General features: G+C 36.7%; 9 protein-coding genes and 2 long non-coding RNA genes across 20 annotated transcripts in view; 5 read left to right on the top strand and 6 right to left on the bottom strand.

Annotated features, from left to right (window-relative positions):
* Positions 1 to 18,741: 18,741 nt before the first annotated feature.
* On the top strand, positions 18,742 to 22,580 carry GPR85 (G protein-coupled receptor 85). Its single transcript, XM_088055809.1, has 2 exons — positions 18,742 to 18,811; positions 19,951 to 22,580. Exon 2 carries the CDS (start codon positions 20,126 to 20,128, stop codon positions 21,236 to 21,238), a length of 1,113 nt encoding a protein of 370 aa, XP_087911935.1. The 5' UTR covers positions 18,742 to 18,811; positions 19,951 to 20,125; the 3' UTR covers positions 21,239 to 22,580.
* A 91,301-nt stretch (positions 22,581 to 113,881) lies between these two features.
* Positions 113,882 to 146,976, top strand: SAMTOR (S-adenosylmethionine sensor upstream of mTORC1). Of its 2 annotated transcripts, none has more exons than XM_005519267.3 (5): positions 113,882 to 114,062; positions 125,352 to 125,493; positions 135,415 to 135,588; positions 138,978 to 139,092; positions 143,685 to 146,976. In XM_005519267.3, exons 1-5 carry the CDS (start codon positions 113,918 to 113,920, stop codon positions 144,312 to 144,314), a joined length of 1,206 nt encoding a protein of 401 aa, XP_005519324.2. In that variant the 5' UTR covers positions 113,882 to 113,917; the 3' UTR covers positions 144,315 to 146,976. The 2 variants fall into 2 exon arrangements, with proteins under 2 accessions (XP_005519324.2, XP_087911921.1); XM_088055795.1 differs by lacking the exon at positions 113,882 to 114,062 and adding an exon at positions 124,692 to 124,751.
* A 1,725-nt stretch (positions 146,977 to 148,701) lies between these two features.
* On the top strand, positions 148,702 to 172,013 carry TMEM168 (transmembrane protein 168). The gene is made up of 5 exons (XM_005519268.3): positions 148,702 to 148,763; positions 151,937 to 153,202; positions 161,531 to 161,673; positions 164,041 to 164,315; positions 167,975 to 172,013. Exons 2-5 carry the CDS (start codon positions 152,009 to 152,011, stop codon positions 168,520 to 168,522), a joined length of 2,160 nt encoding a protein of 719 aa, XP_005519325.3. The 5' UTR covers positions 148,702 to 148,763; positions 151,937 to 152,008; the 3' UTR covers positions 168,523 to 172,013.
* Positions 172,014 to 229,073: 57,060 nt separating this feature from the next.
* On the bottom strand, positions 229,074 to 237,166 carry LSMEM1 (leucine rich single-pass membrane protein 1). Of its 3 annotated transcripts, none has more exons than XM_088055469.1 (5): positions 236,919 to 237,166; positions 236,161 to 236,342; positions 234,662 to 234,910; positions 231,447 to 231,584; positions 229,074 to 229,716 (listed from the first exon to the last, which is right to left on the bottom strand). In XM_088055469.1, exons 3-5 carry the CDS (start codon positions 234,786 to 234,788, stop codon positions 229,529 to 229,531), a joined length of 453 nt encoding a protein of 150 aa, XP_087911595.1. In that variant the 5' UTR covers positions 234,789 to 234,910; positions 236,161 to 236,342; positions 236,919 to 237,166; the 3' UTR covers positions 229,074 to 229,528. The 3 variants fall into 3 exon arrangements, with proteins under 3 accessions (XP_087911595.1, XP_087911596.1, XP_087911597.1); XM_088055470.1 differs by having other exon boundaries at positions 234,662 to 234,907; XM_088055471.1 differs by lacking the exon at positions 236,161 to 236,342.
* Positions 237,167 to 239,166: 2,000 nt separating this feature from the next.
* IFRD1 (interferon related developmental regulator 1) lies at positions 239,167 to 249,787 on the bottom strand. The gene is made up of 12 exons (XM_005519270.3): positions 249,456 to 249,787; positions 247,699 to 247,803; positions 246,672 to 246,753; positions 246,119 to 246,243; positions 245,667 to 245,824; positions 244,654 to 244,704; positions 244,381 to 244,559; positions 244,171 to 244,279; positions 242,550 to 242,684; positions 241,721 to 241,849; positions 240,625 to 240,720; positions 239,167 to 239,869 (listed from the first exon to the last, which is right to left on the bottom strand). The coding sequence occupies exons 1-12, from the start codon at positions 249,499 to 249,501 to the stop codon at positions 239,780 to 239,782; spliced, it is 1,305 nt and encodes a 434-aa protein (XP_005519327.1). The 5' UTR covers positions 249,502 to 249,787; the 3' UTR covers positions 239,167 to 239,779.
* A 39,808-nt stretch (positions 249,788 to 289,595) lies between these two features.
* On the bottom strand, positions 289,596 to 334,353 carry ZNF277 (zinc finger protein 277). The gene is made up of 12 exons (XM_005519271.3): positions 334,283 to 334,353; positions 315,565 to 315,763; positions 312,332 to 312,420; positions 310,472 to 310,554; positions 303,696 to 303,787; positions 302,240 to 302,350; positions 300,284 to 300,416; positions 294,583 to 294,650; positions 293,299 to 293,395; positions 292,739 to 292,781; positions 290,788 to 290,962; positions 289,596 to 289,955 (listed from the first exon to the last, which is right to left on the bottom strand). Exons 1-12 carry the CDS (start codon positions 334,323 to 334,325, stop codon positions 289,763 to 289,765), a joined length of 1,326 nt encoding a protein of 441 aa, XP_005519328.2. The 5' UTR covers positions 334,326 to 334,353; the 3' UTR covers positions 289,596 to 289,762.
* Positions 334,354 to 334,548: 195 nt separating this feature from the next.
* On the top strand, positions 334,549 to 559,055 carry DOCK4 (dedicator of cytokinesis 4). Of its 4 annotated transcripts, XM_088054844.1 has the most exons (54): positions 334,549 to 334,709; positions 415,164 to 415,247; positions 416,271 to 416,311; positions 418,637 to 418,692; positions 420,352 to 420,448; positions 422,106 to 422,254; positions 423,614 to 423,698; positions 425,370 to 425,521; positions 442,515 to 442,596; positions 443,189 to 443,249; positions 445,149 to 445,281; positions 446,788 to 446,876; positions 459,324 to 459,449; positions 472,616 to 472,740; positions 474,247 to 474,409; positions 474,927 to 475,033; positions 475,597 to 475,753; positions 481,327 to 481,424; positions 481,524 to 481,607; positions 481,706 to 481,806; positions 482,146 to 482,227; positions 483,048 to 483,218; positions 484,551 to 484,743; positions 491,944 to 492,071; positions 494,236 to 494,370; positions 498,370 to 498,468; positions 505,264 to 505,358; positions 512,664 to 512,739; positions 514,263 to 514,363; positions 514,976 to 515,034; positions 517,155 to 517,303; positions 518,833 to 518,918; positions 524,137 to 524,163; positions 524,330 to 524,425; positions 525,632 to 525,692; positions 527,432 to 527,525; positions 531,182 to 531,330; positions 532,342 to 532,428; positions 534,135 to 534,239; positions 536,042 to 536,183; positions 536,798 to 536,964; positions 538,246 to 538,332; positions 539,890 to 540,066; positions 542,022 to 542,105; positions 543,953 to 544,072; positions 544,444 to 544,565; positions 544,838 to 544,958; positions 545,473 to 545,554; positions 545,773 to 545,882; positions 547,023 to 547,190; positions 549,329 to 549,401; positions 551,844 to 551,957; positions 552,865 to 552,926; positions 556,009 to 559,055. In XM_088054844.1, the coding sequence occupies exons 1-54, from the start codon at positions 334,673 to 334,675 to the stop codon at positions 556,432 to 556,434; spliced, it is 6,075 nt and encodes a 2,024-aa protein (XP_087910970.1). In that variant the 5' UTR covers positions 334,549 to 334,672; the 3' UTR covers positions 556,435 to 559,055. The 4 variants fall into 4 exon arrangements, with proteins under 4 accessions (XP_087910970.1, XP_087910971.1, XP_087910973.1 ...); XM_088054845.1 differs by lacking the exon at positions 524,137 to 524,163; XM_088054847.1 differs by lacking the exon at positions 547,023 to 547,190.
* Positions 556,083 to 565,326, bottom strand: LOC148184343 (uncharacterized). The gene is made up of 4 exons (XR_015772467.1): positions 565,196 to 565,326; positions 560,282 to 560,353; positions 559,252 to 559,411; positions 556,083 to 556,207 (listed from the first exon to the last, which is right to left on the bottom strand). It is a non-coding gene; the product is annotated as an uncharacterized LOC148184343 (long non-coding RNA).
* A 12,797-nt stretch (positions 565,327 to 578,123) lies between these two features.
* Positions 578,124 to 982,025, top strand: IMMP2L (inner mitochondrial membrane peptidase subunit 2). Its single transcript, XM_005519273.3, has 6 exons — positions 578,124 to 578,158; positions 588,596 to 588,733; positions 595,325 to 595,428; positions 843,908 to 843,973; positions 891,033 to 891,135; positions 981,547 to 982,025. The coding sequence occupies exons 2-6, from the start codon at positions 588,599 to 588,601 to the stop codon at positions 981,664 to 981,666; spliced, it is 528 nt and encodes a 175-aa protein (XP_005519330.1). The 5' UTR covers positions 578,124 to 578,158; positions 588,596 to 588,598; the 3' UTR covers positions 981,667 to 982,025.
* On the bottom strand, positions 741,988 to 773,630 carry LRRN3 (leucine rich repeat neuronal 3). Its single transcript, XM_005519272.3, has 2 exons — positions 773,382 to 773,630; positions 741,988 to 744,835 (listed from the first exon to the last, which is right to left on the bottom strand). Exon 2 carries the CDS (start codon positions 744,482 to 744,484, stop codon positions 742,358 to 742,360), a length of 2,127 nt encoding a protein of 708 aa, XP_005519329.2. The 5' UTR covers positions 744,485 to 744,835; positions 773,382 to 773,630; the 3' UTR covers positions 741,988 to 742,357.
* Positions 982,026 to 1,151,004: 168,979 nt separating the features above from the next.
* LOC148184342 (uncharacterized) overlaps positions 1,151,005 to 1,153,433 on the bottom strand; it is a 4,492-nt gene continuing 2,063 nt past the window's right edge. The window contains exons 3-6 of one of the 4 annotated variants that reach the window (XR_015772570.1): positions 1,152,903 to 1,152,952; positions 1,152,711 to 1,152,777; positions 1,152,346 to 1,152,604; positions 1,151,005 to 1,151,093 (exon numbers count right to left, since the gene is read on the bottom strand). This is a non-coding gene — a long non-coding RNA (uncharacterized LOC148184342). Of the gene's footprint in view, positions 1,151,094 to 1,151,500; positions 1,152,605 to 1,152,710; positions 1,152,838 to 1,152,867; positions 1,152,953 to 1,153,433 lie in introns of those variants that run through there. The other 3 variants (XR_015772569.1, XR_015772571.1, XR_015772572.1) reach the window with 3 other exon arrangements.

Below are 1,153,433 nucleotides of genomic sequence, written 5' to 3'. Positions count from 1 at the left end.
GGGGGGAATTTAATGAAATATTATGTTCTATTGCTTCAGTCATTTGAATTATACTCTCTTTTTTTTTAACTTTAAAAGTTATCCCAGCATTTTGTGAAAAGAGGGTTCTAGGCCTTTCAGGATTTCAGCTACTGCACAAATCTATTCACTTTGTAGTCTAAGATAATACTTTTAGTAGCTGTTTTCAGAGCAGAAAGTAGAAACAGCCACCTCTTAGCAAACACAACCTACCCTCTGATAAAAAATCCTGCAGGACAAGAAAGAGTAGCTTTTGACTGCTGTGATTTCCATATGCTTTAACAATAGTGTAGCTAAATAACAGCCATCATAAAACATTTAACAGTCTATGCACAGTCTCTTTGTGAATGTGCAGAAGGCCTTCACTTCTCCTGACATACTTTCAAGTGCTGCACAGCAGCTAGGCCTTACCATTCTGCTGTGTACAGCTGTAGCTGGGGCTGGAATACAGAGGCTTCACACAGTTCCAAATGCACTTGCTTCTCTGGGTGTATGAATGCAGGTAAACCTCTTTCTCCTACTTAGATAAATCCTGCTGCTGCTGGTGATGCTGCTTTAATACTATTGTGAGACCTGGCAATTCTATGACATCTTGTTTTGAGGACCTTTGCAGGTTTACAGGTATTAATGCTCACATCCCAGTTGTATCCTTGGGGCAAAGTGGAAGGAGAATCACTGGCTTATGATGGAGTCACAGGAAGCAGTTGGTATCTCCAGGATACTCATGGAGTTTCCTGGAGTGTGTTGTGTCACTATGCCTTTCCATGGGAGCTGTCCCTGTACTAGCCCAGACTCTTGTGTACTGACTAGACACAGTTAAACATAGTCTGAAGCCCTGATTCCTCTTTGCACAATGCTCTTTACATAAACTTTGTGAGAAGGGGAGTTCACTGTTTATAACAAGATAAACATGGCTAAATTAACTGTAATAGGTCTGTTAACATGGTAAATCCACTAATTATTATGCTACAGAAGCAACCTTTCCATTCATTTCTACATCTGATGAGAGGTTTGGCAGATCTTAACTAGTGTCCTGATGAGATTGTTAGGAGTGGTGGGAAGGAGAGCTTGAGTCTGGTTTTCTTCCCAGTTTACACTTGAACAAATAGTACATGATCTGAAGTCATCAGGAAGCATGTTCACCAGATGAAAAAAGTGAGACTACTAATTCAGAACCAAATGCAGCAAAACATAGTGGGCAATATTTGATGTGACTATTGATGCACAGAACCCAAGCTACTTAATTTCTGCTGAAATCAATCTTCAGAATTTTCAAGTGACAAGTCTTTAATACATTAGACACCGACTACACTGCTCAGTATTCAATTCTTGAAGAATGTAATCAGTTGCTAAATTACAAAGATTTTCATTTCACGTGAATATACAGTAACACTAAATATTACATTTGGAAAACAAGTTTTCCAGCAAGCTATCTGGAATTTACATACCAGTTATGATATGGTAAATAACATAAAAATACATCTTTCTTTGAACTAATTAAAATTAAAAGAACAATAAAAATATATAGGCATTCAAAACATTTCCAGACCTTGTACTATCTCCTCAGCTCAGTGTCTCTGTAATGGAATTTGAAAATGTGTGGGAAGCTCTGTCACATTAAGGTACAGGCATACTAGAGAGTCAGCAGAGCCTTTTGTTTCTGGATCATCCATCTGATGAGATCAAAACAGAGATTTTCATGAGAAAAATAAAACAAAATGTCCCTTTAGTGTGCTAAGCAGAGGCCCATATAATCATAGTATCATAGACTGTTAAGGGGTGGAATGCCTCTTAAAGACCATCTAGTCCCAACCCCCTGTGCTGTGGGCTGGGACACCTCCCACCAAACCAGGTTGTTCAAGGCCTTATCTAACCTGCCCTTGAACACTGCCAGGGTTGGAACACCCACACCCTACCCGGGCAACCTGTTCCTGTGCCTCACCACCATCAGAGTTCTTCCTAATATCTAACCTAAATTTCCTCTCTTTCAGTTTGTACCCATTACTCACTGTCCTGTCACTACAGTTTCTGATGAAATGTCCATCTCTGGCCTCCCTGTAGGCCCCATTAGATACCAGAAGGTTGCTATGAGGTATCTATGCAACCCTCTCTTCTCCAGGCTGAACAGCCTCAACAGCCTGTCTTTTAGGGGAAGTGCTCCAGTCATCAGCTTCATGGCCCTCCTCTGGACTTGGTCCAAGAGTTCCATGTCCTTCTTTTGTTGGGAGCACCAGGACTGTACCCAGTAGTCCAGCTGGGGTCTCACAAGAGCAGAGTAGAACAGGAGAATCACCTCCTTCAACCTTCTGGCCACACTCCTTTTGATACAGCCCAGGACACAGTTGGTTTTATGGGCTGCAAGTGCACACTGCTGGCTCATGTTAAGTATTTTAGCAACCATTACCCTCAAGTCTTTCTCTGCAGAACTGCTCTCAATCACCTCTCCACTCAGCCTGTAGGAGTGTCTGGGATTGCCCTAACCCAGGTATAGGACCTTGCACTTGGCCTTGTTGAACTTCATGAGATTCACATGGGACCACCACTTGAGCCTGTCACAGTCCTTCTGGAAGTCATCCCTTTCCTCTGGTGGGTTATCTGCACGACACAGCTTGGTGTCATCAGCAAATTTGTTAAAGGTGCACACACAGCATAAGTGAAGGCCTGAAAGCAGAGTGCCCTCCATCAGACCTAGGAGCTGCAAACATTAGAGGCAGGGAAGAGGGAATTGTGTCTGCAAGCACACTGATGCAGAAAACTAGATGTTGCTGCTGGGTTGGGTTAAAATTTGTGTTCTGCTTCAGTCTTCCTGTATTGGCTGTGTCCTCCTCACTAGTCATTGTCTTGGAAATTTCAACTGGAACCAAAAGTACTGGCAGCTTTCTCAGCTGCCATTCATTCAAGGCACTAAAATTTTTACATACATCTTCATACTGCTACTCTCCACTTGGCAAGTATAAAAGCATGAAAATTACCTTCTCTTCCTGAACAGAGCTAAACACTGCAAAGCCACACAGTTGTGTAAAACTTTAGAAGAGAAGGGTCTGTCTTTTTCTTCTGTTTTTCCATTCTTCTGTTTGTGCAGCTGATTGCACACACTGTGATAGTGCTTATAATTAATAATATAACTCCATGTCATTCCCTACCCTCTCACAGAAAAGCGACCATCTTAAAACATGACCAATTTTAATCTCAGCACAATTAAAGTGAAGAAAATGGTCACTTTATCAAAATCTGTTCACTTTCCATTTCATGAGTTACCTGTGAAATAAGAATGTCTTTAATTCTAGAATTTTTCAAGGGCATTTTCTGCCAATGTATTTCTGAACTGATATAGAAATTACATGCTCAATATCTGTACCTATTTTTCAGTCTTCAACCTAACATGATTGTTCATAAGTCCCATGGTAGCAGTTTTAAATTTTATTCTTTATCTATTAAAATGACCTGAAATATCAGCAGAACCCATATTGACTCATTTTTCCTCAACAGCTTATATTTATTTCAGCATCTGTGTGAAAAGTAAGGAACAATTCAGCTCTTTAAAACTTTGATCTTTTTAGAAACGCCATTTGTGATCAAATTCCAAAAGTCTATCTGATATTTGTAGATAGTATATAATATATAAAGTGGTCTATATCTACTGAAAAAAGAAAAAAGTAATTTTCCATAAAAAGTAATAATTAAAAAAAATAAAATTAAGGATGCTGATTGTATGCATGGAGCAGTTGCCAATAAGAAACCACTATTCAGCACTAAATATCACACAGCCATGTTTTTCATCCTACTGTATTTGCAGGAAAAAAAACCCATAAATCACAAAAATCTATTTTATATTAAAAATAGTCAACGCATGTTTTTCAGAGAACAAGTGCATATGTGAATCTCAGTGAAGTCAGCTCAAAAAATTGTATTGTCTTAAATTGAAATCAAGCTCTTCTAAAGGGGTAACCATACTGCCTTCTGAATCCCATATAACTTTGCCACAAACACTCCCCATGGCAGAGCTATGGCAGCAGGCTGTCCTGATGCACAGGATGCTGGCTAACCTCAAATCCTGCCTAGGAAGCGACAGGCAGCTGTGTCTCCCTGGGTGCCAAATGCATGCCCAGGCCACTGCTACCCTCCCACTCCATAGATTCATCTCTTCCTGTGAAAAAAATAGGTGATGAGCTATTTGTTTAAACGCTCGGGAATAGCTGTGTGGCTGTTACATCTTTAACCTTCCATGCCAGATTTCCCATTTCAAAATTTAGTCTTTTTGGTACACTTATTTTTTATAATTAAATAATAATATTAGTATATAATATTAAACTACTATATTAATTAATATTAATTAATAATATTAATTATTATTAACACAACCCAGTATATAATCTTTTAAAATACAGCATCCATGTGGGCTGGGGTGAATACATCTAGGGGAAGTAGAAAAGCAAAGGACACTGTCAGATGAAAGGATATTCTGAATTATCCATCCAAAAAAAGGGAAAACATAAATCATCTTTGGGAAGAGTCTGAGCCAAGAAATGTACAAGGTGACCTCCAGAGGTCCTTTCCAACCTAATTTACTGTATGATTCTATGAAATCCTAGTTGTAAATGGGATGCATAAACAGAAGCTCAATTCATTTGTATCTTCATTGCAAACAAGGATATATTTGTGGTGAATAAATCTAATCACAGTGTGCGCCTATAGGGAACCTGACTGCAAAAGCTGTGAGGCTGTTCAGTCATCATGTAAGACCACAGGGAAACCAGATGTACCAGGATTCTCCCACTGTGTCTAGTGAAACTCAATCCCTGAGGTATTAAAAGGTTATGGAAAAAAGGGAGCAAATGCAACACATGTACACTAATCCTCTTTTCGGAGTGGAATTTTTAGAGATGGGTTTATGGGGCTAGTACTGTACTCCAAATGGAATTCAACTGCTTCAGTGTAAAGCCCCAAATGTGAATTATGTCAACTCCTGCCCAAGTCAACACTGAAAACATTAAGATTTAACAGGCAGAATGAAAGACCTTGTTGCACACGGAGCTCCCATTGGCATCAGTGGGAGTTTAGGACAAGGTCAAATACAAAATACAGCTTTGGATGCAAGAAGATACATTGATAGGATGGAGGGGTCTCTGCATTGGACCAGCAGTGCACCTTGCACCAGATGGTGTTCATTGGGAACTGCAGCCATGTTAGTCTCCATCTACATCTCCTTCCTTAGAAAAATATTAGCTGAATTATTTATTATGATAACTGAATGCCAAATTTTCATCTGGTTTAAAAACAGCCTGAAGTTGCTGAAATCAGTGCAGTCATCCTGATTTAAATTCATTTTGAACAGAAAACACAAGAGGCTTCATTCTGACCTTGCACCAGCCCTTATACTTCTGTGTAACTCAGTAGAATTATTCTTGATTTCCATTTATATGAAAATCTAAATTGGTTCTTAAAATAGATCCTTTTTTTTTTCTCTCAGTCTTCTACCAGTAAATTATTTGACCTACATCTTAATAAATATTAGGAAAAAATTATTCTCCCCACTCTTATTCCACAAATACACTTCAGAACTTGTGTATTCAACTTAGCCTCTACTATTTTGCCCCCCCAAGATTTATCAACAAAGGCAAAGGAAAACCCACAAGTCACCCCACTCTCAAGGACACCATACTAATATAAAGTGCCTCTTTGCACACTTTCAATGTGTGTGTGCCATACATGACTGATGTACATCTGCTTACCTTTCTGCCTTGTTGTTCTTACTATTTTAGTAATAAAAGCAATCTGTGTTTGTGTCAAACTGTTCCTTAGGAACTCCTTTCACCTAGTCTACATGAGGTTCTATGTATTAAATAAGAACTTCACAGATTTTCTTTTCCTGTCCAAAAGTAACACTGAAATCCCAGTAAAAAGGATTACATACTCTCTATTTCAGACGGGTTAGCAAGGAAATTATTATAGATATAGATAGAAATGTAAAGGACTAGAAATCTGAAATTTTGAGTTTTTCCAGAGGTTTCTCTGCTTAACTCCCAATAGATTTAATAGGAATTGAGAATTAAAATCCATTCTACTTCCAAAGGGATACTGACCTTCCTGTAATGAATGTAAAGTATGTGATCACTTTATGTACAGTACCAAAACAATTTGAAATTGACTGTACATAATAATTGCCAGTCTGCTGCCTTAATATATCATAATGTCAATTGTCGTAACTCAGGACAATGAAAGTTGCCTAATTCAGTGTAAAATACAGGTTTTGGGAAATAAATGCCATAGAATCAGGGCAGAGGCACTGACAGACATACCTTAAATATATTCTTTCATGCAGTAGTAGCTAAGCAATTTGGTCAGTAAGAATTCTATATCCTCTTAGAGCACTGGGTTTTTAATTTTTCGTTATGTGGTGCTGCAACCCCACTTTCCTTTTGTCCTGTGCTTCAGAAGCTGAACCCTGGTATCACAAGAATAAATTCTTGTGGTATCACAAGAAATAAATAAAAAGTAAATAAACTTCATGAGTGAAAAAAGTGTGTTTTTCATTTTTGAAATAGTTAATTCCTGTCACCTGCTTACAGTAACTGTTTCTGGTCTTACTACAAAGGCAGAGAAAGATGTAGTTTTTATGAAACTGGGACATTTGTAAAGAGTATTTTAAGTAGATACATTTCTTTAAACTTACCACCAAAGTAACAGAAACACATAAACTACACTGGTTCTAAAAGTTCCTTCTAGGATGCTCACATTGAACAGACCAGAACAAATCTTCCACCATCCCCTGGTAGAGAGTCTTAAAAAATCCTTTCTCAAAACTTCGATCTAATGCACTTTTTTTCACATCACAGCATACCTAAGCCTTAAACCATAATGCTGAGTCAAAGTCTACTAGACTTGTATCTCTTTATTCATTCTAGCACTTGGAAGTTCAATGTTAAAGTCTCAACATATTATTAGTACAAGCAATTATTCATCCTCTTACTCTTGTATTTTTCAATTTCAGAAGCCCCCAGGCATTAACATGTAGGCCTTTTATATTAAAAAGCATTATTTTGCTTTCTGTTTTGAAAGTGTATCTGTTCAGTAGAAGCCATATTTAAATATCCATACCTCAAATTAACAGATTTTTAAGTAAAGGTTAAAGAGCTTAAGGGTTGCAAACCTATCTCACCTTAAAAGAGTTTTAGTTTAAGTATGTTCATAATTGCATTTCAAGACTGCCAAGTATACCAGAAGTCTGAAAGTTTAATAATTAAGGCCTTTACTTTCACTCTCTCCAACTTCTCACTGTATCCATCAAAGGTTATCCCAGCTCCATTTATTGCCTAACTGGGTTTGCCTAAATTGGTCAAAAATTAATTTGAATCTAACCCTGTAATTCCACTAATTTTATGTTTTCAACGGTCTCTGTCTGGCTGTGAAGGTAGAAAATAACTTCTTACATTCCGGCAACAAGTTTTTCTTCTTATTTCTTGTGTCTTACTCCAGAATGGCCATTAAGATACCTTCCCTTTTTAAATTTTTGTTTCTCTTCCCTTTTTCTACTTCTCTTCCAGCATCACCAGGCTTTCCCAAGATGTGATCCATGTTTTGGTAACTAATCTACATGGGAATATAAATCATCCTTGAGCAATTGCCACCTCTTTATGTCTGAAGGTCTTCCATCTTATTTCAGCTTGCCAGCATTTCATTGTGTTCCATGGTTGGCCTTGTGGCAGTGTCCTTTGAAAATTCAGTACACTAAAAAGGTTAGGAGAAAAGAAAGAACTTCTTTCTTTTCATCAACATAGAGCATGCAGGTTGAAACAGATATATCTTGAAAACCTGTAATTTGAAAGAGAATTCATAAGTTTTACATAAATTCTTCAAATTGCCAGTTTTGTTATGCATGCATATTTATGAAGAAATATTATACATAATAGACAGATACAGTATATCAACTAAATGTTCTGTTAGCTTTTGAAGCATTACATTAATACCAAATTTACAATGCAGCACAGAATTACACAACAGGTATGTTTTACTTGGTTACTGCTGGTACTGTACTGTGAGGAGCTGGTATGTTGACTCATTAAAAGAGCATATTTTTGTCCACGTACATATCTCAGATTAGGAAAACGGGATTAATAGTATTTGGATCTCTTATTTCTACTTTTTGTTTTAATAATGGAGAACAAATAAGTACAATGAGACTTAATGAAATTATGCAATGAGGAACTGTAAGAGCTTAAGAGGTAGTTTAATTATCTAAAATATTACTTGAGCAGAACTCAAAAAAGGACACAGATATCTCTCACTGCAGCAACAGAGACTTATCAGTGCTAACTTTTCAATTGACATTTGACATTTGCCCTTCAGACGTGAGATCACAGGCTTCCCTTTCACATAGAACTGACCAAGAGTGTGCAGTGCAGAATCCCAGTGGTCCAGATGTGAAACAGAGCAGAACCTAAATGTCTTGCTTCCAGCAATGTCCCTACAAGAGTCTGAGCTGAGTGGTGTGTTCAGGTAACTGCACTCAGCAGCAGTGCCGAGTCCAGTCAATGCCCAAATGCTGCAGGAAACCCAGCTTTTTTTCCACTTAGTACTTACTGACATTGTACAAAATAAAGATCCGGAATTCAAGCCCAGTCTCCCACCTCCAAAAAAAGTTCTCTAAAGCACTAGACAGTACAGTCCTGGAAAACATGGTCTCCTGTTTATCCTGGACTCTTCAGAGTCCATAAAAATGCAAGAGCAATGAGAGAGGGAGAGTGGGATGTGGGCAAATAAGACTGACTTCCATTATTCAGATACCTGCCTCTTAGGGCAAGGCTTAGGTCCAGGTCTCAGCTCCATAGCCTGACATTATGTAATAAATCAGAAAACAAAATACAACCAGCATTAAACAATCTGTGTAGCTGGAATCAGATCCCATGGATTTCTCCTGCCAGAAGACTGTCTTATCTAGCACAGTGAAACATCCTGATTCTGCTCAATGTTTCACTCTTTACTTTAAATACCACACTCAAACATTGCCTGACCACATGCAAATACTAGTCCAATTTAGCAAAAGATGCTGCCATTTGCTACTATTAGGCTTGACTAGTTTTGTAGGTGACATTTCAAAAAAAATGTTTATTCTTTCATACCTCCATGAAAGAGGCAATGCAGTGGTAAATTAATATTTACAGTTTTAGAGTTACATCAGAGCTGGATTCATGCAGTTCCTCCTACTGTGCCCTCACAGTGCTGTTCTGATAATATCTGCAGAATTCAAACTGTTGTGTTTCTTAACAAGATGACCTGCCTTTATTGAGAGAGATTGTTCTCCTCATCTCACAAGTACAAAGCTTATTTCTCTTTATTCTACATATAAATAAGATTATTTCATGTTTAATATCCAACAAACTGACAAAATGGGACCATGGCATAAGGTTCTAGGTATCAAATTATTTGCAGTGAACAGTTAACAGCTGATCTGACATGAATATCCAAAACTATTTTCACTTTCTAGATCATAAGAGCTGAAGCTTGGCAGTAGAACATATAATTGTGGTAACTGTTGAAAACAATGTTCACCCTCCACCTGAGACATTACAGATTTGACTCTCCATTGTCTCAATTTTGTGCATTCAAAGCAATTATCATTCAGCAGTATGTAAAACAATTTATATCTTCTTTGCAGAGCTTTAAATCAATACAGAGTCATTAAACACTATATAATACACGTATATATACATGTATATAATATCCACCCATCCATATATATATATACACACATATATATATGTATGTATATATATGTGTGTGTGTGTATGTGTGTATATATATATATATGTATGCATGTTTATATATCTATATATATATAAAAAATGTGTATACTGTATGTATTAACTTAAAACTTGAACAATAGGTTTTTAGGATGACTAATGCCTAGATGTGAACTGGTCATATCAGCAAAAAATAAATATCTCTTACATTGACACTGTTAATTTTTGTCCCTAAGCACAGCCTAAAAGATGGCTTTGAAAGATGTCAGTGACAGTTATCCTATTTTATCCTATTATTTTTAAATCCCCCCTCAGTATATTGCTAGAAATAGAAAATTCTATTGTCAAATAGTCTCTCTAATCATACAACATACTGTCCATTCCATGGTTCACCTCTAACATACCTTAAAGATAGCAGAAAATGGAAGTATTTATATATCCCAGCTCTAGAAAAATGATTGATTTGACATATATCCCTATGCACTGATAACAGTCATGCAAATAATTCCATGAGCACAGGGAGAAATGGTGCAGTAACTGCAGAAGAGGCAAGAGGAGCTCAGCAGTGTCGCCGTGGATCAGTTTGATACTGAACAGTCAATAGGATGTGCAGCCTGACACAAAACTAGCATGGCCTTTGCTACCTGCCATTCTGCCCCGGATGCAGAAACCACGCAGTGACATTTCCAGGGTCCTGTCTGGCTGCACAGCTGAGCATAGCCAAGCCTGGTCACCAAGACACCTGAATGAGAAAGGGATTAAAACTCCAGGTCGTGACCAATTTTGACCAGCAGATGAATCACTGTATGCTGAAGCCTCAGTTACAGACCAGGGTCCCTAGGGAGTGGTGGCCAGTCTGAAACTGGAGGCCAGCCAAGAGGAAAAGGTAAACTCTAGGACAAGCAGCCAACACCTACATTCACAAAATTTATAGGAACCTCACCTGCCTCTGAGACCTCTCTGCTCATGTATCAGACTTCACTAAAATCAGCCTTCAGATTTAAAGAGAAGGAAGGGAAGAAATATGCATAAATTCACTTAGGCATTATATAGCTTCATGACAGAAGGTACATGAAAAATAATGAACCATTATCACTCCTTTCATTAGGCCCCAACTACTCCTAATAATCTCTAGTGAACCAACAGCACTAAAAGAGATGGGAGAACAACCTGCTAACCCAGCCAAAGAATATTCTGCATATATCTATACATGCTGGAAAACTATGAAAAAGCTTGGGATAGACTAGGTTTACATAAGAGGTAAAGTTATGTGCATCTCACATAAGTCTGTCTTTGCTTTATACTGGATGCATAAAAATGTTGGACACAACTCAGCTGGAAGAAGTCATCTCTCCCCTGTCTCTCAAGCATTTTCAAGTTTGTCTCTCAAGGCAAGCATTCTCTTCTGTAATGTCACTAACCCCATTCATTTTGCTCCACAGTGTTCCACTGGCGCCTGTAATGGTGATAGGAAAAATGTGTTCCTGAATGCTGTGATTGGCACTGTTAATGACCATGACACTGCAGAGCTGCTCTATGCTTCAGCAGAGTTAGCTGAATTTCCATTTAGCAAGGTAAACCAGGAATATTGTATTGCTGTGGGAAAGCATTTTACTGAAAATCAAATGCTAAAATCGCACAGACAAAAGGACTATGAGACATAGGGGTTCTATGAAACATAGAAGGGGTGAGGTGCACAAAAACCACAAACCACTTTGTTTAAGAAAGAAAATCTACAGGCTTTCTAAAGCTACCAGACAACACTTCCAAAATCACTGTAACAGATTCCCCTACTGCAGAAAATTAACAGAGCTTTCCATGTCAGTGGTGCTGACTTGCAGGAAATCTTGTCTTGTATGGGAATGCTCCCCTTCTTCCTAAAAGACAATGATACAGTGTCATATGGTAAGATAGGAGAACAGTCACTGAAGAGGCCAAGGTTGCTTGGCTGTGCACCAGAAATAAAATATCATTAGCATGACCCTGGGTCAGTGCTCCCAACTCAACTTCTAAATCCCAGAATACCTTCTACCTGTTTCTCACCAGATTGTTTTCATATTATTTGTTAGATAAGCCTCACACAAAAAATCATGCTTTTCACCCATTGGTGATTTAGTCATGAATTCCTAATGTGTTCAACTGTTTTCAAATATTTTGGTTGTTGAATTGTACCACTGTGATGTATTTGCATTACCGTATGTCATGCAGAGAAAAACAAATAGTGAATGGAATGTACTTACAGTAGTTGAAAGACATATTGTATTGTAGATTATACTAAAAGATCTACAATTAATTGCATTAATTAAACAGCAGATGAAAATACATTAAATAAATGAATCACTATTTCTGTAAGACTATTCCTTGTGTCTATGCATATGCTTCAACAAATCCCATCTACAAGATTTTTAAGGAATGGTATTTTATTTTTTGTATAGAGAAAGAATAAAGTATTCTCCCTCCTGTTCCACATTCAATTACCAAAACACCAACAGGCTTTCTGGCATAGAAAGAGAGTGAAGAGACTGGATATAGAAGGAACTCCACTAAGCTTGGTTCACATTCTCTTGATGTTCCAGCAAGAGGTTCTTTCTCCTCCCTAGGTGTGCAGGTAAAAATAGTCTTCCTGAGGTCAGTAGATCAGGGTCCTGCTGTAGGCACTGCTACTGAGGCATCTTTACAGTGCTGCCCATATTAACTAAAACTGTTAATGTAATAAGAATTTCAATGCTTCCCACAAGCAAAACTGCAAGTTCAGAATAATTCACACTAAAAGACTTGTTATACATACATACAAAATAATGACCATCCTCCACTATGAAAAAAATCTACCCAAACAACCCAAAACTTGAACTAAACAAGTTGCATAAAGATTACATATTGAATATTACATTATTTACATATTTGCATGGAGAGATCCAAGATGAAAATATTAGAGAAATACTCTCAAGTGTTCTCAACCATTCAAAAATACTATCTCAACAAATGTATCTTCTTGAAACCACTTCTTCAGATACTATGAAGTTCCTTTTTCTTTCCTTCCATGGAGCTCAGTCATTGATCTGCATTACTATGGATGTGACTGGCTTTATCTTTTTTAAGTTATCACTCATTCTTGGCTGTGAAAACAAGCATTTTGGTAATTCTTCAGCACAGGACAATACATATATGGTGCACAAACAACAGAGACAGCATATGAACCTTTCTTTGACTCACTAATACTCTTTTTTCTCTTTTTTCCTTCTACTCATATATGTAAAGCCACCATTCCTGAAGTCCAGCAATTTAAAAATGCACCTTATCTTTCTGCAGGCACAAGTAATTAGCAATGAAATTTAACATTGTTAATTACTCATGGCCACCATCAAGTTAATTTTCAGTTTTAAGTACCTGATATGCAAGTGAAGTCAAGTAATTCCATGTCCACACTACCTAAATTGCACAATAACTAAACTTAACACTGCAACAATGATGTAGCAGTTTATCTACAAAACCTAGACGCAAAAGATGTGTCCAGTCTTTCAAATGCAGTCCTAGTGAACAAACTGGTAAAAGATATTTAGAAGCCTAAGGATACAGGTAAGGATCTAAAGGGATTTTTAGAAGCATATAGATGCCTCACTCCCATTAGTCACACAGAGCAGTTTTCCTCTGCAAGACAAAACATTATTCATATGTTTGTCAAATAAGTGTATTTGCATTTAAATCTTCATTTATTCCTTTGTAAAAGTGCAATATAGATCTACTTTTAAGAACCAAAATTAATTTTCAAAGGCAACTATGAATTCTTTCATACTGAATTAAATGTTTTTGAGAAATATTTATAAAACATCACAGGGTGTGGCTAAATGTTAACATTAAAAAATGTAATTATTATCCTTAAGAATTGTTATAGTCACATGAATATAATTTTGTTGTAGGTGAAAACGTGCATCACTTATGCAGAGACCACTAAAGAAATTTTCAGTGTGGGGTGAAATTTACGTTTGTGTCGAGAGCCAACCCAGGAGCCAGACACTGCCAACAAATGTCTTTCCTCTGAAAACACTTTACTAAGGATAAGAACTAAATATATTGCAGGTGACATTCTCTATTGTGCAGGGGTCCCACACAGGTCTCTGTATTATATAAGTCCTACTTAAATACTACTCCAAAGCTGCACAGATCTACTGCACAGGCAAGAAAGTTCCCTTGAAAAAATTCCTTGAGCCCTTTGAAAAGGATGAACTTTAGTAGCATCTATCACAGTTTCTCAAGCAATACATAAATCTTGTGCTGGCCTCTGCACAGGGGTGGGCACATCTTGTAGATTAGCTCTCCTGTGTTGTAGAAATATTGGAAAATCCTACAGCACTTAAATTTACATTATGTAGAATGGGTTGACACCGCATATATACAAATTTTAAGACATTAGTTACTGAAATGTTCAAGACAAAAGGGACTTGAGTATTTTAGATTTTAGCTATTGACAACTTCTGGCCCCATGCTGAAATCCTCATTCCACTGAAATAATTGAGAGACATTACTGACCTTAGTGAGGACAATATTTCACCCCATCTTTCCAACTGTCATCACTAGCCTTTCTTCTTACACAGTATCAAACTCAGACTCCATTAGTGAGATTTCTCAGTGTCAGACTTCTCAAAAACCTCTTCCATTCTGAGGAAAAGGTTCAAAACACTGGGAATCATCCAGCATCCTCACCTGGTTCACAACGGTAGTACAAAATTTCAGGGCACATATCCTCAAAAGAAATAGATGGCAAGTACCCCAAATGCTGCTTACACACCAAAAAATTCCTCTGCAATAGTTTTAACTGTGCCCCGTTTCTGCACTCAGGTTCCTGGCTCCTTGGCCCTGTGCACCCAACCATCACCTCGTGGGAGTGAACTTCCCAGACCTGCAGATGATATCAAAGACTGAGAATATCAAAGTAGGGTTCTCCAAAAATACTGTCTTGATCTGGAAATGGACGTAGTGGATCTAATTAACTAAAAAGTGTTCCTTGGTCATTCTTGAATATAACCTAATTTTGAAAAAAACCCAAAGACTTGCAATACAGAATCCTCAGTCACCACCAACAACGCTGAGTATTTCACCAGTTATTTTCTTGGCCATGATAATTAAATAACTCAAACAGGAGAAAATGAAAGAGCTCTGTACCATAGCTCTCAAGAACTTTATAGCAGAGCTGTCCAAACCTGGAGATGGTTCTCATCTTTGATCTAAATCAGAAAATCAGCAAAATTGTCTTTCTTCTCTCATTTTCTAGTGAAAGTTCTAATCAATCTGCTGGTAACTCTAATGAGGAACATGAACCCTCTTGTGCTTGTACTCCACTTACATGCTTTCCTTCTACCCTTCCTTTATGGGGCAGAGCAGTACATAAGTAGGAAAAGAAAAAAAACAAAAAGTCAAGGAAAGATATTTATTTCCCTAAGAGTAATCACTTCTGATATGTTTGTTTGGGATCACAGGTCCTCTGTGTTTTGGAGTCTCCTTTGTGTTGCCCTTAGAGTTACCCCCCTTATACTGTGTGGTGGGCAATTTATTAAAGATTTAGGATCTTTTCTTGTGTCAAAACCCCAAGAAATTCTTCTTAGCTACCCCTAATCCACTCACTTTGCAACATGGGCTGCCTCACACTTTTTTTCCTGAAACTTTCATATCTCTAGGCCAGCTATTTTGAAGAACTAGCTAGCACAGATGTCATCACCTGTCCTTACATAGCTCTTCTCCCTGCCTTCCAATTGTTCTTACTTCCTGGAGCCATCTTTGTCTGACATCTGCCTTCACCTTCCAGATTCTCAGCCTCATGACTCTTGGATTTTTTTTCCCTACATGGAGGACGTGACCTGCTACCTGTGAAACAGGTAATGAGACATTATGTCACTCCACTCTCTTACTTTGTGACAAAAGTTTCTGTTGACTGACTCTACCCTTACAACAAACAGAATGGAGTTCAAGCCATATCATGGATTTGTGTCTCAGAATGAGATAACCTGTTCCCTAATGCATCTATTTCTCAGCAATGATAGGAAACTAACTTTGTTATGTGTCACTTCAATCTTGATATCTGTATTTTGTTGAACAAAATTAGAACACTTGTTCTCAGGTTACGCCTATGAAGACAAATGGATTTATGCTGAACTGGTGGTTGAACACTGAATGAATTCTGAAGTTCACAGATTACTTCTAAGTAGTTTGCTACATGTCTAAAAGGAGAGCAAGTTTTAAAATGTTATATAGCAACAAATTTTGTAACATCTCTAAAAGAAAGCCCAGACAGAAAAAAGTTAAATCCTACGGCACTGGATCTATTTTTTTACAATGATGATTGTGTTGCATTGTTTACTCCTAAAAACATCATCATTCTTACACATATCAGAGTGTATTTGGTCCTGACCATGACCATACTACAGTCATTCAGTACCACATATTATAAATCTTCCTAATCCTACTTTGCAAATGTTTCATTTTCATGCATGGCATTTAGAGAACTCTTTGCTACATTAGACAGATCATTAAAGCTACTTCCTTGCCCTTCACATTTTAAGAATTACTTCAAAGGTCATTGTTTGTGTCACTGTGGCTACATATATTTAACAACAAAGAAAGGATGCCTGGAGGGTATCTGCATAGCTTAGGTGATTGTGACATGAGAAGTGCAACTTGTACTAACTTTAACAACCACCCAAAATGCCAGTTTTTCAAAAGGGACCTAACACCTGCCACCCCATAGATGGGCACCATCATGTCCTCATAATTACATTTGCAGAAAAGAATTTAAAATCGTGTGGTACCTAAGCTTTGTGTCAGTTTTCTGCCCAAGAATAAATTTTATCTGAAACAAGTCACATGGTTAAAATACTGCAATGTTGGTTTTAAATAAGTGTATTTTCCAGTGGTTGCAGACCTCTAGGCTTGGTCAGGCTACTACTGAAGCTAATTTTGGCAACCAATTCCAACGCCTTTTAGTGAATGTCAAAAAAAAAAGAACCCAAAACTGATGACAGCCTTAAAAAATGCCTGTAGTCTACTAACGGGCTCAAAGATGTGACACACATTATGAATCAACCCTATAAATCTGTCCCACAGAAGGATTTATTCTGGCTTGAATGGAAGCTCCCAGAGAAGTTCCTCAGGATCCAAATCTCTCGACCCAAAACAAGCTGTTCCTCAGCTGCCTTCCAGCCAAAGCCAATTACTCTTGGGGCACGGCTTTCGTGTTCCCACTTCTCCCGGATAAACTTCCATACAAACCGAAGAGGCGGGAGGGCGGAGGGATCCCAACCCTTCCCGCTTCCTCCCGCTTTTGCCGCGGTGGCACCAGCGAGGGTCAGTGCCAGCGGGTGCGGGGGCCGGCGGGAGGCCCCTGCGGCGGCCCAGGCCACAGCCCGCCGCCTCCCGGCGCCGCCGCCCCGGCCCACCGGCCCGCATGACATCATCGGGACGGCTCGGGATCGATCCCCGCCGGCCGCCGGCTCGGGCGGGCGCTCCTCCGCGGCGGGCGCCGCCGCCGCCCTGCGCGCCGAGGGGGAACGCCGGCCCTGCCGCGGACGGAACAGGCTGACACCAGATCCGTCCCCGCCGCCATGCAGCGAGCGCGCTGACAGCTCTGCGCCGGCTTCGGGCTGCGCGTCGGAAAGCTGCTCCACGGGCTGCCGGGGGGAAAGGTGCGGTGTCCTCACGGCCCCGCGGCGAATGCGCCCTCCGCGAACAACGGCACTTGTAAAAGGAGCCCTCCCTGGCTCGGGGGTCAGGAAGAAGGAATTCACCGGGTGGGAATCGGGAGGAAGGAAAACGAGCCACCAGCGGGAGGATCAAGCAGCGGCAGCTGAAGAAACCGCCCGGTCCCTCTCCTGACAGGCTGCGACGCGCAGCGCGGCGGGCGCTTCCAGACCCCCGTTGTAAGCGAGTGGGGCGGGAGGGGGAGCCCAGAGGCATAAACAAGGAGCGCAGGACCTAATTCCTTCCCCTCCCTCTCCTCACTGGCTTGCCCAGGCTCGCCAATAAATCCAGCTCGGCTATACATCGCGATGGGAACGTGCTGCCAAGGAGGCTGCCTTCCCGTCACTGAGGATGCTGCCTTCCCCTCACTGAGAAGGCTGCTGCCGCCGGGGCTGCCTGCACACCACTGAGGACGCTGCTGCTACCGCGGAGGTTGCCGTGCCCTCTCTGAGACAGCAGCAGCTGCCGCCGCCGAGCTCGCCGTGCCCTCATTGAGGCGGCCGCCGCCGCTGCGTTACAGGGAGAGATTGTGGCGCTGCGACAGGGGAGGACGGGGCTCGGCGCGCAGGGGGGAGGCGCGGTGAGCATGCGCCGCCCGAGCCACTGACTGGATCCTCAGCCAAGGTACCGAGGCAAAAAAAAAAAAAAAAAAAAAAAAAAAAAAAGAAATTTAAAAAAAAAAAAAAAAGGAAAAGGATTGAGAGAAAGAAGAATGAGTGACGGTAGAGGAGAATAGGAAAGATCGCCAGGGTAAAGCAGCCCCCGGTCGGCGGGAAGGAGCAGCTCTGGCATGTGGGGATCTCCGGCACCAACAGGTAGGAGGAGAGGGGCTGGGGGCTCCGAGGGCTGCCGCGGCTGCAGGTGCGTGCTGGGAGGGCTCTCCCGCTCAGGGGTGCGGGGCTTATTTCCAAAGAAGTGGCATGATGGAAGCCCTCACAGACAATGCCTCTTCCGCTCTCCCCAGCTCCCCGCCGCGGGGGGCTCTCGCACGGCTCCGGCAGATGCGGCTGATGCCAGGCAGCGGCACCCGGGCTGCCTTGCAGCGCGGCGCAGTCCAGCCCTGCATGGCCGGGCGTGGGGGAGCGGCTGTGGCCGTGAGTGCGTGTGTCAGCGGCGGTGTGAGTGTGGCAGCAGTGGCGGTGCACAGCGTGCGGGCTGTGTGTGCGGAGGCAGGGCCGGCCGCCGCGGGGACAGCTCCACGGAGGAGGGGGAGCGGCGGGGCTGGCGGGAGGGGGGAGGGGGAGCCTGATTTCATGGTTTTAAAACGATGCCATGATCTGATCAGCCTCTGTTTACACAGCAGCAATCAGGCTCTTTTGTGGACGGTAAGAATGCAAGGATTTTGCTGGGATTCAGTGGGAATATCCTTTGTACACCCGAGGTGGCATAGGAAACACTTCGTGTGAATAACGAAGGAGCCTGATCATGCCTGCTGTGGCTCCTGTCCCTGGCTCTGGAGGGAGAAAAAAAGAAAAACAAAACAAAACCAAACCAGGAGGGAAAAAAAAAAAAACCAAACAAAGGCAGCAACAGACTGTTCTTTATTTTATTTTATTGCATGAAACGTGTTCTGGTACGATTCACTGGGAGGATTAATGGGAATCGCGGAGCCCTAATTAGCTTGAAAAAAATAAAAAAAAATCCCAAAACCCAAAAACAATTTATGTGTTTATTTAAGCATAACCAAAACTAGCCCTCCCGAAAGGATGGGCATTATATCTTGGCTGTGCTGCCTATTTTTGCTCAGTATTTACACTGACCGTTGCTTATTATGAATTATGCCGAGGCTTTAACAATTTGCATTAAAGCACGGGGGAAGGAGGGGGGAGGCCGGGGGGACGACACCCTAAAGCATACTGCTATCGACTGTCTAGATACCTGTTTCTCTTAAATGATAAAATTATGGTTTATAGCAGGGAGGGAGGGGGATAGTGAATACTGTTTCTCACAAAATGCATAAACTAACACTGTGTGATTAATGTGCTTTGGTGACTTGGGTTAAAAAACATAAATTCTGCAGGGTTTCTTTGGGTGTGATCCATATCAACACAGCAGTTACCTCTTAAAACATTGACAAATACTGTAGCCATAAAATAAATGTAGGTAATGTCAAAGCATCAGCAGTCTTTGGGGATTTTTTAAAAAATATGTCAATGATTAACTCTTAGGCTTGCAAACTGGGAATCTTTTGATTCATAAAATCTCTGAGGCTTTAACTGTGGAATTTAATGTGCTACCAAATATAAGGGGCATTGGTCAGTCGTGAAACTGTAACATGCCAAATCTGCCAATAGTCAACCATACTAAATAGTCAGAAAAAAAAAAAGCCTCATGTTTTTTAAAAATAAACAATAGTACTCAAATTTACAACTTCATTTGGTTCTCCATAAATTAACATCTTTGTTAGCACTTTCTGACATCATTTTGTGTTAACTTAAGAACTGATAGCTCGATTTTTTTTCAGATATTTTGATGGCATGACAAATCAGAAAGAAGAGGATGTACTGTATGACTAGACACAAGATCAGTTCTGTTTGTGGATTACATTTTCAGTAAGATGTATGGATCTATTTTTTCCTTGTTCTTAAATATAGATCATGAGACTTGACTGAGGCAATATACATATCATCCATCCATCTATGGCGAACTACAGCCATGCAGCTGACAACATTTTACAAAATCTCTCTCCTTTAACAGCTTTTCTGAAACTGACTTCACTGGGTTTCATAATAGGAGTCAGTGTGGTGGGTAACCTTCTGATCTCCATTTTGCTAGTCAAAGATAAAACCTTGCATAGAGCTCCTTACTACTTCCTGTTGGATCTTTGCTGCTCAGATATCCTCAGATCTGCAATTTGTTTCCCTTTTGTTTTCACCTCAGTAAAAAATGGCTCTACGTGGACGTATGGGACTCTTACTTGCAAAGTGATTGCCTTTTTGGGGGTTTTGTCCTGCTTTCACACTGCTTTCATGTTATTCTGCATAAGCGTCACGAGATACTTAGCTATTGCCCACCACCGTTTTTATACGAAAAGACTGACCTTCTGGACTTGTTTGGCTGTTATCTGTATGGTGTGGACTCTCTCTGTAGCCATGGCTTTCCCCCCAGTTTTAGATGTGGGCACCTACTCATTCATTAGGGAGGAAGACCAATGCACTTTCCAGCATCGTTCCTTCAGGGCTAATGATTCCTTGGGATTTATGCTTCTTCTTGCCCTTATCCTCCTAGCCACACAGCTTGTCTACCTCAAGCTGATATTTTTTGTTCACGATCGCAGGAAAATGAAGCCAGTCCAGTTTGTTGCAGCAGTGAGCCAGAACTGGACTTTTCATGGTCCTGGAGCGAGTGGTCAAGCAGCTGCTAATTGGCTGGCTGGATTTGGAAGGGGTCCCACACCTCCAACCTTGTTGGGAATCAGGCAAAATGCGAACACCACAGGCAGGAGGAGGCTACTGGTTTTAGATGAATTCAAAATGGAGAAGAGAATCAGCAGAATGTTCTACATCATGACATTCCTCTTTCTGACCTTGTGGGGTCCCTATTTGGTAGCCTGTTACTGGAGAGTTTTTGCAAGAGGGCCTGTAGTACCTGGGGGATTTCTAACAGCCGCTGTCTGGATGAGTTTTGCCCAAGCTGGAATCAATCCTTTTGTCTGCATTTTCTCCAACAGGGAGCTGAGGCGCTGTTTCAGCACAACCCTTCTTTACTGCAGAAAATCCAGGTTACCAAGGGAACCTTACTGTGTTATATGAGGGAGCATCTGTAAATCTTTAGCCTTGTGAAACACTACCATTCTCTGCTAAGCAATTGTGGCCTGTAGCCATGTCTTGAGGAGAAAATCAAGAACGGGATGTCAGCAGCTGTAAGGATTTGGGCAACATTCTGCAGTCTTTGCAATAGCTCACCTCTAATCCTGTTTTAAACCTAAACATGTTCCTGCTGACCACTGCTGAAGGTTTGTAATTAAGAACAAAGGACTGAACTACTGCCCTGAATTCCTTTATGTGGTTGAAATCTAGATTATGAAAGTAGCAGGTGCTAAGTATCAGTGCTAAATGCTGTGTATATCACTACATAAAATAAGAACATCAAAAAGATTAGCATTGGACATCTTAATAAATTAAGTTGATATGAGGTTAATGTGTTGATAAAACTAATTTTAGACATCTGAAGACCTTTAAAACATTTCATACAATTATTATTTTGCAAAGACTGAAAACTGGGGACTCAAGTACTGTAACTGATTAAAGATGTGCCATGCATTATTGGATTATCACACTTACAAATCTGTTTGCCTTGTGAGTAAGTTTTGGGGAGCATTCCAAAGCAGTATATTTGTTCAGATTTTGACTTTAAGTTTTTTTTCTCCAAATATATTACTCTTTCTAATTACCATTTTCCTTAACAGTGAAATTACTAACATTTAACTGTATTCTGTGTTTTTTGCTGATTTGGTATAAAGTTTAATAGACTCTTATTTATATTTTTTAAAAAGCTAGATATCAGTCTGTTAGGCAACGTTAATGATAATATCCAGTCATAATTGAACAGTTATAATTATACAGAATAAACACATGTTGCCTTAAAGGGTTATCTAGTATCTTCCATTTTGTTTAGCATTGAAGCAAATAAGCAAGGAAAATTGAATCGATAACTCTGGTCAGTCATTTGGGAGTGCATGAAAGATCACTTAGTCCTCTTTTTTCCTTTTTACTCCAATGGTTCCCAAAATCAATATGCACATCACTGGGATTATGTGATTTTTTTCCTAGGTGTGCCGCCCTTTCTAGTTTGTTCTGGGAGACACAGGCAGTTGATGTATGTTTATATTTTAAGACAGCTGTCATGGGGAGACCGCAGCCTTAGTATGATATCTTGCACAATTTGTGAAGCATTTATTCTACTGAAGGCACAGTCTTGTTTATATTTTCTGCACATTTTGGTGTATTGGTTGTTTTAAATTATTTAAGTTTTAACTTGTGAAAGCATATAATATGATTTCTTAGTATTTTAGAAATACATTAGAGTCTGTGAGTCTTTCCTTCTTTAAGATACAGATGTGTGGATTTCAATATAAAGTTGCATTTGCCAAAATTTACCTGTGTAGCTTGTTAATTTTCTTGGAATAAAATTTTACATTTTTCCAGTTATACAATTAACCTTTTTTATTTTGTCTAGTGAGCTAGCATGAAGTACTGAGAATGTAGCCATTATGAATTATTATCCTTTGCAGTCACTGTATTCCCAAACTGTAAATGCATGAATGATGGGGACCACAGGATTGATAAATTATATTATCTGCAGTAGCACTATTGTGTAGTTTATCATAATTACCCATCTATCTGTTCTAATATGTCAGTTATATTTAAAGTTACAACACAGTATTTGACATTAACTTCACAGTTTAATTTTGGAAATGTGTATAACTGAAGCACAAAATCATGAGTTGATCAGTCATAAAGAATGCAGATTTTTCTTAATTTTGGGATAGACAAGACTAGAGGTCTTAATTTAGTATTTGTATATCTTGTCCTTTGTTGTAGTTTTATGACCAGCAAGTTAATGTCTACGTACACAAGCAGCAGTCAATAATGGAAATGTTTAAATTTGTATGATAGCATTATACAACATATGCAACAATTCAGACAGTTGTGTCTATATGTGATCAGACAACTTGATCAAAGATTTGGTGAGCAATCTGTTTGACCTCACTTACACTTTCATACTGAGGTTGATCAGTTGAGAGGCATGGCTTTATATACTGTGTTGAAACAGAAAAATTGCTAAAATAATGAGTCCTCATCAGTATAGGAATGTTTCAGAACGTGATTTTAAATGGGACCAATAAACTTCTACCAAAAGGACATTTTTATTACACTGAAAAAGGCTTTGAAATTAAGGTAGTTAAGCAATTGTCAAAGATAGCAGGAGTGAATAAAAACTGAATCGTATGTTGAGAAAAGTTCTGAAAGTCATCCCACTTAAGTTTATTAAAAGGTTGATTGGCAATAACTTCAGTCTAATTTCTTTAAAATAGTAACCTTTACAAGGAACATTGATATTACATATTGTAATAAAGAACTACATGTAAATAAAGTTGTAAATATTATATAGTTGTAGAAGTAGTCAGTTCTGAGGATTAGCCAGAAAATTTTCGACTGAAATTTCAAAAGCTGCAAATCTGGGGCCTGACCTAACTCTTAATAAAGTCAGTTGGTGTTTTCCCATTAACTTCATTTGGAGCAGAAGCAGGCCCTAGCATTTCTATAGTACTATACTTCTGAAATACTAAGAAGGCTGTGTTTACTATGCAGTGGGAAAAGAAAAAAAAATTTAAATTATTTCCCTGGAAGTTTTGCAAGCAGCAACTGATGTAAATTAAAATAATAAACAGTAAACAAGTCTGAAAGCAAATATTTTGATAAATGTTTTTCTTTTGATATGAATATAATTCCTTTGGCTATATGACAATACTGTATTGCTATCTGAGAAAGGGCAAGTACTTTTTATTAAGTGGATTTTTAGGATTGTGCCAGTAAGAAATCTTGTGACAGAAGTATTTAGTTTTATTTTTCTCCAGCATTAAAAGGACAAGGGGATGTTCAGTGAAATTAAAAGCCAACATATAAAGTAACATTTTATGCAAAGTTATTACTCAGTGGAACACACTGGTACACAATGTCAAGTAGTTTTAGAGAGATTCCTACAAGAACTGTATGTATACATGAATTAAAGCAGTGCTTGCACTTTTTGCCATCAGTGTCATTTTGATCCTAGTCAGCATATCAAAAGTAATGTATTAAGGTATAAATTCAAAGGAGCAAAAAGGTTCATTCCAATTCAGTACACTGTTGGGTCACAGTATGAAAAGCCTTTTGCTTTCATTTTAGTACAGGAGTTAAGCTATTGCCAAAGCTAGAATACAGGGCTGGTAGATTAGTCCTTTTCAGAATAGCAAAGAGTATCACACTATTTTATATCTGCATTGATCTTTAATGCTCATGGGTAATGTGAAGTCAATAGTTTTAATTTTCTGATGAGAGAGAAAAAAAAAGAGTAGGTTCCCTAAAGAAAAGGCTGGCTACCCCTGTTCCTTTCCTGCCCTCTGTTGCCCTGCCGGTCCTTCAGCAGATTCTCCCTCAATGCTTCTACAAGAGTGAATGTTTCATACACTGAGTACTGTATTTCTCCTGCTCCTTGAGAAGTGTCTCTGCCATTCCTCCTCCCCAGCAGATAAGCTCCTGCAGCAGTTTCCCAGGGTCTGTCAGTGTCTGGGTTCCCTTCCTGAGGATGGAGATGGATTGCCAGTATCTTCCAGCTCAGCTTCCTTTGTAGTTCATGGATCTTAGGACGTTTGGCTAGCCCACTGAGTATCTTTGTCTTTTGGCTTTGCTCATGAAGTACATGCTGTTTATATTGTGCAGAGAAAAATGAGAATGGGGAGGGGGTAGCAGGAAACAACTTTCCCTTACACAAATTTTTCACAAGGAAACCACTGTTTTTGTTGCACTGCCCAAGAGCACATAGTATTTTAAAAGTGTTAATTACCCTCTAAATAAATAAAATGTACAATTAGCCAATTAAGTCAAGGCTTTTGGTACAGCTACAGTCTTACTATAAAATGGCTTTTTGTCAGTCTCTAGGCCTTGGGGCCAGAGGAGTCCACTCTGTCTATCTGCTTTTAAGTTCATTGTGTTTGTTCACTTGTTTTGCTTTTGCTTTGACTTTCAAGCATCTCAACATATTATTTATATTATAAGAATCCAGTATTGCAGCAGGTTGTTATTACTCATGAGTTTAAAACGATAATATTAAAGGGAACTCTGATGATTTATGGGGTGAGTTAGGTAGTTTGGCAAGTAATTGGTTTTTAGCAAATGTTAAATAAACCTGTGGGCTGCTGGGCTCTTCCATAGTTACACAGTCAGTTCTTAATTATTGAAACTAACAATGGAGTAGACTAACCCACATAAAGCTAACACACAGGTAATACAAAGCATGTCCACATTAGATAAGAGCTTCCTATGTGTATTACATTTATCAAGGAATAGAGTTAAACTCAAGTAAAAAGTGAGATCAGAAGTTCAAAGAAGAATGGTGGGTGTTTTTCCTTTTTTTCTGCTTTGTTTTAGCATAGCACTGCTAATCTGCAACCTGGGTTACACACCCACATACAACTGAGAGTTGCCTGTACAATTCTGCATAGCACATAGGCAACTTCCTTCTAGTTTATATTCATTGAGAGCTCTGTGAGTGCACACTACTAATCTGATTGACTTTTTAGAGAAAAGAGAAGGCTCAGTCTGAAATACTGTTCTGCAAAATTAAAATTCAATAGAACTCTGCTTTTGTATACTGAAGTGATACTGAGTGTGAAGAAATCAGTGATTTAAATCAGCAATGATCATAAGTATACTCTGGCCATAGCCATTAAAAATAGGACAAGATGACATTTTGCAATGCATATGCAACAAATCAAAGAGTTTGATATTATACATCAAGACTTTATGTGAGTGGGCTGAAAATAGTTCATATTTTACATTTAGAAAAAAGTATGGTGAAGCTATCCATTTAAATGGATAAACTCTTTAACTAGTCAGTGTGGAAAAAGAAGGGTGAACTTTAAAAATTGCTCATTATAAATAGTAAACAGTTTTGGTGGTGTTTTTGTTCAGCTGAACTGTGTAATTATATAACTATATGATGATCAAAGGAGTGTCACAGTGAATAAGTTAGATTTTTCTTTACTAGTCTAGAAAGGAAATAACTATCTTCAGACATTTGAAATTAAGTAATTATGGTCATCTACATGTCTTACAGCATTTAGATAACAAAATAATTATTTACATTTTCTGTACTTATTGATTCATTTACTTAAAGAATAATGTCTTTAGACAGTGAGTTGGCTGATGCAACCAAATAATGGACTTCTTTGTATCACAGGTTTTGTACTATAATTTGTATGTAATAAGCACAAGACATAGAAAACCAGAATCTATCTGATATCAACTTCAAGCTCTGCATTAGGTACAAAACTTCTCCTAGTGTTAGGCAAATTACTGTCTCCAGATATTATTCAAAACTGTTCTGTGCTACTTCACAAGAATATTACTTCACCTTTGTTAAAGAGCAGTCTGGTTAAAGATGTGTATTTTTTTTCATTTTATGACCATCAAGTCCAGACATGCTCACGTCCTTATGCAAATTGAAGAAATTGTTAAAAATACAAAGTTTCTTTGTATTTTTTTTGTATTTTTCTTTGTATTTTTTTATCAGATTCTTGAGATAGTATAAAAGGGTGGCACAGACACTCAATGACTATTCTAGGCAGAAGGTGGAAGGATGCAAAAAAGTATTCATCCCTTTGTAGGAGCTGTTTAAAATCCTGCTGTTGTCCCACAGTGAAGCCACCTTTGTGGAACTGGCCCACCACAGGCCTGCAACCTACCACATATTGATTTAAGCAGGACTTTGCTTGCACATATTCTGAGTACTCATGGGAGAAATTCAGCATTAGCAGAGGTCAGATATTCAATATTCAATAGACAATATTCATAGGCTACAGACAATAGTTGCTTGTCTCCTCAAAACAGAAGTCAAAGAATAGACAGGGGCCAAGAGATAAATGCTTATTGTAAGATGCTTGGGATTTCATGCCCTCTTGGTGCCGTTAGAGGTGACTGAGAAGACTTGTTTCATTCTTGACTTTGCTTGGGGGTTTTTTTGTTTGTTTGTTTTTTGTTTATTTATTTTGAAAATGCATGCCATCTCAGTTGCTCTATCCTATCCCACCGACTGCAAGTTGAACATTTGATATCATACTTAATCAAGTCTATATATTCTTTAAAATACACATCTAATAGTAAAATGTATTTGTAGCTTTGGACTGATTATGCAGATATGTATCACTGTTTGTTCTTGCTCATTTCCATAAGTATTTCCTGTGTTTCAAACACACAAATCCTATTTTTGAAATTAAGGCACTCTACAGTCATGTGTTTCCTGATTTTTCTCTGAAAGCCTTTTAAGTTTTGGATGTTTCTCCTGTTTGGTCCAAAACACTAAATGCAGATTCTTAGGACACTTCACAGGGAACATTTGGTTGCTTTGACTGAAGGACTATTTGGACATCATGAAACTGGAAATTTAGGTCCTGAATAATAATTTATGGTAATGACTGGGCTATAGAATTGATAGTGGTGGGACTGCTGGTATAGGATATTTTGGTAACCGTGGCTTTAAAGAGCATCGTAAGACATCTAGCACAAAGGAGAAATGCTGCTTTTGTAAGATAATTATGTAAATGAAAAGTAAACACACACAAATGAATACAGTTCTATAGGATTTTGATTAACATAGTCATAGCTGTAGCAAGATGGGCATAAACAAAAAAAACAAAAAGAGAAAGTATCTTACCATTGGAAACCTAATCCTTGTAAGTTTGGCTTGATTCCTACAATCACTACTCTAGGAAAAATTTTCCTGTCTTTTGTGGAAACTCAAGACTACAAGATCTTGGTAATTTATATCAATGTTTATGTTTTTTACTTGACTAGTTCTCAGTGAGAGCATGACACAGCAGGACTGGAAATGTAATCTCTGTCATAGTGTATGTGAAAAAACAATCTTTCAGTGGGTTTTGAGAGGGAGTCTATACACACATAGATATATTTCTCAGTCTCTCCAAAATAATGTAGTATAGTTGATACCAAGTAGGGACAGCTCAAGCCCTGGAAGGGCACAATGTATCACACTTGAGTATGATAACTGGGTTTAAAATCAGATGCAAGGAGGGTGAGGGAGATTTAGTAATAGCTTCCTATGTTAATAGTTTTAAATAATGCTCTTGGACTAATTTGTAAACTTCCTTCTAAGTTCCTAAGTAGTGGTAAGGGCATCTGCAGTAAGATAGGGTGTGATGCTGCAGTTGAGTCCTTATGTCCCCCTGTTTTAGGTAGGGGTGGACTGGAAGCAGTACAGATTATAGATTGGTTCTTCCACCAACCACCTAGCATAGTAGTAGCATTCACTAAGCTCATCAGCCTAGAGATCTGCTCCAGATGGATTATTTGGTCACAGTCAAATTTTTGAAATTTTTCTGTCAGTGTTTGCTGTGAGTAGTTCCTGTTCATAAAAGGTGGAACCAAAAGCATATAAAGGGAATGCATATGCTGAGCAAATCCTTTTCAGCCCAGTCTTGGAGTGAGGACTTTTTGTAAGACTGCAGATAGGTGGGGAAGCCTCTTATAGTTTTACCACATCTGTCAGACACTCCTGTTCTTCAGCGTGGTTAGCATACATGCACACAAGGGTCCCACATGGTGTTCTGTCAACATTCAGTCTCCCTTTTCCCTGTACACCAGCAGAAGGACAGACACCATTGTTGTGGAGGCTCTTCACAAACAAGAGGCACTTCGTCCAAGAGACACATTGTCACAAAAGCTGGGATTTGCTGTATCTTTTTGTATCAGAAAAAGCAAATCAAATTTGTATGTTTTGTATTAAAACTTCTTGTTGAAATTTCTTCATGGCATAGTAACTGAAAGGCAGTATCACAAAAAAGGCAATTGCTCCCTCCCAACCAGGAAGACCACCAGACTAACTGGTAAACACACTCTCAGTGGGAATATTATGATCCTTTTTTATCAGTTAAATATTTGATATGATAATAATTATTACAATATTTGATTATACAAAAGCTCTGAAAGGGTTAATTTTCTGCTTTGGCATTTTCCTTATGTAAATACCCTCATTCTATTTCATGCAAGACAGGTTTGGCAAATGTGGATGTTTTGGGTGGTTTTGACATCTAAGTTATGCCATCTAAGGACAAGTGCTGGCTGATGAATAATTTATTCACTTAAATTTCAGAAGAGACTGTGTAAAACTAGCTACCACCAGGGGAAAAAAAAAAAAAAAAGCAGCTGTTTTAAGTCATGCCATGTGATCCTTTAAATATTGGCTTTGGAACCTGGGTATTGTCAAACTCAGCATTCAAACCTAATACAGAATTAGAAATCAAGCTGCAAAGATCATTTCTAGTCACTGACTATAACTACAAAATGTTATTGTTATATATATTCTGTCTTCTTCACAAATATTGAAAAAAATGTGTATGATAAGATCCAGATGGAATATCCTTGACCATACTGAAATTAGTAATAAAATGTCTATAGCTTATAGCGAAGACAGCATTCTATGTATAAACCTTTATTTCTAAAGACAATGTATGTATGCCATACAATTGATGTACATATTATGTACACTTACGCATGGCCAGCATGTCTGAGAAATGAGTTTTTAAGGTCCATTCTTAAGCTTTGCAGTTCTGTTTTCTTTATATCAAGGTCTTCATACTATGCTCGTACAGCACTGAAATCTAAAGTCCTAATTTGTAATTATAATTGTAATTATAATTATAATTGTAATTTGTATTTATATAACCATGGTGCTTGATAGCCTCTTTATAGAAAATTACCACTTTATGTTAGGTTCTGTGAAAAAGCAGCCTCTGTCTAAAAGAAAATAATTAAAAGATAAGAAGGATACAGAAAAGTGGGATTTGAAGAAATTATGAGGCAGTGCTGTTAAGTTTGTTTTGAGGCAGTGTTGGTAAATATGATGAACAAGGCGATCCCAGTATATTCTAGCTTTTTTTTTTTTTTTTTTTTTTTGAGCAAGTGAGATGATTGAAAAGTTTCAAAAGAATTGAAAAATAACAAGGGGGTGGATTCTCAGAAGAGAAGAGCAGCTTGGGAGAAAGTACAAAGGCTGTTCCCTGAAAATGTAATTGTCAGTGATAATTGTCAGTGGTAGTCTGTCAACATGAGCAGATTGGAATCTCTTGATAAAGAGGAAAAGATGATAGGCCAAGAAGAGCAGAATGAAGTCACATTGAAGCTGAGGGAGGAACTACAAATGACTACTGATTCACAGCATTAGTTAGAAAGAGGCAATTAGAGGTCATGTTGAAAGTAACGTTCAGTGGAAACAGTTGGTGAAAGCCAAGAACATTGACTCCAGGTAGTGATTGCAGTGTGAGAGCTTAAAAAGGAGAGGTAGAATAAAATAACAGAATGGTTACCAAAATAAGGGGGGTACAGACCACCGTCCCCTTTCTTTTTCTTTACAAATTAAGGAGGAGACTGCATGATGTCAGAATGGATAGGAGAGCAGAGAGAGGACAGAAGAAGGTGATTAACCACAAAGGAGGTGCTGAGAGTCAGAACTAGTTATTGGAAAGGGTGATGGGAGGTGAGAATAGCTGACAGGAGGCTGGCAGAAAGAACAAATTTGGATAAATGTCCTTGGAGTAACATGGGAAGATGTGGATTGACATTCCAGAAGGTGGAGGACTCTAGGGACAATGGAGAGGATGACAAGAAATGGGAATGGTATCAGTCAGGGATGGAGAAGCACAAAGAAGCACTGAGCAGCTGTCTTGCCAGGAGGATAAGAGCCAGCAGTGAGGGTTGTCCAGACAGGAACAGCTTGTTTATTAGAGGTTCTGCTTATCAGTGACGCTGTGCTAACCCATGGCAAAAGCAAGGGAAGGAATACCAAGGGATTTCAGCCCTTTTGAGGTCTGGACAACTGCCCCCCACCCCCCCACCCCCCCCCATGGATGAAGGGTTGGACTAGATGACCTTTAAAGGGTCACTTCCATTTCCCAACTATTTGATGATTCTATGAAGTGTCTTCTCAGTGTTCTCAAAGTCTTGTAGCTAGTATTATATCTGAGTTCAGTAGAAGCTTGAAGAATGACTGAATAGTTTCCATTATTTACTATTCTTTCCTTTTTAACATTTTAACAGGACTTTCTGCTCTCTTTCCATATTTCTCTTGCTCTTTTTGCAATATGACTACTATGAAAAAATACATTCTTTATGACACTATATATTTAGAGCATGTTGGCCCAGCAATTTTGGTAACTTTCAGACTGAATGATAGCTTTTCAGAACAGTGAAAGTGCAGTTTTAGTGCAATTTGAGAGCACTGCCGTGTTTTATTATCACTGTTTCCCATAATGGTGATATCTTGGTTTGGTGAAGTTACCATTATGATGAAAGCCAGTAGCTTCCAGGTTCTCACTGCAGTTTTGCCACTAAAATCAGTGCATAGCTGACCTTGGCTTTGTATGAACCAACTTTTCAGCTGTTCACTAATCTTAAGCAACTCAAAGACAAGCTCCCAGTTTAAGACACTAGTGAATCACTAGTGAATGCAACACCCTTAAATATAGGTTCTATTACTGTTGTTTGTGTATAGGTGGTAAAATTGATCAGAAACGTTTGACTTGTTTTTCCAAGTTTTGGTCTTCTGCAGGAAATTTCAACTTACATGTCTCAGACTTTTCCTTCCAGAGAAACTGAAAATATTCTTCAAAGTTCTGTTTCCTGACCACTCTTTAAGATTAGACCCAGCAGTACTTGCAGGTAATCTTTCAAAAATGAGGTAACCAGATTAGTGGTCAGCTTGAAAATGTGTGCTAAAAACTTTTTTTTTCTGGATAGTTTTCCAATTAAATTAAATGGCTAACAAAATAACTTATTTAAAAGGTGAGAGATTTAGTTACATAAAGTTTCTAGATTTCTGAAACTCCTTATAAATCAGCATTTATCCCTTTTACTTGACAAGGCTGTGGTAAGATGCTGCACTAGGAAGCAAATAATTGTTTTTTTCAGTTAAAGGTCAATAAGACAGTGTAGGGGTCAGTTTTCACCGTAGACTGTAGACTGCAGCCCAAAAGTTTGGAGACAAATGTGACAGATGATTTGGGATGTTCAGATAACCTCATCTTGCCAAGAGATACGTTCATTAAGTTGTCAAAGAACTGAAATGTATGCATTGCCCATTCATCTGGCATATAATTTAAATGCAGCTGAATTCCTGACCTCAGATATGATATAAGCATTTCTGAGTAGACATGACTGATAAATGTACGTAAACAGAGGCTCTTATAATAAAATTGTGTTTTAAAAGCAGAGTAAAAAAGCTCTGCCGAGATCTAGGGACTCGTGACAACATTGATAGATGGTAACATGCTCATATAAAAAAAATTAACTGAGTACTAAATAATATTTTAAAAATATTTGCACAGGATTTTTAGTACAATTAATAAAGCTCTCTGTAGCCTAAAGAAAGGTGTCAGAAGTTGAAGTGCCTGAAACTGAGATACTGAATTAATCACAATGAGTTTTCTGAGGGCTGAATAGATAATCTGCATGATTTTAAATATTAAAAACCTTTGTCAGGGTAGATGTGCCTGCAAAAATGCAAGCTGGCAGTTGCACATGATTAAGTCACAGTTGTCTAGGCAATTCTATATCTGGGTTACCACAAACTATTATAAATAAAAACAAGTATTGATACCTGAGGGTTTTTTTAATTTACTTCTCTCAGGCAGCAATGTTGTCATCATTCAGGTGAATTTTATCAATGTAATTTTAAAACATTTAGATTTGAAATTGTATCATACCAATGCAATGTTAGAACCCAAACATGCAAAACTTGTGTGACCTGTAATGACCCTGTGGAAAGAGTAGCACTGTGGAGATCAGGTGTGTCCCTTGGGGGCTCACATGGGCAACCCAGCTTCCCTTGAGCATCAGCGGAGCTTCAGCGAACAGGATGATGGTTGGATTGATATTTTTGGAGAGAGGTTCTCTGACTTCTGGAGGCTTTTGATGTAGGCATCTGAATCAGAGGCTGAGGCTTGATGGTGAACACCCTTTCAGTCTATTTTCAGGTCTTGCTATATGAACACTGCCTCAACTCTCAAGACTGAGAAAAAGAGAAGACTCATCTTTCATAGTGCAGGAGATCTGGTGCATGAGTTTAAACTTCTGCACAAAAAGCTGGCAACATTTTCTTTTCCAGTCCCTTTTCTCAGCATTGAGCATCACTCTCTTCAAGTTACAAATCCCGAGATATGTTTATTGACAGAGCTAATAGCAAAGCCTGCTAGTGCTGTATGAGCGGTTTTAAAGAGTGATGTATTTCTCAGTCTCATGAGGATGTTGAAAACCTACTTCACTTGTGAGCAGTTCCAAGCATCTTGTCAATAGCTGTTCATGTCAATGAGGGTATTGTAGATACCCATGGGGCACCCATGTCACCTGTGTGGGTGCAAGTGACACCTCCTCAAAATCCACATAGAATTTAGTAGTATCATAGGGCAGAGACTTCTGCCAGCATCTAACACAAAGAATACAAAAGCAGACTTGTAACATTTTGCTGGAGATAGAGGGTTTAAGTATTTCTATGGCAACTGTCCTATTAGCACTTGATCTGCCCAAGTACTGTCCCACTCTTTATTTTATCCTTCCTCCATTTCCTTTTGATACAGCCATAAGACAGTGTGTTCTGGAGGACAGCAACTGAAGAACTGAATCATATTTCTCCCTATTCAACAAAATTTCAGCAAAAACCTAATCCACGTCCTGAGCTCTCTCTGCATGATGTCCTCATGCTTGCTGCCATGTCTCACTGTAGGAAGACAGAGTTCATGCCCCAGTGAAAACTTACCCTGCCAGGACCACTTAAATCTGTAAAGATTTGCAGCACCCACTCTTTAGCCTGTCCTTATTGTTTAGTGGTATGGAGGCTCAAGAGCAACCTAAAGTGCAAAATGTTCCATGACCTTTGTCACAGGTTCTCATTTCAGCTCCCAATGACATTCCCATAGTACCTTCCTGTGCATATCATCTGCAAAGAATCCAAACAGAATGGTATTCTGGGACATGTCTGGTGGGTTCAAGCTGTGCTATGGGCTTGAACCTGTCCAATTTCTAATGCTTGAAGGGCATGCTTAAAAAAAGAGGTGGCATGCCAGCTCTTGAAAGTGTCGTCCTGAATGCAGGCTTGCATCCAAACAGTTCAAGCTATGGCTGTAAGCTACACACAGCTCACAAGGTGTTTTCTACAGTCTGAGGGGGTAAAGAAGTGCTTCTATACTTGTGAGTTGTGGTGACATAGGATGTCCTTAGGCAGCTAGTTGATGAGTTAAGAATACTCCTAGCTTGGTTGTCATTGCTCGTGCCTCTAACCCAAGTGGCACCATGAGCAGCAAGAGTTGTCTCAGGACCGAGGAAAGTAAACCATGGTCACTGCAAGGAGGACAAAGGGAAGAACTGCAGCAGGAGAAAAGTGGTGGACATTGGACTTTAATCTGAAAGAGTAGAGAACATAGAGATGAAAGGAACTAGAGTGTCAGAACGCAGGGTACCTGGGAGCAGTGTGGGTGGTCAGAAAAGAGAGGTAATGTGGACAGATGACAAGAGACATTGGGGTTTAGGGGCAAGGAATAGAAGAAAGACCTGCTTTTTCCAGGTCTGTAGCAATTCTGGTGTACACCTCACTGAGGCAGAAGAAGTAGGAGGGAAGGTGTGAGAGACCATACTTGAAGGAGGTGTGTAGTTTGATGCTTTCCCTGCAGGCTTTCTCACAGTGTGCTCCTGAGAGGCCTTAACTGGAACTGAAAACTGCTCTTTTGCAGAACTCCTGAGGAAGAAGGGGAACAGCATTGCCTTGCACCCTCGTGGGGATGACTTCTTTCCTTCTTTCCTTGCAGTGTGATACAAGGAGGGAAATTAATATTGAACCTCCTTGGTGTATCTGGCATAGCATTATTTAGGATGACTGATATTTTTACATCTATTTTTTCAATTGATTTAATCTAACAGCATTTGAAAAACTTTGAAGATCATAGCGTGTGCACAAACTCAGCTAATTTCTTTGTTGCAAGGACCACAGCCATAAAGTGTGTATATCTAAGGCAATTGTGAATTCAGACTGAAGCCATTTAAGCAAGTCTGTAAATAACATTCAGTAAATAACATTCATCCTCCTGGTTCCCAAAAAATATCCAGGCAGAGCCAAGAGAACCGATGCTTTCAGCACAACACTGTCCTCTGGAGCTCTCAGAGAGAGAGTTTACTCATTGCAAACCAAACAAAGGAAAAATAGAGGGGAAAAATAGGAAAAGGCCTTGGTCTCCAATGCAAAAATGCATAGCACAGTGTACACAGTGAAGTGAGTAATGAAAGCAGCTATACTGCAAAAAAAAAAGGAAAAATAAAGACCTTCAACCCCATCTCAAACGCCAGGAAATATCTTCCAGAGTTGAATGGAAGGCAGAAAGAAACTGAGAATTTTAAACAGACCTGGAAAGAGTGACCTACTGTAACAAAAATTCTTCCTAATATTGATTACAGGTGTTGGCAACATTCTAAAAAAAAAAAAAAAACAAAACAACTAACTATTGGGAAGGAAAAAAATACTTTGCTCTCTCAAAAATCTATTTTAGTTGCAGTTCTTTTTCTGCTGTGCATCCTTTCATATTTTGATAGTGTTTGTGTCAACACAAAGATGATATGTTACCCTGTGCTGTCAAAAGCTTACCAAAATAAACCTCATCAACATGGCATTAAATAATAATATCACCTTTCCCCTGAAGTTTTTATATTCTCTGTGATGTACTTATGCATATTTTTAAAAGAACTTAAATTATTGATTTCCACCTTCCATCAAACCTGTCTAAGCAGTGAAGTGTATATAGAATGTTGTGTTGTACTAAGCTCTGTGAAAGAACAACCCACAACCCTAAATTGAAAGCATGGACCTTTTAGAAGTGAATTTCTTGAGTTTATGAAAGGCTGAGTCTTGCAAATACAGACTACAACCAGTAACCCATCATTGCTATTTCTGATGGCAGATATTCTCAGTAATATGCATGCATGGAATTGGATTTGATGATTTAAGAACCATTCCAATACCTTCTCCACAAAGTTTTTTTCTATTAAAGTAAATGCTGGAAAATACGAGGTTAGAAGGACCCTCTGGAGATTATCTAGTGCAAGCATCTGCTCCAAGAAGGGTCTCCTGTAGAAGGCTGCTCAGGGCCACATTCAGTCAGGTTTTGAGTGCTTCCAAGGATGGAAGATCCACAAGCTGTTTGAGCAAATTGTTCCTTGCTTTGACAACCCTTACAATAAGAAGGTTTCTTCTTATTTTTAAGTTGTATTTCCTGATTCTCAGTTTATGACTATTGATCTTCATCCTGACACAGTGGAGAGTCTGACTCTGACTTCTTTACTCCCCCAGGCAGGCATTTATACACAGTGATAGGATCCCCCCTTAAGCAGTTCCATCTCCCTTAGCCTCTCCCTGTGTGTCAAGTGTTCCAAACCCTTAATTGTCCTTGTGGCTCTTTGTTGAACAGTCTCCAGTATGTCCCTGTCTCTTGTAATGAGGAGTCCAGTGCTGGACCCAGCATGCCAGATATCTCTCCAGTGCTGGGTAGACAGGAAGGATCACTTCCTTCATCCCGCTGACAAGGGTTCTCCTAGAGCAGCTCTGGGTGCTGTTGGCTGCCTTTGCTGCAGGAGCTCTTTGCTGGCCCGTGTTCAATTTGGGGTCCACAAGGATCCCAAGGGCCTTCTCTGCAAAGCAGCTCTCCAGCCAGTCAGCCCCCAGGCTGTGCTGGTGCCTGGGGCTCTTCCTCCTGAGAACAATTCATAGTGCAATTCAATGTTATCAGGATGTAGTTGCCAATTTTGAAAAGAACTGAAATGATGACTTGGGAATAAATAACTTGTATTACTGTAGTTGAAAGAAAGGTTATTTGAATACCAGTAGACTAAGGGGAATGGATTGAAACAAACAAAATGGCAGCAAAAGGGAAACAGTGATCCTCATGTGAGTGAATGTCAGATCAAAGAAACGGAACTCCTGTATTAATCCCTCAGGACTTGAGCCAGTATATATTTAAGCCTGTGAGAGCTGTGGTTTTGGGGACACTGAACAAAGCCAAAATGTACAATGAAGAAAGGGAAAAAGTTTGCATAACATTTTTTTTCTGTCTTGCTAATAATAAGCGGCAGCTAAGCAAGGATCTAGAAATAGTGGGAAATTCTGAGAATATTTCATAAATTGAATTTAGTTTATGGAAAACAGAAATATTAAGTAAGAACCTTAGAAGTCAGCCTCAGTGAGGTTATTGTTTACCTGCAAGGAATTAATTATGTGCATAAGTGTTAGCAAGACTGATACATGTATGGGAAAGGAGATCCAAAGTAAATAAAACAGAAGATCTACTATCCTCTCTCCATTGATCAGGATAAAAAATTAGCTTGGCACTACAAGATTCGAATTCCCTTAAGTGTCTTAGGCAGCTGACTGCTGTGCAAGTAGGAGGAAAAAGAAATGACCATACGTTTTACTCGGTGAGGCTAGTTATGAAATACTGATGCCAACACTGCAGTATGTGATAGAGCTAATAATAATTAGCAGCTTTCCTTAGCACCCTTAGTGCAGATGGCCAAGTTTAATAGCATGTTTTAATTTCACTTCAGATTCAAATGGATAGCATGGGTCAGCATGGCTGATCTGCAAATATGTGTATCATGATCATTCTTAGAAGCTGCTTTTCCCTTAACAAATTGAATTTCCCCAATACTTTATTTTGTAAAATTTATAAGACAGCAGCTGTAATTCAAATACATTTTCTTCACACAATACAAGCTGGAATAATATTGGAAGACAATGTTTCCAGCACATGTAAGTGATAGGATCTGATTTTAGGACCATGGATTACAGCTGCTTTTGAAAGATAATTTATGAAGAAGATAATGACACTTCCTCTGTGTCCTAAACTAAAAATAGATCAGAGACCTGAGTTGCTTTTTTTTTTATTTCAGTGTTTTGTTAGATAATCTACATTTTCTATATAGCATTCCAAAGCTTACTTATTTTACTCTTTCCTTAAAAATTGTTCTAAAAATTCTAAATAGAGGCTCTTCTCTTTCCAAGGTAAAGATGTCTTCACTTCCATGCTCACTGTGCATTGTATATCCACTGTACAAATACACTGAAGAAAGTTTAAACTAATTTTTGAGAGTCCTTCCAAATAGGATTGCCAAAGAAGAAACCATTGATGAAAAATCACTGCAGGAGTTACATTTTTTCTTCCCAATGTTTATACATCTCTATCATCCAGCTACATTTTGGTGGATGCTAGCGTTATGACTTGAGATCTTTGGGACTTTTTTCTAGCTGAATACCTGCAGACACAAAATCTTTGCAATGTTCCTTTCCAGGTTGGGATAGTCAAATTTGTCTTAAATAATTTATCACTGATAGCACTGTTATCATTGTTTAATCACTAAAGGAGTGGAAGGTCTTGTCCCCAAAAACATCAGTTTAAGTCCAGCTCAATGTGTGTATTTAGCTAACTCAGAGGACACGATGTAGCTCATAGTGATTAATAACTATGTTCTCCAGAAGCTGGCATCTTCACTGAGGTCTGCAGTATATCTAATTGAATTGGCCTCACTGAATTTAATCTTGAGATCCTCAACCCACCAAAATTAAGAACAATTTTAAGTATAGTTATTAAATTAAACTTTAATTTTGCTAGAAAATTTGGGCATCTAACACTTTAGGGACAAATGAGATGAAAGATTAATAATAGCTCAACTAAATTTGCAACTATTTACAACTTTTTTTTAGAAATAGAATGACATTACTTTTTTAAAAAAAAAGAAAGAAAAAAACCCAATTATTTGGATATTTACCCATTATAGGTTAAGTCATTATTTGCCATAGGTCCTCTGATATTGGCAGTTATACTGAATGATCCTGATGGGTACCTTTCAACTCAGCATGTTCTGTGATTCTATGATAGTAGAGAAATCAATATACAGTTGAGGATATGGAGTATTATCTGGGCACACTGCCAACAAAGTCAATGACTCTTTAGCCTTGACTTAACCAAAATGGCAATCAAAATGACCTTAATTTAGACATTGGAATGGCTAAAGATGAGACAACTATTTCCTACTTGTTGATTCAGAGAAGTGTCGACATATCATTAGGGGGTGCATCAAATGAATGGGCCTACACAGAGGGCAACCAGGAAAGCCTACAAACTGAGCTTGCTGATAAGTGACAGTGGGCCCAGAAACACTCTGCCCTGTTCTATCAAGATCCAGAGCACAAAATCCTCTCCTGAGGAAGGCTGAGAACCAAAGGGAGACCAAGCATGAAAGAATTTGGGATAGTTTCTTAGAGATTATAACTCCTTGCATAGAGATGTCTGCACTGGATTGTAGCCTACCTGATAGTCTGTAAAATAATTGCTAATAATCTTGGCCCACAATCTACAAAAAGAGTTTATGCTGGTTAAATAATTCTAAGTGTTTTGTTAAGTTGCAAACTCATTAGCCTGGTGTCAATATCACAGTAGATAAGGAACAGATAGAAAAACCTAAACAATAATTAGTCCTAATGATGGTATTCATGATAGGATTCATGAATTATTAATTCCAATGAAAAAAAAAAATTCATTGACCTATACTCCAATACTTCTTACTCAACTAAAAATGTAATTGTTAAAAGAAATATTGCCGATTATGATGATTTTGCTTTTTGTCAGTGACATGGAAGAAAAACAAATCATGACGGAGAAAGTGTGCAGGAATAGAGGGAGCAGTAAACCATGAGGGAGCAGTAAACAACGAGGCTGACAGATCACTGATAAATTTGGATTGTGTTTTTGAGCAGGCACGAGCAAACAATATGCATTTCTGCTCAGTTTATTGACTCATACTTAAAGATCAGGAGCTGTGTACTAGTGAGTAATCACTCTGATGATGCCCAGGTAATCAGCCAGACACCAGTTCTCAGAGCACAATTGTGGCTGAAGGGACTAAATGAAATCCTTTAAACAAAGCCACGTGGAAGAGGAGTAAAGAGACCATCTCACTTTCACATTTGGTATGGATGTGACTACTTCCAGAATACTGTGACCAATTTCTGTCTGGGGAAGAACAAAAAACTGATCAAGATTTAGAAAAGCAGAGAGAAGCACTTAAAAGAAACTTGTGCAAAGACTATTAAGATTGAAAGACTAGAGGAACTTTTTTATTTTAGGCTATTGTTTAGTCCCATCTAAGAAAAAAAAATTTGTTTAGCTGGAAGATCAGTGTGGTATAGGTCAGCAGAAGGGCTAATCAAGCAGCAACTGCACCAAAGTCCCTTACTGGGTTCATGTGTGCACAGGGAGAGTTAGAAATGTAGTGTTTTAATACTGGAGTCCTGTTGGGACTGAGTGATTTCACAGCAACAAAAGACTGTAAAAACAGTCTAAGTTAAAGAAAGGATCGTATGACTTGCCCCCTCATTGCTATCACTGCTGAGCAATGCCAGGTAAACAAAAGAAACAGAGAAGGTCAGATTAGATAATCACCTTAGATCTTGGTACTTACCTGAACCATATGTTTATCATACCCTACTTTAATGATTTGAATCAGCAGAATTATTTTCTAGTCTTATTAGGACAAAATGTCCTAAAACAATTAATATTTCACATGTCTAGTCAAGCTCTCCTTTTTTGGGAAAGTGTATTTTTCCATAATATCTCAGCACTAAGTCAGAAGTGCACCAGAAGTGCTTTGCAAAAATGAGGAATGGAGGGCAATCTTAATTAAATTTCTCCATTAAAATAACTTTATCCCCAGCAAGGACATTGTTGGGGTTTTTCAGCACATTATTATAACTAAAAGGGCAAAGCCATCAGCGTTTGTTAGTTTGGAAATGGCAAAAATATGAAAGATAACATTTGCAATGCAGTAACCCACTGCAAGCATCCCTGCATTTCTGAGGGCATTTCACATGCAGGCTGCCTTCCAATTAGTGCAAGCCAGATGAAGTTTTGAGCACTAAATATAAGCTGGTGAAATGATTTTGCACAGTAATTGACCTCCCACCACATGTCACTGATAGAGTGTCCTTTCCCCTAGCTGTGGCCTATAATAGAATTTTTTGGAAGAATATTAACCTGGCTGTATATTATTTTCTGGTTCATTAAATATAATAGCAATTCTGACAAAGCTTTTAGTTGATGAAAGAAGTTTGCTCTCCACAAGAAAGCGTCACTATACTGAATGCTGGATCCTTATCTAATTTGCTTACAGTCAATACATTTTTGAATAGAGACATTAGATGGAAAACCCACAAAGGACCATTTATAATTCACAGCCTACAAAACTGTCCTAGTTCTCAACTTTATCTTTACTGGCAAACACTTCCCTAGTCCTATGAGATCTTTAATGGATTTTGATGCTCTTTGACCATGAGGCTTCTGAGGGAGGAACAAGCATATCACCCTTTTGATGGTATCACTCCTGTACATAAGACCCTATAAAAAAAAAGGACTCAAGGGTTTGTTTTCAATAGTTTATGCAACCTTAGAGCATCTTCTCTTGCCCTTAGAGTGTCTCCCTCTTTCAGGTCATTTGTCACTGTCCCAGCTTGACTGGCAGTGAAGTTAACCTTTGCTTAGCACCCTGGAGGTATTTACTTTGTACTTAAATACATTTTCTCTCTTGCATACTGATAAAATACCCACATTTACAGAGGACTTTTTATCCCAAAGGATTTCAACAAGCTGTGCAAGCTATAAATTTACAGAAGTACTGTACAGGTAGTGTAGCTTTTTGTTCAGTACAAAAGACAGTAGACAAAGTCTGGCAATCCCAATGCTTTAACAAGCAACTGCTGAACACGGAATTTAAGCAGAGGGATCTGAATTTTTCTAAATATTAGTCTAGGATGTAGAGCTAGGTTCAAGTTACTGATGAACCTGTGACCACAAAACTTGCCCAGGTGTCCTATGGGACTCATGGAGGAGCTGGTACAGACCCACAAAGCATATGGACACCTGACATTGATGTCAGTGGAACTGAAGTACTTCATCCTAATAGTACAGCCCTCAAAGCTAAGTCTGGATCCTTAGGCAACAGAAAATCTATCAACATCTTAATTTTCATGTTTCTGATGGTGATTAAAAAAAACCAAAACAGCCATGCTAATATTTTGCAAACACATTATTCAAACTTCAGTGATGATGCCCAGACTAAAAAAACAGTTATGTCTCATACTCTTTCCCAGTTAAGACTCACAGAGAATCTGTCAATGTCCTTCCCAGGCCTTCTCCATTAGGCCAAGCTTAATACAGAGTGGCAACAGTACTAAACACAGTACTACAACTGCAGCAGGAGAAATCCTAATTCAGATTCCTGGCCTTGGCAGGATCTGTCACAGATGGCTGAGGGATTTCCATCCAGTCCTGGTTGAATATGAAATCAATAAAGGGCAAGAAGAACAGGGAATTTTCTCCAGCTTTGCCTTTGGTCAGTGTGGGGACTAGTATCACTGAGGCTGAGGAAAGCTTAAAACTTGAGGGTCCTTCTCCCTGAGCAGGCATGGTAACTGTTAGACTGGTTTTACAGAAGATGGTGCTTGGTTGAAAGGAAACCATGAGGCTTGCTCCACTGTTAGAAGGATATTGGTGGTTGTTAAGCCTCAGGAAAGTTCTATCTTGTCCTCCCTCTGTCTCAGCTCCTCTATGCCAAAGGCATAGATCTGGATTCTGAGGCTATAAGGAAACTGCTGAGCAGCCTTTCATATCCCTCCAGGCAAAAGATTAAGGAAGAAAGGCCTTGAGTTCCAGTGCAAAGGATATCCACATTCAGCCCAGACACAGTTTTCGTGTCTCACCCACCAAACAAACCCCCAAAAAACAACCCACAACAAAATCAGCTTTCCCTCTTCACACTAGGAGGCTGCACTGATATACAGTAACATTTGAAGTCAGGATTACTTCCAAATTTAAAAATCTGACATATTCAGAATCTTACCTAAACCAAGCAGTCATTTTTAAATTTTTGGCCTCGATATGAAGAGTTGGCTTTGAATCATGCCAAGTTAGAAAAGATCAATGTTTATATTGTATTTCTATCATAAACCAAATGCAAATTTTTACCTTTCCTCATTTTCAGTTAGCTCTGGCTATTTAATACATCCTCCACTAATTCTGTCCTGCACTATTGGTCTGGAATTTAGTCTGCATCATGAGAATCCTTTAGTTGATAGCACTTTAAACTCATCTATAAACAGCTTTTGATGACTAATATACATTTTTCTGTTCCTGCATTAAATTTGTTTCAAGCAAAAGGAGACTGTTTGGAAACAACACGTTAAGTTCTCTCATAAATCAGCTACTTAATATTTAGTTTCAAATCATACTGGGAAAACAAATTAATTTTTTCTCAGGATAATATCTGAAGGGAATGATGTAAGATAGCTGCAAAAATATAGAATTAGCATCATTCTGATTGGATTATTTATTCTTAAGCCATAAGGAGAGTAACTTTATATAACTGCTTTATATTATTCTATATTAAAAGACAGTCACTTTAGATTAATTTAATTTTAATTCCTACATGGCAGCTCCAAATAAAGAGGATGAATAACCAAATGGAAAAATCCTTTGCTTATACCCTGCTCTGAAAAGGATTCATTATTTAAAATACTACCATTAAAAATGAACCATTTTCACAGATACAATGAAACAGATAATTTTTTTACAGGCATCCTTACAACTCTGAAAAATGTGAATATCTGTTTACTGGCAAGCTTTTGAAAGGTATCCTTAGTAGTATAGGCAAAAAGAGACATCGCAGATGTCTTCTGTCCTACATTTTTTATGCCACCGTCAGACTAAATGGCACTAGGCTTTATCATACCTTTCTTGTGGAGTCTTCTTTTTGTGCTATGTGCAGTCCCTGCTTGTATCTGCAGCTAAAACCAATCTTGCTCCCATGTTTCATGATTGCTTCTCCTGTTCTGTGTTATAAGACATCGCTACTTAATGATACTTGATTTACAGAGCTGCCTCATCCTGGCCAAAGACAGAATGTGTAAATGCCCTGTCCAGCCTTAAAAGAAGCAATCCAGCCCACAGATGATGCACTGAGCATGTTTCGTGTTACTGTCAGTGGCTCTGGTACAGTCTTAGGTGGCTGGCTGCAGTTTAACCAAGGAAACAATTTCATGGAGTAACACATGTGATCTGGACCGGAATCTCAAGGATTGAGAAGTCCTGTCAAACCAAAATATAGTTTCCTCTCCTGTCCACAAAACTGAAATATGTGATTTGAGAGGATTCCTGATGCAGGTGTGATGTACTGTGGGCACATGTGTAGCAGCGGTAATGGGGAGATCATGCAAGTATAATTGGCATCCAAGAGGAGCAGCAGACCCAAACCCCACCATTTAGGTAATTTGGCTGATCATTTCCTTCTCTGAGTTCTTTCATCATTCTTGGGATATCTGTTTTAGCTAAAGCAAACAGCAGAGAACTGCATTACCTAAAATAGTTCTCGAAGGAAACAGGAAACAAGCAAACTGAAGACTGAGAGTTTGACATTAATATTTTCAAGAGGTAACAACTAGCTCAGTCTTGTCACAATTCTGTTGCAAACTCAGATTTCCACTGTTGTTTCTGCTGACTCCACGCAAAAGATTTTGCTACTAATATGCAATTGTATTTTGTGATGCAGGTCCTTACTTGATGCCAGTTAAGCTTCTATGCCAGTGGAATTACAGGATTGTCTGTGCTCTTCTGAGTACATTAGGAAAGGTGCAAGAAATTTATTCCTCAAAAAGTCACCGGATCAGCGCAAAATGACCTCTAGCTAAAGGTTGAGATACAGGTTAATAAGGCTAATATTTTAATAAACAAATATTAATAATTAATCAGTAATATAAGCTAATATTAAGGCTAATATTTTTAGCTTTCAGGCCAACTCATAGAGTCTTATTCATTCTAAGAGGAGGTTCATGCTCTTCAACATGAAGTATGCGTGATTTGTGGGTTTAGTGCACTCAGGCTCCTTTACTATATCTACTGTACAGAAGCATCATTTCTTGGTGTCATGAATTTCACTCTCTCCAGCAGTCTAATTTGTCTGACGTGGCTGCTGGGCTTTCCTTTTAGCCAAATAGAAGTACAGAACATACTTCTTAGTAATTCAGAGCATTTTTAACTCCAACATGGATTCTTGAGAAGCACTAAAACAAGTTTTTATTGAGGTGAATAGTACATGGGGGGAAAAAAGTAATGTCTTTAGCTTAAAAGCTGGAACTGATGGGAAGGTGGAGTTTTTCAGCTTATTTGAAAACCTGCACTCATTAATTGTCAGAATTCAATCAGGCAAGTCATCCACATTCCTACAACTATGTTCCTATTCTCATTCATAATTTTGCCCTGTCTGCTCGATAAGCTAAGACAGTCCTAATGGGCTCTTTTATCAACAGAACTTCTGTTTTAACCAAAAAAGGGGAATTTTTTACTAGTCCAAGCAATAATTTTCCCTCTTGCAGTCTACAAGTTGTATTTTTCCTTATCATTCAACAATAAAAGGAATGTCAATGTTATTTCTTTCTGCAATTTTGAAAAATTTGTTTCTTTGTGCAGAATAGCTGGTGCCATCATAGTCTGTGATATTCTGGGCCATATCCAAAACACCTGGCAGGTTAGTTCTATTCAGTAGCCTACCTTCTCATAGTATTTTCTCTTAGCTTTTTTTGAAAGTAACTCAAGACAGTGAATAAAAGTGTATGATGGTCAGGGAGTACAGAATATTTATATAAAATTTTTGAATATTTAATCATCCTGTAGTTCTTCAGTAGGTCTCTATTAAGGCATGAAGTAATTTGACACTTTGCCTGGTTATCAAACAACAGGCAAATTTTCATTATGATGACATTTATTATGAATGATATTTTCATTATCTATGAAAATATCATTCTTGATTATTGCTACACTTCAGTGATACAGTTGTTAAGATTGCTTCAGAAGGAAAACTTCCTCTGGGGATTTCAGAGTCAGCCAGCTGCCAGTCATGTTTTACAGTAATTTAAGCCATAGAGTTAGTTTTAAAGGCTTGTATTTCATACTGATGTTTCTTTCAATGAAATGTATCAATGATACATTTGATACAAATGATACAAATTATTCAAAACAAATACTTGTCAGTTATTAAAAAGCTGAAAAGTAAGTGAAATGCAGATCATATTTCTGTTCAAATTAACATGGCTCAATATTTGCAATACTTTGTGATCAGATTATGGGGACAGCTGGAAGAGTTTATACCAGAATGCCTTCAGCTTAATTCTCTAGTATAGTTTCTTCAATGACATAATTTCAATTTATTTGAGCTAGTAATAACATTGCACCATATGATACTGTGTTAAATGTTGGGCTCGATCTTTATCTTTAAAAATGCATTAAACATAAAACATATAAAACATAAGAAAAGTGTAAAAGAGCATGATAATTCGCAAATTAGCAAGGTTTTGTCGTTAAGGCTATCTGGTTAGCTGTTTTACTATGCAGCCTACTCATCCCCAGCACAAAGCCCCTAAGTAGCATCTGCTTTTTGACACAACTTAAAGACATTGGTCTAAGTTATGCAAAGACTTAGCCTATGTGTGGGAATGCAGCAAGCATGAAATGACATCTGAAACACTGTTATCATTAAGCTGCATATTTTCTGTATTGCGCTTTTTATGTTAATAGTGGGGAATTTTTGCATCACCACCTCACCTTTACTGCGTGGGTTAACAGAGCAGCTTCTGGGCAGCCAGGCAGCTGTGCATCAGTCTTGAGCCAAGATTTCTCCTGCTCATGTGCATTTCCAATCGACCCTCCTAACCAGAAAGCTCTAAAAAATTGCAGCCTTATATGGTATGCAGAGAACAAGTCTAAGGTATCTTTAATTCGGTCAGTTAGAGTAAAATTTTCACATCTTAACATGTGTTCCCCAACCCTATTTTCTGTTTATGCGGAGAAGGCAGCAGCAGCAAAAGGAGGCTGTCAGCCAGACTGCTGTTGGGGCAGAACCGGCCCTCTCTATATCCTATAGGTGCTGAAATCTGCTCCTCACAAAAGAGCATATTTTGTAGCCTTTGTTTCTCCTTGCCTTGTCTAAAGCAGGATTTCTTTTCACAAACAAAATGTTTGTTTATGTTCAAAAGGACTGAAACAATTCCTCCATGATTCTTCTAGCTTCTGCCATTGAATTCAGCCTTGTTTCACAGCAATGCCTATATAATGCCAGTATTACATATAACCCCATGAACTCATTCAGGGAACATCTTGTTGAACAAGCCAGGATGTTTCTTTCATTCTCTGCTACAAGCCACCCAGAATAAATCCTATTAAAATAATGCAAATTGTGGTCATTAAGAAGATAATCCTGTTTGGCCTATATAGAGTTCACTTTTTTCTCCAGCAAAACGTTAGAAATTATTGGTTCGTTCATCAAACAGCATATAGACTATGCCACTGGAGCTGAAAAATAACACAATATCCACTTTTCATTTTGTACCCACCCTCAAGTTATCACTGTTTTATGCAAAACAACTGTAAACCCTGGATTTAACCTAGCAGAGCTTATAGGTGAGAGTTACCTGAAGCAGGGATCACTAGTGTCCTGTGCATGTGGTCTGACACTGACCTGGATAAACTTGTGCATATTCATTATATCTCAGTATATACAGTATATCTCAGTATATACAGCACTTAACATAATATGTTAATTCTGGTAATATATTATACTACATATCATACAGTCATTCAAAATGAGATTTTGTTTCTGAGGAAATGACAGCAGATCTTTTGACAAAAGAATTTTAGCTTCTAGGACTTTGGTTTTATGGAAGATAGCACAGTCTGTCCAAATGAAATCCAAAAGACTGGCACCCCATAAGCTTAATTCACAGTCCTAAAAATATCATGCTGTCCTTTCTGAAACTAATGTAAACCATCACATTAACTCACTTTGAAAATTCCACTGAAGGGTTTGGCTTGGAGATGGAATAGATTAAACAGGCAAATTGACTGCAAGTACTTCAAACATCAGTTTTATTTAGAAACAGGGGTTTTCAGCTGATACTCAATGCACCTTATTAAATGAAAAGTTGAAAGAATACTTTAAATTACCTGCTTGTGGCTCAAGATAGCTTTGTACATATTCTTCATTTAGAGTACCAAGAGTACCTTCTCACAGTTCCTGGAAATTTGACTTATATAGAATTAGCAAAAAAAATTATGTAAAAGGAGCTTATTGAATTAAACATGATACGTTATATTTATATATATGGGATGGATGGTAGTATAATGCCTTTCTAATTGTTTATTAATACCTTAAAATCTGTCTAATACAGCCATGTTAATAGTAACTATAAAACTTGTTTACTAATTCTTTCATTTTCTTCAGGCTACAACTCTCTTCTTAGGAAAATGCCAGAGCTACTGGGCATAGGCATTTTTAGAATAAAGGTATTATTAAAATTCCCTGTCATAACAGTGCATGAAGAACTGCAAAAGAGAGCACATAGGCAAAGCCAAACATGGATTCACAAACAGGAGGTAAAGCTTGAATAACAGGATGTCCTTTTATCATAGGACTAGAAATAAGCTGGCTTGGTAGATAAGGGGAGAGAGGTGGTATTTTTTCTACCTGGACTTCAATAAAGCTGTCTCCCATGGGCTGAAGAAAAATGTGAACTCTGTATAGGCCAAACAGTCAGATGGATTTAAAACTGCCTGTAGAGGTAGGCAGGGGGTGGAGATCTGTACTACAAAGTCCTCTTGGAAGCCTAGAGCTAGCCTTGGTTATTATTACCCCAAGGGGTTAATACTGTGTACAATTGTGTTCAGTGTGATCAGGATGGTGGGGCAGAGTGTGCCCTCAGCAAGTTTGCTGATTAGACAAAACTGATGGGAGTGGCTGATACTCCTGAGAGATCTTGACTGGAGAAATGGGCTAACAGGGACATCCTGAAGTGCAACAGGGGGAAGTGCAGTCTAGTACCAAGCGTAGAGCAAGCTCAGCACCAGTACTTGCTGGGGACTGACAGGGTGGAAAGTAGAAAAGGATCTGGGTGTCCTGGTGGAGACACATCAACCATGAATCAACAACAGTCATTGTGGCAAAGACTAATCATACATCCTGTGCTGCATTAGGAGGAGTGCTGCTAGCAGGTTGAGGGAGGTAATCCTCCCCCTCCACTCAGCACTGGAAGGGCCACCACTGAAGTATCAAGTTCTGGTCTCTTCAGTATAAGACAGACATGGACATAGTGGAAAGAGTCCAATAAGGGCTATGAGCATGGTTAAGGAACTGCAGTATCTCTCCCATGAGAAAAGGCTGGGAGTGCTGGAACTGTTAAGCCTAGAAGAGATGAGAAGAGATGGCTCCAGGGGATCTCATCAATATAAATAGGTATATAAATAGGTGAAAAGAGGATACGAAAACAGAGCCAGGCTCTTTTTAGTAGTATCCAGTGACAGAATCAGAGTCAATGGGCACAAATTGAAGCACAGGAGCTGCAGGCTGACCATCACATTATGTGAAAGTGACTGAGGCTCAGCAGAGGTTGTGCAGGGACGCAGAGGAATTTTCATATTCAAAGACCATCTGGGCACAGTACTGTGCAACATGCTCTACATGGCCCTGCTTGAGAAGGAAGGTTGGACAAGGTGAACTTCAGGGGTTCCTTTGAACATCAGCCCTTCTGTGATTCTCTGAACCAGAACCCTATTGTTATTGTCAAAGATTGTCAAGGGAAGAGTTGTCATGTCTTCTGCAAAGACTAATTATTTTACCCAGTGATGGTGATGCTGACAAAGTTGCAATTCTTGTTGGCTATACTCAGGCAGTCCCAAAAGCAGTGGGAAGCTCAGACGTCAGTGTTCAGCCTCCTAATAAAGCCTACCCTGTCCAGCACTCAGTACAGACTTCAGACAAAAGGCCAAGTAGAAATTTTTACTTGAAAGTTATTTGTTTATAGAACTGTGATAAACATCTGAGGATAATAGACATGGATTCATTAGCTTTTCATGCCATAATGTGTGTTACTCAAATTATGTCAATTTTTACAAATGTTTTTCTTGTTTTGCTCATATTTATTTAACAGATAATCACATCTTAAACAGCTGACCCTAAATGTTCCCTCCTTAAAGTTCCATCATCACAGTCTTTCAATCTGTTTTCAGACTCGAGATCTCTTCTTATCAGGTATTGCGTATTTTTTATTATGTTTTAGGAAGAAAGAAAAACATATGGTTTTTTCCACAGTTGGTAAAAATTAGTAAGTCAGATTTCAATGCAGCTTGCAAGTTTTCTACGGATTTCAAGCATTAAGGGGATAACTCCCCATTAAAAGATCTTTGAAATTATTCCATAGCCACAGCATTAATGTATTATTTATTTCCATCAAGGAATATTTCTACTTCCATTTTCTTTTTCAGTTACTACAGTGACATGAAAAAACATGAAGTCCCATCTTCATTCAAAATGACAGTAATATCAATCCCTATAGCAAGGTTCTTTTGTCACTTTATGACTTAAAAATCCACTTAAATAAACAGTAAGGAAAAAGTCTGCATAGAAGTTAATAACTCACAATAATTTAGTCTGGGATATACTATATCAGAATATTAATTTACATATTTTCTGTGATCTGCCATTTGCAAATTCCTAGGATGGTTTTCATTCAACTGTGATCCTAACAAACCTTTCCATCTGTGTATTTTTCTATGAGAAATATTAATCAGAATTGTTCCCCAAAGGCCTTATGAACTCAAAAATCTCAGTCTGGTTCCATCATTTTCACAGGAAAAGTGATAAGGAGTTTAGGAAAAAGTTAGGATTTTCTTAGGCTTTCTCAGACATTCCAATGAGTAAATCAACTACATTTTGTCTTTGTAAACACCAATGTTATCAATACTATGTCTAGATGTCCTTCTAAGTTCTAAAATATGCTTTCTTGCACACAACTTGTGTGGAATATTTGTCACTTCAAATCTTCTAAATTCGACACAACTTTATAAACAAGGATGATTATTCTGAAAAATAATAATTTTACATTTTTATTTGATTTCTGTTATATTTCCTGGAGGCTCCAAAAGTTCTCCCCAGAGAGTTGCAAATTAAACACATCAGTATTCTAGAAATACTGGAATATTGATGTAGGTAAAATGAGGCCATAAGAAAAAAGCCTGCTATTTCCTAAAGTATTTCTTGTTCATGTCAAATAGTTGCCTGTGGTGCTGGATACGAACATATTTGACAAGTGATTTATAGCAAAGTCCCAGAGAAAAAAAACCTGTTAGAAGAAAAATATCTAGATATACTGAATCTCAATTCTGTTTTAATCTTAAAATGATCATTTGACTTTTACTGATGGAATTGGAACAGCTATAGTATATTACAACAAAATTTTGTGTATAAAGGAAAGACGTTACAGTTTCCTGAAACCAAGTTCTCAGTGAAATATAATTTGGGAAAACACTTCAGTGCACATCTGAACCCATTCTTGTTTACAGAACTGTTTTACAAAAATGAGGTTTTGGTGTTTCCTGGTTCAGAACACAACTCCCCTCTTTTCCAGAAACTTGTAAGTGAAGAGGTAAATGGAACTAAGGGAATGAGAATCTTTCCAAGAAACAGGAAGACTGAGGAAGGGAATAAGCACTACCTAAAAAACGCATCACAGCTTCTTTTAAAATAAAACATCTTTTAAAGTAGGCCATCCAATAAAAATATGCATTTTCCTGCTTTATATTGAAATAAACACATTGAAAGAAAAATATTTAGGTAAGTTTTCAACTGTAAGAGTGTGCCTAAGTGAGGCACTGAGTAAACAGACCAGCAGAATCAAAGCATGATACAGGTAGGGAATTGCTTTTGCAGGAAGTAGGGCTTAGTTGGAAGAACACAAAGGCAAGCAATGTGCTCTGAACTGGACAGAAATATTAATCTTAATGAGATATGTGACTTAATACTTTTATTTATTTTTCTCTTTCAAGTCAGCCAAACAAACATTTTCATATTAGATGTACCTTGCAAATCCAGTAAGACACATTTGTCATGTGAGGCACTTTGCCAACAGTGGAGCACAAAATAGTGTGTCCTATATCTAAGAGGTAAACGAGACATTCTACCAGCTGACATCAAAAGGAACCAATATCAAAGAAGGATATTAAAGAATCAATCAGTGTAGAAAAAAAAAATTTCAGACACCATAGCACACAAGCAGCATTTAAACATATTGGCCAGTGCATTCCTAGGACCAGAAACAGACCTAATTTAATGGGAGATGCTGTCATTTTTGCCACATGATAGAAGCACATCTATCCAGTCATGTGTTGATGAAGAGACTGTGGAGGGAAGGAATAAAGTAAGCAGGGAAGACACCACAGGCTGGTGAAACCATGATTTCAATCACCATCCCACTCCTTGCTCATGCCTGTGGGTACTTGGGAAAGAGGCAGCAGGAACAGGTTGTGGGCTATGAAAACTGTTAGGCAGACTGTATCCATCTGATGGGTCATACTTTGGGCTAAATTATCAAAGAATTTTAAAGAAACAAATTGAGAAGCCTACAGATGCTGCTGAAAGTTAAACATCTTTACATTGCTGCTTGTCAGAGAGAACAGAGAGGCGCCTTCTTGTTCTAATAGAGTAGACTATATTGAAGTCATGTGTTCAAGGCAGCACTAAAACAGATGGATAAAATAAATAAACTAATCCCATAGTACAGAATGAATTTGCAGTGAAACTCAAAAAGAAGTTGAGATAGAGAGATAGTCTTCCCCATGCACTGGGACATGGAAATCAGAGTGATTAGCCCTCACACTGGTCTCCTGGCTGATTTTGAGATCGTCACTGCACCATCTCATGCTTCTGTTTCTACAGCTCCAAAATTCTCATACAAATTAAGTGATTTTGAGATCTGATTTTATTAATAAAGATTGAGATTTAAAAGGAGATGCAAGCAGAGGTATATGATCTGTTGCTAAAATCTTTATTGGAGGATTAGATAGAAATAGTGTTTTACTGCTGTTTTCAGAAAACATTTGAAGGGTGAACTCGAAATTACTAACCAGTAAGACTTAATCCAAGTCAAGGTCATTCTAAATGCAAGAAATAATTAAAACCAAAACAAAATAATACAACTATGGTTGTGACAACAGAGCTTTGTACTTTAAAATAAAAACTAACAAAACAAATAAACAAGATCATGTGTTTTAAATCTATTGGAATTATTTTGTTTACAGACAAAAGACAAAATACAGGAGAATTTGTTTATATTTATATATTTACTAGTTTTATTGTGGTTTTGGGCTACTGAACCTGTGAGAAAGACCTAGTTTTTGAAAGGTCAAGGCACTTTCAGCTGGAAAGGCACAGTGGTGGATTATAGATAACCTGGAACCATGCAAAGGAAATATCTGGCATTTGGAAAGCTGGAAAAAATAATAATACTAATGATAAAAATAAAATAAAATTTTAAAAAAGGTAGATTTAATTTTAAAAGTCTCAGAAAATAACCAGTAGTACTTCTAATCCACATCCTTGACTAACCTTCACAAAATACTAAGTGGAGATTAGGAGGATCAGAAACATGATGACTGTTGGAGAGAGGAGATGACAGCAGCCCTGTCCAGAGTGTCCTACAGAGAGAAAGAGTCTGGGACAGACTTCACCTTTGCATTCAATGCCTTGCATGCTGCTAAATTATAGTCCTCACTTTAGATAGCCTGCAGGTGCTCCTAATGAACTACAGCACGGAGTGCTATAATGTCATCACATTATATGATCACATTAATGCCACAATTTCCCCTTCAACACTGTCATAGAGCTCATGAGTAAAGCAGTTTAATTTCCAATAATTTTTGTGATCAGTCTGTAGTAAGAGGTACCTTTTAACACTCAAAATTTCATATTGTCACAATAAATAGGCTACAATTTTCTTTCAAGAGCTAATTTAATTATTTAGACTTGTAGAATTGCAAGCAGTGCTATGCCTATGAAATTTGGTAAGATACAGTTTTCATTTCTGGAAGACATATTTTAGGAGACTTTGCAAATACATTTCTGGGAGCTGTGATTTGATTTTAAAGATATTTTACAGAGAGTGGGATGGGCGAGTGTGTTGGACAAGATGAATAATATGGAAAAAAATTATATCACTGCACCAAAATGCAGTGGTTTCCAAAGACGAAGGTGATCCTCTGTAATGTAGTCTATAGGAATCCAGCTCAACTGGAACTCAACTAAAACTTTTTCTGATGTTTAGGGTGGTGCAGCAAGTAAACAAAAATGCAAATTTGATGTTTACTCAGCATTTATACAAGGGGTTGTGCACTGTGATACAAAGCAAGGAAAGATTGGATTTCTGATTTCATCTTGGCAGATCATAAATTTATAGAGCAAGGAACCTAAATCTTAAATCTTTTGAGCAAGGAACCATGCTGATTACCAGTTCCTAATGAATTCCTGAACTTTCTTTGCTGCACAAATTTTTGTTTCCTCAATTAGAATGTTGTCAGACTAGGTCTCATTAACCACGTTTGCTTATTTGATACCTTTGCTCATTAAAAGCGTGAGTTACTTAAATGAGTCCCAAATAGTGAAAAAATATTCTGTCTGAAACAACAAAAAATGTCTGGCTGGAGGGCTCCTAATGAAACATGAGATATTGACAATGGAAAAAAACCCTTGTCCCTGTGCAAGATTTTGAAAAGCATTTTTAAGGATAGCTTAATATTGCATTAAATAAAAGAGAGCAGCCTGAAAGCTCTTTGCTGTGGTATATTTTTAATAGCAGAATTTGCCATAATTTTAAGACAATCAGGTTTTTCAAATTCCAAAAAGGACATAAGTGTTTTCAGCCTTACCTTTTTGAGGTTTAAGACTCTGCCACAAAGCACAGGTTGGTGTGTCATTAAGATAGCAGTTCTCAGCAAGTGACAGAAATATTTCTATAAATACATCAGCAACAAAAAGAGGGCAAAGGAGAATCTCTAGCCTGGATTTGGGGGGAAACATAGTGACAAAGGATGAGCTACTTAATGCTCTCTTGGCTTCAGTCTTCAAAGGTAGGACAATTAAAATATCCACTCCTCTGAGCTGGAAGACATGGGCAGAGAGCATCAAGCCCCCATGATCCAAGGGGAAATGGTCAGTGATCTGCTGCATCACTTAGAAACAAACAAATCTATGGAGCTGGATGGGATCCACCTAAGGGTGCAGAGGGAACTGGCAGAATAGCTCACCAAACCACTTTAGCAGCAGCCCTAGGTAACTGGGGAAGTCCAAGCTGGGCAGGAGCGTTGATCTGCTGGAGGGTAGGAAGGCTCTGCAGAGGGATCTGGATAGGCTGGATCAATGGGCCAAGGCCAATTGTATGAGGTTTAACAAGGAGAAATGCTGGGTGCTGTATTTGGGTCACAACAACCCCAGGCAGCGCTTCAGGCTGGTGGCAGAGTGGCTGGAATTTGCTCAGTGGAAAAGGACCTGTGGCTGCTGGCTGACAGCAGCTGAGCATGAGCCAGAGTGTGGCCAGTGCTGGCCTGGAACAGCAGTAGAGTAGCCAGCAGGAGCAGGGCAGTGACTGTCACCTGTACTCGGCACTGGTGAGGTTGTGCCTCAAGTGCTGTGTCATGTTCCGCGCCCCTCACTGCAAGAAAGGGCAATGGAGCTGGTGAAGGGTCTGGAGCACAAGTCCTGTGAGGAGCGACTGAGGGAGATGGGGTTGTTTATCCTGGAGAATAGGAGGCTCAGAGGGGACGTTATTGCTCCCTACAGCTACCTGAAAGGAGGTTGTAGCAAGGTGGGGTCTGGCCTCTTCCAAGTAACAAGCAACAGGACAAGGGGAAAAGGCCTCAAGGTGTGCCAGGAGAGGTTTAGATTGCATATTAAGAACAATTTCTTCTCTGAAAGCATGGTCAAGCATTTGAATAAAGTGCCCAGGGAAGTGGTTGAGTCACTATCCCTAGAGGTATTTAAAAGACATGTAAATGTGGCTTTCAGGAACAGGGTTTCGTGGTGGACTTGGCAGTGCTGGGTTAGCAGTTAAACTCTATGATCTTAAAGGTCTTTTCCAACCTAAACAATTCTTCAGTTCTAGGATTCTGTGAAATAACACCTGACTTTCTCACAACAGAAGTTGCTGAAGGACAACCAGCATTTTCTCAACTCTTTTAAAATGCCTTTAAAATAAATATATATTCTTATTTTTTCCAACTATAAAAAATGATGGCCGTCTTCCCTTAGATTTTTAGCATGCCATGGCTGAAGTACACTGATGCTGTCAGAAATTATTAGATCAGTGAACTGAAGATGCCAAAAAGTATCTCTTAACTGAAGGGAAAGAAATTTTAAAAAAAAGAAATTTAGTGTGAGACATTTTCAAAACAGGAAATTACCACCTTTTCCTTAAATGAAAAAATGCTGTTAACATAGGAATCCTCAATTAAATTAGAAGCTTATAGCAAAACAGCAAAGAGATGGGCTACAGAGAGATACCTTTGTTAAACAGGTATTAATCATTCACAATGTGTATTTATTCATGTACATTGTGCCATATTGGAGAATGACACAAGGGAGATTTTTGTTAAGGGTTATTTTACATAACAGCAATTTACCCATGGCATCACTGCTTATATGAAAATCACATCCTTGTGCCAGCCAGTCTCCTTGGTGGGGGATTAATTCTCCCAGCAAAGTCAGGCAGTGTCTCTGTCACTACCCTCTGTGGACTTCCACTGTGGGGCAAAAGCTGTATTTTATCCAGGCTGTGTAGGAGCCTTGCCAATAACACAGAACATCTCAGCTTCTGCTCCTCCTTGAATGGACAGCTCCCAGTAGAGGTAGGAAACAATGCTCTCAGGGGCTGAGATTTCTAACTCATCAGTGCTTTTGTTCACAGTTGACTTTTCTGTCTTTCTCTAGACAATTTAGTTTTATATTATTCTTTATTCTGTCATCCTTATCTGAGAAAAATAATAGAAGCTAGTATTTTCCAAAAATCCACCTTAGTCTCACACACAAGTGATAGCTTACATTTCTTTTTTTAAAACTGACGCCTCTATTAAAAGGATGTTGATATTAAATTATAACCATGCTTCTAAGGAGGTTCATACATTTATTTGAGTACCCAAAGACATGATTAATGTGATTTCAACCAATGACAAGGTAATGTAAAATGAATATCACCCTCACATATGCTATTTTTAGAGTATCTATACCAGTTGCAAAAACACCATGGGGAACTGGGCACAACTTTCACAAACACAGTATAAGATGTGAAACCTAAGAAGAATATATTAAGTTACTGGCATCTGTTTGTCTAGAAATAGAATCATCTTACAGTATGCCCTGTCTAGAGAAGGAAAACACACACTTTTCAAAATGAATCAACATTTTCTAAAAAAGAAACTAATTCTGAGTGTGTCGTGTTCTGGTTGCTCAGTGTGGACACGTGGATGCTGCTTTGTTCCTTGGATGTCTCTCCACATTTTCAGCCCTCCATCCATGTGTTTTCTGTCACATATAAAAGGGAAAGCATGACCTCCTACACTAGGAGCCACCAGACACCAGATCCCATCTATTTCTCTCCCTGCTTGGTATCTGCCCAGTGCTGAAAGAAAATAACCATTTCAAAATATGTTGATTTTAACCATTCATTTCTCTTAAATGTTGAAACTTTTATTTCACTCAATAAAACTCCTATGAAATGATAGCTGAGACCTACAAAATTGCCCAGGCTGTTGAAAGGCAAGGTGCCTTACAGACCATAGAAAAAAATTATTAGCATGATCTCCAGAAATTGCAACTACAGTCACAATATGAAAAAGCATATAAAGTACTCACTTTATTGGTTTTCTTATTGTTCACTAAAATTTTCAAATGCAAAACTTTTATTATAGGTAGGATACAGCTGGTAAAATCTCAGGAAAATCCTGTTCTCAATGTTTTCATTTTCAAGGTAAGTTTCTACAGAGAAGTATTTTGTCAGGATGTTAATGCCAACCACTTACCCAGCTCCACAAGACGTAACAGTATGAAGTTATATTTTCAAAAAAAGGTAAAGGCCATGTTTCATTATATTTCCAAAAAGCATAATTCTTTAATTCATGTTCCTGAAACTCTTTTGAAAAGTTCTGCATACACACATTACTGCTGCTATTAACAATATTAAATTATTTGCATTTAAACAGAAAAAGAAGAAATCATTCATAATATCAGTTATGAAGGGTAGGTAATAGATATTACAGGTGTCTACTTATTTTATTTGCTTGGTAATATTTTATCATGAAAATTCAACTGAAATCCCCATAGCAGCATATTCCCATATCTTGGCTTACATCTTCCCTCAGACATTTTTTGACAGCTCCAGCCCAGGAAAGCATCAATGTGATAAATCCTATTGAATTCAAAATGATGACAACACAAGTTCAAATTAAAATATATGGTATGAGTGTTTACCTAAAAAGAGATGGATTTCTGCACCTTTTTATATAAATTTAAAGGAAAAATTACATCTATTACATTATTTTGTCTTATACCTTGCTACCTGCTGTAGGAATAACTGTGTAGGGTCATAATACCTGTGCTTGATAGGAGTCTGCAAAAGCCTGGACATAAGCTGGTAAACTCAAGTTCAATTGTAAGTATATTGTGATGAAAGTTGTATGCAAAATTACAATTTTGTCAAATAAGATGAATTTTACTGTTTGTCTTTGCACCATATTATGTTTCATCCTTTCACTCTAAATGAAATTCAGTCATGATTAAGGACAGCATGTGGATACTGTTATGGAGCAATGAAAACATGTTTTTTCATAAAGACTGTCCCATTATCACAGTGGAGCTGGGTTTTGTCACTGAGAAGGGCTGTCAAGTCTTGTAGGACTGTATAATTAAAGACCAAGAGGATCATTGATAATCAATACCACCAACTGAAGTGATTCTAAAAACTTTTGGAATGTAATGGACTATGATAAATTATTCAAAATTCCATACACTTGGTTAGAAAAAAATCTGTGAGAATGCTCCAAATTAAATTCTGTAGAACTGTATCATTATGTGTGGATCATGTTGTATCTGTGGAATGTTTTAACTGTTGTCTCTTAACTTCAACAGAATATTGCAAAAAGCAAGGTAACCCTGTTATTTTGAGTCAGAGATTTGTGTATTTTCTCCTCATGTTTTTATATAACTATTAATCTATTTTCTGGACAGAGGTACACCTATGGATCTTTTCCTAGCAATTTTCTTCAGCTTCAAGTAAGTATCTCATGTTTGAGTCAAATTTGTGTAACCAAACGGTGTTGCATGCTCTGTTTGGTTTGGTTTTCCTAATAATTTCAGATCATTGTTGATTGGTTCCTAGGCCACAACCAGAAATACTGGAACATAAGTTCAAAATACTCATTTCTGCTCCTCAGCGGGAAATTAACTTGTGAGAGACGGCTCAGAAGGGTATCTGTGCAGATGAATATGGAGTGCAACATCTTCTCAGAAATAATCAAGGTCCCAAAAAGAAAATGGAATAGGTATTAATTCCATCCTCTGTAAGGTGAAAGAGATGCTAATGAAGAATTTTCATTTAATTTTCCTCTGTAATAGTTCCTGGGAGATGTCATGTTGTTGATGATGTAAGGTAAGACAGCAAACTTCAGTCATGTTCAAATTATCAAAAAAGTCAAAAGTAGGCCCAGAATTTGGTTTCTTTTATCATTTATTATTATGGATGTTCTTCCATTACAGTGTAATTGGACAAGTCAAAACTGCACATTAATTGACAAATTAATTAATTCCCAAACACTAAACAGTTAAAACTTGTGACGGAACTTCCGTTTGTATTAAACTCTCATGCAAATTCATAGATTCATGTCAAGTCATTAAAATGTTGTGAACAACCAAAGACTATGTCTCACAATGCCTTTAGGCCTCCATTTCACTATGCAAAGATGTCCTATTTAAGATTCATTTGTGGTCCACAAATTTTCTGCATGAAATCTCAGCCTTACTGTTAAAGAAGGAGATGGATGGATGGATGGATGGATGGATGGATGGATGGATGGATGGATGGATGGATGGATGGATGGATGGATGGATTTTTTTCATCCCAAAGAATATCTGACATCAGCTGTAAAGCTGGGGCTCATCCTTGAATAGGTCTAATTCTTTCTGGCACTCTGTCAAGTCAGTCTTTTTCACTTACATGGAGAGAGAGGTGCCACCCATTTTGCATGATAAAAACTCTTCAAATAGCGGTTTGAACAACTGTGGCCAAGAGAAGAAGAGAGGGAAGCAAGCTGACTTGTGCACCTTCATCTGCTCCACTACTGCCAACGTGGCAGGGGCAGTTCTTACAGGTTGCTGTTGGGAAACACAATATATTTTCCTTCATCTCAAAACTAAAGAATACTTTTTTTTTCAACTGATGACAGACAAGCATCTTCATGTTAAGCATTCTTCCACAAACAGTGGAACTAAGCAGTCTTCTAACACGAACAGTGTTAGACTGGGATCTCCAATCACCCATTCTCCACTCTATTTCAAAAGAATCCATTTGTTTTGAATTGCATCATAATAAACTCAGTTTTGCTGTCCTTTCTCAGGCTTTTGTAAATAAGTATAAATAAGAAAATTACACCCTTTTCTGAGTAATCATATTTTAGACATAACTTTTAATATTTTTTTTTAAATTCTGGCATCACTTAGCTCAGGTAAGAAAAAAAATAAAGTGTGAAATGGATTGTCAGATTCATCTGACCCAGTAACCCTGGGAATGTTTGTGTTAAAAGCTTTGAAATGTTTTATACCCCTCCAAAAAAAATGCCCTCACAAACCGTAACCTTTGACTCTTAAGTCCATTTTTTATGGTGACTGATACAAGTAAATGAAAACCCAATACTTTTTTCTTGTCTGCTACAATTCCATTCACTTTGTGAATGAAATTCAGGCCCCACTGAGACAATAGATGATTTATCATTGATTCACTGAGATAAAAAACTTTGGATTTTTTGCAGCTTCAATGGCCTTTTTCTTATCTGGTTATGGTGGGAAATTCATATTAAGTCCACGTGTATTAAAAATATGAGTTTTCTTACAATTAAATTTGGACCAACCTTCTTATTTAATTATTCACTATTTGTTTATGGGTTTATGTAATCAAGTAATCAAATTGCCATTGATAACAATATTTCCAAAAACTGGAAAAATTGAAACTTGCCACCTTCCCTAGAAAATACTAGAGATTTTAATTTTAAAAACTTTGTCTCAGATTTTTAACCGAACAATTTATTTTTAGATATCGTACTTTATGGGCCAAGTTACTGATATCTCAGCAGACCTTACAGCTCTAAGTAAGGGAGTAGTGTCATCCCTATTTCCCAGGGATATAAACCCTTTCACTTTAACCTCCCATATTTTCAGGCCATTCTGTTCCAATTAGTGACTCCCAGACTGAGCAGAACAACTCATGGTATGAAAAGAAAACTAGAAAGTTATTCAGCTTTGTTCAAAAATGATAAAAATGATGAACTGGAGCAGAAACAATGAGCTGTCATAGGGAAGATGACAGTGGAGCTGAATATTGAGCTTGGTTCTCCTGAGTCTGTGCTAACCATGCTATCATCTTGCCCTCCAATCCACTCTACCCAAGGCAGCTTCCAAGAAAAAAAAGGCAAAACTTCTCAAGATTTTAAACAATGTCAGAGCTCATGAAATACTGACTAAATGCCACCTTGTCAGGCTTAGAACTTTGCAAAAGAATTATTCGCTCTGAAGTCCTGTTAAAATTCACGTAAATAAGTGGTTTAACTGAAACACTGGTCAAGGACTTTTCCCATTACAAAATGATAAACTAGAGGAAATCAGAGGTGTAGGTTCCTAATGATTATGAAAAATACGTTATTTGTAGAATTTCTACGCAGGGGTTCTCTTTTTTGACGTCTGACTTTGCAAATACAGCCTTGTGTTCCTTTTCCTTCGCAAAACGTGTATGAAGAGCGGGCTTCCAACTAGGCTTATGCCAAGAGAAAATTCTGTCAAGCACCAAGTTACTCCATTCCTGGAAAAATTCTTCTGCAGTGGGAAGGTAAACCCATCTACTCTCCAAGCAATAACAATGCAGGGGCATCATGCACAGGAGTTGGAATCTACATCAGATTGCCAAAACTTCTGTGTCACTGCTTGGTGATCCTTGAAGAGCACAGAATTTGGTGGATATCTGAGAGGACATGAGAAGCTTGTTCATGGCTTGCCTCTGTCTTTGTAGATCAAAGAGCAAACTTTTTTCGCTTGCTCTGAAACACATACAATCTGAAAAGTAACATTTTCTTAGGAAATCAAAAGGCCTAAGTATTTATATTAGAAAACTGTATTAGTCTTAACCTTTATCTTCTATCAGCAGAATGTCTCCATCAGGCTAAAATATTCTCTGCATCCAGCTGAGGAATGTGGCTGGGCAATGAGGAACTCTGCAGGAGGAAAAGAGAATGAGTTTTTCCTTTTTTCCTTCTTATTATCTGTTTCCGTGCTCCCTTTCTCCAGAGCAGCAGGATACTCAGCTGCTCACAATTATGTGTAGGGTTCCCCCATCCTGTTTTCTGCCCTCTGTGAAGTTTGATCAGTGTTTGTTCACAGTAAATGGTACAGTATAGTGTGTGCTTTATTTAAAATAATCCAGCAGCTTTGTGGCAGAGGGAAAAATATGGCAGCTGGTGACGTGGAACAAGAGAAAGGGAGGTAAAGATGGAAAGAAACTGCCCTTTCCTAAAATACAGCTGTGTTTGCATACTTGGAGGAAGAATTGGGTTTGCAGGGAGATGCTTGAGAGGAGCAGGGTACAGAAGCAAAGTTAACTTCAAGAGTGTTAAAAAGCAGGAAGCTTCTTAGGGAACCCTGGAAGTTGCTGGACTGGAAATTGAGACTGGGAGAAAAGACTTGTCCTGCAGATTCACTGGGCGTTCTGTTTTCAAACATTTAATGCCTCCTTGAGTGTTTAATGCCTCCTTGAGTTGGCCTGTTGGACAGTGAACTGGCTGTAGTGTATTATCCTGTGTATGCCAAGGCTGGGAACCTTCTAAGGTGTTGACAGATACTGACAAATTCTACTCACATATGCTGTTAGTTAGTTTGGGGTTCCCAAATATTCTTTTTTCCTAAGATGGACAAAAAACTCTTTCTGTATATCCGGCTCTTGCTATATGACAGTAGCTATTGAAAGAGTTTTGTTGTTTGCACTTAGAAGTACATCAAATTCAGGGACTATCTTATTGTTTTGTTTGTTTGCTTGCTTGTTTTGTGTTTTGAAATTAATAAAGCCTTGCAAGGCCATATTGTAGACCACATTGGAACTCCAGATACTTGGTACTAGCTCTTATTTTTCCATTTATTTTTTTATCCTTTTTGTGGCTGGACACCAGGTGCCCACCAAAGCTGCTCTACCACTCCATTCATCAGCTGGACAAGGGAGAAAAAATTAAAAAAAGACTCATGAGTTGGAATAAGGACAAGGGGAGATCACTCAGTAGTTACCATCATGGGTGAAACAGACTCAGCATGAGGATATTAGTTTAATTTATTGCCAGTCAAAGCAGTGTGGAACAATGAGAAATAAGGTCAAATCTTGAAAACGTCTTCCCCCCATACTTCCCTTCTTCCTGGGCTTAACTTCACTCCCACCCTACCCACAGTGGCACAGGAGCAAATGGAATGGGGGCTAAGGTCAATTCATCACATGTCTCTGTTTCTCCTTCCTCCTCAGAGGGAGGACTCCTCACACTCTTGCTCTACTCTACAGCATGGGGTCACTCCCACAGGAGACAGTCCTCCACAAACTTCTCCAGTGTGAGTTCTTCCCACAGGCTGCAGTTGTTCACTAACTGCTCCAGCATGTGTGTAGTCCTTCAGGAACAGACTGCTCCAGGGTGGGCCCCCTGCAGGGTCACAAGTCCAGAAAACCTGCTCCAGTGTGGGCTCCTCTCTCCACAGCTTCATGGGTTGTGCCAGGAGTCTGGTCCAGCATGAGCTTCCCACAGGCTCACAAACAGAAGGCATCCACCTGCTCCAGTGTGGGGTCCTCCACAGGCTGCAGGTGGATCTCTGCTCCACCATGGACCTCCATGGGCTGCAGGTGGATCTCTGCTCCACCATGGACCTCCATGGGCTGCAGGTGGATCTCTGCTCCACCATGGACCTCCACAGGCTGCAGAGGGACAGTCTGACTCTCCAGGGTCTGCACCAGGAGCTTCAGGGGAATCTCAGCTCTGGTGCCTGGAGCACCTCTGCCCTTTCCTTCTTCACCGATCTGGGTGGCTGCAGAGCTGTTCTTCTCACATTTTCTCACTCCTGTCTCTGGCTGAAATTCTGCAGGGGCTTTTGCCCCTTTCTTAAACAGCATATCCCACAAGCTCTACTGCTGTCACTGATGGTCTGAGCCTTTGGCCAGTGGCAGTTCTTTCTTGGAGCCAGCTGGCATTGGCTCTGTCAGACATAGAGGAAGCTCCTGGAAGCTTCTCACAGAGGCCACCTCTGTAGCCCCCTACTGATAATACCTGGCCACCCAGTAAAGCCTTTTAACTCTCAGGACAAAATTTCTTTTATAGGTAAAGGCAAATTTCTGAATTTCTGCTGCATTGTGACTAAATCACTTGAATTTCTTTCTGTGAACAAATGCAGTTTCACAGCTCATTGCTCAGGCAATGCATAGCAGAAAAACAAACAAAACAAAGAGAAGAAATGTAGCCCTTAGTTAATCTAGTGGTACCTAACCAGAGAAAGGTTTTAATTCCAAGGACTGTAATTCCTCTCATATAAAGCCCTGACGTGGTACACAGATGTTGCCACTTCAGTTTGGCAAATAGACATATGGTCTTTTTTCTTCCTTAAGCCATCAAGAATAGATATAGGTTTGTAAAACTCTGTCTTGTAACCTTTGCAAGTAGACACATGCAAAACAAATTGAAAAAGCTGAGACTACTTAGACTCACTTCAGCAGACTGCAACTTTCCACAAAGGCCTTATACATCAGCTGAATAAGATAATCCAAAAACAGAATCAGGTGATCTGCATTTTTCTACATTCAGGAAATAACTGCACAAAATGAACTTAATTGCTCTCACATTTGCCCAGTTTTCAGACAAATTCCTGTATGATTTCTCTTTAGAGCATCCCAAATGAGAATAAAACGCATGGTTTCACACAGCAGCAGTGAATCCAAATAAACTGATCTGCCTTTCCACAGTGGTGAAAATGGGAATACTATTTTGGAACATCTCTGCAGCTGCTATATATGTATAGTAAGTCCATGTGTCTTCAGTCAGAATAAGAGAAGGTATTTCAGCTGGCAGTGCTTGTGAGATATCAATTGTACCAGGTATAGAAGCCCTTCTCCCACTCCCCCACCAGGCCAGGGATTACATGGAATGCCCATGAAGCTCCATCCTGTCCTTCTCTTAGCTCCTTCTCATAGGAGGTGGGATCCAAAGGAGCTTCTCTCAGGGGTGATAGCAGCACTCCAATGCAGCAGCTTAGGGTCCTGAGGAAGCCATCATCTCTCCATGGATGTCTGCCAGAATTGAGAGTGGTTCCTGCGGATGTTTGCCACTGCACGAAATCCAGCTTCCATTGGAAACACTGAAAGCAAATGCCTTAAAAGCATCTTTATCAAGACTTTTTTTCAGGCAGTCCTTTGGGTAGAAGTATTTCTGAAAGACTGCAGAGGCTTTTCTTGCAAAAAGTGTTCAACATATTCACCTCACTACCTGCAGGAACTGCTCTTTAGAATCCAAGAGCTGTTCATGAGTGGGTCTGTGACTCCGTGCCTGTCTTCTCCTATGAGCATTTGTATTTTTTCTCAGCTGTTAACACTTTGGTTAATTTCCCAAAGAGATTAGAAGCAAGGCCTTAAGAATTGCAAATGACAAATGGTACTGAAAATAAAAGGGGAGAATTAAGAAGACAGGCCCTGAAAACAATATCTATTTTGCAAGGGTATGGCTCTGCTGAGGAACACTTTCTAGTGGGTAAGTCATCACTTTTTCCAGATGCTAGGAACTCATAGCTGCACTCTTCTGAGTCTCTTCCGAGTATCTCCTCTTTACTTTTTTCCAAATGAGTTCCTTTTAAAAATGTCACATTGTAGCACTGCTCAAAGGCTACTTAATATTCTTCTTTTCTTAAAAGCGCTGTGTATTTCCTGACATCAGAGGTTTCTCTAATCAGCTCTGAAAATGGCCCTGCTTCTACATTGTTTTTCTTACTAAATTAGAAGGAAACACACAAAAAAACCCCTCTAATCTGTATATTATCCATTTGACTTGGGAAAATAATGAGCTTTGGAAGCAACGTTTTAATTTTTGAGATTTTTCTGTTGACTAAAGTATTACTAAAGATAAAGGATTTGCTCTAGTCGTGTTTTTTAAAAGTGCTTACAAACCTAAGCATTTTACAGAATCGGACTCACTGTCTTCAAGCTTAGAAGGCACCAAGCATGTCATTATAAACTTCCTGCTCATGATATGGAACAATATCAGGTTTGAACTGGTTTTAGTGGCATTTTTCAAACAGTGAAATAGAGCCTCTAAGGAAACAGAATGTGTAGATCAGTGGAAAATACTGCATTTCACAGTGTTTTACTCAAAACAGGGATAAAAATGTAAAATCAGAATTATATTTACACAGAAGTAATATGATTTCTTAATATTGGAACACCTACTGTTTTATATAAGAACATTAGAAAATATTGATATGAAAACTATTACATTAAATGTACACTTTAGCATTCAAATCTACAGTGATTCAAAATGACAGTTGAACTGAGAATTTTGTCTCATAAAGATGAGACATTTTTCTTCACTTTAATTAAATTTAAATAAATTGTCTGTTTAAAATGGTGAAACATGTTGAACTAACACTTAATAAAACTATAGTCAGAAGATGTTTAATCAAAAATAATTATGATCAATTTAAAAGTAAAATAATCCTTGAAATACCTGCACGGGTGGAAGTTCTGATGTATATTTTGAACCTGTGAAACTGAAATAGGGTGAAATTTTGCATGTGCACAGCTTAAAATGTTGTGAACATACCCCTTTTCAGAGCTGCAGTAAGAAGACAATAACTGTATTTAACATTCCTTATGGTGTAACATAAGCACTGTTGAACATGCTGAACTAATTTTAACTGATTTTTTTTAAAAAAATCATTTTCCTTCCCTCCACATGTATATCTAGAGCTCTGGAAGGCACAACACTCCAGCTTCATTACATATCTCCTACAAAAGCCTTCAAAAACCCCAAGCCCAGGAGCTGTGATGTATAGATACATCCTGTGACAGTTTGTTGGAGCGAAGCACCAAAAGCAGGATAGTGAAGAATATACAGGAGGATCATGGATCTTTGCAGATTCTGCTATTCTCCAGTACAAAGTGCAAGAAGAGCAACACCTATAAAGTTTGCTTGAGTTATAAAATAAACAGTAAAATAGGTTCCCTACTACTCCTGCAAACTGTGATGAAATTCCCTCCATGGATCCTAACAAACAAATTCCATGTTCCATCCCCAGAAAAATGAATACATGTATGTATCAATAGTCTCAAATATTAATAATAATGTCATTGAGACAAATTATAAATTCCAATTTAATATTTTAATAATTTTAACCAATATGTCTTTAATTATTTGTTAATTTTCTTGCAAGCGTAAAAGTTGTAAAAATAAAACTTTTACAATTTTTTTCCTTACTTGTTATATTTGTGTTTATGTACAGGTGGAATTCTATATGTGCCATAATTTCAAGAGTTACTTGGTTCCTACCAGGACAGCTCCATTCAGATAGGTATGAAAATCAAGATAGGAGGCAAGATCTTTGTGGTTTATTTCTGTCTTTACAAGTTCTAGACATTGAATTTCTTGTAAGTTGAAGGGAAAAGGATGATGAAAATTGCAAAGATCATAAGGATGTTTGGTCTGTCTGAATGAAAATGTCACAATTCCCAAAAGACAGTAAATCTTAAGCTTACAAAGAATTCACCCACAGTGAAAGAGATGAATCCTTTAAAGACTCATCAGCACCTCTTCTGTGACATGCTCTAGCCTTAAAATGAACTTTGGTTTGGCAGAGCTGCAGAAAAATTGTGTGAGTGCTAGAGGAGCAGTAGTGAGTGGGTTAGAAAAAGGGAGAATAGGCAGCAAGCAGGGAAAAGCAGAGGCATTTATACATATTATTTATTACATATGTCTAAGACAACCTAATTCCACCCAGTACCTGCCACAAAGCACTGTGGGGGATGTGTGGGCACCCTCAGGGCTTGAAACTGCTGCTTTTCTTCTATTTGAGTTCTTTTCCAGTCTGCTGTTTCTTCAAGTTCTGATACACAGCACTTAACGGTGTGCAGCAATGGGAACTTGAGTTTAAATGAGCGATGAATGGGTTCCTAAAATTTCACTAGGTTTGTCACTTCAGGGAGGGGTGTACATACATTTCCATACTAAAGCACATATCAGTAGCACCAGGAGCTGAAGCATAGCACGTAAGACCAAAGAAGGAACTAAATGGATAAACTTCTCTTAAGACTTCTTTTTCTTTTGCTAAGCATCAGATCATATCAGCTTCTCTTCTTGCCTGTTGTAAGCACTTTCAAACCATATTGGCAGTATAAAGCACTCCAGTATTATTTTTAATAAATTCTGTACCTCTTTAAACTTTGGATCTAGTCAAAAGAATAACAATGCTGCGTATCTTCCACCCTCTACTCATATTCAGAGTCAGCCTATTTGTTTCTTGATGCTCTGTAGCTCAGTCTGAGCTATCAGCAATCTAGAACCATTATAGCAATCAGATGTAATCTGCTTTATCACCAGCAAAGATGTCGCTGGAAAAATTTCAGATTACCACAATTTTTATACTAACTCTGTAAAACTGTACATGGTATTTAAAGCATGTCTTGATTTTCAGTTCTGGAGTTGTATTTTCAAGCATGAAATTTGTGTGGTTTAGGCAGCAATTTTGTTTTATTGAGCAAGTGCAAACTTCACATAAATTAGGAAGGTTGAATATAAAACACCAAGGTTACATTTTTAGCAAGAAAATTTTGCTAAAAGCCAAAATTTTAAGCTGAATTTTACTGCATAATGAATTCGTAAAAAAATTAGCTGTGGCCAAAGATAAAATTTTCATTCAGCCGTATGGCTGAAATGTCTACTGACCTCTCTCCTGTGTGTGCCGAAGCAACCCCTTTTACTGTGTTCCCACGACTCCCTCTGGTGGCAAACCTCTCATCCAAGCTGCAGGACAGCGTCTTCCCTTGGTTTTCTCTCTGATGTTTCACATGGATTGAGGCGTGCTGGTGGATTCTCAGCTCATTCAGGCAATGGAAATCCCATTAAAGTTTTTTGTTTGAGTTCTAAGAACTAAATATTTTTCTTAATTCCTGTAAGAACTACCTCTTCAACCTAATAAAGAAACTACCATTAAATATGCCTAATATTGAAAAGACTGTATAATAATGCTAATTTGAATAAATAATTTGTAAATACAAATAATATTTCTGCTTTACATACTTCCCTTTCACATAGCCCACCACTACATACACATCTCAGAAATGATCCTGGTTTTTCTCAGGCCAGGCTGCTAAGGGCAAGAGCCTCATCACAAATGCAAAGATAAGGGCTGTTATTTGGCATGACTGTTACTCTCATGCTAGGAAAACTAAACCTGGATTTGCTTCTTAAGTAATTTAAGGGAAATTTACAGCTCTCAGTTATATACAAGAACCTTAATGCCTATTAACTCTCTTCCACTTTAAAGGTTTTTCCTTCCCTGCCACTGTCCACCTGCTGCAGCCCTCACAGACCTCCCTACCTGCTGCATAGGCACGTGGCAGTGGAGCCTGGCAGCCTCTGTGTACAAGAAATCCTAGAGACATGGTAGGAATCTGATGACAGAAGACCTGCCATAGCCTGGCTGGCCAACCAAACTGATTTGGTACCAAAATCATCTTACATAATTAAGTCACTTTAATGATGGCTAAAATAATCTGTTCACATTGAATTGCAACTTCTTTTCACTTGTGACTTGCTATTTCTTGTGCCCATCTGACTCACCGAGCAATGCCAATGGCTAAAATATTAAGAGAAATCACAGGTTTTAAAGAAAAAGTGATCAGCCTCAAACTCACATCTGAAAAGAAGATGAAAATACTTCTGTTTCTCCTGCTGTCAAATCAAATGTGTTTATTGGTTACATTACAGAGATCATTAACAGGGGTTTTTGCAAGGGCACTGTGTTGGTAAGTCACATTCCATACCCACACCAAACATGCAATTCCTCCTCTCATCATGAATAAATCATCTTAGCTGAGTACAAAAGGATGATGTGCAAAAGCAGCATGACTGACCCAAAAGGCAGAATGGTAAGTGGAATGTCTGAGAAATGAAGGGAGAATGAGATACGAAGCCCTGTAATGCAGGATGATGATGTACTGGTGCTCAAAATAGAGCAGGCTGCTATTAAACCACAGTGTGCATTACTGGGAGGCTAAGGAGCTCTCCTTATGTTACCTCTGCTAAACAGGCACCTACTATTTTTAACATTTTAATTCAGGTTATAATTCAGGTCTCTCTTTCAGACACACATGCGTCCCTGCCGAAATATACATTCACAATATATGTGACATGATTTTCCATTGCCTAAAGTGGAAATTTTTATTCAGTGATTTCTTATTCCAAGGCTGTTGTTATTCTGAAAAAAGGTGGTTCCAGTTACATGATCTTAGTGAATTCATTATGACTAAGAATCCAGTCTTTATTCTGTAAGTATCTATGCATGGGCTTTTTATGCTTGAATTTTATTTATTATAAATGAATCATACCTATTGCAGCTCCCATGAAGCAGAAGCATGCTTCCTCCAGTGATGTGGAATGAGAATAATGGTGCAAATGGAACCTGAACACATCAGTTCTGTCCCTGTCTGACAAAACTGAGTAAACCCTTGCAACATATTTTCTCCTCTTCAGTTTGCCCTGTATTAGACCTTCTAGAGTAAATTGAGGACTGACAACTATAAAAATAAAGATCAGCACCAGAGATTATTGTCAGACCCCAGTCCCATACCAATGTCATCATCATTTGGTTGCATTTTTCCATCCTGGAACTTTTTTCTTTGTCCAAATGGATCTTTACTAACTGCAGAGTGATTCAACTACAGCTGAAGGCAGAGATAGCTAAATCAGCTGAAAAAAAGAGCTTTCCTTGTAGAGGGACAGTGTGGATCCAAACAGCTACAAACTTAGGAATGGGTAGAAATCAGAATTTCCTGTTCCTGGGTAAGTGCTTCCAAATGTCAACTATAAGTATGACCATATCAATAAACAACAATGGATTTTAAACAACAATGAATTAAAAAGCTCTGGATTTTGTCTCAAGCATTCAGTGCTGGGGAGCCCAAAACTGAACTTCTCTGTTCAGTGTGGAGTTGTTGGCATTGCAGTCTGTGAGACGAACCAAACAGAGAAAACACTGTAACAATGAGAATGATGCAAAGGCTAAAATCCAGAATTTAGAAGGAAGGCTGTAGAAGAGTTGGGATTGTTGGTGGAGGTCATGATCAGAAATATGGGTATCTCAAAACTGACTGCTGCTAAGTGGGTAGGATCTGTTATCAATATCTGTGGTGATAAGACAAGAATCAGTAGCCTTTAATCAAACAAATAGTTCGATTTGATTATGCACTAGAACAGCTCACCAGGGGAAACAGTAAATTCTCTATCACCAGAATTCTTGAACTACAGGTTGGATACAGATACAGACTCGCCCAGCCTGGTGTAGCAGAGGATTTGATGACCCTCAGCTCCCACTTCTATTGCTATTTTTTTAGGCATTAGGATTTCCAGAGCACATCTGAGGGGTGAACTGAGGTGAAAAGTCACCTTAACTCTGGATTGCAATAGATGTTCTTCAGGGAATATATTTTGCATATGTCCAAGTGAAGTAGATGCCTGTATTTAGATGCCTGAGGAACTTTCAGAGTAACCTTGGGAACATCTCCAGGATAAGACAAGGGCAAAGATGCTCTTTGCAAAGATGTTTTAGACACAACATTTACAGCTGAGCACAGTAATACCCACTCACTGTGTATTGGCATGTGACAAGCAGAGAATTTTAGACCTCAGTGAAGCACAACTAGCTAATAATAACAATTTCATAGTTTACTTATGGATGTAAATTTACATGGGTTCCTCAGGGCCAGTAAAGCCAAGAACCAAAAAATTTTCTTCTCCCAAGTCTGCAACAAAATCATGCAATTATATACACAAAAACATACAGTTAATTCTAGATGGATAATTTCTTACCCAAGTGGTAAATGTGTACAACTCAGGTTTAAATATGGTATAATTCAGGCACAAACTCCTTTCCATACCTATGTAAGACTAAGTATCCACACTCTATCTGTTCCACTTTTTCTTCCTGCTCTGCTTCTTCATTAACCAGTCTAGCACTTACCCCAAGTGCCTTGGAGGAGGCTCCTCTTTTAGATTCTTCATGAGTTCAACTGTCTGAATGAACAGAAATCGTAATTGCCTACTGTCCATACCAGGATCTCCTTGAATATCCCTGTTTTTATGTACAACATTGATGGTGCATCCTGAGATAAAACTACAGTGTTCAGGATTACATACACTTAACAATTTATTAAAGGATAGTGAAAGTACAGATTCATGGTCCAATACAGCCAGGTATTTTTTGGTGCAACTCCCTGAGCCATTACCTGTCAACACACTCTTGGGTAAAAGCGGATCTTGTTAGTGGATGTAATTTTTTGTACAAAAATACATTTATCAGTGGCACCATATGTAATGAAGACACACAGAACATCACTTGAATTATATCCTTGTTCTTCTGTGACTTTATTCATCAAAAATTCTTGTGGAATAGATATGATTAGTATTGCTCAAGTATTTTATTTCTTCCAGGGATTGAAGCACTAATTGTCACATTACACCCCAGCCATTACCTCTAGCCCCAATCCCATCTCTCTTTACCCCCACATTCCTTCTCTTTCCCCAGCCTTGTTTTTTCCCCAGCCACAAGCTCCATCTCATTGGGATTTGTGGTCATTCCTACTAATGCAGCAATGTTACTGAGACACTTGGAGAAGGGTGATTTGTTGACATATTGCAAAAGTGTGTACTTTTGCTAACAGGTAGTTAAGCTATTAAAGGCAATGTTCTCATTCCTGTAAATGAGCTCATTGGCTTAGTCTAGGAGAAATGATGCATATAGACAGGAAATGGATTCAACAATTTTTTAATTTTTTTATAAGGTCCTATTAGTTTGCCAAGGTTGAAGGATTGTATTTATATACAGGCTCATTCTGGAAATAGATTTTGTTTGAGTTTGTGGTCAGATAGGACCAAAAACTGTTTCCCATAGGTATGTTCACCCATCTACCAGGGTAACTTCTTTACTTAAGTTACTTCTGAATAATCATTTTTTTCATCACCTTCTTTTTGATATTTTTCTCCAGTCACTGGATACTTTATTTTTCACTTACTGCAATATTTTTCACGTACATTTCAAATCTACTTCTTAAACTCCTTGGTGATTTAATGAAATTCATATGACTTTGATTTCTTTCCAGAATTGCAGCCTAAAACATATTTCCTATCCTCTCTTTGATGTTTTGCTTTAGGGGAATGTTCTTTAGATGGACTATTCTTAAATGACACCCTCTGTGGAGACTCTATTTCTTTCTGTAAGTACATTTTAAGTTCCTTCCTCTAGCATTCACCTTTAATGTCACCCTGCTTACCACATCAAAGTAACATTTGTCCGTAGCACTCCACTGAGGTGCCATGAACAGTATGTCTGGCAAACATCCAAAGACGTGCATGTGAGTATATTTCAGTGGGGTATCTCCTGAAATCACACCATGCTTGAAAGAGAACTAACTACACTCCTTTGCAAAAGAGCAGATTTGTCTCCAAGCTGAAATAACAGGATCTCTTACCAAATTCCTGTCTAGAGGAATAAAACTCTTCAGAATGCCCTGTGGTGAGATACAAGAAGCCTGGAGAGAACTGAGCACCTCTGAAGCCTTGTAGACTGTCTCCTGGGTGTCTCCTGCAGGGTGGAGCAGCTCTGTTAGTCAGCACTGCTTCTCCAAGCACGGGTCATACAGGACACCGTGCTGCAGTAACGTGTGGTTACTGCCCTTTGTGCTGGAGTCTCACTATCTTTAATTATAGAAAGGTCAGATATTTCAGATCACTGTCTCACTAGAGATGACTAAGTGTTTTCATAACATATGCATTCCTCAGTAGCCTGCTACCACTGTAATTCATGCTGTTCAACCCCTAAAGACTGATTCTGAAATAGTCTCTTCCCCAGGCAAGCACCTCCCCAGCTGAAGAGTTCAGAGCACCCGGGCAAGGGCAGACTGATGAGTGTTGCTTCAAAGGCACCTTCAGGGCTGATGTGTTTGACATTGTTTTGCTTACACTTTCTGCTGCAAATCAAGATGACACTTAGGAAATTAATATCTAAAGCCCCTTTGTTGACCCACTACCTCCCGTTAGCAGCTCAGAGACCAGCTGGGATCACTTGCTTGCCAAAACTTCCTATTGACATCATGAAAGCATGAAGCTTTTAATCAGAACACACAGAGATAATTTTTTAACCTTTTCTCCCCACACTTCCTCACTTTTCCCGCACCAGTGTTGCTGGCCTTGGCGTTTTGTAACCCAGCAGAGATGCATTCTTAGAAAAAATTGTCAAATCCATCAAATTCTAATGCCTTATTAGAAACCATTCAAAAAATAGCATACATGAAATAAGGGTTTTCATTGTGATTTTCAGTGATTAAATATATATCAGAAGGATGTCACAGGGACACTGCACCAAAAATTTAATGTTTGGAGGGGGAAGTATATACATATGTTCTTTAATAGAACATTTTCTCTGCACTTTGACCACTCTACACTTCCTGGTAAAGATAATTTTTCAAAAATAATTGCTATTGGAGCTGTTCATATTATTAGTTTTCATAAATTCATGCAGTTATAATTAATATGTGCCTTTCAAGGACCTAAAAGGGAAGGCATTCAATATTTCTTGTCTCTAATTTTAGTATGATCTGATTTTCCTCTGGTTGCCTTTCCAAACACCTGGGGCCAGCCATATGAGTAAATTAGATTGTGCTAAAATGCATATTAATGAAGCTCAAGCAATGACTCCCTAAAGGGACAGTAAAACTATATATAGCTCCTTTTTCTCCCCTCTCTTGGTTAATGTGCCTTTCAACACATTTAGATCCAAGTAAAATCACTCCATTTTGGAATAGCCAAACAAAACAAAGCAAAAACAAACAAACAAAAACTGCAAAGAAACCATTAAAACAAAAACTGAGAAGCACGTTTATTTGAAGTGTCTAAATGATCACTCCTTTTAATACTTGCATTTTAAAATTGTTTCCTATTAAAAATGAATTTTCTATTAACTGATTTAATCATATGAGAAAAATAAAATATCAAGACATTTGGGGTAGTAAGAAGTGGCATACTTTTAAATTGCCTGTGGCAATCTCTACATTCTCTTCTCCATTACAAAAACCCAATTGCTGATTATAATGGATAGCTGTGGAGGGCAAAAAACAATTATCACATGTGAGTCAGTAGACAGACTAAAGAGTTTTGGAGAAGGACACAGTACTAAATCCCAGTTCCTCACAAAAGTCCACTGGAGCTATCAGGGATTGTCTACAACAGCATTTCAGTCTGGACAAGGTGGGTGTTTTTTAAATTAATCATTGCTGACTATGCCTTGGTTCACACCACAGAGGGGTCAAAGAGCACACGGACCTGATTCGTGGAGAAGCTAAACTGGAATATAGACTCAGAAGGCACATTGAAAATGCCCTGACTGCTAACAGGCATCCAGCTTACAGAAAGAGACTAAGTGAAGTCCAAAATGGAACTCCTAAATGTGTGGGCACTGGGTCCTCAGTACCACCACTTTTAAGCCAGGTGGATGCAGAGGAAACTGCTTGAATGGCTAGGGAAGCCCAGGTCACCATACCAGAAAAAAAAATTGGTTTGGTTATTAAAACAAAGGATTAGAAAGGATGTGACTCAGTGATTAACTGAAGTCAGGGAACAGAACCACCAAGTCACAAAACAAACTGACACGAAAACGAGTATTAATTACTTACATCCTAGAAATTGGAAGGAAGATTTAAATACAGATCTAAGGATTAGAAAGAATATCTAAACAAAACTGAACTTTTGCAACAACCTTTCAACTGGAATATCATGGTTTATGAGAGCTCCAAATATTTCTAAAACATAGTTTGTGGAAGGAATTGTTTTTTTGTTGTTGTTGTTTAAGTGTAGGAGGAAGAATATGAGAGTTTAATCTGTTTGAAAGCGATGATTCATTTCTAAGCATTTTCAAAGCACTTATCTAAGTTCTCCTTCTTGCTATAATCTAACCACTTTTTAAACAGGTTCAAGTAATTTTAAGTGCCTTTCAGTGTAAAAAGAGTGGGGAAATACAAGATAACATACTACTAAAAATAAAATTGGGCAGATCTTTAGGATGAAGAAAAATATCTCTGTGAAACTGCATATTTGTTAATTGCTTACAGCAATCTCTGCATTTCTCTCTTTTAACGTACTGTAGCACCTGTATATAATGGATAACAATTTCAAACAGTGTCTTTACACACAGTGTAATGGTCATGCAATTGCAGCCTGTGGATCTGCATGCCAGTAATTGCTAGTCATCAGTCCTGCCCAGTTATGTACTTATTTTTATTGCACATTGTAAAGCATATCAGAAGAGGCAATCAAGAGCAGTGACACTCAGACTCAGTGGCTACTTTTCCAAGAGTTGCCTGTCAGCCAGAGGCTTTGCCATGCATGATTTTCAGTTAGAAAGAGGAGATGTGTATTCAAGAAGCTTTCATATAATTATTCAGGTTGTCCTTTTCTTCTGAGCACAGAGTCAACAATTGAAAATACAGGATAAAAGCTCTCTGTATTTAATGAAATTTACTTCTTTCACTCCACTCTTCTCTCCCAGTGAAATGAAAAATTTAACTGTGCCAAAGCCTTACTTCTTACTTCAGGAACAGCATTCCGTTTTACAACTATTGACATTTCATTTTGAGGGTTTTATTATTACAATTATTTGCTTTCTTGCCCTACTGCTTGTGCTGTTTCCTTCTCTCTCCTCAAATACCCACCCTCTTGCTTTTCTCTTTGAAGACAATCCCAGCCTCCCCTTGTCACCATGGGTAATGTTTGGAGTCTATCAGTTTCCATCACCAAGAACTGCAGGAACAAGTATCTGCTGTCTGTCTCCCCTCTCCCTCCTCACCACTACTTATCTCTAGGAGCAGGCAAAACATGTCTGTCTTCTCCTGAGGATGAGCAACAGCTCTTGAGGTAGGTATCCTGGTAGGAAGTGATCATTTGTTTCCACTGGTTCCTCTGGAACCGCAGGACACTGGCAGAATTTGACTCACTTGTGTGCTATCCATCCTTGATGTACATAAAACTGGAATTAACACTGTTCCCTCCAAGAAGTAATGATTTTGGAAAGGTTTTGGGATCACTCATGATGACTGGAATGGTAGAACAAAGGCCACCCACACATAGGTGCACAGGCAAAGAATTCTCTCACCCAGAAGGAGTCCATGGGCACTATGAAGGAAAATCTGTGATTTCAGTATGTTCTCCCAGGAATGAAACATTAAATCAGAGCTCTCAGAGAGTTTTCTGAGTTTTCTCTGCTTTTATTCTATAACCATATCATGGTTTAATTAGGCTTTGAAATATTAAAATGCCAAAAAGAAATTTGTGCATATATTAATAAATGTAAAATTTCAAACTGAAAATAATGACAAAGCAAGATTTAGCTGAGATTTTTTTTATTTCATCTGACAGTATCTTTCTATAAAAGTAATTCCAGGTCAATTAAATTGCTCTTGGAAAAATTTAAACTTATGCATAAATATGCAAGACCTTTAACTTCTCATCTTTTATGTTTTAATTGTACAGCAAAACATTTTGCTAAAGTAATTTTGTGCATTTAACTTTGAAGCAGTTTTAAAAAGTCAATGACATGGTTTTAAAATATAGCACATGAAACGATATTTCCATCAACATGCAGCAGTTGCCATAAACAGCCTTAATTTCCAGTCTAAATTAGTGCTCTAAATATATTCAGACAAATTAATGCAATGGAAAATTATAGAACCCAAATTGTATATTTATTTATTGCAACATGTTTTACTTGCATCTCATCTGCCATTCATACAAGGTTACTTCAAGTTTAGCAATTTTTCCCCTTTTCATGCTCAAATTGAGAGGAAAACATGTCTCCAAATGTTCATAACTGAGTTGAAAAATATATTTTGAACTAATCTGTTCACTAATCAGCAATATTATTTCCTATATATCATACATTATAATTTCATTTAAATTATTACTGTTGTGTTCAGCTGTTTAAGACTAGGTAAGTGAGCAATAAGTAAAATTGGTTTTTCAGTTTGTGTGTGGGCTGGGTTTGAATCAGCCGGCCCTACAAAGTGAGCTGAGGTGCAGAGAATCACCAGTACATGTGCAGGCTTTTTTTTCACTGCCTGTCTCCTGGTAATAACTTTGTAATTGGTTTTGGAGTGGCACACAGTGCAGGCAGTCTGAAGTGGGGCACTGCTGAGATTGGCTTCACTGAGAGACAGTTATATTCTTTGAGAACAAGATTTCTAATAGCAAAGAAACCCTCTTAGATAATGATATACCATTGATCATCTCAGGTTGGGACAACAGAAAGTAGATCACTCTCCCCAACAATAGCAAATGCTGAAAATCAAAAGTTGTCAGTGGTAACATTTATTTCATGGTCCTAAAAAAGAGAAGGCTTCTACTTTATTAAAAAGTAAGGCCTGGCTTCTATGAGACAGCAGACTGTCTGATTTTCCAGATGATTTTAAAATTAAGTATTTTTCTCTTCTTTTAGGCACTGTAACTTATTATAAACAGAAACCTTAATTGTTCAGTATGCCACCTGTTTGACAGAAGGAAATGAGCAACAATTACTGTCTGTGGATTTCACATGTAGCTGGAAAAGACAATGGAAAATGAAACAAGTTATGTTTTATACAGGAAAAAGAAAATAAACCATTTATGAGCACCAGAAATAATAGCTCTCTTTGAGATGTAAATAACTAAAACTATAATTTTTTAAAAATTATGTCTCACAATTTAATTACGGTAGCCTCATCTTCTTTCTGGTACTTTTCAAACCTCTCACTTGTCACACTTTGATATGGTGTGGGGAGCTGGGGGTGGAAATGAGACTGAGGATCTTCTGCCCCTGCATGTCCATGTAAGCCAAAGAGAACTGCTCCGCTCATCCCAGGGAGGAGAAGGCTTTGTGAGCAAAACATGTTGTGTGCTGGTCCCTTATAGGAACTCCTTAAACATCATTAAACTGATTGCATTCCCAGTTGTGGCTAATCTCAGTTGAACAGGTCAAAGGCTGGTTGTGAGGAGCTGAAGTAACCACAAGTATGAAACTGGAATAAAAATGCAGAAATAAAGAGAATAAAATTACACATAAATAAATTTATATTCATTACAAATATGGTTGAGTCACTGCAAAATCTGCTGGCTATATCACGTCACCTCTGTCCCTTCTTCCATTCACTTCAATGGTCCCTCTGCCTGATGAAAATACTCACTTTGTGTAATGTCTGACATCAAGTAAGAGGAATCTGGAAAATCCCACCCAGGACTTGTCAAGACCAGGTGCCTCCAAAAGATCCAGATTTGCCCTGGACACAAATTGGATTTTGAGACTCTCAAAACCACAAAAAGTTTGTGGTGAATGACTTCAAGCTGGGAAACCAATGGCCTTTCTCAAATCTCTTGGAGCAGTGAATTTACAGCAAATAAATAGCTGCTGTCTTGAACACAGATATTAATATTCCATCTGGGGAAGTCCCTATTGAGATTTATCATAAAAAGCTGAAAGAGCCATTACTGCCAGCACACAGGTCAATCATGGGAACAAAAAAAAATATTTGTATGGGCAGCATAGGGCTACCCAGCTCCAGATGTATAAAAATTCCTTTTTCAGATGCCTTAGGTACAAGAGGAAAGCCATGTCCCATATGCTTTTCATGCAGTGCATGGGATTAAAACATGTAGAAGAGGAAATCTTACCTTTTCTCTGATATATGGCAATCCTAACAGCAGCTGTGCTGCCTCGCAGGTCTTTCCAAACCAGTGCCCAGAGCCTAGACTTTGCAGCCATGGATTTGCTCAAGGTCTGAGTGAGACACACTGAATCACACCACACACCTCTCCTCAGGGTTACCCTTGGCTTGGCCAGCAGCAGCAGCAGCAGCAGCAGGACAGGGTTTGTGCCAGGAGAGAAGTCCAGTGCTCACCAAGCCCAGGGTTGCAAGACCCCTGGCAAGGGCTAGAGCAGCAAACTTCCCTATGCTTCACATGTGCTTTTGGAGGTGCCATGCTTTGGGAAATGAGCAGCAGTGGACATTTTAACCATCAACCATGGCAGTGAAAATGAAAATTAATATGTTTCAATTGAATTTCCTTAGAAAGAAAAGTTGGCCATGGAGGAAAATAGAGTTGGGTTTAAGCCTGAAGAAATTATTTAAAGAACATTTTTTTCAGGGTTTACAAAAAGTCATAAAAGCAGGTACATAAGCAGCAGAAGCTGCCATAACATTTCAGTCTCTCACACATGCCATCCTAAAGTGCTTCAGAATGTTTTTTCCTCTTAGAAAGGTAAAACAAATGTACCAAAACCTCTCAAATACGAAACATATTTATTTCCCCAAAATTCTGTAAGAAAACATACTTGAAAATATTTTTCAGATGGAGATCTACTCAAGTACAGCACTGTGGTAGTGGGTTGACCCTGGCTGGACACGAGGTATCCAGCAAAGCTTCTCCATCTCCCTCCCCCTCAGCTGGACAGGGGAGAGAGAATGAAAGTCTCATAGACTGAGATAAGGAGGAGAGATCAGTTATCCATGGCTCCATGGGCAAAATCATTTGACTCGGGTAAATTAGCTAAATTTATTGACAATCAAAGCAGAGGAGGATAATGAGAAATAAAACCAAATATCTAACACCTCCCCCACATCCCTTCTTTCTTCCTAGGTTTAATTTCACTCACAACTTTTTCTCCATCCTCCTCCACCCAGCGCAGGGTGACAGGGCATGGGTGTTGTGGTCAGTTCATCACATGATGTCTCTGCTGCTTCTTCCTCCTCAGAGGGAGGACTCCTCACACTCTTCCCCTGCTCCAGGGTGGGATCCCATGGGAGACAGTTCTCCACATGCTTCTCCACTGTGAGTCCTTCCCACAGGCTGCAGTTCCTCACAAACTTCTCCAGCGTGGGTCCTTCACTGGGGTGCAGTCTTTCAGGAACAGCTTGGGTCACCCAAAAATCACAAATCCTGCCAGAAGCCTGCTCCAGCATGGGCTTCCCATGGGCTCACTGCCTCCTTCAGGCATCCCTCTCCTCCGATGTGGGTGCTCTACAGGCTGCAGGTGGTTCTCTGTGCCATCATGGATCTCCATGGGCTGCAGGGGCACAGTCTGGGTCTTCCCCACAGGCTGCAGGGAATCACTGCCCTGGTGCAATTGCTATTTGGGCAGGCTTTTTGCCCCATAAAATACCTTATTCCAGAGGCACTACCACCGTTGCTGATGGGCCCAGCCTTGGCTAATGACGGGTCTTTCTTGGAGCCAGCTGGCACTGGCTCTATCTGACATAAGGGAATCTTCTGGCAGCTTCTCATAGAAGCCACCCCTGTGGACCCCTGCTACTGAAACCTGGTCCTGCAATCCCAATACAAGCATCTTTCCTGCCTCTCACCTCCCTGCCCCCCTAGTTTGCCCAAAAACTATATCCTGAGAAAATGAGTCGTTCTTGTAGATGGTCCTGATGATTGTTGTATTCAGATTTTGGTGAAGTATGGCAGAAGACATGAGAACTACCGAGTATTAGAATTAATCTCAGCAGGTCAATTACTACGAAGATTTTCTGCTCTAGTTGCTTGCAGAAAGATATGCACTTCTTAAAACCCCAGCTATTTCCTTAATTTATTTGCAAAGCAAGATATAATGGTAAAAAAATCAGTTGAACACAACAGTTTTATTGGAGTTCACCTGCTACAACAATGTGTATGAACACAAAGCTTCTAGCAAGACAAGCAAGCAATCCTGGAGCTGCTTTCAAAAATATCTGCTGTTTGCAGCAATGTAGGATGAGCACACAGTCAGTTTAATAGGCTTCCTCCTTGATCAATTATTTAACATTCCTTTTCATTTTCCTGAAAGTTTGGGTTGGTTTGTTGGTTTTTTTGTTTTATTTAGTACAATCAGTGCCTTTAATAAAGGGTGTTTCTCTGTACTTCTGCATGTTTGAATTTGGAAAACCATAAATCCCTGCTTTTGTATCTCTGTTTCAGTGGTTCCTGTCTATCCCCAGAAGTTTGTCAGGCAGGAGAAGGATAAGAAGTCAATACAAATTCCAGCAGATCAAAGAATAGGCTATGTCAGGTCTCCACTGCCTCCACATCCAATATTGTGTTGCAGTCCCCAGGGGCCAAAGCAGAACCTTTTATATGAGAAGCTGAACCAAAGAAGTTCCAGAATGCCAAAAAATGGATTAAAGCCAAATAAAGTCTGTAGGCCTGGGATTCACAGGAATAAGGGGAGAATTAAGACCATTGCACACAACCAGAGTTGCTGTATTAAAAAAAAGATATAGAAGATATCAGAATAAAATTAATTAAAACTGCACTGTAGTCTTCAAGAGAAAAATAGATCCTTTTAAAAAATTTCTCTCCAGAAATCTCATATCTTGTATTTATTTCCATACATTTTTTGTTGTGGTTTTTATTCAAATACTGTATATACACTTAAGATGCAATTGATATTTAAATTTTTTTCAATCCCTATGAGGTTCAGTACACAGTAGCAATTCAATCAGAAACAGTGAATGATGTGAAAAGCGGTGAGGGAGTGCTTATTCATTCAGTGCACAGAAAAATTAACATCCACAAGACAGTTGTTAAACAAGGAAGATTTTTTTCATTGCTTCAGTACTAAAAACTACACTGATTTTTTACAAAGCAAGCATAATATGCTCAAGAAAAATGGGTGTCAGAGATGAAATTTGCTAAAAGGTGGCAGGGAAGAAAATGGTCTACTTATTTGCAATGAAAAATACCACAGCAAACTATTAACAGCTGTTACTCACATTAATGACTTTTGGTTTTTTTAATACAAAAAAAACCAACTGATTTTGTCAATAGAACAATACACAAATCTCCTAGCTGCACACTTGAACAGCAGACAGTGTTGAGTAAGATGTAATAATTAGTCAAACTTACAAGTTTATATCCCCAGTTAGAAGAAGGAAATTATCTTACCATTAACAATCAGCAATTAAGTAAATAGAAATGGCCTTCCTTAAAGACCACAGGACCAACAGTAGTGGAGGGAAACTAGACAAGCAAAGCAGCAAAAGAGACACAAGCACTCTGCAAAAGCTGCAAACCCACAGGAGCCCTCAAAACCCAAGCCAGGTGCAGGTAGGTGCTCGGTGCTGGACTGCAGGGGCAGAGCACGCCAGGCATCAGCCTCGAGTCACTCCTGGATCTGGACGGCTCCTCTAAGCTCAGCAGGGTCAAAGCTGGGACTAAAATATCAGATAGTTTCACTCCATCCTGTTTCTTGTCAGAGGAATGAAACAAGGTGCTGTAACAGCTAAAGCTGGACAGTAGGAACAGGAGAAGCCCCAGGCTGGAGAGGCCTTTCCCAACACATTGAGCAGAAATAGAGTTCTGGTCAAAGCAACTGGCTTCGTTGGAAACTCTGAATGGTGAGAAATAGCTGAAACTTTAACTATTCAAATAGCTTCATCTTCTAATGCATCGCCATGATACACCTTACTCTCAACAAGAAGATTCTGCATAATGACACCAGCTTTAGCTCCTCAGTACAACTGTTTGAAAAGAGAATTTACAAGTACAGGCTAGGAAAAATCCTCTCCACAGCTCCAGCACAAACTGGGGTGAAACCAAATTTTTTCCATGGGTCCCAAAACTTCTTGCAACATCGAGGTCGTGTATCAACCAATGCAACACACCAGATCTAAACTCTCCTCCCTCAAAGGGAGGACCACATTTTCAGCACAGTGTAACAAGTTTTATAACTAGTTTGAATAGGGAGGAGAAAATGGGCCTATTGTTCCTCATCATCTAATCAATGCTTCTGTCAGTTGAGGGCATTAAAAATATAATGTACTGCCTCATACTTGCATCAAAATATAAAGAAGACATCAGCAGAAAAAAACTTATATTCTTCTCCATGCAACACTAGAGCAAATTTCCTATATTTTGGAAAAAAACCCAATATTTGCACAGAAACCACAATAATGAAAAAAAAAATTTGAAAAATTAGATTTTCCTCCTAAGACTAAAATTAAATATGGAAAAACAGTTGAGGGTAAGTCGAAGGGAACATTTACATGAAGTACTTTTTCTCAGAAAAGTGCCAGAAATTTAAAATAACGTTTCAAATTCCACTCTTACAGCTACATTTCAGTTTCTCACCCATTTTGACATACTAATTATAGAAAGACAAGTTATTTTAATTTAAGCTTGCATATGAAAATTCCTATAAAATGTAAAGATGTAACACCCTGATGTGTTACAATGGTTTATAGGAGTGTTGGCTTTGTGTACGGTGATGACATCATATATGACATTTATATTCTATTAAAGTGGTTGGTAATATTAACAAAGCCTATACAGCCCCAGCTTTAGGGCTGTTTTAAACACAACACAGTGTTGTTTTAAAAACTTTATAACGAATCTACATAGAGGCAGTGTGCTGCTGAAGAAAAATGGATATGCATTTGTTCTGTAGCAACGTTATAAAATTGGGGTATTTTTAAAATCCTACTTCTGGGCCACACAAGCATTCTACTTTCTAGCTTTTCATTTTGTTACTGTAGGAATATATAAACAGGAAAAAGCCTTTTCTTAAGTACATTGTTTTCTTCAATTTAAAGATGCATTAATTATGAATATACAGTGGTAATACCGATAAATAAGTTACATGTATATTTCTTACTCTTTCACTAGAGAGTGGTTTCCATGAACAAGTAACTACTGGAAAATTTTCATTTTTTCATGTTTCCTAACCAGATTGTGGAAGAATGCAGCCGTGCTGCCACCTATTCATTTTTATAATGTGATGGAAATAGGAAAAAATGTTACAATTTTTAACAGGTAAGGGAAAAAAGCCACAATAAAAACCAGACCTATAAAACCTAAAACCCTGAATGCAGCTTCAACACTATGAAACCACTAGCCTTTTCTGACAGTTTAACATCTGAAACACAAGTGAGAAAAGAGAGCACATCACCTATAAGTAAGCAAGGGAAGATAACATAAGGAAAGCTTGCTGATGATTACCATGTAATCATGGCTGGCAAAAAAGAGACAGATTTCACATCCAGATTTCTGCTGACTGGAAGGCTCAGTGAAGGCTCATTTCAGTCCCAGCTAATGTGATCTGTAAGGAGGAAGAAGCCACACGCAACACTGACTCTGCATGTCCCTGTTAGAGCAGAATGGCTGCTGAGCAGGAAAGGACAGAGAATTTTGGTGTGGCCCCCAAACCCCTTTTGCGCTGAGTGCTCAGCCAGTTGCCACAGCACAGCTGGACGTGGAGGACAGAAGGACACTGTGCAGGGTGCTCCTCACAGAACACAGAACAGGAGTGGCTCTGGGAAGCAGGTGTTTGTCCTTGGCACGGAGGTGCCAGCATGGCTTAATGTGCTCCGTGGTTCAGCTGGCTGGTACCAGAGGGCTCTGAAGCCTAACACCCATCTAAACCAGGCCCTGACACACAGAGCCCATATGGAGATAGCCCAGCCCAGCTGGAAAGAGCCAAACAGAACAGCTAAGCCACCTCTCCAGAGCCACCAAGTTATAACACACCTCACAATCCCTCTGTTCCCATAAATACATCACTTTTAACTTTCATTTGTAATGTAAACATATAGATTTACTTTATTTGCAAAAAAAAACCCAAAATCAAAAAAAATCGTCAAACTCCAAACTCTTTCCCAATATTTCTGGGGTGTTATCTGAAAACAAACTGTAATTTTACTGTTCTATTACCTTCTCTCTTATGTGTCACACACAAATGATCTCTGGATAATTTTTATATAAGTTAAATAGAACCGGTTATATTCATATACCAAAATGTATCCCTTTGATGTACCCCTTTTGAGTTTCACTGTACTTTTTCTTATGAGCCTGGAGAAGTTAGAAACAAGGATATGCTCTTTTTAGAACAAGAATCAGCAGATTTAATATAACTGCATTGGAGTATTCGAAGTGCCTATTACCCACGATATAATAAAATATATGAGGTTACTTAAGTCATTAAAAGCCAACAACACAGATCCAAGAGTGGGAGAGGTCTGAGCTGAAGAGGTATGGCAACAGTTGTTTATTAATTAGTGAGAAAACAGAGCCATTAAACGCCAGCAGCCTCAGATTTCTATGCCAACAAAACCAACCCAGACAGTAAACCAGGAAAGTTCAGTTTATGCTTGAGAAAAGTATTAAAAGTTCCAAAAACTGATTTCAGAAAAGTTTACTGTTAGATGGGTGATGGCAAAAAAAAGATTTAAATGTTTGAAGAGAGAGCCTGGCTGAACAGTCTTTTCCCAGTTACTTTTAACTAGCAAGACATTCTGGCAAACTGGTGTCATCTAGAATCAGATGTAAAATATTTTAATTCTTGAATTAATTTTCTACACAAGCTGAGGGGAATCTGAGGTACAAAACAAATGTTATACTACCCTTTATGAGCCAGTCATCCTTATTAGGGCACAAAGCAATTTAGGTGATAGGCTGAAAATTGGCCAGAGCAGAATGCAGATAAGACCCAATTAAAACAAAAAGCAATTTGAGTTTACTGAATAAACTATAAGAGCAAATGACAAATTAAAAAAGTTAGAGAAAATTATATGTAGGTTTTGCTAGTAGTGCACAACTGGAAGTGCTGAAAGAAAACAAACAAACAAAATAATACCAAATAATCAGAGTGGGGTAACTTCACATTGATTCTTCAATAGTGAGGGATATAAAAGGTATCGGTAATTTAAATAGGTTTCAGCATTAAACCAGCTGGTTTTTTTGTTAAATAGAGGAAAGCTAGGACAAATCAAAATATATGAAATGGCCCAAACCCAAGACATCAGCCAAATGATCTTACAGAGTTTATGCCAGCAGCCCTCCTGACCAAACAGGTGCCCACATGTCTGGCCACGCTTCCCCATGTCCTAACCCCACTCGAGGGTTGAGGATGTTGGTTTTCCTCATCTTCTCTTAATCCTTATCTCTGGCCATCTCCTTTCACCTTCTCTCAGACAGAGACCACACTGGAGCCTTCCAACAGGAGTGTAGGCACAAGACCAGCTCCTGCAGCCCCAGCAGTCCCGTGGGCACAGCCGCGGGATGGGTGAGCGGCCGCATGCAGCCCCCGGCACGGCCCCGGCAGGCAGCACAGGGGGCACCTACAGCTTGAGCAAGGGCAAATGAAGACAAACAAAAACTCAAAGCTGGGATTGAGGTATGCTCATGCCTCGAGCTTCCTTTTCCCTTTTCCTTTTTGGAGACACGGGAACTCTAGCCATGAGAGAAATAACTGAGTTCCCCCAAATCAAAGATTAACCAAAAAAAATTTGCAATTTATTTTTTTTTTAACTGGAAGATTTAGGCATGCCCATAACTCTGTGTCCTGGCTCTTGTGTATCTTTTCCAAGGCAACTCCTGCATGTTCAAGAAACACAGACACTAAAATGAAGGTGATTTCTACAAAGACACTGAATTCAAATCTTACCTGCCACCATGAGAGAACATAAGTGTTCCATCAATGTATGACTTTGCTCCATCACTGTTAACATTAGCAGTGCCAGTCTGAAATACCATACCCCAATTCATCAGCTATGTACAAAGCTATGAAAGCTTATTAGCGCTATTTACTTTTCGGCATCTACATTTCACAGCATTCAAAGTAAACTCTGAGTGCTCAGCAGGCACTTCCTGGAATTCCCAGAGGCACTTTGGTGCCTTGGCTGTTAACCAAAAGGATAACTTCACAAGTTTGGTTGCAAGTCAAGCCAGGAGTTATTCTTCAGACCCTTATAAAGATTGCTCCACCATAACACAAGCACATGTTTTCTCGTCCAGCATTAAGTCTGCAGGTATAAGTACAACCCAGAGGGTTTCTTTGAACTTGCAAGGCTGAAGCATGACTAGAGAGAAAACAGAATAGGCTTTTTTCCTTCACAGTTCTGAAAACAAGTTCTAATAATTTAACTACTAGGTAATAAATTGATATAAGTGAGTAAGGATCAAACTGAAAAGACACAGAAAATGATGATTTGTAACAGGATTGTGATTGGCTGATTTATCTTTGAGTATACATTAGAGTAAAGTTACACCAAAGAACAGAAGTCCTTAATGTTAACATTTGGTACCTATTTCTCATGGGAAAGAAGACGTATTATTATTGCAGTACTTAGTAGAATATTCTACTGCAGTTTCTTATTAAATTTCTATTTTAGGTAGGTCTTCCTTTACCAGGAAGAAAAAATAAAAGACCAGTAGGATATGCTTATTAGGGCCAGGAGCTTTCTGGAAAGAAATGTAACATGTGAAATTAATTTAATCTCTTTTTGTTTTGAAATATGTTGCAAACACGTTGTGATTTTCTTCAACACATTATACAAAACTATTCAAGGATTCATTTCAACAATTGACATCCTGAACCTCATTAATAAGCAGTTTGCTGCCAGTAGTCAGTATTAAAAATGAACTATTTCAATAGATTAGTCATGTTGTTTTGTTGGGCTTTTTTTTTAAACCTTGATTGCACTGATGTAAATCAGACAATGAATTATCCCATGTGAAGACAGGAATTCAGTACTACGCTTCACCAATATTTTTCAATATTCAGTTATTCTCCATTTTGGCAATTACTCCTACTAGCTAGATTAGTTGCTATTCCTGCAGAATTAAACCACCAAAACAGTATGAAAATAGGCTATACGAGTCTCTTAACAAATGGGGTAACTAAAGCATCAGCCAATCGCTAGTCACAGTAAGTTAAATTAATTTTTTGCTGTTTTTTTTTTCACACTGTGTATTCATTTACATGATCATGGAGGTATTGCTTTCTGTTTGCACAAGTGACTGCAGTGGTAGAGAAGGCAACACCAGGCTTCTCCACCTGCAGACCAGAGCAATGTTATCAAAAGCAGAGCAGGGCTTTACAGTTAAAGTTTCAGTGACAAATAAGGCAACTCAACAGAAACAGCAGCTCTCCAAGAGCAGTGTATTCCATAAAATCATATTTAGTTTTTTACTTTTATACATGTAACTTCTAGAGAGTCGTGCTGTGGTGGCTTTTCTTCAGAAGGAGGGAGGGAGCTGCAGTACTTCACCTTCTCTGCTTCTGTGGCTTCAAAGAGCCCATTAAGGACACAGAGCTCTGCTTTGATACCAGTGCCTCGTTCTTGAGGACAGGTAGACAATGGTCTGCCCTTCAGGTCATACAAGCGGAGTCCCTCTGGATCACAAAGACAGACCTGCCCTGTGTCAAACTCTGGGAAATTGAACTCTGCAGCTTCTATTATAAATTGCAATTTTGCTTCTTGTAAAGTCACTGCTACCTTACTAAAACAAGCCTCAGCAACCTAAAAGTCATTTCAGTAGCATAAGACTTGCTAGGCTCAGTGAATGCACTGCTTATACAGGAGCTGTTTATAGGGCTGACAAACATAAATCCAAAATGTACCACAGGATTATGTTTTGGCTGCAGTTTAAACAGTTTCACAAGTAACAGTTTCCATCCTCTCTATTATTTAAAAAAATTAGGAGAAAAAAAAATGTAATAGGAATTTTCTTAATATGTAATTGTGCTGTTGGTTTGTTGGCTATTTTTTTGCATTATCACAAACATCTGGAGCAAACATTCAGTCATGAAGACTTAGTAATCTGCAAAGGGAAGGTTGCCACATTTTAGTAGTCCTCCTTGTGACTCTGTAGTACTCAGTACTTCAGGTCAGTTGTGAGCTGAAGTTCACAAAAATTAACTAGATGGGGTCACACAGCAAAAATTTTATATAACATTTCCCTTATGATTTCCAGAAGGGAGTTCATCTCTTCTTGAAAAAACACTGTGAAGCTAAAAGCAATCTATCAGTCCTTACTGTTCCTTTCTGCTAAGATGTTTTCTTCTTCTGTTACTCTCTGTACTGGAAGACAGCAGTTAGATTTTGAGACATCTAAACACTGATGTCACACCTAACTGTTACATGAATTACAGCTGTTCTGCTGAAGAGGGTGTCTCCCCCTTCATCACCCAGCCCCTCTTTGTGGAAAGTCAGAGCTGCAGACTGGATTTCAGCTTCTCACAGTATGACTCTGCCAGCCCTCCCTCAGGCGGCAAAGACCTGACCTTTCAAAAGTAAAAATAGAAAACTGAATTCCCTGGAGAGAGAATACAGCTAGAATTTGAGCCAGGAGGATATTTACTTTGTTTTCCTATCAATTAAATAGATTCCTTAGACTACATATGCCCTTCAAACTCTCTTAATAACATTCAAATCTTAATTGCTAACCAGCCCCTTCTACTTCCCCCAGGCAATTACAACAGAATTAGACTCAGGTAACTCAATTAGACATCAGACTAACCCAGCACTCTCCAAGAGGTCTCTAACCAAAACTCTCCATGAGCTTGATGAAAACAGCATTGGGATTGCTTTGTTGAGGTCAAACTGCATATGCTTTCAATAATCACTGAAGGCAAAATGATGCCTCGTTGTTTAGTCTGTAAACCTCTCCACCTGGCACTTGAATCTCTCATCCATTCCCACACAGAAATTGTGCTGATCTGCTAGGTCCAGTATGAGGTTGACCTTGTGCTTTTTTCCCTTCAGTCCTGTTTCTTCCCCGGACAGCACTGCTTCAGACACATACATGACACACAAGGGGGCAGGTAGCAGCAATCCTGAGCCTTATTTCAATAATCTGCCTTGCCTTTCCTCTTCTGCACATCCCCCCTTTGCCACCTGAATGCAGCAGCAGGGCTTTACCTTACAAATGAAAACACAACATGAACAAGAAGGAGGTGTAAAAAAAGGGCAGCTCCAAATATCTGCATAGGCAAGGCCTCAGACCTCAGTCTAAGTAAATTTGTGGCCATTCTAAAATGAATTCTTAGTCCTTTGCCTCTAAAGGGAGATCAGGATAAGGCACAGAATCATCAGTGCAGTACATTGGGAGAGGCAGGTGCCCCCAACTCCTGTTCCCTGAAAACTTGATGTGTTGTGTGTTGGTTCACATTCACTGCCTAAAACCCTGTGACTTTCTTGTTCTGGGGAGGCTCCCCACCTCTGTGTTACCACCCCAGACTCACACCTATCTGCTCTCCAAACACCTCATGGCTGTGCTCCTTGCTCTCTGGCATCCCAGAGCTGCAGAAGGGGCGGGAGGTGCCTCCCTGGTGAAACAGGCAGTAACCAGTGCAGTTTGACAGGCTGAGAAAGCTGATACCTTGGGCTTGCTCCCCTTCTCTGGGCAACTGCTCCGTCTGCTCAGCTGTTATGCAGAAAGTGGGAAGCACAACCAGACAGAAGGCAAGGCTTCTAAAATTATGTGTGTTTGCAGACATCCAAAAATGGGTTGGAGTTCTTGATACAAGCTCACAACCTCTTTTTTGAGGCTAGACATTAAAATTCCAAAAAGGAGCAAAAGTTCAGACATAACTCTGTACTCGACGTTCCCCCATCACTAAATGAGAGGAGATTCCTGCTGCACAAGGACTGGTTCAAACCTCATCTCAGGCACTTAATTCTTCCTGCTGCCTGAACAAGGAGCTTGGATGCTTTAATACATGATTGCAATTTATTCCAAGCACTTAGAATTTGGGCACTGGAGCACCTAATTCATGGGTATTAAGCCCTTTATAATACCTGCACATCATCAGTAACTTACCGACACAAGCAAAATTGATATACACAAGGGTTAAAAGGATTGATAGAAACCTACATTACAGATCTGCACCAGATGAACCAGATTGATTTTTAAATTCACTTGATTAAATGGGTGTACTTTTCCAAGACTGATTCATTTAGCAATTTCTCCCTTTAAGGATTCACTGGTATTTCACATACAGTGACTAATTACTTTTCAGAACACTGTGTACTTGTTCTCTGCTTCTGTGGACTTTAGTGACTTCTGCACAGTCACTATGTCTGGGTAAAGTGGGTATAATGAACACTTCTGCTTGACAGTGTTCAATAGCACTCTGCAGGGGTGTCTGAGGGATCACAAAAGGGGCAAGAGAATGTCTGACAACTGCTATTGGAGGTGGAGCTGCAAACAGTGGGAAAATACATTGCCAAAGCCATTCCAGGTGGTGGGGCTGTCATACTGGCTCTGTAGGGTGAAAAATGCAGTCGTGGTGGGAGCAGAGCCTAGAGGTGGTTGAGCCCCTGCTATGGAGAGCACAGAGGAGGAGGAGGAGGAGGAGGAGCAGGAGGAGGAGGAGGAGGAGAAAAGGGAAGAAATGGAGCCCTTCACCACCTGCCCACTCCACCACCGCTGTGCCATAGGGCACAAAATCCTGTCTCCAGGATACCTGTACGATTTGTGACGGGCACAAATGACAAGTGGTGATTAAATACCTGCTCTTCTCCTTTTCAGCATTCTTTTTATGCTAAACTCTTGAACTCTCTGCTCTACCACTGTGCCTGGGGTTTACTTCCCCCCTTTCTTAACTTCAAAAGCAGTTTCTGTGCAGCTACTTCTAAGGTTTTCATAGCTTGCTTTCCCCCCGCCCCATGCTTCCTTCATGTACAAATGGATTTCAGTATAAAAGTCAGCCAAATTTTCAAAAATCTGCTGAACATTTACTCATCAGTCAAGTGCACATCAGTAAAAAAGTCTGCAAAGTCTTCTAAAACCTAAAACTTCTCCTCCACAGAAATTCCCATAGAACCTGGGCAGGTTTGGCTGGCAGTTATACCATTGTCCATTATTCTCACTGCCAGCTTGTGCTCCCTGATACTTTTTTATTTTATTTCTGTGCTGTGCTTTAGCTTACACAAGAACTGTTTACTTCATGGGGCAGGGGCTGAATTTATGTTCAGAGAATCGTATAGTCTTAAGCTATCTCCAGCTATGAAATACCTGGGTTTTACCATCCACTGTTTCCTTATATAAAAGGAGTGTGCTCAGATATTCAGGTGCTCCCCTTCAGAGGAAAACAGGGCTTGTGGACCAGTGTCAAAGCATGTTTGTAATGGACAATTAGTCCAGCTGAGAACTCACTGAGGCTGTGCCTGCTTTGACCAGCAGGGAGATTTGCATTCACTTCCCTCACTCTCACCCCAGTGGCAGAAGCACAGAGGATACAGTTCTGGAAGAGCTGACATAGCTGGACATGAGCCAGCACAGCTCTGGCTTTAGCCTATACTTGCTTGTCTACCATGGGCACAGTAACTGCCCCAGACAGGACTCCAACAAAGACATTCAGATCTCTGCATTCATCCAAGTTATGGTAGTCATATGCTGCCCTAAACTAGTCAGCTCATTAAAATTAATGCACCATACTAATGTACTTATCTAATACCAGCAGTCTTACGCTGCCAATGCTGTCATGAGCAGGAGGAAGAAAGCCCATGGCCAAAAGAAGTCCTACAAAAGTGTTTACAGAAGAGATCTTATTTCTTAAACTTCATTATTTTGCTTATTGTAGTGGTTAATTTCACATGCCCCGTAATGACAAGAGAAGCAAAACTGGGACAAAACCTCCCCAGAGATTTATCTCCAAAGCACTGAGATATATTCTTTTGCACTCTGATGCAATGTAGGAAACCTGGCTGCTCTGCCTGACATTAGCACTAGCTCATCCAAGCTCACACAAGAGGAGTCTGGTGTTCCTAAGCCTTCCCAAGCCAGACTCATTTCAGAGCTGACCTTTGAGTTACTCTCCTGCTTTAGAGTTGCTAGAAATATTAAAATTCACTTCAGGTGTGTTCACAGATCTCATAATGTTCTGTACTCAACAGACAAAGGGTTCTCTGAAAAATTCATTTTAGTTTTCTTCCATGTAGCCAGGCAGGGCTGAAAGGGCAGTTTATAGCTAAAACTCCTCTGTTCCTTGAAGACAGCTTGAAACCAATTTTGAAATTTCCAGGGCTGTTAGTGCCACCACCTGCTCCTTGCTAAAGCTGCAGGAGCCACTTGTAAGTATACATAACATCTATTCTGACCAGTAGACAGCTCAGTCTAAAGGAATAAACACTAATAGTTCAGTGAAGGAGACTTGTGCCAAGACCAGCTCCAACTGGATTCTGCTGCTGACGGAAGGAATGAAGTTCCTGTTCCAGAGCCCTCAGCTACAGAACAAGGTATCTGCCCACACTGGGATGATGTAATACTTACAGAACAATGTACCAGTGTAAACCCTTGTCATACTCTAATAACTGACTTTAACATTGATGGATAAGATATGAATCATAGTGGAAATAAGCTTTTCTAAATTGTTACAAACACTGAGCAATACAAAGAAAGGTAACAAAGGTCATGCCTGACCTCAAAGAGACAAAGCTACAGAGACAAGGACTTTTCAAAGTAATGGAGCTAGAGAGGATGGGAAAGAGAGGAAGTGGATAAGGAAAAAAATAGTTTGAAAATTTAAGCAAGAAAGGAAAAAAGCCAAAAATAGGAAAACCTTTTCACAGGAGAAAATAACAGATTAAAAAAGAAAAAAACCCAAAATGTTGAGGAAAGCCAACACAAACAATTCAAAAAAGGAAAACCAGACCAAACAAAAAACCAAAACAAACAAACAAACAAAAAAACCCCACACACAACAAAACAAAAACCCAGCACAAATAAAAAGAACAGAAATAAAAAGCTCCCCAAACATTTGCAAGTGGTTTTCCCACAATACTCTTTATTCCTCCTGTTAACACTTTGCATTCATTCCTAATGTGCTTTTAAAATCAAACAATCTGGTTAATTTAATATGGAATATATAGATAGCCTCCTTGCTAAACAACCCAGGAACTATCTAGAATATGACTGGTATCTGCTTTTCCCATTAGTCTCACAAATTTGAAGAGTAAATTAGTATGATTTTAATACATAATGATTTTATTCTCTTATCTCAAACCAATCATCCATCAGAATTCCTGATTCATTTTGTCAGACACCACTCGTATGAGTTGAAAAGACTTGATAAAAGAAGACACTCAAAACATTTAAATAATCACTGGGTGATTAATCCCAGTTTTGAGATTGTTTTCCTTTATGATTGACAAGGTTAGCACTTCCAAGGTCCCTCCTCTTTGTTCATATTCTGATTGGACTAATGACTTTGACACGACATAGATTTTGTTGTCCTACTTTCTACTTTAGAGAGTAATTCACCTCTTCCTCTGACAAGTAAGATTTATCTTGGAAAATTACTAAACTATACACTGAACATAAGTCAAAACAATTTTCCATTCAGTTTGCTGGCTGCAGAGGAAACTGCTAGCATGTGCATATTGCACCCTCCATAAATGAATGCATGAATTATACATCAACGTTATACATCTCAATTCTTTTTAGATTATGAGTTGTTTATAGAGTACATTAAGATTATACAGAATTTAGCATGCAAAGTCACACAAAGCCAGTCTTGCTTACAGCAAGAATAAAGGTACCAGATCATATCTTCAGAGAAAATCACTATACCATTTACAAAACTAGAAACAATGGAAAGCTTCAAAAAGCAAAACAGAAGGAGTTCACCTGCATATCAGAAAAACTCCAAGGCCCCACTGACAGACCATCAACAGAAAACAGCAAACATAACGGTATCATCATAGGCCTTAGGTGTATGAGTGAGTATCTCGTCTAGTCTACTAAAACCTCTTTCCCTGGAAACCTGTGAAAGTTAACAATAGATGTGGAATCTCCAACTGCATATTTTTTTCTGATCATGAGTTGAAGCTAGCATAAATCTTCAAGGTTACACAGGCTACAATTTTATGATCCTAGAATCAAAGATTTCAAGCAAGGGAGAAGCCACCTTTCTGAAGAACTAATCCAAATTATCACCGTTTTCTTGGCATAACATGAAAAGATCTATTTTCAGAATAAAACAGCTATATTCCAAGAAGCAAATTTCAAGGACTTCAGAAAGAGCAAGAACATCAAAAATAGGAATCCATGTTAGTAATGCTGGGAGAATGGGTAAGAGGATTATGAAGAGCTTTACCATGTACATATGTGAAAGAGTAATAGGTTGAGGATTGGGGCAGAAATTAACAATGATTGAGAAATTATTACAGTTATTTCATATTGAACTGAGTCTGGAATCCAAGCATCATGTAAGAGAAAATGAGCCATTAATATAAGTAGACAAATTCAAATAAGGGAAAACATGAAGACCTTCACATTTAAATGATGCACTGGGAAAAAAGAATTTGACTGCTTTTTGTGCATTTAGGGAGAGCAATCATTGAAAGAAGGAATCAGAAAATAAATCCCCCTCAAAAAAAATGTATTTGAAAATTAATGTCAGGTAGAAAAAGACACTTTCAAACTATCCCCAAAAGTCTAATTTTAGCATTCATAAGAAGGACTGCACCTAATTTATCAGTACATTTAAATATAGAAAACATTTTTAGAGATCGGAAATTACAAGCAGAAAGGCAAATCTTGAAAGAATTACAACTGGTTTGAATTAAGTTTTAACGTTTTTTTAATTAAAACAATTGTCATTCCAAAATTAGTTTCATTTCCAGTCAGAATGATACATTTAATGTGGAGTAAATCCAAACAATTTTAAATCTGATTTTTATGCTTGCCCCACAACAATATCCTTACTCACACAAGTCTGGTAAGTGCCTTTCATTCAGATGAAGGAAGGAGCAATTAAATATTCCCATGTATGATGACACCTGAAACAGAAGCTCCTGCCTAAGGTTAAAGTCAATACTGTAAGCAGTTAAGCCAGCTCAGTCAAAAGGCTTCTCTGATTTCTCAGTTGATTGCCAGGCAATTGGTAGAGGCATAGATGTTTTTATCTCTGCATTATTAAAGGGTAAAAGCAACCCAGCAGACAGCACAAATTTTGTTCATTGGGAGCAAATGCAGGGCTTAGTGTTGTACAGAACCAGTTGAAAAGTCATACTTGGCTACCACAAGTTAAAAAGTTGCTTGTGGAAGTCTATTCGTATACTGTGTTAGGGAAATTAAGCTAACAGAGTTGCAAAATATAATGACCAAGGATTATCAAAATCTGATAATTATTGAAGGAAGCCAGGAGAGCTTCCAAATATTGGCAAACGATTTACGCCAAAGGACAATGAATGAGTATGAAGCTACTGTTCAGAAAAAATATCCATATGAAAAGGCATAAAACCCAAGAAGCAGAACCTCATCTGAACTGGCCTCCTAGGTCACAAGGCCTCCATGCAAATGCAGTGTGAAGGGGGAGAAAGATGCATCCACATACCTAGCAGATATTTATACGTTTATAGCACAGAACCCTTGCTTCTGCCTTATACCACACCATTGAAAAAAGACAGCTGCCACTAACAGTAGGCCTGGCTATGCAGCACCATTCAGGTTTTTCTGTCATTCTTTGTGCCATGCTTTCAAATCATAACACACAAGAAAAACAAACAAAAATGAAAAACCACAAACCACAGCATCTGTCATGTACACAGTCCATCCTAATTTTTGCAATAAAAGTTGCATATGTGTTCATTCATCATCAGGTCCATGAGCTTTTACACATGAAGGCAGGCCTTGAGCTCCACATCTGTCTAGCACAGAGAGTAATGAGATCACAAGTCATCCTGGACCAGTGTCCAGGAAAGAGCTGCCTCGTCCCCTGACTTTTCTGTTGTCATAGTCAGATTCTTTATACCTGGGTTGAGAGCTGTTGTCCTAACCCATAAAATGTCTTTAAGGGCCTTATAGGAGAGGAAGGTGACCTTGAACCTAATGTATTTATTTTGTGGCAAGAAGTAAAACTGTGAAGGTAAGATAGGTCACATGCTCATGGAAATTTCTGTACTTGATGAGATGTATTTTTGACAGCACTGAAGAAGTCAGGAGAACAGCCCCCCTGTCTGGGATTCAGCCATCAGCAGGGATGCATGTGCACCTCAAGGACACAAAATACCAAACAGCAACAAGATTCTTACTTTCTGAAAGCTCCCACTTGGTATCACCAGTAACAGATCTTTCATGATATTATCCCTGCCTTTGTTGTAGCTTGTGTGTAATAGAGGAAATGCTGGGAAAAGGATGGCAGTAGAGTTTGAATGCATCTAACATAAATGTTACTTCTCCTTATAAATAAGGTAAAAGAAAGCTTATGATTGATTATGTTCACAAATATTTGTTAACTAAGGAAAAATATCCTCCTCAAAAGGAGAAGTTGGTAATTGAAACTTTGTTCAGCTTTTCAACGTTTTACTTTTCTTACGTAGAAACTTCTCACAAAAAGAGAGTTTTTAATTCTCCCATTGGCTATTTAGTAAGAGATTATTATTTACTAACTACTTAGGCCTAGAAGCAAAGATTTTTACTTCCAAATATCAATTTTTTTTCAGCTCCTTCTTTTGGAGTTTGGAGCAAAACTCTGTTACATTAGCATGCAATTTAAAGACTGTATATTTTTTTTGGCGTTAGCCACATAACCTTTACTTGTACACTAAAGCAGCATCAAAATATGTCTGGCATCATGTTGATGTTTGGCATCCATGATGTTTTTATCTCCAGAAGATATATTAGAGATGTATAATCAGACTAGGTAAGGGTCTGCTTTTACCAAATTATTTGTAAAGCAATTGGACAAATATAGAGCTTAGGTTTTTGGTTTGGTTTTTTTTTTTTTGTCTCATGTTATAGATAGATCCAGTATTTTTATGCATTACATGTTAAAACCACTGTAAACAGTGATAACTGATGAAAACCTGTGAAAACCTTGAAGCTGTTTGGAGTTAGTAGATGCATTCAATCTGGCGGCTCCTAATTACATCATCAGCTGTTTTGCCTGTTTTTAATCCACAATGTTAACATCTTATTACCCTAAGCAAATGGCTAATACCACAAGCTAGCAAACATATTGGTCTTTAGTATTCTACCCATCTACTAATACTTAGTTCTAGACCTGTGTTTTTAGGTAAAGCACTTTTCATGACTGATATACTGCTGTCTCCATGCATGGCTATAAATGGAAAGAAATATGCAGTCTGCATTTAAGTTTGCTCAGGAGTAGTAACTCACATGTAAAATTATGGGAAAAGAATAACTTGTATTTTTAAGATCTGCTGGCAGACAAGCTGATATGGGGGTGTTTAGTGCCTCCTACCATCCTGGTTTTGATGCATCTGTGACAATTTTCTGTGATACAGGAAATACTTTGCAGGCTTAAAATAGTACAAAAAACACTCCTGAAAGAGGGCAAAATCACCAAAGCTCATTTAGAATTTAATGGTGGGACAGTTATTTTCATTTCAGGACATTCTCTTTGTTTTACATCAGCAACAGTTTCACATGACTGAAATATCACAGGTTATTCCAGGATAAGGAACCAGAGTAAAACCTCAGCTTTTTCTTTTTATACTTAAATTCCTTTTTAATTCCACAGGAATGATTCCTCAAGACCTTAGGATTACTGTCAACTGTCCAGGATTCCATCAAATTTCCAAAATATTTTTAAGCCTGGACACAGTATTCCTAAGTGTAAGCAAAGTTGCATGAAGAAGAATTATTTTTCTGTCCTTATAAGTCACATTCTATTTATATATCTGGTACAATACTAATTTTTTGCAACTTCATCACATTGTGAACTCCTGTCTCATTTGCTCTCCATCACCCTCAGGTCTTCCTCTGCATTTCTGCAACTTATGATTAGGGAACTGGCCTTAAGTAAAAATAACCAACTCAATCAACTCTTACCCAGAATTTTGAGAATTCAGATAATCCAACAGAATATTCCCCTACTCCCCCAACTCCGTCTTCTCTAGTCACACTGCAAATAAGCACATTTACTCCCACCACACAGTAATCCTATTATAATTATTTCTCAGAAACCCTTTGCTGTGGGTTGAGAGGAAATAGAGAAGAACATAAAAAAAAAATCCAAAACAGAGCCAGAGGCTCCAGTGCTATCAGAGAAAGGTTAAGTGTTCCTTCAAGCACCTGCTACAATCCTGCCATTCTTTACACCTCAGAGTAGAAATAAGAACTACTGCTTTATTATCTTTTGCTCCAGAACCTTTTCATTAACAACTCCTATCTGAAGCATTTCATTACTATCTCCGGTTTCCCTCCAAGCCCCACACAGCTGGAAAATTCCTGCTTGGCACCAAGGGGACCATTTTCTTCTGCTTGGCAAGGGCACTATACTATTAAATCTGGAGTACACTGAAGTTACATTTTGTATTGTATTTCTGCAATCAATAACATCAAAAACTTACACATAAAGCAGAGTAAGATGACATTCTTAGTTGATATGATTCTTAAAGTTGATGCTTCATGAAAATCAAGAAAATAAAACAAAACCCACTTGACAACATAATGCACAAAGTTTTTATGCACAAAGTTAATTGCTGCAAATTTAGCTTCCTGATTTGAAAGGCAGTCTCTCTTCTGCTGATTGCATTTCTACCAAGCAGCAAACTCGTGAAAAAGAAAACACTATGGTCAGCTTGTTTTTACTCATGTTATACTGCACATGCTGATAAAGGCAAAGGGATCCTCATCCCTGGAAGTTTTCCAGACTTGGCTAGACAAAGCCACGGATGATCTGATTTAGGATAAGTTCTGCTTCAAGCAGGAGATGGGGTAGATGACATCCACAGGTTCTTTCCAAACACTCCCGAGAATCTGGTCTGTCTGTGAAAGTGGTAGGAAAGGCAGTTGTATCCCAGTGCTTTATAGATGTCAAATACTGAATAAGGCAAGAGGAGCAAATATATCTAAAAATAAAAACAGAGTCAAAGGATTTGTTTTTCCTGTCTCACAACAGCAACAAGAGCCAGGAGCGGGCAGAAAATACAAAAAGATATTTTTCTCTCTGGCAGCTTGGGTGGGTGACTCACAGCAAGTAACAAACTCTTTGCATACTGCTCCTGTCAGCATTGAGCGAATTTGCCTTTGAGCCCTGACCTGAGCCATGTAACTGCAGACGGAAAGAGGGAGCTTGGCTTCTTCCTACAAGTTTCGTCAATAAGACATAATGCCAAGGACAGCTGAGGACAGCACTCACTGAAACTTAGACTTTGCAAAGCAGCTAAAAACCAAGTGATGAGAAAGCGGGTTGAGAAAATCCCAGCATTCTTGTATCCCACAGCTGCTCTGAATTGCAGCATGCTTAGTCTCTCCCAAGACTTTTCTCCCCAGAACTCAGAGTGCCTTTGGATCTTTTTACACCTACCTACTTCAAGCCAGAAAAATGTATGATGTGTGTTCTTGTACTTCTCTAGCAGCTAAGCTCCCCCCCAAAATTTTCAACTTTCCTTGTGACTTCTACCTCACAAACCAAACCTAAAGATTGAACATAGGCAGCATTTGCTTGTGGGGAGCAGGAAACAGGATTTGAGTATGATTTTGTAATTAACTCATTTTTGTCCAGATATTATATAATGTAAATTGCACACAATCAATGAGGCACTGATGGCACATTTCTCTGAGAGTGTCATATATTTTCACTGTGCTTATAAACCTCGAGAAAGCTGCTCACACTCACACTCTTCCACAGTAATAGGAAGACAAGGTCTCACTGTAAAGATTTGGTTTTAAATTTCCACTTGTGTTTTCAAGAACTGATGCACTTGTGTATCAGCTAAACTTGCTATTACATTTATTAGACACACACAGTGTAATGGTATTTCATTAGACCTTCATCCATGGGTGCTGGCTTTCAATCTCCATAGCTCAGACACCACCATACCAGTGTCTTGCTTCTCCATGTAAATAGGATTTTTCATATATATGTAAAAACAATGAGCAGTATGGCTGTGACATCTGCTCCAGTGCAGCTGTGGCTCCAGCTGATTTTCTTCCCCAGGGTAAATGAACAGCATGACGCTTAGATTCTGGGCAGGAGGTGGTGGGAGGGTGAGTTTACTGTAGACAATATCTTCATAAACACCAATAATATCAGTTATTTGTTTTCAAACAAGTTGTTTCACAAGAAGCATAATTTAAGTATAATTTAAGAAGCATTTCCAAAATTTCTCAAGCTTAAGAATGACAAACCTGGGTTTCAAGCCTTTAGCACACAGTGTGTTGCTGCTTGCATACCAGGCAGAACAAGAACATATTTTGCCTGCTTTGCACAACTCATAGCTAACCACAACCGTGACTGTTAATAGTCAATGCAGGGCTGGTGGAAGTCTTTAGGTTCATACCCTGAAATGGATCCTTCTTTCCCACATTCTGGAAATGGCTCAGGAAGTGGCAGCGCACTTTCCTCTTTCCTGAGGATTTCCTCCTTTATATCAGAGAATAAAATATTTTGTAAAGAGACATGCTTTTATTCTGTGCTGAAACAGTCCCTCCTAAGAAGTCCCTTCCTCACTTACGCTTTCTAACCCCCTACTTCAAATCTACTTCAGTCCCATTTAAAGAGCAGCAAACTAAAGAGTTGCACATGACTTAGGATGACCTATGGACGCTGAGAACACACGTATCACAGGCTCTCCTGTGACTGTGGTGCATTTGTCCTGCTGAACACAGTGCCTCTCTTCACCACTCCTAAAACAGCCTGCAGATACCATCAGTGACCCAGCTGCCACACAGGCATTTATCCAGTTGAAATTGTCCCTGACAGATATGAAGCTAATGAAAATCTCTAAGAAGAAATTATTTTTAATTCCAATTAGGGTAGACCTGAATCTGTGACTTTAGTATGAAAGAGAATGAGTTCTGTGAACTTCCTACAGGAAATTCAAAGGAAAGCTGCATGATATCAGCAGTTGCCTTCTTTCTGGCAGCCAGTCTCTGTTCAAGGTCAGGTAAGGGCAAAATAAGTGAATACAAAAGTAATTGTTTGAGGAAAAAAAGAGGCAACACCGACAAGACTTGGAATTTTAACTGACATGAAAGGAGTTTATGGTTGTCCTAAAGATGCAAATGTTGGTACATAAACACACATTTTCAATTGAAGATAGAACCATTGATCTGTTTACCCTTGCTATGTTGTCTAATTGATCATATCTGGATGATTGGATTTAAGTGTTCCTGGCATGTGATCTTTCCTCCTCTTGGTTTCTACTTCTCCAGTTTTTAGAGCACATTAGAAATCAGTTTGCAACTCTTTTTTTCTGATTGTAGACCGCTCTTATATTATCTCATTATTTTAAACACATTATGAGCTTTAGAAAAATGTTCTATTCCTTCATTTTCTGTCTTTAAGTACTGTATTTATTTGGTCACTTTCCATATACTGGTAAGAAATCTACAGTTTTTACTTACAGGAGATCTGCAAGTACTAAAATTCAGTATCAGCAGTATAAATCAAAAATATCTTTGTGAAAATACAGTCTCTGAATATAAGTATTATATTCACTTAATATGTAAATTTAAAATCAATCCAATGAAATCTAGAAAGACAGATATTTCATATAAGTTTTAATTTTTTGCTTTTCTTCTGTGGTTCATTAGGTCACTTTCAATTGTGTACAAGGCACATTGTAAATTTTGGTTTTTTAAAATAATACTTTGCTAAAGTTGCCATTTCAAAGTATGTACTCCTCAAAAATGAAGTACATTGCAATTAAAATACGAAATTGGGTGTCAGAAATAATAGGGTATCAAGACTAAAAGCCTGATTTATGGCAAATTGCTCCTGCAGCACTCATGACCACATTAAACACAATTACAGGAAAGGTAAAAACAGTGTAAAGTGCCAATAATTCATATATAAGATTGAAAAATTGGTTTGGTATTTTTTTGTTTTATTCGGTTTACAATTCTCTTCTGGTTGCAATGTCTTCTGGTCTTCTTATTTAAGGACTCAACTCTACAAGTATGTTTATAAATAAATTTACACTTACTTCTACCTATGTGAAATTATAAAACCACACAAGAAACAGTGAAGGACTTAAGTGAGAACATACTGACTCATACTGTTCATGAGTTTAAACACACTGACAACTATTCCTCCAGTCCAAATTGCAGCCTCTTACAAAATTGTGAAGCTATTTTGCCTATTTATCAATCAAGATTTACACATTTACACACCAGATGCCAGCAAGTGATTTAATGACCATTACCAGTTTTGTGTTAGAAAAAAGATTGATAGCATTAGGCTGGAGCCAACTGTTTGTAAAAGCATTGTAAAAAGAGTGTATGCAGAGGAATAGTGATCACAAGTGACTTACTAAGCATATTGACCGAGTCTTGCCACTGAATTTGAGAGATTCAAATTTAGACCTGAAAAGCACCTGCTGTCAGAAGTGGTAGCTGTTTATGTCAGTCATCTCCAAGACCCAGCAAGCACATGTGAATTCAACAATCTCCAGTAGCAAAAGAAGGCCTCAGACTATAGTCATTTGCTTGTCACCTTCATTTAGGTGCCAGGTTCTGCAGGAAGAGGAGTCTCAGAAACATTCACAGATGATCTGCTAACTTGATATATCAGAACAGCAAGTATTATAGTCACTGAGCATATATCCTAGAGTGGAGAAAATGTAGAAGATAATTCGTTTAAAATAAAATTCCATTAGAAATGTGACTCATTGAAGATTAGCTAAGTCTTTCTGAAGTCTCTTACCCCAGACCAGTAACAGGCATTTTGGAAAGTCTCTCTCTCTTCATAGACTGAAAAAGGAAATCCTAGCAATTAAGTCTCAGCAATGGAGAGCTTTAAAAGCTCACCATTGTGTTGGTATTTCTCTTATTCAGCATAAAAGAGGAAATTATATTGGAGTACAATTCAAAATAATAATAGGATCAACCTACATATTCCTTCTCACCATCCCAAAGATTACATGTTCCCATTACCTTCAGGGTGTGTTAGAAAAATCCCTAGTGTGTAATTGCCAGCTAATCTTCTTCAGAAAGAAGTCTAGTTCCTGTCCTCCAAAGGCCTTAAGTAATGTAGCTTAAAGAACATCAAGTGTAGGAGATTCACAGGCAGGGGCAATTCACATCATAGAAACATTTATGCAGTGCTCTTAACTGCTAATGTAGGCAGACCCATTCAATCTCCAGAAGCAAGCATTTCTTCCAGTAAAAGGAAATTGGCTATGGTCCCATTCATGACCATCTGCATGAAACAGCTATTGCAAAACTTGCAAGACAGGTATGAATTTGAAGTACAATAGCCATTTGTCTTGCTTCTCTCACCACTCTGTCTCCTGCAGGTTACACTGGGGTGGCTACAGAAGCTGCTGTTCACAGTTGGACACATCGTCTCTCATTGAGAGGTTTCCCCTCCATTATTCATGGATGGGAATGGTAATGGCTGGGCCACCACAAATTACATACTAAAATTAAGGAAAAACTTCAGGCACAAATCATAACTAAGAATGCATATTTGTCCTAGGTAATCCTAGGCATCCTAAGCAACATCGAGATCATAGAATAAAAGAGATTTGTAGATAGCCTGAAAAGGAGACTGTCAACAAGGATTCATAGGATGCCTCGTGCTGGCTCTGAGAACAAGGTGAAAATACAAGTGACCCCAGGAGTACTTGCCAAACATGATTTAAATATAACTGGGGTCCATACCAAGTAGAAAGTCTTTCACATTCCATCTCATTTGAGATGCCTCTTTCATAAATGACCCTTTACAGGCCAACAGAATTATATTTTCCCCATACAGCAACTTCTTTTGAAATAGCTAATTGTGTAAAAATAATTACTAACATGGACAGCCCTCCAACAACAGTAAGATCAGACAGATCTTCTGATATATCTGCTAGTCTTTAGACTTCAGTCTGAACGGTAAAAAAATGGATGCAGCCTTTTACCAAAGGAATGTACCATCTGCAATATTTTTAAACCAAAAATTTCTTCCCACCTGTTCACACAGAAAGAAAAAGAAAAAGAAAAAGAAAAAGAAAAAGAAAAAGAAAAAGAAAAAGAAAAAGAAAAAGAAAAAGAAAAAGAAAAAGAAAAAGAAAAAGAAAAAGAAAAAGAAAAAGAAAAAGAAAAAGAAAAAGAAAAAGAAAAAGAAAAAGAAATTAAGAAAATTACTGGTTTCTATATTATTCTTAAAATAGATTTTTGGTTGTGCTTCTACTTCTGGTTCAGGGACCTTTCAGGTAATTATGGATAAAATTCACCTTCATGAGTACAAACAGAGCTTGAAAGGTCACAAGTTACTTCAGAAAACTGGCCACATTTTTTTGATGTTTCAGATTTCCATGTCTCCTAAGAAAATGCTGTTTCTATTTATGTAGAAAAGCCTCCAGGAGACCATTCTACCTTCTAAAAAGGCAAGGACAGCAATACTTCAAGTACCTGTCAGGCTGTGTGATAGGCCACAGGCTGCATTTTTCTGACCATGTTAAGCTCCAAAAGAGGTAAATACTTTAACTTTATAATATGAAATTATGTTCCTGCTGAGAATATGTCCTGGTAGCTGACAGCCATTTCTCCTGGATTTAAAGCAGTCATTCAGCAAAAATCCACTGGTCACGTTTCAGCAAACAGGAGTGCAGTCTCTGGTTATTGCATTACCTCCCATGATATAATTTTATCTGTTTTGTAGCATGTTGTCATTATGACTTCCAAAATGAAGTCTTCTCCTTGGTGGGCAGTGCAGAGAAGTGAATAGCCAAAATAGACTTTTTTATTATTCAAGCATTCTTTATACCATCTCCCTGTCATGAAGTTATCAACATTTATAAAGAGCATTTGCATTGGTTCCGAAACTTTTCTGACAAAGAACATCACATGTCATTAGTTTCAAGAAACATGCAAAATAGCAAATGTGAGGACTTCAGTACTGGATCCCTAGAAAAATTTAGCCTCTTTTGAAAAACAGAACATATTTTCTGTAAAGACAAGGGATTCACTAGATAACCACAACTCTGAAGAAATTAAGAGGTACTTGGAAGAGCTGAAAAAATATGCAAATGCGGCACTTAGAGACATCATTAGGTGGTGAACTTGGAAGTGCTGGGTTAATAGTTGGATTTTATTAAATATGAGGTATTTTCCAGTCTAAAGTTTTTCTAGGCATTAATAAGATGGGTAACATCCAGGAACACCTTTACACATAGAGAGGGAATGTAGATAATTTTATTAGCCAGAAATCTGAAAGACTTAAAGTGTTAACTAAAATCTGAACATCAGTATGAAATGGATGTCTCCATTAAGTGCTACATACCTTTCTGTTCTATTTCCTATCTTTTTAAATATAACAGTCTATCAGTGTATCCTCAATAAATTGAAATGGTTATTTAATTTTATCACAACTCTACCTAGCTTTAAATAAGCACTTCAGAACTGCCTTCTTCTGCAGTCTGTAGTATAACTCATACCTCAGGGCAGCTGCTATCAGATCATTCCTAAGCCATAGTAACGGGGATAAAATATTGACAAAACCTAGTGAGGAGGATGCTCACTTCATAGTATTTGTGTCACAGTTGTTTTATGAGATATTCTGGAGAAGTCAAAAGAAACCATTCTTTGAACAGATAAAATTTATCTGTGGAGCTCATATGGGAAAATTACTGCAAACCTATGTGTACTTGCAGTCAAAATTTCTGAAGCAGCATTAATACTGACTTCATTTTTCCAACCACCATTCTTCACACTCCTTCAAAACGATGAAGAGAACAGGAGCCCTTTTAATTTTATTGATAACATCTTAGATACTACTGTCACTGAGGCCAGACTTAACCAAACCTAACACATGATCTGTGCACAAGCCAAATACCATTTGTGCAGGACAAGCTAGAGCTTTGGCATTCCTCGCTCTTCCTGAAGTATATCATACCGCCTGCAATATGTTGTCCTGAAGATAAAGCTCCGTTTGATGCTGTATGAATAGACTTTGTTGTTGTTCTCTCATCTGCTTAGCTGAAAATTGACTTGAACTTCAGTAGAATTCCAAATAAGCCACATGACAGCATTCAAGAGGCAGGAGAGATTAAAAGGAGTTGGGCAATCATTGGAACAGACAAGAACACTTTATTCATTCTAGAGATGTATTTCTTTTATAGGTCATATCTCAAGATACCTAAAATATCTTCTCTCACTCCTTCCCAGGACTTAGAAGGGGAAAGGAGAAAAGTGAAATGACACAGCATACCCTGGTCTGAACATGGCATCACAGAAATAGATTATTCCTCACAAATTTCTTTCCTTTCCTGACTCAAAAATTCACATGCACTTAGCCTTTCTCTGGGTAATTTTTAACATCCAATCCAATCAGAGGTCATCTTAGTTTATGAGACAGGCTATCATACCTGCAGTACAAGGTTACAGGAAACTGCAGTGTTTCCCAAGGTGAAAATGACCTACTGTACACCTATATTGCTGTTGAGAGGTACTAGAATTATACACACCTGACCTGTACAAGAAGGCTGGAATTTTAAACCCAAAAATTGAGAACATCTTTAAGACTAACAGGTTTCTCAGATGCACAAATAATCAAACAAAAATTTTTCTACTAGTACCAAACTTTCTTAAAGTTACTGTGTCTGAATCAGTTACACAGCAAGTTTTTACATAGCAGCTGACAGAAACATGAACCAGTGCTAAAACCACATACTATTTTAACTGACATTGGAAGAAAACCAGTTAGACCTGCTGGATGTTTTGACATCTCTTGCTAAATCAAAGCCATTTTATGAGTTAATCTTTCATGGCAGCAAGAAATCAGCTAAGAAGAAATTTGATGTAGAAAGAGTGGCTAGTAGTTTTTGTTAAAGCAATCATGGTATTGACTCTGGTCATTGAATAATTCATACATTCCAAATAACAGGGGAATGTGCTCAGACTAAAATCTATTTTAAAAAACCAATAGATTTTTAAGGGAATTTAGGATTGATTTTTTAAAAATTATGTTTATATTTAATGATCTTTGTTACTAGAGAATTAAGTGTGTTTGTGATGCTCATGTTGCAAAGAAGTCTCAATGAATACAGCAATTATTAGAAAGTGCATTGTCCTCAGCATTAAAGGCTTGTTTTACTTTCTACTCATGCACATAATGTCCAGGATAATTTAGGTATATAGTGCTTTGCTGCTTTTCAGTACATATTTCAGTAGTTCCATGAAATTTAACTCCCACTTTACTATTACACAAGTGATAGTCTGAAGGGATTTATAAACTCTTAACTTTTCCCTCCTGTGTAAAAAGAAACAGCTTCTTTCCATGGACAGACACAGATGGTACCTGCTGGCCAGAATGGAGGTAGAGAATGTACTGTTTATCAGAAATGCTCGCTGCTGTTAAAACTACTCCTGCCATTTTGCAACACAAGCGAGCATTGACACAATTTCAATGAACAGAATCTTTTATTGGTATCTAATTTTCATGATCTTAAAGATACTTAATTAGATTCCACAATAAGCCCCTGTGTGGGAAGTATTTTAACCCTTCTACAAGCTGGGTGTCTCTACCTACTTGAGGAGCAACTTTAATTTGTCCTGCAGCAGAAAAATCCTCTGCTTTCCAAAAGCAAAATGTTTATTTATATAAATATTGGGACTTCAGATGCAAACCAAAGTCAATATCAAGCCTATTTTTTTCCACTAAAATACACAGGGTACTAAGTAAAGGGACTGCTGGTACTTTTAAAGGTGTCAGTCTCCAGAAATGGAATCCAAGATCTGTAGTTATAAAATTATTGTTATGGGGTAGCAGTTTTAATTACTATGTAACTTTAATTACTAAATTACTGCAATGTGTAGTCTGGAGAATGTAATAATGGACCGACTCTAAATAACCGTATCAGTGCAAATTCAGGGATGTGACTCCCACTTTTAAAACCAAATTATCTTATTTTCATGGCTTATAAGACTCCATGGTTAATGAAGAAGAAAATCTTAATTTCAACCCAAATATTTCACTGCTGCCTGTTTGTCTGCCATTCAGATCCATATAGCAAAATCATTTCCACATCTAACAAAGAACATTTTATTCCTTTTAAATTACCACCATGTTTCAGTGTTCCATTAAAACAATTACATGCTTTCGGTAATATTTTTGCAGATTACATTGCATTAGAGAATCTTCTGATGATGTCATCACCCTGGCCAAAGTCTTCTCTTTGATGTCCTCTTTTGGGTTCTTTTTCAAACAACTAACATCTTTAAGATAGAAGAGATGAAGAGGCTGAGAAGACTTGATTGTTAAAACTGCCACTGAAAAAGATGGAAGCAAAGCATTGCTGATTCACAGCTCACAAAGTTTTTGTTACTTTTCCTCCACAATTCCACTGGGAGAAAGACTGAAAATATAGGCTGCTGTCACCCTTCCCTCAGGAAGGAAAAGCACTTCCACTTCATATAATCTCATAGTGAAGATGTGGGTTCAGATTCCTGCAGGCAGAGTAGAGATGTGAACTGGTTTTCCCACAGCCTCAGTGAATGTTCCAGCCACACAGGTACTGGAAAGTGCTGTCATTATTTGTCTTCCCAGTCTCTGAACCAATACTTATGATTCCAATGCTATTCATGAAAAGTGATGAGCATTAAAATATTTCAGAAATGTCAAAAGAAACTATTTTAGTCTTCCCTAAATTGGCTTTTTTAATTAATTTATTTATTTAGAAAGCCATTATAATTTATTTAGAAAGCCATTGTAATACATAGAGGATCATTCATCCATTTTCTACATTTAAGGTAGTAAGTCCTGCTGCTCAAAACTGTTTTTTCCCATCACCCCTATCAGGACACAAGTAGTTTATTGCTTTATCCCCTTGGAGTAAGTGCATGCATCCTTATTGCTCATTCTATTCTTATGCCTCAGGGACAAATACATTTATGTTCATCTTAATTTGTTCCTTGAGTCTTCCTGTAATGTGTTCAAGAAATGTATAGATCACACATGTTTTTTCTCCACCTTGACAGAGCACGAGGACAGCAGTTCCACCAGGCCTTAGAGAACCAATCCTGCTTTAATTGCCCACTCCATTTCTCACCAACGCCTCCGTGCAGCGCTCTGGGGAAGCACCTCCTTCAATCATTTTGCATTTGAAGCCTGTCACTGGGACCCAACTCCAATCACATATTCCAGGGAAAATATCTGTGTGTCCTGTGAGTATAATGCCTCTTCATCAAATATTCTTTAATTTTCGTGGCCGGAAAGACTTGACATCTGATAAATGCTCTCTACTTGCTTATTGAAACTAAACTTCTGTGTTACTTCATTGTGATAAATTAAAACTACTTTGTATTTAAAACCACTTTGCTAGTTTTAGAAAGCTAGTTTTAGAAAGAAATCCTGTGAACTGAAAAACAACAGTGATAACATAATTCAAATAGCAACTTATTCTGAGAGAGTATATTTCACATAAGTGTAATTTCACCCCAGTTTTCCAATTCTACAATTAGATTTCTGATTTTCGAAACCACAAGCACATTCATATTTTGACTGTGTAACCTACACTTTCAAGCCTGGAGGCTCATGACTGGGAGTGTTGATGCCACAGCAGTATTTGTCAGGCATCCTCCAAATGCCTCCATCTCTCTTCTGTCACTCTGATACTCCTACTCTTCTGAGATGCCTCCCTCAGTACTCTCCTAGTATGATGCCACACACACAACACTGGCTCATGCTTTTCCTCCTCAGCCTGTGCTTCCCCAAATCCTACACAATGTAAAAATGTAAAGAACATTAATCACCATGTAGGCTCCCTGTTAACTGAAACGTTCCTACTAATTATCACTCCAATCTCTTTTTACACTATCTTAATCCTTCTTGCATATAAAATTAGAAATAAAAATATTTCAGAAAGATATAATTAACCCCAGCATAAAGTTTTATTTCTGATTCAGATGTAACTTCCTGAACTAGTTTGATGAGTATGGAATACAATAAACCACACTAGAAGATGACTCTTGGAGGTTCTCCAAGTCAAAGTAAAATTAATATACACTGGTATATTTTTTTCATTAACACATGATCAGTTATTTCAGTTTCAGAACTTAAAGGAAAACATAACTAAAGGAAAAACTCCGTCACTACATTGATTTTTTTCTTTCTTAATGCTGATGTTAGCAGCAAAAATTTAAATTCTCCTTCCATTATTCTCCTGTATTTTGAGGGGAAAAAACCCAACAAAACAAAATGGATATACTCCGACAATAAAATACACAATACCACATAAACATAGTGATGAAAGATCCAAAATACAATGAAGCTGTTTAAACACTAAAAAATGTCAGCACAGAAAAAGTTGGACCTTTGAGCATTATGTGGGCACTTCAAGGTGATGGGCGAGATCAGTGTTTGCCTATCTCAGTGACTGTAAAAGGGATGACTTTGCAGTCAGTAACAATGAAAACCTTTTCTTTGGACATTAGAATTTTGCCTTGATAATTGCACCTTCAAAAGAATTTTATCAGAACAGCATTAAACGACCGTGTTCTGTGATTAGCTGTAATATTTTTTCTGGCAGGACCATCATGGTGCTGATAAGAACCTGTTACACGTCCCACACAAATTTGCCTATCACGGACTTCTCATCAGGATGAAATCTCAACCCTACCTACTGCCAGACTTGTCACAGATTTACTTGTAGTCGCAACTACACCCTTAATGTTTTTTAATATGTTCAAAGAAGACAATTAGCAGCTTCTGGCCACGTCAAACAAGCAGCTTCATGGCATACTTCCCCGCTATGATCTCGTAAGGAATGGCTTTGTCTATAGCATTTCCGACAATTAGTAACAGAGAGAACTTAAGTCCTTTGGATTTGGGGAAAGGCTGGGGCCGGGCACAGAGAGCTGCAGACAAAAGCGCCCGCTGTAAGGGGCAGTTTTGCTGGCTGCAGTGTTGCTCCTGCATCGCCACCCAAATCAATGCCAGAAACTGGCCCAGCAGCTCCATGAAAACATTAAAAAGCTGAACAAGACTTGTGCTCTTCAAGCGCCCACACCACGGACACCCAGCCGCCCAGGTGTGTTCTGAATTCAGTTTTTTTCCGCAAGGTCGTTTGTAGGTGGGGAACGGGATTTGCCACGCTGCATCCGACGGACTCCCAGCCGGCTCTCTCACGGGGGTCTCCAGGGAAGGCCGTGAACTGGGGTAATGCACACAAGCTACAAGGGGAAGTCGCACTGCCCCGGACGCTCGGTGTGTTTTCCGCGTCACAGTTTTGCTAAGCATTGCGGAGCGCCCAGCTCCAGCCGCGCTGCGTGGGAAGCTCAGCCGGCAATACCCGGTCCCGCAGGCCGGGCCGCTGACAGTGCGGCCCCGTGCGGAGCCCGGAGCGCGCGGAGCGCCGACACGCGGGGCGCGGCCGCGGACTCCATGTCCCGGCAGCCCGCGCGGCGGGGCGCTGCGCGCATGCCCGCCCGGCGCAGCCCCGGCCCGGCGCGCGCCTCCCCCTGGGCCGGGCGGTGCGCGGCGAGCAGCGGGAACACCATGGAGGCCGCTCCGCAACCCCGGCCCGGCGGGGCCGCCGCCGCCCCGCCGCCCCCCCCGGAGCAGGAACGGAAGCTGGAGCAGGAGAAGCTGTCGGGGGTAGTGAAAAGCGCCCACCGGCGGCTGCGCAAGAAATACCGGGAAGGAACCGGGGGGGAGGGGCCCGCCCCGGCCGGGCCGCCCCGCTGCCCTCGCCGGCAGCGGATCGGGGTGTCCCCCGCGGGCGGGGGGCGGCGGGGCGGCCCGGTGCCCGCGGCCGCTGCCGAGGGGGTGTGTCGGGGGAGGCTGGCCGGGAGCAGCTCCGCGCTCGCTTCCTGCTCCTCCCCGGGAGACCGTGGTCGCCGCTGCCGCCGGCTTCCCGCAGCCCCGCCGAAAGCACCCGGTCGGGTCTGCCGGGGTTATGCCGCTTTCTTGGAGCTGCTGGCAGTAGAGCCCTCTTCCTGGCTAAGGAGGGAGCTTCCCGGCCGTATAGCAGTGTTTTCCAAACTGAGGATCTGCAAGCGTGAAGACAGTAGATGGTGAATGCCAAAAGAGATTGAATGGTGATCGGGAAAGGCACACGTCTTTGTGAATTATTTGTGCCTCCTGCCTTTCAGTCGTAGTGCAGTAGTTCAGGCAGAAGCACTAACTGAAGGGGTTGGGGTAAAGCTGTTGTAATTACTCGTCGTCTTTGCAAAATCTACTTTGTCATCAGTATTAATGCCCTTATGCAAGGTTTTTATGGGTGGTATTGGAATGCTTTAAAACCTCCCTGAAATGGTAGCACTGGTTACGGAAAATTCATCCATCCATTCTTTTAGGAAGCCCACAGCTCACCTCCAGAAGAGCACACATGAAATGGGAGCTCTTCCTCTTCTAGGCACAAGTTCTTGCCTCTCCTCTGTGTTTGCATATTACACTTCTGTTAAAGAAACAAGGTCATGCTGCCTTCTGGACTCCCAAAATCTCCCCTGGAGCAAGTTCATGGGATTTGTGCACAAATACTGACCTATCTAGATACTGATCAAAAGTCACTGTTTATTTTGGCCTTGGTGAGGCAAAACTTAAGGGAGGCTCTCCCTTCTTCGCTCAAATGTTGGGAGAATGAACACGGTATATTTGAACATTCAAATCCTGGCAAAGCAGTCCAGCTTTTAGTAGTACACATTTCTGTGTTATTTCAGAGTGCCTGCCTATTAAGACAGACAAGGATTGGTTTAGTTTAACTTTTTTTTTTAAAGTGAGCAATCTCTGTAGCAACTGATTTTTTTTTAGATGAGAGCCTAAATAAGGAGGAAGTTTTTGTAAGCCTACTTCTTACCAAAAAGCAAGTTTGTGCTCAAGGATAACTTGTGTGTAGCTGGTTAAGTGAAAGAGCCAACAGTGTTTTTATTTACTTCCTATGACTAAATCATGCATTAGTGAAAACTTTACCGTGATTTTTCTAGTCACTCCAAAGTAGCAACGTGATATGTCATTTAATTAAGAAAGTTAAAACCAAACAATTCATCACATCCATGCAACAAGAAGTTGCATGCTACCCATTACCCACTCATTACCTACCCATTACCTACTCATCCAGTAGTAGGTGGTCCTTACAAGGACCACCTTACTAGTGCTTAGTAGCCAGTAGTACTTCCTATATTCGGTTCTTTCAGTTTAAGAATTTTACTTTTGGACTATTTTCTACCTACATCTGCCTTTGCTTCTAAAAGAGGACTTGAGAATCTCCTTCTTAAATGCCTTTAATGTCTTTCTGAAATTGTAATACCAGGGATATTGATCTCTGAAAGATCTTTCCTTGGAATTTTTTTTTTCTAATACTTGGTGATGCTGACTGGCAAGTATGTTACCCTGACAAAATTAAAGTTGACAATTTGTTAAATAGAAATAAAAAAAATCAATAAATCATCTGTAATTTTGCTGTACAATTTGAATTATGACTTGAGTATGGAGAAGCAAAGAGCAAAATCCCTTCATCCTTACAGCTTTTTACACTAGGAAAGCCTCTTGACTCCGCAATTGAGTGCTCTCACCTCCATATGAAGCAGAAACATTATTCTATAGTCTTGTATTGTCTTTTTTTCTCATTTCTTTTTCTACTTTGACTCCTCTTATGTTTTACTAGAGTTCTATTAAGCTAGTTTCCATTTTGTTTGAATAAGCAAACACTACTAGAATTGCTGTTGCAAGGACTTCAATGCTTTGTCTGCAGAAGCCAGAGTAGAATCCCATATTAATTTTGTTGGTAGATGAAAAATCATGTTCATTATCCTGAAAGCTATATGATTATTTTGCACAGAGTTGGTATTGTAATATGATCCTAAGTTACTGTCTTCTGTTAGAAGTGTTGAAGGCAAATAGATGCATCCTTGAGACACTGAGATATGTGTTGATAGATTTTATTTGGACTTGATTTTAATAAGCTGATTTCTTAGCTATTTCATTTGCCTTGCTGACAATATCAAGGTTTGTGTTTTAAAGGGTAATTGTAACAGGCAAGCCAGTATATTATGTGAGTTGCTTGTAAGTGCACCATTGTTATAATTTCATTTCATTTTCTGCAATGGTTCCCCTCTTTTTTGAAGATGAGCCAGTAAAAAAGTGACAATATGCTCCAAAACTGCAAGCCAACATGTTTTTGGAAAAGTTGCATACTTGTCAGAAGTGCAAGAGCAATATTTCTTAATTAGGGAAGCACTGCAGCAAATTTTTTGCAGTTACTAGGGAATTACTAAAATAAAGTTTAGTCATCATGTCGTGTAAAGGATTTGATGTTGATTTTTTTTTTCCTGGTGAAAAACTGTAATTCTGGAGATTAATCAAAGCTGAACCTTGATTTATTTTTTAATTTCTGCACTTGCTGAATCGCTTATACTTGTAAATATGGTGGATGGATTTTATATGTAGTTCTGTACTGTGCCTCATGTCATATCATAGCCCCATACCATTCATGACAAGCGTTTACCATCTTGATGCAGCTGAAATGCTTTTAAGTTTGCATTGAAGTGCATTTTTTTGTTTTCTTCAACAATTTTAGTTTTTTTGCTGTGTGACTGGTATTTATCTTTTCTATTGTTTGGATATTACCAGTATGACTTATACTGGGAATATTTGAAAGTTTTTTCTCCTTTTTTATCTCCCTTTTATCCTTCTTTATTTCCTTCTCTTGCCCTCTCCGTTGTTCAGAAGAAAATAAAGGGAAATAAAGGGAAGCATGTTGTTTTAAATGCCATGGCAAATTTGGTATTTTGAAATTGTAGGCTGCTTTTTTTTTTTTTTTTTCCTACTGTGGGTCATGAAGTAGTATTCTATGTGATATTTTGAAATTATTTAATGAAGTTTAGCAAATGGGTGTAGGTTTTAAATTAAAGTGATTGGTTCTTGTCTACACTGAGTGAATGTGTCAACTAAATCAGCCAAGCTTAAGAAGTTGTTTCAGGCTAATTTTAGGTAGTGATAGAGAAAGAGTACCTATATAGTGATTCCTAAAAATAAACATTCATGAGGTTAGCCTATAAACTTTATCATCATAAAGAAAACTTTAAGTGAGAATAACTCTGATCTGTAATACGTTCACTTAGGAGTCTCTCTCATTAATATAAGGCTCATGGGGTTTTTTAGTTTTATTCCTGCACCCTGTTCAGATAGAGTAATTTAATATTAATTATTTTACACACCACAGTAAAATCCAAAAGCTGAAGCTTCTCTCAAGTAGTGAATTACTCACTTATCAGAAATTTCAGGGTGGTTCTGGATGCTTGACACCAGCACTTAGGAAGTACAGAAATTAGGGTTTTTCATGATGTTTGAATTTCTTTTACTATGTGGAGATGGGGAAAAAGCAATGTTTGATTTAGTTGCTTCCTGTTGGTTCTGTTGCTTGGTACCACAGGTGACCCCAAGTTTTACAGAGCTTTCCTCTATGCATCTTTCAGGCACCTGCAGCCATGGGCTGGAGCATGTTTTATGGGTTGCATATATGCATGAATGTTTCATATACATGAATGTTTCATGTAGACTGTGTGTGTCAAGCCTTACAGACAGACCTGTAAAAGCAGATTTAGTGGTTCCTAAGGAACTGCGCAAGACCTACTGAACATCTGCTATGTGATCTATGTTTGTTTGCTTCCTGTTGCTTGTAGTAACCAAATAGGTTTAATTTTTACTGGGATAAAAATCCCTTCCCCTGATACAGAGGCATTCTGTTTTTCTCTCAGTTGTTTATTACCTTTGTAGTCATGCAGAGCTGTATTTATCAAGTAAACATTTTTTCTGTAGCATGACCTGCAGTTATAGATGGTTTTCTGTATAGCCTGAAAGATGATTTACGAGACTACTTTTCCCTTAAAATCTTGTAATAAGTGCAAGTGGAAAAAATTGCTGAGGTATCTGTAAAGGTATTTTATGAAATGTTTTCCTGTGTGTTCACCAAAATAGTTCATTTCTGCTAACATATGCCTACTAAGGCTGTTGAGAGTTGGAGAATCAAACAGAATTGTTGTTTGTCCAGTTACTAGTTACCACATCACAGAAGCTGACAAAAACATTTCAAGGTGGCAGTTTGACTCCTTAAAAGAAATATTTCTTGAAACTTCAAAGAAAAGGAACTTCTTTAAAGTTTTTTTTTTCAGAAAATTAGGGAAAATTTACAGGAACCTGCCTGATGATAATAAGTAACCCAAGTAGGTAAGTGGTTTAGGCATTTAGACAGAAGGGTTGTTCTGAACTCAGTTGTTTCATGGTCCCTTCATCTCATGTTTTTCATGAAAAACCATGAGAGAGCTTAAGTTCTTCCTGATGTGAAACAGGAAACATTTTGAAATGGTGTCATTTTTCACAGGACAGGAAAAACTTTGTCATTGAACTCTGCACAATAGGTTAATAGTTGTTACTCCTTTTTGGTTAAATATAACTAGTTTGCAGTAGAAATAAACCTAAGTTTTCAAGATATTAATTTGTATTTTACCACTTGCATTAATTACCTGGAAGAGGAAGTAATTTTGTAATAATACTGTTGAATTTTCCAGCAGTAGAAGCTAAATTTTATTTAATTAGAATGAAAATTTATTCTAGTTTATGACATGAGCTTTAAGGTATGATTACCCTTACAGTTTGCACACCACAGTTTTGCAGCAAGGCTTTCATCAGAAATCACATAAGATTTATATTTTGGGTGATTTAATTATTGCTATCATTTAGTTAGCCTGTGAATCTGAAAATGTACTGCCTTCAGCATGGGCCTGCACTCCCTGAACAAACAGGTCTGTGTCACCTTCCCTGCTCCTTTGTTGCCCTGGCAGGGAAGATGGTGTTCCTGTTACAGGGTCAATATAACAAAATCTGTACTTATGCATCAGCTAGTTGTAAATTTTGCTCCTGCATTTGCAAAAATTACCAAAATCAGTAGTTTCTGTTGAAATACTCATCTCTGTGTTGGTTGTGTTAAGGTACAGCACGTAGTCCATCCCAGAAAGTCAGGTTTGGGAAAGAGGAGAGGAATGAAGTTTCCAGTAGAGTTGATCCAACACCTGGGGGCAGTAATTGCTTAAACTGTCACATACGTGCTGTTTGTGTGACAGCCATCAGAGATTTACAGCAGATCATAGACAAAAATTATTCTTCAGAGAGATCTAAGCTGATCTAAGCTACTAACCCCAGGAGGTGCTGAAATATCAATCAGTTGGGCCCTCAGAGCCTGTTTCGTGTAAACAGATGGATAGGAAGCTTACCTGAGAGGTCAGATATAGAAATCCACGTTTTGTCAAGTGAATCCTTTCCATGTAAGTTGAAGGGAGGAGCATTGATACTGAGATAGAGAAAATAAGATTCTTGCACTTGAATTTTTAAAAAAATATTTTATTCTGGAATAGTTGCAGTAATTCATAAGAAATGTGAAGCAAATACTAGTCAGACATGAGAAGGAAAATACTAACTCTGATTGCTTGAACTTTGTCCAAGTTGAAGTTCATGTTGTGTATATAGACATGTAAAATTGGAAAACAGACAAGCCAAAAATACCTAGTGTTGTTTGCAAGGAATGCTGAATATGCTTTTAATAAGACAGATGTTCAGTAAGCTTATCTTGTATACAGTGAAAATTATGAATGTCATAATATTTGATGCACAATATCAGTTAGCTTTTGGTTTGCAAGGTCTTGTTTGGTGATGGATGAAGTATTCTGTAGTTAGGTTTGAGATTGTACTGAAAATGACTGTGCTGTTTTTCCAAAGAACACCTGTGGACCTATGGAAAATAGTAATTACAAATCTCTTCTTGTGGGTGCAGATAGTACTTTTATAGCTGTATGTGACAACTGTTGTGTTGCTTGATAAAACTAAATTGTTCAAATCAGTTGTTTTGGGTTTCGTCCCATTCCAAAATGATAAATACTGCCTTTAGCAGAACTGAGCTATATTTCTTCTCTATTACAGAAGATTATGTTTTCTTAAAATACCACTAGACGTAATTTGTTCTGTCAGAAGTTGAAGAAAAACTGCCTAATTATTTTTTTTGTTTATTTTATAAGCATACCTTAAATGAAAGTTCCATTTAATGCTCTAGAAATAAATGACTTTTTAAAATATTTTTTTTTTTTTTAAATGGGATGGAAGAAAGCTGGAGTTTTTTTATTTATTTTTTTTTAATTTTTCTTAATGGCAGACTACTTGGAGAGAAGAATTATGGTGTAGGTTTCTCTCACCAGGAATGGCAAACCTGATCTTCTCATGCTGTTCTGGGAACCTCTGATAAGGACTTGTAAATAAATGCGGGACAAGGAGAGTTCTTACAAATTTTGTATGATTCTTCTCCATTAAAAATGTTCTTGGTTGTTGAAAGTTACAGCTAGCATTTGGTCTCTATTGCTGTTACTCACTATTAAAATTATCTTGTAATTAGGATCATTTAAAAATAACTTCTACGTGCCTGACCTGTTCTCTCTGTGACAGTATTCAGCAACTGCTGATTAGTCTGTGGTTGAGTTCAGGGTTATGACTTGGCTATTCTGTGGACAATATTAATGTGGGTGGAAATTACTTAGAAGGATTCATCTGTTCTAGGTAAGTAGTATTGGCTTTTTGTTACTGTAAAGTCTGTGTTACAAAGAGCATGTTGATCAGTCATTTGTTCAGCGATAGAATTCTAGGAAGCAGTGGGCTTTGACCTTTTTTGTTTTTAAAGGAATAATTAATCTTCAGGGTGAAGATTAGGTTATTTATTTTCTGGGTAATTCTGAATGAAATAGAACAAGCATTAATTAATTTTAGAATAGCATGAGTATAGTGGTTTGAGAGGTGTGTGAAACTCCTGTTATGAGCTAGTTTTGCCTGTCACATTTTTCAGCTGGATGGTGGCACATCTGGCTCCTTGATGGAAATCTCAGGCCTATGAAGATCTCTGAAGGATTGGCACTCAAAAGAGGTTTTAAATTGCATAAAAGGTAATCTGTAAGTGTAGAGTAGAAGTGTTTAGTGCCTTAAACTTTATGTATGGTATGGTCACAAGTACGAAAAGTTTAATACACAAAGTATTAACTTTTAGATGTGTTCAAAGACTCAAGACTTTTTCTATTAGATTAGCCTACTACAAACTGTTGTTTATTTAAAGTGTTGCTGACTGCTCAATAGAAGACTTTATCTATCTTATTTCTCTAGTAACTACTAGTTTTGTCATGAAACCTTCCTGCATATTTTGCTGCCTATTTGTTTACATAGGCAAAAATTTATTGATTCATAAATAAGTGTTTAGAGTATCAAGTTGCCATATTTGCACCTGGATTATAATGTATTGCTTGAAAAATTAGTACACAGTGGATTATAATATACTGATTGAAAAAAACATAAAATTAAAAAATGAATACCTGTGTTCTGGATGTCAGTTTGAAATTGAATGTTACAAGACTTACTGTATCTCAAGGTCTCAACAGATGGGAAGGCCTGTTTACATTTTCAGCTCAGTATTGGAGCATGATTCTGGATTTAAGGTTTCCCATATCTAGTGTGCCTGTTAGTGTCTTCTCAAAGCTTGTTGTGGAGAAAAACCACAGCAAAACAGTGCTCTGCTATGCTACTTGCTCAAAGGAAATTAGATGCCAGACCCTTTGAAAGGCCGTGCACAATGGTGCCAGTACCTTAAGATGACCTATTGTCTGCAGTGGGTTGGAGCTTGTATTCATGAAAGGGCAGAGAAATGGGCATATCAAAATATCATATCAGTAATATCAAAATCAGTACTGACAGTGGGCCAACAGCAGATGCTTAGACAAGAATAAGTGAAAAATGCTGCTGGAGTATCACTGTGTGCTTGCTTACCATTCTGTCTTTTAGTGATACTGTGCCTTAGGAGCTTCTGAGTTAGAAATCTCATCATTCAATATGGAGTTTGTAATGGATTTTCTTCCCATAGTTTGTCGAGCTGCATGAACTTTGTGAACTTCAAGCATACATTTTATGCGGAAATAACTTCTTTTTTTGTCTTCTAAGCTGCTCTTTCTGAATGTCTGATATTGTTGGAGCAGCCAGAAGTTGTTCCCTATTTGCCTTCCCTCTGTCAGTTGTGATCATGTGGAAATTGTCCTCTCCTTGTTTCGTCTACCTTTTTCCTTCCTCCATTTCAGTGTTCCTCATATAAAAGCAAGGCTGCATCTCTCTAGTGCAGACAATTTCTGTATCTTTGTATTGGTAAATGAAAATAAATCAGAAGTGCTCGCAGAGTTTATTTAATATAGGATGTGTGACTGAATTACTCAGTGATGATTTTTTTCACTTTTGTTCTTCATCTCTCTCCTCATTCAATCTGTATCATTCAGTTTTATTTTCTTGTCCTCTCAGAGCCAAGGAGCTGTTACTGCTGTAGGCATCTCCATTGTAACCCAAAGTTCATGTCCCAGTGTGCTGGTAGTCAGGTCTGGGTCTGTTGCTATATATCTCAGTTTAAGATCCCTTATCTGTGGATGCTTTTAACCCTCATCTGACTTCCAGGGAGAGGTGCAAATCTATGCCTTGTTCAGAAGGAAATCAGAGCAGTTGCTGTGAAAGCAGGATTCATTTTTAGAAGGCATCGCTACTTTGCTGTTACTAAGGGTAGGCTAGTTAAGAACATCTGGTCTTTGCATATTTCTTCTTTCCCATCTGTCTTACTTCTTAAGTTTTAAGGAAAGGGGGCATTTGGAAGTACAATAATTGCTTCAGGATAGACCAAATAAAGTGAATAAATAAAAGAACATTAATAAACTTCAGATTTTGTATTTGTGATATTTTCCTTCAGTAAGTGTTCATTCATTTACTTTTCATCTTTCTAATCGACCACGTATTCAAACAAACCTTTAGCAACTGCAATTCATTGAAGCATTTCACAGATGTCTGGAGCATGCAGTAGGATTCAGAGTATTGTGTCAGAGAAACTATGACACTTTATCTAAATTGCACCAGGATTAATTTGCTATTGAGAATCACTTTGAACTTTGCTAGTGCTTTCTGGCTTGGTGCTATATAGGTTCTGCACTTTGACACAAAAAATATGGATTGCTAGGAGTTGTGTTTATTTTGTCCCCTGTGCTGGTAGGCAACTGTTGATGCCATTTTCTGCTCTCTTTTGTCAGTAGGGTATGTTCTGTTCTGTGTGTTTGTTACTGCAGAAGGCTTTCCTGAAAGCTCTGGAAAAATGCCCCACAGGTTTTAGCAGAAGCCCCTGTGGGGACTTGCCTGCAACTTGGGTGTTTGCTTTGGTGGTCAACCTCTGACCTTGCTGATACCATTTCTTATAAAGCATACCTCTCTGAACTTGATTCATTTGGGAAATAATGAGGGATGCCATTCAGTATTATACCCTTTTCTTTTTGTCCAGTGTAATAGCTTTCTTATATATGCTTGTTGAATAGCAAGTAGAACACATAATTTATTGCACAGCTTTCCCATTTTGATAACATTAAATTTTGGCCACTCCCTTCCCTTCCATCTCAACTGCCATCTCAGACAAGGGAGTATAAACACCTAATTTTAAATATGACTCACTTTGATGATTGTACAAGTGTGCTAGATGCTTATTTCTGAAAATTGCTGTGACATCCCTAAACCAAACCTAAGTAGGGAGTAACCTGGATGGTTGATTTAAATCTTTTAAGTATACATCTATACTTGTCCATCAGGGCCAGTCTTTCTGCAAGTGGACGACAAATGAGGTGAGGATTGTTGCTGCTTTGCACAGGAGGGAAAAAATAAAAAGGTTGTCACTGTAAAAAATCCTTGATTTGCTGCTAATTAAGACAAACTATATCAAAGAAATTGCCATAAGAAATCTCGTACTGGTGTGAGAACAGGTTATACTGTAAGCTATTTTCAGGCTTTAACAGACATTAATTGTTAGCTTATGGCTGATATACTTTTAAAATATTTCCTTCTCATATAAAGATGCTACAAGATGGAACCATGTGAAAAGTGTGTTTGTCAGAGTTAAAGCTTAAAATATAGCTGTGTTCTTGAAAAGTTATTTTTAGCTGTATTAGCTTGTAAGTTCAAAATCAGTACATATTTTTTATTCTGCAGATTGACATATATTCTACATATGTGCACACATTTGTGATTGAGAAACACAAAATAAATTCGTGAACACCATACCAGGAAAGTGTTTTTCTTAGGGCAGAAATACCCTTTGAGTAAGGTACACCAAGGGTTTGCATGCTGTATAGGAATTGGGCCTAGCCATGACTAGCATTTATCTTGTTTTTGTTTAGCATAATGTTTTACATTATGTAAAAGCAGGCTAGGAGAAGTGGATACTTAGGAGCAAAGAAGGAAAATCATTGTGTTTAATTACTTTGCAGTGCCAGAACTTAACCTGCAAGACTTCAGCAAGGTGAGCAGCATGGAAATACATCTGTCCCTAGAGATCAGCAGAGGAGTTTGTCTGATATTTCCCTATCATAGCTGGTTTGATTCTTCAGTACTATCCTTAGAAGCTAATTTACTGGGCCTGGCCAGATTAGACAAGCAGTCAATGAGAGTTTGAATTCCTTTTTCAGTATACTCAAAGAAATCTATATTGTGGATTTAACTTTCATGGCTTTTCATGTGACGTCATCTACAGTATTTGCCATGGATGTGAATGCTAGTAGAAACCTTTAAATCTTTCACTTCTAAAATGTTTGTCATGTTAATGCTCATTCACAGAAATCTGAAAGCTAAACTTCCCAGGGACTTTAATTTCACAGAACAAACTGAACAAAATCCATGTACTGATATTTCTAGTTTCTCAAGTGCCTGACAGCCCCTTCCTGTCCCAAAACTTGGAATTTTGTGTTTATGACTAGAGAAAGGAGGGTTTGTTTTTTGTTATGTGCAGGTAAAGTAGTCTCTTGGTGCATTATGCAACTTTTTAACTGGATGGGGATTTTGCTGTGTAGATAATGAGAGACTTTGTATCTGACGCGCAATTTTTTTGTTTTGTTTTGTTTAGTGGGAGACTTTGATAAGATCTGGCGTGAGCACTGTGAGGATGAGGAAACCCTGTGTGAATATGCTGTGGCAATGAAAAACCTTGCAGATAATCACTGGGCAAAAACTTGTGAAGGGGAAGGCCGAATTGAATGGTGTTGCAGGTAAATAATGTATTTGAAACATGCAATTGCATGCTTTTACTTGCAGTTATTTATAATACAAAGCGTAATTAGTTTGTTTTTTTTCTTTTTGCCAATGTTTAACATTTGTCCTATAGCATACTAATTATTTATTGCTTTCTTAAAGAAATACCTTCTTAGTGTTCCAGCTTACTAAGGAAATAGCTTAAGAAGTGGTTTGGTGATTCTATTTTGAAGTATTTTCAACAAACAATTTTTTTCTCAAATACTGAAGCTGTTTGCAAATAAACCTATGAAGTAATTTTCCATGCTTTTGAACCTAAGCTGAATAAATGCAGTGAGTGTAACTTGAGTTTAATTTTCAATGGTTTGGTTTGATTTGTACATATAATAGTGTTTGATCTCTAAATGCAGATCTCTCTCTGGTGCTTAATTTTCAATTCTTAATCTCCTGTGACAGACTTTAGCATTGTGAAACTTGTTTTAAATGTATTTAAAACTCTAAAAATCCTATTAGTCATAAACATCTAGTTTTTGTTGGGCTATCTGAACTGTAAAGTCATGAAATGAGGAGCTAAACTATTTCAGTCCCTGAGGAAAATAAATAGGAAAAAGAGGAGAACTGCTGGTCATTCAGAATTCCTGCATACAGTTGGCATCCAAGACATGCTATGGAATCTGTACAGCAGAATAAAAAAAAAGTGCTCTTGAGATTTAAATGGGAATAGAGTGTATCAATGGTCTTGTGTATCAATGAGTATATCAATGGTGCCATTGGGAAGGGAATGACTTCAGAAAGCCAAAAAGTAATCCTGTGTGCAAGTTCGTAGGTCCTGCAGGTGAGTGTTGCAAAGTGCTGAGCAAAGAATAGAGGTGGTTTTGTTAAATTTAAATTCTCTTGAGCCCATAAAACAAAAAAGACAAGAGGGAATTGACTGTGAAATGGTTGATCTTGGTGGCAGCTTCAGCTCTTCTGTGCCTTCTGGAAATGGAGCAAGTAATAATAACCTGAGGTTTTTTTCCCTAACATAAACCTTAAATATTTTAAAACCATTCCTTTACTTACCAATGTTTTATCCTTTAGCTTAGAAAAAAGCTGTCATAGTGAAGTGTTTCTTTATAGACACTCTTCTTTGTGCTTTGTGTATCTATATCCCAATTAAATGAGAGGTGTCTCGGTTATAAAGACCTAAACCCAAAAATGGACAGTGTTTCAATGCCTTTGTCAGGGATAAATAAAATAGATTTTATTGAGGTTGTAGTAGACTCTCATTTATGCTATTGACCTTGGTGGTGGTGGTGGTTTGATATTGTTGGTTTTGAGTCTTATTTGGCTTTTTTTATTGGTTTTTTTCTTTCGTTTGGGTGTTTGTTTTGTTTTTTGGTGATTGGCATGGCACTGACTTTCACTCCTTTGTGATCCCCAGCAGCTTATTTCTGTGTTACAGGCTTCCTGAGTTGTTAGTTGTTTATTTGTATTTGTGCTACTCATTACTTCTTTGGAAATGCTGATACTTACATTTCTCTTTATTACATTGCACTCCTTTGAATCGTACTGAATTCTAATACAGTGATTTCTTGCAGCATCTTCCTCCCACCCTGCCTTGATTTGGCATCATTCTCAGATCACTTGTAAAGGAACTGAAACTGACTGTTCCACAGTTCGGGTTATCTGTGAAAAAAATAGTTGTACTGGACCTAGGGGAGATGTCATGGAACATTGCTTGATATTTTCTTGCAGTTTGATTGTCAGCTAATATATGAAACGTTTTCAATAGAGCTGTGTGTTCTTTAATTTCAGCTAAGGAGTAATCCCTTAGTTTGTGGCAAGTTTCTGTTACCATATAGGACAGGATAATGTTTCTTCGGACAGTGATGACTTGTTTTATAGGAGGTTTGGGGCTCTCACTTGGTTTCTGTTGTAGATCATGTACAAAGTAAACATTGAAGTAAATGCCCAGTTTGGGCTTTGCAGCCTGAGCTCATATTAGGAAGAGAATCCACCCACTAAGAGACACTAGAATGCTCTGTCTTAGTATAAAGCTTTAGATAAAGCACATAGCTTTCATTTTGCAAAGTCAAGGGATCAGGACTTTTTACAGAAAAGGAGAGTGTACTTGTCAGTTCTCAGATTTTTCTGAGGCCTGGATTGCTATATACCAGAGCATATCAGATTGTTTTTGTGTTCTGCAATTTTTTGTTCTTTCCCAAGGGGCCAAGAGGTGTGCCAGACTGGTGGCAGGTCCCATTGTTGTTACTCCTCCTTTTGCCAGGGTGCAGAACTGCATGCAAGAGAACTGTGAGACTGAAGTGAAAGCTTTTGCTCAGTGCTTATTACTATGTTACCATGACAGCAGGAAGGTAGCTGTTTTGTATTAAGATGAATTTTAGTTTGTGAGTGCAGTGCTGAAAATCGTTTGGAGCCACCAGTGTTTACCTCCTGAAGAAAGGAGAGACTGTTTTGTTTTAATTTGAAGGAAGGTATTTTCAGTGATTGGAAACTGAGAAGTGTTTTTTCCATTAGTTAAAAGGGAAAAAAAAGTACAAAAGACTTTCGTTTTTTGTTCTTTCCTTCATTTTCCTTGTATTCTTCTAGAATCTGATAAAATAAATCTGATAGTATAGAATAACCACTAGAGAAGCGGTGTATACTTCTCAGGATCAAGAATAACAATCTTGTTTTTCTTTCAAAACTCTTTCTAGCTATTTAGTTGAAGACAGTGGAAAAAATCTGACATTAATTCTTAAACCAGATGACATAAAACTTACTGTCTTACTTCTTCATTAGTGTTGATTGAAAGAACATGTATCCAGACTCTAGAAGCTGTAAAAGATGGAAAGCAGTACATGATAGACTGTGCTGGTGGCCATATGCTGAGTTGTATAGGGCCAATTTTGTTTATTGTTTCAGGGAAACATTACAGAACTGTTAAGTGGGGAGAGGTATGGGGGAAGAGGGATTAAAACTTTATCCGCTTTCAGATCCAGGTTTAGGATCCCGAGTGGTGGTGTAAATAGCCTGGGCAACACTCAACTGTTTCTTCCTTGTTTCCTTTATATATATTTAGAAAATGGAATGTGAGTAGAAAGTAGTATTTGCAAATTAACACTTTTGTTTCTCATTTATTTATATTACAACACAAAACTTAAAACAGGTTAAGATGGTGTTTATCCTGAATAATTGTAACTCTTTAATTTTCGCTGGCATAGATAGGCTGGTGTACCTTTGTACGGACAACGAATGCCAGCCTGTTCTGGTTCTAGTTAAAACAGAATAAGCTAGACCAGCAGGTTTGTTTCTTTCTGTTGCTTTTGCCTCAGTGTTCAGACTTGTGTTGACTTGACTGTTTTTTTAAAGAACAAGAAATAAAGTCTGCTTTTCTAATTATCATGACAAAACACTACCTAGACCTGTATTTAAAAAAAAAAAACAAAAAAACAGCAAACTCTTCTGACTGTTTAATGAGCAAAAAAATACAGTTCTGATTAAATAAATGACAGGCGAGTACAGAACTGTTTGGAAACATTTCCAGAGAATAGATGTGAAAAGATTATTTTAAAAATATTTTTAAATATATTTTTAAATTTTTAAATTCTATTTTTAATTTTTTACTGAGAAGGATTTTGGCAAGGTTTATCCCTGTATCCATAACTAATCAATACTTTTATTAGCAGTCTGTTGAAGTGTATTAAATTTGGAAATGAGACCAAAGAGAGAGAACTGTCACTCTGAGAGCAGAATTAAAATTAATACAGTTATAAACTATACTAAACATTATCTACTGTGTTAAATATCAGCTGTACAAATAAAGGCCAGGCAATAATTGATTGTGACAGTCTTTCAAAAAACTATTTGGATTCTGAAGCAGACCATAAACTGAATATGAAGTGGTCATGGGATGCTTTTGCAGAAGAAGCAAGTATCATACTTGAGTGTGTCAAAGAGATTGTCCACGAGATATGTAAAGTACTACTCTGACTTTATTTAGCATTGCTCTTAACCAAAATATCACCTTGGCCACTGCATTTAAAAAATAACAAACAGCTGATCTACTATAAGAAAGATAAAGAAATTATCAAAAACCTTCTGTTTTTTCCACAAAAGCTTTGATGTTCTTTTCTAGAAACCGGAGCTATCTAGTCAAAAGAAGAGAAGGCTAAGTAATCTATTGGAGGATCTTTGAGAGTAACAGATCTCTGCTAGAACTGGAAAGCTGATCCTGTTTAATTGGAAGATTGAATGAATGTTTTCAAGTCTCTTTAATACCGTTTTGCAGGTTTTTTTGTTGAATGCAATTAGTTGAGCAATTCACTGCAAGGAGAATGGAACTGAGGAAGGTGGCAGAAACAGCAGGAGGGGAACCATTTAAAATGGGAAAAGACAGTGTTCAATGTTTACATTTATATGACAGTCTTAATTTTTTGCTATTAAACACATTGTTTGCTGATGATACTAAATTGTGAGGAACTATTAACTCCCTTGAAGGCAGACAGGCTCTCCAGAGAAACCTCAACAAGTTAGAGGGCTGGGCAATCACCAGCTATATGAATTTAGCAAAGACAAGTGCCAGATTCTGTATCTGGGATGGTGTAACCCTGGATGTATGGATGGACTGGGGAATGAAACACTGGAAAGCAGCACGTGGGAAAGGGACCTGTGGGTCCTGGTTGATGGCCAGTTGAATGTGAGCCAGCAGTGCCCTGGCAGCCAGGAGGGCCAGCCCTGTCGTGGGGGGCATCAGGCACAGCATGGCCAGCTGGGCAAGGGAGGGGATTGTCCCGCTCTGCTCTGAGCTGGGGCAGCCTCACCTCCAGTGCTGGGGGCAGTTCTGGGTGCCACAATAAAAGAAAGATACAAAGCTGTGAGAGAGTGTCCAAAGGAGGGCAGCACAGATGGTGAAGGGCTTTGAGGAGAAGCCTTTTGAAGAGTGACTGAGGTCACTTGGTCTGTTCAGCCTGGAGAAGGGAGGGTCTCTGAGGGGAGACCTCATTGCAGGTACAACTTCCTTGTGGAGGGGAAGGGGAAGGGCAGACACTGATCTGTGGTAACCAGTGACAGAACTCAAGGGAATGGCCTGAAGTTGTGTCAGGGGAGGTTTAGGTTGGATATTAGATAAAGGTTCTCCATCCAGAGGGTGGTTGGGCACTGAACAGGCTCCTCAGGGAGATGGGCACAGCACTTGGTTCAAACAAGAGGTGTTTGAACAATACTTTCGTGCATATGGTGTGACTCTTGGGGCTGTTCTCTGCAGGTCCAGGAGTTGGACTTCAGTGACCCTAATGGATCCTTTCCAACTCAGGATACTCTATGACTACTTCGTTCTGACGAGAGCATAATTTGTTTGTTGAACACTAGAGCTAATTAAAGCAATGATCATATGATAACTGCTGACTATTTTCAAGTTCTTGGAATCCTCTGGCAATAAAAGATGTTTCCTTCAGAAACTGGCTTGGGGTGGCCACACCCCAAGAGAAACATATGATTACAGATCTAGTTGCGTTTCTCAAAAGGAAAATGTCTCAAACTCCTAGAATTGAGACCAAATATCAAAAAAAAAGTGGAAAAATGTATTATATACAAGTTTGTCAACTTGAAGTTGAAAAAATACATAATTATGCTGATAAAAAATTCCAGTACTTTACACTGAGAAACCTGGTGTTCTTACCTATGCTGAACACTATTTCCTTAACTTGAAGCTGGATTGTTGCACATGACAACCACAAAATATTTTTAGTCCAAGGGAAACTTGACTGCTCTTCTAGGTATGATTAATGTATACAAGCACAATTGAGACTCCTCCCCTCCCTTCACTTTGGAGGTTGGGAGGTAGATGGCTTTAACGTGCAGAAGCATTTGCAATTTTATTTTTTTTCAAGCTAGCAGCTCTGAGAGTAGCCATTTATGAACTTGTTCCTCAGTGCGTGGAAGAGGAGATATGTTTTGCAGCAGAAACCATGATGAGAAGTCCAGACATTCCTTCAGCTCTGAAGGGAAGTTTGCTATTTCTCTGTACCTTCACTGAAAGCCATCTTCAGTATTAGCTTTTGGTTAGTAAATGTTCTAAGGAACATAAATCAAGCTCACCTTTTCCTCATGATAATGCAGAAAGAAAGAGTCAGTCAATAAAATTGGGTGCTTAAAATCCTCAAGTATTGATTACAGCTATCAGAAACTGCTTTTCGCTATGATAAAAGCTGACCACACCAGCTTTAATTTAGTTATTTGTTATTACTTGAGCAGAAGAATTAATTAAGGATTCTGTTATGTTTTTTAAATTTCATATGGTGTTTCTTGGCAATGTCCCCCTCTTTTTTTTTCATTTTATATTCTACTGAAAGTCATGGATTCAGTATTTCTTTTTGAAAACAAAGCTTCTCTTTTATTGCTGGTGAGTATTAACAAAATCATATGTATTCATATTGTCTTTTCCTGAGACTTCTTTTATGTGTTCAGCCCAAGTGGCAGACAGAGCAGGGGAGTCAACTGGAACAGGTTATTTACTGTTTGAGATTTGAAATACGGAAGATGAGTTTCACTGAGGAAACACAAAGATTTGATTTTTTGATTTTTTTGTTAAAGCAAAGACATGAACTGCACACTTCACCCAGAAACCTAACCTGTCTCCTCATCTAGGAACTGAAACAGTTTAGACCTGAAATATTTATTTCACAGTTTGTGTGAACTGTAGCAAGTGTTAGCTCAGGTAGTATTTACATTGCACAATTCTTCACAAGCAAGTATGTTAATTGTAGAGCTAATATTGTGTCATCAAACTGAATGTTTGTCAGTTAAAAATGGAGCTGTGTCAGTTTTTAGAATTATAAAACAGATTGCTTAATTTTCACTTTGTAGGTAATTGAGATGCTCTGTTCCTTACTTGCGACCATTGTTTTGTAGAGTCTTATATAACTGCATACTCAAAACCAGAGTGATCTATGATGGATTTTAATGGCTGTGAAGTTAAACCTCTGGCTACATCACCAAGTTACCACGAGGTAAACTACAGAGTGCATTATCTCTGCTAACTGCCAGTGCAGTGAGTGTCCATGTGCTCACTGTTAACCCACAGGAGGTGTGGGGGTCACTTCTACAGGGGAAGTACATAGACAACTCCTCTGAGAGCTCAGGAGCCAAAAGGGCAACATGTAGTAATCATGCCAGAATGACTGTGATGTCAGAAAAGTGTAAAGCGAAGATGACCCTCAGTGACTATGAAGTGCAGTATGATCTGAGGTTTTTTTGTTTGGATTGGATGGATTTGGCTGGGGTTTTTTGGTATCCCGTGGTACTGAACCAGTAGGCAGAGCCTGGGATCTGAATGTGAAGAATTTTATCCATTCTTGGGCTTTTCTGTGGCGCTGGCCAGGTGTCCACCAGGAAAAATGCAGAAGTAGATGGTTCTCTTTGTGGTTGACTTTGATAGTGTCTTATATGCAAATGAGGAAGGTCTGTTATGAAGAATATAGAATTAGGAGAACTTACTTGACATGATAGGGGTAGAAAGATAGAAAAAACACTCGCATCAATACCAAGAATGAGGAAGAAATGGCTTCTCAGTGACAAGAAGAATTTGTACTTTACAAGTAGGTGGTTCTCCTGTGCTCATTAAGTGTTAAGCTGGGTAGCATACCAGCTTCTAGGGAATTAAAAGGTTGATAACATGAATAGTTGAGAAGAACAAGAGCACATTCTTCCAAGACTGAGAATTCTCTAGCATCTTACATGTCAATGCAACACTACTTAAGCTGCCGTTGATTTTGGATGTTTTAAGACATGTAATGAGAAAAAAAGACTTAGAATAAAAATAAAGAGACTGCAGGGTGATAACAAAGTGGTGCAGTAGCTGATAAATGGACAAAAACAGTTTTTCTTTCCAAGTTTCATTTCTTTGACTAATTGATACACAGAACTAAATAGTTCTAAATTGATCACCTGTTTATAAATAAATAATAAAATGTGTAAAATACACTTTAATTAGCATACTAGCAGTAATGCAAGTGTTTTTTTCTGGTGTTCTCATTTGTTTATTGATCTTTTTAAAATCTCTTTCCTGCTAGTGACTGGCTTCTTATACTTAGTTAATTTTAGAATTGTTGTCTTTCCATACATGCAGTCTCTAATGGATGCAGCTGCATAATTTTGCAGTCTGTATGTCTGGTAGTATTGCAGGCTAGACTGGAGCATCTGTTTTATGAGGAAAGGTTGAGGGAGTTGCACCTGTTCAATCTCAAGAGAAACTGAGAGGGGACCTCATCACTGTCTCATCACTATCTGAAGAGAGGGTGTCAAGGGGATTGGATCCAGGCTCATGTCAGCCAATGGGACAGAAGGCAGTGGGCAGAAAGTGATGCACAGGAAGTTCCACCTGAAAATGAGGAAAAACTTCTTTACTGTGCAGGTGACTGAGCACTGGAACAGGTTGCACAGATAAGTGGAAATTCTCTTTGAAAATATTCCAGAACCCTCTGGACACAATCCTAGTCCATGTGCTCTGGGATGACCCTGTTTGAGCAGGGAGGTAGGACCAGGTGACCTGCTGGGGTCCCTTCTAACCTGACCCATTCTGTGACTGCACATTTCTGACTCAAGGTGCTTCTTTCCTACCTGTCTTGGGGTAAGTTAACTTCTATCTGTACCTGTTAGTGTATGTTTCCATCTAAGAAACTCAGTGCCACTCCAATGACATATTTTTCATTGTCCTTCACATCTTATATGATGGAAGAGACTGGGTATATTTGATGCCTAAAATATCACCAAGCCTTAGATAAGCCCGGTGTATTCCAAGTCCTTGTCACTGTTTCTGATTTAAATGCACCATTATAGCAGCGTGTTCATCCTTAAGTCTATGATATGAAGTGTCATTATCTTGTTCCTGCTTTGTATAAGATATTTTGTATATCTTTGTATAAGATATTATTAAACTACACTTGAATTTGTTTTGTGGAATGTTTCCTTCAAACTTCTGCAGTTTTGCTAGAGGAAAATGAAGTGAATTTCAAGAAAGCATCATAAAAATGAGTTGTTCAGAAAACACTATTCAAATAAGTATTATTTCTGTTAAAATTTCCGTGCAAATACTTGGATGGCATATTTAATTTAAAAAATGGAATTGTTCAGGGCGAGTCCAGCTTTTTAATTTCACAGCAACAATTTTTTCCAGTTCTAGTTATATTTTGTGGATGAAATTCAGTTATTCTCAAACATAGTGCTTGCTTCTCATACACTAATGCTGACTACTGATTGAAGAACACAAGTGCTCTTTAACTTCTTTTGTTACACTAATTTCTTTAAACTGGATAATATTTCTGTTCTAGTATGATTAGATTATTTTGTTCTGGTTCCTATGAGAAAAATAAGTAAATATGGGGAAAAACTGATAGCTAAAATAAGTCTTCCTCAATAATACAGCTACTAGCTGTTACTTAAAACCAAAATTACCCAGGCAGAGTCAATTAAAAGTAAAAACTGTTGAATATAAGTTTACACATAAATCTGGATTAGGTTTCTTTTTCCCCAGCTTATGTGCCAGCAAGACACACGTTTCAAAACCTTTTATTGGTGGGGATCTAGCTGATAACTCCTTGCACTATAGTGGAGAACTGAGCTGAAGTTTACTGTCTGGTGATGTTCTGACAAGACTTCTGCTGTCTTACTTTAAAAGTCTATCCAGATAAAAATATTTTGAATCTGTTTACTCAGCTGTGACTTACAGGGTCATTTTGGAGGGGGGAAAAGCCCAAACAACTCACCACTTGATTTTGCGTTGTTGGGTGTACTGCATCTTTTTTAAAGCTGGTTTACCAAAGTTGAAATAAAACCCAGATTTGTTTAAAAGCTGACAGCACTTGTATCTCTTAACGCTCTGGTATGTATCTTAGCTATAGTAGTGACTAAAAAGAGCATTCTGTTTTCCTGGGGAAATTTTTTTTTTGTCTTTTCAGTGTATGCAGAGAGTATTTTCAGAATGGTGGAAAAAGAAAAGCACTTGAGAAAGATGAAAAAAAAGCACTTCTTGCTTCTAAGACCACTCCAGCTTTAAATGTTCCTGAGACTCCCAAGATTGAAGATCCTTTGCCAAACTTCGGCTTGACAAATCATGAAGCTATGACAGAAGAGTAAGTTTTACTTGTTTTGACTTTTTTCCCCTCTTTTTTTTGAGTGTTAAAACTTACCATGACATTTTTTTTGCTGTAACATGTTAGATCAGTATGATGTATTTTCAATAGTTAAGAAGGGGAATTTTCATGTGAATATATGCATTTCAAGAGCTGTTTATGTTGTAGTATATTTTGGTGAATGCGATAAAAAAATTGCTAGAGAATGACAACTTAGTCATCTTCATTTTAGTGCTAGAGCAATTTCACTTCAGTATGTCATTGGTGTGCAATGCAATTTATATTAAACCTTGAGGTGAAATAAGGGAGATGTTAATTAAGTTAGAATCTAATGGCTGTTCAGCACTGTTGAAAAGTCAATTGCTTATGTAAGTACTAAGTGCCAAATGTAAATATCAGAGTACTTAAAACTTTCTCTTCATAAATAATTGCAGAGAAACTCTTGATTCCAATTACACACTTCAAAAGCAATTTGGAATTACAACCCTTAACTTTTAATGTGCTTTCTGATGACTGGCTCTGCAGAACTTGTAGTATCCTTGAGGTATTTTCCAAACAACAGTTTTAATTTTGTTTTTGACCTTCACTCAAGTAAGAATTGTATTTTTGGCATCCAAGACTAACTTTATTATTTCTGGAATGCCACCCTCCATTTTATTTTTCCTAAATAACATGTCATGTTTGTGACTGTTCCATATGTGATGGAAAAAAATTCATATTTTGCAAGCACAATGAAATAATGAATGCATAAGCATAGAATCTATAAAAGTTATAACTTGTTTCATATTCTTTATGGGATAGTTGTTATGACTTCCTGCAATAGTGTTTTTTTGTTGCATAGAGATTTTTTTCCTTTACTTTAGCATGTCTGCTGTGATCAGCTATTACTTGAAGCTAGGTGTAGTGTCAGTTAGGGAAAGAATGACATGTTATTAATGTCTGTCCTTAGGACCTGGTGCCTTTTGCGTCTCTCATGTTTGTTTAAATCAATAGGTTTGATGATCATATATGCTTTAAAGCTGTCTACCAGTGGGAGACATTGTGAGGATAAAGCATTGGTTCTCTCTTTGCATTTCTTTGCTCTCTTTTTGATCTGTCTTCATACTTTCTGCAGTTAAGAGTGGCTGTTGCATAGCTAGCTTCACCTGCCTTCTTGCTACCAGTTGTTTGTAGCCTTCCTTTTTGTTCTAATGTGTACAGAAAGGAGTTAATAGAGAATTTTTATGAATTATTTTAAAAGTATTTGTTATATAATGAGTGCTGATTATTTTTATTTTCATTCTCAAAACTTTAAAAATATACTCACCCCTTAAGACATACCAGGAAAAGGCAAGTTTTATAATATTTACCTGAATAAGCTGCAAATAATAAGTTCTTAGTAGCCACACAGACCTTGAAAAACAAGGCATAACTGGTCTAAGTTACTGTCCAGAGAAATAAAAATTCTGGGTGTTTTTTTTTTTTTATACCTTACAGAAGAAATTACAGAGTTTATCAGAAAGAAAATGGACTGTATATTACACATAGCAGAGATCTCTCCTGAAATGCTTTGTCATGTCTACACTGATCTAGTAGTGAAGTCTCAAACTTGTATCCCTTGGTACAAGGGATATGGGGGAACCTACGCACAGTGTTTAAATACTGTCACTCCGTTTTGGTCATGTAACACTACAAGTAAGAGTTGTGGGTTTGTCTGTTGGTATGACTAAGCCTGTGACTCTTTGTTTTACTTTGCTACGTGTAAAGACAATAATTCTGTTCATCCCATATATAATCCTCTCTCAAGTAATATATAAATATATATAATTAAGGTAGCTTTTGTAAATAGGAAGAAAGTACACATCATAGTGATTTTTTCAGTGTACCATAGGTGAAGTGGCTGTCCTGGAAATTAGAGGCTTCTGGGACTTGCTGCTTAATTTTAATCTGACAGGTATTTCATTGAACACTTAAAAGAGAACATGTTTAGATCTCTAGAGGCTCTCTTTTTTTTTATGGGAAGTTTTCTCTGCACTGTAGCATCCTGTTTCCTCTTGTTATGCTTCCTGTGGTCCCATGTGTCCATTGATTTGTTGTTACCATATTGGACTCTAATATAGAATGCAAGCATACATACAGGCATACATTTTTGTGTTTGAATGAGAAAGGATCTGCCATTAATGTCTCCATTTGCTAGACAAGGAGATATACTGGTCTGAGAAACCTCAGGCTACCCTTATGTGGAAAAAGACACTACTTGACTTCAGTCCATGTTTGAGATTTATGGGTACTAGGATCTGTATCCAAATCAGTATCCAAATTCCTGTTCCAAGTCTGGAAAAATTGTTGCTTTCATCTTCGTTTTGAAGTCTCACTGGGTACTGATTGACTTACAGGGTAGCTTGGTAATATTTGCAGCTTTAACTTAATTGTTACACTGTTTGCCTTGGTCATGGTGGTATTTTGAGAGAAGTATGCCCTGGGTATCTTCTGTTCCATGTAGAAGCAAAATGCTTAAACTTGCCATTATTATTTTGCTGAATGCAACAAGACATTTTCTATTGCTTTTCCAGCATCCTCTCTCAGGTAGGTTACTGGAAGTCTAGAAGGAGCCCAGAGAGCCTGGATCTCTTACTGCTGCTTAGAGGTTTTTCGTTTTCTGCTTTGCTGTTGCTATGAGCACAGCCATGGCTTGGTTTTATTCCATTGGCCCTGCACCTCTGTTTCTGAAAGTCTTTGCAGTTATCTGTCTCCAGGGCTGAGGCTTTCCCAGAAACAAAACAAGTTATAATTTGGAGATGTCAGTTGGTTTTGGCTACAGAAACTTGAAGCAAAAGAACATTTTCTTTCTGGAAGGTTATTAGCATTCTCAGCTATGTGAAGTCCCTGTGAAAGCTGTGACTTTATCTTCCCCTAATGGAAGGGATTAATGGATTTTGGATATTCGAAGATGTTACAAATCATCATGGGATTTTTTTAGATTGCAGCCCTGTAAATGATGCAATTTATGTATTTGTTCTCTGTTTCCCTTTTCAACTCATGAAATTTTAACTCTGGTATCTAGTGTGACTTCAAAATCAGTAAGTACTACAAAAAGTTAAGTGAGAAACACAATATGAGAAAGCCTGTCAGTGGACACACAATTTGCCATTTTATTTACTTACTACAAGTGCACAAGTTAATAGTACTACAGCTGCTCTGAACAAAATTCTTCTGCTTGAGGACCATCTGCTTTTATTGGATGGAGCTTGGTTCTTTAGTATCTCAGTAATTGAAGTAAGGCATTCACTTCTATTAGTCACTACTGTGGTGTTCTGTGAGAATCTTTTTTATTAGTTACCTGAAGTTGTAACTCAGAATACAGCTTTAAAAGTTACATTTGATAAAATTTAATTCTTGCTGCTTCTTAGGTTCCTTCACTCCTTGGGAAAGATCAGATTACTTGATGTTGGTAGCTGCTTTAATCCATTTCTGAAGTTTGAAGAATTTCTGACAGTTGGCATAGACATTGTTCCAGCTGTTGAGGTATGTAATGTTTCCTGTATTTAATATAAACTTGATCCTCAGATTTGTGGAATGCCTCAAAATGACTGTAAAAAAACTGCATTTAATAGTTAAATGCTTTCTAAATATCTGTTTTAGTAGGAACTAAGCATTGCAACCTTTCCTATAAACAGGCTCTAAAGTTCTAGTGTTTTCTTTCAAAAATAAGATTTTTTCCCAGAGACATCTTTATAATGGTGTTATTAATCTTGTAATTGGAAAATTTTAGTATCCGTCTTTTAATGGTATTTCAGATGAGTCCTTGCGTCTTAAAAGGTACAAATAATGATTAAGTAGGCATATGCTTAGGCAAGAACCTCTCAGAAGCTGCATTCACTGACAGAAGAAAATGATCAGTGACTGTATTTGGTGAGTTTTTCTGGGGAGATTTAGTAATCAGAAGTACACTATAAGGGAGCATTTCTATTTATTGCTACAAGTATTCTTGAGCTTCCAAAATCCAGAAGACAAATTTATCAGCATATTTGGGGTAAATTGCTTCATTTTCTCTAGGCAGTGAGGTTCTCAAATGCCCTAATTCTGCTGTAGTCATATTTCTTTGTGTCTTTTACTCTTGACCCAACTTCTGTCATTACTAATTGCATTTATCAACCACACAAAAGGATAAAATGGAATATTTTTTTTTTTAAAAGACACAGAAGTACATTTCTGACAGAAAACAGAAAAGCCTTTAACTACACACACCTTGACTACTTACAGTTAAAATTCAGGCACTATTAAAATCTGTAGCCTAAGATAACCCTCCTTAGAAGTGGAGAAGTGAAAAGAAATATACAGGTGAAATAATGCAGTTAACTGGAAAGTAATGTTCTCTTATTTGCTGCAGTGTGATTTACCTGCTAAATACCTGGTAGTTTGTTGTTGTTACAATGTTTAATCTATTAACACCTCAATTGTATATTTGCATATATGCTGAGAGATACTGAAAGATATTCTTTAAAAATTTGAGTCTGATTAAATTGCTTTCAAAAGCAATTCAATGTTAGTGCCGTCTAAAACACAAACTTCGAGTAGATTTTGTCTTGCCTAATTTGAAACACAGGCATCACAATGGCTTTCCAGCACTTCGGAGGCTGTAGGACTGTGTAGGGCTGTTGGGCATGACACAGGAGGTAAAAAAGACACATGCCACTGAAATGGCAGCCTGTGGCATTTAAAATAGTAATACATGGGAAGTGAATTTCTACCTATGAAATTTCTAGCCTCAGTGTCTACATCTCAGGTTCTAAGTTCTAATTACAGTCAGTGAAGATCTATTAAAAATAATTAAACCTAAATATCTGCTGTTCGATGGTGAGATGAATTGGGTTCTGTATTGACTAATTCTCCAGTGACTATAATGGCAGCCTAGGTACCTAACATTACATGAGTTGAACCTCAACATTAATTTTTGAGTACGCCTAGTTAATTTTTTTCTATCTTCTAATCTCATATAGAAATAATGCTTTCATAAGAAAGCTACATTTGTTCTCATGAAAATCAGTTTAACTGTACAGTGACCAAAACCTTTATTGGGAAAAGTCCTGAAAAAGTAACTTCTGTGGATTTGATGAAAGAACATATGCAATTTCTGTGTACTAATCAGTTCCTTAGATTCTCTCCCAGCAGAAGGGAACAATAAGATAATTGATTTCTGGTCGTCTGACATGGTTAGTACCATAGCTTCATGGTAGGAGCTTCCCAGAGTGCTAATTTCATGCTTACTCTGAGGCCTGTCTCAGGCTTACCAACATCTTTCATTCTCTTGGATGCTTTGGCTTGTTCAGGGCACCTTGAAGCCTGGCTAGCGAGTGTTCTTGGAGGGACAGGGAGTACAGTTTGAGCAGTCAAACGCATCGACTAGAATAAGCTTAGTCCTACCTCCAAAACAGAATTAATGAGCCCTGATGTACTGAAGATGACTCTGCTTTGAGCTATATCAGCACCATAACCTTCTGAATAAATTTATCTTTAGGCCAGCAGTTGCCTGGGCTGATTTAAGATTTTCAAAATAACAGCCAGAGGTTTATTGTGATAGGTAATGTCATCTCCTGACTTGAAAAACGTATCTTGGTAAGTTGTGGTAAAAGCTGAAAATAAAATAAACTGGTAAAATTCTCAGATTTAGCAGATTTCTTAGGTAAGATACTAAAGTACCTTTTAAAACAAATTGAAGCACAGAGGCTTCTTAGAAAGCCAGTTTCTTAAATAATGTTGATTGGAGGGTTAAATAGTTCCTTCTTTAATAAAAAAAAAGGATTATCCACTTTCATATAGAAATGCTTTGGATATAGACTAAGAAGTTGAGTAATACTTCCATTTATTTGGAGGAATAAGAGGGATGTAATTGTGGAAATACAAGAAAAGGAACTGAAATGTTAGTTATGTAACGAAAGGATAAGTGTCTTCAAAGTTTTTAGAATCTCTGTTTTACATACAGAGAATGCAAACTGTAGAATATGGAAATACATTTCCTTTGAAGGTGTGTATCACACTGGAGTGTGAAGTCACTCCAGGACAGAAGGGTTTTGGATTTTGAGAGAGAGGGAAACTGCTTACCAAGAAAAGATTAATATTTTCATTAGTTAGGCACCATGCACTCATTTCCAGTGTCCTGGTGTAAGGTATGCTGAGGGAAACGTGCATTATTAGAAGCTGGGAGGATGGAAACAGACTGTAGCGTGCAGCAGATGTTGTATTGGAGTGTAAATATAGTCTGAGACAAAAAAAAAAAAAAAAAAAAGGAGGCTGGAAGGGTACTGGAGTTAAAATATGTATCTCAACTTGAGGGTCCCTTCCAACTTAGTATATTTTGTGAAATACCTGTGCAAATTATTCACACAAGTAGGATTGTGTTCTTAAATGTCAGTGGATGCACTGAGATATTAACTGCTGCTTCCATGGCTCTGACTTAAACATTAGTTCAAGACTTGTATATCAAAAGTTTAGTAGCAAATTCCACTTTAGCAGCATTTTTGTCCTAAAGCTGATTACAGATTCCACTTGAAACCTGTCTTAATCTTGAAATTGTCTATAACATTATTTCTGCGTTACTGATTTGTGTTTCTCCACTACTCAGAAATACTTGCAGTCTAAACTGTTTTTTTCAGCGGGATATGTGTGACTGCTAACTTTTTAACTCTTGAAATTTTGAAGTTCTAAGTAAAGTTAACATGCCACTCTGAGCAATCAATTTTCAAAATGCTTCTTTCTTTTAAAACTTACTAGAGAATATAATGAAATTGCTACTGTAATTTCCTGCTCTCAGTATTACAGGGAAACAGAATACAGCCTTACAGGTATAATGGTTGCAATTAAAATTTCTTGGTTATAGCCACACAATGCAAATCTTTTTCTGGATCTTTGCATATCAAAGGGCAAGATTAAAGCTAACAAAAAGCAAATCAAATTTTTTTTAATATTGATTACATTTTGTAATTTTCTGCTTACGCTTGGAGGAGAATGTGATTTTATATGAACAGAAATAACGTTCTGTTCTACTTGAAAAGAATTGTGCATATTAGTTCCTTTATGAATACCCTTGCAATACTGTTCTAGTAATCTTTGAATACTGCTTCATAAAACACATTTTTTCTATTTTCATGGTATTCAAATGCAACATACTTAATTTCACCTTTCAGGTGTGTTCCACAGAATGTTTTGTGCCTGCTTTCATATTTGCTAACCTATTTAGTGTCTGTCATTCGCTGCACATTCTCTAGGCATTAAGAACAATTTTTGCTGCTATCAGATTGCAGCATTATATCTTAATACCGTTTTTATGAAAATTCAGTCCTGGGTTATGATGAAGTGTCAAAACTTAGATTCACTAAAGCGCATGCATTTACTTTTTGAATGCTTTGTGATTAAGGATGTTAAGAATTCATTCTTCTGTATGTTGCATTGTGGTGTGATTTCTAGTCTTCGACAGTTTGAGTGCACAAATGATTAACAGATGATTTGTAGTCTTTAGCTTACTTTGATAACTGCCTAAATGTGTACCACTACACTTTACATCTACAGCAAAGCTAAAACACAGATCTACATCATTGCTGCAAATCAGTATTGTAACTTCAGAATCTATATTGCCTTGTTATTCCTTGAGTCTATACCAGTAAAAAATGACACTTTTTTCCAAGTGACCAAACTAGTGAGTTTTTTGGATTCTTTTTAAAGAACTGGTAGAAATTCTGAGGTATTAAATTTAGTTTCTAATTACTTATTTCAGGTTTATAAAAACCTATAAAAGGCTTTCAGCACATGTAAAAACACAAGCAATGTTCTGAGTTCTTAAATAATTTCTGAGATAGTTGATTCAATGCTTTTTTTGGGGGGGGATAAGTATTTTTTTTTAATTAACTGTTCTCAGCTATCAAATCTCTAGTAAAACACTGCACATCTAAAATTTTGCATATGTATTAAATTTTTCTTTTAGATTGATTTAATAGCAAGAGGAATGATCATCAGGCTTGACATTTCTTTAAGGGAATCATTGATTTTTCTGTGGATTTTGGTTGTATTAGCTCTTTAAGCTAACCTCGATGTTTGGTTTTCTGTTTTTGTTACTCCACCAGAGCGTATACAAATGTGACTTCCTAAATCTTCAAATTCAGCAACCTCTTCAACTGGCACAAGATGCTATAGATGCCTTTCTTAAGCAACTGAAAAATCCCATTGATTGTCTACCTGGAGAACTGTTCCATGTTGTCGTTTTCTCGCTCCTCCTTTCTTACTTTCCATCACCCTATCAACGATGGATATGCTGCAAGAAGGCACATGAACTCCTCGTATTAAATGGCTTACTGCTTGTAATAACTCCTGATTCATCTCATCAGAATCGCCGGGCTATGATGATGAAAAGCTGGAAAATTGCCATAGAATCCTTGGGTTTTAAACGCTTCAAGTATTCCAAATTTTCTCACATGCACCTGATGGCATTTAGGAAAACTTCCCTGCAAACAACAAGTGACTTAGTTAGCAGGAACTACCCAGGAATGCTGTATATCCCACAGGATTTCAACAGTATAGAGGATGAGGAGTATTCCAACACTGCCTGCTATGTTCGGTCAGACACAGAAGATGAACAGCTAGCTTACGGTTTTATGGAGCTACCTGATGCTCCCTATGATTCAGACTCTGGAGAAAGCCAGTCTAGTTCCATTCCTTTCTATGAGCTAGAAGATCCTATATTGCTTCTAAGTTAATGTAGTCATTGAAATGCCCTTTCAGTCAAACCTCTTGCTTAACTAATTTTGCTATACTAACATGGGCTCAACACAGAAAAATGGTTTGCATAAAGAAAATGCAAAGGTTTACAGAGTTTGCTATTTTTTTCTACTTTTGAATTTTAAAATTTATTCTTGTATGAAAGTGAAAAAATACAAGTTTTATGCAAATGACTCATGTCATAGCATAAATTGCTGTTACTTTCTTTAGATTTGTATCGCTATTTTTTTTCCAGAAAGGTACCATTCTTTTCTTTAGTGCTGTGAAGTGTGAGTTCTATTTAATTTGTTAAATGTTGTTTCAGTATTTTAAGTCAATGTGGTTGAGCTTAAGGCACTGGAGTTGGTGGGCTTCTGAGAAGTAAATGTAGGAAGAAATAATTTGCACTTTAATTAAACGTGCAGATAGGTTAAGACACTTGGTTACAAATGTCCCTTCTTAATTATGGAACAAAACTTTTTTCTTCCAAAATTTGTTTTGCTCTGGTTAAGCCTGGGCTGGAGAAACAGTAATGCTTGCACATTTGATTTTATCGTTATTGCAGCCCTCTTGACGTAACACCAAAACACTGGAATATATTCATCCACAGTTATACATACTGTGTAATTTCATTGTATAAATAGCAATTTCTGATGAGGCTTTTCCCCCAGAGGAGTATGGTACGTCTAGACAATTATGTTTCACTTCAAAGCTGGAATATGTTTTGCAGTTTTATGAGTATACAAGCACTAATATATATCAGTATTTCCGCAACTACAGTGTTCTGTATTCTCTTCCAGCTGTGTTTTTTGGGGGACAGGATGAGTTTTGTCATGTTTTATAGTAAATTATTTATGCATTTTTAAAAGAAACAACTTTTTTTTGAATTGTCCTTATTTGTAGACCTTCTAAGTTAGCCAGTGACTACAAACTGATTTTGTAAGAAGGAACATAACTGTACAAGTTTTTCAAGGATACACATATTTGCATAAAGCCATGTAATTCAGACCACACAAGTGAAGTTAACACATGCTTTTTGTTTGCTTATTAGCAAACAAAAATCTCCTGTTCAGTTAAATAAAAACTGACTGAAAACTGGTGTGCGCTGTAAGGAGATGAAACATCTGTTTTTACATCTATAAATTTTTAATTTGTGTAATGAATCTGTGAGTTTTTGCAGGAAAAATCAATTCTGTTCAGTGGTTAGAAAAAGAGGATTCATTATTGGTTTAGCTTAGATTTTCCTCCATTTAAAAATAATGGCCAGAATTTTCCGATTTGGATATTAGGCTCTTAAATCTATATGTAGGTGCCTAGTAGTAAATGATTTGAACTAGGTGCCAGATCATGATTTATTTCTGACTGCTGAAAATTGGTAAAACAATACTAATACATTTTCACAGGTGATTGTGATGAAGTATCTTACACCATAATAAACTGCCACATTGTATTTATATGAAAGTTGCTAGATAAATTGAAGTGTAGTGTGGATTTTACAGTGGTTGCTACAAAAATGAAACTTACTCCTTCCATTGAAGTTTTGCACTGAATGTGTCACAGTTTGACCTACCTGTTTTTCTTTTATAGTATTTCTTACATAGAGTAATCACATTGGTCCAGCTTATGCTCAAATGTGATCTGGACTGTGGTGCTGTATTCTTTAACATAAGCTTTTTGTATCTCTTTTTGAATTTAAAGCATTCCCAAATACCTAATTCAAATTTGTTATTCAGTCTGAATGATAGAGTTATACAAACCAAACAATTATATTCTGATGTGTACAAAAGAAAATAATTAAGGTTAGACATACAAGAGTCATGGTTCACTTGGTAATTTTTGTTACAGAGAATACTTCTCTAATGAAATACACAATGTTTTCAAAATTGGCTTTAAGACACTATTTTCATTAAAATGTTTGTCATTGAAAGCCTTTATTCCCAATTAACCACTAATTCCAGCAGTGCTCATGTTAAAATATGGCTGCTGTAAATTCAGCTGTTTATGGGAGGTTAATATGTGCATTCTTCAAAGTATACCTAGTAACTGATTAACCGATACTCGATTTAAAAACTAGTACAGCATCAGGCATATGTGTTTGCATTGATTACTGTAAATTGGTTTGCAATTCATACACAAAGAAGTGCAATTCAGATGAAGATTTATCCCCCAAAATAGCTTACATATTAAGATTCAAAGTTTAATTCTTTTTGGGAGGTTGGTGACAACACTGTGGTTTAGGGACCTGAGATTCACAACAGCTTGGTTTTCTTGCTAATCATTCTAAATGCCCAAAGTGGGTTTATTGGTTATTTGGTTTTGTGGGTTTGTTTTTGTTGTTTTTTTTTCTTTTCTTTGGTTTGGTTTGTATTGTTTTTTTTCACAAGGGACAGGAGATTGTGGTGGAGGAGGAAAGTGATTTACATAAATACTTGCATCTCCCTTAATAATAAAGTGGTGATATCAGGAGTTGTATATTTGACTTTGGTGCAAGAATATTATTTCTAGGTTATGAAATATTCAAAAATTATGACTGTGCAAGACATCTTTCACTCTTAAGGTGCTGGAGAAGAAAAGGAAGAAAACATGTATTGGCATCTCTGTTGTCTTTTATGTCACTACTTTTGTGAACAAAGCACATTTATTAAAAAAAATCTGAAAAACCAAAAACATTCTAAAAAATTCTTTGGGGTCGAGCTATTGTCTTTTTTCTTTCTGTGCCATCTGTTAATGCTGAAATCCAGTGAAATCAAGGCAAAGCTATTCTTTATTTTCAAGAAGATAGTTGTCTTGAGTTTATTTTATAACCCATAACAATGTTAAATTTGGTACTTCAGTTTCAGCTTCTTCATCTCAGTTGTGGTCTCTGCTTTCTGGAAGGGTTTTTTAAGTTATTCCATCTGATTCTATTACGATGTTGCTTTGCCTGCCCACTTAGATGTGACCACTTTCTAATCCACTTCCTCTCATCTATCTCTATATGTTCTTAATTTCCTCTCTATCTCACTGAAATACTTTTAGAGCATCCATTGTATGCTTGTCCTTTGATATCATTATTGTATTTTTCTACATTATGATTCTGGAGGTGTTGGGGAAAGGATGGCACTGGGAAAAGAAATCCCAAGAACTGATAACTGAAGGCTCCTGCTCAGATCCAAGTTCTAGGAAGACTGGATTTCAGCAGAATTGAAGTGTGTCCCTAACGCTGCACAGCCTACCTGGTATATTCTGGTCTCTTAAATGAGAGTGAAGATGACTAAATAGCATTTCACAGCTGTGCTTAGTGTTGATATCCTTTTTGCCTCATTCTGCTTCAGGAAGACTGCCTGACTTGCTTTATAAGCATCATCATTCTAAGGCTTTTTAATCACATCTCCATGAATCAGCAGCAGGTTTTCTGCTCATTTTTTCCTCTTCTTTCCCTCAATTGTTTTTGACCTAGAACAGTAAGGTGGCTTTCCAGCAAGGTTTCATTTCACAAAGTTGCACAGAAACTTAGTAGGGTCATTTTACTCTCTAAGTAAAACACTGACAAAGAAGTTTCCATAGTTGCTTCCAATTGCGATCATGGTTGGATCAATACAGTACCAATTAAGTGTTGTCCATGATGCTGGGAGAGCATCTGAAGCATGTGTCCCTCACTAGGCAACTGGGATTGTACTATAGTGCTCGTTAAAGAAAAACCTTTTAGCTTGTGGATTATTTTATTTTGTTGGGTTTTTGTTTGTTTATTTGGGGGGGTTCATTGGGATTGTTTGCTGTTGGTTTTAACCCCGTAACTTTTAGGCCTTTGGGTCAGTTTTAGCTAATATTTAAAGAAGTGTAATAATTTGGGGGATGACTGAGGTTCTTGTGAGTCGGTTGTCTGAATAATTTAGTCAGGAAAAGAGAGAGGAGCAAGCTTCGATGTTTAGGCTGCCCTAGTGCGTCTTGCTAAGGGGCAGAAGATGCTGGTTGTGGTGAAGGATTTACAGGAATAAAGGATTCGTCTCTGCAACAGTCCAGCCCACCTACCGTTCAAAGAGCCCCTGAGCAGCGCTGTCATTCAGATTCCTCTTGTTTTGCCTCTCTCCTCGGCCAGGGCACGGAGTTACTGTGATCCAGAACCTTCCCGCTATTTGCTCACCTGTCTGCGAGTTTCCAACACCGAGTGAGGAGAAACGCACTGCGAGGCCGCGGAGGCGCACGAGTCACGCCGGACCACAGGATGGGATGGGCTCAGTCTGCCTTGCAGTCCTGATTTAAACACAGTTTTCTCGCTCCCATGCCTAAGCACCAGTTGACGCTGTTTGTGGGTTTGGTTGGGGCTATTGGTTTTCTCAGAACCCTATCCGGCCGCGCCCTGGCGCTGTTTGAGCCTCGGCGCGGCCCGTAGCGGGAAGGGCCGCGCTCGGCCTCGACATGGCGGCGGCCGGCGCGGGGGGCGGGAAGGTTCCGGGCTGCCTGTTGAGGTGAGAGCGGGCCGGGCGGGGTGGAGGTGCCGCGGGATCGTCACCGAGGGCGGCCGGGTGGACACCGCCGTGGGAAGTGAGGTCCGCCAGCATCGATCGGCGGCGCGGGGAGGTTGCCGAGGCACCCCGCGCCGCCGAGGCCGATGCCGTCACTGACCTTCCCTGGCCGGGCCGGCCCCGCAGGGCAGCTCCAGCCGGGAGCGCGCCCTTCCCCTCAGAGCGGCGACCCCGCTGTGGGCGCGGTGTGAACATCTGGAAAGTAACGCACTCCTTCAGCCGGGGTTAAGTCTGCTGTGTTAATGTATTAGCTAAATGGGACATTTTGGGTTTTGAAAAAAAAACTTACAGAATTGCTTTAAAAAGAAGAAAACTGCTGAACTGGAAGAATTAAGGTGAAGGAAAGTTGATTCATAATTTTAGATAGGTGTCACCTGGGCTTAACTACTGAACCAGCTCTGGGGTTTGGTTGTTTTCCCAACTTTCTTAGGGTAAAAACTACATTGAGAGCAGTGCCTCTTTACATACAGGAAAGCTATTAGATAGTTTGGTCTCTGAATTTTAATGAGGCTCCATTTTCCCTGAAATTATATTTGCAAAAGTTGACAGATACTTAAAAGTGGGTGTCCACATTCTGTTTTGAATCTAAATGTGATTTGTTGAGATCTGTAAGTCGTGTTCAGCCTGAAACTTTAAAGCCATTAATTTAAAACAAACACAACAGCACTACCTCCCCCACCCAGGACTTTGAACAGTCCTTGTGTAAACAAAGTATTGACAGAAATTACTAGCAAATAGCTGTGTTTTAGAGAACAAATAAGTTATTGAAATTTCTCTTTAAAATTTAATTGCTGTTGTCTTTTTGTTTGGTAATAGCTGTGTCTTGGGATACATTAATCATGAAGATGCACCTTTTCCACTTCACGAAAAGTCGACCATGTATTTTGGTTAAAAAATGCTAAGTGTGGTTTAGGGGTACACATTTTTGCTAATTGGCTAGAAGGTGGGGTCAGGAAGAAGAGATTGCATTCACAGTGTCAGCTGTCATTTTGCACATCCTTTGTGCCCAAGTAGATTTTGTGTGTTTGCAGTAGGAACAGACATGTTGCCCCATTTGTTCCCCCACCCTACAGCCAAAGCAGCTGGTGGGGCCGGAGCAGAGGAGTTTCTCTTTCACGTTTCACTTGGTGTGCGCAGCAAAACTCCAGTTCTCACGAGCTGACCCAGTGAGAGTTGTGCTCTGTCAGAGTGGCTCCTTGCTTGCCTAGAAGGGAGTTTGCTACTGTTAATGATCCCACAAAAAACAATTCAGTGATCGCAGCAAAATTTTAAGCCAGGTGTGAGGCTTGAGCTTTGACATTTGCTTATATGCAAAGGGCTCATTCCTGCTGGCTTCTGGGGCTCTTAAACTGAACGTTTATAGGGTTAGCCCCTTGACTTGGAGGGGCTCCAGATAGGCTCAGGAATCCAGATAAACAGGATGGCATATGTTCTTCAGAATAGCAGTAATCGCATGTCAGTGCTGTGGGTTGAAAAGAGATGGGAAATAATTTCTCTGTATTCATGGTTTGAGCTAGAGAAAGCTGGAGGCAGGGGGAGGGCATGTGCAGCAGCTGAAATAAATGGTTCAAGTTGTCCATAAAAAAATGGATGTTGATTATAGTACAAGAAACAGTGAGGTGCAGTCAGTGCTATGAATCCTAAAGTATCATGACCTGGAATATGAAAGCTAACTTGCATTTGTGTTTAGCTGTATAGTGGAGAAACAAAAGGGTGAGAGGAATTGGAAGTACCTTACTAAGTGAGGGGAGAGATATTGTGAAATATTAAGCATCCACGTAACTCAGAATTAAGTCAATATCTGTAAAACACTAGTAATAATAAATACTATGAAAATGCACATTTTAAATCTGAACAACTTTTAATTTACAATAATTTCATGTAATAGCAATTTGCTTTAAATATATGGTATGTATTCTGCTTCAGGTAAATAGTTTTTTAATGCATAGTTCTTCCAAGTAATATCTGCATTGTTGTTGGGTATATAACATAATTTGGAACTACATGTTACCAAATAAGTAATTTAAACAATAGTGTTTCTTAGGCCTAGTTTTTCTCTTCTGCAATTATTGAAGCTGGTTTTACACTGCATGTCAGACTTTGAATCTGCCAAAACTTACAGGCAGATCAGTCAATCTCTTTATCATTTGTTGTTTACTGGTTCAAAAAATGAGAATTTAAAAATCAAGAGAGAATAAAGTCTAAATTGTGCATTTGAGTCAAGGTGTCTTGTAACATTTCCTTCACCATTATGAATAAAAGCAGTAAGCTATAACCTAGCACTGAGTGCTCTTGGCATGCTGATTTCTCTCATACCAATAACTCTTCAGATGTCTCTGTAAGATGAGTAATTAGTTAATTACTTAAAAAATTACAGAGGCTGCATATAAGTCTTTTTATATGTTATGTGTGAGACTCTGCCCAAAACATTACAAAATGCCCCTTAAAAATACTGCCTTCCTAACTATATTAAAAAGAAAATCACATTGGTTTTTCCTCCTCAGAGGGAGGAAACTGGCTTGAAGGGGTGCAAATGAAGGCTTTGATTTTACATTAGGAGAAATCTCTACAAACCATGCCAAATCAGTTGTTACATCTGTGTGTCCACTCTCCTTTTGTGAAATGGAAATAATGATATATTTTTCACTGTGGGTTATGCTCATTAACTGAGTGGAAGTTCTTTTTGTAAATCATATACTTATTTGACTCCTAAAAAGGAAGTCTTGCAAAGCATGCTGAAAAGATTTAATATAAAGTGAGAACTTACCAAATGTAATGGTGAAATAAAACAGTCTTTTAAAATAATTCTAAAATGTTCTAGAAGAAAGTGACTATTGCAGAAGGGTTTTGAATATCCATAGATATCTAATACAGATACCTAATCAATGAGTTGTGGAAAACTGCCCAGGCCAGGATTGTTTTCCTCCCATTTAGTTTATGAAATAGGGTTTATACAGAACCCATTTTATATTGGTTTTCACACTTAATTGGTCTTTTTTATGTGTTTTTTTACTCTAGATATTAAACTTCTTTGTGAGATGGGATGGGTCATGTTTATGCTCTGTATGTTTAAAAGGAATTATGTGCCACTAAAACTTTTCTTAATTCTCTTCCAGGACATCAAGGATTTTGGACCACTGTTACTGAAATGATACTACAGAAGGCAGCAATTGCATTGTGTTGGTTGGATGAAACCTGAATATTTACTGTCAGTCAAGTGGGTGAAACCCCTAACTGCAGTTTACATGTGTAGATCACTGCGTTACTGTGTTAGTCACTGTCTCTATGCAGCAATGACAAGGCTAGAAGAAGCAAACAGAGAAGTGAACATGCACTCATCAGTCAGATACCTTGGCTATCTTGCCCGAATCAACCTACTGGTTGCCATTTGCATGGGCCTTTATGTCAGGTGGGAAAAAACTGCAGATGCACTCATTTTGGTAATATTTATTCTGGGGCTCTTTGTTCTTGGAATTGCCAGCATACTGTACTACTATTTTTCAATGGAAACAGCAAGTTTGAGTCTCTCCAATCTTTGGTTTGGTTTTTTGCTTGGCCTTCTCTGTTTTCTCAATAATTCTGCCTTCAAAACGGATGTGAAAGAAGAAGCTACAAAATATTTGCTTCTCTCTTCCATTGTTTTAAGGATATTATGTGCTTTGGTTGAGAGGATTTGTGGTTGTGTCCATCATCGACCAACTCTGCTGACAACAGTTGAATTTTTGGAGCTAGTTGGGTTTGCAATTGCCAGCACAACTATGCTGGTAGAAAAATCTCTAAGTATTATTCTGTTGGTCTTGGCTTTGGCCATGTTGATTATTGACTTACGTATGAAGTCTTTTTTGGCAATTCCAAATTTGGCAATTTTTGGGGCCATTGCATCCCTACTCTTTTTTCCATCACTGAAAATCCCCACAAACCCTTTTGCCTTGGCATGTTTCTTCAGCTGCCTCATTTCAGATCCTCTTCTAGACGTTTACTTCAGTGGACTTTCCGTTACTGAGCGATGGAAGCCCTACCTGTACCGTGGTAAAATTTGCAGGCGGCTTTCTGTCATCTCAGTTGGAGTCACTGAACTCATTTTTTTCATTCTTGCAGCCTTTAAACTACGTTATTTGGATCTCTGGTATTTTGTGATACCTGGTTTTTCTATTTTTGGAATTTTCTGGATGATCTGTCATGTTATTTTTTTTATAACCCTTTGGGGATTTCACACAAAACTAAATGACTGCCACAAGGTGTACTATACTCACCGTGCAGAAAACAACAGCCTGGACAGAGTCATGGCATCTAAAGGAATGCGTCACTTCTGTTTGATCTCAGAACAGCTGGTGTTTTTCAGCCTTGTTGCGACTGCTGTTTTGGGAGCTGTCTCTTGGCAGGTAAATAATAATCTCTTTATCTTGATCTCCTCTTGACAATAATCTTGAGAATTGCTGTCTCCATAAAATTCCTAAAATTTGATGGTGTGCTGTGGGTTAGCAGTTCAAAGTTGGAATGCATGGTTTCACTGTCGTGTGCTTTGAAACATAACACTTTGAGCTGCCTTGACTGTTACAGCAAGTGGAGCTTACCAGCTTCCCTATGTTGGTAGCATGGGAAAAGGTAATGCTTCCAGGGCAAAAGAGGTGAACAAAGTATTTTGCATTTATCTACTCAGGAAATTGTTTTGCTTTTGAATTCATTATGTCATAAAATTTGTTTTCAAAATAAATCACTGTGTTTAACCCTAGTAATGCTCAGTAAATCTAGGGCTTTTGTTGTGAACTATTTTAATTAGATTGAAATGTATTAAATAATGTATTTTTCAGTAATTTTGCCTGGCTTTTAATCAATTAAATGGACTCAGAGATCAGCTGATAAACTGCTGGTATAACATGAGCTTTAAGTGTCTCACTTTCAAATCTGGTTATGCACCCCAGGATATGATATCTGAAAGATCAGTCATTAAAATCACAGTCCTTTAACTTTTCTTTCCATTTATGGGTTAAGGATGTTGTCTTTTCTTTAGCAAAAAGCATACATTTCTTTCAAAATGTTTGTTCAGTTCCCAAGACACATGGTGTGTTGTCATAGTTGCAGCAGGACATTCAGAGTCTGTTTTCTTTTTCAAACTGATGTAAACCACAATAACAACTTTGTGTCCATTCACCTATTATATGAATTACAAATATACTACATATATATATAATATATGTAAAATATCACTTACAGTAGATCAGATTTACAGACATTTCTTTATAGGATTTCCAGAACAATTTCCTGCCCACTCCTGTAGAATTTCTAATCCTGCAGATTTTCTTAGATTAAATAATCTTGTGGATGAATGGTATTAAAGATGTTAGTGGAAGATGAAATTAACAGTTAATTTGTAAGGTTCTTTGTTGGGGTTGGTAGTTTTGCTTTTTCTTTGGAAGATTATCAGCAGTCATAGCTATAGCATTTGAATTTGCCGAAGGGACAGAAGGAAATGGAGGCAAAAATGTAGAGATAATAAACAATTCTGAAAATAAACAGTAAACAACCATTTCAGTGCAAAAGTTGAGGGGAATCAAGTTGTCAAGAAGCAAGTTGGAGCCAGGTAGGTAGGAATAGCTCCCCATAAGGTCTTGAGCTCTGGGGCTGTGTATCATAGCATGCCATGTGTGCCCCATGGTTACTAAAGATCAGGAGGAAGCTGGACAAAATTCACTGGGGTGTGAGGACTATCTGGAAACCATATCTGGCTCAGGAAGTTCTTGAGCCACTAGTGGTTAAAGTACTCGGGAAACATGTTTGGTCTGTCCTTGTAGTCTTTCCTAGGCATCCATTTGGGCTCTTTGGAGACCAGACATTCTTCTGGATGGACATTTGGTGCAGATTAATACAGCCATTCATACGTTCTTATATTAAGGAATTTTTTTTTACATTTTACATTTACATTTTGAACGTATTTTTCCTTAGAGTTTCTTAGGAATGCCAAGTATTCCTTGGTCATCAGTTCCTGGAAATGTGTTTGCTCTTCTAAATTATTTAAAACCTTTTTTGCATGTGTAAGATGAACAATTTTCAATCTTTGTAACATTAGTTTGGGATTTCTGTAGTTTCAGTATGTGTGAATTATGTTTGAATTATATATTATATCTACATGTAATATATATATATAATATTATATATATTATGTTATTATATATCTGAATTATATTTTAAATCTGTTAAATGCTTCACTGGAAGGTGAAGCATTTTTTGTTTTTTCCTTTCCTCACTACTGAAAATTTGTTTAATGATAGTGCATTTGGTAAGAGAGGTGGCTTGAAATCACTTTGTGGTCTGCCATTTGACCTCCTATGAATAGAATTGCTAAAAATCTGAGCCTTGGAAAGGTGCTTCCTAACAGGCAACCATAAATAATTAGTAATAGTTTATAAAAAAATCTCACAGCAAGAAATGGAGTGGTGGGAAGTGGGGTGGGGGGGGGTGTTCCCTTTAATGGAAAATGTTTTGCAAGCATTATATATGCCCTCTTAACATTTCTAATAACTGCAATATTTGTGCTTCAGGTGTATGAAAAGTCAAGACCTAAAGCACCAGTTGTCTGTTAATTAGTGTCTAGAAGTATCTTATTAAAATTGCCAGAAAAATATCAAATCTACTTTTGTGGAAAGGTTTTTAAAGTGAAGTGAATTAACTGGCTGTAGCAGAGACAGTGGTTTTCTTACTGATGCAGAGCTGTTGAGGCTAAAAGTGCTGTTAGACAAGGCCCTTTCTTTAAGCAGAACACAGCCTTTCGTAAGACAAGGGTTTAAAGTCTCTGTTCATGGTGTTTGGGGAGAACTGTAAAAGTAATGTGTTGAAGTTGGGTTCATTAAAAAATGGAGTAACAGCTTTTCTTTCAGTGGGGCATGTTTCAGCTGGGACGTGGTCTGCTTCTGAGAGTATTCCTTGTTATAGCTGCAGAGGAAAGATATCTTGTCCTGTTGGTAAAACTATACGGTGATTTTCTTTGAAAAATATGCAGGAGATGGTCAGCACCTGCCCTTGCATTTGTGTGATTAATTTCAGTCAGATCAATAGACTCTTTAGCACCAACTTATTTCAGCAGTTAATCATGTGCCTGTTCATAATTAGGCCCTTGGATTGGACAAGATCCAGAAGAAGCCATGCAGATGACTCAGATATTACTTCTTCAAGAATCCAATAAAATGATGAAAAATTTGCAGATGAGGAGCTTGTAATTTTCAGACAAAGATCTTGGAAAGGTTTGGGGCACTCTTTTTCTCAGAAACTTAAAACCAAATTTTGTTAAGTGCTCTATGCCAAGGTCTTCTGTATAACTGGCCAAAGATAATTATTATCTCTGGAAGGCTTGTATTTAACATTACCAAGAGAAAAATTAACTATGTTAGAGCAGGCAAAGTAATGGAATGAAGTACTTTCAGTACATTATTCTTGGTTTTAGCGAATTTTATGGGCTAGTAAAATAATAGTATTTGTTACATGCATGAGTACTCATACCTAAACAGAAAGTACCATTTAACTTGAATTATTTATAGGAGGCAAAATGAGCTTGCTGTATATGTGAGTACTTTACTGTTTGGGGAAGAGCTAATGATTTTGTAGTTTTTATTCTGGTGCGGTTGCCTGTATATATAGTAACATCTATATTTACTTAGACATACTTTTAGTAACATCACAGGTTAAATTACTTGAATGCAAATCATGTCCATTCTTTCTCTCTTTACCCTTGTTTTCTTCCTGGCTTCTATTTTTAATCCAGTCCTCCTCAGGCTTTGCTTATTCGGGGATATTTTTTGTTGGTTTTTTTTTTCCCCAGAGGCCCTGCTGCATCCTCTGGCCTCTTTCCATATTTTCTCAAATATCCATGCCACTCCTGCTTTTTTTCATCTGTCTGGTCATGTTTTTGTCACTGACAGTTTTTCCCTTTCTTACCAATTTGCCTTCAATACCAGTGCTTTGCTGTTATTTGAGAGTTTTCTGTTGAGTTTCCTTTCTAATAACTTTATTCCCTCTTTTCCTACTGTTCCATCAGCTCTTAAGCTGAATCCTAAGTCCCCATTGCTCACTGCTCACCATTTCTTCTCAAACTCACCCTCTGTTGTGTGTACTTTTGCTGCCTGTCTGCCTGTCTTTGGTGTGTGCTCAGCTGTCCTTGGCTCTCTACCTCTCCAGTCCTGTCCCAAGGGCTACCATAGGCTGCCTGCTGAAATCATACTGGCAGCACACCTTGCTGCTGTCACCACCACTTCCAGAGCTCCTCAGTCCTGAGGAGGATCTCTGGTGACAAGAGAAAGTATTCATTGTTAGTCTAAAGAGTCTATTATGTGTTTAGCTTGCTGTCAAAATTTCATTAATTTCAGGATTCACGTTTTTTTATTTAAAAACATCAGGGTGTTTAGTATGCTTTTAAACTGATAACTGCTTGTGGTTTTGCTGGAACAAATGCACATAGATTAAAGCACAGGCCATGGGTAGAACAGAAGTCAGGGATGGGGAACACAGCACATTAAATCCATCTGCCAGTGATTGTGACAATAGTTTTCTGCTGAGTCTTTTCTAGATTTTACCACTGCTGTTCTAACAGTCAGAAGTAAAGGATTATTTCTTGATCTCCCTAGACTGTCCATTCAGTAACTTGTTATAAGACTGTTTCCTCTGGTAGCTGATGTACTGTGTAGCTTTACCAATTTTTTCTTTAAGCTTTTTTCTACCTGTAATATACATATCTTGTCCTCATTTGAAATAAGCTATTCATCAAATGTTTGTGGATTAGTCAACATGTTACCCTTTTTCTCCTGAGGCTTCTCTCTCATATAGGGTTTTCTTTTATACTTACTTTGTTTGGGGGGTTTTGTGAATGTCTGTGTGCCTGTGTATAAAAACATAAATATTCAGTTTGGATAATGTAAAGCAGGCCAGTATTTTTGCTTGGAAATGCACAAAGACATCTTTGTAAGCTGTCTCAGTTATTGGTCTGTTAGATGCAATCCCAGGTACCCTGCTGTGTGAGCAGTGGTTTGTACTAGACAATTTCTAGAGGCTCCTTCCAACCCCAACCATTTGGTGATCCTGTGATCACCTCAGTTGACATATGTTTAGTGTTTCGTTTCTGTTTTAAACAGAAGGGCTCTGTTGCCGCCTGTTTGTTTGGTGTTGTCAAGTTTAAGTTGGTCTGTTCCAGTTGTCCCCTTGCTATTCCCAGAATGGTTTGTCCCCAGTTATCAATCATTGTAAACCCCTCCCCTTTTTCCAGAGAGTTCCCCATCCATCACCCTTATCCTGCCCCGTATCCCTGTCTGTGTAAACCCAACCCTTTGTTCTAGATCCTTCCCTGCCCATCACCCCTTCCTCGACACCCCCTTGATTGTATAGCTGCCGTCCCTCCCCTGCGTCATTACCATTGGCCCTTAATATTGTAATCCACTCCCCCGACTCCTCCTTCGCGGTATTCCCATCGGTTCATGGTCTGACCGCCCCTTGTCCTTAAAACCCGAGGCACAGAGGTGCTCGAGGAGTCTTGGCTCAGCTTTCTTCTTGTGTTCCTGACCCTATTCCTCGTCCAGTTCCCCGTTCCTACAAACAAACTTGTTCCTGGGAAGTTGAAGAAGTTGAGTCCTCTCAGATCCTTTTGCCACGACCGCTGACACCCTGAGACGTACAGAGCCCTGAGTGCATAGAGCTCTGGAGGTTCCACGCTGGGAGGTATAGTCCCCATGTGGTTCCCCGCTCTTGGCACTGCCACCGGCCAAGAACCTGAGAACTAGCCGGAATGCCAGTGGGCCGAAGGACAGGCAGTGTCAGGGCTCTTCTATAGGTCTTCATAACTGGCTTCCAATTTAAACTAATATTTTATGCATTTTGGGTTTTTTTCTTCAGTCACATGTCCATAATTAAATACAGTTACAGAGTTATTCTGCTTCAAGTAGTTGTTATTTTTTGGGATGTAAGTTGTCCTGTCCATGAGTATAAAAAGACATCTTGACTGTAAAATACCTCTAAATTCTTCTAGTGTTATAACTGTTACACTTAACAATAAACAGTGCTCAGAAAAAGAGAAAGGGGAAAGATACTAACTGCTAGTAAAATCTAAGCAATCTTTTATTTTATTTTATTTTATTTTATTCAATTTTATTTCAGTCATCAGAGGCAAAAAGTAGATTTTTTTCTTTTACCTTTTCTATGTTATTTGAAATGAGACTTCATTGTTAATTCCTTTAGAACAATACAGACAAAGGGAAAAAAAAACCCAAAAAAATAACAACAGAACAGAAAACCCCAAAGATTAGGAGCTAAATGATTTCTCATGTTTTTGGGTTTTTTTAAGTAGTAGGATTGCCTAGATGGTCCCTGTCTTCTGTTTGCTTTTTGAGCAATCTGTCTGGAATCTATGGGCACTTGGAGTTCAGGGATGTACTGCAGGCTGACGTTGCTAGTGCAATCGATAACAATGAAAATGGGCTGAACAGATGAAAGAACAAAATCCCTTTCTGGCTCTGCCTGTGCATCCATGGCCATCTGCTGCATTAAGGACCAGTCATCAAATCTTTGGGATTTAGTAAAGCACTGACAGTTTCCACCTGGAATTTTAGCTGTTTATCTTAAGGGAGGAACCTGTCTTCAGTTTTAGTGAAATTACTAAGTCAGATATTTTTTGCTATTTGAAGTTCTTATTGTTTAGATCTTTTAAAACGCTACCAGTCAATTTTTTGCAATGCTGGATTAAGATATTTTATTATCCTACTATAGATTTCTTCTAATCGTCATAAGTAATTTTTACATTTGTGACATATTTCTTCTAAATCGAAACTGTTGAAAAAGTGCTAACAGCAAGTGCCAGCATCTTTACATTAGATGGTTATCTACAAATGTAAAACACAATATTTTCCTATTCCACAGCATAAAATGACCACTAAAAAATGACAGAGTTGAAATCTCAGATGGAGCTGAGTTGATTCATAACACTGTAGAGCTTATTTCCCATTTCTGTTATAGTATTTGGTACAAACTCAAAGCAAGATAAAGAGCAAGATGGATCACCGAGATGATCCTTAGTATTTCTGTGCGAGATCCTTATCTCACAAGTACTTGGGAATTTTCTTTGCCAGTTTGGTACCGTAATACCAATTACAGTGTTTTAAGCTTTCCTGTCTTCTGGTGATTTCAGGTAATTAATGCTATCAGTTAATAATGCTGTCAGTTAGTTATTATTTAATACCAGATTCAGGTGTTTATTTGTGATTGGAGGTATTGCTGTCACCATTTCAAGGACACATAGGTGAGATCCTTCCATCAGAAGTGTGATTTCTAAAACCAGGACAGGTAGCAAACTATCACTTCTTAGCATATTAATCGGTAAAGCTGTTCTCTCAGGCTAATTGTGTTTAAAAGCTGAATGTAGTTGAGGTAGTGCCATGTGCCAACAAGATCTGGGTTGGTTTAAGTGTCATTTTTTTTTCAGTATAATATACTTTCCAAATTATTAATACTGTTGACTTTGTGTTAAGTTGAACTACCAGTACCCATCAAGTCACTAAGTCTTACACAATAAGGCAATATCCATATTAAAAAAACCCAAACCATTAATATTGTAGATTTGTACAAAGAGGGTGAATAAAACATAGAGGGGGTCAGAGACCACAGGATTCTTCTCAAGACAGAAATCTTTAGCTATGAATTCTTTGCTACATAGCAAACATCAATATTTAACAAATGCACCATGGATATTAAAGTTCTTGTTTAATTGTATACTATAATACTGTTTCTGTCTTTCCTAAAGCATTTAATACCTCATTAAACCCATTCACATCATGCTAAAATAATTAAAATTAATCTTTATCTGCTCTGCCTCTCAGAGACATCTGGCATTTCAGAAGTCCATTTTTATTTTACTAGGACTAGTGGTTGAGATGTAATTGTTGAAACTTCTTGTTTGTTTGTTTTTTACAGAAATCAGCTAGTAAGCGTAATATTTTCTAAAACTGCTTTTCAGTTCAATATAGGGTATTAGCTCTGTAAATGCTGTGAAGTCCTGTAGAGGATGGTCCTTTTCATGTCTGGTAGTTATGTAACAGACAAAAAATTGTCTTTTTAATTGAAATAATGCTCACAAATTATCTTAGAATTCATCTCTTGTGTGAGATGTAGTATTCCACAAGTTAAATGTATATTTTTAATGATCATAGAATGCTTTAAGTTGGAATAGACCTCTACAATCATTAAATCCAGCCATTAACCCAGCACTACCAAGTCCGCCATTCCCAAAGTGTCACATGTACAGGTCTTTTAAGTACCTCCAGGGATGGATGCAATACAGAGCGTTGTCATCTGATGCTAGATATGTAATATCTGTGCTGTGCCTTACTGATTAAGGCCTGACCCTGCAGATGCTTACAGATCTTACTTTATGCACAGAATTAGTTTTGTGGCATTTAATTTTCTTGCCTCTCTTGGTAAAACTATGCTATGATCAGTTTTTACAGCTGAATTCTGCGCTGTCAAGTGTTTTCAAATGCGTTCTTTCAGAAAAGTGATCATTGCTTACCAGCCACCTTTTCCCCAAGCTTTTAATTTGTCTTTGCAGTAATTCACGATGTAATACATGGAAAAAGAAATAAACATTGCCAGTAATACTTTGCATGTTTCAGGATCCAGTTATGTAAGATCAAACAAAAGGATTTTCATACAATGCCTAAATCTCTTAATTTTCTTTTTAGCCAACCAATGGGATCTTCATGAGTGCATTTCTCATTGTTCTACCTTTGGAGTCCATGGCTCATGGGCTTTTCCATGAACTGGGAAACTGCTTGGGAGGAACGTGTGTTGGGTATGCTATTGTGATTCCCACCAACTTTTGCAGGTATGGTTTCAGCTTCACAGTGTGTAAATGTACTGTTTGCTCATGGAGGCAATGCAATGCTGTTGCTTGGATTTTTCAATAATCAAATACAAATTCAAATAATAGGCAGATTTTCTATTTCTCCTTTTTCTCACCCTGGAATGAGTAACTCCAGCTTTCTATCTAGGTAATTTGCTTTTAGAAAGCCGATGAACACAGACCAGCTGTGCATAGGCAGATTTCACAGTCAGTATCTCATACAGAAGAGGACTGGGGCATTTGGATGAGACCAGGTATCTTACATGAGGAGATTTAATAAACCAAACAGATCGGTTCAAAATAACTTTGAAATCAGTTAAATGAGGTAGTGTCTACATTTAAAGCTCATTAAAATTTGATTTGCAAGTGGACTGCATGTCGTGTATTGGTGTTGACAATTCGAAGCTGATTTTTGTTCCAACATAAATGTTACCATTTGAGAAATGCGTGATTGTAAACTATTATTATTTGCCCATTTGTGTGTTTTTCTTATAAGCTTTAAACTTGCAAATGCTGGTTTTGCCATAAAATTAGAAGCAGTGTATGCACATTTTTTTTATAAATGATAAATAAGAGCTATATAAATTATCTTGTCATGTTACAAGAGGAAATAGAGTAGTAAGTTGAAATGAGAGGCTTCAAAATAGAACTGCTCAATTTATGAAAACTTCACAGCTTTAGTATGTGTAATGGATTTTGTGGATAAGGAAGAACTTAACATCAAAGAAACCAAAGATGATGTGCTAATCTTAGATAACTGTATCTTAAATATTGTAAAAAACAATTTTTCTGAGCTTCTGATATACAGTCCTTCAGCTGTGCACCCTTAAAAAAATTCATGTCAATTATTATTACAGATTTGAAAAACAGATTTTCAAAATTTACATTACAATAAAAATAAATTAATTTTGTTTCCATGGTAACAATTCATTCATTGTATTATATTATTCTGGCACAGGCAGTTCTCTCTAATTTTGAGCAAATGAGATACTCTTGAGCAACTCTCTAGGACCTGACAGAACTAAACTTCCTTATTAACAAAGCCTGACTGTTTCAGGGATGGACCCACTCTTCAGTTGCTGAGACAAACAGTAATGATGAGCTATTCTATGTAGCTATACCAGTGGAATATTAATTTTCATAAAAGCCATAGACAGGTGAGATGGTGCAATATTTAATTAGCTAGGTCAGTAAGGAGGCAGAGCTTTACATATTGACTTGCAAACAAAATACATGAAGAATACACACATAGATGCATATATAGGAAAAAAAAACATAATGTCATATTTTGTATTAGCAGAGTAAGATTTATCTCCATATTTTCACCCACAAAACCTCTCCATGTCTGTAACTGAGTATAAATGAGGCCAATTTGGCCCAGCTGTCAGTTATGTTCCGTATCATTACCCTTATTACATCAGCTGAAGAGTGATGAATGCTTTTCTCTTTCTGAAAATACATTCTGAAGGGCGCTCCCCTAACTGGGTGTCTTGCAAGACCAAATTTCCTATTATTATGATTAATGAATAGCTGTGTAGACCTACAAAAAAAGTGTGTTTTATATTTGATATTTTATATACTGTATATATTTGGATTTATTAGATATTTATCTATATTTTATATAAAATATACATATAACAATATAAATAAAATTAATTTTGGAACCCAGGGACTCTTTTTTATTTTTCTTATATATGCATATTCATGTCTATGTAGACATAAATATAAATACGTGGTTTGTTCCAGGTTTAGTTTGTAACTTTCTTAAAACTTTGATTTAAAACTGATTTTTTAAGCTGTGAATACTGTTATCTAAAATACATTTCTTCTGCTGAAAGAACAGCACAAACAAGAAAGAATTACTTTATCATTTGTATGAATTCCATATTTCAGAGTATCTGACCGAAATGTGTATGTGGATTTCTCTTCTGTCCATTATTGGAAACTAGTTTGCATTATGGTTTGTGCAGATTAGCGCTCATTTTCCCTGCGCTTCTTTCCAGCCGTCCATGACAAAGTGCCTGTGTGAAGGCAGTGCTCCTCAGTGGGACTTGATGAAATTGTTGGAGCTTTCCTTCTCCCCCTCTGTCTCTCAGCTGCAGGAATAGTGTAGGGCTGAGTAAGGACTATGCTTTGAATTGAAGTGTGACAGAAGGGAGATAGGTAGTGATCCCTCACTCAAATACAGTAATTTTTATATCTGTAAATTTAAAGTAAATATGAACTTAGAACAGTGCTACCTCATAGCAGAGAAAATTTGTGCAGGGGAAAAAATCACCAGTTACTAAAAGTCCACTGAGCATGAAAAAATTATCAACCATAATCATTAGCTGTTCTCCTTCTCTTTAGTCCTGATGGCCAACCAACTCTTCTTCCACCTGAGCATGTCCAAGAGTTAAATCTGAGGTCTACTGGCATGCTCAATGCCATCCAAAGATTTTTTGCATATCACATGATTGAGACATACGGTTGTGACTACTCTACAAGCGGACTGACCTTTGATACCCTTCACTCCAAGATCAAGTCTTTTCTTGAACTTCGGACTGCAGATGGACCCAGACATGATACCTATATTCTGTATTACAGTGGTCACTCACATGGCACTGGTGAATGGGCACTGGCAGGTAAGTGGTTTGGGGTTGGGGTTTTTTTTTTTTTTAATTGTTTTGGTTATTGATAAACTTTCCAAATCAATTCATTAATTCTGTAGAAAATCATACTGTATTGCAAAACTTTTGAGTGTACCTACTATCAGATTGTTCAGAATGGCAAAGAACCATCAGTCTTTGGAGAACAGATTGTTGGCAGGGAGGGAAGAAAGGAAAAGGTAGTATTACAGAGCATGACTGTTAAGAGATTCAGAGACTACAAGAAATTGAGAAAACAAGCCAGGTTGAAGGCTGATTTCCTCTGCTGGTGGAGAGAATGAAGAAATGCAGAAGCCCCTTTGGTATGCAGGCAAGTTATTGTTAAGAGTGGCCCTTTACTTCCCTTGCATTGTATGACAGGTAAATTACTTCATGAACTTTGTCTTTTTAGTATTTACTGACTTTGATAATAATCCTTTTACAGCCAGCTAATCTTACACTTATTCTCAAAATTGTCTAATATTGTTGACCTCAAATGTATTCTTTCAAGTTTAAACAGTTTCATATTCCCCTGATTTCCCTCCCACATTATTTTTGTATTCAGTAAGTTAACTTTAAAGATTGCTTTTTTTGCCTGCATAGAATTAAAGTGGAAATTATACACTCCTGCTCTAAAGACAGGTTTTTCTGTGTATTTTGAGGAATATTTGTTCACTGTAATCCTCTTTGTCAGCAGTGGTCCTCCAGGTGCTTGTGCCCTTCAGTAGGGCATGCCCTTCAATGTGTGCTCATGCTGAGGTGGGTGTTCAGGCACAGGTCGGTTTCCATCTGGAGGCTCTGTACCTGTTTTGGTGCAGCTCCATGCCTGAACCTTTAGGCCTGCTGAAGAGCAGTGTGTATTTTTAACTCAAGGGCTTTATCTGTATCAGAGATTTTAAAAAACCACAGCTGTCCTGTGAGCTTAGTGCGAGTGGTGAGCTACAGTGTATACAGGGTGGCCAGATGACTGCTCTGAGAAGGGGGTGGTTTGTCCGTAAGAGCAGCTGCCACCCCGTGCAATTGCCGAGTGTGTCCACACCTTGTGTGGAGCAGACTGTCAGCAGAAGTCCACCTCCCACCTGTGCTCCAGCCAGCAGCATAGACAAAGTCAGCTTTCTTGCATGTGTAGAGCCAAATGTTGCTGCAAAAATAGGACAGCTTCCACCCTAATCCTAGGTTACTATATCTAGCCACCCTGGAGTGTGACTGGAGAGCTCAGGTCTCTCTGTACTGTGTAGGTAGCAATAACCTAAATTAATATCTAGCTTTTAGGAGAAAGGCCAAGGTAACTGTTAAAACTTTCGGTGGTGAAAGATACATTGTGTAAATGCAGTGGTATTCAACTTTCTCGCAAAGCTCCTTTTCAAATCTCTGTCCAACCACATCTTCAGCTTCTACTTGGATACATGTATAGTCACATAAAGGAGAAGAACAGGCAGCTGTCACAGGTCTTGCATGCTTTTTTTGTGATCAATTTTAGTTAAATTATGGAGTGTAATGTGATCCTCCTTCCAGATATCACTGCTTCTGCATGTAACTTGAAAGTATAAACTGAAAAGATAAAGGCTGTTTGACTGTAATTGTGCCCCATGTATTAGACACTGGCGTTTTGTGACAGATGAAACCTTGGTCATCAGTTCCAGTAATGTGTACTAGCCTCTGACCTGTAAAGAGGATGAAAAGAGATGGCAACAATGAAACAAAACATTCATCTGAATGAAAGAGTAATTTCTTACTGCTGGCTGGTACAGCGCAGCAGTAGCAGTGTAGTCTTTGCTTTGTAATGACATCTTTCAAAGGAGGCTTACTGAATATAATTCAGTAATTGTTTCTCTGTTGCAAGTTGAGATACAACACAGTGGTTTATAAAAGAAACTGTTAACTACTCATGCATAAAGTATGAACAGTCAAATGAGCTGGGAGGTCATGCTGTCTGAATGAAGGCAAGGGCATGAGCTGGACTAATAAAGCTTTGTCTCTGTTCCTGAAACTGTTGGCTTACCTGTTGTCCTACTAAGCCTGCCAGAGAGCCAGAGGTAGCCAGACACCTGTATTTCTTACACAGCTTGGTGCCTAAATCTTGTGCTGGGTGATAAGCCCACGTGTTTGAGGTTCCTAGCGTCGGAAGCCAAGCGTATTTGCTTGTGTCTGTAAAGGATGAGATGATTTTCTTTGCGTGATACTGTCTAAAGGTGTTTTGAAATCACCTGCCCTCCTACATAGATACACTTAAATAGTTTATTTATAAGCCTTTAAAATGTGAATAAATAAATAACTTTTTTATAGAGAATTTGCATGGAAGGTGTACCTAGAAAAGGGAAACTACTTCTATAAAAAATTCTGCTGTAAACAACTACAGCAATTTGAGGATCATGTACCAAGACAATTTACTACTTTAGGTTTGTATCCTAGAGACTTTCTTTGGTACTAAATTTTCCAGTTTTTTATTTTCTTGGAGAAAGGAGCAGCTCTGTAATTTTGCTTTTACTTTAACCGCAATAGCATGTACAACCCTTTAATTCTGAGATATTAATTTGAAGCACTTTCTTGTCACCCCTTACAGGTAGAACTGTAAGTGCTGAAATACGCAGCTAACAACTTTTTAAACACTGCTTAATTATATTCCATAGTGAAAAATCATTCAGGAATTAAAATGCAGTAACTTTAAATACCTTCCTTCTTCTTAATTTTTTAAAGTTGATATTTTCAAACTGTTTTTGTTGTAAACCTGTATCACTAGCCAAAACTGAGATATACTGGATTTACTGGTTCTTTACTTTAATATCACTGGGGAGACAATGGAGGGTTATTCACTTGTTTGCAAGATGTTTTCATTAGGTACCTGAGTAAGTAGTCTGCTTTTCAAAACTACACAGATCCTGCAGCATGCAGTACACTTAAGCAGAAGGATTTCCCACTGTAGGTAACATTTCAGGTTTAATTACATTCTCCTCTTTCAAAGTGCTGTTGGAGCAGGAGCTGAGACAGAACGTGAGAAGTTGGACACTAGTTGCAACCTGACAGGAAAAAAAAAATATTGTGGAAAAATTCCAATGAGATTTTTGTTTCATTGAGCTGTAAATTAATACCAGTTTCCTTGAAGCGCTGAAAACAGCTGTCTTTATAGAGAGAATCTCTTCATTCCTGGTCATGTGAATTTTTGTGCTTACGTGTGGCTTTCTCTTTATGCTTTGAAACTGTTCTGGTTTCTGGCATTTGAAATTTGAAATTCATCTCTTAGAGGAGCCTTTTTTTAATATTCATAAAAACATATTAAAAAAGAGTCCTATTCCTGTTCCTAAAATTATTAAGATTTAATACAAAATAAACTATTTCGAATTTTTTTCCTTGTTTGTCTGTATTTTTGAGATTTCTTCAATTGTTTATAACTTCTTTCACTCTGTAAAGGAATTCCTTTTTTGTTATTGGTAGTGGGTTTTCCTTCTAACCAAGGGTAAGTTAATGGCAAGTCAGCAAGTCAGTTAGTACCTCTATGGAGATATGCAACATTTACAGACAGGATGAACTGAAAACATCTGTTTTATCTGTCCAAATTGTTAAAGTAAGGGATTCTTAGAACCAGTCAAAACAGTTAAAGTTCTGCAGAAGTTTGTGTTTCTTCATCCTGATGTTAAATCTTTTTGTCCTTGTGGCAGGGGGTGATGCTTTACGACTTGACACGCTGTTGGAGTGGTGGAGAGAAAAGAACGGCACTTTTTGTTCTCGACTGATCGTTGTTTTAGACTGTGAGAACTCTCAGCCTTGGGTTAAAGAAGTAAGAAAAGTAAATGACCAGTACATTGCTGTGCAAGGAGCAGAAATGGCCAGAGTTGTAGACATCGAGGAAGCAGACCCTCCACAGCTTGGTGACTTCACCAGGCAGTGGGTTGAGTACAACTGTAACCCTGACAGCAACATCATCTGGTCTGAAAAGGGCCGCACGGTGAAAGCGGTGTATGGGGTATCAAAGCACTGGAGTGACTACACTTTGCATTTGCCAACGGGAAGTGATGTTGCCAAACACTGGATGATATACTTCCCACGCATCACCTATCCATTAGTACATTTGGCAAACTGGTTTTGTGGTCTCAATCTGTTCTGGGTCTGTAAAGCATGCTTTAGGTGCTTAAAAAGATTGAAAATGAGTTGGTTTCTTCCCACAGTGCTGGATACAGGACAGGGCTTCAAACTCGTCAAATCCTAATCAGCAACCAAAGAGATAATGAAGTGAGAGCTCTGTGAACTTTCTCACTGTACCATACGTAAAACTTTTCTACGACTATTTTTCTCTGAAAAAGTCTTCTCTACTCACTTTATTCAGCTTTTTGAGCAGCTACAGTATATGCAACAGTTAGAAAATGCAATCTTAAACAGAAGAGGGTAGAACTATGATATTTTTGAATTTTGTTACATGTACATATGTAAGAGATTTATTTAATATGTATTTTGGAGACAGGTCACGTGTTCATATGTCTTACTTAAGGCAGCCTTTGTTTAGAGACAACAGTTTGATGGACAGGAGCTCTTGTGAATGCTAAACCATGCTGATCTGTCATTTATGTTCACTATACGGTTTAAATACAGGAAAGGAACCAAGCTAGGACTCCAGCCAATTTACATGTCATATGTGGTGGGGTCACTGAGCATATACAGCTACTGTATGTAAGTAGCTACCAAGAAGCATTAGTTTTATTTGCTTTTACATCTTGTGCCCTGCCTCAGTTCTCTACTGCCATCAGTGGAAATTTGCCACAGAAAACAAGGAAATCAGACAACCCTCTTATGCTCTGATACTTCTCAGATGGTGTGTTCTGAAGTGAGTTTTAAAAACATTCAGTGATACTTCCAACATTAAATACCTTGCTGGTGATCTTTGAGCATAGATTCCCAGTAGTTAATTCATATATGGAATAAAAACTGCACTGAGCATTTTTCCCTCACCTGTTAGGTGATTCTGAATTTTCCAGGTTCTTGTTAGTTTGTATTTTGAAAAGTTACTCTGAAGAAAACAAAGCAAAGCAAAATCCAAAGAATTTAACAAGGAAAATAATCCATAGATAAAAAATGGGAATACAAGTGTTGCCTTGTTTGCATATTTATCTGAAGTCTTTGGCAGGCCTAAGATCTTGATTCTGTGAAATTTTGAGTAGAGAGTTGGACCAGTGAGTTCATTATCTATTAAAACCACTAGCAAAGTTTGTTTGGACAGATTATTCTCTTAGGAGAAGAGAGAATCCTCAGTATTCCTTAAGGTTTTCTCCAACCCACAGAATCCTGATTTTAATCCTTCCAGAGCTGGGTGGGACTTTAGAAATCCTTTCCTTCAGTCATAAAAGCTGTATAGCTTTTTTTATGTCATTTTTTCAAGTACTGAAAACAAGGGGTGAAACAAGTTAAGTGGCTAAGACAGTACAGTTTGTGGTGGTTTATTTGCATATGTGTGTGCAATTGACCTACAGTTTACTGTTTTCTGTTTCCATCAGTATTTTAATAAAAGTGTTAGGGAGTAGCTGATACTTGTCTAAAATATAACTTCTTTTTTTTAATTTAAATACATGCAAATAGTATGTAGCTCTTAAAGTCTTTGCCACCATAGCTTTTTCTAATGCCATTTGAGCTTTTTAGCCAGCCAGGTTAGAGAATCTGCTAACACTGAGACCCATCAGTATCTCCCGAAATAAATAACGAGAGCTACAACAGCCAAAGCAGTTTGTACCCACCAACTTCAAAATGGTGATTTTCTCAGCTCTACAAGTGGCAGCCACTAAGTTTCTTCATTAGTATTTATTACACTGTGTTGTTCAGGAAGACACCATGTCCCACACGGATTTCCCTTTCTCCGTCCCCTTCCGTAATGTGAAAAGGGGATAAAGAAGTAAGAGATAAATTATATCCTATGAAGACTCAATGCCTTTGGGTCTTCTCTGAGTAAATGCTGTGGTTGCAGCTCTGTCAGGGATTTAAGAGGTGGCTGTTGTCAGTAAGGACAGGGTTCTCACACCATCTGACTTCAGGTATCCAACTTAAGTTCCTAATGTGGGAGCCAGAGGTAAGAGTAATCTCAGTTAAAATCAGATGTCCAAAAGCCAGATATCTGAATCCATGCTAGTGACCTGAAGTGCTCCATTGCTTATTAGCAAGGAGAATTAAATATTTCCAGAGGAAGACTGATTTGGTCTCTGTTCCAGGATGGATTTTCCTGTGATTGAGGGCATTACTTTTTTGTTTGTTTGTTTTGCTTTCCTGTGCCAAATGTCAAGCAGACAAATCCCTTGTGTCTCTTGAATAACCTTAGAGCACCTCTAAGCTATCCTCTGGAGCCTGAGCTGGGTACCTAAACTCTGTTCAAGCACATAAACTGGATACTTGAGGTTGGGTTGAACAAGCATCCATCAGTTTGCAGAAAAGCAGCACTGCCCTCTGCAGAAGTCACTATCTTCCACTCCTGGTCATCAACTCTTATGTATAGATTCAGAAAGACTGCCTTTACATTTGGTTTGTAAAATCACCATTGTTTTGGCTTCTCTTTCAGTAAAAGTTCAACTGATTTCATCATAAACTGGTACAGCTTGAGCCTTAGAAAATTTTAATTAAGTCCCCATAAACACCTGATAGTAACCCTCTGAATATTTTAAGTCAAGAAGTTAGTCCTTTCTGTTCTGGAAAAGCTTTAAATATCAACCATAACACTTGCCATTAATTATAATGGACAGATCTTAATGGGTAAATCTTTACCTGCTACTGTTACAATTTTATGGACATCATCTGTATCTTTCTTTTTGTACCTGAAGGGAAACAAGAAAAGTGTGGGATTCCTAACCTCTTCTGAGTCTCTGAGCATGAATCTGCTATGCAGTGCAGTGATGGACTTAGCTCTCGGCAGAATAAATGCAACAGTTTGTCCTGCTGTTTTGCTTCTGGATATTCAATGGTTTCCAGCTTACTTATCAAAGTTAGATTTTTTCCTAGGGTAGACTGGGTGATATTCAACTGTTTGCTGAAAGGCAGATAGAGCTGAAAAATAGAGCAAAAATACTATTTGCAAAACCAATCATGTGTTTGCAGATTTGTTTCTGTTTTCTTAATTATAGAACCCTGATTTCTGAATTTGAAGTAGTTCTAACATGAGCTAAGGTGCTCCTACTTCTGATTTTGTTACTGTTTTAAACATCAAAGGCATGGTGAAAATGCTAACTTCAAAAGAAATGTTTACAGCTGTTCAAATTATGAGGCCTTTCTGGACAAAGAGACTGTCATGTGTTTCAAAACACTATCAAACCAGGGCTGTGGATGATGAGGAATTCAACTGCATCAGTTCTTCACTTCTGCACTGACTTATATCAAGGCATCCTACAGTGACCCCCATTCCCAGGTGGAACTTTTCTCCAGCTCCTGATGCTTACACCTCTCCGCAGGTCTCTGCCCAGCCTCGGGCATGTACCTGAGGGACAAACACTGGGAGCATCCAAGTGAGGAGTTATCCTCCGGCTATTCCTGTGTAAAAGACAGGGCCTGAAAGAAATTTAAATCTGTTTCCAAAGAGTGTTACATGTGCTATCAGTTGCATATACATTGTTTAGTGGTATTGTGTACAAATTTCTGGAGAGAGAAAAACTTTTCTGCAAGGGTTGTCGCTGTACTGTATATTCAGACATTTTGCCATAAAGTTTTTTATAAACTTGTGTCACAGCATGATTTTATGTTGACTTTGTTTCATTTATGTCCTGTATAGCATCAGCCTTGCTGAAACATACAAATGCACTGAGTTCTACAAATGTAATTCTTTTAAAGGGGTTCAAATTGCTTATTCACAGTAGTATTTTTCTCTGAACAAGTATTGGAGAGGGAAAAAAGCCATTATTCTTCATTTCAGCACTACTAGAGTTATGTATTTGCAGTTCCTTATGCTTTGTATGCCTTGTAGTTGTTGTCCAGTCTTCACTTCAAGATTTTCCTAGAATAATTTTATTTTGTAAAAGCATAGTTAATGCTATGCTAGCAGTAAAGCGCCTCTGTTGCCAGCAGTAGGCAATGAAATTAGATTAATTTTCTTGTTTATAAATACCTTTTGTGGGAGGATTTTTACTGAAAATACGGTTTTTAGATATGTAAATAGATTTTTTTGAGTGTATTTATACTACTTAAATATATTTTGCTGGTTTGGATGCTTATTTCCATTTCATTTTTTTTGTTTATGTCTTGATCACTTTCCAGATTTCTGTGCTCCCTCTTGAATTACATGGGGGTTTGCTATATAGCTTGCTTCACAGGTTTTTTATAACTAGAAATTGCAACAGAGTTTATGGAAAATAGAGTATTTTGAAAATACTCTAAGGAATATTTTTAGTTTAATAATTTAATAGAAATGAGAAATACTAGCTTAAATTATTGATGCTTTTCACCTTGTCTTATTTTATCACTTATTCAATAAGCTAGTAAAAATGCTGCTTATACTTCAAGACATAATTTTATGGAGATGTAATTGAAGGCTTCCTTTACATGAGTACTTGTAGTTAGTCAAACTTCTTATCTCCGGTAAGATCAAGTTAATGAAGGGTTCCTGTGTGAGATCAAGCCTGGGAGAAGAAGCAGAAGGAAACTGTTGCTGCAGAATGGTGAAGAGGACAAATGCGCACATCTGCTTCTCAGAGAAGCTGCTGAGGAGGTTCCTACACTTGGTCCTTGTGGGACAGTCACAGCATTCCTCTTAACAAGCCTGGTCTTGTTCAGTGAAACTTTGGTGGGCAATGGAGACGCAGAGTGGTTACTGTGATAAGGGTTGATGGGCATCTCAGTGATAATCCAGTGTCCAGAGCTGCCAAGAAGTGCACTGACCACAGGCAGTTCTGGCACGTTGACTTGCTGAGTACAGGGACAATTCTGGCACCTTTCGGTTGGTTGTGGCTTTTTTAACAAGAGTTTAATTCTGGCTCTTGTATTTTGTGATTGAATTCATTAACTTTGCAATTTACTAATCAGTGTTCTGTTCTTACTAAACTTGTGTAGATCCTTGCCTTTCAGTCACAAATCCAGAGGCAGCCTTAGAGAACAGCATAGCTCACCCTCAGCCCTGCCCTGCTTATAATTCTATGTCTCTTTGAATGGAGTCAGACAACCCAAGATATGTCTCCATTCATGGCACTGGGTTTGGGCATTTTGGTAACTGGTTTTGGTTACCTTGGAAATAATAGTCAGTGCAAATAGCTCTGTCAATATTGAAAGAATGTTTCTTCTTAGGTGTTGTTATACAGATACTTTATTATTGGAAAACAAGTATTTGGAGTAGGAAAGGCACCGAGGTGCTGATCAGTGTTACCTGCTGCACCAGCACCACCCTCAGCTGGTCTCGTTGGCTCTGTGAAGTCAAAATCAAGCTGTTACTGCTGGATTATACTGGACACCAGAAAACTGGCACTGTAAAAGCCCTCAGTGTTATAGAACTCACCTTTGCAGACTCAGGCCTTGAAGGAGTTTAACTTCCTCACAGAATCATGTGCACACACCGTAGGTGTTTGTGAGGTGTTGGTCACCCTGCAAGTAGTGGTGGAAATCTTTAGGATACTGAGGAGGAAGATGTTCCCTAGAGGTGCCTGCAACATCCAGCTACTTACTGCTAGTGACGTGGAAATTTAAAATTTCACTCCTTGCCAACACTGAATTATTTTCTCTACATAGTAGTTATATAGTCAATTCAAGGTGTAATGTAACATTCTGGGCTCTTACCTCAGATACCGCTCTGATGCTGGTGGACAAACGCAGCCAGTTCTGCTTATTACAAACAGTTCAGTAGCTAATAACTGCTAAAACAAATCCCAGTGAACCTGTTTTTACTATCCCAAATGCAGTACCAGGATACTGTAAGACAGCCTGTGTCAAGAGTATAAAACAGGCAACTTAGCTTCCTATGCAAATCAAAGAGAACAGCTCCAGAGATTGGCAATAACCAGAAGAGGAGTAGAAACTTTTTGCAAAAAAAATGTTTGCTCCATAAATTCTTTATAAAGGTCCCTAGATACTGTGGTACTGTCTACATTATAAATGCATAAGAGATCCATTAAGAGAGATGGGGGGAGGGGGGGGGGAACTGACAAATTAGGTTTTATAGCTGAAAGCCCTAAAGATTTCTTCTGCCTTGAAAAAGAATAGAAAGATTTTTATCCTTAGACAAAGCTTATTTCCTTTCTTAGGAAGAAAGGATACTTCCTTTCTTAGGAAGAAAGGGAGGGACTGAAGAACAGGAAGAGTGAAGAAAACAAAAAGCCAAGAGAAAAAGCAGTATTATCAGATAGGTCATGTGCAGCGCTGTGGCCAGAAGAATGGGAATCATGGATGTAGAACTAGAGAAAGGCTTCAGAGCTGAGTTCAGAACTCAGAACTGAGTTTGCTATGGAGGCAACCTGTGTAACCTCACATCAGAAGTATGCTGTGGCCCATCCTATGAAACTGGCAGGATGGACAGGCAAGTTTCTATTCTGGGCTTGTGTCCTGGCACCATTTAACATTCTGAAGATGGGTTCTAAAAATTATGATGATTATATGTGGAGTGTCGTGCCTGAAAACAGGTAAGGCTGCACCACTACTGCTGGCTGAGCAGTGGGGCTTTTATAGTACAAGGCAGTACAGTGGATGTCACCTACCCTTGGGCTCATTCCCACAGTAGTATTTGTGGATAAAACATCTGCTGCAGCACTGAAGAAGGTTCCATCTTCTGCCGTGGCTTGTGAGGAAGGTAGCTCAGACCACTGAAGCTGGGTCTCTGTTTCATTTTTATTCTCAGGTGAGTCTCCAGATGATTCTCTGGATGAGGAAACATGGTACCTTCCAGCCTGAATTAGAACCAGGTTTCTAATACGAAAAACTGCTCACTAAACTAAATTGTTAAAAGATTGTGATAAGATTTGATGAATGGAGACAGAATACAGTGCTGGCATACATGGACAAGGTATGTGGAGGACAGAAAGCAGGGCTGGGAAGAGAGCCCTATAAAGGATCCTGCTTGTCTTGCATCCAGACATACCTCAAGACTGCTTGAATTAGTTAGGTATTTTGTAATTCCTGCTTGTTTGGCATAGGTGTGTAAAAAGATATAAAGGTGTATAAAACAAAGATAAGTACCAGGAAAGATTCAGGTGATGGACCTGCAGCCTACCTCAGCTACAAAAGCAAAAGGGCACAATGGGCCAGGGCCACTCAGGAGCTTGCCCTTATCTGAACAAGCCAGAACGGACTGGTACCAACCACAGACAGAAAGAAGAAAGTTTTTGGACCAGTCTGCTCTTGATGCACAAAAAGGTGTGTATACATCAGGATTAGCTGTTGGAGACTTGTAATAGATGTAGAGAGTTTTTCAGGCATCTTACCTTCAGGGGAAGCAATTTGGGGATTCTAGACTTCAGTTTGGTAAGTGTGGGGCTCCTGAACATCTGCTCTAAAATGTCTATTGGATATTACAAAATCGTTTTATTTAGAGACAATTTCTGTAAAGGGGGTAAAGAATACCAGAAGCCAACCATCTGAAACACTGGTACTTTTCTGCAATTCATTGCTGTGCGTCAGGTGCCCTGTGGCTCTTTTGGGAAACAAAAGAAATTGATGGCAGCTGGGATGTTGCTGCTCACAATTGCACAATGAACTGTTGCCAGAGAAAAGTAAACAGCTCTCACTTGTGCACACCCTGGAGAGAAGTTTTGTTGGTCATTGCATGATGCTGGATATCAAGTTGCAGCTGGAGTATTGTTACTGTTGTTCATTTTCCAATTTTTTTACCCAGCTGTTCACTAAATTAACCTTAATAGAGTTAAACTGTGAGTCCTGCCAGAAGATGGTGCAGATGCTTGTATTGATTTGAGAGATCTGGAACAGATTCATAGGAGAAATTTGTACCCTGGGCTCTGAGATACAAAGCTAGTAACTTAAGATCAGGACTGTTTGAACCATTCTTAAAGCTTGTCCCATTTGGTCACTCTGAGAAACATGCTGGGCTGTATGGGGCTCTGACCAGTTCCAATGCAGCTGCTCTTATTTTACATCCTCCTTTCCCCTAAAAAGCTGCTGCCTTCCTGTCTCACAGTGAGCAAAGTGTGAAACAGCCCCCAAGACCAGCACGCTGCTTGGTGGTTGCCAAATGGTGTCTGCAATGTGTTACCTCACAGCTGAGGTGCACCAGCAGGTATCTGTTTGGGGATCCCAGGATCTTTAAGATCCATCAGTAAAATATCTCTAGGCCCATATTAGATTGTAGGACAGCCACTGTGTGACCCTAGATACCCAAAATTTATCTGCGTGTCGGTTTGATCTGTAATGTCAAAACTGAAGTAAATACCCAAAACCAGCACTTTGAAGAGAGAACTCATTCCCTTCTCACTGTCTCTTGTCTTCTATTTAGTTAATGCTCTTTGTATTTCCAGTGAACCTGGGATGGTTTTAGTTGGGTTGGTTAGAATTTTGATGTCTTCAGAATTTATGAGGCACTCAGCTTTAGACCACAAAAAGAAAATAAGTCAAAACCAGTCACAAGCTGTCAGTTCACAGCTCATTCCAGCTCATCCATATTTCACTTCTCATTTATTTTTGTGGTAGTATTTCCCACAGCAGAAATCCCCAGTCTGAGTGCATGGCTTAGGTACCGCTCCTATTCAAACTATCACAGATTTATTTATCCCAAACCCCACTCAGACAAAACCATCATGAGAATGGCACCAGCAGAGTAACCACTGAGCTTGCAGGCAGCTGTGTGAAGCATCCCAGTGCTCTCATGGGAGCATCCTGTATCTGTAAAGCTCTGGACACCCACGTCAGTGCTTCTGCCTACAGGTTGTACAGGCTAAGAAACACTGGTGTATTTATTGACAAATGTAAAGGGGACATGACTCAAAATCCCCTGATTTTGTGGGATATGTAGTAGGACCTAGCTAGCACTTTTCGAGTAAATGTTATTCTGACACATAAAACAAATTTGACTCCTCTTTCAGCCCTCCATATTGCTTTCCTTAGTGTACAGCAACATCCTCTTCCTTCATCTGAGCTGTGTACAGCCTCACATGCATTGCACAGCAAGGCTGCACCTTCAGGTCTAGAGAAGAGCTGCCCTCTGGAGAAACGCTGCTGGCCATCTCCCCTGCTCCAGAAGAAGGGGGGACCTGCCCCAGAGCCTCCACCTACTATCAGCACATGGTTTGAAGGTGCAGTGCTGCCCACACCAAGAAGAAGGCAAGGTGTGCAAGGGTCTCTGAGGCCGCCAGCAAGGCAGGACAAGGTTGATGAACTCTGAAAAGATAGAGTGGCTTTTGGTGGGCACTTGGCCTTCAGCCAGAGTCAGCTGGACACAATCTCCTTATAAAGCTCAAGCTTGTGGGTGTGATTAGATGAGACCTCCGAACATGAGCTCTATACAAGGGCTGGTGAGAGGGGAAAGAGACTTTCCTATTCAACTCAATGACAGGTTCCAGTACTCTCTGAGGACATTGGAAACTGGTTTTGATTGCCAACACTGCAGCTAAATTAAACAGTGTTTTACAATACTTAGGATTAGGCTTCCTCACCCAGGAGAGTGTGATGCTCCTGAGTACAGCACATCACCTTCCTGGGTGAGCCAGCCCACCACACCATGTGAAATGAAACACTTCTGCGATGAGGATTGGAAAAGATGCTCCACCAGAAACTACTGTAAAAGCAGGTGGGAGGTACTGTTCTCACTGAGCAGCCTCAGGAAGTGAACTGTGACCACCCACACCATTGGGGATGAGCTGTAAATACCAAGTTTTGGCTAAAAAAGAAAATTCCTATCTCCTTGCTGAACAGCTGTTTTAGCTGATTTAGTAGGGTAAGGGCAAGTGTAAGATTCCAGAAGCAGCTTGTCCTTGTGTACAGCAAAATCCCATCCTATACAGCCTCACAGTGTTCACAGGAAAACTAGCAGTGTTTACTTACCACCCTTCATCTCAGGAAACTATGCATGAATGCAAGCACGGGAAGCTGCATTTTAAATGTTAAAATATGCTTTAAAAGCTCCGTATCAGCTATACTTTTCCAAACTAGAAGAAAACCAACAAGAATAATACAATGCAAGAAAAAATTAAATTACATTTTTCTCTTTTCCCTTCATAAATCACACTCTTCTGAAGTCCAGCACTAATATATTAAAATGTTTTTCATCAGTGGCATTTTGCACATCAGGAAGAGATCATAATTTTATTCTGAATTGGCATTTGCATATTCAGTTAGTGAAATCTATATCCTCTCATGATTAAGCATGCTGTATAATTGATATTCTTCTTCCCTGTAGTGTGACACAGCATGTGACTCAAAACTTGCCTTCATAAAGATTCTCATGAATGCTAAAGAACAGCACACGCAGAAAAATATGTTGCATTCCCATATGCTCAGGCTGGAGGAAAATAGCTGTAGTGCTCCGTAACTTAGTTTTTTTCAGAGGACTGGGTGGTATCTTTGATCAGAGACAGAAATATTTGCCATGAAATACCAAGAAAGTTGTCTCCACTTGTAACTTTGTGAGTTTGAAGAATGTTGAGAAAAGTGAGCTGATCAGGCTGAGTATGTGTCAGTTTCTTGTAAGAAGGACAGCAGCTCCAAAGACTGTTTTAGGCTTCCTTTTCATGGTTTTTGTTGGGAGTGGTTTTTAAATACTGAATTTGCTTTAGGAAATGAGCCAAACTTATACTTAGAGAGTTGCTCCAAAAGTGCACAGCCATCCCCGTGAGGTTCTTGCCCTGTACAGAATATGGAAAACAAAAGCAGAGCCCTTTATTTCATCAAGCATTTAGAGAGGTATCACATGCCCAGCCACCTTCTCACTGGATCTTCCACCCTAACCCAGACTCTTCAAACTTTTGCTAATTGAAAAGTAAGCCCCTGGCAAGTATAAAATTTTAATATTAACCCACCTGAGACGTCTAGTGAAGAAGAAAAGTTTTTAAAGAAATTGAATCTGAGGAAAGGATAATTGCTGAAGCAACCCCTGGAGTAGGTGAAAACTTGCAAACCAGGACCCGGGTGCTGACCCAGGCTTGGAAGCAACTCTGCAGTGCTGGGTGAGCATGCAATGCATTCTTCACAGGCCTATGCCTACCAGCCCTCAATGTCAGCTGTACGTGTTTCTCCACTTCTTAGCAGGCCTTAATTTCTTATTCAGATCAATTTCTCTAATTCTAAAATGATTCATAATACCAGGCAATGTCATTATATTACAAGACAGCTTAATTTACAAGTTCATTCCATGCCAAGAGCAAGGCAGCAGAATCCCTAATTCTAAATAAGATCTATTTTATGCCAAATATCCTTGCCAAAGCACTCTAATGAGCTGGCACCAAATGGTTTCACAGGAACATCCTACTGTCAGCAGTGTTTTGTGTTTTCCAGGCATTACTGGTGCTGTATGCCAACTCTTCTTCTTCCTGCATGTGATTGTCAGTTTGTGCTACCCTTCTCCAATTAGTAAGCATGTGAATTTCCTCTCTCAGCCACTACACACACTTAAAAAGCAGGTCACATCAGTATATTGTACTTCAGCTTTGTTATGTCTGGAAATATTTAACACTACTGTTAAATATTTATATATTGAAGCTGTTCTGTGACCAGTAGACAAAGTGGTCAGTGTTGGAGTCTGAATCACAAATACCAAAATAACACCTCTCATTCCTACACAGACAGGAGAAAATGTGGGATTCAATTGCTTCAGGTGCTTACATTAATTATCCTGAAGACTGCTTAGCCCAAATGCTCTTTGTCTGTGAAAAAGCCGCTTACTGGCCTAGTAGGAGCTGAGAATAGAATATTTTAAGGCCTCTCTTGATAAGTGTTTTCCTCTAAGGAGGGACCAAAAAATTAAACCAAAACACTGTTTTATCTCTTTTATTAGTCATAGTCAGACAAATTCTAAACTAGTTTCTTACAAAACTGCCATCAGAAGAAATTTTCCCTAAGAAGTAACAGAATAAACTCCAGAAGAATCCCAGTGTCTCTCCCCATTGCCAGCAAATACAACACATCCCTGTGGTAGCAAAACGCACATCCCAGTGTTCTAATGTTACAGGTGTTGTTACTCATGAGTAGTTGCACACAGTAATTGTATGTTTTGTACTGTATTGCCATCCACAGACATTGGCAGCTGAGTATTACAAAGCATTTTAAAAGGAGAAACAAGGAGGGAGAAATCATTTATTTGGATGAAGGGAGGTTGTGTTTCCTCACACCTGCCCCAACTGAAGAACCTCCTACTGGGACAAATCATGTCTCTAGAGTCACAATAAAAAGCCAGCAAAGCTGGGGAAGCAGCACACCAGTACTTGGCTCCTAAGCTCTGTGAAAGCCAGGCACTCACACCACCCAGAAACCTGCTACTTCTGCTCATCAGCCAGCACTTGGGCCTGAGCAAGTTACTTGCTGGCTGGGGGTGGAACTGGCTTCTGCTGCTGTAAAGAAAATTCAGTTAATGCAGGCAGAACATGATATGATTTCAAAAGGGTGGAAGCAATTAAAGAACCTTATTTTCTCCTCCTTGTGGTTCCGTTGTGTCTGTGTTTTAGTAGAGTCCCTTACTCCAGATCATTGCTTTGTGCAGTGATACGTTTTTCATCACTAATGCCCTTTGCTGTAAAGCACCTACTTCTTCCCTCAGCTTCATTCATTGCTATAATGGACAACTTTCCCTCTGAAGACCCACCTTGTCTTCCACTTCCCTGCTCAACAAAGCCTTGTATTGAATGGCTGATGAACTCACATCTAATTAGCTGCAGGGCAAGGATGAAGTATGAATTTAGAAAACCAAAAGGCAAGTTGTAAGGTTGGAGACTTGTATTTAACAGACTTTAGTGTCAAGATTTTATCCTTGAAGGCACAGAGGTAGAAATTGTGAGTAACCAGAAGGCTGCTCTCTCCAGAAGAACTTTATGCAGTCTCTGATCAAGGCTCTCATATCTCTGCTATGATGGAAAGGGGTTATTTTTAATAATTAATAATTTAAAATAAATTTCAATGAAGCTGCAGCAGTGCTGTCTTCATGCTTTCTGTAATTCTGAATGGCCAGCCTAAGAACAGCTGGTGAGAATTTTTTGTGAATCTACTACGAAACACTGCTAGTCTTGCTTTAACAAAATATAAGAAAAATTAAGAAAGAGGTCTGTTTTTTTGCAGATTGGAAGACAATTTATATTCCTGTGATTTATTAAGCTTGTGGCTTTGATGGAGGTTTTTTATGCTTTAATATTTTATGCACATTGCTATTAAATGTCATGAATATTGCTATGAAACATAATGAATATTATAAAATATGGGGTCTGAACAATTCATGAAATGCAGCATACAATTTCATGAAAACTGGGCATGTGTTGTCTTGGAGTATGCCCAACTTAGAACATATTTCACTGAGATCTTAATTATTTTCATTATACACTGGCATCTATATTTTATGAAAACCTCAGGGAGTCTTTTTAAAATACTTTAGATATTTCATGAAAATTGCTGAATATGAGAGGAGAACTTCTTTGGCTGAAAGTTATGTTTTTACAGAACTTTTTTAATTATATAGATGAAAAATACTTTTTCATTTTAAAAAATGAAGCAATGATACTCACTCATCTTGTTTTTCCACGTCTTTTTGTTTCTGGTGAGATTTTCTTTGGTTGTAACAGGGATAACCCCTCATCTTTCTCTTTCCTACCTTGCAAGGTCCTGAAAACAACCTTGAAAACACTCTGCTATGGACAGGGATGCCTCTCACTAGACCAGCTTGCTCAATGATCCATCCAGAGTGGCCTTGAATACTGCCAGGGATGGGGCATCCACAACTACTCTGGGAAACATTTTCCAGTGTCTCAGCACCCTCACAGTAAAGAATTTCGTTCACATATTTCTAACCTTAATTTCCCCTCTTTCAGTGGGGACCCATTATTCCTTGTCCTATTACTTCAGTGCCTGATGAAGAGTCCTTCTCTGGCTTCCCTGTAGGTCTCCTTCAAGTATTGGAAGGTTGCTACGAGGTGTCCATGCAAACAAAATTTGTTTCCCCACTTTGTTTTACACTAGTATGCCACCATGTGGTCAGGAGTCCTATCTGTGTGCTCCCATGGCATATGGCCAGCGGGGGGCAGGTGGATGATTTTTTGTGGTGGGCCATTGATCAAGGAGAGCTGACCATCAGCAGAAACAGTTCCCATCACTTCAGCAGGAAAGGGAAGGAGAGCTTGCAGAGGATGTTGGCAGGGGAATGCTTGGGAAGGCCATGGAAGAAATGTCATGCTTTGAATGCCTGCAGGAAGTAAGCTAACAATTGCTTGGTGGTTTCCACTTGCAGACTGTATCCAGTGTTAAAAAGCACAGATGTACTTGTTCAAGAAGGCAAATGGAAACTCAGTGAGACACAGGCAGATTGATTCCCTCACAGAATGCTGCTGGCATGAAAGGGTACATCTTGATGTAGCAAAGCAGATGAGAAGGGAATGCTGCCTGGCAGTGTTACAAGTGTACCTTCAGTGTATCCTGCTGATAGGTACAAAGTTCATTTACCAGTTATAATAACCCCTGTAGGATTCCCTTGTGGAATTACTTTGCTAGGCAATTAAATGCTCTATCACTGTGGCACAACTCTGACTCATCTGTCATATGTGGCATCTCAACAACCTAATGAAAAAAAGTGAATCAAACTGCTTTAAATGATGCTTTGCTTCTAGACTGGTCCATAAAATTGCTTCACTGTAAGGTTCTATAACCCTAAATCTAGCAAGTGGCACACTAATAATGCTCTCAGGGTAGATAGGTTGGCTGCCAATGCAGTCTGATCTTGGACCTCTCTCTCATCAGCCCTGTGCACAAGAAGAACTGGTGTCCTCAGTTCTGAGGGCCTGGCTTTGTCAGCAGCTAAGAGAAGCTCACTGTGGGCTGCTCTCTGATGAAATGCCACCCAGTTTGTCACAACAACAATGAAAGTGCTGCTGGACATCTGGGCTCTGCCCAGCTTCCTATGGCAATGACACTTAGTAATGCTGTGTATGCACAAGTATGTTCTCAGTAATCAATATAAAAATTGTTTCGTGTCAAGTTAGAGATGGTAGGTTCCTACAGGTTTCACAAAAGTATGCAGAGGAGATGGAGGGCCACCTTTCATAAGCACCCCTAGTGAATGAAAGGCCAAACACACATCAGGTGCTGGTTTTCACATAGAGGAGAAAATACATCCTGAATATCCTATTGCCATAGCGTAAAACATGGCTAGTGTTATCAAATCATCAGTGGGTTCAGCTAGGAGATTCAAATCTGCAGGTAACTAATTTCTTTTTGGTTTTGCTACTCATGAAACCTGCTGTATTTTCTTTAGATATTCTACAACTTTCTTTTACCTTGCTGGTTAATAAAATGGGCTAACCCCCTTGGTTCATGTACCCCTTCATGGGATACTTCACAAGTCCAATTGGAACCTTCCCAACTTCTCCAAAGTCACAGAAGTCTGACCTTTGCTGGCTGACACAGTGCTGGAATACCACTGTTGCTGCTGAAGCCAGTGATATGCAGGTAAAAATGCCCACAGTTTTTCCACAGCTGGATAAGGCCTGAAGGCAAAAGGACTACTTGGTCCTGTTGTGAAACACAACAGAACGGCTGCCATGCATTAAAGCTTCTCTTTGCTGTACTGCATCAATAAACAGTGAACTGAAAGTACCTTCAAAACAAACCAAAGAACAAACACTGTCTTGGCAGTCAGTACACCCTGACTGGTTTGCATTTTTAGTTCGCTGCAGCTTCTTTTGAGTAGTAGCTGAGCTTAATGCAAAATAAATACCCTTGTGAGGACACATCTTTAGTTTTGGAATTGTCATCTCATCCAAAATGTTGCAGTGTCATGGGAAAATAGCTTATTTTAAACATTCATTCTCTATACCACTTTCTTAAACTGTTTTGTAAAGTGATCTTCAAGATACATTTGTGTGGTTGTTAATGGTATCCAGTGGAATGACTTAGCCAACGCAAAACAGACACCCTCAGATGGGTATTTGTACAGATGCAGTATCACAGGCCCAGCTCAGGAGAGCCCAGAACAGCCCCCATAACTCAGCAGCAGCCCCCTACCCTCCACCCTTCCCAGCTGGCTGCTTCTGTGCTGAGCAGCTGCAAAGGAAGCAGGAAGCTGGAGCCTGCCAGCATTATTCTTTACTGACGAAACAAAAAGTGGCTGGCAAAAGTTGAAAATGCAACTTTTTCTAGTCTAGTCTAGTCTAGTGCCCTCCTCAGCTTGCTCAAGGTGGAGTCTGGGACATGGAGACTGAGCTGATCAGAGGGTTAGTGGTTCTAAGAGGCCCAGTGTCAGGTCTCACAGAAGGACACCAGGTTCACAGGCTCACGATCCTGGTACGCAGTAAGAAGCAACCGGCCTCTATCCCCTACAAATCCAGTTCCTCCTGTTTCCCCAGTTTTACATACCTGATCGTTCTCCCAGAGTTGTCCCAACACTTCACCTTTTCCCATAATTTGTCTTTCTCTTTGTTGCAACCCCACGTTTTCTCTTCCCCAGCTTTTGATCCTGTAGTGTCTGCCCATGGCAAACATTCACAGGCAGTTTCTTTTTGAATTATCTCACTTGTAACTCATATAAAGCAGATCATTTCATGGAGTATTTCCTTTAAGTAAAAAGAAGAGATAGACAGTTTCCTCCAACTGTCCTTTCTAAATTCAGCCCTTTGAATTATTTCTGTCAATGAGAAGCATAAACGTTACATAAACCGGATGGTGTTGCAGTTCAGTGGCCACCCTGTGTCGCCACCAGAGTCACTGACAAATGGAAACTTCACAAGGCCACAGTTTATTGACCCAGGAGACCTCCCTTATCTCAAAATAGAATTAAGTCTCCACACAGGTTCCCCAGAAGCACACATGGTGCTTTGCTCTGGATAGAATAAGTGTTAAGCAAGTAAGAATATTTGGGATATAAAGAAATTAATGACTTTCAGTTCACATCTTCACAAAAGATGGGACCTTAACTCACTAGCACTTAAGAAGTCCTGTTTTATGAAATGGAAAATGAATCTGTTGAGTGCTGCCTGTATTTTAGTCACAAGTGCTATTCCACCTAAGTACAGGACATGCTAGATTTCAAGATACATGTGTGTATTTCAGACTTCCAAAAAAAACTCTTTACATTTGAAGGGCATATCAGCTTCATTCTACCAGTCAGCACTGTAATGTGACTGCAGATGAAGCTGAAGACTGTAATTCATAGATGCACAGATAACTTATTATGGTGACTTAACCTCTTGGAAGGTTAAGATGCCCTGCTTCAGGTGTGCCTCTGCAACAGCTGCTAAAATGTCAAAGATTTACAGAGATTACCCATGAAATGCAATCTTTCAGTTGCTGGAACAGACACATCTGGGACCACAATAAAAATGGAAGAAGCAGGGCAGAAGCAGGAGCATGACAAGTCCCTGCATTACAGCAACAAACTGGATTATACTGACCAAAAAGATACATGCATTTCAAAGAGGTTTTCTTGTGCCTACAGAATCTCTGGAAACTAGGTCATATGTTTTAGTGACTAAATCTGAGAATTCAAATACCATCAGTTTAATTAAATCAGACATGAAATTTTACCTTCTTTTTCTAAACAAACCCAGCACAAACCTACTGTCTTAAGATCACCTTCTCTGGCTGCATTTCCTGAGTGCAGGCTGACTTGGCATTCTACCCAAAATCGCTGCAATGTAGTTCAGAATTTCCCATCTGTATTTCTGAGATCCCATCTGGGACAGGTGAGGATGAGTATAAGGTTGTGTGTGCACCTTCATGACATATCCTGGTAGAATGCTTAAGCATGAACCAATACATGCAGAAAGGCAGCTAGACTTAACTTCATACTGTGATAGCCAAGATTATTATGATGTTCAAGTTAGATTAAAGCCTGAAACTTAACAATACTAAGATAAGACTAATAATACTAATATAAAATCCTTTTACTATAAATTTTACTGCTGATTTAAAAGAAGCTAAATAACTGAAATGATTTGAGGTCTGTTAATTTTTTGTAAGTATTTACAAAAGCATGAAAAATATAACTATGCCAAAATTCAATTTAACTTTGGTTTCTTTCTCTTTTCATTTACTGCAGGTTTGCCATGTAAACAAAACTGGTTTCTAGTCTGTGAAAAAAGGACAGTAGGAGCTTTATAATGTCAGGGTGAGAGCCATGCAACATAGCTTCAGAAACTATTCCACCTGGACCAGGCAGAAATCTCCAGAGCAAGAGCAGGGAGCGTACAGAAGGTGGCCACTGAGTAGCCACAATAATTACCTGAGTAATTTACACTGAGAAAATTAAAATAAAATAAAATACTCTGGTGCCACAATAATGTTTCTTTTTAGCGAAGTTAAATAGCCACTAAGCATATGATAGATAGACAAGAAAAATATTATATACCCTTTGTAAATCTGTTTTCTTAATATTATTTGTTCTCTGAAAGAACAAAGGATCACAATTTTGCTGCAGTATGGTCATAACTTTACATGTTAAAAATGAAGTATGTGCATCTAAGGCTTGGACAAAAAATGACTGAGATGATTTTCGTGATTAGTATCATCATAGATGGACATCTATGTCACAGGAACTGTTAAATGCAGTTAAAGATTCTGGAGTTCTTTTGTAAAAAGTCTTCCATTTTCTACCAAAAGTGCAAACATATATATATTTTTTTATATTAACAGCAATTCTTAATACTGTAACGGTGCTACAAATAGAAGTGAAATAAAAGGAGAAAATTGTAATGTTTTAAATGCTTTGAATATAACGAGTACAATGCTTTTATATAATGAGTATGATGCTTTGTAATGCTTTTGGGACCGGTTTTTCAGGACTGCTCAGCTTCCCCAAGTTGTATATGAATAAACAGCATTCAGTGCCTCCTTAGGAGGATAGGTCCCACAACATACAGGGAATACTGTAAAGCACTAGCACCTCCCAGAGGATGCTGGATGCTACCAGCTCTGCAGCACCCCAAATAGTCTGTTCTCCCAGGCAGTAATCTCATTTTAGGGGTGCAAATGTTGATACAGGTGTGAATTAGGGTGTGACATATCTTGCAAATGCAACACAGGAAGACCTCGGGTGAAGCCCTCACACAAGATAAGGTCATGCTGCCTTCAGTCACAGCCAGGGAATAATTTTCTGGTGCAACGGAGATGTCCCCACTCCAAGAACAAGGTGTAAGAGCCTCAGAAATCCAGAGCATTCAGCTCATGTTGAATCAGGAATATAAAGCAGACACTTCAATTTCTAAATGGAAAATATTTTAAAACAATTCAGTACTCAGAAACTTCAGAGGAACTTTTGATATTGCATCTTACTTGAGTTATAAGTCATACATTACTTTTGCAAGAGTGTAAATATGTCAGAAGCTAAATCCTCAAATTTTTAAGGAATTAGGTTAATTAAATTGCATTTAAAACTGGTGTGTGAGTAAGCATGAAATAATCACAGTCCAGAACTAAAACTGACACATATTTCTGCAGGAAACTTGTTTTATTTTCCTGGTAATGACTAGACTCGAAATAGTTAAAGTGCAATTAGTTAGAGTGCTACAATTCTACAGTATCAAAAAATCTTAAAATCTTCACCAGATTATCCATGCCAATAATCCAGAAATTGTTCTTTTTAAAATGGTCTATGATCATCTTTAGCTGATGACTGCTGGCACTGTACCACACATGTCAACATATTCCCCCCTTTCCTTTTTGACCAGATGGATCTAAATTAAAACATAAGCTTGATGAGATTAATGGAGTATTTATTACCTAACCCTGAACTGCAGGAAGCATATTCCATGGTGAGATAACAAATACTTCCTGTTAGTGGATGGTACTTCTAAGAGTAAATCTACTAACTTTTAAGCAAGTGCTCTAAGAGCTTTGAAAGCCAGCAAACCCTAAATGATCCAAAGGAGTTCAAAGGAATTTGTTTCTTCTTTAACGTCAGAAAAACAAATTTCTCATAATTCAAACAAAACATGGGAACATTCCTATAGCCACTGATTTAAATAGAAATAAGACAGGAAACCTGAAATACAGGGTGTTATATGCTGAAAGAATATGAGCTCACAAGAGCTGTCTCAAAGTTAGGTAGAAGAATCAAAATATCTAATGCTAATTTATCAAATCACATGCTTGAGCTAAACTGAAAAACAGTATAAGATTATAAATAGCCCCAGAGACCATACATATGTGCAATTGCAAAATTTTGGTACCTCCACTGTTTTCAGTGCCAAGGCCCAAAATTTAAATTCCTAAACACTCATTCAGCTGTTGTCTATGTCAGGAAGTATTGAACTCCTGTTTCATAGAAGAATGTAGGTGTCTAAAGTGGAATTTAAAATCAAACACGTGTACTTAAATCCAGCAGTGCCAGTAAAAACAACAGAGCCCCACATCTCTACCAGTACAGGAGATACACAGAGTTCTTCTTGACAGAAAACAGTGAAACAATCCAATCATAGGGCATAAGCCTTGCCATATAAAACACATTCTCTCCTTATGGCCCAAAAATATTTAAGTATTCCATTTTAAAGTGGAACAATTTCAAGTAGAGATTTTGAGCACTCCTTCAATGTGGAAAAATTCCCTTCTTCAGGAGTTATGTCCTGTGAGTTCAAATCCTCTTCAGGGAAAGGGAGGTACTGAAACACTTCTCCAAGATCTGAAATGAGTGGCCTGAATCATGAATTCAAACATTTGACATTTTCAAAATGTACGATTTTTTCCTATGCATTTCTAATATTCCAAAGTACATAAATGTCTTACTTTCAGGGAAAAAGACTTTGTTAAGTAAATATAAAGTTATGAGCATTTATCAGTGGCCAAAATATGTATATTGTCTTGGAAAAACCACTTGATTTTTTGGAACAGGGTAAATGAAAGATAAGCATACTTCCTATAGAAACATTAAACATGCTTTAAAGTAAGAGCCCCAGCCTTCATTTCCTCTAAACTGAGAAATGCAGGATGAAATCTCATGTTAGTGCAGGTCAAGGGGAGGAGGTCCAGAGGACCTCAGAGAGTCAAAGTCTTTATGTCAAACAGATTACATTAAGCACTGGCAAATGCAAGGTAATGTGTAAAGAAAGGAACAGTGTGTTGAGTTCTAAACTAACTTTACATCTCACCAAAAAGAAATCTTGAGATTTAAACTGCAGTTCAGTGTGCTGTGATAGTTAACAATGCAAAGTCTTAGAAACAACAAAGACACTGAGAGAAAAGAGGAGTGTATTTCAACATTTTTTATCTATCACTGAGCTAGTCTCCTACAAGACTAATCTTGACTCACTAAGTGAAAGAACACATAAAGAATATACACTCCCAAAGACAGTCAGGAGAACTGGAAAACAAAGTTGGGAAGGACATCTGTATGAGAAAGACAACCGAAGGATTGTAATAATTGGAATCAGAGAAGAATAATAATACTATAGAGGGACAAGAAATAATGATAGAAAGGAGGAAAGTTGAATGTTTCTGCCCACTTGTTCTTAGAAATACAAGAAATAATGTATAATATTTTTTATAAATATCATCCATAAGGTTTTCCATTTCAATGTAATAAACCCTAAGTGCTTGTCATTGGATTTTCTTTGGTTTGCAGCAGTCATGAGGAACCCCAGCTGAATTCTATATGTCTTTATGCCTCATATTGGAGCAGTCCTGTTCCTCTTTCATTATATAATATTATACAGAATTACAATGGAAAGCTGTTTTAGCCATGGAATCCATAGTGTATCTTCATTTATGTAAAGCAAATACCTATTCTTTCTTTTTCAAATATGTTTCTTTATGAATAATGAGATCAGCTGACAGCAGCTACAAAACTGCTGTTCAGGTTAGAGATTTGTCAGGGGAAAAAATTTTTGCTTCTATTAGTGAATATAACAGAAGCAGTTCAAATTATAATGGAATGGGGTTGTCTCATAAAAGTATCTATCATACATATGTAAGATATGCATTTAAATAGTATTAAACATAAAAATCTTAACCTCTAATCCATTTGTAACAGGCCACAAAGCCATAGTGAGTTCCAAAGGATTCTGTCCTGTCCAGATTGTCTTAAAGACCCCATATCATGTCACAGTTTGGGATATCAGCATTTTCCTAGGTCAAATTGAGCTTGATCAATGAGAAAGTTAATTAACAGTAAAAGCAAAGATTAAAGATTATCTTTGGTAGGATATAAAAATACTAAATTGTTTAGGAAGAATTAGTTTTGCAACTAACAATGCCATTTTTCCATAAATTTATGTTAATTATAGTTATACTTTTCTCCTTTAACTATGTATTAATCAGCACTTTAATCCCTGGCTTTGCTCAGACCACTGTCAGGAAAGTCTTCTATGTTCTACAGAATGTTCCACCTAATGAAATAATTAACAGATATTACCTATACCTATAAATGTTCATTTCCTTACAATCTCAGACTACCACTACCAGTTTCAGAGTCACTATTACTAGATAACAGTCTGCAAAGTGCACCACTATCTTTAAAGAATATAAAGGTGTAGGGTCAGAAATGAAAAAGATCTTGGTTGAGCTGAGACATGTAAGACTTGGATATAAAAAGCCTGAATAGAGTAAGAGATGTCCTAACATCTCACTGGGGCAGCTGTGAGAGGGAATTGATTTAGCATTGATGCAACACAATCTCATCTGCATTTCAGAGATGCAAGCTGCAGCTTTAGAGATGTTACTCTGAACAACAGAGTTGCTTCTTTGGAATTTTTCACTGGAAAGAGAGAAAAAACCCACAGAGATCCAAACATTTTGAACAAACTAAATTTCAGGCATTATTTTTTGTCATGTAGTTTGTTTGGGTAAGCAGGTGTGGACTAGTCTTGTTTGTCTCCTCCACTGATCATTACATCTTGTCACTATTCCTTGCTGAGAAATAGTGCAAACTGTAAACTAAAACAGTTCTTGTCTGCAAAACCAAGATGGACCAAGAGAAAAACATGACTCTTCTTCTGAATTACTTTTACCTTTTGAAACTTACATATTTCTGATAAGCAGCCTCAGACAACATCCATGCTCATAGTACAGAGGCCTCTGGAGAAGCCACATGCACTACAATAAACCTGAATTGTCATGACTGATGTTTACGTCTAATCAGCCTCACAGATGTGACAGGATAATTCAGCCTGAATTGTTTACTTTCAGCAGTCTGAGTCATATAAGGTGTCAATTATACTGAAGTTAATAAAAAGATATTTCATTTTCTAACTGCAAATTCATATAATGAATCAGACTGAAGAAACAGGATTAGTTAAAAAACAACAAACAATAATTGCTTGTATTTAAAAAAAAATCACTCTAACAATTTAAAATCTAGTTCAGTCTTATTTTCCACATGCCATTCAGATTAAATTCATGAATAATGGATATATCTCTTCTGTGATGTCTTGTTGCTTTCTATAGTATGAAAAGACAAGCATTATGCAAATGTGGTATCTTAAAAAAGTCTCTTGTCAAATAGCCATCATTTTAATTTTATGTTGCTAATATAATTGACAAAATACTTGATACTACTGATTATGCCTTTTCTTGTAAACCACTTACTTGATGGGCTTAAACAGCTGTGGGTTTGCCTCTATAAGTTTGTGAAGTTGTAACCAGGCTAGAAAAGAGCAATAGGCAAAGTCTTGGGCATACCATCCTACCAGCTGGTAAACAGCATTTCATAGCAAATTGTAAAGGTGCAATTCAATCAACATTGTTATATTTCCAAAAAAAGAAGAGAAGGTTACTAATATTCTCCACTCCTCCTTCCCAAGTAGTCAAGCCCACATGAAATAAACAGAGAATTAATTTGCAAATCTGAATATAGATATGCTTGATTTATATAGAATAACTTCAGAGATCTGCAAACATCTTTCACTGTAATCAATCTGCATCTCACCCTGGGACCCCTTCAGTCAATTCAGCTCTTTTCAAAATTTCTTACAGTATCCATTAAATCTGATATAAAATTAGGCCGAAGGCTAATTCAAACATAGTGGCTTCAAGTTTAGAGAAAAGAAGGTTAGAGTTAGGCCATGTCTTGTTTGTCAGTACATTACACCATTTCTGCAAGTGGAACCTTCCCAAATTCTACTGCAATAAAACAGTTACAACCAAGAGGAAAATTCTGGCCTGAGATTTTGTTTGGAAATGCTTACTACAAAGTTATTTGCCACTAGAGTACTTCAAACTTTACAAGTACCACTCCATATTAATTCTACATTATTACAGACACTGAGTGAAAAATTTTCTTCTCAAAAATATCACTTTTAGTTGGATGAGACACTGGGAATCACGCCAAAAGAAACATCCATTCAGCACCCAAGACAGAGAGCTCAGAGACATCATGACAAACTGGAATCCAACAGACTGAAGAGCAACTCTGCTTTAAAGCTTCTGGAGTCATCGTGGTGGGTCTCAGGCTGTACCCAAGCCAGTAGAGTGCACTCATAGAAAGCAAACAATGCATGCATTGGGAGGAGTATGGACACCAAACTGCAGGAAGTGGCAGCATCTCCCTGTGCTTGGCACTGGTGAGGCAATGTGGAATAGTGGATCTAGCTTTGTACCACCTGGCTTGTGCAGAAAATTACGGTAACTGGAGAAAGTACAGGAGAGGGCTCATGAGGCAGAGGATGCATGGGCACAAAGAGAGGTTGAGGGAAAAAGTCTTGTTTAGTTTGACAGGGAGGAGGGGAAGGCTGAGAGGAACTAACTGCAGCCTATAGGAGGTATCTGAAAGAGGTTGCCAAAATGATGGTGTCAAAATTTTTTAAAAATGGCCTCAATTGTACATTAATACTGGACACTAAAAAAATGCCAACACAGGTATATTGAAGCTATTTTGAATTTTGTCTGTGTTTCCCAGACAAAATGATCCCTAATATCTACAGAGCTGCCTGTTGGTCTGAAAATACTGGCATGGATTATTACGGCCCAAAGCCTCACTTCCTTTCATATTTCATGATGGTAAAATATGGAGGAAACATCAGGAAAGGAATTGTATAAAACTGCTTATGACAATTCTGGTATTTTCTCCTTCTGAACAGCAAATTTTGATGAGGTTATTTTAGGTTCATGAAAACAGAAATCTCATCTTACCTACACATTATTGCTTAGATAAACTAACAATGCAAAACATTCTGTAGAGAAACAACAACCAGAAATGAGTTTACATTTGCACTTCAATTAGTTTACATTTTTTTCCTCTGTTATTTCACCCTTTTACATATGCATGCAAATATATTCTGTACTTGGAGAAAAAAAAATCTGCTTTGAACCTTCCCTGTGCTTATCATACTTCTTCCTCATGCCTCTAACTAAAAGATATTACTATTCTTTAACTGTTTTCATTCAGTTTAATCAATTTGACACATTCAAGGAAAAAAAAAAATCTTTCTTTGCAATTGAGCTTAAGAAAAAACTCTACCTCTTCTAATCAGCAACTCAGTATTTCTGGTAAGTATCACTAAAAAGCATTAATTTAGGTGCCAGAATCTATGCCAGATTTTGAAAGTCCTAACTTGGTCATTTGCATGCAGTAATTTTATTTTTAAAGTTTTACACATATTATATTTTACAGATTGATCAGGAAATGTAATCTACGTGTCTTGAAAATCCACAGCTATAAGTCTTTAATTTCCCTCCTGTCCATTCTTTCCATATTGTCAATTTAAAAAAAACCAAAAAACCAACAACAAAACGAACTCCAATAATAACAATAATAAAAATTATGGTAATTTTAAAAACACCAATCAAAAAATTCTCAGCTCATACTTTGTGTAGGGGCTAAGTAGAGCTCTGCTTTATTTTCCACAAAATCACTGTGTACTACTATATTTACCTAGAAATGCTTCTCAATAAAAATAACAGAACAGAAATTTCTAGGGGAAAAGAAATAGGCCTTCTGATGCTGCACCCTGTTCCTTCATTGTCTGCACATCTGATAGCCTCCTTAAAACAGCAGTGTTGTCCCGATATCTATTTGAACTACTGCGCTTAAAAGGCTGCACTTTTTAATGCAGAAGTGATTCAATTGCATGCCTTCTCCTTAATGCTACACTGAAAGAAAATAGGCTTTCTCAAAAAATAGAAGAATTTAAATATTTTAGTAGAACATGTTTTATGATTCAGAAACACGTTCTTTGAAAAAGCATGTAGTAAAATCTTGAAGGCATTCAGAACTATGGTGTGTAGGGAGTAGAGAATATTACATGTATATATTACAGGGAATAGAGAATACGCTGATATGTATGGAAAACATTAATGACTAGAAATGCACTAGTATTTTATACTGACACAATTCTACCTCTCTCTGAGCACTCCTGAGGCTGCCCCACAGCCAGAGCTGCCTGTGACTACATCTCCATGGCCCAGCTCCAATACAGCCAGGTGTGTAACCTTAGCTCTAAGCACTGAGCAAACTGCAATATGAGAAAGAGCAGTGAGAGGATCTGCAGAGTGAAGCCAGGCAAGATAAGAAAGATAAGAAAGGTAAAACTACAAATAGAGGATTACTGAGATAAGGATCCTTAGGAGTTTAAGGGGCAAAGAAGAACATATATAAATATATAAAAAGTTTCAGGGAAAAAACAGGGAATCAGAAGATGAAATTCAGCATCATGAAGGATCTGTTCCAAGGAGGAACAGAAGTCAGCCTTCCCCCTCTTGAATTATGTCAGTCTGACCAGCATTTATATCATGTTTGCAGTAATAAATACATGTTTCCTTGTGAGATTGAATCATCTGATAAATACCAAGTGAATGATCTGTCTTAATGCAGTGTTCAGTTTGGGGTACTTTTCTGTTATTCATATTTTATGGCTGATATTCAGATCACTTAAATTTTGACTGAGCTCTAATGCGGGAGAACTTTGAGTGACCAACAAGTAAAATCATAGTAGATCAAAGCTTTTTCTGACCGGTCATTTCAGATAGGCTCTTTATTCTCTATACTATCAAATGAGTTCTCACTTGTCATAGAAACATGCCTTTTTAAGACTAGAGGAGTTCTCCTTATCAAAAAACTGGTAACTTCTCTTGGACAGTTGAAAGGTCTGTTAAGGGAATAGAACTGAAATTTTACCTAGACTATCAACAGATAGGATTAGAGGTATAACAACAAAGTGATGACTCCTTGAGTAAGCTTGAGCACGTGGAGAAGCTATAGATACCAGATTCCAAAACCCATCACTCCTTATTCCTTGAGGGATTGATAATAAGAACAAGGTGTCCACCCAGACAGCTTTAATACACATGATGTCAGTGTTGATCAAGAATCACTTAATCTATGAAGACCACCCAGTTGCCTGAGCAAGTATTACGGAGTCTCAGCAATTCCACTAAAAAACTTCTTATGGCTCGACCTTACATTTCTACATGTTCTGTCTCCAGAGCAAGGACAAAGCTTATTGGAAAGGCATTTTTTTGGAAGGCAGAATATATGCTCATTATACTATATTCAGAATAAGGAGCAGCTCAGAAATTTATGAAAGTGCCTAAACTAAAATCAAATTTCACCTTATGTTTTCCTTTTTTTTTAAATAGAGCATGAGAAGCAAAACTAAAATTCCTGTACATTTTCATGGTCCTCATAGACATTGTTTGTACCACGATTACTTACAGGGTTTGCAGGGTTCAACTATACAGTGTCATTAGCATCATGTATTGCTTCTTTCCAAATTTTTATTACCAATGCAGAATAAGCAACAGAGAGCAACAAATAAACTGCGTACATTTTTCTTATGAATAGAAGTTTTTCATAATGACATCAGGGCATTTAATACATACAGTATGAGTATGCAATATTATAATTTTTTAAATATATCCTTGATCATTTCTAAAAGTCTTCTTCTAAAAGCCTGAAATTTGTTTTATTCCAAGTTCAAGATGCACTGAAGTCCCCAATGTGAAAAGCATTTCCCCCAGAAACTTTTACACCTCATCCTGATAGCACTTCTATCACTGAAAAGTACTGCCATTTTATATTTGCAGCACATAAATCTGTGTAACAGACTGCACAAGTCTAATCTTGCTCCAAAATTGGTTCAGAAATTAATAAATAGTAAATACCATTACATTTTAAAACAATGTGTTCTAAAGGCTGTGTTATGCAACAAACATTTTACATTCATTTTTGCATAAGCAGAGGATGCTTTCAATTATACAAGTTGCTTTACATACAAGTTCCCTAGCACCTACAAAAAAAAAATCTTGTAGAAGATCAATTTCTGCTCAAAAATATATTGGTTTAATTTTTTTTTACTATAATTTTATTCATATGATATTGCTGAATTTATTCTAAGGGAATATATTTTCTATGAAAAAGTAATATTTTTGAAATATTTTCTACTATGTAATTTGTACATGTTAAAAACAAAGATTGAAAAAAAATCCCTAGAGTAGTTCATTTTCAGATCAACGGTTTTCATTTTGTATTTTAAACTCATACTTTACTTTCCCTGCATGTCAAGGAAGGGAGAATAGCTTGGAGTATCGATAGGAATGAAGTACTGGTGAAGAAGCTACTGCAAGAGAAGGAGACCGTCTCGCTTCCCAGCTGCCAAATTCACACTGGGCTCAAGCACAAAGCAGTGTAAGACCCCTCTTGGACCCAAACACCGCTGCTACTGAATATGGATGACCAGCAAAGGAAACTATTTTCAATACCCAAATTCCATACTTTTTCTAACACTCTGATAATGGCAAGAAACAGAAAAATAAAAAATATAACAATTATCCCCATTGGCAAATTTTTGTACCTGAACTACTTCAATATATGTTGAGTAAATTTAACCAGAATTCTAGAGAATCTCAACACATTTCACATGTACGTGTGCTTTCCGGCCAAGTGCTGGAGTTTGGAGGACAGATGTGGAAACACAGCCAACCTGACACACCCTCTGGAGAAAAGAGACAGGATCATGAACTATAAAGTTATGATTTAAGCAGCAACATTACACTACATGAGTCTCATTACACCAAGTAAACAATTCCATTGCAAACTTAATGATATTCTTGAGACACCCGCATTAGCACCACTGGTCTTTTATTTATTTCAAATTACTCTTCTTATTTACCTCAGCAGGGCTCTATGCGATTAACTCCCCAGACTGCTCAAACTCCTATGGTGATGATTTATATTGTCATTCCAATATAATGTTTCCCATAATTGTACTGTGTTTAAAAAACATTAGAACCCAAGGGGCTAGGCAAGGAGTTATAATATTAACAGCATGTTCATATAAATCAATTTACTCCCTTGGAGGGAAAAAAATTGAGAAAAAGTTAATAAGATTATAGAAGAAGTACAAAGCCAATGCAACTGCTTTAAGTGTGTTTAATCAATAACTGTAAAAGCATCACAGATAAAACCTGAAAATGAAAACAAAAGCAGGAATCCATTTCCACATGTAGTACTACTGATGTTAGTAGACAGATCACAAAAATTAGAAGAAACATCATTTCACTGAAAAGACTCAATCCCAGAAAAGAGTGAGTGCCCCCAGTACCTGCACAGTATTTTCAAGCAGTCTAAGGCTCTTGTAAGATCAGCTTGACATTAGTGGAAGACATAGATTTATAAATGCTTCATGTTAAATATTCCAAGTACATTGCAGGGATCAAGAGGTAACCCATGACTTCAGACACTGACCACTTAGGATAAAACCTAATGATAAGGGTTATGTAGGTAGAAAACCAGGGAACTTCAGGCTCTCTTTTCCATTACTCATTAAAATATTTCATTTTCTTTTAAAAAAATCTCACAATTCAATTTGTAATATGCTTAATGCTATGTGTAAGCATAAGATAACTTAATACATTCAGAAGATGGATTATTTATAGCTCAGTCAGACCTGAGCCTCTAGATGTGGTATTGTTTGTTATATTCACTGATCTAACTTTGCTATACTGTAGCTATATTCTAAGACACAGCTGCCAATCACTTTAGAATAAATTGAGTGTAATAAAAAACTACAAGACTGAAACAAGACAACAAATATTAAAAAAAACCCACTTTTCTGATAGTCTCGCTTATTGAAAATGTAGCAGCTCTCTAAATCCAGGATGTTCTTCTCCCCACAAAAAACAGGTCATTATGCAATGAATATACCATAAATCCTACTGCAGGTGTACCTTTAGGATAGACAAAACTTCTACTGCTTCAGTGAGTTCATCCAAAGCCTCTTTATGTATGTAAGGCTACAGCTAAGTGATCAGAATCACAACTGCTTTTTGCAGTTTTAATCTTGTTTAAGTTTTCTTTACCCGAATAAAAACTTCTTTTGATCTTTTTCTTGTGCAGTTATTAAATCCAAGCACCTGTCTACTTCAAATGCCTCCTCTAAGATACTTCCAGGTAGAGTCAGTCTTAGGACAGACACTTGCTTTCTGTAAAGCCCTTTGCTTTACAAGATTAAATAGAAATATGCTGCTTCACAGCAGCTGAAAACATAATCTCTCACTCATTAACTAGAACAATGAAACTTGCTGCTGATGTAAGAACTAAATTATTATCCCACATTACAAAATCTTCAGAAATAAAGGAGATGGTTTATAAATCTGACAAGTTAATTTAAATGTTGCAAAGTTATCATAGCTACATAAAAAATACTATTTACTTTAGGCTTGTAAAAAAAAAATGTATTATGAACAGCAAAAGAAAGGACCACTGCAGGGGTAATCCTGGACCTAATGTAAGAGATAAATGGAGTGGCACTAGAGCAGCTCAGACAGAAGAGGGTAACAAATTAATTGAGTGTTGGTTGGTATCAGCCAGTAATGAAGGAAATCGGGAGTTCCTCCTGCACAACTGTCTTTTGAAATTGGGTTAAAAATTTGGCTAGAAAAAGAGTGCCCTTCTGAACAGCACAAAGACATGTGCCTGTTTCAGCTTGCCACTGCTCCATCTTGAGAAAAATGAAAACACAGCACAAGACTAATAATAAAATACAAAGAACATCATGCATATGTTGGTCAGGTGAACATGTTACCTTCCTTCTGGAAGAGACCAGATAAATCAGATTAATTAAACAGATGTAACATTTATCCCAGTCTTTTTGTAGTGGGATTTTAATTTTTCCCAAATCAGTTTTAAAAGACAAATCCATTTATAAGCATGGCACCATTCCTTAGAAAATACAATTGTTCGGTGTTATCCACAGGTTTCGTGATTCCTGGCTTCTGGCTACCATTAAAACAAGAAATAAAGACCACATCTTAGCATGAAGACCCATAACAGATAATTTACATCTCTGAATAATTTAAAGGACATAGAGTATATTTAAAAATTTTAGATTGCTGCAGTGGATTACAACTGCTTAATCATAAGCTCCTCAAAATTATTATCTTTATTTTATTTTTAAAATGCTTCTCTAAAACTATTTCTCTACAGTGAGGATGGAAAGAGGTTAGAAGGATATAGAAAAATACCATTTTTCTGTGGTTTTTTCTAACTTATTTTCTCCTGTATCATGTACATGTTGTATGGTTAAGCATCAGGCAGCCATGGGTTTCCCAAGTGCAGCTGCACACTCCTACAACAAAGGGCTGCCACATTAAAAAAACAACAAAACAAGTCTTAGCAGGGAAATTATTCCTGTTTGTTCATTTTTTTGCATATTCATTAGCTCTGACAAGTCATGAATGCATTTGGTCTCTTGCCCTTGTCCATATTTAGTCTCTGTCAATGTATCCTGGGCACATCAGAGCTACTGCAGAGGCTGTGATGCATCCAGGTGTGTCAGTGCTGTTCACAGCGAACCATCCTGGGGAAGTTATCTGGATAATGCAAGAGGTTCTGAGCTTTCTCACTAAATATATGACTGGTGCAGTTGTCTCTAGTCTGGATAGCTAAAATTAGAGTTTGACATGGCAGAAACATAAATCAAAACCCTCTATGCACAAAAGGGCAATTTGGGAATACAGCAAATGTATCTTGCCAAAAGAGGCAGCAGTACCACTGCCTTCCCCAGACTGAGCACTTGACCCGAAGCTGTCATTTGTCTGATGCCGTGGTAAGGCAGTTCATGGAACCAGCTAGGGAGAAAGTTGGAACTGTGTCTCTGCAGGACCAGACACACACCAGTGCCAACTGAGAGACAACTGTAGCACATAAAGAAGGAAGCAGAGGTGGAAAAACAGAGGCGTCTGGACTTGCAGCAGCTGCTCCTGTTTAGCCATACCACCCTGTAAGCAACAGAGTATCAAAAACTGACTAGAAAAATTAAATGCAGATTAGGAAATCCAATATCCTATTACCTCTGCAGAGTTTATATTCCTGAACTAGCTTTCATCCACAAAGGCAGCAAAGGCTAAGGCATTCTCTCAAGAGTTGGTACTTACTAATGCTATTACCAAGAACAGAGCAGGGCTTGCTATTCTTTTTCTTTTTAAATCACAGTGAGATATATTTATTAGTGAAAGCAGGACAGCAGTATGTGAAAGACCAATATGGAAACCCCTTTTGTTCATGGGAAAGTTAAGACCACATCTTCCATTATCTTAAATAGTACTCTCTCCATCAGGCCCTATTCTGAGCAGAATAGTAGACCAACATCTACAGCTCACAGTTCCCAGGGAATTGCAGACTCTAATCCCAAGAATAAAAATTTCATCTTCTTCAACTGGCCAGAGCAGCCACTATAGTACACAACAAGCCACTTTGAAACTATCAGCCCATCTAAGTTCAGAATCATACCACTGAAATGACAAAATAGAAGTCCTTTTAAACTCAGGCTGTAGAAAACATAAAAGTCCTAACTCATAACAAAATTACATTGTATGAAAAATAACCTTCATCACAGCTGTTATTTTACTGTTCATAGGTGCTAGAATTATCCACAAAAGAGATAGTTCAAATAGAGTTACATAAAAGTGAACAGTTGCATATAGCAGCTACCTTTAAAGATGAAAATGCTGTTGCTTTTACCAAAGACAAGATCTGTAGGAAAGTCACATTTCCCCAAATTGTAATGTAGAACTGGAGAGCACAGAAACAGATGCTGTGAAACATGGAAAGGGTTTGCCTTGGAGCCAAAAAGGTAGACAGTAATGACAGCCATTTTATGCCCCTGTGACTGAAGAGACGATTAGGTTAAAAAAAAAAAAGTTATATAATGGTTAACAGAGGCTCTGAGATCGGAGCTTTACTTCAGGCTACTGAAAAGGTTCTTTGAATTATCCTTTCTCTCCTCCATTCATATTGTTCCCACAGAGAACAAAGGGAAACAAGCAGGTAAACGTTCCATGCTTTCTGCTCTATTCTGTGATTGATGCTCCCAGTACTTAAGACACAGTGTAGCTTAAACTCTCATTTCCAAGCAAAGAGGAGCAACGTTAAACATATATTTTACTCCCAGAACAGAAGTTTAGGGGGAGAAAAACCAGCTACCTCATATAAACAAGGAGAAAATTTTGATTGTTCCAATTCTAAATTGCTGGCAGCTGATGAATCTGTTAAGTGTATTTTGAACAAAAATAATTTGGTGAGATTTCAGGCAAATCCAGAGGGAGAATATGGGCACTAAATTCTGTGTATTCACCAAGTGACAAGGGCAGTGGCAGGGGTGCTCTTTTCACCGTCCACCACCCCTCTTGAATGTGCATAAATGTGCAACAAATGCATGAAATTAGCATTGGAGTAGATATATGAGCATGAGTCTCATGAACTGATAGTTCGCAAAGCTGATTTGGAAGGAGACCTTAAGGCTCTATTCATTGCAACTAAAGCTCAGATTTATATTTTCTGTATTTTATTTCACATAATGAGATATAAGGGAAGAATCCTAGGTGCAGAGACAAAGAATCTGGAGCATCACCTGTCAGGAGAACGTCTTAAATTCAGAGCCTTTTCTACCATTGCATTTATGTGATCTCTCAGGGAGTCTGAATTTTTCTCTAGATGTCTACAGTTTCTATGAAAAAAACAGGGCCACAGGCAACTGAACCTTTTTTCTTTTTCTTTTTTTTTTTTTTTTGAGATGGGAGATAAAGTTTTAGCATCTCTTATGCCTCAGGTTGGAGGGAGACATGGAATTGGTCTTCATTGCTAAACAAATACTATCTGTGCTTCAAAATACAGCCACCGTCAGCTTTATGTGTGCTAAGCGCTGTATTACGCAGCTTTCTGAAATCAGCCACTCTTGGGAATGGAGCAGGGAAAGCTCAGTTTCTGGTTAGGGAGAGGCCAGAGTCATTCAAGAAGCTGCAACACCTGCATGGTTCTGACCACCTCTGCAGGTATGCAGCAATCCAGGTGCTGGTATCCTCTTTAAGAAACACAAGCTTATACTTAGGTATCTAAACTCTTACTGAGCCTTATTTCCAACCCCTAATCCCTCTCTCAGATCGAGCAAGTTGTTGTGCTATGAAGATATACAATTATTAAAAATATATCCACAAAAAAAGTAAATTTTTATAAAACTGAGAGTAAAATGTTTTTTAAAATTAAAAAAACATTCTAAAAATTATAGAATGCTTTTAGTTACAAAATCAAACATTTAAAGTCCTACAGTTGATCCCACAGTTCAACTAAAATTGAGCATCCCTAATTGGCTGTATTCTACATTCTCCCTCTTCCTCTCCATGAAGAATTAAGAGAATCAGGCCTTTGACACTGAATCCAACATAGAATCTACTACGAACAAAAATTGGCTCATTCATATTCTGCCTGAAAAACAGGCGTAAGGCCTTGTGCTCCTCTCTATGGATCAGCATGTTTTTCTATTAAATCTTAACACACTGAATAACTGCTTCTGTCATATAAAATGGACTAAAAGATTACAACTTATAGTATAGAGAGTAGATGGCTAATTTAAAAAACTGAAAACCAGTACCTACATCATTTTGAGAGATGCTGTACAGTACAATCCAATATTGAGCATTGTAAACTTTTACTTTAAAAACATAAACACCTTCCACCCCTTGTCAGTTTTCAAAATAGATCTGCATAACATGTTTTATGATTTATGGAAGTCTGGTCTGGAGTATGGTGAACATGACATCTAGCCTGTTTTCAGTACAAAACATAAATGCAAGAGCAGGTAAAATGCTATCATACCTTTCATCCGACAATATGGAATAAACAATTCTTTCACTTTCTGTGACAAAAAAGAAAAAATTGCAGTTTTTAGACTTCCATTATCCACATAGATCTTGGAAATGCTGTCAGAGGCAAAGGCCATCTGTGCAGAGACCTTGTATTCCCATACAGCTGCTCTGAACATGCTTTGTCAATCAGAATTAGAGGACATTAAAGGTACTGTCGTACATTCTAGGTTCCCTTGTCTTATAGCAAAGGAATCACATAATAGGATATATTTATACCTAATTCCATTATCAAGTGGCAAAAGCCTAGTACTGAACTAATAATCCTTTTTTGCCAACATTAATTATCAGTGGATGCTGGTATTTTGCTTCCCTAAAGGGATGCTAGTATTTTGGTCCCCTGTTAATGAGAGAAAGGATCAGGTTGCAAATCTGAGAACCCTTTACAGAAAACCTTCAGCTGGCAGGTGTTTGTGTTTTTAAACAAGTAATGTTACACTGTTAGTGATCTCACTGTCTCAGTCATTCCAGGAGTTTCAGTGCATAAGGACACAGGGAAAAGTCCCAAGCTGACACAGGAGTTTTTCAGCTCAAAGCCAATGTCTCAAACTCCATGGGGAAATAAACAGACTTTCCACGTCATGAAGTACTTCTGTTATATGCTCTTGGAAAATCACAGCATCACTTTCTTTTTCAAGACAGAACAGTAAAAAATATATCACAGGCCAGTATCTAATATAAGAGTTAGGCACCAAGGTCTTTCTCCAAAACAAATATTCATAGCTTACTGGGGAGCAGAAGCAGAAAACTCCTGCATAAATCCTGCCATGCTTAGCTTAAACCAGCAAGCAACATGCAATTTTCCATAAATTAGAACTTTAATCACAGCTGTCAATAACACCTCTTTAAAATGCAGATGAATTGTTTTCCATACCTTCCAGCAGGTCTCCTCAACTTCGTACCATTGCTCAGTCTAGAGTACTGAACTGCATCCATCTGTGCCCCAGCTCTGTCCTGGTCAGAACCTCATAATAGGTGAAGTGGTGAACAGCATCATGATTATAAGAAGATATTAATCACCCACCTCCAGTTCTGGCTATTTTCTCTAGCGAGAAATGGAGGATTTACTGTTTCAGCCACACTTACTGCAGTGGCTATTAGAGGGTGAAAATAGTTCAGCACTATTAGATGATGAAACTAGCAGAAAATATAAAAAGTATTACTTAGACAGCAAGGAAAAAAGATATACCTATTGTCATGGAGTTACTTTACCTTTAAGAAAGTTTAAGTTGCTGGGAACTGCCTGGAGTCTTTTCTCCTGACCAATTATCGGTCATTGCTGAGAATTGACAGCAGTTTAGGCCATTGAAAAGTGGGATCAACTTGTGAACCCTACCTTAAAGTGTAAAACCAGAGCTCTCTTGGCTCTCTTTGTTTCCTGGCTGGGAAGGGTGGCGGAGCTCCAGGCCTCCCGTTCCCTGCCCAGGCCATGCGGCCGGGCGGGGACTGGGCTGGGCCCAGCGTCTCCCGGCCGGGGGATGCGGCCCTGTGGAGGGGGTTTTCTCCGGGCTCCGGCCGGGCCGGGCCGAGCCGATCTCTGGCTCGGCTGCAGGTTTTTTGCTGTAACTAAATTCAGAAAAGAAACTGCTGAGTGAAGAAGGAGAGAGGCTCTGGACCTGCAGCGGGCTGGGCGCGGCGCCTACACTTTCCAGAGCAGCCATGAGGAACTTTCCATCGCAGACGGCTCCAGCTCCTGCACCGGCCGAAGCCACAGAACTACCTACAACAGCCTGGGCAAGATTTTAACTCTTTCATTTCCCAGATGAGACGTGCGGATTAATCTTTTTATCCAGACAGAGAAAAAGAGAGTGATCAACATGAAAAGAGACTTTATAAACTACCAGTGACAGGAAAGAAAAGAAGCTTCAGAAAAGGTAGAGAATTAAGAAGATGCTTTAATTAAGCTGAAATATCTTTCTGTTAAAACTATGGAAATGGACAATAAGGTCTTGAAAACACTCCTTTAATTCATGACAGTAAATAGGGAGGAATAGAGTGTTCAAAGTGTAAATTTTGAGTAAAAAGGTAGAGTAATTATGGTACAGTGAAGTGCTGGAAGATTTGAAGCCTTGAGAGGCAATGAGAAAACTGTTTTCTAGTGAAGCTCACAGAAACAGATGAAGAAGACTTTTTGCCTTTGAATAACTTATCCTTAAAAATGCCATCCCTAGACTCATGGCCCATACACACTTCAGAGTGATGTGAAAATGGGAGGAGTGGGCTGTAATAATAGCAGTTCTGGGCAGCTAACATTAGGGCAATGGAAAACTATAACAAAAATAGTTTTTCTTGTGAGAAACTCCATAAATTAACAGGAAGAAACTTCTGTTCCTCTATAAAGACTGGTGAAAAGACTGTAGCAAGAATTGGGACTGTTTTAACCATCAAAGTTCCAAAGGTTTTGTCTCTTTTGTCATGTGAACAAGGGAATAGTGGGTAGATAGGGGATGAAAAGGTTTTTCTGGAAGTTTATTCTGGTGTTCTTATTGTAGTTTGTCAATAAACTTTTTTTTTTTTTTTCCTTTTAAGTTGTATGCCTGTTTTGCTCTTGTTCTAATCCATATCTCACAGCAAGAAATAAGTAATTTTCTTAGTTATTGGTTTAAAACCACGACACCTATTCACATTGCATTCCAGTTAAAAGGTGATCAAGAAATATCAGGATAGCAGTTATCTCACACTATACTTCCTTTCAGGTCCATGTCTAGTACTGGAGGTCTTTTTTTTTCTTCTTGAAGTATCTAAGACTTCAAGTGTGGAAAACAATATGCCAAATTTCAGACTGAATTTCATAATGCTACATTGTAAAAAGCTCTTGTCTCTCCAAAGCGTTGGTATCTAATCAGATCTGGATCAGATTAGATTACTTGTAGTTTCTATTCCAAAGCACAAATACTCAAAATTCAGGTCAAGCGTAACGATCCACCTCTCTATTTTTTATGAGCTTGGCTATCTGCCATTTCATACTGCAATCATCTCAAGGCACTACAAAGAAATTTCAAAGTTAGATCAGCCATGAGCTGATGAGTGCGTTCAGTCTCCTAAATTGTTATTCTTCCTTGCTTCCAGGTGCCATCTCCAAGTAAATATTTAGTCATATACAACATTCTTTCTTTGTGACACATCTCTACTATGATTTTCCCAATGACACTGCATCACAAGATTGTTTCTCTCAAAAATAATCTTCAGTTCAAAATTCTGAGAACCCCTGCTTGGTCATTTTTGGTCTGTATTGTCACTTAGACTAACAAGGCTCAAACTGAAAGATGTCTCTCAGAAATGTAGATGTTCAGAATTGTCTTGGGTTGCAATGCAAGATGTAACCAAAAGTATGTATTCTATTACCATCTGTAGAAACCAGGTGAGGAAGTATTATCTCTTTCACGACCCATTCCTCTTAACTGGGGGATATCTTCTCTTAATGGGCCAGCTGCTAAAACCAGGTGTGGCAAAGTTCTTTATCTCTTCCATGACCCATCCTCCCTCCAGGGGGATATCTTCTATCAATGAGCCATTGAGTATCACTGCATGACTGATAAAATGACATCATCCCATTGTGAGATGCTCCACCCAGAGGGAGAAGCCAAGCATTCCTACCTGGATATAATCAGAGACTCAAAACACCACAGGTAGCCTTTCTCCACTGAATTCTCAGAGGAAAGACTGGACCTATCTACACCACCAACTCTTCAGAGGACAACTACACCCTTCCACAGGATCATTGCTTCAACAGAACCACATCTGTTACTCCAGGGGGACTCCAGTCACCACTTGATCAGTCTTGGTTGTCTTCTTACTCTGTCAGTGGGTTGGTTTTCTTTTTTTGTACTGCTGCATTTTTATTTTAATTTCCTTAGTAAAGAAGCGTTATTCCTATTCCCATATTTTTGCCTGAGAGCACCTTGATTTCAAGATCATAACATTTTGGGGTGTCAGGGGCGTGGTTTACATCTTTATTTATTTCAAGGGAGGTTTCTGCCTTCCTTAGCAGGCACCTGTCTTTCTCAAACCAAGACAAGAATGCTTATTGAAGATGTGACGTCTGCCTAAGGAAGATTATCTCTAACAGACCTTTTTAGAAAGCATGTAGAGTCTCTGAGAGGAAAATTTATAGTGACGCACAGCACTTTTCTCTTAGTACTCTGATCCTTTCTTTCTTATTAAAATTCATTTTAAATCTTTGTGTTTTCCATTTCAGGAAAAACTTTTCAGCTTTATCAGTACTGAACTGTATGTGTTTTCTCTTGTCCTTTCAAGGATGTGGTTAGAAATGTATATCTTCTGTGTTTGTTCACAAATAAAAGTTTAGATGTTGAAAAATAATTTAATAGCTATATCTGAAAGTCTAATATAAGTAAATACACAAGAAAATCTTCTATGGACTAAACAGATGAGATCCCAGGTAGAGATGGTAGATCAGACTCCATATTTCCTAATGTTTTTACTCCACCAAGGCATAAGCAACTGTGTTAACTTTTTTTTTTAAAGTGCAAAGAAAGCAACATGTTGCCTCATACCCAATTCTGATACAGAAGCAGTAACCTGATTCTGTTCTCATTTGGAGATAAAAGCCATTTTTGGGTAAACTGTGCATAACTTTCCTGAAATCAGTAGGTTTAAAACAGTGCAAAATTGGGATGAAAGAGAAGACTTATATCTCTCAGCTGCATAGAAAAACCATTTTCATTATATATTCCATAAATTTGTAGGAAGCTTACATAAAATTTTCCATTTAGGCAATTTCCTGTAGCATAGCTAATTACTGTCATCTAACTAAGGGGAAACATGTAATTGCAATATGACTCACTAGAACATTAAACTACTCTGCAGAAGATACAGTTTGCATAAACAATCTCAGCTGCAAATTAATCTTTGAACAATACTGTCCTCTATTTATTTCAATATTTTGCAAATCTGTTTAAAAACAGAAAAAACAGTTCTATGGTTGAAGTTGAAGACCAGGAGAATGTGTGATGACTTCTTTTCTCAATGTCACTGCCAAGTTGCCATAGTAAATGCAGGATTTTAAATATAAAGTTTTCTGCGCTATCTCCTGCATACTTCAGTGCCTGTTTCTGAGAGGCAGGCTGAGATATGTCTGAATTTTGATAGAACTCAGAAGCTCCCACCTTTTAGGGACCCAGAGACAGGCATTTCTTCTATGCTGTCCATTGGATGACTTGCTGAACATTTTGACCACAACTGCCAAGTCAACACAAGGTGGAAGATAGAATACTTCAGTGTGTTAGACAGACTCAGGGGATGTGGAACACCTTCCTAGGCTTTTTGCCATATGGAGAAAAGGATGTCATTGCAGAGCTCCAGGATGAAGTTCTTAGTGTAGGAGTACTGATAGCACTCCAATCACTGTAAAGCCTGTTGGTGGATATTCAGTTTTTCTTAAAGGATAAGTTACCTCTGTCAATTGAAGTTTCCTCATATCATCACTCAGACTTTTCCAGATTAAGTTGTGGCACTCTCAGTTATTCCCGCTATATATTTATGCCTGTGATTCCTGGCTGTAACAGTACTGCTGCGGTGGTGGGGCATATAGGGAGCATAGAAGCACAGGACTGCAGAGCCTGTTTGGTGACAAAGCACTTTAAAAGTTTGGGTGTAGTCAGATACAGTCAGAATATTACTGATGTCTACAGACCAGAATTCCCTTCAATACTGGAAGTGAATAGAATTGTCCTTTAAAGATGTTGGATTAATTTTGATGCAGTGCACAGACTTTGAGAATTAAAACTGTTAACACAGCTCTGTCACAATATGAAATTCAATAGTTGCTTATAATCTGTCAGTTCTGCTAGTGAAGCCTGCTTACTGTCGACTACCATTAAAAATCTTTTGTTCTCTTTATCAAAGCACAGACAGCAAAGAGGAAAAATGAAAGCACTAGCAACTGAAAGTATTAAGCATTAATTATATGCTTTCTTTTCAGTTGTCTTTTAGAGGGCAGTGGTTATCCTATTCAAAGGGCAATAAGGAAAAGTTACAGGGATTGCAATTGCTGCTATTGCAATCTAATTTTGTATTGTGAAGATAAATCAAAACAAGCATGTACAAAGCAGGACAGAAAAGCTAAGATAACCTGCAGCTTTTTGTTCTGTTATTGATTGGTTTTCAGCACTGAAGCACCTGGTCTGACCTTCCCTTAATATTAGATTTCTCCTCTGGTAGCAGTTCCTGTCTGCAGCCTCTTCCAATATCTGAACACAAATGCTGCTTTCTAACTCTGCTTTCTGAACTACCCAGGTATGTATGGATCCTCGTCTTCTGGATGAGGACCAGAACCATCCAGCTTTGCCACGTGCCTTGTACTGAAGCTTGAAATATGAGCCCTGCCCTCTTCTTCCTTCTATCAGTGCTCAGAAAGACACAACTCAGACTAAGCCAGGTAAAATGAAACTCAAAAAGAGTTTCACTTAGTAGAAGACTAACATATTCTTTGTCCTACAAATTCTTTAGTTAAGGGGCAACCGCAACCTGCCAGTGCAAGTAACCAAACAGACCAATTAATTTGTTAGCAGGGGACTAAAAAGATATTTCTGAACAATTTGGATCAGTATCCGAAAAGGCCCAGCAAACAGGAACTTCCAAATCTGCTGCACTAGACCAAAAAGTGGATTTCATTTTGTTTCACTAAGAGAGCCTGGGAAGCTGAGCTAGGACAACTGGACCGAATCCTTTCTAACATAGTAGGTACTTTTTTTTTATAGCATAACTGACAGAGCAAAAGACTAAAGATTCTTAAGCACTGCTTTAAGATAATGTTGCCAGAGCCTTTTGTTTTCCTGTTTCAGTGCCCGATACATGTCACTGGACACTTAAGCATTGTGCCTAAAGCTAAGAAGGCTTCAGTGCTCTGCTATCCAACTTTGGTCTGCTACATCTATTCAGGTACCCAGGCTGAGCCTGGGCTCATCTAATGTGGCCCTCAAAAACCATGGAGATGAGGAAATCTAACCTCCCTGGGACATGCCCTGGACATCACTTGATGCTGATTATCTCTGACTGGTACTTGCTTATTCCTATAGTTCTTGTATGCTTGTCTGATATTTAGATCTATATTGTTTTCAGAATATAACTTGATGTCTGTAGGCTGACATTGGGAGGAAAGAAAAAAAAGTAATATGAATTTAATACTATAATCAGAGTTAAAAATATCTGTAAAGTCATTCAATAAATATGATGACACTTTTTTTTTTCCCTTTAAAAAGTTTGGCATTTTTACTGAAAACTGTTTCCTTCTAACCCCCATGCAGATTTGTTCATCACAGACAAACTGGTGACTGCTTTGTTCTTTAGAATTACAAACACGGGAATATTTAACCTGATTTATGGATATACTTGGAAGCCACAACTATTTTTCATGTATAAAAACAAGTAACATTAAACAAATTTAAAAGTGTACCAATTTCTCAAGCATTCCTACAATTTTATCATTAGTGTAATTCAGAAATAATACTAAATATTACCACAGAAAAGGAATACTTTCATACAATTATCAGAGTTTCTAATTCTGTAGTGTCAGAAAAATTTTATTGGAAACAGAATGTAACTGTAAATAGAATAAGCATCAGCGTAATTACCATTAATTGCTACTAGATAGGCTTGCATTTTTCTCACACAGATCAGAGAAGTGTGAGGGTCAGCAGATGTTATATATGCATCTGCTAAGATGACCATGTATTTTAAATTATCTCCTAATGTGATTAAACACTGAAGACCTCTACCAGAAAAATACCAAAAAATTGTTTGGTTTTTTTTCTGAATATCCTTGTTCTTTGAGGAGAGGTATATAAAGGATGCTGGGAAATGACCAGGGATCAGCTACTAAGATTACTGGTTATGTGTCCAATAAAATATAGAAAACAATATGAATTGTTGTATTCTATTCTCCTTGCTTACAAAATGTGATTAAGTCAGTGCTTTCCTCAGGAAAAATGGCACAACTGAGACTCAAACTCATATATTGTAATATGGAGATAATTCCTCTATTATAGGACATTCTCTCCTACCTAGCCCAAATGTGGTTTATATAACCCACACTACCCTTTCCACCTCAGCATTTCCCAAGGTGATCTGCATGGTGTGAGCATAAAGTGGTAACAATCAACGTCCATTGGTACTGAGCAAATGACTACAGCTTACAAAGGACAATGAAGAAAAGGCTTTATTTTATATTAAACATAATTATGCCTTTCCCAAATTTTCTAAAGTAAAACCAAACACAGCACCATTCCTTAATATACAACAATATCTTTTGTCTGTAGCCTCTCTGTTCAAATCTAGTCCTTTCATAGACACGCTAAAGTCACAACACCCAGTTCACACCTGTTGCTTTTGTTTCAGTGCAGCTCCAGGAATTCTGCACATAAAAGTGCAATTACACTGGATGTTGCTGCTGCAAAGTGAATAGAGCCTGTTCTTTGGCACATCATCAGGGAATCCCACTTATTGTAACTCCACAGGCATCTCCACAGCTGTTCTACTCAAACTGTACTCAGTGGAAGTGTTTGAGGAAGAACAACTTTGGCCTGGCTAGTTACCGCCTAACTGCCACAGAGGACACATCAAAAAGGATGAAGCTTTGGTAAGTAAGAATAGCTTTTTCCTCACAACATTTGTTAGGAAGCAGGAATTGATACCAAAAATGGAATTTCAATTAAACTGTGCCATTTGTATTCAGCCTGAGGTTGCTCAGGATGTTTGCTATGCAGAACATTTTTAGATCCTTCAAACTGCTACATTAGAGATAGTTGGCATAGAGAAATAATAGAAATATAAAACTGAATCAGCTCTTTTCATCTGTTTGTTGTATAAAATTCAAAAGGCATTTCGAGGCTCACAGTGAGCTCCTTTCTCATAACTTTTGCATAACTTTCTCTAGAAAGTTATTTCTATATAAAAAGTCATAGATGATAAAACACTGTAAAGCAATAACCTGCAGCTAAGTTGTTCTTCATGCCTATTTTCTCTCTTTTGTAACAGTTCACATTCTGTGACTGAGTCAACATCCCATTCTAATATAACTACACTTTATCATTTTTAGCCAATAAGGTATAACACAGTATTGGATAAAAATCACAAAATACCACTATTTTAAAAGTAGATTTGAAAAAGTAGAATCAATCTCAGCCTACCTTGATTTCTTTTTTTTAGATTTGAGTAACAGTATTTGATATAATTTCCAGGACTTCCAATGTATCATTAATTTACAATCATATATAGATCTGGATATTTCAAACCTTTAGAAATCTTTATGAAATCATTTCTGGCAAGATATCAATAAAATGGAAGCCTGAAACTACAGTCCCAAGTGAGATTTCAGGATGCTAAAATATTCTCTTAAGCACTGAACATTTTAATATATTTTTAACATGCTCTGGGTTTCAAAACAGCAGAAAATGGGCAAAGGTTCAAGCTTCAGATCAGAAGAATGATTTTATTTATATAATCAAAATATTTTTTACTATTAAAACTTTCCCCAAAATCACATCAAAAGTGATTGGAGGTCTTCCAGGACCTGAAGTTCTTGCAAAATATTTTTATCAGATGAGCGGGTGCACTGCAAAAGTAGTGCAAAAGTTTGGTTTAAGTCTGTTCACATGATGAAACCTGCTGCTTATATCAGTTTTCTTCTATAGAGTGAATGATGCTATGATCCAACATGAGAGCTGACAATGCATAAAACAATTTGGGCTGCACTGAAATTGCTCTGCTCCTCTGTTTCACATGCATGTCCCAGTAATTCAGTCATATTCTTCATTTCACCTTTGCTGTTGGACCCATTTTCTTTCTCTTTCCCACTAGCAGTGTTCTTTTTTTATAGTTCTCATGCCATGGGCATCTTAAGAAACTGTAAATGTCGGCCAAGGACAGTGGTCTAGAATAGGATTCCTACTTTCCCTCGGCAGATCTGAGGGCAGAGTTCTGTGGGGTGAGCCTAGAAACCTCCCTCCCTGCTGCTGCTCCAGGTCCTAGGGGAGTTGTGGCGCTGGGCAGCGCACTCACCCTGCAGCCCATCCCCGAGGCAGCAGGACTCCCCTTGTGCCTCCTCTGCACTCCTCAGGGACCTAGGAGCAGGGCAGGCAAATCCAAATTGAGCTCTTTGCCTTCAGGGTGTCAGGAGCCCACACACAACTAAGTACTGTCTCCACAGGGCTACAAGTAATCTGCACTAAGGGACATTCTCCCTTCTTTTTTGTGAAACTGGACACTTCAAACCAAGAGTGAATATTTCATTATTCATATACAAATTCAGAACACAAGACTGAAAAGAAATATATACAATCAGCAACCTAGAGCATTGCTAACAGGATATGGAAGGTCCAGCTCTTAGCCCATAATCCTCAACAAGGAGTTGAGAAGTTTTTATGTACTGTATTGTCTCAACTGTCATTTTCCTGTATCATTTAGGGAATACAGTATTTCAGACAGAACTAACATTCCCAGGAGCCACAGGGAGATAGATACAGCTCTAGTCACTTGGCAAGTTCCCAAGAGGTTCTGGGTACATATCTGCACCTAGTTCTAGACATAGCTGGGTGAAAATCTCTGAAGTCAGTGCCAAAACTCACATTTGTATCCATATGGGAAAAACATTACAGGAAAGAAGCTATGTGCTCAGATGAGCAGAAGATTTTACTGATTCAGATGTAACAAAAGAAAAAAATACAGTTCTCACCACCACAGAAATTTACAGAAGGCTTGATGTAATCTTGCACTCACTATTTAAGCAACTGGTATCAGTAGCCTTGTCTGTCCTAGCTTTGTGTGATGGTTGGTGACTGTGCCCTTACACATGACAGAAATCTGTACAAAAAAGTTTCAAATTATTGTTAGTACTTGTTGAGAATTCATAGAAAAAGACAGAAAACACATTGGCTCACCTGTGAACAGGTTAAAGTACTCTTGCTGTCTCTGGGTACAGATTTTTTTCTTCATTTCTCTGGAAAAATTAAAATCAGGATGGCTATTAAATTGAAAAAAAATTATTCGAATCAGCTTCATGGTAGAAAGAAAAATGGTAGAAATTAGAAGATGGGATATTTTCAGTACAAGAATAGGTGAAACAATTTCTTTTAATCATAAATTTAGGGAGCCTAAAAAGGGATTTATGTGATTCTGGACCTTGAAATATAGGAAAATTGCTCCTATAACAGGTTCAGTCTGCAATTTCCCATCATTTCAGCATCAGTCACTTAACACTTGGAATTTGTCTCATGCTTACCAAGCATTCTTCCAGTCTAGTGTAAAATTGTCCCCACTGGATAGAAGCATTTTTTAAATCAAGAGTAAATGTGACCACTTTTCCTAAAAAAGTACATGTTAAAATGAAATATTACATCTGTATGACCTTACTTTTCTGGTTTTTTTAAATCTGGTTTTGCAACTGTATCTGTAAGAACTAAGGCATTTTAGAGGAGCAATAACATTTTTTTTTTAAGTTTCTACTTTATGTGCTTAGCTGTATGTGAATTAAATAGTTTGCATGTGTGCACTTGAGCATGTCCATACACATGCATATGTCTGTGTGCAACCTAAAAACTTATAGCAAAAGAATATTTCAGACATTCAGAAATCAAAAAATGCTAGAAGGGAAGCTAGGAGCAAAAATTCTAGATGTGTTGGTGCACCAGCATTAGCTCTCTTATCCAGATGTAACAATACTAATAGATACTTTTTCACTTTTTAAATGTTATTTCTGTTTCTCCCAAAGCGTCACAATGTTCTTCACAGACACATACAGATTTCTACTAGTTCCACTCATGCAGAAAACTCTTGTCAGCCTCTCAATAAACACAAGCATGCACACAAATTATACAATTGTATTATTATTGTTATTGTTGTTATTATTATTAACTCATTTCACACATTTATCTTCAATTCCATATTAATACTCTTATTTAAACAGGTATTGCCATTTTCCTTTTCACACATGGACAGCCATTTAGAATATAGGAATTAGGAGAGTACAATTACTCCTCCATCAAGTTTCCTTCTCACTTTCTACCTGAACTTTGGTCATCTTCACAGCTCTGAAATTCCTCTTTTGCCATAGCAGTATGAATTACAAAAATCATAACTCTTAAGCAGCCAGCCAGAGTGATTGGCTTCATAGTACTCTAATATATGAAGTGCTCTGTCCTCCAGGCCTCTTGCTTATCTTGCTCTCCTCCTTCTTGCACTAAGGGAATTACAACAGCTTCCAATTACCATTGATGCATGGATGTGTTGTACATGTTTGACTTGAATATCATTAATTTGGTTTATTATTATTATTCCTAAGACCATCTGAATTTGAATTTGCTTTGTTCTAGTCAAAATACAAGATAAAAAACCCAGCACCTACCACAAAGAGTTTACACTAGACACAGGGAAAGGGAACATACGCAGCACTTGTAAATAGTTTGAGCAACCACTTTATATTGGGAGCTACACAATCACACCAGTCATACAAGAATGGATAAAACACCCAATTTCTTCAGATTGCTGCTGTGCTTATCTCTCTTCAGAGTTACAATGCTAGGGCAAGAGAAATCCCTAAGAAGACTTTCCAACAAATCATCTGATGCCATGTTGAATTCAGTGATCCACAATCTCTTGGGAATATTTCATCCTGGCAAACACTGAACACTGAACACATGTCTTGTGGTACATGTAGAAATTAATAATGTCAACAATTGTGAACAAACAAAATCATAGTATAACTAGGATTGGAAGAGGTCTCAGGAGGTCTGTAGTCTAACCTTCTTCTTGAAGCAGGGTCACGTGTGAGTTCAGAGCAAGTTCCTTAAGGTTTTATCTAAACAGTTCTTGAAAACTCCAAGACCGAGATAGTGCAGCCTTTCTAAGAAGCCCATACCAGTGCCTGACTGTCCTTGTGAAAAAAATTCACCTTTTATCCACTCAGAAAATCTCTCATTGCACTTCGTGCTCCTTGTCTCTCATCATCCTGCCATACACTGCTTTAAAGAGTCTGGCTCACTCTCTTTGACACATTCCCCACATACACTGGCAGGATGCTGTTAGGTGCTCCCAAAAAAGCCATCTCCTCTCCAAATAAAGTTGAAGAAAAGTACTGTAGCTCCTGCATTTCAATAATATTGTCCTGGCTGGAAGTCACCACATAGGGGAAAAATGGTTTGGATTGCTAATGTGATTCTGTGTAATAGAAATTTCTAAAATAGCCTTTATGTAAGTGATACTATATTTTTGAGGGTGAAGGATAACGCTGCAAAATGAGAGACCTAAAATTAGGTGCAACATTTAATGAATAATAGATTTCTGAAAACTATTAGAGAGTATCTGTGGAATGCAGAAATTCTGCTCCTTATATTTAGGCAGAAAAGAAAATGAGGCCATCTTGAGCTCTTAAAAAACTTAACTTTTTGAATGACACTCCAGAAAACAAATAAAAAGGGGATATCCTTCTCCTTGATTAGAATTTTCAGTGTATTATTTGCTGTGGTTATTAGTGGTCCACAAAAAACACTCTGGGAAAAAAAACCCAACTTTAATTAATAGGAGAAAAGTAATCTAGTTATGATCACACCTGTCTAAGTTTTGCTAGCTAGCTAGAGATTTGCTGTCATTCATCACTATAGTACTGCATTTCAGGTCTAACCTGGGCATACCATTTTAGTGTATATGTAGCCAGCACACTTGGGTTAGACCTCAGTTGAGCAGCAGCACAATATTTATCTCAAAAAAACCCAAACGTCACCTCTAGAAAAAGTATATCAGCTTCCATAACCAGGCAAGTCCGTGAATGGTTAATTCATTGAAGAGTATGTTATGCTACTTTCAGAATAACCACTGAGTACAAGTACGCCCCACTAACATCTGACAGTCGGGTAGGAAATGTAGCCAGGTATCCTGGCACACCAATGTGTGGACAGAAGGACCAGCACTCTCTGGTTACAAGGTTACTGGGTGTGAAGCTAGTCTCCTTCTGCACAACCTCCCTGCTTGCAACACCACTACATAAACCACCATCAGAAATCACAGTCTGACTCCAGAGTAAAGGAGAGCAGGGTGGAAGAACAGTGCAGAAGCAGGTATTTGAGAAGAAGGCAGGGAAAATGGTGTTAGTCAAACTTAGGAATACAAGACCTCTTCAACCGTAAGAGCAAAAACCACAGCCACTGCACAGATCAGTGGGTACCCACGCAATGTGGAGGCTGCTCAGAGATCAGACAGGCCAAGGACAGAGATCAAATAGCAAAATCGTGTTCCCTGGCAAGCTGTGGAGAAGCAGAGCTGGTATGACCCTCATTGGCAGGACCAAAAGAGCACTGATTAGCTGATTCTCAGTAGCTGAAGGTATCTCATCACCTTTTTTTTTTCCAAAATGTTGTGTTGATGACTTCACCTCTGGGATGTGTTGCTGAGATCAGAGCCATGAATTTCAGTGAAAACAGTACATCCTCAATGTCTTTGAAAACTGTGATAGTTGTTATCATCTTATAAACAAATCACACGTCAGATATGGCTTGGGTGTAGCTTTGAAGAAAAATGCACGGAATAAAGTCAGCAACAGTTGTCTGTTGGTGCTGGATTAGAAGAGTTACTAAAGCCTTCTGTGATGTTAGCACCAGAGCTTTGTGCTTTGTCCCTGCTGTTTCAGCCATGAATCATGCCAAAAACAACATAAAATGGTGTGATTTTCAAATCTGTTGTTAAATAATTGATTGTTTTACTGCCACCATGAGGACACCTTTAGAAACAATGCTTGCATGGTAGCAAGTCCTGAGCTGTGAGAGATCTATGATGCATGTTAATTAAAACTGCTAATTTAAAAAATATATTTTGGCAGTCGAAGATAAATAAATGCATGAGAAATTTGTTTCCTGAGTTCCTGTCTCTGAAATTACAGATGAAAGTCCTTGTGTAAAGGGTGAAAGAATTAATTTAGATTACATTATCCTTTCATTTCCTTTTCTAAAACATCAGAAAATCTCCCTAACTGACATTTTTGCCTTTGTGTCGGGGATAACATTAAGAATAATTTTCTATGATTGTCTCTTAGACAGGCAGAGAACTCATTTTAATCGATACATCATAAGCTGTTATTACAGCTATTTTCTATCTTAATTCAGCCTGCCCTTCATAATTATGTGGGTTTTTTCCTGTTTTTTAAAGCTCTGGATGGTGGCAGATTTCCACCACCTAGTGGGAAAAGTGTGTACTGTCTCCTAAAAAGCTTTGCTCAGATTTCCCCTTAGTGCCTGTTTAAACCTTCCCATTGTAAGCCCCTTTTACCAGCAGTTATTACCAAAGTACTAATCCTTTTTTTTTTTTTTTTTCACAAGCTGGTGATTGTGCCAAGCTGTATAAAACCTTCCTTGAAGCTGTCAGACATTATATACTCCACAAAAATACATCTCAATATAGAAGAACTGCGTATCTGTGTTTTCCATTCAGTGATTTGTAATGTGGAAGGAAAACTGAAAAGCTTAAAGACATTGATGAAGATCTGCCAATAAATGCCACTGCTTCCCTTCCCCTGCTGCACAGGAGCCTCTCATCCTCACTCAAGTGTATCCTCAAGTGCAAGCTATGCCAAAACCCACTGTATTCATTCAGGCAATCAATCATCTGTGTCAAGATGCTCTATGTTTTAGGTGCCAAGATTTGATTTGATTTACCAAAATGCCAAATCAAATCAGAAGTTAATGAAAGGCAAATGCAATTGCTATTATCACCTACTATTTGCTGCCAGTAAAGTCTTACACACCTATGGAGTATCCTCTTCCTTCCCACCTCTTTCAAAGTGAGCAAGATGCTTCCTTTGGCCTTAGAAAAGATTTGTTTTTAGATCCAGCTTTGATCAGCAGTAAGAGCAATAGGGTTAAGAAGCTCTCTTCCTTTTACATCATACAGTTAGAAAAATTAATCAGAAGAATCCTGTGCCCATTGATCCTAGTACGACTTTTCCTACTGTTTTCTCTGGGGGAAACCCAAAACAACAAACCCAAAAAAACTGCAAACAAAAATAAAAAAACAATACCAACAAAACACCACCGCAAAACCAAACCAAACAATGCCATTATCTGATTCTCATCACTAGATGCCTCACACTACTTAGCTTATCCTGATAATGATTTTTTGAATGTTATCATCATGCAGCTTTTTGCAAGCACTTTATTTCCAGCTGTCACTTCATTCACCTGTGTTCAAAACTGAGATCTTCAAAACTCCGGCTAATTTGCCATGTAACTTTGGAAGTATGCAAACACACCTTTTCAGCAGAATATCTTCCTGAGCATCTAAAACTCTCCTGACAATAGTGGTCAGTCAGCATCTAGTTCACAATTCAGAAATTAGTTGTTTCCACATCACTCTGTCCTACAATACCCAGTCTGCTCAGGTGTTTAGAGAACTTCTGATAAATCACGAAATCAAGAAAGGCAGTGATAATGTGATTGTCCCCTCTCCCACTTTGTCCACTAGCTCAGCAAGAGGCTGCTCAGCTATCCTATGGTAGGCATAAGGAGATTTTAGCTATTGCTTCCTATTTCCTAGGTGAAGGCTACAGCTCTCAAATTATAGGGCATTTAAATGTAGCTCTCAGTGACAACTGTTAACCTTGTACCATTTACATGGAAAAAGTACATTTGAGAAAGAAAATGTTTAAAGTAGGAGTGTCAGCAGTTAGGTGCACCTGGGTAAGAATAACCTCAGGCACCAGCACAGGCTGGGGCTGACCTGCTGGGGAGTAGCTCTGTGGAGAAGGACTTGGGGGTCCTGTAGACAACAAGCTGTCCCTGAGTCAGCAGTGAGACCTGGGGTCCAAGAAGGCCAGTGGTATCCTGGGATGCATTAGGAAAAGCACTGCCAGCAGGTCAAGGAATGTAATCCTACTCTACTCAGCCCTAGTGAGGCCTCATCTGGAGTGCTGTGACCAGTTCTTCTCAGTACAAGAGAGACTGGAGCTCCTGGAGTCCAGTGGACAGCTACAAAGATGAGTAAGGGACTGAAGCATTGCTCCTGCAATGAGAGCTGGGGGAGCTGGGCCTGCTCAGTGTTGAAAAGATATGACTGAGAGGGGACCTCACCAATATTTATAAGTTTCTGATGGAAGGGTGTGACGAGGATGAACCAGGCTCTGCTTGGTGGTGCCAGCCAATGGGACAAGAGGCAATGGACAGAACTTGATGGACAGAAAGTTACACCTGAATATGAAGAAGAACTTCTTTACTGTGTGGGTGACTGAGCACTGGAACAGATTGTCCAGACAGGCTGTGGATCCTCCCTGACTGGAGATATTCAAGAGCCATCCGGACGCAATCCTGGTCCATGTGCTCTGGGATGACCCTGCTTGAGCAGGGAGGTTGGATCTGTGGTCCCTTCCAACCTGACCCATTCTGTGATTCTGTGACATTCATATGAAGTTGGTGTTTTTGCAGTAGGAACGAGAAAAAACAGTGCATGAGTAGCTGGCAAGAAATTAACAGCAAGTGAGGAGTACAGTCTGTGGTACTCATAAAAGAATCCCCCAGGAAGCAGCAATTTAATTAGAAATGAGAAACCCCATTGCTTTTTTAGATATCTAACAAAGAACTAGAACTAAGCTATGCAGCATAAATTGTTGGAAACTACCATAAAGACTTTTTACTTGTCAAGGACACCTGGAGCTGGCAAGGAAAATCTGGATGGAAAGTTTTCCAAATGGTTATTGCATGCCAAGTAATGGCATTAGTACTTGCTATTCCTAAGTAAAGGATAGAAGATTATATCAACAGTTTGGGACGGGTAAGTGTTCCTTCCAATTGCACTGTGTAATACTTTTGTGGCTGCAAAAATATGAAGACTGCTATCCTTTAAATGGAAAAAGAGCTCTGCATTGAGACGCACAGAATCATCAAGGTATCTCTTAAAAATAAGATGCTTCATTTCCTGCCAAGATGGATAGCTAAACTGACTATAAATACTAGTTACAATTCCTTATATACTAGGATGAGAGCTTTAAGGAGACAAGCAAGAGTTTGTCTTGAAGTATTTTAAGCTGCAACAGGTTTCAATTGTTCAGAACAATGGAATCAATCTGATGGCAGTAATACAGTGAGGACTGAGCCCAGACTAGAGGTCCCCTAGGAGGAAATCTGAGGAGACACAGTATCTCAGGAACGAAAGGAGTGGCCCATTTTGAAGAGACCAGTTCACTCTGTAGTGTTTAACTACTCCTTTCAAGTAAAAAAGAAAAAGAAAGAGGCAGTTTGTTGGCTACTTTAGGATGACAAATATTGTATAGTGATATCATATTGAGACAGGTAGTGTAGCTATTTCAGTAGGATGATAGAAATTCAAACTACAAATTCCAGATTCTTATAGAAAGGAAAATGTAGCAAGGATCCATAAAGCATAATGGAGGAAATTTAGTGAAGGAACCCATCATTACTAGCCTTATGGTGTACTGGGAAGGGTTCTTAATGTGGCATAAGAAATTCAGCATCTCAAAATGAGTGAATAGATCATGGATATAAAATTGCCCCTTTATGGTAATTTTATGGTAATTTTCCAGAGGGACTACATCTTCTCCAAATCAATGCACATGCCTAAATGCATGTGCCAAAGAGTGTGCCTCCATGTCGATGATTGTCTAACAGGCGTAGCAGTACATTCTCCATCAGCACGTGAATGGCCATTCCAGTCACTGGCAAAATGTCATTTTACAAATTCATTTTACAAATCTAAAGAAAGAAAAAATGATGCTGAATAGGCTAGATCCAAGGTAACCGCCTCTCAGAAAACGTAACCCCAGCTCTCAGGCCTGGCCAATGCCACATGCTGAGCACAGGGCTCCTGCCTTATCTGTCCCTAGACAGGGCTGCATTTCACATACCACATACAATAGACCTTCCCCATGAACACAACAAAAATGCCCATTCCCCACCTCCAAGATGGGACAAGGTTCCTCCAGTGACAGTCCCTAAGCCATCTGTGCCCCATACAAGGCCAAAACAGAGGTACATGTTTTCCAGGATTGTCAGACACAATCTCTCTGTCCATCCTCATCTTCCAGTACAGGCCTCACCTGCCTGCTTGCTTCCTTCCCTCCTTCCTGTGAAAGGGAATGCTGAAAGGCTTGGGTACATTTCAAAGGTCACTTACATTGTCTAATTCCCTTTTTAGACTTGATTTGATCATGACCCCCCTTGGTGCGCTGCTGTAGTCCCCAGCAGAGTAGCTTCACCAGCCTAGGGTGAGAGTCAGCAGTGATTGGATTGCAAATACTAAAAGGCATACCGACACTAGTACATGCTCATGGTACATATTTACACGTGTACTAGATCATATTTCTCTTTCTTCAAGGCAATGTTTTTGACCAGTTGCACTCTTGCTCTTTCTCCATCTGCAAACCTGGTGAGTACACGACAACTTCCATCAAAAGAGCAAAAAATAATTCATTACAAAGGCATTGGCGCTGGTGGCAGGAAGTTGGGGGGGCGCGGGAAGAGGGAAAAAAAGAAGGCGAGAGCCACTGCAGGAACCTGGCTCCTCTGACCACCTGACGGGCGCCCTTTCGGCCTGGGAGCACGACCCCGACTCGCTTACCCTCGGTCCACTCCGCTCCCGCAGCCCGCCAACCCGGCCGCACCGCTCCCCGCCCCTTCCAGCAGCACCGTCCTTGCCAAGTGGTGCCACGGTGGTGCCAAGGTGGTTCCTCGGTTCCAGGGATGGCCCGCGGGGCGCTGTGAGGGGAGCGGGCATCGCGCGTTTGCAGACCCGAAGCACTGAGCAGGATGGAGGCCGCTTCTTGAGGCAGACACAAAAAACGTGAACTGCGTTAGGGATCAGCTTTCAAATTCGAGTCTTTCCGCTTTTAGCAGTTTATCTCGATGTGTTGTCAGTACCACGCTTCCTCGAGGAGAAGGCCTTAAGTGAGTCCATCAGTATTTATTTATTTATAGGTGCTGCACCAGTTCCCTGGATTTCATTCACTCCCCGTGCACTTCAGTGAGCTAACTCAGTGCGCACAGCTGGGAATGCTCCTGCTGCGGGTTTCTGTGTGAAGCTGAATGTAGTTTCAAGCCAGGTCTTAAACACTAGGAGCTCAGGGAGTTGAAGCATTGATTCATCATATCCGTGCAAGAAGTGTAACCTAAAAGCTATTTCAGATCAAAATAGCAGCTCAAGCACACCAACCTGAATGCATGAAAAGAGAGAATCCATGTCATAACTTCTGTTAAAAAATCACTAAAAATATTTTTGTTATTATCTACATATAGAATCCTAGAATCATAACATGGTTTGGGTTGGAAGGGATTTTACAGGTCATCTAGTTCCAACCCCCTGTCATGGATGGAGACACCTACTACTTGAACTGGTTGCTCAATACCCCGTCCAACCTGGCCATGAACTCTGCCAGGGATGGAACGTCCACAACTTCTCTGGGAAACCTGTTCCTGTGCCTCACCACCCTCACAGTAAAGGATTTCTTCTGTATATCTAACCTAAATTTTCTCTCTTCTCTCTTCAGTTTGGACCCATTACTCATTGTCCTATTACCTTAATTCATATTGAATATCCACTCATATAATAATGTGTGCTTGGGGAGACTCTGTCTGAAGAAAAGGTTTGTGTTGCCTTAAGAAAAAACTAAAACTTAAAAAAAAAATCCTAAAAATGGGAAGTTAATGAATTATCCATGAGCTTTTGCTGAGGAGTAAAGGGTGTCTGGGAGTTTCAACATTTTGTGTCACCTTGTAGACAGACACTGTTTTCCAAAGTCAGTTATGTGATGAAGAAGATATTAAGATTAAATGAGCAGTGCAGAACTCAAAAGCAAACCCATAATTATTAATAGATATTTAAATTGGCAGGCAATTGATTTTTAAATTGTCCTTTCACCCTTGTGTGTAATGCGGCTTGCCTCACAGTGACAAATTAGCAGCAGCACTGTGCTGTGACTGTTTCTACTGGAAGGTTCTCATTACCATTCAGGGGTTTTGCTGGCTCATCAGTGAATCGTGGACAGCATTTCAATCACTGAAGTGTGGCCCAGAAACCAGAGAAAGGATCGGAAATAGAGTCTATAAAAGGCTTTTCTTAAATTCTAAGATTGATTGGGTTCTTGAATAGGACTAAGTTCTTTGGCTTCAGTGTTATTATTTCTTATGTATCCCAGAGGAAGTGACAGTACACTCACCCCCTCCATCCCTCTCTTTAAATCTTAGTATTCTTGTTTATCTGTCAGGAAAATAAGAACAGCAACATGTAATGGACTGAATGTGCTTTTTTTTTTAATTGAAAAGAACAATCCCCTTAATCCCAGTAGCACTGGGCTGAGATCTAATGTTTTGATCCAACTTTCATTATTTGCCAACATCTGCAAGATAATTATACTATCAGCTATAAGAGGATCAAGTTAAGCATCTTCTTGGACAAATGATTTTCAGATACTAGTCAAAAAGTAAATCTATTTTTTAGTTGCTACTTGGCATTTGTTTTATCTAGGTTTTGCTTAATCAGAGTTCTAATTAGAATTAGTTGCAATTTTGACTGTCAAATTAAATATTTTTAAAAGAGTAAAGGTTTCACAGAGCACATTGCTTTGCTACCATTTCCAATGGGGTAGGTTCTGTATCTCAAGAACAGAAACTCCAATCAGACAGGATAAAACTAATAAGAAAACCTAGACTTTTGAACTTGAAAATTCATATTTTCAGGCAGTCTTGTGTAATTTTACAAGACTATGCTTTGATAAAACAAAAGCAAGTATTTGATCTTCAAAGACTTCAAAACCCCACAAAGCGGGATTTTGCTCTTTGTATACTTTGTGTTCTGACAATAGCTCTTGTCTTTGTTCAACATTATTCCATTCTGCTCATTTTTCAAATACTTTGACCATATTTAGGTTTCCTGAACAATTTGGATTGTGTACCCCACACAACACATCACCTTTGAGAGAGTGTGATCTAACAAACTTGTGACAATCCTGTTGCCACTTCTGGTATTTTCTCTTCTCTTTTTCCACATTCAGAGTTCACACCTCATCATTATTTCTTTTTATAACCTGTGTTCAGCATTGTATTATTACCAGTGAACAAAGCACATGAACCGAACTCATACTAGACTTTAAGAATAAATGTTAGATTAAAATTCCAAGTATCTCAGAGGGCAAAAAACCTTCTCAAGGTTAAAATTGCTTTGCAGTTAGTATAATATTAAAAAAAAAGAAAAAATGTAAGGTACAAAGTATTTTTCATGTTCACAAGGAATTGGTCGGTTGATAACAGGCTTAAATTTCGTCAGGGAAAATTTTAGTTAGACTTCAGGAAAAATAGATTTAACCATGTTCATTTAGTTGAACATTAGAAGGACAGTCTGTTATTTGAATATTTTACAATGTGAATAGACAAGCCTCTGTCAGGAATTGTTTTAGTTAATTGAAGGCTACTGTCAGGCAAAGGGATGGATTTTATTGCCCCTTCAAATCCGTCTTTATTGTATGTGCCTCATTTTCAGTTGAAGGTGCCCACTTTTCAGATTTATGTAACCTTTGACATGGACAGGTGTCTATGAAAGATGTTTTGCCCTCAGCTGTTACATGATCTTTGCAGATATTGAGCTTGAGCTGTTTCATTCTAGAGCAGCACAAGGCCAAGTACAAGGTGATATTCTCAAGGTAACATGACCCTAAGCAAGGCAAGCAAATGCCTGCCCCAGCTGGCCCTCAACTATTTAGTAATGTATTATCTCCCCACACATACTGTCAGATGGTTTGAGGTTAACGAGAAAAAGAGCTGATGTGGATATCTGGAACAAAGGGGTGAATTTCTCAGCAAGCTAACCAAGGCAAGAAAGTATTTTGTCTACTGATATTACCTAACAATCTAAAGATTCAGCCAGCCCTTCAGAGACTGACATGATGATGCCTCTGATGGAAGGTGGAGGTATATTATTAGTTAAGTATTCCAAGTTTTCCTTGCTGCTTACCAGCACTTTTCTAACATTGTCCAGGTTTATTCAGCAGAAAATTTTCTGACACAATGTTGTCATTTCACCAATGATAGTGCTGAATGATGAGTGTCATTGGCATGTTGTGAAATCTGTCTGAACCCTCTGTGCACTCTTTTCATTTACACTGGAATTACTGAAAGGTGAATGAATTACTTTGGGTAGATTCCTCTACAGCCTGCAACTAAGAGAAAAAGGGAAGAAGCAGTTCTACCAAGAACAGCTGTGACTACTGTAAGATGAAGCTATCAGATCATCTTCCTCCGGTTGTAATACCAGACATTGCAAAGGCTCTTGAGATGTGCAACTATACAGGAACAGAGATCTGTTCACATCTGCAGGAGACATTGAAACATCTGCATACAGCACAGTGGTTATGTCACATGCAGTTGGAGCTTGGTGTTTACTTAGCTGTTTATTTGAGGTAAGGATTATGGGCCTACGAACTGAACTGAAATTCACTTCAGGGTCAGGTTTGCAGGAGGTTTTAAGAGTCAGTTATTGGTTTGTTTGAGACTACTTCACTGTCAGTAGATTAGACAGAAAAGTTCCTCTAAAGGAGATTGTAGGGGATCCTCCAGAAAGTGTTGATGGAGGGATTGTGGCACTCGGCTCTCAACCCTTGCTCTGATGACATATAGAAACAGTTCTGACAGTAAATGGATATTGTTAATTATTGTTAAGTTGAGCTGAGAAGCCAAAGGCAGCCAAAAGCAATGCTACCTCACATCCTCTGTGTCTGCAAGTATCTCCCAACAATGGGTGTATTTCAGCAGCACTAGCAGAACCAGCATTTGTCCTTTGCACTTTTTCAGTCACTGATTTTAATTGCTGATCACTGCAAGTGAAGAAGCAATTAAATATGAAGTGTGATTTGAGGCCTCAGTTCTGTATGATACTGAGCATGCCTGTATTTGTATATAACTGTACATTGTTATGACTCAGCTGGTCATAAATCTGGGGCAGTTGAGGTCACTCACCATCTTGCAGGATGAAACCATGGAATGAAATGTCACTTCTAATCAACAGCAAAGACAGAAATAGTGGACTTATTATGTGTATTGATTGAATGACCAAATTAAGAATATTTGAGGATAATATCAGAGAGATGAGGAAACTTTAATTTCTTTGTTGCTCTAGCACACATTTTATTTACAGTTTCCTGACAGAAAAAAAAGGCTCTTGGCTCTTGGTGTCAGTTTCTAGTGGACCACAGACTGCTCTGATAACTGCAATTGCAATGAGGAATGTGACAAATCCACATTTGAGGTATGCTGAGTGCCAAATACTAGTGTTTCTCCCTGGGTCACAAGTATGGATGTGTGTCAACGCAAGGCAGGAGCTTGAGAGCAGTAACAGTAGCTACAATGGGAGTGGGAGAGATGAGAAATTAATACTGTCACTAAAAAGCAGGTGATAGCTCAGAGAAGAACAGAGAAGCAACATTGCCAGTGTCATGATTTTAGTCTTAAGATACCTTTTATAATTTAACAGCATCTACAGAAAGATGTTTGGTTTAGACTTTCCGGGTTCCTTTCCTTACAAGTTTTCTACACTTATTTTTATCATTCTCTGATATTCTCTGATAGCTGTATTAGTAACCTTTGTAAAAACTACTTGTGATGTCCAGAGAAGATAACTAAAATTGCAGCTGGGAAGTAACGTCAGGAATAATAAACTCTTTAAACCAATCTTCACTGTTTTCATGTGAATAACTTGACAGTAATGCATCAGGAAAATAAAAATCAGGAAATAGAAACATAGTGATGTAAAACATAGGTGTAAAGCAATGCACTCATAATAGCAGGAATAGAATTTGTGGGCAAATCTAGGTAGAGTGATACCAAGAAATTCTCCTGGACTTAGTTCTTCACTTTGTTGCAGACAACAAAGTAGTCATCACAGAAAGAACTATCATGAAAATGGAAAAGAAGACTACAATGCAAGCTGTTGACTTTGGTTAATGTTTTTGTAAAACTGTCAGGAAGACATAAAAAAGAATTGGATGAGAATGAGAACTTTAAGTAAAAAAGAAGTTGCTGGACCTATTCCATAGTGTCAGCTGCCATTCCACTGTCATGGTGGGAGTAACCGATTTATTGCATGATTATGGAGGTGCCTTCTTAATGTATATTTCAGTAGAAGGTTCTGAATACTAAAAATGACAAAGCTAGCCAGCAGTCTCTTATGTGATCGCACTTTCAGGTGTCTGTCTGAACAATTGTGTAAATTCAGAGAGGGTGGCTCCTTTTAGCCTCTGAGCTATCACTCAACATTAAAATCCTGAAGGTTCCAACCATATTTCATCTGGCCCTTCTCTGATAGTGAGTAGCAGCAACTATTGGGCAGAATACAAGAACCTGAAGTATTGTCCCCACATTTCTTCATAAAAACATTTGGGCTTCACCAAATAGATAGAGTGGCTGTAATGATGCTGTGGCATTACCAGACTGAGTCCTCTAAAAACATTTTCCATGTAAGGCAATAGGACACTCACTCTGTCAATACAAATTTGGGATGATTATGGCATTTTATGAAAGGGATTGTTGTTATTCAGATTTGGGTTGGTTTTGATTTTTTTTTTTTTTTCACAAAAATAATAGTATATCAGTATATTTAGATGCACAGAAGGGAAAGCTACAAAACTCTAGACCAGAAATGGATTTATTTATAAGTTATGAAATATGAAGTTATCCTTAAATACAAATAGTAATAGAAACAAACAGAAAGCTTGTACAAAGGTAACAGAAGAATGCTTAAGTGAACAAGGTCATGCTGGAATCATGTGAACAGAACTCGTGATTTTCTGTGATCATTCACTTACATTTAAAATGAAACTAGGTCCTGACCTCTGTGGTTTACAATGTAGGGGGAATCTGGAAATCTTGCCCCAAACTGACAATCCATTGTTTATTGAGAATCATATGGGCTTAGTATTACAAATCTATGTCCACGTAAAACAGGATAAAATACTATTTTCTAATATTTTTCATTCAGCTATCTTTTCCAGAAATGTTTCAGCAACCATGCTTCAGCAACCTGTGTGCCATATGTGAAAATATCTGAGTTATGAATTTGCTGAATTCCTTTCCAAAGAAGATTTATTCTCCAGCGACTTTGAGCTCAGCATGGGTAAAGTGGTAAGCATGAAGATCAGAAGGCTTTTCCTTAATTCTGGATTGATTCAGATGCTTTAATATAATATTGTTAAGTTTCTTCAGCTCCTCTATGTTCTTCTTTTCAGATAGTAGTCTGCTTGATATTTGGTCCACCTCATTTCTAGTTTGAACTTGAAAAGGAAAATGTACCATATTAAATTGGCAACACTTAAGTCAAGAGCATCACTACCTTCACTTGTATTTCCGTGAGACTTTGTAAGGAATTATGATGACTAAAAATATTTAAAAAGAACACAACTGCGGAACTTAATAATAAGTTAGTTATACATCTGGTGGGTTTACCTGCTCACTACATTATTTTTTGCTTGTTTGCTGGATTCTTTTTTTAGTTTAGTGCAGACTAATAAAATCATATATGGCTCAGATAATTTTTGCAGTTTTCAGGAGCATATCCATCAGTGTCCACAGGTAAATGTCTTATTTAGGGGCTCCAAAATCCAATTTGTGGTTAAGTATGTGCATATATTTTTATTTTAAATTAAAGAAAAATTATTGCAAATACTGGCATTTCAAGGCCAGCCTTCTCTGGCACACCAATATGCACTTTTGGAGCTATTTTTATTTTGACCTTCTGAAGTTAAAAAAATTTACCCATGGGTTTTGAAATTTGTTTCATAGTGGCAATGCTAAGTAAATCTATGCATGTGGTTTACAAACATGCCAGATTATATAACACACTATATCTATACGTATCTAATAAAACATTGTAACATAAACTGAAACACCACTGGAAATCAGTTTCAAAAGCTGCAGGCCTCCACCAACCTGAGCCAAATCAAACTGCTTTAATTCTTGTAACAAAGTTTTTCACTTTAGTTTATATTTTTTTTCCCACAAGAGTGACCCAATCCTATTTTTTCTATATCAAGTCTCTTCTTTTAGCAGCTCCATGTTAAATAAACCTGAAACTCAAGTATGAGATATTTCAACTAGGATTTTGCAATCATGTTACTTAAAATCTACGTTATGTTCTTTACTTGTCTGATATTTCTTTGAGTGCCTGTAAAAAAATTTAGCCAAGGCTAGAATTTCCTGGCCTAGAAGAATAAGCAGGATTTTCTTTATGTTTCAGCAAATTCCCTACTACAGGATATAAGAAATCTTGACTTCATATGGGTTCCAATTATTTCAAAATAGACTTATAAATTGAAATCATGCACCTCAGATTCTGTTCAATATTATTAGCTCAGAAAACCCCAAGATGACAACAGTTCCATTAATCAGCCATGTCTTTAGCTAAACCTGCCTGATCAGTCCTAAAAGTTGGAACAGTAATTGTGTCTACAGATTCAATGCTACATGCAAATCTTGATAAATGTGTAGTTCTTTTTCTTATGCTTAAGACCTTCTTAGTTCCAAATCAATTTCCAGTCAGTACTTTGATGACAAAGGGTCAGGTCTTGCTTCAGGTAGCCTGATTTAAATGTTAGCCTGGGTGGAATTCCAGTTTCAGTGGAATGACCCCAATACTGAGTTTTATCTGGAAAGGAATGGAAGGCACATTGCCAAAGTATCCACTGCCATACAATTACCCTTAAATTTTAATTTCATTTCCAGTCAGCATTTTTAGCAACACAGTACAATGCTGCTGAGGTAAATTCTTCACAGATGTTGAAGCTCACAAATCCTTAGCACTAAGAATAAAATTGTGCCTTTTAGCCCTGAGAGAGTGTTGTTTGCCTGTGCTTCTGCCCCTAGGAACACGATCCAGTGCCCAGCCAAAGCCTTTGACCATGCAAATACAGGAGTAGAATGTTATAAGGTAGCATGACACATTTCAGCAAAATTCTTTTTTGCAATCGACCCTATATTTTTAAGAACTACTCTTTGGTTTACTTACATATTAAGAATATTACAAATGAAACAAGTACCAAACTGATGACCAAAATAAGAATAAAGATGCCGAAGAACAAACACTGGTTTCTTGTGTTGCTCCCTCCCATGCTTTCTCCAGTACCACCAGTGTTCTCTTCCTGATCTGTTAAGAGATGACAAATCATTTGGTGATACAGTTTTTCAAGGTTGGTTAGGATAAGCATAAAAAAATGCTTCTGGCTTCATGGAATGATGCAGGATACATCGTATATTTAGTCAACAGATTTTATTTCCTGTGATATTTTATGAAAAGGGAAGAAATCAACTTTATGAAGTCAGCTTGAATTTGGAAATATAAAAAATTATGCATCTGTTGTAGTTGTTAGAACACACTCAACAAAAATGTTTCTGTTGTTGAAGTACAGTGTTTTGTTGAAGTTGACCTGTTTTACCATTTAGAGTTTTACAGCCATTTTACACATACCTTTGTATGCAATGCAAATTTTTTGTTTGTTTTGTTTTGTTGCAATGAAGTTTTCATCAGGCAGCTTTGTAAGGGCTTGATTGCATTTAACCTTTTCAAAAGGGATGAAAGAGAAATTCATATTGAAAACCATTCATCCTCTAGATATGCTTCTTTTTCTGTTTAATGAGAAGTATCCCAGGGATGATTAATTTCCCAAAGTAAACATCTCAGTTAAGCTCCTAATGTTGTATAGAATGAATGTACGTCTTGACTGTTTTAGCTTAAAACAAATGTTTTCAATATTCTTCATCTTTAGGATTTGTTGGTTTCATTCCAGTAAAAAATGAGGTACCTATGCTCGCAATTGTCAAGAGTGGAACAGACTATCGTATGGACTACATATGTTGTCCTTTAAGCACAGGAAGAATGAGGGGGAAAAGGAAAGGCACTTGCAATGCTGACCTTGAATCAGCTTAACAAGCCAGTTCATTGCTTTTTAAAGAATGTGTCGCATATATAGGGAAAGTCAGTAGTTTGTCTCATAGAACCAGTTGCAATCAATGTGAGGTGGCAGTAAGCCCCAAAGATATCAAGTCAAGTTAACACCATGAGGAAATTCTTGTGAATGTAAAAAATTTACACTTGAGCCAGATTTGTTTAATCTTAAATTTGTGTACTACTGCAATAATTCACAAAGATTTGGGTTTATTTTCTGTCTTGAAGGGAGGAGGAAGCTAATGTAATTTCACTTTGGTGTCAGTCTCATACATACTAAAATTACATGCAAATTACTGTAATCTATCCTTCTGTAATTGGTGTCTTGCCACTCTGAAAGGGAAAGTAGCACGTGCATCTGTGAAAAATGTATTTCTAGACCACGTTCTTGTTTTAGCTGGTGGAAATCTCTGAGATCTTTGCAACTGAGCCTGTAATGATAAAGCTGAGGAAAGGCTTTATATGTCATTATAGCACTTTAATAATGACCCTACCTAGGGCTGAGCAATTCACTGAGCTGGTAGATCTCAGGGAATATCTCTGGTTTTCTTTATTTTGTGTTTAACCCACTCCTGTCCATGAGTAAGCTGAAATATTTTCCTATTTGTCCTTTGAGGTTCTCTTGTTATTCCCTTAGCATTCATAACAAATGTGCCACACACTAAGTGTCTGCACCAATATTGCTTTGTAATCAGAATAATAGGGATGGGCAGGGCCTGCTACTGCTGCCTGCCAGGCATCCAAAGTTATCAATAGTGGTCTCAAAAGTGCTCTGAGCTCACTCTGCCTAATGAATGCTTCTTACTGTTTAATCAGGCTGAGCATGCCAGGCTGTAGTGTTGTGAGGATTGGTGAGCACACATTCCTGTCAAACTGCAAGCAGTGGGAACTTTTTATATCATCTAAAACATTAAATTACTGCATGGCTTCTACTAAAACAACTAAACAGTATATACATTTTAAACAGCTTTTGACATATCTGTGATTTTCTGGCAAGAGAACTAGAGTTTATGCTGCTGAGTAAGGTAGCTGACAGGAAGAGATATCTACAGACTCTCCAAGCTTAAAAGCTACATTAAAAGAATAATCCTAGAAGGAGCATAAGGGTTTTATAAATTTATGAATAAAATACTTACTAAACTACTATTTTTTAATGTTGAAATGTAGGGAAGGGCATGAATATGATTATTCCAGAGAATCACATATGTTTCCATAGAACCTTGTATATTTACCCAAAAAGTCAATAATACTGTCCAGTAAAATTGCAAAAGAAAGCAAAACAGTTACACTGAGTTTCTTTAAAATTAAAATCTATGTACATCATTGTCTTATTTTCTATGTGTAGAAGAGACAATATCAAGATAATCTGAATATGAGAATTTAGTACTCTATGTCTAAAATGTTTGCGTTAAATGTAGAAACCAGTACCACTCAAGCTAACTGGATTAGGAAAAGTTAGGGGACTTGGAAACAGAAGTAATTAGAAAACACTTAAGACCCATAACTAGAAGCATGATTAGGTTATGGCCCCTCAAAACACATTCCAACATAGCTGTTGATCTATAAATTTCTTCACTTAAATTTGCCATTACAATAAGGGAAGTAAAAGCAGACTCAAATATTGTTATGTGGAATGCTGCTGAAGACCTCCAGGTTTTAAGATATTTTCATGTCACAAAGAACTCAAACTGTAGCTATCACCAGGTGAAAATATTCTTGTTGCTGTGAGAAATCAAAGGCAAAAGCCTTATCAAATCAGTAGAAATGTGGGAGCCATAACTGAAACTGTAAGTAAAGAAAGTCCAGAGAGTAAAATGCTTAAACGTTTCACAGGATATTTCAGGTAACTGGTTTGAGTTCTTAGGAAATGTGTCTTAAAGGAATGAACAGAAATTCTCAGGTGATTCTATTGCCAGATATGAATTTTAGTGCTTGGGAAGAGCTATGATGCTATTTACTTAGTAGGTGTATATTGGACATTACTATAGAGACATTATCCTGCAAGTGATCACCTCATAAATCCCAACTGAAATGGAAGATAAGTTCATGTTGGACAGTAAATCCCTAACTAAATGGAAGGATTTTCAGGAACCTAAAGCAGAAATACTGAGCAGAGACAGCTAAATCATTGTCTGATTTAAATTATGCCATTTTCAATCTTTTTCATACATTTTTCAATACAGAGCTTGGCATACTTATTGGCCTCTTAGGCTGTTACCTCAGTGACGCACAGTATGGATTGTATATATAGAAATCCACAGATCACCTGTCATACATACCTAGTGAATGCTGGGATTCAGCTGGGCAAACATTTAGCTTGTTTAGGTTGTTTAGGGAATCAACTACATAAAGTTTTCCTTCTTCATGAGTATCAGGCAGGTTAAATTCCAAGGGAGGCTTCTCCATTGTCTTAGTATATTATCCTTTGATACGGTGAGTACTTGGTAAGATGTGGTGTGAGATCCTGACCACAGTGAAAGCCAGACCTTCACTAACACTTCCAGAAAAGATGTCATTCAGGTCCTCTTCTTTCAGCATCAAGTAATTGAGAGATAAGACAGGGAAAGCAGGTATGAATGCAGAAATAAGCAACAAGAGTATGTGTCTGTTTATACACCTTAGAATATCACTGAAGTTATTATTTGTGAAAATGGAACAAAAAAATAGTAGTCTTGTAATACAGTTCTACTTCACAGAGTTTTGGACAAATTTAAAAAGTTTTTCTTCAGACTAATACCCCTTGCTTTAAAAAAGGCACTGCAGGAGGTTCAGTTAGTAAAAACAGTTTCACTGTAGAGTCCAGGTGCATGAACTCAGTGAATGATCCTTAATATAGTTTTGAAAGAAGATTATATATAGAAAATAAGCAATTTTAGGGAAGTGGCTTCTATGTATTGCACATTATTCCTTATCAGTATTTTGCTTTTCTTTACACTACTCTGATAGCAAAAATGTCTTTTGAAACAATCTAGAAACTTCTAGCTATAAGGAGATGCAGACACCCTAAGTAGGCATGTTTGTCTACAATTGTCACTGAAAACTCCCTCTGTAATTATTGAAGAAAAACACATTCGTCCAGATAATATCCCTCTTATTCTAAGATATCTTTCTCACCTTAGAACGACAACTTAAATGTACATTTTTCTTGCTAGTGAATGTACGGAGGGAGCCCCCACAGATTAGTTTAAATTGGGAGTAGAATGCATCTTATCCATTTAGTATTTTATAAAGCTCCCAAGTTCAGTTTTATCTGCCAACATAAATCAGCACTTCATGGGATGCAAACCTCCCTTGATGACATGTGTTAAGCACCCAAGGGTGATTTCTGAATCCTAGATGGGTTGAACTGTCCTCCTGACATTCTTCTGAACCTTCTCTTCCTCTCCGAGGAATACAGAACACAGTGTGTCCAGCTTCTTTATATAACACTTAAATTAAAAACCTAAAATTTTAGCCCTGATGGTTTGCAGACAATACTCACTCCTTCCCTCATCAAACCAAATGCAGAAGATTGTTGTAATTCCCCCAAATCTAAGCACAAAGTAGACAATGAGCCTCAGTAACTGAAGACCAAGCACTGAAACCAATCCTGACAACGGGACAACGGGGCTTGTTCTCCTGCTAGTGGAGACTGACAGGACTATATGGATACTTTCATTTCTTTTTAACACCCCATAAGAAAAGAGTACAACTATTTTTTTTTTCTCTCTGTTCAGAAGTGTTGCTTCAAAGCACAAAGAAAATGCAGAAAAACTGGCATAATAGGGGTTAACCTTACCTAGTATATGATTTTTAGGTGTGCAGCAGTAGCTTCCGGACAGAGGGCTGTGCCTGCTCTCCTTCCTCTAGAACATGACATGGTACCAGGCAGCAGTCTGTGAGCCACGTCCCACCAGAGCTGGCTCTGTTCTGCTGTCTCCCCACATGCACATCCTCAGCCAACGCAATCACTATGGAGCCCTGTGTTTGAACAGTGTGCTAAAAGTTACCACTTTGGGCACAAAGGCTAATGGTTATTTTTGGGATTGCGAAGAGCAGTTGTTTCTCTATTTTGATTAATGCCTCCCTGCAGCTTCAGGGAAGACTCTTCTTAACAACTTGAGCTGTAATAAATGCAAGTACCTTTGATTCATTAGTATTATGAATTATATGTTTCTGCACTTGCTACTAATTATTTAAGTATTCGCACATGTAAACACAGTGAAGATTACCATTATTAATTCAAAAAAGTTTGTATTACATTTGTTTGATTGCATTGACATGCCAAAGGAAAAAGGATAAAACATCAGTGTCACTGGACAAAAGTTTTGATTATTTTCCCAACAAACCAATCTAAACATTGGGACCTTTGGATTCACTTTATCTTGTACTTTCACCTTGCCTAAAGAATTTTTTCCCCCATGCAACTTTTAAATTTCTTCTTAAGTTGTTGCGGTAAAAAGAATGAGAATTAGAATGAGAACACACTGAAAGTTCTTTACAGAAAAGAAAGAAAATAAAATCTAAAAAGAAACAGGAGAATAAAACATTACTTACAACATTCAGATAATGTGCCAGTATGGAAGAAATCAGACAGTGAAAATCATGTGAAGAAAACTTGTTCTGAAGTTCCTTTCTCTACTTTTAGTCCCATAGGAAGCTGTGGAGTCCTGCAGTACCCATAAAGATAGCTATGAAACAGACTGCCCCTCAGTCTATTTTTAGAGTTCAACATGGCTAAGTATACTCACTTCACAAAACCGATCTGCTAAAACTGAAATCGGCACATACACAGTTTTTTATTATATTGGAGTCATGATAATATCCCATCATGGAGAATGAGGGTTGTTACTGATGATCAGTATTTCGCTAACCTTTTGGTTAGTGCTAAACCTCTCAGGTTTAGTGCTTGTCTAAAACGCATTTGCCATGATGAAGTCATATCTGCAACACTGTACCTATGAGTAACCAGTTTGCTATGCAGCAGAGTCCTATCTACAGTATTGCAGTCATAAGTACTTTAAAGTCACAGATCAGAAAAACCAGGGTCTTTCCCCCCTTCTCCCATATACTCCCATATACTTTATGAATTCAAATGTATTCAAATTCAAAAGTATTATACGGTGGACTAATTTGTCTGCCATACTTAGTTGTTCAAAGATTAAATTCTGATGAACTGGTGGTGAGTAGTGCAATTGATCCTTTCCTGACAGTTCTTTTGATCACCTTTTCCCTTGCTGACACTGCAGAAGGCAGTGTTACTGCACACGGTATCAAGAGGCAGCTGACAGACAGGACTGCAGCTCAAAACAACAAATCCTTTCTGAAGCCCTCCCATGTCTAAAATTCTGAATCCCTTTAAACTGCCCACAAACACATTTATCTCTCAGAAAACAACAGAATAATGAGCCTGACTCATATTTCCCACCCTAAGATGCCATGTTCTGCTGCTCAGAATTGCTCCCTTTCTGTAGAAGACTCCTGGACGTCCTCCCTGCAAATAAGGATGTGTAAGCCAGAACTAAAAAAAAAAAAAAAAAAAAAAAAAACAACAAAAAACCCCAAAAAACCAAGTGTGATTTCCATACCCTAAAAACTCCTGACACCAACATAAATGTAAGAGAAGGACCCAGGCCTCTCCAGTTCTAAGCTTCAGAAGATCTGCAAACCCAAAGGATGGCTGCAGGACTGTGGAAGAGCCACCTCTGCAACAGCCCTGGAAGCCACGCGGGTCACCGTGGGTGGCAGCTACACTGTAAGTGGGAAAAGAGCAAGCACCTGCTTGGCCCCCTGCCAGGAGGTGCTGCAGAAACTCTGGGCAGGAAGCTATCAGAAGTGCCTGGCAAAGGACACCAAAGGTGACTATGCAGAAGCCACAGGAAACAACAGCTGGCTCCAGGGAACAGTGTAGCTTAAAGGGAATGGTCTTGGGCTGGGCAAGTACAGGCACACAGCTTCACCTCGTTCAGGGATCAGGTTTTTCTCTGCTTGTATGACACTGACATGAGTTCATCATCAGTTTTGTGTAGTCCAAGTGATCAGTTTTGCAAGCCAAACAAGTTCTTACATAGAGGAGTATTTGAAGGGTGAAAAAAAGAGGGTAAAGTAGAAAGTACAACTCATTAGTATGCATTGACTTTCTGGAATAGGTTCAGCTGTAATCAGAAACTGGGAGGGGAAAAAAAAAACAAAAAACAACCAACCACTCCACCCCAAAGCCAACCCTCCCTTATCAAAGCAGGCAACAGTTTCCAGGGGGCAGTGCTGTTTTCAATGCTATGTTTACTTATCTGCTGCTAAACATCTTAAGAACGTTTATTTGAACAAGCACTTTTATAGATCTTCAGATTCAAAGCTCCACCCATCTAGGTTTTAGTAACTTAACACCTCGCCGCCCACTGTTCCTAAGTTCTGTTACTGGCACATTTCAGTCCTATAAAATCAGAAGTTGAGGTTAAAAGAGTAGTTTTCAACACGATGATAACAGGGAAGGTGGAATGGTTCCTCTAAGTTAGAGGACGTGTTCAACAGCACCAAAACCAGAAAACTTTTGACCATTGGAGAAGCAATGACAAATCAAGATTAGACTGTTGTGCAGACCACATGCAAGTATGAGACACCTTTGAAACACAGCAAGGTAGACTTGCATGTACTATCTCCTAACACACTGGGAATACCCCAAGCACATGTTTGAACCAGCAAATAAACAAACCCATCCCTTTCAACCTTTAGGTTTTACCAGTGTTACAGCTTTTCATTCATATATAATTATTTATAAAAATAAATAATTATTTTTACAGAGAGCCAGCAGTGAGAAACATCTTTATTCCAAAAATTAAATATTCAATTTCAGAACACAAGAATCTTGCTTTTATTTTACATGGAGGCAAGTATTTGTAATTGCAATAAGTATTTGACTGTCAGTGGAAGTTACTGAACTTCATTGTCCCTTGTCAGGAGGAAGTTATACTTACATAGGAATTTCTTGTCCATCTACCACTGAAGAGTTCTAAAAAGTTACTAAAATAATTCCACACAGACATGGTCATCTTTCCATATTAGCACATTCATACCAGAACACTTGGTCAATGAATTCCTTTACCTTTATATAAAGGATCCAATCCGACACACAGCATTTGAGTACAGTTATCCACCCCATTTAATGCACCAGTTACACCATAATCAACCTTTGGAGCTAGGAGGGGGGGCTACTGTAAGGTAATATAATGTATCCCTGTACCAAATGTTACATCAACCTATATACAATGTATATGCAACTAAGCAACAGCATGCATTATATTTACAGACTATGTAACAAAGCCGTGCACAACTTCAAACTGACTACACAAGTTAAAAAATTCATTCAAATGTTACAAATTTATTTGAATTATGAAAATTGAACGCCATTGAAAGGGAATCTAAAAAAATTCCCCCACATCTGCTCTTTTATCACGACATTTACTTCTAGCCTTTGTCCGAGCCTTGAATGCTGCAGAGTTGTACAAGTGCTACAAAATAAAAAAAGAAAAAATAATTACATATTGTCAAAAGGCTTATGCCCTTGAGAGATTTTTCATGTTACAAAACAAATTAAAATATCCTTTTATTAATCTTTGAAGTAAACTGGCAGGCCTTTTGAAATTTATAGTATGCTATCTTTGCAACCAAAGGCTAATTTTAGTATATATATATATATACAGACAGATATATATTTAAAAGAAACTTGGCCTGTATAAGAAATGCTGAGCTATGAGCAGTTCTGGAAGCCAGTCAGTCTTAAACATCAAGCAGATACCATGTAGGCTACACTTACCCCCAGATTAAACTTGATAACACCATTCCCCAAATTATATGCAGGATTAATGCATTCACAATCAACATAAGGCCAACCTCCTGGCATCCATTTCATACTGCAGAGTTTGGGATACAGTCTTTATAAAGACTCCGTTCCCACAGTTTCCTGTGGGTCCCTCCCCAAAAACATGTATCTCTCAGAAGAGAACAAGTTACACATGCGTGGAGAATGAATCTAGCAACCCAACACCAACCACAACCTTCAGACCCCTTGGAAAAAACACAGAAACAGACACACGCCCAGCAGAAAATCTAAAAGCTCACAGACGCATACAAGTACGGCTGGGTTTCATTCAGGACAATATGAGGCACTCTTAGAACTACAGTGACAAATGTTAACAATGACAGCTTCTGAAGTGCAGAATTAGAGTAGAAAGTAAAGAAAATTCATAAAGGTGGAATAACATACCCTTTCAAAACGGGATATCTTCATTGTTTTAAGGGTGGCAGCATCCAGCATTACTGGTGGACCAAGCTCAAACACATTCCGAAGAAAGTCATTTGACTGAAACAAGAAACACATCAAATTATCAGCTTCCCCTCTGTATCAAGTCTTTAGAGTTGACTTTGTAAAATATCAAGTATTCCAGTAAGAAATACTAAGATTTGTGTCAAATTGCTATCTTTTGTAATCTTTTTGTAATTAAGTCAAGAATACTTCCTCCCCTTCACCAGAATAAGGCTAAAAGCGAAAACTGCCACCTTGAGAAGACAGACAGCTCCTCCTGCCTTCCTTGATATTTTTGTCCCAGCAAATGAGACACTTCTGTTCTACACAATATCAGGCAGCTGAACAGACCTGTATGGTTTCACAACACACCAGTTTTAAAATATCTGGCTGTGAAAGTAGTACTTCAAAAAACTGAAAAAGCTGCTACATGCCTGAGCTCCCTCAGTCACACAGAAATTCAATTAACACAGGACTGAAGAATTTAACCCCATGATTATCACAGCAATTTGGGAGCATACATTCCTAAGCTATAGCTCCTGCTTCTGTAACATATGTAAACAGATGACTAGTAAACAAGCAGTTCCCAGAACAGAGATAAAGATTTATGCTTTCTCTTCTGGAATGCTGCCATCATTAGGCTGCAATAGTTGTGTTCATTATTTTTTACTAAAACTTTGCCCTTCTTTGACAGGTTTGAATAGGAAGAGTGGAGGCATGCAGCTTTATAGCAGACAGATGACTATACCACTCTGCTGAAAGAGAGCATAAAGATTCATGAAAAACTCTGAAGCTAAAAAGATATTCAGCTTAAATTTCTTACTTCTTGGAGAAGTCGATTACTAAGCTAGCACATCCAGGCTACAACTCAGAAGCAGCTTATCCAGACCACTCTAGCTCACTGTAGTTACTTTTTTAAGTGCTATCTTTTAATAGCTCAAATGCAAAGCTCATCACTTCACTAAGTTATACTCAGGATTTTGTAATTCAGACTGAATTACATCAAAGAAGCCAGGCAGGGAGCAACAGTCTGAGCATGTGTCAAACAGCAGGTCACCTGCAAATGATATTGCATCCCCGAGCCCAGAATCTCCTTGAACGTCTCGTAAGTTTGTTTTTTAACCCAGCAGTCAATATACATGCGCTCAGGTCCAAACTTCACCATCTCTGTAGGAAAGTCACGCTCCTATGCAAAAATCAAAGGAAACAACATCTAATCATTTTAATTGAAACAGCCTTTTGTACTGGGAATTTTACAGAGCTCAGCAAACTTTATTTTCACTGATAAATTTAGCAATCCAAAACCTTCCAAATAACATAGTACACATATGCTACAGATTGTATTTGTTCATAAGGCAGAGGCATACCTAAATTTCATGTAGAACTTGAAGCTGATATTCTTCATGATTAAAAACCTTAAAAAACAAATGCTCAACCTTAATCTTTAAAATTTCTCTAAGAATTGCATTTACCTCCAGGAAAACCAGTTCTGAGTGCAGAAGTCACCTCTAAGTCAGCCTGTAAGCCTCATTTTAGTCTCTACATTACAGATATGAGTAGCTACACTTGGGACAGTGGAATGTAACAAGTGCTAATAGGTGACTCAGATCCTCCTACAGGCAGAATCCTAAAGGTGACTTCTAATCATGCCAAGCCTCCTCCTTAGCTTCCATGATGCTTAACTATTCCCATTATCTTTGTTCAACATTCCTAAAAGAAAACCCAGTCTATTCCACATTATGTGATCAGACTATGAAATCTCAAAGTAGCTTTTTTCTTGTTTCTTTCACTGACACAATAATTCTGTTTAACAATAAAATTGTTTTCACTAAATTGTACATTATGTCTTTTGAAGGTCTAGACTGTAACAAAGACAAAAGAATCACCTCAACAGCCCGTAGAACATCTCTGAAGACAGACCGCTGCTTTCTTTTATCCACTTTGGCCCGGTGCTTGTTTCCATCAGTAGCCAGAGCTCTTAGTTTCTCTGTTAGAAGGTCCATATCTTCATAAGAGAAATCCTAGGTTCCAAAAATATATTTTTTTTAGTCTTTAGTTTATATTACAGCCTTCACTTCTTTTCCCACAAAAAAGAAAATGGATCTCTAAATTTTGGTCGTGTAGATCTCTACAACTGCTTTATTTTGGCCAGCCATGTGAAACATACAGCTCCATCAGTGTGCATATATACCTGCCAATTTTCTTCTACTCCATAATTGCAAGGGACTCAAACTGTTTAACAGACCAGCTGAACTACTCCTGCCAACAAACTGAGGGCACTTTAATGTTGTTAACGCAAGATTCATGCTGCTGGAGGCAAACCATGAGACACCATTAGACTGACACTATGGAATACTTAGCTGCAAGTCTTGTATGGACTGGGAAATTAGGAAGAAAGTTGTTTTTTTTTTAATGCTTAACCAAACATTTTAAGTCAACTGTTATAAATAGCTTAGTTATTCACTATATAAATTAATATGTGCTTTACATATATATATGTATTTTTTTTCCACTGCATTTAATAATTTGGCAGTCGTTCACCTGGACTAGTAAGAATGTATGCAAACTTACGTAAAAACAAGTTGTTTTTTTTTTAATCTGAACATTTTTTCATGTCAACTGACTAGAGTGAACTAACTGCATGCTTTCTGAATAGAACTGGTCAAAGGCAAATACATCAAGTATTTTTAATCTGAATTGTTTAAGATTCAATGTGAATAATCTGTAATGATTAAAAGGGCATTTCCTCAATAGAACAGAAGAGACTCTAGTAAATAGAGCCTCATTTGCTAATCAATTTTAAGATTTTAATTACTTGTGGTCAGCTTGACCAAATAAAGGATCAAGTTGTGGTTTCCATTTATTTTTTCCTTTCAAAGTTGACTTCCACAGCCAAGAGACTCAAATCCACACTGCTTGCATTTATACAGAAGCCTTAAAATGACTAAAAAAGTCCAGTGCTATGAAACTACCATGCATGCAATACGAGTTATTCTTCTCGAGTTACCCAAGTAAGAACAATGAAAAAAAAATACTTAAAGTCAACCTATTTTCTACCTGATGATACATTTTTGGCTGTGAAAGCAGAATTGTGCAGATTGTGAATTACTCAAACTTCTCTGCATAAGTATCTGATGAATGTTCCCACTACAGTAAACAATGCTGTTTCATCCTGGAATCTCTCTAGAGGCATCTTTATTCTATTTTAAAAGCAGGTGTTAGATTCAGTTTTAAATCTTGCATGCCATATTTCTAGCTGCTATTAATTAGTGTTTGATACATTTCATTATATTGGTCCTGTTTTGCAAGACAGAAATTAAGTGTAAAAATGAATAGCTGTAAATTATTGCTATACCCACTTAGACTGGGGCAGACTCACTAGAAAGAATATAAACCATGGAATTATTTGCTACTTGTTGAGATTCAGGGTGCTATGCAATACAGCTTAGGTAATTTGCCTCCTCATTGTCCCATTTAAAGAAGGTTTAGCTGCTGACATCTACTTACAGCATCTGTTTCCCGTGCCAGTTCAAACAGAAGTGCTAGCGTTTCTCCAGCAGCTATTCTCATGTTGAGATCATCACAAGACAGTAGACTTGGAAGTTTATGCAAGTGCCTAAGGAGTAAGTCATTCCGTTAAGATCTAATTTTTACCAACACTATTTCATTGCATATGAAGAGTCATTACAAACTGCACTTTCCACAAAAGACACTCACATTTCAATTTTTTTCTTCACTTCATTCATTGGGCAAATGGTCAACAACAACGTCCATGCTAAGAGGGCACTGACGTGAAGCACAGTATTATGGGAACTTGATACACCATTAGTGTCTCTATCTCTCTGATAGGCCTTTGTGAAGATGTTTTCCAGGCATTCCATAGTAGAGTACAGCTCCTGTATGAGGGAAAAATATAACGGAAATGGTTTAGGACTCACACACTTTCACCTTGTCAGTTTACCATGCTTGAAAGGTATCAATCATCCTCACCGTAATGTCATCAGTCACAATGAAACAGCAAATCCCTAAGCAGGTTGCACACTAGACACAAAAGAAAAAAAAAAGTGTCAGGATTTGACAAAGTTACAGTTGACAAAACTTTCAAACTTAGGACCTCTGAAATTTAACATCTGGAGATTAAAACCTCAGCAGAAACTAGAAGTCTCCAATCCTGTTTAATTCAGCTTCTTCATAACACTTTGCTCCCAATTCCCATCTATTCTCAGGATGATTTTACAGTACTTCCTACTCACAAGCCTTTACTTTTCATGTATTATTTTAAAATAGCTTACAAAGCCCTTGAAAAAGCTACTTGTGCCACTCTTCACCCAATGATTTTAAATCTCACTAGGATTCATAAGGAGAAATTATTCTGATAACTCTATGATATTTATTCACAGCTGTGAGAAATATTTTCCCCTTCTGATGACTATTACAATTAAATAGCATGACAACTCTGCCCTTGAAAAGCCTTTCCTGGAACTTTCCAACTTCTCCTGCAGATCCGTTCCCTATGCCACATATTCTAGTTAACTTTAACTTAAAAATACCTTTGGCAATATAGCTGTATTGTTCATGTATATATGTATATGTACATACATTTGCTATATATATAAAGAAATGTAAATGCTTAAGTAACACTCATGTGTTGTTTAAGAATAAAACTAAACTTCAAGAATAAAATAAAATTAATACAGGAAGGATATACCACTCAGTGGGAAAGTGAGAAAATATTTTCTAGGTCCCCAGTATCAGCCCCCAGAACTGCAGTGAGTTCAGGCACTTGACAAAGCACTACATGTAACAGCTGAAGAAGAAAATCACGTTCAACTTTCAGGTGGAACTTTTTAAACCAGTGAAATACTGTCATGCGTCATTCAGGGCATATGTCAACAATATGAGCACACACTAGTGTGGTAACCTTTAGTTCTGGATTACACAATAATGAGCTGGTCAAAAGCAGCCCTCTGTCCCTCCTTGGCAAATAAATATTTCATACTTACAGCCTGTCTGGCTTGGATACTGGCTGTTCCGTCACAGACAATCTTCTTCAGCACTGGACCAAGCGTCTTAAAAATCTCCTCGCTTTCAATTCCTGACCCCATCTGCACACACAGAAGACACGCCAGTCCAGCAGCTGCACACTGTTCATCACTCTTACCTAGGGATTAACACAGTGATCAGCCATCACCTTTTGCACTGCCTTCCTCCTTCAATCTTTTAAAGATTAGTCTGAAAATATCTGAGTGGAAATTCAGAAACCAATAGATAGAAGATAATTTCATTTACTTTTCTAGGACAGTTAAAATGTGACACCTAAGTTTAAAAAGTAATATTACCTAAATTATTAAGCACTCTGTAAAATACTAGAGAACATTCACAGTCTTAATTTCTTTTAAACTATATGCTAATTCATAGGGATTAATTGCTTTCTAATAGCATGCATGTTTATTACCTTTCTTTATGCAGCGCTCAATGCTATCAGTTAGAGTCATTCTCCTTTCCATGATAAATTCATATAGTATTTTAGAAGAAAATGCACTTTTCAGACTTTCAAGGGCTGCTTGTCTTGTCTTTGCACTGTTAGAAGAGAGAAGGAAGACCTCCTGAAATCAGCACATATGAGCTAAATCTCCACCTTTGCTTTATGGTAGTTTATATTTGTATGCACCCAATAGTAGAGTAATCCACAGAATCACCATGAAGAAATGAAATGCTCTGAATTGCCTCCTTACTCAAGGGAAGCAAAATTTTGTTTGAAGATAAGAGTTCACAGTAATATTGCAGGCTGGAAAAAAGTCACTCTGCTTCAATATATTATGAAAGGAAAGTCTAACCCATTCTAAAAGATTGGTAGAAGGAAAAAAGTTTATTTAGATCCACAAGTCCTCCCCCCCAGAGTAAAAATCTCAGTAAACATAAAAAAAGAATTTATGTGTATTTTCCTTATTAAATCAGAGAAAGCAAGAAAACAACATATGCATGTGCTTCTTCAAAGCAGACTGTACCTCTTGTCCAATGTAAGATCAATAAATCCCTTCAGCTTGTATTCTAAGTCTTCTTGAGTGGCTTCTTCATCAACTTCAGGCCCTAATCAAGAAAAAATAATTTAGTCCTACAGACACACATTTCATTAGCAGACACAGTAGTTCCAACACAATGTTTTTAACAATAAGAAAGCAGCTTAACATAGACAACTGCTACAGAATTGTTCAGTACCACAACAGCATAATGGTTTTAAACCTACTATATCAGACTGCACCCTAAAACGCTTTTTAAAAACTGACCGATTGATACATTTGTGCTGTTTCTAGATCCACTTCTTATACATGACAAGAATTGATGAGGCAGCGAATCAGGCCTTACATAAATTTTCTCCATCTGATGACCATCAGCCAATCCTGTCAACAACATATTTTCACCCAGTCCACTCCATCTACCCCTGGAGTACAGCAAGATGTTCACAGCTGATGCAGTTAGTCAAAGCAGCCTGTTCTATATGGCATCAACTCATACACCTCTGCAACAGGAGCTCAGTTAAGAGCGGCCCATATCCAGAGATGGCTCCCTGGCTATCCCCCTGTAGCAGGCTTTCAGGTCCCCTCCTCTCAACAAAATTACATTAGAGCATTCCAGCTTGCAAAGATGGTAAACGAGACAAAGAACAACTCTAGCTCAAAATGGGCAAGTATGACTCTTCCCATCTTAAACTCTTCTGTAGCTCTTACTGCTTCAACAACCTGTTATAAAAGTCCATGTCTTATAATTCATCTTAAAATTCTTACTGTCTCTATATTAGCACTCTATCTTATTGTCTCTACATCTATACTCTAATAGAAAATAAGCTGATAGTTTCACAAACCTGGAGCATATTCTTGCCGAACAAAAACAATAGCCACTGGATTAACCGTCACATAGTGTTAACATAACGTCATTATTTCATTACTGCTACTTACAGTCTACTATTTAAAACTACTAAATCAGCTTAGGTTTTATGCTTTTAAAAGGTGGAAATATATAAATAAAAGAATTTACCATCCTCAGTGAAGCTAGCAGGATCACTGAAGCCACTGCAGTGGCTCATAGTTTCAATTGAAGCATCTTCATCACTAAAAGGCTGCACATTTCTGGGCTGACCACCTTAAGGAAAGATGAAGACAATAGTTTGGTCATTTTTCATACAGAGAAGGAAGTTCTGAGCAACAAAAGTAGAACCGAATCCTCCCAAAGTAGATTCATTCTCCCTGACCTGTCCACAGAAAGAATGTTTCCATCCTCTGCTGGTTTCTTTACTCCCACCTATTCTGAAGACGTAGTTGGCTCTGTTCTGGAGATCCATTGTGAATAGTGAGGAAGGGCCAACCTAGCACCAGTCCAATTCCTACTCTAGGTATTGGCTGACTTCCTACAGTACATTTAAGATCTTTCTACAATCAACTTCATATTAATGCAGTTTTCTGTGACTATGATTTAAAAATAAGTCTATGTTAATTTAAGTGTTAGAATGAGCTACCTAAAAAAACTGCCATTTGGCCTTTATTTTTTAATTTTGAGGGACTTCAAGACAGTGGAAGTTAAACCTTTAGGCAAACTTACATTACCCAGCTCAATGCAGGATTTATGGGATTAAGTGTAGTATGTGCAGCATCAGCAACATCCAACTCTTTTACTACTGAATTACAAGCCAGAACATCTAATGCCTCAACAAGGGACAGTTTTCCCTCTTAGGGCCAAGAAGGCCTTGGTGCAGCAGCTTCAGACTTTTTGAAGAAATCAGTATTTTTACCAGTGTTCACCTCTCTTTTCGTATCTGTTATTTCTCCAACAGTTCCCAAAACATTATTTACAGAACTCTGAATTCTATTCTTTCAGTTTTTTCTAAATTATTTAGAAAATTGCACCAGCTTCAGGCAGGCTCCCTAACTACCAAGACCCCAAAAAGCTATTTTTATCTAGGCAGAATCAACTTTCAGTTGGATCAGTGCCCAAATACTTTCCAATGAAGTCAGTCACACTCCGGAAGTTCTGCTGCTTTTAACTGTATCCACTTGTATCATTAACCATAATCCAAAAAAACCCCACCAGCCAATGCACGAGCCAACAAACTTGGAAGCTCATCGCTCTCACATGGCCACCTTCTTGCTGCTGCTACCGAACAGGGATTCAACAGCAGTGGCAAGAACGACAGCAAACCCTTCACAAACTAAAATAACAGCAGCTGCAGAAACAACCTATAAAGTGCTCACTTCCTTAAAAATTGGTATTAGAAAACGATACTGCACACAGTTATGCTAGCCTGAAGTGCAATTTCTCACTACCCCACAAAACCTGTTCTGCCCCAAGCACCAGCACTTCGGACACGCACATTCCGCATTTGTATGAAGACCGCTTATTTTATAGTACCCTATTTCAGGCTAAGCATAAGGGGGTTCAGCAGCCTTTCGGAGCACGACACGGTGATACACAGCCACAGCAGCGGGCGGGCCCGCGGCCGGGTCGCCCGAGCCGCCGCTGCCCTGGGGCGCTCCCGTCGCCGCCGGCGGCCCCAGCGCGGCCGCACCCGCCGCCCCCCGGCTCCCCGGCGCATGCGCGCAGCGGCGTGAGGTGGCGGTTTCGGGGACGGCTCCTGTCACCCGCCCGGCCCCGGCCCGGCCAGCGAGAGCCCCACGGCCGCACCCGCGCTCTGCGGCTCACCCACCACCCGCGGGCAGGCGGGGCGCCGCCGGACAGGGCGGCCATCCCGCGGCCACGGGAAATGCCGTCTAGATCCCGCGCTCCCCACCCGCACTCACCGGCTCCGCGCTGGTGGTTGCTCCCCCGCTTCTTAGGCTTGGGCATGGTCGCAGCGGCGCTCGGCTCAGCTCCCGCGGCCCCTCTCCGGGTCTCGGTCTCTCTGCTCCCCCCCGCCCGGGAATCAGCGACAATCAGCCGATGGAAGAGCAGGAGCGCTTTTTACTCCAACGCCTTTGCGAGGCTGACTTCTCGGGCCGGGGCAGCGGGGGTGATTGGCGAGAGCAGGCGGAGGGCGAACCGGCGGCAAAGGCAAAAATCCCCGTGGAGGCCCGTGAGCGGAGTCGATGCATCTTTCTCCTCTCAGACACCCGGGGCTAAAGGCGCGGAGGGGGCGCCGGAGCCGCTTTTATAGCCCCAGCGGGCTGCGGGGGCGGGGCTCCGCGCCGCTGCAGCCAATGGCCGGGCATTGCGGCGGTGGGCCGCTGACTCAGCAGCGCGAGCTCGTGACGCGAGAGCGCTGCTGCCCAGTGGCGGGGCTGGGACGTCAGCGGCGCCTCGTGCGTCGTGCCGCGGTGCACGCCGGGAGCGGCGGGCCCCAGCGCCAGCCCAGGGCGGTGCTGGGGGCGCCTGAGGCCGCGTGGGGCGGGGACAAAGCCGCGCCGCTGGTGCTCGGTCCCTCCGTGTCCCTCCGTGCCGGCTGGGCTCCGCTTCCGGCCTGGAGCCACGTGCGCGGCTGGCAGTGGGAAGGGCGAGCTCGGCTGGGTCGTGTGCAGCTCTGTGGGTGTGCGGGGCCGACGCCGGCACTGCTCGCCGTGTAGGGGGGGAATGCCGGAAGGGTTCGCAAAATCGCACAACTGTTTGGTTTGGAAAGGACCTGTGGTGATCATGCAGTCCAACAGCCCCTGCTAGCAGCAGGTGGCACAGGAACGTGTCCAGGTGGGATTTGAATGTCCCCAGAGGGGTGAATCCGCGATCTCCCTGGGCAGCCTGTCCCAGCGCACCCTCACCGGTAAAGTTCTTCCTCATGTTGAGGGGGAACGTCTTGTGTGTTAATGTATGGCCACTGCTCATCGTTCTGTCACTGGGCACCACTGGGAAGAGTCTGGCACCATCCTCTTGGCACCCACCTTTGCCATACTTACATGCATTATTGTGATCCCCTGTCAGTGTTCTCTAGAATAAGCAGGCCCAGCTTCCAGTCTCCCCTCATAAAAGAGAAGCTCCAGGCCCCAGATGATCTTTGTGGGCCTCCACTGGACGCTCTCCTGTAGTTTCTTGTCTTTCTTGTACTAGGACCCCAGAACCACAAATGTGCCTTCTCACTTAAAAGCAGATATGCAGGATAAATGCCTTACTCCTTCGTAGCAGACTTTCTTCCAATGCAGAAATAAGTTTTTTCAATTGTATCTTTCAATTTAGAGACTTGTCTTTTAAGTTTTTTAATCCAAAATTATTTTTTTAATGTTTTCTGCTAAACACCAAATAAATAACTAAAATAATTAATTAATAGAAATACAATAGCTTTCCTGACCACCAAACAGAGATTGGTTTATGTTTCTGAGCTTCTGAATGTTTGTGAATGTTCACTGCTAGGCTGTATCGGAACTGCAGTGTTTGAGGAAGGGAAGGCAGTTTTGCAGAACATGCTGAAAAGTTACATAAGACACAATCGTGATTACACTGTTTGAATTCTGTTGTGTACAAAACATATTTACACTGACTTCCAGAAAGGTAAACTTCCATAACAATTCTCTATATGTGCCACATGAAAAACAAAGGACTTAGTGCCCCGTTTGTGCATTCCGGGTCAGGAAATGCTAGAAGTGTCTATTTCTAGAAAATGATAGCTGGCTGTACCTGAGCCCAATGTTTTCCATTGCTGCGCAGCATGAGACTCTTGGTGAACAATTCCCTGGACATGGGAAGTTCAAATTTCTGAAAGGCTTAGCCAGATCTTTGATCATGCTGTTAAAGAAGAAAAGAGAGAGAAGTCAGTATGTACTGCATCTGTACAGGACAACACATAAATGTCTTGAGGGCACAACTTTTTCTCCTTCAGGATGAACTGTTAGAGCAAAGGACAGCCTTCCAGGTAAGTTGGCAAAGGAGTGGCAATTAAATGCAGAAGGCAAAACTACTCTTGGGTACACAAGACATTATTAGAGCAAGGGAGCAGCCCTGGACACACTACAACACCCAATAGGAGCCAAGCAAACGTGGTGGGAGTATTTCAGCTGCGAGATGCCAACACCACTTGAGTGAGAGCAGCTGTGTCCTGACAATTTCCTATTTCACCCTCATAATATACAGACTGATTACAAGGTGCAGGCTGACCGGCCTCAACAGAATTGAAATTTCTGCCTTCCAGCTTATAGCTGTGTCTCACAACCAAGACAGTGTGAGGCTACCAGTAAGGATTTGGTTTAATGCCGAAATCCTTGCAGGTGTAGCAATCTGAATAATATGCCAAACTGTGCATGTCTGTGTAGCAGCTCAGGTGCAACATCAGTGGTACCTCATGGTGGAGTTGGAAGAATTAAGTATCATAGCCCTTGGATACTTGAAGATGATGCTGCCAGGAGAGGTGGAGCTAGTGCCCTAGACAGGGAGAGGAGAGAATGCTGCAGATGAGTGGGAAAATCAACAGCTAAAATATGAAATGCTGTTGCCAGACCTAGACAACTAGAATAAATTACAAAAGGTGACAAAAACAAAAAACTTGTGACTACTTTGGGTTTATGACCACTTTACATTTTACTTGGGCTTTTGAAATATGATGTCTCCAGGTTATTGTGATTCCCTGGTTATTTGATGAACAGTTAAGTGAGATCACACAAGAGGACTTGTGTATCACTGCTTAGTTTTGCTGTCTGTCTGACAGAACAGGCTCTTTGTCTTGATTGCTGACTTCTTGCCCATTCTCCTGATTTATCCTATTGGCAGGAATGCATGGCGCCAGTAGGCTGGCTCAAGACTTTCTAACAAAAATCTTTGGCTAAAAGGAGAGTCACATGGTGTCAGCAATCTATGTTCCTATTGTCTGACTTGTGCTGGAACTACTGATGTCAGGAGTGTCACAGTCCCAGTGGCACAAATGATGCCAGTGGTAGGTGAGAGGTGACATCCTTTGGAGAAAAGTGTTTTATGGAGTAGCAAGGCAAGCTGGGAGTGGAAGGTGATAGTAAGGTATGCATGACAGTGACTTCCCTAGCAGGTACCACAGCACCCAAACAAGAATAGCAAAGCAATTCTGGTGGTGGCTAGAAGTTCAGCCAAGAGTATAGATCACCAGTGACCATCCCAATGAGCACAGTGACAAGGAGGTCTGAGATCAAGCAAGAAAAACCAAGCCAGTGAGTCAGGGTCAGAATCAGGTTCAGTGACAATAACTAGGACCAACCAGCCACCAGTCTGGTCATCATTAGACAAGCCCACAGTGATGGAAGGATCCAAAATCATCTCAGTTGGGCCGGGATCTGGATCAGTGTGTGGGGCCAGGCACAGTCATACCCATAACATAGCTGAGACAAGGATTAAGGGAGAGCTTCAATGTAGGCACAGCTCTTGAGCAAAGCCGGTGGGTCTCAATTCTTACAGCTCTTTTTCATGCAGCATTCTAATCCAAGGTCACTCAGCTGCACCACGGCAGAGCTGCCTTTGAGCACATGCTGACTAAGGCCCCAAGAAAAGGTCTAATTAAGAACTTCACCCCAGCTGAGGAACATACATATGTGACTGAATCAGTTTATGTGGCTTAGTATTTGTGTGCCAGAGTTTATTTTAAAGACATGTAAACTATCATCATTTATGACCATCTGGAGACATGGGCAGACATACTTTCTGTACACCATTAAACATTGTAAGAAGTCAGAATTGAGGGAATCATATGGATCCTTGATATTTTTCTCCTCTTTTGACACAATGCTCCTGTTATCTTGGCATACACAATTCTTCGGATTTTCTTTTTCCTTTCTGCTGGTCCTTAAGACATGACTGTCTTTGAACCCAAAAGAGGATCCCAAGCTCATTCAAACCTGGAAAATGAGAATTCCCTGAACAAATATTGCAAAATGCTTGTGTTTTTAGTGACGTACCAGGACTGACAAGCCTTCAGAGCGTGTGCCTCCAAGTAGTGCCACAGTCCTCTCTCTGGAACACTTAATGCTACAAATGCTATCAGCACTGACATGTAGTCACACTGCTGAAAATAAATTGCCTATGATAACTTACAGCCACAGCCCCCTCAATTCTGGCTACAGTTGCTACAGTGGAATGCTTGCTTGGGGGCTGACTTGACTCTGCAGGCAGAAGAAATTTATTTCCTTTGCATAGGTAGGGCATCCAGTCTCATGTCTTGGGAGAAAAAATAAGTCTTAAAAGGGAAAGCTCATGTCAGGTCTTCACTGCGAAGATGCTCAGATGAGTGCATGTGGTTCCAGGTGTACATGCAAGACATATCTGATCGGTTCTGACAGAACTCCTCTTATTTCTGAGACAGGGATTGCAACTGATGTGAATTCTTAATGGGCAGCAGTAGCCAAGAGCTGCAGCTTTTTTTCTCTTTGAATGCTGGAACATGTATTGGAGGCCTGAGCAGTTTCTGATATAATATTTCAGGAGTATTACACTGTAGCAAAAAATATACACCTTCTGTGTTGGAGGTCCTTTCAGATTTCTTACATTATTTACCTCTTGCCTTCTTGTTTATATTTTGGAACCCTGACCAATTGTGGTCCAAGAATGTCCAAAAACCCCAAGTCCAGAATAAAATAAATGTAACGGCGGGCTGACTACTAGAGTCACTATTATTAGCTCCTGAGGGAGTTTGGGTCTTAGCTGATGGATTAGCTTCAGACACTGAGGAAAGCACATGATGTCTATAGGTGGCTGAAGTCCAAAGCTGTAAGGTGGCACAATACCAGCTCATACTTTTTTCCCTAATTTCAGCAGCCCTGTGTGTATGGAAACACAGAGGACATTTTGAAGGGAGAAGAAAGCAGTCAGGAAAGAAGTTCAATTATTTATGGTGAGCAGATGGATTTAGCAAACCTGCCTGCTGAGACAGAGGCATGACTGTGCAAATCAGGTAAGTGCTTAGTGGTCACAGATAAATCCTCTCTGCAGCCTTGGTACTGTTCATACTATACGTATGGGGCTAGATGCATATATTGCACTCAAATTTACAATCCTTTTTAAATTAACAATTCCTGCAGAGGGTATATGTGGAGTTTATGAAACACTGTGTATTTATATAGCTGAGCACATCCTCTGTGGCACACTATCCTGGCTTTCCAGAGCAGGAGGTTTCATCTGCATTCATAGCCCAGATATTTTGTCTCACTTTACTCAGGTTATACTGATACTTACCTCCGTTTTCTGAGGCAGAGCCTTCACTCCATATATATAATTTATTCATCCCAAGCTTTTTTGGACTTCAGTAAGAATTTTTCCTGGTAAGTCATGAAGAAACAATGCATACTCAGGCTCTCTGGTACATATGCCATTATTGATTTCATGTCTAAATTTGGTTGCCTGAACTTTGACTGTCACTGCCAGTAGCAACTGACCACAAACATTATCCTTAACAGTAACAGCATTACAGAGCAACTGTGACCCCATGGAAAAAGAAAGATAAGGCTCTGACAAACATGATGCCCTTGCAAACATTTTGCAGTAGCTAATAAGATTTTGTTGGAATAAGGATTAACACATTTTTTTAAACAAAAAACATACATGACTCTGTATTTGTCTCTAATTTATTGTTTCTTGTGGGGCAAGCCATAGCAAACAAATGACTTTGAATAGTGAATGTAATTGCTATTGTAAAACTGTGTTGTAAAATAATGTATTTCATGCATCTTAAGGCCTTGTGTGTTGTCAGTTTATGTCTTGCTTCACTTGATTCTCTGTCTTTTGCAAAATTTTGTTTCCTAATACCAACCACTAAGTTTGTACTAAGAATTACCCAGGAAAACTAGATACTTTGTGCTATTCTGTAATAAAATGTATATATAATTTTAAACATGGGCTCAGGTTGAAACATAAGATTCAAAATTAGTTTCATCCTTCCAAATTATTTTCAAAATACTGGCATTGCTTAGAATTAGGGGACTGTGACGCAGCCTTTCCGCAGCATGTAATACAATAATCAGAAGTATACATCTTGTTCCTTTTAGCACACATTACTATTGCATTAGAATGCTGTTGACCCAACTGGTTAGCCAATATCAGTGTAGGAGAATCTGATATTTCTCTGTTTCTGCCACATTATATTTTGTCAATGTGCATAGAGGGTCATTCCATTGAAAATTAGGAAAGACTAAATAGCAGGAGGCAATTCTCCAGTCTCATTTCTGCCAATGCTCCTGCCAAAATCCCTGTATGTTTACATTCCCATGTCCTCTTCTATCCATTTGCCAGGCCCTTGGCTGTGCCGTCCCACCCTTTTAGCAATACACAGCTGTGATCCATAGTCCATGTTTGTACTTGCTGGGACACTTTTAACTGCATGGTTCATGCACTTCAGTCTTGAACATGGGGCTAGTCCATGGGCAATGAGTTTCCATTACTGCAACAACCATAAAGTAGAAAGACACTAACTTGCCTAACTTGCCATCAGTTGTACACCCTGCCACATATGCTGCCTGTGCCAGTGACAGCTGGGAGTGTGCTGATAGCATTTCTGTTCCTTCCGAGCAGGACCTTGCCTTGCATTTGCCCATCACTTAGGAGAGCTGTCCTCCCTTGCCTTGGGCAGCAAGCATTTTGCTCAGTTTGCTAAGTGTAGGTCAGTTGCTCAGCTGTAGCTGTTTTTTGTTTTGGTCTTGAGCAATTCTGGTCCCAGGAAACAGATTTTTCAGTCCATCCCCTTGATGCAGATGGAGAATGACAAGGCAGCAGCACCTTCCAATAATTCTTTTTTCAAAATACATGTAATTTTATAAGAAGTCCCTTTTATGCAATATAAAGGATTAGTCCTATTTGTATTCAGTAACAAAAAGTCCAAATAAAACAGTATAGCAAAACAGATGAGAAAGGAACTTTTTGTATCTGCCAGTCCTAATGTTTGCTCTTTCAAGTATGTTCATCGTATAACCTCTTAAATGAACACATTCAGCTGCATTTTAATTCTAGGCAAGTATCTTATTCCCCCCATCTACATATGGAAAGATGTTTCCAAAGATCAGCCTTCCGTTTATCAGAAAAATTTATTTGTGCCTAGCACACATCAGTTTTTCTTGCTGCTAAACCTCACCTTGACCTCTTCTGTGATGTTTACACTTTTGGGAGCAGCTGTTTTCTTTCTGACCCTCTGTTTTTCAAGGTGCTGTGCACATTCCCTAGAGCAATATGCTCCCTTTGTAGTTAGAGTACTTAAATAAATCATCTAATTTAGAAGCCAAGTCAGAACTTAGGTAGGCTGAATGACTGAAGGTGCCCATCTCCTTCCATTGACTACAGGAGACCCTGGTGACTGTGCTCCTGTTTTATGTGTCTTTGTGAAGTGCCTGAAGGTGGGCAACATGAATCTGGGCTTCAGTGCTGTTGTTTTTTGTCTCCTGACCAGTCTTGAAGTCTTCCTCTGCACTGGTTCCCATGGCAATTCTTCTGTCTTGAACATAGATGACCAGTATCCCAAATGAATCCTCTTGTCATTGATAGCTTTCCCATGTCTCTGTCAATTGGAAGTACCCTGTCTGAAATAGTTTGTCATTATGTTTATTTTAAACAGGCCTGAAATTTGTATTGCATTTCCTCCCTCCCTCCCCCCACATGATGCAGAGTTCATTAACACCCTAGCTGACACCTGATTTTTTTTTTTTTAAATCCTGAAACCCATCATCTTTTACCATGGGTTATTAATTCATACTTTACTTCTGTCATCCTGGGCTTCATAGTCAATTCTTTCTAGGCATTATTTAAAACCTCCTTTATAAAGGCTTCCAATTTACATGGCAGTTTTAAGTTCCATTAACAACCCCTTGTTTCTAGTGTCCTGGTAATTAGTGGCAGCATTAGGGTGCTTCCTCTCAAGAGCGAGAAATTCCTGTCAGAAGTCCACATTTTTGTGTTGCATAGTCACCCACTTGTTTATACATTTGCCAGGCTGCCCAAATAATGAGTATTGAAAGGTGTTGTTTCTTAATATTTTTTTTTTCTTGAAATGGAGGGAAATGAAACAATAAGGCTGTTACCATCTATCATGTAATTGCAGTTCTTTTTCCATTCCATCATTGGCAACTGCTGCTTATTTGAAAGATTGTTATTTAATTGCTGCTTCTTTGAAAAGTGATTTCTCATTGCAAGTCACACCAAAGCTACTGAGACCTGCTAAAGCTCATGCTCTACACTCTGACTGATATGCAGACTTCATGCATCTCTTTACACTAAAAATTGAAAATATAAAATGTGGTTCATTGTTGGAGGGAAAAGATTATTTTTGCTGCTGGCTTACAGAGAGCTGATTAAGCAAGACAGGGAGAGAATTGGCAAGGGTGATTTCCAAGGAAGAGGGAGCTTGTCTTTTTCTGTGGTATCAAAAGAGACAATAGCTACATGGCTTTTGTTCTACCAAAGTAAAAGCATGAAGTACCAGACTGTATTCCTTATGATTACCTCAAGACCAAAATCCTGGCATATCCCAGATACTTCTGCATTCCTGCCTTTCTCTTCCCCACATGATGACTGCATGACTCTCTTCTCCTCCCTCTGTTCACTGTCTCCAAGCCCTCCCTCACCCCAGGGCTCATATCCCACCTGCATCTGGCTACACTTTTCCTTTCTCAAGTGTTTCAGTGTCCCTTGTATCCTTTTCCCTCAGAATGGCCACCATGAGTCTCTTTCATCCTGCTTCCCTTCTCTTTCACAGACTTATTTGAACACTTTGGACTTAAACTGAGAAGATTGAGATATTCTCAATGATTTCATCAACTTATTTTCTCAGAGGTGGGCTGTGCCAACTGCTGTTGGAAGTGTAGGACATACTAACTAGAGGCTCCAACTACTGCTTTCTGGTTGACTGTTCTCAGAATCAGGCAATTCCTGCTCAAGGATGTCTGTAATGTTCTTTTGATTGAATGCAGTGTTATACAGTTACCCTATTACAGGCAAACATAAATAAGCAGACATGGGTGTGAAGGGTTTTTGTGGGCCCTACACCTCCCAAAGGTGAAGACTGAAAAGCTGCGTTGCCATTTCAATCACTGATGTATAAAATTAACGGAAACAAATTGCCAATGCTAAGTAGTCACCATTTTCTCAAAGAGAAACTATACAGAAGAGCTTTTGCACCAAGGGGAGGAAAGTAAGTATCCAGCAGGAGTTGGAGAGCTCTTTCTGACAAAACAAGAACGCTCTCAGATGCAAATAGAGAAAAGAGGGTGTGGACAGAGTAGAAATAGGATGCTCTGAATAGATGCATAGAAGAAACTGCTGTGCAATCTATGGAGCACAGGGGATGTACAGTGCAATAATGCTTAGATTTTCCAGTTACCATCAATGCTGGCCAAAAATAATGACTCATTCAAATATGCTTATGAGCTGCATTTTAAAATTAAGAATCTGGACAGACAGGTACTGACATGGAAATGTACACAAGAGTTTGTTTAAATAGTATCTTTCACAACCAGCTACTCAGTGACACGTGACAAGCCACAATACTTTTGCCACGTCAGTCACCTATGCCACATGTCCCAGCTTTGTCACATTGGTCTGTGTCCGTGCTTGGCACGCCCACTGTGCTGATGTGCCTATCTGCCACACAAATCTCATCTGCTCTCAAGCATATTTCAGACCAGAGGATGCAGAAGTACAAACTCTTAGTCTTGTTGGGCACCTGCTGTCCCCATCCTTTCAAGGTTCTTCTATGGCATGTGAGCAATTCTTTCAGGTTGCTTAAGTGGAATTTTATCTTGAGAAGTGTTGTGTAAATACCCAACCCCAAGGGAAACTTTTGGAAAATACACACATTTGCTGTCAGGAATACCAAATTTCATTTGAGGTCTGTGGGTAAAAAACATGCTGTCTTCCTGATTATTCCCAGCCAAAGAACCTTAAGACAGAAACTGAAAGAGGAAACTGTTAAAAAAAAAAAAGAGAGAGAGAGAGAGAGAGCGAGAAGAAAATATGTGTCCCAGCATCAGTTTCATATTGAGTATTTGCACATGTGTGACTCCACATGGTGAGATCTTCTGCTTCCAGCAGCTTGCTTCCTCATATAAGAGAGAAAAATACTGAACATAATGCCTGTGGACTCTCATCATGCACTGAGGAACATGGATGTGGCGTCTCTCAAACGGATGATGTGCCTGCAGTCTCAGAGATTCCCCTGTGGCCTCCACGCCATCAACTCTGGTGGCTGTCCCTGCAGGCAGCAGCATGGAGGGATTGCACCCCTATCCCTGAGGGGGTTCAAAATGCCCCATGATGAGTGTGCTGTGAATTGTGTAGCAGAAACACAGAGATATGGTGCCTTGTGAGCTGCCTTGCTGAGGTAGTAATCACAATGTGTAGTGCCGGCAGCATTCCTCTGCCTTGAGGTCAGCACCCTAAACCAGTCAGACTGATGCCAACACCTCACCACACCTACCAGTAATGTCATTAAAACCCAAATCCTCATCTCCAAAAGATCAGCACTAAAGCCCTGTTCAGACCTTGACTGCCTTTTTGGCAGCCCTACTCCCAGCCATCAGGCACCTCCATGGGGATGGGGACAGCCTAAGGCCAGGCTGGGACATCAGCCTGCATGTGTGGTGAGGTCAGGATCAGGCCTGGTAAGGGGTGTCCTTACATCTTGCAGCTCCACTCCACCAGTCTGCCTGCTATATTTAGGACAGAGGCAGTGGGGTCAGGACTGAAAACAGTATGAAGAGGGCTAAAATGGAAAATGTAAGATATTGCAAGATACAACACAGTACAATGCAGTATTGTGTAAGATATTACTGCTGTGCTTATGAAAGTTGATCAAGTGATGAGGCAGACAAGGTCATGCTATGAGGTTGTTTTGCATGTGCGTCATTTTTGTTGGGGTTTTGGTGTGTTTTTTTTGGCTGGTGGTGGTTGTTCTTTTTTGTTGTTGTTGTTAGATTTCACTACTGAATCCAGAGAAAGCTCTCTTTTGCCTGGTGACACTGGTGAGAGCTAACCACTATTCCAGCCTGTATAATAAATCTGCTTCTAAATTCAGGTGTTTCAGAGAGCATCTCATTTTTAAAGGAGGCTCACAGAAATGCTCTGTGCTGCTACTAGTAAAGGCAGCCAGCACCCACACTGAAGCAGGGAGAGGGGTGGAGCTCACAAGCCTCTGAGTGCCCTGTCCTCCTCCTGCAGGGCAAGGCTGATGGAGCAAAAAAGCCAGAGCAGGCCTCTCATGGATGCTGCTGTCCAGGACCTCCATGCTCACACCTGTCCAGGACTTTTTGGTCAGCATTAAGAAAATCTTCTCAGAGGGTAGTTAGACACTGTTTTCCTCTCCCTGTATCACAGAATTTTTCTATTTTTAATTGTACCTAGAATTATTAAAATATCTTTAAATCTCTCTAGTCTATTTATATGTTATATAATTAGGGCTGGAGGAATGAGGCATACCTTATAGATCAACAACATACCAGTAATGCTGAATGTACCTTCCCTCCCATTATTTTATTTAAAAGCATCTAAGACCAGTAGGATAACATGCTGAAAATATAAATCATGTTGCCTTTTGATGCAATTGAGAAGCTAGAAATAAGGAAGAGAAACACATTTACATATTAGAGTATTATAGACCCACGTAGGATGAATACTCACTGTAGCTTGTAGTAAAATTTTTAACACAGGTAGTAATAGGACATAATTGCAATTGAGGTATTTAAGAGAGGTATTTAAGAGTGCTTCTCATACAAACTAACCACAAGAACAATTAGAGGTGCAAAAGTCCATGTTCCTTATGTGCTCTTAGTCACAAAGTATATTCAACTATGAACAAACCCAGAGGTTTTGATCTTTAGTTCTGAAAATCAACTAACCTCATAATTACAGGTTTTTATATAACTAAAGGAGGCTTCTTTTGATCTGCATTTCTTTTAGACCGTTTTGCTTTATGTCAAAATAATCACTGACCTGGGTTGCACAGGGGACACCTCTGAGCAGTGTAAGTGAGATTTTCTTGCAATAAAGCTCCCTTCGCCCTGAGGGTTGTGGATCTTTAATTTACAGAAGGCAAAACTGCTTGGAAGTCCCTACCATGATTGAAGTGGCTTGTAGTTACAAAAACCGTGTATTCCTCCTGGCAATATTAGCCTTTTTTAACTCAAGCAAGCCCCATAAAACCTTAGAATATCAGTCACAACGAATTTCTCACTAATGGAAAGAGTGCAATGCAGAACAGATTGATTTCCATAAACATGATTTATTGTGTTTACTGTTTCATTAAAACAAGCAATTAGCCAAAGCTTTAAGTGTTACAGACTTTTTTTTGTGGGGATACATTGATGATGAAAGCACATGTTTCTCCAGGATGGGAGTTCCTGTTCATTCACAAAGTCAGCAAGACAACTTACAGCCCAAATTCGACAAGGAACATGACAAGGAGCTGTGTCTTTTCTCACCACTCCAATTCCTTTTCAGGAGAGCAACCTTTGCCTCCTAACCCTTTGTGGGGACACGTGCCCAGGGTTGTCCTAGCTGTGCTGAAAGGCATGGACCAGGGCAGAACTAGGACTTTGCCACAGCCCCCAGGTCCACTACTCCTTCTGCTCAGTGTCACACAAACATTACCCCCTGGTGAGGAAGCCCATTTCCCCCCATATGCTCTTAATTTAGGGCAATAAATAAATAATATGCCTGGAACAAAAGCTTGTAACTGTGGCTGAGACAGTTCTGCATTTATCATGCATGATAAATCCTGGCTGTAACACAGGCATCCATGCCTGTAAATTTAGCAGCTGTATTGCCCTGAAGACTGGTCTGTATTTAGAAGGGTAAATAAGATTCTTTTTTTTTGCTCAGCAGTTGCTGACAAAGTTTGTAACAGGTCTAATAATGCTTGTGTCCTGTGGGAAATATGTATGGTAATTTTCCTGTGTAAACACTCATTTCTCCTAAATAGATCTTCTGTCTGGCTCTGCATGTCCCTTCATCTGTTTTATAAAAATAGTTAAATAAGCAGCTTGCTCCCCATGCTTTTCTCACCAAATCAGAGATATAGGTCAAAGTCCAGCAGCCCCAAAGCCCATCTCTGATCTTTAAGATATTTTTGCAGACTCTCCCCAGTCCTCTTCTGCTCTAGACTCAAATGCTTTATCTTCTGTGGCATGAATATCAGATGAACTAAAACTACTTCAGACCTTTTTGGTCACAGTAGCTTGGGAAAGTCATGCCTTCCAGCAGTTTTATCTATCGATGTCTATCTGTGGCCTTTGCAACTTACGTGGTGAAAAAATGACCTTCAGATCCTGGGAAGGGATCTCATAGTTCCTTTCACGTTTCGTAGCTCTTTTTTTTTCTCATATCTTTTCTTCTTTTCATACAAGTGCGAAGACTGCTTTGCTTGGGTTTTCAAAACAATTTTTAAATGTTGGTTGATAATCATGTTGTCATCACTCAGCACGAGAGATCATTTCTGAATGAAGGGCACGAAGTGGTTTCCATTGCTGCCATCTCCTGGCGCAGTTAATGAACTCCACACGGCAATAACAGAGGCACATTAGCAGGGAAGAGAAATTAAACAAACTAAAATAGCGTATAAATTTTCCTGAAGGCAGCTGGTAGATGCCAGGAAAACATCTTAAAAGATAATACACACCAGAAGGACCATTGCCAGATGGAAATTTCAATGCTCTCTGGAACTGCCTTGCTCTTTGTTGTAGTACCAATGTAACATCCATGATGATATTAAAAACGTAAGAAAAAAAATTAAATTTCTCTGTGTTTTGGTAGGCATTTCACATAATGACTCTTCAATCAATTTTATGGTTTTGCTGAAGTAATTTCTCTGCTGTTGGAAGGGCTCTTTCAGAGTAGGAAAAAAACCCAACAGTTTGGGGTTTAAGCAGGTAAATGCCTAATGCTTTAACAATGGAAATTACCCATGAAAGTTCAAGGAGAGGTGCAAGGTTAGAAATGTCTTTAATTAACACTTCTGGAACTGATCACCTGGCAGTGTCCTTATAATTGCTGTTGTTTGGTAATTGTGGTAAATGAAAGAAAAAAATAATAAATCTCCCGGAGTTCAGTAAAGGCAAAATAAATTCAGTGACCTGAGCAATGACTAAATAAATAAATAAATAAATATCTTTAGGAGCTGTTTTCACTGCATATTCAACACATTTTACTGCAAAAAATAAGCTTTGCTGTGCTTTGCAAAGAGAGCAACTCTGTGAGGTGCACAGCTGAATCCAGTGGGAATCCATCATACCAGTAGAAAATACATTGAATTTCTGCCCTTGTTTTCTGAACAAAAGCACAGTATTCTGTCTGTATTCCCTTCATTCATGCCGAATTTCAGATCCTTGAGAGTTTTATCATTGCTTTGTCTTGCTCATGAGTTCAAATTAATTTTTGATGATTTAAGGATGCAAAAAACCACTCAATATTTCCTGAAATCACACCTATATATTTCAACTGCAAGCTTCACTAATCCTCAGAAATTCATTATGGGAGAGATGGAGCACTTGATAGCTTTTTGATCTCTTCCACAATCGCTATTCCATTCATCAGCCAGCCAGCTGGCTGCATCAGCTCCCTTTGGAGTCCCTTTCCCTGACTAAGCAGTGCTGCCATAAAACTGCATTGTATCCCCGTGCTCTGCCCTTCCTCCACAGATGCTGCTGTTTCAATGGGCATACACAGTCCCTCAGCAAAGCTAAAATACTGCTCTGCCAAGTTCCTCTTGGCCAAGATACTTCCTGATGCTGATTTTTTTTTTTTAAGAGCTTCTGCAGACCATGTACCTTTCCCACTCCAAGGACAGAATATCTTTGGTTTACCCTGGCTGGCAGCCTGCCAATATGGCATCCAGGTTTCTGGAGTTAAGAATGATTTCCATATGATCAGACAATATTATTTTGGGATCAAAAAAGCTTAGGCAGTGCACAGCACTCTCTGGAGCATAGTCATTTATGCTTAACAAATATTTTCATCTATAAATGAATGTAAACCTCAGAAATGTAAAACTTAACCTTTTAGATGAACTATTTTCTTTGCATTGTGGAGTAAAGTAAATATTCCTCAATAAAATGTTCTGTAGGAACCCCTACCCCATGCAATGAACTAAGTAATTTTTACCTGTAAATCTTTATATTTCATCAATTTTTATCAACTATCAATTGCCATATGAAATACAACTGGCTCTCATTAAACTGCTCAAGAATAGCCATGATCAGAATTTGGACTTACTTTGTATATGATATCACTGCTATTCAGAATAAGATGACCAAGGATACACTTCTCTTTGCTCTACTTATGGCTTTCCTAGTTCATGTGTCACATTAAGAAAGTGTGGACAAGAAAAAGATTTAGCACTCTAAGAGACAACTGTGACCTAATGAAGACTTAATGAGGAAGGACAGGATGAGCAGGGACTGCACAGGGTGACAGCCATGGTGGTGGGCAGGTGTCTGGTGTGATTCAAGGCTGCTTACAGCAGTGAAATCAGATTTATTGCTTTCTCAAAGAACCAGTGAGAATGAAGGTGCACAGAAAATATAAACTATTTATGGTTTCTTTGTCTTTTCATAACCACTATAAATGGCAGACATACCTGTGGGAAAACTCCCCCTATCTTTGTCAGAGACAGATGCCTTGGAGCATTTGCAGGTGGATCACAGCCTGAAGAAAGCATTTCAATGAGCCGTGTGTGTACATGAGGAACAGGAGGAATGCTGGAAACACACATGTTCGAACATAGTGGCTCTGCAAGTGAGGGTCAGAGCACATTCCAAAATGTTTCCACTGCACTTACCCTGGTCAGTAATTTTAGCATTCACCTCAGAACAGAGACGAGAGATAGGCTCAGTGAACAACAGGCTCACCCTTCCTTGAAGGTATTTCTTATAGTGGGGCAAATGTTGTTTTGCTGTTGACTCTGTTGTACCTCTCCCCCACCTAAAGAAGGGATCAGGGTTGCCATGTTTTCCAAACCAGCAGTTTTCCCAGGCATGCAGTTACATCAACACACTAGAGTTAATTCCAAGTGATTGTTCTATGGACAAAGTTTAGTTCCTACAGATCATTTCAAATGATCCTCCCACACATCCTTGTCACCTGCTCACCTTCTCTGCACTTGCTCCATGTAACATGGCCAGATTTTTACTGTATTTCTTATTCTTTCCCTCATTTCTGTACATCATGTTTTCACTAATTCCTCACTGTGGTGCTTTATCTTCCTCTCATGCCTCTATATTTTTGGCAGCCCAACAGGCAACATATGCTCTGTGGGGTTTAGAGCTCCGCGTGTGCTGCCCATTGTGCCAGCGAGCACATGCTGTTCACACAGTGGAGCCATGCCTCCTGCAGTGGAGGAGGGCTGAACTACCCTTTCCTCGCCTCCTCTGGGGAACTTCCTCAACCCTCTCTACCAGCCACCTGCATTTTTTGATCCTTGTAGGAATTAAATATCTTTGAGACTTCTACTTCTTTGGCAGATTTGGTAAAAATAGCAGGATGGCTTCAGGAGTCCTTGCACAGTGGGAAGGCAGATAGGAGGAGAGGCAGTCACAGCAATTATACTACTCCAATTCCTTAGAAAACAGAGCTAAAAATTAACTGCTTTGAAAAATGGATCATGACGAACTGGACTCAGTACCCTTTCCTTTCGTCTGCCAATCAGACTTCTTGTCTCTCATCCTGACTTTGTATCACAAGATCCACAAGGCAAGAAAAGCACTTTTGCTCTCTGTTTCCTCTATTATCTAGTAAAAAATAAATGTAGTAACAGATAGACGTACACAACTTTGTTTTAAAAGCCCCGGCACATGGAGCCAGTGAACTGAGAACTGCAATATAATTGAAGATGCAGCAAGATGCCCCTTGATCTCTTCCCCAGCTGCTCCTTTCTTCCCTCTATATCTTTTTGATTTGGTTTGGTTTTGGTTGGGTTTTTTTGCTGCAGTGACCTTCTGTCACTCAGCATGCTGGGTCTCCATTCCAAATCTGTTGTCATGGAGATTTGGGCCAGCGCTCCTGGGGAGCAGTGTGCCTCTCTCAGCCATTCCAGTGACAAGTCTTGAGCAAACCTGGAGCATGGTCCCCAGCAATGTCTGTCTGCTACATGAAGCCCACTGGCACCACCAGGGAAGCACCTGACGAGTGTAATGCAGGGAGACAAACCCTGAATTGTTAAAGACACAGGGTTTTTCCAGAGTTACCTGTAAATCTGCAAGCTAATCACAGGAGGTCACCCTCTGGATGGCTGCACTGTTGCAGCATTGTTGTAGTGAAATAATAAAGCAAGAAGGGCTGTGTTCATAACTCTAACATCTCTAGGGGGGTCTGAAGAAGATGAAGTGGCTGTAATTTTGCCTTGATATTCTCATTGTGGGATGAGTGACACTGTAAAATAATGACTCAGCTTAATAGAGTTAATTTTTCTTTTTTCCAGTTTGAACAGTAGGATAAACAATTGATATTCTTACATGTTACAAGGGAGACAGAAAGACAGGGATTAGCTCACACAGGAAGAAAAGACTGCCTTAAATATCTCATCAAAATGAATATATAAAAAACACTGAAAACTGATAAAATTAAGCCTGTTCTCAGTAGTAAGCAAATTTGCCAGTCTCAGGTAGCTTGTCAAATGAAAATTAAAATTTCTCTTTTTCAAAAGTAGTAGGCTAGAGCTATGATGCTGGATCACCATTTCCAGTCTTCTGTTCCTGTGTTGAAGGTCTTGCCTGCTCCTTGCATGTTAAACCGTTCCTCAAATCCACAGAACTCATTATGTTCTGCCTGTAATCCAGCCCTGAGGCGACAGAGAATATTGCTGTTTGCACCTGCTAAAGCAGAAGTGAACCGGAGCTGGGGAGTTTCCCAGAAGCTTTGTTTCTGTTTTTATGCACTTTGGATACCTGCTGTTACCCTTAGTTTGAACCCAATAAATGTGATGTTTGGCGAGCGGACAGATATAGATACCACACAAGAAAGGCCAAGGGCTCAGCCATCTAACTGCATGGTATTATTCGTGTTGGCCCTTGTAAAGTTATCCATCAGGACTCTTTGAGTGCCAAAACTGCCCCAGGGGTAACTGGAAGCTCCCAAGCAAAGTCTCGTCTCCTGAGTGTGAGCCCAGCAGAGTGGCCATGCTCTGCCTCAAGCCAGCTCGTAGTGTGGGAAGATGTAAAGTCCTGTCTGACTATTCATTACTGAGCTTGGGAAGAGCTGATGTGCTCTTTGTTCAGTGTGGACAAGGAGGACTTCTCAAGGGACTGTCCGGGTGTGCTGACCCTTCCCAGCAGTGGCTGGCAGGTGGGTGCCCCGGTGGGCACGGCCTGGCAGCAGACAGACACACGGCCGGGGGCTGCGAAAGCACGGGAGAGAACACGGGAAAATCCTGCTGGCTGCTCTGGGCTGGGCCTGGCAAAGAGAACTGCTTTTGCTTTCTGCCTCCAGCTGTGAGGCCAGCTGGTGCCTGCTGGGTGCAGGCAGGAGGAGAAGGTTCCTGCTGTGGCTCCTGGGGTATTCACTGGGAGGAAGACTCCATGTTTCTGTCACTTTGCAAGTCTAATGATCCTAGGGGCTTTGTCCTTGGAGAGGTGAAGAGGTGTAGGCTCGAATCAGGCTGGTGTGGGAGCTCAGCAGCCCCCGGGGCTGCCCAGAGGCACTGCTGTGCTGTGGCCACCCCACTGCCTGCTCTCTCGCTGTCCCCATCCTCTCTGTCAGTCTCCACTGACAGCACACAGCCAGCCTTGTAGTGTCCAGCAGCTTTCATCCAGCTCTGTTTGGGCAGGGGGTCTCCTGAGAGGCTTTATTTCTGTGGCTGCAGGCTCACCTCCTTCCCTGTGTGGCTGTGGTGCACGTGTGAACCTCACCACAGCGTGCTCTACCTCACACTGAATTTGCTTTCCCCCTCTGCAGATCAAGTTGGGGTGGTTCTGATGGCTGCTCTAACACCAAGGCCTTCTCACTGTGCTGGCTTTCTTCATGCATGGCTTGCAGTGTTCCTAAGCAAGCTGGTCCTAGTGGGTGCATGAAGCTGGAGCTGGGATGGGTGTTTGGCTCTCACCTCCCTCCTTGCCTCTTGTTTGGCATGGCGGCAGCTCTCTCTTTACTGTGTGACAAATGGCTGCTGGGATGAAGCTGTCTCCTGCTGGGGGCTACACACAAGTGCAAGAGAAAATAAGAGCAAGAAAATGCTGAGGTTTCTCATAGAATTAAACACGCAGCCTTTGAGGCATGGCTTCTGTCCGTGTGCATGTGTTGAGCTGTGTCAGCCTTTGGAGAATAGCAGATCACAGCTGCTGACACAAATACTCTTCCTGGCTGGTTTAATCACTGTGTAAAGCTGCCCAGTGCAAGGGCTGCTTTGCATTCAAAGGTGAGGAGAAGAACAGATGGTGGGTCTGTAGAAGAGCTGTAGTGGTAGGAACATTACCTGGAATACAACCCCCAAGGAAAGTCACAGCAGATCATCTCAAGTTATGTACTTAAGTGACAAGTAGGTGCTCAGATGCTCAGGCATGTACAGCTTGTATTGCACCCTAGTTTAAATTCCAAGAAAGTAATGAGACAAAGTAATGAGACTGAAACTTGTGTTTTAAAGAGAAAAAATCCAATCCTATCTCCACGTAATTTCTGATATCATTGCAATACATTGGATATAAAATACTACTGTCGACAACTATTAAAAGACTCTGGTTTCACCAAATGTACATCCTAAAACCTGTTCCCTTAAGGTGCCAGTCCATAAGCTACAGTAACCAGCTGCTTGTCTTTGGTGCTTATTTCTATCCTATTTAGCCTTAGGGAAAGTCATTCAGGCCAAGACTGATTAAAGAAAGTCCAGGCAGGGCCAGGAAGGACCAGGAGTTCTCTGTATGTGGGAGGATGGGCAGTAGCCTGGGAGCAAACAAGGACATGACAACCATGGGCTGACCTCTGCATTCACTGGGAAGTCCCCTCCAAGAAGGTGGTGGCACAACACAGGTAACCTGTAGGAATGGATGGAGAAAGAGCTATTAAGACCAATGACATATGTGAAGTTACAGTCTTGCGTGAACACTGAGTCGATGGTTCAACAGGATGAGTTAATTTTGCAGGCTGCTTGGGCCAAGACTACCAGATGAGTAGGCACTGTTTCCTTGCTCAGCTATGAAACACTGCTAATGGCATAGGAGCATATGACCAAGTGATCAGCAGGGTGCATGAGCAAAGCTTCTCTGCTGAGGAGTGTCCTAATCAAGGATCTGCCTCTGAACCTCTCTGCCCGGCTTGATTTGTAAGATGTGATGTCCCAAATCCTGCTGTCTACTTCATGATGGCACTGACTGCATATACATGCTGCCTCCTACACCCTGTCAGACCCTTGGCACGCATGTCTTTTGCCTTGGCCCCCTTTCGGGATGCCTGCTCTTCCTCCTCTGCTGGGAGGCACTTTGATGTCATCTTTCTGAATTAAAATGAGTTCAGTAGCCATGTACTCTGGAAATATGACTGAATTAGGCATGTTCTTCATTACCTTTTCTGGAATTTGAGTTCTGGCACCAAGTTCCCAAAATGTTGTTCTCCTGAACTCACTCCTTTGTAGACATCTGAATCACATGAGCCACACTTTTGAGTCACTCTTCTAATGATTTAAAACATCCTTCTTGCTTCCCTATAAGTAACATGAAAACCTGCTTTCCTTTTCCTTGCTTGCTGATTATTTTTTTGTTGCTTCCATGCACTGACTAGTGAGTGAGAACACTTCAATCACAGCTGCTTTTCTAACACAACTTTCTCTTCTCACTTTTGTAGGTCACACTCTCTCTGCCAGGATGAGTTTCTTTTTTTATCCCACCTTTCCCTTCATTGCATTTGGAACCAGCTTGCCTGAAATAAAGGTTTAATATAAAAGAAATTGCCTCACATTGTACTGAGAATGCAATTGGGCTTTCGTAACGCTACAGACCAACAGGGTGCAGTACCACACTGCATGCTGTGCCTTGCAGACACGGCACATACATTGGCTTGTTATATGGGCAGAAAGTAATTTTCCAGTTACAAAACATGAAATTCACTTGGTTCTCCCCAGCTTAACACCTATTTCTCGAGCACATGCTAGCATTCTCAGCTAAATGAATTTGCGTTGGGCATACATAAGAGAAGGCTGATGCAAAAATGTTTTTTTTTTGTAAAGGCATTTATGTTACTTTTACCTGTTCAGTCAAAACCCTCACAGCAGCAATTACCCAGAGTGTGTTTCCCTGGCTATACAGCCTCAGCAAATAGACATGAGTCTTGATGCACACATGTTGATTGCAAAGGGAATTTAAAGTGATCTCTTATAAATACTTAATATGGCGTAGATGGAGTATGAAGAAAAAGAATTGCTAAGTAGGAGAAAGAGAATGGTGTCTTACTTATGCATGGCACTTGAAGTCAGCCTGAATCTTTTTCCCTACCACAATACACTAATTTCACTCATGGCTTGCCATTTCAATCTTCCTGCTCAGCTAATACTGCTGCCTGAAAATTAGAGGAACTAGAAGCCCATGTTTTCCATTTGCATGACAAGGTTCCGGGGAGCAGGGACTTGGTCTGCTGCAGAACGGCATGGGTCCACAGAGAAACAAAGAAAACCTCTCTGGCAAGGCACCGCTCTCTGTTTATGGCCATGTCATAACCTGCTTGGCAGTGCCAGATTCTTTAGTTTTCAATCCGGAGGTATTTTAGTTTCCTTTGACAATGAGAACAAAGAGCCCAACGAGCCTGTGTATGAGCTATTTAGAAACTAACTCCCATGATATTTTAATTTTTTTTCCATCTTCCAAACTCTGAAGGCTAAAACTACCTGTAAATCCCCTGTAAGTATATGCAGAAATACCATGCATTTGGGAGTTTAATTTTCAAGGGGACCACTCATTATCTCTGGGGCAAGTACAGAGCCCTGCAGCAGTAGGAGCAGCAAGGCTGGCACACACTGACTGCTGCCTTTGGGAGCAGAGCTCCTGGCTATACAGCCTGTGTGGAGGAGATCTTCCTCCACTGCTATACCAGCAGCTGGTGCATTTGGGTTCTGCACATATGCTGAAGTTCAGCCCTCCCCATGCACAGCCCACTTCGGTCTCTTCTCACACCCACAGAGAGGCTTGGGTAACCAGCTTGGGTGCAGCCATGCAGCTCAAAGCAAACTGAGCAAACTGAGTCCTGAGCAAACTGTCCTAAGTCAGTGGCTTCAGTCCTTGTTTTGGCAGAGCCTGAAATGCATCTCCTTTGTGTGGAGGCAGTCCTAGTTAAATGACTGCTCTGCAATCAGTACCTATTGCTACTTATAAAGAACCACAAGAAACCAACCCTCCTCAGATACTTCCTTCATTTTTAGACTGGGCTAAGGAGGTATTTTTGAAAACTCCTTAGCAAATAAGGAAAATGGTGATTCCTACTAGCATTCTCAGAATTTGCAAATAACTTTATCTCTCTAAAATTGTTTTGCTGTTTCCTTCCTGACTTCTGAGTGCCAACATTGGTAACAAGCAGAAGACAAAGGACAAGGAAGTGAGAGTTCAGTTGTTCAGATATGAGATCATCCCCAAGAAGAGACAGCCTTTATTTTTGTAATCTCCTTCCTTTTCTCCTCTACCTTATCTTCAGCTTCCCATTTGTTCAGTCACAGTGCGCTGCCTGAAGCAGAAGGAAGCCTTTTAGTATAGTCACTATTGTGTCCTTCCATCTCTTGGAGTTCTTGACCTTTCCTACCGTTTTTTTTACCCTACTGTTAACATAGACTACAGTCAGCAAAATTTGCTATGGGACCAAAAGTGGAAATAAAAGCACTTTAGGAACAAAAACTGTTAAGGACATATTGGCAGTATTAGGATGTTTTTAAATCAATTTTACTGTCGACAGTGCAGGTACAGTTAGCAGTGAGCATTGTCCAGGCAAGACCAAAACCTACTGGAAAAACTGGGAGTTCTGATGGCCCAAAAAGCTAAGACAAACAAAAGCCAAGTCTGTTGCTCATACCTCTCTCCCCTGCTGAGCAAACCTACAGGATTTGTCAGAGAATCTACCCAAAGATGTGGGCAACACTGTGGTGGTTGTTGGAAGGAAAAGTGCCACAGAACTCTCCTGAGACCACCAGTGACATCTTTGATGCTGAGGAAGTATTTAATTGAGGAAGATTGTCAGAACACCAAAGCAGGATTAAAAAGTTCTGAAAACCATTTAAACACTTTTGTACTGTTTCTAAAAAATAGTGTGCCTTTTTTCTTCTGTGCCGTCAAACCAGCCCTACAAAAGATGTAGTCATGGAGTAGAAGTGGATTAAAATACTACTTAAAATCCATTCTGTTTTCTGTTAACTTTTGATTCATTTCTGTCTTATTCAGGTGCATCCATGTTATGTTTTTATGCTTTTGATTCCTAACACAGAGTGTAAAGTTACTCTCCCAAAGGAGATTTTAATTGCAAAAACCTGCCACATTGAGACATGAGCAGAATATATTCAAACTTTTGTTAAAACAGTATAAGTACATGTTGCTTTGTCCTTTAACATAATGCATTTGTGCCTACCCTTGTGTCAGCTCCCTTTCTGCCAGTGGTGAGAGGGAAGGCCAGCAGTAGGGAGCTGGCACCCATGCAAGTGAGTGCTTCCCCCGTCCCTTAGCTTTTAACCCAGCACATACAACAATGCCCCCAAGAAAGACTCTGCCTTGCAACTTTCTCATTTCTCCATAAGAGAGCATTGAATTTCAAAATGAGACACAGATGCTGGCAAATATCAGTTTTAAGGTGCAATTACATTTTCTTCATTATCTGCATTTTTTTTCTTGCCTTGCAACCAGACACCAGCTTTGGTAAGTAGGGGGCAGCCCTGACTTGCTGTACCCCCAGCAAGCCCTGCAGCATCCTAGTTGCTGATGACAAACCACTCTGATCTCCTTCTATTTTTGCAGGATTCTGCTCAAAACCTGTAAAAATGTCATGGGAACTTTCAGGCCACCAACTGAAAAGAGTGACTGCAGCAGCAATACAAACTAGTAGGGAGGGTAGGCAAAAAACTGGTAAGGTACCAAGAAGTACCAAGATGCCTTCTCCTCCTTCTCCTTCTCCTTCTCCTTCTCCTTCTCCTTCTCCTTCTCCTTCTCCTTCTCCTTCTCCTTCTCCTTCTTCTTCTCCTTCTCCTTCTCCTTCTCTGTAAACTTGGCTCCTGAACACTGTCTGCAGTGAAGGATTGTAATGCAGAAACACATAATTCATGAAACACTGTGCTGTATTTGCTAAATCTTGCCTGTGTCAAGGTATGTCGCTCATGCTACATACCAAGTAACCTGGATAAAACATGGAAACAGTGTCTTGAAAGATATTTGCACTGGAAATAAAGTACATGAAACTAGGAAGAGCTTGTCACAGCAGAGAGATGAATTCTGCAGTATTCTGTATTTCCTGCATGAATCATTTTGTGTGTCTGTGTGTTCCTCTTTTGATGATGACTTGGCAGAACAGAAGGAATGAGTTGCACATATTTAAAACTGGTTTGAATTCTGCTCTCATCAGCATTACAATTTGTGCAGTTTAGTTATTCAAGTGACAGTGGTTTGCATGGAGGATTAGATTTTTTTCTTTGATTTTAAGCTTTCTCAAATGGCCTGTCCAGAATAAGGTAATTATGTCAGCAGAGAAATAGAGAGATTACGGTCTTTTGGTTTATTCTAATGGCAATTCTAGTGATAAGGAAATGATGCTGCAGACATGAAAACCATGATCTGTTGTTTGGGTGACCCTGTGTATGACCAGGGTTAAAATACCTCATTTTACAAAGAAACTTGACCACCTGAAAGGGCAGAACACACAGGAACTAGATTGTTAAAAATGTCATGGTAGATTATTAGATCTGTCTTGTAATTGTTCACTCAAAGGGAAAATTATTTGAAACCACCTCTGCAAGGTGATATGTTTTAAACCAGCTATCACTGTCCTGTCTTCTGAAGTTTGTACCAAAGAACAGAGATGAGATCAGCTTCTCCCTTGTTGCAGCCTGAGAAGGCTTGGTTTAACACACCTTAATCTGAGCTGTCTCTGAGTCTCTGTAGTTATGATGTGTTTATTTTATTTGACTATGTGTTTTTGCTGCCAAATTGCCAGAGACCTCCATGATACAGAGAAGTTTGTGCAGCCTCAGTCATGGTGCCTTGGTCTGATTGTCTCATGCACAGCCTTGTGTGTGCAGCCTTCATCCTGGGATCCAGCTTTGAGCTGAGGAAGCTGCTGGGGCAGTGTTCTCTGCTTGGCCACAAGGGACCATGTTCTCCTCCTCATCTTCATAAAGCTCTCCCCCAGACACGACTTCCTGTGATTGCTCTGTTGGGAAATCTTGGTTTTGCACCTACCACTCATGGCAGTTGCAGTACCTTCCACTTTCCATGCAGTTTTCAACTCCTGAAAATGTGCTACAAAATACATACTAATTCCAAAGAAAGAGACTTATTTTGGTGTATAGTCTAGTAAAGATGTATAGTCTTTTTTTAACATTAGATGTCTGAAAACACAAGAAGCTTAGCACACAGCCATGGCTGCAGACAACCAGATTCAGATCTTCCACTGTGCTAGCTGGGAAGTGTCAGACTCTTCTGGAGAAAACAAAAGAAAACTCAAAGCTAGGCTTGGCTCTGGTACAGCCCTGGACAAGGCCTTTTGTGCTGTGTGTGGAAAAGCCCCTGAGAGGCACTGGAAAAGTTCCCAACCTTTGTTGTTACAAGGAGGATGACCTGACCCAGGGAGCTGCTGGGGACAGGTGGCAGCAGCAGGTGGATCTGTCTGGGCTGGCCAGTGGCACAGTGTGATACTCTCCAGAGGGGGATTTGGCTTAAGACAGATTTAGATTTCCTTTTCTTTTGCTGGTGTGAATGTACAGGCTGAGATATGACAAAGTTACTTTAAACAAAACAAAAAAAAATGTGCCTCCTTCTAACACTAATGTGGGCACTTGTCTCTTTTGGGCTGTTACTTGAAGCATAAATGGGCAAGGTTAGACTGTGTAACACGGCTGTACATCACCATGTTTTTCCAACAGTTTACCTGATCAATATTCCAGATTCAAGTTTCTGTAACTGCCTGTTGAGAATCTATTTTAGGCTTATCTATTTCAACCAGCTCAGCAAGTGTTTCAGAGCTTTCTTAGGCATTATCAAGCTGGGATCCTATTTTTGAAGGAAAAGAGAAAAAATGTCATTCCATCTTTTTAAAGAAATTAGGTCCCAATTGCTACGTAGATTTCAAAGTAATTGCCTCCTCTTCCAGATATAGAAGGTGCCCTAACAGTACCTCTAACACTCAAAGAAACTGGGAACTGGCAAACCCACTGCTGCCAGCAGGGACTGGGGTTGTAAGGGGTTTGAATATGTGTGAAGATCCAACAGCAAATGAAGTAAGAGGCCTGAACTTTGGATTCTGGAGTTACAAATGTTTTTTGGTTTTTTTTTGCTGGTGCTCCCATGGCTCTGCTTCTCCGTGAAACAAGAACGCAATGTTCAAAGGGAAAAAAAAAATCTTCAAAAGAGGCAGAGGTAGACAGTGGACTCAAACCTGAAAGGGAAACATCAGAGAAAAGAAGAAGCTGGCATAGAGCCTGTTTCCAACAGAAGGGTTTCACAAGCAGTCATCCAGGCTGCCCCTTGCCTCACTTGTTTTCCTGACTTACTTCTAGCCTTGTAGAGCTTGATTTGCAAAACAGCAGTCTGCAAAAGGCTGTGCAGAGCCCCTAACTTGCATGTCTGATAGCTGGAAATGCCAGATTTTCAGGGCATTCACAGTAATTGAGGATTTAACTGAGCCCTGCTGTTGTACATGAACTTCCGAGTGCAGCCCTGGGCAGTTATCAGGATTTTTTCTCATGTCTGTGGATCATTTTGTGTCTCCGACTATAGCAGACTGCTCAGTGGGATTAGTGTATGAATGATTCTTAAAAAGGACTTGACAAGTTAGGGTTTAACCTCTACCTCCCTGTCTGCAGGCAGAGATCAGAGGCGGTATTTCTGGAATGGCCCTTTCACACCCTCGTACTGTGAGTGAAGATTTAGAGCAAGGATGTTTAGTCAGCACAAACTTCTAGAAGACCTTACCTTGTCCTTTCCCTAACACGGACATCTTTAAATGGCCATACCAATTTTAATATGCAGGCACCATGGAACAATTGGTACAGCTTGAGGATTGTCTGCAAGGCATAATAGCACACCCAAAAGCATGGAGGTGACGTGGTGTTTCTCTATTGAATTGCCGCATGCCAGGGACACATACTCCCATGTGTTTTGAGTTGGAAAGGTTTCCAAAATAAACTCAAAGCAGACCCAAGTCAGAAAAAATTCTTTGGCTAAAGACCCTAAAAATATAGCCATGGTTTCACAGCTCTCCTTGCAGAATAGCACAATTACTGTAAAGTAGCAAGGATTTTGCCTCCACAGATAATGGAAGATTCATAAAAGACCCGGTGCATTTCAGTAGCATAGAAATTGCAGAGAGAAGATTAGAAATGATTCCTCATTCCCACTGGGTAACTATGGGTTTTCATTCAAATTCCTTTGCTCCTGTTGAGCAATACCTCTATTTGGAAGAGGCTATTGAGCCTCCAGTTAGTAAAAACTGCAGAGCATTATCCCATGTGAATGCAAATGAATGTGTATTGGAAACAGAAAAAAGGTTTTCAGTATAATGTCCTAAAACAATCACTGCAAGCAGACACACAATGAGCAAAGATAGAGAGCAGGTTCCACCTGGTCCTGAAGGTGTGTCTGGGATTCTCACAGGATAGTGCACAGTGTCTTTCCCTCTTGCCCAAAGCTTATTGCCATATACCTACGTTGTATACTGCTCTACTGTCACTATCAGTATTTCAGCATATTTCATTCAAAGAGAAGAAATACAGTGTAATACTTAGAAAAGCTTTTTATCCTCATGACCAATACTGCTGCCTCAGCTCTTAGGTGCACCCAAGCACGAGTGCTGGAAACTGTGGGAACAGCGCTTGCCTCCCTCTCCAATTAACACCCTTAATGACAAGTGCCTTATTGACTTCTAAGTAATTCTGGAGAGCAACCTTTCCCACAAGGGCATTTGCAAGGTTTGCTCTTGACTCTGGCATTTAAGGGTTAGACCTTCATGTTACAGTTATGCTATCCTCAAATCTCTGCTTCAGGAGAATCCAACAGCTTCTGCAAACGTAAGAGTGTAGAATTGGGCTATCTTAGAACACATAAGGGCAATACATAATTGAAGTACTTTGAGGAGAGAAGATTGTGGTTTTTGAAAGTATTAAGAGAGTATTATTTACATGCCAGCAGGAAAACTATATAGAATCCTACAGTGAAGTAGCTGAGCCTAACTATAAATTGATAATAACTGCCCACGGAGGACGAGAGAACACACCTACCCAATGCTTGAATGAAGGGGCTGGGAGATAATGTTATTATACATTTTTTACATTACACAAGACCTAAGTCAAAGCAGAAAAGGTGCTTGTGATATTTTGGAATTCTGCAAATACACATGGATGTATTTCTGATGTTCAGAGCCCAGGACCTAAATGGGATTAAGATGCAAGAGGAAAGAAGGAAAGGGAAGCAAGAGCAAGAATGTAGTAATGTTGATTGTATTGGTTAATGGAACAGCAAGATTTCCAAATAATTTTTTAGTGAGAGCTGAATGTATCATTAAACAGTCATCCCACCCAGACCAAGTCTGGGGAGTCACTGCTAATACCCACAGGGCACTTCTGGGTTGTGGCCTCCAGAGATCCTGTCTTTTCCTTAAAAGCACGGCATCATGACAGAACTCTTTAGCATATGGGGTGCTTATGAATGTGGAACAAAGAGCATTGACATGGAGTCACAGGACACTTGTCAGAAAAAAAAAAAAAAAAAAGAAAAAAAGAAAGAAGAAAAAAAAATTAGCCAGAAGTTAATATGCAGAAACAAATAGAAGAATTTTTTTTTTTCTTTACTGTAGTAGTTCCCTCAATACTTTTTTCATAAGCAAACAGTCCTATAAATAAATTCATCTTTTTCTCCTTCAATTGTAGAAATAAAGGCTATCATTAATCTTATTTTCCAACATGTGAAATACATTCAGTGAGTTCTCTAGAGAAGAGAACTTATTATTTTCTCTTTTTGTTTGTTTGCTAATTTATCCCTTGATATAAAATACTGGCCAAGTTGCTCATATGGAAAACCTGATTAGGATCAGATAAGCTCCTTTGTATTAAAAGAGATGGCTCTACACTGTTTATACAAAAAGGCTTTTTAGAAAGATATTAGTAGATGAGACTGATAAATAGATTTTGTATTTTTGAAGCTCTCAAAATTTGGTCTGCAATGAAACTTGCTTGGCAAATTGTTCCAATGAAGGAAGTACAGGCATACTGATCAATGAAGACACTATAGTGGATGGAGAACCGAATTCCAACATCTTAAAACTGCCCAGGAAAGACCACAATGTTACTTTGCAACATTGTATTAGGCTGCTTTTGCCCTTCTATTTGCAACTAAAGAAATGAGCTGAAACTAATTATCTAATGCAACTGCATTTCTAGCTTCCTTTTTCCCCCCAGTCTTTCACTAAAAAAAATCCAAATGCTAACACACAAATTTTGGGTAGCAAACTTCTGAGGCTGGAATAAACTGCCTTTCTAATACAAAGGCACAAATATAATGAGAAATTTTCAATTCTCTTCAATTTCCTAGAAGAGCAAATGCAGCTGCTTGGCCTTGAATGCTCTTCTTAGATTGCCTGACCTGCATTAAATTGCATTGCACTCAAGCAAGTTGGAGAAAGACTGTCTGATGTGTCCCCACAAAAATGAGCTGAGTGGTCCATGAGGCTGTTGAAGGAAAACAAACTACCAGCAGATAATAATGTATGTGCTTGATTTACTACTCTGAGTACAAATACAAATATTTTCTAAAAGCATTCTCAAACCTTCAAACTGATTTCCTGTAAGAAAACCTTTTGGATAGTCAGAGAGACTACAATTTATTCCCAGGAAATTAATTACAAAATATAAAAATGCTAGACACTAAAGGGAGCATGGCTGAGGGCACAAGCTCCAAACACCTCCCCTAGTAAGCCTACATTTGTGGTGAGCCCCTACATACTGCCTCTGCAAGTGTTGCCTGCAGAAACCATTGGGGTGGGGGTAGCTCAGATTCCACATCTTACCTTTTGGATGTTAGCAGATCACTGAAATGCAGTGATTATGCAAATGTTTAACATTCTGAAATTAATCTCCTGGAGGCCAGCAGGTGCCTCCAGACCAACTGTCAGATGTTACAGACTTTCAGCTCCTGAATGCAATTGAACACCCCTTGAGCAAACAAGCAAAAGAGACAATCAATAATGCACAGAAAATAATGAATAAAAGATCATCAGATGTATCAGTGGTTCAAAATCATTTGAGCTCTTCTTTAGTATTACTGGGCTGAAGTGCTTGCAGAATGATTTGAGTTCAGTGACCCAGATTGGTATCTCTGTGAACATTTACTTCATTAGAAAAGCAATGCAGCAGGAATGGTGAGATGAAGCACTGCACAGCTGGGTACAGGAGTTTCAGCCCCACAGCTCTTCCAGTCTTTCAGCTCAGCCATTTACCTATTGTAGTCTATATGTAATGTAATTTATTTGACTGAACGTATCTTTGCACAAAACCCACTAATTCTCATTAACCAGAAACTGGGACACACTTAGTCCTTTCATTTTTTTCTGAGAGTGCTGTCTGTGGTTTCCAACCAAGTACTCCAGCGGCTGCTTCCAAAATGACCAAGAAAAGCAAATATGTATCCTTCATATGAGACTCTGTGTGTGCCACAAATTTCTAAGGTGCCTCCTGAAGAAACAGGATTGAATATTCCTGCTCTGTACTATTCCTGTCAGCCCAGGAAGCTGGCACATTTCAATTTTTCTGCTTCACTGACAGTGGTTTTGCCTATCTCAGGTAGAATTTGCCTTGCATGCTAAGCAATATTTGCTGTCAAAACATCACATCTGATTTTTTCATAGGAGGTTTGCAGCATGTTGCATGGAAGCAGCTGTTTCTACATTTCTCTCAATGTGGTAAGTGACAGTAATGGATGCAGAGCCTAAAGCAGTCAACTTTCTAAAGGTGGGGTAGCTCACAATCTGTCACTGGTGACAAAACCAATTTCAAGTAAGAACAGCAACGCTACACAGAAAAGGACAGGAGGGACCTCTGCAGCTTGTTAATCTAATAATGGCAAACTTGTGGCAGTTGTGTGCTTTCTACTTTTGCAGCAATTACCTGCAGGACCTGGAGAAGTTAAACAGAACTGAAACAAAAGAGCTGCCCCGAGCCCCAGACTGAGGCTTGTTAACTCACTGTGTAGTGCCCCAGAGAGCCCAAGCAGGTGAGCCCTTGTCACAGCTGTGCCCAGCTTCTCCATGCCTGCTTCCACTCTGCTCTCGTGTAGGGGCTGCAGGGGCCCTTAAGAGCAGCTCAGATGCTGTGTAGTAACTCTTAGGTACCTGCCATTGCCACAAAATACAGAACTCCCAGCTGCTACCTGCATTCCCTGCCTAGTCCACAGGGACAAGCACACTAAAACAAAGTCCAAACCAGTCAGCATAGGAATCAGCTAGCCAGCAAGAAAGGATGTTTGTTTGCATCCATGCTCTCTAGCGTATAGTTACCTATATGAGGGCTGCAGAAATTCCATCTAGGTGAGATACGGAGCTCACAGCCTTCCCTGGAGGCTGTTTTCATCTGGTTTTAAATTACTGAAATGTGTTCATTGCTTGCTTTCATGCTGTGGGAAGATTTGCTATGTAAGAGCCTCCTTAGTACAGATGTGCAGGGAGTGGGGACTTGGTCTGGCACCCTCCTCTTCTTAAAAATGTTTAAAGCATTTTTTGCAGCCTCATCTTAAACATTTTTAAGTCTCATGGATATTTTGCCCCAAAAGAGATGCAAGAAGAATGTGGCACCAAAACAGGTGAGGGCAGTCAGCCTGGAGGGACAATTCCTACTTCAGAGAATAGCATAAAACCCAGACAGTTACTGGAGTAAAACCCAATAATTTCAACCCTATTTAGCTCCATCTTAAAGCACCCAAAACCTTACTTATATGGATATAAACATGAAATTAAGAGATCTCATTGAAAATAATCTGTGCATACATATCAGAAGTCATTGGGCAAAACCCCCAAATCAGTAAGTAGTGCTTCAGTTGTGTTTCTAGCTGGTGTATTACCTATTGCTCTCAAGAGAAAGGGGGGATTAAAGAAACCTGGACCCTGACAGTGAACCATCTGCCTGCAACCCCCTACACGACCTGATAAGGCAGGGATAAAAATGTGTGTTCTGCCTCAAAACAGAGAAGGGCGAATATAAACAGTGTGCTCCTGGAATAAGAAATAAGGAGGGTTTCACATTCTTCTGGCTGTCTTTGGATGATGGGGAGGTTATTACCTTCCACCACCACAGGAAAAGGTGAATTTTGGACAAGGCAAGTTGCCAGCTGGCTGCAGTACAGGACAGAAGTGGTGTCACCTGCTGGAGATGGGAGGGGAGAAAACGAGTGTCTTTCCCTTCCTTGGTGTCTTTGCCAGCACTGGTGTGGCTCTTTCTCATAGAAAAAGGCACTGCTCCCTAGAAAAATATTTTATAGTGTGACATATTGCAGTTCCTGGCTGCAGCAGCCTGCAATGGGAGTGAATACACTGGGTGACTGAATCTGAAAGCTACTCCTGGCAATTCCCATTGAAACCATGGGAAACCAAGGGCCCTCAAATTCTTCCAGGGCATTTGAGACATCAGGACTAATAGGAGGGTGGGAAGGGAAGGAAAATCTCTAGGAAGGATTCAGAAAGTCTGGGAGGTCTTACTTCTGGTGGTCTGCCTATTCCTTGGTATTCAAGCATTAACAAGCTACATCTACTTCCTAAATAGGCCTCATAAAAATTTCTGTGTGCTAAGTATTCTCAATGTATGCCATTCCTGAGAATTAAAGTTTAATTTAAGGAAAAAAAAAATCAGATTTTTACAAGATTTCTAATTATTCTGAAAAAAAAATTCATTTATTGGAACACCTTTGATGTTTTTGGAAATCCTGCATCTCAAGCTGCACCACCATTACATGGATTCTGCTTTTTTAAAAATTTCTCTTTCCAGGTTCTTAGCCTCCTGTCTTCCACATAATGTGATACAAAAATAAAGTAAATGAAAAATAATTAATAAAACAAATTAATAGAATGAAAGGAGCTAAAGATAAAGGGTATTTTAATTCAGTCACTGAAAATGAGATTTATCAGACCCCTTTTTAAACAGATGGCTGCCTTATCACCATGTGTCTCAGCAAGGACCACTTCAGTTACTATCTAAATTCAGAGGGGCAAGCAGTGTCTACCCTAAATACCTGGAGAAAAAGTTCTAATCTCTTGAGTGGATATAGCTTTCTCAAAGGAAGACATAAAATACTACTTGATTCTTTGAAATTAGAAAAAACCCCCTAACATCCAGATTTCCTTTATTATTTGTACTCACCGGAGCATTAATTTACATTTATTAAGCCTGCTCAACAGATGACACCAGTCATCTGTTTATATTATGCTCAAATATTATTTCCAATAGATTAGTACATATTTTATCATTACTGATTTAATAAAAGCCCTTTTGCAAGACAAGTAGTGTTAACTACTACTTTTTACATAGATCGCCCCATGTACATGCAGAAAACATGTTTTTGATTTTTACTTCATGACTAGGGAACACCAAAACATTTAACTAGTCTATCTTCTCCTGCCTCTGCAAAGCCCTTGGTCTGCATAAGAGTCATTCTGCACATGTATTATGCTCTACTAAATCCTTAGCTTGGAATAATATTGGAATAAGATTTTGTCTAGCTTTCAGATGAAAAACTACAAGGTAAACCTGACTGGGGAGCAGGAGGTGGCCAGTGGTAATGGTGGCAGAGGAAGAGATGAGGAATAAAACAGTAGAAACAAGAGAGGGAAGACTCTAGAACTGTACTATTTTTAATCAGCACAAAGCCTCCAAAAATTTAGTGGATAAACACTGTCACATATATAAAGGAATGTTGTTTTTTTTTCCCCAACCAGAAACTAAACTATACAGCAGGAAGTCTTTGCTTGACAGGATGCTGACATTCATTTTAGATATTGATTGGAATCCTATCTAACTGGTTTCAAATCAGTCATTAGGGGCATCTAAACAACTTTCCCAGTGTCATCAAAATCTAGGAAGCAGCAGGAACAACAACTCCATCTTTAAAGATTCCTAGGGACAATACAGCATCAATGGGAAAATGGACCATGCTGTTGCACTGAAGCATGGATCCAAGCATCAGTCCTTTCACAGATTGCTTACTTGAAATGTAACTGTGTGGCTCCAGGCAAATTAAAAACTCAGGCCTCTGGTTCAGATGACAATATGAACAAAAGTACCATTGCAGCAACTTCTGAGAAGAAAATATCCAAGTAGCAGCTCTAATAGTGAAAAGAAGTCCTGTCTTAATCAGAAACTGTCCTACACTGAAGGAAAGGCAAGGTACATACAGTAAGAAGCTTAAGCGAATCTGAGAAATCTTATCTACCTCACGGGTATGCTTTTTGAGAAAAATACTAAATCTTCACCTGAAACCTTCTTGAAGAGGATTTTTAATAGACTGTTTATAAAACAATGGATCAATTAAATTAATTAAGGGATGAACAATATTTTGCAATGTATTTTCTTTCTTTAATCTCAACAAACTCATGGTTTTATACCTTTTAAGGCTAGAGCAGACAAGCAATGGGCGTCTTTCATCTGTGGCAACCATGGGTACTCTATGCTATGCAGTAATTTTTTTTCTTACAGGAAAACAATTTTCCTTAGTATGCAAATGAACACTTGGAAGATCTGTAGCATGACTAAAAGCAGAGGATCTTTTACAAAATATACACTCTCTATTTGAAAACCTCAATTGAAAGCAAATCAGAAATATTCTGAAAATCTGATTTGGAGGTTAACCCCTCTTTTAAAAAAATGTCATTTTCAAAATGTTCAACTTTTGAACATTTTCCTTATGGGAATGTAATCCCAGTATTAAGTTTTTTCTTCTTGAATGAGGAAACCTTTTGACTGTGATCTAGTCACCTTCTAAACTAAGTATTTCAAATTTGAAAGGCCAACTAATGCAGGTAAGCTGCACACATACAGTGGAATCCTATCTTCGTATGTGCCATTTTCTTCCCGATAGTTGTTATCATATAATCACAATCTTGCTGTTTAGAAAACTGAGGAAGAGGGAAGTAACAATATTTGTCAAAGAATGCATGTCAAATCACTGTTGGTAAAAATACAGGAGGCAAGCATTGTCACATGTTCATGATCCTTCTTCGCAAATGCTATGCTCCATCCTCGCTTATTTGCTCTTCATTTCACCTAGATTCTAACAAAAAACAGTTTACAGGTCAAATATTTGTGAAGATCCATAGAAATATTTCCTTAAGTGGTGTGAAGACACAGATATGCATCAAAAAGTAACAAAATTACCTCAGTACAATTGGAAGCCTAAATTTAAAATTTAAAACCACTTAAAGGTTAAAGCAATGCTTGGCTCTGCAAAGCTGGGCAGGCAGTTTACAAAGGCTCTCTAATGAGCAATTAGCAATTCCTGCATTATTTATTCCTAGATTGTTCTGCTATTTCCAGAAAGCATAGAAATAAAGTCTCCTGACACTCAATGAAGCTGTGGCAGGAGGTGATACCAAAAGTCTGCCTGTAGTTATTCTGAGGGATTTCACTACACACTCATGTGATGTGACAGATAAATGCATGACCCCCTCAACATGTGAAATTTTGAAGCATTAGTTTATACTGAGAATAATTGCAGTGTATCAGTGTTCTAGCAGTAACATTAGAAATCTGCCACTGGCACTTCTTTAGGGTGAGCTGAATGACTTTAGGATCCACAGATTACATTAATTGATTATAATGCAAAGTTCAACATTAGACCTATATGTAATTTACACACAGATTTTCAGCTTTTCAGTATCAGGATAGTAAACCAGATGGAGAGAATTGTGTTCTAAGGTATATTTGTGGAAGAAAACCACTTTTATTTCTATCTAAATTTATGCAAAACCAACTTAAGTATTTTCAGTTGTAAATATCCTTAATTCTCCTGCTCTTCTTATGGAGAGAGTGAATTTATCAGGGGAGAAAAATATCAAATGTGAATTCAACTAAAAGGTTACATGTTAATCTCTAAAATAGTTACTTTGTCTCCATCTCCATGAGCAAGAGTTTGGCAAAAGATGTAAAATTATATTCAAGGAGCAACTAAAAATTTCTTCCTGGTGGAAGAAGTCAAATTGAGCACAGTTTAGTAGGAGAAAACTTCCTACAGAAGGAAAAAAACTGCACTCAAAAGAACAGCACATTGAATGTTCATGAAGAAAAGGGATTAATTTCACATGCAGCCACTGCTGCATATATTTCTACAGCAGCTCATTTTAATGACTACTACATGAAAGCAGTAATTCCTTCTAGGGCTACAAACTACCTCTTGCATGTGGCAATTGTTTTCTAGCCAAGTCTGACATACCTGGCAGAGGTAGACAAGGGTATAATTGACCAACAAACATTTCAGCTGTATTGCAACTAGAGCCTCAGAAACCATCCTGACTTGATAAAACCTCCTGGGGAAACAGTATTTTTCATGTTGCCAATGTGAAATACAGCTTTTCTCCAGGGATCTTTGATTCTCTTTGGCCTCTGTATAAAACTAAGTAAAATGCAAATAATGAAAGAATATTTAAGACAGCATCAAGCCATGAGCAAAGTCATGAAATTCGCTGCTGTTCGTTGGCAGTAGACAGTAGATGATGCCAAGGCCTATGTCCACTGTCTGCTCTGGACTTGAATTTGAGAATGGACACTGGTAACCTTGTTTACTTCTGCTCAAAGTTCGGTGTCTCATGTCAGATTTAGGTCAAACACTCCATTAAATGGAAGAAAGAGAGAGAGAGAGAGAGAGAAGAGAGACTGTAACAAACACCTCACTCACTTGTAGAGATCTGACTGGAATTCAGAGGCAGCGATGATACTGAGAAAGGACAATAGCAGAGAGACTTTTCAGAGGCTTAGTCTGGTGTTTCTCACATCAGGTACCATTTAGCCAGCTAAGAGAAGACACTGACAGCTCTCACAGCGTGCCAAATGTAGACAGAAACAGAAAACAGTGTCTTAAATGGAAGCCAACAACCATTAACTCCTTAAGTCAGATTAAGTCTGCACAGACTTGTCAGACTAAACTGAATGTGGAGAAGCATCAAAAACATAATTAAGATATTTGTAAAAAGGGCAGGAAGGATTACCAGCCACCTGGACAGAAGCATTTTTTTTTCTTCAGGCCAGGTCCTTCTAAATATGGCTTTAGACACAGAAAAGTGAGTGTGTTTAAGGAGTCCAGGTCTAGACTAGAAAGAATTATTGTAAGAAATGTTTATTGGAGTTAAACTAGTATAGATTTTTTCACACCTATTAGAAGTACTCATTCTCCTGACTGACTCTCTCAAGAGCATTTGCCAACCTGAATGTCCACTCCAAGAATTAGGGCATTATTATATTATTTTTGTTGCAATGCTTCCAAAAATACTCTTTTTTTTAGAAGACCATATTTGCCCCTAATAAGCATATGCAGTCATTACTGTGTCCTCCATTTGTGACAAAAAATAACTTCAGTTTTAAAACAGATAAGAGGACAAGAATGCCTAGGGAAAATCGTGGGCATTATATGTACAAATAAGTATGCTCCAGCAAAATGACAAGTATCATTGTGCTAAATGAAAATGCTTGATTTTTACTCTAGAAACCATAACCAACCCTCTCTGTGAACCTACAAAAACTTTACACAAGTTTTCTAGAACTACAGAACTACAAAAACAGAACTTTAACCTACTTTGTTGCCTGTTCATAAGTGAAGTAACAAGCTCAACCCTAATCTGACTCCTCATGCTCCTGATACTTCCAGTGAACAGGAACTCAGGAAGCCCCTTTTCCTCTTTGCCCAAAACAGACAACCAGTCTGTGTTATTTATACATTTTCTCTTTAGATAGTCTCCTAATTCTACACTGAAAAAATATTTTTTTTAATTTCTCTTAGAACTAGAACAGCAGTCATTTCATATTGCTGACATTGTTTTAATTTTGTAGGCATTTGAATGACTCAGCATCACATTCCTTATGATTAGGAAATGTTTTGCAATTTCACTTTATTATATATCAGTAAAATTTTATGTTTCCCTTAATGTGCCCTCCTGAGATGGGCTTGCCATAAAACTCATTAGTGTGCTTCTGCCATAGTCCTTCTGCTGATTTTTTTCCATTGCTCAAACACATCACTAATGTAAGCCCCATTAACTCTTATTCCCTCAGCTAAGAATATGACTAAAAAGCAAAGACTAAAATAAATTTCTAAGTTAGAAAGAAAATAATTGCTTAGAGAAAATTAGGGAGAAGAAAAAGCAGCAACAGCCATTGCAATTACTGTATGAAATCACAAATTTTACAAATGCAAGAAGTACAGATTATAGCTTATTTAAGATGGTCAGGACATTTTAGTTCAAAAATATTTGGCTTGTGCTTGCTCCTCCTAAATTTTTGTACCAATGCAAACATATGACTACACCTGTCCCCTTTTTCTGTCTGTATTCTCAGCACCTGCTGCACTACTTCTATCCCATTTCCTCTTGACAGAGTCAGATACTGCTTCTGTCTTCTGTTTCACCCTGCAGTTACATGGCTGATCTGTCTTACTCAGTGCATTTTCAGTATCCTGTTGGTCTAACTTATCTCCAGAGCACTCTGGCCTAAGAAAAACTATGAATGAGAAAGCAAAGAGAAGTGCTGGAGGGTGATGTGTAATAGCAGGAGAAAACTAGTTCAATGCAAATGAAAACAAACTGATGCAAATAAGATTGCAGGGTGAATTAGGTGGGACATAGAAGCTTAGCAGAACATGTCTAAAGATTTGCACTTTAGCCCCTGCTCCCAGGGACTGCTTCATAATTCACAATCACCGTATAAAGGCAAACAACAACAACAACTCTTATTGACAGCAAGGACTTTCAGGTAACGAGGGCTGTGCAGAGGCAAAGCTACAGCTTTGAATTTTCTCAGGCAAGGAAGGGCACTGAGCAGCTGACTTCCATTCTTTCAGCAAGTACTCTGACACTGACCTGAAGAAGAAAAAAGAATGTACTACCACCACAGAAAGAGGTTATACATACTATGGAAAGAGAAACCTGAATTCTGGAATGACTTAAAATTTCAGTAATACATAGCTTGGATCATCCTAGCAGGACCTATGCTCTGAGCATCTTTACCCTATCATGACTGAGATTCTTCCTGGACAAGCTGAAGACCTTCTGCCACTTTGAGAACTTTAAAGGAAATATGACAACTTTTCAGGACTTGAGATTTTTAGGATTTAATTTGGATTATATGTCTGGAGTTCCCTAAGTCATTCTTTAACATCTCAGTTCATAACCATACAATAAATCTACTCTAAATTCTTTGGATTTTGATGCAACCAATATTGCAATTATTCCTATATTTTTTTAGACTTCAGATTGGCAACTTTTCATGCAGTCAGATATTCATGGGGTAGGCAGAGCTTTACTGATGTTTCTGAGCTAGTTTTCAGAACAGGCACCATATCTCTTAAATAATGATGATTAATAATACAGATTCATTTTTCTTTTCCAAAAGGTCTAAGGTAAAAATTAGCAAGATTTCCTTCACACATCAGACCAAGAATTATTTTCTGTCTGCTCTCTAACAGCAATAACACATAGTAGATTTACTCACTGGCTTTACACGTTGTCTCAGTTGTTCTCACCTTTCACAAGGTGGACTTAAAATGGAACTCATATTGTGATTCATTCAGGAAAAATTTAAAAAAAAAGGAAAATTTTTTAAGTAACACTAACACACTAACAGCATTTGAAGATCCTAGTAGAAAATCAAGCATTCAATTTTAAAATGAAGCTAAAAATAAAAGGAAGATAAACTAACAAAGTTAACACTTAAATTTTTATTTAGCATTCATTTTCTACTATGAATTCTCCAATGACAATAACATTTGTGAGTTTAACTGTATTCCAATAGTATTGAAATAATGTTTTGGTTGTTTTTTTTTTTTGTCTTGCAGAAAAAGCACTAAAGGTCAGCCACTGTACTCCCAGGTCAGAATTTCTCCTGATTCCTGTTCTCTTTGTACAGAAGCTGGTTTAAAACACTGCTCTGTTTGAGAGCTTTTAGACTGGATATGTCTTCGCTTACAACAGGCACTTCTTCACTTTGATCCTCAGTTTTTGCATCTTCACTGTCTGACAGCGTACACAGGAGTGTGTCATTTTCATAGGTAGGAAAATAATACCTGAAAGCAACAAGACATGATTACTAGACAGTGATACATTTTGTTTGAAAGGCTGAGATAAGAATTTTAAAAAAGGAAAAATGAGCAAGTCTGGTTGTCTGGAATGACAGTAAACAGCACACCCAAAAAACCAACTGCACAGCGCAGGTATGCATAGTGTAGAAGAGTCATAGAGAAGAGCTGACAATAGATGAGCCCTTCCTCCTATTTCTTCTCCCATACGATGTTACAAAAGAGACTACAGTTCCATATTTGTCCCCCCCAAAAATGCTGAACTGAGGTGTTTAAGTTAGAATACTCCCTGTGCTCTACCACCTGGTAGAAAGCATCATTCCCTGGACCCATACAGCCTACTTAGAGCTACAGACTAACCCTCTGTACCAGGGTTGTGTTACACTTTCTATTTTCCATGGAAAAAACTATGGGTAAACAACCCATAACAAGCTTGTTTTGATGCCTAAAGTCAGGTAGACATCATGCATATATCTACATTAGACATGTAAAAGAAAGGGTTCTAGAAGGGACTTGGTTCTAGAACAATTTTGCAACAACAAACTTCTCTAGCACAGTGACTTGAAAGTGCAGATCCCATACATAAGGACACTGCATCCTGGATGCAACTGGAAGAGCAATATTCCATGTTCTTTCTATCTTCAGACTGTACAGAGATTTCTAATTCTCAGTAGTCTGAGACCACTTATTATTTTATCTGAGCCACCAGAATTAGGGAGCTCAGCGCACTGTTGTATTCGCAAACCCCAGAACTTTCAACTATTTCATAGAAATTATCAAGAAGAAGTATAAATGCTGGAAGAAATGTATTTGCCCTTACTGTGGTTGATCCCATGTAGACCTGGCTGGCAGGAATGCAATGTGTTTGGTCTCTTCCATATGACTTATCAATTCTTGTTTGGATTCAAATTTCTCCTGGCAGTTGTAACAACGACAGTGATGGATTTCTCTTCTGATGAAATTCACTAGTTTTACTTGCTGATAGAAGTTCAGACCTGGCAGAGATAGTAGCGAACAAATGCTTGGGCAACATAAGTCTTAATTTAAAAATGCTTTCTTGGATTAAGCATAAGGATTGATAAAAGTTTACTGAAGACAGCACTGCCTGCATGCTGTATCTTAGCAAATTAACTGAATAAGTGTTTATTCCTAGCTGCTGGGAATCCAACCCTTCTTTTAGAGCAAAAACCCTGAACATTTTCCTTCCTCTCAGTCTAAGTCTTTAGGCTTAGTGACAGATCTTCAGGAGCAGGCAAGTAGGTTGAAGAATATTGGGAAATGAGGGAGAATGACTACTGGTATTGTACCCTGGATTCCCTGGAAAGTCTGCTGCCTCCTTGGGGCTCAGGTTAAACGTGTGACAAGAAACCTTACTGCCCTCATGGGTAATTATCTGTTAGTGATTTTCCAGGTGGGCAGTGATGAAGTTGCAACAAGAAGTCCTAGGGCAATCAGGAGAGACTGCAGGGCCTTGGGAAGATTGGTTAAGGGATCAGGAGCACAAACAGTGTTTTCCTCTGTCCTTCCACTTGTAAGGAATAACAAGGGAAGAAACAGGAAGAGCCAGCAGATCAATATCTGGTTCCAAGCCTGGTGTCACTGGAAGAATTTTGGGTTTTCAGATCATGGGTGTGTCAACACGACCCCAGGCCTGCTGGTGACAGATGGGGTACACCTGTATTGAAGCAGGGAAAGAATCCTTGCACAGGAGTTAGCAGAGTCCTTGAGGCAGTTTCAAACTAGATTTGAAGGGGGTAAAGGATAAAACCAGGCCTGCTAGAGAGGAGCCTGGGTCAGGATGTCAGTGTATTTATTATGTCTGACAGAGTTAAGTGCTGGGTCCTGCAACTGGGTCACACAACTGCACACAGCGTTAGAGGCTGGGGGACTCTGTGGTGGAGAAGGACCTGGGGGTGGTGGTGACAGCAGCTGAACACGAGCCAGCTCTGCCCAGGGGGCCAAGAAGGCCAGTGGCACCCTGGCCTGTATCAGCAATAGTAAGGCCAGGGCAGGGATTGCCCCCTGTTTAGCCTGGAGAAAAGGAGGCTCCAGACTGACTTAATAGCTCTCTACAGCTACCTGAAAGGAGGCTGTGGCCAGGTAGGGGTCAGTCTCTTCTTCCAAGTAACAAGTGATAGGGAGAGATTGAAGCTGGATATTAAGAAAAATTTCTTCACCAAAAGGCTTGTCAAGCCTTGGCACAGGCTGCTCAGAGAAGTAGTTACTGAGTCACCAGGCCCAGAGGCATTTAAAATATGTGTAGATGTGGCACTCAGGGACATGGTTTAGTGGTGGACTTGGCAGTGCTGCGTTAATGGTTGGCCTCAATGATCTTAAAGGCCTTCCACAACCTAAATGATTCTATTCTACAGCAGAAAGCAAACACTGGCCAAACAAAGCTTCTAGCTTGCAAGCAGGCATTGAGAGGCATAATAATAGTAATAACAACAAGAAGAATAATAAAAATAATAATACTTCCAAGTCTCCAGCAGATAGACCTGGAATTCATAGAGCAGGCATTTGTAGATTACTCTGCAAAAGAATCCAATGGGTCTAAAGAAAATAGCACACATCCTTGGCAGTAACAACAGTTCCATAAAAATAAAGTGTTCTTGGCTTGCTTTTGTAAGCCGGCAGAAAAAGTTTCCATAATGGAAAAGTTAAATGTCTCTACAAAAATAAAACCGATAAACTTGTTTTCCACTATTCTTATGATGTGGTTTTCTCCACACTAGTGGCAAATGCTGGCAATTACAGCACCTCTTACTCACCATGCTCTGACTTTATTTTGGGAAAGTGAAATCCATGTGATTTCTGGAGGAAAAAAAAAAAAGGAAGAAAAAAAAAATCTTATTTCCACTACTTCTACTACTCCAAGTTAAAAACAGCTCAGCTTTTCATGGGCTGACACAGACATACACATACAGATATGCAAATATGAATGCATGAAACAAACCCCGAAAGCTTTGGTTCATCAGAAACTTTCGTATTCATATTTAATACTGTTAAATAGCTTATTAAAAGTTAAACACAGATGCTAACCATAAAATATACTAAATCATGAAACTACTATGATATCAAAGATGCTTTTTTTTTTACTGCCTGTAGCAGCCTGTACACTCACGACTAATAGCCATTCATACTCTTAATGTAAAGCTTGACTTCTCTGCATGTTCTAAAGAACAAATGCTGGAGGTGCATGCAGTACTTCAATTCTGTGCTGAAGAGGGTATTCTAATGCAGCAGCTGATTTGACCTTAATAAAGATGTTACAAACACAATTTTAAATTCCAAAGTGCTGAAAAAAACTGTTATTTAAAAGAAATCCTACCTGCATGTGAAGATCCAGTTTTTCTGTGGTGTCTGCCTGTTGTTCACAAAACAGACAAACTGCACATACAGGATACTCTTCCCAGTCAGACCAATCTCTTATGAATAAAAGCCAGAAAGATTTATTTAGTTATGGAAAAGAGAAGAGATATTTTGAGAAAGGGCAATTCAGATTCTGCTTTCACAACAGTAGAAATAAATCCAGAGAAAGTGAATATTTTAATGGGTTGGAAAAGACACTGTAGATTTATAGCTGGATACATGATTACAATCTGGTGTAGAGTCTAAAAGAACTACAAATTTGAGAATAACTGAGCAGTTAATATTGGGTAATTCCTATGCAGACAGGCATTTAATCCTACTTGAAACTGTCTGCACTAATCAACAGAATACTAACTTCAATTTCTAGCCAATTTGGCAAGTCATTAAATACTGCTTTCAGTATTTATTTTTCTAAGGTTTTTTAAATTCTTGTATACCTTTCTAATCTTTCAATTCACCAGCCAAAGTCATAATCATCAGGCAGAGGTAACTCTAAGTGTTATTTACTTATTAATTACTTACTTATTAATTACTCACTTATGCTACATTTAGACATGTACACAGAGAATACTTTACTAAAACATCCATTTAAATCCTAGTACTGCTGAGAGACAGAACTATTACTGCAACCACGCAGAGTCAAGTAAAATTAACCTCAAGTCACAGAGAGAACCAGGAAGATCAGGGACCTTGATGCCCATAAATTACTTCCTGCTTATTCAATTTTCTATGGCCAAGGAAACAACCTCTGCAGTGATCTGAGGGCCTGGACCACAGAAGAATGCAGAGAAGGTGGATCTTGCCCTCAATCAACACTGCTGAAAAGCTTCATTTGAAATCCTTCTAAAATTTCTAGTTATTACCTTTTTATCAAAATTTTTCATACAATTTCTTCTTCATACTGACATTTTTGATGCTCACTTTTAATTTTTAAATTTGAGCAAAAGCTGTTCGACTGTTTTCTGGTGCAAAACTAAAGAATAATGCATTTTGTCTACATCATTACACACCCAGAAGGCTTTTGTTTGAGCTCTAGGGAAACAGAAAACAGGCTTGTGGTTGAAATATGAAGTTTACAGCTCTCATTGCTGAGAAGTGTTTTTAATGAGGACAATTTGGAGTTGATTTGATTGGCTTACATGAATTTAAACTGTGTGCTAACTGTGCACAGCATTTTCCCTGCAACTACTTTAAAATATAATGGTCCTGCAATCTGTGTAATGGGTACATAAGTAACTCTTACTCTTCTAGGTTATCTAGTAATTCCCGGTCATCCTCTGACTGCACTTCCTCCCAGGACTTTCCAAATTCCTGGGGGGAAAAAAGAAAAGAAAAAAGCATCTCCTGATTCTCATCACACATTGTCACTCAACTGAATGAACATCTCAGAAGTCACAATCAGTATCTTATTTTGGATCATTTCAGTATGGCTGTGAGTAAAAGGTAGTCATACAACACTGCTTTAGTAAGAATTTCTAAAATAAGAATTATTTTCACCTTTTAACAGGGCATTTCCCACACTATAGCTGAGAGGAAGATGATTTGGCACAGAGTTCTCAAGAAAACCAGTGCTGCAACACTCCCAAAGTGTGCCTGAGGTGGGTATGTTATCACTGTCTCAAGTTTGCCCTCACCCTTGCTCAATCCAATCTTTTTGAGCAGCTGTCACACCCAAGGCTTCAGCTGGCACAGCTGCACCAGTCAGTGCCTGTACCTGGCTCGAGGCTGTGCCAGTGAAAACATGGTGTAAACTTAGCTATGGAGCTCCAGAAAGGCAGCATGAGCCAGGGCACGGACTTGTGAGACAGACTCCAGCTTGGCTTCCCTCCTCTTCTCACACTCGAACGTACACACATCGATTCATGGTGTTCTGTTCTTCCTTTTACTTTTTGTGTTGTTTATTTATACCTTAAAGACCTTCAGCATAAAGTATATCACAATGCACTTGTGCAGCGTTCAGCACAATGGCAAGCACTCACAGCATGACTGAGATAAAAATAACAGGCAATGAAAAGCTGAAGGGCTCTACTCAAATACCAGCAGTGATCTTTAGCTAGTGTTTTTCTTTCCTTGGATTCTTCTTGTCTTTGAAAATAAAACCAAGCAGACTAACCAGTAATCAGAATAGTATTTTTAAACCCGTACTTTTGATGGCTGTGAAGGATTGACAAAGATTATAGTTGATTATAGTTGAGGATCTTGTCCCCATAAAAAAAAAACAAAAACAAACCAGCTAATAAAAATATAATCCTTTAATTGGTTTTATTAAAATATTCCTACTAATAAATATATTTAATAATATCCTTAGTAACGAGTATGATTATTGCCTTTATGGCAAAATGTTTGGAGAAAGAAGGAAAAGATATCCATCATTTAACAATTTAATGAGAATTTTTAATGTTGTTAGTGTCTATCAGGAAAATGATAAACAATTGTCTCTAGACAGCTCTAAACATGTCATCATATATTACAGAATGAAAATTCTGTAATTAATTCAGTGATACTACATGGTAGTGTGTAAGCTTTCTGAGTGAGAGGGGAGACTCATTAATGTCACCATTACTGTGAGATAACATGAAGCCATTAACACCTCTCACCACATGTTCTCCCAGCTGTACACTAGTTTCCTATGTCTGCTAATGTTAACACCTTAATGAGCAGATAGTGGCTCACAACCACTGCAAAATGAAGAATGCTCACCATTCTTCCCTTTACCAGCTCAAAGTATATCTGAGAGTATGTTCAAATACTCATAAGAGAGTATGTTCAAAACAGCAGCCAATATTAAGCTTCACCTTTTAATTGAAGGTGAAAAGGAAAAAAACATGCCTGAGCTTTGTTACTGCTGATGTTTTTTATGGTGTTTATATGAAGAAGGCAGAGAGGGAGCTTTTAAGATGTCTCTGTTTCCCTCATCTATTTATATTCAGAGGAGAAAAAAAAAAAAGGAAAAAGTGAAAAGCTAACCAGGTTTTGTGTCACTGGAAAATTGCATGGTGAATGGATAACTAGGAACACTGTGATGAAAGTGCCAGGAGACTGAATCTGAGCAATTGGGTGGAAAAGAGTTCTTTGAAACATTCTTAAAAATATTTAAGGTTTTTTTAATTATTTTTCTTTTTTTTTTAACACTTTTTCAGTTCTCTAGTTTGATGGGCATCTGGGACCAAGGGTGCCTTTGTTAAGTATTCAACTTTCTTTGCTTTTTCATCCAAGATGCAAGAGCTGCCAGGAATGATCTCTAGAGATTCCCAAGAAATTCTTAACAAAACCAGACAAAAAATGAGACTTGACATTGTTAATAGTTCAAACACTAGAAAATGCATAATTAAGAAAACCCCGAAGGCCTTGCTATATATTCAAGAAAAAACAACTTTTTCTTTTAAATATTTTCTGTTTACCTCACGGAGAGGATGATCCTATAGAAAGGTGAGAACATGCAAATGTGTGTGGTATGATAATTTCCTCTTCCAAAATGTAGTCTAAATGCACAGAGATGAAATGCCTCACTGGCAATTTACCTTCTCAACCTGAGTGCAGCTCTATAGGCAGAAAGTAGTTGCCTCACTGAGGCAACACACCCCAGCTTGGAAAAAAAAGTGCAGAGATGGGAGAAAACAAGAAACAGCAGCTGGTATCTCAAGCAGTGTTCCCTAAAGAGCAGTTCCCAAACTACATGCAAATGGAGTTCCAGGCCTGTGGAGCTCAGAAACTCCAAACATATGTTGTTTTTCCCTGCAAATTTTCTCTTTCCCTTCTTCTCACCTGTCTTGCTGTGATCATCTGAGTTATGTTATCTGTTTGATATTGCTGAAGAACTCAAGGTGGTCTATCAGGAAGAAGAGATGGCCTTACCCCAACATTAGTTAATTCACGTTGGATGAATTTCAGTATGAAGCATTCCCCAGCTGGGGGATTTTATTAAATCTTGAACTGTCACCAACTGATGAAGGGTTCCCCTTTACTGTTTTACAAAATACACAGCACGTAAATCAAAAGAGGCTAAATATAAGTAGTGACTCCCATAATAAAATAATTTTCCCCTCTCCCCCAACAGATAATAGTGATGACTAAGAGCTTGGCAACAAGGAGAAAGCATCTTTTTGTTGTCTTTGAGGAAAATAAATGCTTTATGAAACAAGTTTTCTAGTAAGTAGTAGGTACCATTTTTCAGCTGCCTAGCTTAGTTATAAGTGTATTAATTACAGTGATGTTACATACTGTAAACACATGCCATTAGACAATTTGAAAATAGACACCTGGGCTTCCTACAAAGGATACTCTATACCTGAAACTGCTGCTGGTAACAATCAGGTGAATGCAGAAAAAGAAGGCCTTGTCAGCCTGGGTTTGCCTTAGCTCCTCTGGGACTAAGAGAGGTTTAATACTGCCTTCTGTTCTTTTATGGCCTCCAGCAGTCACCACAAAGTTCTTCCCTCTCCATTTTTACATGGCTCTTTGTGCAAGGTGTGTCATGGGGCCACAGGATGATAAACACAGAGAAACAAGGAAATTAGGTTGGAAGTTTTTGTTTTGAAGAAAATAAAAATAAGGAATTCCACATCTATATATCATGGATACACTGCTGCTCAGTTCTTCACACTCCAGCACCAGCTTATCTCTGTGAATTAACACTTCAAGCCATTCTGTAGGATTGGTATAATTTTCCACACTTAACACAATAAAGACAAAAGACCTCCAAATCCACTGGGGAATCATTTCAGATATCTGTAAACCATGTTTATGTCTTTGTATAATCCCCTGGACATTTAGTGCAATGTGAAGCACAGACCTCTAATGCTCACTGGTAAAAATTAGTAAATCTTGATAGTACACATTGAAAAATAAATTTCTGGTAAATTGTGAGGTGTTATGGGAGAGGAAGCAAAATCACTACATTGAGCCATTACAGAAAGCAGATCTTGTGTAGAATCTAGAATTTACTGATATAGACTCAGCTTGAAAAAAACCCCATCCTATCTTATTTAAAAAAATCTACTGTAGAGCATGTATGTGCAGGACGGAATATTTCCTCCTTACAATGTAAAGGCCAATCTACTGAACTCTTAGTGAACAAACTGAGGTTCTTCCTTTTAGTCTTCTTGTCTCTGTGCAGGAAAAAAAAAGGGTTGGCAAAGGCTCTTTGGAAAGCAAACACCTTCCATTATGCAGCTAAAAATTTCCTGTGTGCAAATATGCATTTTATAGTGAACTATGCTATAAGTGTTTAAAACAAGAGTATTCAGGTCTGTTTTCAATATTTTTTTTTTTTTAATTCTTTCTTTTAAAGAAGAAATGTCAGAAATTCTGACGTGGGCATAGTCTGAAGGATCAGAAAGGCTGAGTAGGAACAGTCTCCTGAGTAGACTGCAGTGTAGACAACTTGAAAATGTGTGGACAGAGCATGCAGAGCCAGACAAAGAATTGTGATCACCCATGTATGTCCCAGAAGATGTACCGGCATAAGATCTTGCATACGCAGTACCCACTGCCCCATTTTATATATTATGCTGTTTTGACATAGCTTATTTGAGTTATATTTACTATTGTCTGTAATTTCAAGAACCCAAAAGAATATATGTCTGAGTGATGCTACTCAGTGAGCAATAGCTGAGTGGGTTCAGGCTGGCACGTGAAGGCAGCCAGCAAAGTTCTGGCCAAAACCCCAGCTACAGGCAAAGGGGACCAAGGCCCTGACTGTTAAACAGTTTGCATGTTCTGTGGCCACGCAAGCAGCATCACTCAGGCCACTCCTGGATGTGGTTCAGGAAGCACACAGGCCACAGATCATTCTCAGGTGACAGGCATGGGCAAGGCCACCAGTTTTGGAGTAGCTGGAGAAAAGAGCTTAGGTATGTGAATATTAGCCTTGCTGTTATATTTACTTTGGTATATTCTGCTTATTAACATAGCACAGCCATTGTGTCTGTATTCATGTAATGACCTCCCTGCATGTCCCTCAAATTTCTCAAGTAGCACTTCATGGTTCTCAGAGATTCTGGGTAGTCATCTAGCTCAATTTCCTGACCTAAGATGGAACAGAATAAAATGTGAACAATGCATGCAAATGAGAAACAAAAGATAATTTAGAAAGATGCCAAATTCTGAAAACATAATATTACTTGTAGGACAAGAGAAGAGAAGAAAGAAACCAAAAGAAGAGAAGAAAGAAACTATTAAAATCACTTAAAATAATTACATTAAATTAAAATCTGTTAACTTCCAAAGAAGTAAATGCTCAGTTCTGCTGAGGATCTAAAGAGTAGGTAAAACAGTCAAGAATACCTATTTATAACCTGGATATTAGTACATGTAGAAGGCACAAAGACTATTTCAGGTGAACTGTAGTTATTTCTGGGACACAACACAGCAGATTTTGAAGCAGCTCCTATATTCATAAGTTAAAGGCAGCAAGTAAAAATCTGTTACATGCACACACTCTCAAAGATCTGAGATAAAAAAATGTTTAGCAACATACACCTCCCTGGAGGCTAAAAACTAACTGTTTTTATTTCATCTCTGGGTCTTTCATTTTCCTCCTCTTTGAATTTAATTTATACTTTGAAGGGCACTTCCAGCTTAAGGTTTGTAGAAAACGAGCTCAAAGCCAACTTGCTTTAAGTTAGACCTCCATTTAGTTCATTGCTCTATCTCACTTTCCCTCCTGTTTTAAAGCAGAGACTGAGCACTAATGACATGATGATTAGTCTCTCTTCAAGCTACATTCTTGCATCTCTCAAAATCAAAACTCAACAAAAAATGTTTCCTAGTGCTTAGTTTGACAATTATCCAGAATATCATACCATAAATGAGCATACTTCTTAAGAATCCTTCACTTGATTTTTGACCTTTTTACTAATTGCTAGTTTGGATTTATTCACTTTTAACTAGATAATGTCTGCATCTCTTTAGTCAATTTGCTAATTATTCATAGAACTACTTACCAAGTAATTAATGATATAAAATTTGTCATATTCTTTATTTTTGGCATTGATTCTGCGATGCTGCTTCTTTCTCATGTGGTCTTTAAGTGTGTTTTTGTCTCTGAAGACTTTTTCACAGTATAAACACTGCAAGCTAAGATAAAAAGGTAAACAGGTCAACATGTTAAAATGAAAATAGTACAAAACAATAAACTTAAATAAGCTGGAGTTATATATAGTAAGATTAACCTAAGCATGTCAGAGCAAACTAAAAGAAACAGAAAGCTTATTTGAAAAAAAAAAATTACAAGATAGTCTTAGATCACAGTAGAGTAACTACTACTACTACTACTAAACAGAAGAATGACAGAAAATGAAAAATACAGGTAACAAAGAAGTTTACTGTTTGCCCCATATGCAAAGTGGGAGAAAAGTCTGATTACCCAAAGCAGGCACAGAAAAGCTGCTGATTGCTCACTGTGTGAGCTCTGTAACTCAGCATGGACTCACTGACATCCAATCCATCCGTAATTGTTTCTTTGTAATTCAGAGTTAAAAAAAACCAAACTGAACATACTACTTATCTTTTGAAACAATTTCAATTAGCTAAATAGAAAGTTTTTATAGGTCTACCTCAATAGGGAGGGTAAATGAAAGTTTGCCAGGGTGGTCAATGGGTTTTGAAATCCTAAGAAGTAAAATTCAGTAAATAAATTCACATCTCCCCCCTCAAAGTATATATAATTCATAGATAAACATATATACACATATCTACATACACATATATACATAGATGTGAGAGTATTATTTAGGTGTATATACACATTACTTGAGAAGCTGAAAACATTCATTAACAAATGAGAATTTTATCACAGTATGTATTCTAGACCAATTCAAACAAAACAGAAATATATGCACTGCCTTAGATCACCATCATAAAACTCTTTTGGTTCTATATTCCCCTCAGATGTTTTGTGTGCAGCAGGAATTCAGGATTCTCAGTATCATTTTGCCTTTCAAGACATTTAAGAAGTTTTGAATTCTCCCTGTGCTTGCAGACTTCAAATCAAGATTGCCTTGCTGGTGAATCACAGGTCTGATGCAAGAATACAACTATGAATTTTAATATCTGCTTTGCTCCACCTGCTAACAGCAAAGTGTTTGCTCTACTTTAGAAAAGCATTCCCAGGAAGAGTATGGAAGGCTTTCTGTCAGCATACATAATGTAGTTTTACTTGCCTGAAACAAGATTTTTCTCCTCCCGTAACTTATTCTCAGTTATATTCTACTAGCATAGCTAATAAGTCTACTCTTAGCCATAGGGGGAGTGGCCTTTCACTACTCTGGACACAATTTCAGCATGTGCATTAACTACAGAGAGGATCAGCTTTGAGAAAACTGCCTCTAATTGAAAGCCTCAGGTCCTACTGATGAACAGTAGAGCTGCAAATTCTCAGTGAGCACGGTAATTCAGTGCATTAGGCAGCACCAATGATAAGAGAAAAGGCATCCTTAATATGTCTTAATTCCTTGAAGAAGTTAATATGTATCTATCCCCTTCTGCTCTGGGTTTGCTCTGTAAGCAGTACAAAAGGGAGAGACCAAACATCCCACAGTAATGGTATATAGAGACAAATGAAGACTGGAACAAGGACTCTGTATTCAGTGATTAAGGAGATGTTTAGCAAAAAGTTTGTCATGATGAGAAAGAACATTAATGCTAACAGTTATGAGAAAAAGGCATGTGCTATTATTGATGTCAAGCTGTGCAACAGGTAACTGAAACACAGCACTTGACTTTGTGCTATGAACTGTTACCAATCAGTAAGTCAACAAAAATACTTCTAAGACAACTCACAAGAAACTTACATGCTCTTTGCTTCTTCTTAACTAGTCACAATTGTGGAATCAATTTTTACCTACTATTTCCAAGTTAAAAGAAATACAAACCAAGTTTATTGAAAACAAACTACTTACTTGTCAAGCTTTCCCTGTAATACAGCCAAAAACTCATAGCAGTTCACAATGTTATCTGGCAGCCCAATGTTAAAGGCATGCTCTCTTGCCATATGATTGAGAAGAACAGATCTACAAAAGACATTCAAATAGAATGTTACATACTTTTGGATATATATAACAATTATTCAGTTAGTGATTTAAAATATACCAATGGCTCTAAAACTGCATAAACGCCAACGTTAAATAAACAGTAATAGTCTTGCTGCCACTGCTAGGAAAAAAGAACGCAATTTTATTGAAACAGGAAGTTTTTCATTTTCAGCTTTGCTGAATGTTCAGTAACTTTTCAACTGCTCCATCCACATCCATGAAATATAATCCTTTAAATGAAAATTACAGTATAGTTTATTTTGATCCTTGCTGTTAGCAAAGCTCATTCATTACCCTGTATAAGCAAATCACATTTCAAACAACCCTCTTGAGACACATTCTAAAAAGCCATTTGTCAGACTTCTCCATGCTGGTTAGCAGAGCAGAAATTCTTGGATGCAATGCGCTTTTACGTCAATATTGCTTCACACAGCACTAACATGAATGGCACTCAAAAGTGTACACAAATAAACATAAAGGATGTTCAAAGAAGATATTCTTCTAACAGAGATATACTGGTTAATTCCTTAGGTGGCCAACCTCTCTATATGCCTCAGCTTCTGCCTTTGAGGCCTAAAGACCAAATGTTGACACTTGCTTTTACCATTGTCCAGGCATGATTTTCAAACATGCACTATGCCTGTCACACCCAAGAGGAAGCAGAGGATGAAGTTCCTCTACTGTCACCAGACAGTAGAGAGGGACACTCACAGAACATTGGGATGACCTGCAGGAATATGACCCAGGTGCTTCTACCCTTCCAGATTACCAGAACTACCCATGCAAACAGACTTAGCCTCTCCAACTGAAACTGATTTACTCTGAATAAACAAAGTTTCTTTGGAACATGCATTTCAATGCAATTCTTACACTTGACTGACACTGTAAAGCCCTCTGTTCTCACTCTAATTCTCCCCTCCTCTTTTTCATTTGATACTCAAATTCACACTAGTTAGGTGAGCTTTAAATAAGAAAATGTACAACTGGATAAAAAATTTTTTTAACCATCACACTGGCTTACACAGCTGTCTTGGTCATGAAAACATCTGCCAAAAAAGAGTTTCTCTTTAAAATGGTTCATTCCCAACTCCAGTGTACTGTGTAGTAGAAATAATCGCACTGGAATAAATAAAAAGGTTTGAGTAGTAGGACAGCATCTATTTAAAATGGCATTTTAGTTGAAAGAAATACTTAAACTATACTTCGAAGTTAATTATGAGTCCTACCATTATGCATTAACTGGTTCAATGACACTGAAAACAGAAACAAAGATGCTGAGTAGATATAAAAAAATAAAACAAAAGAAACAGGGCAATAAACAAACCTGTTTCCTGTGAATTCTTGATCACAGAACATACACACACTACGAAAACTTGTGTCAGATCTCTCTTGTTGTTGCTGTTCTAGAATTTCTCTCTATGAAAAGAAAGAGATACAGTTATTCAGACAAAACCATAAGCATCAAATCATGCCATCACATAAGCTTATTCTACACTGGTAGAATACCAGTTATCTTACTGGTAACAATGAACATATAAAATTCAAATGTGCTGCTGGCACAAACCAGACGTTAGTACGTTTTGAGTGTGAGTTCCCACAAAACTTCCAAGTCTTTGCAAAGGCAGCATGTGTCCCAGCTAAGTTCCAGTAAAATTCTCTTAACTTCATATACATGGTGCACGGTAATAAATTCAATCCCCAGTGAGATCTTATGCAACTATTTAAATAATTCTGTATAAAATGTATAATTTAATGTTTCCACCTGTGATTCACGTTGACCTCTGGTACCAATGAGGAGGTTTATGGGCAAACACCTAGCGCCCAGTGGAATGGCAAACTCAGTCCTACATGGCTAACTGCAGGCAACCTAGAGGGCTTTTTCCTAACGCAGGACACAGCTCTGGCAGTTTCTGCAAGGAGCTGTGGCACATACCAAACCCAGGGAAAAGGAGAAGGTCATGGCCTTCACTCTGGCTCTGTTTAAGACAGGGCAACAGGCTGGGTCAGACACTTCACAGCACTTGGTGCACATTCCTAAGAACAACAAAATCAAACAGCAGGTGATTTGTCTCCATCGCTGTAACAGCAGCAGCGCAGTTATACTGTGCAGGTGCTATGCACTTCAGGTGGAAAGGCCATAATCATCTTGGACATGGATGAATCAATGTCTGGATTAAATTTTGCGTGTTTTCAGCCTAGCAGCATACCACTCTGTGCTTGTGTTTTAAGTACTGATAACTGGGAAAGGATTTAACTGCTGTGCAACATAAAGGTGCTTCTACCTGCTTTCTGACATTCAAGATCCTGACTGAATTTCTTAGGGGATTTTCTCAATCTCTTTATCTCTTTAGAACCTGCAGTGAAACTTTGTGTTTCTCACTTGTCTCTTTGGTAACTCTTTTATGTGGATTAATGCCCAAATTTGTCCACAGAGCCCACCTGAATTCAGCTTCGCCTGTTGGATAAACTCCAGAGAAGGCATAAAGGAAAGGAAAAGAGAAAAGAAAGACATACCCCCTAAACCCCAAAAGAAATGAGAGGAAAGCTTGAGCTTTCCTGCAGTGTGTCCTGCAGTGTGGATGTATCACACCACATCCCACTGAGAGATGGCAGGAGGCTGACACTGAGGAAACAAATGTGCCCTGTACTTCTCTTCCACAAAATCAGCATGCTACACCCAGTGAGGGGCAGTGGGGTGGGAAGATGTCTGTCAAGAGTATGAGAGTGCTGCACCTGAGATGCACTTGGCATGGGGTCTGTGGGTGCAATGCAATGCAACAAGGCTGCTCTTCTTCCCTACAGACATTTCCAGCCCTCTATTTCACTGCTGGGACTCCAAAGGAAGAGCAGCAATTACAATAACTTACATAAAACAGAAATTTTTCTGAGCAGAGACATTCTAGTAATGTATGTCAAGCAGAAACTGAAGTTATGAGGCAGGAAATGAGCAGTTTGCTTAAATACTTGCACCAGCTTCCAACCTCCTGGAATGTCTGGGGGTGTCAGCATTGATTCATTGTTGATACAAAGACAAAAATACCCAAAACATTAAAAAAAAGTGTTTGTTTTCTTTTTTTCCCTCTTCTTTTTCTCCTGTACCTCAGCCTTGATTCCAGCCTACTTCACAGAGATTGGGTTCAAAAGGGACATTGGAATGACTAACTGGGACAGGTATAAGGATATTGTTCCTCTAACTGTCCGTCCCATTTGCTCTTAGGTTCTTCCCTCCTCCCTAGTGCTCCTCTTCTTGAGTTGACTCAGCCACTGAAGTGGTACAGGTGAAAAGTTACACCTGAAAAGGCTGTAATCAATGACAGGTCAAATGACAGCCTTTGAAGGGTGCTGTGACACTGATGTAGAAGACATTCTTATAGCTCATTCAGGAAGCTGAGTCAATTAAAACAAGGAGGATGAGTTTCATGGTATGATGAAAACTAACTATGTAAAGATGTATGAAAAGAAAAAGAGGTTTGAAATTACATTAGACACATACCACAGGCTGCCAAGCTGAAGCAGGATAAAGGTGACAAGCAAAAGAAGATGGAGACAGGCTAATGCAGTAAAATGAAATAGCAAAAACTCACCTTCTTCCCCCACCCTCAAATACATCAGAAACAAAGAAAAAAAGGAGCATAGATCCAATGCAGCAAGAGACCAAACACAAGCAAAGAGGAATGTTTGGATCATGCAGGGCTTCAGTCTAATTATGTCACAACCGTTAAAGAAATGCATTTAAAACAAAAGAAAAAAAGAACCAGGATCGGCAAAGGATAAGAAATAGTTAAAGGTTGGACATTAATTGTACTTAGACCTGACATAATTTACCTAACAGTCATTATGGAATCAGATAAAGCTATTTCTGACTATTTGTATGACAAGTCTTCATAAACTGAGAGAATGGGCAAGATTCCAGAGTGAAAAAAGCAATTAAATACCCGACATAGGCAAAGAAGGGCCTACAGAATTCAGAAGTAGGTTTTAACATGCAGACATTACCAGCTACTCAGTAAACACTTCTGGTGTTGCATTACACTAAACTGGACTATCATCTCCATCTCTCCCAGTGTTTATCTTCAACCTCCTGAATCCTGGCACAGCTTAAGATTGTGACAAACTGGGCATCATACAAACAGTTCTTCCTGGGAAGCTACTGCAGCTTGTAGTCTTGGTGAAAACTCCTCTTCAGGATCTTTAATTATTGGGGGAAAGAGAAGCCCTTTCTCCTAAAACTGGTAGAGGTGAATAGCTTTATGCATGACAGCAAGACAAGGTCAGTGCTGTTGTAGGAAGTGTGGTTAGGGGATGAAAAATAGGTTTGGGGATGTTACTTTTTTATTTAAAGAAAACACCCAGGTGACTTATACTGACACTGTCCCCCCTCCATGTATCTCTAGTTTTGCTGCCAGGACTTCCTTGCCTGGTAGTGCTTGACAACTATGAATCCTTTGTCACGGCTGTGTTTTTCCAAAAGACCGTATCTGTTTTGTATTTCACATCCCTTTCAGCTATTTCAGCAAGCTGTGCTCTCTAACCTACTTCAGGCTCATTCCTTGGCCTCTCTCAATACATCACAGTCACCATTATGTCTCTGCATGACATCCACCTTGGCTAGCTCCCTGCTGCAATACAGCCTGAAATATTCCTAAACTGGAGTTTCAAAACTGCAGAATGAAATGCTTCAGGCAGCACATTTTAAAGACAGCATTTGTCCTTGTTTGGGCTTGCTGTTGGAGACAGCAGTTAGGATTCAAAGGCTGCAGAAAAATCACCAAAAGTTGTACAGTTCTGGTCTTTATTCTACGCAACTCACATGAGCCCATTTGCCAGCTCACTCTTAATTGCTGGACTTGTCTGGAGGTAAAAGGCTTTACAAAGCAAAATATCTATTTAACTTGCAAGTCAACGCTCAGATTGCAGCAAAAGGAAATGAAAAAATAAACAGACTTTATTGCTGTAACTAAAGCAGTGACTCCATTAGCCCCAACTACAGCTGCAACTTGATTTCACAAAATCCTTCTGTAAAAACTGAGGATACAATTCTGATATTCAAAACAGCGATAACTGCAAACTATTTTGCACCATAATAAGAATGTGTATTTCTTTCTTTCCTAATTTAATGACTCTGTAAACAAAATCAGCACTTGCTTTGGACTAAAGCTCATTCCAGAGTTTGAGGAAATGTCTACTTGCAGAGCAGATGAGATTGCTCACCTGCCGACAGACTCCTCATGCCCTTGGCACTGCAGTGGAGAAAAGGCTTAGTTGGTACAGAACTGCATAGTACAAAACACCACAAAACCAGAAACAAATGACCCTTAAAAAACAAAAAAGTACAGTCCAATTTATAGCAGCCTGGAGGTGTTTTTTGTAGTAAGATGGTACTATGAAAACATCAGCTGCATGCTCAGTCACAACCCTTTTTCCTCCCTCAAAGCCACAAACATGATATACACTTTGGACTGCATGCCCACATGCAAAATTCAGGATGTCTTTCACAAACTCAAAAGAATTGTTGAAAACTGTAAAAGATACAGAGAAGTGCAGTAATGATGCACTGTGAAGAAGCACCAAATAGCATTCCTCAACCTCAAATCACCTGATCACTGAGGTTGCAAAGGATCTCTTGAGAGCAACAAGTGCAACCCCTGCGCCCAAGCAAGGTCACCTCTACCTGGTTACCCAGGAGTGCGTTGAGTTTTCTTTTGACCGTCTGCACGGAGGAAGAGTTTACAATCTCTCTGGGTAACTTGCTCTAGTGTTTGACCACCCTCACAGTAAAAAAAAAAGTGAGTTTTTTATTTTCAGGGGGAATTTCCTGAGTTTTAATTCTTGCCCATTGCCTCTTGTCCTGTTGGTGAGCACAACTGAGAAAAATCTGACTGCCTTTTTCATTCATCGAGTGCTTACACACATCACTTATATCACATCACTGCGTTCCCCTGTGAACCTTGTCTTCCAGACTTAACAGTCCAAGCTGTCTCAGCCTTTCCTTGTATGTAGGATGTCGCAGTCCCTTAAGCATCTTTGTGACCCTGCTCCAGAGTTGCACAAGGAAGTCCATATCTTCCTTGTACTGGGGAGCCCTGAGCTGGACCCAGCACTCCAGATGTGGTCTCAGAGTGCTGAGTAGAGGGGAAGGATCATCTCCCTTGACCTGACTGCAACACTCTTCCTAACACAGCCCTAACAACAGGATGCTGTTGTTCTTCTTTGCCATGAGTGTGCACTCCAGCACAGGACTAATGAAAGACATAATGTAAGGCAGATAAATCAAGAGACAAATCATGAATGGTTTGGATAATACTAAGGACAAATTCTTCACTATCTCTTCTAATACTTTTAACCCTTTGTTATAATAATAATAATAATAAAAAATAATAGTTTCACACCTGCCAGGTGTGAAATGAACAAAGGACCAAATAGATGCTTTTCTCCCAATGTGTGGTTAGGCTGTGCAACCCACTCCTGCAGTGGGGATCCTGGAAGTTTTTGTGGGTTCAGAGTTGGAAGCTCATATTGCTGAACTCAGAAATTTTTGACCTGCCAGCTGCAGGAGACTAAATGATTATTTTGGGAAAGAATCACCACCAGATCAGAAGCCAGCACATACCAGAGACACATAGCTGCTGTCAAGGGTAAGACACTGATCTAGACAAACCTTTTTTACTGATCCCAGATAGCTCAGGAAGGGAAGCATGTTAGGCATGAATGCATCAGCTGTTTTTTTCTGAGTCCATGTCAGTCCAATGGGCCTACACAGGAATGCAGATTTTGGCTCAGGCAACTCCAACTCCATGTGAAATCCCCAGTGGAAGAACTACCACATTTCTCCTTTGCAGGAGCTGGGATCCTATGGAAAGCTGTGTAAGACTTGTACATATCCCTCCAGTTCCGGGGGATTCACTAGTCATGTACTTCAAGCTGAAGAATATTCCTGTTCCCAGCAAATGGAAATAGCACTCACAGAGTAGTTAAACCAACTGGATTTTGCCTGCCAATCCCAGTTTCCCTAGGACTAGAATTTGGATTTTGTAAGGTTCTCCTTCATTCTGAATGCACATCACTTAACATATCTTTATTTGCATGCTGTGTATGTACAAACTTGTAATATAAACATACCAGAAGAAACAGCATAACAAAGGGTTAAAAGGCCTGTGTTGACAATTCTCAGGACACAGCTGTCAGCACTAAACTGAGGAATGTATTTATGTAAAGACCATAAGGCCTGCAGTCCAACATCTCGGAGTACAGGTATGGGGTATGCTGCATCTCCAGTGGAATACCCTGCATCCTAACATGAGGAGACTGCCAACAAGGCTGCTAGGTACCAAGTGACATTCATTTCTAAATTAGCCCAACAGCAAAACCAGACTCCATATTTGTATTTCTAACAACAAAACAGAAAAAAACCCACTGGCCAACAATCTAGACTATGACTCCTGGAAGCTGGTCAGCACAAGTTGAACTTGAAGGACCATCCATTCAGAACTGACAATGCCTAAAAGTTCAGCAAGGTCTGTCCAAAATATTAGGCTGACATCAGGCAAGAAGAACCAGAATGGTTCACATGGACTCAAGAGCTGGCAATTCTTGTCCTTTGCATCTCACAGAAACAATACTGGCCAGTCTCACAAACCATGGTGCTATGAGACTGTGAATTCATGAAACCTGTGAAAGGGAGTGTCAATGCACAAAAAAAACTTGCTCAAAGATTTTGTAGGTAAGTATCACCTTCTCTGCTCACAGTATCACACACCAAGTTCTATTTTGCTGATTTCCCTAGACGTATACTATTTCATGAAAGATAGTGTGTCAATGCATTGTAGATCCTTGCAAGAAAAATGTTCAGCACACTCAACCTTTTTCATTGTTCTGGGTGTATTCTCCACTTGTGTGGAACACTGACAATTTATCCCAAGGAAAAATCTATGAACATGGGATTGTGTATGTTTGTGCAGCAGCTAGGGAAATGAGCTTCAAAAAATAATTCAGAATTTTGCCATCTAGCAAAAAAACCTTTCACTTTAAAATGCCTAAGTTACAATATATTATTCTATTGGAGTATTTACCTTAAAAAATGAAACAACAGTAATTTCTTACCAGTCTCTTTTGCTGAAGCTGTTCTCTGAGTAACCTGTCTTCTGGTAAAACATCACATAAAAGAAAATAATTGTCCTGTTCCTCTGTTAAGAGAATACAAAGTGTGAGTAAGGAATGGGAAGTTGCAGCTGCTTTGAACATTACTGGCAGATAATTTCCTGAGACTTTGGAATACATTAACAATGTGATTTTTAGCCTATGAAAGTCAGTTACTTTAATTTCATAATTTAATGATACATGTTTAAATATTTGTGCATATTTATATTGGAGTATGAAGGCAAAAGTCTTGCATAGCTTTTCTCCACTACCAGCTTTATTCATTTTTCTGATGGTTCTTCTGGACACATAAAACAATTAGCATTTATACTGGTTACAGATTAAAGTCAGCATGAAAGAAATATGAAATCAACTTTAATTTTATCTTATTAGTTATTTCCTTAAGTAATTATCAGTCTTCAGTAGCTATCATAATTTGGTTTATCCTCCCCTTGCTCTGATCTATAACATTACCTCTTACCATCAAATATTTTTCCACCTGTGGATATACACAACTGTTCAGTACCACACATTGAGACTTGCCTAATTTACATTTCTACTTATACGTTTTACACATATTTTATCTTTAGTAACCTTTTTACTATTTATGGTCATATCCAATTGAAGAAGGCAACAAATTTTATTCAAAGGTATTAAAATTACTCAGCATGTAAGAAAATACAAAAGAGAATGGGTTGAGATAAGACCGATTTTCTGGAGGGGGAGGGACAGGGTGAGGAGGAGGGAGGGAGATAGAGAGAGAGAAAGAGAGAGAGATGGCTCATTGAGTAGCAATTCTGCTATTCAGATGCTTGATTTGCAGTCTTCAAACTGAGTAGTAAGTGTTTGTAAGAGAAACAGAATGATGATTTTTGAAGTAATTTCCATGTTTTCCAGGGGTACTTTTCTTAAAATGATTTTGAATAATTAAAAAATTTACTTTCATCCATTTTGTACTCCGTTTTCACTTTCTAACCATCTCTGATACCAGCTGTATGCATTGTTTCCTCTCTTTTAACATCTCCATTGAGAATTAAAGATGCAGAAAAGCCCTCAAGTTCTTACCCATTTTAGGCAAACTGTGTTTTTCTGATAGAAAAGGAAAGCCAAAGTAATGCATCAGCTACTTCTGAGAAAAACACTTCCATCACACAGTCAACAGTGTCTCTATGATGGAATGTACCACCATACCAATGCAGCACAACAGTGAACTATGGTTTCAGACTTGTGTTGGAACCCAGAAACCTGCAGAGTTGTGTGGCTCGTGAAGATGTATGTATGTATATCTGTGAAGATCTATGTGTATCTGTGAAGACCTCTGTGTATCTGTGCAGATAACATCTCCTGGCACTCTTGGGGCAGGGACCACTGTGGCAGGGGAAAGGAAGGGCGATTGTGGCCCTGATGTCCAAGAAGAACTATCAGCATCAGGGCAGGTGGTGGGCAGGGTGAAGTCAGAAAAGACAGCTCACTGGGAATGTTTCTCATAATTTTGGAAGGACCATCACTAATTTTTTATGCAGTGGGTACCAACATCTCCCCAGCCAGGATGTGAGCAGCTCTGCTTCCAGGCCTTGATTTGCAACAGGCCCCAGTTCACAGCACATTTTGAGCAGACATTGAGCTCATCCTCACTCAGCACAGTGCTGAAGCACATGTTGTAATCCTTGGAAGAGGTAAGTTTAAGTATGTGCTTAAGAGTTAAACATGACTTCTGTGGTTTTCTGACCTAGTGTCAGACACACCTGACTGATCAAAGCAGCAGTACATGCCAGAAATTATCACATGATCTGCCACCAGGGAATAAGCAAGCAGCATACTTACCTAATGGAGCTTTTGAATTTGTTCTTATCACACTACAAAAGTCTGTGATAGGCTGTTCTGCAAATCTCCTCTTCCAGTACAAGATGTAGCTTTAAAAATAAGGGGGAGACGATCAGTGAAAAAGGAAACACCAAAAAACTTTTAATAAAAAATTGACTAGCTCTTGCTTTTTTTCATCCTCTAAATTCTAAAGTGTTTTTGTTTTTTTTTTAACTCCTATGTCCCTTTTTTCTTCCTTCATATTAGTTTTCAATTTTATGAAATTAATTCAGTTTCACTTAAACTGGGTTTAACCATGCTGTCAAAGTGAAGAACTCAATAAGCAGATTTGCACCAAGCTTTGCATAAACACTGTGACCTATTGACATCTTCAGACAGAAGTGCCATTCAGCTGCATCTTTACTGAAAAGATATATTACAGAGCATTCTCAAATTCCCAAAATATTGTGCTCTGTGTTTTGCAAGATGCAGTCAGGAAGCTGAAACTCAGTAAAAACACCAACTTGACAAAAGTGAGGTTTTGGCAGGTCTCCTGTGGAGTTACAGTGAAAGCAGTAACTTGGCAGACAACTTGGAAAGACAGAAAAATGAAGTCCCTGAACACCTGGGGGTAAGACAGCAGACAGAATAAGAAAAGACTTAAACACATCTTGAAAATTTAACCCATCAACAACAGTTGTTTAAAAACATTCTGTACTATCTTTGTTGGTATTACAGCTGCATCAACAGAACACAACCGAGATTAGATTTCCACTGAACTAGGAAGCTACTGTCTAACCAAGAAGAAATCATCACTTCATTTATATGATGAAGGGAACCAAGCAACTCTTGTGCCAATTATTCAGAATTTTACTATAAAAAATAATCTGAAAATGCTTAAGTGCTTGCTTAAATTTTTACTCATGTATGATATAAATCTTGTTTTGAGTTGGTAAAGTAAAGGCTATTCAATGATTGCTTCTTATTATGAGCCACCAAACTGGAAAAGAACAGCTGCAGCTTTTAATATTTGTGCAAGCTCTAAGTTTACTTTGCACAGTTATCACGTCCCATAGTGGCTCACACTGCCTCTACCATTCTCACCTAATATATTTGATGACTTCAACTGCAGCACAAGGAATCAGCACATCTTTCTTTCTGCTAACTCTGACATGGAGTGGACAACCTCTGGTGCAGCAGACACCTGAGCACGGTGAAGCCACCACACGTGGCTGAGGCTCATTCAGCAGCACCATCAGATGTCAGTAAGAAAGAGGTGAGTCTTTAGTTACCCCCCTGCCTACTCCTCTGTTTGCAATGCACATCGAAACAGCTGCTAAACAGAATGACAATACTTCCAGACTAAGTCATCCTTGAGCTTTTAGGACATAAATGTGCAAATGGAGAGATTTCAAGAGCTCATTTAATAAAAGTCTGTCCCTTCCACTGAGAGAAATGAACACTGGTACAAACCCGTAACTGCCCACAACTGTCTGTGTCATGGAAATTACAGCTAAGGGATTTCATATCGTAAGACTTAACCCAAATAATCAATGATCAGATAAAACAAACGCCTTGTGATATTTCCAGGGAGACAGAACGAGTGATCATGTTGCCTCATGAAGCAGAAGCTTATTCCTTTTATCTCTTCCCTCTGCCCTTATACCAACTTATCTTTACTCTTCGAAGTTAAAAAGAAAAAATTTTCCATTAGCATTCATCTTTTCTGGATTATCCACTTCTTGCAGTTCTGTCAAGAAATGTATTCCTAAGGCTGGCTGTAACTCACTGCTAAGTATAAAAAGAATACTATCTTTGCAGAGTTGATCCCTGTATTTTTCACACCTCAGTTCAACACTTCAGAATATACTCTCTTTTTTGTGCATAGTATTAGACTATTTTACTAATACAGCAAGTCAGAGAAAGCACACTTCAGAGCAACAATTCCATCATTTCATGTCCTGGGGCCACTTTCTATAAGATTTGGCTACCTTCCAATTGCATTAGCAGCAAAAAGAATCTAAATGGGCACTTTTGGAAGGGATGATTTTAAAATACATTTCTATTAATGCAAAATAATTCCCCCAAGCATGCTTAGACTGGCGGTCCATGACTGAGCAGCTCCGATTCCTTTACTTACCCAAAAAGCCTAGCACTATCTCCAAAGAACAGTACATTCTCCCTGTCTGCCTTCAGCAGAAAAGCAAACAAGAACTACCATCAGTTTTCAATTTTAAGCAATGTTAAGCTCATACATTTGATTAAGGATTTATATGGCTTACATTTCTCTTCATAAATTATATTGTATTATTTATTTTTTTTTTTTTTGAGTCTTGATAGACACAAGGTCTTGACTTTGAGTAACTAGTAACAGAAGGCCTACTAGAAAACTCATTCTAGTTGAGAAATTAGCCATCTAACACTTAAATACTACAGCAGAACTATCCATAGACTGGCAGGTAGCCTTCCTCCTGGCCCACACATTACTGTGGAAAGCAAAATGCCAAGCAAGTACCTTGTCTCTGAAGCTATAAGCCAGCTGGGGCCATGCCAGCTGCTAGAGGAAGTTAAGAAAGAGAAAGCCAAATGTGACCCTGGTGAGATGACCAATGACACAGCTGTAGAAGGAGTCACAGTTGTATGCAGATGACAGTAGTAAAGCATGATATAAAGTAGTAAAGTAGTAAAGATGAAAGTAGCAAAGTAATGTAACAGTAAAGCACAGTTAAGGATTAGATGTGATTTTGATGGGGGAATACTGTCCTTAAAGTAGCACAAACAAATTTCATCCCAGAATGTGAGAGATCCTATTCTGAGCAGCTTCTATGGACAATACACAGCATTAGGACATTCTACAGGGGTAGAAATAGTCTTGCCCTACACAAACAAAACCCCACATTAAGACAGCTGATTGTTTGGAATGGGCTTTGCTAAAAAACAGCTATCTGGTTTGGACACAACTTGTTGATTAGTGGCAGGATCTGAGAAGACCCTAGGATATATAAAAAAATGTCAAACACAGGGATTGCCATGTATTCTAAAACTGAGCTCCCTAGTCCCAGCAACATCTAGGCACTAGAGAGAGGGAAGGAAATAAGAAAACAACCTTACAGTCCAGCAGAAAATTGCTTGTAAGAAGAATTAACAGAATTCCTCCCACAATGTCTTTTAAAATAGATGATCTCTAGTTTTCCAAAGCCTTCAATAACATCTGCACACACACACACACTCATTTTAAATTATATAACCCTTACCTTCTAAAATCTGCAACCAGTTTCACATCTGCTATGACGAGCTTGTGTTCAATAATCATGTGCTTCAGGAGCTGGTTTTGTTCTGCTAAGACATAGCATTCTGTGCAGAAAATACAAGGCACATAGGGAGGACCTTCTACAGCATCAACACCACCTGGACTTTCTGGCAGAGACAGCGGCTCCAAAATACACTCAGTATCTAAAATAAATAATAATAATAATTAGTTTTGACTAAGTAAATAAATGTAGAGCTCTTGGAGTACTTTTAGGTAGTACATGTAAAACCTGTTTGAGTCTTGGTTTTGTTGCATGGATCACTTGAGGAGCAAGATGCATGTAAGCAGGTTGACTGCACTGATTCCAAGAAGGACAGTGGGAGGTCAGCACAGGACAGTTCTCAGGTGTCTGTCTCAAATGAAACTCCAGTCAGTCACACACAAATGCTCTGCTTATTACTAAACAAATTTTATGATGGGAAATATACTTTTCTTCTTCTTACTATCTAACCTACCTGCTGATATGAATGAAGCTGCTCTCTTTGTGGCTCCCTGAGTCAAATTGCTCAGAGTATCGGAAAAGATTTAGACTGTATAGCACAAGCTGTTTGGCATGTTAATTTTCCTAATTATACTTTTATTTATTGCAGAATACTTCTATGATTTTCTGACTGTCTCTTGAAGATATGCATTTGTCTTGCCTTTTTTTTTCCCCATTAACATCTAATTTACTGTTCTATGACAGAAGACTATCCTTGACAAAGATTACTGCCACACAGACGTTTATGCCCACTGGAACACTTTCTAATTGTATAGATGTTGAGGAAGGGGCAGCCATGCTCCATGTGGAAAGGTCAATGGCCCATGTTTGTACCATGCTATATCAGTCAGACACAGGTTCCTCAAATGACACCACACAGAGGTGAATCACTGCCACATGCTGTCCTGGGGTTATATGTGTGTGTTCCCCATTTAAACAACACTGGTCTAAATTCATAAGCTCTTCCATTGGCATGAATTAGTACAATTCATTAAGAAACACTGACCCAGAGAGCTCAACAGTTGGCCCCATTAGCCTAACCAAATTCCAGCTGTCCAGAAGTAAATTGTAGTGTCCATTTTCCAAATTAGTCATACCTCAGTCTTGGGTTAGGGTTTATCTTGGAAGCAAATGCCAATTTCAACACGCATCTTCAATTTTAGCTACATCAATTTTGGATAGCAAAGAGTAAACAGAAGAAAGCTCCCCATTTTCCTGCCCTCTTGAAGCTGAAAACTGAAAACATGGGCGTCCAGGACTCTTGCATTATGAAGTTAGCTTGTGCAGCAGGAGAATAAACTGCGTCTCTGGATTCCTGCAGTGACATGAACACCTCTGTAGAAAAATGAAATTTCACAGAATGACAATGGATGAGACTGGAAGGGACCTCTGGAGGTCATCTGGTCAAGGAGGACTCTCACACAGGACCACCCAGGGCTGGTTGCCCAGGACCACATGCAAATGGCTTTGACTCCACAACCTCCCTGGGCAACCTACACCAGTGCTCAGACACCCTCACAGTGCCATTTCCTGATATTCTGAGGGAACCTCCTGGGCATCAGTTTCCAAAGATAGGCCTTCTCTCAAGTCTGTTATTTTGTCACACGTGACTTTTAAAATATGCATGGTTAAAGGTACCTTAATTAATATTTACTAGACAGAAGAAGCAACTTTCAGTCTACAAAAAACACATATATATGTTATACATTGGCAAGTATACTAAATCTGACTGTGGTAATTTGCTCACATGGAAAATTTGAAAAATAATTTAAAAATTCACAGTAATTTAGCTTTTTTCCCAGGAGAATAAGTTAATGTACCAGTGCTCTACCCCACCTTCTACCAAGACTCTGAAATAACCAAAGGAGGGCTGTAGAATCCCATTCAGAGACGGACCTGGGAAGCCCCTGTAAGTTCTGTGACAAATCTGTGTTCAGGCAGCGGAACAGGCACAGAGAGGGGAGTGAGACCTTGTCCTCCACCCCACACACACTGTCCAGCAGTGTCTGCTCTGCCAGCGTGGACATGCTGTGCTCCAAAGCAGCCACGACACAGGCAAGGCTCCCTGATGGGGTGCCCCAGGGGACTGAGGGTAAGCTGGAGCTACTGGAAGGTAGGAGCCACTTCACAGGTGGTAAAGGGTATAAAACCATAGGAAACACAGCTTTATCAGCTCTATGCTGCTCCTGGAACAATATAGATGCCCTGCACAGCTGCTGAGGCTTCTACTTAGGACTTCTGAAAAATACAACTTCCTGGAAAGGCACTGACTTGACTGAAGACTGATGTCTAGGTTGCACTGAATTCAATTTATCCCATAAAACTAAGCACTGTGGAAAGATGGCAGCACACAGAGCATGGTATTACCCGGAGCAAGGCAACTGCTGTGCACAATCTAACACTTTCCTTCTCATAATTTTATCTACACTTTAGCCCATTCCCTTCCCTCAGAAATTTCTTTAAACTGGCATTACAGAAATTGTTCCATTTTGTCCTGTTTTAGGAACAGCACAGGCCACACTATGTGCTAGAGCAATCCTCATGAAAGAGTCAAATCTCCCAAGCAAAATTGATGGTACCTGCAAGAGTCCAGCTTTCTCCATTCTTACAGTCAGTTCTGTTGCCTGAAGAAGCATTAAACCATGTTTACTGAGAAAAGTAGAACTTAATTTCCTTTGCAATTGCTGATGCCAACTGAACTAAGAAGATACTCTCTCAGCCAGTTCAACAGTACCCAGTAAGCAGCAACACTGCTTTTTGTTATGTTTTGGTATAGGTCTCTGGCAATGATCTATTTAAACCTTTAGAAATACAAATAAGTAAACACCTGCCTCAACTTTCAACAGGTAGGTGTGTACAGCAGGAGCTGGTATGAAACTTAGATAAGGAGCTGATACAGTTATTTTCTAAAGGTGCTTGTGAATAGCAACCGCTTGGGCTGGAAAAACAGAACTGCTAAGTCTTTAACTGTAGTCATGAGCTGCTGAAAGGAATAAACTGGGTGAAGATTTTTTTTGCTTCGGAAACAGAGTAGCTAACACTAAAAGAGAATAACTTTAGGCTACCAGAGCAGTTTGGCAAATGCAGAAGCTTATGCAATTTCTTTCGAAGGCACTTAAAAGAAGAGGCAAAGGAAAAAGGAATCCATGTAAATATCTTTTTACTCATCTGCTACAAAATACACTAAACAAGAGAATAAATGCACAGAGCTGAACAAATGCACAGCCTTTAGCGTAGCACTTACCGAACTAATGTAGCACAAACCTCAAAACAGTACAAATAAATCTAAGCATAATATTGAAATCCCTGCAAAAACAGCTAATTGTGTTTTTCTATCTGGAACAGTGATTACAGGTACTGAATAAAAGCTGTTAACCATAGCACAGCTCAGGGCTAACAGGGAAATGAAAACTCTTAGATGCATTCTCAGACTCCAAGACTCCTACATGCAGAGACAATTTTAAATGAAGTAAAAGTAGCAAGCTTTTCTCTTAGAATCTACTGCAACAAGAATAACTTCACAGGGACAGATTAAACACCCCTCTAGTGCATGTGCCCTGTTTGACAAGGGTGAGAAGCAGTTACCTAGGGGTAGTAAAAAAATAGGGCAAACAAACAGTATTCACACAAATAGAATAGTCTCCCAGAAGTCTGACTATGGAGAGTTTAAGTCAAAGTCTATATGAGTCTCTCAGTTAAGCAGCTTCTACGTTTTTTCTCTCCATTGACTTATTTCTGCACTATTTCAAATTGCTGGTCTTTCAACACCTACAAAAACTTGCATCAACTTTTCATGTTTTCATAACGGCCCTTTATTCCTCGATGTCCTGGTTCATCTCGAGGCTAGTTCTACTCTACCCTTCATGTACCATGGTATGAGGTAGCTTGAAAATGTCCAAGAGTGGAAGAAAATATGTTTCTAAATCAGCACAGGTTTTTCTTTTTCCATCTCTCCTCTATTCACTTTTTATTTCTGGTATTTCGCTTGCTTTTAGGATTGCTGAATTATCCACTGATTCTCTTCAATGATTCAAAGTCTCCTAAGTTGTGAATCAGGTGTTAATGCACAAGACAGTGGTCATACCCTTTGTGTGTTCACTCTGTGTGTTACTCTGCATTCGTTAACACTGAGTAGCACTTTTTTGGGTACAATTTGCTCAAATAACAGGAGATTCCCTACAATGCTTCAGCTGGCCCTCTTACTTACCACTTAGGGAAAAAAACATGTATTAACAGCAAAATATATCACCCTTCCTATTGTGTCTGTGATGAACAGCACAGGACTCAGCAGACTCCCTATGAGAAGAGAGCCCTATAAAACTCATCCATTGAGTTTTGGATGAATCATGTTGTTGACCCTGAGTTTTTCTTCTCTGCCTAACAGAAAAACAGCATGACTGTTATGCAAAGAGATATCCCAAAGGCTTCACAGAAAGCCCTCTGAACTCAGGAACTAAGAAAATCCCTTTCTCAATCACAGAACTGGCAGCTGACACCATGTTGTTCAACCTTTAACAGGACAGATAAAACTATGGTCTTTAACAGCTAATTCAGAGCTAAAAAATGCAGATTAGTAGAAAGAAAAGAACAGAGGAATACATTCTTTGAAAACTAAAACTAAGATGTATACCGAGTTCTTCAGGGGAAAATAAAACAAATACTCTGAAGATATCTGAGAATGAGATGGTATAGAAAACAATTTACTTTCAAAACTGGAATTAAGCACTGTTTTTCATAAGCAGCCACAGGATACCCAGTACAATGGATTTCTGATCCCTGCGCAGGGACTGTACACACCACCACAAGTGGGGAAAACAAAAAAACTAAATAAAAAAAGGCTGCCTGTTATAGAAATTATATGGCTTTATTTTACTTTAAGAATTGTTTGATATAGACTAGTTCATCTTCACAGCTAGTGAAGCAACAAGATGAAAATGGATTAACTTTCCTTCCTGGAACATTTTTACTTTTGAATACAATTATTCAAAACCAATGTTCATTTGCACAATTAAGTAAACGTTACACCCACACAGTTATAACACAGACTACAGCAGAACAGGCAATGTACTCCACCTGCACAATTACACATGCAATTATCACAGAACAATATGCTGTGCAATTTTACGGCCAATACAAGAGATATTATTATCTGAAAGAAAAGGAAGGAAAGATTCAGCATTTGAATGGGAGTTTCGAAAGGCAAGGTCGCCAGAGATGTTTAGCCAGTGTAACTGCTTGCTGCCACCAAGAAGCACAGAGATGTCTCATTATCCTGTTCTTCTCCACCTTATCCCACCACTCCTAACCATGTACCATTGCCCTTCTGCTTGTGCTGTCTTCCAGGCTTGCCAAATCCTGTGATGAGTCAATCCAACTCTTTACCATTAAGAACCTTCTCTTCTTTCTGTTAAAGAATGTTGAGAATGGTCACACAAGAGTCCACCAAGGGCAAGAGCAAACTATGGAGTGCATGGCGAGAAGCAGTAAGGTGAAACAGAGCCTTCCTCCCAGCTTCCTCCTCTCTTCTCAGCTTTACAGCCTCAGCTGCCTCATACAATTTTAGCATAAGCCTGCCACAGTGTACAAGGTTTCTTCAAAGGCATTACACACAAAGGGAAAGAAGCCACTAAGATTCTCTCACTGCTTGATAACAAGGACACTCGGCACTGGCTTCAGTTTGCAGAATCCACTGTTGCCAGCATGGGCACACTAAGTGCAGTGCGGAGCTCTTGTGCTCAATTCTACTTGGTTGTACATCTGAACTGTCTGCTCTGACTAGCTCTGGGACAAACTAAACACTGCTGCATGAATTACATTCTCTGACTAGAAAGTGGAGGCATATGGGTTCAGATAAATGAAGTAACTTCACTGTTAGAACTCTTCACCCACACAGCTTGGCCCTGATGCAACCTGCAGCCAGCCTCAGAGCCCAGGGAGCAGCAGACTCCTCCAGCAGGCAACCAGCAAGCTGAGGGAGAAACTCCATAAACTGCTCTGCAGGGAATGCTGAGCACAGGAACACTCACATCCTTCTTTTTGAAGCTTTGCCACTAGATAAAAAGGAATGAGAGTCACAAGACTGGAGGAAAAGTAGGTAAGTCCAAAGACAAGGGTTTTTAACGAGGGAAGAAGAAATTGAACTATTTTAAAACAGATTAATTGATTGATTATTAAATGAATAGTACTTTGAAAATTCAAAGCATTGCAAAGTCTGAGAATTTAAATGATCAAAAAGGAATTCATACAAATTTGCTTAAGACATATTTATGTGTTTCCTGTCATTTTTTGTAGACTATGGCACAGCAACAAGGCCTTAGGCTGAGGACTTTACAATGTAAATATCCCACTGTTGGTAACACAAGGATAATGAAACAAAATAAGAACATCTGCTGGAATGTTAAGTGTCTTTCTAATTAAATTCAATAGTTGAATGGATCAATTCATTACCAACAAATCTGGTTTATTATCTCATTAATGCAGCTGGTTAATATTATGAGGAGATTAGCACAAGAACCTGAAATGATCCTAAAACAAAAATGAACACAACAAAGACATACTGGTGAGTACAGGAGTCCAAATAATGAACAGAAGACAGGTTTTTGGACACGAAAAGAACAAAGGCAAGAAAGAATGACAGGAAAACAAAAGACACCTAGCAAACCTGGCACTCCACACTAGCACCCCAACAGATGCTGAATGGAAAACAAAAAGGCTGAGCGCCCTCCCCCAAATTCTCATTGATTACATGGCAAAACCGTTTAGTTGCCGAAACAACCAAGCCCCTACGGAGGCTACACTGGGGACCCAACCTGTATTCCTATAGGTAATTCTGCACAAAAGAGTGCTGCATTTAAAACTCTTTAGGAAATGAGCAGTTTTAAAGCTTTGTTTTGGAACCAATTGTTTTTGAGACGATGAAAGAGTATTGAGAAGGATCGGCTGGACACTTGAAATACATACTTGACACTTCCCCATTTTGCAGCCCTGGCACTGCAGCATCTATTTGTTGGCACAGCAGCATTCCTAATTTGTGGCCATATTATTGGAAGTAATTTTATAGTGATTACAGGATTTTTCCTTTGTTTTCCAGAGTACAAAAGATGGATGACTAATGACTTGCCAAATAAACAGTATTCAAAGCCAAAACTCAGAATAATGAAAATACAACACCCTGTCATGGTCCTCACCAATACTACATGCAAATATGCTTCCTAGTGAAAGAAGAATCAATGTACATAATCATCTTCTAACTCAATATATTATAGCCCTCAAGTACTTCTATTAAGCTGAATTAAGTCTGAGTTCATGAGGAATTATTTAGCTATTACTTCTGCTTGTTAACACACTATGAATGATACTTAGTTAAAATATCCATGTGCTCTAGGGGACAACACATCCTGAAGCTTCCCCCAAGATCAATCAGTCTCAACCCTGCCTGTTTTTTCATTGAATGCAAATGAGCACTTCAAAAGGACACTTAATCCTACAGCTAAAGCTTGTCACTTTTACAGAAACTGTACGTATTCTGTAGCATTTGCTGTCTAGGAATATGAGAATTTTATTCCAGTTAAATGACAGCTTTAAGAAAAGCTGTAAGTTACCGAATTCTAATAACTCAGAACAGAGTTTCTATAGAGCAGGTGTCTGCTGGGAGCTGGAACTAACAGAAATACAACTGTGCTTAATAGCCATATTTAACAGGGTTGCTCTGTCGGGGAGCTTAGGATGGTGCAGTTTCATTAGCATTAACAAGTGTTGCTATGGGTACCGCAGCACAGGCATCAGAACACAACTGAATAGGACTGGGAAAGTGATTAATAAAAATGTTAAGTGTTGGAATTTTAATAAAACAAAACCAATGTGCTTGCCAATAAGATCATGTTTAAATAATAGACTACATTACTGCCCAGTTCAGCAGCAGATACATGCCACTGCTTGTTGTCTTTCTACTGGAGCCCAGACAAACGCCCACATCTGTAAAGCCCAGGGCAAAACCTACTGTTCTCACACAGAGGGACACACATGTCCACACCCACACTAATGAAAGTGACCCTAGTAAGTATTCATAAAAATTTTTAAATGCTGATGTTAATATGCAATTTATAAATATTTAACACACTACAGCAGGTTCTACTGAAAGCTCAGAGCTGTATAATGCCTCATTTCTGAGTAAATGACACAGACATTAGTGTAACTAAACTCAGGGTTTAATATTTTGGTCATAAGAATGAAATAATATTTATCTACTTCAGAATTATATACTGAATAGTTTTATTATACTTTTTAGAACTTCTCTGATTTCTTATGACTACTGTTAAACAAAATTTCTGTTTACTCTTCCTTGTTTAGTGTGATCACATCATTTGGTAGACATGGAGAACTGAGATCCATATTGTGTACTAAAATAAGGGATTAGAAGCAATGACTAAACCCTAGGCTATTATCTGGAAAGATTAACAAGTAATTATGTTGCCTGAAACTCAGAATATTGAGTTACAAAGAAGAGGAAGAAAATATCCAACAGAAGAATTTGAAATAGAAGGACAAACGTGACCATCCAGGTTCTTCTTCTGTACTTACCACCCAAATCTATCTAACAAAAATGAGCAGCTTTTTTCTGGTAAACTTGCTATTTAGCACAAAGGAATAACAAAAACATCATAATAATAACACAAAAGCAATGCTGTTTAAAGTTAAGGTATAAAGACAGAATTTCTGCTATTTTCATATGAAGGCTCCTGGGGAAAAAAAGAAATAAAAAAAAGAAAAGTACAATCTTCTGTCAAGGTGATCTAGACCAGCATTTAAAAACATTAAAAAATACATACTGGAAGGCATCATAAGTTAAAAAATGTATATCCAAATGCAGTATTTGTGTATGTTATCACTGCTTAACCCTCTGCAAACAGCAGCAAGCTGGAAAAAGGCATGTCTTACTTTATATTTACTGTGTCTTGACCGTAGCTCTCCCAGAAAGGAGGGGGTCTTAACAATGTGTTTAATATGGATAGTAATACTTCATTGCTATAATTTATCTTTGCAGTGCCTTTAACAAATACTGTACCGAGCCTAGTAACTTGTATTCCAGCATTGCAATGTAAAACAGATTAATTACCTTACTCTCCACTTTTTATCATGATCATTTAGTAGTGATCAATAATGCTTTATTACAAGGATTTCCCTTTTCTTGTCACGTGTTCTTTTCCTCTGACAGGATTCAATTTCCAAGCACGTTTATCCTTTTGATGTTTAAAGAATTGCCTTGTGGTCTTTTTAAACAATTGCTTTACACTTTGTAACTAAAGAAAAAGCTGTTTGTTTTGCCTTAAAAACATAAAGCCTGCTTCAGCAGTTCCTGTAAGACACCCCATGTCATTATGATGGGAATTTCTACCATGCTCCTAACTAAAACGTTTGCATTGCAGGCTTTACAACTTTTCCAGTGATAGACTTTTCTTGAAAAAGGCAAGTATGTGAAAAAAAAACCAACTACAAATAGTGTGAAACTTTTATTTTAAATACTTTAAATATCACTTTAATTTTTTCAGACTTGTATAAATTAGAACTAGGCAAGGCTCAAAATGCATCCTGAGAGGTCTCATTTCTGGCATCCTTGTGTATGTGGGTGTCATACTGACAGAACAGGCTGAAATCTCAGATATTCTGATTGAGCTTCCTGACACACAGAGAGCCTTCAAGGCTGAATTAAGTGAATTTTGTAGTTAATGAAGAATCTGTATAAGGAAGAGGTCCTGTGATGTTAGAATCTCTGTGGTCTGTTGCTGCTTTCTCAGCGAACTGGAGTTTTTCCACATGGAGAGTAGCAAAATAAGTGGTTTCTACTTTTAGAATCAAACCTCCATAAACCAGTATTCAAACTGGAAAAAACAGTGGCTCAAAAGGAAAGTTCATTATAATGTGCAGTGATGTGAATCAACATAATTCAGCCTAACTGATACCATGATTCAGGAAAACAAAGCTTTGACTGTACTTCAAATAATCCACTATTTATACTCTTTACGCATACATTTTTGAGAATTATTTTGAGAGGAAAGTATTTTTAAGTCAGGGTTCAAATAATTATGTCTTATAGATCCCAGGGACATCTCAGAGCAGGCTATATTAAATTTCTGTGAGAGTATTCTGACTTGGTACCAGAGTTTGAAATAAATATTTTTGTGATATTCTCCTCTGTGCATTCATTAAGCATATAACACAAATAATCTTGACTCCCCAGGTATGATATTTGCTTACTAACTGATAGTGTTATTGTAGCTCATGAACACGGACGATACAATAATTGAAATTAACTTCATTAAGAAATAGAATTAGAATGTTTGAGTTAGTGATACAAGTTGCTTACATTTTTCAGGCAACATTTTGCTAACTGTATAAATACATGCAGGCTCCCGAATATTAAATTAGTACAGTAATGACACAGACTGCATGTTTTCATTCCATATAAGACAAAATCAAATTAAAACTTCCAGCAGGATGTTTTTTTTTACATACCGGTCTTCAGAGAAAAATCTCTACCTCATTTAATCATGCATTACAGAGTCATAATAAAATTTGGTACTGGCACACTGGTCAAGACAAATGCTAGCAAAATGCTCCTCTGACAGCGGTATCACTCAGAACTGCTCGCATTTGTTTCATAACCATTGCCTGTTTTATATTGTGAGCCTCGTGCACTTCCACCACGGGACTCACAGGCCCACCCTGGGGCACATGCCATGAACCTGACATGAGGTTCTGGATGGGAAGGTGCTGTGCCAGGCTTCCCCAAGCTGCCCACCAGCCCTGTCTCTCCTCTTGCATCTCAGCACAGCTCTGACCCACACAGGAATCTTGCAGCCCCCCATCACTCTCCAGCTGCTTTGTGCATTGCCTGGGTTTAGAAATCTGTTTTGGAGCATGTGAACAGGATTTGTTTGGAGCCCAGGTATATGAAAAATACATCCCAACCCTTAACAGAAATGCCTGGGTCTAAACCAAGGGGATGCTTGGTGTGGGAACACTCAAATGGATTTATGTAATCCAAAGCAGAAATGCCAAACCGTGCAGTACCAGTTGCAGGGACTGTGGCACCTTTATCTACTGTGCCCTGTTATTTGTTCAGGTGAACAGAGGCACACCACGAAAAATCATGAGCTTGAAACGGATGGCTTGTCAAGTTATAGAGCTTCTATACCAGAGGGGTAAACAGAAGGCGTTTAACCTGCTGCAACTACACAGGGCAAGCAGCTTCTCCTTGGGTACAGAGTCTCTGATGACAAACGAGAGGATGACCAGAATCAAACAGAAACAGCTGGGCCAGTTCACACTGGCCTGTGAGTCATAAAAATCAGACAAAAACCCATTAAATTTAATAAAAAAAACAAAACAAAAAACAAAACAAAAAACAAAACAAAACAAAAAAAAACAATTGGAAGACATGGTCCAGTGAAAACAAGAGGCAAAAAAATCGAAAGAAAATTTCAAGAAACACAGTTGAGATGTATTAAAAAGCACAGATGAGTGTCTGTGGACCACTGAAGCTACTGACAAAACACCTACTACAATTTCTAACTTAAAGGTCCACTATAGCAGAATATTAGGACAGAATGGCAAACAAGCAGTGATCATTGAAACACCTGCTGGAAAATCAGGTCTTAGGATCAATGGTTGAGCTATTGCATCTATCCATTTCCTGTGGAAACATTAAAAGTTAACATGTACTGCTATGACTTGGGTTAGAAGGGACCTAAAAGAGCACCTAGTTCCAACCTGCTCCCAGCCATAGGCAGGGATGCCACAGCACAATTTCAGTCTGGTTATGTGGTTTTAGTGGTACTGATTAATACATTATTTAATACAACAATTATCAGGTCACTGAACACTAATCTTTTCCCATTCAAGTGACTATAATTAAGTACTGTAGACAGCAACTCTGCATAAAAACCCGGACTTTTACAAACACATTTCCTGATTTCAGTGAGACACTGGTCAGGATGATGTGCCCAGCTCTTCAGAGGCACAGACCTGCTTTAAAGTTGTACAAAACTCACCACATTTTTTTCCTCCTGCTTCTTGAATGTCATGTTCTTTCCTGCATTGTGTGAGGCTTTTATTGATGCAATATTTAAAGCTACTTTAAAAAGCCCACAGAAAGACATTCAAATGCTTTCAGGCTTTTCTCCCAGTTTCAGCCTGCTGGGAGTTTGTGGAGGAGAATGTCAAGCAAAAACCTGAGAGAGACTGGGAACAACTGCAGTTTTAGGATATAAATGGTCACACAAAGTAGAATTCTAGCAGAGGTTTCAAGACAGGATATGGTGGAAGGAAGCACACAGGGCTGGGAAAGGTCATGAAGAGTGTTTGGTTAGACAAATTTAACCTATACTGAACTTTTTTTTAACTTTAGTTAAAATACTTTAGGCTTGCAATTTCATTAATACCTCAGGTTTTTTTCTTCCTTTCCTACTGTTCATATACACAACCATATGCTAACCATATGCATAAGCATATGGTTCTTCATCAAGAAAGCTGAAGCTGGCTAAAGCCTCAAAGGGTGAACTCTAAGACCTGTTTATAGGACAGGCACACCCTGTGGCAGCCATCATTGCTGACAAGAATCCACAACTTCGGTGCTCTTCCATAAAACCAGTACTCCCCAGTAAAAACAAAGCACTGAACAAGGTGTTTCAACAGGCATAAATTATCCTGTGTTACACTCAGAAGATTCAAAACACTTGAAGGACCTCTCCAGCCTATACCTCTACATCTAAATAAAGCATGTCCACATCTATTATTTGTTCGAGTGATGAAAAAGCTTTTTTGGGTAAGAATCAGGTATTTGCCAACACAGTTTAAAGGTTTTCATCAATCTGAGGACTGATGAAACACCATTCACTGTTGCTCCACTGCAGGTAACAGAAAGACTGAGCAGAGGTTTCAAAGAACTTGAAGGCTTTAACATGCAAACAAGTTACCATGTTTAAGCCATGGAGGCAGTCTGGAGCAGCTCACATCTAAATGAGCTCTGATTAGAACATAGAGGGGTTGATACTAGGTAGTTTGTTAATGTGGCAAAGCCTTTACTTGCTACTGAGCAGGCAAGAATTGGCTTAGACTACTAGAATGAAACACAAAGATAAAGGCCATCCATCTTCGCTTTTAAACTATGAAAGTTTTCTGAATTCAGAGAAAACCAAATAGCAAGTTTCACTCGGTATTTTTGGGCAATACAACATATCCTATGCCTTGTGCTAACAGAAAATACGCATTCATGCTGAGGTGTGGGGATGACCCTTGTCTTCAGATACAATACACTGAACATTTGCAACACAATTATTTGTAAAATTATGGCAGGAATCACAGGCACTTCGGATCTCTATTACCAACCACTACAATCCATCACCTATTTTATTAAGCCATTATGACATGTTTAATGAAATATTTAGTTTCACTTGTATATTCTCCCATCGTCAGGTATTTAAGAAGTGTGATGTGAAGGCTAAAAACACTAAAATATTACTGTAACAGCTACATGAAAGGATTCTTCCTTTTTAATTTTCAAACAGAGAAGCACATAAAAGGGGATTTTACAACAATAATTTAGTAATTTCCAGTCCTCCAAAAGATCCACTTGCTTATCAGGCAAATGTTTAAAAATTACTTTGAGATTGGATTTTTAATTAAAAATCAAAAAAAAAAAGGCTCTTAAAACATTTTTAAATAATAGTGCTTTAGGAGATCCATTCTGGTAATCATATTAAAATAAATCGTGTTGCACTTCCAGAATTAATTAGTGAACCTGTCCTCCAGGTGTAATTGCTAATTGTTCAGCTCACAATGATTAATCTGCATCCTTTACAGAGCTTATAATGCCTACTAATAAAAGGAATTTCTTCTCTCTTTGTCCAAAATCTGTAGTATGGTGGAAGCTGCAGGTTTTGAAATCCTCTACTGCACACAAAGATTTAACACGAGAAACATCATTGGTAGTATTCTGGATGCTTGAAAGTGCCCTGTGGGAAAACAACTGAGGATGCAACCACATGCATGACTGTTAGGAACTGGTGGGGGTTTTTGAGGAAGGGTACTGAGACGATATCAACCTCTAAACACATGAAACAGAAATGGGCAGATACACGTGGGCTGCTCATCAGGCTAAGATCTGAGGATCTCTCATGAGTGAAGAGATGAGAAGAGACAGCTGTGTGCTGGGGGCAGTGGCTGCTCTGTCACCTAGCTGGAGTTTCACCCACGGACACGAGCAGCCATTCACCACCATGCATGTGGATATCCACCCCCATGGATATTTGAGAGAGGAAGGGTGTAGAGCACTCAATCTGATCTGAATAGGAGTGGTAGTAAAAGGAAGCAGGGCCTGGGAAGGCACCTAGTCCACCAGTTATTTGGTTAAGGACTATTCAGTATAAAAGAAACAACAAATAACAAGGAAAGCGGTAGATTACACACAAATATTAATGAACAGGTGAAAACAGAGTAAGTTTTCTCTGCCAATACAAGAACTAATGGCATTAAAGGAACTACTCACACATCCTTGAACAGGGTCAAGATGAACTTTTGTCACTGATATGAAAGGGGAAACGTGTGATTATCATATGTGAGGGTGTTTGTGGATGGGATCAGAAGGTGATAGTGGGATTTTGCATACTTTATGAGGAATTAGCACAGGGCACAGAGAAAGGGAAGGGGCAAGGGGGCAAGCACCAGGCAATGGAGATGGGGAGTGGAATAGAAATAATAAAATAGAATAAAAAGGGTGAGTTGTACTTAAACACAATTGGTAAGCTTCTCTGATCAAACCCTGCACCCTATCACCTCTTTTCCTTCTTCTTAATAAATCCTTAACTACTCTTTTGTGTAATTCATCCACTGTTCTAGGTGTGACACTGCTGCAAAGTCTAAGTGTCAGCAACTGCAGATGATGCTGCAGCTCCCAAGTCTGCAGGTCCAAGAACCAGTAACTGGAGGGACCACAGTGCATCTAGGTGTAATTTGTTAGCAATATACAAACTGCAGTAGTCAATGAGTAGAAGACCTGTATCTGGGAAGATGCAAGGAGCTCAGGTCTAGCTGTGAGCACAGTGGGTGCCTGGAGGCAAAGTCCAGCCAACAACCAAGGACATTATTCTAATATTTGAGGGATATGACTGTGGGGTACGTGTGAGACAAGGGTGTATCCATTCTGACAGCCAACACCAAGCTGCTAGCAAAAAGGAGGAAATCTCCATGCAGGCTAAGGGAGCCCAAGCAAAGAATTCAGAGGGGTTTACAGGACATAGTAATGTTCAAGGGATCCATGAATGAATCTGTCCTTCTGAATCAGACAGTGAGGGTGCCTACAGTGTTTTCACTAGTGCACTTCATTCCTGATCAGTCTTTGCCACCCCAAATGGGACCCAGAAGAACTCCTTTACCCTCTACATCTTGAGAACTGTCTTAAAGGCAGGGCACAACCACATATACTGCTGCTGTTGCCATTTCCCTCACTGCCCGCCTCTCCCAGGGAAAGGAAATCAAAAAGGGAACAAAAGGTTTGTTTCCCTTTCTTTCCCAGGGGTTGCTGCTGGGGAATCCCTTTAATCAGTCCTTCAGCAGGGCTACCCTGACGCATGCATGAGCATTGCCTGAGGTGTCCCTCAGCACTGTACCCTCTAATGCAGCTTGGAGTAAATGTGAAGGACTGTCACTACAGTGCACTTGTCAGGAGTTACTGATAACCTGGGGACGTATTTTAAGAAACGCTTGTCCAGTCTCCACCCTTATTGTCTGAGCCAGAGGCTGGGTAAGCAGCCCAAGGTCCAGAAATGGACTTAAACAGACTTTAGAATTCACACTGGTACACAAATTGACCTGTGAACATGGGAGTGCACGAAAATCTAAAGAGGAATGCATCCATTAACCTTTATGGAGAAATCTTTTTGGTCTGACAGTACACAGGACGGCCTTTTAGTGACCAGGAAAGAGAAAACCCTGCATTCCAGAGTCCACTGCATTGAGTAGCTCTCATAGTATCCTTAACAAAACTTAAAAGTTGAGCAAAAGAAGTAATGGCTGTACTATCAGGGACAAACCAGCTTTCACTGGAGTACTCTCTAGGCAGAACAAAAAAAGAGTAGACATGCAAGACTAGTTAAACTTTTGTTTTCCAGAGTTAATCGAATATTCTTAAAAATGGGGTTCAAGAGAGAGACATGGAAGGAATCAGAGTAACATGTTGAGCTAGGACATGGTGAACCCACATGTGTTCAAAACCACTTGAGCACAAGAAGACCTTGAGCAGGAAACCATAACTGTCCGACTGCTGAGAAAACAATGAAAGACACACTTCCAGAAAAAATATGCATTTTAAAATTCTTTGACAGATGCTGCAAGAAGTGTTGATATGTAGAATAATTCATGCAGATTGAACAAACTATACTGTGGACAGTGATGTATTTATCAAAAGCTACTTGGTGAAGGCTGCTGGAAGGAACTAACTAGAAAGCAACACTGTCCTGGATTAGAATATAAAAACACAGGCTTCCCTGTAAACAGAATCAGCAAACAAAGAAATAGTATGTTATTTAATTTTCCTATATGCTGCCTCCAAGTAAGTGACACACCACAGGTGCACATGCAAATACAAGATGTTGCTAGAGAGAATAGTTTTCTAGAAACTAAAGCTCTGAATGAATAAGGATTTTCTTCAGAGGCAGAGAAATAATAAAGATTAGGGTGGGGTATTTCTTTGCCCACAGACGTGATTTATACTCTTAACTCTTGACCCTAGGCGATTGTGCTCTAAACAAATAATTTTGAAAAGGCTGTTTGATCAATTGGGCACTCTTGCCTTTGTCCAAGGGAACACTGTTAATGCTGAAGTCAGTCATGTTTAACATGAGAGACAGCAGGCACAAGGCTGGGACAAAATTTTGTGACTCTCAGCCAGCATGCTGGCAGACCTGTCTTATAGGCAGATGAAGCACCTGGATATACATGGAAGTCTATAGGCTGACATAAAAGTTAATTTAGCCTGACCCCTGTTATTTTGATTTTCAACAGTGATTTTACATATTTCATTACCTAGAGACTCCAAATGATCTGCCAGGGAATGCAAAGTGAGTTTGGGAGCAAAGACAGAAAAAGTCCACTAGTCATTTCAATGAGTGCTTGTGTTCAGTAAAAGCAAAACAGCACAGGCCTCTGAATTTCCATTTTTCTCAAAAGTTTTCCTTTTTTTTCTTTGAACTGCCAATGTCTTTACAAGAGTTATCTGAGAAAAAAACCTCAGGGTAACCTCATCATCTCCAGTGGTCCACAGACCTATGTATACACAGAAGAGTTGCACAGACTCAGGCACGTGTTCTTTCCAATAGTTAAAACAGCACAGTTTTGCCTCTGGGTGCAATTACACCAGTGTGGAAATGCTCTAAAAGGGTCTGGCTTTTCATGTATGAGGTTCATGCCAACATACTGCAACGCAGAAATAAAGCAAGAGTATTGCTTTAACTACTATCATAAATTGATATTACTTTTATGAATAAAATAAAAAATAAATATACTAGACAAACAACACAATTGTCACTTAAAAGACCACTCACTATCAAAGGCCTAAACAGAATAAAAGTGCTCTAATTCTATGTTTGAAACTGCCTGCTTGCACATGACTTCCTTTCATTGTGTTCTTCACTTTTAATGACTTGACAGCAGAAGTTAAAAGCCATCCTGAGCTGAAAGCTACTCTCTTCTCTTAAATGTGAAAACATTAAACTATTTTTTTCATTCTGATCAAACCAAATAAACCCATAAAATCTCTAGATATCACATGAGAATAATGATTTAATTTGAGCACACTCTTCTAAAACCAGGCATACTCGTTGTAGAGACAACTTGTACCTAGTAAGGCCTGCAAAAGAGCATCATTATCATTGGTTTTCTCCCTTTTTTCTGTCTGTGCCTTTCCACAGGACCAGAAAATACAACCCAGGCTGTTGTTCCTGCCTCAAAACACCCAGGTTTCTCTTAAAAAGAGCAGTGTAGCCTGAGGATTTATTGCAGTTTATCTACGGTGAGCTCTAGCCAAGCTCCTTCCAGAAGGGTTCAGACATACAGACTTTCGACAAGGACACAAACCCTCCTGTTCTTGCTTACGGTACCTGGCTTATCCCTGCAGTAATTCCCCACGGTCCATTTGTGCTCCTCGCTGAGCACCGCCTGCTTTGCATTATCTCTGTGTACGTGTGTGTTGACAGACGGATTTATGTGAGAAGCCAAAATGCCCCCCCGGACCATCAGCTCCACGTCGCACCGCTCTGGCGCGCTGCCCTGCCGGCATCAACTCCCTCTCCACCTCGACTCGCTGCTGGAAACTCTCCCTGTTCCCACACTTCCGTGTGCCAAACGTGGAAGGACTGGCATCCGCAGGACCAGAGCGACTCACGTCCCTGTACCCAGCGGGAGGAGGGTACGGGGCTGGCCGCGGTTCCCGGCGGAACCCCGCTCCGACGGGCGACAAGCGAGCCCCGCCGCGTCGGGCCCTGGCGCTCCCGGCTGCCCCACACGTGTCCGCCGCTGCCCATGCCAGGGGTGGCTGCGCCAGCCCCGTCCCACCGCCCAAGCAGGGATCGCGGAGGGGAGTGTGGGAGCGCGGTGTGAGACCCCCCCAGGTCTCCCGCAGCGCACTCACCTCGCTGCACCGGCGGTCCCGCAGCCCCGAGGGACGCGGCCATGCCGCCGCCGCCGCCGCTCCGCCCGGGAGCCGCGCTCCGCCCCGCTCCGCCCCGGCGGGGAGCGCGGGGCCAGACGGGGCTCGTAGTCTCTCCCGCGGCCGCGGGCGACGAGGGGCGCGGCCGCATCGAGGCACTACGTTCCCCGGCGTGCAGCGGGACGGGGAATATAAGTGGCTGGCGGCGAGCGCGCTTCAGTCAGTCAGTCCGCCCGAACAATGCCTTCGCCGCCGGGGCCGGGCAGCCGCGGCTGAGCGCGGCGGGAGCCCCGGGCAGCGGACGCGCTTGCCGGCCACCGCCGCTCCCGGCGGAGGGGCTGGCGGGGGAACGGGCGCTCGCACGCCGCGAGCATGTGGATACCCACGGAGCACGAGAAGTACGGCGTGGGTGAGTGCAAGAGGAGGCGTGCGGGGCAGCGTGGGGGCGAGGAGCGGCGCTGCCGGCGGGGAGCGCATCCCGGGCAGAGCGGGCTCGCCCCGCGGGGCGCTGCTGCCGCTTCCCGCTGGAGCGAAGGCAGCGCCCTGCGAGTCAGTGCTGCGGTGGGGGACGAGGTCCCGTCAGGGCGCGGGGGAGCGGCCCCTTCCCCGAGGCACAACAAAGGGCGGCCGATGCCCGAACCGCGGCTCCGGCGTCTCCCGCCGCTGCCAGGGGATGGGGCAGGGGCCGGTCTCCAGTCTCCGAGGCGGGCGCTGGGTGAAAAGGCTGGCGTTTCACGGGGAACAAAGCAGCCTAAAAACATCGCTGGGAGCGGCGACCCGGTGGGAGACGGTGTCTGCCGGCGGCCCGGCAAGGAGCGGCAGCGCGGCCGCGGGCATTGTTCGCGCGTCGGGGGTTTTGTCGCTGCTTCGCTGGAAACCAGACAAAAGTGTCGCTTGTTGGAGCGGCGCTGCCTCTGTTTGTTCCCCTCTGGCCGGTGCAGGGCTCTGAAGCCCGCGGGTTTGACTTGCGGAGCGATCGGAGAGACTCGCAATGATTTTGTTTTTCTTGGCACCGCCTACGCCAACACCCGGTGATCGCCGGCCGCTCGTCCCGGACAATAGCCCCCTGTGACACCGGGGTGGCCGGACTGTCGTACAGACCTGCCCGCGTAGTAGGCAGCTCTCCGTGTGTTTACGTCGCATTTAAACGCGGAGTTGCTCATATTGGAGGAAAGCGGGAGGAGCGCGGAGCCCTCCTTTGTGTGTGTGTGTATATGTGTGTGTGTGTATAGCAGCGCTGTGGCGAGCCGAGAGCGCGGGGCTGCTCCGTCCCATCTGGAGTTGAGCCCAGATGTTGCCGTCTTCCGAATGCTAAATTACACAGATGATCCAAGGGATTTTGTTTCTTGACTTCTTTATTTGTCAGGTCACAGCTGGGTTCCAAGATATTGATTAGTCCTGCCACCCGCCTTTCTTTACGAGGATGGGCAAGAGGCTTAAAAATCACTCTGGGACTCTCTGGAATGGCATGCTGGATATTAGCAGTCAAGTATTTCAAGCTGCAGCCCTCCTCTCCGTCTATTTGTTGTTTATTTTTATTTTTGATCCTAGTGTGCTATTTCACAACTGAAGCATTCCCTGCCCCCCTGCCCCCCCCCCCCCCCACAGATGAGCTAAAAATCACTATCTTTCTTATACTGAAAACAAGCAGATAATCACTGTTCCCCCTATTTGAATAACTATCCCATCGTTGCTAAACAATTAACAGATATCTCTTAAGGAAGCTTTTCTACGTTTAGTAACCCTTTCAAGGTACTTAGAGGTGAATTGCTCTTCAGCTCTGCCTTGCTTACCACAGCTGGTGCCACTGAAATCTTACTCCTGCTAAAGAGATACAGTTGCAATTTCTCAATAGAGAGTTTCCTTTGGATCAACCGGAAAACGTGGTCCACTACAAAGATTGTCTTTATTTGTGCAAATATAATATAGTCACCAGAACGATGTGTATTCTTATTTAAATTCATTTCCTGGTTTTCTGTGATTTGGCTTCCAAAGGCTATTCAAGATAGTAACAAAAAGCCACTGTTCAAATCGGTTTCTCTGTACCCCTCGGATGGGGATGATATTATAGTTCAATATGACTATTGCAAAATGTTGAAATACTAACCTAAAGTAATTTAATTTTTCTCTTGGACTGCTTTTTATGCTGTGTGCTCATGCACCTGCATGACGAGCGCTGTCTGCAAAATCTTCACACCCAATTACCCTGTAAGCTATTGTACTACATAGCCGTGGGAGGGGGAGGCAGGAGAAAGGGTTGTATCTTGTTGTATAATTATTTAAACTTCATATAAAGTGAACCTCATAAATCAAACTCACATTTTGCACCACAGACCAGCTTATTTGTTTTCTTTTTTACTGATGGGATTATTACATTTCCAAACAGCTATTTTAATACTTGTGTGTTTATCTGCTCTGGTAAAATGGGTGCATTAGGAAACCCCTTTAAGAATCCCAATTAGGTGTACCACACATATGTATCCTTTATACAGAGAGCTCAGGACTTGCATCAACATCAGATCTCATCTGCATTTTCAGTCTGAATTCTGCAGCACATGCTGTGTGCTGCACATTTCTGCTGTGATGCCAAAATGGATGAAAAACCAGACAACAGCCACCTGGTTGCACTGAAGGGTTGCTGGTAACCAGGTGGCTATTGCTCACTTGCACAGCCTGACTGATCCCACTTTGAGGGGTAGGTAATACAAGTCACAGTCTTCTACAAATTTTTTAACTTCTGCCTGCTACCTATTGATCATATCTGGTTGATATTTTTCACTGACCGTGTTGCTTAACTCTGAGTTCATTTACTACTAGGCAGACACACTGCTAGTTCATTTCATGGTAGACGTTCATGCTGCTATAAGGAGAGCATTACTACACTTTCATGTGCCACCTTTTGTGCTACAGTTGTGTGTTTTTATTTCCAAGGCTATAGATTTTGTCAGTTATGTTGTGTTATCCCTCAGGATGCTAAAAGTGAAATAAAGACTGGAATATTTCTGGTATTGATAACTTGCTTTGTCTGAGTTTTGATACCTGTATTTTCAGAACAGAAGGTTAAGCTTGTCTATTTCACTTTGAAATTGAATATGTTTTGTATCACACCTTCAGTTGTGGTGTCAAACCAGCCATGGCATTGTACAAAGGATGCTGTGGTCAGTTATGTGAAGTGTTTAGCACAAAGTATGCTGAGGAAAGGTTAGGAGAGGTAAGATTATTTTCTGCTGTTAATAGTGGTTAGATCTGGTAGATGTCAAATGGAGTTGACTTAAGCAAATACTGTATGCTGGTCTGTGTGAATTCAGAGCCCAAGAGAATCACAGGTTCATTTAGGTTGGAAATGACCTCCAAGATCATGGAGTCCAACCAGTGACCAATATTGTTTAGAACAATAATCAAACCCTTTGTTAAAATGAGTCAATTAAGACTGACTAGCTTTGGATGCTCTGCAGGCAGAAAACCAGTAAGTGTAGCTTTCAAAAGTGACTCTTTTTGGTTGGTGCATACTGGAAATTTTAAACTGTATTAAATAAACCATGGAACTACATAATTACCTTGTAGCTACTGTTTGGAGTAAAGATACAAGTTCTGTTTCATCCTCTGTATTCAGGGTGTCTTTTTCTTTTTGTCTCACCAGATCTGCATATTGCCATATCACCTGATTTCTTTGATTTACCTGAATCTGTAAGGGTGCAGTTATGTTTTCTGCAAAGTAGGGGATTTACCCTTTTTCACAGAGCACAAAGTTTCTCAGTGTTTCTCTGGAAGGCATTTTTTGGACTAGGGTAGAAAGAATAGTTAAGGAGAATAATTAAAAACAGTTGCTGAATGTATCACCTAATTTATTAGCAGAATGGTATTCCACATGCTGAAGTCATTCTGTACAGCAAAATATACCAGTTTAACTCTGCCATGCTGAAATAGTGATTGATATTTTTAGCGTGGTTAAGGCACTATAATGTGCCTTTCTAAGGGGGGCGTGAAGTTTGGGCATTGCCTAGTTTATAGATGGAGGAATGTAAGGTTCAAATGATGTTGTACTGTAAGCTGAGGTTCATAGGAGGAAAAAGACAGGGGCCCTATTAGTTGATCACAGGAGCAGTATTTGACTTGCACATAGACAGAAGCCAAATCAATTGGCTTGTGTCCTGTTCTGAGTTGCAGACAAACTAATCTTGATAGCAGCCCTGTTGAAAGATAGCAAAGATATCCCTATCTCCATGCTGAAATCCCTTTTTTGACTGAAGACAAACTTTACTGTAAATGAACTTGCTTTGTTTAGCTCAACAGTATCTCTGTCAATAGCATGGTATAACGTGTATTGTTAAACATAAGCACTTCATTAGCTTTTCTTGTGTGCTTCTTCAAACAATACAAATAAAGCCTTCAATCAAGCTTATTTCCTCTATTCTGCTTCATGAATTGTGCCTCATATTTCTATGTGGAATTCACTTTGTATTTTTGTCTTAGGCTAATACTGTCACTAATAATGAGCTATATCCAAAACTTGTATCAAGCTGTCTAAATAATTGTTTAGAGTTGAGGCAGGGCAAAACATAATGTATTCGTGGGTTCATTTAACTGAGGGGCAGTTGGAGGGTGACTTTTGCTTTCTAGTTACTGCTTGTAACTCTTTATGGGGCCTGTCACCTGCGAGCAAGTAGAAGTGAGGTACCATGGGGCTCCAAGAATGAGTGTGACAGGATATCAGTGCTCCCTTTGCCTCACTGGGACAGTGGGAGTCCATTATGAAATACTCCCTGAGTTCTAGCTATCTAAGGTAGCAAAGACCCACATATTTTCTATAGGAACATTTCTGACACATGACACATTTGTCAATGGAGGCTTTTATATCAATTATGTCAGTCAAATAAAAGTGATATTTTTTTCTAGTCTTTTATATAAGTACCTTTCAATGTCTTTAAAAAATGGAATTACCTCAACCTGCAGCTTTTGGACAAAAAAAATTGCTGACTGTATTCTGTTGGAGTGCAGAATATGAAGCTGAGATTCTTAAGTAATTTTTGGTCATAAGACTAGTCTTAGGTGAAACAAATTAGGTGGTGAAATTTTCTTGAAATAAGGCTAAATCAAGTTTTTAGAATGGATTTTTAAAATCTGTAGACTTCCTCATGGGTTTGTGATGTTGTGAATGTCTTCAATATCTCCTAAGGACAGCTCAGAGCTGGCTGGTTCATTAACATGTTATATAGTGCCCTTCAGAGACCCAGTTTTTCCTATTCACTACATATCTGGAGCTACCAAGGAAAATTTCTGAAGGCAGAGGTTGTTCCATGGTTAGCTGTATACTGATGTCACTCTTTCTTCCTCTTTTGCTGTATTGAGGGTTTTTAACCACCATTCTCAGTGTTGGACTTATGAAGCTACTTGCGGGGCTGGATTTATCCAAAAGGTGTGAAACAATGGTGAATTAAATGACATAATCCATGAAGGTTGAAAATGTGTTCTCCCTGTGGAAAAGGAGAAATATTTTTTTTATTTTTTATTTTTTAAAATCTAACATAGGCCAATATAATCTGTGATTGCTTCTGCACGCTCAGGCAGCACGTGATGGAGTCACTAACTTCTCTGTCAAGGGAGCTGTAATTGGTTACTGGACTCCTACCGAGCAGATCTCAGCAGCTTTTTGCACTGCGGCAAGAGTGTCTGCCATTGACTCATCTCTGCTTCCCCAGCCTGCACTCCAGAAAGGAAACTTCAGAATAAAATTGGGTTTCATGTTTGTAGCCTGGTACAATGTTTTCTATGATGTTTCATGGTTCCCAGCTCATTTCTGAGTGCAGGTTTCCCTGTGTAGGTTTTGGTCTATAAAGTCCTCTGTAATTTGAGTTTTGGGATTGGGGAAAATCCTGAGGAAAGCATTTGACTGCTTGGATCATTTGTGACACTTGAATGTATTCAGCAACTGAGACAAGGCACTTGAGCAGACAGTTTGAACCCCTGGGAAATGTGTTACTTGATTTCTTTAGTTTTGAGAAACTTTGTGTTGTGGTTTGTTTTTGGTTTTTTTTAACTGGATTTGTTAGTTCTGTGAATGTACAGGGGAACAAACTTGATAACCCATCAAAGCCTGTTTTTTCACAGAAGGGTTGAAAAGCAAAGGTTTTGCTTCACTTTCAGTCTGGAATTTCTTTTGTTACTGGGATTTTTTTGCATGTAACTGTACATGATTGAGTAGCCTTTTGTTTTGCTTTTCTTCATTTTCTTGCTATCTGTGAGGAGCTGGGCAGAATGACTTTGAGGTGACCATCATCCCCTTCCTGGAGATTTGGAAGCCAGGTGACTAACCTGGAGGGGAATGTCTCTATTTATTTGTCACATGCATTTAATTTGTCTTAAATGTCTCTAGCATTATGTAATACAGAGGATTGATTTTTTTTTCTTTTTTTTTTTTTTTCCTGAAGGTAATCAACAGAAATACAGAAAAGTGTTTAGGAAGAGTTTTGGGAGATTTAATCTGTACTGCTTTCTCAAGGCCAGGTCAACTCTAGCTGTCCCTTCTGAAGGATACTTGCCAATGTTTTTTAAAATGCTTATAGCAGAGCATCTACAACTTCTGTAGTCGGTACTTAGCAATCTCACTACCTTGTGTTTAACACTGGATCAGTTTTCCTCTTGAATATATCATTATGTATATATGAAGACTTTTCCTTGCGTGAAATAGCTACGATTATTTAATTCTTTCCTTGTAAATGATGTGTTCTTATCTATTACCAATTGATCCATGTTCAAAACTGGACAGGGAAACTTTATAAGGTAAAGCATGAGAATCTTAGTGTGTGCTTTAGGTGACGTCTTGCGTGCTTGTCATTCCTGGTGTGACATTTGTTCCTTTCACAGTAGCATTGCACTGACTCACGTTCTGTCGGGAACTGCTAATCAATCCCTCAGATCCTTTTCCGGAATATGGTTGTCTAGACAGTCATTTTTCCATCCTGTATTTGTCATCTGATGATTTCTGCTTATGTGTCTTTACGGAATGGCACTTCTCTTCGATGCTGTTTATTCCATTTGTCAGCCACACTGACTCTGAAATTTCCTTTCTCTCATATGCCTGTTGGATGCACCCTGTTTGACAGGTTTGAGAGATGAAATTTAGGAACTGTACTCACTAGCAGAAGCAGATCTTGTTATGAGAAGCAGTGCATTATAAGCAACCAAAGATACTTGGATGTCACCATAATTTGCCATTGGTCTGTATTTGTGTGTTTAAAGAAATGTGTTTTTCAGATCTTTACAATGACAAGAGACTAGTCAGCTGCTTGCAGTTTCTCTTCATAATGCGTTTTTCTGGTTACTCAGAATTTATGTTCCCAGTTATATAGTTTAAAGATGATACGATAACTTGTCAGCTTTGCATTTTTGGGCACATGAAATGTTCTGTTTAAAAATAATGCTGATCTAACTTCCAGATGCTCACAGGTGAATAGGAGAGCTGCAAACAGTGCAGCTCTGAAAGTCACCTGTGTTATGGGGACAAAGAAACAAGCTTGGATTTTGCAATTTGTCATTTATTGTGCTTGCTCTTTTTGTTATTTTAAGTAAGAAAGTAGGTCAAAAATTAATTTTGCAATATTAAAAAATCAAAAATCTTATTGTAGGAAAAAAACCCCTTGCTGATACTGATTGCACTTTTCATCTTTCTTCCAGTTAAGGAACCAAGTCAATGTATTTTTTCGGATTCACATGCAATTATTTATCTACTTTAATAGTAACTACTGAAGTTATTGCAACTAAAAGTGAGTAAGGTGTATTTAGTCAGGTCTCTAGTACAAAGAATTTTGTTTTCTTGGTAGTTTGTATGTAGAAAACCTCACTAGTAGATGAGGTAATAAAACTGAAAGTGGAGTTGTTGATTAGCAAGACTCACTTAAGGTGTTTGAGGAATAACTTAAATTTATTTGTTTTGCTTTTTGTGTTACTGGATTTCAAGTGTGTGTTTTTGTGCTTTCTGGGCTCTGGAAGTAGGTGGTGGCTGGTCTAATGCAGTCAGTAGCTAAATTGTGTGCTCGTTGAGTCCTTTCTGCAGCAAAGAGATGTGGTGCCCTTTGAAATCTGTTGCTTGGGATTTCTTGATTTGAATTTTATTGTTGTTTGCACTGAACTTATGATTTCTGAATTTTATTTAGAAATGCAAAATGAGTCCTTAACTATAAAGGTGTATACTGATGCATTTTCATGAGTATTTTTCATGGATGAAGTGGGAATCTACACACTGTGGATAAGAGATTATAACTTCATAACAGGGACCCTTCTGTAATAGAAATTATGGAATTCTGGTTAGTTGCTTTTAGACCAAGGCATTTTCTTTTGCTATCATAAATCATTTACTATGTAATAGGATAATGTTTTATTCTTTTGCAACTCTTTGAAATTACAGGTTACAGTGCAGAAATTAAATGATTACTCCATAAAGTCTTATTTTAACTTTTCTCCAGTGTAGTGTTATGAGGTGAGCAGGTACAAGATGTTGAGCAGGTTGGGCCAGGACACATCAGTATTTCTGATACTTTGTTTTGTTCCATGGGCTAACTGCAAAATTTGTACTATTTCATTATTCATATTATAGGAACCCTAATGGGTAACAGCTTGATCCTTGATCAGGCAGGAGTTATGTTATAGACTGTATAAGTATGCAGTAGTTGTACTTTCATGAAGTACCAGTCATGCTTCTGTGATTTTACCCATAAAATAAAGACTGTTAGTATTTTTTTTTTTTCTGATAAAAGCCCTATATAAAGATGGCTATTGGGTTTTAAGTGCACTGTCTTGTCTTTTGGAGAGAAATATAGCATGGGGTAATTTACATGTCATCAGAGGTAACACTATGGACCACTGAATCCATAGGTACAACTATGAGGAGCACTTTCAGACTTTCAGGTGCAGCTGTGAGGTACACTGCTTGAAACAAAGCAGGATAGAGATGGGTCACAGGTTGTAAATGATATATTTTTTTGTTTAGTGATAGATTTGATAAGAAATAAAGTTGGATAGTATTTTGTTTCTTCAAGGAATATGCCTCTTTTCCTAGGCTGCATGGTTCCTTTCTTCACATCCGTATTAGGCCTGTTAGTACAGGAAAAATACAGAGCTTGACAATGCAGTTTGTGTCTTTGCATGGGATTTAGAAGTGCTCCTTCTGGTGTTAAGATTATTTCTTCTCTTACTCTGATAAAGAAGAAATAGGAGTCCGTATTTTTGAAACAATTTCATGGACAAGAGTTGGCAGAGCTGCTCTGTTATTCATGGTTAATAGTGGAAACTTCTTAGACATTCTTTACTTATCAGTTTCTTCCCTATTCCTCTTCATCTGCCCCCTGCCCCCAGCTTCCTTCCTTTTTCTTGGTCTGTAAAACTTAGGACAAAAAAAGAGGAAATCCTAAGGTGGAAAACAGAAGGTCCCTGTTCTTCTGTTCCAGTGTAAGAAGCATGTGTCAGTTCTCTACTGGGTTTGTAACCTCTATTCTTCCACGTACCCCTCTCAGAAAAAAAAAAATTACTAGTTGATTATAAGTCAAGCCAAAATGATATGGATATCCTTCCTCTTTTCCATTTGAAGTAACAAGTCCTGGACACTTTTTCTCATTGGGCTAGATGTAGTTCTGAGCTCTCAGCCGTGTTGAACAAATATTGCTTGCCAGGTTAAACAGGTAAAGGTTGGGTGTATCTGCCTGCACAAATTTTGCCATTTTATTGTCTTGGTGAAATATACCAGTGATAATAGTAAGTATTTCAAGTTACATTGATTCCATTACTGGAAAACTCAATTCAATCACTTAAATTTTTATTATTTTTTTCAGATTGAATTGGAAGATAAAAGACTTGTATGTGAAAAAGACAACAGACAAGTTAGGCTTTTCAGAATGATTTAATTATCCAAAGACAATTTCTTTCCACCAATTAATTAAAAAAACATTGTAAGAGATGCTGAAAATATGTAAAATATCAGAATACTATGTGTTTTTCCAGGCAAATATGTGGTGCTCTTGCATGTGAGACAGCTGTATTTAGAGTTTAATCTTTTTCGGAGATAGGGTTTCGAAATATAACATGACAATATTCAGAGGAATCTGAGGTAATGGACTCTCCAGCCTCAGACAAAGTGACATGGAAATCCCTTTTTCCATAGTTGCCTGCAGTATTACTTCTTTTAAGCTGCTGTCAGTGTCTGCTTCTAGAAAACACTATTGTTTATTTGCTTATTTTTAAAAATGTATGAAGAGTAGCTTTATTTCAACCTGAGCAATTATAATGTGCTTCAAGAAGTAATATATAAAACTCATTCTCTTGATGGCAAGCTTTGGCTTCCTGGTGCCATGAAGGATGAGTGGTGCCAGTCTTGCTGTTGCTACCTCTGTTCAGTGTTGGACTGAATCCATTGCTTGTATTGTATCTTCAAGCTTAAGTGTACTCTTGCTTGCTTACATTCAGAAAATTCCTGGGGAAGCCTTTAACACTGAAAATTGTTGAGCTTTAATGCATTTGCATGCAAAGGAAAGTATTTCTTTGTTTCACTTCTGCAAAGACTCGCTTCTGCCAAATTATCTGAGGCTTGAATAGCAGTGTCCCTAAAAATGTATATTTAATAGGTATATTAAATAGCACCAGTTTTAAATATGGCTGAGATAGTGTGTCTATTAAGCAGGCACAAATTATGTTGGTCCCTGTTTTCCCAATCTAATCTGAAAAATGTAACCTAGTAAATAGGAGAAGTGCAGCTGCAACATTAGAGAAATTGCATTGGTTTTCATCATGATTCTTACAAAGATATGTTTGGATTTATATTGATAAATATTGCCTCTAGCTCCCTTTTTGAGCAGCCAGTTAACAGCATCATAATTGACATGTAAATGTGCCTGTACAGCTGAAAGAGATCTGTGGTCTTTATCAGTATGTTTTGCCTCTTTTTGAGTTCCGCAGCAAAATAGTGACCAAGTAGAAAGGAACTGGACTGATGAGGAGCTGCCTCTTTTCAGAGAGGCACAGGTCCAGAATAAGCCTATTTAGCTGATATGTGCTGAATGGACTCTTAAACTACCAAGTTAGGATCTTTTGGTTAGTCTATGAAGTGGATTTATTGTTTGCAGAGCCGTCATAAGTTTGGCTTGTTAACAACCTCTGAAAAATACCACTTATATTTTTGCATACCTTATGCAAAACCTTTAAAAGCACTCTAAAGCAGACTACAAATAGCAGGCTTTGTGTAGGATATGAATATGCACAGCTACACTACCAAATGTTAAAGTAATCCAGGAAACTCAGGATAGCGTATTTTCTTGAGTATACATGTGTAATAAAACTTTGTTGAGCAGAACGTGATTGTCTGGGGACTGGCATGACCATGGCCAGGCCAGCTCTGGGGCCCACCCCGCCCTGGCCATGTGCATCCCCCTTATGCCTTTGTAAGAGCTTCTGTGATGAGCAATTGAGAGAGCTGATCTGGCTGAAAACGAATCACTTTTTTGGCAGGGAGGTATTTACACTGCATCAGCACCTCTAGCTGGGTTTGGATTGTCTGCCAAAGTAAGTGTGCCAGTGTGGGGGGAAGTGAGGGAGGGTGCAGCTGGGAGTACAGAAGATGGCAGGACCCCAGCACTCTGCATGTGCCTGCAGGCACATCAGATGAGGTGGAACAGAAAGCTAATGAGAAATTTAGTTGGTCTGTCAAGAATATATGTCACTTTTCATGGGGCAGGAACAAATAACAAGCAGATAGATAAACAGTATGTCATCTTATCCAGCTGTTTGGTCTGGATTGATGTGTGTTTTGTTTACAGAACCCACTGTTAGTTATAAAACTCTTACACAGTTTCAGTCACTGCCAAGAATAGTAAGTATGTGCTTTCTAATTGTGGAGACTACTTTGTGAGCAATTACCTGTTTTTGCAATCTCAACCTTTGTCTTCCTTGCAACAAGCAGAACTTTCCAAGCACATGTTTTGGACATGAAGTTGAGATCGATTTTTGTGAACCCAGAGCAGGCTACTAAAATACTTTGAGTGTCACAAGGTCAGAAAATAAAAACTCTAAAGGTGTAATTTCAATTTTGTGGATGTAAAATTAGTCAAATTATGCCATGGAGCAAAACTGATGGAAAAAAGGTAGAAAGTGACAGAACTGAGAACTGATAAATGTACGTCAGGAGTCCTGTGAGATGTAAATAATACAGTAAGATAAAATAAGCACAGGTATCATACTTCTAACATTGTTATGAGAGGTCTTTGTCCTACTGCTGCATTCAGAATGAAAACAGGTAAACATTAAGTATTTTCAAAATATACAAAAGGAAAAATGAACAGTTCTGCCTTATATAATAAAAATTATATAATTATATATTATAGAATAATTCAATTATAATTATTAATAATGAATAATTATAGCAATTATATATTATATAATTTCACAGTAAAATATTTGATAAAATACAAATATAGATACAAATGCTTTATAATGTTTTATAATGATGACATATAATAATGTGCTTGGTTGAGAATTTTAATATCCTCAGAATAATGAAAACTGCTGCTGCTGCTTCTCAAAAATGATGGCTCTTAAGCATTGCCATTGCCTCTTCAGTCAGCATAGATTTGGGAATAAATTTGAGGAAAAGGCTTTGGCAGTTTCTCCTTCCAATTGTCTCTACTAGTCTTGTCCCTTTTCTTCTTTGCTCTGGCTATCTCTGTGCTAGCCCTCCTGCAAACCATCAGTGGAGTGCCTGAGCATTCTGCACTGCCACAGTCATGTTCCCTTCTGGTTCTTGTCACCCAGCTCATTTGTCTCACTTCTGTCTGTCAGGTTTTTTGGTCTGAAAACTATGACTTGAGCTTAGCGAAAATACTCTATGGTTAATTATGCATTGTTTGTTTTGTACCGAAATAAGTTTTGGATACATAACAAGAACCTTCAGCACAGGAGGAATTGTTTGATTTGGCTATAATCTATGGGGTACCAGACTTCTCAGTGTCTGTTTAAATATGAAGCAGCATCCTTACAACATTTCTGGTATGGTAGCTATAAAGCTGGGGCATCACATATGTAATATTATACTGGAGGCATTTTCTTGGGTGTTTTCTCCCCTTCTAAATTAGTCTAGTTATGAACTGACTTTTACTGTGTTCAAAGCATTTTTAAAATCTAAAACACCCTCTGAGAGTGGGTGTGTTTAATGTACAGAGATGTATGAGAATAGGAATTGGAATGTGATACATAAACTGTGTATGTATTTTTTTTCTCAGTTTCCTCAAATTGTCAGTCACCTTGCTTGTGATACTTCAATTACTAAGCGTGTTTTTGACCTCTTGTCACACAAGGTTTTGAATTTTTGTGTCCCTGCTGTTCAGCCCTATCACAATGAACTGGAAGGTGAGGAGGAGAAAAGTGACTGTCGTACGTCTGATAATTGTTGTTTGGCTCATATCCAGGGTTCTGTTTATAAAGAGTTCTATAGCATGATCTTATAATATGCAACTTGTCTGAAAATGTAAATATTTACTTTTCTCATAAAGTCTTGATTTGTTGAAGTACCTTTAAAATTTTAGGGGCAAATAGTTGTTATCAAGCATCAGTGTTCCTATTGCTTCTTTCAAAGACAGTTTAGATAACCCTTAACCTTTACATCTGTATACATGCTGCTTTTTTTCTTCTGTTTAAACAAATCTTCACTATCAAACTATAGTTTGCAAAAGGAAGTATTTGATGGGTGGTATCTTTATGGAAGATTAGATACAATGACACCTTCATGATGTGATAAGAAATAAGAAAGTGGTTTTGAAAGGAATAGCTTGGTCTCCTGAGATTTATTATCTATTCTCTAATTTTTATCTAATTACTATTATATTTAATAGGAAAACTGTTTGGGCAGGTCTGACTTTGCTTCTTTTTTAGTTACAAAGATTGAATACTAGGTAATTCCATGATGCAGTCATTTTTCTTCCTCTCTAGAGGACTAGCTCCAGAAATTCATCCGTGTGTAGTTCAGCCATAAAATACTTCGACTTTTCCCTAGTATTAGTTATTTTGTACTAGCTACAAAGAAATTTGTGTTCTGTGTGGATGTTGACTTAATGAGCGTGTGAGGCATTCCTGCAGCCTGTGGTATGTCCCGGGGGCCCTGGGGAGGTGAGAGGAATGCTGGGGCTTCAGATATGGCACTGAAACGCTGACACTGCTCCTGTCAAGTGTTGCAGCACACAAACAGTGTAGCATACCTGATTTAAATACCTCAAATTCCCCGAGTTTACAGATGGAGCAGAATTTCACAGAATTTGCTTTGTAATCTCATGTCAAGCTCTCTTCAAGGCAGCAGTATATACTGCGTGAGTGGGTGAATAGCACTTGGCAGGCTTTTCTGGCACTTGGCTCTTCTAACATCTCCTGCAATAATGACTTAGAAGCAGAACTTCTACCCTTCCCCCTCCTTAATTTGCCCATGTGCTTCTCCCAAATATGATGTTTTCTGTACTTCCTGTACAATGTCCATTTCCAGCAAAATTAACTTAAGTTTTTCATAGTACAAAAAAGAAATTTACCTGCACAGCTATGCGGAGCTGTAGACAAAGACCTGCTGCTAATTGCTTTGTGGTTACTTGCAACTGTTTTTTACCTAGAAACCTTTTGCATGGTAATCTTGCAAAGGTAAGCTTCTATAATTAATAATGTGACCTGAAAACACTTAAGTATGTATTTTATTTGCATTTTTTGGAGGGACTTTTTTGGTAATTACAGATGCAGGTTATTGTAGCAGTATCAATTGGAAACTAAGGGAGATTTGGACATATGCACCTACAAATTTAGGCTTGGCAGGCCCAGTAGAGAATTGAAGTTACTGGGTTTCAGAAGAGGCTGGAGGAGGGATTATGCAGTGCAAGTGAAATGACAGGCAGGGGCAGAGAGGTCAGAACTGCCATGTGGTTTTATCAGGATTTACTAATGAACTTACAGAGGAAAAAGCTGGTAGTCAGGCACAGAGAGTAAGGAGGAATTATGACTATAGTGAAAGGTAGAAAAATATATGAAAGTGTGGGAAAGTTTCTTACAAACTTTTATGTTCCACTCCTGGCCGGTTTTGTGGCATCTGCTGCTTGCTTTTCCAGTAGAGAAGTTGTAATTAAGGTTTGCTGCAAAACTTGCAGAGTAAAAACAGTGAGGGAAACGGATCTGGGAAGTGCTCCTGGATGATGTGCTGTCAGGGATTATGGTTTGGAAACTATAGACATAAGATTACTTCTGGCGCTAACTGGATCTTACTGAAGTACATTTCAGAAACAAGACCATGTCAAGATTTTGAAGTGCTTGATTCAGCTTGAATTTCACAGAACCATGTTGGCTGTGTGGTTTTAGGTAAGGACCTCAGATTTGAGCTTTCTGTAATCAGTTGTCTTTATTTTAGTTTGTAGGTCATGCAGGTTTTAGTTTGCTAGATAACGACAGATTGATTCTTGAATGTTGCTAATGAGCTTTGGGCTAATCAAAAGTCCTTGTCCTCTGGCTCAGGGCTCACTGCTATCTGAACAAACTGTTCCTGAAAATATACAGTTTCTCATTTCCAGAGGGCTGCCTGGAAACTTTTGGCTCAATACTTAATTGTGACCAAAGAAGCGATTGAATTGAGAGCTCATGGGGTAATGCTGTTTCCTGTATTATGTGCTCTAGTCACCGAGGTGCTAGTGAATTTGCTAGGAATAGGCGGCATTCAGCAGCAACTTGAGGATTCAGTCACTGTGTGACCTACAAATGGCAGAGACAGTGGTAGATGTTGAAAGAATTAGACACTGCAGATCTTATCTGTAAGATGTTCATGCTTTTTTGCCAAGGTATTGGGTTCTGTCAGTGTCCTGTGTTTGCTGGGAATCAAGTTTGAATTAATTTGTAAGTATGGTTTTACCGCTTGAAAGTTATCTTGATTAAATGACATGTTCACTTGGCTTTAAAAGTACTTTGTTTGCTGTACAATACACTAGCATTCCTTGTCTTGTCATCTCACTTCACCTCAGTAAAATACAGAACTTGTGTACTAGAAAATACTATTTATTAAATAAAATGAAGAGTATGAGGTTGTTCAGAAGTGTAGGAAGTGATGAGTATCTGTGATTTTTTTTTGTTAAACTTAGGTTAACTGCAGGATTTGTTTTCTTCTTTGATTTTTTTTTTTTTTTTTAAATTTGAATAGGCTTCTGTGTAGAGCGAGCCTTCAGTCTGCTGGCAGGCGCTCTTAGTTAGAAAACACGGCAAGTGTGTGTGAGTACATGTGTACCAGTACTGCTCAAAATACCATCACAAAGGGCTGTGGCAGAGAGTGATAGGAGTTAACTCTGTATCATCATGAACTATGCAGCAGAACTGTGATGAATGCATATAGTGTTTGTCTGATGGCCTTTTCACTGAAACTAATAAATGTTTCTTAATAAATTAATAATTGTAGTTTAATGTCTTAAATGTTTGTTCTTAAACAGTTCACTTCTAAAATCCTAAATATGTGTTTGAAAGCGCTTTCTGTTGTCTTATCACAAATATGATTTAAATTTTCAAGTAATGCAGCTGTGTGTGTAGTGGAAGACACTGGTGACCTTACTAAAGACCGAATTCAGGCCATTCGGCTACCATCCAAATGCTCTGCCAGCTTAGCTACTTGACCACCTGCTTCTGTTTTTCTATTCCCTTTGCAAATGTAGGTTTTGTTCATTTTCTGGCATCTCATCATTGCCTTTGATAAAAGGAAATTAAATTTTGTGGATAAGGTCTGTACTGTAGACCACTTGGGTGTTTTTGTGGCTCTTGCAGTCATTGGAATTTTCATCAGCCATTCAAGCATGGGCTTGTTGGAAAAGAACAGACAATGATGCCTTCTGCACCTCCACGCTTGCTTTCCCAGACCATGCTCCTGTGCTTTGGACTGCAAGACTCAGTGGCAGCCGTGTAGCTGTGCTCAGTCTCACTGTAGCTTTCCTGCTCTGCATGAGCTTGGTGGTTGTCCTCAGGGCAAAACATCCAGGTAGTGCTGATGTGTTGTTGGAGTGTGTGGATATTCCTTTAACTGTAGAAACTGGCAGCTTAAATTCTTTGTCTTTGTTCATATCTTTTCAATATGCAAAACTGAAGAAAAAGGAAACACAGGTCATAAATATGACTTTAGGACCTAATGGTAAATGCTTTTGGGTATGAATCTGTTAATAGCCCAATGTAACTGGAGTGCTGAATGGGGAGTCTTCAGTAATGAGTTACATTCCCACATCTACTGATCTGCCCATTGACTACATCCAGATCACATGACCTCAGTGCCTGGTTAGTAAAGCAGCACACTGAAAAGCAGGCTATCGCTGCTGACTGAAAGCTTCTGTGCTTGTTTCATCTGACATAGCTGAGATAGTTCAGGAGTTACGTCTGTGGTTGGTTGATGAAAACTGAAGGAAAAATGAGTGGCTGTTCTGTGGCTTCTCACTGTGTTAAATGCTGCTGTTGGTTTCTGAAGTTTTTGTCCCTTTTTTTGTCAAGCAGTACAACCATGATGCAGTGATTTAGGTGCACTAAATTTTAAACTAGAAAAATCATAGATTACTTCTGGTTTCAGTATCAATGCTAATGGATTGTTTTTATCTTGCACTTTAAAAAATGCATCAGTCATGGAAAAAAAGTTGTCTCCTGCTTTTTTCTGTGGCTTGCAAGACTGCATTTGGTGTTCCCACAGGCTTGGTCTCATGGAGTGGATAAGATGAAATAGGAAGGTACTGCAGAAGCTGTGAAAATGCTTGGTGAACTCTCACTTTTATTTTGGTGCTTGTTTCCATTGCATTCTATAATAGCTGCAATAGATGTCATTTTTCAAAAGGTGACTTGACTACCTGGACTGTCTTTTGCTGGTGGTTTAGGCAGGAGTGAAAAATGGACTAAGCAGGCACTGGCTGTGAATCTGATCTAAATATAGTAAGCTATGCACATACTTGCAGCATTGTCTGGATGAGTGTGTGTTTTGTGATCTGGCAGTATTACTTGTTAGACAGATTAGTAACTTGGCAATGCTGAAGTAGGAACTTTGGTCTGGGAGGCACAGAGCCTGAGTTTGAAAGCCTACGTGTTTCTACCATTTGAGAAGGTATCTGGTGTGTTAAGGTCAGGGGATCTGGCATCAGGATGCAGTTGTGCAGACTCCATGGTGAGACCTCAAGGGCCTGCATGAGCTCTGCAGGTGTGGGGCTGAGAAGCTTGCTGGATTGCCATTGTAGTGTCTGCTGGTCCCTCTGACATCCTAGAGGATTGTCATGCGTGTCCCACTTATGGTGAGTCAGTGTTGTCAAGAAACTTAACTTCCTCTAAGACGTAATGCTATAGAGGCTTCAACAGAAATATTAAGAATTCTTTGAACATATCTTACTGGTTTTGATAATTTATTTAACAGACATGGAATAATTGAGCTCCCACTCTTTAGCTTTCTACAGTAAATATTTATGTTCTCTTTTGGTTTTTATCTCTTGGGTACCAAAGATGAACTTCAGAGATGGTGTTCATTCATTTCTTTGCTTTCCTGCCCTTCTTTGTAAAAGAATCTACCATGGAACTAGCCTGCAAAGCAACACAATAAAACTTTGTAAAAAAACAACCCTCTCCCCCCAAACAAACAAACAAAAACCTCAAGAAAAACAAAACAAAAATCCAAACCAAAACTCCAACGAAGATTCAACAAAATACAAGATACAACAAAATACAAACCAGTTTGACATCTACCAATTAGTATCTAGTATTCTGCTTTCAGCATATTAGAAAGACAGTGCAATTAAACAATACACATGGGAACATTTTTCTTTAGTTACTTGTGAGCATTTGGAGCCAAGTGTAGGGATAAATATCTGACTCGGTGTCCTGTGATATAGAGGAAGGTTTCTGTGCACCCTGTTTATTGAGTTTTTGCTTCCCAAGTGGTAAAACACTGTATATTATATATTATAATATATGGGTTAAGGAAAGCATTGCCTCTTGGAACTGTTTGCTGTTATTGTCTTGTGCAAATCACATGCTCTCAGCTGTTTGCTTTGGGTTTTTTTTTTGTGTCAAATATAGAATATTTTTCTGTTCACAATGGTGTACAGAGAAGCAGTGGATTGCTATATGCCAGCAATGTGCCACTACAAGTCTGAAGTAGTAGTATCTGGATTAAGATAACAAATAACAGCTTTTCTTGATAAATCTTAGAGAGTGTTGTTAGCATTCAAGCTCTCCAGAGATTTACTTCTTTTTTCACCAGCTGTGTGTTCACCATACACGGGCTTTAGCCTGGATAGATTTCGACACATATCTGCTAGGAAGAGTTTAAGAAGGTAACGAGGAAAAACTAACGTTTTGCTTTCAATTTGTAATTGTAAGTGATCAACATAAAGCCAAGTTATGTTTTTGTGGCTAAATTTAAGGCCATGTTTCTCAAAATAAATGCCCAGACCTGGTAATTCTGTGATGCAATGCCAGCTTTGTGTAATTTTCTTTTAACCATTTCAGTCAGGTATTTGGATAAGAGATGCTGCCAGTGTCAAAAGCAATTAGGTGTAGTAACAGCTGGATTTAAGCTCCGACCATTTTTATGCCCTAACTTGTTAGGTTATTGAAAGAAGAGAGGGTCAGTATCCTCTTTGCTATTCTCCAGACAGTGCTAGAGAAAGGGACTTATCCTGGCTTAGATTTGACAGCTGACTTTGTTATGCCGCATTAACTATGATGTGAATGTGCTATACGTGAGCTACTGATAATTTCTGTGTAGTCTGGAGAAAGAGTGGTCTTGGTTCTCACACTGTTCTCAAGACCCAGAAGAGTCTTCAGTGCATGAGTAAATCATCAGTGAATTAGTTTTGCTGTGACAGATTGTCTTCGGTGTGAGTGGCCAGCATTTTGTTGAGGGGGAGTGGATTTGGTTTGCGTGGTCAGGTTTCCTAGCGGTATGGGGGTGGATCTTTGATGTGCTGCCAGAAGCTCCTCTCATGTCTGACAGAGGCAATGCCAGGCAGCTCCAAGACAGACCCACTGCAGGCCAAGGCTGAGCCCACCAGTGATGGTGGTACTGCTGCTGGGGTAATTTATTTGACGCTGGTAAAGTTGCTACATGACAGCAGCTGCAGCCAGAGAGAGATTACATGGGAGGAGCAGCTCTGCAGACACCAGGGTTGGTGAAGGAGAGCTGCCCCACGTGCAGGATTCCCATGCAGACCATGGTACAGAGCCTGGAGCATCAGGCTGTCCCTCTGCAGCCTGTGGAGGTCCACGGTGGAGCAGAAATCCACCTGCAGCCTGTGGAGGAACCCATGCCAGAACAGGGGGATGCCCAAAGGAAGCTGTGGCCCTGTGGGAAGCCCATGTGGGAGCATGGCTCCACGAGGCTCCTGGCCCTTCCCCGTGGAGAAAGGAGCTGGAGCAGGTTTGCTTGTGATGCTGTGGGGGACCCATGCTGAAGCAGTGTGTTCCTGAAGGACTGCACTCCATGGACAGGACCCACACTGGAGCAGTTGGTGAAGAGTTGCAGCCACTGGAGGAGTTTGTGAAGGACTGTCCCTTGTGGAAGGGGAGGTGTGTGAGGATGTTCTCCCTGAGGAGGAAGGAACAGCAGAGACAATGTGTAGTGAACTGACTGTAGCCTCCTTTCCCTGTCTTCCTAAGCTACTGGGGGAATGGATAGAGGAAATTGAGAGTGAAACTGAACCTGGGAACAGTGGGGAAAAAGGTGTTTAAAATTTAGTTTTGTTTATCATTATCCTACTCTGATTTGATTGGTAATAAATTAAATGAATTTTTCCCCTAGTCAAGTCTGTTTTGCCCACAATGGTAACTGGTGAGTGATCTCTCCCTGTCCTTACCCTGACCTACAAGCTTTTTGTTCTATTTTCTCTGCACTGTCCAGCTGAGAAAGGGAACGATGGAGTGGCTTAAGTGGGCACTTGGGCTCCAACCAGGGTCAGCCCATTGCAGGGGGGAATAGGGGCTGATGTGTTTGGAAATATTAACTGCAAAAAAAGGTAAATGGTGCTGTCAGGTCGGTTTTTTTGGGTAGGTATTTAAGCTTCTATAAAGAGTGGACCTAGAAAGGCCTTGTTAACAAAGGCAGACTTCATGACAGACAGACATGTAGTTCCTAAAAGGAACCAAATTTTGATTATCCATTTCTATCAGACTAGAAGTTTGTCAGCTGCTGGGAGGGGAGCAAGGAGACAGTAAGGAAAAATTGACAAGGTAAAATTGGAATTTCTTCCAAAATTCCCATTTTTCCTAAGGCATTTTTAAAATGTGGTTATATCCTAATGATATTTCTGCTTGATATGAAGATTTTGGTTGTATCAATAATGAAAGATTTGGATTAACATTTTCAGCACGACCAGAATCTTTTTCCTGACAATAATACTTCCATATATTTCTAGATTTGTTACAGTAATCCTAGAAAAGTTCCTTTATAGGCTCAATGAGGTATGTATCCCCTGCAGAAGCACCTGCTCTTGTAAGAGTAATAGTTTGCCTTAATTTTTTTTTTTTTAAATGCATATTTTCCTCGTTTTTGGGTTTTCATTGGAGTTGCTAACACTGTCCTTTGTTTCAGATAGCACTGAGATTTTTTGTCCTTAAGATGAAAGACCTGTTAGTTTTCCCATTTGACTTGAAAATTTTTCCCTGTAGTTACAGGAACAAAAAGGTCTGTTGGTTTTGAGCAACACTCAACAGTTATTTCTAACATGAAACAGTAATTTCTGAAAGTGATGTATCAGATAAAAGAACACCTTGAAGTCCACCACTGTTGAAGTTCAGGTGTTTCGCCTCCCTTGAGACTTCTTTTTTAGCTACATCTATTACTTTGTTATAAGTAAGTACTCTGCACTTAGTTTGGAGATACACAGCAGCAAAAGACAGAAGAGGGAAAATGATGGAAAAAACCTGAATTTGGTAGCATGAAGCCAGAGTGCAGACTTGTAAGGATGGGAGTTTGAAACTGTCGGGGAAACTATTTGAGAGGGAAGACTTGGGGGCAACAGAAGTAGGATTTTGAGGAAGGACTGACTATAGGGGAGCTTTCTGCCTTTGGTTGTTTTCTAACTTTGCTTAAGCCCATGGATGTGGGAAGATAATTGAATTAGGAATGTCACCTGTTGTCTGTGGTTTATCAGAAGCCTCATTATTAGCTATTCTGAAGTAGAGGACAGTGGGGATGAGATTATGTGCAGCTGGCACTGCCAGGCTGAGAATGTGGGTGCTCTGGTTTGTGCTGTGTGCAGGCATATTGTGTTCTACTGATGTCCTGGAGTGCTACTGCCTTTTGCAGCCTGAGCTAAGCAGGAGTGCTCAGTACTTTTGTAACATCTTCCTCAGCTGATCCCAGATTTACATCCTTGTTTCCAACTCTCGTCTTCAAGCTCTTCTTGCAGGCCTTGCAGCGGGTTGCTGTGGAGATAGTTGGTGGCAAGAAGACAATGAGACTGATTTGAGGAAGTCAAAGCTTGGAATTACAAAAGCAGAACCATCTTGGGTCAGAGCTTCAGGAGAGGAAGTGAGAACAGACTAATAAACAGATGCCTAGACAGATGCCTGTCCAGGACTCCTTGTTTTAACCTGTTTGGTTATTTTTCATCCACATACTCTCATCCCTGTGGTGCATGTACAAGAGCCCAGGTCTGAAAGGGACAGACTCCTGTTGCTTCTCTTAAGTTTCTGATTGCTTGGCAAGTGCTGAGGGACCTCTTGTCTCTCAGGCCCTCTTAGTACCAGATTGGAAGGTGATGGAAAGGAGCTGCAAAGACAGTTTTTTCCTAATACCTGCATGTACTAAGAAAAGTGTCTGCAGTATCCTTTGATATAAAAATGGGGAAGGATTCAAATTATTTAGTATAGCCTATTATTTTCATGCAGTAGCTCTTGGAGTTCCTAGAGGACATTAATAGTGGTGGCCTAAAAGCTGTGGTGAAATATATTTAGTACCTAGCATGCTTAAGTCCCAAGGAGTTCAGGCTCCATTGTGATAGAAGTAATTGCCTTTATTGTGGTCTTGAGGTCTCCACCCCCATTCATTCCCAATTTTTATGCCTGAAAAGGACCACACTTGTCTTCAGTATGAATTCCTTGTACCTGAAGTCACAAAACATTAGTGGATTGGTGTAAAGTGTACTTTGAGAGCTGCCTGAGCTCTGTCCAGCAGTGAATAACCTGAGGCCTGAAGGCTGCACCAGGTACTTCCTGAGAATAAGTTCAGAAATATAAACCTCCCAAGTCATGATGTGGGAACTCAGACTTGAGAACACTTTGAATATGTCATCAAAACACTTGTATAAACTTCAAATAATTAATTCTAGGTTAACATTCACTGCAAACTTGACTAGACAATACACACGTATATGGGCTGAGGTTTTTGTGTGTAAACACACAGGGTAAATGATGGAAGACGGCTATACTGGGCTAGCGGGGAGTTTAGTAGGTTAGTGCCTTAGTCAGGCCTCAAGGCTGTCTGGCACATGAGAGAAAAAAAAAAAGATTTTCAAGGGGTTCTCTTACTCTTGTGAGAAGTGGTCATCTTTCCATGTTTCACATAATTCCAAAGACTATGACAATTTTCAGCTAGCCTCAATGCATTTGGGTGTGGAAGTAAATATGGAGTGAATATTGTTCTTTAATGTCAACCTGAAGTACTGCTAGTGAAGATACTTGGCCTTACCTAAACCAGAGAAAAGGAGGGAAGACCTTGTCTTTTTACCGTAGACACAATCCCAAGTAATTTTATTTTCATAAGCAGTTGATTATTTTTAATAATTCAAGGATATAAATGTATAGTAAAGACTGGATCATTGGAAAAAAATTATTGGTGTAACTTCAAGTAGATACATTATTTTAACAAGTAATTTTGATGAAGTGTTATAATTTAATTGGCAGTTTCTTATGATTACCAGACAATTTCTTTCCTGCCTAAATAGATTTTTTTTTTAATATTAATGAATGTAATGTTAATCAAAAACACTTTAACTCATAAAAGCAAGCTAGTGAAAAGAAATAATTAATGCAAGCTACAAAGACTCAGGCTTCTCAGTTAATTTTAATGACTGCTTCTAAAATTCTTGGAAGAAGAGCTTGGAGATGTGTTTTTAACATTAAACTGTCTCCATTTCTCTCCATACAGAGAATAAACTACTATGTGACAGTTTTCAAAACCAGTTGTAGTGAATTTTTTTCCAATGTGTTTCCAAACATTTCTTGCTGTGTCAATGTACATATAGTACAGTCTTATTTTTTTTTTTTGTTTTTGTACTGGACTTGTTTGTGCCCATGATGATTCAAATGACTGACAAAATGAAGTAGGATCTTTGTATTTTAAAAAGAGGAATTGTGATAGAGATGAGCCTTGTTAAAGATCTTTCCTATCTGGATTTGTTGAACTGTGCCAATATTTCTGTAAGATATGAGAGCGCCTTTATTTTATGGAGGAATAAATGCCAGTCTCTTTTTCTACAAATTCTTTGCAGGAAAAAATTGTTCTGTTACAATGGACAGTGCTCAGTGTAATAATTTGAAACTCTTCTTACGAAGCATGGAAGTGGTCTTTAATTTTTGATCTACTCTAGAAGCAAAGTGATGCTTGCTTTCTTTTTTTTCCAGAATCATAGAACTTAAATGTTCAAAGTAGTATCCATTTACCTCCGCAAATATATAGGATATAATTTAAGAAAAATTACTACCCTGTACAGATTGAGAGAACACTTTCAGAGCAGCCCAGCAGAGAAGCACTTGGGATTCTCATGGCTAAAAATCTGGAGATGAGCCAGTGGTCTGTGGTCTCAGTCCATAAGGCCAAATGCTTTCTGGGCTGCATCAAAACATTGTGGGCAGCAGGTCGAGGGAGGGGATTCAGATATTCTCTGCTCTGCTGAGATCCCACCTGAAATGCTGCAGCCAGCTCTGGGGTCTTCAACACCAGATAGACCTTTTAGAATGGGTCCAGAGGAGAGCCATGAATATGGATAGAGGGCTGGAGCACCTTTGCTGTAGAAGGACAGGCAGAGAGAGCTGAGGTTGTTCAGCCTGGAGAAGGCAAGGCTTTGGGGTCACTTCAGGGCAGTCTTCCACTACCTAAAAGGGGCTTATAAAAAAGAGGGAGAGTGAAGTTGTACATAAACAGATAGTGATAGGGCGAGTGCTGAGAGGTTTAGATTAGATGTTTAAAATTTTTTAACTCAAAGGGTAGTGAGGCACTGGAACAGGTTGGCCAGTGAAGTTGTGGATTCCCCATCCCTGAAAGTGTTCAAGGCCCAGTTGGAGGGGACTCACAACCTGGTCTAGTGAGTGGCATTCCTGCCTATGCTTTTGGGGTTGGAACTAAATATCTTTAAGGTCCCTGCCACCCCAAGGACGTTGATAATTCTGCTTCTATAATCTTATTTTTCCCCCTGCCACTTTCTGCAAAGAAGTGCCAGCATAGGTTGGACTTCAGCAGACTTTCACTTTTCTTTCCTTTACTACGTGCCATATCAAGTTTTATGCTCAATGGATATTGACAGGTATGTAATTATGCAAAGCTGTTAAAACATGGAGTTACTACACCTTGCTTACCAGCATCTTTGCAGCAAGTTTTCTTCAACCCTTCATTGCAATTACTTCATCATCTTTCTGACCTTTTGTTGGATGGTTTCCAATATGTTCATGTCTGCCCTGTGGAGCCCAGACATGGTTACAAGTTCTGTTTGCTTCATGTGTGGCCACCCCCAGTGCTGAATAGAGGGGAAGGATCATCACTCTTGCTGGCAATACTTTGCAGCTCCGGGTACCACTGTGCCCACAAGGGCACCCTGCTGGCTCATGTTCAACTTGGTGTCCACTGAGACTCCCAGACACTTCTCTGCCAAGCTGCTTTCCAGATAGCTGCCCCTGTATGTACTGGTCCCTGGGTTTGTTCTTTCCCAGGTGCAGGGCTTTGCAATTCCCATGGTTGAGCTTCAGGATGTCAGCCCACTTCTGCAGCCTGTTGAGGTCCCTCCAGATGCACTCCCTCCAGTTTTGTGTCACCAGCCAAGCTGCTGTCTGTGTTGAGCAGGGTTGTATGTGGTGTTGACTCCTGGGGTACACCACTAGTTAGCAGCCTGCAGCCTGACTTTGTGCCACTGGTCTCCCCTCTCTGACCACAACTGCTGGGCCTGGCCATCCAGACAGCTTTCATCCACCTTGCTATTGGCTCATCCTGACTGCACTTGTCAGCTTCTCTGGCACTCTCACAAGGCATAGTGTCAAAGGCCTTACAGAAGTCCGGGTAGACACTACCCACTGCCCTTCTTGACTAGCAGCCCAGTCACTGTATTGTAGCAGGATATTGGGTAGGCATGTGCCTGTACACCTGTGTTTGTTTAACCTGTAATGCTTGAACCATTGCTCTTACTAGGTTTGTTTCAGAATCTGCACTGTATTGACCATAAGTCTCTTCCTAGGCTTCTGCACTTGAAGCTATTAACTCTACTACGTAAGATAAATGACTAATGCTATAATAAATGGAATAAATATGTTTTATTAACTGTGGAATGCCTTAATGATGAATTTAAAGCTTTGGAACATCTTCAACTATTTAAAATAATACTTTTCAAAATATCATGAGAAGTACCTAAGGAGTGATCTGCTGTAGCTGTTCCTGCTTAGTCTTGTCATACATGATTAAGCTGATTTTAACAAGCCTTACACTGTTCAATTAAAATATAAAATTATAAAAAGTCCTACCACAGATTTCTGCCTTAAGGCTTAATATAAGCAAATCTGAAATGAAACTTAAGCTTGAGAACAGCATTATATTTTTTTCCCATCTGTTAAAAACAAATAACCTCCCCCCAAAGCATCCCACAGTTGCTATGTTGCCATGGAAACTAACTTCCTACTGTAGGGTTTCAGAAATTGATGTGTTTTATGTACACACTTGAACTGATTTAACTGCAGCGAAAGTAATGGTAAATATACTGTGTAAAGGTAACCTTAAACCTCTTGCTTAAGTACTTTTGTGTAAGTCTTTACAATGAGAGAGTTATTGTGATATTTTACAATGCATTTCTGTTGTATTTGTCATATAGAACAAGGGTTTCTGCTCTGGTGACTGGCTACTTGCTTTTTCTGAAGTTATAGAAATGAATGACAAAAAAAGCCCCTTTAGGTGAGATTGCCCTTCTGTTTCTTCTGTGGCCCTTGACAGTGTTTGAAGCAATTAAGTCTCTTACAATCTCATTTGCTGTCATTTATCTCAGTTTTGGCTTTTTTTTATTCAAAAGTGCTTTCACTGCATTTTCTTGGGTCATTTTGTGTTATGGGTTTTATTTGAGGGCATTTATGTGTCTCTTAACTGAATCTGTAGGAGTAAAACTAAGGAAAACTTGGTAAACTAAATACTTTTAGTTTAAAGTATTCTAGTTAAGGTATCTTCACTTTGCCACAGTAGTGAGCTGTTGAATTTATAAATAAGTTAAAGTATGTAAGGCATGACTGAAAGATAAGGTGATCTGGAATATTTGCATTACCATGTAGAAATTAATGCCCTTTGCAATTGTAGGGGAGTTTGCCAAACTGTGAGACATGGTTATGCCTCACACAGCAGAGATACAGAACCTCCCTAGAGTCCTGCTTGTCTGATCTTGGACCTTAGAGGTGGCCATCAGGCACATGGGGATATCAGGTGGGGATACTTCTCCCCAGACTGTCTTGTCCCCAGGCTTTGAGTGTGTCCCTGGAAGGTGATGCATGCATCACTGAAGATCTAGTATTCCTGATTGCACACAAGGAAATAAAGACCAGATTTTTACCTCAGTCACTGATAAATTTCAATGCCTTTTTCTCTGTTAGCATACTCAGCAAATAATAGACTTAGTAAAGAAGCTGTCCTTTGTACCATCAGATGCAGGAGGGATCAAATGTTTTTCATATTTGGAAACATTGGTTTAAAGATGACTTTCATGTTGAAGTGGGGGAATCATTTCTTTTTTACCTTTGACATAATGTCTTCAGTAGATGATGCAGCCCAGCAGCCACGGTGCAGATGTGATGGGACAGCTGCTTTCTTCAGTTCTGCTTTGGCTGACTTTTTTTGGCTTTCAGAGGTTCTCTGGACAGCTTGCTCCTTCCAGAGTGCTCACATCTGTGCTGGGTGATGGGCTGAGAGCATGACTTCGTTATACATCCATTCCCAGAGCTCCTAAAGGACAGGTCTGAGGAAAACACTTTGGGCAGGATCCTGTCAGATGTTGTTGTAGCTGAAACAAAGGTCCAGGAATGGTGGGGTTGGTTTACCCGGGTCTAAGTACTGGTACAGTATTTAAATTGCAGATTTTTCAGGGGTTTGAAGTGTTTCCTCTCTACAAACTAAATGCTTGTATAGTATTGATTTGGGGGATATTCTTAGAGTTGCTTTGGGACACCTGATAACTGTAGACCAAGTACAGAATCAGATTGTTTATGATTAATATTTAAACCTTTAAGTCTTTTATCACAGGCTTCTTATTTTAATATTTAATGGAGACAAAACCTCTAGTTGCCCTTTTCAATTTTGACAAAACCCAAATAAATTTCTTTAGGGATTAAAAAAGGTATTTTAGGGACTTCCACTGTGGGATTTGCATTGTTCATTTATGTCCTTTAATTACTGTCTGGCTGCTGTCAGCCACAAATTGCTTGCAGTATAGTTTTAGCCATAGTAATTATGCCATAATGTGCAGGGCCTGGGGTGAGAATAAGGAAACTGTGTTCTATTTCTATCTGTTCCTCTGTTTTGTTTTATGACACACAGCAAATCACCAGATCTCTTTGTATTCTCATTTGTAAGCATAGGAAAAAAATTCTATCCTTACGTTTTTTAAATATTAGAAGTTACTTCAGACAGTTAATAGACGTGTACTGTATGTATTTTTTAAGTCCTTCAAAATATCTTTGTTTCTGTTAAAGTTCAGAGGAAAGTAATAAATTGAACTTCTAATATTTCTATTTTTGTATGAAAGGGAGTTTCTGGATGTCACTGTTGAGATAAAGTATAAATAACATGTAGTACGGATTTTGAAATGCAATTATGTGTGAAAGTATCTGCTTGCTAAATAGACAAAACAGTAAACAATGTTTGGTGTATTTTAGTTGTGTCCTTCTCTTCCCTTTTTACAACGTATAAGTAGAAAAAGTTTATGCTGGTATTAAGTTTATGTAACTGTATGTGCTTACATCCATATTTTTGGAGTGTCTGGAAACAACCTGCTTCCAAAAAAATGAAATGTGATAGCTTGTTAACATCATAATAATAAAATATATATTTACAAAATATGTTATATTCCCAAGATCAGATGTAATTATTTGGAGAAAAACTGCTAAATTTAGGGCTTTCTCTATTTTTTATTAACTTTAGAGTATAGGATATTTGGGCAAAATAGAAGGAGGGAAAAAGAGTGATTCTTTGTTATTCAGCCCTATTTTAAGTGTACTTAGTCACTTTGAGTGCAAGGCTTTAATTTGACTTTTGCTCAGAAGAAAGTGAATTATTTTGGTCAGAACAAGAGGAGAAGATTTGTGATGCCATGGAACCTGACTCACAGGGAGGAGCTCCCTTTTGTCAGAAGTACTTGATCGCTGCGTAAGATACACCACATTCATGTTTACCCAGGAAGTCTGTTATTTTGAAATTATTGCCGTGAACAAACCCCAGCTGCATGTGGATAGCAAAGAGCCATTGTATTTACATGACAATTGTTTTTTCTAAAGGCTTATTTTGAAGTAACAGAGTTAATTGAGGTCAACTGCTTGGCTGCTGTATACAGGTACAGTTCCGTTAGCTTGAGCTTCTCCTGTGGTAGACTTGCCCTTCTATGATGAAAATTTATGGCCCTAAGGCTTTTTGCTTTTTAAAAGGATTGAGCATGGGCATTGACATATGCCCATTTGCATAGAACAGGGAACTTTATTTCTTATTTGGAACTGTTTGGTCGATGTTTGATGAATGGAGTGGTGGGAAGAATTCTTAATGTGGTCACTCACGTCACAGGTAAAGCGCATTTAGATTTATTAGCTGAATGCATTCTGCCTGACCTAGTCAGTTTTCACTGCCAGCCTCCATTTTTCTGTGGTGTACCCTTAAATGTGAGGAAGAATTAGACCATTTTCTCACTGCTCAATAGCTTTTTTGTATTTCATGAGTCCTCCACAAGAAGTAGGGTTGACGGGAACATGCATCTCTGAATTTGAACTAATAGCGTGTGTGACTTGACTGAGTGGCAGATCTGTAGCTTCTCACATGGTGGGCTAAGGCTGGGCAGTACTTTCCTTGGCTCCACAAAGGCAAAACAGCTATTTCAGTTGGGTGTTGATGGCTAAGTCCTGAACAGTGGTTGAATGTTTATTCATGCTAAAATAAATACATTTTATGTAGATTATGAAACCAGACTTTTGTAGTAGAATAAAGCAGGGAGGGAGAAGAGAATAAATCTTTCACTTTTATTGAATGGTATGCTTTTAAATGTTTTAAAATGTCACTAGATCTGATAAATCAGCATATAAAAGTTATAAATGTATTGTTTAAAGGTGTCTCTCCACTCTCTACATTTGCTTCTGCTAGCAAAGGAGAATGAGATGAAGGACAGAATGATGGATTCTTTAAAAGACTGTATAACTTCAGGTGATAATGTTTGAACTATTTAGCAAACTTACCCATTCTATTTTTATTGTGCCTGGGTTTATTCTTTGAACAAAGCAATTATTGAATCCTTTTGTAATACCTTTTGGAAAAAAAAGTTGAGGATTTTGACTAAATTGGAATACTTAGGCTAGTCCTGTTTGAAAAGAACAACTGCAGTAACTGTCAAGTGATAAGAACAGTGCAGGGAATATCACAATTAAGGTTACTGTTATTTAGCTGTGTTGGGAGCTGTTTCCATATTTCTGCAATGAATTTATGATATTCAGCAGAATTTTAGTTTTTCAAGTGTTTCAACAGGTTAGGATGTCAGTAGGTTGATATCAACTGAATTCCTAATACAACTTCTGTACCCAATTTTTAATCAATTTAGAAAGAAGTACATTGCAATTTTTTCCTGTGCTCTGTACTTCAAAGATTATGTTCTACTTGGGTACAGCTAAACAGTGCCTTACCTAGCCATTTAGGTTTCATTTTGTCCTCTGAAAATGAGAAATGCCTTTTTGCTAAGAAGGATTTAGTTTCAAATGTGGAAATTAGCATTTAGATAAATTTGCTTGGGTTTATAACATCTACTAACTACATTACAACTTCCTTTTGAATTGTAGTAATTGTGTGTGTTTGTTTTATGGTCTGGTCTTAAAGATCTATTGTCTTCTTTGTCTGGTGGTGATAATTCATCAAATGTCTGGTGGTGATGACAAGCTGAACATCTATATGGATGAAAGTATTACTCCTTGGTTTTTCTTTTTGTTGTTTTCCCTTTCAAGAATTGCTGTGGAAGATGTTCTTGGAAGGAAGATATTTTCAGGTTTTGTCCCTGAGCAATTTCTAGGATATTGAGTGAGAGTAAAAGAAAACATTCAATCTTTTGATGTGTTATAATGAAAAGAAAAACAATAGAAGAAAATACTAAAAGGAGACTTAAATACGTGGTTTCATGCAAGGTGTGTGAACTAGGATGTGCTTTTTCAAAAGCTTCCAAACTTAATTAAAAGGAGTAAGTTGGTAAACTAAAGCCCTTTGGAAATAACACATCGTCTTATCCATTGCTCTTTTTGTATGACTCTTCTGGATGAAATGTCACTCTTTAGTTCCCATTTTACTTATGTTTTCATGATTAAGCAATCACTTTGCATACAACTTCTTTAATGTAGGTTTGCTTTTGCATTCACACTCTATGCATGCAAGGAAAAGAAAACAGGTATCAAAGACTATAAACAGTAGCAGAAAGCAGAGATGGATTACTTAAATGTTGTTGACATCTAGAATAGTGGATCTCAAATGAAGTTTTAGAGGCCTTATTGTTCTACTTCTCTTACCAATTGCAGAGTCTTCATGTCAAACTGAACAAATTCAAACTCTGAATTCTGCAGTGATGAGATTCTCACTGACTCTTCTCAAGATGGCAAATTCTCTGAATCATTAGGTGACCTGGGGATTATGGGGCTATGCATGTTATAGAAACTATGGAGTTGGTATCCATGAGGATATAACTTTTGAATATGGGTGGAATTTTCTTTTTACTTCCTCTACAGTTTTTCTGGAGTATCTGTTTGTGAATGCAACTCTTCTAGTATTCATTATTTCTCCTGACCATTGGGTGTGTTTAATGTATAAAAACAAACATTAAAGAAACAGTTTGCAAGATGACAAAGACCAAGCCAGGCAATAAAAATGTAAGGAATGAAATCTGTGGAATAGATAGCTGGTATTATTCACGGTGTGTTGGGATATAGAAAGTGAAAAATTCATGTTATGAATTCTGATGGAACTGATAGCCATGACAATGGTGGTTAATACAGACTGGACTGCAATACAATGTATGGTAGAACGTATTGAGGAGGTAGTTTTCTGAGAGGTTATTTCAAATTTTGCCACTGAACAGTTTGATTTGTGTCACTAGAGGTATGTAATTCTTGGTTTTATGAAAATTATAGTTTACTGTAATGCATAATAAACTAATCCCAGCATATAACTCTTCCAAAGTAATTTCTTTTAACATTCCTGCTGCTCAATTGAATAACTTTCAACTGTTCAGTTTTTCTGTTTGATACAAGGAGCTTAACCTTACCATATGCAACAATCCCTTCCCCTTATTTTCCTGTAGGTATGTAAAGTGTTGTCAGATCACATTGAACTGTTCCCTATACATATTTTGTGTGCTGTTTTTGGGCTAGAGATTTGGCTATTGGAGTAAATTGCTGTAAATAGCTTTAAATTAACCAAAATCAGGAATGTTTAAGTAGAGTGTAGTAGGATCTCAGGAAAGTAATTATCCATCAGAGTTTTACAGACAGACTGCTTCACTTCTACATACTAACATGTAGAAAACTCCAAATACTTCCATTTGTGACCTAAACATCAAGAGTATAAGGCTGAAAACTTGGAAGGATTGACTTGCTCAGCTGTGTTTATTCTGTTTCTCAGTCTTTCTGAAAGTCTGTAAAGCTATTAATGAAACCACATTGCAAGTTAAATTATTAAATTACATAGGTATGGTTCACTTTTTATTAAATGAAAGCAAACGGAATAGCCAGCAACGTTTTTCTTTATTGTGACTCCCAGCACTCCATTACCAATTTAATAATCTATAATTAGACAAAAAAAATACTAAATCACCACAAAAAATAAAACTTAAAACTAAATTCTCAACCTAGGTGCTGACAAGAAAGGGAAATTAAAAAGTTGAGGTAGAACGAGAATGTATGGTAGAATGTATATGACAAAGTTCTCTATCATTGATAATACTGTTATTGACTGTAAATAAAATTGGGCTGGAAGAAAACTGCCTCTACCAGACCTGCTAAAAAAATAAATGAGCATTTTTCTTTGTTGCACACAAGAAAATTTTTAAATGGAAAATTATTTTCTACGGATGGATCATGTAGACTATCTTTTTAGTATAGGAAAATTGCATTTTTAATTGGAGGAGTGATTAATTTCCAATAAACCAGTGTCTGTTTCAGTGGGAGGTGTAAAGAGAGACACAGAACCTGCCAGTGGGGAAAGGCTCCTCACTTATTACAGGGTAATGGTTTTCACCTAGCGCCTGGAGGTTTGTGTTCTTTCAATGTACATCTGTTTTTAAATATAATGCTGTTGAGGACCCTTGCAAATGTTCTTCTTTATTTTTTTTTGGCAGTTTTATTAAGCATTTGCACTCTGTTTCTTGCAATTAGACAGAATAGTTATTGTATAAAGAAGTATTTCTATATAAAGAAGTCTTTTTCTGTTACCAGTTTTAATTTAGTTGCATTGTCTACTTCTAATTTAATGATAAATGTTGAATAGATGTTCCTGACCTACTTTTTCTGTGCTGCTCATTATACTGTGTATCTGTACCATGTTGCCTCTTTAGGGACTTTATTTCTCATCAGGAACAACTCCTTCTCTACTTCTTCATTGGAATACATTTCTACTGCTCTAATCTAAAATTTGCTTTGGCTAAACTAAGAAGCTGTGGTCTCCATGTTATCCGTCCTCAGAGAACATTATTTTCCCTTTTTGGCTGCTGGTAAGAAAGCCTTTGCAAGGAGATATTTTCTCCAGGGAAATATTCTCTTCTGCTTTTTCCATATTTCACTGACAAAACATGCTGCTGTTATGAGTGGGAATACCTTGCTGTAGGTGGATTCTCTTCTTCTAGAGACTTTACCACAATTTCTCTCACCCTCTGGCAAGATAAAGATATTTTTCCAGGTTAGAGGAATGAGCTTTCCTGTATTTAGATACTAAATTACATGTCTGCAATTGTCCTTCTGCCCTCGAGGCAAGATCAGTCACAGATAAAAATCACAGCATGCTGTGACTTTATGACTATTTTTCTTATTTCACACATTTACTTCAGTAGAAGACTTATGTGAACTTTTTTCTGCCTCTTCAGAGAGTTTGCTCACAGCTAGGAAAGCTGGCACTCGGGTTGGTCCTAAGCAATGGTTAGTGTTGAATCTGGGGGTTCATCTGAAGCAACTATTTCCTATGCTATTTCAGGTATTACTTCAATTCTCTAGACAAACTATTTTCTGATAACAGCTTTCTCTGTCCTGCTGATGCATTAGAATGTATGGATCTTTCATTCACTGACTCACTCTAATTCAAGGCACTGTTCCAGTGGATGTTTGGTAGGTATCTCAAATTCACATGACTTAGTTTTCTACTTTTACTTCTTTGTGGTAGACAGTAGTTACTCTTTGCCACAAATGGCGTAGTGGGAGTTGGTACGGGCAATAATGCTTTACTGGCAGATAGCCAAGTGTGGGATTTCTTTTGGCTTTTGTGTAAATTCACTGTTCAGGACAAAACTTACTGATGTTCATTGGAATAGGCATGGATACAATTAGGAAAAGGGACTTCTCTGCGTGTTTCTGTGTATTGGGAAACTGTAAACTAATCATGTGGGTGATCTCTGCCTGATAACGGATTGGACCTGCTCATCTCTCAAAATCTCAGTACAAGAGATTATAGATCTTAGATTAGGTTAAAAATTCAAGAATGCAATTTAAATATGAAAGCAAGCTACTTGCTTTTCAAAAGGCAGTCTAACAGGGAAAAGATGGGTTTAACTTTCTGTTCAGAAAATGTTTAGAGAAGAGAGGAAGATACCCACTATACTTTTGTTTAATGCCTTAATTATTTTCTGTCTGGCTGCATGTGTGAAACAAAATCAAAAGAGATGCCCAAGAAAATAGACAAAGAAATGCTTCAAAAATGCAGTCTCTCTAGAGTTCCTTCTGGGAAGCTATGAGAAACGGCTTCCTGTCAGTCATCAGGCAGTTTTATTTTTCCAAAACCAAAATCTGGGACCAAGAAGAATATTATGCTATTCAAAATTGCTGCCTGGAACAGGTAATCTGAGATAGCAACATGTCTGTAAGTAGAGTGCAGCAGCTGGTGCATTAGTTGGAAGTCAGCAGAGCATGAGACAGTGCAGCCCAACAGGGGCAGGGGCCCAGCAGTGCCCACTGCATGGCTGTCTGTGTTCATGTTGGCTGCCTGGCTTGGATGGCCACAGCCAGAGCTATGGAGAGAAGCAGAGGGACCATAGGTCCCCTGTAACCTTTCCTGCCTGGTGCTGCTGCACTTGTGTGACTGTATGGAAAAATTGACCTGGACGCAGGTGTTTGGACTTGCTTTAGCAACACAGTAACTGCAAGCCCTGACAAACTAACTTCTAAAGAGCAATTATTGATAGCCTCTGAGCAGCAGACATGTTCCTTGTCCCAGTCCATATATGGGTCTGTGTGTTAATAGGTTCAGTGAGTAGTTTTGTGTCTTGAGCCTGTGCTCAATGGTAATAGTGAGCATCTCTCCCTGGGAGGGGAGAGGTAGACATAACAGAAACATATCATGATATGAGAGATTGCAAGGCAATATAAGTTATTTGCCCAGGAATCATGATGGGGTGCTCGGAAGTGGGATGTCATGTGGAAGAAATCTAGTTTGAAATCAGGTGAGATGTGAATTTCATGCTGCAGAGAATGCAACTATAGGATAGGGCTGTCACTTCAGTGTAGCTCCTTGGGAGACCAGGGAGGTTGGGGATGCAGCTCAACCCCCAGCTGTAATGAGCTTCTATAATGATTATGAAATACTTCTTCTGTCTTCCTACTCCCTCACAGGGAGTTATACTGACAGTGCTGGTTCCTTTTTTCCATCATGGCACATTTTGAAACCAAAGTATTTTTAGAAACCATTTTTCTCTTGTGTTCTTCGTAAATGTAGCCTATCCCTTTTGGAACATGTAACCATGTTCACATGCACTGGAATCCTTTGTTTTTTTGAAAGGGCTGTCGAAAATGAAATTTTAAGGGGGTAAAGTAGACTAAAAGTGGATCACTTCAATTTTTGTAAACATTTTTTTACTGTCTCCATTCTGTTTCCTGCAGAAGACAGGCTCTGAAATCTGAAAAAGCTGAAGCTGTTGGGACAGAACTCATTCTCCCACTACCAGGGCTGCTTTTTACAATAAGGTTTCCATGAATATGCAAGTTCTGAATAATTGTGCATATGAAGAAGAAACAAGACAAGATGTGAAGAGTGTGTAGATAAGTACTAAATCAGTCCACAGCTGAGTCAGAGTGGCTACAGTCTGAAGAAAATCTCAGAAAAATAATATTGTTTACTCCTTCCATGCAGTTAACTTGGAAGTACAGGAAATAACAAGATTGTTCAAGTTCATTATGCTGCGATACCTCCTCTCTGTCCCCCTTAATGTTAATTTTCTCACTTAATATGGTGTTACTCTTACCAACGTGGTAATAGTGTTCACAAGACAAATGCCAGTGAGGCATAGAATATGGATTGTCTGTGCACTTTGTCTTGTCCATCTAGAATCTACCAGTCTCATTTGTGAAACAAATTTTGTCTGTATTTTCTGAGATGTTGGTGATGAGCTGTGTATTTGAGCGTCAGTGGCCTTGTTGATGTGCCAGTTGGTGAGCAGTCAACAATGTGTGCAGTTCAAAGCAGCTCCAGACATTGTGCAAGGGGCAACATTGACATAATTGAGAAATCTGGTTGAGTGTTCTCTGACATACTTGGTTTCAATCTCAGGGTTTTGTTTCTTTTCTCCTTGAGTACTAATTCTATTTCAATTTCAGAATTTAATTCCTTCTGACCAAACAGTTTCTGGTTATTCAGAAATGGGGGAAAGGCCAAACTAATTATCGACAAATGCAAATTGAGCTAAAATCTCTAATGTGGCTAGCTGGAGACGTAAGACTTGGAGATGAACATATTAATAAAATTGCTCTTGAGAAGAATTCAAGAAATTGATTCAAAGAATTTATGAAATACAGGGAGAACTCTGTCTTGAAGTCAAGTGTTTCTTACTACATTTGAGCTAAACAAAAAAGGATACTTCATCTGATGTCAGAGGATAATTGAATAAAGGTTTTGGAAAGAAAAAGCCCCATAAACTACTGGAATTCTTAGTTATTTGCAAATATCAAAGTGCTGAATTAAATGTGTGAGAAACATCTACTGTTTTTACAAAGAAATGTCAAAGTTATCAGTTATGCTCTAGAAATTAAAAGGTGACTTTATAAGGTTGACAAATACCAGAAAGGCTTTCCTTGGCTTAAAGCTTAGTTTGAAAATTAGGGTATGTGTTCCACGCTACTGCACACTTGGTGACATCAAGTGTCAAGGGGAAGATACCCTAAATAGAAACTGCTCTGGTAGAAAAGAAGGAACAAGCAAAAAGACCCAACTATGAAACAATACTTCCTATGGTGCATGCTTATTGCAATTCACTGTTTTTCAGTTTTTTCTAATGTTTCTAGAATCTTGCTTTGAAATAGATTATAGGACCTCCTGGTGATCTTCCTGTGTGTGCTTGGGGGAGAGTATGTGTGTGCGTCAGGAGCAATCATGAATACACCGCTACTCCCAGAAGGTTATTAAGGAATTGCCTCAACATATTATTGTTTTGAATCAATTTCTTCAGTAAGTAGTGATTTTGATCCTCACTGGAAGCTCTTTTAAACCTAAAATAGTTGTTTTGGAAATGAAAGCAGCCAATGGTAGAAAATGTATACTTGGTCATAAATGTGAACTAAGTGTTGTTGCACTTGATATATGGCTATCCAAAAACACCTCTTCCATTTCCTGTCACAGTATTAACATTATGAAAGAACTTAATGCATTGATTGTAAACAAATTTATTTTATTGATGCTTGAAAATACCTTTTTCCAGCTGTCCAACTAGACTGAGGAATAAAGTGTTAGTAATGCATTGAAAGGAAACTTGGCTTCAAAGCAGAAATTTAATAAATGAAGGAAACACTGAAGCACACACTTTCTTCTGCAAATTCTACATATTATATAGTGTTCTTCTGTTTTCTGCAGTTTGTCTTTCTAAATGAAACAATCTTCTGCATGAGTAGTTTCTGTTGCTTGACGTGTGTGTGAATGCACATGTACCCAAAATCCCCGTTCTTCTGTCACCACTGCCTTTGTCTGAGAATATGGTTGTCCTGTGTGTCCACAAGAACAAGGGATGCTCAGAGGAAGATGCTGGCCAGATTACAGCAGGATTAAGGCCAAAAAACTGCTTGGTGCAGAGGATTACTGAGACATTTAAAATGGTAATTACATACAAGAAATTATTCTATAACTCTACTGGAGGTGTGTGTGGGTATGTAAGAAAAGATTTGGTCCTTATGATAAAGTTCTTTACCAGTTTGACCTAAAAGGATTTAAATGAAAATTTAGTCATGGCTAACTTGTCTAAACTGACTGTTCAACATAATTTCCATAATTGAGAAAAAATTATCTTTTCTTTAATTTGAAGTAAGTTGCTTCTCCAAGTATATTAGGTGTACATTAAGTTCTGTAAAAAAGTTAAATGATGGGTGCCTTGAGACATTTACAGGAAGTAAAAATTTAGCCCGTAATGCTGAATAATGTTTTCTATCACATTGTTTAAATCAGATGTCCATTATAATTAAGAATTGTTATTCTCTGCAGGAAAATATTAACAAAACCTTATTTGTTCTATGTATATAGCAGATGCAAGCAGCTAAAAACTGGTTTAGTTAGGTCATACAGATTTCAAGAAAAGTGTTACTAATGATGTATTGGCGTGGTGGATTGACCACGGATGGTGCTGGATGCCCACCCAGCTGCTCTCACTCCTTCCCTTAAGCAGGCCCTGAGGAATGTAAGATGCAAAAGCTTTTGGATGAATACAAAGACAGAGGTCACTTCAGAATTTCTGTTACAGGCAAAACAGGGTTGACTCAGAGAAAGCTACGTTACTGCTTATTGAAAACTGAGTATGATAGTGAGAAACAAAGGCAAAAGCCCTACTACCTCTTGCCAGTCATCCCTGTTCCCAAGCTTAGCTGCATTCCTTCATCCCCAGCTCCTGTATCTAGCCAAGCAATGCAGAGCAGTTGCTAACTGAGGGTCTAAATAAATCTATAACAGCTCCTTACACTTTTTCTCTGCTCCATTATGGGTTCTGCCCAGGGTACAGTCCTTCAAGAACTGCTCCAGTGTGGATCCTTGCCCCAGACTACAACCAACCTGCTCCTGCATGGCTTCTGCATGGGTAGAAGCTTCATTCAGGACACGCCTTCCTGTTCCAGTGTGGGGATTCTCCATGGGCTGCAGAGGTACAGCCTGCCTCACCATGATCTTCTGCAGAGTCTGCAGGGCAATATCTGCTCTGGTGGGAGTACCTCCTCCCATTCCCTCACTGACAGAGGTGCTTCTTTCCTTCTCTGTTGTTCCCCTTTCCTCTCTCCCTCAGGCATTTCTCCCTTTCTCAGATGTGTTTCCCTGAGGCACCACGGCCCTTGTGCCCAAGGAGCTTGGCCACACCCCATGTGGGTCCCATGAGTGAGCTGTCCATGCCTGCCCAGCCTTTCCTCGAAGGGCTGCCCAACAGCCAGTGCCTCACCCCAGACACACTTGGGGCTGTTGGGTGTCTCAAAAACTACTGTCAAATTACTTGGAAAAAAACCCCAAATAAACAACTCTCTCTGGTATGTCAAACCACAGTTTGGCAAATCCTACAGATTCCCTGCTGTGGCTTTTTAGGACACCTTGCTGGTCAGATGGGGCAGCTCTGGATTAAGGAGTACTGAAATCTGGGTATGGAACCTGTCAGTGCATATATATGGATTTAAAACTCTGAGTGCTTAGTGTTCCTCATCTTTTTCAATTTTTATGAAAAAACTTGCTTAATGTGATTTAATAAGTAATAATTTTAGAGAGACCTTGCCCTGAAAAAGTGTGAAATATTTATGACCATATACTTGGTTTCATGTGGATATAAACATCTCTGAGCTTTTAACCCAGCCCTTCCCAAGAAGAATGCAGTTGTGTGTCTCTTCCTATTGAAACACAAGGAAGGCTTTGAACACCAAAAGGAGTGGAATTCATCACTCTCTGTCACCAACTTAAAAGCCTGTCAAATTCTTATATTCACTCAAAATAGGATTTGAACTTTGGAGTCTGTCTAGAGAGTTATTAAGTTTGGCCACTTGCTGATCAAAAATGACATTAATTCAGGGTCAGATTTTCTGTTAGGAAAAGGCCTGTGGGCAGCCCACACTCAACACAATTGTAAGCAAGTGCTTGGGCTTGAATGGCTCTGCTGAGTGTCATTTGCAAGGCATGGAGAAAAAGAATTTTTACTTCGTAGACTAAAATATAATTTGTGGTAGATACTTTAAAATGCAGGGCCCTGAAAGATGCAACTTCAGCTATTTAAATTTCAGTCTGAATCAGCTTTCCAGCAATGTGGGTATGTGGCATCTCTTCCTCTTCTTTGAAATATTAATATAAGATTTGGTGGATCTATTAACTTCAAATATTCTAGAGTGCTCTGTCTACATTGGGAGCTATCTCAAAAATTATTACTATTTATTGTTCCTCATATAAATATTTGGAATTAAGCAAGAAGCAGAAACTTATTGTGGAAAATCCACCTTTTCTTTCTCAAAGCTGATTCTCTCAATGCTTTCAGGAATCCAGACTGTTGATTCTGTGTGGTTGACTGTTGAGCTGCTTAAAGAGGTACTGTGTTACAATGAATACTTTAGTTTGTGCCTTTGTTACGTGGTAGTGTGTTTCTGAAGTAGGCTGTTTTAATGCAAGAGCAAAAGTTGCTGGAGAAATATTTCCCTGAATGCATATGTATTATTTCTCATTATTTGCATAATCATCTTCTTTGCTGATGTGTAAATCTGGAGCAGATGTTGCAGTATGCTTATACAGATACAGAGTAATGGAGCCTAATTCTGTCTAGGCCTTTTCAACACTAATTCCTTTACGTGCTCATGTCTACAGCTGATAGGAAAGGCTTGAAAAGGAAAGCTTTTCTTAGACTTCTAATATATTGGATATGAAAAATGAAATCATATTAATTTTCTCTTTCTAGCTGAAACATTTGAGTCTCAGACATGTCGTGATGAAGATACATTCAGACATGTCGTGATGAAGATACATTTTCTCCATGTCAGAAGAAGTTATTTACAGTGTATTGTAAATAACTAAAAAACCCTCAAACCAAATTTTTTTATATGTTAGTGTGTTCTTAAAACTTGTGTTTTCTTGTCATCTTTCAGGCAGGTAATGTGTGTGGCCATGGAAACAATGAAGTTGTACTGCCCAACAGCAGTAATTGTTACACGTTGAGGGCAGGCTGTGAAATGACCTGGGCTAATTAGCTGTGACTTCAGCTCTTAGACTTAGTCTCTTCAGGAGACTAACCCTGGATCTTGCACTGAAATACTGTTGTTCCTCCTTAAGTGAAGTCTCCAGACTGAAAGTGTTTCTGTAACTGTTCATTTTAACTGGACTGAGTAAAATGGGTATACCCCAAAGAAGCTAAGAATCTAGGGAATGCTAGGAACACAGTGTAGGAACACTTAAGTGACTCTGCAGTGTTTGCCTCAAGTTTAACTGTATTTATTCACCACGCAGGACTTGAAGTGACTTTGAAATCAAACAAGTGTTGTTGCAGTGCTCAGGCTGTGCATGGGCGCAGCAAGCATACAGGGATGGCAGGGAGCTGTCACGGTGCCCTGGTGAATAGAGCTGCATCAAAACCTCTGTGCCTTGCAGCTCACATGGCTGTGCTTGGACAGACCATGGGAGCTCAGCGATTCTGCAGCCTGTAGTCACAGCAGCTGCAATTCAAGGATTATGTTCTTAGTATGCCTGAGCTGGTTCTGCATGAAACAAGCTCAGCTTTGTAGTCTAAGTGGGTAGTAAATTTTCCAGATCTGTGCTGGTACTGGAAGTGATACAGCTGTTAATCCAGGCCTGTGATCATTCTCTCTGCCTCTCTTGCCATTATGACTTTGTAACAGGGAAACTTACTAGGATGCTTGGAAGCTGACTGTGGCTTAGAAAATGTTTGCTAGATCTTGTATCAGCTTTCTTCTAAAATTTAAGAAAAAATGTTCAAGTCAGAAAAGTCTCATCTTATTATTTAGTTCTACATAGTGAATCCTACATAATTCAGCCTTATTTTTTCTGGCTTGCTTACTGATGCTTTTTCTTTAAAATAATTGTTCACACTTGTCTTAAAATCTGAGAGAATTAGAATTGTAGTCTCTAAATCCTGTAAATTGCTGTTCTGCCACAAGAACCTGTTAGAGCTTCCCACTATGTCTGTGGAATTTGAACTTGAATTTGAAAGAGGAAGCTTCTTCTGTGCTGAATTAAGAGCAAAATGCAAATTAAAACTTTAACACTTGTGTCCTGTTACTCTTCATGTATTGAAACCTCAGTGATTAAATACAATCCTAATAAACACCTATGACAGTAAATTTAAATCAGGTATTAAAAAACCCCAATCTTTTGATGCTTAGTGTTTAAAATAAAAACCGAGAGAACCCTACCCAACTAAGAGAAGACCTGTGAGAAATAGTCACTGCTTGTACCTCTTTTCTTCCATCTCCACTGCTTCCCAGTTGCTGCCATAGTAAGATAATTCTCTTCAGGATTTTCTACTTACTCCAGCAATTCATTATTCACTGCCTTTTTTTTTCTCTCTTTTTTTGTTCTTTTTTTCTTCTTGCCTCTTTTCTCTATGCTTTCCCTTCCCAATCCTTGTTTGCTTCTCAAAATATTTAATTTTGCAGACTATCAGAAGCACTCATATTTTAGATCAAATTCTTCTTCCCTACAGGCTTAATCATATTTCATCAAATCTCAACATCTAAGGATGTCTGGTTTTATGGGTAGTTATGCAAGTTGTGTGGATTGTACCCCTGACCTTTCATCCTTAATTGCAGCTTTTAGAGACTTGATTTGGCACAACACTAAAATAGTACTGGTACTCTTAAGGGCTTTGCTGAATTTTGACATGGAACAGAAAACACAAATACAAATGAATGAGGGTGAAGAGCAGCAGTTCCAACCTTTGAAATGTAGGTAGACAACATGGAAAACTCTAGTCTGGGTCTATTTTATGTTCCCTGCAAAAAGCCTTTTTTGGTAAGAGATGGCTTTGCAAGGGTTTAAGTACTTATGATAGAGCTGTACTAGATGTGGTCTTCTTTTTCCACTTACCAGCTGCTTCTGTTTATTTTGAATGTACACTTTTGACACTAAAAGATTTTCTTTTAAAACATGTAAGAAGCTTCATGGAAGCAGTCAGCCTCTCTAAAGCCACTTGTTCCATTATAGTAATCTTTTCAAAAGCTATCTAGTTTTCAGCTACAGGTCTAAGTTAACGGGCTTTTCAGTTTCTTCTAAGACAGATTGCAGTCTCATCAATATGTATTTGCATGTTTTCCCTTTCTCAATTATGTGAGAGCTGTAGGACTAGCCTCTGCCTCCGTCAGTTCTTTGTTAGAAATGAAGAAGCAGTTGATGTAGTATATTGGGTATAATTCCAACTTTTCTATGACAACACTTATGCTACTGGCTCTGCAGTAAAATATGTGGCTGTATTGTCATTTTTTATATTTTGAGGAAAGGAATAAAGAAATACTTTGTAAAGTATGTTTATTCTTTTAAGAATTGGTCTTGTTTTCCGTGATCACAGCTGTAGCTGCATTTCTGCGTGTGATGATGCACATAAAAACAAATCTTGTGGCATATTATAAACCACTATGAAACATTTTGAGAAAGTCATCTGGATCTCATTTGCTGGTTGGATTGTTGTTCCAGCCTGTGGTTCCTACTGTGAACCTCACTACTGTGAAGATGGATAAGAAGCAAAACAGAACAGTAATGTGCATGTAATCTAGAAGGATCACTAAAAACAGATAGTTAAAGCATGCAATCTTTCACATATGGCTGATGTAAAAATCCTGCTGAATTAGCTCTTGGTTACAGTTGGGAATCTGGATGTAGCAATTTGCTGTTTTTCTGTGAAGATATACAGTGTTATCTGCTTTAGCCGATGTACTGAGTTTGTGTTTCATCTTTAGAAAGTCCCATGGTAAATTATTATACTGTTTTCATCAGTAAATAGGAACTTAAAAATCTATTAATCTTTTTTATGGCATTTCCTTATATCTGAATTTGTTCTTGATGCCACTTGCAAGTGTTTGAAGACTGAAAGATTTCAGTAAAGCCACTAGATATTAAAATATCCAAATTCTTTAATAATGCATTCTGGTTATGTTTTTTAGTCTATGAGAAGTTCTAGCAAGGTTGACAACATAAACTGGATTGAAAGGGTCAAGGTTAAATTGGTTGTAAAAGGAAGAAATGTTTGGTTCTATTTTGCATCCATATCTAGATGACTTGTATAATCAGTATTCAGAAACAGACATCTGACTTGATATTTTGTGTTTTCCTAGAATTGTGTGTGTTTTATTAAATAGCTTTACTACTTTAGTTCAGTCTGGATGATCTTAAGTAACATCAACAAAATTATTTAAAGTAAATACAGTTTCAAAAGCTACTGCTATTAAGCAGTAGGTTTTTTCCTGGTTTTAGTTTTTATGTACTGAAGACTTTTGAGCCTCTCTTATTTTGAGATCTGGACAGAATGGTTTAAAATGTGACAAATCTGCTTTTAGCTGTCTCTTGAGGCACGTTTTACAAGTCACATGCTGGAGTTCTTGAATTGAATGAAACAGAATTATTGGGATACCTGTTAATGCTGCTGTAAATGTTTTGCTGTCACATATTATTATCAGGTGAATGGTAATTAAATGGCATAACTGGGACTAGTACTTACATAATAAATATCAGAGGTTAATATAACTTCTTTGGCATTAAAACAATCATTATTGTTTGTAGGATGTTGAGCTAGCAGAAGAAGATAGGTTTCTGAGTTCATAAGATTGTAGAGGAATTATAACCCATTTATTATTGCAGCATTTTAAAGATTATCATAGGATGGTTTTAATACCTGCCCACAGTTTTACTTGAAATTATCATTAGAATTGCAATCAGCAGTTTCCGACATTGCTTTCTGTAGCTCTTGAGGTGTTCAAAGCCTACTAATGAGAATTGAGACTGTTTACACTGCTAATAATTTCAACTTCAGTTATATCAGTCTGAGGAAAAATGATCAGTTTTCCTTAAATAACATCAGAACCTGCATTTGTGATAACATCTCATTCAAAGCACTTGTAAAAAGTTTTGAGTTGTTTATACCTACCAGTCTCTGTTCATTATGTTCTGCCCTCGGCTTTTACTGTTTTCATCTTCCTACTTGTCCCTTTCTGTTAAACCTCCAGAAATCCTTCAAGTTCAATTCTCATGAAGTATGGAGAATTTATTTTTTTTTCTCCGTCTCCCTGCACAGCCTGCCCTCATGAATTCCATTAATGCTTGATGTAACACTTCGAGATGTATAAACTGAATAAAATGTTTCCAGTTTTAGTACAAGAAAAACAGTAAAATTACAGTTGAGAGGTGGAACCTTAGCTTTAAACTTGCTAGTGGCTGCATTGCTCTTCTAGCCATCTTGTTTTGATGACTAGCTTCAAGTTGGCTTCATTGGATGCAATGAGGAACTGAACTAATGGCTCATTTAAGCTCTGGTTTTCTGATTGCCAGCAGTAAGTAAACTTGTGCTTAGATGGGATTATAAAAAGGATCTACCAAAACATCTTTCAATGCTAGATAAAGCCTTAGTTTGAAACTGGATCTAACTTTGATCTGGCTGCCATAAACATAAACATGCACACATATAATTTGAACAACTCATGGGAGAGTGTTGAATGTATTCATGCTGCAACATCATCAGAATTATTAATTATAGGCTTAATTATATCTGCCTGTAACTTAATTTCTACATCTTTGAAGACCCTTCTGATTCAACATGCTAAGTCTTCATTTTTGGCATGTAGATATAAAGGAAGAAAAATGCAGAGAGAAATGAATGGGAAAAGGGTATTTCCTACTAAGCAAAATACAGTAGTATAAATAATTCTATTGCATTCTTTGGATTAGTCTTTAAACCCACCCCCACTTTTAATTAAACTAGTACCCCCTGACTTCTTTAAAGGCTTTCATATGAAGTTTTTTTTTGCTCCTGTAGGCTGCCAGTCTGATTTGAAGCTTAACGTTACTCTGTTTTGTTCTTTCTTTTCTCTGTTGTTGCAGTGGGAGCTGCAACCCTGGGCTGTGCTGGCACAGTAGATTAGCTATGACATGACTGCTGTGCTGTCTTCTTGTGTCTTAGAGCAGCACAATGCTTTCCAGTCTTTGCCAGTTCCTCTCAGTAAGGCTTACCAAGAAAATGCTTTCATCTTGCTGACTTGTGTTCTTCCTTGTTGTTTGTAGAGAGGAAATATTGCTTGGTTCTGTCTCTTGGACCCAGACTGGGTGTAGCAAAACTGATCAACTCAGATCCCTGTGCCCAACCAATATTTTACTTCCCTTAGGGATCTCAAAGTCACTGTAGCCAAATATAATAGTACTCTGCTTTAGCACTGATGGAGATTAAAGCAGGGATCACAGTAAATAAAACTCCATGTGTGGTACATAGAAGACCTTTTAGCTCGAAGGAGGGTTAGAGTGCTGTGGTTCCGATTGTAGTGGAGGGGGACAGTGGTACAGCTTGTGGAGGAGGCTTCTATTTTGTGTGATATTTTGGTGTACCAACATTTGTCATGACTGTGTTGTGTGCTATTCTAAATTTTGTTTCAACTTACTGTGTTAGAACATGATGGTATGACCGCCAGTAATCAGTCATCAATAGAGTGAGATGGTGCTTCCGTCTATCCCAGGCTGAAACAGGATATGGAACAGGGCTCCTGCCTCTGGTCCCCAGCAAGGAGAGGCAAGTCAGCTCTGGATTGCTCTGCAGCATGTGGCTGCAGTCATACCTGGACACTTGGTACTTGTGTTTGGATGGCTTCTGCAGCAACAATGGGGCTTACTGTTCCACATTTACTAGAGGTGAATCCTTTTTATGGAAAAACTTAGAGTGTTGTTTTTTGGGTTTTTTTTTGTTCATCTTCCTATATTTTTTAAAACATTAATAAGTTTATAAATCTGTTATATATTAAATTATATATGTTATATATTAAATTATAATTCAATATAATTTAATTTGCTGCAAGTACTTGCAAAAGAAATTTAAGGTTTTTGGGCATTTTTTGTTGTTTTTATGTTTGATGTTTTACTTTTTGAAAATAGCTTTTCTTTTCTGGAGAAGAGAATTCTACAGTTACAACTTTCAATCTCTAGCTTTCCTATTTACTGTGACACTGGTACATGCATTGCTGCTGCTGCGTTTGAGAAGCTCTCTGGTGTTTTAAAGTTTAGAATTAGAAGTTACTCTTATGTTAAATTTCTTTTGTGCATCCCAGACTAATTAAGAATCCATTACCATGAACTGCTTTGCCACTTTTTATTGGTCATGGGCCTAGAGGTGTAGAATAAAACCCTCAAAATGTATTTCACCTTTTAAATGGAGTCTTTAGGGAATAATAATTTCTGAAGTAATATTCTAGTAATGGTAGTTCAGCACTTGAAGATTGGGTACACACACATTTCAATATATTGTAATAATGTGGGAACTCTGCATTAATGTGTTTGCTTCTACTTTGATCCCACGCTCTATGTGTGTGTGTATACTTCTATAAAAGCTTTTTCATACTGGGTGTGACTTTCACTTGTTCTGTTTGCAGTTAAACATATGGAAACAAAACTTTCTTGATCTTTTTAGTCCTCAGTCAGTGTTGTAAAAGGAAAAAGAAAATCTAGTATAGTTCTGCAATTTCCACATGGAAAATACCTGTAAATATAATCTTATTACTATATTCTGCAAGATATTAAAAATATTTCTGTAACATAACCAATTAGGGAAAATAGAAGTGATGTAGAAGGTGTGCTTGCTGCTCTTCCCACTGCATTATTAAAGTAATGCTCAGCATTCCTTAATACAATGTGTAGATATATGTAAAGAGCCTGGAGCCTCATGAGGCTTTTCAGTCAATGTGGATTTGCATAGCAGTGTAGATAGGGGTTCTTTTCAGCATCAGGCTGAAAAACCCATAAATCCTTGAAGAAAACAAATTACTTCCATTAATTTTTCAATTTTTGGATGCTAAGCAATTGAAATAGAAATCAGACATCAGATTACTTTCAGAGAACTGATATTGCTGTATTATACACTCAGTCTATCATTTTGGCAAGTATTTTATTTAAGCTGAAATCAGCTGAGTTCTTACAGTTCTTCCAGCTTTTTAGTCAGATTTAAGGACAGGCTTCTTTCTTCCCCCTGGATGCTTCCTGCTATAATAGAAGACATTCTTTCGTAGAATACTCCTCCACTAACATCCAGCAGCCATGAAGACTGGATGTTGTTTTGTAGCTAAACTTAATCACACCTCCCACAAATAAATTTAAAAAAAACCCCACCCTCAAAAAGCCAACAAACCCCCACAAACCTGAAGTACTTTATTGCTTTAAAAAAGCTGAAGCAACATCTGCAATGTAGGAATCATTCAAGAAATTATTAGATACACACAATAAATTTAGTTTCTGGAAATCATCCATTGATTGTAATTGAGCATAATAGAAATACTTTCCAATGGCCTTGTCTTCTCCTATTTTTAGATTACTTTCCATAAAGTGATCTACGTTTTTTTCTTTGCCTGAGGTATATATGTTTAATGAGTTGTTACATCTCATTTGAGTTGTTACATTTAGTAGTATTGTATATGGGTTAACTATGGATTATGGATTGAAAGGTTCCCAGAGCTGTGGGGTAAGGGCAGGAGGTGATCAGGATGCCTTAGCTCCCCAACCACTCCCATCACAGTTAGTGGGAAAAGACAGGATGCTCTGTTGTCCCTGAGGTACCTCAGTTCATGCCTGAGGCTACACAGTCAAGTGCTGTGGGGACCTTGTCCTGTGAAGTCCACAAGCTCCTCCTCGAGTGAGCCCACCCTCTCTCACAGAATTTAGTGACACTTTTGCTTTTGGCTAATTGCTGCTCCAACACACTACAGACTTCTGGTGTTTTTTTGCCAACTGAGCCAGACTTCTATGGATGGGGGAGGAAACTTGAAGAGGAGGCTTGCATTGTCCATGTGGCCTGTGACTGGTCAGTGTGCTTTGGAAATCAGCAGTTTTGCAGAAGCTGGTGGGTGCCGTCAGGAATATTCAGTGTCCCTTTGTGTTACACTTGTGGCTTCTTTTTTTTAATAAAAACTCACACCCATTGAAAATTCTTTGACTTCACCACCCTCATTTTCCCTCCTCTTCTATTTGTGTGCATTACCTTTTCTGTTTTTCATTCATTTACTCCCTGGCTCTGCAGATTGTGTCTTACTTTGCCTTCCCAGTAGAGCTTTTAATTTTATAGAGTAGGGTCTGGAGCGATCCTTGCTGTGGACTCCTCTGGGGGCAAAACCATTATGAACAGGATGGATCATAAGCCTCCTGTTCGAAATGGGAATGTCTCATTTCTGGAGGGAGTGGAGGAAAACAAAGAAAGGAGATTGCTGCCATGGCCCCAGCTGCTATTACTGCTGGCACAATCATTTGATTGCTGCAGCCACTCTCACTGCTAGCACATGGGAGAAATTAACACTGATCAAAAAATGTGAAGTGCATCCCCCACTTTACATATCTCCAAGTCCATATTGCGCAAGCAATAAATCAAAATGAGAACTCAGCAGAATTGCACAAAAGCAACTTGCTGCTCTTGGCTTAGTTTTTGGAGTGACAAGCTTGGGTTGTTTTTTGTTTGTTTGTTGTCAAACATTAATTGGTAATTGAAAGCATCATATACTTTATTACTACAGAAGTTATTAATGTAAACAAAGCCGTCAGCTTCTTGTAAAGCATCTCTCATAAAACTGCACTGCTGCTTTTAAAGGCCAGTGAAGATACACTAATTCTACAACAAATTAATTTATAGAACCGTTGAATTATGTCAAAGATCCAATCAGAAGCCATCATTATTCTGTAGCCCAGTGTTAATATATCTGGTTTTCCACTAATTGCGAAATGACTGTTAACTTAATCTACAACAGATCAATGGGAGTGAGCTATGGAGTATGCTATTTCTATTGAGTAGTATATGAATGGGATATTTGAACTGGCTTAGTGTTCGTTGAAAAGGACAACAATTGATTGATGTGGAAAAAATGGATGTGAGAGTAGGACTAGAAAACATGTGCAGATTTTTTTAATGCCCTTTCTATGATTTTCTGATTTTTCATTAAAGCTATGGATGCCTGCAGGTCTCATTCAGAGGTCTGTGAAATCATCCTAGTCAAGCAACAAAAATTAGATGCTGTTTGCTATTTTTTTTTAAATGTGACATTTCCTCTGCACAACTCTTGTGGCAAGCTCCTCCCTTGTCCTGTATGGAAAAAATATAATTATATTCCCATGACTCAAAATCCAAAATAGCAAGAAGTTAGCTGAAAAATCCATTCAATTGAATTGTAGCTTAGCTGTTTGAACAGCTGGTTTACAGGTTTTGTTTCAGGCCCTTAGAATTTTCTTTTTTTCTGTGATTCCTTTTTTCTTTTTTTTTTTAAGGTACCTTAGCACTAAAGTCTGAGATGGCTTTTTTAGGCATGGGATTTAATGGCTGCTACCAAGAAGAGCTGCAGCTGATGTGTCCGCTTCCTCCTTTTGTCAGAAGATAACTGTTGTTTTGCATTTGAAAATTAAAAATTACTTTATAGCATACCATCATCTAGGCTACACGTGGTACCTAATGTAAAGGAGTTTTGAGCATGTCTTCCAACTTCTATGCATAAGAATCTTTTGTTTTATTCTATTAAAACACTACCTTTTCTTTGCATTCTTAAAGAGGCTGTTAGAGAAATTGACTGAGATTTCTCATACAGAGCTGATGAGCAGGAGTTGATCATTAGGAGGGAGCAGGGAGCCTCTTCCACAAAGTCTTGGTGAGCTGTTGTGAAAGGTTGCTGTAATAATGATACTGTCTGTGAGGGGAGCAGCTCCAGTGTACGTGGCTGGCTAGGGGGAGCAGATCAGACTGCCAGCTGCCTTTTGGTATGAAGCACCAGTAAGGTATAACAGTTCAAGAGTTGAAAAATATCTGTGGTGTCTTTGTATCTAAACTTACCCTCTTCAGCTGTCAACATGAATTTTGATAAAGGGAGGTAGAAGAACAACATTCTTTTGACTAGTGTTGCTACAGTAGCTGTTCTTGAATTTTGTCTTTCTTTTTTCAAAAGACTTAAACGTTGAAGGAATGCAGGTGGGTACCAGTTTGAGAAAGCAGAGGGAATATGTACGATATAGGCCATGACTGAAATATTTTGCTGTTATATTTTATAAAAGTTTATACTGAATTTATAGAAATGTTTGTGAGAGGCCTGATGCTCTTTTAATATTTCTCAAATATGTACGTAACAGGAGTACAAAAGTCTTACAGTATGCTCATTTTCAGCAAGGTAATATTCTCTAAAACTGTCTGAAAGCATGTTCTCAGAATTCACTGATTGTCAAATGTTATTGCTTTAAATTAGGCTCTTTTAACATTAAGAAGTTGATGTAAGACAAGCAGCCTTTTTTACTGTTAGGAAGATTTTCAAGAATTCTGGAACTAATAATTGTCATCGGCTGTATAAGGAGTATCTAATGTCTTGAATAAGAATTGCTATCAGTCATTGCTAAGCAGTGGAAGCTGGTGCTAGTAAGACACTGAAAATACATGTGCATCACACTATAGTAATAGGATGCATTTAACAAATGGTTTTGATGTTGACTTGAATTTAAAAGTATTTTCCTCCCACTGCCTTCTAGTTATTCAGGCTACTTGTTTTTGTCCTCCTTTGCCTTTCTACCTTAATGTGGTAAGAGAGAGAAAATAAGAGCTTTCTGTGAAAAGCTTCTCAAAACAATAGGTTGGTTGGATGCTTGAAGTGTAGTAGGTTTGGAAAAGCCTCCATGGTATCCCATCCACAGTCAACAGGAACATTCCCTTGCTATTTATGACTTTGTTTTCTGTGGTTTTGAAACATTTAGTAGAGGCGGAACACTGCTGATCGTGTGTAACTGTACAAAAGGCGTAGGGAAAGGAGAAAATGAAGTTTATTGGTATCATCACTAGACCCAGGAGCACTGACTAGTGTAGCTAGTAGTGGCAGCCTTCCAACTTACGTTTCAGATATCAAGCCTCTTCAGGACTAAAGAAGAAAAATTGCAGGACTATCTTGTTTTCTTTGTGGCAGTATGGCTGAATTTGTGCTTATTCTGTGAGCTACTTAATCCCATGCTTCCTTGCTCAAGAAGTTTTCTTAATAACTGACACTGAGCAGCTATTCTTTTTGTCTAAAAAATATTCTTTCTCGAAAGTTTGGTTTGTTCCGATTTTGCGCCTGTGATAGCTGTACATTCTAGTGTGGTTAGTACTTCAGGTTAATAGACCTTATGTCAACAGAAAGAGATCATCTTCCCCTAGCTCGGGCTCTGACTGTATCAAAGGAATGGTAGCTTTAGGAGACACCATGCTGGGAATGCTGTAGCTTTGACCTGGGTTCTTGTTATGTAATGATTAAATAAAACTGGCCTGCCATTTCCTTTCAATGTCTATTCATTCTTCTCATAGCAAAGTCACTCATGTTTATGTTTTTTGTTTGGTTTTGAATGGGTGTACAATTTGGTAGAAGGAGCCTGTCTGTACAGGTGTGTACAGCTTTTGGTCTTGTAGCTGTGCTTTCCTCAGAGATCACAGAATCATATTAGAGTGAAGACTGAAACACCTGCAGATCACCTTATCCAATTGCTCTGCTTAAAGGTGGGTCAGCTATGGCATATTGCTCAGGACTGCAGGCTGTTGGGTTTAAAAAACATCAGTACTAGTTCAGACTGTATTATGAGCAGAATTGTAAATGGTATTTAAGTCATGGTAAGATTTGAAGATTGAGGGAAAGCAGTTCATTAATGCTGTACCTGCATGTTGCTGCCAATACCTGGTGCAGGGTAACACTTCACCAGCATTCCAAGAGCTGACAAATTTCTTCTCTAGTAAAAGCTTTCTGCTAATACAAAAAAAAAAAAAAATTCAGATTTTAAAGCAATTTTCCTTTTTTGTATCTGAAATACATTTTTTTAAATGAATTATTAAAAAATAACTGCATTTTGTGCAATTCAGTCTTTTGCATTGGTATTACATGTTACTACTCTTGGTTAGGAAGATGCTTCAAAATGCTTTTCAAATATTCTCATGAAATCATAGCAATATGAGTCATAGTATTAAAAATACTATTTTTATGTAAGTAATTTCTATAACTTATGGAATTCTGGCTAGGCTTTTAAGCACTGAAGACAGGTGAGGACCATTTTGTGTGCCAAGCGGTCTCCCCAGAAGGGCCCAGTGGTTTTGCTGACAGCTGAGCTAACCTACTTTAGTGGGAAAGTGGGACAGGGTTCAGTCGTGCAGATCATTTCTCACACTGAGTTATTGACTGCATTTGTCTCCTCTTCTCTGGGAAATTTCACATGAAACAGAATCAAGTGTATGTGCACTGTCCAAGACCCAGTAAATTCTGGAAAGTACCTGAGGTCTCAAAGTTTTTTTTAATACTGAGAAAGTGCTAGCCAAATAATTTCAATATTAGATTTCTCAAACTCATTTTGATTGCCATTCTTCAACTGCAGAAAACAATCTAATATCTACTGGAAAGAATCCTATTTGCTTTTCATTATTTTCAAAATCAGAAGTGTATTAAGCAGTATGGGTCACAGTTTTTAAATCGTTTCCTCTGATCCTTCAATAGAATACTTAATTTTTTAACGTGAACTACAGATTTTCATGTTTAAATCTTATTAATCAATGCCTTTATTTACAATGCTCTCCCAGTTCATCTATTTCTTCTTTTCCTTAATGTTTGGGAGGTTTATGCAACTTCAGTTATTTCAGTCTCCAGAAAACAGAACATTTTACTTCATTGTGCACAGGGCTAGTTAAATTGCTCTCTCTGTAGTACAGGGCTTCATGATAGGCATGTCTGACATGGGAAAGCTCCCTGGGAATACAGAGAGCTTACTTCATCTGCATATATTTAATGGCTGAAAACAGAATTTCTTAGTGACACACATTCCCCTAAACATTGAAGAAGTCTGTGTTGCTAAGATTTTAATATCTTGGGGATAGAAAGGCACTCTCTGTTCAGAGAAGCACTGATTTATTTTTCTTTGACTTACCATGACAGGAATTTTTTTTAGTACACTTCATATTTCTTCCTAGGGATAACTATTTCCATCAAGTTTGCCCACGTGAGGATGTGCACTTAGAAGTAAGAATGGTTTTTCTTTTTACTTTGGGGCAGGTAGACTAAGTAGTCCAAAAATAAATACTAGGAATGTCTTTTGCATGTGGTGCTTGTTCAGACAGGACCAAGAGGAAGAGAAGTGCTTTCACTACCTATTGACTTAGGGACTATTAGCAGCTGAAGATTCAGGTTGCATTCAGCTAAATGCTATAACAGTACACAGAAATATATAATTGCAGGAAGTAATCTCTTTCCTCTCTACCCTCTCTTGTCTTTACTTTTTTTATTTCTTTTCTATGAGATAATGTCTGGGAATGTTAGCCTTGCAATACTGTGAAGCAAGTGTAATTGGTACATTGGGGCTTAGTGCACTAGAAAAATGAAATAAAAATGATTTGCTGCACAGTTATTAATGTTAGCGATGAAAACCCTCTCCACAGAAGTGTCTCTGAGGCGGGTGGCCATTAATAATGCTGAGTTTCGTGATGATTTGAAGAGAGCCTTTTCTCTGTCTGCCAAGGGAGACAGCGTGAGGATTAAAGCATAAGTGCCAAATGTTTCATAGCTTTTCTCCCTCAGATTTTATGCAAATTCCATAATGGATCAATTTGCATATTCCCAGGTAGTTTGCCTGTCTTGTTTAAACGTGTGGGTTTGTTCTGAAAGATAATCTTAGTAAATTAGGTTTATTGTTTCAAAGTGAGATAGGGATTGGACAAGCCTATTACTCTGCTTATGCCTCACCTTGATCCCAAGGGCATGGGTTCTTTTTTGAGCAAGCTGACAATTTGGGCTTTCATTATCTGGTTTGTTTTTTACAGTTCTGCTAAGCACTTGTTGCTGAATGGAGTTTATGTGGTGGCAGTCATCTCTGAATCCATTTGCTTAAGAGGTGCCACCAAGCACACAAGTGAGGCAAACACTGCCACTCACAACACGCTGATGTGTGTGGGCTGGCAGTAAGTGTTCAGTTGAAAGAAGTGACACTGTAGCAATAAAAATGCAAGTTAAGAATTGAGGTTCACATTCCCTGTCAACTGAATTGAAAGCAGAGTCTGCTGCAGGTCTGAAACTGTGGCTTGGCAGATGCTTTTGATTTATGGTGAAGAGCAGTCTGGTGAAAATCCAGCACAGCCACAGAAGTTTTGATGTGCAGGTAGTAAAAGCCTGCAAGTTGAAGGTATGGAGAGAGTGTGAGTAGGATTTATCTGAGCTGTTTACATGAGCCTTTTCAGGATTTATTATGAAGTTTGTAAACACTATTTTATTTTATCATTGGTTTTTGTTTGGTTTTCTTTCTTTTTGCTGAGAGCTCCTGAGCTATTTGTTATTCAAGCTTTACATTCTATTCTCTCCCCATAGTTACTTGTAACTGGTGTTTCCCCAATACTCCTTAGTCCCATGAAATTATTGCCTCTAGAATCTTCCTTTGCATTCATTATCTGTATTGAATTGGTATTGGACAGAGCTGCTGTAGTGGAAAGTGCTGCATAAGCTGAGCAGCTTTTATCAGCCCTGTCTCAATATACATAGGGAGAGGAAAAAATGGGATGAGAGGATTTCACCTGAGGGATTGTGAAGGTTGATGAAGATGGCTGGCAGTGCAAAGCAGGAAGGTACTACAAAGAACAAAACACACTGATGGAAGTCTTCCCTGTCACTAGTGACTAGAAATTAAATGCACAATATTTGGATTAAACATCACAGCCTTTTCCAATGGGGTATATGCAATCAATTATCCCTGGAAAGTGCTATTGACTAGTGTGTAAACTAGACTGAATAAAACATTGTTGTGTACTGCAAAATATATTCTTTTTCATTGGTAGAGGAATGTACTAGAGACCAAATATATTATTTTTCTTCCTATTGTTCACTTAAAATAGAGACTTAAAAAGTAAATTCTTCATTGAGAAGTAATTTGGGTAGAAGAAAAAGTAAGACTTACTTTTTTTTCCCCTCCAGCTTGACTGCTGGGCAGTGTAATAGCCCATTCTGTGTAGAACTGTAGGAATTCAAGATGTACAGTTCTTTATATACAAACAGGTTCAGCTCCTCAGTATCCAGCTTTTTGGGAAATGCCTTATTACCATCCTTGATTTTTGTTTGTATGTTTTCCTAGGTACAACTTGATGATTGTGTGATGGTGGTGATGGGGTTATTGGGAATTGGAGTGGTTTTTCATGTTTAGGTTTGTTTGGGTTTTTCAAAGAAAGTTAAATTTGAATGAAACATGTGGCTTAATGGGCCTAATTTTTCTCAGTCTCCTAGTGAATAAGTTTGTTATCTTACTTCTCGATTTCTCAGAGTAAGCACATTACCAAAATGATACATGATATACATTACCAAAATGATACATGATATATTTATTTATAGCTTATAAGTGCAAAAGTGAAGGACCTTCTGTTTTTCAGGCATTTGATACTTCATTCTGTTGATGGTTTTTGAGGGATAAGTGTTTTTTTAATGCATTTTCTCCCATCTTCCCGTTGAGGTAACAGATGCTGTCTCTCCTTTTGGTACTTTTATTTTAGTACACTTTTAACTACAATAAAGTGAGGTGTAAGGTGGTTCTGTTTGGTTGTCATGCAAAACTTCAATTTAAGGTGCAGATGTCAGGTTCTAGCTCTACTTGCTGGAATTTGTCATTTAGTATTCTACTTTCAATACAGCAGTGATTTTATCCACCTCTCTGGTTTTTAGGGACTACTTTTTTTTTCCCACTATAAGACCATGCTTGTGCTTGTTTTGTGCTAATTCAGGATGTACCGTATTTTCTAAAATGTAGTGGTCACAATTTATTATTATAATTTTTATTTACATCTTCCTAATTTGGTGTGTAATATATGTCTATATTTTGTTGCAGTACGTGCAGTAAAGTGCAGATCCAAGCAGCTTGTATGTTGTCTTAAACTCTTTTGCTCCGCAAACCATTTATATTTTGATTTTACATGGAGGGGAAGATGTTGTGTGTTGCTTTGGACATATCTTTAAGATTTCCTAGTAGCCTGTAGTAGCTAGACTGTTGTTATATCTTTGTCATTTTGGATACCAATTCTGTCACTAACAGTAGTGTTTACAGCTCAGGTACATGAGCAAGCCATGGAGTGCTGATGATGCTAGTGGTCCATCAGAAATTCCCCTTTCCCTCTTTGAGAGCAGGGCTCAGGCAAATGACTGCTCTGAAAAACAGAAGATCTTCAGGCTTTATCTAGATGAGGTTGTCTTCGTTGAAATGCAAGTTATATTCACTGTAGTCTCATCTGAACTGGGTATAAAATGTACAATAACAGCTTTTAAAGGAATTTTAAAGTGGGAATACCGAATAATAGTTTTTTCTTTCCTCTTTTGAAGATCAAACAGATTACCCTTAATGTTGCTTCTGAACATGACAGCAGGCAGGAAGGCCTGTAATCATAGTAAAAGCATTCTTTAGAATTTACTTACTTGTTTGGTTCGGGTTTTTTTATCCTTTTCGTGCATGACTTAGAAATGTATTCACAAGCCCAGCTTGGGAACTCAGAATAAATGACAACATATTCAGGGTGGAAGTGACCTCAGAAAGTCTCTAGTCCATGTTTCTGCTTGAAGCAGCATCAGTTGTGAGATGAGACCACATTGCTCAGCACTCTATCTGGTTGTTAGGCTTGAAAATTTGTAGGCTGGGAGACTTCACAACTTTCCTGAGCAATCTCTTGCACTGCTGGACTGTCTTATTGTGACAGTTTTTCCTTATATCCCTTCAGAAGTCAGATATAAAGCATCTTGTATTTCAAAAGAAGAGGGAATTTATCTCATGCTTCCTACTCCCATTCTTCTCCCTTGTAACCTTTCCCCTCTCTAGCTCCTGTTTTAACCTCCTCTCCTACCTCTCCTGGTGTCACTGATGAGATGTATCCATAACCTTTGAATTTCCCACAAGCACTACTCTTTAAAAGTTTGTAAAGATGATGACAAAAGTAACCAGAAAAGGAAACAAAGGCAAAGAATGCTTTAATGGTCACATCATGTATAAAACCATAATGCTTCTTTGACACTCGAAGCCTGGTACAAATAGAAAGCAAAGGAATGCACCGTGGTTATTTTGTAGTTTCCCTTTTCTGTTTAAGGATAGAAGGATGAGTTAAAAGTGTTTTTTGAAAGATGATGCTACCAGAAGCAAATAGGGTTCTTCAGCTCTTTTGAAAACAGGTAGGAAAAAAGGTGGAAAAGATATCCATTGACATGGTGATTTGCCTTCAGCCAGAGTAGCCTTGAATTTTAATGTCACAACTAAGACTGAAGCAGGATAGATCAGTGAATCAGATCTGTTTCTTGTCGGAAATCAAGTTAAAATGGTTGTTTATAGTCCTGTTGTTGGGACAATATGAAATGATAGATAAGTCAAGAACTAATTGGGAACTGAGAAGTAGTTTTGTTACCCAAATTTGTAAAGACTGCTTCAGACAAGGTGAAATGTGGAGATTATCCAGGAAATCTTAAAAAAAAAAAGAAACAAAATAAATTGGAAGCCAGGTCATGTAATCTCATTCATCTCCAGGAATAACTTGAATTTCTTTTAACAAGTGATTGGTTAAATTAAAAAGATTTTAAAAGTCCATCAAAACAAATCAGCTCCCAGGTGATTTAATACACTATGGAAATCATTGTAACTGGTCTTGAAAAAGGCAAATTTAGTAAGTAACCTGCAATCTTCATCATAGTGTAGTAAATTTTGAATAAATCTGCTACATGAATATAATTTTTTCTTTTCAATTTTTTTTCTTTCTTACAAATCTATCAACATAAAGAATAGCTGCTTTCAAGGTTTTTCTTCTGAGCAAAGGCCACTTCTAGGAATAAATATGCTTTTCTTGATAAATGTGACCTACAGATAGTGGATGAGAGCTCTAGGCTTTCTTTTGGGGGTAACAGTATTTAATACAGATAAAAATCTTTCTGAGGATATATAGCTTATCAAAATTGGAGTAACCATACATTTTTAAGAGATAGAAAGTTCTGGATTCTAGAATAGCAAAAAGTTTTCATCAGAAAGCTAGAGTAGTAAGTGGGAAACATGCACACAACCCTGCTTATCAGCACAAGGTATACTTAATAAAATCAGAGTGGAGGTGTCAAGCTGTTTAAAAATAAATCTTTTGTTCTAAGCTGATACTTGTATGCTTAAGCTGCAGATAAACATTTGTTGCTCTGTATTTCTAGTTTTGTAACAGATTGTGCTGTGTATTGGAGTGATTTCTGAGGTTTGAGCTAATATGCTTATCCTCACTGCTGTTTTGCAGAAGCCTTTAATAAATTTTAAGAAGTGAAGAAAGTCCCTTTGTACTTCCTTGTACTTTTGAGTTTTAAATATGCAGTGTCTACTTTTGTTCCTTCGTTAATTGTTTCTAATAATTGTACAGTCTGATCTACTTTTTGAACTCTGCTTTCCATCTCAGTTTTGTTTCTTTATTCCATGAAGGTATGTTCAGTGGGTGTGTTTAATAGGTGTTTGTACTATGTGTTTGTGTAGGTCTTGTGAGATAATCAAGATCAGCATGTGGAATGGATTGTGTGGTTTACAGATTACATCATAGTTGCTGAATTTTATGCAATTATGATGCTTCTTAGTGACTCTTAATGGTGTTCTCTTGCCAGACCTCAGATCTCTGTATTTTCTTGGAGAAACTTCAAGACCTGAAATCCTTAATACATTGAAACAGTTCAGGTTTATATCTGTGTTTGATTTCTTGGTACTTTGTTATGCAGTGGGGGAACTCTGTATTTCATTAATAGGACAGTTATTAAGTGCGGGATTCCCCATTTTTTGGGTCCTGAGAGCATGAAATGGATTGTTATCTCAATAGCTACAGCCTCATTTACTAGTAACAACAGGGGATTCAAGGTATTTAAGTAGGAACTTGCCAGGAATACTTATGTCAGTTTAGTAAGGAAGAATAAAAAGAGGCTTATTTAAAGCTGCATTTTAAAGTTTACATTTTACTTTACTTGTGCACCATGTGAGCACCAGTGGCTGCAGTGCCAGGTGTGCCCCAGGTGTGTTCCCTCCCAAGTCCATGTGCACTCCCAAACTCCTCACTGCTGGGGTGGAGGGAGAGGCCTCGATTCTGTCTAAGCTCTGCTCAGCAATTGCCTAAACATCCCTATGTTATCAACACAGTTATTAGCACTAATCCAAAACACAGCCCCATACGAGCTGCTGTGAAGAAAATTATCTTTGTCCCCGTCAAAACCAACACAAGATATAAGCAAATAACTTGCAAACCTGTCTTTATTTGTGTGGAGGCTCACTTTCCATATTTCACTTGGGTCTGCAGACTTGGAAGATCTCTGGATCAATCTGGATACCATTCTGGATATGGTATCAATATTAAATTGGGAGACAAACAGTATGCCACAGCTGGAAATTAGGAAGCAAAATAACTTGTTTTACCTACAGTATCCTCATGTTTCTGTCTCTTACATTAAATTATTTGGCAAACTCCCAGAATGTTTGTTCAAAAGTAATACAGCTGAGTGAAAAACTGTAGCCAAACCCATAATGTATACCTAAGCAATAGTTATTAAAAAAAAATACTGATAAACTAATTTAAGAATAGTAAATGCTTTATCAATTTGCCCCTTAGTAGTAGGATCTCACAAAGGCTGCTTTGACTGTGGACATGTGACTATGCCTTTTGTTTGTTGCAGGTACAGTAACTAAGAATAATGCTTTGTTGCGGGTCTGTTAAATGACTGTAACAATACTAATTTTAGAGACTCACGTTTTTACTGTCTGTTCAAACACTGAATTTTAGGATAAGCAAACACTTTGAGTTCAATTTAAGTTAATGAGCAGCCACTCCTGAGTTTGCTTCAGATTCCTCCTTTTCCTTCCTGAACTTTTAAAGCTGTCTTATAATTAATCTCTTTAATGTATTTTAATTAAGCTGTTTTATATATTTTTATAAACAGAATCAAAACACTCTGGACTCCTGTGCTGTGCATATTGAGGTGTTGGCTAGGGCCTTCTAGATGTTAGAACCATTTCTTTGGGCTTGTCTTAACTGAAGGCTTGTTGTCTAATAAATACCTCTGTAGATACTAGTTGATGTCCCTTAGTCCTTTAAAATGAAGTACTTAATTATTTTGTAATTGCTACTTCGGCTTTTGCTGGAATGTTTATTCTGGGATGTAGATACTTGTAATTACTTGGGCATGTTTGACCTGATCCTTTTTTTTTTTTTTTTTTTTTTATATTTGGAAAAGAAATCAGTTTGGAATTGCCTATGTAACATTGACAATTATGGCAGCGTAATTTGTTCAGACATCTTGAGTTTAAAATACAGTGTAATTTGACAAACTTATTTAACACATGCTTATAAAAGGGTATGGGGGAGGTAAATTGACAAAATGAATTGTCATCCTTTGGGACTGAGATACTAATGAAAATCTCTTGGGAAGGGTTGTGTTGGTGCTGGGATTTGTGGTAATTTTTTTTGTGTGTGTGTGGTTTTATTTTGGTTGTTTGGGGGGTTGCTGTTTTGTTTTCTTTTGTTGTCGTTGTTGTTATTACTTCCGTGTATCCTAAAACTGTGCCACAGCCTTTTACATTACTGTTATCTGGGCTGTCTTCCTGAAATACTTGATTTGCCTGTTTTTTTTTAAATTGCCTATTTTGAAAGGAGATGCTCAAGTGCCACCACTAGTGTTCAAGTAGGACAAAGGGCCCTGCTGAGGATGTGGGCAGGAGGAGGTTCATCACAGTGGGCTCAAGTAATCAGAGTAAAGCATTGTCCCAGCTCTGGGCAGGTGCCTCCGATGTGCTTAAAAAGCAGGAATTCACAGAAGGTAGCCAGCACTTCCCTGCTCGTGGAGAGGAGAATCTTAGCTACAACTTTTCTTCCCCTTTTTCACAGTATCACTTGAGTTTTCCTCCAAAACAACGCTTTTATTGCAGCCGTGGTGGGAAAATGAGTCTTGGGGTTTTGAGGATGAGTCCTTTGTGGGATCTGTGCCCATAGCAACACGCAGCAGCGGCTGTGAGACTGCAGTGCCACTGCTGCTCAGCCCTCAGCGGTGCTGCTTCTCTCGGCATACTGACCTAGAATGCTGCCCTAGATCTGTTTCAGAGGATTTCTTTAATTTTGCCCTTCTAGCTTATCAGAAACCCCCTCAGGATGGTAGGTAGTTGCAGTGTGATAAATTAGCTGCTAATTAGTTTTCTCCTAGAACCACTATTTCTTACCTTTTAAATATTTTTTCTTCCTTTCATGTCTTGACACTTTGTCTAATACATCATAATGTTAATTAATCTCCTTAATTCATCTATTTGTGTAAATACAGATCCTTTAGGTTAGTCTGTTGCTTCCTATTAAATTTTAGCCTTATACAAGTGTAAACTAGCAAGTTCATTGACTACTAGGAGTTGCAAACTTCTGTAGTGGCTTTTCATCACCAATTTTTTGTTTATTGCAGTGCTTTTGTTATGATAAATTGCAGTACTGAGGCTTTCACACACAGTAATTACTATCAAGTCTCTTCATACTGAAATCTGTCAAATATGAAATGATGACTGTATTTTGTTTTGGCCTCTGCCTAAATGAGAGACGTAAATAATGTTTTGAAATAGGAAGGGATGCTGGTACCTAGTCAGAAGGGGCATTCACCTTTGAAATTGTCCATGTAATCCAGAAATTGTAACAATCTGCTCCTTGTTTAATGGCTTACATGGAATGGTTCTTCTGGTTTTAGTCCCATGCTCTGAGAACAAATGACAATATTATAAAAAAAACCCAAAAAAACAAGACACCCCTCCAAACTCTGCCAACAATGTTAACACATGCTGATTTCCTTTGGGGTAAAAAGTCAGAGAAGGCAAAACCAAAATTATTTTTTTTTTCTTCATTTCTGAATTCAGCATCTCTCGTTTCTTTTTAGATTTAAGGTCCTTTGCATTTTCCTTTATGGCAGCAGTCTGTCTTCTGTCTGGATAAATATCTGGATAAAACAAGTTGGATAAATCCAACTGTGTGAGAGCTGTGGGTTTGTGTTGGCATTACTGGGCGTCACTTCAGAGTGACAACCTCAGAGTTCTTTAGGTTGTGGTAGATTCATCCAGCGTTTTGGCTGCGCTTGCCTAGTGTGGGTTATCTGTATTCTGCTCTTTCATGAAAGCAAGTCCTGGGGCCATCTCTGATTTGATGGACCACTTACATTCTCAGAAGAATTCTGTCCTGAAAAGATGCTGTTCTAACCATTCTGTTGGCACTGAATATTTACAGTTGCCTCTCCAGGCAAATGTTCTATTGAAAGGATACTAAAAATATTTAAGAATATGTGTGTTCCCAAAAGATTTCTCACATACTTGCTCCATTTCTCCCAGGTAAAATATTTTAACATTTCATCCCTGCCTCAGTTTTCTAACTTCTCTGGTGCTTGCTTCCTTTTGCCTACGCTGGAGTGTTTGAAAACTTCATTCCATAAGCATCCATCATTCTCTCTCCTGCAGAACCTTTCTGCAACTTCTTCAGGTTCCTCAGTTCTTCCACTTCCTTTAGTGACTTCTTCCAAATCTCTCCGCCTCAGCTAACCTGAGGCCAAGATTTAGAAGACTTTGCATTAATAATTTATAAAATTTACTGTGTCTTGGAGTGTTTTTGCTTTACAACAGACATAGTCTGGTTTTCGCAGAAGTCACTGAAGTTTAATGGTTCTTGATTCCCATTGCCCACCCAAAGGTCAGTTTGCAGACACAAGTCACCAACCTCTTAAAATAGAGCAACTTGTGATATAACCTGGGCATGGATAGACACTCTAAACTGTGGCAGTTGATTTACTGAATATTTAAAACCTCATTAAGTGGCTTTAGGAAATTCTGTTCTAGCACCTTAAGAAAAATTTGGGCTTTGAAGATTTCCTAACATACAACTACCTTGATTACAAAGCAGACATTTGAAAACATGATTGTATATTGACAATAAATGCAAGTATTATACTGGGGCTCTTAAAATCTAGAAAACAAAACTCTAATTTTAGCACACATGGTTTCTCCTTGTCACTGTATTGTATCCAGCATCATTTTCCCTGCTATAACCACTTATGTTTTGTCCTTTTTCTATCAAAACCCTGCAAGTATGAAGTCCTGAAGCCTGAAAATGTTTTTAAAGCAGGGTGTAAAGAAAGAAAATAAAGAAAAGACATTGTTTGGCAGGAGGTAGATTATTTCTTGGGTATAGTAATCTAGAATAAGTTCAATGTACAGAGATGATGCAGTAGCATTTTGCTTTTAACTGTATGTATCATGAGTGCAGTGCTTTATTCCCAGGGTGAAATCCGAAACTTTGAGCTGTAAACAAAATCTCTAGCTGCTAGCTGTCTATCAGAATATGTCTTTAAGATTGAAGAATGTGATTTTGGAGTGGCTTATAAGAATTTTACTTATAGTGGAGAAGTTTATTGTCAAGTGTTGACCTTTCCTTGGACCAAACAAAACTGTTTTGAGCTTCTGATAGCCTAAATTTAGTCCAAGTTAACTTGATGTATATAGGGAAGAGACAAATATCACTTAAATAATTAACTTAGTAAGTATTAAGTACTGAAAATCATGATTGCAGTTTGTGCTATAATGAAGCCAGACACTTTGAAGACATTTTTCATTCTTGAGTAATCTTCTCTTTGTTTTACCAAAAACCATAATTTTCATGTTGTGCTGAATGTGAAGATAAATTTAGTTGCACAATGTTTACTTAAAATTGTTGCTCAAAAAGAAATAACTGTTACTTTCCTCCTTACTTTTCACAAGAATGTAATTTAATTGAAGTTTGTTCTAACATACTTCTGTGCAAAAGTAAGATTAAATTCTCCTGAGTTGTGAGAGTATAATTTTGTGGGGGAAAAGAAAGGTTTTTATAATTATGTGTGCATTTTCGACTAGGATTTCTGTATCATGTGGTTGGTCTTTTTAATACCTTCTAATCACAATATTTAAGATAACACTGACCAGATGTAAATCAGTAATTAAGAAAAAATAATTACTGAAGGAATTCTAGATCATTTAGACATGGTCTAAAAGCACATGATTTGTCATAATTACGTGTTTTTAATGGTGTGTTCATAAATATTTTTCTGTTTGCAGACACAGTGGATCCTTCTGTATTTGTGGCTTTGTCAAAATTAAGGGGGGAGGGGGAAGAAGTTTCAACTTTGCAAAGAAGGTGATTTGCATACTATTACCCCTTATTCTTTGCTTTCTGTCAATTTTTAAGCTTGCTGTGACCTACTTTAGTCTTATGATGAGATTAGGAATTTCAGTGAATTCTTTGTTGCAGGATACAGTAGTTTCAGCACTTGTGTTTATTTCACCACTTTTTGTTTTACTGGGAATATTGCACAGTCTCTCATCATAAGCCTTTGATGAATTCCTTGATTCCTTTCCCTTGATATTTTTTTTTTTTAATTCCTGGTTTTTTGTTTGTTATTGTTTAAGAGTTGTTTTTTATTATTTCTGATTGTTTATTATGTAAGAGAATACCGTCTTGTTTTCATGGTTTTAAGTTTCTAACTTATATCAGACAAAATATAGCACCTGCAGGTTTTGTACCATCTTCCCAGTGTCAACGTTTAACTTTTATGAATTCCGGGGCAAACTCAACTGGAAACATTTGTCCTCTGCCAAAATGTTGTAGGTCGTTGCCAGAAAATTCTTCTTGTCACCACATGTCAAAGTCTGGTAGTTGTTTTTATTTTTGTCATCTTAGGTATGCTGGGAATACAAGAAGAGTAAAACCCACATACATGAACCATTGCCACTCTGGCATTTGTATATTTGTAGCTATATGGCAGAGTGTAGCGTCTGACAGAGACACCTAAATTCCTCTGAAAGATCTTTATTGATAACAAATTTAAGATGAGATACTTTTGTGTGATAAGTAGGCAGGAGTTAATTAGCCTGCTGAGAAATGGGTGCAGTATAGTATATATGGATGCACTGTATTATATTTTATGTTTGGACTCAACTCTAAGGGTGTCTTTCAAGCTAAGTTGTTCTATGAGTCTAATAGTGTCTATTTTGCCACTAGTGCTGCTATTTCAAGCTACTTCAATAGGAATCAGAATATATGATTGTACGTGGGTGTCCTGTCTTGTAGTTTATGATTAATTCATAGTTTTGAAAAGCATACATTATCAGCTCCTTTTCATTAGTAATTCTATAGTTTTTAAAAAAAAATAAAAAAAAATTAAGTATGAAGTGCTTAATTGCAAAATATATGTTTCCAAAGATTGTAGAAGTTTTAATAAGGGAGGAGACAAAACTGAAGAGCTCTTTTTTCATTTACTACTACCCTAAATTCATGAGGAATAAGATAAACCATGTCTATCTGACCTGTTCCAGATTTTGCTCTGCTATACGTTGGGTTAGCTTTTGTATTGCTAAAACCAGAGACCTTTTTCTTTTCAATAATTTTGGAACAAATTGAATATATTTTAAGAATTACTGAAGGAGGAAAACCTACCCCAAGCCAGAAAACTCAGAACACCCTTGTCCTGTTACCTAATTCCACTTTCTAGTCCTAGCCAGACAAGTTTTAAATAGGGCTAACTTTGATGAAACCAGGTCAGCCCAGAATATTTAATGTAAATCCCTAGTTCCTGATGGAGTGCATTCAAAGACCAAACTGGGCAGAGCAAGTTGGAAGGTTGAATGGTTTAGGTGGTATTTTAGTCTTTGGCACATGTTTGCCCTACATTACAATAATTCCATTGATCAGTTTAGTATTTGTAGTGCTGAACAATCTTCACACTTAAGGTCAGGTCCTTTCTGTGTCCCAGGTACCACTGTGCTGCTTTTACAAAGGTACTAATTAAATCTCTTCAATTTAATTTAATTCTAAATTTTCCATCACTTCTTGATCACACTATGTGCCAGTGTTTGTGTTTTTTTCAATCCTTAAAATGACAAAGGGAGGACAAGGAATCGAAACAGTAAAATAGAAATGATAGAGTTAAGATGAAATCTTTCAGAAAAGGTAAAGCGTTGGTAGGGGCATTTCCAAATAAAATTCATAGTGTGTCTTCTCATGTCTAATGCAGCTGAAATGCAAAGGCTGCAAATTTTACAAGATGTACCCGAGCAGGAATATTCTGTTTTGGCTCACTTGACATCTCCCATCCTTTTTGGAGACTGAAAGCATTAAATCATCTAATTTCCATGCATTTTAGAAAACAAGTATGGAAGTTCTAACACTTCACTGATTTTGCTCATATATAATTTCCTTTCTGTGACACCTCTGTGGTTTATATGCAAGCCTTCAAGGATTAGGTAGGATTGTGTTGGTCACATAATGGTATCTCTTTCTGGCACAACAAGTAACCAAACCACCAGTGACTGTAATTACCATAGCCATTAGCATTACTGCTGGCTGGAAATAATGAATTTCTGTCCGAGCGCAGCAGTGATTGTTGGCTGACCTTTCAAGCAATCCTAGTGAAGTGGAAAAGGGATTCCTTTTAATTTGGGTGGTAATTTTAGAGTTAATAAATAGCATGTCTTTAATAAGTGAATTGAAATTATTTAAGGAAGTTAAAAGCAAGTTGCAGGCCTTGGTGTGCCTCTTACTTTCCTTTTCCTCCCCAAGTTTAACTGTGTATTGTGCTGCAAATCCCTTCCTGCTCTTTTTACTCCTGCTTTCTTCCTGCAAGAAAAAATGACATTTTTTTTTCATTTGGTCCCTTCAATTTGATGTTAGGAAAAATAAGCCCATTTCAGGCCAGGTGTGTTGTTGATTATTTACACATTTGTAATTGTTTTAATTAGTGACTGGAATTATGATGTAGATCAAAACCAATGGCTGAATCAAATCTGAAGCAGAAAGTTACTGTTTTTGTATATGTTTGTGATTAACCATCCTCAGTTTCACCATTTGGTTTCCCTCACAGCAACTGGTTTTTTTTTTTCAGTGCCTTTGAAAGTTGTTTTTTTTTTAAAAAAAGGCATCTCTCTATAGTAGACATGCCACATAATGTTCATCTTATCAGTCCTAAGGCCTTATTTCACTCACTTTTAAAAACAACCTTACAGTATACTGTTTGTCTAATTTACTAATGTTCTACACATGTATTTTGCTACTGAAGCTGAAGTTGAGACCAGAAACTGCTTGGTGGAGTACAGACATGAAAAACTATCAAGCTGAATCAAGACACAGATGTCTGCATGAGTTCCATATTCTTGTGTCAGTTCTTTTCAAACATGGGAGAAAAACTCAGTTTTGACTTTTCCGTACTTTAGCTCCCAGACAAATCCCAAAAGGTCTGTGTTACTGTATTTGGAGGTTATTAATTGTAGGGAAAAACCCCACAGTATTTGAGAAAATTAATGGTTTTAAGTCAGTGTGTTAATTCTATCAGGTGTGTGTGATGTGGTGCGATGGCTCTGTGGCACAGTGGCAAAGTGTAGCCCTGGAGTTGCAGTTTGTTTGCTGTCCCTCCCCAGGAATGGCCCCTCCTAGGGAGGGAGCTCTGCACTTCTTTGCTGAAGGTCTTGCCTTGACTTTTCCCTTCATTCCCTGCCTTGTCCATGCCACACTCAAGTGAAGTTTGGCAGGGTCTTTTTCTTTAACTCTGTGAGTTGTGTAGCTGGAGTCAGTGCAAAACAAACACGTGGCTTCTGGCTTAATGGCGTGGACAGTGGCCAAGTGGATAGATTGCAAATCTCCTTAATTTCTGTTAGCTTATTTCAGCATTCTTCCTAACCTGCTGGCAGACACTGGATTGACACAAAAGTCTTTTTACCTGTCTCTTCCAATTTTTCTTAGGTACAAAAGAGAGTTTTTGTTTTTAAGTTTCAGGAGAGAGTCCTGTATGTTCTTTCAACTGGAGAAGGGTTGAAAAATGCCTTAATACTTAAAGACAATAAGTCCCTGTGTCTGGTTTGTCTGGCACTGCCCAGTTGCTTGTCAAAACTGTGATTAGTTTCCCTCAGGAAGTATTTTATGGTGCCAGATGATAGTGTGTGTCTCACAGTACTAATTTCTTAGAACGGCATCATTGTTTTTCACGTTTTTCTGCACCTGCGGTATCTGAATGTATTCCTTGGCTTCTGTGCCAAATCCAGAGGAGCTACATTGGCAGGTATTTTTTGTGGCTCTTCCAAGGTGTTAAAAAACAAAAGAACTATCCTGTCTCTTGAAGTACTACAAAAAAAAAAAAAAAAAAAAAAAAGGATATAAGTTCAGATGAATCAGTGAATTGTAATATAAAACTTTAAAGAGGACTGTTGGCTCATATACTTCCTACCCCCATCACATCAACCCCTTGTCAGCAATTTTCATTCTCTTAATTGGTTGCATATAATTTTCAGATATATTTTTCTCATGTTCTTTTGTGCATTTATAAACATTTGCCAACTCAACCTAAACTCTCTTAATTTTGGAGTAACAGGCACTGTTCTTAAGCAAGCATGAGCAGAAAGTGAAGACTCTGACTTTGCAAGAAGACCCTACACTTTGATTTTTGAAAGTGCACTGTGCCACAGAAGCACTGTTAAAATTATACATCCAGGTAGGTTTTTTTTGAACTTTGAGTAGGGAAAAAAAGTACATGTACTTGTTGCATTTCTATTTGGTCACACATTTTTAAATGATTGTAGGATTTCTTTAAATATCCCTGAAGTTTTAACTTCATGGAGATTATGGATTAGTGATGAAACCCTGCAGGGCTAAATGCACTGAATTCTGCTGGCTCAGCTGTTGAAATCAGGCTGAAAAGTGCAGTGGTTATTTCCAACCATTAAACCTAATAAACCAGCTTAAAGCCAGAGTGGGATGTTTAAATTTGCATTCAGCTGTCTCTGAGGATTTTCCCAGGAGGAAGTAGTTTGACTTTACTAGTCCTGATAGCTGTATTCCAGCGTATTTGAAATGCCTCTCAATTACACTAGATCAAGAAAGTTCTGCCTCATTTAAGATAAAAAAGCATATGTCAGGGTACTTGTAAGTGATTTGTAATCGTCTTCCTTAGTTGCACTTCCACACCTTGCCAAATTTCCTTTCTTTAAAAAGATTTACTGATATTTTTATCTACAGAGAATTGTCTGATCTGTGGGACAGGCTAAAGAAGCTCACAATTGCAGTTTATTTTTCTTGTTAGCTAAATTGCACAATTTGCTTATTGCCTAAGTTGATAAGGTTTTTGTTTCCTTTCTGGAAAATACCATATTGCAATAATTGTTGAAGTGCAGCAAAAAAATATTTAATAAATGTTCTTTGTAAGTAGCAGCATGGCTCATAGCTTACAAAAGCAGAATATTTAATTATAAAATGCTATAGAGAATATTGCATGAAGGCTGAAGTCAAAGTAAACAGAAGTCTTATTAGTAAAAAGAAAGTACTTAGAATGAATTTAGAATTATATTGTTGAATATCAGAGAAATGCAGCTTAGCAGGAAACTAAAACTCAACTGAAAAATAATACCAGACAAGTTGAGAAGAAATGCCATTGAAAATGTTGATTTTTTTTGTTATGTTTTGTGTGTTAGAGTTTTCCAGTATGTTTGTTGAGTTGTTTTTTCTTTTAATTGTCTTGAGCTGATGACAGGTCAAATACGGAATTAAACTCTTCTCTTCCAAAGGAAGTACAAAACTGCATACAAAATACCTGGAAAGTGTTTCATCTCTATGATGAAACTTTGTTGTGGAAGACGGGTGTCCTGTCTCTTGTATTAGTGAAGAAAATTTATGCTCTGCTTTTCTTGGCTTCCTGTAATGCTTGAATGGGAGCAAACAGTGCAATTTTAAGGGGGAGCCAGTCTCATTTACCAAAGTCTTTAATACCAAGCACATGGAGTTTTTGAGCTACTGCACTGTTGTGTTCCTGTGTTCCTCTTGGGTCCCTCTCATAGTTGGTGAAGAGTCATTCTTGCAGCTTGCACAGTGGTTGTCTTTTCCTTGCAGTCCATAAGAGTACAGCTCTCCTGAGCTTGAGTTTGCATGGTGCTACTTAAAGTTTGTTCCGGGCTCTGAAATGATGTCCCCCGAGTTCAGAGAAGCACGTTGTGTTATAATGCTTTTGGGGAAGAAAGAGGAGAATAGGGAAATGTGTGGTTATTAGACTTTGGACCATACCCACTCTTCTGACATTATTATTCAGCATTCAATTGTAAGCACCTACTCTTGTATTCAAGGCCCTCTTTGAAATAATTATCATCCTATTATTCTGGAAAAATTTAACTTTTTTCTGGAAGATAACTCCTGTGTTTATAATCATGTGAGGCTGTTCATTTTCTGCTTCAGTTTCTGCCGGCTTTGTAGGGATATGACATGTAGCCAGCAAACCCTCTGGCAGATACAAAATTACACCATAGATCCATATTTGAAACAATGTAGAACTTTGTGTCTCTTAAGTTTTTGGAGGTTTTGGTGAGCTTTAATGAAGTACAAAATGTACCGGGGAGCTGCCACGAGATCTGGCATTTGCGGCTCTGTTGGCTTTGTTAGACCTGAGATAATGCACTTGTTCTGTGGATACATCACAGAATCATTTGGGTTGGAAAAGATCTCTAAGATTATCAGATCCAACCTTTGATCAATCACCCCTCTGTCAATTCGATCAGAACACTAAGTGCCATGTCCAGTTGTCTCTTGAATACCTCTAGGGATGGTGACTCCACCACCTCCCTGAGCAGTCTTTTTCAATGTTTAACAACCCTTTCTGTGAAGAAATTCCTCTTGAATTCTAACCTGAACAGCTTGTGGCTATGTTCTCTCATCTTCCTTCTTTATCATACCTGACACGGGAAGTTAGAAGACCCCTTGATGGTTTATTTGATTTTTCTGAGAAACTTTGTTTCCCCAGAGGCTAGGAATGAAACATAAATACTTTTCCAAGTAAATAGTTGTAACTCTTTCTTTTGATCATGCTATTAATAATTAAGGCAATTCTTTAACAAAGTTTAAAAATTATTAGAACTTTGGAAATACTTTGTCTTAATAAAAGTCACAGTTATTTTTAGCTAAAAGAGGTTGTTCTTACAGATAATGTTATCTGAACATAACCTACTTTTTTCACTTACTCCTTTCTACTAGCTGGATTTTTAAGTTGTTGCTGTTTCCAAGTAATAAAAGAAAATTCACATTTAATCTTTCCTGTTTAACATGGCAGTCTTAATGCATTGATACTGCATCTCTAGCTCTACAGTAAAGAAATAAAGTGAGACCAACTGTTTGAACTGGCTGCAGACTACTTCCTTTTTCATTATTTGATTAAATGCATGAAAACTACACCTGTTTGCGTGGAGTCCACTTTGCCGTCTTCCATGATGTCTCTGGTAGTTCTTACATTCCTTCTGAGGAACAAGAGGACATTCCTGAGCAAATTCATGGGAAGAGTTGTGTAATTTATTCATAAACTCTTAATTTGTACTAGATTTTCTGGACTTGTAAAGACCTTTTTGTTTTATTTTCTTTTTACTTTTAAATTCCTTGTTCCAGAACTAATGCATATCAAGAAAATCTCTTAGCAGAGACAAGATGTAGACATAAAAAGATATCAAGCAGGATTTCAAGGAATATAAAGGACTTAACTCGATGTTTGATAGAAGAAAGAAAACAATTAATGAAATCTCATACCTGCAAGGACAGGGATACTGGTGGTGCATGCTGAATTATTCTGGTTTTGGTGTTCTAGATGGACAGCCGTTCTCAATGACAAGTAGGTATTATCATCATTTGTTACTTTTAGTGCTGTGTTTTAATATATATAGTCCTAATGCCTAATGTACCCAAAGCAAAGAGTTAACAAAATCGTTTGCAGATATTGGGAGAACCGATCAGGCTGTCATCAAAGAGATTATAACATGCCTGCCTGTAGCTGAGATGCAGGATGAAGAGAGCTTGACAAGCATTCAGACATTCACACTAAACTGATTATCTGTGTTAGAACTGTCCTATGGTTTTTGGCAACATTGTAATCAGGGATTTGAAAGCGATTACCTTGCTGAGTTCAAATGTTGAGTCGGGCACAGGAGGTAATACAATCTGCTGCAGCTCCGTGTCCTTTGTGTATTTTAGTCGTGGCATTTGCCTTATCTGTACAGGTAGTCAGTGCTATTAGAAGTAGGAATTACAGATTTTTGTTTTACATGCAACTGGAGAGACTACTTTTCTATATCTGATTTACTTTGTACAGTATTTCCAATGCTTGGACATTGATGCAAAATGTTTTGATGCTTTTTGATGTGCCTTGACATATTTTCATTCATAGCTGTTCAATAAATATCCTGTTAGGAAAATTCTGTGCAAGCTCTCATCTAAGAAAACTGACTGCTGCATGTGAGCAGCACTTGCAATATTCAAAAGTCACACTGAGCTGTCATTATCTGAACTATGCATTTGATCCTTTTAGTTGTGGTGTACACAGGCAAGAGAACACACATTCTTTTATTTCAATACGAATGTGAAAGTGTTTATCCTTGGTAATCTGCAAGAGATTTAAGGATCACTTCTGTTATTAAAACTAACATTTGTATATATTGTGTTTATTGAAAGGAGAGTGAATCGATTCCCCACCCCGCTCCCTCTCTCTTTTCTGTCGCCGCCTTCATTACCTTGTTGCTGGTTTGCAGCAAGCCTCCTGGGGTGTCTGTGGGCAGCACAATGCATTATGAACAGATGCCTGAATTAACTCGTGGTTTAGAAGCACAAGCCTGTAGCTGTGCTGTTGTTCCACTCCGTCCAGATCAATTCATATGTAGGCAGAGCTCAATGCACGTGATGGCCTTTTACAGTCAGCTCTGGCCATTTCGCATTAGCAGAGCTGCATGCCTCCGTGTGTTTCTGCTGCTAGGAATCCTGCCTATTTAGAAACCTGAAAAGGTCCTTCAGCTTCTTTTGAGGACAAAAGGCTTCACCCTGAAAATGCACAGCAGAGAGGGTGACAAGAGATTTCTTGTTCAAACTGGCTTGCAAGAGCAAGGGTACAAGAAATTGCACTGTGAAATGAAAGGAAAACTTTATTCTTGCATGAGCGTACTTAAACTGGAAAGCTGACTGAAAGTTTGTGGACACTGATATTATGATATATATAAATCCTAGTTAGGAAATTTCATAGAAGAAAAATGCATCCATGGTTGTTAAACACAGACATACCCTGTCTGGCTCAGGAGATCCCTGTGCCACAAAATGCTGAGAGTTGGATGCTTGCATTGCCTGCCAGCGGTCAGTAGCTTCAGATGTGAACTCACAAATGGTGTGCTCAGGAGAGTTGTTGATAGATTTTTATTCTTTTTTAATAATGGTTGTTGTCAAGATGAAGTTGCATTTTCTGAAGCTGCTCACAGTGCCAGATGTCTGTTGCACTTCCTATGCATAAGGCCCTATCAAAGGATAGTTTTTATATTTCTGCAAAAAGACCACTGAATCAGAACCTTCCTTGAAGGTAATATATACATGTCATTACTCATCAACTAAAAACCTGCACAAAAGCAAGTTCAGTTTTCCATCATCAAGCCAAAATACAATATTAATGACTGTTTTAACCAATATAATAACTTCATAATGTTAGAAACATCCCAATTTCATTTGTTACAGCTTTTAATTTCTTTTTGTTTCCAACTGTTGAATAGAAGCAAACCCCCTTGAAATAGTTGTTCCTGAAAGTCTTGATCCCTCAAGAGAGTGGCACTTTAAAGTCCAGAATAAAAACTGTAAAAATTACTTTTGCTACCAAGAGGACCTGATTTCAATTATAGCAGATAATATCTGGAATCAATAATAGCTTCTGGCCATCTGTTAGGAGGAAAAGAACAACAGTGTCTGCCTCATTAGTTCTTATATGCAGATCTCCAGTTATTTCAGGCATAAAAATTTTAAGAATATCACCCCAAGCAAAACTTTGGAGTGGGCCAACCACCCCTGTTGCCAGCTAATCCATTCCTTTTCTAGCAGAGCATCTTGTTCGCTGTCAAAGCCAGTCCCTCTGACACAGTGTTCTCACCCTTCAAATCTGATCACCTTGTGTGTACTCACCACATTTCTGTGTGCTTTATGTGCCATCTTTCTGAACTGGGCCAATGCTAGAACAATGCAATGTTCTAGCATTGATCTAGAGTCTGTTTTTCACTCAAGCACTTTGCATGCAGAATATGGCCAAGTAATAATTAATTATTACAGTAATTTGTCTTCTTCTATCTCACATCTTTTCCCCACTCTTCTCTCTTCACTTGAAGAACTGTTTTTTATTAAGTGAAACCCAAGCATGCTTTTGTCATACAATTGCTCATTTTTGAACATCAAGTAGTTGCTGTAGATATGACTTTTTATCCCCTCATATGGGGGTGTATGTCCTGCCACACAGCCCAGAACTGAATGTAATGTGTGTCTCCTTTCGTGGTGATGACCTTAATTCTAACTTGTGACAAGGGCAGCTTGAGCACCATGTCATGTCATACCCTTTGTGGGGAGACATTTTCATCTTGAAAACATAGTCAAGCCAGCCATGAAACCAGCTTGCTGTGGGTGTCTCAAATCCTCTTTATAATGCTAACTTGCAGGTAAGGCTTGTATACACTAGTGTTGCAAGCAGAAAAATACCTTGTTTCAGTTTATAGAGCAGCAATGCTATCAGTGCTGTAGATGAGCAGAAGCTGCACCGTAACCCCCCCCACTTAGTTTAAGCTTTAATTAAGAGGGCTTAACCTTGGGCTTGGATGGATCTTTTCACACACCAGGCACTTCCGTATGCAGAACTGTCCAACAGTGAGCACATCCAACCAGGGATTTTGAATGAGAGCACAAAGATGAACTTTGTTTTGAGAAGCTGAACTTAGGAGCAAAGCAAACCAAACTGAAACTGAAGTTGCTTTAATACTGCATGTCACTATAGTTCTCACCATATGATTTCACCTTCTGTATAGTTTATGTTTTTGTATCCTGTGTTGTTGTCTTGCTTTCTGATTCTCTGAGCATCCTTTGGCAGCCAGAAAATATTTAATAAAGCCAGCTGACTACAGTATTTGAACTCCGTTTCTAAAATAGTTCTGAGGACATATCCTGCTACAAATTTTTATTGTGGAGTTCCATATTTCTCCTGTGGCCAAGAGGTGATTGAAGAGGATATCAGTCACTGCTCCTGTGCTTGAAAAGGACATTTTTCTGACCTTCAGCTACTACAATGACAGAAAATATATCTAGATGTGGTTTTGACACATAACTCCTGGGGATGTGCATGTGACAGTCCATCTGCAATGACTGCAGGTATTGGTAAATGATCTGTATTCAGAGTAGATTTTTCTTCTCCTGTCCATCTTCCTTTTCAAGGTCTCTGGTATACAGTTGCAATTGAAGAGAGAGAAAGTGATAGTCACAACAGCTATTGTTGTTAGAAGAATTAAAATGAGACTTATATGATGCCTATGGGCCATTGAATGCTGTATATAAAAAAAGTCTATTTCTATGAGTATGATAAATATGTACTGCTCTTAAATTAGCTTGAGAATACTTTAAGCCATGGTCACTGCAGAGTGATTAATTATATACTTCCACTACTAGAAGAAAGAATTAAGGACCATCTGTTTTTGCAGAACAGTGTGGTCACTGGAGAAGAGGATGAGACATTTAGTACATGAAATTTATATTGTGGCTTACTTAAGAACCCCATGTCCTAGCTGAATCCTGGGATCTTCCTGGTGGAACAGCAGCTACCTCCTTACATGCCTTAACTGTTATCCTTCCTGTAGTCAATTTATGTATATACAGCACAGATAAACTAAAAAGACATGAATCATAGAGTAGAAGAATCTGTAGATTTTATAGCGTTCTATAGAATCTACAGAATCATAGAAGGATTGGAAGGGACCTTAAAAATCATATTGTTTCAATCCCACTGCTGTGGGCAGGGACACTTTCACTAGACCAAGTTGCTCAGAGCTCCATTCAAAACCTTGTCTTAAGTGCTCACAGGAATCCACGTCCACAACTTCTCTGGGCAACCTGTTCCAGTGCCTCACTACCCTCATAGTAAAGAATTTTTTCTATTGTGTGAACTAAACCTACAGTCCTTCAGTTTGAAGCCATTCCCCTTTGTCCTATCGCTGCTACCTGCTCTTGTAAATAGTCTATTACTACATTAGCCAATTCCCTCAGGATTCTGGGATGTGCCTCATCAGGTCCCCATTCACTTACATGCATTCAGGTTTCTCAGGTGGTTATGGACCTGACATTTAGAGTGAAGGACTTTGCTCCCCCAGTCCCTATCTTGCTGCCCATTCACTCCAGGAGTGTGGGAAGAGAGGTTGCCATTGAAGACCAAGGCAAAAAAGTTGAGTACTTCAGCACTCATCTATTGTTATTGGTTGTTCCGATGGCCACCTTCTGTGTCAGTCCCAGTTCTGTAGCATGACTTGATTATTGCAAAGTAAACATTTGTGAGGTAAGTTTATCTGTGCATTCCTGTGCTTTTCGTTAAATCCTCTGCTGCTCTGCAATGCTCTTTATTTCACTTTGATCGGCACTGCTAAACACCACAGGCTACCTGCTTTGAGCCTGACCTTGCTCCACAAGAATCCAGGGAGAGTTTTTCAAGTGTATCAGGTGAATGTGCTCAGAGGTAAAGATGATGCCCCTGTTTCTTTCTTTCTTTTTTTGGTTCTCTGCAGGCCGTCCTTCTAGAAGATATTTCAAGGTATAATTTTGTTCTTCTATACATGCTCTAAAATGATTTCTAGCTATTTTCTGCACTGTGTCAGATTTAAATCTTTTTTTTTTTTTTTTTGTTCTGAAAGCTTTTTTTTTAAACATATATAAAAAAAGAAGAGAAAAAGAAAAAGCTCTTTAACAACTCTAGTAACTAAATAATAAAAACGGGGAATGTCACAGAAAAGTCAAATCATAACACTGTGACACGATATATTGGCTCTTAAGGAGAAAATTACTGTCATATTTTGTTTCATGGAGTTTAAAAATAAGATATCTCACGACTGTAATAACAGATGAGGGTTTGGTTTTGCATACTTCTTTCAGTTAATTCCTTAATTTTATTTTGGTTGCTGTACATGCTATTTTGGCAGGCTTTATATTTAAATTTTGCTTCTTTCAAACTAGAAAAGTGATCAGAGTGATTTCTGTCATTCCAGTGCCACAGCAGAATTTAGATGTACATCACATTGATATGCAAGGAGTTTCCTTTCTATTTTTATTTCTTCATAGTTAATAAACTGTGTTAATTTTCAGATCTTTGTAAAAGAATTAATTGAAAAATTCTTGGTTTTTTCCAACTCTTAGACAAACTTTCTCACTGTAGTAATGCTGTCTTGCTATTAAACTGCTTTAAAAATGGTGTACTTGATCATGGTGTGGAACCAAAGTAGCTTTTTAGTTCATGCTGCATCCCTCACAGTATTCAGTTCAGTGTAAAAAAATGGAAGAGTGGGAGTAGCACCAAGATGAATGGTTCAATACACATTCTTGAGGAGGTTCAATACTATAAATACTGATCTCATGTATCAAGCATTTAGAGACTGTCCAGGGATATACTCTCACAGGATTTTTTCAAAGGGATAAAGACTGTGGGTTAAGCACAGTGATGATCTTCTCATGAGTGAAGTGATTAGTGAATACACTGAGTTTTGAAGTCTTCAAATTCTGAAGAAGGATTTGGCAAAAATGTACTCTGTGTGCAATTTTAAGCATGCCATCCTATAGCATAAACCATATCCTGTTGGTTGGTTTACTCTTAAAATCTGAACCTTTCTTCTGAAGATTCACAAATGAATTTTCAGTTTCTGTGGTTGCTGACAGCTAATCTCTCCTGCTGCCTTTGATGAGCAATGTGGCAGGCACAGATGGTGGATGACAGGTTATGCTGTGTTTGAGTGTAGTGTCTGCTTGTGGCAGGGTAGACCTCCAGCAGCAGGCAAGAGCTTATATATGTCCTTGCATATATGCATATCCTTTTGGCTTTTATGTGTGAAGTTTTGTTGTCTTGCCTCTCAGTTAGTGTGCTTTCTTTTTTTTGTATGAGGTTTGGCGTTTCTTGTCTAGATGGGTAGATATTTGACATCAGTAAGACTGCTGTTAGGCTACAGAGTCTTTTTGTGCATCATGCCCTGGTGGATATGCTGTTTTCCATTTCAAAATTAAGCTCTGAAAGATTACAATACAGAAAATCAAAAGCACTATTGCTTGGTCTCATGGCCTGAACTAGGCAATATTTTAATTCAGCATTTCAAGTACAGTAAGAACAGAATTGAATAGCTGAATTGCTATTTAGCACATTAATGGATTTTTAGCATTTTTAGGAGTGAGCTCTTTGAGTGGCTTTTGGGTATTCTGTTTTGATTCTGAGTGAAAAAATAGCAGTCTATTGTTTTAGAAGTAACAATACAAGACTTAATATTTGGCCATTGTAAGTATTTGGGAACATCACTGCTCTGGTGGATGTTTAGTTTCTGAAGCATATTTTCTCTCCAGCTCCATTTCTGTAGCTCTTGTCCCAGCCTGAGCTCATGACCTCCCTTCAATGGCTTTGGTGAAGCTGCAGGGGAAGCTCAGTGTGCACTTGATGTATTGGAGTGAACAACATGCTTTAGTGGTCTCCACCCCCCAACCATTTCCTCACATTTGGGATACATGGAGTGCTGGGTCTATAGCATCCATTAAGCAAATGTGAAATAAGGTTTGCTTTTCATGGTGTGTGAGTGGTATGGATGGCACCAAAAATATTGGCACATATTGTCACTTTCAGCTTGCGGAATTCTGAGGTCTGATGCATGTTAGTGTAAGCATTTGGAATAAAACGCTTTCTGTCCTTCGGGGTACTTATGATCTAGCTAATGGTGTTCTCCAGGACAGGCTTTCCATTCATGCATCGTAAGGCTGTGCCTAGGTTTTTTTCTGAGTCCTGTGCTTTGAATTTTCTGCTCAGAAAATTGGCTTAATGATTCTTTCTTTTGACTTTTTTCACACTTTATTAAATTTGAGTTAGCCTGTTTGTGCTAAGATGCAACTTCTCATAGTAATAGACAATTTTGTTAACAGTAGGAATATTAATTTGTATTTTAATGTTGCAAATAATTGAAACATATTATATTTTTCAGTAATTGCTGGCTTTCGAGGGACAGTCCCACATGGCCTATCACTGGAGATTGGAGACACCGTTCAAATATTAGAGAAATGTGATGGTGAGTTCAAAGGTGATTCCAGTGATAATTTTAAGTTTTGTGTATTGATGGTTTGAACCCCATTAATATTAATTTATTTTCTTAAGGTAACACATTTTTGAAGTCAATAATATAATACATATTGGCCTCTTAATTTTTTTCCCACAGCTCCAGTGAGCTCTAATCTCTATAATAATTAATTTGCAGTACATTGATTTTTATTTAATCTCTCTGTTTAATAAACATTTACAGAGGATAAGTGTTATAAAAGAAAGGAAGTCTCTCATGATTCTTCTGCTTTCTTGGTATTTCTGAGGGAAACCTGGCTGCCATCAAGACATTTTCAAATTAATTTAAATTCACAGCTTTGAATCTTAAAGCAGTGTAAGCATTCTCTCTACCTCTGTTTGGCCTTAGAGAATGCAAATATAATTTTAGCAAATGTCTGTTGTTAGTGTCAGAGAAAGAAAGTTGCATTTTCTTTTCATAATCTGCCTCCTTAACACATAAAACTCAGCACATTGGTTTTTAAAATAATTTTAAATTATTTTTTTATAATTTAGGATCATATAGGTTGTTTTTTCTTTAATATCATATCAGGATCATATATGGTAAAGCTTGTAAGAAATGTTCTTTTAGAAGGCATAGGATCTATTCTGTTTAATCAGGTAAATTATGAATTTCATATAGCATTGTAGTTGATAGGTGTAGAACCTGAAGTCCAGAAATGATTTGCAAATATTTTGAGTAAGAAACTGTTTAGACCAGTGTGGTGTCCAATGCAGAATTTAGCTAGGTTACATTGTTAGAAACATTTAGGGGTACAGGGTTAAAGAGTAATTCCTGAAATTGTGTGAATGAAGTCATCCAAATATGAACTGGTTTAAATTAAATACCTTATACTGTATGGAAAAATCTTTTAAATTAATATAGTCTGACAGCACTGTGAAATTGTCATATCTGTCCAAAAGGGAAAGATGAAATCTGTTTTACATATGTAAATGATTTGCACACTTTAAAAAGCAATATGTGCTTTCTTCACAGGATGGTACAGAGGATTTGCCTTAAAAAACCCCAATGTTAAGGTAAAGGTCAATTGCAGTTTTGCATTCTTGGGCAAAAATGTATATTTACTTTTTAAAAATTAATAATCTGCTTGTAAGTGTATGATATTTACTCTTAAGAGAAAACCAGAGCTTAGTGTTAAGTATATTATTGGTACTACTTTAATTAGATTTGGACATGGATTACCTTTCTGAAATGCTTCTATGTATTAGGATAATACATTTTACAAATCTAGGGCTGTGGTGAATTTTCTTTCATTTTAAAATTTTAGATTTTCCACTCAGAGGAAGCTAAGTTGAAGGGAAGAGACTACTGAGAATACAAACTGTAAACACTGTTGGAAAAGTTGTTTAAACTGTGTCTCTTCTTCTTGATGCTGTGAATTAATTTAGAGCAGCCAGTGGAGACAGCCAGTTTATAGGAGCCACACGCAGAGTATCAATTGAATAAAAGATATGTGTTGTCACGTAAAATATATGGTTCATTTTGGTTTTCTTTGATGTGTAGTCTTTGGTTTCTGTAGTAGCATAGTATTCTAAACCAGACTTCACTGATTTATTTCTTCTGCATTCAGACATGAAAAGTTACTGAAATTTATGTTTCAGTATCTGTTTGTGTTGTATGTTTAAGTTTTACTTGTCTTATTTGTCCTTCTATTTTCTTAACTTCTCCTGTTGTCTTGCCTCTGGGACTGCACAGATTTTGTTTTTCACAGGAAAGAAAGATCTTATATTGTCTTGATCTTTTAACCTGCATTGTAAGCTTTGCTCTTCTTTTTCTGTCCTCATTTCCATGTTCAGCTTCAAAAAACGGCACACACACATTAATTTCAAAAGTTTCTAGGGGCTCATATCAAGTTCTTGGCCTTTTGTACCAAGGCCTGTGATCTCTAATCTTAGAAAATTTCCTTTCTTTATGTGGAAGGTCGATGCAAACAATAAATTTAGCCACAGAGTCTAATATGATGTTTACTACTTTTACCTCATCGATGTGTGTTACAGTTTGATTTATAAGACATGAGCAGTTGTGGTTTGCTATTGCATCTTTTGTGTCTTTTGTTGCAATTCTCACCACATGCTTGCTGTCAGTCTTGCTTTGTGGTCTGTCAAATGTGTGATGGAAGTTATGAATAGGTTTTCTAAACATGACTTGATGTGTGAAGAGATGAGATATATATTCTCTGTTTTCCTAGTGTGAATGCAAACAGTTTTCTGAATTGGATTTTTGAAGGGAGTCTCTCCAAAAGTAAAATCCTAAGAGCACCTTGTAACTCCCCTTGCTGTTGGTATTGCTCTGTCAAGATTCTTGCTGTGTTATTCTGGCAGTTTTGACCCTGGAGGAAGTTCCCTGTGGCAGCAGGTCTGCAGAGAGGGTGCATATGCCATAAGGACCGTCCTGTCCCCTGACACGCTGTCTCACCTGTGGGGCTCTGGCTCCTACTGTCCCTGGGACATGCTCCCTGAGCTACTTTGCATTACAGAAGAGTAGATGCATTTAAGAGGGCAGTTGCCTCTACATAGTAGATTTGGTTTTTTCGAAAGCCTAATGGCTGTGTGAGGAGAAAATGGGACCTCATCATCACAAAGGAAAGCTGTGCGCAGCTGTGCTTGTTATGGAGACAGTATATGTGTTTTCTGTCACTGCTTGAGCTGTAGTGTATTATTTTCCCAGCCAGAAGCTTGGAGCTGACTTGCTTCATTTTGCTGGTTCTGATTTGTGAAGGTCAGTGTGCTGTAAGAGCAATAGGACTGTGGCAGCAATGCTGCGTGTTCAAGAGAATGGTGCCCTTAAACAACTGGAAGAGGGCCGCTCCCGGCAGACACGGGCTCTTTGATAGGCATCTACCACAACTTTCCTGTGCACTGCAGGCAGACTAGCCAGCAAAGTAGACTTTATTTTGATTTTCTTTATTTACTTGACTTTCTTTTAATTCAATATTGTTAACTTCATTTACTCTGCTTAGTTTTAAAAATTCCTGTTTGAAAATCCTTATTTTTAAGATGGGGTTGATAAGGCATTATCTCCCACAGCTGGTCTGTTTCTTTTCAAGGTGGGAAAAATGAATAAAACCATCTGCCATAAGGGAGCTCTCAATCTTCTGCATGTTCTACATGTGTTTATCTTCTAATTTTCTGAAGTGTTGAACAATTTAAACTCTACTGAACATGGCATTTTAGTTTCTGATAGAGCTATACTGAGTATTTATTGCATTCTTTCCTTGTTTGTGTTTGTTAATTATTTGGAAGACTTTGAATTCAGCATTCATTTGCATATTGAATGATACTAAATGGAATGCCAAACTCATGTAAGGGCACTATTTTTCCCTAAACTTTTTTATTTTTCAGGGCATATTTCCATCTAACTACATTCACTTGAAGAATGCATGTGTTAAGAACAAAGGGTATGTGTGAAATGTTCTGATTTCAAATATTTAAACACAGTCAATTAGTTGTACCAAAAATCTTTTGCTTATAAAGGAAATAATTTAGTTATGTTATGATATCTTCAGCTTACTGCCAGAGGACTTCAAATAGTTGTCTTGAGCTAACCTGATATTCCTGCATGGGCATAAAATTGGAATGCTGTATCCAGAAAAGACACTGAATACAATTGGAAATATCATTCTGCATTGTCTAGAGAAAAGGGAAAACATGTTAAGTTTGGCTTGAAAATGGCACTGCCTTAATTTGAAGAAATTATTCTGTCCATAAGCTGTCTTTTAACCTGCTGTTAAATTAAAATAGCTGTTTTATTTGTGGGCAGTAGCTCTAGCGTGGTAGACAGGTGCCATTTTACAAAAAAATGGGTAAAATAATGTATCAGTTTAATGGCAAAAGATTTTGCTAAACCTGTAAATGAATAGAGAAGCTTTTTCCTTTACTTCTTTTCTTCAGGTGATGGACAGCCAATATTTATTTTTGACAACAGCTGATATGTTTTCACATTTAGAAGAGTTGATAAAAAGCAGAGCCATTGGTTAAAATTAGTTTCAAAATTTTGTTCTGGAATTCACATTGTCTGACTTAAAAAAACACTGGTTTTTTTTGGTTTTTTTGATGTGTACAACTTACCTTGATGGTATCACTTTTAAAAATTTAAAGCTTAAAAATTTTCAGTGATCTTAGCTTAACAGTTTTTTTTATTTACTTTGTAATTGTTCATACTGTATCCTTTATTTGGAATTATTAGTAGAGAGCTGATACAAAACAGTTTGAAAACTGTTTAGGTAAGGGCATTTCTCATAATAGATGGATGCCTGAACATGAAGTGGTCTTTGTTTTGGGAGCATGAATGAGCGCATTGAAGATCCATTATTCATGATGGTTAGCAATAATGAGGAAGACTGTAGTAATACTAAAAGAAGTTTAATTCTCACAGGTGAAAATGTCCCCACATTACTGTTAAACTCCCTGTTGTCCACTATGAAGTTAGAGCCACATGTGGTTTGTCATGCTCTAGGGTCCTTTCCTCCTTTTAAAGCTGTAGCTAAAACTGAAGGTTCAATGAAACAGAATTGTAAGCCATGACAATAAAATAAAATTTAAAAGCAGAATAATTTTTGCTAGGGGAAACCATGACAGAACTTGCATGGAGTTCAATCTTTGTTGCATCAATTTCCTTTTTTAGGTTGTTTCTCATTCAGGCTATATTCACTGCTGCACATCATGGCCAAGAGTTGTCAAATTGTTATGTTAATTTAGTAAGAGAGACAAGATATCATGAAAAAAGTAATCCAGGCATGAAAAGCTGAAGTGTCAAGATCCCTTTGAAAACTATGGGATTTATTCTGCTGTGAAAGTAGTTCTTGATATGCTTATCTCATAGTGAAAACAACTCACCTTGACTTCTCTAGGGCCAAGACTTTGTGTGGGGATTAAACTATTTTCACCCAAAGTTTTTCCATGGGGATGTAATAAATAAATAAAAAGTGTAATGGTCTGAAGGAGAGCTCGTGTCAGTTAACAGACATCACTGTTGGCAGTAGGAAGTCTACGTGTTAGTAACTGCAATGGGATTAGTAATGCTTGTGCCATATCATGTGTTCTTCTGCATGTTACAGACAATTTGAAATGGTTATTCCAACAGAAGATTCTGTTATTACAGAAATGACATCAACTCTAAGAGACTGGGGAACTATGTGGAAGCAACTCTATGTGGCAAGTACCCTGAATAATATTGATTTGATTTAATGTCATCTCAAAAGGTGCACTTTTGTTTAAATGCTCTGGTTTAGTTGAAGTATATATTTCAGAAAAAAAACCCATCACGTTCAGTTTCTTTTTAATTCTTTTATTAATACCTTGAAATTTTATTTTGAGCTTCATAGTGTTACTAGCATGTCTCTTGGATTCACATGAATAATAACAGTATACTTCAGTAGGACTTATCAGATAGCAGGACCAAAGATGCACCTGAATTACTGATTATTCAATTAGGTTTTTTGACTGCAGAAATGAAAGCTGTATGTACCAGCATCTAATGGAAAATTGTGAAAGCATACTCTATAAAGTTCCTACTAATTCCTTTTTGTCTCTTGTCTCTAATTCAAGGGCTCTTTCTATGACCATTTTTTCCCATGGTTTTCTTTTACTTATAATGTTCAAATTTCCCTCTTGTTGTTACAGCAGTTGTTTCTCTTTTTGGAAACATTTTTCTTCACTGCTGTCGTTATTGCATGTTCGGAATTACCCTGGTTTGCTTCCTTACCATACTGAAAGCCAAGACAGACAATAAATTAATGCCCTTTTAGCGAGCTTCTGAAGTGAATGAACGTAAAGTAAAAAGAGCAGATTTATCAAATTGCAATTTTTCAAAGTGCTTGGAATATAAAAGTTGTTGATGGAGAATAATGGTACTTCTAAATGAATTTTAGGTTTAACTTACACAGCAGAAGTAGCTGGACTTTATTTGTATGCCTTTCGTTCATAGGAAGAAGGAGAAGGGAAATGTGCTTAGGGTTTTTGGCAAGAATTAACAGAATAAATCTTAATAGGAGTGTTTTTTCAACTTTGTGTGATGAATCACTTAGATGAAGGTTGTAGTAATTTTGTCAGGTTAAAGGTTCTCAAAAAAACTATGTAAAACTACTTAGAAATTAGTAAAGGAAGGGTTAATAGATTCTTCCAGAACTGAGGTTCATTTATGGGAAATTGTTATGCCCTTAGCTGGTATATAATTAGAGTAGGAGGATGTGGTTTCAAAGCAGTCATATTCATATAATTTTTCCTACTTCACAGTTAGATAAAGAAGAACTGTCTGGACAAGATTCTGTCTACGTGATACTATTTATTTATGATTAGGTAGTGTGTAGAGTTATATCAATGCAAGGGAAGGTTAAAAGAAATTTACACTGTGGTTCAGAGATTGAATGCTCAGAGCTATTGCTTTTTCTATCTCTTAAGTGTATGAGTTCAGATAGTCTTGAAATACAGATGATATATTCAGTTTGGATGAGACAGCAGCACAGAATGAACATGCTCTTGGTACAAACCTATGCTTTGTTGTGAAACGCGTGAGCATTTTTTGTTGAATTTTTGTCATGCCTGTAACGTACATTAGATTAATTTAGCGTGAGAGAGACACAAGGAGTTGGACTGGAATATTGGAATGGGTGCGGTGCAGAGACAAGGTCTGTGGCAAGGTCTGAAATTATTTTACATGCACACACTCACATGCAGGTAAAATGGTCGCAGTGGGATAAAAGACTAAGTAAGGGCAAAAAAGAGTTTTCCTAATTTCCTCATCATGAATGTATTTATTAGGATTACCAGCTTATACAGGTGATATAGAGGCAATCATATTTTTATCTCACAGAGGAATGAGGGGGATCTCTTTCACCGGCTGTGGCACATAATGAATGAAATCCTGGACCTGCGCAGGCAGGTCCTTGTTGGCCACCTCACCCATGATCGAATGAAGGATGTCAAGCGACACATCACTGCTCGTCTGGACTGGGGCAACGAGTGAGTGTGAATATAGATAAATTTAATGTATTGAAGTTGTAAAGCCAGTTCTTTAGGCTGATTGTAAAATGCTGAACTAAAGAACGAATTTCTAACTAGCGTTACCTTTTTTTTAAATGGACTTTCTCCTTCATTATTTTTATGTCCACTTATGTTTTGACAGTGAAATGTTGCTTATTGTTTTATTCTGCTTTTTTATATCAGTGTAATTTACGTAGCAGTAGTACTATCTATAAGAGAATTGCATTGATTCCAATTGATTCAAAAATCTGAAGCAGCATTTTACATCTTTTTAATACACATGATACCTGGATGATGCATTTAGCATAGCTTTGTGCTCTAACTGAAACTATGTTGGTTGACATTGCTTCTGTTTTAACTTGGTCACACTATTTAGTTCCTGCTTGGGCATCTCTAATATACATCCAGCTACTGTGCTCTGCATCTTTCTTTAATCTGAATAGCTGAAATGGGCTAACACAAATTGTATTATCTTACTTTTTTTTAAGCAAGAAAAAAACACTTTCTGGCATTTAGGTGCTGCTTCCAAAGTATCTTTAGCATATATTTATACAGCTAAATGCTAACTAAAGGGAGCAATATTCCATAGTAGAATTAATTGAATTTCCAGGGTTTCTACAGCTGTGTGAAAGCATAACTACCTAACAGAGTGAAAGGGTTGTGACTAAATGTGTATGATTACCTGTCTGCTTAGAATTTTGCAGAAACTGGATGGAATTAATTGTGAAGGTTTTTGACATGGACAGTTCCTGCTCTTTAAAACATATTTTTGAAAAACTTTCTAATCTTGTGAATTTTGCTAAATTCAGCATGACTGCCGTCATGTCTTTGTGTTCTTAAACATTATTGCTTGCTGCTGTGCTGAAAATAAATTGTATTCGTGTTGATTCAAGCTCATTTCCTTATTTTGTTCAGGGGATACAGGCAACCAACTCTGATACCATCCAGTCCAAACTTAAAATAAGCTGGTGTTTTGGCTTTTGATGGATTTTCTTTTTATCTTCCTTTCCATGATTGTTATTCGAATTGACAGTACTAGTGCATTCACACTGAAATGTTCACGATAATATGAAGGACATTGCACATTGTCCACAGTGTGAAACCGATTTAAAATTGTGAGAAAACATTCTATTAATGTTGCAAACTGGAGAAAGGTAATGAGTCAAATATGAATGGTGGATACAGCCAAAACACATCAAAACAAAACCAAAGTCAACTAATTGTAGAGTAACAATTAATGTGTGCATTGTTTATTGTAATGAACAACAAACACATGGAGAGTTAATTTGTTTCTTTTGAAAGTAGAAACTACTTAATGTTATTCCATTTCTCATACAGACAGCTGGGGCTTGACTTAGTTCCAAGAAAAGAGTATGCTATGGTGGATCCTGAAGACATCAGCATTACAGAGCTCTACAGGCTGGTATGTGAATGTAATATTTGGTACTTTTGCTACCAAATTACATAGTTTGATGGTCACTCTTTTCTAGTTAACCAAAAGTACCAATTTTGATTTTTGATCCAATCAATTGGCATTTCATAATGTAATGAGTTTTACAATAAGGAAAGAATTTTTTTTTAACAGGTATATCATCTCTACATCTGTGTGGGATTCTTTTATATCAGCTTTGTGTGTGCGCATATGCTTAGTTTAAATGTCATTTGTTAAATGTTTTGGTTTCTGATATACCGTTAAAATTTTGACTGTTAAAATGAATTTAATCATCAATAAAAGCTTATGGGACTCCTTATCATTAGAGCTTTACCTGGCTCTTGAGCCTGTCTAGATAAGCTTTGTGGAAATATAATAATGGTATAATATTGTCACAATTAATCATACTGGGCTCTTGGTACTTTGTAATATATTAATGTAAATAGCAGTTAAATTGCATAAAAAAGCTTTCCTTTGGGTGTAAAAGCCCATCTTGATTTACTAAAACCAGCACTGATATTTCTTATTCTGATTAAATCTCCAGCAAGATCTAAGAAAAATTGCCAATTCATTTATGTAGGCTTTGGCTCATGTTTAAGTATTGCAGCTGTTACACAGTTCTGAGCTTTATGTGCTTAAGACAAAGCTTGTATTTAAACTGAATTTTATTTGTGATAACTTTTGTATTTAAATACAACTCCCCCAAAAGCATCATTGCTACAAGATTTTGTGGATCTGAAATAATTATGTGTTTTTAAAATAATTTTTAACTTGTATTTTACTGGTAACTTGTAATGTCAAACCTAACAGTAAACTCTTTGTGCTAGAATCAGGATAGCTTTGAATGATTTCAAAGTCATATATAATATTATGGAATCCTGTTGAAGCACTAGATGAAATATGGTGAGGTACCATTAATTATAAGAAGAAACATACAGGGGAAAAATAACCCAGAAAACTAGTAATGGCACTCACTCATGGAGTGTACTTTGAAAATTAAAAAGTGGGGAAAAAGATAAGCCCAGTATGAAGGCTATGTAGCTTAGAAAGATTGCTATTTAAAATTATTTTTGTTACAATGTAAGAGAGGAATAGTGCAACTTAATACTGTCCTTCTCTTAATGGGTGACTAAAGTGCAGAAGGTATAAACTGTGAAGTCAAATCAAGACAATTTATTAGCTGGTATAAAGCAGTTTGCCAGAGATCATAAAATGTGGGTATGATTGCTTCTCCCCAGGTTAAAATACTGATATTTAGTCTTGTGCAAAAGCATTTTTTAATGTGTTTGAATACTGGAGTGTCAGATCATTGACTGTTTAAACCAGCTAAGGGATACTATGTTGTTATAGCTCAAAGCTTTAAAGTGACTCTGACTACTTCCAGAGTACAAAAAGATAAAGTTCCAGAGATTACTGTTTTTCTCCTAAAGATGACTGTGATGAAGTGTAACACTGGGAAAGTAAATTCCCTGTGTTTTTCTTCAGATGCAGAAGGAAAAAAAAAAAAAAAAAAGAGAAAAGAAAAAATACAAGCTAATATTAAATTAAAAAAGATACTAATTTGAATTAAGAAAGTAGTTCTGCATTACATATTTTACCCCTTTTTATTTTGAGAATTTTATAATTGACTCAAACTGGTCAGTGTTTTTGTGGTGTTTTTAGATGGAACATCGCCATCGAAAAAAAGACACACCAGTTCCAGCTAGCAGCCACCATCTTTTTGTTCAGATGAAGAGTTTAATGTGCTCCAATCTGGGAGAGGAACTGGAAGTAATCTTTTCACTCTTTGATAGTAAAGAAAATCGACCCATCAGGTACCATATGATTCCTATTTAAATATTGGTTTAACATAAGTTTTACAATAAATACTGTGTCTTTTGATCCACAGATTTCACATTTAGAAACAAGGGCAAGGTGTTTTTGTTTCATGAGAATATTTTGCTTTCTTTTGAAATTTGGTTGTTAACATTAATTGTTTGTAGTTTCATATAAGGTTTACAAAAATGTATAAATCTCTGTCTTGTTTACTTATTTAACCTTCCAGTTGTTTTTCATGTATAGGAATATATATACATGTATGCATACAGAATGGTCGTTTTTCAGTATCCCTATTTTCATCTCTTCTAGTCAGTGCACATTCAAAACTTTGAACTTTTGCTTTCTCTGTAATATTTGAAGATGAATTCTCGGTACATGAGATTGGAGGGCTGTCTTTAGTCAGTGAAGTAAGCATATTTTTTATAAAAGGAGCCTTTACTTCTATGAGAAGGTGCTGGTTCTTCAGTGAAACTGTCAAAGTCATTCTGTCCTAGAGTTTCTATTCTGTGAGAGACTTGATAACCTTTGGTTTTTAAAATATTCAGCAGCTATTTCTATTTTCAGAATTCTGGCTGGGAGAGAAAACATGGGAGTGATTAGTAGTGAAACCACTATGCATTTAATAAATATGAGCACAGAAGGAGAGTACAGTTAGTGCAAGAGCTCAGTAAGCTCCGTTTGAGGAATACACCAGGAAGTCTGATCCATTAAATGACTGTGCAGTGGTGTTGGGTGTGGTGGGTTGACACTGGCCTCCAGCCAGCCACAGCCACCCTGTCACTCCCCTCCTCATCTGGACAGGGGACAGAAAATAGAATAAAAGGCTCACAGGTCAAGATAAGGACAGGGAGAGATCACTCACCAATTACCGTCACAGATAAAACAGATTTGACAAGGGGAAAATGAATTTATTACCAAGAATATCATAGTAGGATAATGAGAAATAAACCCAAAACTTAAAGCATCTTCCTTCACCCTTCTCCCTTCTTCCTGTGCTCTCCTCCATCCACCCCAGCAGTACAGGGGACTGGAAACAGGAACTGTGGTCTGTTGGTCACACACTGTCTTGCCACTCCCTCCTCTTCCAGGGGAGGACTCTTCACGCTCTTCCTCTGCTCCAGCCTGGGAGCCCTCCCACAGGAGGCAGTTTTCCATTAATTTCTCCAGCTTGAGTCCTTTCCACAGTTGTTGTCTTAAATATGGCAGTAGGAGTTTGAGGAACTGTGTGGAACTTGGGCTGAATTTGACAAAATAATGTCTGTGCTTTGCAGTGCAGGCAGAATAAGTAACCAGTACTTTGAAGGAAGGGTATACTGAGTACATTAATTTTTTTTCATTTAGCGACATTATGTGTACACAGTTGGTGTTACAGGGTTAGCTGTTAAACACTGACATTTCATTCTGGCCTGCACTTCACACAGTAGTCACCAAAATACAGTTTCCTGTCATTTGTGAGAATCAAATGTGCATCAGGACATGTTTGTGTTCACTCCAATGAATGCCACAGCAGGTGATAGATTTACGAGAGCTGCAGACTTTGACAGAAAACAATTTGAAGTGATATGGATTGCTGAAAACAAGGTTAAGGCAGTGGTGGTGAAGTGAAAGCAAATGGATTGGATTTCATGTTACATGAAAGCACAAATTCTAGAGCTGTTTCTCATGTGCTTGCTGTGATCTGACCTTTTGTTATTGATTCCTGACTCCAGTGCCTGTTTTCAGATGCTGTGAACTTCCTCATCCCATTACTGGCAAACCTTGAAGAAATGTGTTGTTGCAAATCCAACCTGCCTTCTAGGGCATGGGGGGAATGACGGGATAACCTTTGTGAAGATAGCTTGCACCATCTGCAAATCAAACAAACATACCATCCTGTAACAAAAAAAAAAAAACCAAACAATGAACACAACAAAAAAAACCCTCCCAAGAAACAAACAGAAATTTCTCAACACACTGGAAAAGCTAAACCTAAGAGAGCTATCATAAGAACAAATTAAATGCAAGGTATATCTGTATTACAGACTGAACTTTGGAATGCAGAAGTGTCCAGGATGGATACTTACATGGTCTGGCTGGACTAGACATGGAAGTGACTTAACCAGTTTATTACAGAGTTAAACCAAAGCTGGTTGGTCGTGGTGCACAACAGTGTGGTACAATGTTTAACTTTTATTCAATACAAATGGGTGGGCTATTTCAGAGATCTTTAGGCCCTTGTTGATGGATGCTTGAAATGAACAATCTCCCTTAGGAGAATGATGATGTATGAGAGGAGACAGTATCCCCAGCCCCCGCGGTTCATGCCCTGCAACGATGCCAAAGCCTATGGGCAGCAGTGCAGTTGAGGAGCTTGGATAGGCAGACTCTTCTGCTCATTTCTAGCAAAAGTGCAGGTCAAAAGCTGTGTGTGCCAACGTGTTAAGACCTATCACAAACTAGTTGTGTCATTCGTCCATTGGTTTCCTAGGTTGTCGTTTTGTGGTCCAGCTAAAAAATGTAATGAAAAGAATAGATGAAACTTGTTACTAACACAGGTTAAAATAGAATTGTATAAATGACCTAAAATGTACTTCTTCAAACCATTGCTTATATTATTAGAATTTTTGGGGCTTTATTTCTTTGGACTTTGCTGCTTTATATGTTAAATTTTGTAAGCACTGTATGTGTACCAAGCTTTCCTCAGGTGGGTAATCCTATTTGCTTTAATGAGACTGTTTGAATGCATAGTTCATTGTCTACCTCATATAAATTGACATAAAGCAAGTCAGCTCCATAGCCTCTTAAAGAATTCAGTTGGAGCGAGTGAAGAATTCAGATTTAATAATAGAATTCCCTAAAACTAACTTTGCTTCTTCTCAGGTGGACCTGCAATTGTAAGATCTCTCTATATCAATATCTCTAATAAATCTATTTTATTTTTTCTAACCTCAGGTATATGCAATTAAAATAGCAGCTTTAAAAGATTGTTGGAGGACTAGAAGCAGCATTGTCTGATTACTTTTTTAATTGATTGGATATCTTTTTCCACAGCTTTTTATTTTTGTTTGTTTTATGTTATCAGTATCATACATTCAACTGTTTGAACAGCAATATTTATTCAAGTATCACAGTAAACAGAATAGCAATTGTAGATATTGAGATGGAGAAAGTCTCTCCAAAAAGGAATAGTATTTCTAGTCCAGACTAGAGCAAGAAATAACTCTGTGGGAAAGCTTTGGAAAATAAGGTAAAAAGAAGGTACTTCGTAACATAGGGAATGCATGGTTTGATAGTTGAGCTTCGTATTACAGTGCAATAATAAGATTGTCTGTAGTGCATTTTAAATTAGTTTTCTCATGCAATATTAAAACATTATCAGACTTAGAAAATATCCATTGAGCAAGGAAAGATAGTGAAACTTTTTCTTGTTGTATAGCTGTAGATTTTCCCTGAAAAAAAGTATCCTGTAGCAACTTAGACAAACCAAGGTTTGAGGAGAAAGCACAATGTGTTAACAGTTCTTGCATTTGGCTTAGTGGCACCAGAATTGAGTGTCTAGTAAGGACATATAGTATCATTGCATGCTAAGAATAGATCAGAAGAATATGAATTTATAAAGTAGAAAAAGAAAATAGATATAAAATTGAAAACTATGAGCCTGAATGTTAGCACAAAACTTTCTCTAATTCTTGTGACCCACGTGTTTTGCCACAGGAGCTATGTTTAGTAAGAATTCTCAGCAGAAGTTGATTATAACGTGATGCAATGTAGGTACTGTTTCTCTTTGTAAAGACAAGCAGATGAGGAAAAGGAGAACAGTAGTAATTTTAATTCCTTTTACAGTTTATAAAGCATCTCAATGCAAATTGCTGTGGATTAAGAGACGGTTCCGATTTTTTGGCAGGTAGGAAGAGTAAGTTTAAATATTCAAAGGCAGAGTGAGAAATTGGACATGGGTCTTTTTTCTCTTAAAAAAAAACCACACCCACTAATATAAATCTATTCGTCACTTACATTGCACTCTTGTTCCTCTTTATTTGAAAAACAAATTTAAGAAAATCCCCAAAGTGCATTATATTTAAATTCATTATTTGCTCCTCTTCATCATCTTTTGTTTCTCTGAGTAGTTATGCCTCATTAGACATGAATTAGTCCTGAAATCAAGTACAAGTACGTCTTCAGGTGAGTGGCACGGGGATTAACAGACACGTCATCACTTCTGGAATCTATGTATACATCCATAGATGGATGTATCTTACTACAGTCATGAGTAAGATGCCAGGATTAAGACATAGGCTAGTGCTTTCCTTTTTGTCTGATTTCAGAAGGTTTCATGCTAAATCAATGGGCTTTCGTGTTGGAATCCAGATTCAAAGACATCTAAACTTACAATCTTTGTGTGAATTTCGTCTCCAGTAACTAGTTGCTTATAACTAGCAAAACCTAGAAAGCAACTGAGCTGATGAAATGTCTGCATCTTCTTCAGGATATTTTGGATGTTAGATCTCCATAAAGTCTGAGGTTTAAAGTTCAGAAAGAGTTGATACTGAAATCATAAAGGATATAAATTCTCAATATTAGTTATCTGATCATCAGCCCTTAAGAGTGGAATCTATAGGTGAAAGCACTCTGAGTTTGCTCTTAAATATTTGCAAAGGATTTAGGGTAGTCGGATCAAAAATAAGTGATAAATATATATATATGTACATTTTTTTTTTTTAGTTTATATAGAACAGGTATGTTGTGGTAGGCAACGTATATGTTTAAGGAAAATTCTCCTAATTAAACATAAACATTGGCACTCTCATTGTGGGAACTACCAGGGCATTTTTAGGATAGCATCTTTTAAAATAAGTAAAGAGATGGAAATTAAAGCCATAGAACCATTTAACAGTTATTCTAGTTTTAATAATGTGTCTTAGTATTTCTTTAGTGTTTTTAATAGATCATCATTAGATGATGTTTAAGGTGTGTTGCAACCCAAACCATTCTGATTCTATGATTCTATGAACAAAAGAAAAATTAGGTATACTTATAGCTAGACTATTCTCAGTTAAATAATTTTTCATCTTTGACATGTATAAGTGCTCATAATTTTTCCAACATGTACTGAGAATTAGATAATAAGTTTTTCACAAGATGTGAAAAACCGATTTTGAAACTCATTAGTAACTTTCCCAGAGCAGAAATCTGATATCAGATAGTGACAAAAACATCAGTGATGCTTCAAGGGTTTTTTTTATTTTCAGACTTTCTAGCTAAAGATTTCTCTGGATTGGTAAGGGCTGTTGTGCCTCACACCTAACTTAGTGAGATCAGCACCCCCTTTGGGCGATTGAAGTGGTTTTCTATCAACTTTATTATAGCTAGAGGTAAATACTCTTTTGGGATCACTTTTCATTTGTTTGGGACAGGATGAAATTGTACTTTTCTTTTTGAGATTTTTCTTTTCTTGCTGGAAATTGCTGTTAAAAATAACTGTTTCTAAATATGTTGGGATCCACAATAATGGCAGTCCTGTTATATTAAGTTAGGGGTATAATAAAATACATGTTTATCTATGATATAAATTACAATTTATTTATTATTGTTGCTAATAAACAATAATAATAAATATTGTTTTGCAGACTGTTTCTGTATTCAAATAATTGTCTAATGTATGTCTTTGCACTCTAAAAGGCTTTTCTTGAACATGAATATTCTACTTGTGTGGGAGCAAGAAGACTGTCTGTTTAAGTCAAGTAGTTAAGTCTGAGTCATGACAGGCTTCTGCTTATTAAGACTACAGTTGCAAGTCATTAATTTTCTACTTAATTGGTGCATGCTAATTTCACTTTATGTGTTTGCATATGTATACATCCATATTTTCTGGCTAAACTAGCTGCTAGGAATAATTTTTTCTAGCTCTTAAATTAACAATAAACAGCTGAAGTCAGCCCCTGATGGTTCCTAGAGTTTGCACTGGTGTGTTTTTGTGTCATGTTCCATTCGTCTCCACTTCCTGCTGCTTTACAGTTCCCTTTCCTAGAACAGTAATAGCCCCTGAGTAGGGTAGAGCAAGTTGTGAATGGCACTGCTTTAACATGGTACAGCCATATGGCTTATCTCAGTAAAATTCTTTGGTTTGTGCGCTGTTATGTCTTCTAACCTTATATTTCTGTTAATGTCACAAGCCCAGTTTGTATATTCCTTGGGTATTTTTGCTTCTTCAAGAAAGGAAAAAACTATAATGATGACACTTAAGTTTTAGGACTAATTTCACTAGTATAGAATCCTGAAGGAAGCATTTTAGCATATACAGTTGTAGAGTGGTGCTGTTACTGTAGCTGGAAAATTAAAGAGGTCTATGGTCACATCTCTTGAGATTTGTTTGTCTTTTAGTTCAGTCCTATTTTTCTGGCCATTGCTGAGCTTTTACTGTCTACCTAGAGTTGTTCCTGAAGTATATGAGCTCAAACATTCTCTACCTGGTTCTGTAGTGATACTTCGTGTTGTTAAAGAAATGCTTTGATAAAATGTGTTCTGGAATCTGGCATGTTGCACAAATGTTTGAGAAAAGCAAAATCAGAAGGACTTAACGATTTGGTATACAGCCTTGAAGATTTGTTTTTATAAAATCTAATTTTGTTGTAAGCAAATCAACAGTATGAAAATCTAAGACTGCTCTTTACTTATACAAGTAGTGTCAGCCAGTAGCAGTGGATTTGTAGAGCAGCAGTTCATGCTAGACCCAGTGTTAACATGTGTAAATGTTTTAAGGATTTTACTATGGACTAAATCTGTGGTTGTGTGGACTGAGTGGCAGCAGCATGTGTTCTAGTTTGGATTCATGGCTAGGCTGCTCTGGCTTGGGAATCAAAATGTGCAGATGATTGGAAGATTGTCTTCAAAAGCACCTAATTCAATTTAACTTGATCATGTAGATTGTAAAATAGTGTATGTAAGATGGATATTACAGGATCATACTTTGAATGGGGAAAAGTTCTGTAAAACAGAGTAACTCAGCTGTGCTTTGGGACTTAATTGTTCCTACTACAACCACATTGCAAAAACAGTTTCAGAGTTCAAAGGTGTTATTATAGAGCCCTGACTGCAATTGATTTAATGTGAGAAACACTTCATAACTTTAGGTAAGAGAGAGGCCATTGTTACAGCTCCAAAGGAAAACTGGAAATATGCATTTGCAACATTTCAGCACACTGCAACAATCCTATGTTCTGATGTTCTTTATTAGCTGCTTTATAAATCAGTTGAGTGTGTGGTCATTTATGAAGTTTTAGAAGTTTTTCTATTCCTTGGAATATGAAGGTTATTATATAGAGTCCCAGCATTCAGAGTACTGAAGAGTGTGAGTGTGGTGATGATTGTTGGCTTTGTGGATGTCTTTTTCCTTTACCCAAACAGGAGTTAATGAAACAAACTTTCCTTTCAGCAGTAAGATCACACTTACAAAGCCAATGATATGTACTTCAAGGGGTTACACAGTTACAAGTTTTGCAGTGGCAGATTTTCAGAGAAATAAACAGCGTCTGATGACAGTCTATTCTTTCTGTTCCCATGTACTAATATCAGCTACCCAATACAGCATTTTTTTGCAGCAGTGATGACCTTTGTATAGCCAGGGGGCCCATTTACACTGGAGCTCTAAGAGCACCAATCATTTAATCAAAAACATATTGATTTTTTTTCATTATCAGATCCTGGAAAGATCTCACTTATTGGCTTTTAATAGAATCAGTTTAACAAGTGGCAAGGGACAGAGTAAAAGCTTAGCTGTTTTCTAGACAATGTGCATTATTCACTGAGGCTGTGTTAAATTTATTTGTTGCTATAAGAATATTCTGCTGCTATAAAAAAAACCAAAGCCAAAAAGCCCGAAGAATATATTTACCAGATGTTTGTGTTTAAAAAATCAGATTATCCCCATGTCCTCTGAAATTCCTACCTTTCCAGTGTTGATGCCATGAGACTGTATTAATATATGTAGCACATTACCATCTAGAGATCTTGCATGGGGTTTTTTGGAAGAGTTTTGAAAACACCAGCAACACTGATTAGTGTATTATGAAAAAGGGAATGGAAGTTGTTAAGGCTGATGCCTGCATTTGTTTGATTCAGACTGTGGCCCCTGTTCTTGGCATTGATGAGTATGCATAAGGATGCTGCATCATCTCCTGCTTAGAGTCCCGTTCGCTTTGCTGACCTTTACATTTATTCGGAGTTTGTGCCTCTATCTTATGCCAACATACTGCTCTAGAAATTCTTAAATCTGTAATATGACCCATAGTTCTTACGTAGCATTCTAAACCATTTTCTTTTTCTCCAAGTAGCAGTACTATTAATGGGAAAATTTCAAAGCAGCACTTCAGTAAGATGGAGTATATTAAGATTTTCTTTCATTGATATACACTTTGTGTCTGTGTCAATATGATACGAACATCTTATCAGAAATGATTGATGCCTCTGGCCCCATCTGTGTGGGGAGTGGAGATAAGTTAGCATGCTAATCCTCCTTTTTCTATCACCTTGAACAACCTTGTTTGTAAGTATCATATTGTCCTCAAATGTGAAGAGGTTCTGAAACAGCACAAAGAGAATAGGCTGTTTATCCAAGGCCAGTGAAAGCAAACTGCATTTTTTTTTGTGAGCTTTTGATTATATCCTTAATGATTGTGTAAACTCCAGACCATACCAAAGGATAAGATTACCCTTCCTTTGTTGTACTCTCAGCGTCACCTCTTAGTGACATCCACATCATCAATCTTTTTACCACTTTCGTATTTCACTTTTATTATTCATTTAATTCAGTGAAATCAAAAGCCTGCCAAAAGCTGAAATCCGCATTAATTAGTCAAAATGTTCACTACTTGGTGTTCTGATTTTTAAATTTTTGAAAAAAACATACTGTCGGTTTTTCCACCTTATTCTACAATAATGATAAAAGGATTTTGGTATAGTAAGAGAATGTCTAAAGACATATTTTGCAACCTCCATCAGCATCTTCAAACCTGAGAACTGCTCATCTCAAAGAACCTGACTTTTAGTCATTACTCTAACTAAAGTTATGCAACTCACTACTACTGTTAACAATGGCAAGGAAGGGCTTGGATACCTCTTGAATCAAGCTAATAATACATTTTCTCTACTCTGAAGGTTCACTACTGACAACCTGAGATGTCATTCTTCAAATGTATCCCGATGGTCTCTATTGTACAGGAGCTCAAAGATTCAATATTATTTTAAGCACACTTGACTTTCAGTATCTAGTTTACTTAGAATCAGTGCTCCAGACATCAGCACTCTAAATGCAGGAGACTCAAATAAATTTTCTGCTGCTTCTAAGTCATGTTGAACACTAGACCAAAAAGGAGATGGAGACTGTATTTGTGAAGCTGTAGGGTGGGTACTCAGTGCAAGGCTACAGAAGTTGATAAAAAGGTGCAGTTGAAGAGCCTTGACCCTCTGGCTCACAAAAACTGCATCGCATGTTATTGTGAGGGATAGTTCATTAATTATAGTCATGTGGAATGCCTGGGCAAGTAGACAAGTGGCAGAATGTTGCATCATGGCAGTTACTAGCTTTCAGAGGTGTCAGATGGAGAAGACTGTAAAAAAACATATTTCCATAAAGACCCAAATGACCCTGCTGTCTATCTGGGCTGCCTGGATGTGGTATTTACAATTTAATCACAAAATCATGGAATGGTTGAGGCTGAAAGTCTGGAAGTCATCTGGTCTAACCACTTTAGAGCTGGTTTCCCAGAATCATGTCCAGATGGCTCTTAAGTATCTCCAAGGGTGGAGGTTTCACAACCTCCCTGGGCAACCTGTGCCAGTGCTCAGACACCATCCGTCAGTAAAGGATTTGTTCCCTGATGCTTCACAGGAGCCTCCTATGCTCCAGTTTATGTCCATTGCCTCACTGGGAGCCACTGAAATTTGCTTGACTGTCCTCTTTGTACCCTTTCTTCAGATATATTCCAATTTATTAATAAGATCTCCTCTGAGCTTTCTCTTCTTCAAGCTAAACAGTCCCAGCTGTCAGAGCGTTCTATCCAGTCGCTTAATCACATCCAAGTGTGGTATAACCAGTGCTGAGCAGAGAGGAAAAGGATCACTTCCTTCATATTGCTGGCAATATTCTGTCAAATGCATCCCAGATATCACTGGCCTCCTGTACCGCAAGGGCACGTTTCTGGTTTGTGTTTGACTTGGTGTCCACCAGGATGCCCAGGTCTACAATGTGTGAATCTTATTACTTTCCATCTTCTTTTCAGACTCTTGTTTCTTTATTTTATTCTGACATCAAAGATGAGAACAAATTAGGTTTGGAAAATGTGAGGACACTTTAAATCCAGATTTAGAAATAATTTCAAATGGTGCAATGTATCTCAAGTACAAAAGTTGGAGAAAGAGAAAAAAATGTTATATATGAGCATACGTGCATGAACATTAGTTGGTATTAAGATTTTCTGCTTCTGCATATGGTTTCTTTTTCTATATCTGATTGTTTGATATTTAAGTCTTGTGTCTCCGAATGTCATGGAAATTCAGAGGCTCTATTAATAAATAACCCTGCCTAAAGACAGGGGTTTGTTTCTAACATTATCTATGAGAATCAGTAGTTCTGGGGGAAAACAAAGTATGTGTTTAAACTGTGCCTCAGACATAATTACCTGGTACCAATAGCACAGAATTTCTGGGAGGTGTGAACAATGACTAAAGGCAGAGTTCAGACTGGACTTTGTTGTACTTTGTCAGCAATGTGAATTATTTATATTAGGAGCATAATCCAAGTGCTTCCTAAAATTTTTAATCTATCATTAGGTGATAGGCTTCTCTACCTTTCCCTCTTAAAATACTATTCTTAGTGTGTCTAACCTTCACTTTCTTAATACTATTCCTTGGAAATTATTCCTCAGATACCTTCACATTATCCATGGATGGTTGTTGTCTTGAGGTACTCTTGGATCCTGACTTTTTCCATGCAGATGTGCTTGCTAAGCAGGGCAGGGATGCATTTTTTGGTAAAGGGAACAACTCATGGGAACCAGAAGCAATTGATTAGCTCAGGGCTACTTTTCTGTTACAATATTTCCACAAAAGAAAGCATGATTGTACTTTTCATATAAATTATGCTGCTCATATGCATAACAAATAGCCCTCTTACTGATTCTGTTGTAGTAATTGAAACCTGACAGGAGAAATAACTCTTTTTAAATGTGATAATGAAAACACTAGAAAGAGGTGACCTGTCATGTGGCTGGTGGAGCTTAAACAATCAGCTACATTCGGAAATAAATGCAGTGTTAGAACAGGAGTGTGTGGACCAGTCATGACATGTATGTGCCAGATTTAGGTAACCATGAGATATATTGAACATTAGTGGGATAGCTAGCTAGCTAGCTAGCTAGCTAGCTAGCTAGCTAGATAGATATGTAGTTGGTTTACAGATCATCTCACAAGGAACATGTTGCAGTCACACTGGCTACCAGCAAAAGGCATGTTAGGATTGACACGAAATGCAAGCTTGCTGCTTGCAAGCCTCCAAGTGGCATTGAATACAGAGGGAGCCAGGGAGTATTGGAGGAAGGGGAATTTCCTTAAATGCTGTTGTTTCCCTTTACTTTACCAATTTGTCCTGCCCCCTTCAGGTTTAATTTCCATCTTTGGGGAAGGATACTGCAAATCTGCTTGTATCCATGCTGTTAGCTCAGTTATTGACTAGGATAATAACCAAAACTGGAGTTCAGCTTAAAGGATCTGTAGGTCTGTGTACTGGTAATGCTGTGATGCAAAATGTTTATCTGTGGTGGCAGACTAAGATCAGTGCAGGCTTCAGCTTCTGGTATATGTTTTTTCTTTAGTTGTAAATACCTGCTGATAGATTCCTAAAAACTATTCTGTTTTTAAACTGTCATCTTCCTCTGGCTCCTGGTATGTCAGTAAAATAATTTGAAGTTACTGCTCTCTAACTCTTTTAATAAATGTGTTATATCATCTTTCACTTAAAATGCAGGTCTAAATATCTAAAATAATATGGATTATGTTAATAAAAACTGTAATAAAAACTAATTTCTTGAGGCTGTCTTCAGTTAATAAAGAGGTAAAAGAGGATGAGAGCAGGAGATTGATTTAACTATGTAAAATAGTTTTTACATAGTTTTGCTTTTCCTCCAATTTCCTTTTCTGCTTTCTATTTTCCTTCTTAACTGTACAGCTAGCCAAGTGAAATTGGGCTCCACTGCATAAATCTATGAACATTTTTGAATGCTTTTTTCTTCTTCTTCCCTCATGGTGTAAGCATGGCTAAGGGACAGAAAGATGAGCTTCAATGTACCATCATAAGATTGTTTTGAGTTTTTTTGTTAGTATTTTTGCTTTGATCTTTATCTGAAATGGGCTGAAATTTTTCTAGTACTCATTCTTCCTTTTCTGCCCCCCTTTGCTTATTGCCTTGTATTTTACAGTTAGAAATTTGGGAATGGTTTTTCAAGTACATCACAGATGCAATACAGGACCTGACTTACTGTGGATCAGCTGATACTGCTAAGTCATGTTGGCACATTTATCATTCAGTTATTCTCTGATTAAGGATGTACTTTAAAGCTTTATGATGTTTTGGTAACTTATGATATGTCATACAACATTCCTCTGTATTTCACCACTAAGTATGAGGATAACATTTCGTGTCTGATCTCGCTTTTACGAAACCACTGAGCCTTTAGCTGTAAATGAAGTCAATTCAGATTCAAGTTCCTACTGAGCATCCATTGACAGTGTTCTGGGATGTAATAAACTTGAGGTGGTGAATTATGTGGCAGAATTCTTTTATTGCTCCTCTCTGTTTACATTGGAAGTCACTGTTACCTATTTTCAAGTGAAGACCACTTACAAAGATGAAAGTGGAGCTGTGAGCTGAGAACTATGACTATCTGATGTCATAGTTTTGCCACAAAAGTATGCCATGTGGTATAAATCTGGCCAGATTTATTTTTTTTCGATAGTATGTTTATAAATCATAGAGCAAGCAATCTGTCTAGACTGAAACCATGTGACTGGTAATGTTTTCCTGCTAATACTGAGGAAATAGGGGTCACATGTGAAAATAGAACAGTTTTCTGCCATGTTCCTTTAAAATGCATCTGTTCAGCCTGCAGATTTGGACATGTTGTTACTCTGCTAATACATGAGAAGTTACAGTACAAAAATCCCTTGTTGACCTTCTTAAATTAATCTCTCCAGCATTAGTTATTTCCTTATTTCCAATGGGAAGACAGCTGAGTTTAAGTGTGTACGACACATTTAAGTGGCGAGATTGGTGTTCATAAAAAATTAATTGTAGTCTAAACTAAAATCAAATCGTCTTAAGAAGAGGTATTTCTGTTTTGGGGTACTGCTGTGTGTGTTTGCTGTATCTATGTAAGTGTAGCTGACTGCTGAGAAAACTGCTGTGCAGTAAGATCTAGATTTAACCCTCTGAGATTTTTACTGCTGTTTGAAGCCAAGCTTTCAGATCTTGGGAAGGCTGTCTTTATTTTGTTTTATGAAAGCTGTTTACTTTCCTTAGCATTTTTTCCAGCCTGTTGGTCTCTACAGAAATCCTTTGAAACGGTATAGAAATGTCCATGCTCTATGTATGTAGATATAACATTGCCATTTTTGTCTTGTAATCTTACAAGTCTTACTGCTTGTGTTTGCTCCCTAGAAATGTTCAAAGATAACCATTTTAATCTGAGCTTTAGCTGGTACTGTCATATGTTTCTAGTGAAAAAAGCTGTCACGAAGCGCCGAGCAAGGATTAAGATTTTTTTGTTGCTGTTTTTGTTTGCTTTTTTCATTGCCACTGGGTCCTCTGCTTCAGTGAAACAAAATTTCAAATGCAAATGAGGAAAGTAGATCTGCATAACCATTACATGTCTGTTGCAATCAGTATATTTCTTCGTGGCATCACAAAATCTTCGGCTTTTAATTGTGTTGTGAATCATAATCTCATGATCTGTGAGTATAAGCAGAGCTTGAAAATTTCATATTGTAGTGGATAGTGAATAGCAAGCTTTCAAAAGAAGTGCCTTTGTTTGCGTGGAATGTAAACTTAATTAAATACAGAATACACTCGCAATTAAATGTATTTCCCAGTTAACAGGTAAACTATGAAGATAGCTTATGAATGGCATTTTTCTTCAAACAAACATATCTAGTATTTGTTTTAAAGACAAAAACATAGTGATGTGTGATATGATGTGTGTTACTTTCAAATTGTTATATAGACTGAAGATAAAGTGGTGAAATTCAGAATCCCCTTTACAGGCCAAATTTTTATTGACAGGTACCAAGTACACGGAAGATCTGCTACTGCTAGAATAGACTTCTTCATTTGTATCTAGTTGGGCATGATGCCACACATAATGGGGTCCTAACACTTTAGCTACTTTGGAAATATAATTAATGATTCTTGTTCACAATAATTTTGTGTGAGACCTATAAACAAAGCTCTGCTTTTTTTTTTACTGTATTTTCCAATATTGAAATTAGCTGAATTCTAAATGAAAAGGCATAATTATTTTGAAACCAGTTGTAAATCAACAGCAAAATACCAACTTGCTTCTCTGTAAAAATACACTTACATAAACAGTCTTTAAAACTCTATTTAATTGTTCTCATGGAGACCTAAGCTGCAGAAGTTTGCTGTATCATAAAATGTGAATGAGAAAAATATAATTTTGCTGAGGAAATAACATTTTCATGTACTTTGGTGTGTGAGCTCCACTCTGCTGTTTCTTAGGTTCTGTCTTTTATAGTGGCTGATAAAAAAGCTGTGCAGTTGAAGATTGCACAGAAGTTTTTGAAGAACCACAGTAAGAAAGTCTTAAATATTTACTGGTTCAGGCTGGATAGCTGGCACATGAGAACATAAAGTGTTCTCCAGAAACAGCTCTTAAGAGATGTGCTCTTGAGTGTTATAGCATCTTGGGTGGTGTCAATAAGGACGTAGCCAGTTGCTTATGGCGAGCGATCATCCCCTGCTCAGCATCACTCAGACCATACCAGTTTTGGGTCCTTCAGTACATGACCAATAGTAATGAGTTATTAGTATTAATATTAGTGAGTTCAGCAAAAGGATTCTCTGTCTGTGGGCAGGAGCTCCTGCACTGGGAGGTTAGGTTGAGACAGTGGAGATTTTTCAGACTGGAGAAGAAGCACTTTTGAGGGGAGGTATATCACAGAATTATCACAGATGCATGGAATGTTTTGGGTGAGAAGGGACCTTCAAAGGTCATCTACTTCAGCCCCTCTGCAACAAGCTGAGACATTGTCACAGAATCATTAAGTTTGGAAAAGTCCTCAAAGATCATAGAGTCTTGGAGTCTTGCTGGTCAGAACCCTGTCCAACCCGAGTATTTCCATATTGAGGCACCTCACTGGAAAACCAATGCCATTATAAAAAAATTCTTTCTTATTTCTACTCTGAATCAACCCTCTTTTAGTTTATAATAATTTTCCCTTGTCCTATGGCAACAGTCCCTGGTAAAAAGTTTGTCCCCATTTACCTACAAGAAGATCAATAACATCAGTGGTGCATGGTGGGACAGTGAGAGACAAGGGATACAGACTGAAACAAGAGAATGTGCATCTGGATGAAAAGAAAAAGTTGAGGACAGTCAGACACTGGAATGGGTTTTTCAGAGAGCCTTTCTGGTTCCCATAGCTGAAAGTTTTCATGACCCGTGTGGCTAAAGCTCTGGGCAAGCTAATCTGACCTTATAGCTGACCCCACTTTGAGCAGGAGTTTGGACGTAGAGGCCCTTTGAGGTCCCTTTTAATGTGAATGACCGATTCTGTGAATGATCGATGCACATTTTCTACAAGGCAAATGCTGGTGCAATAAAGATTTAATTAGTCTCTATTGAGATGGATCTTATCCAACATATTCCTAGTGATTTTCCAGCTGCATTTTGAAAAGCTATGCTTGATACAGAGCAGTGGTAAACCATGTTTAGCTTCTGGAATAAGCAGAAGATGTGGATACAGCTGAGAAAAAAAAAAAAATTAGTTGTACTTAGGAAATTTTATTTCTGATTTGAACATTACAGGACATCCAGACTCTTGTGTCTGGCCAGTTGGGGGCTGGGGGTGAGATGATGAAGGGAAATGTCCATAGCACTTGTCTTTCCCATCTTCCACATCTCTAACTACAGAAATATGATTGTTACATTTCTTATGAGGCTGTGTCTTAGAGAAAATTATCCAAAGCATGGAAGGTGGCTTTTTCATAATATGGCTATGCATGAATTGCCAGGTTTGCTTAGAGTTTATCCATAAATCCTACTACCTAATGGAAATATTTAAAAAAATAATTTCTCTTCCATTGTGTTCTTGTGCCCTCTTCTATTTGGAAAGAATTCTCTGCATCTAGCAGTATTAGTACTTGTATCAGCTGCAGCATTTGACACACTCCACAGTAGATTGCAAAACAGGATTTCAGAAATGAAATTTGCTCTGCTGAAACTTTCAAGACTCTTACAAAACTGCTAAAATCTGTGTATTGTAGTGAGAGGTTTTAATGGAGTTATGTAAGAAAAGTGTCTCCTATGATCAGCATCCTGCACATGAAGAACAATATTGGTTGAATACAAACATGGTGATGTTGACATTGGTTTATCAAGAATCGATACCAACTTACTACACATCTAATTTTAGTTCCAGATAAATGGATTTTATTGCTGTGTTTCTCTGTGTACTAAGATGTACAATATAATTCTTCCAAATGACAAACAGACTTCTTTTTGTATTGAGTTTTTAGTAATTTTCTTAGGTGATTAAGTTAATCACTACCCTTCCCTAGTGCATCCCTTTTTTTTTTTCTGTTTATACATCTGAGACTTTCAGAAAGAAATTATTTCATTTGCTTTTATCTTGAGGAAGGTTGCATCTGGAAATAAGATCAAAATGAGATCTACTTTTGCTGTAGTGTTGTTCAACATATCTGTCATATTTGTTTTCTTACAGTGAAAGATTTTTTTTAAGACTGAATAGAAATGGTTTGCCAAAATGTCCAGAAAAGCCTGAAAGACACTGTTCTCTCTTTGTGGTGAGTTCTTCCTAGTCTCAATCTTTTTTTGTGCTGGATGTTGAGAATAGAAGTTGGTTTAAATTGCTATTGTATGGTTGACTCAGAGCTGCTCCCTAAGCTTGTGCATTGCTATGAGCATCAACTCAAAGGGTTGGTTTGAGGGGCTGAAGGGATGGGTGAACCCCCAATCTGAATGTTTTATGGCAGTATGTGGACACTCACTGAACTTCCACGTAGGCACGTGTAGCAGTAGTTCTCTCTGCAACAAGAACCACTTATTTTTCCTCCTTGTCCTTTTCACACCCAAGGGATTGTGCAGCTCTCTCTGTACATCCGGAATATTTGGAATTGCACAAATGCATCACTGCTGTTGAAGGCACACAGCAAGTCTCTTGTGTCCTCCCGCTGATTTTGCTACACTACAGCAAATTCCAACCAGGATATTTTAGGACACTCATTTTGAGTGCATGACTGGCAATTTAAAGTGTTGGAGGGATTTGTTAATGCTGTACAGATGAACTCCCTGGCAGTGAAAGCGGTGTGTACAGGTCTCTTTAAATGTCGCATTTTAATCAGGAGTCATAAATAATGAGGTTCTGATCTTGTGCAGGACTTGGGTAGCAGTGAACTCAGGAAGGACATCTATATCACTGTGCACATTATCCGAATAGGTAGGTATAATCTTATATTTGTGAGACATATGGCAGTAAATAAAAGAAAACTGTTTGGGGGTAGCTTTTGTATTTTATATATATATATATATTTTTTTTTTTTTTTGAACAAACTTTTGGAAAAGAAAATGCCTGTTTTTTGTTGGAAAATTGCTTGGATTTCTCAGCATTGTTTTATGCTATTTATCAAGTATACTGTTAGCTGAGTTTAGATGCAGTACACTTCACAGTTATTATCACAGAACAAAATGAAAGTGTCAAAGATGAACTGTGTCAAGATGATGGAGTTGTCATTGGGGACTCCATTCTTGTTCTAAAGTGTAATTTCAAGCATCCTTTAAACATAGAAAACCTTGTCTAGACATTTAGTGTATCTCATTTTTATGTAATATGATGTATATCTGATATTGTTCAGATGAATTTTGTCTTCTCCCTGCCTCCTTTAAAAAGCAGGAGAGGTGAAAAAAATGGACAATATTTCATAAAAATTTTAATCTCTGGTTCTATAGACAGATATCAAGTCCTCTAGAAAAAAAGTAGAGGAGAGGAAAAGTGTACATTTATGTTAGGTACTTACTGTAAGAAGTCCTCTGGACTGTAATGATGTGAAACAATAATCTTTGGCTCTGCTTCTGACCTCTTAGATACGTTTTTTTTCTTCGTAAACTGCCTCTAGTTGCACCAGTGCAGCACTAAATTATAACTTTTCTTCCTATTTTTGAAAGACATTTTGGTTTGAAGTATAGTTGCTGTAACTTGTGCTGAGTTCAGAAACATTAAATTTGTCACAAAGTAAACTTTGTTTTACAGCTGTGAGAAATAATTTTCCTTGCACTTTTATGCTGATTTGATACTTCATCGAAATACAGTGTTTTGGTTTTTTTGCAAGGTTTTAGAAAAGATATGGTAAATTCTGATGTAAGTACTGTTAGAAGAATAAATGTTTTAAGAATATTAAAGAGTAGGATTTTTCCAGTTGTATAATTTTCAAATATATTCACAGCCTAGTTTATATGTGAACCACTGAAATATTAAAAATTTAAAACAACATTTATCTGCTTTGTGGTGTGAAAATGAACAATTACTCTTCAAGCTGTTGTGATGCATAGGGATATTTGGAGGAGACATTGCCCTGCAGCAACTGCAGCCATGGTATTTTTTTGTCAGAAATTAAGATTGGTGGGAAAGATACATAACTGCTAGTGCACAATTGAAAAAAATGGCTAGAAAGAGGGCAGTTTCAATGCCAGGAACAGAGCAAGAAGATTGATAAATTGTATTTAAATCAAATAGAAAAGGCTAGAAAAAATATTTTGTTTCAAATCTCTTTCCCTTGACTGCCTTCTTTCTTTCCTTACCATAAATTGTTCTTCTGCCCTTTGCCATCTTTTCTCCCCACATTTCATTTCTTCTTCTTTATTTTTCTGCAACTGGTTAATTATCCCCTTTCTTTCCAGTTGCCTATAAGGAAACAGCATCTGATTACCCAATTGTAATGGTTCAATCACAACACCTCCCACATAAATGATGGGTAGCAACAGCCACAGTAAAAGAATTCTTACCAGACAGCGAATATTGAGCAGTCTGTCATGTCTGAACTCTTAAATTTAATTTGATAGTGTTGTGAGGATTTTATGACTGGGTATTACAAAGTGGTGTTTGTTGAGTGAGGGTCAGGAGAGGATGAGAAGAACCTCTGCTCTGAGACCTTGCAAAATCACCACATACTTATGGGCTTGCTGTCCCATTTGCTGTCTGAATGCAGTGTAAAGATGGACCATGTTCCCAGTGAGAGTATACTTGGCATTGCCTGAGCTGGATTGCTTGCTGCCTCCCTTCTGTGGTTTGGAGAGACACAGTTCCATGGATTATGCATCAAATGTGTGTTTTGTCTGGCAGGACGAATGGGAGCTGGAGAAAAGAAAAATGCCTGCAATGTACAATATAGACGTCCCTTTGGCTGTGCAGTCCTCAGTATTGCAGATTTGCTGGCAGGAGATTCAAAGGATGATCTTGTCTTAAAAGTCTACATGTAAGAAATGATGTTTTCTTAATTTTTGAATGTACCTCAGAGTCATTTTGCATCAGAATCAGTGGTGTTAAATATGGTGTGAATAAATAGCTCTAGCTCCTTTCTTTACCAAAAACGCACAGTTGCTGGGTGTTTTGGCTTTTTTTTTATCATAGTATAGAAATCTTGGCTAGTTCTCCAGGTGTGTTTATAAAGTGGGATAATATTAAAGGCTACATCCTTTTAGGTATTTGTGTATGTGTCAGCATTTTTCACATTATTCTGGAACTCTCTTATTATGGCAACATAAAGTGCTTTTAGGACTTATTTAAGTGCCTTGTGCTGCCAAGGCATCTAGTGGAAGTACTTTGTAGCTTCAGAAAAAAAATCAGGCAGAGTATCTTTTTTGTGAAATAAAGCAGCTATAGAATGGGAATAACAGAAGTATAGAAGGCAGTTAGCATTGGAGAATGAAAAATCAAAAGTAGGTTTAAAAATGAATGCTTGATTACTTGATTAGATAGTGGATTTTGGCTGATAGCAACTGGAAGAAAGTTCAGTTTTCTAATAGCAACTCAGTGGGTGTAATTTCCTGCTGATCTTGGACATTATAGTAAGAACCGTTTTGTGGATTGTTCTAGTCTAACTACATATACCTTAGAATTGTCATGTGTATGGAAAAGTTCTGCCCTTCCCAGCAGTGGCACTCAAATCTTGAAGGCATGGGTATCTTTCTTCTGTCTCCATCTGTGATGAATGAGAGCTGCTGGAATCAGTGTTGCAGAAAAGCAGCTTAGTGTAACAGTGGACAGGTCAGCTGGCTCTCATTTATACTCCCAGAAAATTCAAGTCAGATAACTGTTCAGTCTTGGTTAACAAATTGTTAAGTCTGTCTACCTATTATTATTTTTTTAAAAAATTGCCTGTTTGTTTTAAGATAACAAAAACAGTGGAAGAAGAATTATCACTAGAAATCAGATTTAGTGCTAAGGCTAACTCAAGTCTAAACTTTGAAAAATGATGATTAGAACAGGCAGGTTTTCCTTAAGGAAAACCAGCTGTTTTCTAAATGTATACTGAAATGTAATTTGCTCTTTCATTGACTACCTCCTGAAGATAGCAACCTTTTTAAGTAACTTTGAAGTGTATAGCACAGACTTTTCTGTTTATTAAGACCAGCTCTGAGTCCTGTGTCTTCTTTGGAGTGTCACAGGATAGATTTCTGTGTGGGTTACCCCTGAAGGATAGATCTATACAGAAACTAACTTGGTCATGGCTGAGTTCTTCTGCATAATTGTTCCTATCTTTCTCCTGTCCTTTGCCACACTAAGCAGTATTTCATGGTGCTTTTCTCAAATGGTAAAGGCACTCTTTCCATTCAGACAGGCAGTTTCATGGGGCTCTGCTAGCTCCTATTGTGTTATTTGTTTCATGAGCTAAAGACGATTTATTTAGGGATGTGTTGTGAAGTTGGTCTGATAAACTTGTGTTCCCATTTCAGAATTAAGAAAGTTATAATTTTTCTAGGTGCAACACAGAGAGTGACTGGTATCAGATCCATGAAAATATCATTAAAAAGCTGAATGCACGTTACAACTTGACAGGCTCCAATGCAGGTGAGTAATTTGCCACCTTTCTGTTTGCATTCTTAGGGTTTTCTTAGTGTTCAAATGAAGTAGCTCTATTGTAGAAAGACTAACATATATGAAAGAAACATTTTTGCACATAGAGAAAAATATTCAGATGAAAATGTACAATACTGCTGTTCATGTGCACTTTTAAAAGAAAAAGTCACTGAATTTTCTTCAAGAAATTATATTATAAAACTTTTATTCTGTGCTGTGGAGCTACAGTTTGCTGGAGTTCTGTTCGGTTCTGGAGCTGATCAAATTATTGATCCAAATTGCTGGACATTTCTGCTTTACATTTTCATCAGGAATATAGAATTTGCCATGGACATTACTGGCATGCTTTAGGAGTGGTATTCCCCAGTTTAGTACTCAAGCTAAAAAGAAAACCATGAGACACTGTCCTGCCTTCTCTGGTGGGATATGCCAAAAAAGATCTTGAGGTGACCTAAAAACAATTTACTGGAAAGAGCAATGGGGTAAGAAAATGAAACTGAAACAGCAGCAATATTACTAACAAAAGTGTACAAAAGAAGATGATTCACATGGAAATGCTCACCGAGGGTCTGGGCAGCAATCAACAGTGGTGGATGAGTTTTCCCTCCCTCCAGGCTCTCTCTAGACCTGAAGCTCCTTCCTGGCAGCCAGAGTTCCTTACTTCCAGAAGTAAGAGGCTCCAGACCTCACCCCTCGTGGCCAAAACCAGAACAAATATATATTACACTTCAGAAAAAAATGAATGTACAATTTGCATTCCTACTGCTAGCTTTGCATTCCAGCTCAGCAAGATGCAGGCTCGTAGTTTAAGAACTTTACGAATAGTTCTCCATGGTCAGCTGTATGTTACTGGAACTGTCTGAAATAAATTTGTGTGTAAGACTTAAGGAATGGGACACAGCTGACCTTTGTTATTATGACATGGTGGTTTGACTCACAGATGTTGAACTGGCATTTTTTGTTTTCTTTTATTAGTATCAACTTGCTAAATTTTTCAGAACTCTGTCCTTCAAAGTGGGGGGGGTCAAACTTGGAATGAAACCTGAAATGGAGGCTTATGAGTCTGTTGTCCCTTTATTCAAATGTTGGTTTTCCCCGTGAAATGTCAATCAGTTGAAATATGACCATAGAAAAATCTTATTTTTGAGATTCCAGTATATTGTATTTGTAATGCCTTTCATGTAGTAGACTTCATGCTTCTTCAACTAACTATATTATATATTGCAGGATTCTTTTACTTTATTTAAAACATAATGTTTATCTTGAAAATGTGTTTAACCATCTTTAGTGGATAACCAAGAAGCACATAAAAGCTCATTTATCCAGACTGAGGTTATATGTTTAACCATTTCTGATTCAATTATTTTCTCACATAGGATCTAGCCACATATATAGATATATTTAAGGTTTAGAATATCATGGGTCTTATTGGAAAATAAGTATAAAAATCATGTACTGTAAATAGAAGGGCACGTTTAATGTTTGGCTTCTTAAATATGTTAATCATATTCATCAAGAAAAAACTTATTCTTGGTTGTTCTGACTGCCCATGCAATATGTGCTTACTCTGTGATACATTGCTAATCCTGCTCTTCTCTCAATAAGAAATGAGTTCACAGTTAAATGCGCAGTTCTTAGGAGACATTGCACAAATTTGAATACTCTTAATTACGTGAACATTCAACATGAAAGATGTGGCACATTAAGTTTTTGACATGTTGGAGGAGGCTGGAAACTAAAGGTAGCAGATGGAAGATTGGTTACATTTTTTAAAGGATTGCCAGGGTAAGGGAGGAAAAGAGGGAAGAGCAGTGCGGAATTCCAGTAGTGGATGTAAAGGTTGGAGAGAGAAAGAAGTGAGCAGTAATGCTGCTTCGAGTACTGAGCAAGTGAAAGATAAACTAGGGAAGGTTATTTATATCACACACATGAAATTCATTCTCCTGTGACTCCTTAGCAGCCTGAAAAAGCACTTGCAAGGTTTTAGCAATATGTTCAGATACGTCTGCTGACACCTCATGGAAAACATTGTTGTTACACTACTTTTTATTTTTCATTTGCTGTCTTTTTCTGTGATAGTGTTCTTTGTCTGGTTCTAAAGCCTCATTAGCTTTGGCTGCCACCTTGTTGTTGTCAAAAAAGGATAACACCTTGCATTACAGGAGACAGAGGTATTTTCTCTCTGTTAGGAACTGTTGTAGGTATGAGCCAGATGTAGGAAAACTTGATTTTTTTGGTTTATATTACACTTGCTCTTTTCAAATCACCTTGAATACTTAGAAAAAACTTAGAAAGGAAGCACAGTAAAAACAACAGCAAAGATGCTTCAGACTATTGTCTGTTCTCCAAGCTTGTTCCCTCTTCACATTCCTGTGCAGCTTCTTTCAAGTCAGGAGATTTTACATGCTTTAGTTCCCACAAATTGTTGTGTCCCCCTGCTAAAATAGTTTATCAGTTAGTTCATAATATTCTTCAGGGAAAAAAGTATTCCAGTTTTTGTGGCAATCTAAAAAGTAATTCAAAATGTACTTTGAGTGTCTTGCATGTAAAATGCATAGTGATGGACTATAGCATTTGTATTTGCCACTCAACTCCCCACCACCAAAACACCACTTTTTCTGCTTCAACTCATGACAGTTCTTAAGTACAGAATCCTCTTCCATCTTCTGCTCAGCTTGTAAGGATCAAATAAAGGCAAATGGCTGCCACTTGTTTCTAAAGCTCAAGAAGGAGCAGGGGATAGATGTTCCTCCCCTTTCCTTTTCTCAGTGGTGCAGGAATGGAAGGAAGGATGTAGTCTCCTGGATAATTTAATATCCTTTGCTGAAGTGGGAACTGGAATATGTTTTCTGTATGCATTTCCAATTTAACAGAGGGGAGTAGAGTGTACTGGATGCAATTCCCATTTACTACTGGTCTTTGCAGCCTGGTATGAGGTATCATGTTACTGGAAAACACCTGGTTGCCTGGTATAAGAGATCAAATCAATATTGCAAAGGCCAAATTGTACAATCTTTGCTGCATTTAGTAGCATTGTTATTTCTTCCATCGAGTTTCTGGTATTTGTGGAATGTCATTATTACACAAACCAGGTTTCAGTAATATGTGGAGCAGAGCTGGCTGTAAAATCTATTCTTTGTAGAATATCTTTTTCTTAGAATTAGAAGCTGGTTACTTTGTTTTAAAATGCAAAAAGCAGTGGAGAAACTAATATTCCTGTATAGACTTCACACTTAATTGCATCAATTTTATGATGAAAATAGTGCATTTCTATTTTTGTATCTGTAGAACCAGAGATCTGATTTGGAAAAGGATTTTCAGTTGGTCTTGCATGTCCCAGATGAGCGAGCTAATTGCTTGGCTTCTCCAACTTCCCTGCAGCAACTCTTCAGCTTTGTATAAGATCTGAAAATACTCATGATACCATGGGGAAAGTGGAAGTGGCTCTAAAGCCTTCTGAGTAGCGCATAATTTTCTTAAGTGTGATCTATATTTGTGTCCTCTTACCAAATCCTACAGAGGAGAGATTTAAGTGTGGATCTCATGATATATATGAATGTTGTCCCCAGTGAGTTACCTGATAAAAATTGTATTTAAATATTGATGAATTGCACTACAAAATTCTTTTTCTTCACATTCCTATGAAAAGAAAGACTGAATGAATTACCTTTAAGGGGATGCAAGACATTCTGGTTTGCTCTGCTTTTCCCTTTAGGCTCCTAATAGTGTCAAGTGTAAGCTTTTCTGTAAATGCCAATTAGGATTTCCTTGTAACAAGTCTTGGACAGTTGCATGTGCCTGATGCAGTAATTCTTGGGAGCTGAGAAAAGAATACATGTGCTTTTCAGCTGTGGCAGCAAAGGAGGTAAAAATCCTTTCACATCCTATAGAGATTAAATTACTGATGCAAGAAATTATAAACACGTGTATGTGCTCTGTAGCTTTGAACTCGTGTGGAATCCATGAAAATAACTAATGTAGTGGGAAAGTCTTTCCCTGTGCCATTATCTTGGAATGTTCTGATGAACTAGACAAGAGTGATATAACCTAATTACATTTTTACTGAATGCAATGTGGTGTATTCTGTGGTAGCAATGTCAAACTTTGCAACACTGGAAAGGCTGTTAATCTTACATTAATTGATGTAAGTGCTTGAAACTAGAATGCACTGATTGAAGCACGGAGGACTTGAAGCCCGTGTGTTGACAGATGTTTGCTAACAATACCATAATGAGGATAGACAATCTGTCATCTTAAGGAGGAAAGTTATCTATCAGATCATACAGTAAGTTAGGCTGGAAGGGTCCTCAGGAAGTTACGTGGTCCAACAGCAGCGGAAAGAGGAACCCTACCTAAAAGTGAGGTCAAACTTACTTAAAGTTCAGTGAGGTTGCTCATTCAAAGGCAAATAATTTTAATTCAACCAATCTGAAACAAGTTTCACAGACCATTCTTTGGTTTAGGGAACTATTTTTACCTCATATGTGGGATGTTTTCTCTGCAGTATACCTGTCAGTTGCCACTAAATCTCAGTCTGGCTCAGTGGTTGTATTAGGCTTGGTCAGAAAAGAAATGAGGTAGACCAGCCCTCTGCATGAACTCATCTGACAAGATGTAAGTTCTGGGACAAGTATGACAATGGAAACAGTTGGTTAGAAAAAGTGATATGTGCTTTGGGGCCTTCTCATGCCTGTTTACCTGCATTCAGCAGTCCCTTAGCACTCTGATGATATCATTTCTCCATGGTTACTGTCAAACACTGAGAAATTTAAAGGAATGTATACTTTGTCTGTTTGATTTCCTATTTCACAAAAAGTAAGTTTTGGCTTACAAATTCCTTGATTTGGAGCAGGAAACATGTCAGAGTCATTATTTACCTTCCAGGGGAGAAACTGCAGAGGCCCCTTAATCAAGGAGTATCATTTTTTCACACTTGTGGAGTGAAAAGCTACGAGAGATCAAATGCAGTGGGGAATTGGTAGCTCAGTATAAGTTTACAATATTTCTAGGAATAGAGCTGTGGTAACTTATTTTCTAGATACCAGAAGTAATGTGACTGTGTTTGCATGACACTATGCTGGCAGTTCACACTCAGGATTGTTGCAAGGAGAGCTTTTTTCCCATGAATCAGCACAAGAAATCTCAGATGGGAAACTAAATGTGCATTCCCTGCTAGAAACAGCTATGAGTTATAGCCAAAAAGAAAGCATAGGCTTACAGTGGTGAATTGACTGGAGAATGACTGGGAAACAACGAGGAGGAATGATAGCAGGAGCAGTAACATGAACTTCACAGACAAGGTAAAACAGAACTAGGTACATAACTTTTAGGTAACTCCTGGTTAACTCCTGATAATTAATCACGGAAAAGATTCCTGATGTTTGTATTTTATCAACAAGGTTCACAGGTGTCTGAATCGCTTTGAAATATATTTTTTATCTTCACATCACTAACATTTAAACAGCAAGTGCATTTCCTTAGCTACTCTAGTTCTAGGACAATTTATAAATCTGTCATTTTTAATCTTTGTTTTGTGACAAGAAGATTATGTGTATTCCAGTTTGATGTGTTTAAGAATTAGTTGTTGCTGAAGGCTGCTCTTTGAAATACATTTAAAATAAGAACACTGCTCTTATGTGCTTCACTAAGTATACAATGAATTAAGACATTCTTTTTTGCTCTCAAAAAATTCTAAAGCCAAAAGATTGCACATATAAAGAATTTTGCACATAAGGTGTTGTTCCAAGATCATTTGGCCATGAAGAGATAAGGGTGTAATAGAGTTAAATTCATGTTGTTCTCTTCAGTGTTGCTAAAATATTTGTTTTTAGAGAAGAATGAAAAATGTGCCATTGTGATACTTACTGTCAGAGATTTTCTATTCAGTAGGAACTATGATTTGTTGTTCAAGTCAGTATTGCAATAATAGAATCATAGAGTCATTTAGGCTGGAAAAGATCTTTAAGATCATGGAGTCCCACTGTTAACCCAGAAAAGATCTTTAAGATCATGGAGTCCCACTGTTAACCCAGCACTGACTGGCCAGTGGGTCTTTAAAATACCTCCAGGGATAGTTACCCAAGCACTTCTCTGGGCAGCCTTTTCCAGTGCAGAACTTGAGAGTAGAAATGGACCCCACCTCACTGCAACCTCCTTTTTCATTGTTGTAGGGAGTGGTAAGTTCTCTCCTTAGCTGCCTTTCCTTCAGATTCAACAACCCCAGCTCCCTCAGCTGCTTCTCATAAAAATTGTGCTCCAGACCCTTTACCAGCTCTGTTGCCCTTCTCTGGACAGGCTCCAGCACCTCAGTTTCCTTGCTGTAGTGAAGAGCCCAAAACTGAATCCAGGATTTGAGGTGTGGCCTCGCCAATGTTGAGAACAGGGGAGCAATCACTGTCCTGGTCCTGCTGGACATACTACTGCTGTATGTGATTCAAGTGGCACTCAATTTAAACCCAGAAATTCCTAGCTAAGGCTGCATAATAACAATAGCTGGTTCATATTTCTATCTTGGAGCATATTTCTATCTTGGAGTTACGTTATTTTTTTATAAGCCTTTTCCAAAAATTTGTTCTGTTTGTTAGCTTCCTTCATTTTATCTACTAAAAGAATAAAAAGTCCTAACACTATTTCAAGTAATGATTTATAGAACACATACTTTTTTAAAACTTTTAAATTTTAACTTTTGAATTTTAACTTCAAAGAATATAGTCACAAGTTTTTTACAATTGTTACTTTGTTCTTATGTTGGTGGGGATTTGATTTTTAACATTTTGTACAGGTACCTATTAAACATCTGTTTCCTTTGAAATAAGACACATAATTGGAATGCAAATAGCTAAATTTCTAATAAAATTCTGTTTGCATGAAGAGCTGCACTTCATGAAGGAGAAAATAACAAGTGTTTTCCTGGAACCTTTTGTCTGTTATTTGCACTAGAAGCAATATAACCCACTTACAATTTCAGAATTATGTATTTTGCCCAGACTTATGTATTCTAGTTAACCATCCAATTTGTAAAAACATAATTTAAAAAATATTTTGTGCCAGATGGTGCACCTTTGCAATATAACATTGTAGTGTGTGAATGGGTGCTAACATGCCCAGTGAGTTGTTAATAGGAAAGGGCAGCAGTGGGCCTGCTAAGGCAAGAACTGGAGACATTATTTCCGAAATCTTTATTGTCTTTATATGGTAGACTAGATGCTTATAATAGTAATTTAGTCTTTTGGTCCTTTATTCTTCATCCCATGGTAAGTCTGGCAAGAAATACTCGAGCTTATATTATCTACCCTGTAAAGAAATTCCAAGTCAGTTTTTCTATGACATGTCATTTGCATTTAAGTGTTTCTGTTCTATTTGAAGAAGAAAAACATCCCTACCTTATACACTTGAGGGCATTTCTGACAAAAGTCTTGGGTACAGGAGCTCCAAGATAGCTGTCAAAATGTTACAATGACATTCATGTATTCTTTTTCTACTGAGCTAAACCCCAGAATTTAAAGCTGAGAAAAAGAAGAGTTTGGAGTTTCCTTTGATAATTCAATTCAATCAGAATGAAGTCTTCAAAAAGGCTATCAAGGACTGAATCTACCTCTCCTTTTTTACCTCTCTATTCCAAGACTGTAATTTGTGGGATTTTCTACATAGAGTTTTGTGTGGCCAAGATTTATACAACTGTTTGTCCCAGATCATATTTACTGGTTTTACCTTTCCCTTTTTACCTTTGTTCTTAAAACACTACTGGAAATGTGAACACCTGTAAACCCTCAGAATGCTTTTAACACCTTTAGGCAGCTTTATTTGGACAGATGCCTTATTTTATTACCTTTCTAAAAATGCAAACAGTGCTGGATAACATTCTGTCTAAGGTTTGTTTTTTTTTCTTCTATCAGTCTCCTGAGCAGCTGCTAGGCATTTTCTTCTTAATATGATCTAGAATTCTCTGCTGCCAGTAGATAGAAGCTGAATGTAAATTCATTCCCCTCCCCCCAGCAGCTCAAATGCAAATAAAGGGTCTATAAGCATAATGAACAGATGCCTTTTGTCATAACTAAGTGCAGAAATCAATAATGCAGTACAAAAGCTGTTTGAAGGTAAAATGACAAATCTAACAAAAATCTGGGATGCTTATTCAGCAGCTTCACAAATTTCTGCATTCTCTTTCATCTGGATGATAAAAATAATCTGTCTTGGGTTGAAATTTAGTATGAGTTAATAGTAAGAAATTTCATGTGCTTGCAAAAGAAATAAAAGCATACCTATTTGCAGTTCCTTACAGAGTATTGTAGTAGTGGTTTCAAAACTGGGGTAAATAAAGAATAATAGCTAACACAAGAGGTTTTAATTACCACTGGGGAGGTAATTGAAGTTTTTTTTCTGAGGGGACAAAGCTAGACTACATACATTATTAAAGAAAATGTGCCAGTCCTTTAGAGACTGGATAATAATTTTCGCTGTTATATTTTAGCTCCTAATGTTCTAGAAATGGAAAATGCATAATTGTGAAGTTTTTGATGGCTCCCAGGTGTCATAGATGGTGTAGTGGTCCTTTCAGCCACAGTCAGATGCAGTGTATGATGGCATGTTGCAGATTTCTATTTTGCTATGTCTCTGAACAGCTGTCCCATCACAAAATATTCTATTTTTTTTTTCTAAAGCTAATAATTTTGCTGTGTGCAGTCCCCCTGCTGTTGGCAGAGGTGCAACCCACTGGATCAGGTTGCTCAGAGCCCAGTTTAACATGGCCTAGGACACTTTCAGGAATGGGACATCTGCAATTTCTCCAGGCATCTTTTTTCAGTGGCTCACCACACTCACCATAAGGAATTTCTTCCTAACATCTAACTCTCCTCTCTTTTAGTTGAAGGGTGATGTGTTTCAACTTGTGAGTTTCTCTTCAATGTACTTTGTCTTGCAATGTACTTGAGGGAGTCCCTTTTAAGCTGAACCTGCATCCTTCTGAAAATCTGAATGTGATGTGTCATTATGTTTTAAATTATGTTAGTTAACGCTTATTGATATTCTACTAGCTCAATTTATAACAAGCATACAAATTCTAGGCCCTTGTAAAATGTGAATTATTATATCTTTTTAAAGTACCTGTTGCCCATTATTTTTATTATATTTGAATGGTTCCTCAGTCATGATGGGTGTCTACTTTCTTTAGTGAGTGTACTGCATTTTTATAAACCCATGAACATGGGATTGCTGTGGCTTGCAGCTGGCCACAGGCTTTGTGTTCAGCTGACAACAAGGTCCTCTTTACCTATCTGGCTTTGGCTGGCTGAACTTGTCTTACCCTGCCTGGAGAGTTGTTCTGACTTGTAAAAGCATATATCTAGTGACAGAATAATACATTTTATCTGCCTTATTATACCTCTTGCTTAATTTTGTGCACTTGTGTGGTGTAACCCACCCTGGTACATATGCTTTGTATTTAACAAATAGCTACAACATGTAGTTACTCAGTGTAGAGTTAACTATCTATAACCCCAGATTAAAATGGAACACAGAAGAGTAAGGACATGTCACCATAACTGAGGCCTTGAAAGGACTGGTATAGGATGGTACTAGAGGCCTGTGAACAGCTCACCAGTGGCCAATTATTGGTCATCAAATAGTGTGATCTCGAGAGCAGAATGAATCCAGTTCCAGGGGAAACCCTTTCATAAACAGTATGTTCCTTTTGCCCATCTCAGCATCCTGAGTGTGACAAATCACTGGGAATTCGGACAACCTGTTCTGTGACATGGGTATCACGCCTCAGTAACAGATTGCCTCTTAGGATTTCTGTCCCTTATGGGTGACTTGCAAAATTAGTAGAGCTCTGACAGAGCAATCTGAATGCTCACCTGGGAATTGTTTTTTCATTGATTATGTAAAGTCTGTGTGCTCCCAACTTTAGCATTTTTACCAGATTTATTAGTTCCATTCTTGTCAATTCCTTGATGTATGGCAACTGGGTCCTCAGTGGCAAAACTGTTGACTTGAAGACTTGATTTTTGGCAGTCCATCAGATTGCCTTCTCTATGCATCCTTGCTTTGTTTCCATTCTGGCTGACTTCCACTTTTTCCTATTTACTGGCGTTTTTAGACCACATGATATTTTTAAATAACTTTGCTTATCATAAATAATCCAGTATTCTTCATTTTTCTGAAAAGCTGGGAAATGCATGTGATTTATATTCCAAAGATGTATTTAAACTATAGGTAAAATGGCTAACCTGTGTTTCAAGTGTGTTTACTAAGACATTTCTTGATATGCTTTTGGATGTATAAAGATGACTCTTCATTTTCTAACAACGAATGCCATGAAATACAGAGCTTTATATCTTTCTTGCCTTGCATGAGAAAGTACTTCAAATCCTTGACAGATAGCTTTTTTTTATCAAGTTAAAACTGTTTAGCCATTGATGAGTGGTTTTTGACATCTGATTTTAGAGTTAAATAAAATTTTTCAAGGAAATCTGTGAAATTTGTACTGAGAGAAAATTGGATTTGGAGTCTTCAACCTTTGTTTAGAAAACACAATAACTTTACCAGGCAGTGTACAATATCTGATTAATGCTATTGTGATAGATGTGATCTGTAACAATAGCAAATGGATTTTTCAGGTTTCCAAGGAAACAGTGCAATAGGGGCATATGAGGGCATGATTATACATGTATATGTATAACAATTTCTTAAAATATAAAAGCAGCAAGATTGGGGGTGGGCTAAATATCCATATTTATAAGGGAGCTATACCCAGCCTAGCTTGTCCCATACAGCAATGAAAAACCTTTCACCTGCCCTGACAGAGCCTGAATTTTGCCTGTATGACTTTGTACCAAGATTCTGTACCCTCAGCTAGTCACAGTGTGGGTTGTTTTCTCACCTGCCTAAATAATAATAATTGTCACTACTTCCTAAAGGTTGTTCACTGTATAACCATGGAACAAATTCCCCTACAAAAATAATTAATATCCATGGCATTAAATACAGTCCTTAAAATAGAAAATGCTTCGCTGAATGCTTTTCCTTGTAAGATTTGTTTATCTACTCGGTTGGAGATGTGTAGGCGAGCTATTTTTCATAAGAAGGAAAGTTTGGTCAGAGTATCACATTCTCTAGAGTTGCCAAAATAAGAAAACGTAAGTGTAGGTAAGAGGAAAAATATAAAAGTTGTCATGGTAATTAGATATCTGATCTGCAGGAGCCTGGACTGGCAGTACGTAGTACAGAGTTTTGAGCCCTGATTTTAGGAACTGCCAGACTTCAAGTAAATTTATTCAGTTAAACAGTAACATGGTTGTAGGGAAAAATTCTTTCAAAGCCAAAAGGACTGATGACCTTGTTGTTCAGTCTGTGTTGCACGTGTTGTTTGCTTCAGCTTAATCTCAAATTCGTTATGACTCTTCTTCTGAGTTGTCTGTTTATCTCCAGTTGTTGAGTGTATACAAAGAGTCTGCTTTTATCTCCTCCTTGATCTGTATGTTGACACGTGATGTGCTGTAGTGATGCTGAAGGTCAGGCAAGATTAATCTTTACAAGCTGTATCATTCTGACGCTTGCCTCAGTGATTATATTTGATATAAGCAAAAGGCATGCCTGTTGCTTTTGTTAATCTCCACTGTAATGAAGTATGCTCTTTTTCCTTTCGCAATTTCTTTCGCAATTTTTTTGTGTACTGCAGATGTAGTAGAAGAAGCTATGCTTCCTTGGTCCTAGAAGAATAAAAATTGGAAAATTATTATATGGCCACCCTTGCATTTTGCATGTTTTCTAGCAAACTTAGAGTGTAACTGATTAAATCTGATGAATGTTGAAAAAAAAGTTTTCATTTCAGTCATTAGGAAATTACTGTTCTTAAGAATACCAATTATGCTATATGAGTTTACTAAATCTTTTTCTTCAGATTTTGGATTAATAAATTGTATAACTTCATATCAGGTGATATAAAGTGATACACTGTAATGAGGCTTCTGTGTTTCACCCATAGCTCAGGACCATTGTATGAGCACTTTTTCTTGCATGTCAATAAAGACAGGAATGTGTTGAAGGAAGTGAAAAATTGAAATGGTAGCAAATACTCAGATTGAAATTTCTCCAAATTGACCTCTTTCCAGCTCTTTTTTTAGTTAAAACATTAGTCTCTCCCTACTGAGATAATTTTCATACATGTCACTGTTGTTCAATTACACATCAGTAATAATTTGCTGATGCTTTTTAATGGGTAGTTGTTTTCAAGTCTTGACTGATTTTTGGATGTTGATACCCTTCACAAATATACTTACTTAAAAATTGAAGTGGGTTGACTTGTTATTGCTAAACTTCCCCTGAATTTTCTGTCCTCCAGAATGCATATATACTTGCAAATATATAAAATTTTTAAGAAATGCTGATAATAATCTGTTTGAATGTCTAATTTTTCATTGTTTTGCTCTTCATTTTCAGGTCTGGCAGTTTCTCTTCAGTTGCTTCATGGAGACATAGAACAAATTAGGAGGGAGTATACATCCAGATTTACCCATGGAGTATCCATAACAAGGAAATTAGGTTTTTCCAATATTATAATGCCTGGTAAGTTAGAGAAAACTATCCTAATAAGCAGTAAAAGAAAGAACTTATGAGAATTACTTGATTTTCAGCTGATTTTCAAATGAATACTGTATCCTGAAACTTCTTAAACAGTTCCCAAGACTTTTAAGTTACCATTTTTTCAAAAAGATAGAAGAAAATTGTGTCCCAGTGGCCCCATTGCATTATACTGTGTAGTTATTATGCCTGTGTTAAAAAGCATGTGGCTAGAGCAGCCTTTTTTAAGAGATGGAACCTCACTTTATAGAAGTAAAGATGACTGAATGCAAGACTGCTGAGCTCTATGCAGGGAAAAAGATAACCAGCAGAACTTTTTGTTCATGGGAGCTGTTACCTTTCTAAATAAAGACTCACAGAATTTTACTGGTACTGTACAGCTTCTGTTTTCATGAGGTTTGTGTCTCGAATACTGGAAATGACTGGAAATAGATAATAATATAGATGTAGGGACTTCACTTTGCTTATATTATATGACAAAATATGCAAGTACTTAAAGCAGTGCTAAGGAAGGTGGAAAGATTGTGTCAGTGTGAATGAGAAGCAAATGTAGGAAGAAGATTGTAGAACAGAATTTATAGCTTCATCCCTGAAATGAAAATTTTAATAAGTTCAGTGGGTTGTTGGAAATTAGGAAGAAAATGTCTCTTTAAAGGAAAAGCATACTTTCAAGCAGATCAGTTTGGCATGATTATGGTGTTATCTTGTTGCTGAGAAATGTTGCAGGGAGGAGCTCACATCTTCTTTTCAGCTGAGTCCACCCATGCAGTCTTGACTTTCTCAAATGTAAATCATCCTCATGACTTTCAGATTTTTAATAGAGACTATCTTCTTCCTATAAAGATTTGTCTTTGCATTCCTGTGGACCTAAATCAGAAGTAAACTAAGGTTCTGAGGCAAGAATAAATAAACTTTCATACTTCACTAATCGAGGAGGTCTTAAATAAACATTTGAAACTCAGTGATGAGGCTCAGCTTTAGCTGTGGGCATGTATTTCTCTTGAACTTCTGCCTGAAACTTGAAAACTGAGAATTCACTCTTGTGTGCTTACTGCCAATTAAACATCTGTCCTTCGGCATCCTTGATCAGCACTACTGGCCACTTAAAACATGCACATAACGCAAGTTAATAAAACAGTTTCGGCACTACAATGAAAATTGTATGACTGCAGTACTTAGAATAATAAAATTCATAAGTCAGGTGCCATTTAATTTAAAGCTAGTTTAGATATATATGCCTAATGGAAGCAATTCAATTGAAATTTTATGGCTTATTAGCTAGGTTTTATTTGTTGTCTTACTGTTGGATTTGAAATTTGAATCAAATGGGTGTTGTAGATAATCTGGCAGTTAGCAGTGGAAGCAGTTTTACTGAGCACACCGTAACTCCCATTAGGAGTTGCTTCTCCAGTTAGCTGTGATTTAGTGACCTGCTGCTCTGTGTTATCAAATTTGTTAAGTTCTATAAATAGATCTCCTGTCCCCTTATTTTCTAGTTGAGAAATAATGTGATGTACTAAACTGCAAAAAACATGTTATAGCAGAGTACAGGGTAATCAGCTGCTGGAGGAGTTTCTTGACTGAGTTTCAAAGAATTTTATGCAGGTTCACTTTGTCACTGTTTTAGTAAAAAAAATAATATATGGGTTCTGGTATACTGCTTTCTCAGTCCAATTGTATGCATGCATCAGTTTAAATAATGTACAACTTCTGTGTTTACTGGCATGGAAGGGATTTCTCCTAAAGAGAAATAATAATCTCAGTCTTGCAATGATGAGTTTCAGGGACTAACTAGAGCAGTATGCCCTAGGCCCTGAACTGCCCTCAGCAACATAGCCTTTGAAATGCTTTTTTATTTTAAAGCTCCCTTTTCATTTTATTTCTCTTCCAGTGTTGTTTTTTCTTCACAGATAAATTAGAGAACTTCATCTTTTGCCACTAGAAACGGTCATTAATTAGTTCTTATTTTATATTTTTGTTGAAAGGGTGTTGCTGTGGCTAATTAGCACTTAGGTTAGTGTTGTGAATAAGACTCTCTTGAATTATTCAATAAGGAATGCTTCATGCTGTTAAACTGCAGTATCTCTCTTAGAAATGCCATATTTTAAGTCTCTCTCCTATTCTGGTGTATTTAAACTCTCTCTGACCTTCTTTTTTTTGTCATATCAATCCTTTGCTCTGTGGAGGTTTTGCTTTGAAAAGTAACTGGGATCAGCATACATGCCAAACCAGAATTGACAATAATAATGTTTTTATAGACTAATGCTTTCTGTGTCACTGCAGCTTGACAGGCTGAAGCCACAAAATACACTATCCAGGACCCTTGGAATTTCTTAATGAAGAACTCCAAGTGTTTTAGGAAATGAAGTAGATGTCTGGAAAAAAAGTAGATGGCTATGACTCAAAAAGACAAAAGTGAAATAGGTAACTCACTTTATTCTAGCCAACAAAAGAAGGACAGGCAGTGAAAGAGTCAACTTGTGAATTTAATATGCATTTAACATTAACATTAAATGCAATATGCATTTTCTAGGTTTGACTAGGTTTTTAGGGCAGACTCCATGCAAGCCACTGGTAAATTCTGTTCCAGCATTCTGGTGTGGTTGTCTGCAGATATACAGCCAATATTCTCAGGAAGCTTTGTGCAACACTGAAGGACAGGTGTGCTTGCACACTGAGTTTCTGTGATCGCTATTTCCTAACAGCCATATCATTACTTAGTATATAGAATTTAGCATTTGACATTTACAAATGTAATATCCTTTTGAGAAGCACTCTTAAGTTAGATTTGCATACATAATAGGTATATAATAGTATATATAATTTAAGGATGAGAGTTAGTATTTCTTCCTGTCCATCCAAATTATTGAACTCTTGTGATATTAGAAGAAGTTAAAGAATTGGTGCATCACTACAATGGTTCTACATTGACCACTGTTTACCTTGTACATAAGATTAGTGTAGTATCTGCACTGGTATCTAGAGCTGAGCTAGTCAGTCCTGTCTGGAGAAGTCTTGGCTTATTGGAATTTTTTGGTCCTATTCTAATTCTGTGATAAATTTTGACAAATAGCATTGCTAAAGACTCTACATGTAGCTGCACTATTAATTTTTGTAATGGTATTTCATTCTTTCAAACTTATTTGGCCAAGATTAAAAGTTGCATTTTGTTTCAACATTTTTTTCTTTTTTTTTTTTCTTTCTTTTTTTTTTTTTTTTTAATTTCTGCTCATTTAGCAGGTAGAATGAAGTGCCAGGTATACTGGCACCTTAAAAAGGTGCACTTTTTAAGTTTCCAGCATTAAGCTTTCATATGGTTAATTTAGGAAAAGTAACTTTTTTTACCATCACATCTGCATTGCTTTACACTTGTCACCTTTCAACTTCATTAAATGTCCTTTTGCTGTCCAGTTAAATCTCATCAGATCCTGTCCTTCAAAGCTACTGAATGTACTAATCATGCCTTCATCTGGATTATTAAAAGGCCTTTTCATGTGCAAGTACACACTCACAACCTTTCTTACTGTTTTCAAAATCCTTTTAAAATAAAACTAGAAATAGAATCTTGTCTTTTTTGTCTCACAAAATGCTATCTTTGTGATAACATTCATTTTCAATTATGTGATTTTTGACTAGAGGCATTCGTTCTTTCAAAGCATAGAAAACAATTCTGGATAGCAAAAATGTAAAGAAAGCTGTGGGATATGTAGTCTTCATCATGGTATGTGTCTGTATCTTGGTGATACAGTCAGCTTGGAGTTAGTAAAGAGCTGTTGATTCTAGGAGAGGAAGTCTATGTCTGACACGCTTAAACATTTTTCTCCCTTGAGGAGTGGAGTCAACTTCCTGAACTTCTTTATGCTATATGAAGTACAAGCAGTTTAAATTAAACTTCTGCCACTGGATATATTAGTTACACAAAATATGTTTAAGCAATAAATGAGTAAAGACACACCCTGAATTTTGACCTTTCACAAAACTGTAGTACTCTAGGGGGAATATCCTCTGCTTTTAAAATCCTGTTTTAATACTTTTTAAGAACTTTAATCCTTTCTGTTGAAGGAATTAACATTTCTACAAGTCACTGGAGAAAAGAAAGATATGATGTATTTGGTTAGACAAGTGCAAGGAACTTGTGTAGTGTTTCCCTTCTCCTTTCCATCTCCTCTGTCTTATTTTTTTGGTTCATTAGAAACTGGAGGAAAAAAATAGAAGAAAACTATGGAAAGGGAAGACAAACCAGAATTTAACCGTACTTCCCTTGATTTAAAATCTTTGGAAATGTAGAATGGGGTCTTCTGCAGTTTATAGTATTTGAAGAATAAACTGGCTTTCTACTGAGCGCAGAATAAGTAGCAGTGATGCATGGGAAGTGTTTGCAAGGATAGTTACAGCTTGGAAGTTTTTCTTTGATAAACCAGGTAAGGAACACTGGCAAACTAGTAAGTGAATGTGTTAGGTCTGCAAAAACAGTCTTTCAAAATTCTGTTGGAAATATTTTCTTTGTTTTGAAGCTAGACAAAGTCAACAGGTCAAAGTTTTCTGTTGAAAAGAGTTTGCAAGTCTTTTATCCCTCACTTGTCTTACATCTCATTGTAAAAAGGAAGAGAAAAAAGTCACAGAACAATTGGGTATTACATGGTAGATGTACAATCCATTTGAAATTTGAAAGTATTTGTTTGAGAATTCCTTGTGAAGGGCATTTCATTTGCTTAATCAGATGTTTTCTGGTGAGTGTGTCTTAGGACTTGTTGACTGTTTCTGCAGTAAAGCTGAAAATGCAGATAATCTTATATTAAAAAACAAAAGTAAAGTAACTGAGGAAAGTATTAAAAAAATCAGTTTATTCATCTCTGATTTAAATGCCCAAACCTACTTAATCTAATAATAAAAAGGCAGTGGTGTTATCAAAGTGGCCAATGCTCCCAAAATCCTAACATATGCAGAGTTGTTTTAATTAAGTTTCCCATATATAAACAAGAAAATCAGTCATAATACATAAACTAGCTGCTAGTATATAAATAGTAGAAATTGCCTTCAGTTTTTCTGTCCATGCCCTGTAATATACTTAAATACAGACACACGACCTGCCCCAAATAATTTTTTGTCAAGTATCACCCAGAAGATCCCAGTCTCAGAGTTTTTCTTTGTACTGTATCTATTTAAGCACCAAGTAAAAAACGTCTTCTCACTCTTGAGTCATGTGTGTATATTACTCATAAATATGGTGAATGTGTGCCAGATTTGCTTGGTTGTTCTTTGCCTCAGTAATGGAGAAGTGTGCTCTGTGGGGAGAAAGCACTGAACAGACGGCTGACTGGTGGTTGTCACAGTCTTTAAAACTCAAACATGTTCACTGGCAGTTTCAAGCATGTCAATGAGATTTGCCCCCCTTTTTAAAAGTGCTGAATATATTCCCTGATAAGCAGCCAGTCAGTCTTTCAGTATCTTCTAAAATGCAAAACAAGAAGGAAATTGTTTCAGTAATGGGATTTCATTTCCAACAGTGATGAAATTCTTTGTGAAATGCAACATGCCTGACTGTCTTCCTGAGCTGATGTCCTTAAGAATGCCCATCTCTCAGATAACGTCCTTCTGTATTAGAATTTTCACAAATGATCCTAGGTCGCTTAACTTGATTTTTTAAAATTAATTTTAAAATTAAATGTGTAAGAAATCAGGAAGGGAGAACAGAGTTGAATGAAGACATGCTGGTCAAACTAAAGGACGATGGGGAAGTGCAGAAGCAGTGAAAGGAAGAACAGGTATCCTGGGAAGAATACTGGGATACTGCCCAGTTGTGTAGTGATGGGGTCAGGAAGGCCAAGGCAAAGTTAGAGCTGAAATCAGTAAGGAAAAATAAGATCTTCTGTAAGTATTTCAGCCAGAAAAGAGCAGCATACTCCTTGTGATGAACATGACTGGTAAACTGGTCTCAACAGATGAGAAGAAAAGGCTGAGATACTCAACAATATTCAATGTCAGAAACAAATAGCCTGTTTTCACTGTAAGTCTCTCTTCTCAGCCTCTCAAACTGGTGGACCTCAAGGCAGGGACTAAAGGTAGCAATTCAGGAAAACAATAACCACCTGAGGAATCTGAACATACTTAAGTCTGTGACCTGACAAGATGCATCCCAGGGTCCTGAGTAAATTGGCTGATAGAGTTGCCAAGGCACTTCATGATATTTGGAAAGTCATGGCAGTCACATGGAATACTCAGTGACTGTAAAAAAGGAAACATTGCACCAATTTTTTAGAAAGTGTAGGAACACCAACACAGGTTTCCCAGAGATGTAGATGTCCCATCCCTGGCAACATTTAAGGACAGATTAGACATGGCTCTGAGCAATCTACTCTAGTTGAAGATGTCCTGGCTCATTGCATGGAAGTTGGACTGTGAAATCATCAAAGTTCAACTGCCAGAAAGGGATTAGTAAGTGGGAAAGCTTTACTGAACATCCTTAGCCTTCTCCTCAAATTAAAAGTTAAAATCATCATCTGTTTTTTTTGGGTTTTTTTTATGATTCTTCCACTGGCAGTTGCTACGCACCTCTTTTCTCATTCTACGAAGTATTCTATGGATCTTTTCTCTAAAATGTTTTTCATCTGCAAGATTTAATACTATGTTAATACTATGTTGTCTGTGCCACATCCAGAGATTTGCAGTGCCTACTACTGAAATTTTTATAAGAGCTGTTCAAGATATGTTTAGAGTATAAAACATCTCATTAGCTTGTATTTTTCATAGATGTAAATGAACAGAAACTTCCTCTAAACTAAATGATGTTTTTTTTTCTCTTTTGCAATTCATGGTTCTAAAGCACGTACAATTCTGAGCAAGGCTTTCAAAAAAGCAGTTCCAAACAAAAGCTCCTACTGAGTTCTGTACACTTAATTTTAAATTAGTGGCTGTTGTCAGGACAGCAGTAACTATCAGAGATGCTTGTTCAAATACAATCATGCTGTGTTTTGTTACCCTACTAAACAAGCAAATTGAAAGTTATTTTACTAGAAAGCTTTTTGATGATAACTGGCAAAGTAAAGTCTTGTTTCTAACAAAGACACTACCTTTGATCTGCGGCAGCTATCTTTTGCTTGAAACCCTTGTTTCATATTAATATGCTACAAGAGATTCTGCAGCTCTAAATATGTTTGAAATATGAGAAAAGTCTTTTTATATGTGTTGCAGTTGCAACTCACAGCTTTGTCAGTGTAAGTTTAAAAACAATTTTGTGATGGAAGGTCATTGCTTTGATGGTTAGGTGCAAATGTTTCTATAAAAATAGTAGTACAAATGATACATTCATACAAAGCTTCTCCTGACACTTTTACTGATCTGACTTTCTCTTTACCAATGATTACCTGTGTTGTTCTTGTCACCTGAGGTTCAGTGGGAGCAGCTAAGCCTCTCTGACCTGGGGGCAATTTACACGTAGGTCCAGCTTGGGAGCAGCAGGGGACCACTGCTTGTATGCAGGTCCTTGATAGTGATGATGGAGCCTCCAGCCTATGAAGGAAAGGGAGCCTGCAGAGCCATCCCATAATAAAAGTGTGCAATGGACATAATAGGATGCCGAGCACACATTGTCATTTCTGGCCTGCAAATTACTCCTGGCTCTTTTCTCTTTACTGCTTATTTAGTATTTGTAGTTTATAGTTGACAGGTTGAAGAAGGCTGACCCCCATTAACTGTGTCCTCCAGCAGTCTTCTTGTGGGTGTTTTTGTCTTTAATTGGCCTTTCTCTCCTGTTCCTAATATTAGACTTTTGCATGTAATTGATACTGATCAGGTTTCTGTCCCTCACTCCCATTCTACCCTTGTACCATTCATTGCTAGTTGGATTGGAGCCATGAAGCATTTGCTTCTTCATAGGTCAGAATTCTTGAGCTATAATGTACCTGGTAAGAACCTATAGCTGAGGCAAGAAGGATTTGGAGTTTTTTCTTCTCCTAGCCCATGGAGAGTGCTTTCCAGATATTTTTGCCAGATCAAAGCTGCAATGTACTGGCAGGACCACATGAAGAGGCAGGTACTGCCAGTGCTGTGCTGTACACATTTCTATTTAGCAACCCAGACATTTCAATTCAGCACCTTTCACTTACAATTCACATACTAGAGTGGCTGTCCATGCAGAATGTACACTGAAAGCTTGTGCTGCATCAAAAAGTTATGTCTATACACACCACTGCAACTTGACTTTTGTTGTTGTTTAAATCTGTGGAATTTCAGTTTCCATATGGCTTTAACTCTCACTTAATATTAGAAGCTCTCGTAGGAATTTGTCAGCCTACTTTTGGTAAAAAAGTGAAATCATAGAGTGCTGACTAAGAAGTCCCAAAGCATTGAGTTTATTGGGTCACTTCTGTAATTAGGATAGAATATACCCCTTTTCAACACATTCAATTGCATGATTGTCACAAGAACAATCAGCTTCTCTAGATACACTCTTTGATCCTCACAGTTCTGTTTTTTCCAAGAAGCAGCTTATTACTTCCCACCTTCATAGGGACCAACACCAACTTTTTTATTTCTTCTTTGTTGTTTACCATCTCACACCCAATGTACAGCATTGTACATTGTACCTATGTACCTATGCTGTATTCTGTAGGTATGTTTTCAACCAGTAACTAAAATCTGATGTACTGTGCTATTTGAAATGTGCCCTTCCTATTTCTGTGTTGATTCCTCACATTTGGTGAAGTGTAACACTGTAAAAAGTCTCAATATGCATACACCTATAAGATTTATTTGAGTCATGCAGATAGTTTAGCTGAAGATGCCATTTGTACTCACCAAAGCCTACTTCAGAACTCTGATATTCAGCAGGACTTGGCCTTTCAGTGCTACTTATGATAATTTACCACATTAGAGAAAAGAAGTTGATTTAAGCTGCCTGGTGTACTGGTGAAGACAAAGATCCCACAGAAAAATGGTGCATATTCTTATAATCAAACATGTAATTATAGTTGTCATAAATAAAAAGGATCAGTTAAAGGAATATAGATAGATTCAGCAAATTGCTGGTGTTTGAATGCTTTGTGGAGGGTTTGGAATTATTTTATAGGAAGTGGGACCACAAAAGAATGCCCTAACTTAGTTTAAGCAGACAATCTCAAATTTTGGAGTGAGAATTTCTGTTAAGGAATATTAAAAAATAGCATTTTTATGATGAGAAAGTAAAAGTGATTAGGATGTCTCTAGGCCATTATATCAATAGTGAAATAATTTTAAAATTTTGTATCCAAATACAATTTTCTAGGTTTTCATTCTCATTTTTTTCCAGAGTGACATTTACTTGTCAAATCCGTTTTATTTTTTTTACCAGCAGCTGTTTTCTGATTAGAATTTGTGCTTGATATTTCTAAACCTGTTGATTTTTTTGGTTTTATGTACTTATACTCGTGATATGTTTATTCAAATACTGTGCTAAAGATTTGTCAGGAACATGGTGTAAAGTTCTTAACATCTCAGGACTCAGCTGAATGGTGCAAGTTCAATATAGTTGGTTTTCTTATACTTTGGTTGCCAGTAATGATTGTGTTTTAAATCAATAGTGAAATATCTGTGTGCCTCCAGATAGGAACCCTACATTTCTGTAGATATTATAAAATGCCAGATATGCCACATACTTTGAGGAAAGGAGGCTGATGTTGTGTCCACCTGGTACAGGCTGTATACTTGATACATAGTCCAGAGTTTACTTGATTTTTAATTAATTTTCCGGTGTATTTCAGTCTTTCTATTCTTTACCCTTCTGCTTTTCTATTCATTTCCTTATCAAACATTTAAAAGGTTATCAAACATAAAAAGGTTATTCCTTCTATAGCATAAGAGGCTTAGTCTCCTCCTAGATTTAATTTGCCATGCATGATAATGGAAAAAAAAATGGCATTTTCTTTCACTAACATGACCAACATGTCTTGGGTTTCTTCAAGACATTGAAAACAAAGCAGCGTTTCCTGAATAGAGAGAGATCAGGGCAAGATTCACCTGAACTATCTTTTCATGACATTGATTATAAGCTTTGTCAAGGCTCTGTTAGGACAACAGCAGGTAAATATTTGAGAAAGTACATCCTACACCTGTCTTTTTCACTGTGATTTGATTTCTTATGAAAATTAAAAAGGTAGAACACAACAAGTTGGGATTTTTTTAAAAAAAGTCTGTGGAGCCCAAATTACTTCTTCTAAAAATGGTCTCCTATTTTTTTGCAAGTAGAATAGGCTGGTGTGAGTTGGAAGGGATGTTTAAAGATTATTATTTCTGCCCACCCACATGGGCAGGAATGTCTTTCACTAGGTCAGGTTGCTTAAAACCACTTCCAACCTTGAACACTTCTGGTAATAGGGCCTCCCAGTCCACTGTCATTTTCATTTGCAGTTAAATCCCATACAGTTCACTGTATTTAAAAAGGAAAACTTACAGTTTTCACCGAGTTACACCTGGGGTAAGTGATTAAATTTGTGGTGGTTATGGTTATAACCACCATTATTCGGTTATGGTTATGTTTCTGTGAAGATCCCATGGAAAATTGAAATAAATCTGTGCAGATAAATAAAAATAATGTAGCACAAATGCCTGTAGGATTCAAGTTAATTTTTAAAGACATATTGCTGCACCTACAAGTTGTTTGCTCAAATCAACTCTATAACAAAACTGCTTTTTCTGAATTCTGTGTGTTGTCATTTTTTCTCCATGTGAAATACTTGAAAGGGACCAACAGGCAGCACTAACTAGAACCAAGCCCAGTGTATGCATACACTAAGCAAGGACCCAACATGCTGCAAGCTCCTTTGGTAACCATACTATTCTAACTTACAAAATTTTTATAATGAAATAGTACTGCAATGTAGAAATAATTATAATCTAGTAGTTTTAATGGTAGTCTTAATGAGTTTTTAAGTTTTAATTTTGTTACTTGAATGAACTATAAGAGCAGCTTTACAGATTCAGATCAAGGGTCTGTCTAGCTGAGGACCCTTGTTGTAAAGAGACCCTAAGGAAAAGTAAAAGCTGAGTGTGCACATATGCATGTATGGTAATTACCGCCTGATGCTCTCCCAGCCTCCAGCTATTTTCAGCTCTGGGGATTTCCTGAGTCCTTATGACTGTCTGTTTCATATCCTGTAGCTGATCTTTTCTCCACAATTTCTTCATCCTTTCCTTTCATCCTTTTATGTTACATTCATAACATCCTTTGGAAGGCTTTAGGTTTGTGTTTGGGTTTTGTTTTGAGATTCCTTTTGTGTTTGTGTTTTTTTGGTTTTTTTCTTACAAGTCTTGCTGTCCATCACCTGAATAACCTTTTGCTTATTTTAAGCCTTTTTCTCACCAAGAACCAAAGGCTGATCTGGTGGTTACACACACTTACTAGCAATTCAGCTCTTTCACCCTTGGCTTCAGAAACTCTTAAGAGAATACAATCTAGTGTTTGTTCTGTTGATTTTGTCTAGCTGTATTCTAGCCTCTGCCCATGATTGTTTCAGCAGGTAACTGATAATAAAGTAATACAAAAGCAGATTTTCCCCCCTTGTTTATGGGAATGGGTCTTGTGGGATTCATGATATGGTAGTTTCTTCTTTAACTTTTTTTATCATTTAGACTGTGCTTTGGAGGAATCATTCAATTGTTTTGCATCCAGTGATGTAATAATATTATAAAAATATTAGATGACTATAGCAAGATCATTGTTTCTGTTACTTAAAAATCACTGAGAAGTCACGTGCAGTAAAATGCAAGGAATGTGAAACATGAGAGTATTGTGGAAAGTTCAAGCAAATAAAATTCTAGTTGCAAATAAAAATGAAGCTAGAAATTGAAGATATGTTTATTACTTATGTTACATATAGTAGAATTAATTTTACCCACAATACAAGTACACAACCCACAGTTGCCTTCTACATGGCACACCTGTAAATATACTAAACTGTCACACTTTATGTCAGCAGTTCTGGGAGAAAATCTGCTTTATTAAAAGATGATACTACCTTTTCACTAAACTTGCATTTCTCTAGATGAAAACATATATTCTCAATTTCAGTTTCAACAAAATCCAGAAATAAGAATTTTAGAGAATTCTCCTAATTATGATGCTATTCATCCTTCATGTTCTGCCTTTCACAAGGAAAGTCCAGTTGCTACAAAGTAGTTCTGGTAATGTTTGTCAAGAGCTGGATCTGTTTAAACTCTTTAGAAATAGATTCAACGTCTTTAAACAGGATAGGGCTTCCCTATGGCACTTCAGTCACCACCAGTACTCATTTCCCCCTGTTCTGTCCCCACTGCAACCACTCTTTCCTCTCTTCATCAAACTTTGTGTCAGCTGAAACTAAAATAAAATTACTATTGATCTTGTCCCTGTGATCTGTTTATATTCTGACAGACTACTTAGTGTGATACTGCATGAACATGCAAAGAACTTCAGTTTAAATATGCTAGCAGTGCTTGTACATACCATACCATGTGGTACCAATGTAGTGTCTGTATTGGATTTGTAGCTTAAATGTCCTGATGGAGAGTCTAATTTCTCAGAAGCCTTTCCAACAAGTGAAAAATAAGCTAACTTAGCAAACTTTTTCCTCATAAGCTTTGGAACACCCTATTAATGCAAAATATATTGAGATTTTTCAGATTAAAAATTTCTATACAATCTGGGAAAACTGCCCTTCTAATGGAAACAACACCAGCCTCTTGGTTTTTCCTTTTGTAAAATAATACACTTTCTTTTGAGATTAAGTAGAGAAAAGTTGCAATCAGGTAAACAGAGAACTGTAATGATTATAGATGAAAGAAAGTACATTATATTGTCTTAGATTAGAAGAAAAACGGAATTAGGTGGAGCTACACACTAGCTTCAATATATCTAGAGGGGGGAATGTAAAGACCAAACAGATCTAACAGATGAGTAGAAGCCTCTGGAATTTGTGTAGTATGGCAGATAATCTTTGGGTTTTGAGAGGGATGAAGACCTTTTGCTTTTTTTTGGTTTATGAAAACAATTATTGTTCAAAATCCAAAAATACTGATTAATTGTGGGTGTAGCACTATCCTTTGTAAGATAAAATGCAAATCTACTGAAGTACTAGAAGCAAAAAGTAGGCAAGTTGGACTGACTTTTGGACACATTATTTTGTTTGTTTTTTTGATAGGTGAAATGAGGAATGATTTATATATCACTGTAGAAAGAGGAGAATTTGAAAAAGGAGGGAAAAGTGTGGCCAGAAATGTGGAAGTGACAATGCATGTGGTGGACAGCAGTGGTCAAATCTTAAAGGTATCTTTGTTTTGTGCTTTTCCTTGCTGTAGTTAATTTTGTAGTTAATAAAGTTAATAATTGTAGTTAATAAAGACATACTTTCTCAGATGTAAGTCTTCTTTTGTGGCATTGGTTTAAGACTAGAAAAATACTTTGGAAAGGACATGTTTATATTTTTCTGTCTTTAGGTATTCAAAGTGTCTCCACTTTGCTTAAAACGTTTTTAAAATGTCTGTATAAGACATTAATATATGTTTGTTTTATTTCTATGATGAATTACATGATTGGGATAAACATGTAAAATTGCCAACCAAATAACTAAGGATTCCATTAAGATGCTGGAAAATGTTGAAGCAAGACTAAGCTTGGGAGAATTTTGTATTTCCTAAGAATTCTTTTTAGAAATATGCAATTTTTATGTTACACAAAACAACTTGTCTTGATAATTTTGAATTTTGTATCTGATTTTAGTAAATCCTCACTGCAAAAGTAAGCACCATGTATCAGTAAATAAATCAGTAAAAAAAATAAATTAATGTTCCTTCTCATCTTCAAATTTTATTATGTGCTGCTGGTAACGGCTTACAAACAGACAATGGTTTAAATTTTAATTATTAATAGATGACCATATCTCAAAATTCTTCTGTACCAAAACGATTTCTATTCACATTCAAACTTTTCCTCACATATTTTTATATGGTTTTTGCTTTGTTTTGTTTTAAATTTGAAAGTAGTGTTTTCATATGTTCTGCATTATTTCATGGGCTGTGGGGTAACACAATGGAGAAAGTCTACACAAATAACCTGGTACAAATTGCACGTTCGTGTATCTGGAGTGAAATTGTGCATATAGATCCATAGCATGCGATATAGATACATTTTTATATATATGTACACATAAGTGTGTGTGTGTGTATATTAAACAAAAAAAACATATTGAGATTATAATTGCAAAAGCTACACCTTACCTTTCTCATGGAGAATTAATACATATCCCCGAGTTGGGACTTTAGATAAATGCATTTGCCTGCCTTGTTATGGAGAGTTCCCTCATGGGTGTTGTAAAGGCAGCCAACACTTTGCTTCTTCCTGATCACAGAATCCACATTCATTTTCTGATGCTGGGACACACTGTTTGTGCCAGGGTTACAGGCTTTTTTCAGATGACTGAAATCTTGAGCCTGGGTTGCTCTCAGTTCCAGTCTTTGCTGCTGGGTTATAACATTGGCAGGACCATGTTGTGTCATGGGAATCCACAACACGCGTGTTGCTCAAGCCTCCCTGATCACCCAGTTAAATACTTCTATTCTACGTTATGTAAATGATTCTTGCTATTTCTAATTTCAAGTATTAAAAAAAAAAAAGTGCTACTGTTTTTGAGGGTTATAACATACTGAACATTGTACCACATCTGGCATTCATGATGTGAATGTAAACATTAAATAGTCTTCCTTGGAAGAGCCATCCTCGATGACATTTTACCAGTGAGCTAATCTATCTTTAATCATATTTTTACTTCATTAGGATTTTATCTCATTTGGCTCCGGAGAGCCACCAGCCAGCGAATACCATTCTTTTGTGCTTTATCATAACAATTGCCCCAGGTGGGCTGAGCTGCTGAAACTTCCTATTCCCGTGGATAAGTTCAGAGGAGCTCACATCCGCTGTGAATTCCGGCACTGTTCCAGTAAGTGGTGCTCATGACTTCTGCTAGTCCTCCCCGTTACAGCTGTAGTCGGTTTCCATAGCACCTCAGGGAAAAGACAGCTGCATGGACTTTCTCTGTAATGCTTCTTTGTACTTACAAAATTCTAAAATTTTTAAAACATTATTAAACATTTTAGAGATGATTTTGAGGTAAAAATTGCTGACTGGTTCTACATTCTGCATTCCTAGGTATGAGAGGTTTCACAGAGGATAAACTTCTATATATTGCTAAGATTGCATAATTGGTGGCTTACATTATTTGTTGTTAATATATACTAACTTATTTCAGATACTCCCTTCTGGTTTAAAGTGAGATAAAAAGGAACATTACAGAAGACAGTGTACAAATTAGAGCAGCAATTCAAGATAATCTTCGTCTGACTAGCTGCAGCTCCAGTATATTTTCCTATGTTGCATTTTATACTCTTGTGTTGTATAAGCTTATTTTGTCTAAAAAAGTATACTGTTAAGTGCTGCTATTTATATGTGCATTTCAGCAAAAGAAAAGGGTGAGAAGAAGTTGTTTGGCTTTTCTTTCATGCCCCTGATGCAGGAAAATGGGAGGACTCTGCCAGATGGCACCCATGAACTAATTGTACACAAGGTAATTTGAATTAACAGTCATTAGCTGTAATGATTCCACTGGAACCTACTTTGAATGCCCGGAGACATTGAGAAAGTCTGTATTGACTATGAAATGAGTGATACTCTTGTCACCATTAAAATATCCATTGCTGATTGTTTAATATTCACCTTCCTGATATAAACTGCAATTGAATCTAGGTATGTGTTTCAGTGCACTGGTTTTCCTAACTCTTACTGTTATATCACATTGTTTTAAAATGAATTTCACAAAGGTAAGTTATTTTAACTTTGTGGAATTCTCTTTCCACATATATGAGTTGTCACTTTGTTCAGAGTATTTTATATGCTTCCAGATAAAGTTTAGATCTTAACATGAAAATTTGTAGCTATTCATTTAGTGTAAACTGTGCAAATGTGTTAAATTTCAATGTCAATATATTATGCTAAGCTCTAAAACCAAAATTGCAATAGGCATAGTGGAAATTCTTCAGTTTCTGACAGGGAAACAATGATTCATATAGTTTGGAGATCTGGTCAATTGTTTTGTGCAGTACTGTTATTTTTACTGGTCTGTTTTCACAGTGTGAAGAAAATGCAAACCTTCAGGATTCTGGTCGCTACCTCAAACTCCCCTTTTCAAAGGGAATATCCCTAGGAAACAACAGCCAAGCAGTAAAAACCACTAAAGAGTCGTTCTGGATTACATCTTTTCTCTGCTCCACTAAACTCACACAAAATGGTAGGATATGTTGATTATTTTAAACATGATGAGTTTAAATGAGTGTGATATCTAGTCTTTTCCATGCCAAGCAAGTATGGAAGTACTCAAAAATAGCTTATGTTCTATCTATTTTATGAACTGGTTTTCTTCATAATTTTTTTCTATTCAGATGGAAACAAATGGATCATGATAAAACACTGTTTTTAAGTAGTGCAAGAATGCTTTTTAGATGACCGTGATATTGGAATCAAATGCAGCATTTCTGGAATCAACTATCAAAACCCAGCTGCTTTATAAAACCTCTTGATCTGTTTGTTGTAGAGTTTTTATGGAATAATTATTGTCAGCTTTAGGCTGTAGCAGTTTGTTCCTAATTAGGCAAATATTGCTTTCTTTGTTTTTCTTCAATCCAACAAACATTTACTTAAAACAGTCTTGTACACTGGCTATAAGGAGCTGCAGATTTAAATACGTGTGTTTACACTCTCTACCAGTGCTTTGTGTAAAGTTCTTAACCAGTGTTATGTATAAAATTCTCGAGGTTCTTGTTTACCTGCCATAACTGAACTAAACTGTAACTAAAAACTGTGGAGCAGTTTTCCAAAAGTTTCTAAATATTGTGTATTTGCTTGGTAATGTGTTTCTGACCATTCTTCGATATAACCACAATTTTATATTATTACTTTGACCACTCTTGTGTGTGAATATCTGTGACTTTACCCATCCTCTGTGTATGATGATAAAATTGCTAACTATTTGCAAATTGATTATAGATGTTCACCAAAAACTAGAGCAGCTTTTTAAATTGAAATAGTGCTCTTAATTTTCACCCATTAATAGCAAGTGTGCAAAATAGAACGGTGTGCAAACAGTAAGTGGCTTGTTTCCTTGTGCACACCCATTTTGTATTGTCATAGTAATTACCTTAGCAATGAAAGTTACTCAATGAAAGTTTTTCCCAAAGGTAGCTAATAGGAAATCAGAGACTAAGTTTGCTTCAGTTAAAGGCCTTGATTTAGGAAATTACATTAATCTACTGGTACTTAGACCTGCATAAAAGTGCTGCCTGGAATTTAAGTGTCTCACTGATAAATAGTTGCCCTATTGTCTGGGGTTCTAATACTAATTTTTGTTTACACTGCAGGAGTTATTTTGTACTTAATGTGAATAGATGTGTGACATAGGGCATAAAATTTCCTCCTTCTTTTTTTAACCATATTCTGAGTAAAAGGGTGTAGAATATCTGAATAATATTGATCCCCTTTTCAGCTCTGAAAGAGTTAACAATTATTTCAGCAGTACTTCAGAGGGTGGAAATATTTTCAATAGACAGGCTCATATTTTCTCCAAGGATCTTCTTTGGGAAGTTCATCTTGGTGAGTTTCCAAATCCCCATTCTTTTGAACAAAAATTTGCCAAAAATCTATTGCATGCTCAGAAAATGAACATAGAGCAAAGCATGTGGATATTTGGTCATGTGAGCATTACTTCAGTTATCCCTGAGAGAATGTAGCTTATGTATTAAAAAATACAGGATTAAAAAGAGCTGTGTATTTAATTTTTTTAGTAAACATTTGTATTGGTATTTTTGTAAATTGCTGGTTATTTTTTAATTTGTTTTTAAGTTTGGAGATTTTTTCTGAATGTCTCAGAGATTCACCTGTTGTTTACGAACAACAATGTCCAGTTTGAAAATGAATTAAAAATTACTGTGTTGTCTGGCTATGGGGTGGGGAAGGACCCCAAACCCAGACTTGTAAAGGGTGTGACTGAATTAGGCTGCAGCTTTACTTGCTTGCTGGGAAATTTTACTCAGCTGTCATTCTCTCATTGATTGTTCCCACATGCCATCAGCTCTCATGCATATTAAAATTATGGGGACTGGGGGACGGAGGCTGACTCCTAGTTGTTGGGATCCATAATTTCCTTACCCTGGGTACTTTGAAGGGGTTATTAGGATTATTTCCAAACAATTTTTTGGAGACCTTCTAACCAGGGGAGTCTCTTCCTTCATCATGGCTAAGAACACTTCCTTATCTAATCTTTCTGCTGGTTAGTTTTTTCCTTCACTTTTGGTCCTGGATAGTTAATCAGTTAATATTAGCAAAAAGTATACTAGCTTTTATCTATATTATATTCTTAGATGGGTAGTTATTTTTCATTACTCTATAAAACCCTGAAAGAGTGAGAGACTACTCACTCTTTCACTCAGATTTTTCTGCTGAGTTCACTCAGATTGTTTCTGCAAAACAATCTTAGTTTTTGACATATAGTAGAGGTACAAGAAAGTCAGGATCTTTCCAGGAAGTCTGAATATTTTAGCTGTTGGCATCCACTTGTTTCTCAGCACTGATCAGCGCATCCCTGGTCAGCAGCTGTTCAGCAGCAGAGCAACATGCCATACAGCATGGCAGAGGTGTAATCCTTCTAGCTGCATTTAAAAAAAAACCCAAACCAGTGAATTGATAAAACAAAAGCAGCACTGAGCAGCTTTCCGAGTAACCCTAGTTTGGAGGAAGTGCTGGTGACCACAGAAGCAGCCTGTTGGAAGAGACATGCTGACTGCCAGTTCTGAAATTCAGTCTCTTCCTCCTGAAATCATAACAAGTCAATTTCTGATGTCTCAGGACTTACATGAGAGAGAGATGGAAAATCATCCCAAACACTTCCTTAAACTCATGATTCTAAACCTTCTATTAAACTGAGCTCTTTTTATTTAAATTGCATGCTTCAAGAAGGGATGTGTTTTATTTCGTAGGGACAATAGGTCAGGTGTAGTCTATTTTAAATATACAGGCCTTGATTGTTTTGAAGATAATGCATTGGAAATATTTTTATTCTTCAGCAAAATTAATCATCACCAGTAACTTTTTCCCTTTTCCAAAACTATGATTTCCTAGTAGGCCTATTTTGGGGGACAATTTTATATTTTCCTGTCTCTTACTATATGACACACTGCTATCTGTTCCCCTTGTGGGTCACGTGTCAGATTTCCTATTTGTATCACTTATGCTTGGGCTATTCTCTAATGTTATCTTAGAATGTCTTTCCTCCTTAGCACTTTCCTTGAAATAAGTCCTTTGAAGTGAGTGTCTTACATTTGCTTTCTTTTTCTTTTTAAATCCCCAACAAATCCCTAATACCGAGTGTCAACTATTTTTTACAAAGTTCCTCCAGCAAACCTGTAAAGAAGTGTTTTCCCTACTCTGAACTGACAGCTTCAGCTAGTCTTACTACTCGTCAGCTTGAGCTGAGGCTTAAAGTGTAGAAGTACATTTAATTATCCAAAAGACAAATGTAGATCAGTGGATTTGTAAATCTTGTTTCTTAAAAATTCCTGACAGAAAGAATAATAAGACCTATCATTTGTCCTTGATCATTGGGATGTGTTTCCAATGCATGTGTGGGACTCTGTCACTCAGTGCAACTCAAGGATCTCTTTTTTCCATGCCAGCACAGCTTGAAGCAAAACAAAAATGTAACACATAAATGCATCAGAACAATCTGTGTCCATCAAAAGTAATTAAGGCAGTAAAATATTTGTGGAATCTTATGTTGGTTGTTTGCCATTAACACCTATGGCAAAATTTGAATATAGGTGGAATTCATTTAATGTTAATAACGTAAAAATTATTTCTTCATTTATTGCGGGATAGAGGAACTTCCCTGGAGCAAACCAGGAAAGAGATGACACAAAGATGGGTGTTGCACAAGTATTACTTGAGTGTGAGAACAGTCTGTGGTAGAAAGCAGCCAAAAAGATGCTGATCCAAGAGGAAAACTCGCTATTAACTTCTTACCTTAATAACTACTGAGAACACTTCAGAAGCACTGGCTCCTTCTAACAGTGCTGGGCAGTGATCAGCTAGGCTGTAGTTCAGCTTAAACTGATGGAGGGGTTGGATGGTGATTAAGGTTTTCTGCTTCAATCCACTAGGCACTGAGAATTTCTGAACAGCTGGTCAGTGAAGTGTGGCAGTAGTAAACTTGAATATAAAAGGGATTTGGGTTTTATATAATTCAACAGTCAAAAAATGTGTGTAGCTTTTACTGAACACAGCTTGAAAGGAGCTCTGCAGATGTGTCTGAGTTCAGCAAGGAAAAACTGCTGAAAAACCACTCTAAGTTTGCAAAACTATTTTAGGATATTGAATGGTATGGAATAAGAAATTCTCAATCTTATAACAAGGTGGGTTTTTTAGTGCATCTGGGAAGCTGTAACACGTGTTCAAAGACTATAAAATGTAGAACTTACATTTAAGACATGTGGAAGGGCAGATATCTTAATTGGCCCTTCCGTCCATGATGAATTTTACTCAAATATTTGCAAGAAATCATGGATAAAAAAAATCAACATGTAACTAATTCAGATGTGCTGCAAGATTATCAAAGACAAATCATGCCAGAATAAACTTAATCTTTCTTTTCAATTTTTTTTAATTTGTTATCAAGAGGAAATGCAGCAGCTGAATAATGCAGGACATGAGAAAAAATACATATTGGAAATAAGAACTTTCAAACAGGCAAATAAAAGTTAAAATGGAAGTGGAAGGTTGCACTATAATGGAAGGCATTTCCTTCTTGAGCAGATGGAAAATACTACTAGATCTGAAGAAATCTCTGGAATTTATCTCTGCTTTAAAAGACTGGTAGGGTATGGAGATGAGAGTAACTTCACTAAAATCTGAGACAATTTTCTGCATGTTGTTGAAAGGTCTCATCAGTTGGGGACAAAATCATAATATGATATAGCAAAGCACTGTAACTTTGATTTAAATAATAAATAAGAAAGAATAGAAATAGAAAGAATAGAAAATAGATTGAATGTAATGGTAGAAAAGGCAGGATACACCAGTGGAGACTCCTGGGGATTGTTCCACATTCAAGGAGGTTAAATAGTGTTAAACGGGAGAAACGTCATATTGGTGACATAAATATGTCTATCCAAAAGACACTCAAATTCTAGAACACAGATGTTTACAACAGATGTATGAGCTTGCTAATGATGTAGAAAATGATGTCATCTTATCTGTAATGTAGTTATCTTTTTGGTTAAGAAAGCTGAAGGACAAGGAATTAAAACTGGAGGAAGTTTGGACACATTCAGGCATCTTTTATCTCAGAATAGTTCATTTTCCAGAAGAGATTTTTTGCTTGTTAATCAAGTGGGATCTTAGAGGAATTGCCTTTGTTGTCTAAAAACACATAGAAACATGAGTGTTTCAAATGCAATCAAGCTAGTAATTAGGAGATTGTTTCTAGCTTTCAGAGACTAACTCTGGAAAGCATCCTTCAATGGGATGAGAGAGGGCAAAATAATTGCTTTATTTAAGATAGTATCTGAACAAGATTGCATGATAGAGTTGCCACTGGAGACTGATTCTAGTGACCCAGTACCATGTTCTTGTGTTTGTTTCAGTGGAGCAATTGCGGAACGGAATGAAAATGTTTTGTTGGGAAGATGATATTATTACAAATCTAGAGGTGTTTTCTCTTCTTGCCAAATTTTGCTGAATGGACTGTAATAGTAAAATTTGAAATTTGAAATGCTGCTTTGCTTCCAACTTTAATCTTGCACTTTGTTTTTGCAGGAGATATGCTTGACCTTCTGAAGTGGAGAACCCACCCAGACAAAATTGCAGGTTGCCTCTCAAAATTAAAAGAAATTGATGGTTCAGAAATAGTGAAGGTATATACCTTTTTATACTTTTAGATTATATGAGGGAAGTAATGTATTTCCATGTCACAGAACTGTCTTTTTAATAATGCTCTTATTCTCTCCCATCAGTTTCTTCAAGATACACTAGACACTTTATTTGGGATTTTAGATGAAAATTCTCAAAAATATGGATCAAAAGTATTTGATTGCTTGGTAAGTTTCATTTTGTGATCATGCTTAACACTAGCTAAAAGCTAGGTAAAACAAACAAAAAAAGTGTTGAATTTTTTTTCTTTTTCTCTCACATTCAGGTTCACATAATAAATTTGCTGCAGGACAGCAAGTTTCACCACTTTAAGCCAGTAATGGACACTTACATTGAAAGTCATTTTGCAGGAGCACTTGCATACAGGTGAAGTCTGTACTTTTTCTATCTGATTTTCTATCTGACAGCTGTTACTAAACTAAAATAATCAATCATTAGGTTAAGGAAATGGTGTGTGCCTGTTAAAATCATTCTACTGCATATTTAATGCTGGTATTTATTGGCCATTCATCAGAGATGTACAAGGTGCTCTTCAGCAGACTTAAAACTAAGTTTACTATTGAGTATGGTGATCAGTAAAATGTAGTCATATATTTTTTATTTTGCCAGTGTTTCTCATATGACAGCTATTGGTCTGCATTTTATGTGCAAAGTTAACCCTTCTCCCACTTCTGTGCTGTAATAATTTCTGATGTGCTATTATAGAGATCTTATAAAAGTACTGAAGTGGCATATTGATCGAGTCACCGAGGTGGAGCTTCATGATCACATACAGGAAGTACTAAAGGTAATAAAATTTTTGGAGACAGGTGTACATTTGAATGATGTATTCATACAGTACACACTAGTCTAACTTAGGGAATGAAGCAGAATATGTATAAATGATGGAACAGTAGTACTAATTCTAGGAAGCTGCAGACTTCCAGTGCAGTCAGTTTATTCATTATTTTCTTATGTCAGTAAGTTGACCATTGAGGCTCACTGCCTTTAGTCTCTGGAGCTCTATGTTCCTCACTGAATGAGGCAAAGGAATCAAATATAGATAACGCTGGTGGTGTTACATCCATTGCACGAATCTAAATGGGCAGACACGCATGCTGGCCTAATGGTTCAGTCCTGACACCAGGGAATTCTACTGATTATGGTGGTTGTGGTTGTTCTTGTTGCCCTGGTTTGTGCCATCAGAAGAGCATAACATGCCATCAGGCTGAGTTATACTGTGCAGCAATCCCATTTGGGACACGAGCTGCAATATGGAAATAAAATATCAGTGTGCGACCATTCTGTATTTTTCTGTGCTGCTGTGAACTTCAGTGTCTTGCTAATAAGAGAGGGCATTTATTGTATTTTGAATTTGCATTCAAACAGTTTTGCATTTAATTTAAGGTTTTTTTTGTGGGGGGAAAAAAGTGGTGGAGTTTTTGCTTATTTGTTTTGCTTTTATTAAAATATTGTTAGTGTTTCAATAGAGAGATTTACCAAGATTAACTAATGGGGTCCCGTTTCAGACTCTTTTCTTTATTTGAATGATATAATCATTGCATGTGTTCTGTTTGGAGATGAGCATGTTCGTTTTTGTGAGTTATCTCTGATTTTGGCATTTATAGGCACAGGAATATATCTTTAAATACATAGTTCAGTCTCGAAGATTATTCTCTATTGCTACTGGTGGACAAAATGAGGAGGAATTTCGCTGCTGTATTCAAGAGCTCCTTATGTCAGTACGCTTCTTCCTGTCTCAAGAGAGCAAAGGAGCAAGTGCTTTATCCCAACTACAAGTAAGTTTTCTTGCTTATTGGCATTTTCCACATCCAGTGTAAAAAATGTATGCTTGTTCAGAAAGAAAACGTATTTTTGCTAGAGCAAAGTGGCATTTTCAACTTTCCATCATACAGCGTGAAATTTTCATAGCAGCACCTTCTAAATATGCTTGGAATAGATAATCCTAAACATGATATTTTATTTTGAATTATAACATTTATGTTGATGGATACAAATAAAACAATTTTTTTGTTTTGTTCTTTTTACTGCATAGTTTAACCACACTGACATTGAAGAATTTGAGCCATACAAAAATTACTATCAGAGTTTTCGTGCTGTACAGAAAATTTTTAAGTCTTGATGAACCATATATAATACTCAGATTATACCTTTATTTCATTTGAGACTACAAAAATGGGCTAGTGCTAAAGTGTAGAGGCAAAACACACAGGAGACAGCTCTGTACATTAAATGTTCATAAATATACCCTCCTCTTCACATGTTTCTGTAAACAGAGATTGTTAAGATCCTGTCAAGAATTAGTATTTTCCAAATTGCTTTAGAAAACAGTTCTGCCAAGAAAATGGCAAATCAGAGAGTACAGAGTTAGAAAGGTTTTTCTTCCATCTCATATCGTGTAAGCAGCTGGAGTCAAAAGACAATAAAAAGGATACAAACAATACCTTTAGAATTCTTTTTCAGTATTTTTAACTTTATAATTAATAATTAGCCTGTTCTGCCACAAGTGTGGGTGTGTAAGTAGCATTTCACAATCAGCAGGATTTAGAGAAGAAGAGGGGAATGTCAGTTTTAGCTTCTTTTCTCTGGCAGTGTTCTCCTTTCTTTTACAGTGTTTTGTTTTCATGTTCATCAATGACCTTCTAACCCATTTTAAAGATTATTGAAGGGAACCAAGACTACAAGTGCTACCTCACTCCAAAATAAAAATGTTCATTATTTGAAAAATGGAAGATATCAAGTCTGTTACATTACTTACCTTAAAGTAAACCAAAACAACTCCACACAAATATTTTTTGTATCCTATCAGCTAGATTCTGCCATCCTTTCAAAAATTTTGTCTCACAGAGACATAAGTGTATTTAAAGAATAAATATTTTTGAGTTGAACTTTCACTTTGTCCTGGGAGAAATTACCAATCATTAGCTATTACTTAAAGGAAATACTCACAAGTGTAAGTCCATTAATAAATGTGAGGCTATTAATTTTGAAAATAAGACTGTTTTTAAAGCTATTACCTATCCTTGAAACCAAGCATTTCTCTAGAGTTACTTAAATTTCTATAAATGTGAAAACTGTTCTGACTGTCCATTTTTGCTCTGTTTCTCTAGGCTGTGTTTCTCAGCTCGTTCCCATCAGTGTACTCAGAACTTTTGAAGCTCTTTGATGTGAGAGAAGTGGCAAATTTGGTTCATGATGCTTTGGGCAGCTTGCCAACAGTGATGCATGGGGATGAGTCCCTTCAAGCTGTTAAACTGCAGAGTATTGGGAAAACTGTGGAGAGTCACCTGTACACTAACCCAGGTGAGGTTGCTCTGGGTTGCCTGCAGATGAGCTCAGACTGTGTGCTTTGTACCTTGGCCAGCAGGTGCTGAAGGGAATAGTGTTCATAAGAAACAATTCTTGAAGCACTGCTCTATATAAGCTGCTCATTTACAAAAATACGGTTTTTTGAATTTAGTGATTCATTTTTCAGGGCAAAAACTCAAAATTTGGTTGTTTTTTTTTTTTAATCTACTGGCAATATTGTTGGTTAAGGAAGTTTGCCTTATGCTTTTTAAGTAATTACAAGGAAAAACTTTGCTAAAATTATTTTTCTCCTTTTCCTCTTCTTTGGGGACAGTTCAGCAGGCAGACTCTCACCCATTAAGTCATGTTTTGTGTTTGCTAGTTGAACACTTTGGACTCTCCATTTTTTAATTCAGTGTAAAAATACTACACAAATGTGAGTAATGCCTGGTGCATAAAATATATAACAGCATTATTATTTGCTGTGCAGAAAACACAACTGCTGAATGGTGGTGAGCCCAGCATTCTTGGTTTCTATTCGAAGTGAAACTCACAGAAGTAACTAAGTATTAAATTGAAATGAAGTAATTTTGAAATAAAATTATTAAAATAGAAAAAAAATGATAGAAGAAGGATTCTAATAAGTCTTTATTTACTCGCTCTTTTATTTACTAGTCTTTATTTACTAGCCTGAGAGCTACTTGGGTATTGGCTGATGGAGTTTAGTAGGACCAGTTACTTTTTCCATCTAAAGCATTAAAGGTGAACACATTACAGTGATGAAAGCCCTGCAAAAACCACCAGTATATGCATAAATACTTTGGGATACTACAAAAAAAAATGAAGAGTTCTTTGAGCATATTTTTTACAACAGCTTTTAAAAAGTGGTTTTACTTTATAAATATGAGCGGAAAGAAATGGGTAATGAGTGCTGCATCCTGGGTAATTGGCTTCATTCTGGCTGTGAAAACAGGTTACCCTCTCCCTTGGGAGTCCCCTCCTGAAGGGTCAGCTAGCTCTCCCTTGTGCCAATAGATCAGACCTCCAGTCTCTGGCTGGATGATGACATATTCATGCAGCAATATTAAGGATGCTCTCACTTACGTTTTTTATTTTTCACACTACTTAGGGACCAGGTAGCATCATTGCCATTTTCCTCCCGTTATCTCAGGTCAGCCTAAACAGGTGCTCCAATTATATGAACCTAATTAGTCACTTAATGCCATGTAAGGGAGTCTTTGGGGGCTTTCTTGGAACTACTTTCAATTGTATGACAACTTTTTTACGTTTGCTTTCTTTTGTAAAAAACTCCCAGATTTTTATTGAAATCCATTTTCATTATTAAGGAATTGGTTTGGCTTTAAAAGCAATGAAACCTTAAAGTTTACAAGGAGTGTGGGTTGCGCACATATAAAATACAAATTTCTTAGACTATGGGGAAACAGATGTGAGAAACATCAGGCAGTGATATAAGCTCCCAGTGTCCATGAGAGAAATGTCATACAAACACTTGCACTGTATAAAATTTTGATCATCATTGAGTTGAAGGGTGTTGTGGAGATCGGCGTCTTGTGTCTTTGCCATCAATGTTCCATCTCTTTAAAATACAAAAATATGAATAGACTTTTCCTCAGTCCGTGCCTAGAAGGAAGTCCTATTAAAATCCTCTTGGGAAAAATAAATACTATATAATAATAATATTATAATATTATTAATATTATAATAATATAAGCACTATATTATGTTAATGTGTAGGGTAAACTGTACATCTTAAGGGGAAGTTGTGGTTTGCTGCTGTGAAAAGAACTGATTTCTGTCTGCCAGATGAAGATAATGAATGCTGCAGACCACAGTGCCAGCTAATGCACTGGAAGTAAAAGGAACATAGGAAATAACTATTTATTCAAATATCTGAAAATAAGAAGCGTGCTTCTTAGATAGCATTTTCTGTTATCTGGAGCTAACTTCATTACCTATCTAAAAAGACACAGATGACAATTTTCCTGACAGTAAAATTCATCAGTACTTTTTTCCCCTTGGCCTTTCTTCCAGCCTCCTGGGTATTTTGGTCTTCGGCCTCATCCCTCTTGATACTTTAAGAATGTCCAAACTGATGATGTACATATGCCTGTAACCAGAAGAATGTCTAACTTTGTTATTTCCCATATATCAGTAGTCTAACATGCTTGTTTGCTTTCTCTTTTGCATTCAATATTAATACAGCTTCCCTTGAGGAAGAGTTAAATCTGTTTAGCTGGAAAGAGTTAGGGCCAGTAACAGAGAGCCATATCTTGAACCATGTCCTTCTTAACACGGTTAAACAGGAATTGACAGAACTCCAACTGTTTTTTAATCTAAGGGCACTTATTTGAGCTTGCAAATTCAATAGCTGTGAAAATGTGAGGTGCATAAGTGGAACATCTGGGTTTTGTCCTTCAAAAAGAATGAGTTTTTTTGGAATCATCACTGATACAACATGTCAACATGTTAGCAGTAAAGTCATTATGTTCATAGGTAAAATCCTACAAAAAAGAAAACCTCATATTGATAAAGCCTGTGTTTTAGCTAATTCATAAGCTGTGGTGCAGCACTTTACCATATGAAAATTGTTGTTACATGGCAAGAAACTTTGTGTTTTCCCAAAACACGAGGATTTGGACTTCTGTGCAAGGGTAGTTCCGTAGGACTTTTCCTTTTAGTGAGGCAACTGTTCAAAGCAGTAGAGGAGAGCTTTAATTCTATGACCATTTACACTAAATAGATCTATCAGTTATATTATGAAGCTAGGAAAAATACCAAGTTGATGCTTGATTTCATATGTTGATTTTAATGTGATTATTTCATATATTCCTTTTCTTTGTTTTGCTGTTTTCTTTAATTACACAGAATCCCACAGTTAATGGATTGGAGACATGATAATTATATTTTTGTTTTTGTTCTGAGATTGAGTGAATTAGTTCATCTAAGAATGGCATTCTGTATATTACAGGAGAAGGTACATTTAAGAAACTTTGTTTCAGTAGTCATTCAGAGACAAATACCTGATACAGTCAGTAAGGATATTTAATATCTTTAAACTGCCTTGTGTAAAAAATGTTAGATGTTAGACTTCCTTTGGGAATGAAAAAAAGTAATGAGCAAGTTCAGGAAATGGCACTGTTAGCTGATAAGGAGGTTTAATTCTAGAAGTTAGGTATTATGATTTCCCTCTTATTCCACTGTTTTTCAGAATACTCAAATCTTCTCATTAATGAGACTCGTAAGATATCTCAGTAATCACTGCAAGCTAATTGATTGTTATAAAAATGCAAAAAGCCTATCACTATTGAAAGTGTTGATACAAATCCTGAATTCAGTTTGTTTAAAATACATTAAACTTTAACACAGATTTGAAAAAAGAGTAAATCTTTTCAAAACATAAAGGGTTTACACATTGATCCATAGCACTGTTTTCATGAACTCCATGATCTTTTTCAGATTAATTAGTATTGCTTAATTTGCCTTCCACAGCCATGTACTATTCTTCTGCATATTATATTTGCTTGTGCATGTGTGCCTCTGTATGCACCTGTGGACATCTATCTATATGATAGATGCATAGTGCATACAGAAATTCAGTCTGTGCAAATTATGCTTTTGATCAGTGGCTTATTTTTAGGCCACAGGAGGACTTTCTGAGCCATGCCAGTGTTTTCCTTCTGCCCTACAGGCAATTTTTTTCTTTCAAGTGAAAACAGTTCCTGTCTACAATTTGTGAGTTAGTTTCCCTCCTGACTGTTCTGAGAACAGTGACATGTCCATGCAGCCGGAGAACAGGCATATATGTTTGGTTTGGGAATTGCAGTGATAGCTGCTTTTTTGGCTTAAGCATTTTCTTCTCCTGACATCCCTAAGTCCAGTATTTAATCCAAACAAATTAAATGGTTCAAGTAAAACTACCAAAACCAAGAGCAACATCCTTGTTTCTTATTGTTCAAGGAGTGTGCTGTTTGTTTGTTTAAAAGGTTCAATTTTTCCAAACAGGATGAAGCTTTGACCATCTGTTTAGCTACAGTAATTAAAATTAACATCATCTTTCAGAAAGTAATCTTTAAAATATACTAGACTGAAGAAAGTATGTCTCTGCAGATGCTTTACCACTATATGGAAATTAAGGAGAGAAGACTTTCTGTGTATTAAATGTTAATGCTGTGTAGGAAAGTCACAAGGATTGCCCAGAGTCTAAGATTGCCTTCTTTCTAATTATGCCAAGCACATACTTCAAAAGCTCTGTGTCATGATTTTTTCCTTGTCTTTCTGTATAATATTTGTAAAGGGCAAATATTAGCATTTTAAACAGTCAGCTAATTTGACTTCCTGCATGGAAGAAAAATTAGGACAGTGAGTGATGGCTCAGAGTTCTGATTATTACACCATTCCTTCTGCTCATTAATTTTTCTGTATCCAGTGGCTGACATTGCAGCTGACAATTAGCAAGAAGAAGAGTAACCCGAGACAAATATTCTTCAAACTTTCTCACCTAGTCCTTGGTTTGTGTCAGAGGTGAATGAGCCAGCTCTCCTCCTCTGTAATACCACTACATCTCTCCACCTAAACAGATCAAGACAGAAGTATATTTAGATCCTGGGCTTATAAGAAGTATAGCTAAAGCTGTGTTACATGTGGCGGTTGTTTCAAAAACTGCCACTACTGCCTCCCATGTATAGTTGGAAGTCATTGTAAGATGCTTCTTGCTAGTCCATTTGGTCTGGTAAAACAGAGTTTCTGATAATTTTATGAAGCTTTTGCAAAAATGGGATGCTTGGAGCAGTTGAATGATGATGCTCAGTTTTGCCTGAGATACCTCAGTTCACATTATGTGTAAGAGTTGGCTATTTATGAGTCCAGTGTTGCTACATGTAGATTTTTGGTCTTCAAAATGTAGTTCATGATGCTGTGCTAACATGTTAGCAGTGCACAGAGTAGATGGCACCTGAGGTTAGGTGCCAAATGCTGTGTGGGCTCATCAGGAAGCTATCTAGAGTTAACCAAGAAACACCTTGGCACAGGGCTGCTTCTGGTTTCTTCTGCCCTTCGGATGTAAGGGATTTGACTTGTAGCTGCAAGAGAGGACTGGTGGCCCAAACAATCATGCTATACATGAAATGTGTCAAAGAGCTTCTTTTAGTGTTCTGTGATAGTTGTGCAGCTGAGTAGTGATTGGATTGAGCTTTCTATTACCTGCTTGCCAGCAAAATACCCCAAGCACAGAATCACAGGCTGGTTTACACAGTGAACCCTTCATCTTGTCTCTTGATGCTGGATTGCCAGATAGTCAAGAATCCAATACAAGTAAGGCCAAAGAGCAGTGAAAAGGAGCCACCCCCTGAGTCTTTTTTATACAAATAGAAAGGTCCTGCTTTATTGCTTCAGCTGAAGGCATTAGCTGTGTTTTTTCATCCAGCAGGAATCAATAAGAAGATTTAGCAGTGGGGATCAGAAGGTGTCACTTTTCTAACCCCAGGTCTGCACATTCACCATTTCCCTGCCCAGTTAGCCTCTGACCCTAGAAGTCTTGCAGTGGATGGGTCAGTGGCAGCTGTGAACACTTGGCATCTCAGAACACTGGGGACAACACTTGGCTAAGCCAAGTTATGAGGTAGAAAAAAAGAAGGTGCTGCCTTGGTTTTGTTGAGAAACTTTCCCCCATTTGTGGTACCACAGGCAGACAGGAAGTCTCAGGCCAGTCCTGATGAAAACCTGCTGAGACATTTGCAGAAATAGTCACTGGAGAGAGGGAATTTATTGTCCAGTGTTGTGTTTTTGTACCGCTGGTTTTCAGTTGGCTGGTGGTCATTTGCCTACTGCCTTCCTGCCTTTGTTTATTATTTTCTTTAGTAGGAAAAGAAAATTCAGGTACACCTGAATTAATAATAAGTATGAAACACCCATTTCTAAAAGAGTAGGCAAGGTTTTATTTCAAAAATAAGAGCATACTTAAATAGTGTGTACAAATGGGCTTGCCCATATGATTTGTCTTTTGTTGTACAGATGACTAGACGGTGAAAACAAGGGAATAGTAAAACGTAACAAGATTAGTGCTGTGTTTCAGTAAGTGAAAAAAACATTAAACAAATAAAATCCCAGAATAAATATATCTTCTTCTCCCTCATGATAAAAATAGAGGAAATAATTGAGGGAGAAAGAAGTGTTTATAGAAAGTGTAATCCACAAATAATACCTGCTTGGCAAAATTGTTTTAAAAGAGTAATTTTCCAGCTAGAGAAATCAATTTTTAACACATAATTGCATTAATGAACAAAGGGAGCAGATGAATATATTATTATAATGCAGCTTATAATAATTAAAATTTTAATTGATGAAATTATTCAAGTACATTTCTATGGGAATATAATTTCTTAATTATGGAAAAGATTTTAAAACAACAACAAAACGAAGAAAGGTAATATCCTTCCCATTTATCAAGTTGTGAATTGGTGTTTAAAGTGTTATCACAAGTGTAAGTATTAGGGTTCTTCCCACTTAATATTGTCGTTAATTGTAATAAAAGGAAGCAGAAATAAGTAGCATGTTAATGATGTTCTTGCATAATTTTGAGCAAATTCAGGACTGCAAATAACACCAAAGAACTGTGATTAGAAAATGAAATAGTGGAAAGGCAAATTATTTTATGTTGACATCAATAGTCCAAGTTGCTCATACTCAGTAGGAGTGAGGAATCTGGAAAGGTGAAAATTCGGAAAGAAACCTGAAAATACTGCTGCTTGTCTGTAAAATAGAACTCTTGTAGAATAACATAAGTTCCTGATGAAGTCTGTCATAACTTTGGTGTATAAATGGATCCTGTCACGTGGCAGGAACACTAGAGCATAAATTCTCATGGTTTTATTTTATTTTGTATTATTTTATTTTGGATGACAGTTCAATAAATACTTAGAATTTCTTTTATATGTAGCATATTCCACCACCACACAGTGGTGTTTTTCTTCATCCATGATATAATATAGTGGTTTTCAGCATATTGTTTCCTCTTCAAACATTTGCTTGTGATGTGAAGTAAAAGCTTCTGCTTGTCAAAAATGTTGGTTAAAGCAAGCAAAAGCTTCTGCTTAGAATATATTCAATAGTTTTGGACTGAAGACATATTTTGTATATGTATTAAAATTAAATTACTCTATGAGAACTCCTATTCATTAAATTTTTAATTTTTTCCAGATTCTCGATGCATTCTTCTTCCAGTAGTTTTACATCATCTCCACATGCATTTACAGGAGCAGAAGGACCTTATAATGTGTGCCCGTATCCTTAGCAACATATTTTGCCTCATCAAGAAGAACAGCTCAGTGAGTAAACACCATGTCACATCCACTTGAACTTCTTTATATGGCTAAGTGACATTTAATGACACAAACTGGACCTTGGCCAAGAGCATTTTAAAGAGTTCTCTCTGTAATGAATCTACATAAACATGTCATTTTGATTTTTTTCATGACCCTTTTCTTTCCATGCATGAGTATTTTAATTGTGTCACATGATGTCCGACAAGCTTTTGCACTTCTTGAGAGTTGTGTTGGAAAGAAATGTCTATTTTCTTTTAGGATCATTTTCTATTGTGGGCTGTATATTCTTAGGGGACACAGGATATAGGTAAAGAGATTGATATGAGTATTGCAGGGGGGATTGCACTTGGCTGTTAGTTGATAAACTTTGTGGCTGATTTCTGATGTTTGTGAATGAATGTGTGAAAGCTGCATAGGAGAGCGCGCTTAGACAGGTGTATTGCAAATGGGACGGTGATGATAGGTTCTGACAGACAACAGGATGTAAGACAATTAAAACCAGGCATTGCCTGCAATTAGTGCAATACATGCATATCAAGGCCACATTATTTTGTGATGCATTAGTGAGAACTCCTTTATGTGCTTCTTCATTTCATACCTCTCTCAGCAATTGTTCTGTCAGTGCTTTGGTAATGGACCTGGCTTGCACCTTTGGCACTGTAACAATGTATTCCTTCCAGCTACTTCTGGACCTGGAGTATAGAACCTCATCACAAGATAAAGTGATAGATACTAAAGCAGACCTGTGGTTTTGGACTGGGAGAAAGGTTCACATATCTGATCTGAATTTCAGAAGATCTTCCATTTGGAGTCATGAGACCTGAGATGTACACAATTACAAGTTGATATCTACATAAAACTCTCCTGAATGTTCAGGATATGCAGCTACTACATTTAATATTCTTTGAGTAATTGAGACTGTTAACAACCTGGTGACTTTGACATGTTTTTTTGGTACATCAGTACAGAACTTCAGTCCTTCTGTTAAAATCAAGATAATTTAGAGACTGAGGGAACAAGTGAATTTGCAGTAAGGCAGCTTTGAAAATTAAAACTGTTGTTCATTCCAAAAGTAGATTGTAGTAGTAAAGAGAAGGGTCCTCATGGTGGATGCAGTTCCTAAATGTACTGTATATTGTCTGTTTTCCTAAGAAGCCAGTTTAACAACTCTTTGATGCTAGATGAAGTGACAGAGAACATGGCTTGACAGTAGATTCAACTTGAGCCCAAAAAGGAATTTTGAGTTGTGTTACAAATCATATACTTTAGGGTGCCTAGGAAGAAAAATTAAACAGAAGAAAAAACTCAAATCACTCCAGTACCTCAGTGTCAGTAAAGCTGATCTATTTATTTGTCAGTTGAGTTTTAGCTTGGTTGTGTGCATTTGATTATGAAGTGTTCCTTTCTGTAAAAAGCCATGTTCAACAATGGATAAAATTGCTCAGGTTAAGATTGTTTCTGCTGCAGTGGAGACTTAAAACAGTCTTGAAGCAGGGAAAACATTTCTATCTGAATTAAAAAGGAAAAGTAACTACAACTTGACTTTATCAAATGTTTTCATGCTGGTAACTGAGGTATTCATGGTCTGTTTTGGCAGTGAATGCTTTGATTCCTTTGTTTTGATGTTGTGTACAAGCAATTGTGGGCTCACATAAATGACTAATTTCTTTGTGCTACTCAGCTGCTGGGAAGGGATCTAGCTGGGCCTTACGGATGAAGCAGGTCCTGAAGGTTGAGCACCATCTGCTTATTTCTGGTGATAGTTTCAAAGTGTAAAACAGGATTTTGCTTTTTGGATTTTAAGCCTTTCTTGGCAATTTCCCCAGAAGATTGATGAGTGTTACCTATGAAAATCTTGCCCAAAAAGTTTTCATATATTATTTACTGCTTTCTTCCAAACATCAACTGAAAATAGAGCTGTGCTAATTCGATGAATACTTACATATTCCAAGTCATCCCTGTAAACATCCTCTGTGGTGTAATTAATGGAAATTTTTTTGGGAAAAATGAATGAATGAAACAATTTCTGAATTACAGAATAGTCCTGGTTTCTTGAATGTTGTGTTCATAATGAAACTGTAATTTGTTTCTAAAATTGCATCAAAGGAATTATGCTTGTGGTCGTATTTCTCTTTTAAAATCTTAAATGTTTTATTTATTATTTAAGGAAAAATCAGTCCTGGAAGAAATTGATGTGATTGTAAACAGTCTGCTAGATATTCTGTTAAGGACCATACTAGAGATCACCAGCCGACCACAACCATCAGGCTCTGCTCTGCGCCTCCAGTTTCAAGATGTGACTGTAAGTTTCTTGCAGTGAAAGAGCTCACAATTGTCACTGGTTGGACTATTAGATTTGTGAATATATTGTCTTTATGTTGTAATTCACGGTGTTAGACTTTGTGTATAAAAGAGAGAATGAGGAAGACAATGAAAACCTTTCTTGCATTCCACTCATTTTTAGTGGAAAGAGCAGTTTTTTTCATTAAGTTTATTTATAGACTTTGACCAAAAAAAACCCAAATCAAAGCAAAAAAACAAGCCCAAAAGATAACATTTCTTTTGAGACTTTCAGGTTAGTAATGATTTCAGTATGTTCCTTTTGTTTGCAATACGATAGCTTTCTGAAACTTTCCTTCAGTTTGAATTCCTGAAAATAGAAGAGTATCGATCAATAACAGTTCCTAAAAGGCATACATTTTTTCATTATGAAACAGCTCTAAAGATGCCTGCAGAATCTGTGATAACTTGTACTAATCTAAATTTATTACTTGAGAAGCATTTTGTTGTTCTCTGGGCTGAGTATTTGAGCTTTGTTTTTGTCACATGAAGCTGAGCATACAGGATAGATTTAGAAGATTAGCAAATGATGTTTTGGTGAACCTGCTGTAACAACTCATGGAAATTAGAAGGTTGAAATACAGGCATTTACAGAAAAGTCTGTGATGAGCACTGATCAAATAAAATGAAGTATTATTTTGCTTTGTTTGCAGCAAGGTTTTCACTTTGCTTTTGAAGGGAAAATTGGTTCTAATATAGCCAGGGATGTGACCCCAAGATGTGAGGGGTTAGCATTTTGTGCAGAAAACATACTATGCTGAGTGATTTACCATCTCATTATACATTTATTAACTAATTGCTCGGTGTTTACACTGTAACAGTTTTTGTTAATGAATAGGGGGTTGCTTTTCAAACCAGAATTTCCTCTGAGATCAAACATTTCAAAATCATTTAATAGCTGCAGAAAAAAATGTGTTGTCGGGGTTTTTTTCTTGTTTTCTTTTTAACTTTAGACCCACAGAGAGCAAAGTGTATATGGAGTATTTTATGGAGCTGACCAAGCTCTGTAATGGGATAACATCACACTTTAATCACTGTGGTTCAACAGCAATTTGCATCTATGAGTTTGGGAGTTTTTTTTTCTTTAAATTACAAAATTGCAAATGTGTGTGGTGTGGCATATCCGGCTACCACAAGAAAATCTAAGCTGAAGAAAGGGTGGTAGTGTTAAACTGTTAGTGTAGCAAAGCTCTGATCTTATTGGTTTCTTTTGAACTGTCCCATTGCAGATTAAGTTTTCATTAAACACCATGGCAGCCTAATTCTTTTGCACCATAAAAAAATTAGACTCTGAAAGTGCTTTCAAGTTGCAAAATTCTTTTTTGTGCATCAGAAGAGCTATGTTATTGTCACTGCAGGCTCCCAAAGAATACTTAATGTGGAAGTGACTCACAGCACAGCATAAGGCAATTATATACATTTATGTAGAAATATCATGCAGTATGGGCTTCTGGCAGCACATGGAGCCAGATTCTTGGAACTATTTGTAGAGCATGTATGATAAAGTACTCAATGGGAGTGCAGCAGTAGAGTCTGTTCCAGTATGTTACCATTATTTCAAGCTGCATGTGTCATTAAAAGTTCTTTGTGAGATGTACCATGGGACCACACTTGATAAAATTCTGTCATAGTTTTGAATGAGACATAGTTTTCCTTGTGGAATTAGTCCCAAACCCATCTGATGTGGTCTCCTAGGCCCATGTGTTGCTCTTTTTCTTCATAAAGAGCATCAAATCTGGCAGCACTGGGCTTTGTGCTGCCATGACTCTACCATTTCTTTCAGGCACCTTTGGTACCTGGATAACACCATTTAATTTTCAGTGAGCAGTCTTGTTCGATGGTAACCTGCAAGATGTGTGTGATGCTTTAAACTGAGCATGAAGCAGAACACGGCTTCAGGGTGTCAGTGTTACAGATGATGCATTGACAAACATGGAATTTAATGCAATGGTGGAAGTGAAATTTCTGGTTTGGTTTGTCACTGAATTAGACCTTTGGACTTCCTTAAGAAAAAAATGCATTTGCATCTAAAGAATTGGAAGAAAGCAGTCCAATTAAAGGGAACTTAAATTGAAATTTTAAATTTAAAGTACTTTTAAATTGATTTCAGATCTTGATAGTTCAGTCGCTCAGAAGCTAAATGAAGTGCAATTTAATTGAAAGCTCCATGGTTTTTAATAATGGGCTCCTTAAATAAGACACAAAAAATTATTTAGGAATCTACCTAAGTGATTTTAGTATATTTTGACACTGGAATTGGACCCTGTATGTTTTTTATCAAGATTATGCGTGTGGAATTTGCTTTGGTGCATGATTTGAAAGTTAATCTGTGGCCAACACTGACAGAAATTCTACAACATACATTATTCTGTTGAGTTCAACAAATGAAGCTGAATGTGCATTGCTATTTTAAAAACCAGCCTGTATAGCTACCTACATTCAAATTAAAAGCTCAAATTTAGAAGTCAGTTAACAATTAGCTGAAGTTGATACCTTTTTAACACTAATCTGTCAGCTGTAATAGTACAGTTCTCTATAATAAGTTGTGATTTTAATATACTACTACATAAGTTGAAACAAATGTGGGAACATAGAAGAAAGGTGATTAAAAAGGACTGCTTAAAATGCCTAGGCAGGAAAGGAATTTTGTCACTCAAGCTAGCAATTGGGTATACAGATATTTACAGGACAGCAGCTGTAACCTTTGTTTATGCCCAGAGCATGAATATTTAGAGATTTTGTAGCCTTAGGATATTGTTCTGAGACTGTGATCTTATGTTTCTATGAATGCTATGTTTACTGTAAAACAAGGGGAAGTGAGAAATTTAGAATCATTACTTCAGTGTAGAAGTATCACCATGTTGCCAGTGAAAGCCGTCACCTCACACATGACCAAGTGTAGCAGGTATAATCACAAATGAATTAGGCCTTCCAATGTAAAATCCAGAACAGCTGTTCTGTGAGATTCCTGTGAAAACATACTTTTTCTTTTTAATCTTATTTTCTGTTTTTAATGAAAGATGGAGGGAAACCTTCCTAAAATTTGACTTGACAAACCAGTGAAAGACACCATTTTAAAGTACTGTTATCACATACCTGTTTTCTCAGTCTCATTCTGCATTCCTGGTACAAGCAGAAATATATTTCCCATTTTTTAGCAAGCTTGTAAGATTTCAGAATTGTTCCTTCTAAGCATTGGGATGCAAACCAGACCTTTGACTCTTTCCTGTCCTCATCCATTCTGCAGTCAGACCTGACTGATACCATTCAGTGTTTCTTCCCAGTCCAAAAAATGAGTAAGCACACAGTAAAGGGTGAATGGGAGAACCTGTTCCTCCCTATAATGTCTTGGTTGTTTGACTGCTCACTGGAGATACCCAGTGAAGTTCTCTGCTCTTTCAATGAGAAATTCTTCCATAAGCCCAAAGAAATTTCTGATCAAAACATTTTTGAGGTTTTTTCAGTCCTACAAATGAATGTGTTTTTTGACAAATCTTGGCTTTTTGAGATGGCAGAATGTTTTTAAAAATACCCAGCTAATTCCAGTCATTTCTTCCCTAAAGGAAAACAATAGCATTCTTCCCAGAATTCTTGCAAAATATGTTTGTTTATATCTGTTTCAAAGCTGAGTTGATTAAAGAGGTTGTAATTTTAGCAGTCTAAGTAATTTGTTTAAAAACAGATACAAGGAAAACAAATCACAAATAAAAATTTTACTGGTTTAGCTCTGCTGGAACTATTAAAAATTGATTTTTCTAAGCAAGTAAAATCCATCTAGGGAAAAATATTTCCTTAAAAGGGAAGTGCAATCAATGTATTTTCACAAAATGTGGAGCTGAAGCCTAATTGTGGATTAATTTCCCTTGCATTTGTTAATTATTTTGAAGTGTTTATGCTATAAGAGTTTAAGCTCAAGTGCAGAAAACATTATAATATTTCTCCTCTTGGCTTATCTGAACAGGGAGAATTTGTCTCCTGTTTATTGTCACTCTTGCGACAAATGACTGATAGACATTATCAACAGCTTCTTGATAGCTTCAACACAAAGGAAGATCTGAGGGTGAGTAACAGAACTGTTTTTCTACTTGCTTAGGCCTTTTTATTTCTCTTTTTGATTTATCTCCCTTTGAGATTGTGCTTTGATCAATCACTTCAGTATTTAAATGCAATGTGTTTTACAGATTAGCTAACTATTGGACAGCTCTTCTTGGGAACTTGAGTCCACTCTTGCAGTGGGGCAAAGCTGTTATTGCTTCTACATTGACAGCAGAGAGAAAATGGATGGAGGGAACTATAAAATTTCTTTAAAGCCATGAACTTAGCCTCCAAACCTCTTTTAAAAATGTTGTCAGTCTAAGGTTGCACTGCTCTTGTTTGATTCTTACTGTCAAGCGATTGGGGAATTTTATGTTTGGCTTATTATACTTGGTTTTTCATTCATTAAATTATGTATGGCAATAGCAAACATGCAGCTTGAGAAATGCATAATCAACTGTCTCTTCATTTTTCTTAGCTGTGCAGCACGTCCACTGGCAGGAGGATGTGTCAGATTTATAATGTCTGTCTGCTCATTTCAATCATAGAAAAGAGTTGCTACAGAGGTCTTTTAAGGCAGCTTCTACCAGTTTCATTAATTGAGTTACTGGGTTTGTGGAGATACAACATTTTTAATTCCTTTAGGGAGGAGTGGTGGGATTAAAAAAAAATTCTTGAAGTTAAGATTTCCTGCATAAATGTATACACTAAGATTTCTACTTTACTGGTTCCTGGAGAGTTATATAGTACCAAATTTGATGCACACGAAAAAATCTTGAGTAAGCATTAATACACGTTATTCAGCCAGTAATCATGTCTTAATGTGATAATATATTTTAGGTGTTACTCCTTAATTACCATTTGATATACTCAAGTGCTGCCCTGAAGAGGGGAGTCTAGTCATGGTGCAATTTCAGATTTACTTAAATTCTTGATGATAGCTGCTTAAAGCTGAAGAGAGCATACCATTTGTGAGTGCCTTTTCTTTGAGTGAGACGGTCATGTAGAGCTTGACAGATAGAAAATGTGGCTAAGAAGTTATCATAAATCAAGAGCATTACCTAGGAGTTGTATAGGGTGAACAATTTTTATATAAGCATCTGTTTTCACCTAGCCTAGTTGCTATCCTTAGCCAATTTTTAGTAAATATTGTGGAACCTAGGCATTTTTAGTGGAAATATTTTACCTTTTGTGTGAGTTCTGAACAGGTATTCTTAAAGGTTTCAAGCTTTATTTTTGTTTGATATATGTGTTTTATCAATAATACAGTGTTGAGTTTATTCAGACTTTTCTTCCTTCTAGAATATGAAAAATCTCTAGAATTAGTGTTTGAATGGTGTTTGATTTGACACATTTAAATTCCCCCCACGCACATACCCTACTATTATGCAGAGACATATGGAAAGCAGCTGTAGCTGGTGCCATCATCTATCACAACAGAGGTCTTAAGAACTTGAGTCCAGAGTTTGTTATTTCCCTTTAGATCTTATTGAATCAGCATCAGCTCAACCAGTGATTCAGTGGTAGTTGTCTGATCATCATCAATGCAGCATTTCTTCTCTTCTGAATCTTAAATAATATATTGGTTTTTTCCCCTCACTTGGAAATATTAAATATCACTGAGAGCAAGAGGGAAGGATGAGAGCTAGTGTGTGAGACCAACACTGCTATTAATCATGAGGTGATTTTGTATGACTAGGCTATCTAAACCATCTTGCCATTTCCTTTTTTATATTTCTGCTTGATTGCCAAGTGTGGAATTTTCTTTGCTTTAAGATATCTTAGGAAATTTTATCAATCAGTATGGATAAATGAAAATTAAAAAGATAGAAATATCAGCGATAAGATGATGATGATGATCATCTGAGATGCTTTAGAAGCTGAATTAGTAGCCTTAGTTAATCTAGTGTCTAGTTGGGTTTTAAATTTCAGTGATAACTACCATCAGCTTTCTGTATTTCTGACTCCTTATTTTGTCCCTATCAAAGCGGTATCAAAGTGAGTTGGGTCTTCCTTGAAGCCACATTATGACTTACAGATCTGATAGGAGGTTTACAAGGGAATGTAACCTAGGCCTTGAATCTGCTTTTTTGCTTTAGCTACCTCTATATCTACATCTATATCTATACCTCTAGATCTATAGTAAATGATTAGGCACTGATACCACATGGCACTTCATCTTTCTTCAAGACTAATTCTCGAGGTGACCATGTCAACACTTGCATGAATGTATGTTTGCACAGCATTTGTGATACATCTGATTTTAATAAAAATACTCCTACCAAACAACTTCTCCAAACAAAAATTCACTGATGAAATTACTTGCAAAGGTTTTGCAGTTGTTTTTTTTTTTTAAAGCAGTCTATACCAAACTTACTAAAGGCTGTTTCCAGCTTGTTAAAGAAAGAAAAGTGAAATGGAGACTTTGAAGGAATGATATGTACACATATTTGTATGACATGTATCTGAGTGATGCCTTAAACAGGTGGCTGCTTATGGAAATATTCCCTCTATTTTGTAAATATATTTATCTTAAGTAATTGACACGGTGACTGTTTTGTCAGTTTTTTAAGAGAGGTTTTTTCCACTCAAAGCAGAAGATAGGAAAAACATTTTATATTTGAAAACATGCAAATGAAGTATAAAAGAACTGACAGGGGTTTCATGGCTGAGTGGTAGAACTAGGCACTATGCTTCACTCACTTTTTGAAACCCTGACTTCAACAAGATAGTAATTTTAAATGCTTCCTTTTATCCTTCAATATTATTTTAAAGGTATGCTCTTTTTGCTTACCACAAAATGCTTTCTACTTCTAGTAAATATATTTTACAGTAATTTATAGAACAGAGGCACCCTTGTAGGCAGATATTTGCTGCTGTGGAAAAGCTCGAATATAATTTATGACAAAAGGTAACAGTGGAAGTTATTAATAGGAGAAGATCAGTGGAAAAGTGAATGCAAAAAACTGTATGTTAGCACAATGCAACTTTGACCACAGCAAGGTTGTTTTGATCAATGTGTTTGGGGTTTTTACTTAATAGATTAGAAGAAGACAAAAGAAGTAAGTGTCTACCAGAAGGCTTAGTTTTTATCCATTGGTAGTGTACCCTGCATAATGTGTCAGAACAAAAATTTGATGAAGGAAAAGGTAATATTTCATAGGGATGGGTGTAAATCCTACTAGTTGTCATCCCTCTCTTCCAGCTCTAGGAGCCTGAGCAGGGTGAGGTGGGTGCCAAACCCTAATGCCAGGTGGAGTTTATTCCACTGTTCCCTAGTGGCTCCTGGGACAGAGGCCCATGGGATGTAGGCACAGGAGTGTCCCTGGTGGAGAAGCTCAGTTTTAGCTGCCATCCTTCCCCTGCTGTGCGCCAACATCCACTCACACGTGGCACTTCTGAAAGGATGAGTGTTGGGGCAGAGGGGTAGTTCTAAAGCCACTCATTTAGGTGGCTTCTGGTGTAGATTAAGAAAACAGTGAAGCAAAGAAGATTTGGGAAAGGAAGTGGCCAAGAGATGGGTGAGTTGCCCAGGAAGTGACAGCTCACTGTGAAAACATCCTCTTTCTTATCAGTATTTAGCGCTCTGGATGCTCTACAAAACCTTGATACCATGTAACCTGATAATCCTACAGTGTTAATCAAAGCAATGGAACATCATTTTGAAGCAGTTAGCTTCAGAGTGGACTGTTGACCCAAAGGAAAATGCTTTATTGGATTATTTATTTATTTATTGTGTCCCGAGAGGTCCAATAAAGAGTCTGATCTGCTTTGCGTACATGCATACTGAGAAATGTGCAAAAAAATTCCAAGGCAGTTTTTGATGAATAGATAGTCCTCCTTCAGTCCTTTAGGAGGCTGTGCTCCTCACTTAATCACAGTTTGAAAGTTTCATTAAGCAAATACTGCTGCTTGAGGAAAACCAAATGACAATATTATATTATTTAATCATAGAACCATAGAATGGTTTGGGTTGGAAGGAAGCTTAAAGATCAGGCAGGAACACCTTCCACTAGATCATGTTGCTCAGAGGTCCATCCAGACTGGCCTTGAGCACTTTCAGAAATGGGGCTTCTACAACTTCTGTGGGTAATCTGTCCCAGTGCCTCACTATCCTCACAGTAAAGACTTTTTTCCTAATATCTAATCTAACCTACTGTCTTTCAGTTGGAAGCCATTCCCCCTTGTCCTGTCACTACATGCCTGTTTAAATAGTGTCTCCCCATCTTTCTTGCAGGCTCCTTTCAGATACTGGAGGGGCTTCTGTTAGGTCACCCTGCCCCTGTCCAGGCTGAACAATCCCAATTCTCACTTTTGGAAAGGTACTTCTTTCCTCTAACCATCTTGGTAGTCTCATTTGGACTCCAGCAGGTCCCTGTCCTTCCTGTCATGGGGCCCCAGAGCTGGATGCAGCACTCCAGGTGGGGTCTCACCAGAGTGGACCAGTGGGGCAGAATCCCCTCCCCTGACCAGCTGGCCCCACTGCTCTTGATGCAGGCCAGGATACAATTGGCTTTCTGGGCTGGGAGGGCACTTCTCCTGCTCATGTCCAGCCTCTCATGCACCCCAAGTCCTTGGCAGGGCCACTCTGGATCTGTTCCTCCCCCAGTCTGTGGTGATTCTGGGGTTTGCCCTGACCCAGCAGCAGCACCTTGCATTTATTCCTGTTAAAACTCATGACATCCCCACCAGCCTGCTTCTTGAGCTTGTCCAGGTCCCTCTGGATGGCATCCCATCCTTTGGGTGTGAAGTTGTTTAAGTGGTGTGAATTAATACTAAACTCTATAGTACTATCTAGTATTATTTTACAAATAGGACTAGACCTTGTGTAGATTAGGTAGGAATATTAAGAGATGGTATTTAGAGTATATAAAAGGACAAAATTACTTCCTTTTTGTCTTTTAAGGTACAAGACATATGAGACATTAATTCTATCTGTACTCAACCAACCAAATGTTAGCTCACTTATACTGCCGGCAAAAATGTTTTATAAATGTTAAAATCTGTTGCTAAATCTAAGTTTTGCATCTAATATCACTATATTGGTGACACAATTTTCTATTTTTTCAGTGAAAATTAGAAACCATTAGCCTGGTATTAATGATTCAAAATTTAATGCCAGTGTCTACATTTGCTTTGTTTTAAAGTTTGCTTGGAATAAAAAAATGTATTCTGATTCTAGCCTAGTTACCCAAAGAAATGAAGGACATATGATTTTCCTTTCTGACTGTTAATGACTTTTGAACAAGCTATCTCAAAGGTGCTAAGTTTACACCTCACACAGCCCTTGGGCTTTAAATCTTCAAACTACTGCATGGTTTTATGGTTACCCAATAACAGCCATTTGGCCTCTTCAGTTCAGCAGTCCACTGGTGAGATCCTTAAAAGCAGCAACATGTGATAACAGATAAAAAGGGAACATGGAAGAATCTGGGATGTTATTGTGAGGTGATAAACAGCAACATTCAAGGTATTGCCATATTGTGGGATTACTTCACAGGGGAGAGAGGTAACCTCTGCAAAATAAAAAGGCACTTAAGTACAAGGTGCAAAGCTATAGAAAAATGGTCTGGAGTAAATGTGTTGTTTGTAGGGAGAGGTACTTGTTTATCTGTAAAGCTGGTCACCTGCTTTCAAACAGTATGTTATCTGCAGTGACTATCGTTTATACTCTTTAGTACAAATAATTTTTTGGCATCTTGCTCAGAAAACAGGTTGTCTCTTTTATGTAATCTTCTCTGGTGGGTGGGTGTGGGGATCTCATCTGCCTTACCCAGTGCCTGTATTTGTCCCCCTTTACAGTGATTCTCTAATGAAAGACATCTGTTGTGCAATGCCTGTCATCTACACTTTGATAAATGCACTTGAGTGCATATTTAGGTGTTCAAAATTATTGGTATCTTCAGCTCATCTGTGTTTCGAGGTAACTCTCTACAAGTGATGTGGGCAGAATGAATACCAAACATTTCAAGGTCAGGTACTGCACTGATTCTGTTAGATGTGTTTATATCACTTGCCTCATGCTCTTCGTGTTGTCAAAAACTCAACTTTTATACTAAAAGAATACTGGCAGTACCATACATAATCAAGATGGTCTCTTGTTGTTAGTTTTATTTGTAAAAAGCAAAACTGAAAAAAATGTGCTGAGGGGAATACTTTTGTTATTTATTAGTGAGTTACATGACATAGGAGATGATAATGCGGAAAGCTTCCAGGCAGTGCTTTCTACACTCAAAGTAGCTCACAGGTGTTGACTGTTTTTTTAGATCCAGCAAATGAGGCAGAAAGGTTAAGTGACCTGCACACAGGCAGCCAGCTGCACCACCAGTTATGGGACCTGGGCATCTCTATTGGAGTCACTGGTCTTGGTCGTGACAAAATTGTCCTTACACACTCTCTGCTCCTTTTAGAATGAATCTCGAAAGTGATGGAAACCTGGCACGATTAAGGAGATATTCTGAACTCTCTGGTGTTTGTAAAGTGCTTTTTTGATTTGCAAATTGTTCTCAACGTCACATTTGTGGAAGTGTATGGGTGGAAACCAAATGCATCTTTGACATTTCTTTTATGCATTGCTGTCAATCAAATGGCACATTATATTATTCTCGTCATTTTAAGAAGAAAGGATTAAATCACTATTTGAAAATTCTCGGGAAGTAATAAAAAAAAAGCAAAGCATTCAGAGGTTTATCTATGGTGAAAATAAGTGCATTTCTGCTATTTCTATAATAACTTTTTTCTCTCTGGTTAAAATATTTTTGAAGCTCACTGCTCTTTTTAAAGCAGCAAAGATATATGACTGCTTCTTTTCCTTCCAAAGGATTTCCTGCTGCAGATTTTCACAGTGTTTCGGATACTAATACGACCAGAGATGTTTCCAAAAGACTGGACAGTGATGCGTTTGGTTGCAAACAAGTAAGGCATTTTTAATGTTATTAAAAAGTACAGGTAGTATGCACAGATCATGATAAAAGTGAAGTTATATGATTTATGTAATAAAAATTCAGTGTATTTTTTATAATGTTGGCTTCAATTTTTCTTCTTTTAATTTAAGATTTCAAATCTCTGGACTTCCTTTATACAACAAATTTATGATATAATCTGTACCTCTTTCTGTTCTGAATTTTAGTAAGCACATATAAGTGGAAACTCAGAAACACTTTCACAGAATAAAGCTGAAAGCATCAACAGCTTTGTTTTCCATGTAACGAATGACAAGTCTCTAAGGCTCTTCTTTTTCATATCTGTTTCTTGAAATTCTGAGTTGGTAAAGATCTGTTTGCTCTCGAGAAGAAATTAAATGTAATATTGTTATCGATGCTTTTGCATGTTTGTTCATTTGGTGTTTGTCAGAAAAATCACAGAATCAGGAAATGAGGTACAGCACAAGGCAGCAGTCACGGAAGGCTCTTAGTGAGATTTTCACCCTGCTTAGTGAGATTTTCAGATGAAACCTACCTGTCAGCCATTCTTTCTATGCTCAGGCCTTATTTTTAAAGAAATAGGTTCCCAGCATTTCTAGGAAGTAATTACAACAGGTCTGAAACAATGTATTAAGTTTTATTTCACCTCTATCACCACCTGTCCTTTTTGCAGTCTTAGCTTTAGATCAGATAAACCAGCCCAACTATCAGCACAGCTATGCAAACATCAGTGTCAGCACAGAAGGGGCGTTGTGTTGGGCACACCTTGGAATCCAGAATGAAGGATTGACTTTAACTTTCATGATATGCATCGCAACGTCTGATTAAAATTCAGTTTTAGTCTGCATTGTGCCTGCTGGCTTCAAGGAGAATTTAAATTTGTGGTGCTGTGCATACTACTAGTAGCAATATTATTGGTGCAATTAAATTTAACAACTCTTGTGTTTATGATCTGTATTTGTTATGTGTGCGTGTGGATATGCAAGGATAATAGTATTTCTTCAAACTTTGTCATGACTTAAAACAATTTTTTGTTAATTTTTGCTATCTCAGTGTGGCTAATTTTTTCAAGTTTGAATTCCAGGAAAAAGAAAGTTACTAATTAAAGAATGGATATGATCATTTGTTTCTGTGTATGATATTAAATAAGGTATGACTGATACCAGCCTGCATCATGCTTAAGAAATAAACAGTGAAACACAAGAAAGAAGGGAAAAAAAATAGGAACTTTTAGACAAAATAAATAATCTAAGAAAATTTTATATATTCTAGTAACAGCTGCCTTGGCAGATGGCTTTGCAGCAGCTGATATGTACAGAACTAAGGTTTAGGAACGACCTTGGCACGTGTTACATGGCTGGTGATATTCAGATGATACCAAGTTCTGCAAAAGGAACACTTTTTTCTTCTCCAGTATTTTACTAACCATCACACATCTCCCTTTATTAATCCATGTCATGTTGTTTCTGACCATCTAGGAGGTGAGTCTATGCCCAGTTCTGTCAGGCAAAGAACATAGGCAGAAGCTGAAAATAACTGCTGGTGGGAATTGGCCACGAGGAGCTCACCAGACCAGCTAACTGATCCTGATAACACACAATTGCATAAGCACTTCTGCCAGCAAGCAGGCTATAAAGCACCTCTTTACCAATTCAGCTTTCAATAATTGCTTGGCCAGGAATTTGTTTCTGTGTGGAAGAAGTGCTAGTTTGCTGTGAAAGAGGGGGTTGACCAGGTGTACTTAAATGGGTGGTGAAAGCTGAAGCCTCATTGTTCTTATGTTCTTATTCTGTTCTTTTTTGAGGCAGCAGAAAGGAAAATCTGCTTCTGTTCTCTTGTCAGCTGCAGAGAACTAGTGTTTCCAGAGCTGTTTCTGAATGGGAGCTTCTTCCTTTACCTCATGTCCCTCACCACAATGGCAGGGACTGCTTTCCTTCAGCTTCCTCAAGGTGTTCAAAAGCACAGAGTAGTAGCTTTGCTAGAATTGTTCCAGCCCAAAATCTTTAAGTGCAAAGGAAAGAGCCTAGAGGTAGGATGCAAAATTAGGGCACTCCCTGTCCCACAGAGATAAGTGAGCTGTTCTTCCTGGGCTTCTCTTCATCAGCCAGAGCACTTCCAGGGATCTGAGACTCTTCAGAACAGAAGGCAAAACTTCTTGAACTCTCTGCTCCATTCATGTCTAAAAGAAAAAGCTAGAAGGTCTTCTAGCCTGTCTTTTTAAGAGCAGAATTAAGTGATCCAATAAGTGTGGGTCTTTTCAAACTTCTGCTTCCCAGGAATAAACCAAGTGCTGTATTTCCTGTGTCCCACGGCCACCTTCTGATCCATCTCTCCTTTGACTCGCGGGACGGCGGCTCACCTGAGGGCAGTGTGTGTGTCATGGGAGCTTCACCCATGGCTGCAGTCACATCAACAGCAGCACTGGCTTTCTCTCCCTGTCCCTGGAGTGATAGAATTCAAACTCTGATATTTACAGGAAGAGAGATTTAGCCTATCTGAATCTAGGGAAGAAATAAGTCTTAGGATATAATCAAGGAATAAGCTTTTCCTGGGGGAGAAATTACTTTTTCCTCTTACTTATGTATACAGAATTAGAATTACCTGAAATATTTCCAAGTCTTAAAATGCCATAATTCTTACAATATACAATATTTGCATATAAAAATATTGTTGCCCCCTGCCTCCTAGTTGTTTTTTTTTCTTTCTAGTTGTAATGCTTTCAGTAATTATATAGGTTCTGATACTTGGATGCTGTCTGGGAAATTAAAAAAAAAAAACAAACACCAAAACCAGAAGATGCTATGAGCTCAAGAAGTCGAATCTGTAACTGTCCTGAAACTAAGATGTTTCCTGATGACACATGTATGATCTACAGTTCTGAATGTTCTGATGCCCAATGTGTGGAAGTATTAATGGCTAGCATTATAAACTGCCAACTGACTTCTAAAATTCAAGAAATAAAGTAACATTTAAAAAGGCAAACTTAGGACTAAAGCAGGGAAATAGATTTTTTGAATTGTATTCTGTAATGGAAAGAGAACATGCAAAAACATCCTTAGCTTCTAAGAGTTGAGTGAAGAGACAGAAATAACTCTGTTTAAAGCTTCTGTGTAATATTTTTTATATATTAAAATCTATATTGTATATGAAATATTATATAATTATAACTGTGTAATATCTGAGCTAATCAGCATGCATGCAGGAAAGCAGACTAATTATTTGTGGTCATTTAATATTTCTAATGTGGATATTACTACTGAGTGACAAATATGACTTTATGTTTACTATAGAAAATATAATTTTAATTTCTTTCATTCTAGGAGTAGACTTCCTTTCTACGTTAACTAGGTAGTATCTAGATTCTATTTGTAACTGCAGAGGAGCACTACATAATATAGGAAGATGTCTGAATCTGTTGCCTAGCGCCAGAGAGAAATACTAAATTTTATAGCAAAATATGCCTAATTAAAATTGAAGCTTCTGGAGAAGACCTTCACAGTTTCAACTGGAAATCACTGTGTAATGGTCACTGGCTTCAGTTTCCTTAAGGTCAGGAAAAGAGTGACTTGTCTAATACTTTAATTGCCTGGCATCTTTTGAGAGCAGTTTGAGAGACTCAGCTGAATTTCGGGTATGTCATGTTATTAACAGTTGAGGAGGGACTTGAAGAGCAAAGGAGTTTCAATTACTTGCTGAGCAAATCTTTGATATTCATTACATACTATGCCTTGTGTATTATTGAACAAAGAACTACTTTTCTGCTTCTCTTGGTATGCAAGAAGCTTTAATTTTCAAGACCTCTGTTTAATTAACTATGTATATCCTTTCAGCATTTTGCTTAATGGTTGAGATGCTAGGTCATCCAATCCTCAATTTGAATATCATAAGCATACAAAATAGATGTACAAATAGTATTATTTATAGTACAATAATTGACCTGTAAAGTAAGATTTACATAATATGTTGCTAAAACTGAAATTTCAAATATATCTACTGACAGTTGGGTATAAGGACTTTAAGCAGAGAATCCTTTTGGTTATCAAATTTAGTAATGGCTGAAATACATTATTATTGTTATTATTATTATTATTATTATTATTATTATTATTATTTTAACTCAAATGGAATACACAGTAAGGGAAGACATTGAATCAGCATTAATGACATCATTATGGCGCTCTGAAGAATCCTGTTAGCTCCCATGGTGTGGGAGTCTGAGACTCCTACAATGAACAAAAATTCTTGCTTTTATGTAATACAAAGTGCTTGCTAACAACATTTTTGCTTTTATATAATACAAAATGTTGCTAGCAACTGAGCCTGGCATTCAGTCCTTCACAAAAAAACAGATATACATAGCCATGCATGTATAAATAAGCTCATAAACATATAAGAGTATTTACATACACATATATGTGATTCAAGGTTTATTTCATTTCTTTATGAAATATGAAATAATTTTTTTTTTCTGTTTGAATACCTCTGCGTTTGGGATTATTTCACTCTGAAATAGCAAAGAATGGAATAAGAAGCTAATGTTATATGTTTGTCCTATATCAGCATGGAAAAGGAAAGCTTTCATTTTCTGCCACTGATTGCCCAGGCAAAAGCCCAGTTGCCAGAGCATAGCCCAGGCATTAAATAGTTGTTGAACTTCTGGATTTTTCAAACAGCTTGTTGCAGAAAGGTTTGCTTTGAAAATTTGATGGAAAAGCCATTCCACCAACAATGGCCTTAGCAGACATTGGGTTAGCATCCTTTGCATGAGTCCAGAATAACTTAGTAGCTAAAAGCAGAGGGGTTTTGCCTGTAGAACAGGCGATCTGAACAAATATGTGGCAGGTGGTAAGAGGAAGAAAAGCAAGTCTTGTCACAAACTCAGTAGTTTATAGTTTGATACTCAGATGGATTTCAAATGAATGTTGTTGTTGTTTGGAAATCGCTGGCTGGGAATCAACTTGGAATGTGAGTACTGTACCAAGTCAGGCAGCTGTCCTCTGGCTGCTGCTTCTGCTTTGTGAATTTTTGCTTTTGTTGTATATGAGCATCACCAGCCTTAGCTTGTTTTCTGTTCTACCTGATTTTAGATTGTTGTAGATTCAGAATAACAGATGGTGGGCCAAAAACAAAATCTTCAACCTTGTGTGTTGCATCTGGTGTTTTGAGGGATTTTTTATCTACAACATACCCTCTCATATTAGAGATCCATATCATAGCTTTTGGCTTACCAAATAAATGAAACCTGAGTTAAGTTCCCTATAGGAATAAATACTTGCATTGCAATTATTCTCTTAAATCAGGAAAATTCTTTAAAAAAAATTCTAAAATTTGCATTTAAGATGTCTACTTTATTCACCTCATAAGAATTGAAGATCTTTCTCTTCAGTTTCACCTGCCGTGGAAGAATGTAGCAAGAAAGGAATTGTTTCAGACATAAATAGAACTATGTAATGTAAACTTGGCAGTATGGTTATGGATCTTGTGGAATTTTCTCTTGAGTACAGTTTTTTCAGGGATTTATTACTTTTGACTTAGGTGGAAATTTCATCTAACAATAATTCTGATAAACTGACTTTTTCTACCAGAATGGCTTCCTGAAATATACAAACTGTTTCCATTTTCTGAAGCGTATGGACGTTAAATTAAATCTTGCACAACAACAAGAATGATGGGGCTCTGTTTTTATCCATGCCTTGATTATTTACTTCACTTATACTGCATTTTACTAATGTTTCACTTTGTATTCCATGCAACAGCCAGTGCTGTACACAGGCTGTAACTCTCCATTGGTGAAAAAGTGGAGTTAATTTACTGATGAGTACTAAGCATGGAACACTACTTGGATAGAAAAGTTACTGTGTAATCCTTGAGAAAATAATATGTATGAAAACACACTTGAGCAATGGCATAGGAATAAATCAAACTTGAGACTCAAGCACTGTTCTAAGAACAGACCTGGCTGTTACGGGGGTTCAGGCACATCAAACAAGATGGTAAAGTTTGGTGGGGACAGTAATTTTAAAAGTAGAAGGATGGAAGCAAACATTTGAACTACTAATATGTTAAATTATACATAGCCATTTTTTATTTATAAATGTGAAAACTGTCAAAAGTGCTAGAAGAAAAGTACAGTTTATCTCCTAGGTGGGTTGGCTAACTTCTCCAGTACTGTAAAAATGAAAACTATTGTAACCTTGTAATATATATGTATATATTGCTGTTATTTTACTTAATGGGTGTTTTGTCTTGAATGCATTGCAAAAAATAGTAAAAAAAAACTATGCCCAAAATATAGAAAGGGAAACATATTTTAGTGTTGCAACAGCATGCAGGTCAAGAACTATGTTCAAAGAAGAATTAAATGTGTTAATAATAGATGGCAATTAAATTAAATGTGTAGATATAACCTTTTTCTCAGAAGATCTTTAAACATTTGATTGTTGTAAAATACATAATAGCAAAAAGATCATTCTAGTTTTATATTTTTTTTCTCTGCGTAAGTATTCACTTCTGACTATTTTCAAAAAGAATTTAATGCTTTATATGGATTTTTAGTTTGACTAAATATGTTGGCAGACAGCAGTGCTGCAGAGCTTAGTTTAAGGTTTGAACCACTGAAATTAGGTGTATTTAAATAATCTCAAAGAATGCTCTGTTTATGTAGATCACCAAAGTGGGTTGCTGCAATAAACAAAGCCATCATTGACCCCTGATGACAATCACTGTGAAAGGATCTTGGTCATATATATTTATTTTAGATAGATTACTATAATTCAGGTGGGTGTAAATGTAGGGTAATGTATGACTTTATACAACATACAGCCTAGAAAACTTTAGAAGCAGATCCTTCTCTCAGAGCTCGCACAGTTTTTCATTCATCTGTTGCCATTAAAGAGGCTTTCTGTCCATAGGGGTGTCAAGTGAATTGAATTGACAATTGAATACTGGCATTTACTAGATATTTTATATTTATAATCTATATGCACTTATTTGCACTACCAAGAAAGCTGAAAACAAATTCTACAACTCTGTGTATTAATACCATTAAGACAAGGTGTGTAGTAAATCTGGAATCATAATTATTTTCAGAACAAAGTTTATGATTGGTCTTGGTTATATTCTTCTATACAGAATGTCTTTTTTTCAGTGCACAGTCTTATAGTACAGCTTATTATCCTAATGGGCATGTTTTCTGTCAATAGGTGCTGTTAGGTATTTATGTGTTATGTTGAAAATTATTTGAGTATTAAATATGAATTTCCACTTAATGAAAACTCTCTTTTTTTGTTCTTCCCAGTGTGATCATTACTACAGTCTTGTACCTTTCGGATGCCCTTCGTAAAAACTTCTTAAATGAAAACTTTGATTACAAGGTAGAGTAAATGATGGATGCAACAGTTGCTACATCATCCTGTGGCTTGGTGATTATTAAACTTAGCTCCAGCATCTAAGTAGCTAGAATATGTACTAAATCAGCAATTTCAATCTTTCAGAGACGTTTTTTTCTTAAATACAGGACTATCTTAAAAATGAGTGCTGTGAGGTTTTTAATTTCATTTTATTTTTCATTTTGTTATTTGAGCCTCTTTGTTAGACTACTTATTTAGGATTTTTACATCACAATTTTTTGGATCATAAAAACTAATGAAATTATTTAGCTGGGTTTTTTAGCTATTACAGAAAGAAAAAGTATTTCATTTTTTTAATCAATGCAAATTTATATAAAATGCAGATTTATATTTTTGTAATATCTCTAGACCAATTAACATGTTGCATAATTAAAATTAGAAAATTATGACACTTCATGGTGAATGTAGTTAAAGATGTTAGTGTGTACCTCATATAGTGCGGTACTGCATTTATAATAAACTGTGAATTACAGCTTTTAGGATTCAGATGAGAAGATGTAGGAATGTGTCTGAAAAGACACATTTCCATGGAAACAAACCTGAATGAATATTCTACCCAACCAAGAGATGTTAGTCCAACTGCTGCATCATGAACAGTGCAGAATCTCCTTCCTAGAGAAGACACTGAGTTCTTGTTGACTTCCAGCAGGGTTGTGGATGCTTCTCCAAAAATCCAGACACCTGTTAGATAGATTGGCAGGAATGCAGATTTATCTACTTAACTGAACATGAGGAAGCCTATTCTTTATGCATTTTTGTAAGTTCAGAGGCTAAAACTAATAAAATAATTTCCTGTAGACAAGACCTCTATGTTCCTTAAACTTGATTAACAATGTTATTGCTCTCCTGCTGAACTGTAGGGTCTGGAATAGGGCTCCCTCTACGCTTCCAGTCATGGAGCATCTATGATTGGGTTATAGTAATTAGTATTTCACTTTAATTTTATCTCTAAGTCGTCTAAGTAGAGACATCTGATTCATAAAGCATGAGCACAAAACATCTGTATATCTGCAATATCTTAATGAAATCTGGCTTAAGTTTATCCAGTGAAGGCTGCAGCAGGTGAGACTTGCAAATAGTGTTATAAAGTATGATGGACAGAGAACGTCAGTCCTGTTATGTGATAGCTTTTGAGGTGTCAGGTTTTTTTGGGTTTGGAATTAAAGCCATAGCTTTCATAGTTTTCTATTTAAATATCCCCAAAAGAAAGTTTCCAGAAGGAAGGCTTTTTGATTTGGAGGGGTGAAAAAACCCAGCTTGTAACTTTTACATTTTGAGGTGTAGGATATGCAAATAGATGTAGTTCTGCTGAACATCTTGGGGTTGGTGAAAAGAATATTTTGAGTCAATGAAATTTAGTCAAAAGCAGTTTGAGTAATTTATTAGTTGAGATTGAAACAAGGGCTGTGATTTGAAATTTTGCATCTTGAGTGGTCATGAATTGTACTGAGAAAGTGAAATAACCACATGCCATATGCTTATTGTAGATATGGGATTCCTACTTTTTTCTTGCTGTCATTTTTATAAACCAGTTATGTCTGCAACTGGAGATGTTCACACCTTCCAAGAAGAAAAAGGTTTTAGAAAAGTAAGTATTGCTATCAGCTTGTAGAAAATGGCAAGAAATTTAAAATTTCTCAAAATGCAAGACATTGGAGGTTGCAAAAGGACCCCCCAAAAGAGAAACATAGGAGTACATCCACTGTCTAGAAAAGAATTGGTCCTGGCCCTTTGTACAAGTCTTCAGAGCCAGTAACCTTCATATGAGTGCCTAAACTGGTTCAGACACTGGGAGCAAAACAGACATTCATTGCCAGCGAATGCCTAAGTCAATCACACTTGTTCAGGTGTTTCTGCCAGGCACTGCACTATTGTCTGTATGAATGAGTTGTATTTCTTTAAGCTAGAGCAAAACTATTTGTTCTCAGAGAGCTGGAGCATGTTATAGCAAAAAATAGGTTTTGCTTCTCAGCTGTGTTACTGATGTGTAGCATTTTGACAATATTTCAAATAAACCGGGTTTAGGAATCCAGTTTTAGCTGGGTGTAATCAAAAGAGAAAAAGACTTGGGAGAAGCCAGCACTTTCAAAGTTGAACTACAAATGAGACATTTAATTTAATAATGTGACGGGATGGCATATGAACTTGATTTTCTTAAATTATCTTTCACTTGCTTGCTTTACTTTTTAATACACTGCAGATATGGTGACATGAGGGTAACAATGGGATGTGAAATCTTCAGTATGTGGCAAAATTTAGGTAAGTGATTAAACACATCATCAGTAACTCAAAATGAAAGCCAAATATTAGTTCTTTGCCTATTATATATACTTCCCAGTGATAGACAAGTTGTTGATAATTATGTTCAAGACATGAAGTCTTGATTCAAGTTTAAGGAAAAGTTTGTCATCTGTAATTCCCTTCTTTATAGCTAAACTCAGCTTTCTATGCCTTGATACTGTAGCTTACCCATCCCTATTTCTTCACAGAGAAATGAGAGAACACCATCAGAGAAAATTAAGAAAAAATTCCTTCTGGGCAGAATTATTATGCCTTGAAATATACTTAACGTTCTTAGCCTTGTTGTCAAATTGTTTAAGGATAAGACATGTCTCTAATTCTGAAGCTCTCCTGAGATCCTGGATTTGCATCAGGTCTTCTCTGAAGTCTTAGTTGCACTAAAATATAAAGGCACAAACAAGTCAGTGACTAATGTATAAATGAGACATTGGACAACATGGAAAAAATACATTCTTGAATATAAACTTAGGAACACATATTTTTAAGCAACAATTGTGCAAACTGTTTGCAATTATGAGTGTTGGAGAAATGCAGTTCAATGTTGTTTGGGAAAAAAATAAAAAGTGAGAAGATTCGGACACTACATTTGTCATCTTTATATTTTAGTTATTCAATTTTCACTTCATCAGAGGGCTTATTAAAGATACAGCAACTGTCACCAGTGATTTCTGAGATACTGTCAATTTCAGTTCTGTCAATCTTTTCCCCAGCATGATAAGTAGTTGCAAAAAATTGGTCTTTCAGCTCAGCCTGTACTAGAGAGACATGTTCAAAATAAGAAATATTTTCTTTTTAATATCTTGTTAACGTCTCATAAGTAGCATATTTTACTTATTTAAAATATTTAGTATTGAGTCACTAAGACATCCCTCTACATTACATTAATACATTATGGATGTTTCAAAACGGGTATATCAGGGATACACTCCCAGATCCCATCTCCTTCCTGAACGTGTGTGGAGGATACGTGTGCATCACCTCCCCACTCATGTTGTTCTTTGCTGAATGGAACCTTGGGATGCAGGCAAATGATGCCTTTCAGTAGGGTGAGTCTTGTGGGACACAATATAGAGCTCATGTGGTAATATGCCCAACTAAATGTTAGGATATTTATTGCAGTTGGTGCAATGCTAGTTGGCATTTTACTATTCTTGTAGCAGTAAGAGTCATCGTATCGTAAGCCTTGATCCTTGTACAGTCACCTTGCTTTCATAGGGATAAGCGTTCTAGGATGTTTCCAGAAAAGGGAGTTCATGTTTTCCTTCGCACAAGTGCAGACACTGAACAGAGCAGCAGGCAGGGGTGAATGCCCACTGGAATATCCAGAGGTGGGCTGGACGTAAATTAATTCCTATCTTGGAAAATCAGTGCATCCTGATTCATAATCCCTGAATTTTGAGGATGTATGAAGTCTTACTTGTGAAAAATTGAATCTGAATGGTCAGTGTTTGCTGTATGCCTTTCCTGTCATTTCTAGCTTTTCTGACAAGAACTTAATTTTCTTTTAAGTGGAACGTGGTGAGATAATAGATTTTTTAGAACTGATTTTAAAGCAAGTTGTTTTAAGAACAGCTGGGTTGTATTTTTGTTTTCTTGCAACTGAAATATGTACTTCCATTTCTATACTGGCAAAACTAAAGATAGGTAAAAATCAAAGTACTTACCTTTTTGATGAGCACAGAATATCAGAATATCAGAAAATTAATGATTTTGTAAACACATGTAGGTCTTAGAAAACAAATTATTCCTGTGAAATATAAAGGAAATGCAGAGAGTGCTTTGTCTGTCTTTGTTCTGTTGCTGGAGGATTAACTTCAGATACAGCTAACCTACTGTCACTTTTGAACTCAGTATTGCATAGTAAAATCTGATAAATTACGTTTGCCTTATATTCTTTTGTCTATAGCTTTCACTTTTTGGGCTTAAGAAATAGTCTATGCTGTGATGGACATATGATTAAAAAAAACCCTATAGGCATTTAAAATGCTATTTTTTCATTCTTCAGATAGCATTTGGATTGCTTGATAACTCACAGGACACTCAATTCACATTCAAGTTTATGTTCATTTTCATTTTAGGAGAACACAAACTTCACTTTATTCCAGCATTGATTGGCCCTTTCCTGGAAGTGACCTTGATCCCTCAGCCAGACCTGAGGAATGTAATGATTCCTATTTTCCATGACATGATGGATTGGGAGCAAAGGCGAAGTGGCAACTTTAAACAGGTACTTTGTGTGAAGCTGTTTTTAAAACAGGACTGAATATCAAGCATTTCATAGGAGTCCTAGTTTGTCCTGGAGTTCCCTTGGTGGTTCGGGGTGGAGAAGGTATCCACAACTCTGCCTGCTGGAGAGGGATTACAAGGGCTTTCCCTTTTCTCTCTTTGCAGGACTAGTAAGGTTCTCTAGTTAATACTTTCGTGTTGGTCATGTGAGATGAGGAACAAAATCCATGGCCAGCTGAAGTGAAGAACAAAACTTGAGCTGTTTTCAACGAGGTTGTTGTGGTGGTCACCTCTGCTTTACAGTGGTACAGACTGTTGGTTAGATAGGATTCAAACAGCTTCCCTTCTGGTTACTATGGAAAAATATCAGATGTTCTTCAGTAAGATCCAAGTATTCTTGTTGCTCAAACACTTTCTTAATGGGCTAGAAAGGAACGACCAAGAGTGCCATCTGCTCCCTCAGCTCCCACTCAGTTCTTTCACACTGCCTCGAACCATTCTCCGTGCCCTCCTTCTTGCTGCTTCAAAATGAAGGAAAGTAGAAGTATTTTAATTACTCCCAGGCAATCATAATGCTTGGGGTGGGACCTGCATCTAAAACGCAAACCAAACTATTAAAAACAGAGTAGTGCGTGTAAGATAAGTAAGTAGCTTTTCTCTATCAATATATAAGCTTATTGTTAAAAATTACCATAGAAATGTTAATAAGGAGTGAGAAGGAAGAAAATCCACTTGTTCTGCTTCTCTGTCTTTTCAGATTGGTTTTAAGTGTAAATTGTAATAGATTTATTCTGTAATAAAATAATGACAACAGCTTGGTTTCTCCCCTAGATTTGTGATTGTTAATATATTACTGATAAAAAGGAGGTTTGAAATATAAATACACAGCGTAGCAAAAGCTCTATATTTTTTTATAATCAATGCACTTAAAAACATGCATTGGAGGAATCATTTGCCACCAGATTTTCCTAACCACCAAGTTTCTTTGATAGCTAATATCTAAGTCCAGGAAATTTGCTTTCTAATGAAATACACTGGCAGGTAAGAATGTTGGGAGACTCTGAGCTCCTAAGTATTCTGAACAGTGCAGACATTTATGTATATTAAATTATAAAGAATTGGGTGCAGGTTGGAAAATATGATATTTTTACTTCAGTCTAAGAAAATAGCTTGTGCTTACAGCCTTGCAATGAGAATTCAGGCAATTTATTTGGGCTGTGTGCTTTTCCTCTGACTCCATAAATAGATAGCTGCCTTAGCAGCAGCAAATGCTACTCAGCCTGTAGTTTTAAAGTCACGTTGCTCAATTTAAATTAGCTCCCTCCCTCAAAAAAAAAAAAAGAGAAAGCCATACAAACCTCAGGAATTATAACAGCTTCAAAGAGATGAAGTGACTTATCACATGATTGACCAATAATTCTAAAATATGCATTTAGCAAAGACCCTTACATAAAACCAGATCTTCCTTCCATTTTCTCTAATCTCATTAAAAGAAAAAGAAGCTGTTTACACCACACTTATATGTTGCAGGTGGAAGCAAAGCTGATTGACAAACTGGACAGCCTAATGTCAGAAGGTAAAGGTGATGAAACATACCGAGAACTCTTCAACAGTATGTGAGTAATATGTTTATCTTATAATTCCTTAAGTTTAGTTGGCTGTATCAGATGCAAATGTCATTGTAGAGAAGTAATGCTTAAACCAGTTGTGATGCTCATTTTTCTTTTTCTTATTTTATTTTTTCCTTAAAATCTGAAGAATAAAATGTTTCATGGTGTTGTATAGCATCTGGCAGTAAAGTCTGGCAGTACTTCTTGCGTACAGCTATAATTGGGAAAGGCTAAATCTGTTATATCACAGAACATTCTCTTTCTCTACCTACTAATTTTAAAATCAGAAAAGCAAGAAATGCTTCATAATTGCATAGGGTGCAGGTAGAGCTCAGATGGAGCATTTTGAAAACAAGGCATGACAATTCAACAAAAAGCATTTAATAAGTGATTTTCTATTGCTACAAACTTGTACTCCACTGGGTAATGTCACTTGTTGATTTCCTGTTTGATGTAAACAATTGTGTTTATTCTGATAAGATTATTTCTTTTAAATTCTTTTGACAAATGATTGGCTAAGCTTTTAGTGTTTTCTAATAAATGAAATGCCACTTAAATCTAATAGGAAAAGCTAATGATAATGCTGAAGCACCTAAAGTTGTGCATAAATTATTCCACTGAATGAAATAAATTATTGTCACAGAGTACAGGTACAAAATAACTAACTGGACTCTATCTCTGTTGTTCCTCAGAGCTCAATTCCACCAAAGTGAAAGATTTCACTTAATTCTGATATATTTATTTTAGTAAGAGATGTATTGTTCCCCTTCAGGATTCCAAGCTGCTGTGTTTTATTCAGTTCTACTAAATACAGGATTTTTTTTTTCCTGTTTATATGGTTACTTAATCATTCTTTCTTCTTTAAATATTATTTTTAGCTCTCTTGTCTTTAGTTAAAGAACAAGATTCAGGTCTTGGTGTCTGAAAGTAGCTAACATTTAATAATCCGTAATTGTACTGAGTTAAAAAAATAGAGTTCCTAAATATTTATCATTTATGGAAGCAAAAGTGGGTAGAGAGATTAGGTAGAATAGTATGGAATTGAAAGAGTAATAGCAAACAGCAGTACAGTATGCGAAAGCAGAACTTTCCTGTAATTATTCATGACATTTTCATAATCTGAGAAAAGATAATAAAAGGTAAGGTGTTTTCAATATTTTAGTAATACAGTATTCTAACTGTAAAATTAAGCCATTAAAAGAAAAGCTCTAATAAAATGAATCTTATATAAAAATACATCAGTGTGTCTATCACTGAAATAACTTAGAATTCTATAAGAAAGCATGTAAGTATCAAATACAGTTCCTAAATTTTATGGTTTTGAGTTAGATTTCAACTGGTGAACGTTAAACATGATATAGTGAAAAATGCTGAGAGCCTTTTATAAATCTAAATGCTGAAAACATAGTCATGGTAATTTAAATTGCAAAATGTCTCACAGCATCAGTATACTTGTGGTTTCTGTCATGGTATAACAGAAGTTAAAACTAAACTGGGAAATTTCAGAGTAAGTGCTCAAGTTCACTCCCAGCTAATGAAAAAGGTATATTTATGATTATTTTTTTTCTTACTTTGATTGACTGTACATGCATTACCATGTCTCAAGAGGAGAGCCTGCAGAAGATACTAATCTAAAATGGAGGGTTACATATTGCTCTAGGATATGTGAAGAAAAATGATGAAAATCAGATGGACAGTTTGGGGAGTTGATTGCAAGAGACAGGGTTGGTTAGCCTGAGATTTTGGGGTTTCTTTATTTCTTCCATGAGTAATTTAAACTAAGCAATATTACGGTGTCTTTACACAGTGAAAGAAAGCAGACTTGTTTAGGCTGAAGTGGCAGAGATATAGCAGGTACCCAAAAACTGAAATAGTCATGCAGTTTTGAAGCAAGCAGTGCCTTCTTAGTCTTTAATGAAAGAAAATGCAACAATATCACCTGATCTTTCTGAAGATTAGGTGTGGTTGCTTTTGATTACCAAGGAGATGCACATGCCTACTTTGAATACAGCCTGGGAACTGCAGCAGTTGTGACACTTTCAGGTTTTGTCATACTGTTTATTTTGTCTGAATTAGAAAATGAATTTAAATCTCTTAACTCCCACATTAACTGCTTTTTTTTTTTTTTTTCCCAGAGGCAATCACTGCATCTTTCCTTTGAACGTCTATTTTCAAGGATAAATTATAAGCATCTCTGGAGATAGCTAAAACATTATGTGCTTAGAATTTGCTGCCTACAATGGGCATTTAGATAGAATTACCTATATCAAATAAAAACAGAGAAAGTAGGGGGAAGGTGACTGTTGTTTGTTTTGAATCAATGTCTTTCTAGGGACTTGAATATGACCATTCACTGATTAGCTCCTTATGTCATTTGAAGGAGCTGCAAAGCACGAAGTAGTGAACATTTTGTTATCATGAGAAACTAGATGTTGCAATTGCTATCCATTGTAATTATGTTATGAAAGCTGTTCTGATCTACATTTACATTGTAATACTGCACTTGAATTCCTGAGTTAATTAGCACAAGGAAGAGAATGATTTTACTTTATTAAACAGTTGGTGGTTAAAATAAAATTCTCAGAAGCTGTGGTATATACTCAAGTAGGTCTTTCTTCTGAATCTGATGCATACTGCCAGTTTTTTACTTCTGTAACTGTATTTCAGTTTGGCCTAAGACCAACCACTTCAGATTTGGAAGTTAAGTGGCCACATTGAAGCACAAAACCTAATGAGTTCTGCTGGGGGCCTGGCAATGAGGCTTCTCTTTGAAGAGATTGTAGCTGGCATTCAGCTGAGAAGGCATTTATAACTAAGTTCTGCCAGTTTCTGGGTGACTTCTCCAGCCATGAATCTATTATATAAAAAGTGATGGCTGCTACCTTTCCTCTGCTGCCTTCAGTCATCTTAGTTTCTTCTCCAAATGCATGACTAAATTCAGCACTGCCCAGTCCATTAGAGTCTGTCTGGAGAGAGTCTTTTGAGAGCCTTTGAGTCATTCAGGGAACCCCTGGCTATAGTGAGGTCTTTGGACTCCAAAAGAAGCATCCAGATGTTTTAAAGCACTTTTAGAATTAGCTGCTTGTGACCTAAAAGCCTGAAAAAGGCTGTGGTTTAGGCCTACAAAATCCATTTGCTGCGTGATTGAGCTATCCTGAACATTGTTCTAGCCTGCTGTTCATCCCTGGAGAACTCTGGTCCTCTTGATCACTATTCTCTTACTCCTGGGGTACCCAGGATTAAACATAATTAAATACACCCCCACCCCCACCCCCCTTTCTCCCCACCAAGTAAAACAAAGCAAACCATAATTGTTCAGGTGAACTCAGTGTTAGGCTATAGCAGCATGGATGTACAGAAACATTTTTATAGTCTCCTTTTGTTGTTTAACCCCCTTTTAGTGCTTTGTACAAGACAGCCAAGCATCTTGGCTGTGCTTTGGAATCTCCAAGAACAGGGATTCAATTCTACCTAGATTTAGCCAGAATATGCTTGAGTAGCTTTTTCATTCTGAGTGTTTGTTCTGTGCCTTGTGCTGGAAATGCAGCACGGGGAGAGGGAGGCACACATCAGAAGGCAAGTCTTAAATTTTTTCAACCGACCACGTTGATATCAGCTTGTATAAGTACTTTGATTGTATCTACTCAACTCATTATTAGAAACTGTGTCTTTATAATGAATGTGCCAATGCAATTATAAAGAAAATGCAGAAATCAAATGCAGAACCATCTGTTTTAAATGAGAAGTTTTTCTAGAGGAAGTACCAGTTATTATTTTGTTGAATCTAGGTTGAAATGTTCCTCTTTAACATAGGGTTAAAATGAAGTAGAAACAAAAAAATCCCTGCAGCAATCAATGTTTAATAATGTGACAGGCTCTACTCTTATTTCTTATTAGACACAAAAACTTCTATTAGAAGGAACATAAGGGGTTCAGAAGTGAATTAAGTTAGCCTGTGTATTCTGTATGGAAAACAGAGGTGCCCGCTTAGTGCTTCAGCATTTTCTGGTTAAGGACAGTCTTGTCATCTGCCTGCTAGCAATGAAAGACAGCCAGCCTCTAACTGTGAAGGAAAGACATCTGACTGCCTCCTTGAGGGAAGTGAGTTTAAAATTTGTGTATGGGTGCAGGACGAAGATCACTATTTCCTCCTCAGTTCCAGCAGAGCACAGCTTCATTTAGGTCAAATTTGCTTGGAGAATTGCATCTGTGACTTCCCTGAGCCTGTAAGGAGCAGAGCTGGAGTGTATAGCTAGTGCAGTTGGCATGTAGAAGTTCCTGAGTGCTGTTAGAGGTTTGAAATTTGGACGTAGGAGTTGTTAGGGACTGAGCATGCTCAGGGTAGATGAAGGTCAGTGGAGCTGACAGCTTGCCCACTGTAGACAGAAGGTTCAGAGATGCTATTAACAACTCTCTAAAAACCTCTAAGGATGTGGGAATTTTCAGAGGCTTCTAAATAAACCATAACTGAGTGCATTTTCAGGGAGATTGCTGAAATATCTCCATGGACGTGTCATCCACCTGAGCTCCTGCACCAAAGCATAAAAGTAACATGGCTCTGTAGATAAATATTTATTTGCTCATTCTTATATAGAAAATGTAAGAAATTCATGCCTAAATGATAAATATTTGATAAATTTAAGCAATGAAAAACAGAGGCTTGTAGCAGAATTATATAAAGAATAAAAATAAAGAAAATTATATTCAGTATAGTTTTACTGATAGCTCCACTTACATTGCCATTTTGAAGTCTTTCGACTTCAATGTGTAATCAGCATTTACATTGGCACAACAGTTTTTAATAAAATAATCTTATGACACTATAAACTAATGGAATTGTACATCTGCATGATAGTAAATTCTCAGAAAGAAATATTAAGTGAAGAGGGAGATATTAAGTGAAGGGGGGGAATCATCTTGTTAAAATCCCTCCTCTATTCTTAAATTTCATCCATACTGAAATATTAGAGAAAAGAGGACAAAAGGAAACATCTTTATAAAAAATTGAGAAGGTATATTGAGCTGATTAATATTCTTTTCTAGGAACACCTTTAAATTCCACATATTTTGACATATCAGTATGAAGTGAATATATAAATTTTTTGGAAGAATTGTGTTAAGTCTTTGGGGTATTAATATATTCTGAAAATTAGGTATTTGATATCTTGTAACCTGATGCAGCTAATATAAAAATCATTTGTTTTGTCAATGCTTCCTGGACTAGAATTCCACTTTTTGGTCCTTATCCTAGGTAAGACATTGTTTGCAAATTGTGCTTCTTGGGAGGGTGTTTGTGAGAGAAAATCTAACTATCAAAGATGTTGCTAAGGTATTAAGGTACTGGTAAAAGCAGAGAGGTTGTCATAGTAACAGTTAAAAATAAACAGTGACATTTTTCTGGCTTCTTTATTTTTCAGTCTGCTGAAGAAAATTGAGCGGGAAACATGGAGGGAAAGTGGTGTTTCATTAATTGCCACTGTGACTCGCCTCATGGAGAGGCTCCTGGACTACAGGTGAGCGATTATCACAGTTTAGAGGGAGGGTTGTTGTCTTTGAAAGATTAGGAAACAAATACAGTTATCTTGCTGAAACGGTGGCTGCACATGGGTACATGGATACATCAGCTGTAAGTGCTCGGGATCTCTGACAGTAGCTGCTTTGTCAACAGGAAAATGCAACTGGCAGGATGAAAACAACCAAGCAGACTGCCCCTGGTGTAAAAAATATAGTGGTGTGCTTGAGTTTCCTGTCAGGGAATGTAGTAACTTTTGGCAGTAGGTTGGTGACTCAAGTCTGTCTGAAGACACAGAGCTCAGCAGTAATCACCTGACAGTTGTTTTACACAATATGTAAAATTCTTACCACTGTGTCAATCATGCTTAGTTGTAGTGTCAGCTGGCACAGTGTGTATGTATACAAAGACATGATCTCTGGGTGAGCACCTCACATCTGACTGTACCACGTGCTCCAAGGAGAGGGAAATGAGAGGCATGTACTCTCTTTCAGGAGTGTGAGACTGAAAGCAATTTTCCCTCTCAGTTGTGAGCCTGTGTAGGGGCTTCACATTTCAGCTTAGTCCACCTTATGGCCACCAGCTGTAGCATTTCCCACAGCTTAAGTGTAAGGTTTTCTCCCTGATTCCATAGGGACACATGGTGAGACCTAGTACTGCACTTGCTGTCATCACTGATAGTTTGAAAAGAAAGCTATTTCATCAATAAAGAGACTGAACTCTTAATTTCTAGAAGCATGGCACTCTTTCTCTTCAGGGATCAGCTGGATTGCAGCCTCTAGGGCTCCCAGTCTTTCCTAACAGTGGTTATGAGAGTATTTGGGGCAATGGTTTAAATGGTTTAGCCCATGTATTCAAGAATGTTTTAAAGTTATGTTAAATTTCTTTTAGTGACTACATTTTATGTCTGCCTGTTGCTCTTTTATTTCAGCATGGTTATACTGGCTACTTTTTTTTCCCTGTGTGATAAAAAAAGGTCACATAGTAATGACAGAGCCAGAAAGAAAACATTGACTTTCTTGACAGTTGAGGTATTCAATGTACTACAAAAGGAGGCATGAAATCTCTTAGCTACTTGGTCAGCTATTCACCCAAATGCCATCATTTCAGCCAGCTTGCCAAGTCAAATATGTCTGTTTTCTGAGGTGTGCTTCACTGTAAGAGGATAAACAGCATTCCTTTTTACTTTCATTACTTTCTGCTTTAGGGACTGCATGAAAATGGGAGAAGTGGATGGCAAAAAGATTGGCTGCACTGTTAGCCTTTTGGTTTGTATAATACTTTCTCTTTCCTTTTTTTATTTCAGTTGAGCATTTTTTACTAAACATTTTCTACTATATGGATACACATTTGAATAGGACATACTTTGCTTCTTGTTGCAATTTGAGTGGAATTTGACAGAGTAATACTACACTTAGGATCACTGTTTATTTTTTCCAGGCTGAGATTGATGCAGTAGGGAGTTAGTCTTCCTTGGCATTTCATAGCTTGGTTCTGAAAGGTCTCCAAAATTGCTTTATTCAGTTTTATGTCTCTTCTTGCTGGATAAACTTCACCAAAGTACTTTCTGATTTTAATTAGTCTCTGAGTTTGTAGAAACAAACATGCCTTTCCTCCTCTACCAAACCAAACAAAACTTACATGATTTCTCGTTTCTTTTCTTCCCCAATAACTGATCCAAGTTGGTTCTTATAGCATATAATATGGGATATCTTGTGAATATTGCAGGCTGACTATTCTCTCCTGATTAGAAGAGAGAGAAATGCTGCTCAAGACCTCCTGTATTCATGCTATCACCATTATCACAAACCAACAGTGCTAAGCCATAGTATGAAAAAGATGTCATTTTTGTTTACAAGATGCATTTTGATTCTAGGCCAGTTTCCACTGACAAATTTGTTGACTTCTGTTAACCTTGGAAAGTTTCCATTTTCATGGTGAATCTTTTGAAAAGCTGTATTTTTAGCCAGAGGAAAAAAAAAAACCAAAATAAGCTGACTTGTAATTCTGCATTTTTGACATCAGTGAAACAATTTCGTATCACTTCTGAGTAGCAGTTATACGTAAGAGAACAAAGGATTTCTTCAGTAGGAAAATAGTGTTCTAAATAGGGTTGATATTTACTATGAAGCCATAAAGCAGCTGGCTTGCTGTCAAAATATCTGGCATGATCTGAATTCTCTAAAGCACCTGGATTATTTTCATCCCTAAGGAGTTTTTAATCTATTATTAGCAAATCATCCAAAATTTGGACAAAAAGAAAATTAAAATATTTAAAAATCCCAAAACACCATATTACTTTTTAATGAGATGATAATGACTCATACAGGCTAAGCTGGATTTCATATCCTAATAATTTTCAAAGAAATTTTTAATACTCTTGAACAACAGAGAGACAAGAAATGCTAAATTTTCTCAAATCAATTTAATTTTTTTTTTCTTTAAAGTTTTTATTTTTATGTTTTCATAATATTCCTCTCACCTTTTTCCTTGATAACAACTCAATTTAGGAAACAGTAGCACAGAATATAAATTCTGTACATTAGGAGAAAAACTGCTCAGAGTTCAAAATAGCAATTTAAATAATAGAATAGAAATTGTTAATTGCTAGTGAGAACCAGTGCTTAGACTCTTCTAGCCTATAAATTTTCATTAACCAGAGCAGATTGCCCTGAACATGGAGTGTATCTAGTAGGAGGACTTCAGCTGCATGTCCATTGTGAATGTGGCAGTACTTGTGAACAGTGCTGTAGGCTTGTGCTCCTCTTCCTGCTACTTTTTCATACTTTGCTTTAGGACTTGTAAATAATTAAAGAATATTTTGAACTAAGAATTATGATAGTGCAGTCCATATTTTATCCATGAAACAAAAAATAGCAGTTATATGTTGAGAAATCAAATCTGTGTATCTATTTTTAGAATATTATGTTTAAAGTATTTTATTTGTAACCATTATCATAAATTTATCAACTACTACATTTTATTACAAAATTCAATTTTATTTCAGAATTTTTACAAGACTGAACTGAACAAGGAAGAGATGTATATTCGCTATATTCATAAGCTCTATGACCTACATCTGAAAGCACAAAACTTCACAGGTAACTGAATACAAACTAGAAAAAGATATTTAGGACTGGTCTGAGGTTTGCAGTCTATTGCAGCCCTGTAAGCTGTATCCTCAGTGCAGAACATACCAACTCAGGCAACAGCTGTTTCCTTGCCTAATTGATGTCTCAAAATACTGCTTTTTTCAGCCCCACGGCACTATAATTTGCTGAGCCATGGTGAATGAAAATTACTTCTGTTGATACCCACTAGCAATAAATGTGTGATAGGATCATTTTTCCCCCAAAAGAAGTAAACTTTTGAGGAAGTTTTTATGAGTTCATTTAGTGGTATCTGAGGCTATACACTTTTTTGAAATGCTCCTGGCTATCTGTTTGGTGAAGTGTTTACACACAGCTGTGTTTCAGAACCTCATTTTTGGGTTAAAAAAAGAAATTTATTAAATTAAATTTAATTTTCTTAAATTTCTTTAATTTAATTAAATAAATTTAAATTTTCTTAAAAAAAGAAAGGAAGATCCATATCACTTACTCACGATGAGCTAAAGACCCTAAGACCTGTGGCAAGTATTGCAATTTCAAGATGTCTTTCTAAATCTTCACATGCCACATTTGCAGTACTATTGTCCAAGATTTCTCTAATCTTGTGCCAAGGCTGGTTGTTATCTTCTACATGAAGAAATAAGATATTGTGCATGGCTGTTGTTTATACAGCTTAACACGCGCTTCATTTGGGGAACTACATGCCATCAATAAGTGCTGGAGAAGATAAAATCAGTATCCTTTTAAATCACACTGTCTTCGCCAGAATATTTTACTGACCTTGTAATACGTCCATCTTTTCCCCAGTGTTTGCAGTTGCACGTGTTCAAAATTTCTAGGTTTTTTTTTCCTTCTTAAAAGCAGGTTAGCTGGCTGGGGGTCACGAGTAAATATCTTACAGGTACCCCATGTCCTTATGCTTCTCTGCTATCCATAAGAAAGATTGTTCACTTGGAATTTCCACACTCCCTTTACAGTTCATGGATTTAAATGTAGACTAGATAGCAGGATGTGTTAAGGAGAGATTTTAATTTTCTTCATGTGACCTGGCAACAGTGAGTCACAAGAGAATTTTGATTGTCAAGAAGTCTCTTAGCCACAGCTGGCTTTTGTATCAAGCTATTATTTTTCACACTAGATCTTAGTAACTCTTTGAGCAGTGTTGAGTTCCCTTTATGCACCGGGTACTGTTATGTGTCCGGTTTACCTCCAACTGTGATACGAACCTAATTTTTTTCATTGTTTTCCCATCCATTCTGATTTTAAATAGTATTTTGCTCAAAATGTATTTCAAGGACTTTGTTATATTTCCTATGTGTTTATTATCAATCTCTGTGATTTTTGAATTTTTTGTTGTGGTACATTTCACTGCTTTACTGCTATTATTATTATTGTTGTTGTTGTTATTGCTATTTTAAATTTTTTTTCTGTAAGAGCCTTAAATAACACTTGTCTCACACCCATAATTAGAAAACAGACTTGTGTAGTCCATTGCCTTGCCTAATCAGAGACAATACAGACTTTCTTAAATCAGCTGGTCTAGAGAATTTTGGATTAGGAAAATAAGTTTGATACTTCAGTAGCATTCCCATGTTGCAGCATCAGTTTGCTAGTTGGATAGTTTCATCCTAGGGATGAAATTGTTTTTCTGTCCTTTCCATAGTATGATTTACTGGTCTGTTTCTAAAACTGCTCTGTTAAAAAAGTCCTTTTTATTAAAACATTAGTTCAAATCTTTCTTTATACAGCACTCAGTCACAGCTATAAACATACCTCTCTTGAGGCTGAATCACATAAATGCACTGATTCCTTGTGTCCTCTCAGGCACCTGAGAACTGTAATGAGACTTTTTTACCTATCCACCTCAGAAATATCTAATTAGAAATATCTAATTTTGAATATTTCCTGTATAAATTGAATTTCCCACATCACAAGTCAACCATGTTTATCTCTCCTTAGAGTTTGGCACATGTCAGTAGTTACAGACCTGTCCCTAAGGTACCAGTATTATATTTGTTGTGTTGGCCAGTGCCAGACATAGGATGCTGGATAGAGAAACCCTTCAGACTTTTAATCCAGTATGATTATTCTTATTTTAGAAACCTTCTGTATAAATTTATTATAATTTAAGAAAACAACATTGTTGTGGCAGACAAAATTTTGTTAAAGTGAAGGACTTAGATGCCAAGTTTAGAAAGGAAAGGTCAAGATGACCTGTCCTGAACATCTACATATGTTCTGCTATCTTTTGCTTCCTTATGATTTTGAATGATTTATTATCAACTTCATGAGTTTTTTAAAATTGTTACATAGATGTGCTTGATTACAAAAATGTAGCTTGAAACTATGACAAAGGTGGTTACCTGTCCAGCGGCCTGAAAGGTGCTGAGTGTGATGCCAGGATTAAGGCTGGCTGTGCAACTTGCATGGATGTATCACAGCACAGCATCATCAGTTTGCACCACGCTTAGCATTTTACAACACTGGGCTGGATGTGTGGAGGAACACTACTGCTAGAAAAAGTACTGCAGAGTTTGGCTTAAGTCACCTGTCTTATGGGAACTCATATGCCAGAGGCAGAAATAGGATATGGTTGTCTGGGGCAAACTTAGCTTAGCACAAAAAGTACTTTAGTACTTTATTTTTTTACCTAATGTACAGCCTATAAAATCTGCAATAAAATAAGTCCAGTAGGAAACTTAATTCTCCAGAACATGGCTCATTTTTGTGCTGACTCACTCATGCAAAGTGGTCCTGTGAGTGGAAACATAAACTGTGAATACTAACTTGGAAATCAATAATACATATGCTCAGTTAGCCAAATTGAATTGTCATAGCCAGTAGTAATTCTGGTGTTTTGTAATTTGCCAAAGTCTGACTTTCCAATAAAAAGATTAATTTTATATTATTTTAGTGCGCCGTTTCTGAGGAATTCCTGAAATCAAAGGAAAAATAATAATAATTTTCATATTCCCAGATGATTTCTACAGATGAATGTAAAGATTACTACACAGCTCTCTGACTAGAGACCAACAACTGGTTTGATTCCTACGAAACCAAAAACTAAATAAAATTTTAAAAATTAAAAAGAGAAAAATATTGCGCTTCTAAATTGTTTGTTATAGCCAACTGGTAAGGCTCAGCTATCAATGATTTATTTCTCTGTGGAAGGAGTGGATTCTATTAAGCACACATCTGCCTCCCTGTTTTCCTCCCAGCCCTGATCTCTTTTGGACTGTGTCCACAGTCTTGTTGTCTTTCCTCTTTCACTACTGATGTTCTTCATCCTCCAGTCCTTGTTCCTTTGTTCAGACAGCAGGGTCATTGAGAGTTTCTCCTTAGCAGTAGGGAAGACTGGGGCTAAGCAGGAAATGGTTACTTAATTTCTGTCTCCTTTTTATTTTCAGACTCAGTCACTCCAGTGACTCCACTTTAAAAAGCGTGTGAAAATTTTAAGCTATTTTTGTTATTGCTGTAGATAGTAATTCTGTCCCAAACCACCACTGCCATCTGCCTAATACTCAAAATAAGTCAATTACCCATTAAAAAGGTGCTTCTCAAGAAAAGCATTCACATCTCTGTGTTCTTTGTTTCTCTGCTTTATCTGTTTGGTGTTGATAAGTGCCATGCTGCAATTTCTCTTGCAGAGGCTGCCTACACGCTCCTGCTGTACGATGAGCTGCTGGAGTGGTCTGATCGGCCACTCAGGGAATTCCTCAACTACCCCATGCAAACAGAGTGGCAGCGTAAGGAGTGTCTCCATCTGACCATCATTCAAAATTTTGATAGGGGAAAGGTAAAATAGTCCTATTTTACCAAGTGGGTCTGGGAAGGGTAGTTTATTCATTTTAGGATATTATTTCCAGGGTTGCACTTTTATCCTGCATTGGAAGTGTTTTTTCCTTGCTTGATTAAGCAGTTACTTAACGATGCAGTACATTTCTTCTAATCCTGCGGTTGTATCCTAGAAATCCACCACTTATATATGAGAATAATTTTCATTTGTGGAGCAGTTGGCTTTGTAACTGTCAAAGCACTTTGTAGAAGGTGGTATAGTTTCTCCCCATTTTAAAGGTGGTGAAAATGAGCCTTATAAAGCTAATGAAATTCACTTAGTGACCAAGTGAGGATTGTAAAGGCTACAGTTACACCTTACAATACCATGTTGTATCTCTTAAAAACTAAAAAATAATTTGTTTGGGGTAATGACAGTTCATTGTCATTACTGCAAATACCTGTTCTGAATTAAGCAAGTGTAATTATCCTGTAGTCTAAAATTTTATATACACATAGTGCACTGATTCATCTTACTGACAAACATGCAATGCATTACAGTTTTGTGTAGCTGGTGTAAAATCTGTGTAATCCTAATAAATGTAATCAAATGGGTGTTAATCATAATGTTTTTCAAACAATTCTGTAATAGTTTAACTTACATGGTGCAGTGAAGTACTGTACCACCTAAAAAAATTAAGGAAGATGTATTAAAAGTACGATTTAAAAATGTAAAAATTTTACAGTGTTGAATCCATCTCATGTAGTGTCAAAAGAGCCATCCATCTCTCTTGCAATGACTTACGTTTTGTGCATAGTGCAAAAAGAATAATTAATTAATTATCTAAATATATTTTTAATTCTTCAAAGAATTCATTGGTATTGCTCAGAAGCTATCAGCATGTTTAGTGGACAGTTTGTTTGAATATTTTCAGCAACAACAAGACTTAGTATAGCTAGAACAGACCAGTAATGAATCACAAATTGACAAACAGTTGCTTTGAATTACTGAATATCTTTTATTTGCTTCCAGTGTTGGGAAAATGGCATTATCTTATGCAGGAAAATTGCAGAACAGTATGAGAGCTACTATGACTACAGAAACCTCAGCAAGATGAGGGTAATGTACTTGAATACTTTTCATCAATTAGGATTCCAAAAGCTTTTTAATTTAGGTTATAAAATATTACTTAGAAAATTAAATTTACCACAGAATGTTCCTTAGGTTTGGTTTGCAAATCTTATTATTTACCCTGAGGGTTTTTTTTCTACAATAAGGATTACAGAAAAGGAGTATGAGTTTTTTGAAAAATGAGAAAATTCAGTCTTCATAGAGTGGTTTGGGTTGGAAGCCTTAAAGATCTAGTTCCAGCCCCTCTGCTAGACACCTTCCACTAGACCAGATTGCTGTATTTTATTATAAAATTAATGTTCTTCCAATATTTGTACCTGTACAGCATCCTTTTTGTACACATGCTTATGCAGAAAAATAATAATACATATTCACTTTCATTAGCTTCCTGCAGTTTATTCAGGGAATGTATTCTGTGCAGTCCTTCACCAGGAGCAGCAGCATGTCCTAGCAGTTGTAATTGTAAGCAAAGCTACAAGTAATGCCCAGCTTCACATTTTTTTTAATTTATGGCTTAAAAATATGGTTTGTTTAATATTTCATAGCAAAAATTAATCTTTCTTGGTACAGTCTTCTTGTTGTTTCTTTCATTTTAGAACTCTAAGCATTGTTTCTCTTTCATTCATATAGTGTATTTTAAAGATTATTATGATTTTTCTTACCTGCTTCTGATGGATTCAATTTCGTATTACAACTCCCCTTTTAAATTTCCTGTACATGTAGGATGCTTGCTGCTAGGACTGAGTGAAGTCCCTTTAATCCAGAGCTGCTTAAAACGTTATGCAAAATTCTCAACACAGAGCTATGTGGCAGGACTCTCTGTTATCTGCTTATTCCATATATATTTTGATATGTCAATGGCAGAATTCTATAAGCAAAAGCAAACTGACTATCATCCTGTGAATAAAAAGATTAGTTTATGCATGTTTAATTAATTGCACTGAATGTGTTTTGTGATTGAAATATTCTTTTACTGTATCTGTGCCGCCGAGGTTAATCCAAAAATGGAGGTGTGGGGATTTCTCATAGCAGTATAATTAGGCAGCTATTGATAGCATATGCATTCTAAATAGCTGTCTGTGTTACCTAAAATAGGGCTAAGACTGTGTTTGGCTTTTTCCACAGTATTAAAAACTTTGTCAAAAATATCATCAGAAAATGAGGACTTTGGCATTAAGATTCCCTTGTGTCAATTTTATGAGTGAAATAAAAAATGGATGTATTGATCAAAAATTACGCTAATTGCTATTGTGACATTGTAAAGAAACTCATATTTGATGCTTACATCATTGGAATCTGGTATGATTTGGACATAACTGTCTTGAATATGGAAATTAGTCTTTGCTGATTTAGCTGACCACAATACTGCCATGTGTTTAGGTGATTAGCAGATTACTGGGTCATATGTTTCAAGCTGTCTTTCTATTTTACCACTTTAATATAGGGGACTTAATATTTTAAAGGATTTCTTTTTTAATTCTTGGAAACTTTGAGATCCCTTAGAGGTATAATAACTTAATCTGATGCATTTAGAAACTTCTCAATGTCCTAGTAGTTGCTCAGAGATACATTGCAATTCCAGTACCCCAGAGGTGAAAGATACTCTCTTTTGTGACAGCTTATGGTAAAAATACACTTTCAAAAAAAGAAAGTTTATTTTTTGAAAGAAATTGCATTTCTTCTCAATCTCACAGATGATGGAAGCATCTCTATATGATAAAATTATGGATCAACAGCGTTTGGAGCCAGAATTTTTCAGAGTTGGTTTCTACGGGAAAAAGTTCCCATTCTTCTTGAGGGTAAGTGAAATGAAAATAAACAGAATGGAGTAATACTGTCATTCATAATCACTTTCACTGAGTTAAAATTTGTTCATACCTGTTGAGGTATGGTTTATATATACCATATACAAGTTCTTATCCTGTGAGAAATGCTTTACCCTCATGTTTGATGGTTAAGAAAAGGTCCTGACTAATGAAAAGACAAATGCTAGGCTTCTAGAGTCCCAGAGAAACACAATATTCATGTTTATTTTGGAAACCATGCACCTACATTGTTTCACAGACTAATGGCTCATGATAGTTTGTTCCCTTTATCCTGTTCTGTTTCTGCTGGTGTGTACTTAAAGGCTGTCAGTAGTATCCATTGGTGGTGGCATAATCAGCAATTTAGCATTTAAGCAATTACATTCCCAAGTTTTTTTTGTTGTTTTTTTTTCAAATGACTTAGAAATTCCTCATTATTCATCAACAGTGAATTTCACTATTAATGTTCTAAAACTGACAAATAATAAACCTATTACTCTTGATGGTTGATCTGGAATTCCTAGGTTACTGAAATGTCCTTGAAAATGTTCGTGGTGTTTACCCTGTTCCCCTTTTCCACAATCTGCAGTAGTTTAGCTGTCACCTGGAGAAGAGGACAGAATCCATCTTATTCATGGAGCAGCTGTAGTCATAATCCAAGCTTCTCTTCCTGTAGTAATTAAAATAAGTGATGAAGGAACTTCCTCTATGTGGTGGAGACCTAAAAAGCTTGATTTGTCTTTGCCTTAGTGGTGGGGAAAATTACAATTTCTAATTGGTAAATATAGCATGAAATCTCCCCTTAAAAGCAATGCTCGAAAAAATAGTCTGATGGGAAGATAGTTCTTGATATTACCTAATATTCATCTGAATATAACTTCTGTATAAACCAATTTGAAAATATTAATCAGAAAGAATTTAGCTGGTGGAGTAAAAGTTGTGGAAGGAGTTACACAACAGTGCAGTACTTCCAAACCTTAGTGCTTATTCATTTTACTAATTTTTCAAGTTAAACATACACAGCACAGATTTATGCTTACAACACCAACAAGGACAGACTTAATACATTTGATTTAAATTTTTTATGGCAAAGCAGTTTGTAAATCTGGCTGTGTTTGCTGTAGAAGGAATAAAGACTAAATTTCATAATAAAGCTTTCACATTTTAATTTGTAGTTGAACAATAATACTGTTGCAGGGTTTTTTTTGTAGCAATTCCCATGAAAGTCTCGACTCTCAGAATTCAATGCCAGGAGCATTCTTATGCTTTGTGTTGTAAAAACTGGATCATTTTAATTTTCCAGGCTGATAATTGATCAACATTTACAGGGTGCCTTTATAATTTTCTCATGCAATGTTTTTCATCATAATTATATAACATCAGAACAAAGTTTCTTAGTTCCTCATGGAATCAACTTTGAACCTGTTTCACTGTCTTAACTGTTTGTTGGGTTATTTTTCTGTTGCATATTTTATACAATTTGATACATCACATTCTATGCTTTGACCCACTAAGATCAATTTCTCCCTTTAGATTTTTATAAAACTTGGAATTGTAATTACTACATTTTTCAAGACTTTTGAATAAAATGTAACTTATATGATAAAGATTCCTTCTTCTTAGTAACCTGTTCTTTCTATATTCCTTATTTTTATTCTTACCTTTTGTTTTTTATTTTTTCCCTTCTTTAAATGATGCAAAAGTTGCCTGGAAAATCTATATTTAAGAGCGTGTGTTTGGATCCTGATTATTTTCATGCAATTTGCTCTTGCTTTTTGTTTTCTTATTCCGCTCAGAATAAGGAATTTGTTTGCCGAGGACATGACTATGAAAGGCTGGAGGCCTTCCAGCAGCGAATGTTGAATGAGTTCCCACATGCCATTGCTATGCAACATGCTAATCAGCCAGATGAGACCATCTTTCAGGCAGAAGCACAGTGTATCCACATAATCACAAAGCCATACTCTGCACTTACATTTTCTATGCTTTTAAAAAAATGTAGGTTCCCCTATAGCCAATTTCAGTCACATGGTGTCTCCACTGAAATAAATGGTAGGTGAGAATTTCCCTGCATTTTGTCCCAGCTCACTCTATTATGTTTGGAAGTCCTTTGTGTAATTTTGGTTCTATTTAAAAATTCCTTGACATGTTATTGACATTATTTCTTTATCTAAAAATACCTATAGAACTATCACCACTGTGATAATGGTGTAGCAGTTCAAGGTACAGTAATTTAACTTCTTAAAATACAACATTATATTAGCATGACATTACATATTTTGTAAAAATATATTTAATTAAATCCCTTTACTTTATGTACTATTCCATATAAGTAGCTCTATTTCAAAAATAAAGATGAAATTTTCAACAAAACAGTACAAAGAAATCTCAAACAATCAAAAAATCTCTCTGGTTCCTTTCCCAAACCATTAATAGTATAGAAACATTTCATGATGCATGCTTCTAAAGAATTTTTCTTCTGTAATGCCTCAGGAGTCAATATGCTTTGCTAATTTGAATAAAGTGGGATAGCCTTAACTCTTTACATAAAGATTTGCAGATTTATGCAGTGACACCAATTCCAGAAAACCAGGAAGTCTTGCAGAGAGATGGCATTCCTGATAATATCAAGAGCTTTTACAAAGTAAACCACATCTGGCGATTCCGATATGACAGACCATTTCACAAAGGGACCAAGGACAAGGAAAATGAATTCAAGGTAAAGTATCACACCCTTTCCTATCTACTGGACCTGTGGATTTGTTTGTAACACCAACAAAAGCTGCCCTATTGAAACATCATCTGCATTTGCATTATTCAGCTGAGTGTGGTAAAACAAATTCTCCAGAGGAGATGGTATCTCAGATTTGACCATTTCATTTCTTACTTTTAATAAAATAGGATCAAAAATATATGGGAGATGCAGAAGTCTTGCTGTATATGTGACTAGGAGTGAAAAAATTAATTTTGTTTTTTCATCTGTGATATTTAGAAGGCAGAACTGGAGAGAGCTGTCTCAGAAAAGTTTCTTAGTCTGGTGGAAAAACATTGTTAAGGAGGTAGTCTGGGGTATGAATAGGATTGCCTAAAGTTATCTCTCTAGAGCAAGGGAGAGACAGTTTTGACTGAACTGCAGCATAGTGACCTGTTCCTGTGATATCAAGACTAAAAACTACTTCTAAACTTAGAGGTTGTCTCAGGGAAAAGCAATAGTTCCTTCCCTAATCGGTAAATACCTTCTGTTGCCCCTAATAAAAACGTCATAATGAAAATTCATCTTTTGGTGTAATTTTAATTCTGACCCACTACAAGCACATCCTGGTGCAGAATATTATTCAGACAGACAAAAAGAGTCATCCCATAATAATTTTGTTACAAGTTTAGAAGAAAGGACTCTAAGGGTAATAAATTAACTAAATTGACTCACTGTTGTCTTCTAATGCATGTTTGGGCTTTGTTTTAACTGTCCAGCTTATAAATATATTTTGTGTGAGCACTATGCTATGTGTTGATTTGTCATTTCACAAACCTCTCGCACAAAGTGTTCACCAGTAGTATATTTGAGTATCCTATCATCTGTGCATTCTGGAATCTTGAATAGGGCTTCTTGAAGGAGACCTGGTCATTCTCTCTGATCTGTAAGTTGTTCTGTTGCAGAACTCTTGCTCTTCTCAGATGTGAGATCAGAAAAGAAATATTAGAATATCAATTCAGTTGTGAGTGACTTCTGGAGATTTGGGGACAACATATAATAAAGTTTGAGTGAAGAATCAGCAGAAGTTACTGCTTAGTAACCTAGACCTAGAAAGTAGGACCTAGAAAGTAAGGAGAAAAGCGGGTGTCGTTGACTTTGGGATAGACATTGCAGTAGGAATTTGGATGTTAGTACTTTTTTTAATGCATACTGTTACTTTAGTGAAGGTGTTCATAAAGGAAACTGGTAATAATTAAGGAAAATATAGAGTCAAATAGGGAAATAAATTGGTTTTATGTATTTTAGAGTCTGTGGGTAGAGAGAACCACGCTCATCTTGGTGCAGAGTTTACCTGGAATATCTCGTTGGTTTGAAGTAGAAAAACGTGAAGTGGTGAGTATGAGACTCACGTCAATACGTATTTTGTGTTGGTTTACTTCCTTAATCATGTGTTATTTGATTAATTGCTTTAAGATTTATTACACATATGTAATTTCTTTGACCAAGGTCTCAAGGTGGCTGCAACAAAATTATTTGCAAAGTATATTGAGTTGTCTGATTTCTCTTGTCTTGAAAAGTATTATTATGAACCACACTTAGGATTCATTTAAACAGCTGAGGAAAAAGAAGTCGGGAATAATGGGAACCCAAAGGCAACATTTAATGTCAGTAAATTGCTTCCTTAAAATTCAGCACCATGTAACATTTAATACTTAGAATATCTGTAGTTTAATGTATCCTTCAGTGTCCTTGAAAAGTAAACATTCTCCAATCCGAGCTACTGAACAGAACCTATAGGAATAGGGTCTAATGTACGAGTTTGTTATTGACACATTGGAATTTCCTCTCCTTGCTTGTTCTATTACTTAAAAAATCCTTAAATAGATTCCAGATTCGGAGGAGTGCTCCTCCTATAGAGATCTCTAAATAATTGGTCAGTTGCTGAGCCCTGGAACATAGCATCTATAACTATTTTCCTTCTTGTCAAAGCCAGTCTTAGAATAATCCCATTAAATATAAGGATACCATAGTACAATTGATTTTCTCTAATACTCTGTTGTGTTTTTCTTTTATAATAGCAGAAAAAGTATCATTTGTTCACCATATTGCTATTCCCATGTAGAAAACCAAAGGTGTAGTTTAGTAAAATCAAAATATTGTGTGTGACATGAGACATTTTATTAGTTGACTCCTGCTGAGTCTTTACTAGGTTATTATGACCACTAATATGAAGACCTTCAGTTTACTATCATTTTACCATTATAGCCACCATTTCCAAAAGTCAACTGTAATAACTTTTCTTGAGCATGTATGAGGTCATGACTTGGATTTGTGCTTGTATGTTTTGGTAAATTATAGCAGCTGCAAGCCTGTACTCATCACTCAGATTTTGGTTTTTCTGGCCAGTCACGCTACCTGTGAACTCTCACCCTCGAGAAATGAGAGGCACATCCTGCTCAAGGCTGTCTTTGACTATTACTTGATCATCATTTTAGCTCAAAGCTTGCATTCAAATTCCTGATCCATAAAATCTCGTTGTTGACTTTACTTTGGATGGGGAAACTACCTCACCAAGACTTCAGCTCTGCTCTGTACCCTTAAACTGGTGAAGTTCCCTGACCCCAAGCCCATTTTAGGTAGTTACAAAGGACAGTTGAATCCTGAATTCTAAAAGTTCCACCACTGCCTGAAAGTATGTGGATGTTTTGCAGCAAGGGCTGGGTCATCTCTCAAGGTCAGATAATCAATCTACCAGAGTGACAGTTGGTTTTGATCACTGATTGCATGATAAAATCAAATTTCTCCCCCAGCTGAGAACTTTCTCTGTCAAACTACTGTAGGACATAGAAAAATATTGTTTTATATTAAGAAATCAAAAATTACCTGCAATATATTTCATCTTCCTCCTGCAGATTAAGTTGTTTGCAATGTTTCTCACTCATGTTTCAGGTGGAAATGAGTCCCCTTGAGAATGCTATTGAAGTCTTAGAAAATAAGAACCAGCAGTTAAGAACACTGATTAGTCAGTGTCAAACTCGACAGATGCAGAACATTAACCCTCTCACAATGTGTCTAAATGGGGTCATTGATGCAGCAGTTAATGGTGGAGTTGCTAGATACCAAGAGGTAAGCAATTTACTTTCTGTTTATTAGAAATTTGATTTCTTTCCCTGTATAGATGCAGCTCCTCTGTATAAATTAAGGACAGAAACTACTATATGAATAATAGTTATAATTATACTATATTGCAGTTTTGGGTTAGGGAATGTTATCAGTGTGGGTTATTGAAATAACCATTTTGCTGCAGATAGTATCATAAACTTACTCCAGTGATGACTCAATTCACAATTACCTGCATGCTTCAGTGATTTGTTTGGAAATTTTCAAGTAACTGGCTAATTGTAAGTAAATTATTATAATTAATTGCCTGTTCTAGGATAGGAGATACTTCTGGCCAACTAGCTAATTTACTTTTTTGTGCTGACATTCTAGTTTTTATATACATATTATATATATGTGTGTATATATGTATACATGTATGTATGTATGTATATATGTACACACACAAATTCTCAACAAGAAATTAATTTTCTTGAAGAATCATAATTTTCTAGATCTTTCTTGTATCTCCCAAGTTTTTAAGAAGAGGTATTTTGGGGGAGGGGGGGAGAGGGATTTAAAAAAAATAAATACAATTTAGAAATGTCTAACACTGGATTTATTTCTAACAGTTGTTCCTCATTGTTATAATTTCTGAATCACCTTAGGAGAACCTTAAATGTTTGTGATACTGTATTTACACAAAATTCTGTGGAATTTTGAAACTTCAGTAAAAAGAAAGGGTCGGGGGCTTTTTGCAACCCAGCTAGATTTTTCTCTTTCTCCTAACAGTCTTGTGAAATACTTGAGTCTGCTGGTTTTCCCTTTGACAATGTCAAGTTGAATAACATTCTGTCCGCTTGTCTCAAAGGCTGAGAGATTCAGTGTTCACTCAGCAGTGTTAAATTTGGTAAAAATACATCTTAATTAAACTATGAGTCCAGTATAGTATTAGAATCTGTCATCAAAACTGCAGTGTTAAGAAAATTGTGAGACTGAAGCAAAGCAGTAACATTTTTTATGTTTCCTAACTGCCTTTAAACAACAACAACACTGTTTAGCATAGCAAAGCACCATGGAGGGGGTCCCTGGAGAAATACAGTCATGTCAGAACTATGTCTGGTTTGAATTAGCAGTGTCAGAGCTAGCTCAGTGTCTCTGCACAGCTTCCATTCTTCACAAGCATATCAAAGGTTCTAGCTTGCTCCTTATTGCTGTCCTTGGATGTAATTCTTGGTCTCTTAGACAGTGTTCATGTTTCGATTCCCTTCTGCCCTCTGCCTCTCACTATATTAAAATAGGACTTTTCAGCATTCATTTTTTAAATAACAAATTGTGAGGGGTTTTTTTCTTCCATTTCTCCTAATTATTTTCTTTGCATGTCCATTTTTCAGTCTTTATATATCTACCTGTTGTTTTGCCAGCTCTTACCTTCTACCTTCCTTGCTATCCTGTTCTATGTAAATGCTTTTCCCTGTTTCACTTGCTTTTCCCTTCTGCCTTGTACAAAGCTCAAAGTTCAGTCAGTCTTGGACCATTTGGTCTTGCGGTAAGAGTGACCATGTCCTTACCAATATCTTCCTTCCCTTCAGGCAACTTCCATGTTTTAGGAAGTGTCCTTTGACCATCTGCTGCCTTCTTGACTCTGTCTTCCTTCTTCCCTCCTTTTCCTCTTTAAATTTTTTCCTTTTTTTTTTTTCTCTTCTGATGGGGAAGAAGCTATCTCTAATTATTCAGCACCTTCATATTTCAAATGTTAAAGCTATTCATTCACTAGTGGCTACATTTTTTTGCCTATGGTCTCCACAAATGACTGTATGATTAATTACTTATTTAACATATATTATCAATTATTGCAGTTCAAAGGAACTTAGAAAACATTTGCAAATATTATCTAGAAACTTGGGGTTTTTTTAAAAAAAGAAACATAAGTGGTGTGTTTTTACTCACATTGTTTTACTTTGTAATTTTATTCTGTTTAGGCATTCTTTGTCAAAGAATACATCTTGAACCACCCAGAAGATGGAGAGAAGATCACACGCTTAAGAGAACTTATGCTTGAGCAGGTAAAATGGCAAGATGGCCTGCTCAGCTGTTCTAGCTAAAAATGTACCCAAATAAAATAAAAAATATCAGAGGTTAATAATTGCCCTGTGATCTTCAGTGTTTTCTGAGTTAGATTCCAAGTAATGAGTAACTTTCTATACAAGCAGGTAGGTTCCTGGGCCATGTTAATATTTTTCCCTAGTCTTTTCCATCATCACCTTAATCACTTCAAACTATTTTGTGTAAAATAAAGGCTGAGTGACAGGCCTATCTTGTCATGCTCATACACAAATATTTGCACAAAATATTTTATCACTACTACAGAATAAACATTATTTCATTGAAACATTTGATGTCTGGCATATATTTGTATTTTACCAATATTACAGAAAAATATTTTCACTATAAGGTTTGCCATAAGAGCAAAAAAGCATTCAAAATCTTATTTCAATAAAAGATATCTAGTGGTAATTGGCAAAATAGGTAGGTGATCAAATTAAGCATATGAGGATTCTATGCATTATATATTTTTTTGCATTATTTCTCCATTCATTTATAAGCCAATGATCTACCAGTTTCAAATATGAAGTGTTTCCATCTGAAAATGCTGAATGTTTTTTTAATCAAAGAGCTTACTAATATTTCAGTTTTTTTAACTGGCATTTATCTATCTTTGTTCTATGCAGCATGTTGATGTTTCAAATTTTATTGCCAGCTTGGAACAAAAAGAGTCACAGTATTGGAATTTGGCAAGATGGGAATTCCATTTTTCATCAGCATTGTGGGATCTTTTGGTTAGATCAGACAAGTGACAGGTCCTCAGACAGTATAAATCAGAATAGATTCACTGAGCTCACTTGAATTTCACTGTGAGAATGTATTGTAAATGACATTATAATTTTACTTTTTCAAGCTGTGGTTAATCTCACTAATCTTTAAACTGTAAAACTGGAGTTAATAACTTCCTGCAAATAAAATATGGGTTCCAAGCAATAGCTGTTCAGCCCCCTCTGGCACCCACAGCTGATTTAACGTGGAGCATTTGGAAGAGCCGGGATGGCTCTGTGCGTGCGTGTGTGTGTGTGTGTGTGTGTGTGTGTGTATGGATATGGATATGCTGCAGTCCTGACCCGAGGTCAGGGATGCTGTACAGCTGCGTGCCCACTTGCAGGCTGCCTGAAAACATCAGCCAGGAGCTCTCATCCAAAGATATTACAGCACACTGTAGCTATTTTGTTTTTAAATCTGAGCTTATCTGATTACTCTTGTAACCAGTTCAATATTTTGAATGCATGTGACCAAATTTGAGCAAGATTAAAATTTTAGCACTATAATTCTAAAGCCTGTCATGACTTGTGTCAAGGATATACATCAGGCCACTACTTCTGGAGGTCTCTGGGGAATTGAAATAGGATAGGGGACCATGAACTTCATTAAAAATATATTAGAGTCTCTGGTGGATTTGACCATTGCTGTTGTTTCATGCTCTTTACAACTTTTGTAGAAAAAACAACAACATTTTCTACAACAACTGTTGTAGAAAATGGCTTTCATTTAGGTTTTAGACCTGCTTCTTTGTAAAGTTCCCATTTATTCAGATTTTTCACTATGTTATCCATAGTGTTTTTTAATATTACAGTTGAATTTGCATAGGTGAAACCTTTGGGAAAGTTGAACAGGAAGACGCAGTAAATCCTCTTGTGTGCTTCTGCTCCTAGTCCTTTTGTGGTTACAGGTTTTTCAGAGATTTAGATAGGTGTTTTTAAGGCAATGTGCATTTTGCATTTTTTTTTTTTTAGTCAATATCCTAATTGATGATGAGAGCTTAAAGAAAATGGATCAAAATTATTTTTTTCCTGTTCTGCAGGCCCAAATTCTAGAGTTTGGCTTGGCTGTGCACGAGAAGGTGGTGCCACAGGATATGAGGCCATTGCACAAAAAGCTGGTGGATCAGTTCTTTGTGATGAAGTCAAGCTTGGGAATACAGGTACTCACGTGATCAGGTGCAAGGATAGACCAGAAGACTGTTCAGCTGCATTAAGGGTTGGTTCATTTTCCCAAGCAACAAACAGTGACATCTTTTGGTTGTTTGTGCCCATAACAGCTTGTAGCCTTTTCGTAGTATCACAAAGCAAAGAAAAAGTAAACTTCCCATTCCATGCAGAGAAAAGTAGTCATGTTTTACTAATAGTCACATTTTACTATCATTAATGAAAAGTTAAAATATTTTTGTTATTAATGATGAAGCTGATCCAAAATGTCATGTAACTGTATGTAGTTATCTACATATCTGTATCTTACAAAATGCGTAGTGATATTATGTTAATTTTAATTAATCTTCTCTTAATAACTCACCAGGAGTTTTCTGCCTGTGTACAAGCCAGCCCTGTTCATTTCCCAAATGGAAGTCCTCGTGTATGCCGGAATTCCATACCCATTTCTATGAGCCCTGATGCTGCCAGGGTAATACCACGACGCAGGCAAGTTAAATACTAGTAATGACATATTTTTGCTATCCAAGGAAGATGACCCATAAATACTTCTATTATGTGCATACTTTCTTGTATGGTCTGTCTGAAGTGTTTAGCCTTGAATAGCTGGTATACGTGTTCTCCTTTCTCTCTCTCTCTCTCTCTCTCCCCCCCCTCTCCTCCCCCAGTTAAAGATTAATAAACATGTGTTATTCTCACGTGAGAAATTGTGATTGACAATTAGAGTTAACCATTTTTATATTTCATTATTCTTATAACAGCCCCTTGAGTTACCCAGCTGTCAATCGGTATTCATCCTCGTCACTGTCATCCCAAGCTTCTGCTGAAGTCAGCAACATCACTGGGCAGTCAGAAAGCTCAGATGAAGTTTTCAACATGCAGGTATAATTTATTGTCATTCTTCATGTCTACAGAATCTTTCTTACAAGGCTATTTACTAAGTTAATGCTTCTATTATTTCATCCAGAAATATCATAATTATTGCTGATGTTTCTTTTAAAAACTAAATTTTTAAATGAGATGGTAAACTTATTCACTTAGAAATAACTTTTCTTATGTAGCTGTTTTCTCTTGTTTAAATTAGAGCATTAATTTTTCACAAATGTAATAAATAGCAGTGGACTGTGATGCAAAGTCATCTGACCTTGCATAGACTTTTGTGTCCAGTTGTCACGTTGTGATGTAATTATTTGACTGTATTATTTACATTTCTGTTTATTTTGTATTTTGCTACATCTTTGTGTAGTTAGATTAATGCTCTTTATACGGATTTGCTATTTTGAATTGCTGATAAACTACACTAAGGAGCTACTTGTTCTAATGAAGAGTATGCTATAAATTTTTGTTTTCCAAACCAGTAAATGTGATCTGTTAACAACATCTCTTCTATACACAGCCTAGTCCATCTACCTCAAGCCTGAGTTCTACTCATTCTGCTTCACCTAATGTGACCAGTTCTGCTCCATCCAGTGCCAGAGGTCAGTGCTCATCTGCTTTGCTAAACCATATTAAATGACTCTTGATACATTACACAGATGAATTTCTGCATGATGTCACTGGTCAGACATCATATTTAGCCAGTTACCTGAGGAATCTGAATTATTAGAGACAGAGGGTTTTTTTTGTGATAAGCATAGAATTGAGATGTCTGAGTTTCACTGCATGAATTTAATCACTAGACACATTTATATTCCAGCTTCTCCTCTGTTGTCCGACAAGCATAAGCATTCCCGAGAAAACTCTTGCCTGTCTCCCAGAGAGAGGCCCTGCAGTGCCATCTATCCTACTCCTTTGGAAACTTCTCAGGTAAGAAGTTTGTTGGGAGTCTTCAGAGCACAAATATCTAAGGGGATAATAAAGGCACATGTTGAACTTTGAGCAGATTCGGTGTTTGTTCACTGTTTTAAATTTTCAAGGGTTTTTTATGTTTTTATAAGCAAATACTCTAAAATATTTTAGATGTAAGATATGTGAATAGAATAGTTCTTGATCACATTTCTGCTTCATTTCTTTAGGTGTAGGTCTGTTTCTTTACGTTCACTTACTGAAGTGAGAGGGAGATGCAGACTTACCAGATGACACAGCCTGCTTCTGTGGAACAGGAAGCATTTGTTCAATCTAGGGAAGAGGACAAAGAATGAAAAACTTTTATCATGACAGTTGTCCTTGTTGAGCCCCCTTTGTTTCTTCTGAAATAGCTAATCCTAGCCACTTTGAGATAATAACCCATTCCATGTGGCAATTCCTGTTTCCCAATGTAGTTTCAGAAAAGAGTGATAGACATTTTGTTACTCCAAAGAAAATAATGTATTGTGTTCTTGCCTTAAAATACTGTTACATGGGTCTGTATGAAATGTGTATTTTTTTAAGTATTCAGAAATTCAACATGAGCTTGGTAAGCTGGCCAATACTGAATCCTTATTTCATCTTTTCTTCTTAATAGACCTATTTTCCTAAAGTGCTTTTCTTTAACACAGCTGCTGTTTTAATCCTTGCCATCACACAATGCTCCTCTTGCTGAAGCTGAGAAAGATGAGAACAGGCATACAGTGTTAAAGGCTTTCCTTTCAACACTCTCATGTCTACCAGAGGTTTTACCTGATACAAACCAGCTCCAGGATTCTTTATTTTAAAAATTATTTATTGGTTTCTCATTAGTTCTTTTCTCGTCCCTTGTTTCTTTGGTTATTAAATTGGCTTTTGATTTAATTTTTAATCTCTTTTCTGTTTAAGTCCTCATGTTATTACCTGAGGGCTTAAGAAGTAATACTGAGGCTTAGCCAGACTTAAGGACAGTTCTCAGGAACTACTTAGAGCAGATAGATCTACTGGGCACTTCATCAGTGGTAGTGAAGCCAAAACAACAGGAAAAATCAGGAGATGCTCTTTAAATAAAGCGGTTTTACAGTTTGCCGCAAAGAAAAATTATCCCATTTTTGCTCCCAGACTACAAACTCTTGCTTTGCCAAGTGGAATGCGACTTCTATCCCCCACTCTATCCGAGATTGCATAAGGGAGGCTGAGGAGCTCGTAGGCCCAGTCTCCGCTCTCTCTGAGACTCGCCCAGCAGCAAAGTCTCCCAATCTGTCTCTACCCTCAGTGTCCCAAGAGAGGGTAAGTAGAAAACTAACTTGCTCATACAGTGAAGTATATTTCAAAGATGAGAAGGTCTGACGGTTTCTTTCTGCCCTTATAACCGTAAATGAGGATGTATCTATCTGGGGAAAGGTGAAATTTCTTTCTCTGCTGTTCCCTCAGCAGTAAAAATGGACTGTGATCAGAAACAAAATCCTGATTCTCTGCCTTCTGGTAAAGAAGGGGAAAACAATTCCTAAGGACAATTGGAAGGAGATATCTTAGAGATACCTGCAATTCTAATTTAAATTCAGCTTCTCAAACCGTTTCTTGTCCTTTCTCCTTTCATTCTAACACCACTTCAACAGTGCTGGTTGGAGCTTCACACTGAGAGGAAAGGACCACCCATTTATGAATTACTTTGTTACAGCTTGATGAAAGCAATTTTCACATTAGTGTTTCACCTGGGAGAGATGAGACACACAGGCAAATTCCTGAACTTCAAGTCTTTCAGTCCATAGCTACCTTATTTAAGGAGGTTTGATGGGCTTCACAGAACAAGGCCACAGCAGTACTTCATCCACTTCCTCATTGAAATTGATGCTCAAGGTTATGCACAGCTGTTTTTAGTCAACATCCATTTGTGCTTGCTTCGTGATCTCTGGCTGAATGGTTGTACAGTGTCTTTCCAGCTCTTCCCATACTCTGAAGAGGAATGCCTGCTGTCATTGACTGGTCAACAAGCCTCCTTAGTTTTTGTGCTATTATTCTTCCTATTGGAGCTTTTTGAATTTCACTTTTTTGGGGTTTTTATTTGTGTGTCATTAAACACCCTGTGGTTGCTCTTGTTCTTCCATATGGTTTTGTATCTCATTCTTTTTAGTATGTCTTTGTTTCTCTGTATTTCATTCAGCTTTTGTCTCTTTTCCTCCTCCAATTTCAGTTGCTTTTTCAGCCGTTGCTCTTTACCTTTGCAACAGAAAACGAATTTCAACGCTTGTCCATCACATCCTAGTGCACTGCAGACTCACTAGGCAGTGAACACTCAACTCAGACCAGGCAGGAACATATGGGCATACTTTCTGTCACATCAAAGTACATATATAGGTTTACCACCTCAATTTAATGGTAACTCCAGGAAAACAGATATTACCTGACCAGAATGACTCTCATATGACATACAGCACACCCACTGTAGCTCAAAGTCTACCAAAAGCATTTTGTCTCTGATATATTTAAAACTAAATTTTATTTGGCTTAAGTATTTGTTCCTCACTTTATAACACGAAGCTGCAACATATTAGATCAATGATGATCACTTTGCGGCTGGGTTTGCCATCTTGTGGAACTACAGCATAGTGCCTCACCAATTTGGCAGAGTGCTCTGTGAACACTAGAAAGAGACACAATAATAGGATTTTATTTGGATTTCACTGATCATTTGATCTTGCTTTTAAAGAAAAAAAAAAAAGTAAGAAAAAAAATTTGTCTGTTCCCATTTCCTCTGAAAAGTACCTCTGAATTATTTGTAGGATTAACTTTATGTTCTTTACATATGTTTTCAAGACAAACTAGTGACCCATGGATTTTTTGAATGCTGCCAAAGGAAGTAAATGGTAGAATTTTAATTTTTTTCATCATTTACTGTGATTTGTAAACAAACTGTATTTTAAGAAAATTAAGGACAAAATGCTTTATGGGTCAGCTCTTACCCACAAGAGAAGTAAAAAGACTGCTACCAAAAAAGTCAGGGTTGGAAAACAATACACAATACTTTTCATAGGTAACAGCCATAACTTGAATATTATCTTGTTCAGATCCTGACACTGTAATGAAATTATTGCAACTCTATCCTTCTATTTTTAAGTAATCTATTAAGATATCTCTTTAGGAATGAGCTTTATTATGTTTTTTAAGGTGCTGGAAACTGTCAGAACTCAGTACATAATAATCCTTCCCTCCAATTTTCTGTGTGTACAGTTTTCAGAAAACTGGTCTACTCCCTATCTGTATACACATACATGAAACTGTTTATGTTCTTTTGTGATGTTTATCACTCTACCTCCTAAGCAGACCTGGGGGTGAGGAGGGATAATAACAAAAATATGTTTGTTTTCTTAAAGGCTACTGAAATACAACAGCAGCTATGTGTAAACCATGCTGTTCTCAATTTACAGAGAATGCTGTTTAATCATATTGGAGATGGTGCTTTGCCACGAAGTGATTCCAATCTGCCTGGCTCTGACAAAGGTAAGTGGAAATGCTACAACATGCCAGTCTTTGAAGAATGAAAATTTAATTGCTCCATCATGTTCCTGTAGAATGCCAATTTGTTTGTGTGCATACTGTCATCTATCTCCAAGTGTCAAAACATTCTAACTGACTAAATAAATTATGCTAACAAATCTAAATGTCAAAACACTTGGCCAAAAAGGGGAGGACTGAATTTTGCACTGAAATAAGGCCCAGAAGTTTGCAGGAAGGGGTGATGGAGCAGCAGGTTTCATCAGACTGCCCATGAGACCTGTCCTTTCTGCTCCTCAAGTGAGACATATGGGGGAAAAAAGCCAGCTTCTGGAGAATGGGGCGCAGAGAAGATAAACAGAACCCTGAAGTTTGGTACCTGCAAGTCCCATTTACCAAACATAACTCAGTGTGCTCTGCTTACACTTGGATTGAAAACACCAAATTGTGGTTTCTTGTATTTTGGGGATTTTGTTTTTAATTAAAGTAAATGAGAAATATATGCATTTCCATAAAAGAAATATTGCCTCTTAAAATTTTGCACATGGGGAAATCCAGTATTGTTGGCATAGTAATTGTTTGCCATGATTTCATTATGTGCCTCACATCTATAATATGCACCATCATTTCATTATTCTTTGTGGTAGGCTGAATAAAGGATAGAGTAAAATAAGTGTATAGAAAGTAGCTATTTTAATCATATCCTGTAATACTGATCAGAAATCAGATTTTCTTTAATAAGAGCTGGGTTTTATAGGTATTTTTGTGTCTATGTTTTTAGGAAAACACAGGTAAAATTTTTCACAGGGCTGAAAAACATATGAAATAAACTACCATGGAAATAGTAGAACTTCTCCACTGGCCTATGCAGCCAAGTACATCACAGAATTGTTAAAATGAAGTATTCTCTCCTGAAGGCTTTAGCAGTCCAAAAAAATGACTGCTTGAATGACTTAAAAGAAAATAAATTGGCTTGTTGAGATTCAGGCATTTGAAGTACCTAGGTCTGGTGCCAGGTGATTTTTAGGATGAGGACAAAGCCATGCTGTTGGGTGACAGCTTACAATAAAAAGCAAATACTGTATTGCATATTTTGGCAATAACAAAGCAAAATGATCCTCTAGAAAACAGATTATTCTGTTCATTGATCCCAGGGTCAGCTAAAGTGCAATTATACTGTAACAATATTGTTTGAGATATGAGACCAATGTTATTTTCACTGTACTTGTTGTATTAAGTCTGGTGTTTAGTGAGGCTGCAGTCCTGAGAGCTCTTAGAGTTGCTACAATAGCTATAACTGATGCCATCAGTTAGCAACAATACTTTGCTTTTTTGTTTCATCTTTGTAAATAAACACAGGGTCTTTGCATGTGATTCTCTACTCTCAATTGAAACAAGTAAACAAGAAGGAAATTGTCATGCAGGGCAAGAGGTTTGAGGCTTTGAAGGTGAGGGACTTTTTCGGTGGTGTATTTGGGAGATGAATGGGAAGGTTTGGAGTGGTTATTTTCAACTCTTTTTTTTTTTTTTTTTCTTTGGGAAGTGAAATGAAAGTTGTAATTTTCAAATTAGCTTTTGTCCTGCCCATGCTAAATGCCGTGTCCTTCTTTCCAATATTGGTGACTTCTTGATGACATGAGATAATCCAGTTCTATCAAGGAAGTTGTTCCAGACCTTATGGGATCATTCAATTAAAGCCATAGAATCTGATCAGTGTAACAGATAAAGAAAACAGCCACTTTTATGTGTGTTGAGGTGAAAGTCAATTTACATAATCAAGCAGAGATCCTTGACCACAGATACAGAGTGTACAGAAATTTTCTCAGTCCATAGTAATTTCTTATTTTGATATTTTTTGCTGTCAGACACTTTTAATTTCTTCCAATTTTTACTCCCTACATTTTGTTCCCCTTTCCACCTTCTTTCAATTCTGAATTTGTAGTCTATGCAGGCAACAGAAGAATGTTAGCACAGGAAACTGTGAGAGCTTGATAGGAATTTGGCGAGTTCCTTTCTCTAGTCCCTTCTTTAGATAAAAAGAGTTAATGGGAAGAGTTTATGAATAGTCTATTCCCCTCTGCCTGGAAACCTCTAAATAGGAGTCTAGTGCAAAGATAAACTGATTATATTAACAGGCTTCAAGCTTATCTCGCTTTGTGGCTGGATTTGCAGTGCACCAGAGTGCAATCTCAGCTGCTGCTGCTGTTGATGGCCACCACTGCTGGTCACAAACTGGCCTGAGGGCCAGATGCATCCATCAGGCATCCATGGGATTGATGGCTGCTATTTAAGAGCTTTGCAAGTGCAGATGTAATCACAAGAGCTTTCCAGGCATGCTTAATAAGTTGTTAGGCGTTTGCATTCTGTCTCTTTTTACCCTCATGGATAAAAGCAAGTCAGAGAGCTGGAAGTGTTGATGCCTATGATAGTTTTTTCATTCTCTTCCAGCTGTAAACACCACCCCCAGCAGCTGGAGCCTGGACAGTGGGAAGGAAGCCAGAAACACATCAGAAAGTGGAAAGCTTATATCTCCTCCTGTACCACCAAGACCTGCACAGACTGGTGAGTTAATGGACATCTCAGGTAAAGCCCCAGTACTTGAGAGCTTAGATTCTTTCCACTCTGATGTTTAACTTCTTGGGCAGGTTAACTTATTATTTGATTTCTTATATGAAAGACTGTAGAACTGCCTCTGTGGGTATTTTCATCTCATTAATGTTCTCTGCAGTTTCCAATACTCTGCCCCTTCACTAATGAATGAGCAGTTTCAGACAGTTCATGCTGGTACAAGGAAGTATGATCAAATTTAATCTTTTGATTTTATGATAATTGGAGGTTAGCAACCAGAAATGATCATTAACCACAAAGAATCTTACTGGCCAGAAAATACACAGCAATCACAGAAGTACTGTTACAATAACCATTTTGCCTTTCAAAATTTCCATTTAAAGGAAAGGCTCCTCAAGTGATACTGTAAATACAATTGTTCTCAAGGGACTGAGTAAACTTCTTGTGTATTGTACTTATGCCTCTGAGTTTGTCCAAGCATGTTTTTAGTATATTTAGAGGTAAATGTTTGATATAAGTGTATTATGTATTTTTTGTTTTCCTTATTTGACTTACAAATACATAATATATTTCTTAAGAACAAAAATAGAAAACTTGTTATACTGACCCTTTTTTAACTTGTTATCATTTGGTAGATTATAAATCAATTTACAGTGATGTAAAATTTGTCAGAAAAGGCAGATGCAGAAATTCTTTGATGCAGAATTTTTTTATACTTTTTTGTACTGCAAGATAATCCAGAAAACGAAGCAAAATAAACAAAATCTCTAAAACTATTTACAGTCATCAGCCAAGGGAACTAGAGACAATGTTTATGTATTGAATGATCTATCCACTTAAGAAGATTTCTTAGTGAAAATTGTAATGCCACAAGTGCACTGAAATCTTTCTAACTTTACAGCATCACCAGCAAGACACATAGCCTCCATTTCCCCTTCTCCTGCTGGAAGATCACCAATGAAGGTACTGTCTCACTGCAGTGAATTGTCTTTGTGGGACACATCTTGTGTGTTGTGGGGTAGATGGTATATGTTTAAAGTACATTATTTGGGATTATATTAGGTTCTCTTTTTCTTATCATATACTTATACAAAACCCAGTATTCTGTCTCCAACAGTGGAAGGGGAGGTGCCAGAAAAACCTGTTGTGCAACCCATTCATTTTATTCTTCCAGCATTCAGAGCTGTTAGAGAATCCATTAGAGACTATTCTCTGCTTCAATCATTTTCATACCCATTTTTCTCTTCAGGATGATCCAGGGAGGTTGTAAGAAGTTGCAAGTAGTTTGACACCTGCCAGTAGGAAACTTTAAGCATAGGCTGTGAATAAGCACTGGTTCTTTTCTGGCAGTTAAACATCCAAAGTAATTTGAGGTCCAAGATAAACTGAGCAGGTTTCATTTCTATTTCAAGATATTTGCATGTGTTGGTACCCACATATTGGTACCTGCTTTTTTTTTTTTGGGGAAACTTGACTGGGAAATCTGTGTTTTCCATAGCATTGGAGTATACAAACATGCTGCATGCCTGCTTATTCGAGGCAAACCCTGGTGCTGGCAGAGTGCATGACATTGGTCTTGGGGATAGCCTCTGCTGCCTCATTGAAGCAGAGGTGATTTTGCAGGTGAAAATATGAATCAACAACATGGAAGGAGAGCAAATAGAAAGGAGCATGACTGGTGCTTCAGGCACTCAGATGCAAGGACAGATGGAAGCAACCTGTCAAAGTAACCCCTCAGCAAACCAATGCCTAACTAATACTGCAGAGATACACATTGTCTTAGGAGGAAAACAGCACCCCAAAGTATTTCCTTTCCCCTTGAGGTCCCTAATTACAAGTCCACATTCAGTGTCTTGTTTACCTTCTCATAAGCCTGTAACATTTCTACTTGTGTCTGCACAGTGGTCCAAATTCCTAACAAAGCAATTCTGCTGGCCATCAGAGCACTCCATAGTCCTGTTACTGTTCTGCTGAAGTGAGCACTAATCCTGTTTTTCCCTAATTGCTTACTAGGAAGCTCTTTAGAACATTAGGATCTTGTCCAGAGATGAGTGACCCTTCCTTTTAATCCTGAATGGACACAGTACTGATGATTCTTGGGGATGTTTGAAGCTCGTCCTAACATTTTTCTTCTGTAGATCTGGACAGAATTTAAGCATTTTACGAAGTTTAAATTGCTGCTTGGAAGAGGAATGCTGGCCCAAAATAATTCTGAGAACTGCTGGATCTCACTTTGAGCATCCATGAATTTCCAGACTGTTTTGGTGTCTAAACTGTTACTAACTACTGGTAAAAGTAATCTACGTTGTTTTATCAGAACCAAGTGGTTTCTCATGAAGGCTTTATATATTTGCCATTGTTCTAAATGACAAAAGCAAAGGTCCTAAATCTTATATATGGTCACTTAATCCAGGTGTCCAGTGTTCTTGGAACTGGAGCCAAATACATTATTTGAAAACCCTGACCACCCTGGATGTTTGTGGGAGTAGGAGTGCAGTTGCAGTCTCCTCACATACAGAGGAATGGAACATGAAACAAGTAATTAAACAATCTCTTGAGAAAGTCTGAAATGTCTTCACCTGGTGTTGAGCTTTAAATAAAACTCATTTTGCTTTTCCACAGCCATATACACGGCTCAGATTTTAGTCTCTAATCTAACAGTGTGCTACCAGAGAAAACCATCCTAGTACAAAACCCACTGATGTAAATGAAGATTTTTGTTTTTTCTCCATTGATTTCAGTGCTCTTTGGATCCAGTCCTAGATGGATAACTAAAATTATCTCAACAGCATAAAGTCAGTGCAGCCAGTTCTGTACATCCCTGCCCTTCTCCTCTTCCTCCACACCCATCCTTTGTTGCATGGCTCTCACTCTTACCTCAGGCTGAGCAACTGAGCATCAACCAGTCTAACAAGAATGGGAATGAGAAATCTGTCTTAGAAACATCTCTGGAGATTCTCTCATCTCTCAGAGAATGAGAAATCTGTCAAAATCTTTATTTTGATTTCTCTATCCCTTTTTTAGCCTGAGGCTTGAGGCCAGTAAGTTGGGATTGTTGCAGATTACACCAGTCGTAATTGGATATGTTGCAAAAAATTTTTAACTTGGAAAGTGGGGGCTAACCTTTTAAAATTTTCAGTGGAAGTTGCTTCATTGGAATAGAACTGCTCAAAGGTTTTAGGTAGGCCTTCATTGTCCATGCCTTTTATTTGTCATCAGCACTGCTGTTGCTGCTTGGGCCCTCAGCTCCTGGTCCCTCACCATCCCTCACTGACCTATGAGGCTACTGGTGCCTTTGACCACCTGTGCCCTCCATATGGCCCTTGTCCCTGAGGCACACGTGGTGTGTTGTGTTAATATGTCTAAGGAACACATGGGAGATTGGGGAGAGGAAGGGTGGTGATGCTTTCATCTCCTGCCAATCTGCTGCTGCCCCAAGTGGGAGTGAGAACAGCAGAGAAGGGGGCTGGCAGCCAGCAGCAGCTCTTACCTTGATACCTGCTCTACCCTTCCCACACTGGCTTTATGGTACACTCAGAAATTATGCCATGATGTAAATGCATGTTTCACTGCACGGCAATGCACTAAAAAATGTGAGTAAAAGCTTTGAAAACTGAATTTGGGATATGAGAGGCTGCAGTAGCAGCAATTTCTGGGCTTTGGCGTTAGGGGGCAGGACACCCCCAGGTATGCTCTTCACGCAGTGATGCAATCTACTTCCAGCTGGGAAAACTAAGGGTGAATTCTTAAAACTTCCAGATTTTTCCAGGGTATTATGATAGCAAGAAAACATTTTAAGAGAGTTTTATTTCTACTTATATGAATTACTGGCATGGCCACTATCTAAGGAGCACCCAGGCACTATTGAAATGAGTTTTTTATCAGTTTCTTACCAGGTCTTGATTAAACAGGGACACAACCATTTCTGTTTATCAAAGGTCAGAGTTACATGCACTGTATCTATGTATGTTTTCAGTCTGAGCACAGAAACACTCTCCCTCCTATATGCCAGGTAAATTCTTCTTCTGCCCTTTCTTTTGAGCAGGGGTCTGTGCAATCATTCACACCGTCTCCAGTGGAGTATCATTCCTCAGGGCTCATATCCAACTCCCCAGCGCTGTCAGGGAGTTACAGCAGCGGCATCTCTTCGCTCAGCCGATGTAGCACATCAGAAACATCAGGCTTTGAAAGCCAAGGCAGTGAACCAGCAGTGACTGTCCCAAGCTACAGCATTTCTGAGGAGCCTGTGAGAAAAGAAAGCAAAACCCCGCCACCTTACAGCGTGTATGAGCGGACTTTGAAGCGCCCCGTTCCTCTACCTCACAGCCTCTCCATCCCGCCCGCCACAGACCCCCCGGCACTGCCACCCAAGCCACAGCTTGTTCGGCCAAACAACCTGGAAAACAGCAGCAGGAGGACTGAGCAGGTTCCCCGGCCCAGGCCTCTGCCCCGCAAAGTCTCTCAGCTATGAGAAGCCACTTTTATATTTAATTGCAACACATTCTTTACTGTTTAAGAAATAATATTTTTTAAAAATGGTAAAACTCATTTAGTTAGGCACTTTAATATTCTGTCCACCTTTTCTTTTGAGTAATTTTGAAATGCTTATTAATATTATGTTGCACATTTTAAATGAAATTACTAATTTAGGTTACCAGATATTATAGGAAGCATGAATGAGAGGATTTTTTTTTTTTATTTTGTGGTGGTGAATACTGATAAATGCTTTTATTTGAACTTTATTTTTATTTAAAAAATCTAAAACCCTACAGCTCTCATCTGAATTAGCTGAATGCTTCTTACAAAATGCAGAATATACTGACTGGATCTTTACTACTAGAGATAAATGCACGCTTTCTAACAAAGTAGTCTGTAGACTAGGATGTTTCTGCAAGTAGGCTGAAAGTTGTTTCTCTTATCTGATGAACAGGTTGGTAATTTCAAATGTATGTGGCAAAACTGAGATGTAATGCAAGTTATATAGCAGAGGACTGTTGTAAGAATGTGGTTTGGAATTTTTGAAACACACACTTGGCTTATTTTTTTTAAGATGGAAAAACACCTGTATTTCATTCAGCATACAGCACCATTCTGGTGAATCACGATAAGGTTTTGTGCCATTAGTGTACGTACCTGACACATCTTTTTCTTTTTGAGGTGCAATTTACTTTTATTCTTCCAGTTAATGTATTTTTTTGTTGCTGTTTTAGTTTCAGATTTTTTATGAATGGTCTCTGCTGTTCTTGGAAGTTCACCCTAAAATACAATCTGTATATTAAATAGGTACAAATGAATTGTTCATTTAACTTGTGTACAAGAGTCAATACTGACTAGTATCAAGGCAATTCACTAAATGAGCCAATTTTTAAAAATACAAATGGCTGGTTTACAATCCACTCATTTCAAAAGCTAATTGTGATGGTCATTAATAATTTTCTAAAAGTCTGGTAAAAATTCTGAACAGTTCCTTGGATGTGTATGTGCCATTGGAGCCAGGCTTTTGATTTGCTTTTTAGCTTGAGTTCATCACCATCATCTTTATTGTCGAGAATGGTATTTGGCCTTAGGTTGTATTTTAGTGACTGGCATCTGAAGAGCTCTGGAAAGCTAATGCCAAGACATAGGAATGTGGAGGGGAAGGAAAAAAAAAGCACCTTCTGTATGTTTTGTATCCTCTTTCTTTTATTGACTGTTTAAATGTGCTTGGGAACAGATGTGTGAACTGCATTTTAAATCATATTGTTAAAAATATTCTCCCTCTTTTGTTGGGAAGCTCATGTTGATCTTAGCTGTGTTTGATTTGTTGATAGTTTAACTGGAAGAAAGTGACCACTTTTTTATATTTTCTCAATTAAACCTTCAGCAGTTACAAGCTGTTGACAGTAGTTATAGAAGTTTTCTATAATAAATGTTCAAGTATTTTTGTACATAATTGGTAAATTTTAATAAGGAGTGTACCATTATGTGAAAAAGAAGCAAACAGTTGTGTATGCAGTAAGATTGTTATAATTATGCCAAATACTTTATGTATGGAAAAAAGAATATTTGTAAATATGTGCTTTTAACAATAATTCTGCCATATTGACTTTACAATTTTGAATGTCAGAAAAAAAATAATATATGTTAAAATATTTATGTTTTAGTGAAAGTATTCATAACTTGAAAAGGAACATATGAATTTTAGCTTTGTATCTTGCTGATTTCAAAGTCCGAAATTCCTTGAACTAGCTCTTGCTTTCTACTATAACATTTTTATGTCTGTAACCACATCATAAAACCTGTAGAAGGCTACATATTTATGCTGATATAAAAAGTAATGCCTGAAATTTAAATAAGGTGTCACAAGTAAGATAACAAAGCTGCTCTGATTTTTTTTTCCTCCCATGTAGTTTAATAGATTTTGTTGACTAGTGCTTGAGCACAGTACAGTATGGATCAGTGTTATTAGCTCCTGAAGCCTTTTTTTTTTTAAATTTCTGGCAGTAAGCAGAGTTGATGACTTTATCATTTGCGTGCATTACTGGTCAGCTTTGCAGCAAAACATTTCACAAAGTCTCTGTTTACCTAGAAACTCGTATTGGTTGCTGCATAATGTTAGTATGAAATAAAAGAACTTGATTAATCTTTACAGTACAACTTGTTTTCTACAGAATGAGAGATTCTAATTCAGTTACCCACAGAATGGAACTTCTGACTCCCTGTCTTGCTAAATCCTTTTTTTTCTTTTTTTTTTTCTGTTAAAAATCTCCTGATTGAGTTTTCTCCCTATTTGGACCCATAACTGCTTTGTGAGACAAGGTGGGGAGAATATTGATATGCTCTTCTGAACAAGTGAAGAACGCAAAATTTACTAGAGAGTTCACTGTAAATTAACCTGCATGAGCATTCTGTTTTTATAACCAGGACATCAGAAATACTCTGAATGACAGAAAATGGTGTAAAATTGACAAAGTACTCTTAAGCCGAGTTGACACATTTTCTGCTTAGCCAGTTTTGACAAATTGATTCTGTAGATCAGTTTTTCAACCTGATTACCTATAAAAAATGTAGTATGAAATTTTGTTATGTATGTTGCAATACCCACTGCTTGAAAACCTAATGTAAATAAAGGTCTTGTTTGAATTTTATATAGTAGTCATAAATACAATTTTACCACTTTCTGGATGATGGTGAGTAATTCAGAAGCTCATACAGGAAGACCAATGGGAACAAGTTGCTCTTACTTCTCAATAGCTTGAATGTCAGCCAATGTGTGCATAATAAGTGGCATAATCTTGTATTCAAATACCATATTTGAGATGCTGGTGTCTCTGGGATGGCAGAGAAACATCCTCAAACTTGGCTGGCTGGCTTCAAAATGATGCAGTTCAGACTGGTTCTCATGATGGCATAATAGCTCCGTAATGTGAGTGAACTCAGTTATGATGTCCCAGGTCAGATGCTGTGTCCTGAAAGCAGCAAAAAGCTGATGTTACCCCTCTTAGTAGAGGTTTCAGGGCAGTGCAGTTATGGCCCTGCTCACACGGAACAGGGTATAGCTATGTGAAAATCTTCTGTATGAAAGTGGCACCTTGCCCTCCTGCCTGACCATTCTTCCTGTTCACTCATTGTCACTGCAAAAAGAACAGTGGTGGAGCAAAGACATACCAATAGGCAGGAGACTGTGCCTGAGGTATAAATGATGAAAAGCACCTTGTTTTGAATGTAACTGGTCAGTGAGGCATGTGGCAGCATTGTCTCAGTAAACCCAGGTGCTGACAGATTCAGATCTTTGCTGCAGAACTCTGCTGGTTGCTGGAATTTCTGATGATTGAGGCAGAGCCCTGACATATGCTGGCCAAAGGGCAAAGTCCCATCTGGTGGGATATTGTGGAAGGATGGTCACCACTGGATCCTTTGAGATTCTGACCTTGAACTAGATTCTATGGAAGAAAGCCCTATTCATATTAATTTAATTTGTCTTTACCTTCTCATTGACATTTTAATTCAGCTTTTGATGTATACTTCTTAGAAGAAATTAGTTTGGCTAGCATTAACAAAAAAAACCCATTGGGGATTAAGCAGCTAAACTATTCAAACCTCATGAATAGGAAAGGTTTAGACCCACATAACTCATGTGGACTCATCCTATGATGACCATTATTTTAAATAATAATAAAATAAAGCTGCTGAAGAAAGGAAATTGAATATTTTTTTAAAAAAATTATTGTTCAGTAAGGAACTTGGAGTGTCTGTTTTGACAGGCTGACGGTTGTCAGACTTCAGTGGGGATGCAGCCCTAGGACATGAGCCTTCCAGGCACAGCTACACAAGCTTACCTAGGTTAGAACTTGTGTTAAGGACGAAGTTCAGAACTCCTCTTCAACTGACTGATATTCAGCCCAGGAAGACTGTGTTAGAAGGGAAAAGAAGGTCAACAATTAAAAAGAAAAAAAGAAAAAAAAAAAAAAAAAGAGGGGTGCAAATAAAACTTAGGCTAAAACCTTGATGGCCTGACAATTAATCCAAGTGTATTTTGACTCAGCCAGGAAACATGGTGGGAGAAACTGAAAAATTACCTGAAACTGAAGCATCTCTTCATGTATTAAAGTATTTTAGTCTGTTTTGTAGCATGATGTTATACCAGCTTAACTATTGGTTGAGCTGAAGGGAAGCTGGAAGTCCTGACAAAATAGAGGGTGTTTTTATTTTACAAAGGCCTTGGAGTGGGGGTTTTTCTCTTTTGTTATGGCTAACCAGAAGATAGAGAAGACTGACTGTCATGAGTTGCAAAGGCAAAGAGTTTCTAAATAGCAAAGCCCTACAAAATATTCAAATATTTCCCTTCTTAACAGTTATTTTCTTAACCCGTGGTGCAAAACTGATGCAGTGCATTTTGCAATTAACATCTCAGTATTTTAGGGAGCAAATCAATATCAAAATTTCATAGTAAAGAGCTTTTCTGATAGCTCATAAGCTGCTGAAATTTTGGTTAAATATTTAAGTAGTTTACATCATTGATTTGCTATTGGAACTACATCCACTTGCGTATTCCAATTTATTTTACTTCTGGAAAATTCTGCAGAGGAACTCTCTGCATTACAGTCTTGCTTATTTGTGAGAGACTGCTATCACTGCTGGTTTTTGTTGACCTCACTGACTTCCCTTGGAGTGTTTCCACTTGCTTTTCAAAAGAAAGACCATCAGTGAGGAGCTACTTCTGCCTTTCCTGTAGGGAATATTTCAAAAGCACTGCCTGAAGGGGATAGAGCACAGCAACTGTTCCCAGGGGGGACTATAAGCAAGGGCTTTGGGAACAAAAGCTGAGGGCTACATTTACCCAGTTACTCCCATAGAAGTTTGTGTTCACAGATAGAGCAATAGCTCAAGGACAGGGACTAAACTAATTTACAAAAATCAGGAGGTGGGATGTAGGTAATGTCCGGCTGGCTTTGCTAAAGGGTGAGGCTCAGTCCCTCATGTCCTATAAATGGGAATCCTTTGCTTCCTGATCTTTTCATAGAGAAAGTCATGCCAGGTAGACACACAGGTGGGGGGTGTAAGTTTTATTTTAGGGTTGCTGAGCATGGATAGGGGCAGGGAAGAAATGCTGAATCTACACTTTATGCCTAAATTGATTTGAGAGATCATTCCTCTGGGTCTTTGGGCCATGTTACATTCAAGGGATGTAACTTGTGCAGTGATTTGCCCTTATACTCTGAATGTGCCCTGGAGAGCCAGCTGTCTATCTGAACTCCCATGCTAGTCTCTTTTTGCCATGTATTGTGAAAGGATGGCTTGCTGCAGGTGTGCTGGAGCAGAGTCTGATGCAGCCTGATCTCTGTGCTTCTTTTTGACATGTTCTGTTCACCTTTGTAAGTACAGTGCTATGGTAAATCCAAGGATGTGATACAACACCCAGTAAAATTAATCTGAAGACTCATATTAAGGTTTTAGAAATGGCATGTGTCCAAGAGGAGCTGGGTGAAGGCAGCCAGTACCTAATGAATTTGGTCCCATCTGAAGAAAATAAAACTTTCTAACATGAAAACAAAACATTTTACAAGGAACAAAACGTATCAATAAACTCAACTTTTTTTTTCAGCTAGTGTATTAGGAGTCGAAGCAACAAAGTATTCCTGTGCTGCACTCTTCTCAGGCCATTAAGTTCAGCAAAGGAAGATTGTGCACACTGGACAGAGGCTTTTTATGTTGCCAAGGAGAGTTTTCCTGCATCTACAGTTCCCCCTCCAAGTTCTGTCTTAGAACTACAGCACATCTTGTCAGTCCCCCTGAAGCTATAATTCAGTGGACTTTTTATAGCTGTAAAACCTGAGCTGCATGATGATAAGTAAGCAAAATCAAAGCAAGTCATAACCTGCTACTTTGAACATGCAGACAGGGGCTACAGGGGAGCAAGCAGGGAGAAAAAAAAAGAGAAAATTTGTTTTCAGGCCATAAAGATCAATTTTGACTTCTGGAATATTTGCTGCATTTTGAGAAGTACTGTATTTTCACCACATGCTTTACTGGGCTTTTACCCTCTGTGAGATAATGTTGGGAAATGGTTTCCTCTGCTGCTTGTGTAGATTTGAGTTACAGCATTTGTCTTGCAGCCAAAAAAAGTGGTTTTCAGGGTTTTGTTTGTTTTTCTTCAGTCCTGTGACAGGGTAGGACAGCAGAAATAAGACAAAGAAGACTGGTCAGTGTATCACCAGAGGTGGTCATGGACAAAGGGGAATGGCTTCCAACTGAAAAAGAGTAGGCTTAGATTACATGTCAGGAAGAAATTCTTTACTGTGAGGGTGGTGAGGCACTGGAACAGGTTGCTCAGAGAAGTTGTGGATGCCCCATCCCTGGAAGTGTTCAGGGTTAGGCTGGATGTGGCTTAGAGCAACATGAGCTAGTGGATGGAATCCCTGCCCACAGCACAGGAGGCTGGAACCAGGCAATTATTGTCCCTTCCAACCCAGCCCATTCTATGGTTCCATGTTCAGAGAAGAACATCTCTATTCTCTAGGTAGTTCTTAAACTCCTACCTTCAAAGATTAACATTCAGTTCACTGTGGGCTCCCTCACACCTTCTGCACAAGGACAAAAAATAGATGAGATCCATTTTGCTGTGGGAAGTGTGCTTCTGTGTGTGCCTCAGGCATGGTGAGGTATGGACATGGATGGATACCACGGAATGCTGCCCTCTCTTTGGTGTCCTTATTGCTGCGGCAGTGATGTACTTGTGGTATGCTGAGTATTGCAACTATCTGTCACAGTCTTGCGCACAGTTGTCTTACCTGCAACTAGATGCAGCTGTGTAAAGTACACAGAAACAATCAAAATGTCAAATTGTAAGACAAAATTGCTATTTATCATTCTCACCAACTCTACACTTATTTATCTTGAGAACTGGGAAACTTGGTGGATTTTGCAAATTTTCTCAGCAAGCCTTTTCTGGTTCAGTGCTATTTTTACTGAAGATAACACCAGCCCATCTTGCAAGTGAAGCTTTCAGCAGTTGTGCTACATGAAGCCAGGCACAGCATGAATGACAAATCCTCAACACTGTGTGGGCTCATTAGAAAGATTTGTATTCCATGCTGAGCTGAAGGAGAGGGAGTGACCTGGGAGACTCTGAGCAGGCACTAAACTGTGGAAACAGCAGCAGAAATGACAGCAGATGGCAGGGTCAGCTCGTTAACTGCATTTATGTAATGGGAGACTTCCCATATATTGTCAAGCAACAATTAAAAAAAAAAACCTGTCAGAAACTCCACCTGGTCATAATTGATCATTGTTAATAAATCTGTTCCAGAACAGGCTACCAAAATCTCAGCTATGATTGTGTAACTGAAACTAATCAGCAAATGATAATTGCTGGGGTGAGTTGCTTTGGTTGGGTGGCAAAAGGAACCAAAACTGTGGCTTCTGCTGGCAGAATGGAAAGCTGTTCTGTGAAGGTATGCTGGGCTGACAAAACATCTGGCGAGTTTGCAGTTTCGGTCTAGCTCTGTGTGTTGTGAAACACAGGACTGTAATACTTTCTTCTAGAAACACTGATTATACCTAAATGAATAAATATTGCAGCTATATTAACACGAATTTGCCCTGTAAACCACAGATTTATTCCTGATTTCTACCAGTCACCACAAAAAAAGGCAAGAGATGGGAGTCTACCTGAACTAGAAAAGAGACTTAATTTAAACCATATTATGAATTCATTGTTGACATAATGCTGACAAGTTTCAAACTATAACTTAACTTTTTATGTAGTTATCCATGCAGAACTCCTGAAGGGTCCCCAAAATGAGGCTCAGGGTGAGGCCAGGTCCCAACCTGAGCAGGTGGGGGCCACTGGAGGTCTGATGATGGAGAGATGATTGATCCAAGGCTGCCGTGCTGGACTTCCAGAGCAATAACCCAGCTCCTCTGTCTTGCCCCTTTGGAAGACCAGACGCCTCACCCCATATACCATCGGTACCCTTGGCACCTGCTGCTGTGCCAGATGCCACCATAGACTTTCTGTTCTGTTGCTCCACCAGTCAACCGGCTGCACACAGCACGGTACAAACACATCTTGTCCAATTTGTCCCGGTCTCTTCAGGTACCAGCACCACTGCCTCAGCCAGGCCTGGTCGCCGTGTGGTGCAGCCTGCCCTGGACCTTCTCACTGAGCTCCGAGATGATGGCAGTACAGGCCCTGAAGGGCTGCTGGCGCCGGGACTGCTGTCCCTTATTGCTGAAGAGCCCCCACTACTGCAGCGTGTGCCATCGCATGGCACTGCTGGGGGCGGCTGCAGCGGGAAGCACCCGGCGGGCTGCTGGGCCCCGGCTATGGATGAGCACAAGGATGAGGGCAAGGACCAGGGCCAGGGCCAGGGCCAGGCAAACGAAGAGGATGAGGACAAGCACTAGGCACAAAGCCGAAGAGGTCGCCCCGCGCAGTGGCGGCGGCCAGGAGCCTCCGAGGCGGCGGCAGGGACGCGCTGCTGCTCCCGGAGCGGGTTGGGCAGCTCTGGGCGCCGGCTCCGGGCACCCCGCGCCTGCGGCGCCACAGTGGCCGGTGGCACATGCGGGGATTTACCGGGGACATCACATGCGGCACAACCCCAAGGCACGGCACAGGCACAGGCATGGCGCAGGCATAGGCATGGCGCAGGCACAGGCATGGCGCAGGTGCGGGCGTGAAGGCGGCCTCGGCGGGCGGCCGGGAAGGAGGCGGCGTGTGAGGCTGCCGGCGGCACCGGGCGCTATCTCACCTCGGGCTGCCCCGGGGGCACGGTCCGGGCTGCTCCGGCCGGGCCGGAGGCTGACGCAGGCGCTCGAGCAGCTCTCGCCTCACGCACTCTGGGTTCTTCCCTCAAGGCATGGCCAGGGTGCCGCTGGGAACCACACCTCCCAGCAGGCTAGCTTTGCGTGCCGCCCTATCTTTCTTTTGAGGCAGCAGTTTAGAAGTGGTGCCTTGAAATGTGTGCGTGTGCTTTCAGTTAGGGAGGATCTTATGGGCAAGAAAGCTTCATGCCATGCTCTCCTTGTATAATGTATTTAGCAGCACTAAAAGTAATTTATTTAAAAATGACTGGTTTTTAATCTCACTGCTAAATCCTCAGCTTGGCTTCAAGTCAGTCAGCAGCACTTCATAAAGGGTATTGCTGCAGTTATTTTTATTTTTATCTGGAGCAGACAAACTGTAGTGGCTCCTCCTCAGGTCTTCTGTAGGTGTCTTGTACACCTTACCTGGAGGGCAACATATTGACAAGGTCATACAGCGGTCAGGGGAGGACTGAGCACTCTGCCTCACCTGCCTTGCCTGCATTTCACTAAATGCCTATTAAATGATGCTTCAGCACAGTCAGAACAGAACAATGCAAGGAAAAGGGCAGGTTCCCATCCTTATGCATATTTCCGGCTGGAAATCATGGTATAGTAGAGCCAGAAAATAGGTGAATAAACAACATATCAGAAATATTGACTCCACAGCAGAGGCTGCTCTTGGACTACAGGTAATATTGAGTACATTGCTGTATGAGCTCTCCACACCCAAAGCAGAATATTACAGGTAATATTCAGGTCAAAAAGATGTTGAGTTTTTCAAAACGGATATGTTTTTTTTTCACAAATGAGTTGTAAAGGGACTGTTTTCTATTTTTTTTCAAACTATGTTCAGAATAAATAGCAGACTGGTAGTGGATAATGAAGATATTATGAGAATGTGTCAAATAGCTGTTGTTGATGATGATGATGATTTTAATGACCTTACAAAATTATTTAAGAAAAAAATTATATTTTCCAGTACCTATGTTCTAACTTTTTGCTTTGGTTTGTCTCTTCAGACTAAAAACTGTTTTAAATGTAGCAGTTTATTAATAGGAGGGGTTTTGGGTAGGCGTATGTGTTATGCAATTGGGAATACCCACTAAACTCTTTGTATGATTGGAATTCTTCATAGAATGGGAACAAAAGTATTTAAACTTCAAGACTAAAATATTTTTCCTTTAGGCAAATTACAACTAAAATAATTTTATTTGAGCTCCTTCCTCTAAGATTACTGTATCTAACAAGAGTATGAAAAAAGTGTATATGATCAGGTAAATACTTGGGGTGAAAGTGAAAGCTCTGTAAACCATCTACAGTTGGATAGTTCAGAGGCAATCATCTTCTATAGACTAATCTTGAAATGCTTGGATGTGGTAGAGAATTGAAGCATAAAATTGCAATTACTACATAGTTGTGTCTTACTTCTGTAATGTGTTTTGAAATCAAGTGATGCTACACATTAGAATTTTAAAAACACTTGCTAATATACAGCATACAATTAGTAAAAAAAGCAAAATAAAAGAATTAATATTCTTTCTAAGCTGTCAGAAATAAATTAGATAAATGTGACATGTTATAATCTACACATTTCTCATGTGTTTGGAAAAAAACCCACCAAATGTAAAACCTTAAGTAAATTGGTAAGTCTAAAAGCATAATTACTGTACTAAATTCATCCAATTCAATAAATTACTGGTCACGTATTACACATAACCTTACTGGAAAAACATGTTTTATGACACTGAATAATTATCAGAGTAGCTTTGTGAAAGCAAAAGTTTGGATTCATCTGGATGCTGTTCCACAAATTTCAGAGTACTTATTTTCAGTTTGGAAGAGCCAAATAATAGTCTTTTACCTCTTCAGTCCCAAACTGAGAAAACTTACATTGTCATGATGATTTCACACCAATCTACAAAGAAAGAGACAAAAAAGCCCAGCCCCAAAATAACATACCCCCAGAGTTTCAGACCTATATATTCTGATCCCTAAAAGACCAACATTTTAGAATTATTGCCTTCAATATATATTTTGTCCTCACACACAGAATTTTCCCTAGCAGAGCTGATCACTTATATTTTAGTCTCCCAACTGAATTCGTAATGGGGCTCAGTGTGTACGATTTACATTGTTATCCAGAAAATACAGGAATTTTATTCTGATATTTAGTCTTAGTTCATGCTATAATCCCTGTGCATCATATGAAAATGTGTTTCATACCTGACATAAAACAAGTGGATATATTGTCTCACTTTTCAACCAAGATGTATAAAGATGCTTTACCATTATCATACTGAATGCACAAAGTATTCATGGTACTTTGATAATCTGTAGTGGTATTTATGTTTTCTAGGCTTTTAACTTCTTAGTGTTTGCAAATTAGTTTAAGCCACAAGACATGCACTATTCTTTGTTAAGAATAAATATTTTACTGTATGTTATAAGCTTGAAGCTTCATATTTAATGTTTCAGAGGTTGGTATTTTCCCCTTTCTTCTTAAAACCTAGGTGTCAAGCACCTGGAAAATCTCTAAAATTATACATTCCTTATGCAAACTACCTATTTAGAAGAAATAGTTCATGCTGTGGCTTAGTTACAAAACTGGGGTCAGTCATGTCAATTTGATTTTAAAAAAGAGGTTTGACAAGCAGATTCAGTGCAGTTACTTGTATTTACAGCACTGCAATTCAGAACAGAATGGTCTAACCTGGAGAGAGATATTGAATTTATCTTATTATACACAGTATATTGAATGCAATACATTTGAAGGGATATATGTATTCTATTGGCACCTGGTATATGAAGTCATTGAAAGTTTTCAAATAAGAGATCCAAAAGTTCAAGGCCTGGCCTCACTCTTCTTTGTTGATACTTAAAAGTCTGTACGAATGTATACCTTTGCATTTAGCATTCTCTAGGTTTTCAAACTTCCATGGCCAAGGTGTGTTGGTGTCAGCACAATGGACATAGCTTAGAGTTTAGCTCACATGCAGGTCTGCAGTGCTCAACCTAATAGTTCCCATGGCATCCCTCCTAGAAGGGAGACACAACCAAATGTGACCAGGAGAGGCAGTACCTCCTCTTTCACACAGTAGTCCCATGGTTAAAGCACTCAGCTGGTCTGGGATTGATCCATATGCAGTTCCCAGGTAAATCTTTGACCATTATTGAGACTATCATAATATAGTTAAGGTTGTGGAGACCATGCCACAACTTGGGACAAACCTACAGTAGTAGTCCCTTCCCAAATTTTATGTTAAATATTATGTACTGTTAATTATGTTGAGGTTAGTAGGCATGTGTTAACATTATATGTAATATACTTTAAATGTGGTAAATATTAGTTGGTGAGCCTGGGACTGGGATTTCCAGTTAAACCCATATGAATATCAAAGCCAACAGAATGAAGATGTGCATTTGTTTTTCCTTTTCACGTGTCTTGTTTTCTCTCAGTTGTGTGGTGTGCTGGTTGTTCTCATTGGAAAAAACTCTGCTGCACTCTGCCCTACAGCTTCCCCAGCACATGAAAACGCTCTCCTTAATAGGCTCCCAGCACAGGGTAAAGCACCCCTTGTACAGCTCTTTCCATTTAGGTGACACAATCAGCAGTTTTCCATATTGTCAAACACAGCATGATTCAATTCATGTGTTTCTGGGGGGAGCAGGACACTGTGATTACATACCTACCTGCATTCTGCCCAGATAATTTCATTTTTCATTTAAAAGTTGCCTGCTGAAGCAGAGTCAGAGAGCAGCTCTCACAACTTGTTTGTCTCCCTGGGTGAACATTTCAGTGAATAAGACATCACCTGTATCAGCACCAACAGCAAAGTACCACAGCACACAGCTCATTAAAAGAGCTAATGCAGGTGCCTGTCCTCAGCACAGGATTTGGCACAGTGCTTGGAACTCCTTCACCTGAGTGCACTGAGGCACTTAACAATGGTGCCGCTCCAGCCACAGCTGTCCTGCAGCTTTGGTATTGACTGAGGAAACCAGGCAGCTCCAAGTGGCCACTGAGGACCAGCTGCCTTTGGGTGCTTCCATCAGGCCACTGCATTCCTGGGGCTGGGAAGGAGACAAGGCAGAAGCATAAAGACTAGGTACTTGTAGCTGGTACTAGAGCTAGCCCTAAGTATATAAACCCAAAGTATAATACAACATTTGTTTCCCTGTAAGGGATTTATATGCTTTTATTGTCAGGTTTGCTGAAAAATTCGCCTGGTCATAGCCAAACAAATTTTCACAGTTTTCTGAGATGCTAACCAGTAGACATTATATTCAGATGATAATCTTTTGATCTTCAAGTTCCAAATTAATTTTTGCTAAGCCTTAAAAGCTTCAATGTGTATGAAATTTAATGGACATCTGAGATGAGTTCTGCAAAAGAAAATGAGCCCTGTAAGCTTACTTGTGAATGTACAAATATAAGCAAATTAAAAACATGAGTGTTTTTAAGGGGATACTATCACTGAGATTCATTTTAATGAGAGACCCAAACACCTGTGCTGCAGTGCCTTCAGGCAAGAGGATATATGCGTACATGTAACTGAAGTCTGGGATAAGCTTTAGAATTATTTCCACTGCTTTCCCTAATTTCTACTATTAAATTTCATATTTTTAGCTCATGATGAGGCTGGTTTTTGTGAGTTTCAGCTTTAGTGGTTCATGCAGAAATGTCAAGATTAAGGCCTGAAAAAATGAGTCTATAAAATGTTTTAAAATTATTAAGTACACAATGAAAAAGAAGCTTTTTCTCACTGAAAGAAAAATCTTACATCATGTCTCAAGTAAGTGGCTCCAAGGTCAACTGATGGGAGCTGAAATGCAGTATAGTAAAAAATGGCTACATTAGATTTGAGTAATTTATGTGCCCCTGAAAACTAAAGTGTGTTTTACTGGTGTGACCAGCAAACAAAGAGTGACAAGTGAGCCAAAGCCTTAACTCTTTCATGTCTCCTTTGCCTGTTGCTGTCCTGTAGCTCAGGTGGGGCTGGCACATAGGAGTTTGTCTGTCCAGGGTACAGAACCTCAGCAGAACAGACAGACAGAAGGTATGTTGGGTGGACAAAATTGGTCAGACAGATGAATGTCTGAGTAAGTTACACCCAGAAATTTTACTTCTATATGTGTGTGTGCCTGTGTGTGTGTGTGTGTAGAGCTACTGAGGGAATAGATGGCAAGAAGAGACCAAATTCCACTCAGTCATATAATCACTGTCATCTCAGGTATCCTATATAAACTCATTAACCTTCCAACTGAGTGTTTTGCAGAAGAGGTCCCTAGTGACTCAGAATTTCTATGCAAACAACATGAATATGACTCAGAAGTATGAAATTAGGCTATACAGTTGAGAATTGCCTCCTACAAAGTACCACAGCTAAACTTCATGCCAACCTGATCAGGTTTTGGAAACTACTTGTTTTGTCTTCAACCCTTCAGGTCCAGCAGGAAATTTTAGAATAGGCATTGAACACTCTGAAAGAAGAAGGAGCTGTGTAAATTACAGGAGTAAGTTACCATTTTCTTTTACATCTTGGCAACAGCAGTCAATATCTCATACATGGAGTCAATCAGGGTTGTAGGGATTAACCCTAGAAACTCCTGAGCTACAGAAAGAAACCAGATTTGAGTGAAGAAATTGGGATCAAAATCCCCTTCCCTACAGACTTCACTAACTATATTGGTGCTTGTACACTAAATGCTGCTATTCTAATACAAGTTAGATGTTTTGACATTTTTGATTCTTTGGTATAAGTGTAAATCATGCTCTGGTAATTCATATCAGATTTAAAAGCCTCGTCTGTTCAGTGCTCTGATGCAAGTGTAGCTTGCAGGAAAGGAGGATTTCACAAAGAACTTGGAGGTCAAATGTGGAATTATCCACAAGGTTATACAACAGCTGAGCAGTAGTGTTTGGACCATAACTCTGGATTTAAGTGTCTCAATTCTGTGTCTGATGCCTTAGTCATTTATTGGCTCTAATTTCATGTGTTTGGAAGGAATTTTTCCCATGGGAGGTTTCAAAAAGACTGCAGCTATTTATTCTTTGGAGATACTGAATTCAGATGGTGCTGATGTAATTTAGAAAACATTTTAACTCAGCCCAGGCTATACAATTAGAAGTAAAAATCGTTTCAGCAAACAAGATGTGCTCAGAACATGGTGACCTAACAACCTGTAATAAGGTTCTCAAAATACATACTAAATAGAGGGAAATGGAGATGCCAATTGCCCCTAGCAGTGACACCCCCTGTTCTCCTGTAACATTGTGTCACATACTTGTTTTAAATATGTTAGTAAAGAATGTATTATACTTTCTAAACTAACAGTAGATGAGAAAAAAAACTCAACAAAGCTATGTGTAGCCTTAATAAAGTAATACTTTTAAGAACGATTTGATGGTGTCACTAGGAACTAATGGTGCTCACTAGGAACTAATTACAGCTGTCCCTCCAGCCTAGGGTTTGCTCGCAGGGAGGTTCTGCTAACCTGGCTCTCCTGCAGAAAACAAACATACCACACAAGCTGCTGCTGACTGGGGGGGGGCAGTGTGAGTTGGAAACAAGAGACAGAAAGTGTTGCCATACTCTTCACAGTGCAGCGCGTGGGGTATGTGTCCATTCACTAATGGCACAGGAGCTTGGTCACAGCAGGATTTTTGTGATTACACAGCTTAATTGTTCCCGCATATTATAAAGAGCTCTTTGTTTTTGCCATTTGTCTTTCATATTCATCCACACTTTTTATTATATTTCTGCTTGCTTGTCCCCCACCAATTCCTCCAGACTATTATTTGCCATTTCAATACACTCCACCTTGCACGCCTCAGTTTAATTTGCTCATGCCTCTGCTCTTTCAGTTATTTCTGTCTTGGTAGCTCTCAGCCTGTTCCCCTACTTCTAATTCAGCTCCCACTCACTGAAAACCTCTCATGCTGATTTTACTTAATACAAGATAATTAAGGGTAGGGTTTTTCAGAGGTACGTGCATAAGAGGATGGACTTTTCACAGTGCAAGCTATTTTTTTATGCTTGTTAGAAAAATTGTAAAAATAAAGGTGGCTACAAACACTCCAGGGTAGACACCTTTGACAAGAATAGACAGTGGGGGCCTCTGTAAGACCCCAGCAATGAAACTGTCTTAAAATGTCTCCCTCCCTGCTTGATTGAAGGGTGGGTTGCCCCACACAATGATTATTCTCTCTGGTTAAAAGTGAATAGGTGGGGGAGGACTGAGTAATAAACAAGATACAGTTCCTGAATTGTCTAGGTCTTTAAAACCAGCATATTATAAAACAACAAGCTGAGAGTGGTCAGATGCACTGCTATAGTCAGAAAAAAAAAGTACTTCCTTAACCTGGTTATTTGTGTCACGGACAGGAATACTGTGTTCATGTGGCACTCTGTTTTTGATTTAGGCTTCCCTGAACACTAATGTTTAATGGAATTTGAGGAATTGCAAATGGCTTCACAAAACACTTCTTATTCTGATGAAGCAAAGAATAATACGAAGGGTAAAAATGCCTTCAGATCCTGCTCTCATCAGAGTATTATGGGGAACATGTAAATAAAGAAAACAAATCAGCGCCTCGTTCACCCTTCATCAACTGCCTAACAACTTGCGACCAGTTAATTACACACCTTTAAAATGCATGTACAGGAGAAATGATTCAGAAAAAAGCTTCTGTAATGAGAAAGGACAGCACAGAAATACTGACTCAACACAGGTAAATTTATGCCTTTAAATTTGACAGTACTGAAAGAATGTACTGCGTGTAATAGTAAGTTAAATGTTGTCTGTTTTATGTTAAGCATTTAATAATCATTAATCTACAATGATTGTTCTACATTTGTTTTTTTTGCTACTAACCTTTGTAACCTCTACTCTTCACTTAAAAGTGAGATAAGGATTTACACGTTACATAGAAGGATTGAATACTAAATTGATTAAATATATTGAAGAGTATCAAGCAATAAGTAATATTAGGCTGAGTTGCTTTCACATTTCTAAATACTTAGTACCCATGTAGCCCAGTAGCTCAGGCTCAGTAAATACAGCAGAACATAGACTTTATATTGATTTTGCAAATATTCTGGACTTGTCAGACTTTGCTGAGCTTGATTTAGCATTCCTGCAGCTGTTTTACTTCGCTTACATGTAACAACAATCTTATAATGATCAGGAGGTACTTTTCTAATGTACTGATTTCCGTAAGGGTGACCAGTGCTAGGCACAAGGACATGAGGAAATGGAATGAAGCTGGATCAGGCAAAGTTCAGATTGGACGTAAGGAAAAGATTCTTCACTGAAAGGGTGGTCAGTCACTGGAACAGGCTCCCTGGGGAAGTGGTCACAGCCACAAGCCTGCCAGTGCTCGAGGAGCATCTAAAAGGCACATGCTTTATATTGGTTGAGGACTGGGGAGCATTTTTGCGGGTCCCTTTCAAATGGAGATATTCTATGTTTCTGTGTTTTACTTTTTGGTAATTTTATATAATTGTGGGATACAACCATAGTACATAGTAATAAGCAGTTGGTAGAATGAAATATTTATGCCCTTATTTATCATAATAATGCAATGCAGGGGATTATAGTGTCGGAATGACAGGAGTGGGGGGGAGCGCAGGATGACACTGGAAACTTCAGGGTTGTAAACAAGTCACTGTTGGTCAGCTAAAAATACACTGACCTGAGAAGTTGGGAAAAGCCAGTTGCAGGGGTGTCAAAGCAAACAAACAACTCCCGTCACACTGAACCAAACCATCTAAAAACCTGTGGAAAACACTGAAGGGTGAGCAAAACACCAGGGAGGTGAATGTTAGGAAGTTGTTGTAAGAATTTTAGATGTCTACTATAGACATGGTTTTTTTCCCCCTTGATATAGCATTCTTTTCTTTTCTTTTTCTTTTTTTTTTCGTTATTGTTAAATCTGAACTGAAAAATCTTTCATGAGCCTGTCAAGAATTTACCTATGTTGACAACACTCTTGACTTTGCAAATCATGTTTGTTTTCTTCTTTCCCGTGCAAAAATATGAGAGTAATAACTGTTCCTTATGAATCCAATACAATTAACTTGACTATCATAAGTTACTGATATATCATTGATATATATTGATACATTTTCTGGCCTTCAATTATTATGCTGTTTCCACTGACCCATGATAGGATTTCAGGAATAAATTTCTCGTGTTTTAATTCTTCTCTTTTTCCTTGATGGAGAGGTCACTAGAGAGTTTTATGCTCTGTGGCTTGCCTAACCAACTGGAAGCAAAATCTACTTTATTCTGACCAGATTGTGTTTCAGTGTATATGAGGCATAACATGAATAGTATGTGATGGCTAAAGGTAGCAGGAGTTAGGTTCTCAGTCATGTAATGATATGGAGATGTGTAATAATATGATACTGAAGATGCTGCAGTCGTATTTTTTCCAGTACAACAGCAAGTTCAAGATTTATTGCACTCTTTTGTGCCACACCATTGATTGCTGCCCTTGGGCTACAAGTTCTTCAAGCCACAGCTGGACTATACAAAATGTTCATCTGAAATATCCATTAAGCAATCAGACTTTTTCATCCTGTGCCCTTTTTCCACTGCACCTTTTCTGTGTTCTGAGGCAGCTGGATCCAGCCCAGTGTTTTCCTCCAAAACACACTCTATCAGAGCAGTACACTCAACACCACTCAAACACTCGTTCCTTTACTATATGGAAAAAGATAAAATGTCTTAAATACTCTACAGATGTAGTTGCAAATGTAAGGATTTTAACCCACAGCCGGTCTTGAATATCTCCCATAGATTTTCCGTACTCTGAAAATGCAAAATGAAATTAACCAGGAGGAAACTGAACTAAATGTGTTTTTAGCTTAAAGCTTGCTGTTTGAGAGTCTGTTGAATATTTTAAATGGATACAGTAGTGCAAAAGTTTTGTGGATTACCAAGAATGCTTTAAAGGTACTCTCAGCTGAAAAGTAATTGAAGAGGTGGGTAAAAAGGGCTTGCTTTTTCTTTATTTCAGTCACAGATGAATCAAAGCATAGAAGCAGCAAAACATTTTCAGTACCTCCTTGTTAGAGTTGAAAGCAAAAAACTTTGTCATTTACTTTTGGGTACCAATGCCATTGTGGTAGGAATACTTATTAAGAAAAAGAAAAATAAAATGGTGCAAACATTGGTGTAATACATCATTTGCAGCTCAGAACTTTAGTATCAGCTTTGATAAATTTCACTTTATCTGCACTAAATAACAAATACGAATGGGCATTTCCTGCTAGCTGTTTAGTGCACACCTGATTTCAAAATGAAGAGAACTGATAAGCCATGATTTGATCTTGAGCAGTTTATAGCAAAAACCTTTAATCTGAAAACAGTTTCAGCTCGAGTTTTAGAGGGAATTATTTCATATTGCCAGCTTCAAGTGCATGGAAACATTGAGGCACATTCCCTTAAGGTGCTTCTCTAATGTTACAATTAAAAAGACATTATTGTGTTTTGCGGCAATATTTGTAAACAATTAGTGAAGGTTTCACAATAAATTTTTTACATGAAAATGGAGATGGTAGATAGCAGTGGAAAAATACTCTATTAATTTTTACACAATGCACTGATAACCTACCTGCAGAATTTTAAAAACAGCACACTATTCAAATGTGTTAAAGAACACATTAAATTAACCAACAACAAAGTTAGTAAGACTTATTTGATTTTAAAGGTAATGCTTATTTGAAAACGTGTCAAGGGAAAACAAATGAGATAGGGTAACAATCACTGGTTTTCCCTGGGTAGCAAATATGTTGGCATCAAGTGATACATATCAAATCATGTATTTCAGAAAACAAAATCACACCAAAGCTAATTATGTTTTTCTTCGTGAAAATGTTGTAAGCAAGTCCTGGTTTAAAAGATGGGTGTCTGCCTAGGAAGGCGGGAGCCTCCCTTAAATAGAAAATATGACCCTCTCCCAGTCCCCATGGCACCCGACACATAGGCTCTGGACCCTCAAACGGCTGGGAAGTAGGGAGAAGGTGAGCAGGCTTGCATTGGAGAGACAGCGGTGAATGGGAGTCTCGGAGCCTAACTAACACACCGCAGAGGAGGAGCCGCAGAGGGCAAGGGGCTCCGGCGGGAGGCTCTCCCGGTCCTGGGTTTTGGCACCACACGCGCTGGCTCTGAGTTCCCGCGTGGCAAGGGAAGCAGAAGCAGGCAAAGCAAAACGGCAGGCCCTGGTCGCAATGCTGAAGGCAAAAAAAACCCCAAAACAAACAAACAAACAAAAAAACCCAAAACACCAAAACAAAACAACTCCCACCCCAAGAAACAAACAACAAAACCCCACAAAAACCCACAAACCAACCAACAAGCAACCCACAAAAACCCCTACAGGGCAATAGGATCTCAGGTCAAATCCATTCACTATTGCTGCGTGGCTGCTGCCCCAATTCCCCCCGCGCTGGAAGGAAGGAGCAGCCCCAGCTCCAACACCTGCAGGATCCCGGGGCCCCCTTCACCCCTGGCGATATCACCCGAGGCGTGGCGGGGAAGGGGGCGAAGGGAAAGGCAGGCAGGGCAGTGATAATTCCGGACACAAAATGACTAGGGGATAACCCCACCACCATGAGCCATCCTCAAGCCCCACAAAACAAAGCATAAAATGCGGTAACCATTGCTAAAATGTTTGGATTTATAAGAGGTGGGACATGTTGTGTTTGGAATAGTGTGTAACAAGAAATGTTATAGATTATGTGTACATAATTCATGTACCTTGTACTAAAAATGGTCTTAAAGTGTGCCTTCCAATTCAATTTAAGTACTCTACCACAGTGTCTTCTAAGATAGTTGTCTCCTATCTCAACAACTTTGGAAATATTTTATCTCTGTAAAAAAGGACATGGTCAGATTACAGACAACTATGCATTCATACTTTTGTAGCTCAGCCTCAATGTCAAGATCAATTCAATGACGAACAATTTTATACTCGAGCTTAAAAATAACACTTTAACAATAAATTGCAAATATCTGACTGCACAGACTCAGGCAGAGGTGTCATCTTACATTGGTTTCCAATAATGGCCTGACTAGTAGAAATATCTCCCAGTATCTAGTTACGAACTCCCTGAGCCAGAGGTAGTTCCTATGTGTGTGGTAATCTGTAATGGATTTTCCCTCCATGGACTTGCCCATTGACTCTTGAAGGTACTTTAACTATGTGGGAAAACCTCCTGCTTCAGACTATACTGGCACCTGCACTTGTTACTGCAACTGATAAAAACAAATAAACACTGAATGAAAACACAAACCCTGGTGTATCCATCTGGACCGGCCAGGAAAGCCACCATCCATGAAGCCAGCACAATGCAGCCAGCTCTGTATGCAGCAGATGTGGATGACATCAGTCCCGATCAAATCTGGTGTGCTCTAGGGAAAGTCATGGGCTGAACAAAAATCCTGCCCATTTGTGTGGGTTACAATATATGCAAGGTACAGAACAGCTTTGTACTGAAATATTAATAACTCACAGTATGAGATATGAATATCCAAACAGTTTTATTGCTGTCCAATTGCCAAAAAATGGCCACAAGAGTTTATCTGAATCTCCATCCTCACTGAAGGAAAGCACCGACACTGCAATGCAGCATCAAGTTTTTGGGGACTCAAACTGTAACTAGAGGGGCTGAAAAAGGATCAGGCCAAGTACCTTATTCCGTGCAGGGCCTGTCCTGCTCTGTGTGTGGCACAAGGCGAGCTCGTCAGGCCGCCCTTCCGAGCCGGAGGCGCAGTGCAGCCGCGGCCCCTCAGGGCGGCCCAGGGCGGCCGTTCCGGAGCGCCGCTGGCTCCGCGCGCCGCGCCCGCGCGTCACGTGATGCGGCCGGCTGCGGCCCGCCCCCCGCGGAACGGAGCGAAGGGTAAGCGGCGGGAGCGGCCGGGAGCCGGGCGGAGCCACGGGAGCCGGGCGGGCTCGGAGATCCGGGGCGGGGAAGGGGCAGGGGAACCCGCTGGTGGAGGAGGAGCGGGCACGGGCGCGAGCAGAGGGGGCTGCAGTAGCGGAGGCGGGGACAGGCAGGCGCCGCGCGGCGGGCCCGGCCCCGAGCTCGCGGAAGCACGCGGCACCGCCGCTGGCCCCCCTCTGCCCCCGCCCCCGGCCGGCGCGTCCTGGGGCGGGGCCCCGCGGGGCCGGCGGAAGCGCCGCTCGCCTGGGGCGCCGGCACCTGCCTCCCCGCTGCCGGTCCGGTGTGCGTTTCCTCCCTTCTTCGCCCTCCGATTACCGAGAGCTCTGTTTCCCGCGGGAAGGGATTCGATGTAAAAGAACCGGCAGAGTCAATAGCGACCGGCACCGCCGGTCTGTGCATCCTCCGCCTGTCAGAGGCGGTGCGGCAGGCGGTCGTGCCCTGCTGCCGGTGGAAGGCAGGGTGCTTGGGCGGGGGAATGGGTTTGGAAGCGACTCCAGGGTTCTGCTCCCGTTCATTGGCATCGTGTCTGCAGCTGGGACTTGTGCTGTGCGCTTGGTCCTGGACTGAATGCAGTTCTTACTTAAAGTATTTTCTGTTTCATTAAACTTCTTTCACATCTTGTATTTGTCCTATGAGGACTACTGTTAATGGCTATATTCTGATATCCTGATGGAGTGGCTTTCCTGCTGCCCTACATCCTGGACATCTAATAGAGAATTTGTTTTGATTTTTTTTTTTCTATAATGATATAACTTGTCGTAAAGTGGCTGCTTCTCCATATCTGGTGCTTATCACACAATCTGTTCTTAATTAAATGCTTCTTCCCATAAAGGCTGCAATGCATGAAGCTGAAGAGATTCAGCCAGTTCCCAGACATCTTTCTCTGATGTTCCTACTTTTTTTAAGGCAAATTTTCTTGGAAGCTAACAAAAATCTTAGATTGAAAAAGCACAGCTGAACAGCAAGTAGACTCTAACTTTGTAAAATATTTTAATTATCCAGTATTCCATTATAGAAGTTTTACATTTTTTTTTTAATATTACCACTCTTGTTCTGTGGAACTGGAATTCACTGGGCACACCAAGATACCAGAAAAGGCAAAGCTGCTTTATGTCTCTAAATAACCCTCTTGTACTATCACATTTTTACTTTCTTCTTCTCCCCTGAAAAAATATGCCACACATACTTGTTCATTGTTCAGCTAGGAAGAAAACTGAAATTGTCAACAAAATGTACTAGGAAAACAGAACCTCTTGAGGATTTTCAGGTTAAATGAAATAATTTCTCTAGAAACCTTCAGAATCAGACTTGGTTTTTCCAATATGCAGCTTTGTAACTGAATACATATGCTTTTTGTAAAAAGAAAGCTAATGTTTTTAACTACTGTATTTGGAAGATTTTTCCAGGAGTCTTCCATTTAATTTATTTTAAAATTACAGGTTTTTTTAATTTAACTGAATGTTGTTACCAAAATAAATTTTCTTCTGAAACTGGTGGTAAATAACTATACACATGGTATAGTAGTGGGTGATACCCAGATCCCTGAAAGTAATATTTTAAGTATGCTAGAAATAATTTTGAGATTAAAATGGTTTCACAGTCATAGTTGTAATTTTGTGGTGCATTCTTTTTAAGTTGACTAGAGTGCCACAGATACTAGCTGTTTCTGGAAATCTGTATCCTTATGCTTGTTAAGTTGTTTTGCTTATTCTTGAGACGTGAGAAACTTACATGGCAGTTGAAGTTACCACAAATCCCAGACTCAAAATCAATATGGTGGGGAATGACGGAGTACACTAGGTCTGCTCTTAACAAGTCCCACAGTGACCTCTAGAGTTCAACGATAAAACATGACTTGGTAAAGGAAATTATTTTTTTGAAGGCATAATTTTCTGTATTAGTTTATACATTTAGTTTATTACTGTCCCCAGACTGTAGACAGTAAATAGTTGGTTCATTAGGTTTTACTACTGGGTTTCATGGGAGTGTTCTGTCAGGGAGTCAGTCTCAATTTTCCTGTCTTGAACAAGGATGCACAAAGCTGCTTTTACATTAGTTGTGGAAGAACTAGGAATTTTTGTGAAGTATGCTGAAAATGGAAAATACCTTTCAAACAGTAAAAGCATTTTCTCTTCTTTCTCTTGGCATAATTTCTTCATACTATAATAAATATTTTCAGTCATTATTTTGCCCTCATATACTCAGTGCATATGGGCATGCTTTAAAGATTCATAGCTGAGAATCTTGTTTTTTCTATTAATTTGTTTTTGTATTCGTTTGACTTTCCATTAAGCTAGAAGAAACTTCCCTGTTCCATATAAAATTTAGTTCTTCTTAATCCAAAAGAAACACCTTTTAGAAGAGTTTGTTTCTGATGATATTAATGTTTGAAGCTGAGTGCTGTTATTCTTCGGCTTATCATTGAATGTTTTCTGAGTACTTAAAGTTATATATTTTGGTGAAAACTGAATATTCCCTTTTTTGTTGTTGTTGTTTTTGCCCAAGTTTTGTTCTGGATAACCACAACTAACATGACAGTTCTATAGTGCTTGAAAGAATCCAGAGAGTTGACTAGATGAATGTACAAATTTATTGAAATTCAAAGGTTATGCTATTGTTTACTGTAAATATAATTTACAAAGTCAGTAAGTTTCAAAGAAACTCCTCATTTATGTAGTCTGCTTGAGAGCAAAACATAGCAGCAAAGGACACTTAAAATTAATTTAAACAATTAACTTTGACTGCAGGCATTGAATCCTTAGGCTGAAAGCAACAGAGAACTTTCAGTTGTAAGAAGCTGAACATGTGTTATGTTGCTCTCTTAAATGAGTTCCAAAAATTGATGTATTTAGTACTTTCATTTATCTATAATTTATATCTATATCTATAGTTTATATAAAGTTTATATATAGTATATGTTAATGATCTTTAGTTTCTTTGAAGGAACATGAATAAACCCAAATATTGTAACTTTTATGTAAGAAGAACTTGTTCTCTGCCAGTCACCTGTGTGATACTACTTGGAAGATATTTCATTATATCTGAAGCTTTAAGTGCTGGGAAAAAATCTGACTTACGACAGTTACTATTTTTTTTAACTGTAATTCCTTTTCTTGATGATTGTGTGTGAAGTGGATAACAGAATAACTTGTTAGAATTGAGGGATGGCTGTTTACTTGCCATCCTGAGCTAGTTCTTAATTTGATTGCTGAGAGTAACTTTGGTCTACAGCTGTATTTTCTCCAGTTTTGCTTATATTTGAAGAATGAAATGTTTTGTTTGGAAATACAACATTGTCCATTAGGGTAAAATTTGTGTACTTGAAACACAAAATTAATTTGAAATAATAAGCAATATGAATTTCTCTCCAGTTACAACCAACATGTCAACTAAGCCTTTGTACATGACATAGATCCCAGTGATGTGATACAGTAATATTATATTGAAAGAAGAATCAGTTCCACATTAAACTGATTTTTTCCCCTGCAGTAATAAATCTGTGTCTGATTATGTTGATGATTGTTGTAGTTTAAGCTTTTCAATTTGGTTTGTGAGCTGAAAGTTCTTTATGGTTGATCTGGTTTTGTCTGCTTCTGGGAGCTTCTCTGTATGTTACTGCACTGAGAAGATTAGAAAAATGGATTTTTATTGTTGTTTTTCTTTATTGTGTATACTGGAAAAATTCAATGCATTCTGTAGGGCTGGGAGCTATTACATGGAAATTCTAATTGCTTGAATTCAAGCAGAAGCATAAGGAAATGATACAAAATGGAGCTGAAACTAACAAAATGTGCTGCTTTGTATTTGGAACAAGCAAAACATCTGGGTGTCAGAACAAAATGACTAATTTAGAGGAAAGAAAAAAGAGCAGGGCATACGTGTACAGTTGCTGAAACTGCAGGTTAGATTATGATTTGCTGCTTCAGGAACACAGTTTCCATGAGCTGAGATATTTCCAAACTCACAATTAGAGGGGTGTTCTTTAATGTCTGTATATTAGAGGATGGAGGGAGAGTAATATGATGGAGGAATAGGATGAGTAAAACCTGTGCAGAGTATAAATACATTAATTGAATAGACATGTTACCACAATGGTGGAATAATACCAGGACAGAGTTGGCTTTATTGAAGGATAAATGAGAGCTCTTTCTGGAACTAGGTAGGACTTTTAAATGAAAACTTAAATGCACTGATCTGATTTTTTTAACTGAAAACTTTTGGACTAGTCTATTTTGATTCTTCTGTGGCATTCATCACCATCATGTGATAAATATATATGAATTAAATATAAATATATGTGAATTAAATCAGTCTACTAAAAACTCTGCATACTTGTACCCTTACAGTAATCACTGTAATATAAAAGTTATGAAAATGTATGACTGAAATGGGAAATGAGAGTCGGGCTGCATGGAAGTATTTAGCTCTGGCCTTGTACCATGACAGATTGTAGAAAAAGAATGTGTTAAAAAGATCACTCAAATTCTTATACTGAGCAGTATCCTGTTAGTCACGGTTGCTAAGCCAGGTAAAACCTCATCTTCAAGTTAGACCAGTCTTAAAACAAAAGCTTTTGTCCTCAGTTTTATGTTTCATTTTACACAATAAAATTTGGCTTATTCATGTGTTGTGGTATTTTTTGTTATGAAAGTCTTCTTTATTTTGAAACCATATATCCTGAATTCTAGTGTGATACCATTGATTTATAGAAAAATGCATATTTTGATTGACAGAGCAGTTGGTTGTTTCAATGGCTTCATGAACTATATATCATATAGCTACTAATTCCTGAACAAGATCAAATAGATCATTTCACACTAATGTAGCAGTCTTCGTGGGGTAGTTGTTTTGCATATAGATTGTGATTCCCTCCTTCCTGTTCCCTCACATGTCTTCTTGTAGAAGCACATCAGGACCCATTCTGTTTCATTTACAGATGACTGCTAATGCCTTGTTTTTACAGCTATTTTTCCTATCATACCTCTGTGGGTAATTTTTAAGTACCTGGGTTTGCAAATATATTGTAACCTGGGGCTTTCTGAATTACTTGATGTTTTTCTGCAGGCTGTTTGATAAACAGTGTCTTCTAATGTGCAGGCAAGTGTAAGAAAAAATAAACATTTTATACATAGAGAGCTATCTAAATAGCATCTCTGTTCCATATGTTGTAGTACCCACGAGAGGCTCATTATAATCCCTGGACCTTTTGTGCACCAAATACTTCAGTCCGGATAATGCTGTGCTCCATCTGCCTTAATCTCTGAGCTGCACAATGTGAAATTCTTAATGCTTTGACCTGCTGTATGCTAGCATTTTTGATCTTGGATTTTTCTTGTCCATGTTTTCATTTCAAAAAAGTTTTCAAGGTTGTTGGTTTGAAGTTTATAATTTCTACTGAATTCTTCTGTGTGTTTTTTTTTCCCTAAACCAAGCGTAACTTACAGGTGCTGAAAAGTGTATACATCTGCAACTCTAAAACATTTTATTTTTTTTTTTTTAATTTGGTTTTGTTTCTTCCCCCTCGTTTTTTAAGCGTTGCGATTTGTTGATCTTGAATTCAAGGTGTCAAACTGGTCAGAAACATGTGCTAGGGAAATTATTTTTTTCAGCAAACAATACTTTGCTTGCCTCACTAACATGCATTTAAACCTGACACCATGAACCAGATGATGCACTCAGAATTTCTCAGATTTTCACTTGAGAAACATGATGATATGAAAATCTACAGATGTTAAAGGAATTTCTAAGAGTAGAATATTATCTTCAGGAGTGATGGGTATCTGTCATTTTAAAGCATGTAACTAAAAAAATTACTTATTTCTTGCTGTGAGATATGGATTAGAACAAGAGCAAAGCAGGCTTAAAACTTAAAAGGAAGAAAGAAAGTTTATTAACAAAACTACAAGAATAAAAACACCAGAATAAACTTTCAGAATACTCTTTTATCCCTCACTACCTGACCATTCTTTTGTACACGTGACAACATAGAGACAGAAAAACTTTAGAACTTTGGTGGTTAAAACAGTCCCAATTCCTGCTACAGTCTTTTCATCAGTCTTTGTAGAGAAACAGGAGTCTCCTTCTGCTAATCTATAGAGTTTTTCACAAGAAAACTATTTCTGTTATAGTTTCCTATTTTCCCTGATGCCAGATGCCCGGAAATCTTGTTATCAGAGTTCACTCCTCCCATTTCACATCACTCTGAGGTGTGTATGGGCCATAAGTCGAGGGATGTCATTTTAAGGATGAGTTATTCAAAAGCAAAAGTCTTCTTCATCTGTCTCTGTGAGCTTCTCTGGAAACAGTTTTCTCATTGCCCTCAAGGCTTCAAATCTTCGCTTCACTCTGTTCCAGCACCTCACTGTATCACAATTACTCTCTCTTTTGCTCAAAATCCACACTTTGAACACTCCATTCCTCCCAATATACTCTGCCATGAATTAAAGGAGTCTTTTCAAACTACTATTGTCCATCTCCATAGCTTTAGCAGAAAGATATTTCAGCTTATAAAGCATCTCATTCTCTCCCCATCTAAAACTTAACTCTTTTCTTCACTGTTTTTGGTGGTTTTTGATGTCTTTTTCATGTTGATTGTCTCTCTCTCTCTGTCTCTTTGGGAAAAAGGAGTAATCTGTACATTTTATCCAGGTAGTAAAAGAATTGAAGTCTTAGAAAAGCTGCAAGAGTTCATGGTGTCAAGTTTCAGTCCAGCAGCAGAAACTACAAACTAAGCTAAGCTGGCCGGCTCTGTTTCCTTTCCTCCCCCCCTCACCTCCTTCGTCCTCTGTGGCCTTGTCCGGCCTGGAGGGGGAGGAGGAGGAGGCCAAGACAGAGCCTTGTTACCTTCTCAGAAGCCGGAAACCAAAGAGGACAAGAGTCAGTAAAGCTCTGACTTTAGATCTTAAGGGGGTGTTCACAGGTTGAATTTACTTTTTAATGGTCAAAACTGCTGTCAGTTCTTAGAAATGGCTGATAATTGGTCAGGAGGAAAGACTCCCATCAGCCACCAGCAGCTTCAACTTCCTTAGCTCCCAAAACCACCTTAAAGGTAAGGCCACCCCATGACAGTATCTTATGTTTTCTTTACAAAAAAACTCCAACCAGACTTTTTTCTTTTAATTTTAAGGGTCATTTTTGTGTCTGCCCTTTACCACCCTCAATTCTCTCTTGTGACTGCAATAAATGCTGATCATTACTCTTTTCCCTTCTTTTATCCTATGACAATCAAAGTAGAAGAAAAAATAACACTTCACATTTCAATCCAGCATTATTTATCAGTTGATGAATATCCATTCACATGTCCAGTTACTGGTAGAAGGTAATGCTGCAAACTTTCTGCTGCCTATGTCCAGCTCTTCCTCTGTGTCAGTGCAAGACAACTTGAAGGCCCTGGAAGGAGTGAGGGGTAACTTCCCATTTACTGGCAGCTGGGTGGTGGAATATATTGTCAACAGTTGCACGGCAACTCTGTGTGTTACTTGTCTGTGCATTTTTAGAGGGGGAATCTTATGAAACAGAAGCAGCAAAAATGCGTGCACTGTTAAGTCAGATACTGACATGTAGTAACTTACTTATGTGTTGAAAATATTTCACTATATAAAAGGACTTTAGGTTAAAGATGGATTGTTTTTAAATAATTCTTCTCAAATTGTTTGAATTGTGTGTGCGAATGTTTGCTGTCTTTATGGAAGAAAGGCTTCTGCTGACTGGCTCAGTCTGTGTTATGGGGGAAGCTGTCCTTTGCTGTGGGAAGTGGGGAACCAGGAAAAATTCAGAATGTAGTACATCAGTATAAATGAAGGATTCAACATTTTGGTGTATAGGGAAGATGAAACCAGGGGTTTGATTAGTTACTGAGGGGGGAGGAGAGGAGAAAATTCAGAACAAGTAGAGAAGTCCTCCAGCAAATGAGCTGTTGCTGGTTTTGGTAGCTTTGCAAGTTGATCGCTTGTAGGGGTGCTGCTGGTGCTTTTCCCCTTGTGTTTTTTTTATATTGTGCCATGTAATGCTACATGTGTTCAAACCATAAAAGTAGTGCTTTAATTCCCAGTGTTGACCACAGCTGCTTAATACGTCTGGTGTTGCCTTGTCCAGGTGATGTACTGAGAATGAAACATTTTGTCTTAGCAGTTTTAACCTGACTGCTAGATTCTCTGTCACTATTAATTTGCTTGTAGTTCTAGGAAGCATATGGTTGGTCTCCTGTGGATTGTCTGACCAATTACTTCTCTTCAGATTCTAGATTTTTCTGTAGATACAAGCATGGGGCTTCTGCAAGAAGTTTATAACAAGATCTGTCCATGGATTTAGTAGAAAGAATGTGATGAATATTCATGTTTCATTATTAATGAAAAAGAGGTTTGACTCGGAGGAATTTTAAGAGAAGTAACGTTGTTTGATTTCTGAATTTTTAAAAACTATTCATAGATCAGCCATATTGTGATGCATGTGTCAGACAATGTTTTCCTGATCAAGTTACCCTAGGGAACATGGTGAATATATTTGTGGATAAGGTCTCAAAATGGTGTTTGGTGGCTGACATTGCTGTTAGAGTGGAGGAGGTCTGACATGCCAGACCTCATGGCAGAGAAGTACAGTTCCAGCCACAAAACTCAAGATGCAAAGTTCAAAGTAAATAGATTGAGAGAAGGGTATTAAGAAGTAGGCAATGTATTCTTAAGATAGACAAAACCCTGATTTTTAGAGATTTTATTTTTATGTGGTATATTTTCCAAAGGCAAAACTCTGCTGATAGAGGCAATAGTCTCTTTTGGTGGATTGATTCTAATAACAAGTTCTTAAATGATAATCTGAGAGTAAATCCTTATAGCTTTTTTCTTGAAATGGTGAAGTTTTTGATCTGTTTCACAACTATTTCAAATTATTTGTAAAAGCAGTTGATGCAAATTTAAAATGTTTTCATGAAATGTTCAGGAAGAAAGTGACTGAATTATAACCAGTATGAAAATTTAAACTTATGAGCAAGTTACAGATGATGAAATATTTCCACCTAAAAAAAATAATTAAAACCTTTTGAAGGTGAATGTCAGAAGCAGTAGTCTTAGAAGACAGATCCTGTCATCGCACAGCTATTAATATCTATAAAGAATTCTAGTAAAGAATATGCAGATGGCTTACTTTCTAGAACTGAGTTTTCTAAGTTTTATGGTTTTTGGAATTAAGGTCTTTCTGTGACAGAAATACTACCTTCAGTACTATTTCATCAGAGTGATATAGTTTATATTCTGCATACAAATAGTTCATCACTTCCATGTTTCTGAAAATGTAACAATGAAAAAATAATTATATTGTGAGATTTTAAATACTTTGTAAGAGGATTGAATGAAAATGCATATATTTATGCTTTTAATTATTTTCATTGAAAAATAACTCTATGTTCTTGAATATAAACACGAGCTGATCTACCAAGGATTCATTAGGTGGATGCAGCAGTTTAAAAGGGAGCAGTCTAAAAGTCACCTTCAATAGATGAAGGGCAACATTTCTTAAAATGAAATTGCAGTTACATAAATTAGGCTTGAGTCTATGCAGCAGTACCTGGATATTGAGCTTGCTTTTCAGAGGTACAGCTAATACAGTCAAATAGCTGGTGTTTCAGTGCACTTTGTAGGTATTTTCCAAGCATGTTTGGTGGTTCAGGGCTAAAAAAATAGATGGGAGATAGTATAATACATAGAGTTGGAGTGGAATCATCCCATATGTCATTACATAGATGCCTTAGCCTGCCAACATACTTTTAACTTTGTGATGGAGTGGTGAATAAGGAGTCATTGTGTTATGGTGTGTCCCTATGATATATGTGACAATTTGAATAGATTTTATGTTTGCAGTTACCACCAGTGTGGAAATAATGAATTTGTGCATTTTCATTTGTGAAAATATTTAATAAAGAAAAAGTGATGTGTTGCAAATAGCTTTGTTTAACCCAATCCAACTTTGGGGGTGAAAAATTAATATTAGTGTATGGAGAGAAAATTATTAGCAATGCATCTTTTTTCCAAAATGCATTATTACATTTTGTCTGGTTGCATCACTTTGTTTCTTGCTTACCTGCCACACTGAGTAATTTTTATCAGGTACTTCTCCTAGCACAAAATCATAAGAAATGTTCAAGTTAGCTACAGGGTAAATATGAAGTATTAAGCTCTGTTCTGTAGAATAGATGTTGAAAATCTGATGAAGGTTTGTGGTTTTTTGGTTTAGGGTTTTTTCCATTCTCATGTGCACACTCTTTTTTTTTTCACTCTGGAAATTGTGAGACTCTAGCAGATAATAAATTTATTTTTAATTATTCCATGTTGAATTGCTACATGTTGATGTTACTTCAAATTTGTTTTATTACAACTTTTCTCTTTCCTTCATGTTTTTCAGATTATGGCACAGGCTCAGGGTTTGGGGAAGAAATACATTAAAGCCTTTTTTAAAGGTTTTTTTGTTGCTGTTCCTGTAACTGTGACTTTCCTGGATAGAGTTGCCTGTGTCGCAAGGGTGGAAGGAGCATCAATGCAGGTATTGCTGGAAATATCTTTTGTCTGTCAGGAAATTGAAAGGTGGCTCTTCACTGATAATAATGAGGTGAAAAACATATTTTTCCTCAAATGTTGTTAAATGATGGTCTAGTATGGAATAGTTTAATTTCTAAATTGTTAAATATTTTGTCATGTGAAAGAAAATATTTTGAAAACAAGACTTCCCAAAATTCTGGGTCAGTAAAAGGAAAATATATGGAGAAATAATGATAGATTATTTTGATATCTTCCTAAACATTTAGAAATATTTGGAGCTATATCTTTTGTCTCTTGGGATTGAATTGATGACCCACAAAGAGTCTTTATTAATTTTTAGTGGCTACATTATAGTAACTAACTGTGTGGCAAAACTATTTCTTGTTCTACTTGTTCTTACTAATGAACATATATGGCACCATTGCAGGGAAGAATACTGAAAGTGGCATGAACCTAGTATTATTGCTTATGTTTATCAGGAAGTAGGTATTAGTTCACTGTTTTTACTTTGGTTATATTGAATGTTTATGCAGCATCAGCAAGTAAATATAAATAGAATGTGTAACATTTAGATGATAAATAAATACTCATGAACGTGATTTTGTTTTCACTGTTTATTTGATCTTGAAAAAGCTGTATTTTAATGTAGATAGAAAATTTCCATATTGTTACTTTGCATTTGAAATCATATGCACTGCACATGGGTATGCATCACTGCTGATAACTATGATGTATTTTGTTTGAATGTTGCAACATTCCAGTTAGCAGAGAATAAGGATTTGATTCTTGGAAGTCAGTCTCTCTTTTCTGACTGTCTTGATAAGCTCAGAACCTTGAATAGGGATTTCACAGAAATCAAGACCAGCTGCTGGAGTTTGAATTATGCAGAATTTACACATAGGCTAAAAAAACTTAGGCTTGATCCTGCACTTGGCTGATTTATGTTTAATGTTCTAAAAAGCATGTGGTGGGGAGGCGGGGATGGCAAGGTGGCATTGTGGTGTTTGTGGCAGTCTGTAATCTGATGTTTAAACTCTGTCAAGAAACCTCAGCAGGCAGCTCTCACATCAAGAACAGGGATGAAAGTAAAATCATCTTACTCCAGTAATTCTACAATCCAAGGCCAAAAGCTAGGTGTAACGTAAGTTATCTTTGCCCTTTTCACAGATGTTATTCTGAAAATCATTGATGGCCAGTGAAAGAGAGAAGAATCTCAGGGCTTGCAGTTGCAGAGCCAGAAACTTGCACTAAAAAGGAGAGGAAAACTGTGAAAAAACAGTTTTGTTACCTTTTTGCTATCTTCAGACAGGAGAAATCCAAATATATAGCACAGCATCTAGAGAAGTACAAAATCAGCCAGATGAGTACAACTCCCCTCTTTTCCATGTTCCCATTTTTTGCCTCTTTTGCAGGTCTAGAGCCACATGGAGCATTCAAGATGCATATTTATGTTGGATTTTATGGTTTTGGCATTCTGCCTTTGTTTGTTTCTGTTTTTTGGGGTTTCTTTTGTTACTAGTGAGTGTGACCTGAGCATTTAAATTTTGAGGTGTTGGTTTTTGTAGCATACCACATTGCCATTCATTGTTTGATATTTTCTGCAACTAATGTAGTGTTCTGTTTGACATCTATTATTGCTTAATAGTTTTGCTTCAGTAGCTGGAAATAAATTTCTTAGATTTCCCTCTCCACAAGTCCATTGTGCCCCTCTGGTTAATACCTTGATTTTATATTTTCTTTGAAGTCAGTCTCAAGTGTTTGAGAGTGCTCTGGTATTATTTTGGAGTGTTGCTTCTCTACTCACTTGAAGAGCACATAGTTGACTGTGGCTTATCCATGGAATATTTGAAAAACACTACAGTTATTTGCTTAGATTTATTCAACCTGACAAAGGGAAAGCAATATATATGCACTGGATTATTAAAATTGAAGCTTTTCCCTTGCTGTATCTGTTAACTAAACATTCCCTCTGTTGATTGAAAAATGGATAGCTTGAAAGCTGACATTTATAATTTTAGTGACACCTCAGTGTCTGTAAAACTCTCTGGTTTTATTCTGAAACAGAACCGAAACAGAGGTTTGTTTTAAACTTCTGTGCATATGGCCATTTTTCAAATTGAAAAAAAAATCCTAATGCTTTTAATAAGATACTAATTTCCTTGCCAAGATTTATTAGGCATCTAAGTGAGTCTGACAGGGACACAATTATAAGGAATTTAACCCTTCTTTAAGAGTAGCTTGAAGGAGTAACTGGTCATGTTGCAATTCTGTCTGTTAACTGTGTTCCTTGGAGAATGATCTATGTCAAATATATCTGAAAGCCATAGGTATGAAGAAGGCTGAAGTTCAGTCAGTTTGTAGTCAGATTGAGTCCTTCAATCACATACATCCAGTGATACGTATTGTCTCAATTTGATATCATGGTAAGATTCCCAAGAATTTGTTTGTAATAGACCTCTGAAATGTCTAGCTGGCTTTGTGTACTTATAATTCTGGCTCCTGCTGAGCCTGAAATTAAAAGTTTTGACAAGAAGCAAGAAATAAATTTGTCTGTGTCATGCTTGCTCTCCTACTCTTGTTCTCTCCTGTGTGCTCTCTCTCCCCCTACACTTTCTGTTCCGGACCAGCCTTACTGCTCCTTCATAGTTACTGATGATGGGAAGACTTTTTGACACCTTGGCAAGTATATGAATAAAGCTTCTAATGAAAATACAAATTTTCTGACCCATTCAATTAAGACAGACTTCATGCATTCTATTGTCTCAAGCTGATTTTGTATTTTTCAGTGCTTTCAGCCACCTGTTGTAATTTCACTTTTGCTGACTTCAGTTTATATGTGTATTAAGTCTAACCTATAGGGAGTAACAGTGAACTATTGCAGTGTATACTTTTAATAGTTTCATTACCTTCTCTTTTATTTCCAAATTCACTGGGTTTTTTAATCATCACATAAGGTAGTCTTGTTGCTTAGGATTTTAGATTGATGCACTCATCTAGCATTCTCCTAATAGTGGGTTTCTAATGAGTTGTAATCTGTTTACAACATTAAATGTAAGTGACTCAAATAACTGGTAATAAGATTTCTTAATTGCCTGTTGTGGATTTTTTTGTGTGTGACTTCTTGTAATGCAGGCTGTATACTTTTAAATGTTTGTTGTCGTATGGACATCTTGATACTGATTTATATTATTTTTTTATTGAGTTTAATTGCTTGTCTGGTATTATGAACTCTTCATACATAAAGATGTGGAAAATGAACCCCTCATGCATATATAAATTTGTAAATTCATTAAATCAAATGGACTGTTTTCAAGTGGGATAGAAGATGACAGCATGACATGCAGCTTTATATGCAAGTTCTGTTGCAAACAGTTCAATACCAAGGATTATAGGAAGTGGCCTGAGCAGCGAACTCTTGACGAAGCACTCGTGTTTCTGCAGCAAACATTATTGAATGTTCTATTCCATTATGCATATTAGCAGTTGTGATTATTCTGTGGCAGTTTCTCCTAACTTTATTATTAGGATTACTGTACCTAAGCCTGTAAGCTCATGTGAATATTCTTTGTGTTCCCCAAGCTACAAGCAAATGAGTTGTGACCTTCACTAGCAGCATAACAACTATCAAGTTAATCATTATTTATAGCAAAAGGGCATGTTTTTACCCTCCTACTTACAGAACCTCATGTCCTATGAGGCTTCATCATATGGCTGGGGATCTCAATTTGCATGCTTTTAGCATTAGATTAGTTAGTAATTGGAAAGAGTAATGTTTTGTAGCTTCTGCACCACAGCTTAAATTAAGACCTGTGTGCCTCATTTGTAGCAGGCTTTTATGCCAAAAACTTGAGCAAAGAAGTTATAATGCTTCTGACTAGAAGGAAAAAGCCTCTGTGTCATTCTGTTTCTTATGGAAAGCCCCAGTGACGTTATTTGTTGACTCCCTTTGCACAAGCTGTATTTTGATTTTTCTAGACCTGAAACCTTACTACTAGTTAAAATACCATGAGGAATAAGTTGTATTGTTTCTGTACTTGTTTGTTGTGCAATCTCAATTTGTGTTACTTACAATAGACAAAGGCTTGCTAAAGGACTTAGCCTTTTATTTTTTAAATAGACAATAGAGATTATTGATGTAAATGAATAGTTGTCTCCTGGTTTTCCTTCGGTTTCTTCCAACAAAATAGTATTTTTGTCTGCACATTTGTCAGGTTTTTTTTGTGAGAGAGAAGAAAATAAGCCTACACCATTGTATTTTTCTCAAAACACAATTCTAACATATAAAATGAGTTGGATATCCACTCTGTATGTCAAAATGAGGTCAGGTATTGCTAAAAATGCATTTAGAGTGCTTTAAGTTAAAAAAGCTTATGCAATACCTAAATGTATTTAAACGCTAAGGTTTTTCCTTTGTTTAAATGCAGAAAAAAATAGGAGTCAGTAGGGATAGTGCAACTAGGGCAATACTGTAACTACCTGGTGTATTTCTCTGTAAGATATAGTTAATGTAAGTTTATTTGATATAAGAAGTGTGTGAACACTCATTTAGATACTTTTGGAGTATCTGTGAGATACATTATATTTTGGAACAATGGTTTTAAGATTTCTATTTGTTTCATCCTTCTCTTTTGGCCTCTTGAGGCAGATACATTTCAGTGCTAAGGAGTTTACCTTGTGAGAATATGTCATATGTATGATTCCTGCTTTGTAAGATTGGCCTCTGCCTTATACTTAATAGTGTGATAAGCTTTTGCCCCTATGTACCTGCATTTGGCAAAGTGAGTATAACTGAATTGCTTGTGAATTTGTATGTAAGTCACTTTTACATAAATATTTGATCCTTTGGTGGAAAATGCTGTAAAGGTGATAAATAATTCTGGAAATCCTGATTAAAAACTACTAATAAAATAACTGCTAATAAGCTCCTGGTTTTCATTTATCTGGTTCTTGCAGTGCATTGAGTCTAGTAAATAAAACAACGAGTATTAATATATTTTTAGCTTAGACCATATCTCTATGGATGTTAAAGTGATCTGTTTTGATCCCCTGATTTACCTAAGTAGAAATTTGTCTGTAGCCCAAAATGTAACTAGCCTAGTTTGCTCTTTAACTAAACATATGATATCATATCCCTCCCCCATTCCCTACCATGTTTATTCTTTTGACTTACCATATTGCTTATTGTTCATGTGAATTATACCTACTGAGGACCCTACCACATGATTTCCTCTTGCATCTTGAAAAACTAATTTTTCACAAATTTCACTTGAGGTATGTCTTTGTCGACCAATCAACCTGTTAAGCAATGATGGAGAAACTGTAGTAAAGAGAAATAAGCACGTCTAAATTGCTTTTGAAGTTAAAAATAAATCCATTTTATTTGAGAGCAAAGTTTACTGAATAACAATAGAATGAGATTTAACACTGTAATTACTAGGGTTGAGAAGAGTTAATTTCACTCCCTTGTTGGTTTGCTCATCGAAGGTGCCATCAGTTTGGACAGTGGAGTATCAGCAGAGAAAGTCCAGTGGTTTATGCGATGATTACAGTTATAGTGCCTCTTCTACAACAACAACAACAGCAACAAAAACAAATTTTTTAGCTAATATTGCAGTTATCATACAAAGGAGGGGTAGCCTAGTTTCAGCACTATGTGCTTTACTGCATAAATCACTGAACTCTAGAATCTACGTTAGCGGTTGTTTTTTGGCCACTTTGGGAGATACTGTAATTGTATTTGGAGACTCTGAAAAAGCTTTCTGCAAAATAAACTATTAGAAAACTTCAGTCTGGAATACTCTTAAATAATTTATGTCTAGTAAAAGGAGTCTCTGTTTTAAATTAAGCCTTGCAAACATAAATAAAGGCAGTACTGTGATGGGTTTCTTCCTTCCTCTGCCCTTTCTCAGGAGTTAACTCAGAGCCAGCATTGGTCAGATACTCTGGTTTTGTATCATATCACACAAAATAATTTTGGGGGATTTTATGTACCTCCTAATTATGCATTAATTACTTGGTTATTTTGATTCATGCCTTTTTGTGTCCTCCTATGGAAGGCCCATATTTATTGCCAGTGTCAGTATGTGCTGTAGGTATAGGGCTTGTTTTTCCCCTTTGCAAAGGATGCTGAGATTGGTAGTGCTACAAGTACGAATTTCATTTTTAGTGCATTATGCTTTTCTAAATAGTAAGATGCCTGCAAAAAAGCTTGTTTGCTTGTTTGTTTGTTTCTTTTCCCTAGGCATTAGTGTACTTAGTTCAGCTTTGGTTTAATATTAAATGATAAGCAGTAAGAGCAGTCCCTTCTTTTCATCAGGTTTGCCATAAGTATGTGTCCTATATAATCTGGTTTGCATGCAGTAGTGCATTGAAAGATGTGAACTAGAGTTTGTCATAAATTAATGATATTTAAAATGCCATTTAATAGAGAGATGTATTTCCTGTTATACAACAGATTTTTGGCTTTTTACAGTAAATGGGTATGTTTTTACCAATTTTAATGGATTTCACCTGTTGATGGAAAGAGAATTAGGTGGAAAATTGATAAAGGAAATGTAGATCTAAATGAAGATATATTTTTCTTCCCTTCTCTCAGCCTTCTTTGAATCCTGGGGGAAGACAAGCATCTGATGTAGTACTCTTAAACCACTGGAGCATTAGAAATTACGATGTACAACGGGGGGACATTGTGTCACTGGTGTAAGTAATTTTGCATATGTTTCAATACATGCTTATGTAGATGTCGAACTATCAGTGTTTCATCTACAATAATATAGATACATACATGAGCAAAGAACATAACATTTTTAATAATGCATTATTGTTATTTCTTTTGTCTGTTTTTGAAACTCAATGTTCAAAGAATGCATTGCCAAGTTTTTGCCTGAAAGGAATGCAATGCAAAATATCATGTAATACAGTGTGCATATGTACCAAAACTGCCGAGAACAAAGAGTTGTGAGATAGAAAATAGATAAAACATTATGTGGCTTAAAGGAGTATGGTTTTAAGTTGCTTGGCTATGTACTTATGAGAAATATTTTCCTTATCAACTAATACTGTATGTTTTTCTTCTTGGTGAAGTATGTCTACTGAATGAAATTTTAGATAAGATCACAAGAATTCAACCACCTCTATAAAGGACAAGTAGAGAAAAAGATATAATTTTACATTTAAAATTGGGAGGCCTATGTATCAAGCCAAAAGGTGGCAGTGTTTTGCTGTTGAAAATATTCAGGACTAACAGAGGACAGAAACTCCATTTCGGCCTTAGTATAATATAGAAATAGAATGTCAAAGTGCTCATAACTGACACAGGGATATAATACATCCTCATATTATATGCTTGGAGAGGTTAAGCTTAAGGTTTTAGTTTTGTAAGTGAAATGCGCAGTATGTAGATTGTAACAGAAATGTCTTTGGAAGCCGTATTATCTGCCTGTCTTTTTCTCATACAACTTTTCTAATTGTCCCATTTTTTTGCCTACCTCTTCACTCTAGTGGTAATTTGTAATACAATTTTCACTACCAGCTCTTAAAACCAACTCTCTCATGTATTCTTCTTTTGATAGACACTTAAAATTTGCACTGTGATCTGTCTCATTTTCCGTCATGTAAAATTTTCTGTAAATAGTCTAGCTACAAATATGAATTTGTTCATGTTTGCTACAGATAATATTGCAAAAGGACTCCAATTTCAGGTCACTTAATGATTGCTGTAAAATGTAATTCTTCCTGTGTGTGCATCCCTCTGCCTAAGTCATGCTCTGGTGATTGTTTAGAAGAGTCAGTATAATTGATTGGTAATTAATAGACTGAACAGAAAATGAACACATTGTCTGATCAGAAAACAAAATTAATAGTTTAATTCTTATTATACTCCTTGAACATTTCTGATTCTGTCTGAGCCATCTGCATTGGTTATTTTCACTTTGCTGTATGTTTGAGCATGATAACTAGTATTTTAGATGCTGTGGGGATTTTTGTATGTTTGGAATCTTTTCCCTAATCTTGGTGGAGTTTACGTACACTCACATAGAAGAATTTGTATTTATGTACTGTACGGAAGATTTTCTTAGTCTTTAGGAAGTCCACTGGATAATCAAATCAAAGTATTCAAAAAACACTTTAAGATCAATACAAAGGAAGTTGAACGATGTAAAAATAATTTATTGGATAGTTGTAATTTAAAATATCCTTCAATGTTTACCTTTATCAGTAACAACTTTTAAGTACCTCATGATACGGATTTGTTAGAACCAGTTTTGGTCTGTTGCCTTATTGTATTGTTAAGTTATTAGTTGTGTGGTAAAGTCTTGCAGGATATAATATCTGGATGTGATTTTGTACTTGTCAGCTTTTGAGACTTAATTTTGCCACACAATGCTTTTATTGTGTAAATGGGTTAATAATTTTATCTTTTTGATTGTTTACCTATGATTTCTATAACTCACATATGTGCATGAATTTTACTTGCTGGTCTTCAGAGTCTGATTTAGGGAAGGCATGAATGGGGAAGGCCAGTCTCCCATCAGGTGCTCCTTTACTGTTCCTCTCAGAAATTCAGTTGAGAAAGTGTTGGTGTGACTGAGATAGGCAAATGGATTTGTAAACCTTTTTTTCGTATCCTTGTTGGCTGCTTTACATTGGACCACTGTCTTCTCTTTGCCAAGTTGTAGCAGAAGATGATTTAGATCTTGTGGAAGGGTCTTTGGAGACTCTTGTGTTTGGGTCTCTTGTTTGCAGAACAAGAGGTGAAGTAAAGTATTCCTTCATGGCAGCGTGATCAGGGGCCATTCAAACTCATCTCTTTGCTCCAAGTTTTGGCTGTTGACCCTCTATTTACAGTGGACTTTTCTAGCTGGGATCTCAACAATTCATTTAGGATTTGTGGTAGAAACAACAGCCATCCAGAATGACATGGTATCTTTGGTGGTATGAAGAAAGCAAAGAGGTGAGTTAATCTTGGTGGTCCTGGATGCCCCAGAGGAGAATCAGTGAGCCTGTCATCATGATTCTGATACTGCTTGCAGATCCAAAAGTTTTTCCTCTGTTGTTCAATCTAGTTCTTGATAAACATATATATATATATTTATTTTATGACTTGATTGCAAATGAACACTATGTTCTTGAGTACTTGGTGGTGTTTATACCTAGTAAAGGTACTGAATGAAGACTGCATGTGTCTCTGTCATCTTGGTCTCTGTATCTGATGTAGATGAACCACTCATCTCAACCACAGCTGTCAAATTAGCCACTGTATACACACGTGCATTTACCTTGTTTTAGACAAAATATTTAGAATGACATTAGTCTTTAAAAATGCTAAATTAGAGTCAGGTAAAACCAATGGAGATACTAAGTTGGTAGCAAAAACTTATTTCTTTAATTGCAGTTTAGTGTTTTACAAATAGTTATATCTTACCTCAGCCTTTAAAATATTTTTTCCCTGTAGCTTGAGCTCATTTTTATTGATACCAGAATTAGGAGAGCTCAATGATACATGCTGTAACTTTTGAACTCACAATTTTAAGTTGATTCAGATCTAAGCAAAATGTTATCATTCTTAACTTGATCACTTGCTTGAGTGCTTAATTTAGGTACTGCTATATTACTGGGACTTAATACACTGAAAATCAAAACAGGAATAATTTTTAAATAAATGAAGTAATTCCTGTTATTCTATGTTCCAGAATACTACCTTTCCATCTCTTAAATGGATTAAATAAAAAAAAGTGTGTTATATTTTTAGTTTTGGAAATGCATTTATTTGTCTTCAAAGAGAAAAAATATTCATGTAGCACATGAGGTCAATCTTTCAAAGAGGAATACATGTTTTTGCCAGGCAGACCTTGATTTTTCAATAACTTTTGTGTTGAAACAGGCATCTATTTTGTAAGAGCTTAGCTGAGGTAGATCTCAACAGCTGTGTAGAACTTAATCAGATATTGCAGAGTGAGTTATAAGATACGTAGTGTTCTCTCAGCTGGTTTTACTCTGCAAAGTTGGAGTGCCAGCAGCATTGTAGCTGGAGCCGTATGCATCACAGTGGGGGTCATACAGCTCATGCAGTTCCCTGGGAATTTGTGCTGCAGCTGTACTTCTCAGTACTTATAGAGATAGTGCTTTTCTACTGCAGATTAAGGGATATTGTTACCAAATTTACCTGTATGTAATTTGTTTTTTGCTGTGTACAAATGCAGGCATTATAAAAAGATGTTGCTGAAGAGTAGTTTCTAGGTCTAAAATTCATTTTGGTTGCCTTTATTTGGTTGCCTCCTGTCCTGATTGTACAGTCATGCTGTCTTTTTATTCTAAAATTCCTGTCTAATGTAAAAAAAAAAGTTGGTGCTTAGATTTTCAAATGATGAAAAGTTAAGGTTGTAAGTATTTACAGACACTAATTTTAACCTTGGGGTCAAAAATTGGAGGTTAATTTAAAGATTGTGCTATGACTCTAATAAAGAGAACACCTTCTCCAACGTTTGACTGAGTGCAGGAACCTACTTGCTGGATAGGTTGCCAGGTGTCCCTCCATTGCTAATTTAGAATGTGTTCTTATGTGTCAAATAAAAATAGCTATGCTAAATTAATCTGAGGGGAAAAAAAAGAGAACCATACTGTTTGTTCTGTACATTCTGAATGGTAATATGCTTTTAAAAGTACAAACTATAATAGTTAAATGGGTAGTATGTTTAAAAATATATTTTTAAAGGTCAGCTATAAAAATAAGGAAATAAGTGTTGTATATTTTGTCAGCTTCTTTTGAGTTCTCATATAAGAGCATAACTGCTTTAAATACAAACCAAACTTCCTACATAGAAAATTCCTTGATATTAAACAAAACCCCAAGTCATACTTGTCTCCTATCCTTATTATCTTTAAGGGGGACATTAAGTGGCTTCTGTCACTCCTTCCTCTGACTGTAAGATTATGCTCAGACTTTCAGTAAACTCCTTTATTTTGGGTAAACTGCTAAGCATTTATGTGAGCTTGATCTTTGAAAAATCCAGTGCAGATCATGATCCTGGAGGAAGAATCAAAGTACTGCATTTGAGGTTGTTTCTGCAGCTGTGTCCCTCAGTGGCATCTGTTCAGAAATGAGAACTGGAAAAGATAATTGCGATGATGATTTTATGTGATGGTTCAACAAGTTTCAGCCTATACACACAAATCTGAATAATGCAATTTTTAAAGGAATGTAGTCTTGTTTAGTTGATGAAAACAAAAGAGTTCTCAAATGGTGCCAGCTGAATATATGCTCTTCATAATTGGAATTCCATTATTGAGACTAGCTTAGTAAAATAAATATCAGTAAAAAGGTACTTACTAAAGGAACTGCCTTGAATTTGAATTAGTTGTAATTATGAGAAGATTTTCTGCTAAATTCTGATAGATATAACATGAATGGATATGTAATGGTACTTGCATTATGTTTAAGAAAGCTTCTTTTTTACTAAAATACTGGTCAACCTTTTACAAATACCTCTGCTTGGCCTTCTTAAGTCTTCCAATTTCTGTTCTATTTTTGTTTGTACTTAGGTCTCTGTATCAAGTCATCTGTCTTCTGGCAGGTAGGACACTACAAAGGAGGTTGTGCTGACACAGAAGCTAAATAATCACTTTAGTTTCTGTGCCTCAGTGACCTCAGAAAATCTTTTCCTATTCTGTTCTTTTAGCTGGGAAAAAAAACCAAAACAAAAAACCTATCATGTGTTTTCTTGATAAAAATCAAATATATAGTTCTGCTTTATTATCTGTATTCCGATCTATTCTTAGTGTGTGTATCATACTATATATGTGTGTTAATACTGTTGGTGGAAAAAAGCCCTGCATTTTCTATGTATAAAGTAAAATAGTTTTTCTGAGGAAACTTTTCAGATACTGTACATTATCCTTGGTTTTATTATGAAGTGCTCAGGAGGGATTTAATAGCCAGTTATTGCATTACTGAAATTATTAGTGAAACTGAGTAGTTGTGGAGGAAAGAAGTTGTTGCAGTTAAAGTTGTTGTTGTTACATTTAGAGTCTATGGATTTGACTAGGAAGTTGGCAAGATTTGATTGCAAGAATCACTGCTGAAAAGAGTCTGTCTAGACTCTTTAGCCCAAAAAGTCACATAAATAAATGTTATAGCTTACAGATTGTTTAGTGGTTAAATTGCAAGTTGGAGATTTAAAAATAATTATTTTTAAAAAGGTAATGATAGGGAAGTCAGGTAGCCTTTGCTGTTTGTGAAAGAGGTATTGATTGATTGATTGAGATTGATTGATTGATTGATTGATTGATTGATAAGACTGCTGTAGTGTTGTAAGTGGTGCTGTGAGAACTTCATATTCTGGTTGATTTTAATTTTATTTGCCCTGCTATTGAATTAAGTCCTTGTTGTTGAATTGAGAAGCAAATTAGTAATTTTGATGCTACTGAATTGGTACTGTTTATACTGATAAGTATATTCACTTATCTGTATTTACACTGGAATAACTGTGAGTTATAGTAGTGTTGCAACTCAGCTAGATTAGGATGGAAATAATAAAAATGAGTTAATTTGAAGTTACACAAAAATACATGTATGTCTGATTCTATGGAAAGTGAGAGAGATGTGAGAAAAACTGGTTATGTTGTAAGCTTCAAATTGTAGGATGATTAGGTGTTAGCAGCTGATCGATACATAAGGAGGCCCTCTGTTCTGCTGTTGGAGGAGTGTTAACAGTAATTTTCAATCTCAAAATTAACTGATTTATTAATTCAATTTAATTATTTTTACTTCACCTTTTAGTGATCAGGCAAATGAAGAAGAGGAAGAAGCCCATTTTACCAAATGACATAATTTTTACCTTTTCAAAAGAAATTGAAAAACGATGGAGCAGCATAGAATAGTTTTTATACTCCAGTAGATGATGGGCAGTCACAGTATGTTGGAGGTCCTGGGTCTAAGTGGACAGCTGCTTGGACTGTTGGAGAAGTTGCAGTGGTGATTTGGTTGGCTGGAATGCTGTCTCTGATCCTGTAACTCTGCCTTACAGTAGGATGGCTGACTGCCCTGTGAAGGTCATATTGAGCAAAAGGAGCTTGAAACCTGCCTTGGTTTAGAAAAATGTCGCTTTTACCTTTTGAAATAGTTACAATTTAGATGCTAGGAATATGCTTTGCTGCAGCAGAATCTGCTGCCATGTATGTACAGAAAGGTAATAGTATATGTTTCCTGAACGTTTTTTCCTTAAACCTTAAGAAACTTTGACAACTCTTACAGGAAAATATTTGATACCTTTTTTCCTCAGTACATTTCCAATTGCTGAGAAGTAATTACTGGTTATTTATGACTGGCATTGCTTGTAGGTACTTGGAACTAGGAAAGGTTTTACAAGTCAGTGAAATAAGCTACACAATCTCATTGCTGGAAGTGGCAGACAATATGATTGTTTCAGCAAATATTGTGATATTCCAGTGCTCATTTTCAATAGGGTATTCAGATTAGACACCTCCTTCTTATGTAAATTCAGACTGAAAATCTGTGATAATGTAGGATAAATAATTAATGGGTATTCATATGGATATTCTTGCACTTTAGATCAAGTGTATTTTTGATTATGATAAATGTAGATGGACCGTAAGTTTTAAATATGTGCTCTAAATAGATACTCTGTTTAATCTCCTGATCAGATACCTTGACACTTCAGCGGATTGTTAAACTGATACTTTGTTGAAAGTAATTTCCTTCCCTTGAAAGTGAAGCCAATGTTCTGACTATGATTCCTAGAGAAGATAAATCAAAGTATTTAGTGTTAGGTTCCACTGCACTTATGAAATGCTGAGTGCTGAATTAATGAAATAGTAGATTGAATTTAAGATAAACTCACTATTTTAAGTGTTTACCTTTCATATTGCTTTACTTGAATGTGAGTAGAACACATTTTGGACCTAAAGATGCTGTATCACCTATTATGAAGAAGTTGTTCTATACTTATGAGGAGAGGCAGTAATGGATTTGTTGTTGTTGTTGTTGTTGTTTGTTTTTGTAAAATAACTGTGGAAATCATCTTACTCTTTCTTTTCCATATTGGAAACCATTGTCTTTCACAGAGATCCAGTTCCTTGGCATCAAGGCTTTCATATTCCAATGTGAAGTTCTGCTACCTGCTGTAGTATGAAAGCTCTAGCAGAGAAATGTGTGTAGGATTTTACAGTATGATTCAGCAATTCTTGAATCCTAGAATACAGTAATTTTTCTTAAGAGATGAAGCCCGATTATTTATATTTTGAATTCTGGATTTAAGCAATTAACTAAATGAAATTGTTTCTTTGTATGCAAAAAGGTACCTAAATACATTTTATCCGATATTTTTTTGGCAGTTGGCCTGCTTTCATTTTGTGTACAATTTGGGAAATACTGAGGTGATATTTTATTTTACAGGATATTTCAAACATTGTGTTCTTGGGCAAATTATAGATTAAATATTGCCACAGCTGACTTTGTATCTTTCAGTAATAACTTCCCCTAAGCCAGTTTAGTGAGTTGTATTATGACCAACCATAAATATTAACTACAGAATGTTTCTTCTAGGAATCTTTCAATTAACTACACATATGCTGAGAAAGTGAATTTTGCTTACACATGAAAAATATTTATTTCCAATCTAATTGGTGAAGTTGGAAGAAAAAACATGGGTCTTGACCTGTGCTGAGTATTTTGTGGACATGAATATTTTTGCATGTAATAAGCAGTCTTGGCCTTGTTTTCTGTTTTTTCAACCTGTTAGTAAAGGCAAAAGCAAGGGAATGGCAAATTATCAGGTTTAAAATTATAATTAACCTTATCATCACTGTATTTTCTAGGGAAATTATATTGATGAAAGTAACATTAGTTTTTTATGCACAATCAGCTGTTCCTGAAAAGTGCAATTGAGCAACATTTAGCTTTAAAAACATGCATCTGTATTTGTATTTGGGACTTCATTGTTACTGTCAACTGTCTAGCTGATGATTATCTACAGAGAAATGTCCTTCTCAGAGATGCACCACATAAGGACGAGACAGAGGCCACAGCTGCAGCAAGGGGCATTCTGACTATACACATGGGAAAAAAATAGCAGAATTAGAATTGTCAAGTCATTAGCCAGAGAGGCTAAGAAACCTCCAGCTTTAATTGAAACTGGACTAGCAAAATCCCAAGCATCCTCATCTGCCTTTCCAGTTGCATGTTTTGGCCATGAGCTGAAGTAGATGACTTCTAGAGATCCTTTCCAACCTGAAAATCCTTTCCTACTGTTTGTTTACATCAAATAGAATTACATCAATGGAACTTTTAAGATGTGAGGCATAATCACTATACACGATCAAGATTAACATTACTAATTAATGTTTACAATAAGCATTATGATGTTTTTAATTTGTTTTATAGCATGGAAGTGGAGTATCTAAAAACCTCTTGTTCTGTGTTCATGAACCTCTTGTTCATGGTTGTGATATTTGTCTTATAACTGCTTCTAAAAGACCCAGCTGTGCATTGAAAACCTGTTTTGTTAATAGCTGAACATACAGAGAATGGTAAGATTGCATTTGGGTTTTATAACTAGATTGTAAATTCTCTGAAGGAGAAACAATGAGTAGGTTCAGGCAGATGTGTGTGGTGCAACAGTCAATTGGGTGGGTGGCGGTTGCAAGCAGATGCCCGAAGACTGGGATATGTTTAACATACTGTAGTAAAGGGAAATGCTATGCCAATATATGAGGACAGTGGTTCCCAAGTGAGAAGTGGAGCCTGCTAAAGTACACAAGCAGTTGTTTGCTCATTTATTGAATTTTCAATGGAGTCTGACTGGATTCATTTATAAAGGACTGAAAATCAGAGAAAAATGTGTCAGGAATAAAGTATAAAAGATACCTAAAGCGAAGGCGAAAAAATTAATGTGATAGAGCACTGGAAGCGAAGACAGGGGTTACCTACAAATTTTTATGTCAAGTCTGTAATTTAATGACTTTATGTAGGAAGAATCGACAAAAATCTTTTTCATTTATTTCATAAATGGAACTTAAATTGATTTGAACTTGACCCATGTCTTCTGCCAGTATGGAGCAAAACACTCTAGCCAGCCTATTCTCCCACCACTCATCTCTGATTTTCCCTGCTGTTGTAGGTATCTTTTCCATTGCTATCATTGTGAAATGTAAAAAATTAGTATATAAGCAAAATTTTGGGCTAGGGAAGGGAAAAGGTAGGAGTAAAAACTTAAAATTATTGTTCTCATAAACCCATCATGCATAGCATAATGCCATTTAGTGTTTCAGTAATTAATAGTGTACATCTTAAGGCAAAAAGAGATAACTAGAGAGCATATTTCTTGTGTTATGTGTTGTTTTATATGTTTGCTTTAAGGGATGAATTAGTGGCATTCTTAGAACAGTAACTTTGATGTTTTCAGAACTAGGGCAACTGTAATGACAGAAGTGTGCTCTTGCCATATAAAGAGAAGTATGTTGTCAGCAAGCAAAGGATAATAGCATACTGTACACCCAGAAGGCCTGCTGTGATGTTTGCGTCTGCATAAGATCCCCTTCACCCTCAGAACAGGCTATTTTTAAACTGGTACTGAGTTTGACCTTAGTAAAGAAATACTGTTGGAAGGTTTATAAATGTGTGGTCATGCACAGTGTGTTCCTCAGTCCTAGAGGACGCTGACAATAGTATTTTTTCCACAGAAAATTTGTTTTAGTTTGCACTTTACTGGAGTTCAAAAGCTTACCTATTTAACATTACCAGGGAAAACCTGATTACAAATTATTTTCTGTATCCTTAATTGATATAGCTTACCCGAATCCATGACACAGAATTAGAGATTTAAATTCATAGATCCATGCAGCTTATGTTGAGATGGTGTCACATTTCTGACTAAAATAGAAATAGCCTTCATAGAATTTGTTGTTAACTACATTTTCCTCACTGTGAGTGGTGATGTCGTTGTAAAACTTGTGAAGAATATTAATTGTTCCAGGTCAATACTACTACTACTTCATAGGAACAGCATGCACGCCTTTGATAACTGAAGGAGAATGTTGGTGTAGTTGACATACATCTATCGTAATATCTTTTAAATACCTTGCAATGCTGGGAATTTTTAAGAACAATCTTTCATGTGCCTCTTGTAACCTTCTAAGACCCTTATGTTATCGCATGATATCTAGAGACAGGTTTTAAAACTGACAGTGATGGGAAAGTGCAATATTGGAGTGATTCCTTACTGGGAGAAGTTTATGATGTGAGTATATGTTAATTAACATTAGGTTAAGCCTGACTTAGCAAAACAAAGGCCTTAAAATGTCTGAACCCAAATTTAGCAGAAAAAAGTACATCTTAATATTTGAAACTTTTTCTAGATACTTCTTAGTTTTTATAATTGAGCATGTTCATATAGAATATTTTCTCCTCTTTATTTCCCTCTTTGCCTATCCTTTATAGAAATTATCTCAGTGATTATCTTTGAGAGAGTTTTGAGTAGCTGGCCTTCCAATATTATTCTTTCTTTTCAGTTCTCTCTTTTAATCCTGTGGCCATTTGTGGCGTTGAAAAGACTACAGAGTTTGTGAATGCATTAAGTGGGTTGGGGTTTATATAAGTATTTACAGTAAGTCTTTAAGTCTGCAGCTTTGGAGCTGTTGTCTCCCACTCTTCTGAAGTCTGCCGCCATTTTTTCAGCTAATTCTAAATTACATTTCTCTCCTTTAAAACACTTAAAAGATTTTTTTTGTGCATGTTTGTTATGCATGTCTTAATCACCTAATACCTGTAGTTAGTGAACAGGTATAGCATAATGTAACTCTCTAATACATGTGTGATTGAATTGATAATTGAATTGATGATTTGAAAATATGTGAAGCTTGCAAAGACTCTTAACAGTTGCGTTTCACATTTCAATGGTGTAACTATATGCAAGACAGCTCAGCAAGGTTTTCCAGTTCACAAGATTTGCTAATGCAGCAGCAATTAACCGCCAAGGGAAATTTAGATTTGAAGGGACTCTTCATCTGCTCATTTGTAAAAGCCCTCCTGGGCTATTCTAGAAATTTCTGCTAGCAACTACATTTAGCTCTTCTGTGTGGCTTGTTTCAACTCTTGTGTGCAGCTGTATATACTGTTTACTGAGACTCGTGAGGTATGACATGGCAGCAACAAGTACATTCTCTAGGTGGTAGCAGCAGGGCTGGCAAATGTGTCAGCTCCTGGTACACGGAGAACATGAACAAAGCATTTGCTCTTATTAGCACAGAACATTACTTCAGGCTAGAATTAATCAATCTTGCTATGCCTAATCTACCGGTTATACTCCTGCTTTATGATATATTAATAGTAATATGACTGATACTGGAATGGGCTGAGTAAAGGTTTTATTATTTTGCTGTTTTGTTCTGGTTCTTTGTTTGCAGTTGATAAAGTAAACAAATAAAACACATCAATACTGCTTTTATCATAAGCTTCATCTACATGAAGCTAAAAGTTGTACAATATTTAATGCTGTCTCATGAAGAACCCTTTTGAACACAACAGGGTTATGATTGCTGTATTCATATATTCCTGATTGGTCTCCCATGTGTTTTCTAAGAATAAACTGATTTTGGAGATTGCTATGGAAATTTGATTCAAGTACAAAAGGTGAACTAACATAGACTTGTATGAATAGCTGATATTCAAAGTTATCTTTGATTTAGGAAGAAAATAAACCACACTCAGATTTTGAGAGCTGTAATAGCAAAAATTTCAACACATATGAATTGGTGAGATTATAATTTTTTTAAAAAATTATCTCTGGTAGACAAACTGGCAAATAAGAGCCTTGAATAATAATTTGATAGTTATTATTATGTGCATGTAATACTTGTAGAAAAATTTCAGATTACATGATTGATTTGGGAAGTATCCTTTATGGAACACAGAGGTCAGATTTTGAAACAGTTGTCACACAGTAGCAGAATGACTGCAGCATATTACACATCCTGCAAAAGTTCTTAAATGTGTATGTTCTTTATGAAAATCAGTAATTTTTCCTTTCTTCCAGTGACTTGGAACAAAAGCAGTGGTTGGTGCTGCTGAGAGCACAAAATCTGAAAGGATTTGGAATCCTTGTTGTAATTCCTTAGAGCAAATTTGGTTCATATTGCCCATGAGAAGAGAGATTATAATCCCCTTTTTGCTATTACAAGTTCAGAATATATTGTCAACGTTTTCTCTTTAGTGTCTAAATCTCATATATATTTTAAAATAGTTCAGAAAATCAGAAGACTTAAAAAAGAGCAAAAGGAAAAATTTTAAATGGATGAATTTTACACCATATTAAAAAATCAAATATATAAGATTTTTAGTATTTACATTCTTTTAATGTATTAATTTATGGATGTGTTTATGGTCTATATAAATGTTTTAGATCCTTGAGGGACACACTATTATATTTGAAAACAAAATCCATGTTCATCACTTTGCATGGAGTGTGTTTGCAGCAGCTGAAGGTCCTCCCCCTAGAATGGTAATCCTCTAGTTGAATAAGAGGATAATTCACCATCTTAGTCATGTATAAGGTATATGCATATAGGGATTTGTTCTGTTTAGGACCTGTTAGAAAACCAAAAAATCATTCTGACCTGCTTATTCCTGCCCATGGCAGAGGGGCTGGACTACAAGACCTTTCAGTGTATCCTTCAACCTAACACATTGCATTGGATCTCTTCCTGGAGTTGTTTTCTTGCTGGTTTTGGGTTGTTATGTTCAGGTTCATACTAGTAAGCTGAAGGGAATTTTTACCACTTCAAACAATGTAACTGGGATTTATATGGAACTTATATGCTAAAGAAACATGTTTAGGTTTCTCTTCAGTTAATGGGTTTTGTTGCTTAGATTGTGTCTTTATCCGAGGTCATGCCCAAGCCATAGATAGATGTGCTACTGAAAAATGAACTGCTTTGTATCCCCTACTTTATTTGAGCGTATACATGTCAATCACGCCTCTTTCAACCAGTCATAATAAATACATTCAGAGACATCAGAGAGAAAACAAGGAAGCTGAGAACAGGCCTGTGATGAGGGAAAATATTAAATGATTGACACTGTTATTTTCTTTTGTTGATCCTAGCTGCACTTTGATGGAGTGTCTATTCAGTAACAATTCTAGAGAGAAGATTGCGACATCTTTATTTTACTTGTTATTTTGTTTGTTTTGCTTTAGCGTTGCAGACTTCCTTAAACAGATTACGACAGACTAGTTCATCTGTTAACGTCTGGCTGCTGAGCAAGCCTGTTTCCTTTTTTCATAACATCTTATGTCTTGTTTATATTTCAGAATTCTCTAATGAAGGCCTCTAACTTATTATTGTATTCTTATTTATATTCTGTCATGCCTAAGGATGCTGATTTTGGACAAAAGCATCATTATTCAAGAAACTCTACAAAGATTCCTTTGTCGCCTCAAGGGGGGCTTCTGCATTAAACTTACTCCAATTATCTCTATTGTTTTAATAGTTAGATATCATAAATCAAGCCTACTCACCAGAATTTCTCTCTAGTCAGAGGAGAAAAATGAGCACTTACAGAAATGAGTTTTTATCAATTAGCTGTAGACATTTTATGTTAAACGATGGGCCAAATAAATGACATGTAATTTAATTAGCATAAAAATATATTTCTATATATATTTTCCACTTTTGTCCCTAAACTAGGTGATCAAATAGTAATGAAATTATTTAAGTATGTTTCACCATACAGTTTTAAGGATTATTTACCTGTAATTTTCTACTGCTCAGAAAAAAATATTTTGCATGTTGTATCTTAAATTTTAGGATGACATTTCCTACTTTTCACTGTACCTATTTGGACACTCCTTTTGGGAGACTGTGATAGCTGACCAACAAGGGTCTTCAGTCAAATTTTCATCCAGTTGAGATAAAGCATCTGTTAATGAGCTATATGTGCGGATAACAAAATATTATTGGAGAGCTTCCATACTGTTCTTGTGTTTACAATATTATTTTATGTTTTTTCCTTCCTTCCTCTCTGTCTGTTAAACCACACAGAAGAAATAAGGTCATAATTTAATGAATGACCCCTTGGATCACAGATGCTGACAAAATGAAGCCTGAACATTTTAAATTGGCTGGCTGCTGTTATCCTAACAGAGCCCATTAAAGTCACACAAGAGAGCATAACTTATTATGTAGTGAAACTGTGACTTTTTCATGGTTTCTTTGTAAATGTGACGAAATTTATGGATGGCATTAGTGATACTAAGTTGACAGAATTAAAACCACTGTTTATGGACACAGTTCAGTAACTTGTTTTAATTAGATGCTCATTGCATTGATCTAAGAGGATTTTCAGGCAGTATTTTATCATGAAGGCTTGAAAGAGAATGGTGAAGCTCTCACAAAAAAGAAGAATTAAAAGCAGTATTTTCATTTAAATACATGCATGTTTATCTAATTACTTAATTAGACTCCTGCACTTTGAAAGAGTGGACAGTGTTTTGTATAGGGGCTTCAGCCACTGTTCAACCTAATGGTAAACCATTAAGCTAATGGTTTACTGTATTAACACTGAGTGTATGTAACATGGAGCAATTCAGCTCTAACTCAGATAAACACATTAGAAATGGGGCAACAAAATCTAAGCTCCATTGATAGTATTGACTATACAGGGAACTCCTGACCTTTAGTTGTGTTATTGGTACCTAAATTTAGCATGGGATATGGAACAGTATCAGAAGTAAGTCTATAAGGATAATCAATTATCTTTTCTGTCAGAGTAGATAATGCTTTTAAATTTCTTCTTTCCTGGTTTCATCCTGTGTCTTTCTCAGGTTACCTGATCCCATTAATAATCAACCTGCCTGTAAAGCTGTTGCCTACTTTTTAAATTTTAATGAAAATAGCAGGCAATAATAATGCCTGGGATTTTTAAGATGAAACTTTTGGGCATTTAAATATGGTAAGCTTTTGGAAAACGCAGTATAGACTTGTGAAGTGAGTGTAAGGAGTTACAAACTGAATGCAAATAAATGCAAGAAAGTTGAAAAAAAATTCATTCAATTACTGATATAAATTCATGGAGATGTCAGTGTTACAGGAGAGCTTGTGGTCTGTTAAATACAGTAAATAGTTTTAAGGACATTATGTTGTATGCATCTTAAAAATTCCTGACAAAGATTTTACTAGAAAAAGCAACATTACCAAGAGCTAACATTCATCATGTAACAAAAAGGCTATGTTTTATTTTATTTCACACTAGAATGGAATTATAAAATTAAAGTCAAAATTAATAACACTTTGAAAACAAAATAATTTAGATTCTTTTTCAGCATGGAAGGTTTAAAAGGAGCAATACTTTCAACTAGGAACAAATACAAGAAAGTTAGCCTAGCTCCAGCTTTTTGCAAGCCAAAGTAAATCTTGATATGAAGTCCCCTGTTGAGGGCTCTGGTGGAAGGGCAGCTGGGAGATCTTTTAAACCACAGATTTATAAATTGAGGTTTTGGCACAGCAATTGCCAAAGTTATACAGACAGTCAAAAATTGGGATGTGGCAAAAATGCAGGACCACTGAGATTGGCTCAGTTTGGATAAAGTGTGATGCTGATAACACCAAGGTTGTGGGTTTGATCCCTGTATGGGCCCCTCACTTGAGAGTCAGACTTGATGATCCTTGTGGGTTCCTTCCAACTCAGAATATTCTGTGATTCTGTAAGTGTAAGGCTACTTACTGGAACTCTCTGACAAAGAAAACATTTACTTATCATCTCTTTTCAAAACTGGAAAAACAAAGTGCAAATTGTCAGTTGGTTTCCCTACCCGTGTGCCTTTCCCTATATAGTTCCTCAGCACTGAGAGACATTGAATATGTTTCTTTCCATTAAATAGTACCTGAATCTGTACGGCATCTTTTTAAACAAATTCAGGGACAGTTATCTATAAACTGCTAAATGTTACTTCCTTTACAACTTCCTGTGGCAACAAACTGCAAAAAGTTATTTTTTGTTCTTCATTTATTCTTCATCCAGGGAATGTCACAAATCCATGCATCTGATTACTAATTTCAAGTTTTAATTTAAGATTTAGCTGAAAATTGTGCCAACAAAAAAGAGCATTGCAACTGTCAGTAGCTCTTTTTGTAAAATTCAGGATGGGTTGGATGAGAGTCTGAACACAGTCTTCAGAGCATTGTTTAGAATGGAAGAATCTCTTCAGAATGACTTTTCTCAAAAACAAAGAAATTTTCATTTATGTGAAAACTGTGTATTTCTTGTTCATATTTCACTTTTATTTGTGTCAATATTGTAAAAAAAATAAAAAGAGAAATACTCAAAGATGATCTCAATTTCAGTACTTTATGTACTGTAGGAAGGTATCTGTAGACCAGTTGAGGCCTGACATTAACATTGTGTCTTCCATTATTAATATTATTAGCTCCAAGCTAGTATTAAATTTGTATCTTAGTGTTATCAAGATGCATATGAAGAAGTATTTCTGGAACAGTAGAATGAATGCCATGATTATTTTTCTTAATATCCATGATTATTTAGTGATGGTGCTCTTAAAATGACATACGTTTATTTAATTTTAGTTACTTCTGCCATGTTTTTTATATTACTAACTTGTATCTGTGAAATTCACTTGGATTGTGAAATTGATGCAATATAGGAAAGCAGGGGAAAGGTTCACATAATTCCAAAATTAAACTCCCCTGCTATATTATAGTGAGAAATTTGCCATTTGATATATGAAACATCAAAGTTTACTATGAAATCTTCACAAAATATTTTTTCCCAAGGGACAGAACAAAAACCATGAAGAACCACCTGTGCTCTTCTTTTTTTAATTTTTTTATTTCTCATACTAATGATTAATAATACTAACTGTAATACTTTTATTTGTTGTTAAAAAATGCTTCTGTGATACCTTTCTGATGTCTGTTAAATTTAGTGGAAGCAGTAATGGTTCTGGGAGAAGAACAAGGTGTATTGAAGAAAATGGTTGTTTTTAAAATTAAGTACATTGTGTTTTTTATTGCACAGTGGAATTTTTTTTTTTTTTCAGATACTGGTTTAACTTCAGAAATTCTCAGCCTTTCAAATATTCTCCCTTCACTGAAAAAAGAGTGTCATGACAATATTTAAGGCTGCTGAACAAGAGGAACAAAGATTTTGTTTTGCTAAATATACCCAACAGGCCAACACTGATGTACTCACTTCATTGCTTTCTAGCTCAGTTGTAAAAATACCCAAGCAAAGCTTCCTTCTTTGAAAAGATTATTCTAAGGAACATTTGCTTTACAAAGAATAAAATATAGTTGGTGTTACTACATTTGACAGAAGACATGCACGATTCTTATCCTGTATTTACTAGGAAGTGATGTTCTTTATTACTAGAATTCAGAGATTATTTTCTTAGGATGATATAAAAACTCATTCCTTAAGGAATTTCATGGTACATTTTATAAATACTTCCTTTATTATAGTGTTCTTCATGCTAAAGTAAATAATAGAATCTCTAAGGTATAATGGAAGGTGTAAGGGAAGAACTGCTACTGCAATGAAAACCAGTGAAGTTTGAGAGAATTATACAGTAAAACAAGGCTAATCTAAGAAAACACAGCTGTAATATTGCAGAATGTTTTTACTTTCATGAATTTTACAGAATGTTGATGTAGACAATAAGAGGGCACATTCATCAAAATAATTTAATTTAAACACTCCCCCCCGCCCAGCTCAGTTTAAGCATACTCAGATTAAGTACTCAGATTTCACATGATGGTGAGGAAAAAAACCCTTAGGATATTTAAAATTTATGAAGAGTCCTGAGATTTCATTCATTATGTTGACAATATGCACAGCTTCTTTTCAAAATGGATTGGCCCAAAAAAGGTGAACAGACGGACGTGGTTGAAAGACTTCTTCCCATAGTGTGTGCTGAATTATGTGAGTTACTTCTGCTTATACATTATCCCGGGGGACTGCTTAATGTGCTTGGTTATATACAGCTGCAAATTTTTAGCTGTGGGCTGATATCCATATTGAGCCATAAATTTATAGTTGATCTATTGCTTCCTGGGCAGACCAATCATACTCAGATGGAATTAAGGACAGTTATTGATTTCCTGCTAAATAAGACTCATATCAGTTTAAAATATAAAGAATGTAAACTAGACTCTCTATATGAAGCAAATATGTATTCTAAATACTGCTTGTAGATATGAAAACATTTTTATAATTATAAATTTGCATATAGATCTGTAATTTCTGAATGGAAAGTAGTATCTATATTTTTTTTTACCTTTTGAATTTTGATTGACAAAAACATTACTGCCAACAAATCTTTGGCTGCTGTGGTTACAGCTTTATTCTGAAAATATACCATACTAACAGACTGTAATTTTAGCTTGTTTTTAGCTTGTATTAAGTACCAAGGTAAGTGTTGCATGAGATAGGGGTCTCATCTGCTCATACGTACCATTACAAAAACTGCTTTATAGAAAAAAAAATTATGCAGTGATTGCTTATCAGCTGTGTGTCAGCACGTGTCTTTGTGAAATTTAGAATGAGGCTGATTCACTGAGATGCAGAGCAAAATCTTTTATTAACTGAAGCTGTCTTTTTCTGATCAGCAATTAAGCTGCCAAGTAAGTCTGCTTAATTTCACTTCCATCCTGTGAAAATCAGCTGCTGTTTTCATGATACTGATATAACAAGTAAAGGAGGAAAGAAATTACCTCCATTGACAAAATAAGGAAAACTTAGTTGTGTTATTTCAACTTAATTTATAATTGGAATTGCATCCTGCTCCAGGATTTAAAAAACATCAGTCTCCCCTTCCTCCCCTCTCTCCCCATGTACTCTTTTTCTTTTTTTCCTCTCTTCTTTCTCTGCCTTGTTTTTGCAATGAAGAATGTGCTGTATGAAGTTGAATGAACTTGGATTATTTCTCATCAGAGATACATTTATCCTGGAGGATTTGAGCCCACATTTTCCCTTTACTATAAACTTTTTCAGTTGACATGAAGTAATCTGTATCCTTCCTGAGGATAAAGAAAAAGTTTTTCCTTAAATATTATTTCCCAGTCGGAGTCTGATTTTGTGTTGAAATTGTGTTGCTGTCTAGAAGAAAAACCTCATCCATCTAGTTTATTTTCCAGGTGAGGTTTTTAGTTAGTTTGTTGTTGTATACACATATGGCTGAAATGAAATTAAAGCATATTAAATCTGAAGCAAAAAAAAACAGGGACTATCTTACGTTGTTTTGGCTACTTGGTTAGAGATAAATGCCCATTGTTTTTCTAGCAAATGCTTGAAATTATGTTCCATAATTGGGCTTTCTGAGGAAGAATTTCCTTTATTATAGCTTTTGAAATTATTCCAGTTCTCCCCTTTTTCCTAGCCAGTGTTTTGTTTCTATGGGCGGATAAATAGTTTTGACTCTGGCACTTGAAGTTCAGGAGGAAGAACCTTCCTCTTGTCTTGACTGGTTTCTTCTCTAAAGCCTTGGTCCTTGTACCCTGAGTGCTCCTTGTGCTAACCTGAGAGCCTGATCTGCAAGAAGGAGGGGCTGTGCCTGTGCAGCTGTTGTGACTCGTTGCTCAGGCCCTTCTCAGCTCTCATATTTCCCAGAGCAAGAGTGTGCATCGGGACAACCCGGCCAGGGTTGGTTGCAGTTTCTACTTGTACTTGCATTCTATACATTGATTAAAATACTTACAACATTACTCTTCTGGAAAGAGAAGACAGAATTTTTCTGAAGCTCTTCTCATAGCATTCAACTCATCTTGATACAATTCATTCTAATTTACCCTTCTTTTCCCAGCCTGGAAGTAGTAGAGGGTATAATACTATTTTTGAGAAAACACATTTTAGAAATAAAGGGTCACTAGACTATTGATATTTCAGTAGTTTTCTACTTCTATATTTTTCTGTATTTTTATTGAACAAGATTTAAAACTTTCAAATTTCTAAAGGATTGTATTACTACTGTTGATCATGACAGTTAAACAAGGAAAGAAAAAGCTTGTCTAGTTCTGGTTTTGCCACCTTAGTTTAGAGTCATCTAATACTTAAAATTACTTGTTTACTCTAAACTCTCAATTTTAGTTGTCTTCTATATCAAGCTTTGAATTTAGTAATTTTTTAAAACATTTTCCAGAAATTACATCTATCAAAGATTGTCTAAATTCAACTCTGAATTCACAAAGCTTTCTTGTTTTGAAGAAGTACCACTTCCCATGTTGGATCCTCTAAGTGTGACCTCTAAGCAGGCTTGCAGGGCTATATCTGCTGCTTTTTGAACACACTGTGCATCCATCGGCCTGCTAGATGTGACTTTTTTCATTTTACTCTGAGTTGGCAGGTCTTGCCTGCAGTTGTATGTTGTTTAGCAAATACTGTGCATGGCCCTACATCCCGTATGCTCGTCTTATACTATTCTCCTGGTATTTCTTTTGTGAAGGTTTCCTAGGCTTTTACTTTGTATTCTTTATTTTTTATTTTATTCTGTTCCCAAAGTAAGAACTTTTTTTTTTTTTTTTATTTTTTCCCCCTTTGGGCATTTTATTTTTGTCCTGAGGGATTTCTGCAGCCTTCCATATGACGTACCACTCTTTTCCAAGTGTGAAGTCATATCTTTTGTTAGTTACTTGTGTCTTGCCCTCCACCTTGCAGCTTTGGATAACTGAACTGAGCTAAGATCTATCTAGTACAATGAAATCTGCCAACTTAATTATAGGTCTGACTCATTAGTTTAAAATTAATAAAAGATTCTTCAAGGAATTCTTCCACTTTTTTTGAGTTTCATTTGCAATCTTTCAAAAGTGTCTTTTTTTTTTTTTCAGCATTATTGCAATTTCAGTTCAGAGCTTGCACTTTCAGTCTTGATCTCTAAACGGGTTTTCATCAGTAGATGCAAGCTCAGCAAAAATAAAAATGTAGTTATTAGTGAATTTTTTTTTACTTAATGTGGATTCCAGCTTTTATCCTGCAGATGTCAGATACTTATTTACTTTCTCCTTACCATCCATTAGCATAAGTCTAGTTTCAGCTTGTTAGTGGCCTTTAGCTCCTGCCCTGCTGTTATTCCCTCTCTCATTCTTAGGTGTCCGTCTTCCTAATTTCTCTGATAATCATAAAGTAGTTTAGTTCCTAACTGTGAATTTATAGACTAACAACTTTGGAGTCCAAACACATGTGTAAAGCAGAGCTCATGTTAGATGAGGTTGTGAAGGCAGTTAAACAAGCATTTTGAGTATCTCCAGTGATGAAGTCTTGTGTGAGTTCCAGTTTTGTGTTATGTAGCACTGAGGAGAACAAAAAAGTATTAAAAGAGCAAGTGTTATTGAAGTTCATGCCCTATATTTGAGAGTCTGCAATGTAGGGAGATCCTAATTTTCTTGCCCATTTGCACAAGAAATTTTAGTACTTATTTCTGAAGATGCTTACACTGATGTCACTATAGACAACGTGACAGTAATTCTGGTGGAACTGTGACTGTGGCTGATGGAGTGCAACATTCCGTGAGTGAAATAAACTCTACAACCAGAACCTGACCATTAAGTAAAGAACATATTTAAAAAAACCTGAAAAACAAAAACCAAAAGCAAACGAAATAAAAACAAACCACCAAACTCCCCACAAACAAATCCTTTGCAGGAAAAAAATCTGTTTGTATTATTTTTGTCTTACTATGTTATTAAATTTCTCTTTAAATTATTTTTTCTGTGATAGTGGCCATTGTACGCTATTTGTTTAAAATATTTTCATGTTACTGAGAATGTTAATTTTCAGATTATTACTCAGATGTTATGTATTTGACAAAACGAATATTGATGTTATGCAGAGATATGTTGTGCAAAGGCTTCTAGTTTTAAAAATTTATTGTAGTCTGGAAAAACGTGGAGAATAGCATTTGACTGGGCAAGTTTTGTACTTACTTGCTTGAGGAAGAAAATGTAATATTTATCCAGTGATAAGTATGGAGATTTAAAAAATGCTCTGTAGAAACTGAAAATAATTCCTGTTCACTATTTTAAATATTTTTTAGTACTATTTGGAAATGGAAACTATCCTTGAAGGAGAGATGGCAATTAATTGCATGCAAAGCACTTTCTGAACTGTTTGCTATCAGATTCCATGAAAAAATAGGAAATTTGACAATATAGACTGTATTACACTTTCATGGAATAATAATCACTTGCAGTTTTCTTCTATAGGTACTTCATTTTAAATAGATAGTTCAGATGTAAAGTATTATTCTTTCTTAACAAAACAGATTGATTCTTGTCTGTGTCATTTAAATGTTTGAGAGCAGCTTTGTAAGAGGGATTTTGAAGTTAAAAGTTGAAACTTTTTCTTTAAGTTCTGAATAGTGACTGCTCTGCTTCTGTCTTCATGTGACTATAATATTTTGTTTTCTTTGTAAATGTTTAATATATTGAATATTCTATTATTTTAGTGTGTTATAATAGTATGGGTATCTCATCCTTCCTTAGAACATGTTCTGTTCTCATAAACAGTGATTACTAAACCCTGATTTCGATAATTCCATTCCAATTTAACTCTCTATTATTGACAGACCAAAGTCATGTGCACAGTATGACATGCTTCATGAAACAATGAGAATAAGCTGAAAAAAAGCTGTTTCTAAAGACAACTTGTACTTACTACAACGAATTTTGGAAAATGATATGCAGCTCTGTGTGGGGTTCATTTATACAAACCACTCATTGAACTGCTGCTCTGACATTACACTGACATGTAAGATCAGAAGGAGGAGTGCTGATATAATTAGATATTCAGCCTTTTTAGATGGGACCTTCTGTCCCAAAGTTCTGCTTATGGTTGCAAATTTTCTTTACAGTGACTAAAAATGATCTGTGTAAGCACATAAAAGACCTATCGTGCTGTAGTTTTCAGATTTGCAGAATATCCACAAGTTCTGAATGTCTCACCAGGTCAGTAATGTAGCTGGCTGGGCATGTACTGCCAAAAATTTTTATTCCTTTTTCTTTTCTGTTTTAAATATTAACTGCACTGCATGCAGATCCCTTTCATATATTCAGTTTTTCCTTGTTCCTATATTACAAACATTCACTAGAAGACACTTAACAAGTTAGAAGAAGCAGTTCAAGAATATTTTTGTTTGCCTTTATAAAGCTTTGGCTCTCTAAATGAATTCAGAACTTCCCACATTGCCTACTGACAAATATTATGCATAAGAAACTCATATTATTGTAGGTCACTGAATTAATTTTTAAAATGCCAATTGACATGGTTCCCTTAGGGACTTGTAAGTTCCTCCTATATATTATGTTCCCACACAAATGTGGAAATTCAGAGTTTTAGAAGGGAAAGCATTTGTAGTACAGAAACAGCTAACATGAATCAGGTAATGCTTTTCTAACATTTAAATTCTAATAAATGGAAATAGGCAGACTTTCTAGAGATTTTTCCTTGTTTAGCTCTCAGGAGCTAAGTATTGAGATTGGTGTCCTTTTTTCTAGCACCGAACTTCACAACCTCACTGTATTTTGAATTACCAAAAATGGGAGTTACAAGTACAAATAAAGGGTACAGCTGGGTTCAGTCCACAGTTCACTGGAAGTGAAATAGAAAGATAGGCTAGCCAGAGCTATTTGATTAAGCAATTTGATTGAAAAAGATCTTAGAGATGGTACTAGTATTTGTTACATCTTGCTGATGTATAACGTGTATTCTGTTTTTGTCAAATAGTCAAAACCAGAATGCTGTAGATGAGAGATGGTAATGAACCAATAAAAAAATATTTTCACTTAAAAATAACATTTCCCAGTAGCAGTGCTGGGAAATGGCTTGTCAGCAAGTTCAGTTTTTCCCTTGTGCACTGAAATTTTATGAGCATGGTAGCTTTTTTTTTGGTAGAATTCTGAAATGTGATATTCAGTATGTGGTGAAAGCAGGGATGCTGCCTTTGGCCCATCCTCCATTAGATAAACTCCCTAATAGAATCTTGTCAATGTGAAAATGAAAATTTGTTTGGGACTAGTACAAATTGACCAGAATTTCCAAATCACTTACTATGAAAATGCTGTAAATTTCTACAAGCACAGTTGTATAGCAGCATATATTCTTGTCTTTTCAATATCAAGAATTTTTTTTTTCCTTTAAGTTTGCTTTCTGTTTACAGGATGTTTTTTCCACTTAAAATAGCAGAGTGATTGTAAACTTCTGAAATTTTTCAGTGATGCTGTTGAGCCATGACTTGAATTGGGAGTCCTCACCTTAGTCAGAGGAAAAACACTAAGAAAACATTTAATTAACTTTGAACTGGCTAGAATAAAATGCTGGGTAGTACATTGTATAGAACATTTTTTTTTTGGCAATGGGAAGAAAGACTTGATGGTATATTAAGTAGTTTTCCAGTTCATGTCTCTTGTATGATTGTGTCCTTGAATAAGTGGAATTCTTTCTGGTATTGTCCACTGAACATGAATAAAAATATTAACAGATATATTAACAGATGTATTAACACATCTTTGATTTTAATTTTACATTTTGTAACAGAGATTATTAAATAATTTGGTTTCATAGCTTTCATTTTCATGCAAAGTTTTTAATGGCACCACAGCATGCCAAGGTATCATAAACTACTTTATGCTGATCTTTAGCAAATGGTTTAGATTCTTTTTTTGGGTTACATGGCTGATGTAGGGTTAAAAGCTGGAAGAACAGCTGAAGGAAGAAGAGGCAGGAGGAAAATGCTTGCTTTGTATTGTTAAGAGAGAACAGTGAATTTACATGTGAATTTTATCAGCATTCTTGGTGATATGCCTACTCTGAAAGAATTCCCTACAGACACAGTTTTTTTTGGACTGGCTTCTTTGTTATATCTTTCTTCTTTTGAGATACTAGCTTAAAAGGATATATCTGCCTTTTATGTCCAGAGAATGAAGCCTTGAGACTTGCCTACCATATATTTCAGACACCCTGTCTAGTTGGAAGTAAAGAGCAATTTTGCAAATAGGTTTGACTTGTACCGGGGTGAGGTTAAAGCAAAGAATTTGGGAGGGTAGCCACTTCTTTGGCCATTGTTTTTACTATAGTTAGTGGAAATTACTCACAATCTTCTAAGCTTGTTTGCCTGTGTATAAGAAATGTAAAGAAGCTGGATATTTTTTAAAGACAAGTGTACATGTCTTTATATTTTCACTAAACAGGGAGACATAGATCATTGGACATCTCTAATCATAGGATAATTGAGGTTGTGATCTCAGGGGGTTTAATCTCTTACTCAAGCAGAGCCAGCTATGATGTCAGACTAGATTCTGCTAGGCTTTATCCAGTTGAGTCTTGAAGACTTTGAAACACAGAGACTGTATAACCTCTCTGGCCAGCTCTATGCAGCACTCCATTTATTGCTGGCTCCCAGGCAGAGAACCATCCCTGAACCACTACCCTTTGAACCTGATAATACACCCTTCTTATTCACCTTTGATTTTCCTGACACAGATACAAGAACACTGCGAGAGACAGTGTTCCTTTTGAGAATCAAGAAAAAATGTGTGATCATTATCAACATTCATTTTCTTTTTCAGAGTTAGAAAAAAATCAGTTAATATTATTGTAGTAAGACTTGCAGGTATAATACAATAGAAAATGCTGAGAAATACAATAGGAGGTATAGAAGTAATCTTGTATAATGTTATGAAATTTGAAGCCTGACATTTTAAACTATGAGGGTGATCAACAAAACCTAGAAAAGAGTAATTCTGCTGGATGTAGCCTGGAATTTTATGCATTACCTAGTACTTCATACACACACAAAAAAATAATGGTTTGCCAATCTAAGTGAAAAGTGACTCTTGAAGTCAGTGGTGTGTCAGGTAGCTCTTGCACTATTACATGGCACTTGGAGTTCTCACACTAGGGCATGGTAGTGACAAGTTTGGGAAATGACATCTTTATTATGGAAAAGAGGCTGGTGTTTTCTTACTTGAGGTTTCAGCATCATCAGGATGACCAACGGCTTATCTCTGTTTGATAAATTATAGAAATTGCAAGTTGGTACATTTTGTCTCTTTTTTTTGTTATGGGAGTAACACCAGAAGGGTGTCAGAATGACACCAGAATAACTCCTCTGGGCAAGACCATCAAAATGAAAATGCTAAGTAAAAAACTAAATAATAAATTATTTTAGAGTGTAGTTAGCATGTGTTATCATGGGCCTAGAAGATAAACTGAGGATTTGGGTGTTGAAGTAACTTTTTGATTGTGTATATCATTTACAAAGAGAGCTATCTTCCATGGGAGGGTCCCCATGTGCCACTGGGGAGAAGGTAGAGAAAACAGGAGCGAAGTTGAACACAGGAAGAAGGGGGGTGGGGGATGTGTTTTTAAGTTTTGGGTTTCTTTTTCATTATCCTGCTCTGATATTATTGGTAATAAATTAAATTTCTTTTTCCTCAAGTTCAGTTTGTTTTGCTTGTGACAGTAGGTGGTGAGTGATCTCTCCCTGCCCTTATCCCAACCCACAAGCCTTTCATTCCATTTTCTCTCCCTTGTACAGCCTAGGAGGGGAATGATAAGAGTGTCTTTGGTGGGCAGCTGGTGTTCAGCCAGGGTCAACCCACCACAGGTGTATTAGAAGGAGTCTCACCAGTACAAAGTTTCAATCTTTTGGAAGAATGTCATACCTGACAGATTGTGTTCAAGGCTGTTGTCTGAGTTTTGAAAATTAGTGGTTGAGTTCACTTTCTTTCTTTCCTCCTGTACTTCCTGTGCTTTATGGTTTATCACAGGCTAAAGGGAGGTCTGATTTCTAGATTTGATTGTTATCATTAAAACCATAATGCTTCTCCCTTATGCTCTTTAACACTGACATGTATATTGTTACAATGTTCAGTAGCTATTGAAGATAAATTGTTCCAGAAGATCACCTAATGATGCAATTAATTGCGTATTTTCCATTTTTGCTTTGTCACTGTAACAAATGAGAAATGTAGCATTTTGACATGCCTTTGTGAAACACCTGCTTTTGTTTATGAAAATTAATATAAAAGTAATTTTTTTGCTTGGCTTTCCATTTCTGCCTTTATTCTTTGGGTTCTGTCCTTTGACTGAGGTATCTTAAAAGCAGTCATTATTCTGCTCTTTATAACAGGCTTAATTCCTCTTCTATTGTCTTTCCATACTTATGTTTAAAAAAGGCAGGCAAACATCTGTTTGTAAAGGTAATGATAGCAACCCTTCTATCAATGTGTAGCTGAAGAACAGTTAAAGAAATTTTATTTCAGTAAACTCAAATTTAGAAAAGGGGGAAAAAGCTTATTTGAAGAATGATTCACTCTTATTTTTTGTATCAGGATTCTTATGTATTTATTTGTCATGCAATCCTGTCATAGAATCATATAATGTTTTGGGTTGAAGAGACCCTAAAGGTCCAACCCCCCTGTCATGGGCAGGGAACCTTCCACTAGACCAGGTTGCTCAGACCCCCATCCAACCTGACCTCAAACAGGGATTGAGCATCCATGTCTCTGGGCAACCTGTTCAAGTGCTCCACCACCCTCACTGGAAAGAATTTCTTCCTAATATCCAATCTAAACCTCCTCTCTTTCAGTGCAAAACCACTTTTTCTTGTCCACTATATGGCCCTCTAAAAAGTACCTCCCCATCTTTTTTTCTGGCCCCCTTTAGTTACTGGAAGGATGCTTAAAGGTCTCCCCAGAGCCTTCTCTTCTCCAGAACAACCACAGCTCTCTCAGCCTGTCTTCATCAGAGAGATGCTTCTGCCTTCTGATCATTTTCCCAACCTTCTTGAGCAGGTCCATGTCTTCCTTGTGCTGAGAGCCCCAGAGCTGGATGCAATGCTTCAGGTGGGGTCTTACCAGAGTGGAGTAGAGGGGTAGAATCACCTCCCCTGACCTGCACAATGCTTTTGATGCAGCCCAGGATACAGCTGGCTTTCAGCGCTACCAGTGCCCATTCCTGGCTATAATTCAGTTCTGCATGCACCACCACCTTCTAGTCCTTCTCTGCCTGGCTTTTCTCCATCCAGTCATTGCCTAGCCTCTATCCATGTTTGTGATTGTCCCAGCACAGGTGCAGGACCTTTTACCTGGCTTTGTTGAATTTCACAAGGTTTGTACATCATTCAGTGGGAGCTCACAAAAATACCTTTGTTGCAGCCTGACACACTGTTACTCCTCAGCTGCAAATATACATCAGAAACCAAGGGACTAATTTTCCTAAGAGTTTACATCATTCTTATATTGTTACCCTCCTTATGATGTATTTATAAAGCATTGTATTTGTTGCATGAATACATGTAACAATCCTTTTTACAGCTTAAAGTAATTTTAATTAGCATTCTGTATGATGCGGCAATTTAGCTGAATTTTAAGAAGTTATTAATATTTTCTCTGATCTGTCCAGTTCTTTGCTCTTTATACATTTTAGCCTGAAATTGCTGTTTGGGATGTGTTAGGAAATTTTGTTGGTGGGGAACATATTTAAAGTCTGCATTTTATATCAATATGCATTCTTAAATCACTTGAATTTCTCGAGTTCTGCTTGGCAGATGAAGTGTTGGACTTGCTGAGCTGTCTTGGTACCTGCTTTCATTCAGACTTCTAAGCAGATAGGATTTTGCAGTGTGACTGCTTCAGGTTTTCTATGTGAAACATTTCTTCTGAGTGTTTAACATTTGGAGTGGAATCCTTGGTAACACATCCAAAATTTTCTCCCATTTTGCTTAAAAAGAAACAGAAGAATGGCTACATATGAATATCATATGAATAAGGAAGGAAAAAGCAATTTTCTAGAAAAAATTTTCTAGGAAAAAAGCAATTTTTTCATAGGAAAAAGCAATTTTCTAGAACTCTTACTTTCTCCCCTTTCCCTCTCCCTCTGTATTCAGCCATGATTAAGGAACCATACCTTAATCCTGATAGGATGTAACCATGGCTTAGGTTTTTGGGGAGACTTCTTTGTTAAAAGAACTGAGATAATGTTTACAGAGTAGAATGATGCAAGATAAGGAGGGCAAATTGAGAGATGTGGGTTATGTTGTTGAGATGGAAATAAGCAATAACACCAGTTAGAAAAGAGCAGCATGGAAAGGCATACAAACCTAAAGACAAAAACTGATCATTTCCACTTACCAGTGAAAGACGGCCCTTTCCAACACGAATGATAGCACTTAAGGGGAAAAGACTCTCTGTGTCTTGACTGATAATTCTAATGCTTACTTACCTAAAAATTGAAGGTATATTTTGTGGGCATTAGCCAATAATTAGTTTTACATATCATATTTATTGTTGAATAAATGTTGTATGTTAATGGTATTCTAAAGTTTATTCTGTTTTCAGTGACTTTTTGCATATAGCTAATGACACTTGAAAAAGGTGACTCAAAGAAGGAGGGCCGCATACCATGTTAAAGAGTTAAAATGAGTTTTTCTTCAAAATCTGAAACTCTTTTGCAGCCCATACTGTATGTCATCTGAGCTGACTGGGGAGTCTGTGTTCATACAAGCTTTCTATAAATCATTCTGCCGGAATTTTAAAAATTTGATAAATTAGAGTTGTATCATTTGCCATGTTGTTTTTTGTTTTGTTTTTTTTTCCCTGATGGTAATTTGCTATCTATTATTGTGTAATGTATATTGTTCCATCTTGGTCCCCATCTTGAAAACTGTTTTATTAGCCATTTTGTAAGCAATAGTGTACATTAAAGTGAAATTGAGTCATAATATTACTGCACTATCACAGTAATGTGATCATATTCTTTCTACAGTAGGAGGTAGATATAAATCTGTCAATAGCAGAACCTGAAAAATAAAAATCCACACCATTGTATTGATGTGTTTTTTAAGACCTCAGGTCTATCAACCATCTAGCCTGCATATATTGAACTTACCTTTTCTTTAGCAATGAAGAAATAAATTCTGTAGTTTTTCACATAAGTGTCATAAAAATCAGACCTAGGATGTCATAGTGCTCATTTAGAAAGAATAGGTTTATTATTTACACTGAATTTGAAAAAATACGTGAACGAAAAAACCAGTTGAAGTCATGAAGAAGATAATTCTGATTTCCACAAAGCTATGTGGACATGGTCCCGGACAATTGGTTGTAGGTTGCCCTGCTTGAGTACGGGTGTTGGATCAGATGCCCTCCAGATGTCCCTTCCAAACATTCTGATTCTGTGAAAATAAAATGGAAGAAGCATCTAGATGCTTTCTGTCATTACAAATGGAGACTTGAGTTACTTTTTTATCATCCTTGCAAATGTTTTAGTAAGGATGTGGGAAACTCATACTATGTAACAATTCTAGACATAAGAGATTCTGGAGGAACAAAAGAAAAAACCATGTTTGTTTGTTTTTTAAAAAAAGCCTTATGATGCAAGACAGAAACTCTGAGTTTAAGTGTCAAGGAAATAAAGAAGATGAGGAAGAAACATAGAATTCTTGAGGTAAAGAGTAAATTAGACAAAGTTCTACCAGGAATAAATCAAATATTGATTACACCTCAGTGCAGAAAGACTCGACCGTATTATCTCCCTCTTTTTCAGACCTGATTTTACACTCCTTGTCTTGCTCTTCCATACAAAAGAAGTGCATTATTGTTAAAGATCAAAACTGATTTCTGACAACAGAGCCTTAAATCTTGCTCTTGTTAATGATAATAGCTCCCCTAAGTTAACCTGGAGATTAGAAACAGGACACAAGTGCATGTTGGTCACTGCATTATAGGTTTCTGTCACTGCTGATATGTAGTATCAGTACATCTGTACTGTATTTCTGTCCTACTTATATGACATGTATTTTCTTACTACTGTCACTACTAATATGGAGAAGGGTGTCTTGTAAAGTCATTGTGGCTGTATTTTCTTACTGAATTCTCCAAAACATTTTACTTCCCACTCAATCTTTATTTTCCAGACAGAAACATATATTTCTTAAAAATGTGATTTAATAAAAATGGTGATGCTGACTACACAGAATCACCTTTCTTTTGTTCCAGTTTTCTTTTGTTTTTCATCTTTAGTCTTAAATGTATTATTGCCAAAAGTGTTCTATCTTTTGATCACAGACTTGAGAGGAGGTAAGAAAAAGCAGTGTCTGTGAGTTCAGTAGGCATAGTAGAACATAAGTTTATTACTGTCTCTTCTTGCAATATTTGGCCGATAAATATCAAGTATAAATAAAGCTTTTATATTTTCTATTTTGGTTTGAACAGATTAGTTTCCTTTTAAAAGGCCTGAATATGCTTACTATGATTTTTATTCTAAGTGTATTTGATAAAGACAAAACTTCTAATGTATGAAAGCACAAACAGGTGATTAAACCAACACTGAAATCTGTTTTCCTTGCCTTTACTTTAGAACCAAAGTTTTGGCTTTTACAATGTGACTTGTTTCAGTTTCCAAGAAAATTTACTATGCTGGTACTGGCCTACCACACAATCCAAACCCAAGGGATGATGTTTGTGTACAGGTCTGGAAATGCCTTTTTCTCCAGCACATGCTGCTCTGTATTTCAGTATATTTCTTAGAATACTCCTTAATGTTTGCTGTGAACTGCACTTAAAGAAGAGTATAAACCATGAATGCATAGAATAAGCACTAATAGTCAGCAGGATTCTTTTGCATCTCAGCAACCATACTTAGGTATGAAGTTTTTTAATATTCAACTAATATGTTTATTAAATCATTGGCTCAGCTTTCTCATAGTTACATTCTAGGCCAGCCTTATAATAATGGAATTTTGCCAGCATGGCAGTGCTGGGTCATTGTAGAAGAACAGCAAACCAGCTGAAGGTGCTGTGCAGACACTTTCAGTCTGAATTCTGCTCTGCAGACAGCAAATACCCTTTTTCTGCTTATTCTGTGTCATTCTGCAGAGGTGATGGAACTATACTATCAGAAATAATCCTGTTGCTGTGTCATGGCTGGATTATGTCTTATTTAAATGCATCTGTCTAAAAATGAGATTTTTAATAGAGCATAGTCACTTAGACTTCCTTTATAATTAACTGGGCAAGCAGGCACCCCAAGAGAGCAGTATAACCCATTTTAAAGGATATCTGATATAGATGGAATGAATTGTCTTCTTTTCATGCTTGTCTGTTCGGATGAATTGGATAGAGGATCTGGGTGATTAGACTAGACAAACCTATGTTTCAGATTGGTGAAGTTAAGCATGATGAATTTGATGTGTAGAGTACCATACAAGCAGACAAACTTGCAGTGAATAACTGCAAGTCATTCTGATGGATAATAATTGCACCATGAATAAATTCTTTAAAACAAAATAATGAATTTTGTTATTAGATAGAAAATAGGAATGAGCTGTCTGTAGGCAGTTGTATGCAAATTCCACAAAGACAGTTATACGTAAAATAGATGAGGCATTTCAGAAAAAGTCATGAAAATGTAAGAATGACATATTAACTTGAAGAGACTTGTTGATTTATTTCATAATAAGGTAAACAAGGAAGGAACATTTGAATTGCTGGTGTGTAGTAAAGAAAAAATGAGCATCTCTCCTGGATCATAGCTTCTAGTCATTTTTAGAACAGTGACTTCAAGTAAGTTTGTCTGTTTGTAGGAATAATGTAACTAGGTAGAATGTAAATAATTAAATCTAATGAGGGATTATTAGTGGGAGATTAGAATTAGAAATGCTTTAAGCCCTCATCTAATTTTAAAGAGATTAAATGAAAATTTTAAAGAGAGCAGATGACCTCGTCTGGCATTATTACTACAACATTTTACTCTGTTGTGATCCATTTTGTTGTGTAGTATATTTGCACAGATTTGAGCTATATACCTGCTTACAAACAACTGTAACAGTGAACAGATCATCTGGTTTTGTGTTACCTTTTAATGATTAAGTATTTAGTCTGCTTAGTACTAGCTGATTGGGTTAACAGGTTGGCAGAAATTTCCATTTCATAAGAACAATCTTCAGATTTTTTATGCATTTGTTCATACATTGGTTTGAGTTTCATGTGATGGGTCAGGTCTGTTCAATCTGTGGAACATACATAGGACAGATAAGTGAGGGAAAGGAGCAGAGTGAGATGATTTTCTCTTGCTTTATTTCAAGCTTATATTATCATCCTAGAATTATAGAAAGTTTTGGACTAGAGAGGACTTGAAAGATTACATAGTTCCAACCCCATTGCAGTAGGCAGGGGTATCTTCCACTAGACCAGGTTGCTCAACATCTCATTCAACATGACCTTGAACACTCCCAGGGATGTTTCTTTTATATTGTCCCCTTTTCCCCATCCCACTATTCTCCTTTTCCACATATTGATATTTTACTTCCTTATGTAACAGCTGAGAAGATCAAGAAATGATAGAATACATGCATTTCTGTAAAAGTTGATCCATTAATAATTTTGAAGCATTAATATTCATTGGTATCTGTAGACTTTATAAACCAAATAAATCCAAATAATGTAATAATAAAAATAGGAAAAATGAAACAAGGCTGCAGAGGTTCACTGTTGTGCTGACTCCTAGTTTCTGTCAATATTTCTGTATTCATTCATATTTGTATTTTGAGCATTCTACTTCAGTATTGATTTCTTTTGCCTGCTGGAATGGCTTAATATCTTTGTAGATGCCTATAAGAAGATAGATTTCTGCCTTGTGTTACTGCAAATGAGCAAGATGGGAAGTTATGCAAGGGAAGAGAGAAGCAGATGGACAATAAAAATGGAAGGTGAGAAAGCATAGTAAAAAGAGGGGAAAAAAGAGTAATAGAGCTGTGTGAGAATAGAACCTGTATTGATGGTAAAAGGCAATGACTAAACCCTTCCCATTACACATATTGTTTCTTAGTGATAAATTTGTAAGCCAAATGCAGCGTTTCCATTAAGGTTTTCATTGCTTACTATAATGGTTTCTAAGGTGTATGTAGAGAAGAGTTGTTAATTAGTTCGTAAGGTTGTGCCTTGGCTTTATACAAAGGAATATTAAACAGGTGGGAGGAAAGTATACATGACTCTCCATATTTGTTATACACATATACTTTTCAAAAACCTTACTTGAATGAGAAATGCAAAAATAGGCTAATGAAAGTTTATGCCCTGGAAATTCTTAGCTTACCCTTTACTCATTAGGTACAGGACATCTCAGATTATTGAATAGAATATTAAGCAATTTTTTGTCAGCAGTGTGTCTTAGACTTAGAAAATTTTTCGCTAATGTATCTAGTGTGGGCTTTGAATTTGAGCAAAAGAGACCTGTCATACCTCTCAGTGTGTCTTACTTAACATACTGTCTTCTTTTGTGTTTCAACACTATTTTTTTATGTTTGTCCGACTGTGTATATTTAGGGTCAGACATACTGCATCTTTACACTGTTTCCTGTTTCATTTTTTCAGGCAGTTTCAGAAAAAAACAGCACAAAGAACAGAATACTCTGCAGGTGACATCCATTTTCAGTCTTTGACTCTAAATAGAGTCTTAAAACTTGAAACTTGTCTACAGCTATTTCTGTGTTTTGTTATCATTAAACAAAACATCTGTAATCTTGTTTCTTGAGTTTAAATTTATAAAGCCTTTCACTCACCTTTCAATTTCATGTGCTTTGTTGTCCAAGATCTGTATTTCTCTACCTCATCTATTTATATAGTGTCAGGGGAGGTTTAGTTTAGATATCAGGAAAAGGTTCTTCACCCAGAGGGTGGTTGGGCAGTAGAACAGGCTCCCCAGGGAAGTGGTCACAGCACCAGCCTGACAAGAGTTGAAGAGGCATTTGGACAATACCCTCAGGTACATGGTGTGATTGTTGTGGCTGTCCTGTTCAGGGCCAGGATTTGAACTTTGATGATTCTTATGGGTCCCTTCCAACTCAGGATTATTCTAGGATTATCAGACTGCAGCTTCCAAAAATGTTGATATTTTCAAAGGTGATACTTGCCTTTGTGAGTTTCCTTCTCCCTTTTTTGCAAGACTATATAAATATCTGTATCTTATGCCTCATTTAAGAGGGGATTACAGATGAGGTCTGGTCTTGCTCAGATGTTTTAGTCTCTGAACCTTCATTAGAATATATATACTTTTGGGGATGCCACATACATAATTACACATAGAGGTAGGGAATTAGCAATCTCAATTTTGTAAAACATCAGCAGTTTCTAGAAAAAGGCTTTAATTAATTTCTAACTACTTAGATTTTTTAGTAATATATAGAATATATAAATTTCTTGCTTCCATTCTTTAGCTTCCCTCTTTATGCCCTTATTGGATATTTCCATATTGAGCTATTCCTGGGTCAGCTGCTATGTGTTCTGTCTTTCTTTCCAAGAACCCTTTCACAGGAATCTGCTAAGGAAAATGCTTCCAGTTGTCTCTTCCTCTGAGACCTGCAGAGTTAGTTGTTTTATTAGGAAAAGGCATTGGTGGGAACTATGTGCTTAGTCCGAAAATTGAGCAGGAAGCCCATTATGTTTCTGTCATCATTTGCAGGTTGAAAGCTGGAAGATGATGAAGTGATATCCAACTTTAACTGTTCTAGTGTGAGGGTGGGTGCTGACTATTATTTCTCAAAGTTCTGGATCCTACATTTTGGCAGTGCTACAGGCTGGGGACAGTGGCTGGACAGCAGCCAGGCAAAAAGGGACCTGGGGGTACCGGTGACAGCAGCTGAACATGAGCCATCAGTGTGCCCTGGTGGCCAAGAGGGCCAGTGGCTCCTGGTCTGTATCAGGAATGGTGTGGCCAGCAGGAGCAGGGAGGTCATTCTTCCCCTGTACTCAGCACTGGTGAGGCCACACCTGGAGTGCTGTGTCCAGTTCTGGGCTCCTCAGTTCAGGAAGGACGTTTTGATGCTTGAGCATGTCCAGAAGAGGCAACGAGGCTGGTGAGGGGCTTGGATCATGAGCCCTATGAGGAATGACTGAGGGAGCTGGATTTGTTTATCCTGGAGAAGAGGGGATTCAAGAGAGACCTTATCACTCTCTACAACTTCTTGAAAGGGGGCTTTAGCCAGGTGGGGCTGAAGTCTCTTCTCACAAGCAGCCAGTGACAAGAGACCGTAGTCTTAAGCTGTGCTAGGGGAGGTTTAGGTTGGACATTAGAAGTTTTTCACAGAAATTGTGATTGGGCATTGGAATGGGCTGCCCAGGGAGGTGGTGTGGTCACCGTTCTTGGAGGTGTTTAAGGAAAGACTGGATGTGACACTCATTGCCACAGACTGGTTAACACCATGGTGTTCAGTCATACGTTGAACTTGATCTCAAAGGTCTTTTCCAACCTAGCTGATTCAGTGATATTACTATGATCTTTGTTTCCTTGAAAATTATATTTCTGTGGAATTAAAGTCACTGTAATGAATGACCTTTTCCAGATGTCAAAGATAATTCAAGATATTCTGCAGAGCTCACCTACCTTCCTTTTACTGTGCAGGTTTTCATGTGATATATTGTTGTTCCTATTACTGAGAATCATGAAGGCTGAGGAGAACCAGTGTGGGAGACAGTATTGCTGGGATATATGCAGCCTGGAAATTTATATCAACTGAACACTTTAAAAGATAATTTTTTCACTTCCTTATTAGTTAAATAGTTTGGCTGTTGGCTTGTCTGTAACAGAATGCTATAAACATTGATATCTGCATTTATTTTGACCCTAATTGTCAACCATTTAAACTTTTTATTGTCTCCTATTAACTTTAAGAGAAACTTCCTACAGATTTCTTGGGAGTTGACCCATCACTTTCAATATTGTCAATATTAAACGTTCATATTTATGCAAGTAAGATTATTGGGCGAAAAGCTTAAAAATAGTCTCCTCAGTCTGAAAAAAGGCAGAGTTAGCAAAAACAAGGCTAGGAAAACAATTTGTTTATTTTCTTTTGAATAGTAAATGTATTAATAGAGGACGATACCTTGGAAGATATTTTTAGAACATAATTTCTTCATGAGAAAGCAAACATGGGCTTTATTGAAATGATGCAGGACCTTTCTGAGCTGAATATATGACAAAGATACTACAAGATACATTTCGTACTTTTACATTGGCAACATCATTTTAGTATGACACAAATTTAAGGTGATAATTGAATTTACAGGAATGTAGGGAAGAAATGCAGTTAGTTTTTTGGAAGACTAATTATAAAAAAGCCTACTTAGGCAAAGTAGAGTACAACAAATAGGTGGAAGTGGTCTACCCTCATATAAAGCCTTCCTCAAATGTGGGTTGTTTTTTTTTTTAACATAGTCATCTGCTTCTTTATGAGACAAATGTCAGCTTCTATAATTGCAGGGGTTTGTTTCTTTATATTCTGAATACTTGTTCCTCCAATGTTGTTAATTGTATCTGCTGCTAAAATAAAATCGTTATGCATGTTGCTTCCGGAACTGGTCTGTTGGCTTCTTTAATTTCCATGGTGAGTTGATCTAATCATCCAGATGTATTCACTGAAGTGGCTGTTATACTGTGACAGTGACAATGAGAGTCAAGAGAACTAATTAAAGTTAGAAAAATGAGACTTTTCTGGTAGTAGTCCATCTTTTACATCATAGAAAATTCCTAGACAAACTTCAAAGAAACCATCAAGTATCTTTCTTTTAAGAATTTTATTTCTGATTTACTATTGGTGCTGGAATATATTAGAAAATGTAGCTGCAAATTTTTTACTTTTTGAAAAGGTCTATTCTCTGCTGGCAATCATTTGTAGTATAGACAAAACCTGGTTTTGTTCTGTAATTAAAGATTAGAATTCTATTGAGAGATTGATGGTTACATTTCAGTGCCCACTTGGGGTATCTAGGATGTTGTTTAAAGTTCTGTGATGTTCAGCAGAGGTCTAGTTAAAACCATCAGTACAGGCTAGAAAGCAAATGGATGCTTACATGTTAACAGCTGAAAATGGCTTTCTGAACTTAGCTGAAGTGTCCTAGTCCTTCTCTCAAAAGATGCCCATGCTAAACATCATTATTCTTTTGTTGAAAAGTCATGTAGTATGTAATTGAATTAGTGTTTGAGAGAGGATGTTGAACCTTCTACTTGTATTAGAGTACTGCAAAAGTGGCTAACTTAATTGTATTATGACAGCTTTGTTTCAAGAGGGATTGTCTGAATTTCCTGTAGCTCTTCCTGTTTATGCATCTCTAATCCAAAATGACCAGCAACAAGTTGAAGAGAGAACATCTATGGTTACTTAATCAAACAATTTTCATTTATATTAATAGAGCTCAAAAGCAACAAGAGGAATATTACTTCAGAATGTGAAGCACAAAGGAATGGGAATTATATCAAATTTAAGGACTGCTGAGTGACGGGGAAAATATGTGTTTCTAATATTTTTTGTATCTTTGATCTTTGTGTCCTAAACATGGTTCTACAGTTGACCAGGATTTTAATTTCAATTTCAGTGAGAGAACTCATAGTAAATTCCTCACTTTTTTTTTTATTTCTTTCATGTGTTGAGGGTGGAGAAAACTACACATGAAACCCACCCAGTAAATTATGCTGAACTGGTTAACTGGCCATTTGGAATGTTTTGTTCTGTTTATTTTGTATTCTTTGTTGGCTTTGTTTGTTTTCTGAGAACATTCTAAACCAGATCAATTCAGGTTTTAGGGAGCTGTACAAATGCTCTGTCACAGTTGGAATGTTCAGTTCAGGATAAAAAGGTGAAGGCAAAGGATTGCAGGATGAGGAAAATATTGTCTTAATTTGATGCAGTGCTGGGTGATGTTAGGTTAGTCTGTTCTTCAAATCACAGTACAAGTCAATGGATTTTGGCACTTAGCATTCATGCATGCAGATGTGTGTTTGAAGGAGGATTGGTGCTTGCAGAGATTATGGAGTTTCCTGCACATACACATTTCTGTTTTGGTTTTTCCAACACAGTAGGAAATGATTTTAATTTTGCAGTGAAATCTTCAGCTTGATATATTCTTTTAGGTTTGAATTTTACTCCATAGCTCTGCTAGACATTGGTACATATAAATCTACTGAGAAAATGTTTTGGTATAGTTGATACTGGATTTCTTGCTTGAGATTTTTTGATATTAATTACAAGAAATAAAATGGATTATCTTCCAGAAAATATTGGTCATTCTCTCTTTGTGATTGACTTGGATTATTATTTTATCTTTCTTCTAGAGAATAAATCCTGCAGTTTATACATGGTTCACATGACAATTCAGTCATGTGACTAAAAAATTCTGCTTCCATTTATTTTGCCAGTAAAGTTTTTGAAAGTTTTTTCCCTGAAAAATGTCAGCTGACTGTATTTCTCAATTAGAAACTCTTTCCTCTTTGAGTTTTTATGATTTAAAGGGTATTAACTAACAAATGATAAGCTGTACAAATTAATTTTCCCCTACTATTAATAGAGAAAAATTCATACAGTGTTGTTAATGTTTTCAGTAAAGTATTCATTTCAGGAAGGCTGGAAACACTATCTCTGATATTTTCAACCTTACTATCTTACAGATTTTTTCCAGATTTATTTTGCTGTTTTATCATCAATTTATAAGAAAAAATTGGTCTTTTGCAGTGTATTTCTTGCAATGTAATGTCAAAGTTTCTGCCTCTCACTGTACTTACTTTAGACTTACTGAATTTGATTTCTACTTTTGTATCATATTGCATTCAGTTTTTGAAACTTCCCTTGTCAGAAAACCTTCTTTAATTTTTTTTGGTCCTAAATTTTTTTTGCCTTGTTTTTTTGTCTTTCATGGAGATAAAATTTAAATTTGTTAATTTTTTTTTTTTTTTTTTTACATTCAAGAACTGAAGAGCTGGTACACTTAGCTCTCTTTCTCTTGATTCATGACTAATCACTCTGTCTCATGGCCAGTAACAATAAATATAATTTCCTAGTGCCCATGGTGGCTGCCTGGGAAAGAGATGACACTTCACATGCTTTTTACTGTAGTGGGTAGTACTCATTTTCATTAGGAATATTTCTGCTTTCTGTGTCGACATTACAGGAAAGTAAAAGGTAAAGTGATTATCTTGCTTAAATATATGTGGAAAAATAGGAGCTGAAGAATAAAGTTCTCTGGTGAAAAAAAGGGGACAGGGTAGGTTATTTGTATAAACTGTGTGTGCAAGGAAAGGTCAAAAATTTCATGAGTTTCATTTCTCAGAAAATGTTTGGTTTAGAGTACCCTGCATGAAACTGTTGATGATGAGCATAACAATACTAAAGCTTTAATTTCTTTTATTTATTACCAAAACATAAGATAGACTATATAACTGTATCAGGATACATGTTTTTGAGAGACATATATCAAAACACTTGAACAACAGTACTGAAATAAAACTAAGAATGTTGCATTGTGCCGCAACCATGACATGCCCAGGGAGGTGCAGCCACCAGTGACCAACGTGGGAAATCAACGAGATGGGTCTCCATTTGGTTAAACCTGGAAATCCATTTATTGGGGCACCACCAACACAGGATTTAATCAAGCATAAACCAGCGACAAAGAACCAAGAACAAAGGCACAGTGGCAGGTTTTATGGGGTAGAACAAGGGTGGAGTTGAGGGTCTGGGCCCAATAGGGATACAGCAAGGGAGAAGTCTCAGGGGTACAAACCAATAGGGGTACAATAGGAGGGGTTATTAAAATAAATGCAGCATATATTAGCAATATAAGAAAAGTGGAAAATTTTTGGCTGATGCTTTATAAGGGATTTGGGCGTGGAGTAACTCTTCCTGGGCTTATAGGGCACATCCCCCAACTCAGAGGGACAGAGTCCACTCCTCCCAGGTCTTAAAGCCATGCCCCTCACCTTATACTGCATGTTTAAAGTCAAATCCCTGCCTCTTTGGGCAGGGGAACTCCACATAAGAATTTATTAAGTGGCAAAATAGGACAAAATGATGGAACTGTCTACAGTAATAATCAAATGGGATTCATCTGAGATTTCTCACACTTTTTTCCTGGAATGCGTGGTACTAATCACATTGTGAGAAGGGATTAAGGCTGGGCATGGCACAGCTACTTAAATGCTGGCTACAAGACACTCTTTACATGAAAAGTACAAGTGTTTGTATTTAGGGTACATATTTACACTAAATAAATTTTAACAAAACCATTGCTGTGCAGAAATGTGGCTTTTTAAGCTGTATTTATGGTCATTCCTAATTCAGTGGAATAGTCAGAACTCTACATTTTATCTAGCACCACTGTGTTTATTTTACTCCTCACAATAGCTCAAGGGTAAACTAAAAGAAAAGACATAATTCATCTTGGTGGCAAACACTTGGTAGGACTTGATTATGCAAATTGATTTAAATTTTGTAGTGCAAGTGTACAAATGAGCCTCTGGTACCAAACTGTTTAACTCTCTCACAGATAAAATGAATTTTAAAAACATGTTTGGAGAAAATGGGCTTAAATAGATAAATTGGATTTTTTGTGTTGTTCAGTCCAAAGGGAATGCATTTTACTGTTCTAATGTTTCAATTAAACATGATTAGAAGCCACACAAATTACCAAGTTTTTAATGGCACTTATGATCATCACAATTCAATATGGATGACTGAATTTTACTGTCAATTATGGATAGATAGTACTGTATTGTTGTTTACAAGGAAATGATGCTTCATGCTGTGTCAGTTTTTGCTGAAATAAATTAAGAATTTACTAGAAATAAATTAAACAAATGGAACAGCTTCTTCAAAGAAAATTCCCCAAGTAGTCTCTGTGTAGAAAAGAGTTAAAAATTAATATTTTGCCAGAAATCAGTTTTTCAGAGATTTTAACCACTTTACAGTGATTTTCAGTGATATATCAAGGTTGTATGTGCTAAGTCTCAGAATGTATTTATTTTCTAATGTCTTTTTGCATTATTTAAATAAATGCAGGATGTGCTATACTTAGTATGTTTTCCATTTCTGTTATTTGCTAGGTGGACATCTTGTCCTTTTAGGCCTGTTGTTTGACCCCTTACTTTAATACAGAAAATTTGAAAATAGATTTCTCAAATGTGTATCATAGCATCTCTTGGTTCTATGCCAGGATTCCGTTAATTTAGCCCTCTTCTTCAAAAAGCATCTCTTCACATTAGTGGGCTTGACCATACACATTAGCTGAGTTTGCAGTAGCAATTCAAAACTGAACTTTGCAGAATACATTATGTTTCTAGTCCTCTCCATTTAAACTTGTCATAGCTCAATTATAGAAAATCACCAAAATGTATAAGGTTATGAATTACTCTAAACATACCTAAGAACAAAACTTTTTTTTTGCAATAGTCACAATTACCGTTGTGGCACTTTTCTGTTGTGAGTCGGTTGGCTGGCTGGCTGGTGGGTTTTTATGGTGGGTTTTTGTTTGTTGTTTTGTTTTGTTTTGTTTCTTATTGCTGCAGAGTTTTTGATTGTTTATAAAAAAGCTATTTGAGGTGTTTGAAAAATGAATCAATAGCAAATGCAAAGAGCTAATAGGAGCCTTAGGTAAACCTCAGAGTGCATAGATACTGTATTACCTCAGGGCAGCAGGAGGCAGAACAAGGTCCTTAGAGGCTCTCCCAGTATGATCAGCTGCTGCGAATTTGGGAGATTAATTTATACACATGACTGAGGGATAGCTCCAGGAATGAAATATTTATTAAGGGTATGGGAGATTCATTCAAATTGAGAGAAGTACCTTTTCTCAAGAGAAATTATATGGGATATGCTGACCTGAAAATACAGAAACAAGAAACAGGACAGGTGAGTGTTGGATCCAGTCATTCCATTATAGAAGTTCTATAGAAGTTATATTCCATTCTGGTATATGCAATTAATTTGTTTATCTAAATTTTTCTCTTCTGTGATTCTGCTTAATATCCTATTAAGTGTTAGCAGCTTTTTGAATACTCAGGAGATGTGTTAAAAAGTCAGAAACTAGCCATGACTGGCATTTCTCCTCAGATGACAGTTAAAGGTCCCATTCAATATGAAAATTCTGGTTGAACCAAAATCTCATAAAAGCCTTGGAAAGCTAGCTAAAAGCAAGTCAGAAGGGCAGATTTAACCATCAACTTGAAGCAATAGTTTACTCTTAGTCAGAAAATCAGTTAACAGCATTTTAACATGTGTTCTTTAGTCTGTAAATAAGCTGCAAATTCTTTGTGGCTCTAAAATACAGCCTTGAGATGACAGAGTGAGTGGGTGAAGTGGTCCATATCTGATTTTCAGTTGCCTTGTTCCATGGAAATAGTTAAAACAATTTTGTACTGAATACTTAGGAGACAGCCAGGAGTTATCTTGTGTACAGACAGATATCTCCATTGGCAAGAGGAGCAGCAAGGAACAGGCACACACTTCTCAGAACTGCCATTTTATCTAACAAAAGGTTTTGTCATCTACAAACTTAGTCAATATGACTACAAAAAAAATGTTTCCAGTCTCAACTATTATGAATTATCCTTCATCTGTTTGCTATAGTCATGATGATATATTTGTATATGTTTTCAAAAGTTTTCAGTCTGCCACATTTAAATGAAGTTATCTTGCCTTGAACAAGGCAGGACTCTTGCCACTGACTCAGGTGGGCTGTGAACATTTATTCCAAGATGAGAGATTCACTTACTTTCATACAAAACACTGTCTCATCACTGGTTCTCATCTATTCCTGCTGAAAGACTTAGTTTTCTTATTTATGATTCTCTTACCTATATTTAATTGTAACTTTATGGCCATAAAATGAATTCCAAACTTAATTTATTTTTTTCTTTTTTTTTTCTCTGAAGAAAATAAAAATTTTCAAATAGCCAACATTTTTTTTTTCCTTTATATATAGCTAGTGGTCTACAATGCATAACAGAGATACACAAAGTGTAATACTTGCTTTTTGTTACAGTTTTAGTCTGTAGCTAATATTAAGTATAGTTAAAGATGCATGCATAAAAATAGACTTTTGCATTATTTTCCATGTGTTATCTCACACATTCTGTATTTTGCCACTGTATTAAATCTGCTCATTAAGAACCAATGTCCTGTAAATCCCAGTAGGCAAATTTAATGTTATCCATAGCAGAGGGTATATTCAAACATCTGTTTATTGCAGAGCAGTGGACCACAGAATATGCTTCTGATGTCCAGATATAAAATGATCCTGACTAGGCTGAAACATGCTATGATTCAAGTCTGAACTTGAGTTTTAATGAAGTGCAACCAAAATAGTTTTATAGTTGGTCTCATCAGTGCTTTCTTTATATGCCTGTGTATACAAATTATTTATGTTATGGTTACAATTACTGTCAGCTGTGCCAAGGAGGCGATTAAATCCTGAGTATTCCTTAATTTTTATATTTATTTTGATCAACTATTGAAAAATATAACTGCTTCAGATTTTATTTTCAGATGGAAACTGCTAATTTTATGTCAAGTTAAAGCTAAATAAAGCTGTTAATTCTTGCAATTAAAACCCTCTCTCATTACATGAAAATTGCTGTTGAGAATACACAGAAACACCACCAGTAAATGACTTTTTTCATTTCACTGGTTGTTAGATTTAAGACAGAGAAAGTATTCCATCCTCTGAGATTGATGACGTAGTCACGTATGACAAAACATCAGTGTGATGAAACACTAGACTTGGTTTATATTTCACACTAAATGGAATTCTAGGAAAACAACACCAGGCTACAAAATTCATTGAGATAAAAACAGTTGGAAGCTGGGGAAATATGGGGTCAAGGGAAAAGGAAGCATGATATAGGCTTTTCCCTGTCTTGAACACTTTTGAAGGCAGGTCTTTTCTAAGTGTTGTCAGAGATGAGATCCAAAGATAGATGAGATCTTTGGTCAAGTTCAGCATGGCCATTCTTATGTTTTAAAGTATTAAGGGAAAAAAAAGTTTGTTTGAAGAATTATACTTTCCTTGTTTGCTTATTAGCAAAAAAAAGGTTTTATTTTGTGTATTTTAAAGATGCTGGACAAGAGATGCACTAAAAAAGTTACGTTCCAGATAGGAAACTCTTGTATCTAATCTTGTGTTTAGGCAGTGTATCCTTGCATAACTTGTCTGTAGAATGGAGTTTTTACTTCTAACCAGGTATTGGGGGAAGAAAAAAGTGTTATTGCCACTATTCAGTTTGTTAAAGCATGGCTAGGCAATGGGTTCAATGGGGTGCCCTTGTTCCAGTGGGGAATTCCTGTCGGAGGAAATGCAAATGAATAGGGTCAGAAAATGGCTTGTATTCACTTCCTGATTTGAAATGTAAATGTACTGCTGAAAATCTACCACTGGAGACAGGAATCAAACAGCTTTATGAAGTGCAAGCGAACAGCACAAAGTATCTTTTGAGAGACTGATTTGTACACTGGAAATGCTGTTTGAGAGCAATAGGCAAGTACAGTCTGTCTTCTCTGGAACTGTAGGGCATGGTGAACCAGCTTAAAAGGAATCTACAAACTTATAAAGAAGTGCAAAATTTAAGGTTAAACATCATCTGCTATCTTAATCCTTTTTTCTTTTTGCTATTAGAAATACAAAACTGGTGTTTTAAATCCACACCTGTTCTCCGTCACAGCCATTTGAAAGCATTTGATTTGCCCTGGAATGGAAACCTCTAGCAGGGTGTGAAATGCAGTTGGAGAAGTTGGAAATTAGTTAATTCTTTGAATAGGGATGTTACCACCTGAGAGTTCAGACTCTTCGCAAAGAGGGATAAATCAAAATAATTCTCATGGAAAGCCTGAAAGGAGAATGGGCAGTGTGGGTTGCTTTGGAACTGTAACAGCTGCCAACCCATAAGCAAACCCTATGACTGACTGTGCATTATGTTCCTTTCTTTTCTTCCAACCACCCATCTGCCAGGTTTCAAACTCAAATTTTAAATCAATTATAATATAAAAACTTTGATCTTTTTCTGTAAACATACCTTAACATTGTAGGTTTCAAAATTAATAGGGGAGTTGTCCAGAGATATTAGAATAGCTCTTTAAAATGTAATTTTATTAATGCAGTGCAGTAACATGGAAGATGTTCAAGACAATAAAATTCAACCGGAAGGTTTTATATCAGGTTATATGATTTATCTGTAATCTTTACACCAGCATACAATATCTGTATACTTCTTTGAAAGGAGTATACACTACATGCTATTTTAAAAGGTCAGCCTTTTAAAGAGACAAGAAAATAAAGATGAATATCATGAATGTGGATACATGAGCCATTAGTCACTCTGACTGATAGAAACAGTGAAAAGATATTGTAATCTATAAATGTAATTTGATTTTTTAATCTCTTTCAATCTTGTTATCTAGTCATATTTATGACATTGTAGTCACAAAACATTGTATTTATAACACTGACTGTAATTTCTGACTATTAGTTCTCGTCATCCTTGCTCCTTCTTCTTAGGTTGATGACCCTGTATTGATTTGGGATTTGCTTTTCAAGGAGCTGACAGTTATTATGATCTTTTGTTTTTCCATCCTATGCCCCTTCTCTGAATCCTTAGGATGTATTCACTACCTCTTATTTCCTTACCTAGGTCATTCAACCCTGTTCTTTACCTTTCTGTAGATCTTTGGTTTATCTGTCCCTCCTTTTAGCTTGTTCTTTTAGCTTGCTTTTCTAATTGGCTTGTGCTATGAAGTTGTGTGTGGAGGGCCTTTAAGGCTGATTACTGTCATTTTCACTAATATATCCATTTATATATGCCTTTTGTAATTCCTTTTTGTTATTTCCTTCCCCTCCCCTGTATTCCCATTTATTCTGCAGTCATATCAGTATTAACTTTTCTATTAAAAATCTCTGCAGTTCAGTGTTTTCCTAGGTGTGTGTGTTTGCTTTAACTCTTTTTATACCACTGTAGTTGTAGAAAAACCAGGATAGTAAAATTGATAAAATGACATTGCAGTCAGTGGTAAATGGCTCAGCTGTTAATATAAGTGAAATGCTGCCATAGTGGATCAATCAATGTGATATTTTCTCTAAGGCAAATGTTTTGGGTCATCGATACCTGTAAAATCAATGAAATTATGAAGTAAAAAAATAAGAGAAAAATATTCCCATCTCCCAAAAAAGGTGTGTAATATAATGGCACATCAGTTTTAGAATGCTACTAAAATTCTCCTATTTTTTAATCTGTAACAAACTTCCTTTTTATCCTTGATGAGTCTTTGGATCTTGATTAGGATGGAAAGATACACTGAATCTTTGAATGTTTTTCCTTTTTTATTTTTTCCCCCATTTCTGCCAGTGTATGAAACTAGCTTCCATGATCAATAAAACTGTTGAGAAGACAAAATTAGATTGGCTGTTGATAGGCTTACCCAGGGATTCCTGAAGGCATGGATGGATCTCAAAACCATCTCCCTCTCTCTTGGTGGGTGTTGGATGTGTCCTTGCAGGAATAGCTGTGCTTTGAAGCATTGTTTCATCATAATCTCATGCAGTTGGCTGTGCTGCTGGCAGTACAGAAACAACTGGTTAGGATAGAGGGCAAGGCAGATGTTCTGTACTTGAAGGTCCCTGGCTTTTCTGTTGGAAGGTGCAAACACAAGCATGTGCTTAATCGGTGTAAAACCTTTTTAGCCTGACAGATACTATGAATGTGAAAAGTAGGAGTATGTCTTTTCAGTTACATTTTCATCTTTTAGACAAAACTAAGGTGGTTTCAATTTGGAACAGCAATTGCTGCTAATTTTTTTTTTTAGATAATACTCTGATTCACTTACTATTCTCTTTCATTAAAAATACTGTAGACTATTAAAAGTATCAAACTTCTCTGCATTAGCAGATATATTGTAATAGTAAGCATATTACATACTTATCATTATATTTTTTAGTTTTAAATAGAGGCAAGAAGTAGAAGAAAATTGCATTGGTGTTTTCAACAAGATTGAGCAGAGTGCCTGAGGAAAAGTCTGGATGAAAAAGTGCAAACTTCTGTGACTTAACTTCAGCAGAGGGATGATATTTTCCCCCAATTTCCATTCCACTAGTTGAATTGTATACACAAAGAACAACTTTTTTTGTTTAAATGTTTGTATTTCAGCTTCTAATCTTCAGTTGCCTCTAATCAGATCCTGGATTCTGTTTGCTCACCTACCTGCAACCACTTAACACACTGTAAACTGGTCACCTTGAAAACAATTACATTGGTACAGGGGACATAAGCAATTTTATGTTATTAAACTGCAAAAAGTAGATCTGTTTAAACTCTTGAATTGATGGGAAGTTTGGAATTTGAGGACTGATTACTACCTAAACTGGTACCACTTTTTAACTTCAAAGTATATCCAAGAAAAATAGTTACTCATTATTATCCCTGTAAACCACAAGATAGAACCTCTGAATCAACTCTGCAGGAGTCTTATTTTCTTTCATAATTGGCTCACCTATAGCATTATGTAAAGCTCAGTATGCAATAAAAAGTATATATATATTTGTGAATATGTAGCACATAATGATTCAGTTGTCAGGAAAGAAGCATTTTTATATTTACAACAGTTTCTTACCTGCTTTGTCATCATTGTCGTTACCTGCTTAGAAAGGATAAGGGTGGCAAATCTTCATAACTTCAAAGCTTTTACTTGACCAATTCCAGAAGATGTCTTTTAGCTTGGAAACTATTACATACCTTGGATTAATCTCACAAATACATACCATAATTTTTTAAAAAAATATTTTACTGTTAATGCATCTCAAAAATTCACTGTTATATTTTAGGAAATACTGAATAGATTAATATGAAGTGGTTGTGTATATTTCTTGCAATTGTTATTTTCCATAAAAAAATAATCCTAAATAACTTTGGCAATTACTTAATAATAATAATAATTATTTGTCTAATTGTAAAATTCTTCTTTCCAAATGCTCAGTTTTCAGAAAATACCAGTATTTCTAGAATATTTTTTGTGTAACTTATCAATATGTTCTTTCAGGTAATAAAGTAAACTAAAAATATGGTTATTTAGATGTTTCTGGAGTTAGGTATTTGCTTCATATAATCAATTGGTTCACAATTAAGGATATGCATCAGTGAAGACAAGCACATAATGAAGATAAAGAATGTCTGTGAAGGCTTCCCAATCCTAATATGAAATAATTAATTAAATTAACCCGAATGTAGGAAGCTCTGGCAGTTATTAAAAGGCTTGTAAATCCAAGCAGACTTTTGTATACTGATGGCCTGAAGGGCCCTGCAATTTTGTATGACATATTACAGATGCTTTCAGATTTTTTACAGAAGGTTTGGGTATAAAATTCAGCAGATCAGCTGCTATCAATCAAATAAATTGATGCATGTTTGAAAAAAATATTTTTTCCTTCAACTTCCACCTGCAAGGAGGCTTTGTGAAGAAAAGCCACCCCATTGGTATGGCTAAAACAGTAATCAGGTTCATAAAAGAAAATTTCAGATAGTCAATCTGACTAATTTTGCAGCCAGTGCATGTTTGTTCTAGAGAACTTCTTACACATAATGAGGAAGGAAAGAAATAGGAGGTTGGACTCAAGAGAACCTATGAGGAGGTGATGCTTGTTTACTATTGCTCCTGCCATGATATCTTTTTATCTTCTTCAGCTGCTTTGCTTGCCAGTAAGGAGTGATAATGAAGGCTGTTTTATTTTAAGTGCTTACTGCATACCTTGAAAGGATAAAAGATTGCAGATAGAACCAGTACATTAGTCCTTCTGTAAATGCACTCTGCTCATTATCTTATGAGCATAATGAAATGGAAATCAGAGAAAATTAAATAAGTCATAGCTAAACATTTCCTAGAGCCAAGGTGTGAATCAGTATGTTTTAAAGTTCTGCTTCTGACCAACACACCAAATCCTTCCTGTGATTCTGTTTAAAATGTCACCTGGGTTATAATTTTGACTGGATTTGTGCTGCCTCATAAGCAGGACATTAAACAAATTGAGCATGTCAAATTAGTAGAAAAAAATATGGGTTTCTGTTATTTAAAAAAGAGACTGAAAATATAATAATGCCTTATTGCCATAGGAAATTAAGGAATTTTGTACCTGTTGACTTCCTCTCATATTAATCTCCATTTCAATGTTTGTAACATATATAACTCTGGGTAATTACTAAACTTCTTTTTGCTATCTAGTTGAGATATAGCCTGCACTACCACTTGAAACACCTCTGAATGATACCTGTTTAATGATAAACAGTTACACACATCACTTCCCAAGCCATATATCTTGTTCTGGCCATTCAGTATTGTATACAAGTCACCCACCCCCAGACATTAATTCTGTCCAAAATCAAACCATTACCTGATCCAAGAAGCAATGTACTTCTAATTTATCTGTATCGATTCACAGGTCATAGATACATGCAATACTGCTTGTAGTTGTATTTGGGTTTTTTGTTTGCTTGGCATTTTAGGGATGGGCTGGGGGTTGGGAAAACTTTGTCTTGTCCTCGAAGCCTTGAGTTTTGAATTACGTTTGAGACGTGTAAATGCTTCAGCAATTTTCCCTCTTGAGATAGGAGGCTTAATCTGGGACTCCAATGTGTCAGAAAAACCATGAGGATTTGCTTTCTGATTAATATTTTAGGTTAATTATCTAGTCAGCAGAGTAAGGCATATAAATGGGCATTGTGATTAAACTCTATTTCAATGGCATATTTCTGATATATATTTTTAAAAGGCCAGGGGAGCATGTCAACAAGAAAAAGAGAATAGAATATATTCCATAATGTTCAAGTCTGTACTGAGACCTTTGCATGACTTAGACTCAGACAATGACTGAAGCATTATAATGTGCATTTAAATGGTAATCTTTAGATACCCTTTGCTAAGTGAAATTAACTTTTATATACAGTGCATGTGAAGAAGGGCCAGGATTCATATACGAAGTTCTGGTAGGGTAGGGCATGAATTTAAATTGGTCAGTACTAGCATAAGCCTTTAATTCCTGGGAATTCAGGTACCTAGTCTAAAACAGCAAGGCAGTGTCTATGTCTTCTCAAGATCCTAAAATTCAGCCTCAGATTTTTTTTGAAGTCCGTCTTTCAGAAATGGAAGAAGGGTATGTAAAGAGAGAGAGTGAAATAGTACAGCTTTTCTTTTTCACTAGTGGCCCCTGCCCTTGGGGGGCTTCAGCAATTGAAGATTTGAATTGAATCCTTTACCCTTCCAGAGGAGATTTTTCACCCAGGACCACAGCATGACTGTGCTGACAAAGAGTGTGCTGAGGTGAAGGTTTCTTTTATTCAACAAACTTTATCAATGGAATTTTTAGGCACCAAGTCAACTGAGATGCTTGCTGGGCTTTGAGAACCTTAGAAATGTTTAAATATAGTATTTAAAATGATTGAGGTGCCTCATTTGCTGTGAAATCTACTTGAAATTTTTCCAAGTACACAAGGAAAGATGAAATTACATACATACAAATTGCTGTTAGTTTAAAAACAATTGCAATTTTTTATATTTTTCCATTTGATGTTCTTGGAAGTAATTACTCTATTACCTTTAATCTTTAGGTTTTAGAACCTTAGTATTTGAACCAATTTTTCAGATCTGTATACTTATAATTAACATGTACCATTACAAATGCTATGCTGGAGTCAACTCCCATGTCATCTCTTCTGAGAGTTATATATCAAAAACTAAAGCTTGAAAAACTCTTAACAGGTTTGTGTCAGGTTGTCAGGTTATGCAAATAAGCCTATTATCACTGAAATTAATGGAGCTATACTGATTCATACAAGCTGTAGATTTGGTTTATTGCTTCCAGGTATATCAAGGATATTGTGAATTGTGTCCACAAATGCTCACTTCCTCTTGTCCAAACTGCTGATGCAGTAGGTAATGCTCTTTTTATTCCTGAATATAAATTTACTTTTTAATTTGCTGAATGTTCACTTGAAATTACATTTATAGTCAGAAAGTCACAGGTAAAATACTGTAAGTTGTGCACACTGTTGAGATCCCCACTAGTTAGAAAAGGTTAGTGCTACCACTCATTAGAGCAAAAGAGATCTGTTGTCCTCTTGGTTCAAGAAAACTAAGTTCTGTCTCTAGAATCTTTCAAATGATAGTGTTTTCATTTCCTTTCTCTTGCTTTATCCAGGATAACCTGAAAGAGGTGATTATGTTAAATATTATGAAAAAAATTATCTGAGTATTACTAACACTTAATGAAGTTGTCCTACCAGTCTTCAAAACTTGTTTTTACTTTGTTTCCCGATCAGAAATAAGAGTATTTTCCTAATAAATATAACATAGTAGGGAAAAAAGAAATCTTAAAATATTTTATAACATTTTAAATACAATATTTTTAACATCAGGGATTTTACTTTAGGTATAGCTTGCTTTAGATACATTTGTGTTGAAATAGCTACAGGGAGTGGCTGAGAAATGAGAAATTCCAGCAGTTTTTTTCTTTGGGATATTGGAATGTAATGGAAAATATCTACTTTCACTTGGTGTATTTTCAGATGATGAAGAAAACACATTTAAGACTGATATATTATCTTGCTTTTATTCTTGTTGAAAACTGCATAGATTTTCTATTTAAATATTTCATTTCCTGAGAAAAATTACTTTTTTAATCCACATACTTAGAAAAGCATTGTAGAGCTTTGTTTCAAACTACCTATTATCTTGTAACGTGGTAATGCCATATAAAATTAATCAAATACATTAAATTTTTTCTTTAATTTGTAGACCAGTGTCCTGGAGTGACTTTAACTAATCTAAACTACTACAACCACCTAAAAAAAAAGAACAAGCCACATTCAGATTGTATGGTCCCTGACAGAAATTAAGAAAAAGCCTGTACTCTAACTAGTAGTCTTCAATAATGTATAAAATATGGTTAGAAAGTCTTAGGGAAATCAGCCCTTTTTTTTATGTCAGTTTTAAAGAATTACTGCTGGAAGAGTGTTTCTTTTGGAAAAGAGAATAGTTTTTGTTTACTCAGTAAATATAGTGTGACTAACTACTAAATGTTGTTGGATTTCATTATTCAGCATTCCTCTAACGGTTAAAAGCAGAATTTCAGATAAATATTTTTACATTCTGCAAAATGATGTGGAACATCAGGATCATTGTTACCACAGCCTTGGTAACAGCCTTGGATAGATCCCGGTATTGTAATCTCTGTCAAAAAACTCTTTTGACATATGCAAAACAGCTGCTGATTATTTACAGAAAAGAAAAGGGCTATGTGAAGGCTGTGTGAGGTACTGTGCTGGGTATGCTGGGTATAATTTGAAAAGAGTGAGTAGGGAATTGTAGGAGAAGGATGGAGCCTTACCTGCCCTTTCCAGCTGTGAGTTTCTGTTGCAGCTCAGGATGATGTGATGCTTCCAGAAGTGACAATATATAACATAAGCCTCTTCTGTGCTATCTTTGATGGACCCCGGGCTTAAGCAGGTATTATAATTAGAAATTACTTTGCATCTGTTCTGTAAATGTGTAATAGGAAAACCCAAACAACTTGAAAATCATGCGGTAGAGATCTCTTACATGAAAACGAGACAGTTTAGAGAGCTTGGTTTTTAATTGGTTCTGTCCTTGTAAACACTTGAATGAAAATTATTAATATATAAAAAACATTGCTTGCTTGCATAATAAATATAGTGTGAGCTTAATATCTCTATGCAAAACTACAAACATTATTAACAAGCTAATCTCAGTAGTTACCATACTTGCTTAATAAAAGCTAGGCTCGCTGACTTAATGAAAGCAAGTACAGAAACCAGTAACAGATCACATTTGTAAACAGCAGTTCTCCTTCTAACCACTATAAGGATTGTATACTGTTTAATTTACATGCATATGTAAATTATAGCTAATAATTGCATAACTCTTAGTATACTTCCTGTGCTTGTTAAATGCTGGTTAACATAATTTTTATACTGCAATACCCATAAAGTTTCAGCACATTTAAAATTAAATTTGCAGATGCATAAAAGGACACTGCTTGAATTTTTATAGTGTAAACTGCTGTTAAAACATTATTATGCTTAGATTGAAAACATTCCAAATCTAATATTTAACTTACCAAAAAAGTAATTGCTTTTGTTACTGCAGTAAGAGGCATGCATGCTTTTCCTTAAATTAAACTAGTAGATAATTATCTTAATTTTATGTGCAGCATAGAATAATTTTTCTGCTGTAGACAAAAGAATATTGTAATCAGGTTTCTTGAAGCTCTGCATGGTTTGTTTTATTTATCTCTGTTAACATGAGCACTTGAAAGTCTTTATGTTAACAACAAATACTTTAATACACTCATAGCATTGTAACTGTGATTTTTTAAGAATAAAAGCTTTACAGATTTTTTTAAGGAGATGGTAATATTTTAGAATGATTGCGATAATTGGAAAAGATGCCTCCTTTTGACCATGTGAGCCTCTTAAAATCTGTAATAGCAGGAGAGGTCTTGAAGAACAACTGTAAACTGTTATGAGTTTAACCTGTTTACTGAACTGCATCATTTGAAAGAAAAAAATAGTGGATACCTGTGGAGTAGGGGTGGAGGAAGTGAAAAGGATGTTATCCAGAGAAGACACAGGAGAGTCATTAAGTCCTTTCAGGCAGGGAGACAGAGATGAATATGGAGCTTTTTGTTAGGCATGAGTGAGAATTATAAAGCATTAGAATCCTAATGTTCTGTGTTGTGTTCTTTAGCATCCTTTGGAGTTTTAGCTCTCAGAATCATCTGGGTTTTATGAGTTTCTCTCAGAGTCTGAACTGAGAAGTTTAGAGGACTCGGGTAAGACCTGATGGATTTTTCTAGTGTGGTGTGTTTATTTAGTCAAAGGTTTGAGATTGCTGGGCAGGGCATTGTGAGAGAATGATGCACAATGGATGTTTGTGGTGTCTGAGGCTATTCTGTATGCTATAGCTTTCTTGAGGTGTTTCAAGAAGCACCTGCTTTTATAGTGATGTATATGATAGTTTGCTGTATAGTAGTTTGTATGCTTTCTGTTTTAAGTCAAGCAGAGTGGCTAATAATAGGATAATGCTGTAGGTGTATTTGAAATGTAATTTGATATAGAAGTAGTGATTATGAAATTTTGTCATAGTAATTTGAGGGAGTCCAGAAGATAAGAATATTATCTGTGTATTTTACATGAATAATAAAATTGTGCTGCATTTAGTGTTTCATTTGTAACTTGCCATGCTATAGATCAGTCAGTATTGGCAGGTAAGGTAGCTGTGAGTGAGAATGGAATCAATTTGTGTTTAGGCAGGAAATCTGAGTATTAGACTTGTTCTTACTGATTTGTGTTTTGAATTGGCCAAGGAGATGGTGGTGCAAGAGATCTATTGCATTTCCCAGAAAATGAAACTCTTGAACCATTGGAGGCTAGATGGTTTTTCTAAATGCCACTTATTCTTCAGAGAGAGTATTCTCTAATTGTAGTATACATGCAGTATTCTTATTTTTGTTTTCTTTCACTTGCTTGGTCTGTGAGTGACAGAAGAGATTGTATGCTGTTTCTAGGAGGTGGTGAGGATGGGGTTTGCTATCACTGACAATATTTTGAAGCAGGATGCAGAGTCTCTGGTAAGGCCTGGTACCAGGTGAGGTTAATTGATCATTACTGCAGCTTGTGGTATAATATCACATATTTCTTTTGGCATCAACAGAAGAATGAATGATGAAGTCATAAGCAAAACCAGCCATCACTACAACTTTTTTCCCACTGAAAAAAAATCTATAAAGTCCTTGGTTGTGGTTCTTAAATCAGCAGAGAAAATATAAGCTTGGAAGAAGAGGGATCAAATATGAAGATGGACTTGGGTATCTGAAAGATTAGTTGTTCATCTCTTAACATTATAAGATTCCAACTGAGAGGGAAGGAAAGTGGGAGACTGAGCAAAGTAAGTAATTCATGAGATTGATTTTATTTTCTTTCCTCATCCCTTTCCTTTCTGTGAAGAAGGATAACTTTGGAATTACATTTCAGAAAATTATAGCGGGAACTTTAATAAGCTGCGATACTTTAAATGGAAAGTATATACAGATTACTGAGAGCAAAATTGGCTGGTGACTACAGAATGAGGATTATAAGGGTTCTTGAGAAAGAGCTGACATTAAACATTAATTTTTACTCTAATTTTTACTGAAATAACTCCACTTTGTGAAGCCTGTGCCGAGGTGTCCCTGGTAGGTCAATTTTGGAGCCATGAGGCAGCTAGCCATGGCGGAAAGTCTTCAGATGCCACTTTCCAGAAGTAAAGCATCTTAGAGTCACAGCAGTCAATACCCATCATGATTGCTCCTCTATAATGACTTCCGATATCTGCACTCTTAACTCTGTCTGGTATTGACTATCAGTAGTTAGAGAGTGTAGAGCTAATGAACTGCTAGCTAGTGCTATGAAAACAGTCAAAGGTTCAGACAATGCTTGGGCAAGGTTTAGCAGATTTTTATGTTTGAGATATCATTTCAGCTGTGTTTTGACTGAGACCAGGATGCATGTGTTAATTTCTTTTTCAGTAGAAAACAATTTTTCAGCATATGCAGAATCATGCAATGCTTACAGAATTTCAGAGGCGTCAGATTTACAAGAACTGTGATAAGTGGGTCTTTACATGGATTTCTGCAATGACAAATGGAATTTTTCTGTGAGGGACAGTAGTAGCATCACTTTTCCTGTTAACATTTGTAGAGCTGAATAATTCCCCTTTTGTGACCTATAAAATCTGTTGTTCCATTTGTGGATAGGAGGAAAGAACGGTTTAACTTGACATAGTAAAAAGGAAACATTTTTCTCAAAGGCCTGAGTTTAGGAAGAGGTGTTCGATAAGTAGGTTGAGTGCTGTTGAGGAATGTGTGTTTCCTGACAATTGCTTACTATGTTTTGCAAAACTTAGGGTAGAAAAATTATAGTTACAGACATGAACAGAAGGATTCAATCTCAGAACAACTGGAGGATATGATTCGAACATTACAGTTACTCAGGGGAAAAGAACAAAGTTATGTAACACATTCCTTTAATGCCAAGGTTAAGGCAAAACAGAGCCTCCTGCAGTAGTTCTTACTTGCCTTTATAATTTATATCTTAATGCACATATATGCACATGTAATGGTTGCTTGATTTATATATTTATTCAATATTAGGAGAAATAAAGCATTTTTTAAAGTCTCTGCATGAAACAGCTTCCTAAATAGCAAGTAGTTGGAAATGTTTTAGGAGGCAAAAAACAGATGATATTTTTAACTATAAAACATATCTCTTAAAAAAGAATAAAAATAAAAAAAGGTTCCTTTAGTAGGTGATCAGTGCAGAGTAACCTATGGAAATGCTATCTCTATAGCATCTATCTATCTAAGTGATATATATAAATGAACTGTAGCCATTCCATCTAAGAGACACTTCTGCCTGTATGTGCTTTTTTGGATCATATCTTTACTGGCTTCTTTGCTAGTCAGATAAGCAAATTCCTACGTTTTGATTTACAAAATCATACAAATTCACAAGGTATAGTTACCCAGTAAGCAGTTATAAGTAAAATAACAGGGACAACAAAATCTCTTGCAAGATGATACTGAAATCCTATTTGTGTATGAGCATGTTCACTGCAATGTGACACTGACTCAGTGACCTTGGAGCAGGCAGGTGTTCTGGTAGTCAGCAGAGCTGCAGGGGATGCTGACAGGAGGATCTGACAAGTGTGAAAGATTCGTTGCTGGTTGGGAATATATTCCTCATTGTGTCACGTTTAAACAAATCTGATACCAAGTTGTCCCTTTCCTTGCCCCCAAAGTCCCCATTTCAAAGCAGTTTTCTTCATTCAAAGACTAGATGATACAAGAAAACTCATTTTGTTTATGGATACATGTCGGTGTGTGAAAAAGACAGAAATGTGTAGGGGTAAAACTGCACCATAGGCACTCCTAGATAAATTCTTCATATTTATGCCATAGTAAAAAACATTTAAGCCATAGCAATGAAAAAATCCTGTTGCTTAATGAAATTGCATTTTCCAAAATAATAAACTTAGTAGTGCATCCCACCCGAAAATAGTTCATACCAAAGCATTTAGAATCACACTGGGGGAAAGCCCCACTTTACAATTCTGTCAATAATTGAAAATAAAACCTTTTGACAATAAAAATATTCTTTAACCTTCACTGTTTTGTCCGTCTAAAATTAGATCTTCATAACTGAGTATCTTTTTTGTTGTATTTCCTCTTTTCTTCAGAAAGCATGTTAACATGTTATTTTCAGTATTTTCCTGAGAAACATTTTGATAATATGTTATTTGGATACCTGTTTTACATTTAGGAAACTAGAAGATATTAAAGCCAAAATTATGCAAAGCATTTGCTATCATTGTATCCAAATATTAGTTAAATTGTTGAATGCTAAGGAATTTTATTATTTGTTTTCTTATTGCTATTTTCCAAAATTTGGTATTGAAGCTTTAACCTTCAAGCTGGCCTATGTATTGATAAACCTTTCTGTTCAGATTTGTGATTTATTCTGTGCCTTCTTTCTTCAACTTGAGTTCTACGCATCATGAAGCCTTTATATTAACAAGAAGAATATTTTAATTTGTTTCAACAAAATAATTATGAACAATATTTACTTCACTGAGAACCTGAAAAACTTTTTGTTCCCTCTTCCAGTACTTCGTTTTCATTGCTGTCCATAAATGTTTTAAAAGAAAATATCTAAGTGCCTTCTTTTTTTTTTTTTTTTTTTTTTTTTGGCATACTAGGTTATATGTTTTCTCACAGGCAAAATGCCTGGTATATCTTGTATAAATTAAATTCCAAGCTATTCATGTACATTACTGCCCTCCAAGTATTATTTAATGCACAAAATACTTCTAAAGGAAAATTCAGTAAATGTAGAATTCTCCATGGAGTGGCATTTGAAAACCTCATAAATTTAGATTACACAGTCATGTCAGTGAATTCAAATTAATGAAATGGATTCCCACACAAGCACTACAGTAATTTACATATTAATTCCTGCTAATTTTTTTATGGCTGTAACAGACTTGTACTAGTCATATTCGATAAAATACAACAGATTGTGAAGCAACAAACAGTGAGCAGTTGGGCATGATTTATCTGTTGTTCCATTGGATCTTCATTTTCCCAGGAAAATACTCTGTCTACATTATTAATGTCTGACAATTTTCTTGTATTCATGCCCTGAAGCAGAATATGTCTGTTAATTTTGTGTAACGGCTGCTTTCCTAACAAATAGTATTTGATTTTCATATTATGACAATATTAATAAATAGAAAATAAAGCTAGCTTTGTGGAGTTGGGCTCCACAAATGTGAAGAACAGTTCTGTGTGTACATGTGTTTATTTTACTTTACAGAGATGTTAATATATTTTTCACTGGATTTTGTACGTTTACATTCTATACCATCATCCCTACCTTGATGTTGAATGTTTATTTTTTGTTTTAATTTTCTTTTTTTTTTTTTATTGTGTATTACAAATGTGGGCAAAGTACATGCTGTTACAGAAAGTCCTGGCAAGGTGCTTCTACCCAGAAAACAGCCTGTGGCAGGGCAGTTGGAATTACCTTCCCCGGAACTCAGGTTTTTTTAATCACAAGGTTTTCTTGTATTCATTGTCTTAGCCTGCCGTCTGATTGAGTGGCAGTATAGAGCAGAATACAGCATGGGTAAAGGGAATACTGCTTTTGAACATTCTAGCACTGCACTAGCTATCTGGTGGGTAAATTCACATTCAAGGTCTCTAGAAAATATCAAAAACTTCTACTAGATTGAAAAACTAACAAGCCGTTAATTTAAGTGATATCTAAATATCAGGTGACTTTTAAATCTTTCATTCCTTAGATAATTAACATTACATAACTAGTAAAAGATATAAGGACATGTATTCCTAGATTCTAGAAAATAAATGTCCTGCTTGTATAGAGTTGTGAGCTTTTGTGGGAGAAACATTCCATGAAGTGTCTGCAGTTGACAGGGAAAGTAGGGATAGTGAGAATGTGTTTTGAATTGGTATTTGCAAGGAAGAGCCTACAATGCCTGTATCTCTATACTGGAATACACAATATCACGCTCTTTTTCTTTCTTTCCTTTTAATTTTGGCAATAAATATCTCCCTGTGGAATCTGAGAAGACTTATTTTTTCTTTTTACTACATATCATTTCCATTATTCTGTGCCTCATTTTATCATTGACTTTGACTTTAGAACTTCAAAAAAGAAATATCAGACAATTTTCATATCTAGATAAAAATAAAAGTAAATTAAAAGCTAAACTTTTTGTAAGTTTTTAGGCAAGGAATGTGTTAGACAGACTTAGATGTGACTATATAATAATGCTGTGATACTAATACAATCCAAAGTGGTGTCCTGAAGTTGTGAAATGTAATGCTTCAGGACATGTTTTATGGAAAGGATATCTAGCTATGGTCTACTCCAGCCACTACCTTTGATAATTATTTACAGGTATTTACCATTCCTGGCTATGCAGACTCATGGTCTCAGCTTCAGATAGGAGTTGGCAGTGCCAGCCCATGCTTACTTGAGTTGGATGGTTGTTAGCTGATTGTTGTGCCTTTCACTAGCTCCAATTGCTTACATGTCTAAGAATTTTTAGCAGTTTCCAAGCTACATAAAATCTTGGTTCAGTGCCACCTGTACATTAAGATGTAAATTAGACAAATTTTAGGTGATAGAACATTTCCAAGTTAGATTTCTTTTTCTTTCTGCACAGATGAAACAAGATGGCTTTCCCCACATTTTTCTGGCTACTTTGATTTAATGATAATAAATTTTTGTCCTTGTTTCATATCTCAGTCATGTGTTTTTCACTTGGACCTGCCCTATGGCAGGTAATATACATCTGTAAGTGCTGCTGCATCATCTTCAGTACAACTGTTATAGATCGAGTGAGAGCTTCAGACAAGCGCTGCCTCAGGCTCAGATTTTTGGCAGCAGCTCTACTCAGGTGACCTTGCACCTATATTGCTCTGGCTCACAAGTTCTCAAGTATGGCAGATAAGGTCTGTTATAAAATGAGTCTATTGAATAGTCAGGAACTTAACAGACAAAAGAACTTAAACAGAGCTATTTACTACACAGGATAAAACAAAAGAACTACTAGATTACATAAAGCAGTGCACAGCATAAAGGCACCTATAATATAACTAGCAAAGATATAGTATAGATTAGGAGTTAATGTAATTTACTATTAAATTGATGATGGGGTTCACAGAGTCCTTTCCCTCAACCCTCAAGAGAGTAATCACGAAGTTGGCATCCCAGCTCTGGGGGAAAGACCTCGCACATTTTCAGGGAATGTGCAGAAGACTTCTGCTTTGTGAAAGTTTGGTGTAGCTTTTATAGTTTGTAAAGCGAAGTGTCTGTCAGTCAGAAATTCCAGCTGACATTCCTACAATCTCCCTTTCGAGGCAAGATGTTTATTGTCAGCTGGGGATGTCCCCTCCATGGCACCAAAATAACTCATTACCAGGCAAGCTGTCCTGATGGAGTTATTTCACCAATTTGCAAATTCATGTGAGGGGGAAGATGCCCTGAGCTATTGCACTGGCTGCTGGGCAGAACAGATAAGTCCTCCTATGATAGGGGGGATATCCTGCTACAATAACATGAGGTTGTACAGCTCTGATCCTCATATCTTAGTAATGGCTACATTTCCTTAGTTTTGGAAATGAAGAAGCAGAAGCTCTTAATATATTCCCATGTATTTTTACCAGAGTGGAAAGTTTCTGGAGTATCTTCTGAATGCTTAGAATGATTCACTGCTAGGAACAGTGGCTAAGTGAACAGGAAGTGAAAACCTGTGACAATACACCTACAAATGCCTTTCCTTCAGCATGCTTGTTTTCAGGGTGTGCTAGATTTGCAGTGTGGTGATGACTGTAGCATTCTAATGTGGCTGTGATCTTATAATAGTATTTGAATTATTGCAGCCTTTGTAAAAAAAAGGATTGTTTAAGAAATGTTATGTACAGAACTATTTGAAAGAGTCTTTGAAATGGCCGTAATGACTGGGGAAAATAAGACAGAGTTTGTACTTCCTAAATTTCCTTTGTACTGCTTGTAGATTGAATTTTTTTTTTCTTTCTAAGTATGATTTCTTACTTTATCATTTCAACATTATTTTCATGTGCATATGGAATTGACCTTTTTCTAAAGTGATGTTAACTGAGAGTACAGGAATGACTCTGCTGGTCACAGCAAGGTCTGCTTAGCTTAGCAACCTCTTCTCATAAGTATTATCCACTCCTTGTGTTGTGCTCTTTCCATTATTACAGACAGATAATATCTTCTTGTGTAAGAGTTACATTTTATGGTGAGGCACAAACTGTGCCAAAATGTGCCAAAAACTGTAAAATGATTTAATGGTACTGGTTGATTCTATATCAGCCACTTGGATACTTCCCCTCCTTTTTCCACATGACATCACTATATAAGAAGCCGTGCAAACAGATAAATAAATGGAGCAAGATTACTTGTCTGCAGAAGTCTGTCTGAATTAATCAAACTTGAGAGAACCATGTGCATATAGAACAATGTGAATATAGAAGTTTGGGGAAAAATTTAAGGGCAAATTTAAGTAAAACAGACTAGATGGAAATAAATAAGTCACAAATGCTTTTGCTAATAAACAGAACAAGTTTTAAAGGACATATTTTTTCCTACTGCATTAAAAGTGGATTCTGAGGGAAAGATTTCAATAATGAAAGGTCACTTCCAAGCCAAATCATTTGGTTCTGTGAATTGTTGTGCATTTCTCCATGCAAATATATGTTTTGTGTCTCTTATGAGATTTAACATTACTCTTGCAGCAAAGAGAAAGTGCCTGGGGTTGCATGGATATACATGTGACCAATATCATAGCAGTAAATCAAATAATATTAATTGATAACATTTTACAGACTTCTGGCTAAGAATTCTGGAGAGAATTGCTAAGTGACCTGTTGTTTTTAAAATATTTCTTAGGAATATAGTTTGTATTATTTTGAAATGGTAAAACTTACTTGCTTACTTTGTCAGTAGTTAAATAAAAAATCTGTATTTAGTGATAGATTTTCTTAAAAATCAGGTTTTCGGTTTGTATGTGGAGTAAAACAAGAAACAACCTAATTTACGAGATAATATTAAAAAAAATGTTTTGAAAGAATTGTTTTAGTTGCCTCAATTTTCATAATGTCCATTCTTACGTTCATTCAATCCATGTTGTTGAACAACAAAACTGGGCAAGAAGTTGGACCTTAGGGATCTGTAATGTTGGTCTTCCCTTGGATGTTGTAACCCAGAAACAGGTTGTTTTATAAGATGTTTAGAATTCTTTGAATCTTAATATTAGTGAAGTGTGTGTGGGTAGTTGTTTTAACTGTGAAAGTTATGCTGGTGATCTTAATATGTGATGTGAAAATCTTTCTTCATAGATTCCCAGAAAAAATAAAACAAGTTTTAACTACTAGAGGTATTCCTGAAGCTGTGCAAATGATTCACAGCATGTATTTGTACAAAGATTAGATTAGATTTACAGAATTGTGAGTAAACAGAGAACTTAATTTTATACAAATGTATTATTTTAAAAATTTTAATGCATCCTTTAAATAAGTTCTTTCTAGTGTAAACGTTTTGCTAGCTATTCTAATATGAATATTTGCTATTTTTGCTTGCAAGTTTTACCTAATGGCTTTTGCTTTGGATGAAAAAACTAATTAATTTCAGGTGCTTCTCCACTTTGAAAAGCACCTGAAAAATTTAAATAGTGTTTATATCTTTCTGACAACTAAGTGAAGCATTTCATTATCTGTTTTTTTTTCCCTCAATAATAGACAGAAGGAGGGAGAGAATGTGGGAAGAGGGGAAGGGGCAGAAGAAATAGAGAAAAAGAGAGTGTGGGGAAGAGACCAGAAATCAAGAATTCTTACAAACGTTTCAAATTCTTAATTTTACCTTTTTTTTTTTTTCCCCCTAGGTATTTTTTAGATTTTTTTTTAGGTCTATACAATGGTTTACTGTGCAGTGTACATAGTACCCCTTAATCAGTGCATTGGTGCGTTTGTTAAAATTTTCTGAGGGCTTTTTCCCCTTTTTTTTATTTCTGCATAGGAACTGGAATTAGAGTAAAATCTTCCTTTTCTTTCAGTCCAGCACTGATCAATTGGATTTATAGCCCTTAGCTCATTGAACATTTTCTAATAGGATCCCTCTGTGGCATCAGGCTTATTATTTGCCATAGACAAAACTCTCTTCCTTCACTTGCTCATATTTATGAATATTTTCCTTTTTTCTGTGGAAAAGGTAGAAGAGAGAAGGTAAATATCTTTTCCTCTCCCCTTATTCTTTGGATAGAGCCTGAGAGACAGAAGTCTCTGGGGAAGTAAAAGCTAAGACGATAAACTATTCCAAGTTCGTTCTTATCTATAATATATATTCTGCAGCGGGTTTGGTACTGGATGAACAATGGAAATGTGGACCAGGACAAATGGTCCCTGACATGATACACTAGACCTCCCAGTAATGCCCATGTTCTCAGAAAGTTTAAAGTATGAGCAGGGAGATCAGATAAGAGGCAGCATATAAATGTTGCTTTGTATGTATCAAGGAAGATGGAATTATTGGTATGGAACCTCATGCAAAGGCTATTCTGCAGCCTGAGGCAAGATTATATTTGAAGCTTTCATGTTGTATGTACTTTGTAAAGTGTATTTTCCTTTTTTTATCTTAATGCAACAAAAATACATACTTTTGTTTTTGGAAGAGTCAGTACAATTTTGTGCAGTTTCAAATCTGTCAGCATTCATTTTCTGAACTATTTTTCTGATGCTAAAATTTTTTCATTCTCTTTACTAATTTATTCAAATGTTAAATACAAGCACTGATGTGCAATTATGATAGCAAATAATAACCAACTTCTGGATTTGGAACAAGACTTGACATGTACCAGTGATGTGTCTGGTGAGCTATAGTGAGACAGATGGGGGAAAAATACCCTCCTGTGACTAATGCATTTTGTTGCTTTGCAGCATTAAGTACAGGTTCTAACACACCACATGAGTTGGTAGGTTGTGTTTATTTTACATACAGTTGGCTAGGGCAGCACATCATAACACCTGAACTTCAGCACAAAAGCCTGTCTGTGATCATAAGTTTAATTCTCATTTGGTAGTAATTTGCTGTCCCAGATAGCAGGAAAACATTTCTAAAACATTACAAAATGTACTACTCTGAAGCTGCAATATCTGAAAACCTTTTACGATTAAAATAGCAGCACCCTCTAGTGTGGATTCAGTTATACTGGTTAAAATCCTTCACTTAAGTGTAGGTTTTTAAACAATAAATCTCTATAGCACAAAGAATTTTATACTAGCAGAAATATGTTGAAAGTAGAGGTTACACTGTAGAAATATGTCTCTGCTGAGAGAGATGTACAAACACCTGGTGCATAGTCACATCTCAAACACATAAAGCTATTTGGAAAGTTGGTCTTTGTCTTTGCCCTTCTAGAGATACTAAACTCTAGGTCAGAGAAAAAATAAGTGATTTGAATAATTTTAAAGTTAAGCAATTGCATTAAGACTTAATGCAAAATGACACTATATTATGACAGAATAGAAATGCTTTTTACTTTATTTACCGTGATTGTTTCTCATAAAAACTAATTTATTTTTCAAAAGGTTAAGGAAGGATGATAAATTGGCTTGCACTTTTCTGTGTCATTAAGCTGCACTTTTAAACCAAAGAACATATGGACATTTATGAGAACTGATGGAGATCTGAAAGTAGTGCTGACAATTAGTGCTTCAATAAATGTTCATCCAAATGAATCCAGCAGGAAGGCCCATTCATTAAAAAATATTTTGTGGTATTTAAAGTTTATTGCAAAGCTTTTGAGTAAAAACTTTTATGTGTTTGAATACATTGTTCTCCTACTGTTGTGAGGTAATACTCATAGCCTATCACCTGGTTGAGGAATTGATCCAATTATTTATGCATGTCTTTTGTACCATCATGTTAATTTCCAGCTTCTGTAATCCAAGTCTTCATTCTTTAAATACCAAATAACAAAACCAACAATTGTTCTACTTCTAACCTCATTTAAACTTCCTTTTTTAGCTTCTCAACCTTGTAAGTGATCTCAACCTTGCCCTTGTAAGTGATCCTCTTATATTCTTTCTTATGAGCCCCTCTGACCTTCATAAACTCTGATTTAAATCCTGTGCTGGTGCCCAAAATGTCCATTTTTTTTCTAGGAATAATTATGCCATTTAAATCTCCTCCTTGCTCCCAATGTAACATTTTTTGTGGTTTACATTTCTTGTAATTCTATTTGTTTTTTTTTTTTTTGTTGAGCCACAGAATGCAAGATTTGGACACTCAGAGAAAATAATTTCTGAATTTTATTTTTTTCCTTTTCAAAAGGTTAACTTCTTTCTGTTAACTTTTTTTGGAAGCTTAATATTTATGCTTTTTTTTATGGAGGCGTTAAGTCTGTAATTTTGCTAGGTACTGCTCTACTAGACGTACATATATTAGATGTGTATATGTACTCAATGAATGTTACAACTTGAATTTTTTTTTTTATATTTTTCTTGGGGGTTAAATTTAAAAGAATCTGATAACCTTGGAGTTACAGTCTAGGATAATTTCAGCTAGAACTAGAATCAGTTATAAAATTAACAATGCACCCATTTATAATCAGTTAATTCAAGCATAATAATCCCATTGGGGATTTCTGACTTGCTTTTCAAATGTATATTTAGACAAGAGTGAGGGATTTTTATGTTAGATATTAGGGAGAAAAAACAACAAGACAATCACTTTTGACAATAAAGTAAAAGCAGTGGTTTATATTGCCTAAGGAAGTTGCAGATCTTCAGACTTTGGTTGGTGCATAGGAAGAGACCTCAAATGCACCTGCTGTGCAGCATAAGGATGAAATTGGAGACTTCTGATTCTGTTTAAGAATTAGACTTTCTCTGGAATGATGTTCCATAATCCTTACAAAACAATTTGCAGAAATTAAGGATATATTTCTTAAGAATACTTTGTAGTATTATTGAAGAACATATATTGACTTTGCAAAATTCTTGTATGAAATTATAATATGATGTACGGTGTTAATGATGTTCTTTTCTCATGAATACTGAGTAATTTTCTCTTTTTGTGAGATGTTATAAGAAGATTAGTTGGGAGAAATCAGAAGTAGTTCACTCATTCTCCTTGCTGGTGATTCATAATATTGGGTTTTTTTGTACAGAGGAGATGATCATTATAGTGAATATTTCAAACTCTTTTCATATGTTCTTTAACAAATCCTTTGCCTTTCTTTACAGTTTAACATAAAATTTTATCTTTTTTGCCTCTAGTGTTTAATTTTCTATAATGTTTGTTAGAATTCCATGTGTTGGAGTTTAGCTTGGGGAAAAGGAGGTTATAATTGAAGTTTCACTCGTATAGAATTTATATACATGAGTAATGAAATACTAAAAAAAAAAAAATTAATGATTTTTTTTTAAATTATTTTTTTGTCTCAAAGGATCTTATTGTATGAAAAAATATTTGAAACAGTTGACTGCAGAAACTTCAAACTGCTTCCAATGAAAAGTGCACCATTCTGAAATGGTACATTTGAGCCCTGTTACAGTCTTTCATTTCTGGCCAAATAGGAGAAAGTAAGCTCAAAGAACATTAGTTATGTAAGAGATGAGGAGAGAATTTTGATTTTTTTACTGCTTTTTTTCTCTTGCATTTTCTACTAAAATTTTATCTGCTATATAGAGATTGTGCCAGGAGTTCTGGTGTTAAAAAATCTGCAGAACTCCAGAATGCTCTGGGCAATGTTTCTGCCAAAAACATGATTAGATTCTGGAAAAATATATCTTCAAATAGAAGGAGAGTGTAAATATAGAAAAGTTGACATTTGGATGCTAAAATTCAGATTCAGACACTTGGACTTAAATTCAGATTTACAGAAATTTTGGCCTATAATTCATTTGCTTTCCTTTTGTCTAAATTTTAAAGAGTATTCTGTTGAATGTAAAACATCGGTCAATAATTTTGGACCTGATAGTAAGTAATGTTTCTGTCTTCATCCAGAGATGACATTGACCCTCCTATGAGGTAGGTTTCAGTTTGGCTCTTTTTTAATGGGAGATTTTGGAGTGCCAGCAGTGTTACATTAGGTCTTATAAAACATTATATGTAAGTGATTCACCTCTGTGTAGATTTGCTCTTTGTGAGAAGCAATTTTTTTTATATGATCCTGCTTAGATGGGGACCTTAAGTCAAGTCTGCATGCTGCCATACACCAACCAAATGATTAACATGCTGTGATAATTTAAGAGGTTTTTTTTGTAGTCAACAGCCAGAGTAGGTGTTGTCTGGGTATAAGACCTTGAAGTTGATTTTTGCTATTACTTTACAAATTTAATTTAAAAAGTTATGAAAATATTTTATTCAGCAAATAAAATAGAAACATTTCAGACTGACATATTTCCTTAAATTTAAAACTGTAAGAATTTATATTTACCTTTAAGATTTTAAAACATTGTTTCATTTTTAGTCTTTGGTGTGTGAGGATGGATATGGACTTTTCCAATGAAATATTTCTCCATGCTCTTCTGTAAGCTATATTTTTTTTTGCTTCCTCCAGGAAAGAAATTTTCCCTTTAGTGAATTTGGGTCTGTGATTTCACTTGGAATTTTCTTTGATATTCCTTAAATTAGAGAGTAAATAATATTATAGTCAACATTCCCAATGCAAATTTTAAGCCTTTTTATACTTTTTTAAATTTTTTTTTACTTAAAAGTTTACTTTGTTGAAAAGTGCTTTTAATCTATTCAGTTTTACTTATTCAAACTATGAGATATTTTTCTTGATTTATGCTGGTGAGATTTAGAATTGAAGGAGTTGTCTCTTAGTTTTCTGCTGGAAAATTCACAGTTAATAAGACCTTTCCATTATTACAAGCTATCACTCCATATAATATTTTTTATAACATTGTGTACCCAGTGCTTTAATTAGAAATTGTTTCAGCATATCTTATTGGAAGATCAGATACTAATATTTTTGCCAGAATTTATTGATGATCAATTGACTATTATACATATGTACATACATACATGCAGTGTGTTTATATTTCTATATTTATTTGTTCTGCTGTTACTACTGTCTTTCACCTGAAATAGTTCTTCATTCTTTGTATATTCCTTCTTAATACATTTTAATATGCAGTGAAATCCTTCCCACTCTTAATTTCGTGAGTACCAAAAGTCTTACAATTAACATATAAGACTAACAATGTGATGCATTGTTGCACTTCTGTTTTCCTAAATACCATAGAAATCATAGGACAATGAACAGTTGTTAGCAGTATAGAAGCATCATTCCAGTTTCTGGGTATTAATGCCAATATAAAATTTGGCTCAAGTCTGTAAAAATAAAAGATGTCTTTATATCTTCACAATGAAGAAGCTGACTTTGTTTATGTTCTTTTAAAAAATACTTGGGAGAAAATTAATGGTATGGATCTATATAATAAACAGGAAATTCTGCTTTTTACTTCTTAAAAGGAGATGCAATGAAAAACTGTGTTGAAGAGTTTCTTTCCACTTCTTGTCTTGAGCTCAGTCATATATGGATTTCTGCCTGACAGCTAAATCTGCATTTTGCCAGCTGCTTTGTCACATGGTGGAGTTTTTCATTTATTGGAAAACTGAAGAAGGCACTGTGAGGTTCTGTTTTAACCTGGCCCTGCGGGATTCAATGACTTTGTAGGCTTTTTCTGCAGTATGGTCTTTAGTTTTAGTCTACATTTCCAAAATAATACTAATAGCAAAATTTAGTACCTGTTACAGCATATTCATAAAATAATGAGACTGAAATATCAGAGCTTGTTGTCAAATATTTCAAATGACTTTTTATATGCAGCATGTGTTTTGCGGAGATATTGAAATACAGAAAAGGCCATGCTAATCACACAGATATCGAAGTAAGAAATGCCCTTGTAAGAGGGGAAACACCTTAAGCTGCCTTTGTTGGATAAGAAGGATGTAATTTACAGTAACTACTGCCCAAGTTAATTGAAGTTGGTAGAAGAAAGCAATGCACTATGAAAATGCCTCCAGGGTGGTAGGAAGCCTTTTCCTTTGCTCCTTTTTGCTATCTGAAATAATACTTCGTCATTTCAAGAATGATAATGAGCAGCAAACTGGAATATCCTTCCTGTATTTACATCCCTCATCTCCATGTAGGTAGGTTATCTTGTTGGTTTCAAAATACCAAACCTTTTACACAGATTTAACTTTATGCTTTTCTATTAGGTCAGTATTTGAAGATTATTCAATGTCAGGACTAGATGATTCCTTGTTTATTACTTTTATTGATGTGTTTGTAATTGGTATAGTGGTTTGAAATAGGGAAGCATTTTGAAATGGAAAAATAACCTGTACATTAATTCAGATCTTTCTTTTTAATTTAAAATACAATTCTGTGAAATAGCTGTGATCATTCCTAGTGGATTTCTGTGTTCTATAGCCTAAGAAGATAGAGGCTATATTTCTTCTGCAGTTGCTTTCTCTTCATTTGTAAAATTAAGTACTCTCTCCTAAAGTCAGAAGCCAATATGGAATTTTCTAGTATGACCTGCAGAGGTTCTGGTTTTGAAACTCTATGTCTTTTCCTGGGAGAATTGGTTGCCATAATAAAATTTTTCTTGAAATACAATAATTTTTGAGAAATTTGTCAAAATAAATTACACAGCATCTAAGATACACAGTCAAGAGCTAAGTTACTTTATTTGTAATTAAAATGGAAAAGTCCACTCATTTGCTCCCTGGTGAGTAGAACTCCTTATGCAATAAGTGTTACTTAAGAAATAATTCCTTATGCTTATGTAATAATTTTTTTTTTCTTGCAAAGGGTATCTACTAAAGGGGTGCTGATTTAACAGCATAAAATCATAATTTAAAATATTATAAATACTTCTATGAAAATGACAATGTAGTTCTAAAAGGTAACACTAAATATGTTGTCTTTATCAAACTAGTTTCATCAGCTTAACTATTCTCATTACAATCTTAAGTGAGGTCTATGATCTGAATCAACATGTTATTTTTAGAAGTGCCTGATCATCACATGTCTCTCCATTCATTAGTGAATATATTCTGCTTTTGCTTCGTGAGGTGTTTCCACTGCATATTTATCTTGCTATGCATATTTTCACTTTTATTTAAAATGTCACACCATTACATAACAAAGATGTTACTTGCTATGTGAGTGCTATATTTGCTCTATGTTCATACACAGGGGATGAGAACATTTCACAGAATTAGGAAAGATTGTAAGACAAGTTGCCAAAACAGCATATTTCTTAGTTCTTAGGGAATTTCTTTATTTTGATTCTGATTTGATTTTGATAAAAACCAAACAACGAAACAACAACTACAACAAAATTAAAAAAAGTGTTACCACTTTGCATTTTGTCCTTTTAGAGCAGAGGCATAAAAATTTAAATTTACTGATTTACTGAAGTCTTAAATGCAACATTGAATATGGTTCACCACTGCCATATTTAGTCATTCGTGAAAACAGGAGATGAAACAAAGAAGTTAAAAACCACATACATATGATCAAAACAAATTTTTAACTACAAAAAGAAGTTGCACAAAAAACCACTGGAGTCAAACACATTATTTTCAAGAACAAGTTAATTTCAAAATTATTAAAGTGCAGTGATCTAGGATCACGTTATTTCAAATCAAGTTACAATAATTTTTTAGTTATGAAGAAGTGATTTCATCTTCATGAAATTTCAACAATATGAAAGAAGACGTGTCTGCAATAAGATAGAGGCAGTAGAAAAATAGGGATAGTTGGCAAGTAGTAATTATGTTGTTCTTACTCTTTTACAGCAACAGAAAACAATGTCAATATCCTGACTTGCTCAGTGCAGGACTAAATTCTCAAAAGTAGGATGCTTTTGGCCATATATGACAGAAAGTCTCAGTTTAAAAACTGAAATTACTTTTTAATCTTACCATTTTATTCACTCTTATCCATAAACCTAGATCCTGCTACGTGCTTGGCAAACCTTCTAATGTGTTAATTTAATTATTACACTTCTGCAGTGCTTCTCAGTGCTAAAAGATATGCACATATTTCACAAGCTACAACAATTCTATTCATCTCAGAGGAGCTATTGTATTGTATAATTAATAGTGGCATAATCAAAGTAAGAGTTTCTTTTGTATGTCACTAGAGCCCATTCCTACTCTACATGCTATAAAGGGACATGGCTGCTTACAGAAACCAGGTCTGCAAAATAGTTTTGTTAGATTTTACTCATCGATTTGCTTCGTGCTGGAGCCAAGCACCCATCATGTTTTTTTGTCATTAAATGCACACTTTCATATAATAAATGAGAAAACCTGCAGGGATTCAAAATATATGAAATTACAAAATTATTACATAAGAAATGAAACGGTTGAAACAGTAAATTATACTGAGTGATAAAGTGCCATGAGTGTATTGTATCTGAAAAACATATTGCCTCAGACACATTTTAACTGATTCTTTTTTTTCTTCTCTGCCTGCAAAATACTTCCTACTAGTTTCTTTATTTCAGTTACATAGTTTCCATTTTGTTTTGTAACTTTTTTTAGCAAAAACAAGCAGCCCTCAGTGCTTGCTCTTCTGAACGCCATAATTTTCTAGGCATTCATTCTCAAGGTTAGCATTTATTTATTAGTCCTAATGTTCCATATCTCTCCTCCTACTCAATAGTACATACCTTTCTCAGTCTATCTGCAAAGCTTTTTTTTCCTGTACTTTCAAATACTTTCTGTAAATTTTCTGATGTACATAAAGAATTGACTAAATTGTCACATGCGGGTATAAATTTTAGGTCCATTTGTGCATCTGAGTTGATATGCCTTTGTATTCTTTCCTTCACTTTGAACACTATCTGTTATTAGGCTGGCAATTTTAAGGTGTTTTTCAGCTAGTAAAATACCAGGTATACCAATGATATTTTAAGGAATAACTATTTTATAAGTCTTTGTGGTGAAGGGGTGAAAGATTTTCTATGCCCACCATGATTTTTAAAGAAGGCAATGAAGGGACCACTTTTTCCTAATCTTCAGTCTTTGTTTAAGAAGGAAGTACTTTTCATTCCTTCTAAGCAACATCCAGGAAACACTTTCAGATGCATTCCATTAGTTTGTCAAAATTTCCCAATCTAAACTTTTCTTCAGAGCTCTTGTTTTGATCTTTTTTCCCATATCAGTAAGGCAAGACTTACAGAGAGTGGTAGTGATTTTTTTCAGTTCAGAAAAAAAGCCCACATGTTTTTGGGAATACAAGCCCAGTACAAGATCTTAATTGTAGGAAGTCTAGCTGTATGATTAATTCAATAAAAGATAGTACTACTTCTTCCAAATCTTGACTTATATCCTTAAATCCTCACAGCTATAACCGCAGTATGGCTTATGACTTTACTGGCATTAATCTGGCCTACAGAGTAACCCCATATAGGCAGGAGCACATGTGATGGTATTTATCAAATTTTGCTTTCAGCTATGAAAAATTAAAATTCTACTTGAGAGTGCTAATAAAGAATATGTTAGCAATGAATAATACTGCTTATGTAAACAATGATGATCTTAGCCTTTGTGTTTGGGATGACTAAATTTACATTTTTAGTAGTTTACAAAATGTTCTTAAAAATATTCACTCTCTCCTTAAATTCTAGAACTGCAGGCAGATTCCAAAACTTCAGGTGTTCTCTTGAACTTTTTTTTCCCAGTTTTAAACATGCATGCTTTATCTTAGCATTATAGGAATCAGTCTAAGCAAGAAATTGTTTTTCTGTATGCAGGCTTGAGTGGTGAGAAAGGCTTAACACTCATTCCAAGAAAAATCAAGCTGTTCTGTAATAATTAAACTGTCAATAGTATTTTTTATATTTACTGCTATAGTAGGTGGAAAAATATCAGAAAGAAAACATAAAATTTGTTCCAAAATGAACTGGAAAAGATAGGAGGAAATTTACCTGAAGAATATATGTTACTTTCCTTTAGTAGGCTGTACTGTAGAAGCTACTACTTCTGCAGCTGTACTGTAGCCTACTACTACTGTAGTAAAAAAAAAAAAAAAGCCTAGGAAAACCAAAAGATGTTAAAGGAGAAGCAAGGTTTCTCAAATGGACGGTATCTGATACAAAGAAAGTAGTCAGTATGTATGTATGTTCCAGTTTTATTAATAGTGCAGTGTACTTCAGTTCTTTGCTAGGACTCATGTTAGCACTTAATGTGCTATTATTAGCCAGAAAATGGAAGATGAACAAAGAAGTAGCAAATTTTGCAGAAGACACAACAGTGTTTCAGCAACTTAAATGGGGAAGGTTGTGAAGTGCTCAAGCAGGCTGACTTTGTGAGTTGAGTGGCATGGCATGATTGCTATAGAATTTCATCCGGATAGCTGCAGGGCAAGACATCATTGGCAATTATTAGAAATGTCTCTAAGTCCTAAAGTTACAACCACTCAAACAAAATGTTTGAATCAGACCAGACTCAGGAATGAGTGCTAATACATGAAGCTGGCTAGCTTAAATTACACTATGTTGTATAGCTGATTTCATGTTGCAGTTTTTTCCCTTCTGTGAGTCAGTCTGCTGTTCTAAAAACAAACAAAAAACCTAAAGAAAATGTAAGAGATAACACTCCTCACTGATACCAAACAATTAGAAACACTAGAGGAAATCAAATTTTGAACCACCACCCTAACATTAATTTGAAGATTAACTTATCATAAGGAAGGCAGAGACTTTAGAAAAACAGTGACAGGAAATTACAGAAAGCTTAGAAATTATTTGAAACATTGAGCAAGTTTACTTCATGTGAGATCATTATCACTGGATAATATAACTTTATTTTGCAAAGATCATTAAATGTGTGATAATATGTAGCGGGAGGATTATGTAATTTCTACTTCAGCATAGCAAGGTATTAATTTATACAGTTGCCCTGGAGTCAAAACTATTTTAGCCAGAGTGGCTTTGTGTAGTTCACCTCAGTGCCCTAAGCACCATTTTGAATCAAAGAATCCTTTTTCTGAGCAATGAAACTGTCCATTGGGTGCTCAATGCAAGATTGCTGCCTGCAGACGTAACAACAAGCAATCTGCAGCTTGGCATCCAGTGTGGTAAGCAGAAAAATCAAAACTCCTTGTTCACTGTATGTTTCTGGACTGCTATTAGTCATACACACACACACACACACACACACACACACACACACACACACAAACACACACATGTGCATATATAGACATTAATTCTTGTGTGCTGAATTTTGGATTTCTGTCTATAGTGATGGCCTCTTGCCGATTTGTCCCTTGGATGTTTGTCCAAGTAGAATTGATACACTTAATTAAGGAATGGTTTTACCTATCCGTAAGAACTTCTACAGAAGACTCTGTAGACTCCAGGACCAGTGTGTTTTCTTTTTGATGACTGTAATATGATATGGTATTTGTAAAAGTAGATATATTTCAATAATTTGTTGTAACAGTGGAAGAAGCACTGGAATGCTCTGATTTGATCCCACCATCACAGTATTGGCCAACATTAATTTTCAGCTCAAATTTCTGGAGCACCACCAAATGAAATGTCTCTGATATGAGCAGTGGTTGTTTCTACTCTGAGATCTGATTACTGTTTTCCTTCTAACAGGAAACAACCTCCCGTCCATCAAAGCTGCAAGCTTGAAAGTGTGATAGTGTGATCTTTTCAAGATATTAAAATCCTTTACAGATGATGTGTGTGCTTAGTATTAAGGCTCTGGATTAATCTTGACGTGCTGTCATCCTATACAGATACATCCTGAGAATGTAGGTCCTAAAACAGCCTAGGAACCAATGTAAAGGGAAGTGTTTAGAGCTGTAGGAAAACTTACTCAAACTAAATGAAACTTCTGGGGCAGTGTTTTTTTCAGTAAGCAAGGAATTCTGAATTGATAGTGAGATGTATTGTGGAAAGACATAAGCTTCAGATTGGTCTGGGGAAGAAAGAAAGATGAAGCCTAATCCAGAAACTGACATTTCAGCAAAGTTGGGTGGTGTCTAAGATTAAAATGAATTTAACATGGTTAAGAAAGAGACTCAGAATAACAACACTTTGATTATTTAAGACATACATGAACAATACATTCTTCCAAAATAACTATGTTAATATGATAGTTGTCTAAACAAACAGGCCAATCAAATTGACATTAGTGTTTGAAATAATAGGAAGGTACTGTGATGTTTTTATTTTGTTTCTTTGCAGACCACAGTTTAATATTGAGGAGGACAAAATAACCATTGAAATTAAACAAGTTGACCTTTCTCACCAAATAAAGTTATTGTTTATGAAAGAAACATGGAAAAACAAGAGGTACATGCAAATACAAGCCTGTGTTTTAGCTGCTGTATATTTGTGTTGAAAAAATATCAAGCCTATTTAGTAATTGCAAGCTAGTGTTGGGCTATGTAAGCAGCAGCATGGAAGAACAAGGCATTAACTTTGCTAGGAGCTTTTGCTAGTAACTGGTGCCATAAAGACTAGTTTTCATACTTGGCAAACCCAAGTTGTGTTCTGAGAAGGAGCATGTAGACTTGTGAAAACAATTTTCTGTGTGTCTTTTCATTCTGCTTTTCTGTTGTCTCCCTGCCTTTATTCCAGGTTATTATCCGATTTACTTCTGTTTCTATCTGCCAGCAAGACAAGCTACTGTTACTTTGTCTGACTTCCATAGGTGCCTTTGGTGGAGCTACTGAAAATACAGGAGAGACATTCTGCTTGATTTTGGTTCTCATGCTGAACCTCTGCATCGTCAAATAGCAGGCATGGGAAGCAATTGCACAAAGATTGAATACTTGATAGCCCTGAAGTGGATCGTGATACTAATAGCCTAGCATGATACACATAGTCCTCAGTGTATTATTTACAGAAAATATTGAATTAAGGACTGGTTTCTGGCATGATTAGTTTAATTTGGAGAGTCAATAAAGCTGGTAAATGTGTCCAGCTTTCCTCTGGGAGTAGATGAACCATGCTGGCTCTATGTGGGGATTGAATGTGTTTAGTGTAAACAAGGTGGTCTTGGGGTTGAGTAGTGACCTCAACAGAGTATAACCAAAAAGCAGTCTGTAAAGGTTTGTTACTTTGGAGGATATAAATAGGGTCTTGTGAGCTCAGAAGACATTATAAATTTATAGGAATTTAATCTCTGGACAGATTTGAAGATCTGGTTCAAAAGAAAGGGTCATTTAAATTTCTTGGTGAAATCATTGCATGAACATCATAGTATTGGCAGAATAATATATTCTACCTCTACCTGGTTTCCAATAATAATTGAGCAATTTTAATTGGAAAGTTAAAGAAAAAAAAATCAACTTTTAATAGATGCTCAGCAGGGAAAATTCTAGTCTGAATAGCAGACGCTGTAAAAGCTAACTCTTACAACTAAGGTGTCACTGTAGATGCTGTCTGTAATGATCCCAAGGAAAAAGTAATTTAGGTGTAAAAACAGGGAAGAAATATTTCTGATGACCTGTTTTTTGTAGAGGCTAATCAAAGAAATTAAAACAATTTACAAGTTAATTATAGTCCCTTCACAGCAGCAAATGGTAATGTGGTAGTTCTTTAGATAACTCCTCTCATTAATTTGGAGCAGGATATTTAAAAGAGACAGTGACAATTCTAAATTGATAACTGTGATTAATCACTTATCTGCTGCCTGGTGGGCTTGTAGAGTACAGCTATCAACCACACATATATTTGGACATAATTTGGGACACAGTTCAAACAAATATTTGATTCCTTGTAGTCTGTTTTATAGAATCAGGGATGAAATATCTTCACTGACAAGTGCTACATTGCATCAATTTGAGTTTAGCATTTCAGGAAACTAACACAGTATATTTAAAGCCTCTTTAATTGAGAGTGCTTCTTATCAATCTAAATACTTGTGCTTGTTTGTTTGTTTCCGTTCTTTTCTATATTTCATTTACAAAGAATAATATCATTTACATTGTAAGCTCTCTGGGCAGAGACAGATCTTCCATTGTTTAGTGTTTTGCAAAGTAACCATTTGGGGCCTGGTTCTGCTCATTATCATTATCCTTCTATTCATGTGATTTGATATATTGAGAAAAGCTATCACAAATACATCAGGCCTATTTTACTCCCTTCTCTTGAAATGTAACATTATAAATCACATGTAATACTAATTGGCTCTTGACCTTTATTTTGTTAAATAGATTATTTTCTAAAATGGTTTGGAGTGAGTACTATTTCTAAATGAAATATTTTAAGTCATCATCCTGAATTGCATTTGAATTTGCTGGCCAAATGGATAAAGATAGATTATGTGGAAGATAATGTTTTAATGTGGCCTTGTCTATTGACCTATTTGACCTCTTTGATGTCTCTGAAATAGGTATAGGCCCAGTTTAGAAATATATTATGCAACATTCATTTCATGAGCATGGGTTAGAGAGCTTTGTTCAGGAGAGTATGGTGCCTTTAAAACCTGCTTCAAATATGTCAGGGAGCGAGATCATAATTTTTGACATGGCTGTATGGCTATGCAATGAAATTTAAGACTTTCTTCTATAAAAAATAAGATTTTTAAACCTGTTGATTGTAGCATAAACTAGAATTGCTATTTGAAAAGGAGAAAGAGATGAATGTAAATGTGGTGTTTATAATTGCCTAATTTTCTATCGGGATTCATGTGTCTTGTAATTAGAAAATTAAAGTGATTCAAAGTTTTAGAATTCATCAGAATCAAATATCATAACAAGTATCAGAAATTTTAGTAAACACAGAAACCCATTTTTTGAACTAAATTCATAGATACTGAAATGTACTTGTATTTGTGTGATCTCTAAATGTGACTTTGGTATTATATTGTCCTGCTTTCTAATCTGCATCTGCTTGTGTTCATCACCTGGCTAGGTGCAAGGTGCTGTACCAAAAATTGCTGTTGTTTAACACATTTGTGCCCTTATATGGGTCTCTGCTTAGTCATATTTTTCTAGACTATTTCTTAGTCTTCAATGGGAAAGCACTTTACCAGTTTGTTGGGGTTTTCTTTTTAACAGATAATAGATTAAAACTTTGATTTACATGAAGAATGAACCTTCTTTCACTGAGTTTTTTTGCTCCTGCTTATCTTCCATCTTCTCTATATTAAATTTTCTGTTTCTCCTAATTTTATCACCTGTAACCACATTTTTATAACCTCTGAATTTATATAATTAGAAGTGAGTCAAGACTTTTGAAAGAAAGGTATTTCAGTTTCATAATAATTAGAGAGTGCATTTTGGACAGGAGAGAGAGAGAGCTAGGAAGAATAATTTAAAGGAGTTTAGGGTACAAGAGAGGTTGTAGATTCTAAAGGGTTGGGAGTAGCCCTATTTTTTTCTGGCTTCCTGTCTTTCCTGTTGCTCAAATTAATTTGTCTTGCTCAGTTTCATTTGCGTTCTGCATCAGAAGAAGCATGACCAGCAGGTTGAGGGAGATTATTTTGTCCCTCTATTCTGCTCTGGTGAGACCTCACCTGAAGTGCCGCATCCAGCTCTGGCACAGTGAGAGATGGATGTGTAATTGTCGGAGTAAGTTCTGAGGCAGGCCACAAAGATGATCAGGTGGCTGGAACACCTCTCCTGTGAAGACAGTCTGAAAGAGGTGGCGTCACTCAGCTTGGAGAAGGCTCCAGAGAGACCTTACTGCAGCCTTTCAATACCTAATGGGGATGTTTAAAGATCAGAACAAACTTTTTAGCAGGGTGTGTTAAAACAGGGTAAGGTGTAACAGTTTTTAACTCGAGGGTTGATTTAGGTTAGATATAAGAAGAAAGCTTTTTACAATGGAACTGATGAAACACTTGCACAGCTTGCCCAGGGAGGTGATAAATGCTTCATCCCTGGAAGCATTCAAGGTCAGTTTGGGTGGGGCTCGGAGCAACCTGATCTGGCTGAAGATGTCCCTACTCATTTCGGGGCAATGGGACTAGAAGACCTTCCTGTCCCTTCCAACTCAAACTATTCTATGATTCTATGATCTTTTTGGTGTTGAGAATCTATGACATTCCCTGTGTTGTTTTCAGCAGTATTCATTAAGTAATAGCATTTTAATGCTCTTTCCAAAAAAACCTCCAAATGGAGGTTGTTTTGCTAGTCTGCTGTAATAGGTGATGAGAAGGAGAAAGAAATGGCCAAGTCATGCTCTTTCTCTGTAGAGTCATTTGGTCATAAAAGCTACAGAGCTAATATAGTAGCCTGATTATCTTGTCTGCCTTGTCAAGTGGGTGTTTTCAAAAGAAGAAAAACTGTCAGTTATTGTAATGCAAGCTTAAAGGTGACTGATTAAAGATGTACATCAAACTTCACTACTTCTAGTCATCAAGTTCTCCTTTCTGCCTTTAGTTACAAATATTTTTACCATAAATATGATTATATTTGGCATGCTTTTGAGTGGATTCATTTGAGAGATTAATGTGAACAGATGGTAAGGTGAGCGTCACAGCAAGCACCTAAAATATAGACCATGGCTTCAAGGTCTCTTTTATGCCAGTAAAGGACAATACTGGTGCTGTATAACTGAGATACAAAACACAATAGTATGGAGATTTCTTTAGAAAAGGAAAAATCCTGGTTTGTGCAGCTGTTTGAAATTGAATGGCTATGATGGAAATTAGTTTAATTCACATAATGATTTCATAGGCTAAAATACTAACAGTCTTATAAATGACTGAAATGTCTATTCATTAATGCAGACCATTTATGCAGTTGTTACAAATGTCTAACATAATCTTTAGACAGAAATACAGACAGAAGAAACTGTGTGAAAATAAAACACTTTTTGATGTAACTGTGGGTTTTCTGTTATTCTAAGGAAAACATTGTTGCCTCCATCATTTTGTGTAATTGATCATAGCAAAACAAAAACTCTTCCTACTACCATCTGAATGCATTTGAAGTAATGATTTTCCCTTTTCATTATTGATTGTTGAGTGGATAATAGAATTAATGAATGAATGGGTAAATATCATATGCTTTTGGGCAAGCAAACATAGCTGTTGTAAAAAGAAATTTTAAATTTTGGATATATAGTGCTGCTTTGAGAGAATTGGTTATTATGTGAATCCGGTTAATTAATACATTTGGCCAGAATTTATAAAAGATGTTAACTCTTATACTTTACCAGAGGTCATAAAGGAAAATAAATAGTTATTGTGTTTAAGTTTGCAAGGATAAATACTTGATTAAAATGTATGGTGCTTTGATCAGTGAAGAATGGTTTCCCATGAAGTTTGCAGTATCTTTATTGAACATAGGCTTTCCAATATATTTATAAATAATATGGAAAAAGCCCAGTAAGCAGTGATATGTTTCAATTTGCTGTTGACTTACTAACTTACTCTGGGTGGGTAAGGTAGCACCAACAATGAAAATTTCCCAGGGGACTTTGTCGAATGGAGTGTATGGCAAATAGAATGAAAATCAGTTTAGTTAAATTTAAGGCGGTACACATGGCAGTGAAAAGGAATCCTTGCTCTGATTCTAAAATTATGGATTTCAGCTGACAGTTATCACCTGATAATGAAAGCATGAGATTATGATGGGCAATTCTTTGAAAACTTGATATTAACTAGAAAACAAAAAAGCAAAGCATTGACTATGAATTCATAGAAAATAATATAATAAATATGAATTCACTAGAAAAAATCACTAGAAAATAGCAAAGAATAAATCAGAGTATATAATATTCTCTCTCTCTTTATATATATATATATCTCCATATTCCTACACCTTGGTAAATGCCTGTGCCTTTAGGTACTATATTCAAAAGGATATGGTAAAATATCTAAAATGCTCACATTGGGTTAGACCAGTGGCCAAAAGCATATCAGCATGAATTATGTATCCCTTTTTATTACAGTTTTGTATAAGCACCTAGGGAAACTAGATGCTCCAGCTACCTTTTTAGTGCTAGTCAAGCAGTGTGAAGGGGGTGAGATCTGCCAGGAATACTTCAAGCTTAGCCTGTTAGCAAATTGTACCAATCAGGCAGTTTAAAGGAAGTGAAAGTTTATTGTAAATGCCTGTCACAGGATTTTAGTAGAAATCTGTTGAAAATTAAGGGAAAATTTTGGCAGTCAGACAGTCTTTTTTGACTACAAAAACTACAGGGACTGCATGTTTTGCAAAGACTTTTACCTCTCTTGTGCCTAATACAAAAGGTTTGAAAGATCCAAATGTACATAGACTCATAGAATAGTTTGGATTTCAAGGGACCTTAAGGAACCTCTCGTTCCAAACCCCCTGCCATGGGCACTCTTTTCACGAGAAGAGGCTGCTGAAAACCCCATCCAGCCTGGCCTTGAAGCTTCCAGGTATTCACAATTTCCCTGGGCAACTTGTTCCAGTGTCTCACCATTCTCACAATCAAAGACTTCTTCCTCATATCTGCTCTGATCTTTCAGTTTAAAGCCATTATTTGTTGTCCTGTCACTGCATGCTGTCATAAAAAGTTTCTCTCCAGCTTTTCTGTAGGCCCCCTCCAGGTACTGGAAGGCACAAGATCTCCCCAAAGTTTTCTGTTCTCCAGGCTGAACAACCTCTCAGCCTTTCTTGGTAGGAGAGGTGCTGTAGCCCTTCTCTGGAATTATTCCAACAGTGACAATGGTACTTTGAGAGACTGGCAACACTATTGTAAGTGCAGTAGTATGATTTATATATCATAGCAAAGAATTTCTTGGCCACCTTTTATTGTAAACTTACTTTCTGTCACATATCAAAGTTTTTCCAGTCTTCACAGTCTTGGGCTGTAAATCATATTGCTTCAGAACAAAATTTACTAACAGACAAATAGTTAATTCATTAGAATTTCATCTTAAGGAAATGATACTATGTGTGAATGTTTCTGTAAGAGGTTCTGAAGAAAACTAAACACTTGGAAAATGAAACATTTAGATTTTTGTATCCAAACAATTTAGCTAAAATTACTTTAAGTGTAAAAACAAGTCCAAATTAAACCCATCAGCCAATCTTCACTTTCCTGCACTCTACAAATTACTCAGCTCTGCTAGACACCAGACATAAACATTCATGCTAATTCCTTCATTACTTTATTTGCTTTCCAGAGAAAAGAAATAATGGGTATAAATCCCAATTCTAATTGTGAATAGTCTGAGATCAACATTGCTGTAGATTTTTATCTGTTGATCTTGATGGGAGGCAATAAAAAGATACATTGTAACCTTTTCCATCTTGCCAAACAATTTTAATGAGCCCAGAATCTCTTGGTCTCTGATGGCTGTGTTCCTGGAATGGAATATTCAGTTTGTCAAAAATACATGGTTAACAACACATGCCTAAAATATTTTGCTGTGTCATATTTGATTCTGAAGGATAGGGGATGTGTTCTGTCACTGTGAGTAATGACTAATTAGACACTCTTATAAGTGAGCAGAGTGCAATTATAGTTAAAGATTGACAAGGACTTTTAGTACTACATATGTTGGGTTTTGAGAAAATTAAATTTAAGCTTCTCATTAGGCACATTGCACTGTAGCCTGGAAATATTCACAATGGTTTTTCCATCCTGTTGAATTTTCCACAGCATATGAAGCAACTAAATTATGAAGAAAAATAAAGAAGTTCTCTAGAAAACTAAAGAATGGCACATAATATATTAACTCATGAAGTCTATATTAAGTATTGAAGATGAACTTAATATGCATGACCAAATCATAACCAGCCATCATAACAGGTTATGAGCTATTTTTGAAATCAAGTGGCATCAGTTAATGTAGCACTGCAGAGTCTTGAGGTTCTTCAGATCTTTCAGTGTTAAATTAGAAGAGAAATTGTTTTCCAGCTAAAGGCTTTTACGTTTTTTTGCTCACAGGACAGTTGCATTAAGTAGATAAATGTGAGCTTTACTGCTTTTTGAACTTATCGCCTTCTTAGCAGTGCTGGGACCATAAGTTTACTTTTTAGAAGGTACTTATCAGGATACCAGTATAGCCACATGCAAGTGTCTGTTCCTTGGAAAATAAAGAGACAGTGCTTCTTGTATATATTGCAAGTTTTTGAAAGACCTGGCAGTTTTGGAAGCGAAGATCACCTTCATTTGTTTCTCAAGAAGGAATTGCAGAATGGGAAGTACTGCATACACACATTTTTTGTGACTGGCAGTGGATAAGTGGGCAGTTACAGTTTCCAATGCCAGCTTTATTTTGATGCCTGTGGTTTGCCAAGGGTTTGGCTAATGGATGTAGTAGCGCTTACATCCCCTTTTTCTGTCTCATCATTTCTATAGTCATCTATCTGTAAACATGTGCCTCTTTCACCTTGCTTGCCATCTTCATGCACATATAGCCAATGTCACTAGGTAAAATGTGTTTAAGTTCACTAAAGTTTGTGAATATTTTCCAAACAACTTTTTCAGGCAGGGAAGCAGTGTGATATTGCACAAGTGGTACTGAGATATGGGGGTGAAAAAAATTTTCTAGGTTACAAAAGAGACAAGTTTGAGACAGCTCTCAAAGTCCATTTGGAATGCAAGCGTACCTAGCACCCTTACTTATGGGCTTTAATTACCTTGTTTCAAAATTGTATATGACAGATGAACTATCATTGTATAAATAACCCAATTCTATCTAACCTGAGGTTGGAATAAGCCTGGAAAGTTATATATGTATATAAATCAAAATATTAGAGATTGGTAGTTAAAGCTGCTGGCATTATACTGGTGTGAATAGGTTATCACAGTCATTCTATCACTTCTGCATGCAAGGATTATGTGCCTTCTGGACCTTTACTGTGGAGTGTCTCTACAGGGAACCTGAGCTTTCTTTCCAGGAAATCTGAGGGCTGTCTCTAATAAACATTGTGATAGGAACTTACTCAGGAAGAAAGTAATATAGTCCCTTTCTTCCACTTGTTGTCACTTTGTAATCAAGAAAGGTAGGACCAGAATTAATGTAGATAAATTAGGCTTGAAATACAATGCTCTAAGTATGGAAAAAAGCTATCAGATGATTTGCTCCATACAATGGCTGAAATCAATGCAGTTTGCTTATCATATCTGAGCAGATAATGTAATTGTAAATACTAAGTGTCTGATCTTCCAAAAGGGATTTATCAAACTATGTAAATGAAAGATATCAAGGTTACTGTCTTTGTTCATGAGCTTCCTTAAAAATTTTTCACATGTGGTCAGCAATTTTTTTTGACCTTGGATAGTGAATTTTGTTGCTAACAATACATTTGGAGAGATAGCTTTGATTCTTGTGAGAATTATTGGGAGGTTAAAACCTGAGCATATTTTCCCTAGTGTGACCAGATTGAAATAAACTGGAAGAATGCTAGATTTATGTCTGATGTACCTCAAATTTAGAATATAAACACGCAAGAAGAACAATTTTGTCCCTTGGTTTTTGTGCATGAAACTAAATGTCAAGCAAAGCTACAAATGATACAGTACAAGTGGTTTACATATTGATGGAGTCTTTAATGCGTCTCTGAAGAATTAATACTTTAAACAATAAGTGGCTGTAGTGCTTCTCTTGGGAATCAAGCAAGAAAACCTTTCTGGTTTGTTCCTAGGCCTTGAATTAATTATTTGTTTGTTTTAATACCATTTTTTGACTCCAGTGTTGTTGAAGAGTTGTTAAGAAAATGAGAGTTGTGGTGTACTTGAATAACCCCATCTTGAGGTTCAACTGAGATTTAGCTATATCAGTGACTTATTTCTGTTTGTTTATTACAACATAACAACACTTTTAATTTAAAATGCTTTTTAGTAACAGTCTGTCAGTCCTTTGAAGATACTAGATAATCTGTGTCCTGCAAAGGATTAGCAAATGCCAGTCTTGGAATTAAATAATTATTTTAGTGTAAATGAGTCCAAAAGAAAACTGTCCAAAAATCAAAATAGGTTAGAAATATGGAAATAAATCCAAAGCTATTGCTTTTGGCTATTAGCTCTGCTCATTAACCCAATGTTTAAAATTCAGAAACTCATATGTAAACGTGTTTAACATTTTGTGGAAGAAACATTATGTGAAGGACTTTTCCAGAAAAAGGGCACCTATGTAAGAGAGAGTGACCTCATCTAAAACCAAACTGTTGACACTTAACGTTAAGAAGTTTGCAAGAAAATTTTTAAATTGAAGAGCTGTAAGATAGCTGTGAAGTATAGAAGAGGATGTGGTATAGGATGACATCCTTACAGTTGAAGATACTAAAATTATCCTAAGTGCAGTACAGCTCAGAGAATGAAACTAATTAAAACGGAAATAAAATCTAATGGGTTGCCCTTTAAAAAGGGTGTCAAAAAACCCCCGAAACTGAGGCGTGGAATCAATAGTACATCAGCTTCCATACAAATTTAGGAAACTGAACAAATGAGGGAAAATGGCTAGCTCTAGATCTGCCCAGATTTTAGTGGAAGTTAAGCTAGATGATGCTGTAATAGCAGAATCAAAAACATACAGACAAGAGAACGTAAACCTTGTCACTGTTGGAATAATGCTATCTTTTACAGAGTTTACAAGCAAATTACTACTGACTGGCCCAGAGAGTAGCACAGTGGAACTTTGTCAAGAAACAAGGTTGTACTATACAGGATTTAAAAGCAAAAGGCCCATTGGGCATGTGAAACAGAGATTGTATCTGGAAAGACTATAAGCCTGGGTTTCATCTGGCCAAATGAAGGTGTCTAAATTTAAGTTCATTGTTTAGACTTCTCTCCCTTGCAGTCAGTGGAGAGAAATGGGCATTCCCAGGTGAGTAAACAATCTCATTTTGAAACAGACATCTGAAATCAGTTACATAAATTGGGTACTAAAAGTGACCGCTTGCTCTCTATTCACTATAGAACATAAGGGAACTAGCTGAGATACAGATGCCTCCAAAGTAGATGACATGAATCCTTCCTGAAATGGCACTGAATGTAGGCCATGCAGATCTCAAAGTCTTTTAAGTACCAGGAGAAAAACTAAGGAAAACAAGTCATGCAAATTGACAGGAAACATAAATTAGTTTATTTTGCTTTTCAGGTCTTATTTTGTTTTGTGTTGTTGGTTTTCTTTGGTTTTTTTTGGGTTTTTTTGTTTGTTCATTTTTTTTTTTTTAAGTTTAGAAAAAGCTTTATGAGCAAATGAATAATTTTTAAGAAATTGAAAACTGGGAAGTAGTTTCTGTTCCAGATTTTTAAAGGAATATTCTGTTCAGTCTTTTTTGGATTTGATTCATATTACAATTGAAGCAATCCATTTATTCACATTGTTTTAAAAACTTCAGTATTTTTAATATATTAGAAAAACTGAGGGAAAGTACAGTTTCACTAACCGGAAGGTGATGTTAAAAAACAAGTATGCATTTTTTTTCTCCTCACTGTATTAATTCAGTGTTTTGTGGAAATATATAATACAGACTGCCATAAAAAGACATAAAGAGGTTTTAATTTAGAATGAAGTTAATCACTGGGCTGAAAAAGAGGTACAAAACTTGAAAGAATTTGCCTCATGGAAAAACTTGAGAGTTGCTTCACTAAAATTCCTGAATGAACAAGCTTTTGTTGGACTGTGATTATATTAAAATTGAGTATTTCTTCACCCTTTGAAATCCGTACTGCTTGAACTATTGATCGGTAAGGCACTGGCTTATTTAAATTGGCATTATTACATGTAATGAGACACTGTGAAAGAGGAATGTGTAATTTACACATAACTTAAATCAGTCTGTTTTGCAAAATACAAGCCTTTTATTTATTTATTTATTTTTACATAAGAATTTACTGCTTTTTGTAGTGAGCAAATTCTTTCACTTAATTTTGTTCAATGAAAAAACTGCATATCTCAGTGGGTCTTAGGTTGATTTGTTAGGCCATGATTGTGTAATCATGAGAAGAGTTTTTTAAACCTTTCTGTAGTCTTTGGAAACTTTTCTGATAACTTCATAGCAATAGAACTGCTTTATTACTCACATCAGCCTGAGCTTTCCTCACTGATTGATGCCTTCTTTGTGTCTGGGCTACAGTTTTGGCCATAATGAGGCCATTTTCTTACACTACAGCTACTTTTGTCAGTTCTTGTAAATAAGTTGTCTAGAGAAGAACTCTTTAGGTAAGAGGTAGTAGGAAAGACAGACATATTGACTAATTTTGAACTTGCGTATAAAATTGAAGCATTTTTCTTTCACAGAACTGTTGAAAATAAGATGTCACTTAGATTATTTTTGCTTTTCAATGAATGGAAGATGTATCTTCTTATTTGAAGAATCCACCACAAATTTAGAAAACACCAGATGAGATGAGAACTCCTCATTGATACAGAACTAGCCAATTTCTAGATAAGCATAGTGAGTGATTTGCGTGGTTGCAACAAAGTGTCAATATGTGAGACTCATCCCTTATTTAGTCAGTAAGTTACTGTGTATTCTGACAGTCCTCCATAAAGACAGATTTGTTTTACTTTGCATACAATAAGTTGTTTCCATAACTGTTACTTCAGAGAATTTTGCCATGTAGTCATTTTTTCATGTAGTTTTTGTTGTATGTTTTCTAATTCAAACTGCATAGAAGAGGCAATTAATGAGACTATTAAAAACTGAATATGTATATAAAAGAGAAAATGAAAGTATTTTAAACTGTGTTTTCCAAAATAAATATTTTCTATCCTGTAGTTTAATGTTCTGAGACCTTTAAATGTTGTAACCTGGAAAGATGCTAAAAGCAGTCTGTCAGAAAGTTCAGTGAAACACTGATTTGACAATATATCCTGTTCAATGCTGTCCTGCAGTACATTTCATCTGTATGTGCATTTGATCTTCAGTAATGAATGCAAAAATGAACTAAAGAGAAAATATTTAGACTAACCTTCAATTCCCCCCTTCTCCCTGCCATTTTAAATATTATTTCAGGTTAAAATAGTTGTTGATCTCAAATAGCAGTCCTACAAGGAAAGATAACTTTACATTTAAAGGTAGAAACAGGAGATAAAAACCTGGGAAGTAAATGTATTTAGCCTGTGTAATTTATTCCAGGTCTGTTAATTACTGCTAATTGTGGGATTTTTATTAAAGCTATATTTTTTTATGTTCATGTTTTTTTAAGTTAGGGATACTGAAAGATGTTACGTATTGCATATTTTTATTTGTGATATAATTTATATTCTTCTGTTGTAATATGTCAGGTGTATGAGTGCTACCAAAGCTAAAATAAATCCTGAGATTAGCAGTCCAGAGACTGACTGGAACCTGCAGAGATTATGGCTAGAAATTAACTTTCTTGGGAAATAGCTCAGAACTGACACATTTGATGCACCAAGAAGAAAACAAGGACAATTAGGCGTGTCATAAATGCAGCTGAAGAGCAAAGAATCCTGGTGAAAAGTAAGTGACAAGTGGAGTAAAAACTTTTCTGGGCTGGATGAACATGGATCAAAACCAGAATTATTTGATTGTAGGTTCAGTCTACAATGACATGTAGGTACATGCTTGAGTCCTGTCAGTGATCAGTAAAAGTGACCAGTGAGAGGGAAAGAGAGTAAAAAGATTGGTACCTGCCTCCCCACCACTTACCTTTGAGGCAGGTGTAGCCTGCAATGAATTTTCCCCTCAGTCTCCTCCAGGCTGAACAGACCAAGTGACCTCAGTCACTCTTCAAAAGGCTTCTCCTCAAAGCCCTTCACCATCTGTGCTGCCCTCCTTTGGACACTCTCTCACAGCTTTGTATCTTTCTTTTATTGTGGCACCCAGAACTGCCCCCAGCACTGGAGGTGAGGCTGCCCCAGCTCAGAGCAGAGCAGGACAATCCCCTCCCTTGCCCAGCTGGCCATGCTGTGCCTGATGCCCCCCAGGACAGGGCTGGCCCTCCTGGCTGCCAGGGCACTGCTGCCTCATGCTCAACTGGCCATCAACCAGGACCCCCAGGGGCCTTTCTACAACACCATTCTTCAGCTTTTTGTTCCCCAGTCCTTCCATACATCCAGAACTGCCCTATCCCACGTGCAGAATCCATCACTTTCCAGTGTTGAACTTCATGTGGTTCGTGGTTGGAACCCTGTTCCCTCACTTGTAGAGGTTTTTCTGTAGGGCCTCCTTGCCCTCAAAAGAGTCAGCAGCTCCTCCCAGTTTTGTACCATCTGCAAACTTGCTCAGTGTCCCTTCCTGTACAACATCCAAGTCATTTATGAGGACGTTGAAGAGCACAGGGCCAAGGATGGAGCCTGTGGAACCCCACTAGTGCCAGGTCACCAGCCTGATGTCACCCCAGTCACTGTAACCCTTTGTGCCCAGCTCATGAGCCAGTTGCTCACCCATCATGTAACACAGTTATTCAGCTGAGTACCAGATATTTTCTCCAGAAGGAAGCAAGTTCTTCCAAATATTAAAATCAATATGTATGGTAGGAAGATTCAAAACAATATACACTAAGTTTCTACAGAGCTTTACTGGAAAATTGTCCTGTTATAGCTAAATGTAAACCCTAAACAGGGTTAAATTTCTTCACTATTCATGTAAATTATATACTATAGTGTAGTGTATGACAACTTTAAGTTTCATTCTTTGACTGAAATCCTCCAGTGAGTCTCACATTATTAATTAGACATATATACTTAAACCAAAGGCAATTGTACACATTTTTGGCAAATATATTCCTTGATTTAAACTATCCTGATGCATCTATTGACATTTTCGCTACAACTAATATGTATATATATATATATATATATATATTGTTTATCAGTCTATGGTGTGTCTAGGAAATCCCATTTCATACATTATTCCTTACAATAATCACAGAGTTAAAAAATTTTGCATAATTGGTGAAACAATAAGCTCTTAAGTTAAAACATCTTCTGTAGTGTTACTAAAATTTGTGGTCAAGTTCTTTGCACCTTTACCTTTTCTCACATTAGCTGCTCCATTTTACATGCTTTTGAACTTAGTTAAATTTAGTGGTGGTAGTACTACTGATTTTATTTGCCTAGTATATAAAGCAGATATTTTTCAAAGCATCAAAGTAAGATATTAGGTAGCTACTTGCAAACATGGTTATAGTTTCTCATGTGCAACTTATGTCTGTCTTAGGAGTTTCATCTCTCTACTTTGGCTTCATTTAATTGCATTCTTTCCATACAATTTTCTGCTTTCATTGTTGTATGATTAGCACAGAAAATACCTTTTTTTTTGCAAAGTCTAGTTAGCTTTCTATGTCTTTTAAAGTTTTGTAGTTTTCAATTAAAAATCCAATGCAACTCTTGTTATTCTCTTTTAGAAACTTTTTAAATGCTTGATAGAGGCTCTTCTTTTTATCTTCAGCTTTTGGACAAGCAGTTTGGTTACTCCCTTCTTATGTTTTGTTTATGGTGGGTTTGTTTTGTAAATAATTAGGCACTATTCTTTAGTAGGTGCCAATTTATCCTATTTAAAATACAAATTCTCTAAATTGTTCACTTCTCTAGTCTTGGCCTTATGCCTTTCTTCTATTTGAATGTTTAAAAGAGCTGTTGTCTCTTCTGCTTGAAAATATCTAAAGAATTGTATTTTCAGTAGTTTTGGTTTTTTTTATTTAAGAAATATTTTTTCAGTACCTGAAGCAAGTGTCACTTTTCAAAAGCACTTTTTCTTTGCCATTTTTGGTAGTATTTAAGAATTGGAATTTACACCTTTGGTTTTAATTGGTGGACAAAGGCTAGTTTCTCTCCTCATTTTCTGTGGACCTGTGGAGTATTTCTGGAACCACTGGTTACTGTGTTTGAACAATTTCAGGTTTTTCCTACTCTAATTTCAAGTCCGAAGCAATGTCTCTCTTGTAATCTTGTCTTGTTTGTCCCTGAATATTTTTGTTTACTACTTGATGTGCTCTCATTTTTTTGGACTGGGTTCATGCTCATATGATCTTTTCACAGAGAAATCAAAAGTCTAGCTGTATATATGGAGAAGACAAGGAGCAGAAATTGACCCAAAATTGTAATTAGTGACCAAAATTCCTGTCCAGTTTTTAATTTTCTGTGAATATACTTAATTTTGAGTAAAATCAAGCCAAATGATAAAATATTGATATGTTAACCAACATTACATGATTTTAATGTTTTCATAGTAAATCCAATTTAAAATGTAAGCACTTTGAAACAGACTCCTTTAAAATAACATGTATAATAAAAATTAAATATGAATAATTAGAAAATAATTAGAAATTTTAGGGAGGTGCCTTGATGAAAGGGCTACTCCAGCTGCCCCCTGGATGTCTGCTCCCTGGCCAGAGATAGTGGGAAAAGCCCTGGCTACCAGGATGTGCCCTCTGGAAGTCCCCACTGCTTCTGGTATCCTTGCCCACAGGAAGATGCTAGCACACACTGTGCTCTAGTACTTAAAAAAATATTATTCTTAGAGTATGTTTTACTTTTATTTAAAACAAGAATCATGTCAGTTCCCTGAGTTCAACAAAATTTGCAATTTAAGCGTGTGAAGTAAATTGGGAAACAGCAATATGATAAGACAAAATATGGATTCTAAGCCAACGAGTATACATTTATAAATCTGACATAAAAAGTGCTCACTTTGCAGATGTGATTCAATGGCCTTCTCTTTCAGAGAGTTCTCTGCTTTCAAAAATTGCTTTATCAATCATTTCTGTAAGTTAGCCTGTAGATCAGTGTGAAAATTAAGTGTTGTATCTGTTTCTTTCTTTTGTTTCTTTTATACCCTGAACGAATCCTCTACAAGGTAGATTCATTTGTTGTTTAGTTGCAATGGAATGACTACAATTCCACAAACAAATTTGGCCTCAGTTAGGTGCACTTTGTCATAAATAATCTCTGAGGAGATTGGATTTCTCTCCTTGCTGATGTACTTCTGCTGTACGTTAAGCTTACAGCTTCTTAAAGGGACTGAGTTATTGCTCAGTTGAACACCCACCGAGGAGCCCACACTTGTCCTTGTTCTCCTGTATTGCAGCTGTCTCTATCTCCCTAAAGCATATTCAGGAAGGTTTATGGTAAAAGAAACTACTAGTCCTTTTTCTTTTTTTTGTTCTTTGTCCCATTTTTTTCTTATTCAAGTCCATGATACATAGCTCCTTCAGTGTATATTTCTTCATGATCTGGAGAGAAAAGCCATTTCATAGATTGGTTAAGGGCATTTTCCATGCTCTGGTCACCTAATACTCATATTTCACATTCAGCAGTAGGCCCTTTAAAATTTAACGTGATATCTGTACTGGCTGCAGGAAATGTCCTTTACATTTTTATTTATAAATTTTACAGTTATTTCTTTTGCTTTGTTATAGAAATTCACTCTACATTTCCATGTAGGCTTTTCACTGTGTTTTTTAAAGACAAGCTGAAACTCCATGATTCTGTGGTGTAGATTGCTGAGGTGCTGACAGCATGATAATGTAATTTTTGCCTTTTCCCAAGCTACCCTCTGCAGGTCGTGTAATGGGTTGAGCAACATCTGCAAAAGCAATGTAGTTCTGTTCTAGAATTATCTACTTTGGATCTATGTCATTTTTGTACACAGCCAATCATCCTGAGCAGTTTGAACAAGACTTTGTTCAGATGGGATTATATAAATATCCCAATGATAAAAGTTGAACTGAATTATTCCCACAGTGTAGCAAGCTCTAAACCTTTTCATATGAGTAGGGAATTTTGCATGTTTGGTAGACGGTGTGCTCATGTTTTGAGTTTCTTTGTATTTGATCTATTTTTCATCTGGAAAAACTCCAATCAATATATAGAAGGATAGTAAACAATAGTATACAGTCTAATTCTTACATAAAATCCTGGAGTAATGGAATAGTAGAACCCTTTATTGATGAATGAGCTTATGTTTGATGCATATAATGTGTATGGGGCTCATTTAGAAATCAAATGAGACAAAGTTCTTGTCTCAGATCTGATCAGATGAACAGATGAAAGTGTGGGGACAATATCAAGTATCTCCACTGCAGAACAGCATTTAGGAAGAATGCAATCGAGAAAGCCATTAATATAAATCTATTTGTTAAGCTGAGGATGAGTATCAGATGTAGCAGTCAGAGTAGAATCCCCTCAGATGAAATAGTCCTTTAACCACATTACCCAGTGACCATAGGCATTACTTATCTGCACCTAGTCTATAACACAGTATTTCAGTAGCTCAGAAACAATGAAATTCTGTCAAGCACCATATATGGACATGTAGAACACGGGCACAAGAGTGGACAAATACTATAATCACTACAAACGATATGAATATACTGTAACTGTGCTAAAAAGAACAGTATATATAATACTTTCTTTTTCTTTCTTCTGCCACATTGCACTTCATATAGCTCAGGTTGCATTCCTGATATAAACCACCTCAGCAGCCGTGTCAGATTGCACATGGGTGTAAGTAGAGCTGGATGTAAGTGCATATACTTGTCAAAATGAAGCACTTGTCTGGTTTTATGTAGGCTGAAGGTAGGTGTTAACAAAAGCAGCCTTTGATAGAGGTTAACAAAAGTGATTTGAAGAATATGTGGACAGCCTATGGTGGATTGGATGGTGAGGAATTTGGCTTAGGAAAGCAGACTAAACACAATGTTTTCAAAAATTTTGTGACAGTGTTCTTACTCTGAATTTTGAAGTGGCAGCAGAGAGTCTCACCAAAAAGAGCTAAAACCATGTGATTTTACAACAATATCCTTGCATAAAAATTGTCACTGGGACAGAAAGGATTGGTGAGAGAGTTGCTCAGGGCCAGAATAAGGCCCTGTTAATAGAAGTGAGTTGGTAAATGTCAGTGCTAGCTGAAATGTGTATGGAAATAAAATGATAGGTACTAGAGAGATATTTTTGGATAACTAATGAGGGGATAGAGAAGAAAAAAATAGAGTGTATAGTCTTGAAAGATTAAGATGATAATAGTTGTAATAGTGATGGGAGAAAGGGCCAAAAATTTGAAAGTGAAGGTGGGAGACTTGTGTTTAGAGTGACAGTGGCATGCCTAAGGAGAGATATTAACCAGGTATGGGAGATAAGTTGGTGCAACAGGTAGGTTTATGAGTTATCAGTAGATAGCTTTACAAGCTCTGGATGGAGGAAAGTGTTTGCAGTCAATGCAGAATGAGAAGAGCGAGGTTTAGGAACCAGGCTCTAATTTATCATGATCTTATCAGAAGAAAAAATATTTTTTGTAACAGAGTACCAATAACTTTTCTGTATTTATGGCTCTCTTACTAAAGCTTGTGTCTTCTGGTTTGAAGCATGACAGGAAACAGATGGGGATTTCTTTTATCTAAGCCCACATACACTTCTATTTCTTCAGTGGTAGGATAAGAAATGTTATAAATTAAGTTTCTTTCTTCTTAATTGATGGAAGAATGCTTTTTAAAGTTGTTCTTATTACATGTTTGAATTGATCAAGTGATCTACAAAATACAAAATGATTAAATTATTCCTCCCTGAAAAGTGGACTTAGAGTAATGATGAGTTCCAGTCAGGGTGCTTTAGAGAAACTAGCAAGCAGCCATAGCTTGGCTCACAGTGGGATGTAAAATTTAAATAGAAAATATAAAATCCAGTGTTGAGGATTTCAGAGGAATTGTGTCATGGGTTTTTCATAGACTCACAGATTGCTTCTTATTAATTAGGCAAATATAGCTACATAGAGAAAAACCTATTATTGTGAAAAAGAAGCAAAATGGTTTTTATGAACTTTTTAAACAAAATTGCTGTTATTCATGTGGTACAAAAGGGGATTTTCCTATTTTAATTATACATTGCAGACATTATTTTAATTAGTGTTACTACCTTACAAAATGTGGTTATAACTAATCATTATGTATATTAACAAACCAGGAGTTCGTTTTGAATATTATATATTCCTATTTTATCCACACAGCCTACGATTTGCATGGTGCTCATTGAAGGTAATAACAATTATTTACTTTCTACTGAATATCATAGATACTAAATGTCCATGATATTTAGTTATCAGACTTCTTATATGCATAATTTTAAAATGCATTTTAATATAAATGAAAGGTTTATGTCTCTTCTGTCATGAGATGGGCAGAATGCTCTGGTGAAGCAGGGCTTGAGATGAGCAAGTTCTAAATGTTGATTTTTTTTCGTCCTTAATGTCTTTATGAAACTCCATACACAACTCATATTTTACTTTAGTTTCTTCACTGTGCAATATGTGACAGCTGAATAAGAGCAACCTAATTTTAATAGGCCTTTGAATCTGTTGATGTGAAAAGTTTACTGTCTTTTCTCAGATAGGTTTATATTATTGTACTTTTTTCGTGATAAAAAAAGGACAGATGTACTAATTTCTCTTGCTGTGATATGGGATTTTGGTGTGATTATTGCTCTCTTTTATCATACATATCTCTTTTAGAAAGTACTTGTCAGCAGGAAAAACAAAAATCTGAGATCACTTCTGTCAATTTCTTCTATTACTGAGAAGATTGAGAAATTTAGTTATGAAGTTTTTGCAGTGAATTCTTTAGAATTGAATTTTCTTTGTACTATGGAATATAACTTACATGTTGTCTGGCCACCCTAACTTTCTGCTCTATAGTTCTTTAGCAATTATATAGAAGTTTAGACATATTTGCAAAGTTCTCAGTTCTTTTTCCATTATTTTAATTTTTCTGGTTTTTCTTTTTTTTTAACTTGACAGATGAAAAGTTTGTGTTGTGTACATTTTTTTTTTTTAAATGGATTTTCAGTCTTCTAATAATTTTGTAAGAATATGAATACTGGAGACCCATGATTATTTAAGCATTAATGTTATTTTAATGTTAGGATTTTTCTTCTCAATACAGCTAAGTAAAGAAATATGGAAATAGTAGCAATAATTCTTTGATTGTCTCACACAGAACTTGTGTTAGTGAATAGGTTTATGTGACACTAATAGCATTCTCGTATTTATTGTCATAAATACATTCTTGAACTGTTCCGTAATGTTATATTTAATTCCATTGTATTTTAGGCATGTTTATGTCTATTCTTTGCTTTAGTACAAATTTAAACCTAGATTTTTGCAATTGTTTGATAACCAACGTGGGGCCACAGTTATGGAAACTACACCATCCAACTAATTTTCTAATCCCAGTTACAAAACCAGTCAGTCCCGGACAGTTTCTACCGAGAAATCACCATTATTAATGCTTCTCACTGCCCTAGTGACCTCTCAATACACTGACTGGTGCTTATCAGCTAAACTTGACATCCACGCTGGAAGTGTTCCAGCTTTTTAGCCATTTGGGAGCTTCTGGAGTGTATAACACAGATATGTCACGGTGGCATATTGAACTTTGGATATGTCTTAGGTTCTCACTTGGCCATTTAAGGCTTTTCATGCCTAGATCTGAATTAGGTACCTAATATAGTTACGTTAGTACAATGTGCTGAATGTTTTAAAGAGCCTTTTCCTAAATTCCCTTAGTTTTGGTGAAAATTTCTTCAGGATCATAATCATTAGACTTCTATAGTCACAGTAGAAATTGATCCACTGGACCTCTTAATACCACGTTGATTATTTCTTATCTCAGTTGATTCCCATGATGTCTTAAATTTCTTGGATAATATAAGTAATCTCCTGGATCTTATATTTATAGTACTTAAATACTGCACCAATAATACAGTAATATATAGGAACTTCTCTGTGCTGATTTCTATCTGAGCCTCCACATATGGCTTCTCCTTGTGTGTAACTTCAATTAGTGCTGATTTCTGTCCTCCATGGGGGACTGGTTTGGCTTTGATTTTTTTTTTTTCATCTAGAGCTCTTGTATTTGACCACCTGTGGATTCTGTTTATAATAGAAAGTAGTATATCATGTCAATGTCAGACATGCACAAGTAGTTGAATTCATCTCTTTTGATGACATTATTAAAGCCACTGTTAAACAGAAAACAACAGAAGAGAATATGTTTTGTTTCTGCCTGTTGTTGCATGGATTTCTGAATTTATTTTCATGATTTTTTTTGGTAAACTTTAGCATTTAAACTAAAATAAATAGTAATGTCATATGCTGGAACAGCCATTGCAGAAATAGTACATTCTCAGAAATATAATGAAATGTCTACATCTTGAAGCATTTTTTATCTCTATTATTTTATTTTGTAAGAATAGCACTTTTACATGGTAATACCTTTAAGAGTTTCAATTTCAAAGTTTTATCTCGACTTTTCATACACCTTTTTATTTTTAATAATTTAGTTTCCTTTTTTGCATATTAGGAAACCTAACAAATATATTTCAAGATAGAAAAAAATCCAAGAGACTTCTTTCTTTTCTCTGTTATTATCACTTTTAGTTTTTAAGAATAGGAGTGAACTACTTTCTAGGCTTTACAAGCAGGTTGAATCTTCTCTGGTGTGTAGGTGTTATTAGTACTTTTAACAGTCTCAACACTTACTAGAGTTATTTTAATGCCACAGAACAGGACTCGTTAGACTCCTACAGTACTATGAAATAAGCTGTAAAAATGTCTGTATTAGAAAAATTACAAGTGCATAGGCAGAGCTTAACATTTATTTGACTGCAGTCTTTCTAGTTTTCGTAGAATTTACAGTATGATTTCTAATGTCTAAATTATGCAGATTCAGATTCTGATAGTACTGTAGTACCAGGCAACATCTTATTTGGGAACATTCTCTAGCATTTCAGTTTCTAAAAATTAATTTTTGCTGAGTACTTCTTTATCTTGCCATGCTACTTGTCACTGTGTGAGGAGATGCTACTGCAAGTTTGCCGCCTTCTGCTATAACTTCAGTGTCTCCAAGGCAATACCATTTGGCCATTGTGTTCACTTTTAGAGTTCTTCCTGTTCTCCCACAACACCCATGTAAAAGCCAAATGCATTTGGCTTGATAATAAATGTGACTGTATTGCTTAAAACAGAAGGAGCACTGCTTCAGTGGCTATATAGGAAGCCTGGGATGCATATGCAAATGAAGCATATAAAGTAGGTGGTGTGAATGATCCCCAGCTTGAAATACTCTTTCCAAAGGTCAAACCCTTAATGTGTTGTCACCTTCAATTAAAATACATACTGATGTGTTGAAACCACTGGTAACACAGCATGCTATTGTTTTTCAAAGATAATATATAGCAGGTCATGGTTCTTTTAAGTTTTGAGTGAAACCACCTTCATGAGTATTTTCTTTTGCAGTGAGTGCACTGTAGGAGAATCTGTAGTTGTGCATCTGGAGAGACAAGTGAGATGTATGTCTCTGATTTTCAGGATTCTGCTGGAAATCAATTGCTGCTGATTTTTATCTGGCAGCTTGCCCTTGGCTCTCTCAAGGAGGTCCCAAATGATCCATCAGGACAATCCCAGATGATCCATCAGGACAATCCATCAGGAGAGTGTTTGTGGTGGTTGTCTGTTTGCACTGGTGACACAAATAGCCCACAGCTTGTAGATAACCTCAGTGAGGTAGATAAGGACAATCTCCACTTCATGAGATATAAAGTTTACAGAAGCACAAACAGCATGGAAAAAAGCTGTTAATTAGTTGTGACTACTTTGACTAATAGGAGGGAGTGGGATAATTGGATATTTCATGTGGATTTAATGAAAATGGAACAAACCACTGAATTACAATGGCAAGTTTTTATGAAAGTCTTTATGCTGAAAGTGATAAGGGGAGGACAATTGATAAAAATATTAAACAACTCCAACCATTAATTTTGTAGTTTAGTGAGTTGTAGGTTATACTGCTACCTCAAACATTGCTTGAACTTGGTCAGGGAGGTCATAACCAGTATAACTCTAAACTGATGCATAAATGTAAGCATGTTATACATCCTATTGAAAGCAAATGTATTCTTTCAGTCACTGGTCAAAGTAGGCCACCTTAGCCACCTAAAGAGAGCCCCACAGGGCAAGTTGGCAGCCATGAATGAGCTGCAGACAGCTCACGGGCAGACAAGGGGGGACACCCCCACTGCTGCAGGACCCATGGTGACACAGACTCTATCACAGCTGGCTATGTCCAGGGACATGCTTCTGGAAGGTCAAACTCATATATAGGAGACAGGAGTAGCAGAACTTGTGAGTGTTTTTGGGGGCCTTGTTGCTTCTTTTGTCATTTTAGCAAAAAAAACTTGTTTTTTTATCAGTATCTAAAAAATTCTGTCTTCTCTATTCCTTTTCCAGTTGAATATGTACTTTAGTCACCACAGTAGTCTACGAAAATCATCCAGGTTTGCTTTAAAAAGAGGAAGGACTCATTCAAAGGTCAATTTATCCCATCCTGGAATAGATAGTTAATATAGGTGGTTTTAACCCCCCTGCAATGTGCTGCCTTTTGTAGTTCAATTAATCAAGAAAACCATACATAGCTGTGAAAAAAGCTATCTTTTAGTCACGAGATTCTCTTCAGTCCAGGCAAACAAACCCGTGATTAACTGTGGCATTTGTGTTCTCTCCAGAAGTTTCAGTTACCTGTAGTTCAGCTTTAGAAGCAAAGTAATTTCTTCAGTATTCATTGCATGGATATCATATAATGAGTTTTAGAAAAATAATTCAGGAAATTATTTTTTTATATTCATATATCTTTTGAACACTTATTTAAAAGTGTGAATTAAAAAAAGATATTTCTTAATCTTCAGTCTTCTGTCTCTGTATGAAGGCAACTTAGAAAATTAAATGAAAATAAACACATCTAATCTTGCATTCACATCTGATACAGCTAAGAAAGGACTTTTATTTTCTGTAATTAATTTTCTCTAAATTTCTGGTACCTTGGCCAGTGAGGTTTGACAGTTTTCAGGCATTTATGCATGGAAGATTTTTACCTCTAAATGAAATTGTTTAATTGTAAGTTTTTGTGCTCATTCGTGGGTTGGAATGTGTATTGGAAGTCTAGCTGAATGGAGATACAGTTGTTTGTAAATTGTTATAAGATTTTGAAAAAAAATCTATGCATTTTGTTTACAAAAGGGAGTTACTTTTCAAGTTTTGATAATTATTGATTTGTTGATGGAAGAATCATCTCTCATTGTTTCTCAGAGTTTAGGAAATACAATAGGGCATATAAACCTTACAGACACAGCCTCAACAGATCTGCATTCCTCTCTCATGAAGAATACATTTATTTTCATGAAGTACGTTGACAGGTAGATGGATTGAATATAAATGGATGTACATATAAGCTTTTCTGTCTCAGCTGGGCAATTAAAACATAAGACAGAATATTGGATTCTTTAAAATTCTTTATTAAAATAGAGAAGTGACAGAACACTGACAAATGTTTCCTTTTGATTGCTTTTGATTTCATTAAGAGTTAGAACTGTGGAGACCAAAACTTTCAGAATAGTTTTTTTGCTGCCATATCTAGAGTAAATATTACTAAATATATCTATATTCTTTTTTTTGCTAGCAATATTGCCTACAACCAGCTCTCTTTAGAAAATGTAGTTTATTATTGATTTTATTTTGTTATTCTGTTTGAAAAACCAGAGGCAGAATGTGTCAACAACTTGTTCCTGCTACATCCAACCAACCTCTTTTTGAAGATATTGTCAAATCAAGAAAAGACTTGTACATTCATGGAGTAGGTCCAGATTAGTTTTTCAGGTGTTATGGTAAATTGGTGACGAAATGTTTTTATTTATCTAGTACTTTGAAATGCTCTGTGTAATTGTCCATCTTACTGCTTCAGCTTAGTATAAAAATTATATAAAAATGGCATAATTAACATACATGAATTATATTTCATAAGTATCTTTTGTCATTTTGACTTGCTTTACTTGGCTTTCAGTTGCAATATAACAATATTACAAGATCTTGATATAAATAAGAATGACAGAAGATTGGACCCTATTAAGATAAAAATCATATATTTTTACTTCCTGGACTCCATACGTATTTTCAGATTTCCTTTTTAAGTATTTGGGTGTCAAATGTTTAAATTAAGCCTTTTGAAGTTGAATTTTCTTCTGGTAGGCCTTTTTAAAATTTCAGATGTAGAATATATGCAATGAGTAAAATTGAATTAGGTAGAAAAGGCATTTATAGTAAAGATGTATTTCAGTGGAGTTTTAAAATCAGCTACATTATAAGCTGTCTGTTCACAAGTCACAATTCTGTCTCTTCTAGTGCTATTACATATCAGCTAATAAAACCTGGATTATTCTTCTGCCCTCAGAGTTAAATTTCAGAAGTATAGCAGACGAGACATTATTAGACATTAATTTTTGTTTATGGTCTTCCAAACCTGATAGTACTGAGATTTTTAGGATGTATCTTTTGGACCAGATGTTTCCTGGGGAAGGCCTTCTACTAGCTTTCTACTTAAGAAAAAGTACTTACCTGGTTTTGATTGCCAGCATGTTGGAGTTGTGAGGTATATCTGGTACCCTCTATAGTTCTTAAAATATGCTGTTAGCACACAGGCACAAGAGTGGTGCAGATTTAAATTATATAAAATGCAGATGAGACAGTTTTATTGCAAAATAATGTGGATTTCAGAAACAAAAATGAATTCTGTCAAAATTCCAGGAATGAAGAAGTAATGGTCATTAGCAAGATTTTGATGAAAACTAAAGAAATAAGAATAAAGGACAAATATTTTGTGAGGAAAGTTCAAGTCTGATATAATGAGGGTGATCTGAGAACAAGGAAAAAAATCTGTTCTAAAATATCTGTTAGTTAAGAAGATTTATCTAGTTTTATCTACCAGCAAGGAAGAAAGTACTTTTTAAATCAAAGCTAATTCAAATTTGGATGACATTTTAATAAAAATAGTTATAGTGAATCTAATTATTAAACTTATATCATAATATTTAAATGATTCTAGCCTCCATTGGTATTTCAGTTCCAGCAGTATTTAAAAGTTATGAAAAAAACCCCAGAAATAGATTTAATATAGAAAAAATGATCATGCTGTGTAAAATTATAGGATCATAAAAATATTATTTGACGTACTCTTTAAAAAGAGACATTGAGTACTAAGCTACTTATATGAATGGATTTGTTTGTGTTCTTAGTTTGAAACAGATGCCAGCTGCATATTAATCCATGGAAATCTATGCTATGGACCTAAAATGTTGACTCCATCAGATCAGATGAGACAATGTAAAACTTGCCCTCTTAGGACATAAGGTCCTATGAAGGTCTGATTGCTTCACCGATAAACAGATTTCTTTCAGCCCTTCCTGGATCTGCTGAAAGTAGCAATATTAATAAAAACATGCTGGCACATATTTTGGTTTTGTCCAACATCCTTGCTGCGTACTGAGTGTGCAGCAGGCTTGTTGCTAATGTGTTCTGTATTTTCACCGCTGATACCCTTCAATGGCTGTGCTGTCTCATACTGCAACCCAACATTCTTTTGCTTGGGGAGATGCACCAAGCATTCTTAAAAATTGCTAAAAGGCTTTTAAAGAAGTGGTTTTGCTGAAGGACTGATTTATTAAATATAAGACAAATCTCAAAAGACAAATCCACTCATTAACAGTTTATAGCTCAATCATTTATTTAAGAAGTGGTCTTATGCTAGGCTTTAAGAGTCAGACATAGTGTAAGTTGCATAAACTGAAAAAAATAACTATTTTTAAAATAGCTAATTGAAATGGACAAGCTATTTATTTCTTTAAGCCTTTCTTTCTTAAAAGAAAAACATAGACTTAAAATTGTAGCATTCAGCATTCTGACGTTTTCTGTTCACACATGTTCTTCAGTGCATAATAGTAACTTTATTTTCTCATGGAGCATATAAACTGAGGCATAGCCCCCAGTATTAAGGTGATGAGTGTTTAAAGCATTTATGAATAAAGCTACATCAAAGGGTAATTAGGTGATTATAATGGTAATTTCTTTGAGAGAGCTAATTTAAAAAACTCAATTGCTCCCAAGCTTAATTATTTTAGTAATGCAACATGTTAGCTATCTCAAATTTGTTGCAGCCAGCTACAGTTAAAAAAAAAAAAAAAGGAATTATGAAATTTGAGATTTCTATGTCACATCCAAAAGGAAGCTTTTACTATATTTTGATCTTAGTAATTTTATTTTTTATGTACTTTTTAGCTCATAACCAGATTTTGAGAATTTTTTTAATGATTATATATTCTTGTGCCATATGTGAATGCCAGAGTATTTTGATGTGTTGTATGGTAGTTACACAAGGGTCTGCTCACTTTTATTTCAGAGGTGACAGGCAGTGGTGCATCAGCTTCCATTGACATCCTCTGTTATAACTTGTGTAGTTGTGAAGGCAGGTCTAATTTATGTCTTTATCTAGGCAATCTGTTGTGATCTCAGTGCTGCAGAAATAGTGGGATGCATGCAGTTTGTGGTGGTTTGGCATTTAGGAAAAAAAGTGGAAAACACCAAGTTTTCCAGGTTGCAAGTTGATGTTTCTTTGTGGCATCACCAGTTATAGTTATATAGTTATAGTTATATAGTTATAGGTATATAAATCAATAAAAGAAATTTTTGTTTATTTTTTTACAGATAAAGCTTAAGCTCTTCATCTTATAATAAACACTTTCCTGATATCATATCACTCTGAAATACAGGAAGGTGCAAGAAAATAAATTAGTTTTCCTGGTTTCTATACCAGGACAGCTTTGTCATCTTTACTTCATTTAATTTCATAAGTAGAATTCCAGATTGCCAATCTACTTTGGTCAGTTGTTTGTTGCTGATGCCAGAATTTCATTACTTACTAATGATTTCTCATGGTGCTATAGACGGTTATTTTTTGTTTTCCCAGTCACCGATAAAATCAGAGAGGAGGAAACATAGTTTTGTGATATCAGAGCATGTCTTTCTTGTCTGCTGTAAAACTGTAGAAAAAAAAATTAGACAGCATTTCAGGAATAATATTTAAATTTCTGATGCATAACTATTTAAGCCATGGTGAAAGGAAAAAAAAAGCATGGAACAAAAATTAATTTTTTTCTTCCCCTTGAACTCAGTTTTAGCTTCTTAGATCACCTAATAGAAAAATGTTGATGTCCCATCTTTCCATTTTGTAATCTGATGGTAACACTATCACTGATGTCAGTTAAGGCCGTGATAATATGTAGAGAACATTCTACATATTGTAGAGAACATTGAATTATTTTTCCATGAAAATTCAAGGAGTGAGAGAAGCACTGAAATTAGCATGTAACAGTATGTATTACTTAACTCAGTGTGATCACTGATAACCATTTTGTAATGCTTACCTTCATCCTCAAAAATGCTGTTAGCTGTATCAGCCTAGAAAAGTGATTAAGTCTTTTTTTCTTTTCCTGTGATTGTTGTAATCCTAGATTGTATATATCAGCGAAAAGGACTTCATACCTTTATTAAAACCTCAGTATCTGCATTTATATTTATAATGTTAGAAACATAACATTGAAACCTGCAAGTTGTGAAGGATAAAAAGTCATGTTTAAATAGAGAAACTAAATTACTCCTTCCAAGAGCCAATAAAACTGAAAAGCATTCACTGTAAAAGTGATAAAACCTTACGAGTACCATTTTATTAAAACTACTATCCTTTTTCCTGATGGAGCTGGATTACTTAAAGGATAGTCTAGTGACATTTTTTGTCTTGCAAGGGGTTTATGTCTAAGGTGAGGTCTCCTGAAATTAATACAGTCATTAATACTACTATCTGAATGAATCCATTGAATATTTTTAACTCTTTGAGTACCCACATACCTTGACTGAGCTACGGTGAAGATGTGTTGACAGACAAGAAGGAAAGAGAAGAGGATAGTGATGGGTAGGCAGACAGTGATTTGGATGGAACAAATAATGTAAAAGTGTCAACTGTTGTGTATGAACTGCCCAATACTGGTATGAAAGGAAGAAGAATGAGATCCAGAGGACAAACCCTTCTCTTGGTTTGAAAGAGAGAAAAGCACAGGAAGTTAAGAATAAAAGTATGTGTCATCTGACACTAGTAAAAGTTCTTTTCGATATCAGTGATCAGACACCTATGACTGAACTGAGTTTTCATGACCAGGTTTTGGTAGCAGGGGGGCTAAAGGAATAGCTTCTGAGAAAAAGTGCAAGAAACTTGTCCCATGTCCAACAGGGCCAATGCCAGCTGACTCCAAGATAGGCACGCTGCTGGCTGAGGCTGAGCCCATCCATGACGGTGATAGTGCCTGTGGAATAACAGATTTAAGGGGGAAAAATCCTGCTGAATGGGAACTTCAGCTGGAGAAAGCAGCAAGGCTGTGTGAGAAAAACCACTCTGCAGACACCCAGTGAGGAAGTGTAGTGAAGAAGGAGGAGGAGGTAGCAGCTCCTGGTGAGTCAGGGTTCCCTCTGCAGCCCAGGGAGGTCCATGGTGGAGCAGAGATCCACCTGCAGCCCACAGAGGACCCCCCACTGAAGCAGGTGAATGCCTGAAGGAGTCTTTGATCCTCTGAGAAGCCTGTGCTGGAGCAGGCTCCTGGAGAGATCCATGTAGAGGAGCCCATGCTGGATTGGGTATTCTAGGATGTGGGGGAACCACAGTGGAGTAGTGTGTTCCTGAAGGACTGCACCCCATGGAAGGGACAAACACTGCTGCAGGGGAAGAGTGCGAAGAGTATCTTCCTGAAGAGGAAGGGGTGGCAGAGACAATGTGTGATAAACTGACTGCAGCCTCCATTTGTGGTCCCCCTGTGCCACTGGAGGGGAGTTGATAGAGAATTCGAGAGTGAAAGTAGGCCCAGGAAGATGGGAGGGGTAGGAGAAAGGTGTTCTAAGATTTGGTTTTACTTCTCATTATTCTACTTTGATTTGAGTGGTAACAAACTAATTTCCCCATGTTGGGCCTGTTTTGCCTGTGATGGTATTTGCTGAGTGATCTCTCCCTGTCCTTATTTCAATCCCTGAGCCTTTTGTTCCTGTCCAGCTGAGGAGGGGAGTGATAGGGTGGCTTTTGTGACCACCTGACTTTCAGTCAGGGTCAGCCCAACAAAACTGCTTGAGTAGTCAGAAGTGTTCTCTTTTAAGCATTCAAGTAATGCCATTGAAAACTACACATTATAAAATATTCTGGTGTGTATAAAATGACCAAAGGAAAACTGCAAAATTCTTTTTGATCTGCTTGTGTACCACATAACTTGAAAAGCAGAAAGGATCAATTTTTCCAATGAATAGAACTGCATCACCAGTTTTTCTTCAGTGAGACCTTATTCTTTGGCTTTGGTATTTATGACCATAAAACATACAAGCACCTTCTTTTAAATTTTTTTATTATCTGTAAATAGCAATATAGCTGTGACAAACTCACAGAAAACCGTGTTCTGAATGTGCAGTAATTACCCAAAAACTGGAAATTTGGACAATTAGTTAGACTGTATTGATTTTCTTTGTTGTTCATTATGAAATCTAGCAAATAACTGTCTATGATATACATGTTGTTTTTTAATAAAATTGCTTTTCTTTTAATACAACGTGATGTTAACAAGCAAGCATACAAAAGAGAGGTACCATTTAAAACCAATTAAGAAATAGCTTGAGTTATGTAAAGATGCTTTTTTTATTTGGCTAAAGGTGAAGAAAAATCTCATAAAAAATCTGGTAAATTGTTGAGTCTCTTATCTTTGATTAATACAGGATTCATTTTGTAATATCAGAAGATCTTAGAAACTGTCTTCTGTGTCTTTTAACATGTAAAAACATGATGTCATGAAATTAATCTTTATAATCAGCTGGTTTTCTGTCAGCCCAGTTTGTACAAGATGAGCAGTAGGAACTGTCAGATAAAAGACAGAGTTCCAAAATGCAGCAGATATTCCGTAGGTAATAATGAGATTTCAGTTCCTCCTGTCTGTATTGCTTAAAATCACAGTAAATAAGCTCAAACAGACAGTTGTAAGAGAAGCACTTTTGATATGCATGTCATAGCAAGTTTAAAAGTAAAACATTGAATTATTTACTGTGTTTAAAAATATTTCAACCCATGAAAAATATTAAATACTTTTTAAAGAAGTACCAACTAAAAAAATAGCCTCTTTCCGATAAAAGAAAATTTGTATTTAAATTATTTCATTACTCAAATACCCATGGGTCATTAAAGAGGAAGCAAAGATATCTAAAATTTATCATCTGTATCTATTGAACCTCAAAAAATTTGTGACTAAAGTGTTCTGTCAGACTTCCTAATATGGATCATTAGATGTATCATGAAATTAGTGATAATATTTAATGTTATAATATAAAATTTACAAGTATTTTCATTAGCTGATATTCCAAATTTGAGTCACTTCTTATTGGAACACACAGCTTTGTGATTACTGCTGAAGTTCTTAGTAAACTAGGTATAACACTGTGAATAGGTCAGAATATAACTTATGAGTAGTTAAAAAAAAAGTAAATACCTCATTAGGTCAAGAATGTTATTTATGAAGTGAGAAATTTGAGATAATGTTTTCATGATCTAAAGTATTATGGGCATGCTTCACTATAAAAACAGCATTTTCTAAAAATTAAGAATCGTTAAGGTGAGTCAAATTATACTCTCAAAATTCTGTCCTTTTTGGCTTTTGGATATATACTGCTAATGGTACAAACCCATCACAGTTTAAAGTGAGTCACAAGATTAGATATTAAAAAGAACAGTGCAGTGACTTACAGCTTAATACTTTGTTTTCTTGATGAATTTAGAAGTAAGTACAGTTTGGCATGAAATTAAATAGCAGGCTGAAAACAATGGTTAAAATGTAAAAATCATATGGAATAGTTTGAGCTACAAGGTGTGGAATCAATTATTGGCTAAGGAAGTATGACAAGAATAGTGACAGGGCTATGTATAGTACCTACAGTTGTGCAACATGAGGACTAGTTATTTAGACATTAGTAGAGCTGGCAAATATTGTATATTGTCAGGAATTCTGTCCACATCTAAGGGATGAGACCTCATGCTAATGATAGCAAAGTTGAATTCTTCATGTCTTGAGAGACAGGTGGTACTTTCTTCCAAGGTGCTTTTTCAGGTAATTGATTGTCCATGCCTTTGGGAGGCAATGCCCATCATGGTGTTTCTATACAAAATCTGACTTTCGGAGTGAACAGCATTTTTTGCTTCCACTTCAGCCTTGTGTTTCCCAGGTTCTCTGTAGTCCTAAAAGCTGGCAATAAATTTTTTCCAGCATGGTCTGGCAGTATGTAGGAGCCACAGAGTTTCCAGGAGCGGGCAGAAGAGCCAGTTAGGGCTATGGTTGTGTTTTATTCTGGAAAAGACAGGAACAAAATATGGGGGAAAATTGTTATTTTATCTGGTATTTAAGACTTTTGAGGTTTCTTTGGTTATTCTGAAAATTGTCAGGAAGTAGGGCTAAAACTTGAAGTATATATCTTTTAAATACTTTTGTATCTACTTAAATTTGTGGACTTTTTGTTCAAATAGTAATGTGACTTTCAAACTGTCTTACTGTATGGACTTCTTGCCTTCTCAGTTTTGCCATTAATACACTGTATTTTTCTGTCCTTACCTTCTCCTTTCAACACTGATGTCTTCTACTTTTTCCACTTTGAACTAAATGGAAGATCTTTGGAGTTTTTTTGCAGTCAGTTGTAACACAGAGCTAGAAGCCAGGTTTCCTGCAAAGTTACAATATAACCTCTAGGCGCCTCAGCTTGCTCCTGTTTTCCCACACTATCCTTCTCCTTGGTGGTATTCTAAATTCTTTCCTCTGCCATCTCCTACAGCTGTAACTCCATGTCTTTGCCTGGTTGCCACTACTTTGTAGTGTTGTAGCCTCTATAACCTCTTTGTAGGTTGTAACTTCTATAATACTCCTAGTTTCCATCTAACACATTGTAAATACTCACCACCATACTGGGAATTCCAACCCAAAGGGGAAGAGCTCTGACATGGCTCCTCTGGCTCTAGCAAAATCCATGTGGAACATAATATAATTCTAGTTATTCCACAGTCTTGTCCCATGAGGGTATTTAATTTCAGTGTCTCCCCTGCTGCTGATGTTCCTACATTTGCAAAAACTTAACACAGTGAGACTTAATACATTGACATTTCATACTCCTCTGCTAAATTAGGTGAAAATTGTTCAACAAATTAAAAGAAAATTTAAAAAAGCTGGATGCCAAATCAGCTGAATTAAAGAACTATCAAGAAAATATAAGGATAAGAAGGATTGAAACAAAACATGACTAGACCCAAAATCTACAGATAAATGCATAAGGCTGACCACAAAACAAGAAGGTCTGGTCATCTGCCCAGACAGCCTTCAAAACCATTTTGTTATATATATATTTGTATATATAAGCATTTTAATAACTGCAAATGTCTAGGCAGCTCTTTTTTCTTTTTGAGCATTTTGTGAACAATAAACACAGTTTACAAAAGTTCAGTGTGATAGGTAAATTGTTCCCTTTTTTAGCACTTTCTTCCATAATGGAAATGATAGAAAAAAAAGATTATTTGCCCTTCTAATTTTTGGAGTAGTTTATTCAGTTACAGAAGCATTTTTTAGAGCTTTTCTGATCATTCTAGTTCTCACTAGTTTCTGACAAAAACATTTATTCTATCCATGTGTTCATTCACTTTATTTTTTGACATTGGTCTTTGTAGTGATTCATGTGTGTACGTATTCTTAGATTTCCTTTGTGCCTAAACATAGTAATACTGCCTGGTTTTAACCTATTTTCCCAGATTATGCCCTTGTAGATTCAGATTCCCTTTGAAGATTTTTGGAGTAAACTCTTCCTTTAGAGCTAAAACGTTGACCTGTTCTCATACTTTGCTCTAGTTATCCAGTGAACACCAGTCAGGTATACTTTATAGTAATTTTGGGGTTCTGTTGATCGCTATGTATTTTTGAGTGGTATGTGTTTCTCTTTAGCTTTCAAGTAGAATTTATCTTCTCCATCTGAATGCTATCTTGTTGAGGAAGAGTAATCATAATCTTACTCGTAGTAATAACTTTTTATGATACATTTGAATATAATAGAAATTTGGATGAATATATGTTATCTTTTCTTGTCATTCAGCATTGATCCAATAAATCACATAGAGACATAATCCCTACTGGACAAATTCTGCACAAAGAGAAAATTTAATATAAACTGAAAATCATTCTCCCTGGTAAGTAGCTGGCACAAATATTAGGTATCAAATAAATTAAAGAAGTCTTTTCTCATCTATCTCAAGACTGTTACATACCTATAAAATTATCTTTATATATTTTCTAAATCCCTGTATAAAGCACATCTCCGTAAATTGTGTAAATCTGGAAACTGTAAATCTACAAAAGGTGTAAAAATATAATATTAAAATATTAATAAAAGGAGGCTTGATGCAGAATTCTATTGAGCACTCATGCTTCCCTGAGAAAGCAAGAGCTTTGAAGAGAATCTGCCTTGACCTTCTCTTTATAAACTGCTCCTGAAAAAGACCAAAAGGTTTTTACAGTCACAAATCCAGCATATACTGGGTAATTATTTTATTGATATAGAAAAAAAACCCAACAAACTGAACACACCACATAGCTAGCTTAGGCAAAACAACATAAACAAGTTTTCAATATTACTCTTGCCATGCACACCAAGTAGGTTCTTCATTCACAGTTGGTTTCAACTACATTACTTTCTGGGATTAAGAAAATTTTGAATCAATGTCTCTGATCCTTGTATTTTTCTTTCTTCTCTGATGCCTGTTTGCATGTGCCCTGCTCCCTTGGCATGCTCTGCTCTGCCATACCTTCCTGCCTTGGGACCTTCTGTCCCTTAATGCTCCCTTGGCCACTGTAATGGCACACTCTTCTCCTAGCTCCATATAATTTTATGTGACTTTACTTGAAGAGACAAAGTAGACAATTAAGAAAACACAATATATTAGGTCACAGCCATCACAGAAGCCATAATTTAAATGAAAAGTAATTTAAAAGTATAAACCTTTTATTATATACCAGGACTGAAGTCCTGAGAAAATCATCCTGATACGTTTTCTTGGAACACAAGAAATATATTTCCATGGACATAAAATATATATATAATTTAGCATAAAGTTGCTGATTCTAGTGTAATTCTTTATTTTGGCATATTAGCAATAAATGAGTTCAAATAAATTCAGGGGGTAAGTACAAGGAAAAAAATATTATCAGCACACACATCACTGAAAGCTGATATTTAGAAATGTCCATTATATGACCTAATGATTCATGTATATAATGTGACATACTGACATTAATCTACCACAGCAGTTTATATCTCTGCAAAATTTGGGTTGAGAGCAACAGCCGTTGATGTTTGAGTATATTGTTTGAAACAATATTACAACAGATGAAGAGCACCAGTGCTTTTGGAGTCACGATATGTGGAATATTATTTACTGAATCTGTTACAAGAGGAAATAGCCTACTGCTAGCAGAATGCCCCATTTATTTGTACCCTATCACTAACAATCAATGAAAACCCAACATAAATAAAGCAGAAAGCATTGCAGATGTTGCATTTTATGGGGTTTGGTTTTTTTGTTCAAGTAAATGAATTTTAAGAAATAAGGAACTTTTTTAACAGAATAAAGACATAAACAGTATTTAAGAACAAAACAAATTCACACCATTCTGCCCAAACTGCAACATATGGAAGAAGCATCATGTGTTTCTTCCCATGGAGAATCCCACTTCCAACAGATAAGCTTTCAGGGACTGAGTTACAAGTTACATTTGTATTGTTTAATATCTCCAAATAATTAATTATCCACCCTCCAATAATTCTGGTAACTACTTTTCTACCTCTGAAGACTTCTGGTCTATAAAACATCCTGTGGCAATGAGCTTCTCATGGTAGTAACAGTTGTACTACTGATGTTGACAGTAGATCAAAGTTGTTTTAAAGAGGAAGTTTGCAGCAGTCATCTCTTAATTTAAATATTGTGAGATTTTTTTTCCCTTGACTTGGCTGGATATTTGTATTTTCTATCCTCTGGGTCAGGTTGTTTTTAAATTTTTTTTATTTATTGGTTTAGTCATATGTCTATGCAGCACAGTAGAAAAGCAATAAGCAAAACTCAGAAAATAGCTACGTTCTTTTTAGTAAGTGTTAGTGCAATTTTACTTGTCCTTAGTGTTGAGCTAATTTCCTGTCTGGTAGGCACTAGCAGTATTTCACTGTTTCATTAAAAATAGAGAGAAGGGGGGAGAGAGAGAGAGAGAGAGATAAAAAAAAAAGTGAGGAAGATATAGTAGATGATACAGATTACAATAGTAATTGATGCACTCTTGTAACATGCCACTGGGATAGTGCATAAAGCCTTCTGCCTTTGAAAACTGCAGTTCAGCTACTGCTGTTTGGGTACATGAACAGTGACAGAATTTACTTTTTTTGTAAGTTATTTGATGGAATTAAGATGAGAGGAAATGATCTTTCAGTTATATCTTCAGCTCACTGAAGCTACCAAATATCAGTATGTGATTCCTTCTTAGTGATTTTCTACTATAAAACTGGAAGCAAAATGAATTTTAGTCTAAGATGGAAATGGTTGCTGCCACGATGCTCCTCCCACTCTCTTTTAGCAAGTCACATTTATAAATCATTTATCTCATATAAATTACCATTTATCCTCATGTTTTGGTTTTAGGAAGAGCTAAATGAGGTTCATTTCTTATTTTATGTTATGTGTGTGCATAAGTATTTCTGAAGTAATTTTAACTGAGGATGAAAATTTTACGTAAAGCCAGTGGTTTTTCACTTCTGTGAAAGTGAAATGTGCTCAGGAAGTGCATTTCATTGTGTAAATAAGTGTTGTAGCAGTCAAACCCCTTTAACTGCTGGCCACTGCCTTCCTTCACCCTATTCACTTACTACTCTCTTTCAAAGGCTTCAGTTCACATTGTGAGCTCTTGCAGCACTCTAAGGTATGAGGAAGCTAACCAGGCCACCAAAATAAAAGTGCCGTTTATAACTTAGCATGCTGAAATTTCTCTGTAATGGGCCTGATGGGCATCAAAACCTGAAAAAGAGTAGGGAAGGGCCATAACTAACCTCCAGCAAAGCTGGCTTTGAGGTATATCTTTGATGTATTTGCTATGTTCAGTTTAGATCTGCAGCCCAAACGCAGATTTTGGGCTCATCCAGGAGATTGTACTATTCAAAAAAGTATTTTTACCTGGCAATGGATAGCACTGCACAAAAAGACTTCATTGATAAGGGATGACCTGCCTGAATCAGTTGATGGTAATAAGAACTATGTGAAACCTAAGCATTAGTTTGCCTCATCAGCAGCAGAAATGTAATTGAGAACAGAAGACCCACAGGAAGTTTGTACCAAAAATCAGTGTTCATTTGTGGAAGAGGTGGATCTTTTTTTAAAAAATTAATTTAATTTCTGGGTATTTGCTTAAATTGCATAGAAACTTCCCATACCTAGAACAGAGAAATCACTTTGAACTGGGATTAGAGTGCAAGAGAGCTATGAGATATGCTATTGCTTTGTGTTTCTGTCACTAAATTTAGAAAATAGTGCATTTGGCAGAATGAATTAATGTTCTTTTACTTGAAAATTTTGATTGAGGGCTCACAGACCTCAGTCATGTCTTTGCCCATGGGTTGGCCATTCAGAAATGGAGGTGAGGGACCTCCTACCAAAAGCTTAAAGTCCTTCATTGTTTGGTGAATCTGTCCTTCGCTGAAGTCCAGTGCCTTGTTTGGAAACTTACTTGTGTGAAATACTGGTTAGTGACAATTGCCTCATGCTGGCAACTGTTAACCAGACCTTTATTGGTATCCATGTTGAAAATTTGATTTTTTCCACAATTTAATTTAATAATTGCTATAAAAGATAAGTGGCAACTTGGAAATAAACTGTATAAAATTTGTGTGTTTCCTTAATGCCAGATTGCTTTCATTACAAAGTTTGGTCAGATACCCATTCTGTTCTAAGTGCCTGAGTATCTTGAATCCAGCCAGTTTTAGCTAATTAGTAATTCCTATCAGAAAAAAACATATGTTTAGGAACAGTTTTATAGTCTTGAAAACTGTATGTGTTCTCCAAGTGCTTCTGGACTCTGGGCGTGATTATCGAAACGTTTCTGTCTGGTGATGTCTTTTCTGTTGTCAACCCCTTTTTGGCCCAATGGTTGTATATCAGTGAATGGGGATAGTATTTGCATGATTCTACCCCTTTTGCTTCTAGTTACTGAATTCAAGAAGTACAGAATTGAAAAGGTGAATTATAGGTGATTGCTTTTATGTATTAATGGTGCCTATGAAGGGTCTCATTAACACTCACAGCATGGAAAATTCCTGCAGCTACCCTACAGAGCACTGAAAAACATGACTGCTGAGCAGGCTTTATTGTTTATGCTTCATTTTTCTAATTTATTCTCTTAAAGGGTATTTTTGCAACCTCCATATGACAAATAAGATAGCATATGGGAAAAAAAATAACTGGACACAGGCAGCAGGCATACTATTTTCTTTTATTTATCACAGGGCTGTTTTGTTATGATGTATTTTGGGAGTGAGGGTTTAATTTTAATTGTATTCATGCGAATATTTAATTTCCAAGGTGGCATTTGGTATATTATTAGCGCATCAATCAGTGATAAAACATCTTGTTGTAATATTTGCACTTGGAAAACTGAATTACGTATGTGCAATGAATATATATATATATTCATATATATGAATATATATATATATTCATATATATATATATATAATATATATATATATATTATCGCAGAGTTGTTTTTTAAGTTATAGCATATTTTATACACATTCTTATGAAGTTATTAAACCAAATCTATTGCTTCTACTTCTTGATGATATTTGAGGGCAATTTTGTAAATTTAAACTATTTTACTCTAATTAAAAATATTCCTTTTTAAAACAAGAAGGAAAAAAATATTTTTGCACTAAAAAAAGGGCTTACTTCATTCTCCTATCAGTAAGCAACAGGATATACCCTGCAACTCAGTGGTTCAATGTGTATACATTAAGTGGCATGGAAACCACATATCCTAGTTCTTTTGATTGTTATCTATGATACACTGTCTACTCCTTTCTGTCTTGCAATTGCATTCCTTGATGTTTAGCTGGAAGAGCTAAGTGGTTTTCTTGTGCTAGAAGTGATACTATTGTTGCCCTGTGAAATAGCAAGCAGAGTAGTAGAGCACTGTTTGGGCACACATGACCCTGAAGGCATCAGTGTTCTGTGATCGACACCCATTCCATTCATTTGTGAGCTGGGAGTTGTACCTGGCAGCTGAACATGCCACTGCATCAGCCACAGCTTTTTATGTAGGTTGCTGAAAACCTCTACAGCATAACGTACACTGACTTCAGATATAACCTGATCTTTTACAAAGATTTACTACTAGAATGTATTTGGACTTTTTGCTTAGGAGTTTATTTTTTTGTAAGAGAAGGAGCAGAAAGAAGAGTGCAGACACCTATGTCCTGGGAGATGGCCATATTCCCTCTCAAGAAAACTGGAAAGTCTTGTGTTAACTCTAGCTTAAATCTTTCTTATTTTGTTTTCATGTTGGAATTGTCAGTTTTAAATTCTAATATTTGCACGAATACTTGTGTCTCTATCAAATGTGTCCAATTTTCCAGCTTGTGAAATATACCGGTTGTTTAACTGATTGTTTTTCCCTGAATGCATTTAATAAAACAATGTAACCAAATTGTGAATACTTCCTTGTGAAGGTTATGCATTCAGTGTTCAATATCATGATTTTGCAGATATATTGTTACTGTATAAAGTCACAGAATCTTTACTGATTGAATACATGTGTGCTTCTGGAAATAATTATGTATCTTCATACATGTAAAAAATAAGATCTTTTACTTTGATTTTTGCTTTGATTTTTAAATGTCATGTTATTTGGCTTAAAAAAAATAGTAAAAGAACACCTCAAATTTCATATAGATGAGAATTTGGAAAGTAGTTGTTGCCATCTGTTGTTGATACCATGAAGATGTTTGTGAGGAGCCTTTTGATTCCAGGTATTCCCTTTGCACTAACTCTTAATGTTCCATCTTGTATGTCTTGAATATTTTAAGGGAGAGGGCATATCAGAGAAAGATCTTCCAGAATTTTTAAATTCTGTAACTTATGACTGAGGTACAATGAAGATGAGTCCATGGACTTTACATCCTCTGGGAAATTAAAACATCTGTCTCTGTCTGTTCAAGAAAAGTGCAAAACCAAAGGTTTTCTGTGCCTCTATCATAAAACCAAACCAAACCAAGAAAAACACCCAAACAACCGACCAACCAACCAACCAAAAAAAACAAAACAAAAGCAAAACCAAACAAACCCAACCCTCCCCCAAAAATAAAAAAAAAACCACACCAAAACCAAGACAGAAATCAAGAAAAAAAGAAAAAAAAAAAAGAAGAGAAATGAGACAGGTTTCCTAAGGCCTCCAGTCCTCTTTGTTCTTACTGTTTTACAACTAGCAGCATCTGAATGGATCATTGTGCTTGTCATAAGGCCTTTTTTTAGCATAGAGCAATTAAAAGATAAAGTTCCGTGGTCTCTAAAGCAGAAGAGACTGTGAAAGATGTGACACTTGCAAATGATCCCTGTCAATGATCAGGACCTTCTAGGAACATTTTAAATATTCATTACTTTAGGAACCAGGCATTTTAGTGCTTCTTATTTAGAGAAGAATTTCTTAAAGTCAATGTTTTGTGGTTAGAAAAAAGGTGTAAAGTGATTCTAAAGAAAAATTCTATGCCTTCTAAAAAGTGTATCATATATTTTATGGGTTTTTTGGTTTTTGCTGGTTTTATTTTCTAGCCTATATTGGTATCCATAGAGCAATGACTGTAGTTTCTCTCTTTATATCCCACTATATCTGATGTAAAACTAGCAAGCTTATAAAGCCCAAGGCAATATACACTAAAATGAAGGTGGGTTGCTGCCACCTAAAATACATTTGTTTAATATATTTTTAATTTATTCTGTCATCATTTTTCCTTTATTGGTCTGAGGTAATTAAACACCCTCTTACTTCGATTCTTGTGGAATTACTACTCTTTTGTAATCTAATTTACTGAATATATTTCTAATATTTATGATAAATGCTGAGACCAGCATACATCAAAAAGCTTTATTTCACTCAGTTCAAAGAAATGTTTACTGGTGTGAATTTAATGGAGATTTTATTGGTCTGTAATTATGCAGTGATACAAGGTATTGCTAACCAAGTGTAGATAATGAGTATTTTAAAAAATGCAACAGTTTTCTTGACTTCATTAATTTAGGTGTGCCACATCTTAGAGCTACTCAGCAGTGCTGGAAGAATTGAATTTTGCCCCCTTGAGAGCAAAGATAAAATGCTTTTTTTTTTTTTTTTATACATCTAATGAATTGTAAAATTTTGCTGAAGCAGAGCAGCTGCTGTTCCCTGTCCTCCCTCCCCTACCCACTGGCACGATGGCCTCTTTTATGTGAGCTCACTGCCCCAGCAACAAGCCAGCTGTGCTTGCCAGTATCCCAGCCTCTGCAAGTGTCAGATATTTGTACTCCACACCTTTGCACAAAGGACACTGATAAGGGACATAAGCAGTGCTTCACTCTGTCCCTGATCACCAGGCAACTCTGACTGCTCAGCATCTCTCTCTCTCTCCATGGGCTTTGGATAGACAGAGAAAAACAACTACAAAAGCCTGTGCCCCATAATGTGCCAGCCCATTTCATTACACAGCACTGTGCTCTTGTTAGGGAGGGTTATGTTTCCGTGCTCTCCTCCTCCACGTTTTGTTGCCTTTACTAGTCTGACAGTCCAAGTAATGGCCTTCTTTGATGATAGCTAAAAATAACTCTGGGAAAATAAACAGCCCTGCTCTGATTCCCTTGGAATTTATTGACAGCTTAGCAACTGTGGATCCTTATTTGGAATGAATTAAATCCCTCAATTCTACGTTTGCCAGGACAACGTCATTCATGGCTGTGTGGGTAATTTACTGGTACCTTAAGTCAGACAAATTTCACTCTTAGTAGGCATATTCCTATTTTACTTCTTCCATACTTAGATTTAGATCAGAATAAATATTGTGGTCTCTAATGACAGCATTCTCAGTCTGTTTAATTTTTATTTTTTTTAACGATCTGAGGTTTGTGTGAGATCAGCTTTTAAAATACAAATTTAAATTTATTTGGTGTGGTGTGGATTGGCTTTTTTAGGAAGATGACACCAATTAGGGCTTGGAAGAGTGAGGTTGGAGAGTGTGAAGAATTGGCCAGGTTTGGAAAAAGAGATACAGTTTGGCAGCTTTGGCAGAGTAAGTAAAATATTTCAGACATTTTTACTGATGGCTTGGCTAGGAGGCATGTCTAACAGGGAATGGTAGCCAAAGGGGAATTGATCTCTGTATAGAACTTGGGCTACCTAACCAGTGAACTGTATCTTCCTCTGATGTTAATTTTTCAGGATGAAATGCTGTCCCACTGAAGTCAGTGAAAAATGTTGACCTAGTAGAAATTTTTTTTTCCTTACATATTTGAAAGATCTATAGACGACTGTGATCTAACTTGAGTGTACCTTTGATATTTTACTGTTTCTGTCTAGCTGCTTAGTTTCTGGCTGTGTGTCTTGGACTTCTTGAACCATGCAAAGATTAAATATACTGCTTGGATAGCAAAAGTGCATAGAGAGGACCCTGAATAAAACTGTATGCTATCTTTCTCATCAATAGTGAGAGGCATTTCATCTTCTTTGGAATTCATGCTTCAGTCATATGTAACTAACCCTGATTTTAGTTTAGTGAACCACACACTCACCCATGTAGCTTGTTTCTACCTGGGAGAATCATTACTTATTGATGTTTCCCAGCACTGGGTCTGACAAATGAATAGGAGAGTATTTGGTATCCAGAAATAAAGGCATATATTTCAAACTGGTAATTAAATTTAAAACTTCATTAAATATTTTTAGCAGTTTACTTGTGGACTATTTTTTTTTTTTAGAATGTGTGTTTCCATTCTTTATCCAGATAGTTTTAAAGGAACTATATAAATTCTTGGATTTAATAATCATTAATTACTCATTAATTTTTCAGCCAGTGATTAGGCTTTCTTGATTTTTTTCATATCTGCTAAATAAAAAAAGGCAGGAAACTATGGATTAAATAGTTCCAGCATTTGAATTTAACAGAATTTATGAAATGAATTGATTCTTGGAACATTCTGATTTGCAACTATATCTACTAGTTCCTGGTGTCTCTCCCAGTATTAGTGAACAAAAATAATATGATGCCATAAATACCAAAGGCTCTTGTTTCCTTCAACTAATTATATATATATATGTTAAAAATACAGCTTAAAAATGAAGAAGTCTTAAGTTTGGAGAAGAATAGTGAATGTCTGAGAGAACCTTGGAGTATCTTCTTCCTGGAGCTTGAGATAAAACCCAAGCCCATCAGGTATGCGAAATCTGTGAAACCTAATGGATGTGCGAATTAAAAACGTCTGTGCTACACTGACAAGTTAAAAGGGCTTTAATGACATAAAGGTTTTACTTACATCTTTATAAAGTCTTTCAGTGATGCAGAACTGGAAATGAGGCATTGTGTGGTGTTGAGGTCTTGAGCATCGAAACCCAGGCGTGTCAGTCAGTATTTAATGGCTGTACATTCTCTCTGCTACTCCTCTGCCTCCATTTGTTTACTAAAAAGATTAGATGCTTTTTAGAGATTCTTAACTAAGTTAGAAGCTTTTTTGGCTTTTATCTACACTGTCTCCCAATGATGGTGCCACTCAGTCTACTTCTGTGTAGGCTGAAATCTAATGCTAACAGCTCTCAGATTCAGAACCACTCAGTCCAAGCCTGCAATGCTTGGTGAGGGTGGCAACTCTTGTAAAATAGCCTAATGCTTTCAGGCCAAAAGCATTCTTTTTGCTATGTGATATCATTATTCTGTCATTCCCCCACCCCTTTTTCTGCATTTTCACTAAATATAAATTATCTAACATAGGCTTAGCTATGAGAGGAAAAGATTACATTTTTTAATTTAAAAAAATGTGAGCAAGAAAATGGAATCCTGTTGTCAGATCTCACATCTGTGCCTATTGCATATTATAGTACTGTTTTTGATGATATTCAGTGGTCCTCTGATCAACAAATTTAGTTACAAATATTCTGTAAAGAGAGCTTGAAATCCCACCATTATCTTTTGAATCCATGGCAGGCATTTTTTACCTGCAGGCTGCTTGCTCATGTGAAAGCGAGCACATTTTACATTTAAAAGCACTTCAGCTTTTTGCCTGGAGTGAGTTTCTCTTGCAGCTGGCAAAGTCAGGATGACCTCAAGGCTTTAGGAATAAATATGTTTGCTGTTTTCATTTTACTAAGTATGGAAATTGATAAACATAAAAATTGTCTTCTAAAAAATAAAACAACAAATATGCCCTGAAATGAAAACAACCACAGATTAAAAATAACTTCTAACTGATGCGCCATCTTTATGATATCGTGTAGCATACATAATTTTTTAAAGACCTAATTTATGCTTATAAAACATGGTTGCAAGTCTCCAATTTTTAACTCAGCTTTATTTCTCTGTTTTTTAGAGCTGCATCTATAAGCTAAAGCACTCTGGGGTGGGTATATCCCCCCTCATGGATACATAGCCAGCATTTGTGAGGTTAAGATTTTAATTTGGCCTGTTATGAAGAGGAGCAAGATAAAATTTAACTGTTCAATCAGCAGTGAGTAGGTTTATGTAGTGAAGTTTGATATTTTGTTAGGCAGACACAGTAATCAAATTAGTGTTTTTTCTTGATTTGATTGTGATTGATGGAGGAAATGTCAAAAAATGCAATTAAAGAAGAGAGCCTGTTATATCCTTTAGAACAAGAGGCATAGTGTTAATGTAGTTCATATTTTCTAACAAAAGAGTGTGTAGTATAGATTCCTTGTCTTTAAATTTCCATTAATTTTTTTTGTAGCATCTTTATGGAGTTTTTTATATATTAGGCCATTGATGTAATTGTGTTGCATAAAACTTGTATTTTGTTCAAATATTTTGAGTATGTTGTTTTTGTTTGAATTCATTTTCAGTCTTCCCATCTATTTTTATTTTAAATAATAAATTGTGGTTTGATTTAAACTGTATAATGATTTTAAACTTTCATAAAGATAATTTTGGAAATCTGAGCTGCATGGTAATTCAGTTACTTCTCATATTGATTAGGTGAGTGTGTCTGACTGTTAGAAAGCTGTTTTTCCTCTAAATTCTATTGATTTAGGCAGCATACCCTAGACAGTAGCAGTGGACTCAGTTTAGTGTTGCAACATGCAAAAATTCTCATCTATTATGCCTTTTTAAAATATATTTTACTATTAACCTTTTTTGTATAGAGAAAATAGTTGGATTTTTTTTTTTAATACAAGTCCAAATCATATTCCTTCCTGTCTTCTTGGGTTCAGAAATGGGACTCTTTGAGACAACTGAGTTTCTTTAGGTTCATATAGCTTATCAAAACTAATTTCTAAATATACCACTATCTTCAAAAATATGTTACAGCTAGTGGTCTGAAGTACATTATGCAGTGTCTGTGCTAACATGACTATGCTATCTCAGCAACTGAGCACATTTAGAACTATTTTAGGCATCTTTTTGATCCACTGTCAGAAGAAGATTACTTGCAAAACATTAATGTTACATGTTTAGTTTATCCATATTAAATACGTACCCCAAAAAAAGTAGATTATCTAAAGAAAGGACATAATTCCTTAGTCATTGCTATTGTTTTCAACAAGGGCATAATTATAGATTTCTCAGGTGATTCAAGTTCTGCTGAAATGGACTGCCTCAGTACAACTTCAAACTTCTGCTCATAAATTCATGTTTATGAATTTATGTTTTGTTTTTGTTTGTCTAGTTTACTTTGTTCAGGAAAAGTAGAGACAAGAATATTAATGAAACAAGTATCTCTGTGAACTTAAAGAAATTGTCAGGGAAACAGCCAAATAGATTGTTTAATATTATTTAGTCAGTTAAAAAATATGAATTATCAAAACATTGATGGCCAGGTTTAAGAAGATATTCCTGTGCCTAGATGCATGAATAGGAAAGCAGCATCTGGTTCAGTTCTAGACAGGCACCTGTTTGCATATGACCTTTCTCAGCTTCCACTGTGTCTAGGGATGACCTACTCCATGTCCAGGCTCAAGAGCAAAGCCTTCATCCTAAGACAATGAATTAACACAAGCATGTTCCTGTATCTGCCATCAGGGAGAAGCAAGAACAGAGCAGATTTTTGAGGGGGACAAGCTGAGAGCACCCTGTGCCCTCCCTGAGAGGTGCAAACATGAGAGCATAGATCAGGTATCACGGTCTACTGACAGAGTCCTGTCAGCAGCAAAAGCTGATGGGACCAGAGGCAGGTCTGGAGATGGGCTACGGTGGGAATGTCCACAGTGTGTGCTTTGAGAGGGCTTGGGACACGTGTCCCTGGAATGGCTGGGGCAGGGACTGCAGTAAAATGAGGCTGGGACCCTGTCAGGGGAAACCTTGGTGAGTCAAGTAGGGACACTAAGACCATCGTGTGCCCTCAGGGACCAGATTTGTCTGCAAAAAAATAAGGCAGTGCACCACTAACAGTGTGATGGTTGTATTTTTTAAGTGTACATGTTGCGCCAAATTACTTCTTGTTTTTATATCACAACATGTAAATTAAGTTTCTTAGCAAAATTCCCATAAAACTAGCAAGTGTGAAGTACCTGTTTTTGCCCTGCAGTTTAACAACTTGCTAGTCATTCTGAGGCATATATCAAGGTAGAGTTTAGTAGTATCTGTACCTAATCTTCATCTTTTGAACACAAATTATAATGCCAAGTTTTTAAAAGGAGTTGAAAAACAGGTTGTTAGTCCCAGCAGGGTTTTTTTAAGCACTCAAGGTTTTGTAAAAGGGGGGTTCTTTAATGAGCCCTTCTGGCATCTTTGTTTATGTACATAGATTAGATGGATTTAAGAATTTGCTTGAGTAGAATCAGGGAGAGGTCATGAGCTACTTCTGCTGATCTTGTTTCCAAAATAGCCTAAATAACACAGAGAAATTATAAAACTAGAAGCCTAAGTTACCATCTTGTTCAAGTCAAAACAGATATACATCAGAGATTTTAAATAATGGTGATAGATTTGTTTGATGACATTTTTGCTCAGGAGTTGACAGGATAAGTAGACGAATTCTAAACCTTCTTTCAAAATTACACTAAGGTTATAACAATCAATTCATTTGCTTCAAATTTTTTGCACTTCTGGAGAAGTAAATATATATGGAGAATTGTGTTAAAACTGAAAATATTGTACAAGGACCATTAAATTAGGGAGTACAAAAGATTATCTAGGGCTTAATGTCACTATTTTCCTTTCACCTGATAGTGATGAGAAATCCCTAGCATTACTGTCACTGCTTGGATCTCTGTACCTATGACAGTGGTGATCTTTCAGCTTATGCATTTCCATTTCTTATACCTAAATCCATTTTTCATTTTCTTGTACATGAAAGCATAAAGGTTGAGGATTATTGGTGTAGTTCTATTACCATAAAAGTTAAAATTTTACTGATTATGAGCAAATAAGGAAACTCAAGAACCAGTTAAGATCATGAGTGTTTTGCTTTCTCAATGACTTTTTATCATTATTATTCATTCCAATAACATCTATTTTAAAACAATTCCTGTGTATATAAAATTCACAGAGGAAATGTTTTTATTTTACTCTTCTTCACTTTCTTTCTTCAGCTCAGAAGTGTGCCAATTTCAAACTACTAACTAAAGAAACCCAAACATGCACATGCCCAAGCTATGCATTTTTCTTGTGGCTCTTCATTCATTTTACAATTTTATATGCTGATTTCATTTTTACAGTTTTCAGCCTGTAAAAACAATGATATGGAAGTGTTCTTGTTTCCGGGATCACATTTATTTCATAGAATCATAGAGTGGTTTGGTTTGGAAGGGACTTTAGAGATCATCCCTGCCATAGGCAGGGAATCTTCCACTTCCATTTATTTCTGAACTTATTAACTGGAGCAGCAGGTCTTCCACAGGGTACTACTGCAGTGTGGTCACATCAGCAGGACTGTGCAGTTTGCTATTCTCAGCTAGAGTGCTGTGATTGAATTAATGTAAAGATCACACTGAAGGGCTTATATGCTCATTTTCAAGCTAATGCTACATAACAGCAATGATACAATACTTCAGTTAAAGAGAAGGAATCTTCCTGAATCAGATAATATGATGGCTGGGTAGTTTTGTGTGAATAGTCTACTTTTTCTTATTATTGTTACAACAAAGAAAAGAAAAAAAAAAAACTAAAACAAATACTGCTTTCTTAAGGTTAAGTTCTCTTTTATATATATGTGCTCTTCAAGTTTGTAAGATAAAAGTTTGTCCCGTGGTAATTGTACATCTCTAACATGGCTATGACTATTATTTCTAAACATGGGAGAAGATAGCATTAAAGCATTCAATAAGTAGAGAATTTATCCTTCTAGTGTATAGAAAAATACTATCCTTATCAATGTCTTTGATTTAGAAATACCCATTATTGAAAAAGTGTAGTATGAATGACTGTCATTTCACAGAAAAGAGAGAATATCCGTAGTAATGGTTGCAGTTTGCAAGACTGGTGTCTACTCTGATGATATGAAGGTTTACAGTGTAGTGACCTATAAAACTGGCTCCCATCCAACCCTCCTGTTTCACAGTTGCTACTGGACTGTTTGCCTAGCAACATACTTAATGGACCCGTAGGGAATTTAGGCTTACAGCTAAATGAGTGTAGAATGCTGAAGAGAAGGACTGATAGTTTAGGTATAGGAAAAAGGAAGAGAAGAAAGCATTTTGTCTGACAGAATCCTGAAACTGAGTCGTTTTGCACAGAAACAGCTACTTTCACTTGTTTTCCAGATATATATTAAAAAGTTCTTATTGTAAGAGTAGGAAGGTAAGCATCTCTTAATTTTATTATCCTAAAGTCTTTATCTTATTTTTCTTATTTTTTACTTTTATCCACCCTCACCCTCTAAAATTTAATGAAGTCTTGGATGAAGAGAACATTTGAAAGTAAAATGATTGAGACAAAAAAGATTAAAAAACCTGGCAGAAATAAGCAAAGGTATTTCTGTTGATAATGGATGTCCTTGATTCTGTTTGTCAGTCTTTCAAGAAAACTGCTATCTAATAAAGGTTTTCTATGAGCCTGACCACTAAATTAAAAAGGAAGAAAAATGCCTTTAAATGTTTTATGGGGTGTCTTAGGTTATGTCTTAGATACAAATCAAAACAGAAAGCAATTCTCTATATGGGGAGGTAGTACTTTTAGACAGTTGAAATTGAAATTAAGTTTTAGGTCATCTTTTTTCAAAATCTCCTTCCTAGATACAAATCTCAATTTGTTTTTCAAAAGGCATGATCTCTATTTTTTTTTTAAACTTATTAAATGAGAGGTATTGCACCATTTCAAGTGACAGATAGTGGCAGATATTGTTTGGAGGTCATTTGCATTATTTTTTTTCATAATTTATATTTATCAGTAAACTAAGAATAGAACACCTATTTTATTGTGACCTTTTGACACCATATTGTAACATTGAAACATTGAACATTGAAAGATAACATTGAAAGAAAAAAGTTCTCCATATTTTATTCTTTGACTTAAAAAAAATCTATATGCTATAGTTCAACAGTAATTTGGGCTCAGGGACTGGACATGTGTGATTTGTAGGATGTGAGACTAGATTATGGCAGTAATTTAGCGTCACTTTGAAAATCTCTTAGTGCTATTGTAATCATAAAGCTCATTGCATGCAGAAACAACTCAGTTACAGGGCAATATTATTTTATATGCAGTGCTGATAAAACATGTATGTAGTACTTCAAAGTTTTGCTTGGATCTGAAAATGGGCTACTTTCATTAGGCAAGGAGTCAAAAGGCAAACATTCCTACCCCTCTTATATCTTAGTGTCCCTTCTGCAGGTTGTGTTCACTGCCCTCTTTAATAGCTAGATTTCCTTGTGAGGAAGACAGAATGAATAAATGGGGAACCTGAGCAGATTATCCAGATTAGATTATGGATTCTCCAGGTTATTTTTTTTTTCCTTATGGATAGCTGAGAGCTGACTATGATTGAAAAAGGCTTGTCCCTCAAGAATTATTCCCAGCACTTTTGGATCCTGGCTATCGTAAATGTGGAAGTTATGCCTTAGATTTAGCCTGTTTTATTTGCCCCCCTGCACCCTCTCTCCAAAAATTTGCCTTCTTTGTTTGCAATTGATTTGTCTTCACATGAAGCTGGAGTGCATTAGCATTCTGTTGGTATTAGTATTTTAATTACTATTCTTTCAGAAGGGTTACCTAATTTAGTATCAAGAATACACCTGTGTTGAATCTATTTAGCTAAAAAAATACATATATATATATATATATATATTTCTAGAGAAAAAACATTCCCTGCAATAGTAGAATCATACAATCATATTAGTATATTAGTAGGAGACAACCTTTTAGATCATTGAGTCCAGCCATTAACCAAGCGCTGACAAGTTCACCACTAAACCGTGACTCTTAGTGCCACATCCACATGTCTTTTGCATACCCTCAGGGATGGTGACTCTACCACTGTCCTGGGTTCCAATGCTTGACAATCCTTTCAGTAAAGAAATTTTTTTTTAATACTCAATTTAATCCTTTCCTGGTGCTACTTGAGACCACTTCCTCTTGTCCTATCACTTGTTGCTTGGTAGAAGAGACCAATACCCACATCACTGCAACCTCCTCTCAGAGCTGTAATGTCTGTTCTGAGCCTTTTTCCATGCTAAACAACCCTCAGTTGCTGCTCATGAGACTTGAGCTCCAGACTCTTCACCAGTTTTGCTGCCCTTCTCTGGACGTGCTCCAGCACCTCAATGTCTTTCTTGTAGGGAAGGGCCCAGAGCTGGACATAGCACTCAAGATGTGGCCCCACCAGTGCTGAGTAATCCCTGCCCTGGTCCTATACTGGCCACGCTATTCCTGATACAGGCCAGGATGTCACCTGGATGCAGCAGGCTCACGTTCAGCTGCTGGCTCATGCTGGCTGTCAAGCAGAGCTCCCAGATCCTTTTCCATTGGGATGTTTTCCAGCCATCTGCCCCAGTCTATAGTGCTGCGTGGAGTTGTGACACAAGTTCAGGAGCCAGCACTTATTCTACCTCTGTCCTTGGGTCATTGATCCAGCCAGTCCAGATCCCTCTGCAGAGCCTTCCTACTCTCCAGGAGATCAACGCTCCTGCCCAACTTGGTGTCACCTGCAAACTCACTGAGGGAGTGCTTGATAACTTTGTCCAGATCATTGACAAAGGTTGTGTTGTGAGATTCATTATAAAAATACCCACATTAATTATTTTTTAGTTTGATGACCTAAATTAATAAATAAATATTTCCTCTGCTCTTTTTAAAAGTTAGTCAATGCTCTCTAATTTTTTTATATTCTCAGCATCATGAAGTGAAATCCTTTCTTGTTTTCTATAAACAGTGGCAACAAGCAATATACTTTGGAAAAATGTAGACTGAATTCTGAATTTTCTGGTATTTTCAAATGGAAAGAGGACTCCTATCCATGTGCAGAAAAGTATATTAGTGTGACTGACAGTTTAATGTGTCTACATTTGTTTTCTTCAGAACAATATATATATATATTAAAATATCAATTTGTAGGCTGGTATGATACAGAAAGGTTCCATGATTGATGGTCCAAGGTAGTCTGAAGAATTAAAAAATGGACATAAAAAATTCAAAGAAGACATGTGATACAATAAATTCATACATTTTTTAGAGTTGTTTTAGGGAATGCCAAGAGAAGCCTTGTCAAGCTATGAAGTAAATTTGAGTAGTATAGTCTCCACAAGTACCTACAAATCAAATTATCCTGTGATTAATTTCTAGTAAATTTGTATTAAAAAAAAAATAAAATCTGGATTTTGATTCTGTAAGATAGCATCCATTTTAGTGGTTGCATTTATTTATATTTAGGCTAATCTACCCGTACATAATCCCATAAGAAAAATAGGTCATTCATGAAAAGTTTGCAGGAAATTAAGCTAGAAGATTTCTACAATGGTTGAAATTTAGTAGCACATGGAAAGTATTTTTTGCATATTTTGGCTTAATTAAAATGTGACAGCTGTAAACTGAGGTCACCTTTTGCTTCTATAGTTGGTCAGTCTGCTTAGTAATAAAATACTTCATGGAAACAAGTATATTGTTTTCTCACAAGAATTTCACATGTGATTTATTTCCTTCATCAGATGCCTTTTCTCATTTAGCTGTTCTATATAATACAAGATATATATAAATAATTTACAGTTCTAAAATTTATTGCTCTAATCATGACACTGGTGCATGACAATACTGCATCTTATTTTGTATCATAAATTGCTGTGCCCAGGAGTTAGAATAGATGAATAGTGATGGCTTTATGACCACAGCACTAATTTCATGTTACTGTTGCAAACTGTATGAATACAAACATTTCAAATATGTAAAATTATGAAATTTTAAAGATTATGAGAACAGTTCACATGACAAAAAATTAAATAATGCAGATTTTATTATCTCAGAAGAGAGAGTAGATCTAAATTTTTACATTACTTAAAAAAAAAAAAACCAGACTCATTGCTACAGTAAGACTTTCTCAAGATCAAGTGACACCTTAATTATTCCCAAGGAAATGTGACAGGCTCCATTAAAATTGCCTTATTGCTATTGATTTTGTACAGATGGCACTCATATACTGGGATAGTAATTCTAAGACACTAAGATTAGACTGAAGAGATCAGATAAATTAATGAGTAAGGTTGAGAGATCTTTTACTTTGTACAGAAATTGAGTATGTAAATTAATATCTTATAATGTTTGGTCTGTTTAGGAATGACACTACGGAAGAAGAGAAAAAATTTATATGTAATATAAAATTATTTTAATGAGAAAGTATCATGGAAGACAGAACTCCAGAAAAACAGGCAAGGTGAATAGGCAGACTAATGGGATGTAAAAATTCATTAGTAACAGATGAATAAAGAAGTAGTAAGCTGAGTTACTCTAAGAGTTCCTAAGTGAGTTCATTAAATTTATTATTGCCATATAGTCAGGTAAAATGATGAATACAGAGGGAGATTTTCTTGAGAAGAGAGATTTAAAAACTGAAACTATTTCATTTGGCCAGTAGATGAAAAAAAATGTTCTCTGTAGAAGTGTTAAAAAATAATGAATGTTACAGAGAAGGTAATGGAATTGTGCTGGTTGCTGCTTCTGGAAACACAAGAGCAAAGATAGCTCTTGAGTAATTCAAAAGCCACAAAATTCTAAACTCCATAATTAATTAATTATTTTTGTCTTTTCACGTGTGTTCTTAACTTCTGGAATACAGTCCATCACTGATACTAAGGAGAATTACTCAGATACAAAACACTGTCTTTATCTGCTTATTCTTCCTGCCTTTGTTTCTGGGACAAATTCTGTCAAGTTCAGATAAACTGGTAACTGTAAATAAGTGGCCTTTAGCAGACATGTTATGCCTGTGTGGCTCCCTGGTCAAATTGAAGCTGTGTCTGAGTCTGTGTATACTTAACCATACATAGAGGGAATTGATAAATGTACGTTTAATACAGCTTAAATGCCATTCCTTAGAGGAAAGCAAGAACAAATTAAATGTATACTAGGTGGTAAATATAGGGGTGTTTAGCATGTGCTATTTATTAATATAAACTCCTCAGCAGAGCTTTTCTGTAAAAAAGTGATTTAAAATAAAAGATTTTGATTGGATTGGCTAGAAATTCCATTAATTTTCCTTGTTATACAAAAGGTAGTAATTTGATTTCATGGTAAGAATAATGTTTGTGTAGTCATTCTGCAATAAAGTAGTAATTTTGTGAATATAAATAAATTAAGCACATGCTAAAGATACAGAGGGATAATTAAAGCCCATTCCCAGGATAAAAACCAAATATGCCATCTTTTTATATAATTTTGATAATACTAGACACTGGATTTTTTAAGTTTTCCTAAACCTCTATTGTCTTATATAGCCATTGCATGTCACTTTATCAGAACAAGAGAGTAAAGATTGAGGGAGATTTGTAAAATCTCCTGGGCTTGAGACTCATTCTTTTCTAAGTAATATCTTCCTCTGGATTAGTTAATTTTAATTCAAAGCCTGAAAAATGTTCATGAAATTGCTGCTTCAGTTTTTAATGTGTCTGTTGCTCAGCTTCCATATTGACAGCTAAACTGATACCCCTGAATTCATACCTTTGTGGAGTTAAATTTCAGTGAAATAGTTTTCAAAGGCTAATTCCATTTTTGTAGCAACCTTGTAGGTGGTATAGGGTGTAAAGCTTTTTGAGGCATCAATTTTAGGCTAGTAATTAAAGCTGTTATTACTGTAAGCCATGTTACTAACCTTCTCTAATCTAGAAAAAAATATCTCTATTCTTCAATGTAATTACAGTTACTTGATTTCTAATATGGCCATTTTTACCTTTCCTGCTCTTTACCTCTTGCTTGTAGAAAAATCTTCTGACATGCTATGATATTAATATCTTGGGGGGGGAAAAAAAGGTGTTTCATGTTGCTTAACTGACTGTAAATATAAGAGCTATTATTTTTTCAGTGTTAATACTGAATTTAGTGATCCATGTGGAATAAGTACTTGCATATTGCCCAAAATGCTTTTCCAAGCTGCATATAGTTCATAAGATGCTTTTAGCCAGAGTACATCAGTTTTTTGTTGTGTGTGAAATTCACCATTTCCTGATTTTTAGGAATGAAAAATGTATTTAGTAAGGTTTTCCATCGATAGCTCTGCTTGTGCATTTATGTACTCAGAATCTTTTGAACACTTGACTATCTCATGTTGAATATAGTGGTGCTTGATTTCTACTCTGAACAGAAGCTGATGGAGCAAATGATGCAGCCACCACAGCGCTGCAGTTCTGAGTTTATAGACACTTACATGCCTAAGTATATGCTCAACTTTATTCCAGTGTCCAACCTTAAAGTCGGTAACTGATAGATTTAAAAAGTGTGAACATGTCCTTATATATATTAACCTTATCAGCATAATTTAAATGCTGATCTTTGTTGATTTTCTTGTTTTAAATGAAGTAATCAAAGTTGTAACTTCTATTATTTGTAGTAGTTACTGGTTATTATAAGTAACAATAATGTATGCTACAGGAAATATGCATCTGTATTTTTTTTACATGTAATAAGTAGGGAAGAGATTGTGAATGACTCATTCTCCTATGAAATGATCTGGAATCAATCCTTTGGCTTTAAATAAAAGGAAGAAAACAAGTATGAGCTAACTAGTAGCTCATAAAAATTGAGAGAAATATTCAGTGTAACATCTTGAGGCAATTAAAAAAATGACATATCTAGTACACAAAATTTGAATAAGCAGTAGAAAATATGGATCTCTCTCCTGTTTTTAACTAGATACACTATATTGTGTTGCACACAAGGGAAAAATATCCATCTACTTTTTAAAGCAGTAATTCATGCTGAGTGGATATGAGCAGTCATTCAGTGAACAATTGATTTTACAGTATTGTAAACTGGGTTAGAAACTTGGGCATTCATTGCATTGTACAATATTAGAATTTGTATATAAAGTTCACATTAAAGTGGCTGTTTTATTAGGAAAATATTTTAAAAGTGACACTGGACCATCTTAAATGGGGAAGAAGTTCTTTTAGCAGTATCTTCAAATCAGTCGAAGTGTGAAATCAATGTAAGAGCGAAGTATATAGAAAAATAATTTTAAAAAATTACCAAATATTTTGGCTTCCTGTGTTTAAATAAGTTGTTAAGAACTATGAAAAATCTTGAAGAGCTTTGGTATTTCCTTGAGTAATATGAAACATTTAATAAGTACTCTTTTTAATTATTATTTTGACTGTAGTATCCAAGTCTCAAGCTTTCATAGAGTTAAAAAAAGAAAAAATATAGAAGAGTTTCTGTTTGGAGGGAGCTTTAAAAGACATTTAGTTTAACCCCTCTGCAATGAGCAAGAACATCTTCAACTCAATTAGGCTGCTCAGAGCTCTGAGCTTGACCTTGAACATTTCTAGGGAAGAGAAATCCACCACCTCTATGGGCAAGCTGTGCTAGTGTTTCACCAAATTAATTGTAATGAATGATCAACTGAATGCATGTTCAGCATGAAATTACATTAAATAAGTTGAACTTACTGGTCTGACTAGTATGGACCAGGAAGAACCTGAATCTGCAAGAGAATGGAGATTTCCTTGTCACATATCTGATACTTTATTGTGGTATTAAAAAGTAGATTCTGTGGAGGAGACTACAGAAGATTTTGAATAAACATGGACTTAATATTACTTAATTAATATTAATTAAGTTCTTCCATCATTAGCAATTTGACAAAAGGAAGGAAATATTGCTGCTGTAGCATGATTCATTTGTTAGTTTGAGGAACAAGGATTATTGGAGACCTATATGACTCAAGATTTTAAGAAACAGATGCTCTAAATATAATTAAGTCATTGCCTCTCATATTTTCCATTCAGTTTCTGAGGGAAGCTAAGAAAACACCAGCAGTAGGGATAAAGGTAGAGTTTAGGTTGTCTGTAACTGTTTAAAATTTGGCAAGTGCTTTAGGAGAGGATGTCAAGATCATGGGCATCAGCTGTGGATGTAGACTACAGAAGTAGTCAGATTTACTAACCTGGCTTTTTGTGAGAGGAGGATACCAAACTCAAGTCAATGTGTTTAATTACTGTTTTAAATGAAAGAACATAGTAATATCAGAAGGTAAAATGAAAACAGCTGCTTTTAAAAAAAGCTAATTAAGGTGTGGCTGTCCTGAATTGGTTCCTTAGGACATTTTGAACCTGGGTGGTGCTGTCAATTTGGATGATTATTAGGATCTCAAAGGTAGAAGCACAGGTTGTTCACTTCAGTAACAGGCATTTCTTTTGCCTGTGGTCAAAAAGCAAATGATTTCAGTGGTGTACTGTGTTTGAAGTCCTAGAGACAGCTAGTCAAAGTGTTTGTCAGCATACGTCAAATCCAATAAGTCTACCCCTGATCAATTCTTATTGCCTCTGTGGCAATGTTCTGGTGAGAGTTTATTTTGTGCTGTACAGGGGAAAAAATGTGACTATGTTTGCAAAAGTTCTCCAATGACATATTTTTAGTTAGAAACTATTTTTAAACTAGAAAAGCACATATTTATGTATATAGTGATTATTGGATTAAACCAGTCATCTCAGATAGTGTTACTTATAATGCTGTTATTGATAGGATAACCATAGAAATTGTGCTAGAGATGCTGGATCCTATAAACTTCATGTTTCTGGCAGAATTTTTTTTTCCCTTTAGTCTGCTAGAACCAGCTTTGGTGCATTGTAGGACTCAGGGAGTCTCCTGCCCTGATGCCATAAATGAGAGGTTGCTGTGGTTCTGTCTCGCAGGGTCCAGCCAGTGGTGAATCTAAGCATACATCCTGCACAGGCAGAAGCACACACCATGCAGTACACACACTTAATTGACCACACAGATAACACAGAGAGAAAACTGTTTCTGTATCAGCACCAGCATAAGCACACAAACATGAGCAGCATGGATAGACAACTAGTGAGGGCTAGAGTTTGTTATTGCTCGCATTCAGACTCATGCACACCACATCCATATGGATTCTCTACAATCAATTATTCCACCCAGAATTGTGTCTCAGTGTCTTACAGTTACTAGCAATAAGAGCTATGAGTCTCCTAGATCTGCAGTCCTTCTGGAATGTCCCATCCAACAGAGGCTTCAGCCTGGTGTTCTGTAGTAGATTTTGCACACACACACACAGATTAGACAGCATGGTTAGACAGAAAATAGTTGAGAATAGAGTTTAGTAAGGCAGACAGATTGTCATGATCAGGTAAAACATTTTGCCAGGCAAATGTACTGACCAGCCACTGGCATGCATGTGAGTGGCCCCTTTTTTCCTTTTGTTTTCCTTACTTAGAATCATAAAATGTCTCACGTCAGAAGGGATATTTAAAGGTCTCCTTGTTCAATCCCCATGGGAAAGGTTATCTTTCACTAGACTAGGTTGTCCAAAGGACTATCCAACTTCACCTCATTTGCTTCCTTTGATGGAGAATACAGAACTTGTCCAGGCAACATGTTCCACATAACTTATTGAGCCAGGTAAGAGACAGCCGTAGCAGAGGGAGTGTGTTCCTGGGTCTGATGGTCACAGTTGGAGGCTGCCTGGGTGTCAATGATCATGCATTGGTGGATTTGTGGCCCTGAGGGATATGGATCTGGTATACAGAACAGTTAAGCCCCTGAACTTTAGGAAAGCAAAATTCCAGCTCTTCAAGAAGATAGTCAATAGGATCCCCTGGGAGACTGGGACCTCTGGGACAAGGGAGCAGATCTGGCAGATCTTTAAGAAAGTCTTCCATAGAGCACAAGAGGTAGAAATTCCCAGGAGCAACAAGCTGGGCAAGGAAGGCAAAAGCCTGGCGTGGCTGAGTAGGGACCTGCTGGTCAAACCAAAGGCAAAGAAGCAAATCCACCGGCAGTGGGAATGAAGACAGGTAACCCAGGAAGAGCACAGAGGTGAAGGTCACTCATGCAAGGATAGGGTGAGGAAGGCCAAGGAGAAGCTGGAACTGAACAAGGCACACAAAGAATAACAGGAAGGGTTCCTATGGGTATGATAACCAGAAAAGGAAGGTCGAAGAAGGTGTAAACCCCCTAATAAATAACACTGATAAACTGGTAACAACAGGAAGAGAAAGCTAAGGTACTCAACAACTTTTTTGCCTCAGTCTTCAATAACAGCCTCTTTCCATGCTACTGGTGTGGATGGAAATGGGATGGGGACTGGAGAAGCAAAATCCCCCCTGTGTAAGTAAAGATCAGGTCCATGACCACCTGAAGAACCTGAATGTCCATAAGTCTATGGGACCTTATGAGATGCATCCCAGAGTCCTGAGGGAATTGGCAGGTGTAGTTGCAAAGCCACAAAGGATTCTATGATGGTATGGAACAAAACCATACCTCAAAGAAATGAAATTTCATAATAATTGACAGTAAATGGAAGATTTTCTGGTTGATAAGTTTCATGCTTTTTTGGAAGAGAGGTTTGGTTGGCTGGTTAGAGCATGGTACTAGGATATGGGAAGGTCATGGGTTCAATTCCTGCATGCAACATTTGAGTTGGATTTGGTGATCCTTGTGGGTCCCTTCCAACAATATTTTGTCTCTGTAAATTTGAATATTTTTCTCATGTTCATGGATTTATTCAAAACTTTTTACATTTGAGAAAAATATATTCTAGTTATAGCTGGTTACTCATGTCTGTGTTGATAAAAAAAGAAGAAAACACTCATATATTTAGTTTCACCGTCTGCTGCTCTCCATTTATGCAAAATCATGCCATTTAGATATGTTGAAGAGCATCATAATGAAAATGGTAGAGCACAAGAAAAAACATGTGAGAAATTCCTAAGGATTTTGTTCAAAAAAGTAGAGTAAATACATTTGAAAGAAAGTATAGCTACATGTTGGAAGAGTATGGAAATAGCATTAGGAATGCTAATGTCTGCATTAGGAATATATTTTTAAAATTTGGATATTTAAGAGGCCTGAACACCTACTGAAATTGTGGCATCTCTTCAAGAACTCTTGGAATCACTTAAAAAAAAGTGAGAGGATATTCCTGTGTGAAACTTTGGAGTCATTTCAGTTAAAATTTTTTTTTGCTTCTCTGAACAGGTTACATTGTGTGTGTAGTCTCTGGGGATGAAGTTCCTCTGCAGAATGATTCAGGATGATGAAAAGTCACCTATTCAGCCTTATGCTCAATACAGGGTCAATTATGGATCAGATCATATTGCTTATAATTATGTACCATATCTCTTCAACCTATTCCTAAGATTTTTTTTTCCTCATAATTAATTATTTTTCCTATATCTAGTAAAGTCTCCTTCCCCCTAACTTCTGTTTTAGGTTGTTGTTGCTCATTTTCCTGCTGTGCACCTCAGTAATGAGGCTGATTCTGTCTTCTCTGTAGCCACCTCTTAGATATGGGAAGGTTGCTACTTATTCTTCTCAAACCCTCTTTTTTCCCAGGCTGAACAAGCCTAGCTGCCTCTGAATTTCTTCTTAGGAGTAGAGATGTGGCTCTTGACATCTTGGGAACATCCTGCTAAGCTTGCTACAGTTGATCAATATCTCACATGGTGCTGGGCAAGTAAGGATCCAAAATTAGATGCAGTATTACAGAGGTAGTCTAACATGTGCTGGAGGAAGGGTCATTCTTTTGTTCAGTGTTCTATTAGTTTCATGTTAATACAGCCCAGTATCCTGTTTGCCATCTGTGCTTAGGAGCCTCAGGTCATTTTCAGCAGAGCTGCTGTCCAGTGAGGCAGTCAGAGGTTGGTACTCATTTAGGTGGTTGTCCACGCTAGGACTTTACACGTGTCCTTGATGAATTTCACATCAGCCTGTTGGCCTGATTTTCCAGCATTTTTAGATTCCTCTAAAGAGCAGCCCTGTGGTTAAATGTATTGACTGCACTCTCCAAATTAGTATTATCAGATTGATAAGGATTTAGTCTCCTCCTCCAGGTCATTAAGCAAGTTAAATCCCAGAGTAGAACCCTGAGGAACACCAGTACAAATCATTGACCTCTACCCCTTGAGTGTGGAGTGATGTTGTCCATACTGCCAGTACTGGGTAGTACTGTGTATTTGAGCACCTTTGTGTATACAATCTACGTGTGAGTGATATTCGTGTGCCTTTCTGTCAAACTAATAATGTCCAAATGCACTTGGACCTGAGCTAGAAAGCCCTTGAAGAGCTTCACAGCACTTTATGGATTTCCTAATTCAGATCTCTCCAAATTGCAGAGTAAAGCTGTGGAGAGACAGCTTTACTTGTAGATATATCATCAGAGATTCAGCAAATCAGCTCTGTTTTAGATACAGACACCTAGTTGGCTTATTCAGTCTCTCTTCCATGATTTCATTGATTTTTCGGTTAGTTTGCTAAGAGTTTTAAAATGGGTATTAAAAAATTATTTTAAAAAAACCTAGGTTTCTATTGCTGCATTCTGACTGAATCTTTTGCATCAGTCATTATTTTAGAATATAACTTAAATATATTAACTTGACTTTTATAACTTAATTTTAAACAGGATTATTCTTGTCATCCCTCTTTTCTCCTCTTAAATTAATTGATTTTTGGTTTTTTTTTTTATTTTTTTCCCTCTGCTCTTGGTCTTTTCTTTTTATTCAAGCTTTTAGTCTATGTAACAATGATTGGCTTCTTTTTGGCAGAATACATTTGCTTTCAACATCGTTTAAAACAAACTCCTTCCAGTGTCTTTCATTGTTACCTTTAAATGGATTTTGTAGTTAATCCTTCAGAATTAATTATTTTTAAAGAACTTTGAGGCTTCTGAAAAACAATATTTGATATTGCTTTGGCTCTGGTAATATTTAGAAAAATCACAAACCTTAATTGGTTATTAGTGGCAGTATAATTGATACTGTTAAGCAGCTCCTGGACCTTGAGCTCTCTCTTTAATTAGAGGCAGTACTGTCTCCTTCCCTCTGAGATTTCCTTATGAAAGTATTTTGCTTAATAACACAGGGTTATCAGCTTTCAGTTGTCTTCTGAATGAAACCTCCCAGATGAGACTACCTGTCACTGCCTTCTGCATGTTAGCCAGAATTTCCCAACATGACCTTTGTCATTGCTTAGGCCCTTTTTTTCACTTTCTAATAATACGATTAATATTGTAATTTTTTACTTGACACATGATCATACGTATGAAAATTGTAGTTTGTCTCCTTAGCATTATTTCAAAATAATCTGAAGTATTTTTGAAAAGAAAACAAGAACATGAACAACAGCAAAGAAATTTAAAAAAAGGTAAACCTCTTTTCTGTACTAAGTATCTTTAGCAAAATCAAAGCACGTGGGGATGCTGTCTTCTTTTTCTTCCTCATTTTTGTTAAGTCTTGTCCTAATTTGAAACTTTTATATATAGATTTCGTGATATCTTCAAGCTCACTTGTTTTTCTTGAGTCTTCATCATTAATTTTTCTAAACTTCTGATAATACTGTCACTTCTTATTTAAAATTTGCTTGACTACTGACAAGTCTATTGCTATGTTTTATTTCTGTGTTTCCAGGATGTGCTGTTAGATACAGTGCCTTCACTTGTTCCTTTTCTTTCCTACACCTTTTGCCTATGCTATTTTTCTCCTTCACTGTCTTTAAACCTACTTGTAGCACCTCTGCTCATTCAACTTATTTTTTCTCTTATTTATTGATTTGATCATGTTGCAGACTTGTTCTTTTAGCAGTTTTGGCCCCTTTGGCCACATTTTTACTGCTCTTTTCAGGTTCATTCTAAAGTATTTGTTCCATCTTATGTTACAATTGATTTTAACCATTCACTTATCCCCCTTTGAGTAACTAAAGTTTCTCATTTTTCCTCAGTTTTACCTGTAATACTTACATGGTCTGCACTTTATTTGTTAACAACATACGAAAGTTTCTAATCTACCATTTTTTGTTTTAAGTATTTTTTTCTTTCTTATATTTTGTCAATTTTCTGAGTATTTCTGAGAAAGTTTTCATGCACTTGTTTAAGACAAACTCCTACTGACCATTAGGTCATCAGATTATACATAAAGTTTGTCATTTTAATGTAAATGCTCTAGCAAGAATCATTTAGATTATTTATACACGACCAGTGTGGTGGAATATAAATTTTGGCAAGAGAAAAGTAGAGTTCTTTGCTAGAATGATAAAAAAGAAATGTTGATAATGGAATCACAATGTTGCACGACATTCAAGAACAGAGAATTTTCATGTATAAGATAATTGAAGCAAAAAAAAAAATTCAAAAGGAAGAACTGAAGCCTAAGAAATTCTGTAGGATGATAATTTATAGTTAGAGATGAATAGCAAGAGCAGACTGTAGAAAACCTTTTAGGTCAGGAGGAATAAGAGTCCAAGGTAAACCTATATTGTTTGTAGTATCTTAAAAAGTAATTTAGAATATATTGTATGGCATATTATTTTGTTCGTAGCTAGATAATATCTAGAACATATAGAAAATTTTTTTTCTGGTGTTTAATTTTCTTCACTATCCAGAATTTCTTTGATGGATATTGAATTATTTAATCCTGAAACAGATGCTCTCCACAAAATATTCTATTCTAAGCATTTTAAATAAATAATGTTGTTCATCTTCCATTTTGTTTTAGTTAAAAATATATGTAATGTTTTCAATTAAATGAATAATGAATTGCATTTATATTGTCTTTAGTAGAGCTGTGCAGATGAAAATTCTCGAGGGTTCTCAATCAGGTGGATAGGTTCATCTGGCTGGGCTTTTGCTCATCCAGGGGCATACTTTGTAATGTCCAAACCACCTTAACAGGTTGGAGACTAGTATCTGTTAAATTCAGTGGAAATTGCACACCTAAATGGTTTCACTGTATGAGGAAGTACTGGTGGGCAGTTGTCTGCCTCTCAGTGTGGTAGAGAAACGATTTACAACCCTTTGATAATGAATTTCTGTTTTTTTTTGTTCTAAACCTTTAGTTAATTGCAGAGGTGTTTAATCCTTGGTGTATGTGCTTTGGTGTGATGTGTTTATTGGATATGCTCATAAATTGTTTTATGCTTTTGAAAGACTGGATGAATAATAAGATTATTCTCTTTCTGTTTTCTTTTTTTAATAATCCAGGTATGGCAAAAGCTACAAATAGCTTCAAATTACTCTACCTGTAGTGGACATCCAACATTTTAGTCAGCTTTCCTAAGAAAGGAAGGGGAAGAAAGGGAGCTTTAGTTAGCATAATACTATTAAAGCAGAGCTGACTGCTGAAGTAGATTGAGGAAGAGACTGCAGAGTTTTCAGAGTTGCAATTTTCCTCTGGCTACACTTGAAATTTGCCTTCAAATCCATAGAGCAATTTAGCTTTCTTTTGCTGTTGTTGTTGTTGTTTTTGTTTTTTTCTCCCATTATCATTGATAATTACAAAATGATAACAAATACCATAGAGACGAAGAAGAAGACTACTCTAGAAGTAGTCTAGGAAGTAGGATACTCTGCAAGTAGCCTGGTTCATAGGAGTCTGGGAAAAAGATGAAGTATTAATGAAGTAGAAAATAGTTAAAAAGGAGGGCTGTAATGATGTAATTTTGTGTAAGAGCAAATAGTAGATGATTGCTGAGTGAAGGAATGAAATGTGAAGGGTACGAGCGAGGCTGAATTTCTTGGAAGGTAGAAAAGGAAGTAATTTTTAATTGGACTTCAACAGCCCGAAAGGCAGCAAGGTGAATTGGACGTGATATATTTGTAAGTGTTGTGACATTGGTCTGTACTATTGTGAACTTGTCAAACGAAAAGTCTGGAAGTCCTGGGGACACAGTTCATCCTAGCTTGAGTAAAGAAATCCTTTTACATTTCTGTAGAATAAATGGAATTGGGATAGAGGTGTGCATGTGCTATATATTTTAGGTATTGATGGTTTAAATTGTGCAAGCAAATATTTTAGGAGAAAGCATTATTTAATATTTTGGAATACATTGTGTAACACATGAATATTCAGTATAGCGCTTAGTTTGCTAAAAATGGGCATGCACTTATCATGAATACCTTCAGAGCATTTATGAAATAAATTATGTAAGACTTTAACATCCCATTTTATATTAATTGCTAAGGTAAGATTAATCTAAGAGACTATAATTGATAGTAACAATTTAACTTAATCCTTTTATTAGCTTTATTTTATAAAGAAAAACATAGCTGATTACTTCTAATTTAATGATATTTGGTGCTTTACTATAGTGAGACTAGCTATAAATGGTTGAGGTTTTTTATTTGGCATAGCTATTGGGCATTCTGCATTTAATTAAAAGTGATAATTCTGACTCTATTTGTAGCCCCTTTATATTCCATTTAAATGTCGGAATATTTAGAATAGATGATTTTCATCATCTATTTCTGTGTCCTATGAAATCATCCCACCATTATGTCAAAAGTGTGTTTTAGCTGTCTTTAGAGGACTTCAGACGATAATCCACTTTCTCTCATGATATATTCAGCTGTATGTTAAGTTTAGCTGACATTCATGCTAGAGACAAAAGAAAAAAGAAGTTATAAATATTAACAGCACAAAGTAAAATTTCATACAAAAAAATAGGAATGTATGACAAGATTCTGCCATCAAAAATTATTCCTAACAGCTATCTCAAGGAATCTGACTTGTTTTCACATGCTAAATGACAAAACTGCAAACTCTTTGACCTGTAAAGTCTAGTATATGAATGCTGAAAAGCATTCTTTATGGAATCTAGGTCTGGACTAGAAGAAATGTGTATAGATGAAGACACCAGCACTGCATTTGATGTACTTTTGTAATTCACAAAACATTATGGCTATTTGGAGCACAGTGTGAAATTGTCATCAACATGGATAATGAACAATAGCTACGTAAGGGTGAGGCAGATGGGGTTGTTTTCCACTTATCTATACTGTAGTGTTAAAAATAACATCAGATATTTTAGGATCAGGAATAGGCCATCTGCCCAAATTGTGTGCCCTTCCAGCTTTATCTAACTCCCATATTATTATTTTCATCTGAATGTTGTTGCATTATTTCCGCTTTGTTTCCTTGAGAGAGGCTTTGTATCATTACCTGATCAGCTTCACAACTAGGTTTTTCTCTAAGAATGCCAGGTCTTTCTTTAATAATTTTATTTCTCTATTCAAATATTTTGCCTCCGATACTATATTTCATTGATAATTTTTTTAATAAGTCAGACAACATCTGTCCTTACTGGAAGTGCTGGAAATGATGTGTCAGTCTGGCAACAATAGTAGCAGGAAATAATCAAAGAACCCACAGGGAGTATGGAAGGGAACAGAATTTGCATCAAGGCAAAGAAAAGGGCTTTGGGAGAAAGGGTCTAAAAATAATTGAAGCTAAGAGACAGAAAGATAAGCAAATGAGAGACATTTGTAAAAAGCATTTTTTAGCGGAAAGAGGAATTTAATTTCTTGTTTTCAGCTTTGTCCGAAGGAAGAAATGACTTAATAAAAGATTTGGTTGCTTTGAAGGTACTTCAATGTATCTGGAGCTTTATATCTCTCTGAGAATATTGTAGTTGAGTAGGTAAATGTACAACACTTTTATTTAAAGTTTTTCTTGATTGTTCAAAGTCTTTTAAACATGATGTCCAGTTGGCTTAACCTTCTATCTTTTTTGGTCACCCCAGCTGTAAAAATGAAATAATACTTAGTGTAACTAGAAAAATAACATAACCATAGTCAGTCTCACACCATAGGGTCCGTTTTCATTATTTATTACTAGCTTTACTGTTTGCCTATGCTATTTACAAAGGTTACTTACACATTTTGTCTCAGAATACTGAAGTGCAGCTAATCACAGACAGAATATAGTCTGGTTCTTCATTTTCACACTGCCCTATAATGGAAATGTTGAAGAGGACTCAACTCCTTTAGAATTTTTATTGAAGGAGAAGTGAATAGCTCATGTCTCAGTTTCAAAGCACAGTTCTGACTAGATAGGTTATGATTGTGTATTTTTAACATTCTAATCATGCAAGGCTTGTCAAGTTTCAGTATTGTATTTATCCATATAAATGAGTAATTGCAATTCTCTTGTATAATATCTAACTTCTGTAGTTGTCATATGTGGAAATGAAGTTTGGTGGGTTTTTTTCTTTAATTTTCACAAACTTTGTCATCTAGCTTAATTTTTGTTCTCTGTCATGATTTCATGTTTACTGAATGTTTAGATTATCTTTCTCTTGCTTTGGTAATCCTTCTCTTTTTTTGTTGGAGTTTAGAATTTTCCCCGAGTATCTATGTAGTCTTTTCCTGCGAAAATTGGTTCCAATTATTTCCAATGGTATTAAAGGAAAAGCTATTCAAATTATACATTTAGTATATCAATCATGTGACCTACCAAAACACCAGGTTTGGAAGGTCAACCTGTATTCCAGAAAGATGTGGGGTTTGTTTTTTTTCCTACCTAGCAGGCAATACCAGGAATTTTTTACTCTGGATATCTTTCTAGTCATATGGTTTCTGACTTCTGTAAAATCTGCATGCAATTTTTAATATTTTTCCAAGTATGTTTTTTAATCTTTAGCATGAGGTGAACTTTTTGTCTCTTTTTGGATCTTTTGGGTTTTGTTCAGTGGCTGTCTCCTCTATTCCATTTAGCCATGTCCTTCAAAATATCTTCTGAAGTTTTAATAATGAACTTTTCATACTTACTGTATACTTTCTTCCATGTAAAATTTCTTATCTTGTCAGTGCTACACATCCTTTCTATTCAGTTCAATAATAAGAATTATTTTCTTATATCTGACAGAGTATTGCTTTTCAATTTTTTTTCTCACAGCTCTTCTAGAATTGTCTGATATGTGAACTTATTTTCTGTACTATATAGCAACCTTTTTCAAAAATGTCTCTTCTGGCTTCAGATAAAAAAGAATATCTTATAAGATTGTTGTTGATCATTGTGTTTTACTGGCCAGTACAAGATTATGGGAAGAATCTCAATTTCTATTTTAAGTTATCTTGAGGTCACTACTTCAGGCTACACAAGCAGAATGAGTTTTATTAGAGAATTTTGGAAATGGAAATTTTCTTATAGGATATAAATCAACATATTTTTTCTCCAATCTCTTATCTAGGTTTTATGGGTACTTTTTGGAGTTATGATTTCACAGCATTTTAGCTAAACTAGAAACTGAAATGTTCCTATATAAGATGGCATTTGACTGTGCTAGCTGATGAAATAGTGCAATTTATTTTTTAAATGGCAGCAAATTTTTTAACAAAAATTAAATGTTTAATCTTTTTATGAATAAAACATTATCTTTCAGTCTAGTACGTGATGGAAAAAAGTAATATAAATTAAATAAAAAGTTTATTTTCAGTACTGTATTTTGGGTATTTCCTAGCCAGATATTTCAAATACTTATGTTTGCCTTCTCTCTTTCATTAGTGGTACATTTCAGAATGAGGTTTGCTATCAAATGCCAAAGAAAACTTAATCTATTTCTACTTTGAAATATAATCTATTTTGAATAATCAGTAAATAGTGCTTTTAACTCTTTAATGCATTAAAGCATTTTAATGCATTCCTGAGAGAAAACTATGAAATAAATGGAAACACAGATGTGTAACAATACTTTTCTGTTTCTGAGGAAACTAAATATAATTCCTCATCAGTTTCTACCTCTATTAAAGAGAGTAAACATCCCAATTAATGAAATACATGAAAATTTTAGCCCTATGCCTTGTGCTGAGAAAAACAACCTTCATGTAGATGAGATTATGAAATTTAGCACAACTAAGTAATTTCTATGATTTTTAAGAGATTCTACTTTGCTGAAAAAATTGCTGTTACTTTTTTGTTTTTTGGAATGTTTGTGCAAAAATACAAGTTAATATGTATTATGCTATTAAAGCTTCAAGATGGATTTATTACTTCCTAAGGACTTCAGGCTTATGTAGGATATCTGTAGAAGGAACAGCTGTCCACTTTTATATACAGCTGCACAAGAATTCCACTGCTCATGTGCTGATTCTGTGGGGATTTTGATGTGAAAGATGTCTTTGGTCATGGAAAATGGCTAATATCATGGACATGTTTCTGTGTAGAGGTTCAAGATGTTATGTTTATATGAATGGTGGTTCACAGTTCTGCCATGGAAAGCATTGCCATGTATTCTAGAAGAGACTATTTTTGTCTAGTAATAAAATGATGTAATACAGATATAATGAAATAAAGATCTGCAGGCTCACATGTTGCTAAGAGAACAGAAGTATTTCACACAGATATATAAAAGTGTATAAAATCAAATCAAATCAAAGAACTATTCATTAACCAATATCCATGCTGAAATCTAATTAAAGTGGGCTTAAGTGGCCTCATCTTCAGCATCCTTTTTGCCTTTATAATGTTCTTAAAGTAAATAAAATTTGATATAAAAACTGCCACTAAACTTACATTTCTGTTAGAAACATTATACAAACTAAAATCAGCAAAAAATATCCTTTGTGCTCAGATTAGCATTTTAATAGGAGAATATGCAGAAAGATACTTTATCAGACTTAGGAATGTGTTTGTTTATTGTCAGACAAGAGTTCCCAGAATGGTGGTGTGTTTTCTTTAGAAACAAACAAGACAAAAAGTATTTTGATTTTAATCAAAAATGTATTTTCTCATAAAAAAAAATTCACATACTCACTGTGTCTACTCTACAGAATTTGTCCATTTCATTACACCATATGTCAATCCTAGTATATCTGTTCACTGCAAAAACTCGTGGCTATTTTGTGTAATACAGCACAGGAGGAGGTATTGCTCAGTTCCACTACTTTTATATCATAATTTAAAAAAAAATACAGAAAATGTTCTTGGCTACTTCCACTGTATTCCAGACTTAAAAGTCTCATGAAAGTTCTAGAATATGAAGTTAATTTTATTTGGTTGGTGTAATACCCTTAGAAGCCAGTTAATTAAAATTCTTCTCTTATACTGAGTCATACATATTCCATTTGTTGGCAGCAACAAAGTCCAGGCATCTAGTTCCTAAGAGAATATTCTTTTCTTGTTGCCTTTTTATTCAGCACAAATACAGTCATGTGCTTTTTATTTCAGAAGTTAGGTGATATACTGACATATTTATGACATATTTGTTGGTACACCTATTACAGTTGCTTTTACTTCCATTGCTGTGCTTTTTTCTTTGCCCATGTCCCAAAGAGTGATTAGAGGAGGATAAAGCTCATTGAGTGAAAAGGATTGTTTCCTCAGGTAATTCCTTAGATAGCTGTGTCCAATGCCATAGTTCATATCTTGAGAGATGCAGCTGTAGAGATATATCACAGAGATGATTCCCAAAAGAGCACCAAGGCAGGCAAGGAATCCTATTATGTTGTTCTTTTCATAGCCTTTCACTTCCAAGTCCAGTCCTTTTGTGGTTACATTGACACACTGTTTCCTATTCTGAGAATAGATAGTGGGAATGTCTATACAAATTTTGTATTCAGTTGATGGATTAAGATGTGTAATATTATATACCTTTATATCAGATGGTATTCGAGCACTCTGTGCAGCCCGGGAGTCTTCAGCTTTCAGAAAGGCTGTCCATCTAACACTGGACTTCAGAATTTTAGAACTTGCTTTCCATGAAACTAAAACAGAATTAGATTTTATGTCTTTTATTTTAATATTTAAAGAGTCATTGTGTTCCTGAGGGAAAGAGCCATCCACTTTAATCATGACTGACTTTAGGTCTGCCCCAACTAAATTTGTTGCTATACATGTGTATAAGCCACTTTCTCTTTGTGTTACATCACTTATGTCTAACGTTCCTTCAGAATGAATGTAGTACTTATCAGAGACAGTGTTAGGCAAAAGTTTGTGTCCTGATGGTGTTATCCAGTAGATTTCAGGTTCTGGTTCTGCTGTTGCTCTGCAGTGCAAAGAAATATGGCTGCCAGCTTTTAAATCCAGTGTAGATGGAAAACTTTCAGGAGCTATCAGGGGAAGACAGATTTCCATCATTTCCCGAAAGTGTATCTGTCTCACATTCTGACCTTGGAATTCAGGAGGGTCTACACAAAACAGGGACTCCGGCTCCATGAAACGAATGTTTGTTTTATTCATGTTAATCCAGCGGATGACACAATCACACCTAATGGGATTGCTGTGTATGCTGACTTCTTTGAGGTTAGGCAGGGATTCCACTGTACTGCGGTACAGGGCACTCAGTGCATTGCTGTTGAGCATGAGTGATTCCAGCTTGGGAAGTCTGTAGAATGCATTGGGGTGAATGTATGATAATCTGGGGTTATTGGTTGCTTCTATTTTTCTTAAGTCTGGCAAATTATCAACAGCAAGACTATCTATAGAAATCAGTTCAGGCATGTTATTAATTCCTAACTCTTTTAGGTGCAGCATGTTGCTAAAATCTCCTCGTCGTATTCTGTTAATGGGATTCTTATTTAGATCCAGAAATTTAAGATTTGTAGCCTTTTGAAGAGCGATGTGGGGCACTCTAACAAATCTGTTGTCATAAAAGGAAATGCTTTCTAAGTTGTCAAGGCCAGCCAAAGCATTATCTGGTATTTCAGTGAGATTTATACCTGCTAAAACTAGGCTGCGCAGATTGCTAAGAGGCTTGAAGTTCATGTCTTCAATTCTGATTATTGGGTTTTCTCCAATCATAAGAATTTCAAGATTAGGAGTAGCTTCAAACCACTTTCTGTTGATCACTTGCAGACCATTTGAATTGAGATGAAGTCTGAGAAGATTACTGAGGCCTATGAAAGCTCCTGGTGCAATCACAGAAAGCAGATTATGATTAATATAAAGCTCTTGTAAATTGTTGAGTCCAGAGAGACATTCTTCAGGGAGTTCAGTAAGTTTGTTTTCTTCAAGGTACACTGAAAGCAACTGTGGTATCTTTCTAAGAGTAATACTTGTCACTGAGGATAAATTGTTCTGAGATAAATCTAGACCAGTTAAATTCACTGGGAAGTCTACTGAGTGCTCAATTTTTGCAATATTATTAGTTTGTAGAAGTAGAACTTGTGTGTCAGCAGGCAGTGTGGCTGGAAAGTTAAAAAGGCCTAAATCATTACAGTCCACTGTTGGAGCTTCCAGGTAGACAGACCTGGGGGTGAACCATGGTCTGATTTCACATATACATGACTCTGGGCAGTCTGCTTTTCTTCCTACAGCTTGTAGTAGAGCAGTGGTAACTAGACCAAGCAGTAAATTAATTTTGAGTTGCAGGTCCTTCATCTTAGCTCAAATGTTCAGGAAAGTAACAGACCCTTTAGTATTCCACAATTATGGTCCTGGAATTCAGTATGACTCGGTCAATTAATAAAGCACAATCTTGCATTTATCAAATGATGACCGTGAAGGACTTCCTTCCTGAGGATAAGTGATAAATTTGTAACCAACTTGTCCGGTAGTAAGAAGCATTTTGTGGAAATGAAGGTCACTTTGTCCTTGGTGACATAAAATTGATGAGCTTTGTGAAGATGAAGTATGTATAGATGGTCATAGGAGATTAAACAATTCATTTATTTAGTAGTATTAACTTCAAATCCCATGATTGATTAGTGTTTGCAGGAATGACAGAATGACCTAAAACACAAGAAGAGGAAATAATTAGTATAAGGAACTATAAAGTTATAAATTAATTTAGCCATCTTTTGCTCTCTACTGTTAATTATTGCAAGTAACAAAAGAAAATGACTGTGGTGTCTGGAGTATTACAGTGGTATCCAGATAGCATAAATTAAGTTAATATAGTAATATGTCTTTAGACTTTTAGCTTGTCATACATCCAGTGGAGCATTGTTCTACAGAAAGATGAAGATCCACAGAGTATAAAGCAAAATACATCAGTGAGATTTTTTCCTACATATTTTATCCTCCTTTAAAATATTTTCTTTTCTCTTTCAGTTATCACTAGAAGCAGACTAATTTCTGTTGGCTTTGAAAATGTAAACACTGAGAAAAATCCTACAGCGCATGAATATTTAACTTTTTTACATAAAGTTTTTAACTATAAAAAAGGTAATTTATGTATAATCAAAGGGAAATAGAATGGTTGGATTAATAGACATTCCTAATGACATTCTTAGGCAAGTCTGTGAGATATTTATACAGAAATATATGAAATTGAAAATCCACAGGTTTTATATTTAATACTTTTTGTAGCTGCTGTTTAGAAAGAAAACTTTTTTCTTTTAAGTTTTATTTAGAAAGAAATATGTACCTTATAATAAATAGCTTGTCATCTTGGAAAATTCAGGCTAATCACTGGCTTTCTTATTCTGGCTTCAATAACCTCAATTGCAAGTAATATTAGCAAAAAAAGTGTCTTCACAGTGATAAGGAAAAAAAATTACACTAGCAATTGCTTCTTTGCTCTGTAGCTCTGCAAAAATCTGAAATCTGTAGACTGCCTTCAAGTCCTGAATTATAGTAAAGACTGAAACATTGTGGCATCTATGTGTGCTTTCCAGATTTTTGGTATGTACTTTCTTTTTGTGGAGTAAGATAAATCTGAGTGTACATTTTTATCCAATGCATGTAATACAAAAGTTTCTGTGTTTTCTTATATAAAGTAGCACACATTCACTGCTTAATTTACTTCAGAATAGACATTACACTTCACCCAGACTTTGTTTCTGAAGACTGTTGTGCAATATACATTTATGTCCCTTCTCCCCTTGCCTTTAGTTTTAAAATTCACATTGACATTTTACAAACCGTAAGATCAATGATTAATTGACCTTGATAAATAACTTTGAAGGGGTTGCTGGTATAGATAGACAGAATTGCAAAAGTTAAGTGTCAAGCATTTGGATTTTAGGTGTCCTTTCCAGGCCCAGGAGGATTTGGCATAGTGACCATCTATGCATTCTATAACAGTTCAGAGGAAAGGTGTTGGACTGTGTAATGTAATATGAGCATTGGGCCAATTTGAAGTACATTTGGCAAGTCTTTGAGGCTATTCTTTATGTTATGTCCATTTAAGGACATTTAATATTTTATTTTAACATGTAAGTTTATTAATAGAGTGAACAGACAATGTGTGAGATAAACATACAGAAAACATTCTGCTGTTTTGAGGATCAATAGTATGTTCTTATGCACATGGCCCAGTTTACACTAAAATACTAAGACATACTGACAGAAATAGTAAGAATATAATCTGTTCCTATGTTCTGGGAAATGAGATGAGCTTGAGGCTTGCAGAAAAATAAAGATTTGTGTTGAAAAGTTAATGCCTGCAACTTGCACTTAATTTTGCCACCAGGAGGCAAGGTGATACCCCTGTGTAGGAATTCTGTCACATTTACCAAAACTCAGTAGAAATCATTCTATGCCAAATGCACAGATGCAATTTCCTGTGTAAAAGGAAAAGAGGATGGCCATGTGGAGGAGAATTTTTTTGTGTCTTGTTCTTGGTATATATTCTTGAAGCACATTTCGTACTGACTATTGTATTCTCAGTTGGATTGTATATTAAAAATGTGTTTTTAGGGTGACAAATACAAAATGTATGCTTCAAATAATTGAAAGATCATTGAAAATCTTACCTGAATTGTAAATTAATTGAGATTCAATAGACTGCTACTTCAGATATCTTATCACAGCCTTTTGATCCCACTATGGTGCTCAGGGACTTCTGCTCAGTAGAGGTACTTGTGAAAGCATTCTGGGGAAGCATAACAATATAGCTGACCTGCTTTTCTGTCCCTCCTTGGAAATTTGCTATTGGCCACTGTGAAACATAAAATATGGATCAAGATGGAGTTTTCATGTGTGTCCCAGGCACCTGAGAGGCTGTACCATTTAAAGTACATAAACTACATTTTCATGCACTTTTGAGCCAACATACTCCTGTATTTGCATTTATACTCCTGATTTTATATTCTAGTTTTTATGGGATTCTCAAACCAAAAGCAAGGGCACCAGTGGATATTTCCATGCCATATATATCAGATAGGCTTTCTGCAAAAGGCAGCAGAAAAAAGAGCTGACATCCAGGTTGAAATTCTGCTTCGTTATGATTTAATCTGATGTCCTTCCTCTTTCTGGTGAGTGCTTTAGCTAATAAGTCACCAGCTCAAGCTCATATGGTGTTCTAGCATAAATCTTTCTTATTTCTTCTGTTAAAGTCTTCTGTCTTGTGTAAAATATTCACTGAGGTTGAGTGGCCTGAATAACAGATTGTAGAATAGTTTTGACACTTCCAGCCTGCAGCCATCATTCCAAAACACACTGTTTCAATTGAGAAATATCTTTTGTTTAAATAATGGCATATCTATGTATTGTTTTATGTAAAAATTATTTGTTTTTAACTGTCATGCAAGGTGTGGAATAAAATAACGTTTCTGGAGTAGAATGGAAATCCATGGTGGCATATCATAGAATGGAGATCATACAATCATAGAATAGAATATTCTAAATCATATGACAGTAGTACTCTTCACACAGCAGAGTACATAAAAAAGCGATACATTACAACAGCAAAAATTTTATATAATTCTTTGAGTGGCAAAAATCACTTGTTGGTCTTTTGTTTATAACAGTATTCTAGTGTGAGTCCAATATACATCTTGACAAGAATATAAGAAAACATGGATTGCTGATGTAAGTTGTCCAGTCCTACTTGAAGTGATCAAAGCTCCGAATCAAGTTAAGCAGTACAACTGCTTAACTGGTTGCATTGATTATGTGAGTGTGTCTGTGTGTCTGTAGCTAATTTCCAACCTCGAGATGTCTTCAAGTCATTTTGAAGTGAAAAGTGAGCTGTCATTCACTGTAATAAAATAAACGTCATGTAAATTGCACTCAGCAGCATAAACTGTATCTGAAGTTCAGTTTCCTTGAAGAATATGGTGTCACAGAGATAAGCGTTTGTATTGGAAAAAAAAGTGTTTAACTTTGTGTTACTTTCAACTTCTGGAATGCATTGATTCCTTTTCTTCATTAATGTACTAGTAATAGTAAGTACTGAATAAAAATTGAACATAAATGCTCTTAATAGCAGTGATTTTCAGGGTTTTTTTAAGGTGTTCTGGTGCTTTAAAGATGAGTGCTTTGTACCATCTAGAGTTTGATGTGAAAATTTTGTATTTTGAATGTACAGTTTTAAAGGTACCAATATAAGAATACAGAGAACCTGAAAGTTGTTCTGTTTCTTTGAGTAGTATTTAAAGTAACTGAGGTTTAAATACAAAGGTTTCTGTGCCAACAAACCATTTTCTTTCTTGTTTTAAAAACCAAATTCTTCCAATAATAGAAGTATGTCAGCATTAACTCTTTGTTAGTGGATTTTGGTGACATCTCAAGATTATTAATGTGATGTTCTAAGTGATTCTTAGAACTTGTACTGCTCCTAGAACTTTCTCACAGTAGAGAAGCTTGTACAGGTAAGGCTCCACAGCAGATTATCACCAGTAAACTGAGGTGTGGGATAGATGTTTCCACACAAGCAGCAGGAAGATGTGTGCATTGTAGTTTTGGAGTCTTTGATGTAAATCTTTACCCAGATGTGTTTATAAATCTTTGTGTGCACTCTGATTGTACTTGAATTTCCTCATGCAGATATAACAGTATGGTTTGCTTCCTAATGTCTGCCAATAAAAAGCCTAAATATTTTATATCTATAAATTAGTATTCCTTATTAGTGCTTCAGGAGTTTTTTTTTATTGTTTTCATGTACTAGAACTTAAGGACTAAGACTGTTTAAATCTTTGTGAATAGATTATTTGTTTTTTTCTTGAAGGTCCATCCCTATTGCTACCCATACTTGGTGTCTTACTAAACGTGATGTGTCTCTTGCTTTTAAGGTATTAATCTCTTGCTTTTAGAAGAATGTGCTCTGATGTGTATGACTTTTTGCAGCCTAATTATTTATTGTGTAAACAATGATTGTTATGTCTAAATTAGTTTTCTTAGATTTACTGTTATTGACAGCTGGAGACTTGATTTACAAGAGGGTATCACCATTTTTTGAGCTGGAAAAGACATTCAGTGAATGAATAAACTGAGCAACATTTCTCATCACTGGAGCAACAGACAGTTAAGAACCAAGTCAGAGTGGGCAGAAAGGAAAAGAAACACGTCAGGTTTTGGCAATCGTTCTTTTCCATTTCAGCAGTTAGAGACACAGTGATAAAAACTAAAAATGCAGCAGTTACAGTGCAACGTGCCCTGCTGGCAATAAGGCAAACAGTGCACTTCACAAGGACCAATTTAGAGGTGGCAAGCATTTTGAAAACACAGCTGTTCATACAAAGCTACCTTTCAAACACATCAACTGGAAGAGCACTTCTCAATTCTTGTCATTATAATCATTTTGAGCAGTTCTATGGACAGAAATCTGGAAATGTCACTAACCAAAAATTAGGCATCAGACATTCCATAACTTACTTGATTTTGGTTACGGCACAGAGGGCTTTTTTTTGTTTTCTAAATGTTGGTTATGGAAATATACAGACTGAAATTCAAACATTTAATAGATTTCTGATAATTTTATAAGGCATTTTTTCCTGGTTTGTTTCATGGTCAAAACTAACAAAAAATTGCTTCCTTGGGGAATTTTTTATTACTCGATAATTAATAAAAAGATGCAACATCTTAGATATTTTACATATTTCATTAAAGTACAAAAAGTTAATATAATAGACATAGTAGATTTTCATAACAAAACTGGTCTTGAAATAATATTTATAGAAGTAAGCTATAGTAGCTGAACTGAGAGGATTCCTGAAAATTATATAGGCACTGTAAAAATGGGAAGCATTTCTGCTAGCCTATGCAGTCTTGCTTTCATTCCAGTCTCTGGAGCAAAGTGTTTCATTCTGTTTCTCTTTACAAATACAAATTAACAGTTCACTGTATTATGCTCTTAATATTTTATATTCCTACATAGGAATATAAAATATTAAGATGTAGCTAAGATATAGCCTTGCGCTGGAAGAAAAATGATTTTCTAGAAATTTGTTGTTTCTGAGGTGTTCAGCTTGGGCAGCTGAGAGTGTTAAATGTCTTAGGTTGAAAATCTCAAAAGTGAATGCCTGAAGTATTTGGACATTTGTGAAAAATTTGGATGGGGCTCTCTGCTGGGACATTGACTAGTTTTGGAAATCGACTTGACTTTTTTTCTAATGATTACTTTTAGAACTTCAGGCTGGCCCTGAATAGCATTACATGCAAGATGTAAAAGATATGGCAAAGCTGATATTTAACCCTAGTAGCAATTGGAACTATCTGAATAATTATTTCAGCATATGTATTTATATTTGTTTTGTGAACTTGTTACACCTCCTTTTAATTTTTCTCCTTAAGTGGAATAAATTTGCCGGAGGAAAAGCCATAGTCTTGGAATGTTTAATATGCCTGTAAAACAGGACACATTCTCATACCTTAGACCATTTCAAGAATGACAAGGTTTTATAAATCATGACTTCTTTTTATATCAATGGACATTGTATGATTTGTAGATTAAAGTAACCTACAAATGCAGATAGAGTCAGAAAAACATTATGATCAGCTACATTTACATGACACTTAGCCTTTCTCTCTCTCACTAATTGAGTCTGGTTTACTATTCTACTGTTCTTGTTTACCATCTCTTAATGGAGTTTAGCAGGTATCAGAAGAATTATCACCACATTAAGATCTTAGTATAGTTCTTATTCCTGTATCAATCAAAAATTACATTCCAGTGTTTTGAAAAGAATTGCAATATATTAAATCTTACAGCTTAGAAATCACAGCATTCAAAGTAGATGTGATGAAATAAAAAAGTTAAATGGATCCAAAGGAATATGTATATATATATATATATATATATATATATATATATATATATTATTGTATATGCTATTCTAGAATAACTTTTCAGTGGATATCAATGAACATTTAGTAAAACATTTTTTAAAAAATGGAGGATGGAAAATATTATGATGTTTACTAGCCTATTTTAAATGGAATTACCATTATTGACCATGACAACTTTGGGAGTACCTGTATTTGCAGTAAGATGTTTGTCAATCAGAATAAAAAAGCTTAATGGAAATATCATTTTTGTTACCATTATTAAAATGGTTTCAGCAGCATCATTGTGCATTGGAGCTAAAGCTGTGGATCAGGACATCACCTTTTATGTTCACTTGCTGCTAAACAAAACCATGGTATTTACTCCATGGAGTTTAAAAATTAAAGGCAAGGAAAGGGACAACTGATGATTCAGACAGATAAGAGAAAAAAGTCACTGTGGCAATCTCTGAATTTCCTTGGATTTATTCTTCTCCTTTAGCTGTAGTCTAGTAGTTTACTATCATGATCCTGCATTACTATTCTTTTTCTATTTTTCTTTTACTAGTCTTTAATTTTAGAATTTCTTTCTAGTGTTCTGTCTTTCATGTGCTTCTAACTTTTAATCATACACTACCTAGCCATTGAATACATCTCTCCTTTTCACAAATGTCACAGCAAAAGATGACAAAAAGTTATTTTGATACCACAAATTAATTAATCATTTCAGAAATTACAGTTACCACCTATTTTTTTACTTCTCTTAATATAAAGTACACATTTTTTTAAATTTTTTTTTTTTTAGTGAACAGAGATTTTAGAAAATTGTATTTATATGACAAGAGAATGAATTTCAGTGGAAGCCACACATTTCTTTACCATTTGAATTTTAACTTGTCATTTATGTTCTAATTTTAATACAGCTTTCCAAATCCTCTTGCAATATATTCAGTGTGTGTCCATTAAACTATGTATAATTTTATGTACTTGGATGAAGAAAAATAAACTTAAAAAAGAATCTGAACTTTTTTAAAATTTTATTTCTTCTTCTTGAATCAGATAGTGCATGTATAATTCTGATGTTTTTATATAGAGATGTAACACATCACTAGTATACATATATACTTCTAGTTGTCAGAGAATACAGACTAAAATGTTACAAATAACTCTTCAAAACACTTAGATCCTTGGTATCCTTGCTGTAGTTCTTAGCCTTAGACAGATTTCACTGTGAGACTTATTTATCGTTGCCGTTATCAAGCAACAAAAAGGATGGCTGCAACATAGGAAAGTAATATGTTAGTTTAATTTAGATTTATTCGTACACATTCAGCTTCATTTTGACAGTTGTCATGTTAGCAGTGGAGAAGCACATATTGGCAGTTACCTAGGCACATAGTTGGCAAGAGAGCAGTCACGTTCTGGATGTGGGTGCATGTACCCAGCTACCAGATGCTTCTAGCAGATGGCCAGAACTAAAGATTTCGGGCCAGTTTTGGCTTGATTTTCTAGAAAGCTACCATATAGATTCTGCAAGTCTGTAGTAGATTTGACTAGTAAAAAAGCCTAGCCAAAATCCAGCAAAGCTACTGGCAAAATCTGCATATGTTTTTCCTCTGGGGCTCCTAAAATGTAAATATTAAATATGCCTAAACCATAGAAATAGGTGTGTTCAGATATCTGTAATAAAGACAGAAACAGGTAGTGGCATACTTACCACATGATATTTTCCTTGGAAATTGGTTGTTTTCTTTTGTTTTGTTTTCTATCATGGGGGAAAAGGTCACTGTAATAAAACTAGTATAATAATAATAATCATGGTAATTTTAGGAGTTACAATTTCTATTCTATAATTTGTCAATAACAGAAATTTAGGCTTTGAAGACCTGAATTACTTTAAATTGTCAGTCTTTAATGGCAGCCTCTGTATATTTAGTGAATTCACCTTTTAGTTTATTCTTCTGTTTATGGTTTGTTTGGGACATGGTCACATCAAGGTAAATGCTATTATAATAATTTAAAGAAAAATTATGTCTTTTATTGAATATCAACTGTAATAATCCAAAGCTATAAATGGGTTTAAGGAATGCATTTATATCAGCAACATTCTGCTACAATCACAGCCAGTAATTGGTGTATACTTAGAACATATTACATGAAATTTAGTTTGAGATACATGAAGGCAAAACATTTATTGCTTATCATTACAGTAAGCAGAAACTAAAACTCAAAAAATGGTTTATTTTTGAGGTACCAGTAGAGATATTTTTGAGATATTTATTATGTCATGAATATTCTTACCAAATTAGGCTGACTTGCTTTTTTACAGTTCTGACTATATTGGGTGATTACTTTCATTCAGAGACACCTGAGGAACCAGGCTCACAATGTATTGTTCAACAAAAATGGATATTTTTTTTGTAATTATTTTGTAATTTTTTTGCTTGAGGCAGTGTAGAGAAATTGATTGATAAAAAATAACACTTCAGGATGCAAGAACTGACAATGCATAAACCAGAATATTATTGTAAAGATCAGGAAATAAAAGTTCTCTTTTCTGCTGTGTTTTATAAGTTGGGGTAATTTAGGGCATACTCATGAATTACAAACTCATAGAGATACTGTCATATACTGTTTTAATTGCAGAAACTATTTGGGTTTGTATTTAGTTTTAATTACAGTTTTTGCTCAACTGAGCATGTCATTAATGCTACTACATGTTAAGGGTTTTTTTCATGTGATTCTCGAAACTAATGTTATATTTAGACCTAAAATTATGGGGTTTTTTTGCTTTTATAGCCTATTCATTTGCTCTAAACCACATCATATGTTTACCATGGTTCACTTTTTATTTCCTCAGAAATATATACATTAAAGTGATGATATGATCTCCTCAAAATTTACTTTTTAAAATAAGACCAGAAGAAAGGTGATAAATACAATACAGATAAACAGCAGTACTTATAGTTAAGTATCATATTCTTTCTACACTGTGTGTCACTATAGCAAAATAATCTTACAGTTCCTGGAATATTAACTGAATCCTCTTTCAAGTGCTTTTGACTTCCTTTCAAAATTGAAAGTTATTTTAAACGTTTTCAGCATGTGTAGACACAATACTCACCAATCCCACTCCATTATTTCCCAATGTATGACTCTTCTAGTGTTTTACTCTTATTTCAAAATATTCTTTTAAATTTTGTCTGAAGTGAAAGATTGACCCAATTCCTTAATGTTAAATGATTTTGTTCATTAGCATTGAACAGGACTACTTCAATTATGAAACTGACACGATATAGCCACATCTTGATTTTGTATTTCTTTCTTAGCTTTCCAAAATCTATCATGTTTGTATCACCTTTCTGAATTTTGGATGCCAAATCTGACACCAGCACAAAATCTGACATTCTCATCTTCCAGAGAATTTTGACCAGTATTTATTGTTCAAGAATTCATGCCAATCAACCAGATTGCAATCACTGTAATTGAAAGTTTGCATTAGATTTTCCTTGACATCCATAATTTCTCTTGTATTTTGTTGTGGCTCCTACTTATGATTCCAAGATTTTGGATAGACATGTCTGCTGTAGGTGCTTATATAGAGACATGAAGGAGCACTACCTCATACATTATGATCAGAATGATGGAGATGCACAGATGTATTTGTGCAATGAAATGCCTCTTGCTATGGAAAAGTTGCTCTTCAGACTAAAGAAAAGGCAAGTTAGGATTAAGATACTGAAAAGATGCTATTAGTGGTGATTATGGAACAGCTTTTTTTATCACGCGTATTAAAGTGGGACAGATAAACCATTTCAAACTGTCCTTCCAGTTTGTCCTTCCAAAGATGGATTTGGCATAATTTTGTAATGATGTTATGCCAAAGCAACTGCATTTTTATTCTAAGACATTTTTTTAAAGCCTGACTTCAGCCTTCATGCTTTCAGATAATGACATGGTTGTCTTTTTCAGCCGTAAAACAACTTGAATAAGTAAAGATAGATCTTGCAATAGTGTGATATTTCAACAGTGTAAAATGACAAGTTGTGCTTTCAGGGTCTAGTAGTAATTCCTGATTCAAAGCTGGAAGTCATCAGAGTGATTATCAGAAGTCAGGACAAAGGCAGAGTATGCTTCCTTACTCATAGGGGCACCACTGGCACCAGAATGCTTGTGAAAGAAAAATTATGAACTCAGCAGATGCCAAGAATCATGTTAGCTTATTGGCTACAGGTAAGAACCCTCATGAAATGCAGTGTATGGTGGTGGTCATTATGGTTCAATACAACAAATTGGAAGTAGGGCAGTATCAGTTGGTATGAGGAAAATTATAATGCATTTTCTGAAAGAAACTAGGGAAATGAAGGTTGCTTCCTCTGTAAAACAGTTTTAGATTTGTTGACAATAGAGAAAGAGTTGTTAGTTCTTTGTGCAAATATTTAGTAAGTGTCAAATCATTTACAGCTAGATAAGGAGTAGTTATATTTATTGAATAAATGTGGAGTTGTTTTTCTCCTTGTATGTGCATCATAATTCTAGAAAAATATGTCAACTATGAGAGGCCATATGAAGATTAATTGCTGTTGATCTTTGTTGAATGAATAAATGGTTCTCCCCAGTTCAATAGGAGTGTGTGGAAACTAACTGGGTCTAATTGAAAATTCATACTGCTATATATGGAAAATAATTAAGGACATATATATAGAAAAAACACCGTGGGCAAACATAATGGAAGAATACTTAGTGTCCTAGGTAAATTGTTTAGAAGAATAGAAAGTACATGGAAAATCTCTAGATACATGCTGACTTAAGGTGATGGCTTAGGTTTCTTTTTAATCCTACATTCAATCTGCTGTATTTAAAACTATATATGTTGCTATAGAGAAGAAAATGGTAATTAAGAAGATATGTTGCTGAGAAGAAAAATATGCATATACCATGGAAGAGTTTAAAGCAGTGGACACTGATATTTGGAAGGGTGTATTGACTTCTTAACTCACCCTTCCTTAGCTAGTATGTTAAAACCAGGCAGACAACATCCCAATAGCATTTGATTGATCATCTGAAAAATGAGATTAAGGTGCTGTGGTGTGTCCCTAAAATTATTAATAGATCTTCTATGTTGCAGCAGTGCATAACAGGTAGTGCAGATACTTTGAAGAAAATTCACTTGATGGAGTTAGCTGATGAAGTCTGAAAACCAATACCAACAAAAGGAAGTTGAGGGTTAATATGGTTAATCATAATTTAAACAGGTAAATGAGGATAATTCAGCTTTGGTGTGTGGCTTTGTTCTTCCAGTTCTTATACATGTGAACTAAATATATAGCTTAAGTTCTCTTGTAGTGTAATTATCCTTCCTTGAGGCAATAGTTGTCACCTTGTTTGATATTATAATGATGGAAGTTATAAACCACCTGTCTGTCTCCTTGCAAATGACTTTGTGTCCTCTGTTAATGAGCTAGGAAATGTCACCTTAAGTTGCTTTAACATTTCTAATACAGAGAAAATAAAACATGGAAAGGATTTGAAGATCAAAATTCATAGTGGTCCTTAGGTTTGTTTAAGTATGCTTCAAAATGTCTTTATCATTGTATTCTGTTGTATGTGGGAAATGAAAATTTTGAAAGTAAATCCAGATTTGGAAAATGGAGTGTGGAACACTGAGTTTTCTAATTCCTATGTTTTCAAACCTTGGCCAATCAGGTTCACTTTCCTCTGCTGGTTGTAGAAAATGATCCTGATGTATTTCTGAAATTTCAGTTCTGAATGTCTAGTGCCATCCAGTAATTTTCAGTTGGTTAAAGGTTGAGATTATTCTGTGATTAAATGAATAGGCAAAGCATCACATCTGAATGGCTGAGAACTTGAAAAGTCCTGAAAACATTCCCTTGAAGGTGACACAATGCTTTTTTTCTGTCTCTTGGTATTCATGAGCAATAATGTGAGCAACATCCAAGGAAGATGAAATAGCATTTGAAAGTTATAGAAGTAATGAGTAGAAAGTTGAGTAGTTATGAGGTGGAATAGCTTTGTTTGGCAGTCCTTCAGGAGTAGGCTTTTGGGACTTGCATTTCAAGCAGTACGGAAAATACCCTAAAGGCCATAAAAATGTTTGGCTTGAAAATTGAGTTTTAGTTTCATTATAATTCCCAGGTTGCTGTTAAAAATTAGAATTGAATGTAAATTTATAGGATACAAATAATTTTTCTGTTTAGTTGTCTTTTTCTGTAAATACTTATTTTTCAAGGGTCAACTTTAAGAACATTTTAAACATTTTTTGGTAGTTAATAGAAGCCTATCTTGGAACAAAATACTGAAGATTTATAGAGATGTGTTCTCTCCAAAGTCAGGATGTCTCAATCCTTTTTAATATCCTTGTAGTTTATAGTCATCTGGACACAGAAAACCATTATTCACTAGCCTAAGGTTTTAATGAAAGATGGAATTTCTACAGCAGGTGGAGATGTAGCTAGTTACAAACCCCTATAATTAGCTAGAAAGAAATAAAAATGGAAGGCTACAATTGCATGTTGACAAAGATAAGGCAAGGCTTGGTATTCCTTTGGAATTGTCTTGTAGTGATCTGCACCAGTCCAAAAATTTTGAGCAGGTTATGTTCTTAGTAGCTTGATCTATTACCAAACCCTTTTTTGTCAAGGGAACTCATGCCTTGAAGTCAATTGCTTTGTTGAGAGTTAGCAAAATGCCTGAATGTTTTTCCATAAGGATTAGAAATCCTTTTTCTTATCATGACTGTTCAGGATGATGACCTAATAAATAAGATAGTACCAAGGATGTTTTGGTTATAGCTAATGCTCAGTGTTTGTGAATCAAAAGACTATTAGCTATGCTTATCAATTAAGCATAGTTGATTTTTTCTTAGGCTGAATAATCTCATTTTAATACTGTGTGTCTGCCAAACTAATAACTGAGGAAATGGTAAAGAAGTCTTGATAAGCTTTTTTTTTTTTTTTTTTTTTTTTCTTTCTTGTCTTTCTGGTCTTCCAAGCTATTAGGGTTTTAATTCTTTCAGGAATTGCAATTAGACCTCCCTAGGTCAGAAAAGTAAGAATTCTATTCTGTTAAAGCTGAAATGCTCCTATTAATGTCCTCAAATACTTCTCTATATATGAACTAAATTTCTAGAACTGTTAAGGAGAGGGAGGCAAAATTTCTTCCCACTGAATTTGTAATAGAATGTAAAAGAAACTTGCAAAAAACTATTTTTGATGAATGGGAAGGTTTGTTTTGATTTATTTTGTTTTACTCTATAAATAAAGTAGTAGATTGTATACAAATGTGATCCTTGAAATCCAATGGAAAGATAAATCAGCACATTCTAGTGAAAAAAATCTTTCTGGTTCATTTGCTTAATTGTGAAATAGCATATTTTTCAAGCTGTTATTAAGGTTTGAAATGATTAGCCTTCATTAGTTCGGTAATTAGTTTAGGCAGATTGTTTTGGAACAGGCTCATTCCTATCTTACTGCTATTGAGTCTGTAATACTTTTGTTATGAAAGTCACTCTCGATGAATTTTTCACCATAGTTTTAATTGCATTCTCTTTTAAAAATAATAATATCTAAGCAGCATGAAATAGAATTCGTTTCACTGGAAGAAAAATCCTTAGCTCCAGAGGCTACCCATGCTAGTTTGATACTTCAATGTTTACAAGTATTAGGCTTCCATTCTGCGTGTTATAGAAAGAATTTTCCAGGGTTACAAAACTATACCAGACAAATACAGGTAATTCTTCAGGTCTGTCAGGCAACATACTTCTGAAGCAATGCTTGCTATAATAGTCTTTAGCTTCCTTTTCTTATTTTAATATTCAAAATGATTAGCATCAGATTTTGGTGACTTCCATCTGATGTGACAATATTCATGGAGGCAATGACACTTGCTGCAAAGCTGCATCTATTTCCTCATAAAGTAGACATTGTCAGTAGAGTTAAAAATAAAATTTCAGTGTCTGGCTTCAGGAAAGGAGGATACAGATAGAGCATTCTGTAGTATGGGCATATGTCAGAATCCAGCTGAGGTTAATTGTGGTCTCATTTAATTTTGTGCCTGGAAAATATTCAGAATGCTTATTGACTGGAAATCAACTTAAAGTAGCTCCATGCCTGTCTCCCAGCCTTTCACATCCTAATTTGTGGAATGCTGCTACGTAGCATTCATTATATTCATACTTTTCCTGCAAGCCAGATTCAGAGTTTTAAATAAATATATTTTGTAAAAAAAATTGTCAAAGTATTCAGAATGACTATGATTTTCTTTATTTTTTTTTTTTTTTTAATTTGGTCATCTCTGTTGCGCCTTATGTTTATAAAATAGCTGTGGAATGATAAGGAATTAGTTAACTCTTTCCTTGATGGCTAGCATTCTGAGTACAATTTAAAATGACAAGATAATATTATTACATTTAATTGTTGATTTATGCTGAAAGGAATAGGTACAGACAAGTTTTGTCTGATAGAGGCAGATGGGATGATAAGGGCAAAGAGGAGAGTTGGGGATATTTCCTACTTTCCATTCTCTGGTCACCATCTTTGGAATTAAAATCAAATTGATGTTGATTTAATTCTAATTCTGCTCTACACAGTGATCTCTAGCAGCTCTCATTAAAAAAAAAAAATTAAACATTCATTGCTTTGTCCTTTGAGGGCTTTTTTTCCACTCAGACTAAGGCTCTCTTCCTAATGGCTGTTTGGGGACCCATGTGGTAAGAATTAGACTTCTCAATCCTTTAGGCCTAAAAGAGGTGAACGAAACCAGCATTTACAATGCTGTCAACCTGTTATGAGAGCTCAGTGTTTCTCAAACATAATGTGAAAGGTCTCAAATTCTAGGCCAAGCTCCACATCTCTTTGGGTTATTGATGTTTCTGACTTTCTGTGGTGTGCTGTCATATGTACTGGATTTCATTTACCAGTTCTTGATTACAGTAGTTACCCGCTTTTTTGTTTCAACACTTTTTTCTTTTCCCATCTAACCAGTCTGAAAAAACATAATAATTCACATTTGTTATTTGATATTCTGAGTTTACTGTTACCTCTGTGTAATACTTTGTGTTGGAGGTACTTTCAAAGTAAATGACTCACTTTCCATAAACTGTTGCTTATGAACTTTGTTGAATCCAAGCCAGAATATGCTTTACAGCTGAACAATTTCAAGTAATAGACTCAGAATTCATTTTGCACAGCTTTTTGTGAACACAGATTTATTCCTGCAAACAAATTTGAAAAGCAGAAAAAAAAAAAAGCAAATATGATTCAGAATGTCTGGATTCTGAATGCAATGTAACTTTTATAAAAATCCTTAGCAATTTTTTTTTGATGTTTTTATTTCTATGTTATAGACATAAGTTCTAAATATACCAGGAATACTTCTAGAACTACTTGTAAACTATACATTGGATTCTTAAATGGAAGGAATTTGAACAGAATGATCCAGTGCACGGTGTTTTCTTTCTGCTGAGAGATGCTTTTTATGCCACTTAGGAAAGTCCATTAATTCCTGAGGGCTCGATTGTGTCTGGTTAGGCATAGATTGTAGAATTGTGTGGTGATGAGCTTTATTTTCTAAGATAACCACATGGACATAGAGTGCCTCTGGGGCTTAGGCTTGTACCTACAAAAGACAGTCACAAAAACCTTATCTTTCTGAGATAACCACATTTGACCTACAATGCCTCTGGCAGTGAAAATGGTGGATTTGAGGACAGGAACTTCAAAAATGAGGTCTCAAACCTCATTAATGGTATGAAAAGCAAAAATCATCACAAACCGCTCTTTTCCATATATGCAATAAGATTTCTGACTGCTCGTTCCTCTCTGCCTTCTGTCAGAGACCTACTCAACAATCAGGTTAAATTTGCATCAGGTTGTTTGTAGTGTTAAAAATAAAAATAAATTTCTATTAAACCAAAGCATATATTAATAAAGAACCTACAGTTTAAGAGACTGATTATGGTGTTTCATTCATAAGATAAGTGTTGCACAGAAAAATCTTCTGGAGGGTTCTTTATAGACACAAAATAGTTGTGCTTTCGTCTTGAAACAACAAGCCTATGGCCCTGACAAGAATGGCATTTATTGAATCTCACATTCACTAAGTCTCGAATGAAGGCGACTTGCTTGTTAAGGCAAATAAACTTTTTTTGTTGTTGTTGTTTTTTTTATGTATTTTTCACATATTTTTCTTTTGTTACTTTTTGTGCTTGTGCTTTCACTTGAAGATGTGCTTGGGGACTTCAACTATAGAGTGACTTTCAAAAAAATTCTCTCTGTCCCTTTATCACATACATTAATTTACTTATCTGCTTATCTACCTAGACCAATATAAGACAAACCAAATGCAGGATTTTGTTTAAAAATAAAGATAATTATTTTTAGACTTATACCATTAATAGCTCAGTACTTGTTTCTCAGAGCAGGTATGGTTTTTATAAGACCTAAAGTAACAGATGAAGGGCTAGCACTGACTTGAATGCTTACATCCAGATAGATTGTACAACATGAAACCTCTGTGCTGTTGAGTGGCTTTGCATATCTGTACCCAGTGTGCCTAAATGTAATGAAATGGTTATAAATTCTCATAAGCTGATGGAAGATTTGATGCACTCAAATAACTAATCTGAGTATTTCTTTGCAGAAATTAAATTTTATCTAGTGTTTTGACTCTACTTTTATTTGAAATAGAGACGTAGATTACAGTTTATTGGTATTTACATCCTTGATAATTGTTTTGCATCTCACTGTAAAAAAAACAAGGTTGAATACATGCATAACATATTAGAATTGCCATTAAGCAAATGATTCTGAATTAATGTTTTGCCTCTCTATGCTATGCAAAACAAATTTTCCCCAATTAATTTACAATTGATTACCCTATAGTATGTCCCAAGGGAATGCAAAAAAGGTCTGTTTATATGTTCCCTGCTATTGTGTTTCTGTAGTTTGATTAAAGCAAGCATCACAAAAATCCAAAGGGAAGCATATGCTCATAGCAGTAAAGTCTGAGGCACTTTTAGTTTGAATGCTTCCCAAAGCCTGAATACAGAATTAGTCTCTATTAGTTTACCCTTCCAGTCCAAGAGGGTGTGGCCAGATCTGTTCAAAACCTCTTACCTGTTAAGGAGTTGTACATATGCTCTTGTTTTGCTTGTCAATCTAATGCTATAATTTGCAGTGTTAGCTACATGCTGAAATCCCCATCCCTGATAACCATAGGAAAAAATGTATCTGGGCTTATTTTCTTCTGCTAAGATATTCCTTAGCTTTTGTATTCTTTTCAGGTATATGATGATACAGAAGAAGTCAGCAGAGATAAGTAAAACAGACAGAGCGGCATTTACTGGTTAGGGCTTGTGAAAATAGCTAGCAGGAAGAATGTTCAAACATAAAAATGCTTATTTAAATCCAAAGACTTTTTAATTTTTGATTATTCTATTTCAAGTACAAATGAAGAAATATTTTTCATTATCTTAACGGGAAAGATCATGTCTTTGGAATGAGGAGTCAGGATGTAACAAGTATTTTCCTCTATTCTCTTAAAAAATATTTTCATCTGGAAACCAGAAAAAAAAATTACTGGAAGATGGGAAAAAACGCTTAACGTTTTTATATATATATTATATATATAAATATATATATATATAGTATATATTATATTTATATATATTATATAATATATATATATATATATATTTTATTTATATATATTATTTATATAAAGTATAAATTATGAGCCTTGGCTTGGTTCCTATGCAGACTACTGTCTCTAGGACCAGGGGTTGTGGATCTCCAGTGGACACAGAGGCTCCTTTCCAGGCTTCAAAAGTGAAAGAATGACAGAGTTTTCCTTAAAATATGTTCATTAATGGCTAACTTCAGTTCACTTCATTTTTATCATTCTGATTATTTTGTACTACATTGCAAGACTCATAAATTATGTAGGGCCTAGACATGTAACAAAGAGTTCCGCATTTTGGGGAGGGAGGGCATATAATTAATGAGCATCTGCAAAATCCTTTAATTCTTACTTTGAACTAAATCTTAACCTTTAGCAGATGATAATTTGAGATCTTCATAATGATTATCATAGAATCATAGAATAATTTGAGCTTAAAGCGACGTTAAAGATCATCTTATTTCCAACCCCTCCCACCATGGGCAGAGACACCTTACACTTTACCAGGCTGCTCAGGTCCCTATTATGCTCTGGAAGATGATATCATTAAAGAAGTTTTGAAAGCTTTACTTATTTGCTACAGATGTCTAGTAGAACTGTAATAAAAAAAGAATACAGAAAACAACTACCAGGTTGGACAGAGTATACATTTTTCTCCATACAGCTCTTAATCTTTGTTTTTAATTTGCGCATAAACCTGAAAGAAAATGAGTTTACAAAATATGTACAATACTCTTTCTTTACTATACTTTCTTAAAACTTTCAGAAAATACATGCACGTACTGGCACATGAAATTCTGAATTCTCTGTGGTGCTGAGAGATCCTAATAGAAGTGCACAATGTTATTCTTTTATAGGCTGCTCTGTACCTCAGAAATAAACTGAGTAACATGTGGCAGTTGCTAGGGTAACCAGTTTTTGCATTTTACAGAAAAAGTCCAAGAATAAAACACATGTAAATTTGCAGTGTGGAAAGCAGTATCATATATAGTCTCATATTCTCAATTTGTTCTTTATGGTTTTCCTCTGTACTATTTACATAACAATGAATTAGATCTGCTTCATCTTCTACTTTGAATCTCCCATACACTTGTATTTTGCATGGCTATGAAAGGCATTTAAGCATTCAACTGCTAAGCTTAAACTGGTTTTTGCCCTGTCAAACTATCTAGATTTACTGTCAATAAGATATAGCTGTGGTTGCTGTAAGTGCTGATCATGTTTGCTATGTGTGGTTATCAGGGTGTGTGAACAGAAATGAAATTGAATTTTAAAAGTTGTCCTTTGCACTTAAATATGATTTCCTGGAATTGTTCAAATTATTCAAATTCCATTAAGCATCTATCTTAAGTATGAGAGTCTGAGTTAAAAACCAGCAGGCGTTTAGAAAGACAAGATTTTCTTGTTCTCACAAAAGTCCTATTTAGGACTGAACTGGAATTCTTGTTAAAGCAAACCTTTCTGTGCTTGTTTTGGAAAATGTTTGTTAATAAATTCTGCAAATTACAGCATAATGAGAAATGCATCCTTGTTACAAGAAGAAATAATTTTATAATGATTCATTAACATTTTGATTTGAGTTACATTCAAATACTTAACCCCAGTGAATGCCAACAAGCAGACTTTGTCTGGCAGATGTAACTGTCATATATAAACATAGTCTATAATGATTATTTTGTTGAAATTCTTTTTCTAAAACTCCTTTATTCTTCATACTTTTGAGTTTAGAGTATTCCAGTATTGGAAAAATTTTCTTAGGGAGTTGATTTTATAGCAGTGATAAATATCAGCAATATAATGTACTTTTTTCAGAAACATTTTTCTTTAAAAACATTCTCAAATTATAGCATTTACCCATGCTAAAGAATACAAATGCAATCTCTGCACATGATGGTTCTAATATGAGAAAAATGCTTTAAAGGCCTTACCAACCTTCCCTTTAAACTTAGTACTAAGTGAAGCTTATGACAATGATTTTATGCACACGCAGAACTAAGAACAGAAAGGGCTGTCTTATGTTATCCACTGATAAGTTTAGAGCAAAGGTTGAAATTTAGTGCTGCAGTTTATTTCTGTCCTGCTTTCCACTCCATGGCTTCCGTGAGGTTACAGGTATTACTATTGTGTGGTTCTAGTTTGTTGTCCTTTGCACATTGATTTTTTTCAAAATTAGGGCTTAAAATGGTGTCTATTTAATCATCTGTAAAAAGGAACTTTACATTTTAGGGAAATTTAATTGACCAATTCGTGTTTCTTAAATTACTCTGGTAGAGTATCTTGATAATCTTGGTATTGGAGTAAGTAATCTTGATATTGGTGATGACTATGGAAACTCAGCATGAATAATACCTTCAAACTGACAAGTTTTCTCAACAGAACCACTTCTCGTGAAACTCATTGCAGGTTTATAACATGTGAAGAGTGAAACAGCTTAAGTATATTCACTACATGGGATAAAATACCACTCTAGGAAGTTAAAGCCAAAGTTTAGTACTTGATATGAAGTGGTTATTATACTAACTGTTATTCATGATTGCTAATGCTGTAATTTTGAAACCATGTATAAAACTGTAGTGAATTCAACCCCAGATCTGTGGAAGACACTGAACACCTGGCTGAGCAGAAATACAGAGATTACAAATTAAGATGGTAATGTTTCAGGGAATCGTGCTTCTCTCTTCCTAGAAAATAGTTGCTTTCTGTTAACTGAATAAATATAGTGTGTTATTTTAAAAATTTTAAACAAGCTAGTAGGACATTTAAACCATTCTTAGTGTCCTGCTGGGACTTCATTGAATGACTTTTTTCTTGGTAGGTAACAGCAAAGCAAATACTGCCTTGTGACCAAATGGAGTTTTATTTCCTTTAGAAGTCCAGCAGACTGTCTGCCTTTTCAGAATTTTCAGCTCCATACAACTAGCTCAGAGACAGATTGAACAGTGCCCTTCACCTCTAGTAACATCTAAATTGCTCTCATCTGATGCAGTCATAGCAAGACATCTAAGCAGGCTCCGATGACAGTGGTGCTGTACATCGTTACCCCAGGCAGTGCTGGCAGAGAAGCAAGCCTTTCTGTTGAGAGGATCATCATGGGATAGTCAAGTGGAAGGGACCTCGGGATCTCTTTAGCCCAACCTCCCACTCAAAGCCAGGTCTGCTTTTATGCCAGAACAGCTCATGGAAGGTAAAAATCAAACTGGAGTTTCTTACTGCTTGTAAATCTTGTTGTTTGACCATCCATTGCAAACAGATCATGGTAGATTCAATATTGTGCTTTGACATGCCAAACAAAATTTATTTTAAAGCAATGCTAATGCAAATTTAATTTTTATGGAATCGAACATCTTCCTCAGCCCTAAGCATTGATTACTTTTTATTGCATAAATAAATATCTACATTGTAATTAATATGGAGTGGCTTTAATAGAATTTACTCAGACTTTCTGAAAGTTTGGCTAACTTTATGTGAGAGATTAAATAGTAGTGTAGTAGTTTTATGCCACAACTTTTAATGTGCTTACCACTGAGTAGTTGTAAGTGGGTAGTCTACAATCCCAACGTAACTATGATATTTTCCCTGCCATATTTGTGCCAGGCACAGATATTGTGTGTTTATTTAAACTTTTTCATTGTTTTAAATATTTTCTGTACTTGTTTGTTGTTGCTAGGATTTATATAATGGCATACCAACACAAGATGCTTTTTGAAGAACTGATATATAAACTAAATTTAAAGCGAAGATTACAAATACTTAATCCACATTCACCTAAGATAAATGGAGGTTTTTTTTATTTCTTTTTGTGAATTTTTAGTAAACCTCAGAGGCTATCAGAGCAATAATGAGAACAACATTTCAAAACCAGCAAATTTATGGATTTTTCAAACCTTAAAAGAGCAAAGGGTATTTCAGTATGGTACAGAAGGCCAGGACCTCCAAGTATATGAATTTCAGATATGTGGCTCTATATACTTTGCTTGAACTGAAATGACTAGAGATCATAAATGTACTTAATAATTTGGACAACATATAGGTAATTTAAGATTCAAATCTTTGAAATTGTATGTATTTTTAGTTATCTGTTCTAGTTACAGTTTACTGTTAAATGATACCTGCTGAAGGCAATATTTAAACGCCTAATAAAGGCACTTGGATCTGCATTGCCTTGAGTAGCCTCATTAAAATGACTCTATGCACTAATATGCAAGGTGATTGCTTCCTATGAGAGGGAGTGTAGGGTTTGTATAATGTGTGTCCCAACATGCATATTATCCTTAGGTGGAAGTGAGAAATGCAGAAATATTTCTGTGCAGTTCCTCAGATTGTCTGGCTCATCTTTCTGCTCAGGAAAGAGCTCAGCAATCTGGCTGCTGCTGTTGGAAGGCAGAGTACTTTCCCTTGTTTTCTGGAGCTTAGAGTTTGGAGTCTAACCCTGGAATGGTATGCTAAATATCCTTTTTGTCTCTTATTTTACAATAAAAATAAAATGACTGAAAGTGTGTTTGTCTGACAAAATATTGATGACTGGATAATCTATATCAAAGCAACATTCAGAAGAATACATTACCCAAATTATACATTTTGGATGAAATTGCTATTCAGACAAACATTTCTAGCTTAACAGATCATTATATTTGCAATTACCTCATTTTGTCTTCTCTCACCTCATAAGGATACCTCTATAAATGGGTATAATCATTATTAATCATTCCATTTCTATCAAGTGCTGTTGAGTTTGAGCCTTGTATTTGGCTTACCAGCAAGTAACTGGCCAAACATATTAAAATGAAATAGTAAAATTACTGTATTGTGAGAGCGTGATGAAATAGCGGCTCTACAGTCTCGGCTGTCTTTTCAGAAAGTTATTATGGTGCATCTTGTGCAAAAAAGAAATACATGTCCAAAATGTTGTAATATACACAATATATCTAGGATAATCTTTTGTGTTATACTTAGGAGGATAACCTAAGTAACTATGTTTTGTTATAAAGTGATATTAAATAGGAATTGTGCAGATAATGTCCCTCAAGCTACATTGGTAATGAAGCATCACTTGACTGTAATTATATTTTTCATACTGGAAGACTTTTTTTATTTGTTTAGAATTTGACAGAAGAAAATACTGTACTTTATAAATTGATTGAATTGTTTCAGAACATCCTTTTGCAGTGCAGAGGGAGGAAGAATTTTTACAGCACTGCCTGATTTCTGTATGGAACACACAAAAGAGAGCAGTTTAGTATTATACAGTGGGTTTGGAGCTGTTGTTACACAGAAATGAGTTTTTTCTGGAAGACTCAGCTCCCATGTGAGCCTTGACCAGTGTGGGCTCTCCTGTCTCTCAGCTCCTTCTGTGGCATGCAACATGGAGCCAGCTGGGGTGGGGAGCTCAGCAGGTAATTCTGCACTTTGGTGGAAACACTGCACTGCTCTCTACTGCACTTGGGTGAGTTAGCTCACTGTTAAGTGTCATCTACAAAAATTGCTGATGCTTGACATGACCTCTAGAGAAAGCTGCTTTCCAGAGGGGAGAGGAAGTTCAGTGACTTGAGAGAACTTGGCAACAGAAGCGAGCTTGGGGTGAAGAAACAAATGTCTCTCTCTAGTCTTTCTATTTATAGCTACCGTGACACTAGCTAAAAATCTTTGAGAAAAGTTTCTGTTTTCACATAAAAATTATTCCTGTCAAGATGAAAAATTTTATTAGGTCTCTAGGTACTGAATAAATCACATAAATATGATATAAATAACGACACATATATATCTGTTCTCAGCAGAAATTTGCTACTATTGTAAAGTAGGAGACAATTGTAGTTATCCTTATTCAGGGAATGAGTCCCATACTTGTACTTATTTAAATGCTTCCCAAATCTGGTATGTATTTTTAATTCTATTTCAAGTAAGAATGACTTTTTGTTGTAGCACCATGACAAAACTAACCAACCAAGTTTCCTTTAACCTCTCAACACCACACTAGAAGAGCCCTAGTAATGTCTGACCATCATGTTGCTTTTTTAAAGACAATTTGGGAGTCATCTTTCCTTATCCAGGATGATGATATAATAGAATACTATAGCATAGAGTACTATGACAATTTAAAAAAAAGTCCCGATGCACAACTTTGTTCTTCATTGTGTGTTCTATGGCACTGCACTTTTTTTTTGGTTTTTGTTTTATTATTCCATAATTTATTAAATGGGTAATTTCTGAAATTGTCTGATCCCTAGACATATAATTGTATAAATTTTTTTTTTCTTCTTTTTTTCGTACTAGCAGCTGGATGCCCAGAGATTTCTGGGTACGGCTTAACTTAAGATTTGAACCTTTTTTATGCCAAATATTCAGAGAATTCAAAGTATTTCCTGGCAGACTAGTTACTATTTGCATAACAAGAAATGTCTATTAAGAGACTCTTGGGGTAATACTAATAATCAGTAGACATTTAAAAAAATATTCCTTTTAGCATTTTATTCTACTTTGCAGTGTTTACCTCTAAATACTTATTATTCAGGAAAGAGAAAAGCTAAATGATTTCTTTAGTGCCAGTGTTGTCAAAAAGCATTTCCCAGTTTGACTGAGACTGTGGGAACTGGGAGCACAAAAGAGGTAAAATTTTTTCTACTCTAATACAGAGGTCAGTAGAATTAAACTACCATTAAATTTTGGGCAGGTATTTTAATGAATTCCAGAAATACAACAACTGAATGAAATAATGTGACTAGAGAGATCTTTTTTCTCATTTCTTTTGAATTAGACATTGCTGCTTGTGGCCAAACTGAAAGAGAGTTGAGATAAATGTTTTGTGAAAAAGTATTTCTAAATGAAGCATAATGGTTCCAAGGATATGCTGTATAAATTTGTGTTTTTCAAATTAAACTTCCCCTTTATTTTAATGTCTGCATTTGTTTTTGCTTTGAAGAAAAGAAAGCAGTTTGATGAATGCTAGGAGCCAGAGCATGCCTGTAGCTTGCATTATGGTTGATGTTCCATGTGTAAAGAATATGAAATCCTGTTGGGAGAGGGTAATTGGATTAAGTAAAATTGTGAAAGTAGTTTGTACTTGACCCTCATGAAAACAGTCTTTCTCACAAGGTGTCACATTCAACTACTTCACGAAGAACCCAATGTGAAATAATCTTATTGGCATCCATATTGGTTCTTTCTCTGGTGCAGATGTGTATAGCTCCATGTGCTCTGCTAATAAACATTTATCAGCTCCATTCAGTTGAGGATATGAATTTATCGAAGAAAAATTGATGAAATAATTTATAGATTTTGTGTATAACACTGAAGGTCATACTGTTTATTTAAATAAGTTCTTTATGAACTACACCATTTCATAATAACAGGTTTTAACAGTTTGTGGACTGGTCAGTTGAATAAGTAAAAGGCGCAGTAATTCCTTTTTACAGTTACATTACAGTTTTAATGAGAAGCATTGATTTTTCTCTTAATACTAATGTGTTTAATGACCTTTCTAATGACATCTGTCACTACTGTTTCTTCTCAAATTCTACTGGCATTTTCTTTCAGTGAAGCAAAGGATTTTAATTGCTTGTTGTGTTGTTTGAATGAGAATTAGTATTATTTTATAGTATGAAGGCTTGTAGAAGGCATACTGTTAGAAAAATGGAGTCTTATTTTTGATCTTCAGAAAATTTTAGAAACTGTCCATTCCTTTGTCTTCAGAAAATAGTTCCTTGAGTGCTACATGTGAAATGGGTTTTTCATTGTCAGTTTTTGGTACTTGATATTAAGGCAGAGTTTGTGGAATTTGACATGGAAGAGTATGTCAAGGTAGTTTCTGAAAATGCCTTTCTCAAGAGTTTGTTTTCCTTCAGCTTTTAATGGTACTATCTGAAGAAAGGATATATGAATTAACTAAAACATTAATGTACCATGAATCACTAAGAACAGCTATATGTAGTTCAAAAAAGGTATCATGTGGTGACTTTTCTTTCAATTGTAGATAGAGCTTGTCTTGAAAAACTTTCGTTATCTACTGCTGATCTTCTTCTGTTGTTTTAATACTCTAAAACTTGGCTATTAAATACCAGTATAACTTTAGTTAAGGGTGATTGTCAGCAGGCAGCAAAGTTTTTGGTTAGCTTGTAATTATTAATATAATAAAGGTTATGGGTGAGAGTCAAAGAAAGTGGCTCCAACACTTCTAAATGGTTTGCTCTCTCTCACAAACACTTAGTTTTGTTTTCCAATGACAAGGGACAAGTGATTACAACGAAAAGCAGGACGTGAGTATTTCCATAAGCTGCTCAATCTTGATCAGTTAATAAAGGTTATGCATTAAAATTTTAATCTGCATTACAGGTAGCAACGTTGCTTAGTTGATCCGGTCTAATTCAGGTGCGAAAATGAGGTACTCACCCACTTCAGGGTACTCCAAGCAGGCATGCTCTGATGTCACGCTCAGAGCTGCCACCCTAAAAGGCGGGACTTTGGGGTTACCATAACAACATCAGCCAGTCCTTGGCTGACACTACAACACTATTGCAGGAGCTTTGAGGGAGTATTAACCAAAATACAGTTACCATACATTTTGCCTGCTTTGCTGGTTAAGAATGTCTAGGCTGTGTAGAGATGCTTCATCTATACCATATGTTCTCTGTACATGTATGATTGAAATGGCCACATTTTTCTAAAGCTCTTTGGCATATCTATATCATATTTTGAAGAAGCACATTACAGTATATGTGGCAAAACCTAAGATGCATTTGTGTAAAGTTACCCATATTTACTTATTTTTTACATTAAAAATGAATGAGGATAAGCATTTAGAAAAGCTCAGCTACTGAGGCATGTAGAAAAAGTTTCCTCTGAGTAGTCCTTTGCACATAGCATGAGGAGATCAGAATCAGATTTTCTCCACTTATTTATAGCACATTTTGTAAAAATGCAGACCAGGAACTGGAAATGCTTAACAACTAAAGTGCACATGCAGTGTGAATGAAAACAGGATATTTAATTAATTAGACCAGAGATTGTGTTTCATGTAATAAAATAAGTCAGCTTGCTTTAAACAGGTTTCACAGACAACCTAAAACAGAGGAAGGAAGCTTGCCAATAGCAGGAGCTAATGCTTCAATACCTTTCATTTTGTACTCTGAAAAGAAAACCTCTTCTTAAGCTCATTCATTTTCCAGGGGGAATGTCGAATGCTGTGGCACATTGTCAGAGCTGCTTTATTGTCACCATCTACAAAGGTCACCTGAATTAATTGACTTCTTACCCTACGTATTGTTAAGCTACCCATTTTCTGTCATTTTTGGAAAGGTGACAGACTTAAAGCCAGTGGCTATCTGTTGATGGTTCTTTCACAGTGCTTGTTTCTCAGAACACAGTAGCTCTAAAATTACAAACAAATAATTACATTGGTGCAAAGGAACAGAATCTTTATGATGTTCTCCAGAGTGCACAGACGTGAGGGGGCTGAAGGGAGAAAAAGGGGTAGGAGAAATAATCAAAATACTGAGGTGTTTTTAATACAGTTGTAGTACTCTAAAAAGCAAACAAAAGCATATGGGAAGATGCAGACTGTATTTTTTTCACTTTGAAGCAAGCATTAGAGGGCTAACCTGTCTTTTTCATGGTGTAAAGTAAAATCTATCTCTGTCTTTCACTGGTGCATGAATCACAGATCCATGCTGAGGCACTTTACCGAATGTGTGTTCATCTGAAAGGATACTGAGGTACTCTGGTACTGCATGGAAGTAATGACATACACATGCATAAGCACAAGCACATTAGACAACTGTAGTGCTAGCCTGGAATTTTAAGTTGATTAAATTGGTTAAATAGAAAATCTCTGATGTTTTTCTAGCTCCCTGCATTTGCTGCCTTCTCCTTCCCCCTGTGTTGGGTTCTCTTTCTCATCAGCAGTGCTGGGCAAAAACTCCAGCTCGACATGTGAAAACAAAGACATGGAAAGCGAAGACAAACAGTTCTGAACCTTGCTCTACTGAAACAGGCAAAGCTTTTATAGTGATGGATTTAAACACTCTCCTCCCATGTAAATAGAGGGATCCTGCTGAGATGCTGTTAATTACCAAAGAAGATTAGAACTCCTCTGCTTAATGTGATCCTTTTTACCTAACCCGTCCGTTCCAGCTTCATCAGTAATCAGACATTCACACTGTCCCTTCTGACTGCAAAGAAGATGTTTTTAAGCTAAGTCATTTGCCACAGTCCTTAAGATGTAGCCTGGCAGAAATTCAATAACTGTTTGTGATATGCTCATTCAGCCTCATTGCTCAGTGGTTTTTAGGTCTTGACATAAACAGCATTTCCCTTAATCCTAGCACTGGAGAGAAGAAAGGAGGCTGTCCTATATCTTGTTTTATTGGTTTCAAAACACAGAGCAAGTGTTTAATTTGATACTACCTCTGAAATATCAGTGGAAACATTCTCCTATCATATTTTTTTTTATCCTTTGATGTTCTTTCAGGGTAAAAAATGCACAAATCTGATACTATTGCAAGCATATTTAGATAAAAAAAACATATTGCATTTGCATTTCTGTTCAGAAAGTAAAATGTGAAAATACACTAATAAAATAACTTTACAAAAGAAGAAAGGGGAAAGAGTCTAGAAGTTAAGATAAAAGTCAGGATAAAATTGAAAATAAAGAGGAACTTACCCTATAATAAGAGTAGTTTCAGAGCTGGAGGAGTTCTTGCATCTCAGTAATTTTGAATCCTTAGTTCAGGTAGCGACATACTTGTATTAAAGCCAGTGCCTGAACAGATGAGCACACATGTATGTATGGGTGTGAGTCGGCGTGCATGCGTGTCTAACAGTCTATAATACAAAGATGTATCTATTGATATCCTGCAACACGAGAGACTCTCTGTGCTGCCAGCTGAGATCCCTTGCGTTTGCCAGGCGCTGTTGCTGCCTGGCTGTCTGAGGCTCGCAATCCAGCGGAGAGGGAGGGAGGGGGGGCGTGGGGGATTGGAGAGCGAGAGGGAGAGAGATGCTGGCTAGCTGCTCTCACTTCCCCTGGTTTCCATGGCGGTGCGCGGCTCGGGCTCTGGGCTGTGCCTCGGGCGCGGTGCTGCCCGCTCGCCGCTCATCAGCAGCGGAGCCGGCGGCCCTGCCAAGGTGCTGCTGCTACGTGACACTGCTGCTGCTAATGCTGCTGCTGCTAATGCTGCTGCTGCTAATGCTGCTGCTGCTGCTGCTGCTGCTGGTTCTGCTGCTGCTGCTGCTCCTGCTGCCGCTGCTGCTCGGCTGCGGATGCACGAAACCAGCCCGTGAGCGCGCCCACATCGCTCTTCCCATTCGCGGGAGCTACAGGGCACGCTTTCTGTCTGTACAGATCACATTGGGAGGTCCAGATTTTCTCCCCTCGCCCCCCCCCCCCTTATTTATTTATTTATTATTTTTTCTTCTAAAGGCTGTTATCTGTACTCGCAACAACTTATTAGACATCGCCGAAGTTCTGCAAAGGCTGCTGTAGTTCAGAGGATACTGTATGATGAAACCATTCAGGAAATAGGTGTTGTGCCTTGCCCCTAGTATTTTTTTAATTTTTTTTTTTATTTTTTTAAACCTTAAGACAGGAAAATATTTTACATATTCTTCCTCTTCTAAATTTTATTAAATATTACATTTTACTACCTGTGCTTATCAATAGAAAGGAATAATACATCTTCCTGAGAATTAAAATTTCAGAATGAACTATGAAATGGGTTAGTTAAAGAAAAAGTCAGTTTCTCTCAATCTCTCTCTTTGCTTGAGTCTGTCTTTTATGGCCATCCAATTATATAAACAATATATTTTCCCAGAATTTTCCTTCCCTTTCTTTCTTCTTTCCCCCTTTATGCCATGCTCTTTGGTGAATGATTTATTTTTTTCCCTATTTATTCTGTGCCCATGACCAAAGGGCATACAAACTGTGAAGGTTTAAAAAACTACAGAATAATTTGTGATTGTCATCACTCCTTCTCCTAGATATACAAAACAATAAACGAGATAGATGTTGTTAGGAAAAGGTCTTTTTATCATGTATACTTTTTATATAAAATAAATTACTTTATAATAGGAGATGATTTATAGAAAAAGCACAAAGAATTGGTTATCAACAGGTCAAAAAAAATAAAATGTTGGATCTCTTGTGTGAATCCAGTCCCACAGCCCTGAGCGAGTCAGGCCACCCTCTAGTGGACTGAAGTGAGATGTGGTTCTCATTTCACACTCCTCTGCTTTGAAGAAAGGCTTATGGTCTTGTCTAATAAGAGTATGAAAACTTTCTGAAGATTAGTAAATGGTGTGAATTAGTGTATTTTTTGCAACAGCAATAGCATTAAAATTTTACAATAAAATGGTTGCTATTTTACAAATACTGAGTCTCATCTCAATTCACATTCAGTATGAGATCGTGGACTGAATTGTTTTTGTTTATATTTGCTAAAAAAATAATTTTATTCTTCATAAAATCACTTCTTATGAAAATTGAATTAAATTAATGCCACCATTCTGAATAAATTTCAGGTTGTTATAATTGGTTAGGGCAAATTTCACAGAACTACTCCTGTTAGATTCACCAGTACTTACACTGTGGCTTTATTAGAGCAGTCTTCTCCTTCCACCTCAAATTTTTGAATACTGTACTTAAGCTAACTACAGTGAACAAAGTGTTAAATTTTTTTAAAGATGTATGCTGTTCATTTTTCATTCATCTAACTGGGTGGGACTGTTTCATAGATGACATAATAGTATTTAAGTGACAGACTAAATGTGAATAAGTGAGATACTCTAGCCCAGGAAAAGGCCAAATGGCCTTTTCATTTTCTCTCATTCTTTCTGATGGATATTCAAATCTTTTTCTAATGTGAGTTAAAGAGTTATATCGAAAAAGTTGGGGCTAACCCATCCTTAGTTACCTTTCAGGTCTTCTTGCCTTAGGTTGGGACAGGGAAAACTAAGATCAGAAAGATATCACATCATCTTTCTGTAGCCTCAGGGCTCATTGGTGAAACCTGGCTTCTCCTTTGCCCCCATGAGATGGCTCTCAGAGCCTCTGATGTATGTAATGTTCACCACCTTGAGCTGCAAATGCAAGCCAGTTTAAACTTCCAAGTCATCCTATAAGCCTTCCCTGCTGCATACAGAATGTCCTGTGTTGGCTGGGATAATGCTCAGGATGTTCCAAGTAAGCACAACCCAAAGCCAGAAGGGTAAGACTTCTTGCCACTGTAGCTCCCACAAGAAAAATGGAAATCCTTCTTGATCTCAGCCCTCTCCTACCTCTCCCCAGCGGAAGATATTAACCTGTGCTACAGGGGTGGGATTGTGGGTGGACTAAGAGAAAAGAAAATTTCAAAAAGTTTGGACAAAGTTGAAAATGTTCTTTTAAAGACAACTAAAACCTGCTATTTCTCATATCTCATCTAGTGGAGATCATCTAGAGAAAGGTAAATAGATAGGGATTAGCATTGCCCCACATGAAATGTTTCTTGGGTTTGCCCCTAACCTCTTCATGAACTCACTGTCATTCATTCAAAGTCTGGCTTTCTAATTAACATGAGAATCATGCAAAAACATATTCAGTGATTTGACATGTGAAATTAAGATTAGAGAAGTGCTTCATTTTGGTTGATTGGTATGGACTGTGTAATTAGAGGTCTAGATAATTAAATCAACTAAAGTATACTTGCATAAAGAAAGTGAGTTCTTATGATAGACTACATATGCAATTAAAGTACTTCCTTGATAGGCATACATTTACATATTAGTTAAAATGTTATTAAATCATAATAAAATTCTGTTTCATAAAAAAAGGTGAACTAATTGAATTTTATTATTTAGGCAATGCTAAAGAATATTTTTTTTCAAACTATCTGCAGGAGAAAAATATCTTTTATAACCAAAACAATTATGATTATTAAAGTTCATTAAGTTATTTTTCTGCTGATTTCACTATAATGCTCAGTGGTTTAAAAATAGCAATGTAATCTATTTTATGAAAATCATATATATAGCTTAATAGGTTACAGGATAGAAAAAATTTCTCTCAGACTGATAGAGAGACAATGAAATTATTGCAGACTAACTCCAGCAATTTATTTAGCGTACATTTTATCTGATTACTGAGTGCACATTAAATAAACGAATTATTTGTTTGTAACGGACAATGAGAACAATCCATAAACCCCTTAGTTATTAAAACACAATGATTCTGTGTCTGCATTTTTCTCAAAATTGGAAGGTGATTTCCAATCCTTTTCCCCTTTTTCATTATGTAGAAAGGCAGAGCATCCTTGGGCCTCCATATCCTTTTTTGTGGTTCAGGATTAACCATGACCATTTCTTTCAGTGCTTTCAGTCTTTGAGAACACAGCTCTGTTTAGAATGCAACAAGTGTAGTTAAAATTGTAAATTTTACAAGAAGAATCCTACAACTATTTGATTTAAATCCTAAGATGACATACTTTATATCGAAAATTGGCTATTATTTTTTTTAAAAGTGTGTAGCCGTAGAGATTATGTCCATATGTAAAACAGACAACACTTTTGGAACAGCTTTCTCGCTACACATGCTCCTATCCTGGTTTCTGAGGCACCACAACTACAAGGAGGAGTCTTGGTGGTGGCTTTTCTCACTTTCTTCTTGTAGCCCATAGAGAAAAAAAAGGAGTGAGCTGGTGTTTATTTGACAGACTAAGCCTTACCAGTTCTGCAAAATACACCCTTATTGTATCTTCCATGTGGGTTGTGGGGAGGTATTCCTTTCTGAGTGAAGGTCAGTTTCAAAGAAATCTGTGATGTGGTGTCATCAGTTAATTTATTAATTGACTTATTAATTGTAGGCGGTTGTCATTGTGTGATTTGCCTGGAAGAGAGAAAAAAGAGTCACCACTTCATGTGAATTTGTTATGCCAGAATTTTCAGTGCAATGTCATCAACCTGGCATTGTCATGTGCATTTTTAGATATTCTGTCCAGACTATTGATATTTTCCTAAAAGGGCTATGATCCCATACAGACTAATTTTTATTAATATGTATCTTTCCAAAATTGAATCATTTTTTCAGTGATAAACAAAAGCAACATTTCTGGCTCTTGCTCTTTGTCTTTTTTGAAGATGAAAGACTTGTTGCCAACAATGAATTCAAATTTCTAGAGTTGCACTTTTTAATGGAAAATGCTCTATCAGATTACTTAACCTGCTATGAAATTTCTTTTATCAGATCTGAGAGATTGTGTTGATACAATAGAGCAAAAGCAGATGGAAATAAATCTGTAAAGAATTTCACGTAAGGGAAAATTCACATACACACAAAGCCCCAGTGACTTCATTAAATGCTATGTAGGTAGTAGGTGCTATATGACTTGGCAAAATCTAGAGCTGCATGGTAAAGAGCCTTATAGTACAGGCAAATTCAGTCATGTGTGATGGGGTTGAATGAAAGCATTGGTGAGGAGCTGATCTTGGTGATCAGGGATGTATTTCCTATTCCAGAAAACTTTTCTATTTGTGTGGCAACTGTTTTCTATGAAACAAAAAGTATGAGATCCCAGGCAAAAGCTATAGTCTCTTTCCTCATTATAGGTCCCAGAGCCATAGTCAGCCTTCTGCAGGAGCAGCTTGAGGTCTGAAAAATCTTAACAAGTTTTATCCCTACTGGGTCCAACACAGGGTGATATCTGAATTCTTCTAATTTTCATCCTTGACCCAATTTTAATAGGCAAGAATCCCTGGCATACCAGTATCTGCAGAAGGCTGGAAGTGAGTCACGCATAGCAACCACAACCTTGCTATGTCACATGGGATTCTTAATGAAGATAGAGTAGTGAAAAGCAGCTAGAGAATCTTTATATGCAGCTGGATAAGGCAGATGAAAAATCTGTAAAGCAATTTTCAAGCTCAGTGTATATGTTTAAAAATTTATTTCATCTCAGTAAGTTTATGTCTTACTTATGATGACATCTCAGGTTTTCTAGCCTTCATTAACTGGATATAACTTATTGGGATCTTCTCTATGTGGATCTCTAAGACTGAGATACCCTTGTTGATTTCTCAAGGATCTGCTTGTTTGTGAACCTTGTTTGCAGGACCCAGAATGTGCATGGAGTGTAGCAGTTAGTGCCATCTTGGAGCTAATCTGTATCTAAGGCTGATGAAGAAAATAGTGGCAGTAATGATTTGAATGTAAGGCCTAGAACTTCCATCCTGGTGTCAATTTGTTGTAATTAGGTGGTGATGGGTCTTGAAATTTCTGTCCTTATAGAGAAGCTGTTTTTCATTTCTTTTCTCATATCTATTTGCTTTTCTATGGACATTAATTGATATTTTATCTGAAACAGGTCTGTACTTTTTCTGTTGACACTGTGTGGTGTGGAAAATAATATGTGATCTGTGAAAGGGAACTTCCTTCTCCCAATTATGTTTTTTTTTTAAATTTAGCCACCTTCCCTGATAATGCCACATTTGTGGCAATAAATGCCATCTATACAGTGTGTGTTTTTCAAGGGCAGAACTTCTGACATGAATTTCTTAACTTTTTTGATGAAACTGAACAAACTATTCTTGCTGCATTTCATTGTGGTTTAATATTAAAATGAATGGTTAACAATAGAAGTTCTAAATTATCTGCTTTTCATAACTATTTGCACAAGAGGTATTGGTGATTTAGAAAACTTCGCTAGAAAAATCACTAATTGGTGATTTAGAAAACTTTAGAGTCACTAAGTTAAGTATTAGAACTAGAATGTCATTTTGCTTTTAGTTACTTTTACTCTGTGACTGAGAGAAGTACCAGTTATTTCCCCATGCCATCAATACCATGAATTTGACCTGGTGATGGCAAGAAACAACATGGATAAGTGCAGTGAGTGTTCAGAATATGGTTACCTAATGTTACTTTAAATAAAGTACACTAAACTATGGGAGTGTAATGGGTACCTAAGGGAAGCCTTTAGTTATACAATTTTGTTTTTTCAACTTGCAGATCTAGAAAATTAATTAAAAGGTCACTGGAACATACAACATCCATGCTGATAAAAACCCAAACAATGTAACTAGGAATGCAGTAAATATCTTCCCTCTCATTTCTAGTTTCACTGCCAAGAACCGCACACATGAAATATTTTTATTTAAATGTAGCGCTATCTTTAAATCAATAAGCTGGGGGTAGAAAGGATCATGTACACTATGACTTACTGGAGGAGGAGTTGTTTCAGAGGCTTTCACATAATTTCCATTACTAAGGAAACCATTTATTTTGTCTGTGCATATTTTGAATAGATCTCTCATTTGAAGTCTGGTGCTCAGACACAGGATTGCATTATAGCACTGAGAAAGAGGCAAAGGAAACAAAAGACACATAAAACCACTCCATCTTTAAGGAATATAGCGTATAGTATTACATGCTTATGAAAGTGTACATATCTATATATATTTGAGAGATGTCCATACATGTATGCATTTTGATTATATTGTTCCTACAAAAAGCAATGTGAAAATATTAATCAATTAGGCAGGGAAAGCAGATCTTCCTGTACTTTGCATGCCTCTATTGTAAGGACATTTGAAAAATCTGGTGAACCATTTAGGTAGCAACAAATCTGAGTCCTGATTTTCATTTCCTGAGACAAAACATAGCATGAGATAGAAAGAAATCCCTATCCATGACTATGGAAAAACAAGGCTGCAAGGATGGCTCTGCGTTCAACTGCTGGTCAAACCTTTGCTTAGAAAGTGAGTCTGTTTTGGGAAAATTCTTGATGAAGACGTGACTGCAGATACACACTCAACCATACTTAGACATATGTTATAGCTGGGTCAGCACATTTTCCCCACATGAACAGCACTTATATTCTGTATTGACAAACAATTGAATTAATAGCCCCACTATTGCCAATTATGTATGCTCAGTTGATATCTCAGAAACAAAAAGGTTGCCTCAGTACAGCCAGATGAATCCGGTTTGACATGTTTAAAGTATAAGTATTTAAATAACTTGGAACTGATTTCAAAGTATCCTCAAAGATGAGAATTGTTCACATATAAGCTCAAAGTGTCAGAGAAATGTAGAAATCCAGAAGATTACCAGAGATCTGCAGGGAAATGAAGTTTCTAGCTAATAAAGGTTCTTATCCAGCATGTTCTACTAAATAAATTAGTTTATCAGTTAATTTCTTTTTTTGCCAAACAGGATAGAAAATTGAAGAAAAAGATGGAAATTCCCATTTTCAAGGGTTACAAAGCCCTGGGCTCCATAGGGTCGGTCATGTGACAACAAAACCCACACTATAGAAAATTAAATTCTCATATGTTTTGTGTGTATTAATGCCAATTTATTTTGAAATTAAGGAACTTAAGTCATCAGTTAGTGCTATCTGATATGTCTGATGAATAATTATTTGTAATATATGTTGCATAGTTCATGAGCCATTTTGGGTGATGAAAGTTTACTTTTAAAGCTAATATGCCTCAAAGGGATTTATGTGTGTGTTGGTGTGCACAATTAATAAGCAGCTTGTCCCTGCAGATTTTTTGCTGTAACTCCTTGACTGTTAAATGCATGGGAAAATGACAGTTGTGGTAAAGCTGACATGTCCTTGTCTTGACTTAGTTGAATAATTTTGGATGAAGCAAAAAAAATTAGATTACATAGAGATATCAGAATTCATATGTGTTGGCTAAGAAATACTAATTTTTGATATTTCAGAATATTTGTGTTATTTCAGTACTGTAGTGGCTATGTTTGCTTTCTACTGTGGAATCGTGAGAATTCACATGTCTCAAGGAACACTAAAAGTATTGCTATTCATTATCCTTTAATTTATCCCTGCAGGAAGAAATAACATCTTCAGTGTTTGGTAATACTGACCATTTCCTTTATGGTGTAACTGGTGTGTTTCCAAGAGAGTGCATTCAGCCTCTAACTCCCATCAGTATTATCATAAAAGAGATGAAATCAATATTTTTTTATAAAATAACAGGGATAGGTACTTTCAGAGAAAGTTAACATCTGTTTTGTTACAAGACTGTCACCTGGTGAGGACCAGGAGCATTTGATACTGAAAAATAATTAAGAGTTAATAATTTAATTGGGAATTCTAATTACTAGAGAAGAGGAACTAACATTTTGTAGAATTTTAACTATTTGGTAACTGTGTAAAAGTATCATATAAAATTCAGTAGATAATACAAATTATCGTTTAGTGCCAAGTAAATCTTTTGATGACGTCGCTGTGACAAGAAGACAAAGGACACGTTGAATGGGAGAAGGAGGATGGTTTTCCCACAATAAGCAGCTCAGAGGAACATAGGAATATCAATCAGAAACACTGCTTGAACTTTAATATTAGAAACGGGATTACACGCTAAGTAGTTGATGATGGAAGGTCATTTGGAGCCAGTAAAATGTAATTCTGCTTTAAATTGTGGGTTTATTGGAAATAACTGAGAGGTAAAACATATCTCTGTATTACTGGTTGACCAAGAGGCAAGAACTCACAGGGTGGCACAGCTGTGAATAAAAACAAGTATGTCTGAGGATTGTTGTTCAAAGTTGTTCCAAGAGCAGTAAGGAACTGGCTACTTCACTTAGAATAATTAATTCAGCTATGATTCTTTTGTGCTTGAAAATCATATGAACTCCAAGTGGAACACATGCAATTAAATACTATTCAGGTGACAGCAGAGCCCACATTACAGAGGGGTTTATGAAACCTTGTCTTGTGTAGTGTAGGAGAGTCAGGGGGAAAATAAGATTCCTGCTGATGAATACATCCTGCTGGTATATAATGAGGAAAAGGTAGCAGAAGAACAAAATTTGTGTGTGACTGTGATTAAATTTAAGTCTGTTTTTTTTTTTTTTTTTTTCCTGTGAGTCATCACATCCTGGGATAAATTTCCAGTGGAAATAGTTTGGGTAGAAAATCAAAGCAAGAGCAATCCAAACCAACCACGACTCTGGTGAAATAAATCACTAGCAATAACACCCCTCTTCAAAAATACTGATTTGCTTATTTATAAGAGCAGTGTGTTTACAAATAGCTGACTTCATGCCTACAGAAGAAGAAGCTAAACTTAATATTTTCAGAAGATCTTTACAGTCCTTTTTCCCTTATCAAATATTAAGCCTACTTATCAGATTAGTGTAAATCCAGTCCTTATCTGTGTGTTCTAAAAATCTATCAAACTCTCTTTGATAATTTTGAATTTTTGTGACAACGGAAATTTCTTACTCTTCAGCTTGTGGGAATACACATTGTTCAATGTTAAAACAGCTTCCCTCAATATTTACCCAGCTAAGTACAAATGAAGCAAATATGAGTTTAGTATTTTACATTTACTTGCAATTATAAAGCAGTAGTTTACCTATCTTTGCATGAAATTCAGAAGAAAAAAAGGAAACTAATATCCATATTTAAGTCTTTTATTTTCACTTTTCTAGATAGTTCTGGAAACAGTAGTCCTTTTGATAATAATCTCTAAAACAAATTGTCAAACCTTAGATTTTATCCAAAATTTTGTTCCAGTCTGCCACTTTTATTACTAAACAGAAGCCTCACTCAGCTGGGCAAGTACTCTCATCAGTTTTGTCCTCTGTTTTTTGTGGGTTTTTTGGTGTTTTTTTGTGTTTTTTTGTTGTTGTTTGGTTGGAGTTTATTTGAGTTTTTTTATTGTGACGATAAAACTACAAGGAAGCAGCAAATAAGCCTTAAATGCACAAAAATTTTCATATAAGCCTAACTATTTTTATGCAAAATCCTAAAGCCCCAAAATTGTCTAACTTTTTTAATGTGATCTTTTAGCACTCCTAATTTTGCTGACATCTACTTTTTCTTTGAGTACTGTAAGAAATGGCTGCAATAAATCCACTTTTTAGATACATCTGTATTTCTTCCTTGGGCCTTAGGTTGAATTTTTCTTTAGCTAATAGGCCATTGATATATTCAGCCATCTCCTGAAGTGGCTTTAATAGGCAGGTACATTAACTCATTTAATATTTTTCTACAGAGAGATATTCATCAAGTTAACAAACTTGGTGATGGAAGAGCGTATTCTTCTCATTACTGCTAATCCGAATGTTATGCCAAATAGGCTTTCAGGAACCAGAACACAGATAGTTATGGCCTTAATGAAATAGTAATAACATTCAAGCTAGAAACCCAAGAAGTTAAAATGCATGGGTCGAAGAGGGAGAAATCAAAGTGCTGATACATTCTCATATTTTCCTAACTGTACTCTCAGGACACATATTTTTGTCATGGCTTCTGTTATGTCACATGGAGAATATTGAACTAAACATAAAGGAGACTCAATATTGCTGTTTAAAAATGTGTCTCAGGAGTAACCTAAATGGTGAATAATTTGGTACATCGGGCAGGAGCACTAACTTTTGACCAGGAGAGGAAATTCTAGTAATTCCATTAATTTCACTAATCTCTCCTGAGACCATCCTGGTTCTGGGTATGAGTGCAGCTACTTTTGGAGAGAAGCCAAACTTCATTGCTGCCTACACTGCATTTAAAAGCTTTTAATTGAATATTCCTGAGCTAATTATAAACTACCTTAGGCTTTCAGTCTCACTTTCCACTGATTCATCTTCCCCATGCCCAGTTTTTAACTCCTCTTTGTAATTGTGCAAAGAACATGCAATTGCTTTCTCCCACCCTGCCCCTAATTTTTAGAAAAAGCAATTCACCTTCCTTTTCTTTGAAGTCTTCCCCACTGACTGTTCTGGCCTTTGTCTTTGCTAGCTTCTGTCCAGAAGCATGCAGATTTCAGTCCTCTGCTGCCTCTTTCAAGGTGTCTTACACATCACACCCTTGGAAGGATGTCAGAGGCAGGTATGTGTGTAATCTGTTCCTTCCTTTGGCTGTGGCAGAACAACTCCTGTAATCTTGGTTTAACCACTGGTCTGAGGCAGTATGCCGAAGCAGGGCTTAACACATGGCCAGTCTGACCCTAGGACATTGCTGGCAGCCTAAGACCTGCTTAATAGGCTCTTTTTCTGCGGATTTCCCTTTGCAATCAAGTATGTGTATGAGACAGATGAGAAACACTTATGGGTAAGTGCTGCCTAAGCAACAGCTGCCCCTCACTCTCCTGGAGTCAGCTGCTATAATCCCAGTTCTCAGTTTAAATCATGGAAAGGTAAAATCATGGATGCAGTCCATTTTTCTTCTTTTTAGTGGAAAAGAGACAAAGCAATCAGTATGGCTTTCTCTTTGCCCATGATAAGCACAACTGTACTCCAAGGGTTCTAGGGTGCTGATGGCACTAAATAACCATTGTATCTCTAGAGAAGCCTTCACTACATCTCTGCCTTGACTAAATTTTGGTTCTACAGAGCTTGAAGGTCTATGTTATTAATTTACATAATTCATAATTTACTAAAGCCCATTTAAATATTTATTTAAAATCGGTCTAACATCTTCAGTATGATCAACACCTATTTCTGTGCTTTAAATAAATGTTCAGCAGCTTGCTTTTTTTTTTTAAAAAAATGAATCTAAAGTTTATGATCTTGACTAAAGAGGAATACGAATTATCATCTCTATTCTTTAGTTTTCTATGGTTCTTCTGTGTCAACCTTAGTGGAAAAAGATTATTAAAGCAAATCAAATAACAACAAATTAGGCTTTTTTTTTTTTTTCCTTTCATATCATGAAACAGTAGAGTTAAGATTTGCCAATTAAGTGAGTTCAATACCAGAAATGGGCAGGGTCCAAAAAGGTCTGGAATTTAAAACCAAGTGTCCCAACACTTAAGCTGTCTCTTGCACAGGTTTCTAACTGTGAATTACTAGCTTTACCTGCATTAGTTTGGGCATAAATGTGTCACAACATTTAAATAGTATGATTAATCAACCCTTTCAGAAGAGCTCTGGTATTCAAGAGCTCTATAATACATGGAAAATCTTTTTGTTCTGACACCAATACTTCTATTATTTTATCTGTGTGTAAATCCTGTGAATATTAAAATTTTCATAGACTCTTAAAAGGGTTTAAAGAAAGAGAGAAACTGCTTTTAAACAATGAAAAACTATAGGTCTTTATTTTTGAAAGCATTCAAAAGGCTCTATAAACACATACCTCACCTTTAATACCATGTAATTCTGTATTTCAGTAGTTCAGTGGGATAATGCACCGGCTCCCTGAAGAGCTTGAGGAAATGAAACATTTAGCATCAGCATCATGGAGCTTAATTGGAAGTTCATTTGCAATTATTTATTGATAATATCTCAAGGAATCATAGAATCATTCTCACTTTCATTGACAACATATTTGTAGGGAATGAGATAGATGTTGTAGTAAAATATTTTACATGACTGGGTTCAGAATTGAAATTATAAAATGAGAAATTTACTTCTGGTTTTCTTGAAGCCATGAAAAATCTGAAATGGAGGCTTTCAGGGCAGCAATTACTGCATATTCTATGGTCACTTTTCCATGGCCTATTGTAAATTCTATTTATATGCTTGGAAACTAAATTACCCATAAGCTAAAAAAAAGTTTAAAAAAAAGATAAAATAGTGAGGTACATACAAAACTGAGATCCCAACTAAGAATATATTCTGGTACTTCTAATACTTTTTTCAAAAACAGAAGTTAATTGGAACTGCTCCTTGTATGTTTATTGGTTTTGAAGTAGTGCTGAGTTTGAGTGGGTTTGTGAGTTGTACAAATTTTGGCCTTCAAGAAAACACTGCTTAGCTTTTTAATAACTTTTCTGTATTGCCGAAAGGTTAATTGTGTCAGAACCTGTTTTCCATTCTCAAGTCATGTAATAACTGTGGGATGTTTTCTCAGCTGCTACCTTGGAGATAGAGTTTGTTTCACAAGTCTTACTCTACTGCCTTCTGTCCTCATTAAACTTTGACGATTTTTTAAAGCAGTTTGTCTTTATACAAGTAAGCAATTAAGCTATAAATATTTGGACAAGAGACTTTATTGAACAATATATTTCTATATCAGCAAGAATGCTGATGCACTCTAATGTGACAGGATGGTCAATGCTTATTTCAGTGCTGCAGAGCAGTGTCCCAGTATAATTCTTTTCTTCTGAAGGAAAGGCATATTTTTTCCCTGAACTTTCCTAATTGACCCACCAGGCAATCACAATTACCATAAGCTCATATTATGGAGTCTGGCTGAGTGAATAATTTAAATCTTCCCAACTCCTAAATACCTGAATTTACTGAACAATTAAATTGGTATATTGTTTTTAAAACTGAATAGCAGTGACTTGGTGTATGAAAAACAACTCAAATTTGTTGCTTTGTCTTTCATTATTGATACTACTTATTCTTAGTTTGCATTACAATCCATTGATAAAATGACTGAAAGGAAAAGAGATGGAGAAGAAAAGAGCTGCATGTTTCTGCCTCCATGCATTCATGCAGTCACTCGCAGTGTCTCAGGCAGTCCTTGGCTCTGAGGTGGGTGCACGTGGCAGGTCACAAAGCAACGCCCAGAGCAGGAGTGCATGGCTGGAAGCAGGGAAGAAGAGTAGTAATAACACAGAAAGGAAAAAATTAAAAGTGATCTGGTCCTTTGAGAACAGCAAGCTTTTACCAGTCTGGTACTGGGCTGTAAAACAACTTTTGCAGATTAACTTCCTGGCTGCAGGATTTCCAAACTTTTGCTATCAGCAGCTGTGTTCCCATCCCCTCCACGGGTTCTTCTCTCTGACCCTTTGCTTAGCCCTGTCAGGATAGTGGCAACAGGTGAATGATGATCTACGTTCTTAGCATCCTGAAGCAGTGCAGTGCGTGATGGATTAAACAAGTGCTGCAGCCAGGAAAAGATAAAAGCTAACAGCAAAGAGAAGATTATGGCAGTCAGCCCTTGGACGGGCTGAGGCTAGTGGAGGACTACTGGGTAATGCCTCTGGAGCAGGCTGATGTGTCTGCATTACATCAGCTGAGAGAAGCACATCCTTCCTTCTGGGCTTGTTTTCACTCTCGCGTTGATTGTTGGCAGAACTTGTATGATAAACTGGATAGGGGAGCCAATATGGAGCCACACTTTTTTCCACTCTTAGATTAGTTTAATTCAGATCAGTGATACTGAAATTCATATTGAACTCTTTTGCAGGAAATAGGAATTATTTCTCTGAGTGCAAAAATAAAGGCTGGAAAACTGGCTGATAGAAAAAGATGTGAAAGTCAGATTAAAAAGTCAGAGAAGGAAGGGTGAGTGAAACAAAAAGTGTGTAGTACAAAGACTAATTAGGAACTAATATGATTTTTCTGTTGTAAGCTGGGAGTTATAATTGAAAGTGTCAGAGGAAGAGAGAGATCTGGCTTTATTAGTCTCAGGGTGACTAAAGCTGTAAGTGTGACATGGCAATGAAAAAAGACAAGTGTAAAGACATATCAGGATTTATTACAGCATTTTTAGAAGTGGAAAGAAAATATTAAAGGCAATGTACATGGTGCTGGTGGGATTTCATCTGAAATTCTGTTTGTAGTTTGGGTCACATATGATTGAAATATGAATTCTAAAAGGAAGAAGTGCAAGATGGGTAGCTAGAGTTGAGGAAATAGAAATTCTATCTTAGGTATTATTAGGAATTATTATGTCTCCTTGTAGAATAAAGAAATGCACTCTCTTTTTATTCTATTCAAAGAGAAAGGCACTGGCAAAGTGAGAATGTGTTTAAGCTGTAGAACAATGCTAGCAGAAGAACAAAATGTGTATTTGCTGGCAATGATGTCTTGTTTTTGTAGAAACGGGGGACAATAACCATCTGGGAGTAAAATTCTGGATTAATCAGTAAATGTGCTGGGTAGGTTCTTTCTTCTAGTACTGTGAAACAGCTTGATTTTTTTGTCACGTGGAATATATAAATAATTCTAAAAGCTGGAAATTAGACAGAAAATAAAGGCTCTTTCTCTCTGACTTAAAATATTTTAATTTCTCTCCACCCTATACTAGAAATATTAGAGGGTGGAGGTGAATTGGGAAGAACTAGGAACATGCCTCTTTCATGGACGATAGAAATGAGATATAATTATTAATATTTAGTGAGGATGAGGTTTATTTCCTGAGACATAAAGGACAGATATTCTGAGTGAAAGTTGTGTATTGCAGTAATTCCTCCCTGAAGCCTTCAAAGCCCCAAAAGTCAGGCTCTACAAGGATATCTATAATGAGAAATGTAGTCCTCTTTAAGGGCTGTAAGCAAATAAAAATATTCCATTTGTTCAGTAGCTCATAGCATTTATAAAACTTATAACACAAACAATATATGTGTTTTCTTTAATAATTAGTAACACAAAGTAATAAATTACATTAAAAATAGATCTTAGAGCATTTTCCTTTGGATATCATCTGCTTTTTTGATTTAGTTACACCCCAATACACAAGAATAAGTATTTTCTACAGATATTTTTCTATAAATATTTTTTTACCATTGGTGATAGATTTGTTGGCAATTTTCTTTTAGAAGATGACATGATAGTTTTCACTAAATGGCTTCCTCCCATAGGTATGTGGACTGTTCCTTTCAGAGAAATTACCAGCTCAAAGAATATATATATATGAAGTACATAAATTCCTTTAAAAATTTGCTTAAAAAAATAAAGATGCTTTGCATGCTTTAATAAATTTCAAAGTTTCAGCCAAAGCATACATACTGTTTTCTTTATAATAAAAATATGCTTCTCACACTCATTTTTGTAACTATACACTCATTCCAATAAGCCTTATTGTTTCTTTACCACTCCAGTTTGCAGTGAAGAGTATATCAAATATGTTTATAGTCAACTTTAGATATGACTGACAATATATATGAAAATTGTACATTTCCATAGTTGTTAATCACATCTTGTTCTTGTTTCTGATAAATAGTAAGGAAGTTGAATGCATCAGTTCTCTGAGCACTCTATTTGAATAGTTTTGTGTACAAGAAGGGAATAATGCATATTTTTATCTGTTGCTAACAGATAAAGGCCCTTAGGCTCAATTCAAGAAGGTATTCTAGCCAAGAGAGCCCTCTAGCACCATCCTTAAATGCTTTGCTGAAGCATGGCCAGTTAGAGCAGCTTGCTAACATTTCCTGTCATGAGCAATAGCCTACTCTTACACTCATCTGCTTTCTCTGCAGCTGATGGGTTTGCTTAATGCAGTTACTGCCACAAATCTGGATGCATTTAGGAGACTTTTGCAAGGCACATTCTTTATCTCATAGCCTCTCATGCTTTCTTTACTTGGCTCAGGGCCCCCAGTTTTCAGTCTGGACCTCAGTGGATACAGAGTAATAACCGTCTATTACTAGGTAGTAATTTAAAGTATGAGTGTGTAGGTGTAATGGGGCTGGGTGACCAAGGCTGTTTTAATTTTTTTCCTCTTACTAATGTAATGCAATTAAATTTGTAAAACTAGTATTTTAGTAAAGCTGTCTTTCTGTATTCAAAATATTTCTTGGCAGCACAGTGAAGTTAGTTTATGATGAGCATTAGTTTATGTTAAGTATTCAAAACCTAATTGTTCAATTAAACATCAGTGCTGGTCAATATTGAGTCTCTGGAGGTTAGACAGAGAGGTGGGTCTATTCCAGACTGAGGTCTTAATTCTATAGTGAGGATAAAAAATGATATTGATAATAATTTTTGTGTATAGTATAATAAACCCTTTGTATGCATTCTAAGATGTTTTTTATAAACAAAGAAGTGATAACTCTCTGCGGACAGAGACTTGAGGCTTGGTCTTGGGAAAAATTTAACCTGAATAATATTTGTGTAGTGCTGAGCCATTTGTTTTGTAAGTGTTGTCACTACTGTGCCTGTCACTATTGATTGTTAAAGAAATTTTGGTTCATTAGATTAAAAAGCTAAAACTGTGTTATGCCACAAATGCAATTAAAAGTTTTTAAATAACATTTTGTTTTAATCCTGTTTTTCACTTGTGAACATTCTCTTGCTTGTTTCTCTTAAAAAGAGTATTATGCTGAAATAGGTGAAAAAGTGAGTGTTCACAGTGGTTTTCTTACCTTTTAAATTTTCTATCTCTGGTCACAAATATATGATGTGTAAGTGGCATTTAATTGTAACTGTAGTATTTTCATTAATATTAAGTAAGGAATAAAGGTAATTATATGGATTTCAATACAGTGTAAGAGATATGGGCTTTATTAGAACAAATGAGTTCAGTCTCTCCGTGATGCACTTTCTTGCCATGTTCTTTGTCCTTTTCCTTTTGTCCTCATCTGTTGCAACACTGTAGACACAGGCATATTGACTGTGTCTGTAACAATAAAATAATTTAATTTTGTCATTATTTTCTAATATAAGATCTTATAATTTTACTAATTTTCCTCTTCTAGTGTTTCTATTGCTCTTCAGATTGAGAAATTCAGATTTCATTCTCAGTCTCAGAAAGGTCCTCTTGGCCACCACATCAACCCATTTACTTTATTCCATAAATTCATGTGAATTTGAATATGACATATTTCCATAAAGTATTCTGCTAGTACTGATCATCCTTATTAGAAAAAGTAAAGCCCCAATGATTTGGCTCATCCTTAAGTGTTACACTGTAAATTAGTTTTGTTATGTGTTTGTGTTATTGTAACCCCAGGGAGCAGCTCAGCCCCACACACCTCCTTGCTCACCTGGCAGTGGGATGAGGGGGAGAATCAGATGGGTAAAGGTGAGAAAACTCATGAGGTGAGATAAAGGGAGTTTAACAGGTAAAGGGAAAACCATGCACACAATCAAAAAACCCTGAGGGATTACAGCACCACTACTCATTGGCAGGCAGGTGTTCAGACATCCCTGGGAAAGCAGAGCCCGATCATGGGTACCTGTGACTGGAGCAGACAAACACCGTCCCTCCAAACATCCCCCTCCTCCTTCTCCTTCCCCCAGCTCTGTATGCAGAGCACAGCACCACATGCTCTGGGCTATCCCTGTGGTCACTTGGGGTCAGGTGTCCTGGCTGTGTCCCCTCACAGCTCCTTGTGCACCCTCAGCCTCCTCGCTGCTGGGGTGGGGTGAGATGTGGAAAAGGCCTTGGCTCTGGGTGAGCTCTGCTCAGCAACAGCTGGAACATCCCTGTGTTATCAGCACTGTTTTTGTTACAAATCCTGAACACAGCTCCATACCAGCTACTGTGGAGAAAGTTAACTCCATCCCAGCCAAAACCAGCACAGTATGTGAGAAAGCAATATTCTAATAGAAGGAAAAGCTCTCAGCTTGTGTCATAATAACTGCTTATTTTATTGGAAGTGAAGTTTGATTTAGCTTCAGGAATGCTGGCCTAGATATCTTTGCCCATTGCTATGGGAAAGAGGTCTCAAATGAATACTAAATTTTTTTGTAGAATGTCTGCACAACTTCCACGTGTAAAATTTTATAGTGGTGTTTTCATTAGTTGTCTTTCCTTTGAAAGTAAAACTACTGGAAATTGCTGGTGACTGGGGTGACATCATGAATTAGAAAGGACATGAATTTAATCTTTTGTAGAGACAGCTGTGTCTGGTGTTTTAATGTGGTTTTGAAGAGAAACAAAGGAAGGCTAATTAATGTGTTTATGTAAATTCTACAGATGACAGTGTTTAGCTGCAGTCAGTTCTTTACCATGGAAGCAAACGATGGTTGTCCTGTCCATGTCTGTTGCAGTGATTTAGGGCCAACCTAAACATATAATTAAAAAACCTGAATGCTGTTGTTGCTAAAGACAAAAGCAATTAAACAAGAGACTGATGAGAAGAAGCTTCTGACAAAATAATTATATACTAAACAAAGAAAGAAAGATTTCTGTTCAGATGGTGCTGAGTAATTGAATTGCAAAACACAGTGCCACATTATTATGACCATAAAACAATTAATTTTGTTCTATGGCAACTGAACAAAATCCTTAAGTTTGATAGCACTGATAAATGCAGATGTGCGTCAAAAGCATACTTTGCTTTATAGAAGCAGTGAAAAGCTTTGTCTACTTTTTCAAAGGTCTTGCCATACTATTTTGATTTTATATTTCTGGCAGTGGTAGTAACAGAAGCTGAGCCAGGGGGAATAAGAACTCAGTGACCACCTGCATTATTGCTACCATGCTCAGAAGACTTAGGGCATTGATCAAAGTTCTTTTTTCATGTGATATGCCAGCTATTGTTCATGTCTTAATTAATTTGTACCTTTAAATTTCGAATCTGTAACACAGAAATAATACTTTCTTCCAGTTTGCTCTGCAAATTGGTTCTAAGATGCCTATAATTTTAAACATTCCTAATTATATTATTACTGGTTTAGCTTTTATAAAAATCAATGCTAAATACTTTGTCATAAAGAGTTATACAGAGGAAGAAAAATGAAATCTAATGTGAAATCTAATATGAAATCTCAAATATGAAATTATGAAGTTCTAAGGTTCACTTTTTACTAGGATTTAAATGGAAAAAATGGGCCACAGAAACTCAGTAAAAGCAAGCAAATGCTCAAAAAATAGTTTCACAAAGATAGTAAAAGAAATTATATTTTATATAATAGATATTATAATTATATTATTATATTATATTATAATATTTACACCATAAAATAATTATATAAAATATTAAGAGAAAGAAAATAATTTTGAATACACATACTTTGGGGCAAGTGTGATGAAATTCAAACCAATTAAATATTTTTCATGTTTTTCTAATGGCTAAATTTCATTGCAAAGAAGCTTGCATTTGGAAATACCAAAGTGAGATCAGTAACTCTCCATGTCTCTTACAGTAGAGATTACTAGGTCTTATTTTATTCCTAGATGTACCCTACACTTAAGAAATCTTTCTAAGAATGATCTCAATTACTTACATTTAGTTGTGGGATGTCTTTCATCTCAAGGCATCATGTCTGAATTTATTGCAGTTATTTGGTTTCTTTGCTGATACTCCAGACTTAATATTGTATTTTTACTTTCTTTTGACATTCCAAAATTCTTCAAAACAGATAGAATAATTCAGTATTGTTTAAGACAAGAACTAGCTTTTCCATCTGGGTGAGTTATAATTTTTTCCTTGAAAATTGAAAAACATTGCTATTAAACTGGAATGTGGAACCCCTGACTTAAAGATGTTTTACTGGAGGCCAGAGAAGCTACCCACTGTATATAGTTAAATGTGCATTTAGACTGACTTCTGTTGCTACAAGTAGGAGTTTTGCTGTTGGGTTTTTCTTGTGACAATGACATGGCAGTTGCAATGCATTACTTTATCTGGACAGAGGGATCAGTGACATTGGGACAGCCTTGGGCATGAAGCACTTTGGTTGCCAGTTGAAATTAGGCCAAGGAAAGATACAAATATGAAAACTTGCAATGAGATGAAATTTTCTTTTGCAGAGTGTTACATTTTTATGAAGTGAAAAATCAATATGTAGAGGAACATTAATTTTATTGCATGCTAAAACTTTAACGGAGTGAGAGAGCTTGGCTTAATGCAGCCTTTGTTGGAATAAAGATAGTTGGGATGAGTCTGCTCTAGTCCTCAGAGCCACTTCTTTCCCAGGTGTGCCATATTTAGGTTTTGCCTATTACTGCAAATTACCACTTCATTGATTCTTGCTGATACTAAAGATCTATAGATGACATCTCATTTCACTCTAAAATTGAAATGCCTTTAGATCACTTTACATCAGAAGCTGTAAAGATAAGTTTTGGCTACTAAATTGTGACATTATAAAGTAGAATCTAAAGGCTTTAAACATCTTTATTCGCTTTCCTTATTGCTTGAAATCCAAAATTCTTTAATTAGGCATAAGGTCAGTCATATAGTGAATCAATGTAATTGTTATATTTGAATAAACCATGTGTTTTCTATCTGCTAGACCGTGTTGCTTGGACCTGGCTTTGTAACAGATAATTTGCAATTTATCTACTCTACGGGGTTCCACAGGTAATTGCTGTTGTGCACTTTTCATTCCAATGACGCCTAGAATTATGCACAAGATAAATGTTTCTGATATTTTAACAGCTTGAGCTATTAAGCAGAACAGTGATATAGCAATTTTAAGACTTTTGTTGACAAACAAGATTGATAAAATATTTAAAAGAAAAAAATATGCTAATTTGGCTTTATATGCCCAACAGTATATTCTTCTTTAAGAGGGAAAAACAGTAGTTAAATTATTAATTGTGTCCAAGAGTTCTCACCTTCTTATTTTGTATGAATTCACTTAATTTGAATTTGGCTTAGATAAGTAATAAAAGCATATAGAAACTGCATAAAAGGTTTGTCCTTTTGTTATTTCCAGAGCAAATATTCCTGTGTAATATCAGATGTCCATTTGTATGTATGTATGAGAAATGTGGATCTTGATTCCTACAGTTGTATACCTAGTAATTCTATATTTATTCTTTAAATTAGCCTGTGTATACTTGCTGATACATAACAAAACTAAGTCATCAACTTTTTAATGATTCAGGATTAATTGCTAGAGTTGTTATAATTTCATTAAATGAACCATAGAAAACGGGACTGTCTGATGCCTAAGTTGCTTCTAATATAGCTACCTTTCATCAATGAAGAATCAGCTTTATTTAAATTATATCTGACAGTTTTCTGCCTAACCCAGACTTAATAGCTTTCAGTTACTGAGTGGTTTAACCTATAACATATTTCCTGAATTAACTTCTGTGATAGCACAGGAGTCAGTAGCAAAAGTCTAATGTCATTAAGTTGTGGAATATTTTTTTTTATTTTTTTTAACCATGCTATCTCTTTTCAAACTATGCTACTGACATTCAAGAGTGAGATTGCACTTTTCCCATTGTTAGACTTAAAGAAAAAAAGAAAATATTTTTTAAAAAAATATTATTAATACAAACTACTATATGAAGGAGATAGTTTATAATTTAGTATTTTGTAGATGCTTCCTTGTTATAAATCTATTAGACACAAATTTTCACTGTGTGGCAGAAACAAAGACTTTCATTACCAGACAGTAGATGCAGTACTGTCCAAACGTACATAAATCAATATCCCAAAACTGAAGATGATGTTGAATATGATTCTATGATGAGCAAAAGTGAGAACAGTGGAAGCTTTGCTTTAAGAAGGAAACATTAAATACATGTTTATGTTATAGATATAGATATACAGATATTCTCTGTGTGTTTTTGCATAAATATATATTTCAAATTATGTGTTCAAATTATACATATGGTCAAGGCATAAGTTCATTGGTTTTTAAAAAATTAATGTTTATATATAATCTAACTGATTTGGAGAGGATTAAAGAGATGACTATTTTGTGGGTAGTAAGACCAAAAACAGGATGAATATGTAGGGTGTCCCCACAAAGGTTATTGTATGGTAAAATTAAAGGAGAAATTATGGGTAGAATCTTGAAGAAAACATCTTCAGAAATATATATTAAGTGGAAATCGTCTCCAATGAGATACAGGAATGATAAAAGTCCTGTTGTTTAGCACATTAAAAATTTCATCAGTGGAATACTAGAAAATGTACCATGGAGAATAATCTTGCTCTAGTGCATAGAGAGCATAGGTGGCCTACTAGGCAATTTTATCTGTAATACGTATGATCCTATTTCTTCTGTTCACATTTTAAGCACCTCTTTTCAAAAATGCCTTTTCTGTAGGCACTTTTCTGAAAAGGTATACTGGGGAAAGCAAGAGCTGTAGAAAAAAGACAGCATTCATTTCATGTCCATTAATCAAATATGCACTCAGTATGCTAGTACTTTCCCAACAATGAACAACACTGTTGCTTCCCTACACAGAAGCAGAGGTTATAAAATTAGGAATAGGAAAGAAACGATTTATGTACAGAATACATTGCTTTGCTTTAAATGGAGTTAGATCCTTAGGAAAAAAATTCATGTAGGTTTTATACATCTATTTTAATATGAGCTAATGGAAGCCACCAGGACTGCACATAAAAGAGACTACGGGATTGTATAAAGAATATCTTGTTTGAAATTTTGATTTGTTAAGAGATTAAACCAATTTATCTACCCTTAAGCACATGACCATTTTAATTAACTTCAGCAGGTCAATAAATTGTTGGTGTAAGGCAATAGTTGGGTATGTCATGGCCCACTGGCTATTGTTGAGATCAAGTAAGATGTTTGTCTAACAGCATAATACAGTACTGGTACCTTCTTTGTATTTGGGAAAGATGCAAAAATATGTTTGCAGCAGGCTTCTTCCTTGTCAGAAGACTGTCTTCATTCTTTGTAATTGAAGTAGTATTCCTCTTTGTTGCATTTACCCTGACAAACCAATTCAACCTTTGCCTTTCAGTTTTCTTTTTAGACCTTAAGTACCTAGCTGTACTATCTGGTACATTATAAGTGAGAGGAAAAAATAAAGCTTGAAGTCAGAGTACAGGTAGTTTGAAAAAAAGTATAGTCCATTTACGCTTGCCACATAATTTGATTGAGCCATTTGATCAAATAATTCAATCTCTGTAGAGAATGATTTCATGATGTATTTTAGAATGTCTGGTCAGTGAGAACTGCCTTAGAAAATGGAATAAGAATCACACTGGGAAATTTTAGCTGTCTGGTGCTCCTAATAGAATTCTATATGAGTAACTCTGTTAGGTTCAGCTTCTGAACCTCAGAAGGTGTTTCTTTAAGGTGGTCAACAGTGTTGATTCTCTGCAGTGAACTACTGCAGAGTTTCAAGTAGAATAACACTTACTAAAATTGGGTTTGTTTGGCAGGTGGCACACCTTAATTCAGCAATTATATTCAATCAAATCTTCCCTGAGAAATCATAAAGGCACTGTTAAAAGTGGATCTCTAAGTTTAAGAATTTATCTGGTTTTTAAAATTGTTTTATATTACCCAATAACTACAGCTGAATTAACATAATTAGTAATCAGCTGTAGACTAGGAACTCAAAGGTTGCCATCTTTCTTTTGCATAAATAGAAGGACAGGAGATTTTAGTATTCTTTTCTGTTTAGTGTCTGTTCTGTCACTGATGAGTTGGTTTTCTTTTTACATAGGGCTTATGTTATTCTTAAGCATAAGTGGTTTAACAAGTGAATAGCACATATGAGCCCTTGAATGTAAAGAATTATAAATGCAGCTATCCTGATTCAAAAATGTATTTGATTAGCATCAATACCACATTAGCACACATGACTATTCATACCAGTGCTGCCTTTGGATTGTTCCCTAGGCTTACAGGGAAAACTTGTAGGGAAAACTTTATTGGAAATTGCATGTATATTTCTATAGCCAAGTGAAATGACTTGAAGAATTCCAGAGCATAAATCAAGATTAATTTCTAGGCTTGCATAGCAAGGTGATCTTGAGATCAAAACATTAAAAAATAAGATGGTAGTTCTCCTGATAAGAGGGATTTTTTAAAGATAATGGATGAGTTCTATTAAAAATATAATTTAAAACTATGAAAAGTTATTTCTGTTATTTAGGTATTTATGAAGGAGTAGTTATTTCTACATACAAATTAAAACTGGACTAGAGTAGAAATTTCATTTTAAAATCTACAGTGAAAACATTAGAAAAATATTATAAGACAGTGATATAGTAAATCATCACATAGAGAACTAAAAAGAGTATTTAGGGTGTCATTAAAATATATGTGGACTATTTTAAATGAAGACAGAAGCATCTCTATGGGCACATGCAGAAAAGCAGGAAACAGGAATTATTATTTCAAAATTTGGTATTATGTTTGAAGATAATAAAGATGTCGGACCAAGAGTATGCTGATAATATGATCCAGATTAGCCACAATACTCTTGAAGTGTAGATGGTGATTATAGATGGAATATAATCAGAGTTGTTTATATTAGAGATAGTTCTTTCCTTAGGTAAAAAACTATAGTTCTTTATGTGTTAAAGAAAAAAATGTGAAGTTGTATAAATATTATGTGACTGAAGAAATTTAAATACTGTTAGTCACAGATACTCAAATCTATGGGAAATTTAATTAGAATCTAGACATATTTACCATTATTGCTAGTCTTGGGATTGAAACACAATAGCTGATCTTCATACTGCAGTGTTATGCCTACACTGAAAGTTTTGAACTGCCTCTTTGTTCTTCTATGCCATACTAAAAGTAATATATCAACTAAGTCCTGTGTTCTCAGCATTTTATTTTTACTTTTCTCACTTGATAGTAACTGGCTCTCAACTGTAAAATAAATGTATTCCTTGTTAGTTTCTTATTCTGTTAGTTGTAAGTACTTATGGTAACAGTAAAATGTATTTAACCTCATTCCTACAATCTGCTATTCTTCTGTTAGACAAATCTGTTCCTTAGTCAGTGGTGGTTTGGCACTGAGGGTGAGGTGTGAATGAATCTATGAGTAAAGATGAGGTTACTTGGATTCAGAATATTCAGTTCAGCCAACTCATGTGACTCAAAGTTGCAGCGGGTAAGTTTGAACTGACAGCTGCAACTTTACATTTCATTTCATGTTTATGTATTTTCCTGTAGGTATTTTTGGTAGCATGTAAATAAAAGTGTTAGGTTGTTTCTTGCTTAACACATTCAGAACTGTGAAGCTGCTTGTGTAAAGTGTTGTGTCCCAGCACATATCCATGCATTAATAGATAATCTTTTGAGGGAGGTGTTGCACATACTTGGCTAAGACCTTATAATAAAAACAATAGAGTATGTTTTATGCATTGAAGTTTTCATCAATGTTTCCACAAAGTGTAATACCTGCCTGAAATATCTGTGAATAGTATCCTAGTTCAGACTAATGGGGTTGTAGCTGGAGGGGGATGGAGCCTCACACATTTTAAGCCATTACAGTACACACCGATTTCTGTCGTTATCATAATAAGACAAACTTGGGAGATTTTCCAAAAACCTTTGTATTGTCTTCAGGTGAATTATAAACTTACAGGCAGGAACTTGAGAGTCTTAGGAGTGGCTCAGTTTCATTTTCCCTGAGTGTGAGTAAATTTCATATCATATCATATCATCTACTCAATTTCATAGAAAGGTCTTAATGTAATGCACAATCTAGTCATAATGAGAGTAAAATCAACATACACTTCAGATTTTTTTCTGAATGAATGCTGGTTTAGTTGAACATAGTATCTGAGTTCTTCAGGATCTTTGCACATTTTAAACACTAAAACATCTATGCTTACCAGAACCCTCTTTGTGAATTACTTAGTACGAGTTATATGTTAAGTTGAAGCTACTTGCCTGATTTTTGGAAGTATTACTCTTCTGCAGGTACCAGGCTGTTTTTCTGTTGACAGTAGATCCTCTGAAGGCTGTAGGAAGTATAGTTTCCTTTCTGAGTCATTTGCACTGCAATAGAAACTCCCATCATTTTCTATTTTCTTGCTTTGAATTACAACAGTATTTTGCTCTATAAAAAGGCATCCAGAAATAAGAAAAATGTAATGGGTTTATGGAAAACAAGTTCACTTTTGGTCAAGAGCTTTGAAACCATTAGATCATCACAGCCCTTAAAAAGTTAATTTCATAATTAGGGCAAAATTTAGCAGTGGCAGCAGATTTAGCAATAGTACAGTCTTCATATAAATATTTTTTAGCTAAGGAGTATGAATTGAAGATTCATCATAATTCCTGCAAATAAAAACCCCAAAATATCTCTGTAATTTCTAAATGCATTAAAGGAGGACATCAGAATATATTTATGCTGTTAATACTATTTCACAGTTCAATCAGTTATCTTGCTGTGTAATAAAAGACTCTGAAATTAAAATGACCTCTCTTTTCAGAGTGTAACTGTAGGATTTTACTATAAGGTTGCCTTGATTTGATCTTACTCTTACTGAAATGAAAAATAATATCCAACTAATGCATCTGAAGTGGGTTGTTATACCATCCAAAGCTCTCTTGTGAAATTAATGGCTTCTTCGTCTCACCTCGGTTTCATCTTATGATTCTTCAATTTTTTATGGCCCCTTCCCTTCCCTTCCCTTCCCTTCCCTTCCCTTCCCTTCCCTTCCCTTCCCTTCCCTTCCCTTCCCTTCCCTTCCCTTCCCTTCCCTTCCCTTCCCTTCCCTTCCCTTCCCTGCCCTGCCCTTCCCTGCCCTGCCCTGCCCTGCCCTGCCCTGCCCTGCCCTGCCCTGCCCTGCCCTGCCCTGCCCTGCCCTGCCCTGCCCTGCCCTGCCCTGCCTTTCCCTGCCTTTCCCTGCCTTTCCCTTCTTTTTCAGTATCTTTTTGGTGATATTCTAAGTCAATCTGAATCACATGCTTCAGATACAGCACATATTTACAAAACAAAACAGACCCACCCAAATTTGATAAATGTCAGTAATATGATTAATGTTCTGTGCTATGTGTAGTAATTGAGGATCTTTTAAAGCAACTAACAGCTTGATCAAGAGACTCAGCAGCAGAACAGTATAATGATTGTAAAATTAATTTTTCCACTGTTAACTCCCTGCATTTTCTGTCTGATCAACCTGACAACAGGTTTCCATAGATGGAAGTGAATATCTTCTTCCTACCTGTAAGTAGTCATTAATGGTACTTAGTCTACATGTGTGCTTTTTCCTCTCCAAAACAGTGTTATACAAACCAAATTTAAAAATAGGTATTTCTTTCTAGCTGCAAAACTACACTTGTATTTCTTATTAAAATGTAACTAATGTATAATGCAGACTGCTTGTTTATACATATCGTAAATTAATAATGAGTTTCTTTTGGACCTTTATTCTTCATAAAATTTATGAAAATATGTTCTACTTCTCCTAATGTAAAATTTGCTGCTTTTAATAATTAAAAAAAGAAAAAAAAAAGAGGGTAATATTTATAGTGTAATTTCATTCACTAAACAAACACAAAGTCTGCAGTTGCCAACATGATAGATTTTTGATTATGATCTTGTAACAGAACATCCTTTTATATTTAAGAATTCCTTGCAAATCCTGTGTGTGCAGTGTCCATATTCACAGCTCCTTCCTGAGGACACAGAGCTCTTCTCTTGAAGTTAAGAGTATTCAGAGTCAGGTCTAAACTCTTGTGTTTAGTTGGGTGTATTTACCTCTAAAGTCTTTTCCCTCACACCTTGCAGTGAAGAGTAAAAACAATGGAGATTTAGACCACTGCTAGAAGTATTGTTTATTCAGTACATCCACGATCCCAGTTATCTTAAGGTTGATTTAATTTTGTCATTATTCCAGTGTTACAATGTATATATGGGCATCCTGTGATAATGAACCAGGAAGAAACAAGGAAGAGAAATCATGGTAAAAATTGAATAATGAAGCTATATAATTGTTCCATACAGAATTTTTCTGCTTACACTATTTGGTTTGAGGTAGATAAATAATAGTTTTTCTTTCATTATAGCACCTACTGGCTTTTAGTGAGAAGAAACATAATTTTATTTAAATTATAAGTTAGACGAATATGATTCAGCTCAATTGACAGCTTCTGTAATAGCAAAAATGTTTCTTGTGAACTGGTACTCATCACTGAAGTTTTAGAATGGTTCAACTCTGCTTCAAAGCCTTGTTTTTGATTTGGACAATGGTCTGTTATTAATTACTACAAAAACCAAAAAATACTTCTCCCCAAGTACTCATCCTTGAATCCCAACTACGCTGCCCATTCAATGCTTACTTTCAAATTTGCGAATGGCTTTTATGTCCTTAACCTCCCCTTTTTAGGTAGGTGATTGATTGCAAAGATTGGCATGAAATGATTCTAGGCCACATCTTCAGATCAACTTAACCAGAGTTAAGAATTGAGCTCTCTTTGGTAGAAACCAGGTTGGCCATTCGCTTGCAAATGAGTATTTTAGTGACAATTGGTGGAAAAGATTATTAAATTCTTTGGCCCCTTTTCTGCACTCTGTCAATATCCTTTCTTCTATTTTGAATGGCAGGTAAATATTTTATTTGTTATTCTCTCACTGCTAGTGTACTTATTTATAGGGGTTTCTGTTCATAGTAATCTTGTTCCTTTCTTATTTGTATTCCATAATGTGTGTTGGCTTTTCTTATTTTTCACAGTGTGCTTTTGTGCTTGTCCTACTTCATGCTTGTTTAAGATCTGTGAAATGTGCAACTCCTACCTTTGTGTCCATTGGAAAAAATTACTCTTTTAACTTATTTTTGCTGTCTTTCCACTGAGGCATCCAAATTTGTTTTCCTTCTTGAAGTTAGTTGTTTTGCTGTTTCTTTTTTCCTTTTAAAGGAATAGGAACTCTGTAAATTATTCATCAGTGCCACCCAGTTTGCCTTCCATCTACCATGACATTCTCAACCAGTTAGTTCCTTGGTGTTAATATCCACCTCTAGAACAGCCATTCCTTCATTTTTTCTTCCTAGCTCTTGTTCAACTGTAAATATAAAATATACATGAAACTGTATAGCCTTTAAAAAACATACAGTATTTTTTAAAACTCGTTGGTGTTGGTGTTTAAAACTCATTTGAAGACTTTGCTGGCCATTATACCATATCCTATATTTCTTTCCCAACATCTTTTCTTTTAGTTAGGATGCATCTTTCCAATAAAGCTTGTGCTTTTATTGGTTTGGCTGGCTGCTGTCTGGCAAAAATATTTATAAACTTCATCCCACCATTGCTAATATTCATTTATTTTTTAAATGTTTATTATCATGACCTGCCAAAATTCATTTGCCTGTCAAGGATTCTCTTAATGAGAGATATAATGCCATTGAGCATTACAGCAGTTAAGTCTTAGTAGCAATGGTGGTAGCAACAGCTTCCAGGTGGTGCTGGATCATGAATCCTGTTTTATGAAACTCTGGCCACTATAACTTGTTTAGAAACTGCCAGAAATGCTCTTGCAAGAATTTTGATAGTAGTGGAAAAGTTATTTTCTGTGGTATATGTAACATATTTTATAGAGGTGTTTCTAGTACCTCTCAGGGACATATTTTAGTGTCAAGATCAGTAGACAATTTTGTGAAAATTCTCATGTACAAAAATGATCTGCTATCTCCTGTAATTTGAATGGAAAGGTTGTTGTCTGTAATCGCATCCAGTGACTGACATTGACACAGATATCACAACAGTGTTGTCTTTGGTGACAGTTCATTTTCTATTCTGTATTCCAGTAGCATCTCTCAACTCTTAGGAGCTGTGAGAAAAGACAGAATTTTTCATTCTTTTTGGCTCTACTGCCAAGGTCACCGATTTCCTTGGGTATTGCTTCTTACCGGTCCACTGGGAACCAGGGAAAAGTGAGTCAAGCGCTCATTTCACATGGGGCACTAGACAGCCATCAGATGGCCTGGGAGAATCTCCATTACTCATTTCAGCAGCTGTTTCATACCTGCTTGAACATTTATAGATGGTCCCTCTAATGTTAGCTAGTGGTTGGTTTTCAAACATGATAGAAACCATTTGGCTTGAGCTGTGATTCCCTGGCAATGCCGTGAGAAATGAAAGCGATGAGTTTTATTACCAGCATCCCTCATGAGCCTTTAACCAACAGCTCTGACGTCTGAGTATGCAAGCAGTGGATCATTGCATAAAAGAGGAATGATCTGAGCCTGGTGCCAGGCTCTGACCTAAAGCTGAAGAGAACAGTATGCCATTATCTTTCCCTGGAGCTATATAGTCCTGCTCAAGAATTTACTCTGACATTTGTCCTGTCTCTATAGATTAAGCAGTTTGCTGTTTGCTGCAGTCTCACTATCAGAGAGTAATGTGCTTTGTTTTTTCTGTTTTTTTTTTCCTTTGCTTTCAACCTTTATTGCTATCTAGTAATGTAGCAATAATTTATTTACAATATATTTCTCCATGTGCTTTATATATCTTATAATATAACCATAATTGAAAATATACTTTAAGTGATTGATGTTGCAGTACAAATAGAAAAATAAAATGGCTTTGGTCCTTAAAAGTAATGAAATAGCTGATTTAATACAGTGCAAGTCTTCAGTGGGATTATGTGGTATATGGTAAGCCTTGTAGTATCAAAGAAAACAGTAAAAACCATTATAAATATATAAACCCCAGAACTATTGTAGGTGTTCAAGTGTTAAAAATAAAGACACTGCAATTTGGTTTATTTCTTTGATAAATAATGTTTATGTGGGAGCAAAATCATAATTTCAAAACAGTAGTCTTACCTGTGAGTTAAGGTATTTTCACAGTGTGATTAACACTTCTATTTTAGAATTGTAGTGCCCAAGTAGCTGGAGGCATTATAGTCTTAACATTGACATTTACTGTATCAGTGTATTTTAAAACCATGTATTCATTGCACATTTGTCTCTCGACTATCTTACTAAATTTAAAGAAAAGAAAAATAAAGTTGAGCTAGACCATGGAATTATCAGTTGTGATATGGTATCTCTGTAACATCATACCCTACTTTCTATTTTTAGCTGTATAATTATCACCTGTTAAATATATTCTATTTATATTTATTTTTTATAATTTTATAATTTATAATTTATAATTATAATTCTTTCTTGGTTAAACATATACAACAGAAACACTTTAGATCCATAGAGTACATATAGAATGGGGAAAAAAGGGAGACAAGTATTTCTTCCTTTTGAGCAGGTTGCTATTTCAGTTGAACCTGAGAGTCTTCATGAAGGTCTTCATTATCTATCATAAGATTTTTTTAAGTGTCCCACATGTTCTTTCTTAGGTCAAGAGAAAAATACATGAAAAGCTTTGATTTTTCTCCCTCCTTCCCCGCCTCAACCCAAAATTAGTTTTCACTGAGTCAGACCATTGTCACTGACATCCCATTTTAGACCATTCTTTGTCTTTCATGTTGGACATTACTTTTACAACCTTTGTATGCACAGCTTTTACCACAGCAGTATGTCATGTAACAGGTGCAGTTGAAAACTAAAGAAAAAGAAATATTTCTAAATTGAGAAAAGGAAAGGTTTATATTACTGGTACATATAATTCTACAATCTTTCCCTTAAAAGGGAAAAAAGCGTGAGGAAAATTTTCTAAGTGAATGAAATGCATGTGAGAAATTTGAGATAATTATTTGATGTTGTTTTCCTTTTGGTCAGTCAGTAGTTACAGCCATGCTTGCAGAATACTATAGCTGCATTTTGCAATGGTCCCTTTCTGTGTGGATTCTGTGGCTAATTTCTTGTGTTGGTTTGTGTATTCTTTAGAGGATAATTATTAACCAGATTCAAAGGTGATGACAGCTGCATTGCCTCTCTGTTGATTGCAACAGCTAGTTTGTGAAATTTGTAGACCAAATATGTCCTGAAAATATTGTGACAATTTGCTCTCTGCAATATAACTTGCTGCTAGTATTTGTTATTTGTAACTGTATGCAAAGTAGGGAGTGACAAGAAAGCAACTATTATAATAGTAAAAATACCACAGGTATTATAGCTGGCAAAGCACATTTTTATGTTTACAAGATGTACTTCAAGAGTCATATTCAGAAATTTATTATCAAACAATATTCAACATTATTTTTTTTCCTTTGTGTCCAATCATGAATGAAAGATTATGGGAGCTTAGAGAGTGGCTGAACAGAATACTTTGTCAGATATTTGCTATTTCACACTGTAGCTGTTTTTAATTTGTCACATGATTTGTCAAAGTTTTTAAATTCCTGATCCTTCAAATTTTTCTCAATTTAAATTTCATTAGCTATTAAAGAAGATGTCTTTAAGCATTCTATTGGGTGAAGAGTTCTCTGTACTTTTCCTGTTTATTACAGGTCTGCTAGAGGAACTGACACTTAATCTTAATATAATCTAAATAAGCATTCTCAATGCTTTCAAAAAAGATGATCCATTTAATTCATTTCATATTGGGAATAAAAAAAAGCTGATAAAATCAGAAGCTGCATTTGAAAATCTTTTTGCAATTTCAGTCTCTGAAATTACTATCTTGTATTTGGGATTTTGTCATTTGGTAGTAGTGCAAGTACTTACCAATCCTTTTATCTGACTAGGTATTTGAAGTTAGGGGAAGGAAAAAGAGCATAGATGTTCTGTTCTTTGCTGTTTCTTTTGAATTTGCTTCTTGTACTTGGTCAGTGGAAGAATGCCCATGACCTTAGTCTTGCTGTAGTAATATAGCTCTGTAAAGGAAGTGCAAAATTGCCCTCTTTGTCTGGGAATCCCTGTTGGACACTTTTCTTACACTACCTTTTTGTGATTGAAAGTTTTGTCTCTGTGGGACAACCTGTATGAAACTTTCCTTAAAAAGTCTGAGACTCAAGTGGTCTAATTAAAACCAGGATTTATTAACAGCAGAGAAGCTGCTCAAGATTAGAAGAAATGTTTTGCATAGCATATCTAGCCTGACATTCTGCAAAGCTCATCTAGATAGGTCTCCCTAGAGTTTAGTTACAATGAATAAAAATATTTTACATTTAAAGAAAAACCTTTTTTTCTTTTTCTTCTAGGACTTTTTTTTTTTTTTTTTGGCAGCTTAGTTGCAGGAATCTTTTCTTTCAAGGGACTCAGCCTTTCTTTTTCTTCCTTATATTCTGCTCATTTGCATTTGTGACCTTTTCTGTTGTCATTTGTTTTAAAGTTATTGTATCAAGTCACTATTAATATATTTATGCCTTCCAAAGAGAGGTCACCCTCTTCCTAATGACAGTATTCAGAATCCTTTAGGGAGTCCTGTTCAGAGTAATTGAACAACAGGTACAAGCTGGCATCTGGTCATGTCTGAAGTCAGGGCTGTCTTTGACAACTGAGTGGTCTTCATCAGTGAGGGAGAGAATGATGTAGCAGAGTCAGCTGTGGATCAAACCCTTGTTGCTAAATGACAGCATTTTTGATCCCATTATTCACTACTGCCAATAGGACTACTTTGACAGCAGAAGGTCTTTGAAAAAAACACGTCCATAAGAATTACTGCCATTTTATGCATTCCAAAAGTGGGTTAAAGGAATCCAGACATGGCAGGATGTTACAAGACCCTTGTTGGTTTTTTTTTTTCTATTTCTACCACAATGGCTTCAGGAAGACTATGGAGGGATGCTGTTTCACTAAAAGCTGTGGTACAATTACCAGCTGTATGAAATTGGAGAACAGGGTATGGATTTTTTTTTTAATCCAAATTCACTCACTTTGAAAATATTTTTCTTCCCAGCTTTGTGAGTAAATGTTCAATCTGATTGTTCATAGAAGATACGCCCAAAATGCTATTGCCTTGTCTCAGGATGTTTTTATATAGGAAAGAATTATTTCTTAAATTGCAAATCTCAGAACTTAGTAAACAAAACAAAACCACAATATTTATCTTGAAAAATTAGTCTATTTTTAATAAAATTACAAGAAAATAGGCAAACAGCAATACCGTAATGGCAGCATTAGTGTTTTGTTTCTGATTGAGATGAGTATCTTAGAGCCTTTTTTCATATGTAAAGCAAGGTATCATATCTTAGCCCTTTCTCACATAGCATTGTTAAATATATTTAGCATTTACATACAGTACATGTGAGCTCAGTAGTTCAAAATTGGTGGGTTCATCCTAATGACATGGAATAAATCCATAGAACAGGGTGGATTCCACCTATATGAATAATGTTGGATATACCCTGTGCACTGTACTCCTTGTGCTGGGATCAACAGGAATCAAGGCAGCAGCAGGAACTGTCAAGAAAAGGAAAGAAGCTGATCCTGGTTAGACTCAGATTATTGCCATCTTTCTCAAGAGAATATACAAAAAGTTAGGGACCACTGACTTAACTGTCTGAGCCCTGGGCTATAATTAAAGAACTCCCTAGGTAGAAGGAGAGATGCAGTGTGTTCAAACTATGTTCTCAGTATTGTTCTCTGTATAAGAATGATTGTCTGACATTAGAACTGAACTTTTCAAAAAAACAGTAGAATCAAAAGTCAGCTGTTCATGGTGGTGGAGCTCTGATTGTTGTAGGAGTTATTTATTTTAAAAAAGTCCATGGTTCTTTCTCTTCCAATAATGACTTTATAATGACTTTCTCTCTATGTATCTTTTGTTTCTTAGATGTATGGCTGTGGTAATCACTTTACTAAGCACTGAGCTGCATCTAAGCCTCGTTTTACTCGTTAACTTCTAATTTTATGTCTTAAGGCAGATCTTTGAAATATCTTGGCTATTTTTATACAAGTAAGTAAATTTTCTGTAATTGCCACTAGAATAGCCTGCTTTCAGCCCTGTAATCTAGTTTAGGTTGCAACCTATTTTTTTTTTTACATAACCCACTCATAATGGCATTTGGGGGAAAACCGTTTGATATACCTGTCAACATTACTTTCTTATATAATTACAGATTAGAAAAGAAGAAGTAGAGGACTAGATACAGCTATTTTTTAAAAGCTTACAGTGTTAGACATGGAACAACAACTGAACCAGGAGCAGAAAAATAATAAGTGCAAAGGTAAAAAAAGAGGATTAAAATAGTTTTCTTCAAATAGGCATAGGAAGAGGAAAGAAAGATAAGTGGGATTTATTTGAGATGAGAGACCAAGAACAGGGTAGCGTAAATGAGAGAGAGAAGTAACTTTGGAGTGTAATGTTTTTGTATTTTATTCTTAAAGGCATGTCTTCCTCAACAGAATGAATTCAGAACTGTTCAGAGTCAGTGATCAATTTCAACCACTTTGAATGAATTAAACAAAACCTAAGTTTATCTATACTGCTACAAACAGTAAAGTTATATGTTCCATCCAGGGAATGCCAATATTGAATGGAAGGAAATGCCTATTTAAGGGTCTTCCTGAAAAAGAAGTGACACTGATCTAAATTACATTGATATTTAAAATCAATTTAGTTAGATAGTTTCTCCATGTATACATTTGAATCTATTGCAACTGCTCTAGAGGAAATAAGTTTACAATGTGGTCAGTTGCCTATTTCATGCCATTTATGTATATACACATATATGTGTATATATATGCCACAATGTAATTTTGTATATACAGTGAGGAAGTGATGGACAAGTCCATTATATTCCTCTAGGAAGAGGATGTAGGAGGCATGAAAAATAATTTTCAGAGGGTAGATTCAAGTTGCTTTATTGGTCATGTCTAACAACTCTCACTTAGAAGTGTTACTGGATTTTCTGCTTTTCAGTGTCCTAAGAGGAGAGAGTGCTCAACTGAGGGAGAAACCCTGTAAGCATTCTGCAAAAATCAGCAGCAAGGAAGAGGATGAAGTGGAGGGAGCACAAGTCTTATGAGAACTGAGGGAGCTGGGATTGCTTAGCCTGGGGTTAAGGAGGAAACCTGATTGCTCTCTACAACTACCTGAAAAGAGGCTGTAGTGAGATGGGGATCAGTCTCTTCCCCCATGTAGCAAGTGACAGGACAAGAGGAAATGGCCTCAAGTTGCATCAGGGAGGTTTAGATTAGATCTTGAGAAAATTTTCTTCATCAGAAAGATTTTCAGGCACTGAAGCAGGCTGATTAGAGAAGTGGTGGAGCCACCATCCCTGGAAGTGTTCAAAACCCATGTCGATAGGGCACTTGAGGACATAATTTAATGGTGAACATGGTGGTGATACTACATTGATGGTTGGAGTTGATGATTTTAGAGGTCTTTTCCAACTTTAACTATTCTGTGATTCTATGTCTATGCTAAAACAGGGTGGAACTAACATGTCATTCCTAATAGTGAAGCCTTAGTTACAATTTGAAATGTGGGAAAGTTGAATTTTTCACAGAATATTGAGAGTATTCTTCGACAAAAAAGCATGGGAGAGAATTGGAAAGCTTTTGAGGAATGATTGCCTGAAGGCTGAATGGATGATACCAAGTGCCAGTGTATGTAGATTAATATGTGTTAAGGTTAACCTATTATGAGCTTGTAACTTTGGTATTGTATGTTGTCTTTACATCCTGTTACGACACAATGCAGTTTCCTGCAGAGGGTAATTCAGAACTTTGAAGCTAGATATTGAAGAATCTGAAAGTGAGATTTTACCCCGAAGGTCTAGATGTCACGTCTCAGAAAGTGACACACAATGTGTCATTGGATGTTCATTGTCATTCATGCAGTTTTCATGAACTATTACATATTTTAGTGAATGTTCATGTAGTGTGGTCAGTGAAGAAGTGTGAAGTATTCATGAATTTACATGAATATTTAATAACTACTCCCAAAGGTATCTTCCTCTTCTGGCGATTTGTACATTCCAGCTCCTGTACTTGTGAAACAAATTGTGTGAAGTTTGGAAGTCAGAGAGACATGCACAGAAGACAGTTCTGGAGGCTGGATAAGATGCTTTATGGTTGCAGTGCACAAACATGCACGCTCCACCCTGAATAATGCACAGCCAAAATTTCTTTAGACTCATCCATGGGAAATTCTTCTATTCTGTCATCAATCTGGTGAAAAGAACCTTCTGTTCTTTTTCCCACAGACGCCTTCTTAGCTAGATCCTGTGGAGTAACTGTTTTCTGCCAAACACCTGTACAGTCTGGTCCTAAAGCTAGTTAATCAGTCCAAAAAGATCTCTTTTAGGTCAAGAAGTGATTTTCCTGTGGAATAAAGTAAAATCTGTTGCCCTGAACTTGTCACTAATTTTTATTTAATAAGAAAGTAATGCCATGGAGAAGAGTAGAAAATGCTCTTTGACACCATTTTTCAACTTCAGATACCTTTGTTGTATAAAATAAATTAAAGCTGCTTTTGAGCGTGGGCTGATGAAGAGAATGCAAAGATAATTTTGTGCATTTCAGTTTTCTCACATTTTAGCTTTCCCTTTCCAGAATAAATTAAATAAAAACTAAGTTTATATTTAGGTTATTGTGGTATTATTGTTATAAGAATCTATCAAAATCACTTTTCTCAAAGATGTGTCATTATAACAGCAGTTCACATGCAACTATTTGCCAAAACAAACTTGAAAACATTATTCTGACTAGAAAAATTCTGTTCATTATAGCAGCAGTTGGAGGCATTTTCTGTAATTACTTCTCCTCCAATGATGTTTAGGTTCCAAAGGGAAACTTGCAATGCTTGATAAACCTTAAAAAGAAATGACAGCATAGTTTCAAATGGTACCTTGAAAAAGCTGCTAGAGCGTGTCTTAGGAACACGGATCAGAAATCTTTCATTTTCCTTCACCATGTTGCTTATGATGGCAAGAAACTGGACATAAAAAACCTTATGGAATTCTATTGATTGTGTTAAATGTTTGGGAAACTTAAGCATGAATATATATTTTAAAATATCAGAAGTAGGATTTCACATTAAACATTTGATATTAAATGGTTTTGGTTTTCTCTGTCAAGTCTGCTCATGACAGAGACAAAGAGAAATGGGACTAATATTTTTCCTTTTGTATGATGTGCTCATTTACTAGGACAAATCCTCTTTTCTTTATAGATGCACATATGGCAGAAGGAAGCAAAATAAATCTGGTTCCTCTTTGTAGAACGGAACAGGATGTGGAAAGCTTATGGCAGAGTGTAAGAGGACTGAGCCTGTCACATTAGGGACATATGCTTGAAGGGGACCCATCTGTACTCTGTGCAGACGTGTTATCAGGGCTCTGTGACTGCACTGGGCAGGAGCCAAGGCTGCTGCTGCTGCTGCTGCTGCTGCTGCTGCTGCTGTCAGGGGCTCCAGCCTCCTCCCAGCGGGGGCTGGGAGTGAGTGAGGCTTCTGCACCCCCTTGAGGTCTCCTTTGTCAGACCAACCTAATTCAAATCGATGTCTAGTTCACTCTGTGTTTTCAGAAAATGATATTTTAAAATTTGTCCTCAGATACTTGCTGTAAAAAAAAATCAAAATATCCATTCTTGAGGTGAAATCAAATGCGTCCCAGGAATATATTTGCATGGGTGACTTTTGAACCTCTTTATAGTAGAGAATTTTAATGGAAACTCAGAACAGAGTTAGTTCTGTTAGTTTAGTGTGCAGTTGTAATGTGTTTTCTGAGCTGAATAGCATGCACAGTGCAAAGCTTTAAACAAGTGACAGGTAAATAGGAAAAAAAGGAATATTTCTTACTCTTGAACTTGTCTGTCCTTAAGCCTTCACTTAGCATGATATTATTAACACTTTAATGGAGAGTTATTGGACTCGGTGAATAGAAAAGTGATTCAAATTCAAAAATACTAAGTTTCATAAAATAGCTACCATTCACTGACTGTAATTGTCTTTGGTCAAGGGTCCTTTGAGGTAGTTTGAATCAAATTCAAAGCACACAGTTGCTGATTAAATATAATCTTTTCATTACAGGGAGAAGGAGACTTATGTTTCTTGTTACTAGGTCATATTGCTTTTATTTAATTTCCTTTCATTTTTGTTGCCCATGTTGTCATTGTCAGACCCAAGCAATTGCTGTAGCAGAGCAGTTATAATAACACAGGAAAAGAAATTCAATCATATTTGTATGTAAACTGCAGAACTGACATGGTTTATTTTGACTAGCTGCTTCCCTGCTGCTTTCCGGGCATTGATAATATACTCCTGTGTATTATCACAACTGCCACAGCTGAGGTCAGTATGGATTAAACTTCACGACAGTATAGTAATAGTATGAGATTGCTCTTTCAGTGCTCTGAAATAAATGTTTTCATTACTTCCTTAAAATAAATGCATTTGGTGCCTTGAAGGTAAGCAAACCCATAAAACTATCTTTAGAAGTCTTCACCACATGTAAATATTTTCTTCTTCCTAGCAGAAATATTTTTGCCCTTTTATTTGCCGCAGTTTCTGTCCTATGCTACTGTTGGTGCCAATAAGCACAATTTTTCTCAGGGCCAAAATCATATTTCAAAATCAATTTCTTGCTGTAGACTCAATAGTTCACTATTTGTGTAGTCACAATCTGTCCTACTTTCCGTGTGCTGTGCTCCTACTCCAGTCTTGTTCTTTGACTAGAGTTAGGGGGACTATCTCCCACTGTGGAACATGGACAGACACACTCCAACCACATCCCCATGCCATTTTAGTCCTAATTGCCCCAGAAAGGAAAACTGGGTGCCTGTGCCAGAGAAGTCACCAACTGTAGATGGTCAGGAGAGCAGAACTTCAGGACCATTGCAGAGGCCACCTCATTTGTTCTAGGTGTGGTGTCAGGTTGTGTCAGTCTTAATCAGAATACAAGAAGGCATAATGAGCGCAGCAAATATGTCTCTGTGTCTGATAATAAAACAGTTAATAATAAACTCTCCAAGTACTGTCTAGAAATAGGATATATATGGATCTACATTTGTAGTGTAAGCTGAGAAAATTGTTTCCCTGTCTGATCTTAACAAAAAAGAAAGCTGATTATTATACTCAAAGATTCCCTCAATTCCTTCTTCCAGCATTGTCTGGAATTCTGTATTGTAGTAGGCATACCTACACTGCTTGAACTAGAAAGCATTTTTCCCAATGATTTCTTTAAATAAAAAGCATCCTGTCCTTTTCCTGCTTTTCTGGCACAAAAAAATTTGCTTTTGCAGTATCCACAAGAAATGTGTGTGTCTGTGTCAATGTGGTGGTGATGTTAATCATTGTTCAGTTTTCCTTTTGTGTCTTACACAGTCAAGTCACTAGTCAGAGACTATAAGATTTTCAAGCAGGTAAAAGTCTCCGTTTTCTCTGTTGAATGGTTTATACAGTGTTGGCAAATATTGCAAGTAAGGACTAATTGTGCACTATACAAAGCAAATGGATTTTTGGAGTAATTAATTTTAGTAATTTCTTCTTTAGTAATTTTACTAAAGAAGTAAAAATGTATGTGCAGTTTAAAGATAACAAAGTGATAAACCACAGAAATTATACATCTTAATAATTTATTTTCAAGTTCTTTGGTGAATAATATTTTGTCTATTTTAATCCTGTAAAGTCTTTAATATGTCTTGGGAACCCTGCAATTATCGTTGAACAAAACATTCAGTCACTAACTGGCTCTTATTATATATTATTATTAAGAGTTTAAAACCTAACTCTTATTCATAGCGATGCTCAGAGGAAAAATGCCCACCAGTTTTGGCCTTGTGAAATTTGAAAATTGTTGTCATTTCTTCTTTGGCTGAACACTTCCATGAGCTGGCCTTCATGAATCATAAGCTTTTTACTCTGTTTGCATGACTGCAGCATATTCCCGAATTTTCTTTTTACTATTTTTTCCTTGTTTCCTTTTCCTCTTCCTTGGCTTGGCCTTGCCATTTCTTTGTCATGTGAGACTCATAAAGCATCTTTAAGCTTATTTTCTTTCACATGCAAACTATTCAGTTTAGCTTTAAATTTAAAAGGAGCTTTATATGATCCTGAGAAAGTTCTGCTTTCCTATACAAGTTTGCCATCTCAGAAGGAATTCAAGAGTCTTTGTACCTGTATCTATATATTTATTAAATTAATGTAATGTGTACATATATGTGTATATGTAATGTAATGTGGCATGCACACACTTGCTGAACATTTTTAGAAATAGTGGGGTGTATCTCTCAGGTCACCCTGTGGTTTTGCACAATGCAGCCGAAAGCTGCCCAAACAGAAGAGCTCAGACTTCGCCTGGGTCAGGGATCTTTTCCAGAGAGATGAGACCAGTATCACTCCTCCCTTTCCCTTAGTAAAGGGTGTCTGTTAAGAGCTGACTAGAGAGTACCAACATGCTGCTTTTTTTTTGCTAATCTAAAGGCCGCTTAAAAATCTCTGGAGATTATAAAAGCAGATAGATTGACCTCTTGGAGACGTAGTTGAATCCATGGCTTCCTGAATGTTTAGAGAAAGGGAGGATGTGACAGAGAGCCATTGGTTTAGCTGTAGTTAGGTATTGAGTCTATCATGGTAAATAAAATATCCTGCAAGTCATCTAGAAGACCTGTTTATAAATAGAGAAATCATTCTGTAAACCACTCAAATGCTGTCACCATTGGAATATGTTATATTTACCTCAGTACTTCAAGCTATTAAAATTGTTGTAGTGCTGTAACGATGCAGTGGGGTAATATGCTATATACTTATTTCCCAAAGCTTTGGGAAGAGTAGTTAGCATGCAGATGTGTCAAGTTCTTTATTGCCCTTTCTTTAAAATCTAGAAAAAGTTAAATAAATTTCAAAGAGGTTATTTTGTTTTTATCTTACACATTCACTTAGAAATACATAATAAGTTATCCCAAGAAAAGCACTTAGTATTCCTCATTGGTATGTGAATATAATTAATAGAACTAAGCAAGTGAAAAAATTTGACATTTCAATAACTGTCCAATGGATTTGCTAGTCTTTTTTTTTGCAGCTATTTTGATCAAACTTGGATCTGACAAGCATAAAAATAAATTAAGTCTATAAGTAGGAATGGTTATTATTTTATATTTGGATGCAAAGTAGTCTTGTAATAATTGAACTTAGAATTGTAGAAGTATAGAATATCCTGAGCTGTAAGGGACCCACAAGTATCATCAAATCCAAATCCTGGTTCTGCACAGGACACCTCAAGAGTCACACCATGTGCCTGAAAGCCTTGCCCAAACATTTTTTGAACTCTGTCAGGCCGCTACTGTTACCATTCCCTGAGGAGCCTGTTCCAGTGCTCAAACACCCTCTGGCTGAAGAACCCTTTCCTAACATCCAACTTAAGCCTCCTTGACACAACTTCTGGCCACTCCCTCAGGTCCTATCATTGGTCACCACGGAGAAAAGGTCAGCGTCTGCCCTTCCTCTTCCCCTCACAAGGAAGTTGTGACAGCAGTGGGGTCTCCCCTCAGTCTCCTCTTCTCCAAGCAGAGCAGAACAAGTGACCTCAGCTGCTGCTCCTACAGCTTCCCTTCAGGGCCTTTCACCATCTTTGTAGCCCTCCTTTGGACACTTTCCAATAGCTCAATGTCTTATGTTGTGGCTCCCAAAACTGCACACAGCATTAAAGGTGGGGGCCATGCGAGAGCAGAGTACAGTTGACAATGAAAAACACTTTTATATGTTGAGGTTGTCTATACTTTCAATTTGTTGTATTAATCTAGTTGAAAGGTGCAACTCACATTTTACCCTTTAACTATCTATACATGCTTATTTTCATAATTTCTGTGTGTATGTAAATGTAATATTTATAAAGGAATACTGATGTCACTGGAGGTTGTATTTATTTATTCACAGCATCACCAATGTTAGATTGTGTGTATGTTTGCCTTGATCCGTTGGGTGCATCCTTGAGGGTGGTTTAATTTCTGCAAGTGCTTTATTAGTAGCCTATCTGATAGGGCAAAGAGTCCAAATACTGCTTTGGTACATGATCTTGAAGAGGAACCGTAAGCATTAATACCAATTTACTCCCTTATACAACCACTGGGCCTCTTTCAGTTAGTAACAGCTTGCCAAAGAGAACATAATGGCAGAGGTTGTGTTCATGTGTCATCCCACTGTTATTGTGATTTTGTAACCCCTGTATGGTGCTGGCCAAGAAATAAAATTGTTGTCAGTCTTGCATGTCACATTAATTTGTGATAGACTGAATTAAAATAGCTGACCCATGGTAGCACATGTGTGACTCCATACAATATATGCTGCATTTTCCTAATCCTGGAAATAAAATTATGTTAATAGGGGTATACACTGTAGAAAAGGACAGGGATGTAATAAAGAGGTACCTGGAGTAGGGTTAAAGACGGTAAAAAATATCCAAGCTGACAAGTGTGGGCATATCAATAGTGATGTTGATTAGGATAAACAATGTGTACTGTGAGATTGATGTCTGCATATATTACATTTGTATAATTTATGCCCATTTCCTTCAGATTGAAACTGAAATGGCACATGCACATGATGAAATACGGAAATTTCAACATTAATATTGAACATTAGCATCTTCAATATCCAGTCAAATCACACTGAAGATAGTATCAAGAAAGAAAACTGTTTAAATCAACATAATTTTAGAAATTACCTCTGCTAGGTTCCTAAAAACATTGTTTTAAACAATGATACTGGTTTCCTTTAGAAGAGTCATAGTCATAAATGCTTATTTGTCAAGAAATAGGCAGATATCGTGACTTCCCTTGACAAACTCCAAATGGATGTCCTCACTGATTTAAAAATCACTGACTGGGAAAGGAAATGTTCACTAATGAAAGTAGTGGGTTAACGATCTGTTTTCACAGTATATGTAAGACTTTTTTCTTATATTTTTCCTGAAAGTCTAAGTTCAAAGTCAGGACCAGAAGAGCACCCCTGTTGTCACACACTTCAATTGATGTTAATTTAAAAAGACAAACAGTAAAAAAATAAAAAAACACACAAAAAACCCCCAGGCAAAAACATTAGAAGTTTGGTGATTATTATTATGTTGGTGTTTATTTGTTTGCTTGAAAGCACAGGATAGATTATTACTGCAGTTGCAGGACTGTGTTCAGATGTACAGTGTTTGTACTATGGTGAGTGCTCATTCTCAGCAGAAATTGATTTCACTTGGCAGACAAGTATAACTGCTCATCAATGTTGGTAAAGGTTTTGCAGTTTGCCAATGTGATTAGATTACAGGAAGATACTACAGCTATCTCTGTGACTTGCAGTATGTAAGTTACCATATCACAAATCAGCAGTGTCTAAAAATACATGGGAAGTGTACAGTGGTGACTCAGGAGTGACAGTTGTATCTAGTTCATTATTTGTGTGTTTGCTACATGAGATGCCAGCTGTATCAAACTTGCTTCCACTTCTCAAAATGGAGAATATTTCAGCTGATTTTCTCTTATCTGAGAATCCAGCAGATGAACTACTGTTTGATGAAATAACCAGATATTCTTCCTTAAGTTCCTGTCTGAATAGAGCATTTAGAGAAGCTGAAGCTGTGCTCATCAAATAACACTGTCTGCATTTCTGAAGAAGTGATGAGAGTGAATACAATTTGGTACTATCACAAAGTGTGTTGATCAGTAATGTTCTGGCATTTCTAGGGCAATAGTATGAAGTTTGCTCTTCACACATGTAGGAAAAGGAGGTTAAATAGACCCTCTGCTCCACAAAAATCTGTCTCTGGCTATGTCCAGGATCAACATCATATACTTCAAAAAATTCTCAAGTTCTATCCTGTAATAGAATTCTGTAATAGGTTAGGTGTTTTGGGGTTTTTTTTGTATGTGAGGCCTCTTCTTTGGAAATGAATGAAAAATTTAAAATGAAAATCTGTCTAATCCCAGGCTAAGTATCTTTTCTGTAGTTTCTAACATTTTCTATCCTTATGGTACTTAAATCAATAAACACTTATTTTCACTTTTTGCTTCAGTTTCTGCCCCCTAGTGTATATATTGTCATATAGTCTCCTGTTTTTGCTTTATTAGACAAACCAAATTCCGTTAGTTGTTTTTTGTGAAATTAGTGTAACCTTCAGTCTTGCTGTTGCCTTTCCTTGTCATGTATTACCTTTCCTGTCATGACAGCTGGATGTGTATGTGGTAGCAAAGTGGTACTTTCTGTTCTTTGCTGCAAATAGGTTACACAGGTCTCTTTCACAGCTGCAGCATGGTGATGACTTGTAGTCACCTTGACAGACAATTATGCCACGTTTTATTCTGCTGCTTTTTTGTTCTTCTGGGATGTATGTTCATCTTGCATGGGTGTGAAAGGAAAAATTTTAATTTTTTTTGCTGTGCTTTTTAGGACAACACTGCAAACGTGTAAGTTTATAAACTGTAATAAATAAGCTTGGTACATCTTTAATTGCAAACAAGCTGGTGATTACTGATGAGTTTTTAAACCCAACAATTTTAATAACTTGTATAATATTTTTAAGGACATCTATTTTAACAATGTGGACTTTTAACAGTAGTAATTTTTCTACTGAAAAATTCTTAAGGCCACACGAGTACCTTTTTTTCTCTATTGAAAGAAACTGTTGTGATAGGCTCTTGTTTTTATATGAATTATTTTATGTTGTACTGAATCTAGCCTTCCTCAAAAGCTACATGTAGTTCTTCTCTTTGCTGCTCACATCTGTGGAAAATGTCTTGAATACTCATCTACAGAAGCTAGAGCCATGACAATATGGTTAAATCTATAACTGACCAATTAGAGGAAAATTGCCTGTCAGCCTATGGCTAGGTTGGCTTAATAAAGGGCATGATGATATAAAGAACTTATTTCTCAATTCTCTATACAGGTAAAATAATATTTTAAAAAAAATAATTATTGCCTGAAAGCAGTGACACAGTACACAAATATAGTCCAGAACTTATTTTTAATATCTCTTCAATGCCTGCAGCATTGCACACAAACAATATAATTTTCAGTTTGCACTGAGAGTGCTGTATGTATGTAGAACAGATTTTCCTTAAGATATTTTTGAAGTTTGCCTGACTTTGACTGAACAATGCTATTTTTCTTCAAATTTGGACCCTGTCAGAGTCAACTGCAACCAGAACACTTAGACGTCGCACATGGACTGAAACCCATGACTCATCTTAGAATTGACTAGCTCAGTAACTTCCTGCGTTTTAAAAATGTGAAAGCCTTTTACAATTTTCTGATGACGGATGCTGGAGTAGTGCTCCCAGTCTTTTGAAAATAGTTTTGCATTTCACTGTCACCTTGTGCAGGCTCCTTAAACTGGTATCTAACAGCAGCCCTAACTCCTCTCCCTCTCAGCTCCTAAACCCCTGTTTTTGCCCCAGCTGAGCCCCAAGGTTTCATAAGTGACCTGCATGTGCCCTCTGTATCCTTAAAAGTTTTCATCTCTTATTGTTCACATCTGAGGTCTGTGTTTTAGGGAGAGTGGCTGTAGGAAGAACCCCATCCAGGATTGCAGAAGTTTCTCTTCCTGGCATACCAGTTGTTTTTGGGGAGGGAAAATCTTTGAGAGAGTTCAAACTGAGTCAGCATGCAGCGACCCAGATCACAAAATTCAGATTTTCCCCTGCAGTCCAGCCATACCCCTCTAACATTACATACATGCTAACCTGATGGTTCTTGTACCTATTTTGAGGACCTATAAAATGTAGAGCAGTAGTCTGCTTGCTGCAATATAACAGGGACAGCATTGACATGATCTAAGTGACAAAGTAGGACAATAATTTTTGGAGCAACATTCTGAGTGGGTACGAGTGGAACAAGATTGCATTTGCTAAGGGCAGAGAAACTGTTGCAGCAGCAAATGAGACATGTGATGCTGAGTGTGCAGCTGGGACTTCTGAAAGTGTGAATTTCCAGACATAACAGAAGTAGAGAGTATCTCAAAAGGAGAAGTTGTTTTGAAGAAAATACCCAAACTTTATCCCACTTGAGGGTGAAGTAGGTAATAGACAAGGGCTGTATGATCTTGTGTTGAAACAAGCTAACAGGGCACAGCAGCAAAACTGGAGAAGCAAGGGTGGTCTTCTTGAGAAGATCAAGTGCGTTGACAATTTTTGGGAAAGTGGTGGATTTGAGATGAGCTGCAGTGGGTCAGCAAGGAAATGACAAATATGTGGGGAGGTTAGGAAGATGATTCAATTAACATATCTTCCTCACCATCTGTTCTGACAGTGGTAAGACAAGTAAAGAAGTTCTATCTCACTGTAAGGTCTGTGTCTTTAGACCTGATAAGAATTTGGAAAAAATAAAATATGCAAATGCTCTGGATAGCTGTCAGGTGGTACAACTGCAGCAGAGGTGTTATTCAGAGGTATTATGGTATCAGGAATAAGTTGGGTGCAGAAAGGCATGTTTAGAGGAGGTATTACTGGAGCTTGAAGGAGAATGAGAGATCTAGATGTGTTCTGAAGGAAAATTAAGAGAAAAGATCAGAGTGTGATGGTGGAAAAGTGGTGGAAGCCATGGACAGTGAGTGTACTGTAGGGAGATAGGGGGTCAGTGGGTAGAAAGGAGAATATAAAGGACTAGAGAGGAGAATATAAAGTGAGTCTCAGTAAAGACATGTGGTTCATGCTTCTGCTGAGTGATTATATGTTCTGTTTAACAAGAAACCTGTAGATACTTTGAAGTTTCCAGAAAACAGTGACATTTCATCATATTTGTATACATTATTTAAAATAAAAATGCAAGGTATAAAACAATATTTAAAATTAGCACTATGCATTGATTGATTTTAATTATGTCAGCTTTGTGTACTGCCCCAATGAAATGTAAAATTGAATATACACTACCTTTATTTTTTGCTGTGAGAATAGGTTTTTTGCTAAAAATAGAATATATTACTTCAAACTTGGTTGGGCACATTGATTAGGAAGTTTGTTGAGTTTTCCAAAATTGAAAATAAAATATATGTTTATTTTAAGCAAACTTAATTACAGTATTCCTGTTATATAATTGCATTATTTGGCCAGTATTACGTGTTAGTCTTTTGTATTCATGCATTCACTCATTCATGTTACCTTTGCAAAATCCTGCAAGAACAAGACCCTTAACATATTTGTGTGTCAAAATATTTATGAATGCCGCCACCTTTCAATTTTCATCCTTTAAAAAGATACATATCCTAAGAGGTGTGTAGCAATCAGGGTATAGTGGAAAATAAGATGGAAGATTTTCCTCCCTGTGTTATCAAGACAAGCAGAATTTTTTAGTTCTTATCAACAGAAAAATAGGTATTTCATTAGAATGTGGGATTTCTATTAAACTGTATACACCAATGTGGGGGCCTGTGTGTTGTAAATTAGCTAACTTCTAGCCCTGCTCAGAGAGAGATTCCAAGGGGCACTCAGATTATCTCCTAGCCTGGATCATGACATGGAAAAGTTGGTTATCTGTATCCACAAAAGATACCTCTTCATTCATGTAAGAAGTCAGGACAGAGAGTTAGACAAAGGGATTTTAGACACCGGAATAAAATGGAGTTTCTATGTAAATAAACTGACTAATCAGTAACTCATGAAGCCAAACTGATTGAACCCAAATTAAATGTGGCCAACTCCATTTCCTTGATTAACCATCAGAGAATTTAACAAAAATATATTTAAAGCTGTAATCATCTCTAAATGACAGTCAGAGTTTTACTTAGAAAATGTTAAACCTGAAAATTGCTATAAATATATATATTTAGTACATTTGTACTCTTCTTATGAAGGGTACATCTGAAATAGCACTACTAAAATCACTTTGCAAATTGTATGATCTCCACTTCTGAGTGCCCAGTAATTTGACAGTTCTATTATATGAAATATGTAGTATTAGATGATATGTATCAGAATTTTAATAGGTAAATGCTGCTTATGAACTGATATACTTACTAAATGTGATGATTAGTTCAGGTAATAAATGACATTGTAATAGCTAATATGGTAGTAACAGTGAATACTCCTAAAGAATCAGAAGTAAAAGAAAATTAATAAATGAGGCAAACTAGATGAAAAGACAATAATACTCCCTTTACAAGCCTATAATAACAGTAAATGCTGAGTCTCAAGCCAAGTAGATTTTTGGTAGAAATGTTTATGACAGCCTAATTTTTTCATGGCATCTTAGAGTATCCTGAGTCAGAAGGGACCCACAAGCATCATCAAAGGCCAACTCATTTGTTGCTTTGAACATCACAGTACCACAAGTGTGGTTTTTCTGATTAAAATGTTAGTGTTTTGGTACTTAGGACTTAATCTTTCTCTCTTCTTTTACAAGGAAAAGACGTCAAGATGCTGAGAAAGGGAAGAATAATACTTAGATGTAATTACTCAAGAAAATTAATTTAAATTGTGTAGGAGGTAATCCTTGAGTCATCACTGGCTTGTTTTGATAAAGATGTTGGTTCTGTGCATAGATACCACTTTCAGTTTTTTCACTTATTTTTACTATATTAAACACAAACCTTTGAGTACATCTAAAAATATTACACACAGTGGTAAAAAAATTAGAATTATTTTTCTTTATTTGTTACCTTTAAGTGTTTATTCCCTAATCACCTGTGTGATTAGTAGAGACTTACATTAAATTCATTATCAGAAATTAGAGGAGTAAACTGAAGAAGCCACATGTTTTCCTCAATCCTTCAGAAATATGTACTATTATTAAAATAATAAAAAAATTAAAGAAACCAACACAATGAACAGCACACAAATTCTAGCTATAAACAGTAAAGGAATATGTGTAGAGTTTTAGTCTGCTAAAGATGATATTTTAAAGTTGGTGAAATGGTGAAAACACCAGTGATGTTTCTTAGTTGTAGTCCTTACATTTCTTTCACCAGAATAGTACTGCATATAAAAGTAACCAGAGATCTTCAGGATAAAAATTGTTTCTGAACCCTTTGTTTAAGAAGCTTAAATATAGAAAAAATTATATAAAAAATTGTTAGCATTCTCCTTCTCTGGGTTTTGTTTTTTAGGAGATGGCCTAGGCCTGAACCTGCAGCAACTTGCATTTAGGATGTTTCAGAAATCAAATGTCTTACCAGTACTGGTGATGGTATTCCATGAGACCCTTTCATGTGATTTTTATCTGAAACAGACACTGTATTTGACATTCTTATATTCAAAATTCTAGCCTCTGTAATGTACCCAATCGCAGGGGTATACAAAGAACAAATATGTTACATTTTCTTTACTTCTCTGTCTGAATGTCACTAATATTTGTTCTTTTTAGTAAATTCACACATTAACACATTTCAACTATTTGAATTAAGTACAGAGTAGGCTAACAGAGCTTATTGTTGTTTTCCTTAATCACTGTTATATACATTAAGCATTTAACTGACAAAGTATTTACTGAAAACCTTTTTGGTTTTCCTCAGAGTTTATGAGAGACTGTTTCTTTGTTCTCAGTGTCTTTTTACTAGTCACAGTGTTTTCAGCTTTTTTGATTGTTTTAAAAATTGATTCAATGAATTTTCATTGATTTAATCTTAAAAATTCACTTACAGCTTTTTGTGGGCATGGCCTGCAAGTTATCGTTCAGTAGTTGTTTGGTTTACATAGAAGATTTATTTATGTATTATTTGCTATTAGTGCAGAGATTATTATCTGTGAATAGAAAAAAAAGCAGCAATTCTTGGATAACACCAATGTTAGGTTAAAGCTCAAGTAGCAACAATGTTCTTATAATTATCTTTCATTTTTTATTTCTTTTCTGATATGTTGAATATTCACCAAGAGAATGATAATTTTAAGTATGTGATATGTAGCTGGATGTAAGCCAAATTAGTTTAACTCTGGGTAATGTATGCAAGTGACATACAAGGACAACACCAATACATTCACTGTGAAATTGGTAATCTGAATAAATATAAAAAATAGTGGTAAGCTTGAATATATGCCTTAATCCTAAATCTCTTTATATTGTCTTAAAATTTTGATGCTTTTGAATGAACTTCTCAAATAAACAAATGCATGACTGATCTTATTAGAGGTGCCTCATGAATCTACTGTATACTATGAAATTCTTTCCAAGACATTTAGAAATACTTTATATATACTTTTATATAATTTAGAAATTAACTAATAGAAAGGTGCAATGACAGAAGTTATTTTACAGAAAAAGAACATATTTGTTTTATTCAAATTTATTCTTAAATGCATTGGTGAAAACAGGTTGTCTTAAAGATGTTTTACTTGATAAGTTGTTGGATGACAATAAAACATCCATACCACACTTACAGTAATAGTGAAGGAATAATTCCTCTACTTATTACTGACATGCAAGTCTGTGGTTTCAAATGCTACAACATATTGCTGTATTTAAATTATGTTTTGAAAATTAATAAAGTGTCATTTGCTTGTCTGTGGATTTTTCAAGTAGATCTCCACGAGGTCTAAAACTCTCTTCTTTGGAACAGACAGCATTTAAAAGTATCTCTATGTCCTTTCAATGAAGTCTGCATCAGGACTGCTATGATTTTTTTTTCTCAAAATTTGTCTTGAAAACTGCCTTTCAGTTTCTGATTACAAAGGTAAACATAATAGGAAAAAAAAAATAAATCCCTGTACCATCATCTAGAATTCATGAGTTGGTTGGTTAAACTTCAAATCTTGAGCCGCATTTGAAGACAAGATCTATAGGTTATAGTTCAATAGCTATTTACAGTTTTTCTTGTTATAGTCATTAGGATTTCAAACAACAGGCTTGGTTTTTGTCTTGGCTTAATGAGTGCAAGTTTTTCCAACATTTATTTCCATGAGAGCTTAACTAAGTACTGTAACTTATTTTTTATTAGTTTGCTCTGTCCTAGAAAAGAATACCATCTTGGTTTTATTTTATTTTTTTTTGTAGAAGCAAGCAAATTGTCCTTGATATGTAACATTAACAGTAAAAAGCTGCTTATTTGGAATTGACTAGCCAAAGTTCACAATAGGTAGTCTCTGCAATTTCATGCTGTTTATCTTGGTTTTTTTTTCAGAGCAGCTAATTGCTCAGGAATAGAGGCAAAATTCCCATTGTCATTCTTCTTGATCCCCTTATAATTAACAAAACTGAAGATATTAATTTTTCTTTGTATTATCGCTAATTATGTTTGTGCATTCTGGTGATTTTATATGCTGTTAAAATACTTTCAAGTTGAAATTTCAGTTTTGAATATTTTCAGTATTACAAAATAACTTTTTGGTGTCTGTTGATTTCTAGTGTGTCCTTTTGTTTCCCATTCTACCTAACAGAATCTCACTGTACCTCAAAATTAGAAGAAAGCTAAGTTGAATGGAGGTTCTCAGTAAATACCATCTTTGCAAAGAGGAAAAATATAGGCAGTTTCCAGTATGTGGAAAAAAATAGTTTTACTGCAGTGAAACTATGGAAACAAAAAAAATTGTCAGAAGCCTTGTAATAAGCCTCAGTGAGCAAGGAGAGGTAATATGACTTTTGAGATGTCACTTGTCCCTTTCACTTTAAGGAATTACTTGGTCAAAATTCAATATTTTCCTCACTCCAGAGTAGGAATGGGTTGGTGTGCTGGTACTCTGCCTTCATGCTTGCTTTGGGGATCAGATAGGAAACTCCCAGAAAGACAATTGGCAGGACAGGATATAATTTATTTTTGAATATGGAGATCATTCCTCAGCCTAGATGTCAATGGGCCTATTTACATGACTGTACCTTTTCTGTAAGAGAGACAGACTTACTAGCACTTGCACAGTTGAATACATTGTGAAAAGTGTACTTAGTCTACTTTCCAAGTGAGCACCTATGTGATTAATTGCAGACATCTCTGAAATTTCAATTTCAATGATAATTTTTTTTAATGAGGTGATTATTTTCTTTAAGTATTTAAATGTAGCTTAATAGTCTGTATTTTACAAAAACTTAAAAACAGTAAATATCTTTATGTGATTTTTCAACTTTCAAAAAATCCATGGTGTAAACAATAGGTTTGTGCAGTAGGATATTATATATATGTTATCTGTCAAAACTGTTCCTGCAGGATTTTACTTCAGCAAGTATAATTCAAAGTGAGAAAATGTATTTATAAGTGTCTCATTGCCTTCTGTAATCTGCTAAATCACCTGTGGCCACATTGGCCGTTAAGTATTACAGTAAATACTGTAAAAATATCCCCATTCCCACTTACAAGGGGAGATGGAACCCAATCTGAATGTCAACTCAAGTTAGAGAAGACGCGAATTGCTCTTGTCTTAGAAAAAAAGTAAACCGAAGTGGAACTACTTTGGAAATGTGAGAGTAAGATTCTACAGACTTGTATTAATTACAGAGGAGAGAAAAAGAGCGTAACCACTTCCCAACTGTGGTCTGCAATCCTTTTAAGGTCTAATGAAGCAGAGTACTTGAAAATAGCAGGAATGTAGCTGAGGGAGTGAGTGGGTTGGTGATCTGAGGCAGTGTTGTTAAGCACTACCCATATGATGATGAACTCATTGGTGCAGGAGGCTCTCAGGACCCATCCCTTCCCCTGCTGTTACCATAATTATCATGCCCTGTGATGGCCATATAGGAAACTACACTTGGGAGATAACAGCCTCTCGGTTCTAGTAAAGTTGTTCACTTTATCTTTGCTCACCAACTAGAGGAAACCAAACCTACCTCAGAATTGCTTAAACAGATTTAACTAAAGACTGTGTTTGTCTCAGTGTAATCAGAAAGTTATGAGAAATTGAGTTCTAGCAATTAAAAAAATTGCTATCACTGTACAGTAGTTGCTGCTCTTAGCATTAATTAGACAAAACACTACTGCTTGAAATGAAACACAACCCACCCCCATCCCCCAAAATCTTGTAAGTGCTGTTAGTTACTGATTTCCAGCCTAAGCTTGTAATTTCTCCCAGAAGTTTGATGGCTTCATAAACCACCCATTGGAATTCTCTAGCCATGCAAGATAAAACTATTTTTGTCTTTCAGTCCTGTTCATCATGCATCCATTCCATCCCACAGTTTAGTGAAACTTAGTCTCCTGCTCACTGACAGTCTAGATTTTAGCATGTGGTTGCTCATTGCCCTGAAGAGATGTCAAAACCTGTGAAACTTCCTCTTTTCTGCTCAAAGTAGCAATTTTCTTTCTTGCCCTGAGCTGCTTATCTAGTTTTTGGAATGATCTTACAGAAGCAATGATTTTACTCAACACATGGAAGCCTTCATTTTTTTGCCATCCTCAAGGGATGGCAAAAAAGAAGAATCAAGAACATGCATGGAAATGAACTAGATCTTTGTTAAACTGGTTTAAACTCATCTGCATTGGGGAATTTGCATTTGTTTAACTAAAGTAATTAAAAATTTATTTCAGTTATGTTGAAGCCACTTTGTCATTGCTAATCAGGTCCTTGAAGCACTTTAGAGCTATATGAATTAAGACAAAGGCATTCTGGCTAAGTGGGTGGCCTGACAGCACAGAGCTGAAATTGCAAATCCTCAGGGAGTAACAGAAAAGGCAAGAACAGAAGGGGCACAGGGATCAGTGTCTTGGGTGGCAGGGCACTCAGACCTTGGGGACAGGCCTGCAGCCTGCAGCCCCTGCAGAAAGTACTTTGTGTTACAATTGCTACTTTTAAAAGGGTATGTAAGGCTGTGCTCTGTCCCCTCAAACAAATGTATAAATTTCTTGTATGGGAATGTGTAATGCTGCAGCCTGGAGGAGCTGTGGACTCTCTCTGAAGTAGAGAGGCCTTACAGAGACATCTGGATAGCCAGGGAGCAAGGTGGTACCTACTGCCAGACTGGGACAGGGTAATCCTGGTATTTGTACAAACAAGAAGCTGGAGAGAAGCACACAGAAATAGATCTGTGGGTCCTGGTGGGCAGTAAGTTGGATATGAGCCAGCAGTGCCCTGGCAGCCAGGAGGGCCAGCCCTGTCTTGGGGGGCATCAGGCACAGCATGGCCAGCTGGGCAAGGGACGGGATTGTCCTGCTCTGCTCTGAGCTGGGGCAGCCTCACCTCCAGTGCTGGGGGCACCACAATATAAGGAAGATATAAAGCTATTAGCATCCAGAGGAGGGCTACAAAGATGGTGAAGAGCCTTGAGAGGAAGCCATATGAGGAATGGCTGAGGTCACCTGGACTGTTCAGCCTGGAGAAGGGAACAGGGAAGGCTGAGGGGAGACCTCACCTCATTGCAGTCTACAACTTCCTCAAGATGGGCAGCAGAAGGGCTGGTGCTGATCTCTCTGGTGACCTGTGATGGGACACAAGGAAATGGAATGAAGATGTATCAGGGGAAGTTCAGAGTGAGTGTTAGGAAAAGGTTCTACACCCAGAGGGTGGTTGGGCACTGGAAAAGGCTTCCCAAGGAAGTGGTCATAGCACCAAGTCTGAGAGAGTTCAAGGAGCATAAGGTGGGACTCTTAGTCATAGAACTTGATTTTAGATGCAGATATTTTTAGATACATATAGTTATATGGAACTATAAAACTATAGATATAGTTTTAGACACACAGAGAGCAGGGATTTGGAGTAGATGATCCTTATGGGTCCCTTCCAACTTGAGATTGTATGAAAAGCAGTGTGGCACAAGGCCAGAGATGTGGTTGGGGCAGCTGAGTGTCCAGCCTGCCAGACAAGTCTTCAGGCATGAACCTGAAGGTCCCATAAGGTCAAGCCAGGGGGTCAAATTTGTGAATCAGGACTAGCAACATCCTATAAGAAAATAATGTATTTGTCTGCTAAGTGTTAGAAGGAGATTCTGCCTTTTCCTGAGGGAAAAGGTGATTATATCTCTGGTTAATTTGAGGTCTAATAACTATCTCAATCCTTGTTTTGATGTTAAATGTACAAATTCAGAGACCATGCCAATTCGCCGATGCAAGAATGAATAAGCTCCTACAAGTTATATATAACTCATCATTAGTGGTCCTTCAGATAGATGCCAGTTGACAAAATCAAATTTTTTTCTATATACCTTGTGATTTTTTTTACCCACTCAAAAGTAAGTAGTAAAGGAGCTTTTAACCAAGAAAATAACAAGGCCCTCAGGCATCTTAAGTTGGGCATCTAGTACCACTGCTTATTTTATAACATTTCACTTGCACTATGCTAGTACTTTCTGATTTTTGCATGATTATAAACTGATCAATTGAGTAAAGCACTGCATTTCCATACATGATAAAAACTATTAAATACACAGTGCACATTAGTGTTTATATGGCTAATTTTCTTTCCAAAATTTATTATGCATTTAAGGGCATGTTATATTCAAATGGAGAAGGTTTTTCTAATTTCATTCGCCCATTTTCTGCTCCACTACATGAGCAATGAAATTTTTATTCAACAGTTGGGGAGAAGACTGCATCTGTCTCATTAAGATACTTACAGTCTAAAATTTTTCTGGAATGTATGCAGTCTTATTGAACTGCTGCAAGCAATATACAGCTCATTCACAAATGAACTTAGTGTTAAAAATTCTAGTTTACACAAGTTTTTTTTTTTCCCCTTTTCACTTTATCTCCAAAACCAACATCTTATTATCATTAATTTTTTAAGAAAAGAAATAATACATTTTTGTTCAGAATATGACTAGGAGCTGTTACTGTAGCTCACAAAATTGTTCTTGAGGGAACACTGTACTGTTAAATGCAATCCATAAACTTTCTACTTTATATTTAGATTTTTTTTAAGTAGGTTGTGACTTTTCATAAGATCTGAAATATTTTGTTACCTTTTTGAGTATAGTTACAACTCTATTGACTTTTGCAAACACTGGACTACAGATCATCTAGCCAAAGTTGAGAATGTGTTTAAAAGACTCAATGTGATCTGAGATCTGGCAAACAAGAATGTTGCAGAAATTTGTTTACTCAACCAACTGTCTGCTGGATGGACCAGAACTCAGCTGTTAGGGGTCTAAAAACTATTTTTATGCATCTCCTTTCATGTGACTGTTCAAATGAGTCAAATAATATTTTTTTTCTTTATGCTTGTATACTTTATTGTTTATTTGGGTCATATGCTGTTAGTCAGGCTTCCTATTAGTCTATCTAAAATCTTAAAAAATTTTCTACTTAGATGTCTATGTTCTTAATTCAAGAACATTAGCTAACCATTTCAATGTACCAAAACATGAAAGCCAAGAGAGAAATCTGTTATTTATTCCTCAATTTCCCACTCCCACTAACACAAACAGAAGCTACACCATTTTTAGGTTACACTGTAATTTGTGTTTTGCACTTTTTTTTCTTCATTTTTTTTTTTAAATGAGGTTTTCCTTTGGCTTCATTTCTTCTAGTTCACCCAAAGTTTACACCAGTTAATATAAGCTAGTGGAGCAGAAGCAGAGACAAAGTTTAAAGAAATGAAGATGAATGACTATGGAAAATAATGTGAGGGGACTGCAAGGTTTATTTTCCCCTGTTTAATTGTTTTAAAACAGGCAGCATTAAATTATTCATAAAGTAGCAATGGTGAAAGCAGAGTAAGTTTTTAAAAGAAAAGAAGATCTTGCATCTTTCTTTGAACTGGCTAACTACTCTCAGGATGTAAAATAGTTTTAAATGTTTCTCATCTGTGTCTTGAGAGAGAGAAACTCTTCTAAAATTATACAGTTTGTTGTGCATAAAGATGGGCACTGGAAGTTTTTCTATTTGACACCCTATTCTGTACATTAAGATTAATCTTGAAAAAAAGTTTAAAGGATGTTGGATAACTTCAAATGTGAATATATTAACACTCAGGGGATAATTGTGATTAACCAGAGGAACAAAAATGCAATAGAAAGTGACCACTTAGTAGAATCTTCAAGTGAAAGTAGGGTGCCAAGTTGTGTTTTAATCAATCACAAGTTATTAAAGTCCATATCCAGTTACATGAGTGAAATCTCATGACCTGAAATCTCATGTACATTATCAACATAGCTGTTTCATGGCAGCTACCCATGTTTTCCTCTTTAGCTCCTGACAGGGAAAAAATATCTTTATCTTTCTTTTACTGGAAGTTAGAGTGACTTTGTCTTATAGTTGGTGCTGACTAGTAGCAATTATAAGGATAACTGCCATCAACCAGATAACAGACTTTCTTACATATCCCAGTTTTGTAGGAAGGTAAGAGGAAGCTTCATGTGATGGGGACATTATTAGCATGCACATACTAACCCTGCATATGTATTAAGTCAGGCTCAAGGTTATTTCCCTTCCTTATTGACCCTAAAGTATATTGAACAAAGAAAGAATGAACTCTGATGAATAAGCTATAAAGTCACCCATTTGAGCCAAAATTATGCCATATGTATTAAAGTTGAAGTTTAACCACTAACAACTTGCTTGCATTACAGTTCAGCCCAGGTTGTGTCAGTTTTCTTTGAGATTCCTATCCTTAAATCTACTTTAGATTTTGCCTTCAGATTCAGGGCGGGTCCTCATGCTGTATTTTTCATTGCAGATACCACATGAAAATCCTGAAATGATGCAGAATTTTCTTTTTAAGCACAGGAACTGAAAAAGAGCACAAATTAGTCCCATCATTCTCCATATTTTTTCATTCAGCAGTGACTTTATTGCAGTCACAGTTAATCTGTTGTCTAATTATCAATAGATTAAAGAGGTCTGTATAGAATTTTGTGTAATGTACTCTCTCAATTAAGGACAACATGTAATGATATTGGGTATGGGATAATGATAATGAAATGGGAGGTATTTCAGCTGTTTGTTTTATGTATAATTCCTCATACTTTCTTTATGAAACAGAAGTATAATAAAGAAAGTTCAAACAAGTATTTGTTATTTCGGTGATTGCATTGACTGGAGTGACCCATCTGTGAGTGTTGCCCTTTGTGGAAAGAGTTGTGTGAGTGTTCCAGCGGTGCAGAGTCCTCCACCCCTGAGAATTAATTGGCTTGTCTTTGTGGGGATCAGGGGCATTTGCTTCTCACTACATTTAAAGAGTTAATAATGCCTAATCCTAGCACAGACATGCTTGTGAACATCTAATGGAAGAACAGCTTTCATTTTTTTGCTCCTCCAAGCTGATAAACAGGCAGGAATTAGAGGGATTCCCATTATGTTTTATATAGCGGATTTGTACCATAAACATCTTTGCCTGCTGAGCACTCCTTGCCTGTCACTAGTTGTTTGGCTGCTGGCGACTCATCTTGACAACTTGAACTGATCACAAAGCAGAGAAATATCTAGTGTTTCAGATGTGACAACTATTTTTAATAACAATTTGATTATGTTCCAATTAATAATTTGTAACACTTAGTTCCATACTGTCTGCACAGCAAACTTGAATAACAAAGATGAGTATACTGGTAGCTTTTTACCAAACACCACAAATCACAAATGTCAGTCACTTAGTGCTTTAAATTTACAGGGAGTTACATAAGTAGTAAGTCTCAGTACTGCAATTCAGTTAAAAAGAAACTTAACTTAATCTTACTGTTTCTGAATTCTGTAAATCCTTAAAAAAAATCTCATAGATGCTTTTTTATACTCTTGCACAGCTTCTTTCAAAGTAGTAAGGTTATACTTCTAACATTATGGCTCTGACAGCCTTATCATTATCCTACTTTCTAAACATATTGCCAACTTGAATTTTAAGGAACGGTGTTAGTAACCGTTTCTGTAGTGATGCGTCATTTGAAGCACATATGCAAAAGCTATCTTTAGATTTTGAGCCAGAAGTATACAGCTAGTGTCTCAAAACATCATACAGCTTAAATACATTCCAGTATATGTCTTTTGCTTTTTGACTGCAACAAATACTGATCAGGAATGTGTAGTAGATTAACCTTTGGAGAATCAAAATTATAAGGTTAGGCTCTTCTAAATAATTAATTTTGTGGTGCTGTAGTCACCAGTGTTGAAAAGAACTATGATTTCTCAATTTTTACTCTTTTTGGCTCTTCATAACCCAAATTATTTGTATTGTTGTTCTTGTTTTCTAACAATAAGATGTGAAAGAGCTTCTCTCAACCCCAGATGCATGAAAGTCTGTGTTTCAAACTTGTGGCTATACACCTTTAATGAAAATGTAAAGGCTTAAAATTAGAATGGCAAAGGCAACAATGCCAAGTTTGAATTAGCTAAATTAACCTTTTTGTGTTTCTAACTGATATTCTCTGTCAACAGAGACAGCACATTTAAGAATTTGTCAGGATTGTCTGAAATATACAGAATAATATGTAACCTACATATTTAAAATATTCAGGAGTAGATCTAGTAGAATTTCTGAAAAGTTTTGTTAATCCCAGGTCATATCTTGCATATTTTTCCTCCCAGATTTTCATGCTGCTAATACTGCTAATACTTCCAGTCACTGAAAATTAAAGAATTATTCTTCCATATTAATTTCTCATACAAGGTTGTGTCGTTAGTCCTTCTGGCTTGCATTTTACTTTGCTGTCTTTCTGATTGCTTTCTGTGAGAGGACTTTCTCTTTTTTTTTGTTCTGTAAAACTTTCAGAAATAAGAAATTTTAATTTAAAAAAACCAATGGATCAATGGGTTAAAAGAAATTTAAGACTGGCACAAAAATTTCAAATTTTAGTAAAACTGTAATTCACCTTGTTCTTCATGGATACAGTTTAAAAAGGTGAAAATAAAAAAAAATATAAATAAATTGTTTGAGCTTTAGTCCCATGGATAGAGGGTGAAGAGGAACTAGTCCTCAGAATGTGAAAAAAGTGTCCGCAAAATTTAGTCTAATCTTAGTCTAATCTTTCCCCCTCCCTTGTCTCTTCTGCCAGTTTCTCCCTTATCTAGCAATATTCTGAGCAGCATATCACTTCCTCAGAGAAAACTGTGCCAGGGACTTTCTGTGGGAAACTGTCACACAGGTCTGGGTTTGACAGGCTGGATGGGGCCAGGATGGGGTTTGCTGCTGCCTGAGACTGAAGGATTCGTTTTGGGAGGAATAACCAGAGGGGACTGAAGCGTGGGAAGAGCTGGGAAGCAAGCGAGCAGACCAAGCCCTGAGCTGTGTGCACAGTTGGTGCAGAGAGAGCAGATTGCCCTTCAGGGCAAAGGGGAGCACTGTAAAGAGCTTGTAGGAAGGGGAAGAAGCACCTGTAGATATAAATATTTTACTAATTTATGCTGTTCACTGTTGATGATACTTATTTATTTAATCTTCCTTTCTTAATATTTTAAATAAATTTATTTGCCATCATACAAGAGAAGAAATGCCTTACAGCTCAGAATCCTAAAAATCTCATGGCCAAAACCAACATGGTGCACTGTTTTATTCTTGACAAACTCCTCAAAGTTCTTTATGCCTGCTCAAGTGATCAAATTCTCTTAAAACAATACCCTTATTGTGCAGGGTCCTTTCTTCTTTCTGTGGCAGCACATAAGTAGAGGATAATGCAATTAGAGGATAATGCAATTAGTATCAAATGGAGCAAAATGCTCAATGACCTACTGACACAGAAGATCACATTTTGGGATGGAATATCATGTGGAAAAATATTACCTATTCAACTTGCCATTGCTTCTATTTCCTAAATCCTCAAAAGCAGGCCATCGATTCTATTGCTACAAGGATTTCTGTTAAAGCAGCCAAGCCAATCTATGGTTAATTCAGCTTGATGTCATCTGCAGGATGGACACCTGCAGTTAATTCTGTATCTAAGATAAAAGCAGAAGCTTTGAAGCAGAAAATCTGACTTTAGGTTGTTGTTTTTTTGTAGGTTTTTTTTAAGAGGTTTTACCTGTGTCCAGTAATCTTGTTAATGTTCTTTTTTTAAGTGTTTCTTGTAACTTCTGCAAATGATATTTTGTAACTGTGGTTGTGTTTTGTTAATGTTGTTTCTCACTTTTTTTCTGTGTTATATTACCAAAATATACTAAATTTTCAGCTATAGAAATCAGTTATCCTTAGCAGCACTCTCTATTTCTGAAATATTATTTTATGATATAACTGTACATAAGTTCCAGTGAAGTTAACGTTGCACAGTCTGAAAAGAATTTATGTATAAATGTGCTTAGTGAGAACATGGAGATATTTAGTATTCTATCTCATGGACAGGTTTTTTTTAATGACCATGAGATAGAGATACAAAATTTTTTCTTAGTTAAACTTCTGTCTTGACATTTTACTAGTAGGGACATAATTGATTTTCATTTTGTTTGTCATAAACATGGAAGAAAAGGTATTTGTATTTCATGCAGCACTACTTTAAAAAAGAAAAAAAAGAGGAATAATTCTGAAATCAGGACTTCTATTGACCTCAGTAGGGAACTTTAAATTGGTGGTTTGTTTGGTTTTCTGTGGATTGACATTGACATGTCTCTACTCTTAAACTATTTCTTACTAAGAAGGTATATTACAATTATATAAAAAGTATACATTATTTTTGGTCTTTCCTTTACCTCATTGTTAATACTGGCTTTCCAGTGTTATTTGAAAAGCAAAATCTGCTACAGATACTTATAAGGTAGATGAAACAATATTTTTTAAGCTGTTTAATCATTTAATGGTTAAGATGGCTAGACTGAGCTGATGTCTGTCTTCTTTTGTAGTCATTGAGGAGAGAGATACTCCTCCAAAGACTGATTCATCCCACTTTAATTGTTACATTCTGTGCACTGACTATAACAGACTTAACTCATCTGAAAGGCTTAGTTTCTTGACTGTAGCTGAGATTACATTTGAGAAAATATATCCAGCTACTTAGAATTACCAAGAAAGAGATTTTCACAACAGGTGCTTGAAGCAGCATTAGTGAAATTTAAAAAGCAATGTTCTGATAGAGTTTAGGTGATTTCAAAATAGATAAAAACTATGACTTCTTTAGAGTCATAATTTCTTTTAACTAAATATACTGTTAATCCTATTGGACATGCTAAAATTAGTCTCTGGGAGAGACAGTATGAGAACCAGACTTCATAATGTTTATTATCTCAAAAGAAATAATGTTTTGGTTCCTAGGTCACTGATGTTTTTAACACCTAAAAATACATCCAGTACTTTTTTAAATAGTTGTGGTGGTGTTCAGAAAACTAGAGAAGTTTTCTGGCACTCCATCAGAAAGGAATAATGATTGAAAATTGCTGCACAATGTGTAGTGTGTAGAAACAATTGCCGTTTTAGGGTGAGCAACTGATTATTTAATTTTGTATGATTGGAAGAGTTGCCACTGAACACAGGTCTAATCCCAGAATGGAAGAAGGTGTAGAAGTGCATATTACAGCATATACAGTAATTTTTTTGATATTTTAATAGGCAACGTGTAGATTAGCTTATTTCTATCTGATATCCCATATGGCAAGGAAGAATTATTTTCAAGCATTTGATTACATTTTGCAGTTTTCTTTGCCTTTCCCTCTGTTGTCTGTTGCAATGGAAGTAAGTAATATTTTATTAGTAAGTAATATTTACAGATTAGAATGTTTGGGCAGCTGTGGTAAAGACGAAATGTGGCTCCTACACTACAGCATGGTGGTTAATGAAACAGTGCATATATTACTGTTTTGGACTTAAGCATAGAAACCCAGGTATTCTCATTCCTAGATCAGGCTAACTTCCTATTTGGTAGATAAATATTTCTGTGTATGCTTCCAAAGTCAAAGGTTAACTTAGAGTTTCTCAACCCTTTTGAAAAAGGTGAAGATAAGGTGAAATGGCCAGTTAAAACAGCAAGTAATTAATTGAGTCTCTCTGTTAACAGGAAGAAGGTCAAGTGCACATAACTGTTGTGATTACACAGCCTGCATTACAAGCAGCTGAGTCATTTAACCTGAAAGTGGTTAGATTGGAAGACTGAGAAACAATTAAATGTGATTTTACTTCAAATTAGTATCTATACTTCCAAGTTACTCTAGTATTTTAAAAGATTTTTCAGAGTCCCTTGTCATGTTTTGCAGTACCAAACAGTTTTATTGCTGTGAAACATTTTGTTTAGAGTTTTTGTTTAGAGTCCTCCTTTTTTTTTGTTTTCCTTGCCTTACTGTAGCTAACTAGATGTAATTAAAAAATGGTAATTTCTAATGGATATGTATTTTTTCTTTTTTTTTTACTTTGTCTTGTATATAATTCTGAAAGTTTTTCAGATACACAGTTTTAATTGCCTGATCCAAAGTCTAGAAAATATTTCTTAATTTTGTCATACAGGAATCGTACATCTAGTTAATACTGGGGAGATTCCATAGTTATCTGAAGATTAAATTATTTGCAATATCCCTCCAAGACCTATGAAAAACACTGAAAATCTGATGCTGCTGCTGTCTCATCATACAGTGAGGTTGAAATTCTACAGCATGCTGTAGATATACCAGGGAAAACTCAGTTGTTTTGAAATTATGCAGACCTTTATTAATTTCCCTCCAACTCCATCTTTAGTGTAGGAGACCTCTGCTAAATAATGTCTGGCACCAGGAGATAACATTGTGGATGTTTATTTACATGGAAGCTACTGTTTCACTTTAGACTTACTTCCTGATCTGCTTGAAAGCTCAGGACAAAATCAGAATGTAGAGAGAAGGAAAGGAATGGGAGCCCATTAGAAAGGGAAAAGAGCAACAAGCATTCAAGAATCATAAAATCATTAAGACTGGAAAAGACCTCCAAGGTCATTGAGTCCAACCCTTGACTGAACACCACTTTACTGACTAGGCCATAGCACCAGGTGCCACATTCACTTGTTTCTTGAATACTCCTAAGTGCAGAGCTAGAGAGAATTGTTTACTTGCTCTAGCTATGGCTGTAGAACAAAGTGCATGACTTCTTTTCTGATGCTTTATGCAGCTATTCTATTCAGATTGTTATTTTTGTTTAGAGGTTGCACAGAATCCACCAATACATTTCAAGTAAGAATTGCTGTAGGTTATACACAAATAGTTTGAAATGTAAGAAAAATAAGACACTACCTTTCCAGCAGTGCATGCTTGGAATCTATAATTATTATAAAACACTTCTTTCAGTAAAAACGTTTTTTTGGCAGTGAATGATTTTGCTTTTTAACAGAGGTTTGATTAAGAAGTGTTAAAAGTAGAATGGAGTTAGGAATTGCAGGATGTTCCTAGAAGCAGTTTTCCTCATATTTTTAATTATATCTTTGTACATGTTTTGCGCTGGAGATGCTGAGCAAATCAAGCATCACTAGAACTTATGCCTAACCAGTTGGTGCAACTGCTGTCTTTAAGTACTTATTTTGTAAATTACGATTGAAAAATGATGAATATTCAAAATGTTTCACTAAACTAGTATTTATTAATACTGGGTCTGCTTCCTCAAATAAGGCCAAAGGAAATCTAGGAAAATTTGAGGAGCTCGTATTGATGCTCTCATTATCTGCTAACATTCTCAAAATTGCATGTAATTGCTGCATAATATTTCTGTTTGAAAAAGCTGCTAATCTAATCTATTTCACTTCCTCTAAAGGTAAACCAGTTTTAGGCCAGAAAGCAAAGTACCTGAGCAAAATGATAACTTTTTTTTTCTCATTCTATTAGTAGAAGCTAAAATACACTTAAAGGTGTTATTTCAGGAATAGATTTTGTCAAGCAAACCTGGTATGTTTTATCAGTAAAATTACGAAACAGCAAGATAAATATAAATATCAAATTTATATCAAAATATAAATGTTGATACAGGTTATAATATAAATATTTGATTTCTTTAAGCATTCTTTTTACTGCCACATTATGCTTTGATCAAGAAATTTGCCTTTTGTGGAGTTAATGGAGGGACATTGATCAGATTACAAACAGACTGTTCAGCTGTGAAGGTATGGATGTGGTTGGAGGCACATTTGTGAACAGTAATATTTCCAGCAGATTGCTGTGTCATCCAAAGGGAGGTGCTGGTTTTGTCAATTGTCTTTGTAATCATTGGCCAAGTGTGGAAGCAGTGCAAGGAAAAACAGAGTAGCGTGATGTGAAACACGTGGTCGGTGTTCACAAACATGCTCTATGGAATGTGAAGTGCAAGTAGTGGTCTAAACTTTATTTTTAATTGTTTTAGCAAGCAGTTTACTCAGAGAAGGGTTAATTGTCAATTTTTGTGTCTTTTCAACACCAGCTCCTAGGATGAAAAGGATGAGCTTTTTGCCTGACTATACAAAAATAAATGGAATGTTAAACAGGAAAGAAATTTTTTGATTGAGCCAGCAAATAAGGCCATGTTTCTCTACTTAATTGATTACTAAGCACAGTAATAATCCAAGCTGAATAACACTAGATTCCCATGTGTGCTAAGAAGAAAAAGAAAATGATGGAGGAGTCTAGCTGATGAATCCAAGAGAAATTTAAGAACTGATGTACCCAAATCTTTCTTCATGAAGAAGAAATAAGATGTTGAGGGGTTTTCTGCCTTGGAGGAGAAGGCATGAAATTGAACTAGGATAAATTCAATTTTGAATGCAGATGCAATTTCCTTATAGCAAGGATAATTAAACTGTGGAGTAATTTCTCTGGGTGTTAGTCTCCTTGCAACTCAGAATGTTGAGACATGATATCATAACATTCTTTAAAAATGCTTAATAATAGAATTAGGTACTGCAAGAAAAACACAGAAAGAAATAATCTGTGGGCTACAGCAGATAAATAAAGTGATCACTGCAGTCTCTTCTAGCATCAGAGCTTGCATCCATGACAAAAGATTTTGTATTTTAAGACATTAGCATCCTGATTCTTCATGCAATTGAATAAGACTAAAGGCTATAGAAGTGAAAAAGATAGATAAATTCTTTTATAAGAAATAAGACATAAATTGTCTTAAGGCACCTCTAGTGACTGTCTAATCTTACCAGCCATTCAAGGCAGGTTAGACTGAATTTGGGTCAGACTGCCCAGAGCTGTGTCCCGTTGAGCTCTGAGTTCTCAGCCTCTCGGGGCAACCTGCAACACTGGAATTTCCCTTGCTGCAACTCACTGTTTGCTAATCTCTGCTGTGTATGTTTCCAAAAATTCTGAATTCCTAGTCAGCAATTAGGTAGATGACCATAGTAATTGTACCCTTTGCCTAATTTCTGATCTGTACAAACCCGATTTCCTTAGCCACTGCTGTTACAGTGCTCTTCTGTTACTATTATTTTGCTGTCACTTTTTCCATTCAGTTTTGAATACCTTTCTTGTACTGGTGGGTCCAAACTAAACACAGATGCTAAACCTGGTACTGGATTGGATGCACTAATTCTATACAAGAGAAACTGATAACAAGAATGACAACAAAAGCAAGAATAAAATGTGTGAATACTTTTTTTCCTTCATTGTTGTATTGCGTGTTCTTTGCCACAATATAGAAATTGTGTCATAACCTATGGTATAATTAGATATTACATTTGTTATGGGATCCTCTATCTGCATAAAGAAACATGGAATTTAGATGAAAGTTATGAACTGGGAAAAAATTAAACAAGCAGATTAAAAATATTTTTGTTTATAATAATTATTTAGTATAATAAAATGGTTCAAAGAGAAACATTTAGGAGTAATATTGACTGAAACACTCAGTTGCTAAATATGTAAAGAGAAAGCTTTCAGGGAATTGTCATAATTTCTTTCTGAAAATCTCTTGCTGCAAAGTGGGTTTTTCTGCTGGCTATACCGTTTTTCCTGGGAAACATGCTTTGTAGTAGTGTGATCCCACACTGTTCTCTGCAGGGTTGAACACAGAGGACAGAAATGGCCTGTATGTTTTTGTGATTTCAATAATCAGTGAAATCCCAGTGTAATGCTATACACCATTCAGGAAGGCATCAATATCCATCACTTCAGAACCAGTCTCTCTTACCTCCTGGTTCCACACTGGCTCTTGAAAATAAACTGTTCTGCTCAGCTCTTGAAAATCCTTGGTCTAAAAGTGCCCGTATTATTGGCCACTTTGAGCCTGCTTATCTGTCTTTTATCAGCCCTTTGCTATTTTAATGAATTACAATCAGAATGTTACTATGAAGTTTATTTTAAAAATATTCTGGCTTCCAATATTAAAAATATTACTCTTTCATAATAGTACCTGAAAGGAATTACTTGAAGATTTTCAGATAAATTATGTGTTTGGTTTAAATATATCATTGCTAGCAAAAAAGTAACTACTCTTAGAACAACTACTCATACCTCAAATTTAGAGAGTTGTTTTTTCAAGGTCAGTAGAAATTTTTGCACAATGAAAGAAAATTAAAGGAGAGATCAGTAATTGCATTACCAATATATATATTCTATTCAAGTGGAAATGCCTGCTGGGAAGTTGCTGAGAACCTTACTTTGAAAGTTTGGTGTTAGAACAGAATTTTGAAAAAGCAAACATAATATTTGTTTTCATTCAATCATTATGTATTATCATTTCCATTGCTTAAATTTTACATGAAAATATTACAACCTGAGCTTAAATGAATTAAAAATTAAATAAATTAGCAGTAAAGTAACTTCAAAAAATATTTTAAATTTATAACAGCTTGTAATAAAGGTGTGTTGTCTTTTTATAGACGTAGGCTTTGGCTGAGAATAAGACATGGTCAATGCTCATATGAGTGCTTAATGAAGTAAGTGTTGCTTGCAAGGACCAGCATCAGAAAGTGCTGTGGATATTCCATATCTTTAAATGATATGAGTGTCTGAAACTTGATTAATTCTTCCCAAGATTGACATATTAAATATGATAAAACTGTGTGTTCTTACCTTAAGAAAGAACGTGAAATTCAAGGCTGAACTGGAATATACAGCAATTCAGGTAAAATTGATGCTAAATAAAATATTACTGTAAATTACATAATGATATGAAAATTTGAGTGATGGCTAGGGAATGAAAATATGGTCTTTATTCTTATTTAGTGTTCCTCATTGCTTGTTGGAAATAAGCTTTCCAGGCTTGGTAAACTGTAAAGGGAAGCTATTTTTTATTTTGAAATTCAAAATTAGTCTTCTTGAATTTGATTTCATTACTTTGAAAGAGAAATTTATTTCAAATGTATTGACATGCACACACAAGAAAAAATACTAAAACCCCAAACTAATTCTAAAATATTTGGAAATTTTTTTTGTATAATATTAAAAGAAAACCAAAAACCCATAGCTCTCAACCCATTTTTCTTTTTAACTATTGGAACTGGAAGTGAACCTCAAATGCCTTTAGTCATGCAGCCGTGTGGGCAAGCTTTTTGTCCAGACTTAGCTCAGCTTTGCTTTTTAAAGAAGTGTAATCTTAGCATGTTACCATTTGACCAGAGATGAGCTCAAAGATGGTTTTAGCCATGAAAACTGTAATACACATTTCTGTCAGTGGTGTGTCTAGCAGACTTGAAGCCTTAACAGTGAGAACCCAAGCATCAACAGAAAATAGAAACAGTTTGTTCCTTCCCTGACTTTTCTATGTACAAGCAGCAAATAAAAAGAATTTTTTAATAACGTGAAGATATTCTTCTAAGTTTGCATAGTTAGATAATTAAAAGTGAAGAGTAGAAGAAAAGAGTTAATGTATAAAGAAAAAGACAATTTGTGGTGCATATAATGTAAATATCTACATTGACCTGTCAAAGCTACAGTAGAATAACACTTTTAATAGTCTATCTAATAATATGTGTCCAGGAAGTTGGAATATTCAGGCTGAACATGCAAGTTCGTCTTTGTTTTCTCATACTATTATGTAATGTGTCATCAGAATCTACTCAATGAAAGATGCCATGGGAAAATAATTGAAAACAATGCATCCAGAAGCTGCAAATTTCAGAAAGTTTTGCAACTTTTATTTTTAAGCCTCCACAATTCCCTAGGCAAGCCTTACCTAAATTAGGGATAGATATTAACAGAACATAGGAAGATTTTTTTTTCTCCCAAATTGATTGAATGACAGAAATGTTTAACACATTTTCCCCACAAATTATGGGGAATTCAGGTTTTAATACATTAATCTATTTGCAAAGGTACCCTCCTCATTGGTAGTGGGATGCTTTACTTTTAATGTTGTGAAGTGTATTTTTCATAATAAAAGGCATGTTGGTTGTTGTGCTGTTTGTAAACAGATCATCACTTTTCAGTGGTGGTTTGCAATGACAGGGATTGCAGGAGCTTCACCATGGAGCAAAGTGATTGATGTTCACTCAAGGAGCAGATGCAATCTTCTAATGGCTTTCATAGTGTCTATTTCTTTCATTTTCCTAAAACAATGAGAATGTTACTGATTGTGTAACCTTATCCCCTGTCTCAGGTCTCCTAGAAATCCTGAACAGAAGATCATTAAACGAGTGATTGCTCTTGAAGGAGACATTATCAAGTAAGTATTTTAAGCCTTAGTTCTCAGAGTCTTTATTGGAATAGTGCAGCTTTTTAGTATATTTTAAATCAGTATCCTAGACAACGAGTACTTTCTAGCATTTTCTGTCTATTACTAACAAGGATGTCAGCGTTGTACCTGTCTCTTTTTTAATGAGAGGAGAAATGCTACACAAAACTATTCACTCTCTCGTGAAATGTACATGGGGACAAATAATGATTGTTTCTGAGGATACCTCTGCCACAAATCAGGGCAGGTAATTGTACAGCAGCTTCCAATGAGATTATAGGGCTGTGATTTTTAATTTAGAAACTCCAGCTGCTGTTTTGCACTGGGATGGGGAAGTAAAAGTAGGTGTTTTTTAGGCTTTTGTTTATTTATTTGTTTGTTTCAGGATCTCATGTTTGGTATTTTATTTAATTTAATTTTATTGTAATTTTTTTATTTTATTTTTGAGACAAAGAACCCTCACAGACTACTGTCTTCACTGGAGCGTGTACATATCTGTAGGGAATATGGTGCAACTGATTTTGAGTGAATTATTCTATCAGGAAAAAAAACATTGTAGCAAGAATAGACTCTAGAGTACTTTAAGACTTGGTTTACTCTGAGAGATAGAGCTTCCTACTGGGGCTGGATGGAAATAAATTACCATTAGATGTAAATAAAAAAGTTTTTGTGGAAACAGTATTATTTTGAAGAAAACTCTTGCTTGAAAAGGTTTCTCTTTCCCAGGTACAGAATCGAATATGCACGGAGGGTAAATCCCCAGTTTCCCATACAAGATGTGAATGACCCTGGGAGATCTCAGACTCCCAGGGTCTGTGACTCTATTCATTTAGACAATGATTCTTGCTCTGGCGTAGTGACTACTTAAGAAGTACTTGACAGGGTTTGAATTTGGTCTCAGTGGGCCCTAGTTAATAGTATGGGCACTGTGGAATATGTCTATGTATTTTTTTTTTCTCTTGCAGTCAGTACAATATTTTTTATTGAAAATTTCTGAATTATCTCAGTTTGAGAAATCAAAATAGATTCTTACCTCTCTGTTGAAGCAAAATATCTAAAATAACAGGCACAAAGAAGATAATTTGATGTCCAAAAACTGCAGACATCTACTGCTGAAACTAGCTATCACTTTCAAGAGCTAAAGATAGAGGAGTAGTGTGTGTACTGTATTTTGTTGACCTGTGTCCTTAAGAAGGTACTTATTTCTTGCTGCTATTGATATTATTTCTGTAATTCATTTAAGTGATAAGAATGTTATTCATGTTTCAGTATTCATTTCTGTGGCAATATCAGAAATATAAGGTAACTTCAAGGGTTACTTTACATTGTTCTATATTATTAACATATTTGCTGTAATTTTGGAAACTGAATGTTGATTTTGATAAAAAAAGGACATTTAATATCATAAATTCCAGCTTTAGGAAATTAACTATACTGTACATTCAAACTCCTTAAGAGTTGGAACTTTTTATTAACGTTTATTGGTGCTCCTGGCCAAATGGACAAAGGTGTGTGGCACAACTGTGTTCAGAATACTGATGAGCCTGCAGGTTAGTGAATCACTCATGGACACAGAAGACTTTACAATGATCCTCATTTGTGTGTGGTAAACCTGGTTAGATTATTGATAGAGGTACTGATAGAAATCTCAGTAATTCAGAAGTGCAATTCTTTATTTTTTTTTATTTGAAGATGAGACAGTTGTCCCAAGGCTTTTTGCTGTATGTCTTGGTTTTGGCTGGGATAGGTTTTTAATTTGCTTCCTATAGCTGGTACAGTGTTGTGTTTTTTTGCTTTAGAATGAGAATGATGTTGATAACAGAGTGATGCTTCAGTTTTTGCTGAGTAGTGCTTACCCTCAGTCAAGGACTTTCCAGTTTCCCATGCTTTGCCAGTGAGAAGATGCACAACAATCCAGGAAGGAGCATGGCCAGGACAGCTGAGCCAGACTGGCCAAAGGGATTTTCCATACCATGGAATGTCACAGTGTGTAAGCTGCAACACTCCCTGTCAGGGAGAGTTGGAGTGAGCAAGTGGCTGTGTGGCATTTTGTTTCCAGCTGCAGTTAAATCAGACAAACAGTACTGCCATGGGTTGAGATAAGAAGAGTGACAGGCAATATGATCTGTGATTCTGTAGTTGTGCTGAAAGAATTATCTTTATCTGATCCATTTGGAGGATGATTAGGGATAATACTAGAAAGCTGTGTTTTCTCATGTTATCAAAGTTAGCATTTTACTGTCTGTTACTGTTTGTTAATTACTGCAAGGGATGAAAGATTAAAAAGGCAGTGCCATCAGTGCCATAGGAAAGGTCCCTTATATTTTGACCTGAGTTCAGGAGTTGACTCCATGGCAAAAAAATCCTGTTTTTCAAATCTTAATTCTAAAAGTATTTAATGAAATGAAAATAGTGAAACTTTTAAAGTAACAATGACTTAGAGTTTTTGAGAAGGTGTGTAGGTGAAAAGTCTATATAATAGGTCCATTTTCACCTTTAATTTTCTATTTTTCAGGTAGACAGACATTATACTACATAATATTTTACCTTCTGAAATATGATTTGAGGCATTGCAAAATGCTACAAACTCACTGAAATAAAAATGCTGTCATTACAGTTTTCTGTTCCTGTTTCCAGTCGAGTTGCTAGTGCAGGTGAAGTGAGTTTGGTAGTATCTTGTAAATCACCAAAAGCGTATAGTACGTGCCACAAACCTGTAACAGATAATTTTATTTGGATAAGCTGGTACAACTTCCTCTTCAAAAGAATTCAAAGACTGGACAAAAAAAATCCCCAGTTAGTCCTTGTGAATGAGTATCTAGGTCAGCCTGTATACAGACAATATTGCAAAGTGTAGCTCTCATAGATCAGGATTTGTTTTGTTTTCCGTGGATTCACAGGAGAATTAACTTTAAGTAGAAAATCGGTTCCTGAAGGTTGTTTAAATGATAAGTCTTCCAAAGGAGGCCTTATTTTAAAAGTCAATATAATCTAATTTGTTAAAAATTAATGTTGGTATTATAAAACACTTGGAATAACTTGAAATTAAACTTATTAAAACTTATTAACTCATTTATCTTAAATGCATTACTGGTGATTCAAAAATCTATAGTAATCTTTCACAGATGAGTTATGGTATGTTTTCAGTAACAAAAATGAATGATGGCTTATGCAAAGGAAACCAAAATTGGTATTAAGCTAGTAAAATTTGAAATTAAGTCTATTCACTACCTTGCTGAACTAATTTGTTTTCCTCCTGTCTGTCACAGTTCCACAGGTCTGCAGGAGCTTGGTGTGCCAGTTATGCTTTTTTTCATCTATTTGTTTGCTTCTTAATACTGTACCTGAATTATGAATGATTAGTGAGCCTCTAGAAAAAGTAATTTTTTAAAAAAAGGTTATGTCCGGGAATATTGTTAAGCCCTTCAGGAGTTAGTGTTCTGAACTGAATGCTTCAGGAAAATGTGTGTTTACATGTTGCATCTTGCAAAATTGCTCTGAAGATGTGAAAAAGGAAATACTTGTTTCTCAAAGCATGACAATGCAGACATAGATAATTTTATTAAGCTGTAGGTCTAAACCAACTTTTCAGCAATAGCTTTTCAACTTTTATTACATGGTTTGTCATTAAGTTTAGAAACTATTGCCACAGAAAGTTAGGAAGGAAAGAAATAGAATGGGATTTGAAAAAAAGGTAAAGAATTAGTAGAAATAAAGCCCATACATCAGTAGCTATTAAATGCAGCAATCACTGTTATTAACTTTATGTACTCCTGTTGTCAAGTTCATGCAGGCTGTTATATTTCTTCCAATTAAAGATCCCATACTTCCTTAAATTATACTCAAAATCTGGTCATTCTGTCCACTGACTGAAGAACCTTCTCAGCTTCAAGCTGTCATTACTCCATGCAGATGTTTGGTTGCTTTTTTTATTCTCAGAGAATTGGTGTTGGTGGCATTGAATATCCTTTCAGTGTGAAAAAGATAGTAATTAAAGTGTTTTTATTGTTTTGGGTTTTTTTGTTTTACTGAATCTGATTACTGAATCAACTCAAATTTGTCAGATGTAATGGCTGCCTTTTTTTTCACTGAGGTCCAGGAATGATTTTCCAACAAAAGAGCTGTCTTCAGACAGAGACCGTACTGCTTTATAACAACTTGTGTTAGATTATACCAAAAAATCCATGCCTGCCTCTAGAAAGCAGAGGAGCCTTCAGAAAAACTCAAGACTTTTTCAGTGTCAGAGCACAAGAATGTCTCTGTACACAGCATCTTCAGGGCAGTCACCTGGCAGGAATTACATACAAATCTTTGCCATTTAATCACACAGAAGCAATTTTATGTTCACTAGTGCTAAGACTCCATTTGTTCCCTCTTTCCTCACTGCCCCCAGCACATAGGCCCCTGGTAACTATTCTGAGGTACTGCTTGCAATGGCTGATAGAATAGGAAAATGGATTATCAGTAAAACACATTAAAATCTAGGAATCTCAGTAGATGATGACACACAGAGTATGTTTATGGCTGTGTTCTATTCTCTTCTTCATCAAAGTCTGCTGTGTCTGTCTTTGGGTTGTGAATATAAATATGTGAGTGGTCAGATCCACATTGACAGGAGTGGGAGATCTGCAGAAATGAGAACAGGTTGTACTCTACAGAGACACAGCACCGTCCTCATAGATTACAAATTTTGCAGTATCTTTTATTTTGACTGTCATCTTCATATTGTTCTTAGTTCTTTATGTATCTAAAGGACATAGTAGCAGTCAAATTACCTTAGATGAAAACTCTTCATCCTCTAAAATATTCTTATTTTGTGCCCATGTGCACAGAATATATCTCACCAGTTTATATATCTCTGCAGTTTATTGGGCAGTACATACTGATGGGAATTCTTTTAGCCAATGAAAGTTTTCTTTTACATTCAGCTGTACTGCTTTGTTATGACCCTTTATAATTGATTGTATTCTTATAAGTCTCCTAAATAGAGTTTCCATTGATTTTTATTCCATTTCCTTATGCAGAGTCCTTGCATGACTGGACTCCATTTCTGTAAATGCAAATGATGGGAATGTATATTGGTGCAGTATCTTTAACCCAGAAAAACAAATTGAGAAATGCACGATGAAGATTTTCTGTATCCATAATGAATTTCAGAGGTTCTGTTGATCTTTAGGCACAGTAGTAAAGGTACAGAAAGCTGGATTTCTGAAATTTGACATTATGACCAGGCCTGTGATACACACAAGTGTTTTAGTGAAAGAAAAATACTGTGGCGTCGTAGACCACACACAGATTTCAGTGTGCATTTTGGGACAGAAAGACAAAAGTAATACATAACAAGTACAGCAAAGAGCCCTGTGCCCTCAAGCTCAGCATGGGCTGCAGTAGTTGCCCTGCCAGGAGATGTTGGCCCAATGGGACTTGTTTAGCCTGGAGAAGAGAAAGCTTTGGGGTGACCTAACAGAAAGCCCCCGGTACTCATGGGGAGGTTGGCAAGAAGGTGGATCTAGGCCTCAGGGTGCACTGGGCTTAGAAGTTCAGACCAGATAAACAAAAACTTTCTCTTTGAGGATGGTCAGGCAATGGGGTTACTGCCACAGGAGCTGTGGCCTCTGTCCTTGGAGCTGTGCGAAGCCTGACTGAATAAAGCCCTCAGTAGTGGACCTTGCAGCTCACTGTGGTTTTGGCAGGAGCTTGGACTGATGACCTCCTGATGAGCCCTGCAACCTGACATATCCTATGATTCTACAATAGCAAACACTAATTTTCAAACGTGTTACTTCACATTTAGATGAATGTTTTCTCTGTTAGAAGCTTAAACAAATGCAGTGTAGTCATCTCATTTACGACAGCATGTCTTAGATATTTTTCTTTAAAGAAACACATTTGATTTCTGTTTCACTGAAAGTTGATTTGCTGCCAAGACATCAGATGGTTAGAAAAGACATGCATACAAGTATAATCATCCCAATGGGAAGCTCAGTAGGTTGCCTTTATGAAGATTTTTAAAAAGTGAGCAGCAAGAGACTAAAATGCATTGATACTTTAAAAATCCAATAGTTAATAAAATGCCTTCATGTATTTCAGTTTTTAAAAATTACTTTGTTTTGCAACCTATGGATACAGATGTCATCAGTCATTTGAAATTTGGTCCTGAAATCCACATTTAGACATCAGAATAAAGGGTGAGTTTAGGAAAAATGCTCTTTTTTCTGAACAGTTTAGAACTGCATCTTCTTAGTGTTTAGATGTCTGCTTAAGCAGTTTGTGGATATAAGCTTAGCTTCATTTCAACTCTGGCGCTCATCTACGTGTACTGCATTAAAAGCTCACTGTGACAAGAACAAAGATGAGGGTAGGAAGAAGGAAAGAGTATTAAACCCATTTTATAGATGAGAAAGTCAGGATGAAAGATGTTGTTGTAGGCTTATGCTTATATAAGAAGCTTGTGGAACAGATATTAACTGAGCTCCCTGGGCTCCTCATCTCAGAAAATGAACAATAAGTTCATGTATTTGTCAGCACAGATTTTTCTAGGTGTACTGTAAGGCAAACAAGTTCAAAACCTGGAAATTCAGGCACTTTCCTCCTGTAAATTGAAACTAAAATTTTTATTAACTCAAGCAGTATTAGGACCAGACATATTCTTATGTTTGCAATTTGAGGAAAAACATGCTGAAACAAAACACTCTGCTCTGAATAATGTGAATAAATCTTACTGGTTATTTCATTTTAAAGCAGTGCAAAAGTCCTCTCTCTGTCTTGCTTCAATATATTTTGTGTGCTGAACTCAGCCAGTGACACTGTGAAAGTGTTGTATCCACATACCATAATGAGTAGAAAACCATCTTGTGAGATAGTCTGAGGTAGTTTTATTATCTGCATCATTACCTGCACCATTATTCTGGCTTTAGAGTCCCAAATGATGACTTTTTTGGGGTGTGTGTATGTGTATGTGTGGGGTTTGCAATCTGAATTTCTTTGTCTCCTTTGACAAAAGATTTAAGCAGACTTTCTGTTCATTTCAAATTGAGTAATGGTCAGGTAACTGCAAATGACTGAAGAGGTGGTTTTTAAAAGGTACTGCTTTTCTTGATCCCCTTCCATTTACACACACACACACGCACGCACACACACACACACACACACACACACACACACACACACACACACACACACACACACACACACACACACACACACACACACACACACACACACACACACACACACACGCACGCACACACACACACACACACACACACACACACTCCCCCTCTTCCCTCCTGCCCTCCATCCCCCAGAACTGGACATACTACCTGCTCATGTGATTGATTTAAGCTGGTCTACTCCAGTCTATAGATAAAATTAATTTCCATCTCCACACATGTGCAGGAAAACAACAGCAGCTGCATCACTTTTGATGCTGTACATAAAAAAAAAAAAAAGCAAAGCTTGCCTCCGGTGTTCTTCCTAAATGCTCATATTTCCAATGCTTTTCACCTGGGCTCCCTTTTGGGACTGCTAAAAGCAGCTTAAGTGAACACCATGTACTTGTCATTGCAATGAGCTGACAGGAACCACATGTCTGCTTACCAACTCCAGCTGAAGCACAGTAACTTCTTAAAATGCACCGACACTGCCTTTTGGGATCATCTCAACAGACTCTCAGAGGATCCGAGCCTCAGCTGGTATGGTGATTTTCAGCTCTGTTAATGTGAAGAGAAATAGGCCAATTTAGTCTAAATGAAAATCTGGTTAAAACTCTTTTTTAAGGATAAGAGTATGTGTAAAGAAAACATTTTTTTGGGGGGGATTAGACTATATGTAAAGAATACAAAAAATATCATCTCTTCAAAGTTGATATTATGCATTTCATATTTTTCCATTGACTGAAGAAATGAATAAACAATTCTACACAGAATGAGCTGATGATGCTTTAGCTGTCTATTACTTTTTTTTTTAACTTGGAAAAATAGTGTGAACTTTCCCATTTGTTTGCTTCATTTCTTCATGAGATTTATAGCCTGACAGTTTTTTAATGCTCCTGCCTATTTTACTGCACTTTTTGTCAGCCATATGAAATAATTTGCCATGTTTTAATTTGAAAATTTTGACATAGTGTTTTTTGTTATGGAAAATTTACAAATATATGCTGGCAGATATATTAATTGTAAATAGTTAATTTAAAAAGATTGCCTCTATAGTTTTGTGCTGCAAACTGATCTGATGTCCTGAATAGTTCATAACAGCAGAACTAATAAGGTTTTGAAATTGATCACCCCAGTGGTTATGAGATTCAAATGAGAACAGGAGGGAAAATTACTATTATCTTTTAAAATTATTATAGAACTGACTATTGTTGACATTCTGCTTCTCTGGAGTAAATTGTGTGATGAAACTGTAGTGTGTTTTGGGTATAATGGGTGACAAGTCATTAAGTAGATTCTCCAGCATCCATGTGCAGGAAGACAAGAAATATTTTTTGCTTTACTGTAGTCTGTAGGCAATGATTGCACAGTTTCTGTTCACTGACCATTGTGCCATGGGGTTTTTAATATGCAGCCAAAAAAAGGTTATGATCTGTATGTCATGCATTTCTAGAACTTCAGATAGATCCCAGCTAGCATGTCTAATGGCTATGTTTCAATTTTTTGTATGTATAACAAAATTAATATTTAATCATTTATAATAGCATCAATGGGAGGAAGTGATAAATGCTGAAAAAGACTGTGATAGGATTTGCTGTAGTTGAAAACCAAAGTAGAGTCACCTGCTAGTAGAAGTGGGAGTCTAATAAGTGATTGACCTATAAAAGAGATAAAATAGAATAATGGATGAGGAATTCACTGAACTGGCTAGAAAGAGGTATATGCCAAAAAAAATGAAAGGTGAGTTTCAGAGGATTTAGGAGAACTGACTTGTTGATTGGCTAAATTAATCACAATCCAACTGCTTGTGCAAAACCCCCAAAATTGCTTATGTGCAGCATGATGGAAATAGAGGGCACATATAATTAAAAGGACTGGTATTGTGAGTATACTCAGGAGCACATCTTGTCATACTTCTGATATAATATATGTAGATATGATCATATTTAAAATAAGGATTTAGGCTTATGGTAATAAAAGTCATTGTACTGTGTCTAAAACTTATGCAGTAGTTAAAACTTTAATTAAACAGGTTTTCCAGAATGGGGAATAGAGACTGAGTTCATAAACCAGACAGATATGCTTTGTAAATGAAGAAGAGAGCTAATTAAGCCAAGCATAGCAGCATAATATTAATTTTTAAAAACACTTCAAGTATATTTGTAGTAAATCTTGCCACAGCTACTGCATATTTCCTAATGAATTATTCTACAGTTTAGATTCATTGTCTATGCTGCCAATACTCCATGGCCAGGTAAAAAAATTGTATCCTTAGGCATTATGCTAATGTTTATTTCAGCACAATTAACTCTTTGAGCAGTATTTGTGGAAATGTCAAAAATGACATAAGGAATTTTTAAGCACCAGATTATTTTTCATCCCTGTAAGTTTTATTCAGCTGATGTTAATTCTAGTTTCTTTGCTGAGGAGATGGAGGTGAATATGGAGTCCTTGCTGGTCTCTACCAAGAGCTCTGTCACATGGGATAGAAGAGGCCTCGGTTGTTATATGTATGGCAGCCAATTAAAAGAGTTAGTGAACTGCTTAATTTCCTTCCATATGAAAAGGTATCCAACTCTGTTTTTACATTGTCAGATAGTAAAGTCAAAAACACTTGCTGATGTTTGGCTGCAGTGTTTGTTTGTCTTTGTTTCTATTTGTCTACAAACTATTTGTCTACAAACCTTGAACATTTTGAATTATTTGAGACATGTAATAAACCTGTTATGTTATTAATTCTTTGGTTGAGTTTCTGTATTTCTTTAAAGGAAGCTTTAGTTTCCTGGTGGATTACAGAGAGGTCCTTAATTTTGTCTTCTTCTGCTGGGAAATACTGATTTTTTAACAGCTTTTTTAACTTTAGATATGCTCTTTTGAGATCTCTACCACATAGAATATGAAAATTTGGGTTAGTATTTGAAGCAGTAACAAATGCCTGAGGACTTTTTAACCAAATTGTTTCCCTCTGTCAATTCAAATACTCTAAATACTCTTTTATTTTATTTTTTTTTTCCCCTAGAGGATATTAGAGCTATAGTTAATATTGAATTTTTCATAATTACTTTCCTTCTTTCTGGGCCACATAGACTTAAACTGTTTCACCATTTTAATTATTATCCCTTTTACATCCTTATCCCTTTTAGCACTGTTCATGTTTGAGAATACCCAAATATGGTCAAAAATAGCAGACATATCAGGAGTGCTTCATATATATCTACTGAGTTTTGTAGAAAGTTTCTTAAAATCTGAAGTATTCTCTGTGTTTCTGAGTATTCTCTGTCTGTTGAGCCAACAGGCTTTCCTGGGAGCTCAGTGATGGTATGTACAGTCTTAATCAAGAAAACCCAAATTTTTATAGAAAACAAAATTTAAAAATATTTTTAGAAACAGCATGTGACTGAAAGAAAAGAGGAAAGCTATACACAACTGACTGGAAAGGAAGAAACTGGAATATCACCAGGCAAAATTCTCCTTCCCATCATATTCTGCAGCACCACAGATATTCCCTTGAACACTTCCCACCATGATTATTTGCTTAAAGCAGGATCAGCTTGGTGTCCCAGCTGGCTTCCTTTATGTGCTGGTGCTGAAGTTTCTGACTGCAGCAACTGGTCAGGTACAGATGTTGCACTCATTTAATTGTTTGTGAAGTTCTGTGCATGTATATTTCCAGAATTTTTTTATGGGTTATTTAAATGATAATTGTCTACTAATGTGACCTACTGAGCTCTACATATTCCTGACCATAAAGTTAAAAATGTCAAGTTAGAAAGTAAAAGCTGAAAGAAGGGTGGGAGGAGAAAGAATGAGTTAAAAATCAGTCATAATCCATTCCTGTGAGAAGCTCCACATCAGAGACCTATCAAAGTTTTGCAGTTCAATGACATGATGCCATGAGGACAAGAACATTTGGGAGTAAGAGGTAAAAGTATTGCCACAGCAGCCTTGGGATATGTCAGTGCAAGACAACAAAGCCAAAAGCAGACTTCAGTGCTCCAAATGAAATGTTACAGGTCTGTAAAGGGAAAGCCCCTAGTGTTACAAACCTTAAAGCACAGGGCGACATCCTCACCTTTCATTTCTCTGTGGATAATGGGATTTTTTTTACGATTCTGAAGAACAAGAAAAATCAGACCATTTGTAGATAATTTGAGACTTGTTATTTAATGTAGACACTTAAAAATTCTACTTGGACAGAACTAATAATTTACTGTAGAAATATCTGCATCAGCAGTTAATCAGCTAATGCAGTGCAGTGTAGTGTAACTCATCCTATGATTCCCCTCCTTTTCTTTTAATTTTTAGGGAATGTGTAGGAAATTATTTTTCTGTTCTGCCTGCCCTGTCATACTCATGTATCACCCTTGTATCTCTGTAGCAGAGCTAAAGTCAGTGTGTAAAACCCTTTGCAGAGGTAATTGAGTTCTGTTCCTTTGTATCCTTTGATGTAAAAACAGAGTTTAGAAGTGTTAGAAATATTTGCAAATTTCTTTACGCCGTCACTTGATGCACAGGCAAATAATTAAAAATTAAAATGAAAAATAATTTTGAACATGCCAAGGTACATTGGGCATCTACTTTTTGACCCAGAGTTGTCTTTTACAAGATTTTTTGGCAAGTTTCACCCTTTAATAGCTCAATTTTGCTCTGCTGTACTTAACTGTTAGATGCTGACTTACTGCCAGAAGAAGGGCAAGAGATTAGTTTATGTTGATGAAGGATGTTTTTTCCATAATCTCTTAGTGATTGCCTCTTTAGGTGTCTTTTCTGCTATGACCACTTTCCATGTTGTATATTCAGTGATAAAAGATCATGCAATTCATATTTGAAATTGTTGCATCAAAGGTATTCTATAATTAACTGTTGAAAATTGAGTGATGAATTTAATAAGACTTTTGGTACTACTGTTAATTTCCAGAGGAAAACTCTTGAGTTTCACAGGCTTAATGGGTGGGATTCAGTTGCTTTAGACATACCTGTCTAGTGCCATTTTAGATGTCCTAGTTATCCTGTCTGGTTTTATAAGCTACAGTTTCAGAAAGGCACAATTCTCCTGAACATTGTGTTATAGCTGCCCTTGTCATGAGGATGTCTCAGCAGACTACCTAAAATAGCACCAGTCATTTATGTGTAGGCATACGAGTCACTCTTCATAACAAATTAGATGGTTCATGAAAAGCAATTAAAAATATCATGTTGAAGTTTTGGCAAATGCTCAGCAGCCTCTTGGGCTTAAATCTTTGACTCATTTACAATTATGAAAATTGTTGTTTGAATTTTCTTACATGTACATAAAGTTAGCGTAGGGATGGTGGGTCCATTTGTGGTGTAAGTAGACACCTTTTACAGAAATGAATGAAAAGTACTCAACTGACCCATTCTTTGTCTCCCAAGTATACACGCTGGTTGATTTTTGAAGGATGATCAATAATTGAAGAGTATCCGTGATGTTCAGGTGTGTGACAAGCTTCCAGTGTGATTTTCTTGTAGTCATTATTGAGCGTGTGATTACTGGGACAGCTGCTTTATTCTGGAGAAAGAATTTTGACTATGTTGTATTACTGTGACAGCCTACCGTAATTTATATTTATAATACAGTAATTTATAATCCTAAATTTATGAACAAGCCCTTCTAAATATTTCATATAATATTCTTGGATTTTCCATCTGAATACAGAGTAGACATATATACATATGTCTAGTCATATATTTTATGAATATGTATATGTGATGTATACATGAATGAGGAAAAGGCCTGCCAAATTTGTTGGGAATTAAAAGGTATGTGATAGGTCTGCTGAAAAGAGACCTGAAAAACAGATTGAAATGAATCATGATTCAGCTTTTCAAACCTTGTTTCTGTGTTGTTACTTCACAGACAACTGAAACTTTCAGTCTAAATAGAATTTAAATATATAATATATGCTTAAACACCCTGTCTTTAATTATGAGAAATTCAAAATATCCTTACTCACTGGAGACAAATTCTTCTTAGAATAAATAGAAGCAGATTGGAGGAATAAACCTCATGTCTCTTATAGCAAGGAAAGATTGTTAAGCTGGTGTTCTCAAGTACCTGAAATGCTCTGGCAGTGACAGTGGTTGGCAATAAATGTAAATTTGAAAACAAATAAAATTGCTTTCCCTATTGTTGGGCTTTGCTTACTAAAGTATGCCTTGAACAGATATCTCTGAAAACAGGATTTACATCCCTGTAGATCTGCAGAGAGAATGAAATGTTTCACTTATTCTGAAAATGAGAAACCTACCAGAAATTACCCCTTAAATTCAGATTAGATTGAACATAGTTATTTTATTTTTAAATTTTACTTGAGTTTTAAAGTACTGCAGAGATACAAGTGTGATTTGCTACAATAGTTATTTCTGATGTCAGACATGTAAACATCATCAATTGTGATCACCCTGCAAGGTTCTGTGCAGAGAGATTGCAGGATAGGTGAGCAGTTGAGAGAAAATCAGAATCATTAGTCATGTTTATTCCCTGTCAGCTTTTCAGATACTGTAATTAAGTTAGGGCTAAAGATCTTACGGAATGGAGTTTGTAGTCCCCAGTGGAAGATGCATTACAGGGTGAGTCTCAAATTACAAACTAAAATCTGTGATTCAAATTAGAGTTTCACAAAAGAAATCTTGTTTACAAAAGAATGGAGTTCTAGTTTCATATAGATGTGTCACCACTCTATCTCAGCCATGTTCTGATCATACCTGTCTTGGGATATCTAAAATAAAATGAGTCTCATCAGATTTCTGACCAAATCACCATCAGGTACTTTTAATGTTGTTTTAAAAGTTTCTGTAAACCTTGACTACGTAAGTCTCCAAGCCATATTCACATCAGCATAATATCAAAATCCCATTAAGTATCACATTATTTGCTACAGCAGATCAAGTCCCCGGGTAAATTTAAAACCAGATGATTTCAGACACACAAAATCCAGTTAGGAGCTGCTTTATCATGAAACTGGGTCTGGCTGTTCTGCAGCACAGACGTTCAGACTGTCAAAAGGAAAAAGGCAAGCCATGAACAAAAGTTAACAAAGCCAAATGTATATAGCAGGAAAGTATTTTTAAGCTGCAGTATTTAATGAGCATTAAATTTAATGAGCTAGTGAGAATTCCTAAGAACACTGGGTGATGGAAAATTAATAGTTTTGTGTTTTTCAGTTTTCTCCAAGCTTGTTTAGTTGTTAACAATCATGGTGATTTTTAATGAAAACATAATGTTGTTTATTTATTTATTTAAAATATTCAGTGGATTTCTGATCACTGGATCAGAATTGGTTATAACAAGTACTCTGACCTACAAAGTTATGAAAGCAAATAAGCTGTCTAGTTTTGCAAGAGAGTTTCTCCTCATTTCAGCAACGGAAGAAATAATTAATTCCTTTGTTACTACATCCAGTCACTACCATCTAAGCGAAAAAACTGTGTAGCTGTTGTCTGAGTCCCGTTGCAATCACAGATTCATCTCTGCTCCAGGAACAGTGCTTGTCATTTTGTCCTTGTGAAAATGGAAAAGCTCAACAACGATGACAGTACGAGGAACTGTAAACCTGACACATTTCCACAACTCGCTAAAAATGATAGGAGCAGATGTCATTTTTTCTTTGCACATCTCTGGAAGAGACTCTGGAGGTCTGTCACAGTGTGGAACATCTCCACAACCACTGTGTTACAACTCTTGGGCAGTGCCTGTAGCAGAAGCAATAGCAAATTTTCTCTGGAGTCTTGGAAACATTGATTTATATAGATACTATGAAATAGTAGTTCCAGGATTTTTATGTTACTGGATATATGAGTGTATAATATACAGTTAATCTGGCTGTAAGTAAATCTAATAAATCCAAGTCTAACCCTAATCCTTCTGTTTTATGTGGCCATTGTTTTAAAAAAATGTGAAGCATTAATCTTGGAAAAACTAAAATCTGAAAAAATTGCAAATCTGCAAATACATCAGAGATTTTTTCCTGGTATAATAGTCAAGTTATTTTTTACATGACTTATCTGCTTTATTACAGTGAAACTACACAAAAATAAATTAAAGCAGAGAGTTCTAAAATTTCTAGCCAGTAAAAAGTCTGTGTTAAGTAGCTAATTTGTGTTTGTTTCAGTTCTTTTAGAGCTATTGTCTAAAAAAAATATACAGATGCAAGATTGTGCTCTGGCAGATTTGATGCCCAAACTAGGGGATTTGTCAGTTAGATGATGAATATATGGCACTATATCAATATAAGCTACAACTTGCTTTCCCTTGCAATCCATATCTGTTATCAGTAAATCCTCTTAGAATTGGAGGTGCTAAATTCAATGTAATACCTATGTATTCAAAACAAAATTTATTAAATTTGGTATTCAAAATTAAATAGTATCTGCCAATACAAAAAATAAGAATATAATTTTTTTTCCCCAGTCAGTAACATAGAATACAGCAAACTTTTTGTCCATGGAACTTCCATAAAAAAATTATCAGTCAAAGAATTCAGCTTCTATTCAACAAATAAATAAATAAATAAAAATTCATACTAGACCATGTCTTTCCTATACTGATGCATCACTATAGGCAGCCTGATGGAGGTAATAAGGTAGTTTGTCATGTGCTTTTTACTTGAAAAGCAGCATCATTCTTGTCATCACATTTATCATGAAAATTGCAAGGTGTGAGATATTTGCTAGGAAATGTTATAAACAAGATTAGAGTGGGGGGAATTTCTGCACCATAAAGTGAATGAAAAGCAAGAATATGCTTGCTTTACAGAAGCTAAATTTAATTACTTAACAGAAACATAATTTTAGGACATAGTAGATAATTATTCTGTTCAGTATGGAAATGGAGAAGCCTCAACAGCAACTGCAGGTTGATTTTTGAGTGAATCCAAATGTTGCACACAGCGTGGGTAGATGAGGGAATGCTGAAGGAATAGGAACATTCAGAAAATAAAAGATTGATAGAGGAGACCTAAAAAAAAATTCAATATATAAAAGTTTGTTACATGATTGATATGATTAAGTACTCCCCATAGCTTTAGAAAACATTTTTCTTTTTACAGTAACAGAATTACTGTTTGGCTTAAAGTGTTAAGAGCTATCCTTTAAATATTATGTATAATTTTATAACAAAAGGATTTTTATGTCTTAGATATTGTTTTATGCAGAAATTTGATGAATTCCTATCACTAGAAGGATTTAATTCCAGGTTAAACTAGCTTTTGAAGAGATGGTTAAATTTCCTTAGACTTTTGTTTGAATTAAGTTTAAATGTCCATAGCATGGACACTCAGTGTGAAGGGATTGGTCCCATCCTGTCATTTTGGGGTGAGAAAGCAAAGGTGAATGTATTTCTTGTGTCAGTATTTTCAAGATTATTTGACCTAAATTTTTTTCACTAGAAGGAAACCCACGACTGCATTAGAATCATCAGAGGTCTGGAAGTTATTTGTATTGAGTTAGAAAAGTAATGGTGTCTAATGTAGATAGCATTTATTGACCATGATGCACCCTTTGTCTTTGCTTCTGTGTAGCTCACGCTGTGTCTCCTTTCTAACCTCTATGCTTGTTCTTGTCTTTCCTCGGGAAGAAGGGAAGGAGAAAATAGGATGTGCCTGTGGGCCTTGTACAAACATAGGACCAGGGTTGATCTGGAAAGGCAGGAAGTACCCCTGAACTCTACAGCTTAGTGCTAGGTTGAGTGTCTTAATTTTTGATAGACTAAAGGGCTACTTAAAAGCCAAGAACTTAAAATGCCGTGCACCACAGAGGAAACAGAGCTGGATCAGTTATAGACTCCCATAGTAAGACAATAAAATGAAAATGGAATGTATAAGGTAATTTCCTTCCACAATCACAGCTTTTCAAATTGGCATGGTTTTAAAGAAATTGTCATCCATTTTCAGTGATTATAGCAGGCAAGGCAGGGAGACCCAATTGAAGAGGGTCTAAATCTAAACTTGGGAAGCATGTTACTAACTTTAACTCCAGTTTCCCCTTTTCTTTTGTCCTCAAAACATACGGAGATTTTGTTGTATGAAAGAATATATAGGTACACAGACATTTATTCAGAGTGTAAAGATAAAATATATAATATGCATTATTATTAGATGTGCTTTTATAGATATGTGATTATATATATATAAAATTTTATGTTTATATCGTGTTCCCAGTTACTTGGTGGTGCCTGTAGCTAGAAGAGCAGGGTTCTTTACTGCCATCACTGCTGTTTTAAAGAACTCAAAAGGAATCCAGTCTCACTGCAGACAAGGATGCAGCAACTACTGCAGTCAAAATTATGAGACAGAATGGAATTAAAGTCTGTTGCAGACATTAAGTTTTATCTTACTACCTGGGAGGATGAGGGAGCACAGCTATTTAGAAGACTTTTGGTGGTTTTACATGCATATATGAAAAGCACTTCTCTGGAGAAGACAGAGAAGAGAAAAAAATAAGCTATTTGGATATTTTCTGTACATGCTGCTGTCTTACTTTCCCTGTTTCCCTAGAGATTTTTTGTGCCAGTTGTCTCTTTTGGCACTGACCTTCTTTTTCCTTAGTCCTGGATGCTATTGGAGGAGGTCTAATTCCTTTTGGACAAAAATTACTGTAATAAGTAATAGTGTTAAGGGGAAAAGGCTCATTGTGCCTTTTGAATAAAAGGTCTGGTTAAGCATGCTTTTCCACCATGTCTCTTTATGTAGTAGCATCCTTTCTTTTGTACTGCTAGTAACTTCTAGCACTCTATCCTGCTGTTTTTTACACCACTTTTAAAAGAGACAATGACAAACCATTGGAAGACAACTGTATTTCAAGATTATGCCATCATTAAAGCTTTCATTAAATAAAACACCAACATTTCCAAAATTCTATAAATGTGCATGAATCTTCTCTCTACTCTGTAAGTTTTTATGCAAACACAGTGATTTCCATTGGATAAAGGTAATTCCTGGTTCCTTCCTTCTCCCTCTTATTATGCCTCACTCTTTTTCTGGAAATTTGTCTCCTTTCTTCTATCAAAGATGCAATATATTTTATTGACTTTATTTCTCTGTCCTTTGTGCTTTTTAATGAATTTTTATACTTCATCCTCTTCTACTTAGTCTTTTGAATTTTTAATAGTTCCTTTATCTGTTACCTACAGCTTATATTTTTACTTGCATTCAAAACTTGTATCTGGTATTAAATCCAAGATTTTTTGATTGTTTGTTTTTTTCTCCATCACTGAATCAGATTTATGTTGTGACCTTATACGTTGCATAAGTTAATTTCTTGAATGTATGTTCAGGGGTTTGACTATATATTGTGCTGTCACCAAATCTGCTTCCAACTGTCCAAATTTAAATCTTGTACTACCACCCTGATTATTTCTTGTAGATCTGCAATCAGTAACTCCTATTTGTCTATTCCAGGACTCTTATTTTCTCTGCCTCCAGGCTGGTCTTGCTGATTCTTTTCACAGTGTTTGTCACGCTGTCTTTGTGTTTCAGCTGACTTGGGGAATTGTACCAAAATTCACTGTATGATTTCATCAGTCCTAGTATCAGGCTCTAATTACACCTCCTATCTTCTCATCATAAAGAATATTTCATAGTTCTAAAATGTGTGTGGGTTCCTTTTTCTCTTCAGAAGTAAATGCCAAAAGGTGAGTAAGTTTAGACTTGAGTATTGAACTTGACTTCTCTGGTCTGGTGAATATTAGGGGACTTTGGGACTCTTCTTGCTCATAGATTTATCTTTATCTTATCCTCTGGATTTTTGGGTCCATCCATAAATCATCTTGTAAATTATCATTCTTGACACTCAGTTTTTCATTTGTTTTCCACCCTTTGTCATGTTATATATTGCCTTGAATTACACAGGACTTGACTCCTACCTCCTCTAAGCCTGAGGAAGAGCTTTGTAAACACCATCTAGTTTCTTTGGTGTTTCCAACAACAACAAAAAGCAAAGCAAAGTTCTGTAAATACTTCACTTAACTGTTTATAATAAACTGTTTGTTATAAATATTTTTAATATTTGTGACTTTAATCAAAATAGTTCTGTATTTCTTTTTTATGATGGTCCCATTGTATCCTTGAATGCCTACATATAAATACACCCTGATTTGGATCCAGTGAAACTTCTATACCTCTTGTGACACAATGATAGAAAGCTGTCATATTAATTCCTAATCAGTAGCACAATTTAGCGTCAAAATTATTAATTCCTAATCAATGGCACAAATTAGAGGCACCAATATGTAAAGGCTTTATTTGGTCACAATACATTGTTTGTATGGGGTTTATAATGTGACCTGTGTAATTGATATTCTGTTCATATAAAAAGCTTAAAGAGTCTTTTAACTCATAGGTGTTAGGATGTAGATATATTGAAGATGTATATTGAAACAGTTAAAACAGTTTCAGACCAAAAAAAAAGCATGTCTCTGAAAATCTGGATAGCAGTAGTGGTATATTGCCCTATAGTGCTTTCTTTTATTTAATGCCCTTAATTTTATGTATTTGTCTCTTTTTGTTTTTGAAAATCAAATCTATGCTGTGGTAATGTGACAGAAAAGGAAGTGAAGAATAAAGCACTACAAATGAAGTGCTTTTAAACAAACTAAATAATTACAAGTACAAATGCATTGACTAAGTTTGGGTTTTCAATTAGGTAATTAATTATGTTGAAAATGGCAAAGCATATTTAAATAGATGCCAGTGCCTCTGGCTCATCCAGTTCTCTCTAGTCTGTTATTTATGTGCACAGCTAATTCTCTTACTTTTAGTATCACCTGTTATAATTTAAAAGCATGGTTGCATGACTAATTAGACATATAACCTTGATGTTTATATAAGCAAAATAGACATTCTTTGTATTAAGATGCATTTTCCTACTTCACAGAAAAGCTGTCCATCAAATGCTGTGCAAAATACCTGTTTATTATTGCAGCATGTTTTAAAAAAAGCCCCCAAATTTCTTACTATAAAGTATAGAATTCAAGCTGGGTTTGCTTGTATGTCTAGAAGCTATCTAGTAACTGTGTAATTAGGCTTTTGATTAGCTGCTTAAATCTGGCTCCAGCCTCACATGATCTTTCAATGTATTTGTTTATACAAAAAATTTTGACCTTTCCATATTAAAAAAACTTAGAGTTTTTTTAGAAAAAGAGCATAGTCAGTTATCTCTGAGAAATAATCTAGATGCAACCTAATTGCCAAAGGTAAAATGAGATTAATCATGTAACCAGCATATGTTTATGAATCATGCCACCAGTTTCTTAGACCTTTTGCAAATGACTAGATAAATTTTGCATGGGATCATAACAGTACTGTTTTTCTTTTTCATTTCATTGTTGACTTCTAAGACACAAGGACCATATTTCTGGTAAAGAATGTCAGAGTTTTCAGACCAGAATTAAAGGTAGATTCAGGGATTCTTTTTAGCAGAATTTTTGGATGTTAGTGGTCAGATAATCTGGATTCTAAATAATAAATGTCCCTTTCCATAGCCATTTATTTGAGGAGTCTTCCAAAGGAAAATACAGCTTGCTTATGTTCACCCTAGCAGGAGATACTTGTAGCATTCAATTAGAGTAACACATTTATGATACTGCATACATGTGTACAAGTGGGAATTACTTTTATAAATATACACTGTATTGATTACTTGTACAGTTGGTGGTATTTTCATTGTTTTAAAATACAGGTACTCATTCAACACTGGGATTTTTTAGCATTATATTTAGGAGAGAGGCTGAGGACAATATTTGGATTTTAAAGTTGTTCTATAATTACATAGGAACACCTTCTATGTGAATTGCATAAGAATGTTTAAAGAATTATCATTACCTTTATCAATTCACAGACAGTGCTGAAAGAGTAGGCATCTGGTGCAGATTCCTCTCTGTAAAACCCAGCCTTTTTTTGGTGAAATCTCTTTGCTTTTACATTTGCCAGTCTGGGGAAATACCAAAAACTAGTGAAGACAACATTGGGCAGAACACACACCCTGCAGTAAAAATTAATTGTATCATAGTATTTAAAAAAAAGATGCAGTCAAAATTTACTAATATTTTGGATAGTTTTGTTAAATGCAGCCTTAGAGTTTTAATGGAGTGCTCATTCTGTTTACAATTTTGCCTCCAGAGAATAGTTTCAGAGCAGCTCTTTTGTTTGTTGGTGAACAGCACAAAGCAAACAAAGTTCATAAATCACACTGACTGAAAACATCAGTCCTGGTTGCTGCTTAATGAGGCTTTAATCCGTTTTGAACAGTTGAGTTTTTGTTGCTTTTTCGATTTTTTTTTTTGTTTAATATAATTTCCTTTTTCTAAAATTCCTAGGGAGGGAAAGAGGGAATATGGTTAGAACACTAGCATGTCTTCTATCTAGTTTTTAGGGGAAGTAGAGATCAGGGATTTTAGATATTAGAAATCAGTTTTTTTCAAAAAAAATTTCAAATATTGAATTATTTTTAATAAACCTTTTCTGAGCCCATTCATGATCTCGTAGAGCTGGACAATCACAGAATCACAATTATGGCTGAGATCAGAAGTGACCTCTAAAAATCATCTGGTTCAGCTTCCCTGCCAGCTACAGCAGGTTGCCCATCCCCATAAGCAATGAAATATTTGTGGAGCAGCCGCGGTATCTTTTGAGAATGAACAATTCTGTGAAGTCTCTGTAAAAGTTAACAAGTGCAAGGAATTGGCACAGTCCACTGGGTTATGAAATAAGTAGAAGTCCTATGGTGGGATGTGAGGGGATGGTATCCCCACAAAATACTGACTTTAAGTAATTGCTGTCCAGAAAAATGATAACTTTTTATCAGGTATTACGTTTGTTGAACATTTATTATGTTACACAAGGCATCAGCAAAGAGAAGATGAGTCATCATCTTTTTATGTCCTTTTCCAACAAGTTTCATAAGATGGTTATGACTGAACTGTGTAAACTAGAGATTAAAAGACAGTTCTCCTCCCACAAGTTCAGTGTGCTTAGTGCTACATTTTATTTTATTTTATTTTTTTGTGGGTTTTTACACATACATACATTCATGCATACATATATCTTTCCCAGAAAATATAATCTTCATAGGATAAAACCGCCATCATGATGATGTATTGAATTCAGAAAATGGTTAACTCAACCTTTTTTTTTTATTACTGTGCTCTGTAGGAAATTTTACTCAATAGGATTTTCAGAAAAATTTTCTTTAACTATATTTACTAGAATTCTTCTCTCAATTCCTCTTTAGAGCAATTACCTTCCTTTCCTTTCTTCTTTCATCATCTTTTGGTAACAATCTATGCAGAAAATAATACCTAACTTAAGCCTTCTTGATAGATTATTTTAGTATTTAAAAATATTGCTGCTAGAGATCCACTGTTAATTATCTGTGATGAGTTTTCTAGAAATGGTACAATTGCATTTGTACAGGGAAAAAAAATCACATAAACATTGGTATTTTATAATGAATTTTCCTCTAAAAAACCTAGATTGGTTTGGCTTCATGAATGCATCTCTCATGGTTGACTGGTTTAATATTCATTGTGTCAGCTGCAATTCAAAGGTTATTAAGCCTGACCTAGATTTCATTGCTGTGTAGGTTAATCTGCTCTGTTATCTTTTTGTGTATGTATGTGTTCTAGCTCACACCAATTTCTGTTTTCAAGTTAGTGATTTGGAAACTCTAAGACCATCACAGTCATGATAAGGAAGACAATTACTCATAGTAAAATCTAATTTCATAACTTTTTGTCCTTTGTGTTGCATCCTATTTGAAAACAGTTATCCAAGGATAAACAGGCTAAAAATAGTGATGTAACATATACTGGCATCATGCTTCACTAGTTTGCTACAGAAGCAATCACCAGAGGAAGTCAGATCTCAATCTCTCATCCCACCCCATCCGGGGAAGACTAACTGAGATGAAGAGGGTAAATAAAGAGAGATTCAGTTAATAGACAAAAAATTAAGGTAACACTTAGGAGGACATTGTTGAAAATGCATTGATTCCCACTCTGAAAAATAATCAATCCTGTTACTGGAGGGATCTCACCCTGCTGTTTTGAAGCTTTATTCTAAATAACATGGAAGATTTTAATCTTAGCATCTTTACAAAAAAAACTGGTATTTATTCTCTCTCATTAAAAATTTAGATTTGATTAATTAAAAAATATAAATATGAAAATACAATATTACATATTTTAATTTAAATTAATTTTTTTTTTTTTTTTTTTTTTTTTTTTGTATTTTGAGTTCTTTTCAACTGAAAAGTACTGTCTGGGTAGCCCTAGAATCTGAACTATGCTATATTTATCTACAAAACTGACTTTGTACATGATTATACTGGAATTTATGTATGGGCTAATTCTCCCCTTGTTCAAGAGATGATCCTTCTGCTAAAATCCATCCACTGAGGCTCAGTTCCATGCTCATGTTTAATTTTCAGTCACTCAGGCTTTCTTCCTCTTTGTATCTAGTAGATTTTAAATGATAAAAAAGTGCCAGAACATTTTTATTCTAAAACATTCAGTTCTGTTCATCACATCCTTTGAGAGAATGAAGCAACAGATGCGTTGTCTCAAACCTTTCTTTAATTAATTTATTTAACTTTTTAATTTTTAAGGGTGCACTTTTTTTGGAAATGCATTTTCATTTTTCATCTATTCTTTTGGAAATTGTAGCCATAAAATACAAATGAAGCTGGAAGGAGGGGATAACCAGTTCTCTGGTAAAGAAGAAAGATCAAGTATATTCTAACAAATGTTTGTCTGTCTTATTCCGTTAAACATTGCTGAAAGTTATTCTCCAGCCTCCACAGAAAGAATGTTCCAGTTCTTTGCTATCTATATAGCCAGAATATTTTTATAGTAATTCATAATAGTAAAATATGGTAGTGAAAATTAAGCAATTATTTTCTTTTGTGCCCAAAGTTATTGAAAAATTTATCAATGTACCTTCTAAAGAATTTCATATGGCACTGTAGTTTATATGAGCTGCTTCTTGCATTTAGTCTAATTTTTCCAGGAGTAAGAAAATAGAAAGGCTTTCTATTTTTCCTGTCAGATCTTATTTTTCCCAGAACAACCCTGCTTCTTCAGAGGGGAGTTTGAAGAGGAGGCAAGTGTGTAGGGACACTTTTCTATTATATCACCCTGGCTTTGAGCAGCATCCTTACTTGAGGCTGGTGAGATCTTTGAATAAACTTTTCACTAGACACTTTCTCCATGGTTTGATCACGTCTCAAGCCTTTTGAAACCTATATCATCCAAAACATGGCATGTGCTATGTGACTCATTGTCAGTGACACGGACACTGCCATGGAGCGCACCTCAGCAGGTTTGCTGATGACACCAAGCTGTGTGGTGTGGTCACCATGCTGGAGGGAAGGGATGACACCCACAGGGACCCTCAGGCTTGAGGGGTGGGTCTGTGCAAACCTCATGAAGTTCAACAAGGCCAAGTGCAAGGTCCTGCACCTGAGTCAAGGTAATCAAGAGCTGCGGACAATATTCAAGATGAGACACATCACAGATTTTTTTATTAACAAAATGGTGGTTTCTGAGATTTATTTTTTTCTGTCATTCTTTACTATAAATGACAAAGGATTTTACTGCTAATCGACATTAAGCTAACCTTTGTTCAAACTAGTAATAATTTTCCCAATTACACCTTTACTGTGTGGTAACAATTAGATCAGAGCTCATCCCTGTGTGCATAAAATTAGGACATGGCTTTATTTAACTTTTCCCAGAAGCATTGTTTTACCTGCACTGAGATCTACATCTTTTTTAGAATATCCATTCTTTGTTCTACCCTGGATTCTCTCCATTAGATTTCACTTTTTCTTAAGTTATGGTACTTAAGCTGGGACCTTAATGACTCATAGCAGATCAAATGAATTGTCCATTTCCTTCATGTTTTATATAAAACACATCTCTTAATACATCTCTGTATCACATCTCTCAACTGCACTTGTCTTTCTTTTTCATCAACATTCTCTCATATTTCATTTTTGATTAGGTGTAATGCTGAAATCTTTACTGCAAAATGCAGAATGTTGTTCAGTTCCTTACATTTGTTTACAATTCTTTCAGAAAATCAGAGTTTATCATATATAACACATTCCCTCTTTATTCTGATTGAGGATCCTAGACCATCATTAAAATTCTTTTACTTAAGTGTTTGGTCATGAATTATTTTTTGTGAATGCTGAGGCTAATAAACTATTGAGGCCATCAGTCTTCTGTCTGCCCTGTGAACAAAAAATATCTTACTGTGCAGTGTAAATACAATGACTATTGAGTAACTGAAGTACACGTTCCTTTTACTGTGTTACCATTACAGCCATGGATTGGGGACTTCAAATTTCTTGTTCCAATTACCTTTCCCATTGAGTGTTTCTTCTAAAAATCACTAGTCTACTTCCTGCTTTTGATATGTAAAATTATATTGCATAAAATAGATTGCTAATATAGATGCAATGAATGACAATTCATCTGAATGTGTTTCCTTTGATAGTAATGAATTTAAAATAGATTTGTAACTTTTAAATTTAGCTAAGTGGGATCCCAATTAATGGGTTTATACAGTATCTAACAATGGGACTCAAATCTTGATTGCTGCTTTTAACATCTTCGAGAACAAGAATCACAGTGGAATCTAATTATTTAAAGTGTGATGACCCTTCCTCTAAGACATTACCAAAAATTATATTTTCAATAATGAAAGGGATTTTTTTGAGAATATTTACATAAACATTTTAAAAAATTATGTCTATGGTCTTTATCAAACACACAGCAATGGAAAAATATTCTGTTAGTTTGATCTACTGGTTAGCAATTGATGCTGCTACTAATACAATGAACAAAATGAAGGAAATAACACAGAATACTGAACAATTAAAAAAAATAGTGATTAGAGATTTTGATTAAATAAAATGCATGTCAAACACAATGTGATGAAAATAAATCTGTTAATATATATTTTGTGTATGCCTAATGTATACTATTCACATTTTAGTCAGTTGTAACTGAAATATGAAGTGTGATAATGTTTGAGGAAAAGTCAGGCATGTGCTGAAAATATATGTATATGTAGGTGCAATGTGACAAGATGAGTTGGGCTGCAATAGATTTAATTGTATCAGCAGAGACATACATCTGCAGCCAGACTTCACCATTTATCTACCAGCTTCCAAGACTAAATATAAATTCTGAGGAGGTCATTATTTTGAAAGATCTAGAGTGCAGGCAGGTATCACCGGTGCACTTTCTTATAGCAAACTGCAGAAAATAGTAGTGTGAATACATGCAGAATTCTTTGTTGTATAAATGATGTTGCACAATTCAATATTGACTTTCTAATCATGAAAAAGCTTTCTAAGTCAAACACAAATTATGCAAACATGTATTTTTATTAAAAGCTGTACTATGGCCTTTAACCCAGTGGCTCCTATACTGGTTTAGGAACCGGATCTTCCTGCAGTAGAGCCCAGCCTCCCTTCCAATAAAGGCAAGAGAAAAGCAGATTTTCTTAGACAGGGATTTAGAGTTCACAAGGTGGAAGAATGGACTGGATGGCTGAAGTGACTCAAGAAATACAGTAAGTCGGTTTATGTGAGAAGTCAGACAAAAGAAGAAAGATTGTGTTATCATACATCAGGAGTAAATGTTTAAGTGATTAACAAAAACAACAATAGAAGACAGTTAAAATACATAATCTTTAAAAGAAAATTCCTAAGATTTTTAGTATCATCTGGGCTTGTCCAGAGAGGAAAAACAATGAGACCTAACATAAGATTTGACTGGGACTGTGCTAAAAGCTGTGTGTGACCACTTTATTGAGTGTACAATAGAAAACTACAGTCATTGAGATTTTAAAACACCACTATAACATATGTTAAATAGTGTAGTCTTGTCAGCTTTTTTGAACCATTGATGTGTTTCCCTGCTCTCTTCAAACAGCTGTAATGGTAGTGAGTTATGTATAAAAGGGGTGGATACTTGAAGCTGGAGAGATTTTTATTGTCAAGAGCAACAAAGTTTGCTTTCATTATCTACTGTACAGCCAGGTAAAATTATAACATTTCAGTATATCTAATCTATGTTTCTTGTTGTTATTTTAAGGACTTTATGCATTATAAACATTATGGAAGAATAAAATCAATTTCATATATTAAGTTATTTATTTGAAACCACTTTAGTTTACTTTTATTTCTCTACTGGATGCATTTCATTTATTGTGAAAACCATAAAAATATAACTTTTTTGCAAGATACTACTCAATTTTTTGTTGAAGATTTCACCAAACAGTTTACCACCTGAGGCAAACTGAGGTGTTTTGCAGGCACACTGGTCTTCTAGTAGAGTGTTTACTGAAATACTATTTCTTACAATGTCAGATAAGTCTGAGAGAGTAGGAGCTTTATCATTCGCATTTATCCATTTCTTTGACCCCATCACTCATCTTCCTCCTCTTAAAAGATATATAAATACCAAATGAATGAAAAAGAAGCCTGACATTTGGAGATTGACATAGACTTCAGCTTTCAAAGATGAATAACTGGAGCTTCTGCTGACTGTGAAGTGAGCAGAGTTCAGTTTTTTTAAGAGTCACTCACAGGAATTTACAAAATAAATATTCATTAGTGGTAAAAGTAAGTGTTTTTTTAAAAAAACATGTCAAAATCTGAAACCTCTGTCTTACTGTAGTAAGTGTAGTAGGGAACTTTCTGTTAGCTGGGGACCGGGATAGCTGTGGACGTTAGCTCTGGAGCAGGCAGCAGAGAGCCTGTAGAAATTACAGGCCACATAGCTTTCTCAGTCCAGCCTGAGAAAGTAGCCTGGGAATTCATGAGGAGGATTTAAAACAATCCTTAGAGACATAAAACAGCCTTGCAGGTGTTGTTGTCTGTCCGTTGTTTTCCTTGCAGGAGAAAGTCAGGGGGTAGTGTGCCCCACTGACCAATAATGGTGATGTAGTAGTTTGCTAACCAATAAGAGTTTCCTTTCTGTACTTTCCACATATCAGTCTATAAAACAGACCTGAAGTAATAAACTACGAGACATTCTCCTAATTGACTCCTAGAGAGTCTGTGTCGTTCAATCCCAGCCGTTCCTAATAGAGCGACAGATAGCCAAGGAACACATGGTTCCTGTGCATCACACAGGAGTGCACGTATAGAAGTATACACATACACATATATTTGTAGGGCTAGATAATTTCTGTCAAAGCTGAGTATGCCTTCAGGAAGCTAGAGTGTATCTCCATTTGTACAGCTCTACCAGGTAATTGGAAGATGACTAAGCCCCTTAAAATGCTCGACTCAAGTAGAGAAATGCCATGTCAGAATCTGTAAGTGGCAAAGTAAAGCAGACAGGCCCATAAATTTTGATGTCAAAATATTGCCATAAATGCTCCCTCTTTGGACATTATTTCCTCTAGATATATCCAGCTATCACAGCATATCTAAACTTACGTTTAGAGCTGTAATAAATGTTTGACTTTATTTTTAAAAAGAACAGACAAGAGGTCATTGACAGAAACCACACCAGTTAGTTCTTGAGACATAAGAACTGTTCTGATTATATTACATTTGGATTTATGCTGTTAAGCTGAATGATGAGAAAATTGCCAAAGAACTCCTATAAAGCATATAAATCTGACATGGAACAGAAGACTAGCTTGGTTTCTTGGTTTCTTGCTTTGCGACTTTGTCTTGCTTTCTTGTTTTGTCTTGCTTTCTTGCATTCATGCCTTTTCTATTTCTCTCTCTCTCTTCCATCCTTTTCTGTTCTGCATAAGTGAAACAATAATCAGATCTTCAGGGCGTATTCCTAAGAAAATGTATTTGGAGCAGAGGTTTGGGATGAAATGATGCCCCCCTACTGAAGCTGACAGTAGAACTCCCATTAACTTTAAAAAGGGGAAAAATTCAACTTGGAGGACAGTCTATCTCTTTTAAGAAAGTAGTGCATTGAAGACTGGTGGGGAAAGAGAAAATTTATTACTAAACAGTAGATGAAAGCCACATTATATCTGAGTACATGTGTGCAAAATTCACAAAATTTAATATTATTGTTCCCATAGCAACAATAACTGTGCCACGTTACACATTTCTAAGAAGGTGTAATTTCTACAAAAGCATATAGTATAATAAAAAAGAATTTGATATGCAGTGTATGAGAAGAAGAGCTATATGGTCTATAAAACTGAGTTGCTTTATGTTGGTGTATTTAAATCCTTAGGTATTTTTTCAACAGATTGAGTAATTGTTATCTAGTTTAATTTTTATGTCCCATATTGCATGACAAATAGTGCCCTGAAGGTAAGGCAATACTGTGCTTGTTCAGATTTTGGTAACTGATAAGACATTTGATTGTACATACCATGTTGGTAACTTTTTTGGGGATAAATATCCAAAAATATTTTCTGATCTATAGATGAGATTTAAATTTTAAAACTAAGGAGAAATTTCAACCAGTGACCCCATGGCAGGGGGATTGGAACTAGATGATCTTTAAAGTTCCTTCCAACTCAATCCCTTATATGATTTTTGAATGAGTTCTCTATTCTGAGCTATCTAGATTTTCAAAGAAGGTATTGTACAAAATACGAGCCCTTTGAGGTTAAGATATTATCCTCACATTCATGCATTGCAGAGCATGTATTGACAATACTGAAAATAAATATAATATCTATTTGAACAAGTGTCCTGATTATATTCTTGGCATTCAGTTTACCTTTTTACCTTTTCCTCTCCTTTGATTAATAACATGCATCAAACAAGCATAAAATGTAAAGCTGATACAAGAGCTACTGTTATATAATATTCACGCTTTTCTTGGAGTTTTCTCACTGAAGATGTATAAGCTATTAATAATAAGACTAGTCAAATATTTGTCTGATGGATGGTGAAGTATTATCTGTGCAGAAAACACAAAAGGGCTAATGAGAAATTCTTTTTCTCTGCTACTCCTTCTTCTAGCAGTAGCAGGTCTAGCCAAGTCCTGAAGAAGCCTTTTCTGGACTTCCGAGCAAGTGTAGAAAACACTGCTGTTTTTTAGACATTTGATAAGGGGGAAAAACTTCTCTCTGAATTCAGTATTCTTGAATTCCAAATTTGTTCATAAAGCAACAGGTGTAATAGCACCATGGTTCACAGGAATACAGCTGTTAGGACTCCTACCTGTAAAAGCAGTGTATCAGAAAATAGCTTCCTTGCTTGCTTCTGTCTTATAAGGAGTGGGGTAAATAGTTCCCAAGTGCTTCCTGGTTTTTATGAAACAAATTATTTTCCAGCTCTTTAAATTCCACTTTTTTTGCAAAGATAATGTATATATTCATATGTACAAAAATAACGTATAGTATTCATTCCATATGTTGTATTTTCTGAATAGGGACTGAAGTCTTTTATGTGATCCATCTTCCAAACATACAGCAGTCAAACTCTCAGGCTGAGCACTGAGTTTCGTAATTGCCATGAATGCTTTAAACTGAAATATGAGACTGAAGGGATTCATTGCATTAAGAAAGCTTGGTGTTACGGAAATTTACAGAAAACTAAGGATTGTAATTGTACCTCTTGTATCAGCTACGTATCAACTGAATATAAATGGTCTGTGCATCAGAACATTATGTGCTTGTCCATTCCTATTACTGACCCATCTATAAAATATCCTGTCTCTTGCAGTTAGGCTGGAGCTAGATTTCACTCTAAAAATTTAGTTTTCTTTCCTGCTGTCTATCTTCCTTAGGTTTTGTACATTCTTTTTTGTGTGACATAGTAATGGTTATAAATGCTAATGCTAATGTTATGGATGCAGGAAATGTTCCTTTACTGGTAGCTTATGCTGTAAATTACCCATTCCAGACTTCTAATAGTGTTTTCATGATTTTTTTTCAGTGTGTTCCAAAGTCGCTATCCATGTCTTTGTGCTTGGAGTCTATTTATGGTATATGTATCATTCCCATACATATTGTTTCCTAATTATCTTCAACCACAGGACTATCAAGCAAGTCTGGAGTTGTACTTTCCTATATGGAAAAAAGTATTAATTTCCTAATATCTTCAGCCTGAAAAATCTGACTCTTTCACCAATTTAATGCCTTATCACCTACCTTTTACTGGGCTCATGCTTGCACTAATGTGCTCTCAGAGGCACTATATTTTTTATCAGAAAGCTTGTTGTTCTTGAGAAGGAGGTATGGACCACAGCAGAGAGCTGTGTTACCAGGAATTTGCAGATAAGGATATGCTTTAATGTGCTTTTCACAAATCTATGCTATTGCAACCCAGTTTATGAAATGTCTGCATCTTGGAGGTATGGAGGAATCTTTCTGGCTGTTGTGAGTAAATGAGATCCTGTGAAGAGAGTAGAAATCACAGAATCAGAATCTCAGAATTAACTATTTTGGAAAGATGTTTGAGAGCATCAAGTCTGGCCTATGACTTTACACCACCTTATCAACTAAACCATGGTATTAAGTGCCACATCCAATCTTTCTTTAAACACCTGAAGGGACAGTGACTCCACCACCTCCCTGGGAAGCCCATGTGGCCTGAGAGTCCAGCTCCACAGAAGCATTGTATCACAGTGAAACAGTGCTCCAGGTTTTGTGGTGTGTTCAGTCAGAAAGGACGCTAAGAGTTTGTTGGACAGACCAATCAACCCTTACTAGGTACATCTGTCCATTGTTGCTTGGTGTATTAGGGTTGTTGCTTGTTCTTAGGGTTGTTGAGAAAAAGTTTTGGAACGGGTCTGACATATATCAGCCTTTCACTTGAGTAAGCATAAAGTCAGGGGGGAAGTGTATAAAAGGCAGTATAAAGGCCTGTAGGAATATAAGAAGATAGCAACCAAAAAAGACAAAAACTAAAGCTACAAAAGTTTGAAATACAAGTTATTGGTTTGACTGCTGTGAATCTAGTCCTTTCTATTTTCAGGTTTCCTCATAGCTGTTTTTGTTATTGGTAGAACTGGGAAGTCACTTGACATTGGCAGTGTGAAAGACTGGGTTAGAAATCCTGCTTTCTACTTCTTTCTCAGTATTACTACTGGTAGATAGTTTTGATGCTGCTAATACTTTTTCTTGGTGCAGCAAGTGCTGTAGTATTTCCACAGCAATATAGCAGATAGATTTTTAGATATGAGGATTATTTCTGATCTACCAGCTGCTTTGCTGGTTATCGCTTTCTACTGATTTTCCATACTGAGGTACTTGTAACTCATCAGCTCAGAAGCTGAAAAATGAATTGGTTGTGCACTGGAGAAAAGCACATATTGTGCTTTTATGTCTTAGGAATTTTGCCAATAGGAGATAACAAAGTATGATTGTCCCTCGTCTAAACTAGATGTTAACTAATTGATTGAATAGGAAGAGCTGAGAATTGCCTGGCAATGACTCATTTTCCTATGCAACGTTTCCCTACTTGCTCTCTCTCAAGGCCTGGTGAAATGTGATAGAGCTCTAAAGTCATCCTCTCAAGAAATTAATGTGTGTGTTTTTTGCTTTGAATCAAATGTTTGAAGGGTTTTTTGAGCTGTCACGTGTCTGTCAGATTATTCCTCTTTCTGTTGTAAAGATTCTCTGCTATGACAGAAAGAATGACTTGCTGAGGATTGTACAGTACCGCTTCCTTGCATAGCTGGGCATGAGGAATTAATTACAGTTTTAATGCTCAGCAGAAGTGACAGATTATGACTGATGGGGAATGGTGCTGGAGCAGCTCATCTGAAAGAAAGGAAGGGAAAGTTTTCTCCCTTGGCTCTCCTTGCACAGCTGGGAAGTATGCGTGTTTTAAAGCATGGCAACTGCCATAGGAGTCTCTTCAACCCAGCTCTACACTACGGTGAAATATGCAGACCTTTGATCACTTCTCTGCTATGTGCCAGTACTTTATCCTTCACACAGACACATTCCCAGTGATCATGATGCATCTCTGTCCAGCCACTGAAGAGGTGAGCAAGCTCCAACATCTGAGACAGAACCTCTTGCTGCTGGTGGTTGTGACTGATGCAGTGTGTGTGGCACCAAAACAGCGTTACTTTAATCTTACCTCCTTTTCTGTCATGATGTACCTTCATTCCTGTGGGGAAAATCCCCTGCAAATCCACTCATCTATGAACTTGAAGGAAGAAACCAGTGGAAACATGTTAATATCAGTATTTCTGCTTTTCTCTTTGTGGCCTATTGCCCCTAGTTCAGACAAAACTTGTTTTTTTTCTGGTATTTAAAAACAAATATGAGGAGAAGGTACTGGGTCTTGTATACCTAAGTTATTAGAACAATGTGCAAAAATTATTTTCTCTTAATTTATTATAGTAACAGCGATTGCTGGGAAAAAATCAAGAGAATAATTGCAGTTAAAACCAATCTTTACAAATAGAGCCCTACAAGTGGTCAAATAAGGAAGACAGGGTCTTGTCTGTCACTTAGGAAAACTGGGTTTTGTTGAACAGACTTGCACAAACCTATTAATCTTCATTACAAACTCTTCTATTGAATATATAGACAGTCATGTTAAATCTTCCCTACCTTTTACTGTCTTCTCTATATGGATAGTAAAGTCTTCTATGCAGAAATTGATATTATAGCTATATTATGTTCTTTCAAGCACAAAATGACAAGCATTTGAGGAGCCTCATTTTGGTTAAGTCAACATTGCAAAAGCCTGTGGAAACATGCAAACAATTTCTGGTGGTTTGAGTCACCAGACTATGAAAACTGATTTAATAATCTCAAACTGAAATTTGTAATCTTTAAGTAGTTTAATTCTACAAAAAAATTAGACTGAAGTTTTATTCTTGATCCTTTTGCTTTTTGTGATAACTGTAAAATTTCAACTTTAAAATGTATACTGACCAAAGGCAATGAAAGTTTTCAGAGTAATGTTCAAGGAGTGATACATTTTGTGTTGATCATTTTTTCTTCTTTCTCACACTTCAGATTCAACTTTTGGCTGAATTACTGAGCCTTACACTTTGGTAAAGTATGTAGAGGCTGATATTATTTCAAACCATGTTTAGCAACATATACTTTGTTGTGTTTTGATCTTAAATGATAAATTTCTTTTGGCCATAATTAGTAGAAATAGTTTTGACTTTTATTGATGTTTTTCTTGCTTTCTGTTGTTTATAAGTAAGAATTTGGAGTTTGTGTCTGTCTTGGGCTATTTTGACTGGAGGTTTCCTATCATTGTAGTCTCATTTGTTTAGAACCATCTGATCATGCTGATAACACTTTTCTCTCCAGAAATACCAGCTTGCTGGGATTTTCAGTTGCTATACAAAAATATCTATCTTTTAACAGTGTCATGATGCAAGATTGTAAAGCAAAGTCAGAAACATTTCCTTTGTAGCACTTTGTGTCTTAAAAGAAGAAAAACAAAAATTCCCTTCCTGACAAGTATTTCTTAACACTACCAGACTCAGTAGACTGTTCAGCATACTTGTGTTCCTGCTAACACAAGGGAGTGACAAGGAAGTTACTGATATGGCCAGACATAGAATTAGATTTATTTTTGATATTTAAAATGATCAAAGAATAGTTCCAAGGGCTTTTTCATTAATTACTATTGAATGAGCATTTTCTTGGTTCAGTAATATTAAATGGGAAAACATATTTGAGAAGAAGAAACACAACAATTTAATGAAATATCAATTGACTCAGTGCTGTGAGATTATAGAATGCAGTGGAAGTATTAATGAGGGCAGTTCCCTTTTCTTTTGCAGGTAATTCAGATTATCTTTTTGATGATTTTTGGTTTGAAAATTTTAGTACTTTGCTGGCTTTTCCTTTGAACAAAACAATATGAAATTTCAGTGGTCTGAGAAAAAAGAAAAAAGAAAACTGGTGTTAACATCTACTCCTAAGAGCAAAGATCACCTATATAAATCTTTTTAGGCTCCGTGAAGCACTTTACTATTTTCCAGCACTGGACTGCATGTAACTGAGCTCTTCCAGAAAAATATGTTTATACATGAGCTCATGTGGGAAACAGTAGGCTGCTCTGAAAAGTATTAAACTTTTCCTAAATTGAGGTTTCTGTTTATTAGATTTCTACTGATCTAAATTATAATTCTGAAGCTTAAAATCTAACAAAATATTCAAAATATAGAGCTGCCTTAACAATGTAGGATTATAATACCCCTAAATGATGCAGTCAGTTCTTGCTTCTTGAGACATGATTTTAAAGATGGACATAGAGTTTAGAACGACAGAAATAATGCTGATGGACCATCTGAACTGTTCATCAAATCCCACAGTGCTGAAGCATAGGCATTTTATGTGGGAGATTGGTCTATAAAAGACAGAAGTCTTTGTGCAGCAGATAGTGAACTACTGGAGTTGTTCCCCAGGATGCTTACAGAAGGCAGACAGTATAAGCAAATAAAAAATTGTTTAGACAAATTCATGGATAACAGATCAGTAAGCAGATCCTAAAACAAATAGACAATAATGTACAAATCAAGCATCTCTGACAGATTAAATTTCAATGCTCATGGAGAGTAGTCAAGCTAATGTGCTCTACCTGGGCACTGTCTGCTTTTCCAGTTGTTTGGAGACAGAATATTGGCCTATATGGACTGCTGCTCAGAGACAGAAATAAGCATTTCTTATAATCCCCATGAGAGATTAATTATGAGTAATAATTTTTGGGCATATCATAACATTATCTTAAACACCAAGGAAAAATAGTATATATGTTTAGATATGCATTTAATAACAAGAAAAGTTTTTTTCATGGTGTTTGCTTCAAATTGCAATTGTTTATTTCTGTAATTTGGAAGTTCAGTCTGAAAGACCAACACTAGTTCAAATGTAGGGATATGCAGTCTGATATACATATATGTGCTCATAACTTTTAACAGAAGACATATGAAACCTATTACTTTTTAAGATTTTTTATTGCATTGAAATATTTTTGAGTTTTAAAACTCATAACTTGTGTAGCAAAAATAATAATTCATTGATTCATACAGGGTTAATATTTTTTATCTCTTACTTGTAAGCTTCTCAGTTATCTTTTTGATAGTAGTGTTTCTTTAAAAGAGAAAGTACACTTCTAGGAAAAGTAATAAAAGGCATTTTTAAATATTATTTCCTAACAAACATAAATAGAAAGAGATATTAAGTTTCAGGCTTCCCTTGTACAAAGAATAACAACTCTCCCCCTTCCATAAATTAAAAAAGTCCCAAACCAAACCAAAACACCTTAAAACAAATTACACTAAGGGTTCCTCATTTTGCATATGCTGCCTAAGGTAGATTAGAAAATTTTAATACCTTTGGTTAGTCCTAAGCAATAAAGAAAGTATAGCAATTAGCTCCTTTGTGAGAAGTGTGTGGCTGGGGAATTATTTCTTACCATTGGACCTAGGCAGAGGTATTGCCAGACTCTTTTAGCGGTCACAAGTCTACAAGAATCTAGCCCAGGAAGATGTAACAGTGATGAGGAGACAGCACTGCTATGACCACCTCTGTCACCATTTTTGAAAATAAGAGCATTTTTTTCATTCAGAATTTCCTTAGGAGAAGAACAGGCCAACAGAGTTGTCCAAGGTGGTAGATGCTGTTTTCCCCTCTGGGATACAAATAATTTTAAAACTTTTTTTTTTTTTTTCCCTCCTCTGCTGCTGTACACCTCTTCTTCCTCCTCTCACAGAGCCTGTGTGTTGGAAGACTGGCCTGGCCAGCAAACTCCACTCTGAGGCTGAGGAAATACACAGAATAGGTAACCAGAGGTCGGCCTTTAGCCTCTTCCTTGATAGTTTCACGAAAGCAATGACAGAAGAATTGCTAAGGGAGGGTGCTTGGGTGAATAGAAAAAGTGAGTTCAAAGAGGAAGAATTTTTTAGAGAGCTGTGTTTAATAATTGCAGATTCTGCATGCTAGAGTTTTGCTGCTGAGCCAAATTTTAAAATCCCCAACTTAAAATCTAGAAAAAAGTTTGATCATCTCTTTTCTTAGGCTGGCAAAGGCATTACTAAGACAAGCATTTCTACATATATTGCAGAAAGAGAAAAAAGAAACTGTTATATATCAGGTGAAATTTTCATCTTAGTAGTTCCATAAATCTTAGCTTTTGAAATTCACTTCAAAACTGTTGTCTTTGACTCCTTAAATTGTGCCTAAAACTAAAATGATCCAAGTTAATTCAATATTAATAAAAGGAGGGTGTCGAGTGCAGGAATTACTATTTTTTTATAGCAATAACTCTTTGGTCTGTATGTATCCTCCTATTACTACAGGTATAAAGTTTCCAATTTGACAGTGACTCAGGGTTTGGTAATTCACTTAGATGACCTAGAATAGCTAGTAAGTTTTTACCTTGGTAAAATGATGAAGCTAATGATAATGAATCTAACAAATGATTCCCATCTAATATATGATATGATACTGTTAATATCTTCTAATGATATTAGAAAAAACCTCTCATGTTAATTATCAATATAATCTAGTAGAGAAATGTGAGAAGGTAATGAAACGATACACTTATTTGGTTAATGGGATTCATATCAAAAGAACCAAAGTGAATAATTTTCACAATCTTAACTTGAAAGGGCACAGTGTTGACAGCTGCGATCAGATTCACAAGTGAAAGATTTGTAGACAAAAATGATAAATTTTTTGTTTTCTTTCTCAAATCAATAAGCTGGTTAGCCATCTAAATGAAAGTTATGCAACCAATAATCGTTGCTCTGTTTTTCAACATAGAATTACTGCTTTGTATTTGTTGCAAATTTTATCCTGAAAAGAATTATAGTTCTTCTGATTAAGACAATATGGTTAGCAAAAGAATGAAGTAGTTTCAGTATTCCAAAAGGGAGTGACAGATTTCTGTAGCAGTGTGTAGCAATTTCCATTCACATACGTCCAGTATATGCAGTCCTCTTTAGATGGTAATCACTGCTGAATGAAGTGAAAAATACATATTGATTTTAAATATAGAATTTTCTAATACTCATTTTAAATAATAATGCTCTCAATATAGTTAGAGGTATTAATGTAAGTTATATATGGACCTTGAAAGGAATATGGTCCTTCAACAGATTTCCACCACCTTTTGTAGTATTTTGCTTTAGGTTTAATCAATCTGGAAAAATACCCCAAACAAAACCCAAAACCAACCAAAAAATAACAACAGCTCTCCCCACAAAAAAACACAAACAAAACACCCCAAACCCAACCCAGATTCTGGACTTATTCTATTATTTCAAAAACAAGTTTGCAGAAGTCATCCATTGTTTTATTAAAGTTCACTAAAATTGTATTTTCCTGAATGGGTTGAGGAGATCTCCTGTGGGAAGGATCATAAAATAAGAATTCTGCTAGTGCTAGAACAGATGAGACACATGCAGGGAAAAGAAAGCAGCACAAAATATAAATAATGGGTATAGGGTAGAAGGCCCAAGAACAAAACTATTCACAGATATTACAGGAAAAAATGATAAAGTAATCTCTGTGAGGGAAGCTGCTGTTGATCTTTCTTAGCAGTGGGAGCAAAATTAATTCTGCATTGCTGGGACAAGCAATATTAAATGCTTCATGCCTCCTGACTAGGTAAGCAAAACTCTCAGGAGCAGAGGGAAATTCCTGTGCTGCTGAGTGTTATGTGCATGGGGATCTGCAGTGGCCTTTTACAATTTCTGAAGGAAGGTAGTATGAATTGAAAAAAATAGAGAAAAACAATGTGAGGCTGGAAATGTGAATCATAAAAAGTGACTGCAAATGAATGAAAAGAGATTTTACCCAAGGAGAAATTATTTCCTTAAAATCCAGGTCCCCTGGCATTGCTGGTAAGTACTGCCTCTAGAACTCTACAATTCACAAAATGTAGAAAAGAGCTCCTGTCTAAAAGAAAAGAGCTTTTTTGAATCAACTTATGGAGTGCTTGCCAGTACCAGCGTAACAGACCTTTGTGATACAGATACCTACATACTGGTAAAAGTATCAAGAGGGACAAAACCTAGGCCCTAGATGTACACTGTATCTTTAAAACACAGGAAAATAAAATTAATTCTAGAAAAGCTTATCAAGTCATATCATGATTATCCAAGATCAAATTAAATTATAGCCTTGGGAAACATTCTTAGTGAATGGTGGAAATCGTAAAAATCTTCTCCAGAAAGAGATGTATGAAGGTAAAGTGGATTGAGATAAAGCATTTATTTTATCATGTATATTGATCATACAAAACAGCAGCAGCTCCATAGCTGCTTCCTCATTAAAAATCTTGACTATTTTAAGGATATTTTGAAAATTCAGGAAAGAAAGAAAGAAAGAAAGAAAGAAACAATAGAAAAATTAATTGTGCTGACATATGCCTTAAACATAAACTTGAGCAATTATCTGGGAAATTATGTGATATTAAGGGAGTTAAGAGACATTAATTGCTCCTTCTAAGTCTTTGGTTTGTTTTGGTCAAATATCTTTGGATTCAGAGGTATGACGAGCATCCTTTTCTGGTAAATTGATCTATCAAGGATACTTTTGCTCATAACAATGATGCCATACATTTTGTGAATCTCACAAGCAATGATCTCACATCTTTTCACTCTTACAATTATTTCTAGTCTCTTTCTGTTACAGTGTCCTCTCTCATAAAAATGAGGTGTTAACAAGGGAACGTCAGCCTTGAAATGAGTCTAATCTCTCTAGTAAGTGAGCTGGTTACTCTTTGTCCTTTCAATCATATTATCATTTTAGATAAATATGCACAAATCCAGTAATTTTCCTGAATAGCTTGTGTTTTAAAAGTTTCTAACTGCATTATGATAATGCTGGTGAAGCAAGTAATGGGTAAATCACTATGTTTTTTTAAGAATGACATACTTTTTGAGAAATTATCTAACTAACGAAGCAGGGCTACAAACATCTCCTGTACTTTCCATAACAGATTTCTATTTATAATGAGCACTGTTGAGTTATAGGAGCCTGCACTGGTGCACTTTGGTAAGAATGCTTTAGCTGGGAAAAAAGAGATGGCATTTGTCATTCAGCTTGCTTTAACTGTTTTGCTTATTTATTAAAAAGTGGGTGTTTTTGTTAACATAATTCTGTTCCAAATGAGGAAACCAGTAAATTATATTGGTTTTTCCTGAGACTCCAAAATATTTAATGGCAAAAAGTGAAAACAGAATTTATATAATTAAAAATTTGCCGGATTATAGGCAGAGGGAATCACTGACTCCATCATGGCTGTTCTTAATATCACTGAATGGGAGTCTTTTGTTTCAGATTATGTCATCTCCATCATTTATGGGTGTCTTCCTTTGGGGGTTCCCTTCTCAATATAGCAGGTCTGGCATTGCTTATGAAGCAATACCTGAAGCATTAGGGATCCTCCAGTACTTTCCAAGTTCTGAGTTTGGATGCATTTTTTATAGTCAGGCCTCTCAATAACTGGTGGATCTGCAGCTTGTATGGAAAACAGCTCTGAAGCAAAAGTTAATAGCTGCACACAACTGGTGAATATTCCCTAACCAATTTACTTACTCTCATGCATATTCTGTAGCTGGCCTCCAGAAAAAAAAAAAAAATGTAGTAGTTTCATATGTACAACCATGGCTTTATGTCTTTTTGTATGTGTAAGGGAAGAGTTAAAGTAGAAAGGCACAGATGGCTGTATGTGTGTTAGAAGTGAGAAAGGAGATTTCTGAGGAGGTGGAAGGTGTTTAGTGTCATGTGTAAGATTCCCCGCAGTGATACTAATAAAACTTACATGTTATATTGCAGTAAGGTTCGTGTTTTGGGATCAAGGTGTCACTTGAAATTGAATATCTTAGCATTTGTTCATTCTGTGAATTTGTGTATGTGGAAAAAATTCCACATTATGGTGTGTTGACCCTGGCTGAATGTGAGGTGTCAACCAACGCTGCTTATCACTGTCTTCCTCAGCAGGATGTGAAAGAAAAGGTAGAACAAAAGTCCTGTTGGTGTGGATAAGGACAAACAGAGATCACTCACCAGTTACCATGTAGGGCAAAATGGACTCAGCTTGGGGAAATGAGTATATTTTATTACCAAGCAAGTAGGTTATGAGAAATAAACCTGTATCTTTAAAATACCTTCTTCCACCACTCCCTTCTTCCTTGACTCAAATTTATTTTCAATTTTTTCTTCCTGTTCCCCTGAAGTGGTGCAGGGGAACATGGAATAGGTGTTGTGCTTCTTCCTCCTCAGAGAGAGGACTCCTCACACTCTTACACTTGATCTTGGTTTTCCCTGATGGGACAGTCTCCAACATGAACTTTTCCAACATGAGTCCTTCTCACACTTTGCAGTTCTTCATTAAGTTCTTCATGAAGTCCAGCATGGGTCCCTTCCATGTAGTGCAGTCCTTCAGGAGCAGACTGCTCTAGTGTGGGTCCCCTGCAGGGTAACAAGTCCTGCAGGAAAACCTACTAGAGCATGGATTCCTCTCTCCATGGGCCAGAGGTCCTGCCAGGAGCCTGCTCCAGAGTGGGCTTCTCTTGGGCTCATAGCCTCCTTCAAGCATCTACTTGATCCAGTGTGGGGTCCTCCATGGGCTGCAAGTGGAACTTTACTCCCCCACGGACCTCCATGGGCTGCAGAGGGGCAGCCTGACTCACCAGAGTCTGCACCAGAATCTGAGAGGGAATTTCTGCTGTAGGAGCTGGAGCACCTCCTCCTCCTTCATTGACCCTGGTTTGTGCAGAGCTAACAAATATTTTTCACTCTCTTGGTGAAGTTACCATTGTACAGCAACCTTCCCCCCTTCTTTACTCTGTTATCCAACAGGCCCTATCACTACAGCTGATGGGCTTGGCCATGGCCAGCAGTGGGTCCATCCTGCAGCTGGCTGGCATTGGCCTTTTTGGACGTGGGGGAAGCTTGTGACAGCTTCTCACAGAGCCACCCCATAGACCTCATGCTACCAAAACCTGGCCATGCAGACCCAATAAACATGTACAGCAATTCATGTTGCTAGGAGAAAGTTGTTCTTAAGTATGATAGAGACTACCTATTTTACAAAAGAGTTTATATTTTTGTTTTATCTCCTCTGAAAACAGGACATTATCTATAATATCTGTTCCCAGATGACACCCAAAGATATGCAGATTGCTGAGACCTTTGGATTTCTCAAGGTCAAATCAAACTGAAGGCAATCGTTCCTCATCCAGCTTAGCCGAGCCAAGTTACTTGCTTTGGCACTGCTACCGCATCCTAAAAAAGCAGATTTTTCTTGCTTGTGGGCAGGTGGTTAGAATACCATATAGAGCTCATTTTTGACTGTCAAGATTGAAATTATTTCTCAGCCAAGGATAGCTATAAGTACATCTGTTAGCTATTAAATTGTGGAGAAAAAAAAAAAACTTTGCAAAGGTTCAAAATGTACCTCATATGTAAGAAAAAAAGTAAATCAGAATTTCAGACCAACTTCTTTAAAAATGTCTAAAAAGATAAATGTAATTCCATTATGTTCTGAACAAGAAAATTACTCCAATTGTGGTAGACCCTGTTCTTAAGCCAATGAGACTTCAACTACAGTTTGAGAAACAGCAGCATAGGTGATTATTACTAATGTGTCAAAGACTTCAGTAAAACCTGAAATTGTTTTTTTTGCTCACACCAGTATGGTTTTTAACAGATGTTTGGATTCTATATATCAAAATCTGGGTAATTTAATGTATTTGCCTGAAGTATTGCTAAAGCAAACCAAATAAATCAGAAGAATAAGAAATGTTAAATAATTTTTATTTTTTTATTACAAGACAGTTAATTTAAGAAAGTGAAAGACTACTCTTCATTAGTAGAGGCTTTATGAAGTTTAAGAGATTGTTCAGTAATTAAAACTTATGCTAATGAACTAGATATGAAATTAACAAATACTAAGTTAATTATTACTTACTGCAATTTTTCTCTTATGAAATCATTCAGATGTCTTCAAAATTTAATTAAAAATTTCATGTGTTAGAGCGAACAGAGGGCATGGTTACAGTCAGAGCGTCTAAGGACACTCAACTAAGAAAGATAAATAGAAGTTTGCATTGCTTTCAGAATATGTTATATTATTGACTGCAATTCCTTTGTAGCAAAGACATCTCACAAGGAATTGATGTAAAATTCCCAGTGAGCTAATAGTACCTTAAACTGATATTTGCCTTGAGGACTTTTAGTTTTGCAGCCATTGTTGAAGAGTGCTAGAAGCATTCCAAAGTATTTTTTCACTTTGAATTGTATTTCTTTTTCACAGAAGTATTGATCATTACACTTAAAACTGCTATTCATTTACATAGATCTAAACCTGTAAAGTTGATAGCAGTAGTCTGCAAGGCTATCCATAAGAAAAAGAGTGAAGTCAACAATTTCAAAAATTATATTTGTGTTAGTAACTTGGCCTTGTAGAATTGCACAAAAAGATGGACAGTAGTTTTACTTCAGCATGCCCAGCTAAAATGTTTAACTATGAATGAAACAAATAAATGCTCGTTAGTACATTTAGATCAGGAGCCATATTGCCAATGTAGCACACAGAGGTGGTCTCTTCCTTGCAATTTAGGTCAGAGATTTCTGCAGGACTCATGGAGGAGAGGGCCAATGGCTAATTTTGACTATGAATCAATTTGGCCTCTCTTCTTAGGTAAGAACACCAAGTGTGTGGGTTTTTATTTTAAAAATATCAACATAGTCTTTGCAAGAGTAATTAAAAATAACCTACCATGGTGAATCAAACATAGCTTTCTAAAGCCTGTAGTCTGGTTTGTTTGCAGGAATATTTTATTACTCTATTGTGTACTCTATTCTCAACAATGAAACTATTTTAAAAATTAAAACCAAGATCAAGAAACAGATGATCTGGTTCACTGTAACATGATTCTTTGCTGTGGTTTGTTATTAATGCATGCAGTGAAAATCTTGAATAAAACTTCGTTTTCAAATTCGAGTGTTCCACAGGACAGTGTTTGCAGTAGTATTTCTAGAGAGGGTACAAAGTCCCCAGATAACTGCCCTATGCAAATGCTACAGTAACATTTTGAAGGAATTGCTTTAGGAAAATAGATTTTCTTGCCTCTCTTCTGTTCACGGGTATGCAGGCACTTATTTTTTACAATATAACTTACATTTCTATTGAGCCTATATGTGGGAAAGCTCGATTTATATAACCCAAACATGATATGGCGGAAGGTTTTACATTTAACTGCTGAGTTTAAGGGATTTATCCAAGAAGTATGATTCCCATCTACTAAAGTAGACAACTAGAACTGCTGCTTTTTGTTTCTTTTCTGTTTCTTTTTTTCTGCCCTATTCCCTTAATATGTTTATTAACATTGTGAATTTTAATTCTATTTCCTCTAAGTAAAAACTACTTGTGTAGAATAAGCTGCTTTTTCCAATATGAGAATTTGTATAGAATTCCTCTTTTATCACTACAAGATACTTTATTTTTGCATGAGTAAGAAAATATTCTGGTTTATGATGCTTATTTCAAGAGTAGAAACAAAATACTTATTTACCCTGGTTTAGAAATAATAAGATGAACCAATTATAATTACTGCAGTCTGTAATCTTTTTCTTTTTGTCTTAGGCCTTAAAGAACACACCAGACACCTGTGTTGAACCCTTAGATTTTCAGAGGGTCTCTGAAAACCTTTACAAGACATATCCATGCAGACAATTTTTTCCTCCAATTTTGTTTCTGTGTACTTATTGCAAAGCTCTTTTTTTCCCTTCCTCTTAGTGATTTCCCAATCATAATAAAGGAGGAGATTATCTGGGGATAAGAGATTGTGTCTGTTCTGAAATTGAGTCACTGACTGGCCTTTGCCATATTATTTTTCTGACATTTATGATGTAAACATGCCAGCAGAATTAACTTTCAAATCCTTTCACCCTTCTGAGTGAAATTCAGTCTTGTGCATGAAGTCTGTAAGGATACAAAACTTTGTCACAATATATTCTTGTGTATTCAGGAGGATGAATGGAAGGGAAAATTAAATACTTTTTGAGCTATTGTTTGGCTTTGTCACTGATGGAAGAGACCCATTTAATAATTTTCAGAAGTGTCTAACCAAACAGCAGAATTAATGGACAACTCTCAGCCTATACTTTAAAACATTTTACTAGTAAAATGCATGATACTTTATAGAAGAAACTATCAATGAGATGAAGCATTACAAAATCATGAAACAGAAATAATTTTATTGTCCAAACTGTATGTCATATATAAAAAAAAATATATATATTTGCATAGTAAAAAATTACTTTTTTAGGATAATTGAATTATTATAGCATAATCTTTATGTTTAGGAAATCATATATTTACCAACTAGGACAGTTTTACATTTTTGTTTTCAGTGGTTTATAAATTTAGTCTTGAATACTGTGTATTATGGCACTGTTCTAGAAAAAAACAAGATCAGTCTTTTTCTTTTCTGCAAATAGGTTATTATTTTTTCAGCTTTCAATGAAAGTACATGTAGAATTCCATTAAAATATAGTACTGGAATGCTCATCCTTTTAGCTGCCAAAAAATAGCTGTTTGAAAAATGATTAGTCAGATTTTGTGACTTGCAAATTAAGTAATTATTGTTTTTATTTGATTAATGTAGTCAAAGTTAATAAAATGAACTTTTGAGGATTCCTTTTTTATCTAATATTTCATAGCCTCCAGGTTATTGATTAGCTTGTCCTTTTAACATACTCACCCTCCTCCCCAACCAAAACAAACTTCCCCAATTTTTTTTTGTTTTGACTTGTGAATATCCTTGATTAGTGCTGTTACAGAGTTCAGCTGTAATCTCCTGGTGAAGATGGTTTTCTCTCTCCAGTTGATTTTTTCTCAGTTTTTTAGTGTTCTCCTTCAGCCTTCTGCTCTGAGGGCTTATCTTCCAGAGAGTGAAAAGCGAAGAGCAGCTGGAGGCAACAAGCTAGATCAAAAGTCTGTTTCTGTCAGTGGACAGACTTGTTTATTCAAAAATAAATAAGAGGTATCACTACTCATGGTCCTATATGTAAATGCTTCATCCTGGTAATAATTCAGTGTGCATGACAATTGCTGTCTGGGGTTAAAGCACAACAACTTCTCTGCATGAATGATTGCAGAATAACAGGTCGCATCTGAAAGCAAGCAGAAGTGTGCGGTAGAAGGCAGACTGGCATTATGAAAATGACAGCTACTTGGAGAACTAAATACAGGAATTTTACACACTCTGCACCTCAGCTGTAGTACTAATCTGTAGTTTGTCATGTTGTAATACTGGGACATGCTGCACCAGTATGATTTTTCATTAGATGATGGCATCAATGTCATTTTTCTTCATCACTTGGCCTTCTCTTAAAGGTTTTTTTTAAGCTTATCCTGTTTAGCTTGTTACAGCTGTATGAATCCTGCCTCCAGGACAGAATAATCTATGCTCTGAATCTGAGGCCAGTTTAGATACGACAGTACATTTTTGATGAATAAAACCAGTCTTAAACAGTATCTTTATGTAACTGTGACGTAAGTACATTCACTGGTATTTACCTGAGATAAATTCTGATGGTTCAAAATTTTGTCACTACAGAGGTGGAGTCAATAATCTGTTAATTATATTTAACCGAAAAGTCTGTTCTTCCTTTCTTGTGTTGTTATTTCTGACAAAACAATGTAGTAAACAGGCCTTGCAACCAACTCATACAAAATTTTCGTATATTTTGACTTCAGTAACACTCTCAAGTCCAAAGGATTTCAGTGCAGGTAGTTTTAAGCAGGTGCTGAGTTGTATGCAAGGTCAAATTTCAAACCTGGAAATATGTGGATTTTCCTAACATTGTTGGATTTGGGTTTTTTTTTTGTATTTTGGTTTTTGGGTTTGTTTTCTTTTTGTTGTTGTTTGCTTGTTTGTTTAAAAATCTTTTAAACTAACCATTTTTTTTTCCAATTCTGGTTAGAACCATTGGATACAAAAAGAAGTATGTGAAAGTCCCACATGGTCATATTTGGGTGGAAGGGGATCACCATGGACACAGCTTTGACAGCAACGCTTTTGGTCCTGTAAGTCAATTCTCTGTATGTCACACTTTGCAACAGAATAACTGCATATGTGAAACACATCAAGTATGAATTGATTGTGATTGCACTTTTATTCTTTTTGTGAGAATTATTAAACTTTATAAAATACCTTGGTCAGTGGATATTGAGTTTTTTCTTAGCTATTATAAAAAGAATAAAGACTACTTTCAATTCCCCACATGGAAGATGTGGTAGAGCTTTTAAATTTGGAAGGATATACTGGAATTGTAGCCAGAGGGTGAGCCAGCTCCCTGTAGCTGACAGATGCTCCCTGAGGACATTTTGCCAGCTGATACAATTTGGAATGATTCCCTTCTTGGGGGCTTTGTCTTGCTTTAGTGCCAGTGCTGGGATGAAAAAAAATGGGAAACTGTAACCATGCTTAACAAGTGTTAACTGGTAAATTGGTCAGTGGACAATAGTAGAGATACTTCAAAACTGTTCCCAAAGTAAATATTTAAATTTAGTTTGCATATTGAATGAAAAGAAAATGTAACCTGTAAAATCTGTTTCTTGATGGATAAAAGTATGCACCTTTTCATCAGGAGGATGGTAAATTTTTTCTCTAAACTCTAGTTTGGGTTTGATTTTGGCTCTGTTACACTTTGTATAGATTCTTGTTCTTGTTGTAACTTAATCTAGCATGCAGGAAATAGTTGCATAAACTGTGTATCCTGCTGTGGAAATACAAGCTCTTTTAGCCCTATTCCACATTTTTCTCTCCTTTTAAGAGAGAATATTCCCCTAATATTATTTTAAAACCCACTGTGTGTCACAGGGAAGTTGTCAAGATTGGATTTTTCTACCCTTATGCTATATATCTATTTCATACAGAAGTCATCCCACTGACTATTGAATTAATGACCTTATGAGTTTTTCTGGTTTCTAAGCTTAGAAGTTTAGCCCAGTTATTAAGTTTAAATAATTATTTCTTGGGGAAATAATGCAAAATAGGCCTACTGTCTGATTTGGAGTATGTAATGGTGATGCTTTCTTTTAGTTTGTTTCACTTTTTTGTGCTTGTACTTCTTGCTGTTTTCCATTATTATTTTCCTTCTTCTATCTCCTAAGATTTCTAACATCTAGTTTTAGAGGTTCTTTCCTGCAGAATTAATTCAGTCTGTCCTGTGCAGGTATCTCTTTCCTCCCTTAGTAAGCTTTTCTCTGTCACTGTCTGTTCCCAACATAAATCTTAGTCATAAAGCCACTAATCTCCTTTTCACTTACAAATATACTGCCACTGTAGGCTCAGAGCATAAAGAACCCTTAGCAGTTGGACATTGGTTTCAGATTTACAGCAGCTCACACAGAAATTCATACAAGGTAAAATCCTCAAGGTAGACACCATGTAGCTTTCATGCAAGATAGAATGTTGGGGTAAATCTAAATATCTTCAGATATTTGCTCAATTCACTGATGTTTATAAATATTAGTAAATCCCCTGGCCTAGGCGCTGACCTCACATTAATCATCTGTTGTTAGCTAACATCAGATAGCATGTCAGGTTTCTTACAGCAATGGCACTTTTGAGAGTTAGCAGGATAGGTTTTGACAGTGAATTCTTTATCTTTCTGCAGGAAGAATGACCTTTGCATTGCTTTGATGAATACATTATGGGCAAGTCAGCTGTAAATAGGTATTTTCCTCTCAAAATCAAATTAGAACAGCAATTGCTGAATGGAAGCAGAAGGGGCAGAAGAGATCACAGGATTTGAAACTAGCTTCAGAATAATAAAATATAGAATTTTTTTTTCTGTAGAAGAAAATGGAAAGTGTATTTAGAAGGACACACTGCACTCCAGGTTCTTTTCATCTTACATATTTAAGATTTTAGGTTACTGGGACATTTTCTACTCCTCTTCTGTACTGTGGAGATTGCACAAGTGAATTAAAATATTAAAATCACTCTTTCAAGCCATTCAGAAGGTATGTACTTTTTGAAAGAAAATTTCTCTCATAAGACTGCAGCAGTGGTAAGGAACAGACATGGTAAGATATGGAAATGTTTTTCTCACTTTGTTAGTATAAGGTCACTTAGGACACTAGTTAAACATTTTGTGTGTTACAATTCTGACTTTCAAAATTATGTTTTCTTTGATCAAAAGATGCAGTAGAAATAGTGGGGGGTTTAAGTGGACTGTGTTGTAGGCTACCATTTCTTCTATTTTCATGTGATCATATAGTAGAAAGGCATTTGTAGTGCAGGTAGACTCAGTAATGTTTTGTAGATGAACTTAATGAGTTACATGGGGCATAAAAGGAAATTATGGAAAAACAGATTGAGAACAGATGTTAGAATAATCTTTTCTCTTAGAGAATAACAATATGTGTAATGGCCTAATGGGTTAGGTTGATAAAGCAAAAACCCTGATACCAATCAAATTCTAATTAGATGCACCTTTGGAGAGATATGAATTTCTAAACTGTACTACTTGACCTGATTAAATTGTGTTAATTTAGTTAATAAAAATGATATAATATAAATAATATCTTGTTATTGCATGATTTTATAGGACTAAAATTGGATTTTTAAAGAACAGACACATATTTTCCTGAAGTGTCTAAATGAAATGAAAATGTTTAAACTAAGATTTGTAAAGGTGTACTAGTTCCTTTCTGCTTAATTGTGTCTTTGAATGAAATTAGAACCTTAACTGATATTACAAAAAAACAGGGTATCTATGGTTAGTGCTGAATTAGAAATGCTATTAACTTTGTATATGATCAGAACTTAAATATTAATTACCTTTCCTTAATATGGGACTAAATTAATTAGTATATGGCTATTGCACATTGCCTTTTAAAAAAATTCTTTGTGTGATACTGAATGGCAGGTGATACATCTCTTGCTTTAATGCTGATGTGTTTCAGGTTTGGAAATTGTCAGCCATTCATAACAGTGAAAACAGCTGTTTTGAATAGAAGCCAATAAACATCTAGAGAACTTGCATATTTTTACTATTATTTAAGGAGTATAAAAATTACATATTGCTGGATTTTTTTTTCAGTTACTTGGATTAGGATAGAGATTTCTGTTAAATTGACTGTTACTGTTTCTAAATTCTGAGTGAAGTCAAGCTTTTCTAATATTAGGTTATCATTCCTTATTTGACATACTATAGAAATGTGATAATGAATACCTTGTATAATTAAGATACCAGTTTTTGAAGTTTCTTCTTTTTGTTTTCAGTTCTGGTAATTTTCCTGTTTGATGGAATTTTTTACTGTGGGTTGTAGTTCAGCAGCCTAGGAAATATAAAAGTAATTTTCCTGGAAATGCTTCTGCTTTCTTAGATCAGAAATGCAGGAGATACTATAAAGAACTGATGAAGTATTAGACTCCTCTGCTGCTTCAAATGTCTTAAACATTTTAAAGGGTTAATTTTATGCCAGATCAGTTATTGTCTTTGCTTGCATAGTCAGGATACTACCAGCATAAAAGCAAAGTGGCAATTTATATTGTGTCCAATATTCTGGCTAAATCAAGGGAAAAGTCATTATAAACGATATTTTGTTTAGATTAAATGTTTAGAGCTGGCATCCAGCAGTGCAGAGATGGTTATCCAACCAATATGTGGGGCTATCTAGGAAACAGTTATTAATAAGTGCATGGAATAACTGATATATTCCTGGATGTACACATGTGAGGTGAGAAGCTCCCTCATAATTTTAAAAAGTAAACCAGGAAACTTTTATCTTCTAAGGCTCTTATTTATACATTTATATGTTTCCAAATGCCTCCAAGCTGAGGATATGAAAGAGCTTTATAAAATTAGGGCTGGCAATCAATGGCAGTCTTTCAGCTGTCATGTAAAAGACCTGAACAAAAGCTCATTAAAGTCAGTGAGAGATTTCTGTTGGCTTTAATGGTTTTGGATAAAGTTCTTTATGAGTTAAGCTTCACAATCCAGTGTAAGGGAAAAAAATCTATTATCCTCCTTAGCTTCCTGGGAAACTTGAGACAGGTAGATTGAGTACCTCGTCAAAAACATTTCTTTTGGCCCATCCAGGTCCCTATCCGAGCCCTTTTCCTAAAAATATATCCGTCTTTAATGTGTTTATTTTCAAAACTAAATCTTGTTGAACCTGAGCCTAAATTTATTTGACAGAAGTTTTACATTTGTAAGCTTCAAATGAGTAAATTCCTATTAGTCAGCATTACTGTAAAGACCAATTTTTATGATTGCCTATTCTGTACTGTAAAATCATGGAATAAAATGTGAAAAACATTTCTATCTGTTTAACTACATTTTCATTTAACAGTACAAACCTGTAGACTGTGGCTAGGAAAGTACAAACTGGGATGATGCTGAACAGAATATGCTGGATTTATTAGTTATTTTAATTTGATTTTCAAAGGCAATCATCATCCCTTTCAGCTATAAGATAGGAATGGTTTTACTGTTAACCCTCAATGGGAAAACTCAGTTACTAATAGTTGGAGGATGTGGCCTCTTAGGATTATTGTTTTAGGCTGATCTAGTTTTTCTTTCTGTAACTACTGCTAGTGAATACAAGTAGTCAAAAGCAGAAAATAAGAAAATTACATTAGACAGTAAGTTTTGAATTACTCACAAAACAGCAAACGAAGAATGCCACATGTCCTGAAAGTGCACATCATCTTGGTGACGATCTTGCCATCTGGTGAAACTTTCTTATGTGAACTATAAACTAGTGCAAGTATTACATAGCTCCCTGAAATGGAGCAGCCTCTAAGACAAGAGGTGGGAAGAGTTTAACAGCTCACAGCAGTGCACTGAACATCACTGCATTAAATTGCACAGTAAGGCACACAGCGAGGCCACACTTCCCACAGAGACCTCTGCTAGGTCTTGAAATAACCTGCTGACCCCATTTGTGTCCACATACTCCAAACTGCCATTCAAACAGGCTTAAGACAAATATGTCAAGAGCAGAATACCAAACCCTGTTTTCCTTAGTTTAGAGCAGTCAAGAAGATATAGTCAAGGGTGGCAATACAAAAGTGTGATTTTAACAAGAAAACACTTATCTGTGCTTACACTCATAAAGGTAATGTAGATGAGGAGAAAAGTGATGACAAAGTAGTCAGTGAAGGCTGGGGATGAGCTGCTGGGGGTTTGTCTGCATTAACTGGCTACTGGATGTTGCAGATTATTCTGTTATCTTTTTGCTGCCACTGCCACCAGTGCACCTTCACTCTGCTGTATAAATGTGGCCTTGGAGAGTGGCATGACTCTTATGGATCAGTGACATTTCTAGTTCTCTCTTGTATTATAGAAGAAATGAGGCCTGTGTTTAAACAAGATGTGTAATGAAAATGTGCCATTCCATATTATTTATCTCTGGCTACTGGCAAAAATGAATAGGTGAAACTGTTTACAATCAGGAAAAAGACTTTGCATATGAAGCATGAAGTCACCAGTAGTAAATAGCATGGTTGCACAGCTTGAACTTGTAAAAATCTATGGTGAATAAAATGGATAGGATATTACGTGTTATGACTGATGATAAATAAAGCTTGAAGGGTAAATATGCTTGTCTCTTTGAGAGAATACTATATGCAAGATGCAAATTGGGATGGTGGCTTTTCTGTGGAGAATGACAATTCACTCCAGGAGCTGCTGAAGGGGAGCCTTGCTAATAAGATTGTGTGGCCTGACTGTCCATTAAATTATCATGGCTAACTGAATTTGCACTATAGGGAATAAAAAGTCCCCTATAGCTGTCCTAATTATTTTGAAAAGTAAAATATTTAGCTTGACTCTTATTTAAACCAATGCATATGGTCATTATCATGTGACTAAAAGCTGTCAGTTAAGGCTACTCTATTTCTTAGCAATATAAAGTTTTCTATTCGTCTTAGTTATGTCAAATCTGATTTTATTCATTCTACCTAATTTTCTCTATTACTTCTAAATGTACTTTATTTAGCATTGATAAAGCTTCAGTCATTCTGCATATGGAAGAAGATTTATGTAACAAATTCAAGCACAATGAATTATTAATACAAATATTTAGTATTTATGAATGCAAAAACCTTTAAAGAGTTTTTCAACCACATTGGAAGGAATGGTACTCTGAGCCGCCTACAGCTGGTTTTGACATCACTTATATTGAAATAAACTAGGAAAAATGTTGAAACAGTGTTGGATCTATTTAATGAAATATTAGAAGAGATCAGAGAGCTGTCAGAATCATGCCATCACTTTTAATTATCAAATTTGAACAGCTCTGCATTCAAATATAATCATTTGCGAAACCCTGTATACTCCATCAGTTTTCTTACAATTCTATTTCTTTCAAGTTACTGCTTGAAATACCCTTACGTTTGATAATCTCTCTGCAGAATTCATAGCATTATATTGTCTATATGATAAAAAATATTGCTTGTTTTGATGCATACGAGGCACAAAGAAATCTCTGCTGGTTTCTGTTTAGTTTAACTGTGTAGGGAATTTTGATTTGTGCTGGCATTCATATTAAGATTTGCCAGGACATAATTGAAAAAAAAACACTTGATGAATTTATTCCTTTCTTTATTTTATTACATGCTTGGACATGGATTATTGTCAAAGCTCAGACAGTGATTACTAAAAAAATTCTAAATTTTAGTTTGCAGAATTTTAGGAGATTTTTATTTACGTGATCCCATTTTTGGATGAGATAAATGCTTTGGTGTAATAAATACTCATGTCATTAAAGGTCTCAATCCTAAAATAAGAGCATTTTACTTTAGCACCTTGTTTACATGATTGCACATCATATTGGAAGGTTAAAAATATGTATATGCATGTCAGTGAATGTGCAAACCAATGTGTATTTATTTACAAGTATATACTTATTTCATTTAGAAGCAGAACATTGCTGAAACATGATGAATGGTGTAGCAGTACTTCTATGAATTATTTGAGGGAAGTGATGTTTTCCATCCACTTGGTGCATGTGCAGTCAGGATAGAGGCGATTCCCTGCAGAAGAGCTGGTAAATCAGCCCTGTGATAGGCTGTAGCACACACACCATGTAGAGGTTCAAGACAGGCTTTGCTCTGCCTTGGGTGGGGAAGGCTGCAAGGGGAGAGCACAGCTCTGCACCGTGCATGGGGAGGGCAGGGCCAGCTCCTCTGAGAGGCACAGTCATGGGACAAGAGACAACAGGCACAGCACCGGCAGTTCTGGACAGACATTAAGGTGTTTAAGTCTGTTTTGGGTTTTTTATTTTCATTATGGCAAAGTCATGCACTGGTTATTGAAAAAGTTAGGGAGATCTCCATTTTTGGAGATAGTAAAAAAGTCTGCCTGGAGAGCCCTGAGCAAGCAGAGTTGGCTGAGTTCTCTCACGTAGGAGGTTGGACAAGGCAATTTCCAGACTTCCCTTCCTACCTATATGTCTGTGCATATAGGAAAATGATTTTTATTTTGTCAATAAGCTCTTTTATTTAGCACATAGGACAGTAAACTGACGAAAGTTATGTGTTAACGCTGATGGAATCACATTTATCAAGAGAGAGAAAATATTAAATTTGCTTTTCTATTGCTGCAGTCTCTCAGAGGATTATCAAGGGTGTCAAATTGCATTTTAGATTGTACAAACGTTTCTTCGCAAACCTTTATCTGTATTCCCTCTGTTCTAAAATGAAAATATACTAGATCTCATGAATTTTCCTAACTAGTTGCCGAACTACCACACCTGGCCATGTTTAAAGTCCAGCCTGAGCAGAGAAGAAAATTTTTTCTCAAGTATTAGCGGCAAACACTTTGTTGTTTTGGTTTTTTTTAAAGCAGTACCTCAAACTTTATATGTATGCTATGGAGCAAATAACAGTATTTCATTTGAGCTAAATCTGATTTGGTCTAGGATCCTGATCTTGAAAACATTTGTTTTTATATATTTTATGTCTGTAGGATCTTCTTAATAAAGTCAAGGGCCTGTATGTTTCAGACTGTGCTGTGTCTTTTCTCTCTTACTTTAAAAGATTTAATAAATGAAGCATCCCAGTTCACACTGAATCATTTTGCTGATTCTAGTGTTGACAGCTAATTCAGTAATATATTACATTTTTAATTAAGCAGAACTTTTGCTGTTAAATAATTTAATTCCTGATTGTTATCCAAGCAATCAAAGCATTTTCCAAACTGAGGGGTTTTTTTTTGAAAAATACAACTGTAATGGACAGATTTTTTTTTTTAAATTTCAAACTATAAAAGTATAGAAATAGTTTTATGATTAACATAATTATGGTGTTGTCAGAGAAACATTCAGATTGATAGCAGAATTTTAAAGTTATTTATTCTCTATTTCACTGCAGAAGAGGCAAGTAAGAATAATTCTTCGGCAGTAGTTCCCATAGAATGTTTCTTTTGGTGAGAGGGATAATACCTACTAACAGAGTAGCAAATACACTTACAAAACAAATCATAAAATATATTCCTCTTCCCTTGATTGGTATTTGAGATAATGTTACTTGATTAAGTTGGGTATAGTTCTTTTAATTTACTTGCTGTGAGGGTTTGGACACTGCAGATTAGCATCTATTAAGGTTTGAAATTTTATGTAGATTTTAATTAAGAGCTCCCGCAACTCAGTGTCAGATTCAGGAACCAAAACAGTTTTAGTTCTTCTCTTGTCAGTCTGGAGATTTAGAAAATAGTTGTGTATAGTAGGAAAACTGGTATTAGTAACAGCATGAAGTAACAATAACTCTGTGGTGGTTCCTCTGTAGTTAATATATAGAGCTTCCTCTTTCCCATATGCACCATTTATGTACTATAATGTATGTCCTGATGGAATTATTGAAAATGTGTTTAATTGTGTTTGATGCAAACCAAAAATCTCCTATCATGTGATCATCAGCCCTCTGTGGTCATGAGGACAAGTCCCATGTAAACTCTTGAGTGTGAACCTTGATAACAATGCCTGCAAGCTGCAAGATCTGTTACTCCCCATCACATTTTCTAATTGCAAAATTTCATTTTTACCCCAGGTAATCTATCCCAATATAATTTTAAGGAAGGCTGTTCTGAAATATGTATGTATTAGAGCTTATACCAATGCTATTTCTTCCATTCAATATATCTTCTTGAAGCTGGGAGAACAGATTACAAGCTTTGGGAGTTGTTCACTTGTACACCTCATATTTGTGAGATATCACTTGTTGAAATGAGAATAGAAGGAAAACACAGTAATAGTAAACATGATGTGATGACAAGATCTGAGATTTCTTTCCTAGCAAAGATATAAATCTGAAGATGATGAACAATTTGCACTCTAAATCATGGATCATTGATCAATAATTGATCAATTAGAAAGAATGAGGAAAAAAGAAAGAAAAGACAAATCTAAAATTCTGGAAAATAACACTTCCACTTTTGGTGGAAGTCATGCAATTTTAGTAACAAAAATGTGTGCATCAGTCAAACTAGTAAGAAAAAAAAGGGTCTTTCAGTATTCTAAGATGAATTATCAGGTATTTTCTGGACAAGTCACTCCATGGTGTTTCCTAAGACCATAGTAAATGGTCCCCACAATGAATGCTTTACAGCCATTGGATTAATGCATAGAAGGGGTACTTAAGCAAAGGGGTTAGAGCTTATTAAAACCTTTAGTCAATGCTGCCAGAGTTATTATTTGTAGAATATAGCTTTGACTTGGTACACAACCAAGATAGGAAAGCAAAGAGCTACAAACCTTCCCAATTTTTCTTTTGGATCACCTTAGCAGGACTCAGGTTTCTTGTACTTTAGCCAGTCAGAAATTTTAAAGCCAAAAGCTCATCTTCCTTCCACTGAAAATGCACAAAATAATTAACAGAAAGTTTAAAAGTACTATCATTTTAGCAGTTTGGTATTTTCAATTCTGTATTATGCCCAATCATATTCACATATTTTCATATTATGTGAATTAAAATTCAGGTTTAATTTGCAACTTATTAAAAACCAGGATTTTTATCATTTAGTTGCCAAAATAACAGACTCTGGACTACTCTGTAACAGATGTGAAACTGGTATCCAACACTGAATTTTGGCCATATACACACTACCTCTAATGAAAGCCAGGGGAAGCCTATGACCAAAACAAGATGTAATACACTGAAAAAGGAAAGGGATCAGAAGAAGTGACTGCCTACAAAATTCTCCATGACTGCTCCTTGGCAGGTTATAGCTCCATCTAATGTAATGATCACCTTCACATTTCAGAGGTTTGGCAGGTAGAAAGAGCACACCAGATGATGTTTTTGACAATTTTAGTGCCTAGACACAGGCATTCCAGGGTCCATTTTTTTTCTTATAATTCTGTCAGCCATGAGACACTAATTGGAATTTGTTTTTCAAAATGCTGCTATTGCAGGTTTCCACACACAGGGCAAGTCAGAAATACTCGTGTTACCCTTCCAGACTGAATAGTAAAAAAAATGAACATGAACTTTGGAGTGAAATTAGGTATGCTCCCCCAAAAGTTCTGATATTGCTGCAACTGCCATGTTCTCTGTATCCTCAAGCTGTAAAGAGCTATCACACTCCCCTTTGACAAGCTCAATATACTGTTTTCTCTCAGGTGTGTATTGTTTTCTGGTAAATCCTGTAATACAGGACTTAAGAATCTGTTTCATATTCATGAGTCTGTACTCAAATGTGCTGTTAAGTCTTATATATTGTCAGAGGAATTTTAGAGGCCCTCAGAGTTCTGTATGCATCAATGAAGACATAAGGTCACAATTCAAAACATTCCTTAGTTAACATAAGATCTAATTATACTTAGTGAGTGGAGCCATGTAGAGAATAAATCTAATTTGCACAGTTATTAAAATGTTTGTAATATCAGAGTGAATTTTTGTTCACATCAATTTTCAAAGAAATCATTGTATTTTCAATTGAAGAGTTTGACAGTATTACAAAGCAAATAGCTTTTAAATGAAAAATATTTAGATTGAACAAGACAAAAAGAGCTAGCAAAGAATAAAGTCTTCACATTTAAACTTAATGATGTGAGTTAGGAAGAAATGTCCTGTAGTCACCTTGGATCCCGTTCAGAACTGTCTTGCATCTTCCTACTGTTAGGTTCTTGAGAGAGTTTTCCTGTAAATCTTTCATAAGCACTTTTCTGTTGTCACAGCATCTCAGTTTCAAGAAGCAGCAGTGGTAAAAGCATTTGTTTAAAATCTACAGTCCATTGTTTCCTTAGACTGCTGAGTGCACTACTAGCCCCATTAGCTGTGTACATAGCAGTGCAAAACAGGTGTGTTTGTACAATGGAAACCTGTTCAAGAAATGGATTTTAGTACGAAAGTTAGAAAAAAAGTTCATATCAAAAAGCTCATATCTCTTCCCTAATATTCACCCTTCCCTTCCAACTTTGTTCAAAACTGTGTAGTTTGCAATGTGCATAGAAAAAGATGAAATTAACATAATAGTAGAAGAAAATCTTGTATTTCTGTTGTAGCATTCATCTCATGTTTGAACTATATTCTTAAAAAATAAATAATAAAGATACTGCCTTTATCATTTATATTTGCTTTGCATGCAGTGTGGCTTGTATGGACGGATTATTTTACATCTATGTTTTAGTTTGAAGTTTCAGAAAGTACTGCAGCCTGAAGTAAGTCATGCACTAAAATAGAAGATTGTAATGGGATATCTATTTTCCCTGGTTTGCTTTTAGAGTTCTCTCCTGGCACATTTTACACAAATTAATTTGACAGTAACAAAAACTAAAAAGGTATTTGGATTACTTCAGCAGTAAACTAGCAACAGAGCCATGTCATTTCAATTTATCACTTGTCTTTAAGTGTGTGAAACCTTAGTGCTTCATCACATTCAAATAGATTGCTTATATATAGAAAAAAAGCTGCAGACTTCACAGAGAGGGAAAAAAAATTATCGACTGCCAGCTGAGCTTTCACATTCTCCCTGACTTGCAAATTTTTTTAGTGAATCTCACACTACCTGAAGTAGAACAGCATAGTAACCTTAGTTTTACCCTGTTACTATGTCTCAAGTTATTAGGGGTTTATCCATCAAAAAGAGCTCTGGCCCTAACAGCACACCGGGCCTTTGAAATTATAACCTGAGAGGCAAATCCTATGAAACCAAACTTAAACTCTACAGTTAGCTTTTATCCTACTAGCATAAATCTGTGTTCCTTGTTACACTGAAGAAATCTACTATATTCCCAGGGTTATACAGGAGAAGAGAACATGCACTTATTCAATGATGCTTGCACAAACATGTTGAAAACAAAAGGAAAACAACTGAATTACAAGAAAATTTAAAATAGAAGTTTGTATCTTTTCCTGTGATAAGTTCCAGGGAGACTGAAAAGTGGAGATAGGCTAGACAGATGATACATGGTAAAGTAACTGGTAAAAAAAGTGCAGATGTTCTTTGAGTAAACTTACCTCCTGGTTTATCATGTTTGTAAGCTCAAAAAGAAAGAAATACAATTTCTTCTCCTATTTCAAATCTGAAGTTTTTCCTTTTTTTACTCAAAAAATGTAAGGTCAGAGCAGACCTCATACTATTTTTACAGAATCTAACATTTAAAGTGAATGTCTGAGCTATTGAAAATCCAGTGTGATCTATTATGCATAATGAAGAACTAGCACACTTATAATCTAAAAAGCCCCAGTGAACGAATTCTTCTGACTCAATGATAAATATCTAAGTAAAATGAACTTAGTAAACAATATCATTATAATCTCTATTTCAAATTATATTTTCTCTTTTCAATGGGACTTAATAATATGCTGCTACGTGTACTAGTTTCGTTAGTGATTATTATGGTCTTGTGCTCTTGATAATGTCTTTCTGCAGGAACCAAGACTAGTAAAACAAAAAGTAGTAATAGTATAAGACCTTTAGGTTCAAGAAAGCATTGATACAGTGGATAAAAATAAGGTTTGATTATTCTTCAGAGGCTTTTTCCTTGTCAGAATACTGAAAGTACTTACTGAAAAGTAAATTGTATAATCTAAGGAGAAATAGTTCTGTTTACAAGAAGTAGACATGGTAGCAGATACCAGCATATCTGGAAAAGATTCAGTTACCTTGGGAATAAAAACATTAACTTTATTCCTCTTTCTGAATTCCACTTTAAAACCTTTATTCTTAGCTCTCTAGAGAAAGTCCCAATTGGCATTTAAATGCATGTATTTTTAAATGAGTTTAATAAGGGACTAAATCTATCAAAGTTTCCCATGAAAAAAAATATTAATAGAGAGATCTTTCTTACAGGTTTTGAAGTAAAGAATTAAATTATATCTTTAAAATGGTATGGTGCCAGCTTTCTGGAGACTAAACTTTTCATAGAATAAGTGTAACATAGCATTAAGACAGGTAGCTTTAGATTTCATGTCTTCTCTGCAGCAAAGGGTAACTTTTTTTTTCATTGAATTTGGAATAGGACAAAAGATACGTCATCTTTTCATCATTTTGATATTTCACTAAAAGTCTAAATTAGGCTCCAGTATGAACAAGGCTTTCAGTGACAGCACAGCAATGACATTAAGCAATGTCTTGGAGAAAATACTGCATTCATTTTTCTGTTCCATATAGATATAAAGATGCATTCCACTTTTAAAAATAATTATATACATCCTTGAGGTCTGGGGCATATGCAATAGCTTTATTACCTAGGTCAGGTAAAAAATCCCCAAACCTTTTGTGAGCTAGAATGGGTTTATCTTGTGTCTGGGAGTTTTGCCAGGGTCAGTGATGTCAGGACTTCATCCCCCAGCAGGATTTTCCTGCTGATGCTGTGCTACAGACTTATGGCCACAGACTGTCCCCAGCAAGGGACAGCACATGGATCCCCCAGCAATGCCATCCTCCAGCCATGCTCCATCTGTCCAGGGCTGGCAATGTTTGCAGAGAAGGAGATCATGTCTTTGTCATACAACCATGCACCAGAAGATTCTTATTCCTGTGTCATGTTTAAAGATTTCCTCTGTCATTCTGATGTTGTTTTGTGGCATGTAAATGGTAAATACACATAGCAGAGCTAATCTTTCCATTTGTACAGTAAGAACTAATCTGTCCTTCAAACCACCGTAGTCAGAGGCAGCACTTTGCCAGAGAGGAGCATCTTCCAGTACCTGGGGCTAATTCTAAAACTCATAATTGATCTCATGTTCTAACACTAAGAAAAAGATTGCACACCATAAATGGAATACCTTTTTCTCAGTTGTGTATGTGAAAAACGCTTACAGTTTCTGAACTGTTCGTTATAATTCACAGCCTCTGTGTATCGCAGGCTAAAATTGAAAATAGCCAGCAAATTGCAAATGCATTTGCTAGATAGGTACAATTTGAAGCATGAAACAATAAACTGAAAAGTCTCTTGGGGTTCTGGGTAATTCACCAGAAATACACTTAGTGTGGCATTGCTAATCCAGTTATATAAAGAGGAAAAGTAATTGCTAAAAGTAACAACTTTTATTAGGCTACGTGAATATAATGCACAGAGAGCCTCTTGAGATTTTCTTTTTCCAGTTTGTTTACATTTTTTCTTATACTTTCACTCCTCATTTGTCCTATCAGTTGACACTTTTTCACACTTAGTCCCAGACTAAGGTTTGCAGAATTGTTTGGTATTAACTACAAAAATGTCTTTCAGGCCCCATACAATCTCATCTAGTTTAATATCTTACTTATCCTCACTTTTTTTTTTTTAATTTTTTAAATAAACTGTATGACTACTCGTGGCCACATTTTTTTTTTGATCATCTGAACAATCCTAGATGCATTTGAAAGGATTGCTCACATGGTGGGTTTCCTGAATTGCATTTCATCTGTCGTGCAGCAGCCTTTATTAGTTCGCAGCAGAAGACACTATAGATTTCTGTTTACATGGATAAAATAGAGAAGAGTTTGCTTTCCTATAATACCTTCTCTATTTCAAAGTCTTTCAAAGCACTTGAAAGAACATCCTGACTGAGTTCAATGCTCCTGCAGTGTGTGAGCAGGCAGTTGCAGCAGCCCTTCAGGACTGTGTATTTAGTAATAGCACAAAGCCAGACATTTCAGATAGTATAACAAAAGAAGGCATGTTGAAAGGATGGTGAAAATGAGTGCAAGGGATTTCACTGCAGGAAAACAAGCAAACTGACAAAACCATCAAAAAACTATGTGAGAGGCATAGCATGTTTGAAAACATTTTCCTCCTATATAAAAGATGTAAAAGATTATATGATTGCAAGATGTTTCATGCTGAGGATATTTTCTTGTTTAATAATCTCTGTTCTTGGAACTGATTTCATATAAAACTTCCAAGATCATCAAAAATATAAAGACAGCATCGTGTTGTGTTTTAAGCCTTCTCTGCAGAAAAGACAAAGAAACAAAGCACTGCAAATATTGAATTATATTTCATTACTGAATTAGTCATTCCTGTGTGCTCTAGAGAGTGTAAACTTTATATAGATTTGGCATTGCTAATGTGTGTTCTCTACCTTTTTGTGGAGCTGACACTTGACAGCTCTCAAATTAGCACCTGTCCTCCACATTATTCTTGCAGTAAATATAAGGGTATCTATCCATGTAATGATTTTGCTCTTGGTTGTTTTGACACATTTGTCAAATTCCCGGTGTTCGCTTTCAAGTGCAGGCTAATAGAATGTCCCAAGACAAGCATCTGAAGTGTGTATGTGCTATTTTTGTAGTAGGGAAGAAAATACTGATAAACTAAAAATGCTTGAGAAGGCCTGACCAAAAGATCAAAAATATGCTGTTTCAAAAAATATTGTGCAAAAAGGTTTTATAATAATGGAAGTATAAGGTAAGATAGATGTCCATTTAAGTCTGTAATTTCAAAATGTCACTTAATGAGAAGTCTAGCTTTCAGAAATATGCTGCATATATGATTCTTTCAGTTCATGAATCTTCCAGGGAAGATTACAATATTTATTGAAGTCAGGTAAACTTTGAATGTAAGACCTACTCTCAAGACCTGCATTTATGAAAAAAACCTAACCCACTTTTACCTGTGTTTCGATTTTCTTCTCTTCCCTGTTTTCACCTGTCCCTTTTTTTCTGGTAACAAAAGAAAATAGCTTTTTTTTTTTTTTTTTCAGTGAAATTCATGCACTGCTGAAATGGAAGCACAGATAGTTTTCAGTCTCATATCTTTAAGCACTCAAAATCTCAACCTCAGTTGTCTAACTGTCTCTTGAGGAATAGTTCTTATTCTTCCTAATGGAAGTAGCAGTTCTCAGGACTTGGGATTAGAAATTGACTATGGGGGGGCCTCTGTGGGCTAACTTTCAAATATTTCCTATGATTTTCAGTGTATTCCACTAAATTCTACCTGAATAATCACTTTTTGTCTACATCATGAATTCACACTACAGATATTAATACTTTTTTTAAAATTTCCTCTTTATTGTATCATTTACATTTGATTCCCTGAGTGTGAGTCAGTCTGTGAGATGTTATGAGCAGAGGGTGTATGTCATACATCTGCTAAAGCTTCAAACACCTTGGGCACTCTGTAGGAATTAAGAAAATAAGTTTTTGAAAATGATGAAACATGACATTAATATAGAAAATGTCAGTCACTTGTTATATTTTGTCAGATAAATATTATTTGCTGTGGCAGAGTTCAATGCTTAATAATACATTGTTCTTGTCAGTACTGTTTAAAGTGCACATGATTCATACTAAACCTTTATCTTAGCTGATAGTGAAAGTAGGCACTTAACATTTTCCAAAACCAAATCTCAGTTCAGAAGTTTAATACACTCCCATATTTCCTGCAATAGAAAAGAATACTCTGCCTTCTCCAGAGATTTATTTATCTCAGTAGTTTAGAAGAGGTTTATGGTGCCAGTGCTGCAGTTTTACAAGATTTATTAAAACAGTATTTAGCAATGCACAATATGATTATGCAGGCTTTACATATATTGGAAAATGTTTTCTATTGAAATTTAGTTTAGAATTAAAAAGTATGCTTCCTAGCAGAATGAAAATGAGAGGCAATCTTGCTTGGTAAAAAAATTAAGACGCTTTGCTAAAAACCTGTCATTAGAAGATAAGTAGTCACAACATTTTAGAAAAGTATAAAATGCTATATTTCCAGCTTTTTGCTTTTTGTTTATCTTCTAAAATTTTTTAAAGAAATATAACAGTTTTTTTAAGTTTTTATTGCAATATTGGTAATTTTCATCTATTTGTCTCTAATATAAGAATTAGAATGGTCTGATAGAAAAGGAATTTTCTCTAGGACTGTGTGAATACCTGGAGATATTTTTTTCAGATTTGTCCAAACTCAATTAAGTTTGCACATGTTTGCAGATAACCAGTTTTTCCCAGATTTGCTTTCACCTTTCAGTAATATGAGGTTACAATAGGAGAAGTACACCTTTAAATCATCTTCTCCATTCTATTTAGCAAGCTGCTAAACATTCCTATTCTTATACAAATAATGGATGTGAGGGAACGGCTTAAAGTTGTATCAGGTAAAGGTTATACTTGGAAATGACTCCTCATAATGAGGATATGACTCCTCATTAAGAGGGTGCTGAGCCCTGAAGTGGCCAGACAATAAGACTAGATGGTTGTTGTAGGTCCCTTCCAATTGAAATTAGAATATTCTATTCTATTCTATTCTATTCTATTCTATTCTATTCTATTCTATTCTATTCTATTCTATTCTATTCTATTCTATTCTATCTTTATTTTAATTCAAATGATATTGCACAGGACTCTATTATTCCCAGTTTAATCTAAGGCTAGTTTGAATCATATTTCTCAATTTGATTATCCTTGATATCTCCTACATCTGATGTCCACTGTTTGCACCTTTGGTAGTCACATTGCTGATATACTTATGTGAAATGCATGGACACTGTGTCTGGCTACACATTCTTAGAACCACCAAAGACATACTGTTGCTGGTTACACTATCTAGTTGGATTACTCTAGGTTTGCAGAAGAAACCTAATAGTTATATCTTGGTTTATATTTTATAATTTATGAGTGTCACATGCTTCTGCTTTAGCTACACTATGTTGCTTTGCCTGCCACACTAGGTTCAACAAATCATCTGTGATCATTTTTTTACCTATGACACCTCTAGAAGGTGATTCATCCCTTTGAAAAACAAGGATTTTAGATGGCTGGATGAATAATACTCCAAAAGTGCCTAGAAGAATCCAGGACACCCAATGACTAATATAGGTTACACAGGTCCCATCAGATGAGAAGAATTCCACCTTTATGGCATTTTCAGCCTTTCCACTGACAAGCTGTTCATACATGCAGGAAGTTTTCCAGCATTACTTGTACTAGTGCTAAGTGGGGAAGATTAAGTGTTAAGTGATGCAAAGGTAGACATTTATGGACACATATAATTGCAAAATTGCATTGCCATTATTGCATTTCAAGTAAACCCAGTATAATTTACTGACAGAAGTGAATTCTAGATTCTTTTCTAGATTAGCACTTTCTTAATTATTCTCAGAAAGTATTTCTGTTTTTCAGAGGAAATGTGATGCACTTTTATGGTTAGATTCACTTTTTTTTTAACTAGACCTATTTTCCTAGATTATTCATGGCTCTGAACTTGCCTAAGTCATGGTTAACCTTTTCTGCAATACCAGATGTCAAAGGTCAGGAAAAAATATTTCATCCTGAGTCTAGTTAAAACAGTGCTTTGGTTTAACAAATATTAGAAAACAATAACCAAAGCCTACATCATACAGAATGAATAATCTTGATGTCCACTTGTCTATATTTTTTCCATTTGTCAAGTCAGAGCTCCTCAACCTTTGGAGCAAAACTCTCTGTATCTTTGCTCTTGCTGCATGTCACTGAGTTGTAGCTACTTCTGCTTTTCACAGTTGTGAAACTCCATTGTTTTTATTTCTCCCCCTGTACTGCTATGCCTTTATTTCTGCCTTGGGAGCTCTTATTTTCCTGAAAAAATCTTTGTCTTGTCTGTTCAGATGCCTAATCAAAGCATGTTACTTTGTGCTCAGCCTTGCAAAAATGGCATCTTTTTTTTTTTTTTAATTAGAGAACAATAAAATACAAAACAAAAAATAAACTGATACTATATTTTATAAGTTCTACACATCTTCTATGTGTTATAAAACTTATAATAACTGATACTAGGCCTAAAGTCTGATACCAATGAATAGTTTGGATCACAAAATTTTAATTCATGGCCTCTGCCATGTCTTATAAGCAGTAACCACACTTGAATTCTTTATAATCAGTAAACCACAAAGCAGTTTGAGGACTGATTTTAATCATGACTCTTCAGGCTTTTAGCTGTGCTGTTCCCTGAGGCTGTGGCTGGAAGTTGAGTACTCCCAGTCATTCAGTGTGAAGTGTTGCAGTTTCCTTGAGGTCTATACACCTATGCCCATAGGAATGGGCTTTTGTATAACTTACGCTTGCCTTGAAAAAGTAGGTTGGAAGATGCCCAGATCTCCCTGCTGAGACATAAACTCAAAACTAACTTTCATTCCCCTTGGTCTTCCTTGTCATTTGGTGTGGATTGATATTAATGTTAGGATACAGAAGCAGCTACTTCTTAACTAACTAGGATTTATTAGTAAGAGTTTGTCAGTTTTTGCTATTAGCGCTACAGCAGCCAAAATGCTTGGGATTTCTCAGTAATTTTTAAGTGTTCTTCATTTCTCTACTGTACACAGATGCTTTTTTCAGCCTGTGCTTGTCAGTTGTAGCTGACAGATTCCCCTTTTCTCTTTGAAGGGCAGACCTTTTAAAAGATCAGATGTCCTTTGATCTCGGGTTTGATAATTTTCCATATTCTCAGCAGTCAGTTGAGAGACTCCTCCTTGATTAGAGTCTTAGCTGCTATTTTGAAGGAAAGTTCTTATCTGGGATGTGGTTTATTTTTGCCAAATAATTATTGTTATTGTTTATAAAGGAATTATTGTACAAGTGCATAAATGATATATGAACAGGCAATTACAGATGACTTTATAACAAATGAAGGATTGTAAATGTAAATACAATGGCAATCAGTGTTTGTACAAGGTAGAGATTCTCTGTTCTCCACACTAATTTCACTGAAGTTCCCAGCAGCAGAAGCCAGAGAACCATTCCACAGAAACCCCCTTGGCTCCTTTAGCAACAAACCCCACTGAGGTATGCTGCCATCTAATAAAGCAGTTTGTCTGTGATTTTTTAGACGGCTTTCAAGTGATGTTTTCAAGAAAATCTGAACCAGTTTTAGTGTGATGCTTTGCAAACATCTCGCAGCTCTGTCTTTATCCACCCACTTTTAATGCTGTGAGAATGAACAATGTACATTTATGTCATTGCTGTGCTATATGCTATGAAAATATAAAGAAAATCATAGTCCCCCTGAAGAAACTTTCAGTTTAATCAATCATAAAAGAAGTAAATTTGTGTATATAGTGATAAATTTATCCAAATCTCCATAAATAACTATTCCTAATTCCAGAAAACTTAACACCATTGATACATTCCTCTGGGGAGTGTCCAAATACTCTGATTACTTTGGCCACCATTATTCTTTAGAAATTAGTCCATTCATATGTATTGAACATTAAAAATATACTGATTTGTGGTCATCTATTCTTGGGCTTCTATTCCCCACAGTGGACTTTTTTTCAAATATTTCTGTGACAGTCTATTTCCACTTGAAAAACCTTTTATTCTGATTACAGTTTCTTGAAAATTGCTTAAAGAAGCTGACTTCCCTGTTTGGAAGGAGAAATACTGTGACAGTCCCATTAGTCATCATGAGAAAAATGAACATATTAGCAACAATTATTTAACTGGAAATGGGACTTTAATGTTTTCTATATAATGCATCTTGAAAAACTTATGTTGAGGGAAAAGGGTAGATAGGTGGATGGATGGTCAGTAGTAGCTTTTTTATAAATAGCCAATCTCCAAAGAACAAAAAAATAACTTCTGTAAGATCACCTTGAAAAAGTGATAAGTATATACTGAGTAGAATGATTTAAAAATAATTAGAAAGGGATTTGTATTCAGGAGCAGGATTTTACAAACCTTGCTGGTGTAGGACTGAGAGCATTTTTTCACACTTTGCCTTGCTGGTTTCTGAAGTGTAGCTGGGAATAAAGGCGTATGGGTTGGAAGACTACATGTGCGTTGAATAGCCATCTGTTACAGCATCCCTTGGGGGTGATACATCAAAGGAGATTTCAAAATGGAAATGCTGTATGACCATTGCAGTGATGTCTTAGTTCACAGGAAGAATTAAATCATGACATGAGAAAGTGTGAATTGCTTCTCCTGTTCTTCTAGGTGTTAGTCTTGTGGTCCAGTGTTCACAGATTAAATGTCGACACTGTAAGCTATCATCCTGCTTATCAAAGTACCAACATTTCCAAAATATGTGTATCCCCAAACCCCAAGCACTCTCCTTTGACAGATCCCTAATGCTCTCTGTTCAGCTCCAAAGCTATTTCTCTTGCAGCATCCTACTGTGTCTTTCATATGAAAACCTTACCACCCTGGAAACTGAGCTACAGTCAAATTAATTTAATAAAAGAAATAATGTAAATAGTACAGAACTGATTGCATTAGCCAGTTTCATATTTAATTCATAAAACTTTCCATGTTTTAATTTACTTGCTGCTGCTACTGCAAAATTTACATTCTTCTTCACCACAGGTCTGCTGGAGAAAAAACATTTTCAGTGACAGAATATAAAGTAGTACGAAAAGGTAAAGGATTAAATGTGGAAGTGAGTTAAATTGTATCACTGTGGGGAAAACAGATGAAATACTGCTGTTTGTTAGCAAAAATTAGTTCTCTAGCAAGGTTTTTGTAGTTTTGTGATAGATTTTGTAATAAAATGAAGATTGGCCTTATCTGTATTTTAATTAGTAATATTGTTGCTATTGTTCTTCTGATGATAACACCACAGATGAAATAAACCCTTCACAGACAGACAGAGCAAAGCCATAGTTTGGCCCAGGTTTCTGACACGTGCCCCTCTATTCTAATGGCGTGCTGTGCACCTGTAGGCCAGGACACAAAGGTTCAACCATGCAGACAGCGATGCAAACTTCATCAGCCCTAAGGGAACACTACAATTAACCCTGGGCTAGAAGCTATTCTGACTTTCTTCACAATTTTTTCCATCAGAATTTTTGCATCTCTTTGCACTGCATGTTTTTCTGAGCTTAGGGTTTTGGATCATACTGATAAGAAGCCCTTTGAGATATCTTTTTCTATTTATTTTAAAGGACTTGCAGTGACTTGAACAATATATTTTCTGGTTGCCATCTGTGATTAAAATTATGTTTGAGTGAAGAGACGTATATAGATCTTATGCTGGTTTTCATACTTCTGTGTTTTCTAGCACCCTTGGTGCACTTTCTGGCCCAGAGCATCCTCTCCATGACAGCCCAGCCAGGTGCTGCCTTACTCAGCTTCCAGTCTCGCCCTTTTGAAGCAGCTGGCCTCTCTGTTCCCTCATGGAGCTTCTTTACATTTCTTAAAGAAGCAGTTTTAGTCCTGCCTGCCTTCAAAAGTAACATGCAACTTACAGAAATATAAAAATGGTGAAGGATTTTCAGGGAAAGTTTCAGTCTGACTCAGCTCTCCTGATTTAGATTTTATAATTTCTGGCTGCAGAATGCTGTTGAGACATCTTAAGCTCAATGTCCTGCTTAGGCCAGGAATTTTAATTTTCAGGAAAAATACATTGATTTTCAGTTATGTTTTTCTTCCCTCATCCACCTCAGCTAGAGCTGCCTTAGCTTAAGCACTGCACAGAACCTCAGCTACAGGGGTGCATAATGAAATGGCTCACAGAGTTCTCCTTTTGTTTTGAAAAGCATAACACAAAATTTTTAATGAGCAAATACACAGTGCAATCTCTTCTGTTGAGCTCTGCTAGTTTAGCAGAAATTTTGCATCTTTCCTTTTTTGTGTGTGTGTTTTGTTTGGTTTTCTGTACACCTAGGTGGACACTTCATGCAGACATTCTCTTTGCTGTCCACAGCAGCAGCAGAGAGACTAACCAGGCAGAGGATTGAGGGAGGCAAAGGGAGGAAAGCAAAAAAAAAAAAGAGTGGAGAAAAGGAAAAAAAACTAAGGATAAGCAACCTGTGAAGATCTTCTAATGACCAGCTCTGTGAGCTGAGTGCAGTTAGACTGATCTCTTCTTTTACTGCATGCCATTGCTTTTGTCTCCTACCCAACTGACTTCCTTATGTTTAAATCTTACTGTGAGAGAGGCATGAATCATATCTTGCTCAGGAATAGCCTGGCAGTCTTCCCTCTCTACCCTTGGGGGCCTCCTGTATCCTTTCATCATTGTTGTTCTGGGACCTGTGAACCTGAACTCAAATTTCCCAGTTGGTGAGATAGCATGATGTTTCTTACCATCTGGCAAGTCAGTGTTTTCATACAAAAAGTTTTGGATTAGTAGTGCAAAGGAGCTAATTATGTTCAGCGAGTGTCTCACGGCACGCAATTATGCCCAAACAAACACAAGATTAATTGTGGAAATATTTTCTTCAGCAAGTACTTACTCAATTGATCCAAAGATAAGGCAATGCACATAAAGAAATAGTGGCTTGAAAAGCAATGAAAATGCTATTTAACACCTACAGCATAACTTCTTTCTCTGTATGTCCTGAATTGCAATTCTTTTGGGGTTATAGACAGGCAAGGATTCATAATACCTTGGATATAGTTCATTTACAGAGAATTCCACAGCAAGTCCTTTAGCATAGCCCTGTGGAAGTAGGGTTTTACTTTTTACTCTGAGATTTCATGCTGAGTTTCCCAGGCCAAAGGGTTCATTTGCTATTTTTGTAAAACACTATACAAATGCTTGTTTGCTCTCTAAATTTTATTTTTCATTCTTTTCAAACTGAACTACACAAGGATAATATTTTTAGAAAATATTCAGGTAAAATTGTATACTACAAAATAGAAGTCGAAGTTCATAATTCTTTGAGTTCAAGTTATTTTTTGTTTTATCTTTTAAGGTGTTTTATTTCTGGTAAGTTTCTATATTTTTTTTCCTTCTTAATTAATATGTAGCTGTAGTTTTAAATATGTAGTTTAAAAAGTTGAAGTTTAGGTATATATTTCTGTTTCAAATTTGTGATATCAGAGAATTACTGAAGAAATTATCATTTGTGGTCATCTACTCTATATTTCCTTCACGAATGTTTTGCTTTTTTCGTAGTATCACACATAACTATGTGCACTTCTGTGGGGAAAGCCTCATGAATGCTGCATAGAGGAAAATTACTGGCTTCTGTGTGTCATACACAATTCCATTTTTAAAACAGACAAGCACAAGATTTGCTGTTTTGCAAGTGTTACAGTATAGACTTGTCATTGACTGCCACCCTCAGACCCTTTCCTGGGGATTTTAATGATTTTCTCTTTTAAAGTAAACTTTAAGGTAGATGTCTTGTGTACATTAAAGACTTGTCTTCGAGTTCAGACTATGAAGGGAAGTTCAGACTATGCAGGAAAGATTCCCGATGATTATGAAGGAAACACTTGTAAGGCAGATGAAAATAGAGAGTTTTCCTATTTTTACTGATATTTGTATGTGCAACGTCTGAAACATGTATGAGAGTAATCTTTTATTTTTTCTAAATTATCAAGGTACAAGAGAAGCAGAAATGTTCTGTACATTTTGTATTTAATTTTATACAAAGTTTATTTATATTAGAGTTATTTATTTAAGAGGGATCTGATAACCTGGTGTTAAATCTGGTTCTTCTCAAATTCTTTTTGTCAAATTTTTCTTGTCAAATGTTCTTGTCAAATTGTTTCCACTGTCATAACCCTTGCATGTGCTGTTATTGTTCCTCTGTTTTCAAATGACTGTGGGAAAAGCTAATGCACCCCGTGTTTGCTTTAAGTATGGTGAGAAATATTTGTAAACAAATAGCAAACAATATTATTTTTAATTATTAAAATTGTTGAAATATATAGATAGCAGCTGTGACCTGCAGACATTTAAGCCATGCCTACTCTCCTTTTGACACCTAAGAAATACTCACATAGAGATTCCACCCTGAAGGCAGTAAGAGAGTCCTTAGTGCTGGGCTCTTGATGGGGGGGAAGACAGGGCAAGTCTGATCATGACTGCCTGGGGCCATGCCCAATTCAGCATAAACTGGAGTGGCTGAACAGCTACCTCGATGTACAATACTAATTCTAAATGACCTTTCAGTGTATAGTAGCAAAGTAAATATCTGATTACTGCAGGAAGATCTTTAGCAGAATGGGGAGCAATGAGAACAAAACTACATTTTTTATAGTCTGAACTTGGTACAATAGTACAGGATCCAGAGCTCTAAGAGAAGTGATAGACTGTACCTGTTCACATACTGTGAACAGTCCAGTGGCAAGGTATTCCACACAAATAGCAGGTATTAATCTGCAAGTTTGTATTTGGAAAGATGACACTGGAATTTGAAATAAATTAGAATAAACTCTAATGGAAGAAAGTAATTTTAAGTTCTACTTAAAATTAGAGCAAAACACAAAGAGAATCTTAAAGTCTTCCTGATTTCTACAGCTAGCTGTTAGATGCATGCATTTTCTCCAGGCATGGGATCTACCTGTAGTTTTCTCCAGAGGACAACACCAGAGAAGAAAGGCAGCAGCAACAATGCCCTGAATCTGGGGAATATGTCCTGTGGTAGCACATTCCCTGACAGGTTCCAGGACCCTAAACCCTGACCTGTCATACAGTTTGGTGTAATTGGGACATATTGCTGTGTGTGGCAATGTGTGGGTGTGTCTGTTGTGGGCCCATACATGCAGGGAATCTTCTGCCAGTCTGATGACTTGTGAGGCCTGAGCAAGACCAAAACATGACAGAAGAAACCATAAACAAATGTGACCCTCCTCACTGTGCTAATTTGTAGGATGTAACAAGTTTAGCATTCAGTTTCTCAGACTGCCAAGCCACAATGCTGTCTTAAATGGAAGCTTTTATACTCTGTGGAACAGAACAGTCAAATTAGTGAACCCAGAATATATGTGAGTTTCTGTTGCTATGCTAAGAAGTATGAAAAAGCAAAGGATTCATGCATCAATTATAATTTATGTTTCTAGGTGTGTACAGGTATATATGACTGTTTGGAAACCTGCCATTGTAAGATAAAATAGGTTATCTCTTTTTCTTTTTTTCTTTATTCCAAAAATACTTTTTTGCTGCAGGAATGTCTTGTATTCACTCTTGCAAACAAGAAGTCAGTGCTATATATTCTTTAATACAGGAGGATTTATGTATCAAATTAGCTTGGAGATATATTTTTAAAAATCACAAAAGTAGAATCTCTAGCACAGACTTCACAGTTAAAAATGGCTGAGGAAGAGATGAATTGCAGTGTAGTGGTAGTATAATACTTGGTCTCAAAAATCCAATCAGAAATTTTTTTGTTTAAAAATCTATGCAGCTCTACTCATATTTACCCTTACCTGAAGTAAGAATTTTTTGTTGAAAGATGCAAAAATATCCAGACTTTTTAGACTATTGCTTCTTTTAAAAAAATGAAGAAAATATTTGACATGGGAGAGAAAAACTAGGTCTTGGAATTTGCTAGCTTTGTTGGTGTGTTTCCAGAGGGGCATGAGGTTGACCAGGGAGATTGTGGTGTTGCTATTCCTGGATATATTAAAAAAAACATTTGGACATGGTCCTTTGCAATTGGTCTAGGTGGCCCTGCTTCAGCAGGTGGATTGAACCTCTAGAAGAGCTCCAGAGGTCCCTTCCAACCTCAGCCGTTTTCTGATTCTGTGATCTTCAAAGGAAAAATCTTTGGACCATTACTGTCAAGAGATGAAATATTTAGCATAGCAAGTTCAGAGTAGAGTAGTTACTCAGCAGTAGCCCTGAATACTGCAAGAATGTTGCTGTTTGATTATAACCTAAACCACTACAGCCTAGTATTGTTTCAGCTTCAAAGACAGGCCAAGATTTGAAGCTGAGTTTTTTGTTAGCTGAACTATTTTGCTAAGCTGAACTTTTCTAGTTAGATCCAGCAAGGCCTCATTTTCACCACAGCTTTCATTAGCATGAGGCAGTAAGTGTTTCATATTGCAAGTATGTGATTTTTAAAACAGAACAAAACTTTCTCCAGGCTGAACAGTTCCAGATCTCTCACCCTTTCCTCTTAGGAGAGATTCCTCAATCTCTTAACCTCAACCTCACAGCATTCCCTTGGCCTCCAGTATGTCCATGTGTATTGCACTGAGGAGGTGCAGGTGTGTCTCCAGGTGCCAAGTACAGGGCAAGGATGAAATACTGGCACTGCTCCAATGCAGCCCAGGTTACCAACACATGAACTGAATGAACTGAACCCAGTATAATGCAATGAAGTAAACACAATAAAAACTGAAAGAGCTACTAAGTTAAAAAATGTACTGAGAAATTCTCTGAAGGATATTATCAGAAATGTTAACTTTCTGTGATAGAAATGCTAAATTTGTGCTCCTGTAGTTGAATTTTGCCTTTCTCAAGTTTAGGAAATTTTAGCTGTGTGTCCAAATTTATTTGAAGTGCAATCTTTGTTGGCACGTAGCCTTATCAACTTGTTTTGGTTTTATATGATGACGTGCCTGTACTTTATTATCAATGAATTCCTGAAAATAAATACGACTTATTTTCCTTACTCACAAAAGGAGGTGAGTGAATCACTCAGTCCTGTTAAATTCATGTCTTGTGAACACTCCCACTAGCATACACTGGCCATACTGCTGTAATTCAGCTGTCACCTAGAGCAAAACCTCAAAAAATATTTGTTCACATTTCTGGGGGGTAAATACTGTACAATGAATCTGTCATTTAAAGTAAAGAAAGTTTTGGCACAAATGTTTAAAATAGGCAAAGGAAAAAGGAATTAATTTCAGTGTGGACTGAAAATTTATCAGAGGACTAAGCTGGGTACAACCTTAGTTTCATTCTCTGCTTTTGACATGCCATTGCATAGGTCCATAAACATTCTAGTGTTTAGAAAAACACTCAAAATAAATAATGAAAAAGGAGGCAAAATATAGAATATGAAAGCCTTTGGTTCTTTAAACAGAATTTATTATGTTCAAAGTTACAACTTGATAAAAGGAAAGCATAACTTGAATTAAAATATTAATCCATCCATGCCATTTAGTTCTTTGAAATATTCATAGCCTTTTTTAGTGGTCATGGTTTGTGTTGAGGGGGCAGTAAAGTGGGGGAGGCTTTGATGAAAAAAAGCTTTCAGCAAAACCAACACAGTCAAACTGACAGGAATGTGAATGAATTTAGAAAATTGGTCCAGTTGGGAGTTATGTTATTGTAGAAAATCCTCTTTAAACTTCATAGTCCATATTCATAAAACACTTAGAACACCATCAATATCTTCCTGCAAAATCCATTTTCTTCTCTCTGTCTCTAATGTAGACTTCCAGCTTGGTCTTATTTACTCCCCCATTTGTTCTCATTTCCAAGTACTATCAGTACTATTCAGCTGCCAAATAAAATATGTTTCATATTTTCCCTGTGTGTTTAATTCTTGTTTTGCCTGCTCTTTCCCCTCATCCTGCTTTCTTTTTTCTTTCCTGTTTCTCACTGTATGATCTTCAAGGCAGAAATCCTATTTTTTTAATGTTTTGCATTTATAAAGCACTACATTTACTCTTCTCAGGTGAAAAAGGGACACCTGACAGTCTCATTTTATTTGTGACAGTGTAAGTTCATTTGGGGTGGATAGGAGAATGAAATATGCAACAATACTGCCTTTCATTTACATGGTTTGACTAGATCTTCTTTTGTAACAATTCTAATTTTTTTAGTCTGCCTTTATAATATGGCTTGGATCCTATTTCAAGGTCTCTTTTTTTTACTATATGCATACATTTTAAAATGGAAATTCAAAGACAGAAAGAAGAAATGTGAACAAAAGATGTCCAAGGAAGATAACTAAGACAGAAGAGTGCTGGATACAGCTGGGAATATGAAAAGCAAGACACAGGCAAGAAGTCAAAATAGGTGAATAGAGGAGGGAAAGATAAGTAATGGAGGGTGACGTAAGGTTAATGGTACAAATGAATTAATCTGGTGGCCAAAGAGGAACAGTCAGTAGTTGCAGTGACTGGAAGCACAAGGTGGAGTGCCCCCACATTATGCTTGCCCTTTTATACTATATCTTAATTTTTAAATTTCCTCACTGAGTCATTCATACTCTTTTCTAATAAGCAAAGGTAATACAAGAGGCAAAGGGAAGATCTGTAAGATATGTTATGGAGGAGAATGCACTGAGCCCTTGTCCTCCTAAAATACAAAGCTTAATTTTTTGAAGCAACAAATGTGTTGAAAACATTCTGTTTAGAGGTATTTTTTGAAATTCACTCCAAATGTATGGTTTTATCTTTGTGTGACTGTTGTTAAATGAAGAACAAAGCTTTTACTACCTTTTCTTGTGTTTGGAGGGGGGAGGGTGTGAAAAACACATAGCAGTGTAGGTAAAATGCAATGACCTTTTATTGTCAGTCAAAATAACTGTAAGGAAACACAACAATGAAAAATAACAATTATTTTTTAAAAAAGTTTAAAATAGTGTTCCTGTAGACATACTAAAAAACTTTAAATAAGTTACAGTTTATTTCAAGGCGGTAAGAGTATCTGGCTTATCTTTTGTAAAGCTTGTTGGGTTGAGCTTTGTTCCTTGTGTATAAAAATAAAGCCAAATTTTTCTCTTAGTGGTTTCCCTTGTTGAACTGTAAAAGGAAATATTTTCCAGAGTTCACACAATAATTAGATAGTACGACATTTTCACTAACATTTTAGCTGGAGTTCTTTAGATGACCTTTTCCAGTTGTAGAAACAACCCTCAATTTATCTCGCTAAAATTCCAGAGAATATGGGGCTTCTTATGTGGACATTTTATAAAGTAACCTCTATTGGAAAGAAAAGTAATTGATATATTTTTAATAATTTGTTGTAAACACTCACAGGGCATTATATTCTTTACCATTATCTTTCAAACAATGTGGTATGTTCACAGTATTGTTTTGGAAAAGGAAAACTTCCTTACCTTCACTGTATTTTGAAACAGATTTGCTGTGACATCATATGAATTTTGTCTGACTACTACTTAAATTTTAGGAATCCAACCCTATAATTAACCAGAAAACTATCTTGTAGAAGGAATTCACAAGAAATATCCCTATATTGAATTTTTATTAGTTGTGATCAAAAATGGAAGGAAACAGAATATTCTAATTGCTGAAATTCCTGTATCATCATAACTTCTAGGCTTCATGTTTATGCCATAAATTCTCCTGTTTCATAATTATATAAGGGAAATAACTTCTGGGTTTACTTCCCTAGCAATATATGCAAACATGACAGGCTGTAAAAGTGTGTGTATGTAGAGTTCAAGATGAGCTATTTCAAAACAAGCAGGACTTCCCTTCACCAGTGCTTTTTATAAGAGACAAAGACAACTGCAAATGTATTCATCACTGATATTCTGAAAGTCTTCAGAGTTCAAGGTTTTATACAAGGTGATAATATCATTGTTGTAGCCTTTTCACATTGTTTGAAAACAGATAGTATAAAGACCTGAAAAATTCTTGCAGTCACAGTTAATGATGGAGCCATGGACTATGGACTGCTTTCCTGTACACAGGTCAAGGAGAACACATTGCCTGTACCTTAGCACTCTATTAAGGTGAGATTAAGATTCTTTCTGCCATATCTTCTGTAGAAAAAACCCAAAGCGTGCACAAAACCCAGGATTTGTGCTGCTCCTCGACAATAAATTTCATGGTCTGAATAATTGGGGTACCAAATCAGGCCACAGCTTTTGTGTGCAGGTAGTCATGTGAATTGTAATGCAGTGTTTACTAAAAATACAGCAGCAAATAGGAAACTACATTCATTGCAGTTATAGACAAGAAGATAAGATGAGCAAGGTCAAGTGTTGCAGTAAACAGTGAAAATTCTGCTTTAAAATTTCCATGCATTCCAGGACAGTTGAAAAGACAAAAAGCTTTTTCTTACAATTTCCCCTTATTTTGATTTAGTAATAAATTACCCTTTACCAGATTTCTCACCAAAAAAAAAAAAACAAACCAAAAAAACCAAACCAAAAAAAACCCAAAAGACTTTGCAATTTAACCCTGTAGATCCAAGTTCCAGGTTTTTCTGGGCCAGTCTCTATTAGCCATAAAAGCCATGCAAATATTTCCAAATTGACAATTGGTGTTTATATAGCCTTATTGCACTTGAGGAAAGTCTAGGAAGAATTTCTAGTATTTTCCTCTATATTTTAAAATTACCATAATTCCCATATCTGAAATGAGTAATTTTAGTTATTATATCATGCTGTAAAGCTCATTTTTCCCTGTTCCTAGTTGTTAACAGGATATAAAGATGTTCCATGTTCAAGAAAAGAAAAATGTGGTTTGAATGGAAATGTTAAAGGGAAACATGTGGATAGACTATAAAGGTCTTGAAAATTTAAAATAATTTAATAATTAGAAGAAAAAAAAAACCCTGCAAAATTCTTTATCTTTATCTTTTCGTTTTTTCTGTTTGTTTTTTTATCCTAGAACACACTTCCTAGGTATTTATGTAATCTGAAGTAATAGAAGCAAAAAGGCTACGTGCATTATTATCAGATGTAATATATTTCATGAACACATCTGAGATCTGCCAAATCCCTGCCTTTGGGAAGATATTTCAGACAGAAAGAGCTCTTCAACATCACCCTTGACCCTGAGTATGTTTGAAGGCCATTTTCTGCCTGTACAGGAAAGTCAGTGTTGGGCAAATTCACTTTGCTTTACAGAATGATTCATTCATAGTCTGTGGTACTTCAGGAGTCCCTCTGGTGTCAGGTAATCTTGTACAGATGTGTAGAGTGTGTGAACCTGGTTTAGCCTCGTTCAGGGCAGCTGAAAGTGTAACCATAGTAGAACAGAAAGGGAAATAAATTCTTTTTAGTATAGGGCTGAGGTAGGTTACGTCTGCCTTTATGCTGGAGGAAAGGAGGCCTTGAAGACTTTGTCAACATTTGATTCTTGATCTGCTTCAAGACAGGATGGCTGCAAGCTCCCTTTTATTCAAGGCTTTTTCAACTCAAGATGGCTGATCTTTGTTTCTTTGTATTTTATCAATATGTCTAAAATTAAACATTTTTTTCAGAATGGAAAAGGATTCACAAGTCTGTTTGACAAGTTTTACATTTTTCTCTTTCTGTAATTTGCATGGAAAAATCTTCCAACCTGCTCTATGGCTCAAAGCTGTATTTTAAAGAAGACAGGAAATGCACTATTAATTTTCTAGCATTTGTTTACATAATATGGAACAAAGAGTGATAATAATCTTCAGATTTTTCCTATGCTCCAAGCACTGGCTGCAAGTAAAAGGCTATTATTTGTGCAAATTATCTAAAAAAAAAGGAGCAGCAAAACCCAATGTCATCTATCAAAGCACCAGCAAGGTACTAGCACTGTTCGAGAAGTGAATGATCACTAATTCCCCTGAAAGAAATTATCCCCATTCAACTTGCTCTGAATTTGTAATTCCTCGTGAAAGACAGAATCCCAAAAGAAATTAAAGCTTCCCAATTTCAGTGGCTAAAAGATTAAATACTTTGAGATAATTCATGTGCACAAGATGTATCCTGTTGCTGGCAAAAGAAGGAAGAATATATCAGAAGACTGTACAAAAGTATAGTAATTACAAGTACTACTTGAGGAAATTATACTGAGGCAGTCTTAAGGAAACCCAAAACTGTTTAACTAACAACCCTTTCATTTATTATGAGGGAGTGCAATTTTTTACTTCAAGAGAAATAATTGACATTTGGTATAGCACTGTGTGATTTGATTTCTTCTGAACACTGAAAAAGTGAAGATGAAGAAAGAGTTAAATTTGAAATGTTGAAAAGCATTGCAGGATAACTAATGGTCATGCCTGTATGATGTTATAGATGCTCATATGCATTTGTTTGCTGACTCTGTCACATCATATATGTATGGTTTGAGTAAGAATTTTTGAGTAAATTGTGGTTCTGTAGTCCATTCTTTCTGACAGCCACTGTGAGCTGAGTGAACTTTGGATCAGGTTTTTGTAACAAATGAATGGTTATAACTTGGTGTCATTGTACTTTAAAAGCTTTAAAGGGTTGTGAGAAGTCAGAAGATGTGGCATCCCATTGCAGCCTCCAGTGCCTCCATGTGCTGCTTTTGTGTCACAGTATCATGGCAAGTTAAATGTCTGGAACTGATTGAATTTCATTTTGTTCTGCATAACCTAGGAAATCCTTTTACTAGTATGCAGAAGAGTGTGGTTTTTGCATTCCCCATCCTGCAGAGGTTTCCATCAGTCTAGCCTTTTTATTAATCATAGTAAGAATGTAAATATGTAATTATGTGTAATTTCAAAATAATTACTTTCAGTGTTTTCCAAAGTATAGCTTTGTTGTTTCTTTATCTTTTAAATTCTCATAGGCATACAGTTATTTTGAATGTGTCTATTTGATAAATGCAGAGGGCTTTTAGACTCAGTTGTTTGTTTATTATGCTTTCAAACATTTTGAATATCTGTTTAGTATTCAGTGAAATAGAGTAGGAAAAAACATCTGTAGTGCAGCTGCAATGACACCACCTTTATGTTTGATCTTCAGGGAATCCAATGTACCAGTGTATTTGTATTTTTCTGGTTTTTTAGAGGTTTAGGGCTTTAGAAGTAATTAAAAGGTGCAGAAATTGTAAACTTTTAATCATATTTAAGTGAAGCAACTCAATAATATAAGTGCTGTACTCACTTTAGTCTTCTCATCTGCCTTCTCGAGTGCACCTCAAAAGTTTGCATTGTAAGAAAACACTTTAAAAAATGTATTATTCTTTTATTTTCCTTTTCTTATTTTTTTCTTCCTCACAAGTATTAATCCACAGGAAAAGCACTGAAGTTATCTTAGGTGTCTCCAATGTCTTTAATGAGGTTTCTTAACGTAGAAAATACCTTTAGTTACGATCTGTTAATTAAGAATTGCCACTTCACAGAGGCTCTTCAGTACATTAAGTGATCAAAAGAGAACATTGTATGGTCTTCTTGAACCTGTTTTAAGAAAGTATTTATTTTTATGTACTATATAAATAATAATGACCTCTTTTCTATAAGACTTTTCTTTCTCAATCTCTTATTTATGTTCAGATTGGAGAAGCATCCTAGTTCATCAGAATATTTTCTAAGGCATATATAGGAAAATGCAAAATTACCCCAAAATTACCCATCTAAAAATTACTCCTCTTAAAAGTTTCATCATAGTCACTGAAGTTAGGTCTGGAACTAATGCAGTGTCTTGACCTTAAGTTCTAAAAATGAGTTTATCCATAATGCTTCAGAAGAAAATGAAATTTTACTTTAATTGATATAAGAAAACTAAACCACATTGGAGTTGTCATTTTAGTGTTTTGAAATTTATTTTTGCAAACTTGTTTCTTCTTGAGTGAGTTTTCTTATAAAACATTTTCTTTCTGATCCTGTTCTTAGAAGACATTAATTAGCATGCAAGTGGGGTTTTTAGTTTTTTTTTTTTTGCTTAACACAAATACATCCTTTTTTTATGTAGTTAAAGTCTGAGGGCAAAACCTGAGTATTAATATTTTCATGCACAAACTCCAGTGTCAAATTTGTTGAAGCTATTCTTATCAACAGTGTCTAGTAGATTCACAGTGTTTGCGACTATCTGAAATAAACATGAGACATCTACCCCATAAGAGTTGTATATCTAGAGCTAGCCTTGAGGAGCAAAGGCAAAGGAGGTTTTCCTTCAAAATGATGCATTTTAAAATGTTCTGTTTCTCAGTTCTAGTCTTGATAAAAGTATATATATAGTATATATATATATATATTTCAGAAGGTTCCCGGTGAAGTCCAGGAACTTTGAAGGGAAGCTTAGAGAAAATTTCCTATTTCTCTCAATTTAGAATGGCTTAGAATTGCAGGAGGTGAAAAGAGAATGACAATGCTATTTGTTGTATATATAGCTATCTCAATTCTATATTGTGTAGTTAGAAAGGAGACATTTTCAAGGAGGAGGTCTGATGATGAAGACAAAGTATGAGCTATCCTTGGTAGGAAGAGTATCTTAAGAAAGCTGAGGTTGCTGATACCTCACTTTGTTATAAGCATACACAGAAGTAGAACTGAGTTTTAGTGGATGCTTTCATATATAATTCCCATCACACATGAATTTTCCATTTCCTATTCCCTGTGCTCCTCACTGACTGAACAGTAAATAAAATCTCAGTTGACATTTCTGCACTGATCTCTTTCTTGGGACTGTATTTTAATATGAGCACCTCATCCATCTGCTTGCTCTCAAATTTCCTCTTGGGCTTAGAACACAGGTGCTACTGAAAGAGAATTTGTTGAATATTTGATAAATTTTGCCTTATGTTTACAAGTAATGAAAGGTCACCACCCTTGTTTATTGGGATTTCAGCTATCCTGTGCTGACTGCATGGAACTATTGATGTAAAGGATATCAAGCAAATAGATGAGCACAACCTTCATGGTAAAAGACAACAATTTTTAATGACATAATTTACTACAGTACAACTTCACTAATATAAAACCACAGGCATTTATTGGTTTCAAGAGGATCAAGAATTGTACTGCAGTAAATGGTATCTTGAAGACTAAGAGCATTCCTGGAGTGAACCCAATCTGATATGTCTGAACAAGCTCTATTTCACAAAATATTTCAAAACTTCATTCCACACTGTTTGCTTTCTATTCCAATAAAGAGATTGCTGTGTGTATTCAACATGGAAACTAGTTAACCCTTTTAAGACAGACGCAACTGAGTAGTACAGAGCAGGATTTCCTTTCCATCAGCCCCTTTATGTGACATGCTCAGTTTTACCTGAATTTATGAAGATCCTTTGAATCTGTGTTATTGCAATGAAGGATATTGAAGATCCAGACAAAAAGAACACTCTGCTGTATATCATCCTAAATTGAAGAGCAAAGCATTACTTGGTATTTAACTAAAATAGAATATTTGATACTGCCTTAGGCTTAACCTCTAAAGATTTGTAAATTGTTAAAGTGAAAATGTCCAACTGCATCTTATCAAAAGACATATTGAAAATTAGACTTTTAGACAGCTATGGTTAGGACAGGGAGGATTCTTTCCATTTTAGAAAACAAATCTTATTTATGGAATAGGTAGTTCTCTTAAAATAGTTAGTGGGAATATTGTCAAATACCAAGTAGCTGTGCTTCTTTTGAATATTTAAAAGTCTGTCATGTGTTTCTTCCAGAATTATTGCACTGTAATTTTCGGATCAGTTCCTACAATTTTTCTTTAAAATTAAAAGCTTCAAAGGAAGTCATCTTCATCTTCATCTTCTTCATCTTCTTCATCTTCTTCATCTTCTTCTTCATCTTCTTCTTCATCTTCATCTTCTTCATCTTCATCTTCATCTTCTTCTTCATCTTCATCATCTTCTTCTTCATCTTCATCTTCTTCATCTTCATCTTCTTCATCTTCATCTTCATCTTCATCTTCTTCATCTTCATCTTCATCTTCATCTTCATCTTCATCATCTTCATCATCTTCATCATCTTCATCATCATCTTCATCTTCATCTTCATCATCATCTTCATCTTCTTCATCTTCATCTTCTTCATCTTCATCTTCATCTTCTTCATCTTCTTCATCTTCTTCATCTTCTTCATCTTCTTCTTCATCTTCTTCATCTTCATCTTCTTCATCTTCATCTTCATCTTCTTCTTCATCTTCATCATCTTCTTCTTCATCTTCATCTTCTTCATCTTCATCTTCTTCATCTTCATCTTCATCTTCATCATCTTCATCTTCATCATCTTCATCATCTTCATCATCATCTTCATCTTCATCTTCATCTTCATCTTCTTCATCTTCTTCTTCATCTTCTTCTTCATCTTCTTCATCATCTTCATCTTCATCTTCATCTTCATCTTCATCTTCATCTTCATCATCTTCATCATCTTCATCATCTTCATCATCATCTTCATCTTCATCTTCATCTTCATCTTCTTCATCTTCTTCTTCTTCTTCCTCCTAGGTCTGGGACCTGGTGTTAGGAGTTTCTAAAACTGGATACATTTACCGATACAGTAATGCAAAGATAAGCTCGTAATTTGTGTATTTGGCATTGTAGTGTTAATTACCTTGCACTCACTGAGAATGTTCCTGCATGCTTAGCCTTAAGAATTGAAAAAGAAAATACAGCTTCTTTTTTGATGTCAGTCACAACAGAACATGAAATGAATGCTTTTAGTAAAAAGCCTCCTTTCAGTATGCATCTTACTGCTGTGTTCTGCATGTTTTATTCTCTGCCTATCCAGAAATGGGCCAGTCCTCCAGACCTTCATTGAATTGAAGCTTATAATGCCTTTTCCTGAGCAAAGTAGAGTTTAAGAGGCTTTATTGAGAAAATGGAATAGGGGTAAAAAGAGCTGAGTACATTTCCATCAGCACTTTAGATGGAATAGCCAAAGTTATGTATGGTAGCAAGCCAGATATACTTTTTATCTGACAACATGATCTTTGTTTCCACGAGAGGCTTTTAAAGGTGTGAATGCTTTTATTTTAGGTTTGATAGAAGATATTTTATTAGATTTCAAGGGAAGATTTTTTTTTTTATTCTCTGCAATTTCTTTATTCTTAAGAAAAAGGGGACCCTTGAAAGAGTCTTAATAAAGATCTGTTTCAGCTACAAAATGATTGCAATTTTCTTCCATGCTGCAACTGGCAACAATCTTAAGAATTTTACATCTGCTGAGTTGCAGGACTAGCATTCTATCCTAAAGTTTTTCAGCCAACTTATGGAAGAAGCTAGCTGATGGATACCTATGGATGGTGATGTGGCAGCTTTATTACCACTCTTGATGAATGAAGGAATCAATGTCTGCCTGAATCAGATGTAGGTCTTGAAAGAAGATTTAGATAGCATTACATTGCATTTTTCTATTATCTGGGTGACAATTGCAAGGATATATATGAACTATATAAAATAGTTCCCTCAGCATGGCAGACACTTAACCAGAAGTATGATCACTATCCTGCTGGCAGGAACCTGCCAGCTAAAAACAGCTCCTCTCTAGTTTTTTGTAAGTGACCTAAGATCAGATGCCACTAGAGTGAGGTAACTGCATCTGGGACTGTTTGCTTTATCTGAGATAAAAATAAATTGTTTGAAATCTGTATGTCTTATTGTAGTATGTCTTCTGTGTGGGGACTTGATCCCAATGAATGACCCAGTTAGGACATTGAAAGAGTCTATCTTTTCATCCACTGCATCTGTGGTGATATTTTGAAAACAAGCTAAAACCACCTAAAATTGCTGTAGATGTCAGGAGGACAGGCTCATTCAGGATGCCATGCAGCTATATACACACACAACTTGAAAGTGTCAGGTGTCTAACCTGTGATGTAATCCTCATGATTTTACTGAAGTCTTCATTGTAGGTCCTGCAAATGCATCTGATAAACTTGCAAAGGTTACAATTAATCATCTAATCCTTATAGGCTCATTAACTAATATAGGAACTAATATATCATACCTAAGAAATGTATTACTCAGTATTTTTTCACTCAGTATTACTGGAGAGTACATAGCACACCAGATCTTTTCTATTCAAATATTGGCAACAAGCTGTGATCTATTATTGGCAAAGTAGTTTCATATGGACCCAAAAGAGTCTATGTCAGTAAATGATAAAACTCGTTTATCACAAAAGAAAATAATTAGGGCCCTAATTTTGTATTCCAAAGAGGGTCAGGAGCAATTTCCTAGATATGCTCCATCTTTTATGTTCAGAATTTTTTTCTTAGTCCTATTGATCAAGAAGGATATTTTTAAATCTAATATATACTTACTCGTCCACTGGGGATTGACAGTGGCACATTTCTAAAGATAGAATAGTATATTAATTTGGCTAACAGTAATTCTTTTTCATTATTAGGTCTGGATCATTGTTCCCTCTTTTTTACTGGTGGTATTCTCTCAGGACTCTCAGGTTCATGTCATGTAGCCACCTCCTCTCTTACATCTTTCTAGGAGATGATATTGGCTGCACAAAACCCATATTTACTGTTCAGGTTCTTAAGCTTTTGTTATCCTTATTTTTCTGTTTTCACTTTGTTAGTGGTATTAGTCTACCAAAAATTAAAGGAATTTTAGAACAGAAAATATCTACTTATTCTGATTTTTAATTAGGAAATTAAAAATCTAGGCTGTTTTAAACATATCGGTTTGTGAAACTGTCCTACATCCCACCTAACCTGGTCATGACTGTTGTAACCTGACTAGCACATACATTTCAAAGAAGTCTGTCCCAGGTTAGGAATATAAATTTGTCAAGATGCAAATCATCCAAGATATTCTTAATAAAAACAAAGTACATATTTTTAAGCAAAATTTAGATCATTTTGTTGGCTGCTTAACATATACTTATTAATTGCTATCTTGACATAAAAATTTGCTAATGGTTCTGAGTTAATGTTTTATATCCACCAGTGTTATTTAGGGTCTTGTTGGAGCTGGTTTATGCAATCATGTGATTTGTGAAAATTCCATTTTCTCCACCCCTAGCACAGACTAAAGAATTTTCTATTATTTTCCTGTGCTTTCAAAAAAATAGGTTCTAACATCCTTTAATGAGTCATTTTCTGCGTACAGTTTTCCACCCTCTGGGATGCTATCTGCTTCTGTGCTGTTCTTATTTCTTTTGTCTGCAAGCTGTGCTGTTCAATGTACTTGTATGTTGAACTGTGTGGGTGACATTAGCAGACTAAGACAGAGGGGTAGTGTTGTGCTGTAAAATCATCCAAATGTCAGGCTTGGATCTGCTGGATACATGACTTCATTCCTTGTAACTCAATTTTTATAAAAACTGAAAACATTTATTCAGATTTGTGAGTAAAATCTACAGCTTTCCTACCATCCATACCTATGAGACAAGATTCAATATATGACTGGTCATGATCCTGAATTTCATCTTTCAATTGAGCTCTGAATCAGTGTATGGATGGACCACTCACATGTTTCTAACTTTAGGAAAGTTAATTTTGATGTAAATATCTAGGAAGATTGAACTTCAAAGATGTAGAGCAGCTATTAAGAATACTGTGATCTCATTTTCTTATGAGCTTCCTTGCTGTGTCAATAAATCCCACTTTGACACAACCTCTCATGCTGCAGATATTCTATGCCCATAAATTTTTGATAGTAACCAAAATTCAAAGTATTGTCTAACAGAAAATAGTGAATTGTAGCAACAAATGGAAAAAATGTATGAGTGCCATAAAGGGAAATTTCTCAAAGAAATGTGAATCACAGCTAACTTTCAAAAAATATAGTCAGGTTAACAATTCTGATTTTTAGCAGTTCGCTTACACATTTAAAATAGTACATATTAATTAATTTTAACGTTGCAATTTAATTTGTTTCCATGGGCATGAGAACTGGCCTTTGAAGCACTTGCTAAATAGACCTGTACTTGCATATAGGAAGTATACTTCCTATACTATATATACTTGCATTCTGAGACTGCATTGGAATTTAAAACTGGAAACAGTCCACAGTTACAGGGCATTTAGAAAGTTTTATTGAAAGGATCTGCTGATATCATTTTACTGTGTAGAATACACATAAATTTATGAAGTGAATGATAAAGTATTACATAGAAATTGAAAAGGAAAGATAAGCTTTCATTAATTTGGTTTCATTTCCAAATAAATTAAATGTGCTTATGTAGAGATAATGATAATGTAAGGTCCCAATTACAAGTGTGCTGCTTCTGTTATCTGCTCACAAATGCAACTTGGTAATGTTCATTATGGACAAGTGTTTTGCTAAGTTTTGGGTATGACTGAGGTTGATTCATATTCAGATTCACTTAAGGAAAGAAATACTTCTTAAGATTTATTTTTCAGAACTTACTTCAAATTTATATTCCAAGTATAGTTAGAAATTTAGTTCTATAGGTATATACCAATATGGTAAGAACTGGAACCAGATGAAACTTCATCCAGATGAGATATAAAATTGTAAGGAATCTTTTGTGTAGTCCAAAAACATTTGGCCAAATTCATGTAAGTTTTTTTTTACATTTTCTGATTCAGAGGCTCAGTTGTGATTAGTACCAAAAGTTTTAAAGAGTCCTGTATGAGGCTGTTCTCAGTTTCTATTGCTGTACTGCAACAAGCCAGCTCATACAGCTATCCCAAGCTGTGCATCCCTGAGAGATTTCCACTCCAGAATTTGGTTCCATGGACTCATGTACTGTTAAGTTTCAGGGAAACACTGAAGTTGCATACAAATCCAAGTCTATCCAAATCTCTAAAATTGGAAATTTGCTTATCTCAAATTCTTTCTTATGCTACACCCTGCTGAACAAAGTGGATAATATTTTTCATGCCACAGTTAGGTTCTCCAGGCCTAACTGAGGATTCTTTGCTTATATTTATATGGCTGCAGGAGAACACTGCCCACACATGCTCCTGCAATGTTGAATGATAAGTTGTGTTTAAGTTAATAAATCTTTGTTATTATTGCTGGTGTCATTATTGTCTGTTAGAGTGTACTCTAATTGACAGGTAACTAAAAACAAGCTCTATGTTTTAATAGCAATTAGAGGTATGGAATCTTATACTCTTATAATAGCTCATAGTAAATATATAAAGTATAGGTTTTTTGTTTGAAAGAGAACTAGTTAGCTAGATGGAAGGGTATGAGATAATTCAGTATCGTCCCATCAAAGAGATTAAAAGGAAAACAAAGTTTTAAATATGCGTAAACAGAGTTGCAAGTCCAGAAGTGTGATTAAGCTTGAAAAAATTAGGAAATGTAAAGCTGCTCTGTTGTAGTGCACAGAAACTCTGCAAGTCTTCAACTTTTGTAACTGCATATTTGGATATATATATATATTTTTTTGCATATTTTTTAGATGAAAGATATGCCTTGCTCTACAATCCACAGAAGTAATGTGTTATCCCTGGGGATTTGGCAGTGTAGAAGCTTGGAAGTGACAAGTGAACTGCAGACATTATAATATCCTTTTCTTCATTAGAAAACAATACCAGAAAAAAAAAAGAAAAAAAGAAAAAAAAAGTCAAATTAAAAACATTACATGAGAAAAATGTTCTTTAACATTTCTTTACTTCAAGCCTAATCCAGAGACAGAAAATTTGTTTATATAAGATTTGATGAAAAGTATGTCTGAAACAAGTAATCTGTATTCAGAATGTTTTTCTTGGACATGCAGATATTTTTTAAACATGTCAAAAGTAGATGTAAGACCAAAAAAATTATGTGCTACTGTTTTCCTGTCTTTTTATGGATTTTTGTTTGGTTTTTTTCTGATTTCTTTATAGTTGCTGAGCCATTTTGTTAATCTTGTGAGAATTTTTTCATTCTCAGCAAGGATGTCATTATGCATCTATCTTCATTTTAACCTGAATTTCTCAATAAAACTACAGATCTCCCAGTAGATTATCACTGTGCTATGTGTTTTAAGCCCACAGGCACTTTACAAGCCTTTTATAACATCATTGTAATGAAATGTAAATGGTGGCTGCTTGGTAAGGAGACCATAGAGGAGATGACACCATTCTGTGGGATTCACATTTTCATTATGCAATTACTTTTATGCCCTACACCTATAACATTTCAACACTGATTAGCTGATACTTGAGCTAAGAACAGATTTTGTGGTGTAGGTATGGATTTTTAAAATTGTGTCTTCCATGCTTGGTACTGTATAGTGATTTTGAAATCAAATACATTCACCCATACCATTAAAAACATAGTTTATTTTTAGTATAGTGACTGAAATGATTCTCTGAGGATATACAGGCTTGTTTGCTTCTATTTTCTTGTCAGTACTTAAGAGTTCAACAGGTCAACATTTTCACTTTTTATTACATTACAATTGTGTTGTCTTTTCTATGAGTAATTATAATTGCTAGATCTAGGCACTACATATAAGTAGTTTGCATTGTTCCTTCTAATGGACAATATGATGCCTGTGTCAAAATTGAATTTTATCAGTTGTCATGTTCCTTGTTCACCTACCTTTATTAGATTCCCTGTTTTTTTTTCTCCTCATTATCAGTTTCCCTCTTTTCAATCACTATCTGTTTCAAATTGCCCAAAGTTGTTGTGAAGCAGCTCACTAGAATTCACACCAGCATGAGATCACTCCTGATGCCACTGGCATCATAAGCACCATGTGAGAGAGATGTAATGTGCACAGGTTTGGACAACAGAAGGGCTGAATTCTGGCAGCCACTTAACACGTGTGGATGCCTGCTATTTCCAGATCGTAGGGTTGGGATCATGCCCAGCTGAATCACAGCAGGATGTTTGGATGAGAGCTGCATGTACGTCATCCTCAGCCCTCCTGCCCCATCTTCTGTTGACGAAAAGTGTGGTCATTGGACTAGAAAGAATCCCTGTTCTTCTCAAAGTCCCCATCTGCTCTGCTGCTGTGAAACCTGGGCTTTCCAAATGTCCACGGTGCCCATTTTCCAAAGTGTCTTTAGGGTCTTGTTAGCACCAGTGCTTGCACTGAGGTAATTATTAGGAAATCAACAGCAAAGTTGTCAATGGGGACCAGCAGTATTTGGGGAAAAACCTCTCACTGTGTGTGCAGTCTAGAGATGTTTGTCTTCCCAGCATATTTCAAAGAGAGTTTTACTTTATAATCAAATTCTGAGTTAAAGTTGTGTGTGTGAAATATGTTCATATGGATTGTGCATTCTCGAAGAAAACAGAAGATTTCTTCATACATAAACAATTGCCTGCATGAAACAGGAAGGTAGAATTTTGTACCACAGAACTAGAAAACCCAACACAAAACAGAAGGTTTTAGTTAATTAAAAGTTGTGATACATTTCATATTCCCTGGTGCCAGGTTAATTTAAGCTCCTTGATGTAATTACAATCCTTGGAAAACCTATGTCAGTTATGGTGTCTCTCCTACCTGCTTGTCTTCTTGCAGCTCTTGTCAAAATCTCCTTTTAGTGCTGTCAAACGTATATGTGTTGTTACTCTCAACTCCATGATCTGTTTGAGGGGTATTTTGCCTTCTTCTCATGATTGGACAGATTTCTCCTTTAAAACAGGCACTTTAAGTACCATAAATTTGTGTGGATAATTTAAATGAAGGTAAGGTCTGACTCCTTATTTGCTTGAATATTTTAAATTAAGCCTTTAATTCCTAAAAATCAATAATTTCTCTTTAAATTCTAGCCCCCCCAATTTTCAAGCACGGCTTTCTCCTAGAGGCTCCTTATAATTAATTAATTAACTTAGTATATTCACAAAAAAGCAGTAACTAGATGTTGATGTTTCTTTTAAGCTCATGAATCAATATATATTTTTAAAAACTGGCCATTCATGTTCATAGGTCTGTATGTATGAACAGGGAAATAAGAATTCATGAAATGAACTGTTCTTCTGCTTAGAAAAATATAAGTCTTAACAGGATATCTGGATGTGTACTTTAGCTATAATTATCTCTGTGATTTTTACTAGTTCAAGTTTTTTTAGGGTATTAGTTTATTTAGGCCTAATCCTACACAGAACACATAAGACAGAAAATATGTAAACAGAGGTGTATAGAAATACAAGTTAACACAGCTTGTAGTTTATGTGAAATTATATGATTTTTTTCTGTGAAGTCTGAAAATATTCTACCCTACTTATTTGCACTTTCTAGATGTTGTTCCTAATGGAAACTAAGGCTATAAACTGTAGCTATAAGAAAGGTGAGAAATCTGATTATATTTGCCAGCAGAAAACTCCTTCCTGATTTTCCAGTGCTTTATCATCCCACATGTTTGAAACTGCAATAAACTATGAGACTGGTAACCAGGAATGATTGGACTATATTAATATATTAATTTTAAAACCTTTACTGGAACACAATGGATCAGAATACAGCTCATCATTATCCAGATGACTGTAGAGATTCTCCATTTCCTGCCCTGAAGTGAAAAATTCAAAATGTACTCTGGCTTCAGTACAGCTGATAAAATTGCATATGACAGTGACTGCAGAACATTTCATACAAAGGATGATTAATTGCTTTTCTTTTCTTAATATCAACATGCAATTTTTTTAATGAAATATTATTTTGCACAAATAATGTCATATGATGTTGATGAAGATTCAAATTAGGTGAGACATTGAAGTTTGGTTGCTGTTTTTATGGTCCTTAAGAAAAAAGAGCTTATAGGCCCTAAAGATTTCAGCATTTTTAAACAGTTTTCGTCTAAAGTGTTGAAGGTACCTCTTAGTACATGAAATTGAGGGGGAGAACAGCTTCAATATTTTAATTTCTAAGTTGTGAAGCTGGTTGCAATAATTTCATATAATTGCATCTTTTTTACAATTGCTTTCAAAGAAAGGTAGATCTTAGGATGAAGGGTAAGGAGCGGGAAAATGAGACAAGTAACAACCAGTTACTTACCAGGTGAAAAAAAGCTCCAAAATACACTTTGGAAGAGCTGCACTCAATGTCCTAGTCTCTTTTAGATTTTCCATTTGACCTTTGGAAGGTAAGTTAGTGGGAATACATGTCCATTTTTCATATGTCTTCTCTACAAGTGTATTTAAAATACTGAAATGCTTTAAAGTAGTGAAAGGACCATTTAAATACCTTCTATTATCAGAAATAGCAATTACTGAAAAGGCCATCATATATTATTGGCAAGTGCAGGACAAAAAGAATAGACTGGAACTTTTTGTAATTTAAAATACCACTAATATATCTTTTGTTTGTTGTTGTCATCATTTATCCTTTATGTGGCATGTATCATGTTTTCTTTTGAAGCAAGCACTATGAAATTGCTTCAAAGCAATAATTCTAAACTGCTAGGTAATATATTATGTGCTGTGAGTATTAACTGTGGCAAAGTGATGAGAACAGTAAACAATTTTTAGGTACCCCCTGAAGGAACTATTCATTTTTTCTATCACATAAAATAGAATTTCAGCCCATAGGTTAAAAATAAGAAGTGCCTGACCCTGAATTATGATCTATCAGTTTTCAACTCCCTCACCTCTTCAAACCTAATACCATTTTTCTGTGATTTCAGTATTTGACTTCCCTGAGCTTTTTTTGCTTCTTGCTAGTGTGGATCAGCTCTCTGCAATGCACCAGCATTCTAATGCTTTGTTAGCAGCTGTTAAGGGAAGATGCAGTCAGTCCATATGCAACCACTCAAAAGAGCATGCAAGTTCTGCTTAATGGTAAAATGTCTTTACTGGTACAAGATCCTAAATTATTCCTAATCACAAATGTTCTACAAGTTTAGTAGTACTTCAGTACTTATTCTTTTATCTCTGACAGCATCTGTCCCCTTGACAAACTGAATGCTAAAACCATTTACAGTGCTGAGTGTTAGGCTTTTCCTGAGGGGATTTAATGGGCATCACCAATATTCAATGTGTTTAGATGCCAGAAGAGTGGAGGGGGAACTGCTTGGATGCTTGTTTTTTCATGCAAAAACTTCCTTAGAGACATATAGATGTGCTCCTCTTGTCTAGGTCTTTAAGTATTCTGGTTTTCCTGATTTTTGAACTGTTCAAACATGTCTAGGAGAAACATTTTTCAATGGTTTCAAGGCTTTCTTCAGCCTGAATAGGTTTGAATACTTCACTTCCACATCTTATGAGTATCTTAATTGTTGAGCTCTTTACTAATTTTGTCTGTCCTTCCTGTTGGAACTGGGTCTCTGCACAGACAGCAAAGCAGAAGTTGGCATTAAAGTGAGCTAAAACTGAGCTTTAAAATGCAGGAATTCAGGCATGGAGTCTTAGATGTGTGACATGGAATGCCTGCCACCATTCAGAGCTGCTATCATTCCTTCTTTTCATTTTCCTGCATGTGATTTAGACTGTCAGTGCTCAACACATTGAGCTTTGGGAACTACAGTCTTGTCGCTAAAGGACACAGAATGATTCACATGAACACGTCTCAGTGGTATGACAGGAAAAGAAGTAACTTTATTTTCTGACTCTGGTATTTATAGATTCTCGATAATGACCGAGGATTGGATAATTAAGTTACCACCTTCCCAATCAAACTGGTTATGTGAAATGTCCATCAAAAGACATTTCTTAGAAGGAATGTGATAAACAACTTATGTTTATAGTTACTTTCCTGGGAAAGTAACTAAAACTATGAGAACAAGATCAGAAGGCTTAGTTTTCAGGGAGACACAGTCTAGTACACCAACTCTCTTCTGCACCTTCAGGAGGAGCTTGAGTGACTACTGTGAAATTTTCTAGGAGAACCCTATGTATTTAAGTCCCATCTATACTGCATCTATACTGCACAAACATAAAGAGTAATTCTTATGCTTTTGGAGTCAGATTTCAAAGAAAACTTGTTTGACCCACTTTTACTTTTGCTTTTGTTTTATTACAAATAAGGTTTTCTAAAGAAGCTCTGATATATCCAGAATCTGGTCTTTTATTACTTTCTGGTGGCATAGAAGCAAAAGCAGGGATCACTCTTATATGCCTTTCTGAGCAGCATGTTTAACTATGGAAATATTCAGATAGGATAATCTTCCAGAGCATCTAAATGATCTTTTTTTTAAGATTCTCTGACTCTGTCTAGTACTAACTGTCTTGGGGAAGACAGTCATTGACTTTAGCAAGTATTTTATCAGGAGACTATGCCAAGGTAAAAAATAACACTTTTAATGCAGGAATTTGAAAGCAGTATGTGTAGGGAATGAACCCAATGTTTGCAGAGGAAGTTGGTTCCAGGAAAAGAGGAAGGTTGAATTCCTGTTCAAATTCCTCAGCAGGTGATACTTTCCACCTACAGAACATTGTGATGTTTACGACAAAAAAGGCCGTGGGTTGACCAGAAACAAATACTGTCTACGTGAACAAATATGGGGCATAAAACCTGGGCTGTGTGCTGTTGAAACATACAGCAGCATTCCTGTTAAACTTGAGAGGTTGTTTGGATGAGGAACTTTAGCAGTGTGAATGACTTTGTTGTAGCTGTTAAAGTATTTGTAGCCACTTCAGCCAGGAGAGCCAGATATAAACAGGTTTTGACGGGTTGCTGCAAAACATCACTATGGCTTTTCTTGCCAGTAATCATAAACTGAAAGGGTTGTTATCTTGCTATTTTCTATCATGCAAAGTGCTTGTAGGATGACTTTTCTTTTGCTAAGGCAGTTCCATATATGATGATAAGCAGTTTGACAAACTATCAAATGTGACACTAAGGACATAGAAGAAAACGTATGACAGTGTACTGGATCTTACCTTTTTATTAGCAGTTTATTAGGGGAAAAGGGAACCTTCAAACACTAAGATAGCAGAAGTATCCCCCAAAACCTGCCTTATGCACTGTTGCCCAAAGCTACTTATGCTCAGCATTTGTGTGGACAAGTTCACACCTGCTTTTTGAACTGTATGGTTTTTTAACTCTTAAAATGTCTTTCCTCTTTCACTGATGTCCTTACAGTCTCATATTTTGGAAAGGGAAAGTCTGAGTATAGGCCTTGAACTGAAACCCAGCTAAAATCAGAGTAGCCTTCATTTATAAATGTTTGTTTATCTTCACTGTCCTTGTCAGAATCAGGTGGGGGCATTTATCTGGTATGTCTGCTTGAAATAATTGGTGACCCACCCTACAGTTAGAGAAAAATAGTAAAGAAAAAAATTAATTAAGTCAGACATCACAATGAGGGTTTGAAATTGAATTGCACACATATATATGGTGCTTTTCATCCCATGAGATTGATGACTTCTAATGTTATGGAGGAATGCCTGATTAAATAAAAGGTTGAAAGTTAATACCCAACATGCTATTTGGCAGCTTTTTCATTTCACTTATAGGTAGGAGCAGGTGGTGTCATTTAAAATTAAATTCTTCATGTCTATATTGGCAGGAAAGCAGCATTTAGAGATGAAATATCCCTGAAACTAATATCATTAGTTGTTCTCCAATTTTACTTGTATTTGCATACTATGATGCAAGTACAATGAAGCACAATCTATTTAAATTGCACATAGCATGGAGTTTAACTATAGGCAGTAAAGGACCATAATAATTTCAGAAACGAAGATCTTATAGAGATCCTGTATCCTCTTACACTAAAATGAGAACACAATGTTTACTCTTTCTTTAAGATGAGATTTAAAGGAATGATCCTTAAAGCTTTGTAATTTGTCGTATTATTTTACAACCAGTTTTCTTGTGTTGTAGTGTTAATCTATCTGAAAATGTATGTACCTTACTAATATACTATGTAGCTGGTTTCCATTATGTTGGATAAAATGGTAATTATGTTACATTTATATGCTGAAAGTTGATTTCATACTTGCATTAATGGCATCTAATGGTTATTGGATATTCCTGTGGTAAAAACAAAAAACAAAAAAAAAAACAACCAAAATCACCAGCACCACCACCAACCAAAACAAGGAAACAAACAAAACCGAACAACCCCTTAAAAAAAAATCTTTAAATAAAATTGACCAGTTAAAGACTATTTAAAATAAGAAATAATACCAAGAACAGGCATAAGGTACTTTGTCTTAAAGATAGAGCAAGTCATCTGTTCTCCTCTGTATATCCTGTTCTAGGCATTCAAGTGGTGCTGTAATATTTTCATTCCGAGTAGTTTAGACCAATCTTATCACTTCAACCAGTTGCCTTTGACATTTCTGTTGACTAGATTTTTTTCATCTGTTGCTGTCTCAGTTGGATTTACCTCATAAAGCTTCATTATGTTGCTCAAAGAAAATTTCTGTGTTCTGTAAAAGCAATTAGCTTAAAGAGCAACTTAGCACCCTTATTTCCTAAACAAATATGTTGCATAACGAGACTTAAATTAGGCTGAGCAGCTCAGAGTCTTTGGACATGACAACTACAGCTTGGAAAAGTTTCTCTGTTATATTTTCTTTTTCAAACTAAGTATCAAAATGCTCGGGATATACTTACCAATTACTGTGCACCTCCAGCTACCTGCTAGTTGAAAACAATTTTATGTGCATAAGAGATGCTCTTTCACTGTTACTTTCCACAGCTTTGAATTTCATTTTACAAAGGCATCTGCAAGAGAATAAAGCTGACCTCAATCTGGTAACATTTTAATACCATTGCATGATTTTAATACTGACAGACACAATGATTATAATAATTAATGTTATCATAATGACTTTCCTGTTATTATTATTGTGATCCATTTTTTCATTATCAGCCAATATTAAGATCTAATTTAACTTACAAGATACATATCAGGCAATTAATGTTGAACTAAAAACAGCCTTACAGTTTCGTTAAAACTCATCAGCATTATAGTTCTAAATACACTGAACAACTTAGAAAATTTAAGAAAAATTGATTACCTGTTTAATTTATTTAATAGTTGTTTTTGGAAGAGAAGTACTGGCACATAAGAGCAGTGATGTAATACTTTTTTTTTTTTGAATGCTCACTATATATATTTATATACATATTCTTATATTTTTACATAAACTTTAGACTGCATTCCAGGAAGTAACTGAGTTTTGCTATTTCTACTTTTGATAACGCAACTGAATAATATTGAATTGTAGCTCATAGGCTAATCAAACAGTGAGATTGATAGATATTACTATGTTCTACAGAGAACATGTATCAATGCCTGAAACACCTGCACAGTTTGTTTCAGTCACCAATCTGAATCCATCATGCTTCCCACACAACAGGCTTTGAGTTTTCAAATCCCCTTTAGTCTGTTCTCCAAAGAGATTGTCTCCCTAAGCTCTGTGCTAGCTGTATTCATGCTTCACATATCCATTTGCTTGCTTGGTCTTACTCCTTAATTCCTTACTGCTCCGTGTGTGAACACAGTGCTAATTCTTTTCTCAACCTGCTAGTTCTATGAACAGAATCTGCTAGTTTAGACTGAACCACTCTCTTATAAATTAATCTTTCCAGCTTCACATAGAATTCTGTTGATTCCTTTGGTCTTCAGTTCTGTGTTTTAAATAAAAAGAAGCAGAAGCAGGGGTCAGATGGAAGGAAGGTGTAATATGGAAACAGATCAATTTTAGGAAAAAATGCCATGAGGAGAAAAAGAAGCAAAGGCGGAAGAAGCAAAGAAAGAAAAGATTTGGGAAACCTGAAAGCAACATTTGAATGAAATGTAAAAGAATCATTCAGATGAAAACTGGATTATTTAATATTTTTTCACTAAAAGTCAACAAAACCGGCAAAATGCTTAGGATTATACCTGCAACTTGGCCAGCTTTTACTTGCTCCAGAGAGAGGTGCGTTTACTGTCAGCATTCAGCATTGCCTCTTCAGTTCATTGCTGGGAGATTACACTTACACACCTATGAACTTCCTGTTATTACTTGTCGTTAATGTGAAAATGAGCCTCCAAGGATGGCACACACTTCTCTGTCCATTTAAAAGGTTCAATGAACCTCTGAGTGGTGTAAGGAGTGTTCTCCCATTCTCGAGATTTGATTGTGCAGTACATAAAACTACACTTCTTGAAATAAAAGCCTCTGCTGTAAGTCTTCTCCTTTTTATTTTAAGCACACATTATTGATAAAAAAAATGGTTTTATATTCAAACAAATCAGTTTTGAATCTTAATTTCCAATATAGCAAATAAATCTGCTCTACCAACTACGTTTTTCACTTTTCCATTAAAAAAGCCAGAGTTATCATTAAATAAATATGTATAAGTAAGGTGTTTGCAAGAAGATCCTTTTAAAAAGGCAGTATTAAATATAAACGATCTTTAGTGCACGCAGCCTCACTGAATTAGTTTTGCATTTCTTATCTTATTTTCAAACCTGTCTCAAAGGTAAAAATCAATATTAATATGTTCAGAATTTGTACTGTAGTGTATAGAGTAAGCTTTCATATTCTCTGAAAGACATGGTAAGGAATATATTTTACATCTGCAATTTAAGAATAAACATTGAAGAAGTCTATATAAGAAAATGGAGAGAATTTTCGCCCACTTGGATACTCCAAATGAATATAGAAATTCTATGCTCTTAGAAAAAGGTGTCCTTAAATTTTTCTATAACTGTCAAGTTAGTAAATACATTACTTGAATGCATTAGGAATATAAAATCAAATACATTATTGAAGAATAATCAAGCTTTTATGCTTTATTCTTATCAATGTTGCAGATGATATAATGTATGCAGTTTTCTATAAAGAGATGCTAAACTGCAAACAATAACTAAAAGAAGGTATTTGAAATCTGTGTTTTTTAAAAAATTATCACATAAATAGTATTCTTTGTAAGCTGATAAAATTTTGGACAGCATCATGATGCATGGCTACTGTAGGCATGGTGTTCAGAATGTACTTCTTTTTCTCTAGACCTAAATAATTCGAGTTATAAATTAATTTAGGGAAAATAAAAAGAAAAAAAGTCTTAGGTGTCATCTTCTCTGAAAATTAGACATGTATGTCTGATTTGTGATGCAAGGTTGTCTGTTCAAACAGTGAGAAAGAGAAGCATCCCAGATGAAAATTCACAATGAATGAAACGACACAACTCAGGGTAAAGTCACTTTTGGTTGGGCTAAATAGCTACAACAGAAGTCTGGATTATGATTATCCTTTACGGCCAACTTTTAAAAACTAAAGCATAGGTTGGATGTATAGAATCATTAAGCATAACTCTAAGTTTCCTACTCAGTTTGATGAAGTTCTCAGATTTGCTAAATTTTACTAGATTCCCAATGCTGGGCTAACAAATCATGCACAGAAATTCTGTCCTTTTTCTTCCCAATACCTCTATATAGTCTACAATTTTATTCTTGGTTTCACTGGAAAACTAAATCAATCTATTTTTATTTATTTTAGCATGAAATTAAATAAAACTAAAAACCTAATTAAAAAAACAACAACAAGAACAGCACTACTCAGTGTACATTGCTACTTCCATTAAAACTAGTCCCATCAACCTACCTTTGAAAATATAATGGAATAGCTGTTCAGAGCTTGGTAAATGAAGACTTAACCTAGTCTGCCTGAACCAATGTAAATCAGCTAGGAATTATACAAAATATAATAGATTTTACAGAATCAAAAATCTCTAAAGAACTTGCAAGTACAACTGTAAGAATAACTGATATTTAGTTCAGCTGAGGAACTAAAAAAGGCATGTAGGAAAAGGGAATCTATTTTTTTATATTTGTTGTGTTATATCAAAATACTGAAATGCACTTTAGAGGAACATGAAACTTTTAATTTGATAGGAAGCCAAAGTTTTCATTTGGGGCATACAAAGCACCCAAGCATTTATTTTAATGAAGTCTTGCAGTGCTGCAGCTTTGCTCCACACGTTCAGAATGCCCCCTGTCATTCTGTGCTCCCAACCAACCTTTGCAAGGCTGAGGCCAGTTTCAGTGCTCTGAATCACTGTTATACTGCCCTCCAGCAGCTTGGGTCCTGAGTCTTTTCCATTCCCATTGATCAATGAAGACATCTCAATCCATTGTGCTGAAAATGATTTTTCAGGAAAGAAAAAAGAAAACAAACCATTTGAACATTTTAGTTAAAAAGGTGTTAAAATTTGAGCTGAGTGTATTCTAAAATGACGCATATGCACAATCAGAAACTTTCAGAACTATTTTCTGCTGTACCAAGTTTTCCATGGCAAGGTCTCCCAGGTCTGAGAAATGATTGATGCTTGGTTTGATCCCATCTTACAAAGGAATCAGGAGACAATCAAGTGCACATCTTTCATCTGAAATGAAACCAAGATGCATCTTTGGGTTTAGAAATAGACATAGCCTAAATAATTTTACTTAAAAACTGGTGTTTTTTCAAGGTAGCAATGATTTCACTGATTTTTTAAATTGATCTGAACAGTTGATCAAGTTGGATGCTGCTGGGTTTTTCAAAAGATCAGGTAATTTGAGTATGACTGTGTACCATAACATAATAGATAGTGCCATTTTTTAGACAAGACTGAACAGTAATTTTTCTCTCCCTTTTTCAAAGCAGTATGTCACTTGAAATTTTGATTGTCTATTGTGTAAGAAGCATTAAGATGTATTATGATAATAAAATACTGTTTTGAAAAAATATTAACTCACTTGTTAAATATTTTATCAACATAGTTTTCAGTTACAAAAAACCCCAAACAACCTAATTATCTTCAATGGCATTAACATTCATAGGAATATCTTCAGATGCAGTAATAAGTGACACTACTTTGAGGAACATGTTGCACTTGGAGGAATGTGTTTGTGCAGTCATGAATTTGGCAAATCAGAAAATACTGTTTTTCATCATTGTGTATATAAATATGTGGATGTGTATGACAACATTATTTTTACATTTGTGTGGAATGGGGTAGACATACTTTTGAAAGTCTAGGCAATATGCACCTGTTAATAATTACTAGAATTCTGAAAAATAAACAAGAGTTTTTGAGGTTCAGAAGGAAAGTATTTTGACCTGCCATCTTGCCAGGAGAGATTCTGCAGTCCTGCAGAGGAGCTGGGTAGGTGAATAATGTCAGTCAGACTCTTCACAGTCCTCAAGGCATGGTTATGGGATCTTGTGGGCTCTTCCCTGTTCCCTGGTGATTTTGGATGCTTCTGTATGGTTATGGATCTTCCCTCCCAGAAGCCTATACAGAAACTCTAGACAAACTACAACATTCCCTAACTAAGTGTTCTCAGTTATAGGATTGGGTAGAGGATAACTTTTTGATGGTTAGTCTGTTCAAAATGTGATTTTTTTTTTCTTATTTGCTGGCATTTCTGGTGCTCGCAGTCTGAACATTTCATTCATGCTTTTGTACTTGTTGATGGTCAGCAAATTGTTGGCATAGTTTGTCTTTCTGCTTACTTGAGCACACAAAACCTATTTAAGATGCAGGCTGTTACTTGGGACAGGTGATTGATCATGTTTTGTCTGTTTCTATTTATACAAAACATTTCCTAAACCCTGCTACTTTTTTTTTTTTTTGGCACAGAAAGCTGGCTTCAGCTCACGTGGTTATGCTGACAACTATGCCAACCAGGCACAGCTCATGCTAACTGCTGTGCTCAGACATGCTGGAAAAATACTATGGCATTGCCAACTCTTATTTTCTCTTTATTGTTGGACTTTTTGTTTGTCTCTTTTTATATTCTTCCCAAAGTGGATGCATCATCTATTTCTTGTATGGCTGCAGATGGTGACATACAGTGAGGCTTCATAGTGATGTGATCCTCTGCTTAAAGGTTTATACTTAAAAATTTTTATCACTCAGCTTTGAAAACTTCAATTCTATTAAGCTTTTTACTTAAAAACAAGGCAAAAAAAAGTAAGCAAGAAATGTCAGGTTCCTTTCATAGTGCATTGTTCAGTCCAGATGGGTGTTTGAATTTCAAGAGAGACAGTAAGTTTCCTTCAGTGTGGGCAGCTTTGATATAATGTAAAGGTGGGAATAAAGTGAATGAAAAATAAGATGAAAGCTAAAATAAAGCTTCCTTACAAGTAAGCCTTCCTTTAAACTGCTGTCACTTCAGACTCAAAAACCTAGTAGCAAAACAACAGTTTTGGCTTCTCCCTGATCAGAGATGTGGTGACCTTTCCACATTTGTACTGCTCATTCCCAAATTTGAGGCTTTTGGTGGTAATTTACATAATGTGTCAAACAAGTGGGATAGCTTTCTGGTTTGAATAATAAAATATAAAAGTCAATGCCTTTGAAGTATTTAAGATCACCAACAGACTCCAGGAAAAATACACCTTTATGTACTCAGCTGTACAAAACCTTAGAGAACTTTGTGTTATAGCTTCAAAATCTTACATAGTACAAGAACCATGCTGAGCTGCTGAAGTCGTTCTGCTCTGTCTTCCTGTCACACCATCAGTGAAAGTGTAATCCTAGTGATGGGTGAAAGGATGAAAAGACTGGATTAAGTTGCAATATGGGCTAATTGGCCAACATGAATATTAGCAAAATACATTTTGAAGAATCTTTCAAAAATAAAAGTAGGATATCAATATGATTTCAAAGGTTATTTTCCTTTTTAAGAGAACTGAGAGTTAAGACAGGCAACATAACATGACTGCTGAACATGGTAAGTGTCCTACCACGGGAGATTTGCGTACAATGTTACATATAATGTCAATTACAGTGGAAGTAGTGACTTTAGAAAGTTGTGTGTCCCAGCAGAAGTGGATGTGAAAAATGAGAGAGAGAGCCCTGAGGAGCTGTCAATCACATGATACACACTACAGTGCTTTTTATCTTGGAATTAAGTCTAGTGTGGTCCCACAGACCATTTGCAAATGTAGAACTTTAAGTACATATTACAGTTCAGTTTCATTACTTCTAGAAGTAATTGTATGACCATTTTCTGGATTTATTTAATTTATAATTTATTTATTTTTCCACAAATGGGTGCAAGGAGACCCTGCAAGCAGAATATAGACAAATATACATGTGTGTATAAAGCACATACACTTATACGCCTATATGCAGGTTCATATAAAACAAAGTAAAAGAAACAACATCTGTAAAAGAAATGAAATATTTCAAACAGAATCACCAGAGAACTAGTTGGTGAATAGTGAGTTTTTGACTTTGTTTTTAAGAAGGATATTATCATAGCTTGTAATTTTTCAGGAAAACACCAGGTATGACTTGTGTTTCCTTTGTAGGGGGAGTTCAAGGAATTACTGTTTAATAACAAATATTAGTATGTGATCTCATTGAACAGTATGAATGTGGTGGGTGCTTATTTACCACAGATTTTTATTTTCAGATTTTTTGACAAAAGGAGGGGTTTAAGAAACATGGATTAATAGGATAAAGTGATTGGAATCTGGATTTGGTAGAATTAAAATAAAAAGTAAATAAAATTAATAAAGATGAAGGGTAGTAACCTCCAGGACAGTTTACCTGAGAGTACTGGATTCTTATCACTTGCAGTCTTAAAATCAATATTGTCTCTTAGTAAGGAATTTTTCTATACCTCATTAAGTTAAAGTTTTGTTAAGTCCTTACTCTAGAAGTTTATAGCAAATTAACATAATGATCTTTAAAATATTTGGCTCTGTTAAGTAGTATTAATCCATACACTTTCACTCATTAAGGTCATGTAGTTTCTATAGGTTTCATAGAGGTTAGAAGGGATGCTTGGATGATTTAGTCTGATCTCTGGAATAATGAAGTCCATAGAATTTTGCCCAAGGACCTTTTGCTTCCAGACAGGTTATTTCCTAGCACAGAAATGCTTTTTAGAGAGAAGAAAAATTAGTTCAGTATGTGGAAAATTTGACCTGTGCACAATGCAGTCCATGGTAATGTTTTTACTGCTTTTTTGAGCTCAACACAATTCTTTTAAGATTACCACTGTTAATATACCCATAGTTTAAGAAGAAATGTAATTTAAAAAATTGCTTTTTTGGTAATTAGAGTTTTTAAATCAATGCAGCGCTGGCCCTCAACCTTTGATGCATGTTTAGGATGAAAATATGAAACACAAAAATGGCTAATAAAAGGATCACTCACTGAGGGAGCTCAGAATAAGCTAAGATAGAAATCTAGTTATACACAGTACAGGAAGCTCTCACTGTTTGTTACTTTCACTATTTGTCTCAATAAGCCTAAAAGCTCCACAGACACACTTGCATGGACATAATGAGCATGCTGTGTGGAAATTTAGCTGAAGGACTTTCACAAGTAATGCAAATAAACTACTGCCTGCAACTGTGCATCTTTCAAACTGCTTCTATTCCAAGCAGGCTACAGCAAGAAAAATGCCATGTAGGTGGGCTGTCTGCGCTTTGGTCAGTGATTATATACCTCTGGGTCTGTGTGGAAATAGATAGAACAGGAACAAAATAGCAGATATTTAGACACAAACCCGTTCAGTGACAAAGTGCCCAGAGAGAAATGTATCTTCTGCAAGCCAGTCCCTTTTATTTGTAAATAAATAAAACACTGGACTGTAACTGGGGTTGGAATTTATGACATGTAACTTGAAGCACTGTAAAATTAGCTGGTTGTGTTGGCTCCCTCTGCCACCAGTGCAGAGATATATTCACTCCTGAAGGTAAATCATCTTTGCCTTGGACACATCCTGGAATGATGTGAATGGTTAGGTATTTAGGCTAAACTTCTCACCCAACCTGTATAAAACATAATAATGTAATAATGATAGATTTAAATATTTTTTCCCTAAAAGTCAACAAAACAGGCAAAATGCTTAGGTTCTTGCTGGAAATTCATCTTGCAGCAAACACATCGAAATAATTATTTTTGTAATTCTTGTAATCTGTGTTCTGCAAAAGCAAGGGCACTAGATATGACTGCTCAAACCAGCAGATTTCTAGTTAGGAAAAGATTCTTTCCACACAGGAGAAGATAAGATGCAACAAGTTGAAGAGAAATATTTGACTCCTTTCTTTTGTCCTACTTAAATATGCTCCAAACATAAGTATGTTACTTATCCATAAAGGCATTTTTCCTTGAAGTCTGCTGAAATCGTATTGTGCTCGGTCTCTTCCTATTAACAGTCCATAACTGTAACTCAGGAAATGTCTGATCAGATCCTTTCCCTTGTCATGCATTCTCACAAATCTAAATGGATTGAGGTACCTCTGCTGCTTCCTTTTGTATGGACTATACTTTAGATCAAAAACACAATATGCAGAACACTTTAAAGGCATGCATTCTGTAAAATAAATGCTGCCCCTTAAGAGTATAAATAGTTCCACAGACAAACTGACTTCAATGGAAATATTAAGTTCTTTGCAAGACTTTACTCATGGTGAGACATAAGTAAGGTTACCTTAAAAACAATATGATAAAAAATCTCTCTCTCTGTCATCTATCTATCTATCTAATCTATCTGTCATCTATCTATCTATCATCTATCTATCTCTCTATCACTCTACCTACCTACCTATCTTTTTTCTAGTATAAGTATATAAACTGTCTAATTAATATATTATTAAGAGAAACTTGGAGATCACAACATGGGTCATTCCAGTCCTTAAATGTCATTGCTGAAATCCTAAGGAAATGGAAGTATTTGAGAGTTTAATTTCATTATGTTCAATCTTCTTTTCTAAATAGTGATCACAATCCAGTGCTTATGTTTTATAATCTGTTACCATGGAGATATCACCATACACACAGGATGGTTGCTCCATTGTATACAATCAAGTAGAATAAGAGAGTTGATTAAAATGGTTCCTAATTGTCATAAAATATTCCTTGCTTTGGCTGTTTCTCACTATAAAAGGCAGTCAAGATAAACAAAAATCTTGAAAGGACCAAGTTTAATTTGATACATAAATTAAGATTTAATGCTTTTGAATATTTCCTCTTGTTTCTTAGAATTCTTTTCTTCACCTTTTGTCTAATGTTGGTATGTGCTAGACTCCTCAGGACTGTGGGTCAGATGTTGTGAGCCCTCCTAAAAAATGCAAAGTTAGGAAATAATCCACGTGCGTATTGCAGGAGGTCAGATAGTGCAGGATTATCAGTGAGAGGAGGACATGTGGCTGTCCTTAATAGAAACCAAAAGACATAAGATTACTAGAAGGATAATGTGTATATATAGAGAGTCCTTATAATTGAATCTGTTGTGGGTAAAATACTTATTGCTTGAATATTTCATATGTCCTGAAAAAAAAAAAAAAAAAAAAAGACAAAAGAAACTCTTTTACCAAGAATTCTCCATCTTTATTTTAGGTGTTTATTTTAGGTAGGAATTCCTATTGCAGTAGGAATGTTTGAGTAACTGTTATGAATCTTAGGACTCAAATAATGGCAACAGTATATACTGGATGCCCTTCATTTACTCCTTAGAGGAAACCCAGTTTGTGGAGGCATATGTTGTGCAAACTGAGCCCACTTCCTTTGGTAGCAATATATACAGTCCAAATCTGTCAGCATATCACAACAAAACTGTGTGTATCTAACTAACATGCTGACAAGAATACCAATAGACACAAACAGGAGGCCAGAATTCTCACTTGTGTTTAAGCTCCATTAATTACATTATGGACAACCTTTCAGCCTTTTGTTTGGATGGAGTAAATTCCTACAGTCCTGCCATGCATTTGATTGTGTTCTATCTGTAAATCAAGTTTCTTTCCTTAATGGTAGCTTGTTTTCTAATACTACTGAAAAATGAGAGGTTTACATCTTCTGTAATTTTCAAAATTTTCATTCTTTTTGTAAAATATGTACTGTTTGTACTGAAAATGCAAGTGTACCCTCTGGAGTCTGCAAGAATGTAGGATACTGTAAGTTAACTGATAGATTTTCTTTGTTACTATACAGAGTTTTAGAGGAAAAAGGTCTGTATAGCCTATTTGAATAAAATTTTATTTTTTAATTAGATAACCTATGCAATAGAACTAACATTCATTAACTACCTTTATAGGTACAATTCGATCATAGGCAGTCATTGTGCTATTCACTAAGGAATAGAAATTATCAGTGTTTAGAATTACACTTCTACTTTAGTGCTATAGAAATATTTCACACAGGTATTTCTATTCACTATCTGTGCCTGCAAAACACATTGAGGGTTGTCTCAGCATTTTCAGAAGAATTTATTTCCTTTATCTAATTGAACTTTAAAGTAGCTTTTCTGAAGACTGGTGTGAGAAGCTAGAAGTGGTTGTTGCTATGGTGGATTCAGAAAGCAGATGATAACCTTGATGTTTTGGCCAGCATTACTTGTTACAGGAAAATAGGTTTGGATGTAAAAATCTGGAGATGTTTGAAATTTTATTGGGTATGTTTCAGTTTAGAAGTTTTTGTTTGCCTGCCCCTGTCTAGTGATACTAATGGGATTACTCTGCTCTTCAGGGTGACGTGCTCTGGAGAAAGTAATATAGGATTTCAAACTATCTTTGACAGTGTTTATGAATCAGCACTGAACACACTGGAAAAAGGCACTTTGGAGCTAAATATTTAGGTAAATAAAGTACTGGTTTTAAAGTACTAGTTTTTCTTTTTCTTTACATGCTCCCCCAAATTCTGATAGCCTTAAAATAAATATCTGAAAAGCCCTCAGATGACCTTCTTTATCATATTCACAGCATGTTTCTGTGATATAAAACTCAAGCTGACAGCATTGTGAGTAGAAAATTAGTTGTAGATTCTGTGTGATTCACATGTTACCTTGCAAATGTGCTCACATTAGATTCCAGAAATAAACATTAGTATATAATGAGATAGACCCTAGTGGGCAGGAAATCAGATGAGTTTACCAAGTGTTTTAAAAGAAGAAATTACACTTTAAAATGTAACAAACTTTGTGATGAGCAAGGGAAAATCTCCAGATTGTCTCAAAATTGAGCATTTTGTTGCCACTTGGCTGAGTGGGAGTTTGAAAGGTGTTGGAAAAATGCAAACGCTATAGGGTGCAAAAAGCAGAAATCTCTAGCTAAAAGCCAGGGTAGTTTGAAGGGTTGTTTGGGTTTCTAATACCCTTCTGGCCTGAAGGGTATTAGAAGAGTTTAGGTATACCATTTTCCCCAAAAGTTGTTAGAATGGCTGTGGGCTATTGAGCCCCTTTTGTATAAGGACTCACTCTTGTAGCTCTTGTTACATGCAATAGAAGGTTCAGGAAAACCCTGTGGAAGGAAGGGCTGATTTTACCTGAGATCTTTCAATTAGTTATAAGTTCATTGCTTTATGCTGAGATATTTTTTATTAAATTTATCCTTATCCATGAAATTGCTTTGTATCCGCTTGAAATCAAACATGTTTTCACTGGTTTACAGTTTGGTTTTCTCCATCAATTCCATCTTTAAGTTTCAGTCACATATACTGCTACTAAACTTGGGGTCAAAGAGGAAGGGATGGGTGGAATCTGTTTCTAACTGCACTCTCAGTATACCATGTTTTTCAAAACTAAAGGTAGAAATATATTTTAAATACAAACTGCATTTATGCCTATTAAACTGCTGGAAGTAATTTCCACAGCATGGGGACCTCTTTTGAGGGAAGCAGGGTGCAGCTGCATCAGGGTTTCCCTGCAGCTGTGTACTCAGTAAGAATTTTCCTTCTAGGGAATGTGCAATTATTAATTATGAGAGAATCCTTATTTGGCATAGAAATGGCAAACTCATCTGCTTGTTAATAAAAGCATTTATTGTCCACAGTATAATATGGTGTGTATTGGAGAAGAGCTGTCTAAAATCATTATGCAAACTTCATTAATAGCTCTCTAGAGTCTGGAAATTAAATCTCTCCCTTAAAATGCTAGTCTTAGTCTGTATTTAAGATTAGTAGAAAAAAAAAAAAATAGGTAGCTTGTTTTCTTCCACTTTTTTTTTTTTTTTTTTTTTTGTTTGTGCTTGTGTTTGTGATTTGTGAGTAATTAGCAAATCTGTTTAGACGGTTAGATCTTGGCCTGTAATTTACTCTAAGTGGAAGGATAACTGCCACTATGGGAAGCCCTACTGAAATTGGTGGGGATCTGCACAAATCACACTTTTGTTCCGTAGTTTTAGATAATGAAATATTTTTTCCCCCTGCTGATAATTTTATTGGGAAAATTAAATTGTGTATTTACCGGATTCATAACAAGCATAAAATGGATTTATTCATTGCAATCCTAGGAAAGATCCCTAAAGTGGAAAATCAATGACCTTCAGGCATCTAAACCTGAAATTTTAATATAAACCCCATTGACTGGTGCTTACCTAACTCTCCAAGTCCTAAGCTTTCATGGTGTCTTCCCATCTCAAAATTCCCTAGTTTCCTGTAGTGTGCCATATCTATGTGATTCTGTGAGCAGTATGCTTTAGGTAGTGCCTCCATCCACCTTGTCTTCTTGGAATCCAGAAGACAGATTAAGATTATGACCTGGCAGGAATGTTCTGCAGGGTCAGACTCCCAAAAACTTCTGTGGAGGGGTATGTGGATATTTGCATCTGTGTGCCTGGATATAACCTGCTAAGCCAGAGTTCCCTCGCATGTGCTGTGTAGTCCTGGTTGCTGCTCCCTGCTTCTGTGTTATTTCTGGCTTTGTGTAGCCAGTCTTTGGTTTGCTCTCTTCTTCAGAGGTTCATGAGGCTGCCTTCCTGTGGCCATGGGAATTTTGTGTCTTTCTGCAGTGACAGGCACTTTTCAGTGGCTCATCACAGTGCAGTAGTAGCCCATTGAAGAAATGCCTTGAGAAATGCTTGATACAGCTTGGTTTTCCTCTAACTGTGTGAAGGCATCTTCCCATGCTGGTATTCTCAACACATCCAAAGCATGTCTACTTGGCTCTTTACATCTCTTTCCACATATCTTTATGACATCAAATGTTAGAGTTTTTCCCCTCTATATGAAGGTCTCCAATAAACATGGGGTACAGGGTCTCCTGGGCTTAGTATTTTTTGTAGACTATCTTTATTTGCTGCCAATTTCAAGAAGGGAATCTGGCCTTTCGAAATAATAATGAGATTATTTTCTTAATAACATTCACTATGAAATCCTTCAATTCTACTTGGAGAATATGTATGTAGTAGGGTAGTCAAATGCATTTTTTATGTATGTAAAAACCCTTCAGGTGTTCATGGCAGTTCTGGAGTTTTAATATGCAAGTGAGTGGGAGGGCAGTAAGAAGGCACTGAGCAATCAATTTTTCTGGTATCTCATATCAGAAGAGACTAATTTGGAACCAATCTTTTTTATATGGCAGTACAACAGGTAGAGTAATTTGTGCTAAGTCCAGTCAGAGGCACAGCTGAGGAGCTGCAAATACTTAAAGCACAGAAGCTTTTGCTGAGATACTTTTTGATCAGAATTACTTGGCAGTCATGGAAAAAGGTGAACTCTTTTGGGTCCTTGTCCTCACATTTCATGTTCCTTAAATGGTTACTGTCAATTGCTTTACCCCTTCTAAAACTGGTTGATGCCATACAAGTTAACAAGACTCTTTACATTGTCACAGTCCAGTCCAAATGATTGTCTCCTTTGAACCTTAACAAAACCCTGGCCTTACTGAAATTGCTCAGGTTTTCCTTAGATACCACTGGAAAAAGGATTGACACTTTTGTGCCTTTAATTCTAAGAAGCTTTTAATTCTGAGAAGCTTTTTCTAAATGGTTTTCTTTATGATAAAGATCTGATTATATATTACTTGTATGTATTTATATATAAAAATACAAATATAATACATTGCATACAAATATATTTATAAATCATTGTAATGCATTAGGAATATTTTAGCAAAATCAAGTATACAGAGATGAGTTTTGTAATCACATAATTGCTATGAGTATTAGATTCTCTACTTCCAATAATCTACTTTTAATTTTCTGGATACCTTATCTTCTTTCCTTGAGGTCTCCTAATCTTGCTTGACTATGGAATTTGAGGAAAGGAGTTGGTCTGTTAGACAGCTTAGTCAGGAAGCTAGTGACTAGACAAGCCAAATATGTATTTTTAAAAAAGCATAGATAGGTAATTTTTTTTCTGCTCTTATGAAGACAGACCATAGGAATGCCATAAGTTCTTTTAACAAAAAATAGTAAAAAGTGAATTACCAGTCTATCTTTTTTTGTCCATGCTTATGTGACATTTCAAAGCAATTTATGAAAAGCTATCTTTTCCTTAGGCAAGTATAGCTCTTAGCACACAGGATTTTAGGTTCAGGCATCAAAGGTCTAAAAGGTTAACCAACAGAGAGATACCTTTGTGTAATTAATTTGTTCTCCAGCTGCCTTCAAGCTGAAAGTCATATATGAAGAGACAATTTCGTCTGAAGTCAAACTAGTGTGACAAATTAACAGACATGGTCTCTATATGACAATCAGTGTATTCTGATCATTAGTTGTATTTGCTTAAAGCTCAGGAGAGTCCTGTTGTGCCTGTTTCCACACTTCTGATGTGAGCCTAATGGTACCATATTATGAAGTTTACTGTGACTCACTGAGGAACAGATCTATGAAAATGGTGGAATTATCAGTATTTTTTTATATATTCTGCATCAGAACGCCCATTTGATGTTTGAGATATGGTTTGTACTTTGGAAAGAAGCCAGTATTAAAGCTTATAATTTTCTTCCTGCTGTTGTATTCAGAGTAGCTCTAGATTTTATTTACATGTTAAACCTCAAGCCTGATACAATTTTAGATTTCAAAGTGATGAGGTTTCTGGGTTGCTTAACAGTCTGTGAGAATTTTTTGGTTTTGTTTGCATAGTCGCAGTTAAAATAACCCTTCTATGCTGTTATAGAAGAGTTAGTGAAGTAATCCAACTGAGACATCAGTTCCCTCATGGTCTGAGATAGTTTTGCTTGACAAAAATGCTCTTGCAAACGGTTGTGATAAGCTGAATATGTTGATGTTCTTCTCAGTGCACACAGATCAGTAGGCAGCAGCTGTAACTGTGTCTTCATTTTTTTAAAGTGTGAAGAATGTACGTGTTATAGAGGGAAATATGCCTGAAAATCATAACTGTCAATTCAGATTTGATATCACCCTCAGAGTCCTAAATGAAGTGGTCCCTGAAAAGTTCGAGTACTGAACAATTTTATTTTAAAAGAGTACATGTGCTTCTGCAATTAAAAGCATGCCAGACTTAGAATGTCTGTTCCTCAAAAGGTGGAATTTGGGTGTTATGAAATGTTTCTGAGCTGAAATACGGCAGATAATCTTATTTCAGAAACAATTTATTGTAAAATTGAGTTTAATGTATTTTTGTAATTTTCATATAGGAATTTAGATTACATTTCTGTGCTGCCAGAACAGGATCACTTAAAAAAGTTACAGATATTTTCCACTAAGTATGAATCCTCTTTTCTTTTTGCACACTATATCACTATTGCCCATCATGATGCCCATCACTAGGATGTATAAAATTTATATCAGCTTTAATGCCCAGTGCTGCACTGAAAATTTTTACAAAAAGAGTTGTAAGAGAAAAGCAACACCTATGGGGTCTCTACAGCTTAGCATGTTCCTTTGATTTCTTTTCTGATTGTATTTACCTGACTTAAAGCATGACTGTCATGTTTTAGATAATAGAGATATTACATTGCCCAAATCTTGTCCACAACATACAGGAATAAGAATGTAATGATGAGGGTTCATTTAATTTAATAGACCTTCCCAGCTTGTCTTTGAAATGTCTCAGTGATGTGTACCAACAAGTAAGGCAGTTCATTTGATACAATTGTAGTACAACCCAGGAGGTATTTTGTATTAATTTCCACTGCCATGACAAAGCCTAGATTAGGCCATTCTGGTGACAAGCTCATTCTAGTCTCACAATTGTTAACAGGCAGAACTTCAAAAGTGGTGAGAAATTTTAAGCTTGTGTTTACAGATCTAGAGATGCCTTTGCATGTAATAATGGAGTTGCCTGTCTGGTTTTTATATATTTAAACAAAGTATTTTAGCTTTTGGGACAGATGGTAAAATCATCAATGAAATGCAACAGTTGTGAGAAGTGTAGGAAGAGGCAGCAGCTAAAATTGCAGCGTCCCAAGATTGTTTCTAGGTTTATGAATTCTAACCCACACTTTTAACTACAAACAGGTCTGATTTACTTACTACTGGTTATCTAGTTCCTTGTGATCACAGTCATTATTTAGGGATATTTTAGGAAGTTTTCAGTCTTATCTTTCAACAATATATATTTTTGTCTTTTCTATATTTGCATAACAATGTATAGGAACACATGAACCTCTGTCTGTGGTTAGCTGCTTGGGAAATTGGCTAAAAATGGCACTGGTTTGTATTCCCAAAAGCTAACTTAAGGATGCTCTCTTTAGGGTGCATCTGTGGTCAATGCAAAACCAGAAAAATAAATGAATCCTGTAGAAAGTGCTTCAGCGGGGTCTTAAAGTCTGTCACCATGAAGAGTAAAGAGAGTGAAGACTAAGTAGTTAGTGCCCAGATTTAGCTACAACACACATATTCTTTCTTGCATGTATTTTTGTCAAATTATTAAACTATATTACTGAATGCTTTATTGGAATTAGACTCTTGTTCCAGGTTGCACAGTTTACATTTTGTTGCAATGCTGCTAATATAAAATACCAAGTATTCAATCTTGTTAATTAATATGTAATATGCCATTGTGGAAGAGGCTATAAATTTGGATTCTGATGATTAACCTTGTATAATTTTAATCACACACAAGTCGCCAATTATTTACATTTTGAATAACTTTCAAGATTTTTTTAGTATTTTGAATCTGCTTTCTAGGATATACAGGATTTACTTCCACATTGAACAGGACAAGAAGGTATCTCCCCAAACAGGAGATGACTTGCTGCACAGATGCCCTACCTTTGAAGAATCTTAAAAACCTAAATCTGTGTCACACTAAACCTGTTAATATAGCTCTTCTTTAGACCATGTGTGACAACACAAAAATTTGTGGAATTTATTATGAAGAATGAGAAAAGGGAGGAATGACTGACAGTAAGCAGGTTTATTCATAAGCTCAAAGATATTAAGATCCTTTTCCTCGAGGTGCAAATGATAACGGCAGAAAATGTCTCCTTAGAAGTAATATTATTTATTTGCTGTATTCTATGGGAAATAAAACAAATAAATGAAGGAAAGAATGTGCTTGCTTGCCTGTTCACAGCTGTAAATTACTCACTGTTCAAAATAATTTGAGTTGTCAAGTGTACAAGACTGCATACTGTTACTGGAGAAATTATCTCTCTTTCATATGTTACTGTATTCTCCTTTGTTCATGCTCTTTTCCTGGTTGATCTGGTTTTTTAATTTCACTCATTCATGCAGAGAAAAATAGATTATTTTTATTTTAATATTTTTATTAAAGTTTCTAAAGCATAGACACTTTAACACACATATTAGAGGTCGCTAAATGGGGACAATGGAAATTTCTCATTGTCTTGTTTACATGCATTATCTGGTATTGACTTATCATAGAATTGTAGAGCCATAGAATGGCCTGGGTTGGAAGAGTCCTTAAAGATCATCCAGTTCCAACCGCCTGCCATGGGTAGAGACACCTTCCACTAAAACAAGTTGCTGGCCATCCAGCCTGGCCTCGAACACCTCCAGGGGTGGGGCATCCACAGTGTCTCTAAGCAACCTCTTCCTTTGTGTCAGCACCCTCACACTAAAGAGTTTATTAAAGATACTGAATTTAAATCAACCATCTTTTAGTTCAAGCCATTACTCTTTGTTCTATCAACACACCCTTGTAAACAGTCCCTCACCAACTTTCTTCTAGGCGCCTTGAAGTGCTGGGAGACTGCTCTGAGGTCTCAGAGCCTTCTCTTCTCCATTCTGAGCAACCACAACTCTCTCAGACTCCCTTTCATAGGAGAAAGCTCCAACCCTGTGATCAATTTTGTGTCTCTCTTTGAACTCCCTCTAGCCAGGTCCATGACCTTATTATGCTGGGAGTCTACTGCATGGCTTTTGGGGATTTTTTTTAAAACATGTTATTAGTGTAAATAACATGTAAGTACACTATTCTATGAATTTATCCAAACTACTTTTTTTCCCCCCCTGTGGTTTCTATAAAAATAATTCAGGAAACTGCTGAAGGTTTTGATCAGTCCTTATTAGGCATATTGCAAGTGGCCTCAGATCAGCAGTTAGATGGCTACCAGTTGTGTTTAAACTAGCCACACCAGAATTAGGATTTCAGAATTGCTGTGCTATTTAAAAGAGCTTTGCTTTAAGGAGAGGAAGGATTCTCTCTTGCAGTTTAGGGAAAAAAGAGCTTTTAACTTTGCATGATAGTTGAAAATAAAAAAATATTAATGCTTGCTATAGTTCTTAATATAGTGCATTTCATAATATTTTGTGATTTACCCAGGGTAAAAGCTACTTTGTCCTGCCTCTAGGCACATTTCTAGTGGAGCATCTTTTTACACATAGAACATCCTTATCATCTTATCATAAAGGTGTTGAATTTGAACTTAGCAAATCTACTGAGATAGTGCCTTATTTATTAAACATAAAATTGGTTTGGAAAGGTACATAGTACAATGACTCAGATAAAAGCAAAATATTAGATAAATGGAGAATCCAATTGCTTTTCTTTCTAATCCTAGCTTTAGTTTATATATTAAGGAATGATATCACTAATGCCTTGTTCTTGTTTACTAGAAAGTAATGATTTTACTAGAGTCTCCAGGGACATTCAGAATTACCATGAAACTGAAAGTTTGTTTAATCCAATCACACAAAATTTTCCAGGGTTATTCTTGGAGAAGTGATACGTAAAGGTGTTTAACCACATTTTTCCCTTAACAGCAGATTAATTCCACTTTTATTTTTAATATTTGTGCAATGATTTACGCATTTGTGTGGTCTGTAATTTGTTAAATTTTTCTGCTTACAAGAGCAAAGCTGTGTTCCCAGTGAAGGTACAAGCTGAGACAATATGAAAAAGGGTGATATGGATTTACATAGAAAATTATAGTGTTCACAGTCATACAATTTGTTAAGCTGGGGTTTGTTGAGTCTAGAGATGCCAGTCATTTTTAACCTGAGTAATAGGCTGATTATTACAGTGTATTAAAAAGGATCAAAAATTAAAATGGCCAGGCACAAGAAAGCTGTGGATTACATGCCTCTTGCAGCAAAATTAACGTTAAATAAAAATAGAAAAAGTGAAGGTGACTTCTACTTAGTTCTTGGTGTTTGTGAGATTGAAGCGCAATTTAACTCACAGATGGAACGGCATTTCTAAATTATCCTAAAATGAGTGTCTCCTTGATGAGATGAATAGCACTGTTAAGCAGAGTACCCCCTGATGCATGAGCAGTGGGAGCTGCTTTGCTCTGCAGTCTAATCTAAGTTTCACCTTTGCAAAAACTTGCAGCTTCCCCAGGTGAACAACTTTGAGGACCTGCACTGAGTCTTCTGAACAGTGCCAGTAGTACCAGCCTGTGTACAGGTTTTAATGTCTTAGTTCTCATTACTTTTTTTAAAAAAATCCTACAATTTCTGTAGATATCAAGGTTGGTAGTTTATCAGATTTTCTTTTATTTAATTTTGTTTTTGAGAAGGAGGTTGGATTTTAAGGTATGTTACTGACAATACAGAAATAGTAAACACTTGAGTTCTTTGATCTTCAGTTGGAAAGGCTACAATATTCTAGGAACTTCATCATTTTATCCAGTTTTCTGTAAAAGTCTCAATAGTTGATCTGCTTGATCATTGTTGTTATTTTCATAGAAATAGTGACCTCATTCATTTTAACCTGTTGTGTCTCTCAAAATAATTTTCAAGTTGGCTTTCCTTTTACCTTGGGCAAGGGTGATGGCAGCGACTGCTTGAATGATTCAATTTTCCTTATTTCAGTCTGCTTCTAAAAAGAATAGTGAGTCTTGCAAAATAACATAGCAAATCAGTGTGGATTCTTCTATAATTCATAGAACACTATAAAATGCAAGAAAATTATCTCAGAGATACTGCTTTTCCGAGAAAATATTCATCAACTACCTGCAGAAATAAAGCTCCTGCACAAATCCTTCAGTATAACTTTTCTCTTTTTTTTTCTATTTCAGACTAAAACTAGAAACCTCAGATTTATTTAAACCTGAAAGAAAAAACTGTGAAAAATTAAACCTATAAGCCCTATTATCCTAATAGAAACTTATATAATATTTATAACCATAAATTACTATAAGCATTGCATGTTAAGTAGGGATAAAACTAGGCTTGATTGTCATCTAGGAACCAGACAGTGACTTTATCTTGTGTGTAAAAATGAAACAAAAATAGATCATTGTTAGCCCTATCTTTTTTTTGTTAAAACTCAGCTATTAGTACGTTGGAGCAGTTCTTGATGAATTTTGTATATGATACTTTTACTATTCATGCACTCTGGACAATAAAGTATGTAAGGCTGGCTACACAGAATCTTTTAAAAGCAGACAAAACTTAAACTTTCACTAGCACACCAGCTTCTGATATTTTCCAGCAATTATTTCTGCATCTCACGATTGCATCTCTGGCAGTGAGTCCTCAATATATTTTTATTCTTCACTGGCTGCAGATTGCTCAGGCTTCACACAAAAGATTCAATCTTAAGGTACTTTTAGATGAAGTTCTTTCGACTGTGAGTAGTATAGAGTGACTGACTCATTTCAGATGTAGTCCCGTAGAGAAAACATGGCACATCTACTGCACTGGAAATGGAATCTAAAAAAGAAAACCTGGGAACTGAGGTTAAACTGAGAGTTTTTTAAAATAAAAAATTGTGTGATTAAATGCTAGCCAAGAAATCTTTGGGTTTAATGTGTTATGCTTTAATTCTGAAATGAATATTTTTAATCTAGTTTTGCATCACTGATTTTTAATTATTTTTTTATTTTTTTTTTGGTGGCAGTGTGTTGCCATGGTTAGAACAGAGGCAGTATACAACAATGCCTTTGTGATTGCTGAGATGAGGTGATTTCTTCCTCTGAGCTTAGCAGCTTCCTGAGCAAACCATTTTAAAGCAACAAAACTAGATACAACAAATGTGTTATTTAGACAGGTTTTGCTACATTTTATCTGACTTCCCCGAGGGACTTTGGCTCTACTATTCCCTTATTCCCTGACTCCCAGAGTTGTCACGTAACATAATGGTATTTAACAAATTTCATTTGGAACCTGATTCCACTCAAGGTCACTAAGATTTCAAACCCTGTAACCTATGCTCAGTAATCGACCTGCAGATCATTACTGTTTTCCTTTAGCATTGCTGTATAAAAATAAGGACTTCTGAGAATTTTTTGAGGAAGAAAAAAACCCACAAATTATTTGTTAAACAGGAAAATGCAACGTCAATTAGTGTATGCAGGTTCTGGGCCAGTGAAGAGATCTAAATTTAGCCCAAGTAATTTAGAAAGCTAATTTAAAGTCAGATGATGTCTTGCATTTATTTGAAGGATATCTTTTGAACAGATAGATTTTAATGGAGAATATTACATGATTTTTAAGTCAATATAGAAGTCCAGATTCTTTTAATCTAATCATAAACCCTGAGCAGAGACACCCAAATTAGTATCAGAGTTGCCTAGCTTCCCTCTAAAGTCAAGGGAGAGAAATGGGTAAAACTAACACAACTTACTACTGGTCTACATCACAATGTCAAGGTCCTCTCTTTCCACAGGTGGTCTGCAGAGCTTAGCATGATGTTAGTTTTAGGCTATTGACTTAGATGAGAGAATCCAAGTTTGCTGAATATCTCATGGGATTTCATGAGAATGTTAAGAGAAGGTCCAATAAAAAGACTGATTCAATCAGTCTTCATTTCATTAGACTTAAATGTTTTCTCAAACTCAATTTTATAAGTTTAATTTACTAACTTTAATATGCTTCTTAAACTTTCCCAAATAAGGTTAATATCTAATATTAATCACTGATCTCTCAAGTTTGTCTCTCTGTTTTGGGCATCAGAGCACTTCAGCACAAAATATTAATTGCCAGCTTGAATCAATCTTTTTCTGTCTCATTCAAGTACATGTAGTTAATTTAGGGCTATTAAAATACCTAAGGTATTTCATTTATTATTCCTCCTGCATTCAGTAATGTTTTCTTGGGCCAGAGAGATGTTTGTGTAGGAAATCTCTCTAAAGAAGGCAAGATTGCAGCATGTATTCAAATACAGAGGAATTACTTGAAATCATTCTCAGGTGATGGCTAGGGAACTTCTATGGAAAGACAAGTATCCTTGAATTAGGAAGAGATGCAACAGCATAAACCAAGGACGACAGTGCTAAAAATATTTGAATCAATTACTTCATCCACTCAAAGAGCTCTGAAAAGGGCTTGCATATGTTTCCTTTTGTGGGTGTTTGTCCTTAGGCTTCACTAGACATTGGAACATACCAATGAGGTTAAATCCAATGTCTATTGAATCAAATGCAATTATATCCCTTAAATCTAATAAGCTCTATGTCAGTCTTGTAAATTTTACAGTAGTCTGCACTATATTCTAATAGCTGTCTGAGTGTAATGCCTGTGAGGCAATTCACTGCTCACTGTTTGTATCTTGTCTTACATAAATAGACAGGAGATTCAGAAATTTTGGAGGGAAAACTGTTCCTCCTTGTTTGCAAAAGGCTTTGTTCTGTTAGATAAACAAGTGCTATAAATAAGTCCCTCAGGTCAGTGACACTTTTTAATGCTGAAAATATTTTTTTTAGTAGCATTCACAATTCTGTAATAGAAAACAAAATATTGGAGGTTTAGATTGGTTTTTTTCCCCCTTGGAAAACACAGAATTTCTCTAAATATTTTTCTCCATTTTTTTGCCCCTATGAATAGGAGCAGGTTTACAAAAGCACTTCAGTAAGTACCATGAAAAACAGTGCCTGTGTAATAGTGACATTCATAAACATGTATTTCTCCCACGCTTTCGTGTTTTTCAGATAAGTCATGACAAGCTGTGGCATTGTTACATATTATGACTGTTGGAAATAACAGTCCTCATCAAAAGCAAAATGTAGTGCAATACTGGACTGTCATCTACTTATATCAGAAAAATACTTTTAAATCTGGTTGCTCACACTGTCCTACAAATTAATATTTGAAGCCTGTAAGATTCAAGAGGTGTAGTGTGATTTATGCATTTTACAATCTTCTATAAATCTGTTGTTGCTTTCTTTCTTTTTTTCTTTTTTTTTAATGTCTCATTTTGCAGAAGAAATTAAATAAATCTTAGGGTCAGACTCAGGCGTCAGTATACATGAGCAATAGCCCTGGTTTACAGGAAGAGTCCTCTCAAATTATGGCAACAAGCTTTTAAGTTACTAATCAGTTTGAGGACAGGTTCCAGGCTCCAGTCAATGTTCAAATTATACCTCAAAATAAGATATTAAGAAATTCACAGTTGACTGTGGCTTTTTATATGCATTATGTATCATTATTTAAAAAGAAAATAAATACACACACACATGCACACATACATACACATAATTAGCCCTGGGAAGCTTTGTTTTCTTTAGGAAACACCAATGAACTAAGAACTAATCTCTTAAAAAGCCTTAAAAATTATTATCACAATCAATAAATTACAAAAAATATAAAATAAACTAAAAAATTTCTATGTTTCATTTCTACCACTGACCCTGGTTTATTGAATAAATATACTCTTATTTTTGACTTTTAATTTATTTTATTGTCATCTAACTGGCTTTCTGTAGAATAGCAAAGAAATACTGTTAGCAAAAATGATTTTGATGTTCTTGTTGGCCAGCACATTTTCAAACACTCTGTACTTCAAGTGTCATATTTATGAAAAATAAAGGACACTTCATATTTAAGGATATATTTTTTTAAGACAGGTTTTATACCACACTTTGAAGGCTGAGAAGTTTTCAGAATCTTTACTGTAATCCTTGCCATACGCTTAAAATAGCAAAACAAAACAAAAACTCACACCCAAGCTTTCCCTATGGGTGCAATGTCATGAGCAAAATGTTGACTCCTGAGTGATAGAATGTGACACACTCCAAATTCAAAAAGGATTTTACACAAAAATGCCATAGCTCATCATGTTAGTGTCTCTGTCAAACAGAAAAATTACATTTTCATGAGCAGTTGGTTACCTTTTCTGTTCAATTTATGTCTCTCTTACATTGTAACAGTGGCGTTTGATAGCAGAAAAGTTGGAGGACACAGACAAGTAATTAATGACTTCCTAGTGTTCAGCAAGATAATGTCAATGACCTAGGTGTCATGAAGTTGACATGTCATTGACAGTGTCATAAAGTACAAGAGAAGAGGAAGGAAAAAGTAATTGTGAAAACAGAAATTTTAACAACTTTTTTTTCAAGAGAATAATAAAATTTTCACTATTTATAGTGATCAACAAGGCTTATGTATCAAGCATAAATTTATGTGACAGGCTGTCATCTGAGCACTATTTCTGAAATGGCTTTAGGATCCAATCACAAGTTATTTAAAAGCTATCATTTTTAATTACTTACAAATAGTTCTAATGAGCAAGTTTCAGAATTTTGCTATTTTAAACTCTTTTCAAAAACCTCATTAAATAAGAATTAATTTTGACATAGTTCTAAGTAAGAAATCTAAAATTGTAATCATCAGATAGGCTCAACCTTGTTTCTGTAGGAGCAAGGAATTTTGTTAAAGTAAGATTCAATTTGAATTAATAAAGATTCTGACATATTTTTCTTGGTAGCTTCATATCTATAGTGCTCAAGAAAAGGAGTATTTTACGTGTGTTTTTTCATTATGTAAATGAGTATGTATAAAGTACTAAAGAATGGTAAGTAGAGACTCAACTTTTTAATTGTCACACCTTTGAGAAAGTTGATTTGAAAAAAAATCTCCATTTCTGTGTATGTACATTTTGAAGAACAACGAGTCTAGCATTTTCATTAGCTTGAGGGCTTGGTTTAGCATTTTCAGAAATAAATATTAGGGATTAAAAAGTGTTGATAGCAATGCCATGGTACATGCCAGCAAAAACACAGATTTGTAAGGAATGGGTTTTACTTAACAGATTTTGAATGTCTTATAACCTCAGCATTTGAAAGCCAAAAAACATTGAAACCTTTTGGCTGAACTTGGAAATTAATTTGTCTTAGAAATTGTTTCTGTGTTCCTTGTCATCCACATTCTGCTTGTGATTATGCCCTGCTCTCCAGCCCTCCTCATAAAGCAGCATTTGGGGATTCCTGGTGGATTCCCTTGCCATTGTTTAATGGAGCGAGGGTCTGGGAGCTGGAGCTGGGTCCTGCTCTGCGCTGCAGTGGATGAAGGCTGCTGGTTTCTCCTGCCTGGGGAATGAGACCAGCCAGCAACTAGGAAGCCTTGCAGATAAATAATTGATTCCAGCTGGCACACAGGTAGGAAGGATAACAAGCCTGCCAGAATGACCCCATATGAGAGGTCACTCAGGAGTTGTGGCTGGACTTACGAGGGAGGAAAGCATCAAGATTCTATCCAGATACAATCTGTACATGAAAAGTACCTTATATAAATGCGTACTAAAGGGCTTTAAACTATCTGGGAATTAATTTCAGCTGAGTTCTTGCAGGGACTATGAAGAAGACTGATATAAGGTGGTATTTTGAGATTGAGGAGAAAGCTGCCTTGCTGCAGAACACAGCAGGTGCTGCACTGGACTCTGCTGTTGCTATGGATGCTCAAGGTTAATCTTGTTCAGTATAAGTTTGAAGCTCTTGTTTTTTTCTTATTTAATGTGTTAGTATTAACTGGGAATGTTTTCCAGTTGCAGCTAATACTGATTTTATATAATTTCTGATGTTTGGGAAGGAAACGTTCTAATTTCAGGATGTGGGTTGTTCAAGCATCTCTAAACTCCTGTTAAAAGGCTCTAGACACTATTCTAGATGCTATTTATGTCTTCTTCTTTTTTCTTTTTCTATTTTTTTAAGTCCAGCTCTCTTAAGAATCTGGTTCTGCATTTGTCCACATTTGATATGAACTACACTATCATTAGCTACTAATTTTCATCTTCTTACGTTCTGCATCTAGAGAATCATGATTTTGATCAATGTATTTCACTCATCCTTAGAGTCACATCCTCCAGTCTACAACCACTACAACCACAAAGGTGGCTGACTCCAGTTTAAAACTGATTCTCTATTCAAATGGGCTAATGGTGCATACTACCAGACTTTTGAGGTCAAGGCAGCTTCTGACTCACTTCTGGCTTTGTGTGGCTCCAGACAGCATGAAAACTTAGGTCACTGAGAGAAAGTTGGAGCAAAGTAGACATGGGACTCTTTTTTTTTGGTTCTTTGTGTAGGTTTGGTGGTTTGCCTGTTCAAGAAAAACATGCATTAGATTCATTGAACAAGAAAATACACTATACGTTTTGGAAATAAAAATGTTGAGTCCTTACCAAGCTCAGACTTTAAGGGTTACTTAAGCTGTGCAGTCATGGGAGAACAAGGATGCTGTGGGGAGGTTGCCAGAATCCATTGCAAAGTAATTGTAATAGGTGTCTTCACATGGCCTTTGCCTATAGCTGATGGAAATTTAGTACTCTAGCAAGAAAGAAGATGAACTATTAATAATTATCTCATTAAAATATGGAGCATTTTTTTATCTGCTTTGAACGCTAAGATCCTGAAGCAGAAAAAACAGCTCAGTAAACATACAGGAATATATTTTCTCCACAGTAGACTGATGAAAATGTATCAGATTGTGCTGTCTGCAATTTCACTGCTGCTGTCTCCTCAGCTAATCTGAGAGACTTGGATCTTCAGGCATCGTAGCAATGGTGATGGCTTCACAGTCTGCTGCTGACAAAAATGTGATTTTTGTCCCCCAAAACACTGAGATACAAAATAAACATTGGATTTGTAGCATATTTTGTACGTGATTTTGTTATAACGGTAAGCGCTTAAAAGGAATTTTAATCACATTGATTTTCTTACTGGAAGTGAAAGAGTTCCATGTAAAAAATTAGTTTTAGTTGTGTAAAGTTTTAACATGTATATCTTTCAAATCCTAAATGTGCTAATCCTTTTCCTGTACTGATGACCTGGCAGTCCTGTGTGGTTATATCTTGCTAAAATAGCTTAATAGCTACATATAATCTGAAAAATTGAGTCATTTAAAGAGTTAATAAATCTAGATCGTCACCTCCATGGAAATTTATTAATTTTATTTTATTTTACTTAATTTTAATAATGTGCTCAAGTGTATTATTTGAATATTTAAAGTTCAGCACATGCTTTGCTGAACTATGGTTTGATTATGACTATGAGAGAATATTTTATTACATATGCAGAAAACTGAATTCATTAGTCTTCACTACTTTCTTGCTTATCATGTAGAGCTTAGGACAAGTTTTAGTTTCTCCTTGAGATAAATATAAATCTTGATGGTAAAGCTGCGGATTAAACCTCTGTTGGGTTTGTGTGGCGAGGTTTCGCTGTGACTGGGGGGCAGGGACAGGACTCTGTGGCTTCTGTGAGAAGCTGTGTGTGCTAGAAGCTTCCCCTGTGTCCAGCAGAGGTAATGCCAGTCAGCTCCAAAACGGACCTGTCTCACGTTGGAAAAGATCATGGAGCATTGTCTTCCATGGGAGAAGGGTAAGAGTGTGAGAAATTTTCCCTGTGAGCAGGAAGGAGCAGCAGAGACAATGTGTGATGAACTGACCATGGCCTCATTCCCAGTCCTGCAGTGCTGTGGGGTGAGGAGAGAGAATTTGGGAGTGAAGTTGAACCAGGAAAGAAGGGAGGGTGGGAGAAAGGTGCTTTTAAGTTTTGTTTTTATTTCTTAATTCCCTTCCCTGATTTGATTGGAAATAAATTAAATTAATTTCCTCAAGTCAAGTCTGTTTTGCTCATGACAGTAACTGGTGAGTGCTATTTCCTTGTCCTTATTCTCAACCATGAGCCTCTTGTCGCATTTTCTTTCCCCTGTCCAGCTAAGCAAGGGAGTGATAGAGAGGCTTTGGTGGGCACCTGGCCTCCAGTCACTGAACTGCTTACTGAATTTGGCTAAAGATTAAGTATTTTTTTATTTTGAAATGATGCAGCCTGTGATTAAGTTATTTGGTTTAGTATCCTGTCTTGTTTTGCAAGGACATATCAAAGAAGGCTAGAGATCAGGGGTAAAACAGAAAAAAGTAATTGGTGAGTGTGTGCCAAGAATACCAAAGGTCTTGAAGAGAGCCATGGGAGAACTCTAGCTGTCTACAAAGCTGTTTTTCTGCTATGTCCTAATGAGTCTTACACAATTTTTATGTGCCTTGTGAAGGACTTTGAAGAAGCCTCTGCCCTTCTGAATGAGGAGGCACATTGGCCAGTAGAGGTTTTCTGGTGCATCGCAAAGGGCAGAAGGCAGTACTCTCTTTAGGCCAGTTAACTGAACCTGGAATATAATGGTCAGGGAACTCATATGTGGGCTTCCTCCATCCTTCTTTGTTTTTCTGATGTCCCCATAACCAAAGGGAGCTGACTGCTGGTCCCCTGCCCCTCCTCTGGTTGAGTCTACTGGGGCGGCTGGTGCACAAGCCAGGCCTGGGGACTGGATCTGTCATGTCTCTGCTCCTCCATGGGCTCTATTGCTCCCCTGCTGAGGGACTTTTCTGTGGAGAACTAAACAGTCATCTCACATGTAAGATGTGCAGTCCTTGTAGACTCAGGATTTCAAGAAAGGACTGCTACAGTATTTGATAAAGGTTCTATCTTGATAAGGATGTGTATCTTTTTATATTTCTGGTACATTTTTGTGAAACTTTTTTTCCTCTGCAAAACCTCTTATGCCATTATCCTAAGCTAATCAGGAGTGAACTAAAGAAAAAAAAAAGTTGGAGAGGATTGGTTATGTAGGCTGGAGAAAATATATTCATAAGTATATAGTGTCAATTATTTAATCATAAATTCTGTTATGAAGTGAAAGTATAGCTATATGATTTAAATTATACAAAGAAGCCTTCTATTTTGACAAATGTCACAGTATTACATAAACACAGGATGCTAAATAATAGTAAGATTGAATAAGAAAAATAGTAATGCTTTTGAGATCTTTTTTTCTCAGTAAAGACTGGGTTTAGTAAATTTAATCTTCTCCACAGTTTTAGCAAAAATACAGGATAAATCAGATAAAGAAAAGAGAGAAAGTATTTCATATTCTTATATTCATAGCTACTATTGTAGCTTTAAGGAAGAGAAAAATATTTATATGTTTTTGAAGCATTTCTGTGGGTTTTTTTTCCAGTAAATAAACTTGGGGAGATTACGTATACAGAACTATCTTGATGAAATTTACCAATTTAGATAAGCTCTAGCCATCCTCACACAAAGAGCTCTATTAAAAATTCTTTTATAATTTTAATAACATATCATGCAGCTATTTAATGACATTTTGATATCCTAACTGCACTTTGAATATTTACTCCCCATTGCTTTTCATAGCTCATATTGCCAACAGCATGTTTTCTGTAAGTCAAACTGTTTCTGTCGCCATTTTGAAAGAAAATATAGACAAGCCTCACAGTGGGATATTTTGAAATATTTAGTTAAGTGGAATAGCCTATTGAACAGTTGTCTTTTTAAGGTATAAGAAAACAAAAATTATTTTATGAAGAGTATTGCAACGAAATCATTTTTATCGGACTAAATCTAAAAGATGTAATAAAAACCACAGAGACTCTGAGCCAGCTGACAGATGTGTTTGCTATACATACAAGCTACTGTTGCTGAAAATCTCTGAACAATTTAGCTTTAGAAAAGGCTTGCTTTTCCCAGTAACAGTTGTAATATCATAAGGTCTTGTACCATTTTGTTTTAATTAAAATGTAATTTTTCACCGATTCCCTTAAATTAACTTTTCTGGCTACTGCTGGCCTTTCTTTTTTTTTCTTTCTTCCCTCAGCATTTGGTAATTGTAACATGTCTGCCAAGGAAAATTTAAAATAATGAACTTTCCCAAATACTCCCTATGCTGTCCAATCACAGTGCTCACTGATGGGGCTGTTGAGGCTGGAGCTACTGTTACAGACAGAAAAGAACATCAGTGGGATGAGATGTTCTCCACGACGTTCTTTAGCTTTGGTACTTCTCTAAGCTCATAAATTTAGCCTGATTTTTGACCCATGAGATCAGGTATTTTTCTGAGCTTTTAGAAAATATGTGAAGAATATAAATTAGATGAAACTAGCATATGGGGGGTTTTCACATCACTTGTTTTGAAGAATTTGAGTGTATCTAGAAGTTAAAACCTACTGGTTCCTTCTACAGTAGGACTCCTTCCCATCATTATAGTTCTCCTGAATGAGTCTGAAATGTCATCTCTCCCAGCTTGCACGTATATGATCCCTGGCACAGTTGTGCATTTCCACAGAAATTTGGTGGAATTTCACCTGTCATCTTGGCTTGTTTGCTCAGCTTTGAATACTAGCTGCTCATCATTAGGGCCTGATTTATCTGTGAGCGTGCAGTGGAAGCAGATCAGAAGCACACCAGGGCTCTCGCCTGTACTGCACAGAGCATCATGGTAAATGACAGAGCAGGGGTGGGATGCAGAATTTGGTTCTCCTGGAAGCACAGAGAACTGCAGAGGAGGGGAAATAGAGCAGAGATCATGGTCCTCTGCTTGAGGACCAGCCTGTGGGGATGAGGTGTGTCTGTGGAGGAGCAGCATAGTGAGAGGAGTTGTTGAGTCCCTGGGTAGTGTGTGAGCTCTTGGGCCCACTCGGTCACTCCTGTGCTTGAGTGCCTTGCACTGTACCACTGTGTTTGCCAAAGCTTCAGGCTGAAATGGAATTCATGACATGCAATGGAACCAAACCGGAAATCAACTTAATTTCTAATGTACAGCACTTGTCTTTGGTGTCCTAATTGTCCAATGAAGAAAGACAATGCACATAATCGATATCAGTGTTGTAAGCTGAAAAATGTCACTAAGCCTAACATTGTTCTGACTGGTGGCACTGATACAATATGTTGCTGAACAAGAATTCACATTAAAGTCTTTTATGTGCTCCTAAATAATTAATATGCATAGATTTTGGAATAAGCTAATACTTTCTAGGTGAAGATAATAAATGTGTTTTAATAATCCTTTTCTTCCTGCCACTTGATTTATCAATTCTTAAAATATTGAATTGCAAATGTATTATGGCTTTTTACTTGTTTCTTTTTCATGAAAGCTGCTAGTACATTCTGTTTTTCTCTTGAGTTACGTGACTTAGTGACAATCCTATTTAGTCAGGAACTTTGTGCATCATCCAGTGAAATATTAAAAGGTTTTAACTATTAAATGATTTTTATGTATATGCAGCATACGAAGCTGTGCACTAAGCAAATTCTTGTACCATTTTTATTACTAGAAATCTAAAATAAATAATAAATTGGTTTATAAATTCTTTTGCACACCTATTTAGCATAATGGCTCTGTTAATCATAAACAAGAAAGAGTATTTGCTAAGACTGCTATACTTACTGAAGGAAAAAGAATAGTAGTGCTGTGTTATATGCTAACGTCTATTTTAAAAATATGTCTTTAGAGAACAGAAAACAGAAAAATCTGTGAAGGAGTGAAGTTAATTAGCTATAGTGGCCTTTTCAATAATATATCCATGACAATTCTAAGAAAAAGCATTGAAATAGAATTCAGTTCATGGGATTCTTGTACTTAATGTACTGTTACTGTATTTAATTTAGGTAATGGCATTGACAGTTGATTTCTTCAAGAGACGAATAAGTGATGCACTACTTTATACTGAATTCCTTCAAATCTGCACTACTTCTTTGAATTTCAATTATGGTTCAGTGTTAGCTAGTCTTTTTCTGCACGTTTAACTGTAAAGAAATCTCATATGTGAAATATATATTGTATTTTCAGTGACCTTTTCTTTCCTTTTCCTCTTTGGTAACTTTAGGTTTATATAAGCGTTTAGATGTGATAGAAAAATGAGAGTGTGATCCAGTTATTTTGATAGTACATTTTTTCAATTCAATCAATAACCTGAGTTATCATTACAATGCAGTGCTCACCTCTTCTTACATGAATAGCTTAATTTGCAAAAATGTGTTGGATGGGTGCAGTCACAATAGTTATAGTAATGTCATACACCTATTCCGTGCTAACATTTTACTTATTTTTGGAATTTTATTAATTCTGGGAATCAAGCATTGCATTTGAAATACATTTCTCTCTTGTACACATTTTTTTTGTGATTTTGCCTGTTCAATATGTGCATCATTTTTAAGTGTATATTTTCACTGTTTAAAGCTTTTTTAAAATAATTGTCATTTATATATTTTCAGATTTTAAAAATATATTTTCTACCTAAATGGGCACTTCTAAATTTGATAACTAGTATGGACCTTTACTGATTATATACTAGCTCTGTGGAAGAAAACACACATGGGATGTTTTATCTGTATCTGGAGCTGCTGTTTCAGCTATCGAACTAATGGAACTCTAATGGAACACTTAGTAACAAAATTAATGGGCTGCATTCTTTTCATTGTCACTAGATCTGTGTGGCTCCATTAGTTCTGATTTCTTCAGTTACAAGAAGAAAGAACAATGAATATGCTGGCACTTTGCTGTGTATTAGAAAGGAATTGATCACTTTCTATATTCATGAGCTAATTGGCACCTTGCTACGTCAACCTTCAGCCAGCCGATATAAGTTAAAGAACATCTATTCTGGTACCAGTTTATTTACAAAATAATTTATTGATTCTAATATTTGCCTTATTCTTGGATTCATAAAAGAAGGAGGTGAAGGATATTTGTTTCTTCTGACACTGTTCATTATCACAGATATTTCTACTAGAGGAAGTGGTTTCTCTGGGATTTTACTGTAATCCACAGGATTTTATTTTTATTGAGCTCTTTTTCTACTACTGCACTTGATGGTACGTGTTTCAAGGTTCAACCATGTACAAAAGATGAAATGAAATAGCAATCATGTTTACTTTCTATTAAAGTATGGATTTTTTTGAGAGATTAATTTACTGGGGCAATTCTCTGTGAGACCATTTTACAGCTACCATCTAATATCAAAACCCAGTGCCACAACCTTTCTTAAAGACATGCAATCTAATTTGACACAGATAGCTGTTCCAGGCTTTATATTTTTGTTAGGGTTATAGCTGAAACACTGTGTAGTTACATCAGTGTTTCTATCTTAAGGATTTCTTTTGATTTTGAAGGCTGAAATATTCTTGAACTTCTTCTCACCTTTTTCATTAGCCTGGTTCCTTTACATAGTTTTCAACATCTGTGCAAATTTGCCATTCCCAGTCTTTAAAAATATCAGTATCATCCATCTGCAGCTAATTGGCTGATGGAATATGGGTAGTGGAGTATTGAACTATTAGATTTGGAAAAATTTATTGAAACTCTATGCCTGCTCAAATGGGGCCATCTCTAAATCACTCAGGGTTTTGCCACAGTAGAGGTTTTTTATCTTATGTGTATTGGCACCTTTCACAGCCTCTCTCAGAACTGGCAAGTATCCAGCCAGGAAAATATAGTCCAAATAGATTTCCTCTGCTCCAGAGTTCCTCCTGATAGCCCTAAATGAGTTTGTATTAAAAATAGAAAATTCAAGAAGGAATTTTTGTCCATAGATGATGTTCCACAGTGCCATCTATGGCATGAAAGGCTCTGTATAAAGCTGCTTAGCTAACCTGCATGTGAAGGAAAAAAATATGAGCTATATATTACATCTGAGGACAGAAAACATAAATTGAAACACTGTGATTGTTTCTATTGCTTTATCTTTGTTTAATTTGATAAAATGTTAGCTTGTGTTTATCAGATGTTTATCAAATGTTTATCATTGGCCATGACATTTGAGAGGCCTGTGTAATATTGCCAGAATATAAAAGACTAAAGCAAAAGTAACTACAAAACCAGAGACTGGCCTTTTAAATTGTAGTTTTGTCACTGTTGATGAAACTTCTCAAGCACACAGGTAGTGTGGCACTTGTAGTTTAGTTCTGTTTCTAGTTTCTTCAGTAGCTATTATTGTTCTCTTTTAGGGGATTTGCACAATTTAAACATTTATTAATGAGACCAGAAGACAGATGTGTTGACTATTTGCTTGTCTGAAATATGACGAAACAAGAATATATACTGAATATACTGCATATACTTCTTCAGAAATATATTCATACCCAAATACTTTTTCTAGTACAACCTCAGAGAGGATTTTTGTTTGCCTCAATATTAAGGGTTACTGCCGTGCTTAATTATTTTCTTTATATTACTTTTACTTATTATTCTCTTCTGTGACTGATCTAGACATTCCAAAATTACTTTATACTTTGAAATGTGATTATTACATCATATGTTACAAAGATGTAAGTGCTTCATGTATATTTCATGTTTTTATTGAAATAGCTAAAATTTCAGCCACAATCCCCCTAAGTCAAAATACATTGTCAGGAAATCATGAAACAGTCAATTTAATTTTCTAATTTTGATTGTTTAGAGGTTTTTTTAATGGAAAAAATAATGAAATATGTTTATTAACATTTCATCAAAATCACCATTTTGGTTTCAGAAAAACATGAAGAGAAATATCAAGTAAGGAAAAGAAAGATAGCTTTTCTTGACTTTGCAGCACTTAATGAAAACTTATGTAGCCTCAGAAAATTAAAAGTAACATAATGTTACAGTCAAAACTTTGTTATGAGCAAACCAGGAAAATTCCATGATATGAGAAGCCACTGAGTCACAGCTGCATTAAAATAACAACACTTTACAGTATTTTACTGACTGTTTATAGGGTTAATTCAGAGAATGACAGTACCCTTTGCACTAAAAAAATTATAAAATTAATACACAAGTCTCATCAAAACAGTTTAAAAATGTCATGCAACCACTTTCAAGTATCTATCTCAGTGGTATGCTGCCCCTTTGGGTCCCAAGGTTGGCAGTACCCATCCTCCTCAAAAAGACATGAAAAGGGTGCTCTCATGAGTTCCTGGCATCCTGAATTCTTCATTACGAGAATTGTGATGTCAATGATTTCTTCTTTCTCAATTTACACTAATTTAGCACATTTTCTAACTTTTTTCCTGCCTTATTCTTTATTGTTTTTCACTTTGTGTCTCTATTTATTATATATTTTATTTTGTGCTAGTATATTCCTTGTTATTCTCCACTGTTTTTTCTCTTTGCTCACCTTAAAACCCTTTTGAGTCAGTTGGTTTTTTTTAATGACCATTGCTGGGTTTTTTCAGTCTATTTTTATTATCCCATGCATACAGTCCTATATACCTAATTATTGTTTGCAAATCACAAATATTTCATCCTATACAGAATATATATGTAAAAACTGATTATACCACAAGATTATGCAAATATAAGCAAATATAAGTGGTATAAGCAAAACTGTAACAAATTAGTCAATAGTCACCTGATCATTAGAAAATTTGTTGCAGTTAAACAAGCTGAATCAAAACTCCAGGCAGGAGTGGTAAGTTCAGATAAATCCTGAGAAATTAATCTTGAGGCCTTGCAGAGCCAATACAAGGTCTACAGCTTGTTATTGGCAGTGACTAGACTGAATTGCAGGGCTGTGATACAGTGGTACTAACATTCTTGCATTTTTATTTTGTCTCTTTGTCATATTACATGTCTAGAATTGTTCAAAATGCATGTGAATGTGACACATGGGGATATGGATTAGTGGTGAACAGTGACTTAATGGTTGGACTCGATGACCTTAGAGGTCTTTGTCAAAGTAGTCTTTAGTTCTATGATTATGTGGTTATTACTTCCAAATAGAAAACTGAAAAATTAGGAAGTCTAGCTTTTTCTAAAGTTTTAAAGGTTTGGATTTTTTTGGTTCTGCAGTGCTGTTTCTCAGGGTTTATTTAGTGGTGTTGTTTTCATTGCTTCAGAGTTTTTCACAGAAATTGAAGATTTGGCTATTTAAGGTACAGCAAAATAAAGAAGGCGTAAGGAAAAAAGAAGCAAGGAAAAATCCGTGGGGAACCTTCCTAAACCAAAGTGAACTCATGACTAGGAGATACAGCACTTGAATTTAGCTGTTTGGGTAAACTTTACATTCTCTGGGAAAGCTGTAACCATAGCCTTGTTAGGGTGTGGTGGTTTCACGCCAGCCAGCAATCCAGCTCCATGCAACTGCACACTCACTCCCCCACCAGCAGATTCTAGGAGAGACTTGGAAGAGTAAAGAGAGAGAAAAGTTGTGTATTGAGACAAAGACAGTTTAATGGTAGAAGCAAAAGCCATGCACACAAGCAAAGCAAAACAAGGAATTAATTCACTGCTTCCCTCTGTCATCTCAGGGAGAGCAAGGCCACATCACATGTAATGGTGACTTGGAAACTCAAACACCATCACTCCAAACCTTCTCTTCTTCCTACTTTGCCCAACTTTACATACTGAGCATGATGTCATATGGTCTGGAATACCTTGGAATATAGTTGGGGTGACCTGTCCTGGCTGTGTCTCCTTCCAACATCTCAGGCATGCCAAGTCTTGTGTAGCAGTGGCAGTACAAAAAGCAGAAAAGGCCTTGGGTCTGTATAAACCCTGCTCATCAATAAAAAAAAAATCTCTATTTTATCAATTCTGTGCTCAGCACAAGTCCAAAACACAGTGTAATACCAGCCACAGTGTAGAGAATTAACTCTACCCCAGCAAAAACCAGCACTTAGGATCACACCCTTATTTAGACTTCCCCTTATCTCGAGATCTGAACTGAATACCCGTCATTTCCATAGAAATTTGGGTGTGCTCCACTGAATGCCACATGTATACAGTCTCTTGTACAGTCTGAATACTACTCTACTCATTTTCATGATGTATTTTAGAAGCAGAGGAAGTGATATTATTGTAAGACTTCATACTAATAAAGGTGGTTTATCCAAGCCTATTAGGACAAAACGAGCAAGATTGTTGTAAGTACCACTGCAGATAGCACTATCAGGCTTATCTTCTTTCTAATGCAGTGCCAAAACTAATCAGTCTCCATACAACTAACATACTAACAACAAGCAGATACTGAGGAAATATGCTTTTAGCATAGTAGCAGTGTCAAAACAGTATTATTAATTCAAAACTTTGCAGATAAAATTGCTGTGTTAACAAAGTGACTCAGTTGTTCTGCTTAATATTCAAAGATTAAGAAAAGTTTAAACAGCTCAGCTTAGGCACAATAATATGTATTTAATTCAATAATGTGCTGTGGCTGTTGTTGCCACAGCAAGAATAAAAAGTAGGTTATAACATAGAAATAACCCCTGACTATTTAATTGCTGGCATCTCTGATGGAAAGGAAACACATTCCTCAAAGAATTTATGTCTGTAAAGTACTGATTTTCTTGAAACAGTGTTTCAAGGGGATAAACTCTTTTTCTTACTTAAAGGGAGAAAATAATGTTTATAAGTGACGTGATTAATTAACAGATTATCTCAGAGTTTCACTGTTGCAACAGAAAGTGTAGCCTTTTAGTTCACTCTTCTGAGTTCATTCATATCTAACCTTGATGAGGGTAAATCCATTCACAAGGGCAGGTTATTCTCTGCGAACAATTCTGTTCTTCCTCAGTGAAATTCATGGTTGCTGTGGTAAGTACAGAATAATAATAGGCAATGGAAAAAAGTTATTATGGTTGTTTGCAGAAGTCAAACATCAAGGTGCTTTTAAAGTGAACCTTTAAGTTATTATAAAAGACATCCTATAGCATCAGTGTAATTTGTTATTTAGCAAAGGCTTCCATCACCCAACAATATCTGGTTTTCGTTTTTAACTCTAGTCATGTTGTAAATCATGTTTATAGGAAGGAGACTTCTTTATTAGTTTCAAGGCAGGTGATGGTCAGTAGAAGTAATCCTCTGGGCAGAATTATGCCCAGCCTCAGCTTAAAACACATTTTGATTCATTTATTATATTCTCAGTATGTTTGCAGACCTCCTGCTGACATCAGTAACAAGCAATGTACTGAGAAAAACACTGAGCTTTGAAAATGAGATGTTATTTGTGTTTGAAAAGACTATTCTAACATTTTTTCTCTGTACTAATGCTGTCACATTTTATATGCAGCTGTGGGATTTGCTGTGGTTTTATATTTTGGCACCAGCCTGTAATGTGCGTGCTATCATGCTGTATGCTCAGGGAAAAAACCCAACGTGGTAATAGTACATTTGCAGCCCACTTTATGAGCTAATTAAGATAAAGGATGCTGTGAATTCCATAAATATCAACCAAACCACACAAAAGTGTGTCAAGGCATGAAAAAATGTTGCTCAGTGCAATTGAAAAAGAGTTGTCACTTAGCAGCCTTTCCTTTGCTTAAACATAGGAAAAAAAAACCCATAACGGAGAAAGTGATCCCTGCAAGGGATCGAGCAAGTGAAATGTGATACTAGACTTCAATTCAGTGATCCACTTCAGATTCTTTCAGATATCATGGGTTATTAAGTAACCAAATTATATTCAAGTAATTCAGCACCTGCTTCATCAAGCTACAGAATATGGAATTAGATATATACCACTTCAGCTTCACTGATTTGATTATGTAGTGGAGAGAGACTGGTGAATATACATTAATCCTATGAAATTAAATCAAGAAAATTAGCTGAAGATATTCCTAGGGGCCTATTTGCTGTCTATTTGCATAAAATGCTGAATTACCTGCTTACTAAAATCACTTTTTTTTTTTATTTTATTTTTTAATGAGAAATTGAATGGAACTGAGTTTACATAGGAATTTAAGCAGCAAAGTTCACACCAGAAATCCATTTAATTCCTGGCTCTTACAACAGCCAGTACCAGATCACTGAATTATAAGAATAAAGCACATATACATTTTTTCCCTTGGTGGTTCCTAACATGGAGTATACACTTTTTGTTTATGTTCAATTACCTGTGTTGGACCTGGCTTCCATCATTGTTTTTTGAACCAGTTTAAATTATTCAATCTTTTCACAGACACAGACATTCCACTATTTCTAACCATGATTTTGTCCTCTTTATAACTTTTCTGTTGGTTCTGGATGCTTACTACATGCTATTTTCTCTGCAAGTCTAAACAAATAATGTAAGATGCAGAAGTTTATGCTGCAGGCTTTTCAAATTAACTGAGATTAACTCCATACAAAATGACTTAATTTCAGTATTAAGTATGGACTGTCTTATCTCAGTCTGAAATTGTGACTGTACTCAGTCTAGCCATTTTCATACCATATATGAAAAGTGTCTTGTTTATAATTTTCTTAAGATATTCTAAGCAATTCTGTTTTCTATACAATTTTATCTCTGATTAATTTATAAGCAATATCAGAATTGAATTTTATTTTGATTTATTGGAGTAAAATATTAGTGAAGTAAAATTATTGAAGTAAATAATAATAAATAATAAGATGGTAAAACATGTTTGCAAAACATATGAATTAGGTTTAAGTAGTGCTAGCACTTCAAAAGTTTTTGATCTGTAGAGAAATACATCTTCATCCTCAGGGAAATCTTTACAATTCACAGTAATTTTCATTTTTGGTTGAAGACAAAATGGATTCTTGAGGGAGAGTGGTAAATAGTAAACACAGCATGTATAGAAAAGCCACTGTCCTGGTGTGGTAAGTACACATGGCTCAAATCCAAGATACAGGTTCTGCTGAACTTATTCAAAATAGATACTTGAAATTTGTTCTCTGGACCCAGAATAACTAATAATCAAAAAGCTTTATGTGGATTATAGAATGCCTCACCTGTTTTGAGCAGCTTTTTTCCTTGAAAATGAAAAAAACAGTCTTAGTTTTTGTTATAGACAGTGCATTTCAGCAAGCTGTTTTGAGTTCCAAAAAAATGTTCTATGAAAAAAAAAAGGAAAATAAATTGTTACAAAACAAATTTTCTTTTCTCCTCATTCCATGCAATGAGAAAGTACTCATTCTTCTGCTTTGTATTCTCCCACTGCTCTAACAAATCATCACATGCTTTGTACTTCTCACATATTGATTTATTTGCATTACCTAATAACATCTCTGGGTTATATTTTGGTTGCAGGTTTCTCTTGGACTTCTACATGCCCGAGCTACTCATATTCTCTGGCCTCCGCATCGCTGGCAGAAGTTACAGCCGGTGCTGCCTCCGGAGCGCAAACCACTCCACAGAGAGCAAGAGTGATCTGAATGCTCAGACAGGAAAACACCAAGGCCAACCAGAAAGAGCTGCAGTGGTTATACCATCGCCTCCAAGAGCTTTGCCAAGTGCTTTTGACATCAGTGTCATATCAATAGATGTGACATCTTAATGTTACAATGCCACCAGAAACTCTTCATGTTTTTTTATTTTGTTCTATTGTTTGGTGGGTTTTAATAATCTCCAACATTAGGGCATAATATATTAATTCAGTTTGAAATAATTGGTTGTAGAAGGACTGAATGTTCATTTTTTTTCAGGAAGCAGTAACATGCTTGGCTTATACCTGTGCTTCTCTGGACATGAAACTATTAAAACCTTCAATAAACTATTTTGATCTTGTACATTCATCTTATTTCTTTTATAACTGCATGGAAACTTTATTAATATTGATTGCATGTGGAAAAAGAAAAAAACATCCAAAACAACTTTGGGTTGTTCTATAATTACTACTCATGAAGAATTAGTACTTCTGTAGGTGAAATGTTTTTAAAGCAGCTAATTTCTATTGTTAAACTGAGTACATATTACTTATTTCTATTTTCTTTTTCAGGATAAAAATAATTTGTTTTATATAAATATTCCCTGTATATCTTTCTGAATTAGATATTCAGTCAAAAGGTACAAATGATATTACATTATCTGAAGGCAGTGTTTAATTAATTTTTCTAGTAGACTAAATCTTCATTAGTACTTATTGCCACATCTCTTTGAAACTGTGTAATTAGATAAGGAATATGCAATTAATATTCTAGTATATAGTTAATATTATAAATATACTCTGTGAATAGGCAGTAAAGCTTCTGCACACATAAGTGAAAAGAACTTGGAAAATGACACATTTTCAATGACAAATCAATATAAGCCAGCTTATGTTCATATTTATTGAATTTTACTTCACATAGGCTAGTACTTAAAAAATTTTAAAGCCACACAAAAGATCTTTAAACATTTTCAGCTAAAAACATGCAATTATCAGAATTTCAGGCAAGATTAAAGTATGTCTACAGTTCTTTGAACACATACATATGTCTTGTGAGTCAGAAGATAGCTTCAATCACTATGAAAACTATTACTATCTAAATTTTTTCTTAAATACTCCAGCTCTGTAGACTCTTTGAATAGTTTATTGTCTGTGTGTCAGGATCTCTATTTGTTCCAAAAAGGTGTTCTACAGGTCTCTGAGCTCTCTTAGTTAAACTATTGCAGTTTGTTTGGGTATTATTGCAGTTAATTCAGAATCGTCCAGGGAACTACATGCCTATAAGTCTACCCTCTTGCTGGGAAATGTTATGGAACAGATTATCTTGAATGAGATCACATGGACAACCAGGGGGTCAGCCAGCACGGGTTTAGGAATAGAAGGTCCTGTTTGACCAACCTGATCTCATTTTATGACCAGGTGACCTTCCTAGTGGATGAGGAAAAGTTGTGGATATTTTCATGGATTTAAATAAAATCTTTGACACTCTCTCCCACAGCGTTCTCATGGGCAAGCTAGCAGCCCACAGCTTGGACAGGTGCCCTCTTCAGCAGGTTAAAAATTTGTATTCTTCGGTCTACTTTTCCACACTTGGTCTTCCCCAAACCATCCTCATTTTGCTGACTTTGATCCCCTAAACACCTCAGAAGCCTTGTGCAGTACTGAAATGCTTTCCCTGCAGTCCACAGGAAAACCTCTATCTGTGGACAAGTCTGCCAGGTAACCTGGCCAGCTTCCCCTCTAGCTCCTGGTGTTTGTTGTACCCAGTGGGGCGGGTCCAGGGGCCTCAGCACTCCTTCATAGCTGTGAGGTGAGACTTTCACAGTTTGATGACTCCTGTAATAGACACAAGGAGTTAAGTCCTGGTGTCATTTGGCTTCCCACAGCTTCCATTGTTCCTTTGGGCTCTTTTGTCTCTGTCATTTTGCCAGCTCATTATAGGCTATGAAAGTTTAAATGTCCCAGGTATTCAATTGTGACATGTCTCAAGGAATATTTATTCACCTATATTTGCATACATATGTTTATAAATATTTATTCATCTTTATGGAGATGTATGTAGGATATACATGATGAAATGATGGAATAGAGAATATACCTATTAAGCCTGAAGATGATTGTAAACACTGATGTAACTTTGGAGATTAGAGAGCAGTGATCTGAATTTGATGATGATGAGCAGAGAGCCTGTGCAATAATTACCCATCTTCATGCTGGATTATGTTAAAAGAAAATTTGGATATTATAGTGGATTGTAGTTGAGCATGAGGCAACAATATGCTGAATAAGGAAAAATATATGCTTTGTAAAGAGCAGTACAGGCTGTGAACACAGCAAAAAATATTCCTTCTACATTCATGTATGGCAGGATTTTAGGCACCAGATACAAAAAAAATTGAGGACAACTGGAATATTTAGAAAGACACAACAAAAATAGAGAGAAACAAAAAAATACCACCTGTGAGAAATGTTGGAAGGAGTTGGGTTTATCATTTAGTCTTCAGTCTTCAAAATCATGAAAGATTGCTGTCAAGTGCGAGACAATCATTGGTTCTCCAAGTTCATCATGTGTGGCAGCAGAACTAATAGTCTTATAATGCAGCATTTGGACTGTTAGATTAGACATAGAGAAATAAATATTTTAATTATAAAAAAATAATGAAATTCTTTAATAGTTTTTTTATTGCAAGACTTTTTTTTTTTTTTTTCATCAGGCTTGTTGGACACAGAAGGATGGATGAACTAGACCTGAGGTCCAAATCAGCTATTTTATACATGCTTTGATTAGGTCTTCTCTGCTTGGTGAAATTGGTGGTGCCTTTGATGCTGGGCAGGCAATTGCATCAATATCTAATTCCTTTAGACTGATAATTATGATTCTTTAGATTAGATTCTTTAACCTAACAGTATTACAGTACCCTTATATACCACTTTCCTGTAATAAGCAGCTAAGGAACCAGTTTCCTGTAAAAAAAAGCTATTACACTTCATACTGTCATCATATTAATGTGCATGACATTTTACATTATCATGTAGGTTGGTGAATAGAAGTAGCTCAATGAAATCCGAAGTACAACAGATATTTCAGTATCCAGAGCATGAAGAGCAAATCTTTCCTTTCAAAGCAGAAAGGACCAAGATTGGCAGACATGAGCACGTATTTAAAGGTGTTGTTATTTAATTGATATATTTGGGTTTCATGCTTCAAATGTGAAACACATAATGAGGAGTCTGTTCTGGAAGTAATGAAATCAGTAGCACAATTCTCATGACCATCATGATTAGCTTTCTAAGGCCTCTTCACAGGCCTTCTGGTTTTTGGTGCTGGCTTATATCTGTAATACAGTAAGGTATGATTTCATGGTAGTTAAATAAGAATGAGCACAAGGAAGGAGTAGGACACTAAGAAATGAAAGGATGACAAGGTATTTTAATGCTTGATTTTTTTTAATGTTTAAGGAGTCATATAAACACCCTCCTATGGCCCAAGAGAGAGAGAGACTAGACTGCCAGACTACATTTGCAAAGCAAAGAGAGATGTTGCAAAAAGGTCAGAAATTGGTACTCTTAGCAGACATGTACAACTACATCTGAAAGAGTGACAGAGTAAAGCTGTGTATCTCAGCAGCACAGCCTCACACAGAAGACCAAAACACCAACTGAGAAAGTGGAAAGCTGGTATAAGTCAAGAATGATCATCTAATGAATCTAAGGATCTTCTGTTAGGTTGTCAGGATTTCCCATGACAAGGAAACATCACAGCATAGAAGATGTGCTGAGCTTCATTTCTTCCATGTATTCATCCTTTAGGATAACATACCTAGATGATGCGACATGAATACTGGCAATCTGTCACTGCATGCACAAAGCACTAGCTGTTCAGGTCTGAAGCAACTGCAAAATGGATAATTTGGTGCACAACTATCCAAGGAGAAAAAGGTAAAGCCAAGAAAATAGATTGCTGCTTTAGTAAACAGTTTACACTGCCTGTATCCTCAAGTATTAACACAAATGAAATAATACACCAGACATTACAATCACAACTAAGACATATGAACTCAAAGTACCACAGTATAGTCAAGTGATGACAGATATCAGCCCTTCCTATGCAGGATTTCATTTTCACATATCTTTTTCATTCCTTTCGATTTGTTTACCACACAAATCAGACAGGGCTCTGAACACTTCCAGCATATTACAAGTAGGTCAGCTGTCAGAAGTATCTTTCTGTAGTTGTGTTGCTTGGGTGTATAGCAGGTGATGAGCCTGCATGCTCTTGTACAACTTCAGCTATCCTTTGGTATTTTACTATAATGTGGGATAATTCTCTCACTTCAGAATATTCTAATATCACTACTATTATGATCAGAAAATTTTGGAATATTTTACTATCACTATTATTATAATCAAGAAAATTATTACTTCCTTTCCATGTCAAAATGGTCTATTTTTGCCATGATCTATTTAGCATCTTATCCAAGGTCATAAGATACACAGGTTAGATTTCAAAAAAAATCCCAGAATTTCCTAGATCACAGCCTACCTATTTATTGTCTGTCATTTACTGTCAGTCATTACCTTGCACAGTTAATGAAAAAATGTACAATTTGTGATATAAAAAATAAATCTAAATTAATTTAAAAGATCAGTGAAGACCAAAATTCTGAGTAGACAGCTTAGCCTTCTGCAATCGTATGGTGAGAGGAAAAGATGAGTCTTTAGAGCTAAAGTTTCCTGTGGCATTATAGGCTCATGGAATATGTCATGTGGCTGTAATAGTGGCAAATATCTTAGGATATGTCCTTCCAAGAATACCCCGTTTCACCCCAAACCGCTGGATTTGTGTAAATAGCATGCAGCAGCCCTTTCTCAGCATCTTATAGAAGCTATGCTTTTGTGCAGAAATAAAGCAAAGTTATTGAAAAAAACTAGATGACAAAAGCTGCAAGACAACCACATGGCAGTGGCTTAGGGGATAGTCTGGGAATCCCAGAGGTAGCAGAGCTGAAGTTCTCATCACTACATCTGTACTCCTTTTCAGTAACTCCTTTGTGTGAATTAAATGCTCAGATTATTAAATCTGGTACCTCAACTACAAATTTAATTTCAGCTAGTGTTTTCCAGTAGTTTTTAATTAAAAACTCATTGTGTAACCTATTGTGGAAGTTTTAGCAGTACACTTTATGACCCTGAATCCTGTGGGATCATTTGTTTGGTTTTTAGTTTGTGAAATAAAAGATAAACCAGAAGCTGATTTATGCAACTGCACCTCTCTTAAAAGAGAATTTTAAGCAGAAAATTACACAGAAAATATTGCCAATACTTAAACTATGTCATCATCCAAATATTTTCTTGATTGAAATTCATTAATAATGTTATTGGACAAGGGGTCCACCTTTGGAAGATTTAGTAGATTCTAAACACCCTAAAGGTGTAGAATATTTTAAAAATGCAGGAGCTGTGTCTGAATAGCAGGTTACCCTGAACATACAGTGAGGAGAGCTTTAATTTAAAAAAATATTTAATTTGTGATAACTTGTGGGAACTATATTAACCCACCATATTATGTACTATCTTCCTCTTCTATCCCAGTCACAAATGTCTCGGCATTTTATTTAACATCTAACCTTTTCTCATATCCTCCTATTAAATGTCAAAATTGAATTCTTTATCCTTTGGGAGCTAAACATACCATACCCGTATTTTTTCCTTACACATATTTCAATTAATAAATGAAACATGGAGTGATGATTTTTAGCAATCCTCACAGTTTCATCTATTTGATTACAAGTGTTAATCACACAAATGGTCCTGTTTTCTGTAGGACTTGATTGCCTCAGGATCTAAGATCAGGCTATAGTACTTAACTTTCTAACCTGCTTTTGATGAGCCTGTAATTAAAGAAATGTATTTCCTTTATTCTCTTTTCTTCCCTCGTTATGAATGGATGGTTTATAAATCTGACATGAAATATCTTAAGGGTTTAGATAAGGAGTCCATTTGTCCAGTAACCTGTTCCTGACAGAGGTTAGTAAGTTATACTTACTATAATGAACAGTTTGGAATAACCTGCCAAAAGGGAAATTACTTTTCTGCCCCAAGCATTTATTGTTATGCCCTGGGGCATGAAGGTTTAAATTTCTTACTTATCTTATATCCTTTCTAATGTAAATGAATGTTCCACTATCTATATAAATGTTTAGTGCTCTCTTAAACAGCAACATCTGAAAACTTTGCAAACAGAAAACAGCTGAGTAAGTCTGAAAGTTTTATCTTTAACTTTTATTTACTTGTGCTATCCCCTATGTTAAATTGGGAGCAATTATCATTGTTGGCATGGTAACCATATTACAATGGTAACAACTAAATTAAAAAATCAATTATATAAGCAAGTGAAGTCTTTTTATAGTATGGGCTAACCACAGTAGTACCTAGCAAGTTCAACAAAAATGGGGGTTTCTGTTCTTTCTCTACAGTTGGTTAAACTTGGATCACCAACCGGCGCAATTCCAAATCTTACATTGTGTCTTCAATAACCAGGTTCCAAAAGTGAAAGTGCCTGTTCTTCAGTGGTTTACTTTTTAAAGCGTTTTGAAAAGTTTTTCGTTTTAAGTCATACGAAATGAAGGTCATGATAGTAAGTTTGAATGTATTTGCTCTTTTGATAACTGATTAAGAAGAAGAAAAGTATTTCCCCCACCTTTTCTCTATTAATAACCTATATTTTAAACAGACCCTTCACAGTAACAGACAGAACAATATTTTTAAAGACACAGAAAACTGATGGGGTTTTCTAAAAAGACTTAAAATACTTTATTGCACAAGTAGATACATTGCCTTGATTGAAAGGCAATGGAACTTTTTATGCTAAATAATTTTGTTATCAATTCATTGAACAATTTAGTCATCTAACAGTCAACACAAGTTCTTTTAGCCTATCAGGCAGGCACAGTGAGTCTAATCTCTTGTTTTTCTCTCTTTTTGTCTCTCTCTCTCTCACACACACACACACACACTCCACACAGAGCCAGGATACTTAATTCTGTAGGTGTGTAAGGAATGAAAAGCTACATTCACAAAAAGTTTCAAGTGCTGCAATACTTTAATTAATTAAAATCTTCAATATGAATACCCAGTGTACCTATTTAGCATAAGAAGTATTAGCTATGGAAGAATGAGATTTTCAAAGTGCTCTGGAACAGGGCAATGTCCAAGTTGTCCAAAGGCTAGTTAGTGTCTAAGATTGCATTGGTCCTAGTTAATTAAAATTAATTGCCTGAGAAGAGTCTCAGGAAAATTAGTACTTTTTCAAAAAGCAATGAAGGGTTGGAAGTAGTTCTCAATTCAGGTGACCACACTTAATTTTTCCTCAGGTGACACAAATTATGTTGTGAAAACTGGCAGGGAAAGAGTTTGTACAAGTGTGCCAAGAAGCATACATGTCATGAGGGTAGCTACTGTTATAAGTGATTCATCTAAGTTTATTTGGAATACATAGTTCCAATAATTCAATCACCTGTTTGGAAAGGAAACAATATGGCAATTTGATCAGCAAATGCTTTTCAATAACTTAAAGTTTTTGAACTTCTTACACTCATATTTAGCTTCTACTTGTTTTATTTTAGTAATCTTTCCGTTAGTTTTTTTCTTTTTCCTAGTCATAGTCCATAATTCTTATTTTCACACTACTGATCAGTTTGATCATCATAAACTTTCCTTCTCACTGGAAATGGTGAAAATCCTCTTTTACTTTTAAAACATTTTATTCTCACTTTTCCTAGTTTTCACTCTGTTGCTTAGCTACTCACCTAGAGTATTTCCTTTTTCATATGTTCTCCTTTTCTTCATAGTCTTCAAAACATTTCTTTTGATTTTTCTAAGAACTCTATTATGCAATTCAACTTTGCAGAAATAATAATTATCCTTATATATAGTATAACTAATCCGTAACAAAATAAAAATATAACCATTGTTTCAAGATTTCCTTCTTACAATATCTTTGAATACTGCATTTTGAAATTTAATTCTCATGTATCCATAATTATCTCGCTACATGATGGACATAAATTGGCATTCTTCATCTCAGTATTGATATATCACAAAAGAAAATGCTGCAAAGTTGAGATCCATATGGTGCATGCAGCAAATCAAGCTGAGATTTAGAGCACTCTTGGAACATGATGGGATAAAACACCCATTGGTGAATACCTTGTTTAAACAAGGTGGGCCTTGTCTTCAACTGTATGTACTATTTCAGCTCTAGATTCTTTGTTTTATTTTTTTTTATATGTCACCATTTCTTGCCTTTACCTATACAAAATGATTCAAGAAAAATGCAACAGGTTTGGTTGGTGTTTTTAAAGGCAAATGATCTTGTTTGACAGATTTTGTCTTTCATTATTGGAATTAGTGACCAATTGGAATGCCATAAAGCCATTTAAATTCAGTAATAAAGAAAACAGGCTGGTCAGAAATGCAGAGTTTGTACCAGTGGCTACATCAAAACCAAAACATTCTCTGAATGTGGTTAAATAGGACATTAACCTGTAAGTCGGTCTATAAACATATTGTTGAGACAGAGAACATGCCAAGGATTTGACCTTTAACAACAAGTTTGAATTAACTGAGGAGTCAGCTGGGTTCATTTCTGAAGAAGCAATTAATTGGAGGGCAGACTGAGGCAAGGGTTAAGAGAGGACTTGTATGGATTGGTTTGATTTTTTCTAGATGAAAATAAATTAAGTTAAAAACCCCAACCTGAACTATAAAAAGATTTAAGACTCAGTGAATAACAGGGTTTCATGCCTTATGTATTCTTATGCTGTGGTCCTAATCAATCTCAGTTTTACTGACAGAGTTGTAAGTGCCTCTAAAGCAAATCAGATACTGTAGGTAGAATGGAAATTATTCAACATGACCAAGTAGTTTCTTTGAAAAATATGTATCCCTGGGCTACAAGTGCTCAAAATCAATGCTCAGTGCTCTATTATGGATGGCGGACAATATTGCAGGGCATATAAAAAATATTCATGAAGTTAACTTCCTTTGTCACTGGAATGTCACTGGGTTGTCAAAATGAATAAATGAAAATGTATGTATTTAGTTTAAAAATCTCTCTACAGAGAAATGATATCTGATATATTAAACAGTAACATTCCTGTATGAATTAATGTAGTTAAAGAAAGAAATAATAAAGAAAATATTCATATATGGAATAAATATTTTATGGGTTAGGAATTCTAAGGAAAAATAATATTTGAAAATAAAAAAATAAATTATTCTTTGTGATCATGTCCATGAAATAAGCTTTAAGGAAAAAAAAAAAGCATCTCTAAATTAGTGATAGGCAACTACTTGTAGGTAAACAACTCATAAGAAGAGTTATGTTCAAGAGGCCACTCTCTGTGGGGCTTTCTGACAAACACAATGTTGAGAATGATTTCTTATATAGTAACCCAGAGAAGTGGAACTGGAGATTAATGAATAAGCAATATATCTGCATAAAAAGATGGATGCACCTCTTGGTTAACTGCATGTGGAAATAATTTTTATATTATAAAGATATTTATTAATTTTTATCAATACATATTTTCTCATTCACAGTCAGAATCTACTAAACATTATTTACTTAAATCATTTTTTTATCATTACAAATTAAGGGACTGCTAATACTTAGGCTTATCTGGAAGAATACTAGTACATAAAACATGCATTTTTTTTTTCTCCTTTGCAATGCTTCAGGACTTTTTTTTGTTTAGACTGTATGGAGTACAATAGCTCAAATACACAGCAATTAGGAAAAACAATCAAACTATTTGAAAATACCTGTGAATCTATTTATTCCAGAGCTCATTTTGCTACTACAAGCTAAATATCCATATTCAAATTTTGACTGGGTACTTGTATTAAAACTCAAACAGGAGTAGCAGATGTATTCCAAATATATATCAGTATTTAATTTCCCAAGAAATTGTACTTTATCCAATTTATTCCTTGGAGACATTTGAAAATATACTTGTTCTGGGAGACATTACAGGTTGATGTCTGAATTCCTATTTGTAGGTGTGTAACCACTGTTCTCTTTTTACAAGAAAAGTTGTGTTCTTGTAAATAGTATTACACAAATTTCTGAATAGAAGAAACTGGATGATCAGTAAAAGACTTTGCACCATACTTTGACTGCTAGCTAAACTCTGTTCCCAAGTCATAATTTACCCACTAAGTCAGTAAGAAATGTTTAGCTTTGATTTCTGAAAGAGGATTACTTGAGTGTTGTTTCTTTCCATCTCTCTTCCAGAACTTGTATGAAAAGGTTACACATGAAAAAACACTGAAACCCTATCAATATATTTTCCTGTATTGGAAATTTGACCTGCGAGATGTTGAACATCTGTTACTAGTGTTTATCTGGGATTTAGAGTTGGATGGTGAGTTAATATAAGAATAGACAAGTGCAATTAAATATAAAATGTAGGGAAGATTAAGAAACATAAGCAAATTGGTTGTATTTCTGCTTTTACTTTCCTGCACGTCTCCTGCTTTATAGCACTTTGACTATCATTGGTCATATAAAAGTGAAATGATAAATATATATATATAAATTTTTCTTGCCAAGTATGGCAAGACAGTGTGCCACTTTACCTGTCCCCTTTTACTGATAAGACTCTTCCTTATGGTACTGCTTTTAGAAACAGAACTATAAACTTGTAACTTTTCATATTTTGGCATTAATTACGTTGAGCTATTTACTCTATTGTAAGATTAAAATGGTAAAAAAAAGGTTACTAATAACATATTTATTTTAAAGTGAAGTATATTTTTAAATAGCTTTCTTAAAGTACTCCATTATACAATGAAGTTTTATTTAGAACACAAAAATATATGTCCACACTCTCATTGACATTCATGCAATGGAAGAAAAAAACATTATGCTGAGAATGGGATTAAGGCATTAAGGTGATTTCATTCTGAACATTTTTTCATCCTATTTCAGCAGGACAGGAAATAATTCTTTTAGTTCTAGTGCTTGAATTCCATAGGATAAAGCTCAATCAGAAACATTTAATCATCTGAAACAGAAGGTTTGCAAACAATATCTTTTGCAAATATCTCTTTACTTTAGAGGAAATCTGAATACTGACCTTGTAGTTTTTAATCTATAGCTGATTAGATTTTTTTTCCCAATGCAAATATGGTAGAATAATGGCAATGCACACTATAAGGCTCTAGACCCTGTGTGCAGACCAGGTCATTATGCATTTTGGAACACCGGTAGCAAAATAAAATCACTGTTTTGACAGAAATTAAACTGGACTAGTTTAGAATGAATAAGCAGATACCCCCCTCTGTCCCTTCCTTGTCCTTTGCCAAAAAATGGTCTATCTAGCTGGTTAGCTTATGAAAGAGGGAGATTATCAGTTTCAGATGAGTGATAGAATTCAGCAGCTGTTGGAATGATGCATGCCAAGTCTGTTAAATTGCTTTCTTAGTGAAATTGCAGAGATGAAAAACATCTAGAAGTTAAAATGGATTCCATTCTGTCTACACCATGACTGTCTTTTTTTGCTACCTGGATCTTGAGGAAATCCAAATTTTTGACCTGATCTTTCATAATTCTTCTAAAATCTTTGATTCTGTGAATTACTCTGCTTTGTGAACAGTCCTCTCTGATTAGTAAATCAGCAATATCCAGTTCCATTATATGAGAAAGAGGGTTTTGTCTCATCAGGCAAAGATGTTTGCTGAAATGTTTTGTGCTTTTTCAGATAAATTAAACTGAGTTCATTTTGGCCCTAGCAGTGTGAGTGATGTCATGTTGGATGGGCCAATCTAAGGTCAGTTATCAGCAAGTGTTATTCCATAGTCTTGAAACCTGTAAATGCAAAAAAATCTGCAGATACCCACTGACCACTGATCGACTTTCTACAAAGCACAGTGACCTCACAGTCTATGAAAAAAACCCAAGGCCCAGAATTTGTGCATCCCACAGGACAGACTAGCTTTGTAAAAGTCCCCCATAGTGTCCACTGATAATGTGTGATACAGGCTGCCAACAAGTTTTGTTATCTTGGTAATGAAATGTGGTGATTGTTGTTGATACCACAAAGTGTATCAACTTGGCTAGCAACATTTTGGTAAATTATGGTTCCAGCCACTGAGTTCAAAATTAGTTTTTGAATGGGGATATTATGCTGCTGTTGTCATAGTTTTATGGCTTCAAGATTTGGACAGATTGCTTGTAAATCCCTCATTCATTTTCACCTATGCTGTTTTCAGCAAATTCCTGATGTCCAGTGGCAAAATAAATAGAACTGAAGCTGTGCAGATTTGTGACAGCTTTGACATTGACACTCTAATCATATCTCAGATGAGAAAGCAATGTCATGGAGTCCATGCCTGAGGGAAGCATCCCATGGTTTTGATAGAAAGACAAAAATGCAGAACTGGGTGGCTGAAACATCAGGAAGATTATCTCAAGGATAATCTTAAAGTATGTGAAGTAAACATTGCAAAAACTAATCCTTAAGTATGTGAAGGAACATATTGCTGCTCATACTCTGAGCTAAAAAGTCTTCAGCGTGGAGCAGCAGAAACAACAGAAGAAAACAATTTAAAAAATGAGATCAGAAAGCCCACAATTCACAGATGCCTTCAGGCTGTCCCAGGTTTTGCCTGTGACACATCCACAGTGTACTAAACCTTCCAGTTGGTCTCACTTTCATCCTAAAATTCATGAGTGAACTTTGGAAGGCAGGTGCAGTTTCATGTGTTGATGACATGGGAAAGTTTGTTTCCCCTGCAATAGTACAAAATGGAATGTTCACAAGACCCTCTTGGATGACTCTAAACTGCTCCAGAGGTTTATTGTCTGCTGTTTCTCTATTGCCTGATTGCTTTGAGTGTTAAAGTAGAAAGGTCAGATTTACTCCTGAAGCAGAATTTACATTTGTGAACTTTAACGAGAGGGTGTTAGTATCTAAAGAAATTTTACTTGAGTATTGTGTTATTTGGGAGCTTTTCATATTCAAAGGCAGAACAAAACCAGAAATTTAAACTCTATAAGACTAATTATAAAATGCATAACTACGGCACACTTTAATGCATACATTCCATAATTAGGAAAATGAGTTGCTGTCTTTTCATGCAATAGGAATGTTCAAGTGCCCTACAATACAATTACAATTTGAAGTGTTCCCCAGTCTTGAACCAATGAGGAAAAAAATAAAAATCAAAAGACATAAAGATTTTTACCTTTCCTTGGATTTTTATCTCTTATTAAAGAAATTATAATTGCAGTTTAAATTATAAAAATTACATTCTAGTTTCAGTGCAGTACCACTGAAACTATTAAACTTATTCATGTTAAAACAGAGAACAATTTATTCAGCATAATCTGGTGCAAAGAAAAGCATCTTGTGACTTAAAGGGGTCATAAGAGTTTCCCCTCTGTCCACACGAATCCTATTGCAGGACCTTAGAGGCAGCTGAAAATGTTAGATATATTAAATCTACCCATTTGAAGGTTAAATTAAGAGAATGAAACATGTTCATGTTAAGTGATGCTATTAATGCTATGACTTTGCATACAGTCTTCCTAAAGCATTAATGCATGATCACGTAGTTACATATGCTTTCATATCCCTTTAGCTGCTACATCTGTTAAGTGCGGCAGAATTTGTAGACAATGGAATGTATACCTTTGAAATAATGCATAAATAAACAGTTATCTTTTCTCATGTGTCTAATTCTGGAGGCTAGAGGTGCAATATTTTGAGTTGCTCTCTTTTATTCTCTATCTCCATCCCCCAGCATTTCAGGAGGACAGGGAGTAAGGGCTGTGGCTGGTTCATCACAGGCTGTTTGTGTTGCTCATTTCTCCTCAGGGGGAGGACTCCTCACACTAATCCCCCACTCCAGGGGTCCCTTCCATGCAGTGCAGTCCTTCAGGGACAGACTCTTCCAGTGTGGGTCCTCTGTGAAGTCACAAGTCCTGCCAGTAAAGCTGCACAGCCTGGGCTCATCTCTCTGTGGGGCCACAAGTCCTGCCAGGAGCCTCCTCCTGTGTGGGGATCCCATGGGATCACAGCCTCCTTCAGGCATCCATGTCCTCCGGCATGGAGTCCTTCTCAGGCTGCCAGTGGATCTCTGCTCCCCCATGGATTTCCATGGGCTGCAGAGGGACAGCCTTCCTCACCAGGGTCTTTACCAAGGGCTGAAGGGGCTTCTCCCCCTCTTTTTTCACTGACCCTGGAGCAGGGCTGCTCCTCTCACATATTTCAGCCCTCTCTCCCAGCTGCTGCTGCCTAGTGGTTTTTGTGCTGCCTTAAATCGGTCATCGCAGAGACCCTATCACTGCTGCTGATGGGCTCAGCTTTGGACAGTGGTGGGTCTTTCTTGGAGCTGGCTGGCATTGCTCCATCAGACACAATTGTGACAATGGTAATTTCTCACAGATGCCACCACCTTGGTAGGCCCCTGCCACCAAAACATTACCGAGAAAACCCAGTACACATTCTTGTTTTCAGAACAGAGGAGGATGAGGTTAAGTGGGCTAAAAGTCTGTACCTCTGAGTAGGATGCAGAAAGTCCTTCATTTGCTTGATGTGTTTCTTATTTTTGTAGATAGGGATATCTCACAGTTGTTTTTTTCCATTCTGTTTGTAGATAGAAGAGGTCTTTAAAGCTTCAGAAGTTGACACTGACATAGAAGATAGCACACCTTGTTGTCTTTTGCTGATATCTAAAAATAGACCTTCTTTAATCCACAACATGCTAAGTTGGGTTTTTTGTTTGGTTTTTTTTTTTGGCGGGGGGAGTGGGCATGACAGCTGTTTAATTTTCAGGAGAGTAGCATTCAGAGGATGGATTAGAATTCTTATCTTGCTAAAACCAGCAACATCAGAAATCAATATGAGTGACTTCCTTGAAGTAGTATTTCAAAGCAGAACAGTTTTTGTAAGTTTATAGAAATGATCCTAACTCTTGAAGATGCATCTGTGAGGTGATATGGAGAAATTAATACAGTTCAGGCTTACATAAAGTCTGAGGGGTGAAAATTTCAGCCCAGGAACTTCTGCAAATAGCCTTTTGCTTAAAAACTTTGACAGCCATAACTAGATTTCATTTTGACAAATGGGCTGTGATCTTTTTTGCCTTCTTTAATTCTTCTAAATAAGGCACAATGAATTAAATGCAAATAACACCTTCAATCATCAGAGTGTTCTAGATGGAAGAGTTACATTTACATTTGCATGGGTAAATAAAATAACAACATCTCTTCTCTACCAAATTTCCGTGAAAAACCTAAAATGTCTTTTGTAGACAAATTTAGGCCCCTTGCATGTAGGGGGCCCAGCTCCTGAAAGTGCTTAATGGAATGAGAGTGCATATGCAGGGAAGCAGAGACACAAAAGCTCAGTAAGCACTCAGTGAATATTATTAGGTATAGTTGAGCCTGACCTTTGTCTGTTGTAGTTCTACTGATATAAAGAGAACTTTAACAATTTTTGTGAGTGAGAATATAATCCATGTGTTTATTAAGCCTCTTATTTACTGTAGAAACAACTAGGCACACAACAGAGGTAAATCAATGTAGTTTCACTAAAATCTGTGGAGACATGATGATTTTAAGAAGCAAAGACCTGGTCTCTCACAAAATAATGCTCTCTTTCTGTTCCTATTGTCTTCATCTATTTATGAAGTTCTTATATTTCAAGCTTGCTTTTCTCTCTTTGTCTTTCTGCAGTAACAGTTTTAAAATGTGAGCATCTCTACCCTCTCTGACAGTCACCACTACAGCACTGTTAAGGTTGCCAACTTCCAGGCTGGAGATTTCATCCATTGCTTCCTGTGGACACTTTCCACCATTGCCACAGAGCTGCTGGCTGCACTGCAGACAGTTCTAAGCATGACTGTGTTGTAAACACAAAATCTGATCTGGCATCAACTGCCTGGTGAGGCCTTCTACTCTTGTCAGGTGTAGCAGAGGACTGTCAGTCAAGGGCGTACATGGCAAAAAAGCCTTTTAAGCCTTATTATAATTTGCAAACTACTACAAAACCCTGCACTGAAACAGTTGTGTTAATCACCAGAGACCTCCTAAGGTACTGATAGTTAGCCTGCAAGTTTGTATTGAAAAAGTCTCAGTATCTTTGGGTTGGTTTGTGAAGCGCCTCATCTTTAAGGGGCTGTTTGCAGCCATTTTCTTAACAGGCTGCACAGCTCCATCTTTGGGACATGGAGTGGATGGAGAATATACCAAAAGGCTAAAGAGTTTCTGCCTTTTGATTTTGCAACCAAAGGATTACTTTACTTTCTCTTGCAGGTACTCTTCACTCCAGTGTCTAAGCTCTAGAGTAAAGGGATGGAGAAGGGATGGCTCTTCCCAGCGTTTCTGCTGAGCTTCTCACTCATGTTCTCACTCCTTAGTGAAGACACAGGCACAGATCCTGACTGTGCATGTGCTGATGTGGCAGAGCTACGTGTCTCTGGGGTGAACTGCTGCTGCCTAGAGCAGAGACTTACAGTCAGTTATGTGGCAAGAAAGCAGCACACTAGCTGAGCCCTAGCTGCTGACCCCTTCCAGGAGCCTCTGTTGGAAGTGGTAAAGCAATGGGTAGAGAATTAGCCATCTTGGACATGGAAGGAGAAAAAACTGGATCCAGAAACATTTGAGACAGCCTCTGTCTTCTCTTTTTTGGACCTTGTTGATAGAGACGACTCGATCCTACCAAAGCCCTCTGACCTGATTTTGCTCTGATGATATGCTCTGTGTTTGAGTCTAAAGAAAACTCATATTCTCCTTCGTAACATGGTTCCTATGCTCTGAAGTTGCTGAAGGGGTTGCATTACTGAACTAATATTTATTTTGCTTCTTAGTCTCAAAACACATTGCACTGAAGAGGGTGCAGCTGCATAGAGAATTGAACTGAAAAGCTGTGTGCCAATGGCTTGTGCAGTCCGCTGCACTGGTTAGAGGACAACATACAGTTTTTGCATTTGCCCCTGTCTCTTACCAATTTGCATATGGTTGAAAGTGAACAAACTCCCAGGTATTAAATTTTAAAGGTGCAGAATGAGCAAAGAAAAATATTAATCAATAGGACTGCTAACTATATATTTTTTTTCACCTTCTGTTTCTATGAATCTATTCTCTGTAAACACAAAATATGTATTGCCATAAAAAGTAGCTTTAACATAAGAAATTGTCACAACAGCATACAACTTGAGATCTTCCTGACCTTGCAAGTGGTGTTGGGAATTGAGTTGTTTTTTCTCATCTTGGAATATAAAGCTTGAGAGAGTGCTTCTGGCTCCATCTCCTACGAGTGCCTGTGGCATGAACACAATATACACACAGTGAATTTATATGTGTCAGAAATAGAAATATCAGGAAGGTCTGCAAACACAGACCATTCTGGAACACTTTCCTTCTACCAGCTGCTGAGCATTGCATAGAGATGGAGTGAGTCTTTGCTTTTACTAAATCCTACGCAAAGCCCTCAGCAGAAATTATGCAGTAGATTGTTCTCCTTAAAGAGTGGGGAAATTCTTTACTGTAAGAAACCCTGATGTTAAAAGGTTTGTTTACACTTAGACCAGGTATTTTGAGGTCTCTTTTATGCCATGCTATGCATTTATTTCACACATCTTCCAGAAGTATCTAAATCTCAGAGATGTTAATCCTTGGCTAAAGCCTTATCTACTGGAGAGCTCTGAAGCAATATTACTTATCATAATTTCTGCATGAAGTGAGGTAGGTGGGGATGTCCCCTCAGTACAAGGCAGATTTAAGCAGTGAACTGTTTATAAACCAACAGCTCTTCAGAGAGGGCAAGCTTTTCTAATAAAGAAGATATTTTTTTCTTTTTTTCTTTTTTTCCCCCAGAGGTATTGCAACAATACTTCACATGCCAAATGCCAAAATATCTTGTTTTTGTCACAAGGATTGTAGGTGCCTATAAGACAAACATAAATGGCATATGAATTTGAGAGTCCGAGGCAGCAAGTTGACTCTGGTAATAAAATTCAAAATAATTACATATGTAGCTGTCCCTAAATCTAACAGAGCAATAAAAGGATGTCATGGAAACTGGGCTGTAGTGGCAAAGCTGAAATGTAGGCTTATACACAGACACAAAAAATGGAAAATTCAATCATCCATCAGATAGCTGTGAATGAGCATTGTACTTTGAGGTCAGTTCTGGACCTCATACTGTACCTCATACATCTTCATTGATGACCAGATTGATGAAGAGGAGTGCAACATCAGCACATTCATAGGTGGTTCTAAACTAGAGAGGGATTCACTGACATAGAAATATCTCCAGTTTGAAGGTGCCTCCATAAACCTGAGGACAGCTGACAGCAGTGCCAGGAAAGACAGCATGGGGAAATGCAGAACTCAGTACCTGGAGCAGAAAGCCTGCACTGTGTGGTGGTACAGACTGGGAGCAAGTGACTGAACAGCATTTACAACTTCTGTCACCTGGATATGCTGCCATCATGGAACAGCTGAACACCACCAGGTGCTCTGTCCTCATGAACCTTGCTATACTCACACATTTTGCCTGTTGAGGCCATGGTGAAATTAGCCTAACTCATGCAGAGACAGTACCAAGCTGATTCAACCAGCATTGTGGGGAGAAAAAATTATCCTTTTAATATTTTTTTTCAGTACTAGAACTTGTTTTGTTTTGTTTATAGGTATAGTGAATGCTCTGCATAAAAATTCATGATCTCTCTGGCTTCCTCACTCTGTCCAGTTTACATCTATGGCTTCTAGGCCCCAGTAGATCCTACCAAGACTCATTATATTAGTCTTGAAGTAGAACAAGATGGTAAGTAGAAATTCTTTTGTTATCAAGCCGTGGTAGACTTATCTGTTGTCTGTGACACGGAAAAATAGCCACAAAAAGGACTGAGCTGGCATATTGCTGTGTAGTGAAAATTCTGAAGTGTGCAAAATTGCCTGTGATTCAACTTCAGCATTCAGGATTTTATCCTAGTATCAAAGATCACTGCTAGAAAAGCTCACTTACTCAGTACTTTTTTCTCAACACCTTTTTACTTTTTTTTGTTAGATTCTGTGCTAAGGCTGGAACCAAGTATTGTGTCATATGAAGTCAAACTTGTATTAGGAATTATTTTCAGCAATCTCACTGAAGAAATAACCTCCTTTGGTCATGTAGCTACATACCTCTTGTCAATTGTTTTCCATGCTGTATATTTTGAATTACTCATATAAGCAATAAATAGTTCCAGGTGAACACAATAATATTCTCATTCTTACCTACTCTTTTTTTTTATTCTCTCATAATTCCTGGAATATTATTTCTAAATGTTTACATGTTATACTAATAAATCTAAGGTTTTCTAATATAGTCACATGTTCCTTGAAACATTTTTATTTCTTGAAATGTTTCAAAAATGGGAAAAATTTAAATACATTTCTCTAGTGATACACATATACACTTGCACTTATTACAAAATATGTTGTTCGTTAGAACATACATTAGAAATACAATTAAAAAAAAAAAAAGCTCAAATCTTACACACTTCAAAGTACAACAAGAATTTTCCAGTCTCGCTTTGATAACTGCAGCTATAATGTAATACAGCAGCAGAAAAATAAATTACACACAAAAAATCCATTTCCATGCTAATGGAGTGTGTTGTATAAGACTGTTAGCATGCTTTCAGAGAGCAAATAGATGTTATTTAAGAATCTCACTTCTTAGAATAAAGGTGTACATTAAAATTGATGTATGAAAGATTCTAGTCAGCTAAAAAAATCTATTTCTTCTTAATGAAAGCATTTATTTCTAAGTAAAAAATGCCGATGAGAGCAATGACTGGGTAAAAAGCAGTGAAGAACTGTAAAGCCTGGGATTTTCCATTTCAAAGTCCTTTAACTGGTTTCACAATAATGGTTTAAAAATGAATAATGTAAGATCAGGAAATTCTGTGGTTGTCAACTGACAAAGGTTTCTTCCAGTTTTCAGCCTGTACAAATGAAATTCCTCCCGAAAAGCCTTTAACTGAAAAAAAAAGAAAAAAAGAAAAACCAAAACTGCAGAGAATTTAGCTGATAACCGTCGTAATCAAAGCTGAACAAAGAAAGAAATGCTCTGTGTGTGTGTGCATGTGCATTTGCATGTGTATTTGACTGATTGAGACTGAGAAAGAGAAGGAAATTGTGTGTATACACTAGCAGTTCTTTGCTTACATTTTTTCACGTTACATAAAAAGACTAGCAGACTTCAAAGCAGACAGGTAAGTGACACAGTCACGGCTGCTTGTTGATAAGTTCTGCCCTCCAGTAGTTCTACTCAATCAGTCCTTCTGCACTATAGTATACAGTCTATAATACTTTTTTTATTAGAAGAGGGGGAACACTGATGTCTGTAAAAGCCAAAGTGGAAGAGGGATGGAAAAGGCAACAGCAGAGTGATGTCTTACACATGCAAGCTGGTAATTTGCTTTGCTGGAGGTGTTGTTCACCACCATGTTTATTGCAATCATTTAGGGAGATAAATGTGTACTCTAACAAATGTTCAAAGAGAGCAAAGCTGTAAAAAATTTGAGAGTGTTTCCATTAGAAGTGCTTACAAAACCATTTTAAAAATCTATGTTTTATCTTTCACACACAGTACTAGCAGCTGCACATATTTGTAGAGCATATTTTTTTCCTTGTAGTTTGAGTGTTATGAAATCCAGTGCAATTCCTTGCTCTGACTGATTTTTAGCAATGGTTAGACCCAAATTTTCCACCTAAATAGTGAGCAGATGAAATATATTTGTATGCATCTCGTCTATTGCAGTTCTGCTTCACATGCAAATATTAAATACCTTTTGGAGAGGTGGGAAGCCTTTCTTTTTAGGTCAAATTCCTTAACAATGTTTACTTTGTATATGAATGGGTTTCCTTCACCCCGTAATGTATTTTTAAAGTTATCAGATTAGGCCCTACAGACTTAAAAGTGGAAGAAATTAAAAAATCTAGGCCCATGGAAGGACATTTGAAGTAAGATAGATATCTACCTGTAAATGATAAATAGGTGAATGGGTAAGAGCAGAAATGGCATAGAGTCAACAGAGAAATGTAAGCAAACATCAAGTCATTATATGCCAAAAATATTTTGCCAAGGCCTTGAATACTGGTCTTAGAGAGGACAAGTGTTTAGGCTTGTGAGTTTTCTGTGTAAATTCAACTTGCTTGTGAGTTAGGAAGCACCTGTTCATGCTGGTTTCCCTCAGCTCCTGTTCCAGTCTCAGGGGTGAAACTGTGGGGGTTTTTTCCCAGCTGGTGCAAGGCAGTATATGTTCCACTCTATAATCCTTTTACTAGATACTCCTGATAGTCATTTGAAAGTCTAACTATCCCATGGAAGATAAAGAAATATACACAGTGTGGTGCCTCCCTGAGAGATGTTCAATATACCTAGACAGCACTGGTTATTTCTCCTTGTCTTGGAGACTTGTGACAGCCACAGTAGACCACTGTGAGTGTGTATAAACTTGGCAGAAGGATGGATTTGTGCCACATTACAGTGACTATACATAGACATTGAGTTTAGTGGAGGAATTGGCTGTCCCTAAAAGCAGTGTTCTATTTTTACATTGCTCAGACACCCACAAAAGGGTGTGGCAACAAGTGGCAGGAGAACAGATGCATCAGGGAAAAGTGTTTAGCATGTATTTCTTGGGGTGGGGCACTCTTTCAGCAGCCAGATCTCAAGCTGGTTAAAGTGACCTGATGTACTATTAGAAGACCCCAAAACCGGACTGGAGTGACTGGATTTTTTTTCTGAGCTGAAAATTTAGGAAAAACTCCAACCCTATTGTCTATTTTAACCTAGCATTTAGGACTTGCTAAAAGGTTGTGGGATCAAATTCTAATTCCAAATCCCTTAGGTCAGAAGTTTTGAGCTTGAGTTTTTTCCTAAATTAGTTCTCCAAGCATTGGGTAAATGGTTATGTATGAAAATTTGTCTTTCTTTTGCTTTGTTTTGTTCAAGAAAAAAAGGAATAAGAGTAATTGGCTTGGGATATTTTTATACCAATGGGTAGCAAATGTGCAAAGCTAGTGCCAATGGAACTAGCTGCTGAAGTTGAAACAATAAATGCTTATGAAGGCAATGGGGCACCTGAGCTACTTAATTGTACTTAAAAGCAGGGTTTTCAAGCTTTCATTGGCTGCTGCTTTAATTGTTCATGCATGTCTTGAGACTAAAGCTGTTACCTCTGCATTCCACCATATATTCATGCCAGCCTAACTTCAACTAGCTCAAGGGTCTTTACAACATCTTTTACTTCATGGAATAAAAACCCGATTTGATTCCTCTCTCAAAACTGTGAAGCCTTACTAGAGAGGATATTTTAACCTTTGCCTTGGAACTAGAAATCCTAGACCTAACTTTCCTCTTGGCATCTCCTGCTATCATGTAGCAGCATACAAGAAGTGGAAATAGGGTGAGATAACTCAGGTATGTAGAGATACTCTGCAAGTGAAAAGGGATGGAGTTAAGAAAGCCAAAGCTCATCTAGAATTAAATATGGTGAGTGTAATAAAGAGAAATAAGAAGGGGTTGTCCAGGCACGTGAGAAGAAGATGAAGGCTAGGAGAAGCGAGACCACAGTGCTGATAGGATTGGGTGACAAAGGACATGGAAAAGCCTGAGGTACCCAGTGCTTTCTTCTACTCTTACTAGAATGATTTGTTTTCAGGAACTGCAGATCCCTGACTAGATGGAAGGCCCAGAGAAAGGAAACATTACCCATGGTATGGGAAGGCTCAGGCTGTGGAATGTTTAAAGAAACTGGACATACACAAGCCCATGAAACATGATTCTTATGAAAATACAGTTTTAGCAGTCCTTTCTGAATTCTCAGGTGTTACTAAATATTATATAATAAGATACACGCTTTCCTTTTCTTGGTTAGTTACCTAACTTGAAGAGAACTCCTAGCCTTGTTCTTATAATTCTATACACATTTACACAGTCTGACCTGGTAGTCAATTGACATCTGATAAGCAAAGAATAAAGAGAACTGCATTCGCTGTTGTTTATAATCTTTAAAATGTGGTGTGCCTTAGATTTCTTTCCTCTTTTTATCTTCACTTCTTTCTGGCCAACCTTTGAAATTGGTAACAGCTCCTGAGTATTAAATCTGTTGTTAAAACACATTGTCTGAGGCTGTTGTTACTGTTTAGGCTAGTGGAAAAAAAAAATCTAATAAATGATTGTTCATTGTTTTTTGCTTATAGTGTTAATTATTCTACTCCTAGAAATTTTACCTATGGATTATGTTAGCAATAGAGTGAACTTTTTGTTATTACTTGATATCTTGTTTGCTGATTAAAAATGATTGTTATCTAAATTAGACATCCTGAGGTATTTTCCTGATCCAGCAGGATACTGTTTTATAGAAATAGCATACACACTCTCTACTCACTCCCTAGAATCAAATGGACTTATATTTCGGTTGTGTTTTCCTGCTTCCTAAGGTACACAGTATTACAGAAAAGTTACAATGACAAGGATATAAACAAAACTCATTGTGAGTATAATAATCTGTCCCAACAATTTTTATCACATCCTTTTTGAAAGGTGACATTAATATTGTTAACAGTAATCTAATTCATGCTGATTTCTTTCAGCTTTCACTGAGATCTATCCTCTCAAATTAGACTTTATTCTATTCTTGTGCTTTGCTGATTTTTACAAATGCCAAACTTTCAAAATATTGTTTAGTAACCTCCATATAGATGAATGAAGCTGTCAATTCCAATGTTAATATCCTCAGAAACTTCTTGTGTTCTGTCCCAAAATTCTTGTGAAAATGGCCTTCCTAAGTCATTTACTCCAATGAAATGTGTCATACAAATGCATTGAAATAACTCAAAAGTGTTATAAAACATACAACTCAAATTGCAAAAGTCAGAAAATCTTTTTATCTTTATAAGGTGCTTTTGCAGCTGCTTTGGGGAACAATATTATGTTTCATCACTGTCATTTATCAATCCTAAAGCAGTAAAAAAATCTTGAGTGAAGTTGATGTCCTCTGCAGTTTATTCTATGGAAGACTTACAGAAATTCATATCAGCTGTACAACAATTCTTTTTTTTTTGTTTGGTTTGGGATTTTTTTGGAGCTTTTCCCTCTTTAATTTTAATATATTTATGAATTAAAGGATCTACTGAATAATGTATATTAATTCAGATACATATGGATAAACCTTATCTGTAATGGATAGAAAGTTTTGGGAGGTTATCACATACCTTTTACAAGTCATAAAATGTGAGAAAATTACATTTGTTTTCTTGAGTAGCAAGCAGAATTCTTGGATGAATGGTGAAGTTACTTTTTCTACTTTTTCTTGTAATAGAATTGTCTGTGCCTTTGTTTAAAGCTAGTTGGTAAAAATTATGGCATTAATTGCCACTTATTGTTATCCAAGAAGATGATGGATTCTATTCTGATCATTATAAAATTTCTTTGCAAAATACTGTTACTTCCATTATGTTTTGGAATTACCATACTTCTGAGATTTTTCCTAAAGCGATTCAGTGTTACATAATGGCACCCTTAATACTATTATTTGAAACATCGGTGAAAAGAAAAGGCCTCCCATACCACAAAAAAAATCACTGTGGGGTTTTTTTAACCTAAGAAAAATAGAGCAACAATATTTGCTTTTGTTTTTAGTGTGATGTCTTTCACTCTTACTGTGTTTTTAAAAACTCACTCCATTATAAACCTTTATTGAAGGTAATAGAAACATAGGATTATAGACAAGCTTGGTTGGTAGAGACCTTAAAAGACCATCTAATCACACATTTTGTTAGGAAAAGGAGCCTAGATTATCCTAGGAAAGGATAAAAGGAGCCTAGAGATAAGATTACCTACCACCCTGTTCAATCACATCCTGAAAACCTCCAGCGATGGGGACTCTACCATGTGCCAGGGGAGGCTGGTCCAGTGAATGGTTGCTCTTACTGTAAAAAAATGTCTTTTTTTATATTGAGTTGAAAGCTGTCCTGGTACCCCATCACCCCTTGTCTTCTCCGTGTAGGTTTTGTGAAGGGACAGCCTCTGTCCTCTTTCTAACTGTCCTTTAAGGACTGGAATACCGTGATGAGGTTCTCTAAGCCTTCCCTTCTCCTGGCAAAAGAGAAGTTCCATTTTCAGTCTTTCTTCACAAAGCAGGTTTCCAGCCCTTCAGTCTCCTATTATGCTTAGAAATTGCAACATAGACTTATGGACTAAAAATGGTTAATGAATGGGAAATTTGGATTAATGCCCAGCAGTTAGAGTGGGGTCTGTTGAACATGAGCACAGCCTTGACATAGGTCTCAGTTGAAACTGAAGGTTTTTTTGTAGGAGTGGCAATAAAATCACTTCACATGATTCCCCTTTTCACATGATAATCATGGATAATTTGAATAAAATAAATTTGTGAAATGGAAAGGGTTAGGACAACATCAACAGAGAGCACTTAATCAGATAGACACAAATAAGAGAATAACTTAAAGAAAAAGCTATTCTTGATACTACTTCTGTAGTGATTGTGTTCTAATTGAAATAGGTCCCATGTATATTGTCTTTTTCTTTTACTCAATGTAGTGTTTGCTGTCATCCTAAAGGTGCTGCAAACTCATTCTGAATGGAGTTAAAATGGTTAAAGCTGGCTGTGGAATGTTATCTGTGAACCCTTGGGATCTTTTCCTGTCTTTTAGTGATGTTTCTTTCTGATGGAATTATTATGTGCAGCATGAAGAGATACACAGATATGTAAGTAAAGCTGTATTTTAGAAATGTTATCCTAGCTAGGTAAATGCTGAACCCACAAGATTCTCAGGACTTGTTTTCTCACCTGCTCTTTTTCTCTTTCTTTACTGTCTAATCCTATGCAGTGTCACCTTTGAGTGCAAAGAGAGTTTGTCACCAGAAAAAAAAATTACTCTTACATATTTTATTTATCTATTTATTATAAGCCTTTAGTAAGGCCTCTGAATTAGATTTATTTTCTCTGCTACCTCAATGCTGTTGTTGAAGATGTGTTATGACTGTCTTCATCTTGTCAAGCTCTATTACATTGTTTCATTGTCACTAACACATCTGAAATCTAATACATTTTAGTCTACCTTAAATAATGTTTTCATGGCATGTTTAATGCTTTCATGCTTCTCCTAGATAGAAATGGACTTTAAGAGCTTAAAAATAATTCAGTATCTAAAATATTGAGAAAAATAAATTTATTCTTGTGGAACAAAGAAAACTTTGATTTCATAAATCTGACTAAATCTTAAAATGACTGATGTGTTAACTTCAAAGCATCATTTCAGGTTGATCAAGGTGTTGAGCTGGTAGACAGACAGCAGTTTTGCCTTCCAAGGCTTTATATTGCTATTTCGTTATATTAATATTCTCCCATATCAGTTCAGATCACTTAGATGCTCTTATTTAAATGGAAAGAAAATTTCAAAGATCGCCTCAGTCAAGCACTATCCTGCTCCTTAGGAGAATGATGTGAAACTGCAAATATCAATGCTGCCAATGGAAGAAAATTATTTTTTTAAATTCACTCAAGATAAAAAAAGCAATAAATAAGTATTCTACAGGTCATGCCCTTAAGGAGCTCCAAAGGTTTAATGATTTCATTTGTATTGAAAGCATTTCAGGGCAGTCTGGGTAGCAGCTAAGCACACAGACTTTTCTGCCACTTTCATCTACATGACACAAAGATCCATGATTGCCAAGCCTGCTTGAGGGCTTCAGAGAGCTGACTGTTCCTCAGCTTGGAAGCTCAGTAGACAGAAATCATCACAGCATATGCATGTGAGATTCAAATTATTGAATCCCTTTTGTGCTTATTTAATTGAATTCTGTATCTTTTGCATCACAGGACATGACAATTTCAGTTCAATGGTGATATGCAAAACTAGGAAAATACAACAGAGGTCTGGTTTGGCCTTTTTTTTTAATACATCCTCCCTCTGGCAAGATTAGAAAAGACCTTAGACACAGCCTTTCTCATAATGTTTTCCCATCCTATTCACCACTCCCAGTGATGAAAAGGCTATGTGAAAGCAATTTTAGTAACATTCTTGTGTATGAGATGAAGTTCTTCTGTAGATCTAAATGACTCACAGAAGAATGGCTTGATTCAATCCAGGGACTAGGCAAAAATGTTTGTATTTCCTTCATTACACAAAGTGATTAAAACTGTAACTGGAAATGGCTTTGAACAGACCTAACAGGGACAATCAACTAACCTCCCTTCCAATGAGGTCATCTCTTTCTGCTGGTATGTCTGGCTTCTGCAGTGTCACAGCTTCCCCTCAACACAAGCTGGGAGAGCCAGATCTGCTCACCTCAGGTTGCTCTTCTGCCTAATGTAGTTAGAAAGGTTCAAGTTGTGCCAATTTGTAATGACACTCATTGGCTTAGACAATGATGGGCTTTGATTATTCATCTTTACCTTTTTCTTGCCAAGGCAAAGGAGGAGCAGATGCCAATTTTCCAAAAATCTCCCATTTTCATGCACATATGATTTTTAAAGAAGGAAACAGCCCAATGGAAAGTTAGGCTGCCTATTATTTTGCCCTTTATACATTTAATTTAAAACTATGCTATGTCTTCTGAAAATGCAGAACATGATTTGATGCTTCCACATACAATTCTTTAGGAACTAATTATTCTTCTAAAGAGACAAAACCAGAAAAATAACTTCTTTCCCAGCTCTCAGACAGGTTTCATGTCTTCAAATCACCTGTATTGACCATGGAAATGATTTATTAACATGGAAAACTGGCAGCCAAAACACAAAATTAGACTTCTAGGCTTGGGATGTTTCCTCTGGGTTGCCATTTCTAGCCTCTTTACAATTATAAACTAGCAGGTAACATTATTTTTATAAGCTACAGGTAGGTACACCATTTCTGAAGAATTTTTTACAATAGAAACTGCATACTTTACAACTTCATAAACATTTTTCTTGTCAAAGAAACAGATTAAAATTGGTAAGTGATCTATTTATCATGGTAATATTAAAAAAAACAACAAACCACCTTCTTCAAAATGAACTGTTTTTTACTGTGGAATTATTCAAATCCATAGGAAATTCATAAGGACCTTACATAAGACAAGGTTTTAACCAAGGCTTGCTAAATCCTTGTGAACCTTCCTATGCCTGTGGTCATCCTCTCCACATCCTGACAACTGGCTTCTAGAAATGGTCACCCTGAACTGGCTTTTCCTTCACTTCAATTTCCCATCCCCAGTTTTAAGCATGTTTTATTGACAGTGGCTTTTTACAGAGCTCAATTTTGTGATGAAAAGGCAGTAGTGACCATTTGAACTTTTCACTGCAGATGTTGCAGTCCAGGAAGCAACCAAATTTGTGAAAGTCTTTGACCATTTCTTCTACTTAACTCACTACATCCATCTGGGAGAGGTACACTAAAAGCTACAGAGGATTTGCTCTGTTTTGGAGTGTACTGTACCTTTCATGTCTGCAGTGTGGGGTTTAGCTGACAGGTTTAATTGTTCCCAGATTCAGCAATCCTCATTAGTTTGCATTTAGTGCTGTGTCTTTTATGGATGGTAGATTATTTGACATGACTTGCTATTGCAGAAATAGTTATTTCCAAGCTGCTGCCAAGAGACTGCAAATTATTTTCATCTAACACTCACAAGTTTATACTTTCATGTTCTTGTACCCAATTCTGATGAACCTGACTTAAAAAGGAAAATTTAGGCAATGACTATCTCCTCATTGTAATTTCACACAGATTATTTTAAACAAATGGAAATGTCTTGAGACATGCACAGGGCAGATGCCAGGGAATGCCCAAATGCTCATTTATTACATTAACAGTTTTGGTCACGGATGGTGTAATTCTCCCCTGTGACAGTTCCTAGCATAGAAATATAAAAGGGTTGGTTGCTGGGCTGCTTACATTGAATGTTAAAACACCCTGCTGTTAGACCAGGTGAATCTCAACCTTCTGGGAATGATGCTGTTCCTTTCTCTGATAGCCACAGGACCAAGTAAGTATCTTCATGGTATAATAATAAATAACAACAATAATTATGCTGCAACAATAGCTTACCTATAAACTGAGTTAAGCTTGCTTCATGTCATGTTTATGTTCATATCATTCACAGTAATACATTCATAATCCTTTTAAGGTTTGGGATTTATTTTTATTTATTTGTTTATTTACTTTTTAACAGATATCCAATACTAACCTGTGTTCTGCCTCATGTTTCTACACTATTTATAGAATTTTATACTCTCTTTATAAAAGAACCTTCTATAGAGTGGTGAAAATTTCAGCTAACACTTAGGCTGTGTGGATACAAAGCTGATTTCTTGGTTGCCTTTCATTCTAAATTTTTTCTTCCAAGTCACATCCAGGTAGCTACTCATTCCTTGAGCAATGTCTGTAGTTATCTTGAATTTTCTGTGACCATAGGCTGACAGGGGCAAGAGCTGATTAATAAAAATGGTGTCATAGGAATACGGTCTTTATTAAGAGCTCATTTGGTTTTGTCCACCAGATCTTCATATTTACTGAACAACTTACTGTTAATTCCTAAAACTTACTGTTCTGAGTTAAAGCCTCTGACTTCACTCTGGCTTTTGACTTGGCTTTACTGCAGGTGTACTTGATTTCATTCCTACTGCCCTGATTTCTAGTTATACGCCCAGGATTAATCTTTCATCGTTTGCTTTGTGTGAGTGGTTGTGTATCTGTCTTGAAGCCTACAAATTTCCATTTTCTTCTGTTGTTCATGCTGAAACCAAATACTTGAAAAATGTGCCTGAAGTTTCCCAGTTGATTCTCAACTTAAAATCCATGAAGATTTTTCAGGAATGAGTGTTCACTAAGTGTAGATTGGAAATATAGTCCTGCCTGTAAAAATTATGTCTGCCTTAGTTGTTTCAACACCAAGTTGTGATTTAATAATGTTGGAGAGTTTTATGATGTCTGAACAGTTGTGCAATTCATGCTGTTCAGAATACATGTTCAACAAATTCATGGCCTGTAGTTATGACTTTTGGCTTGCTCTGTGCATATGGGTTTACATTAAGTAAGAAATGTTTGCTCAGCTAAGTGCCAGCTCCTACAACACTGATTAAGTCTATCTTGCATTCCCAGCTCATCCAAAAATTAGCTGGCAGTAGGCAATATCTGCCGTTAGCACTGGATCCTGAATTCTAGAGTGTGCATTGTTTTAATGGATAAGCAGCTCACATCACAGTCTTTTTTGGGTTGTTTGAGGCCTTCTGGTGAGATGTACAGCTACTGTATCACATGGATTAAGCTTGTCTCCTGTGCTACAGAACTACTATCTGGAAAGCATCTGGACTTTGGTCTGCAAACCAAAACTGTGCTGTCTGCTCAAAGCACTTTTCTCTGGCTTACCTTCTCATTGCATCACTGTAGGCTGAGCTAGAAAATTCAGAACTGGATTTTTCTTGATGCTTTTTTTATATGATGAATGTGTAGACTGTGGAAAAGTAGTTTACAATTCCCATATATTGTTAAATCTTATTTATATATTATGATGTGTGTCTCAGCTTTTGGCCTGTGTTTCCCTAGGTCTCAACATAACCAAAACAGAATAGTTAAGTGTCTTCAGTTTCAACTTGCCAGCATGCAGCCATTACTGGAACCTGCTTGGTTGTCAATTTAACCTGGTTCTGTGGAACTGGATTCCTTTTTCCTTGACCCCTTTTTCTATCACAACAAAAAATGCCATCAGAAATTTTATTCCTGGGAGATCCATACTGCCTGGTTATAACAGCCTCATTTTTAAACACAAATTTATGTGTTCTCCTCTACCATTTAACAAGACCTTGGAATTTGAAGTCATAAATGCCTTTACTCCGAATAAATGTGGTCTGATTTTCTTGGCTATTAGTGCATAGTGAGAATGTAGCACAGCTAGACTCCATCTTTGATCTTGCATTACAGATATAGTTGAGTAGCTTGCAGTCTTCTTCAATGTAGCTCACAGGAAATCTTGCATTTTCTTAACTCACTCTTGACATTCACTTCTCTACATCTCCAATGATGACAGACACTGCTGCTTTTAAATCTTTCATCATAACATAGCACAAGAATTGTTTTCAGGCCGTGTTAGGTGATAAACTAATACAGCTGCACACCGTGTTGGCAAACCTTGAGTGTTGGTCAGGAGATGAATTCACTGGTGATACCAGAGGAGAGAAGACACAATTTCTGGCATGACATGTAATCTGAACTTGAAGATTGCATCCACCACTTTGAGCCTGCTTTAGTTGCTTCTGTGAACTTCAGTCAAATTCAGGCAGAAAAAACAACTGTAACTTTTTCAGATGATTCCAAAATTTATAGGCTACTTCACAAAAAATGCCCTCACATTAGTTTTTATAGGTCACTTTCAGGCAGCCTGAGCTCAATGTGAGATCACATTGCTGACAAGACAATTGTGACTGTATAAGATCCATGTTTATTGTGAAGGGATAGCCGAAGTTTTGTAACGTACCTTCCCTGAGATGTCATTCTTACACTATTGCTGGCTTTGCGCTTGCCACTGCATGCTGTAGTCAAATATTTCTCTATGGAGAATCAATTTTTTTTTTAATAATTTATCCAAAAAATGGTGGTTAATCTATAGCATGAAAACTTCTGTGTCTCTGGAGTTAGACAGAAACTCACACTCGCAGTCCACACTCCTCCTGCACCCAAGGAGTATGGATGCTAACTATGAAGCAGGGAGCACGGTGCATGTGGAATAGCAAGCCACATAACTTTCTCAGTCTTGCCTGAGAAAGTGGCTTGGGAAATCATAAGGAGGAATTAAAACAATCCTCAGAGATAGAGAACGGCCTTTCAGGTTCTGTTTGACTGTTCCTTGTTTTCTTGCAAGAGAAAGTCGAGGGGTGGTGTACCCCACTGACTAATGATGGTGATGTGTTAGTTTACTAAACAATAAGAGTTTTTCTTTTCTGTACTTTCATGTATCGGTCTATAAAAAAGATGTGAAGTAATAAACCAGGAAAAATTCTCCAGTTCGACTCCACAAGAGAGTCTGTGTCGTTCTTCTCACCGTTCCCAATAGAGGCACGAAGGAGTATCCAGCCTCCTGTCAGCCCTAGCTCAAAGCTCAGTGACCATTGCTGTGGCAGGATGGATATATGGCAGGGTAGCCTTTCCAGAGATCTATTCCAGATTTATTGACTTGTACACATACAATAAATATCATAGTATCTCTTTAAATTTCTATAACTATATCCCATAACTAAGGTTGATGTTTGCTACAGAAATAAATGAATGCTTGAAATGAGCAATTAAACCTCTATCATATTTGTGATGTCAGACATAAAATGTAGCAGTTAAAGCATTTTTAAAAATCTAAATGTATCAGAAACATCTACCGTTGTAACATAAAGGGAACCCTTCAGCATTTCATTAAACTTTGCTAGGTAAAAGTAAGTGCATTTACCATAGTGTATTTAATAAACATAAAAATTTATGAATAATTTTTTTTTTAATTCACCATTTATTTTCTCATTCAAGTTTTATTTTAAAATTCTTTCAGTAAAATGTTGCATTTTAGAATTGTGATGCTTGAAGTGCCAAACCAGGAAAGTGCTTTGTTAAACTGTAATATTTTGGATATTGACTATTTTTTTTAAAAAAAATAAAATTAATTTTGGAAGAGAAAATTTGCTCTACATAAAAGAATGTCTTTGGAAAAAAATTGTCTATTGTAAAATTTAAAACCAACAGGATATGTCTTTAATTCCTGGTTTTATTTGATTCCTGGCATGTCAGGAAGACTGTCAGTGAAAATTTTCTAAAAGTTATTTTTATTGTACTATGAACTTAGAAGTATTGTATATAATATTTTTCAGTTTTCTATGTATTCTAAAGAAAAATCCTAATGCAAACCTTTTACTGTTTCTAGACCTATGGAACATTTGACCTTAAATAATTTCATGAAGCCATATAAAACCAGAAAAACAAGAAAAGGATAGGAACATTGTTCATGTGCTGGTGGCTTGTCCACAACAACTGCTGGGAAAGGATCATAAGCCAGGTTCTAGGATCACACCAGTTTCACTGTAAAATTGGCATGGAGAAGATAAAGCAGTAGAGAAATGAAACAGGTGTTTCCATGGATGGAATGAGTCGTTTGGATATGCAAAGAACAACAGCCACTGTTTCCACTCAGTTTAACAGATACAAATTTGATTATTGTATTTACTACAGTTTGGGCTCTTTTGCCCTTTGAGATTTCTAGCATTACCCTCCCCAAAGTCTGTTGTTTTGCACCACTCTTATCTCTAGGGCTGTTATCAAAAATGTAAGGAGACAGTGTCCTCTAGGTCTGCTATGGTGTGTCTTGGCCCTGATTTTTGTCTCACTAATCTCTTCAGGACTGATTCGCTAAGTCGTGGTTAAGTCTTCAACGTTCACATTCATAATGCTAAAGATGGCTGCTAGGACTCCCAAAATGTGGGTGTTAAGAATTTGGTCTCCTTTACAGTGAGGGTGGAAAAACTAGGTCTTTAGGTCTTCAATGAGCATAGAGAATCCTCAGTAATTGTCATGTTGAGGGGTGTTAATAGGTTGGAAGTGACCAGGAAAAATATGACTTTTAACACATAGGGACATGCAGCCAACTGGCATTTTGGAGTTACATACACCGTATTCACCAAAGCAATGACTTTGACTTAAGTTTTCTCTTCATAGCAAGGCTATTACCACCAGGATATGAAATAACCTTCTCACAAGATCTTCTTGTATTTTGATGTATCCCCCTTGTAAGGCGAATCACCCACAGCAGGAATGACAGAGTCCCACTAGTGCAGGTCACCCAGCTGCTGATGAGGCCATTTTTTAGAGTGGGAGTTCAGACTCGTTTTGACAGGGATGATTTGGACACATGCATGATGAATGCTATAACCCTTAAATTAATGGATTAAATGAGGCTGGAACATCATAAGCACCACTGCCAACTCCACCTTTCCAGCTATACTTCCTAGTGATTTCTGCCAGGAGGTAATGGGAATAAATGAAGCTCTCTTGCATACTGCATAAGGTTAGACAGAAGACAAGTGTTAACAGGTAAGTACAGTCGGGATAATGATGTAAAGTTCATCTCTGAGCCTAAAAGTTTTGTGGAAATTTTCAATTGGAAGAGTAAGTATCTACAAAATTGGGCAGGGAGTTTGAGAATATCACTGATGCCAAAAATAGCTGATGTGATTACAAATTTCCATAACATGATTTCATCATTAATGACATAAATAACAAATGCAAGGTTGTTATCTGAGCTACCTTTTTTTGTTGTTATTGTTGTACAGCTTTATGCAAATAAACATGTATTTTGAGAGTATAGGTTAAAAATTAATACTTTGGTAGATTTTTTGAACTTAACAAATGGAGAACTTCCATTTTTAAGAACCTGCTAGTCATTGCATCTGAAAGAATTCTATTAAATATGATTAAACCTAGCTTCAACATATACTCTGAAAGAGATATCTTAATATTTGTATTTACTATCCAATCAGATGTCTGACATTTTACCAGTATTTGCTATAAAGACAATGAGAAAGAGGAAAAAAAAAAAAAAAAAAGCCATAAGGAAAACCAAAAGGATTTACAGAACAAATGTCTCTGAATGCAAAAGAATTCCAATTGGCTTTGTATGCTGTTTCACAGTGCTAAAGTCTTCCTAGAATTGTTGAAAATTTAGAACTTTTTCTTCTGTAGAGAGATAATCATACTTGTAGACTGCCAATCAGTCAGTGTAGTGATGGCTTATGTTTTAATTTGATTGCTTTTGTGGCACTGTACCATAACTCATACAGATTAACTAAAAAACATCATATACTGAAGGTGGATCTTGGGCAATCTTCATCCTAAATGCTACATCTGTAGCCTTGGTTAGAAATACCCAACACAGTATAATGGAAATTCTTTAATTCAGAGAAGAGCATTTCGGTGCCTTTCCGCTGCGAGTCTTTGAATATGTTTGTGTGTATGTATAGTGTTAAAGTAACCCCTCTACATTTCCCTGGTAAACCAGTGCCTGATTAGTTTACAGACTCCCCATTTCTGGCTTTCTAATTAACCCCCTTACCTTTAGTCAATTAAGAGAGTATGTTTGTCTGCTTTTAAATTATATAAAACTGAGCATATAATACTGTGGAACTTAATGCTTTAAATTTAATATACTGGAGCTGGATATTAAATAGGTAATCAACTAGTTGAGTAGCTGAAAAAGTTTCCTTTTCTCCAAATCTCTCAAGGCATCCCATTCTTTTCACAAGTGCTGTAGATTTTTTTTTTGCGTACGTGTTTTATTTTCTATTTATATCTTATGACAGGGGAGGCAAAAGCTTAATTAAATGGCAGCTATGGTTTGCCAAAATTGGAACAATATTTTCAGTGCTATAAACAAAGATGATAGCATAATAAGAAATAAAGAATGATGTGAAAATGCACCTTTATTTTGGTAGGTAAAATAAGAGCCTGTTCCAGAAAACAAGTCTTAAGTGGGCCAACTTCTGATATCTGCTTCTTTGAAATGCATCCAGACTTCAGCAGTCGAAAAAAATTATTCAGAATTAAGCTTCTTAGTAATGAAAATAATGAGCAGAAAATATGTAGCATCACTTCACCATTCCCACCCCCTTAAAAATAAAAAACGACAACGACAAAAAAAAGATGAAAATATTCAGATTGTTTTCTTTTGTATGAACTGGATAGAAGAATCTTCTAACTGACCAACAAATTCTTTATTATTGACTGAGACTGGTAGTAATTTTAAAATTGTATAAATTAGACTTTATGAGGATATGACTCTGTATTTGGAAGTTTAGTGTAATCTTCCCTATTACAAATATCATATCACAGGTGCTTTAATACAACAACAAAAAACAAGAAAAAGAAAAAGAAAAAAGCAACCAGCCAACCAACCAAACAAAAAACCTAAAACAACCACACCACAAAACCAAAACACACAAACCCCCTTCAACCCCAAACGAACAGAAAACCAAGAAAAAGACACAAAACCCCACTCCCTAGATTTACATATGATAAAAAAAACAGTTTAGGTAATTCAATTTTTGGAGTTAAATTTAAGAAATTTAAAAAAAACCCCAGTTTTAAAACACATTAACTATCCTATGAAATCACTGAATTTGTTTTCATACGTATTTCGATAATATGTGAAATTATTAACAGCATGACCTCACATAGCTATATCTCTGCTAAATAGCAGCTGAATGTTAGCCTTAACTTTTTTTTTCTCTTTGATAGCTTTCTGTTAATATACTGAATTAAGAGGTTTTGATATCAATGGGAACCATCTTCTACTCTCCAGTAGAGCATGTCACACAATAACACACTAGAACCATGAAATTTGATAGCATTTTAAAGTTTGCCTCCTCCACTATCTGTTATTGCTTACAAAACTCCACAAAATAAACTTCTGTGGCTGTAAACCAGAGATATATATTTTTTTTAATTGTCCTGCTGGAAGAAGCCTAAACTTTGGAAATGCCTGCATTTTTCAACAAAGATTATTGGATTCAGATTTATTTTTTCTAATTATAGCTAAAGTGTAGTGTTTGTTAATCTGTTACTGAATTTGTAAGAGGATAAGGTTTTTATATATGTGTGAAAATCATAGTTCTTAAACTGACATAAGAATATGTTTTCACTTAGAGCTGATGCAGAGAAAAATCCTGAAGGAGAAGATGGTGTGGGAAAAACTATATCAAAACCAATTTTTTTTATATAGAATAATGACCTGAATGTTAATGGACAGATGGATATTCAACTATGTTCAATAGTGATAATGCAAAACAACAAGGGAAGGAGAAATTGTCCAATATTTCTTTGTAGGTGTTGATTTGCATTCTGGGAGCTGGCCAGTATTAGATGACTAGTATATGACAGCTTTACAGAAAACAAAGTACTGGTTTAAAGCCTAGAAAAGAATCAAAATAAATTAATAACACTACAAATCTAAGGGGCAATTTTCCCATTCATGAAGATCAAAACCAAAATTCTGAGCCTTACCATTAACTTATATCAGCTTATGTGAATGAATATTCTGTGTATCATCAATCTTTAAGTTCTTATTTTTCTTGTTACTATTATGGGGAATTGTCTAATATTTCTTTGTAGGTGTTAATTTCCATTTTGGCAGCTGGCCTTCAGTAAAAATTTTAGCGTTCTTCCATTTGATATGACTTTGACATTTATTCTTAGAAAGGTAAATAGTGTTCTAATGTCTTTCATTTTTTAGAGTATACTTACAAAAAGAAAGATGAAGCAGACACAGAAGTGATTTGACCTTTCAAAAAATATTTTCAGCAACTTGTTGCTCTGTTAAACTGCTCTGCATAATTCAAGACATGGATTCCAAGAGCTAATTATCACATCTATATTTAAATCAGTGTTCACTGAAAACTTACAAAATCTTGTCACAAACATTTTTGAACAAATTCAAGATAAGGCAGAGTACATGTGGCTGTGAAAGGAGAATGCTGATATATAAATATATAGAAATTTACTGAAGTGAACAATTCTACATATTTACTTACTTGTATCATAGGTGGGTGTCAAAATGAGGCTGTTTTACAGATCATTTCAGTAAATAGCATGTAATTTTCCTTTCATAAAGATACTGGCAGCTAACTCAGAGCACTGTTTCCATGACCTGGTGAGAGTATTGTAGTTTCAGTTCAGTGACTTTAATTTATCTGAGTATTACAATATTTTCATAAAATCATAGAGATCTTTAGTCCCATTAGGGTCATGGAGTCCAACTCCCTGCTCCTTCCAAGATGACCTAAAGCTGAAGCATCTGAATAAAAGCACCATCCAGATGCTCCTCAGACTCTGGCAGGCTTCCTGCCATGACCATTTCCTTGGGGAGCCTGTCCTATGCCCAAACACCCTCTCAGTTAAGAGAGGACGTTTTCCTAATGTCCAGCCTGAAACTGCCCTGATGCAGCTTGATTCCATTTCCTTGAGTCCTGTCACTGGTCACCAGAGAGAAGAGATCTGTGGCTGCCCCTCTGCTGTCCACCTTGAGGAACCTGTAGACAGCAACAAGGCCTTCCCCCAGACTGAACAAATCAAGTGACCTCAGATGATCCTGATGTGTCTTGTCCTCTTGCCTTTCAAAGTCTTGATAATCCTCCTCTGCATATATTTTCAATTTTATGTCCTTCTTATATTGTAGTTCCCAAAATTGCACATGGTTATTGAGGTAGGGTTGAACCTGCATAGATTTGAGTAGGACAACCACGTTTCTCAACCAGCCAGTGATAGTGTGCCTGACACCCTTCTGGGTGCCAAGGCACGCTGCTGACTCCTGCTCAACCACAATCCCCAGATATCTTTCCACAGAGCTCTTTTCCAACTTCTCATTCCTCAACTGGTATGTATAAACAGAATGTTTTATTTAAATTACAGTTACTTCATCTTACTGAACCAGATTGGATATGTTGACTGGGTTTTTTGAGGTTTGTTTGTTTGTTTGCTTATTTGTTTGGGGTTTTTTGAGGGGTGGGGACTTCGAGGCACTTTTTTTAGTGATTTTTTTTTTTTTTTTGTTAAATTATTTTTGGTTGCATAGTTGATCCAAAAGAAAATGTGACCCACAGCAGTCAATCTCTGCCCAACATTTATTGAATAAAAAAAAACTGAAACAAAAAACACCAACACATTTTCTCATGGCAACATATTACAGTAATCTGCAGTAGCCAGACCAAGGAATTCTGACCATACACTGTCACCAGATGCAGAGTAATATTTAGAGGTTTTGTTAAATTCAAATTTTTAAAAAATTAACTCTTCTACAAACAAAGAAAACACTATTTAACTACTTTATAATACTTTAATAATATTATAATATAATATATATTATAATTATATATTATATAACATTATATATTACATATAATATAATAATATAATATTATAATATTATAATATATATTCTATCATTATAATATCATATAATTATTATCATTATAATACTATAATATAATCATACTTGAAGAATGGGAGAAGCCTGTGAAAATTAGAATTTATGTCTCATTTTCTTTTAATGAAAATAAAATGTTTTTATTCATGCCTATAACTTGAAAAGCAATAGGCATTTCTATTTTCTAGAAATTCACAGTTTAAGGAAGGAAAGCTTAGAAAATTAATCCTATTGCTACATAAAGAATTCAAACAGGAACAGTTTTTTCCTTTGGAAATAACAGAATAGAGCTCATGCACACCAGAAGATAAAATAACTTGCAAGAAATATGTAGAATAAGATAACTAATCTTTACCCAGCACAGGTCAAATTAATGTTGCAAAATCCATCTCTGTGAGGTTTTATTAACCCCTAATATTAGCCTCCATCGTAGCTGTTACATATCTTTGAAAGAATGACATGACTGAGGTACTCTCCACATAGCTAAGAGTTAAGAATAACATTTTTTTAAATATTTAGTTGATGTAGTTGATGTATAATGTGTACTGCACTTTGTGGGTGTTATTCAGAGATACAAAAAGTGTTATTCATGATGCCTCTTATTACTGGAATATATATGCTCACTAACTGAGTTTCAAGTGCTGCTAAAAGAAAATCTGCAGACAGAGCAAAAGGGCAAAAGGGTGACATCTGGCATAGCAGACTTTCTAAGATCGTTTTGCCACGCAGCCTGCATTAAACGGCAGACGCTGAGGGAAAAAAATTGGAATCAAAAGAAAAGAGAATACAATGAAAAATTTATTTCTCATCTTTAGCTATTGTAAACCACTCAAAACCAGTCAAAACACTTTAGTTTATTGTCTGCATGCCTTGCACTGGGCCATTCTGTGATCTCTAAATTACCCTAAACCAGGTCTGAGGTGTGACATTTTATCAGCCTGATTACAGCTACTCACTGCAGCGTTTTCTAATCACTATACACTTGATTTCACCTTTCCAATTTTCACCTGAACGAGTGATACACAAAAAACATCCTCACCATTACCACACCTCATGTACTTCATTTTTCAGAATGGTGGAAAGATGATACACATGCCATGCTGTTTGAAGTGTGGCAAAATGCATTTTATACTTTAAACAAACAGTGCCGTGGAAACTGTGAGATGCATGTCCTTGGAGGAAAACAGTCCATGCATTTCATCTACACAGGGAAAGGACATAAAAAGAAATATGTAGATGTTATAACTATTAAACCTACCTTGAGACAGGGACAGTTTTTTAGAGACTATGTGTGACTGAGCAAAAAAATAGAATTAGGGATTTCATTGGCCCTTTTTATTTCACTGAGTTCCTTACTGGGCTTTGTTTCAGATGTAACTAAGAAGGAGTGGAAAGGAGGGTATTAATTTTGAGTGATCAATAACTCATTGCTTTACGATGCAAAGAGTTAATTCTGCCAAATCTCTGAGTTACTGATTATTTCTGTTTAGTGTCTCTTGTGCATCTGAGAGTCTTTGTTGCCTTTTAAAGCATTACACGCACATACACATTAGGGAGGTGCTCCTCTGCTTTCTGTGGTGTTGCTGAAAAGGCACACTGCAAATTAGCTCTGAGAAATCTGTCTGCATTTATGTATGTGCTAATCTGAAACTATAGTGCCTCCCTCTTTTTTGATCTGTCTGTTCCTGTCATCTTAAATGAATGTGGAAATGTAATACTACACAAAGTGTAGTATAATAATAGTTTTATGATAGCTAATATACATTATAGCAATAATAATAATAATAATAATAATAATAATAATAACAACAACAATAATAGCACTTTTGCATGGCCTTGGGCTTCTTTATCTGTTTTTCTCTCATTGTTTTGCTTGAATCCCTGCCTCAACATGTCTGTTCCTCTACTTTGGTGGGCAAAAATATATGAAGGTTTTTTGACCTCTACTTTTGGAATCAGCTTGGACTGAATGGGCACTTGGGGAGTGAGTATTTGTTTTATGGTGCCTGGTATACTGTGAATTTAAGTGGGTACTATGGAATTTGTATTCATTGGTCAGAGGATTTTACATTATTGGTAACAGAAAATAAAGTTTGATTCTGAGCTCCTCCAGTAGATTTAAAACAGTTTCCTAAAATGCAGCAAAAGATATTGAGCAACACAAGCAGTATATTTGGATAAAACTGAACAACCAAACAAGCAATCAACAAATGTAGTACATTCCCTTTCCACAAAGAAACTTGGAAAAGCAAGTTCATTTCTTAAGCTCTGTGATAAGCTGTCAGAAGAACATGCATACATGCTAGATATTTATCTTAGTCCAAATTTCTTTACTCAGTGCTTGACGACATGAGTCATCACTGAGATAAATTTTGCACTCCTATATTAAAGCATCACCATGAAGAGTCATATTTTATAGAATTGAAAGGGAAACATTATAGATTGGACTGTTGCAGTGAACCATTGTTTTGGGGAAACAATGAGAATGAAATTAATTCTCCATTGAAATAAAGCTTGAAGTCTCAACTTATTTTCCCAAGAACATCTGCCTTTCATCTAATATAAACATAAGATTTGGCAGAGTTTACTCATCCTTGCTCAGATGAAGCCAAGAACCAAAATAAACATGAAGAATAATTCAGTGTTGAATGCTGATGGCAGAGATTTGGGCATAAATTTTACAGTGATTTTAGCTAGTGCTATTAATTCTTCACGTTTAACAAAATAACAGAAGCTGAGGAAAAGCTAATAAAAAATAACATTTGAAAAATACATTGCTTTTTAGAATCCACCCTTGTAGTTCAGAATGTATCTAAAAAACTTTCTCCTTGCCTTAAATAGAATATAAGTATCTAAATGAATTTTCCAATTTTTTTCCCCACAGATCTTATTTTCACCTGTATTTATCTTGTAAGAATACTAGTTGCTAAATTGGTTCCTAACCCTTCTTGAAAGGAGTCTACAGATACATAGAAATGTAAAATGTGGCTAAAATTTAATAAAGTTTCATCCTTGTTTTTCCTTCAGTAAATTTGTCATGGCGTGACTTTACCTTTAAGACAGCTTTGAGAGCTAAGGAAGTTGAAGCTGCTGGTGGCTGATGGGAGTCTTTTCTCTTGACCAATTATTGGTCATTTCTAAGAATTGACAGCAGTTTTGACCATTGAAAAGTGAGATCAACTTGTGAACACCTCCTTAAGATGTAAAGCCAGAGGTCTCTTGCTCTCTTTGGTTTCCGGCCTCTGACAAGGTAACAAGGGTCTGTCTTGGCCTCCTCCCCCCCTCCAGGCCGGACAAGGCCGCAGAGGGCGGCGGGGGGGTGGGGAAGAGAAACGGAGCCGGCCGGCCTGGCTCGGTTTGTAGTTTCTGCTGCTGAACTGAAACCTGACACCATGAACATCTGCAGCTTTCCAATACTTTAATTCTTTTACTACCTGGATAAAACGTACAGATTACTCCTTTTTCCCAGAGAGACAGAGAGAGAATCAACATGACGAAGACATCATAAAACCATCAAAGACAGTGAAGAAAAGAGTTAAGTTTTAGATGGGGAAGAGAGAATAAGGAGATGCTTTATAAACTGAAATATTTTTCTGTTAAAGCTATGGAGATGGACAATAGTGTTCTGAAAAAACTCCTTTAATTCATGATAGAGTATATTGGGAGGAATAGAGTGTCAAAGTGTGGATTTTGAGCAAAAGGTGGAGTAATTGTGATACAGGGAGGTGCTGGAACAGAGGAGCGAGAAGTAATAACTGAAGATTTGAGGCCTTGAGAAGCAATGAGAAAACTGTTTCCAGAGAAGCTCACAGAGATAGATGAAGAGAACTTTTGCCTTTGAATAACTCATCCTTAAAAATGATATCCCTAGACTCATTGACCCATACACACCTCAGAGTAATGTGAAACGGGAGGAGTGAGCTCTGATGACAGTTTTCTGGGCAGCTGGCATCAGAGAAATAGAAAACTATAACAGAAATAATTTTCTTATGAGAAACTCCATAGATTAGCAGAAGACTTCTGTTTCTCTACAAAGGCTGATGAAAAGACTCTGGCAGGAATTGGGACTGTTTTAAACACCAAAGTTCCAAAGTTTTTTGTCTCTATGTTGTCATGTGAACAAGGGAATGGTGGGTAGTGGGGGATAAAAGGGTTTTCTGGAGGTTTATTCTGGTGTTCTTATTCTTGTAGTTTTGTTAATAAACTTTCTTTCTTCCTTTTAAGTTTTAAGCCTGTTTTGCTCTTGTTCTAATCCATATCTCACAGCAAGAAATAAGTAAGTTTTCTAGTAATTTTTTTAGTTACTGCTTTAAAACCACGACAGAATTATAACTGCATAAAAGTAATTCCAATAAGGTATGTCTAGGAAAGTTACAAAGATGATTTTTGAAATTGCTTCAAATTGCTTCATATCTGGCTAGGGACTGATTTTCATCCTCATCCCATGCTACAAGAAACTACTACAAGTCAAGCATACACTAATATGGAAGAAATTTATGAACATAAATTTAGTTAATTTGAGTTTTAAAAAAGAATTGGTACTTGGTATTAGTCTATAAATTGTTCTGAATTGGTAGTGAGATGTGTCTATAATGAAAGGCAGGCAAAACTTCCCTACACACAAGGAAGAAGGAAGTATTCCAGGAATACAGAATGCATTTTTCATGGGCTTTCTCACCACTTATTAGTCTTCATAAAAGCATCCACACATTTTCAATCTTGCATCAACTGTTCTTTGAAGAATTATGTTTGATTGAGGGAAATTACATACTTGCAACATATTAGTCGTTGTAGTGGTACTATGAAGCAATTTTTCCTAATCTCAACTGCAACAAATTAATATTTTGAAAATTATTTAGCTTTATTATCCTACTAGCTGTGACATAAAATCTGCCTTTTTGAAAATTCTTCAACTTTATTATCCTTCTAGCTGTGATATACAGTCTGCCTGATACTGGCTAATAGAACACGGTGTAAGGACATGGTGAAAAGATGTAGGGGAACATTGCTTGCCAGTTTGAATTCAGACGTCTTTGCTGGCAAAGGAAATTGCTTGTGTTCTCCAGGAAAGAAACGAAACAAAGGCTACAGAGGACAAAATGTTTCATCTAAAAGAAGATGTTACAAATGTCAGTATGCAGCAACATTGTCATAGGAACATATTATACATTTAGTGTATTCATTTGGATTATATTTCGTCTCACTTCCCATTCTTTATTCAGCTTATTGTAAGAAAGAGACAATCTGATGATCATTTAATCAATCCAAATACTACAAATCTTGGACTATGTCATTATCTAGTGATTCAGTGCAGTTCACTGGATATACATAATGAATTCTTTGATGTTGAAGACCACCTCTTACATTTGCTTCATATTTGATTTGGGTGCTGTGCTCCACTTAGGCTTGGATCGGCCTCACAAACTGTCATCTTCACTGCATGCATGCTGCATTTTTTGTCACCTTGTGTCATAGTTTAAGCCCAGCTGGCATTTCAGCTCCATGCTGCTACTCAGTCACTCCCCCTGGCCTTTCCCCCATCTTGGTTGGATAGAGGAGAGAATTGGAAAGGTAAAAGTGAAAAAACTTAGCGGATGAGATGAAGACAGTTTAAGAGGCAGAACAAAAGCTGTGCATGTAAGAAAAACAAGAAAAAGGAATTAATTCACCATTTCCCAGGGGCAGGCAGGTGTTCAGCCGTCTCTCAGGAGAGAAGGGCTCCAGCACAGGTAATGGTGACTGGAGCAGACAAACACCATCCCTCCAAACATCCCCCTCTTCCTTCTCCTTCCCCCAGCTCTGTATGCAGAGCACAGCACCACATGCTCTGGGCTATCCCTGTGGTCACTTGGGGTCAGGTGTCCTGGCTGTGTCCCCTCACAGCTCCTTGTGCACCCCCAGCCTCCTCACTGCTGGGGTGGGGTGAGAGGTGGAAAAGGCCTTGGCTCTGGCAGCAACAGCTGGAACATCCCTGTGTTATCAGCACTGTTTTTGTCACAAATCCTGAACACAGCTCCATGCCAACCACTGTGAAGAAAATTACAACTATCCTAGGCAAAACCAGGATACTTTGCCTCTCAATCAAAGATGTCCAAAGGCCATAATTTTTTACTTAGAATACTTATGTTTCCATTAGGAGTTTTAAAGCATTTAGTGTATTTCAGAATTCTAGTCTAGTGTCCACTGAAAAGGAATCCAGGCCATGCACTCCAGAACTGCCCTTCGAAGTGAATCTGCTCACAGGGAGTAAATGCAGTTTATTCACAAGAACCACTAGTGCTCCCAGACAGTGATAAAGACTCAATCTTTAATAACTCCAGTCATATTCAAAATATAGCATAGAAATTGATGGCCCCTAAAAAAAGTCATAAACTCTACTTTCTTTTCCTCCAAACGGACATATTCAGCAAATAGCAAACAACTTTGGTTTTGGGTTATTGCCGCTGGTTGTGTAGGGAAGTTGCTTGCTTTACATCTAACTGCCAGGGAATGTGGTTTCACCTCCAAGTTACATTAAACCCACATGATTTCTCTCTCTGAGTTGAGCTGGCTGTGAATTGCCACCATTCCTTTAAATCAGTTTTTGCTGAAGTTGGAAACTGGACTGAAATCTACAAACTTGATTGCAGTCTGTAAATAAGGATACACTAATTTGATTAACTTTGGAAGTTGTTTTCTTTTTTTACTTGTTGTTATTCACCTAATTAAAGTAATTGTAGTTAATTGAAAAGGCATGATTGCCTTAATTAGATCTGAAGATGCAACAAGAAAATCACTAACAATGAAGATGGAATTGATTTGATGGAAAACTACTCCAAACAAAAGTGTGGTCTGAGCAGTATGGATCTCTTTAGAGAAAAGCATTCAAGAAACATAGTAATTTTTTTCTTCGCAGAAGCAATGAACAGATGTAGGACTGTTGTACTCAAAATAAGTTGAAATAGTGTTGATTTGATAAATCTGTCCAGCTTTGCCATCTCATATAATGAGTCTCATCTTTCTAATTGTGTTGCCAGCTGCTTTAGTTTTCAAGAGATGGTGGGGATGGAAACTGTATATCGTTTAGGGAAGTAGGCTGTACCCAACACTGGTCTTTAGGAGGATTAGGGTATATTGGGGGAAAGCTCAGACCACATTAAAATTCATTGGATTTTTAGATAGCATGGTGTTCCTTGATTTGATAAGGGCCCTTTATAACAAATTTATATAGCAAAAATGAGTGAATTAAATGTTCTGGTTGTGTCCCAAAAGAAATTAGGCAATAGGGCTTTGTTCTTTGGTACACATCAGAAAAAGGTCCAAACTGCATGCACAGGGCTCATGGAAGGAGACTTTGAAGACTTTTGGAGGAGAAGCAGCAATGAAATTAGCATAATCATTACTCAGACAAGTTAGTTAGACAATCATATCATCTGAGAAAACATTTTAGCAGCTTGACTTTGAAAGTGCATGGCTTTGCGGAAGGGTCAGTTCTATGATTAATGATCTACAATCTGTTTCTGAGGGATTAAAGATATTCATCAGTGGAAAAGTAAAAATGCAGATGTTAACCATTGTCCACTCCAAATAATGTTACAAACTATACAGGGTCTGGTTTACGCAAACTGTCACAGGAACATAAAAGAAAAATGAGAATAATTGTCACAAGATTATATTAAAGACTTCATTTTTATTAAATAATTCAACACAAGGGGTGCCAACAAAAATATTATTTCATTGTCTGAAAACAATGTTCTCTCTTTTATATTAGTTTTATAGCAATTTGTAAGTGAGGGATAATAGGAGGATGTGATTTAAAATAAGCACCTCCTTCAGGAAAAAATGATTTGGAGAAAGATGGGAATTTTGACTCAACACATTCCTTTATAAAAAAAAATAATAGCCACAAATAAGAGCAAGTAGCAAGAAGCATAAAGTGTTATTTTTATTTTAGATCCTTATATTGATATCTTCAGTATTTAGCATCTGCACACAAAGCCTACAAAAAAGTCAGAAATATAACCTATAAAAGCTAAATTCTTGTCTTTAGAGCATAATGTCAAGGAACATCATCAAAGTGCAAATATATGAACAAAATTAAAAAAGGTCTTTAGGTCAGTGAATTATAGTACCTGCTAATTTGTATCACAGTTCCATCTCTGACACTTTCCTCCCTCAGCAAGTTCCTACATGAAAATTAAAAAAAATACATTTAGGGTGGAGGAAATCCGAGAAAGTGAGATACATTTAAGTTAAATGTAAGGGCCTGAATTTTAGCATGACATTTTATAGTAGTGTGCATAATTTTTTTCTACTTATAGGTCAAATTTGATATTCTAAATTCCCAAGATTCCCACCTGGTGGTAGAGTTGTTAAATACTCTGAATAATGTGGTGTTTCCTGCACTGGGGGCTACAGGTGTAGCTTCTCTGAGAATATTCTAGAATCTTCCCCTGACAGACAGTATCAGCTGGCTCCACCACCAAGTCCTTACACCCCTAGAACCTTGCTGAAATATTTTGTCTGTGAATGTAATAAGAACTCTCTGCTGTAATGCAAAATTTTACCTGTACTATTTTGATAACATCCAGAGATGTTTCTTTAAGAGTTACAATGACAAGTTGTTTCATGGCAGCTGAACTCTAACCTGCTTTTTCCTCTTCTCAAAAGAAAAGAAAAAAGAGTGTGCAAAATACGGGGGAAAAGCAATTTTATGTCAAATGTAAAGCCTTTCTATTACAGAGCTTGATTCAAAAGTGGCAGCTCTTACATAAAAAATGATCATGTGGAAAAAGTAAATAGAGAAAAACATGGTTTTCTATTCCGACAGAGATAAAAAATATTTGTTTGTTTCATGTTTAGGTATTGATGATAAAACATAACTATAAATTTCGAGAGTAATTTTTACACTATATTTTTTTTTCCTTTAAATAGTACTATAAAAATGTATAGCAGCACACAATTTCTAGGAATAATTACTTTTTTATTATGATCATATAGCACCTTGCCTGGTGTGAAATTCATGGACTGTGGATGCATTTTTGAGTTACAAAGTCATACTGATGTCAGTTTTTTGTAACAGCAATATATTTTGTGTAACAGCTCCTGAACATGTCTCCAGACCGAAATCTCCAGTTCATCTGGATAGCTGAAACCTGATGAGCTGATGCTGAACAGTGCAAGGCCATCGCTTTTTTTGAGGTACACAAAATTCCTTCTGAACTTCAACTTGGAAGCTAGTTGCAACAATGTACTTGAGAAATTAAAATAGTGTGATACCACAGACCGACTATTTTTTTTCTAAAAAATAAGATTGCTTTTTCACACATGGTAATTACTACCTGATAACTATACACAAGCCATTTTAATGCCACAACACCACATTTTAACATCATGATAAAAATAGTAAGTCCTGTTTTTGTGTCATAGCAACAAGAAATTTAAGTAATATCACAATTTTTTTTTCCTTTATTGAGAGAGCAAACATTTCTGATAAGGTTTTAAAACTGCATGACTGTATGTGCATACCCAAATGTAGTTACGTACTTCAAAACAAAAAGGAAGAAAATCTTCAAAACAAAGAGAAAGAAAATATAAGGTCATGTGAAAAAGATTTTACTGTCCTTCAGTCATAGACATGATATTCAAAGTGGCAATATTTCCTCTGCTTTTTTATGGAAAACACAGGTCACTAGCTGCTAGACCAGGAAAGTTCTCAAACATAAGGACCAAGCTCATAGGTCATTATTGATGGTGTTTTAACTGTACTACCTATTGTTTTCCTCTTCCATGGGAAACTGTCCAGGAAAATGTCACTAACACTCTCACAAATGCTAAAACACACAAAAAGTTTAGAAGCTGGCAAATATCTGGGCCACTGCTTGTCCTAGAAAGAATCAAACACAAGATACTTACTAAAGTTCCCATGACAATGTAAAATAAACAAACAAGTGAAAAACAGGCGACCAAATTTCTATACACAGTGGCCTGAGGCATCATCTTTTCTTCTTCCCAAATCCCCTGGAAGAATAAATTTCATTCCTTAATAATAATCAAGAACTAATAGACTAAGGCATTCTTTAGTGAGCAGGTTCCTTAGATCAGTCCTTAGAGGGAAACTTTATTGAATTTATCCCCTGTCTAGAGTAGTGGTAGAATGAAAGTAGGTGTGTACTGTACATGTATGTATATATATATATATATATACCCATGTACATTTATACTTGCTAAGGAAAATAAATACTCTTCCATATATACTTCAAACTTTTAGAAGAAAGCCAGGAGGATTTTAGTAAATATTTAGTACTGTTCTGTTTGCAAAGCTGAAATTCAGCTCATTCTACTACATAAATCTCCAAGAATGGTGTTAGAAATCTCTAAAAGACGTATCTGCAACTCTTGGCTTGCAAAGTCAAAGTCACAAATTAATCTAATGGCATAGGTTAACCCTTAAAATTAGTAACAATATATGCAATCACTCTCTTGTTTCTAACAGGAAACACTGAACAGTGTAATATACATCATGTCAGTAGACATGTCATAAGCATTTCAGGAACTTATTTCATCAAATGGTGAATAAATCACAATTCTTTCAGCAACTCAATGCTTCTGTGTTTGACCTTAACCAAAACAAGAAGGCAAAAATCAAACTTTTGAATTAACAGATGTTTTAATACTTTTTTAAATGACCCATTTAGTTTGAATTGTGATCAAAGTCTACAGAGAGCTTTTCATAATCCCACATGATTTATGGAAGGCTTTGCGATTAAGTCACTCTGCCTTAAAACACAGTTAGTTCATTATGTTTGAGAAATGATCTGACACACCACAGATGTAGGTGTATAAAGAAGGCTTACAACTGTGAGTTGGTTGGAACAGATTCCTGCAATGTTCTATCCAAATCAGGATCTCATTAGAGGGTTAAAAATTTATTTATGGAGGAATTCCACATTTGCATATGTGAGAAGCTCTTAAATATACATGTAACGCCATCCCAAACAAGGTGTAAACTAGAGATCACTGATAGTCATGAACAGAAGTATTCTGTATCATTTTACTTCTTATGACAACTTGACTTTTACTTTAACGTGAAATAACCAAATTACATGTGGGATCATCAGTTTTTCTCAAATGTAGTATCTCTATGTGTTCTCTTAAATATATCTTTTATAGCCATGCAGAATTTCTCCTCCCAATCTATCTTGTTTCATTTATTTTTTTCTTATAGGTGGAAATGTCAATGGCAGCTTGATGAACGGACATTGAGCTGTGATGAGATTTCTGTGCTCCATTGCTTTCTGTGTCCAATCTTGGTGTTTTCCACTGTGAGGATGAGACCCAGGGACTTAGCTGTGTTTTAGTAATGCTAGCGTGGCTGTAGTTCACAGTTTACAAGAGACTGCTGTGGATCCTGTGCTCTGAGTAGCACAGAGCAGTTCAGTGTGTGACAGAGTGCAAAAAGCAGTTAATTGGGACCCTCAAATGAGACTGTAGAGCTAGATGATTGAGGTAACAGGCTTAATATCTAAGAAACCAACTGTGGAAAAAGCAAGGTAAAAATTGAATAGGAATTTTACTGTGGCAGAGCTGTGACTTCTGAAAGCATCTACAATGAGATCCAGATTTGAGTGCAAAACAAATTAAAGTCTCAGAGGAGAATGCCAGTAACTAAGATTTAATATTAGACAGAGATTATTAGATGCACTGAAGTAAACTAGTTACTGAAGTGTACTGAATAGAGGATGTGAGAGACTTTTTCTTTAAGAAATAGGAGCAACAACTTTGTAAAGAAGGGATGTAGAACCTGAGGAAAAAAATTTCCTTGAGAATGAAGACAGGAAGGAAGTCCTGCAATGGAAAGGTTTCATGTTGGTGAAAACTGTGTCTGGACTGTAGCAAACAAAATATCAACACCAAAAAGTGAGAAAAAACAGGTCAATATGTTATCATGCTAAAAGAAAATTGGATATAATGATTCTTCTGGATTTAACTTTGAGTTCCTACCACCTTTAGATGATGATGCTTTTGGTTGAGGTAACAGAATCATCCATCTGCTTGCAGTTGTGTGTATTATATAAAGGAATCATCCAGATCTCAGTGGGTGTTTTTGGGTCTATATATCACTGGCGTCTGACAGCATTCTTGTAGGCTGATTTTGTCCTCTTGCTGAATCAGCCTAATGCTTTGGATAACAAAAATAATTTTTTCTAGGAGATACCTCATCTGAGAAATCACTAGTGGTACTAGCTAATTAGGATTACAGAATGGCTACCTTCTATCACAGAGAAATGATCAGAAAAATTCAGTGGTGATTCTAGTGTAGCTGGGGAGGCTTTTCCCAGGAGATGAATTGACAGAATGAAGCCTCATGCCATTTTAAAGGCCCAGGTGAGATTTGACATCTAATATCATGCTCCATTTTTGTCAACATACTAAGGAAAAATGAACTGAAATCATATCTGAGGATGTAGAGTTTTTTAAGGAGATGAAGAATATTAATCTCAGGATAAGAGATTAATCCAGCAAAAATTAAACATGAGGGAAGATATTACTCTATGAGTATGCCATGGTGGCAGGCAGGTGAGAGAGAACTGGTGTTTAAGATAAAAGATCTGAATGCCATGGGAACAGGTGACTATCAACCACTATGTGTAAGTTGAAGTTGGAATGAGAAGACAGGTTCTAACTCTCAGAGCACAGTTCTGGGCCAATCTTCCAGGAGCAAGTACTGAGGGCAATTCACCCCCAAAATGCTTTAAAGATAGAACTTGGAGGGTTTCTGAAAGTGATTTCAATTTGATTTGTCTGCAGGGAGCTGACCTAAGAGGTCTCTGGCAGCCCTGTGAACAGACCATATACCTTTATCTCTTCCTTCAAACCCTTTTGGAGAACTAATTTATTCTAGTCAATCTTCCCTGTATTACTTACCACTATTCTCTCTCTGCAGTTTCCCATGCATCCCATGCTTTGTCTTCGTTTCTTTTATATGGCATGTTATTATGAACTCCACAGCACATTGAAGTTATTTTTCATACAATGGCACTTATGTTCATAGTACTATATAGATGATTGATTAATTAATTAATAGTACCATCTGGACTATCAAGCAGTAACAAATATATAATCATCAGACTTTTACAAAATATTCTTACTTGGAAGGGATCCACAAGGCTCATTGAGTCCAGCTCTTAAAAGAATGGCCTGTACAGGGATCAAACCCAAGATCTTGGGGTTACTAGCACCATGCCCTAACAATTTAGCTAATCCTCCTTTCATTTCAGACTTCTAGACACTATTCCATTAACTCTAAGTTTTCAAAATATAATTAAATTTTAAAATTTCCTCAAAAAAAGAAAAGGTATTCTGAATGGAATGAAAATCTTATACTACTTTTGTATATGAATTATTATATGCATAATATAAACGACTATATATAATGCAGATGAAGTCTATATATAAAATAATTATTAAGTAAAATAATCCAAAATAATTGAAATAATTGGCCAAAGCCAATGACCTTTAGAGGAAATCAAGTGGGTTATAACCTGGAAGTGCACACTTATCTAATGCCTATGGTACTAGCAAAAAACTCACTCACTCACTGTTATTGTTTATAGTGCCGAGAGGGATTATTCTGACTTTCATTATCATCTGCATAATATTTCTCCTCGGTTTTGGAGTAGTCTGTTGTCTAACAGTGAAGGGCAAACACTATTTTGATGTCTCTGAAAATAGGTGTATTGGCCTGTTTTTCCCTGTCCTTCTGTGTCACATCCTTCCCTGATGTTGAGTAATTTAAGCAGTATTGACAGGGCAGCAGCACTGTAAAGTGCTATTCATGCCCAAGAGCCCCAAAAGCAATTTTCCAAAGAACCTTTAAAAAGCAGCAAGAGTTGAATGAATAACCTAAAAATCAGAATTCTTGACACATTATTAGTAGTCATTCATTGAAGCAAATTTAATTGCTTCATGCAAATTTGTTTTAAAGAGGGTAAGGGTGGCTAGGTACTACCTCTCCAGTCACAGTAGTCACACTGATGAGCTACACATACTGTTCCCCTGACCTGTCTGTCGTTTCTGTAATCATAACAATTAGAGAGTCACTAAACTAAAACCTAATTTCCTCAAATAGAGTTTATGAATGAAATTTCAATGAATGTTAATGACAGAAAGAATAAACATAAAGTTTATTCCATTTCTGTGATCATTTGGGACAAAATGAAGACTGACACTGTTGCCAAAATTCTTAAATGCCCCGAGTTTTGAACTGATTTTAAATAATAAATGAATTAATGAGTATGCTTTTAAATTAAATTAAAAAAAAAAAATAGCAGGGATATGTAATACCATAACTGATACGGTTTTGTCTAACAAAAAGTGTATTTTTTCTCTATATAACAGACATATTAGATTGACTTGACAACATTTGGGATTGAAAATCTTGTCACACAGTAGTGTGAATTGCAAGATGGCACATCCTCTTGCAAAGGAAATTTTCCTGATTGAAAGCTATTTAAAAGTCATCACTTGAACCACAATGTCTAATGTTGCCACTAAATAATTTATTGAGTATTTCAGAATAATTTTCTCTGCAATGCTATAATAGGTATAATTTATTCAGAAGCCTACTTCTAGGAATCATTATTAATCTAATTCTTATAAATGTTATCTTAGTTTAAGAAATGATAATGAAAAAGGTACTTTACAAATTGCTACTGAGCAGCACCTTTTCCATTTATTGATGAAGTAGCTTTGTTTCATAGAAAAATTTTCTAAAGTTCTCAATAAGTTTTCCTGTCAAAGATATTGAGAAAAAGATCAGCTCTGCTGCCAGTTTAATGTAACATATTTTTCTGCTATTTAGCTTACACTTTTCAGAAGAAACAGAAACTTATCAGGTAGCTGAACTGATAAAACTGGAGGAGAAAGGAGAAAAACCTGTCTATATATCACAATAACTGGACTGAATATTTCTTTGTGGTATACAGAAACCCTTGATGAAGTGATTAATATATTTCTTTTAAGTTTCCATTTTTTTTTTTTACATTTACTACAATCTCATATGTTTCTGTATAGTTGAATGTATATTCTTCAGTCTTTGTTAGGCAATTCCTAGGGCTGATACAATGACTAGAAACACAGGTTCAGGCTTATCACTGTCTTTCAGCAGTACAAAAGCAGCAAACTTGCCAAAACTTGACACAAACTAAGTTTTTGTCTGTCAGTGTAGATGGTTTCAGAGTAACTTTGTGTCACTGCAAAAAAATAAAGAACCAAAACTTGCCAGTGAATTTATCTTCCGGTTACAAATTAAACTTGAAAAGAAAAAGGTGGAGAAAGGCAGCTAGCTTCACCCCTGTGGGTAAAGCCTGAGCTACTGCCATTGATTTTAATGTCTGAAAGAAAGTTGATGTCAGGTTGTTGCTATAGCAAGAAGACATTACAGACCTGGTAGAATTCCATCCCACTAACAATTTTCTCCATGGACCAAGATTTTGGAGCCTTTTATTCTCTGAAAATGGGTATATGAATCATATTTCATTCAAGAGATATGTTCAAGTTTTTACCAAAGATCTCAGTTTCTTATGTTGGGGAGTTCACCACCCTCTTCTTCAGCTCAGAAGTCAGTGAAACTTGACATTTTGCTTTACAACTTAGTCTTACAATTTTAGATCCTAGAGTGATTTACAAGTGTGAATTTACTGCTTACACATCCTTGCAGTAGATATCATTTATGACTATATACTGAGAATCATTTCTTATAATGATACCAGTATGATACTGGATTAAATTAAATCTGATCTTCACCTTTGAATGTCCTTTCTAAGCAAAGATGAAGGCCATCTTTACTCCTCTATCTGGATATTTTTCAAAATATATTTCGAAAAAAAGAAATCATGTCCTTCATTTCTTGGCTTTATATCTCTCACGTGATTTAGACACAGACAGTCTTTGGTGGGGAAAGCTATGATCTGAAGAATTTTGTGCAATATTTCCAGTAGTGCACGAAGCAGCACCTATCTTATAATAGTTTCTGCAGAAGGGACTCTTGTGCTGATCTCTGTGGCTCTTCTGAAGAGAAAACTGCTCCTGCTTATTAAACAGTAGGGACTTTTTCATGTGAAACAGGATCTGACCCAATCTGTCACTTGAAAAAACCGCCATAGCAAAATGGAAGGCCCAGCTTGCCTGTCCATATTTAACATCTTCTCTTGCATATGTTCTCTGCCAGGTCCTCCAGATGAATATTTTGGGTTGCCTATGTTGCTACTGTTGAAAAATATGCAGCCAATGCACTCAATCTGCTGTATCAAGTATCATGCAAAAATGAAAATAGTTGAAGTATTTATGACCAGGCAGAGCCCTTGGGATATTTTCCTGGTCAGAACGTGAATTATTTGCTGATATTGTAACATTTTATTTATGATGAGTTTGCTGTTTTCTTTTTCAATATATTATTCTTTATATTGAGTTTATATTTACACATCTTGATGTAGACCCTCTAAAATTCTTCCATTTGCCAAAATTTTGCTATGTGGTGGGGAAATTCTGAGTTGCTTGATGAATTGCATAAGGTACAGAAACTTAAAGGTGATGTTATTCAGACTGTTCTTGCCAAACTTGGACAAGGAATAATTTGGGTTTCCTGATGTTACCATGCTGATCATTTCATGTTGATTTTTTTCTTTAATATTCTTCTTGCATATGCAAAGGAATTATTATTTCTTTTAATGTTTCCATATTGTTTTCAAGAGACAACACCTTTTTTATTTTAAAATAAATCCCTAAAAACCAGCAATGTATTTTATGGATATAAAGTTAGCAGAGAGGGAAGGGCAGCTGTCAACCTACACCTGTACTCAGTATGGCAGGTGTTCTATATCACTTGGTGGTGACAATGCTGGTTTTTTTAATACAGGCCCATTATTTCCATGTCAGGGCCTGAGTCCAGTGTAGGTAATGGAACTCCACTGACCTACTAAAAATCTAATGTAATACATTCAGTCTACAATAGAAATTTGCTCCTCATTTTAGAAATTTCTTTATTCTGTCGTTTTCTATTTAAATATATTTTTTTATTAATTAACTCCCATATTCTCCCTACAACTTATCCAAAAAATAATCCATATAAGAAGTTCATATTTAGTTTAGGTGTGGCTGGAAAGAATAGTATTTAGTTTTGTTTTCCCTACACTTGTGAACTTACAACTGCCAACTACTCACATTTTGCAATGGCTTTATTTGCTCTGCCAGTTTTAAAGATCTGTACATTCTTCTGTTTATGCTACCATATCTGCATTTGAAATCACTGCCATCTGCCTTTTGACTTTTTCTTAATCTCATTGATTTCTATGCTACTTTCTGACACTTAGATTTTATGAGTATTAATAAAGATTTTACTCTTTCTATCTATTCCTGAAATATGTTCTGATTTTTTCATTACACATGTTCTGTACAATAGTTGACTGCAATCATCTTTCTTGAACTCATTACATATTCTCTGCAAATGTGCCTTTTAAATTTTAATATCTTCAGCTCCTGTCTTTCCCAGATAAAATCTGATGATGAACTATGCAACTGTATGAGTGCTATATAGGATAATTCAGAATGCATTTTCAATACTGCTTCCTCATGTAGACCATACAGCATTCTCATTTCATTACAACATCAATGTGTTTTCTTTTCTCCGATAATTTTATTGCTGCATGGGATGAAAAGGAGTGACTATATTCCCAAACAGACCTTCAGTCACATTTAGCAACTCAAAAAATACTCTTTTCAAATGTCAAGGCATTATTTGACAACAATATAGTATATTACACATAAACACCCTACAAATGATAGCAAAGCATGTATTGCATGTACTGTTTTTGTGGAGAGTACATTGTAGAGACAGAAGTACACACAGCTTACCTTTAAATCAGACCCTCTACCAGTAATACTCTAAAACAAACAAACAAATTTCTTCATTGAAATTTCTACTGTCTAACATAACTTTGATAACCAAAATCCTGTTTATAGCTTAATTAAAATCTGGGCTCAAAGAAGTCTCTGAGAGAGTAGAATATCTCCACATATACCTTGAGTAGAATTCTTAATACATTCCTTAGATGCATTTTTAGTCCCCATCTCAGGAGCCCACAAAACACACAAACATGCCTGCGAGTGAATTTTAACCAGCAGTGCATTTTATTTCACCTTTTCAAAATGATACCTTTCTTTTTGTTCAAACGTTTTTGTTTCATTTGCATTGCATGACTGCTAGGCTTCCAAATCTTTTTAATAGCCTATAGGAGGGACTTATCAGTACTTCTAGGAGCAGATCCAATACTGACTGATACTGAAATTAGTGACTCAATCAATCTGAAAGATGATAACTTCTGTCCCTGATCAGAGTTCAAACTCTGCTCTTGTTCCATCAATCGCATGGACCTCCCATCTTCACAAAGTTCCATAGTTGAATATTAAGTAGACAAAAGAGAATCCATATCAAAATATAGTAAGAAAATTATTCAATATATTTATTGCCTCTGTTTTTTCCCCAAGTAACTCCTGGTTTACCTTAAAGCTCTATTGCTAGCATAATTTAACTTTTCTTTGCAGTATTATCTTTCATGTACAAAACCCATTATGTGCATATTCATGAGAACTTCAAGTAATTTATCCCTACCATATAATACTTATTTTGCACTCAAAAATTTCTGATTTAGGCTAAGTCTCAGTTTTCTCCTTATATAGTTCTATTGATTATTGTGGTTTTGCAGCAAAGTATCTCTATCAGCTCAACACACCACATATTATCATAGAGAAAATGATGAAATAGAGCAAGAAGAAATAAAATATAGAAATAAAAATCCAGATGATAAAATCTTTCAGTAATCATGGCCAATATGTACCTATTGGTTATTATATTACTCTAGATATTAAATATAAAGTAGACCCTAACTCTTATCTCAGTTGTAGCTATAGTGGGAAATCATATGACTGATCTACAACATTGGTTAGTTAATATAAAAATGTATCATTATAGATTTTAGGCCTTATTTGATGCTGTTTATTATTGAAGGAGACAAATGATGGTAGATAAAGAGTTTTACTTTAGCTGTATATCTTTCCACATCACCAAAACAAAGTCATTATGATGTGGCTAGAGCTTCCAGGTTGTTCATCCTACATGTTTGGCAATGGTTACTTATCAGTATCAATGCCTTGACCTTGTTTTCCCTACACAGAACTAGGAACAACTCTGCATTTGACACTAGAGAGCTATTCTAAACCCCAGTGTGATACAGTGGAGCCCAAACATGACAGTTGCTGGGCTAAAATACTCATTCCGTATATTGAGCATGGATTCAAAGTGTTGCCATCATCTAGTTAGAGCCATAGGAAAAAAACAACAACTTTAGGTCTCCCAGTGATCAATGCAAGATAATATATGTGTGTGTCATTGAAGCACCATGTCTCGCTAGGGGAATATTCTGAGCAGCAGATTAATGTGGGTGATATGAATAATCTTCTGAGGTATCATTTCCTTGGACAAAATTAATTTGTTCACAGATAAGAACTTTGTGCCATTTTTGATATACTTGAAAATTTTACCTGGTCTTTATTTTCCATAGTGGGACAGGTCTCCTGCAAATTCCGTGTTTTATAAGGATATAATAGGTTTAGATATCTGTGTTAGGGTGACTTTAAATGAAACACAGAGGGAGAAGAAGAAATAAAGGGTCTACACACAAACTAGGAGAGAAAATTAATTTGGCTAAGCAGATAGATTTTTGGGATCCTAAGTTAACTGAAAGAACTGCAATGGATTATCAGATACACCAATGGATTCATGGATAACACATGGTGCTTCTAGAGGCATAACTGTAAGCCAAGTGCAATCACCAAAGGAAATCAACTTGGCTGTGTGTTTAGAGAACTAAATCCTACCTCAGCTGTCTGCCTTTCCATGTTAGTGAGAAGTGCTCTGAAATTGCTGTTGTTTAGGCAAAAGAGCTTAGTGTTGTCTGAGATACTTGTTAATCTGTGTGAGTTTTTTTCATTTTTACAATCCTTCATGGGAAATATTCAGGTTACCTTACAGAAGCTTGTGGCATCAGATAAGCATTTGTCATTGTTTTCTCAGGGGGAAAGTCCAAACTTAGGACTTATCCATTATTGTAAAATATTGAAGCTAAGAAGATTATTAAGGGACTGGAACAAATTTTGTACAATGAGATCAATGAGATCCTGAGAGAGCTGGAATTTTTTAGCCTGGGTACCAAAAGCTTAGGGAGGGGCAGCAGTTCTTTTCCAAATGTAATTATATACATACATCATGAGAGGATCTGAAGAAGAGGGAGCCAGACTTGCCCCAGTATGAGAGGACAAGAGATAACAGCACAAACTGAAAAACGTGAAACTCTGTCTGAAAACATAGAACACTTTTTTTTTTTGCTTTGGAAGTCATCCAACAGTGTAAGAGACTTCCTGATAGGCTGTGAAGTCTCCATCTGTGGAGATATTCAAAATCTAGCTAGATGTGGTCCTTGGCAACCAGTTTTAGCTGTCCTTACCTGAAGAGGGAGTGGGACTAAATGTTCTTAACTGGTTTCTTCCATACTCAAATATTCTGTCATTCTGTAATGTGTGCCATGCTGTGTCATCACAGTGGCATCAAATTGTCAGCAGGGAATCAAATTACAGTAAAGTCTATATTTGGGCCACAGAATACAGTGGCCACTAGAGACCTATCCCTAGACAACAGGTAGATCCTATAAGCCAGGGAGGTTGGGTTCAAGGATCTAAATGCTTCTGTCATGCAGGCTTCTGGGTCTTTAGCTTCCATCATGATGGCTCAGGGCATCCTGCTTGCTCAGCAGCTGCTGTGCCAGAGGGATGTAGGTATCCTGCAGAGCCTCTGTCATGACTGACAGAGTTGTGTGGGTGCACCAGTTCTTTTAGGGCACCTCAGCACTACAAGTATTTTCTACATCTATAGGACCTGAATCTACCTCTTGGCTATACTGAATGTACTGACTAGACTATCACTGATTTTGATGGGTTCTTAAACCTCCCTCATCTATCCTGTCTTACTAGGATGTCTAATAGGGATATTTAAATTTAGACCTCCTATTACAAACACACCCTCTTCCTGTTCTCTGCATTGGTATGCTAATGTTGTTAAGCTATCTAATTTCCTAGAAGACTGTAAAAAAGTGTAATTAAAGCCATAGTTTATGGAAATCTGCAACTGGAAAGAGAGCAGAAACTGGAGAGTTCATCTGGGAAACAAGTTATATGATGAGCATTTAATAGTAGACTTGAATTTATTTGCTCAGGGAAAATAACTTTTTTCCTTTCTTTTTTAATAAGTACAGTCGATTCCTGATAGGTGCAGATAACTGGGCACCCTCCGATACAAATGTTTTTGTTGAAATTGAAAGCCATAATGAATAATAATAATCACAACAATAAGAAGAACAACCATCATTATCAACATCTGTAAAGAAATAGAATATGCCAACACAAGCTGATGGAAAATTAAAGGAGTAGTTCTTGAATATGCCCTGAGTTTTAAATAATTTATATTTAGAATTTTTAAATGTGTGCTGTATAAAATGTATCAGGAAAACTGTTACAGTGGCCTGTGAGATTACTGAATCAGATCACACTGCTGCAGATATTTTAAAAAATGATGGTAAATTAACAAGGAAGGCCATTGGCCATTTGTTAAGATTTTCTACCATTTAGAAGTTGACTAGATAACAGAAAAGATGTTCTTTATTTCAAAGCAAATGAAGCCATTAGTTTAAATACAAAGTAATTAATAAGGCCATGTTAGCATCTATTTCAGTCTGTATCTGGGTACATGGAAATTTCTGCATGAAATGTTTAGTACTAAAATTTCCATATAAAAAGTAGTTTGAATAAAGAGCTCTATTATTATATACTCTTCATAGTAATAGTAGTTAATGTTTTTCATTACAACCAAAAGCACCAGTATGGCCTCCTTACTCAGATTTTCTGTCTTCACCTTTGACAGCACATTGTTTAAAATGAAGAACAATGCTTTACCATAATTTAGAAAGAGCTCTCTATCCTAGCCCAAACAGTTTTCTTCCAATTATTCTTATCCATCAAAGAGACTCTGTTTCCACTTCAAACTTACACCTTTAGGGTTACAGATGCTTTGAATAATTAACAAAAGCCAAGTTTAAATGTCTATGAATTCATCTCAGCCATCATTATTCACTAGATATCTGTTTGACTGTGCTTCCAAGACACAGCTACACAATTTTTCTTACACTAGACAATGAAAATTGTACAACATTGGGCTGTCCAAGATAACATAAAATTTTAGCAAGGTCACTATTAACAAAAAGATTATTCTCTGAATGGAGATACCGTGCAAGCATTAGAATTCTTAACCTATTGGGTGAATAATAGTTCAGACATTCAAAACTAGTTTTATACTATTGATTAAAAACTTAAGAAAAAAGATAAAAATAAGCTACTGAATATACACAAACAGATAAAAGGTAAAGTGTTTTTATTAGTTAAAATAATGTTTGCTGTGAATTATTTTCAAGATGGTAACAAGCATTTAACTAAAATTTGCCAAATACAGTTAATGTCACATCTGTTTCAATACTGCAAGATGTTGAAACTCATTCTTTCTTGGAAAATTTCTAATTGGTTTTACAGAATTATTACATGCTTTATGTTTAGTATAAATAATGGTTATATATTTCAGTTAGAAGCTTTAAATAAATAGTTCATGTATTATCATTTACTTACATTTTTTTTGAATTACATAATTGCCAATATCATAGTAGGAGCCTATGCATAGAAAAGTCAATTACCTCAATTAAAGTGATTTGAAACTGAAGAAAATTAGTGGTTTCTTTTTTATCAAATTTTCATTATCAGGCAGAGAAAACCAAGGAAGTGAGTTTTAAGATTTAAACAGCAGCCTTTGAGACTTTGTGGATTTGTGATTTTTCAAGTGACAGAACAAGCCTGATTAAATGGACAGCTTTCTGTGATGATGCAGGGGACTTAGTGGAATATAAATGCTGTTTACTTTGCTTTTAGCACGACATCCAACCTGTTCTCTCATAGTATGCTTAGGACCACATAGATTAAATATTGACTGGATAACTAGGTGGAAAACTGGTTGTACTTCTGGGATTAAAATAGTCAGGGGATCTAAAACCTTGCCTGAGAGCTGGTCATGAGTGTCATCCTTCAGGGACTGATATCATGTTTGATGATATGTAACATGTTTTCGAGTGGCCTGAACCACAGGATGGGATGTTCACAATTCATAGGTTATACCACTGGAGAGCAGATCTTCTATGTGCTGAAAGAGCTGTATAGGCTGGAGAAATAGCCTGGCAGGTATCTCAAAAAGTTCATCAAAGGCCAACTCCTTGGTTGGGAGTTGATGGAACAGAAAGCAACTGCAGGAAATCCTTGTGGAGTGCTGGTAGACAGCAAACAATCCTTGTCAGCAGGCTGCCCCTGAGGTAAGGGAGGGCAGCTGCATACTGGGCTGTATGGACAAGAGAGTAGCCTTTGGCCACATGGAGAGAGGAGCTCATGGCAGAGCAGGTTTTCTGGAAGGATTTGTGACCCTGCAGGGGACCCACACCGGGACAGTCTGTTCCTGAAGAACTGCACCCCATGGAAGGGACTCAAAGTCAAGTAGTTTGTGAAGAATGCAGCCCATGGGAAGGACTCCGGTTGGAGAAACTTGTGGAAGACTCCTGTGAGACTGACCCTATGCTGGAGCAGAGGAAAAGTGTGAGGAGTCCTGAGGAGGAAGGAGCAGCAGAGACAATGCATGATAATGTGACTGCAGACCCCATTCCTGTATTGCTGTGCCTCTGGGAGGGAGAGCTTCAGAATTAAAGTTGAGTCCAGGAAGAAGGGAGCAGTGGGGTAATGATGCTTTTTGAGACTAAGTTTTATCAATATCCTTCCCTGATTTGATGTGCATTAAATTAAACTAATTTCCCCAACTCAAGTCTGTTTTGCCAGTGATAGTAATAGGTGTGATCTCTCCCTGTCCTTATCCCAGCCCATGAGACTTTCATTCTATTTTCTTTCCCCTGCCCAGCCAAAGAGGGGAATGATAGAACAGTTTCGGTGGGCACTGGCATCCAGCCAGGGTCAATACACCACAAAAATCCTTAAGCTTCCTTCTCTGGCTGGAACTGCTCTGAATAGGAGATTGGACTGGACAGTCCTCAGAAGTCCCTTCTTACCTTCATGAGCCTGTGCTTCCATGAAAGCTATTTTTATCTTGTGTACAGTTTGGATGACAAGTGTGACAAGACCAGTGGAATTTAAGTTATAAGTATGAAAACAATCTAGCTGTGTATCAACAGTTTTAAGTTGTTAATTCCTCGAGCGATTCATGAGTTCCTCAACTAGTCTGTTGGCAGGCAGACTGTGGTGTTTAGTTGCCTACTGGAATCAACCCACAACAATTAGATTTTCAGCCTTTAACAAACTTGGTGTGTCTGTGCAACACAATTTCCCACCCTATGTGTAAACACAAATGGAAACATATTGATTAAAAGGAGAAAACCAGTAAGATTATGCATTGTAGAAGGATATTTCTATTACTGAATTCTCCCAAAGGATTATAACATGATGCATAAAATTACACTTCAAATATTCCAAGTGCTTACAGATATTTGTCTGCTCTCACTTGATTCTAAAAGGAAGGGGCTTAGAGAGTAATTTGGCATCATGGGTAAGGTGAACTGACTTCCTAAACACAAGTAACCTCTCTGAGCATTTAGAAATGGTAGAAATTGGAGTGATATTTCAATTTTTTTTTCTCACTTTCACTATTTCCCTTTAGGTTGTGAACTTACTCGAGTGAGTTTACAAGCACTTTATTGTTCTCCAGAGTTTAGATAACTGCTAAAATGCTCGCTTCAGCTTTACATTTAAAACAGGTGTTATAACTCCCTACGGAGTGGTAAAACATTATGCCTTTTCCCCCACTTGAGAATACAGAAGAATTCTTTTAACACCTTTGTTGTTGCTGCTATTCAAACTAATACATTTACTAGTCAAAACCAATAGCTGTCACTTGTAATTAGAAAACAGTGGGGAAAAGAAATCACAAACGGGCATTATGACTTTCTTTGTGTGAATATGCACAAAGGACAATTCTGCACAAAAATTTTACAAATTGACTCAGAAATATTCAAATAATCACATGCTTATGACCCAGCAAAACCACTAATGCTACTTTACAGAGGTAAAAGAGCTTTGGATTCCAACAATACTTCAAAGGTTAGCTTCAGGTCTAATCAATCAGCAAGCCATTAGCACTTCACACTATTCTGATTGCTACAGAAATCTTATTGTGACAAGAAGCCAAGTACACAGACACAATTGCATGAATGAGGAAATTACAAGGATAAAAATACAGCAGCTGAGGGAATAAACAATGTTAGCTTAAAAAACATCACCACCATTAGCCTGAAATGATTGAGTATTGTAAATTAAATATAATTTTCTGCTTCTGTAACTAACTTATACAATGAAGTTAAAAGAAAAGCTTGCAGTGTTTATAGTCTAGCTTGTGATACATTGAAAACATGATGATAATTCAACTTGTGCTTGAGTAAAAGTTAACACATATTCTGACTAAAGAAGAATGCTCTGAATTCATGATTCCAATCACAAGAAAACATTGCAATAAGAATTTCAGAATGACAATACGTTTTAGTAGAGAGAAAGGAATGACAAAAGTCAGATCAAGAAGCAGGGTTGTCACTTCTAGTACCTCTTTGGTCAAAGACACTATCAATGAATTTATCTTTGCATTGATAGTGAAAAAAGAGATGATATGAGGAGTAGAAATTGGCTACTCTTGCAAAAAGCATATTCCACACTACATGAGATACATTTGTGTCACAGGAAAGTGCATTAAGAAATCTGTCAGACACTATTAAATGCTATATATGTTTTTGTCTTCTGTATGTCTGTCAAGGTTGGATGCTTCAAAACTCCCATAATGCAGGACTCAACACACACACAAACCAACAGGTTTATCACCAGGTTAGGTGATAAATTGAAATTAGTCATCTAAGCTTATTCTTCAGGTAGTGAGAGTGACAAACACCTCTAGAAGGCAACTTTTTCTTTCATACTTTTGGGAAAAATAATATTCTGATAATATCAATTAAGTCTAGTGGACTATCTTACAAAAAACTAGTTGGGGAACTAAAATGTTTCTGCATTAATATTATGCACACAATTGATAAAATTTAGATTGTGATTTTAAAAATTTCAAAGTCATCTAAGAGAAGTTTATATTAAAGACAGAACCATAATGTACTAAAAGGAATGAATGTACATTTGTGGGCATTTAATAGACACTATTTGTCATAGCTGGGAATTTTTATTATCCCACTGAAATAAATGGGAAGTCTAATTACACTGGATCTGAATCAGTCCCTTCCATAAGTAATATAGATGCTCTTGTTGTATAGGACTTTTTTTTGCTCAGTGACTCCTATACATGCCTAAATTTTAATAGAAATAACGTGGTCTATAATCTTCATGATTTTACATTAATGTGCACCAGTATCTCTTTGTATAAAAATGTTCTGGCTAGTTTGGGGGCATAATTAATGAATACTTCTCTGTCTTATATTCAGGACCTTGTGTGGACGGACAGTCAAAAACATTCGGTCAGCTCTACTAAGTGGCATTTTACTTGCAAGGTTTTCTCCTTGAAACCAGCGTGACTACTCAATGAGTAAGGAATGGCTACTCAGCATGTGCAGTGAAATGGAATCTGACCTGTGATATATCGCTTCTGATGAAAAAACAGGATATTAAACAAGGTGCATTAGATGACAGTAATACCCAGAATGCTCTTTTAAAATTAGCTTTCTTGAGTGACGGATTATTCTCTGTTGCAGGCTCCAAGATAAAAAGGTCATTTGAAATATATTATCAATTCCTGCTTATGTTTCCCGTTACCTTCACATTTTCATATTCTTGTTATAATCCCCTGCTTTACAATACAGAATCTAAAAAGTAATCTTATTTATTCATCTTTTCCTGCAAGCTGCTGTTTCATTTCCTTTCTTTTTTTTCTTCTCCTTGCTTCTGCATTCCTATTCTTTCCTAGTTGCTAGTCTCACTTAATTAAAATATAAAAATGTCACTCACTTCTTTACAACATCATACTAATTTAATCTACCTCATTCTCCTACTGGCTGCAGGCAAATTCCTTGTCTAAATACCAGTTGAACATTGCATATAAATCTGTGTTCCCATCCCCTCCCCAGCTGCAGTCTTCTGCTCTTTGAAGCTGTAATGGTAAGAGATTGAAGGAGCCTGGAAGGACAGATGGGGTAATGTTCTGGGGATAGCTGGCCAAAGGCAAAGTGCAAGGATTAAAAGAAAAGGGTAGCTTTGCAGCTAGAAGAATAGGATTTGCATGGTGTTGGATAAAATGAAGCAGTTAAGTGGTAGAATCTATTTATTCACTTTTTTTTTTTTTCTTTAGAGAGGGGAAGTATGCAATTACATGAGAAGAGAAAGAAAGCTTATTTTGTTAAGAAATTGCTTTGTAAAACATCCCTCCTTGTTACAGAAATTTGTTTGGAGAATGCAATGATAAATAGCTTTCTACCCCAAGAAGCAAATCAGTGAAGATGGCTTGCTTTAGGCAAACACTGTTACTTCCCCTGCTTGTGACCTGGAAGTGGAGTCAGTGGGCCCCTACTAACAATACATACCCAGTACAAAACATGCAGTACAGAATTTCTGCATGAACAGGGTTGCTGTTCACCTACTGATGCAAAAAGGAGAAGGGCAGCACACACTTACAGTAGTGCAACACCTGTAAAAGCAAAGCAGATCAGGTATTCAGGGGGTGCAGAATGTATCTAGGGTTACACAGTCTCTGTAACAAGAGTGTAGTCATTCAGAGGATATTTTTTTTTTTGTTTGCTTTTATATTTAAAATTACCCTAGAAAGAATTAGAGGCTCTTGTTTTCTTCTCTGTCCCCATTGACCCACTTTCATCTGTTTGCTTCATTTAACTACAGTGTCTTTGTGTAGCAGTCAATAAAGACATGCTTCATCTCGCCTAAATTCAGAGATCTAAAAGCTAGAGGCAGGTAGTTTCCTTAGGCTACCAGTATAATTGTTGCAGAGAAATGGATACCACAAACTGAGTTTGAGCTGCTCTTTGTCAGATACCCACAACAGCCAAGAAAATTGTTTCCTGTTTCTTTCCTTAATAACATCTAGCTGGGATCCAGTTGTATCTTTATACACTGACATTAGAGCAATAAGTATGACATCATTCCTATATTCATTCTTATTTGTTCTATTGTACATAAGAAAAAACATATCACTTGCATAGGAATTGAACCTTAAATTTTCAGATGAGAGGCAGATAATATAGAAATAATTTATTATAATAATTTTGGATTTCCTCATTAAATCACAAGGATGAAGAATAATGAAGTGAAAGTTCTTATATCCAATTCATAAGAATGAAAAAAACTTAAAAGGCATTTGGAGGGTCCAGTCAGAGTCCTAGTATGGAAAACCAACCCTCCTTATCACTTCTTCCTCCCCACATCCCTTCCAATCCCAACTCACCCCACTCCAGGTGTAACTCCTCAAACTGCTTTAAGTAAATGAAGATGGGCACACCCTTTTATGCTCTGTATACTCAGAAGATTACCCTGGGAATCTGAGTTCTGTTATGGGCATCTTAGGAAACTGTATTCATTCCACTTTTGTATGAGGAATATCTTATTGTTAAAGCATATCAGTTGTGTTTCATATATATTCTACTCCATAGTAAGTAAAATGCAGAATAAATTTTTCTTAGAACATGCACAAGAGGCAAAACAGCTACAGAAGTGTAAAGGGGGGTAGGTGCTGAAAGTAAAACTCTGCTTAACCTGCTTGAGAAAGAACAACCTTTTTCTTCCTTTGTCTCATCCTTAGGTGATTTGAGATAAATTGTCCAGACAAGGTGATTGTCAAGGGTTTTCTATTTTTGCTTATCATGCTGTTCATGTTGCATTACTAGAGAGCACCCTGTCTTGGTGATGCATGCTAGCTTTTATAGCCAATCTCTCCTTTGAAACCCTCCAAGGTTCCAGACATATAATCTCTTACCTCAAAACTTTTTGTGTCTTTCTTCTGCAAGAAACGAACAGTTTGTCATGTCTTTTAAACCAAAGAAGTGGATTAAATCAATCAAATCCTTGGGAATGTTAATGTATCTTTTTTAAATCAAATGTTATTTTGTCTCCTTGGCTATAGAATTAACAACTTTTGACTTGTCAAGAAGTAAATCATCCCTCCTCACCCCAGCTGTCTTAACTCATTGTGTACATTTCATTATAAAGTATAATTAGAATTAACATGTATATTTTAAATAAATCTCAATTTTTATAAGTCCACCTATAAAGATACATCTAAAGGTATAAAGTAGCTAAATATAGAAACCTTCCTGCTGGTTCTTGAACACCAGTCAGAAAAGACAATAACTAGTTTCTCTCACATGACAACAGGTCTGCATGATTTACTCCTGTTAGCAGCCTCTGAAACAATATTCTTATAGTAGAAACTCCTACCCGTTGTCTAGAGAGACAGGACAATACTGTATTTCACAATACTAAATGATTAGGTGAAAAAATGATAAATGAAATTCAGTGTAGGCAAGTGAGAAGCAATGCACATGGAGAAAAATGTATCTGTAATGATAGACTTTAAATTACTTAAAATAACTCAGAAAAAAACAGGACCTTAGGCAGTTTTCTGAAAAGCTTATCACATGCTTCACAATGGTCAGAAAAGCAAACATACTGTTTAGGAACATTTCAAAAGGAATGAGAAACAAATGGAGCAATCATTATTCCACTGAGAATCCATGATGTGCCTTTAACTTAAAAAGTTCTGCAAGTTCTGATCTTCCTTTATCTAAAAGAAACAAAGAATTCAGGCAGAGGGAAGTAGAGCAAAGGTTATTAAAGGTTTGAAGCAACCTCCTATTATAAAGTGAGGACTACTTATAAAATGGACCAGACTTCAGATTAGAAAGACTAAAGGAAGATAACATAATATTTTGTACCATTGTAAATAATGTGGGACTTTATTTTCCTCATTTATTTAACTCTGGAATTCATTGCCACAGGGTGCTGTAAAAGCAGAGGTGTAAAGACAGACAAAGCAGTCTACAACACTTCAGAATGGAAACAGAGATGAAGGGAAGGACAATGGAAGTTCATAAAAGCATATATTGCATGGAGAAAGTAAACTGGGAACAGTTTTCATTGTGTCTCCATTATTAAACTCTGGATCTTATTGCCACAAGTCTCATGGAGGTCAAACGGGTTCAAAAAGAAATTCATAAAGTTGAGCTTCACCGAAGAACATTTAACATTATGGTTCAACTACCACCTCTGGTTAGAGGTACTAAATTACACTTCTCTAGAAATTATCATTCTGTACAGGCCATGCTTCTTGTACTCTTCCCCAGGAATACTTTTTTAGTCACTGTCAGAGGGAGAACACTGAGACAGACTGATATTTTGTTCTTGTGCTCCAATGATTGTTTTAACTAATCTTAGAACTCTGGGAGCCAGAACTGCTGTCCCACATATTTATTTACTCTCAGATCAGGGAAGTGTGCAAGTGAGACCGGCATAGGCTGTTTTTATGTCTGTATTCTTTGCCATTGTTACGGTCCTGTTATTAAAATTATTAGAAATTATTAGAATTGCCTCTGCCCGAATTAGGGTGCAAATGAGACCATATGTCAAAATGATTTTATCTGATAGTAAATATAAGACAGAGAGAGAGAGAAAGAAAGAAAGAAAAAGAAAATAGATGGGGGAACAGAAAGATAGTGACAGAGAGATTAAAGAAAATATCACCACTCTGTGGATCCCACTGGTGTCCTGATGATCTTCTCCATCTGGTCTTCTTGGTGGTGAGGGTGCCCCCAAAAAACTTAGAGTCCACTAAGTGGACTATGGTAGGCTATGGTGATGGTGGGGTGGGCTATGGCAATTGTACCTTTATACAGTTTTTGTTACAATGGGCACAACTCCTTCATAACAATTTTTAAGGCGTGAACCATTTCAGTCTCTGACAGCCATTAAGCACAGCTAGAATATGCAATCAGGCCTTTTCTCCCTGATGACTTGCATGGATCATGTTACACTTAATAAAAGGGACAGCTTGGCTTATCTTAAAAGCTTTGTGGTTTTTCTTATTCTGAAATTATTATATTTAGGAAACTTAGATCATGAAACATTTTTACTTATCTACAGATTTTATAAATGAAGTCTGTCTTACTTCTCCCCTTTTATTTTGGCAATAGGGAAAAGGCAGAAAATGTCCTTAGAAAAGAGATTATTTCATTTCAAGGCATGAACCTGTTACTGGACACAGTTTTGAAGTATAGTCATTGGCACTTAGCCTCAAAAATATTTGTTTAAGAAAGCATCAGGGTTGGATGCAAGCTGAGAAGTTATCAAAACAAGTGAAGTAAATTAAATGTTCCACATCTATGATGCTAAATAAAAAAAAAAAAAAATTTAAAAAGTGACAATTATTATTAAACATTGGGCACTTTATTTCAGGCCTTTATAGGTCATGCAGTCAGTAAATATACAATTTAAGGCACACGATATGTGCCTCTTAACAAAGGCCTGTGCTTTCGCAGTGTAATGAGTTTTAAGAATAATGCAGAAATCTCTACAAAGTTAAAATGGCGAGGCAAGTTCTTGCAATAGTATAGTATAATAAAATGCAATGAAGTTGCAGGTCACAGTGAAGTAACAATGTTTCTGCTATCCATCTCCTTTGTTGTTAGGCTAATATTACTTTAACTGCTGATATTCACAGTATTTATAATTTAGATGTAATTTAAATAGATAAAGTGCCAGAAAAAATCCATGATGTGTTGCAGATCATGATTGATATGATGCACTTTTCATTTGAATACATTTGTATGTGAACAGTCATCCAAATATATCTATTATAACTCCAGCAGTATGACAGAATCATCATTTCTTAAAATCTCTATTACTAGACTGTAAGTGGACTGTTAAACTTTGGCTCAAGGGCACAATAACCCTCACATCAGCATAATTTAATCATAAGTTAATGGAAAGTTAAATTCAATGTTCAAGACAGTGTAATTCTTTCCTGTTTCATATATTCCATGCCTATAGATTTTCCAAAATGGATAAGATTTTCGTATTGAAATGCCTTTCCAGACAAAAATACTTTAATGCATTTTTATTCTCCTATTTTTTGATGGAAAGGGAATTAACTTATTTCTTGTCTATCTGCCTCAAGAATGATGTTTTCTTTCTTCTGGAAAATATTTTGTGATACACAACTTTCAAGAAACTGAAGTATATATTCAGCTTTACTGGGTACTCTGACAATAGTTCCCTTTAAATGACAAAAGCTTTTTCTGGGATGCTGTTGACAACTGTATAAAATATGCTAGTTGGCCTACAAAAGACTGTGGACATTTATTTATAAAGGGAAGTGACCTAACAGAAGTTCATAAATATCCTTTTGCTTGATATATGAATCTTCCCCAAAGATTTTCTCTGACATGTTATCACCAAGGGGCACAGAGTGAAACAAGGACATGCCATGTGGGAAGACAGAGCAAAGACTGTACATCATCCTGATAATGTAGATTGAGGTAGATCATAGCTGCTCCACACATTTTAGGGCATGTCTGATGAATACTGAAACATTGCCCCATTTTCTGGGGACAACTGAAGCATACAGAAGCTTTCCCAGCACATCTTCCTTCCTGTTTTTATTCTCTATGTCAGCAGTAATAAAGTAGCTGTGTACAGGCAATAAACAGCCTCCACTTGTGGCTGAAGAGATTATGCCAGGCAGGTGAGCACTAGAAAGCTTTGCTGTGCTAACCTGATGTAAACCAAGTTAAATTAAGAGGGTGATTGGGACCAATATCTCTGTGACACTCAGTGGGGTTGATATGAAGAAAGTAATGATGGTTTTGTTGCAGTGGCCCTATTAAAATATTGTTTATGTTGCTTGAAAAGTGACTTAATTTCTTCAAATTGTGGCACAGTGTAAACTGACCCTATTCTTTCAAAAATTCTCTCTCTAAAATTTCCTCTTCTATGTCCATCAATGATATTATCATAGCTTTCATCAAAGACACTAAGTTCATACTTAATATGTCCATTCAGAAAAAGGTAGAACACAGATTCTCATCTTTAGCCTTTTTTTCCAGGCTCTTCTAAATTTTCTTTTTCACTGAGTGATTGTTTGACCTCTTGTGATTTCCTTTTATCCTTAAAACCAGCTGGGTAATCAGCACTGATGGAGTGGCCTTGCATGAGTCTGATTTAGATTATGCATCTGAGTGTGGAAATTAAATATAACTTAATGGAGTTAGACCACTAATAATATCTGCTTAAATAAGAAGTCAGGGGATCTAAGCTCTTTGCAATTATTTTTTTTTCCTTTAAATAATGCAGTTTATTAATTTAAAATATGTTAATTCATACATATATTACCTGATAATCCAAATGCATCTCCAAAGTTTAAAAGATCTAGGCAATCCTAGAGTATTTGGATGGAATGCTGTCACCATATTGCCTTGTCAAATACGGTGTTTTTCAGTGAATCTATTAGTTGATACCTAATATTATCTTGTTATGCATTGACCATATTTATTACTACAGTTGATATGAAAAAGAAACAATCAATCAATTTTGGTGCAATACAAATGGAATTGTAGCACAAATGTAGTCAATTTTATTGGCTTTTTTTGTTATATATTCAGATCTTAAGAGTTTTGGAGTTATCATTTAAATCACAGGACAGAAAGGTACTGAATGACTGAGAAAGAAAAAGTCATATTGACTAAAATGTTTGGAGTTTAGCTAATACCTAGCACTTTACTTCTAGTAGTCTATACCTTTGCCTGACATAAAATCTTTAACAAAATATCAACAATGGAGCATCTTCAACTAAAGAATGATCCTGAACGTTTTTGAGAGGTTTAGTATTATATTCTCCAAAGCCAAAGAAGAAAAAACTTCCCTTTCTTATCATTTATAAATAGGAAAAATAATTCAGAAATAATGTCTTCATGGAAAAAATAAACAAACAAAAAATCCAAACAGAAAACCAAATTATTGTCACCAGATTGGTCCATGAAGAACATTGCTTCATTGGTTTTGTGTCATAGTGTGGCAGACAACAAAACAGGCTTTGAAAGGGGAATTCATTAAAGCAATGCAACGCAGAAACTGGGCTAAGAGCAATTGGATTCCCAGGTTAAAAGAGCCAAATCAATCTTCTATCTTTCTTTATAAAACACCTGATCTTGTATGATTAATTCTAATTAATAAGTATATGTGTGAAATGTTGTGGAAATATTGTTAAATTAGGGTTGTTTACTGAAATTTCTGAATGAATGTGAAACTTATTAAAGATTAAAAGGTTGCCATGAAAAGAGAATGTAAAGCAGGGAGGTATGAGTACTGCATTCCTCAGCTCGTGTTGCTGCCAGGAAAAATGGTTTCCATTACTGACATTTCACAAAGATACAAGTTCAAGGACATTGCCAAGGAGTAAGATATCGAGTGAGAAAAGTTAGATGTTATTGATCCAATAAAACTGAGCAAAAATTAGTCAAGAAAATTTAAAATCACTTTAATACTGAAATTTGAAATTTTAATGAATTTGAATGAATACTGAAATTTAAAATACACTTTAATACTGAAAGAATTAATTTGTCAGAAGTTTCTTTAGTAATGATATCCTAACACATGTGAGGATCATAATAATTCCTTAAAAGACCCTATTGAAACTTCACTGGTAATAATGTACACCTTACACGTGTTCAAGGCCAATGAGTTCGGAATGCAATTGTGAATAATGCCTTTTAGCTGCATCAGAGAGGGAATTTAGTTTCTTCCCTCCAGTGGTGAAGGTAAGCGAACTTGCTCTACTTCTACAAAAGGTAACTGGGCTTTTCTTACACCACATAGCAAGAGGTCAGTCACACAATCACTCATGGGGTCTGCCCACACATAGGCTCACTCACTGGCATAATCAAGAAAAAACAAGGCAGCTTTTAATTCAGTGGAAGAGGGCTTAGCTGCCCTTTATTTACTGCAGGGCATCAGTGGACCAGCTTTGAGTGACCTCTGCACAGAGGACAGTGGAGCTGCAGTTTACCATTGCAGCATGACTCCCTAATGGACAAATCTAAAATAACCCCTGGGTATTGCATCCCTAATGGATGCAGAAATGTCATGTTGCATATAGAAAACTATAGTGTATGGCATGACATAATTGCCTGCAGTAGTATATTGCTGGACTGAATGATCCAAGAGGTTCACATTCATATGTATTACATGTACATCTAAAGTGCAAAATTTATTGCAGGATTTAGGATGTTCAACACTTGGAAGTGTGCAACACCCAGCTCTTCCTAGTCTGAACTAATTTCAGTCTTTTTATAAAATTTTTTTGATGTTTTCATGTTGTTGCCAAGGATTTTTAAAAATGTTGAGGTACAGGATGACTCTATGGCTAAACCTTTACATGTAGTGAACAGTTGCATAGAAAATAGCAGTTATTTTTAAATATTAAAAGTCAAGATTTTGTAGTCAAAAAGACTGTAACACAGCTATTCAGTTCAGAGAACAACTTGCAGTATTTGTTTCCTGTAGTCACAAGCACAATGTCATTGTTCAGGCAAGCTTCCTATATAGAAGTTATATACACCGAGGTCTACTAGAATAGAAATTGATCTCAGTAGGAACTTAAAGGAATTATATGCCTTAGACAACAAATTATACTTGAATGTATGAAAGTTCACTAGGAAATTCAAGTAGGACCTTGTGAGTAAAATGCAGGCTATGAGGTGCTGAAATGAGATTAGGGTTGTCAGGGAGCCTATTACAGAATTCATTGCTCTAGCTCCTTTATTTCTTTCAGATGAAAACTAATGATGGGGACCATTACAGCCCTCCTCCATGTCAGAGACCATCTATATGCAAGTGCTAAATGATTTAAACAAAACAGGAAGAAGTCCACCCAGAAAATAGCTGTTCTGACTGTGAAAACAAATGGCGAGTATCAGAGAATGATACTTCCTCTGTCAAAAACAGAGAAGATCAAATTCTTTAATGCAGACTGTTCAGAAGTGACAAAATTAATAAACATTCTATGGAATATCAGAACAAAAATGAAAGAAATCCAATTAACTTTATCTCAGAAGGCAGACAAATACTTTTGGTAGACTACTTTTTACTGAAATTCACAGATAAACCATGATTGTGCCTTGACACTCTTTCTATTTAAAGTTTTCTGTACTTTCACTTAAATGAATGACTTAGAAAATCACCTTGCTGAAGAGCATTTCTTTAGTGATTAATGAGATTAATTTATAGGTAGCCTATGGGTTAGGATAAAAGGGCAGACTAGTGAGGGTGACACTGCTGTGGGTGTTTGCTGCAGGCTGCCTGATCAGAGGGAGAAAATGGATGACACCTACTAGAGGCAGCCGAAAGCAGCCTCAAAGTCACAGGTGCTGGTTCTTGTGTGGAACTAACTACTCCCGACATCTACTGGAGAAGCAACACAGTGAAGCACAAACAGTCCAAACAGTCATGATTTAGTCAGCCTTTGTTCCTATTCTCCCCATTTATTGCTTTTGATTCAAGAGTTGGTTCTTTTTCAGGGCTCTTCCATCCCATAGGTTAACAGCAATCTGAGCCTTTGGATGAGTAATGAAAAGGGTTCATTTGTGCCCTTTCCCACTGGAATGTTTATTTCAATTGCACAGGAGAAAGTATCACTCTTAGAATACTCCAGAGAAGTACTGAATGTAGTTGAGATTCCTGCCTGTAAAATAACATTAATTCACTTGGGAATGATCAGATCCTAAAAAAAATACAGATGAGTTATAGCCTATTATTTCTGTGAATAGCATACTCTATACATCTCCAAGTATTTGACCCAGTTTTTTTGAAAAGTAAGCACAGATAGGTTATGTCCAATTCTTCTAAAAGTAAAAATAAATTCAAGTAAGTGGATATGATGGAGTAATTTCCCAGACAGAATGAACTATTGATGATGCTTTGTGCTGATGAAATATGATGATAAAGTGAAATTCATCTTTCTACTCTCCGGTCATTTCACAGTGTCAAGCAAGTTTTAGATTCAACAATATTACCAGTATTACAATACTACCATTGCTGGGCACAGAAAGATGTAATACTTGTTTCCCATGCTACCTGTATCTCTCAGCCTCATCTTGCCTTGGAGCTGATACAACTAGAATAATTGAGAGCCTCCCACAGGCAAAAAGCTGTCTCAAGGAGTGTGAAAACAAATACTACATGTATGTTCCTTTATAGTTGTAGTGTCTGTCTTAATATCTCTTGACTGTTGAGGTATGAAAATTATAATTTAACATGCATTAAAATTCTTGTAATTTTCACAAAAGGCAATTTCAGTTTTATAAAGGAAATATATCCCTTCATGTTTGGTTTTGTATCCACTTTCTGGTGTCTCAGAACTATATTTTTGTTATTAGAGCTTCTGTAGTTTCAAAACACTATGCCAGACAAATACTACGATTTCAGAACACCATAGGGAGAAGGTGGGCCTGCTGGAATAAGAGCCATTCTGTCTGATAAATGCTTTCAAAATAAAGATAACTCTACACAGATGCAACATATATTTATAGGCATATGGGCACATGGCACCACAGATTTTCTTTTTTTAATAGGTCTAAAAAGCATACTGCCTTATGTTAGTTGCATGTGAGGGTCTCTCTTTCAAAGAATTTAATCTGTTCTGTATTTCTGAACATGAGTGGGTTTGTTTGCTGTAGGTGAATCCTCTCTTTGCTAAACACTAAGCACTGAGACTTAAGCAATAAATTTCACAACAGATATTGTGTGTTACTGTTTCTTCATGCCAGGTTCTGAGTATGGAAGTCACAAGTCAACATGAAATATGTGGTTACCCAGAACAAATGCAGTAGTCCAGAGAGTGTTTGCATCCCTCCTTATTGCTGAAAAAGCAATCATTGATCTAACAGGAAATTGTCTTCTTACATTTGGCAGAACTTCAGAGACTACAGTTTTCACTTCCCATGTACCTCATTTATGTCTTGGAATTTGAATGATCCCACACAGATTTCTGTCCCCAGCAATGTGGTCTTTGTTAACATACAAGCATAGCTGGTTTCAGACTGTGCCTAGTAGATTATCAGAAGATTTAGGTCTAGTATTGAATCAGAAATAATACAAGTGAGGCACTCAAAAGCTGCTGAACCACTCCATGAAGGTGAACCTGGGCACACACAATAGGCAACATATTAAGTTTTCAAATAAAAATGTAGACCCATTGGAGTCTGAGTCATCTGCACAAATATGTATGCATACTAAGTCGACTTCTCATGGTCAGTGAGTGGGTGCATCTCATCCTGATATTAACAGCTAAAACAGAACTGAAATGTAACTTACGTATTTGTGGTCGTTCATTATAATGAGCTTTGAATGACCAGCTCAGACATAAATGCTGACACTGTAGGTTCAAGATATGTGAGAGAAAATTCTCATGGACTCTATAGATATCTAGGTATCTAGGTCATTAATCCCATATGGGTTACTGAATATTTAAATTGTTCTTAAGTTAAACAGTATTCTAAAATATTGTTCTTTTGGATGTAGACTAAATTTTACATAAAACATACTGTAGATACTGGATTTATTATTTTTTTTATTATTAGCTTGGCTTAATATAGGGAATCTTATAGAAGACTAGAGGGGAATTATATTGTAATTTCTCTTAAGAAACTGTAGACTAAAAACCTAGGACACTGTAAGAAAATGGGATTTGGAGTCTATGCATGTTCTGAGTTTCACTATCTTTATTATACTGAGAGAAGGATTTGAAATATATTCTGTTAGAGATGGAGAAAAATATACGTTACAAATCTCACTGAAAGTAAAGCCTGGTTCTTAAAAGGTCTGTTTATTCTTGCTTATTGCTCATATTCTTCAAAATAGGTTGAACATTAAATAAGAGTACCTTCTTGAAGGTGGTGTTCCTGGTTAGAGTATTTTTGAGTTTTGCTTGTATTCCAGAGAAGTTTTAGTTGGTAGGGTCTGATTATAAGAGATGCCTCTGCCCGAATTCAGGTGCAAGCAAGACCATATGCCGAAGTCAATACCATGTATTTTACTTAACAGCAAATGGGAGGTCGAGCAAAATAGAAAGAAACAGGAAAGGCTGGGGGGTGAGGGTAGAGGGAGGGAGGAAGGAGAGAGCAAGTGAAAGAGAGAGAGATTAAGCAATAGATATTACTTCCACATGGGCCCCTGAGGCATCCCACTGGTCCTTCTTCACCCTGGTTTTCAGTGGTGGGGGCCCCAGAGTCATTCTTCTGGAGGTGCTACTTTTATAAAGTCCAGGTCATGGCTATCCACAGGGCATAGATGCTGTTTCCACAGCTTGGACTGGCATGTGTGTCCTTTCACACAGTTTTGCCAATTTTTTTGTCCAGATAAGTGTTATCTTAAATTCCCACAGACTTCACAGCAGAATTTTGTCTGTTGTGCTTCATTAGGCCTGGGACTTCTGGTTTGTCATCGGTGCTTATTCCTGTTGTGGTGGCTTATTTTATGGGAACTTCCTTCTCTAATTGTGTTTTGAGACATGCAACAGCATTCTCTAAGTTCTCACAGGTGGTAAAAGATTTTTTTAATATTTCTAGAAGTCAAGTGACACCTGTATTTCTAAATCTTTTCCTGTCTAAAGAAATTTACCACATTTAAATGCTTAACTTACCACTTTTTCCTTAAATTTGTATGTTTTTAATCTTCTTTATTAATCTAGTGCCTTCTTCCTGTCCTGGATTTAACAATTCCAGAAAGCAGCCTAAGACTACAGAATTTCCTCGTTCTTATTACTTTGTTGACAGTCAGATGCACCATTACCAAAGAAATAAGTGGAAGGTATGACACATCATAAAGAAGCATACTGACCTGCTGGAGCTATGTATTCTCTGCTCTAGTTTGCTTTCTGGTGTAAGGCTCTTTCTGCATCTCATCATCTGTCACAGCACAGGGGGCTGCTTGCAAGTGTCTGTACACAAGATCAGTGTGACTCAAAAAAGACTGCCTGAAAAGTATGAAACTCATACTGGTTTCATTGCATTTATGTAGGTGCTAAAAATTTAAATGAAAATTTTTTCTTAAAGTGACTGTGGATATCACATAATACCTGGCAGTGGACCAGAATCTGAACTAATTTAGTGATGCATGTGCTGGAAACTGAAGAGACAGAGTCCACTGTAAAGGAAAAGAGAGCAAGAAGGTTTTTTTTTGGTTTGGTTTTTTTTTCCAGTTCTCCAGTCATTAGAGCACTCTGTGCATGATCATTTCCCAGAGTAAGTTGCTGATGTTGTTACTGTCATTATCTATATTAGCATCAGTCCTGCTCACAGGCTACTAAGCCACTCTATTGGAAAGTAATAACAACAATAACAAAATGTCTCTTCTGCAGACAATCAATATTCTAAACATAAGGGATGAAACATCAGATAGATACAAGCACTGGAAAAAGACCATGAACATCAATATGACAGGTAGTACTGTTACTGTATCTGTTGCTTGATTTTTTTTTTCATTATTTTTCCACTAGGAAATCTAATGCAAAGGAGTTTACTTTAAAAGTATAAAGATCAACACAATTGTGTTCAAGTAGCTCCTCTCAAGTGGCAAAGAGAGTGTTAAGCAAGCAGGTATTTGGTTGAAAGTTTTTCCACGTGGAAAGAAGTTTTTATTTCAGATGGAAAGAGGATCTTTCCAGGGTGACAGGGAATATAATTGTGGTCCTCTCAAGGAATAATTACTGGCAAGACTGGATACAAACTGGATACAGAGAAGCGAACTATATTTAACACAGTACAGAAGGGGCAGGCAGAGGGAGAAGAGAGCATGAGATGGATAATGGCTAAAAATTGATGGTCTAGGAACAAAATCTTTGTAGCAGCATCTCTATGGTTATTACTTAGGAGGAATGCCCTCTCTAATCTGAAATTAAAAAAAAAAAAAATCCTTTCAGCTGTTGGGATGCAAGGCAGTGAAAGTTTTATCTGTGTGAATGGACAGGACAGGCTGCCTCTCAGATCTGTCACTCAGGCTACTGGTCTTAAGAAAATCTTTTATATGGAATGAGAGAATGCTTTTAGCCAAAGATGAAATGCAGGGTGAAGATGAAATACAGGGTGAAGATGCTGACCTGCATTTTGTGATAAAAAAGCTAGCTAGAAATGTTTTTCAATAGAAATGAAATAAGGCAATTTAGCTATAATGCTTAGACATTCCTAAAATAAAGTTGGAAAAATCACTAATATTTTGGATTGGATGAAAAAGCAACAGTGGAAAAATTCATAATGCCCTTAATAATGCACAAAATGCTACCTTATGGAACCACTATCCAGACACATTCCAGAAGATGATGTCAGGATAGAAGAATGTTTAAAGACTTTTAGCAATTAAACCACCCCTATGTCTTGTATAAAAAATTTGGGTTCATATAGTCATACCAGATTTAGTCCGGAATCTTCAAGCGATCACATTGCAAAAAAATACCAAGATAAAATATTTCTGCACTAAGAATCCTGACAAATAAAATCAGAATAAAGAAACAAGATTTTATGCACTTATCCCTGAAGTCCATGACAGCCATTTCCATATATATTGATTGATAATAAAAACTGAATTATGTCTGAAGAAAAATTAATTGAGAAAATATACTTGTGTTCATTGTATTTTTTGTTGAAGTGCTCACACACAGATTTTTTTCAGGAAAAAAGGATCTTCTAGTAGGAGTGTATTTTTTTCTTTGTTTAGGAAACAAAGAATTTTTACAAGACAATCAATTAAGCTCCACTAAGATGAGTTGCTAAATATCAGCTGCCTGTATACGGTGACCTAGAGCTCACCATTATATGAATAATAGAGGCTGAAGTGGAAGAAACTACTGAAGTGGAAGAAAAGAGCAAATTACATTTTAATTTATCTGTACTTCGAGTAGATATGCTTGAAGAATTTTTGAGCTTAGGATAAAATGAAAATTCATTCACTTATCTACTTTGTTCTACTTCTCTGCATGGTAGCAATAAGATCTATTGAGACTGGTTAAAACTAACAAAAAAATGTATTTGATGGAGACAGATCATCTGTGCTATGTAATAACCTGCAAATAATTATGTTGTCTGAAAAAATAAGAGATTTAAAATTCAGGTTAATAACTTAGGATGTTGATGTCTGGTATTATAATAGTCAAATTAATAGCTGGGTTTACTAAATGCTGCAGTTTTAAATTGTGTAGTAGCATAAACAGATTTTATTTTCCAAGCTGCACTGGGTAGGACTTAAGGAAAATGGAGACACTGACCTGAAAGATTAACTTAGCCTTATGTTGTTAATTTATCATAAAGCAGTCCTACTAGTAGTAGGACAGGGACAGGATTTATACAGGTAAGCCTTGATTGGGAAAAGCTGTAAAAATGTGACAGATAACTGACCAAAATGGAAATACGTTTTCAAGAGAACTGTGGAGAAAATTTACGTCAACAAGTGAAATATGATAGTACCAAGGTACACAGGTACTTATTCAAGACAGGGAACCACAGGGAGCAATATTCTGGATATAAATGTGTGTGCTGTGCTCTTGAAGGAAGAACATGTTAGAGCCCTGGAACCAGGGGAAACACACACATAGATGAGGCTGACAGTGCTGAAGTGCAGGGAGCTGGCCCAGAGGTCAGAGTGGAGGTGGGAAAGAGATAAGGCTACAAGCAGATGCAGGCATGGCCTGACTACTTCTCCCCATCATTTGGCAGGCACAGGTGGAGCAGATTCCATCTGATTTACATCAGCACCCCTTTAGCAGTGCCAAGAGGCACTGAAAGACAAAAGCAGGTGAGAGAGGTACGAAGGAAGCAGAGCTGGTACAACAGACACTTGTCTACGGCTTGGATGCTCATAAAAAGATGAGTGTTCAGAAGTATTTTTAAAATTGATTTACACGTGGCCTTTATGGTTCAGAAAAAATTCTGAAGTTGCCATTGGAACATAACCTGGGAAGTGTTCATGGTATGTGTGTGTGCACATGCATCTCAAGACAGGTTGGTAAAAATGGCTCTGATGGGATGAGCATCTCATTTGGTGCCTTATACGGGAAACTAAATTGGTGAGATCACAGGTGTGAATTAAAAAACAACATTCAGTTCTGTGCCATAGTTATAGCAAGAGGAATAGAATAAAGTAAATGTATTTTATTAAAAAAAAACAAGTACTGTGGAGGCTGATGTGTTGACAATTTCATTAATTTCAAGATGTAATTTAACAGAGAACTCGAGTATGATTTTATTTTTGATTTGGAACAAAATGCAGACTGTCCAAATGAGGCCCTAATATCCAGGACTGTAGTTGAGATCTCACATCCAGGTCTCACAGAATGGATGAAGACTTGCTTGTAGGATGTTGGCCATGCACAGTCCTGGCGAGTGCAGTGCCCAGTGTTTGAGTAAATGATATCCCACTCTTGTGCACTCACACACACACACACACACACACACTGCTCTAAACCAATTCCTCTGGGAGTCTGATGGATCCTCAACACTTTATCAGAACAGGGATAAGCCCTGGTGAGGACACCTCAACAAACCCTACTGCTTAAGCTTTTAGGAAAGGAAGAGTTCTGTCCCTTGTATGCCGTCAATGGAACACTAAATTTAATAAATGCTTTTTAAAACCTCTGAAGCAATGCAATCCACATTAAAAGACTCTTCCAACATCTAAGCATGCTACAGGGCATAAGAATAATAATCTATGAAGTGTTACTTTTGTAAATTAATTCCCAGCAGTCAAAAAAACCTGGATACATAGCTAATGAAAAAAATAGCATACTTATGCCATAAACCTCAAGGCTGTTTTTTACTGAAATCTAAAAAAATAACATATTAAGGAATAAATTTCCAGCAGTTATTGGAGTTGTATAGCTAAATTTCCATAAGCACTTCTGTGAAAATATAAATGCAAGACCATATGCAAACAAGCATTTAATAACTTTTTAATAAGACTTTAATTAATTTAACAGTCATTTAATTTAAGTTCTAGGTTTATTTTACTGGAATCAAAGCTTTTATTCCCAAGAGGTCACCTGCTAATAGGCAAGTGGGGCTTTTTTAAGGAAAAAATATCTGGATGTCTTATGAAACACTGACTACGAAACTGAGTGACTCAGAGTTAAAAGTTAATAAATAACATCAGGCAATCACTATGTTTGTGACCTTGACTGTACAAAACAGACTTACAAATTTTAATGATCAAAATGATATGACAATATCATTAAACATAATATTATTCCTACATAATTACTGAAACTAGTTGAAGTATTGTCACAAGAAAACTTGTCACTTCACCATGATAAGATTATTTCTTTATGATTTCATCATCTTTCATTTATGCTATGAATCATTTTAGTTTGCTCTGAATAATGTCTTGATACTTCGTGTGTTGTAAATAATACCAGATCTATCTACACACACACACACACATATATATAATTTTTCATTGTTTAATGATTCCATATTGTTAAGAAGAAACTTGTGCTGAAATTCTGACATTTCCAAAGAAATACTTCCCTATAACTCTATTATAGAAAATGTTGACATTTGGATTTTTCATTTTAATCATAATAAGGGCAGATTCCAGAATGTCAGATTTTCCTACAGAATGGTAATTCTCTTTTTGACCACCTCTAATATGTATACCAAAAATATCTGGTAATAGTTCAGGGGGTGATGTCCTGTAATTTTCCTTTAACTTATTTTGCTGAGCTTCCATGCCAGATTGGTACGTTATGATTGTTCTCCTGTAATATTTTAAACCCTCTCTTTCTCCTTGTATTGCATTATTACCATCATTACAGAAAGCTCACTAGAGTTTTTTTTTGGTTTTTTTTTGGTTTTTTTTTAATATAGCCTTCCACACTGGAGCCTTCATCTGCAGCTGCTGTGTTTGAGTCAGTTTATGGTGACCAGACTTGTATCTTCTTTGGACACCAAATTCCCTTTTTGGCACGAGATGTCACTGCTAGTCAGCAACCCCTGTTTGAAGCCAGGAACATAATCTTCCCAAGACATGGACACCAAGTCACAATCTGTTATTGAATGTATTCTGCAGACTTTTAATGGCATGAGCTTTGTGGTAGAGGTGGTAATTATTGACTGGTTTATCTCTAGAAGGACATGCAGATGGTGAATAAAATGGCCAAAAAATCATGTCAAGGGTACTATAAAAAGTAGACACAAATCTACAGTATATGTTCATATGATCTTGTTCACCAGGAACAAAAGCTGAAAATTAAATTCCCTTACAAGAACTAAGAAATAAAGAATAGATGCCAATCTGATATCCAAGATATGCACTAGTAGACCCTTTGATACTCCCCAGCTCCATAGTGCCAGTGTATTTATGTGATGTGCAGAAGATTCCATGTGATCAGGGATTTCCATGTTCAGTTCCCTTGCTGTTTTCCTCTCACTCTAATGTAGAACTGGTGAACATTGTCAGTGACTCAGAACTTACCTTGATCTTGTACAACATGAGTTAATAGCACCTGAAGAGAACAAGAGCAGGAACTTTAAAACGGATCATAAAAGAAAAGACCTTTGAATTACCCACAGCAATTTTAGATCTCTATTACAAAAAGATAAGCCATTCTTAATATGCAGAGCACTTCTTTACAGTATTATCTTGATAAAATCTGGATAGTTGGATACTTGCAGAAATGTTAGTCTTCAATCACTGCTCAATTTGACCTACTTCTGTGAAATATGTAATTTGGAAGGATATTGAATATCTGTAGAAAATGTTCTCTGTGATCACAGAGCTATAATGACTCATCATATAATAATGACTTTTTCTGCCCGCGATGGTAGGGTGAATGTACATGGGACCAGAATAAATCATTGGGCCTCTCTGAAGCACTTAGTACAATAGTTCATTATTTCAGGCAACAGTACCATTTGATCCCATTTTCACATTCAGTAACTTGTATCTTTTTTTCAAAGCAAAATGGTAAATTAACTAAAGCAGATTTAAAACAGGTATCAAAGAAAAATTATTCCAGGTAATTGAACAATAGGTGTTGGCTGCGAGCACACATGATGGTAAACAGAATTTTATTTATATCTGATAAAATATCCCTTGGTGCAACTGGTTATGTGTTTTATACTGGTTAGTTGAAAGGATAACATATAGAATATGTTATGTATGAAAGAATAAAATATGCCCTGGAATGCTACCTCATACTTAAAATCAGGCAAAACAGCTGGTTACATTGTTATTATGCCCATAGAAATCATAGGTATAGATGCAGTACTGAAAATAATTACTATAAAGAGAAGTGATAACTGCATATTTTATAGCAGAAATTGTTGTAAAATAAATAATTCCAAGACAATATGACTGAGACCAGCAGTATGAGGTTCACCAAGGCTAAGCGTTGGGTCTTAACGCCAAGCTGTGAGAGGAGTAGCTAGAAAGCTGCCCAGTGGAAAAGGACCTGAGGGTGCTGGTTGGCATCTGGCTGAGCCCAGGTGGCCAAAAAGACCAATGGCATCCTCACTCGTCACAGAAATAATGTTGCCAGCAGAAACAGGGAGGTGATTTTTCCCTCTATACTCAACACAGGTGAGGCCACACCTTGAGTTCTCTGTCCAGTTCTGGGCCCCTCAGTTCAGGAAGTACATTAAGGTGCTGGAGCAGTCCAGAAAAAGACAATGAAGCTGCTGAAGAATCTGGGGAGCGAGTCATATGAGGAGTGGCTGAGGGAGCTGGGGTGGTTTAGTCTAGAGAAAAAGAGGATCAGATGAGACTGTTACTCTCTGCAACTCCCTGAAGGAGGTTGTGGTCAGGCAGAGGTTGGCCTATTTTCCCAGGCACCTAATGACAGGATGAGAGGATTTAACCTCAAGCTGCACCTGGCTCCACATCTGACTGCTTGGAGCCCATTAGGGCTAATTGGCATCAGTGTTGATATCAGCTGGTCAGAGCCAGGCTTTGAGGCATTGCCATGCTCTGTGGTTTCTCTAGTGGCTAAACTATTGCACCAGTTTGCCTCCTTTCTCCATGTGATCTGTCATTCCTAGCCCTGCACCCTCAGCTGCTTGGTGAAGCTGCTGCTGTAACCTGGCCTATGGGAAAGAGAGAAACAAAGAGAAATTGCTTAATATCCCCAAAAGGGTGCTATTTTCTAATACTGATGACTTCATCTGTCTGGCTCACAGCATGAATACACATGCAGAGTTGAATCAGCTTAACTGAGTAGGTAGTAAAATGTGTTATGGAGGAAGTTTCAAACAGTCAGAAAGATGGTGGGTCAGGGACCTCAGCTAACCAGCTTTCCTATTGCACGTGAGGAAACTTGGAGATCTCTAAGCAAGTCATCTCAGATACAAAATCTGACTGACTCATCAGAGCTCTTCACAGAGCTCTTTGATTTTGTCATAGTTGTGAGAGCTGAGTACTTTGAATCTGATTTTCAAGTCAAGCCTCTTGAAAAGGAGACTCAGTAATTACTATCTACCTGAGAAAAATTCAGCAAGAGCTATTCAGTTACTATAATCCTGGGGAGATCCTTCCTATTGCTACAGTACAGGTCCTTGCGCAGTTATCACTTTGTGTCTCATTAATGCATGTAAGTATGGCAAAGGTGGGTGCCAAGAGGATGGTGCCAGACTCTTCCCAGTGGTGCCCAGTGACAGAACGATGAGCAGTGGCCATACACTAACACACAAGACGTTCCCCCTCAACATGAGGAAGAACTTTACCGGTGAGGGTGCGCTGGGACAGGCTGCCCAGGGAGATCGCGGATTCACCCCTCTGGGGACATTCAAATCCCACCTGGACACGTTCCTGTGCCACCTGCTGCTGGCAGGGGCTGTTGGACTGCATGATCACCACAGGTCCTTTCCAAACCAAACTGTTCTGTGATCCTGTGATAAACAGGAATCATCTCCAGAGATTTTTTCCATTATTGCAGAAAAATGAGATGTGCAAGTAACTCACCATAGTTTTCTAAATGTCTTTACATCTGAGTATTTGCCTTTGTAATCGTAATAACTTTATTTCAGTGCCTTTCTCTGTCTAATTATGTGAGTAGAGGGTGGACCAATGGGTATTATATTATTGTCATCAAGATGAGGCAGACCCAACACCTCAGTTTCTGTGACTATTTGCCATGCTATCCAAGGATCTGTTTTCTTCTTCTTTATATATGTGCATATTTATTTTAAAATCTAAAATTTTAAATCTCTTGGATACATCTTTTTCAGTTTTTGTGTCCAGTACATTCTTGTGTTGTGGGGGCAAATTACTAGTGCCACTAGAATAATTTCAAAAGTAATTTTAAATCAATTTTTTCCTCCTGTCACAGTATGTTGTATTAATAAAGACAATGAGAGGAATTATGTTGTATTAAGTAAGTAGCATAAAATGATATATTACATTCTGTCTAAACAGTTGTACAATTATAAATTCAGCAAACAAAGACTTGGGGATAAAAAAAATTCCAATTACAAAACCCAAACCTTTTCTGGTGTTATTTCTCTAAGGTATTTTCTTTTGAAATTACTTATTGTATGCAGAAAATTCTTACAATTCTCCCTCCTATTCTTTACTAATATCCTCATTTCAGGTTTGCTTTACTGTCTTTGTAAGTTTGGAAACACATTATTAAATTATGCACAGGCTGGAACAGTGATAGTATTTGATTCCACCCCCAAAAGAGCTAGTTCATGGGAGAAAAAAATTCCATCAATGTTTTTTCATATAAACATACATAGCAACAAACATACAAGCTAGAACTCAGGAAGTCCCTAAGCTTTAAATCGTTGAAAATGAGAACTGTGGACTGGAATTGTCATTTGTTTATGCTGTTTTCATACTTATTTTGCAAAAGCAGCCATCGTTTGTCTGTTAATAAAAATTTGAGTTGACCAGATTTTTAGTCTGTCCCAGCATGGCTGTTGTGTTATTTTGGTAAGTGCATTGTATTGCCATATAATGTCATCTTCTTCTTCAGGGCAATGCAGTAGAAAAAGAATTATTTGATTCTTACAAGGTTTACAGTGAAGTCTGTTTCTCTGAAACATGATTTCTTAAAAGTGATTGCTATGTTAGAACATTAGCTTGTTTTCTTTATCATTATATGAATATAATTAACTTGTATACCATACTAACAGTAGCACCAGTGGATAAATACATATTTGAATACAAATAAAAACCCCTCAGTAGCCCCTGTATTCTAATTTATCCTGAATTTTCTTTCAGCTGACATACATTTTAAAAGCAATAAAACATGAAACAGGATTGCAAACAAGTTACTGATGACATAAATTTGGATGGAGTGGCTGATACGCCACAGTGCTGTGCAGCCCTTCAGAAGCATTTTGACAGGTTGGAGAGATGGGCAGAGAAGAACCATCTGAAATTCAACAAATGCAAATGCAAGGTCCAAATTGCATTTGCATTAAGTACCCACTTACCTGGGTAAGAATAACCTCAGGCACCAGCACAGGCTGGGGCTGACCTGCTGGGGAGTAGCTCTGTGGAGAAGGATCTGGGGGTCCTGTAGACAACAAGCTGTCCCTGAGTCAGCAGTGAGACCTGGGGTCCAAGAAGGCCAGTGGTATCCTGGGATGCATTAGGAAAAACACTGCCAGCAGGACAGGGGTGGTGATCCTGCCCTTCTACTCAGCCCTGGTCAGGTCACATCTAGAGCTCTGTGTCCACTTCTGGGCTCCTGGGGCAGGTCCAGCAGAGGGCAACAAAGATGAGTGAGGGACTGGAGCATCTCCCTTATAAAAAAAGGTGAAGGGGGCCTGTCCAGCCTCAAGAAGAATCAGCTGTGGGGGAACCTCATCAATGAATGTCAGTATCTGAAGGGAGGGTGTCAAAAGGATGGATCCAGGCTTTTCTTGGTGGTGTCAGGCAATGGGACAAGAGGCAATGGGCAGAAACTGATGCACAGAAAGTTCCACCTGAATATGAGAAAGAACTTTACTGTGCAGGTGACCAAGCACTGGAACAGATTGTCCAGAGAGGTTGTGGATCCTCCCTCATCTAGACACAATCCTGTGCCATGTGCTCAGGGATGACCCTCCTTGAAAAGGAAGGCTGGACCAGATGATCCACTGTGGACCCTTCCAACTTTATCCATCCTGTGATTTTGTGGAGTTCAGTGCTCCACACAATGAAAGAGTTTAAGATCCTCTGCAGACAGAAATGCATTATGCAGTGTATGTATATATACACCATAGCATAGATTATATACTGTTTACAGGTAAGTCTTTTAAATATCTTCAAATAAATGATTAGGCCAATTATTGGGCCTAATGGCTGAGACAACACAGTGGGATGGAGAAAATCACTGGACACTATGTGAAAAATCACTGGCTGTGGCAGTGGCACAGCAAAGAGCTGAAGAAGATCCAGGGAGTGTTGTGAGGCTGCGTGTGTCAACAGGTGTTTAAAGAAGAATTATGGGAAAGATGGCCAAATTTGCAGATAAGGGGAGTCCAGGAGTATTTTGGGGACTAAAATCCTCAAAGGTCAGCAATGCCTAATGCAAAGGTACCAGTGCTAACACACAAGGCAGGGAGTGCCTAGGTAAAGGCATAGTGAAACTGGAACTAATAGAGGAAAGTATCAGCAGGCTGTTCCTTTGGGACTGGGGGTGGAAAAAGGGAAGTACAAAGGTGGTGAAAAAGAGGGTCAAACCCTACAAAAGCAGAAAACAAAGTTTTCACATCCCACAGTTGTTACTGCTGTCAGCGTCACATGAGCACTGAACCTATTTCAGCAGTCAGGAGGACAGGAATGGTAGCCCTGGCTTGTGACGTTAAAACCTGGACATGATGGATCATGGCATCAGATGCCACTGCATCAGAGCTTGTTTGAGCCTGGTGGCATCAGTATCTCCCCAGTAATTGCCTAATAGAAGCAACTGGAAAAGTATTCAACGTCTTTGGAGCCAGCGGAAAGTAGAAAGTAGAGGCAACAATGTCTGCTTCTACTTGCTAAATAAATGACCTTGCTAAATTAGCCTTTTATTTACCACTTGCTTAATGGTGCCTTCAGTTAATTTTTCTAGCATTGCTTTCCACAGAAATTCATTACAGTAAATAATGTTGTGAGTTTTTTCCAGGTTCTGAGTTATAGCCCAGGTCACTTTCTAAAAGTCACAACTCATAAATTAAAGTCAGATAAAATGTCAGATAATATGTATGCTCATATATCCACAATTTTCATATGCACCCATAAAAATATCATATTCAGTAGTTTTTGAAAAGGCTCTCAAAATTAAGACTTTTAGTATCATGTGCTTAGATATAGTGACATGAATAAATATAAATATGTAGCAGGTTATATTACCTTAAAATTATCTACAACCCAATCTCTTCCCTGTTCTCAAAGTAAGAAGAGAGAAGCACCTGCATTTCTCCACCATTGTCTGGACTCCCACTATTTTCTTGATTCATCATTCCCATAACAAAATCAGTACTTCAAACTTTCAGAGTTCAAAAGCTACATGGAAACCACCACTTGAAAGATTAATAAAATAAAAGCATACACCTACTCGATATTTGCTACTTTATGTTAATTAACAAGTAAAGATTAAAGGCATTTCCATAGGAAAATAGAGTAGGCTCATAGACTTGTGCTACTGAATAGTCAGATTCTAAAATGCATCAGTACACGTGAATGCTTTTTTCCACAGGCTTTTCTTTGATTTAATTGAAAAGGCTCAAAGAAAGTTTGTTATGCGTGTAAATTGTGATGGTAGTGATAGAACATCAGTGACATTTTTAAGCTGAGCATGGCAGTGATTTTTTTCAGCTGACCAGCTGCAAGGCATTTTTTCTCCAGGCACTGCAGAGTGCTTGCAAAGCACAGCTGATAGCCTTTTCATCTTCATCTGGGGTCTGCTCTGATACTACTTTCTTTTGTCACACTTTAGAGGCTTTTCACAGCAAATCTACGGCACAAAATTTTCTTACTGTTGTTCAGTGCCTCTTCTTGAGGTTCTGTTTCTGCTCTTCCTCCCTTCACTCTTTACCACAGAAATACTTGACATCCTTTCTGTAGAGTTGCTCTTTTCATGCCAACAGAGCAAATAGACTTGGCAGGTAGTTTGGCAATAATTGATCATATCCAAACCGTAATTGAATTTTGTTTGCTGTCATAATGGAAGAGCCAGCACCATGCTGTCCATTCTGTGATGATGGGCACCAAATTACATTACTCATTTCCTTGCTCATGCTACAATCCACATATCTGGGTATGAAACTCTACAAGTTACATAGGTTGGAAAGGGAGAGAGAAAGAAAAGACTGAAGACAGTGTGGCTCGGTGCAGTCACATTAAAGACTGGAGCTGTCACATCCTCTCCCAAGAAAATACATTGTGCTTTGGTTTCAGACAAGGATTTTTGTTCAATTCACGTTATCAACTCCACAATTTTCAGGGCAATAATTTCAGATTACTATCTGGGGAAACTATCTGCAATATTTATTTATCAGTGGGCCAGATAATCCACTTTGGCAAGTGTGTCAAACACCAGCTGGGGCTTGGGCTCAGTTTCTCTTAATTACAAACAGTGTAATTGGCTGTGTATGTAACACAAGAGACATTTTTGTGTCTGTTACAATACAACACTTGCCACCAAGACTTTGAGGTTTTATTTACTGACACTTCTTTCAGATGTGAATAAGAATAAAGTAAGGAGACTGGCAGTCCTGTTCCCCCATCCCCAGCCTCTGAAGTGTACTAAATCTCTGCTAGTGTGTTGTCTTAATAAATTAACAGGGATTACCAGAGACTCAGCTAGAGGGAGGAGAACAGATTGAAGTCAGCATACACATTTATGTGCCATTAAGTAGATGTGAGTAGACCCTATCAACACCCATGGGCGAGAGCAGAGCAGCCTGAAGAGAGGAAGAGTACATGCTGAGAGGAAAGGTGAAAATCTCCCAAGTGCTGACAGATCAAACACTTGTCATCCTGTTCCTCCAGAAATGAGAGACCCAGAGCCTGTGGTGCGTGTGTAAAGCCCCCAGACCACACCAGTGCCAGTGAGGGCTGTGCAGGTCAGTCCCCATGCACACCCTCAGAGACACCAGGGCTGCAGGTGCTGCTGGGGAGCAGTGAGGGACTCTGTGCACACCTGCCTGGGGGTCACTGTCACACCACTGTGGCACACCTGGGCAAAGAACAGCCGGGCTGGGCTCCACGCGGGTGGCTGGGAGTGACGGAGAGTGAAGAAGTTGTAAAAGCAATGCCATTTCAAGGCAGACCTTTTGCACTTGGACCAAATCAAGAGACCATCCTAGGTTTTCTTCTAACACATCACCGCTTGATTGCTTTTGAAATCGTCTGGCCTTTGTAGCTGCCAGCAGTAAAACACAAAGGGCAGTTACCAGTGAATAAAACAGTGGGCTTGTTTTGGAAAGAACCATATGCCAAATCTATCTTTCTTTTGGAAGAAAATGACCAAGTTATGTTTGAACATGAAACTGTGATTTCTGTGTGATAATACAGGATTTAAGAGTGCTGTTTTACTTTTTCTTATTATCTTCAGTCTACAGAGTTCCTAAACTGTGGGTGAGAATGAAGTTAACCTGTGAGGCAAATCTATTATCCTTGTCAATTCAAAGAAACCTCTGAAAAAAACCTTGAAAAATAATGGCAATCCTGATTATCTTTGAGACATAGAAGAGAGAAAGGTCTCAAAAGAACAGGAAATCCTTTTTGTTTTTTCAATCTGTAAGGGCAGTAAATTTACCAGAATCCTGGATAAAATTGGTACAAAATTAAAATCCATGAATTTAAGAGAACTTGCCAAAATGCTCCAGATGAATCAGATACTCTTGTGACTGTAGAAACATCTGTATCATTTGTGAAGTTTTGTAAAATATGCAAAGCATTTTATGAATTTATTTTGCCTTGCTTCATCCTCTCTTTAAGCTTTCTCTTTGTTTTTTTCTTAAACAAGCTATATTTAATCTTATTCTGGAGAGTGTCAGAGGCACTCAACTTTTTCCTAGAAGTCAGCTGCACTGGCAGGTCCAGAGGAAAGGAAATATTCCAGGATTCTTCTGAAAAGGAAACATAAATGTCAGGCAATGAAATCATCCCTAGAACTTGAAATTAACGCACAGAACAATTGAGAGTAGGTAGGAATACAGCACCTCAAAAACCTTAGATTTATGATACTCTTGCTGGAGGGTACTGGAAATTTATGGGGGGAGAACCCCAGTGGATCCTAATATTCTTTCCATTAAGCTTAATCTAATACACAGATATAGGTCTTATCTTCCTGCTGCCTGAAATGGGATTTTCTCTCATGGGAGTATGTTCTCATTCTTCTCATGAGTTCTTTCCATTTCTCTCTTCAGCAGTAGCTACTAGCCTGACCTCCATGGTCCAGTTTTTTCTCCGTGTCCCTGGTGCTGTGCAGCTACTCAGCTCCTGGGTACGTTCCACATTTGTTTGCTTTAGCTATTTTTATTTTTTTTTGATTAGGCAAAATTAGTTCATCTGATCACAATTTCTGACACACTGCTACCAAAGTAGGGAAAATAATGTGTGTTTCAAGAAAACCACACAATTCTGCCTATTGAAAGATCTTGTTGTGCAAGAACTCATGGAGAACTGTGCTGTGACCTTGTGCACATCTCTCCTCTCCACTGCAGCCATTGGAGAAGGTATTAAGAACAAATAACTGATACTGCAGAAACTCTGAGAGCATGGCTATACTTGGACTTGGTAAATATGAATACTTTGCATAATTTAATGTAAACATATCAGTGAATCTAATCAGGAATGGAAAAATGGTACACTGCAAAATGGCTAATATTTTCTAGTTCTGAATGCATTTCAGTTAGATAAGTAAGGCATTACTAATTATCAAATTGGTTTTCTGTTGAATGTGTCAAAAAATACCTTAGACCTGGGTCTACAAATGAAGCTTTGGCTGATTTCAGAATGAATTATCTCAATACCTCTGAGGAGCTGGGTTTGGATGCTTTTTCAGATTAAATATAATAAAAATAGAATAAAAATAAAGTTAGTTATTTTTTCATCCTCTTAAAAACCATTCTAATTATGGTAGATTGAAAAGGGATTAATTCTGACAAAAATAATTTGTTTAATTCAGAAAAAGCAGATAGACTTGTAAATAAGAAATGGCTATCTCTACTTAGTATTGCAATTTTTGGGTTTTTTTATGTAATTTTGTAAAATTTGATATTTTTTCTTTACAAAATTATACTCAAAAGTTTTCTGAGGTAGAGTAGTATACTGTCACTATTTTAAACATGAGGAACAGGAGTGTAGAAAAAAAGAGGCTAAGTATTTTAGCTGCAATGTTTTAACACCTGCCTTTATGATAGAGCTAGTTTTTCATCCTCAGCACTATATTCAGCATCTTTGCTGCCTGTCTGCAGTTAGCTTGGCTCTGAAAAATAAATGCCTTTGACATTTGCATGTTGAACAGAAAAACCACTTAAACTGGCTTGTAGAAACACTAAAATTAGATTGCAATGCTCTCAACTCAGTTGGCTATAGCTAAACATCCTATGGTAGCCACTGGAGGGAAATGGGAATTTACAAAATATGTTTTCCTGGACCAAAAGTAGATGTCCTCTCTTTGTTTCTTGCCAGTCATTGCAAAGGGGCCTGAGAATGACTAGCTCAGATGTGGACAATTCCTTTGTAACTACCAGGGTGAAGCCTGTCAAAGTGCACACCAGTTAGGCTGAGACGCTCAGCTTATCAGAGCTTGAACTGATGGGTCTGCAGGGAAAGATAGACAGAGTTTGGGCACATGTATTGTTTTGTCATTTACCCCCATTGAAATGCCTAAAGCACACAGAGCATGGAGCTGAGAAAGCTTTATGGCTTAATTTCCTCACTTTTTTGCTGAATGACAAGTTTGAGGCTGCTTGCTTTCTGCAGTGACTGAGGGAGACACTGTCAGTTAATCAAAATATAATCCATTGCAGTGTTGGATTAGATCCCCTGTGATTCCTTAGTCTTAGTTTCAGTCTCCTGTGAGCAACTGTAATTTTCTTCCTTCATCTTGGCTCTGGGGGTCTGTTCACTAAGGGTCAAAAAAACGTTTCTTAGGTCTTTTGTGGGCTGAGTCACTGACTCAGGAGATGCAGATCTCATCTGTGTTTTACTTGCTTGTCAGCCATTACATACTTTTCTGGATGTCTGGAGAGATTGGCATGGTGGCTGTTCAAGCAGATCACAGCAGTCACTGACACACAACCTAAAGCTGATTTTTTTGGCAGGACAAATAAAGCCTGTGGCCAGTGATGCCTGTCCTGCAAACACAGACCTCACACAAGTCACAGCTCAGCCCTGCTCATCCGGCCAGTTCAGATGACCCCTGGGAATGGAAATCTCACCGTGATCACTGCTGGCAGCTCAGACCCTGTATCTAGCAATTCCTCTCCCCAGCCTGCAGCTTCCAAACTGCATTGCAGATCTGAGCATGGTGTTCCTCCTGAGTGGGGGAGGCTATTTATTGCTTTCAGAGTTAGGTGTTACCTTATTATCCAGCTCCCAATGGATTTAGGTAGCCAGTTCCAGCTGGGGACATGCAGCCAGGTCTGCTTTGTCCAGGTGGGTAGGCTTTTGGTTGCTATTGCAAGGATTCACTCAGAGCTTGGTGATAGTTGCAGTTTTTCAGACAAGAAAAGAAAAAAATATCCGTAGGTGGGTGGATCATTAGTGAATTTTTTGAGTGTTATGGTTTAACAATTTAGAACAGTCTGTCCACTACCTTTATATAGATAGAATGGTATAGAGTGATTGGCATAACAATGAAAGAGTGAGTTCTAGATTTCCTCTCTGACTCTGCAGAATTACAAACTCTGTTTTTTCTAGTAGAATCCTGAAAGTCTTCCCATGAATATTCCATCCAGTATAATGTATTTATTCAGGCCCTGAATAGAAAACATACATAGATCCACAAAGAACTTCTGCAGCAAACTTCATAGCTAGAATACTAATGGAAAGCAGGGTTGAAAAGGATATGAAACTATGTGGATTAATTTTAAAAATCAATTAATGTTCAGAGAAAATGTCTTGCAATATATAATGAACCTTATTTGTGATTTTGTAACAATTCCTTTTTTCTTTTTCACCATGCAAATTGACATAATATAGTATTATATTTATGTTTACAATAATTCTCTTAATTTTGGTTTACAATTATTATTTCTTTGCTAGATACAGTGGTTGGTTTGAAATATAAAAAGGCAAATTAAGGAACATCATGAAGCAGTAGGATGTCACAACTTTTATTGGAATTTAGGCAACCTTTTCTTGAATCCTAGTTAAACTCCCTAATACCAATGTAGATTAAAAAAAATAAAAAAGGATTGTATCAGATCTATATGAGGTGACACTCAGAAATAAAAATTACAGAACAGGGCAAATCTACTTCAACCAAACACATCTTTACCTCTTTTAAGCTCAATAATTAGCCTTAAGATTAGAAAAAAAAAATTGCAGCGATCAGAGGTAGTGGACAGAAATCCCTGCAAGGCCTGGCTTTTAATTTACCTTTGGAAACAATTAGACTGCTGTGGCAAGGGCTGTACTGTAACTGTCAGACTGGGAGAAGCTTCTCTCAATTAATGGAAAATACATTTTAGATACAGATAGTTATAATAATGACATAATCTCTGTCTTTGGGATAGGTATAGAAGCTGTTATCACTCTGTGTATGCTCTTATGCATGAGTGCACATTCTTAGATATTTACACAAAAGCAATCATTAATTTGGTGGCTTGCTGGTTTTGTTCCTCTCTTTTTCTACTTACACAGAAGATGTGATATCCCGCTTAGATGCTGACAGTATAAAGGATGCACACAAGCATAAATCAGGAGGAATATTTTTAATTTTTGACAGTTTGATTTAACTTCAGTTTTGCCTATCACAAATGAAGCAATATAACATTTATTTCTTGTGCCTCCTTGCATGCACTACAAATTAATAGATTTATTTTTGTCCAGCTTCACTTCAGATAGCCTTTTTTAAAAATGTAAGTTGTTATTATAGAATGGTTTAGAGTACTTTTTTTAATGGAAGATTGGCTAAGTGTGAAAATTATGGTTTCTCATACACATTGTAAGAGATATAGGTTTGAAACAGAAACTTCTGTCATATGGTATGATAAAGCCAAATTGCTCATGCAGTGTAGAATATTACTTTTTTCATGAATTATTGAGAGGAAACCAGCGTATATATGGATAATAAGGATCTTTCAAAAGCATTGAAAATAAGGATGGAACAGCCAGTGGTTCACATAGCAGCCATTCTTGTCAGTTTCTGCGGAAAGTGGAGCCATTTTCTGGTTTCTCCTTCTAAATCAGCTCCTGTAGAAGAACAGCCATTTCTTCTTTTCTAGAAGAAAGGAAAAAGGATCTGTGCCAAAGAGAAAAGAAAAGAAAAGCTGTGATGCATGCTCTACTTGAGTTCTGGGTTAGGTGTCTCATGTTTCCTCTACTTCCACCAGTAGAAGTAACCATCTTCAGCAGCGGTGACTGAGGAAACCCCAATCACACTTACAAGTATTTATGTAGAAATGACGAAGACTGAAATATGTTAAGTCTTAAAACAAAACAGAAATTACATTTTCCTGAAGGACTGCAGTAAACTCAGACTGATTATTTAAAATAGTGCATCAAACTCCAGAAGCATCTTTTTTGTCTTTTTGAAGTCAAAAGCAAAATCTGCTCTCATTTTGAAAACAACACAGGACTATGTGAAGCAGAGCTTTGTTTTCTAGATTCTTTGGAATGAAAAAACTTGAGAAGGAAAATTACTTTCACTATTTAAGATTTATAGATGGGTAGGATTTAAGGCATGCCAATGTTCTAAGCATTGTGATGTGTTCATTTGGACTCCTATATCCAAGATACATGGATTTAATAACCCTATTCTGAGATGCAGTTGTTGCTCCACTGAACACTGAGATCCTGAAACTTCAGGTCTGAACTCTGAACATTAGAAAATTGACATATATTTGGACACCTGGGATTGTCAGGACATAAACTGAAAGAGTAGAAGAAAAGAATGGGACAGACTGGAAAGACATAGTTGAAGGTTAACAGAAAGAATAAAGGTAAGGGAAAAGATAAAAACAAACAAATGAGAGCTGTTTTTCTTGAAAGAAGAAGAAACAATCTGTTGCATTCCTAATAGCTAAGAAAACATGCAGGCTTGAAGGACTGAGTGTGAAATGTCTCTAATTTGCCATTAAGAAGGCAATTTTCTGTTTTGTTTTGTTTGTTTTTAGTTTTTTGTTTATTTTTTGTTTTGTTTTGTTTGTTTGATTGTTGGTTTTTGTTGTTGTTTTTTGTTGGGTTGAGTTGGGTTGGGGTTTCTTGGGGTCAGCCAGTGTACACACAACCCAGGTTTGTGTTTGTTTAATTCACCTTTCCCCTCATGACTGTTCCCTAAGATTTTGGTTACTGAGTAACTCCAGTGCCTCTTAGAAGCTTATATGGGCTAAGACACTTGGCTGCTTTCTCCCTTTCCAGGTGAACCTAGGCTGCATCAGCATTTCTATTCCTCATCAGTTATGTTCATGTCCTTATATTCTCAAGGAGAATGAAAATTGACAGTGGGAACACCTCAGTTCATATTATGAATTTACAATGTGCCTGTGGAGGTGGCAGCAGGAAGAGAGAGTGGAACATAGAAAAAAGTAAGAAAATCTTTAAGAGAAGATGTGCTTTGTGCCCTAAAAGTAAGAATTGGCTTTCATATGGGAGCAGTCTTTGGGATTTCAGTCCTTGGGTACCAAAATGGATTGGTACAGCTGCCAACTCTGGCAAGAATGTGGTCCTGGCCATTTGCCTGTGTTTTGTAGATGTCTGGAAATCTGCTGCGCTTCTGCTAATCGTGAAGATCTGCTAAGTGGGCAGAAATATAAAGGAGTTGATGATTGCTGGAACAAGAGGCAGTGCCCAAAGAATTGTCTCCATTTGGGACCCAAAAGGAGATGGAAATACTGTATACAATGTGTGAAAGGTTAAGTTTAAATTTTCCTGATGTTACCAAGTATCTATTTAGTCTGTAGAGATCCTCTCCTGTGCAAGGCCATGGACTGACATCCTCTTCAAGCACGGCAGAGTCATGCATTGGCAGTGCAGGCAACAAATAAAACAGAGCCAGTTGCATTTTTAGAAGAAATTACTGAATAATTTTTTCTGCAGCAAAATTGCTGCAGTTTTGTAGGTGTTCTTTTAGATAGACTTTCTTTAAACTTCAGATAGGCTTTTTTCACCTTTAGAACAAAGTTGCAAGACTCAGTAACTCTTTATTTTTTTTGAGATCTGAGAGGCAAGGGATCAATATTCTTAAATAATATGGTTGGTAATGCAGTTTTATAAATTTATTTTCCTTCTTTTTTGTTCTTTAACAAAGAAAATCAGTAATGTTCCTAATATATTTCTTGTAGTCTCACTGATGAATATCAGCTTTCAGCTACTGCTGCATCTCTCAAGCAACACCTAGACTTCACATTATTTTGAGGGAAGGAGCAGGGAAACATTGGAGTCCATAACAGCAAAGTCCAAAATTAAAGACATCACAGAATTTTTTTATGTTTGCAACTTATTATATTCTTTAACAAACTAAAAAAACTTGCTGATATAAATATGTGCAAGTTCTGTTGTTGCAATTCAATAAAATACTTATTGAAAAACATTTCTTGAAATACTTCTACTGAAATACTATACTTGCAGATGGCAAGAACCAGTAAACTACAGCCTGTAAAGTCTTGAAGGACTTAAATATGTTGCATTGTAAGGCAAATTGAAACTTCTAAAGTTTTGTGTTTCATTTTTTTGTACAGTATGTCATGGGCCACCCTACATTCCCAATTCCCATTCTTATCCTAAGTGATGCCCTTTGATTATATCATGTCTGAATATGTTATTATATACAATTAGTTTGTCTCTTTTTTTCTACTCAAAAGAAAATAATTTACAAAAGGTTAAATTATTTACCAAAATAAATTACTGTTTTCATATTTCAGTGAAAATGCACACTAGGCTAAATGGAACCATTAGGAGGAGGATTAAAAATCCTTTTTAATGTAATTCCACATGAATTCAGTGAGAGCTGTCAGAGATTGTCAAAGATGTTTTGTATCTCCCAGCTATAGGGCAAAGTCTGAAGTTGTGCAGTCCTTCCTGGCCCTTCATGCAAGATCGAGTTTAGGATTCTGCTATCCTTCTGAGGACTAGAAATATTTTCTTCTGTTTTAATTCATGCATATTTTTGTATTTTCAGCTTCAATCTTTGCAAAAAGAAAAAAGAAAAAAACCCCTCAAGAATGTGTTTGTATTCCACTGAATCTATTAGTCTTTGGAACCGATATGAATGATTGTACAGAGAGGCCTCCAACTGGGAACATTTTATGCCTATTTAGAAGGCAGTTTCACACTGTTAGAACAGTGATCATTAAGGGACCTAAGCAAGGCAGCACACAATGCTCCTAAGCTTGGCATGAAATAACAGGACAGTCAACATTTAAATTCTAGCAAGTCCCTTACAGGCATTTACCCTTATAATCTTTGATTCCAATTCTATGATAATTATGATAAGTACTCCCTGCAGTGTAGGCACATTAAATGCAGACAAAGATAAGTTTCAAAACAGAATTATCAGTATAAAACACAAAACAATAAAGGGGCAATGAGTTAAGCCTGGGAAATCTAGGCTTGTGTTGATTTAGGAGCTGGAATTGCCTCCACCTGGGACTGAAAATCTGTAACATCTGTATTCAAAAAACAGCAGAAAGAAGAGCATAAAAAAAGATACTTTTGAATGCCTGAGATGATTCAGGAAATTAATTTTGAAAAATTGTCTATCATTTAAAAAATATATTAATTTTATACCTTTTCCTTTAATAATTCATGCAATTAATCCATATAGGGTGATACTGGTTTCCCCTTGTCTAATTATCTAATGCTGAGAGTGACTAGTAATGGAAAATTATGGAGACAGCATAAGAGACATGATTTCTACAAAACAAACCTTTCCCTTGCGCTCTTCTGTTTAGCAATAACCAGAAATCTCTGTCTTCTACTTTACTGAAGATCTCAGTCTCATGTAAACCTGGTTATCCCTTAAGGCTCATCCCCTGTAGCCAGTAGAAATTTCCTGGAAGAATTTTGGAGAAAAGCAAAAACCCCCCCAGTTTACATGTGCTTCCACTTAAAAATTATTGTCTGATTTGCTATATTTTCCCCTGTCTTTATTAATTGTTAAATCTCCTCATGAAAAATGTTTTTTATGGACTTTTCCTTGCTATCAGAAAATGATTAGTCTGACACTGCCTGTGCTAACAAGTTGTGATCGGTGATACGTGGACAACTATATACAGTTGTCACTTTAAAAGCTTATCTCTTAAAAAGAAATGTTTGTCTTCATTTGATGAAATTTTCAGTAACTGGAATTGCTTGTTGCTTCTTGAAAATGCCACAAAGCCTAAAATCTGCCAGGCAGAGATTTACTGGCTAGGGGTGATTTAGCCATGTCCATTATTGCTGGTTACATGCCTATCCTGCCTGACCTGCGGGCTGAGCAGCTTCCCAGTGCCACCAGTACTTTTTGATGGTGCCAGGTAGGATTTCTGTCTGCAGTGAGTGCATCTGTTTGCATCGTGGCTTCTTCCACTCTGCAAAACACATTTTCTCTTGGGGCAGAGAATTAAATCAGGATTGGAAAAAGCAGTCTTCGAGTATTAGAGGCCTTTTAATGACCTACTCATAATCTCCACCTTCAATACTCATAATCTCCACCTTCAATAGTTTTTGGTTTTTGTTTTGGTTTGGGTTGTTATTTTGGGTTTTTTTTGTTGTTTGCTGTTTGGGTTTTTGGTTAGTTTTTTTAGGTTTTTTTTTTGTTTGTTTGTTGGTTTGTTTGGTTTGTTTTGTTTTGTTGCTGTTTTTTTGGTTTTTATTTTGATCCTATTGCTATTACCACTAGGTTGTTTCAGAAGAAAATCTCTTATCTCTGAGGTTTAGAGCCTTTCTTTTGCATTGCATATGGTCATTCTGTTCCCAGCTTTCTGCGGTGTTGTTTAATTTACATGGTGATCACACTCTTTAATATGTATAACACACTTAATGTAACGCCATATTTGGCTAAGTTAAAAAAAATTCATTGCTTTCCTTCCCTCAGGGAGTTTTTTGGCCCCTTGGTCATCCTAATAACTACGTCTGTTCCAGTTTGGATTTCTCTTTCTAAAGAATTTTACAGAAGTTTCATTGAGACAGCTGATATTCCTTAGCTATTGCACAGGTGTAAATATTTTGCTCCAGAATAGACATCAAAAATGAATGCAAAAAGAGAGAGATGAGAATCTCCCTCCAAACACTACCTTTACAAATCCTCTGGTAATGCTAGAGGGAAAAAATGGGCAACTGGCTTCAAGACTTGATCTTTTATGAATCTAATTAGCAAGTCTACTCCCTCCTCTCTTTAAGATCATTTGGATGTTCAAATAAGCAAAATGGCAATATGGGCTCTCTGCAATGTCCTTCATGTAGATCAAGGAACCTATGTGGAAAAATTCTTTTGGAACATCTCTCCCTGTCATAGCGTTTGCAGTAGCAGGACCTTGTTAGAGTTCAACCCTGTAAAAAAGTAGTGCTACAAGCAAACACCTCAATTTTATACTTCATTATAGAATTTGATGTTGACCATCCATAAACTTTGTTTTTGAAACAAAAACAAGCCTTTTGTTGTTGAAACGCTCCAACCTTTCCACCCCTTTGAGAAGGACTGAAAAAGAATAATGATAATTTTCACTGTTTTCTGTTCTCTAATTACAGATTTTAGACACAGTTCAGTCCTTTTCATTTTGTTTCTTTCATTTAATATTACCATACTATTCACCAGCGTTTGTATACCAATAAACTTAAAAAAAAAGTGGTTCTAGCCTTTTTTTTTCTCTAAATACTCAACATCTTCATCACATACTTGTGTTCAGCAAAAAGTGATAGAACATTTTATCTGTCTAAAATGCATCTGTAATTTAGATGTAAAATTTAAGATTCAAGGCACAAAGAACTTTAGGGCTAATCAAGAAATTACTGTGATGGTGTGTGAGAAGCAGCTAGTACAAGAACTGAGAAGTCTGAGCATCTTTTCCATTAAAATCATTGAATTATTTCAGTATTGTAAAAGCCCAACAAAGGAAGTCAATCAGCAATTCTAAGGAAGGACAGCCATGATCCAGCACCTTACTCAGTTCCTACATAAAACTTGTCTGTAACTCTCTGTTAAAATGTCTACTTTTTTCTTTTCTTCCTTTGGCAGAATCACATTAAAACCAAAGTAGGAATACTGCCAGAAAATCTTTTAAGGGGAAATGTGCTTGGGACTTAAAGCTAAAATTATTAGAAGTGTGGAGCTTAATGCAAATTATACACATTATTTTGAATGTCTGATGAACCACTAAAAGTTTTACATAATTATTTTGTTACATCTGTACAATTTAATTACTACTTTCTTATCAATAGGCTGCTCAGAGTATACATTTAGCTGCTTGCCAGACAAGGTCCTTCTATACAGAAAGATTTTAAGACAAGCATTTCCAGATGTGCCCAAGGGAACTAGACATTTGGCTTTGAATGATGATGAATCTTAAAGAACTAAAATCTTTCTATAAAGGATTGCAGAACAACCACTTTCATTTTTATTCTTGTAGTGCTTAGAAACCTCACTTGTGCAAGCTGTTAAGCACATAAAAATGATAGTAAAAAGCCTTAACTACAACTGCAATTAAATGCTTTTTATATATATATATACAAAGAAGTATATGACAAGACTGTCCCTCTTGTTCAGAAGTGTTTTAACCTCTTGGGTAAGAGTGGAGTATTTTATGAATTCTTGGTGAACCACAACTGGTCATGCATGCAGTACAGAACAAGACAAAGGCTATACTAAGGCAGGGAGACACTAATGGAGGAGGTGAAGGAGAAAGTGGTAAGAAACAAGCGAAAGGAAATTAATTTTCTGATTCAGTATCCAAGAGAAAACTATTGCTTTCATTTGTTGGGGGCAACAGTGGAGGGAGCATAAGATACCACATGAGACCTGAACACTCCTGCTGCTCCTGCTAGTTCCAGCTACCATTGAAGAACACTTCCAATTCCTGAATGCTGACTCCTGCCTATCCATATATGTTACTGGGGGAAAATCTGAAGGGGGAATTTTTATAATTTGTTACCTTACTGTCTTCTGAAGAAGAATCTTTTTTAACCCCTGGGAGTCAATTTACACCAGAACAAATTACCATTTCATACAGGTCATATTAATTGATTTAGTATAGTTTATGAATAATTAAATAAAGATCATGCAATTCAAAAGACAGAAAACAGAGACAGAAAGGATTAATGCATGTTGTGAGTTCTACATCTTGGCAAAAATGCTGCCTTCTATAACTTCAGTATGTATTTTCTATTAAGAACAAATCTTTAATTATTCTTTTAAAAGTATTTGTAGTTTCTAATATATAATGTAAAGTTAATTTTGTAGCTGTTAGAAAGTGCCCATGAAAGACTAGTATTTTCAAAGCAACTTAGATAAAATTGTGTGATGTAGAAGCAATTTACACTTTTTAATAACTACATTGTTCTTGTAGAAAGAGATTGTCATATTCCCTGACAGCAAATTTTCTAGTGATGAATTGTCTAAAACCCATTCTTTCTGATATTTTTAGTAAGTAGATGAATAAGTGGTAAGCTAATTTTTCTGTTTTTCTTTACAGATCAAAGCATTCTTTTAATTATATTTCACACTGGTGTTACAGATAAGCATATGACTGCAAGAAACAATAGCCATGTTATACTGTTAGAAAAGTAAATCTGTCTCTTGTTGTTTAGAGTGATTGTTCTCTATTTGCTTAATTCTGTTATTTGTTCATCCAAGGCATGGACCAATGACCACGTAAATCAGTGAGAAAATCCCTACCAATTTCATAGATTTTGTAATAAAAGTATGCCAAAACTTTTTTCCTATATACAAATATTTTGGGTTTTTTGTTAATTTTTAAAATACTTTTTGCTCCACTCTGCCCCAAGGATAAGGCATCTGTAAAAGCCTTTTTGCAAGAAGATGGTTTATTTCAGAAGAAAATCCTAATCTATGCATGTCATCTCACTGTCTGCTGATATATTCTGTTCATGTTAACTCCTTTTTCAGTCAAGTCCTGTTAAGTAAAGTAGCTGCCAAATTTATACAGAAGGAGTAACAAGTATATATGGCATTAACTTTGTGTCCTGAATGAGACATTTAAATTGTAAAAGGAAAAGTTTTCTCCTGGAGGTACAACAATTATGAATGCACCAAACCAAACACAATCCTTGCCTGTTGAAAGTATTGAATGTCCTTTTCTCAGTATCTGCCTAGCTGCAGAACTGCAGAGAACTGAAGCATAAACCTGCTCCATGACTCTCCTTGGAATACTTTGTTAATTGTGGACCCATTGGTGCAAGAGGCACCTGCTGAGGAAAACTGAACATAATTTCTGCTGTTCTTTTTCTTCCAGGCTCTTTTGGGCAAGATGGGAAGCCCCTTTTACTTCCTGCTTCAGGTGGTGTGATGACAGTAATCTGTATGCCATGGGGTAAAAAAGAGAGAATGTGTGTGGGTAGAAAACCTGACTCTATTACCTGCTACTTTAGAAACATATTAGCACCTTCTGGAAGTCTTGGTTTTGAACAATTGCCCCTGGAAGGATGGAAACTTCCAGTGGAAGGTGGAGCAGTAACTGGGAAGTGAATATGATGCCTGAGTGTCCCCTAAGGATTTAATAAAACAGAATCTGGATGCACACTGCAGCTGGGAGGTTCTCAGGCTCATAGCATGAACATAGTGTTTTGAGTTTTGTAGGAGTCCCATCTTTATCCTGTCCAAATTTTTCCTTTTGGGTCTGGCCAGTGTGATTTCAGACTAGCCAGTGCAAAACTGTGACAACATAGGAAATGAATAATAGAGATTCTGGCCCCTTTTTTATTTATCTTCTGCTAGTGAAATGGGATATCAGTTAATAAAAGGACACCTGCGTTGAAAAATGAGGCAGTCTACCTGATTAAAGTATGGAAGCTACATTTTGCATAACATCATAATATAGAAAACTATAAGCATCTATTGAATGGTAACATTTGGATTGTGTTTATAGGCATTACAGCACAGTACTAAGTGCATTTCTTTAAACTAGTAGACTGTCTACATGCCTAAAATTTTTTTAAGGGACACGTTAAGAAAATTAAACCAACTTCATTTCACACTATGTAGATATTGTAGTATCTGTGTACAGGCTACTATATCATACATTCTGATTTACAGACAAGACATAGGACCTCAAATTTAGGTGTCATCCAAAAGCCTGACAACAACACATATTTCTGTCTCATGAAACCACCAAAACACCCTCATTGAGGACATCTTATGTATCAGCATCATTCTGTGGGTAACAAGGAGCTATTTGTAGGGGTTTAACTTCAAAGTCTCTGTTTCACAAATAAATCTGCCTCATAAATAAATTTTATATCAGCATCAGAGCATCTCTGTGGTGTTACAGCACTCTCCTGCACTGTGCAGTTTATTTATATTTCAAATATACTGGGGTTTTAAAAGATGGTTATTTAGATTGTTCCTTTTTATTTGGAGCATTACAGAATTGATTGGCCAAAGGATCAGTATGTGGCTTTGAAACAGGTCTATCAAAAGCTTTTTTGTATGAAACGTCAAATAGGCAGAATTTGCTGCATGAAATGCTGCACTAGAAAACTACCAATGTTCCAAACAAAGGCAAACCAGGGATATTTCCAAATTTTCCACCTATTCTGGTATCTTAATTTTTTTATTTGAATTTAATATTCTTGACTATAGCTGAGGGGAAAAGTTGAACCTTTTTGTAATAAGCCTCTGCTCTCCTACATGCTGAACATCACAGTATTTGCTCTACCAGTGCCTGGTAATTACATTTACACTGTGCCTTTGACTGCTGTGTATCAGACTAAGCCAATGACTATTGGAGTCAGCTACTCAAAAATTAATAAAGATCTCAATCATGATGACAGATCTACACGTGAAAGCAGAATGCATAACTATTTTGCCAAGTGGAGATAAAAAAATACATATTTATGATCACTGCTGCCACCTAATTGCTCTGGAAAACATTGATTTGAAGAGCTCTCCATGGCTGTACATCCAGCCATCAGTGAATGTAATCCCTCAGTGGAATAGTAATATATCACATTAACAGTATATTGTTATATACTGTTATCTACATTTTTGAGGAATGTAACACACCACACACATGTCAATTAGTTGATTCCGCAAACTACACTCTCAAGCACTATGCCCTGGGAACTAACCATTATTCTCTGGTTTAGGGTTAAATAAACTGAACAAAAGCAAACAGCATCTCATGCAAAGTCAGTGGGATAGCCAGGAACTGAGGTTTAGAATCTAGATTTTTAATCATACCTTACTAATGGAAACATACTAATGCCAGTTATTTGTCTTAATTACCAGTGTGCTTAATTAGTTACTTACCTTTTTAGAAATACAGAGTTAAAACATATGCAGATGACTTTCAAATGCCTCTTAGAGAATAAACACTTTTCAGTTATATTTGTTTTAACTGCTGCATAATGTCTAGTGTACACTAGAGCTTTGCTTCAATCTGTAATCACTGGGACTTTTCAGGCTTCTACTCTATTGCCCAGCATCTTGTACTTGTAGACCATATTTCAGCTAAGAACTTTCACAACATAATTTAGACTATTTTGGAACATTTACATTTAGTATGAATTGATATGCAATAGTGTTTGCAGTTTATGACAGAGTCCTTAATGTGAGTAGTTTTTATGCCACATAGTTCTTAAAATGAAAGAAATTATACACACACTGAAGACAATTTTTACATAGTCTCTGAAACAAAACAAAACAAAAGAAAGCAAAACAATTAAAATAAAATAAAATAAAATAAAATAAAATAAAATAAAATAAAATAAAATAAAATAAAATAAAATAAAATAAAATAAAATAAAATAAAATAAAATAAAATAAAGTGTTTTTGAAGTTATTGGCACATGTATAAACCCTTAAAGGTCACTTACAAATAAGAGACATTTTTTTCTTTCGTCATTAGATCCAAGCTCATGTTTCCTCCAACCATGGCTTATCTTCTGGGCTTTATCCAGAAGTCTAAACTGGCTAGTGAGTGTGTAAAAGTTTGGACAATTGAAGTAAGGTATGGAAATTTGAGGAAATAGCTGATTTCTTTTTATGCAGTTCAGTTGATGTTATGAAAATGCTGAAGATGCTGAAGTCAACTGAACACCACACAGAAAATCTGAGAGACAGGACGAAGCAGGAAAAGCCATGTCAAAAACCTCAGTTCTGTAAAAACTAGGCTTTATACCTGAGCACTGGAAATCTGTGTTGATTGGGAAGCAATAAGCTTTTTCACAGAACTTTTCTTCCCTAAAGATGGGGGAGGAAAACATAGTCTGAAGACACTTCTTCCTGTTTAATGCAGAGGGACAGGAAACAACTGAGCTTTCACAACACATCTGATGTGTAGACTCCTAAACAGAGAAGATGAATTGATTAGTCTTTTCATTGACTTCAATGGCTTTTAAGTTCCAAAAGATAACAAAAGTAAATGGTAAAAGAAGTATTTTTCTTTCTTTTGGTCCCAAGACTCAAACTCTGGTTCCTCAAAGTGTTTGTATTGGCATAAAATAGCATGTAACTAAATGCCTACATGTTTCTATGAAAGATTATGTTATTTCTATCATACTCAGAAAACTGGAATATGCATTCTTTTACTGTAATTTTATGTCTGACTGAATACATGACTGTTAAAGAGCTATTTAGAAATTTCCTCATTCACAGGAAGAGGATTTTGGCAGGTCACAGAAATGGGTCATGGAAACCAAAAGCTATGTTTTTGTGAGCAAACAAAACAACTTGAGACTCTGTGACCAAGAGGGAAGATTTTCCATCTCTTCCCTTCACAAGCCATACCTCCCCTCACCCCAACAAGTCCCATTCATGCTGTCTTGTCAGCTTACTGAAATTAACTTTGACGAGTGCTATGAGCCTTGCTATTCATCTCTCCCCTTCCCTTTTCTCTTTTTCAATAGATTTGCTCTCAGGGGACACTAACAGGCACAAAGTTCATAAAATAAGACCAGGAGAGTGGAACAAAGAGAAGAAGAGAGAGGAGAAAATAAAGGAATAAAATCTAGTTTAGGTAGTTGCAGACTCTTAAACCAGCTTGCTGTCCAAGTGCTGGTGCAGGTAACCATGGATTTCTACTTGTAGATGAAACAGCTCTGAATGTGAAAAGATAAGAGGAATATGCTTACAGAGTATTTCGGAGACTTCTAATTTGAAAAATCAACTCTTTATATAATAAGATGCAGACAGAACTTTATTTTAAACATAATGTGAAGTATCTGTCATACTGAGTTGGGAAAATCCCACTTAGAAGAAGTGATGTGACTTCTATGCTAATAGAAGACTAATAAAGTCTTTTCTCTTCTTAGTATTATGGCACTGTTTGACATGGGGCAATAACACTCAAACTGTTTTCAGTCTCTGGTTGTACTTTAATATGACTGTTGCAATCAGTGAACACATAACTTCAAAGAGCTTTACAGGCATTAAAAGCCTAATCCTGCTCCTAGTAATCGTGCTCTGTGATCACTTCCTTATGCTGGGGGTCAGGGCAGCAAAGTCATAGCCTGGGTCCACTGCCATTGTTCACCTTGAGCAGCCCCATTCTCCATCTTTTGAATTCTGCACTACCTAGGAAGAGGGCATGAAGTGCAATAGAAGAACTCTGATGTATTTCCTTATACTGTTCTATTGTTGTGATGCTGAAGGTGATTTAAAGGTGTTTTCTCTAAAAGAAATTATCAGAATTCAAAAATGTTTTTGATCTTTCTGGAGTGCAATTAACAAGTAAGGGCAGGAGCTTTTAACTGCTCACCTTATTGGCAGTGCAATTAAAGAAAATTTATTTAATACTCCCTACAATTCAGAACTGTGTGTATAAAAAACGCCAGTATAACCCCCACAACTATGCTCTCTAAAGCTTATGATAGATTGATGAATTTATACTTCAGTACTATCCTAACACACAATTTATATTGTTCAAAGTAAATTAAATTAAGCTTATAATCAGTATATTTTATTCCCAACCGAATATACGAGTCTCCTGTTGGAAGCCAAGCTTGTATTATCTAGCTATGGGATCTACTCAAAAAGCAAGAGTTTGGGGAGACAGTGAGATAAAGATAGAAAGCATATATTACCATCTATTAACTGCAGAAAAGCATTTTTAGAGTCCACATATCTATATTCTATTCATATTTGTTAAAGGGGTTATTTATTTATTTATTTAGAGGGTATTTATGTAGTCTGCTGCTGCAAATATGATAAAGTTTGGTTTCTTATCTATGATTACATTTTTGTGTGTTGAGTTAGCAAGATGTAGGGTAATATCTGCTGTGTTATCACTTATATTTTTATTTATGTTATTGAAATTAAGGTTATTATTAAATCTGTTTAAAATTTCATACACGTGTATACAGTTGGTGGAGAGAAAAGGATTCCTTTGAAGGAAATGGGTAACTGAAAAAGAGCATAAAAGGAAGAGAATTCCTAGTCTAATGCTATCCCATATATTTTGAATTTTGGAATGAGAAAAGAAAGACAGCAAATCCTGTGCATCAGTTTTCCTCTCTTTTTTGTATGATTTTAGAGAGAAAAAATTAAGGTATCTGTTTAAATATAGTGAGAGAAAAAGGACTTCACCATGGTAGACTTATCATTAAAAGAACCACGGAAAAATCTAATAAAATGGTAGATTTGCACAGCTGACCAAAATATGTCATGAAACAGAACTATTAATTTGGAAAGGCAGGGGCACAAAAAAACTGTAATTTATTGTCTTGAGTGGTAGATGATACCATAATTTATTTTTTTTTTTTGTAAAGAAGAAGTTCTAGAAAGGCTTCCAAATTTCTTATATGTGGTCTAGCCAATATTTATCTTGAAAATACCTGAGATTCCCCACTAACTTAACTAAAACATGCAGACTATAACAATAATTACTGCTTGCTGTGAGTAGAAAACTGACTGAAAATGCATAAGGGAGAAATAGAAGACAAGTTTCTACGTCTCATTCTCATTTTTCTCAAGCCCTCAGATATTTGGATTTCACAGGAAGAAAAACCAGATCTCAGTATATCTAGGTTTTGATATTTTGCCATCCAGTTAGGGGAATAAACATGTACCCTGGATTAGGCAAAGGCCATCAATGTAGTGTGTAGGTGGAATGTTAATTCCCCTGTGGGCTCCCTTACAGCAGTACTAAGCAGTGTCACATCACTTCACTAAGCAGCTCTAGGAGGCTGTGTACTCAGCAGAGCCAAGGCACATTCCCCTGAATTGCTGAAGAAGTACTTTTACTCAGTAAGTCTAAGTATCCCTTTGTTATGTAACTATGGCGGGAATGCGCCTCTCTTTGTAGGAGCTGTTTTTTATTTCCTAATGCTCACTTGTAGCAGGTTTAGCACACAGTAGGTATACACCCATCTCTGAGCTCAGGGACAGCTGTGGACACAGTGGGAAAAGTTACCAGGAACAGTTTACTTGGAGCTCTCTTGCTGTCATTGCTGATACAAATATTGACGATGTATTAGCACTACATCTTCCCTGGGAAACCTAAACCCCTTCTTTTTTATTAGAGCTTCAACACCTTGAGTAGTCTAGAACTATAGTAAGAAGGATATATTTTCCCCAGAATGTTAAAGATACGATTCTTGCTTTCTGTTGATGGCTCCCTGTACATTTCACTGGGTTTCACATCACTCTCAACATAACAGTAATACCTTTCTCCAGACATTAATCTCACTATTAGTTCTCAGTGAGATGGGTGCAACTCCTGCTTAATCAGTTGAATAGCATACAGCTGATGCTCTGATTGAGCCCACTGCAACCAGCATTAAATTGCTAGCTTGGCACATGTTTGGTATTCAAAGGATCAAATTCTTACCTTCTCAGCAGTTGCCAAGAGAAAAATAGGTCATATGGAGGTGTCTGATGAAGAGGAAGACTGTTCTGGAGTACATCTAAACAACATGTTTACACAAATGTACACACAGAGTTAAATGTACTATTAGTACACAAAGAATCAGCAAAATTCAGAATTGATTATATTTTTTAATGCAGGAATACTGAATTAAATGGCCTTATTTGGCTTGAGAGTTTTAGCTCAAGGTAGGTCCGTAGTTCACTCAAGTTGATTCATCAATATTTATGTCAAAAGGGGAAAGGGATAAAATTGGAAAGTTACCTAGAGTATTTGAGAAAAATTTACTCGATCATTCAGCATGAGGCAGATACATTACCTAGATATATTATTAGAAAATGTGAAGAATTTATTTGTTGCCACAGAGACAGAAATAATCTGCTTGATAGAAAAGCTCTCTTCAATCTCTTCTGAGGAGATATCTCACTCCCATGCATCCAATTTATTAAACATATATAAAATTATAGTACATCATAGGAAATTTGAGAATGAAAAGAGTGAGATGGGTTGACAGGAAGATTCAATAAAGAGGAAATCATGGAAGCAAAGATTAAAGCATTAAAGAAACCACATAAATCTCTATTAAAGAAATCTCTATGCTAGCTTATAACACTAGCCAGAGAGTTAAAAAAAAAGGAAGGGAAATAGTGCATAGGGAAAATTTATGACATATCCTGACAAATGATTGTCTATTCTGACCAATTTTTAGAACACTTATCAGGAATTAGAACAGCAGTTTTGGCATACCTTAATGCTAGAACGTGATATAATTTTAGTAATTCTGTTATACACAGCCTGCCATGTGAATACCATGCTCTCCTTTGATCTGGTTCACCATCCAGCAGAAAACTAGCAGAAGGCAGTTATTTCATAATAGCAAGCACAGGTACTGAAATTGCTGGTTTCTTCATAAGACCCCCTCAAAAATTTTAGTATGCTACCTAGCATAGCTGTGCAAAGCTTGAGTCATTATACTTCCCAGAAAGACATTATAAAAATTAATTGTTCAAATCTTTCTTCTAATGGGCCAGGAGACAGCTTTCACATCTTCAAGTGTCCCACATGAAGCTGGAGTTTGTTTGCTTACTTAGTGTTTGGATTGGTGGGTTTTTTAGGTTGTTTTGGGAGGGGGTTTGTATTGATGGAAGCAAATACTGAAACAGATCATGAGTTTGAAGTATTTTAATTCAGACACAGACTCTGTGGACAGTGAAAAATTGCTAGTGTTGTCTGGCTGAATTTTCTAGGAAGTATTCCAAGAGTAGATGAAGCCCGCACTTACAGTTTCATCACAGCATTTAATCTTAATATATTGTGCTGAGGACAGTACCGCCCAATAAACTATAGTACAGTGAGGTTATGCTAAGTAAGTGGAAGTAGATTTCTTGTTTGATCAGGCTGTATCTGGTTGATCTGTGATGGGGATGACAGCAACAGTAACCTAATCTCATCCACCAACCCATCTGGTATTTCTAATGTGTTTATTGTGCTGTTGTATATACATCATCAATCATGGATGTAAAATATGTAAATACTGCAAACATAAATAAGGGATGACACATTAATTGAGCAACATGCAAATTGCTACGTTTACAGTGCTGGGAAGTGGGTGCTCTAGGGAACTTCTCATTACAGATCAGCTGCTGATATGCAGCTATTAACACCCAGCTGCCTCTGCCACGGAGAGCTTTGTGGTGATACCAACTGCACAAGAAATGGTTTAGTACTGCACAGTGACTGCAATGAAAAAAATCTTTGCCGGACACTTAAATGTGGTTCTGGAAAATAGTTGCAAGAAGAGTGCTGAAACAGGGTCCAGCACTATTTCATACAAATTAAACTAATTCAGTCTCTTGAAACTTGCTTTTGCAGAGAACCCTTAGTTACAAAGCTGGTCAATGAGTCACTACCTTCTCTTTCTTGCTTTATTCTTTGTTACTGCCTGCTTTGGGGCATATGCATACCCACTCAGTCTTTCTTTTCAGATAATTACTCTTCCAAATAAGCTCTGTACTGTCCCTCAGGCATTAACTATTAAGGTCTCTGTACTGCTCTTCAGTCTTATCACCATGTCTTATTTAGCTTTATGCACTTATCTCGCTGCTCCAGCCTTATCAGGCAATTATTTTGTGACAAGAATTCAGGGACTATTCTATTGTAGCTGCACTATTTTCAGCCTCTACATAATGTTATCAGCCTAATGAAATCAGATGTTGGCTAGAATGGAGATCTTGATTCCATTTTCAGGTATTTAGCTATTTTGCATACACTTCCATTTCTTCTATTTCCTAATTGAAAGGATTTGTTTTATATTTGGTTTCAACTTATTTTCCATGCATTTCACTCCCTGACAAACACTCTGACATGACCATTTGTGTTATTTTGTACTTCCTTTATATTTTAAAACTTAAACCAGCAGATTAAAATTATCTGATGCATGAAAATGAGAATTGCTTTAATTTCCATTTGCTTTTTATGATTTAGGTGTCTTAATAACATGAAAGAATATTTTTAAGGTTAAAAGATAAAATGCCCTTTAAATTAATGTTATTTCAAGCAGAAAAAAAGTTTGATTTGTATAAGAAAATTGTTTACAAAATAAAATGTACATATATACAAAATTGTAAATATATATATACTAACTCAGTGTCCTCATTTTTTCCCAAGACCTCTTGTGTATCATGGAAAAAACCAGTGAAAATACAGATATAAATTTCAGTTCATTCATATTCCATTACTTGGGTGCGAGCTTGAATGCATTAGTATTTAAAAGGCAGAGAAGCATGCCAGCACATTTGAATTGTTAGAGCACAGATTTGTTTAGATCTCAGACATCTTTTTTTCTCTGGTGGACAGAAACGTTCATGGAGAAAATATTGATGAAAAAAGTAGATGGCATATGGCATTCAGTAGCCTCAGACAGAAAAGCCAAAGATGTGAAAGGGCTGGTGCTTGCAGGTTCTTGTTTGCAGTTCCTAAAACTGTGTTCCCTAACTGTGCTGCAGACACAGGTTGTGATCAAAGCATTTGGTACCTATGTCAGCAAGCACAAGGGCTGTCCTTACAAATGTTGTAAACCCCAATCAATGTCACTGAAAAAAGGTGAAAAACGTAACTAGGTAGCACCTAATTTGTATTTGAGTTTCTGAACTTAGCTTCCACTACACCTAAGCTTTCGAAAGCACAACATGAAACACATTTCTGACCATCAGCTGGATACTGATATCTTCATGTGACTGAATTAAACTTAGGCAATTTTGTTTTTGTTAGTGTTAATGTGAATACATTATTTGTAACAATAAATTATTTGCCATTAAATGTTTCCAGAACTAATTAAGGAACAAAACAGAAATGTGGCATTTAACAGTGGGTGCTATGGTATATCAAGAGGATGCTGTTTTACCAAGATGATCTATATCACCCCTGTTTGGCAGAAAAAGAGTTAACCAATAACTTCAGTGAACATGCAAGCATGCATCCATGCACATATTTGAGCATGGAAAGCATAAAATAAAACTCAAAACTATGCTTTTGATTAAAGGGACAATGTTGAGCAATCTGCTAATTGTTGCAATAAAAAGTGGACCTGAAAGGATAGAAGGTAATATTTTCTTCATTATTATGTATTATATTTCTTCATTATTATATATTTCAGCATTCTTTTCCAATTTAAGGTACATAGTGTCCAAACTGTACCATATGCAAGTCTTCCTTAAAAACATAAATTGATAGCCATAACATGTGTGGGGAACTTAATGAATTGAATATCTAAAACATTCCAATAGGTGTAAAATTTTAAAACAGAATTTTAAAAGAATTGCATTCTAGAAGAAAAAAAAAAATCTCAATATGCAAAACATTATGTTAAATTAGATTATTTAAAAGCATTATATGTCTAAAAATAATTAAGAGGTGTCCTGAAAAAAGAGTTACTTAAGTACTTCTTAAAGCATGTCAAAAGCACATTTTACCTGTTTAAATGCTCAGTAGAAACAGAGCATTTGCTTTGGTGATCTGGTAGTGATCAGGGAAAATTATTGTACCATGGGAAATTTGTATGAAATATTCATAAAATAAAGTTTTCAAAACCTTCTGAGCAGTTCAGCTACTGAGTCAAAATGAGTATATTATAGGAACAGATACATTGTTTTTATGATGATGCATGAAAACAGATTTATTAAACAAATGCACTTTTTGGCTCAGAGATTGACCTAATAACAATATGATGATATAGGCTTATTTCTCAGCCAGGAATTCCAAACCCTTTCTGTTGCCTCTGCTGTGCTATAAATGCAATTTGCTGCTCTCTCAGTGAAGTTGTTAAGATGTTACATAGCCAGAGCTACCTCTGTGAATTAGGGTGCTGTGGCTTGCTGGGTGCTCAGACTTGTGTTGGGATGCACAACCTTCCAATATGGCCATTTCTCACTCTAATTAGCATATTCTTAATTTTTTTTAAACTAAGTTTGGTACCATTGTGATCCTCTATACTGAGGCTTTTATCTGCTTTCTTTCATTTTCTTGATTCCAATGAGGAATAGAGACATAGCTTTTCTTCTGGAGCAGGTTTCCAAGGCTCTATTAAGACCTTTTCCCCTTATTGATACGATACAGCTCTACGATTCAAAAACTACCATTATTGGCTTGGTTAAAAGTCCACTTAGTCTGACTTTTCTGTACACAAGGAAGGATATTTACAAATACTTCAAATGAGAAAGGAAGAAATAGAGTACATAGAGATCACTTTTCTTTAAGATATCATTTTTTCTCTTAATAATTTTATTATAAAAGTGCATTTTATTTTAAAAGTTTATTGTGTAGCCTTTTTCTTTTAATCGCTTCTCAAAGAAATTTTGACATGCTTTAGTAATTCATTTGCAGCAGTTTGCACACAGATTTTTATTTTTCTCATTGGAATGGGAAAGGGGTTTTAAGTTGGTTTTTTTGGGGTTTTTTTAACCAGTAAAACCAGTTGCATGTTTTGCTCAATTTATGTTTAACCATACTGTATTTTTTTGCTGAACCTTTGTAAATCTTTGTGTAATTTTGCATCTTTGTACCTGTCCTCCAACTAGAAGTGTGCCCTTCCTCTTGAAATGTTTAAACAGTCTCTCTGTTGATATTTTCACTATGATTACTCTATTAAAAAGTGGCTATTCTGGAAGCATGAAATGTGAACTACTGAGAACTAAGTAATTTTTATTTCTTTTTGGAGATCCCCACTTTGAGAATGAAAGAAAGTGAAAATGTTAAAAGACAGAAAAACCAATATTAAATATTGAGACAAATACCTTAATGCTAAATTATGCATATATCTCTATTTGAAAAATCAACAATAAATCCATTAGTATTTATACTTCACAAGAGCGCATCTAGAGGTCTTGCAGTAGATTCAATGCATATATTCAATGCTAGTGATCCATCTGACTTTGAACAGAAAGAACTGGTATTTAAATCTCCGGTGTGATTCCAGGACTGTGGCTGTACATTGCACTTTTGCTAGCAAGGAAGCTCACATCTCTTGCTGGCTCTAAGCATCCCCACCCAGGCACTGGGGGTAACTGCTGAGAGCCTGAGCCAGGGGCTGTGCCTGGGGCTGTCTGGGGGCCTCCTCAGTGTGGGATTCCCACCACGGCTGCCAGCAGTTAATTTTTGAGAGCACCGGTGCTGACCCTGTAGGTGAGCTGCTATCCCAATCTGGATTGAATAGCTCCCTATTCAATACCACAAACAACCTGGAAAAGTTCAAAATGGTTTTAGCAAAGACAGCAGTCTTCTGTCGCTTGTGCAAACATCTGTACTTCCTTTAGCAGCTTCCCTCAGGTGTAAAGGTTCTTCATTGTTCATTCTGCCATTGCATTGCAATTGATACATTCTGATAATATTTTATGCCCAACCAGTTCAATATTATTTAATATAAAACTATTTTTTCTGAGCAAATTATTTTACAAAGGTATTCAAGCTGTATACAGAATTGATTCTGAAGATGTTATTTTTACCATATTTTGACCCTTATTTAAACTGAATATCTGTTAAATGCAACAAAGGATATTAATGATAAATGTAATGGCATGAATTTCTTGTGTATCATCTAAACACTGACCATCTGACTGTAAAAGTATTAACATCACTGATACAGAAATCTAATTTACATATGATCTTAGATTTTTTGAAATTTATTTTAAGTAGGTTACAAGATCAAAACAATACTTTAAAGTAGCTAAAATTAACAAAATACTTTGAACAGATGGAGTCACTATCTGTATTTGCTTCTTATCTATCTAAAATCTGTCTTCTTAGCCCTGGATTCATGCCACATAAGCTTACATAATCAACCATAGTGACTAAATTAAGAACATATTCTCTCTAGTGTCCTTACACAGTCAACAAAACAGGCTTATCACCTTCAGAAGAGTATTCAAAGAACTCAGCTTGGTAATTTCCTTAGGAGGTGGCACTTGGTAACTATTGATCACTGAGGCAACTGTGACTTCCAGAGAAGGCCATACTGTAGTCAAGGCAGCACAGGATAATGCCTGTTTCTAAAAAGGAAAAATGTAACAGTAAAGTCCAAAATAATAGGAAAAGGCTTGTTGCTAAACTTGTTTTAAAGGGCTTTGAAAAATTTACATACATTTCTCCAACACAATATATTTTCACACTGATTATTTCAGAGAACCAAAAGCGATTCAGTCATGGTATTAGTCCTAATGCTGGGGTATTCAAACTCAAAATCCTTATAGGAGAGAACAACCTTCACTATATCTTTGAACTGTAGAAAATGAAAATGACACAAAAATGAGGATGGTACTGAAAAGAAAGCTGAAAGGGTAAGTTGAATTTCCAACATATAAGCACTGGAGACTGTTTAAAATAACAGGAATATTAGCAAACAGAAATCATCAAAGGAAAAAGTCACCAAAAAGGAAAAATAAACAGTCAAGATGATTAAATGTCTCAGTAAAAAAAGGTGAATAGAGGCAAAAAGATATCCTTCAACAAATGGAAATTGTGTTCAAACAAGGAAAACATGTAAGACACGGTATTCTGGGAAAGTAACCATAAAACTAGTATAATAAAAATGATAATAAAAAAAAATATTTGGGGAAAATTATGTTAAAGGTCAAAAAAATTTTTTTTTCTATATGTTACTGCAGTAAATGTAGAGACAGGTGCCTCTGAAGAACAATCCAGAAAAGACATATCTTCAGTGTGCTTTGAGAATGAGAGAGAACAGTACTGTCCTTCTCTGGGACTGACATGCCTGAACCATCTATTAGCAATCTTGTCTATGAAGAAAAACAGCAAGGAGTCAATCACCTTAGAGGTGATAGCTGGTGTAGAGCATTCCTCTGTCAGGCATGGAAAAAGGTTTTGCTGTTACTCCTTTCTGAGTAATAAGTCATGATTATTGCACCTGCTTAGAACATGAGATTTGAACTTAAATGCTTTTCCATACCGCAGACTGAAATCGATAGAGGGTTTTCTCTCCTGGCTTGTAGTCAGGGCATTTGAAGATCAGGGAAAGACAGTGGTTTCTGGCAACTCTCTTGGGTGCCTCTCAGCTTCTCCATTTCAAGAACCCCATTTGCCATCCTGGGACTCTGTCACCTACACCTCCCTTTGGGGCAGTGAGAAGGAAAGGAGAAGGGAAGAAGTGTGACATGGGGGAAGATCCTTTCAGAGATGAAGGCTTCCAGATGAATGCAGCTGTTAGGGTGAGATTGTAGGGGTAGACCACATTTTCTGTTCCTGAGAGAGATATGTAAACTGCACAGCTTGAGGGTCCTGTCTCCTGGTTGTAACAACTGGAACAGACATTGGGTAACCAAAATAAGTGATCTTATAATCATTTATAAGATAATAATTCAATATAATTCTTTGTAACTTAATTCCTTGCTGCTATATATGTCTATGCACTGTCTGCAGTAAGTGCCCAGTGGAGATCAATTACTGCTTTTTCTTGGTTGTCAACCAAGATTTCACATGTTCACAAATGTATATATTTTTTTTCATCATACGTACAGTACATTTTGTATTCAAGTTCTTTTTAGAATAGTTTGAAGTTTTTAAATTACTAGACTATTTTAACAATATTTGTTTGAACTGGTATTACTGACTCCTGTATTAAAACTAAAAGTGGCTGCCCTAACAATGTTTCAGACCTCAGCTAGCAGATTGTTGTTGGAATAGCTTTATAACTATTACAAAGTCAATTTCCCAATTAATATAATTTGCATCCTTATGACAAATAGAATTTTGCACCATACCTATCTGAAAGCACTTAAATATCAAACATGGAAGTGGGAGCTCCCACTCTAACAATTTGATTTTTAATTTTTTTCTCCTGACACTCAAATGTCTATTTTTATTCCTTTTTTTCCTTTTTCCTTTTCCTCACACTTTAAAGCATGAAAGATTCTTCTTTGATGTTCATGTTTCTATATTTAGGAATATTAATTTCTCAGAAGGTACTGGAAGTTACAGAAATTAATCTTTCTCATGGTATCACTGTCTCCTTTGAGCCTATATCCATTCATCCATTCAAAGAAATAAGAAATATCCTTTTTGATATAACATGTGATTACATTTTTATTATCTCTTTTCTATTGAGCTTGAAATTTGCAATATTTTTCTTACTGTGAAATTGGGCTGAGAAGAGCCACTCAGCTACTACAGAAATGAAAGTCACTATGTCTGCATGTGCAACCTAACTACAATTGACTTCAGGTAATAGGTGTGCTAGTAATAAAAATAGAAGACATTTAGAAAAACAGGCTTGCCACATCCATGCACTCCAAGAATTAAAAGTTTAGAATTTCTGGATCATATGATCTACTTTTCTCAGTCAAGGTAGTCCTAGGAAAGGCAAGGCCTTGTCTGAAGAATCAATGTCTCTTCAGCTCTGAATGTGACTTATAATATCAGATTCTATCTGAGCATTATTTGAATAACTTCTCTTCCCCATCCAGGTTTGATGACTGTTATCCACTGTTAAATCTGTTTCTTCCAGGATAACGTTACGTATGGAAGAGACATCATAGCTTGTTGAAATAAAACAGTGCCAGAGTTGCAGCACTGATTTTAAGCATCCTCAAGGTGTATCAAAAGATATTCTCTGTTCTCCTAGTAATTGTCAGAGTTGTAAGACAAATGTCCCGGACAATGACCAGGACAAGGCCTCAGATTAAGATAATTGAAAGGGATGTGAAAAACTACTGGGGTGATTTAGAGGAGGTTATATGAAAAGTAGCTGAACTTCATGGATGATTGGAAGGAAAATATTGCATTTTTTTTAAAAGCTAAGTCTTGCAAATCCAACCCAATCTAGATAACAGTTTCAGTGATGTCATCTTGGGGAACATCATTACTGGGAACAGAAATATCAAAGTCTGGAGCAGATGTAAACCCAGGAACCAAAGAGGAAAATAAAGGGTGGAAAGCAGGTTCCTATCAAACCATGTGGCTGGTGCTCTTTGGACAATCTGCTGGTCTGCCCTGAATCTGCTGATCACTGAAGCCTAAATGGGGGGAAACTTCCCTATTGTTCTGACCATATCATATGAGATTAACTCACTTCTGTAGTCCAGAAGACAGGGGTGGTGGGATGCTGGCATTCTGGACAGACGGACTGAGCACCCTGGTGTCACCAACTAGTCGGCCTGCTGGCATCAACATCTGTCCAGCACTCAACAACAATCCATGTTAGTCTATACTGCGATAACTGTACTTAATATTTTTAGAAAATGCTTCTAATTGTTTGTGAAATGTAAAAGATGTATAAACACAAAACTTGAAACAGAATATATAATTTTGTTCTAATGTTTCTTTCTCCATGGGAATTATAATAGTATATATCCAGACACAATAATTTTGCATTTTAAAAGAAATAAATTTTCGTTGAAATATTGCTGAGATCCTTTACAGCCCAAAGAATATCATTATTTAATATTTCTTGTTCTCAGAGAAAAGTCTGAAGAGGTCAGTTCTGGCCAGGTTTTCAAAATGTCCCAGTGACTTTCGCTCCAATTCATTTTGCAGAGTTATACTGAATTATACTGGCTGAAGATCCAGCATAGTGGTTTTTATCAGAAAAGTATCACATGGCTTAACTGTGCTAGTTCAGAGTGCAGAGCTCAAATTTTTACATTTCTTTAAAAAAGTGTGATTTTGATGTGCAATTACAGTGAGAGGAAATCTAATTTTAGCAGATTTTGAGAAGATAATTGAGGATAAACAACAGTGGCAGATAGTATACTTGGGTGGTATGCATTAAACGCTGTAAAGCATTTACCTGGCCAATTCCCATTAGGATTTTGGTATTGCATAACTCTGTAGGTAGTATATAACTTCTTTGCTAGATTAGTTTAAAAACAATGAGACTTCAGATTCAGAGTGAATACTTATATTTATTGCCATCTGCCCTGTCTGCTTCTGAGATGTTTCTCACAAGCTAAAAATTTATCATACAAAGACAGAACAGTTCCGTAGATCCATTGTATGTTATGCTTCATACTGACAGTCAATTGTGCCTTTACACTGTCACCAGGTTAAGGGCAGAGCAAATTGTCATTTGTATTGGAAGTATGAAGTTCAGATCTCTTAAGTCAGGACTCCTAGAAGACAAATATTTCCTGTGAATAAGCAGAAATCTGATGGTGAGGCTTGTGTTGTAGAAGCTGGGCATTCTAGCCAACTCTCAGCCTTGTACAGGCTTTCTTTATAGTCAAGGAGACAGTGGCCAGGGAAATGATTCCCCTGAGGAGGCAAACCGTCTTCTCTGCAGAGATGGAGTTAGCATGAGGGTCTTCCAGAGGGCACACTTTCTCCTCCTGTCTTTATAGCTGCACAACCAGAAGTTGCATGTCTACACAACTACCTATGCACGTTATGTATAAGATACAGGATATGTAAAGCATAGCATTTGTGCATTTTTATTTGTTATACCTCTTAAGCATTATAAAAACTGATAAATAATTAAATTAAATTACAATCTATTTTCTTCCTCTTTCCTCCAGTTAGAGCAGATGGAGCCTTTTTGATTACTTAGACTAGATGCCCAGTTACATGACTGAGGTTATGTAAAGGAACTCCAGCAAAACCTAAACTTATTCTCTTGAACAGGACAAGAGCCCATTAAATACAGGGGAAAAATTCTTACATGTGCTATGTATTAATAATGAGCATACATATTTATGTTAGAATTCTTTTCATAACCATTATTACTAATAAATAATTCAAAATAATATATTATCCCACTATTTTCCAAATCACTAGATAAAGACATAATATATTCATGTGCTACATAATATCAGAGCATATAGCATACAGGAAAAGTGGTCATATGAAACTTTATCCACAATGTGCATTTATTTACATATATTTAATATGGATATATTTGGCTTATATCATCATTTAAATGGATGTATGGGACTTCAAGAATGCATAGTGGTTGCTCTGCCAGATAAACATTGCAATAACAAATGCCTCCTTTCCTCCTCCTTTCTCTGAGCTTTTATGGGTGAGCAGGCCTCATATGGTATGGAATAACCTTTCAGTAATTTTGGATCAACTGTCTTTTCTGTGTCCCCTACCAAGACCTCTCCTACCACTAGCCTACTGTTGTGTGTGTGGAGATGTTGAAGGTATCACATTTCCAGCTACAAGCACAAAACACAACACTGTGAGAGCTGCTATAGGAAAACTGAACTCTTGTCTCAGTCAGGCCCCATACATACCTTATATAGCAAAAAATCCTCTCCTATAGGTTGCCTATGAATTATGGAAAAAAGACCATGTTTTAGCATGAAAGTAGCATATGTATCATTGAGGTGAGCAAGAACACAGAGCACAATGCTGCCAGGAGCTGTCAGATTCATTAGGTCCAGTTTCCCTGTAATCACAAGCAATCGGGTTATGTAGTACTGCTGATATGTGTATGAAGCTTCTCTCCACCTCCTGTACTGGAAAAAAAAGCTGCATTATCTATAAAAAGAAAATGTATAAACCTGGCACACAATAAAAATTTATTTAAACACTCAGACCACACAGAAAGTGAAAGGTAAGACAAATGGCTTGCTTGGGTACATGAATGAAAATAACCCATTTTCTGATGCATAGTTTCATTCCTGGCAAGACTAGTATGATAACTGGTACGTGTATTGAAGTGGTGAAATGCAAGAAAATTTCTGCCATTCACTCAGTCTCAGGAAAACAGCATGTTCTCCCTTCTATTTATTGCTTATTTCATGGGCAATCTCATAGCTGTTTTCTAATGGAACATTGTATGGGTAATTACTCCCCCACACAGTTTCAGGAGCAGAAAGGAGGTCTCAAGCTCCCTGTTGACAGTCATGAACATAAAGGAGTGAAAAATAATATAACTCGTTATACCTCTTTTAAGATGTAGTAGAACCTGGTGAAATTCAGTTTCTTGAGGTGGACCTACCTGTGATTTCTTGAAATGATCACCCCAAAACCGTCAAAAGCATGTTCAATCTCTAATTGTAAATTTTAGTGTAACATAAAAAAGGGAAGGAAAAAGGGTTTTACAGAGAAAACCTCAGGTCTGGTCAGTAAGACAGATTAAAAGAAGAGGCATCTTTTTTCCAATTCACAGAGCTCTTGCTGATCATTTTGCTTTTCTACACAGCAACTTTCAATGGCTCCTTGAGTTGTTATAGTCCCTGTAGATTACCAATTTCATGGGATAATTTGGGCTGGAAACGGTCTCAGAAGGTCTCAAATCTGACTTGGAGCTCAAACCAAATCTGTCAAAGTTTTATCCAGTCAGGTTTTAGCAATCTCCAAGGACAAGAACTGTGTGAACTGTTTTGGCAGCCTACTCTATCACCTAACAGCCCTCATGTGAAAACAGTTTTTCCTTCCATCCAGTCAAAACCTCTTTTGTTTCAAAATATGTCCCTTGCCCCTCATCATCCTGCCATGCGCCAATCCCCTGCCTTCTTATGGGGAGACTGGCAAGAATTATATGATTCTTGCTAACCTCCTCATAGGCTCTAGAAAGGCAGCTGCCAAACCCCTCACCCCTCCCAAAGTCACCCTTTTCCAAGCCCAGCTTCCTCAGCATCTCTTCAACAGGCAGGTGCTGCAACCCCTTCTGCATTGGAGACCTTCTGCTGAACTCACCCCAAGTTATCATGTCTTGGAGGATAGAAAACTGGACACAGAACTCTGGGTGCATTTCAACAAGTTCTAAGTCAAAGAGTATCATCATCACTATGTATGGCTACATAGTAGCCATACTCCCCTTTGTACAGCCTCTCTGCTGCTGGGGCTCTCTGCTTCTGGGGCTCCCTGCTGGCTTGCCTTCAGTCTGTTGCTCATCAGGATCCCCAGGTTCTTTTCACAAGAGCTGCTGCACAGTTATTCAGTCTATCCCCACTCTATACTATTGTGGGTGACTAGTCCATATTTGATGCAGGACTTAGAATTTGTCTTTGGATTTTAAAATGGATCTCTTGGATAATCCCTACAGCTCTGAATACCCGTCCCTGCCCTCAAGAATAGTAACTGAACTCTGTAGTTGGTTGCCATCTCTAGATCTGATGAATGTGCACACTCTTATCTCCCCCAGATCATTGCCAAAGACATTAAACAGGGCAGGTTCTGTATAGGCTCTTGCAGTACTCTGCCTCTGGGTAGATTAGACTGCATTAATCAATGACTTCTGAGCTCAAGCACTTACCCACTTTTCCATCCATCTACTGTTCTATCTACCTAACTGTAACCCTCCAACTTGAATGCTAGAATATAAGCATATAGTGTCAAAAGCCTTACTAAAATAAAAATTGTCAAATATTCTCTACCTTTGTGAATTCTCAAATCCCATTGAGGCAATCAGGCTTGTCAGTCACGATTTGTCCAATGTAAATTTGTCCTGTGCCATTGCTCAGAGACTGGGTGGGCATCAGTCTGTTGGTGGGAGGTGTTGAGTGATTGCCTTTCAATCTCTTGGTTTTCTTTCTTTCTCCTTTACATATGAAACTGTCTTTTTCTCAACCCATGAGTTTTCTTGCTGTTGTCCTTCCCATTCTACCCCCATCCCACTAAGGGAGAGTGAACAAGTGATAAAGCAGGGGCTTAGCTATCAGCCAGGGTCAACCCATCACACCCCATCCATCACACAAGATTCACAGGAAGCATTATGTTGCACTAATTATTTGTAATGGCTCATACTGTCATCCTCATTCAGAGTGACAGAGTTTATAATCATATGTGATCAAAATTTTGCTGTTTCCAGGCCAATGTGTGCTTAGTTACTTCGTGTTAGGGATATTCGTTAAAAGTGTGTATTTGAGTACATGCTGACTTTAAAATAAGTTTTTAAGAGATGCCCCTCTGTGCTTTACTGATATTTACTGATAGATATGTAATAATGATCAAAATCTTTCAAGAATTTAATGATTAGAGATATTATTTCAGAGTTTATACCATTGACATTGAGAACATTGTCAAAACACTTATGTATTGCGTCTTGCATCTCTGCTAATCTGGGCATGGTATCTGCTACTTAAGGTGGAGTAGGAGAGGGAGAGAATCTTAAGATGCAGCAAAGTGCTGCTAGGCACTGCTGTTAGTAATTTCAGTGAGAGTACAGAGTTTAGCACAATTGATACCTTGTTAGAAGTATGGGTCTCTAGGGGTTAAAGCAATACTGCCATAAAAGGATATTTCTCTGTACAGATGTGCAGACAGAGAAGAAAAACAAATTGATTAAAGCATCCTGCTAAAGAACACAAAGATCTCTCTGTGGTCTCTTCTGTCAGTCTTTGGAACTTTTGTCCCATTTTTTGTCTTATTAACATACCAAACAGACAAATATTCCCTGAATGCAACCCGTGTTTATAAATTCTGTCAGCTTTATTGACATCTCACCATTTTCAGACTTCCATGAAATAATGAGTATGTACACCAAATTCTATCCTAGGAAACTAAATTAACAGATTCCAGGCTGCTCCAGAGCTGTACAGGCCATACATTCACCCAAAATGCCTAATCAAGGGCACAGGTGAGTTATACAGACCTGTTGTTCAGCCCCTGGGGATTTGCTCAATAGCAGCCGGCAGCACAGTGATATTCTTAGCTCACAGAGCTGTTTTCGCTAGCTAAGCCAATGCAGCAGAAGTTGGAACTCTCCTTTCTGACCACATCTCTGATTGAATTAAAAACAAAAAAAAACAAAAAAAAAAAAAAGGAATTGTATGCCAATAATTTCAAATGGAAGATAATTCAAAGCAAATTTTATTCAGTAGGGCAATGAATTGGAGCAAGCCTGAAGCAGCCAAACTGCAGGTACTGCATATGGCAGGCCCATCAGCAATTTCTAAGCCACCAGCACAGCTGCCTGAGGAACCTGCCAAGAGGCCAGATGTCACTTTTGGAAAGCTACATAACACAGCTTGAAGTGTGAATCCTTTGATGGCAAACCATTTTCACTGGGTCACATTCTGATCTCATTTACATTGTTTCAAAACTGAGATTTCAAACAAAATAAATGAGAGCAGAATTTCTTAAATGGAAATATAAACAGCAAATCAACTGAATTCCTTAAAAGAGAATTAGTGAAAGAGAAAAAGTGTTTAAAATTAGATCCCCAGTTTGCAGGAATATTGCTTTCTAATAAAAATAAACATCTATATGTTTAATTTAAATAATGAAAGCAATAAAAGTAATTAAAATTACTGCACATATTTTCCTAACAGGGTTCTAAAAATCTTATTGCAGATCCATGTAAATTACCTTTTATTATCATCTGATGCTAGCAAATAGGTGTGTTACTAAAAATCTAATGAGCATGAGGTACTTAGCCCTGAATATTTCTTAAGTATTTTTTTTAATAGTCTGTTTATTAAAAAGCTGTCAAGTTACAGCTAAAGGGGAAGTAAAAAGGAATAGGCCTAGTGAAAACAAATTCAGATTCTCAGCAGCAAAGTTTAACCCCAGTGTGTAAACCTGGTATATATGCACAATAAACCATGCAGTAAATGTAACAAATTAATGACACATCAGCATCATTACAACAAGACTCCACACCTGCAGAAGTCTTAAGAGAAACTGTGATTTTCTACTTATAGGAAGGTAAAGGATCTGTAAAATTTTTAAAGATTACTTAAAGATTATTTTTTACAGAAATTAAACTTTTTTTGAGAGATAGCTCCTCTTTAAAAATCTGCTTATACAGGAATATTTCTTTTATTTTTGTCTGGGTTTGTGTGGAAACATGAACAGCCTGATCTGCAACACTGCCTTAACCTCCCTGATGTGCTCTGTGATAACCAAAACACATTATCTTTAGCATTCTAAGTACCACTTTGCCCATAGATAGAACCCTCACAGGACATCAAAGCTCACATGAACAGCACCACAGCTCAGCTTTGATTACACAGCACTAACAGGTTTTGCTTCTGTGCCTTTCTCCATGTCTGACAACCAAAGGCCTCTAACAAGATGACATTATGTTTTCTGGAACAAGATCCAGAGAGCATGGGAAAGACTCTGAGGCTTAACGATTATTAGCTCTATTTTCTTAGAGAGGAAAACCTGTTCTACATTGGGCTTTTTGAAGACCATTGGGTCTATATTATTGTCAAATTTATGTTATGCCAGCTAAGACAAATTCTTTCCTGGACAAATTAAAAAAAGAGGACTTTTGTTGCTTAGCCAGATTCTTTAATGTTTTAGTTTTTTCTACACTTTTTAAGACAAAAAAAAAATAAATTACATTCATTAAACTATTGCCAAAAGTCTGCTCAAAATTCATTAATTCAATAAACATTATCTTAATGGCATATGTTAGAATTCATTGCATGTATTGTATGAAAAACCTGCAATTTAGTATTAAAAAACATGAGGAAAGAAAAAGAGGGTCCAGTGTCATATATCTTTTTAAGCAATTAAGAATATGCAACCTCAGATAAAAAACAATTGCTATTGCAAACCCACATTCAGGAAATAGAAGCTGAATTTATTATTTTTTTCATGCAAAATGGATCCTTTGCTTCCATTAAGGTTTTGGTGGCAATTTAAAGGACTTCTTTCAAACAGGTAGTTTTCCGTAGAACAGAAAACTAGATGGTTATAAAAAAAAATAATATAATTTTCAGTTATATTTTATGGTTTTATTTAAAATATAGGCTTTTGTGTGCCATTTACACCACTTTGCTTCTCTGTAACACCTTAGATTTCTTAACCATATTCTGGTAAACAAGTCATTTATATTCTAGTTAAGAGATTGCAGTAAGAGAACATGCCTGAAATTTCAACAATAGGAAGAATCATACAGGTCATGACTGTTTCATGATGCTTAAAAGGGTTTTAAAGCAGCTCATCCATCTACTCTAATCCTCTGCCCACAAACAGTTTTACCATAACTTGGGCTATTCCTAGCAAACATTTATCCAAAAAGGATATTTTCCAGCTGAAGATATGACTGAGGCAAAATGTTAGAGAGGCCTGATGGTGGCATCAGAACAGTGAATAGGTAAATGTACTTAATTTCTTCTTTCAGGAGAAAAAGCAGTGGGCATTGAATGGAGGTACCAGGCAGATGGCTGAAAACGATCATTAGGATATGGTTCACATAAGGCTGTGGAAAGTGTCTGCACTGGATGCTATGCAAGCTAAAAAAGTTAAATGGGTTCACAAGAAAATTTCAGAGATAAAACCTTAGACAATTAAACACAAGTAAAATGGTCCTGGTTTATTGTTCTCCCAGTCAAAAATTTCTGGAGCTTCAGTGTGTGTTCTGGTGAAGGTAATGACATCCACTGCCACAAACTAACTTACCCCCACCCCTCCAGGGCTGCATGAAATATTGTCCTATTCACTGTGGAGTAACCTGCTTCAGCTATTCTTACATTCTTATATCCCTTAAATGTCTGCTAAAGATCTCTAAGGATGTATATTTCCAAAATTTCCCCTGGACTGACAATTTCAGTGCTTGTCACAGTATTAGAATGTTTCTTTTTGTGACATCCAGAAACATCATTTTACTGCTAATCAAAGACATTATGCTTTTGTCCTTGCTTTAGTGGACTTGCAAAACACTTGATTGTAACCTATAAAAATCCAAAAGGCAATTATGAAGTCCTCTTACACAGTCTCCTATTTTATTATTTAAGAATCTGTACAAAACAAATCTTAGATCATAAGTCTATCTATCCATAAATATCTTTTTCTGCTTTATACTGTGTCTGGTCTGTATGCATCAGTGTCGCTCCCAAAACTGGAAAGAGGCTTTCCCATTACTTAGGCCAATAATTTCTTGAGTTTTACACAAAATACTTCTTGGAGAATTATTCTGCAGTCGAATGATAGCCTTGAGTTCAATTAGCTTTATCTTAGAGAACCTTTGCGTCCATATGACAGCCCATAGCCACTTTGTGTCCATGCTGAATTGATGACAGAATTCTTTCTTCCTAGGAATGGTCCTTTTCAGTTTTCTTAATTGAATTGCCTCCTGCTGATTTTTGTTATAGCTATAATTTGCAAAGATTGTCCTGAAGTACAGTTCTCAACCCAAGGATACTTTCTTTTCTCCTCTTTTGAGCTGCACATATTCTCTTACTTAAGTTAGTGTAAGTATGGTATAAAATCACACTGAAACAGCCCTATATAAGAGCCCTTTGGAATAATAATTTTTTTAGATAAAGAATTGAGAAAAAGCCCTGTTTTTTCTTTTTTTTTTTTCTCAGAAAAATAGGTTGTTTTTTTTTTTTAATTTGAGCGGTATTTTCCTGATTTTCTTATGAGAATATCCTATATAACCTACATGTAAGAAATGTAATAAATCCTGAAGTATTTCCCTTTGTCCACTAAAACATCTATTCCTACAATGAAGGAAATTATATCATTATTGACAAAAGGATGCTGACCATTTTTTTTCAGATCTTATTATGTACTAAGAGTTTACAAAATGTTTGCTTTAAAAAGAAAATTAGATCTTTTCTATGTACTGAAATCAGACTCATACCGATAACTTTGTGGTTCTTCCTTCACCTTCCTTTTAAGAATAAGCACTGTGTTTGGCCTTCTTCAGTACCCTGGGACTTTTCTCATGCTCAGTAGTTTGTCTAAGGGAATGACTAATGACTGCAAGATTGTATTAGCTAGTTCCTTAAGTACCTCAGGGAGAATTTTATCTGAGCCTGTGGATTTGAATGCATCTGATCTATGTACACTTTTAAAGCTATTTTTTTACACATTCTGCCTGTGTCTGTCTCTATGTTAAAATTAATTTTCCTTTAGAGTCTGGTCATAATTAATCTTGTTTTTCTTCTTTTTTTCTTTTTGGGAAGAGTGAAGTGAGACGGCATTGACTACTTCAGCTTTCCCTGAAACATCCATTATGTTTACTTTTTTTCTCAAACAAATAACAGGACTAAGATGTCTTCTTCTTACTTCTAATGTGTATGTGGAACTAGATTTTTTGCTTTGTTTGGTATCATGGTAGTTTTAACATGTTTTCATTCTTGGACTCTTTTCATACTCTCTTTTCAAACTGCACTCCTTTTCAATGCATTCATATTCTTTTCTAACGCATTTGCTACTTACCTCAGTTTTATATGACTACTTGCAGATTTAAGAGCTTTTCAAGACTCCAGAGGTCATTCAAATTATACAGTTCTAGGTGGATTTTTTGTGTCTTTAAATATAAAGACATTTTATATATATACACAGTACAGTGTACAGTGGGATATGGACATGTATTTATATTTTTGTACCAAATATTTATGCTAAATATATTTAGCTATTTCTAGTAGATGTAATGGTGACTTACATCACTGAAGAAGTGTACATTTCAAATGTTTCATCCTTGACGTTCATTCTTATTGAAAACTGTGCACATGCTGGAGACCATTATGTAGGACAGAGACCAGCCCCTGCAGTGATACAAACAAATGTGACCCATTATGTGGGTGACAGTGCCAGAAAACAGAGGTAACAACCCAGCATACACAAATATGCCTCTGTGATAGGAGCTGCTGAAATTCATTAAACTGTGATTTCTTTGAAATCCTAATAAAAAATTCTTTCAAGTTTCTTGGAATAAAAAATTATTTTCAGTTACTTACTGACTCGCCCACCCACTCAACCAAAAATAGACTTGAACGTAACTTTAGAAGTTAAAGAGGTTACTATTGAGGTGGTTAACGTTTTGACTGTAACAGTGAGAACATGCATCTGCTCTGAAGGAAAAGACCTCTGAAAGAGGCAACTGTAAAATGATCTTTCAGAAAGATGGTTATAAAATGTCCTGATTTTGCTAAAATACCATTGAGGAAAGAAGTTGAGGAAGTTGACACTGCATTTGAAATGTAATTGGAGGTGTATTTGGACAAGTGATCAGACTCAAACTTTTCTTCACCCACATTTTCACTAAAAAAGACAATCTTAAATTCTTGAGTTCAGCAGGTTTGGACTAAGGTTTCTGTCATGAAAACCCTTTCCTTCTTTTCTGGGTCTCATGAATATTAGCTGAAAGAAGGTGGTCTTACAAAAAAAATAGATGTGTTTTAGAATATTGTTATTCATTGTTTATTTACTCAATGCATGTTAACTCATTAATTTCACAATTACAATGTAGAATTACCTGCTTGGATATGAATTAACAAATCTGTAAATTATATTAGCTGGTGATATTGCAATTCTGAGAAAACATTAAAAAATATCCTAGAAATGCTATACATAATTTTCTATCTTTTTCTTTCCATTCTTTTTCTTAGTTACATGCACTTTATTTTCTTTTTGTCAGTCATGCACATAATCAAGTTGCAAACCACTGATGGGACCCTGCCTGTTACAGGTTTTCATGTATAATAGAACAATTGCATACTATATTATAATAAATTGCTTAAAGGAGTGACAACTTAATTATCAAGACAGAGCAACAGGCTAGAATTGAAATACCTCATACTTGTGGATAATGACACAGTCAATCTTATCAGAAAAGTATCTGGAAGACAGCAGTCTGATTTTTGACACCCAAATTAATCACCCCAAAATATCTGCCTGAAAATGCAAACAAATGTTGATATACCATTAAGAATGCAGGTACCTGGCCACAACAAAGAAAAGTGATATGGTTGCATAGCAGATACAGTGTAAATGAAGAACAGGGGAAATGATAAATGGTATCTTAATATACACTTTGTGGACTCAGCTCCCTCCCTTTTTTATATCCAATGCCTTCCTAAATCATATCTGAGTTTCTTGGAAATAATTTTTCTATTGAATCCACTAAAATTTCCATAAAATGAAAATTATTAGGAGTGAAACATCATTGCATACATAATGTATATGAGGAAAAATAGTCGTCCTGTATCTACATTGACACATGGTTTTCCAAGGAAGTGACAGAACAAATATTGTTAATCTCCCTATAACCAGTGATGAAGGTATCCCTGAATTTTTGGTCAAGAACCTTCAGCTTCAAACTCCTGTCTGCTAATGTCTGAAATTTGAGCTTGAAATGTGAATGTCATTGTTGACATGTGTGTTTTGCTTAAATGACTATGACATGTACTGTACTTTTCCTCTTTCTTTCTGATTCTGCAGCAGCCATAAGAAGAGATGTATTGCTCAGATCAAGCTCAGACACTTCATCACCATGGATTCCATACTGCAGGCCAATTGGTGTGAGACAGTGTAAGGCAAAGACACAACTGATGCTATGAAAAATGAGTCAAAGGCATGGCAGATGGAAAACTTCTTGAGTAAGAAGTTAAAAAGTCAAAAGCTACTAGGTTTATTCAGACTGCTGTTCGATAGGACATTTAAACACAGTCAATTTCATGCAAAAGGTAGCTTACTCTGATTACGTAAAACACTGCAGGTAGATTGAAAATGGAATACTTCAGCATCTTCAAAGAATTTCAGATTAACATATTTCAGGTTCAGAATTAAGTATTTTACTTTCCTAGTTTATAACTAAATAAAAAAGGTTTTGTTTTCTAGACTATATTGAATAAAACAGGCCATTTGCCCCAATGTCAGATTTTAGTCTTTGGAGTTTCGACAGCTTAAGGACTATTATCTAGATGATATCAAGTTTTGATTTAAAAACTCAGAGAACAGGGGCACACTGAAAGTGTTAGCAGAAGTGTCAAGGCAATGGGAAATTCTGTGGGTAATTTGCTTACTTATAATTTTGTGATATCTGTTACAGTAAGACAGCAGGAATTGTGGGAGAATGTTAGTCCATTTAATTTTTAGTTGTTGTTCCTTTTTAAGCATGAACTATCAGTAATATTAGCTTCTAAGAACTATTCATGTAGATAGACAATTTCTGTAAAATGGTAAAATATTTATTGACTATATTATAGATGACATTTTGACAGACAGGAGCATGAGATAAAAGAAAATCTTGTATTTCTTAATTTAATGTTCTGGATGGAATAACATGATTCTAAAGTCTTATTCTAATACATGGAAGCAGTTGCATATTAGTTTTCCATTAAAACAATTTGAGCCAGCCCATTTGTAAACTGTTGTTGTTAACACTACAGTGAATTGCATTAAGAAATAGTCTAAGGTTGTTGCAGAGTACATGTTAATATTTAATAATTATGTCTTATTATTTAATTCTGCCTGAACAAGTTTAAACAACCTTAGAATAGTCCTACAATTTGGGAGGAATATTACAGGAGGATAAAATAATCTTAATGTTAAATTCCAATTCCACAGCATAAAAGATCAAAAGAAAAATCCTAGATTTTTTGAGGAAAAAAACAACTATAAAAGAAAATTTTTGTCACATACTGGAAATCTAACATCTAACTTATGCTGACTATGATTATGATGAAGCAAGTTGTTAAGCCTAGTTTCTCATTACCAAATTATTGTCACTATGTATCATATCACAAATTTATAAAAAGATAACTGTTGGATAAATTTATGACAACTGCATTTGGTTACAAATCTCCCAAGTTTATTAACAGGAGATCAGCCCTCACAGAAATACAGTACCTGGTAGAGACATCAACATTACAGTCTACTTGAGATTATACCCTACTGCATTAATTAATTCATGTATCTTAGAGCAGAATCAGACCCAGACAGTGGATTTTTCTTTTAGTTTAGCAAAGGAGGCACATGTCATATGGAACTATGACTGAAGAAATATCAAAAGCTCATTTAAAATTTCCCAAGCCCTATGGTTCCTTTCTTCAGAGAAAAGCTTTTGAGTCTTGGCTAAAACTATGTAGTTCAGATATCCAGTAATTATTCTAGCTACCAGAGTTATTCCTGCCAGCTGGGCAAATAATTTCCTGTGAATATTCACTGCTAAATGAATCCTTTCACTTGTACTGACGGCTTTATGTTCGCCTTCTTGTGAATATTCTAGCAAATGGGTTGTTGGAAGGAAGATGTGCCAATGAGAATAATTTTCTATAGCAATGACAGATTATTCAAATTAAATGAATAGTTAATTCAACAACTTAAATATTTATACTTTCAATTCTGGGCTTCTCAGGCCCTGGAAATTATTTGTGTTTCAGAGAATTCCTAGTGTGTCCCAATTGCTTCAGTTGCTTTGTCTTCTACTCACTGATGCAAGAGGACTTTTTTTTCCTATGGATTTGTACCCATGGAAATTAGAACAGAATTGTAATTTTATCTTTAAAATACATTCACAGTCCTTATTTTGTGAACATGTTATTCACCACTCACTACAGAAAATAGTCTTTGAATGATTACTGTATTTGAGAAATATGGTTGTGAATAATTCATAGAGAAGAAGGAAGATAAATTAGCCCATATGTCTAATACAAATAATTAATACCAGACTCTGAGTTTTCTGCCTGATTAGAAAAAATATTGAAGAAAGCATGATAGTAATTATTGGTCAAGAAGAATCATATAAGGAGATTCACAGTTGACTGTATTTGCACATGTAAATTTTTATGGTTTTTTATCTCAACACTTCTACATGAAATAATGCATTTTTTACCATTATCTTTAGATTTTATGTTTTTTGAGCATCTTTTTTTTAGAACTGAGTTTTTCCTTGTTTACAGGAACACTAATAATAATAAGCTAACAATTGTTAGGTTGAGTTTAGGAAAAATGTTAATTACTTAGTAAGGTCACCTTTTTGAAAAATTACTTGTGGTGATAACAAGATTAAAGAAAGAAAATAAATATGCAGGGATATGTAAATTAAATTTACATTAGTTACATTTCTCTGCATGACAAGGACTAATCACATTATTTTAAAATGAGACAGTTACTCTTGAACTAGTGTTTCACAGCTGACTTTAATTGTTGTGGTAATTTCATAATGAAATTTAATAATGTTATATTCACATTACCAGCATATCTTTCAGGTATGAGTGCAAAAAAAATTACTATTAGTCTCATGACTGTGTTACTTTTTTTGTACATAACAAACAAGAAAACAGAAAACAAAAAGCCCTAATTTTTCTCAGAAACCAAATATAAACAGAGGCATTTTTCTAAAAAGTGTTCTTAAAAAGTTGAATGCTGTCTTTGTTTTTGTTGTCTTTTTTTTCATTTGCTGTCTTGTTTTTTTTGAGTCTTGCAAATTTTTCTCACTCGTTTGCAATAAGAATGCTTTCACAAAATCCTCCCTCAAAATAATGCAAAATGATCTGATTTTTCCTTCATTTTTTCTGATTTGAGTAATGGTATGGCCAAAATTAGAAAAAAACATTCACAGCATCAGACATATATAAAACCAATGTTTTAAAAAAACACTAATCAAATATAAAGTCTTAATTTAATGCAACCCTCCTTGTTTGGGAGAATGTGCAACTGTCCAACCTGCAGAACAGAAAGTCCTGTTTTTAATTTTAAATTTTAAAGCCTGTGGACATAAGTGGTTTTTGTATCCCCTAAAAATGGAACAGCATTGTTTGAACATAAAAAAGTGTGTATGTTGGAAGACAAAGAAGTCTTGTGGACAGTAAACCTTCTGCATTTCTCTCTCATTTAAACTGAGATGTTCATGGATGTTGAGCCATTAGTGACTGTACATGTAAGATTTTTTTACCTTAAATTTTAACAGGAACTCTGGTATTTGCAGATTTTTGCAAGAGTTTTTAGTTTGGTTTTTTTGGTGATATTTACACATGAAAACACTGGTCAGTACTGGAAAACTAGTCCTTTAATTCAGGTAGGTGACTATGATGGTTCTTTAGAAAGTTAACCCTTACAATACTTTTGGAAAAAAAGTACTTATCACAAAAGGTTAAAAAAGTAATCAAATAATTTCCCCCTTAATCAATTCATAAACATATATAAATATGAACTGTTCAGGTAATCCAAAGCTTCCTATAATTGGGAATTTGCTCTTTAAACTACTTATTTTTTTCTCTTCAACATTGTGTTCTTAATTTTGCTGAATAGGTGTAATTGACAGACATGATAAATGCTGTCAAATTGATGCATTAAGGTTAAAGGTATCCACAATTCTCTTTGTTTTGATTAACCTGATCTGTAGAAATATTCTATCTTTAGAAACATCTATCAGTGAGTACCAGAGGAAGAAAACCTCATCCACTTAAGATTTCATTATGATATAGATATAGGAAAGCTCCTCTTTATTCTTTCTTTAATTTACATCTTGTACTTTTGCTTCCAGCCCTTAGGCTTAAAGAACATCTCTTTAAAAAGATGATGAAGTTATCATATTCATGTTCCCTTTTCACAGAAATGTCTTGTTTAAACAAGCTGAGAACTTACCAAATAAAATGAATCTGTTCACAGTAACAGATGAACTTAGACTGAACACTTGAGACTACCTTCTCTGCAAGAGACACTGCTGGCAGCAACACCCTTATCACAGTTGTGCATCCTCCTGTGATCATAAGAAATAAATGGGATTGCAAAACTAGATTAATTTTCAGAGCCAATTTTGGCAGAGAAAGATAAGCAACCTTCAAGGATATAAAAGTTCCTCAGTCTAGTCATCTGTGAAAGAATTCACTTGAAGCAAAACAAAAACATCTCTAAAATCCCTTAACATGACAAACCTACATACTCATCCAGTCACTTGATACAACTGCCCACTTGTGTGGGCAAAGAGAACATAAAAATTATCACTGTAGGCACACATGGGAATCAGTGTCTAGAGAGATATAATGAATCCTAGATTCTATTTCTGAGAAGGCTTGCTCCTTAAAGACATTAGTTGATGATGGATGATTCCCAGTTCTTCTGCTTAATCCATTTTCACAGTTTTCAGGTTGATACAGATACCAAATATCATACAGCAACAAGAACAGGGTTGCTCCACCCATGGGAACAAGCCACAGGGATGGCCCCAGCGTAGTGGAAGCCTCATCAAAAAGCACAATGGATGGAGCCTGGACTCCTCTCTCTATGGGGCCACAGGTCCTGCCAGGAGCTGGCTCCAGCACAGACTTCCAATGGGGTCACAGCCTCCTTCAGTCATTCACTTGCTGGGCATGGAGCTCTCCAGGAGCTGCAGGTGGATCTCTTTTCCAATGTGGGCATCCATGGGTTGCAGAGGGACTGCCAACTCATCATGGGCTGCAGGAGAAACTGCTCAAGAAGTTGCAATTGTTGTTGTGAAGCAACTTTTCCCCTTCTTAAATCTGTTATGCCAAAGCCACTGCTGCTGTTACTGATGGGCTTGGCAATGGCCAGTGGTGGGTCTGCCATGAAGCTGGTGGGCACTGGCTCTGTTGGACATGGGGGAAGCTTCTGGAAAGCTTCTCACAGAAGCCACCCCTATAGCTTCTTTGGACCAAAACCTGTCCATGCAAACTCTGCACAGAAGACTGAGCTTACTGACTTTTTTAAAATTAATTAATTTTATTTATTTATTTATTAGTTTTTTGTATAACTGAAATATACTGTGTTACAGACTTAGAAATGTATTTTTACTTTTAGGTTCCTTCAGGAACTTATTTCAAAATTGTCCTCTAAACTCTTATGATACTTTATCTTTCTCAATACATTTTCTACATAGTGTACTAGGTTTATTCTGATTCCATGCATCTCTTGGACCTATTTCAATTTCCTCTTCTATCTGAGAGGTTTTAAGCCTTTCAAGGGTGTAATCATGTCCAAGGAATATGACCTTTTCATTGCTTTTACAGACTAAGGAGTCAGCTTGAATTTGCTTTTGGCCATAACATACAAAATAAGCCTAGGCATCTCTCTACCTGCTATGTAAATGTCCCTAGGACAAAAATTGGCAGCCATCAGCATAATATTTAAGAGCCTTGGAACCAGTAATAGGTTTACTATTAAATCCAAGTAGAAACAAAATTAAATGTGAATTTTATAGGGAACTGCATTACTTACTCAGGGACTGTGGCCAAATTTGTATGAAGGTTCTAAAAACTGCAATATATGAGAAAATAATTTTATAATATCCTGAAATCAAAATTGATATAATCAACAGGTTACTAATTGAACTGAATACCATAATATATTCCCCAGCTCAAAGACAACCCAGCTTAAAAGAAAATGGAACTTTGATCTTGACAACAACTTCACAAAGCTCTAGAAACATTTGTAACCTCATAATGCCAAATGCAAGTAAGAGAACAGTCTTTGCAAGAGCAGCAAAAGTCTCAGAACTATCAGGCTTTCTCAGGACCTCCTTAGCCCACTTGGAGAATGACCAGATGGCCATTAGACGTTTAGTTTAGCTGTAAATCTTCTTTGCCCAGTGGTGTAAGGTGATGCCTTCTGTTACCATAGTGTTGATATATTTATGTAAGTAATGGATTGTTTCAGTCTAACCCCAACCAGCAGTTCAGCCTCATGCAGCAACTTAGTCCTCTGGGGGACAGGAAAGACAATTAAAAGGGTAAAAGTGAGAAAACTTGAGTTTGAGAGAAACACAGTTTAATAGGTAAAGGAAAAGCACTCAGGCAAAGCAAGACAAGGGGTTTGTTCACTGTTCCCCATGGGCAGGCCAGTGCTCAGCCATACCCAGGAAAGCAGGGCTTTATCACAGGTAAGGGTGACTTAAGAAAAAAAATGCCATCACTCCCAAACATCTTCCCCCCTTACCTTCTCCTTCCCCCAGCTCTGTATGCAGAGCACAGCACCACATGCTCTGGGCTATCCCTGTGGTCACTTGGGGTCAGGTGTCCTGGCTGTGTCGCCTTACAGCTCCTTGTGCACCCCCAGCCTCCTCGCTGCTGGGGTGGGGTGAGATGTGGAAAAGGCCTTGGCTCTGGGTGAGCTCTGCTCAGCAACAGCTGGAACATCCCTGTGTTATCAGCACTGTTTTTGTCACAAATCCTGAACACAGCTCCATGCCAGCTACTGTGGAGAACATTAACTCCATCCCAGCCAAAACCAGAACATAACTAAAACCAACTTGTAGCTATGGTGTGATTCAGAACAAGCTATCTGTAACACTAGAAAAGGATTGTCACATAGATGAGCAGAGCCAGGGGTAACCACAGGGGCCTTGAAAGATCAGACCCAGATCCTCAGCTCTACAAACTAATTTCAAATGGTCAACAGACGATCAAACCAGCTTTAGGGTAACAAAGACAATAAAGAAATAATCAACATATAATAAATAATGATTACATAATCTAATTGAGACCATATGAAGAAAAATCTGATGGTTTTTGCAAGCATATAAAAATAATCTTATGTAGATGGAAAAGCAAGTTGGCATCCAAAGTTATGTCAAACTTTTTGGATTTGTGATACTGATATCTGGCTTTACCAACACACTGGAGGAGTGAGAAAAAAATAAACTAGGAAACTAGGATGATGAACTGTATTATTAGTGTGAATTAGCTGTAATAAATGTATATTTTGGCCTATTGGTATTAGCATTAGTTTAATGGACTAATAATAATTTTGATTAAATTATCAATAATGTCGCCATTTTTCCTTGCAGTCTGTCAACTGCAAGTGCTGTAGTGCAACACACCAAAGAAGTATCTTTCAAAAAACAAAAAACCCCAACACTGTGGGAAAAGAAGGGAACATAAATTAAGTATATACATATACTATACGAATATACTGTATACACATTAAACATAAACATATACATAAACATATACATTAACTATACAAAAGGACTAAAAAGAAAACACAGAGGTATAGGAGTAAGTCTCTGCTTCCAAATTTATAATTGTGATATTCCTGCTCAGGACTGTAGGAGGTGGGTAAACTGGACTTAATAGAAGTTAATAAATTCTAAGTAATTTAATAAATTCTTAAGAATTAAGAATTCTTAATTTCTTCTTAAGTAACTGCTATCAAAAGAGATAAAAAGTACTACATATATAGATACACATATGTGAAAGTTTCAGGTGAGAGAAAATCCCAACTACTAAGTAACATAAAAATAATAAGGGAAACCACATTATGGTTTGACTGAATATTGAATTAGAATTCTAGTATGATGATCCTTTTCATTTTTCAAAAAATAAGAGAATGTGAATTTTAAAGAAAAAACATTAGAGGAGTCATATTTTGGCAGAGAACTTAAATATATAGATAATACTATGTTTATTAGCATTTACTTAACTCCCCTAGATGTCAATGATAGCGTTTCTGCTTAAAATTTGACTGATTGAATTGGCATTGTCTGATTATATGTGGTTTCATCATAAAAAATTCCAAGTATATATAAATAGAACAAATGCTGAAATAAGTGCATTGCAACCTTTGAGGAAAAAGAAGTGTCTGCCATTTAATTAGCACAATGAAAATGCCTGCTTAATGTACAAAAGAAGAAAGACAATGCATAGATTTACAGGGAAATTATTAGAAAACAATGATGGCAATATTATATTGCCGTTGTGAAAAATAAAAGGCAGGTTTTACTTTTGAACCTTCCCAGTCAGCATGTGTGCTGACATAATACATCTTTTCTAGCCTTAATAAGTTTAAGAAGAGTAGATCACAATAATACTACAAAGGAAGAATATAATGTATTTTATGTGTGTGTTAGAGTGGGCACTCCCTTTTTGCATCACCAGATGTATAGTTGAATGGTATAGCTGTTCTGAAAAATTAGCTAAAACAATTTTTTGTCATTTCTATTTCTGTAATTTCTCAAGCCTGTAACACACCAAACCTAATCTCCAGTCCTCTATGGCATAAAAATGAAAGTGTAAAGCTTTTTATAGTTAAATATTTCTAAGAATGGTGAAATACAGTTCACAGACTTCTACAGTGTCCCTGCCTGCTCTGGTTCTGCAGCAGTATTTGAGTACGACAGCCCTGAGAAGCTGCAGCATTATCTACCCTGGTGTAATCCTGTCTCACTCGGCTGCCATGTGCCAAAAACACTCTCCTTGAAGAACAGAACAAACAGGGTTTATCCTTCCTGGTAAAACCAACAGCAGAGGCATATACTCCGATTTTCCTTAGTGAATTTCTCATTTTCATTTATGTCAAAGACTGCTTCTCAAAAGATTACTATCATATGAATGTTCCATTTGTCCAGGCTTAAGACAATCAAACTTGAATTTACATGACTTATTAAAAAAAAAAATCTTTCCATGTTTTTCAGTCTTTAACTTCAAGCAAGTTAATTTAAAGGATTTGACACTTGGTCCATGCTCAAGGTTGTCCCTGCCCTGCAGTTTTATTGGATTCAGATTCTACAGAGCTTGGGGGGTTTGTGTCTGTTTTCCTAAGCACAGGAAAAGAAACTTCACAGCCTTCAGTCCAGAAAAAAACTGAATTTTTAGCTTAAAATATTTTCTGGTATTTTAACACAAAAATGTCAATTTCCTTGATCAGGTATGGCATTAGACATTATCAAAACTAGCAGTAAGCCTTCTTCCAATCAGTTTTATAAAAATGTTTAAGATACTAAATTTGTCTGCTTTTACCTCCAAATATTCATAAAAATAAATCCATTAGCCTTCTAGGACTTTTGAGGTGATACAATAAAAGAAACTTTTAAGGTGAGACAAGTTGGTGTAACTTGGTATAACTGATAAGAGAAGCAGCAGACAAATGTGGGTTGCTGTCTCGTAATTCATGGTTCCCAGTGAATTTTACAAATAGTTCCCTCTTTATCTGTGGCAAAGCAATATTTTTAGAAGGAAAATAACACTTGTCAGAGCATGAAATAATAGAATAGCCTTCCAACCAAAAAGTTTAAGTGAGGTAACTAGCTGATTTTTAAGTGGGTCTTGACAAAGAGATGCAGGGGATTAAAATGATATAACTTCATGTAAGGGCTAGCTAAGGAGATCTTTTAGATCTTCTTTGTTCCTTGTACCATTTTTGGACAAGTGTAACATCATCAGTAATTTTAAAAAAATGAGGAAAGCTTAATCTAATGTAAAAACTTAACATAATATAAAATAAAAGCAGTTTGCTTGTGGTTGTAAATGTGGTTGTATTAAGTTTTGGAGTATAAATCACAAGAATTTTTAGAGCATTCCACATTCTTCCTTCACTCAGGCATTTAGTGAAAGCCTCTACAAGGTTTGCAAGACACTGACACCTTGTCCATAAATTAACATTTATGGTCAGGCTGTAAATATGTGTCTCTTTGCTCTGAAATGAACTGACATGGAGAACTAATTTTTCCTAAAGACTCCCTCAAATGAAACGCAAGCCTTTTCCCTTGCAGTGGGAACAACTGGACTGAAACATAGTCTAAGAAAAATTCAGAGTCAAGACCCTCTATTATGTACCAGTTAGGGCAGAAATTTAATTGAATTGTCTCTTGTCACAAAATCATGCAAGTCAAAGACTAATGTTCTGGGATAAGAATTACAAGTCAGAGTTGTAGAAATACTTTATTATTTGTTTACTAAATAAATACGCTGTGAGAGTGTGTGTGTGTGTCCTTGATAAATAAATACTAAATAAATACTAAGCAAATGTTGCTATTAAGTAATTCAGAATATCTTCATCATTTTCAGGCTGAAAGAGAAGAAGATAATTCTCTGATAAGTAGGTAGCTACGGCAATCGGTTGATAAGTAGCATATTTTGAACTCCCTCCCTTCTCCACAATATATGAAATAATTTTAAAAAGAGCAACTGTGATAGGAAAGCAAATCACCTCTGCAGACTCTAAAGCATAGGGAATTCTCTTGGGAAGTGAGATAATTAGTTATTCCCTAACAACATTAGATGGGAGGGGGAAGGAGGACAGGTTGAGGAAGAAGGAAAAAAAAAAAGATAAATAGAAGGAAAAAAGTTAAATAGAAAAAGAAAAAATCCCAAATTACTTACTACAGATATTTTCTTAGCTCAAAATACTTTCTTTGTTTTTTTTACATTTTAAAATTATTTTCAATTGACCAAGAGTACAATTTCAGTGAATGTACTACTAACTATAAATAAGACTATTGAAGAAAAATTGCTACTTCCCATGATTAGAACTTAGGCATTTAAACCTGAGAGGAGCTGAGCTCTACTGACAGGAACAACTAAATTACAAATTAAATATAATAAGTCAGTGTAAACTTTGCCTGAGTAGTTTTGAATTGGTTAGCTTAAAGTTAAAAACATATAATAGTCATAATACTTTTCAATTATGCACTCCTAAAACCATAAAAATGGTATTGTCTTGCTATACAGTATTTGTCCCATAATATTTTTAAATTATTAAAAAATCAGGAATAGATTTCATTTCCAGTTATGATAATGACTCTTACCTTAAACATCAGCAGCATCAGAACAATGGACTGCATTCTGCTCTGAAGTTGCAATTTTGAGCACAGCCAGTAATTTTTGGTTGTCAGGGTCAAATAACGGATACTGTATTTTAATTAAGAGGCAGTATAAGTAAAATATATCAATTATCCAATACATAAGGGAGTACACTTGGAATAGAAGTTATATAAATATATTAGGAATAGCCTAATTTCCAGCGAATATAATTTTTCCTCTATAGTAATCATAATAAGAACATCACTGAAAAATATACTTTTCTCATTTTTTTTCCTTTTTTAATTTATCAGCTCTACAGCTTTCAAATCACTTGCACTTTTCACATATTATGAATATATAGGATTGAGATCTTCCAGGAACTATGTATGGCATATGGCTTGGCATATGGCTATTGTCTCTATTTCCCCATTTTTTCTCTATAATTTCTTGAAGATTTTTTACAACCAAGTCTTTTATTTTTCTGTGAGCCAATGACTTGCACCCTAGGGATAAAGGCTACCTCTTCATTGCCAGAATTATCAAGAATATTTAGCATAATTTTTATACAACATATGCATCTTTTATTTTAAAAATCTTCTTTGTATTAAAGTCATTTACAAACAGTTCATCTATGTGTATTTACAAAACTTCAAACTATCCTGCTTGAATTCTAAAGAGAATTAACTTAAGTCTTCTAATATATCGTTTCTCAACCAACTTAGCTCTGCATCTGTGTCAATTGCTCATTTGACTTTATATGAGTAACCAAGCAGTCAATTTGTACTGTAACTCAAAGGTAACCCCCTGAGAAGTTCTTTTTCCTGAGAAGAGGCTTTTGGTATCACCAAAATCTATTGTGAATTTACCAGCTTTTACTTAGACAGTAAAATTAGCAAACTATGCAACCACCAGATACTAGCTTACTTGTAAATACACACATACCACATAAGATGTTACGGTGCTTCCTGTTACACTTCAGAATTATGAGTCATAAATCAATAAAAACTTAAACTTCATCGGTTTTTTTGTGAAATATTTGTGGTGGGTGAAGTTTTTTGTGCAAATGCTCACACTCTGTTTTGCCCTAGATTTTCAGAAAACTTGATTTACTGGTTACTAGCATATCAGATACTCTGATTTAGGGTACTTTGTTGTAAACAGGCAATAGGGTGGAGTAACATAAATGAATAACTACTAACCTCGTCAAACTTATATGTTTGCCATTTCAGCTGGTGTCCCTGGTTTCAGAATGGAGTAGGTGATACTGTAAGACTATTGTAGGTTCTCTTCTTTTGCACCTATCTTTCCCTCTTCTTCCATGCTGCCATCCTAAGATGTCTTAGTCTGCCCAGTTACATACCTCATTAAGCATTTCTTCATATCTAGTCATGATGGCAATTCTATCACTCTAGGCATATCTCATTTTCTAATGTGTAGTATTACATTTGATTGTGGACATACAGGACTCTTAGCTTGCACCTGTTAAGCTAAGGATATAGCATAAAGGTGGAGAAGGTCTTGTCCCGTTACTGCAGAGCCCATACATTCAGTTGGCCATATTTATGCTTGGTAGGGTTCCAAAATACCAAGCCGTGTTTTCAGTTATAGTTTATCCTTGATCACAACTATGTGGATAGTGTGTTCTCTCCTTCCTCCTACTATATTATCTAGACTTGTGTGTTTAATACATGAAACAATAATGTTCTAGTCTGTACCATCTTACCTTGTCTCAATGTTGAAATAACTGAGTGACTTTATTGGACTTTACAAGTGTGTAATACCGTTGCTTTATAGATATGATAAGATACAGCAAAATGTAAATGCAAAACATCTAAACCTGAGAATTACTATATAGACTAAATATAATTACCCACTGACACTTGAGAATTTTCAGGGCATCATATCTGAGCTAATATTAACTTCTGTAGAAGAGTACAGACCTTTTTTTATGTCTTTTGTCCCCTCTGAAGGATAAAAATTATATTACATCTGAAGAAGTGTTAGATAATGTAAATTACCTATATCTAGGCAGCTTAACTGTGTTGTAGGTGTCAACATCTGAGTTAACCTTTAAATTTCCATAGTGATCAGTGTTTTTGTGAATATAGACCTTCAAAGATACCTGCATGAAGTCGGCAGATAGGAAACAGGATTAAAAGGAGATTTGTGGTTTTCTGATGTAGTAGCTGGAAACCAGGAAGAATATATTATTGTCATCTTAAACATCTGTCTTAGGCAACCAAATTGCTTCCTTAGTCTATTCAATCAACTCAGCTAAGATTTGCTGCACCCTTAAGAAACACCTGGTGATCAATCAACTCAGCATTTCTCTATGGTTCCCTGACAGACCTGTGTCTCCTCACTGACTGTTGTGGGAGCCCTTAGACTGTGATGTCATTTAACTTACCCCTGGAAAGGAGAGTTTACATGTTAGAATCCTAAACAGAATCCCAGTATACATCACTGTCCTAGATACTGGAAAGCAGGTCTTAAAACTAAATGTGCAGTATTTTATATTTAAGAATCTGCTGTGGATTTGAACATCTGTGAGTTTACTGCTGTGACAGGAAATGTAATTTATCTGTTTCAAGAAAGGATTAATATTGAGCTAGGAATGGATGACCTCTACTGGGACAGATGCAAAAAGGTACTCAACCTTTTGTCATAACAGTATCTAACTTGTGCTCCTTGTGATACAGTGCATAAAACCAGAACAAAACAAAACACCTCGCACATCTTCAGATTTTTGTGGCTAGAAATTTCACTAGGAACAAACTTAAAACTATTTATCCTGATACAAAGTTAACATTTTCCCACTGTATGAGTTTTATGCTACACTGTGCACTACAAGGCTACTAACTGCTTCAACATGTCCCTAAATTTATGCACATGGGGGATCTTAGCCTAACTCCAACTGACTGCACTTACATGCAAAATCAAGCATGTTGGTTTTACGTTTATTTCACCTAATCTCCCCATTCTGATATCTGTAGCAGCTCCAGAAGGGCCTCAAATCAGTAAAGCAGCATGACCACAGCTCCTCTCACCACCTAGTGACCTGTACTAGCTGTCTACATTTGATCGACTTATGCTACTGAATGAAGAATATCTAATAAATATAAAGCAACAACTTCAGTTTCTTCACTGAATAATTACATGCTCAATAATGCAACAATACCATTGTTTGATAATATTCTAAAATAAAAGTCAGAATTTCTACAATAGCTAAGATAGATCATATCTCTGTGATAACTAAAATATTTCATGCCAGTAGCTACAGGACTAAGTGTTGCTTTAACATAAATAAACTTTAAACTGTTTTAATGCAATTCACCTTGACATTCTTTCATAGGAATGTTTGAACCTACAAACCTGCATTCAAGGAAAGCAAATGAAAACCTGGGTGATTTTTTCCTGTGGAATGAAAACAGACTTTACTGATCACAGTATTTGATTGAGAGAGTCAAATACAGAAAGAGCTTGTATATGGTGAGGCACTTAGAATAAGAATGTCACTACAGACTGTAAACTCCAAAAGAGTAAATCAGAACTAAAATAGAAGTAGCCGATTTTATCAAGCTTTTAATATAAAAATAAGATGCTGTGTAGCTAAAATTTATTATTTCATGTTTCATGTTACAATTAAGACATACTCTGAAAGCAAAGGTTTGCTAATTTATTATGCTACCATATGGTAGAGGGTGTTCTCATAGAGAAACCTGAAATGGTTTCTTAGGAATGCAGTTACCATTCATGGAAGGTATAGAATAAAAAATAAGGAGACTTGAGAATCATAAAAAAAATGCTATCAATAAATATGCATATATTAGTCCATTTCCACTATTCATATCATATATTTATGTGAAGAAACTAATAAATGATACATGCTACTCCCCACCATAGACATTCTAATTAACTACAGGGCATTAAAGTAGAAGATGACATATTGCTAATCAAATTATTTTTGTAAATGAAAATAGCCAGTCAGTTGGTACCTGAAACCCTGCCTCTTAGAAAATAAATTCAGCAGCATCTGAATATAGCATAACAGAAAAATGATTGAATGAGACCTCTGGAGCATAAGTCTACTCAAGGTCCAATGGGATTATCACTTCCGAGGTTGCTGGTGGAAATAAAGGTGCAGAATATCTCAAGGCATCTCATAATTTAGTTTTGGAGACACCAATTTATCCACACTGCAGGGCAATGAACCAGAAAATGTCTTAGAGCATCCTTCTGATTCAAATTCCAGGGTATTTTGTGCTTGGAATTGACAACATTTCAACATAAAGGGCAACATAATATGGCATTTTAAACCGATTGATTATATTCTTTATCCTCCTCTGCTTTTCCCCAACAGACATAACAAAGTTTATGCTGGTACATTATTTCAAAGTGTGTGGCCAATTGTAATAGAAAAAGAAGCAAAAAAGAATATTTTTCTCACATCTTTCTATATATCATCTTGTTCCCACTGTATTAAATCTTGTTTTAGTTACAGACATCCATGAGAGACTTTCCAGAGATTTTGCTGAGTTTAGATAAGACTGGACATGATTAATGTCACTCTTCAGCTGGATGCTCAGTGTAGGGGTATACTGTCTGTATCAGATTCCAAGCCCACACACAGAATTTTCCTCCAGTCTTCTCTGCTGTCATCCAGGAAGATAAAGAACTACTTCTGTTAACTCCCTCCCTGATAGCTAATAAGATCTTTTGCTTGCCTAAGGAATTAAAAAATGCATCTCAAGGAGTGAAAACAGAAAACAAGAACTGAATATCTAAGTGTTTGCACTGGATCTGATCTGGGCTCCATTTAACTCTGTGTTCTGACAAATGAGCAGGCAAGCACTGAATACCTCAAGGGAAGGTATAAAACAAAGCAGCCCTTTTATAGGTAAAAATTGACTAAAATTATGAGCGATATCCTTGTATATAAAAGTAGCATTGAATACTAAGTTTTGTTGGCTTTCTTTCATTATTTTAAGTTCTTTTTTTTTAAACTTTACCATGGTTACCTCCTTCTGTGACCTCTGACACATGGATCTCAGGTATTTAGTGCCATTTCTAATACCCTGTTATGCTGGAGACAAACATTTTGTCACAAATGTTTGTGGCAGGGATCCACAAAAGGGGTGACTCTTACCTCTTTTTTTTAAGTTCAGTTGATCTCCCCAGAAGTTTCTCCATTATTCATGGAAAATGTCATGTTATATATATATGTCACATAATATTTTACATATTTTATACATATAAAAGTGCCATGATTCTTATTAAAATGCTGCCTCTTTTTCTATTCTGTTTCTTGCTCACTCTACTTTACCTTCTGGCCACAGCTGTGGAGAGGATGTTTATGCTGTGCATGAAAATAACTACATAAATGTTCCAATGAATGTACTGTTGCTGTTGATCCCAGCCTTAAAGGTATATGTTAAGACCACTACTTAAGACAAGCCCAGTTACCTGTTTCACATATTTTCCAGGAATTCAAGTGACTATGTTAATGACTATGTTAATTATTTTTTCTAAGGTTATTACTTGGTATTTTTAAACCATAAGATTTAAAATGGTTTGTTTACTAATATTGCTGTTGGTTTTAAATGTTACACAAAGCCCCAGAGAACAAGTAAGCATGTATAATTCAGAGAAAAATAAGTACATAATTATTTTAGTATGAGGTAAAACTATCAAAGTGAAGTGTGACATTCTTTCCATGAAAATTGGTCATGCAAATTGATCAATACATTAATAGATTATTCAGTATATATTTCAAATGTAATCTGTTAGGTCAAAACAAGCAGTAGATATACAATGCAATCTTTCCAGATTTTCCAGCAACTTTTCCAGTATAAAGCAGAACCCAATGATACGCATGATTCCAAAGTAAGCTGCATATCCCCCAACACAAACATAATTAGAGAATCCAGTGAAAATTTGCAATGACTTATGGCACTGAAAATATTCAATATACATGAACTTTTACTTCTGTTGAATACAATTACAGAAGATGGAGATTTTGGCAAAGAAGAATTTATAACAACAAAGTCAAAAAAATGAATGAGGCAGCTGTTTGGTCCTGTATCACACTTGTGAGAAGGAGTTGTAGGGAGCACAGGCTCTCTGCCTCTGCTCAGGGGCTGTCTTTAATCCCAGTCCTTCTGTAAGTTACGGTATGGCCATGTGTGTGCCTAGACTTGTACCTTTGGATCTGTGGATACAACTTCCCACATAACCCCAGACCTGCCAGGAAATCCCTGGGCTGGCTGTGCTCTGCTGCACTGTGTGCTGCGTGGCTACACCTGCCCATGTGGGCATTGCCTCTGCCACACTTACTCTCAGGGGAGGGTTGTAAGCAGCAGCTTTCCCTTGCTGCTCCCTGACACAATATCAATGAAATAGGATTTTTTTAGTTATGATTATTTTTATTTGGGAGATGAAGAAAATTAAATTTTGGGGACACACGGACTTTTTCAAGGTGAAAGAAACCACCACAGCTAAAATAAGCCTTTAAAGCTCATGACTTTTAAAAGATTAAACTGAAGGCTGCAAACCATGCATTTATAACTAGTATTGTTTGCTGAAGACTTCAGGTAAATTTTGTCACAAGAATAATAAACTTGGCTGAGAAATCTCAGCTGTGAGGTTCAAAAAGGTCAATGGTAACAATGGATAACATGGATTGGAAAGAAAAGATTTTGCTAAGTCTTTTGTGTTTGTCCTACTTGGATATGAAGCAAGCAGAAAGGCAATACACAATATGAGAGAGAAAAACATATTTGTTGTTTTCTCTTTTTTTGTTGGTTATTTGTTTTGGTTTTGGTTTTTTTTTTTTTTGGAACCCACCCAGGAGAAAGGTAATTGTGCAATTAATTTTCATTTGTGTTATAGATCTCTTTTGGTTTTATGGACTGCAAATAAAAGGCCATAAAGATATTTATGCTCTTGGTATTTGCATGCGATGGGGCTGGCAATGCCTTTGTTCCTGGACAATATTTTAGCTCACAGCGTTTGCAGCATTCTGAGCTGACCAGCCACTGTATGTAATAAACAGCTAGGCCTGACCATGGCATTTGAATCTGGAATTTGAATAGCCATGCAGGTGTTCAGAGTCTTTTTTGATGAATTCCCTAATTAAACCTAGAGACTGCTTCCCAGTTCTGAAAGTAGTTCAGGGATTCAATTTTGAATTATTTGATTCCTCTCAAGGTTTGGGCTTATTAATTTTCTTATTTATACTTATCTCACCATTCACTGAGGAATATAGTGTGAAAACTGTGCAATACTTCTGGTCTTCACCTATTTAAAATACAAATTTTTGTGGTGGATCCAAAGAGCTCTTTCTGGGACGTAATGAGGTAAACAGAGAAAACAAGCATTTGGTGTGCAGCAGCAGTTTGGCCTTTTCTGACTTCATTTGGTTGCCTCTCACCAAGGTTAGGAGGAGGGATGTAGAGAGAATAAACTTGCAAGCTTCAAAAACTGTGTTAATATTCGAGGGAAACCCTTTCTTCACTAACGCCCAGGCTAATCAACTGTGAAGTACTGAAAGTACTAGTTGTGATCTTTTAAAGACTTTTTTCTTTACCTGTAAATTAGACTCAAGACTGTAAGAAAGAAGCATCGTTTGCCAACCCATCTCACTTCTCTAATGGGCAAATTTCTGAATACACTGGATATAGAAGTTAAACTTCATGCACATATGTATTCATTTCAAATCTCACAATAATCCTGATGCATAATTCTTCCTCGTTATTCCAGATGCATGCTTCTAAAAACATCTTTGTGACAAAAAGAGATTAAGAAGAATATAAACAAGCTCTAAGACTTGTATGGTGCAAGACTAAATGAGGATGACAAATGTCCTTATCCTACTTTTTCTCCCCTTTATTTAATTTGATAGAACAGCACCTGCAGCACCCTGCTACACCTTAAACAGCCTCAGAGCAAACCACAGAAAACAGTCTGAATTCACTATGCACCATATGGAAGTCTCCTGGCTAATCCACTTGCCATGAGGAACACATTACTTGTTTTACCACATCATGTTATGTATATGGTCCCCAGGGCTCACTTACCGGGGCCAGTTCTTTTTAATATCTTTAACAACAATCTGCACAAGGTTATCAAGTGCACCCTTGGTGAGTTTGCAGAAAACAGCAAGTTGGGTGGGAGTGTCAATCTGCTGGAGTGCAGGAAGGCTCTGCAGAGGAATTTGGACAGACCAATTGCATGAGGTTCAACAAGAACTGCTGAGTTCCACTCTTTGGTCACAACCACGTGCAGCATTACAGACTGAGGCAAAAGTGGCTGGAAAGCTGTTTGACAGAAAAGGATCTGTTTGGCAGGCAGCTGAACATGACCCATTAGCGTGCCCAGGTGTCCAAGAAGACCAATCATGGTCTAAATTAGCAATAGTGTGACCAGCAGGACCAGTGCAGAGATAGTCCCTCTGTACTCAAGGACGTACCTTGACTCCTGTGTTTAGTTCTGGGCCCCTTACTACAAGCAAGACATTGAGGTGCTGGAGTGTGTCCAGAGAGGGTAACACAGCTGGGGAGGAGTCTGAAGCACAAATGCAGGAGTGGCCAAGGGAGCTGGGGCTGCTTAGCCTAGAGAACAGCAGGCTCAGGGGAAACCTTATTGCACTCTACAACTACATGAAAGGAGGTTGTGAAGTGGTGGAGGTTGGTCTCCTCCCTGGCATAGTTAAGACAAGAGAAAACAGCCTCTAGATTTACCAGTGAAGGTCTAGATCGGATATTAGGAAAAATTTCTTCACCAGAAGGGTTGTCAAATACTGGTGCAGGCTGCACAGGGAAGCGGTTGAGTCACCATCCCCAGAGGTACTTAAAAGACGCATATGGTACTTGGGGCTGTAGTTTAGGGGTGGACTTGGCAGTGCTGGGTTAATGGCTGGACTCAATGAACTTCAGGCTCTTTTCCAACCTATTCTGTGATTCTACCCTTAGGAATTTTATCCTGGAAATCTTACAAGAGCTTCCTTCCTAGGCAGCTTTGGCACTGCTAAAGCTGGCCCTTATGAAAAATAGTTGCACTTTCAGGAGGTCAAATTTTTTATAAAGAGGTTTCCATAGTTCGTTCTTTGTCTCATTGCTAACTCATGGTACAACTCCTAAAACAAGGCTTCTTTCAGAAGTCCCCATTTTGATTATATTTTTTATATCAACCAGAAATACACATGCTAAATGCTTCTGGTATGTGCACTTTAAATTTTAATGAGATTTCGATGCCCCCAATCTTTAAGGATAATCCTGAATTAATCAGTGAATTCTTGAGGCAGGACCTACCTGTGGAGGTGGGCAAGGAAGGAACTCTTTGGCCAAACCTGGCAGGTAGTGATAAAGAGAGGATCTGCCCTGTCCACCCCCAGCCTGGGACTGATGGCCTCAGGCTGGGCTGAAATGGGGTTTTGGACCATGGACAAGAGTGGAAGGAGGCTCCAGCAGAGCTAAGAAACAAATCTTTCCAAAATGTATATTCTAAAATAACATTATATTTACTCCTACGTGTGACTTGTTTGTTTGGTGTTCCAAGTCCAATTGAAGAAGTGTGTTCAAGTTTTTTAAACTTACTTCTGTATGTAATTGAATTAAGACTTTATTCATTTATCTTAATGGGTGATTTCTTTGTTTGGCTTGATTTTTTCATTTTTTTTTTAACATGAGATACACTGCAGTGAGATGAAAACTAGCATCATAAATGTCACCATAGAAATGAGGTATGGATTACAATTCTAGGATATATTAGAATATTGGATTATCCAGATTCTTTCCTGTATGAGACAGACAATATTTATACTTTCTGGCTTAACAGGAGAAAAAAAGAAATTATACTGTAGCTTTTATGAACACTGAACTCGGGCCTGATAAAAATTTGGGGGGAGATATTAAAACTGAAGGATTTTTTTTGTTCCTAACTGAAGTGATATTAGAAAGCCAAACCCACCAGATTTAAGATTTTATCTTATTTTATGTAGAGAAAGAGACACGGGCAGAATAATTTATCAAACTAAGGTTCAGATGGCTGTATAAAGTTGAAACCGTAAATATATTTTTCTGACAAAAAGCAACCTTAATTTTCTTTCCCCACTTTGTTTCTAAAACAAGTGAAAAAATGAATCTTCACACTGCATTCTAGATTGATGCTTGTCATTGCACATCAGACTGTGATAAAAAACAATTGCAATAATAAATCACAAAATCGATCAAGCCTTGGTAGGGCAAAAAGCTAATGGATGCTGGACTGTTTTAGGAAATCTAAAAGAATATTAAATGAAGTTTGGAAAGAAAGCTTCTAAGAAAAGTAAGCTGCCACATTTTGTTGAATTTATTAGGATGTTGTTTGACCTCAGAAGTACTCAACATTTTAAATATTTGCTTTTTTTATGTCCAGTAAAATGATAAAAATATTATTTATCATATATTATCTGTGCTGCTTCTAATTTTCCTCTGATCTTAGTTCAAGGTCACATTAGAACAGAAACATTTCTTAAAATATTGTTTCCATGGTATAGAGTAGCATAAGATAAGTATTAGAATACATGCAGTGTACAGTAAAATATCATGTCCCTTCATTTCCAAAAGGACATACAGTTCATATATACAATTTAAAACATATACAATTTACAATGTTTTACAATTGCATGGGAGCTGTGAAGGATGGTTGATATACACATTTACTGCTGTGTGCAAAAGTTAATTCACAGTATGTTCAAATGAAAACATATGGACCTAGGTTTCTTCTGGATAACATTAGAACAAAGTCTTTCATTCCAATGACATGCAGCATAGCTCATTCCTGTTGTTCAAGGACAGTTCTGAGGAAGTTTTTACACTTTAGAATAGGAAATGCTTGAAAGACTTTGAAGGGTACTTTATTTATCTTACTTCACTTTATATTAAAACTTCACTTTATATTAAAATTGCTGAAAAAATGAGACATCCATAACTGAAAATTGAATTTCTGCTTTAAGAAGAGATGTTTTTTCTTCATGACAGTTTGGATTTTTCTTGGAAACATAAACCACTGCTTTGAATTTCCAGCCAGATGACCCATTAATTCCACAAAATTTAATATTATTTTAGTTTATTTTCGGTATCCTATTTCTTGGCAGATTGAAAATTCAAATTGGAGGAGTTTGGAAGTCTATTTAAATGTGTGATAAAACTTTAGAGAAAGGAGATCACATTTTTCCTCTTATAGTTAAAAAAATAGTTTAGCATCAGACACTTTTGAAGAAAATTGAAAGACTAAGATTTCTCAGATCCAGTTAGTAAAACAAGTTTAAATAGCCCACCAATCATGATGTACTTGCCGCCAAATTAGAGGGTCCCCAACAGAGTCACAAACTGTAGGATTCTGCCTGTTTGTGAGTCAGCTGCTACTGCCTTCCCCACAACCACTGCCACAGGTGGTAAGGGTAGAGGTGATGGAGCACAGAGATGTGCATGAGAAGTGCAGGTTACAGAATAAGAAACCTGATGATCCTTTAGGAAACATTAACATATAGAAGAGTGCATTTAGATCACAGTAAACTGGATTGGAGACAGACAATGCCAGAAACCTCACCCTGTAACCTAAAGAAAATATGCTTTGGATAAACTGGACATTTTAAATTACTGAACTATGTTGTATTATTATATAAGATAATGTATTATTGCTTCATTGTAATTTATTCTATTATTAGCATTATTCCTCAATTTTCCTGAAGGAGGAATTAAGGCCAGAAAAGAGGAAGAATTAATTCCTCATCTAGAGGAATCTGAGGGTATTGGAGAAGAGAAAATTATTCTGAAAGAAAAAAGAACCGTTCAAAAAATCCACAAGGTCATTACTAAAAAGGAGTGCTCTAATGATACAGTTAAAGAGATCAAGGACAAAAAGGTAGCTAGGTGTTCTAGTTGCCAGATGTTCAGTAGTAAGGCTGGCTGGATGTAGCAGAATGAAAGAGCTGAACCATTCCACTGTCTGACAGAGCTACAAATACGATGAAGTGTGTACAGTACCACATCTTTTCTTTTTCTCTGGAAATGTCAGACACTGCTAAGGTGTTGGCTAACAAAAGCACACTATATGGAGACCATGTGAATTCACAGTATTGCAGTGGGGAAGAAGCAAGTGGAAGTGCATGGGGAAGGGCAAAGCCCTTTTAGACCTTTCCTTAACCACCAGATCCAGACCCTTCAAGGAAAGCAGGTCTTTTCAGTTACTTAGGAGATTCAGATTTGATAAACATGCCTGTTGTGATAAATGTTTGTAGAGTTGGAAATTGGATTTAACCTATTAGCCCAGAAATGAACATACTGTGTGTTGGATTTGTATGATCAGGTTTGGTAGAGAGGAGGCTATGGGGCTGGCTTCTATGAGAAATTTCCAGAAGCTTCCTGTGTCTCAGAGGGCCAGTGCCAACTGTCTTGAAGATGGACCCACAACTGGCCAAGAACAAACCCACGAGCATTGGTAGCATCTCTGTGATAACGTAGTTAGGAAGTGCGGGAATACCCAGTGCATATCAGCAACTGCAGCCACAGAGGGGAGTGAAAATATGTGAGAGAGACAACTCTGCAGACACTCCCAGGTCAGAGAAGGAGGAGAGGGAGGAGGTGCTTGAGGCACGGGAGCAGAATATCCCTGCCTGTGGCAAAGACCACAGTAAGGCTGCTCCCCTGCAACCCATAGAGGCTCATGGTGGAGCAGAGATCCACGTGCAGCCCATGGAAGATGCCCACACAGAGCAGGTGGATACCCAAAGAAGGTGGTGACTCCAAGGGATGCCTGGAGGCTCCTGGCAGGACCTGTGGGGGAACCATGCTGGAGCAGATCATGAAAAACTGTAGCCAAAGGGAAGGACCTGGTTGGAGTTTGTGCTGGAGTGTCTCCCATAAGAAGGACACTCCAGGTGGAGGGGAAGAATGTGAGGAGTCCTTCATCTGAGGAGGGAAGAGAGGCAGAGACGTGTGACAGACTGCAGCCCCTGTTCCTGCCTGACCAAGGGCTGCTGCACGGGAGTGGGGAGAGAATTCAGGAGTGAAGCTGAGCCTGGGGAGAAGGGAGAAGTGGGGGAAAGATGTTTCAAGTTTTGGTTTTCTTTCTCATTACCTACTCTTGTCCCAAAGGCAATCTCATTACCTGGTGGCAGTGCCAAGTCACACACCCAGGCGAGGTATTTCTATTTGTTATTGTAGTTTGTGTAAAGTAGGGAGCTAGGTGGTAACTCAGAAAAACATAGATCTCAAATTATCAAAAATTTACACTATTTATGCATTAATACAGGCAAATTTATACATTTATACAGGCAAATCAATCACACAGGGCAAATACCCTGCTGCTGAAGGGACATGAAGGGCATTTGAGGGGGAGGTAGGTACTCCTCGTGTCGCTGAGGAGCCGTGAGGGTGTCTGAGGCACCCTCTCAGACATACGGGTACCCTGCATGTAACTGAGGGGGTGACAGATGCCCTGTGTGCCACGGAGGGGACATGAGGATCACTGAGGGGAAAGCTGGTTTGCCGCACGTCTCTGAAGGACGTGAGGGACGCTGGGGTAGTTGCAGATGCGCCGTGAGGGACACGGGGCGGATCTCTGCCGGGCGGATGGGTCAGCGTCATGGCATTCCCCTCTGCCATGCCGATTCCCTCTGCCACACCGATCCCCTATGCCACGCCACCGGGAATTCGAACTTGCTTTTGTCCCTTTGTGCTCTCTCAGCTGGCAGCCTGCGTGGGGTGACCGCCCCGTTAGTGGGGAGTGCCCCAGAACTGGAGAGAAGGAGCCTCCGAAGGCTTTAGGGACCCTGGCTTCCCTGTAAGTCAAGGCCAGTGCTCAGGATACGTTGCAATCCAGGCAGCAGCCTGAGCTCCTGTAAGCAGGGGACAGCCTCTTTGGCCGCTGCTATCCACGCCCAGTTTCATCCTCCCTGGGGACCTGGTTCCTGGCACTGCATGGGGACAGGTTCTGCCCCGGACGTCGCTGTGGTGAGTCAAGCTGAAGTTGGAGGGTTTTGTGGAGCTGGGGGGTCTCTAGGTGGTGCTTGAGGATCTACCTGTGGGGCTGTTGGGTCGTGTGATTCCCTTCAGGCGCAGGAACTGGAGCTTTTCAGGCCTGATTGTGTCATCGTCCATTGCCAGGAGCCGTGGGACGCTGAGGCAAGAGTGAGGAGAGGAGATAATTTTTGACTAACATTCTAATATCCATATGGTTTAAATACTATAATTTCTTATGTAATAACACTTCTTTGCATTGTGGTTTTATACTTCTAATTTCCTCTTCCTCTCCTTTGCAAGAGAATACTTTGCAGAATACTTTCTGTGAAGTAAGATGCCTGAGGATAGAAAGTATAATTTCAGAGAATTTAAAACCTACTTCAAACCTACTTCAAGTTTTGAGCCAAACGCAAATGAGAAATTACAAGGAAACCTGTCTTCCAGTCAACCAGGTGTTCAATTAAAAAGAGGGTTACCAAGATGAATGTGTGTGCTTGTGTATCTGTGTGTATATGTATCAGTGCATATATTTTATACATATATTTTAGTATTTGTAAACCAGTAATTAACAATTAATAAGGCTGTTTTACAGTTTTGTTATACTAACTGAAGTTCAAAACCAGAAAATATTTTAGGAATGTCTAAGCCTTGTGAAAAAGCCAAATATTTTTCTGGTACTTTGGTTACCCTAATGAACTGGAAGTTACTGAGGTTTATTTAAATAATTTGTGACCTGCGACTGCAATTATTAAGCAGAATAAAGTGTGCATAAAGCAAGTTTCAAGGGATTGAGCCTGTCTGAAATGGAAAGGAAATTTTTTTACTTAAGACTTTGGCTCGGTGGTGTTTAAAATGTATTTATCTCTGCACACAGACATTAAATGACCCATGAATGAAGTTTGATTTTCATACTGAAGGTGGAGGAGGATCTTGCTGTGCTAGTCATGCACTCCACACTATCTTGTATTGCCCGAGGAGGTAGGTGTCAGTTGCATACATACTCTTGAACATCCAGCTATGAATCACTTAAATGATCAAAATTATTAACCTCAACATTTAAATGTCTAATGGCTCAAGACTTTTTTAAAGCCAGTAAGTGTTTAAAGTACTTTCACAAAGTGGCTGTCTCATTCTTTAGGCATTATTCTGTTGCAATGGGGAACAAAGAGACACGGACCCCCTTATGCATCCAAAGGAGATTGCTTTGGTGTAGAAATCACCCCCTTTTTATACCTTTAATCTCAACCAGGCAAAACCAAAACTTAAGAGAAGAAGGGCACCCTTTGGCTGGCTCAGCTGCAGTCTGCTGTCCATGAGTCGTATCTCTCACCCCCCAACCAACTTCCAACTGTCCAGCCTGCAGCTGTGCCTTCCCACAGGGCCTGCTGGTGAACATAAGCCGTAACAACTTTAACAATTATAATGCCATATCCCACATTATTTTTTTAACAGATCTCCCAAACAGCAGGTGGACTGGTAAATGGGAAAGCAGTTTGTATTTGCCAGGATGGTAACAAAACTCAGTTTTCTAAAGGAACTTTCAGGTGTGGTTATGTGACAGCAGTTCTGAGGGATTCAGGGGCCCAACACAATGTGTTAAAGAGCAGCCTCCTCCAGTACTTGCATCTTAATGCTCAGGAAAACAGGTGACCAAGGTTTGATGCAAAGAGGCAGTATCGAGGAGCTGGAAGCAAGATAGACACTAATACTTGACATTACATCTGGAATATTGTGTCCAGTTTTGAGCCCCACAAGTGAAGGACAACTACAAACTAGTGCAATTTCAGTGGAGGCTCCAACCTCTTGGAAGCTGGAGCACTCACCCAGAGAGACTGAGATTCTAGTCTTGTTCAGCATGAAAAGAGGCATCTTCAGGGATACATAACAGCAGTCTGCTAGTATGTAGGTGGATGTTATTAAGAAGAGCGGACCAGAAACCATAAGCCTACTGAAGCAGGAAAACAAGACATTGGTCATAAATTACAGCAACAAAAGTACAAATGTGTATTAGAACAAAAAGAAATCACTATGATGATAATTAAGCGTTGTGACAGTGTCCTGGGAGATTGTTCTTGGAGTTTACAAAAACTGATTAGTCCAGTCTAAATTCAAGATTGATTCTGTTTTGATCAGACAGATGTACTGGAGTACTCCCATGTTGCCTTCCAAAAATAATGACTGTGATTTTGTAATTGAAAATCTATTTACACGTAACCTAAAAGTAACCCAAGAAATGGGTGACAGATTTCAAATGTCATTTAGAAAATCCGGAGATTAAGTTCCCTGTAAGTCATCACCTATTAATCCATGTCCAGACTTCTGCTAATGACATTCTGCACTGCTTTTGTCTGCATTATCTTGGTTCATGCTTTGGAAAAAGGAGTTAAGATCTCCTAATGCTAACAGGCATGCATTCCAAATAGATGTGTTCATTAAACTGAGAGTGCTTGGCCACTTACAGCATCAGGTTAGGAGTAGGCAACATCATTTTAATACTGTTTTTTATATACTTTATATACTTTATATACTTTTATAATTTTTTATATACTATGGTTCATATGCTGTTCATATGTTCATATGTACCTTAGTTATCCCAAATTAAGAAGGCAGAAGAGTTGAGTTTGTCTTTGCTTGGTTTCTGAAATTTTCTTTTTTGAGGAAAAAAGAAAAGAAAAAATCAGGGCATAAAAAGAGCTACTTATTTTTCTTCTGCCCCTACACAGAGGATCTCATTCCTTTATTTGTGCAGAGATGTGAGGGTGGAGAGAGAATTGAGATCTTAACTGGGGCAGTGATTTTGAGAAGAGTGGGAATTAGCCAATATTTTGAACAGAGATAATGTTTCAGTGTATAATTAAAACAAACTTTCAGCTACAGTAGAGCATAAATTGGAGTTTTTATTAATTTGTTTGTTTCTTGTGGGGTGTTTTTGTTGGGTTTGTTGTTTTGTTTTTTTCAGCTTAGTTCTGTTCATTTGTTGGTTGCTTGCTTATTTAAATCTCCTGGCTCTATTTTTGATTTAATTTCAAGTTCATACAAAATTAACATGCTGGGTTTTTGCATCCAAAAACTTTTTAATTTGGGTTAGAATTTAATTTTTTGAATGTAAAGATGAAAGTAATTTCACCCAAGAACTGACACATTTCAAACTTGTTCATACAACAGTGGTAGAGAAGTGCATAAGTGAAAATGGACTTTAAGAGTTTGTAATTAGTAACAACTTCATGGCTGGGTTTGTCACTGGAAAGCTTGATCAGGAACTATGCTATTTTGCATTTCAGTGTCACGTGTTAATGGCAGTGAAGTTGAGTGTAGATAACTAAAGTCTTTAACAAAAAGTCATTAACAGATGCTAAATTGTTCAGGCTGAACCTTTGTGAATGAATGCCAGCTTTAAACAGAAAAGAGTTCTGTCTTTCTGTTCTTATCTTTTCTAGCTATTTCTGTGATAAAAATTTAAATTGCTTGGACACACCTTCCCAAAATATAAAAACACACCTCACAGTCAAAGAAACAGAAAATGTGTTCAGTGAAGCAAATTCTTAAAAATTAATCTTTAAGTTTTTAGCACAAATATTTCTCAGCAATTTCCCATCATTAGTGCTCAGTTGTTGAAATAAAGAAGACCAGCTAATGCAAGACCAAAACTACCCAGTTTAGAAAATACTAAAGGGACAATGAGTTATGGGAAATATTTGTCATGTTTCAAAGTTATTTTTGACTGTGTGGTCAGATGCTGCTGACTTATTAACCAAAACGATTAAGTCCTCAAATGTAAGGAACTTAAGTAGCATGATAGGCTAAACAAACTTGAATACTAAGGTGAATTCCAACACTGATGCAAGATCAGCAAATACAAATGCTGTCATCCTGTGTGGTAAATTATCAGAATTGTATAGTGTTGCTTGAAGATGGTGAAAAATTGATGAGACTGGTTGAAAAAAACATGAGCTGTTACTCTTATCCTACATCTGGCTGGATTAGGGCCTAACAACTGATTGTTGTCTGGAGTGAGGTGGAGGTCTCAAGCCTGGTGCTGTTTCAGTGAGACACAGAGTAGCACCTTGTGATAAATAGACACCTTTTGTTCGCCTAAACATATAGATACGATGCTTTGTTTGCAAAACTGAGCCCTGCGAAATCAGGATAAGGTTGAAGGCTGCTGACGCTTGTATAATCATTTACAGCCTTGCGAGCTTTCTTGAATTCCAGAAAGTTACCAAGATAAACCTTAAAAGGAAACAGCGAAGGAAGGTCAAAAGGATAGAACTGAGGAAGACTCTTGATCTTCATCCCGCGACCACCAGAAGGCAGAAAAAGACCCCCTAGCAACTGAAGACACATGCGCAGAGACACCCGAGAAAGGACACGTAACCCGGAAGCCATACCACTTAAAAGGGGGAACACGGAAATTGGCAGCGCGGCAGTTGGCGGAGCGGAGACTCCTGTCACCCAGCGCTGATTTTTGCTTATTGCTTGCTTGCTATAATTAATAAAATTTTCTTTAATTGAATCATATCACTCTCTTGAGTGCATTCATAACAACCTGGCCTCTGTACCAGCTAATAGCCACATACTCTTCACTGAGAAAAACAAGCCTAGTTATGAATCTGCTTCATTAAGGAGATAAGAATGAACTCAGAGACCCTCTGATGAAGGCCTAACCGCCTTTACTGCCACCTCAGTAGTGGAGGACCAAAGCATTTATTCTACCTTACTTGTCAACTATGGAGAGCTGGGTTCTTTTTAGCTGCAAGTTAATTTTTCCTCCAGGAGTCACTATCAGATCCAGCACCGAGAAACTGAACATATAAGGAAATTCAAAAAAAATAGAATTTTTTTCTTGCAAAAGTCTCATACAACATTCAGATTTTATGACATTTCAAATAAAAGTTTATATTTCTTTTTAAAGTTGAAAATATTTTTGCAGTGGAAAATATGTCCCATGTAATAACAATTTTAAATCGTTCAAGAACTGCATTTTTCATTACCATGAAAATAATTGTAAAAATAAGGCATCTTATCATGAATTTTCATAAATTTTGCTGTTGATATTTAAATGGTAGTTTAGCAGTTTTTGCAACTGCTGCTCTGAAGTGCATAATAAATTTTGTAAGAGACAGAAGTGCTTTGGTGGTAACTGGGAGACACAACATTTTTGAACTGATTTGTGTTTCTTTATTCATAGGATGATTACAGCATGCATGGTGTTGGATTCACTGGTGTTTCTTACCTGCACGTCAGAAATCAGTTTTCAACAGAGTTGATTTCACTTTTGCAGACCACATACATAGTGAAACCTTGGTTCACTGCCAAGACAATGCCAGGTTTTTTCAGGAATTGTTGCTCTAAATAGGCGTATTGATTTCAGCGGTATTTAAGAGGCATAGAACATTTATCCTTGATCAAACCAGTAGCTTAAATTTAATTACTCTCTTCCTGCTGAAAACGTATAACCTAAAAGTTAAATACCCTATCTTCCTCTTTTCTTTTTTTGTTAAATGTGCTCAATACCGTTGAACCCATCTTCTGCATGTTTGATCTGTAAACAGATGAATATAAAATGGACTTAATAAATCACTAGTGACAGGTTGAAGAGAAACCTGCAGTTGTTATTAGCTGAATGCTAAATGAATATGGTTAAACATATAAAAGGGATTTGTTAATGAGGTTGTATTGTTGCTCTGACCTGCTTGTAACCTTTGCCATTCTTGTGTAAATTTTAATAAAAATGTAGCACTGGCTATGTCACATTAAAATCAAAACAATCAAACTGCAGTCAGTTTGCCTTTTTTGCTGGTGTTTACCTGGTTTGTATGTGCTTCTTTTTTTCTTAACTCAAGTGAAGCCAAACTTCAAAACTTACATGTGTCTTTGGAGACACAGCAACTTCTGCTGCTGCAAACAGGCAGAAGGGGATTTAGCCCCAGTTTTAATTACCTAAAGTTGGCACACCCGAAGGGTACAATGCCCAAGTTCCCATTTCACTAAATGGAAATATAGACACAACTCAGTCACACAGGTCCAGCCCCAATCTTTCCATAAAGATGCAAGTCTTTTGCTCCTCCTGTCTTTTTTTCTCCAATTCTGTGCAAATGTCTCAGATATCATGAGGGCATTTCACAAACCTTTAGATGATAGCATTCGGACAAAGATCTCAACCTAATGTAAGGAGAGCTTGAGCATTAGGTGAATGTGCTCCTCACATAAACACCTCAATTTTATGTCATTTATATGAACTGATTCTCTCTTCTTGACGTCAAAGCTGTTTTGCCTTGGATTTCAGTTCTTAAACTCCAAGATGTGTTTTATCATGAGGTCTGTCAGCTGAGAACAACTTATAAAAATATTTTTGTGCCAAAATTCTGTTCAAAGAAATAGTGGCAGGTGAAGATCATCTTGCCCAAAAGTCAATTCCTTTTCAAGATTTGTAGGTTTTTTCATATTTTGAATACTGGACAAAAGAATCTGCATTTTTTTCAGACATCATTTAAATCCTAATTGATCCTGTTTCTCTTCTGCTTTTTTGAGTATGGGAAAGTAGGGTAGGAGAGAGCAAGTAATTTCTTGATTAGAAAAATGACCTTACGAACAACACATCAAACAGGTACCTGCACTACCACCTCTACAGAGTGTTCTAATGATAGGACATCAAGTGAGAAAGTAAAATTTATCATGATCAATGTCCACGAAATCTTAAAGGCAGAGATATTCTCACTGAACTTTCTTATCAAAGCATTAACTTTCCAAACTTCATTCCTTATTATTAACACACCATGCTCCTGGGTAGTTCCAAGACAAGGAAGCTGGGGATGTTACACCTGGAGAAAAGGAGACTCAGGGGTGACCTTATCACTCTCTACAACTTCTTGAAGGGTGGTTGTGGTCAGCTGGGGGTTGATCTCTTTCTCCAGGCAGCATCTAACAGAATGAGAGGACACAGTCTCATGCTGCATAAAGGGAAATTTAGGTTGGATATTAGGAAAAAGTTTTTCACAGAAAGAGTGATAAAGTACTGGAATGGTCTGTCCGGGGAGGTGGTGGAGTCACCATCCCTGGATGTGTTTAAAAAAAGACTGGATATGGCACTCAGTGCCATGGTCTAGTTGAGGTGTTAGGGCATGGGTTGGACTCGATGATCTTAAAGGTCTCTTCTAGACTAGTCCTTCTGTGAAGACGGGTTCTTTGACTAATGTTGAAAAGTGTTTCAGCATTGGACAGAATCTCTGCAAATTGCATTGACATTCTTCTGTATTATCTGCCTCATATTTTCCTTCTTCTGACTAGAAATCCACTTCAAACAAGTCTCGTACAAATATTTCTTTACTGATGTTAGGTCGCAACCAGCTATTTAACAAGTTATTGCAGTTACAGGATTAAATCATGTTTCACATATCCAGAAAGATGCCTCTTTTGAAAGTTGACATAAAGCTTCTCATATGTAACCTCCTTGTATTACAGGGGAAAATAGGCTTTGAAAACTGACTAAGAAGTTTTTCAATAGAGGCAGTAATGAAGCATGTCGTTCTTTGACTGTCCATTTAATATCTGAATTGTGATGTTACATTTTCCCGTGTCAAGTTTCTTACATTCTTCTATTACAGCATTTTAAGCTATCTTCTGTGTTCCTTTCTGGGATTCTGCCAGTTTTGTATGCAGTAATTTGGCCAGTTAATAAGAAGTGCTGATTGCCTGTCTGTCCTCTGCTCTTGGCCTCTGTGTAAACTCCAAAAAACACTTCACCTCACAGCAGCTGATAAGTTAAACCAATGACTGTGACCTTGTACAGGCTCTGTGGAAATTCAGTATTTTACAGTCTTGCTTTTCTGACTGATCTTGTAAATGTTCAGTAGCTCTCCAAATTTTGAGTGGGAGAAAAGGAATGGAACAAATGGACAAGAATGAATCCTTATATTCTGATACATAATAATTATGGGTGCATAAGTTTTATTTTCTTTGAATCGAAGACGTAATCTTACAAAGTCAAATTTCAAAAAAACCAAAAAAGTGTAGTAAAATGTTTAAAATCGTGTTCTATATTGGATCAGCTCTACCTTTGAGGAAATCTATTTTCCTTTTCACTTTTCTAGAGGTTCCATTTAGCTGCTCAGCATTCAGTTTTAGTTATACCTATCTCTTTCAGATTACATAAAAATATGTAAGCATCCTAACCAAATATGCATCGAGTCCAAAATTCTTTTACTATGACTCAGTTTTTTTGACATATATAACACTGATGTGAAATACTAGAAATCAGAATCTTAGTACTGGAGACTAAATTTGCTCTTATTTTTACTCAGATGTACTTTTTTCTCGACTCATCTGTGTGGAAAAATGTATCCACATGTCTTGCAACATGCAAGTATCTGTCTTTCAACAATAGTTTGCATCAACCTGTTGAATATTTGAGAGCAGCAGGAGAACACATTAATACAGACTTAAACATCTTAGCTTTACATAATACAACCTTTTTCTGAGTAATTCATTGAGTTACCAAGCAGGGACAATGCCATATGACTCACGTGACTAATGTAAAACATTAGCAGTAAATGGTAAATGGTTGAAGCAAACAGTTGGCAGGCACTCAGATGCTAAAAGGCAGAAGTTGAATACGTTCAGTTGGGGTAGACTTTTGCAGTTAAAGTACAGCAAGCAAGGAATATGACAGAAAGCAACATTATGCCAATGAATGAAATGTTAATTAACTATCTTTTGGAAGAATTTCAAAACCAAAATAGTCATACTTTCAGCATTCAGAGGTGTCTGCTCTAGCAGACTTGCCTTTAATTTCTAAATTAAAATTCACCTTTAATTTCTAGCTAACTGTTGGTGTTGGGTAAAATTTGACTCAAAAAAAATTAATGGCAAGATTATTTAGATAATTCTCAGTTCCTGGAAAAGATGACTTATTTTCACTGGCAATATGTAGTTTTACTAGCAATGTATCTGCAAATTTATTTTTCTCACTAGTAGCCATTGCAGACATTCACCAGTTATTTGGGTTTCACATAACGAAATAGGATAAGTAGCTCTTAAATAATTATTCAACCGACTGGAGATGATGCTGCTGAAATATTCAGTCAGCACAGCATTAAAACCGGGGACAAATTTATTGTAAGCTCCGTATCTGTCATTTTGCTATGTGACTAAAGGACCCATAAATTGAAGACATAATAATAATAAAGACTTTGATAAATGTGGTTTGGGGAAAAGGGAAAATTATTCCCTTTAAGGGGAGTTTGTTTGCTCAGTGAATATGCCAACTATTTTGAGCAAAGAGAAAGATGGCAGTTATCTATCTTAGCCTTTTATAAAGTCTTGCATTACTCTCACATTTCAGAAATTAAATCAGCAGCAAAGTCACTAAAATACTTCAGAGAGTTTCTAATACTCTTGGTTTGAGAAAGGAGCAGAAAAGCCAAAACCTTTTCCTAGATTACTGTCACCTCATCTCTAAAAAAATGAAAATATTTTGTTCCAATTCTTTTTCCTACCATGCCTTTCACTATGTCCTAAACTTCAAAAGTAAAAATTAAAACTTTTGCAAATTTCAACAAAACTGAATGTAGGAAGAGAAAACTGCAGGGCTGACTGATAGAACAGTCACAAGAAAATTTCATACCCTGTTCCGCATAACAATCCATACAGAGGGTAAATTTTTTAGGAACAGATAAACTTACCTTCTTAAATTCAAGCCTGAGCCAGTCAATCACAAGCCGAATCAAGATAGTTTCCAAAGTGCTGCATTTTCTGGTTTATACCTCTTACAAAACAAACTCTCTTCCCTTTCCTGAATTAGTAATTAAGTGTCTGAAATTTGAAACCCAGAAAGGGAAAAACAGTCATGAGTCTGTTCCCTTTTTCAGTTTTTCTAGAAGCTGCATGGATTTAAGTGCAACATTTAGGCTGCCCTTCAAAAAATCCAAATGCTGGTGTGTTTATGACATCTATTCTTACATAAATTACTCTTAGTGCTTTAATTTCCCAAGCTTGAATTTCCAGGTTCATCTTTCAAGTGTTGGAGATTCTCATGTCTTTGTCTGCAATTCTGAGCACTCGCACTATCAGATCTCTTTTACTTGAATGAGGATCTGTGCTTTGATTAAATCACCTTTGACCTCTGCAGATGTGCTAAATTGATTGAATTCTTTAAGCCTCAGATAATAAGACTTTTTCTGATTCCCAGAACCCTTTTATGTCCATTCTTTGAGCTATCTTCAGTATTTTCATATTTGTCTGGATGTAGACACTGGCAGTAGACAATCCTGGCAGATTGTCTACTAAGTCAAAATTATTTCCTTACTTTGACAGTCTTCTCTCACATGGACAATGCCTTCTGCTTCAGTAGGAGACTAAAATGTTGCAATAAGGAGATTCACTGATGATTTCAGGTAGCTTTCTGAATAATTACTTTCTGAGGTAATGTCCTCTTCTGTAGGCATAGATCTAGTTGTCTCCTTCACTACTATCCATAATGAAGTCTGTAAAAATACATGTTGGTAGGTTGTGACCATTTCTTTTTATGACTGGGGTAACTGATCACTTGTCCTCATTAGTTCCAATTCCACACCTAAGTACGTCTAGCATACAGTTCATAACACAGTCTAATTCATACATTTAATAAAAATTTCTGTGTGGAATCCCAGTCAAAACAGCTCCAATTACTGATCCCTTTACACTTAGAAATACTAGGTTTAATCAGCCTTTAATGTGGTTTTAAGCTTTTTATTATTTTCTACAAGTTTTTAATCAAGACATGGTATGATTCGATGACAAAAACCACTTTATTAACGCAGAAATTTCTCACACTGAGCTGTATTCCTTATAATAAATACGTAACTAACAGAGGCATTTCTGTGAAACTGAATCTGATGTAATTTGTTGCATGTCTGACCTACTTTTAGTTACCAATATGAATGCATACTTTGCATTGTAGTTCTCTGATCTCTTTGTTGATAAAAAGTTAACTTAATGCAGCTGAATTTAACAAGAAAAAAAGGTTACTGGTTTTACTGGAAAGAATTTCCCTTATGCCTTGTAAATTTATTTGTCCAAAGAGTCAAACTTTAAGTTATAGTGGATCTAGTCCAGTGCCATTATCACACAGGCTTGGTAAGAAAAGGCCAATAGCAGCATATCTCTTACAGGGGAAAGCATACTAGAGGAACAGGCAAGGCAGCTTAGCAGTTCAAGAAGTGTATAAATTAGCCTCATGGTAACTCAAGAGCTCTGCAGGGCTGTAAACATAAATGCCTCCTGCAGTTTTAGGTGCCAAGCTGTTTGTTACTGGGTGTTAAAAAATAGCCCACATCATGTCAAAACAAGATAAGCCTACTCTTCATAAAGTAATGTTACATACACAAACATGCATATATCCAAACACCCACAACCTGCTGGAGAGTTTCTGAACAAAACAATGCACATAAGCACATACAGATACTGTGGTCATCCCAGGTTTTCTCATGGACTGAGCCTTGTTTAGTGACTGAGCTAGAGACATAGGGATCAAATTTGTAGGTTCCAGTTACTTTTTCTGTGTCTATTCAGGACATGAGTTTTGAGTATTATATAGCAGATAATGAAAAGGCAGAAGGATTTAACTCACTTGAGTAATCCTATTTCCTAACATTCATTATCAGTAACTTCACAGCTGCTGTATGGCTTACTTATTAAAATAAAAATTAGGAGGAGAAATCTGTTGATGTCAGATTTATTCTGAGTAGCAAGACTTACCACTGACATATCTAGGTAATTAGAGGGGGCCTTTTACAGAAGGTTAGAACTCAAATATTATACAGTTTATTGCTTGTCATGCTGAAATGAGTCTTGGCCAGCGCAAGGAATTTTCTCAGTAATGTTCTGCACTGATATTATGATACTATGCAGAGATGTTTGAATAGTTTCTTTCTTTGGAGTCCTCTTCTTTTCTCCAGATAATTATCTTCCTTTATTCTGTCTGTCCTGAAGTGCCAGTTCAGTGATTGATCCTTAACTAAGAATAAACAGATGAATGGTTAGAAAGAGCCACACTTTTTTCAGGGGAAACATGTAGGTGAGTACAAATTTCTGAACAGGTATGATATCAGGCATATACTTACATATTTTACTGATTTGGAAGTAGCATCATCAGTTATGTAATTTATTTTTCTTTCATTCTTCTTTTTTCTGAGAAAAAATTGCTTTTTAAAAAAATTATATACTCCATAGACCTATCTAGTTGTCCTTCTGGAAAGAAGAAGAAAGAAATCTGAATTGATTCAGCATAAGTTTCTTTGCTGTGTATTACTCACTCTTCTGAGAGTGATGTCCTGAAGAATAAAGGTCTCCAAGGTCCTTCGTCCTAGACAGACATATGAACAAAATATGGGAGGTATGAACAAAGTACTTGCAGGAAGAACAATCTCCAGTCATGCTAGAGGTGATACCTTGTCCAAACACAGTCCTATGGATGGCTTTATGGAAAGGCTATTTAGCCTCAAGCTAAGTTTGTCACTGATCTTTGCATTTGCACAAAAAACATTAAAGTGGGTGCAACAAAGCCTCCCTCATCTCCCATGGTGCTATGTTTATATCTGACAGGCAGGTGCCATTCTCTCTGTGTATATTCAACTATGTCACTTACTGGTGTTTACAAAGTAAAGTGTATAGATGACAAGGAGAACATCTTTGTTATTTAGGTAATCAAAAAACTGCATTATAATGCTTTCACCAGGCTGATTTCCTTCCTCCAGGATAACAGAACATTTGTCACCAGCAGGATTTAGACAGGTTTTTATAAAAAATACGAAACTTAAAATTTAATCATCTTTCTTCAGTGAGCA

Source organism: Pseudopodoces humilis, chromosome 5 (genome assembly GCF_049639895.1).
Source record: "Pseudopodoces humilis isolate 2021_Gansu_Grassland_sample_001 chromosome 5, ASM4963989v1, whole genome shotgun sequence".
Classification (NCBI taxonomy): domain Eukaryota; kingdom Metazoa; phylum Chordata; class Aves; order Passeriformes; family Paridae; genus Pseudopodoces; species Pseudopodoces humilis.
Note: the sequence above shows the minus strand (reverse complement) of the source record. Positions and strands in the feature narration are given on the sequence as shown.

What these genes read in the sequence shown, in the direction of transcription:
- SAMTOR (XM_005519267.3), top strand. Translation starts at nt 113,918, where the DNA reads ATGGAGGCCGCTCCGCAACCCCGGCCCGGCGGGGCCGCCGCCGCCCCG. An exon ending in GCGCAAGAAATACCGGGAAG is followed by an intron (nt 114,063 to 125,351) that starts GAACCGGGGGGG and finishes TGTTTTGTTTAG; the next exon opens with TGGGAGACTTTGATAAGATC. An exon ending in CGAATTGAATGGTGTTGCAG is followed by an intron (nt 125,494 to 135,414) that starts GTAAATAATGTA and finishes TTGTCTTTTCAG; the next exon opens with TGTATGCAGAGAGTATTTTC.
- ZNF277 (XM_005519271.3), bottom strand. Translation starts at nt 334,325, where the DNA reads ATGGCCGCGTCCCTCGGGGCTGCGGGACCGCCGGTGCAGCGAG. An exon ending in CTGGTTGCAGATTTTAGAAG is followed by an intron (nt 312,421 to 315,564) that starts GTAAGGGTTATA and finishes TTATTTTTAAAG; the next exon opens with CTACATCTTGTACTGGAAGA. An exon ending in TTTATATCATTAATTACTTG is followed by an intron (nt 294,651 to 300,283) that starts GTAAGTAGTTCT and finishes TTTTCCCCCCAG; the next exon opens with GAATTTGGAAAGTCCTGGGA.
- TMEM168 (XM_005519268.3), top strand. Translation starts at nt 152,009, where the DNA reads ATGAAACCTGAATATTTACTGTCAGTCAAGTGGGTGAAACCCCTAACT. An exon ending in TGGGAGCTGTCTCTTGGCAG is followed by an intron (nt 153,203 to 161,530) that starts GTAAATAATAAT and finishes TTTTCTTTTTAG; the next exon opens with CCAACCAATGGGATCTTCAT. An exon ending in TGGTGAATGGGCACTGGCAG is followed by an intron (nt 164,316 to 167,974) that starts GTAAGTGGTTTG and finishes TCCTTGTGGCAG; the next exon opens with GGGGTGATGCTTTACGACTT.
- IMMP2L (XM_005519273.3), top strand. Translation starts at nt 588,599, where the DNA reads ATGGCACAGGCTCAGGGTTTGGGGAAGAAATACATTAAAGCCTTTTTT. An exon ending in CTTGAAGGAGACATTATCAA is followed by an intron (nt 843,974 to 891,032) that starts GTAAGTATTTTA and finishes AATTCTGGTTAG; the next exon opens with AACCATTGGATACAAAAAGA. An exon ending in ACAGCAACGCTTTTGGTCCT is followed by an intron (nt 891,136 to 981,546) that starts GTAAGTCAATTC and finishes TTTTGGTTGCAG; the next exon opens with GTTTCTCTTGGACTTCTACA.
- LSMEM1 (XM_088055469.1), bottom strand. Translation starts at nt 234,788, where the DNA reads ATGGAGAAGCCTCCCTTGGAATTTAACCTGCCTGATACTCATGAAGAA. An exon ending in TGAATCCCAGCATTCACTAG is followed by an intron (nt 231,585 to 234,661) that starts GTATGTATGACA and finishes ATCTCTTAACAG; the next exon opens with ATCAGGAAGAGAACACTGGT. An exon ending in ATTTGTAATATTCTTAATAT is followed by an intron (nt 229,717 to 231,446) that starts GTAAGTAAACCA and finishes TTCCTTTTCAAG; the next exon opens with TTCAAACTAGAAATGAGGTG.
- IFRD1 (XM_005519270.3), bottom strand. Translation starts at nt 249,501, where the DNA reads ATGCCCAAGCCTAAGAAGCGGGGGAGCAACCACCAGCGCGGAGCCG. An exon ending in TGAGCGCTGCATAAAGAAAG is followed by an intron (nt 245,825 to 246,118) that starts GTAATAAACATG and finishes GTTAATCCCTAG; the next exon opens with GTAAGAGTGATGAACAGTGT. An exon ending in GTGAAGAAAAAAATTGAAAT is followed by an intron (nt 244,280 to 244,380) that starts GTGAGTGTCTTT and finishes CTTACTCCTTAG; the next exon opens with GCACTTGCATAAACTTCCAA.
- DOCK4 (XM_088054844.1), top strand. Translation starts at nt 334,673, where the DNA reads ATGTGGATACCCACGGAGCACGAGAAGTACGGCGTGG. An exon ending in ACACAAAGGAAGATCTGAGG is followed by an intron (nt 498,469 to 505,263) that starts GTGAGTAACAGA and finishes TTCCTTCCAAAG; the next exon opens with GATTTCCTGCTGCAGATTTT. An exon ending in AAAATTTTGATAGGGGAAAG is followed by an intron (nt 531,331 to 532,341) that starts GTAAAATAGTCC and finishes ATTTGCTTCCAG; the next exon opens with TGTTGGGAAAATGGCATTAT.
- LRRN3 (XM_005519272.3), bottom strand. Translation starts at nt 744,484, where the DNA reads ATGAAGGACCTGCAACTCAAAATTAATTTACTGCTTGGTCTAGTTACC.
- GPR85 (XM_088055809.1), top strand. Translation starts at nt 20,126, where the DNA reads ATGGCGAACTACAGCCATGCAGCTGACAACATTTTACAAAATCTCTCT.